Source organism: Anguilla rostrata, chromosome 8, assembly GCF_018555375.3.
Source record: "Anguilla rostrata isolate EN2019 chromosome 8, ASM1855537v3, whole genome shotgun sequence".
Classification (NCBI taxonomy): domain Eukaryota; kingdom Metazoa; phylum Chordata; class Actinopteri; order Anguilliformes; family Anguillidae; genus Anguilla; species Anguilla rostrata.
In genome coordinates, this window is record NC_057940.1 from 43300295 (window position 1) to 44453727 (window position 1153433).

Consider the following 1153433-nt stretch of genomic DNA (forward strand, 5'->3'; position numbering starts at 1 on the left):
TACTGGCTGCAAAATCTCTGAATACTAGATTTGCAGCATCTCGTGAATAAATAAAGGCTCAAGGTACTTGAAGGAATGTAGGAATACATTGGTAGCATTGCTTTGAGATTCAGAGCCATGAAAAAGTTTTGCCCCCTTCCTGATTTACTCTATTATAGCATATTCACATAGTCACACTGAATGGTTTCAGATATTTAGACAAAATGTAAATAAAGGGAACCTGAGTAAACCCATAACACAATTTCATTTATTTAATGAAAAAAGTTATCAAACACCCATATCACCCATGTGACAAAGTAATTGTCCCCTCAAAATTAATAACTGGTAATCACCTTTAGCAGCAATAACTGCCACCAAATGCTTATGATAATTCAATCTCTGTCTTTCACGTCACTGTAGAGGAATTTTAGCCCACTGTACTTTGCAGAACTGCTTTAATTCAGACAAATTGGTAGGTTGTTGAGTATGAATTGTTTGTTTCAGGTCCTCCTACAACATCTTTGTTGGGTTCAAGTCAGGACTTTAATGAGGTCTCTCCAAAACTTTAGTTTTATGTTATTTTTTCAGCTATTCAGATGTGGACTTGCTTTTGTGTTTAGGATCATTGTCTTGCCGCATAATTCAAGTACGCTCCAGCTTCAGTACACAAGCAGATGACCGGACATTCTCCTTTAGAATCCTATGGTACAAAGCTGAATTCATGTTTCTTTCAATAATGGCAAGTTGTCCAGGTCCAGAGGCAGCAAAGGATCCCCACACCATTAGACTACCACCGTCATGTTTGACTGTTGGTATGATGCTCTTACTGTGAAATTTTGTATTTGCTTTATGTCAGACATGATGTGATGTGTGTCATCCAAACATTTTCACTTTCGACTCATCTGTCCTTAGAACATTATCCCAAAAGGCCTGGTGCCCAGGTGTTGTTTTGCAAATGTGAGATGAGCATTGCTGTTTCTCTTGCTTAACTGTTGTTTCTGACGTGCTACTCTTCCATGAATCCCATTTTTCCCAGTCTTTGTTATTGTGGAGTCATGAACACTGACCTTAGCTGAGGCTAGAGAGGCAGGCCTGCAGTTCTTTGAAGGTTTTTCTGAGATATTTTGTGATTTCCTGGATGAGTTGTCGCAGCGGCTTTGGAGAAATTTTGGCAGGCCCCCCACTCCAGGGAAGATTCTCCACTGTTCCAAGGGTTCTTCATTTGGAGATAATGGCTTGCACTGTGGTTCAGTGGAGTCCCTGAGCCCTAGAAACCTTTTCAAGACTGATGTATTTAAACAGCATTTTTTAAATCTCTTCTGGAATTGATTATGGCATAGTGTGCTTATAGAAACTTTGTCGTGACTACACTCTAATGGTAAGGTTCAATATAAGTAAGGTTTAGACAGGGCTGGCTGCAACCAAGCCTGACTGCATAAAAGAAACATGATTTATTATTGTTGATTGTTTTTTTTTTTGTTGTTGCTGCAATTGGTGATTTGTTTCTAATTGTCCCATTTGTATTGGTATAAACATTGCGGTGATTGTTATCCAAAGTTTATATCCAAATAAAGGCCTTATGTTTGCCCCTGTTGGAAGCATGTGTGTCAATTGTTGTCTACATCTGTTGGAGACTAGGAACTGCTGATCTTGTACTATGTCTCTTTTATTTGACTCCGATGAAGACACAGTGGAATCAAAACACATCAGTTTTATGTTCTACCATTAAAGGGCTTATTTTGCATCTGCATTCTTTTGGAATCTTATATTGTCCTTAATCTGAGAAATACCGGATTAGCCTTTGAACTGGCTGATGTGCAGTGACTTCCTTTTTGAATTCCTGGCTGTATTCAATCAGCTGAATCTAATTACCAATAAAATTAGCTTAATTGGTAGATTGAGTAACTACCTAAGGGGGTAATTACAATTTTTCACAGAAGTGATATGGGTGTTTGATAACCTTTTTAGTAATAATTTATTATTAGTAAAGTAGTCATTTTAAAAAATGTTTTGTGTATACTCAGGTTCCCTTTGTCTAATATTACATTTTGTCTAAAGATCTGAAAAACGTATATGCAATAATAGGGGAAATCAGGGGGGGCAATTACTTTTTCGTGGCACTATATAGCAGCATCATTTTGATATCAGTTTAGTGTGTAGACATATTTTTAGGAGTTGTGTTTTTGCAAATTTATATAATAGTAAAAAAAATACTAGAGCTAAAAGTGCTATCAGTTGATTTTACTCTGACTATTTTTCTGTGTATATTTCTCCCTGTACAAACCACAGAACTACACCAAAAACTTTGCCTTCTTTATTTTTACTTATCGATCACAAGTGATACACATTCCCTCCTGAGTAGTATGGCAGTTAGGATGTACCGAAGCTCAGGGCCATCATAGCAGCAGGGAGGGCCAAAAGCAGTACATTCAGCCGGATCATTTCGAAGCCATTCACATTACAAAGGTTTGTCTGGCAACATGTGACCGTGTTCGCTCCAATCACCAAGTTGATGTTGGCGGCGGCTGCAGCGTTGCATGTTGAGGCCGTAGAGCAAGTCTTGGTTATGCTCTGAATCCCCACTGAAAAGGTCATAGACAGATGTTGTTAGAGGCCTGTCATCTACGAGTCATCTACAGACAGTTGCACACGCCACGACCAGTTCAATATAAGCTCTTATTGAAACGTTCAAGGGCACTTTTTAAAGTAATTACTATATAAGCCAAAATCTATATTTTAAGTGTAAACTAAGGACATTATAAGCGCATATGATGGTAAATATATAAATATAACATTAATGTAAAATAAATAATAAAAAACACCCAATGTCCAATTCTTTCCCTAATATGGAATATATCCAATTGACTATTTGTAGCCGCGTTCATGCACGTTCTCCACAGCTGATTCGGGGGGGTGAAGACATCCGCGGTTCTCCACCAAAACGCGTGGTGTTATCGGCCTGCGTCTTTTCACATCACACCTCACAAAGTTTGCACAGAGCCGAGCATAGACATACACATTTAACCAGACAGGTCTAACCTAAGCCTGAGAAGCCCCAGAAGTAAGCCTGTACTGCGCATGTTGAGGGAAAAACTTTGGCATTTCCAATAAAGTGAATGTCACACTTTATTGCAAAATAAAACTTCCCGGATGGTATTTTGATACTGGGTTAACAAACGTTACATTTCATATGAAAAGCAGATTGTGAGAATATGTAATGTGTAATAAAATATGTAGGCAACATTTGAATATTTTCCCAAAACTTCTAGACCAAAACGGCCATTGTTTCACAAACTGCTACACTTAATGAAATTTATGATCACAAAAAAATGAGCCATGTGGTTTTCTTTGGTTGTTAAATGGCCTTGGTTTTCTTCATTGAATTCAATGGGCAGCAAACTCTTGCATTCAACATGGGTGGTAGAGTCTGTTTCACATTACATCATAAGCTTCAACGGCACAAATTCTCTATGGAGCCGAGTGAGAGGACTGTCAGAGGAAGATGTTGATGTGCGGCTTTGGCATCTAACAGCGGAAGTCGCCAGATAGCAATGAAATGCGGATCGACTGAACACTTCCGTACTCTGGGCAACACAATTGGCAATCATTAGCCACAGTCGAACCTGAATATAACATTAATTAATTAATGTTGGCCCTTGTATTACATGGATGGAACAATACCAGATATTGTATTGTTGGAGCAAGTGGAACAAGTCATGCATTTAACTCAAAGCAGTTGAGTTAAAGACCATCAGTCAAGACCGCTCACATAAAAATAAAAAAAATTCATTAAAAAACCTGTACAGACATGCATTGAATGTGACAAGTATAATAGATAAGTTTGATTTTGGAATCACAGTATTATGCCTTTACTGTGGCAGCATATATAGCCCCACTGCCCTTTTATGAAAGTCGCGGTATCTGGTAACAGGAATCAGTTATATATGAACTCTGGACTTACCAACTTGGGTTACAGTGGTCATGCAGGTGTCACTTAAGCCAGTGCAGTTCACTGTGTTCTGGTTACATTGTGCGTTGCTGCTGGACGATGTGCATGAGTAGCACTGCAGCGCATCTGCTGAAAAGACATAAAAGTCATTGAAATAGTTAAGTCCCTGTATTGGCAGCCTTACCTTGGAGACCAATGATAAATAGTAGTGCGTTTATACATTGTATATATTTAGCTCACACACGGTAGGTCCGTATCATAACCATTAACAGCAACAGTCGGCTTTCAGGGTCATTCACTGTAGCTTACATATTAACTCATTGGTCAGTGATCTAAAGCAGCTGCATTCATTGAAGTACCTGCAAAGCAAAAAGAAGAGATCACAAGGAGAAAAGTGAGTCCAGTCTTCATAGCTGTAAATTCAGAATGTAAATTTTATGATGAGCAGTCCTGCGGTTCTCAAAGTCCTCAGTGATGAGAACGAGCTCTCCTTTTGGCTTAAATAGTTGCCTCTGGGTCTGGGTTGCTCAGATATCATGCTTAGAATGCCAAAACAAACCTTTCTGGGAATTTATCCTGCATATGATGGTTAGTAAACTCATTGTATTGTTGAAGCTATGTTGTTGTCAACCACCCCTGGGCAACCACCTATTCTGTACATACAAACAGCAAGTCAATACAATGGGCACAATGGACAGGAGGTTTGAACCAGTTTGATTCAAAGATGACACCACTCTATGGATTGGCTTTAGCTCCATGTGTTGCCTAGCTACTTGACAGTCGTTTGTTAGTAGAATGAAATGCAACACAACTTTTTCCAGTCATATGGTACAAATAATAAAAATAATAAAAATTTTTAAAGTAGAATTAACCTTGTCTTTCACTTTTCCAGATATGTTGGCCATTGTGTTGAACAATTTATCCTTCAAATACAAGCACATACCCCAAGAGTGCCTTTGTTGAATTCTTGAAATGCAAATGGAAAACAGTCAAAAATATGAATTGGTGGCTCACCGATGCAACATTAAGATTATCATTTTTTCATTTTTTTCATACTCGAACATATATACAGTACAGCATTAAACATTATCTAAAGGAATATTGATGTTTGCTCATGGTTTTACTATATGATAAGGAGACTTAAAGGTTGTATAAGGTAAAATTATTTAAGAATACAAGATTTGCAGCATTGTTTTAATGTGTTTTCACAAATGTGAAATGCAGTGTTTTGTTGTAGGAAGGCTGGTCTACTGCATTATGCATTCATTTCAAAGGACCCCCAATAATACAATACGCCACCAGACACATAATTGAGAGGTGGGATCTACTCATTAATGGCATTTGTTTATGCATTTCATTTTGCATGAACATTCAGTGCTACTGGTATCCAACAATTTACAGCACAACAGGTCACTGTTGCATCATCAGGCATTGTTGTAAGGCCAGTTCTGTTTAAGGTACATTTTCTTAATGTGACTTATTTTGTGCAGAATTTAAAAAGGTGTCAGCGAGCAACATTTCAAATAAGTACAGAAATGATTATATTTTTACTCAAGGAAAAGTTATGTTGATTTAAAGAAATTCATGTTACTTTACAGGAAATGTATTCCATAAAAAGTCCATAATTCAAAGTAAATTAGAATCCAATTAGTATACTTAGTATAAATGAGATAAAAGTACTGTGGAGTTATGAAATAAAAATATTGTAACAAATGCACAAACAAGGATCTTCAATCTTGGTCCTTAAGAGCCACAAGGTCTTCCAGTTTTCTTTGTTACTCAGCACCTTGTTGATCACTTAGAGTTCATTACAGTTAATGGCCTACCTCACCTGCTTTTTAAGCAGGGTGGACAATCCACCCTCCTTTCATATTTTTTTGCTTCGTTCAGACTGTTTAAAAGCCGAGAGTAAGAGAAGGGATCATAGCTCAGAAGGAGCCATGGCAGGGGTTCAAACCTGCACCCGTGCAGGGGGACTATAGTGCCACACATCTCACCACCTTACCTGGTTTCCTGGCTCTGAACTGGTTGCTGATTTTAAAGTGAAAACAAAAACTTCAAGATGCAGCAGCTCCTCAGGACCAAAGTTACAAACTACTGTACACAGAAGCATATTCATTATATATTCATAATCATGCTGGATATTAATAGCATTACATAGAATTACAGCAAAACTATAGGAATTTATTTGACCCATAGAAAAATTAGCAGGCACTGTAGAGGAAAAAAATACACTGGCAGACACCACAGAACACAGATATCCTGTCTGCTCTCTTGCCAATGCAGAAATGTCAAGTTCAGATGTGAACCCATGTACAGCATTTGGGAAACAAATAAAAATGATTGGACCTCAAGTTTATATTCAAGGCAGTATTTTATTTTCAAGGAAAAGCCATAAGGTAAAAAGCTAACTAACACACAAATTGACATGAGGTACATGAATTAAGATGCACATAAGTAGGAATTATCAACAGATGGGTCCCTTATGATCTCTGACAGTAGGATCAGTTATTTTTCAAAATGCCACAACATCAGTTACTGGGGGCTTTCAGTAGTCATGAATTTTGAGGCTAAGAAAGAAATACATATAGTTATTATTATCCATTCAAAAATTGCAACAATTAAAAGAAGTACATTCAGTTCCCTCCAACAAAAATCACATTATTTTAATTGTGTTTGGCACCATTTTAATTTTATTTTGCAATACTGTGCTAAGTAAAAGAAAATAATCCATATCTGCAAGGTCAGGAAATAATGTGGCTCTTCTGCATTTTTACTAATGAAAGGACACATTCCGGTATGAACTCAGGGTCCAGAGAGACCAGTGAGCGCCTCATACTGGAAGGGTTGAGCAGGTGCAGGCGGTGATGGCTTCTTCATGCTTCTACAGGATGCAATTAAGGTCTGACACTGGTCGAGCTAAGCAATGGTGCGCAGAGAGCGGGCTATCTCACGAAAGCCTATCCTCGGATGGGTGAAGTTTGGCAGGAGAGGGCACATTAGGGTGGAGTAGAGTAGGGCTTAGAAGCGCTAAATTTTCCCCCATTCTCACTGTCAACTGTAACAAATGTCAACACTTGATCAGTGTCTATGCTCCCTTCAGAAGCACAACTCTTCTATTGCTGTGGACATTCAAAACAGATAACACTGCTTTCTTGGTTCCTTTTGCTTGCATCATTTCAACATGGTATATTTATTAGTCTTTGTGGGTCTTCTCTTTGGGCTTCTTGTCGAATGAAACTCCATATTCATTGACTCTGCTCTTGTCTACAGGATAAAGCCTTTAAAGAGAATGACCATCAGTCAATGTCAGAAATTCAAAATGTGGTAACAAATACTGGTAATATCAGTAACTGCAAAAGAATGTGTTCTTTGTTATGACATAAGACGACAACGAGAATCACATGCCAGGGTTTTCCCTAGGTTTTCAGAGGGCTTTGGCACTCTCAGCTAGATTTTGGAACAGCGTTTAAAAAAAATATATATATATATATATATATATATATATGAAAAAACGCTTTGAACAGCGGTTTTCATCAGAAAAAGACGTTACGTGTGAACACAGCCTAACTTTGTTTAGCTACCAAGCCACATTTGATACTAACGTTAGTTCAATCGAGGTATCTTTATGTAACGTCAACTAACTAGCTTCGCTGGCTAACGTCATAAAATTTTTCCCGACCGTGAAAACTGAATCTCATAAAAAAAACACGTTTTCAACGTACAAAAATGCCAAGTTACTCAAAAGTATTGATATCAAAATGACGCCAAGTTACGGTACTACAAACAATATAGGCTATCTTGCCTCACCGAAATTTAATAACATGTATTCCAAAGCAATGCTACCCAATATTTCCTCAATTCTTTCAAGTCACTTGGCCCTGTGTGTATATAAGCGTGCAGTACATGGACAGGCCAAACATAGGTGTGTGGATGGCTTTCTCACAGTCATGATTGATTGAATCGGCATCTATATGTCCAATTTGTATTGGTATGTATGTATTTTGGTGGTCAGCCTTTCTGTTGCGTGAATGATTGTATGTTTCTTGGTATAAATGTCTGTTCGTAAATGTGAATGTAACATGCTGCGAGGGAATGTCCCCATGGGGATAAATAAGTTCTCTATGTATGTATGTACAGTATGTATTTTACATGTATTTATTGTACGTTGCAAATAACAATCACTTGTACATTTAGTCAAATTCAGTTCAGAAGCAAGTATAAACATATGTTTTCTGGAGAAATATGCTTCCTGTAGTGACTGACCAGCAGTTTTCTACATGAATTTCAATGTGTTCCATGAGGCAATACGAAATATTTGACACTTTGATCTGACACAACGTTTGCATGACATTGTAATATGGTATGATTACAAAACACAGGGCCAAGTGACTTGAAAGAATTGAGGAAATATTGGGTAGCATTGCTTTGGAATACATGTTATTAAATTTCGGTGAGGCAAGATAGCCTATATTGTTTGTAGTACCGTAACTTGGCGTCATTTTGATATCAATACTTTTGAGTAACTTGGCATTTTTGTACGTTGAAAACGTGTTTTTTTTATGAGATATCATTTCTTTTTGCAAAGCGTTTTATTACGAGAGTGAGAAATGCGAAGTGACCCTGTAAGAAACGGTTGTGGAATATGGCTATCATTGTGTGAATTTGTACAATCTGATGAGCGTGTACGTTTAGCAGTTTCGGTTGCTATATATGTAAAACAGTGGCTGTGACAAATAGTGCGGTGGCGTAATTGTAAACGCATCAGAAAAGGTGAAATATGGCCAGTGTAGCTATGTAGGCTACTCACGGATTTGACGGGCATCCAACGAGCCTTGATTGACAAAAGAATCAGCAAGCCCGTAGAATTAGAGCTGCCTAGGTCGCAACTTGTGTACCCTTCTGTCCTGCTCCGTTGTCTGTTATTTCGTGAAGATGCACTTTTAGTGTTTGTAAGGTGTATAAGGCATTTTGATAGGCTTATCTGCAGGTAGGAATCCTCTTTGCTGTTTTGTTAAGGTAGAACCGGAAAAGTTGATAGTGGAGAATAGGAGCAGACGCATATGTCCCAGCAGGCTTTGCATATGAGAAAATAACAAGTGTGAGATAAATTAGGCGAAATGATGAAATTGCGTAGTTGAAACAATATGTTTTTTAGCAGAATGGGCATGTAGGTGAAGGTTGACATAATCACAGACTATAGTGCGAAGTAAATGAAGTGACCATGACCGAGCTTAGTTTCCTTATCAAACGGTATATAACAGTCTGTATTTAACGTTAGTTGGTTAAGTGGAGGGTTAAATAACATGTGCAATCTATTGCACGAATGTGTTTTTCTCATGTTCAGTGCTAGTAGTTATACTTATGAGTGAATCATGATTTTAAATGTAATGTTTTAATGCGGAGTTGCAGAACGTACATACGCAGTAATTGTTTGTAGCCTATGTGGCTAGATAGAGAACAGGGCGAGGTAACATGAATGTAGAAACGTGGCGTCTGCTGATATGAAGGTTTTGTACGGTAGCCAAGTAAAGAAATATAGTTAGTAGAAATGGCACAGCGGTTAACTGGTGTAACTTTTTAATAAAAGGAATACATTTGCGTCATGAAATGCATATGGATGGCCGTGAGTGAGTTTTGGTAAAGCAAATATAACCGTAAGAAAACGTTAGTGTAAAAGAGGAAATGATCTGCCTGAGGGCGAGTCGGGATTCAAACCTTCAACCGGAGGTTTACCAGTCTGTGATTTCGTTAGTGCAGCACCATGTCATGCAATGCGTGAAATATCATTAGCAAACCTGTCGGTGGTTTTAAAGAACACAGGCCAGTAAGCACAGAAGAGCTCCCGTTGAATCCATATGGATTAGCAATATTGTAGCCGGTTAATAACTGAACGTACAGACGGTAAGTCATAATCCATATGGCTTAGCAATATTGTTGCCGGTTAATAACTGAACGGTGAACGGCGGGTAGATATGGTGCAAAAGCAATTATTGATAAGTAGTAGACAATTATTAGTGAGGGTCGAAGCAGGTTAAAGAAACGTGTTCTTAACTGGGCTTGAACCTACCACCCCGTGTTCCCAAGACTGTAACCTTGCCCACTAGGCCACAGGTGGACTAGCTGTTTAGATTGCGGAGTTGCAAAACACATACGTAGTAATTGTTTGTAGCCTATGTGGCTAGATAGAGAACAGGGCGAGGTAACATGAATGTAGAAACGTGGCGTTTGCTGATAAGAAGGTTTTGTACGGTAGCCAAGTGAAGAAATATAGTTAGTAGAAATGGCACAGCGGTGAACTGGTGTAACTTTTTAATAAAAGGAATACATTTGCCGTCATGAAATGCATATGGGTGGCCGTGAGTGAGTTTTGGTAAAGCAAATATAACCGTAAGAAAACGTTAGTGTAAAAGAGGAAATGATCTGCCTGAGGGCGAGTCGGGATTCGAGCCTTAAACCGGACGTTTACCAGTCTGTGACTTCGTTAGTGCAGCACCATGCCATAGCTATGCAATGCGTGACATATCATTAGCAAACCTGCCGGTGTTTTTAAAGAAGAACACAGGCCAGTAAGCACAGAGGAGCTCCCGTTGAATCCATATGGCTTAGCAATATTGTAGCCGGTGAACGGCGGGTAGATATGGTGCAAAAGCAATAAGTGATAAGTAGTAGACTAGTGAGATAATTAGTGAGGGTCGAAGCAGGTTAAAGAAACACGTTCCTAGCTGGGCTTGAACCTACGACTCTGTGTTCTCAAGACTGTAACCTTGCCCACTAGGCCACAGGCAGACTAGCGGTTTAAATTGGAAATGTTTCAGAGTAAAAAGGTATGGGTATTTTGCGTGTGTATGCGTGTTTTTGATTGGGTGGTGTAGGTGAAGATTTGGCTGGTGTCAGTGAAATGTCCAATGGGGAGACATGTTGTTAGTGGGATAGGCGGCAGGAAAAATAAGAATGAGAAGAAGAAGAAGAAGAAGAAGAACAAGAACAAGAAGAAGGAGAAAACGCAAAATCCCCTTAGTTTGGAGCTTTATTGTGTGGACATGTGAAGTTGTTTATGAATTCTGTTTGTTGAAATGGGGTCAGAATGTACAGAATTTAATGTTTTTAAGGGCTGAGTGTCTGTGGCTGTTGTGGTTATTTCTGTGGGGAACCCTGAAAAGTGCCAAACTCTCGGTGCTGTATAGGTATGGGGCATGCCCCCGCCAAGGCGTAACTTGGTGGGATGGCATACCTGCCATCCCAATTACTTGTTTACATTTTTGACAGATGTGGCTAGTGGGTAAATCTATCGCTGTTTCCATCGCAGCACTTTCGACACAAGCAATTCGAAGCGCTATCCTAAAATTTATTTTTACCATGAAGAGTGCCTGACCCGCAACCGTAGTAATGTGTTAACACGGCAGCACAATTATATCAAGAAATACCATCTTTGTGGGGAAAAAAACGCTATATTCTGTAAATGCATTTAACCTACCATGTATAAAAACATAACGCTTGTCAATCACCCACTTCTATTTATAATGCCATCATAGCGCGGAGTGTTTAAAACCATAAAGCCACTCCGTTTTTTTTTTTTTTTTGTCACGCATCACCGTTATTTTTTCATTCATTCTGATATGTTGCCTAAATGCCTTTTTACGTTCATTCGGGTTAAGGCGCTCTGCAAAATCACTTAGGCGCTGCGCCTAAGTCTGTCTAGGGTAGGGAAAACCCGGCATGCCTTATTTATGGATTCTGTATCCCTACAGTTAGTAAAGCCTCAAATAAACTTTACTAAAAAAACACAAAAAAAACAGAACTACTTTCTTGTGAGGAGAGCCAAATCTGTGTTTTATGTGACTGCTACATCACTGTATGCATGTATGTGCAAAAAGGTGCATTTTTAAAACAAACGGCTGTTTTACAAAACTGTACCACTCCGGTGCACTGAAGTTGACCTCAGTTCTAACATAGTCTCCAACAGCTGAATGATCATGGTGATAAGTAAGAAAGAAACGGTTGTTTGACTGACCATCTCTGGTACAGGTAAACCAGGAACACGACGTCGTCTCGGAAGCAGGCCAGTCGGTGAGAGGTGGGCATGGTGATGATGAAGGCAAACACATCATCAATGAAGGTGTTGAATGCCTGGGGGGACACAGAGCACAGTTCATGCCACAAGCTTCCACCACCACCGTCACCACTGTTCTTGCATTCCATGCTGAAAGGCCAAATACCAAATACTACAACTGCTACATGCTATGCAGCATAGTATGCAAAATAATGAGTTTCATCACTTTATAAGCACTCATACTTATTAAATAATGGCATGTAGAAACACTATTGCATGATCACAATTTAACTGTGAAATTGACTTCGGTACAGACGACTTTCCCAATGACCACATCTAAGTCGACTCTCGATAAATACACTGTAAGTGGTTACTTACGCAAAAGTTACAAACAATCATTAAGTGAGAATCTGCACCGTTACCATATTTATATAATTCTACACTTACCTTGTACATGAATGCCTTCCACGGTAAATGGGCCACTGACTTTAACTGTTCAAATAAGAGAATAATTCACATTAAACACCACCCTTACAAGTTCAGTTTTCCACATAAAAAGTTTGCTTTAGGGCAACACCCACCTTGTAGTTCACAAAAAGTTGAGGTAGCATAAAGAGGAATCCAAATGCATAAACCCCTGTTAGCAATGAGAGAGAATACATTAATAAGCATTTAAAAATTGTTTGAAAACATTCCAAAAGAACTGATTGATTTTACTGGAAACCAGTCTTACCATTGACCATACTGTTGATCAGCCAGGAGTACCAACTGTAGACAAAGCAAAGAAACTTTCAAATAAACTAATGAAGGCATCTTTATAAAGCATATAAATACAATAATGAAAATACAATAAAATCACGTAAGGGAGTAAGTATTACCTTTTGTATTTTACATAAATGAGAGAATATACAGCTCCTCCGATACACATGGGGTAGAGTAAATATGACAGGTACTTCATAGCCTGGAAGAGAGAAAGTTGTTCTTTTTAAACGGTGTGCTAAAACACAACTGGCACTCATATGATGAGTCATTTTTTTAATGTTACACAAGCGTAATCAAAAACAAGGGACCCTGTGCTGCACACTGCTTTCAGTACAACCATAGATTACTTTTTGAACAGGGGTCACACAATCCCCATGGACGGCTGTATAGTAAGATTTACTTGTGATTATAAACCGTTTCAACCCCTTTTCCTCCCCAGTTTGGAACAGCACATCCTTTTTTTAGTCACCAGTGTGCCACAGACCACAGTAGCTTATTCGTGTGCACCCCTCCAGTGTGCCACAGACCACAGCAGCTTATTCGTGTGCACCCCTCCAGTGTGCTACAGGAAAGCCGGAGGCTGCTGCAGACTGTACAGGCCACTCAGTACATGAGGACTGCCACCGATCAGTGCACAGGTGTACTTTCCACTGATGAGTACAGGTGGCCTCTGGGAGCCAGGCGCACTGCTGGGAGGAACTAATGCTAGCTGTGCTACTGCCGGCTCTTCCTTTCTCACCAGTGTGTCGTACTCCTCCGTCCTCCTCTCAGATTCATCCGATTTTCCAAACTGTGGAGAGAACGCACGTCAGGACATTAATGATTACGAAAATAGGGAATGCTTTTTAAACCTTCTCACATTAAAACTGAACTCCAGTCTAAAATCACTGTTTGTTTTCCACTTCAATTAATCTCTTTCCTAATGTGTAACATAACACCCCAACTCACAACAAAGAAAACGCACAGAGCCCCACCCCAAACAATGTTGCCCAGATACAACACATCCCTTACCCTCATTGTAATGAATAAAAACAGAAATTTTAGTGACGGCTGTAGTTGGAGTGTAAATTAAATAAAGAATCCAAACTTTCAATTATGTCATAAATATTGTGATTGTGACTTCAGAAACACAGGGGAAAACAACAACTCTCTTATATTCAAAAAACACCCCCTGAACACTTAAATCATAAGAGTTATATCTTAACGGCATCATCACTTCAAATCAGGGATGGGCATTACTTCAATTACATGCATTTCAAATATGCATTTCAAATACTTGCGCTATCATGTATATTTAATTAGCTTGGAAAAAATACTGATGCGATTTGTATCATGACATTTTGGTATTTTCTAAATACATCCTGGTCCCTTAGCAAATCTTTTTTTATATGAAGCCTTTTCAAAACCTTTTAAACAACTCTTTACATGATTACATATATTGTAAGCAAACTCACATGACACCCTCATAACTGTGTAGGGATCTTACTTGTAGTTAATGCTATTAAGCTTTCTAGACAGAACTAGCTACTGCTAACTACTACAGCCCAGTTTGGGCCATTAAATCAGCTGAGACTAGCTAGCTATGATTGCTGACAGCCAAAAAATATCCTCAGTGCAAAATCAGGAGAGACACTTCCAGACTACCACCAACTGACACGAAGGATGGGTTTTCTGCGCTGGTCACCTTGTTATCTTTGGATCAGTCAGAAGTGATTTGTAACCGTGACATTTCTAAACGTGTATTACCCATGTTTACAATGAAGGCTGCATTATACTGTTCATGACTACAAGTGTAGCATCACTCTAATTAAAGTTTTATTTTCATAAAATTCTTATTATATACACAGTGTATATATATTTATATCTATTATTGGATCTTCCTGTAGTGTTAATGTTCTGCGCCATATAACACAAATGGACATGCCACCGTGTCTGAATAAAGGTTAAAAACACAAATGGAAAAAACTTTTCAATTTATAAGGAATTAAGCCTTTATCTTAATAATCTATATATTTGTCAGGGTGAAAAGAACAATGAACTCACTTGGAATGTTGGTTTCAAGCCATTCCACACGACTTGTATTTTGAAGGCCTTCTTTACCTTCCACACCTGTAGAGGGTCACAGTGGATCAAAAATTAGAGACCTGACAATACTCAGGCAAACTGGAAAAAATATATTTAAGTTATAAGAACATTGTGAGGGGTAGGTATATAGGCATTATTATATTGCACATGCTATAATCAGAGCTTGTTTACTGTACCTCAATAACTGATCCTATTCCAGCAGGGATGAGCACCAGTAAGCTGGTCTGTTGGTCCAGTAGGTACAGGAAAACCACAATTGTGCTGAAACACCGCCACAGTACTAAGACACAGGTGAAAGAAGAATAAATGAAGCCTTTCCAGTTGGCCTAAGCAATCCATATCAAGAACAAATTTAGAATGGACCATTACGTTCTATTTTCACATGGGGTAGTGCATTCGATTAACTAAAAATAAAAAAATTTGTATTCCGTTTTGCCACTGGGCTAGTGCACAGGATAAACATTCTTTTTATTTGGCCAGCTCAATCAAAAAGGGGAGTTTATATATTATATATGAAAAAAACAAGTGATATTTCATTGAATATTTTTCAGCAGGCTACTGTCTGGTCTTTAGAAATGAAAACCTTTTTTGTGCTTAATTAGAAATATTATGACTTAGTAAACAGAGTTTTGATAAGGATATGCTTTAATTAGAAATTAAATGACTTCTTAATTCCATCTGGTCTTACCTGCCTTGCTGGACATTCCCACCATACTTTTCTTTTTTTTCCAAAAGCTGATGTCATTTTTGAAGGCAAGGAAATCAAACAAGAGCTGCAAAACAATCACAGTTACAAATATCTGACAAAAACCCATATATTCATGCTTATGCAAGTTTATGAGTAATTCTACAACATTTAGCCTTTTTTGACAGAGAAAAACAAGTTCTGGAAAGCAGCATAATATTTGGAAGTCCTAGAATAAGCGTAAACACAGTTCCACTTCCAAATACATTTGTAATAAACATCATAAGTTCTCTCTAGAAGAATTCCATTGGCTTTTAAGGGGCATATACATTTGACTACTTAAATATTTTTCAGGGTGTATTTAAATTTAATGAAGTTTTAGTTTCCTTATGCAGCAGAGTAGAAACATGCAAAAATATACAACACTTTTGCAGAGCAATGTACACGCAGTAATCAGTTTAAAAACAAAAAGGAAAACAAGTTTATAATAAAAACAGCATGAACTGCACCAGAGCAATTCAGGTTATGTTACGCATGAGTCAATACAGTACATGACAAAGGCTCAGCAGGAAGTATGCAAGGGAAAAATCACAAGCACTTACATGGAATGCAGCCACAAAGAACGTCAGTGCAAGGAAGTACAGGTTGGTGTCAACAAAAATACCCTTTATTTCATCTGCATCCTTTTCAGTGAAGCCTAAAGGAAGAAAATGTATCAAATTGCTGCACATACAACATTTCTGTTTGTCATAAAATTTCTATTGTTATAAAGTTCAAGTTATCAAAAATAAAAAAGCTGTTTCTGCAGCCTAGTTTTCTCCCCCGTCAATTCATCCGACATACAACCCCATACTAAGATCAAATTAGCTAAAAACGCATCATCATACTCATAGAACACCAGGCATTCCTAGATTTTACTTTTATTTATAGGTGTATAATGGAGATGTAAAATAAATACCCAGTTATGTACATTTTATTATTATGAATTTGGTATGCCCAACTGACCGTTTATGACTTACACTGTAGTGCACTCTACAAATCCCTGCTTAGAAACAGTTGCTATGTACGACTTCCTATCTAGCGCAGATACTATCTGCAACATCGTAGCTAATAACAGAACAGACACAGGTAAAATCCTGAACGTTGGGAGGAGAGGGTGTTATTTTTATTCCATTCCCCAAGCTCTGAACATAAACTTGAAGCGACTGTTGTGGATAACAACACTTTGTAACAGTTGTAGCTTAATGTCAATACTGTAGGAAGACATACATTTGTGTATGTGAAGGGAAAACCCAACTAAAATTAGAAAAGATAAAATATATAAGAAAGGCAGTATAAATAGAGCTGCCAGAATAGGTAGATATTGCACATGATTATGCTACAGTATGTAGGCTTAATCTCCCACAACGCAGTAGCGTAAAGGGGGTATAGCCCTACAGGTAGCGAAAGTTAGAATAACGTTAGGTCAAACTAGCTCTCAAAGCATAACTAACATTAGAGAGCACTTCTAGGGCTACTTTTTGCAAACTTTGCCGTGGTATTGTTATTCCAACCACTATTCCATAGCTAATGGCAGATAATCTTTCCCAGCATTTTATTAATGGAAGACCGAATGATACCTTCAGTTATCAATATTTCCAGTTTGATGTTTTTACTGTTAATACATAATCTATGATTGTATCATGCCAAAGTACTTTTCTGGATTATAGGCTACTTCCAAAAACCATCTGTAATTTCTTATGCCAGTTAATTCAAGCGGATCCTGCAAGCTGACTCAATCTTCTTTTGTCGTATATAGCAACAGCCGTTATGGAGGGTGGGACTTGTGGATATTTTGCTAATGGGCAATTATCTGTCCAGTTTGGACTATCCAATCAGCCATTTACAGCAATGTTCACACTGTGATTCTGGAGTGTAGACATCCACAGTTATCTTCCAAAACATGTGGTCTCACCACCATTTCTTTTCAGACCACAGCCCAACAAGCTTGGAGGAAGACACTATTTGTGTAGCATTGACAAGCAGACCTTGGGTGCCCGATTGACCAGCAAAGGTTGCTAGAGGCAATGAAACATAGACTCCTAGCCAACTGAACCCTCCTGTTCCCGGCTGACGCAATAACTGGGTATACTTTGACTTGGCCAATGCATATAGCTCACCAAATTGCTGCAGAGAGTACACTGCATCTTGCATGTGGATCCAGAAGCGGAGTTTTCCAAGGGAAATTGTATCATAGGACACTGTGAGGGGAAGTTCAGACGTACTGCTATTGATCTCCTGCAGAAAGAGCATATCACAAAGACAAAAACCATATTAGCGCATAGCACAGATAGGTAATATTTACATATTGTAATGCCATGCACCACTAAAAAAAACTAAGACAAATGTGAGCTGCTACTTTCGCAGCTATGCAAAAAAATTATGATGACACACTGAAAATGTCTCAGAAGACCAATTTAACATACCATCAGGTCCTTCACTCGGTTGCTAAGCTCATCGACAAACAGCAGAGGGAGATACACCACCTTCTTTCCACTTTGAAACCTGTGGCGAACACAAACCAGTATATACTGGGCATTTCAATGGACACACAGAAGAATTCAATTTTGGGGGCTTCAACAAAGACTTCCTACATATTAAAAAGGCAATTTTGCATAAAATTATAACAGCAAATTCCTTTATCAGTTGCTCTGCCTGAAGTGTAGTTTGTTACATTCCTTTGGGGAGGTAGTTCACAGGAGGCAGTGGCTACCTCAGTACGTGAATATCTAGTCAGCATATCAAATATCTTCGTATGACCTCTTCAAGAATTCGATCCTTCCCCAAAATAACTGTCCAAGGTGCACCGGCTGAAGACCTACACTCGAAGGTAGCGATGCACGTCACTGGGCAGGGCCTCCCTATCAAAGGTGAAGTCCTCTGTCACGATGTTTAAAGTGAGGCGGGATCGCCAATGAGACACTGGCCTGTTGGGCGGAGTGTCACCAGTGGTCTTCTGCTGCTCTGGCTAATGTAGATGTGGGACAGTGAATGGTGACAAAAGAATCATATATATTTGTTGAATGTAAATGGATTGCAGGCCAGAACAAAGTGAGGACATGAAACAAGCATTTAAAGAAATAGCCTGCACACTTATTGTACGCTGTACCACACGAGAAAACACAAATAAGCAATATGTATCAACTAGAGGCAATAGCAAAAGAGTTAATTGTAAGGTGAAGAAAATAGGTCAAACACAAACTCTAATGCTAACAGCATTTGGATGTGAGACTTGAATTTGCCCAGACTATACACAAAATATACATTAAACCACACCCTGTGTAAAATTCCTGATATTTTCGTAGTAAAAGGTATATCGATAACCGTTACCACAGAGATCTCTGGGCAGAAAGACAGACTTGGGGACAGATAAGACAGGCCCGACTCACCTGCGGGGCATCCTGGCCAGAGATGAGGCTGACTTCTGGGGGTTTGGGCAGCATGAATGTGGTAAGCTGGGCCACCATGTGCACCTGTCGGGTGTCCTGCCACGGTGACACGCCAGCCTGGTGCACAAACACCAGGGCGTACAGCGTCCCGTTGTTCCGTGTTTTCTTCGGCAGGGATACATTCACGTTCCTTTAATATAATGGGACACAAGAGGGTTTTCTTCTGTGGCTGCATCATTGTACCAAACCCCAGTTCTTTTTCTGGATGCCATTTTTAAAAAAGGTTTTGTCTTCCTTTGTCTTGCTGTTGTTATAAAAAGGGACTGCAGAAAAATGAATGGAATACCTACCTCTCAATACGGGAATGTACATCAAAGTCGTCAACCTTGAGAATGAGGCTATGGCCACCTTCGCCATTTGATTTAAGCGCTGTGTAGACGCTAAGCTGTTTAAAAATTAAAAAAAAAAACACCAAACAACAATTGATAACCACATAATGTCACTGTGTATCCCACTGAGCCAGGGGTGCCCTGTTACTACCATCCTGTAGGTTATCACAATCCTAACAAAGCACACCTCATTCAACAGCTGGAAATCTCGCTGAGCTGCCAAATAGTATAATCAAATTAGAGCTGAAATGAAAAACTACAGGACAGTAATCCCTAGGAACAGGGTTTGGCCGCCCTGTACTAAGATATGCCTGTCAGAGTAGGCATTAACAAGACCAAAACATAAGCTTCTAGCTTGTGATGTGGAAATTCCCTATACTTAACGTAAAAACCATAATACCCAAACAATTGTAGAGGGTGACTAAGACCTTCCTGATAACTGCGATGTTTATTCAACGGGCAACAGACTAGCAAACTAGCTGAATCAAGTATCGAAAGGTGCTCCAATAAAATGATAATGACTAACCTGTAGTCTTGGTTTTTCTGCGAGGTAAGGAATTATGCAATTTTCGCCTTTGGGTTGCTCGCAAGGCTTGGTGTATACGATGCCATACATCACCCAGCAGGTGTGCAACACGTAAACCACAAATACCCCAACAATTAGGGTCGTAAAAGACGTCTTCTGAAACATGCTGTCCAGCGAGTTAAGTAGTTAGTTTGCGTAGAACGCACTGTGCATAAATGCTAAAAGATTAACTATACATCAACATGCAAACACAACGCTTTATTATTTACAAAAGATAAGTGCAACGTTAACAGAGGTCAAGACAGGTACCGAGAAAAGTGTGCAGGGCTTTCTCATAACTATCCCATCATCCATGATTTGCAAGCTAGCTCGACTGACGCAACTTCACAACTCAAAAAATACGCAACGTGTCACTGCATGAGTAGAGACAATCTATGCGGTGTTGCGCAGCGATAGTTTCGAAAATCCAGTCATTTCTTTCGCACCTACAACATTACTAAAACGTGAGATTGGCCTTCCGAGCCTTTCTGGACTTCCTTGATGTGATAATAGCGGAAGTAGTTGCTTTCCGTGTTGTAGCCGAAATGCATTGTGGTACACAACGTTGTCAAATCAGAAGCTCCGCTTGAGCGCTGAGTGTTACTTGGCAGTTAGCTAACTGTTATTATCTGTACTTAATTGACAGAAGACTTTTTGTGCATAACCCAATGATTAGCGCGTTGTTTACATGCAGCAACAATGAACGTGGGATTGGGATGTGAACATGTACTCATTGCATTATGTTGTTGTGCGAAGTCTTAGCTCCCACAGCTTTCCTCTGTCGAGGAAGTTGAAGCAAGCTAGCTAGTTACTAGCCAACTGCCTGCTAGGTCAAGCAACTTCTACGACTTTCGCCGCTTCACTAACATAATAATGGGAAATTACACGATATTTATCTAATTGCCTTTCCGCTCTTGCATCCAGCGAGTATGCCACAGGATCACTTCAAAGTTACCAAAATTGTTTTTGGAAGACGTCGCTATTATTGCTTTTTGTTCATTGAAGCTGAGTTTTAAGACTGACTACAAATAAAACGAAATGGAGGTCTGCTTCAGGCTGCTGTCTCAATGTGGTCTATGGAGCACACTGGAACGAAAACCCGGGATGTTCCCTGCCCTTTTTTCTCATTGTTTGACTTGTGGACATGTGCGTAGGTCAAGTCATTTTGTCCGTCGGCCTCCTTTGCATCATTCCTGGGAAAGATCAGCTACGGGTGGTTACCAGGGCTTGCTGTCGCAAAGGTCAAGTAGGAGCTGTACGTGCTGTTTTTGCTATTCATATTAAAATGTTCATAGAGGATTTGCTATGGGTCTGCAGATATTTTATCCAGAAGGCACGTGTCAGCTGTACTCCATTCTGTAACTTCATTATGTAGCTAAGTTGTACCTCTTGATTCATACATTATGGGTCTCCTCAGAAATGACTTCGAAGCTGTAATTCAGTCATGGCTAATCGTTCGTGAAGTTAACTAGTCGTGTTTTGAATTGCGTCTGATTTCTTTTTCATGTAGCATCTTTCCGTCGCCACAGAGTAACAGAGACCTCACAAGCAGCACTTTCTAGTGTGGTACCAGTATTTGTAGTGGTAAGATACACAGCTAATTTCCTACTTAAATTCAACCATTTATTTTTCATGTAATATAACTCTCAAGACAATATTGAGGTTTTTTGAAGGTTTTTTAAAAGATGCATATTGAAAGGTTGGTGTGTATAACCTGTTTGTTTGCTGCACAGATGAAATTTGACAAGGAAGGAACCGTGACCTCTTTTGGTAAGTGTTGCTTTCTGTAAGCAAATATGCAAAATTAATTATATACCATATCATTCACCGTAGCTGCAGAGGTACACTGCCTGGCCAAAAAAAAGTAGCCGTTTGGATTTCTTTGGACAGTGCCCTCTATACAAGCCTGTGGAGGTAGTGTTATGATCTGGGGTTTCTTCAACTGGTCAGGTCTAGGCTCAGCAACGTTATGCGGCAATAAAATTAAGTCAGCTGAGTACCTGAATGTACTGAATGACCAGGTTTTCCCATCAATGGATTTTTTCTTCCCTGACGGCATGGGCATATTCCAGGACGACAATGCCATGATTCATCATGCTCAAATTATGAAAGAGTGGTTCTGGGAGCATGAGGAATCATTTTCACACACAAATTAGCCACCACGGAGTCCTGACCTTAACCCCATTGAAAGTCTTTGGGATGTGCTGGAGAAGACTTTACGGAGTGGTTCGACTCCCGTCGTCAATACAAGATCTCGGCCAAAAATTAATTCTGGGTGGAAATAAATGTTGTGACGTTGCATTAGGTTGTCGAAACAATGCCACGACGAATGCGCAAAGGCGGTCAAAGCTAAAGGCGGTCCAACGGAATATTAGAGTGTGCAACTTTTTTTTGGCCAGGCAGTGTATTTGCAGTGCTAACAGTGGTATGCCTGTGCCCATCATTACATTACATTACAGGCATTTAGCAGACGCTCTTATCCAGAGGTGACTTACACAACTTTTTGCTTAACATTTACATTACATCCATTTATACAGCTTGATATATACTGAAGCAACACAGTGCCTTGCTCATGGGTACAATGGCAGTGTACCCATGAGCAAGGAATCAAACCTGTAATCTGTAGGTTACAAAACCAGTTCCTTACCCATTACACTCCAGTACCCCCCCCCCCCCCACCTCATTACGCGTTGATGAATCATTTAACAGCTAGTCTTTTGTATGATGTGCAGGCAGCTCAGTGTCTAAGATTGACCGACTGCTCTTTCTCTAGAGAGAAAGAAGACAGAGCTGTACCAGGAGTTGTGTCTGCAGCCTCGAGACTTGAGGTTCCAGCACGTCACCAGCATCATGGCTAGGAACAACTGTATCATTGTCCGTATGGAGGTATAGGTCATTTTCACTTTGATATTACAGACTGGGGAGTTTAGAAGTCATAAGTGGCTCAGTCAGTAGAAGTGCCTTGCACAGTGAAGGCTGGACCCTGTAGTCAGGGGTTTAAACCTTGTCCTCTGTTGTGTCATCAGCTGACTAAGATGACTGGCAGAAGGGCCCAACAACACGCCAGTTGCCTGTCATCCTCATGTGTCATATCTGTTCTGCACTACTGCCCAGGCTGTAGGGTGTAAGATAGTCACTAGTTGGAGGACCACATGCACTTCAGCTGAAGGGCTTCTGATATGCAGCTGGCATAATGGTAACTGGAGAGGCACAATAGGAAATTCCAAATTGGTGTGTGTGTGTGTGTGATAGTGTTGGGGGGTGGTAGCAGGGTAGCAGGTTGGCAAATGCAAAGTGAAACATAATTGTTGTGTGCACTCCACAGTCTCTGAAAGCGGTGGTGACTCCACAGTGCCTGCTGGTCCTGGATTTCCGCGGTATGGGGCTGGAGCGCTGGCTGGTGCGGGAACTCGGGCCTCAGCTGGCTGGGGATGGAGCCCTGGCCACCTACTCACTGCCCTTTGAGTTCAGAGCCATAGAAGCTATCCTGCAACACAGGGTCAGGACCTGTCCCTCTGTCTCGCAGTCCCTCTGCTCCTAACCCAATGACAGCAAAATCCCCAGGCCTCAAGCCATAGAAATTAATTGTTTATAGTAGTGCGGGTTTCCACAGTAGTGGCAATAGGTTTCCTAATGTCAAATACAAACTTTAACTTACAAAGTTTATTTAAAGTAATTAAATTTTACAATGATTTCTAAACATTATATTCTAAAGCTATTATAATGTATGGATATGTGTCACAATTCCGTTACAAAAGTGATTATACAAAGGCACAGTCTTGGTTTCTGTCCAAATTTCAGATTCTGGACCGGTCCATGTGAAAGTGACCAGTCTATTAGCTGAGAAGAATTTCTGACATAACAATAGTGCTGATGCTAGTGCAGTGAGTGGCAGTGATGTTGTCCAGTGGCATAGGTTTTGGGGTGAATGCACAGTAAATAGTGATGCTAGATGTCATCCAGTAGTGGTGGTTCTGGAGGAGTGCTCAGTTTGTGGTGATGGTAAAAGCTCTTACTCAGGTATGTGGTGTGCACATGTCTCTGCAGGTGAACACACTGCAGGCCAGGCTGAACGAGGTACAGCCTCAGATCCTGGACACACTTGAGTCTCTGGTTGACCCCAAGCTTCTGTCTGCAGACCGCAGTAAACTGCACATACTTCTGCAGAACAGCAAGAGGTGAGTGGACTCCCGCTTTCTGTCTGCCCATTCATCACATCTTAGCCAGGGAGTCAAATAACACACAGGGCTTGAAACACACATCTTTAATGATTCACAGCCTCTGTTATGTACTGTTAATGCTCGATTTTAGAACAGTGCAAAATATTCAGCAGCCCTTTCTAAGTAACTTTAAGATCTGAGTAACTTTAACTTTCCTCTGCAGCTCTGAATAATTTGCTTATAATTAGGGCCTGTTGTAAATCCTGGCTTGCTTTAACCTGTGGATTCCTCCTCTCAGCACTACGAGACTGTGCAGTACCTTTTCAAGCTTCTTTTTAAACAGGCATCCCATTGTAATACATTAATCGTCTCAAGTAACCATCTCCCACAAGTGAAGCTTCTAAACTTGTGGATGAAATTAAAAGTATACATGTGTTGACAATACCACGTTTCTATTCAATAGTAGGGACAGAGAATGTAACAAATTAAAGTCGAGAGGAATAATCGAGAGGAAAAATGTCTGTTTAATTTAGGAAAAGTCCTAAAATCCTTGCTGCGTTGAGAAATATACACAGCAGTGCTTTTTGAGAAAAGTGAATTCACTTTTCATTAAAAGGACTATGGGTAAAAATGCAGTTTTTCTCATTGTGCCAAGGGCATAGCACTGATAAACGTGCCTTTGATAAATCATGGATAATGTTATACCGGCTCTGTAAGAGGATACTTCCAAAACTTTGTTAAACTCCAGTTTTTTGCTTTTGATATTTGTGGACTATGACATCTTGGTCTGTTTTACTTGGTTGGATATGGTCTAATGATAAATTTCAGGTTTTGCTAAATAAACTATAAAAATAAGTAACCATTGGTGTGCAGTAAAGCCAATGGATATTATTGCATGCTGTCCCTAATAATTATTTTAATGTTTGTGTACCCATGTTGTCGTATGTTGACACTTTCCTCTGCTGACTAGCTTTTTCTTATTGATCATTGATGGCTAGCTTTCCAACTTACCTGATAATTGTGTGCCTACAGTGACACCATGTGGAAAAGGGTTGTAACACCAGTCACACATCCCTCAGGTCACATGATCAGGGATTTCTGTTGGCCTTGCCATAATGTCATAAAGATATGGTGCCACTGCAAATTTAGAATGACAAGACCTTCTCCTAGTGTGTGTTACTCCTTACACTGAAGCAAAAGAACAAACTCGCCCCAGCATGGAAATTAAATGGTGTCAGAGCTATAAGGTGTCAACGAAATGCATCATTTTCCCTTTATCAGTACAATTAGGTGGGGAGATAGTTTAATGTGTGCAGCTCATTAAACAGAAGGACGGTAACTAACCAAACAGTCTCTTAATAAGAAGAATAAGCATTTGATTGTTTTTAGCCATGGTTTATGAGTTTGGTATTATTGATGTATCATCCTTTGAGTGGTATATACCGTAGGTCTCATACTTGTAACTGTGATGTGCATTTTTCTCAGCCTATCGGAGCTGGAGACAGACATCAAAGTCTTCAGAGAGTCTCTGCTGAAAATCCTGGACGAGGAAGAGCTTGTTGATGAGCTATGTCTCACTAAATGGACAGACCCGCAAGTGTTGTATGTGACATTCCTCATGCCCATCTTTAGTAAAACATGTCTAGATACACGTGAAGCTTTTACAGTCAAGAGCTGTATGCAGACACATTGTTTACTGACTTTTTGATGATGCCAAAGCCAATAAATGTGATTAACAACAAAAGAAAATGAACCCGTACCTACTGCAGGGGACAGATCAGTATTTTGGGCGTGCCTTCACACATCTCACTAGGCAACTGTATATGAGGTGACTGACACCAGCACATCAAACACGTTTTTCAGACTTGGGGAAAATCTCAGGGTGCTACTCAAATTTTATGCTTTTATGTTTATATTTAGATTAAAGTTTAGATGAGTATAATTGTATTTTGAACAAACCTCACAATATACCCAAATGAAAGAAATAAGTAAATGTGTTTCAGTGGTTTTCCTATGGTTGGCAGTTGGTCTGACTAGCTTTATGCATTACTGTGTGTGTGTGTGTCTCTGTGTGTCTGGGTGTGTTGTGTCTGTGTGCGTGTCTCTATGTGTCTGTTTGTCTGTGTGTGTGGAGGCAGTGAGGAGAGCAGCCTGGGAATAGATCATGCAGAGGAGATGGAGCTGCTGTTGGAGAACTACTACATGCAGGCGGAGGACCTGGGCAATAAGACACGAGAGCTTAAGGGCCTCATTGATGACTCTGAGAGTGTCATCTTCATCAACCTGGACAGGTACGCACAAATACATTTCGGTCTCTGACTGCTCAGCTACTCATCACTGGTAGGTAAAATGTGGGATGCAGCCATTTCCAATGGATGATCAGCAGACTGGATGCAAGGTCACCTCTGTAAAGCTGTCAGTTTGTGTATTCAGTGGCAAAAGGTCATGTGCTCATTTAATACACTGAAACTCAATTTTCGTTCTGTAAATTGAGTCCATTGCATCGGTGGTTTTTAAACTGTCCTGGGGGACCCCTGTGTGTGCTGGTTTTCATTCCAACCTCAACTGCAATCCTAGAATTTACACAAGCTGGTCACTTTTCATGAGCAGACGCTTTTCATGTTTTACATTATGCCAGACATTGCTGTGCAAGCCATGAAGAATACAAGTCCCATATTCACATTGTGCTTATTGTGCTGTATTACAAATGGTGACAAAAAAGAAGTATTTTTTCTCTGATTAAAGACTGAGGTGAATCAAAAGGTTCATAATTGGTGAAAGTGTGGACACTTGGCCACAACCATATGTTCAACAACCTTAATTGTGCAAGAGATGTAACAAAAACCAGCTAATACATGGGTCCACCAGCACTGAGTTTGCGAAACACTGATTTACATTGTGTTAATGGCCAATAATCGTTGTGGAATAATGTCTTTACTCCTCTGTGACATTTCCCATTAAGCCACCGGAATGTGATGATGCGGCTGAATTTGCAGCTCACCATGGGAACCTTCTCCGTCTCTCTCTTCGGCCTGATGGGTGTGGCCTTTGGGATGAACCTGGAGTCCTCATTTGAAGAGGTGAAATGATTGCTGTATGTCACTGTGACAAGAAGGAAGCATGATGATGCAATCATTAAAAAAAGGCTCAAAGAGCATCAGGGAATCTGTGATTGAGTTACAGTCTGAAGAGTTGGGTCTTCTCTGTGTTGGAGGACCAAGGACTGAACACTGGGGAGAGGTTATCATAGGTTCACTGTGTAGTCCGCTATTTCAAAACTTCACCCCATGCAACCCTATAGGGACCAGTTGTTAAAGTAGGAAGCAAGTCAGTTGAGAGCTCTGATGTAGATCCCCAAAGTAGTCAGGGAAGACAACAGGAATTGGTCATCAACCATGTCACAATCTCCAGAGAACACACAAAGTTTGAAAGTTACAGGGTTTCCCCCCGTTCCCTGCCATACCTGATATAATTAGTTGCTGGCTGGGAAATTATCTGAAATACAAAATACACATCAAGATTTTTGTCTGCTCCATGTATCAATTTTACATAAAATTAAATTTGGTATTCTTTATTAAGTATTTATTTCTCCCGACCACTCCCATACAATCCTGAGGTTTTTTCAATACATATTTTGTCTGATTTGAAATGTGTCATTCCAGTTATTGACATTAATTTGAATAGGTGTTTGGTTTATGTGTAGTGGATACTTCCCTCTGTGATAATTTATGGTTATTCTAACTATTTTCAGGCCTCTTACATTCACTTTACAGTAATTGGTTTTGAGAGTGTTAATCCCAATTCAGCATCCTCAAACTGGAATCACGGCATCACTCTTTGTTTATTCCAGTTTGTGATAGCACACCGCTGTAAAAATATCTTTTGAGAAGACCCATGCTAATCACCCATGGTAATCACCCATGGTCATCTCTAAGAGTTCTGACTGACAGGACAGCATGGGGCTTCTGCGTTGAGGAAAGCTTTGAGCGACTCCTGTGCCTGTGTGATTGTGTTGACAGGACCCGCGCGTGTTCTGGCTGGTGACGGGCTTCATGTTCCTGGGAAGCGGCCTGATCTGGAGGCGCCTGCTCTCCTTCCTGGGTCGGCACCTGGAGCCGTCCTCGCCACCCCCGGTACCACACCTCCCTCGCCAGTGTCCCGTCTCTTTTTTGCAGCTTTGCTGTGGTCTGTCCTGCGTTGGGCAGTGGTTCTGACTGCTTTCTCCTCTCTCCTGTGTGGCTGTAGATCCCGTCCGTGTGGAAGAAGGGTCCGATGAACAGCCTGAGGGCACTGGAAAGTAAGAGTGGTGGGAGATGAGGGCATAACCCCCCCAATCAGTAACAAGCCTGTGTAACTAGCGTCAAGTAGGACTCCCTGCTACCACCTGCATTTGCACATATCAAGCGAAATCTGCCATTGAAAGTTGTGTTTTAACTGTGTTAAAGAAATTAATTATTTTTACATTAATTAATAATAGTTTAGTATGTGTATGATACTACGTACTTCCTATTACATGCTAGTTTTTGTCATCTGTAGCACAAGTATTTATTATGAATTGTTTTATTGTACAAAATAGAACAATATAAAATTAGTATAAAATATAAAATGGATCAAACATTGTACAAAACGTTATGTACAGTACCTGCTGATTCATTAAAGTCCTGTAATTATGTATATTACTGTGGATTGAAGGGGAAGGGACTATAGTCTGCAGGAGTCCTCAATCCTGGTCCTGGACAGCCTCAGCAATCAAAGCAGCTGATTACACAATAACTCTCCTCAGGTGGCTGATGGGGTTAATGTTAAAGCTAAACCTATGAGAGACTGTGGCTCTGCAGGAGGAGAGTTGGTGATTTCTGATATAGTGCCTTTTCTGATCTATTCTGAGCCTAAATGTGACAGGGTTTCCCACAATTGATGCAATTCCTTTTCACAGTGACAGCAGGTATGTTCAAACGCTCATTCTTGCACTCTGCTTAGGAAGGTCTCACATAACAGAAATGTATTTAGCGAGTCTATGCTACAGCATATTATTTGAAATACCTCTTGGTTTATGAGGAGAGAAATGCTTTCTGTCTGATATTGTAGCAGTACCTCTTAATGTGTGGAAATTAATTATAAGGGTTTATAATAAAATCTTGAGGAGTCTCTGTGAAACAACCTGTTAATGTGGCAAAATTTATTTTCGCTTTGTCTGTGGATTCATGAATAAAAAATGTTTTATTTCATTTTGTGTTTTAGAGCTAAATCAGCGAGTATAAAAAATATACAGGACACCCATTTTTCTGAAATGGCCACTCAAGGACATTTGCATGATACTGAAAGACTGGGACTGATGCACTGGCCGGATAAATCACCTGCCAGCCATGAATTTAGTTCTTAGGAAGTTTTAATATGAGCCCAGGAGAAGACAGCCAGTGCAGCGCTCTGCTCAGGATGCTAACTGGCTCAGATGTTACAGGGAGTTTTCATAGGAAGTCTGTAAACTGATAGTACTCTATTTTCATAACATAACATAATGATGAGAACAGGCCATTCAGCCCAACAAAGCTCGCCATTTTCCTCACTAAATTATTGCTCTGATTACCGACAGACTAGATAGTATCTCACACTGTATCAAGCCTGGTCTTGAAAATCCCCAGAGTTTCTGCCTCTACTACATGACCTGGCAGGCTATCCCACATATTGACTATTCTCTGCATGTAAAAACTAATGTCTGTGTGGAATTTGCCTTTTGCTAATTTACATTTATGTCCCCTCATTCTACTAACAGAACTATTACTCTGGCCAGTCAGGGGAGCATTGAACAATATTGCAACAGATATATATAACATATTGGGTTATAATTTAATATAACTTTGAATTTAAAATACCTCATATCTTCATGTGAAAGATTGGATGTTTTTAGAACAGTGTGAACGGCAAAAAACACATTGAGTTGCATTCTTTTCAGTTCATCTGCATGGGGAAATAAATCTGGTGTAATCATGTGACTTCCATGTTTGTGGATACTCAAATTGGAATTGCTCAGTCCATGCATGCATGTAGCATGCTGGTGTATGCAAATTGGGTGGGATATGCCCGTGATTAGGACTGGATTGGTTCAGGAGGGTAACAGGAGTGCCACCAGCTAAGTGATTTTTATGCCACAGGTTAATTTCTTCATAGTTCTGCATTGGCAGTACTGTTGGGTTGCTTTAAAAAACGAACTGAGCGTTATGGCCTGCAGTCTGAATGCAGCCTTAGTAGTGTGTTAAGTTGCCATGTTAGCATTCTGTTGAACTGCATGAATGATGTATTAACTATATAACTAAAATGTTTGTTTTAAGCACATAGGTAAAAAAGTAGAAAAATGAATGGCTTATATTTTATAAATTCAGATTTCTGAAAGCTAGTTTGACCTCTCAGTTTGGTTGATTTACTTTTTTCTGAGGTCTTCTCTCCATGTGTTGACACTGGAAACCAAGCCATAAATTCCTTGAGCACAACAGTTTCAGGATTTATTTATTTATTTATTTATTTATTTATTTATTTATTTATTTAAAAGGGACAACACACTATAATCAACATTTCCGCAGTTGCGTCAAATGGTACAGTGCCAGAGTTAGCTCAAGAGCTCATTTTCATCTGTAGTCCCTGTAGCAGGTGAGAGATGTTAATAGTAAGTTACATTTTTGGTATAAAAAGTGATATAGGAAAGAAGAAAAAAATCAAACATAGTAAATTTACAAATTTGAGAGCAGCATTGATTTGCTTTTGGCCATAACTTCAGTTTATGTGTGAAAGTGCGGTAGTTGTTGCCTGATCTGATGTCTGTACGTAAGTGGGATGATCTGACAGAAAAGGGGGATTGGCTAAATTTGCTTTTTCTATATGGTACATCAAAGTCTTTCCTCTTTGTTGCTTGTGTGGTTCTTTCAGTGTATGACTTGTACTTTACAAACTGACTAAGTGGAGGAGGGGCCAAACCTTGAAGGATCTTAAAAGTAAGGCAGGCGTCATCATATTTTATTAAATTGTTGAAGTTTAATAGATTATATTTTCTTATTATGTCACAGTGATGGTGTGTGTTGGGTTTTCTGTCTAAGACTTTGAGTGTTTGTTTGAATAAAACCTCTATTGATAGTAGAGCAGTTATTCCAGTGTGTCCAGCTTGTAAGGCAGTATGAGATATGAGAGACGATCATGGAGTGCATATAAAGCGTAGCAGCACCAGTGGACAGACAATCGAATGTGTTTGAAATGACATAGATTGAATTTGACTGTGTTGGCAGCCTTTCTTATGTGTTTTTTAAATGAGAGGTTGGAGTCTAAAATGATACCCAAGTATTTAAAATCAGATACATGTAGAAGTTTTTCCCCATCCACATACACATTGGTTTCAGTCATAGTCAGGATTTATGGGTGAAAGGAAAATGATTCCAACTGAAAATATAAGCTAAAAAAGAATTGGGAACACATGCAACCTGTGTACCCTATTCTTTGCAATACCCTCAGTGTGCTTCCTAGATCGGGGTTACTTTAGCGAAAACGTTAACGGAGCATACAATTTGGCACTTTAAAAACCACGACTCAAGCTTTTACAAAAAACCCAGAAAAAGAGTAAAGACTTCTGTCACGTGTATCACTACTTTTTCTCCCAAATCTTTTATGATCAAAAACATAATTATGAAGCATTGGCATCTTCTCACAACAGATCCTGTTCTTGTCTCTCAATTCAAGGATCCCCCCCCTTTTCGTTCACAAAAGGGCGCCCAATTTGCGCAATAAGCTCGTCCGTGCCAGTCTTAGTACCGGCCCCACGCAGTCAGGCCTAGTACCCCTTAGGGATGGGAACTACCCATGTGGAAACTGTGCCCATTGTCACAACACTTCGAAGACCTATGATTTTAGTCATCCCCAGTCTGGGAAACGTTTTCTGATTAAAGGTGTCCTTACATGCAACACCAAAAATGTGATCTATACCATAAGATGCCCGTGTGATCTAATTTATGTAGGAAAAACATCAAGATGTCTAAAACAAAGAATCAGTGAGCACAAAAGTACTATCAGACGAAAAGACCCTGATTACCCTGTCGCCATTCATTTTAATAAACGTGCCCACAATGTTGCCTCCCTTAGCTTCCTCGGCATCGAAAGGGTTAATGCGCCTGCTAGAGGCGGTAACATTGAGGAATTACTATTGCAGAGAGAACTCTAGTGGATCCATACTTTAGACAGTTACAATAGGCGTCTTAATGAAGAATTTGACATGCAAGTATTGCTGTAATTGCCTTTCTATTTATCCTTAATTTTTCTATTTGTATATATTTCTTCAGGTTCGCCGTGTTCCTGTTTTTATGACGGTATTTCCTGATGTATGGTACAGGTTCACTCAGACCTCAACACCATCTTTTCTTTTTTTGTCGACACCTGGATTTTAGGCTTTTTTACTCTTTACTTTATCGTGCTATTAAATGCACTATTGTATTACAGAGTTTGTATGTTTATCTACAATTAATGTTGATGTAAACTGTCTTCCAGAGGTTCTCCTAGAAGGTTAATATCCCCACCCTCCTGTTAAAACATTTTCTATCATGCATTATCCTTTGCTGTTCATGACAATTACTCTGTGATGTTGTTTATCATCTAATTAATACACCTATTACCTTTGTGACGTTGTTAATTGTTAAACCATCCAGTACGCCTCTAACTTTGTTAATTGTTTGACAACGCCTATAACGTCATGTGATGAGCTAATTGCCTGATAGCCTACAGGTGTCGTACCTCCTCCTTTGTATTCCACAGCACTTAAAATGTGCTTCTTTTTGTGTTCTTGATATGCCCTGACGAAGGCCTTGTACCGAAAGCTTGTCATTAAAAAACACATTCTTTGCAATACCCTCAGTGTGCCCTCAGCCTTTTACTGCATTGTACGGCTCTATGTTTGCACCTGAGCAGCTGTTGGATGTGCGGACGATTCTTCTACTACTGCAAAAATGGTTAAATTGATAGATATTGTTATATACCCCAAAACAAAAAAAGAACCAAAATATAGCCTGGCTGCGTGGGAGTTGAGACATATAAACTCATGTACATTAATAATTCAAGCTTCGAGAGCTTTCAAATTTGACATGCTAGCAGTCAGAAAGTTGCTTAACCTAATAGAAAAACCTGGATGTGAATATCTTGATGCATGTAGGAAATAGACTTATGAACACATACCTAAAATAAGCAGAAATGTAAAAAATGAATGTCTATTCAGAATGTTCTCATTTACTTTGTAACTCTGCCATGGATTGTCATAGAAACACAGATTAGGGCTTGTTGAGAAGGTGTGGTTGTACTGAATCCAACAATACAGCAATGTGAAAATGTAGCGTGCATAGTCAGGGAGTTACATCACTAAATGTATGAGGTGTCCCAAACAAAAGAAAACGAAACATTGACATAATGAAGTCTCCAGTCTAACACCCATTATTATCATTATCGGGTGAGAAGAATATTGACAAATTCAACTCAAGCAGAAGTAATGATACTACAGAGAAAATTCACTTGAGTAAAAGTCAATGAAATGTCCCAAAAAAAAAAAAAAGAAATAGATATGAAGTCTGCAGTCTTCATAGAATGCACGCAAATCCAACTAAAGTATAAGTTATTGTTACGGCCAGCTCTTTAAGTCGCAACAACTGAGTCCACGACAGTGTATACAAAAGACATTTATTTGTATAAGTTATAAACTAAAATGCAAACAACAAACGAAAACCCACAAAGTTCACCAAACAGAAAGATCCCCACACAAACTGCAAACCACACAGCCCCAAAGAAGAATCCTTCAGCCTCATACTACTTTATTTATTTTTATTTTTCCATAGATTGCGTTGTTGCCGTTCTCGTTGTTAGTGTTAATCAGTTTAACCACCAGGGTCCAGGTTGAACTATGCGGTTGTTCCCTGTACTTGGACCGGTACTTCTCTCTAGGGGTTTCGTCATACTTGTTCCTGGTTATGGTTATACACTTTGTTGTACGTCGCTCTGGATAAGAGCGTCTGCCAAATGCCTGTAATGTAATGTAATGTACTGGGCTTATATTGGGCCACAGGCAGGTGGAGGCAATCAGGCAATTAGGTAATTACCTCCACCTGCACTACCCAGACAAGCAGAGGCAGGGGACGTAACACCCCCAACCATAAGGCAAAAAAAAACTATAAGGTTCATTGGTCCTTTTTTTCATACAAACAAAACTGCAAAAAAAAAAAAAATAATAATAATACTGGTGGCATGACCTAATGTCCAAATATATACATGTCTCAGTATAAGCTCCTTTGGAGTTACTTTAAGTGTTTTGCTTTAGACCACTGTAGTAGTTGTAGAGGTTGCCAGAAATTTCTGTAAATATCTGAAGGATCCTTCATAGTACGCAAAAACTGAGCCAATTCAAACCATTGAAAGTGAAATATTAAAACCTCAAAAAAGCATATTTTGAAGTGACTTGCTTTGACTTCCTCTGTGCAAGCCAGAGCTGATATGCAGCAGCCAACAGCACGTGCTTCACGAGGAGAGCACATCCTTATCTGCATTCTCCCGCATCAACAGTGAAAGATCTGATCACAGCATTGCAGTGTGATCATGACTGGGCAAAATTGTCTAGAAAAGGCATTGAAAAATACAATTAGATGTCTAATATACTTGTTTGTGTAGTGCAACAATTAATGTGCTTAATTTTCATGATTTTCTTCATTATGCATTTCTTGTATTTCTTTGTTTAAATGTTTTTAAATGCACTGCAAACACTTTCATATATTGTAAGTCATTATGTCCCCACCACAACTCTGGTTTGATACTTTCTATGGGTTTCTTTATTGGAGTACAAGAATATCCATCCATTATCTATACCCGTTTATCCTGAGCAGGGTCGCGAGGGGCGCTGGAGCCTATCCCAGCGTGCATTGGGCGAGAGGCAGGAATACACCCTGGACAGACCGCCAATCTATCGCAGGACACACACCATTCGCTCACACACTCTTACCTATGGGCAATTTAGGGTCTCCAATCGGCCTACCTGCATGTCTTTGGACTGTGGGAGGAAACCGGAGTACCCGGAGGAAACCCACACAGACATGGGGAGAACATGCAAACTCTGCACAGAAAGGCCCCAAGCCGAGATTGGAACCCACATTCTTCTTGCTGTGAGGCGACAGTGCTACCCACTGCACCACTGTGCCGCCCACAAGAATATTACAATTAAAAATAATTTTAAAGTATGAACATTTTTCAAAGATACATGACTCCATTTTGTCAGCAAAACCAAAAGGGCATTGGGATGCAAAGCAAGGCAAGATTGTCAGTTGTTTTCTTGTCAGAAAAAAAGTACTGTCTAAAAGTTATTTCAGTGTTAAAAATGATTCATTTTAGATACCAAGGATAATAATACATTTGCAAAAATTTAAACATGATGGGAAAAGCCATTGGGAAACATCCACTGACAGTGGCCTAATATGTCTGCTTTTCTTTCAGTACATAATCTTGATGCATCCAGTTCAATAAAATAAGACGATGATCTGGTGAAGTGTGGGTCATTTTCATACACTTTTAGTATATAAAAGTGTAACTCATGGCAAGATACCAGTAAAGCATGTCAATGAGTGCTTACAGTAGGTGCTGAAACAATCTCTGAAGTGGCTTCTATCACAATGTGAATGGGGTAGCCTAAATACATAAACAGTATTTACAGAACCTAGCTTGTAAATGTCCACAGTACAGCCAGTTTCGTAAGACAGATTTCACAACACGCATTTTTGGTAGAGTCACTCCAACAATATGTTTTAGGTTGCAAATGCACTCAGAGGCCACATGGTGTCTAAAGAAGGAAGAATATTACAGTTTGAGGAAAAAACCTCCAAGACAGGCAAGCCATACTGTTAAGTCTATGTGTGTTCCACAAGGCAACACGAGGGAATCCATGGTATGGTCAGAATTATAAGGTTGGAATTGTATTTAATTACTTTAAGAAGACTGGATACCATCTTTACATTTCACAAATTGTTCACATTTCATGTTTAAGGTATTATTAAAAATAGGACATTTCCCAAGCTATATTTGTATTTGAGGAAGCATTACCAGCTTCTATTATTTGTTTTGTTAGAAACAAAATTATTTTACTACCCAGACTAATCTTGTCTTGCAGTCATTCCAATTTCAAGACTTACTGTATATCCCTATTAGACTGTATTACGTATCCGGTATGTTCTTTCCAAGATGATGCCAGTGCAATTCCAAATTTCTGCTGACTATTTAAATACAGTAATAGACTCTTGACCCATGAATTTGACTCATGAATGTGCAGGTGTTCCAATTTAATATGCTTTTGAATGAAACATGCCTGGTAAGACTCGATATTACATTATTTTTGGTGATATTGGCTAAACGAATCATACATGTATTTCACTCTTAAGATTGCATGATATTCTGTTACATTTGGCTAGCACCATACAAGGAAGAGAACTAATTACTTGAAAATTGATCCAGAGTGCATTAGGTTCCAGAATCTCTCCAGTGTAGAAAATGCTTCATAATTTGACACCTACTGAATGGGTACAAGTGCTAATTTAATGTGTGTTCTTGTGTTCCTATTGTTACACCTTGCAAATAGTTACACCTTGGCAATTTATTTAACATTTGGAGTGAGAAGATAGACTTTCTCTATCAGGTAATCCACGCCCCACGCCCTGTGTTTGTCTGCGAAGGCATCAGCAGAGTCCAGTAATTGAATGTCACAGGTCCTGCCTAAAATTAAAATGAGCAGTTTTATATATAAAATTTCAAAAATCCAACATCCAAAATAATCCCAAAAATAATCCCCAAATAATCATGTACCATTAAAACATTCTGTAGAAAAGAGTCTATCATCTTCCATTACTTCCATTACCTACAAATGTGTCATGAAATTTTGCCTGCTGTGTACAACTTGTGTTTCTACAAACAAAAGATGTTACAATTATATTTGTGACTTCTTGCAACAAACCTACCGTATAAAGTTTTAACATCCTCATCAGGCACAAAAAATGGTGGACCTGTTAAACAAAAATGTTCAAATACAATTTTTTTGATTGATTTAAAAAACGCCACATTCCACATACAACTGTCTCACATTTACTTTATCGCAGTTTCACCATCTCAGTTATCTTGATATAAACAGTCGATGAAATTGATTTATATAAGACAATTCAATGCAGTTACAGAAGTCATCTGAGGCAGTTTCAATCTTAGCTCCCACACTCCTGAAAACCATGTAAAATGTTCCAGAAATGGTTGGTTATTATGGATTAGGTCTGTTTAATTGAAGCTAAATTTTTTTCTACCAGTGAATTTACATTTTTAAAAATGTTAAACTGTATTTTTATAGCAAAATAATTTTAGTCAAACTTGCTTCCCCAGGATCTTACCTCTACACAACTCTGAATTGTATGCAAAGTGTCTAAGAGGTTCAACATACACTCATCTTGCATTGATTTTAACACATTGCATTGGCAGTTTCAGCTTCAGTTATCTTGCTATAAACAGTCAATGAAATTGATTTATATAAGAAAATTCAATGCAGTTACTGAAAGCCTAAGTCTTCTGAGAGTATCAATCTTAACTCCCACACTCCCAAAAACCATGCAAAATGCTCCAGAAACAGTTGATCGTCATGTTCTATTGAAACTAAACTGTATTTGTATTTTCCCAGTTAAACATGCTTCCCCAGGTTCTTACCTTTATACAACTCTGGATTGTATTGCAAAGTGTCTAAGAGGTATCGGCAATCCTTGTCCATTAAAGAGAATATTAAGGCGGCATACCTTTTGTAAGGAGAAAGGGGAAAAAAATATTTTATTGTCTGCATGCTTGCAGTTCTTTTCAAAAGATACTGACTGGGAGGAGATCATGGTACCTCACCTTTCTCTGTCACAAGGGTTGATGGCCACCAAGGCCCCTCTGTCCCAGATCCCATTAAACTTTCCTGCAACGGCACTGGGGGTTTACAGAGCATTTATTACATGGTTTCCTCTCCAGCCATTTATTAATGACAGTTATTACATATCTTATCATCGTGTTTTTAGTAGACCAACAGGCATATAAGATGGTAAGAGAGCCTCAGGGGCCACAATTGAAATTGAAAATTTCAGCTGCCCTTGAGTCATTTCATAGATACCAACAATGCATTCCCACAAAACTTTCTACATTCAAAGGTACTTTCAGATGTTATTACTACCACATAGCATAAACTACCCAAAGAAACAAATGGAAAAAAACAAGTTTCAGGTTCACTGTCACTCATACCTGGAGAATTTAAACAGGTCACATTGATATAAGGATATCTTGCCATCAGAGCTCTGTGAAATAAATGAAATAGAGTTCAGGACAACTCACGTATTTAGATTACATATTTAAATGAATACACAACATTATTGTTTTTTGGTTGGCCACTGAATGGAACTGCTGAAGGTACTACTGAGCATACACCAGCGAGCACTAAACTATGAAACAGGGAGCACAATACAACTCCCCTGTGAAATGGGAGAAATACCAACAACAAAAAAACAGTATATAAAAGCAGATCCAAACAACAGGTAGAAGCTGGGGTCATGGTGGGTGAGCAGCAATTCTGTAAGCAGCAGCAAGCGGTGCATGCAATGAGCAGCACTGGATAGGTGTGTTGGCTTAAAAGGCAATCCATTAATGATGTGTGCATGCGATAGGTTGCGCATGAGAACATATAGTGATGTGTGTACATGATTGGTTGAGTATGAGAACATGGTTGCTGAGGTAGACCAATGGTCAGTTGCAGCAACAGTTTCCTGACCAAACTTGCTCTGTGCATTTGCATTGCTCATTACTGAATCATGCAATAGCACAGAGTGCACATGCATGTGCAGGGTAATACCCTGAAGGGCCTTTCACCATATAGAGGGGAAAAGGCTTGATCAATCTTCGCATCACAAACTCAGCTTCATATGAAATGCTATGTTCTCTCAGTACCTTACACACCTCCCAGTACCTTAAACACCTTGGCTCCTGGTATACCTGGAACCAAATCCTCAGAGTAGCTTAAATTGTGGTCCTCAAAGAACTCCTTGATGCCCTTCTCGGAAATTTCTACCCCAACCACTGAGTGGCCCATGTCTGCTAGCCTGAAGAGGACAACAGAATTAGGAGGACCTAAGCATTACAGGGGGCATTATTGAGTACAGTGATCCAAATCACAATAACCATTCACCAAATCTAAAGCTGCAAATGAAAAACTGAGGAATTGAATAAGATGGAGTAAAATTAAAACTCACTACCATTTCATGTCCACAGCTTTTCCACAGAGAGGGAAGAAAACCCGAATTCCCTTTCTTCCACATAGAATTTTGTCGATGTTACTTTCCAGCATCCTGTTGCAGAACAAGCAGAAGACAATGAAGTACAGAAGATAAAGAAAACAGCGCAGTTGATATGTAAAGGCCCAAATAGACAAGGGATGCTTGCAGTCACTTTCACAATAGTGTTCTAATATTTATTCTATTTAACATGGTGAAACTCCTGGAGGTCCTGGAGCACCCCCATGTATGCTTCATTCCAACCTTAACTGTAATTCCTTAAGTATAAAATATAAAGTTAATAAGATATCAACTGTTTTTAATTAAATACTTTTAAATTTCACTTTGGGATAATTTGCCCTCCTAATTCAACATCATATCAGAAACAGATAGTCAGGAATGGCCTACATCATATTAATTTACAGACTTTCTATTAGTCAGATTAGTTCTGAGACAACTAATGCTTTCATGTTCTGTAATGTGCTGTGGCAAATCATTCCTTCTGGATGACATTATGTTTAATAATGATTAATTGATAGATCTACATCTCAAAGCAATTAAGTTCTAAATGGCCAATCAATGACTTTAAATCAATTAATTAATCAGTACTTAATAATGAATTAACTAACAGATAGAAAAGAAAACCTGCAGTAGTACTGGAGTCAGGGACCAGAGTTGAGTATCAAAGCAAATCCTTCTAATCAGAGAATGATTTACACCAGGTGAGTGGAAACCAGGTAAACAGAATCTCCAGCCAATCAGTGACATGAATCAATCAACTACCAGGTAGAAATGGAAAAACCAGCAGGACTGCTGGCCTCAAAAGCAAGATTTGAGTATCTGGGACCTGGAGCTTTATGGCCACTACAACTGCAGGATTTAGAATGTGCTCATAAGTGTACGGTAAGGGGGTCAGAGATTAACTGGGCTTTAGCCCATGTCACGCCTTGTTTACTTGTGCACATGAAGCTGATGAAAGCCGATTCTTCCTTCCTGCCAGCGGCCTTCCCACTCCGCTAGGTCCATCACTCTATCGGCCTGGGCGCTCATACTGCCACAAGAACTCGGGTATGTCCACGCAAACGTGCCTCAGAAACTTCTCACCACAAAGAACGACACAGTACATGAGATTCAAGAATGGACTCAAAACACTTCCAATAGAAAAGACATATACTAGATCAAATTAGACTGCTTTATCTAATTTCAGCAGAAGCAATGTCCGCAGGCTTAATATGTCACATTTTGTAAAACAAACTGCGCTAACAGCACGTTCTATTACGTGATCATAACAAATCAGAAATAAGATATAGCCTATGTCCTATATGTTCGTATCCTTAACCGCCTGTGAACAGGTAGTCAGATGGAAATGACTCCGTTCCTAATGGCCAGGAAGCCTGAAGTATAAACCAGGATTTATAGGCTCCAATATGATCAGACAACGTTGCGAAATGCTCAACGGACAAAGCAGGCACAGCGTCATTTAGGAAAGCAAAATGCCTAACCAGGGATCGTCTATAGCACAGAATTCAATTATCAACAACAAATCGCTTATTTGTATTTTCGATACAACAGAATCTATTGTATAAACTAGGACACATTATCTGAATCCCAATATGACCAGACGAAGTTGCAAGGTGCTCAACGGACACACATGGTCATTTGCGAAAGCAAAAAGTGAAATGAGGTCATGGAGGGAAGAAACGCATGACAGGACTTTAGTTTTACTTTCTGACCGCCAGATTTTCACCTCTGTTGAGAGGTAATTCACGCGGCCACGATTTCGCTTATGATTAATATATGTAGGACCATACCTTAACAAGCTAAAATTAAGCGTGTAGCATGTTATTTTAGGAATTTCCAACAATATACTGCAGTAAGTTATAAGCAGAACCAGGCTATTCTATTTGTTATTCACTATGGTGAAGAATGATAGGACACTGGCTAGCAGAAAGGATAGCTTGTTGCAAACGGTAGGTACACGTTAAATGAAAACCTTTACTGTGGTGTAAAAACAAATTATCATAATGAAATCCTCGTATTGCCTGCCATTTCATTTTGTGAAAAAGGTTACTGGTTAAAATCACAGCTTGTTGTATTACGGACGGTCGCAAGTTAGCTTGCTAGCTAACTAGCTGAAAGTGAATTTCATGAACTATCAAAGCACCATGCCTATTTAATATTTGTCGTCATTGAATGCATACGTCGTATAATACTAGGCTACATTATGAAGACATATCTTAAATTTGACAAAACACAACACTATAGCTTACCTGCAACGTCAAGTCGCACAGGAGTGAGTACTAACCAACGCTATGCTAATCACTGTTGTGTTTTGTCCTGTCACGTGACAGAAGGGGGAGCTTTTCGAAGTCGCTCTATTGGTCGACCCGACCACACTAAACTGTTCTGTGGTCCAGTACCTTTCCCATCTTTAGCTGCTTCTTTCTGTGCGCGAATTGTACTGGAGTGCTATAGACCTCCGAATATTTAAATTGTTCTATACACAATTGCACATCTAATTAAAAGCCAGATCCCAACTCAAGTATTTTCAGCCAGCATGTAGAAAATATGAATGGGCCTGTTTCGATGGTTAGGTGAAGTTAGGGATAGAGACAGGGAGAGCAAGCAGGGCTCAGTATGTAATTAGTGAACCAGCATTACTTCCACACCAGTGTCTCCAGGTGGATGCACAGGCTACTCTCCCTTTTTTAATGATAAATGTTTGAAACTGCTTTATACTGGTGATTAAAAAATTACTATCAACACCGACATGCCGTAAGCATTGTCAAACAGGGAAAACCAGGCAAAAGTTTTTTTTTTGTTTTTTTTGATGGCGTCAGAACTGTTCAAAAACAGTTTATTGTGTTATTACTTTTGGGATAGCATTAGAAGTTGCATTATGTAACCGTTGGCCAGTGCTATTTTTTGAAAATATACTTGCTCAGGTAATTCTGTGTGGAAATCAACATGAGATTGGCATTGTTTTCTGGAAATTTCCTGAAAATGGTATTTGTTTTTCACAGTAATACTTATTTCAAAAAGTATTACATACCACAGTAAAGTTTGCTTTGCTTGCATATCAAAGTCTACAATATAATGTAAATAGAAATAATCAAAATCAAAACACATAATTAAAAATAATGTCAATATACTATGAAATTATTAGGTTAATAAACACATATAGTTAATGTTTAATAATGTTTAAGATCAGAAATCTTGGATAAACATGGCACCATAATTGTGTCCATAGGATGTAAGATAAAAGATGATTTATGTAGCCTTGGTGGGCACAGAATTCAGAATGTTAAAGTCACATTTCAGGAAAATCATTTATTCTCAATGCTTTTTTATTAATGAAACCACAAATCCTCAGTCAGAGTCTTGGGGTGTTCAGAGACACCTACAGACTATATCATATAGACTTACATTATAATTTCCACACATTGGGAAGTACCACTATCAGTTAGAAAGCATCTGTGTGATATTACAATGTATACTGTTACAGTATACATTGTGATCACAATGTGATATTACAGTATACTGTTACTGTCATAAAAAAGTGTGAGCTCCCCTGGTCAAATGGCATGATTTGTTTAAGTTAAAATAAGTCAATAAAACCTCTGTAGGGTACTTAAATATCACATTTCTATACATTTTAATGCACAATTGCTATTTATTTACTGAATTTAACAATTAAAAATGTGATAGAATCTTGCTTTGATACTGTTGTGGTGGCTGGCATAGCGAGCTTGCCAATAAATGGGTAGCTACATGTTTACATGCTTGTGTCATGTTATGTGAGATCAAAGACGTAAGTGTTCGCATGCTTGTGTTATGTTATTCGATATCACAGACGTCAGGGTGCGATCTTGGCACTCAGTTCAGTATAAAAATGGTGTGCAAGCGAATCAGGCTTCTTAACCATCAGAAGGATAGGTTTTTTTGCAATGTTTTTTTTCCCCTAAATTTTATGTCAGTTGTGACGACCCGGCTCAAGGCGCGACACATGAAAAAAACAAGGACACAAAGGCTGAAGGAATAACGGGTGTTTATTTGAGAAGATCTAACAAAACAAATACTACAACCTAAAGACCTAACTTGTCAGTATCAGTAATCAGTGTGTATGTGAGTGGTGCTGGGTGCATGTGTGTTGCGTGGACCAACCGAAGAAATACAAACGTATGAGTAGCCGTCCGCGCTGGCTGGAAGCAGAGAAACAGAGAGACTGACTGTTTGGGTCTCCAGCCTTTTTAAACACGGTCTCAGCTGGAGGCAATTGGGGCTGTCAAGGAGGCCAGGCCTCGCTCCGCAACCCCCCCTGCTGACCAACAGAGACATCACACACAAAAGGTGAAAAGAAGGGGGCGGGCGCCAGGTGTGACAGTGTTCTACAACTTCATTGCTTTTGATTACTAGAAGTGACTATTACATTAGCATTAGAACATTCAGATAAGAACATTGTAATCACATATTTCTGACCATAAACCTAAAATGGTTAATAAAGCAAGATCCACCTGGTCTCTCTTTGGAATATGCCCTGACACTGATGTTAAAAGTGGGATTGAAGCTGAAATTGTGAGGCTCTGAGAAAGAATACCTGAGGGGATAAGCTACTGGAGAAAGAGGTGGCCACAGCCAGCCACTCTGCTGTGAAAACAGGCCTAGCTTGGGTCCGGGACAGAGGTGATGCACTGAGGCTATATAGAACAGTGGTCCTCAAGTTCAGTCCGAGAGCCCCCCTGTGTATACTGGTTTTCGTTACAACCTCAGTTGCAATCCCAGAATTTCAACATGCTGTTAATTTGTCTTAATTACCCACTACGTGTTTGAGGGATTATTTACCCTCTGAAGCCAAATTGTGAGAGATAGTTGTGCATGCCACAAAGAATAAAAGTACAGCGTTCACATTGTGCTATATTACTACAATAAGAAAGAGGTCAAAAATGTTTTAACTAATAAAATGAAAGACTGAGGTGAATGAACAGGCTCCTAATTGATGAAAAAGAGAACACATGGCCACTAAAACGAATCACTTTTGTAGATAATTCAAAAATTCAAAGACAAAGGAAATGACAGTCAGTGCGTTTACATGCACAGTTGAAATTGATCAATATTAATACCTCGATTTGGCCAAAGATGAGATTTAATTGGATTATTGTTGTCCCAATATGCACGACTCGGAAAGAACCTATTTATTGACAGTGTGTGTCTGATGAAGGCTTCTTATAAATACTGCTTCCTCCAATTTTGTTGCAACTTTTTTGAATAATTCGCCATTCTGCATTTTTCTTCCATCCATGTATTTTAGAATATTTAACTCCTTTAGTTGCGGTAGCATGAAGTTGGTATCCTTGCTCGTACAGAAATGTGTTTTTTTCACCATGATACTAGGGAGGGCAAAACGGAGCTTTAGAATGTCGCCAGCAGTGTATGCGCATGAACTCGACAATGCATTTCTCACAGAAAAGGTTATTTGTCGCCTTTTTTTATGCATTACAGTGGTGATAGAAGTGACAGTAATTAAGTGGTACTGTGCTGTTAGCCTTTATTGATCGCGGTACAAGGTTAATGTGAAGTAGCTAGCACAACTGGACAGCACTAACCCATAAAAATGTAGGCCTACTTTGAATGGTACTTTCTCAATTGAACGGTAAATGTGAAAAACATTTGATTATAGTCAGCGGCACCGAAATTTTCTGTCACACCCTCAATAAATGGCAAAAGTCCCAGTAGAAGATTGAATTAAATCTTTTAAAGTTATATATTTTCTGAAACGTTATCGATTCCGCTTGGCGACCGTGAGCGTATAGTTGCTTTGTAATTACGGAACATGCGCAGAACACCTAGGCCGATTTTTGGCCTATTGAAGCGTATACATGCTGTTGTAACTCAACCCCAACCACAATATCTAGGTATGTTAGTCCGACTTTGAAAAATTTGAATTAGTACGATTTCAGTCGGACTACAACATTTACATGATTTTTAAAAGTCCAGTTGGACTGATACGATAATAAATCAACTTTTTCAAGCATCATGTAAACCCACTGAGTGTAGCCTGGAGATAAGACAGACCAGCAACTGTGGGGTTACCATTTGAGGTGTGAATCTGTGTGTGTGTGTGTGCATGTGTGTGTCAGACGGGGTGTCCATGCCCCTACCCCCTCCTCTTTTTCACCAGTTAAAATATGTGGCTCTCTTTTGGTCATTAAGTTCTGGCAAGTTGGAAGGAAGTAGTTTTTGTAACAATTGGAAGGTTTCATCTGAGTCCTGCACCTAAGTCTGCCATTCTACATTTCATCTCTGGTTCATTTGGACTATTCTGCTGTCTTTTGGTATCTCAATTTTGGATTACTTTGGGACAAAATCTGTGGTTTGGTATCTTCTCCCATTCATTTCTTGTGTGACTGTACATGTCTGTAACCTTTGTTAATTGTTTTAAGGTAGTTGAACCTTGTCTTTAGATTAGACGTGTAGACTTGTAACTTAATAAATTTCTTAATTTTCACCTGGTTGTGAGTTGTACATTTTGATAAAGGTTGATCAAAACTATTTTCAATGCCAATCAACAAATTTGACGATTTGATTGATAATTCTTATCTTTGATAACAATTGCCAAATTGGGTAAGTGAGGTGTTTTAACAGTTGATGCACTTGTGTTCGGTATTCAGAGTGCCGGACGTCAAACGAGGGTGTTAACAGTTAAAACTGCTGGGTTGCATATTTCAATTAATCCTCACCTTGCTGACAGCATTGATATGTTTAAGGAAAAAAATTAATGAAAGAACTTAAACATGTTCAACAACCAAACTAGGAGCTCATTGATTAACCTCAGTCTAATTTGATTGAAAAAATTGTCACCTCTTTTTACGTCATTGTTTGCAATAGCACAATGTGGGACTTTATTTTTCTTGGCATGAATAGCAATTTCTGACATAATGTGGCTCAAGAAGACAAATGATCCTTCTAACATGAAAAGCACCAAATTAAGAAAAATGTACCAAGTACTGGAATTGCAATTGTGGTGAATGAAAACCAGCATACACAAGGGGACCCCAGGACAAAACATGAGAATCACTGATACAGAGCAACAAATTCCACTGGTTAAAATGCCATTGATATGCAAGGCAGGGAGCTGCCTCATGACCATTCAACCTAATGCAGCTGTTCCTGCAGGGGTTAGTGAGCAAGATGTAGGACAAAACTGACTACACACTAATTGATAGCTATTGGTTTAAGTTTATTTGTTCGTGCAAAAGAGTTATGGGAGATTGATGACATCAGACTGCTAGGTTTAGAGAGATACAGATTAAGTTCACTGACACTAAGACCCTGTTTATTTAAAATGCGTCTTGGGCGATCAGATCACAAATGGACAGCGCTAAATACAAGTGTAAACGACCACCAAGACGCGTTGTGATCCGATTACTCAAACCACGAGGTGGTCTGGGACGCATTTGACCACATATCTTTTGTAGTGTAAACGCTAATGTATCCTGATGCGTCCCCAACAAGGACGTAACAGGAAAATACGTCATCAATGCAGGACGTGGTGGTTGTTTTGGTGACAGCGTGCCAACGCTCGAAAAAATGTAAACATTCTAACATTCTTCCTTTTCCTTGTCTTGTCCTGCGCTCTTTTGAAAGTCGCAAATGACTTTGTCCTGCCAATCTCAACAGTTGGAATAGCCCGTATACGTATATTAGTTCTTGAAACTTTTTTGTTTTATTAGCTAGCCCGTGCGAAACAAATCTGGCACTTGTCTGGCGACAGACTTACGTAATAACTGTGTGCGGGGCCAGTAACGAAATCTGAACACAAGTGGTCAGCTGGACACCTTGGAGACGCATGATAGACACAAGTGTGAACGGCGATGTGTCTTGGCTGTCCACTTGTGTTCGGATCACCAAAACGCATTTTAAAACCAGGGTCTAACATGATCCTTGGCCCGATCCCAAACAGAGCCCTCTGGACTCTCTCTCTGTGGACTCAAAGACTTTTATGGTGTATTTCTGGTGATGGGTGAGTCCATGAGTTTTGACAAGGGCTTGAGGGGTATACAAAGAGTGAAACTTGACTTCTGACATCAACTAATATGTGACACATTGCTGAGAGACACACCTTACTCAAATTTATATGACAACAGAGGAAGAGGCCACCATCTGGATCAGGCATATTGGAACTATAAATTGCCAACTTTAAAATAAGTGAATTCTAATGACTTTTGAAAGGAAAGCACAATCAGAGTCCGCTGCATACATGGCGATAAGCAGGAGTACAGTGTCACTCAGTATTGACATTAAAGGACAGCCATACCTTCTCACTGTAGGAGTCATGAATACTGCACCATATCGAGTCATTTTGGGACAGGACATACCTATATTATTGGATCTCTACATTAGGACGAGAGTGCCAGTGCAGATGTCATGATGGCGACACAAGCTAAAGTACCAGTCAGGGACTTTAAGTGGACTTTAACTGCCTCTTGTATTTGTATCCAATGCTCAACCTGGTAGAGAGAAATAGTCAAAAGTACAGCGGCGGCAAGCTAAAATAGAGGGAACCAAGTGTGCTTACCAGTTGCCATTTCCTGAGCATTTCTTGATCATAATGGAGAGAGCATACCAGTGGATATTGGCAAGTTGCAGAAGCAAGACCCTACTTTGACGGCCTGGTTTCAACAGGCTGTTGGCAAGTGCGACAAAAATATATTAATCACCACTAATAGTGAACAATTTTTTTTGGAAAGGATGAGAGACTATATCAGCTGAGCAGATGCATGGAGCAGCTTGTCATTTCCTAGAGACTTAGGGACACCATTTTAAGGATGGGCCATTCAGTTCCCTGGTCAGAACATTAGGGGCAACAAAAGACATTTGCAGAAATCTCAGCATGCTTTTATACAGGCCACAGGAAAGAAAATCCGAATTTCTTTCACATTTTTTTCTTCCATATAGGATTTTGTCAATGTTACTTTCCAGCAACCTGTTGCATACACAGAACAAGCAGAAGACAATGAAGTACAGACGATAAAGAAAACTGCAGTTGATATATAAAAGCCTAAAAAGACAAGGGATGCTTTGCTTGCAGTCACTTTCACAATAGTGTTCTAATATTTATGCTATTTAACATGGTGACACTCCTGGAGATCCTGGAGTACCCCCATGTATGCTTCATTTCAACCTTAACTGCAATTCTTAAAATGGAAAATATAAAGTTAATAAGATGTTAAATGTTTTTTAACAAGATGCTTTTATAGTCTATTGAGGGATGTTTCGACCTCCTAATGCAACATTGTGTCCAAAACAGATATTCATGTTAGAAGTCTTTTTGTCAGATTAGTTCTCAGACAACTATTGCTTTAATGTTCTGTGATCTGCAGTGACAAATCATTCCTTCTGGAAGAGGTTACATTTTGTACTGATTCATTGAAAGGTCTACAACTCAAATCAGTGAAGTCCTAAATGGCCAATCAGTGACTTTAAATCAATTAATTAATCAGTACTCCATAATCAATTAACTAACCATTAGAAAAAAAAATCTGCAGTAGTACTGGGCTACCTCCGAATAGTCTTTTTTTGCTTAGGAAGGTTCCTAACTGAGTGAAATGTCCCAGAAGTATCTAAGTGTCAGCCATGATAAGAGCTGGTCAAATGCTCAAAATGCTAAGGAAAGGTGCTTCAGTGCTTCCTTTCTTATCTCCTTTAGCAGAGGGTACACTGGATCATCCTTTATGAAAGGAAAGGAGATAATGCCGTCCCACAATTCCTTGCGGCAGCAACATTTAAAGCGACATACCATTCGGCCGTTCACAAAAACAAACGATCAACATGACTGAGTTGTGTGGTGGTTCTTAAGCTATTATATGCATAGGCTTATAATCAGATCATAATCAGCACATTAACACAAAAGTTTGTCTTTCAAGAAAAAGGGATATGAGATGTTTTTAGCCAGATGATGTTTTTAATTCAACATGTTTGAAACGTAAGAATGATGATACAGTAGTAGATTTGTTGGCCTAACATGTAGGCAATTAGACTATTTTCATACAATCATACTAATTGGGATTCATGTCAATAAATATGAGTGGACAGGAAGGTGAGCATGAGCAAACATTCTCAATATGACAACCATTTCGTTTCACTTTTGTGACTGGTAGCCTATATTCCTTTTTTTATTTCAATTCCTACCTTGGTAATAAAGTAATATTTTTCACCAGTTTGTCTATGTTTATACTACATAACCTGCATGAATCAACGCGGTAAGAACGCACGGGGCGAAGTATCTAAGATGCGCTTTTAGTAGTCCACCTTCGGAACTTTGTAGTTTCACCACGCCAGACCCACGTCAATAACATCCGCCGTTGCATAATTACGTAGCCTAGTGCAAGTGCCGCCGGATTCTCTTAGCACCGCGGTTGTCAGTATGAATTCTCCTTCACATCTTTCCTTGACCTCATGACATTTTCCATCGAGGTCAAGGAAAAGGGGTTAGGAAAAGACATAGGACTGAATTTTTTTGACTATTCGGACACAGGCCTGGAGTCAGGGACCAGAGTTGAGTATCAAAGCAAATCCTTCTAATCAGAGACTGATTTAGACCAGGTGAGTGGAAACCTGGTAAGTGGGTGCAGGTTTTTATTTTAACCCAGCACTAAGACACCTGATTCTACTTATTGTATTGACTGTAGGCCGTGATCAGTTAATTCCTTGAATCAGGTGTGGTAGTGCTGGGCTAAAGCAAAAACGTGCACCTACACCAGCCCATTATAGATAAGAATGTATACCCCTGTACAGGAGCCGGACCTGGAGAGGGAAAGAGAGATTTAACATACCTTTATTATAACACTACAACAAAAAAACACAAGGCACAAAAAAAATCAACCCGCACACAATACAAGGAAAGAAAAAAAGTAAGAGAGAGAGAGAGGGAGAGAGAGCAAAAGAGGATAGAAACAGATTTCACAATAAATGCAAGTGATGATAAAAAACAAAAAAACAAACACAATGAGAGGCAAGTAAGACCCAACTCTACAGTCAGTAATTGTGAAGGTCCAGCCTCCCCTCCCCATCACCATGACACAAACTTGGGTGTGTTTTGGACAAGAGAGTAATAGGCAAATTCCACCCTCAGCCTTGCTGCCACCAGGCCTCTTATAATATATCTCCTGGACAGGTGATGTTCCGCTTGACTATAAAAATCTGAAACCATGCTCTCAAAACTGAATTGTAGAAAGGCGTCAGCGCTGAAAAGTCCACCGCCCCTGGACTCATCAAAAACAACTGGCGGTCATAGCCCAATCCTGCAGCCCTCCGCAGGGGAGCCCAGGCCAGCCCCCTCCAGCTGAGGTTTGGGTGATGCAGCCGCCTGGCAGTCTGCAGACGGAAGGCTAACCCGACTCTGCAAGTCCACCAGGTCATGTTCACCCTCCTGTAGTGGGAGATGTAGCACCGCTGCTCTGGTCCAGAGCTGCCCTGACCAAAAAAAGTCCACCAGTCTTCTCTGCAGCTCCTTGAGTAGCCCTCTAGGGGGCTCCCGCATGCACAGTCCGTGCCAGAGCACCGAGGCAGCCAGGTTATTCGTGACCAAGACCCTCCCCTGAAAGGACATTGATGGCAACAACCACCGCCATTTAGACAACTTGGCCACAACCTTGTCCAGCATGCCCTCCCAGTTCTGAAACTCTTCACTACCAACGAACACCCCCAACACCTTCATCCCCCCCTCCTCCACCTTAGTGCCCCCGGCAGACTAGGGGGCACTCCCCCCCTCCACTCCCCTACCTGTAGGGCCTCACTCTTTCCCCAGTTAACTTTTGCTGAAGAGGCCATCTCATACAAACCCAGATTGTGTTCCAGAGCCTGCATATCCTCCCGAGTCCTGACAATTGCGTTATCATCATCCGCATAGGCGGACACTGTAACTGGTGAGCCCTGCAGTGCCCCTGGTAGGTAGAGCCCAGTAAGCCTACTCCTAAGCCTACATAGAAATGGCTCAATTGCCAATAGTACAGCTGACCAGAAATTGGGCGGCCCTGCCTAATGCCCCTCTCCACCGGAATAGGACGACTCAAACCACTGCCCACCTTGACCATACATGATGCCCCGTCATACAGCAGACCTACCCATGACCTGAAATTCTCCCCAAACCCAAAAGCCCTTAAAGTGGAAAACAAAAATTGGTGGTCAACACGGTCAAAAGCCTTCTCCTGGTCCATTGATAAAATGCCAATGTCAAGACCGCCTAACTCACACACATCAATAATGTCCCGTATTGTGAAGAGATTGTCCATAATTGATCAGCCAGTGATGCAGTATGATTGATCCCTATGGATCAGTAAATCTAAACAGTTTTTAAGCCTATTTGCCAAAGCCTTAGACAGAATCTTATAGTCGGTGCATAAAAGTGTGACGGGTCTCCAGTTTTTAAGCAGCGCCAAATCCCCGTTCTTGGGTAGAAGGGAAAGAGCCGCCCAGCAACAGGAAACCAGTAGTGAACCCTGTCGATAACATTCCAAAAGCACCTGCTGCAAATCAACCCCTAGCAGACCCAAGAAATGTTTGTCCGCAGTTAACCCTTCAATGCCAAGAAAGCGACCAGGAGCTAACTACTGAACCTCTGCAGTGAGCTCCTCCAGCCTGATGTCAGAATCCAAAGCCGCCTGCTCCCCCGGTCCCAGCCGAGGCAGCCCCTGAAGCAACTCTGCACCACACTACCGATCACAGTTCTCTGCCCTACAGAGGGCGGTGTAGAAATCCACTGCATGCTGCCTCATCTCCGCTGGATCAGTGGTTACCCCTCCATCCGGCAGCCGTAGACAGAGAGAGAGAGAGAGAGAGAGAGAAAGAGAGCAACGAACCAGCACGGGTAAAGGTTGGAATGTGTGCGTGGTTTCGTTATTTTGTCTTTATTATTTTAGTTTGTTGTGTTGCTTTATTATTTTTCCCATGTGGATGAAGGGCGAAGCTGTTTTGTTTGTTTTGTAGAGACTGGAGTCTCCCTCTCTAGTGTTAAATAAAGACCGGAAACTCCCGGATTCTCGTATATCTCCCTGTGTCCAACGCTTCTGTTCAGAAAGGGGTGTGTCGCGGTGTGTGACAAATAGCTCTCAAGCTTATTCATTTTAGTCAATGTTTATTCATAAAAAAATTCAATAGCTTCTCAACAGTCAGCAGGGAACGAGACGGAAATAAGAATTGAAATTCTGATCGAAGGTTGCAGTATGGCCAATGGGAGACCCCCTATGAAGTAGTACTACGAAAGAATTGTTTTTCAAATAAAAATTAACTAAAATTAAACCGAAGTTAAATGTTGTAATCGGAAAGTTGTAGTATGTCCAGTAGGGGACCCTCTATTAAATAGTGTTGGTACTATTGGTCCTTCTGACGGCTACAAAGCTATTGAATATTTTTCCAAATAAAAAATTGACCAATATTAAACAGAAGTGAAATTTTGAATTCTGAAAGTTGTAGTATGGCCAGTAGGGGGCCCTCTATTAAGCAGATCTAGTGGTCTTGTACAGACGGTTGCAAACCTATTGCATTTTGTTCCAAATAAACATGGACCAAAATTAAAAGAGTTTAGAGTTTAGATGTAGTATGACCAGTAGGGGGCCCTCTAATGGATACTGCCAGGTTTATATAGTTGCTCTAACTGATTGAGAAGCTATTCAAATTTTTGAAAAAAATATTTTAAAATTCCCTAAAATTCATCCAGGTTCAAATATTCCTGTATAAAAGCTGTAGTATGGCCTACATACAGCCCCCTATTAAGTGGTGTAGGTTTTAGCTAAACTTCTTCTGGCGGCTGCGAAGCTATTTAATTTTTTTCCTTATTGAAAGTCAGCGAAATTAACCCAGGTTTTAAATGTCCAAATGTGAAAGCTGTATTAGTATGTTCATTAAGGTGGCCTCTAATCTGTGGTGCTGATTTTCCTGCTCTCCACCACACATTTTTCTTGAAAGAAAACACAAATTAAGGCAAGGAACAATTTCCATATCTAAAAGCTCTAGGGCAGGCATGTCAAACATACGGCCCGCGGGCCGGACCCGGCCCGTTGGATGATTTAATCCGGCCCGGCATAAATTTCTGAGTATGTCAAAAAAAGAAGCGAGTCTCTAGCTTATTTCTATCAAAAGTTATGATTTTTTAAAATAAATACAAACCAAATGCTCCCTCCGGCCGCGGGAGGGCAGTAAATGTGTAAAAGAGCTCACGTCCAGCATGCGGCATTGACACGAGTTAGTACTAAAAATAAACCGGCAATCTTGCTTCACAATTCACCACTACTAAACAAGTTATCGGTCAACACACCCTTCCCAAAATGGCACTGTCAAAAAAAAGAAAAGTGGACACGGAGTGCTTCTTTGAGCTACGAGGGGAAATTAGACAGTTCATGGAGAAGAAGGGACGCCCAGTAAAGGAACTTAAATGCAAGGAATGGGTGCAGGATCTTGCGTTTATGGTTGATATTACACAACACTTGAATACACTTAACACTACATTGCAGGGCCGTAACAGAGTTGTCACTCAATATTACGACAGCATAAGTGCGTTCAAGATGAAACTGTCACTGTGGGAGACGCAGCTATCCAACGGTGACACCGCGCATTTCTCTTGTCTCACAGCTGTGCGTCCGGAGGCACCAGACCGTCCCGATAATGATTTGGAAAAATATAAAGACAACATAACAGATTTGCTGCGAGAGTTTGAGCAGAGGTTTCAGGTATTCAGTGAACTTGAGAACAAATTTGGCTTTTTTCGCTCGCCATTTACAGTGAAGCCTTCTGATATGCCAGCTGACATTCAACTCGAGCTTATTGACTTGCAGTGCGATTCCGCTATGAAGGATAAATTTGGGTCCGTGGGATTGGATACGTTTTATCAATATCTCGTGCCAGGTTACCCCAAAATAACAGCCATGGCTGCAAAGGTTCTATCCATGTTTGGGACTACTTATCTTTGTGAACAGGTGTTCTCCGTAATGAACAATAATAAAACAAAGCAGCGCTCAAGGTTAACAAATAAACACTTGAATGACATTGTTAAATGTGCTGCTACTCAGGATTTGACACCTAATATCGATACACTTGTGAAGGCAAAAAGATCCCAAGTTTCAGGAGCCAGCAGCAGCAAGTAGACTGCAGGAGTGCAGTAAGAGAGAAAAAAAGTGTGATGACACGAAATTTGTTTGCACTCATGAATACAGATCATTAAAAATAAGATTAATCTGGTTTCATATTAAAGACAATTAATATTGTGCAGTATATTCTCAGCTTCAGTAGGCCCAGCCTAGTAGTTTGATCTGATGTAGTCTAATCTTATTGCCCATGCACGGCTATAACTTTTATTTTGTATTTCTTTTTTTATTTATTTCAAAGCAGTATGACAATTAAGGCGAAAATATTTTTTTCATAGCTCCCACTTGAGTTTGTTTAGTGTGGTGAGTTGGTTCAGGTGTAAAACTGCATTCACTTAACTGTTAAAATAAACCAGTTGTTAACACATTCACCGCCTAACATGAAATCATTTTTTTTTTCCATTGTTGGTGAATAAATGTGTTGTGCTTAGAAAAGATCCCTTGTCATCCGTGATTATAATATGTAGGGTAGGCTACAAATGTAGGCTGAATGATAAAGCATAGTACTGAAAAACAAAGCTAAATATTTGGAGTTGACATTCTTTTACTGATCCGGCCCACCCGAGAACAGAAAGTCTGGATCCGGCCCCAGAGCCAAACTGAGTTTGACATGCCTGCTCTAGGGCATTGAATACTTTCTGAAAAAATAAACAATTAATTTTAAAACATCAACTAAATTAAACAGAGGTAAAAATGAAAAACCTTAAAGCTGTAGTATAGCTAGTTGTGGGTATTTTAATCTTTGTTTGAATAGTAGGTGTTGAATTTTTTCCCCCAATAAAATTTTTTAAAACTGACCAAAATTTTCCTGCGCAAAAATTTCTCCATCTAAGTAATGTAACAGGGACAGAAGAGGGGGTTCTAATCTGCAGTGTTGATAATAGTGCTCTCTACAAATTTATTTCCCTCTAAAAAATTTACAAAAATATGCAGAAGTGAAATTGAAAAATCAAAAAGCTGTACTATGGCCAGTAATAATCCGTGAAGCTGGTTTTAGAGTTATCCTCCTCTTGGATTTGAAGCCGTTTAATAATACCAAGATTATGTATGTTGTAATCTCTTTATTGTTGAGAAGCTTTTAAAAACTTTTCCTCAATTCATGATTCACCCCACCCCCACTCAAAAAATCTAACAAAACCACCATCCAGGTTTAAATTTCCAATCTTAATCTTAGTTATTCTACTGGCAGTAGGGTGCCATCTATTCTGTGATGGTGGTTTTAGTGCTCTATTTTATGAAGCAATTGGTTTTTTTTTCAGAATAAAAATGTACCAACATTTAACCAAGGCACAGTTTCCAAATATAAAAGCCTTCATAGGGGCTGCTGATGAACCTTGGTTGGATTTCCCATATGGAAAATTATATATGGAAATATATATGGGGACTATATGTATTTTAATATCTGTACTTATATTTTTAATACATTTATTCCACATATATTTTACACCATATATTTACATACATTTCAAATACATTGTGAAATATATTTAAATATTCAAAATGTGCCACTTTTGCATATTTGACATGTATTTACATGTAATGCATGTGCTTACATATACTACATGGAATTAAAGATATATTTAGATACTCATTGTTAATTTATAAATTTAATACAAAGATACACAATTATTTAAATAGATTTTGAATTTACCGCCGTATTTTTATATATATGTTACTTTTCCGTTTGGGTTACATCTGTACACCTCACCAAGTTATCATTGAATTCTTTAAGAAATAGATTTCTTGCGATGAACCTTGCAGAGCACGAGTAACTGAGAATAGATCCGTGGTTCTCAAACTCGGTCCTGGGGGACCACTGTGTATACTGGTTTTCGTTCCAACCACAATTGCAATCCCAGAATTTTAACAAGGTGTTAATTTTTCTTGATTAGGCGCTTTTCTAAGCACCTTGATTAGTATAATCAGGTGTGTTACTGCTTGGTTGAAACAAAAGCAGACACTGGCCCTGGATAAGATTGGGGACCCCTGTTCTAAAACATGAAAGCACCTCATCAAGAAAAATGAACAGCTTGAAAAATGAAATTCTGTGATTGCAATTGAGGTCACAAGGATTCCATCAGGACCAGGAGCTTTATGCTGGTTAAGGGACTGTATGGCCCTGGTGACCTCCTCGGTGCTCAACTTAGTTCCATGCTCTCTTCCCCTGGGCTACTGTTCTTATACTATACAGGCCCTCATAGAACTCTTGGGCAAATTTTCCTTGATTAACGAGTGTGCCAGTGATCTTAATCCATTGGCCAGTAAACACTCAGCTTCTTTCTTCACATCATGTTAGGAAAATTAGGCTAAATGATAAATTAAATTGAGAAAAATCAATCACTAATTACAGTTAGACTGAGAGAAAAATATGCACCGCTCTGATAACTACTATATTATCTTTTAGCACAAGCTGCAGTAAAGGCCATCTAACAAAACTTCAGGATAGTCTGAATTACAAATTGCACATTGCAGACCTTTGCCATGAATATAATCCCAGTGTGAGTGCGGAGAATGAACAGTAGGCAACATGTAGTCACAATTTTAAACAGTGTTCATAAAATGTGCACATGTGAGTGTATTTCTGACATGGTATTTTTTATTGTGGTGGGTGAGATGTCAGGACCCAGAGGAAATGACCTATTTGAAGGTGAAAATTATGTTCTCTTTTTAAGAAAGGACCCTGCTCTCGTCACTCCCTGGGTTCAGTTAATGAGTGTTTAAAGTAAAATTTTGTAGCAGATCGGTGCATTTATAATTTTATATTATGAGTCTAAGGGTTCATTCCAATAGTATATTTTCACTCCTTGCAATCTTTCCTCGTTCTTTATCGCCACCCAGCAGAGGACACGAGGAAGAGATGCAAGGATGCGACGAGAATGGAGGAATTGAGGCAACATGTAGTAGGCAAATGGAACATCCTTGCTCAGCCAAGCATCAATTTGAAGAGATGGCAATTACCAACATGACAGATGTGGAGAGGTGGTTCCACATGTGGGTCATTTATATGTCACACTTCTGCAAAGGCTGCACTCGTGTATCCTTTCAGAAATCTGCTTTGGGAGTCTCCTCGCTACTGCAGGGCCCAGTAATATATGGCTGCAGACATCACTCTCATGGCACTTCAGTCTGATGCATTTACTGAAGCAAACACCACTCTCATGGCTCTCTTCTTGACTGTGTAAGATTTTGGTTACACCATGTAGAATTTACAGGACTTTTTATACATAGTAATTTCAGGGCACTGTAAATGTTTGGGACAAGTGGCTTCACAAGTGTTTCTGATCAGTCTAGTGGGTTAAATTGCTTCCTTAGTGCATGTATAATAGAGCTTTCAGTATCTAGTCTTAATTCTAGGCTTTTGATTACCCTTGGAGTCTGTTATTGGCGCTTGTCAACAAGGACCAGGATTGAATCAATGAAAGTCAAGGTAGCCATTATGATGCTGAGAAATATGAAAAGAGATTTAAGTGAAAAAACATTTTATTCAGTAGTATAAGCAGTGGAGTATTAAGGCTGGAGAAGACTAAAGTCTGGTATGATATAGCTGTTGCAAACTCAGTGTGTCAAGTTCTGCATACTGTGCAAAAGGTAAAATGAAAATGGTTCGATGTGAAACTGGAGGCAAAGAAAATCCTAGCCCACAAACAAAGCGCATCAGCCACAGGGGGAGGTGAGAGTTTAGCCCAGTTGTCTACGCTAGATGAACGCACTGGCAAAATTATAGTAGAGACGTCGCTGTCTGGAATTACCCTTGAGGGTGACAGCAATGTATTTTCCCTGTCCTTGCATAGACTCAGAAGGAGGTATCTGGGCAGTTGGAAATGACTCATGAGCCATTCATCATCCTCAGCAAACAAATTGGCCTGGTCTTTGAAGATGCACTCTTTTTCAATGTGTGCCATGTGCCAAATCTTCAGCCATAGCAATGAAGGCCTAAGCTATGACGTCTGCATCCTATTTATAACAGACTTCACTTACGTGTTTTTTAGAATTCATATTCAATTAAGCATTCATTGTATTAATCAGGATTATGCCAATGAAGCATCATCTGTTTTAACATTGAATCCAATTGTGATTTTTATATAATCATTTGAACAATTATAGTATTCAATTGCCTTATTTATTCAAACAATTTTGCTAGCTTTTTAAAAAAATCAAAATAAAATATGAATGAATTGAATAATAAAAGCTTTACAACTGTGTTTTTTCCATTTGTGCACACAATACGAACAGTTAAAGCACTTGAGTAATCTGTTTGCAGCCTACAATCAATCTGATGTGAAAACTGATGTGATAAATCCCACATTGTTTGTGTAAACACAATTACAAACGATTTACGGTCAAATTGATTCAGCTTATGTTTGATAAATGAGGCCTATAGAATTTTAAAAAATGCAATTAATGATTTGCATTTCAATTTTAATTATGGCTGGATTGAAATATGATGCTTCCATAACATACACTTCATGGCAAAAGTAAATGTTAAAATCGAAAAGAATTGACAGTTTCATAGCCTACATTTTAAGTAACAGCCCAAAATATTCCAACAAATATAAAAGCAGAATTCTTGTGGTGCATGAGCAGTCTCTGTTTCTAGTAAGAACTAATTTTCCCCCCCAACAATGTCTTATGTCTTTTATAAATGTATTTGAATTCATTAAAAAAAAAACTATTGATAGCACTTGCTATTTTACAATTTTATATGCCTGCCTAAGACAGTGTTTTAATTTATGTTATGGAGATCACTTGACGATAATAGTTTATTTTTAGGGATTTTCAGCAAATAAGACTTTTGAGATCTTTTGAGATCAAAATTATTTTTGTTTCCCCCAACAACCCCCCAGGTGAAAGATATACAGTATATTTTTGAAAAATATTACATAAATCAATGGACTTCAGAGGTGGTTTGAAGACAAAACCCTGACCCTGCTGTGCTCATCTCTTCTCTCGGTGTCACCTTTCCTGTTTCTTAGCATCTGTAGTACAGTGGAGAGCAAAATAATGCATGTCAGAGTGGAGCAGTATGGACAATGCCTCAGTAATTACACCAATAAATCAATGAGTGGGAGCTGGCTGTCATCCAGGATGGACTCCAGCTGCAGCTGAATAAACAGTCATCAGCACCAGCTCAGGGAGCTCGCTTTGGAGCTCAATTCCCACCAACATGGTGTATCTTCATTCAGACCCAGACTCAGTCCCAGAGCCAGTCCCAGAGCCAGACTCAGACCCAGACTAAGCCTATGAGGGCTAAATAAAGCTCTATTGTTGCCTTGTCTGTGCTCCCTCTTCATTACTACAAGTGGCAACATGGCAGATAATTTTCTTCATCTTCAGACGCAGACTGAAGACTCATCTCTGCAGACTGCATCTTTGTTCCTTTCCCATCCCCACCCCCTACTACTCCTACCTTTTGTAATAGTTCAGGTTAAGATATTTTCATGGTTTGAGGTTTTTATTCTTATGGCTTGTTGTTATAAATGTAATCTGTACAGGGCTGACTGTGACTTGAAGACTTGATTTTTATGCACTCCAAGCTAGACCCACCTGAGATCATCCTCACTTGAGATGCGCAGTCACTTAACGCTGAAATGGATGGTCCATACTGAGTGAGTTACACTGAACTTTATTAAACTGGAAGCACTGCTGGATGCAGGTGAGGACATAGTAAACATATGAAAGAGGAAGGATGCTGGTGGAGTCAAAACGTGGGGTGTGGTACCGAAGGTGGCAAAGATGTCTCCAGGTGCCCACCTAAGAAGGAGTGTAAGCACATTCAAATTTGGCCACTTCCCAAGAACATGAACACTTCCACACTGACTATTTCTAAAAAGGTTCTTTTGCAGAATGAACGATAAAGTGTAATCTACACCACAACAGGAATAAACATAAACAGCTACAATCATTCCAGGTTGAAATAATTTAATTAATGTTTTCACAATTGGCTTTTTTTTTCATTGGGGCGCCACACAGACCAAAACCCCATACTGCAGTCATCCAACATGGGCAAGTTCAGAGAGCACAAATTAAATCAGAAAAGGTTGTTATCCTTCACAAATCAGGCAATAGCTATAGAAAAATAGCTTCATGTCTGAACCTACCTATTTCCAGTAGGGCAATAATTATGAAGTTTAAAACAATTGCAGCTCTGATTAACTCACCTGGAAGATGACAAGTGTATATTGACCACATGCAAAGTGTGGAGGATGGTTCAAGAGGCAAACATTTCTCCAAGAATCACAGTTGGAGAGATGCAGAAGTTGGTTGCATTCTGTTGCCACCAAGTCTGAAAAAGTACAATTTGACCCCACCTCTATGTAAACAAGCAATTTAGAAGGCTTCCCAGGAGACAGCCTCTGCTGTCATCATACCACAAGCATTAGCGCCTGGAGTTTGCGTGCAAGTATTACTGGAATTTAGATTGGAACTGGGTGCTATATCAGGTGAGATGAAAATTGAGCCTTTTGGCAATACAGACTAAATGTCAGTTTGGCATATCAATAGGTATAGTTGTGCAGAAAAGAACTGCAAAGTATGGTAAAGTATGGTGGTGGATATGTGATATGTTTTTCCTCCAAAAGGCCTGGGAACCTAGTTAGGATATGTGGCATTAAATACCCGGAAATTTTAGATCAAAATGTGGCTGCATCTGCCAGAAGGCTAAAAGAGTGTCATGGTTGGATCTTCCAGCAGGACAATGATCCAAAGCATTTCTCAAAATCTGCGCAAAAGTGGTTCACTAACCACAAAAAAGTAAATATTTCTATTAAGAGGCTTTTCCATGACAAATAAGAGCATTAAACCAGTTTACAAATTGTCAACATAAATATTGACCAAATGTTAGTGTGTTACTAAATTAGTTATACTGTACATTGCTCATTCTGCTCAAAAATAATAACTGTTATACTACTTACAATTCAATGGGAAACTTTATTATCGAGCATGGTCTCTGCCAGCACAACTGCTGCGGGTAATATTAGCTCCTCGGCAATGGAGTGTGGCATTTTAGACTTCGCCACTAGTAAAGACACTGCATATGACACTTCGAGTGATTTGGTTGATGTTGTCGATGCCTTTTGCATTGTCAACTGACATCTAAATTCTGAGAGCTTTCTCTTAAAAAGTTGGGTTGCTTACCGACATGCGATGCGTTTTTAGTGTTTAGATGCCGCTGCAGGTGCGCAGGCTTCATGCAGTTATTAGCCAGCTTCTCTCCGCAAAAGAAACATTGTGGTTGTGGTGGATCGGCAGCTGTAGACATAAACCCAAACAGTGCACATTCTTCGCGAAACTGCCGGGTTTTTACTGTTTGCTCGATCCTTGCCTTTTTTGAGGTTCAGAAGGATTTTTTGGAGGTTCGAGAGGATTTTTGCTGCTGCTCGCATGTTTTAGCCGGTTGTCCATTTGTCCAACTACACAGCTAGGTAGCAGTTGAACTGACGTAGGCTACGCTGCTTGCGTGCATGCAGATGTTCCTTCATGCTCGCTACTGTACATTACATTGATGCGGTCTCATAGTAATTAAGGTTTTAACACAGTTTCTAACCTTTGAAAAGAAAAAATGCAGTCTATTTTACACTCCATAATGCAGTTGCTTTAAAAAATATATAATAATAATAATTATTATTATTATTTTTTTACATCAAAATGTTATTAATATATCAAATCATCTCGCGTACCCCCTGCGACCTTCCCGCGTACCCCCAGTTGAAAACCACTGATATAGCATATACAAGTGTTTAACGAAAGCATATCAGCCAGTGCCTTACCTTGGAGTATGACTCAGGGCATGATTACCCTAATTCCCAAACCTCGCAAAGATTAACTATACATTGACAACTGGCGTCCAGTTTGCCTATTGAATAATGATTATAAAATTTTGGCCTTGATCCTTGCTAGAAGAATCAAAAAAGTACTGGATTCTATAATTGATGAAGCACAATCAGGATTCATGCCCAATAAACACATTTTTACAATATTAGACTTAGTTTAAGATTTACTTTATTACTTTAATTTAATTTCAGAAAACAGTTTTTTACTCTTCTTAGACTTCTTTAAGGCATTTGATACTGTTGAGCATAATTTTCTTTATCTTTCCCTGAGGAAGTAAGGCTTTGGAGATTTATTTTGTAAAGCAATTACAATAATGCCAACTGTTCAATTAAGCTTAAATATGGGTCATAGTCCAGATTTGAAGTGAAACATGGCGTTCGGCAGGGATGCCCAATATCTCCCTATCTCTTTTTACTTGCTGCCCAACTTTTATGTGAACATATTAAGTCTAGTAATCTGAAGGGGATCTCCATTGCTGGTAGAACTATTATTATTAGTCAGCTTGCAGAGGACACAACCTTGTTTCTAAAGGACAGCTCTAGCTATGAGTATTATAGAACTCTTTACTAAAGCTTTGGGTCTTCGCTTAAATCTTAAAGAATGTGAATTATTAGCTATTTGTCATGTTCCTGTCTGCGTTTTCCCTGTTGGGCCGCCAGATGGCGGCACTTCTGTTTTGTGTCCTGCTCCCCCTGTGTTAATTGTATGATTGTTTCCAATTGTCTAATCATTGTTTTCTGGCTGTCTCGTGTTCCCTTCCCCTTCCGTAGCCTGATTGTTCATGGTGCCCTCCTGTGTCTCGTCAGTGTGTTCTATTTAAGTTGCCCTCTTCCTTGACTCAGGTGCTGGATTCTTGCGGTATGTCTGGTTGTTCTGTGCTCCCCTCCTCAAGTCTGCTCCATGCGTTCCTGTCCATGTTCTGGTTTCCTCGTGTTTGTAAATTCTGGTTTTTCCTTGTTCCTGCGTTTTGTAGTTTCCCTTGTTTGTTAGAAGTTGCTTTGTTCCCTTTTGTTCCTTTTTTTTGCAGTAAAGTCTTTTGTTCCCTTCATTTGGAGTTTTTGTATTTTTGACCTCTGCGTTTGGGTCCAACCCCCCCACGCATCCTGACAGCTATTAAAGATTGTTATGTTGACTCAATTTCTAATATCCCTGTAAAGAATTCTGTTAAATGAACCTCAGAGGTGTACTAATAATTTTAATCCAATCATTGAAAAAACCAAAAAGAAATTTAATATATGGCTTTTACGTGACTTATTAAGAGGCAGGGTTCTACTCTCAAATGCCGAAGGAATATCAAGATTAACATATGTGGCGACGTCGCTATTTAATCAACGTGGTCAACTTTATAATTACGTTGAATTTATTCAACATTATGGAATCCCTGTTTCACCAAAGGATTTCTCAATTGTCTTTGATGCTATCCCCTCAAGTATTATTTCACTTTTAAAAGGTCTTAAAGGAAATGGCAATCATCCTATACTGTTAGATGCAACTGAAACAACCGTTGGGAAAACTTGTTTTTCATGGCAAACTAAGAATAAAAATAAGACAATCTGTCAACTTTTTCAACAAGACATCATAAGTACTCCCTCTGCTTTATCACATTGGTCCACACTTGTTGGAGATCTTTTTTGGGAAAGAGTCTGGTTATTGCTGCATAAGTTTTTTTTTTTTGACTAACAAAGTCAAAAAGATATTTTTTAAAATGCTTCACTTTATCCAACTAAGCATTATTTTCAGAAACTCAAGAAAGACATTGATATAAGTTGTACCTTTTGTAGAGAGCTCAGAGAAATGCTGGAACATTTGTTTTGGTCTTGCCCACATACAAAACAACTGTGGAGTAAATTGTCATGATTTATTGCTGATCATATCTAACCTCTCTTTATATTACTTGGGAAAAATGTATTGTTTGGATTCACTGAATATGACAGGAATCTCTGTTCGCAGTTCTTTTTGATTAATTTGTTTTTTATTTTGACCAAATTTTATATTCACAAATCCAAATTCTTTAGCAAAAAGCCAAACTTTTCAGAGCTGACTGTCCATATCAAACAATACATTTCTTCTATATCTGAATGAACGTCTTAAATATGCCAGTCCGAGGATAGCTCCTCTCCTTGCTATCTGTTTTTTTGGCTTTATGATTCATGGCTTGTTGTCTGTTCGGTTAGTGCCAGTCATTAAGGAAAAGGCTGGTAAAGTATGTAGCCTAGATAACTGCATGCCCACAGCTCGAACCAGCATACTGTCAAAAGTCCTAGAAAGAATCCTGCTGGATAGATTAAATGAGATTATTAACTCCACAGATAACCACTTTGGTTTTAAAGCTAAACATGGCACTAACTTGGGTATATATATGCCATAAAGGAAATTGTAAGCAAGTATAGAAGTCAAAGCTCATCAGTTCTTATATGTTTTATTGATGCTTCCAAAGCCTTTGATCATGTTAATCATAGAAAGTTGTTTGTTAAATTGAGTCAAAGAGGGGTGCCCAAATACATTGTGAGAATTCTGACCTACTGGTATGCCCACCAGACTATGCAAGTAAAATGGGGCACTGATGTCTCAGCCCCATTTGGGGTTAGCAATGGCGTCAGACAAGGGGGAATCTTGTCCCCAGTTTTTTTAAATTCTATATCGATGATCTGTCCAAGCAATTGAAAGCCTGTAATACTGGGTGCATGATTGGTAATACTCCAGTGAACCATATTATGTATGCAGATGATCTTGTGGTCCTTAGTCCAAGTAGCGCTGGTCTCCAGCAGCTCCTTACTATATGTTCTGTGTATGGTGTGGAACATGATATCAAATATAATGCCAGTAAGAGTGTTGTCATGACCTGTAGAACCAAAGAGGACACATGTCTAAAATTCCCTGATTTCAAATTGTCTGATAATAATTTTGGTGTCTGTAATAAGGTAAAATATCTTGGACATTTTATTACAGAACAAATGACAGATGATGATGATGTTTATAGGCATTGCCTCATGATGTATGCACAAGCTAACATTCTCTCACGCAAGTTTAGTATGTGTACAGATGGAGTGAAGATGTCTCTGTTTCTCATGAGTCTCATATTGTACACCACTATATACTGCACACTTGTGGTCAAACTACAAAAAAGCAAGCCTACAGAGACTTCAAGTAGCTTATAATGATGCCATGAGAATATTACTAAAGAGACCTAGATGGTGTAGTGCAAGTGAGATGTTTGTGGCTGCAGGAGTCAATACTTTCCAAGCTCTCTTAAGAAATTTTATGTATAAATTTATTTGCCGGGTTAATGACTCTGTAAATGAAGTTATCTTGGTTTTTATCTAACATAAGGTTTAGTACTACACGATATCAATCACAGCTGTGGAGACATTGGAACAGTTGGAAAAATCCTTTTTATTACAACCTTCAGTCCCTCTGGCGTGTTTGTAATTGTAGACTCAATGTATATACACAAGGTTTTGTAAATTTGTTGAGAGAGAGAGAGAGAGAGAGAGAGAGAGAGAGAGAGAGAGCATTTATTTATTTATTTTCTTTTAATATAATGTTCATTATTAGTATTCCACTGTAAATATGTATTTTGAATTGATTTATAATGCTTTGGCAATATGTACCTATGTATTTCCTGCCAATAAAGCAATTTGAATTTGAGAGAGAGAGAGAGAGAGAGAGAGAGAGAGAGAGAGAGAGAGAGAGAGAGATAGACTAGCCTAGACTCATTACCGCTCATAACAACCGGAACTGTTTACCCAAAGCAGGAAACAGCTGGGTGGGTCTCAGTAGCTAATTACAGTCTTTGCATAGGTACCCGTTGCTTAGAAACGGATTTAAACTTGAATAACTGTTTAAAATGAACTCTAAACACACGAAAACAGTTCAAACAAATGTAACGTGAAGCAAAGAATTTTCGTGGACGTTCATGACTGGGCAGCGCTGCAGAAATGTCAAAACCACAGATGGAAATGGTAACATTGCACGAAACAAACCTGTTACTTTGTTGCAAGTTTAGGGTCAGCTGGCTAACGTTAACGAGTTAGCTGCTATACGGCTGTATATAGCTAAGCTAAGCATGTTCCTCCGCAACTGAAACCTGCTTCTTTAACTTCCACAGTAAAAATATAACTTAGCTAGACTAGTCTAGTTAACGTTAGCGAACTGTTGCAAATGAATGCAGTGTTAATTCATTGACTAGCTGTAAAATTAATTAGGCTTACACACTTAAAGCACATGTACCTGTTGATCTAACATGATAATTTAATTATTATACAAAACAGTTTTTTTATTTTTTATTTTTATCGACAGGCCAATTAGTAGCCTATTTTTCCTTTTCTTTTATACTATTGATATAATCGCATAATCGCTAAAGTTAAAGTTAAAGTTAAAGTTGGTGTGTGTTGCCTGAGATGCCATCGTATTAATTATAGGCTACTATCCAGGGTAGTTGTCTCTATATCATCATTTTTGCTCAGGGATAAAACATTTTTAATTTAGCTTGATCGGTTGTTTATTATGGGACTGTCAGCTGGTGGGATAGCCTACTTTTACTGGCATTAACAAATAAAATAACGTAGCTGGAATTATGCCTTCAAATTGTAGATGAACTAGCGGTAGGCTAGTGCTAATCTTAATTATCTGATAAGCTCTCTGTTATCAGTGCAGAACATAAAACCAATAACACTCGTATTGTTAGGTTATTGATAGAATTTAGTTTGCGTTGAGAAGTATAGCAAAAACAGTTTTGCTACTTAACATCAGTTTGCTAAATTATCTCTTTATATTATAGAGCTGCGATCTTATACCTTCACATGGAGTATGGGGCTGGAATGATGAACATCAGAGTCTTGAATTCATAAGGTAAAATATTGTGATAGAAACCACTAGCAGTACCTTCCTATGTATCGAATTAGCAATGCAATATTGAAAATGTTGAACTATTTTAGCCAAAGCGAAAATAATACGGTTTTAAAGTGCCGGTTTCACAAAACTAGCTAGCTAGGGTAGACATACTTATAGGCTATCTGTCTATGAGAGCATAGCCTAAAAACTAGATCTACAACATAAAGAAGAAATTGATTTCATTTTTTTTTGGCACCATAACATTGCATTATTATTTGTGTTCAGTCTCGATACACCCGCAGAAGCGAAAGAAAGAAAAAAGAGGTGCAAGCTTCTCAGTTCGCAAGACACCGTGAGCAAGCGGCCAGAAAGGTAAGGTTAAACTGTTGGGTTATGTTATCTTTGACTTCCCGTAGCATACTTCGGTGACTATCCGCACTTCATAAATGCGCGATCAACCTATTCGCATTCGAATTTCTAGTTAGCATAACAGTACACTGCACTTTGTGATGGCAGCAGCTGGAAAAATAACGTTTTCTCTTTTTACTGTGCACATACAAATTAGCACATGTTTAATGCACAAACGGTTCGACCTTCAAAATCCAGAATTCAGATCCATATTTTCATTGAACTTCGCCAGTTCAGGGCTCCGCGTCTACCCCTCAAAATAGTTCTAGTTATAGACTTACTTCAATTTGTGTTTATAGACACTGGTTAGACAGAGGGACAAACTTGATTCAAAACTGATTGTTTCTGCTCTTTTGTGTCAGCCAAAGTGTGATCATTAGGATTTGTTAATTGTCTTGTTATCATTGAATGTGTTTTATCAGGAAAACACCAGGATTGCTGAAATGAGACACTGGTTTCAGTTGAGATGGTCTTTGGGTGGCTATGAAATACTGACTTAAAATACCTTTCTTCTAGAATAGGGCTCCACTCATGCACTGCACCAACTGATTTCACTAATGAGCTTACATCCTGAACCAAGAAGGTAAGGTCATTAGTGAAATCAGGTGGTGTAGTGCATGGTTAGAATAAATACCTGCTGATACTGTGTCCCAGGAGGTGAGTGGTACAGCTCTAGAACCAACTGATGTACACCAGGTCACATAGTATTAATCAAATTGATTTAATACATTTTTATGGTTGAAATTTGGAATTGTAAGAGCAAAATCCTTTATAATGATAATTAAATGAATAATTTCCTTCTATTGGAAGTTCTAATGACATAATAATAATATCATATTTTCACCAAACTCCAGTTCACCCTGCACAGGAACAGATGTGCAAAAAATGTCATAAGCTCAATCATCTTGTCAAAGTATGCTAATCTGCACCCACCCCGGCACTTTCGAGATGCAGCCTGCTCGCCCCGCCCCGGTTAGGCCCACAGTTATTCAAAATGTCAACTACAGCTCATTAAAAAAAAATATATATGCATGGTTCTGTTAGGGGATGTGTGCCTTCCCTTGCTCCTCGACACAGCAACGACACAACTATAGCCGCGTTTCCACCAAAATTACCTGGAACTTTTAGTCCCAGGAACTACTTTTCAAGAAACTAAAAGGTTCCTTCAGCCCATGGTTGTCAGCGTTTCCACCGCGGTCTAAAGTCCCGCGAAGATTAGGCAAATTATCCCACTGACGTATGAAAAAACGACGTTGTCGTCGGTCCATCTGTCCTATGATTTCTTCTGTAACCCCATACTACCACCGAAGTAGCCTACATTATTTTCTAATAACCGGGACAGCCCAGAGGGGTTTATTCCACTTATATACAACGGGTTACCAACAATGATTATATATGGTTACTTTTGTATTATTATTTTTTTTTATCGATTTAATCACCTGGAATTGAAATATTCTTCTGCAGCCGTTTGGGCTTATTTTACCGTTGTCAAGCAAAACTGTCGTTGGTAGTTGAACTTGGACCGTTGTTATGGAACAAATAGGATATAACAGGCCAATAGTCAGATTGTAACTGTTTTATATATCCTCTCAAACACATTCATTATGTTTTTATGCGAACATTCGCTTTCATGTCTTGACATCCGAAGCGACAGAATGCATTCACATTTATATGTATAACTGGCAACAACAGCAGAAAACATGCACACGTTGTAAACAATTTGCTGTTTGATTACTTTCTCATCGTCAATTCCATATCGCAAATCGCAAAATGACAAGAATAGAACGAAAACTCGGACTTGCGTGAAAATCTTAATTAGTAGTGGTACAGCCACCGTTTGCTTTCCTTCGAAGTCACTGCTAGCCGAGCAGCGAAGTGTGCCCTCCAGATGCGAACCATGCACCATAAATTAGTCCATAGTCTTCCTGGTCTTTTTGTGGAATTGAAGAATGGCAGAGTAAAATTACGGCAGTCTGAAAAAGCTAAAGGGACGATTACTAGAATTAACCTGTTATTTTACCCTGACAAAAAGTGCGGAAGGTGATTTCCAGTTTGCTTTTACTGTATCACCAATGTGAATTACGCAGAACTACCGCATACCTCACATAACTGTATCAAACGTTTTGAGTCAATTACAACGGGCTAACAAAGAAAATCCGGAAGAAAATATTCAGCAACCGAATTAATCCGTTTGAATGTTTTGGTACGTAATATGCTGTCCCAGCACGAATGCTTTTTATAAAAAAAATTTATAGAAAAGAACAGAAGGCTATAACCAAAACTAAGCTACTGCGCCGCATAACATACAAGTTTGATTTGAAGTTATTATGAAAATAAATTGGTTTGCGGCTGCATATTTTTAAACATGGCAACTGAAAACAAACACAAAAAAATGCTGCGAGTACTCGACCAATCAGAAATTTTCAGCGCTGCAAGCTCCACCCGAAAGGTTCCTGTACTTTCGGAAAGTACTACCCCCCGAGCAGGAACTTTTTGGGGGGTAAAATAAAGCCCCCGGAACTAAATTTAGACTCTAGTTCCTGTGGTGGAAACGCACTGAGTTCCTCAAAAGGTTCCTAGTTCCGGGGTAAAGTTCCTGCGGTGGAAACGCGGCTTATGTTGTTTGGACACACAAGAGGTTTTTCTGCCACCTGCCCTTGTATGCATCTTCCATCTCTGGGGCTGAAATGCTACCGTCAACATTGTGTGCGCCCTTGACCTACCAGTGCATTATGGCAGTACATTTCTCCCTGACATCCCATTCCACATAACTTCCTGGGCTTCCTCATTGACAGCGGGCAAACAGGGTCCTCAGCATTGTCCCCACCACATAACCCCACCCTCAACAGCAACAGTTGTGGGATCACAGTATGCACCATTGCATTCACACCATCCCTGGGCCTACCTCCCTAGTTCAGGTTGCCTCCCTCCTGGACAGGACAGCTTATTATTTGCAGTTCCTGCCTCAGCACTCCACCACCACTGTTCCACTGTACCAGCTGCTGTAAAAAATAAAAATTTAAAAAAAGCTGGGATGCCAGTGTGCCCTTTAAATTTTGAAATTCTAATTTCTGTATTTGTACTTAACTTTCATACTTTTATACATATAGAACATTTTTAATGATGGAGTTTGCTACTCTTAATTGGTGCTCTCCACATGGTCAGGGTGTTCACAGGCTACCAGCAGAGAATAGTGCTGACGGGGTACTGTTGAGAGATATCTCTCTCCCCTGATTGGTGCTGCTGTTGTGCTGTGTGGCCTTTAGAATGGCAGTCACTGGCTCACCTGCAAGTGCACTGGAGGAGAGCATGTTTTAAATGCAGTGCTACTTGGACGTTTGTGGCTCAGTAGGCACTCAAGCGGTATAAGTGGCCATGCCAACAAGGCAAGAAAAATGTAAATAAGGAAGAAATTTTCCTTTTGGGAAAGGTGATAATGCCACATGTCAGCTCCTCTTGAGTAATAATAGGTTTGACGACTTGATTCGCTTGTAAAATCTTAGGCAAGCTGATTGGTTGAAGTGGTTGTTAGCGACAGGATGTCTTAAAATCTGATTAGCTAAAGTAGATTCAGTGAAAAAATTTTTTGTGGATTTATTTGCACATCTTTCTGTGAGGATTGTCTCACAAACTCACAAATGCATGTAAGCGATTCCATACGTGCCAGACAATGCGTAAGTGTACATTGAGTCCTTTTCAAATGAATGCTTACACATTGGTAAATCCTTTCAGAAAAATTATGTGTCAAGAAATGGAAATATATTATTTCATTCGTCTGTTTTGGGGAGATATGTTTATGAATGCAAAACGATTTTGTGAACCAGTTATTTTTATTTGTGAACCAGTTACATTTATTTATGAACCAGTTACATTTATTTGTGAACCAATTACATTTGTTTGGTCGAAATTTGTTGTTACTTATTTATTTATGAAACAATACCCCCATATACTGAGAGTATAATATTGCTTTGTGGTTGCTGATTAATATGATATTGTTTAGTTGCGATCTGTAACTATTTTTTCAGGTTGGATTTATGTCTGACTGCAAAGGAAAATCAGTTTTTTAAAAATTATTATTTTCACAGGTCTGCAGTGTCAGCAGTGTCTGGCAAAGGCCAACCTAGGGCCCGTAGCCCCACAGACAAGAGTGCTGTTGGAGAAGCCCAGCTAAATGCCTATAAGTCATCCCCAAAACGGGACCAGAGGGACTGTGTCACGATCGAAGATATTAAACGTAGGCATCTAAGGAATCAAAACACTTATTGATCCAAAATGTTCTTTTTGGTAGTGTGGTTAGTTCATAAGTATGAATGTGATGTGTTACACATTTCATACATTATCGCCAAATCAATGTTTGTTGGGAGGGTTATTTTATTTTGGCTCCCGAAATGTTCTTCTCATTGCATACTTTTTACATATTGCATTATTGATTAATATTTGATAATCATTTCCAATGTACTGTATTCAAGTCTTTCATTCATTTAGCATATTTACATGATTATTTTCCCAGTATATTTCAAAGCCACATATAATGCAGTTCCATTGACTGAAGTGTAATGCAATCGCTGTATGCATATTATTGTTCATTGTTTCATTTGAGGTTTTGGGGGCTGACTCTGTATTTTCATGTGACAGAGGCAACACTCATATTGCTGCAGGAGAAGGAGTCTGTTCCTCTGGGTTTCCTGCCCATATTGAAGTATGAAATATCCTAATTATCCTGATTCTTCTTAATCTGTGTGCAGCACTAATGGACAATGATATTGCATGCTATTTATATAGCACCTTCCATCTCCTGTTCTTAGAATCCTTAGTACTGCTGAATGCTTTGAATTGCACTTACATTTAAGATTGCAGGAAATAAACATAGCCACATTGATAAAAGGACTGAACATAGCTAAATATTTTCCTTGTGTTTCTGCAGACAACGGGAGCTAGATGACTTTCTTGCTTCCCTTCTGCTTTATCTATCCTGCTTTTTTGTGAAGACAACCCTGGAGAAGAAAACCACACCTCATATGATGTAGGTTCAAGGTCTGCACAAAGGAACGTGTTGGGTTAGGCTTATTTATGTGTGACTGGTGACACAGATGATGTATCATTTTTCTTAATGTCCAAATGATCATAAAAATATGGTCCTGGTGCCATCATTGCAGAGTGTAGTTCCCACTACTGAGATTGTAGTCTTTGTTTCTCTGTTTTTGTGTCGTGTATTCATTGTTCTTACCATTATCAACTCATTTAGCAGATTTCCTTTACTGGGGACAATAACTAGTTATATAAATAATAAAACCAAGTAATACATATCGTTATGTGAAATAACAAAATAACATAGTGCTGTGGTAAAAGACGAAGGTTAAGGCCTTAGTCCCCAAATGCACTGTTGCAGATAGATCCTTGGGTCTCTGTCACTGGGTGTTTTTATGAATGTGGGCATAAAGGCAGACATTTCCTGCATGCCCCTTCTTACTGTTAAGCTGCAGTTTTAAGAGACATGCGATAGCTTGTGGCCTGACTTTGTGTGAAACGTATGCCAGGGAGCAGAGTCTGAGAGAACAGCAGGAGATGGCTGAGGCGTGCATGAAGGTGGACCTGTCCCTGAAGCAGCTGGCCATCCACTACTCCACCCTGCTCCTGGAGCTCACCCTGCCCCTGCTGTCTGCTGGAAAGTCAGTGCATCCTGCCAAGCCTTACTGGGGTGGGAGGGTGTCTATGTTATGCAGATGGGGAGGCTGATAGGGGCGTTGCTTTTGATGTTGAGCCTATAGTTGTTTTATGGTTATGTGAAAACATGAAAACTGCACGGGGAGGGGGGGGAGGGCATTGGGGGTGGGGTTCTGTGCAGGGTCACACAAGTTGCTCAGCCATCACAGTGGAGGTTGCAGTGAGTCCTGCACACCTCTCTGGATTTGAACCTGCATGACCAGTTGCGCAGGCAGCACCCAAGCAATGATTGGTTGTTTAGTGAATAAAGACTGGGCTTCCTGTGTAATGACATGTTCGCACAACCACTGTGCACAACTGATGCAGGAGTATAATTTGCCCAGGGCGTTCAACATTGTTTCACAGTGCTGTATACACAGTAGCTGCATTGTTCGCGCGTTAACCATAAAATGCCGGAACGGATTCAGGCATCCCACTCTATGCTGGGGTGGGACATTTTGCATGCTTTATAAACAATGACAAGCTGATTTATCCTCATAGTTACTGAAGGATTTTTTTTTGGAGGGGGGTGACTAAAGTCCGTTTAGAGCAGACCCATGTTGTATAGCATTTTCTCCAGATTACCTCACACAGCGACAGGTCAGGCTTTTTTTGTGCGTGTACTTTTTCACCGAAAAACATTGTTTCGGAATGAAAGCAAATATATTTATTAATCACATGGAAAACAAATTAGATTCAAGTGCTTTTAAATGAATACTCATGACAGCATTAAGTTCAACAAGCACAAAACCGTCCAGACCCACGGTGCAACTTGAATTCTGACTGATATAGCCAGGGCAATATTTTCACTGGAGACTTGATACCGCCTTATAAGTTCAAAGTCCCAGGCCATTTGTGAATGGTTGAAATGGATTTTGAAAAGAGACACTTCAAGCTACAAGCATAATAACAGCAATGACTGTGCTGTGAAGTTTAGGTAGCAAACAACTAGGCTGAATCCTTTTGATGGAATGTACATAGAAAGTATACGGTCAGATCGTGTTTTTTCACTGACTGTGGCCAAGCGGAATCGATAACGTTTCAGAAAATATATAACTTTAAAAGATTTAATTCAATGTTCTACTGGGAGTTTTGCCATTTATTGAGGGTGTGACAGAAAATTTTGGTGGCGCTCACTGTAAGTGAAAGTTTTTCACATTTACCGTTCGATTGAGCAAGTACCATGCGCAGTACATATTTATGGGTTAGTGCTGTCAGATTGTGCTAGCTACTTTACATGAACCTTGTACGGCGATCAATGAAGGTTAACAGCACAGTAGCAGTTACTGCCGAGCTCACACACACACGCTGCTGGCGACATTGTAAAGCTCCGTTTTGGCCTCCGTAATATATAGTTAGCTAGCTATGGCACATCGTCACCACTGTAACTTTATTTGTTGTCCTCCGTATGTCCATACATCCGTATCGGTGGTTGCAGCTGTGTGTCCTTAGCTCCTACTGATGCGTGCAGGATAGCATCCGTACGTGCTAACTAGGTTAACTATAGTAGGCGATCCGTACGTGCTAACTAGGTTAGCTAAAGTAGGCAAAATGCGAACATTTAGGGTGAGCTAAAGTAACGTAAGGCGATGAAGCTGTGCTTAAAAATGTGCGGAATGGCACAACATTTTTTAGGAAAGCTTTATCGCCTAACGTTACTTTAGCTAACCCTAACATGTTTGTGTTGCGCCTACTCCGACTAAACGAAGCACCACCTGCGCATGCGTCCAACTAAACGTCCCTCTCAGGTCGTCTGTTAATGAGTGAGTGAGTGAGTGAGTGAGTGAGTGACCACAATTTGCCATACATAGCCCACGGCGCCAGTTACTACGTGCCGTGGGATAAACAGCATTTCATTATATACAGTACATATATACAAAACTGTGTTTAAATGGTTGATTATATGTTTTATCTTGTGTTTTTCTTGCAGTCATGCATTTTTCCATTTTAATTTGTGTATTTGAGTGAACAGACTCAGCCTGTCACTAGTTTAAATTAGCCAGCCTGAAACAAATACAAAATATAAAGCCATCATTCATCTACACATACAAAAAAAAAAATACAGTCTCCCCATTTCAGGGCACCATAATATTTGGCTTTACTGGTGTTTGTGATTACTCAGGCATGTTACTTCCTTTTTGCAGGTATAAGAGAGCTTTCAGCATCTAGTCTTGAGTCTAGCATTTTGATTGCCTTTGGAGTCTGTAATTGGCATTTGTCAACATGAGGGCTAGATTTGTGCTAATGAAAGTCATAGGCCAATCTTGCCTACCAAAATAAACAGTTTGGCACATCATTAATAAGGAGAACATTATAATAATAATAAGCTTTATTTATATAGCATATAACATTGGTGAGCTCTGTAATCACAATCACCCTGGTGTGCCAAATAAGACCTCTACTGTTGATGACCAAATGATTTTCACCATAATGAAGAAAAACACTTGCCTGACAGATCAGAAACACTCTTCAGGAGGCAGCGTGGATGGGTCAGTGACTACTGCCTGCAGAAGACTTCACAAACAGAATTACAGAGGCTACTCTGCAAGATGCAAACCACTTGTTAGCCACAAAAACAAGATGGCCAGGTTACAGTTTGCTAAGAGGTACCTAAAAGAGCCTGTAGAGTTCTGGAAAAGGCCTTGTGGATGGATGAGATCCAGATTCACTTGTGTGAGAGTGATGGCAAGAGCAAAGTGTGAAGGCCAAAAGGACTGCCCAAGATCCAAAGCACCCCCTCATCTGTGAAACATGGCAGCGGGGGGGGGGGGGGGGGTGATGGCTTTGGCATGTATGGCTGTGACACATACTGGCTCACTTGTCTTCAATGATGATTTAACTGCTGATAGCAGCAGCAGAATCTTATCTGTTCAAGTTCTAGTAAATGCCTCCAAACTCATTGGATGGCGTCACTTCATCTTAAGGCAAGATAATGATCCCAAATATATTGTTAAAGCAACAAAGTTTTCTCAAAGCTAAAAACTGAAAAGTTGGCTGGCCAAGTCATTCACCCTGGCCTGAATATAATTAAACATGCGCTTCATATGCTTAAGTGAAAAATTAAAGTAACCAGCCCCCAAAACAAACGGGAGCTGAAGATGGATGCAGTACAGGCCTGGCAGAGCATCACCAGAGAAGATACTCAACACCTGGTGATGTCTATGGGAATCAGACTTCTGGCTGTGATTGCATGAAAATGATTTGTGCCAAAGTACATGACTACTTTCATTTACATAACATTAATATGCTAGAATTAATGCTAGAAGTTATGCTGAGAGGCAAAAGTGACCTAGAGTAACCTTTTTGAAAAACAAGTGCAGCTGTGGCTTATATTATTTTGAAAAACAATTTTTTCTCTACATTACTATCAGCAGAACATTAATCATTTTCCATTTACCTGTATCGCTGTACTGCCCGGTTCCCACCCTCCCTTCCATCTTGACCCGATCATGGCCTGATCTCTCTGCCTTTGCATGTAAAGACAGACAAGCAGAACTATGTCAAAGCAACTTTAATGATCGGCACACAGCGAAACTTCACGTCCGGCCCAGGAGGAGAGAGCCAGGTATCCTGAGTTCGAGCTGTGGGAAAGGGGGATGGGGAGGGAAAATGGGAGGAGAGCTCATTGACGAGGGTAGTCATTGGCAGGGCTGCTGGGTGGGGTAATGAGTCAACATTGTGGAGCAGAGGGCGATAGGGAGAGGTAAAGTGTTGCTCAGGTGGAGCTAAGGTATGTGGCAGCTGGGGAGGGGGGGAAAAAAACTTCCACAAAGCATAATACACTCTTACCCCACCTGAAACACCAGCATTCTTTGCCATGAGATATGCGTTCGCTCCCAAGTAAAATGGATGCTCACTTCCATCTCAGTTCAGGCTTGTCAGGCAACTGGTACACGCTGAGCATGGCTGCACCTGTTCCACAAGGCCATATCTGGTCCACCATGACAGTTCACCTGTGAGATTCTCTGTCACGCCCCCTGCACACTAATCAGTAATGGAGGCGTGACACGTTCCACCATAAGTATGCAGCCTCTGTGTTTCTCCATGGGTGACATGGCGATTAGAAGTGTGTAATAAGTTGTGCAGTCCTTCTCCCCACAAACCACAGAATTTGTCATTCTTGGTCGCACGTGGGCTTTATTGTGTGCTCAATACAAAAACACGGATACAGAAAAAAACCAAACACACACGGTAGGGAAGAGGATTAAATGGCACGTCGCTCCCGCATGCGTCTCACATTCCAGCGCCCCGGTCTCACAGCAGGCAGAGCATATAAACAATTAGCAATTAATTGCAATTTCAAACAGCTGTGGTTGTAGGCCAACTGAACCGCTCCCTCGCTGCCTGCAGATGGCGCTCTAACCACACCGCCATAAAGTGTTATGTGGTGAATAATACCTAACTGTTAAAATGGGTTTTCAGTGGCATGTTTAATCAGCTGTTTTAATCCCAATGTTTTTTTCGCCTTGTACGTCTCAGGGACTTATGTTATCAAGAAATTCTGTGTGTACAACCTCATTTAATGGTGCTGATACCATATTTTCCTGTCTTGCAAATATGAAAGTACATCCAGCAATGGTCTTTGCATTCAACAATATATACTGTTAATAACATCAAGATTCAAAGCAGTTAGTCCAGCTATGGGATTATGATCATCTTTGCGTGAAAGTAGCTAGCTTCTTCTGTGTGTAGCTTACTAGGCATTCTGGTTTAAACAGTGTTTTCTTGTTAAATGAGATTTTTGAGCATTTTTCTCTGCTTTTGTCAGTTCTGTGCATAATGAACACATTTCCCCTCAAGGTGCCTGTATTCAACTTTGTCCTTTGTCTCTGTGGGATGCATATTGACCAATCAGCAAGCTTGAACCAAATATATAAAGATTTGGTCAAGATTTTGAGTGATGTACCACTGTCCACTCAGAGCAGATAGTGTTCATAATTACACATTTGTCTCAAAATATATTTGTTGTTTATGTTTTATGCCAACAGGGGAAAAACGTCAGCCAAGCACAAAGAGGTGTTTGAGGTAAGGGCAAGCTGAACTTTATTGAGAGACCGAAATAAAAATGGCCTCTGTCATTGTCACATACTTTGGTTTATCAAGTTTGGACTCCGCCCATGGATCATGCTGAAGTTTTCAAAGAGATGCTATTTCTGTAAAACTGACAGAGGAAGGAGGAACAGGGAGGGGCTGGTGCAGCTTTGTCTAGTTGTTTATTCAGTGAACCCAAGACTGGGGAGTTGGTGTGTACCAAAATGAACACCGTTATTAAACAGTCAATTACGTCTCACAGGTATGACACTATGTACACAATCACATACCACAGTCTAAAATTGGCCTTGCGTCCAGACGTATACCTCTCCACGATAAGCAGGTTATAAGCAGGTTTATTGCTCTGAACTGCCCTCCTGAGAGAATTGAACTGAACTTTCAAACGTTTCAAAAGAAACTTAAAGTATGATACACTGGCAGGTTGTGGTGAGAGAGCGATTTGCAAATAGCACGAGGTATGTGTGAAATGCAGCACACTTCTGTGAACCACCCTCTGAGTATCAGACCAGTGTCTAAGCTGGCACGTCCCTGACACCTGCTGATTCAGGAGTCATTTTTACACTTTCTAAATAATAACAACTAAAAATAAGTAGAAAAGATCTAGTGTGTAACTTGTCATGCTTTTTATTCACATGTAAAAGTATGCAGTATATGGCAGAAAATATTTAATGCACAGTCACAAAATATTTTAGACTGGTGCTCATCATGTTGCCCTTGTTATAATTTTGTTTTGGTCAGTTTTGTCCTTGCGGATTAAAAAGGAATTCATTGGCCATAATTAAGCATCCATTTTAATGCACATGGCCTTACACTGTTTGTAAAATCGCAATGAATTACCTAAAGCTACAGTAACTGTATAACAAACAAATTGATCCCCCCTTTGTTTCCATTAACTGTGATAATTTTATATTGTGCTGTTGCTTAGCGCCATATCTCATCTGCAAGCTAGCAATGTAAGCTAGTGTGTTATACTGGCGTAACGTCAAGGATAGTGCTCACAGAGGTGGAAGTTAAGTTCAGAGTATTATCTCCTTTTGCATTGACTTGAGGCCTTATTTTCTGCTCAGTCTTTTGTGTTAAAACTAAACAAACCACTCAGAGTAGAATTTCCCCAGAATGATGACAATCAGGGATCCTTTAAGCACTGCAATCTCTTCACACCCTAAATAACAGAGATAGCATCACAAATGGCAATGCAACAAAGGCAAACATCAGCTTACAGAAGTGCAACTGCAATTTCACTTTAATTCAGTACTGCAGTCTGGTGTTTAAAATCCAGGTTCTATTTGCAAGCCAAAACTAGTTGTTGGTCTCTTGAGCTTGCTAAACGATTTGTGCATTACTTAATGAAGCACTTTTTGCATTTTCTCTACACTCTTCATTGGGAGTTATCTTAAACAGAACAGTGGGCCTGAATTGATGGTCATTGCCTGCTGATTCAGTGATATCACTTTATAGTGGACAGTCCAATAATTATTATATGATACAGATATGTTTGTGGTGTAAACCTTCATCCCATCCACTGAAATGAAAATCTATTGATCTGAGCAGCACCTGCTAAACGTTGATACTGGTGAATAAAATTTGAGATGTAATTAGATGTATAATTTTAATTTCTTACACCACACTGGCTCACACAGTGTGTCTTTTTGGAGCTGCAGTCTCATAACTGCAATCCATGTTATCAAAATAGGCACCATCTCATAAGGAGATATGCCTAAGACTTTTCATTATGTCCCAGCATTTGTAATTTGAGATTGATATTGACCGTTTAGTTATACTGTTTTATGATGCCATTAAGCAAAAATAATATTCATGAGTGAATCTTGAAAAGGCCAGCATGTTCTTGGTATTGTTTTTCCAGCTAATATGCAGTCATTTTCAAGTGCATGCTGAGCTTTAGAGATCAGCTCCAGATATCCTTTATATACGTTATGCATTATTATTTCTCCCAATTTTCTTCTCCATTGCTGCCGCACATGAGTGTTATTAGTACGTAGTTACTGTGACTTGAGACACTCAGGCTGTCCTTCTGTTTCAGTGTCTGTACAGATTCCTGTGTTATGCTGCCTGGGTCACTTTTGAGAGGAAGGACCTGAGTGCGATTCAGGAGGAAGTGGGAAGACTGCTGTACTCTGACACCTTCAACCCCGCCTGCAAGCTTAGGGCTAAACAGGGCGTGTCCTCTCAGGACCGTGCCCAGAAGGCAGGGGAGGTGGAGTCCAAAGATCCGGCCGGCCCCCCTGTGCCAAAAAGGTGCGAATCTGACCTTCTCGCACAGTGTGGCTTTCCGCTGTTTCTATCTGGGGGTGTCCCACCCCTCACATTTCACCTGCCCTGTCTTTGGTTATTCCTGTCCTGCCTTCCATTGATTGTGAATGAGTGGTGTAGTCACAAGCAAGTGAAGGTCTCACTCGACCTTTCTCTGCCTCCCTTCCGTTCAGCAGCAGGAATTGCCCACGAAGGCTGGACCTGACTAAGGTGTTAACACAACGTACCCCCCTGATGGAGGCCCTCCTCCCTCCTACGGGGCAGGCTGCCCCCCACCTTTTCAGCGCATTCAGCCCCCAGAAAGAGCGTTCACTGATTGTCTGCGACAGGGAGGTCCTCTTGGACCAACTCACCGATCAGCTTGCGTCTCTCAGGTGACAAACTCTTAGTCACAACGTGTCTCTTCACCTGCTTTAACTTTGAGTTAAGGAATCTGCATGAAAAACTTAACTAAAACCTGCAGCATGCTGGGCTACAGGGGGCTGTGTCTAGCTTTGTATTCTTAACATTAAGACAGAGTTTTTTCCCTGGCAAAATTGAAACTCAAAGAGTTTTGATGTTCATGTTTCATTATGAATATTCATAAAGGGACATGGTTGAAGACACAGCATTCAAAGCTAGGATAACAAAACAGATCACATAATAAGCTCCTGATACCAGATAGAATCTTCTAGAATACAGAAGTAAAAAGGGTCAAAGGAAAAAATGTATAGAACATCTTTGATTACAGGTGGCAAAATCAACGGACTATGAGCGGTAGATCAGCAAAGCAATTCCAGGGTTCACTCAGAGCATAAGCACTATACAGTAACATTGTTCCGAAGGCCTTGCCTTCCGTCTCTCTCTGAAGCCATCAGATTTCTCTCCCCTCTCATTACATTACATTAACTTATCATACACTCTTTTTCAAAGTGACATACACTGTGGAACATTGTTAGTGCTTTCATCTCATTAATATGAGCAGTAGTATCAGACCTCAGTAGTGGCAACATTTTCAGACTGGACTCTCTCTTTCCCTCCCCCTCAGTTTTGGGATCCTGGGGAAACCACTAAGCCTGTTCAGCGGTCCCACACTCATACGCCGGGGGGAAGAGAACAAAGATGAGGAGGAGGAGAAGGGGGAAAACGCAAATCGCTCCTCTGCATCCGCTGACGTGCACAGCAAACAGGGTCGGACCAACACCGCCGTATCCAGGGCAACCACTGAGGGGGGCTACTCAGACACAGAGTGACCTCCCCCCTTATACCCAGCCACAGTATGAACTCTTGAGAAAACTACAAGAAAACACAAGACATTCAATTTGTGTTCGATGCATGGATTTGTTAAATTTCATATATTTATTCTTCTAATGCTGGCCGGGTAAAAAAATGTACATTTTTTCACAGTCAAATCATTCACAGTTGAATCTTTTATTTTGCCACTAAACTGTCAACCACTTGGAGGTGTTGTTGTCTAAGGCAACCCAGCGCTCACTGCATTGAAAGTACTTGCTGCAAAGTACCTTGCATTCCTTCCTCGGTGAACTTAATGGATTCAGAAAAAGCACATTATCAGTGCACACTGGTTATTATTAGAGACATTAAGCTGTATTTCAATACAAAGGCCTGGTTAGTGAACAATTGTTTTGTGCACAGGACTGTGATGGAAATTTTTATTATTTTGTACTTCTAGAGAGAGGCTTTGAATGTCAATTCAATTTCAGAAATAAGCTGTAACATGATTACTTTAGAAGAAAAAGGTTCTGAAATTAATATTACTCATTTTGCAACCTCATTTTTAGCACCACAAGTTGGATTTACTGTTAGCTTGAACATGTCTGCCCATTCTCCTCTGACCTCTCTCATTAACAAGGTGTTTTTGCCCACAGAACTACCTCTCACTGGTTGTATGTTGTTTATGTACCATTCTCTGTAAACTAGATACTCGTTGTGTGTGAAAATCTCAGGAGGGCAGTAGTTTCTGAGGTGCTGGAGCCAGCAGTCACACCATGGTCAAAGTCGGTTAGGTCACACTCAGATCATGCATTCTAATGTTTGGAAGATCAACACCTAAACCACTTCACCATGTCTGCATGCTATATATGCTGAGTTGCAATCACATGGTTCACTGTCTGGAGAAGCGGGCTCTTTGTGATAATGAGCAAGTGTGAAGTACCCACTGAGTGTATTTAAATATGTATGGACAAGGCGTGCTGGATAACATGCACTAAAATGTTTATCGAAGTTGTCTATGGTCAGCAATATTAAAAAAGTATGTAATCTTATTGTGATACACTATATGACCAAAAGTATCTGGAAACCGCTTTATCTAGGGCTGATTTTCATGGTTTGTGCTCGGCCCCTTGGTTTCAGTGAAGGGAAATCTTAATGCTATAGCATGCATCACATTCTAGATGATTCAGTACTTCCTCAAAAGTTTTGGGAAGGCCCTTTCCTGTTTCTGGATGACGATGCCCCCAGGCACACAGCGAGGTCCATATAGAAATGGTTTTTGTCAAGAACGGAGGAACTTGACTGGCCTGCACAGAGCCCTGACCTCAACCCCATCCCTGAATCAATTTGAAAGCCAACTGTGAGCCAGGCCTGATCAGCCAATCAGTGCCTGACCTCACTAATGCTCTTCTGGCTAAATTAAAGTAAATTCCTGCAGCAATGCTCCAACATATAGTTTAAAGCCTTCCCGGAAGAGTGTAAATTGTTATAGCAGCAAAGGGTGGACCAACTCAATAGTAATGCCCGTAATTTTGGATAAGATATTGGATGTCAGGTGTCCACATACTTTTGGCCATGTAGTATATCACTGCTCAGAGAAAAAAAATTTTCATGATGAAATTGTTTTTTTTTTTTTTTTGGAAAATAAGTGTCGCAATTATTAGCACCCCTGCATTTAGTATTTTAAGCATCCTCGCTTTGCCAAGATAATGGCAGTGAGCCAACTTTTAATGTTTGATGATGTGGGAAATGACATACGGCTATATTTTAATGATCTAAGCGCATGGTCTAAAGCGCATGGTGCAAGTGCATTTAGGGCGGGTCCAAATCCACTTTTGCTAGTTTAATGGCGGATAATCTGAGCGCAAAGTAAGGCGCACGATTCAAAGGGGTTGTGCTTAGTCTCTTTATTAATCATAGGTGTGTTTTGGGCGTAACATTAAATAAACCAATCAGAGTGTCATCTCCCATTACCTTTAAAGGCCAGGTGCGCTTGCACCTTGGCGGATTGCTATTATAATGGCAGATTTGGCAGATAATTCTGATAAATATTATGACTCACCATTATGACATGTATTTTTTTAAAATATTGTGCATTGCCAACCGCCAATGTAGGCGCATATTACTATCTTAATAATGCGCCCTTAAGTAAAAACAGTAAAATACTACGCTATTAACTTAAGACCAGGTTTTTGTTGGTCAATCGCGCAATCGTTTTCTGCTGCCTCAAGATAGCAATGCGCCAATAATGCGCCTGGCCACACCTCATTTTAAGACTAAAACGCCCATGGGTGCTCAGATGGGCGCGAGTACATTTGCTATTTAAACAACGTGGGCGCTGGATGGGAAAATGACAACTGCGTCGGTCTGAAACTAGCAAAGACAATTGCGTTGCGCTTGGCGCCGCTTTCCGCCGGATGTAAGATAGAGCCCATAGTGTCCACAATTGTGTGTGATCTTTGGAAGTTTTTGGCTGTCAAAAACCATGATGTTGAACTGCAGTCATTTGGTTCTCCTTTCTCACCATCTTCCACACTGGATGGGGAAACATGCACTTACATTCTCCTCCTGGCAAGTTTGCAACTTTTCAAGAAACTTTCAGATTTTTGCCCTAACTGTGTTTAGTGATACAGTATAATTAATTCACCATTTATTTATATAGAGCATTTTGTGGAAGTTTACAACGCAAATTGCATCCCAGTAAATAAGATAGCAAGTACTGTTAATCAATAAATAAAATGTATGTAAAAAATAAATCACAATTTTGGTAAAACTAAATGTATGCTAAATCACCCTTATGTGTTTAGAAGTGTATAGACTATTTTGTCTGACTATGTGCAAAAAAAGTTCCTCCCATCTCATCATCGCACAGCAAGACAATGACCCTAAACACACTGCTTATGCAACCAAAGCATTCATCAATGGGGAAAAAGTGGAAAGTTTTGGAATGGCCAGGTCAGTCAGCTGATTTAAATCCAATCAAGCATACATGTTTACTTATTGAAGAGGAGACTGAAGACAGAAACCCCTAAAACTAAGATCAGCTGAAAGCAGGTGCAGTAAAGACCTGGAAAGGCATTTCAAAAGAAGATGATTAGTGATGTCACGTGAATGATGCACACTATCAGTGTATTCATTTGCTACATGTAGCTACATGCATTAACTGCATTAGTTATCTCCATATACCATTGAGTAGCCTACAAGTAAAATTAATGTGTGGGGTCATGCTATCAATTAAACTACAGATTTAATGGTACATTAAAACTGGGCTATAATATTTGTACATTTAGGCAAGATTTCATTGAAAATTCAAGAAAATGTTTTTTTTAATTAGATTTGTTTGAACTCAATTTTTGGAAAAAGTGACAACCCTACTCTAGACATCTCTTGTAAGAGCTCCAGCTCGTCTTCAATTGCAGTGGTAGGCCATAGGAATTGGCAGTACGCTGGGACAAAGAGTGTATGGCTCTTAAGGGGAATGAAAAGAGGACATTTGATTGGCTATCCAACTGCAACACATCTACCGATAATATATTCCGTCTATTCCAGCCCATTTTTCACGTTCCGCGCACTTTGACCTAATATTCTGCAGCCATGCCCAGTGCACCCATGCGCTGCGCCTCTGACTGTGCCAATGTGCTGTGCAACATTGATTCTGAAAAAGGAGCCTAATGTCTTAAATAACTTCGCTAACCTGTCAGTTTGGGGTTGATAAACCAAGATTTTTAGCCGCTCACTTTGAAGCATTTTGTACAGAACGTTCATGTACAGATACAGTATGAACAGCTTGGTTTGTGAGTTCCATAATGTTTGCGATGAAGATATATTTTCTCTTGATTTGGCATTGTACCCCACAATTTTAGATTTGCTATCAAACAAATTGTGAATTCCCAGCTTTTATTTAAGGATATTTTCATACACTTTATTTACATAATGTTGTGTAAATAAAAGTAGTCATGTTTATACTTTGTCACATATCCTTTCCATGCAATGATGGTCTGGTCTGTAGATCACCAGGTGCTGGGTATCATCTCTCTCTGACGCTCTGCCAGGCCTGTACTGCAGTCATCTGCAGTCACCTGTTTGTTTTGGGGGCTAGTTTCCTTAAGTTTTCTCTCCAGCAAATGAAAAGTTCAGTGGGATTCACATTGGGTGAATGACTTGGCCAGTATGTTAGGGATTGTTGTCCTGATGAAATACCATCCATTGAGTTTTGAGGCATTTCTTTGAACTTGAGCAGATATGATTGGTCTGTACCCTTCAGAATTCATTCTGCTGCTGCCAGCAGTTACATCATCAATGAAGACAGGCTGCCAGCACCTGTGGCAGCCTTACATGTCCAGACCTTAACTCCCCCAGCATGTTTCACAGATGAGGTGTGGGGGGGGGGTTTCTGTGGATGATCAAGGGGAATTCCTTTTGGCGTTCACATTTTGCTGTTGCCATTACTCTGGCACAAGTAAATCTTGGTCTCATCTGTCCACAAGACCTTTTTCCAGAATTGTGGAGGCTCTTTTACGTACTTCTAAGGAAACTGTTACCTGGCTGTCCTGTTTTTGCAGCTAACTAGCAGTTTATATCTTGCAGTATAGCCTCTGTAGTTCTGTTCCTGAAGTCTTCTGCGGTCAGTAATCACTGACACATCCACACCTGCCTCCTGAAGAGTGTTTCTGTCGGACAGGTGTTTAGGGATTTTTCTTTATTATGGTGAAAATTTATCGGTCATCAACTGTAGACGTCTTGGCCTACCAGGCCCTTTGCAATTACTGAGTCTACCAGTGCTCTCTTTCTTCTTAATGATGTTCCAAACTGTTGATTTTGATAAGTCAAGTTTTGCCTCTGTCTCTGACTGTTTTTTCTTATTTGTCAGCACCATAATGGCTTCCTTGACTTTTATTGGCACAACTCTGTTTCTGGTTCTTATGTTGACAAACACCAATAACAGACAACTCCAAAGGAAATCAAAAGCCTAGAATCAAGACTAGATACTGAAAACTGTCTTATACTTGCACTAAGGAAGCAACTGAACTCACTAATCGGAAACACTTAAAAGCCATTTGTCCCAAAAAGGATTGTACCCTGAGTGGACTATGTATGAAACATGCTGTAATTTCTACATGCTAAACGCAAATAGTATAAAATACCCTTTGACAAAAGCTGAGAATCAGTATTTTAAACACGTGAATGGTTTGATTAAAAAATTACTATGTACCAAACATTACTGTATAATGGTGTGTTTCCTGTTCCTTTCGGATTTCCTTAGGAATGACTACATGACTGCACAACATAAATGACTCCTGTGCAATTTCCTTGGAAAACATGATTCATAGGGAATAGCCTCTGGGCAGCCAGTTGATAAGGCACATCATTTCCCCATGCATGCAGGACACTTTTATCAGTGATCCTTGTGAATTTTGCCATACCTGAACCTATTCTGGTTGAACAAAGGTAATACATTTCCCTGAGTTGAACAAAGCCTTAGGATCCAGGCCATTCACCTTTACAGGAAGAGGAAGCACCTGTTTTCGCCAGCAAGCATGTTAATGATCGAATCTTAGCCAGGGCAATTCCTGATCTGGTGGCTTCCTTTACCACACTCAAAGCCGGTTTAAATTTTCCAGTGGCTCAATCAATTGGCTGTCCTTTGTCTTCGACCCTATCAAGTGTTTTTCAACTGGTATATGTTGAGATACTTCTCGGGCCAGGTCTGGAGACTCATTCCCTGTCAGCTCAGGATACCCTTTTGTAAAACCGTTGTATTTTCTTGTCATTTTAACTTCAGTTTACAACATTTCATTATTAACTGGCAGAGATGTCTTTTATCAGGAGTCTTCAAATGGTTTTGATCCAGGGACCCCAACCCATACGCAAAGGCATCCAGGGGAGCCCCATAATACGTTAAAAATTGTTGTATTTTAACAAGATTGCTTAAAGATAGCAAACTCTGGGAGTGGGAGGGTTGAAATTCCGATCACAAACCAGGGGGTGAGGGACTAATATAATATGCCTCGACTCATGGTTTTATGTTTGTTTAAAATGATTTAAATTCTAATTTATTACAGAACTACAATACTTACAATGAAAACTTTTTGCCTGTGCCAAGCATAGCTGTCTCATGTTTGTGCAGATATCCAGTAGGCGACGGCCTCAGTTACCACCTCAATTCAGTGAGTGTTTCTTCTATCATTTAAGAGAGAAAGTTTTCCATTGTACTCAGCCATGAAATACTTCTCACTTTATGGTGTAGTGACAGGACATGTTGTAAAAAATACGAAGAAGTATTTCAGATCTGAAACCGCTGACCCTTAATTGCACTTGCATCATCAGTATCGTCAAATGGTTGTGGGGCTTATAGGATATTAGCCTTTGAATCCAGATAGACAAATCTCACGAGTAGTCAGGACATGTAATGTCACCTTACCATCTGGAACAGCATTGCATATGTATTTCAAGCCACATGTCAAGTAATTAGCCACTCAATTTCCGCAATTATCTCAATTAATAATTCAATTACCACTTTTTCAGGTGCATGGGAAGATTGACAGCACAATGTTAATGTCTGCATTTGACAATGCAGGAAAATGCCTACCAAGAACAGGTGAAAGTCTTTATTTTAAGAAGTTGGAAATGTTGTTTTATAATAAGTTGCATTATAACTCCAACAACAATGAGAAAAAATAAAACAACCTTTCCCTGCAGCTAAAAACGTGCGACTGGCACACATTTAAATAAAGAATATGTCCAGTTCTCTGTTTTATGTAGTTGTCACGGTACGGGGGGTGGGACCCAGGCGCAGAGTGGGAAAAAACACGGAACTCAACAACGGCAGACGGCAAACGGCAGAAACGCACAGAAACACACAAGCGGAAACAAAGTAAGAAACACAAACATGGTCAAAAAACAAGCAGTATTCAGTCTGAAACCACGCAAGCATCGAACAACCAAATGCATCAGGAATCAGCACCTGATCAAGGACAAAAAATCTCTAATAGACAGGTGTAACAAAGGACACATGCTTGAACTCAAAAAGTCAATCAATTCAGAAATTAGATTAATCAAAACACAGGTGGGGAAATTTGATAGAATAACGTTTGACAACAATAATCCCAATAACAGGGAGCAAGAACAAATAAAGTGCATCCCAACTGGCAGATCAAAACAACTGAACACAGTACAGGAAAACAAGAACCAGTTCTCAGTAGTTTCACAATATTGTAAGTGTAAATTTTGAAATTTAGACAGCATTGTCAGATGGTTTACTGTCTTTTCTTTCATAGAATGATGTGAACTTACAATTTCCTCAATTAATCAGGATTGTCACATCCTTATTTGTACCATAGCTTTAACCAAAGACTGGTTAGAAAATACTGGATACACCCCAAACTGTGGGCCGCATTCATGCTATAAACTTGAATGATACAATATAAGCCAGGTATGAGGCTAACATTTAATTTTCCCATATTAAAGTAAAACACTTTATCCTCTGTTCACATCGGAGGAAATTACACCCCAATGAAACTGGCTGTAGTGAAATCTAATTAAGTGTATCAGTGTATGATCTTTCACTTTTTACAAGATCATTAAAAGCCAAGGTCAGACACAGTTTGTTGGCACGCCTGTGGACAATGTGCTCATATGATATATGGTATAACCTGAACAATAAAGTGCAGACAACGACCAGACGAGAGGCCTGTAATTAGACAAGAGCTCATTCAGCAGTGACTTCTTTTGGGACCCCAGAATCAGCAGGCGGTTTTCCTCCTGTTTAGTCTACTACCATTATGTTCATGCAGGCTGGTCGGTGAACCTCTTTTTTTAGTCTCATTCAATTTATCTTCTGTGAATTGTGTGAAACTAGCTTTATGCAACCATTAAATGGAATGTACTGTACAAGAAACCCTCTGTGGATTGTTCTGTTTCATCTACTGTTAGATCTGGATTTAGCAGGAGAAACACAGGCAGTGGAAATCCAAACTGGAGGTCAACACCACATAAAGGTGCCAGAGATGAGGTTTGAACATGTTCATTACAATTTACGGCAAGCTGGGCACAAGCAGGAACAGCCACAACTGCAGAAAAAAACGAATGATTCTATTAATGAGGAGGATGAGGAGGAGGAGCAGTAGCAGAAGGAGCTTTGCCATCACCCTAATTGGCAGGGTAATCTGGGCTGCTGGACAGTGCTAAACCCACTCAGACTGAAGGGAAGGGGGCGGGGCCAGAGCTGGGGGTTAAGGCTGCTTACTGGGTGATTTAGTGCAGGATCAGAGCAAGGAGGCAGGAATCAAGTCCCAAAAGGGATTTAAGCAGCTATCATTGCCTCTAAGGGGTAAACGTACTCCTCTCGAGAGGTTAGAGGTAGAAATGAGCAATCTAAATGTGTGAAAAAGCTACAAAGGAAAGTACAGATTAGAGCTCAGGGATAAAATGTTCAAAAATGGCATTACAATTTAAAAAAATACAATTTAACCAGAATATTCAGTTGAATTGTTCATTTCAATATTGGTTTTTAATTGTTAATATCCTGTGATGGTCTTTCTTGTCCTTCAATACTGTCCATCAATACTGCTAGTAATCTATTCAGTACTGTAGAGTTTTGATCATTAAAGTACTCATTAAATTGCTTAATCAAACCATCATGCAATTGTTTAGCTCTTCAGTTGACAGCCTGTTACAGCACCTACACTTTTATTTGTCTGTAGCCTCTAAGCAATATAAATTCCATTAAGCACAACATGATTTATGGGCCAGTACTGTACAGCTAAACTCATGTTGGTGTTGCTGTTGAAACCACTCCCAGGGCATGAAACACTGTTCTAGTCTGGCAGCTTGTGATAAACGTTCACAACTGCACACTCCATGTTACCATGCTGAAATCTGTGGAAGAATTTGTCCTAGCAGAATAATATACTGGGGCATATGATATCTTGATAACTGCAAACACTGTAACTAACACAGACTGTACTTACAAGATGGATTTTGCAACATGGATTTTGCAACATGGTTGTAATGGTTTGGTGCATATGCAATGCATATGGATCCAACTATTGACAAATTTACATTGATATCATAAAACGTCATAGAGTTAAGTATCATAAGCAACATCAAGATGATAAAAACCTATACAAAATAGCAACAAGAAAGTACCACTGTGCTACTCTGTGGCCTTACCTTCTAATATTTGCTGGCTACCCTCACATCCGCTAGTAAAGTTCCCTAAAAAGACTCTTTTTCTTTTTACCCTTACACTCTGTTTCTAAACATATGCCCAAGTGAAACCCTGCAGGAATTAATGGCAAGTTGTGCATTATAATGTAAATTACTCTGAATAAGAGCACCTCCCAAATTAATGCAGTAATGCAGTATCAAATGTGACTGAAACAAATGTACAAAAAATTTACTTAACCCATTAATGCCCAGATTTTTCCCAGAGATTTCTTACATAAGCTTCTATAGTCATCCAAAAAATATTCACAGATGGAAAAAGAGTGGTAGAGACTGCGGCAACTTTAGTTGCCCATGGCCGTAAATGGTTTTCCCAACATTTAAACATCAATTTCTTATTTATTGAAATGTTTTACATCTGTAAATATGACATTTTTATTGAGGACAAAATAAATGCTTACAATAAATATTTTAAAACAGCCAAAATGTTTCATATCTCAAGTAAACATTTCAAACATTCAAATTGAAATAATATAATAAATATGTTTCAAACGTTGACATAAATTGCAGTGAAAAAAATGTTTGCCTTCTTGATTTTCTCTATTATTTCATATTTGACACACTGAATGGTTTCAGATCTTTGAACAAAATGCAATATTAGACAAAGGTGGACCTGAGTAAACACGAAACACATCTTTTAAAGGAGTAGCCAGTCTGCCAAAATTTATCCAAGGGTTTGGCAGCAACTCATCCAGGAAGTCACAAAAGATCCCAGAACGTCCAAAGAACTGCAGGCCTCTCTAGCCTCAGGTCAGGTCAGTGTTCTTGACTCCAAATAGGAAAGAGACTGGACAAAAATGGGATTCATGAGAGATTAGCAAGGTGGACACCACTACTAACCAAGAGAAACATCAATGCCCATCTCACATTCACAAAAAAGCACCTGGATGATTCCCAAGGCGTTTGGGATTATGTTCTATGGATGGATGAGTCAAAAATGGAACTTTCTGGACAATACAGGTCCATTATGTCTGGCATAAAGCAAATGCAGAATTTCTCAGTAAGCACATCATACCATCAGTCAAACAGGATGGTAGCGTGATGGTGAGGGGATGCTTTACTGCCTCGGGCATTAGACAACTTGCCATTATTGAAGGAACCATGCATTCTGCTCTGTACCAGAACACTCTTTAGGCAAATGCCATCTGTCCACGAGGTGAACCTGAAGCGTAAATGGGTTATGCAGCAAGACAATGATCCAAAACACAAAAGCAAGTCCACATCGGAATGGCTGAAAAGAAACTAAATTAAAGTTTTGGCTTTTCCTAGTCAAAGTCCTGACTTGAACCAATAGAGATGATGTGATAGGACCTGAAATGAGCAGTACATGCTGAAAATCCTACCACTTTGTCTGACTAAAGCAGTTCTGGAAAGAAGAGTGGGCTAAAATTCCTCTGCAGTGACGTGAAAGAATTATACGAAGTGATGGGTTGCAGTTATTTTTGCTAAAGATGGTGCAACCACTTATCAGGTTTAAGGGGGCAATTACTTTTTCACATGGGTGATATGAGTGTTTCACGTGGGTGAAACCATTCAGTGTGACAAAGATGGAATAACAGTGGAAATCAGGAAGGGGGCAAATACTTTTTCACAGCACTGTAAATGGTTCTTAGATTTATGCCACATGAAAATGAGTTAACATTTTTAGGAAATGTCTGAAACATTTAATGATTTTTTAAAACAAATACATATTTCTACATAAAACTGATATTTCAATATGAATGTTTCTCTAGTATATTTAATAGATTTGTTATTTCAAAATGTGGAAAAAAATTATGTAAAGGCCCGAAATGTACTGTAATAGTTATCCATAATGTAATAACTGCCCATAATATAATAAAATCAAATGTAATACAGCCCATAACTTAATAAAAATCCAATGATGTAATACAATCTTAAACCAGTAATGTAATAGCATTTTTGCCCATAACATAATAACTATTTATGTTATTGCTAGTTAATTACATTACAAACCTGATAATGACATAAACCAGTAATGTAATAATAGTCTAAAATATCTTTTAATTTATGGTGTTGTTCATTTTGGTGCTTTGGGATAGGCCCCTTTGTGCCAAATGTTGTGGTGATGTAGTATGCTACATGCTGTGCTTTTTGCCTGCTTTTCATAATTGAAAGTATACCTTGGGATACTTTCAGAGGCATTTCTGAATGCTTTGATGTACTCTGAACTACTCCAAAGTGCTCAGGTATACTGGAGTACACCGTATGGTTCTTTGTGGTACAGTACATGCGAGATGCATTCCCATTGCATCATGTGAATAGTGTATCAGTTTTCCCCCCCCAATTTTTGGCAATGATTTAGTCAGAATAAGTTATTTGATTAGCTGGTATTCATATGATGAGTTGCAATGTTTTGGACGGCGCTCACCACTTGAGTTGACAAACAGATCATCTGTACTGTGAAGAGGTAAATAAATATTTCACTGTACCTTCCCTTTCAAAAAGGGATAAAATGAACTTTGCACAAACACATCTGACGTATGCTATTATCTGACAAAGGGGTTTTAACAGTCAATATGCAATTGTAGAACGCCTTAACACATGGTGCTGCCAAATTAGGGCATGTCCAGCTCATTTTTTGTAATTTCATGACACCACGCTTTAGCACAACTATGGAGCATTGGTGGAGGCCCACGAACGAACGATCGTTTCAGTGAGTGGGACTACGCAGTCGGAGCTCCGGTCAAGCACTGAACGATTCAGTGAACGAATCTTTTGAACAAATCTTTTTAATGAACTGATTCTAATGATTCAGTATACTGAAAAGAACTGCTTTACCCATCACTACTTTATGGCACTCTTGTCTACGTTTACAGAAATGCATCTCAGTCTTTTTATCTCTGATTTGGACGATGCGGCCATGTGGTCGTTGCACCCGTCAATCAATGAAGGCTACACGCTCAGACCCGTTTGCTCGGTTTGTTTCTTCTCTCTCCACAGCGCTGCGAGCATTTCATTCGAAGCTCTGCATTGGATGCTGCGTGATATGGCTTCAAATGCCTAACCTGTTATAACGTACTTACTCCTTAACAGCACACAAACGCAATAACTACAGACTAGTAACTCCGCCTGCGTATAGTCTTGCTATGTCACAAATTCTGTCCCTTTTCGCAAGGTAGAGTGCGCCGAATAATAATAAAAGAGCAACACGCATCCGGTTGGATTCGAGAGAGAGAGAGGAGGGGAGAGGGAGAGAGAGAGAGAGAGAGTAACACAGAAGAGGGGGACGAGGAAAGGCGAAGGTTTGCCGTGCGTTGCGGGAGTAGACTTGGTATTTTGTTCGTACCATCACGCATCAAAGGAATAATGAGGAACATTTGGATAATGTTGACCCTTGGCATGGCGGCCTTTCTTACGGGGGAAAGGGTAAGTTCTGAAAACGCATAATGCCGTTTTTCCGCGGAGAAAAGTCATAGACGGCGAACTCCGCAAATTAGTTGCAATAGCTGGTCTGATGCCGACTAGCTGTTCTGCTGTAGTAATCATCGCAAAAAGAAATCGGCTATCAAAGCTTTAATTGTTTTCCGATTCGATACCGGGTTCATTGAAGTGAAGAATAAACGGTGTTCTTATTATTAAGTGTTTAAAGCACGCTGAATTTTTCGCGTGGGCTACTGCAGAAAAATAACGCAAATATCCTACGATCGGACACATTGAAGGCTTCCTCCAGTTGGGCTACGAACAATAATCAGAAGAGTTAAGACATATTATAGTTTCACTTTGAGCTTATGAATGCTGTACTTTGACTCTGGATGCGTTGTTACATTTATTTTAGTGGAGTGACAAACTTTTAAACCTGGTTTTTTTTATTGATGGGTTCGTTTTTCTTTGTGCCAGTTGGGGGAAGGGTTTGTTTTTCCACTAGTCTTTTTGGGAAGGCAAATTGACTTGTAGGCTATATGTAGTTCTGTGTAGCTCATTTGTATGAATAAGAGCAAAATGTATAGTTTTCGCCATCGTTCATTTTTTACACAGTGAAATAAAGGCCTAATACGAATGGGACTAGGGAATCTACTGTTCTGAAATGACTTATAATAACTGGTATGTTTCCCACTGTGTGTAATATGTGATGATAGCCTAAATTTCGACAGATGTAATGGAATCAGTAAGATTTGGCAGACTTTTAACAACTAAAGGAATAACCAATTAACCTGGATAAAACGGGAAGCAGATAGTGTCTAGTGCGAAGTTCTGATTGAATCGGTCTGAGAGTCAAGTGTGAATAGCTACTGCGGCAAATGACTGGAGGGGTAGGAAAGCATGGTGGTCCTGACTAACTGGGCTTTTGAGCAAAACAGCCGTCTCGATGCTAGTAAATATTTCATTTGCTGTTATTTGGATAATTTGATAAATGTTTTCAATTAATAACTCTACCTTTAAGTATGTCCTTTTAGTGTAGACTGGTTTTCAGGAGTAGCTACATCCGAGCCGACTGGTTTATGGTAACTGACAAAAAGTTACTGAATCAAATGGTTAAATCTTCTCTCTCGTTAAATCACGCCAGACTGCTTTAAAAAATGTGTGCTGCGTCGTTGTATTAAGATTTTGAAAGAGAAAGTTGCGTGCGTACAAGTCGATCATGCAGCCTGTCAACAGACAAGTAAATGTAGCGCATTAATTTGACGTGTTTCGCTTAACTGGAATAACATTACCACGTAGCCGATGAGCCAAAGTAGCAACTCATCAGTGTTGATAGACACACTAAAATGAAGCACATTTATAGCCTATTGGATGTTTATCTATATCCTTCAATAACATTGACATTGAAAAACATTTTTTTTAATGTTTGGGAACGGTCGCGAAGCCTTATTAGTTTGTGGAGTTTTATAACATCCTTTAGCGTCACTGTGTAAACAGCTAAGCTGTAGGTTGCTTGTTGAGAATGTTGACTTTATAGCCATGAGCAGGGGTCCACGAGTCTGCTTTTATGCAAGGCCAGAGCTTCATTCACCTGAACTTTGGAATGTTTTTGAACCAAAATCAAAGTGAAACTCATTTGTTTATCTTAAATTTTAGCTACTCGAGGCTGCACATTGAATTAAATGCTCGGGGAAGTCTGTTGGAAAAAGGGTTCTTGTTAAAACAGAGAAAGTCATGGTCTTTTGCCTTCTGCTTCATGCTGTGGGGTCAAAGTTTTTGTGTGTGGTTGCAGTTAATATGCCCAATGTGTCACTTCTTATTGTCTTAAACAGTGTTGCTTCCTTGCTTGAAACATTGTCCAATTGAATCAGACATCTGCCTTCTAATGGCTCATTATTTGTATACGGTCACCTTCGTACCTAATCTTTTTTTTAGAGCTCGTTTTGATGCCTTGACATTTTATTGACTCCTTCTGCATTGCACTCCTACTGTAACTTAAAACTGTAGTTCAGATGGCTGGTTTGAGGATTTTGGATATTGCTTTAATCAAGATCTTTGCTATGGTACAGTATTAAATGTAAATCATCATGTGGAGTTGTGATGTCACCTTGATATGAATAAAATGAGGTACTTCAACAAATTATTGCCTTTCTTTGATTTAGGGTTGCCAGAGGTTGCCAGAGGTTTTAAGATCTCTGGCAACCTCTGGCAACCCTAAATCAAAGAAAGGCAATAATTTGTTGAAGTACCTCATTTTATTTATATCAAGGTGCCTTGATATGAATAAAACCCTGCCTGCTTTGTTAAATCGCTAGCTTTGCCTGTTACCAAATAGGATAAAAAATAATATCTTGCTGTTCTGTGCTTGTGTTGTTAAAACCACAGAGTTCCTTCCATAAAATATCAAGTAACCATTGGTCACTTTGTATTTTGCCTGGGAAGTGGCTGGACACTTTCTCTCAGGAGATCTGCTGAATCTTCGCTTCACTTTAACTGTTTCACCTACAGCAGTGCTGTATCACTGTGAGGACCAAAGCCAGTACACAAAATTGATTCTCAATAGTGCCAGCACTTTGAAATTGCAATCAAGTTGTGACTCACCAGCAGGCAAATCTATGTGTTAATCATGCAGGACACCAAGTGGGCCTGTGCAGTGCAGCCAAGAAAGCTTCCTAATCTATTCTTGAGATACATTTTTTTTTCACCCACACTGTTGGCATTGTCTTTGAAATTGGTTTGCAGCATTTGACTTAAGTTGTTTCTAATGGGAAAGTTGGATTTGCTTGACTGTTTGTCTTTGAAAATACAACAAACCGCCCAAAAATATCTCCAAAAATATAGGTTCAATGATTGCATGTTAGAATTATCATTGATCACAATCAACTCAGAAAGCTTTAATGCTTGAGCAATGGTGTTTTGGTCTGTGTTATTTGTTTTGTTGGGGTTGGGGGGCTTGGGGGGCTTGGGGGGCTTGGGCGTAAATCTGGGGCCACCTCTCCTCTCCAAATGGGAGGTTTATTTAAGGTCAGATCTACTGTCTGAAGTTGATTTCAGGGCAGTAGCAGAAAACATGCTGTGGAAAGTTCTAATTCAGGGTTTATTCCAACCACTCAGGGACATCCAAGAAAGTCCCTATCATACTGGATAAAATATTTTTCTATCTGACCTGTATTTAGCCAGGGCCGTATACTGTAGGGCTGGTACACAGTTTTCACTGTGACAGAAATTTGACATGCTGTTTGAAATTAAGATTCTATTTTAAGATTTGTTGTCAACTGTACAGTATTTTATTTTCCACATACTGATGTTTTATTGGGTGTAATTTGCCTTTGGTGAATAATTGTTTTAATTGAGTATAGTGATAATCAAGTTGAGGATGTTCAAGCTGCATTTAATCTACAATAAAAATCCCAATAAGACCCCTCACAGACCTAGGACAGGAAATGCATCCATTTGTGATCAGTACTTTATTCCTCTATTGATTAATATTCACCAATGCCTTAATTCACATTTTGAGTGAACACACACTTAATATTGATCTCAGGCAAATACATTGGCAACAGTAGTAATATTCATAGTAGAACAGAAAGCTAGCTCTGAGATACTGAATGTAGTACATACATATGATTCCACAGTAAAGCATTACCACATTGTTAACATAGTATTTACCTAGGCCTTTCAGGCCTTCAAAGCATGTTCCCTTGGTACCCTAGCAAATACGTTCTTTGATATTTAAATATCCTGCCATTTTTTATTTATTTTTTATTGTTCATTTTTACAACAATGTGACAGCTGGTACCTGATATAAATACCATCTGTAGTCTTATGTTTCTTGTGTGGCCATCTCCTGCCTCAATATGTGACAGTTGGCTTATGCACATAAGCAAAGTGTGTATCAGTTGTTGTGTAGATCATTTCTAGGGTCGCCATTCATTGTCACAATGAGTATAAACCCATCAAACCCTAGTTGAGATGTAATTCAGTACCATATATACTGTTGTGTAATTTCATTATGCAAATAACCTCATTCAGATAATGTATGGCTTAATATTTGTTGGTGCAATTAATATTTTATATTTATGTATGTGTGTGTGTGCATGCACTTGTGCACACATGCTACAGTAGCAGTTTAGCTACCTAGACAGCTGTATGACTACACAATTGACACTGTAATCATGATGCAATAATTTCAAAGGAAAAGGTTTGCTCTTAATATTAACTTAGGTTGTCAAGTCCCCTTTCCGGACACAACTAATTCTGTTTACACTTCCAATAAGAACATGATGTGATTAAATTATTTTGTAACTTGTCTGTTGTTGGTTTGGTTCCTGCTGATTTACCTTTTTTAGCAAGGTCCTTAACCTGCACTGCTTCAGTAAAATACCCAGCTGTAGGAATGTATTGCACGTGAAAATGTAATCTGTGTAACCCCTCTAGATAAGAGAATCTATTAAATGTAAATGTAATGTAGTTCATTTCTTTCATGACATATTTGAAAGGATTCATACTAGGGATGCAAATTTCATGCGGTTCCTTTAATCGATTGTCGGCCCCAATTTTTATATGAATAATTATTAACTAATTATCTTAAAATCTACTATATGGCTTGTAAAATGAATAACTCAGAGTAGGCCTACCAATTAATGAATTGTAGCCTACAGTCATTAGAACAGGATTTGCATTGTGCTTTAAAGTCATAATTATACAAGCACGGATTCACAGACAAAAATCTGCGCAGGAGTGAAGGACTGCTGGCATTTTTATTACAGGCTGGCTGAACTGCCAGGCTGGTGACAATGCTGCTGATTAGTGCTTAACTTTGTAATAAACAAATTAACTGCTTTAGTCACTTTTTGTCTTTCTGACAACGCTAACACAGTGTCATAATAAAAATAACTGATCAACTTCTTCAATAGTGCAATCTGTATTCTGTGGTGCAAGTGGTAGGCTATTCACTTTAACAAAATAGTGGCAAGTTCCCAATTTTGTAAAGTAAGCCTCTTGATGTGCTGCAAATTAAACAAGACCAGGTCAAAACCTAGTATATGGCTGGACCTAACACACTTCATCCAGCCGACCAATGGTGTAACTTCATAACTCACTCAGTCACAGACATTTGCGTTTATAGGGCTGGCCCCGCTGTTGCGGTCCAGCCAAAAAGGTAAGTAAAGGCCTAAAATATAATGAAGTGCCGTGAGACCCCTTAGAAATGACCTCTAATAGGCTGTATCCCTGACGACTGTAACATATTGCTGCAATGTACAACATAGCCTATATGCCATAATCTGTCTTAATACTTAAGCATTTTTGTTAAGGAATATGAGCATGTCTACGTGCTGTGGGGTTAGTCTGGTTCGCAGTCTGCTGAAGGTGAGATCGGCAGCTGAGAAGACACGCTCAGATGGCACCGATGTTCCAGCAATGGCCAGATAGCATTTTGCTAATACTGTCAGGAGAGGGAATCATGACTTGTTCATCAGTCTAGGGGATTTGTGTGTAATGATGGAGAAACATCTCTTTAATCTGAAATCCGATCACCAGCATTAGGTTATTTGTTGAAATGGTTTATTGAAATTTAACTGTTTAATCATTTATGTTAATTGATTAACATCATATCCCTAATCCAAACCCATTGATACTCATTTTTTACTTTTTTGTTTCTTATAAGCAGTTGCACAGTATGGCCTAATTGTATCATCTTCCAGTGTTGCTAAGGTTTAGAAATTTGTTCTCTCTTTAGTTTTCTCAGAAACAGTAACAATCTATTTTTATAATCCTACTGGGTTGCGTGAGTATGTTAGGGCATAATAACTTATTTTGTTAATATTAAGCTTCCTGTGCGCCTCAAAGGCATCCTTGGGTTGAAAAGAATGCTTGGGGTTTTACATCACATCTTCTTAAGGTTGTGTTTAGTTTGGATTATGCATTAAATTGTAACAACAGCTTTGACAGAGCTGCACAGTTTAGGCTTTTCTGATTGTTCTGAATTGCCTTTGGCTCTCTTCTCTTCAAGTTCACATTCTTTCAAAACAGTAAACAAAATTATAGCCTTCTTAAAAGCAAATACAAGCATCAGACCTTTGGCTATTTCATTTTAATAGCTGCTATGTATATATATATATTTTAATACAGTGAGCTCCATATTGTTTGGGACAAAGAAATATTTGCTCTTGATTTGGCTCTGTACTGCACAATTATAGATTTTTGATTAAACAGTTCACATGTGGTTAAATTGCAGATTCCCAGCATTTAGGTTTATTTATCCATTTTGGATTTACCATGTAGAAATTGGCACTGTATTTATACATAGTCCCCCATTTCAGGGCATCATAATGTTTGAAACAAATTGCTTCACAGGTGTTTCTGAGTAGTCATGTGTGTTCAATTGGTTCCTTATTGCAGATACATGATAGCTTTCAGTACCTAGCTATGGTTCTAGACTTTTGATTGCCTTTGGAGTCTGTTATTGGCATTTGTCAACATGAGAACCAGAATTCTGCTCAAGAAAGCTAATATGAGATGTAAGGAAAAAAATAGCCAAAGACGTAAGCCAAACCTTAGGCTAATCAAAGTCAACTGTTTGGAGCATCATTAAGAAGAGAGCACTGGCGAGCTCAGTAATTGTAAAGGGCTGGGTAGGTCAAGGCAGACCTCTAATGTTGATGACAGGAGAATTCCCACCATAATGGAGAAAAGCCCTCAAACACTTCTCTGACAGATCAGAAACACCCTTCAGGAGGCAGGCATGGATGTGTCTGTGACTACTGTCTGCAAAAGACTTCACGCACTGAACTAGAGAGGAACATTCAAAACCACTCGTTAGCTGCAAAAACAGGAGAGCAGGTCACAGAGCAAGATCCACTTGTATCAGAGTGATGGCGAGAGCAAAGTATGAATGTATAAAAAGTGCTGCAATTTTTACAAGGTGAAACCAAAATGTATAAATACACACGTAAATGGAAGCTGTGCACTTTTTAACCACATGTGAATTGTTTGATTACAAATATTAAAATGGTGGAGCACAGAGCCAAATCAACTATATCAGATGCCTTTATCCCAAACTTGGAGCTCACTGTGTGTATACAGTATAGGTATGAATGTGAAACCATTGCTAAGGAAAATGAATGTGATATTGTGATCTCAAGGCTGACTGAGTTGAGAAAACAGGTCCTCACAGTGCGCTTAGCCAGGGAAATACCTTCTTTAAATAGGCCCCGTAGTGCTGTCTTCATCCAGACATACTGTCATCCTATATTGTTTTTCCTGAGCATTAAGAACCGGTGCAAGTTGCCCATTTGGTGTGATAGCCTGATATAACAAATTGAATGATTTTAGTTGGGGCATCTAATGGCCTGAAGTAATAGTATGCAATGGATGAAAGCTAGTGGAGAGGCTTAATTTAATTTAATATACCAATGAATAAATAGAATGTGTGAGCTATCCTCAAAAACTCATTTATTCTGCAAGGGATAGCACTGTGAATGGAATTTGTTCTCGCTGCCAGTAACCTGAGCAGAGTTAACGCTGTGTTTAAACCTCTCCCACATGGGAGCGATTCTCTTCTGAAGTCCAGCAGCCCGTCTCAGTTCCTACTATTTGTATTAATTTGGTCCAGGTCTGCTAAACATTAGGTAATCCTCCATACTTCACAAACATAAGTTCTTTGGACTTTGAGTTCTTGTTTTGTCATCATTCATGCGGCAGCCTGTAGTCCTTCCTTTCAGCAGAACTGCTGTTTGTCATTACTGTCTAGTTTTTGGTTACACTTGTACTTTGCAAAGAGTGGCATTATAACGTGGTTATGAATTTTTCAGACAGACGGAAAGAGTGAAGATGAGGAAAGTAAAAGAAGAACTAGAAAGGCACCGTGCTAGTTCATTGCAGTCTTTCAGATAGTGGATGTTTACATCTGTTGTGCTCACATCTCACAGATCTTTGCACATTTGTTTGAAAGCACACAGCGAGTGTTTTCTGGTAGGAAACGAGTCGTCCATGTTTTTGTTTGGCTCTTTTTTCAGCCCATGGCCTTTGGACAGATGCCAAAACCAGGGTAGAATGTCCTTGAGGAAAAACCTGAATGCTTCTCAGTTGAGGGTTTCTGGGAGGACAGCAGAGTGCCGTGGCACTGGAGACGTGGCAAGAGGTGATCAGTGCTGGCCTCTCGTAATCATACACAGAGTTTGAAAACTGAGCCAGACTGCATTCCCCATGAGAAAAATGAGGCCTAAGGCTCTGAAATGGAAGCACCCTGGAAAAGAATGGCAATGCACAGCCCCTTATGGGCCCAAATGGAACCAGTCCCCCCCTACCCCCCTCCCCACAGCCCTGCGCCCCCCGGCTTGATTAACTTAGCAAATGGAAAGTTTTCTTGGAAGGACTTTGGGACTTGGCAGAGCGGCCATGTGCTGAAAGGAAACCCCTATGCATTAGTCCTGCTGTCTGCTTTATGCATTTACAGTTCTGTATCCAGGATCGATTTCCATGGAGGGAATGTGCACTTGGCCTCCCTCCACTCTGTTTGTCTGCCCTTTACTGTATGGAAACTATATGGACTGGCCAGTTTGGCTGCAGGCGTCAGGGCAAACCAGTTTGCTGATGTGGATTTGCCATGAGGAAGATCTGGAAGGGTGCATGTTATTGTAATACTGTATACCTGGTCCCATTGATTCTTCCGTTATTTTCCTCCACAAAATGGGTGTGAAAATAAAGAACTCACCAGCTCTTAGGCATACATTGTATTTTAAATATTACAAGATGCTAAGTGCTTTAGGTTGTTTTTGTAAGCAGAGGAATAACCAACAACAGTGGGAATAAACAGCAACGAGCTGTTAAAGAAGTTGCATAGAGCATGTCAGAGATGAAGCTAATGTCCTCTGCACTGCATTATGATTCATGACATTGAATAGGTCTTTACACCTTCCCCTGCAGAACAGCAACTTCTGAATAAATCATTCAACTAATGTAATACTGCTCATTTGGAATTACTTACAAAGATCATCCCGGCTGTTTGTAACATGGTTCAGGGCTGTTTTCATCCAGTACTAAGGTGAAAACCTACTGACATGGATCAGCTCGGTTGTTTTCTTCAGTTTGTGTTGTGGTTCTGTTTATGTATTGAGTGTGTTCATTTAAAGCAATGCACAAGGCCATCGTGGCGAGATGTATTCCATTCCATAATAGTTCAAAGAACAGTGGCTAAGGTAATGAATAGCATGTTCTTTGAAATGAAGGTGTTTGACTGAAATTGCAAGGCCTGGCTACTGTCTAGTAAGGAGAAGCAACGAATGTAGCAATTGCTAAAGTCATAAATTGACTTCAACAGTAGTGACACTGGCAACTTAAGAATCATTTTTTTCTGAACAGTACAGTGAAAGCTAAGTGAAAAACACACTAGGGTGAATTTGGAGTCGTAATGGTATAATGAAATAATTAGCAATTTATCATTTATGAAAACATTTCTGAAATTGATGACATCACCACAGTATCCATATTCAACTCCAGTGTTTAACTGTGGTTATTTACCAAAGATTCAAGTGTAATCCATTGTGATTACATTCATAGTTACTGAAGAAGTATTGTGGTGAAAAGTGAAGGTATGTATGGTTTCATCTCTCATGTTGTTCACAGGCGCTTTAAGGTTTGCTTTTGAAAATGGATCCTTACATTTCTACTAATAATAAATGAAAGTCAAACTTCACATTTGGAATGTATTTAAATGTTGTGTACAGCATATTGTTCCACTGCTGTGAATTTTACACTGATACTTGATACAAGAAGAAAGCACTCAAGAAGTTCTGCAGTTTTTGTTTTGGGAAGGAAGAAAAAATAAAGTTTGATTGGAGTGAAGTTCATAAGGTTACATTTAGGGTATAGGCCCACCACAAAAAACAAACATTGACATTGGTAAGAAATGGGCTGTTTGTCATTTAGAAAAGTGTTTCCATTTTTGAATATAACTGCAAGATGGCCAGTAAGAACACTCAGTTTGGATTACTCAACTCCACAGCTACTGCTTTTGTCTTTTATTGGGCTGGTGCACCAGCAGCAACGGCACTGCCAAATCTGACTGTATTGTATTGTGTGGCTGCGCTGACTGTGTTGGTCCAGTTCAAACAAAACAAAAAGTGAGGAAAAGGACTCCTTGTTTACTCCTGTTGCTGTATCGCACTATGTGAAGTCAGTCTGTTTTGGCCTTTCCCTCAGACCTTTATCAACGCTCTCTTGGGGCCTTCTCCAGCAACCTTGCCCATAATGTCATCAACAAAAAAAAAGAACAGAAAATGGCATGACCTGCTCCTCATGGTTGGATAGCCCTGGCTCAGAATGAATCGGATATAGCTGTAGTGAAGTCAAATGGCTTATTATGTGGTGTCTTGTTAGAAGGCAGTACAATTATCTTTTCTGTTACATCCACTCATATGCTTCAGCATCAAATTTGGTGCATGCAAATTGGGGTCGTTCTAATGTCTTGGCACCTTTGGTCTCTGAAGCACGGTTTGATTTGGATGATGTGAACAGCCACCCACATCACCCACAAAAATATTATTTAAATCATTGTTTTGTTTTAAACATTGTTTTTACATTTGCTACAGCACAAATCATGATTGAAATACATTTTGTTTTGTTTTAATAAAGAAAAACAAAGCTCATTTTTATTTTACATTTTTATCAGAACAAATTTACTGTGGTTGAACCTCCAAAAAAGCCCTAAACCTATTGTTTGGCCTCTCTTCCACCTTTGGAAGAGAGGTGTGTGTGTGTGAGAGAGAGTGAGAGAGTGAGAGAGTGAGAGAGTGAGAGAGTGAGAGAGTGAGTGAGTGAGTGAGTGAGAGTGAGCGAGAGTGAGTATGTGTGATAGCCTTTAGGCCAAATGTGTATTGGTTCATTTATCACTCAAAAACAATAAAGCAATCCCAGTTTTGTCGACTAGTACATCAGTAACAATATATTCATATAAGTCCCCATGCTATGAAATTACAAAACACTGGACTGCAGTAGTGGGAGATTTGCTGCTGGTTAGCCTGCTAACATCAAGGAGCTCACAAAATGTACTATGTCGGATATTAATCCATTCTGCCGGGAAAAAATAATAATTTCCTGTGGTTATTGCACTTGCTTTTATTGCATTTATCTGTGCAATCCCTGTTGAAAGGATCACCAGTGAGTGCCTTTAATGGTGAATGCTTACATTTTCATATTGCAGCTCATCTCTACTTAATTCAGTTCATGTTTCAGACAAATGCACATTTATGAATTTATCAGAAAAAAATATATCAGAGGTTTGCTGTATTTCTAGCTCATCAAAAGATACAACTGTATGTAGCTCTTAAAAGTTCAGATTGATTTTTTAGCAATAACCTTCTTCTAGCCTTTAAAACTCTTTTGTAACTGGCTTACTCATGGAGATCAAGGGGAAGAATCGGATGTATTTCTGGGAGTTTGAAATAGTGTTCTTTCCTCGCTAATGCATTAGAGGAGGGGAGAATGTCACATCTTACATCCTCGGGAGGAAATGAAAATGAAAATAGAAATGAAGCTTTCTTTGCTGAAACCTCTCCCTTGTTTATCAGTTTACGTATCTGCCAGGTAAGGCATAAGATATTGCATTTTAGATTCTCAGTGGAGTTCCTGCACACCCATTGGTTTCCATATTTTGTGCATGTGTGTGAATGATGTTCCAAATATTGGGTTCAGCTGCTGGTGCTCTACTTAGGGTTCTGCATACATATTGTATCATTCATGAAAGGGTGGTAATCAAAAATGCAGAATTCAATGTCAGATTCATTGAGTGTCTTAAGACCTTTAAAGTGCCAGTGCCATTCTGGTATTGGGATGTTTGAGTGTGTGGTCTCTGCTTGTGATGTACTTGAAGTGAAATGTTACCTGTAGCACATTATTACCTAATAAATCTATCACTGTATTTTAATTTAAGAGCAAATGCCCTTTAATTTGGATGTACCTGTGACAGAAATGATCTATTTTCAGGTTTATTATTATTATTAACATTATAAGTCGTCAAAGCAGATGCATTTTCACACGTCCCTGAATTTGTGGACCTTTGTTAACAAATTCCATTGTCAAAGAATTTGAGGGAAGCCATGTACTAATATATTTTCATGAGCAATGGATGTTTACTTGCATGTCTTCTTTCCACTTAACCCCTTATGTCTAAGCTTCAGGCCTGCCTGTTATTTAGTGCAATTGAATTGTGGAGTTCTGGTTGTGATGTCATGGTCCCTGTGTCCCCTGTGTCTGATTGTAGCTTCAGAAGGTTAGACTAATTTACTGGGCTATAAAATATACATTTTAATGTGAAGGGAATGTGTTTTCTGGTATTTTTGATGGACTTATTTAGCGTGACTTTCATAGCCTTTTCAGCCAGCTGATTTCACTAATTGGTTCTACCTCCTGGCTGAAAAATTGTGCTAATCAGCAAATCAGGGTGATTAGAACAAAATACTGGGGAGGACTTTTTTGGACCTGGATTTTCCATCCCTGCCATTTATGCTGGGGGGCTCAGGTGATGGGCCTTGTGCGGAGGGGCAAACCTGGACCAATGGAATGTGAACTTGGTGTTCAGGCTCATCCACATGACCAGTGCAACTGGGGGTATTTTGCTGAAATATTTCTGCAGCAGTGAAGAAGTTATCATTGAAGATTAAATGGATCAGTATTAACTTTTGAAGTGGGATTGCCAGATCGACGTCTACATGTATTTCTTGCACCCCTTATTTGTAAGACTATGAAGGTTCACCTTTTTACGTATGCTCAAAAAAATGACTAAAACTCTTTGGGATGTCACGTATGTTGCTGTGTTTGATTTTGCCTAAGGTCATAGACTTGACCTTGCTTGCAAACCTTAATCAGGCAATTTTAATTTAAAAAAATGAAACAGCTGGCCTGCCTCATCTCTCCAGATGTTCAGTGTAAGCAGAGGTCATGGCAATAGATGTTATTCACAGGTCTGAACCAAGAGGAATTAAACAAACACCGAGTGAAAGCTTTTAACAGTGACAGGGGTCCGATGGAGGATGGAAATTAAGCAATAAGAGCGAGAGATGGAGAGGAGATTGGGGGGTGGGAGGGTTGGCTCTTTAATCACTCCATGTTGAGTACTGCTGTGACCCCCCATGCCTGTGTGCTCTCAGCCATATTAATGCAGCCTCTCTGAAAGTGGGAGCTAATCTTTGTTAATGGACTCTTTGTTAACACCCATCAGCATGCGGGTTTTCTCAATATTGGAATGGAAATGAAAGCCATGTCTGTGTCCAGTTAGTGCCATGCTTCAGAGGTGGCTGTTTATCGGATTCAAGCTTAAAAAAAAACGAGCGCCTGAAGAAATTAGATTTTTGTTTTCAAAATGTAACACGATGAATCAAACCAACTGACAGCTAATTTTCGCGGGCCCATTGAGGAGTCTACACAGCGGTAATTGGTGGAAAATCACAAGCAAGCCTCTACAAAAACAACAGAGCTGGCTTTATCTGTGTACTTATAGCTTGCGGCTATCTGTGCCCATGACTTCCCGTGTTAAAGCTGGGCTGTTGATTCATCTCACGCTACTCTGCACTGTGCACTCTTCCTCCGTCTCTGTCAGCTAGTCTGGATATTATACTGTGTGTGTTGGCCTGCTCTTCACATCATGCACTGTGATTCACTATGCCTGGCTTGCTTGGACAGGTGTTATTTGAAGGGTGTCGAAGGGTACAGTAGTTCCTTTCTTTACAGAGCTCAAATTGGGGCCATCACATGCCCATGCTGTGTCGTATGGATGTTGTTTATGGATCTTGGTCGTCATGGCATTTTGCCCAGCTGCGCGTTGCCATGTGTTCCTAGAAGACCACAGTGGCCTTCAGCAGGCAGGGAAGGGCCTCAGTCACAGGGAGGGCAGTACTTAACCATTACAGTATGTCCTGGTGGGTGATGTGGCAGTCAGTCCCAAGATGTGCACATGCTGTAATTGTGGACCTTATTTCACGTGACTTGTCTCATTGGTCAGGGATTCTTTTTTTCACATTTATGAAGTGCAAGCAGCTGATAACAGAGAGAAGAAGGCAATAGTCTTAAAGGCCTTGCGTGGATTTCATATGGAAAAAGTAAGCTGAGGGACGAAGCCAGAGAGGGTGCTGTTTCTAAGACTGAGGAAATGTCTGCAGCCTTAAACCGCACATTCCTGAAGAATTACAGCAGAGGGAAAGAATCGAGCGGTTTAGAAAACGGGGTTTGGCAGACACGTGACGGTCGTTTTTGGTTGTCAAATTTCTTAGAGGTCCTTCCCTGGTTTGCACTGAATGGTGAAAAGGTCTGTTTTTTCAGGGTATCGCCACCTGATGTCTTCCTGTGTGCAGGCTGTGGTTCCAGCTGCAGCATGCCACTCACTATTCCGTGGGGTCCTCATCCTGCCACAGAATTATTAAAGATTTAAAACCAGGCTGAACAGATGAGCTGTGAAAGCTATTTCTGCTGCCAGAGTTTAATTATTCAAGAAGAACGGAATATGAATTAGATATTTCATCTGAACTTTTTGAACCCAAGTTTTATTCCTCTTTCTGAGACAGGCTACAACAGTCCTGCCCTGTGGTAATATCCATTTGAAAAATATTTTAATTTAAAATTTGAAGTGAAATTTGCCTTTGAACATTAACTGGCCACACACAGAAAGGCATGTGGGAAAATGGTCTTGGCTTGGCTTAGATTTTGACATATATGTATGAAGAGCAATACGTTGCGTAACGTCCAGTAATGTGTCCCTTTACTGTGGGTACATTGTAGTGCCTGGATTAAAACGAAGACTGATTCCAACAGATGGCAAACATGTGTAGAGCACTGATGTGGCCCCACCTTCTTTCTGACCCTTTAGTTTTCCCTTTTCAGTACAGAGAAGCAGTTATTTGCACAAATAATCTGAGCTAAAGACCAGACATATGATGTTTTTGTAAATGTGTGCAGAGGGGCATTTTTAGGGTGGTTGAATGTCAGACAGTCTTAGGCAAGCTGAGGGTGCAGACAGAGAAATGGTGCCAGTGAACTGAAACAGGAGTCCCTGTTAAGTTACGTAAGCCATGGAAAGAAAGAACTCAACCACCACAATTGCTTCATTGGTGTCTGTAATATTTTTACATTTTTGCTGATGCATTTTTTGTCATTCACTCTGTTTTGATAGTGATAGCATATCGTTCTGGTATTAGAGGTATGGTATCCTTATTGGTATGAACAGTACACTGCAGAGATTGATGTTACTGTATGGCCTATGACAGAAATGTGAGAGGGTTTCTCCGTAAACAAATTCAACCAGGATTTGGGCGTTTTTTTACAGGCTTATATTTAAAATCTTCCTCATAATTCCTTCAGGCAGTCATTGTATATTAAAATGAATAAAACAGAATTTTTGACTTGGAATCATGCATAGATAGGTAAGGAATATGTATATTAAAAATGGGATAAAAAAAGGGATACTGAGAAACAGGCCTTTCCCATGGAATGGTTCTGGAATATGTCAAGGATACTAGTAGTGCCAATTCAGTATTCCTAACATTTGTAGACTGTAGCATTTAGAGCAGGGGTGCACAACGCCAGTCCTGAAGGACCGGTCTGTGTGCCCTGCTGAAAATCCCAGCTTAAACCAGACTAAGCTGGTCAAGATGGTTTAAACTGTGCTTTCAACACTTGTAGCTGGTTTTAAGTGGTTGACCAGCAGTTCACCACCTGACCAGTTTATAGTCAGCTTTGGCTCCAGCTTACTCGACCAGCTTAACCAGCTTTGACCAGTTACAGACCAGCCGCAGACCAGCCCCAGATCGCCTTTTACCAGCCACAGAGCAGCTTTGACCTGCCACAGAGCAGCTTTGACCTGCCATAGAGCAGCTTTGACCAGCTACAGAGCAGCTGTGTACGAGCAGCTTAGAATCCCAGCTGGTCTTTGCTGGAATTTTACGCAGGGTGCTGTTTTTTTTCCCAACCAGTTACCTTAGTTTTAGTTTTCTGACAGCTCTATAAACTACACTAATTCACTCCTGTACTTGATCACATTAAAATATTTAGGATGCGCAGTCTGCTGCTGTACCTGGTGCTTATACAAATGTCACATTAAGGTATGATTGAGCTATTGAATTGGATACTTCAGAGCAGACGTTAGCACAGAATCCTGAAACAGATCAGCTTGGGTTGTGCACCCCTGATTCAGAGGAACAATATCATTGTGATACATCACACCAGCATGTGCAAAAACGGTATGCATGCTGAAAATTGCTAAAGTACAGAGATGATGATGATAGATCTGGAAATGTGAGCCATGCAGTTGAACACTAATGCCAAGAGATGCCAGACCTGGACCCATATTTATAAAGCATCTGAGAGCAGAAGTGCTGATCTGGGATCAGTTTAGCCTTTTAGTTAATAATGGATGGTCAGCATATAGACAAGGGAAACCTGATCCTGTATCAGCACTCCTGCTCTCACATACTTCATAAGTATGAGCCCTGAGCACATCACAATATCTTTAGTACCATACTGTGTGTAAAATCATATGAGGTGTTTTGCTTGTTGATTTGAAATGAACGTGGGGTGGTTGCAGCTGAATTCTGCCCTATGATTAACACAGACCAGCAGGCTTCACAAGGTATAAATCCCGTCTGGAGAAAAAGTATTACTTTCACAAGGGCAGGGCTCCAGCGACTGCGTGTCTGGTATTAGGAATTCACTGGCCCCTTTCAGCGCAGCAGTGCCACATGAACAGCACGTGAACGTGTTTCACAGTCGCAGCTCACATTGTGATTAGTGTGGGGCAGCTGACCACAGGCTGGGAGTGGAAGTAAAGACTGGGGTAGGCACGGTATAGGGACTCACTGCACTGTCAATGTGTTCCTGTAGTACTTTGGACACAATTTAATTTTTTTTATTTCACCAGGCAAGTCATTAAGAACAAATTCTTATTTACAGTGGCAAGTGACAAAAGCCACTTAAGGGAAGGGGAGGTGGGCTCGAAGACATGATTTCATTTTTTTCAATCCTCACCTTTCTTGTCTGTTACTCCATTTTCCTTCCATTGTAGACCGACGGTGTCCATTAGGCATGGCATTCTCTGCATCTCCACTCCATCAGGGCTGCTCTCTTGCTCTCGCCGCCTTTCAGTCTTGGGCGCTCACACCGGGGTGCAGCCATAGATCGCTCCGCACAAATGTTTTCAGTGAAGGCTGCCAAATTTAGTTTTTATATCATTCTGATTTGTGTCCAGATTTGAGAATAAAGCCTCTTCCTTTTCCCTCTGTGCTGCACTGTGCTAGTCATGGTGTAGTGCTTTGGTGGAGCCTGCCCAGGCTGGGGGTGTGAAACCTACTAATCTTCACTCTGTGCAGCTGTACCCTGGGTGGCTGCATAAACTGCTTAATCCGCAGGGAAACTGGGTGCGTGTGTGCCTGTATGTATGTGTGTGTGCAATTGTGTGTATGTATGTGCGTGCAGGGTTGAGCATATGCATGTGCTTGTGTGCATGTGCGTGTGTGTACGTGTCTGTATGTATTGACCTGGTCCTCTGTGAGCAAGCCCACTGTCATAAGCCATCACCAAACAGAAAGAAAATGGCTTTTATTATGAAGGATTTATGTATTCAGTAACTATTTAGAAAACTGCATTTTGAAATGATACAGCAGTCCACAGAGATTTGGTGGTGTTGGAAGTTTCCATAAAGTGATCAGGTTGGATGAGTTTGGTTTAGCTTACAAAAATGGAACCTATTTGCATGCTGTGGTATTACCTAACTGCTATGTCATTACAAATGGGGCCATACCTTTTAGTAAGTGGAAAGCTATGGTTTGTTTTGTTTACTCATCTACATTCTCTCATATACACTCATCTAGATGAACCCAGTGCTTATGACTGGATGCAGAGGAAGAGTACAGATGTTTCATGTCAGCCAGATGGTTAACACCTCTCTTCCTTCTATTCATTGTGCGCGTCTTTATTCAAGGTTACAGTGCTGCCTGCATTTAGCCAGCTATAGAGGCAGAGACAGAATTTGGAATATTTAGAATATGGAGCTGAACATCTGGTTAGTATAAACAATCTGTGCTGATTTCCATTTGTATGGAGTGTTGAATCTTGACTCTCGGTCTCCCAGCCTCTGGCGTATGCATGATAGAGTCATTAATCTGTGATGAGATTAGTCTCACTGCTAGGAATCAGACAGTAACTGAATACTGTGGCAACCCTCACTAATCATGGTTGCTGATCTTGTTGCACCATGTCTGCTAGTTTTTCATTTCAACACTAAGGAGCGTAAATGAAGACACATTTTTGTTCTTTTCTATTTCACATGCCTGACTACAAACATTTGAGAAATTCTGAAATAAATATTCTCTGAATTATGTGATTTTAAAAAACACTTTAGCTGATGGGTCTGGCCAGATGTGATCACCTATTTGTGGTGTGACTTGCATATATTGGACTGCCAGATTAACAGAGGACCTGTGCTTACTGGACTGCTTAGTATACATGGGGTGGAGTTTGTTGGACTATCCAGCAGGGCTGGGGTCTGTATGCATTGGACTGTACAGTAAGGGTGGGGTTTGCATGTATTGGACTGTGCAGTAGGGGTGGGGTCTGCATGCATTGGACTGTACAGTAGGGGTGGGTGCTAAATATGTCACAGGATTAGTCTCTAATGGCATAAGATTCTCCCATCTGCTGCCCTCGCCTGAGGCCGGCACTTCTCCTTTACATCACATACATCTACTGTGTATACATACACTGATATCCTGACTTTCCATCAGTTCGCGCCATCCTTATTCCCATCTCTAGTCCTGAATTTTCTCAGTATGTTAGTCTCCCTCCCTTTCTCTCTATATTGGCAGTAAATGCATTTATTAATGTTGCAGAGCCTAAAAAATAATACTGAAAATAAAAGTAAACATTAAGGATGAAAACTTAAAATAAAGAAACAAAAGATGAAATAATAGTATTTAACAGCAAATGCAACAACAGCAAGTATTATTATAGTAATAACTAGGGGGTGCATTTCCTGAGGAAAATGCTAAATATGATTGCTACGTGTCGGCGAATGCAGTTCCTAGGCAGTTTCCAGGTGACGAAGTTCCACATGGAGTAGCAGATCACCGTAGTGAGTTTCGTAGTGATCGGCACCACCCCCTTAGAATTAAGAGTCGTTATGTCATATGCCACTCAAGGGATGTCACAATACCAGAATTTTGGTAGTCCATACCAATACCAGTGAAATTCTACGCTTTTTGATACTCAATTTTATACCGCAGTAAAAAAAAGAAAAAAGAAATCGCTTGTATTTTAGGTTATACCTTTATATAAAACCTATGTACGAACATTTACAAAATAAATAAATAAACTGGAAACGTGGCATCAAGAATTTAACTATTAAGAGTAAACAGCAGCTTTAGAGTAGTAGCCTACTTAACCCACCATTATTCACGTAAGGGATAGACCATGATGAGGTGCTATCTGCTATAAAAAAAAAAAATTATGAGATGCAGTTACTTCCGCAAAGGTCAATGTTTTTTCCAAAAATTAAACATGGCGGAAAATCCATACAGATGGACTAGTGGTTTCATTTGCAAATTTGTGAGTTGATTCAAGACATTATGTGTACCATTTCATGGTAGTTTCATGGAAATCAGACTTATGGTGTGGCAGTATTGCTTTTTAAAGATGTAAACCTTAATTGTATTGCCTTCTGAAATATTCATGTCATTCTGTTTCTGAATGCTAATCAACTTAACCTATTGTAGTTAACAAGCCAGAGAAGACACTTTCATCATGATTTGGCTCACAAAGGATAGGCTGTATGAAGTTCATGTCCTTTATATTGACCTATTACAAAGGTCATTATCTTCTGTTTCTTACAGGAGGTTTTTGTTTTGCATTTCTGTGATCATCATGTAATTCTGTTGCTCTCGCTCTCTCTCGCTCTCTCTTTCTCTCTTTCTCTCTCTCTCTCCTCTCCCCCCTCCTCAAGGCTTTCTCTCCCCCATCTCCCCCTTCCTTCTGTCTCCTGCTCTCTGAGCAATGCTGTAGCCTCATGAATCCCTGGAGCACAAATCCTCTTAGGGGAAGGGATGGGAATTCAATTGCTGCTCACTGAGGATTGAAATGGATCAGCCACTGAAGCAGCGAATTCATTCTGTGCCCCCTGGCTTTTATTGCAGAGATAAGGGTCCATTTACAGTGAGCTGCCACAGATAGTAAAGTGGTAGAGCGAGCTTTGCAGAAATTTGGCAGGTCACCCTCTCCATCGCACACAGACTCAAAATGCCCATAGAAATGGCTGAACTGACTCATTCGCAGGAAATAGTTCCATCATATTCAGCTAGGTAAAGAACATCATTCAGAAGATGAAAACTGTTTCAAGTTGGGGGGATTTAAAAAGTTTTTACTTTAAGTCATGTACCAGGTGTGATGATTACTGTACGTCATGAGACAAGCTTGCTGTACAGAATTACCCAAGACCCGTATGTCCCCACAAATGGCTGAAGGAAGTGAAGTAGAATGGAGACCTTTGCCCTAAAATTTCCTCCTTTCACTCGTCAAAATTCCTTCCATTCCCCTGTGATTCTAGTCTGGAGAGAGTTAATGAACGGGTGGAAAAAAGCACTCATGAGGAACTTCTTGTTAGAAAGTGAAGGAAAAATGGACTGGAACAGAACAAAGGCATTGTGTTTAATGTAATGGTTTAACGTACCGAACACGTCTGAAATCCCTGGCCCAGATTAAAAGAAAGTGAACCTGCAGTTAATAGCACGCAGCTCGCAGCTTGTAGCTGGTGGCAGCCTCCTTTTGGGCAGGGGCATGCAGCGTGCACTGCAAATTAGAGTTAAGCCTTGCCTTCATCTTCATATGCTTAAAGAAGGCTGAGCAATAAAAGTCCAATGCTGCCAGGTTTGACAGAAGTCTGGAATGCATGGTGGGCATAGCCAGCCTTGAATGGCCAGAATTGTGTTGAAAGCCCTGTTTTTGCACAACACATCGCTCACTGTGGCCCCACAAGGATCGCAACCAAGGCACCATTGGAACTATGTCAAATGGTTGCAGTAAAACGGTAAAAAGAAGAACAAAATGAAATGATTGGATCCAGCTGTTGAGATGGATTAAGAGATGTACATACTACAAATCAGGCTGAAATAATGGTGCTAACCCTTGAAAATGAAATGGTGCCGTACACTGAATTCAACATAGAAAGTATTCAGCCATTTTTGTCTAGGATTCAGGTCAAATGATATTGACTTGAAGTTTTACTACATGGAATCCTTCTTTTATTGATTTGGTTAAGTAAAGGCTTGGTGCAGGGAATGTCACTCTGGGCTTCATTGTCTTGCTCTAGTGAACCGTCATCTTGGCCATGAGCTTTACTCGGGCCTACCTGCTACCCTCGCCCCTCCAGTACAAACCACTCAGTGTACTCACTGCATATCTGTCACTCCAGTAATTACAGTTTTATAAATAAACATGCACAATATATGTGACATGCCTGACAATCACAATGTGTGTGTGTGTGTGTGTGTGAGAGAGAGAGAGAGAGAGAGAGGGATGCAAGTAAGCATTTTCAGTAATACCAATACCAGTCAACAAGTAGCTTAACTTTAGCTAGCTGTCATACTTTGCTAATGTTGGCTAAAGAATGTATGTAGTTATGTAAAAGATTTTGTGGTAACAGTTTATGATTAACATGATGGCAAGAATGTGGGAACCTACATTTTAAATTTTTTGATAAATGCAAATTTCTTTTACTTTACCAAGTACTCCAGTATGGTAGCTAGCATAATCTGTCCATTGGATCACAAAATCCAATCCTCCCTGATGCTGTCCAGATGTTTCATTTGATTTGTGTATTTGTTTTGTTTACAAGCTCAAAACTTGCTTTATGGACAAAACAAGCATTTTATTCATTTTCAGGGAGGTTTTGGATAGGTTTTTGGACCCATAGATATCTTAGGCTATGTTTACACCACAGGTCTTGATGCCCAGTTCTGATTTTTTGCCTATATCCTATTTTTTTGACTGCCTGGTTACATCTACTTTTAGTGACCCATATTCGATACCTGCGCTCACACGGTTTACACTTTGAAACAACTCGCATGCGTATACAAGGGTTTGGTTACTGATACTAAAGTAAATAACCACACCGCCACGGTCATATCGCCATCTACAATGGGCACAGAACAAGAGAGAAATAATAATTCAAGCTATTGCTTTTTGAGGTCCGCAAGAAATATCCCCTGTATTTTGGCCTATATTGACTCTTCACCCCACATACTTAATAGGCATGTAAGCCTCGGTATTCACCACTGAACTGAGGCTTCGTCCTCCATTTAACTTCTTTTAACATTTACCCTTTCCAGCGGAGAGTGTATGAGAATATTGCATTTTGAATAACATGAAAATCACAAATTCCAGTCTGCGTGTTTAATCAAATCGAATCAAAATGTATTTATATAGCACATTCAAACTGTCACAATATGCTTCACAGACAACCCTGGTCTAACCGCCACAGGAGCAAGCTTAAGGCAACAGTGGCAAGGAAAAACTCCCTGTTTAGATGACAGTCGCATTGGCAGATATCTGATTCCTATTGTATTTATTTCCACATATGGATGTGGCCCAAAATGGATCAGAAAATTTCAGATTCCATGTGCTTTTTTCCTGTTTACACGTTCATAATACATATTTGATCTGTGCCACATGTGAGCAAGTGTAAATGTAGCCTTAGGACCCCTACATTGATGAAAATATTGTAATTCCCCCTCAAAAATGATGCAAAGGTGAGTTTCATGAGACAAAATATAAATGAAATTAAATGCATGATTATGTTATGATTTACAGCAATGCACAATTTAGACATTTGGATGGATTTGGAGACACTATGGGCTGCTAACATTTTGTTTCACATATCTTTAGTAGTTCTGCACATCGCCCTCAGATTTTGCACACTTGTGGTCAAGGAGGTTATGATCCAGTAAATGTATAGTTTTCGCTGTTTTAGATTATGTTGCTCGCAGTATTTCATTTCAAACAAAAGGAGAACAACTTAATTTTTGTTTTTTGCGTGTGTGGCACTTTATTTCTACCTAAATTATGAATATAAACAAACAATCATATTGTAAATGGTGCAAGTGTCTTGCTTCATTAAAGCTATTTTACAGGTCTCTGTGATGCTCACATCTGGAGTTATAAAACTTTAGAGGATTGGGGGTTATTGGGCAAATACATTTTTTTATATATAAAAAACATTTCAGTACATGTCAAAGCAACATATGCTGCATTTGAAACTGCAATGAAATTATTATAATGATGTTACTAGTTATCTTCTGACCTGCTGCAACTCTCACAACCTACCAGCTGGGTCTTACCCACTGACCTGGAGGACCACCGTCCAGCAGGTTTCATGGTACTCTTTATATCAAAACCATTATCAGAGTTGCTTTGGAAACTGATTCTCTGGGACCTGTATCATGCCCATGTGTGACCTGGGAAACCGTATTTAACCGTATGTCAGTCCATATCATGAAGGCATCTCTATAGACGCTTTCATCGGACGCACGCGCGTTGCCAAGGTTATGCGCTTGGCCCTAAGTTAACTTCCTGTCTGTGTTTGTTTATTATTGGGTTTGTGTTTACTCGCTAATATGTCACGTTGATTACAAACAGAGTGAAAGTTAAACTGATGAGCAGACTGACGTTGGGCTCAGGTTGTTGCGCTGACCTCAGGAACAAACTACATTTCGAAAATTTGTAAAAATACATAATTTAACTTTGTAACCCCACTATTGTGAAACTTGCTTGAATCCCTGCGATTATTATAGCTGGTGCTTGCCCGTTGTTACTTCGTATTTTTGAGAAATAACGGGACATTGTACCTATTAAAATGTAAGTCCTGTAAAAATACACATAATAAACTGTATAAATAAATAAACCAACATCATACATACACATTTAGTAATACTAATACAGGCGTATTTACTATATCAACTTTAAGACTAGCAACACACTCGTAATGATCTCATCGTGACCCATTAAAGCCAATGGCGCAGACGTTGCTTCATACTTTCAAACTGCTTTCCCAACGGCTATTTTGCATCCTGCGACTTGAGTTACAACAGTGAATATGTATGGATTCCTAGACGTGCTGATAGGGACCACCCTTTCTCATATTAACCTCAAATACGCAAGACAGGACACTTATACAGTATGCTAGCAAATATATGTTAAGTTCCATTCATAGGGTTGTGGATACACGTCCCCTTAGCAACCAAAATCTGGCGCTGGACCACCTCTGACTTATTTGCCGGCACAGAAAAAAAATCGTGAAAGTGTTGAAAAAATAACAAGGGTGGATAACAAGGACATTTTTTCCTACTTAGCTAGGTACAGGTTGTTACCGATATTTCACCTATTTCATATATAGTTGCAAATCAGTTTACGTTTTCCTGTCTGTCGAACGAAGGTGGTCGAATAGGTGCTCTCATTGTAGCACTGACTTTGTTTCAGGTAACAAACTCATGATAAGCGATAGCTAATAGGTAGCTGACCACTAACAAGCCTTCAATAGTTATGAACAATTAGCTAACTAAATTGATTGTAGCTAGCTAGCTAGCTAAACGTAGCTAACATTGTATAAATTATAATTACAGAAAACAGTGGTAAGCAGTTAAAGGCAACCAACCAATTGTACAATAAAGGAATAGGGGTGCAAGTCTCTAAACTACGGTTGTTTTAGTTGAAAAGGCACGATGGTCTTTTGTTGTGTGTTCTAGCCCAGCATTGACACACTTGATTCAACTAATCAAGATCTCGACTGAAAGCCATTATTACTTTAGTAGTTCAGTGAGGCATCCTTATGTTGGGCAAGAGCAAAAGTTTTTAATCAACACAAATTCTCCTTGCATAAGATTGGACAGCCTTTCGTAATGTGACTGAACCACCACAATGTGTTGAATTGCTGAACTACGGGTTAAAGGAAGTCACAGGAAGTAATATGAGGCTTTGTTATTTTCAAGGGTCAGTTTTTGAAATGACCTGAGTAATGCAGAATAATGTGAGTGTAGGCCCTCACTAAATACTGTCTGACAGAGGCCCCTGCTGTCTACAGCTGGGTGAAGCTTTTACTTAGTTGTAGGTTTGGGGAGCAGGTATGGCTGCAGGTTGCACCAATGAGACTATTAAATATTTTTATACTATTACATATTATGAGTATTTGTGAGCAATCACAGGTTGTGATGAACACCCATGGGTTGAAAAAGAAAAAATAGTTTCTTATTTTCTTTTTCTAGTAATGAACACATTACCTCATTTATTAAAAACTTTTATTAAATTTTTTTATAAAAACATTTATTAAAACTTGGACTGCTGGGTAACTTGCTTGGCGAAAGTGCTGCTTGCAGCACATGAGCACCATGATCTCGAATCGAATCTGGCTCGTACCAGTGCCGACTAGAGCCGACAGCCCTGCAGTGGTGGTGCACGATTGACTCTGTGTCATCCAAGGGATATATGGGAGGGATTCAGTCGGTGGGGATAGTAGTGTTCTTTGCTTGAATGGCCCCTACTGGCTGCCTGATCACCCATGGCTTGTTCGCTGCACACATGTAAGAAGCATCTGGCTGGCACTGTTTTGGAGGAGAACCGTGAGTTGTCTTCACTCTCCTGGCAGCAAGGAGAGCATATAAGCACACTTGCACATAGGTCACGAATTGGGCTTTCCAAATTTGGATGGGATTGGAGATGCTAAATTTAGAAAATACAGTAAAACATTTTTTTTCATGGTTTTGAAAGTTTGGCTTATAGTTTTTTCACAGTTTTTTTTTTTTCATTAATATGGGCTTTTTTACACAAAAATTCTTGCATCGCTGTCTTCTCAAAGTGAGGCTATTTCTATCTTTTAAAGTGTAAAATATATTTACATAAGATTGTATAAGTTGTTTTGCAGTTAATGATAGTTGCCAATTAGGCATAGCCTACCCAGTGTTTCTCAGTGGTCTGAAACCCATTAGTGGCCGTAACCCATTGGGCAAAAATGGTTCATTACATATAATAAAATAAATAAATTTAAATATATGAAATATTTGATATATTAAACAGATATGACAAACCAATAACAAACGGTCTATGTCTCACCTTTAACATTTATTTATTGGGTTACACCCCCCCCCCCCACATATCTTCTGAGCAAATACATGAACAATTAGTCATATAACCTTAGCTAAAGTTAGTCTGTCTTTCTAACTGTGACAGCCAGAAGAGAAATAACATTTTATTCTTTCTGACAAGTGGCCACGATGACTTGTAACTGTGTGTTAGAATTGGTAATGTAACGAGTGCGCTGCAGAGAAAGATTACACAGTAAGCAGAAAAGGAGAAAGCTTTTAGTTTGTCAATGCTTGTAAATAAGTTTTGTTTTGCAATTACGGACCAGGGAGGAGGTGGAAGATGGAATAGGTAGGCCTAGATGTCCTTGAATGGGTCCTTGCACAGTGATAACCAGAAATGTGAAAAAAACCTGGTCACTTGTTATATTTCTAAACAAGTGCCCAGACTTTCTTAAAACCAGCCCAAAAAATCTCAACCTGCAACTTATTTCAAGCATAAAAAACACGTATAAAGTCACATACTGTATTACGACTCGATTCTGCAGACTACAACCCCTTCTCACGCCAACAGAATGAAGAGGGACGGGAGGGGTAGAGCGAAGTGAGATTAGTAGTGAAGTGCTAGATCGAGGACGTCGTGGTCTTTTCGGATGGATAAAACATTGTAAAAATGGGTCTCCAAGTGGATTTAGGCGACTATTAATTTATTAGTAAAGCCTATGTGTGTGACTGCACCCTTTACAATGGGAAAAACAGTCTTTATATAGCCACATTGTCAGTGGGCAATGAGAAAATATTGTATAACGGAAACAGAAATTCTTGATCGGATGTTCCCTTTGTCAGAATCGATGTTGTGTTGTAGCAGTGGATGTTCGACTCCCAGAGTTGTGGATTCTTGCTCTGCTCCCTCCTCCCAGTATAGCACCTGTGTTTGCAGAGGGCGCGTGGAAATACCAGACGTGCCACTGATGTGAATGGCCTGCATTCATCCCTGTTATCCTAAGTCCTCTGCAGCGAGCTGAGGACAGTGCTGGCTCAATATGGGGGGGTGGGGGGTGGGGTGAATGTAACTGAAAACACTTACTTCCAATATGGTCCTTAATGGAAGAAATTATGTGAATTACTTTAACCTTTTAGACACTACTGCGATTCCTACAGATTACTGAGAAATCTAAAATTGATATTATTTTCAGTAATAGAGCAAACTTCTTCAGTCTTGTGACTGTGTGTGTGTGTGTGTGTGTGTGTGAGAGACACTGATACAAATACCAGTTTTAACATGATCTGCTTTTCTGTGAGTATTGCTTACTTTTTCTAAAGGGACTTCTTGAAACGTTCCACCACTATGACTCTGACTATGATTCCTGTCCAGGAGCCAGTATTGCTTGCGGAATTGCTGGTTTGTTGGGTATTGGTCATGACCTGTGAAAGCACATGGGGTTTTTCCCCTTTTCCCCATTTTTTTCCCAACCACTGTCTTTACTAGGAATCCCATCCCACTCACATCATATGGCTAGTTTGTTTTTTTATTACTAGCATAGGAACATAGGAGCAGGGGAACTAGTATGAAAGTAAGGTACTTCTCTCATGATACAGTATCCTGTGGGCACTTTGTGAGATACTAGGGGGTGTTGGTTCAAGTTAGCTGAACCCATGGCTAACTCAATTCCACGTTTCACTGTAAATGCCTGGCTACATTGATTGTCCAATCATACAGTCCGTATTTTAGCTACCAATGTCTTGTTCATATGCCTTGGCCGCTGATGCAGAGGTTCAAGAGACTTTTTTTAAATTTTATGTCCACTGATTTGTTGAGATTACTTACAGTTGGTTATATATATATATATATAGTTGTAGTGAATAGATGAGCTCCACTGTCTGAATTCAGATTGTGGCAGTGCCAATGGTGGCAGACAGCCCTAAAGCATGTTGCCCAATTGGCTCTAGCCTCACCCAAGGAGGATTTCAATCAGCTGGGATGACCGTATCACACACTAGTGACCTCCACTTGTGGATCAGGTGCCTGCAAGTCTGCCTGTTAAGCGACATGGGAAGCATGTTCCTACCCGTTGTATCTGTGAGCCTGATTTGCAAACTGCGCTATGATAACAAGTGGTGAATGGCATCACATGCGTCAGAGGAAGGCGCATGCTGGTTTGTGCTTTCCCAGATAAATGGAGGTTGCAGTGAGTAGCACTGATGTGATACAAAAAGCATTAAATTTTTTTAAATCAGATTTCCGTTTTGGTTTATAACTGCCAGTTTTATAGCAAGCACATGGCTGCCATTTACCATTCCATATTTTCATCCTGGAATGGGGAACAAGATTGATATATATATATATATATATATCAATCTTGTTCCCCATACATACACATACATATATATATCTGCTAAAATGGATATTAGATTATGTATGGATTTATTCCCCAAAATTATATTGACAGGCATGTCAGCAATTACAGACAAATGTAGAGGTGACATTTAGGTTTTACAGTCTTTTGAGATTACTGGGATTAAATGTTGCTGAAAACTTTTTCAAAGATTTTGGAAGAAATTGGTTTTGAAAACTCCCTGTTTCCAGCCAGAGATTTTCAGCAAGTCTCGCTTTTTTTGAAATTGGCAGGTCTACCCTAAGTTTTTTGATCATCAGGAAAGAATGTCTTTCAAACCTTCACAGTACACTGCAGCAGAGCAGACGCTGTAGTCTTGCTGAAGGTTGTAGAGGATAGTTGGAAAATTGATTTTTTTTTTTTACCCCTCCCCTTATTTAAGAGCTTTATAGGGCTGACAAGCTGAGCCCACAAATCTGTTGAGCCTTTGAATTGTGATCAAGGCTGTTTTAGTCAGATTTTTCAGCATCTGTGAGCCAGTTAGAGAGAGAGAGAAGCAGCCTTTTTGAGGTCTCAAGCATGCTTGCATTTTTTTTAAACAAAGCCCTCCATGCTGTTATGTAAAGGGACAAAAAAAGATCAGAGACTGGCAGAGATGATCAGTCTGGTGCACTGGTATGTTGAAGAACACAGCCAGACCTTTAGGGACACTGAGCAGACTTCCAGAGGAAATGAAATTTTGATCTGTTTTATATTAAGATCAATGAGCCAAAGGAGCGTCATTTGGACTGGGTGAATAAGCTTCTAAAAGTGCTAATTTATACAATATAATTGCATATGGCCCTTTACCCCCCCCCCCCCCCCCCCATTGAATATACTGAGACTCCTACTGTGCTTAATGCCTATTTTGCTAAACTGGCTGCAGCAGGGGTCAGCATGACCATCAGCATGAATGGCTATTAATTAAATGTTATATGGATGATGGTAAGAATATAGTTTTGCAGGGTACATTGCTGTAATTATTCTTACCTGGAACCTTGGGGAAAATGTTCTCTACTAGGAGATGGCACTCTAATAAATTAAGCTGACTACCTACCAGAAAATATAGGACCATTTATATCACTGTATTACTTTACCCTTTTGAATGAGAAATCCATCTTAAATTTCATTTCAGAAAATGCCCTTGTCTGATACATGCGTCCTGTATGGCCACACTTTCCCTTCAGCATGCTGAGGCATCTTCTACACCAAAGGCCAGGTTTCCTTCTAGACCAACCATTTGTTTTCCATCGCAGTTGGTGCCTGCTGTTACCACATAGCTTTGTCCACAGTGTCATTGCCCTCACATAGCTGGCTGAAGTCACCTTCTGAGCAGGAGTCCAGCCCAAGGACCTGTTCCAGAACTGGCTATCCTGCAGCTTGGAGCTATAGTTAATGCAATTACTAGGACTGAACTTTAGCATGTGTAGATTTAGCAGGAATATTGTTGACCAGATGAAGAATTTGGGTGTCATCTTATGATCAGGAGGGTGTATAAGTGGAGCAAAGCTATATTCTAAGCAGACTGGGAGAAAGCTATTCCAAGCCCTGCATTGCTAAATGGTATTGCCCTATCATGCTATACCCAAATTTAAAGGAAATTAGTTGGGCTCAGTGTTAGCAGTCCAAGCAAATGCCTGGATTACATAGAAAAAAAATGTTTCCCCCCATAGAAACAGATTTAATTTGCTTTTCTGAACTTTAACTGTTCCTTGTTGTGTTTTGTTCTCGGACATTCAAAATGGAAGCATTGGCGGTTTTGTGAGAAAGCTGCCATGCGAGCAGCACAGTGGCTCAGACTGTGAGGGGGTGTTCAGAAGGTCACCTCACACCCTGACTGCACGCTGGCTGTAAGCACCTGCAGTCTCATTATCACCAAGCTGATTTGTGATGTCACCCTGGGAGAGCAGAGTCCTGCTGCTTTGCAATCAGGCCTGTCTCAGGTTTTATGAGATGTCATGAAGCCATGCTGACTACAGGACAGTGGATGCCCAAACCCTGTGCATTAGTCTCTGCATTCCTCCATAGAGACATGCTCTTGATCAAGGCAACAAAATGAAATATGAAAATCAATTTTTTGGTGTATTAGAATGACAGACGTCTTCTTGGTATTTTATTGTTTGATGAAAGAGGAAATGGATGGCAATTAAAATTTCAGGAACATAGATGCTCAAGATTTATTGGAACTTTATTGGATATTTTTGAAACAGTTTATAAAGATAATTTTTATATATTGTTACATAATGCCTACAACCATGCCTTGTTATGGAGGACATGGTATGTTTTTCAGTTTTGACTGAAGTGAACAAAATTGGTACATTAAACTTTTTTTTTTTTTTTTTGCAGCGGTCCCTAAAAAGTATCCTTTAAAAAGGATAGGTAAAAAAAACAGCATTTCCCAGCATATAATGTTTCAACACTGACAAAGAGTGTAAGGTTTCCCGTCTCCATCTCAGAAGTTGTTCAGCGGGGCTGAGGAATTTCCCAGCTCTCTGAGCAGAACAGGTGGACTCTACAGCCGTGAATGTGATCAGCTCAGCATTTCCATTTGTTTGCTTACTGGCTGCGATATTAAGAGCCTGTTGCTGTGCATGCTAACATCATATAACTTCAGTATACGGAATCCATTTTGTAACGCTATAGCTTGGGTTTTGCAAAAGCAATTTAGTCCATTTTTTGTCTGTTTTATTGTGACAGTAATTTCCACACCTTACCAATAGTATTATCTGAATGTACCTCAGCTATATTAACAGTAAATAAGAAATGTGTCATATTTAGTGAACAGTTGTTTATGCAATATTCTGTATTTGATATTTTCTGTATCTAAGTATCTGTCAAAAAAGCTAATGAACTGCTATATTGTGTTTCATGTGCCAGAAAGCACATAGCTGTATTTAGTACACAGCAGCTGTCCATAATTGTATTTAATGAACAGGGAATTAGTGCCATAAAAAGGAAGTGGCCCCTTCCTAATTTCCTTTATTATTGCATATCTGTTTCCATGTGTGGTCTTAGATAATTAGACAAAATGTAATATTAGACAAAGGTAACCTGAGTAAACACAAAACACATTTATATTATTATTTCATTTATTTAATGAAAAAAGTTATCAAACATCTATATCACCCATGTAAAAATGTAATTTCCTGCTTAAACTTAATAACTGGTTGCACCACTAACTGCAACCAAACGCCTCCTATAATTTTAATTCAGAAAAACGTTTTTGAGCATGAACTGCTCATTTCAGGTCTTGCCATAGCATCTTTATTGGGTTCAAGTCAGGACTTTGACAAGGCCACTTCAGAACTTTAATTTAGTTTCTTTTTAGACATTCAAATGTGGACTTGCTTTTGTGGTTTGGATCATTGTCTTGCTGCATAACCCAATGATGCTTCAGCTTTAGCTCCTGGACAGACAAGCGGACATTTTTCTTAAGACTTTTCTGGTACAGAGCAGAATTCATGGTTTCCTCAATAATGGCAAGTTGTCGAAGTCCCAAAGCAGCAAATCATCCTCACATCATCACACTACCACCTTGTTTGGCTGTTGGTATGATGTTCTTACTATGAAATGCTGTATTTGCTTTTTGCCAGACATAATGTGACTGGTGTTGCCCAAAAAAGTGCCACTTTGTACTCATCTGTTCATAGAACATCATCCCAAAAGGCTTGGGGATCAGGTGCTTTTTTGCAAATGTGAGATGAGCATCAATGTTTCTTTTGATTAGCAGTGGTTTCCGCCTTGCTACTCTCTTATGAACTCCATTTTTTCCCCAGTTTCTTTCTTATTACGGAATCCTAAGTTTTGCTGAGGCTAGAGAGGCCTGCAGTCCTTTGGATGTTCTTCTAGGATCTTTTGTGATTATTTGGATGGGCTGTTGCTGTGCCCTTGAAGAAACTTTGGCAGGCCAGCCACTCCTGAGAAGATTCACCACTGTACCAATTGCTCTCTATTGGAGTGGAGTCCCAGAGCCTTAGATGTAGGTTATAAAAAATGAAATGTGTGGCAAAACTTTTATTTTTTTTTGCAGTTTAAATATTTATTGAAGGGTTACACATTGTAAGAAGCCACAATTTTTTTTTGGGGGGGTGTTACCCTGTAACAACATAAAAGGTTTTTCAGAATTTTATTGTTATGTACATTGCATGATGATCTATAAATATATGTTACCATTTGGCAGATACCTTATAAATAAATCAACAATTCCCATTTAAAGACACAAAACATTTAGGAAGGTAGGTTTTTTTGCACTGTTTCTCCTATAGGCAGCTCAGGTGGCTTGAAAAAACACTTGGGTGGCCTTCCTAAGACATTTCAATTCAGAAAAAAACCCTGGGTTATATCCAGCGTTATGGCACCAGAAATGGTTGTTGTTCTGTTTCTGTGGTGCATATTTTGTTCTTTAAATATTTTAATAAATGAGTATTACCAACTTTTTTCAAAAACTCACCCATAAGCGTTCTGTGAACTGTAATGTGTAACCATGAAAAGAAAATGTAATTAAACAGTGAACAGCTACAGTAGTCACTTGCCGTATCATATCATTCATTATAATAAGAATTTTCACGGTTTGAAAAGTGCATTATTCACATGCATGCGTGTGTGAGTGGAATGTGTGTGTGTGTGTATGTGCGTGCGTGTGTGTGTGCGTGTGTGTGTGTGTGTGTGTGTGCGTGTGCACGTGTGTGTGTGTGTGCGCGCGTGTGTGCCCGTGCTCATGTTTTCAGGGCTTCTCATTCATGTTCGAAGTTTTTATGACATCTAAGGTGGATGTTTACATTAACCGCAATATGCCCATGTTCTATTTGTTGAACGTTTGAGTTCAGAGTCTGGCTTTTGGCTGCCACTGAGTAATGCCCTTCATAAACAAAACTATTCTCACCTTCTATTCTCATATTTCCACTGCAGTTTAATCAAATGTCAGGATGGGGAAGATTGGCCATGGCAGTAAACTCGGTAGTATAGTCATAGAGATATACTGGTTATCTGAACTGTTCAAAAACAGCTGAACCTAGAGGATTTCCAATTATTTTCCATTATCCGAGATAGGGGTGTGGGACCATTTACGTGAGTAAATGAGTACTTGCCGGCAGATTCTTAGATTCCTTTGTCTAAGGAAAACAACAAGGCACAACCAATATGCAAAATTCAACATCACATTGTGTGTGTGTGTGTGTGTGCACGCTTGTGGCGCATAGGTTTTCATGTGCGATGCAGTGCTAAAGTATTTGAACAGCAACACAATTTTTGTTTTTGTTTTGGCTCTGTACTCCAGCCCATAGATGTCACCAAATGACAAACCAGGACACCATAATGTTTGGGACATTTCAATATTATGTTAATGAAAGTAGTCATGTTTAGTACTTTGTAGCACATCCTTTGTATGCAATGACTGCTTGAAGCCTGTGACCCATAGACATCACCAGGTGCTGAGTATCTTCCCTGGTGATGCCCTGCCAGGCCTGTACTGCAGCCGTCTTCAGTTTCTGTTTGTTTATGGGGCATTTTGCCATCAGTCTTGGCTTCAGCAAGTGAATCACATGTTCAGTTGGATTCAGGATAGGAAATTGACTTAGCCAGTGAAGAACATTCCACGTTCTGGCCATGAAAAACCACCTTGCTTGCTTTAGCAGTATGTTTGGGGTCATTGTCCTGCTGCAAGGTAGAGTGCCATCCAATGAGTTTTAAGGCAGAAAGATGCTTCTGCATACTTCAGAGTTCATCCTGCTGCTGATGTGAACAGTCATATCATCAGTGAAGACAAGTGAGCCAGTTCCTTTGGCAGTCATACATGCCAAGCCATAACACTACCTCCGTGTTTCACAGATGAGGGAGTGCTTTGGATCATCACCTGTTCCTTTCCATCTTTTTCCATCACTTTGCATCTGAGGTTATGTTGGTGCAATGTTCTCTTTATGGTGGCCTTTGTCGTATCTATGCCTACATCGTGGAGCGTGTTCTTGATCTGCTTGTCAGGTAAAAAAGGGCTTTTATTCACAATTGAAAGTATTCATCCACTTCAACAGTCTGCTGTGGTCTACCAGCTTGTTTGCTATTGCTGAGCTCATCAGTGGGTTCTCCTTTAGTTTGAAATACTGAGGGATCACACATTTCAGGGGGCATTATGGCAGTCTTTTGCGATCTTGTTTGCTACCCCTACTCATGAGTAACTAAGCTGTGAGCATTGCTGTGAGTGGTAAAGACATATGAGTGGTGGATGATGACTGATTTTATAGTATGCACAAACAAGATGTTTACCTGTAGTAAAGTTCCAAGAATCAGCCGTATGTGTGTGTGCGCGTGTCCCTGTGTGCATGCAACATTGAGCTGCGCCATAACCTGAGAGCAAAAACCAATTTGCTGCTGCTGGAAAAAACCTAGGAGACACACTGGGATCCTGTAAAGGTTTTTAACTTTTGTTCTATAGCATGTAGCATTACCTTTACTTCTGTGATACTTGGGAAAATGTACATCAATCACCAATAGCCTTTCTGTTGCAGCACACATTTATCCTTTGTAGGCCAAAGCTAGCTGCATATATCGTAAGATTGTGCATATTGCAGTAGACCCACATTTTTCCCTGCAAGCATCACACATTTGTTTTCTGTCACCATATGTTTTTTAATTGTTTTGATTTGGAAGCACTGTCAAGTGTAAGATGGCTATCTTCATATTGTGGATTTATTTTTGACAATGCCTCATATTTTTTCATTGTTGTCCTCTGTCCCTTTGATTGCAGTGCATGCAAGAGACACAAAACCTTAGGTTTAATGCTAAATGTTTTTCAATCTTAGGCCATGGTTTCTAAGATGTAGCTTAGTGTTTATTTTGATGTCTTAATTTCCCAGATGTATACGAAGTGTTTTTAGTATTGGAAAGGAGATGGATAGCTGTCAGTTGTTTATTCAGTTGTCCTGGTATTCTATCTGAAGTAAAGCCAAAGAAAATGCTCTGCAACGCTTTTTAGTGGGTCTGCTGCTGTTAAAATGACTTCAGGCAGTGAAAAGAGCACTCAACTAAACGCCAGGGCAAATCAGCTTGTCATTGTTTAGGGAAAACAGTGTAACATCCCCAATCTACTATACTTAACGGTCCAGGAAAATGATATCAATTTCAGTGTTCAAAGTTCAATGTTAATGTACAGTGACTCAGTGTTACAACATCATTACACATTGAATGATTTGCAGGTTTGACTATACAGTGGTAAAGCCTAACCTACATTTTCTTTTGTGTTGTCTGGTAGTCTAATGTTACTGTACTTGAGGAATGCGATGACGAATGTTTTGCATATGACATGATTTACAGATATGAATATTAATGAGCACAGGATACACACCCACCCTGTTCTAATCTGCTGAACAGGTCATGTTAATGTAATTGTGTTTGTTACAATGAAATGGTTATAATTGGGTTTAAAAATTTTAACTAAATAAAGAAGACCATTGATTGTCTCTTCTGGGGAATATAACCACAATCCAGTTTCCTGGACCTTTAATTTCTCCTCTGTCTAAATTGAAATATTATTCTGAAAGCTCAGACAAGTTAGTCTTGTAACTCTTAACTTTAATTGGTAGAGGATTAATGATTATGAGTATTTACAAAGCAAAACTAGAAGGTGGCACTCAGTAGAGTACATGTCTTTGGTAACACGACAACAGTCAAAATATACCCACTCCACATGTCGGATATTTACCAAAAGTTGTTGGTTAAAATTTGTTCCATGCCCCATTACCAATGTGTTTCACATGAGGAGATGCATTTGTATAAACATTTCCATTACTGTACCTGTACTGTATGAGATATGCCTGTTCAAATCCAATTTGAGCCATTTTAGCATTTTAGCCAGTTTTGACACCGCCTTATGGTCAGTTCAGTTATCAGAAATGTTCATCATCCCAATTTGTTTAATTGGGGCAGTAATTTTGGGTTTGCCTCTTATGTCTACTGATAGGCACATAAAGTTTCATTGAGCGACATGCTTCTGTTCTGGAGTTATATGGCTTTTTGTGAGAAGCTACATCTACTGCCACGTCCCCCTTTGGCCAATTGGTGTGAAAACTTAGTTAGTTCCTCCCTGCCCCATAACCAAGCTTTCCACAGTTTCATTCAAATCTGCTCATAACTTTTGGAGATATCGTGCTAACAGACAGATAAACAGACTTACAGACAGAATGGGGTGAAAACATGACCCTCGTCGACTGAAAAAAATTCAAGTTGGGCAACAGATCAGCCTCCAAAAGCACAAATGATGCTGTGTGAAAAAGCAACCTACCTGTGAACTGTGGTGGCAAAGTGTGGCTGGGATATTAAACAGGAAGTACCTGAAGTGGTATTTCCTGCTTGGCTGCTGCCCTGCCAGACCCTGAAAGCTGGAGCTGTAGACCCTTTGCACAGTGCCTCTCTTGTGTGGTCGCTGGAGTGCAGGAATGCAAAGCTCGCCTTCGCAAGTCAGCCAGCAGTTTGTTTTGGAATCAGAGATGTTATTCATCCAAGTGAGGCAAGCCCACATGCTCCCAGCATACCCAGCACCATAATATTTTCTTTTATTTGAGGAAGGAGGCAGTGATATGATACAGCGGAATGTGATGGGTTCATGTAATAGAATTAGCCATTACTTTCGATTGTTATAGATGCATTTTTCGAAAGGGGAAAAAATGAAGTTATCTAAAATGAAGAATGCAAATGTCATAAAACTGAGCTGGTGTTTCCTCTGGATTTTTATTAATCTGATGGAGGGCATTAAAAAAAATGTTTTAAAGATTTTTCAATTGATTTTATGTTTCCTTTGGATTTTTCTGATGAGCATTAAGTTTAGGGGGGGGGGGGGGATTAATAAAATGAGGTTATGATTAATTCACACATTTTCACTTGCTGCTGTCAGACTGGGTAAATAAATAAATAAAATTATTTACACTGTCCCGTGTCTGATGATATAGTCACTTTTTTCTCTTTGCTGCGCTTGTTAGCAGGCAGTACTGGGGTGATGACGAAAGCACTTTGCTAGCTGTATTTTCAGAGTTCAGAGGAGAAGGCTTAACCCGGTCAGCCGTGCTGTCACTTACAATTGTGTCTCTGTCACACATCACTGGTTGAAAGTCAAGGCTCATGAGGGTTGTACAGGGAATTGGATTAATGACATTTATATGAACAAGAAGTTGTATATATTAAGTTACAAAAATTATAGCAACTTTGCTGTCACCTCCTGCCATTGGTCCTGCCAAATTGTTGTCACCTGTTCTGTTGGGTCATTAAGCTTTGCACCTGCTCACAATGATATTCCAAAGAATGTTGCACACACACATATCCACACCCACACACACATGCACACAGATTGTCTTCAGTTTTGATTAACATAATTGAACTCATTTTTTGTCGATCTTTGTTAGTTTCTTTATACATAGAATAACAGCAGTAAGCTTATTTTTCTGTTTCTATTATGACTTCATTCTTGAATAGATTTTTGCACTGGTGTTATTCACATGAAAAAGCACTACAATTTCAGTAGTACAGTATCTTTCCTTGTTACATGTATGGCAGCCATATTCAAGGTACTCTCTTTAGCCCCCTTTTCAAAGCAGAGGACAAAGGGCAATGCTGTTAGATTACACAGCCCTGATTTAAACCTTCCCCCAAGTGGTGAGACTTCCGCAGCCCTCCACAGGGCAGGCCTGAGCGGAAATCCGACATGGAGGGGACAGGGGAGTAAATTCCCCAAAACTCTGGGCTCCTGCTGCAATACGCAAGACATGGCTGTGCTTTTGTTTTGTTTTGATCTGATTTGTGTCGACCCCTTACAGAAACCGGGCACCCCCCCCCTCTGCCGTCTCTGGATGGCTATTAATTAGACCCTGATTATGATCCCCTAGGAGAGGGCTAAAACCACAGGCCCCTCGGGCCCCTCTGGCCCATAGATTAAAGCTGTCCCCACCACTCAACAGGTCTCCCAAACAACGTTTGAGCTCTTCCAGGCCCTGGGGCTCCAAGGGTGTAAAACACTATATTTAAAAACTTGAAGGGCTGCTAGTGGCCAATATCTCTGAGGGGTAGAGTCGTGCTGGAGCGACAATTCCTCTCATGCGTCCCTGCCTGTCTGCTGTAGCCTGGGAACAGCTCAGCTTGTTGATTTCAAAGACTTTATGAAAGGTGCTTAAGCTGTCTTAGAAATGTGTGTGCGTGAACAGCACATGTCTGTGTATGCGTGCTGTTTTTTGTGCTTTGGTGCATATGTACAGTATGTGGATGACAAATGAGTTTCAAAGGGGCAGAAATGTTAATGTTAAGATTGTGGAAAACAATGTAAAAATGATTGTGTTACCTATGTATTAATATTTAAGTACAAAATCACAATGTGTTTTTAAACAATCATTTTGCTCACCCAAAATATAATTTGGTGTAACAATAAATGTTTTTGGTTACTACCCATAGACAAAATTTGTTGAACATCAGCAGACTGACTGTGTATTCCATATTTTGTACCTTTCACAGGATGACTTCATTTTTGTGGTAGGGAAATGAAAACAACATCAATTTATAAACAATTGTTTTCATTTGTAGTTTGTAGACCGACATTCTTTCTGTTCGTGTGAGTTAACAAAACAGCATTATTGTATTTTATGCAATGATTTGTCTGCTGTTTCATTTTTTAGTCATAAAACAAATGTCAAGAACACACACACACACAAGTGATTCTAGATACAAGAATGGACGCTTCTGTAATATACATGTATATGCCAAACAGCTGCAGTACAGTCAGATCCAGTAAAAGCACAATCTGTTCATTTTGTTTTGATAAAAAAAAATCCTGGTAGAAGGAAACTCACTGAATGCAAGTGTGAAGTACTTTGCTGCAGCAATGATGTAAAAAACACATAGCAATCTTTTATGTTTCTTAAATCTGAAATCATGGTGGAACAAATTCCGGTTAAAAACCAGACTTCTAGCAACTAGTTGATTAGCTAGAGGTAATGTTACTTACAGGCCCAACAGAAAACATGACAACTCTATGTCCCTTCACAGGCAGCTGTGATGATTTTGTTTCTCTTTAAGCCACTTGTGCTTTCTTTCTTTTCAAAAAAAGTAACTGCTCTGGGGTTTGATGGCTATGCTTTTAGTGAGATTTTTAGTGACTCTTTTAGTCACTCGCTAGTTGCCTATACCGGAATAAAAATTTTTTTCAAGTCGCAGCCAATCACTTTCAATTGAGAAACCAAAGAAGAACAATTTGAGATTTTGCACACATTGTCCTCCCATCGTTTGTGGGTATAAAATGAGTGGTACATAAAAAATAATAGTTCAACATGAATATATAAGTGAACCTTTTAAAATGTATGCTAATGGATTTTTATTGTGTTTAAGCTCAGCCAAGGACCCTCTTTCATTCGTTTCTATGTGATACAGTGTCTGTGCATGCGCGCATGTCTGTCTCTGTGTGGATGGGCAAGCAATTTTTTGAATCATTTGGTTAGCACCCTCTATTTTGATATAATTTTGTTAATCATTTTGAGACTTTATTCAAGTCGTGTGCAAGATTTATTTGTTAATACTAGGGCTTAAACATACTTCATTAAGAAACTTTTATATCTGATTGTAAGGCCTACCAGACAACAGCTTTATCTAATGAGAAACCAAAACCAATGGTTTTGATATATTATCAGTTAAATAGCAAAAGCCAGTCCCCATGCATTGTTTACAGGTCCAATACTGCCTCATGGGAAATTAACAGTTGCTAATTCCTGCTACATTATTCTTTGAAATAGACCAGCGTTGTATTTTGTTGACTAATTGTTTATGTTTTAGCTTTCAAAAATTAAGAAATATTTACCTTGCAATTGTATTTATCTATGGCTGGTCACACTATGGAAACTGGTCAATATTATACAAGAAGATACAATGCATTAATATAGTTCTCTTTGTTGTAAATGGCCTTAACATTATGTTTTAATTGTAATTTATGGTATTAATAAAAGCTACAGGGATTCCAGCTACCCCTTTCTGAATGTGACTTGAAGGAAAGATGGCTAAACAGAAGACAGTGCTGTGTTTTTCTCAGTCAGTGTACAGTATATTGTGTTTGAAGACTCTCTCTGTATTTATTTGGTAATTGTTTACTTCAGCAGGGGCATATTTGCTGTGCCCCTGCTGTCCTTGCCGTGCAGAAAGTGTTGTTTTTCTGGCATGCTCCACATGCTCATAACAACACGTCCAGTATGGATGCTGTGGCTTTCACATGGGTACCTTCTTTGTTGAATTTCAGGTTAGTGGCTGACAGATCGACTTCATCTGCAGCTTGTTTGTAATTGAGGTATCCGCATGTGGTGAATGTGCTTTTGCCTCGAGCAGAGCGACCGGAAAGCGGTAGGAAATGTGAGTCATATCACAAAAAAGGAATAAGACAATTGTGTTGTGTAGATCCAAATCCCTGTCAGTTATCGGTGTGATCTGAGGCACTCTCAAGGAAGTGGTGTGAGGGGGATAAAAACCAAGGCAGAAAAGGCCTTAAAATAGAGTAGTTGGCTGTTCTCTCTTGTGTGACTCACTCCATTTTCTTGTCTTTGAGCTGTGTGTGTGTGTTTGTGTGTGTGTGTGCGTGCGTGTATGTGTGTGATTGCTGCCAAGCAGTCCCAAAAACACCCCAAAACACACTCTAAAGAGGAGAAGTGGATACCGATAACGTGTGTTTATTTCCCTTTTCTTGCATTTTGCCCACGTGTGTATATACATTGGGATAGTGACACAATTTTTGTTGTGTTGACTCTGTGTTCCAGCACATTGAATTTGAAATAAAACAATGAATATGAGATTACATTGTGGACTGCTTTAATTTGAGGGTATTTATATCCATATCGGGTGACCCGTTTAGGAACTACAGCCTTTATTATGTACATAGTCCCCCAAATTTAAGGGACCAAAAATAATTGGACAGTTGGCTGCTCAGTGGTTTCTTGGCCAGCTGTGTGTCTTTGCATCATTAGTTCATGCAAAAGAAAACTAACAAAAGGTCTTGATTCCAAGTGTTTGATTTATTGTTAGGAAGCGAGAACGTACTGGTGCGCTCAGCAATAACAAATGACATGGAAGACAACTGTGAATGACTTCAGTTGGGAAGGAACAGCCCTTTTCAACTGTTGAACACTGAATGAAGAACACTGTCCGGTATGTAGATGTGTCAAAGACTACCATAAAGAAAAGACAACACCGACATAACCTCAGAGGGTTCACCGCTGAGTTGCAAAGCACTGGTAAGTCTCAAGAACCGAACAGCCAGGTTGGAGATGAAAAAGTACATTTAGATAAACTGTAAGGTTCTGGAACAAAGTCTTATGGACAAAGTGATGGAAATGGAAAGTGTGGAGAAAGAAAGGAACTGCTCATGATCCAAAACACCCCCTTCATCTGTGAAACATGGTAGAGGCAGTGTTATGGCTTGGGCATGTCGCTGCCACTGGAAATAGCTCACTTGTCTTATGGCACCAGCAGGATTAATTCTGAAGTGTATAGAAACATGTGCTCAAATGCCTTATTGGATGGCTCTTGAATGACCCCAAAACATACTGCTCAAGCAAACAAGGATTTTTTCAGGGCTAAAAAGTAGAATGTTGACTTGAGTGGCCAAGTCAGTCACCCATTCTGAATCCAGTTGAAAGTGCTATTCACTTGCTGAAGATAAGACTGAAGGAGAAACATCCCAGAAACAAGATACCCAGCGTCTGGTAATGTCTATGGGTCGCAGACTTCAGGATTTGCAGGAAGTACTAAATGCTGTGAGCTCCATAAGAGTATTTCTGATCTGTTGAACAGGCCTTTGGGGTTTTTTTTTATTATCCTGCAAATTCTTTGGTCATCTGCTGTAGCGGTCTTCCTTAGCCTACCAGGCCCTTTGCAATTACTGAGCTCTGTTTCTGTTGTGTTTCTTTTTAATGATGTTCCAAACAGTTGATTATGGTTCCCTGAGGACTATCTCGAAATAAAGAAAAAAAATGTCTTTGTCCCAAACATTATGGAGCTCACAACTGACAACTTTCTTTAAGATTATGGCAGTAGGGCAGTGGTGGCAGCTAGTTATGACCGGCCCCAATGCAAGATTTTTATTGGACCCTCTTTCACCCCGAGATGTACGCATCTCAAGTGCGGGGGGGTCAAGTGGGCCCCCACAACTCAAACAAGGACCCTATGTCTTGCTTGCTGTCCTACCTGCAAGGTTTCATGGCCTCTGGGTGAGGCGATGACAATGGGCAGCTGATTCTACTGGGAATATTGGGAGTGTCCAAGCATTCCAATTTTAGCAGCTTGACTATCTTTTCTTCCTAGTTATTTTCTCCTTTGTGCTTGAAAGGTGTTTTCAGTGCTGCCTGCTTTCTTTCTCACCAGCTAGCTAAATGACGTTCAAAACTTTGCGTGCTAAACTATCATCAAATAATCAAATAGACACTTAACACTGGACAACAACATACGCAGACATATTTCACAACAGTCTTTCCATATCAGAAAATAACACTAATGCCAAAGAAATGACCACCCATTATTTAATTGAATGTAGAATAGGTTTGAAATTTGACACAATCACAGACATTTGTACAAAGAAAGTATAATAACCGTGGCAGAGATGAATTTGCTTATTAAAGGATATATAGTATATGGTACTTATATATGTGTGTTTTCTCTGATGCTTAATGAGTGTCTAAATGTAAGGGGCTGTGCAAGAATGGGCTTGTGGGGTCCACTCTCTGAGATGGGGACACAGGTCCTCAGACCACAGACCCCAGTGCAGCTGGCCTGCCTGCACTGCCTGTATCTCTGCCACTGAAATGGGGGACTATGTATAAAAAGGGCTGTAATTCCTATACGTATCATTCAATATGGATGGAAATACCATCAGATTATAGCAGACAGTCTGCACTTTAACCTCATATTCATTGTTTTATTTCAAATTCAGTATGCTGGAGTACAGAGCCAAAACAGCAGAAATTGTATCACCGTCCCAATACTTTTGCATTTTACTCTGTGTGTGTGTGTGTGTTTTCAGAGTAGAGTCAGCCCCAGTGTTTCCCAGAGCCTGAAGCTGAGTTAATATTTACTGTGCAAAGAGTGAATGTGGAGTGGGCAGGGAGTGGGGGTAGGGGGAGGAGATAAATTATATATAGAGGCTTTGACATGGTTCAACAAAGCCTAGAACCCCACCCCCATCATCCCATGTTCTCCTCCTCCTCTGACCCTCTCAAAATAATGTATCCTGCAGCTAATTGAAAACGGCATTGAATGATCCTTCTGTTTTTTCTTTTTCCTTTGTGATACTGCCAGGAATGGAGTTGTGGTTTGACAAGCTTTTAATAAACTAACCTGCAGGCAGCAGACTGCCTGTTCCAGCAGTAATCTCTCTCCTTCTGTCTCTCTCACTATCTATTTTTCTCTCCCTCCCCCATCCATATCTCTCACACTGTTTCTTTCATTTGTGAAACTATGAAGACTCATAGTCCCCTGTTGACTACTTGCTCATCAAATGTAGACAGATAGAAAATGTGGTGCATATATTTTCTGTTAAAGGACACAAATGTGAACTATTGTTACTGCTCAAGCCTCTGTCTGACAGATGCTCTAGGCAGCTTCTCGGGGCAGGAAATATTTTGTCTTCATGTCTGCAGCACGTGAATAACTCATTCTGTACTCCTGCTCATTTGTCCTGGCCCAGCAATGGAACAATTTATCCAATTTTCTGCCTAGAAATAAGACTAGTTGAGATCATTGTGGTTCTCTCTCATTCACAATTAAAAAAAAAAAATCAATAATGCAATTGTGTGCATGTGCGTGGGTGTGTGCATGTGCGTGGTCCTTGAGCATTCACTGTACAGTCAGGGCTGACATCTTAATTAGTCGGCCTTTGCTCTTTTTTCAGACACTGTAACTAGGGGTGGGACATTTTTTCTAAATGATTACAAGCTGATTCTGGCCTCACTTCACACAGAACACTGGGACAGGTCAGCCTCGGGAGGTGGGTCAGAGGAGCAGGTGGTTGTGCCACAGCACTTTGCTACTATGGACAGTGACTGCCCAAGGCCAATACAATTATTTTGGGACAGATAAAGTTGAAAGCCCAGGCTAGACTGCAGAAAGCCATTTTTTCCAGGCAGTCTATAAGCCTATAAAGTCAAGTTAATTCAATGAAACTGTAAAAAATATAGACTCATTTTATGTGGATTCCACTAGATTTGTTGACTGATTAAAAATGAATAAGCAGCCAACACCTATCCATCTCCTTTACAATAATTATCAGGCTTTTGTAGACTGATAGGCTACAGACCATATTTACATGCACATCATTATTCCAGTCTTATTTGGAAAACTCTGGTATTTTGGTTACAATATAGCCCAAGTAAACTCCTTTTTCCAAAAAGCAAAACCTGGTTAAGCAATTATTCCAAATATACAAAATCCAAATAGATAGGTTGCATGTGCCTGCAATGATCCGAAAACACAGTTTTGCAAGGTGTCTTGGGTGTTGAATTCAGTTGAACTCACATAAAAAATTAGAGGTGGAAAGTACTAAAAGCAGTGTGTTTTGTTAGGCTATCAATGTTATAGCGTTATCTCATTTTAATTACAGTTTGAATTGTAATCGTTAAAGGTAGCACAATAAATGTCAAGTCTGGTCATAGATAGGATGGTAGATGGGAAATCTGGTCAGAGATCTACATTTACAGGAACCACCACAGGAAAGGCGATTAATAATTGCGTTATTCATGAGTTAACGCGTTTCCATCAATAGCCCTGATTTTAAGACAGCAATACCACTGGTACCCACCCAGTGAATTGTAAATACTTAATGCACATGGAAGAATTACTAGAAGGGAATGAGGACACAGAATTTGTTAACCTGCTTATAATTATAAGCCCACATCCTGGTTTAGGTTTTGGAGAGTCCACAGCAAACCATTGCAGGGAATGATGCTGGCTACATGCAAATGCGGGCAAGAAATCTAGAAAGTCATCTGAACTATTCTTAGTCACCTGACTTAGAGTACATAGTGTTTTCCTCAGATATAGCTAACATTAAATTAAGGCAGGTCAAGGGAAATGTGGCTAATGCAGATGAATAAGATTATGTAGGTTTTTGTACAGAATGACAATTTTGATATTATTTACCATAGGCATGGGCCTCTTGGGTAGTGAGAGCTCAAATAAATTCCACACAGGTTCAGCAGAGTCCATAAATCCCTACTTCTGAAAGACTAAGCAGCCAATTTAACCGTGAGTACCTCATCTTCCAGCTAAAGTGTTCCCACTAGTGCAGTTACCCAAGAGTTTTGCTTATGGAGGAATACACAGACTTGGGGGCATATTTTCCTTAAATACTGCAGTGTTGCAGACTGTCCATGTCTCTGGATGATGTAAAATCCTCTGTATTTTCACCATAATTCAGCCATAATGTGTTCAGATGGAACAGCAGCCAGACTCACAGTAAATATTCCAGAACTCGCTAAGCATGTCCCTGTACCATGCCTCATCCCAGCCTCATTTCAGCCACAAATCATTTCAGTTTCCCATGTCATGTAGCCTGTGCGTGAGCATGAAAGGAAAGTTCAAGGCCCTTTACTTGGCTTGGATTCCGACCAAATCTGTAAATTCTGTCCAAAATTAAAGGGAATTAAGGTAAACCAGAAAATGTTTGATAAATGATGTTATTATTCATCCTGAGTAAAGACTGACACTTGACATTTTAAGTGTGCTGACTTCATTAGTAGGTTTTTTTCTGTACTAAAGCCTGTCAAAAGCTTTTCAGGAAAAGATCAGTTTTTTTTAATTTCATGTTGTGATAAACATTATGGAGAAATTCACTGCAATTTAAGATACAGGCTTTAAGGTACTGGCTGTATCCTTGGCTAAAGGTCACACAAAGTAAATTGCTCCTTTAAATCGATCAATATACACAGAGTGTACGTATAAGTGGAGTTGCGTTGTGTGAAGAAAATTCTGGAACACATATTGTAGGTGGTACCTTTTTGCTTAATATTTGGCTGCATTAAAATAAGAATATGGTATCTTTGCTCTTTTATCACATCACCTTGGTAAACATGTAATATAAGATGTAAGTTGAAACACTTGGATAGATAGGCTATACAGGATATTGCCATATTTCCATTTGGCTTTTTGTACATGTCCATATATTAACTATGTACACATACAGTTAAATGCAGAGAAAGGAATGCCATTTTTGTTTTGGCTCTGTACCAGCCCATTAGATTTGAAATTAAACAATGAATATGATGTTAAAGTGCACACTGTCGACTTTAATTTGAGGGTAGTTTACATGCATATTGGGTTAACTGTTTAGGAATTACAGCCCTTTTTATATATAGTCCCCCCATATTAGGGGAGCAAAAGTAATTTGACAAATAAACACTTAATCTTAAATACACATCTTAAATTCATCATATTTAGTACTTGGTTGCAAATCCTTTGTATTCAATGACTGCCTGAAGTCTGCGACCCATGGATGTCACCAGACTCTGGGTATCTTTCCTGGTGATGCTCTGCCAGGCCTGTACTGCAGCCATTGTCAGTTCCTGTTCATTTCTGGGGCGTCTTGCCTTCAGTATTATCTTCAGGAAGTGAAAAGCATGTTTAGTCGGATTCCGGATGGGTGATTGACTTGGCCAGTCAAGAACATTCCACTTTTTGGCCTTGAAAACTCCTTGCTTGCTTTAGGGGTCATTGTCCTGCTAGGTGAATGTGAAGCTTTAACACTTCTTGACAAGTGCAACAGACTCTGAATGCAAATTGCACACTTAGAATAAACTCCAGAGCATTTGGTAGCTTTCTTGTTCATGAACAAATGGTGTAAAGATGCACAGCTGGCCAAGAAACAGCTAAGCAGCCAATTGTCTCATTACTTTGCTCCCCTAGAATGGGAGGACTATGTGTAAAAAGGTCTACACAGATCACCTGATATGGATGTAAATGCCTCATCTGCTCTTTAACCTCATATTCATAATTTCATTTCAAATCCAATGTACTGAAGTACAGAGCCAAAATCAAAAAATTGTTTAACTGTTCCAGTACTTTCACATCTTAAGCTTAATGCCATTAAGAAACATTTTTTGATGCTTCACGGCAACAAAGGTTAAAATAAAGTTGCTTTGAACAAATTCGCCCTTTGATCACAGAAGTGGAACTGGGAAGGCCTTTATTTGAGAAGTCATTGCGTCTTTTGAGCCTCGCTGGTTTTTTATCAGCTCCTCCTTTCACTGCTGTGGGGACCACAGGCCTGGCCCATTGTCACTGTGTGCGCTCAGCTCTCTTTGAAGAGAGCGCTGCTTTCATTTGGCTTCCAGAGACCCCCCCCCCCCTTGTCTACCTCTCTTTCTTCTGTCGGTGCAAGCGTTGTGAAATTGAATGTAGGTTCATTTTAGTGTCAGGGTTTATCAGCAGGGCTCATCAATGGGAGAAAAAGAAAGTTACCAAAAAAAAAAATGGGTCCACACACGCATGCACACACAAACACACACACACACACACACACAAGAACGATTTATTGTTGGTTCTTTTGTGTGGATTTTCAAAAGCGCAATCTGTATGGAAACAACATCACGCATTAGGGTGAGTTGTGAATAGTGGTTTCCATGGGTCCTGACGGGCTATTTGACCACTTGAAGAGTAGGCACCAGGCTGCCGCAGGGGGGGGGGGGGGGGCGGGGGGCAGAGATTAAAAGGAGGGAGGGTGTTTTTGGAGGAAAGGGCCTACGGGTGTGATGGTGTGTTAGCCAGTTTGTGACCAGGGCTGTTATAGTTTGATCACAGTGAGCGTGCTCTGAGCTCAGGACCTGACCAGATGGGGGGGTAGGATGTGGAGGTCGGGCGAGGAGGAGGGGTATGTAGCTTGGGGGAGCGAGGGTCAGACAATGTTGTTAAGAAGCTGCTTTTTTTGTGCAGACACAGAAAGTCAAAGACAAATGTTCCTGGCTGTGAAGATTGTTGCCAGGGCAACGGCGGTGGGTGGATCACTACCATGTGTTGCTGTTCCCCCATCTCTTCCGGCTAGGGTCAAAAACATGGAGTTGTCTTGATTTATGTCTGATTGTTGCACTGGCCAAAAATTGGCCATTGGTATCTCTTGCATGCTTGTAGTTACATATGGAGGCCTTATGAGCGTGTGTTGATATGAGCGTGTGTTTACCCTGTGCTGTTCTATACACTGCATGAGCGATTGAAGCCTCCATGCACAGTGCCGGAGAAAGATAATTCTATGAAAACAAAAATCAAGATCAGAAAATGATAAGATGCCTGAAAACAGTTTTGTCTTTTATATATCCCTATTTGTTCATGGGACCAATATTCATGGTGTTATAGAATACTTTACCGAATATATTTGTGTGCTCTATGCTATGCTAAGAGATCTCTCACTTCAAAATAAATAAATAAATAAATAAATGATAGGCCATCAGGGCTGGGAATGATTATATTTATTGCTATTGTAAAATTTTGATTATATTTTAAGGATTGACTATATTTGTGACTTTACAAGAGCAGTAAATCCTGTATCTTACTCGGGCAGTGAAAACCGTCCTCATATTGAGGATTGTTTCCATAGTGAATTTTTTTTTTTTTCCTCGGGCCGCTGATATTCAGTACCTCTTATACTGATAAAATGCTATAAACAACCCAGATAATGTTCATAACAATCATGTATGAATAAGGATCTATCAGGGAGTCATAGAAAGCATCATACGCTATGGCACTGCAGCCTGGTTTTGTCATTTGATGGTCTTACTGAAATCCCAAATAGCTACATTCAGACTTGTTCAGACAGCCATGAAGGTAATGGGTGTGAGGCAGCACCCTTCCTTACAAGCTGTCTATGAACAAACAAACAACCATCAGACAGGCCATGGACATTTCAGACTCCTCCCATGTACTCCATTCTGAGTCCCAGCTTCTCCCCTAAGGCACATGTTACAGGATCCTTTATTGTAAGCTGAATAGATACAAGCACCCCTTTATCTTCCTGCCAATCAAACTTCCTAACAACAGCAGGCAGGGACTGGGTGCGTCCATGTACAGTGTGCTGCGTATATGAAATTAGTGTGGTTTTGGAAAAGGTCCAGAGTATGTATGCTAGGGGCGCATGTATACAGTATATCTGCCCAAGATATGTATTGTATTCAGTTCATCACTGTAAACAAGATTATTTTTGCAGTTATACCTATAAATCTCTTAATAACCCTTATACGGTTCAACTCTGTGTAAAACAGAAAGGAGCCATAGCTCAGTGCTTCAGTATTTGTTCATTGTGGACTGTGTCCTACATTACAGTCTGAATTTGTGTTAGATGTTTTAGAGCACTACATCACTACAGCAGCTCTGAAATGGCATGCTGCTCATATTAAACCATGTCCTCTCTCCTTCCATCGATAGACACTTGTGACGGCACAGTCTCCAGCTCCCGGGGACGACTTGTACCTGGATGACCAGCAGTCAGGAGATTATCCTGTAGATGATGACGATTTTAACTCTGGATCTGGTTCAGGTGAGTCTTTTATTGAAATTACACCGTCCTTTCTTTGTTTTTTTAAAATGCTTATTTAGACACACAACAATTCACAATGCTGTGGTTGTGGAGCATGTCTCAAAATTTCTGTCAGTGGGTTTTTGAGAAATTGACTGAAAAAACCTTAATCGGCCATCTCTGCCATCTTTTGGGTATAATGAAATTTGGCATCTAGCTACATTGGTTTTGGGCTTCTTTTTGCATTTATTACCCAGAAGATGAATGTTTCACTGTTTTTTGGAATCAGTGAACCTGGCTGCCTGTCAGTTATATCAGTATACAGTTCTCATCTGATGGGCCTGCATTTCAGTACTGGATGTGTGCAGTTCAGCTCTGCTTCTGCAAATCTTCTCTGAGTATCATATGGGTTGATTCTGATTTGCCTTACTCCATTTGTTTGTTGGATATTGTTGGCTCAGCAATATTATTCCTCATTGCATCCATCGAAGTTTGTAGCTCTTTAAAGTTCTTGTTTCTCAGAGGTTTTCCTAAACAGTTTTGTCCTTGCCTTGCAGCTCAGTTTTGACGGACAGCCTGAACTAGGCAATGTAATTGGAACTCTGGGAAACATAAAGAGGCAGTTCAGCCAAAAATGAAATTAAGCTATATTTCCACTTACCCGGAGTGCTATCTATAGTCCAGATAGTTTCGGTGAGATTTGACAAGTTTTCTAGATATCCACTGCAGCTCACCGTGATTCAACGGGACCAAAGCACCAAAGATTTACATTCAGAACACTCAACAGTAACGTGTCTTTCCAAATAATATATGCCAGTTACTCACAAACATCCACAGACTTTGTTGTACACGGTTTTATCAAAAACTGCTTTCTACCGAAGTAAGCCAACTGTATATCTGCACAAAATCTCAACCAAAGCAGTATTCTGGGGTTCAGTGTCAACATTGATGAAACAATGTTGAAACAATGTTTTAAAACTGTGTTGACACTGCACCCCAGAGTTCTGGCGTGCTTTAGTTGAGATGTTGCATGAATATACACAGTGGATTGCGAAAGTATTCCCCTCTGAATTTTTACATTTCACTATGGCACAAAAAGATTTCAAAATACACGTATTTTAGATTTGTTTTTATGTAAGACCTAGTCAAAGGCCTCTATTCCATCACAGGTAAATGAGAGTTTGTCATTGTCATTTTATGAAATTTACGTAACCAGAAAATGTGAATTGCAAAAGTATTAACCCCCGAGCCCCCCCTCCCCATGTTTCAAGAGGAATAGACTACCTCCAGCATAAACACTTTTTCAACATTTACGATGTATAAGTCCCAGATCTCATGCTCTGGCTGACATGATGGATGTGGAGCAATATTTCTGGTTAAATATTTCATCACATGAACATCACAAGAACCGGAACGTCCTAAAGAATTTGAACAAAATTTTAAAACAATATTTATATTTGAATATTGAGTATTTGAGTATTGAGTATAATTGAGTATTTCAATTTCTCAATTCTGATATTTAAAAAAGAGACCTTTTTACGTTAGTACTGCCTTTAATCAATCTGTTATCCTCCCTAGTTAGTTTGTGCTTTGAAACTTTATTTTGGCCAGATCCCAACAATGAATGTGAAAATGAATTGTTGTCACATGCCTGTGGTTTGAAATCAAAGACTTGAAATCTAATTATTGATGGTCTTATATGCACTAAAGCCATGAGTGATCCTTTTCAGCAAGCTTCTGATGGTGGTTGTTATGCATTTCAGGCATTGGTGAGACCCCAGAAGAAATGGCCACTGTGAAAACGCTGTACATGACTCCAAAAGCTGAGCCTACTCAGGACTCCACGAAAGATTTCACACCACAAGTGGAGACGGACACATCCAGAGAAACATCCAGAAAACCCATCAGGACAGAGGTGAATCCTCTGTGACCCTATAACCTTTAATCCTTTTCTGCTGTCACAAGCTCCACAGCTTTTGTAATCCACTGAACGGGCGGCAGTGTAGTATATTGGGTATGGAGCTGGTCTTCTAGGTCAGGTATCTCAGGTTCAATACCCGGGTTGGTCACTGCTGTTGTACCCTTGAGCAAGGTACTTAACCTGCATTGCTTCAATATATATCCAGCTGTATATATGAATGCAACATAAATGCTATGTAAAAAAAGTTGTGTAAGTCGCTCTGGATAAGAGGCCTGCTAAATGCCTGTAATGTAATGTAATGAATGATGCACTTACACCCAAGAGGGGCTGCTGTACCTGAAAGCAGCTTGTAGCCTTATTGGCATAATTCTGAGTTCCTGTGTCTGCCCCCCCAACTCCCGCCCCCCCACCAGGCCCCAGTGCCACAGACAGAGGAGCCTCGAAACAGAATTGAAGCCACAAGCACCACCAGCCCCCCTCGCTCCGCCGTGGAGCCATTCGAAGTGCGCTCGGAAAATCTTTTCCAGAGAACAGAGGTCTTGGCAGGTACGTAGTTTGGGCGGGGTGGGGATGGTGGTAAAAATGTAACAAAACCAAGCAGTGGCTGGGTAATTTTTCTCCTTTTATCATCGTCCATTTAGTTCTGTAGTCTGTGAAAATCAGCTCACACATATCTAGAACACCAGAAGACCTCAAGCGTATTTGTGATGATTTTGTAAAGCCCCTCAATGTATCAGATGTTTGTCTTGCTCTACAGCACTTCTGATTTTCTTTGATAGACATAACATAAATTTTGCTCTTTATACCACCATTACACCTGCTTGAGGGACTGCAGTCTGACCTGCAGGCTTTGGAAAAGGACTCCGCTTGTTCAGGAGAGCAGGCATTGTCCGGATACGGACCAATCCATCATGAGATCGGTGCAGTGGTGTAATCATGCAGTGGCTGTAATGGTCATGCTTGTCTCCTCTCCATTCTTGCTGAGGCACAGTGAGCACTCCATAAAGCAGCTTGTGAATTCTCCAGACTTCATTGCGTTCCCAAGAGGGGTCCCGCAGTATTAATTGCACTCAGGTTTTTTTTTTTTTTTTGCACTCCAAGTAGTTTTATTTCACTAAGAGGACTAGTCTTCTAAGAACAAAATCCAAGCATGACTTTGAGTTTATTTGAAAAAATAGCCATTTGAAGACTAAATAAACACATTTTTTTCAATACATCTGTCTTATGGTAAGCCCCAGCTAATGGTAAATGTCTGTTAAAGAGAATTTTTGTTAACAGCCCCCTGCCATTATATATTATAAGGGTAAGGAAACCTTTTGTTTATGCCAGTCTTAGATGTTGGTCAAACCTTCAATGGCCTTTGTGCCATGCACATCATACTGTTCTTATTCTCACAGTAATTAGATCTCATGATAGGCACAGCCATCCATTAATTGTTCTTTTGCAAATTAAACAAAATTGGGTTGTTTTCATGAATTTATTTTAGGCCATGGAAATCCTGCTCCAATACCAGGGCCGTGTCGTATGTACTGTATGTGTTAAGGCCCTGAAAGGTGAGGTTAAAAAAAGGCAGTCAAAGAGCTACATATGAGATAAACTTGGCTAGCATTGACTGCAAAAAATTACTTTGTCTTGCCTTTCAGGACTTTCGTAAGCAAGTTTTTTCCAAGCCATTATTGATTGGGGTGCTTTCTCTTTTCAACATTTCTCCCTCTTTTACCTCGTTTTTGAGAAGCATACTTGATCCATCTTTATTGATTTAGAGAAAAAAAATTATTTAAAACAAAAATAGAAATATGCACTGCTCTTGGAGACCATGCTTAGGAGGGTCTGGAGAAAGTTTGGTCTTTAGGCTGTGGAGAACTTAAGAAGTAGACAAGAATAAGCTAATTAGGTTGAAAATAAGACATACGCAAGGACTCTGAATGGCACTAATCTTGTACTCTATGTTTCTTTGTCCCCTCTGCCATTTTGTTGTTGCAGCGGTTATTGCTGGTGGAGTGATTGGTTTCCTGTTTGCCATCTTCCTCATCCTGCTCTTGGTTTATCGCATGAGGAAGAAGGATGAAGGCAGCTATGACCTTGGGGAGCGCAAGCCTGCTGGAGCGGCCTATCAGAAGGCCCCCACCAAGGAGTTTTACGCATAAAACACCCCCTTCTGAAGAATCACAATTGCAACCTGAAAAATAATCATAAAACAAAAGATAGACACTTTGGTATTGTTGACAATGACAAACTTGTTCAAATAAGGTAAAATACAAAAATGGTATTATTGGGGAAATGTTACATCAAGGAAAGCTTTTGCATAGAGTAATGTAATTACCTTTTCTTTAATTTCTCTTTTTTAATAAAATACCCAACAGGGTTTATTTTATGAAAGATCTCATTGTATTTAAACACTTGTGTATTATTTTAAGAGGTGAAAAAGAAAGAAACAGTTTTTAAAGAAAAGGAAATTGATGGCATATTTCAAAAAAGCTGTTTTAGTCACTGACTACTTTTTAACTGTAGCAGTATGTATTTGTAAAGAAAAATTTAAAGTGGAAATAATTGAATATAATTGTTCTGTATCCTTTTTTCTTTCTCATTTTGTCATAGCATGTCTGAAATTGATCTTAAAGGTGTATTTCATTAATTTATCTGTTTTCAGATGTTAAAATTGCCTTTCTGTAGTTTTCATGAAGCTGTACTGTCTTCATATTAACTCAGATAACAGCTAATGTAAATGGTATTTTTCCCTTCAGATTACAGTTTTGTCTTGTTTTCATAAAATTAGAAAAACATTTCACAATTTAAATATTTTGTTTTGTTTTATCTTAATGTAGTTGTAGATTAGTACAAAATGCAGCATACAAAGTTAACTCATCTTAAAGATGAAAATGCTCAAAGTAGAAGTCTGATCTTTACACCTGGGTACGACGTATGGATTTGACTCAGTGAGATTTGATTTTTTAAAAAGCGGTACGTTTTATTGCTTTCCTGATTCGTGCTCTTGCTGAACATGTGAGTGGGCCGGGTGTGAACCCATCAGGCCCTACCCCCATTGCTGAATCTCATTGGGCCATCTCATTCCTCTTTGTAACTTCCTCCTCAAAGAGTTGCCAATGCAAATAGAGTGTGTGTGCCCTCAGTGTTTTTGGTTTGCTATGTCTGCAGATGAGCAGATGGAAAGCTCTTTTTGGCTGTCTTATTGTAGAAGTTTGACTGATGTTTCACTGGGTGCAACCTGACCTTTAACAATGTAATTATGTCCCAGTAAACAAAATGACTTTGATCAGGCCAAAGGGGACCAGTTGCATTTTCTTTTTTTCTTTCTTTTTTTTTTTTAGGTCAGCAGGTCTTTGTCCGTGGTCTCAGTCCATAACCTCCATGGTCAAAGACTGAGGGAGTTTAATTTGGGCTACTGCTTGGCTAATTCCACCAAGTAAAAATTTTAGCACACTTCACCGGAGCTATCTGTTACCACCTCCAGTAGTCAGGGAAAACTTGCGTCCTCTGAAATCCCGAAATATTTCCTTACAAATATGAAAACCTACAAAACTTCCCCCTCAATTTTTATTTTATTTTTTATGGGGAAAAACAGGAAGCTACCTGAACATGAGTTACGTAAACTAAATCATGTCATTTGAGTTCTCTACTGGATGCTGCACTTCCCTGCCACTCCCCCCGCCCACACACCCCACCCCCACCCCCCATCTCTTCACATGGTACTGAGGGAAGAACAGTACTGAAAAGGATTAGCAAACCCAAAGACTTACAGTATTCTCACCATTGCTGCATATTCCTATGGCCACATTTCAAATTTGTTTCTGTTGGTCTTTTTTAGTGTTTTGTTTTTATTAGAGACCTGACCATTGAGTCCAACTGCTTAATAGTGTATGAAACAAAAAAATATATATAAATGTATATTCACAAATGTTTTAAGCCTTTGAAGTGCCTACCATTCGGAAATGTGCTTGTTCCTGTCTGGGTATGAAGAGCTATGTACAACAGCACGGTGAAATAGCTGGTACTTTATAAGCACAGGTGACTGTATGGTAACTTTTTTAGTCTTACAAAAAAGCAGACAGTATTGTATCTATAATTTGAAACACACTACTGAATAAACATTGTGGCCTAATATTTCTGTGTTTCCTGTGTTGTTCTTGTGGCAAATTTCATTTTCATTATGCCATTTTATGTTCAACCACTCAGTGAACATCCACCCACCCTACCATGTTGCCTTGCTGTCAGCAAATGTAAAAGGAGCTTGGATGGTTGGATATGTTTGTTCATCATTGTGCCTTTGACTTTTTAGTGATGTGTTCTACTTGGAAGTGGTGATCCTGCAAGACTTTTGGTGTCACACATTTACATGACAGTTTATGCTTTCATATCTACAGAGACAGGCAATCACTGTTGAGATCAGTGTTTAATTTAAAATCATCTAAAGCCAGCTATTCCAATGTGTGCATTGTTAGGACCTTTGCCAATCAGGAAATGCATTAAACCCATTATATATTGTACCGGTCTAATGTGCATAACGCACAATTGTTGTATATGACAAGTTAACCTGTTAGCAGTGGCATATCCAGTGACAGAACTTAGTGATGTTTATGGTCCATATCAACTCCAAAATCTGCCAGTGTTACCAGTGGCTTAGCACTCAAAGTGCATAATCATCCTTAACTTTGCCCAGGAAGAATACAGGTTTTAGTCTGTAGGATATTCTATGCTCTGGTCAATCGGGTTGCTGTAATATACCTGTACCTCCAGGTGCAGTGTATGTGAGGTTGTAAAGAATTAGCAGCTGACCACATGTTTTTGGAGACTTGATGGGGGATATTGCTGTGATGTAATGGGCCTGCTGTTATGAGTTAACTGAGCATTCCAAATTACAGAGTAAAACGAAGCTACGTGCTTTTACAATGTGCGATTCTTGTGTATACTGGCCATGAAAATTATTTGCACTCAGGCTACGGGCACCTGATCAACCAGTGAGTGATGACCCTCCTGTACCCTGGACAACATAATTGGCAATTGCACGTTTCCTTATGGAGCCACGCAGCCACAATCAGCACTGGCATGTTCTGGATTCAATCCGAGACCCTGTGGCTCATCCCAGAACTACAGTGTGGTGTCTTAAATGAATGAGCCACCAGCAGCCCCAACATGCTTCTTTTTTAGGTTCATCCGAATCTTAGGGAACTGTATTATAGCCTTCCATGACCTGTTTCACTGGGGAATAAAAAGGATGTAACACGCATGTTGAATTAATAGCTGTGTCCCTAATCGCATACGTCCTTGCCACAGAACTAAATAAAGGGGTGGTGTTTAGTGGTTGATTTTAAGACCTGGTGACCCCACTAGCACTTATTGGTATGTTTAACCATAATATAAGAGTACTAAATTGTTCACAAAGATTAAAAAACCCTGATCAGTTGTTTGAAATATGAGAATCTTTTATGGGACTGATTTCACTTACAGTAAAGGTATCCAAAACTGCAATAAAGTTTGTTCAGTTCTTCCTACTGATGCATATCTCATCATCTCCTGCAACAATGCTTTTATTGTTAAAAATGGTCTGAATTCATTTTATGGCATTTCATGAGCCAAAGTAAAGCTTGGTGTCTTTGTTTGCTTAATGCCATGGCATCATTAATTCCAGTTGTTTAACTGAATATTTTGGCCATGATCAGATGCATGTTCACAGACCGGGAAAGCTTTGGTTTTGATCAAACTGAAGCAGCACAAAATGAAATAAACAATGTGTAGTCTACTGGTCCAAGGGAAAGCCTAAGATGGTAAAATATGACTATTTTAACACAAAAGGGCACATGCGGTATTTCTAACCAAGATAACAGTTTTGTATATGAAAGCCGGTACCATCGGTCAATATTCTTTCAGTTGTAGGCCTCTGACCGAAATAACAGGATAAGGTTATATTACCTGCAGTGGAGGTGCAGTGTCAGTCTAAGACAGATGTGGGAAGCAAATGTGAGGCTTTGAAATGCTCCATCACTCTGTGGTGTTAATGCAGTGGACTCATGGCCTGACTACTGAGACTGCAACTGAGTATAGTTTAAAGGCAAGAACACTGCATAATTACTGGACAATATGAATGCCTTAATTTGAGTATGTATGATTACACACCATATAAATATTTTTGATGAGAATGGAAATATTTTTCTTTAGAGCATCACTAACATTTCTCATAAAAATGCCCATTATACCAGCACTATTAAGATACATGTAAAATACTTATGCAGCATTATTTGTTTTTAAACAGTAAAAAAGCATCTGTAAGGAGTGATTAAAGAAGCTAAGTACTAATGGCCATATTGAAGCTAAATAATTAGTGGCAAATGGGTGCAGATTTTGAATGGAGCTCTTGTGTTGCCTACAAAGTCTAGGTAAACATATCAATTTGCAGTTTATGGTGTTATAAAATTTATGGTATTTCTATAATACAGAGTAATGCTGATTAGGACAGTGTTGTAACTGCCATGTTGTTTGGTCTTTAATCAGATTTTTTTCATTCATATACAGTATGTAAGCTACATTCTTCTGACATATATTTGGGAGGAAACACTGTGGTCAAGATGGCAGTGACTCAACGGGTGCATATACCCCCATACGTTTCCGATATGATGCTTGGTGTTTGGCCCTCTTGTGCACTTTAATTTCCAAAAAATGTGTAATTATTTTGTTAATTTACTTTCGAAGATATTACGTAGTACAAGTGTCAGAAATCTTTTGCATAGATTTAGTTCAGATAACCATATTTTCACTAGTTTGAGCATTAGCTGTATGATTAGAGCTGTGGGACTGGAATGTGTGTCCCCATGTCTCAGGGACACTGCTGGACCTCATACATACATACATTTGATTCTAGCACTCTACCAGAGGATTTACAGGCATTAAAAACCTGCTAGATCCAGTTGCAGTGTTTCTAAGCAGAGAATCTGTTAAGGGCACCTCTCATTGGTGATAGGGGTGTGTGTGCTGAGACCGGCCCATCTGCAGCGTGCCCAGCGACTGAGCCGCATGTGTGCATGTCTGGGCGTGCCCCGTATTCCCAGCCCCCTCCCCGGGTCTGTGCGCGGAGCAGAAAGGGGCTCGGGTGGGCGGGTGGCTTGGGAACAAAGGCGAGCAGGGCTAGTTCCTCTGAGACAGAACTAATTGAATACAACGGTCCGCCTTTGCTGCTAGTCGGTGCCAAATCATGCAGAAATTTCATGGAAATGGTTTTCAAAGTAAACAGTGTCAGGCCTCATAAGGGATGCTGAATAGAGGCAGATCCATGCACACACTCATGTCCTGTGAACAGCCTCACTAGGGTCTCACTTCCACCTGCATTCTCCACATAGTTCACAAAATGAGCCCTGCTAAATTGAGCCTTGCAATGAAATTCTATTCATTCCACAAAAATAAATATATAAATAATGGTTAATATTATTATTAGTATTATTATTATATAGACAACAACAACAACAACAATAATAATAAAAATAATAATGTAAGAACAGGAAAAAAGATGTAACTGGTTAGAAGCTACATACTACTGGATCTATATCATACCAAAATAGTGCTCTATTAATACAAAATGTGGTTTTCCAGATGGAAAGAAACTGCTTACAAATATGTTTTTTGTACAGTGGCATATACAGTGAGCTCCATAATGTTTGAGACACAATTTCTGTACTCCACAATTTCAGATTTGTAATAAAGTAATTTGCATATGGTTGATGTGCACACAGTTTTTATTGAAGGGTATTTTTACACATTTTGGATTGTACATGTAAAAATTACAGAACTTTTTATGCATAGCCCCCACATTTCAGAGCACCATAATGTTTGGGGCATGTTACTATTATGCAAATGAAAGCATCCATGTTTAGTGCTTTGTCACATATTCTTTGCAGGCAATGACTGCTTTATGTCTGTGATCCAGACATCAGCAGGTGCTGAGTGTACACCACATCTTCTGTGGTGATGCTCTGCCAGGCCTGTACTGCAGCCATCTTCAGCTCCTGCTTGTTTCAGTGGCTAGTTGCCTTATGTTTTCTCTTCAACATATGAAACACATGTTCAATTGGATTCAGGTCAAGTGAATAACTTGGCCAGTCAAAAATTTTCAGGTTATTAAACTGTTTGTTGCTTTATCAGTATGTTTGGGATCATAATCTTGCCACAGATGATACACCGTCCAATGAGTTTAGAGGCATTTTCTTGAATTTGAGCAGATAAGTTCACATCAGAATTAATTCTGCTGCTGTTATCAATAAAGACAAATTAGCCAGTACCCGAAGCAGCCATAGATTCCCAGACCATAACACCACCGTCGCTATGTTTCACTGATGAGGGGCAGACTCCAAAGACAGTCAAAAGTCTAAAATCAAGAGTAGATACTGAAAGCTTTCAAATACCTATGCTAGGGAAGCAACTGAACTCACTCGACTAATCAAAAAACCTATGAAGCCATTTCTTCCCAACATTCTGGTTAATGGGGTCGTATAACAGTGCTTAATTGTATGATGACGGAAAATACCTTATTGCAGAACTGCATAACACATGTCTTTTTTGATTGTCAATGGATGAACAGAAAAAAAACATTTATTTGTCCCAAACCTTATGGAGCAAATAACAGCAAATGTTTTGTGTTTGATACCAGTTCTGTGGATTGGTTCATTATTAGCACGTTTCTCTATTAGCTGCTGTTCAGTCCTTATTAACAAAAAGACAAAATAAGTGCAGAAAATAAGTCATTAATTGATCAACCCTCCAACCATATTTCGAGCAACTACATTTGTGTTAACATGGCATAATTTAAATGAAAATTTGTTATTTCAGACAAAAATAAAACAACAGGACAGGACAGTTTTGTCCTTACATTGCATAGTGAAAAACAGCACACTGCTTTCACAGTGTGTGCTTTGTCCTGCTGCCAAAGCTCATAGATATTGTTTATGTTATACGATAGCCATCACTATATTTTCAATTTGCAAATTTTTCCTTGACACAATATCAACAGCCTCAAATCCAAAGATACCGCTATTAATACCCATTGGACAGTTCTTGGACATTTGCTCCAAATAACATTCACGTCCTGCCAAGTGTTAGGCTCTTCCCACGACTTTCCATCACTTGGTGTCTTCAGGGCCTTGTTTGTCTGCATTGCACTACCTCATTGCCTAAAGTAATATCCTGTACAATATTCAGGCAGGATTCAATAAAATACACAGGCAGTTCAACCAAACTAAAACAAACCCTCCTCGATTAATCTGGTGCCATGTTTGAATGAAGACAAATTTTCTCACAATGAGATAGGATATATGAATTCAGAGGCTCTAGCTCTAGTTTTCACAGCCATTGACACAGAGCTTTCAAAAAATAAGAACACTATTTTAAAAATAAATGTAATCAACCAAAATATAAAAGCATTTAAAAGATGCCATTTTCAAGTGTATGTACATTAAGTCTATTTATATCATACATGTTGAGTATCTGTATGATTTTATTAGTACTAAAAATAGATTATTTATTGCAAGAAGAATCTACTTCATGAATCTATTATCATCAGATTTGTTTCGTGCTTCTTTATTTAGGTACATATGATGTAAAAGAAGAATATATAGTATATTATATATAGTATAATAGCACTCAAGCTGCAACTCTACATCAAATATTTGCTGATCAATCTTACCAGAGCAAGGCCAACACTGTTTTGATTTATTACAAATATACAGTTATTTACCACAGATTAAAGTTTGCACTGAATACCAAACACAACTGCATCAACAGTTAAAACTCCATCATGTAAAATATATTTATGTCAGGGTTCGGGGGGTTAGGACTCAGGCCCAGAGTGAAAACACACAAAACTTAAAATGTAGATTCAAACTAAATAAAAACAAACAAAGGTCACGAGGGGCAATTCCAAAAAAGAACTAAAAAAACTCAAAACAGAAAAACAAGCAAAGAAACTCAAAACAATCAAAAACCTCAAACACAAAAAACAGACAAGGGAACTCAAAACTGCTTGAAAAGCAGAAAATACTTGAAACACAAGGAACAAACAGCAAGGACAGAAATCAGTCATGGCAGAACACAGGCAGGCGGAACACATGCAGGCGGACCACAAGCAGGGGAACACGAGGAACCAGCACCCGAGTCAGGGAAACAAAGAACTTAAATAGATGGGGATAACAAGACACAGGTGAACTCAATGCACAATTAACACAGAGCGGTGAGGGATAACAAGAGGCAGGTGGGAACAATAATTAAATAACGAGACATATACAGGCAGACCAAACTAAGGGACGCGAGACAGGACAAAAACTAAGGGGAGGCGGGAACCGAGGAGGCACAGGCGGGAATAGAGGAGGCACAACCGCGACAATTTATTTGATTTAATTTGGTAATTGTTATAAAATATATCAAGTGACAATTAAAGCTCCAAATTTAATGATTTAAAGGCAGAGTAATCTGTTGGATCAACCTTTTTCAAAATGTAAAACTCACAACCAGATTAAAATAAAGAAATGTCACAACAGTCACAACAAATTATTCAACAACATTCATCTTTAGACTACCTTAACAAATAATGAATGTTACAGACATGGACAGGCTACAGTCATGTTTAGGTAAATGAATGAAGAAATGAATGAAGAAAAATACCGAATTACAACTTGTTTCTCCCAAGTTAGCCCCAAGAAAACCAAGATCAAAGTTAAAAAACCAAAAGGTCTGTGCTGATTGGGTGAGGTGTGGAAGGGTGAAGATGTGGGAGCGGGGTCAGACAAGGACTGTCTTATCTGAAAGCTGACACATTTACATATTAAAGTTTCCTTATGTTGTTGGATACAGGACAAAGCACTATGGTGTTTACTTTTGCGTCAAACAACAGAGGTGATATGTGTAGACAAATAATTGTTAAATCCAGCCAGTATTAATGTGTATCTTCAGCCAAAACATTTTCCTCGTAACAAAACCAAATTGCGCCATGGAACTGCGTCTAAAAATGTAGATTTCAACTATCAGCCTTAACAATCATTATCTATATAGACATAAAGATTTTTAATCAATGATTTCAATTAAATGTCACTGATTGCATTTGAACTTACAATCAAAAGGAACATGATCTTTGTGTGTTCTGTAGCCAAAAGCTAAAACAAGAGAGTAAAATACTATACTACCCCTTTCCATTCATTTCCCTTTTTTGGGTGTCCAATGGAATTTTCTGTTTGGAATGATTTTAATAGTAGTCTTTGAGTTTACTTTTCATTTTAAACAGACTTAGGAAAGATCAATGTCCTATTGACCCTATTAAATCAAAATGGTGACCCAAGCATGATATGTAGGAATGAAATACAAGACTTTGCTAATATGGGAAGTGCCATTGCAGTGCTGTAAGACTTTCCATCTGATCTGATCAGGGATAAAGGGTAAGCACCAGATATAAAAAATCACTGACTTGCTTACTTTTTTATTTTTTACCACACCTCCCTTTTTCCGTACTCTTCAGAATGATCACCTATATCATATTTTGTGATGTGATAGAGTGAGGAAGTGAGATACTGTAAAATCAGCTATAGCTAGCCATTTTTACGTTAAAGAATTACCCTATTTTGCTACAACTTGATGCGCATAAGAAAGTTATTAAAGTAATAATCTTGAAGATTTTCATTAAAATAAATGTCTGTTAAGTCACTATCTATTGCCGAATTAGGTAACACAATGGTGATTGAGCCTATTATTATATTAATTTATATTATTATTATAATTTATGATTAAAGAACTGGGTGTCTGTGGCGACATTCCCAGGAAAAAATCACAAGCGGCGCATAGTTAGTGACACGTTTTCCATCACCCATCAGTGTTTGGTCTGCCAGAGAGGGTAGGCGGAGCTAAGGCAACAGGCTTGCTCTTCAACTCACTTGTGTGTGAGCGGCGTACTGTTTTTTCCGGTGTCTGCTACAATAACAGAGAAAGTTATGGAACCCTAAAAAGTTATTGTGTAACATGAGGTCATATTATTTGATGTAGATTTCGTATTACATTTGATGACAATGTAACGTTACTAAATTACATAGCTATTTGCACAGCCAACGCTAGCTACCGGACCACGTCAAGAAAGGCAACATTAGTTTAGACAACATTGCGCACAGTATCCATCTCTCATATCAGGTAACGTTGCGTTAGCTAGCTAACTCATGTAATTAACACAATCTAATGTCAGCTAACAATTAGAAAAAACGCTAGCTAACGCTACCGACCGTCTCTCGAATGCAATGCTACCTTGTTACAACGTTGCAATGTAGTTAACTAAAGGGGCAGGCAACGGCTCTGCTACTAACGAGTTCACACTGTTGCAGTGTTCTCTGCAACATTCTAAACCGTTTAACGTTACCGTTATTTACATTGCCATCAAGTTCATCCGTATATTATGATAGGAATAAAGCCGGGGTATACGTGGATCAGAGCCGAGTCTGATTTCTGTGTAAAGATGTCAAGCCGGAGAAAACTAAATAAAAGAATACGGCAGTATGGATTAGCTGTCACGGTACGGGTAGGGGGGGGACCCAAACGCAGAGGGAAAAAAAAAAAACACAAACTCAAAAGGGAAAATTAACAAAGACTTTAACACGACAGGCAAACAAGTAGGGAACAGAGAAGGCCACGAAGGGCAAAAACACAAACTCAAAAAAATATCTAATGAAACAGGAACTCAAAAACACAGGCAGGGCAGAGTACAAGTCAGTCAAAAACACAAACAGGTCACAAACACAGGCAGGTACATACGGTCGGCGCAAACATACGTAGGAAACAAACACAGGAACAAAGGAAATGCAGAAACTCCAAAAAACCACTAGAAAACCAAGACATGAACACAGGAACAAAGGAAATGCAGAAACTCCAAAAAACCACTAGAAAACCAAGACATGAACACAGGAACAAAGGAAATGCAGAAACTCCAAAAAAAACACTAGAAAACCAAGACATGAACACAGGAACAAAGGAAATGCAGAAACTCCAAAAAAACACTAGAAAACCAAGACATGGGCAGGAACACATGGGGCAGAGGCTTACGCACAAACAATCTGACATAACCACAAGGATCCAGCACCTGAGTCAAGGGAGGGGGAAACTTAAATAGAACAGACACTGACGAGACACAGGAGGGCACCATGAACAATCAGGCCACAGAGAGGGAAGGGAAAACGAGACAATCAAGAACCAATAATGAGACAATTGAAAACAATCATACAATTAACACAGGGGGAGCAGGACACAAAACAGAAGTGCCGCCATCTGGCGGCCCAACAGGGGAAACGCAGACAGGAACACAGGACCATGACATTAGCATTGTTATTATTTTATTATGCTTCCTCATATGTTCCTTCAGCCTTGATGCCCTTTTTTGATGAAATCTCCTTTGTTTTTTTTTTTATTCTTCTTGTTCTGATTGCTAATCTAACACCCAGCTCAGCTTTATTCTCGAACAGTTTAGCTAGCAAAACCAGAAACACCAGGGGTAACAGTTTGTAAGGCAGTTGTTTCAAATATATTAGGCTACACAACAGTCATTCACGAAAAAGACTTTATTGTGCACGAGATACATAATTGCACAAGCTACAGTGAATCCCGCAAATTCTTCTCTGCAGTGTAAAGATGTTCATACTGGGCAAAAGGTGGATAAAGAACGTGTGTGGAAATTGATCATCACTAATTCTACCCCAGATCTGCTACAGCATTTTAACCCGGCTCGGCAGTGTAAAGACAGTTTAAGTTAGCCTAATGTTAGACAATGAATGAGTATGTACATAACGTTACTTTTATAACAACCATTTTTTATTCAGTAAGTGTTATAGTTGGCGTGGCCCAGAGGCCAACTGACTGACGTCACACAGGCGACAATGGTTGGATCCGGTTGGATCTATGGGAAGTGAGGTCCAAAAACGCACCTGCAATTACCGCTTCTCGCCATTGGCACCGCCATAGAGAGCGAAACTGAAATCTTTGAGATTGTAACTTTAAGACAATGCTAATGGAAATCAAGTTAAAACGACATATGATGCTGGACTATTTAGCTCGCTAGTGGTGGATTAGATGTAGTTGTTAGAGTAGATGCTAAGGTGGGAGCTAAGTTAGCTGGTGCTGTTCATCTGCAGCCATTGACAGAGCTAACACTGTAAGCATACAGCCTGTGTTATCTAACATCCTTGTACTGGATGCACGGGGACACACACAACTGGTATCAATCTTCTCGTATATATCTAGGCAAGGTTGCAAATTTCTGAATAAGTGCTTGTTGTTGGGTTGGGTTGTCCACTTCTGGTTCCCTCTGACTGTGTGGCTGTATTGCAGTATCAGGATCAGCATCAGCAATTATGTCTTCTACAGGCTCATAAGAGTCTGACTCATCTGAGTCACTGATAATGTCCTTATGATTAATAATCAAATATTTCAATGCTGTCCATTTCTGTCAGCTATTCAGCCTAAAAGTATCATAGCAGAGCTGTTTGTGTTCACCCTATTATGTCACACATCAGATGGAAGTTTCTGGCGAGACTTCGAGTGTTCCGTCAGGAGTGATCAATCTGTCAAATTTGAAGCTATACTGACAACAATTTCAACTTAATTTAATGAATAACCTCTAAACTAAAAAGAACTGGTTTAATGTCTTTGGGAAATGCTGTTATGTGGAGCTTATCCTTTAAGCAGAGAGCAGAGCTGCTGAGCTGTGCAGACCTACAGGCAGGAGAGGAGTCAGCAGCAGGGTGTTAATGCAACCCAGCATGTGCAGCAAATGGGCAGGATTGCTCCCGGGCATTCTGAGTTTTGATTTGTGATAATGGCCCGTTTTTACCATCTGGGGAAGAGCCACCTCTCAGGACAGTAATCTCCACCTGCTTTCTCCTTTGGTCCCTACTCTTCTAGCTGACTGGCAGAGGATGACGTGTCTTTCCCTATTCACTCTGCCCTTTGGATGCACTGCCTAGTTCCTGGAGGGTGGCAATGCAGGCTATTGGGGCTCATTTTTTTGGGATCACTGCTGAGAAGAATCACTAAACTTTATTCATAATATTTCTTTAGTCCTCTAGATTACCTATATATATATAAATATGTACCTATTTGATCCAAAAAAACAAGCCTGTATCTTCGCAACCAAACAACATACAACGTACATGACTCAAGTGATGACCTCTTTAAAGTAGCCTGTGGCAGGGGTTGGTCTGGCAGAGGGAATCTAGGGCATATCTACTAGTTAAGAATGCAATAACACCTGGGTTGCATTAACAAATCATCCCAGGGCTTAAAAGTGTGCTCCTTTCCACGAGACCAGGAATCCGCACCCTGAGAAATGGAGAGCGAGAAAAGGAGAAATTATCTAAAAACTGAAAATCTGTTTGGTTTATTTTAATATTGCTAGTTTGTCATTTTTACCTGGAACCCATGAGGAAGAAAGGATAATTATAAATTCTCCCTGTGTCCAACTATCCTGTCCCTCCCAGGGCTGTCGTGGTGTGTGATATAGCCCTTTGAAGATAGCTGGAGAGAAAAAGAAAAACAACTGGACTTCCAAGACAAGGATTTGGGAGTATTTACAGTAGGAATGTGGTCTCAACAAATACTGGGGTCTTAATAAAGAGAACTCTAACTCTACACGATGCAAACTTTCATAAATGGCAGTGGATCAACCAGGCTTATATATGCAATTAATATGAAAGAGCATGAAAATCCATGATTTTGCTATCTTGGATTGTTTTAATAGAATTAGAAATAATTTCCCTTGAATGCAATTTGACACATTCTCAATGTGGCACATCACATTTGTGCAGCAATACCAAAATAACGTTAATTTCAATATAGGAATCTCATTGGTTTTAAGCCTCTTTCTAAATTAAGCTTTTGTCACAATTAAGACTCCTGGATGAGACCATTTATAATCATTACTTTCTAATATAATCAGATACCCTGCAGAGCATCATTTTCATTTTAACCTAAAACAGGAGGGAAATACCATAATTTCTAAGATACACACTTACAATACCATCATGAAGTACAGTACGGAAGGTTTACTTATGCAATTTATTTAACGCATATACCCTGCAATGTAGTAGTAACATGTAGATTTGTTATTTGGGTTCATTTTGTATTTTTATTAAATTAATTCCAAGTTCATTCAGTCTGTTTGAATCTTAAAAGAAAATGAAATAGATGTTCCATCAACAATAATAAACAAAACAGACATCAAAATTAGGGTCAAGAGAAAGAAAATGGTGTATCAAGATATATTTGTTTTTACCTGTAATCACAAACATAGGGTAAACAGGCTAAAAGGCACAGCTATTTTTAGGAATGTGAAAACATACTCATTTGATATATCACCTTTGAGTGTGACTCAGTCATTATATTCACTCTCACAGGTCTTTTAAGAAGGAGACTGAGGAGAATTAATGGATCATGTGGGGATAGCAAGTGAAAGGCAATGGTAATGGTTCTCGTACAGTGAGCGATAGAATGAACCTGTGTCTTATTACACTGACTCTCCCACTCAGGTGTACAACAGACAGACAGACATCTCTGTCAGGGGAAGGGAGGGGAGGGACTAATTGAGCCTCAAAGATTAAGTAGATTGTAATTGTAGCAGCATGGACTCTGCTGTTGTCAAACGCAACTGCATCAGTATCTTGCCAAACATTAGTGGTTGGCAGTACTACCAATAATATTGTAGTGGCGGCTGACAGGTTAATCTCCACTCCATTGAGTGGGGACGCGTCTGAACGAATCGTTCTCTGAACGAGAATCACAACATTTTTGGGTCCCTCTGGTAGGGGGGCTCCTGTGCGCTCTGGGAAAGTGGTGATTGCTGAATCAAGTGAATGAATCGAAAAAAAAATTCACACACACAACAGAAACACAATTAACTACAGATTTACAGTGGACTGTGCTTCTATGATAGCTGCATAGGCTAGCTATTAGGTTTGCGCAAACAAAGAAAATTATCGTGAAAGACTGGCATTTAGAATTAAATCTCAACTCAGGAGGAAAGAACCTACTTAGTTAAATGTCCATGAATGGCGTTGCAATAAGAAGACGTTTAGTGGCATCATTTGCTTGTGCTTTTGAAGAAGGTAGCCCAGTGAGCACACGCCTGAATATAGATGGCATGTTGATGTTTAAAGGAGTTGAAATCTAGAGTGACATGTTTCGACATAAAAGACTAGGTTAGATCAATTCAACCCTAATCCAGCTCAGGTTTTACTTACATATGGCCAGGCTATATCCTATAGGAAGAAAACGAGAAAACTTTCACATTGCAAGCAAATCTAGCCGGTTAACTGAACGTCTAGATGGTATGTCATAATACAATCTATACGTTCGGTGAAAGACTGCCTAGATTTGGTTGAAATGTGATAGTTTTCTAACCAGCTAGGACATAGGCAGGCTATATTAGGGTAAAACATGAGCAAATTAGTAGCAAATAGAGCTAACCTAGTGCGTTTATTTAAAAACACCTGTCAACCTAAATTTCTATCGCTTCAGATGTTTAGATACTATCTGTATTAGGTCTTGTGCTCACTGGGAGACAAGTGATACTCATCCTAATCAGGAAAAGATACTATTTGGAATTTGTGAAATGTGAAATGATAGAGAATGGATTTTAGGAATATAAATGAGTTCCCACAATGATTATACAGTTGCAAAGTAATAGCCAATTATTAGCAAACAAATAAGCTTGTGCAACAAATTAGAGATTTACCTGAGCCTTAGGTGGGATTCGGCTGGTGCAGCTAAATGTCCAATGGGGAGACGTATTGGTTGTTGGCTTTTTCAATGTCTGTACATCTTCAAAGTCTCATTGAATATAATGTTGAACATGTTCATCTACAAAACAGACTTTTGTCATTCAGAGGAAGTCAACTGAGCTTGACTCTTTTGAGTGTTGGGGCATAATTCTGACCTCAATGTTGCAGAAATTTGCATTGGATTTCTTGTAGTAACCATGCACTTCGTTCTTTTCAATGGTAAACTAAAGTGACCGCTTAGCTCTGTAGGGAGGAAGACTACTACACTCAAAAATACTTGCGAATTTCCTAATAAAAGAAAACTTATGGTGAGAACATCTACAGAAAAAGCAAAACACTTTAATTCACAACAGTGCTGCCCTATTGCCACGCATGTAGTGTGAAGGAACATGGAAAAGGGCCACATTTACCCAGCATCCCTGACCAAAAGTCCAATGATATCCAAAGGCGTTCGCAAGTGGGCTGACTTGAAGGAAACAAGGGAAATCTGCAATCCTTTCTTTGTGCCTTCCAAATAAGTAGAAAAAATCATTACAATGATGAAATTTTGGATGCTTACATTTTCCCAATAGAAATTATTTGACTTTGCATTCATGCTCTCCAGATACAACTGGACCCATGAATATACGTTTGGCTATAATGTGATGATTATACTTTTCTATGACTTCAATTCTTAGACCATTTGAAGCCCCCCTCTCCCATTTCACCACATTGTTCAATCCTTATGCTCAAAGATTTTTGCTCAATTTCATCATTTTGAAACAAATCTTGAAATGAAGGCTTGAGTGCCCCTTGCTTTCCTTCCATTGATATTACAGGCTAAAAAAGGCAAGTGCGCATGCTGTGCAGGTAGGTAGAAATGACTACCTGAAATGATTGCTCACCAACACTGTTGTTGCTAGGCAGATTTTTTTTTTCTCCATTAGATTCCCATATCTCTTTCCATTCGTAGCCTACCTGCTGTCGCTTGGTTGCATGCAAAAAAGAGACTCAGGGCCAGATTTTAGTGATTGCTCCCTGAAGTGTGAAGTGATTGTGCAGGACCCATGCAGAATGCACCACATCATGACCAAAGCATTAAGGATATGGGTCATGTCTGACCGCACTAACTATATCAGTCCCTTTTCATTACTGGCCGGATTTTGACATATGTGCTGGGGATTTCACTCAGAGAAAATCCCCTTGGGGCACTGGGAAGTGCTCCGTTATGATCATCTATTGCAGTGGGCACATTGTTATCGCAACTAAAAAAAACAAACCTTAGGCCATCTGTATTATCAGCTTCATTTAAACAATGTAAAAAAGAGATAGCCTGCCTGTGTGGTTCAGATATACAAGTCAGAAAACTGTATACTAGAAATTAACAAAACAATATGCATTTCAAGGTTACTCTATCATAAAATAAATCCATAACAGTACTGAAAACTAGCCATGAAAAACATATTTGTGACTTGAAATAAAAATAAGAAACATGCCTGTGTTTTAGTTTCTTATACAGAAATTAAATGGAAAATGGCTTGCATGTCAGGTAATCACGGTTATTGGACAGTGTTATGCTACCTTGCATTATCATCACTCTATCTGTAACTTTAGAGTTTTATCAAAACAGCAGTCAAACATCTATCATGGCATGGGCCTTTCCTTAGACACTTGATAATATTATTTGATTGTAGAAAACTTTCACCTTTTATGGCTGAAAAGATTTGTCTTATTTAATAATACCTCTGCATTGAATTGAGGTTGTGTGAATTATGTGTGAAATTCACATTATAGAAATGCATTCATTTTAAAAAAACAAAATACTGTATATAAAGTATAGAATACTGTAAACCTAATTTTAGTCTTTAAAGTTCATTACCTGCTGATGTTTCCACTGTTTTTTGGTCCAGGCAATGGTGCTGGAGAACTTTCTCCCCCTGAAACTAAAACTAGGCAAGGCAAGTTTATTTATATAGCAACTTTCAAACACAAATTCAAAGTGCTTTACACAGGAATAAAAGGCAATAAAATTGCTAATTAAAATTTTTTAAACACAATGATTACAGAAAATGAGAGAAAAAAGGAAAGGGCATAAAGGAAGAAAAAAATATAAAGACTAAACGCAATTAAATAATGTAAAAACAAAATAGGCAAGAGCATCCAAAATAAAAACCACCACAGAAAACTTCAAACTACACAGTAATCAATCTTAACCAAGTCACCTTTGAACCTACTGTCAACCCAAGCCACTTTCTGAGCCTGCTAACCATCACCCCCCCCCCCCCCCCCCTTTGCCTCAGCCCTCCAGATCGCAGACACCAGTCTTCATGAATCCCGTCCTGGACTTACTTCGATTGTCAGAACAATTGACTTGGCCATGCTGGTTCTAGTGAACCTATACTCTTGATATTCTGAGCCTGCCAGAGGAAGATGGCCTGCTCCTATACAGTCTGGCTCAAGCTTTCTTCTTATGTTACCAACTGTTTTTCCTTGCCAGTGTTGCACTTGGCTTGCTTTTGTGGGGTTTAGATTGGAGTATGCTTTGTAAAATACAATATATAAATACATTTTGATTTGATTTTGATCTCTTTCCAAAATATTATATATTCAGCTCATTCTCTTTAAGTCATTTGGAAATGTTCAAGAACATATTCAGTGTTTTCTTTTCTTTAGCTTTCCTTTTCTTCCTCTTTCATTGTCTGTTTTTCAGATTACCATGTGATCAGCAATTGAAAGTTGGCATAGTCAGGTTGCTTAAATTTAACACTTGGCTGCACCCCACAGAATGGAGACAGGGAGAGGCTTGTGGCAGAAGTTTGGGGTGATTCTAGCATTCTAGGGTTCAGCCCTGTGTTTATAAAGAGCCCACAGAGGCATTAATGACTGGAATTAAATATCTGACCACTGGAGTGCCACAGCTCCACTTCCGATCTACAAACAAAAAATGTCAACAATTATGTTAGATGAGCAACCATGTTACTTAACCTAGGGTATTTTTGGAGGTTAGCAAAATATTATATATGCATAAGCTGTGATTATATTGTATCATTAACTATTTATTGAAACCCACTTTTCATTTGAATAAATAAGAATAATTACTTAATGACTAAATGGGCAAAAATCTCATAATAAATAATAAATGAATTTTCTGCTAAACAGTAAACAATGCATTAATTGTCCCTAGACTGCAGTGCAGGATAATGCATTTAAGAACAAGGCAATAAAACAACAATTTGGTGATCATATCACGCTCACCTTACGGCCTACTCAAGTTCAAGTTTTGACAGAGAGAAATTAGCCTAATTTGAACAGGAAAAATATAACATTAAGGAAACAATAAGCAACTACTGGATTATTTAGGCTATGTTCTTTAATTTGCAATGACACATGGCATGGAAGTGGGCAGCTGCTGACTGCTGAATTTTTTAGTGCATCTTGAGATTCCCACGTTGTCTTAGGTACATTCACAAAGTAACAATTGAAGAAAACCCTAAAAAAAAATTAAAGGTTAAATTGCCCCTTTAGATGGAATTATTTAACCTCATTTGACATAAAACTGCTGTTAATGGAAAAAAATACTAATCAATGCTTTGCTTCAGTTGAGGTTTGAGTGGAGAGTCCTTGGAGGAATCAGAGGGGTCTGCATGGTTACTCATGCTCTTCACCTCTGCCTCCTGGCTGTATTTCCCTGCTGAAACTGCAAATTCTTCCCTACTGGGAGTGCAGAACTACAGTATATATGAGAATGTGACCCAGGAAATAACTGACTTGGCTGTTAGCCACTCTAATGAGAAATATAAAAACTTAATAAAACAGGGGCTATCCTTTGGCTAGGTATCAGTATCCAAATGAGAAGAAAAGAATCACCAAAGAGTTAAATGTAGCACTCTCTGCCGCTGCTGTGTCGGTGATGTAATAGCAAAAGGACTTTAACCTTCCAACCAGAAGTATGCAGGTTTAAATCCCATGAGTTGTATTTCCATCTTTGAACAATGCCCTGTAAGTATGACGCATTATATAGCTTTCCAAGCGCTTAATTATGCCTCTCTCCCAACAGAAGTTAGGTTAGTTCTGCTCAGGCACTTCGACACGCAGGCGGTTTGAACCGGCAAACCCCACTGCAGACAATCGGTCTTACCTCCTGAGCTATGTCGCCCCTTACTATTAGTTTAAGTAAACCTCCAGCTGTAAACTAAAACTATGTGAAATGTTAGTCCCCCTGAATGAGGCATCCGGAAGGCTGAATAAAAATGCCATGACTGCCTTACCATAATATAATCCCACAAGGACAATCCATGATTCCTTCTTTTCTTTTGGTAGTCTCTTAAACAACGCTTTTACTCATGTCACCCTTTTTGGGGGTAGTGGTTTGTAATTTGGGATAGCAAAAATAAGCCATTTCTATTGCTTTTGCTAGTTTATGTGACATTGTACGGACCAGAATATTTTGATGGATCACAAAATCAAATGCTGAAGACCTTCACTTTTGAAATTAGTGAATTTTTCTTGCGAGTATAGGATGGCATATTAAGATAGAAACACTTCAACAAAAAGCTTTGTGAGGGAGTGAAGCTGCTTGTAAAAAGTGTTCCTTGCTCCCAATGCTGCTTCCCTTGAATAACTTGCTAAGGCAGTTTATGAATTTAACATCCTGTAGTGCTGCCTTATGCTGAGTAACAATTCTGATAGTTGTCTTGTACATGATTTATCAAATTATATTTTTAGGCCCAGTCATTTTACTAGAGTAGAGCTTCCAAACCAATTGCACTGGGAACATTAAGTAAGCATAAGTGAAAGAAATGTTATAAGCTATAAACTATGAATGGCACTTAAAATATAAATTAGGGATAGAATTTATGCAGATTGGAAACTATAAAATGCTTACTGTCGTGACATGTTTAGACGAGGCAATCACGAGAGTTGGTCATTTCAACCCTATCAGAATGGTTTACTGGTTTGTTGTTTATAAAATGTTGATTAATGACCCTTCAGTTTGACTGTTTATTTAATTCCTGGTCAAGATAATGTAAGTAACTTCCTGAGACATCATATATAGACAGGCTGTGTTTTCAATGTTGAAACAAGATTTAAGAGGACTGTGCGTGGTCTAATGCACCACAGATTACATTAAGAGCTCCGAGAAGATTCCCCTGGTAAACACGATTCAGATTGCATGCAGTTCTGCAGTTAAATTCATTGGCTGACATAATTTTAAGTGGCATCTTAAAAAACACAGTGGCCTAGAGAATGAACCCTTTTGGTCTTGATAATGTTTCCAGTTTGAATATTGAGATTGCCTACTATATATCTACACATGGATATAACAGTGTATTTTTCACATTTAAGCATTCAAGTAGGGATATAATAAATATTAAATAGCTTCAACATGCAGTATACATGCAACATGTGCACAGCACGATTTGACTAGTACCACATGGTTAAAGTAATCTAGGCTGAAAGCCCTTATGCAGTACATGTATGAATTCTTATCTGGTTGCCTGCTGCTTCTGGAGTAGTTTTTAGTTGTTTTTATCTTTCAGATGCATACATTGTAAACTTTGAACACACTATTGAAACATTCAAAACTATGCTTGGTTAGTATAGTTAATTTATAGCCTATTTGCTGTTCTGGGAATTTCTTCAACATTGTAAATCACTCTAAATAAGAGCATCTGCTAAGTGAACATAATGCAATGTAGCAATAATTTATTTTCCTTAAATGTAAATGGTAAATGTAGGGTGTAGGGTAGCTAACTACTCTGGGGACAGGCACGATCAGGATTAATACCTGACCTCATGGGCAGCCACACTTCTGAACCCAGCATTTTTTGAACAGCCAGCCATCTCCCCAACAAAAACACATTGATGCATTTAATGTTAAGATGCATCAAGAAATGTGTATTCTACCCTGATTAACTAGATTTACTGCATTGTTCGCTAATAGATTTCAAGGCGAACAATCACATCACAAAACTGCTGTTTAAATCAAGACAGGTGTGACAGAGGAAATTAATTACAAATTTTTTCTTTGGACATGGTGGTTTCAGTGAAACCTCAAATCTCATTCAAACCAGATTTGAGACTTATTGTCACGGCTGTGACGCCCAGCTCTTCTATTAACCCCGTCTCCCTCTCTCCTCCCTAGTGTCTCTCCCTCTGGTGTTCTACCCAGGGGTATAATTGCTAAATTAATGCAATGATTGGTTAATTGATTGTTTGATTGTTTCCCTCATGTGTAGCCCTATACCTCTGTGTGTCACTGGCTGTCTGCAATCAGTCATTACCCCCTTTTTGTATTTAGGTCTGTTTCCCCCATTCAGTCAGTGCTTAGTTGTCAGTCTGCCTAGTCTGTATTATTCTGAGCCGCTACGTGTCGTAGCTAAACTTCTGCCTGTCAGTTTTCTTTGTTTTGAGTAAGCCAGAGATCTCTGTCTCAGTGCTCTTCTGAAACTGCCTGCCTTCTGCTGTGATACAATAAATACCCCAGAATTGGGTTTAAGCTTCATCTGCATCCTGCCAGTTTCTTTTCTGCAGTTGGATCCACACCTGTCAGCCGCCTTACACTAATTGAGCTAGCAGATCAGGGAGGTGGCATTCTTTATAACAAATATCTGATGTACAAATAAATTTGATCACAATCTCGAACTGTCCTTCAGATTGTATTCCTCACAGTATCTGAGACACAGATCATAGTTTCATTTATCAGCCATTTGTACTCAATTAATTTAGCTTCATATAAACATAATGGTGGTTTTTGCCTCCTAAAGATCTCTTAAAAAGTAAATAAAGTGTGATCACTGATGACTACAATGGGATGTCGACTGGGAAATTGGACTATTATGGTGCTTTGTGAGGTGGGAATTACCATGGAAGATGAATGCAGAAATAATTAGATGAAGCTAAAATCCTCCAGTGCCCTCCATGTTGCCTTTAGCAGGTCCTTTTTCATGTGACCCGGTACATTTTTGTACGAGTTTTCATGTGAGGATCACAAAATGAGTGCCTGTGACATTTTCTTTGAAGGCAACTGTACTGAAAGGCAGTTTTCATAACAGCTGTGCAATCGCCATGGACACAGCGGCTCACTCTGACCCAAGAGGCAGCTGTGACCCAAGCACGATTTCAGTTAAGACAATCTTTTTACAATTACTGCTTCTTTCATTTAAACCTACAAAGAAGATTACTTAGAGCAGCTTCAATGCAACTGTCTTGTGTCTGTCTGTGTGTGAGTGTGTCGTGTGAATACATGCACTGCAGAAGCAGCACTGCTCGGATTTGCATGGTGCATCTGCGACATGAAAGACACAACTGGTGGTTCTAAATCAGGGAGAAGAAAAGGCATTTTCAAAGGCAAACTATTTAATCTGCAGGTTGTCTGAAAATGCTTTATGGCCCAGTGCTTTAGGTGTTTTTTTTGTTCACTTATGAGATGAAACAGAACACATATGCTGTTGTATGTTGTATGGTTATATATTAGGGGATTGCATGAGCAACCCACCAATGTCTGGCTGAGTCTGGAGATGTCTTGTAAACATAATGTCTGAACCAATCAGGCAGAGGTCAATGCTTCATCCCAGTGTGAATTCAGTAAATGTAGCTTGTTTACTGCCTTAAAGAGTCCACATATGCTTGTTTACCTGTGGCTGGCTAAACTTTCCTGTATTCTATTGCAATTATTTGTTTCAGGCCATTCTCTTCATCACTACAGAGAAAATTTTTTCTATTTTTATTTTGCTCATTTGATATTTTGGACAGTTTATCGCAAATTAGTATTAATCACAAAGTGGCAATCAACAGTGAGAAAGTACTTGGAAATGAGACAGGGGACAGGGAGAATAAGAATAAACTAAGAAGGTTTCATCTTTTTGTACTCACTTTAACTTGTTATTCAGCCTTAATTTGATGTTTATGCTGTCATTAATAACTAACATATTGTCAATGGCAAAAATGTAACATTCATTCCCTACAACTGAATTTGCAGTAGCGCAAGTTGTTCACTATACAACAGTAAACCTCTGTGGTGCAAATAGCTTGTATTAGGCTATGTTGAAAGGTAGGCCTATGCATCATTTCACCATCATTAATCTACAGTAGCCAGGTGTGCATTCATACCTTCTGAATTTTTTTTACAGTTTTTATTCTAAATTTCATGTTTTCACTTTAAAGTATTATGACATAGTACACAACACATACCCAGTCTTCATCTCAAAGTGTGGACATGCTGAATTCATTGGTCTGACCTTTGAAATGTATTGCATTTTTCTTTTGAACTCTGCTGCGATGTACATTTTTGAAATTAATCTTTCTAGTGATTCTGAGCCGACTTCCTCACCTGCGGGATTGTCTGAGGCCAGCCACACGGACAGCTGATGAAACAGTTGGTTTGCACAACAGTAGAATTTCTGCACAAACTGTTAGAAATCGCCTCAGGGAAGCTCATCTGTGTGCTCACCGTCCTCACTGGGGTCTTGATTTGTCTGCAGTTTGGCATCACAATCAACGTGAGTGGGCAAGCGCTCACCTTCGATGGCCACTGGCATGCTGGAGAACGGTCCTCTTCACTAATGAATCACGGTTTCAGCTGTACAGGGCAGATGGCAGGCAGGTGGTATATCGTCAGGTGGGTGAGCGGTTTACTGATGTCGGGTGGGTGAGCGGTTTGCTGATGTCAACGTTGTGAACAGAGTGGCCCATGGTGGTGGTGGGGTGTTGGTATGTGCAAGCATATCCTATGGGCAGAGAACTCAAGTGCATTTTATCCATGGCAATTTGAATGCACAGAGATATCGTGATGAGATCCTGAGGCCCATTGCTGTGAAATTCATCCACTGCCATCACCTCATGTTTCAGCATGACAATGCATGGCCCCATGTTGCAAGGATCTGTACACAATTCCTCAAAGCTGAAAATGTCCCAGTTCTTCCATGGCCTGCATATTCACCAGACATGTCACCCATTGAGCCTGTTTGGAATACTGTGGACCGGCGCATATGACAGCGTGTTCCAGTTCCCACCAATATCCAACAACTTCGTATAGCTATTGAAGAGGAGTGGGACAGTATTCCACAGGCTAGATTCAACAATTTGATTAATTCAATGCAAAGGAGATGTGTTGCATTGCTTGAGGCAAATGGTGGTCACACAAGATACTGATCGGTATTCTGTTAATTTCCTGGTATCTTCTTTTTTGTGGAATCTGTGACTAACAAATGCATATCTTTATACCCAATCACATGAAATCAATAGATACGTGCTTAATGAATCTATTTCAGTTGACTGACTACGTTTATTACCTTTGAACTCAATTAAATCTTCGAAATTGATAAGTATTGCATTTATATTTTTCTTCAGTGTATGAAGGTAATTATGAAGCTACTCCAAGAAAATATTCAACTTTCAAGATTACTTGTGGTATGATATTTTAGAACATAAATAACATCAAGTACATTTGTAAGGTAGTTAGGAAACAATATATATATATATATATACTAGTACTTTAAATGTATTACAGTACTGAAATATTAAAAAGTTTATTAATATGATCATGCAGTAAATAAATATAATAGCTTTGAAAGCTATGGTGTAAATTTGGCAGGACACACAATGGCACACAAATAAAATTAATGCCTTGATAATTGGCAGTAAACACTAATGTAGTGTGTAATGGCACCCAAAGGTCAGGTCAAATCTAAACTAAGCCATTGCTGACTTTGGCTGATATTGCCTCAATTGGCTACAGTCTCACCAGAAGAGTCACAGTCATTGGGTTTATCTGTGTATCTGTGTCTCATCAAGCACCAACTACCTCCTCTTGTAGATTGGGTGTCTGCCATCTGCCTACGTCAACTGTGCGTAAAAGACAATGGCTGAATGTTCAAACTGAACATATGCCTTTGGATAAACTGATTGTCAAAATCCATTATTTACATTTTCGCAAAATATCAAACTGAGAAAAATAGATTTCTCTGGGAAATTTTAAGTGTGAAGCAAATAATGTATTTACTGAACTTTTCCCCTGATACAGGAAAATGTATTGTGCTCAGAAAGCAAGCACATATGCAATTCTCATGAAAATATTTATTTTTTTAAATAGTCAATGGACCCAATTTGCTAAATCCTCACCCAGTTTTTGCACATTTATGTCAATTATAAGAAAGCATTTGCAAAATTATACAACAGGTCTTTACTGCACAATTCCAAACTTTAAGATTAAATAGATATTCATACACACATTCTAGCCTACTAACTTCTTTATCTGCACAGTGTACACATTTTATTTTAATAAAGCCATATAATTATCCATAGTTCTTTTAACCTCTGGCTCATGAAACCAAATTCAGTCTTAAATCTGGATTTCTTTTAGCTTTCTCATGTATCATTTTGCCAGGTGTAATTTTCTACCTTATGGCACAAATTTATTTTGAGTAAACATGCATGAGCCTGTGTTCCTGGTTATATTATAAATGCACTCAAGTGTAATTAAATGTTTTGCGTGTGTGGACTAGCTTGTGTATGACCTTTTTATGAGCTCCAGATAAGAAATGTTGTGAGATGAAGAGGAGCTCCTTTGAATTAAACAGGAAATGGCTTATGTCTGAGAGTGTTGTGTCCAATTGCTTTCAGTGTCTTTTTCATATTATTTTTCCCTCAAAGTAAAGAGGATCATTTCCCCTTTTATTTGTGCAACATGCCCAGGCAAAGACAACTCACCCAAGACAATTGCTTATTTTCTTTAGTTCTCTTTTTCACAAATAGTTTCTATTTTCGGGTTTCTCTTTTAAAAGATATATTTCACCCTGACACATGCCATTGCCAGAGAATTGAGTGCTGCTGCAGAAGAGATTATTTGTATCATGCTTAAGAACTCTATTCAACGGGAAAAAAACTGAAATTCCTCATTGTTTGATAAACCGCTTTTTTCACACATGCAGGCCACAGTCTGGTTTCTGGTGTATTCTAAGAATGTAATGGTGGACAAACCTGTATGTTGTTGCATAATTCATTTATTCATCTCCAGTTTATCTGTCTTTTACAAAGCAAAATATAAATAGGGACTGAAGTGTAGTGTGAATGTTGCGTAATAGAGATAACAGACCAGTGTCCCTGTTTATATACAGTAGGACTCCTTTCCCAGACAACTTCACTGGGACTAGCCCAAAATAAAGAATGCTGGAGCTCACAGTGCTTAGAGCAAAGACAGTTTAATCAACAGGGGAAGCTTATGTCTTTGATGTCTTTCTCAGAGTTAAAAAGCAAATACAAGGACTGCACAGGGAGGTATATAAATTATCTCCCATTATTTATGCAAGGTGTGCATGCATAAAGACTAATAGTTTGTTGCACAGATTACCACATACATCGAATAACTGGGATTACATATGACATATTGTTACATTAAAAGGGCTAGAGAACTAAATTTGAAATAATAATAATCAGAAATAATGAACGAAATGAAACAAAGTGATAGCTTATACGGGCCAAGCATGAACAGTAACATTAGGCCCATTAGGCTCCATACCATTAAAGAGTGTGTATCTAAAATGCCTCTCTGTGGAGCAATTGCCTAATAATATCTCTGCCTCTGGGTAACACAGTAACTTTCTCAATACCCCAAAATTTTGAAGAAGCAGAGCCATGATTGGCTTCAGCATAATACTGTGCTGTTGCATAGTCCACATTCTTATCTTACACGAATCGCCGTCTTGTGTTCTACAAGTTCTCTCTTAGTCTACCAATGTAGATTTCAGAACATTACATGGGTAGTGTTGCAATTAATAAAATCTTTCATTTGTATTGTTTGCCCAAATGCGGATGGTGGAAAACTTTGATTTTGTTTGAGAGCAATGGACACAATGGCCGCAGCAATAGAACCCTCTAGGGGGCACTGGTAGCCAGTAGGGTTTAGTCTGAGGGCTTTTCACAACACTGAGAACCACCACTGTCTTTTATGTTGCAAGGCCTTCTGAAGCACACAAGGGGATGTTCCGAGAAAGATTTTTTTAACAGAGGACCACTCTGGAGAATAGGCCAATGTTTCATGACAATGTTTTTTATTTTCCCAGCAACTGGATTAGACGCTGTGGAAAAGCAAATATAAGGGGGAGTAGTGTGCTTAGACTTTTTTGTAGAGGAGGGATTTACATTCGGTATTACAGGCACAGTTAATGGTGGCAGTAATATCAACATTGCAGCCTCTTTGGAGAAGTCTACTCCGCATCTGTTTGTTGAGCACCTTTTTAATCTTCTTTTATTTAACTGCCTTGAAGTACATTGGGCATATACCTTTTTTATATCATGTCCCTGTTTCTATATTTAGTTTAACTGAAAAATCACATTGAAATCTGGATTTCCTCATGTTTCTCTGCATGTTCCCGATATGCTGTGTCACCATCATGCTGTAGTTGCTGCTGTGGATCCTGCTGTCTGTGTTTACTCATTGTTCAGGTGCTCTGATCCTCTGTCTGTCAGATGGTTGAAATGGTTTCATACCATAACCACATATTCACGATTAATTCCCTCAATACATTATTGAAACTATGGCATATTGTTTTCCTTAGCGGTGTCTCCTAGTGTGTGATGGTAGACATCTGAAGTGTCAAGCTGTTATTCCCCATTCAGATCGGAGTCTTTGATTGCATGTATGGAACTGGATGCCACTTTTAACTAGTTTACACCTTTTTGACATGTTTTACTTTGCAGGTTTTATATTTTCATTTTCTGTCACAAAATTGATTTTTCTAGGGAGAGAAGTCACATGGATGTCACATGCAAGCTGTTTTGGCACTTGTAGGTTTTAAGCATATTTTTAACTTAATAAAATGTTTTTATTAACTGTGCTTGCATTTCAAATAGGTTGATAGTTCAGTTGACAGTTGTAAATCATGCCAATGGATTGTACACCTCTTGCCTTGTCTCTTTGTAGTTTGTCAAACAGAGTTAACATTGAATTTCAGCAAAAATGATATTACCTGGTTGCATTTGTGAATTAATGCCAAGATGAATAAATCATATAGTGTAATTATACAGGTGTCATTCACTGCATGGTGTAACACTGCATTTTGCTATAGAATCCCTATGGAATTGTGTCCTCCCAGTATATAGTGGCTATGTTTCTCTTTCTTTATCCTGCTCCTACAGATGGATGGGTTTTTCTGGGAGGGGCACATCTGTCGGAGAACACATGCAGTCCTTTTAAAAACAGACCCACAACACAATGGACAGTTGGAAAGGAATGTGTTACGGGGAGTAGTACAGGTGGACCCAAACGCAAGACGTAGACACAGATAATGCAGGGAGAAACCAGACGTGGTTTATTTTTCCAGGTATAGGAAACCAGGCAGGGAACCAGAGGGACAAGGCAGGTTTGGTTTGAATAATGAACAGGAGCTGGCACAGGCTGGATAGCGACAGGGAGTAGACACAGGGCTGGACAGCGACAGGGAGCAGACACAGGGCTGGACAGCGACAGGGAGCAGGGACAGGGCTGGGCAGCAGCAGGGAGCAGGCACAGGGCTGGGCAGCGGCAGGGAGCAGGCACAGGGCTGGGCAGCGGCAGGGAGCAGGCACAGGGCTGGGCAGCGGCAGGGAGCAGGCACAGGGCTGGGCAGCGGCAGGGAGCAGGCACAGGGCTGGGCAGCGGCAGGGAGCAGGCACAGGGCTGGGCAGGACTAGACGGCCGGCGGAAGGTGAGCTGGAACCGGCAAACTGAAAACAGGAGACAAGACAGGACGAAAGACAAGACAGAATGACCACGGAGACTAGACGCACTGGACCGACAAGACAGATACAGTTAACGAGGTAACAAACAACCATGGGATCGGGGAAGCAGGTAGGCGAACCGAACGAGAGAAAAAACACAAACGGGAAAAAGTACTCTTTAACTAATCTCTAGGACTAGAGCCAACGTAACGCATCAGATGAAACTGAAAAAACGATCTGGCAAAGAGTTGCTGGAAAACCGAGAATATATGCTGCGAGCAATCAGCGAATACTCTGGCATAGGTGTGGGGAATGCAGAGAGCAGGTGAGGGAAATCAGCTGCTAACGGGGGTGGTGGAGCTGACGGCGAGGACCTGCCTACACTGCAGGGAGAGAACAGAAAACAACGATTGTACGAACAAAGACAAGATACATGAGGCTAACAGAAAACATGAGAAACAAGAGGGCTATGACAGAATGTTTTAAAACAATGTTCTGCATTGGCTCAGATAGAAAAGAGCACCTATGGGGCCCCTGCCCTGAAATTACCAGCTGAACCGCTGCTTTAACAGGCATGGGTAGATGGCAGTAGATGCTCCTCTATCTCAGCGAGCTACCTGGAGTGCTTGCATTCTTCTCTCTCTGTGTCTAGGGACAATGTTAATAAAAATATTCTGCAAAGTCATAATCTTTGACTTGAAAGAATTGAGAGAATATTGGGTAGCATTGCTTTGGAATACATCTTATTTAATTTTGGTGAGGCAAGATAGCCTATATTCTTTGTAGTACCGTAACTTGGCCTAATTTTGATATCAATGCTTTTAATGGCTGGCCTGGATTTTGGCAGTCTGAATGAATGAGTTATAGACGGTGTATGTCTTGTATGTATGAGTAACATGGCATTTTTGTACGTTGAAAACATGTTTTTTATGAGACATATATACACTCACCAGCCACTTCATTAGGTGACAGGAGTGGCAACCGGTGTGGTCTTCTGCTGCTGTAGCCCATCTGCTTCAAGGTTTGACGTGGTGTGCGTTCAGAGATGCTCTTCTGCATACCTCGGTTGTAACAAGTGGTTATTTGAGTTACAGTTTGCAGCTGAACAGGTGGGCCTAATGAAGTGGCCGGTGAGTGTATATATATATATATATATATATATATATATTTATATATATATAGATCCATCCATCGATTATCTACCTGCTAATCCTGGGCAGGGTCGCAGGGGGACCGTATGGAGCCTATCCCAGCGTGCATTGTGCAAGAGGTAGGAATACACCCTGGACAGGTTGCCAATCTATTGCAGGGCACACTCACCATTCTCTCACCATGCACTCACACACTCATACCTATAGACAATTAAGAGGCTCATATTAACCTATGCTGCATGTCTTTGGACTGTTGGAGGAAACTGCAGAACCCAGAGGAAACCCACGCGGACATGCAAACTCTACACAAAAAGGCCAATGCCAGATTCAAACCCAGAACCACCACCGTGCCACCATATATATGTATGTATGTATACATATACAGATGGGTGACAAATTCAAGGAAAAATCAACATAAAGTGGCTTAGTAAGGTGTTGTGCCACCACGTGCCGCCAGAATAGCTTAAATGAGCCTTGGCATAGGTTTTTACAAGTCTCTGGAACTCTACTTGAGGGATGGAACACCATTCCTGCAAAAAATATTTGGTGTTTTGATGATGGTGGTGGACAGCATTGTCTAACTTGTTGATCCAAAATCTCCCATAGGTGTTCAATTGGATTGAGATCTGGTGACTGCGAAGGCCATAGCATATGATTCACATAATTTTCATACTGATCAAACCATTCAGTGATCCCTCGTGCCCTGTGGATGGGGGAATCCTGGAAGAGACCACTCCCATCAGGATAGAAATGTTTCATCATAGGACAAAGGTGATCACTCAGAATGACTTTGTATTCATCTGCAGTGAATCTTCCCTCTAATGATTCCCATGGATGTAGTTGCCGACGAACTGTTCTTGCTGACACAGTCTGATCATGTCCTGCATTGACTTCCTCAGTCAACTGAGGAAGAGTTGCTCTGCTGTTTTTCCTTCCATATCGCAATAATGCATGAGAATCACAGGCATCTGCATTCATTATATTTCTCCACTCATTTATTCAGGTTTTTCTTTTAGTTTGTCACCCGTCTGCGTGTAAGTATATTATGTGGTGCCAGGAAGAGAGTTGGGATGCTGTCCACCAGGGGGCAGCACCAACCCCACACAAAGCTATGGCCACAGCTGTGCTGCATGGTAATCACTACAGCTGTGGCCTATTACCTAATCGTTGGGCCTAATAGAAGGCCTGCTGTACAGTCCTAAGGAGAACTTTGGGGAGTAATGATACGGGTAAGTGGCGTGTGGGTGTAAATTCTTTTTTTTTGTAATGCTTTTTTTAAAAATGGTTTTTATATTTTGGTTTGCCTGGGAAGTGTTTGGTTGCCATATTGGTCTTTTCTTTGTGTTTATTATTGAAGATTCTAATTGTTTTGGAGTTTTTGTGCAATAAAAGGCGATAAGATGTTCAGCTGTTTATCCTTTCAGTTCACCATTCGCTACATGAGCAGTGGCCACCCCCCCCCCCCCCCCCCGCATCACTATATATATATATATCAATGTTATGTGGACACCCCTTCTACTTAGTGGTTTTGGCTACTTTAAGCCACACCCATTGCTAAAAGGTGCATATAATCAAACATACAGCCATGCAATCTCCATTGACAAACATTGGCAGTAAAATGGGATTTACTGAAGAGTTCAATGACTTTTAACGTGGCACTGTCATAGAATGCCACCTTTCCAATAAGTCAGCTTGTCAAATTTCTGCCCTGCTAGAGCTGCCCCAGTCAACTATAAGGGCTGTTATTGTGAAGTGGAAATGTACTGAAGCAACAACGGCTCAGTCATGAAGTGGTAGGCCACACAACCTCAAAGAATGGGACTGCCGAGTGCTGAAGCATGTAGTACATAAAAATCATCTGTCCTCTGTTGCAACACTCACTACAGAGTTCTAAACTACCCCTGGAAACAATGTCAGCACAAAAACTGTTCTTCACAAGCTTCATGAAATTGGTTTCCATGGCCTAGCAGCCACAAACAAGCCTACAGTAATATCAATTCCAAGCGTTGGCTGGAGTGGTGTAAAACACACCGGCATTGTACTCTGGAGCAGTGAAAACACATTCTGTGGAGTGATGAATCACACTTCGATATTTGGCAGTCTGACGGACGAATCTGGTTTTGTCGGAATGCATAGCGCCAACTGTAAATTTTGGTGGAGGAGCCTTGGCTGTTTTTCATGGTTTGGGCTTGGCCCCTTAGGTGCAGTGAAGGGAAATCTTATTGCTACAGCATACAGTGAAATTCTAGAGAAACATACGTTTTTGCACTTCCAAAAACGTATGTTTTTACACGACAATGACCCCATGCACAAAGCGAGGTCCTTAAAGAAATGGTTTGCTGAGTTTGGTGTGGAAGAAAGTGACTGGCCTTTGCAATAAATTGGAATGCCGACTGTCTTATTCCCAACATCAGAGCCCAACCTCACTAATGCTCTTGTGACTGAATGGAAGTGAATCCCTGCAGCCATGTTCCAAAATCTACTGAAAAGCCTTCGCAGAAGAGTGGAGGCTGTTAGCAAAGGGGGGTCCAACTCCATATTAATTCCCATAGTTTTGTAATGAGATGTTCAACAAGTACATAGGGATGTGATGTTCAGTGTGGGACAAGCAAGGATTAATTAAAAATATGTTTATTTTGTTAAAATGTTCAGCACTCTGAATGCTGAACACTAGTGACATTTTGTGCTAGAACCGCTCACTTAATCTACATATAAAATATATTTTCTGTGATTTAATTTAATAATTATTCTTGAAAGTGAGAATTATCAACTAAATAGCTGAATTCATTGATAGGTCACTCATAAAACATACAAACTTGTTCTAATCCTTACACTGAAAAATACACATATTTCCTCCTTGGTAAGCCCATTGCCCCTTAAGACTGCTAAATTTCTTATTTCCAGTTTAAATATACATTTTGTTTGGTGTGCCGACAGGCAATGTGATATTACAGTAACCCATACAGTTATTACTTGCAGTGCTCATTTTCGCTTGGAACTTGGTGTGTTGCTCGCAGAGTGTGGTATATCGCTAAGTAGGCCTTTGTTTAGCTAGCCACAATTAAATTGCTTTCAAGCGTACACATGCAAAATGAAAGACTTTATTCGGGTGTAATGTCCGGAGTTTGAGACTGCTATAGTGTCTAATGTTAGTGTACGGTAGCACAGTGATACAACGTTATTACACATTGAATGTTCAGGTTTAAACATACAATGGTAAGGCCTAGTTTATATTGCTGCTCTAACCAGCTCTAATCAAGCCAGCGAAGAGGAATGGTTAATATATGACATGTCTTACGGATATGAATGTTAATGAGCGCAGGATACAGGCCCACCTTGTCCTTGCCTGCTGAACAGGTCACAATAATCTAATACTGTTTATGGCAATATAATGGTTATAGTTGGTTTAAAAATAGGTTTTATATATGCAGTCAGGTCCATAAATATTTGGACAAAGTTATTGTAATTTTTGGCTGTCTACTACAGCATATTGGAGTTGAAATGATGTAATGAATATGAGCTCAAAGTGCAGACCTTCAGCTGTAATTTGAAGGTATTTACATCGGGTGAACGGTGTAGGAATTACAGCACTTTTTCTGTGTGGTCCCCCTTTTTTAAGGGACCAAAGGTAATTGGACAATTGGCTGCTCAGCTGTTCCATGGCCAGGTGTGTGTTATTCCCTTATTATTTAATTTACAAGTAAGCAGATAAAAGGTCTAGAATTGATTTTAATACATTGGAAGGCATGTATTAAAATGGTTGTAATTCCTACATTGTTCATATTTTTGACAAAACCCTTAAATTAAAGCTGAAAGTCTACACTTAAATCACATCTTAAATCACATCACAATCCATTGTGGTGGCATACAGAGCCAAAATGATGAAAATTGTGTCACTGTCCAAATACTTATGGACCTGACTGTATTCACAATATATTAGACATATTGAGAAGACAATCAATTGTCACTTCTGGGGAATACAACTACAATTTGAATTCAGTTTCCTGAGCATTTAATGGACACCTGTGCTACTCCCCTACAACTGAATTTCATCAGTAAATCGAATCCACGCTATACATTGCTAATGAAGAATAGGCATTTGTGGCAGACCAGGGTCAAATACGTATTTATATTGGATTTAAATACTTTCTGTGCTCTATTGATCTTGCCTGATGCAACTGAGCCTGCCAATATGACCACAAGGCAGGGTTTGCAATTTTTGAGATTATTTAATTGGTTCCAATACACCAGGCAAGATCAGTAAAGTGTAGAAAAGTATTTGAATCCAACACTAATACATATTTGACCCAGGTCTGATTTGTAGTCAGTTCCCAGTTCCAGAAAAATGTAATGTATAAGTAATATAGGATAAAAATGTTCTGAAGCCCACTGGCCCTTCTTCAAGGGAAGAATAATGGTGTTTCAGATTTTATATAATTGTGCAGTTGTCTAATTTCTCATGAGTTCAAAACAAGGGTTATTTGTTGCTCTGAGGACATCCAGGTTTTAATGACTAAATCACTAGTGTTCACCAAAGAATCACTTTTAGCATTTTGGATGTTTCAGTTTTGAATCCAGGTGCTTGTCACATCCAAGGTCATAATTACTTCGTGGAAACTGCAGGCTGGACAGGAGCTGGGATCACTTGGGCTGAGCTCCTTTAAAGTGTCAGTCAAATGTCAGTTGAAAGGCATCTGAATACCTCAGATCCATTTATAGGTCAAATGTGGATGCTACTGGACTGAATTGTTAGTCTGTAATTAGCACATTATCCTCTAGTCTGGCTAATGTTCTGGATAATTCTGCATTCCCAGCTATAAAGGTGTCATGGACTCAGTGGTGCCTGACTTCTCCAGTGCAGTATGGGGCATGAGAACCTGCAGTGAGAATCCACAGTGCGGTGCTCATCTCAGACACACTGCATGATGTGCTCCAGGCAGTGGAGAGTGGTTCACAGCCCAGTATCTCACTCGTCCATCTAGCTCAGAAGTGAAGAGGCTTTTTGAATCAGAGAAGCTACTCAAATCAAGAAGGGCGTCCAGAACAGCCGCTTAAAATTGCCTGAAAAACCTGAAGGAACTGAAAAGCTACACCCTGACATGCTTTCATCAAAGGGATGGATTAGCATTTTGTGTGGGAGAATTGTGGAGGGATATGATGTTAGTCACATTTATGGGGCAAATTTTTTGCACTTTGGAAGCTGGGGCTGCATCAGCTGCGACAGTCACCACCGATCCTTGAGCATTCCTGCTCCATGTGCACGCCTGTTCTAACACACATGCATGCTCCTGCACATTTATTTACTTTTATCTTTGTATCCCTGCAAAAATATTTTGGATTCCTCAACATCTCCTTGTTATTTCAAATGATGATTGGATTTAGAGAATGTAGAGATTATTTTCTCACTCAGCTTAACCCTGTTTACTTCAGAAAAATATGAATCCTATGAAACAGAACTCCAGTTTCTACGCCACCTGTTTTCACTAATTATTTCACCATCTTGGTTCAGAAAGGGGGCTGGTGAAATGAAAACTGAGTGGAGTGGATAACTACCCCTGAAACCGATCATTGGTATTGATCTGTTTTCAGTTATTTCCCTTGATTTACAGTAAATTCATAAAATAATCAATACCCTCAGATATAGCCAGTTCTATAACCAATTCTTTTTATTTGCATCACAAAATTGTGCACACTTTATCAACATTATTTTAATGTGAATACATGCACTCTTTGTTCTCCGCACCCACACTCAAAGAATATTCCTGATAAAGATCAGCAAAGTATAGGTTTTTTTATAGCTTATTGAAGGTTTTGTTGAAGGCAAACCATGGTAGTTAATATAATGGATATCTTCTTTCATTATTTGTACTCAGTTGGAGTAAATACCTGCAGACACTGTGGGTCACAAGACCTTGAGTTGAATTGCGTTGCTATAAAAAATTGGGACGTTGACATCCTGCTACTAGGAGGCCACAGTGGATAGGATTAAATTTACACAGTAGATGTATGTATTGCAATTTTATTAAACTGCGCAAAACAAATGCAAAAGCCGAAAATGCTGAAGTCTTCCATCCACACAACAAACATCATTTGCTTTAAATTTACATGGCCCTCAGGAGAAAATGCAATATGAAAAAATGTAAATATTAATAAAAAATAAATATTTGCTTAATACTGTGGTACGTATGAATTAACTTTGCAATGGAATACTGTACGTATCATGTCATCTTTATAATAATAGGATTATGCTTAAACCGCATGAAGATTGTATATTAATATTATTCTTGCATCACTCTACTGGCACTCAATAACAGCTATTAATCTAATAGCACATTAATATTATACAGCGGCCTCCAGAATTACTCAGTGGTGGTTGGTGAGCTGAAAATAGACGAGGCAGGAAATTTCCCTTTAAGCTTATTATTGGTCTCAACCAATCATTTTCCTTGATTAACAACACTTTTGTGATTAATTCACAAAATAATCAAAACTATCAAATAGGCTATTTAGGCTATTAATAATAATCATTTTTTGTGTCACAAAATTGTGCACATTTTATCAACATTATTTAAAATTGTGGATTCATGTACCTGTCATTTTCTGCACACACACTCAGAGAATAGATTAAAGTGCACATTTTGTAAGTTAACAATCTTGAATAGCTTAGCTGGTTTTGTAAGATGGTCTTTATTGCAGATTGTGCTGAAAGTTAATGTAGTAGTTAAGAGAGTAGTATACATTTTCATTATAGATTTAGATTTTTATTTTATTTTATTATAGCTGTGTGTTTACCTACCAATTGATTATCCAGATTGTTGCACAGTTTTCCACCCAATCTGTTTTCAGCTTATCGACCACCACTGAAATTACTGCCATCCTCAATATGAACAAAAGATGCTGGATAAAAATACTTTCATTTATCAAATGTTTTCTGATCTCCGCAATTTAGTAAAATTACACCATCTCATTGCCAAGATAACAGAACTGTCACGGTACGGGGGCTAGGACCCAGGCGCAGAGTGGGGAAAAACACGAAACTCAAAAATGTCAATACAAACAAGACTTTACTAACAGAAAACAGAACGAACAAAGAGCCATGAGGGGCATATAACAAAAACTAAAAGAATACAAAAAACAGAACTTCACAAGCACAGAAAACAAGTGGCAGAAGCACAAGAGGGTCAAAAACACAGGCAGGTACATATGGTCAAATCAACACAAGTAGGAAACAAACACAAGGAACCAGCACCCGAGTCAAGGGAACAAAGAACTTAAATAGACAGGGGGTAACAAGACACAGGTGAACTCAAAAAACAATCAAACCAGAAAAGGAGGGGATAACAAGACACAGGTGGGAACAATGATAGAATAACGAGACAATTGGAAACAATCATACAATTAACAGGGGGGAGCAGGACACAAAACAGAAGTGCCGCCATCTGGCGGCCCAACAAGGGAAACACAGACAGGAAAACACAGAACCATGACAAGAACAACATCTGTGTCTCTTCCAGGCAGGTTTCAGCTCCAGTTGTTTTAAATAAAATTATTGCCCCAATAGTGGGGATGTGTATTTTGAGGTTTAGCCATTTTTATACCCATTGCCTAGTTTATGAAACTTTTTCTGTGCATTTTGTGTTCTCTCATCTTCTCCTTGTGTGCCACAATATTTTTACCTCATTGTAACAGGAAATCATAAAAGACCATTTCAGAGTTCCTTAGGATTATAAATGACAACATTGTTTAGATTTTATTTGTGAGACTTTCTATGGGTGCAAATAAATGGGACACATGTTTTCAGAAGAACACTTAGTTCTTGATGAAAAAAAAAAACATTTTTGAACAATAACGCTAATTTCTCATATTTTGAGTGCAAAGTCAAGCTTACAAACAGCAATATTTTTTCATAGCCTTTGCTCATCTTTACCAAGGGTAGTAATAATTCTTGTAGGCACTGTATTAGTGCAGTATTCCAGATAGATACATTTTAGTATTGTAGCAATATTAGATTTTGAGAAGTGTTAAATGCTTTGAATACCATGTTTCATTTTTACAGAAAATGTGATAATTTTTGCAAAGACAAGATTGTTTTGTACTTTGTGTTAACTTTTTCAAGTACATAAGATAATTTTGCAAGAACTGTATGTAAACAGTTAATAAAAAAATTTAAAAAACGAGCTGCTTAAGGGCGGGCATACCTTACGCGATTTTCTCATGGGTTACGATATCGTGAGATCGGATGCCGTCTCACTCTTAACAAGGTTCAGATTGTGACAACTGGTTGGATGATAGCATAGACTGTACAAGCTTCTGACCAGGTCAGTCGACAAAGTACAGCAGGCAAAACGTCATACATGGAGCCGCCTCCTGATTGGTCAACAGATATTGAAACACAGAATCAGCTTGCATGACCTCTCACACCTGACAAATTCAAGACGACTGGGTGCAAATTTTTTTGAATTGTAAAAAAACGATCGGGGGCCTGTAGACTAGTCGGGTCAGTCCAGAATGGTATCTCATACCTTGCGAGTTGCAACAGTTTCTTTGTTCTTTTATTAAAGCAGAGCGGACAGTCTATCTTCCGTACCTGTCTTTTCATTTCATTCAGACAGAGCCAGAGCAGAGAAGGCTGCAGATAGGGATCACAGCACAGAAAGTGCAACAGTGGGGAATCGAACCACATGGGAGGATAGTTGCATATGCAGACATTTCAGAGACCATAAAAATGCAAAAAAAAAATTGACGGATTCATCTGATTTTATTGTTTGACAATGCAAAATAATTAATAGGCCCTTTGTCTTGGCTGTTGAGCTGGGAAGCAGGACACATGGCTGAAGAATAATTTTAGGCTTTCCCTGTCTGAGGGAACAGATAACAGTCCTTTAAAATCTTGATATTTGCTTTTTTTTAATCAAGGCACTGTGTTGGCCAGATCCAAACAGACACAGATATACTGTTCAGCCTCATTATGGGTATAATAATTATATATTGATGGATATTTTCTAGAAACTGGCAGCCATCTCACTGGCAAACTCTTCATAACTATTCTTTTATGCACTGTCTCCTTTCACTGCTGATCAGAATGTACCTTGTCAGTTGGCCCCATTACTCAAATGCCTTGCTGTTGCAAAAGCATAATTCTGCATATTTTTCCTTCTTAAGTGAACTACTACTGTATGCTGAAGTGGAGCTGTTGAGCATGCACGGCTGCTGCTAAATGATGTCTGAAATATCCTCCACACACAAATCCTTCAAAAGCAAGGAGATGGTGTGTGTGTGTATGTTTGTCTGTGTGTGCATTTGTATCTGTGCATGTTTGTTCATGTGTATATGTTTTTGTGTGTGAACGTATGTGTGTCTGTATGTACAAGTATCTGTGTGTGTGTGTGTGACTGTGTGTATGTGCTATCTGGTGTGTGTATGTTCCTCTGGTGCAGCTGTGGGTCCTGTAGCACTTGGATACATCTAGATACATGGCTTGCATAAGGGCATGGACAACATGCAGTGTGCAGTCCAGCATGTCTGGAAAGTCACTGAGTAGAGCTGTTCATTTTTTCTCAGTTTCTACACAAATAAATGTTTCTCAATAACTTTTTGTTCGTTTTCAGTTTGAATACACCAAACTGCATTTGAAAAGAAAAGCCTAACACTTGCATGTCAGTTTCAGCCAAAAACATGAAGAAATGTTAAGGGATCAAAACCAAATGTCTGCATGTCCAAGACCCACTTTGGTTAAATCAGCTTTAAAATGTATAATATTTATGATATTACCTACAGTATTTTAATAAAGTGTCAGATTTATAAAACATTTGAAACCATAACAAAAACATGACATATTCTTGAGTATATAATATATTTATATAAAATATTAAATACAAACGAGGTACCCCATGCCTTCATTTCTGTTGCCTAGGGACTTTGCTCAGATAACCTTGCTGCCCTCTGTCCTTGTGAACATTGATGGGAATAAATTGTTTGGTGCCAAGGTGAAGTGCATCATTAACTATAAAACTAGAATTAAAGTAAATATTCACTGCCTGCCAATAACCCTTGCGTTAACCTCTGCTGTGTTACCGATCACAGTTTAACCTCTTAGCGCAAAGCCCCTAGTGGTCGGCATACCGGCGTGCCGAGATTATTAAACTCAGACATTCGGTGCTACTGCAACCAAAGTATGAGTTAAAAACAAAAACGCGTTGTTTTAGTTTCATTAGTAGACAATACACGACAACTATGCCGAAAACGGAGTTTCGCAACCCCACCATTGTCGCTCTGGTTGTTCATTTAACACGCACCCCCTCCCTGCAGTCTCATCTACAAAACACCCCCCACCCTTGACATAATGGACAATACTGTCTAACTTGGCATTCATAAAAATTTTCTTTCACCACTAAAAAACCATATTCAGTCATAGCAACAAGATAAACCCGACAATAGCCTAAGATATGCCTATACAGCAGTGAAAACGCTACTCCCTGAATAACGAAATAAACGAGAAAAAGTTTTTAAAAATGATACCATGTCATTCTACAGTCAATATCTGGGACTAAATATTGAATAAATATAAAACCTCACTGTTGGTTTTACGTGCAGAGATGTCCCTTTTGAGACTGCGTGGTCATATATTGTCTTGGACACTCCGTTCGGGAAATATATGCGCATTTGTGACGCCTGGGTATCTTCCAATATAGCTGTGCATAATACCACACCTGTTGTTTACGGCGTCGTCGCCCTTTTTAGTACAGTCTGGCTTGATTGATAATTCATTTATTCAGTAGGTGAGAGTAAAAGCTTTCTAACGATGTATAACATGTCTAATTCTGCTTTTGGAATAGCGTTTTATAGGTCAGCATAACCGAAAATGTTCTTATCATCGCATTCAATTACGCATCCTCTGTGGTAGCAGTAAAACAAAGATGCTGCTAATAAAACGTTGTCAACGATTTTTCGTAAATTCTCGGAAAATGCTATTATTATTGAGGACTTCTGAGCATAGCTAAGCCATATGTTTGCTGATAGACCTAGCTGACATCGTTTTCTGCAGCAAAACAGAAGCGAATGGAACAGTATCATTTATTTACTGTCTCTGTCTCCATCTACTGAACATAGATAATATTTAATTCATTGCCATGTATTACTTTTCAAAATACTTCGGTTATATACGTTATTTTTGAAATTGAGAGTCTTTAAATAGGTTTGTGGTATTATATAATGTGGACATTTCACACTGTAATGTTAGCGTTATTTAGGACTGTAGTGTTTGTGAAGCATGCAACAGTGATGACGTAAGAGTTGGAACATTGCCAAAACGTGGTGGACGGTTGAAAATTGTTTTCATGTTGTCCCATCCCCATACAAGAAGACATAGGAGAGCAGGGAGTATAGCAATACATACAAGAGTTAATTATTGCACATTTAGGTACTGTACCGCATTGTGTGACAATATTTTTGCATTATTTTTAAATCTGATAGCAATGTTCCATCTTGAACCTTCATAAGGGGCTCATTTATATGCTTTATAATGAACAAAAAGCATTTTATTCAATTTTGGAGAGATTTTGGATATGTTTCTGGACCCCTAGATATTTTAGACCACTGTACTGACTGAAAGCTTGTAATTCCCATTTGAAAATTATGCAACAGTGATTTTCTTGAGTCAAAACAGTTGATTTGCAGTGAAATACGTGAATATGTTGTGATTTACAGCAATGCATAATTTAGACATTTTGGATAGATTTGGAGAAGCTGGGTACACTGCTTAGTTTTTGCTTCATGCATCTATAGTAGTTCTACATATCCACCCTTAGATTTTATGAACTTGTGGTCAAGAAGTTTTTGATCTAGCACATGTATAGTTTAACCTGCTGTATATATGCAATCTCTCAGTATTTCATTGCAAATGAAAGTGCAAATTCATTTTTGATTTTTTGTCAAAACAATTGCATTTGTGGCACTTTATTTCTTCCAAAATTATGAATATAAACTAATCTGCCTTAGTATTGTAAATTGTACAAATGTCTTGCTTCATTTAAGCCATTTTTCAAGTCTCTGTGGTGTTCACATCTGGAGTTATAAAGCTTTAAATAGGGTACCCCCTAAATTGGCAAGGATTGGCAAGATTTAGCTTGTGCGCTAAGGGGTTAAGGGCCGTATTGGCTTCAGCAGGAAGTTGTGATTCAATGTCCAGGGCCCTGTATAATGGATGGGTGGTCTCACTCAGCATTTATACAGGTGCAGAAGTGTGAAGGCTCTCTGCTCTCAGAAGGAACGACTGAATGCTGAAGGAAGGAAATGGAAATGTTCTCTAGCCTTCCATCCAGTGTTTAAATCCAGGACACTGAATAAAAACAAAATTATTCAGCCAAGTCAAAATGTTGGAATTGACCTAACACTGTCTCTGTGTCATTCAGTTTACATTTGATTTTGTATAATAGGACACACACACACACACTGCCATGCAGCTGATTTAATGGGCTGCAGGATACTGTACATTTCATTTTCACGGCTAGCCATAGCAAAGCTTTAACTTCACAGAACTAAACGGGGCAAAATAAAACACAAGCTATCTCTAGGAATAGATTATTTTTCCAGAAACTGCTTGTTGCACAAGAATTTTGTATCAAATGTATCGCAGGTCAGAAATAGATCACTGCTGGGGGATGTAATATTGTACCAGATGATTGTGCAGATGATTGAGAGCACAACCTGGGGGGGCAGGGGGTGGGGAGGGTGGGGGGTGGTTAAATTGAACCCATGCCATTCCTTCCGTTATCTTCATTTATTTTACCAGAAGGTGGGGATGTTCTTATATTGACAGATGAGACTCACACCCTCTGCCCAAAGAAAAATAATACTTCCCAAAAAAAGTCACATTATTACCGTTATTTGATTTAATTACCATTGTTTAAATCAATAAGTGAAAGAATATTTGCTCTCACCTGAACCTGAAATGAACATAAATGGCACATCATCCTGTCAAATAGATCAAGTTTGTCTCTAAGCACTTTTTAATAGGGAATGTTGTCATTGTTGATGATTTAGCAGTCAAAAATGACTCTAATGGACTACACATTGTGCGAATTTATGATCGCATTAGCTTGTCTACACCTGATGGTATACCACAAAGCAGGATTACAATAGCAAGATTCTGTAAAATAGATATGCAAAGGTTTGAGAGACAGGGATCCATGTCAGTCACAGTATTTTCATATGAATGAGTTTCCAGACTAACCCATATGCTTGTGAATCTTGACATTTGACTATGTGAAACTAGGTCTAGCAGTGTCTCCCTCAAGGTTGAAATTAAACGTGCAGCTATATCTCGCTATTTGATGTGTACTAAGCCTAATGATTTGGAATGTAGTTATTTCATGATGTTACTGGAAGTTACCTGGTTAACGGTATGATCCTGCTTTGTAGCCTAGGTTATATATAAGAACTGTGTGTGGTGTAACCAGGTTTTATTGTGTTTATTGTGTTTCAAGTTGCAGTAAACTGGAACTTGAAAACACATGTTAAAATTAGACAAAGTTTGAGAACAGCTGGTCCTTTCTGCAGCAAGCTAACAGCCCTGTTTAATGCGCAGCCAATACATCTATCCACAACATCCAAACCAAATCAATTACGCTTACTGAAAAATTGGTTGCTTACTTGTAAACATAACCCAAAACTCATCCTGTAGCTTTTTCTTCCTTCTTTTCCCAGCACCTGATTGGTAATTTCTCTTGGATGCCATCCTTTACCTGTTTATTTTTCTTTGCATGTCATGAGTTCAGTGATGGGCTGCCTGTTGCTGTAATTTACTGATTATAAGTCCATCTGATTATTGTGATTACATAGATCACTCATGAGCCAAACACAACTGGGCCTATTGGAGGGAGGCGGGGCCCTACGCACTGCATTTTATAAAAATGTTATGTGCAGCCATCATTTTAATCTTGCTTTGAATGATCGCTTCAGAAATGGTAAATGGACTGCATTTATATAGCGCTTTTATCCAAAGCGCTTGCCTCTCATTCACCCATTCACACACACACACACACACACTCACACGCAAATGGTGACAGGCTGCCATGCAAGGTACCAATCAGCTCGTTGGGAGAAATTAGGGGTTAGGTGTCTTGCTCAGGGACACTTCGACATGCCCAGGGTGGGGGATCGAACCAGCAGCCCTCCGACTGCCAGACAACCGCTCTTACCTCCTGAGATATGTCGCCCCTGATGCTTAATTGGCTTAAAGGGTAGGTTTGGTATTTTCAACCCAGACACAATTTTTCGGATAATCTTGAATAATTGGGAGTATTGGAGACTGAAATTTCACTGATTGCTAAATAAAATTGAGTTTTATACCTTTTTGTTGCGTCCTTGGACACAGCTCCCATGAACCATGATAAATGTATCTTGCAAACAGGAAGTATCGTTTGTGTGGTCAGGGGAATGTCAAGAAGCCTTTGACAGAGCAGTCATTGTTGAGTCATGTGCCAGTCTTTGCTGCCCCTCGTTTTGATGTTCAGTTTCTGTTGAATGTGGATGCTAGCCAAGTGGATGCAGGCGCCGTCCTCTTGCAACCAAACGTGCAAAGGTGTCAACCTACCCATGAGCCTTTTCTCTCAAATTCAATAAACATCGAATGAATTATGCCACTGTGGAGCAAGAGGCCTTGAGTAGGTTGCTCCAGTAGGTTTGGTCTCTCTCATTCTCACTCTCTCTGACTCGTTCTCTCTCTTTCTCCCTCGTTCTTCCTCGCGCCCGAGGAGGTCCAGTTGGGTGTAAGGAGTGCAGATTGTTTGAGCTGGCTGGGGTGGAACTCTGGAGCTGGAGTGGTGGGAGCGGCCTAGTTAAGGGAAGTACTGCTTTTTTTCCTTTTTCCTCTGGCTCTACTTCTCTCTCTGTTTCCATGCTTCACGCAACGGCTGCTTCGGGGCTGATTGTGGGTGTGGTTACAGAGCAGTAGGGGAGGTGGGGGGTTGTTCTTCTCCCTTTTGAAGAAAAAATGTAAACTTCGAGCCAGATTTACTAAGCCTTTTGCAGATACAGATATGATGCATTCTGCCTCAGAAACATGTGTCTTATGTATCAAAGAGGCCCTGTTAGCGCAGTATACTGTAAGTGTGATCTACGTGAGTTATCACAAGGTGTGCTTCTCTCCTTAATGCATATGCATTTTAAGGGAGGATTCCGCAAATAGCGAGCTGAGATATTATATTGGCTGATTATGTATATTATAGTGATTATGTATTCTGTATAATTTGAAGTTCATACAATTAACAAGGGTCAATTTTTCTGAGAAATTCCTCCGTCTCTAAAGAGCAGGTGTAAATCAGGGCGCAAGCAAGACGAAGGCACAGGTATAGCCCTCGAAGATAATCTTTGTCGCAAAAATCAACTTCCCGAGCAAGAAATCATCAAACAGTACAGATTATTGAAATGTATTATTATGAATTACTGCATCCTGGGTTCGAATCCAGCCTGGGCCTTTCTGTATGGAGTTTGCATGGTGTCCCTTTGTCCGTTTTCTCCAGTTTCCTCCCACAGTCCAAAGACATGCACGTGGGCTAATTGGAGACTCTTAATTTCCCATAGGTATGAGTGTGTGAGTGAATGGTGTGTGTGCCCTGCGATAGATTGGCAGCCTGTCCAGGGTGTATTCCTACCTCTCGCACAATGCATGCTGGAATAGGCTGCAGTACACCCCCCCCCCCCCCCGCGACCCTGACCAGTATAAGCAGGTATAGATAATAGACGGATGGATTAACCCCTTTGTGCAAATGCCAAATCGGCCCAATCTTTGCCCATTTAGGGGGTACCTTATTTAAAGCTATATAACTCCAGATGCGAGCATCACAGAGACTTGAAAAATAGCTTAAATGAAGCAGGACATTTGTACTTTGTATTCATAATTTCTGGAAGAAATAAAGTGCCACAAATGCAATTGTCAAGGCAAAAAATCTAAAATGAATTTTCAATGAAATACTGAGAGATTCCATATAAAACAGGTTAAACTATATATGGATCAAAAACTCCTTGACCACAAGGGTGGATATGTAGAACTACTACAATATGAAGCAAAAAGTAAGCAGTGTACCTAATGTCTCCAAATCTATCCCAAATGTCTAAATTATGCATTGCTGTAAATCACAACATAATCATGTATTTCACTACAAATCAACTGTTTTGACTCAAGAAACTCACCTTTGCATCATTCTCCAGTGGGAATTACAGGCTTTCCATCAGTACAGTGGTCAAAAATTTCTAGGGGTCCAGAAACATATCCAAAATCACTCCAAAAATGAAGAAAATGCTTTTTGTTTATTATAATGCATATAAATGAGCCCCTTATGACGGTTTAAGATGAAACATTGCTATCAGATTTAAAAATAATGCAAAAATTAAACACAAACCCTGTTGAACTACCGACTCAGCTATCAATGAACGCTTATGTTACCATGTGAAATATCCTCATTATAAAATACCACTAACCAATTTAAAGACACTTGATTTCAAAAATAACATATAACCAAAATATTTTGAGCAGTAACACTTGCATATCGACAAAGAAATCTTATCTGTCTTCAGTAGGTAGAGACAGAGAATCAATGCTGTCATTCTCCTCTTGACTTGGTCCAGAAAACAGTATCAGCTGAGTCTATCAGCAAACTAGCCATGCTCAGAAGTTCTCAATAATAATATTTTTCAAGAAATGACTAAACTTCGCGGTAACGTTTTTGCCGGGGGCAGTTGTCTTTTAACTGCTGCCTCAGAGTGAATGCGGCAATAATGATTCAAAACTTTCGGGTACCCTGGACTATAAGACGCTATTCCAAAAGTAAAATTAGACATATTATACATTGTTAGAAAGCTTATATGGTCACCTACTGGATGAATTAATTGTCAATCACCAACAAGTCACAGAGCAATCATGGCAGAGTTGTTAAAAATCACAGAAAACTGAAAAAAGAGGCAAAAACCACTGTTTAAATAAAAAAATAAAAAAAATAAACCAATTATTCTCATGTGCAGCAGTGGGAAATAACTGAAATAACACGTAACGCTGTGGCAACAGTAACAGTTCTTGGTAGGTTTGAACTGGTAGGTTTGCCTGTTTTTTCTCTGTCATTCTTGTTGAAGTTACCTTAGCTGTCTATAATATATCAACTTCTCATTTTCTATTAGCTAGCTAGTTTTAGCACTCTCTCTGCTCTTATCTTTGTAGCCCCACCCTGCCTGCTCTAGCAGTGGAGTGGCTAATTTCAGAGCCTGGGGCAGTCAAGGATTTTGAGACTGGATTTTTTTTTTCTTAGAGCTTTTTGTCAACAATTTATTGATGTGTCAAGATGGGAATTAAATGTAATCAAGTATGAACAAAAGTGTTCTATAACAAACTTACATACCGCACCTTTAATGTTAAGTAAAAAAAAAAAGTCATGTTTAGTACTTTGTTACTTTCGTTTTTCTTCATTAGGGTTAGACTTCTTCAGTCATAAACTGTATTAGCCTGGCAGGTCAAGGAAGACCGTCTTATACCTGCACTAAGGAAGCAATTGAGCACACCTGACTGATCAGACACACCTGTGAAGCCATTTGTTCTGAACATTATGGTGCCCTGTAGTGGGTGAACTATGTACAAAAAGTACTGTAGTTTCTATATGTAAAAATACCCTTTAGTAAAAGCTGAAAATCTGCACTTTAAACAGATGTGAATTGTTTGATTATACATCTAAAATTGCAGAGTACAGAGCCAAATCAAGAAAAAAAAGTCATTATGGAACAAACATTATGGAGTGCACTGCATATGTTACGGAACTGATAATGTATATGCCCTCTCACAGTTTTTGCAGCATATGAATTAGTCTCCTGGCACCTGCCTGAGTATTTGTCATCCTCTCCTTTCTGCAAGGTGTTTATTCTCTCCATTAGCTGGTGTATCACCAGCATGCAAGGGGCTGGCTTGACTTGTCAAATCCTTTTTATTGGAACTGCGGATGTTATTCTGTTGTCTTTTAGAAATGCTGACTCTCTGAATAAATGTAATTTTTATTCTTGAAACCACCTCTCTGATTGCATTTACTTGAAGGTACTCATATGGTGACATACTATGACTATAATGTCATAGTATGTCACCTAAGAAGTATGAGCACATTACACCAGTACTAGCGTCGCTTCACTGGCTACGCATTAAGCATAGGATAGATTTCAAGGTTTTGCTCCTGACTTTTAAAGCTCTGCATGGACGTGCACCTGTGTACATATCTAACCTGCTCCTACCTTATAAGCCCACAAGGTCACTCCGATCCCAAGACGCAGGCTACTTGGTAGTCCCAAGAATTTTCAAAAACCTAAAAGGTGGTAGGGCTTTCTCCTACAGGGCCCCACTACTGTGGAACCAGCTTCCAAAATGTATAAAGGAGTCAGACTCAGTCTCAATATTTAAATCTAGATTAAAAACGCACCTCTATGCTCAGGCTTATAATCCGTTGTAGTCTGGAGACAGGGTGCGAGAAGCCTGTAGTCATAGAGTTTTGTAGGTGGCAATCCTTTCCTTACTGTCACTTGTCAATCAGCTGTGACCCGACTTTACATGGGCTGGCTCTTGATAGGCGGGTATGGTTGTCTGCCCCTCATGACTGCATGGGCTCTCCATCCCTGTCCTAGTAGCTATGCAGCCATATAGTACTCCTGGCGGGGTCCCCCCAATACATACTACTGCCACTTTACCCACTGTCTGCTATATTGCAAATTCCCTAATTGCTGTTACTACCCTCTTCCCCACGCTGCCGGCGGGGCTCTTGCCCCAACCCTCGAGAGTGCTTTGAGAGTCGTCTGGTCTCCCCCACCTCTGCAGTCCAGCCCCTCTTTCGTCATTGCCTCCACCCTGCCCACATCTGTTGCCACCTGCTGTTCCCCATCACCGCCACCCGGCCCCACCCATCATCTGAGCCACATCATAAACCTTATAAAACTGACTGACATGGTGGTCACCGGTCGGCACCCTGAGCCGACCAGAGGAGGATGGGTTTCCCCCTTGAGCCTGGTTCCTTCCAAGGTTTCTTCCCATCTGCCACAGGGAGTTTTTCCTTGCCACTGTTGCCTTAGGCTTGCTCTGTGGGGGTTTAGGCCAGGGTTGTCTGTAAAGCGTATTGTGACAACTGCTGTAAAATACGCTATACAAATAAAATTTGATTGATTGATTGATAATGGTCTTAATAATTTCTCAATAATTGGGTGTGATTCGCAGAGCAGCATAGTCAAACATTTATACTCCAGGTTACATTTGTAAATAAGGACTTTAAAGGTGTTTCTGAAAAAAGATCTGACTTACAGCAAAACGATTTCACATTCTCCGAATGTCAAACTCCCTACTGTCTTTTAGATCACAGATGGAATTCTGTTCCTCCTTCAATTACAGAAGACAGAGAAAGACAAATTAGCAGTCCCCTCTCCGCCAGCTTATAATGACAGTCTGTGCCGTAGTGGAGATTTCAAAAGACGTTTGAATTTCAGACTGGTCTCTGCGGGAAGTTTGTATCATTCCTTAGAGCAACATGGATAAAACACAGCTACAATACAGGGGATCTTTCAACAATGAATGTATTTTGTGACAGAACTCACAGCAGAAACATTAGAGATATGTACCACATACTGTGACATTAAAAAAATAATAGTAGCCTTTGAAGATCAGCGTATTAATTTTGAAAGGTCTAAGGTAAGATAAGTGGACATGTTTAAATGTTTATTTCTGAAACATCATATTTAATGTCTCAGCCTCATCCTCAGCAGTTCAACATTGTTCAAAGACATAAAAAGTTATATACCATACCTATGCACATTCACCTACTCATGCACCAATTTTGTTGATTTTTTTTTCTTTCACATTTAGAGGCAAGCTATGCCAGGTGTGATGGACAAAGATTCAGGTTCAGACTATACAAAGATATGCATGTGACCAATCTCCACAACTCTCTCCACTGGATTTGTGAATGGGAAAACATGCCTTTTTCTAATGGCTTTGATGAATGCACTTTGGCTGATGCTACTAGATTGATCAGCTTTGCAAATCAAGGGCCATAAAACCACTATCTCTTATCTGTTTCTTCCATTTCCTGCCTAAAGGCTCAGCAAAGCAGCTACTATTAGAACATGGATCCTGAAAAATTGCGAATAGTTCAGAGCTATCCTCAGATTCATGACTCTGGCAATAAAAAAAATTTAGTTAGCACAATAGTAAGGGGTGCTGGGTGGTTCATCCATTTAGTGTGCTGGTCTAGCCCCATGATCAAATCCAGATTTACTCAGTGGCAGCATCCATGCAAGCCAGGATATAATTTGCTGTATTGTAGGGGGAAGGAGGCATCTCAGTTGCCAGAACATCTGTGTCCTATCACAGGCCAGCATCTCTAGTTCATCCACAGGATGCAGTCTGCATGCACAGGCTGTGTATGAATTGTCCTCCTTGGGCTCAGTGTCTTTGCAAACTTAATTGGACCATGGAGCGAAAAGAAGCAGTGGCTTTTCACAACGTGTTTTGTGGGAGACTGCATGATCGTCTGTGCTCTCTCAGATGAGGTTGCAGTGCTGAGTATAAGCACAAAAATTGAGCATTACAAATTCTGAGAAAATAGGGGTAAGATAAAAGCATAGTTGAGAGGCAATATTTAGAGCACACATTCTCAGTGAATACATTCTGTAACAGGAAAGTGGACAGTGGGATTATGGACCATTTCCCCCAATGGATGCTTACACCTCCCTTCAGTCTCATCTTCTGGGCTTTTTTTATTTTACACCAAAACTATGTTGGTACTGGAATGTGCGCCATGTTTTGCCATGTGAAAAATGTATTTTCCAGATCCCCTGCACAATCTATTGATCTCTATTTCTTCTCTTCAGCTGAGTATCTGCATTGTCAGTGTAGTTTAGGGAAATCCATCGATGAACAAGGGAATTGTCTCACGTGGACTGATGGTCCAATGCTGAAAGGCTATTACATATCTGTAAATGTTTGCACAGATACATCCATAGCAGCAGACGGATTCTCATCATTCTACCATGCCTTCTAAAGACACTGGAGCACACACGCACAAGCACACAAGGTGTTGGCTGTATGCCCCAGTCTGTGAGTTGCATAATTAAAATACCCTTTTATATCTGTGGAGCTGAAAAGCACTGCATTAGTTTCGGCCGGTGAAAGGCCCACTGCAACGTTACATAACGTGCACTAAGCTGATGACATCACTGCATGCTATTGAATGATATGTTTTTAAGCAGACGGCAGCAGTACAGAACTGAGAGGACTGCATTCTGTCACTTATAACCACTGAAGTTAAGGCAAATACATAAATACCACATTACAGTCATTTTTGTAATAATGCTAGTAGAGAGTAAACAGTGCTGTTCTTGAGCAAGACCATCTTAGTCTCAGTCCCCCAATGCAGACTGAAGGTCTTGAAGGTTCTTGAAAGGTTATTGAAAGTTCTTGAACATTTTAACAACTTCTATAGTCACTCTTGTGAAGGAAGGGTGAGCAGGGCATTGAAAGGGGGTGTGCAAAACTGTGGCACACATGTTTTTGCAAAAACAAATTCCATAAGAATCTTTTTCTTCTTCCGGCTGTTCCCGTTAGGGGTCGCCACAGCAGATCAGATCCGCATATTTGATTTGGCATATGTTTTTACGCTGGATGCCCTTCCTGACGCAACCCTCCCCATTTTATCCAGGCTTGGGACCGGCACTAGGAATGCACTGGCTTGCGCATCCCCAGTGGCTGGGTTTGGGGCATTGGCTGGGATACGAACCTGAATTATTGTTAATAATAATAATAATAATAATAATAATAATAATAATAAGTACTACTACTACTACTATGTGAGCTGCACAATATTTATGGATTCATTATTCTCTGCAATGCATGTGTTATTGGGGTATATTGTGTTCACTATACAGACTATAGAAACATTTGGTAACAAAAAAAAAAACAGAGAAAGGAAGAAGAACTTCCATTGAGAATGGGATTAAATGAAAATTTATGAAATGAAAACCCTTGCATGTGATTAGTGTCCAATTAAAATTATATAAAAAGAAAGCTCCGCACACCAAAACATGCTTAAATTGATATCATTTAATTGAAGACTTAACACAAATGTTTCAGCATTATGCTTTCTTCACTGTGAATCTGTACATCAGCCTTTCAATTTAGATTTAAAGGGTGATGTACAGATCACCCTTTAAATCTAAATTATATAAATGATTAATTTAGGTTCCAAAAGTTCTGTTGACATCGATACAGTTTGCCATACAATGCCATTGTAGCAAAATAACACATTTTTTATGCCTAATCTACACTACAATCACTTTTCTTCTGCTTTTGAAACTATTTTATTTCATGCAATCACACAATCTGCACCACCAGCCTGTCAATAGGTAACATCCTGTGACACTCCTGGACTAGAGTCTATGACCCCAGCTGCAGTTCATCTTATTGCCAGGAGTGAAAGAAAGATCATAACAAGAGCTTGCCAATATAATTTCATAGGATTTTCATTTCATTACTTTTTGTACTGGCTCTACATAAAATCATCAGTTGATACCTCATTCACAGTGTGCTACAATGAGTCATAAAAGCATGAAAGTCTTTCAGTCATGAACGCACCACTTCAGAGCAGCAGTTTTTCACATTTATTATGTGGACCTGGAACCTACCTGGACTTTAAAACATGGTGTTCCCTTTTAACATAATAAAATGACTACAGCTAGTGACAAAAACGGGGCCCATGCTGTGAACCAGCAGCCCGCTTACAACTCTGCGGCAAGGCAACAAAAAAGTGGTTTTACAGCATGACCAACTTTCACAAATGGTAAATGGTAAATGGACTGCATTTATATAGCGCTTTTATCCAAAGCGCTTTACAATTGATGCCTCTCATTCGCCAGAGCAGTTAGGGGTTAGGTGTCTTGCTCAAGGACACTTCGACATGCCCAGGGCGGGGTTTGAACCGGCAACCCTCCGACTGTCAGACAATCGGTCTTACCTCCTGAGCTATGTCGCCCTTCTCAAAACACTGTTGCACAGTTGTAGTCAGGTTGTGAAAGGGTCTTGGTACATTTTTTAACTAACCACCCCTGAACAACAAAAGCTATGCTTTAAAAACTAAAATGTGCTATCTGTGTACTTATTCCACATTTTTAAGCATAACACAGGGGTATAAGTTGTGTTTTATGCATGTGTTCTGAGTGGAATGCAAAGTTCCATTTCTTTTTGACATTAAGTATCACTATGCATGGTGCCTGAGAGTGATGAAGGCCAGAGTATCTCCATAATGTATAAATGTGCACTTTATGACAATTCTGAGTAGGGTATTTGAGTTGAGAGCAAAGAGCACAATATCACCAGTTCAGGGCAAAGAGGACAGCAATGACACGCATGTCAGGTGCACACTGAGGTGTCGTAATACCCCAGTGCTCTGTGCCCATCATGTTTGTCTCAGCAGAGAGCAGGATATAATTAATCACCAATTACGAAAGATTGTGCCTCAGGGACTTTTCCCCTTCCTATCATGGAAGTGGTGCCTCACCATGCTGACAGCCCACGGAGCTGGGTACAGGAGAATATGTGGCCTTTTATCTATTATTGTTCTGCAATCCTTTTAAGCGAGCTTGGAAAGTTGGACATATTTATAATTCATTTGGTGTTCATATATTACAGAAATTAACTTTGTGTTGACAAATGTTTATTGAATCCTTCATAAGTGGGCTAAAATGTCAAAAGCCTTCATGAGGGAAGATCTGCTGTTGTTAAAGCTTTCAGACTACACTTGCAGATGATTATATTCATTCTCACACACTGTGTCTGGGCACCACAACAATGGGGGAATATGGAAAATTGAGTATGAGTCAGGGGTGGTTCTGTATTAACAGGATTGACATTTTGAAATATCAGTTGGGCTTCTTTTTTCATATGTTATGAGCACACATCACACATCAATTTTGATTTCAGGATTGTTGAAAACAGACCTGACAGACCATTTTAAGAAGTTGTATCTTTAACATAGTGAAACAAAAGCACAAATCTTGAACTCACTCAAACACATTTTCACTTTAAGCAAATGTGTCAGCAATGTCCTTAGAATTGCTGGCGGTAGCAATTGGAGAGGGGTGATAAGGTGGCCATTATTTACAGTAGACAAGTTGGGTTGCACAAGATATTGGAGATATAGTTCAAGGTAAACAGATGGTCACCAAAACAAACAAAGTCTCAACCAGGTTGGCATTGCAAAAGCCTACACAACACAACACAACACATCAGACCAAGAAGCCCAGAAAGGTGTGGTTTGGTACGGCTCACATTGTAGTATGCAAGCAGGCTATGAATACAGTGCATAGGCTATGCCATTAATTTAACAATTTCCTGACTAGACCACTGGACTTGAAGTATACTAGCCACCTAGCTAGAAAACAAGTATTGCAATAGCCAAAAACTGCACAATTAAACCATACTAGTGAACTAATAGCCTCATGACATTACAGTCAAATCCACCTATTACTGCCTTGACACTCTTCAATATCTCAAAAGCTACGGAGGGCAATGCACAGTAAATATCCCCTCAATCTACAACACCAAGATGACATAAAATACATAAAATGCATCCCCAAAATTTCTATAATGTGGGAATCATAACAAATCACCACACAACCAATTTCTTTTCTATAGCAGACCCTAAGTAATTTTAAAGACCAAAAGGATTCAACCATAGCGTATCTTAGAGCTGAGATTTCTCAACACACCCATCCTACATACTGCTGCTTCCACTCCCCCCAAGTTTCTGTCCTTTTGTAGTTTGCGCCTGTGTTTATATTTGTACCTGTTTATTTTAATACTGGTGCTTATTTATGTTCCTTAAATCATTGTTTCCAGCACGTATCCAGCTTCCTGAACTTTGTCTCTGCATTTGGGTCCACACGTCAGTCCCCACATTACAGCAAGGCTAAGCCAAAACAAAACCTTGCCAGTCCAGCAAGTCCAGTCATTACCTTGGCTGGAGCAGAGTGACACCGCCCCTCCTATTTAGCCCACCCCCAGACTGTCAGATCAGCACCACTTTGAGAGCCACAATTACCAGTCCCCAAGAGATATGACGGCCATCCAGGCCAATGTCTGGGTTTTCTCACCCAGTGCTCTTTTGAGTTCAAGCCAACTATGTAGCCTACATCACTGCCCTGCTCTCAAGCAGAGCCCTCTCTTGGGCCACAGCTCTTTGGGGACAACACATTCTTGCCCATCTCCTTCTGCAGTCATTTACCTGCTACTTCAGAAGAGTGTCTGACCATCTGCTGAGTGGATGAGATGTTTGGCTGTCTCGCAGCTGAGAGCAGGCAGCCCTCATCTCCATCTTCCCTCATGGGACATCTGAAGACATCATAGATGAACATGCTTCCCAAGATCTCAAGAAAAATTTTGAGCCTCTGATCACTCAATGTATTTGAATTTGCAGCCAGCTAAGAGAGCAGAGGCTTCCACGTACAGCATTAGTTCCAGATCTGCAGTCATCTGTTGCTGCCACTGAGGAGCCCATGTAGATAGGACAGACCAGCCAAACTCAGCTGGAACATGAACTCAGGATCTGGAATAGATGCTGTCTTTATTGTAGAGCCCTGGGCTATTTTCAAGCAGCATGTTCTGAGCTGGAGGAAAATCTGGGGGGTTTTCAGGAACCAGGGAAATCCTGACTAGCCAGACCATTGCTTCCAGCCCTGCGGTAACTAGACTACTCCTATCTGCCACCTTGTCCTGGGGAAACCAGCGATAAACTGTTCATTTTTTAAATTCTGGGGCTACTGACTGTTTTTTAGAAAGTGCTACCCTGGCATGACCTACACCAACATGTGAAACATCTCTACAAGTGACGGCAGGCCCCATTAGCTCAGGGAACGTCCAGTACCAGATGTGGCAAAGATATACTTGGAGACGATCACACTCTTCCAGATCGAGTAACCTGAACATCCACTCATTCTCAGGTTCCCCTGGTTAATCTGACACGATCCTTGCTTTCACTGTTTAACTGGAAAATTAAAGGAGTCAGAATCATCCTGCCACACCACTGGACTGCTGCCTCCCTCAGGTCAGCCAAACCTTCCTCATTCCAAGCAGCCTGTTTCCCCAGATCTTATGAGTGCCACCAGAGTATGTTGATCTAAGTGAGGTGTTCAATAAGAAATTGGTTACAGTGAGACTGTCATTGTGTCATTGACCTGCTGCCAGGCACCAATCCTCCCCAAGCTGCTGGTTTCATCCATCCCTCCACCTCACGGGCCGATTCTGGTGTCTTCTTCATAGGGAAGAATGATGGAACCCTCACCTACGTTGGCTATCTTGGTATCCACTTCCTTTGATGGATCCACTCACAGCAGTTATGCAGCCCCACCATTTTTACTAAGCTGAACCTTTGCAACACCTGCAACCTTGTCCGCCTTCAAGAAGTGATGAATGTGAGAGGGTGCTCAGCACCCCTACCAGCCATTACAAGTATCTTGTGATTCTGTTTGGCCTTCCCAATGCCCCCTCTGTCTTCCAGGTTGTGGTAAATGATGCACTCAGGGACATATTTAATCATCTTCTCTTTGTTTATTAAGACAACATCTTCATTTCCTAATAGTCCTCTGAACGGCATGTCTAGTACATCAGGTGGATTTTGCACAAATGCTCCAGAAATACCTCTATTTCTATCCCCAGTCCAATGGGTTGACGAAACAGATTAACTAAGATCTGTAGATGACCCTGAGGTGTTCTGTGACCTCCAACCCAAGCACCTAAGTATCTTGCCTAGTCCAAATACACACATAACACTCTCTCGTGTTCATCCACAGGCTTGTCTCCAGTCTAGTGCCAGTACAAGCATCAGCCACCATTATTTGCTGAGCAAGAATCGGAGGTGGGGGTTTTATTACATCAAGCAAAACACATATCCTCTGATACATGAGTACAATTTAAGCTCTTATCTTTTCTTTGTTTTCACATCCATTGCTAAAAAGAAAACAAATGGTTATCATTTACACTACTAAATTAGAAGCATGTGCAGGAGAAACAAGCCTACAACAAACTGTGGAAAATTGTCCTAAAGGGAACTTACAGATGGTACTTTGCTTTGTACTGATGTAAACAGACAGTACAGGAATATGTATATGCAGCTTCTCAGCTAGAGCTCAACCCGTCACATCATAGTATCAAAATGTACATTGATGCATACTGCATGAGTGACATCAGTTGTATTTAACCCCCTGGCATGCGCTCATTGTTCAGCATTATGTAGTCTGCTCTCCTATTATTATTATTGCTTAGTGTAGCTGCCACCGTCATTATGCGAAACTAAAAATTCTTGCTCGGCAGTGCTTCTGCTGAATGTGATATATGCTACAAAGGGGCTGTATTTGATCTGCGTGTAACCAGGGGAAGCACATCACATGCTGTTCTCCAGCCAGCCTCATTAGTGGGAGACACACCCCCTGGCAGTTAGGCAGCAGTGGCTGCGTCCTGGTATAACCCTGAGCTGCAGTCGTGGGACAGGATCCTTCACATGCTGCCCAACCTTTTTTTTTTCCAGCTAATGCCATCTCTATCTCCCCAGAACAGATGAAGGTTTGGAAAGGATGTTTCACTGCACTGAGGATTTCATGAGAATTTCTGCTAATGTTGCCCCAGTTAATGAAATGTCAACAGATATTTATATGCCACTGAGATATTTGCTTGATCACTGAATGGCAGATGTCATTACAAAAATCATAACCAAATTTGGGCACAATTAATGTTTGGCTTAAGAAATCTTATCAAGTGATCAATGAATAGTAAGGTCAGATTACATACAAATATAATCACTAAAACATTTCTCAAGCTCAAGTCATATATTGTGTTCACAGCAGAGAATGATATTTTCTCCTATTGTATACTAAAGATTGATATTTTTTCCGAAAATAAAACATTTATCTCCCAGGAAAAGACGCATGTTGTCTGGGGAATCCCAGAAAACTGGGCTTGTTTTTAACATATAAGACACGCTGGTCATATTTCAACTAAATAAAACAAGGAAAAATATGCATATGATTGGCTGTTGATTCGTACATAGCAGAGTAATGCAAAGCTTAAGTGTCCCACTTCTGCTGATGTCCCACATTTGCTGAATCCACCCTATAATAACTACAAAATAGACGTTGGGCTATTATAAATAAAACAGACAGTTGCCAATCAAAAATATCTTCCAAATTAAAACAAAATAGATGTTGGCCTATAAGCTAAATAAAACAAAATAAGTATAGTCCTATAATGACATGCAACACTCATTTTTTCCTTTGGAAGTGGTGGTTGGTATTGCTGACCTTTATAGGAAACTGTGAAAGAAAACTGACAGAAAACTGTCTCAACAGATGTAGCCTGGATTGTTGCAAATATTTTAAAGAAATAAAATGTCATATATTTAGTAAAATAACAGCACTGGTGTAAACTAATGAAAAAATATCTCCCATTATTTTATTCCTTGGGAAACAGGAAATAGTTTGGGCGGAAATTCCTGGGAAAATATTTCCCAGTTATGCATACCATGGAACGTCCCCAAGACATCTAATCACAATGCAGATTATTTCCTAACCTGCAGCCAACATGACACGACAATATATGTTCTAAAATAATATATTTGTTGATTTTTCAGCAAAATATAGAAATATACAACAAATACAAATAGTAGGCTATAACACAATAGGCATTAGTCCATAGAAATCACACTTTCCAGTTAGGTCCCAGATATTCCCACAACACATTACTCTTTTGTACTGCATAATATTTGTTATTTGTTATATATTACCTATATCTCCCCTTCATAACAGCACACAATTACATCTCCTTCATGAACTTGCTTATGTTTGGTTTGGTCACACTTCTCCTTGAGAGAGCTATAACCCATTTTGCCTGTAATAAACATTGGTCCATCACCGACTGTTTCGTGCTTGCTATAAAGTTTTGGAGCTGAATGGGATAACGAATGAATGAAATTATCTTACTCATCATTTTGAGCACCTTCCTACAGAAATCCTGTATTTTATGGCATTCCCATAGACAATGTGATCAATTACACTTATAACATGGGACATTTTAAAGTGGTGAAGATGTTATATACATTCTTAAAGCCCATCTATATTGTAAAAGTTTGAGATAAATGTTAATAATTAGAATTTGACACAACAATTTCTTATAAATATATACAGTCATTACCAATTTTACATGAGTAAAAATAATTTAAAAAGATGAATATGCTTGCTAGACTTTCTTTGAAATAGACTGTTACAAAATGAAACTATTTCCTGGTCTTACATCCTAAATGATGGATTCAAAATCACACGATCTGAGTCTTAACTCAATATGAATAACTAATGTAAATGTTATGACTAGCAACATTATTTTCCTCTGTATGTTATATTATATAAGAATAGCATATGATAGTAACTGATAATTAATGTAGATAATTTTATTTGGTCAAAAGAACCTCTATCCACACATGAATTGTTATAATATATATATAGTTAATGTTGGCAACCTTGGACTGAATATAACTATTCAATTATCAGTATGCTATGGTGGCCAAGAAGGGCAAGACAAATTAACAACACAACACAATAGCAACACAGAAACAACATTTCACAAAGCAAAATAGCAAATCTGAAACTCTAATACAATTTTACAATTTTGACAAAACAAAATAACCCAAAAAACAACAGGTCACAAAACACATTAACATCAAAGAAGCACGCAACAACATTCATGAAAAACACTCACAGCTTAGAGAACACAACAGCAAAAAGTAAAGCGAAACAAAATAAATCAACAAATGTGAAAGCACAACAGCAAGAGCAGAACAAACCAACATTTCATATAAACCAGAAAGTATAGTACCAGCCATCTCATCCCTGATTGGACAGAACTGTTGTCTATCTGTGTGACTGGAAGTACTGACATTTTTCAGACAACTATTTTTTTCAAAACAATATTTAAAATGTTTTAAAATAATTCTGGAGAGCAAGTGTCACCATTATTAAAACAATGCTGAAACAATATTTTAAAACAATGTTGATACTGTGCCCCCGAATACTTTGGTTGAGACTTTGTGTGGATATACACTGTTAGTATACTTTGGTAGAAAGTAGTTTTCGATGCGCAGGAAGGTCTGTGGATGTTCGTGAGTAACCGTCTCATTATTTTTGAAAAGAGATGTTGCTGAGTTTTTCAAATGTACATTTCTGTACTTTGGGCACATAAAACTTGTTCTCATTTAGGTCCATTGTATCAGGGTGAATTTCAGTGGATATTAAGAAAACTTATCAAATCACAGCAAAACGATCTGGGTGGACAGATAAAGCTATGTTTCCACTTGCCCAGAGTTTCTCATTTTTTGGTGAACTGCCCCTTTAAGGCAAAATTGGGATGTTTTGCACAAAGGCTTCTTCAAATCACTGAAGCTTTGTTTCACAGTTTGTAGCAAACCTGCTACCTGAAGTAGAGGTTGCAGCAGATTAAACTAAAATGCTGCCTATTCAAGCCATTCATTCATTCATTTCACGACACTGTAGCTACACTCTGTGGCACCGAATAGATAGAAGCACAAGCTATGTTTCCATTAGAATGTCACAATGAATTATTTCTGGAGCACTTAAAGCAATTGCTTGTACTCAAAAAAGTATTTCAAAAAATACTTCAAAATATATTTTATCTGGTAAAGTGGTATCCTCACATGATGGAAGCCAAACATGATGTGGTTCGTGTGAACTTAATTAATCATTTACAAATGTGATGACGTTTTTTGGAGACTGCAACTGTTTCCATTGACCTTTTTTCAACTTTCAACTTAAAAACACAAAGGGCAAGTTTTTTTTTTACTGACATTTTAAAGTTTCCCTTTTCTGGGCTCAATATTTTTCCATAAAAACTGCAATAAAATATTATAAACTCACATATATGATATATACAAGCTTACAGAAGAAGGAGAATTTTTGGCTGTGTTTTGGAAATCAATCAGATGCTTTGCACCTTTCATGCTGAAATGCAGCTCAAAGTGCTTTACGTAGTAGTGGAAAGAAAGAAAATGATGAATAATGAAAATGGAACTAATGAAAATCATCTTGCATTAAACTATGTCGATAATTAATGTGATTTTATATATATTTTTAAATTTATGTTTGCTTTGGCAACGTAATTGTTTTTCCAATAATTGTTTTCTCCTGTATTTCTAATCACTTCCTTCGCTATTTTTGGCAGACTTAGGCTGAAGAAAGAGAACTTTGCAGATGCAAAAATTGAATAGTGGTGCTGTGATAGGCCTCTCACCTAGGTTTGACCTAGGATGTGGTACTGAACTGAAGTGCCCTACTTGGAGTGAATAACACTGGAGGGAAGGTGTACCAGACCATTTCCGAAGCAGCAGTGCAGAATAAAGAAGAAACAAAGGCACTAAGGCAGTAGCTCACTCAGTAAAGTATTTTAATGCTTTTCAGGTTTTTTTGTATCACTTGAGAGAATGTTAGTTACTGCATGAAATTTCTTTTCTTTTTATGTGGCAGTTTTGGGTTCCGTCATGTGTAGAGAGGTCATGTGTATTGGCTGTGTGCATATGAATGTGGGCATGTGTGTGTGTGTGTTTGAGAGGGAGTAGACATATGGTTATAAGATTACTTACAGCTGAGAATGGCATCTTGATGAGATCTGGCTCTTTTGGGCCAAAATGAAATTGGACCTGGTGCTGACCACACCTAGCACCCTGTGTGTAGCAGTAATAAAAGTCTGATGTTCTGTGTCTCCTGCCTCTCTGATCTGTGGAGGTTATATTAGAGAGATAATAACTGTAAACTGTTACTTTCCTGCATAGGAATACTCTAATATATACTGGAGACACACACACACACACACACACACACACACGTACTCATGCACATCAAATTGTGCGCACAAATGAAAACACAAATTCAGTATTGTCTGAACACTTACGGACATGTACAAACATGTACATACACATCCATGCACAAAAAAACACAACAGTACAGATCCACATAAATACTTATAATACACATAAGAACCTCAAAATGTGCAAACGCATAAAAATGCAAAATGCTGTACCTAAAAAGTGCTTTCCCTTTATGCTTTATGCTCAAACTGAAGTGCTTCATGTTGTGGATCTGAGATAATAACTGTAAACTGTTACTTTCCTGCATAGGAATACATTTCGCATTATTAAATGCTACCAATGGGAAAAATAAAATCACTGGTAGTCCCTATGTACAATGTTGATTTACTGTGTCAGAAATATAAATTCTTGCTAGTCCAGCAGTTTGCCATTAAAATCCATCTTTATGAACTTTTGATTTTAGAAGAACTGAAATCCTTGAATTTATGTGACACAATGTAGTTACATACTGTCATGTTCCTTTCTGTGTCTGGCCCTTATTCCCATAGTCAGACCTAAGGATCTGATTTGAGGGCTGCACAGGAACACATAACCTCCCTTCACAATAATAAAGCCAGCACGTCCCCGGTTCCCCTGGAGCCTGTGTTAGTCATCTGTGTCGTGAAGGGCTTTGGCTAGTTCTATAAGGCACTAATGACATGGGGTGTATATTTTGCAGATTTGGTGGTGGTGGTGTTGGGGGAGGGCGTATGTGTATGCACACTTGTGTGTGCCTTCTCCCCTCCCACCCCAACCTTTTCCTGGACCCCAACATGGGATCTCGCCCCCTTCCCAAAGACTGATTGGCTAACAGCTCTACCCTCCCCTCTATTCCTCTCTTTTTCTCACTCTCCTGCCTCTCTCTTTCTGTGAAAGATAATTTCAGTAACAGAACACCCTCCAGGAGCAGGTGAGTCAATAAGAAGGAGCACAAGACAGAAACATGAAAGGAAAATAGACCATCTTCCTCTTTTCTGGTAAAGAATTCTAGTCAGCTTCTGCCCTCCTTGACAATGCCAAGGCTGAGCTCATGCCGGAGGGAAAGAACATTGTGCAAAGTCTCCACCCACATAATTCACTTTCAATCTCTCTGTGCTGTTGAGACAGCAGAGCCTGCACCTGGTGCCAGAGCTAGCATTGTATTCACCTCCTCCTTTGTGCTCCAGTTTCCAAACCCATCCACCTTCTGCTACATTTCCTGTACCCCGAATATGCATTTATTAACACTTTTACACTTATAGGTGCATATTTATTCAATGAAACCAGTGAGTAAATTTCTGGACGTGATGAATTAACCTGGGTTACGTCAGCGCTTGTGTTGTGTCATCTGTTCAATGGAATATGTACGTCAGTCACCTTTACTAAGCCCTTTGTGCCCCTCAGCAATGACTATGATTTCTTACATTCAACTCTTCGTTTTCAGGGCCTCAACAAGCAATGCTCTCATCATGTGTGAGGTCAAAGGTTAGACTCGGCATGCACATCTGTCAATCAGCTGCAGGATCGGAGTGTTGATACTGCTGTGGGTTAAATGAGCAAAGTGTGAGATCCCTGTGATGCTGTGCAGAGAGAGACAGCATTCAAAGGGCAGGAAATAAGGCAACACAAGAGGCAATCCATTTTCCTTTGAGGAAATCTACAAGTTTTCTTCAGTGTTGAAATTCTTGCTTTCAAAATCAGTAGGATACAAATAATTTAATTGTCAAAATCAACATATTTGATTATATGTACAGAATAGGCTGTTCATATACAAGTAGTGAACAAAAATTGAAAGAATAATGTGAAGTACAGTAAATGTGAAATGTGATAAGAGTGTTGGGTCATCAAGTGTGGCTAGTATGGCCTACATGAAATGTGGCAGATTTCGCCTGTATCTGGAATGACACTTCCATTAATTTGTGTTTAATTTATGGATGTGGTCTCAGGAATTGTTATAGAATATCACTTAAATGCTTAGGATTCAGATCTGGTGACACTGATCCTCACACATAATTACTGACATCAACTTTGCCTTCTCTGGCAGGAAATTTAACCCACACTATAATAGAGCAACTAGAACCCTTCATTATCTATTCATATACAGAACATGATGTTGTACTTATATTTTTGCAGCACTTGTGATTAACTTTTTAAAATCCATTTCTGTAATGCTCATGGACAAGAATGCTCACGTGCACTGTATTCTCCTGCCTCTTTAGCTGAGCTATTATGTGGTGTTTCATATGACATCACTATAGTGATTAAATTACCCAAACCATTTGTGCATAGATGTATCAGGTCAGACACCCACAGTAGTGTGATATATCAGGTGCCTGCCCTTGTCCCTTTGGGACTGTATTTCACATATTTACCTTACTTGTGGTTGTGGTGGAATCTCAGTGCTAGTCTGTGATTGGATGACACCCAAATGCACTGACTCTAGTCTGTCTTGGTATTTCAAAGGAAACTGATAAATCCTGCCAGGTGATGGTCATTGAGGAGTGATTTTATGCCCCCTGAAGTCAAAGAAGGTTGTGTAAAACAGATGCTGAGCTATAACCTCACTCTAATCCTCTTAATTTGGAAAAAAGGAGCACAGCCCTGTTACTTTGAACTGATAGATTCCACATTAAACCTCATAACAAGATGCCTATATATTTTCTGGTGGTGGGGCTAGGGCTGAGTATGAGCTGAGCTGAGTTTTTTTAAATGTAAATATTCAGTACATTGAATGCCACAAAAGCATGGACCCACTGAGGTTCATTGTATCAGCGTGAGTATCTCGTAAAAATTCGTAAAATCTCAGCAAAACTATCTGGATGGATAGCTAGTACTCTGGCTAGGAGGAAACATACAAACATTAATTTCCTTTTTGAGTGAACTGCTCCTTTAAAATCCTTACCGGCTTAATTTAAATATGTAGTTAAAAATTACTTTAAAAACAAAAACATTTTTATTTTTATTTTGAACTGCTTTATGAGCTCACATGACCCTGTTTGCTTTTCATAACATACTTATCTGGTCAGATAAGTGCTGAGGAACGTGGCTACCTCCAGTTATCTTGCTACAGCAGCTCATATTGATATGACAGACAGGAAATCACATGCAGTCTGCCTGTCTAATCTGTGGAAGTCATAACCTGTTGGTAGACCCGAATCCTGCAAAACAGTATCAGTTCCCAGCTGCATAGTTCAGTGGCGTATATATTCACAATAAGTACCACAGCTATCATTTTATTCTACTTTCAGAGTATTTTACATGCAGCGTTGTTGCTTTCTGTGATTCCACTCAAATTCCAGTGAGATATAGAATACTGTGTAAAACTCAGAGATCACCCTTTTGTTCATTCAATTTCCTGCCAAATCAGCCATTCAGTGCAATATGTTTTTTCAGTGTCAGACAATAATGCAGGAAATAATGCAATACATTTAACAGAACATTATAGAAAAGCCTCCACCACTACATGTAATATCAAATCTATCAGTATTCGTCCACTCTTTCTTTGGTGCACCCACTAGTACTTTAAGTCTTACATCCTTCTAATTAACAAACAATTACAGCTGTATCCTCCCAACAAAATCTATTTTTACCAAAAGTGTCAATAACATTATGTTAGAACCCTTTGCTTCCAAAAGCGATTTGAACATTCAAACAAGCATGAGCATAAGCATCTAAAATGGTTAAAGGAGATATTTATAATGAGATTAGATACAAGATAATTCAAGTAAATAAGGAAGGTTAAAGTCACAGAAAAATAAGTGAAAAAACAGTTTCCAATATTGCTGTTTAAGATACAGATAAAATGAGACTCCTAACAACCGTGAAAGAATTTGTAGAGTGTCCAAACTACTGTATCACCATCACAAAGACAGCACTTAAAGATTTTTATTTTTGAAAGATAGGAAAAATCAAACTCCCCTCTCGCTTCAGATCTGATTAAATTCATAGCTGTTTCTGTCAATTCTTCCACTATGAAAAGACAACTCAATGCTATGTGTCTGAAAGGATTTGAAGCTGCCAAAAAAGCCAATACTGAGAAAAATAAATAAACAAAGGGAAAAAAATTTACACTAGTATGCAGAAACTGGACACCTGAAATGTGGAGTAAGGTTTTATGGACCAATGACTCTAAATGTGAGATTCTGAAGTAACAGGAAGTATGCGGTAATGAAAGTAATGAAAGACTATTGGCACCATGTCTACAACCAGCAGTCAAGCATGGTGGAGGATCAATGCAAGTTTGGGGATGTATAACCACATCTGGTGTTGGTGATTTGGTTTTGAACGCATCATGAATGCAGTTAAATGCAAACAAACAATGGACCGGCCTCCCCAGAGTGCAGACCTCAACATCACTGAATGTTTGGCATTACTCAGATTAAGAGAAGCAACCAACTTCAAAGTCTGCACTTTGCAGGTGTTTACAAGCAGCATGGAAAATCCCTGCAAATTTCTTTAAAAAAAAACCTAAAGCAAGTCTCCTGAAAAGAATGGAAGTTGTAATAAATACAAAGGGTAAAAACTGTAAATACTGAAAGATTTGAGATTATACCTAGTTAAACCTACACATCAGTGGTTGAAGATGGGTGTGTGCCTTGCATTAGTTTACTGTACATTTTCTACATGTAGGCATTTTACATTTTAGGCATTATCTTATGCAGAAAGACTTACATAGCAAACATTATTTTACATATAATCTATTTATATAGCTGGATACTTGCTGAAACTTCAGGTTATGTTCTTTGCTCAAGAGTACAATAATAGTGTTCTACCGTAAAATTAAACTCGCAACCGTGGAGTTGCAAGCACAGCTCCCAAACCATTATTCAACACTAGACTTAAAATATTGCTTTGTTATTTAGACTAATTTTCATGTAAGCAATATAACACATGTTCACCACTTCAACTGTGTTTCATTGATGTCACCAATGATACTCTGAATCATCACTTTATCTCCTCTTCCATGCACTCTCCGATTTTCTATTCAATTGTCATGTACCTTTCTTTTACACAGGTGGTATATTTCCTGAGGGTATTGCATGATACAGGATCTAATTATGTGCTCCATTACTGATAACAAATATTGAATGTAGTAAAGTCCAGCGATCATTCATGCAGCACAACTTCAGAGCTATGGACCTGATTTGCCATCACCTGAATATATGAAATCCAAACGCAATTATACCTTATCAGCATCAAGGTTTGAAGCAAAAAGGCAAGCTTTAAACCAAAATAATTTAAATACTATCAACAATATACAATGCCTTAGCACTAGTACTAAATATGCAATTTGGTAAATGCTGTAATAAAGAATGTCAATGGGTGAACTGTAGTGAAATTCCACACAGTCGAAGGGAACAAAATAATTGAGCACTGTAGTTCTTGGGAATGGGAATGGGAATCCCCAGCACAGAAGGTGGGGTCAGAGTTTGGCTGAAGGGAACCTGCAATGAATAAAAATGCATTGCCTCTGCCTTTTTTATAGGTTGTAAGCATCTGGTTATTATATACAGTATTTATCTGTATTGTGCACTTTTGAGTGTATCTGCTCTCTCTAACCCTGCTGGGTACCTTAAGACTCAGCGCTACTGTCCACTGTTTTGTTTTTATTTTTATAATGAAGAACCAGAACAAAATCAAGCAGACTGAAAGTCAATGTACTATATGCTTGGAAAGCGGGTGAAGAAAAAAATTATGAATGTTCTAAAGAGATTCTGATTACAGCAGACCTGGGGCCTCATTTATAGAATGGACTTACGATCGATTTTGATCTGAAGTATGACTTACACAGAAAACCATGTATAAGTAGTTATTTACAAAACCTTACTTTGACGTGGAAATGATCTTATCTCTACGTAAAGTCTGGTTATTGCTTTACGCTGGTTATGTAGGGGTATTGCAGTTTGGGGCGCATATGCGTCCAAGCCTGTGGTGAACTTTGCATTAGCTTCATGAACAATTTGATAGGAATTATCAATTAAAGGTGTGAGGAATTAATTGCCAGACGCAAGGTATTTTGAATTAAAACAGGATGCGATGTTCTATAAATAGTGTCTCAAATTAGAAAAAAGTAACCATGGCTGTTCTTGCGTTATTGGAAGATATTGAAAACTGCTTTTAGAAGGGAGAGAGTTTTCAGAGACCAGAATTACTTTTTTATGCATGATGACATTCCAAAAAGTTTGCTTTTCTCTTTTGGTCCGTGGTTATTCCTGACTAAACCCTCATTTGTGCTAGCATTATATAAGGGGAAATCACTGATTGTAAGGCACGTTCAGGTGCCGTCAATTTTAAGTTAATTTGAGATGTATAAATCACAGGTGCGTAAGTAACAAATGGGCTTCATAGAACCTGCGTAAGCAAGGTTTTTTATGCTCAGTATCTTTTATGAATCGAACGTAAGCACACCGTCGGAAAGTATAAATCTAAGAACTTTTTTTATAAATGAGGCCCCTGACTATTGGCGCAATTACAAGAAAGTTTATAGCTACAAAATCTGGATAGAATTACCGCAGCATTATTGTAAGTACCAAATACTCACTTCACTCAACTACCTTAATTCCTGATGCAATCATATCAGAGATTCTATTTCAGACTGATAATTTAGCTGCCATGCCACAATGCACCCAGCTCCTGCTGTGTGTCTTCTGCTAAGCAGGTGTGTACTTGGTTAGTACTGGGGTGGGAAACCTCCTGGGAAAACTAAGTTGCTGCTGGATGTGGTGCTGTGGGCCCAGTAGGGGGTGATCCACCTGTCTTACTGTAGTTAACTCTAGCTCACTGCTAATGTTGCTTGATAAACTCACCTTTCTCATTAACTGTGCCCCTGCACTGCTCTTGGCCTCCTTCTCCATCCTCCATTTCTTTTCTGGCTGCCTGACACATTTTTTGTCTGACATCATGAAGCTAACAACCCTGACACCTATATCTTACTGCTTACTTGCAGTTCAGTTTAAGAGAAGGAGAAGGAGGGGGACATGGATCGGAAAATTAAAACTAATTTCATCGCATATTGCATAATCTGCGGGTTTATTTTATGATCGCTCCATATGGCAACTGAACAATTTTGGCCTTGATTGGCCATTTGATGGAGCTTCAGCCGTAACTCCCTTTATCCCTTTGACCTATTCTTTTTTGCCTAGATTCTTCTGCTGTCATAGAACAAATTCATCCCAATGGCGAAAAGGGGTATGTGGTTTGATTTTCCACCATTTTTAATTTTTGAAAAAAAAAACAAAAACAAATCTATCTCCTCCTAGACACTTACAGTAGACCAATTTGAAACATTGAACATGAAACTTGGAATATAGCATGTACTCGTGCATATAATAAAAAAGTTATACAAACAAAGTTACTATGTTTAAAAACTTGCCCATGTCAAGAAATGAATATACGTTTGGGTCAGCACCATCTTGAATTGACAGCCATTTTGGATTTCTTTTATGCACCACTTTTCCCACTTTGACCTGGTTGATTCACATGCACATTTTCACACTGATAGAGGGCACATTCAAACCAGTAAACAATGATAACCCCTACATTGTTTCACATAGGGACCTGAAACTAATGTCAAAGATCTGAATAAATTTGTCTTGAAAGTCCCATTAGCCTACTTTTATGAATTTACCACTATTTTGAATAAATGAAAAAATACACAGTCTACTGTACCGTATCTCTTCCTAGACAGTTTAACCAATTTGTATGGAACTTTTAATACATGTTCTTATCTTTAAAAGTTAGATAAATAAATTTGCTATGGCTAAAACCGTGGCCATATGAAGCCAATAAATTTGGAAGACAGAAACTGAAGAAACTTGGTGTGTCAGCAACCCCATCCTGAGGACGACTCAAAATATTTGGCACGATTAAACCACAAGGTGGCCAATTGGTGCCAAATGGTGGAGCTTATCATAAAATCCCTCTTCTCACAGAGAATACAGTTGCATTAAATAACAATTAGCATTTTTAATGAATTAAAAAACACTTTAAATCTATCTCATCCTATGCAGTTATTCCAATAATCATAAATCTTGACGTTTAAATAAACCATAAGCAAACAATTATTTCCAAAAGCTGCATAAACTAAGCTGCTATGGAAACAATTAAGGCAGGAGTAAGCCAATTACCATTCATGTGGGCGTTTCCCAACCTTTTTCCTTTTGCGGCACACTTTCCAAATTTACAGAATCTCATGGCACACCACTCTCAAAAGCATAAAAAATAAACACCATGCAGCCCACCTCCACAGGACGTACTGATGTTGATGTGACGTGCCAACAGTAGGCCTAAATGTTCTTTTGGGGTTTTAATTAAACGATAAGCATTTTAATGACATTTATTTAGGCTTTTTTAGTTTTTTTTAATTCATTTGAACATTAAATTCTTTTTAAAGGATTTTTCACACCGCACACCTGACCTCGCCTAACGGTACACCAGAGTGCCGCGGTACACCGGTTGGGAAACGCTGGTTTTCACTACAGGTCAAAAGTTTTAGAACACCCCCATTTTTCCAGTTTTATTGAAATTTAAGCAGTTCATGTCCAGTGAATGACCTGAAATGGTACATAGGTAAGTGCTAAACTGTCAGAGGTTTAAAAAAAAAAAAAAGTTTAGGTTACCAAAAACGGAAAAATAATGTCAATTTCAGAATGAAAAAAAAAGGCCTTTTTCAGGGAACAAGTAACGGGTTAGGGTTAGGGTTAAGAACTTACAGCTTTTCTGCAGCAACGGAAGTAAATTAAGCCTTGAAAGTTGATGCAAACAATTTCTATAGGTGTCCCAACTTTTATTGATTACTTACAAACCCTCTGGCTGTATAAAATCAGTGTTGGAACAGACTGTATTACTACACCTTCCAAAGCATTATTTGGACAATACTGCACTGCAGGAAGTAGTATATTGCTATCCTAATGATGAGAAAAAGGCAATTAACAAAGGAAGACAGACAGACCATTGTAACCCTTAAAAGTGTAGGTCTTTCCTTTTGAGAAATTGCAAAGCAAGCCAAGGTGTCAGTGAATACAGTTTCCTACACCATTGAAAGGCACTTGAAAACTAGCGGAAACTCTGACAGGAAAAGGTTCGACAGACCCAAAGCCACAACAGAATCAGAAGACAAGTTTCTGAGAGTCAACAGCTTGCGTAATAAGTGTCTCACAGGGCAACAGCTTCAAGCACAGCTTAACAATGGTAGAAGAAAGCAAGTCTTAGTTTCAACTGTGAAGATAAGACTTCCAGCTGCAGCAGAAATTTAAATCTTTGGTTCATCACGCAGGGTTTTTGTACACCATTGAATAGGTGAAAGGATGGATCCACAGTGTGTGACACAAACTGTCAAACACAGTTTGAGGAGGAAGCATGGTGGTATGGGGCTCTTTTTCTGGATCCATATTTGGCAATTGCACATAGTAACTGACACCCTGAACCAAAAGGGCTACCACAGCATTTTGCAGCGCCACGCAATACCCTCTGGTCAATGCCTAGTTAGTCAGGGGTTCATCCTAGAGCAAGATAATGACCCAGAACATACCTCCAGGCAACATCAGAATTATCTTAGAAGAAAATAACAAGACGGTAGGCTTCAAATCATGGAATGGCCAGCACAGTCTCCAGACTTAAACCCCATCGAGCTGGCTTGGGTCGAACTGGACAGAAGGGTGAAAGTAAAGCAAACTACAAGTGCAGCACATTTGTGGGAACTTCTGCAACAGTGTCGAGAAGAACTTTCTGAACAATTTGATTTCCATTGTAGAACAAATGTCATGAGTGTGTTCAGCTGTTATATCTGCAAATGGTGGCTACTTTGATGAGAATAAATTGTGTTAAACAGAACGATTCCATGATTTATTTTTTAAATCTCCAATTGTTTATTTGTTCTATGCTTTAATTTCAGAGTACATTGAGACAACTGTGTAAATTTCAATAAAAACTGGAAAAATGGAGGTGTTCTAAAACTTTTGACTGGTAGTGTAAAAATGGATGAAACCTGAAATTGAGGCTTCAGCAAAAATATAGATTTATTGTCAAGCACAAATTCAAGGCAAACAAATGTTTTGGTCACAGACCTGCATCAGCATCTTGAATGTTTGTTTGCCTTTAATTTTGAGCATGTCCAATGTTCATCTATATGATCTTGGTTGAAGAAAATAATTCATATATTTCTTAGGTTTCTGTGCAATCAATACCGCTTTTTTTAACGGTGTTTGGATGGAGCACACTGATTCTTTAAGGTCTTGGGCAATGATTCATAAGTACATTTGGGTTCAAATACTTATAGCTGAACAAGTAGTCAAACATTGGGGGCTTGACCCCCACCAGGTTCTTCTTAAAGAATATAATCAACTCTACCACAGGGTAAAGTCCAGTAAAGATTATGGTGTGCCTTTATCACCTTTATAGTGCATCCTGGAACCTTTGGGGTTTTATGGTCCCCTGCATTGAAATGGAAGGTTCTGAATGGTATATTTATTTGCATGTGAAATCTGTGACTGGTAATAATGAAACACATCTGTAACACACAAAATAATATACTTTAATATGGTGTGAAACTAGGTAATGTTAACTATACTGAGAAGTGTTAAGCACCGCCTCTATAAACAGACTAGCAAGTTTGCTTGCTAGTTTGAATACATTGTGTTTTCAAATGAACACGCTTGCTATGTATTGTGGCCTCCCAAGGTAAAACTCCAACTCTAGAGAACACACATCACAGTTTTTGATGGACTAGTAGCGTTGTTGGAAGTTTATGGAAAATTCAATGCCTTGATGGGAACGGCTGTGTGTTGCAAAGTGAACATAAATGGTTGGTTAATACATGATATATTTTCGTTCTCCTCTTTCACTCATCACTCATTTTTCACATCATTACAGTCCCTCATATCATGCTGTTTCTTTCCCTTTAATTGCAGAAATGGAATCTTGCTGAATGCTCAGCTGTCCTTGTCCATTCGATGCCACACTTTTGCATAGTATAGAAGACTGTAGGTAACAGTGTAGATGGCAGCTTGAAAAAAATTCACAACTGTTAATGGTCATACCATCCATACCAATTTATGCCAGAAGAAAATGCAAAACAACTGTATATAGTACACAGTAACTGACTTATTTGACAACATTAAGGGTTGTTTGGTGGGTCTCAGAAATCACATAATGCTGTACATGTCCCAGGTTACATCAGCCAAAATGTTTTTGAAATAGTAATTGCAGTATAGATGTCAGTTGCTTGGCCTTCACTTTGCATACCAATCCATTTTAATTCACATAGTACCATACCTCCAGTTGTGTATATTCAACCACTCGGTCATTGCAGGGCAAGGACGTAATATAACTCAAGAAAGGAATGGTTCCTCATGCAAGGATGAAGCAGAGGTTTTCTTGTTTTGCTTGAAATTATGGAAGTTTTTCATAGTTCTTTGTAATTGACCAGTATGCTCTGAAATCAACCTCAAGGATAATATCTCAAAGTGTGAATACTACAGATTTCTCATACTGCAAGTTGAAATTGTCATTCACCTACATTGTTTTTTACCTATCACTTGATTTAAATGGCAGTACGTTCTCCAGTTCTGCTTCTTTCAAATCGTAAAGACCCTTTCACGGCCACATTAAAAACATGCCTGTGCATTTTGGCTACAGAAGAATGACTTTGTTATGGAAGCCAGTGTGGCAGGGAGGGAGCTTGGTTCATTCATACATCACCATCGCTGAACTACTTAAATACAGAAAATGTCAGACTATTTTACGACTGTAAATGTATGTGTATATGCTAAGTTTCTCAACCAAATACATGCAGATATCTGGCCACTAATCAGGGAACCATTTCATGACATCCTCAACCAGATGTCTTGCTAGAGCTCTACTGGGGCACAGGCCCCCAGCACTCACATCCCTGAAAATAAAGTTTACATCTATATGAAGTGTAACAGCATACAGTGACAGCATCTTCATTTCAGATGCCATTATTTGTGGAGGGAACTGTTGGCCTATGTTACGTCTCTCAAGGTGTCTAGGGGTAGGAGGGAGTACGTAACATATATATATATATATATATATATATATATATATATATATATATAAAGTGTCCGGGTGAAAAGGTGTTGTGCACGTTTAGTATAAATAATCAGGGCAGACAAAGTTGCAGGTGATATTAAAGGTGTTATTATTATAAGAGTGCAAGTGAAGTGATATTTACATTTGTACAAGTTAACACAAAACAAGACAACTAGGTCACAAGGCCGAGGGACATTGATGTAGCCAAAGAAATGAAATAAACAGAACCAAACAGCGCTAGAACAAAAGATAATCTGACTATCTGATAATCTTGATGCTAGTCATGTGGTAGCTAGTTTAATATCAACTTGTCATTGTAGAAGCTGAACTGATAAGGAATACTTGTTTTACCTTGAATATCTTAGTTACATCAACCCTGAGCTAGTTGAGCAGTTTTGTGCATACATTATATGTGCCATACTATTTAAATTTTACGACAACCCAGGAAGTAGGCTATGAACCCACCCCATCTAGGCACATCAGCACTCTTCGTGCCCAGTAAACAGGATTTGGCAACACCCCGATTGGTTATAACGTAGGGGACTGGAAGGTTTTTGATGGTTGGTAGGGTAAGTTTACTAAATAACTTCCCAATCTTGGGAGTTTAGCTGCTTTGCATAGCGACTCACCTTCTCGCCAACATTGTTCTGACTGACACGTATCTTCATTACATCATTACTGTTTACAGACTTTTAAGGGGTCTACTGAAAGGCTGACAGGTGAATCGTGAATTCGCCACGTTTAACTGAAACAGTCATCTCAAGCTCATTACAGGAATATGAAGTGGGTGTGGGAGGATGGACAAAGGATACATATCTGGTAGAGAAGCAAAAGGAAGCTGAAATCATCCTAAATAAACCAAAAAATAGGAGACTGTGGGCCCAGTCCAGACTTGACTTAAGTACTTTTGCGTACTATCTAGGACTTCAGGCACATTAGAAATAGACCTTTTCTGATTGAAATACATACCTATGTAACTCCGAAATGGGTGGTCTATTATGAGTTACTCTGTTTATAATTCAATTTGCTGATCCTAATGTGCCTGCAGATGGAAAACATAAATTTCATGTACTCATTAACCCATTATTCAGTTATACAAGGCATAGGTGACATTCATTTTTAAATAGTTGACAATGCACAGTATATCAATTGATGGTGTTTTGTTTCTGCATTTCATGCACCCATATGCCCAAATGTAAATCATGCTGCCATTTCAGAAAAGCATATTTACAGTATTACAATTTTTCCTGCTTACTTTCAGATGCATGATTTATAATCACGCCAAACTAATGAACGTATTACACATGCTTCATGGTAATGAATGTATTACACATGCTTCATAAAGGCTTTATGTAAATTATAAATGGCAAATGTTTTGACAGCCTAACCATATAAAAGGTTTATTAAGTGTTACTACTTGCCAGTAATAGACATATATTAACTCTTAATATAGTTAATAAAATGCTGACAGTTTTTAAATATTTAAGTGTTTTTTCAACATTATAAGCCTAAATGATGTATTCCAGCATCTGTTGAAGGATGGTTATAGTTGGAGCTCCCGTATTATCCCTTATGCAGGGAACTACATAATTGCTGCCAGTACAGCTGTAACTTATGTAGAGGTCTCCTTCCAGGTTTAGGATAGCAGACGGAAAGGCTTTCACTTTGAAACATAGGTTCATGTTACTAAAGAAAATAATGAAAATGGAAATAATGAACCCTGCTATATATACACACACACATAAAACTAAATATATAAAAAACAATAAAAGTCAATAAAACTTGATAATAGTCAATATTATTTAAAGTAGTGCATGGAAATGGTCAAGTATACTGTATAGTGTTCATTAAAATTTACAGTTGAAGTGTTAAAATATTTTTTTAAACTTAAAAAGGAGTTCAAAAAATCTACACTGGCCTTTGACGGGTGTGAAAGGGGTTAAATATTCATCATTAATGGCATTATTTGTAAAAATGAGTTTGGTTATCCTATCACAAGGAGAAATCCATCCTCAAGCAATGTATTTAATGTCTCAGAACATGCTATAGGTGATGGAGCAACAGAAAGCGACTATTATCATAAATAATAAAGGAGCAATGCGGTGGCAGTGGCCAGTAGCCAGGGAAAAGTGAGCAGAACTGGGAGGTACAGCTGTTGATTCTGGATTGCGGCCCTCTTAGTGGTAGGATGTTAGTGGGGTGACGAATTCTGTTGTGTCTTCATTTGTCACTCAGTGTTTCCATGATCTGCTCTAGATTATGAAGCCTTGGAACTAGGTCCATCAGCTCTTTACATACACACACACACACACACACAAATGTATGTGGGAGAGTTATCAAGATAAAATTTACTACCTTAGCTCTTTGGCAAAAATAATGCAACCCAATATCATTAATCACAAAGACTAATGACAAAAATCATTATTGTGACAAAAAGAGGTCACAAAGGAAATGTGGTGGGTTTTTTTTCCTACTGGAATCCTGCTATCTGTAGTTACATTTGATGCATAACGCTTTCTCCCCAAACACCAAGTTCTTTCTCCTGCACAATGCAACAGACCTCCGCACTAATCTACTGGATTGATGACTCATGTAATGGAATAGATTTTTAATCTCCTTTTTGGGACATTTCAATTTTTAAAAAAATCATCTGTAAGCAAAACGTTTAGTCAATTTTTTGTAATAGCTATCTGTTTGAAAAACAAATTGAATGAGGCACAAATAGACATTGTATAGGATAAGGTTTATCCAGGGCATCACATCCACCAAAGGTTCCTTTGGAGCACCAGCTTGTGTGGCGAGGCTGGGATTTATGAAACTAATTAAAAAGGATGATGATAAGACAAATATAATGGGAAGCTGTCCAAGAAACCAGGACAAATGACACTATTTGTTATAACCACCACGACTGCATTGTGTCATGACCTCAGTTTAATATCCAATCTGAAGCACTGCCTCTCCCAAAAGAGTAGCACATATACTGTTGTGCTAATGCAATCCATTGTAGCACTACCTCATCCAAATTATTAAACAAGCAATTGTTTTCCTTCCAATTGGATTCTGTTAATCCTTCTACATTTCACAGCTTCCAGCGATTTCTGATTTCTCATCTGTTAAGTCCTAGTGTTTTTTGTGCTTTGTGTTTTGTTGCTGCTGCGTTTGTTTCTGCTTCCCCTACAGATGACCATAATGACATCATGTTCCTGATGCAGAGATCCAAAGATGTGCCTGAGAGACAAACCACGCCATCGCTTGGCAACCAGTCTAAAGGATGCCTGTTGTGAGGACACCAGGACCGTCACAGAGCAACATTATTAAAAAGATGCCGGACTATATATTGATTATGTACATCTTTTTAAGTTAGACTTAGTCTTGGTCTACAACTCGAAGTTGCCTCCTGCCTACAGTCCACCGTGTCTGTTGTCATCTTTGCTTACAAACATTTCAGTAACGTGTTAAGTTGCTAATAGTAGCCTTCGCGCTACTTTATCGTTATAGAAAGTTATTTTAGATAAGAGTGCAGATTGTAAGTATAGCCAGCAATTACCCCAGTTTCTTACTCAAAACGTCTGTAAGGAACTGGAAGATGGACTTTTAGAAAAGAGGACCATCTTCAAGACAGCTGGGTTTACAACTACCTGCCCAGTGAAATCCTGCAACCATGCACTGAACCTGTATATATTCTTAAAACACCTAGGACAAATAGATCTAACTCTCTGCTTTGCTGTATAAGAAACACCTTCTTGCCTTTTATATACCACTTCGTGCTTAACTGGGTCTTCTTTTGAGTTGTGGTTATTGTTCAGGTGGCTTCGTGTTACGTCCGAGAGCATACACCTGGTTATTGTAACGCAGGTGAGTCACGGGTCATAACAGATTGAGGGATCGTCCGTGACAGAACTGTAGATTTGCTCTACTTTGATGCCATTTTGCTACTTGAGGCACTATGTAGTGCCAGAGCTTGGTGATTTGTAGAACAGTTACTTTGTTGCTAAGTACTACATTGTGCATAGACCGTAGTACTAGTTTTGGGATTTGTAACAGTGTTACTTTGCTTGGTATGATTTTGTGTCCTGTCTGTAGAACTAGCTAGGTGTGTCACTTTTAGCTGCACTATTTTTGTCATTTTGTAGTGTTTGTCTTGCCACATATCGCTTACTCGCACCAGTTGAGTGATGTATGTCATTTTGTGATTTCATTACCGTGGGCGTTTAGAGATACAACTTTACTTTTTAATTCTGACAGCCTGCGTTTCTGTTGCTAGCTACATTATCATAGAGTTAGAACTAAAAACGATTCCTTGATGACCCAACATTCCAACAGCTGGACAGCTGCAGGAAGGCTGGCCTTCTGTTAATCGCAGACTACTTTAAAATCGAAGTGGTCTGCTTGGAGATGAAACTGGTCATTCAAGCTAAGGTAACTGAGGGGTTGCTCGAATAACAGACTCTGTCTGTGAAAGCTAACTCTAGGGAATCAACCGTTATTAAGTCAGAGAGGCCCAAATCTATGGTTCAGTTTAAACACTAGAGCAGCGTTTCCCAACCGGTGTGCCGCGGCACTCTGGTGTGCCGTCAGGCGAGGTCAGGTGTGCCGTGTGAAAAATCCATTAAAAAATGTTAATGTTCAAATGAATTTTTAAAAAATTAAATGAACAAATTCACAAAAGCCAAAATAAATGTCATTAAAATGCATATCACTTAATTAAAACCCCAAAATAACATTTAGGCCTACTGTTGGCACATCACATCAACGTCAGTATGCCGCTCGCGGCTTTTTTTCAGGGTGTTTATTTTTTATGCTTTTGAGAGTGGTGTGCCATGAGATTCTGTAAATTTGGAAAGTGTGCCGCGGAAGGAAAAAGGTTGGGAAACGCTGAACTAGAGTTGGAAATAAAACACTTTGAGCTGAGAGAGAGTTGGAGGCGGAGGTGTGCCTAAGGGAGTTAGAGGTAGGAGTTATGTAGGCTGGTAGCAGAGGGTAATCGCCTGAATCTGATGTCAGCAGAAACTGTCGCTTAGTTCCCCCTTTTCGTGAGGCAGAGGTGGAAAAACATTTCTCCATGTTCGAGCAGGTCGCCATCACGCTTAAGTGGCCTAGGGATGCTTAGCCGCTTATTCGTCACTATCCTTAGAGCAGTCTCGATTATGAGGTGGTGAAAACCAAAGTGCTGAGGGGATATGAAATAGTACCAGAGGCTTATCGTCAGAAGTTTTGGCAGTATCAGAAAACAGATAGCCCAACCTTCGTGGAGTTTGCCTGTGAGAAGGAGAATATATCTTTGACCGCTGGTGTGCTGCCTAAGGGGTTGTTTGAGCAACTCCATGGCTCCGTCCGAATAGTAAAAAAAAAATTACGTCCTATGTCTTTTCCAAACCACTTTTCCTTGACCTGGATGGAAAACGTCATGAGGTCAAGGAAAGATGTGAAGGAGAATTCATAAGGACTTAGGCAAAGACAACCGCGGGGCTAAGAGAATCCGACTGCACTTACACTAGGCTACGTAATTATGCGACGGCGGATGTTATTGACGTGGGTCTGCCGTGGTGAAACTACAATGTTCCGAAGATGGACTGCTAAAAGCGCATCTTAGATACTTCGCCCCGTGCGTTCTTACCGTGTTGTTTCATGCAGGCTATACAAACGTGGACAACCCAGTGAAAAATATTACTTCATTACCAAGGTTGGAATTGAAATAAAAAAGGAATATAGGCTACCAGTCACAAAAGTGAAACGAAAAAAAAAAAAAAAGTCCACTCATATTTATCGACATGAATCCCAATTAGTATGATTGTATGAAAATAATTGTTAAATTTATGCAAGATAGGCATAATATTTTAGGACTACAAACCTACTACTGTACATATCATCATTATTAAGTTTCAAACATGTTGAATTAAAAACATTATCTGGCTAAAAACGTCTCATATCCATTTTTCTTGAAAGACAGACTTCTATGTTATGGTTAATATGCTGATTATGATCTGATTATAGGCTTATACATATAACAGCTTAAGAACCGCCACACAACTCAGTAAACACCTTAAAATGTTGACTTGATTGTGCTTTGAAGTTGTTATGGCTGATACAGGCTGTGGATGTGTAGTGTGACAAAATAGTTGATTCCCCAAAGATATTACTATCAGATAATCAAGGGCCCAACACTACTGCACTCAATGAATGGCCAATAACCCATCTACCCAGCTGAGTAGTATATATCCTGATGATATAGCCTATCTTCAGTCAGTGGCCTATAAAAGGGCAGCCTAGGAGTATCACAGTTATAGAGCAAAATGGGAGATATGGAGCTTGCTGCTGCTGTGTGGCTCACCTTACAGCGAAACCGAAGAGACATTCACAGGAGGGTACGACTGCGGAGGCTCATGGCATTGTGTACACAAATGGTAAGAGGATGCTGATATGGGTTTTGAACATAGATCACACAGCACGCTTAAATTGAACATACTATCAAAGCATAACTGAAATTGTTCCTGTATATCTAATGTGTTCCTATGTAGAATATAGCTGTTATGCTTTGCCTTACACAACGATAATGCATCATTAGGTTTAAAAATGAAAAAACAGCACACTAGTTATGCATTTACATTTTATTCTATTTACACTTTATTGTCTTTTACAGGAGAGGAGCAAAATATATGCCTCCCCCAACACCCATGTCCCTCTTGTACAGATCTATTTAGATCTATCGATAGACATGCACTTTGACTACCGCCTGTCTAGGCCATCTATTGAGGCACTGATGGCCCTTCTCAGGAGGGAGAAGACCCATGGCTGGGTGCAATATATGGAGGTCTTCCTGGTGGTCTACTGGCTGGCACATGGATGACAGTGTACATCGGATGTGTGACACAATCCTGTCTCCCCTGAACAAAGTGGTCCACTTCCCCACACTGGCACAGTGTGCTGAAGTTGGCCATGGCTTCCAACACCTTGCCAACAGCCCAGCCTTCAGCCGCTGTGTGGGAGCCATTGATGGATGCTACGTCCGCATCAAGGCTCCCCATGGTCCACATGCACAAAATTACCCGAACAGGAAACTCTTCCACTCTGTCCAGCTTCAGGCAATCTGTGACAGCACTGGCACATTTTTGGACATATTTGTTGGTTACCCTGGTTCAGTCCACGACAGGGACTGTCGTGCTAAGAAATAGTCCAGTGTTTGTCAGGGGCTGTTACCCACCAGCTGGTTGCTTCATCGTGGGGGATGGATACCCATCTCTGACTGCACCAGTCAACCTCATTACCCCATACCGGGAACCAGTGAGGGGAAGAGTGGAGGCGCGCTTCCACGCTCACCATGCCAGAGCCCGATCCATTATAGAGAGGGCCTTTGGCATGATGAAGGCACGGTGGCGAGGGATCTTCTTCAAAGCCCTGGAAGTGGATCACACCTTTGCTCCTAATGTCGTTGCAGTGTGTGCAGTGCTCCATAACATCTGCATCACTGCTGGAGCCGGCTGAGGAAGAGGATCCACTGCCACCACCACCACCTGTCCAAGCGGATGGACATGGAGGTCAGCATTACAAAGACACACTGGCAGCACAAGTGTCAGTCCTAAACCAGTGTCCCTCACCTCTGCAAGATCATGACTATTTCATTTGTGAATAAATTGCTTTTCTGTTACATTTTGGTTTCAGTCAATAATTCAAGAACTTTTCTTCTACATTTTTGTTTGCGCATTAATAAATCAAGAACTTGCCTTTTCTTTCACACAGTGTTTGTCATTTATTACAGTGGATCTTTCTGTGAGAGATGCAAAGACCATGGACTGCCTAAGAAACACTAAAATCATTAACTCTCTGTAAAACCAGTGGTAAAGGGGCTTCCAACTGGTCAAACTATTCTAAATAATAAATGTAGAGTGTCTGAATGTAAATGGAAGTATTTAGTAAATAGGACAACATGGTGGCTATGTCCTGCATTTATAGCCTACATGTGTTCCATTACTGCTAGACTCCGTTTTTCATCTGTGTGGTCATTATATTAAGCTTGTACATTTCACAGGAGTAGGTCGATGTTACGACCCCAGAGTGTCTAGGGGTATATAGGGAGGTAACATAAGGTCTGGGTGTAGCTTGGGTAAAGGGGACAGAACAAAACAACAATATATAGTGCAAAACTGATGGGTGTTTATTTACAGGTGAGGGAGAGCTATTTACAATATGTACAAGTACCAGTAAGGACACAGACATAACCCATGATAGGGGGAAAAGGAACAAGAAAAAAACAGAGTAAAAATCAAAACACTCAAATCTGCCTAACTTAATTAGATAATACTCGCTAACCTAACTACTAAAATAAGTATGAAAACCAAAACCTAACTGACTGTTCTATGCTACCAAACAAAGTGCAGGGAGTGGCACCCGCCCCTAACCTAGTGTATCTATACAGCAATTCACCTACGTGCGAGCATACGTGTCAGTGGATATAACATGAAACCGTATGTCTTACCTGTTCACTTCTCCCCAGACAAAAAAATACAGAGTAACAAATGATAATGGGTAGAGGATACATGAAACAATAAGGTTGCAAACACACCCAAAGCAATATACAAAGACAACAAATGACAATCGGATAACCACAGAATACAGTGAGCAATTCGCAAATGTAAGGCATGAAGCACTGGCGACTGAGAACGGAAGGGTTTTGAATAGTTGTGCTGTCTCGGGTTGGGTGCTGGAACGGAGCTCGAATGGTGAGTGACGTGCAGGGAACCACAAGCAGACGGACACCTAGATGAAGGACTGGCGAAGGACTGACAGGAGGAGGGACACCTGGATGAAGGGATGCGAGAATGGAAAAACACAGAGAGGGAGAACAACAACCACGTACACACACGTGGGGACGTAACACCCCCACACATAAAAGCAAAGTTACAGTTGACAGTATTTAGGCTAATACACGAGCACACACTTTTGGACACAGAACACATCACACACGAGACAACGCATCTGCTAAAACATTGTCACATCCTCTTTTATGTTATATTATATTATCAATGACCAGCGCATGAGTCGCTGATTTTGATTGTACATGCGTGACAGGAACACTAAGGGGTTGTGATCAGTATAAACTGTGATGGACAATGAACTAGAACCAATGTAGACCTTGAAAAACTGAAGAGCCAACAGCAAGGCAAGCGTTTCCTTCTCTATGGTGGAATAGTTAACCTGATGTTTATTGAATTTACAGGAGAAATAGCACACGGGATGGTCTAAGCCATTTTCAACTTCTTGGATAAGAACTGCACCAGCTCCCACCCTGCTCGCGTCTACTTCTAACGTAAACGGCAGAGTGAAGTTTGGGGCAGCGAGGACAGGTACACTACACAGAAGGGCTTTGACATTATCAAAGGCATGTTGGCAATCAGCAGACCAAATGAAGGCCAGGAGGGACTGAGCACACAAGTAAGAGGGGTGACGACAGTGGAAAATTTTTTGCAGAAGCTGCGGTAATAACCCGCCATGCCAAGAAACCTGTGCAGCTCGTGCCTCATTGAGGGAATGGGGAACTCCACAATGGCAGAGATCTTGGCATCGACAGGGCGCACCTGACCGTGACCAACCTGTTTGCCGAGGTAAGTCACTGTAGCCCTAGCAAATTCACATTTGGCCAGGTTCAGTGTGAGTGTGGCCTTTGCAAGACGGTCAAACACTGAGCGGAGCCTGCTGAGGTGTTCTGACCAATCAGACGAGTACACAATGAGGTCATCTAAATGTGCATTGCAATTAGGAACATCTGCCAAAACAAAATTAACTAATCGTTGAAACGTTGCGGGAGCATTTGTCAAACCAAAGGCCACAACAGAATACTGCAGAAAAACATCTGGGGTCACAAAAGCAGAAATCTCAGATGCACGGGGTGTTAAGGGAACTTGCCAGTATCCCTTTAATAAATCTCATTTAGTGATGTATGCAGCTGAGCCAAGGTTGTCTATGCAATCCTCCATACGAGGCAACGGACAAGAGTCTGGAACTGTGACAGCGTTTACTTTTCTCTAATCTGTACAAAATCGAGATGTACCATCTGGTTTAGGAACTAATAGACACGGAGAGCTCCAGGGACTTAAACTGGGCTCAGCTAAACCATGATCGAGCAGGTATTCAACCTCCTTTTTTATAATTGCTCTTTTGGTTGGATTATCACGATACGGATGCTGGCGGATAGGTGCAGCGCCGCTAACGTCTATATCATGTTGTAACACTGTAGTTCGGGAGGGTACATCATTAAAAAGGCATAGGTAGTCATTTATTAATAACATAACGTCTTTCTTTTGTTCTTCAGACAAATAAAACAAGTGAGAGGGGAGATCGCTCAAAACCTCAGAGTTGGCCAACCGAACACACTGCTGAGGTGCGTTCCGCAAGACCAGGCCATCTTCATCACCACCATCAGTTTGAGTGGATTCAACAACCGTAGAGGCAGAGGCAACAGATGAGACAGCGCACCCTGCCATCTGTTCTGAGGACCCTAACAGCGAGTTATCTGTATCTTGGGAATAGTATTCTGTTTATGTGGCAAATGCGAGATTGGCATTTGTGGTCAGGTGTACGAACAATAAAATCCGTTTCATTTAATTTCTTGTCGATTACATATGAGCCAGAGAAACAGGCTGAGAGGGCAGAACCAGCAATAGGCAAGATAACCATAACCTTATCACCAGGTTTAAATGTGCGGGAAACTGCTTTCTTGTCATAAAGATTTTTCATCTTTTCCTGTTTTGATGACAGGGTTTCTCTGGCAAGAGAGCAGGCCTGATGCAATCACTCTCTTAATTGACTAACGTAATCAAGCACATTAACTTTTGGTTTCGAGTCCGTATACATAAACTGTTCTTTGAGAACCTTTAGGGGTCCACGAACATTGTGACCAAAGACTAACTCTGCTGGACTGAAACCTAAGGACTCTTGAATGGTTTCACGTACCGCAAATAAAACAAAAGGCACGCCCTCATCCCAGTCCCGCCCACTGTCAAGGCAGTATTTGCGCGACATGGACTTTAACGTCTGGTGGAAACGTTCCAGGGAACCCTGAGACTCAGGATGGTAAGCAGTGGAGACCTTATGTTTAATGGATAGAGACTGCATGACTTGGGAAAAAAGTTTGTCATGAAATTTGTTCCCTGATCTGATTGTATCACTTTTGGCAAACCGAATGTTGAGAAAAACTTCTACTTCACTACTACAGGGGCGGTAATCTTATGTAGAGCTATCGCTTTGGGATACCTGGTAGCCAAACACATAATGGTAGGGACTGATTGCCTGACTTGGATTTTGGCAACGGACCAACGCAATCAATAATCACATGCTCGAATGGTTCACAAATCACTGGAATCGGACACAGCGGAGCAGGTGGAATAACCTGATTAGGCCTTCTGGTAACTTGACAAATGTGACAAGTTTGGTGAAACTGAGCTACATCTGCTTTCAAACCTGGCCAGAAAAAATGCATGAGAATGCGGTTGTAGGTTTTTGTGACACCGAGATGTCCCGACCAGGGGTGGTCGTGTGCTAAACTCAACACGTTGGTGATCCACCTGAGGTACGACAATCTGTTACACAGCACTCCACTCCATCTTTCCAGTGCCATGTAAATTCCATTTTCGCAATAAAATGCCATTATCAATGACGTAACCTACTTCTTGCTCTTTTGCCTTCTCCAGACTACACACGGAAGAAAAACACTTAACAAGAGTGGGGTCCGCCTTTTGCACGATAATTAACTGTGCACTGTTAACCCTCTGGGGTCTAAGGGTAAAATGAGGCACACTGGTGATTGTGTGATGCTCTGACATTTGTGTAAATTTCATCAACTTTATATGCAGTGATTCCAAAGTGTTTCATATCTCTGTTTTCAGCACAAACTCAGCTACAACAATATGGCAGCAGTAAGTAGGTCATAATCATGTGTGGATTGTAAACTGCTCTAAAAACACACAAACTGTAAACAGTAGTTTTGAACATGCACAGGAATGTTGTAATAAAACACACTAAACAATTGTGACTAAGACTTTTGGTCACTGAAATATGTTCATCAAGGTCTTGGGTATCAAAAGATGACAAAATATTTTAGCAAATCCAATGAGAAATATAAAATACATTGCTAAAAGTTAGTGTTGTGACTACTATTTTTCAACACCAGGTGAGAATGGGAGGGCAAATGATCTTTCTGTAATGAATATGCATTGGGTAGGACGACCTGCCAGCTAAATAGGCTATTCACACCTGGCCGCATGCCTCCCCACCACTAAGACAAAGACTCAGTGAACCATTTAGAAGACAGAAACAAAGACATCTTATGATTTTCAGAACATTTATTGAAGCAAACTATACGTATGGAAGATGAGATGAGACTGGTGTATTCTTGCAACGCTTGCGTGGCCTTGCGTGGTGAACTAGGCCGTGTTTCCTGATCAGCATCTCTGTAAATATGATAAAAACAAAATTGTTAGGAAATGTGACATCTAATCAAACTTTATTTATATAGCACATTTCGTTCAACAGGTGAAAATTAAATGTGCTTTACAAACCACTAACTAATGAAAACAAAACTTAGGAAATGTGACGTGGTTATATACAAACAAAGAACCAAACAAACACAACCAGAAACAGAGAAGTAGGCTATAATTTTGAGAAGCAATGGTTAGAATCGTTCGTAGTGTGGGAATTTACAAGCGCACATATTAGTGAATATTCCTACAAACACACAGAGAATGTAATACAGCACACATTTACAAATAATGCAAGCTATCAACGAAACAACATTAGCTAAACTAAATAAACATTGATATTCCAGCTCAACTACACACAACTCATCAATAATAATGCCTCAATCTGAAGTAGGCTAGGTCTGTTTAGCTAAGTGGTTATTATATTGCTATTTCCCGAATTTACTTACAGTATGCTAATATCGATTGTGCGAGGACATCAGTTTTAGAATCCTAGCCATGCCACGGGCTATTTATTACCAATATGATCGAAAAACATACAGTCTACCGGATACTTCTAACACAACCAGACGCAGAGAGCCTAGCCTATAATTTTGAGATGCAATAGTTCTAATCGTTCGTAGTGTGGGAATTTACAAACAAGTTGCTGGATATTCCTACAAACACACAGATACGTTGCAATACAGTACACATATTTACCAATATGATCATAAGAAATATACTTACGCATTAAGTTGATCCTCAGCTGGATCAGTTCGCTGTTCGAAATGACACCGCTCTTCATCAGTGTCGGCTTCCGGACAGACCATTTTCCAAAATTAAACGAAATGTTCACCTCAAAAGAAGTGAATTAGGCGACACTTTGACATTCTATCCCGCTTTCGCAGACTTGGCATTTCTCACATGGATCTCGCATCGCCCCTCCTTTAGTCTCCTTCTATGGAGAGTAATTATAATGTTATTAACATGTGAATGCGATTTGGGCGGACTTCCTGCTGAGCGAAATTCACATAGTAATGAGTAAAGTTTAACGAAGCATACATGGTCTAATTAATCACATTTAAAACTTTTAAAACAATTCATATTATTTGCCAATGGGCGCATTGGAAAGGCGCGATTCTAAGGTTTCTGTCAATGTTTTTGTTGCGTCTGTATGGTAACAGCACATGAAGTTAATCATCCAAATAGAAACGAAAGTTAATTTCATCTTGTCAAGCTCCGCCGGCGGAGCTCTCGACCCCAGAGGGTTAACTGGCAATTGCAACATCTCAGACCTGGTCACCTTGTCAGACGACTGATCAACCTGCTCTTCCGAACTCATTTTGGGAACAAACATAGGACTTTCATCATAAGCAAATATTGGAGCAAGAACAGTGTCGGATAGGTCCACTAGGTCACCTAATTTGCGTGACTGGGCCCTAGTAACCGCACAGGCAGGGAACAACTCGGGACAGGACTCGGACAGAGTGTCGTTCACAGGGCTTGTCGCTGGATCATTCAACACAGGCATTACTTTTCCTCCTGCAATATCATTTCCCATAATAAATGTAACCCCTTTCACAGGAAGTGTAGGTCGTACTCCCACTCTAAAACAGCTGCTAACCAATTCAGACTGTAAGTGCACACGATGTAAAGGTACGGCCATAAAACCCATTTCGATGCCTTGTACTAAAACACTGGAACCACAGGAAGACTCGTCCGACAGGGGAAGCACATCGGCGAGGACGAAAGACTGGGCAGCGCCAGTATCTCTAAGAATTTTAACTGGACGCTGCTCTTTCAGATCGCCGGTCAGCGAAACCAACCCTGATAGAATGAATGGTTTGTAACTGGGTTCAGGAATACAGCCAGTTCGGGACTCATGGGTGCTTGGAGGGGTAACTGTTTTAATTAAACCCACACCTTTGGACGGGTTCCCATTGGAAGACTGCTGTAGTTGTTTTGATTTTAAAATCAAGCAGTCTGCAATAAAATGACCTGGACTGCGGCAATAAAAGCATTCCCGATCCTCTATAAACCAAGTCGCGAGTGGTTTAATACGATTGGGCTGTGACTGGGAGCTGGTGATAACTGTGTCGGTGCTCCTCTCACGAGTGGCCAAAAAACATTTTTGTGAGTGAGCACAAATTCGTCTGCAAGAACAGCTGCTTCCGACAGGGAAGTGACATTCCGTTCATTCAAATAGACCACGATACGATATGGCAAGCAATTTTTAAATTCCTCCAGCAGCACAAGCTCATGAAGAGACTTATAATCGATGACTTTGCTCGCTGCACACCACTTATCAAACAGTGTACCCTTTTCTCGGGCGAACTCAACGTAGGTATGAGATTCGGGTTTCTTATGGTTTCTAAACCTCTGCCTGTATTTCTCTGGAATAAGCTCGTATGCACGCAGAACAGCTTTTACGATGTCGTAATTTAAGCTATCCTGGAGAGGCAGAGTTGAACATACCTCTTGTGCTTTGCCAACTAATATACATTGCAGCAGCAGTGGCCACACATCCTTAGGCCATCGCAACGAAAACACGATGCGCTCAAACGCACTAAAATACGTGTCCACCTCAGACTCACGAAAAGGAGGAACCAGGACAATATTTTTACTGACATCAAAAGTGTCCATGGAACCGACTGGTGAAGGAGCCGTACTGTGAGGTGACTGCGCAACCTTCATTGCTTCCAATTCAAGCTGTCGCAGTTTAATCTCCTTCTCTGCAACTGTATCTCTGCCTGCCGTGCGTCTGCCTTTTCTTGCGCTTCCATTTGGAGTCATGCCAACCAAATTTTCACACGGGCCCCCCACTTTGGAACCTGAGGTTTCCGGCGAGTACGGATCAAAGCGAGGCAAGGTAGCTGTAGCCTTCGCCTCAACCTCCATTGGGGACGTAACAGTCGGTCACATTGCATTCTACCTTTACTCACCAGGTACGCCCTGGTGTTGAGAATTTCAATGCACATCACAGTAAAGAACATACGTTATGTTGCATGTACAGTAGAAATCTCATGTGTTTGTGGTTACAGTTCTGAAAAAGGAGCTCCTGACATCTATTGCCATTGGTCATCTTGTAAGAGGTGGGAAGAAGGGGCTTGTGCAGTACAGTGAGTTAGGCAGTGGTGAGCGCAGTGGTCGGGGACAGCTCTGACAGGTGGGCTAGGTTTTTGTTTGTGGATTGAAGCAATGTGTTGCTCAATACTATTCCATTCATCCAGCAACTGAAGAGCTTTTTATTTGACTTCTTTCAATTAACACAACAGGACTCCATATAAGTTTCTTTTTTTTAACAAGTTCAGCAAAAAGGGCAAGGAATCGTTCATTTTGGGTGTATAGAGCAGCATCCCTTGCTTCCTCTTTTTCAGCCTGCTTTTGGGGAAGGCCAACATGCCCCCACCCCTCTTTGGCCTTTTAGTGGGTGGCTGGGAGCAGGTGGAGGGCATGGACTCCTCCTCACCATCTGTACCAGGTGGGAGGGACATTTGGGAAGGCTCTTCACATCCAGAGGATGAGGCATCAGCAGCAGTCTGGCCATGGTTTGGCACCGAGCATGAGGCAATGAGGGTGGGAGGCTGAATGGATGGCCTTTCCCCAAGTGCCTTATGCATGGCATCAAACCACGGCCAAGTAGCTGCTGTTGCCTCACCACTGTTCGTGCCTGTGCCGGTGGGGGGATTCTTCAACTCCTATTAACACCATGGATAACAGAATGTTACTGAAAGGGCAGTTGGGGCAGAATGCACACAGTGACCAATAATGGAATAGTCTAACTGTTACTAGCCATTCAACTTTGAGGCTACTCATAATTGCTTTCGCATCAAATGTTGAAAAGTTAATCAAATGTGTAGATGACTAATTAATAGGCACATTACATTTACATATAGAAGGCTGGGGTAGCCAATGTAAGCCTGGTTTAATTGTACAACATAATATCCACAAAAACTAGCCCACCACAGTGCCCAGCCATATGATTTGCTTTACCTTGTATTTGGTTTTTAAGTTGTCCCACTTTCTGGAGGCCTGTGTGGCAGTCACCTGCCCCTCCAGCCCCATTTCCTTCACCACCTGCCTGTAGGTCCGAATTAGCTTAATTCGCCATACCCGTTTTAATCCACAAATATACTTACTCCCAGCCTGATTTGGCTGCATTTCTCTTCCTGATGAAGAGATGATCCAGTTTAACCCTTGCCTTTATTACTGAAGTAAAATTAATTAATGATATTCCTAAAGGCTGGCAATACAACAATGCTCAAAATGAAAAAAATAACTCATGCAAACTGAGTATAGGTTACACTACAATGTTAACTTCACTTTGATCATTTTACAACAGTAGCGTAATGTTCATAGTTTGCCTATGGGTTGAACATACTGTTGAAAGTTCAAAACATATAGGGAGCATATTAGCAAGTTATGGCATAAGATGGAAAATGCTTAATAAGCAACGGTAACTTACGTGATGATCTACGTCCCTTGTCGGTCGTGTTGATCGTTTTTTTTTGTGAACAGCCGAATGGTGCGTTGCTTTAAATGTTGCTGCCGCAAGGAATTGTGGGACGGCATTATCTCCTTTCCTTTCGTAAAGAACAGTCCAGTGTACCCTATGCTAAAGGAGATAAGAAAGAAAGCATTGAAGCACCTTTCCTTAGCTTTTAGAGAATTGTACCAGCTCTTATCATGGCTGCCACTTAAATACTTCTGGGTATTTTCACTCAGTTAGGAACCTTCCTAAACAAAAAAGACTGTTCGGACGCAGCCCTTGATTTAATTTAAACTGTGTACCTGAGCGTGTTACCACCTATTTGGATGAACATAAAGTAACTCAGATCGCACAAGCAGTGGTGTTAGTATGCCCTCACACATAGAAATGCATTTAAGGAGAAATCCCAATCATGTCAATGTGATGTCACTCCCTGGAGGAAACCCCATAAAGACTCAGCTGGTCGGTCAAAGACCAGTACTCCCGCTTCTGGTGGAAAGCAGGAGGGTTTGTGTCATGGACTGACGAGGCTGGCTTGCAAAAACTAGTCAAAATACTGAGAGACACCGGCGCTACAATCTTTTATTTTGTTCTGTTCAAGTCTGACCTCGTGATGGGTTGTGTTGCGGTGGGCGTGCAACCCAGACAACTTTGCTGGGGCGAGAATTTTGGCTGGAGGTGACGCTTGTCCCTCTTGTCAGATGCCCTGATGAACTTATGCAGAAATACTCTGACATATTTTCTGCTTGTGTTGTCACACATGCTACGTCCAAAGCACTTGTGACTAGCTTCAACACTGCGAAGGCTTGCGATGTTCCCAAGTCAAATGACGCTTATGACTTGAGTGACTCCTTCGCAATGCTTGATGCTGATTTACAGTCTCCCTCTACTGCTGCAGGTGGGGATAACACCATGCTTGCGAAGGAGGGCATTATGGTTGATAGTGTTGAGGGTTTTGAGAGGTTGTCTCTGGCACGAGAACAGCTGATTAATGAGCTAGATTAATGACTCAGACATTTCTTCTATCATTGAAAATGTAGTTCCTGAGGAGGAAATAGCTTTGATGCTGAAAGGGTACTTTGAGAAAGGGTTTTGATGCGCAAGTGGAGACCAATTGATGCTCCAGTGCTGGACGACTGGAATGTACATTACCAGATTGTGGTTCTATCTGTGTATTGCAGTGAAGTGAGCGGTTTTGCTCATGGTAACGGCCTTCCTGGTCATCTGGATGTGGATGGAGTTTGTGACCATGTGTGAAAATTCTTCTTTTGTTTTACATAGAACTTAGCTAGTTAGTTTTAATTGTTTACAACCATAGCCAAGGTGGGAACTGCCAGGGGGGGTATACCACGAAGCAAGAATAAACAGGGTTTGCAAGCTAACTTAAGCTTTAACCCTGGGTTTTCCGTATAAAAAAAATAACTCACTTTTAATCAGGGTACATTGCCATGGTAACTTAGTATGCACAGCTAACCTGGTTCAGGGCAGGGCATGTTCTGCCAAGCAGATCAAAACATATATAAAAGCACCACCCTTTGACCAATCAGCTCCTTGAAAAAAGGTGTTTCCATTCCTGGAGAATCCTATAGAGCTCAGGGGTCTCTTCGCAGGTGAAGATAGTTTAGAGATCAAATTATTTAGCTGGTTTTCTCAGAGGATACACTATATGAAAAATTGTTTCTCTACGAAAGGAAAAATACATATGCAAGCTTTTTGAACCCAATGCATCCATATCTATTTCCCTTAATTATGGGACAATGGCCTAAGAGTTTGTGAATAAACTTTGGTGTGATTGTTTCAGACGGTATTTAAAATTTCTTGTATCAAGTTTAAAGTTTAGAAGCTCTAGAATATGCAGTTTCACATTAGATATAAACTGTATGACAGTTAGTGAGAGTATAGACTTCTTATTTAGACTTGGTAAGGTAAATAAGGTATTAACTAACAAACTTTAGTTTGTTAACTAACTTAACAAACACTATTAGCAATTGCCAACCCTCGTCCTTGGCTTTGCTGGTAGTAACAATGCTACTTTTTATGATTGTTTTCTGTGCTTTGTATCCATCCATTATATCCATCCGTATCAAGTCTTTTCTCTCAGGTGAAGCTGCTTAAGTACAGTCCATGTGCTACTCCTATTTTTTCAGACACGGCCACTTTTACGAGAAAGCTCACATGGCTCATTAACAAAACCCGTGTTCACTTAACATGTTGATAGCCACCTTTGTGATACCGGGTTGATTGCGGTTATTACGTTTTGTGATGCCAGCTCATGCTAAGAAACCCTGGGTATGTTAACCTTCCTTCAAAGTACACCCCCGGCTCTGAAACAGAAGACTGTGAAAATGCTGCTGAAGAACACCCTTTGAAAGGAGAACACTACCAGAGAAAATACCAGTGCTGGGACCCAAACAGCCTCACGTCCAGATCAAACGAGCATCCAACAGAGGCAACCTGTATTTCTATCACAGAAGAGACGTGCAAAACCCTATGTAAATTGCTGCCCAACATGTTCTTCCACCACACACTGGCAGTACAGTAAGTCTATATTCTCTAAGAATATAAATATTTTTTTCATGTTTATTGCACTTTCAAAAGGCGTATTCACAGCAGACCAATATTGCCTGCAGTAGCAAGCATACATTTATTTGCATGGTTGCCCAAGTCAGAGTATAGAGTTCTGTTCATTTATATTGTTTAAGTTGTTCTTTGCCAAAAGGTATATGCACAGTACCTAATTACCTAAATAAAACGATTATTATTGGTTACAAACTATTCTCAGTCTGCTTTCAAAAAGGCTTTTAAAATGTGGAAAATAATTAAGATCCATTTATTTATTTATTTTTTTAAATCAGCACACAGCATTTTATGTGATGAGCATATGTGACTGTGATGAGCATAAAGATGTGCAGAGTTTCCACCCATCACGTGCCAGATATAATTCTTTCCTCCCTGACTGATGCTGGGGAGAGCTTTGGCACTGTGCCCACATGACTCAGACGGTATGCTATTACTGGTTGTCAAGCTGTGAAGCAGAAGAAGCCATGCATGACAGCCTTAGTAATGTTCCGTAGCAATGAGGCAACATGTGGTAAGGGTTACAGCCAGGAAGGACACATTCGGCAATTATTCAGACAGTATGGTTACCGTTGCCAATACTTTTTATACACGGTTTTAAGGGGTGTCTGCACTGTATGAGGACACCACAGTCCAGTGAGTCCTGGTATTTCATGCATTAGAAACTCTTTGTAATATGCATTAGTTGAATTCATTTTAATACTTCATATTAAAATAAAAATGTTTTATATGGACTCACTCACTGTGATATTTTTCCATTCAAGATATTATGAGAATGTGTCTTCCAGTAAGAAAGGTCCCAGTATCACTGGTTTCAAATTGGGTGAAAGTCCAATATTTACTTGTGGTATTTCATCTGTAATTAATTTTAAAAAAACTTGTGGTCCTTTTCAAGAGAATGTTGCATCATTTTGGCTACACCTCTTGAGCACTGTTGAGTGTTTTTTTATTTTTATTTTTTAATCAGCCCATGTAATGCTTAAGAAACCTAAATACTTTATGAAATATGGCTGTCAAACAATGTTTTGATATACAAAGGCTATTCATATTGTTTAAAAAAAAAAAATACATTTGAGCATGAAAATTAACATTTGAATGTGAAAGAAAAAAGGCAGCCTGTTGCTGCCTTCCTTTCACAACTTTGGTTGTTTTAAACCAAAAATAAATATTGCATTTGAGCACCTCCTATGTTGAAAACAGAAAATACTGGGTCACAGGTTTGCATTGCATTGCTGTTACTTGATGACACAGAACTTTCATTTCATCTCTGATACCTCAGTGTGATCGGTCTTCTCCACTGGGAACATAGTGAATAAAAAGACATTAGCCTCTTCTGGCCTCTTCTTCACATGTGGACCATCTGGCATTTTTGGCAAATAACCTGTAGACCTGACAGTGGCATAAATTTCATAATTAGTTAAGTTAATTTGACCTTTTTCCACTCTAGGGAGTGTAGCATTTTTGGAGGATAATGTTAAAACTGCTTATCTAATGCCCCTTTTCAAAATATCCGCTTTACTTTTACTTTTCAGCCTTTAATAGCACCCTTCAGTGCTTGTAATAATGCAGGATTCTGCAGGGGAAAAAAGCCAAGATGTAGGGAAAAAATACACTGTGGTCTATAAACATAGATATTTGGAGGTCTTATATCACATTACAGGCATTTAGCAGGCACTTTTATCCAGAGGAACTTACACAACTTTTCACATAGCATTTAAATGCCAAACATTTGTTGTGTTTTTAATGTTAATTGGCATATTATGGCAAAAATTGTAATTTTTTCACAATGCTAGTGAGTAAAATGCAGATGTTGAAATGTCCTGCATTCTAAAGATGCAGCATCCCATGGGTTAGCATAACCACTGACTTTATTGTAAATGATCCCCCAGGATCAAAATTCTTCACATTTATTGAAATTGTGTGCCTTAAACAAAAGCATTAAAAAGTGCACTATATGTAGATATTAAAAGCCATCTTGAATGTTCATGTTCATTTTTTATTTCTTCTCGAAGTATCAGTATGTAACCTTGGAAAAACCAAGCTAGAGATTTTGAAAAAAAAAAAAACAATTCCACCCCCTCCATCCAATGCCCTGTCCTCCAAACACTCCAAACAAGACCATGTCAAAACCTAGTAAATGGCTGGACCTCTCCGGCCGAGTTATGGTGTAACTCCATAACTCGGCCGAGCAATGGTGTAACTTCATCACTCAGTCACTCAGTCAGTCACAGACATTCGCGTTTGTAGGGCTGGTCCCGCTGTTGTGGTCCAGCCAACAAGCGCTGCCTGACATCTGAGCACTGGACAGAGGACAAGAGCATTGAAAAGTAAAGTAGGAACAATGCAGTGTATCGTGTCTCATTCACAGGTGGAAAATAAAACATAACATCACAATGAACAGTATTTTATTTACTTTACAGTAATGGGGCCAACAACAATCAATAAATGTAGACACCATTGGTTTTATATGTATGAGACCCAGAAAAAGGTATGGGTGAAACAGTGGCCAAATGAACATTACGAAACATATCTGAAACTGGAGTGTTCAATTCGTTTTTTTGTTTTCACTTGAACAGCATACGCAGCTATAAACATAGCTAGCTAGCTACAGATAAGCTATAAGATAACACTTAACGTACATCATAGCTTTAATGTAAACAGTGTTCAAAATACATCAGCTAACAAATAAACATTTTATAGCTATGTCGGCTACACAGTTCAGAGCAATAACAAATTTCCACCAAAATAGAACAAGCAGGATAATTACCTGTCCAGCAAAAATACTGCAAGCTCACTTTTGAAGCCCTTCAAATTCCTGAACTCTCGCCATTGCTGAAAAGCCGAACCGATTACTCAAGTTTGTCCCTCGCTTGGTTCAATCCCTTTTTGGTCATCATCTTTTCTTAAACAGTGTTTGTTTTTTTCTTGTTGTTTAAAAAAAAAAAAAAAAAAAATCAGTATATGCCATCCCAGTCAAAGGCAGAACTGGTCATTTTGATAAATTTTTCTCTGCCATTCTTTTGTTTTCTGGGTTACTTGCTTGCTATAACACTATCTTCTACATGACGTTTTTCCTTGCCACTGTTGCTTTACGCTTGCTCCAGTGGGGGTTTAGGCCAGGGTTGTCTGTGAAGCGCATGTGAAGAGTGAAAATTGTTACTGAAATTGTTAGTGAAATGCGTTACATAAATAAATTTTGATTTTAAATTTAAGATTTCTGGCATGGTGCAATTCATGAAATTGACTGATCCGAAAATCCGAAAAATGACTGATTTTGGAGCCTGGGGCAGTCAGAGAGACTGGATTTATTTTCTTAGAGCTTATGTTTTATCGATATCTGTCGCAATGTGAAGGCTTTCGCCCGTACTGAACCTGAACCTGCACATTTGGTCCCTGGACAGAGACTGTCGCAAGGTCTAGATCTGGCAGTGAAGGGGCACTGAAAGCATCAAAATATTACGGAACTCGGTCCCTCTACACAGAAAGGTGGGACAGGTTCAATCGAGGGTGCCACGCCAAATGGTCTGACCCGACCTTATGTGGCATTCCAGTGGTCCGAGCATCCTGCGGTCCCTCCTTGAAGAATTAGTGGAGTCCACACTGAGAGGTTACTTGGCAGCAATCTCTCATAGCTATGAGCATATCGATAGCTTAGCAGTGGGATCACTCCCTTTCACCAGCCGGTTCCTCCGGGAAATCAGGCAGCTTCATCCGGCTAAGTCTATCTTGCTCCCCTCTTGGGATTTACACCTGGTTTTAAATGCCCTTGCTGAGTTGCCCTTTGAGCCCTAGAACCTTGAAAACTACTGCTATTCTGCTCACCTCTCGTATGCGGTCGGGTTTCTTTACAGATTCTATGCTTCCCAAACCTGCCTTCCGGGACAAGCCCCTCTCGCAGGAAGGCTTTTCATCCTCTCCTTCATGAGTCCCCTCAAAAAGGCCAGACTCGTTCACTGTGTCCTGTTGGGCCCAGTGGCATTCTGTGTCTCTCACAGGTGCTGAGAGGAGGACAATCTTTTTGTTTGTTGTGTAGCTGTAATGGGAATATGCAGGGGGGCCTTATCTAAACAATGCTTTGTCTACTGGATTGTGCAGACATATTCTATGGCCTACAACAGCACTGATGGGTTCCCTCCTACTGGGGTGATGGTCTGCTAATCTAATTTACACTGAAGAAAGCTTGTTTTTTGCTTTTGTTTCGGTCTTCTATCCGAATACAGATACAAATACAGATCATTTTGTTGGTTCAACAGATACAGATACAGATAATGACTAGTGCAGAGCCCTCTTTCTTCTTTGATTCATTATTTGAGAACATTGAAATGCCTTGTTTGTGGTCAGTTTCTGCTGTAAATTTAATGTAAGTCTGTATCAAGTAGAATCTTCAGATAACCCAGCTCCTCAAAACATGCTGGATGCTGAAGGCTACACACCTGAAAATGGAGGAATTTTACTGAAATCTAATTCTGGAGATAATATTGCCAGCCATCATCTCTAACCTGTGTGGAATGGAAGAAAATGCCAGGCCTTAGGAGGAATCTGCAGGCAGTAGTTGAGTAGATTCTTGTCACCTGCAATTCAGTCTAGAGCCTGTCACTTTCACCCAAGCCTGATAAAACCCAAGCAGAACAATGGTTTAGGTCCAAGTTCTGTCATTTTATATTGGGCTCAGTTCAGGTTGGGCCCTTAAAATATGAGCGCAAAGCACCGTGCAAGCTGCATGGCAGTTGTAGGCAAGCTAGTCTAAATTAAGCAACGCGAGTGACAGAAAGGATGCCTCATTGCCATTAAAAAGAGTAATTCTCAGGGGAGCATGATGTCAGGCAGCAGCTGTCAAAAGTCAAATCTGTGGTCTGGAGAAATCTTCACTTGGTTTTGCAAATGCATATATGCTAATGTGATGCCCATCCGCTAATCTGACCAAGACATCAATTGCATCTTTTCCAAATAGAACATCGATGATACCCCAAACCAGAGTGCATCTATCATATTGATGAACTTATTAAAGTCGGGTTCAAACCAGGTTGAGCTTTCAAAATGCTGTAACACGCAGGCTCTGGTCAGACTCAGGCTGAAAAAAATGTGGGTTCATGTAGGGTTGGGCTGAAATTTTTGGGTCCGTTTCAAGTTCTAATTCAGTCATCCCTCAGTAAGAGATCAAGAGAACCTTCTGGTCAGTCAATTATCACATTGTCCTTCCCCTGTAATCTACATTAATTGACACTAATTAAGCACAAATCATGATTGACAGCTATCACATGGTGCTTTCAGTGCACAGAACCACAAGCATGAAGGAAATGTTTTTCTATGGTGTTGAGTGCTAATGTTTTTTCCCCCCCTAAGCAATAGGAAGTGTTTCTGTGCATAAAAAGTACAATTATATCACCTGCACAATAATTAAATAAGACTAATGATAACAATAAACAGCAATATAGTTTTCATCAATATAGTCTCAAAAACTTTTAGGATAATGAACTCAAATGAAAATCAAATGCACGTTTTAAACTTTGTGATAAAATTGAATTGTGGTTATTGTTCACAGTTTCCTCTCTCATTCTTTGGTGGTGCTAAACGTGTTCTTTAGAAGAGACATTTTTCTGCAGAAATTCAGTTGGTTGAAATCGATAAGTATCATTTTCCTTCTGCACAACATTTGGAATCATTTGTTCACCTCTGTCCCAAAACTCTCTCAATCAATGCAGTGCCATGCTTGTGCTGCAATAATTTTGTTTTAGTGTGTGTTGGTCAGTTTCTCAAGAACTTTTTCAAATGTTTTGACACTATTTATTCATTTGCCTGCACCATGTGTCTAGTATTCATTTTTCAGTTCTTTTACCTGAACACTATCCATCCATTTTCTAAACCGCTTACTTCTGGTTAAGGTCACTGTGTACTGGGGTCATATCATACATTGGGTGAAAGGCAGGAATACACCCTGGACAGGTCACTAATCCATCACAGGGTCCACACACCATTCACTCACACATTCATACCAAAATGACAATTTAAACTGTCTAGTTAAAGGGGTAGTTCACTCAAAAATAAAATAAAGCTATATTTCCACTTACCCAGAGTGCTATGTATCCATCCAGATACTTTCGCACTGAGATTTGACTACTGTGAAAAGCAGAAACTGGGCACAATAAGGTCTGTGGATTTTCATGAGTAACCAAGTCATTATATTTGGAAAGAGATATTGTTGAGTGTGGCAGGGCGCGGTTTGTGGGAGAGGTTTGGGGCAGTCTGAGGACCACGCCTAATGGTTAAGTAGGCACACTTAACAGTAATTATCATAATTAATCTAGGTGTTTAAAGTGTGCTTTCTTCCCAGTAGGTGTCTGTGACCGAGGAAGACACAAACCGAGAGAGAGAGAGGAACGTACCAGCATGAAAAAGGCTGGAAAGTGTTTTGTAGTTTCGTTATTTTGTCTTTGTTATTTTAGTTTGCTGTGTTGCTTTATTATTTTTACCCTGATCTCATGAGGGTGCAGGGCGAAGCTGTTTTGGTTGTTTTGTAGTGACTGGATTCTCTCTCTCTCTAAATTGCCTAATAAAGACCGGAATATTCCCGGATTCTCGTATCTCCCTGTGTCCAACTCTTCTGTTCAAAAAAGGGGTGTGTCGCAGTGTGTGACACTGAGTTGTTCGAATGTTTTATGGTAAAGTTTGAACCTTTCTGTCACACCCCTTAGCATCTTGTAATGCAAGATTTTCTTGGACTTTTTCAATTTTGATTTTAGTTTTCATTTTCAGTTCAGTTCAGTTTAATTGTGGATTTGCTAGTTTTTTTAGTTTTTTTTTGGGGTTTTGGGTTGGGTAGATCTTTCCATTTAGGGATGGTAATAATTTACTTGGGTTAGCATCAGTAAGCTTAATTGGTGTGAGGTGTGGTTTCATCCTGGGAAACTAAGTTGCTGGTGGAAGTGGTGTTGGTGGGACAATGGGGAGCAATCTTCTCTCTGGACAAATAAACCAAGGTGCCCATGGTTAGAGCTGTCTGATCTGCTGGTCTGTAGGATTTCATCACCATGACACCATCTTGTGAAGTAACGTTCAACAAAAAGGGAGAAAAATAATCCACCTAAAATTCTCTCTTTCTTACCTGGTACATAAATGGTCAAAAAGACAAAAACTTTTCATGCATATTTTTATTTTAGTTTGTTTTAAAAGCGGGTTTGCTAGTGTCTGTTTTTTTGCTAGTTTCTGTTTTTGCTGGTTAAATAATGCAAATAACCTTGTCCCAAGGAAGAGACACTAATGCAGATTTTCCTATTTGCTCTCTGCACTTGAGTTTCTGAAAGGTGATTTAAAGGAGGAAGAAGAAAGTCTGGGGATTTTCAAGACCAGGCTTGATACGGTGTTAGATACAATCTAGGTAAGTCTGTAGGTAAACAAAGCACTAGGTAGAATTTAGTCTGGAAAATGGTGAGCATCTATGTTATGTTATTTTATATTACTTTATGTTATGTTAAATAACTTTGGAATGGGGAAAAAAACTAAAAAAATAAATAAATAAATGAGGGGGATAAATTAAAGTGAAATTTCTTCCCTCTCACCCTCATCCTGGTTTCTCACATCTTTTACCCAACACTGCCAGGCTGCTTAATCATTTACAGTTTTACCACAAGCTGGAGTTGTGAGTTTGTATGAGTGGTACCTATCAGTGTAATGAATGAAGCTCATTAAGCGCATTAGACCTCCATTAGGTCCTGGAAGAAAAGAAAATGACTCATTTACTGACTAATTGACAATTCTTAAGGATGTCATTGTAAATTATTTGGGAGAAACGGGGATGAGTGATCAAGTCAATAGGACAGGCTAAAACTAAGAGCTTTAAGAAAGATAGATAGAAAATTTCAAGTAAATAATACTGGTTGATGTTCAAAACTGGACACACTGTAACATTTGACACAAGCTTCATATTTGAAGCCTCAGATGTTACACATCTATGACTTCATTTAATTTGTTTGCATACTATCCCAACATTTACTAACCAACCAGATGCACAATCAAGCTGATCTGACTATTAGCTTTGCAGTGTTTAGCTATATGAATTATGAAATTAACTAACTAGCCAGCTATACCGCTCACTAACAGAGACAGAGATGGATCTTGATGAGTGACCTCCAAATTACTATAATGGTGATGTTGTCATTAAATCTCATGCTGTTTTAGTAATTAATATTCCCTGCCATGTTTGTGTCCTGCTATATTAATGTTGATCTTTGTGACCTACAGGGCCACCAGGAAAATACATATTTTGCAAGTTAAAGTTAAAGTTAATGCAATGTTAACTTATGTTGTGAATATAAAGGTTTTTTTCTGAATGGACATTTAGATTTTGCAAATGAAGGGATATTACCTGCAAGATAAATAAACAGAAATAAGAAGCATAAGAAACTGTGCCTCAAAAGGACTTGTTTTCTTTAAATCTTGTTGCACTAAGCTCAGGCAATTGAGCAAAAGGTTTAACTGAGCAAGAGGTTTTAAAAAAAATCTCTGTCTTCTTCCTGTCAGAAAGGGAGAGAAGGTGATCCATAACAGAGCTCTTGCTGTTGCCAGAGAACTCCCTGGCTCTGTCTGTGGTACTGAAGCATGGCAGCACCTGCATTATCGTTGGTGATTACTTCCTGAAAGGACAGGGGCGCGGGTGTGGGGAAAGGGGGGTACAAATCCCCACTCCACCTGACACCTGCGCACCAGCCATGTGGAATGTGGAGTGGGAGGCAAATTGGCTTTAATAGCCCAGCTTAATTCTGAAAGGGAAACAGCAGTGTGTCTGCACAAGGAGCAGGGGACCTGGGAGCTGAAGAAAAGTGTGCTGCTGTGGTGTGACACGCATGGGCAAACATAGAGGCTCACCCAGGTGGAGGGCTGATGAAATCTTGGCTCCATGAGTCATAACCAACAATGACAAACAAGTTTTTAAAAAAACGTAAAGGAAATTATACTTTATTTGGAAAGATACAGACAATATTTGGGTTTTCTGTATATGTGTGTGTGTGTTTGTATTTCCTCTGTGTTCATGTCTATAGTTATGTATTTCCCCATGTGTCACATTAATCTCCTTCCTCTGCAAACTGCGTCTTACTGAATGAGCTCTGTCACAATGCTGTCTGTGTGTTCTACAGCTGTCCCAAAATTTATCCTTCATCCTCTCAGCCCACCTGGAGTGGAAGAGTCATTATCATTATGGTTCTGCTCCCCTGAATCTGAAAATGTTTAACATTTCAGTGTTACAGCAAGATGTCACTTGACAACCATGCTTGTTGTGAATGTGAAGCCATTGGCTGTATGTCAGGAGGATTCATAGCTCAGTATCTTCCACTTCATGGATCGCAATGATAAAATGAACAGTATTATTTTTCAGGCAAAGCATACTGTAGTGTAAATATAAGATACAGGAAGTAATAGCATGTAATGTTATCCAATACAATTATTTAATACAAATCTTATACTTCACTAGAACTTGCTGTGTGTTAGTGCACACACTGTGCAGCAGAAATGTGCACCATGTACCCAACTTTAGTTAATAGAAGATTCCACTACTTTATGTCCATCCCTCTAGCACCAGCTCAATTTGATTTGAAGCCATGCATTTTTATAACATGCCTGTTAAAACATTACACAAGACTGGCAATCTTTTTGCTAACAGGTAGAAGTCAATGGCAGGTTCAATTTATAGATCAGTTTATATTAATACGGTGTCCTGGGATAAGCCACTGAAATCCTGGACTGTTATGTGCTTAAAATATATATATATATATGTATTCCTTCTCTTATGAGATTGTATCACTATTTTTCATTTCACTAGTAAATGGATTTCTGAAATGCTGTTGCACAGTGTATGGTAGTCTTATTTCACCTGCAAACTGACACGTTGATTTAATCACAATAACTACTACTGTAATAACCACTCTAGTGATATTATAAAGATTAGAGTTTCACATAAGCAGTGTATTGCAGTAATTATCTAAGCTCAAATCATTTTTTGAATCATCTATCTTGTATATAAACAAGGAGAGATCAATAGCTTATTGAGAGTTGGTTCCTTGATTTTAATACGTGTTTTAATAATTTGTTTTTATCACATTGTAGTTTTAAGTGACATGTGATGTAACCAACATAACAAATTGGTACTGGTGACAGAATTACCATGGGGGGATCTACTGAAAAAAGGGTTGGACAGTGACTATTTTTTAAAATGACACGTGATCTACCAGCATGGCCTCTGCGACGGAGTGCGATTTACGTATTGGGCACCCCTGATTTTAAAGTAACTATTTGAAAGGACATACTCTTAAATTTCCTAGCAGTGTCCTGTATATTAATATACATGTACAGCATAGTGTACTGTTCCACAAACACCTGACTCAAAAATACTGTATGTTGCTTATGAGATCACATTTCATTTCCATCAATAGGAAAATGAGCTTCAATAGGTTTCTATGTTTGATGTGCAAATGTTTTTCTTTGGTCAAAATCCAGAAATGTCATGGCTTTTCTCATTAACTTCCATGCAGCCTCTAGTTCACTCACTTTCTTGGTCAAAAGCAGGGAAATGAAGTCTGCCCTTCCCTTGAAAGGGATTTCTGCCCGCACTTCGTTGAGAAGTCAGCAGTTCTTGGATTCAATCAGCATTTGTCCTTAAGTTTGACTTACAAGTACATGCAAGTGTTATTAATTTTTTTTAACTTCAAACACTTTTTATATTTCAGACTGCTGATTGCTGAACTTACTGAAAAGTAACACCGTAATAACACAATCACAGTTCAGGACAAAGTTTGATTGATTCAGGTGCAGTGCTGCTTGATTGATTCAGGTGCAGTGCTGCTGTATCTGGATCAATGAGCAACTGTGGCAGTTGATTCCAACAAGAACTCATTTGTCCAGTGTACATATCAGTTCTGATTTCTAAGCCTTGGGTAGACGTGGCTTTCTACCAGTGACATGCGTTCTGGTGATGTGCAGGTCATATTAATAAGCTTGGCCTACAGGGGCCAGGGTTGGGTAGGGATTTCCAAACAGCATCTGGTGGAACACACCATTTTCTTCTGTTTACAATCATAGAAGTCTCCTCCTCCATCTTCAGCCCTGTCCACTCTACCCCTGAGTACCTGTCAGAGTTACAGACATGCATATGCATTATAAACTACTTTACATTCTCACATAAATTATTTGGATTGAACATTAGGCTACATTGTCCAGTCAGAACCACAAACCGGACATTTACAAATAATTTTAAAACTTGTGCACAAATTCGGCCAGTGTATCAAGTTAAAAATCCTGCATAGTATGCCTTTATTTAATGTTTTCAGTGTGATCTTTAACAGTAGTTTATAATCGCCTTAATGACTGATCTGAACATTAGCATTCCCAGAATTAACGGTAAAAAAAAATTTAAGAATGTGTGTTAAAACCCATTTGACACTGAAGAGTTAACCACTGAATTGCAATATTTTGTGCTTAACAAAGAGGAACACATTTAAGAGATTACTTTGTGCTTCACATACATCATCACAAATCTTTGACATCAAAATTGAAGAAATATTATAAAAAATGATATAGCATGAATGACTTAGTGATGCTAATCAGTTAGTCATTGTAGAAGACTGACTTAGGTGTCCTATTGCAAAGACAAACCTAAAGAAACACATTAACAAATCCACTCAGACACATACAGAGCAAAATATATTTTTAAAAAGAAAAAATTAATGAGAAACAACAAGTAAAAAAGAATATACAAACATAAATACACATTACGTGTAGACACATAATGGGAGACCATTACAAAAAACAAAAACCTGAAGAAACACAAGACAAGATATTGAACAAAACTGCATAATTAGAAAACCAAAAGTACACAATAAAAGAGAAAAGATACTACCATGACTTCAGAAGAGAAATTCTAAGCAGTGGCGTCATAACAGTTGGTGACACCCTGTGCGGTGGACCGTTGTTGGCGACCGGGGAGGGGGGGAGTCACTGTTGGAAATTTGTCGACAGGAGGGGGGGGGGGGGTTGCTGGCGGGTGTGGGCTCAAGGAATTGCGTGTTATGCATTCAAATGACAAATCGCTTCTTGTCACATTAATACCACTAATTAAACCAACCAGAAGTAAACTGCTTTGGAGAAATTCAACTCGTCACTACACAAAACAACGTACAAAAAACTATTGGTAGTCATTTCGTTGTCACCGCCCTCTTATGGTATCCCCCGGTGCGGTCCGCACCCCCCTAGTGACGCCTCTGATTCTAAGTCCCCCCCTCGTCATTCACTGCACATAAACAACCCCCCACTCCCCACACGTCCCAAAAACCCTGAAAATTAACCACCAAAGTGAAAAACGCTAACTCAGTAAGAAGGCGCTTGAGAACAAGCCTTCTTAAGCCATGTACAGGCTCCAATGAGCCCATACAACCCACTTAGTTCTTTCGAGTCAGCGAAATGACTTTGCCTTACCCGAAAGAAAGTTCAGTAACACCACTTCCTTTCTTTTGGAGAAACTGTACCTGGGCCCATCGATAAATAATGCATGAAAATACCCACCATCCAAACCATACACCACTCCCTAACTAAACGCAAGACATCCTCCAGATGTGCACACTCAGAAAATATGTTTCTGACACCCACAAAAAGTGCACCCCTTGCCCACTGCTGGATCCAGGTGTGTCTTGTGTCTGTTCGTGGCTAAAGTCCCATGCACAATCCTCCACTGAAGATCACCTGATCTTTTGTCAATGGGCAACTTATACAAGAACTGCCAGCTACCTTTCAGGGAAGTGTCTGGCCCTAAAAAAGAGCTCCATTTAAATGGAGGGGCCACGTAGCTCAGGAGGTAAGAGCGGTTGTCTGGCAGTCGGAGGGTTGCCAGTTCGATGCTGTAAATGCTGGAAGTTCGTTGCACCTTCACACAAATAATGTAAAGGGCCTTTTTTCCAAGTACACTGAACCTGCTCAGCTCTGGTGTGCTGAAAGAGAGAATCTCCCCCTCCTCCTCTTGCCATGGGGAGGATGCAGGGAATATGTCCCTCTCAATATTTAGAACATTTGTGCATTTGTCCCCTCCCATAAAAACATGAAAGAAGCATTTCCACCATAAATTGATGTAGAAAAGGCACAAATTGGTGCATAAAAATTCACCAGAATGCAGGAAATTAAGTGTGTGACGGTCAAAATTTCCTCCCCCAGTCCCCCACTTAATGTCCCGCCCCCCCATTGTTCAAATGAAACCTACGCCACTGCCTGTGAGGTTCCTCCTTACCATGCATAGCAATGGTTCTATGGATAAAGCGTACAGTTGCCCTGATAAAAGGCACCCCTGCCTGATCCCCTTCTGGATCTTGATCGGCACACTCAACCCACCCCCAACTTTCACCATGCATTCAGCATCAGTATATAACAATTTACACCATGATATAAAAACACAGAGGACTTTATCCTCATGTGGACATGAGAGGAACATCCTGTAATGGTGAAAAGGAGAAAAGGAAGTACATGAGTTCAGTTACAATCCGTCTGTGCGCGTGTGCGAGTTGCTTTGAGTTAATGTTGGCAGGTTTTGTTTGCCTTAATCCATGCTTTGACTTGAGATGTAAAAGCTTGCAAGTTACTGTTGTTTTTAATGTCAGACGAAAGGGAATTCCGAAGAGAAATTGCTTTATTTCAAAAAGAAGATTGTCTGAATTTAGTGCGACGCCTGGGAGTGACACAATCACCTCTAGTTGAGGTTCGAGTGACCCTGGTGTTATGGTCTGCACAGAGCATGATGAAATCTATATGTGGTGGGGGAGCCAAGTCATGTACGATTTTAAACACAAGACATACATCAGAGTATTTTTGTATTTGGAGAGGATAGGGCAGTGATGGTATTGCAATGACTTTTTGTCCAGTATCTTAACAGATTGTTTGTAAAGCGTTAGAGGAGGTCTTATTGCGGTTTCCCCAGCTTGTGACTAACTTGTGATACAATAGGCCATATGTACAAAGACCATGGCATGCATATAGATCTTGGATGCGTCCATTGATAAATACTTCCTTATGTATCTGAAATTCGACTAAATTTGATTATGTTGGTCATCTTTATGTGCGCTTTAAAAGTCAGCGTAGAATCTAAAATATGACAGGAGCCACTGAACCCAGGCGTAAGTCACACAAGGTGATTCTCCAGAAAATCGCGTTTTAGTTGAAAACTTTTTTTGACCAAAATTCCATTTTTTGCAGAAATGACTTCTTAAACATGTATACTTTCTAATACCTTAATATCAAACTCGTATTTGATCGGTAAACATGCAAAAAAGTTAAATAATTAAACTGTGTTTCTCTCTCGTCCCTCTGTCCGTCTGCTTGTTGCGAGGGACAGGACAATGGGCGGGACATGCATATTAATGACCATTCCACATGACATGCCTGCATAAGTAGTCAGGCAATACCATGTGTTGTTTATAATCTAGTCTACTCTTTTACAAGTGTCTCGGGAGATTCTATCAATAGGTGGCAACGTTGAATCACGGTTCTAGTTACTAGCTTCATTTAGGGTTGCCAACCATCCCGCAAAATACTGAATCTTCTTTGGACAGTAGAACAGGCGTTCCGTATTTAACTCATGGTTACGGGATGCATTTTCTTCTGTATCTTTGTTAACGACTGCGTTTATAGTAACCACTGTTTTTAATATAATTCAATATTTAGCTAGCTAGCTAACCGGGATAAAAACCATGCCGTGAGACCATTTTGAGCTAAAACCCAGCTGAATTTTAATATTGGCTAGGTAACAAATGACGGCGAACCTTTCATAAAGCTAGCTGGCATTCAAACCCGGTTTCTGAGGGTCTTGGAAAAACGCTGTCTACAATGCGTGACCGCACCATTTTAAAAAGCAAGACAGAGCTAGGGAGATTAATCTGATTGAGTTACGGTTTCATGCAGTTTTCTTAAATAATGTAATTATAAAAATGACCAAAATTGGTGCTAATTGTATGGTATAATACAAGAAGGATCTATTTTTTCTCGATAGAATCGTTGTTTTCATAGAATTAATAAGAGGTTTTTGCTTAACAATGGTGCGAATAGAACTACCAACGAGAGTTTTGCTTGACAACGGTAAAATTCCCAAACGGCCGTGGAAGAATATTTCAATTTCAGGTGATTAATATTTATTGATTTTTTTATAGACTTAAAGTAACCATTTATAGTCATTGTTGGTAACCCATTGTATAAGTGGAATAAACCCCTCCGGGCTGTCCCGTTATTGGAAAATAATGTACTTCGGTGGTGGTTAAGGCATCACCACCCCCGTCGTACATTATTTTCCAATAACTGGACAGTCCGTCGTGGTTTTTCCTTACATATTCCATGAATTCAACATCAAATAGGTAGACTATACCACCACAATGCATTAGGTGTAATTTGGTATCTAGCCTATTTAAGCTCTAGTAGCTACATTTCCCAGTGGCTTGTGGTAGCTTATTTACTTTCAGAATGATGTAAAGTAGGCTACTATTCTTTTCACTAGTGAGTAGTAGGAGAGCAGCTATTGACAGCTTGTCAAAAGCATTATTGTTTTTCAAGGAAAGTGTGTGACTAAGGTTGCATAAATTAATTCAAAGTCTGAGTGGGTGTGAACAAGAGGCAGTGAGGATTCTAAGCAGTTTAAATATTTGTATTCCATGCTTTCAACATCAAATAGGTAGAATATACCACCACAATGCATTATGTGTCATTTGGTCTAACTGGTGTCTATTTAAACACATGGTTGCTAAGGAAATATGTCACAAAAGTGTGGGAATCCCTTGTCAATCTTTGGCAGTGAAAATTTCTGGTTTTCTGTCAGTCCATTCAGCATAAATGTCTAATTTCAAAACAGCACAACTTCCTCAATAATTGTCCAAATCTCCATGTATGATACATCTATTTGAAGCTCTGTTTCTCAGCTTGCATATGCTATATAAAACTCAAAATCAACTTTCCTGTACTTAAGCCTGGTTTTCTGGCTCCCGTCACAAATAATTGCGGGGTTCCTACAGTTTTGGGGATAGAGAGAGTATTGGAGAGCCGAGTGGAGGTAAGTGAATCGCATCTATTGGCAAGGTTTGATACTGTGAGCCCCAGTTTATCTTTTACCATTGCTAATGCATTGTAGCGATTGCCAGCAAAAATATCCGAGGTACTCACCGGTGGAAATCCATTAGCCTCAGGGAGCCGGCTTTGTGGAGCGATGTCGGGGCTAGTTGCCGGTTGTATTCCAGTGAAAGGGGTTTCGGATCCAGGGTTAAGGTGTACGTCTCCGGAAAGTAGGAGAATAGCACAGAGATAGCAAGGTGGCTTCCATGCTCTCCGAGATGGCAATCGTCTCCTGAATTCATTTCCCGAACATTTCCATTTTGGTGGGGACCATTATCCAAAATCACACTGTACAATGTATAGTGTCCCCAGGAGTTAAAGGAAGCCGGGGTTTTGTCGAACTTCACCTTGTTTACAGGTAGCATTGGGTAATCGCCCTTGGACCAGCAGCCGTGCGTGGATAGGGTTACAACAATCAGCATGTACGTTATGAGCAAAAGGCATTTGATCATTTCCGTTATGTTACCATTTGATGGGTGTTATTCAGCGTTTGAGCAATTCGGTGGTAGATGTCAAAATTCCATGATATTTAAGGAAAGATGAGACGGGAGCACCTGCCTTACAGCATCTCGACTGTGCATCTCCGGGTGCATGGCCGAAGGGTAACTATTTAACAGCCTGAATTGCCTCTTGAAAGGACAAATCGCTATCCAAAAAGACAAGGAAGATTCTGTAAGAGGTCTTCCGTGCTGTCTCTATCCGAATCCTCTCCGACAAATAAAATTTTACAGCAATTCTCTGATGTGATCTGATGTGTTGACTTCTTCCAAAGAACGCAGACAGTGCATTACTTTCTTCTGAGCATTGTTTCACTCCAAATTGAAAAATGAAGCAGTTGAAGTGTCCATGTCACGTGTGGTCATAAAACTTGACCTCACCATGGCCCCCTCAGACTGCTCTTGCAACAAATCTCCCAGCGTCTTTTCCCTGCAAGGTGCTGTGCAGGCCAGGGTCTTCCCCTTGCAATTTTCCCAATTTCTTGCTCTAGCCTATGCAGTGCAACAATGTGTTGTGTACTGCTGGGTAAAAACCTGTATTTCTGTCTTTCCAACCTCCCACCACTGCCGCAGGTTTTCGAATGCCCCCTTTTGTTCCCTGCATTCCTCCCAAAAAGCTCTACATTTTTTAGCGTAACCAATGTCAAGTAGCAATTTGGTATTAAAATGTCAGTAAGAACCCCGAGATACTGTCTTGTTTAGATCAGGTTCACAGTAATTAAGTGGTGGTTAGAGAAACTAAAAGGAAGGATAGATGTGAGCAGCACCCTGTTATTAACACCCCTTGACGCATATATTTTATCTAAACGTGCTGCAATAACTCTTTCAGCTGTAACATGCATCCACGTATACTGTTTAACGTCTGTATTTCTTTCCCTCCACACATCGGCTAGCTTATGCTGCCTCAGAATTCCAGTTAACAGTGCAGCAGATGCAGGGTGAGGCTCCTCACCATTTTGATCTGGAGTAAACTGATTCCAACAACATCTATAAAGTTTTTTAAAGCATCACCCAGTTTGTGAAAAAACCTCAGTTCTCTCTGAACCTTTATTGGGAGCATACATACTAATAAGCATATATACATTTAGTTCTTTGAACCTAATCAGGTGGGATAGTGCGCTGCGTTTACCCAAAAATCATCCCTTAAATCATTTACATTAAGTGACCCCATTCTAAGCACCTCCATGAAGATATAAATGGAGAGGAGAGACAGGAACTCCAGCAAAAGAATGAAGCCATACACAATATGGTGAATAACAGCCATTGTATTCATTTATTAAATTATTTGCGCAATTTAAACTTTTTTGAATGTTTTTTTTTCCGTACTGGCGTCATACTTTTTTAACCAAAAATGCTTCTGCTTAGATCATCAAAACCCACCCTTCTTTGCACCCACAGCGCTGACGCCACAAACTGGTCCAGATCAGGAAAAAAATCTTTAGTGACACAGTTTGCCCTTTCTTCTCATTTAAAAACGTATCTAACTACTCTAGGGAGTACAGATTCCCTTCAATATCCTGATTACATGACGCATCAGAGACATCCAACATCCCATTGTAATCTATTGCAGTTTCGCCTACTCTACCCATTGAGAGACCTGACACCCCCTCCCCTTCTGATTTGACCACAGCCACAGTCTCATGTAGCCACGAGATTCCCCTCACCATCATTCCTCACGCTACCTTGCTGCCTACTTCCAAGTTGTGCTTCATTCTCAATACACAGTTCCTCACCAAGAACAATATTTGCCTCTGATGAAAATCCTTCAATTGCTAACTGAAAAACAGTTGCCTCACTCACCTCCGACTCAACCTGAACCTCCTCTCCTGTATTGCCTGCCTCCATTTCATCCTCAGACACTGGCCCGCTTTTACCCTGGGACTGCAACGCAGCCTGCACAGGTTCAAAGACCCGTGTCTGAGGCCCACCTGCAGCACCCTCTACATCCCCGTGAACAGTTTAATTTCTCCTGCTCCCACCTGCCTGAGCATCGGATGATGGTGGACCCGATCTCCCCTTGCCCTCCGCTCCCTTCCTGTGAGGACACGCGAACCGCTTGTTACCAATATCACTGCACTCAAAACATTTAATATTCTCTGCACTCGCGGAAACTATAAACAAGCCTTCCCCATTAACAACATGTAAGGATACGTCTAACATTTTATCTGGTGTATTCAAAAACATTCACCCCTCTACTGCTCTTCTTAACCAATTTAACAATTTATCTAATTGTCTCACTATGATTGGCTAGCAGCCTTAATGAATTGTCTCATAATAATTGGCCAGCAGCCCTAATGAAAGGCAGCTGTTACTTGTTCAAAAGAATGTGGAATGTCTTAATCATTGTACCTGAACATTGTGAAAAATATTCACAGATAAGGAAAACATATTTTAATAAGATCCAAAATTCCAAATTCCAAAACAAATTTCCCTCCCTAACAAATGATCAAAAGGTGCGAGTCCTATTAGAAGAAGGACCGACAGCCTCACTCACAGCCAAATACGTTTTTGCCTGTCACAGCCTGAGGGACAGTGGGTGAGCATCTAACAAACATATGTATGTGTATGTGCGTGTGTGTGTGTGTGTGTGTGTGTGTATGTGCATACATATATATATATATGTTTGTGTGTATGTATATGTATGAGTATATATATATATATATATATATATATATATATATATATATATATATATATATATATATATAATACTCTTATTGAGAAAATACTTTAAATTAATTTAATTTAGCTCATTTAAAAGATAATAAATATTATGTTACTGTCATTTATGCTGTTATTGTTGTTGCTGCTTATTTTCTTTTTTCTTTTTAATTATATATTCTTATTGTGGTTGATTATTGTTATCACTATGCTTTGGAAATATGTATTTTTAAATAAGTCATGCCAATAAAGCATTTGAATTTGAATTTGAGAGAGAGAGAGAGACAGAGAGAAAGAGAGAGACCATCCTTCACTATGCAATGGCGAGTTCAAAACACAATTTTTATGCATCAATAACAGTAAATTCACTTAAATGAACAAAAGCAAAAACACAAAAAAACACCCCTACCTCAGTCACCCAATGCTCTGAGCAAACAGAAGCTCTCTTTCCTTCACTGAGCATACTGCTCCCCTATAGCCCCATACTGTCAGGACTGGCGAGGGAACGGACCCAAATGCAGAGTAAAAAACTCAAGAACTCCAAAAGGAAAGTTCACACAAAGACTTTAATTACAAGAACTCAGGAACAAATGCAGGAACCCAAAAAACGCCTTGCAGGGCAAATCCCAAAAACACAAATGTTCTTCAAAAAAGAAAACAGCAGAATCCAAAAATCCCAAAAAGACAAACACGCAGAACAGAACTCGGGCAGGGCAGGAACTCACGGGCAGAGACACCGCAGCAGAAAAACATGTGGAAGCACAAGCGAAAACACAAGGATCCAGCACCCGAGTCAGGGAAGCAAAGAACTTAAATAGACAGAAAACTAAACAGACACAGCTGAGAACAATTCACAATTCACAAACACCAGACAGGAAGGGGATAACGAGAAGCAAACAGAAAACAATGATAGAATAATAGAAAGCAATGATCCAGTTAAACACAGGAAAAATGAACAAATGAACTACAAAAGAGACTCCTGACACATACACTCTGAAAAACAGAGAGAGAGAGACTTGACTTTTAATGTTCCTTTATTGAGACACTCAATTTTCCACAAGTATCTTAAAACCTATCCCAGCCCCCTATTTACAAACCCACTACCCACCCCTACCCACCACCCCACCCCCCAAAAAATAAATATAACACAAAAAGAAAACCAATACAATGCCCAACCACCACAGTCAATCGAAGCATATCTCCATCTCCTCTTCTTCTGGTGTGCAGAGACATAACCACTAAACACCTGCAGTACATCTGTGCAACCACCACCATGCAGTATGTTCCTGCCTGTAATCCTAGTTTTTCAACATGCAAAAACAAAAACTAGTAGCCCTGAAGTGCAACAGTTTTTGTTTTTGTATGTTGCATCTGCACCTCAGGGCTGCTAGTTTTTTTATGTTTGTGTTTTGCACCTCAGGGCTGCTCCTTTTTGTTTTTGCATTTTCTTTTTGTATTTGTGTTTCGCACTCAGGGCTGCACGTTTTTGTTTTTGTATATTGCATCTGCACCTCAGGACCACTCCTTTTTGTTTTTGTATGTTGCATCTGCACCTCAGAGCTGAAAGTTTTTGTTTTTGTGTTTTGCACTTCAGAGCCACCGTAATAAAAGCTTCCCCTCCCCCTCTTGCCACTCCTCTACTGTTGCTGTCATGGTAACGGCGGGGAACTGGGAAGGCTCCCCTTCAGGTGCCTACTTCGTTGCCCCCGTCTCTAGCCCAGGCACAGCCTCTTGTACATATCTCAGAATCCTATCCAGGACCCTAATAGTGTGCACCCCTTTGCAATCTGCCAGTTTCTGGGCCGTAACCAAACTGCACCCCCCTGGTTGACACAAGTGAGCCAGCTTTGCATAAGCCTGCCGCCACAAATCCCCGCTGCAGGGCAACTGACCCCAATGGCTCAGACTCAATCATAGGGTTGTGTAGAATGGGCTCCTCACAAGAGTGCCTCAGCACCTGCTATGCCTTCAGTACTGCTGCATAGAACTCTGTGAGCCCTGTAGTGTTCAGGCCATCTGGTCTCATTAAAAGCTGTAGATCCAGCCCCATGCCACCTGATCTTCTCAGCAGTGTGCATGCCTGCTCCTTCCAGCATGTCGCCCACTGATAGAGGAACCTCTGAACCGTTTGCAGCCTAAAGGCCGCCACCCTGCTCTCCAGGTCAATCAGCCCTTGCCCTCCTTCCTGTACAGGAAGATACAGAATTGTTGCCCGCAGGCAGTAACGGCCTGACCAAAAAAAGTCTAACAGCTTTCGCTGGATCTCCACCAGCAGCCCACAAGGCGGGTTCCGTGCCATAAGTCAATGCCACAGGGAGGATGTCACCATGTTATTAACCTCTTAGCGCTCGGCCCCTAGTGGTGGGCACGCCCGCGTGCCTAGATTACTAAAGTCAAACATTCGGTGCTACTGCAACCAACGTGTGAGATGAAAACAGAAACGCGTTGTTTCAGTTTCATTAGTAGACGATACATGACAACTATGCCGAAAACGGAGTTTCGCAGCCCCACCATTGTCGCTCCGGTCGTTCATTTAACACGCACCCCTTTGCTGTGTTGTAAAGTCTAATTAAAATATGTTACATGTATTTTCATGTATGCAGAGTTATATTAAAAATAAAACCTGACAATAAATTCAGCCTCTTTGTATTAACAAGCTAACTTTTGCCTAGTGTTTTCCATTCCATTATTATATATGTTAATGAGGTCCACCTATGTTGATTTTTGACTCCACACTGCAGAAGAAATATCACCAACTTTGTAATGAAGGAACTGCTTGAGGAACTGTTCAAAGATCAACAGTCTGTTCTGGACTTCACAGATTTGGCCTCTTTGAGAGGCATGGCAGAAGCCACTTCCTTATGGGGGCAATTTGCTTCATATGGCCAATGTGCCCACAGTCACGACATCGCAAGCTATCAGTATTTGCGAATACAACAAAATAACTTTCCCCGTGCCTCAAACGAAAAGACGCATCCAAAGTTTGCAATGCAGTGCTTAAAAACATGTTCCAACTCAGTATTCTTACAGCCCAGGGGAACCATCTTCCAGGGGAACATTTGAAATGATTACTTTCATTGCAGGTGCTGCAAGTGGGGTTACATGCACAAAAACAGCCCTCACCCACAAACCACCACCGCTTTATTCATGCCTGAAGCTGAATCAATATCTCCACCTCCTACCTGCTCTGCAACCATGACTTTCATGTCTTCTACAGACTTATCACTCCCTGAAACACACCTGATCCTATGACGGAAAGGCACAGTCTCACCGTCTGACTGAGACACCATAACGGTGTCTCAAAAAAACAATTAACCCCACCCCCCCACCCAAAACTCCTCACCCCAACCCTAAATATAATCCCTAAGTAACACCAATATGAAACAAGTAAAGGACAGTAAGAATCATAAAAAAAAAAAGGTTATAAGAAACCAAGATATTAGTAGAAAAAATATACACAGCCAGCACTCCACCCGAAACACCCTCTACCTCAGAGAGAGAGAGAGAGAGAGAGAGAAGACAACCAGCAAGTATATCTTAAATCGATTAGAAAATTAAAATTGGACATAGCAAATGTATTTGCCGGCAGAAACTTAGCCAATCTCCTTAGAGTGAGAGTGAGTCCAGGCTCAGATCCATAGGCTTTCTGGGTAGCATTTGGTCCAGACCGTTCTGCTGGTTACATTGTGATTATGCCCCATGTACACTAAATAATTGAGTGGCCGTGGTGACAGTTTTTGGGAAATTTTTGGTATACACCCTCTTCTCAGAGCTCTATGTGTGAAATTTGTCTCAAAATAATGCGACTGAAAAAAGTGGAAGGGAAAGCCATGTTCCGTGAACTTTAACAAAACGGTGTTGGAACTGTAGGGGCAAAAGGGGCAGTTGTTCAATCTCAGTATGAGCTTGAGAATGAACGATTCATGTTAATATTGAATTAAATACTTATTTAAAAAATTCTTTAAGTTTCTTTCTGTTAGATTTTTTTTGTGCATTTAAAATTCTTTCAATTCTTACATTTTTTTTCATTAATTAAGAAATTTACTGCCATACAGGTGAGATTAAAAATGGAGATATTTAAAGTCGCTAAACCCCTGAAACACAGTGTTCATATAGGAGAGGGACATTCAAGGAACAAACAACAATCAGCTAGAAATCTCACCTTGAAACGAAACATTGTTCACAAATTTAAACCAAAGTCACTAAGAAATTTTCAAGGTTTAGCTTGTCAACTGCACAAAATGATTTATTGGTGTTAGATCTAAAATCACAAGCTGACAGACTGTGGAGAATGCCTCAGAACACTGTTATTTTAACAGTCTATCTGTGCAGGGCATATCTGTGCAGAGTTGTCTGTAGAAGTGACTTGATGAATAATGAAAGGTATATCACAAAAAGTATGTGACTAACATATTTTTTAAGTAATTGAGTTGATTTTTGTAGGATGTAGATCTGCCTTAAGGTAACCTTTTCATGAATTAAACTTGAAAATGTTAGAATTTTAATATTTAGAGCAACCCTCTATGTCAATGAAACAAGATTTACTCTACTCAACTTAATTCCCATTTTCACAGGTTAACTTGGTCTTGGACCTGCATTATTTAAATGGAGGTGCATGTATTTTCTTTTTCTTTTTTAAAATCAACTTCTTTGAGTTGATTTGAGTCACATTTAACTAACATGTGAGGTTTAATGTTGAGACCATACACATGGAAACTGCAAACTGAACAGAGTATTGTAAAACAAGTAGTCTTGCCATTTTCAGAATTTCTTTCAACACGCAGTAACATTTTCTAGAAGGCACTCAGTAGAAGGCATACCTTCGTCAACACTATGCAATTGTCCAGATATGCCTGTTACACATGTTGGACATTCACTAAAATGTAATTAATTTCTTCCATACCCTTCACATCAGAAGATGTTCACATTTGCATGACTGTACCTCAAATTGGGCATGAGATACACCTGTATAAAACCAAGCTGTTCTTAAAGGAGTACCATGGTGATTTTCACACTTTCTCGGTTTTATGTGCTATTTGCACAAGAGGCATTGAAGAAACACAATGAGTAAAGTATTAAATATGTCCGTTCTGTATTTTTGGAGAAATATGCGTTTTAAATTTATCGTCCTATTTTCAACCGGTTGAGAAAGTTGTCAACTTGGTGCGTCACGAACACAGTAACCACTCCCCTTTCCACGCCCCGTAAACCCATGGATAACTCGACCCATAGTTTGCGCCGCTGGGTTACAGGCAAGACAATGCAAATATTTGACTAACGTTAGGTTCACTTAAATTAGAGTGCCTTTTAAGGACTATTAGATTATTTCTGGTTATATTCATTTAGCTAGCTAGCTAACGTTAGCTAGCTAGGTAGTTTGCTTTCATAAGGCAATGTTATCGATAACGTTAGCTAGCTAGTTTGCTTTTATGAGGACGTTATAGTTGTGCTTTTATCTTAACTTGGCTAGCTAGATAGTAAAAATTATAATTGGATATAAGTCAACGTCCTTACCTTAGCTATCTATCGATACTTGATATACTACTAAGCTAGCTAGCTTGTGAAAAGTCTCCCAAAAAGAGCGCGTATCATGGGGGTAGCTATGGTAACGGGGCACGGTCTGTCAATCATAGCTAACTGACAGTTCTCATTACCACGCCCAGATGGTTCGGGTGAACTTTTATAGTGGGAAATTTAGGCTTAGAAAAATACGTTTTAAAGTACATTGAAATGGCTGAATAATAAAAAAATTATGCACATTTGTTTTGTTGTTGCCTAAAGACAACTGGGAAGTGTCACGTTCAACCACCATGTTACTCCTTTAAGCATTTCAGTCAGTTATAGCGACACCACATGGCCAATCAGCGCTATATTTGTTCAGTGGCCAGAAATGAGCTCTCCACCACCCCCTTTTTGTTTAATTGACCTAATAATGTCACATGACCTAGAGAGCTCAATTCTGACCACTGAGGTCTCCAGAAGCTCAATTTGTTTGATGAGGCCAATAATGTAGGGTTTGCCTCTTATGTCTGCTCAGAGGCACGCAGAGTTTCATGGTGTTCCTGTGAATCCGTTCAGAGGCCTTTGTGAGAAGCCACACCCACAGGCACACCCCCTTTGCGCAATCAGTGTAAAAAGTTGATCAGTTCTTCCTTCCACGTTTTGTGGTATTACATGAATCCATTCAGAAGTGTAATGCCTTTTGTGAGAAGCCTTGCCCACTGCCGCATCCCCCTTAGCCCAACTGGTGTGAAACGTTAGTTCTTCCTTGCCCCCTGATCAACCTTTCCACAAGATTTTGTGGTGTTATGTGAATCTGTTTGGAAGTTATCTGCCTATTTATAAAAACCCACGCCCGCTGCCATGCCCCCCTTTGGCCAATCAGAGTAAAAAACTTAATAAGAGCTTACTTGCCCTATGGCCAAGCTTTCCACAGCTTTGTGCAAATCCATTTATAACTTCTAGTGATATCCTGCTAAGACAGACAGGCAGACAAGCAGACAGACAGAATGGGGCATAAACTTGATCCCTGTCAACTTTGTTGGCGGAGGTAAGAATATGATTTACACTGTCCATAAGCTTGTAGTCTAATCGATTGAGACTGATGTTTTTATAACACAGATGAGGGAAATATATATCTATATTTTTCGATTAGAATATTTGATATGCAATCCAATGTCAGGCATTTATGCATTTCACCTGCATAGATCAATGTAAGATACTTCTATAAGAGACAAAAGGAACATGGGAGACTGTCTCTACACCCATCAAATAGTACAAAATACGCATTTGTTAAATGTGTGTTGGTGCACTGGTTCTTGTTATGTTAATTTTTTAAAACTCTCAACAGTTAAATAGAATACATAATGAGATGCCGTATGAGGCAGCACGAAAGGGAGCACATTTACAGTGCTGTTGGGGCACAGTGGCTATCCATTATAATTATGACTACTTACTCCATAAACTGAGCCCAAAACGCATAACTTGCTCTTGTTAGTGGATCTGGGCGGGCTTGGTCAATGATTTGAGCGGAGCTATTGAATGTTAAAAAATGCATTTCAGATGTTTGGACTTATCGGGTGGTACATTACAGTATAGCCCTAAGAAAGTCAGTGTATTCTTTGTTGTGTTGTACTCTACACAGCATAGGGGTAGCAGTGTAGTATAGTGATTAGGGAACAGGGCTTGTAACCTAGGTTCAGTTCCAAGGTAGGGCGCTACCATTGTACTGGACTAGCTGTATAAATGGATGCAAAAAAATTCATGAGAGCAGGGGCTGTTTCTCTAGTGAGCGTACCCTAATATTATCAAGTCTGAAATGAATGAAACTTAGTTGAAGTGGTGATTTCCTTGTTTACTTTAAAATGTGAAAAACAAACAAAAATTTTATTTTGAATTAACAGTATTCAGTTTTACCTTGTTTTGATATCATAAGCAATGGTTCATTGAGAGACTCGTAACGGAGATTCTCATAATGTGACAATTGACAATTGGGATAGTTTTTTATGTTGCTGTGCAGGAAAAAATGCCTTTGGGCAGGTTCACTGTTTTCAAACCTGGCAACACTGGTCCTGAAAGTAACATGCAGTTATGCAGTTACTCAGTTTTGCAAGTTGCAACCATAACTTTGCTGCATAAATCCATTTTATTCATTTTTAAATGTTGAGAAAGCTGATATTTTATTGTCCCCAGCAGGCCCACTTCTGCCCAATCAGCCATCAGGTGGCGTTTCAGTATACTGCACCTTCTCCTCTAAACAATGTGCAATTGCTTGAGTACAGTGAGTTAAGTCACTTTCACAGGCAGGCAAATTCAATGTTCAGGCATTCCAGAGAACAGAAGAGCCATGGCTCCTGGGATCAGCCTGCAGCAAACTAAAGCAGAATTTCATTTCCTATTGGAAAAAGAAATCCTATTAGTCTGAATTTATCAAATTGGGGAATTTTCCACTGAACATGTGATGTCTTATGAACAGGAATGGAACAATAGACTCACACATGACTGTTGTTCCAGTAGCACAGAGATTTGCCAATTAGGGTAAAATGCAGGATGTGGAGAACCTCTTACTGTGCGAATGCCTGCGGCTGCAGGGGCAGCATAGATAGAAGGATGGTGAAAATGAAAAGTCTTCCTTTTCTGTTCAACTGATTTAAAACATATCTGTCAAAGATTGGTCCTTCCGTTGTTCAAACTGCAACATATGTCTGACCAAACTTTTCAAATAATTATTTTAGGTGTGTCACTTAACAACCTGGTCTCACCACCCATTTGTATCTTTTCAACAAATTTCCAGTGCTGAAACATTTGCACTTATCCTACACATGAAGGACTCCTCACATCACATGACCTGACAAGTTTCACCAAATCAATACAAACCAGAATGAAAATCTGTCATTTTCCTTTCACCAGTGAAACAAGAAAGGTAAGCCAACAATATTGTATTCCTGAGATACATTTATAGAAAAGCTTTCTTATTTTGTAATTGCAATTTAATGCAATATGATAAAATTCTCTGTCTTTTTCATCGCTCCTTTATCTGTGTGGGTGGCTATCTACACCCCGGATGCAGTGCCCCAATTGTCTTATATTATTGTTATCTTAGTGGGCTACCCATGTGTATCCCACATAGCTAATAATACAGCTAACTAGTTAGGTCCATTCAGATCAGTGCATAGTCTACAGTATACTGTATGATCAGTAATGGACTTAGCTCACAAGCTAACAGTCAGAGATTGTACTTTTTGGTTCTTTTGAAACGTATCAGAGAACTGAGCAGATCTGTCCAATTTAAAGCTGGGAATAGCGGGGGGCTGAGCGTTGGGGTACAGTCTGCCCGGTGTGCGTGTCGTTGGCGTGCCGTCTGGACCCAGTCAGAACCCAGTAGGGCTCCGCCCTAAAATGACCTAAGATGAGCAAAGAATGCGAATAGGTGCAAATGAGGAGGTGACCGTCAGTGCAGTGTGGAACGCTTCATCCGAGAGTTGGGACAGATCACTCCTGACCAGCCGACTATCGAGAGTCCGTAAGTGTATTCTCAGCTTAAGATAGAAAAATGTCCCTGTTGACATCTTTGAGCAACTGCAATTCTCATGATTCAATGCGCTGCCTCTGGAAACATGTTTGGTTCTTTGAATGAAAACTTTTTGTTACTACTGATACAAGAATAGAGAATTGCTCATGCAAAAATAAAGGTTACATTTTGCTTTGTGTTTTTTGTTTTGATGCTTCAGAAAAAAAAGTAAAGCATGCAGCAGATCTAAGTACTATTACTGTTATAAATGGTATAAATTACATAAATGACAACAGATATGTACGATTGTCATTTATAATATTTGCACTGATTTGCCTATTAATATTAATATTTGCCTATTAACAAAATATATTTTTGCCAATTCATACCACTCATACCAATTCATACCACTGTCTTTAGGTTGCACATATACGAACATTAACATTGAATTTATTTATTATCAATGTACTCCTATTCACAGTAAAAAAAATAAAAATAAAAATAAATAAATGAATCTACAAGAAATCTGACACTTGCAACGCCCACATTAATCGGTCATATGACACTTTCGTATTCTTTAGACTAAGACTGATGTTCTTCACTTCTTTATGTTGCTCCAGATAAGAGCATCTTCTATGTGATTGTATATAAACACACCTGCTTTAAAGACAAGGGAGCATAATGTTCAATTCATGTAATTGAGAACAGGTGGCCAAAAACTGTCCCATCATTGCAGTATTATTATAAAAGACATGTTAATTATTCATAAGCATTGCAAGGAATTTCTGTCCAAACTCACTGCATTGCATGCCTGCTTTGCCATAATGCTACACAAAAAGTAAGCAAACCCCTATTGGGTGTTTGTTTACTATGTGATGCTAGGCATGGCATAAAAGATGATCAAACAGATGTTCAATGAAAGAATAAACACTAAGCGTTGTACAGTCTACATATGCAGACCGCATACTGTACAATACTGTGGGGACAGAAACGGTGCTCCAATACTTACCATTATAACCAGGCACAAATATATACTGTATGCCATTGGCAAACATCATGAAAAACACCAAAATACAGATGTATATTTTTATTTATAGCTTATTTATAGCTAAATAACATTTTCTCTGAATATCATATTTTGAATTACAAGTTTTTATCACCCTCCTAATCTCTACTGCATAAAAATAATTATTTTATGCCCCAATGAGATAACTACATTGATTACAATATCTATAAAAAACTAGGGGGTAGATCTGCTAAGAAAAAATACTATGTGCAGAACCTACAAATATAATCTGTTCCATATTAACTATGTATTAAAATCTATTAACTCCACAGCCATGGCCAAATAGTTAGCAAACACAGTTAGCAAGTAAAATAATGTTAGTAGTTGTGAAATACAATATGACATTTATAAGATATTACAAGATATTATAATATATTTTAGTGAGGGTCATGCAAAGTTCCATGGTGAGGCTGTGCCTCACCTCAGTTGAGCTTTACTTCTTTTTTTGATGGAAAGGCATGTCTTAGTACCTCTATATACACAAAGTTATCTCTATATACACAAATAAAGTAAAAGGCTGGTTTCGCTCACACCTATTTCTGAAGTTGAGCAAGCATTGATATAACAACTTTATTTAGCAACTGAATTTCCTGTAATTTTACATGGAATTTATTTTAATGTGGCACACAAATAATAGCGGAAGAAAAATAATGACTATAATTCAGAGAATCGGTATATTTTAAATGAATGAAGTGGTTACTGGTGTTTATAAATATTCGTCCCCATATAATGTATAGCCTACTTAGCAGAAAACAAATTAAAGAGGCACATTCAATGAAGTCTTTGTTGTCAAGCAATTCTAGTCTTAAACACTTAACATGTGGCATCTTCCTATTGCAGCCTTGATAGCTGCAATGATCATTGACTAGTTTACACATTTCATGGCTTTTAAATGGATCACTGGCCAGTTTCAGGTTTTATTTTAAGATGATGATTCATTACCACTTGCTTATTGTGAATGGAAATTTGTGATCATCTTTGTAAAACTTGCATCTTTCAATATGCATGACCCAGATGGTGCCCCGTGTCACTGTTTCCCTGGTAGTGAAGTCACATGTGCTTTACACCCGCTGTGTATCTGCGATGTGCAAAATCATCACAATCCTGTAAATTCCCCTCTGAATATGCCATGCATATTGATGTTGTTTCCTTATTTCATCTGTTCTTTCTTGGAGTATGTCATGCTTTATCAAAAAAGTGGTGATTGTAATGTCATCAACAGGTGTACAAATAATTATATAGAGAAGCTCACTTTCCCTTTTAAAAGCTCTTTCCTCTGGTCTGGGCACCACAGACTTCAGGCCACACCTGTTTTCTGGATTTTCAGTCCTTGGGGATAAGGCTGTTCCTTACGAGCATTTGTTTTTGAATCCATAGAATGCCTTCCTTTATTGATGTGCATATGCTGTTACAGAGGTTAAGTTCTGTTTATTGGACCTAGGGGTATGTTCGGTATATCTAAATAGCTTCCTGGTTTTTTTTTTTTGTTGTTTGTTTTTTGAAAGAGGACAACCCTTGATTCCCTTGAAGAATGACTGAAATAACAGTTTCTGTTATTTCTTACCTTTTTTTTCTCCCACTTGGAAAAAGCACCATTGTCATGGAAAAACACATGTCAAAAAGTGTCAAATGTCAATACTTTTCTTTTTTTCCCCCTGAGAATTAAGTTTTTTTTGGAAATACGCGGTTTTTGCTTGATACTAATAGCATTAATTTCTTACTCTTCCATAATTCTTATTAAAGAAATATAAGAATGATGGAATTTGCAGTACAGTTTCAGTGCCCTGCCATTTTTCCCATTTGAGAATACTTTTCTTTCATCTCCCTCTGCACAGGGCTCATTTAATCAGATATATGCTGTTCTTCCATTTGTCAGCTGTCAGCTGGTCATTCATGTATTCAATCGCAATGTCCCTGCTGAATAACAGCATAATTCTGTCACATCAAACGGTGTTATGAATGGGGAAAGGCTGATGAGAAGCCTTGCTTTTAAAATGAATGCACTGGCAGACTCTGTGGTTGAATAAGTTTTTGGACTAACACTGCAGGCTTGGAAGACAAACAGTTTAAAAAACCTGCAAAGACAACAGCAATTTCCACCCCAGACAGAACTGATGCAGGACGGCCTTTGTTGCTCTGCCAGAATTCTCCACATCACTACATCTTGAAATTTAAAATTGGATTTTGTTTTAATGCTTTGGCTTTGTGCTTGGATTATTGTTTATCTTGTGGTTTTTTTTCAAAATTAAAGCCAAGCAACTGGGAGAGTCATCCAGCTGAGAAAAATATTTATTTTTGTAAGTCTACATTGACATGCAGCAGGTGTGAGCTGTCCAAGAACAAAAACCATAACGTCTTTGCTGTAATGGCCTTTTTTCTCGTCAGTCTTACAAAGTTACTGTGCCTTGGCAAAGAATTTAGACAAAGCTATTGGTCATTGCTTCAGAAGAGACTGGGAGGAATGCCACTTTACCTTTGTCATTGGTAACTGAATTGACTGAAATGCACTCTTAACTAAACGAAACATGCACGGTAAGAAATTGGTGTAAAATATACAGCAAAATTATACAGAAATGTACTGTTATACATTTTTACGCTACATTACTCATTACTGTATATCACATTGCACTGTGGGAGTATAGATCATAATTTGTGACTGCACAGTCACAAACTGAAGTTTCCTAAGCTAATGCCTGGGTGCTTGTCTTACTATTGGAGTGCAGAAAGGACAGTGTGACAGGTTACGTGGCAGGCTTCTCCAAAGGCTTGGCATCCTTGGGTCGGGTTGTTTTCGATCTTTGCATGATTTTCCTTGTTGCTGGTACAGCAGACATTGTTGCGAGCTTTTGGAAAGTGATCCAGTGGTGAATTCAGTAACATTAGCTAACTTGCAGGATAATGCGTTTACTTAGAGTTAGAACCACTGATTGTGGCTATAACCTGTCTCTTCGCGCGTTCGTTTTTGCCTGCAGGCCTTTGTACTCTTCAAGATCGTGCAGAATAGAATGCACATTTATAGTACAGGACATGATGTACTGTACCCAGTCACTGCATGATCAGTCTTTCCGGCCTGATGACGTGAGTTTGACCTATTGATTCAAGATGGCACCCAAACCCAAACATGTAATTACACCACATTACGCTGTGTGTATCCGTTTTTTGTTTTGTTCAGTGATGGAAGACCAGTTCAGCGATCTGATGTGGTCCCTCAAGAGGAGGTGGCAGCTGAATGCAAATGAGCTCAGGCTCTTTGCCGACCAAATTGTGGAGGAGGAGGACCATCAGGGCAGGGACTTTGCAGAGGCTGACCATCTGGATGCAGAGTTGAATAGGGCTCAACTCATTGGTGAACAGCAGCAGGAAGTGGAGGAGGAAGAGGATGAGGATGACAACCCACTCCCTGTATATTTCAGTGTGTGTGTCTTTTTAAATTTATAATACAATCAGAAATTTCTAGTAGTTGGTAGTAGGGCAGTAAAGACTGGAGGCAATGTGAGATGTCACCAATGTCTTAAAGCGGTTTAGAAACATTTTTCCACACACCCATCTGACGTGTATCTTTGAACAGAAAATGATCTGTTCTGATTTGTGTTCTGTATTGCTCATAAAATTTTGAATATTTCATACACTGAAAGTTGTTTTTTCTATGATATTGAGTGTAAGCAAGTAAGCCTATTATCATCTGTAAAAAAATATGCAAACCTCTAATGTGTGATGTATGACCACACAGCAAACATTTGTTCATGTCACTGCCACCTGCTGGTAGAATTTTAGAATTTTTCACTTAAATTAATTGTTTTTTTTTTTTTTTTTCTTCAGTTTAATTTCCCTCATAATCATTAAGGCTTTGGTCAAAATTGTAATATTTTTCTTAACATTAGCTCATTAAAACAAATGAGTTTTGTGCAAGCATGCTCCATAGAGATTTCTATTAATGCATAGTTCACCCTCTACCAGTCATTCTTACACCTCCGCTTCTGTTTTGTCACCTTGAGACAGACTCTGCAGAAACATGTGAAGTGCAGAGAGAATGAGGAAATACATCAAGATTATTAAAGCCAACCTTGCAAGTAGAGGGGAGGCCTTGAGAGAAAGATGGAAAAAGTAAACAGACAAATCAGATACATTGACAGGAGTAGTAGAGTGGGCTGTAAAAACTGTTGAACACACACACTTGAATATTGTTAATGTTAATAATTTTGGTTATTTTTGACGTACTAAATGCCTAATTATTTTGGCGTAGCTACATTACACCATTACTGCATTGTGGATACCCCCTAAAACATTAGCATAAAAAATTAATTACACATTAGCATTGCATACAGAAGATAACCTGTAATAGAATAACACACCTATGCTGGACAAGAGACCAATTATGCTCTAAAATTGTAAGAAATGTAAGACAGTGTGTTTCTGCATAATCTTACTGTATATTTTACACCAATTTCTTACTGTGCATGTTTCATCAGGTTAAGAGTGCATTGCAGTTATTCAATTACCGATGACAAAGGTGAAGTGGCATTTCCAGTCTCTTCTGAAGCAATGACCAATAGAACAAACATACACTTCTTGGCAGTGGTGGTAAAAGTACTCAAATATCATACTTGAGTTAAATTAAAGATACAACCATTAAATGATCTATTTAAAAACATATTTGAGTCAAGGTCTCCAAGTATCTGGGTTTTGTACTGTTTGTAAAGTTTTCAAAAGTACAATTTGAAAAAACATTTTGCATTAAAAAAAAAAAAAAACCCAGACCATTTTATACAACATTTAACATCTCTGTAGAGTGTTAAGACATAAGGTGCCACATTGCCAGTTGAAAAAAGGGGTAGGCATGTTTGAATTCCTTTATTGAGTCCACACACACTTAATGCTAACATAATTTTAACTAGCTAATGTTAGCTGAGATTGCCTGGTGTTGTCACAACCTTTAGCTAGTTAATGTTTGCGCTACTGTAAGTTTAATAAACGTATGGTCATCAATGCATGTGCTGTATGTTAAAGGCAATCACTAGACTAACTTTAATTATAATTAGCTAAATGTATCGTAGCAAATCACAAGGGAATCTCTATTCAAAAAATATTTTCATGGTTACAGATAGCAGCAGCAAACACATTCCTGCTTGGATAATAACAGCAAGCTAACATTAACCAGCTAGCTTAGTTCATCTTGGGTTGAATAAGCAGTTGCTGAAGTTATTTATAGTGTGGCTGTAGCCAGGTTTATAATTCCAGCACATACCTACACAATATTAATGACAGTAATAATTATCCGATTACTTGATGACAGCAGCCAAATTATCCTAATGCTTATTGTTGGAAAGCCAAGTGGTATAGACCAGGCAAATATCCCTAAAAGCATACACACAACCCGGTATCCCCCATCCCACCATTTCTCTCTCTCTCTCTCTCTCTCTCTCTCTCACACACACACACACACACACACTCACACAAACAAACATGTAGATAAAGACACACATTAGGTCATTTTTCTCTGCATTATTAAAGAATAGCAACCCTGAGATAAAAGCCTCAAAAATATTTCCAGATGTGAGCACTGTAAAGCAGACTGGGTCCATCAAACACAAGTAGGAGGGAGAGGGAGGTTAAGATTTCTAAAAAGGCTGAGGACTCCCCATACCCCCTGCCTGTCCCCCCTAATCCTACTGAGGTTTGTTATTAGGTTTGTTTTTTGTATGATATTGTTTCCACTTAAGAACTAAAAATCTGCCAATAATCTATCCTAGATGTGCAACTAGCCTGCACTACTGTTGTATATACAGTTTGCATTAGATTTATGTGTAGCATGGCTTGGAATGGCGTCTTTGACCCTTTGTGAACTCATTGATACCACAGCCTTATTTCTTATCTAAACAAAGATGGGGAGATGGGAGCAAAAAAAAATAAAAAAATCAGAATGTAATTCAATCTAACCACAAAGCAGTGAATGTCAAACTTAATAGGGACCAGGGATCAGGGGTGGGGGTTGTGGGTGGCTCTATGATACAATAAAAGTGTGTGGCTGGTTATAAATCAGAGGGTGTGGGGTGGGGGGCTGAGCTGGATCTGAATGTGCAGTGAGAATTCAAATACCAGTACCGAAAGGAATGTGCATACAGTTTGTAATTTGTGTGTGTGTGTGGTGGGTCTGGGGGAATTGATCCAGTTTCTGTGCTTCCTTCCAAGGCTGAGCCCTCATTGCTGCGGTTCTCTGGACTGCAGCAGTTGGAGCAGGAGTCGGTCCAGGCTGCTGTCAGAAGTGACAACTGCTGGAACGGCCCCTGAGATGGCTGACTTTATGGACTGTGCTGTGGCTGTTCGGTTTTTATTTTGGGATATAGGGCAGCCTGGCACGGAGGCGTGGGCCTAACTACATCCCTCTGTTCTTTTTTCTGTTTGTCTGTCGTATGAGGTGAGTGGGTGTGTGGGAACCTCCCTGGCAGTGTTTCTCTTTCCCCCAGATGGGTTCCCCTGAGAAGGGTTCTCTCAAGCGCAGAAAAACTTGTGAGGAGTATGTGCGTGAGGTGTAGATTTGTAGTGGGTTACCTTACTTGGCGTGGGGTCAAAGTGACGTCCTTGTAGACTGGTGGGGGGATCAGACGCACTCTGTGAAGGGTGCTGTGGGGAAGTGGCTGTCTCGTGGTTTTTTATGAACTTGCCTTATTGGAACCTGGTCTCCTTGTGTTCGGTGGATTCCTGTGAGGTGAGGGGTTAGCCTCAGCAGGCTCCTGACACAATTACACGTATGGCCATCTCTTCCATAACAAAGCTTTGATTACCATTTTCATGGCATTTTCTTGGCTGTAATATTTTTACTAAACTTGTGACATGGTGATTCAATTTTTCCTGAGAATTAAAACAAAAAAAAATCAGTCAAATTATAAACTCAGATCTTAGATCCTGATTGAAGTTAATGGCTAAAGCGAGACTGCTTTTTACACATTGAGCACCCTATTTTGGTGACGTGGAATAGTAGCACACCTGTGTGCTAGTGCAATTGCTAATTTCATCCTGGAATGGAATTATTTTTTCATCTGCATTCCAAACATGCATGTCTTTTTTAGGAACCCACCTATTTTGTTTCTTCTATAAACTGATTTTATGCTGTTCTTACATCAGAAAGCAGTGCAGAGTTTATTAGCAATGCCCTGTGTTAAGGTACGGTACCTTACAGGATAACAGTGTTGAAATGATAACAGTATGAAAATGAAAAGGTGAAAAATAAAATGTAGACTTATGCCAAGCTACTATTGTTTTTTTTTTTTTTTGCAATATATATTTTATCCTGGTTCTCCCTCCCCCAACCTAAACTCAACCGAACTTGTTGATCTACCACAAGAAACCGTTCCTGTTGACTTCAGGAGGAGAGAGCTGTAGATACTTGACTCCTCTGACTCAGGTGACACTTATTCTCACTTCTTTCTATACTGCAGACGTACCACCAATTACATACTGCACGTGTTGTCGTCGGAATACAAGGTCAGTTTGTGCATTCGCTGGCACCGGGCCTGACCAGTAGTGGATGCTAGAGAGCAAAAAAACCTACGGAACTAGCCAGCTTACCCCCTATTAGTCTCTGGAAAAGCTAGGCCTCACTAATGCGGACCTCCAGCTATAGATGGCAATGGTGCAACTGGGACTCGTACACCCAGCTACTGGCCCACACTTTGCTTTTGGAACGAGCATGAGACCCCAAGCTACTATTGCTGCTTAATTCTGAACTTCAGCTAGAGTCTGACAGCTCACTTAAACACTAGGGCCCATCACTGATGATTAAATGGTAAATATCTAATTGCCCTTTATGGTTTTGCCTTTGTGAAATGTTTCAATATAATGCAAACCTTATATTGAGGTCATAGGCAAAATAAACATACTCAATCTCTCTCTGCAGTGTGTTCCATTGCAACAATTAAAATGGGTACATTTTTTCTTTCAGGAGAACCAACACACACAACACCAGACCCGAATGAACTGATCCAGGCTCGGGAAAAGTACTATACAATTAGCATACCTGAGCAGTGAAAATGCACTTGAGCAAGAACATAAACTCATTTAATCAAACTATTTACTAGCTACAAGGATTTAATTTTCTGAGAGAGAGAAAAATGTCAAGAATATGTTTGAAACTGAAGCAATCATTAAAGTGTTGGCAACTGGTGCTTTATGAATGAGAAATTATAAGTAGAGAGATCACAGGCCTATGGAATAAACACTCCAATATGCACAAATACCTGCAGGCCTTGAAAGGCCTGAAAAATATCAACTGTAAAAATGTTTTTTTTAAATCTACCTTCCACTAAGACAGCGTTTCCCAACCTTTTCCCTTCTGTGGCACACTTTCCAAATTTACAGAATCTCATGGCACACCACGCCGACAGAAAAAAACTGTGAGCGACGTACGTGAGCGAGGTTGATGTGACGTGCCAACAATGTTCTTTTGGGGTTTTAATTAAGCGATATGCATTTTAATGACATTTATTTTGGCTTTTGTGAATGGGATTTGTTCATTTAAGTTTTTTTAATTCATTTTAAAGGATTTTTCACACGGCGCACCTGACCTCACCTGACGGCACACCAGAGTGCCACGGCACACTGGTTGGGAAACGCTGCACTAAGACAGCGGCACCTGCTATAATATATTTTTCAAGCCATGACAGACACCTACAGGTATCAAGATTTACCTGAATATTTTAATATTTTCAAGCATGCACACATACATGCACATAGATACACGCACACGTACACAATGTAACAAATACAAAAAATGTAGCACAAAAAGGCAGAGGCTAAAAAGCCAAACTAAATCCATGCCTAACATACAAAGTTTAATCTCAAGTTTTTCCTCCAATGGCCATTAACTGGCATCACCTCTATTATGTCTTTAATACCCAGTTGCTAGGCAAAATCTCCACTACAGTAATGCTTTCATTTAATTGTGCCCCAAGCTCAACATAAATTTTCCGACTTGGCAAGCAAGGGAGGATTTTTCTGCTTGTGTTCATACAGTTCATACGACATCTGCATGGGGGCGAAAAGCTGCTGACCCCATCACACAACACCGAGAGATCCAGATGTACACACATTGTACTGTAAAATCACCACTGCAGGCTACAATTCCATTCCACATGATATTCCCTTGGCTGACAGATCTCTACAGTATGCAGGGGTGTAACATAACAAACTACATTTACTCACGCTACAGTACAAGGAGTTTTTTTTTCCCAGCAAAGGGACTTTTTTGAATATACTGAAATATACTTTCACTTTTACTTTTTTGATATTTTTGATAACGTTTTCAACTTTATTTTGTGAAATGTCAGTGAGTAAACGTCAACAAAAACCAAACCCCATTATAAAAAAGTGTTACGTGAGCCAATTAATTTATCATCTCCCACATATCTGACCAGTGCATTCTTTTATTAGTGGCCTTGCTTCTTTAAAAAAAGATGTGCAGAAATAACTACTGAGTAAGAAGCATAGCGAAAACTGTGCAAAAAGGCCAACAGGCAGCAGGACAGGGCAATATTAAAATAGAGCCACTGGCAAATACTGCTGTCCTTAGCAGGACAAGTGTATGCAAAGATAAAAATGCGAAAGGTAGACCCTGGGATATAACATTAGAAGCAAAATGAGCCAGGCGACACCAGAGATTAAATGAGCTAAGAAATGAGAGGTTCAACCAGAGTTTCGTAGTCACCCCAGCCCCCAAACACTGTACTCTCCCCTACCCAATCGCTGTACTTTCCCCCCCCCAATTGCTGTACTTTCTCCCCTCCCCCAGTCACTGTACTCTCCCTCCCAATCCTCTGTCAGTCCAAAAAAAAAACAATTGTGCAATGGAAAGGTGTCATTCCTGATTTCATTGATGCATTTTTTGTGCAAACATTTTACTTGGAAATAGTTGACAGATCCTAAATTACCTGCATTTTTTAAAAAGACAGAGCTGGTCAAGTCAGCACATTGTGGCACAGCTGGTATTCTGCTGTACTGTCCCATTAGCAGTACGTCATTTTCTACTCCAGATTTATGGTCCTGGAAATAGACATCACAGCGCCGTGAGAGCTGTTGCACACCAATGGTTTAGGGGCACCGCGTAAGTTTTTAGCACAAATTATGGCAAACGTCTGGTTGAAATGATCTGATGGTTTGAGGGTAATGGGATCATAACACATGAAACTTACAATAACGTCAAACAATTTAATAAATGAAAATCAAACATTGGGGGCGGCACGGTGGTGCAGTGGGTAGCACTGCCGTCTCACAGCAAGAAGGTCATGGGTACAAATCTCGGCTTGAGGTCTTTCTGTCTGGGGTTTGCATGTTCTCCCCGTGTCCGCGTGGTTTTCCTCCCACCAAAGACATGCAGGTAGGCTGATTGGAGAGACTAAAGACATGCAGGTAGGCCGATTGGAGACACTAAATTGCCCATAGGTATGAGTGTGTGAGAGAATGGTGTGTGTGCCCTGCCATAGATTGGCAGCCTGTCCAGGGTGTATTCCTGCCTCTCGCCCAATGCATGCTGGGATAGGCTCCAGCACCGCCCGCAACCCTGACCAGGATAAGCCGGAAAAGATAATGGATTGATGGATGGATGGATGGATGAAATCAAACACTGGCTCAACAGACACAGCCAAAGTCAAATGAATAAATACCCACAGTGTCAAAACATCACACACAACTTGATCCTTCTAGACCTGTCTGCAGAATTTGAAACAGTCAACCACAAACTACTCCTCTCCACCTTGGCTGAGATGGGCATTTCTGGGACTACCCTGTCTTGGTTTGCTTCCTATCTTGCAGACAGGTCTGACCAGGTCTCCTGGATGGGGTCTGCCTCTGCTCTTCACCCCCTTGTTACAGGTGTCCCACAGGGATCTGTACTGGGTCCTCTGCTGTTCTCCATATACACTAAATCTCTTGGTTCAGTTATTAATTCACATGGCATCTCCTATCACTGTTATGCAGATGACACGCGACTCTTCTTCTCGTTCCCCCCCTCTACCTTACAGGTAAATCTTCCAGACATCGAGGGCATTCCTGTACGCTCACATTTGTGCTTATAGTAACAACTGTCCTTGCCTTTCTAGCCATTGGTTCATTCCAGCTTACCATCCGGCTGGTAGCTGGGGTGAGCCAGAGTGCTGGCAGTTCAGCAGTTCCTGCTGTTTGTTCAAGTTTTGTCCAACATGCCAGTGAGTACGTTGTGTTTCCTTCATCACCCGATCGCCAGCTCAGAACTAAACAAGAATGTCTGAGCAGATGCGGATTTCCCTGGGTTCTGGGTACCATCGATTGCAGACGTGTAGTTGCATGCTCCTTCTATCCAACCGCTCATTACTGTGAATCAAAAGGGAGTACACTCCATTGACATTCAGGTAATCTGTGATGCAAATTATTTGGTGACACAGGAGAAAAGTATCAAGACAATCGGATCCTGTCCCTGTTATGCCTGCAGTGTCAACTATGTGCATAAATACAATATTGTGCGTAAACTTGGCACACATATTCTCTCTTGTATACCTAACTAGTTATCAATAAGGAAACTCAATTACATTGATGTCTTTCCTTGCAAGCTAGCTCCTGTATGCCAAACGATGCAGGTATTTTGTCAAACGCATCAAAAGTGATGCTGAAGTAGTTATGTTTCTTCTGGATAATGAGTAATATTTGCTTGAATTGTCTTCACATTGTACCATGTTGGTCTGGCATTCACTCCTGTTTTACTAGTTAGCTAGTCAGTTATCAATGGCATAAAGTAATTATTGGGACACATTATAATACTGTATGCAATCTGGAATTTTTCAGTACCAGTGGGCAACATAATAGCTATTTCTCAACTTGATCGACTTGTGATAAACGATTATGAAATGCATAACCTTTTTGAAATTGAAAACAAAGCCCAAAGAACAATATGGAAATCACATTTCTACCACATGGTTACAATCTGTTTATGAACTACTGGCAAATAATGGTTTAATAGTTTGGGTTTCCCACATAAATAATTACACTAACCACAGACTCTTACAAATGTTAACTTCTGTACCCATGTAAGCATAAATAAAGCCCAAAGGTTGGGTTACTTTGTGTGCTTATGTTCTACTTTGTCATCCTCTGCTTCTTTTCCTTTATGTTTCTTATTTTCTTATATCCTCAGAAATACTACAGCCCCCCCAATTAATTCCCCTGTTCTATTCAGCCAATAACATCTTCTCATATCTACATTAACCAATAACAATATCTGTACATGGTGGCCATTTGTAGAACACATAGGCAAACAAAAAAAAAAAAGATTAAAATGACTTGGATGCCATCTTTTCTGTTGAAGCTAGCTTGTTTGCTGACTAAGAATAACTAAATCACTATTTCTGTCAAAGTCTCATAATTCTGCAGCCAAGGAAAATACATTATATGTGTATGTATTTCTTTTAGCTTGCTGAGTGAATCCAGATTGAAGAATGTGGGCCAAGCCTCAGAGGGTGTGTGGGCTTTGCAGGCTGTTCCCGCGACCCTTCTACTCTCACACCAAGCTGTGAGGACCTGCTCCACCAGCACTCCCCCTCTCATGGACAAGCGCTTGCCTTGTCAGCACGAGTGTTTACTTTAAGCACTGTTTTCTCACACAACACGTAGGCTAGCTGCTGCCTCTCTTATTGCATCAGACATTTCTCTCAGCTCCCTGCAAGTCTCTCCTTGTTCGCAGCTTGCTCACCAGGCTGAGAGAGCAAACGAGGGGGCTGTTTTAATATATCAGCAGGGTTTCCACAATTTTTAGTTAACAGTTACAAGAGCTTTTCTGTTTTTACACTGGCATCTTTGAAAAGTTTACTTTCTTAAAACTTTTAAATCACCATCCACAAAATGGTGAGTGTGTACAATATATACTAACCTATTATCTGTAGTTTTCTGCATGTTGAAAACTGTTTTGTATTATGAATTTACATCCATCCATCCATTATATATACCTGCTTATCCTGGGCAGGGTCATGGGCATGCTGGAGTGTATCACAGCATGCTTTGGACGAGAGGTAGGAATACACTCTGGACAGGCTGCCAATCTATAACACTCATACCTTTGGGAAATCATACCTATTAGAGTACCGAAAGGAAACACACATGGACACACAGAAAGGCCCAGGCTAGGATTCGAACCCAAGACCATCTTGCTGTGAGGTGACAGTGCTGCCCCCTGCACCACCATACCACCCTTATTATACATTTGCTCACTAAATATTGCAAAAAAACCCTCTACAATTCTATTTTCCTGTCCTCTGTTAAATAATACTGCTGATGGACACATGAGCAGACCCCAAACGTATTTTTATTGAATGTATCAATCTGTAAAAATTGATACATTTTATGTACAGATATAAAGCTATGTACAGTTCAGGCCGTAGTTGTTTTGGCTCTGTTTTGACCAAGTGTAATTGGACAAATTAACATAATCTTAAATCATCATATTTAGTACTTGGTTGAAAATCCTTTGCATTCAATGACTGACTGAAGTTGGTGACCCACAGACATCACCAGATGCTTGGTATCTTCCCTGGTGATGCTCTGCCAGCCCTGCCATCTTCAGTTTTTGCCTTCAGCGAGTGAAATGCATGTTCAATTGGACTCAGGTCGGGTGATTGACTTAGCCAGTCAAGAACTTTGTTTCCTCTCTTTGCCCCTGAAAAACTCCTTGGTTGCTTTAGCACTGTGTTTGGATTCATTATCCTGCTGCAAGGTGAAACGCTGTCCAGTGAGTTTTGAGGCATTTGGTTGGATCTGAGCAGACATTTCTGCTCACTTCAGAATTCATCCTGCTGCTGTCCTCAGCAGTCATATCATCAATAAAGACAAGCAAGCCAGTTCCAGTGGCAGCCATACATGCCCAAGCCATTCTCTTTACTTTAGTCTTGCACATCTATGCCAACATCATGCAGAGTGTTCTTGATCTGTTCAACAGTTGAAAAGAGGTTTTTCTTCAGAACTGAAAGTATTCTTCATCCATCCACAACAGTGGTCTTCCATGGTCTACCAGGTTGTTTGCTACTGCTGACCAGTGCATTCCAGCTTCTTAACATTGAATCAAGCAGCTGATTTTGACACATCCAATGTTTTGGCTATGTCTGTGATCGATCTATTCAGACTTTTCCACCCCATAATTACCTTTGTAAAAAAATACTATAGAAATAGAACTGAATTGAATTGAATGATTGCCTGCTTTACTATTGACACGTCTTTGTTCTTCATGTTGAGAGGCAACAGTAACAGACTCCAAATACAAATTCCACACCTAGAACTCTACATATTTTGTTGCCATTCTTGTGTGTGAACTAATGATGCAACAACACACAAGAAAACAACTGACCAGCCAATTGTCCAATTACTTTTGGTCCCCTAAAATGGGAGGACATTTCCCCACTGAAGCTGAATTTTATACTAAAAAGAAAATCCTGCTTCAGTGGGGCAAATGCCCCCTCATTTAGCAAACCAAAAGTAATTGGACAATTGTCTGAATTGAACACATAAAGCTAAATTTTCTTTCTTTAGTGGCTAGCTTGCTACTAAGAAATGTTACCTTCTCTATAGGTGAAGTAGTAATGTCCACCCCCTACATTTGTATTCAGTAGCAGTGGCAACCTGTGACTGGCATTGTCTGATGTCTGCCCATGGAGTGTAAGTGCCTGCCCATTGTAGTATTAATGTTCCTTTTACAGTGGAATTCCCCTTTAAGTTAGATCTCTGCCAGTAATCATCTGACTGCCAGTAATCATTTTCTCATTCCTTTGGCTATTTAGGAAGTTTCTCCTTCTCACATGCTTACACCACTCTTTGTGTGTGTTATTGGAATGTCAGAAAACCGAACTGCCTTTGCCGTACAAATGTAAACTCTGAACATCTGTAGGGTGGAGACTTCTTTTAGACTACGCTGTGCAAATAGAGCTCAGCCAGATGAGGAATATGCTGCTGACAGTAAATATGTCAATTTATGTCAAGTGCAGTATTTTGACTCATTCAGCAAAACCATTACAAATGTGTACCTGCTTGGGTTAGTAAGAACATTGCTCAGCTCCAGTGGTGTCTCATGCACTTTGTTTACAAGGAAAAATAACTTTGAAATCCAATTAGAGGTATGTATCTATTATACAATACAGAATTATAAGTCATGTACAGAGAAATCATACAAATATTGTACAATTCAGATGGTCTGTCAGCATGCTCAAATTTTGTGCATTCTAGCTTACAGCAACAAATTTTACAATGAGCACTTTTACAAAAAACCTAAATGTTGAATTTCAGCAGATGAGCAGTTCAAAAAAGGCAATGCAAAAAACTGTCATCCTGAACCCTCCTTTGGGTTATGAAGCCCTGCTCATTCTCAGAGATTTGCTAAATGGTAGACAGATTACCGACCACAAAATCAGGGTTCCCACTCGCCCTGGAAAACCTTGAAAACCTGGAAATTTATCGACTAGTTTTCCAGTCATGGAAAACACCTGGAAAATGAGAAAATTTACAAAATGTCCTCGAAATATTTGTGAGGTCCTGGAAAATTGTAGGCTAGGCTATAAGTCAAGCTATTAAACAGGATATTTAGTGGGCTTGCTTCTGGGCAAGCCCACTCTTGCTATCTTTCATATTTCTGTCTTATCTGCACTTTCTGCATTTTTCTAGCTCTAAATAGTCCTACAGCTTTTGCACTACATTCAAACTTTTTACACCAAAATGGGTGGCTAGTTCCAGACATTGTTTCTTGTATTCAGATTTTTGAAATATTCAAATTTTTCTGTGGTCACTCCATAGGGGGACTTTCATGGACGTTTATTGAAATGCTTTAGTTGGATGCATGTGCAGGTGGTCGGCACAAGATTTTTAAGCACAGCTTTATCGCCTAACATTACTTTAGCTAACCCTAACATGTTAGCGTTTCGCCTACTTTAGTTAACTTAGCATGTATGGATGCTATCCTGCACGCATGAGTAGGAGCTACAGACACACAGCTACAACCCACGTACAGATGCCATCCTGCATGCATGAGTAGGAGCTAATGACACACAGCTACCACCACCGATACAGATGTATGGACACACGGAGGACAACAAATAACGTTACAGAGGTGAGGACATGCCATAGCTAGCTAGCTATGTAGTTAGCCAAGTTTTACTCATGACACTTTTAGGATATGACTAATTCCTGGAACATAATCGCTACTTGCTGATCCCCGGCTGTATATGTAACGCTATGGTGCGCCGTGAGTCTGGATGGTTTTGTGCTTCTTCCGAGCTATGCGCCCTCATTGAAATGCATTGAGGCTTGAGGACAGTGCCAGTTGGAATTTGAAGAGAGCCCACATAATTCCTTCAGGAATTGTAACCTTTCTGTCACGGGTTGGACTACATTTGACCACCAGAGGGTGCCAAAGACTCTTTGTTGTTCTTGACACTGGTTAGCCTCCCTTATGTTGACCCAGCCCTCTTGTTAACTAACCCACCTGTACCTCATTGTCTCTGTCATGTGCCTTGTTTGCTCATTTTCTCAGTGTATTTAAGCCCAGTCCTCTGTCTATGTCTTTGTGATTCCTCTGTGTATCCCAAGCCCAAGCCACTTTTGACCCCTCTGAATTGTTTGCCTGATTCTACTCGGATTGTTATCGGTAATCTCTTTTGAATTTTCCCTTGCTTGTGTGTGTGCTTGTTTCATGGACTGATCTGCTATATTGGACTCTGTTTTTTGGATTCTGATTTTTTGGATTACGAACTGGACTTGTTCTGACTACTTGCAGCTTCTCCCCCTGCTTAGGATTGTTGTTTTGTTTTTTGCCTAGTTATGAGTTTTTGAATTCTTGTGTTTTTTGTGTGGAATAAAACCGACTGAACTCCTGCTTGTGTTGCTCTGCACTTGAGTCATCTCCAGTCTCTGGAAGCTTAGTGGACTAGATGTTTGATTACCATGCCGGGGACTGGGGTTCAAGCCCCAAGTCTGACAGAAGACTTAGCCATGACTGACTCAGCAGAAGCAACACTCTCTGTAAAGATCTCAGCTATGGAGTTTGAACGGACAATGGCTGCCTTTGGCTCAACTATGGCCCTAACCCTAACCTAAGCCCTAACCAATCAGCAGGAGATACTAGCTCGCCATGACTAAGTCCTACGGCAGCTAGCTCAAACTGTTCAGAGTTTGGTTCCACCAGTTTCCTCATCCCCTTCACCTCCTCCACTAGTACCTCCTGCTCCAGTACAACAATCCTCTATGCCCGCCTCTATACACTCATCTGGGTCTCCATCACCCTCTCAACATCCCAGTACTGAGCCCTGAGAAAATATCAAAAGATTGTTCATTGATTACTTGCCAATTATCCAGAGGAATTATTTTTGTCTGTTTTGCCATTATATACATGCAGAAAGTATTGTGTACACAGGAATTTTATTCTCTCTGGTTTGCATACTCTCAAAAACAAGATGGGACCACCTACAAGATTCTATGACTGTAATGACCAAGCAGTCCCTCATATTAGCCAACGAGACTTGCCGTGCACAAGCCATGTCTCAACATGGACAGTATAACCTCTGCACAGTGCACGGCTAGCCGCCAACAGTTTACAGGTTATTAGGCTTCCATAAAATCACATGCATTGTTTTTCCTGCATAAACCAACCATAATTTATTCAGTAAGCACACTGCAAATGTTATGAACCAAAAAAAAAAAAAAAAATGAGGGAGAGAGAGGGGGAAGGTGACAGGCAGGGGGGAAGGGAACTAATTTCAACTTCTTCCACAAGCATATAGTACATACAATATCTGTATGTACAGTATATACTTCTATTACCAAAGGAAATAACTGCCAAAATACAGCAAACCCAAAATGTTTAAACTGCCAGGAAACTAATTTCAATATAAATATTTCACACCTCTAAAGACCCATAATTTGGTCGTTTGGTTGAAGTATCCTTTGGAGTCCTTTTGGAATGGCCTTTTTGGAAACCCGTCCAGAAATACTATAGCTTTAGAAAAATGATGCAGAATGCACATTTTTGATGATATTGCCATACAATGTGCACTAGGATATGTCCAGCACTGTGGTGCCATTGTTTCTAACATCAAGAGGCACAAACCACTCAAAGAAAATCTTTTATGTGAGAAAAAACTTCCACTGTGTTTGAGCTTCTGCTACTTTGTTTTAGTAATATTTAGATTAATTTTGTTTCAGAGTAACTCCTGGAAAACAAAATCCTAAGGGTTACCTTTCAGAGGTAGTAAAAAGGTTAAAAATAGTAACCAGTTTATTGTAGGTATACTATTTTCAGGCTTGTGTAAAAAAGGGGTCACTACAGAAGGGGCTTGTAGCTGCAACAGTTTTGCAGGTTGTGGATCAAGGTTTTTGCAGGTTGTGGATCAAGGTTTTCACAGATATGCAAGGATCAAGTCCAACCCCAATCCCCATCCTCAAAAATGTCAAGATGGAAAAAATGGGACAGGGTACGACCCTGAGCATTCATAAAATCCTTTGAGAATGGCTTGGGTATGCAACTAGCTGGTCAAAGAGTGGGTGCTGCGTGATATTGTGGAGCAGGTGGCACTGGAGCTGTTTATTGTGGGACTCCCAAAAGGGACTTCCAACAGGCTCCATTGTCACTAACCCCTCCCCTTGACTGTGGCTATCCAACTAGCAGAGAACCATCTGTCCACTGGAAAGGATACAGGGCGGAAACTGCAGTAGAACAAGCCTTTGAGCAAGGCTCTTTGAGCCTTTGAGCCCCCCCGATTCTAACATTAACCCTCTCCCTTTGCCCAGGTCTTCACTTTCCTGAAGCCCTACTCCACCCAGGGGTTTACCCTTGGCCAGATGAGGTCAGATATGCACGTCAGAAATATCGGGGCAGGGGTATTGGTAATGCAGACATTGGTAATTGTCAGGACTCGTGGGGGGTACGGACCCAAAAGCAGAGGGACAAAACTCACAAATCCAAAATGGGAGGGGAACAAAAGACTTTACTGACAAAAAAGGCAAACAAACAGGGAACAGAAAAGGCCACGATGGGCAAAAACACAAACTCAAAAAATATCTAAATAAAACAGAAAACAAGAGGAACTCACAATCACGGGCAGGGCAGAACACAGGCAGGCAGAGCACAAGGGCAGGTACAAACGGTCTGAGCAAACATACGTAGGAACAAACACAAACAGGTCAAAAACGCAGGCAGGTACATACGGTCTGAAACACACGTCGGAAACAAACACAAGGAACCAGCACCCGAGTCAAGGGAACAAAGAACTTAAATAGACAGGGGGTAACAAGACACAGGTGAACTCAAAAAACAATCAACCCAGAAAAGGAGGGGATAACAAGACACAGGTGGGAACAATGATAGAATAACGAGACAACAATAATACAATTAACAGGGGGGAGCAGGACACAAAACAGAAGTGCCGCCATCTGGCGGCCCAACAAGGGAAACACAGACAGGAAAACACAGAACCATGACAGGTAATAAGAAACATCTCCGAAAAGGATAGTCCCCTGAAGGAAGCTGACATCGGTAACCACAGTCCACGCACCATTCATTCATTATTCTGCTCCAGCAGAGACATATCTCACATCAGAGAGTATGAAAGGGGTTCCATCAGGGGCTAATGACAGGCTCACGGAGGTGGGTAACTGGTGTGTGTGCAGGGATGTTAATTATTACACAATTGTGTGGATTAAGGTATATGTGGTGATGTCTACCAGTGGTATGTGGCATGTTCTGAATGTCAGGAAAGTAAACCGTGCGCCCATTTCAAAAGCCTCCTTGTGTCTGCTTCCATTAATTGAGGTTTCACAGTCAAGTCAAACAAAAAGACTTCATCTGCAATCACAGATTTGCATATAGTTCATTTTAGCATTGACAGTGCTATGTAAGCTACACACTAATGACAATCCTGGAAAAGTCCTACCTGGAACACTATGGATATATCCTTCTATCCAATTGCTATAGAACAATGAGGTCTTCACTTGCTCACTATTCATTTCAAAAGTTAATTGTGGGAGGGATGCCAAGTTTTTGGTCCACATTGTCATGTTGATATTGGACTTGTGGTTTACCAGCTCTTCCAGGTGGAGTTTCCTATGCCAACTGTGACATAAGAGCAATACGTAAATATGCAAAATGCATGTGTTTACACACCATGAGTTTCATCAAATATCACTTCAAGACAGTTTGGGCTTTCTGCCTCCCCTTTTACATGAATTTGGCAGGCGCTTTTATCCAAAGTACCGTACAATAAGTACATGCAACTACAAAACACAGGTCCTATAAGGTACAATATTCATTATGTAAGTTATTCATAGCCATGAACACACTAAGTCCAGTTCACACAGTAATCATAGGCTAGGTCAGAAAGTTATGGTAAGTCAAACTAGGTGGCATGACAATGAGCTACAACATCAAGATAACTATACAAGTGTAATATAAGTGCTGGATGGAGGTACAAGTGTAAAATGAAAGTGCTACAGGAACAAATTAGAAGGATACAAATGATAAGAGCAATTCTAGATCGGGACCTCCTTCAACTGATAAGACCTCCATCTTAGAGTGTCCCTGGTATCTGGAGAAGGATTCACTTTCTTCTATTTTAAACAGACAAAAAGCTGTTTGGATTCATATTCGTAACCCATGTAAATGCATTTTTGTTTATTTTTAAGGGTACATTTACTCTTTAAAAACTTGCTTGTCACACCCAGTATGAAAAACCAGTCACCCTGTTTTGTTTATTCCCTACTGCAACACCTCTACATGATGATCCTGCATCACCCCCTGCTATACTCTTTGGATGATTATCTTTAGAGAGGTGGGGGTGGTTGGAAAATGACAGGAGCTGCCTCCAAACTTAAGCTGTGCTCCAGGTGATTTGCTACAATCTGTACTTTCACTTTTTTGGCATGATGAAGTGGAAACTCCTAATCTGCACTTAAAAGGGAGGCTGTCTTCCAAAGTACAACTTAATGAATTCCAGATGAGGGGCATGTGCTCACAGGCTATGAAAAGTGCTGAACACCGTGGCCCTCAGAAGTCAAGCAGACACGAGCAAGAGTTTTAAAAATAACTCCAATTTACTTTTTAATTCCCGTTTGCAAAAATACAGGGCTTCTACAGTGGTTAGCAATTTGCATTTGCTTTTATGAGATATTTGAGTGTGGCTCAAGCCAGGGTGACTGACCGTCTTGTGCAGAAGACAGAGGGGCTACTTTCTTCCCACCTCAGAGAGGTTTTTAAAATATTAATTTTTAATCGCTTGGAGCCACTGCCCACATCAAACTTGGGTCTCAAGAGAAAAGCACTGCTTCTTAATCCATGGCCATTGCAAAAAATGGAAAATAAACAAACATAAGAAATGTGCACACAAGAAATAATATCAACATTTATGAGCTGCTGTGTATATATATATATATATATATATACACTCACCGGCCACTTCATTAGGTAATTAGGTTCAACTGCGAACTGCACCCGTTAACGCAAATATCTAATCAGCCAATCATGTGGCAGCAACTCAATGCATTTAGGCATGTAGACATGGTCAAGACTATCTGCTGATGTTCAAACCAATCATCAGAATGGGGAAGAAAGGTGATTTAAGTGACTTTGAACGTGGCATGGTTGTTGGTGCGAGACAGGCTGGTTTGAGTATTTCAGAAACTACTGATCTACTGGGATTTTCATGCACAACCATCTCTAAGGTTTACAGAGAATGGTCCGAAAAAGAGAAAATATTCAGTGAGCGGCAGTTCTTTAGGTGAAAATGCCTTGTTGATGCCAGAGGTCAGAGGAGAATAGCCAGACTGGTTCGAGCTGATAGAAAGGCAACAGTAACTCAAATAACCACTCGTTACAACCGAGGTATGCAGAAAAGCATCTCTAAATGCACACCACATCAAACCTTGAAGCAGATGGGCTACAGCAGCAGAGGACCACACCGGGTGCCATTCTTGCCACCTAATGAAGTGGCCGGTGAGTGTATATATATATACACATACCTGGTTTTATGTAATAATCCACACCGGTGCTGGTTCAGTGTACTGTTGACAAGTATATTTTGAATGAGCCACCATGTTTGAACTCAAGTTTTCAAATCCAAGGAAAAACGCAAAAAGATGATTGCTGTTTGCTTTCCTGCCATTGATCATTTATTAAGCAAATTGACAATTTGCCATTAAGCAAATTGACACGCCAATTTTACCTAGGATGCAATTTTTTTTTTTTTTTTTTTACAATTTACGTATGCTATTTCATCACTAAATTCACTTCTGAGAATTTTTGAGGCGAGAAATCAACTGTGTAGATTTTGAATATTGGCAGTTTTATGAAAATTGATGTCGAATCGAAAATGTGCTTCAACATTTTCAGAGTTGAGAAGCTCCACAAGCGCCTGCGGGGGTAGCTAGCTAGCCAGCCGACCAGTCACGCTCACAGACCCTTTTTGCCCCACAATCACACAGACCACTGCAGCCAATGCAGCAGACGACTTCAGCAACAATGGCAGAGGAAAGCCAGGCCCACAACTGTAAGATATTTTTAATTTTCGTACTGCTGTTATTCTGTAATTACATTCAGAGTAATGTTGTAACATTTTAACGTAAATCAAGGGACATCTGAGAAAACCAGGGCACTTATTGAATGGCGAGCCGCCAATGAGACCCTCTTCACTGGTCGGAGGAATTCCTCCAAGAGGAGGAAGTGAGTATGCTTTTTGTGTGTTTGTATGCCAGGGGTGGTGGTCGATTGGTGTGTTTGGTTGTGTCAAACTTGCCAGGCTCTTGGAAGAGTTTGATGCACCAAAAATGAAAGAAAACAAATAGATACTATAAAGCTAAGAAAGCAAATATTATAAAATAAGAATCAAAGAATTTGTGTAAATTGTAATCTGGTGAATAGATATGACTTAAAGTGGGCTATAGTGTGGTATCAAACAAAGTATTAGTGACAGGTAAAAGAAATAGTACAGGTGACAGTTATGATGTAGTTATGGTATGACAATGCAGAAAGTTAGTATGAAGGCAGTATTGCACTTGTGTGCGGTGTGCATGGCAGTACATGCATGCAGGGAGTAGTTGAGTGACAGTCTTCAAATAAGTTATTATTATTGTTATTGTTAGTAGTAGTATTAGTAATGGTGTTTAAGTTGTCCTCTTTTTTTTTTTTTTTTGTCTTCGTGAACAAGTCGGGCCTGGCTATCACAGCCAAACAGACCATGAAGAAGTGGAACAACTTGAAGGGAAAATACAAGGTAACCAGGGGTTAAATTGGGATTTGGGAGGTGGGTGGACCCTGAGATCCGGTGCGAGGTGGGTGAAAAAAGGTACAAACCAATGAATGTCTCAGCTCAAAATAGTTGTATCTTTAATATATTGTGCACCTGATTGTAATTAAGGAAAACAATGTTTTAAAAAGAATGTATACTATTGATGCAAGCTTTTACATAAAATATTTCAAGTTTATTGAGTGTCATTAATGCTGAGAATTTTTTTACCCACAGAAATAATTGGTCATCCTCCTCTTTTGTCTTCCCTTTCTTCCTCCTTCATCCATCATTCTTAAACTGTCAAACTGAAACAAAATAAAACCAGCAGGGTGAGCTGAAAATGCGCAAAACTTTCCTTTAAACTAATCATTGATCTCAAACTGTTTCATTAATTTTCAGTGATTAACAAGCATGCAAACGATCTGACTAAGCAATTGGAAAGGGACACACAGCTTCTTTGCATTGTGTTAGGGAGATTAAATAATAAATGCGATTTAGAAAAATCAGTTTAGTCAGAAGCAGTAGCGAAATCTTCCCCTGATTTTCTTTGAGTATCAGTGCAATTAATCCATAAAATAGGCTACTCAATAGCAATACTATCATAACCATCTCTCCCCAAATAGGCAGCGAGTAGCCTCGGCCTTATAGCGTACATTTATTTTCATTTGCATTACGAAATCGTGCACATTTTTAATCAACATTATTTGTGGATACATGCACTTCTTTCTCCGCACTCGAATTCATGGCAAATATCTGCAATGCGTAGATTGTAAACAAAATTGAAGTGCAGGTTTTGTTTTTGCTGGTTATTCTGAAAGCTAACACGGTAGATAACAGACTGGTGTATCTTGTTTGTTAAGTGTAGACTACTTGATGATTAAAATGGATTTTTAATGGATAAATTGAATTTATGATTTAATCCCCCTAACACGGTATGAAGACACTGTGTGTTAGGCTACTTGCCATTTGATTAATCCGATCTTTGGCACGCTTGATTATAAAGGAAAATTACTAATGAAAACAGATTGTGATCAATGATTAGTATTCAGTCGCCACTGAATAAAATGTTATGTAGGCTATGTGGGAAATATTCAATCCTAGCTTAGCTTCTGACCAGCAACCTGCTGAATTTGCTCAAGCAATCAAAGTTGCCGTTAATAATAACCAGCGTTCATGGGGGCTGTTTATTCATCTCTCTTTAAAATGTTGCATAGATGAAATTACATGTTAATGAAATTGCCTACCGCATCCGCTTTAAACAATCAACGATATTTTTCTTTCTGTGCCTGTCTATATAAACGACTGTTCCTCCTGAGTTTTTTTTCTTCAGATTTTTGATTGGTTGAGCAAGTAACTGGCTAGAGGGAACACATGGACTGGAGCATACGAAAAATGGACTGGATTGTCATAGTTATTTATAAAACTGCCGGTCAAAATTATTGATGTATTTACCAAAGGTGGGTGGACGCCGTCCACCCACGTCCACTCCCAATTTAACCCCTGGTTATACTACCCCAGAACCAGAAGAAGAACAAAAACTTTTTTAATTTGACCAGATAAATATATGGTATAACTAAATTGTCCAACAGTCTCGTAAATGTACCACTTGTATATTAGGTATACCCTGTTTACTTATTGGGATGGCAGGTATGCCATCCCGCCAAGTTACGCCTTGGCGGGGGCATGCCCCATACCTATACAGCACCGAGAGTTTGGCACTTTTCAGGGTTCCCCACAGAAATAACCACAACAGCCACAGACACTCAGCCCTTAAAAACATTAAATTCTGTACATTCTGACCCCATTTCAACAGACAGAATTCATAAACAACTTCACATGTCCACACAATAAAGCCCCAAACTAAGGGGATTTTGCGTTTTCTCCTTCTTCTTCTTCTTCTTCTTCTTCTCTTTCTTCTTCTTCTTCTTCTCATTCTTATTTTTCCTGCCGCCTATCCCACTAACAACATGTCTCCCCATTGGACATTTCACTGACACCAGCCAAATCTGCACCTGCACGACCCAATCAAAAACGCGCATACACACGCAAAATACCCATACATTTTTATTCTGAAACATTTCCCATTCAAACAGCTAGTCCGCCTGTGGCCTAGTGGGTAAGGTTACAGTCTTGGGAACATGGGGTCGTAGGTTCAAGCCCAGCTTGGAACACGTTTCTTTAACCGGCTTCAACACTCACTAATAATTGTCTACTAGCCTACTTATCAATTATTGCTTTTGCACCATATTTACCCGCCGTTCACCGTTCAGTTATTAACCGGCTACAATATTGCTAAGCCACATGGATTCAACGGGAGCTCTTCTGTGCTTACTGGCCTGTGTTCTTTAAAACCACCGGCAGGTTTGCTAATAATATTTCACGCATTGCATAGCTATGACATTAGCTAACGTAGTCACGGCAAATGTATTCCTTTCATTAAAAAGTTACACCAGTTCACCACTGTGCCATTTCTATTAACTATATTTCTTCACTTGGCTACCGTACAAAACTTTCATATCAGCAAACACCACGTTTCTATTTCTACATTAATGTTACCTCGCTCTGTTCTCTATCTAGCCACATACGCTACAAACAATTACTACTTATGTACATTCTGCAACTCCGCAGTATGAACAGCTAATCCTTCCGTGGCCTAGTGGGTAAGGTTACAGGCTTGGGAACACTGGGTCGTATGTTCAAGCCCAGCTTGGAACACGTTTCTTTAACTTGCTTCGACCCTCACTAATAATTGTCTACTACTTCTTAATTATTGCTTTTGCACCATTTCTACCCGCCGTTCACCGTTCAGTTATTAACCAGCTACAATATTGCTAAGATATATGCATTATGACTTACCGTCTGTACGTTCAGTTATTGACCGGCTACAATATTGCTAATCCATATGGATTCAACGGAAGCTCTTCTGTGCTTACTGGCTTGTGTTCTTCTTTAAAACCACCTGCAGGTTCTCTAATGATATTTCACGCATTGCATAGCTATGGCATTAGCTAACGAAGTCACACACTGGTAAACCTCACTCACTCACGGCCACCCATATGCATTTCATGACGCAAATGTATTCCTTTTATTTAAAAGTTACACCAGTTCACCACTGTGCCATTTCTACTAACTATATTTCTTCACTTGGCTACCGTACAAAACCTTAATATCAGCAAACGCCACGTTTCTACATTCATGTTACCTCGCCCTGTTCTCTATCTAGCCACATAGGCTACACACAATTACTACGTATACGTACGTAACGTACATGTACGTTCTGCAACTCCACATTAAAACATTACATTTAAAATAATGATTCACTCATAAGTATACCTACTAGCACTGAACATGAGAAAAACACATTCGTGCGATAGATTACATTACATTACAGGCAAATAATGTGTGCAATGTTATTTGACCCTCCACTTCAACAGCTAACGTTCAATACCGACTGTTATACATACCATTTGATAAGGAATATAAGCTCGCTCATGGTCACTCCATTTACTTCGCACTATACTCCGTGATCATGTCAACCTTCACCTACATGCCCATTCTGCTAAAAACATATTGTTTCAACTACGGAATTTCGTAATTTCATTTTAATTTCTCTCACACTGTTGTTATTCTCTCATATGCAAAGCCTGCTGGGACATATGCGTCTGCTCCTATTCTCCACTATCATGTTTTCCGGTTCTAGTTTAGCAAAACGGCGAAGAGGATTCCTACCTGCAGATTAGCCTATCAAAATGCCTTATAAACCTTACAAACACTAAAAGTGCATCTCCACGAAATAACAGACAATGGAGCAGGACAGAAGGATAAACCTTACAAACACTAATAGTGCATCTCCACGAAATAACAGACAACGGAGCAGGACAGAAGGCTACACAAGTTGCGACCTAGGGAGTTATAATTCTACGGGCCTGTTGATTACTTTGTCAGTCAAGGCTCGTTGGATGGACGTCAAATCCGTGAGTACATACCATATTCCATCTGCGTTTCTGATGCGTTTACGCTTACGGCACTGCATTCTTTCTCACAGCCACTGTTTTACATATATAGCAAACCGAAACTGCTGAACGGTACACGCTCATCAGACTGTACAGATTCACACAACGATAGCCATAATCCACAACCGTTTCTTGCAGGGTCGCATTTCTCACTCTCATAATAAAACGCTTTGCAAAAAGAACTGATATCTCATAAAAAACACGTTTTCAACGTAAAAAAATGCCTAGTTACTAAAATGTATTGATATCAAAATGACGCCAAGTTACGATACTACAAACAATATAGGCTATCTTGCCTCACCGAAATGACATAAGATGTATCTCAAAGCAATGCTACCCAATATTTCCTCAGTTCTTTCGAGTCACTTGGCCCTGTGTTTTCTAATCTTACCATTTCACAATGTCATGCAAACTTTCTGTCAGATCAAAGAGACAAATATTTCGAATTGCCTCATGGAACACATTGAACATTGTACATTGAAATTAATGTATAAATTCATTAATGTACAGAACTGCTGCTGAGCAACGACAGGAAGCACATTTCTCCAGAAAACATGTTTATACTTGCTTCTGAACTGAATTTGAGTACATGTGCAAGTTATTGTATATTTGCTACGTACAATAAATACTGCATGTAAAACACATATTGTACATACATACATAGAGAACTTCTTTATCCGCATGGGGACATTTCCCTGGCAGCATCTTACATTCACATTCACGAACACACTTGTACCAAGAAACATACTATCATCCACGCAACAGAAAGCCTGGGCAGCGAAATACATAGGCCTACATACCAATACAAATTGGACATACACACACCTATTCAATCAATCTTGACTGTGAGAGAGCCATCCACACATATATTTGGCCTGTTCATGTAGTGCATGCTTATACACAGGGCCAAGTGACTTGAAAGAACTGAGGAAATATTGGGTAGCATTGCTTTGAGATACATCTTATGTCATTTCGGTGAGGCAAGATAGCCTATATTGTTTGTAGTATCGTAACTTGGCGTCATTTTGATATCAATACATTTTAGTAACTTGGCATTTTTGTACGTTGAAAACGTGTTTTTTATGAGATAATACTATACTATGACTATGTTCTTATTGGTCACCTGTATATCAAAGCCATTTATTTGTACTCTTTCAATCTGTTTTTGTATTACAGCCAATGCCTCGCATTGGAAGCCGCCCAGTCGATGAGTCAAAATAAGGCTTTCATCAACAGTGCAGAGTAAGCAACAAAAAGTACTGTAAGGCTTATTGATTTTTGTTTGCTTTATTTTTGTATTTATGAAACGATGACAGATTGAGACAAAACAACATTGACTGCAGAACTATTCTTTAGTCCTATTATCTGTAGTCCAGCAGGTAAAGGTCCAGGCAACTGGATTCTGGGGAATATGTGGTTATATTCCCCAGAAGTGACAATTGGTTGTCTTCTTAATATTTCCTTCAAGTTTTGAACCCAGTAATAACCATTAAACAGTAATAAATACTATTAGATTATTGTGACCGGTTCAGTGGTTCACCTGACAAGGATAGGGTGGACGTGTATCCTAGACTCATTAACATTTGTATCCGTAAGACATACCATTCCTCATCGCTAAGTTGGTTAGAACCATAGAGCAATAACCTTACACAACCAGACATAATGAAAGAAAGCAACATAAGCTAGGCTTTAGCACGAGAGCACCTATTATCGACCAAGTTTGTGCAATAGACTGCAAAACAAATATATTTGCAACCGTATATAAAATAGGTGAAATATTGGTAACAACCTATACATAGGTATGTCGGGGAAAAAAATATCCTTGCTATCCTCTGGGGTTTTAAAAAAAAATGTTTTCTATTTGCCGGAAAATATGTCAGAAGTTGCCGAAGGCTAGCATTAGCCGTTAAGGGATAGACCTTTTCTTTACCCAAGATCATATTGTACAAAAGTCTCGTCTTGTGTATTTGAGGTTAATATGAGAATGGGTGGTCCCTGTCAGCATTTCTAGCAATCCGTACATATTACCAAGTCGCAGGAAGAAAAATAGCCCTTGGAAACTGTTGGAAACTGAAGCAATGTTTGCACAATTGCACCTAATGATCGCGATTAAGGAATTCCGAATGTGTTCCTAGTCTTAAAATTGATATTGTAAAATAGGACATATTAATATACTGAAATGTATATGTATATATGTTTTCATTTAGACAATTTGTATGCATGTCCCTTTACCATTAACCATATTTCCAGGTGGTCGATACAGGCCCTGGCATTTGGCCTAGGGGGAAAGCAAGTCAATTTTGGCACAGGCTTTTATAGGTTAATTTTTTGTTGTTGCTGCAAGAATCATTTAAACATATGTATTGGCTGTATGTGAATGCAAACCAATATTAAAATAACACATCAGTGAAGAATTCACAGATATCAATTTCCTGGACCTTTAACCAGTTATTGGGTGCTTACCCTTGTGACAAATCAAAGAGTGCATTAGAAGCTTTAGAGTCCTTGATGATGATGGCAGCTCTCTGGGTAAAGGTAAGCATCCCATCAGCCTATAATTTTCCAGAAAGCAGTGATAGACCAAGAGACAGCTGTGAACAACAGTCACATTTTTCAGCTGTCCTCTTTCTCCCCTACATTTGATTCCCCAGGTTTCCCGTGTATTACATTCACAGGTGCCATTTGTTATCATCTCCCTAACGGCTTTTATTTTGTGGTTTAATTTGTTAAAATGATTAAGAGTGTCCTCTCAGGTGCACAGGCACTTTTGGGTTTATTTAATTTGTTCTATCGCCTCATAAGGTTCACATTTTACAGTTTTAGCCAAAGGTAAAAGTAGACAGCATACCATTTAACATTGTTTTACCAATGAGAGATTCAGACAGTTGATCATTTGTTCCACGTAGTAAATTTTTTGGATGTTTTGTAATAAAATGTTTATGAGGCAACACATGCATTTGTTGCAGATATTGTTCACATAATCTTTTTATGTTATTTAAGTTAAAATACAAGATCAGAGTCCTGAAAGTAGTGTATCATAACCACCCCAATGTCATATATTCATGCCTGCTGGCTGGCTGCTATTGAACGTTCTGGTGGAGGGGTACACACTGTACTTTTAATATGTGGCAGTACAAAGAAATTATCTAAGCAATTGAATTAATTTGTAGGTATCCAGTATAAAATAGCTATAATTACTTGGCTCTGCACTGTATTTAAGTTTCCAAAAATCTACAGTACATCCTAACCAGGGTTACGGTCTGTTATTAAATTTAATAAGGGGGTCCACAATTAACTTTACATTATAGAAAGACTGAGTCCTCTCTTAGTTGGCACACAGGTTCACACATGGATGCCATGGAACGATGCTCACACTCCAATGTCAATGCAAAAGCACAGGAACAGCATTGTGAATGATACAAGCTGTAGTGAAAAACATTGTATGGAGGGAATGATGAAATCTTGATTGAATTGAATTAACAATTTTTAAAATAAGCTTCTTGGAATATATATATATATATATATACACACACCGATCAGCCACAACATTAAAACCACCTGCATTTTTCTGATTTAATATTTTATTTTCTCTTTTTATAATCAAACAATTCACACATGGTCAAAGTGCAGACTCAGAGCTTTTATTAAAGGGTATTCTTATACATTTTGGTTTCACCATGTAGTAATTACAGCACTTTTTATACGTAGTCCCCCATTTCAGTGTTTTAGACAAATTAACATAATCAGTCAAATAAAAGAGTCATGTTTTGTATTTGGTTGCATATCCTTTGCATGCCATGACTTCCTGATGTCTGTGACCTATCAACATCATCGGAGTCCAGATATCATATTGTCAGGTTGTCCTACAAGCGATAGAAAAACTCTTTGCATTTGAATGGATCTCTATGGGAATTGGGGGGTGGGACTAGATTCAGCTGTAAATTATGCTGATACAGTATGGAACACATTTGTTGGCTAAATGGCTTTAAGTCATCAAGGGTCCAAGGTATCAAATGAGCTTCAAACCATCATGCTGCTGCCAGATATGCAGTAGATACTACAAGAAGTGTTTCTCCTGATTAATTTTCCTGTTGAACTCAATGGAAAAAATATTCAGGAGAAACAATGCTTGTAGTATCTAAACGGTAAATACAGCATGCACATGAAGACTCTAATCTTTAGGTATTAAAGTACCTTTTGAAATTACAATCAATAGGCCAACATGTCTTGGGGGCTGTCAAGGAGCTAGGTGAAGTTGGAGCACAGGGGGCTTCAATGTTAAAGGAACTCTGGCTCACTGAGGTGCTGGGTCCCAACAATCCAACGGGCGCTACAGAGGCACTGAGTCCTGCTGAAGGGCTGGGGGGAGATGAAGAACTTGGGGGTTTTTGTTGATTTCGAATCTGTACAGGTCTTGAGGGCCAGGGAGGGACTGGGATCAGACAAGGAACTGGAAGCTTTTATGCAGAAAGCTACAGAGGAGTCAGAGACTGCTGAGGTATTGTCAGCTGATGGAATGGTAGACGGTGTAGTCAAGCTCAGGCCAGTGGATGGACTGAGAACTGAAGATGCTGTGGTGGGCTCTGTTGTTGGAATGTGGACAACACATGACCCATAGTTGTGCTCATGGAAAATAGCAACAGTGATAGTGGTTGCTTTTCACACGTTTTAGGTGGCATTTATAAATGTTATACCCTGCAAACAAAGAGAGAAATTTACATTACAAACTACTCATAATTTCTGTGTTCACAAAGACAATGATCTGTAAATTAGTTTATAAATAAAAAGCTTACCATCACTAAGAAACAAGTTGTAAATACAGATTGTGTGTGACAAAATATAACATTTACTTTGACTCTGACAATTACCTACATGTTTAACAGATTTCTCATGGGTCTGCATATGTGCTACCAGAGCAGGGTTGTCTCCCACCTTGCTGCAAAATTGCCATTGGTATTTGTCTGAGCCTACACAAATAGGTCCAGGCAAATCACCTTCCCTGGCAGTAAACAAATAAAATATTTCAACGTTTGTATTTACACGACTACATTAAAATTTCATTAACCCTCCTGTTCTGTTCATTTTTTAGGTACAGCAAAAATGTTCCCGGGTCAATCCCCATACAGGGGGGGTTTGCAAATACATGAAATGAACCATTTTCATTTAAAATGTTGATTACACTAATTAAGGCCAGTAGAAGAAGTTTCATACTGAAAAAATAATTTTAAGTATTTTTCCTAGATTTTCAAACTTTAAAAAGGGTCAATTTGACCCGCAACATAACAGGAGGGTTAAAAAGACATTTTTCAGCTAAGAAGTCATGTTCCCTAAGAATAAACTAATTGAATATAAAAATACCTGAGTTTAACAGGTGATCTGGTTTATTATGCACTGACAAATTAACTTATAACCTGTTGGACAAGCAAGGATTAATTAAAAATATGTTTTTTTTTTTAATCCAGCGGTTCCAACAGTCAATGCCCTTGTTAAAATGTCCAGCACTCTGAATACTGAACCAAGTGATATTGCATGCTTGAACCCCTCACTTAACCTACATGTAAAATATATTTTATTAGATTTAATGTATTAATTATGTATAAAATTAGAATTATCAATTAAATCGCCAAATTCTTTGATAGGTCATTCTACAGAAAACTGGTGGAATCAACCAACAAGTCAAAACAAGCTGTATATCAGGTTTTCAGATTAAATAATTGAATTCAATAAGAAGCAGTCAATTATATTAGTGAATTGAAAACATACATTCTTTATTGAATGCAGGCACACTACTTCTAAATTACACAACAGAAGACATACAGCAAAACATTAATCAACTAATCTAGAAATACCAGAAAATAGAGAGAGAGAGACGGATAAGAGAGAGAGAGAGACAAACGGTTTGGCCAGACCTTGCCAAAGTATCACCCACTTCCAGTATAAGCGCCACAAGGAAACCAGCTAAAAACACACAACCTAGGAACCACCACAAAAATAAAAAGAGGAAAACTATTCTTCTTCCAGGCTCTGAAACCAAACGCAACACACAAACTTTTTCCTTTATTTCTTCCTAAATTATGAATATAAACACATCTCTCTGTGATGCTCCAAACTGGAGTTATAAAGCTTTAAATAAGGTACCCCCTAAATGGAAAAGGATTGGGCAGATTTGGCATCTGCGCAAAGGGGTTAAGGTAGTTGACCTTCATCTTTAGATCATTGTTGCAATTTGATACATTTTAATCTGGTTGTGAGTTGCACATTTTGATGAAGGTTGATCCAACAGGTTGCTCTGCCTATCAAGCAAATTCTGAGGTTTTATTCATAATTAATATCCATCCATCCATTTTCTATACACGCTTACTCTGGGCAGTGTCATGGGGGGTGCTGGAGCCTATACCAGTGTGCATTGGGCGAGAGGCAGGAATACACCCTGGACAGGTTGCAAATCCATTTAATTAATATCTTTGACAAGTATTACCAAATAAAATCGACTAAATATTTTTAATATGTTGGAAAAGTGAGAAGTTTTAACTGTTTTGATACACTTGTGTTCAGTGCTGTACGTTGAAATGAGGGTGTTAACTGGTTAAAGCCGCTAGGTTCAGAACGTAAACGTTTTACTCAAACCTCACTGTTCCTACAGTGTCTTAATTTTCCATGTTTTCATTTTCTTGTAGGTGGTTAATGTTTATATGCTGTATTTACAACTCCTCCCAGCAGCTGACAACAGCTCTTTGTAAACGCAGCATGTATGATGTCAGTGCCCAGCTGCAACCCTTAGCAGCCTATGAGCTGAATAAATACATGGCCCTAATTTTTCTTTTTTTCTGAGATGATCCGTCAGGAGATATTTGCTATGACAACGAATTCCTCTTTTCCAGTCATGTCATCCTGATTTTCTTTCCTGAACAGCACAGAAGAAAATAATTTTTAAGACTCAGGAAATGGGTCTTAAGAAGCTTGCACTTTGTGATGACCAATCCATGAAGACGCTCCACAAATATAGATTGGGAGGCGAGCTTCAGTTCACATTGCCACAAAATTATATAGAAGGGGTTGTCCTTGGAGCATACTACAGGCCACAGGCTGGTTACAGTATGCTGACAAAAAACAGAAAGTAAAGCAAATATGTAACTAAGTCTTTGGTCTGTGGAGGAGATCTAATCTCAGAGAAAAACAGCATCATCAGTCATGAGAACAGAAACTGACATCAGGGGTGCGTCCCCTTTTGTGGTGTTGGAAACAAGATGTGAAGCAATGACTATACTCAGAAAAAAATGGAATGAGATCTGCAGGGTTAATTCACCCCATGGGAAAATACATAAAACGTGAAGTTACAGTACATATGGTGAAATAAGGATGGCTGCCTGAGAACATGACTGATTTATGGTCAGCTGAGGTCATCCTTTTACATTAAGTTAATTCCAAAAATACTGAATAGAGCAAGGGTGTCCAATCTTATCCAAAAAGGGCCAATGTGGGTACAAGTTTTTGTTTTAACCCAGCAATACGACAGCTGATTAACTCATAGTTTCTTTTAATTAAGACCTTGATAAGTATAATCAGGTGTTTTAGTGCTGGGTTATAACAATATCCTGTACCCACATCGGCCTTTTTTGGTGCTCTATTCAGTATTTTAGTAATTAAGATATAAAAATTACATCATGTGTGGAGATCTGACCTTGTGTTTGTTAAAAGTGACCTTTATGGGTAAAGGGAAAGTAGAATGGAATTGGGAAGATGTAAACCATTATATGTTACTGGCAGCAGATTTACATTTTTAGAATTAGCATCCAGTATTTGATAACGCAGTGACACTTGATCATCATCATCTCTGCCACCCGCGCCCCCCAATCACTGCAGTGTCATCTGTCATTTTGGGAATGCACACAGGTGTGCTTGCCCTCTAAATCTTGCACACTCCATCCTTACTACTGCTCAGTTTGCACTTTACCATTGTGGAACTGAAGCTGCTGCTGTTGGTGCAGGCAGACTGCAGGGGTCAGCCCGACTAGGGAAATCACCATTAAACAATGAGGATCTATTTTAACGATCTAAGCGCACGGTTTAAAGCGCATGGCACAAATGCATTTAGGGCGTGTCCAAATGAACTTTTCCTAGTTTAACTGCGGATAATCTGAGCGCAAAGTAAGGCGCATGGATCAAAGGGGTTGTACTTAGTTTCTTAATTAATCATAGGTGTGTTTTGGACGTAACATGAAATAAACCAATCAGAGTGTCATCTCTCATTCCCTTTAAAAGCCAGGTGTGCTTGCACCTTGGCGGATTGCAATTATAATGGCGGATTCGCCAAGTAGTAGGAATGCTTCTCTGCTCATGTGGTAAGTGAAAGCACGCGAGCAGACCATCTACAGTAGCAGCAGGATTCCACCAAATATTATATTATGAATATTAATCTTAATATATATAATATTAATATTATATTACCAATATTATGACTAACCATTATAACCATTATTTTTTTTCTGAATATCGCGCGTTGTGAACCCGCCTTTGTAGGCGCATATTACTATCTTAATAATGCGCCCTTAAAATAACAGTAAAACACTGCGCCATTGACTGAAGACCAGGTTTTTGTTGGTCAATTGCGCAGTCGCTTTCCGCTACCTCAAAAGAGAAATGCGCCAACAATGCGCCTGACCACACCTCATTTTAAGACCAACACGCCCACGGGTGCTCAGATGGGCACAAGTACATTTGCTATTTAAACAACGTGGGCGCTGGACGGGAAAATGACAACTGCGTCGGTCTGAAACTAGCAAAGACACTTGCGTTGCGCTTAGCGCCGCTTTCCGCCGGTTTGAAAATAGAGCCAAACTACAAAAGTGAATGAAAGCAGTAAGGGAGTCTTCCACTTCATTTTTTTTTAAATTTCCTACTTCAAATTTTTTGTGGTTTTTCTCATTTTTGCCTAGGTCCTGATACATTAAAAATATTCTCCTCCTGTAAAATAGCCATGTCTTACATTTATTTCCACATGCAGGACTTTACATTCAATTATATTGAATGCCATTTGCCAGGTTTCTGTCCTCTTTTTGATTCTGTTTAAATTGTTTTGGATGAGTAGAAATGGTTTGTCATACCCCCAAATTTTTGTGTCCTCTGACATTGCTTAAAATGTTCTCACACAGTTTCACTTTGTATTCAACCTTGCAGCCAAATACATAAAATCACTAGCCTGTGTTAAGTAAAAACATTTATTCTAAGTATTTTTGGTCTTTTGGAAGGGCCATTGGCAAGAGTGCCACATTACAAATGACTGGGTTCTTGAAATATCCATACTGTAAACAGACAAGTGGATCAGCAGTCTCAAAAGGAGTGGGCCTAACTTCAATACCATATCATATTATCGTTAAATTCCCACATAGGTAGGGACCATATATTTAGCATGTACTATTGATATTAACCCCTTAAAACCCACTTAAAACCCAGGGCATTTTGTATAACCCCCTCCCCCATCTGAAATAAACTCCATTATCTCCAAAACCATATACAGTACCGACATGGTTGAAAGCTTGAAATAAAGAGCACATTTGTACCAAAATGTCAAAATCGGATCCTACGGGAATAAGCATACAGGACATATTTATTCTGAAAAAATGTGGTTTCTTTATTCTGTAGCAATTACATACAGTGATTGCTTCTGACAAACCCACATTTCTTTTTCCAGTAGTACCCCAGGATGTCTACAACACCAGGATAAAAGAGTGGGATTGAACAAAGCAGTAAAAGTTGATGTGTTTTAACAAAGGTGGGCCCGAGCACCCCAAAAAACCTCTTCCTATTTGATGATTCACATTTTTTGTATGATCAAACATTTCACATGTTTTGTGTGATTTGTATGACCTGTCAGCACAGTAAACAATCAGTTTTACTTTGAGGGTCTGATAAGAGGCAGACTTGATTTGATTTGATTTGACTTGATTTTATTTGATTTGATTTTGTTTAACACAATTAAAATATGAAACAGAAACAGAAGAGATTTAAAAACAGTGAAATGGTGCAGGGAGAGGCAAGAAACCCAAGGGGCTTATACATGGTCTCACCCTAAATAAAACGACAACTCAACAAAAACATACAAAAATAGATAGAGCATAAATAAGTAAGAAATGATGTTTGCTAAATATAGGATAAGGTACAACAAACAAAAGAAAAATAATAAAATACATGTGAGTGTGTATGTGTATGTTAGCTTCATTACCTCACTGGAAGAGTGTGAAAATGTGTGGTTGTGTTTGTGTGTGCGTGCATATGCATGTGCATACAACCAAGCGAGCGAGCAAGTTTACCTGTGTTCGTGTGTGCCTGTGTGTATCTGTGTACACATGGACGTGTGACCTACTTTGTAACTTGGTTAGTCAGAAGAGTCCTTAGACAGTTCTTATAAATATTGAGAGAAGAAAATTCTATGGCACTGTTGAGATAATTGTTCCAATGTATTGTACCTTTGTACCTAAATGATAATTGACCATGGGTGCTGCGATAGTAAGGAGAGCGAAGATTGAATTTCTAGTATTGTACATATGAAATTGTGAGTTAACTTGGAAATAATCAGTGAAGGGTTTGGGAAAAGAATTCGGAATATAAGTGTATTTGTATATAAAAGTGCACATTTGGAATATGTTAATCTGAAAAATGGATAGTATCTAGACTTCTGTGAACTGCCTTACAATATTAACTGTATCAGGAAGATTTTGTCGTAATGGTGAAGTATAGGAAACTAACAGATCATCTGGGAGTCATGATGTAATGAAAAAGACACAATGGTGTGTTTCAATTTGAAGTCTCTGAAGAAACCTTAATTTTATAATTATGATTACAGAGAAACATAGAGAGAGACATACTAAGGACAAGATGGAAAGCCAGAGCATTATCATATTTGTAATTTAAGATTCCATTTGATGTGATTTATTGGAAACAGTGAATTAAGTAACATGAGAGCAATGAAATGGATGACACAGTGTGGTGGTGGTGGGGAGGTGGGGGGGGGGGGGGGAGGGGGGGGTGTACAGTTTTGGATTTCCTGCGATGGCAACTCTGAAGCTATGCAGAGAGCCCTTTTAAACAAGCTGACTAACCAGAAGGCTGTCGTTTTATTTTTGGCTTCCTCTGTACGAGTGGGAGTATGGATGATAAATCTCTAGGCTCAATGTGGGATTTATTTTTTGTTATGAAAGATTTTCTGGATTTACATTTGAAAGCCCCAGGCAGCAGGAAATAAAGATTGGCCCATTTTAATTTAGGGAGAGTTAAATTTACAATGCATCTCTATGGCAGTGGGATTACATCTGTGCTATGGGAAGTCCAGTAGTGGGTTGGTGTATTTGGCTGTCTTTGGAGCAGCTGAAGGCCCTGGCAGATATCACAAATTATCATTTTGAGCCACCTGAACTCGATGAACTCATAAATATGTGCAGTGCTTCACATTAACACCCGCAACCCGCCAAATGTGGGTAGAATTTGGCAGTGGTGTGTAACTCTATTACTCAAACTAGCCACTTTGGCCGGTGACCTTTTGGTAGCATTTACTATACAAAAATAATTTTAGTTTACAAAAGGAATCTGAAATAATTAACTCCATTTAACCGAATACTACATGATACTAGAGCTCCCGTGAACACTGGGTGTACACTACATGCTCATCCCATTGGCCCATCCACTTCGCCCTCCCGTATATATTGCCTCCTCAGTCAAGCTGAGTGTAGCCAATGCTGGATAAGCGGCGAACTCGGCCTGAAATTGAACTACAGCTGAAGAACACAGTGCCGCATACAAACGTGTGTATACTTACTGCCGCTTCAAATTGTTCTTTAGTACCGTTTATATTTGTGTGTGTGTGCGTAATGGTTGACATTTACCTCTGCTAGATCACATTTAACAATAAAAGTGTAATTCATGTTTTGTGATATAGATGTTATGTAAATAATGCTCTGTAATGAAGGCATGGGGGACATGAATAATGTTTATCTGTGGAAAATCTAAATTGAACAATGTTTTCATGCAGTAGATTATGGATATTTTTGTTCTGAACTGACATTCTTCATTATTTTTCATGTTTATATCATTATACTCAAATAAACCAAACAGGCAAAAAGACACAAAGCAAATACAGAAAAGTACAACCACTAAACAAGAAGCATATATACACAGATTTAGTCACTAGTTATGAAATAAAATTTTCAAAAAGTGTCATTCTTCTTTTAATAAACATTTTAAAAGAGCAAAAAAAAACAAAAAAAAAAAAAACAGGTCAGTTTGACCCAAAAGTGTGAAATTAGGGTTCATGTGGAATGACCTAATTTATTCAATACAAAGTGTTTTATCATAGTTAACTAGTTATTTTGCAAAATTATCAGTCCATGACCAATCTGTTATCACACTGCCACTACCTGAATTCAATTTGTTCAAAGGTCATCCCATGCATGGCAATTGTAACCAATTTTCTAACATAAGTTAAATATTGTTTGAAATATAGCTGCAAGCAGTGACTACAGGTGCCAGTCACAACAGCGCCCCTGCAGGGCCAAGTTCTGCAAGCGTTGGACCTTGGGTGAAGTGGCAGTGAAGCATTAGCAAAGGCGGTACACGTTTTAAATACGGCCGCATGGTCGCTCTAATGCAGTGGTTCTAAACCTCGGTCCTGGGGGCCCACTGTGTATGCTGGTTTTTGTTCCAACCACAATTGAAATCTCAGAATTTTAACAAGCTGTTCATTTTTCTTAATTAGGTGTTTTTCATGTTAAGAGTAATTTTTTACCCTCTTAAGCCACGTTATGTCAGAAATTGCTATGCATGGCATGAAGAATAAAATCACATTGTGTTATTGTGTTGCTTTTTAAGTGATTGCAAACAATCACTTAAAAAGAGGTAACATTTTTAACAGATCAAATTAACGAGGGGAATTAATAGGCTCCTAATTAGGTTGCTGAACTCATGTGTTTAAGTGCATAATATTTCCCTTAAACTAATTAGCACAATACAGGTATGACTCATTATCATTTTCTTTGTTTTTGTATTCTTCGTTATCTATCAAATGATTAGATTTAATGGCCAGGTGTCCACACTTTCCCCAATTAGGAATCTGTTGATTTGCCTCTTTATTTTAGTCTTTATTTTGATTAGTTAAAAAGTTTTTTTAACCTCTTTACGTAATCGTCTACAGTATAGCACAATGTGAATATGGGACTTTTATTCTTTATGTCATGCATAGCTATTTCTGACACAAGGTGGCTTAAGTGGGCAAATAATTCCACTGACATGAGAAGCACCTAATTAAGGAAAAAAGCTTGTTACAATTCCGGGATTGCAATTGTGGTTGGAACAAAAACCAGCACACACAGTGGGCCCCCAGGACCGAGGTGGAAAACCACTGTTCTAATGGAAGGGTCTGATAGAGCTTGCTGAGATGTGCTGTGTTTGATCCGTAACACATAACTGAAGTTTTATTTATTTATTTATTTATTTATCCATCCAACAAAGGAGATATGCTTATTTCCTGTTTGGGTAAGAAGTTGCAAAAGAGGGATGCCCTTCAGCAGTGTTCTGTACCATGCAGTAACACTCAAATCTGAGCAAGTTGCAGCAATTCAAGTTGAAATGAGGTTCCACTAGAACTGAGAACATTTGAAAGGACAAAAGTGATTTTTACAGCAACAAAAACTGGGACAAAATCAACATTACTGTTCATGAGCAAAAGCTTTTAAGTAAAAATATAGGTAAGAATTCATCCTGCAATTTCAGAAATTCTTACATCATGCTTTCCTGTGTGGTGGCGCAAAATTGTGATGGGGGCATTTCCCAAGTTGAACTTCCAGATTGGTAGACAGTTTGATTTGGCAAGATCAACTTTCGAGCTTGCACAAGATGGATATCAGAGAGTTTCGACTTGGCAGCAGCTCTGCATAAGGCAACACAACCCTGAATCAGCTGTTTTTATTTTTATTTTTTTGAGCTGCTACTGCTACCTGTTAACCCTACTACCAGCCACACCACTTCTGCTATTAGGCCTATGCACACCACATGGGACAGCAAGCGTGCGCTTTATTGATAATCGAGTCGGACCTTTGCAAGAACCGGGAATTAGAGGATAGCAATTGTCACTGCCTTTGCTAGAAGCGAGGAAGAAGATGTTGGAGGGTACACATTTTATTTATGTCACGGTAATGGTGGAATTTTGAATAGCCCACTATATTATTGGTAATGCTTACTGAAAATTAGTAGGTCAGTCAGTGCACATTATTGCCACCGCCACATGGTTGCTCAATTGTGTCATTGTGCTCAAATGATAAAGCTAATGGTATCATTTAGGGATGCATTGATGTATCGGCTTACAATCAGTATCTGCCGATAAATTAACAATCGGTCATCAGCCAATTTTTAAAAAAACTGATGGACTGATGGTCAGCTGCAATTATGTCCTGTCAATCGAAAGGGAAAAAAATCAATTGTTTATTTGTAATCCAAGTTGGTTGGTTGGTTTTCATTTGCCTGTCAGATACAAAATAATTGTATGTTGTTTTCCATATTCATTGTTTCCTCTACAATTGCTGCCAGACTGACTTTTTTAAAATGACAAAATAACCCAAATATCTATTCATTTGGAAATCAATAATCATTTGTGTTTGGGAGCCTCTGCACAGCACTGTTCTGAAACGTAAATCAACCTCTATGTTGTTGCCAGGGAAACTGGACGCGACAAGACCAGAGACATCCTGGCTCTGTTTATCTTTCTTCTCCAAGTGAAAGTAAGTTTCTGATGTTTAATATTTTCTTGTGGAACCGCAATGGCACTGTATGGATTTAGTTTGCATTGTCAATAGTACAACCTAACATTACCACATTGTATTGATATGGTTGAATGTGTCCTCTGTAATCCAGCATAATACTGCATCATCCATCCTTCCATCCATTATCTATACCCACTTATCATGGTGTGGGTCGCGGGGGGTGCTGGAGCCTATCCCAGCGTGCATTGGACATGAGACAGGCCACCATTCTATCGAAGGGCGCACACACCACTCACTCACACCTATGGGCAATTTGGAGTCTCCAGTTACCCTACCTGCATGTCTTTGGACTGTGGGAGGAAACCAGATTACTCAGAGAAAAATCTACGCAGAAAGACCACGGATACTGCCTCTCATAGCTAGCATGCAAACATTAGCTGTCAGTGATTGATCAGTTTGAATGAGTCTCCCAAAAGCAATTTCCTACTGAGGTAAAGTACTAGAATCAAACGTGAGCATGGCACCATTTAAAACGAGCAAAAACCAAATATTAAAGGTCCAGGAAACTGGATTCAAATTGAGGTTATATTCCCCATATAGTTCTCTAAATTTAATTCAAGTTTTTAACCTAATTATAACCATTAAATTGTAATAAACACTATCAGATTATTGTGACCTGTTCAGCAGACAAGGACAGGGTGGGCATATATCCTGAACTCATGAACATTTATATCCATAAGGCATGTCATATATTAACCATTCCTCATCGCTGGCTTGGTTAGAGCTGGTTCGAGAAGTAACCTCACATTACCAAACAAAACAAAATAAAGCAACAGAAACTAGGCTTCACCACTGAATTGTTAAACCTGAACATTCAATGTGTAATAATGTTGTAACACTGAGCTACCGTACACTAACATTAGACACTATAGTAGTCTCAAACTCTGAATAAAGACAGTCTGCTTGAAAGCAATTTAATTGTGGCTAGCTAACCGAAGGCCTACTTACCAATACACCGCATTCTGCGACAAGTTCCAGGCGAAAATGGGCACTGCAAATACTAATTTTATGGGCTACTGTAATATCACAGTGCCTGTCGGCTCCAGAAATAAAACCCATTTCTTGTAGGTCTCTTCATTTTTGTGAAAAGAAAAAAGAGTATTGCTTTCTCCGCATCCAGAGAAGGGGCACTGCTTGTCATTTTCAACTTAGCCTGCCTTACCTGCGCAAAAGTGGCAAGTGTCATTTACATATTACATGTAGAAAAGATTTAATTGGACTTAAGGTTTACCCAGTTAATCCTAGCCACTGAAAACCTGGAGTTTAGCCGAGGGAGAATGGAAGCCAATTTCAACACAGGCTTTTACATGTAATTATTATTATTTTTTTGTTGCAAGAATCGTTTTAAAAAATATTTACCGGCCGTTTGTGAATGCAAAAAAAGTTTTAAAACAACACATCAGCAAAGATTTCACAGATTTAAGTTTCTTGGACTGTTAACATTTTTCTTCTGTATTCATGATGTGGTAATCAAAGGTTAGAGGATTGTTAACCTTAATGTACATTGTGTTTGAAACCTTGGTAAATGTGTAAAGTAATGCCACGTGTGTCCATATTCTTTCCTCCAATAACAAGGCTTCTGAAATATATGACCCCAACAACTCCCTGGCACTTTAATTTAATCTGTTGTAAATTAATTAGATCAAATATATTTTATTGAATGTTCTAAAAAAATATTTGTTAAAGATGCTCTGTATGCAGTTGTGGAGTCTTAATTATAATTATAATAAGGTTACACAGCTTTTTCATGCAATAAACCATCCAGAGAATGCAGTGCTTCTAAACTGGGGTGAGTGGTGATGGGGGCTTCATGTAGGCAGTCATGATTAATGCAAAAGTTAAAAGCCATGTGCATGTCAGAGAATGACTGCTGCACAGGTAAGAAATAACTTCACTTTTACATTTATTATTATTTCCGGACACATGGTCACAAAGATAATAGGTTTTGAGACAGGCTACTAGGCTGGTTTTAATGTTTGGGAGGCGAGATAAAGGAAAAAAAATGAGCCATTTTTTCATTCCATTCTAACTAGTTCAAGAATGTTATGTTGCAGGATGAACAAAAGAACAAAACGTTCAAATTCAGCTTCTGCACGGAATGAACAGATTTTGTTTTCAAACCCTGGTTAATTTAAAAGGATGCAGGCGATACCTTCCAACCCAAAGGATTTCAAGCGGAGCTTGAATAATGCAAAGCTCATTTTTTGTTTTGATATTAAGTTGCAAACAAGGGATGACCATTCAAACTTCAGAAGTAATTTTGTTCAAACTGGACATAGCATTTTAGAGATAAACCAAACTTCATGTTGACACAAAGGTTCTCACCTGAGTTTTGACTTCCAGCAGCCATTTTGTTTGAAAATGTTCAGAATGTGCTACAGGAAGACATGACTAGATGTTCTGTGTTCAATACTTAACAGATATCCCATTTGGATATGGTGCTGAATAGTGCACAAATACTTGGGGGGAAACCTCACAGTCATGTCAGAACAACAGTGCCAGTTTTCTTATAATTGCATACTATATTCAGTTTATTTTCCTAAAAAATTCTGTTCCAGGTTAAAGCTCAAAAAAAAAAAGGGATGACCGTTCACTCTTGAGAAGTGTTCTGTATCATGCAATATAATTACACTGCAGTCCAGATTGAACAAAATCAAAATTGCATTAAGGAGATATGGCCTACACTGAGATCACAGCTTGCATTGACATCTTCTGCCCTTCATTTTAGTTTAAATCAGACAGACGGGCTCAGATTAATTTGAAAGAATAGGTTTTCAAGTTAATCCATCCAACCATTATCTAACTGAATTACTCCTGGTCAGGTTCACGGGAGGGCTGGAGACTAACCCAGCATGTATGGGGCAAAAGGAATACACCCTGGACAGGTTGCCAATCCATCACAGGGCACACACACCATTCCCTCACACACTCATATCTATGGGAAGTTTAGAGTCTCCAGTTAGCCTAACCTGTATGTGGGAGGAAACCAAAATACCTTGAGGAAACCAATGCGGACACGGGGAGAACATGCAAACTCCACACAGAAAGGCCCTGGCCCAAAATGGAACCCATGACCTTCTTGCTACCCATCCCCAGTTAATTCAATATGGTGGAAATCCAATATGGCTGACATCAGGCAACTATGACTCCGTCCCTTCAGGATAGATAGACACATCATATGGTAGCAGTTTGATGACTTGACTCAATAAAAAAATGAATATTGTAGTGTTTGTTAAATTACTGTAGCATTGCGCAAAGTCTGTTTTTAAATAATATAACATTCCTATTAGGTGAAAGTGTACGAACAAGTGAGTGTAACCCCAAAGTAGATGACTGTACAAGCACAAGAAGTGCTGTGGTAATCACATGAAGTGTTTAGGAGCTATGCTTACTTCATGTTTGCATAGCAATTTTCACTGCCACATTTGGGTCTGTCTTGGCCATAATGGTTTTCAGATTAAAAAAATAATTATTAAGGTTAGAGTAATCCAGCAAAGCAAGCATTTTTCAGGAAAATTCAACATAGCAGAAAATCTATCATGGTGGAAGTTATGGGTCCTAGAGCAGATTTGTTCTCCAGGCCCATCCACATTTTCTGATATCAGCTTCACGACTGTATGTCATGTGATGTGGTTGAACTAGGCTTTTGAAAATTGCATATTTATCCTGACGGTGGAGCTAGATGCAAGGTCTAATCCACCCAAAATTGGGGGAAAGGGATAATGGCTTGGCCTCTATCAGTATGCCAAGTTTCAGAAAAAGCAACCAAGACAAAATGGGTGCTGCCACAGATGCAAAATAATAATAAAACATACAATAACAATAGGATCAGTTGAACCTTTGGTACTTAGCACCCTAATTAAGCAAAGCAGGAATTAAAATGTCAGATAGAATTTACACCTTACTGTTTCAGTTAATGGAAATTTAATTTGTGTGTGTGTGCTGTAAATTCAAGAATGCAGTGGGCAACATGCAACCGTACCTGGGTGGTCTATTTATATTTTATCATTACATTACATTACATTATAGGTATTTAGCTGACGCTCTTATCCAGAGCGACTTACAACAGAGTAACCAAACTCAGGATCAAGTCCGCTTAAGTCCATTGAACAACATGTAGATAAAAAGCCTTTACTATGATGCATACAATACGGAGAAACAAGATAGTCTGAACAAATTTTTTTTTTTTTTTTTTTTTTTTTTATAGTTATGGGAGGGGGTTTAGGGAAGAGGAGAGAGGTATACAGAGAAGAGGTGCGTCTTGAGTTTCCGTTTGAAGGTGCTCAGACACTCTGCTGTTCTGACCTCCACTGGAAGATCGTTCCACCATCGTGGGGCCAGAACTGCAAAGAGTCGAGACCTTGTTGCTGCTCGTGTAGGGGGAGGAATCAGCCGCCCTGTAGTAGCCGATCGGAGCGATCTGGCCGGCTTGTAGGGTCTGATCATCTTCTGCAGATAACCAGGAGCTGACCCCTTGACTGCTTGGAAAGCAAGCACCAGTGTCTTAAACCGGATGCGAGCTTGCACTGGTAGCCAGTGGAGGGAGATGAGGAGGGGAGTGACGTGGGAGTCACGAGGGAGGTTGTAAACCAGACGTGCTGCTGCATTCTGGATGAGCTGAAGGGGTCTGGTGGCTGATGCTGGGAGGCCAGCCAGGAGGGAGTTGCAGTAGTCCAGACGTGACAGTATCATGGCCTGGACCAGGAGCTGTGTGGAATAATGGTGAGGAGTGGTCTTATTCTGCGGATATTGTACAGGATGAACCTGCACGACCGGGTGGTTGCCGCGATATTCTCAGAGAGTGACAGCCTGTTGTCGAGCACAACTCCAAGATTTCGGGCACTCTGTGAAGGGTGTAGGGGAGTGTCTCCTAAAGAAATGGGGAGATGAGAAGTGGGAGAGGTAAGAGAAGGAATATGGAGAAGTTCCGTTTTGTTTGTGTTGAGCTTGAGCTGGTGTTTGGTCATCCAGCTCTGGATGTCACTCAGGCAGGCGGATATGCGATCGGAGACCTGAGTGTCTGTGGGAGAGAAAGAGTAGAAAAGTTGAATATCATCTGCATAGAGATGATATGACATGCCATGGGCGGCAATAACAGGGCCAAGGGACCTAGTATACAGAGAAAAGAGGAGGGGACCAAGGACAGAGCCCTGAGGGACCCCAGTTGTGAGGGGACGAGGAGCTGATACTGCACCGGCCCAGGCAACCTGGAAGGAGCGGCCGGAGAGATAGGACGCAATCCAGTTGAGGGCTGGTCCGCAAATTCCCAATTTTGTCAGGGAAGACAGAAGTGTAGGATGGTCAACGGTGTCGAAGGCAGCTGAGAGGTCAAGAAGAATTAGGACAGATGAACGGGATGCTGCGTGTGCTGCGTGGAGAGACTCAGTGACGGAGAGCAGGGCAGTCTCCGTCGAGTGACCGGGTCTGAAACCAGACTGCTGAGGGTCTTGGAGGTTATGTTTAGAAAGAAAAGAGGAAAGTTGGTTAGACGCAGCACGTTCGAGAGTTTTAGATAGGAAGAATACTTTTGAAGAGATTTATTGTGAACGCCACATATAAGTCACATGAGAGCTATGAAAGGAATGACACAGTGTGGTGGTGATTCTTTCCCTTCAATTCTAAAGAGAGTAGTTGGGGGGGGGTGATAAATCTCTCAGCTCAATGTGGGATATTTTTTTTTGTTATGGAAGATTTTCTGGATTTACATTTGAAAGCCCCATGCAGCAGGAAAGGAAAGATTAGCCCATTTCAATTTAGGGACAGTTAAATTTACAATGCATCTCTATGGCAGTGGGATTGCATCTGTGCTATGGGAAGGCTAATGTGGGCTGGTGTATTTGGCTGTCTTGAGAGTAGCTAAACACCCTGGCAGATATCACCAATGATCATCTTGAGCTCCCCATAAACTGAATTGCAGGATAATGTGATGTACTCACTCATAAACCTGATTATGGATGTCTTTACATAATGAAAGGTTTTCTAATGTCACTCATGTTTGAAGTACAATTGCTGAGTTCCCTGAACAGATAGCATAGACAAGATAATTAATGAAATTCATTTAGCTAAAGCTAATTCATTTGTGTATGTACTGTACATTCGAAAAACTCAGTAGCAACATACCACATTACCTGGCCTATGAAAAAGTTTTCCGGATTTTATTACAGCACTGTAATATGAAATCTGACACAGCTCATTTTTGACAAGATGCACGTTGCGAGCAAGCAGTCCACAAGAAATGGGTTCATAGTGGAGAACATGGGAGACACAATCCCAAGAAACATTTTAGCTACCCAGTCAGTGTGAGTCAAGTTTATTATTGATTATAAAAGGGTGAAACTGAAAACAGACAAATGAGCATAATCAAAATTATGCTTTTGAAAATACTTAAGAAATACTGCAACTGTAAATATACTTTTAATATCAGTTAAATTGCCTTTCTTTCCTTTTACACTTTTATGTCTTTATCACATACTTATTTATTAGTGCTGCAAATAACCATCTTATTTTACTATGTTGTAATTATTATGTAAATTTATATTACTATGAACTCTCAATAACTGTAGAAATAACTTTTGCTATTCATTAGAACAACTGAAAATAGCTTGGTTGATTCCTTGCATCAAAATTCCTAAAACACATTATTTTTGTAGAATATAATGCATTATAATTGTCGATGAGAATAAAACATGTGATTACATACCAGCAATGCAACCAAAGAGAATAAGATGTTTCAGATGTTTGCTGATTTAAGCAGATGAACTGAAAAGAGCTGTTCTCTATCCCATGAACACTTACTTCCTGACTGTCTATATCACATGGGAGGTCAGAGGTTTTTTCCTGTTGCCAGTTTCCTGTAATACTTAAAGCTAAACTATTGAATTTACTTAAAATAATTACATTAACAAGACAATAATAACAAAACACTGATGTTACAAAAATGTGCCAAAATAGTTTATCCAAGACCTAGCCTACATCCTTCAGATTAATGATTAAATCTTTGATTTAATGATATTTGATCTTTGATAATTGTAATTTAAATTATAAGTTCCAAATGCATGATTAGATATTCTAGATAACAGTAATTTTATGAGACTTTTCTAATTATGGTTATACCGCTACGCCTACATAAGTGGAGGCAGTGTGAGAATAATGAGGTATATTTGTGGCCAGTATAAGGCTATAGAGTCATTTCCCCTACAAAATGAAATGTTCATTTTTGGAACGTCTTGTTGAAAATCTTGCGTGAAAGCAACTTTAACAATCTGATATATGAGAATCTGAGATATGACAGTATTATTACATGGCGGAATATTTCAATGCTTTGCCCGTTGTATCCAAAGATTTTTTATTTTTTAGAAATGCCTACACAAGGGACAGTTACAGGGACACAAACAAAAATAAAAAAGCACAACAGAACACAAGTCAATTGCCAAGTTGTTCTAAGCATATTGTGTTAAAGAAAAGACAAATGTGTGGGAAATAATAGCAATGTGAAATAATGTGAATAAACAAACTAATTATAATAATATATATGCAGAAAATACCATTAAATGCGCATGTATATGCAAATGTGCAGCATTCTTTTCTTCCTCTCGTACCAGTGATTTAGTAAAAAAAAAAAAAAAAACACAAAAATACAAACATAACATTGTACAATGACGACACATACCACTAAGTTGATAAAAAATCTTCAATTCCCTCCTGTTGAACAAAAAGCAGAGGTTATCTCCAGACCTTATTATTTAAACCTGAAGCCCACTATTACTATATCAACATGTCAAAATAAGGAATTCCAGCAATGCATTAAACAGGCCAGACATGACAACGAAAAATAGAAAATGCTGTGGGGTTTAATTAAAAAGCATCCCCGAGACCAGATATGGACCCCCACTTGACCCAATCTTGTTTTCCACAATTTCATAATATAATGTGATGAGCTAGAAGTCCTAAACCATACTTTACATTTCATTATAATTTATCTCCAATTATTCTATCCTTTAATCTTCATTATAATTACATGTTTTCATGGAAACAAAAGAACTCCATTGAAAAACAGTTTGAAAACCAAGCCTATTTTCCCCCACCCTCATAGATTAACAGCTAATTCAATGTGAATTGAAGGAGAATTAGTTTCAGCAAAGGAAGTCATTATTGTTCAGTTTCCCCATCTCTTCCTCTTTGTTGGAGGACAGGAAGTCATACTCTTCGACTGCAAATTCACAAACCATTTTCAGAAAAAAGATGCTAACTTGCACCTAGATCACTTACATGAAAACAGTCATATAACTTCAAAAATGAACCCAGGGTAAACAGTCTGGTTTGGTAAGGTGCAATCCATTGGCCTGTTCAACACCCGTGTTTAACATTCGACAATATGAATACTGGACTAAGTGCATCAACAGTTAAAACTTCTCACTTGCCCAGCAAATAAAATATATTTTTTTGATTTAATTTGGTAATTATTAATGAATATCTGCAACTACATATGTTATAAATATATAAACCTAACATTGGTTTTAGATGTAAAGATATCCCTTCTAAGATTCAGTGGTCATTTATTGTCTTGAAAAATCAGTTTGAGAAATAAACACGCAAATAGAAAGCAGGTGTAGGCATGTATATCGGCCCCACTTGATTGTTATGCCATAGTAACTCCTTTCAGTTCAGTCTGATTTTACTGATAACTCTTTTATCCCATAGAGGACAGTATACTGTCAGCTTTCCAATGATGTATGACATGTATCATTGGAAGTTTATAAGAACCACTGAAAGCCCTGCACAAACAGCAAACATGGTTGCTTCAGCAGAGACAACAGCCTTTGCTAATAATGCTCAGCATATTTGCATTGGAGGCTAACTAATAGGTCTAGTGCATTGTTAGTGTAGCCTGGGCAGTTTTAGCCCCGTCGCTTGTAGGGGCCTGCTTTGTTACAATTCATACCACTCTCACTTGAAATTAAGTGTCTGTCAAGAGGTTTGCGTTATTCTCTAATGCAGGCATTTCACATACTGCAGTGTAAGCATTGATAGGTGGCTAAGTCATGTGTTATGTTTGATGCACCAGTTTACCATGAAGCTAGAACACTACCAACATTTTCTGATGGTGAAATACTATTTTATTGTAATCTTATTGTACATAATGTGAGGTATTAGAATCTCCATGGGCTATCCGTGTCAGGATGCCTGGGTACACTCTTTAGTGGTTAAACAAATCACTCTCAGATTTTGCACACTTGTGGTCAAGGAGTTTATGATTCAGGACATGTATAGTTTTACCTGTTTTATATATGTAATTTCTTAGTATCTCATTTCAAACTGAAGAACAACTACATTTTTGCCAAGATAATTGCATTTGTGAAAATTTATTTCGACATAAATTATAAATATAAGCTCATCTAAGTATTGCAAATTGTACACGTGTCTTGGTTCATTTAGGCCATTTTTCAAGTCTCCGTGATGCTTGCATCTGCAGTTATAAAGCCTGAAGATTGGCATCCACATGAAAGGGTTGAAATAAATCACAGAAAAGTCTTTTTTGACACAACTTTAAATCCTATGCAACTGTCATTAAGCATCTTATTTCTCACAAAGAGAGAAAAAATCTAATAAACAGAAACAGCTGTTAGTCTGTATTTGTCTGGGAGTGGACCCTATAGTGTCAGCAATGATGCAGACAATAAAATGGCATAACTCCAAGTACAAGGTTCTTTTCATTTGAAGTATTTCCTGTCATATATGCTAAGTGTTCTTTAGCACAGATCCCAGGTCAGTTTTTGACCATTTTCTCCTTCAAGGATGTATCAAAGATTAGGGTTGAGTTAGACAATGCTGAACTAGTTATGGAGCACTATTCGCCCTTTATTTGTCTGTTAATGTGTGTGTGTGTGTGTGTGTATGAAAGAAAGAGAGAGAGTTGTGGTGTGGCAGACTTATGTTGATATATTGTGCACAATTAAAAGCAAGCTGAAATGGAAAATAAATGTCTATTTTGGAGAAAAGATCATTATCGTCAAGTAATTTATGTCTTTCTAGCTGAAACATGGGGTTCAGAACAGATTAATTGTGCATCTGGTTATAGTTAGGGATATGAATTTGGCAGAGCACATGTTCTAGCAGCCCAACCCTAACTTTCCCTAATATTTCTGTGCAGGTCCGTAGATGGGGTGGGGGGGTGCAACTGGGACACTTTGTCTTGGGCCTGAGAATTCATGGCTGCGGTTTCTGTACTGTAAATAAAAGGCCCACCTGTGCTGGTCAGTGACCTTTACACTTCATGGGCGATGGAATCATCATCGCTCTTTTCCAGATCTTGATACTGATTATTTATTTATTTGTTTGTTTGTTTTCAGGCAGTGAGAACATGGCTGCGGACTGTGAAATCACTTGGAGAAGTGCCGCCCAGTGGTGCAGATGTGTCCAAAGGCTCTGTAATTAAAAGGAATTACACGTTTTTTTCATCCCCTTCAGGAGAAGTTTGATAACAAGCATGATGTGTAATTCCTTCGACAGTTGTGGGAATTCAAGCTGTTTGAACAGCTGGGTCTATGATTCATTGTTTAACATCTTGGCTCAGACCCCTCCCCATCCCACTATTTTCTATAGATGCATCCTTCCTTTACCACATTCTTGCACATAGCTTTTGCTTTGTTTCTCATGTTACGTGCCAGGTTTGTCTTTTTTCTGTCGGACTCATTATCCCGTGAGGTCTGTTACGGATCACTCCGCCATTGGTGAAGAAGAAGGAAGAGTGCGCCGTTTCCCCCCAAATCCTCTTCTGCGGACCTGCCTGGCGGCCAATGAGGAACAGACCCACACCTATAAAAACCTAACACTGTCAGTTACACCTCGGTGCGTCTTGGATTTGAACGTTAGTTCTCTTCGGTAATACTCTTGTGACTTAGTGCTATTTTTGACTTGTGTAAACGATCGAATTTCTGAAAAGACTTTGAGTTTGGATTTGCGTCTCTGGTTTGGTTGCTGGTTTTGTATATATATATTGGGAGTGGGATTTAAGTAGGTGTTTGTTTTCTTCACTGTCACTGTTAGTTTCACTTGTGTATATATATAGATACGGGCGTGTACCACCCTTGTATGTTTTTGTTCAGTTTAGAATAGTTAGAGTAGTTAGTTAGGTTCGGAAGATTTTCGGGTTTCAGTTAGTCAGTTTCTTTTATTTCTAGAATTGATAATAGCTTATATTTCTGTTTGTTATCTTCTTTTGTTTGTGTTTCCCCTCCCGTTTGTTCACTGTGTAGATAATTGTGTAAATAAACTTTAATCTTTAATAATCAGTCATTTTGTTACTCCCCTGTACCCCTAGACCACAACGGGGACGTAACACTCATCACCAGGAAAGAAAACATTTTTCAAATATGTGTACTGAGAATTCCTCTTAATTAAAAAATGGACAAGGTGCGCAAGGGCGAGCCCCATGATTGTGGACTAAATCCAGACTGTGCCAGTGTTACCTGTGGCCAGTAGCGCCATATGGCAATGCACAACTAACAATTGCGTCACCTGGGGTACGGGAGGGTTCAGTCGGTTACAGATCTGAATTTAATCACTCTCCAGTGACCCCTGCTACTCAGTTGGGCACCTGTGGACTGCCTGTCTTCCTCCAACTTCACTGCATGCTTAACTGTAGTCTATGGTGTGAAAAGAAGCAGCTGAAGAAGCCACATGTTCTCATGGACTCTCCAGAAAGGCAGTGGGGTTAGAGCATGTAAGCAGCTGTAGTTGCTGATAATTGGGTATTTAAAATTAGTGTGGGAATTGGACATGTTCAGCCTCATGTTGGGTGCCAAATTTATCAAAAAAAAAAAAAAATGGACATGTTATACATCAGCAAATTTTATTCCTGTAAAAGTGCTCTCAGCTTTCCAGATAATGTGGGTCTGCCTTAGACCCTTCTTTAGGTGTGTGGGGAAATTATTAATTGTAAACAAACACAGCCGTAAACAAGGATACAACCCGGAATCACTAGAATCCAGAGCAAGCCATTGTCCAAAAACAGCTACAATAATCAAAATCAGTAGTGATTATTATACATATTTATGTATCCAAACACAGCGCTGATTTAGATATTCTTTTACTAATATTCTACGGTTAATATCAGGGATGTAACGACTGCAGTCTTTCAACCAAGAACAGACTAATTGCAGTGATGAACTTCGAGAGCTTTTTATCCCAATCAGTGTAGCACTGATGGTGCTTCACTGGGAACAGACATACACAGGATGTGCAAACAGGAGTGAGCATAAACCGCTGCCAAGGCTATTCAAATATCATATTCTTAAGAATCAGAGAAAATGTTTGGGTAGATAAAACATGTTCAGATACTTGTCAAATCATGTGGTTGAGGACATTCTCTCTTGCAAAGAGTTGTTCTGTCTGACGTCTTCATGAGAGAGGAATATGAAAATGCAAAGATCACCATTAGCAGTGTGGTCAAGCTGTCATTATATTAGAGTTGTGGGATAACCCAATGTTTTTCTGGGCTCTAAATAACACTGCTGTTGCTTTGGTTACAGCAGAAACATTTTTAGCCAAAGTTCTATGAAGGGATTGTCCTAAATATACTCTTAATCATCCAAATCTTCCCTTTTCTCTAAATGGGTTCATTTTTGTTTATTTCACATGCAGTGGTCAAATATGATGAATACCCCTCTGTTTTTATGGTTTTATTCAAAGCTAGTTTTAAAACATGTTTTTCCTAGTGGGGTATTAAATACAGTGGCATATTTCATTCACATTCTGGGAATTTTTGGGTAAATATTCCCAGCAAGTACATTTGTCTGGTTTTCTGGATGTCCTATTTATCTTTAAATGTATGGAGACTAGTAATGGTCTCCATATCGTTTGATGAACATTTCAGACATTAATTCCGATGGAAGCCATAAAACAAATATGCTCACATGGATGCATGGAAATATTTCAATGATATCAGACCATGAAAAAATAAAACACATTGTACTGTGTAATGTTACATGTGTAGATCCATAACCTTTGTGTCCATCTAAATACTTGCTGGCATATGGTTAGTTCTTTTGAGGCTGGGACATAATTGGATAACATGAAGTTTTGTTTCCAAACATGGTGACTGTGGTCTAAAATATTTTTGTCTTCAAAGTAACCACACTAAAATGTATATGTCATTTTAATATGTTTTGTAATCTTATCGTCTCCGCCTCAAATTGCAATCAAATCACGTTGGCCTCGGTTGCATATAGTCTCCAGCTTCCTTGTTCTCAGTCTTGACCTGGTCTTGACTGAGCCAATATTGCTTAAGCCCTGATCTGAACTAATGGTAGAGAAAGCCATGCTAATTGAAAAGATGTTCAGACAACTGTAAGCTGTACCTGCAATCAAAAAGGGTTTACAATTATGCTAATGAATGGCTATGTTCCATGTTACCCTACAAATTGAAATGCCAAGCACGTATAGCCCATTAGCTGGACAGTTTAATTGTTACATCTAAACAATCACAATCAATTAATTTGTATGAAATACAATTGACAGGCATAACTATCTAACATTATTTAGCAATATTTTCTAAATGCTGTACAAATGAAGCTTAGATGCATGATACAAATAAATAAATAAATAAATATATTGGTCATTAATCAAGAGACTCTCTGCCTGCCAGCCAACAGAATTACCCAATGTAAACAAAAACACAAAACTCTTTAGTTATAATTGTTTCCATGAAGCTTGCTCTTTTGAATAGCTTTCCTTGTCCACTGTACCCTTAACAAATACCCTATATTAAAGTTTCGGTAAGAATTTGCCTAATTACTTCCTACACTTTTCAAAAACACAATATGCTGTAGGCTGCTCAATGAAATGAGATGATAACGTAGGCTTTCTATTTCACCCCATATGTATCACCCCCTTTTTAACATAAGCCTGAAAATCACATACCCAAAAAAATAAAATGGTTACTATTCTTGAAGCCTTTTGACTACAGGCATAATCCTGGTTTCTTCTGAAAGGTAACACTTGTGAAAACCTCAGAATTACTATAAATATTATTCAAACAAATTAGCAGAAGCTCAAGCACAGTGGAAGTATTTTTTATCAAATATTTTTTTTAGTGGATACAGATTCTCGAGCCTGTGTCTGGTGGGCTTAGAAACACAATGCAGACACAGCCACAGGACAACGCTGGACAAATCCTGGTTCACATTTGCTGAAAATACCTCCAAAAATGAGCATTCGGTTTTTTTTTTTGCTAAAAAAGGACTCCAAAAGGACATTTGGTAACAAAATGATTTTATGGAAAATCATAGTAAATTAATGCTTAAATTTAGATCTACCTGTCCAGCAGAAACCATGAGAGCTCCGCTCCCATCTTCAGTTCCACCTGCACCCAAAGCTCTAGCCACATTCCAAATTGTGCTCCCATGTTAATTCTGGTTTTAGGGCTAGCTTTATCCAATTTCATTTTCTTCTTTTTGGCATTACATAGCGCCAGAGCAGGTGATTGCCCCCAAATAGTGAAACTCTTTCAATGCATCTAGCTGTGTGCACTGGTCTTGTGACCCCACAAGGTCAATCACATTGGTTCACCATCTCTTTGAGTTATGTTGTTACCCATTTTGTTTTGTAAACAAAAAGTTAAGCTGAATCCCTAGTTTTAGATTTGCGGGCATAAACATTGTATGGTACTGGATTTCTCTCGCATCAGCTCTATCTGCGATTACTATCAAGTGAGTCAAGCATGAACGTTCCCCAATATCTTTCTTAAAAAACTTACCAACAGCAGCTTTAATAGAATGTCAATTACTCTAAATGTGAATGTAATTTATATCAACATTCTTTCTAATGTTTGAACACCAAAACTCTTTTTTCTAGCCGCTTGAAATTATATCTCCTTTAAAGCAAAAAAAATATTCCATTATTAGCCTCACCTGGTACATCTGGTAGTAATGGACTATAAATCATTAGAGTCCCCATAGTTCCAGGAAAAGAATGTGGCACACTGGTATTTGTCTTTCTCAAATGCAGATCCTCAGTGAGCATGGGAATAATTCCTGTTCATTCAGGAGGAGACACAGATGGCCAGAACTCAAGATTAAATTCATCTCAAATATTCCCAACTGTTAACGAGGCCACATAAAAAGGGGATTACACCAGCTGCAGGCAAAACCAGGGAGTTCCAGGTCAACTGTGGCACCATGCAGTACCAGTGAAATTTACAATTGATCTTAAAATTGTCTTTATTTATTTAATTTTTTTTTGGTTTAGGAGGGATAATATTCCCCTAACCTTAAATGTCTAGGTGAGAGAATAAATAGGTTATTGGCAGAACTCCTGTGACTACTGTTCCGATGAAAACTGATTGGTTGAAATACTAACCATTGCATCGTAGATACAATTATTTTGCCAGCTTGGGAAAATAAGTAAAGATGCAAGTTTTCATTCTGGATTTGCTTACATGTTCAGGTTCAGGTTCCTTGCTTTATAGAATGCAGTGGGATGCTTCATGGTGAGCCTCTATACATTTAAATAATCTGTCGTTACACATTTCACAAACATGAAAAAACAAAAGTCTAGGCCTTCTTGGAGTGACCAGAACATAGCTCACATCAAATAGTGCTGATTTATTTAAAATATTTGCAGTATAAGTAACAATGAATAGAATCTGTGCTAAAGGTATGCTTAAATGTCTTTACTCATCTGGATGTAAATTCCAATATTGCTCAACATACTCTGTCTGAAACCTTTAAAAATCTGAACAAAAATAATTTAGTGTGGTGCAGTGAAATATAACCCTATTTCACGTATGTTGCTTAAACAATTTGGGATAATTTACTGGCTATCATATAAAATTATCTCATGAATTAACATTTCACACACATGAATTACGGTTTTATTAGTTAGTCCAGGATTTAATCACTCCAGTTAACTGCACACACCTGCTCTGTTATAAAAGAGAGATGAATTGCACACCAAAAACAGGATAATACTCCAGATATGGACACAAAGGGAGGTGGCGCTGACATTTGCAAGATCCCCTAACATTTAGAAATCGACAAAAGCAATATATTTTTTAACTCTCAAAGCGTAACCTATGTTGCTTTTTTATTTAGTTTTGGGGTTGTAGATAAAAAAACTATTCATTATATGCATCCACTTGTGTTCTGATAATGTCACCACACTGAAACATTAAATTAAACTTAATAGTTAGGGTTAACAAAACATTTGTAAATGCTATGAAAATGTTTTTGTGATTATGCAGGTTAAATATTACCAATGTGAGACCCTCTTGCAAATGATTGTGTTCACCTTTTATTCATTACATTTTTGTCTCTGCATTGCTTTCTTTACCTCATTGTACTAATGTATTCATTGTGTAATCTTGTATCCTGTTTGTTATTTTCTTTTTCTTTTATTCTTGTGCTCGAATGTGAAGGAATTTGTGTTCCATTTTATGTATGAAGCAAATGTACAAATAACATTTCATTATATTTCCAGTGTCGCCAACAGAATATAAATATGTACCTCAATACTCTGTCTATCACTGTTTGGGCTTGATTTGCTCAGAGTTGCCAACATGCACAGCTATTAATTGCTGGAGGTAAATAGCCCTAATTCTGTCATGACTAAAACAGATAATTGTGTATTTGCTTTAAAGGATCTTGTCGGTCTCTAAAAACATGTACCTTCTAAATGCGCTTCTCACTTTGATAGCTCGTTCATTGACAAGGTTCTCGCATGCATTTCTGCAGTTGGTGTGTGCGTGATTCCACTGTTCATGTCATCCAGCTAACTTAAGCATAAACCTGCAGTTTTGCAGGTTTGGGCTTAAGCCTGTGTTGCCCCATTTACAATACTGGCTAAAATGTGAAATATTTTTGTGAAACCGAAAATCCTTAGTTTATCCCAAACTAATCGGGTTAACTGAGTTCACCACATACGTAAAACAGGGCCCTGGACAACAACATCGTAACTTAGTAAATAGGTATTTGATTTTTCAATTTGGGGAGTGAAAATAAAACTCAGTAAATACAAAACTGTGCAGTCACACAAGACTTATAAAGTACACTACATGGCCAAAAGTATGTGGACATCCCTTCTAGTTAGTGGGTTTGGCTACTTCAATCACTCAATCAATCAAATTTTATTTGCATAGTGTATTTTACAGCAGTTGTCACAATACGCTTTACAGACAACCCTGGCCTAAAATCCCACAGGAGCAAGCCTAAGGCAACAGTGGCAAGGAAAAACCTGTGGCAGATGGGAAGAAACCTTGGAAGGAAGCCCATTGCTAACAGGTGTATAAAAGCATGTATACAGCCATGCAGTCTCCATAGACAAAAAAAACATTAGCAGTAGAATGGGTTGTACTCAAGTGCTCAGTGACTTTCAACATGGCACAGTCATAGGATGCCATCTTTCCATCAATTCAAATTTGGGCCATGCTAGAGCCTGTCCTTGGTTGCAACACTCACTACCAAGTTCCAGGCTGCCTCTGGAAGAAACATCAACACAAGAACTGTTCTTCGGGAGCTTCCAGAAATGGGTTTCCATGGAGTGAGCAGCTGCACACAAGCCTAAGGTCACCAAGCTCAATGCCAAGCATCGGCTGGAGTGGTATAATATAACGGAGAAAGGGAAATGTGTTCTCTGGAGTGATTAATCGCACTTCATTATCTGGCAGATTGACGGACGAATTTATGTTTGGCGAATGCCAGGAAAACGCTATCTGCCTGAATGCATAGTGCCAACTGTAAAGTTTGGTAGAGGAGGAATAATGGTCTGGGGTTGTTTTTCATGGTTTGGGCGAAGGCCCTTAGTTCCAGTGAAGGGATAATCTTAATGCTAGAGCATACAATGACATTCTAGAGAATTTTGTGCTTCCAACTTCATTGCAGCAGTTTGGGGAAGGCCCTTTCCTGTTTCAGCATGACAATGCCCCTGTGCACAAAGTGAGGTCCATAAAAAAATGATATGCTGAGTTTGGTGTAGAAGAACTTGACTGACCTGCACAGAACCTGGACCTCAACCCCATCAAACACCTTTGGGATCAGTTGGAACGCCAACTGCAAGACAGGCCGTATTGCCTTACACCAGTGCCCGATGTCACTAATGCTCTTGTGGCTGAATGGAAGTGAATCCCTGCAGCCATGTTCCAAAATCTAGTAGAAATAGTAGTTCCGAAATCTAGCCTTCCCAGAAGAGTGGAAGCTGTAAAGGGGGTGCCGACTCTATGGTTTTGGAATGAGATGTTCAACAAGCACATACAGTATGGGTGTGATGTTTGGGTATCCGTATACTTTTGATCATGTAGTTTACCTGCTCCGATCAAAGTAGGACTGTATCAAGTAAACCTTACACCAGTTGTGCCCAAGGAGGATTCTCATGCCTGGTGGGGACAAGTAGATACACTTGAGCAGATCCCAAAAAAATAGAAAAATATTTCTTACCAAATGGTGCCGTGAAGGTCATTCATCTAATTATTTAGAGTTTTTTTCTTCTGCATTTGAGCTTGCTTCTTCACCAAATAGATCTCCATGCTGCTGAGGAGCCTCCTGAATTTTCACATAGGTAATGCCATCAAAATTTGAAATAAATGTAATGTAATTCTTACTGTAATACTCAATTCTTGACCTTGAAAGATGTAGAAAAAAGTGCAGACAAAACAAAGAATCCTTACAGAAAAAATGTGACTCCCAAATTATTGAGATAACGATTCGTACAAGACTAAAATATTTAGATGACCTCTGTGTTTTACAAAATATGCTAGGTAATTTGCAGTGGAATTTTTACTTTACAAATTACAGACATGGCAGATTTGCACAGGTTTAAGGTCGCTGTTGACCTTCACAATTTCTTACAAAATCACACAAGATCACCAGGTAATACTAATCCAGTGTGAATATGGCTTAAGACATTATATAAATTCCATGAATAAGCTTTGTAACCAATATATCTGTGATTCTGAACCTTGGTTCTGGGGCACTGTGTACACTGGCTTTCATTCTAGGGATTATTTATCCTGTTAAACTACAATATGTTATGGCAGAAATAACTTTGTATGCCGATTCATAAAATTTGAATCCCCAGTTTACAAATCGGTACTCTGCAAAATTTGATGCGAAAGTCGAGAGGTTGCAACAGGTTGATTTGAGGGGTTGTAATTACTGAGCTGTCCTTGCTCTAATTTATTTGAGAGGTTGTTATTACTGAGTTGACTTTGTACAAGTTGAAACTGCTATTATGTGTATTCTCACAATAATTTTCAGATTTGTGAATCCATTCTACAGATTTGTGAACCCATTTACAAATTTGTGAATCCATTCTACAGATTTGTGACTTCTGCTTCAAAAATACCTCTATATGATCTGAATTTAACATGGCTTTAACTACTAGGTATGTAGCTAATATTAGCTATCTATTGAATATTCACTACTGCTAGCTAGTTGGGTGGATGGCCTTGTTAGCTGCCTTTATGGCTAACAAAGTTATTTACAAAGCTACTAAGTTAACTAATGCACCAGTCATTTGTATGCACACGAGGGCAAAACAATGGGCTATATTTTAATGATATAAGCGCACAGTATTAAAGCGCATGGCACAAGTGCATTTAGGGCGTGTCCAAATCCACTTTTGCTAGTTTAACAGCGGATAATCTGAGCGCAAAGTAAGGTGCATGGTTCAAAGGGGTTGCACTTAGTCACTTAATTAATCATAGGTGTGTTTTGGGTGTAACATGAAATAAAGCAGAGTGTCATCTCCCATTACCTTTAAAAGCCAGCTGTGCTTGCACCTTGGCGGATTTGCCAAGTAGCAGGAAAGAACGCTTATGTGCGGAGGAAACGGATCTGCTTGTTCACGAAGTGAAAGCGTGCAAGCAGACCATCTATGGCAACAGCAGGATTCCACCAAAGCTCCCTGAGGTGAAGCAGGCGTGGGAGGAGGTAGCGGTGAGCGTGTCCTCGTCTTTTGGCATGACCAGAACGGCCGCACAATGCCGAAAGCGGTACAATGATGTCAGGAGACGGGGAAAACAAAAGCTCGCCGCTCACCGAAAACAGCTACTGGAAATGGGAGGAGGACCACCTACGACCACTGAGGATCTGACGTCAGCGGAAGACATCGCTGCCTCTACCTTCAGTGCCAAAAGCATTGAGGGATTTGGGGGGCTAGAGGTGGGCGTCAAAGGTAATGCAATAACAATAAATCAATGTGTACAAACCATGCAGGATTCTTGCAAAAATCGTTTATTTTACATTAACACCTGCAACAAAGCCATACAATAAATGAACCGTAAATGTCATGCAGCTCCAATGGATGAAGATCCTGAGGCCGGACCCAGTAGGCAGGAGCAGAGGGTAGTTGTGGAGGGAGAAGAGACGGTGGAACAACCATCATTGAGGTCGAGAGGAGAGACGAGCCGACCCAGATCACGACGCGGGAACATCATCCGGCAGGAGGTCCACCCATTCCTGGAATCCAGCAGGCCAGATTCAACATGCTGGAGAGGGAATTGGGTGGAATCAATCGGAGTGTTCAACGTGTGAGCACCCACCTGAGCCACATTGAGATGTTGCTACGGCCCCTCGGATGCATCGCGGACAATCTGGGACGGCTCGCTGAAGCAGTTGAGCGCCTCGTTCCTGCAACACCTCCTCCTCCGACCACCCGATCTCCTCCATCCACCCGATCCATTACGCGCACACTGCCCCCTACTGCTCCTGGACCCTCCCATGGCCATCCTCATCGTGGTGCTCCCTGCCTGGGAACCTGAGGAGGAAGAAGACCACCAGTTTAAGATTCTGTTCACTAGTTTGGTGCAAATTTGTTTTCGTTTGTTTTTTTGAAAAGGTTTCTTTTTCTTAATTACAGCTTTGGTTCTCTTTAAAATCGTTTTGTTCCATCATGGAGTAACAGCTAACAGGTAACAGGTAAAATCAGCGGGGTTTTAATTGCTTACCAGGCTACAGATGACGCAGCTCTTCTACCAGCTGATCTCTCCTTGCCCATGCTGCTGCTGGCGTATTTGGGTTCATTGGCATCGGCACATGCCGTTCAGCGTCACGCCTTCTAAAGTCCTGTACTGTGTCCTCATTTATGTCCAAGAGACATCCATGACGCATGGCAATGTTATGCAACACACAACATGCCACAAAGAATGCTCTGACCTGCTGAGGGCTGTATTGTAATGTTCCACCTGACTTATCCAAACATCTGAAGTGCATTTTCAGCACTCCAAACATTCTTTCTATTACAGTTCGTGTTTTTGTGTGTTTTCGATTGAAAGAAAATTCACGCACTGTTGTAGGTAAATGGTAAATGGTAAATGATGTCTTTAATAGCGCTTGTTCCAACAGCACACTGCCTCCATTAAGCCAGAGCAGTTAGAGGTTAGGTTAGGAGTGTCTTGCTCAGGACCTTCGCATGCCCGGCGGTTTGAACCGGCAACCCTCGACTGCCGAATCAGTGCTGCATCTGAGCTAGTCGCCCCGCCCCATTGTCCTAACAGCACCCTCAGGGTATCCCCTGGAAGGGACTGCAGGAATTACAGAGTTGGCATAGATAGGATGTAACTGTGTATCCAGATAATTTCAATACATGTGAACCTTAAGCGTTGCGCCATGAATCACCTGGAGTGCATAGGAACAGCAGGCATTAGTCTCTAGCTCATCTTCCAGGAGATTGCAGATGTCTGTTACAGCCTGGTGGGATAAGCATAGTTTACGGCGGCATTCTTCTGCGCTGAGGGACAGATATGTGGTCCTTGGCCGGTGGACCCTCTGCCTCCACCGTCTCCCAATCCTCTGTCCCATTAAGTACTCCATTTGGCTGTGCGAATCGAGAATTTATGAGCAAATGCACCGATTTTTAACTGAGGAGTTCAACGAGTGATGTTTTGTTCAACTTACATGGTCTTGAATTGATGTAGCAGAAAAGTCGATCCGTGTCTGATCCATTGTCGATATCCGTTTGCTGGGTCTTGACAGACACCCTCAACCTGACGGGTCTGTTTAAATACCTATGTGTATTGCCACGATTTGTTAAATAATTAGCCAATTTAATTCGTCATTACTGCGATTAGCTAATTCTGATAAATATTATGACAAACCATTATGACATGTATTTTTTTTAAATATTGCGCGTTGTGCACCCACCTATGTAGGTACATATTACTATCTTAATAATGCGCCCTTAAAATAATAGTAAAATACTGCGCCATTGACTTAACACCAGGTGTTTGTTGGTCAATCGCGCAATTGCTTTCCACTTCCTCAAGATTGCAATGCGTCAACAATGCGCCTGACCACTCCTCATCTCAGATGGTGAGATGCTGAAACTAGCAAAGATACTTGCATTGCGCTTGGCGCCGCTTTGCGCCGGGTGTAAGAGCCCAATGTGCAAAAGTACTAAATCATGTGATAGTGTTGTGTCCAATAAGGGGTCAAACATTACAATGACACCTAAACTCGAAACAGATGGATGTGGCCAGTGTTATGGATGCAGCAAGTTCCGTTACACCAGTGTTACTCTCAGTATCTGAGAAATTGACTTCTCTATTACTAGCGCTGAACCTGGCTGAACACATGGAAGGTTGAAAACTTGGAACGAATACATCTGGGAGTAATTAGCTGGACTTCATGTGTGGACCAGAGCAAGTTGCCAGATTGTGGTTGTCAGGAAAAGCATAAATAAACAGGGAAATATATACAGAAATAAAGTTATAGATAAATGTGAAAATATATATAATAAATAGAGAAAACAATATATGGACATAAATTAGTAAATATATTCAAAAAATATATGAAAATGGAGATCAATAAATAAATGGGAAAATAAATATGAAAATTAATTTAAAAAATAAATTAAGAAGAAATATACTATAAAGGATAGACCCAGCCTGAAACACATTGTTAGAATTTGCATATTGGTGATGTAAATTCCAAGCTAGGTTCCATTTTCCTATTTTATGTAGTATTTCAGTTTTTTGCGGTTCCCACTAACAATCCGCCAACCCAACCCAACCCCCGCCCCTCCCCACCCAAAATCTTTTTTATTCAGGGGATTTCTTTTTGGGGAAGCCCCCTCATCAGTCACAATGATGAACACTGCCCGTTCGTCAACAGAGGCTGTGAGGAGGGAAGGGGACCACAAGTGATGGGCTACCTCCCTGAAGGCTCTCTCTGAAAACACAAGGCCCTGTAAGGGGGATTCCATTTCAAAATAGTTTAATTATCTGACCTAAGAGAGGGTCATGTGTGTGGGCTTCCTCTGCAGGGGCCAGACTGTGAAAAACTGCCCTCTCCTCTTCTGCCTGCCTCCCGCAGACTGCATTTAGTTGCGTAACTGTGTGTCGCACAAGACTGTGGCCACAAGTACCCGTCAGTCAGTGACTAGTTCCTGATGGTCAGACCAAGGCTAGGCCAAGGCCACCCCAGTGTCTATCTGACTGCTTTGGCAGTAGCTCTGCGACAGCCTGTGTGGCATTCCCGCATGTGTGAATGTCACTGCTCACTCCCACTGTCATTCTGTCTTGCTCTGAAATTCAAATCAGAATTGTGAGCACAGTCCCCTACGACCACCACACTCAGATAAAAGGATTATTTACAGAACCCAGTATGGTAGGTATCAGAGTTGTCAGCAAGCATCATTTTGCAAGTCACAAGACTTTTGCTATAAATATGAAATACGTCTCAAGTATTTTTAGGTTAGTCTCAAGTCCCAAGTCATTTAGCTTAAGTCAAGTTGAAATCTGAAATTTCGGGCTTCAAGTCTCTGTTTTTTATAAACTATAACCATCCATGATTTCCTTTATTCTTTAAAATTTATAGTACATAACACTTCAGATTATCAAAAACATATGCAATCTAGTGTCTACACCTATATATTTTATCACAGTTGTAATTTGCGATCAGGAAAACAAAAAAAAGGGGGTGTGATAAACACAGACAAGGGCTAAAGTTGAGTGAAATTTGGTAATCCCAGTTAAAAAATTATCTTTGTCCAAAGCAGAAATAACCTAAAATCTAACACCTAAATGAACACATTTTCTATCCAAGTTGGACTAAACTTACATAATGTCTATATACAGTTTATTAAAAAAAAAAACATGCAGCAGCCATCATATGATACAAAGAAAATTCCCAAAAGGTTCTGAATATGTAGCAATTGTGCAAAGTTAAATTCAAACCTCTGAGAACATATAACCTCCTATTCATAGCCCAGACCCAGAGGCTGTTTAGTCCTTCACACATAGAAAATTACTGGTGGAGCTGAGAGGCAGGGAAGCATCTTATTCTGTGGGCTGAACATCCTCCTCCTCCAGTCACAGGCTTATTGTGCAGGATCAGATCTGACAACAATAAAATGTACACAAAAACAGAATATCACTTGAAGGCCAATAGGTTATCATTACATATATATATATATACATATATATATAAGGACCATATATAGAAGGAGCACAAGGACCAGAGTTGTGCCAATGAAGGTCTAGGAAACCATTATGATGCAGAGGAATAAGAAAAAAACACTCACAAACATAGGTCAAACCTTACAAACATAGGCCAAACCTTAGGCTATCCGAAATCAACTGTTTGGAAAATCATTAAGAAGAAAGTGAGCACTGGTGAGCTCAGAAATCACAAAAGGGGGTGGCATGGAAAAAAATAGCTATAATTCCTACGTGGATCAGCTGATATGGATGTAAATGCCTTTAAACTAAGGCTTACTGTCTGCACTTGAACTTTGATTGTTTCATTTCAAATTCAATGTGTTGCAGTACAGAACCAAAACGACAAAAACTGTATCATTTTCCTAATACTTATGGACTGCACTGTCCATATCAACCACAAGGAGACTGATAAGAGCCTTTGCTATATCTCACTCTTATCTAATGTATTTTTGTAAGGTAGCAAAAATAGCAAAATCATGTTTTTTTGTTGAACCATGAGAAAAATGCAAGACAAAGATGTCCATTGCATCGATTTGCTTATATTCTAAACAGTTCATTTATTTTCTCATCACAATACCATATCATGTTTTGTTTTGAGTAATCCATGTATGAAAGTTATCGTGCCAAACAATTCATGTACAAAATATGGTCGCCCATAGGCACGTAGGCACAGAAAAAGTGTTTCCTTCCCCCAGTAAGCAACACCCATTTCTGCTTCCCGTTTGCTCACCTTAAGTGCACCTACTCACCAATACATCACCCAGTGTTCAAAAATATAAGCGCACAAAAACAAATTACACAAAGGAGCAAAAAGACAGTGGCTCCAACAGTTAGATTAATCACCACAGGAAATGTGACTGTGTACATGTGTTTTATTTGGCATTAAACATTGTGGTGCCAGGAAGAGAGTTGGGGTGCTGTCCAATAGAGGGCAGTACTGGCCCTACTCACAGGTATGGCAGAAAGTATGATTCATTGTAATTACTATGGCTGCTGCCAATTACCTAATCATTGGACCTAATAAAAGGTCTGGTTGTCAGGCCTAAAGGAAGACTTTTTGGAGCACTGTTTGAGGACTGTTCCTTAGACAGTGGATATTATTTCCTTTTGTGGTTTTTATGTTTTTGGTTTTGTAAACCAGCCACTGGGGATGCACAAGCCAGTGCATTCCTAGTGCCGGTCCCAAGCCTGGATAAAATGGGGAGGGTTACGTCAGGAAGGGCATCCGGCATAAAAACATATGCCAAATCAAATATGCGGATCTGATCCGCTGTGGCGACCCCTAACGGGAACAGCCGAAAAAAGATGTTGTTTTTGGTTTTGTAGTTCTCTTGCCAGCTTTTTACTGTGAAGTTTTGGTTGCTAGTTTTTTCTTTCCCTTGATTTGTTAGGATTTATACAGATTGTTCAATTTTCCAAACAGACAGATATCCAATTATTCTTCATGTCCCATTGTCTGTTCATCAGTTGATGCAAAGGCCCTACCCAGCTCTGTCACAGTATACACAGTTAATGAGGGATATATTCTGAACTACAGTGAGTCAGTCAAGGTTTTGCCTTAAAATGATTCCTTCCTGTTAGTTCTTGCAGAGTGATGACATGAGATGAAATCTCCATGTCTACTGTCATATAAGATGTCATTTGTTTTTGTTTTTTTGTTTTTTTTTCATGTTTCTCTTGGGCTAGATTACCAGAAGAACCACACAATGCCAACTTCATTTTTTGAAAAAGGTGACATTTTAAGGATACGTTTATCGAGAAATTTGATTGGTCATCAGACATAAAACTTTCAGCAAGAAGAAAGTGTCTGAAACACTCATAGGGACTTGTAAGCATTAAAATCATGCTTCACTTTATAACCAAAATAATGTGTTATCTTGATTTCAGAGGCAAAAGCCCATCCCCAGCATGTGATGCATTAAAGGCTATACTCATTGTTCATCTTGAAAGAGCCAGTGGGAGTGCTTGTCAATCCATTTACTTCACAGACACGTGTCATATTAAGGAAAACATTGTTCTAAAAATTCACATTATTGAGTTGCTTCCATCTAAGTAGTGAATGTAGATAAGTAGTAGTCAATCAGAAGGTTTTTTTGTTGTAAAGATTGTACTTTGCATTCAGATTAAAACTGACTTATTCTTGGTTTATGAGGACAATTTGCATTAGACATTCACTTTATCCCCATCAAGTATTTATTATCAAGTCACCTGTGCAATTAAACTGTTATCTGTTAAAATAGCATGTTGTTAATACAACTGGGTATGAAAATACACTGTTTAATTAAAGTGTAATGAATGTGTGTCTAACTGACATCCCATTATCTGGCATGCAAATGATCAAAATGCATATGTTGACAGTTATAACTACGGAGAGCTTGTGCTTTTGTTATTTCAATGTTTTTTTTTTGTTTGTTTGTTTTTTTCCATCCATGATTTAACCTGCTTCTCCCTGGTCAGGGTCGTGGAGCCTATCCCAGCATGCATTGGGTGAGAGGCAGGAATACACCCTGGACAGGTCACCAGTCCATCACAGGGTACACACATCACTCTTACACTCACACACTCATACCTAGGGGCAATTTAAACTATCCAATTTACCTATCCTGCATGTCTTTGGACTGTAGATGGAAGTTGGGGTACCCGGAGGAAGCCAAACAGTTAGCTTAAGGTTTGGCATATATCACTGATTGCATTTTTTTGTTATTTCTCAACATCATAATGACTTTCATTGGCACAACTATCCTCATGTTGACAAACACCAATAATAGACTCCAAAGCCAATCAAAAGGCTAGAATCAAAACTAAATACTGGAAGCTCAACTCTGGTCCTTATGTTTCCAAACACCAATAACGCCGCAAAGGCAATCAAAAGCCTAGAACTAGTTGATTGTATAAAAAGTGCTGCAATTTCTACATTGTGAAACCAAGCTGAGAAAGGCTAACCAAATGTGAATTATTTGATTACTGTCACACGCCAGCGTGACACCCCTCGGAGGGAGATGTAGCAGTTTCGGGAAACACCGTTGATTGCCACATGTAGAGAGAGAGAGCGCACCCACACACAAAATAAAATAAATTACCATCTTCACCCTTCTCCCCTCACAGGTTCTGGCCAAAAACAATAAACAAATACAACAAATTAAAATAACAAAGACAAAAGAAAGCAAAACAGAGCGACGATTATTTCAGTTCGGTACTCGTAGCAGGTTTGCATTCCAGCGGACCCAGTTTTTTGGGCCTCTCTTCGACGTGACCACATAGGAACGTGTGTTACAGTTTTTCTCAAATGTTTACACGCTAAAACTGGAACTATGCACACGATAATGAAAACTTGAAGCTCATGTGCCAACAACAAAGACTCTTTCTGCAAAACTCTAAGCACAATTCCTTTGTTTTCACTCAAATAGCAATTCTAAATCACATTTTTGCACAATTCTACACACAAAATCTCATTATTTAGCACAATTTTCATAATCAAGCCTTGTTTGTTCACATGGAAAATGCTGGCCTTCAAATGCCAAACTCTAAGTACCAATTGATCTCACTCACGCCACACCTGCTCAAACCCAATTGGCTAAACTTTTCAATTATCTGTCAGAGCATAAAAGAGACCTCAGGTGACCTCTATTGTGTTGGAAAACAATGGAGCAACACGCAGCACAGAGAGGTGGAGGTGGAGGTGGAGGTGGAGGTGGAGGTGGAGGTGGAGGTGGTGGTGTACATGCACGAGGTGGACGAAGAAGAGGGAGACAAGCTAATATTTCAAATGAAATACGTGCAACTTTGGTTGATCACATATTTGTTTTTTGTTTTTTTTACAGCAGGCCTACAAACTATGATTTTTTTTTTTTTTGCAGTCTGCTGAACAAAGATTTATTTTACAGTAACAAATAAAGATTTGCTTTGTTACCTTTTTGAATTTGTTCATTAATTTCATATATGATAACAGATCATTACAGCCATTGTCCAGATTGACACAGTCTAAGCATGTTCTAGTTTTGAGAAGACACACATGTTATCTATTTTGGCAAAACTCATAATTGCACTGATAAGGAAAATGAAAAAACACTTCTAACAATGTTCAGTATGACTCATGATGGAACCTGGGTTGTGAGTGCAGCCCAACTGGACCTCACTGGCAGGGCAATACAGTGAATGTGCATTGTATCATACACAATAACAACAACACTCAAAGTGATAACAGTTCTGAATTAGAATTAGGTTTACCTAGCAAATGCACTCTTTATATGATGATATATCTACTGTATTGTATCATAGCAACAGTCTTTATATTTACTGTAAAATTGCAGCCTATTTCGGGACCCCTTGAAAAGAAAACTAAAACTTCAAAAAAGGAAAAAACTAAGCCATTTTTACACAATTTTATACACTTTAATATGTAATGAATATGCCTCATGAGGCCAAAAAATATATACAGTATTTTGATTGTTGTGTTTTTTAAATTTATCACACCAGTGTAAAATCAATGCTCAATAAGACCTATTCACGTGAGGCCTGTGTGAATCATTTTGATGGAAAAAGTCAGTTTTGAGAACAGAGAACATGGTTTTGAATGCATGAATGCATTTTACAAGAGATTTGCATAGTTTTGGCAAAATGTTAACTGTTGCTGTGCTTTGTGTGTAGAGTTTTGAGAAATTGAGCTATAGTTTCAGGAAATGCGTTTAAACAATTGAGAAAAACTGTAATCTGATTCTGCCACTGGCACTGAAACATTGATATGAGATTAAATAGTGTTATGGCATGTATCTGTCCCAACAGTCATGTTATTGTCATGGTTCTGTGTTTTACTGTTATGTTTCTGTTTTTTTCGTCACCTTTTAGTTAACTATCTGCTTTTCTCCTGCACGATCTTTGTTTTGGTTTTTCCTCTAACTCTCTCTCCCCTCAGCTGATCACTCTTACCTGTTCTGGCCGCATTCTCACACACTGGTTAATCAGTCATTTCATTCACCTGTTCCCTGTTGGCATGTTCCTTATGTGTCAGAGTTTCGTCCAGTCTCTTTCCTGTCTGAGTCCAGTCCCTTTGTAGAGTCCAGTGTCTTGAGTCCGTGCCTGTGTCTTAGCCCGTTCCCAGTCTCTGTGTCAGTCCGTTTCAGTGTCTGTCTCAGTCCGTTTCAGTGTCGTCTGTGAGTCCAGTCCAGTGTCGTGTCTGAGCCCAGTCCAGTGTCGTGTTTGAGTCCCTGTCCTGTCTAGTCCAGTCCTGTTCCGTTCCGCCCGGTTCCCCTCCGGGACAACGGGCCTCCGCCTGCTCCGCCCGTTGTCCCGGAGGGGAAGGGACTCGACACTGGACTGGGCTCAGAAAGACACTGAAACGGACTGACACAGAGACTGGGAAAGGGCTAAGACACAGGCACGGACTCAAGACACTGGACTCTACACAGGGACTGGACTCTGACAGGAAAGGGACTTGACTCAGACAGGAAAGCGACTGGACTAAACTCTGACACAAAAGGAACATGCAAACAGGGAACAGGTGAATGAAATGACTGATTAACCATTGTGTGAGAATGCGACGAGAACAGGTGAGAGTGATCAGCTGAGGGAAGAGAGAGTTAGAGGAAAAACCACGCCCACACAAAAACCGAAACAAAGATTGTGCAGGAGAAAAACAGATAGTTAACTAAAAGGTGACGAAAAGAACAGAAACATAACAGTGAAACACAGAACCATGACAGTTATGCCATCAATAAGTAACTAGCTAGCTCATACAATATGAGTGAATGCCAGACCAACATGATACAATGTAAAGCCAATTCCAGAAAAATATTACAGATTGGCGAAAAGAAACAGCCACTTCAACATTGCTTTTGATACATTAGTCAACACACCTCCATTTGACATTTAGGCACTATCTAGCTATTGCAGATGCCAGTGTGAGACTTATATCAAAGTCAAATTGGAAAACATATGATCCACAAAAACCTTTGATTTTGAATAGGCTATGGTTATGTGGATTACATTGGAAAGCACCAAAATCAGCAAAACAATGTACACTGGGCTACAATTTGTGCAGTAGCCCTTGTCTGAGCAAGGGGGGGCGCAGGCGTGAATTGCAGACTAAGCTGACCCCTGAACTGCAATGAGCTGCACCAAAATTACAGTCCTTTGCTTGATCTTGACGGACACACCCCCACCAGCAGCCCTCCTCCCATTTCAGCACATGGAGAGTCACGAAATTGCCATATGGCTCAGGTGTGTAAAAATCCATGACGAAAATACCACTTTGCCTGTGCGATGGCTTGAAACACGTCATATGCTGGCCAGAATATAAAGGCTCCAATGGTGAAGTTCTCTCATGTAACTGAGGACTGCAAAGTGCCCAAGGACTGTTAAGCAGATTATATCAAATAGAGTGTTACAGTTTGTAGTCCTAAAACCTGTAAATTCACACTTTTGAGCCATGGGTTCCCTTGTCAGATTTACAATGCTTTTTTTCCCATAGGGATTTTGTTTTCTGCCGAAAATAAGGTTAACGTAAACCTAATAATTTCATGTTTTGGGCTAGATTTTCCTTTACAGATTTGTGAAACAAACATTTGCTGGATAGAATGAAACTAGAGCACTCCCCTTTTTGCATAATCCAAAAAAATGCCAATTTAATATTATTCCACAAGGTTACCAAGCATGTTGATAATGTTTTTAAAAGAAAAAAAAAAAACAAAACATAAAAAATATAGCTGGTGAATCTCTCTCCCATTGAGCTAAACAGGCCATTTTGGGTTGGTGTTACACGTTATTTTCACAATGTCTGTCTTGATTTGTTATCTGACGGAGACTGACTGGAGCTCCCCTCCCATGTCTTGCCAACACAACTCTCCTCTGAAAGTGAGTGTGGTGTTCCGAAGTTATCTGGCAGGGATACATTATGGTTGCCACTTTCAATGCAGGAAAATAAGGAACACCAAATTTTCAGACATGTTTCAAGGTTACTGCATAAGTATAGACAACATTTTCACCTCTGACACGCACTGTCAAACACACGCATACACACACACACACACATGCACATGTTCGTATTGCTATACTTGTGAGGACTTCCCATTGACTTACATTCATTCCGTAACCTCTAACCCTAACCCTAACCCCAACCACTACATGCCTAACCTTAACCCTGACCTTAACCTAATTGTAAACCTAACCCTAACCCTAAGTCCTAAGCCTAAAACTCTTGAACTTGTGGGGGCCAGCAAAAGGTCCCTACCTTGTGTAGTTTTCCTCATCTTTTTATCCTTGTGGGGACATTTGGTTCTCACAAAGATAGTAATACATGCCCACACACACACACACATGTACACAAACAATGGAGCAGTGCTTGCAGCATTGCTTGCTGCCACTCTGATTTAGCATCCTAACTATTTTAACTATCTTATTCTCAGTAGAGTAACTGAGTAGTAAAATGCAAAACAAATTGCCTCCCATATTGCATATTGCAACACTTTATTCTTTGATACAGGACAATTCTGTATCATAAGGAATGTGTGAAAACCCTACCATACATTTCCAAATGGTAACTATTTTATTGATAACATTTAATCACAAACTATAGGTTACCTATAGCATACCAGGCTACTTAGCTAGAGAGCTGTAAAAGGCATTGAGAGCTTACATCCAAGCTCTTACTATTGTAGCTGATTATAATTGCAGCTGAGAAGATTTTTAAAACCCTATCGAAGTAATTATCCTCTAAATCAACCATGCATTTGTTCTGAATATGTGACTGATCGATTCATCTGTGAATCTCAGCAGGTGAACCTGTGCCAATGTTCAGGAATATTCACTGAACAGGAAAATATATGTTGCAGGGAGTATTTATGCAAATAGTAGGGCAAAGCTGATTGAAATCCTGAACTGCCTAGAGCCAAATCTAACTGACTTGTTTTGTCCATTGTATTATATTTTTTTCAGGGGTGAAATACCGTGTTTTCCATGTTTCATATTTTACCAGCCCAATTGGGACACATAAGACAATGCAAGCATTCAATTAAACTTGAAACAAACAAGGGGGGGCTGTAATGAGACACTGCTGAATGGGAGTGTCCACTGTGCCCTGGATAAAGTGCAAGGTTCAAAACCTTTTTTAGTGAGGGCACTGTGCACTTCACTTGCACACCTTGGCTGCTTTTTTCTGTGCCTTTACTTGTCACAGCAAAAGAAGCAGCTGCAGAGCACTTGCACTCATCATCTAGCTGGTAAAATGGTACAGTGGTAAAGTGAACCACAATTGCTCATCTTTAAATGTCCCAAATTACTAGGCTACGCAAACAGTGTAGCTCACTAGCAAGCAAATCAATGATGGTGCACATTTCATTAACTTGTCCGATGAAAATTATGTTTTGTAAGCTATGTCTACTATACAGTATAGCTATTGGGCACGGTTGATATTTATATAAACATGATAATGATATGCACATTTTATTTTTAAAAGTTCTGTACTGTAATTTAATTCAGTTCACTAATTCTAGTCTTCCACTTTTCTCATTTGCATTTCTCATTTCACAACAACAGAAAAGGACCCTCATGGTAGAAGCGGAAGACCTATTCAAACCCCTATATCTTTGCTGGTGTGGACTGATTAATTACAATTGGTGAGCCTATAATGACATACTGATTTGATTTTGTTTTCTTGTAAACTTAAGTGATACGGATTGCATCTGGTTATTGTAACGCAGGTGAGTTATGGGTAACACAGAAACACAGTGAATATTTAACTGCTATATATTATTTTTTCACAGTTTTCACTGTCATTGTTGCATTTTCAATTGTTGCATAATCAATATTGCACTTTAAAAAAAAAAAAAAATTTGCTAGTGATTTTCATACAAATACAATTAATGAAAGATCACAAGGTGTCATGTTCCAAAAGTGCCTCACAATGTATTTGTTTACTCTTTATGCAATGTCTTATGTACATCATAAGCAGGAATAAATGACCATTTTCCTTTCCAGGAGTCTCATTAATTAATACATTTATCTCTTTACACTATCACTGAAAAGAGGCCATAGCATGTGTGACCACGCTGGCCCCTGACACTCTTAACTAGCTTTGTGTTCGGGTGTTTCTTCAGAGATTAATGAACTCTGCTGTAGGGGCGACCCATAGATTGTATGCCTAGATTAGGTTATCAGCCTGACATAAATAAAAATGTCTATCTACTGTCTATTAGGTGTTGATAACCAAACCAGTGTTTTTGGTATGTCAGCACAATCTTCTGATATATTTTGTGGCGTCCGGCAAAATGTTTATAGAAACAACAGTTTTTATGTTCAATAATTTTCAAGTGTTTTTCAAGATATTTGACATTTCTTCTCAATTTACAGTTGTTTTTCATGACTGAAGAATGGTTTTTTTAATTTCCAATGGTTTTCTGTGACTGGAGAATGGTTTTGTTAATTCACAGTCGTTTTCCATGACTGGAGAATGGTTTTGTTAATTCCCGTTGGTTTTCCATGATTGTAGAATGGTTTTGTTAATTTCAAGGTTTTCCAGGATGTGTGGAAACCCTGTTTGGCATATATATAAACCCTGTCTACAACTTTGAATTTTAGTTTACAACAAGTGTACAACGTGTATACAACAAGAAAAAAAAACAAATGGAAATGTTTATTTTTTTGTTTCATGGAATTAAATCTGTGGCTCTTAGGATTATTATGAATTTTGTCTTCCTTTGTGTTGTGATGACAACCCTATATCTTTGTTAATGAGTTTGAAAAATATCACAAACAGTGTTCTAAGCAACAATAGTGAAGGAAAAAAAGACAAGAGATAAAATGTCAGCGAGCTACAGACAATGCAAATAAGTCTCCCTCAGCAATGAGTTTCTCTCTCTCTCTCTCTCTCTCTCTCTCTATCTACACTTGCAAAAGTCAATTAATCACGGAAAACCAAGTTTTAAGTGAAATGTTTGTGTTTGCCAAAAGCCTCAAGAGACAGGAAATTAAACGGATCAGCCCTAACACTAACATCAGCCTGCTCTCACCATTAAGGTATATCAACACAGTGCTTAGACAACTGCTACAACCCTGAATGTACCTGTATGTCTAAGGTATTTTCAAACAAGCTCACCACAGGACAGATTGCTTCTCTCTTAGAGTAGTGCTCTGTATAGTGTATTGACAATTATGGACATTAAAGCCAGAGGCAACATACTTACATATTTTCACTTTTACAAAGCATGCTTCATTTCCAACATGCTTGTGTCCTATTTAGGATCACTTACCTTCATCACTCTTTCAGCAGAGCTTGCCACACACTATGTGGTACGTAGCTCAGAGTAATTACTAGATTTCCATTCTGAGCACATAGATCGTAACAGGTGTGTGTGTGTGTTCTCAGGCACATCAGTGCATACTATCCCAAAAGGTGATAATGAATATTTGAAGAAAGGTTTCATAGAAACCTGGATTCACTACTCAAATATATTCTGAAAAACAGTGAGGTCTCAGAAACTGGTCAGTAGGGGAACTACTCATAAAATTTAGTGATTTGACAAATTAAAATGGCAAGTATCATTAAACCTAAGATAGGTCAAACTGTTTTTTTTTTTGTTTTGTTTTTTTGTGGTGGATGTTAACCTGAGGATGTGATATACTACTTTAAGATACTCAGGCTCAGTGTTCTAAACATAGTATTCTACAAGCAGAGCAAGGAAAAATTCCTAATCCATTAGCCTATATCACAGGTGTATCCACTGTTTATGTATACTGGTTTCTGTGGGACCTGCCCAGAGTGAATTCCTGCCTCTCACCCAATACATGTTGGGATAGGCTCTAGCTCTCCCCGCGACCCTGACTTGGATTAAGCGGGTTCAATAATGGACAAATGGATGGGTTTCTGTGGGGGACGATACCCAGGATTTCAGTGGGACTCATTCACAAAACCTTTCTTAAATTATTCTTACTTTTGTTCTTAAAAATGTTCTTACAAAAAAACATTATGACATTTGTGATGTGCTGACCTTCATTTTTGTGCATATCTCAGGTGTATGAAACAGCCATAAACAAATACAGATAAGAAAAAAATGATGAATGCTGAAATGTTCTTGGAAATGTTCTTACACACAGTTTATGATCAAATATGACAGTCATAGGAGAATGTGACACGTTTCGTGAATGAGGCCCAGTATGTCTACCAAACTACACTACATAGCCAAAAGTGTGTAGACACCTGACATCCAACATCATCCAAAATTATGGGAATTAATATGGAGTTGGTCTACCTGTTGCTGCTATAACAACCTCCACTCTTCAGGTAAAGCTTTATACTAGATTTTGTAGCACTGCTGCTGGGCTTTGTTTCTTTTCAGCCAGAAGACCATTTGTGAGGTTGTGCACTGATTCGGTGATTAGGCCTGGCATGCAGTTAGCTTTCAAATAAGATAAGATAAGATAGACTTTGTTAATCCCCAGGTGGGAAATTTGGGTGTTACAGCAGCAGATAAAAACAACATATCACACATAGACATAACTTGATCCCAAAGGTGTTGGATGGAGTTCAGGTCAGGGCTCTGTGCAGGCCAATCATGTCCTTCCTCACCATTATGGACAAAAACATTTCTCTATGGACCTCACTATGTGCCCAGGGACATTTGTCATGCTAAAACAGGAAAAGGCCTTCCCCAAACTGTTGGGGAATCACAGAATCATCCAGAATGTGATTGTATGCTGTAGCATTAAGATTTTCCTTGAACTAAGAGGTCTCGTCCAAACCATGAAAAACAGCCCCAGACCAAGGGGTGTCCAGATACCTTTGGTCATATAGTGTATATTCTTTTACATTGAACAATTTATAAACATTGGACTAAGAAGGCTTGCGTAAGTTCTTTGGCCTACTGCATGTTTTTACCTCAGAAGATGTGATTTTCAACAGTTTGAAAAACATAATAATGCAGAGAAATCCAACATGCTTCATGGAAACTTGAGGCAGTCTTTTTCTTTGTGAAGGGACATGTGGGCTCTTGTTATGACTCTTCATCAGTTTTATACCACCAACTGGAGGGATATTATCTGATCATTTTATTGACATGGTCTGTTGTTGAGTCCTTTAGTATCTCTTTAGACTAAAGAATACTAAAGGACTGAAATGAAAATCAACACAGAATCTATAAGGTATCAGCACCTGTTGCTTGGACACCTACTAAAGCAATATATAGTAGTTTGAAACTAAATGGGTAGAGCAGTTTCCACATTTGAGAGCCAAAATTAATTTTCTGTTGTGTACAGAAAATTTATAACGGCAGGAAAAACTCATTAGAAAATGTCTCTTCTGAATAAATTCACTGGCCACCTGGATCCCACCACCTTTCATCTAAACCCTGCAGATCCTTGGGAGTAAATATTTATAATACTGTCTCTAAGACTGGAGTCCCTGCCAGTGTCTGCTTCCTGGGAAAAAATGCAGTGCTGCTCTCATGTGGTTATTTCTCTTCGTGGGCTGTCTGCATTGAAGTTAGTTTAGAATTACACCACGGATGGAAGATGGGACAAGAGCCGTTCAGTGCTGGTGAAACCGTACCTTTCAGAGCTCGTCTATCAGAATGCCAGGAACTGCAGGCTTCCCCCATTAAGTCAACTTGGCTGTGGCACGGAACAAATATTTTCAAAGTGCTCAGCCTGCAGGGTCCTACCTTCTGCCGCTTCCAGAATTCCATTTAAGGAAAAATAATAGCAAAAAAAAAAAATAGAAAATAGATGACCATAAAAAACATCTAGAGTGTTAATTTGTGTTTCCGTAGCCTGGCAGCTAAAATGCAAGTCTTATGAGGGATGTAACATTTGAATGTTACTCTGTAAAATGGTGTGCGAAACATTTCTGTCTTGAAACAGACCACACTGCTCAGTAACTGACATGGATAAAACACATAAAAAAAGCTTCAGTTCCATATTCACAAGGGAATTTCTTAATGTTTATATGTTTATATTGGAACTGTTCAGTACAACGCATAATGAAAATGCTGGTATGTCACTTTGTTAACAACATCATCTGCCATTTAGAGTACACAAGTTATACTTTGGTTACGAATAACATTTAGGGTTAGTTAGGAAATTACAATAAGTCATGCTGCTATGCCAAGAAAACAAACAGTTGTCATTGTAACAGTGATTGCACATTGTGCGGTCGTTGGGTTGTAACTCAGGCTCAAATCACAGGTGTTATTGTGCACTGCTATTGTGATCTTGAGCCAGGTAATTACCCTTAATTCCTTCAGTAAATATCCAACTGTATAGATGGATAATACCCCAAACAAATGTAATCTGTGCAATGTAAATCACTCTGAAAAGCTTGTCTGCTAGGAAAAATAAATACTGTGATTATGTAGATAACTGTAATGACATGTATAATGGGGAGCTTGAATTTAAAGGTTTTGCTACTGCACTTTAATCTGCACAAGACTTTTATACATCATACTTATACAAGGCTGCCCAGGAGATGCATTTCATTTTCTCATTGCAACATTAAATTTTACATGCTCAACACACTTTCACCCACGTGAAACCTTTGAGAAACAACAATATATTTCTATATTCTGTTGAGCCTTTTATATGCAAAAAATATGAGTCATCACATCACCCTTTGCGATCCTTGAAATATTGCCTATATCTTGATACTCTGAGATCACACATATTGGAAAAGGCTTTCTCATTCATTTTTCTATATCTTTCCAAATTAAGAGCAGGAAGATGTTGGCGATACCTTGAGTATAAACTTTAAGATAAATAATTTTAGAGATCCTCAGTTGTATTCGACCACTTTCATGGCACTGAGATGCCATGTAGGGCTGGACGATTTGATGAAGCATTGGATATCATTTATGATTGGCAGCTATCTCGATGGGAGCTGGATAGAATGATATGTAGTGTACTTTGCTAACTTCACTTCCACATGCAGGCGCTGAAATCTTGAAAGAGCATAGTCCTGCATAGTGGAATGCATTGTGGCGCATGGAAATGGTACACCACTTTTTGTAATACCTATATCCTGCTGATAATAATCATGCATCATAGATTTGTTGGATGACTATGCTATTACAGAGACTAGAAGAATATGAATATATTCAGGCATAATAAGCTATTTTATTATAACACGGGTCCACCCATAAAATAAAATAAATTACACACACACACACACACACATTTTATATGACTGTGTTGATCTGCCAAAGCACTTTGAGCTACATACTCTGTATGAAAGGTGCTATATAAATAAAGTTATTATTATTATTATCATTATTATATATTAATAAAACAAAATTAATGAAGCGGACAGTCTTGTCATGTTCACTTGTGCATTTTTATTTATAACATTGTTGACTTATCTTAAAACTCCATAATTTCAACTGAAAAAAGAATGGGCATAGTATCATATATCAAGATGCTTCATATGATAGTATTGTGATTTATTTATAGACATAGCCCTAATGCCATCAAAGTGGTCAAATATATCATTCTACAATTTAATCAATTGAAAACCTCATTACACTGGAATCATTTACCGTTTATCATATCAGATGGAAGCAGTAGTTCATTTCACTGATTGTGAGCATGTGTATTCCTGCCATGCATAACTATGTGTGACATAAAGGTAATTCATCACACAAACGACATGAAAGGTGTTTATGAATAATTAACATTTTGTTACATTACATTATTTCGGGGTTGCAATTGTGTTTGGAATGAAACCAGCATAAACATGGGGGCCCCAGGACCAAGTTTGAGGTAACTATTTCTGTTGCTATAGTGCCATCTAGTGTAGTTTACAAAAAAGAATGTTTTAGGACTGTACAATTATCCAAAAATAAAAAGGGTCCTATGTGTTTATTACTCCTGTGCATAACTCTTACGAAAAAGAAAAGGGAATGTTACTTTATAGGCTATGATAAATCTCTTGCTCATCCTCTGCTGTTGATCCCCTCAGTGGAAATAATTCACTGAAATGCCAAATGCGAATTTTATAAAACGTTCCTGTAAACATGACCATACCATACATTGGCATCTATTTATATAATGGCACTACAGGCAGCTCGACACAGGAGAGACAGAGAACATACCTCTACTTGATAGCAAGCATGCACTGCAAAAATCAACAATCTCAACAAGTATATGAATTTTATTTCTATTACTTTTTTGCTACATAATGAAGTGAGATGAAGTGAGATGAAGTTTGACTTACTTCAAGATTTGAAAATGGGCTAAGAAAATTCCACAGGTCAAGCAAACAGCAACTTAAAACAAGCTAATATTGTCTACTTGATAGAATAAAATAAGATTTTAAGTCTCAGTACTAAGACTAAAACACTAATCACTAAAATACTAAGGAATGTTCAGTATGTCAATACAATTGCAATTACAATCACTTGGCAGATACTGTTATCAAGAGGGACAATACCGGAGAACATCAGTGTTACAAAAACATTGTATCAGGTGTATCAGGAATACAAAAACGTGTTTGTGGCAGTGAGTGCCACCCCTCCTGCCTTCCAACACACTCACGTGACACAACAGTTTTAGCACTTTCGTGCTCTTTATTAAAGCCCACGGCTTTTCTTGGACACAACATAACACAGGGTTTTTTCCTTTCGTTCCGTTTACTCTGCGTCCTTCTCTCCGGCATTCGCTCCCGAAGACTCCCGGTCTCCGCTTTTAAAAACCCCAGGCTCACTGTTGAAAACAATCAGAGGCAATCAACGCAATTAAACAATTGATAATTATCGGCGCTGATTACCTCCACCTGACAGTTGTGACGACGGATCCGAGAGCCGCTCCTCCCACTCTCTCTCTCTCTGCAGCCGACGCTCAAACCACGTCCACCCCACCACAGTGTTATCACCAGGAAGGTACAGAGGGCCATTTATAATCAATAATAGTAATCGAACAAACAAGAATTTGTATCGCAACAAAAAGTAGGGGATGGTCACCATAAATGTAACACTTGATAAATGTAACACGGCTGACAATTTCATGTACATTGCGACTACCATAGCCATTTCAGGTTTGTACAATTCAATGAAATACAATTCAATTCAATGTGCGAAAGGAACGTGATAACCTTTGCAGGAAATATTTGCAGAAAACTGTTTTTGAGCGAGCCAAGTAAAAATCTGTTCTGAAAAAAATTTCAGGTGTGAGGCTTTATTTTTATTTACAATAAATAATACATAATTTAAAGAAGTTATCTGTCCTTGAAAAGTTAATCTGGAGTGTATTTTAGCGGAAACTGGGTGCTAGGTGACCATAAAAACATGATGTTCCCGTCTGCATAAATGTAACAGCTGTTATGGTTATGTCACCTATGAGTTGCTATAACAAACAACGTGCTTGCTGCTATATGCTTACACAGGGAGCTAGCGCTACACAGATAAGAGCAGAGCAGAGGTAACATTACACAGAGAATTTCAAGGCAACCACCTCAATCATTTTCTGTGCCTCCTTGACAAAAATGTGACTGGTATCGGCAATAATAAAACCAATCTCAAAAACATTGCGCACTGTGGATTTCTATCATTTGAGCATGCAAAAGCAGCACTGCTCTAGAGTGGTGCTGTAGCGTAATCAACACTGATGCACCTCAGGGACAAGGCGATGACTATGAAGAAAAAAGCTACTGTGTTGCTGTAATCAGAGTTGAAATCAGCTGGCTGCACACAGAGAGCGTATAGTATATAGGAACTGGAGTGGGCAAGAGCATCAGGAGTGACAGAAACAGCCTCTATCATACATGCTGAGTGCAAAAGAGCTTGGTGCCCTTCAAACTCAGGGTAGAACACCAAACTGACAACCAAATAAAACCTTGTCAGTCAATTTTTTGTGATCATAAATTTAATTATGTGTAGCAATGATTTTTGGGAAAACAAAAATTGCAATAAAAAACCAATAGAGCCCTGTAACAATGTGTCTATATCTATACCACAGTGCATCGTAATGTCATTTGTCCGAAATGATCAAGTGACTTCACTGATGAAAATTCACAGAAGCCACAGGGCCAAATTTACTAAAGGATTGCGAATGTTTTTCCAATGCAAAACAGTTGCTACAAGCTCACAATATCTACCATATGTTTGATTTACTAAGTGGTCACAATAGGTCAAAATCACTAGTAGGATGTATTTGATACTTCGTTAAATGTGTTCATGCATATGTATACCTGAACGCACAAAAACAGGGTGGAGATTATGTAAATAAGGTCAATTAATTCCATCTAATTAACTAAAGCATGCCATAATTGTGACTGCCCTCTTTGAGTGGGAATTTTTTGAACTTTTTAGAACAGTTTCCCTGCATGGGTATGGACATGACAAAGACATTCTCTGATGCGTAATACTCTCAAATGGAAAGTAGCATTTCTACTAATCACTTCTCACTTATTTACAATATAATATTAAATGATATCTGTTTCATTGAAAGGATGCAATACTTCTATTGAAGTCATCGGCTAGCAGTTAGTATAAAAACTCAGTTCTGAATTTAAACAATTTAAACAAGTGTTCTGCATATGAATTCAGTATAGGGTATATAATGAATTGTGAATACAATTTTACCCTTTGATGTTGTTGGCCTTCTCCGATCACAAGTTCATCTGTGTCTATTCCTGCCACCCTCACGATTTGCTCCTTTTGCAGGGATTTATCCCCCTGTTGTTCTGTTGGTGTTCAGATTATTTCCTTAGTTGGTTCACCACCATTGTCTTTTTGTTTTTTTCCTTTGTAACATCATGCCTTTTTCCTATGCATCCTCTACTGTTCATTTTATTATGCCTAATGAATTCATTTAGTATTTGGAGTCACTCCTAATTTTTGTCCTCTCCAATGATATTGTATTCCTATGCTGTAATATGGCATTGTGAAGCCGTACCTCATTGTCCATTACCGGAATTTATGTTTTATTTTCCTGGTGGTTCTCTCACTTTGTACCTCGTTTCTCTGTACCCATTTCTTAGTGCCTTGTAATCTGGACATGTAAGCATTCCATATTGTTTCTGACCCTTTTTATGGGTGTCTCCTACTGCAAAATTTCAAATCTGGGTATTTAAAGGGGAATTTCACTTTATAACACTTCTGGGGTCATTTTCACGTCTACCCAGACTTTTGTGTGCACCCCAGACAGTTTTTAGGTTACTTACTTCAATATTTAGATATTTGATGTAAGCAACCCCCCCCCCCCATCCAACAGAAGCCCATTCAACATCAAACTCCCCGTTAGACTCATTGTAAACACACATCCCTGCATATCGTGACTGATCTTGTCCTTCTAATGAATGTGTCGCCCATCATTTTTCGATTAGTTATTTCCATTATGTTAATATTTTACGCTGTTGTGTTGCTTTCCTTTGCAAATGCAAGAAATAGACCCAGGCAGTTTAGTGTCGAACTCGAGGATGCATATCATTGTGCAACTTCTGATGTGGCCATACCTGCAGACAATAACGTTAGGTTGGTCGTAGAAATAGTGTTGTATTACTACTAGCTAGTGAAACCGAAAATATCTGAGGATGAAGGAGATATTGTTTTTGATCATGGGATTACACTTGGACAACTCAATAATAACATTAGTGATAGGGGGTCAAATAAATGGATGGTGGCAACCCTATAACAACAGCCAGCAAGCTGTCTGTTACCATAGACATCATATGTATCACAGACAGAAGCGATAGCCAGCCCGCTTAGTACCTACCTCAAGCAGTTCGACCAACGATGGGAAAATGGTGGGTACAGCTCCAATCTTCAGACGGTCGCCTTGGTAGTCGGTGGCTTCAAAGTGGTCACTGCATACCCGTAGTCCTCGTTTGCGAACTTCTTCCGCTGTTATGTTGGGGTGTCTGGTTACATCCAGCCATGACTGGCACAAAGTTGCATCGCGTGGAAAACTATGAAAATGTGCTTTTAAGGCAAGTTTAACGGGGGGCATTATAACAACCGGGTACAATGAACCTCATTATTACACCGATATCGCATCAAACAAAAGCTAGCAGACGTTAGTTTGTTCAATTTCAACGCTAAGTTAACGGACAGCCAAAAACCGGAAACCATACTACTATGTGGACTTGCGCTAAAAAAAAAATAGGTCTTTGTTTCTAACGTTAGACATTTCAAATGAAATAACTCATCGAAAAATGAAGGGTGACACATTTATTAGAAGGACAAAATCAGTCATGAGAAGCAGGGACGTGTGTTTACAATGAGTGTAACGTGGAGTTTGATGTTGAATGGGCTTCTATTGGATGGGGGGGGGGGGGGCGTTGCTCACATGGGTATCAAATATCTAAATATTGAAGCAAGCAACCTAAAAACTGCCTGGGGTGCACACAAAAGCCTGGGTAGGTGTGAAAATGACCCCAGATGTGTTATAAAGTGAAATTCCCCTTTAATTTATTTGACTGTGTAAATAGAACTGGTCTGGTTAACTTGGTTGTTAAGTTCTATCGATGGCTATTGACAACTCACGGTATCACACCACAAAATCTTCTTACAAAATGCCGTTCAGTGGTTGTGCTATTGGATGTAATAACAGAAGAGAAGACAAGCTTGGGTTATGTTCCTGAACTGTCAATGCTCATATTTGTTTTATTGTTGTTATTATTTTTTTGCTTCATGTTATGTCCTCTGTGCTAATTAAGTAAATAAACAATAAATAAATAAATAAATAAATAAACAAAAATAATTAAAAGTACATAATAAGAAAAATCAGATATAGTAAAAAAAATGTAGTAATTCAAAAAGTATATGTGTGTGTGTGTGAGTGTGTGTGGACATGTAAACAGATTTTACCGATGATACCAATTGAATATGATTTTTCCAGAAAAGTTAAACAAGATCATATTCAATTGGCATCATCGGTAACATATGGTTGACCAGTTCTGTCTCTTAACTTTGTACTACCATATCTTCTATATGATAATGTTATACTCCCTGTAAATAACCTTGTATGTAACCAATGCAGAAAATCTTCATAAAAACATTTTCTCAGATGAAAACAGCAAGCTGCCTATTAGATTAATTCCAGGCATTTTTAGCAGACACTCTTATCCAGAGCGACTTTCACAACTTTTTACATGTACAGTTGAGGTCTAAAGTTTACATACACCTAGGCTAAAAATATCCAAACTCAATTTTTTACAACTCCGCACATTTCATGTTACCATACTTTTCTTTTGGCAAGTCAGGGCATCTACTTGGTTCACATCAGAAGTAATTTTAGAACAATCGATTAGAGACAGATTCATTTCAGCTTTAATTCACGATATCAGAATTCCAGTGGGTCAAAAGTTTACATACACCAAGTTGACTGTCTCTTTAAACAGTCTGGAAGATTCCAGAAATTGATGTAATGACTTTTTAGAAGCTTCTGATTGGCCAATTGTCATAATTAGGAGTTAATTGGGAGTTAATTGGCACCTGTGGCTGTATTTAAGGGCCTACCCTCAGAGCCAAAATCCAAGCAACTCGGCCTAAGCAATTAAAAGGCAATGCGACCAAATACCAACAAAGTGTATGTAAACGTTTGACCCACTGAAAATCTGATATAGTACATAAAAACTGATATAAATCTGTCTCTTAGCTATTAATTTGAAATGACCTCTTATGGAAATAAAATAGATACCCTAATTGACTTAACACAGGAAATGTATGGTAACATGAAATGTGTGGAGTTGTGAAAAATTGAGTTTGAATGTCTTTAGCCTAGGTGTATGTAAACTTTTGGCCTCAACTGTACATTCTATCCAATTATACAGCTGGATATACCTGAAGCAATGCATATAAAGTACCTTGGTCAAGGGTACAACGGCGGGTTCGTCCTACCGGGGAATCGAACCTGCGACCAAATTTTTAAAGCAGTCTCTCTAGTGTTATCTTAGCGGTATAGTCTGAATGACCCCTACAGTGAGGGGGTCTCGTGGCTCTGTTATGCTGTGGGAGGCATTTTCCTGGCATGGTTTGGGTCCACTTGTCCCCTTAGATGGAAGATTCACAGCAAATGAATAAAAAGTTATTCTGAGTGATCACCTTTATCCTATGATGAAACATGTCTTTCCCAATTGGAGGGGTGTTTTCCAGGGTGACCATTCAGTGCCCCCATCCACAGGGCACCGGGTGCCACTCCTGTCACCTAATGAAGTGGCCGGTGAGTGTATGTGTATGTATGTATACACTACCAGTCAAATGTTTTAGAACAACCATTTTTCCATTTTTATTGAAATTTAAGCAGTTCAAGTCCAGTGAATGACCTGGAAAGGTACAAAGGAAAGTGGTAAACTGCCAGAGGTAAAAAAATAAAATAAAAATAAAAAAGTTTAGGTTACCAAAAACTGAAAAATAATGTCAATTTCAGAGGCCTTATAAAAATTAGGGAACTTTTTTTTTCAGGGAACAAGTAATGGGTCAACAACTTACTGCTTTTCTGCAGCAATGGAAGTAAATTAAACCTTGAATGTTGATGCAAACAATTACAACAGGTGTCCCAACCTTTGTTGATTACTTACAAACCCTCTGTCTGTATAAAATCAGTGTTGGAACAGACTGTGTTACTACACCCTCTGAAGCATTATTTGGACAATATTGCCCTGCAGGAAGTAGTATATTGCTATCATAATGGCAATAAAAAGGAAGGAAGAGGTCCGGCAGACCCAAAGCCACAACAGAATCATAAGACAAGTTTCTGAGAGTCAACAGCTTGCGTGATAAGTGGCTCACAGGACAACAGCTTCAAGCACAACTTAACAGTGGTCGAAGTAAGCAAGTCTCAGTTTCAACTGTGAAGGGATGACTTTGAGCCGCAGGATTGACAGGTCGAGTGGCAGTACGAAGGCCATTGCTAAAACGGCAAAATAAGAAAAAGAGGCTTGTCTGGGCCATGAAGCACCGGCAGTGGACTACTGAAGACTGGAAGGTCTTTTGTACCGATGAATCAAAATTTAAATCTTTGGTTGATCACGCAAGGTTTTTGTATGCCGTCGAGTAGGTGAGTGGATGGTTCCTCAGTGTGTGACACCAACTTTCAAGTATGGAGGAGGAAGCGTGATGGTCTGGGGCTTTGTTGCTGAATCCAGATTGGCTACTTTCACAGAGTGACTGGCACCCTGAACCAGGGCCGATCCGTGGCATAAACGCTCTATGCGGTTGTTTAGGGCCACAATCGTTAGGGGGGGGGCCACACGACCACGAGGGGGGGCCACACAGTCCAATGTTTATCTAAGGTAAATAACGTTATTTTTGTAATTGCGCTATTGATCCCCTATCTAGCGGTATAAATTTTAAATGGAATGGCAACAGAACATGTCATAACAATGTAATGTAGGAAGGATTTTACCAAGTCCCCCCCCCCCCACCCCCGGCCCCGCCCCGGCTCGAACAGATTTGTTTAGGGCCACCAAAATCCTAGGGCCGGCCCTGCCCTGAAACAAAAGGGCTACCACAGCATTTTGCAGCGCCATGCAATACCCCCTGGTCTACGCCTAGTTGGTCAGGGTTCATCCTACAACAAGATAATGACCCAAAACATACCTCCAGGCAATGTCAGAACTACCTTAGAAGAAAAGAACAAGATGGTAGACTTCAAATCATGGAATGGCCAGCACAGTCTCCAAACTTAAACCCTGTCAAACTAGTTTGGGATGAACTGGACAGAAGGGTGAAAGTAAAGCAAACTACAAGTGCAGCACATTTGTGGTAACCTCTACAACAGTGTTGGGAAGAACTTTCTGAACAATTTGATTTCCACTGTAGAAAGAATGTCACGTGTGTGTTCAGCTGATATATCTGCATATGGTGGCTACTTTGATGAGTCAAAAATTTAGATTAAATTGTGTTAAACAAAACGATTCCATGATTTCTGTATTTATCTCCAATTGTTTATTTGTTCTATGCTTTAATTTCAGAGTACATTGAGACAACTGCGTAGAATTTCAATAAAAACTGGAAAAATGGAGGTGTTCTAAAACTTTTGACTAGTAGTATATATATATATTCAAGAAATAGCAGGGGTCTCAAAATGAAACCTTGTGGGACCCCACATAATATCCATCCATTTATAGAAACATTTACAGAATCATAATTGGACAACAATCTGTGTTGCCATGAAAGCTGTAATTTCAATTTGTCAAGTAGAATGTTATGATTGACAGTACCAAAGGCTTTGGATAGATCTAAAAAATTCCAAGCGCATATTCATGATTATTTCAGGCTGAGTAAAATTAGGAAGCTAAGTCAGTAGAGGGATTCTTGTGAAAACCATACTGATGGTCATATATAAGGTCATGATTGTCTAGATTTTTAGGCATTCTATTGTATACAAATTTTTCAAGGATTTTTTTATTTCCAAGGGATAAATTACAAATAGAAAATGGTCTAAAATATTTGTGACAGACAAACTACATTTTGAGTGATTATTCAGTGAATTTGAAAGATATTATCAGTGAGAGTAGCAGATGAAGAGGTGATTCTCACAGGTTTCGTCTTGTAGGGGAAGAGATAATTATAATAGAGCTTATTCATAAAATACCTGTCAGAACAAGTTTTTCTTTCTATTTTGAGCAGATTGATATCCCTAGGAGTAAACATTTTACCTTCCTTGATAATTTGCTCCAATATGGGAGCAATGCTTTTAATAAAAATAGCTATTTTAGTATTATGTGGGCCATATACACAACCAATCACAAAATTCTTGCCATCAAATACAGAGCATGAGGGAGTCTCTAAAAACAGTGACATAAGATTCTGACTGAAAAGTGAGATCCTTCGTTAAAGGCCAGGACAACACTGAAAGCTTCATTGCTTTGTACCATCACTGTTGTTGAAGTAAATGTGAGTATTCTCAATAGCATTGTCCACCATCATAAAATCGGTTTTCACAGGTATTTTAGATTAGATTTTGTGGCTGTGTATCACAGTTTATATTTAGCTGAAATGACACCTAGGCTTGACTAGAGGTGTAGGTGTTTAATTTTGTTGTGGAATCCATATTGTGCCATTGTTTGTCACATGTACCTATCACAAGTAATGTGATAGGTATTTTAATGTTTCGATTGATTCCCCCCCCATAACAGCAGGGATATGATTGCCATGAGCACCAGGTTCATAATCACATCAAGTCCCCAGGCATACACAAATGACCTCTTCACTCCTGTAACTATTTCAATGTATTCAAGCACAATTTCCAGTCAGCTGCAAATAGGTTACTCGAGTATCAAAACAAGTTTATTTTTTATTTCACTTAAGGTAAATGCTGCATTTTTTTCATGCTATTCAGTTCTTCAGTTTCTCCAGTAATTCTAAAAGCAGAGTTCATGGGTCATTGGTCTCAGCAGTGAATAGTCGCAGATGTGCTCCAGTTTCTTTCAGAGGAGTGTCTGTGGGCCAGCGCAAAATAGCGAAGTTGTGTCTACCAGCAAGTGCAAAAGCAGAGGCTGCTGTTCCCCCTCCCATCTGAGCCAAGGCGACAGCAGTCACTGAGGACAGCCAGTGTTCCAGACAGAACGTCTCAATTCACACTCCTTCAACCGTGTCATGACTGAAGAGCCTGTCTGCAGTGTGACCAGTTTCCCACAAGAATGCAGAACTGCTTTTCTTTTTCTTTATATATACATATTATATATATATATATATATATATATAACATTCTCTTAAAAGATTTAGCAGTTTACACAGCACAGATAGCAGCAGAAGCCCATTAGCACCCCTGTACATTAAACTCAGCCTTATGGAGCTTTATGGAGCCTGCAGCTATACCACCTCATGTCAAAATGCACAAAGAAGTTTGTGTTAGTGGCCAGCAGGGGGCACTCTTTCCTCTCCACCCATTTAAATCCAATGCTCAATCACAATAGTTTAGGGTGGTTTACAGACGTGCGCCCCTTATCAGATCCCCTAAGCAAAAACAGACTGTGTTCACAGTGGGGAGAGGGAGTCAGGAGGGTTTGATAAGCATCCTATTGGATCAGAATTTTGTAAGCATTAAGTTGGTGTCTTTGACGGTGTGGTACAGGGGGTGCTGACCAAAGATATTGGAACACCATTCAAAAATGATACTACAAAGGTTAACCCAGTTTGAAAGGCTTGCAGAGACTAGACAAGCAGGATCAATAATGTACAGCGTAGATGTCAACGTACTCCGGACTCGGTGTAGTACTTCAGATGAGATTTCTCATGCTCTGGTTCACTGTGCCCCTTAAAGTTCCAGTGGCATAAGAGTGTGCTGTTGCCAAGGTAATGTTCTTTCCCACATTACCCCTTTGCTCATTGCTCACGTGTTTGACTGACAGCAGGACTCCAGACCACAGGTACTACTCACATATTTCTATTAATGTGTTTGCTTGGTGGGAACCCTTTTCCAAGGTGACTTATAATGTTACGTATTCTTTCACTCACTGCTACCATTTGTACAGCTGGATTTTTACTGGAGTGAGTATCAGCCTAATTAGGGCCTGGATTTCATCTTGCCATTGTTTCTCCAAATTAAAACAATCGCCACTATTTTGTTACATAGTCATTTTTCATTAATTTCAGAGGAACACCAGGAACATACTGTTGTTGGCAATTAGCCACACTAAAAGTAACATTTGCTGAAATTAAAAGTCTCATCCAAATTGAAGGTCAAACCTTTCACAGTTTGAGTCTATCCAGGCCCTGATTTGGCCCCTGTGATTGCACCCTTTTTCCAGCAGAGGGCAGTGAGACATTGTAATCCAATAGCAGTGGATTTGCTCCTCTCCAGCTCTTAAACTGCTTTTGATTGGTGCCATATGATTCATCCTACCCTAAAAATGATTATTTATTGCCATACCTACAGGTGTACCTCCTTCCTACCCGAAAAGGTATCAGGTAAGGTGTGTAATATTCCTGCCTTGTTGATCAGTGCAGCTAGCAAAGGCAGGTGATGCTGCTATAATGGTGGGGAACGTCATGCTAACTGAAACCCTCCCTCCCCATTATTTACCACCCCACTAGAACCCTACAGATGCCACTGGCATGGCCAGAATTATATTCCTGGGTTGGGCTCAATTTCATTCTGCCAATTCAGGAAATGAATGAATGCAAAAATCTCCATAGACGATTATGGACTTCAATTCAATGCCAATTTATTTACTGAATAGAGAATTCATTAACACAGAGTCTCAGATTTTGAAAGGGGAGATTATAAAACTATACAGGTACAGTGAAAATATTGTAAGATGAGCAAATTGCCATCCTTCTGGATTAAAGTGAAGGAAGAATGTCCAGAGATTGGCACATTAGCTTTAAAGACATTGCTAACATTCTCAACCACTTTCCTTTGCGAGTAAGGTTTTTCTGCAATGATCACCGCAATGATCAGACTAAGAAGTAAACTGGATGTGAGAATCATGTTGCGTGTGTCTCTGTAATCCGTTTCGCCTAGATATGACTTTCTTCTGGCAGACGAACAAGCCCAGTGGCCACACTAACTCACATTCTGGTAAATCGGTGCTCACAAGAAGTTTGTAAAGACTAGACTGATAACTACGTGTTTACACTATCCAGAGATCAGCATGTTTACATATAGCTACATATTTAGATTTTAAAATGATACAAACGTCTTACTAGGCTGCTGTAAAAGCAACCTTTGTCCAATCAACATCTTTAAATGCTGGTGTCATTTACCTAAAATGACACCATTTGTGCATATATGAGGCCAAAAACATAATACACTTTCAGTATTTACTAGGCATAGCATCAGGCAAATTAATATTAAAATTGACACCAGAAGTCTGCAAAAAAAGTGGATATCTGTCCGCTTGTCTGTGACACACTAAAGGCTGTGAACCACAACAGTAGACCACACAGGTATCATGGTGTCCATATTCTTCAGCTCGTGGGTGACCAGTTCTCTCAAATGAGCACGTTTCCATTCTGAACCACATCTGTAACCAATCAAAGGAGCAATTTAAAATATATATCAAGAAGAGTGCTCTGTAGCTTATTGTTGTGCTGTGGAATGTCCCAGCAAGGGTCATCTTGCAAAACACTGTATGTGGGAGAAATAAGTAAATCAATGGCGTTCCCCTGACCATCCACCCTGATGAGGGAGAGCCATGCGTGGGTAGGCCGTCCGTGGGACTGTGTCCGCGCTCAATACACTTTCCTTAATGTCTGGAATTATTTCGGGTTGTCAGGGACTTTTGGCTTTATGTTCCACCAGCCCACCAGTGCAGATAAGGCAAGTTTGATCGATAGGCTTTCAAACGATCGCAGCTATCGGTCTCCTCGAGGCATGCTTTCCAGGGGAGACAACAGAAAAGCCAGACACACGCAAGCACACACATACCCGCGCACACATACTTTGATCTGCGCTGTAGAACACTTGTGGACTTGGACTCTGATTAGATACAGGCTCATTTGCATTGTTTCGTTTACTAAACTGTTTGTGGGGTCAACCTATTACAGATATGGAGTTCCTTTCATCCTCCCCCGGCGTCCTCTTCCGGTCGCGTGCTGCACTGATGAATCGGCTTTGAGGTTGGAAGTTTCAAATTACGGACAGGAATGACTCACTCTGGTGCCCAAGACACTGCGATGCAGATAAAACATATCGCTTAGACCATTACCTAAGAATCTGAAGCTTAGTCCTTAAACAGGCCCACAAGGATATTGCACTTAATCAGTCATAGCTACAGGCCCCCGCCATTTATTTGTTCATACTTATCGATATTCAATACCATTTAATTATTTTTTGGTCTTTTTCCACGGAAAACAACCATTTCCTGCCATCAGGAATAACCCTACTAATCACATGTCAAGAGGTTAAATTAGCTCACATGTGCTGTCATTTGCCATCAGAGTCAATATTAAAATTTAAGTGCATGGATAAGTCAAGAAGAAAACTGTCAAGATATACAGATAAGGCAAACTCAAGAGCAAAATCAGTTCTAAAGTAACTTTACTTGTGCTCCTAAATTGAAAAACCAATTTGAAAGCTTGTTCTTAGTTTAGTGTTGTTCTGGATAATGTATTGTGCTTTTGCTGTCTTGGATCAGGAATTCCATAGGGTGACTCATAATTGGCCAGTGGTGTCAGAGGGAGGAATGGCTTCAGTGAGACAATGTGTCATCTAGTTGATGAAATAGCAACCATGTTTTTTGCACTCCCATCTTAATTTGTCAAACTACTGGTCTTGTTATCATTATTGAAACTGGGTTTTTTGTCTTATTATTATTTATAAAAATAATATATCCAAAGGTTACTTGGAATAGGGGTGCAGAAGCAATGTTAACCATCTGTACAAAACTCCCTTTCTTGAATATTTGACCCACCTGGGGGAAAAGCAGTGGCCTAGCATTGAAAAATACCAATAGCTCAACTGTCTGCCACTGCTTATGCAGGTGTGGATTCATTATCCATCATTTTGACATTTAATGGAAGTAGTTTATGCTGCTATAATGATTTATTCTCCATAATTTTACATTTTACTTCTGCTTCATTATTCCAAGGCAGAATGCATTTGTGCACATTTTTGAATTTGACGAGCAAGTTTGTGTACCTGTTTCATGTGCAGGTGTGTGTGTGTGTGTGTGTGAAAGTGTGTATATTTCTTTACGCCTGTGTACATATGTATATGTTTTCAGTGTGTGCACATTTACTAGCAGGTCAGTGAAGAGAAGCTGCTCTTTCATGTGAAGCAAATAAAATGTCATCAACTTGTTTCACAAAGTGATTAGTGTTTTCATATCGATGCATTTACACAATTTTCACTCTGCAGTGCTTCCCAGCTGAAGGGTGAAGAGACCTATTTGTGAAAACAGATGAACAGACAGTGATAAAATAACCGTGAAATTACAGGATTTACCATGTTGGCTGGCCCATTTATTTTCCTCTCGTTCTCACTGCAGACGTCTGGACATGAGTGCCACGGTCTACAAGTGCTTTAAGCCCAAGCCTGAGTTTTGTATAAGAAAAGACTCTTATACAAGACCCTCTCCTGTGTTGGCTGTGACACACAGTAAAGGAATTCAACACCCTGGCAGAGACACAATGTGAACAATGTCTTCTGAGACTAGATAAAAAAAGATAAGGGCTGTCCAACATCCTGATGAAGCTTTCTGGTGAGATAAGTCAGGACAAGACTCAAAGGAGCGCAAAGAAAATGGATAAATGCCAGGCCAGAACAGTACCACCCAAATCATGAAGATTTTAGGGTTGCAAATATAAGGGTTGTAATGTTACTTATCATGGCTTTTGTTTGGCATTCTTCACATGCATCACCCAGCATATGAGGTTCTGTAGGAAGTGAAGTGGTGACCTGACCCCCGTGAGATGAACTCATGAACCCTGTATCTACAAGGACATTCCTGTCAATTGTTTAAGTGGGAGCTAAGTACTCTGAACATGGTTATAAAGGGCTAAGAGGGTGAGATGTGGGTGGACCATGTTCGAGACATGGTTTGATACCTTTGTTATTGAAAACCTTAATCAGGGACGACGGTGATAACCAGTTATCAGCTGTGTGCAAGGGGGGCAGGCCTGACAGGGCCGGTGGCCTGCCTCATTTCATGGTGCAGGGGCGTAGTCAAATTCCTGCATGGGAAACATCGTACTGATTTCCACAACGCCCCTGTTAAGGTCACCTAGCAACACAGAGGTTTATTCCCTCATGAGAGCAACACTGACAGAAATTACAACCTGAACTGCTGCTTAACTCACAGACATGGCTGTCGGTTCTGTTTTTGCACTAAATTAGTGTCTCTTTTCCATCTCCTCCTTACTAAAATAAACACGTGAAAGCTGAGGAACACAGCCCCAAATGCATCCATTTCCTCTTGTTCCCTGCGACAAAGTGTGAAACTCCTTAATACGCCAGGGCATTTCATCACTCGTGAAGTGCAAATAAATAGCTAAAGATACACTTTGCATTTGAACGTGTTTGCAAATCACTTCTCCTTACATCCCTGTGAGAGTCTGGAAACCATTCCTGCCAGCTTTCAGATAACAATATCAGCAACATTTCATTGGCATGTCACAGGAGCACAGGTTCTGATGTACACAATGAGCCCATTCACTCAGCAGAATGAGAATACGACTCAACTAAATATCTTATATGTTCAGCTGTACGTGCGCATATTAAAAAAAATACAACAAAAAAATGCCATTGTGCATCTCTAAATTCTTAATTCAGGTCATTTACATCTAAAAATCATAAAATGAGGATTTCATAAACTGCGCTCTATTAAAGAAGATACATCATGTGAACACGTGTATTGTGCATACTTTATCCCAGTAATACCCAATTAAAATCTGAAACATTTAGGACGGAATGGAGAGAAATCATTTATCACATGTGGTGAGACCTGCTGTAATTGTTTAGGATTCCTTGTTTTATTAAACATCTCAGGATGATGGTCATGTTCAAACCTGTGCCAACACAAGCACATCATTATAGGATTTCACTGCAGTATTGATGTAAGGGGGAGTGGACTTTAATGAATTGATTTGAATTTGTGATTGAATACAGTTGCAAATGAGATTGCTAAATAAGAGGTGTATGAAGACATTTTTATTTGGTCAAATTTTTATTATTTAAATGTGGCTAGCCAAGGAAGGATTCCATTAACATAGAGTAATACCAGTGATACCCTTATTTGTTATAAATGGACTGTGTATTTTTCAAAATAAGTGAGAGGAACATTTGAACATCCTGCATCACTGCAAATAGTATGTCACATATTAAAAGATGTGTTGTACGTCGCTCTGTATAAGAGTGTCTGCCAAATGCCTGTAATGTAATAATGTAATGAATCTCCTGGGTTTAATATGAATTCAAGGACAGAGGGACATAAATGTAGTGAAACCTCTATATGATATATGAGGCACCAAACTGTATCAATGTTTAATCATAATTTTCCACGTAGGTTGGGATTAGAGGAACTGACTGACATCTGGTTGTTCCCACCTGTGAAAATGGTCCCATATGTAATACGCAGCTGTTAAGAGATTAAAATAGAGGGTGTGATACAGACCCTTGCCAAGAGGGGAAATGCACACTGTATCTCATCCAACACCTTTCAGCAGAAGTGAAGCACTCACAATTAATAGATGCTCTCTCCCATAATGGAATTAACCTCTGAAAGTGAGTGGGATGTTCGTTTTATCACCTCCGGAGACACTGTCTACAGGGCACACATTTAAACTGACCCCAGAGAAGCTTGCTATTTTTGTGTGTATTTTAGCAGAAAGGCAGATACCTAGTACTACAATGCTGAAGTCCCCTCCTGTTTCCAGCTAGCTGAGAACCGTTCATGGGTCCAAAACCAATGCCTGCCATCAGCAGCAATGTATGATACCTTTGTGCAGTTGCACTGAGCGCATGATTTTGGGCCAGAATTTGGATGAGGCTATTGGCTGGGTACCACACTAGGCAGGAGGCATTTTCACAGAGAGGAAAACTTTGCTGGGGGTAGAGCAGAATACAGTTTACTGTAATGAAATGACAAAACATCCTAGTGAAGGGAAAAAGAAGCAATGCTAAAAGCATTCTTATTTAATAAACATATGCCACACTTTCTCCATGTTACTTATTTGCCAGGTCAAGAAAGCCTTGATATATTTTTAGTTTTCTTAATCATGAAAATTGCCTGTTGGTGTGGAATGAAGGAATGTGTTGATATACACTATATCATTCATATATATTGTTTTGTTGCCATGGGTGATACTGCGAGTGCTTTTGAAACTCAACAGGAAGTCCCTGTGGCCGATGAGAAAACAGTTCTGTGGCGAATTACAGATCAAGCCCTTTCAAGACAGGGTGGTGCATGCATTCATGGTGTGACTGTTTATCTGGGGCCAGAGGGCAAAGCAGAGTTGATATGACAGCAGGAGAGGGTGTTAGCTCCATCGGCACTTGGCTGCCACACTTGCCCAGGCCTTATATAGACTCCTAAACTGCCACCCTTGGCGCTGCTTCTCTAATTACGGGCAATAGGCAAAGTTTAAACCTCTGGCCTGTGTACCCGACCAGACATACTTGAAACTGCTTTGGTGGCTGTCCTTGAATGTGACTTTGTCTCTTTAGCACTCGCTCGTCTGAAGTGAAAGAACCTAACCTCCCCAGTGCCTTGATCCCTCCCCCTGCTTCACTCCTCCTCTGCCTCATTCTTTACTGTCCTGGAAGGAAAACCAGCCAATGGCCTGAGCCATGACTTTGAGCCCTGCTACTTTGTCCTAGCTCCCAGCAGGGCTGGCGAGAGGAGGGAACCAGTTCAGAGTGCCAAATGGGTGAAAGAGCGGGGACGGGGGCGGCGTGGGGTGCAGGGAATTAGTTGACAGAATATTTCAGAGCACCCTGCAACACGGTGAATAATAAGAGCACGGCCCCAGCTCTGCTGGCCACCAACACCAAGCATGCACTAACTGTGATGAAAATCTGTTTCTTCGATTCACATTCCCCATATGGTAAATCAATAGGGAGCAAACACATTCTCTAGGTTTCATACACACACTGTTTTTGTTTCTTCTTCTAAATATGTAAACTGGCTGGCTGGGACAACACTGCCTGTGTTCAACTGTCTGTCTCCCGTACTTCCAGTTAAGAATAATGAGTATGCACAAAATGACTGGGTGTTCAGTGCGTGTATGCATTTTACAGGGTCTGACAAAGAGAGTCTGACATTTACAGACCTAGGTGAAATATTGAGATGTGGACAAACACACGCCAAACATATAGACCCAGACACCTGGAAGGGATGTAAGCCATAGACAGACAGAAAGACACTCAGCAGACAAGCACACCTTTTCCCACTTTCACCCTCACAGCTAATAATACACTGAAATATTAATAGAATTCTGACCTTGGGCATTGGGCCACCATTCATATGAACGGTATTTTCGAGCGTTGGCATTGCTACCATGTACCAGTAACCTTTTAAACTTTTGGACTGTGACTAATGCCAGCATTAGAACTAAATGAAATATCCGATGAAGGAAGCTTTATCCAAGTGTCCACAATTACTCACAACAAAGGCCAGAGGATGTAGATCAGAGCTTGAATACTATTTTTAAAGAATCTGGACAAGTGGTCCAAAATGGATTAGTTAGGTTGAATGGACAGATGGACTTCTTTTCAAGTGCAAATGCACAGCTTGGTGACAGAATAGTCTGGACATTCTTAAAAAATGACACGGTCAGGATTAGATTCAAAACAAGGGGGGTGTCTCACTGCACCATGGGCTAGTGTTTTTAGCTGAATCGCCCAACAGCCATTGGATTACTATTTTGAATACTATTCAGCTAGCCCCAGAGTCTGGTATCAAATCTAGACTATGCCAGTGGCGACTGGCAGTAGCAGTCTTAGGCATTGGCAATATAGGCAATTGCTAAGCACGGCACTTTCTAAAGGGGGAAGAAATCCCTCTTGGTAAACTGAGCGCACATGCACACACACGCAAGGTGGGATGTAGTTTGGCCTACAGGGTTTACCTATATTGAAAAAAAGAAAAGCCAAACAAAATCTGCCGGCATTCGCAGCAGCATATTCCCGTCCCCACAACACATTGTCCCCAGACTGCCCTGTCCCCACAACACAACGTCCCCAGACTGCCCTGTCCCCACAACACACTGTCCCCGGAACTGCCCTGTCCCCACAACACACTGTCCCCGGAACTGCCCTGTCCCCACAACACACTGTCCCCGGAACTGCCCTGTCCCCACAACACACTGTCCCCGGACTGCTGGAAGAACACAGCTACTCAGCCTCTGAACCCTGTCCTTTGCTGGACTCATGCACATCAGTTAACACTATGTGCACATTCCTTATGTCACCAGGGAACTCGCTGCCCTCTGCACATCACTTCTGGCCCACAAGCTCCGCGGCCTTCTCACCTTCAGTGCTCACACGCTCTCCCATCTACCAGGTGCACTACTGTCCAATATGCAGAGACAAAACAATGCCATCCCATACACATAGACTAAAAAAAACACATGCATTCACACAAAAAATTTAATAGAACAGGAATTACTAACAGAAAACAAAAGAATGACTAACCCTCAATTAACATGCTTCCATACTACTATTCCCTTACTACTATGCCATTTTCAGCACACATGCAACTCCGGACACATTCATTTTCATTTTTGTATTTTACTTTTCTTTTCTTTTTTTAATTCGCATTGTATTGGAACTTTATTCTTTACATTTGCTTTGACATTTTTAAGTATGTTTCTTCTCTTGCAGCACATTGTTTTAGCTTTTTGTACAGTATGTGTTTTGAAATTTGCACAGTTTCTGGATTTGAAGCATGTTTCCCTTAATGTTTGTGCTTATGCTTTTGAAGCTTGATTGTTTTTTTGAGCCACCGTAGGTGTGGGGACAAGCAAGGGTCAAGAGCATAGACAAAATGTGAAATTAGAAAGTTAACTAATTCTGCATCAACATGAAGAGATCAAATCCACCTGTTTCCCAATTTAAAAAGAAAAAAGAGCAAGAGGAGAAACATGCAAAAGAAGGTATCCCATTATCATCATTTAACAGCTATGATTTGAGGTGCAAATAAGCTGTAGCTGTTCACTAGCTAGCTTGTTACCTGCTCAATGGGCAACTAAAACTTATCTTTAAAGTTTAGACATTGAATGAAAGTTTTTTAAATTGTTTATTTTATATGGTTTTGATTAATTACAGAGGGAAAAATGTTACACAAAGAAGGGCTCTTACTAGATGGGACTTTTAAGTGATAGTTAACTTTGATATAACATGAATATATTTCATTAGTCCACCTTTTGTAATTGCATCTACATTAGCTCCCATTCACTGAGAACTGGGTGTTTAAATTGTCCCTTAATAGTACTGGTTCAGGCCATGTTATTTGAGAAAAACACCCACAGTAACCATTTTGATGGTCTGTATTTGTTAGTATAATATTGGTGCCTTTTAAATGATTGCCATGTTTTGGCATATGCCAATAAAAGTGCAACTGAAGGTACAGCCAGTACACAATCCTTCTCCTTGACCAAGCATTCCAATGAAGGGACACTACTGAACAACCAGTCATCAAGGCTATTTTAGATCTTGCCGACAGTGTTTACTATCAGGTTTACAGTGATTTAGTACTGGATTCCCCCAAAGAGTATTTTATTACAGTAATCACAGAAAAAAGTCTTGGGAGAAAGACCCCCCCTCCAATTATAAGGCCTTTGATTTATGGCTTTCAGTAATTTCCCTAAATGGCACTGCCAAATAACATAACCTTGCAGAACTTGAACAGAGTTCTGAGACAATTCTCATTCATTCTCGCAGGTGTGCTGTTTGAGCCACTCAGTTCTACACTAATAGACAAAGGTGCTACGACAAAGGAGAAACAAACAAAGTAGCAATGGCAGACTTATGAGACAGCATCGTCTTTCTGGGCTTCGCTCCATGTGTTGAGAGCTTTCTTGGCAACATTTTGACATATGAAGGTATTTAGGAGCAGATGCCTAATTTAAAATGACTGAGAAAAACCTGTGTTCTGGCCACTGAGAGGTTTGTCCATGGATTTAAAGTTACGCTGTTTTAATACAACCTTTGTGTACTTAGGCTCTCTGTTTATTCTCAATCTAGAACAGTCTATGTGCATATATTTTCATCTGTCACAATAACATCATGGAGAGATATTTTAGCCAACCTGAAACAAAGTCCAAATAAATTGCATGTGACAATCAAAATATTATGTTCAAACCAAAAAAAATGCCCTCTGGGCTGTTTCCTGTGTCATTATGGCTTCCCATTCAAATGGAGCCATAGAAATGCAGGCCTTGGTACCAGATGCCTGTGACAATATTTATTAACACACAATTGTCTTTTTTTCAGGAGCCCAGAACGTTCATCAATATCCCATCCAAACCATTGGAAAGTGAACTGTTAAGCAAACTAACCCGGGCCATTTTTCAACCAGTTGACAATTTCTGCTGAGGAAGAAAATACACAGTGTCACATTTCTGAGATTCCGAGGAAATCCACAAATGTTTCCTTTTCATGAAAGGCAACCTTGCCTTGTCTTATTCCCGGGACGGACGGAGGAATGACATGCAGACAAACTCAGTGGTGCGGACCATGTGTCTTTTTATTATTGTTTTATTTAGAAAGACGTCACCTGTGACCTCTGTCCCGCAAGTCATTTTGTTAGAAAAAAAAAAACATCTTTTCTCTCTTCCTCAACCAACAGTTTTCTTTTCCTTAAGAAAAGAAAGAGAGAAGCTCTGTTCCCAGACTTTACGACACTGTCTGCTATTAGTCATTTTTATCCCTCGTTGCCCTTTAAAGCAGAAGAGACTGCCTCAGTTCCTCACATTGCTGATCAGCTACATGTGCTGGAAAACCACTATATGTTTGATTAGCCACAGGATAGCAAAATGGGACAAGTGTAAAGTTTTAACAGGGAATTCAAAATATAACAAAAAGTTTACACAAAGGCCTTGCAGCATTAATTGTTATCCAACTGGGCAATATGAAAATGTAATTACGTGGTAAGTAGATCTACAGTATATGCAACTAGGAATGTATCATTGAAATACTATGCAACAGCTAAGATCATTTAAAACAAATCAATTTATATCTGTGGTTAGATTATCAAGAACAGCAAGTGCATCAATGTTAAAATCTGCCAATAGGAACGCGCCATGGCACACTTTGTTCAAAGAATAATGTGCAGCTTTCTATGATTTCTTTCTATGATTCCTTGTGAAGATGATCTGCATCCTGAAATTCACACTTTGTTTTAACACTTTGCATCATGCAATGCCTGGCCTTATGGGCAAAGATAATTAATCTCACGTGTCTTCTGTAGTGAAGGTGGATATAAAGCAGTTTTGAAATGTACACTGATCTTTTTCAGCGTTTGATATGAGGAAAAGCCAAATGCCAATGGAAAATAAATAAACAAGGTAAGTTTCCAACACACAAAAAAAAAACTGATTGTGAATTGTGAAATGCTGTGTTTCCTGTGGAGCACACTAAAAAAAATAACAATTTTTTTTTTTACTGAGCTGTGACTAGAACATAGGAGTGTATTTAACCTGGCGATTCCACTACAAACAACAGATGCATGATTAATATGTACAACTGAGTAGTCTGATGAAAACGGAAGGTGACTTTTTATGTCCTAAAATAATAGCCAGTGCTTTACAAACTTATAGCCTCCTAAGACCTTGCAATGAATTTTTCCCCCACTGTAGGGGACATGAATCTCTGGTCTTTAATCTCAAGAACCATATGGTATATACTATACACAAACCGACATTCAATAAATATGAAATAAATTATATTTTTGAAATATTTTCATTGCAACATCGTCACTTGTATTATGTCAGAAATCTAAATACTCAATCTTATTTTCTGCCAGGTCTCTGGAGGATATGGCAGCATCAGTGACCGCAGAGTGGTATTGTATAACTCTGAAATCATTTTGACTTCTCAGGTGGTGACCTGTAGAATGAGCCCTCGAATTCAAAACTGAAAACATCTGCTGATCCCCTAAATAGTCCACTTACAATGCCTGTAGCATACTCACATTGGCTTATCATTCTTAGGGTTAGAGGATGGCAATGTAAATAGTTATTCAGTCCCATTTGAAATTCAAGTTCTTGAGCAGCACTGAGCAAAGTACCACCACATTGTTGTCCAGGAAACAAATCATAAAAATAAAATAAAATAAACTTAACACAATAGTGGTATGTAAATTAAACAATGACATTACTTTTTTTTTCAAACAAAAATAAACTGCAGTCACAACGCAGTGAAAATAATGGATCAATATTGTCCAGTAGTGGATTAAAGGGCCTGCTCATGGCCATTTTGTTGATATTATAGACAGAAGAGAAGACACATTTTTTAAACATAATAGCCACCACCATGAACCAACAAAGACCACTTTTAAGTAAAATATTTGTTCGCAAATAAATCTATGGGGTATGCCTTTAATGTTTTAATTTAAAAGCAGTCCATTCGTAAAATGCCCTGCCGTATCACGGGCTACTGCAAAATGTGGAGGAGCTTGCAGAGAGCAGATGGTTATAACAGTAACCCATCCAAACTCTGTCTTATATTTTTGGCTGGCTTTTTGAAACCCTTCTGGTTTGTTTTATTCACTAATAATACCATTAATATAATTTCTTACATGTCCACACTATGAGACTTGGCACAATAAGGTTTTCAGAGAAACATACCCTAGCCAAAAAAATCTCTCAAAAACACTCATATTCTGCTAGTTGCTCCAACCTGTGTTTCTTCAAAAACATATGACATTACATATGACATTCATATCCAAACCAACATGGAGACTATACATATTTGTTGTTTATCAGGCTGTTGGGAGGTTGTTTTAAAAATATAGATTTATTTGAGCTAATTCTTTAAATCTTTTCAAGTACAAAACACAGCTGATGATGCTATTAATTTTATATGGTTGTTTAACCCCTTCTGTAGCATCCCCCATTTTTAACACAAGACTGAAAATTACATACCCAAAACAAGTGCTGGTGTCTTCTGACAGTTAACCCTTGGGATTTTGTTTTCCAAGCTAGAATGTTGAATTTGAATTTGCATGCACATTCATGTACAAACACTTTTTGTAAATTTCTGTAATGGTTCAGCTGCTGTGGCATGCTGCTATTCTGCTATGTTCTTTTACTGATCATGCCACAACTATTTCCACAAAACAATATAGCCCGTCTGGCCTCTTCCTCCATAACGGGCATCTCATTTCACAATCCATCAAGTTTCTCTTTTTTGCATTACGTTCTGACTGACCGTTCTCCTTCACAATTATTTGGAATGTCAAGCTGATTTATATGCATATCATACTCACATTGGGCGTTCCATTAACCATTTATGATTAATTGTGGGAAAGAATTCACAGAAACCTTAGACAATGAGCCAAATCTACATAGTGTTAATGTTAAAGTTTAAGGGGAAAAATATTACTTTAAATCATGTGTTAAACAACCTTAATTAAACAGGAGATTACAATACTATCTAGAATACTATCATACACAGGGGTATTCTGGGCCTAGTTTGAGAACCACTGTTTTAAAGGGTAGTTGTAATGTTATGTCCTTAGTGTGTGTCATTAGTGCACATTCACTTCAAATGATTTTGCTAATTAGCCCGGCATGTCTCCATAGCATTGATGGTTTAGATACCGTAGCAGTGGTGTTTATTAAACCCCTTTCACATTTCCCCTGTTCACACTGTGGCAAGCTGAGTGCCACCGCTCGGTTTAACAGAGGAGAGAGACGGGATTTATTTCCAGGACGCGAATGTTTTGTAACAAACACAAAGCTGTGTTGCAGGTTCTTGCAGCACTTCCTCCGTCTCCAGTCAGCCCCCCGTCTGCCTCCGTAGACCGCCTTTTAAGCGTCCAGGCTCACTGTCGAGGTAATCAGCACATTGTCAATTAATCAAACAATTAAACATCGGTGCTGATTAGTAATCCCCAACAGCTGTGGCGCAGAGTCCGAGAGCCGCCCCGCCCACTCTCTCTCTGCAGTCAATGCAAAACCACGCCCACCCTACCACACACACATAGATCCCCTGAATGGAAAAAAATCAAGGTTGAGTTTGCTAACAAATGACAAGACCATTCCGGATAGATTAGGCAAGACAGTATGTATTACGTATAAAGGTATGATGTCGCATAATGTACGAGAGTGCATTTTCTAAACAGATGTTTTTGTGTAGCATACTTGATTCACAAAAATACACTACATAGCCAAAGTATGTGGACACCCCTTCTAATTAGTTGGTTTGGCTAATTCACACCCATTGCTATCAGGTGGATAAATTCAATGTGGCACTGTCATATGATGCCACCTTTCCAACTAGTCAGTTAATCAAATTTCTGCCCTGCTAGAGCTGCCCTGGTCAACTGTAAGTGCTGCTATTGTGAAGTGGAAACATCTAGGAGCAACAGCAGGTCAGCCACAAAGTGGCAGACCACACAGGCTCACAGAACGGGGAGGCTAAGTGCATAGCACCAAAATCATCTGCCCTTGGTTGCAACACTCACTAACAAGTTTCTGACTGCCTCTGGAAGCAACCAGGAAGCTTCATGAAATGGGTTTCCATGGCCGAGCAGCTGCACACAAGCCTAAGATCACCATGTGCAATGCCAAGCGTCAGCTGGAGAGATGTAAAATACACCACCATTGGACTTTGGAGCAGTGGAAACGACCTGGAAAATTGGAGGAACGTCTTACATGAAACCTCCTGCTCTTGTTCACAAATGACATTGAGACATAAAATGGTCAGAACATTTATGGGTTAAGATGCGTGTTTGAAATACATGTCAAATATGGCAAGGAGGTCGGTCAGAATAAGACAAGGGAATCTATCTGTGGGAGACTCGGTCAGACTAAAACAAGGGAGTCTTTCTGTGGGAGTACATCAAGGGAGGACCTATGTATTACCCTGTGTATTGCATATTATGTAATATATAATTATGGTGTTTTACTTACACCATGAATTATGGTTCTAGGTTGGTATAAGAAACAATCTGTGCTTTATTGATGTTGGTTTGGGAATGTTTTTAGCTTTGCACTGTTGCTCACATAACTCTGGTGAAGCACTTATGTACTCTTTCATTGTATGATGATCTTCACCCCATGGCAAAGCATTTATTTCATGCAGAGAAAAGTGTCTTTCAAGATGAAAATTCCCCCATGCACAGAGCAAAGTAGTCACCTAATGTTTTGGGAAGCATAACACTATATCCATAACTCACAGCATTTTATTCCACCAGATCTGAACACATGCAAGCACTTGTGAGGTGTTCTGGAATGACACTTGAGACTTTAAGTTTTCCATTTCCATTAATTAAATGCGAGCAGACTGACTTTCTCATGGAAGACTGCTGTCTATTCCTCCTTCAGAATTCCAGATGCTGGTAGATTCCATGTCTTGGCACAACACTGGCTGTACTGGCCACATGTGGTGGCCCAACATCTAATTAAGGGACAAATATGCAATTGAATTTTGCATAGGCAACAGTGCTAATCAAGTTAATGTACATATCAAGTTAACTTGTACATATCAACACAGCCAACATTTCATACAATATGACATGGAGCAGAGGGGCATCGCTAAGTCTCCGATGACAACTGTGGATGGCTGCTGTGTTTCCACATAAAATTAAAAAGAAACTCAAAAAAATGTTCTCAAAAGAAACATAATTAAGTCAGAAGTAAATAAGTTGTAAGTTTTCAGATTCATGCTGTTGCCGTATTGGTAGGAATATAAGTGACATGCTCTGACTGCTGTTGGCTCTTGATAGGCAGTCATCAGTAAATTGTAAAAGTAGCAAAGAACATGAGATAACTGTCCCACGTGTTTGCCCATCTGTGAAAACTGGGAAATGCACACCAGAACCAGACCTTGGCTCTGTAAACTGTTAGAAAACTAAGATCAATAAACACAACCAGCAAGATAGGCAAAACAGTTCTACTCATGGTCAAAAGGTTACAGACCATGTGCTGGTGGTTCTCTTCTGTTCACCAAATTAGTTATATTTATTTTTACAAGCTAATAGTGACTTGCAGGCGATATGCCTGTAGCCTCTGGCATGGAATTTGCTCTAACACATTATAAATGTCTTCATGAGATTGACAGAAAATATACCTGTGTTCATCTTTAATTATTGTTTTAATTCCCTGATCCATATAATGATGTTACAATGTGGAAATAAGTAGACAGATCTTGTTTGTGTAATAATTTATTTGTTTGATAGGTTTTCTGTAAATTCAGTTTCATTTTTAAAGTTCAGATTATGCATATGACAAGAATCAGTTTGATTTACATGAAGGGAAAAAGAATAAACCAACTAGACATTTTGTCACTCAAAGGGGTGCTAGAGTGCAAAGGTATAAGCCACATTGGAAATCTCATGAACTGAATTTTCATCTCCAATAACTTATGGTAATAAATATGGATATTGCTGCCTGTTTTCTGAAAATAGTCATTTAAAGAACATACTCACTTCAATTTACAGGTTATTGTATAATTATTTCTGAACAGACCAATTTCATTTTACGGGTCTGGTATTATGTAAATTACTTGCAATAACTATATTACTATGGTAATTAGGCATGCATTGTACAATAATTAATTGGTAATTTAGTATACTTTAATAAGGTTACACCATAACATGTAGGATCAAATAATGCTGCCATATTATTTCATGTATAATTATTTTTGTTATTATTTTTGTAATTAGGAGTAGTTCATACATTATCAGGCACCCTGTAATCTTGAACATTTCCCTAGAACAATATAAATGCATTTCTTTGAACATTTTAATGAATGAGACCCAATGATTGAGCCATTTCTACTGGGTGGCCTATAATCATCAGTGCATTGCTGTCAATTCAAATTAACAAAATTTCTAGATGTTTTCTGAATGCAATTAAAGCAAAAAGCTTCCAACTAGGCCCAATCAACAATGAAAAAGGCAAAATAATTTAAATAAAGGTGATAATTGTTTTACATGAAGGAGACAGGCAACATATCTTGTTCCCAAGTGTTAGGGTTGCACCCCTGGGTATACACAGTTTATGCATTATCTTGCATGCTGCTGTATTAGACATGTCTGGGTATGCAGTTTTATTTTAGTGGAACTAATGATCTAATGTACATTTTAAAGGGGTAGTCCATTTTTTTTGAAAATGTACTTTTTGGCTGTCTTTCCCATAAATAGGCGATAAGATCAATACCAATTTCATCCCTGTCACTCACATCCCTGCCCTCGTAGAATTTAACTATGTGAAGTATACTGCCAGCTCTGACGTGTTCATGCTTTTTAGATCACTTCTATAATTTTAGGAATTAACAGAGAGACGTCGACATCCAGATCTGGAAATACTGAACCAGACACTTGGGTTTAATTTCAGGATTGTATTTATTTTTATTATCATTTTACAAAGCCCATAAATGTTCAAGATGATCAGATTCATGTCTGATAATAAAAGTGATTCTGATTAACCTTAATTAAAGATCAGTTGTTCATGTAGGATTTCCTTGAAGTTTTCTTGTTTGCATCCTACTGGGATAGCCAATGTGAGCAAGGCACTAACAGAAAATCACATAAAATGACAGGGATTTGTAAGAAAAAAATTTAAATAATGTGGGAAATGATCGGTTTTGGTGAATTCTAAGGGGAAAATACTTCAAATTACTGATCAGTAAGGCTGGGCATTTTGCAAAGCAGTCACGGCTAAGTTGTTAAATAAAGAAAAACTGGAAAAAAGTGGAAGAGATTTTTAACATTCATTAAATGCATAAATCTCTCAGTGGAGAATTATTGAAATAACGTGCAACTGTAATAACAGTATAGCAAAAGTTTCAAAAAATAAATGGGCTGGCTACAAGGAACAGCCTAGAAATGAAACAAATTAATAGGTTGGTTACTTACTTCATTCGGACCATCGCGGAAAAAAAGAGAATGCTTTATTTAAAAGTTGTTAGAAATAGAGCATGCTTAATATGCATCACTAAAATAAAAGAAGGTTGCCATGTCAGTATTTAATTCTTAACAGTTTATTTTGGTACAGTAAGTTTTACAAGGTTATTTCAAGGTATGAATCTTTTGGTAATAGGCTACTGTTAAAATATGTAGGCCTACAAATAACACTGTATAGGCTACGTTAAAGGGGAACTGCACCAAAAAACTACTTTTTTAGATTTTCCCGTGTTATTTGGTCATATCTGGTTACGAAATTCAAAGTCCATCCTATAGAACAGAACCACTGCATATTGCGACTAACCAGATTATGCGTTTTGAGCATACCCAAAAGCCCAAAAGCCACCGCAGTTTTTGAAATTACATCCCCTTTGCCTTTTTGAGAAGGAAGGGAGGAAAATACCTTCCATCTGCTGTCCCTGTCTATGCTCACACAAGCATAGAAACAGGGCAAGAAAAGGCCACACCCCCTCCGTTGTGCTCCGTAAATTTTAGTACTAGCAGTCAGTGGATTACCAAGATTATAAAAATGCTGAAATGTTGTTGTGTGTTGGGTTGTACAAATAACAAAGCTAAGAATCCTGATGTCCTCACATGCAAAAACACCGAGCCAAGGGGGAGGAAAAAGTGGATTCAGGCCAGTAAACGTGAGGGGAAAGCTGGAAAACTTGGGATCCTGGATCAAGCCACATCTATATTTGTAGTAAATTAGCCATTTTGTCACCAGTAAGTAGGTTACTTACAACTTTCATTAGCAGTAAGAGCCTGTGTCAGAATTTGTATGTTTGTTTCTTCAGGATGTAATATGACGTACAGCTGCATAGCTAGCAACATTACACATCACATCTTAAAAAAACAACATTAGCTAGGAAGGTAATGCTGTGATAACTTAGTTGCTTTAAACTAAGCTGCTTTTTACTATCGTTATTATGCTATCATAATAACGTTAGATAATAAAAGCGGCTATCATATTAAGTTAAAAGCAGCTTAGTTGAAAGCAGCCAAGTTGTGAGTTATCTTCTAAGTTATCTAACTAAGTTATCTTCTTTTCAGATTAGCACTCCACGGTAACACAGATGGTACTCCCGGTTGTCCCCATCAGTTTGCAACGGAGGTCCTGTTCATCTGTCAGATATGGTTTTCAGTGCTCACATTTGCCACCTGGTGGTGGTTTTGGGAAAAAAAGTAGTTTCTGTGGAAATACAAAGAAAATATATGCAAATTTGCCTCTGCTGGGAAGATCCAACTGAAACCAGAAACCACTGTAATCATCAGGTGTGAAATGACGACTACATAAACGAACATGACAGTATTTTTCTACTGGACAATTCCTGCATTACTCATTTCGTATTGCTGCCAGTCATTCTTTACATTTGCTGATGTTCTTTGAGGTCAAACAATGATATTCAACAACTTCCTCTACTTTCCTTGTTCTGCAGTCTGGCACGACGCACCACATCTTTCTTTCTGCACATCTCAAGAGCACAAAACTTTTACTGTCCCACCCCAGGGAATGCCTAACAAATCAAGCTGTACAGCAGTGCATTGTGGGTGTTCAAGTAGCAGCAAAAGGCTGGAGAATATTGCTTTCAGAGATTTGGAATTGCTCTTCAAAAAAAGAGGAAGAACCATACGCAGCCACAACAGCCTGACACCTCCTCCTCATGCTGGTCACCAGCCTGGTCACGCGTTGCTATGGGATTGCATTCCATTCCTCAACCAGGATTCGTCGCAGGTCAGCCAACGTGGTTGAATGGAATGGCCTGCCAACAGCCCAGACCTCAACCCAATTGAACACTTGTGGGATCAGCTCGGGCGTGCTGTATGTGCTAGAGTGACCAACACAACCACGTTGGCTGACCTGCGACGAATCTTGGTTGAGGAATGGAATGCCATCCCACAGCAACGCATGACCAGGCTGGTGACCAGCATGAGGAGGAGGTGCCAGGCTGTTGTGGCTGCGTATAGTTCTTCCACCCGCTATTAAGGCTCCTGATTGTTTGCTCAATGAATAAAGTCTAAAATTACCAATATGTCTTGTTTGTTCCTTGTTACTGATAGAGAGTTCAATCATCCAATCCCCCAAACAACTCAAAACAATAGAGTCAATACCAACAGGAGAATACACAGGCCACATTTCACTTGGGACCCCACCCACATAATCAGCTGGGGGGTCTCTCCAAGTTGTTGACAGAACAAAATTACTCATCATGGAGGCTACCAAGAGGCCTATGGCAACTTTGGCATAGCCTATGGAAATTTTGGCAGAAGCTGGTCACCCTCTGCATGTGACAACAATCTCTGGCCTCTGGTACGTGTCTGGCCTATGAGGTATGGTTGCAAGAAGGAAATCCTTAACTTACTAAAAAGAACATCCAAGTCCATCTAAATTTTGGAAAAGAAGTACAGTCAATGACCCCAAACCACGTAGGAATATGTCTAATGCTCTGAAAAGACAACGATTGAACTTTTTGGCCTTAGTTCTAAAAGGCTTTGGCCCAAAGACAACACATCACCCAAAAAACACCATACCTACTGTGAAGCATGGTGGTGGCGGCATCATGCTTTGGGATGGCTTCTCTTCAACTGTTCTCTCCAACTACTCAATATCTGGGCTTAGATAATGAGTAGCTCTAAGTATCAGAATATATTTTGCCTCAAAACCTGGCCTCTGTCAGAAAGCTGAAGATGAAGAGCAATCCAAGGATAAAATTGTAAAGTCCAAGTGTGTGAAGTTGATAGAGACTTATTCAAAAAGACTTACTCCTGTAATAAAAGCACACTTATGTAACCAGGGTATGGTAGGTCTGATATTTTCAATAATTTTTCCTAAAAATGATCTATTTGTTTTCCTTGGATTTTGTTGGTTGCAAGGTCACATAAAAGGTGGGGAAAGGGCTAACATTATCTTGCTTTCAGACTTCACATGGCAAAAACCTACAATTTCAAAAAGAGTGCGTACACTATTTATGTCCACTGTCGTGTTCCATTTTCTTCCATCCAGAGTTATCCATATATATGTAATTGTAGGTGTTGTACTGAGAGAAAATTAGTTTGATGAAATTGTTGAATTGTTATCTAGGATGGTAATTATTTGTCAATGATAGTGTTGTAACTGCCCAGGGCAACAGCATCATAACATTTGGGCTGCTTCGTACCAAGGACACAATACCAGTCAGTATTGCATCAGTTACAATACCTGTCTTTGAGAGACAGGAACACAGTATTTCTCGAGAAAATCTTTATAATTTAATAGAAAAGCCTCAACATAAGCAAGTGCTTTACAATCAAACTATTGTTACTAAACCAGTTCTCTAAAAATAATGTTTTGTTTTTGTGAATGATATTTACATTATTCCACAATAAATATTTATAAGCAGAGTAATTATGCTTATATAAGAGGGCCCAACACATCGGGACTTGCTTATGAAAGTTTGACAGGAACTTTTCTGACAGCGTGAACAGAACATTAAGACCACCTACTTTTTTAAACAGAAAATTTAGAATAATACTCCACATGCTGTCTGGATTTTAAAAAATATCTCTTGATCCAATTTATTTTAATAATTTGGTTAAACATGACGCCCAATACATTAAGCCCTGCATTTACTAAATAGTTAGTCATAACCACAACATTGTGTGTTTCCAAACAAAGTTAAAAGGAAGCATACCAAATTGGGAGGTTATACGTTTAGTAATATCAAGGGAAGAAAAAACATTGGAATCTCTTGCCAAGCCCTCTGCCTTGCTTAGTATTACCCTACCATTGAAAGATAAATATTGGGCTAACCAAGTGTTGAATTTATTTTTAAAAGCGGCAGTTATTGGATTAGAGTTATCATCCACCAATCTCTTTATTTCCCAAATATGTCACAGTACCTTTTACTGTTACATATTACAGTACATACTACATATTTCTGTGTCAGTTATTTATTTTATTTTATTATACTTTTATTTGCCGTGCCATACAAGTCAATAGCTTTGAATAAATCCTGGATTATGGACAATTTAAGAATTTGGGCAACCGATAAAAAGGTAAGGGGAGAACACACACCCTTTATATTGAATCTGGGTGATTTAGTTGTAGGGCTCCTAAAACAAAAATGGCAAATTCTGTTTTTTTTCCAATCTCAAACTACCTTGAAATATGAGTATACAACTATCCATTGTAATTTAAATAAAGACAATTCATTCACAAAAAATTTCTTAAATTAGTTTTGAGATCATTGTTTCTGTGCATATCCCAAGTGTATGAAATGATGAATACTGAGTGTTTGTAAATGCACAGTCCTGTTCATGTCATTAGCATAAGGAAACAGCCACAAATAGGTACAGGTAAGAAAAAAATTATGAAATATTTGTGGAAATGTACATACATACAGGTTACAATCAAATGTAATTGTACACATGTTTCGTGAGGCCCAGTGTTTTTCATTTTTAATCAAAATAAGCAATCCCATGCTTAAATCTATAAAGCTATGGGTGGGCCTGGCTGGGCCTAGGCCTACCCACTTCTTGCCTACGCCCATCCTAGGGTGCAACTCGCATCTCGTCTTTTAGCGATAATAGCAAAAAAAGAAAAAAAGACACGCAGACTTGTCACTGTCGTTACTTTGAGAGCGTAATTTCCCTGCTGATACTATACCCCTACTTAGCCTAGTGAAAGCATTTTCATCTATTCGGACTATAAGACTGAATGAAAGGGATGAAAATGCCGACGAGCTTTGATTGATTCTCGTGGCTTTAAACGTTCTTTTATCTGATCCAAGAAAAAAACTAACTTTCAGGTAAGGAATTCTGGTAACAATTTCAGTAGCCTATATAGCCTATCAAATAGCAACATGTACATTTATATTTCGACTCAAATTTTCATTCATTTTCAGCAGCTGATTTATGAGACTTTCTCAAGCCAATATGTTTTGAAGACGTCGATTAGTTCTTTAAGTCTAATAGTAATGACAAATCAGTATTACTGCAAATAAACCTGACGAAAAAAACATCCACATAAGTTGGAAAAACTAAATAGATGAACAACAGCAGTGTAACACAGCAGGCCAACGTATAGCAGAACACTTTCACGCTTGCAATGTACTGTAAATGCTTTTGAGCTATTTATGGAATGAATTGTGTGGCCCACCCATTTTTATTCAGGCCCACCTGCAATTTCATTTCTGGCTACGCCACTGCTATAAAGTACTGATGGAGTAAAAGAAAGGCCTCACTTATGATCACATGACCATAACATAGCTTTGGCAAGGAAAATGCAATAGGGAACACTTCCTCAAACCATTTGAATGTAATTATTTTGCAGCATTAAAAAAAAGAACACCAAGCATTTTGTTTTGTGAACTTTTAAAAAACTTTTAATTACTAGCCTGTACAATTAATCTGTGAGCCATCGTAACCATTACTGTGAACATTTATGCAATCATGCATCCCCTGTATAAAAGTTCAATCACATTTCAGGCATTACAAACAATTTAACTAGGTGCAGCACAGTCTGCATGCCATTTATTGTGGTTATTCCTAAAATAAAAAGTTAACCCAAATGTCATTATTGTGACAGCTGTAGTTTAGGCTACTTGCAAATTTGACAGTGAGCCAAACTGATGAGCTAAAGATAGGCTAGAAAACAATGCCAGGCATATACACTGCCTGGCCAAAAAAAAGTCACCGTTTAGATTTTTTTGGACAGTGCCCACTGTACAAGCCTCTGGAGGCAGTGTTATGATCTGGGGTTGCTTCAATTGGTCAGGTCTAGGCTCAGCAACGTTATGCGGAAATAAAATGAAGTCAGCTGAGTACCTGAATGTACTGAATGACCAGGTCATCCCATCTATGGATTTTTTCTTTCCTGACGGCATGGGCATATTCCAGGATGACAATGCCAAGATTCATCAGGCTCAAATTGTGAAAGAATGGTTCTGGGAGCATGAGGAATAATTTTCACACATGAATTGGTCACCACAGAGTCCTGACTTTAACTCCATTGAAAGTCTTTGGGATGTGCTGGAGAAGACTTTACGGAGTGGTTCGACTCTCCTGTCCTCAATACAAGATGCAATGCAATTCTGGATGGAAATAAATGTTGTGATGTTGCATAAGGTTGTCAAAACAATGCCACGATGAATGCGTGCCGTAATCAATGCTAAAGGCGGTCCAACAAAATATTAGTGTGCAACTTTTTTTTTGGCCAGGCAGTGTATATAGATAGTTGAGGTAAAGCTAGATGATTTCTGGAAAATTCAATGGGGTAATGAAATATGGAAGCCACATGGCCCAAATCACTCTGCTGGGGTAGACACACTCAAATATACTTTAAAGGTAACATTCTAGAAACAAGGAGCAATTGAAATGGCCTCTGGATTTTCCTTATGATAAGTAACAGGAAATCAGTTAACTTTACTGTAACTCATCTGCATTGATTGTTATTCTATGTGAAGAACTGGAGGAGTGGAATAATTCCTTTACAGAGAAAAATATCCCTTAACCAAGCTGGTATTGGGAAGTGATTCTAATGTGGGTTGGTCCAAATATTCTGGAGAATAGAGAATGTTTGGGCTTCAACCAAAAGGTGATGAGGCATAAATATCTCTTGTTAGTATGACAGATCATAAAGCATTTAAACTTTTATTAAATTGAACCTCAGTAATGAACTTAAAGGAGGAAGAAGAAATGTAAATTGTCAGGGAAAAAAAATAAAAATTGAGATTTGATATCAAATATATCTTATTGAAAGCATACTGGAATATTGCTGCAGTAAATAATGATTATGATAAACATTGGGAACTCTTAACCACTTTCTGCAAAGAGCAAAATAGGCCAATAGGCCTGTTTCACTAGTGTCAAACAAAGCTTTATATCTCACAAAACTATAAAGGGTACAAATACCATTCACAGCAGTCAGAATTTACATAAATACAGTTTCTGATACTTAATTACAGCAATTTATGTACAGAAAAAAATAGATACCTACATTTAAGTTTTATAATTTTTCCCTGATGAGCTCCTAAATGCAGGAAATAACTAATTTGTGATTCCTCTATATACTGACTAGCTGTGGTTAAGATTTAGTATCAATATGTAAAACCATTCAAATTCTACAATGGTTATTTTAGGCGAGGCCTTTTGGTTACCAAACTGTACTGGACTGTGTCAAATTGTTCTGGAAAAGCCTCGATATGATTTTTTTATTTCGTTTTTGCAATAAATGAGATATTTTGTTAGTATTGGCAATAACAAAATTTTAATGTTTTTGATGTGTTTCATGTCACACAGCTTCCTACCCAAAGTCCCCAAAAATCTCTCCAAACTGATGTTACAGTACAATACAGCCCCATTACCCAGCAATGAGTTCAGGTATAAGGAAACAGGTCTTCAAATAAAAAAAATGGTATGGTATCAAAGTTCCCTACACATTACTGCTTGACATGTCCTTTATTCTGTTTCCACCTCTTACAGTGGAGGGTTTGGTTTTAGGAGGCAAAACTTTATACAAGTGCGCGAAGGTGGACGAATAAAACTGCAGTAGATATGAAATCAAATGTCCCCCACTATCCTGAGATAAAATAGAAGCACCCCTGCTGTAACAAATAAAAAGATCCTTTCCCTTTGTAAGTGCTCAAGTTACTGTACTAAGAAAAGAAGTCAAAATCAAACAAAATAACAGGGTCCCAAAAGACTAGAAGAAATGACCTAATGTTTAAAAAAGGCAAGGGATCAGGGGTGCAGTTGATACAGCCTCTTTGCCCAGTCTGTGAGCCATGATTGAAAGCAGTTCCGGTCCAGAATCAGGCATAGAGGTTCTTTACACTGGGAACATTTCCACAGTGTCTGATTATGCTCACCATTAGCGGTGCAATACTTGTTTGCTGTTGCTTTCTGCGAGCAATCCACTGTGATAGGGTCACAGATAGGGACTGGGAGGTAACTAAATCCATCAGCTGGGCCCACAGCAGCAGGAGCAGCAGCAGCAGGACCGGAAGCACAGAGAGCAGCACCAGGCAAGGCACCAGGAGGAACAATAACTGGTACAGCACACACAGATGGAGCTGGGGACACCGTACGGCCCCCAAAGCACCAGAGCACTGTTTGACAATCCTCTAGCCAGCACCCTGCCCGTGTGACCTCTTCACAGGAAGACCCGCATGACAGGGCTGGTGTGGAGGAAGTCCCTGGCTCACTGATGGCTGAGGATTTGGTGACTGAGAGCACAAAAGCCAACTAAGCAACCATGGGACTGCTGAGAAAAAAGAGATATTATTTAACCGTTTATACAGAAGCCATTTAAATCGCATGTGCCCTCAGAAGAGCCAACAGCATCATTACAGACCCCAACAACCCCGACCATGAAAGCCAACAAACTACTGAACTGTTCACCATGCTGATATACCCGCCAACCATTCCTCACCTTTATCCAAACAATAATCGACAACAATCTTCCCCATGTTATGCATAAATTACTTATTTGTTTAGCTGCTGTACAGCCTTCTGCACTGCATACAGAACACTTTACTCATGTGGAACAATGACTACTAGAAAAATTCTAGATTCACCATCACTTCGACAAGATGTAGGCTATCCCCTTCAAAAAAGGCTTCAGGCTTATCAAGCTTGTCCACAAGTTGGTGCAAAGAGGAATGCCTCCAAAACCTAGACACAACTAAAAAAAACACCCTCACTTCATACACTATATGACCAAAAATATCTAACTCTAACCCTTTGCTCCGGGGCTATTTTTAATCATCTGGTCTAGGCCCCTTAGTTCCAGTGAAGGCAAACTTGCTCAAAAAATGCTACAGCATGCAATCACATTCTAGACGATTCTGTGTCAGGCCCTTCACTGTTTCAGCATGACAATGCCCCCAGGTATACAGCAAGGTACATATAGAAATTGTTTTGTTGAGAACAGTGTGGAAGAACTTGACTCGCCTGCACATTGCCCTGACCTCAACTCCATCCAAAACCTTTGGGATCAATTGGAAAGCAAACTGTGACCCAGGCCTTGTCGCCCAACCAGTGCTCAACCTCACAAATGCTCTTCTGACTAAATGGAAGCAAATCCCTGCACCAATGCATAAAGCCTTCCCAGAAGAGTGGAGGTAGTTACAGCAGCAAAGGGTGGTCTAACTCCATGTTGGATGTCAGGCGTCCACATACTTTTGGCCATGTAGCGTATAAGAGACTATGAAGTAAAAAACAGAACTGAAGTTGTTACCTAATGAATTAAGCTGTCCTAACTGGTTGCTAAGTTAGCTATACCAGCTGAACAGACTTATACGCAAACCTATACCACGGCATATACAAAGGACACAATGTATAATGGCTTGTTTTAAAGATAATAGTCTTGACAGTTGGCTGGAACAGTCAAAATTGACAGACAAATTTAAAACACAATGGGCCTCATTCACTAAGGCTGCGTATGCACAAATCTGTGCTTAAACCCTGCGTACGCACGTTTTAGGCACAATTGTGGGATTCATCAATATGTTCTTACTTGAATTTGTTCTTATTGTGCAAACAAATTTAGAGCTGCCTCAGACCACACATACGCAAAAATCATGAAGGCCCCAAGTCTTCAAAAATTATTTTTAAATTGTGAATTCAACTTCGACAAATAGTAGAAATGGGTAAATATTCAATATTTGAAATTGTAAATAATATTTACTAATAATAAATAATTACCACCTAATATTGTACTTAATAAGAAAATTAATTAATACTCTTATCATAAGTATTACTTGGAATACTAATAATTAACTGTTTAAGAATAATAATAATTACATCATATTTAATAGTAAAAATTTGTCTTGCTCCCACTCATAGCCAACAATAGGGTACTCCTTAATTTCCATATTGGAATTGATTTTTTTCTTCATATGCCTAGGCCTATTAATCATGAGTGGCACCCACAAATCAATTAGCGCCATTGCACTTGCAATTGATCAGCTTATTAACATACACGCTATATGAAGGGTTCACATTAATCTCCAAGCAAATGTGACAATGGCATATTTAGCTTTGCTAGAGGATATTGCTGCCCGCTCCTTACGGAGAGTTGTTGCCCGCTGACCAGGAGGTACCCACAATTAATTTATCATGCACAACAGCACAGTGGGAATGCACTTACAGGCAGGAGCCGTAAAAAGCGGATGGCTTGTTAGCGAGCATCTTCTAATCATTTAATCAGTTTTTACACTATTCTATTCAATTGTTGCTAAAATCTTCTCCATCTTAGGTGACCGAGGATATGGTCTGAAAACCTGGCTGATGACCCCACTTGCCAATCCAGAAACCCCTCAGGAGGAATGCTACAATGACATTCATGCCCACACGCGCTCTGTGACAGAACACACCAACGGTCTGCTCAAAGGCCGTTGGATGTGTTTGGACGCAGCCAGGGGCAAGCTTCTGTATACCCCTGAGAAGGTGTGCAGGATCATTTTGGCCTGCTGTGTCCTACATAATATTGCAGTGGCTTGTGGCATTCCTTTGCCACCTGGACCAGAACCGCTGCTGGATTACATGCCATGTGACGCACAGCTGAATGCGGGACCTCCTGGTAGGGCTGCGCTCCAGGCTCGCCAGCAGTTAATTCAACGAATCTAATGGTTGGTCAACAGGCCTAATTAACAGTATCCTACTACTATCTAAAATTTACTCCTTTTCTCTACCGTTTTAGAACAATGGAAATAACTGACTTTTCGATGTTAGGCCTGACATGTTTCACCTTTTACTGGTTCTACTTGGCAGAGACTAAACGACTAAACACCTTTTTTTTAACACTGCAAATACCATGTACAGTGGATACTGTGCTGTACGTCTGTTACATTTGTATATGCCTATGCCACGTTCAGCTAAACCATATCCACGTGGGGATATTTTTCTAGGCTACATCAAATGTAATTAATTAATACAGCACTTTGTAAAGTCCAGATAAATATTTTATTGATATATGCAATCATCTAGATATGCCATCATCAAACAGAACGGTTTAAGACGAGCATTATTTGTCTTAACGTCTCATTAATTTCCCTTAGGCCTTCCACCATGTCCCTCATCACCTCGAGGATAGCCACCTGGTTCTGGAGAATGTCGTTGGTCAGGACCCGGGCGGGTGGCCTGCGGGATTCTGCTGGCCTGCCAGTCTGGGAGGTCGATTCTGTGGATGTATTTGTTTGAGAGGTCGACGGCATGACTGCTGGATTTGTTTGAGAGGTTGATGGTGTAGATGCAAGATTTGTTTGAGAGGTTGATGTAGATGCAGTATTTGTTTAACAGGTTGATGTAGATGCAGTATTCGTTTGAGAGGTCGATTATGTGTTATCCTTGTTGGCATCTTCATCTACAATTAATAAAAAGAATGTCAATTAATTTTGCGTTGTTTAATTTTCATTTCAGCATTTAACTAGAAGCTCAGCCTAAAATAAGTTGGGGCTTAATAATTCAGAAATAAAATACATTACCGCTCTGTGTAAGTCCTTGCTGGTTGGCTGTGTCATCACTCTCACCCTCATTCCTTGAACTAATTCCACTCAAAGCTGTGTCACCAATAATAGCCCTGATCCTCTCACCCTTGGGTGTGAGGTCAGGCAGCCCTTGTTCTCCACCAGTTTGTTTCAGCTTTTGTTCTGAGATTCTCTTTTTGGCATCAACTTTTATATTGAACCCCTTTTTTTTTTTACTTCAGCCAAACTGCATCCCTCAGCAGACATGGCATTCACTGCCTCAGTTATTGCAGCCCAAGCCTCATTTTTCCTCGCACCAGTTACTACAGTGGAACGCCTTTTTCTGGGCTCAACTTCTGAAACAATCACTTCTATCTCTACATTAGTAAAAATGTTCTTTTTTTACCTTTAGGGGACATGATTCACCTTTCTATCTCTCAGCCATGCTTTGAGCCTGCAACAGGACCGTCCTTATATGGAGAAATCGGGGTGTTGCGTTATGCAAATAGAAAATTGTGGGCACGCGCCTATAAATTAAGAATGATGCAGATTCACCCACATGCGCACGTGAGTAAGAACAAAAGTGGCTGGTCCGCACGTGTCTTGAATCCGGCGGTAATTTTGCTGCAAACTTTTTCTGATTGCCTTGAAAAACAATGCATGGTCATACTGAAAATGAAAGACATGACAATTTTTCAAACCAAAAATTAGTGAATTGCAATCAAGAGGAACAGTTTACCAGCAGATTGTTTACAGCGTGAAAGCAAGCTGCAATAAATATTTCTTGCACCATGTATTCATATATGTTCATTAATTTGAGTTAAAACCTGGTCTAGGTTGGTTTAAACACACATGCATTATTCAACACCAAATTGTACAGTGCCAAATGTTTTTATTGACACTCCCCCTATTGTGCCACCCAACCCATGTTGATGCATATGGTTTTATTGCAGACCACGAAACTCCCAAACCTGGGGTAGGCAACAAATATTTAGCTTGCGCAAGACAAATGTGGCTATTACACTTACGTTGTCACCAAAATGGAGGCCTAAACTCCAATACTGTTCCACTCTGTTGCATTCTTAAAATTTAAACTCGCATTATTAACAAATTAAACACTCTCAGATGATTATACTGCCAGTTCATACATATATTGAGGAGTTGTAAACCTCTTGTAAAACCATTTTCCAGTATGCATTCAATTTTTTTTTACTACTTAATTACTCTCAAATTCCTCACAGTAAGGACAAGAAAATGAATCCAACTGGCAGCCATAGCTTAAAATCTTACACTATATCGGTCATGCTCTGTTGAGGAGGTCAAATATGCAAAGCACCTGACATGGGAAATAAATCATTAAACATTCTTGGATTTCCTGAGAAATAATAGACCATTAAAGGCTTACCATTATGACAGAGTCAATGAAACTCTGCTCAGGTCAACGATAGCCACAAAGTCCTTTGTGATAAAAAAAAGTTCAAGAAAAGGCTGAAGGAATACAAGGAAAGAAAACAAGAACATCCTTGTTGCATACCTTATCAGATTTTTTTTAACCACAATTCACTGCATTGGTCATCGCCTCCCACTCGTTTATCTTGAATGACCTCATGGTAAGCTGCTATTCAAGTTGCTTTTCTGTCTTTCAGGGAGTAAATCACAGACAAATGACAGTTAGGGAGCCCGTTCAGCTTGTGTATAAAACCTGCTTTGGGGCAGAAAGCGGCAGTAACATGACATCTTGATTGAAAATGTGACAGATGCTCAGGTGGTTTACTGCCAGACCACCACCATGTATCTGCCTTGATTTTCGTGGGAAACACTCCACAAGGAAGGGGGTAGGGGTTCGTCATCTGAGGTTCTGTAAACACTCCTCTCAGGGATAATTCCTCTCACTGACTGCAGTGATAAGGGGTACCTAGCCCTGGTCACTTGTTTTAAGAATGGCCCTGATAACTAAATGTACCAGGATAAAATGAGGAGAGGGCAAAACAAGTGTCTGCTTTCAATAGGCCATTGTTCAGGGAAAGCAGTGACAGTTTCTGTATTTGCTGGAACCCACAACTCTCACACCATGCTTTACAGATTTTAACAAAGAAAGGAGAGAAGGAAACAGAGAAAATATGTGTTCTATGGCTGATCTTAATATTACTATTAAAAATATTCAACATAATTGCATTATTTTGTTCAATTTGCCTAACTATTGTTTGTTTTTCTAATGTGTTGCATTCGTTAAAGTAAAAGCGATTTTCCTTAATCTTGGACAATTTGTGTGGAATGCATATCAATTTACAGTGTGTTGCAGGCTCTGACAGCTGCATCAGAGCTTAGCGCTTTTAAACATACCTTGGGTCTTCATGAGGTCAGAAAGTACAATATGTTGTTAGAAATATAAGAAACCAGAATTAAAACATACTCTTAGATTAAACATAATTTTGCTCCCAATTTCTACCTTTCTAAAAGTCTTATTTTATTTGAAAATACAACCATAGTGTCAATCACAACAAATGTTCAAAATGGGGGTCTCCTGGCATTTCATGTTTTGGATTCTTTCAGTGACATCACTGCATGCAGCAGCCATGAAATGTGGTGAAAGGAAACCAAGTTTCAATCAACCTTTAATAAAAGGTAAAAGAGGAGGCTTTTGACGGACAGCGACATTCTAAACTTTCAGTAAACTTGACCTGAACTTTGCCTTCTTGCTTGAAGGGGAAACGTGGCACTTTGACAGGGCACAGATCCTTGCCCTGCTGTTGAAATCACTCACAGGAATAGTTAGGCTAACTAAGAATGACTGAAGGGACTCTCACTAACGCATTAGGGTGCCATTCTCAAAAACCATCACAGTTATGACATCGTCTTTCCAGACATGTCCCATGCTTTCCTGTTTAAAGAATCAATCAATTTCTTTTTCCACTGGAGGAATTATTCAAAGGTTCTATGTTGCAGACTAAACATTTTTTTCATGACAGGCCTCCATTCAGTTTAACTTTTCTTTTTTCCCCAGATAAATGGCTTAGTGCTAGGCTTCATGCTCATTGCACCTACTGCATTTATCATATTTAATTTGGAATCAACCTTATTTACCAGAATAGAGGAGGTTGCTGAAAATGCCATAGTTCAAATCAATCAATCAATCAATGAAATTTTATTTGTATAGCGTATTTTACAGCAGTTGTCACAATACGCTTTACAGACAACCCTGGCCTAAACCCCCACAAGAGCAAGCCTAAGGCAACAGTGGCAAGGAAAATCTCCCTGTGGCAGATGGGAAGAAACCTTGGAAGGAACCAGGCTCCAGGGGGAAACCCATCCTCCTCTGGTCGGCTCAGGGTGCCGACTGGTGACCAACATGTCAGTCAGTTTTATAAGGTTTATGATGTGGCTCAGATGATGGGTGGGGCCGGGTGGCGGTGATGGGGAACAGCAGGTGGCGACAGATGTGGGCAGGGTGGAGGCAATGACGAAAGAGGGGCTGGACCGCAGATGTGGGGGAGACCAGACGACTCTCAAAGCACTCTCGAGGGTTGGGGCAAGAGCCCCGCCGGCCCGGAAGAGTGGGGAAGAGGGTAGAAACGGCAATTAGGGAATTTGCAATATAGCAGACAGTGGGTAAAGTGGCAGTAGTATGTATTGGGGGGACCCCGCCAGGAGTAGTATATGGCTGCATAGCTACTAGGACAGGGATGGAGAGTCCATGCTGTCATGAGGGGGATACAACCATACCCGCATATCAAGAGCCAGCCCATATAAAGTCGGGTCACAGCTGATGACATGTGACAGTAAGGAAAGGATTGCCACCTACAAAGCTCTATGACTACAGGCTTCTCGCACCCTGTCTCCAGACTACAACTGATTATAAGCCTGAGCATAGAGGTGCGTTTTTAATATAGATTTAAATATTGAGACTGAGTCTGACTCCTTTATAAATTTTGGAAGCTGGTTCCACAGTAGTGGGGCCCTGTAGGAGAAAGCCCTACCACCTTTTAGGTTTTTGGAAATTCTTGGGACTACCAAGTAGCCTGCGTCTTGGGATCGGAGTGACCTTGTGGGCTTTTAAGGTAGGAGAAGGTTAGATATGTACACAGGTGCACGTCCATGCAGAGCTTTAAAAGTCAGGAGCAAAATCTTGAAATCTATCCTATGCTTAATGGGTGAAGCGACGCTAGTACTGGTGTAATGTGCTCATACTTCTTAGTTCTGGTCAAGATACGAGCAGCTGCATTCTGCACAAGCTTGAGACTCTTTAACAAGTTATTAGGGCAGCCAGAAAGCAGGGCGTTACAGTAATCTAACCTAGACGTAACAATCGCATGGATCAATTTTTCAGCATCCCCAACTGACAGGAAATGTTTCATTTTAGCTATGTTGCGTAGCTGAAAGAAGGCAATTCTGGATATGTTTTTTATATGGGTGTCAAAAGATAGATCAGCATCAATGGTGACACCAAGGTCTTTAACGACCATATTAGGTTCAGCCAAACAACCATCACGGTTTAAGGTGAGAGTAGACAATTCCTAAATTCAGATGGGAGCAGAAAATTTGAAAGCATCCAAACCTTGATATCTACAATACAGGCTTCTAACCGTGAAAGCGGCAGTGCTTCGCCAGGTTTCATTGAAATATAAATCTGAGTATCGTCCGCATAACAGTGGAACTCTACGCCATGTGCCCGGATAATATTGCCAAGTGGTAGCATATATAGCGAGAAGAGTACTGGTCCTAGTACTGATCCTTGTGGAATACCGTATTTCATTATTGAGGAGCTGGACTCTTCTTCTTTTAATTTGACAAACTGTTTCCTGTCACATAGGTATGATCCAAACCATGCGAGTGCCTGTCCATGAAGTGCAACACAGGCCTGGAGTCTGTCCAGTAGAATTCCATGATCAATTGTGTCAAAAGCTGCACTCAGGTCGAGGAGTACAAGAACCGACAGAGAGTTACGGTCGGCTGACAGTAGTAAATCATTTGTAACCTTGATAAATGCGGTTTCTGTTCTGTGGTGGGGTCTAAACCCTGATTGGAATACTTCAAGGATACCGTTAGAGCTAAGGTATGCACTTAGTTGCTTAGCAACAGTTTTCTCCAATAATTTTGATAGAAATGGAAGGTTTGAAATAGGTCTATAATTTTCCAATTTATCAGGTTCTAGGTTTGGTTTCTTCAATAATGGCTTAATAACTGCCACTTTTAGTGATTTACATATCCTGTGTTAATGATTTATAGTATATGCTGGCCTAGTACCGGAAATAGTTCTTTAATCCAATTTGAAGGAATAGGATTGAGTAGACAGGTCGTCGGTTTTGAGGACATAACTAATTCGGATAACTCGACCATGCTAATGGGTGTAAAACAGTTTAGTACCACTGTCTGTAAATCTTCCTGTTGTAACCAGGTGCGGGGCTGTTTATTAACATGAACAGGAATAGTGCATGATGGAGACAGTTCGGAAATCTGGTCTCTAATAGCCTCAATTTTCTGTTCGAAAAAGTTCATGAAGTCAATGCTGCTAAAACTCTGATGATTGTTTTTTAGTTAATTTATCCATAGTACTAAATAGAAATTTTGGGTTATGTCTGTTTTGTTCAATTAGTTTTGAGAAAAAGGCAGATCTAGCAGAAGCAAGAGCTTGCTTATACTGAAGAAAGCTGTTTTTCCATGCAAGATGAAATATTTCTAGCTTTGTTGACCGCCATTTTCGCTCTACTTTTCTAGTAGACTGCTTCAGGGCCCGGGTGGTATCGTTGTACCATGGAGTGTCCATACTTAGGCGCTAGACTCAATAAGGACTGATAAATAGCTGCAATGCCTCCCCCTCTGCCTGATGGACGTGACACCTGAGTACCTATGAAACCCACAGGAGACGCTTCATTAATTGTAACATATTCATCAGGTCTTAGCCAAGTTTCAGTCAGATATAATACATTGAGATTATGGTCTATTATCAATTCGTTGACAAGATCTGCTTTTGGAGCGAGTGATCTAACATTTAAAAGTCCAATTTAAGGATGGTTCACTATGATTAGTAGCAACATGCCGTGTTTTTATGACAATTATGTTATCCACATCAATACCACGGTTAGCTTTACGTTTGGCATAGATGCGTGGAACAGACACAGTCTCAATATAACAGATATCGGATTCTAGTTTAAAAGTATTAGTTAAAGGGGCTTTTGAAATACTATTTCTGTTGGCTAGCTCTGAAACGCACCTTGCAGACAGAGGCGTAGGGCCATATGTCTGGGACACAGGTATAAAGAAACGAGCAGGCAAACACGTACGGTTAGAAGCCTGCGGCCTGGCCGGTGCCCTGATGGGGTGTCAGGATCTGGCCTTACTAAGACTAGCAGCTATGTTGTTCGATAGGACACGAGAACCACTCCAGCTCGGGTGGAGTCCGTCTCTCTTCAGTAGGCCAGGCCTTCCCCGGAAATCAGGCCAATTATTAATAAAGCCTATGTCACTAGATGAGCACCACTCTGACAGCCAGATATTTAGCGAAGATGGCCTACTAGAGACCTCATCGCTCCTACGAGCTGGAAGCGGGCAAGAGCAAATTACTTCCCGACACATCTTTTTAGCCACTACACACACCAATATAAAATTATTTTTGGTGACCTCTGATTGCCTCAACCGGATGTCGTTTGTGCTGACGTGGATAACAATCCTAGAGTATTTTTACTTTTACTTTTACGTTTACTTTTATCCAGCACTTTTAAATTTGCCTCAATGTCGGTGGCTCTGGCACCAGGAATATACTGTACTATGGTCCCTGGTGTCTCTAATCTAGTTCCTGATGCCTTACAGATTTATTAATTATACACTCTACTTGAATGACAGAAACACTGCTGGGACCTCTTTGAATGCATAAAGGACATTTCTTCCTTTTGGAGGCAAAGTGGCAGTGCTCTTTTTTTGTATTTGTCAGTTTAGTTTGTAAATAGAAAGATTATGCTTCTAATGGAAAGCTGTGTGGACCCCCAGACCCCCCACCACCACCCATCTTGCCCCTTTACCTGTCCCACTTTTCACATTGAATCCCACATTGAATCCCACAGAATGAATTCTCATTAGCTAAACAGTATATGAGACGTTCAAAGACTGCTATTGTTTCATCTCGTCAGTGGCCAGTGGAGGTTCAGAAGAGCAAACTCTTGTACACGCTGGGAGTTGGGATTATAACATGAGTAACCTGGGTACCAATGTGAGAAGAATGCACATGAATGGCACATAGTGGCACTTGCAAAATGGCCATTGGCTATGCAATTCCTAGAATTGTGTGTTCTCTGGCATGGGTTCAGCATTGCCATGACCAACCAAAGAATTAGGAGCAAATTGTCCACTCAGTATCTAAATTACTTGATCTATACCACTCTGCAGTCAGCAGGAGCAGCAGATTCACTGTGACTACAGCCTTTTCAGTGGTGACCATATCTGAAACACAGAACATACACATGAAGTTTTTGATCAATGAACCCAAAGAATAAAAAAAATTCATTTGGACCCTGATTAGCAGGCTTAATGTAGTACAAATATTTTGGTAATTTATATTGTAGAGTGGCCAAAGACAAATACATTACATTACAGGCATTTAGCAGACGCGCTTATCCAGAGCGACTTACACAACTTTTTTACATAGCATTTTACATTTTATCCATTTATACAGCTGGATATATACTGAAGCAATTCCGGTTAAGTACCTTGCTCAAGGGTACAACAGCAGTGTCCTTACCCGGGAATCAAACCTGCGACCTTTCGGTTACAAGCCCAGTTCCTTACCCACTGTGCTACACTCCATTGATACAGATTCAATCAACACTTGTGCATTAAATGAAAGCCTTACTTTTTGTTGGAAGAAAAATTAGTTCATTTGCTACTGCTGGAGAAATGCTTAAAATAAAAAAAATCTGATATTTTGCCCAAGATTCACTAAAACAGAATATCTTGGTTGGAATACTTGTAATTATGATGAGAACGATTAAACCCTTAAAACCCAATGGCTATGAAATCAGATGCTGTCATCTAACAATAACATTCTCTTAAATTATTGTAACCCATATACCATTGTATAACATAGACTCTCTGCTCTTTGATGCAAAAGCCCAGTTTCAATTGGTAAAACCACGAGCAAAACAACAAAAGAAATAACAAGGCAGTCCCCTTCCCCAAAGGAGGGCTGAAAATGAAAAATACTCAAGTCAATTATATGTGATTACATTAATTATGATTAGCAGAGGTTAGCTGATTCATTAACTTTTTATGAATTGAAACATCACAACAAAAAAAAGATTATGATTGTACTTCACAGAAAATGCATACACATTTTTATTAGTTCTGATAAAACAGTATTTATTATATATACACCTGAAAAATTCAACCCTCTCTATGATCTACCCATTGTGACTTTTGCTTTTAAACCCTAAATACATTACAGTAATCTTACAGTCTGGTGTTCTTAAAGCTCGTTTACATAGCTTTCTAATGTAGCTTATGGCTTACTTCTAGCTGAAATTATGGCTCAACTATTCTGTTGTGTACCGAGTAACTTTCACATTCCATTTTCGCATTGCGCGCTAGAGATTGCTTAGTGCATGCTTTATCAATTGTTCATCAGAGCTTTGTTTGTCTATCAGCAAATGCTTGCATAAAGGGCACTACATTATTGTAAATATGACTTTATTTTATATTTTTGTAAAAAAAAATTCCCTCCCTGCAGGATCTCACCCTGTTGTGATCAGGAGGCTCGTGCACCTCTTTAACACTATGAGCTACACCAGTGGGTGGAAACTCCTGGCATACTTTTCCACTCTGGACAGGCCTAAGGTGAGAAGTCAGCACAGTCAAATAAACTGTTATTATATAGAGTACTGCTAGCTCATATATGTATGTCTATGTATGTTTATCTGCGTGTGAGGCTGTTGATGAAAGACATGGATTCCCTCACTTCACATTTCCCTGTGAAATTTGTTTGTAAGCTCTGATAACTAATAAAAAGGATTTTAGGAGGCTCTGCCTCATTTCATACAGCCAAGGTTTGCATGTGCAAATTACAGCAGCCTATGTATTACTTACAAGCTTGACTTACAGCAGTCTGATACCTGAGTATGGTCAGAGTGCACAGCAAGATAAAACAAAGTGGTTTGATTGTTTTTCTAAATTAATTGAGTTTCTGTGATAAGTAACCAATATGAACACATTTTGTACATAGACGCTCTCCAAAAGGACACAATTTGACTGAAATACGGTGGTTAGTCAAAACGAGAGAATGGGTAAATTTGTAAAATGGGAACATTTTTTGTGGGGTTCCAGAGGGCACAACCCTCAATGGAATTAGCTTTGGGAAGTGGAATACGGCTGGGAAAAAAGATATACACAATATTCCAATTTGGAGACATACACAATATTCCAATTTGGAGATGTTTGGTGTCATTTGGAAAGGTTTTGGCACTAAGGCCCACTTTTGGGAAAAGCTTGAAAAATTTTAATGCTTTGTTTAGTTCACTCCAAACTTATACCCCGGTGTTGTATACATCCTTAGGTATGATTTCAAAATGAAATCTGGTTTCCTTCAGTATCAGAAGTGCATACAATCACAACAGAATTAAGAAAATACAAAATGTTTTTTGGATTACTGTTTGTATGAATTGAGAGCTATGACAGTGAACTTAAACCACATTTCTAACATTAGGTAGCTGTATACTGCCATGCTGTACTGCATACATACTGTCTATCAATAGCACATTATTTTACATTATGTTACATTACATTTATTTGGCAGTTGCTTTTATCCAAAGCGACGTAAAATAAGGTGGGTATGCTAAACACAACCACAATGTCAACTTAGTTTTATGAATTGGCAAGAAACAGATGAATGTAGTATGCCTAGTTTAAGTGTTTTCCCCCTTGAGAACAACAAGCCTGTCTGTCTTTCTTGCTGCTTGGCTAGTTAGTTACATTTCCAGCTGACTGGCTAGCTAACATTAGTTACTATTCTATTCTATTTGGCACTAAGTTTTGCTAAGGCAACATTATTTATAGTCATGCGGGGTTTTTTTTTTTAATTCTGTCAAAAGTGTTCAGTTAATCTATCTTGGAAATTGACAGCTCTAACAAGCCATACTTGAAACACAATGGGGCTGTATTACTAGTAGTACACACTGATTTGCCCAAAATTTTAAGGACAAGAGAGGATACTGAAAACTTTGTTTACTGGCACAATGCCAATGAAGCCATCTTCAGCTGGCAGAAAAACGCTGCTCAAAGGTTTTGAGTAGTTTAGAACTGGTTGGCTAACTAAATTGTACCACCTTTCTGCAATTAATTTGATTTTGTTAACATTACATGTAAGTAATGACTACCATTATTACTGCTGTCTTAGATAGAGAGTTTGTCAGGGAATATGCTTTGCTGGGAAAGAAATACAAAGTTAAGTTGATTGTCTAAGACCTATTTAACAGGAGATGCTGCATTTGAAGGCTCTGTTAAACATGTAGTTAAAATGCTAGTGATTCTCTCGACATGGAAAAGTAACCACCAGAAGTATTTGTTTCTAAGTGTATTATTATAAATAGGACTTTAAGGCCCCTAGAACAGGGGTAAGTAAGGAGGGAGCAGAGACCACTGCCACATCCTGGAAGTGGTACTTATTGAGAGATGAGGCACTCAGCTGGAAGCCTAGCATTAGGCCTCCAGTCATCATTGACTCAGCCAGGATGTGGTAGTGGTCTGTTCTTCCTCACCCAGGGCTCCCCTGCTGGCTGAGCCAGACAACCCTGGCAAGGGGAAGAGAGAGCCAGAGTGGGTACACATCCTGAGAAGGATGATGGAGATGGACATAGCAAGATTGAGGATTTGCCTGGAGAGAGTAAAGAAGAGAGAGTCAATCTCCAGGAGAAGAGAGGAAGGAGAGGGCTTTAGTGGGAGAGAGAGGAGAGGAAGGAGAGGGTGCAGCAGGAGAGAAGAAGAGGGAGAGGGAATGCAGAGTGGTTGGAGGACAGAATGGAAACAGGGAGAGGAGAGTGGAATTTAATAGTACTTTCAGAATTGTTTTTAAATAGATGAGATTTTTTTGTTTAAAAAAAAAAAATGTTTTAATGAATTTTAAATTAAAGTATAATGTTTACACAGCCATTGGTAGCATTGCGAGATTCAAAGAGAAAGCATAAGCATTGAAGTGCATAATTTCAATAAAAATAAGAAAAACCCCGAGCTAGCTTGCCAGGCGTGTAGCCACAGGTAGGGACTGGCCTGTCCTAAAATATATTTTTTGCATTTTTAAGATAATGCATTCAATTTGTTTTCTGTGCATGTCATCTTTGTATTGTGGCCAATTAAAACTCTGGAACATAAAAAGGGTACTGCACAGAGCAGTAGGGTGGTCATTTATATAAAAAGTGCATTCCAAGTTAGTTTGTGAATCGTTACCTCTCGCAACATGCCATCAATGGTAAGCTATAATTATATAGTTACATTTTTCATGTTTGTTTACAAAAATGGTTGGTCTTTTAAAGTTGTATAACTGTTGATTTTCTCCCTGTGCGAGGGCATGCTACATTGTAGGATGCTTGATGGTATAGGTTCAAGTTTGCTGGTCTTGTTCTTCCCTTGACGTTCCCTTGTGTACATTTCAGCGGTCTGGTTTTAATTTTCATTTCCTGTTAATTTGGGCTAGTAAATTAATTATTATGTGCCTTGCAGAAGGAGTTGCATTGTTGGTTTGGGTGTATGTGACGGCTATACTCTCCTTGTTGTGCACTTAGTCTTGCTGTAATATTGATTAACAAATGAAAAACATATTTGCATATTTTTTTGCACCACCATAAGGTACCACCATTATGAAAAAAATAGTTATTTCTGTCAGTTTGCAAGTAAACTAGTGAAAAACATGCATTTTTAAATATCCTCTGTTCCAGAGACGCAGCATTAAGATGGGCTAGCACGACCACTGGGCTAAACGGAAATGTAAGGACCACAAACAATAATGGCTAGTAGAGCAGAGTCATACTTATACTCTGACTAGGCAGCCAGCCTTACAGTAGCCAATGTATTAGTGCAGTAAACGTGACAGTGAAACACCACAGTCATAATCTGACATGTAGAAGAATTGAGAATGCCTATCCCCATTTAGTACAATTATGAAAACAATTAGGTGTCATTTCACTTGTTTTAACTGTAATGAATGCATTAAAAATCTCTTAGGATCCATCTGGTTCTTTTAGAGAAACTTGTGGAAGCTGATTTTTTGAAAAGTGCATCATTCTCATGAGGCTCCTGGTGGATTTTAAAGAAACTGTACCAAAAAGCTGATCACCGCATTGTAATCTGTAATCTGTAATGGATAACTGTAATACATTAATGTGAATTAAAGCTACCTTATCTGACCTCTGTTCTGTAGTTGTTCCAACGTCCTTTGGTATGCAATTATTGTGCTTCGCTTTGGACAAAGTCGCAACCAAGTAAAATGTTGTGTAACATTATTACAGTATTATACTCCAGAGGTATAGAGTTAGAAATAAGTTTTTGAAATATTTAAATATATGCTGTTTTTATGATCAGTGAACCCTGATGAGGAAGAGAGATTTTGCTAGCTTAGTTAGTGAAGTTGGCTACACATAGCTAGATAGCATACAACTCAGTTCCTGATTGAAATAAATGCTGGTGAATTACCAAGCTAGCTGAGTTGCAACTTTGAACAGTAATAGCAGTTAACATATGGAGTTCACTAATTCAATACAAAAGCTCCCCAACCTCGGGCATCTAGCTGCTTAACATAACCAGCTAACTAAAACTAAGTTACATACAGCTCCAAAAGAAAACAGTGAGCTTCAGCTGACATCACTGCAGAAAAGCAATTCCTAGGTTGACTAGCTATTGAACAAGCCCAACTTTCTTTTTGCTTTGCTGCATCTTAGCTTCTTAGCATCCATCATTGCAGCAGCTAACAAGCAACAAGTACTTCTGGAATCTGATCCCAAACCACAGCTCTGTAGCCACGCCCACCCCTCCCCACACAGAAAAGAGTCCCACGCCCAGAAACGTCCCAAATTTAGAAAGACAAATACAGGTAAAAGGTGCAGGAATTTTGTGAAACTAAGTAAAGATATGCGCATTTACTTTTGAACTATTATTATAACTTATTAACTGTTAGCAAGACACCCACTGTTTATATATACAAATCACTTGTCCTCTTTTACAAAGGGTCTTCAGAAAGATGCTGCACCACCGGGTCTTCATCATCCCTTTCGCCCTCTCTACCACATACCTGCCTTTGGAAAGACGCTGGATGTACCTGGCCTGAACTGGAGTTTGGACCAGCTACCTGAATGTGGTCATGAGGCACATAGGTGCAGCCAAGCAGGGATATCCTCCATCCCAAATGACACACCATCCAGGAGGTGAATAGAGTGGATAGGTGCACAGAAACTGATCTCCATCGCAGGACTTGTGCATCATGTTTATATATATATATAATAAATACTGTTTTATCAGAACTAATAAAAATGTGTATGCATTTTCTGTGAAGTACAATCATAATCTTTTTTTGTTGTGATGTTTAAATTCATAAAAAAGTTCAGGTGGCTGATAAAATTGGGCATTCTACCAGCTACAGTGGCTGGTGAGACAAAAAGTTAATGAATCAGCTAACCTCTGCTAATCATAATTAATGTAATCACATATAATTGACTTGAGTATTTTTCATCATCTATCATGTAGCCTATCATGTAAATGACTGAAATATCTCAATGTATTTGACATTTGTGATTAAACTATAAATTGTTTCTGATAGAACATCTCACTATTTGTGATTTTTCACTTACATGTTCACCTTATTACTAATCTGATGGCATATAGCTTCACAGATTTAATGCCTTAAAATATAGGTAGCTAGCTATCAGTAAATGTACATTGGATTCAAATTCACATACAGTGCTTTAGGAAAGTATTCAGACCCCTTCACTTTTTCTACATTTTGTTATGTTACAGCCTTATTATAAAATGGATTAAATACCCCGTAAAGTTGGATAGATTGATGAACTAAATTCATTATTAATCATATACTGCTGCCTATGTGCACTGTTCTGAGGGGACCTAAAGCTGGGTAGCTCACTTAGATAGCAGTAAAACAATTGGGACACATACAGTAAACTCTACAAAGGCATTTAAAAAAATTATTTAGCTTTTTACTCCACAATTTTCGACTTGTAATCAAACAAATTCACATTCGGTTAAAGTGAACACTCTCAGTTTTATTGAAGGGCATTTTTTAATACATTTGTAGAAATTGCAGTGCTTTTTATACATAGTCCCCCCATTTCCGAGCACTACAATGTTTGAGACAAATGGCTTCACAGGTGTTTCTGATTAGTTAGGTGTGTTCAGTTGCTTCCATAGTGCAGGTATAAAGAGCTTTCAGCTTCCAGTCTTGATTCTAGGCGTTTGATTATTTTTATTATTGGCATTTGTCAGCATGAGGACCAGAGTTGTGCCAATGAAAGTCAAGCAAGCCATTATGAGGTTGAGAAATAAGAATAAACATACACCAAACCTTAGGCTTACCAAAATCAACTATTCAAAACATAATTTAGAAGAAAGAAAGCACTGGTGAGCAGAGTAATTGCAAAGGGTCTGATAGGCTAAGGAAGACCCCTACAGTTGATGACCAAAGAATTCTCCCCATAATGAAGAAAAACCCCCAAACACCTGTCCAACAGACCAGAAACACTCTTCAGCAAGCAAGTGTGGATGTGTTTGTGACTACTGTCCGCAGAAGACTTCATGAAAAAACTACAGAAGCTACCCTACAAGATGCAAACAACTATTTTGCCGCAAAAACACAAAAAATTAGCCGTAGCACCTAAAAGACCCTGCAGAATTCTGGAAAAAGGTATTGAGAACAGATGAGACCAAGATTCACTAACACCAGAATAAAGGCCAGAGCAAAGTATGGAGGACAAAAGGATCTGCCCAAGATCCAAAGCATAACACCCCCCGCCACTGGCTTACTTGTCTTCATTGATGATGTAACTACTGATAACAGCAGCAGAATGAATTCAGAACTGTACAGAAGCACCTTATCTGTTCAGGCTCTTTGTGATTTCTGAGCTCACCAGTGCTCTTCTTCCTAATGAAGTTCCAAACAATAGATTTTGGTTAGCCTAAGGTTTGGCCCATTTCTCTGACTGTTTTTTTTTTATTCTTATTTTTCAGACTCATAATGCTTCCTTGACTTTTATTGTCAAAACTATGGATTCTAGATACTTAAAGCTCTATTATACCTGCACTAAGGAAGCAATTTAACACACCTGTCTAATCAGAAACACCCGTGATGCCATTTGTCCCAAACATTATGATTCCCTGAAATCGGGGCACTGTTTATAAAAAGTGGTGTAATTCCTACATGGTGAAACCAAGATGTATAAAAACATCCTTTAATGAAAGCTGACAATCTACACTTTAACAACATGTGAACTGTTTGATTACATATCTAAAATTGTGCAGTACAGAAACAAATCAAGAAAAGAAGAGTCACTGTATATGAATTCAAATATTGAAACAAAACATTGCAACAACAATAGTTACATAAATATTTAATATCCCCATGGGCAACTTTGGAGACAGATACTGTAAAGATCTTAATGTTGTTAAAAATCCACATTTCTACAAGCGTAATGCTTTCCTGTTGTGCTTAATCAATTCATTTCATCTGGTTGTACTCGCCTACCTATACCAATTTGGATACAGTTAAGTTGTACGACACTGATTTATTTTGACACTAAAGTTGGCCAAACAACAACTAAAACCAAGTAAATCCATCCCCCATTTTATTTAACCTTAATCTCTAATGTGAAAATAGTTCATCTGTTTCTATTTGACCTTGTGCATGTTGGGAATCTTGCGAGTTGGCAGTCCATTGAGGCTTTCTGGTCAGTGCAGAATCAATATTAATGTCACTAAAAAATGTAAATAAAGAACATTATGAACTAACCAAATCACTGTTAGTAAGCTTTAAACAAGAAATGTCAAAATAATTAAAAATAAAAACATTGGAATGAATTCAGAAAATAAGCAGGAGCGTTACCAGGGATACGGTCAGGAATGTCACTGTTTTCTCTCTAAGATGAATGATTTTATCAAAACAAAGCAAGCTACATTTATACAGTAAAATATATGTATTTAACTTTGGTCAATTAATTAGTTATGCAATTAAATATTATTTCATTTAGTCCCTGTTCTAGTAATCTCTTTGATACCCTAAACTCAGATATGTTGCAAATGAAGCTTTTTAGTGGGTGCTTGAAAAGAGTGCTTTTGCTCTATAAAATCCTCATTGGGCCTCATAGGTTAAAAACAGCAGTGCCTCTGTAACTATATAAAAAAATGTTTTCTCAGTAGTTAGACGTTTACATTCCTGTGAGAGAGCTGATCTAAGATTACACAACTCAATTAAGATACTGTAAATAAAGACAACTAAAGCAGTCCTTCACTTTCAGAGCTTCTGACGTAGGCATGCTGTAGTCTCCCATCTGCTCAGACACCAGAGCACTGCATTGGCCAGTTCCCCTTTTTAAAATTGCCCTAACATGCTTTTGTCGTGGGTATCTTGGGTTATTTTGGGTTTGTTATCTCTGCTTTCTCGCTGCGTTAATGCACTTCCCCTGTCGTTGGAGCTGACAGACTGACATTGTAGTGAAGTGAAGAATCTTCTTATATAGTCCAGCAATTGGGCCAATCAGGCACAAGGCAGTAACTGACCTCTGCTATCTGGGCCCTTTCCGTAGTATGCCCCCAGCTGCTTCCTAACAGTGGCTTTCTTGGTGTAATCCATCTTATTTCTACAGTGTTTTAAATATTGGTTTAATCATCCTCAAGGTTGTGAAGACGTTTCACAGGACGCATTTCAGAATTAGAGCAAAATTTGACATGTTTACTGAAGTCTTCCACCTGATTATGGAAGTCTTGTGTTATTTAATTTTTTAAAAATAACTTCTACTTCATTAATGTAAATTGGAGCTGTATATTGCAGATGCTGAAAATGTAAAGTTCTGCTTGAATGGTCCCAGTTCACAGGGGCAGGACTACCACACAAGCATGAGGTCAGGCAGCTTGTAAGATGATCCACAGTAGAGTCTGAGCCCACATCCTCAGAACTGGGGCCATGCTCTCTCTCACTCTCCCTCTCTCTGTCTTGCTCTCCCCCCTCTCCCTTTCTCTCCCTCGCACACACACACTCAGGCACATACACATACCCCCAGTCACTGACATTCCTCTCTAGTCACTGTGTGGGGAAAGGACAGAGCCTGTTTGAAGCCTGGCGCTACGCTGGAAAGCCTCTCACTAAAAGGCAAAGAGGACCCAGAGGAAGAAGGAGCAAGTGCCTTTTGGAACCCCCACAGGACGACATACCACATATATACTTTATATAACACACTCTCTCTCTCACACACACACACACACACACACACACACACATGTACGACAGCTACTATAAAACATCATATCTATATTTACATAGTCACAATAGAACACATGTGCAACATTTCCTGGAAAATTTTGAGTTTCCCCAAAAGGCAAGAGTCCGGAACATAGCTTGTGCATGACCAGAAAAAGACAGTGATGCCCTTTCGGACTTGGTTCCTGCTAGACTTGTGCATCAGTACTGTCCAGTTCAATGGACACTAGATGATCTGGATTGATGATATATCCGACAGTCTTCTGATTCAGTCAGTGGGGGGCGCATATTTCAAAGAAGGACACACATTAACGAAGATGCAATAAAGAAGACCTACTAAAGAAGCTAACTTTTTTGCCTTTTCCCTGTTTTCTGCGACAATGTCATGGGAAAAGTTTACCTGTCATTTGGTCTCCCTGGCAGCGCTCCTGATTGCAGTGGACTGCGGTGCTGCAGAACAGCGCAGGGGCGCAGAGGGCGGTGTCAGCAACGCAGGCGGCAGCGGTAGCACCAGCAGCAGTAGTAGGCGCTACAACCGCATCCAGCACGGGCAATGCACCTACACCTTCATCCTGCCAGAGAACGACGGCAGCGGCTCTGCCTGTCGGGAGGCCAAAGCTGGCGGACAGTACAATGCCAATGCGCTCCAAAGGGACGCCCCACAGGTAGAGCAAGAATTCTCCACCCAAAAGATCCAGCACCTGGAGCATGTGATGGAGAACTACACTCAGTGGCTTCAGAAGGTAAGAGATGCGATCCACCTGTGTGATGACCAGGACAAAGCATGAATTTATTTGCGGGTTTGGTAGTTTGTCTTTTACTGTGGGAATGTACAGAACATTGGGAAGGGGACATCTATGTCAGAGTGTAAATGCTTTTTTGGTTGTCTGTGCCTCTTGGTCAGTTTTTTGTGGTGAAACCTGGAGACCCTGGCAATGTCAGTTCTGGAGGCTATGTCAGTTCTTGAGAAGTAGTTCTTTGTGCTGTTAAGACCACTCGGAAGCTGAACATCTGTGTTTTCTGGGGGGATTGAGGCTCATGCTACTGTTCTTTGTGTAAACTGTGACACAAGAAACTGATCTTATGTCAGGGGCTCTTCAAGTAGTTTTTTTCCCATTTGATACAAGGTTTTACATTGTTATTGCGACCACAATTTGACAAGAACTAATATTTCACATTTTGTGGGGAATGCTTTAGGCACTAAATGTCTGACAATTAAAAATTCTCAAACTGCTCCAAATCAGCAATATCAATTGTGGTAAAAATCATTTTTGGCTATGATTATTTCAGTTAGACAGTTTAATGACAGGTCATTCTAACCAACTAGTCCTTTAAATAGTTGGTTAGATTGACCTGTAAAATACAGCTCACAGGTTTGTATGAGCCAAAAAACGGTTCTTAATTATGTTTTATTTATATGGAAGACTGAACTGTATATGATAGATGAATTCCATAATTAACTAACAAATATAGGATTCATTTTTAGACTGATATATCCTACCATATTGATTGTATTAGAAAGATCTGCCAATTTAGGTTACCTTTAATTTTACAATGAACAAAATTGGTCTCTTTCCAGACCTGGTGAAATGATAAAGAGAATAACATTTTAGCATTTAGTGAAATCCCCAGGCTGATACAGTGAACATTCCCAAAGTGTCAGGGCTTTCAAATACACTTAATTGTGTTACATTTTTCAATTAACGACTCAACTTTTTGTTCATACCCAACAAAAACAGTGTGTGATTTTTGTGTAAAGCTGAGTGGGTGGTTTAATGAGTCAGAGTAATAAATCCTACACTTTACTGTATGGTATCCTCTTAATTCATACCAAAGCTGCTTTTCAGAGCTATAAGTCAAAAAGTCAGATCTAAAAGATTGACTGCGCATGTTTAAAATCCATTCATTCATTTGTTGTAAAAGTTTTGCTTTCTCACCGGGAAATGTAGGCCATTTGGTGACAGGTTTGTGTCATATAGTAGATTATTTATTTCTTTAAAGTCTTGGCATAACATGAAACGACTAAATAAATGAGTATAATGAATGACCGATCACTTGTGGAGTCGGAGCTTAATTGCCCTTGACGTTGCCTGTATTCATTTGCAAATACTCCACTAATTAGTTGCCGGGGTACCCACCTTTATTGTCAGGGGTACTCTTTTGGGAGTTTCTGAATCTACAGGCTATTTCAATAGTACATTCTTTATTCCTCTCTCCACTTCATAGATGAATAATGCTGTGAATATTGCATACACTCTTAGAAATAATTTGCCTGCATTTTTTGGTTACACTACAATATCTATAAATATAATTATATACAATAATAATGTCCTGATTTATTTTTTCCTATGGTCCATAAACGCCATGAATATGCAATTTCACTCTGCTTTCATTGTACTGTTAAATATTTTGAGAGTGCATTTTAATTATTAAAACTGCTATTTAAAAAAACCTGCAATCAGAAAGTCATGAAAAGGAATTTGTACTGAAAAGGACTTTCACTACAGACATTTTACAAGAAAAATATAAAGTAGAGATTATGCATACAAACATAATTTATAATTGTCCAACACTATATAGTAGACCATACAGAGGAATAAGATGACAAGGGTATACTGTAGGTATATCATTGAGGGAGTAAAGCAGTTGCATCTTTATGTATAGTCTAAAGGGAGAGAAGACAGATGAGCTACAAACTACAGTAAAATTGCTCTGCTTCTGTACATCAGTCTGTACAGTGCTATTCATCAGTCAGTGAAGGTTATGGAAACACCAGGCTGAAATTCAGAATACATTCTGATGGACATTCAAAATCTTATTATTTTCTTGAAGATAATTTAACTTCAGACACAAAAAGGGCAAAGGCATCTACATTTTCTTTTGTAAATTACAGTAATCATGTGAAACTCTTGTAACAATGTAGGAAGCTCTGTAACAATTTGACAAATCTAGAATGTTTTATTGTTATCACACACAAAAAAAAAATTACATTTGGCCTCAAAAAACATCAAAGGAAAAGCAAAGGAGACTGATCATCTGACAAGAGAACCCAAAGACAGCGCTAAAGCTTGCTAGTACTGTTCAGAACATGAGGATGCAGTTAACATTTTTCATTCAGCAAAGGAGTGACAGTCCCTGAGAGTCTTATCTGTCTTAATCATATATGCTGTGGCTGCTTGTCAAATGGTGTGCTTAATGGTGGTCTAAGCAATTCTTGTAAATTAATTTGCTCAGGGTAGCGTACCCCTCATTTTTAGATGTATTGTTGCGTGGGGTAAATTAAGCAGGCAGCTGTTTGGAAGTATTAGTCGTACCAATCATTTACCTCTGGAATTCAACACTGCAAGGGAAAAGACAGCACTGATAACATTCCATTCCAGTCAAGAGTGACTTCTGTTTGCTGAAGGATTACTTCTCCACTAGGCATGTAAGAGGGGTAATTTAGCAAGATTGCCTCTGATCTTTTATTACTGGTTCAGAAAACTGTGGCCACTTGCACATCCCCCTCACTTGCATCCTATTTGCTGAATCCTGTGTGGTTCAGAGGCCTGGGAGGAAATGTTTTAGGTGTGTGCCAGGAATGAAGGAAAGTACAGTTCAAAAATCACTGGTGCAGTTTTAAAAAAGGAAAGTATACTTGATTATTTTTTTCTGAATACTTTTTTGTGTGTTTCCATACTTAATTGAATTAGCACATATTATTTTTGAGGCTGACTTGTATTTTGCAATATCCAAATACCCGAATCACTCTCCGGGTACATGAGATTTCTTTGTGATCCAAACCAAAGACACAACAAGAATATTTTTATATTAGAAATTTAAAAGAAAATAGACACTTTTCTCAGTAATGACCATTGATCACAGAAGCCTATGGAAAAGGAATAGACTTCCTTTTATTCCCTTTACTTGAACCATACATTTTAAAGAGGCTCTCAAAAGTACCCATCAATTTAATCGATAGAAGTGCATCATATACTGTTGAAACCACATTTGTGCACTATTTAAAAGCCAGGAGGTGGCAGAGTAAGTACTGTACTCACCAAATTGTGGTGTAACGGTAGAGTGAAATAAGTTTTTTCTGCATACTTAAGGCATTTTAATTTGAGATCAAAAGAAGAGTAATATGAGATAACAGTACAGTCAATCAGCTTTTATTTCATGATACATGCATGTAAATTCTGCCATTTTACGGAAACAGTTGTGCAAAATTAAGTTAAATGATTAACTTTAAAGTAAATCAAAGCAATTAAGTTTAATATTTGGTTGCATAGGCCTTAAATACACTAACTGCAGCAAATGTACAACCCGTCTCTTCTTCAGCAAGTTAAATGCATGCTGGATTGGATTTAAATCAGGTGATTGGGAAAGAGTGGTTTGATCATTGGGAAAGAGTGGCTTGATTTTCCACTCTTTCCCAATGATGAATGCGTTGATTGTGTAGGTAGTGTGTTTGGGGCCACTGTCTTGCTACAGTATGATGGGGCCAGCCAATGAATTCATCCTACTGCTGCCATCCTCTGTTACATCATCAATAAAGATGATTAAGCCTGATCCAGAAGCCACCATAGATGCCCAAGCCATACTACTTCTTCCATATTTCACAAATGTACAGGGGTGCTTTAGACCATAGGCTGTTATTTCCTTTCTTCAATCTTTTGGGTTTCCATCATTTTGGTAACAGTTTATATTGGTCTCATCTGTCCATAAACCTTTGTTCCAGAACTCGTCAGACTTGTGTTTTCTTGGTGAATTCTAATCGGGCCTTTCAGTTCTTGCTGATGATGAAAGGTTTCCATCTTGCAGTGTAGCCTCTATAATTCTGCTCTTGTAGTCTTCTGCATGTGGTGGCTTGTGATATTTTCAGCCCTGCGTTCTGTACACTGCTGGTGTTGACTCTGACCATTGTTTTAGGGTTTTACTTCGCAGCTCATAGGATCCGTCTGTTGTCAACTGCAGCTATTTTCCTTGGCCAACCTGTAAATTGTTTATTTCTGAGTCAAACAGTGGGTTCTTTCTTTTTCAAGACTTTTCAAAATGCTGTACTTGATACACCCAGTTTATATGCTATCCTTCTTAATGAATTCTTTTCTTCTCTCATCTTACAGATTAGTTGCTTTTTCAGCTTTTCATGGTTATTTCTTTGGTCTTCATGATAGTGTATGCCTCTGAATCCAAATGCAATCTTCACACATGAAAGGCTAAATAGACAATTGCTGCTCTTTCATTTGTGAAAAATCAATGCGAAAGGAAAACCCAAGCACCAATTAACACCTGTCAGTCATCTGTTTTTGATCATATTCATTTTTGATAGGTATACATTTAGGTATACATACAAAATAGCAAATTTCACTCTACCATTACCACACTTTTGGAGGGCACTGCACATACTGTATATCGTACGTACATTTTAAATACCCTCTCATGGAATGCATTGTATTGCATAATTCTTTCCTAGAAAAAATCTTTCCTACATAATTCTTTCCTGTACATGTTAAAACATACATATAATTAGAAGACCAGTCAATCATATGAATCCACAACAGATTTTTCCTTTGAATTTCATTTCGAATAAATTACGACTAAGTTGTGACATGCATTAACTCTGACTGTTGAATTACAAACAAAAGTTTAAATCTTTGGCTTGGATGAACGTTGGTTTTAGAAATCACATCAAAACATTAACCAGCTGGAATTCTGAAGACCACAGCAAGTGGAATCAATATGTCTTCATATGTACATCACCTCTCAAGTAGTTGTTCTATGAAAAGAACCACAAACCAAATTGTTATGAAAAGGGCCAACAAAATATTTCCCTATTAAAACCCATGTGGCTTTAGGGCAGTTTTGCCTTTTTCTACACTGAATAAATATGGGTTGATTTTTCTCCAGAGAAGAGAAGCCATACTTAAAGCACTATCAAAAGGCCACACAGCATGGTTGGAGATTGAGGAAAGGAGAAGGCTATTTTAAGGGCAACTTCCTTTGTATCAAAGTTTGTTTTTGCTGATTGCGCTAGCCAAAACCAACAATCGGATGATGCAGAGCTAGTGGATGCTCAGTAGACTGAAAAGGTCTTCCTTCCTGTCCTCAATGTTTATGCCAGGGAAAAGAAGCATAGGACAATGTTCACTGCTAAAGTAGCAAAAATTCATCCCCACCTCATTTACAACAGCAGAGCATTTGAAATGAGAGCAGACTTATTTTAGCTTGAGGGAGCGCATGTGAAAATACATGATAAAAATGTCACATTTTACAAATGGTTGTGAGAATTCAGGCCAAGCTAATGCATTTTTTCAACCGACATTTATTAATTTTGTCATACTAGATAAGGCAGACCAATCTGTGCTGAGTCTTTTTGAGAAACAACATTTCATCATGCTCATTAGACTCTGACTGCTGAGAATGTTTGATATTGGACAGAAAAGGGCTCTGTCACTTTATACCTTGGCTATGAAGCACAAATGAATGGGAGAGTTAATTTCCCAGTAATTTAGTGCAGTCTTGAGTCCCACCCACCCCCCACTTTCCTTATGAAAGTTCTATCCTGCATGTTTTTTGTAAAATATCCTGCAGCCGTTTAATTAATTACCCTTAAGTGAATGCTTTGTAGAATTTATTTTTGTTTAATTGCAATTATATTTTTGTATTTTGTTAGGTGTGTAACACATTTATTTTATGCAACTCACAATTTTTAACTTACAGTGCTGTGCCTGCCATAATGTGGTTGAATGAATTATGAGTTCCTGTAATGTATTTGGGTTTCCTCATACCCACAGGCATATTAATTATTTTAATTGTTATCATTTTTCTTTCTGATATTATTATAGGTAAAATAAATGAAAACTGTGACTTTCCTCAGACATTTTCCCCCAGTTTAAATCTAAAGAACTGGAAATGATTCTAGTTGAATATACGTTTAGCCAGATGTTTAAAGGTTCTCTCACCCTAGGGGTGTTAGCTTCCACAAAATGGGTTGATAGAATTGACTTTGGTTATTATTCTAAAGAAAATAGATGGGTTTTTTGGGGGTTACCTGCCTTGGAACCCTTACTTTTCCTACACAAACATTACTGATATTTTTTACATTAAGTGATTGCAATCTCATCACAGTTTGGACACATCTTTAATCTCCTGTTTTCAGTAACCGTTATCTGCCATTCACCATTAGTATACATCACTTAACCTGCACTGCACAAATCTTATGATTGTTTCATTGTTTCAATATGATGTGTATTAAAATAGGTGTGAATAAGTGCATTTTGTCATTATAATAAGAATAATGTGATTTAAGAAAAATAGTTACCAATGTGAGATTCTGTTTAAATGACTTTGGCTCCACCTTGGCCTCCGTTCGGCCAGCATATTTTGTGTAATTTTTAGTTCTGTTGCTGGTTCTCCAGGGTTCTGTCAGGACCATACAAGCAGCTGTAATTTGACTAGCCATATCCTTCTTCAAATATCACTGATCCTCTGTCTCGCCTCATCCTTTCCAAAACATTCCTGTTCCCCCTTACAAATCCTCCAATCTGATTATTGTTTTTATTGAAAATCTCTTCCATCTGACAATTTTTAATCAAAGAGAAAAAATTAACATTCTGGGGTTCACTGAACAAAATAAAAGCATGGCTGCTCAGTGTAAAAACAACCATTCTCTTCAGCGTTGACCCTTTCAGAATCCCTGCAGCAAACATAACTTGAAGAGTGTCGCTTCTTGTCTGTCTGCAGCAGAGAATGAGTCAAAGAATCAGTGTGCTGCTTTTTTTACTACTGAGAATGACGTCTTACTCTCATCATAGCTGATCATAGCTGCAGAGTAAAACAAGGAAGTAATTTTAGCAAAAATACGAAAAGTTCAGTTCAGTTTGTGAATTCCAATAAATAACTGCCAATAAAATATACAAAATTTTGGGGAAATTGCTATGAAAGTCAGTCATGACCACAGGTTAGCGAGTAAAAGTTAAAAAACTCCCAGCCAGCCACTAATGACAGAGAGCTGCATAACTCTTCTCCAATTTTTCATTAAAAAGTCAATATGATTGGAACAACAGTGTCAAATCTCAGAATAGCTTCCATGCTGCTAGGGTCACATGACTGATTGCTTTACATTTTCCCAATTTTTATATAATCATTTATATAATTTTTATAATAATTTTAACATTTTTCAAATATAAGTTTAACACTGAAACTGTTTTCACATGAATATCAAAACAGTTAACAACTTGTTTCCAAGTATTAGCAAAAGTGCCTTTGATCTTAGGCAGATAATGAAGTCTTTGGTTTTTTTTTAATAAAAGAGGAATGACACTTGAGAGATCTATTTCATAGCCACACTAAACCAGGGTAAATTTGTTATTTGTTTTGCTTTTTATTTGTTGGTCATCATCTGTATGTGCTTTATGTCTTTTTTTCTATATGGGTTCTTTGAATATAATAAAGATAAAGATGAAACATGTCAGTTCAAAACAATAAATATCAACAATATACTGCATACAAATCTTGTTTCAATTTACTTTTTCACAGATGAACATGATGTATGCCCCCATGCCTTCATTATAGTGGTTTTTTTAATATAACATCTTTGCCACATAAATGAATGACACTTTAATTAATGATTAAATGTGATCTAGCAGAAATACATGCCAGATAGCGAAACATGATTCATCGATCCAGAGAATGCATTTCTGCTGCTCTAGAGTCCAATGAAAGTGTGCTTCACACCACTTCAGCCGACACTTGGAATTGCATATGGTGATCTTTGGCTTGTGTATGGCTGCTTGGTAATGTAGACCCATTTCATGAAGCTCTTGATGAACAGTTCTTGTGCTGATGCTTCCAGTGGTATTTTGGAACTCTGTAGTGAGTGCTAACCGAGGACAGATGATTTTTACGTGTTACATGCTTCAGCACTCGGCGGTCCCATTCAGTGAGCTTGTGTGGCCTACTGCTTCGCGGCTGAGCTGTTGTTGCTCCCATACCTTTCCACTTCACATTAACAGCACTTACAGTTGACTGGGGCAGTACTCGAAGGGCAGAAATTTGACAAACTGACTTGTTGAAAAGGTGGCATCCTATGACAGTGCCATGTTGATAGCATACATGTTGCCTGTATGCTTGATTTTATCACCTTTTAGCAATGGGTGTGGCTGAAATAGCCAAAACCACTAATTAGAAGGGGTGTCCACATACTTTTGTAAATGTAATACATATATATATATATATATATATATATATATACACACCGATCAGCCACAACATTAAAACCACCTGCCTAATATTGTGTAGGTCCCCCTCGTGCCGCCACGCATTTTAGTGCATGTTCAATTTGTATGGCTTTTCAGTTTTTAATTCTCCAGTAGTTTTACAAATAAGTGAAGATGTTTGGTTGGGAAAAAGACAACAACATAAAGCAGATGACTGTCCAGACCCCAAGTCCCTCCCTTAGCTGTAGCCTAATCAAACTGTACTGAATCAAAGCAACGGTATCTACTGGAGGTCAGAGAGCAGATACTATCTGTGCATATTCAGGGGATTTGGAATAATTACTAACAAAAATGAATATGAACATTCTACAAAAATGAAATGTCTCTACTTATGTGGAATTATGAATTTAGGGATCGTCACTCGAATCCCCCTAAGCAATAGCATAAATAAAATTTTAAAGGAAGAATCCAAATAGGACAGATTTTCAGTCCGCATTTCAAGAGGAGCGGCACGCATGAGGCTGAGGAACCTGATGGATCATAAAACCTCTTCCTTCTGACATCATGAGAAAAGCGATTCCATTTTTTAATAAACATTATTGATTCAAAAGGGCTCATTGTTTTCTAAACTCTGTGCCCCCCATGGGGCCATTACACAGGCTAACAGATTAATAGCGGTGGAAGGATTGGTTACGATGCGGTCCGATGTGGTGATTTCAGCGCCAGGTCCCCGCACAGGGCTGTGATGACTGTTACTTTCAGCCTGCCTGTCCCTAAGAAAACACAGCCTACCCCTCCTCCATGTTCTCCCCACTCCACTGAGTGTTTGGGGGTGTAGGGGGTGGGGGTTCGTCCGAACACTGTCCAGTGATATGTTTGCCATGTCTGGGACCCCAGCCAGCCTTACATTCCATAGAATACCAGAGATGTTGCTATCATGGTGAAGTGCAGATAATTGTTTAAGATGCTGATATAACCCTCATCCCATTCAAAACATTGACTGTCACTGAAGTAAGGTACCTAGAGTATGTTAACATTAGTAAAGCGTACTATAAACCAGAAAGGCTGAAACTTTATGCATCTCAAATATCACATTCTATTTCAATGAGGGCTTTATTAACTTACACATAACTTAATAATGGAAACTTACAATAAAGTGAAATTAAGGACGCTTTTAGAATTCTGTAATTATCACTGTTACACTTAGTGTTGATGCCATTTACCAGCAAAATGTAGGCCCTGTATCTGTAGTGCTTAAATACATTGTGCCACATTACACAAATTATACACGATTAAATAATACTAAAAAGTCTGTACTTTTGCAACTACGTAATTATTTTGGTCTATTCTTGATTATAGTAAACTGATTATGCAGTGTTAAGGATTTGTAATGAAGGTGTTTGAAGATTATCTGTTGTTACGGGCATCTAGACCTTTTAGGATGATTTATGGGCTTCATTAAAATTTAGTATCCAGTTTAGTATTTATTCTAGTGAGCTTATTAAGCTTTATGGAAGACTCCTAGTAGTAATACTCTTTTTAAGAAAGGTGCACGATATAAGGACAAGGTACAACATAATAAATACTTTAGAGTAGGTGTGAAGCTGTGAAATTGTTGCCAAAAATGTTTTCCTTGAGTGACACTTACAGTTTAAGACCAGGAACCAGAACCTTGGCAGTTATTATTTTTTACTCCATTTTTGTAGGGGGAATAAATCATGGAGGTTAGACCTGTTTTATGTTTAACTTGTAAAATACTTTGCTCTGCAATGTACTACAAAAGTCTTTCATAGTTGAGAGTGATGACTGTAATCACTGTTGAGCAATGTCTCTTGGGTAATTGAAGGGTGAAAGGTTTTTTTTTCATATTTATTTTTTGTACGTCAGTTGGTCAGGTTGAATCATCTTTTTTAAGGTGCCCATTGTATAACAATTTCATCTTTGTAAATTTACTATGTTAATTTGTTTTCATATACACTTCTGGGATTCATTAAACAGCTCTGAGTTTACTAAACAATCTCACAGGCCATAGCTGATGTTGTAACTGTACCACATGAAAAGGCATGGATATGAACATGATTCTTTTTTTTTTTAAGTTGTAGCCAGACATGAAATAACTTGAAGCATTGGTCTGATGCTCTCATACAATTCAGGTCACACTTTTTTAGGCAGAAAAAGCCTTCTTTATGTGTGGACAGTTTACCTCAAAAAACACAAGCAGGTGGCTCAGTTAGCTGAAACTACACTTCCAGATCAAGAATGACAACAGGAAAAATGAATGAATTTGTGAATTGTAGTTTTTTTCCTTTTTTTTTACTATTTTGATGTCCATGGAATTTCTTTTTTTTTTTTTACTTCTAGAACCCTCTGTAAATATGTACCCCACCAAATCTAAGCAAACATTTTTTCTGAAGGGAAAGTTTGATTCACTGGCTTTAAGTTCAGTAAAGCAGTTCAGCTATGTTGTGCAGTTGATTAAATTAAGTTTATTTATTCTTTTAAAAGATACAGCTTTGTTTGTTTTCTTGCCAGCACTTGTGTACTTTTTTCAAAAAAAGTACCAGCAAGAGTTTATTTGCATGAAAGTGTTTGTGCAAAAACATTTTTTTTTTTTACACTTTACATTTTTTTTTACAAATGACCTAGCCCTACTGCCAAAAAACCATATAATTCTTCGTGTATTACAACTTACACTATTTAAGACATTTATTAAATTATTTCAGGATTCAGTTGGTATTAAGGGCCACTTCAGGTTCTTCCAGAAAACCTGAAATGTCTGCAGAGGGATACAAATACTTCAGTGTTCAGAAATACATATTTGAGAATGATATTCCTTCTCAAACGTGACCCCTATATTACTTAGGTATTTTGACATGAAACAGAAGTTATAATGCTGTCTGTGCATGGTGACAACAATAAAAAAACATGTTTCAATAATATTTTAAGAATACAATTCTTGATATGTATTTCCTCTGACAAAATTTGATCTATCAACACTAGGTATAATCAGACCACGCACAACTGAACAGCAAAAAAGAAATAAGGTTTATAAACGCCCATAAATGTCATGAAGGAAATGTTATCAGGAACTGTTTGTGTGATAGCCTTCTGCCTGGTTATCCCCGCGGATAATCCTTAGCAAGTCTGGCGTGATGGTGTTTGGACTGCTCCGTCTGGTACCGAGCCTGATTGACAACATGTGTCCCATTTGAGCCTGTGCTAGGCCTCTGCATCTGATGTTCATCTGCAATGCTTACATCGGGTCGCTTCTTTTTTCTGCTTCTGCAGCTTAAAAGATTCTCCTCAAAGTTATTTGTTTATGGGTGGGAAGATTAGTGGGTGAGCCTGTTCATGTACTCACACATCCAGTTCAGTCTAGCAGATAGTTTGATTTTTTTAAAGTTCATATTTAGCCACTGTACTGTAATTGGTGACACAATGTTTTCAGGTATTGCAGAAACCTTTTGAGTGATTCTAATCATCATTTAAGAGGCTATAGTTTAAACATTTTACATACATCTCACTGCATCCTGTTCCATGTCACCTGACACACAGTTTGGATGATACTCATACCCCATGGTGTGCTGGTAAAGATCAGTTTAACTTTCTCCTGGGTGATTGTTTGTACTGTTTGTATGCACACTTTCGGCACACTCAAGTTTGAAAAGGCAAAAATAAACACAAAGCTGGGGAGTTCTTTCTCTGTCAGCAACTTGTCAGGAGGAGTAACCGCTCAATGTTCCAGAGCCACAAACCCCTGGCCATGATCGAAATTTACGTGCTCTCTGTGCAGGGGGTGCCTGCAACAGGACTATCAGTATCTGAAATTCCCATAAGGAAAGACAGGCACATGCACAGAGGAGCAGAAGAGATCTGTGCACTCTTAGACCTGGACTACATCATAAAATACTTACAACAAGGGTCTGTAGTAGGAAACAACTGATTAACTCCCCCCTGGGTTGGATGGGTTTTAGCCAGACATTGCTGCTTTTGATTGTTCCTGCATAACCACCCCATGCACAGTAAACTTTCCAGTGTTAAATCAACATTCCACAGTGGGACCAAATGTTATCAGTTAAGAGTTGAATTAACACTGGACATTTTACTGTGTACCACCTCACCAGGCATGTACAGGATATCACTGGAACTCTCCTGTAGTATTGTGTAGCTGGTAGTGTGGGAAGAAGCCATTGTGAGTGTATCTGAGGCATGCGTTTGCTTCAGCTGTGATCCCTGTGCAGGTGGCATATGTTAAGTAACATCAGAACATAGTGCTCATAGTTTTTAAGTGGGAAAAATGGGTATGTCCAATTATATGCATCCGCAGCTGCATTAATGTGCAAACCCCAAACTGATTTGGGAGAGACTAGACGTGTTGTTTTGAAAATTTATACAGTATACAGTATATAGTGCTACCATTCCCAATGACCAAAACCAAAAAGAGTGCAAATACACAGGCACACACACACACACACACACACAAACGAAACAAACTAATCAAAAAACTACAGTACAGGTAACCTCATATGACTCATAACACACTGTAAGAATAAGATGGTAAATATAGCCTGAGGTGTGTTGTTCAAGTGAATCTGTGTGTAGTGCTTAGATAAAAGATGGTATGTAACTGCATTGTTCCTTGTCTTTAGGATAATTTCTGACAGCTGTATTTAAATCCCATAGGCAGCCCAGTTGTGGACAGAACTTTAGCACCAAAAAACTGAGATAATTCTTGTTATACACATATGTATTTAAATTTTTGTTGGTGCTGTTTTGTGTGACAAAATTTAACAAATAACAAACCAAAAAAGACCAAAACAAAAAACAAAGTGTCTTACAATTTGATTAGCTGCTTCTGTGGTCTGAGCATGACTGCTCCTCCATGCCCCTGAGTTCGATGAATTCTGCTGTCATCACAGCCAAGATCCTTAAAAAAATCCCACCAAGACCCAATACAGCAGACCTTTTTTGAAGACCATGAGGAGTTGGGCTTGCTTGTCGTCCTCTCGTCCACTGTTTGAAATGATAAAAAATCATATAGTTTAATTGTCATGCAAAGAAGGTGTTCTGCTGTATTGCACAGGCTGTTTTGGCGAATGGAGCTAGGCTGATAAGACGGAGTGCCCCCTCCCAGTTCTTTCTCTTTTCAGTGGACCTCATTACACACCCACCTTGTTCCTGGCTAATAAGGAATCAAAAATGCATTGGCCAGCAGCCACAGGCTTGGCTATACCCAAGAGATCAGGGTGTGGAAGAACATTTCATCCAACACAGTTTCCTCACAATTACTCTTAATAACCTACATGATCTGCAAAATGGATTCACTGTGACCTACAGTATATAAAAATAAAAAAGGGTATTTTAATGTCATTGCACTTCATTCAAATACACATGCATTGAATGTAATGGATGCCTATGGCACATTTGTGAAACTTTTTTCTAGCAGGTTAAACCTACATCACCAAAAAGGCAAGTGTAAAAGGGTACAAAGTTCTGTAGTCAGTGAAATGGCACACACAAATTTTAATTTTAAAGTAACTGGGAGTTTGAACACATCTGTGTAATATTGCTACTTCCACTGTGTATATATTGTATACATATATCCTGCAATATTATTATTAATGATAAAATATTCTGTCCAGATTTAGCCCATAGGTGGAGTGTCATTTGTCAGCATAGGAGGCCGCAATGTTTCACTGTGATCCAGAGTTGGGGATGGGGTTGTGTAGCAATCATGGACTGGGAAGTGTTGACAATTTGCTATGCCTATCAACTCCAACAACCACAGCACTACACCACATACACAAAAACACATTGCCATTGTAGCATACCAGTACAGCACTACACATATTTTAAAAAGTACACTACTACCAAACAGGCTTGCACTATTCAACACCATGCCACACATTGCTCATATATATCAGAACACAACAAAAATAGAAAGATATGGGTAGAGTTGCCAACTTCGACAAACGAAAACAAGGACGTTCAGCTCTGATGATCTCGATAGAAAGTATAGATTGCTCGTCCCTACCTCAGAGCTTCTCCACCCTAGCTCCCCAGTGGTGGAACGAACTCCCTGTTCCTCTACGAACCACTCAGTCATTGCCCATCTTCCGCTGTGGTCTGAAGACTCATCTCTTCAGACTATACCTGGACTAACGAACTATCACCACTCCGCATGACATTCCCAATCTGGGATCAGTTTATCACTTAAATCCCGCTCTTTCATGCTACACATGTACCTCCTGTGCCACTTTCATGTTACATGTACCTCCATTGAGCCCTTATTGTACTTTGTATCATTATCTTGATGTTGTAGCATGCCATGACCCCTAGTTTGACTTGCCATAGGTTAGGTCATATCAGGAGTAATGTTAACTGCGTGAACTGGACTTAATGTATTCATGGCTATTAATAACTGTTACAAAATGAGTATTATACCTTATCGGACCTGTCTTTTGTAGTTGTTCCAATAACCTCCAGTATGCACTTATTGTACATCGCTTTGGATAAAAGCGTCAAATAAATAAATGTAATGCGAATGTAATGTAAAGTATTGTCAGTCCATTCCCTATGCTGATCAAGTAGTTCCTCATAAATATTAGAAAATTAGCACTCTGCTGCTGTGACTGTGACAGGCAGTGTCCTTAACAACAGTGCAGTAGCCTACACCTGAATATTGATGTTACCGTATAGTGTTCCACAGCACTCATTTTTGCAGCATGGGAGACTGTAGTGTGTTGAGCGATATCAGCTCTAAAGCAGCTAGGTCCTGAATAATAGCAGTTGAGCAGGGAATGTTGATGATATATTCCAAATTCAGGGATCAGGTGTTTTGACACGGCTCAGTTTGGCACCTGCTTCTTAAAAAAGCCATCAATCCATCCATGTTCCTTTAGATCCACTTCAGTGTTTATAAGGCATTTTATATAAGGCAGAAAATAAGACTATACTACTGCCAAAGAAAGTACCACAAATAATTGAATAGTGTATGCATTACATTCTCTGCAAAACTGAATTACCATTAAGTTTATATGTTTGTTGTTGATATGTTTATTGAACCAACGGTATATAAAACACACCATTAATGATTTGAGTTTTCAGTTCTTAACATTCTTAGCACTTGTGCCATATCTGTGTTTGGGTGTGTTTGGTTATGTGCACGGCTATAAAAAATGTATTGCTTGTTCCCACTGTTTGCAATTGGGATACAGGCCCTCACTGACCATGGGCCCCTGTTCTCTGCCATTGGAACCAGGGGGATTGATCGCACAGTGGGGTAATTGTGATCACAGAGTCGGGGGGTTGCATGTGATGGTTCAGCTAGGATACCATTTTGGTGGCCACAGCTCACCCATGCCGACTGCAATGTTTCAAAGATTGTATGGGCAAAATACAGAACATGTTTTTTACTTCCAATTATGGGACAATTCCATATTTTACAAGACAGTTGGTGACCCTAGGCCCACTCATTGTACTTCACTAGATTTGTTAATCTGAGCAGCACATATTTCAGTCAGGACCACTGTCATCAAAGTAAGATCTTTATTGACAATAAAGGCAATACAGTTATGTTTGGCGGTAGGGCTCTGTTCTGGAGCTCTCCCGCCAACCACGCAGCCCACGTGGATAAGGCCAGGAGGCCAGCAGCCAAACCCCCCTAGAGGGGTACACACAGAACAGATCCAGCAGCAATGGATCTTAACACATAGGGGTGGAGCTGGGGTGGTGGAGGGGATTTACAAAGCAATGTGCAGCAAGCTTGCATGCAGGAGGAGTAGCCGAATGAGTAGAGGGAGGCTGTTTAAGTAGACCGTCCTGTTATGTGAATGTACTGTGATAGGTGAACATCACTCAGCTGAGCCATCAGCTGATTCAGCCGGAGCGCTTGACTCTCGTGGCCTGCCAGAACTACACGATGCTCCATTTTTTCAAGAAAAAGCGGCAGATATACATTTTTGATCTGCATCTGCCACGCAGTTGTGAGATTTGTTATTGGGTGTGTACACTGTCGCAATATAAAGTATTATCAGTTAGAGGCCTTAAGAATTGCAATAATGGTAGGTCTGAGCTGAACGTGCCATAGTCTGAGTTGGATCTGTATCCGGAAGCCAAGCCCCAATAGTCATAGTTGTAGTTGAAGTTGGAAGGTAAAAAAAGAAACAGAAAGCAAGCTTCTCTGTGTGGCTGACACTTGTTTAGCCATCGTTTTGCTGTAAAATGGCACATAAACATCATTATAAAGATGCAAGAGTGAAGAAGAGAAAACAATGATTTTGCTGTTCTGTAAGCACTTAGCAGCAGCAGAGGGAGGTAAACACAAAGCAGACAGACGACTTGCTTCTAACAAAGCAGGCTCAATAGCAGACTGAAAGTTGCAGCCTGGGACAAGGCTCCGCATTACCAAGCTAAGCAAAATCTATCCCCATTTGCCACTGCCTGAGTTTGCTTCAATCGAGGCAAGTCAATAAGTAAGTATACACAAGCTAGACTAAGTAAAGATGCAAAAACAAAGAAATAAAATCACAGGCATCTGACAAGAACTGGCAAGTTGCAAGCATGTATATGCGAGCAATGGTATATATAGAGGGGACTCAGGGGAGGGACCTTGGTGGCATCTAGCATGGACGGTGTGCGTTAAAAATGGATAAATGCACACCCGTGGAAAGTAGGTCCAGCCAAGTGGTCTGATCATCATTCTAAATTCATATGCCGGCTACCGTTGATAAAATATCAGCTTGTGATTACAGTAGTGGAAATGTATCATGAAGAACTTGTTTTGTATTGAATATTTTAGTTACATAAAGGCTCAGGTAGCTAAGCAGTTTGCTCTATATACAGTATGTGCCATATCTGTTAAATTTCATGCATGTCCATAAAGCATGTTGTGCTATAATGTTACGTGCATCACATAAGTGCTCACTGGAGATGAAGACAGCTGTGCTATGATTTAGCTTTATGACAGTATGGCTACAGTTTTGAATCAATTGGAGTAAATCAGAGGTTGGAAGTTATAATGGCCCTTCAGTAAACCATAAGAGGAGGTAAATGTATTGTACAATTGATAGCTAAAATATGGCCTTGTAAAAAATAAAGTACTTGCTACTACTGCTTTTAATACTAACATTTCTGTGGATATGGCAAAGGCTAATTAAACTAATTTGACTCCATTAACTTATTTAAAATCTTCAACAGCAACACCTGCACACAAAAGGGGAAATGGCAGTCAAGTGGTGGGGAATTTGGGAGGACAAGGACAGGGAAGAAAAATCTCACTGTCTTTAATTAGGGCGGGCCTTAATAAGTAAATAAGTTAAGTAATCTACAGCTCCAAAACAAAATATAAAACAACATTGGTTACATTATGAGAAATATTGCTTTTGTCCATTTCAATGACACGTAATCCTGCAAAGGGTCTCCTTGTTTTCTGTCTATATAAGGAGTATGATCCTGTTTTTGACATGTGATTCATCTCCACTCTATAGCAAAAAAGGGTCCCTTAAAAGGTAAGCACCAGATACTATAAAAAATTAAGTACACCAGCCAAATTAAAGTCCTATTTTATAGGAACTCCTTCAGCATTGCATGCTGTGCTCTTGCCGTGATCTTTGCAGGATGCCCACTACTATGAAGAATAGCAACAGTATAGAATTTCCTGCATTCATGGACAACTTGAATGATGAACACCCAGGCCTTTAGATATACTTTGTAGCCTCTTCCAGCTTCATGCATCTCTACAGTTCGTCTGGTCCTCTGAACATAATTTTGAGCAGGGCATGGTTCACATTAACAGAGGTTTCTTGAGAAGAGTAGACTCTGTCAGTAACCAAACTTTGTGTGCCTTTTTTATAGGGCAGGGCACACCCACACCAGCAATCTCATCTCATTGATTGGAACACCTGACTTCAATTAGCCTTTAAAGAAGTCATTACCCTAGATGTTCACATAGTTTTGCCAACCTATACTGCTAATGTTAAAATAATGGATTCAGTATTGACAAGAAGTAGAAGTATCTGTTTATTAGTTTAAGCAGATTGTGTTTGTCCATTATTGTGACTTAGATGAAGATCAGACTACATTTAATGAGCAATTAATGAAGAAATCCAAGTAAGTCCAAAGGGTTCACAAACCTTTTCTTTTAACTGTAATTTGCAAACGTTTTAGTGCACTTTAAAACTCACCCTAGTTTGTAACTGCCATCACATTAAAAATCTGTCAACCTGTTGGTGTTGTCCATTTCAGAATTCCAGGCAGACGACATTAGCTCACAACTCAGCCTCAGGCAAAAATGAAAATCAGTATCATCCTCCTCATTATCTTAATATCACTTAATATCACTAAAACTTACTAACTACTGTACTGGAGCTAGATAAGAGTATCTTAATGTTATGGCATTGAAATATTCATCAAGTGAAGACTGGAGAAAATAGTTTCATGGAAGCGTGGTGAAGGATACCTCCAGGGTCTACTCATGCAAAAAGGAGGAAAAATAATCCTGGTCTAAAATTGTAGTTACAAAAATACATTTGAAGAATGGCCTAATAATAACAATTAAATAATAAAAAATGTCCTCACACTAACAAAATCAGAAAGTGAAAAGTAAACATTTCTGTTGGATGCCAATGTAGGTCTTCTGAGAAATCAACTGAAAGTCAAAACAAACAGACATTTTTTTCTCTCATCTTTTTATGTTTTAAGAAAGTTCATGTCTTTTAGGACAGGATATCAAAAATGAATTGCCCTTTGTTTCGTTAACTCTGTTTGACTTGGATGTTGGACTGACTCCCATCTTACACATTTACTGCTCTCCTGCCACAGTGGGAGACTTCCACAATGATTGTCTAATTGCATATAATATATAATATTCACAGTTAAGCAACACATGCCTTGACATTCCACATGCATTGTATGTTGGCTGACAGTATTTACTAAAGAAATGGTTTGCAGAAAACAAGACTACAGAAAGTCACTTTCGACAATTTATAGTCAAAAGCAGCTGGGCAGCAACACACAAACATTTTGGCAAAAAGCCGAATAACAGTGTGGGAAAAAATCTCTGGGTGCAGCAGCTTTAAAAATGACAAACTTTAATCATTAACAAGATTGTAATTACATAATCAGCATCACTTTTCTATAGAGGTACAGGAATTCTAAATTTCATCACATAACTGGAAAATTGGGTGCAAACCACACAAAGTGTCAGGCCCAATGCCATCATATAGTGCAGGATGCAATTTTCTGACATGGTACTTATGCAAGAGTGTAAGGTTCCATAGCACACGGAACAATTGCTTTAATTGATAACATTTTGAAAGTCAAGCTCATGTTTTGAGGGGGAAATATTCTGTGAAGAGCAAAATTGCATTTCCCTGTAGAAAATAAACAGTCTTGGCCATGATTCATATAGATGTAATTTTACTTTTCTCAAGCATTTTTTCTTTCTTTCATAAACATTTGAATCTTTGGAAAAGTTAAATTAAGAGGTGTTACAAAAATACATTTATTGAAAGTCATTACTATGTTTTGTTTAAATGCTTCAGAACAACCTTTTACACCATTTAAGAACATTTGTTTAATGACTATCAAGGTGCACATTGTCAGGAAGCACACAAAAATAGAGTTGACATTGTGTAGGGAAAATAGGATATAATTTATCATTTCAATATTACTTGATAAATAATTTATTAATTACACATAACTGGACAAGCACAGTTGGTGCATAAGCCTTTGCTGAAATATTGGGTTTTGTGCTGGTCCAGTTGGCATAAAGTGAAATCACATAGCCAGACATACAAGCATATTTTCCAATATGCTTATCCTGACCTGACCCCATCCCTGGCACATTTTTATACAGTGCACATTAACCCATGTATGAACTTGGACCTGTGGACATACATTTTTTATTTTCATTCATATTTTTTGCAAGAAATATTACTGTCTGCTAATACCATGAATAATAGATGGTCCTGCTGAAGTGAGATCCATATGGTGGAAACTTGAGGAGGAGGAACATAAAAATCTCAAATCTTCAGATCCATTGCATACTGGAGTAATAATTGACATTCGATTGCAAGATCATGAATGAATCATAGTGAAACAAAACCAAATTGCTTTTTATTTAAGATTATAAAATAAAGAATGTAAGCCCTTTTTTAATTTAAGCTGCTGTGAAATATCTTCATTGATTCTGTTTATGAATTTTGCTTGTTCTGGAAAGTATCCCCTTTTATCCATGGAAAAACAGACAAACTAAAGCACAGGTTTGTTAATGTACAACACAACACAACACTGCATAAACACAGCTGTACAATGTGCCTACTTCTAAATCGTCCTTTGTGGTACAATGTTGTAGCTGGACAAAATTATGAAAGGGTTGTGAACTGTTTTTGTATAACAGTCTTTGTGGGGTTTGATATTAAGGTTTAAGTGCACAGTGCATACAATATTACTAATTATGAATGAGTATTGTACCTTTTCACCTGTTTTGTAGTTGTCCCAATGACAGTATGCACTTAGTGCACATCACTTTTCTACGCTTACAAATAAATGTAATGTAATTATAGCGTTTATCCAGTTCACAAAGGGTACTGCTCCACTCCTGTATGTCACTCTGGAAAAAAACATCTGCTAAGTGATGTAATGTAATGGACAAGTAGAAAGGTCTAACATTGGCCAGCTTCAATGGCTCAGTACAGGCCCAGGGTGGCCCATAATTCTCTTCAGCCAATGAATGTGACCAATTGTTTGGCTGTTCTAATATACCTCAGGTTTCAGCATAGTACAGTATATGGTTCTTGAGACCAGAAACTCCATACAGAAATGAGTATTATTTTTGAAAATATTTTCACTCCAAGATGTTTTTATCATCCAACACTCTTATCATGGCAAAAAAAATTTAAACTACTTTGATTTGTCCAATTGAGGATTATATGGGCATCATAGCCATGCCCAGTCCCACATCTGTCATGTGGTTATACTCCTTTTCATATAGGAAATGGAGTATGTGTAGCACAAAATTTGAATGGATTGAATGGTCAGCTGGTTTGGTCTGTTTGGGGGAATTTTGGGTTGCCAGGCAGTGGACTGGTATCATGTTCTGTTAACAGTTTGTCACCTTCTTAAAGCCAGTACATCTCATGGTCATGGTGTTACACGATTGGGGGGTTTTCATAAGGGCGTATATCCACTGAATGGAGTTACCCCTGAGCCATTTGCCGTTTCCTTTTTTCATAATTTTGAATGCCCAATCAGAATTGTACACCCCCCACCCACTTCTGCCGCCCTGATTTCCTGTTCAGGACTGCACTTCCTGTCCTGCTGGGGCAAGCAGAATGCAGAGTTGCAGTCGAACCAGATTCTCTGTCAGTGCATGATGGGTCTCTGGTCTTAATGCCCTTTAACTGTCTTCTGAACCCAGTGATAGAACATCATTTGATTTAAAAGCAGGCTAGTTAAATTTGAACAAGCTACACTACAAGGCAGTCGACATTCAATGAAAATAATTAATATTTATGAAAATTGTTTTACTGTATTTTTACTACTTTTTTTACTACCTCCAAGTCACTTGTATTATGTAAAAAAATAAAATAATGATTTTTTTGCTGAATCTCAGCATTCAATTTGGGCATTCCAAATTGGGATGGAAAGCATAAATAATATTGCAAAGGAATACAGTTGATAAATGAAAAAGTGTTTTCGCTCAGTACTCCAGCACATTGAATTTGAAATAAAACAATGAATATGATGTACACTATAAAGTGTTGACTGTCAGCTTTAATTTGAGGGTGATGTAGCAGGAATCACGATCTTTTTTATACACAGTACCTCCATTTTAGGAGAGTAAAAGTAATGGGACAAATTAAAATAATCAGAAATAAAGTAATCAGAATTAGTACTTGGTTGCATTTGATAAGTGCTTGAAGTCTGCAACACATAGACATCACCAGACATCACCATTTCCCAATTTCATAACTGCAGCAGTTTTTATGTGATGAAAGTAAACATCAAATGTTTTCATCAATTTTTTTCCATTAATTTTGGAATAATGAGTACAAGTGCCCCTTTTAATGTTCATAAGCTGTCATCATCCCCTTCAGAGTAGGGTCACCTGGGAGGAATGAACTAAACTGGTTCATGGTTCAACTTGACGTGGGAGTTTGTCAGGTCCTGCAACCACTTCACAAAAATGAGGATTGTTTTCCATAGGATAAATGAACTGAATTTTGAAGAGTGGATGGTTTTAAAATGAAATGGAATTTAAGAAATAAAATCAACATAATGGTATCTTTGGAGGAAGTACTGGATATTGGAAAACAGTTCTCATTTCCTTTGAATTCTTGTTTTTGAGATGGCAGTTACATATTCTCTGGATGACTTGCACTCTGGAATCAGAATCTACCAGACACTCTAGCAGTGACTCAAGGCACTGGACCACCCACATGTTAAGGCAATCATTTTTGAAAATTTTGGGACATCAAGTATCATTGAATATTACAAATATATATTATATATATATATATATATATATATATATATATGTAATGTTTTTCTAATAATGTGGATGTATTTAAGTAAGCAGAAAGTAACATTGAAAGTGTGTGTGTGTGTGTGTGTGTGCGTGTGTGAGAGAAAAAGACAGAGAGAGAGAGAGAGAGAGAGAGAGAGAATGCCTGGAAGCCAGCCACAGGGTCAAGGGTTATATTGGCATTAACAGTTTGCTGGGGTCAAGCTGTTATTTTGCTAATCCACCCCTTCCTTCACAAGCTTACTTAGTGAGATTAGTTTACCCTAGTGAGATAAAAAGGCATTGAGATTGTATGTCACATTTATGTGGAAATACATCATACATAGTAAGATGACCAGTGTTAAATTAACTCTTATAGAGTACATATAGACCCAACTGGACTCATATGTACACTTTTAGAGCTGAATTAACACTGGAGATTTTATTGTGTATGGTTGTGAGTGTTTGAAGCGTTAGTCATTTCCGGGACCAAAGCATACATTTTCCCTGTACAAATGTTCTGGTGATTCTACAACATGGAATTGATGGCTAAAAATAGGGGCTTCATTTATCTCAATGGCCATCTGAAATATTTTTCCGATAGCAGAATAATAAATGTGATACAGCAATCATAAATAAACAATAAACATTAAGGGTACACAACTCTGGTCCGGGAGGGCAAGTCTGAGTGCTGGTTTTTTTTCCAACCAGTTACCTTAGTTTTAGTTTTCTGACAGCGCTATAAACTATACTGGTTCACTCCTGTATTTCAGTACAGTAATATCTTTAGGATGCACTTGCAGTTTGTAGCTGTGGCTGGTGTGTATACAAATGTCAGATCAAGATATAATTGAGCTAATTAATTAATTAAGAGCAAAAGTTAGCATAAATTCTTAAAATGGATAGGCCCTTGTTGAGCATCCCTGTAATAGGTGATACCCCTTCAGAGAAGAAAAATCATGCGCCTAGTTTTCGGATGCTTAAATATATTCTGACAAATAGCTTAGTGGCTGTCTGTTTTGTTCTCGGCTTTGTCCATTAGTGTTTGCAGATATGCTTAAATCTCTAGAAGCAGCACAGACCACATCATCTGTAAAATTAGCATTGCTTGACACAACACTTTCAATAAACTTTATGCTGTCCAGACCTGCCTGTCCATCCAGCACTGCACAGATGTTTTTTTAAGATGAAAATTGAAACCCCACTCCACATTCATAATGACTGGTCAGCTGTCTGGGTTTCGTGCACTTGAATATTGGTAAACACTGCATATTGGTAAACACTGAATATTGCAAACACTAATCTGTATAAACACATACTGTATAGAAACTCTGTTCCTGCAAACTCAAAAGGGGCAGTTAAAGTAATTTGCCTTTAACTTTTAGTAAAACACTGAAGTTGATGTGTCGTTTCCATCATAACTCTGAGCTTTGATTGCTATACAGTCTTCACAGACAGTGGAGTTCACACGATGAAGTGTTCAGTGTTAAATAAACTGTGATTTAGTAAGAATGTGTTTTGTTCCTATTGGATGGATATAAAGTCAGAGTTGATTTAACACTGAAAATGTTTCTGAAAAACTGTTGTACATGTTACCATATAATGACTAGGCTTCAGCTTATGGCCAGAAGAGTGATAAAGGACATGAGAATTGTATGGTGGCTGTTAAATAGATGATCATAGTAAAATGATCAGTTATATCAACTCTCGTTGATAGTGTATGTGTGATGGTTGACAGTCAGCTATCTAATTTATAGAGTATATATTTGTGCACATAGAGAATATTTGATTCCTATCAGACTTATAAACTCTGCTAGATCTGAGTTAACACTGAACATTTTACAACAAAACACTCATTACATTAAATTAAATGTACTGCATACAATACGCACACTTTTTGCTGTATGCATACTGTATAAAATATGCTATACATATTTCAGCATGCTCTTTCTCAAGGAGAAAGTGTATGGGCCCACAGCTTGTTTTAAATGGGTTTTATTTGGGAAATGAAACCAAAACCTCAAACTTTATTGGAACTGAAATTGGTTGTGAATTTCACTTGGTATTTATGTTGTCTTATGTTCCTTTGTTACTGCACATTAAATTCAACAGATGAAGTTTTTGAAGATTGAGAAAAAATATGATAAAGCGAGTAGGATTCTATAATTTTACATACCTGTATTTTTTGCCACATTGAACCTATACATGGGCATATACCACTAATGGCTTTGTTTCTACCATGGTTCTGTTGCGATTATTCTGGCAATAACAGTCAGAGTAAATAATTGTGTAATGCCTAATTTTTTCAGCCTTCATGCCAACAAATCCATGAATCTTTTCCTTAATAATTTGTTCTGAGAATACATGGCTGCAGTGAAGTTTATTACCAAACACAAACAGTATTAAGCCAGATTGTATTCCCCCCCTGAACCATAATACTTATAATCAAACTGCAAATATGTGTAGAAAAGGGAAACAATTTAAGTAATGAGGATAGAATGTGGACATGGCTGTTTTAATTAATGTTCAATTTCAAGTCAGAATGACCTGTAAGTAACAAAACAATGTGGGCAAATGTTATCAAAGCCACCGTGTGAGGTTCCATCGTTAGTGAAGTCGCAGTGTCAGTCTCCATCATTAGTAAAGTCACAGGCAACCCTTGTGCTCATGGTCTGCCCCAGAGAGAGCCCATTAAACATTTACAGCCTTTTGTCAAGTAGCAGTTTGGGAAGCATAAAGTCGTGTTTATGTGAATCTCACTTCAGTAATGGCAATTAAGTAAAAGGGAAAAGATTTAATGTTTCTCCAAGCAGCATTTTGCATTATTAAGCCTTCTGGAATTTCAGAACATATAAATTCATATTACTGCCATTGTAAGCTTCAGCATGGAGAAGAAAAACATATAATAAACTTTATGGACCTTTTTTATGGCCATGGTCTTAGTTGTTAAAATTTCTCTCACAATACTCTATTATAGCGGCTCTGAAACAAACTTGTGGAATTTCATCATATATAATTATTAATTTTATTGAAAAATTTGTGAAAACTAATATTCTCAGCACTCTTCTACTTTTAAGTAGTATTGCTAATGAAAATCATTTGAGTAACATGAGCATGAACTGAATTGACACGTTTGATTATATTTATATTTATATATTTATTTATTTATGAGCTATTTTACTACATTTTTTGTCTATGTACTTCATCATTTCATTTTTCCATTCACAAATCAAAGTGAATTACAGAAAATAGTAAACTAGTAAAAAAGTAGTAAAATAATAAATGTTTTGTTGTATCCTTACTGTACGCCATACTTTTGCAGCACTGACTGTCCTTGCTTTAATTGTTGTATGGCCAAAACAATATCTAGCTTTGTCTGTCCTCACACAGTGACTAAACGTCTCTTCCGATAGCATTTTGCCTTTTATTAAAAGGAGGGAAATGGGCTGTCTAGGTTGTTTGTATTTTAGAAATAAACAAATCCTATTTCTTATTTTTTCTTATCAGTAGGATTTTTAACTACTGCTTGGAATATGATATGGAATAAAATAAACAATACGAACATAAAATTGATTTAGCATCCATTAATCAAAGCAATAGACTATCTCTGATCCAATGCAATATAAATTGAAATGAAAAACTTGAACACAATGAAAACATCCTAAAACTCCTTCACACTGGATTAGTAACAGTTCCAATTTTATTAATAAAAATAATAAACCATTGAACAGTTTTCCAATAATATTACTTAAATGTACTTACTAATTTAGTTTTGAACATCTGAATCATAATTTTAATAAGATTTTCAATGTTTGTCAATGATTACACCGGGAAATAAGAAAGAAAAAAGAACAGTTGCAGGCATAAAACAACCCTTGAAATAATCCCACTTATAAGATGAGAACAGAAAAAAGTAGGCTATGCTGATACCTGTTTTCTCATGTGAAAATTGTAGTTCACATGTGAAAAACACTAATTACATGTGAACATATGTAACTCACATGTGAAAATATGATTTTGAATTTATTATAAGACTTGGAGAACGGAATCATGGGTAATGTGACATGCCATTCGCAATGCACCATGTAAATACTGTACATGACTTCTTAGATATAGGAATATAGGAGATAGAAGAGTTATTGAGAAGGGAAATAACTATGTACCATGTCATCTCCTTATGAACAAACAATTCAGTTTCATTTTGTTTGAATTTCCAACTAAAAAGCAACTTTTGCTGCCTTATTTTGGCCGGAAAGTACTGTGAGCCATTTTTAGTCATTGTTTCTGATAAAAGGTTTGTGATGTGGTAAAAACAGCCAAATAGCTTGACACCCACGCTGGAACATTTTTATTGCTTCCCGAGACATATTTTTACGTTGAGGGGGCATGTTTGTCTGTTCTTGGTTCTCCTTGGAATTTTACTTTCATCACACCCACAAGATCCAAACACAAGTCAAAATGACAAGGCACACTTCATTAACTTCTATAGGCTGCATTGTACATTGACAGGACAGGCAGCAACAGTATGTTACAATAGACATAGCTGCATAAAATTACGTTTTATATTATTTTTAAATATTTTTTTCCATTAGAAATGACATGATAAATGAATTATTTCTGTAGGTTTAATCCCTTTGAGATCCCATTGTGAATCCAATGATTCCCACAACGGTATAACTTCTATAGAACAACAATTGCATGCTTTTGACTGAAATTGAAGTTGAACAATTATTTCTGAGGCAAATGGCATAAAATAAATATTGTACAATGTCCTGATGTTAACTGTGGTTTGGAGGTGGTAGTGGAAAGTTTCAATTATATCAGCACAAAATTTGTCACAGCCAAAGAGCATGTATGCCATATTCCTGTGTAACCAAAATAAATTAAACTTCATTTACACCACCATGTAGAGATGTAAAATAAAATCTAATGATTGCTCTTTATGGCAGTTATTTCTGATGAATACTCTCTGGAATGCATATTTTATTTCAGATGGGAATTCAACTTTTGGCGCCCTTGGACCATGGACTGGCTCTCTGTTTGGCTGAATTTAAAGAGTCAAAACTTTTTGGGCACAAAAAAAATGGTTTATGTATTTAATATTTTCCGTTATGTTGTGTAAAATTTTGACCATTAATGATCTTCTGTGTGTTTTGTTAATTTTCAGAAACACTGACATCTTCACACATGAGTTTTCTTAAGCCTTGGTACATTACCTTTCAGAGATTCTGCCATACTCTGCTTTTTGTACTGGCTTCAAAAATATTATGGTATCAGCCATATTGTCCAAAATAAATACATTTCTTCAAATACATTTGGATTTTTCTTAGACAGTGACTTATTCCACTATATCATAGTTTTTATTTTTTTATTTTTTTTTACATAACACTGTGTAGTCGGTGAATGGTGTTAGCCAGGTATAACACTATTGCTCATATAAATCAAATAAATGCACTTAAAGTGAGCTCCATAATGTTTATAATGTTTGGGAGAAGAACATATTTGGCTCTGTACTCCGCAATTTTAACATGTGGTTAAAGTGCAGATTCTCAGCTTTTATTAAAGTGTATTTCAAATTGTGGTTTCAGCTTGTAGAAATTACAGCACTTTTTATACATAGTTGTTCCCCACCCCCCATTTCAGGACTGTATAATGTTTGGGCAAACTGGTCTCATGACCAATTTGTATCTATTAATGAATTTCCAGCACCCTAAAACTTGTACTTATCCTGTGAATGACGGACTCCTCACCTCACATGACTTAATGAGTTTCTCCAAATCAATGCAAACCAAAACGAAAATCAGCCATTTTTCTTTCACCAGTGAATCAATAAAGGTAAGCAAACGTCGATATTGAATTTCAAACAAGCATTTATAGAAAACCTTTCTTATTTTGTTATTGCATTTTATACAGTGTGATGAACACTATATGACCAAAATTATCTGGGCACCCCTTGGTCTGAGGTTGTTTTTCATGGTTCGGGCTAGGCCCCTTAGTTCCAGTGAAGGAAAATCTTAATGCTACAGCATACAATCACATTTTATATGATTATGTGTCTCCCCAACAGTTTGGGGAACACCATGTCCTGTTTCAGCATGACAGTGCACACAGCATGGCCCATATAGAAATGGTTTTGTCAAGATTGATGTGTAAAAACTTGACTGGCCTGCACAGAGCCCTGACCTCAACTACATCCAACACCATTAAGATCAATTGGAAAGCCAACTGTGAGCCAGGCCTAATCACTCAATCAGCACCTGACTGAGTAAAGGTTGTTATAGCAGCAAAAAGTGGACCAACTCCATATGAATGCCCATAATTTTGGATGAGATGTTGCATGTCAGATGTCCACATACTTTTGGTCATGTAGTGAATCATTCTTTAGCTTTTTCATCTTTATCTGTCTTGACTTTAGCAAACTGCCCAGCTATGTCCCGTATAGCTAGCTACGCAGCTAGCCAGCTAGACATGTTTAGATCAGTGAGACTGCAGTATTATGATTAATAATGGATTGAGCTCATGAGCTAGCCATCAGACTGCGTAGTTTTCAGTTCATTTGAACCGAGCAGACCTAATTTGAGAAACGTTAACATCTTTGAGGAACTGTAATTCCCATGATTCAATGCACTGTATGTTCACGTTTGGTTGTTTGAATGAACTGTTTTGGAACCTCTGATTTAGGAATAGAGAATTGCTCATACAAAACCCAAGGTGAAATAAATGTTTAGGTTTGTTGTTGTTAGTTTTAGCCAACAGTCACTCAGGCATAACACAGATACATCAATCTACAAGATAAGTACTGGTGTCATTTATAACATTTGCACTGATTATAGCCTATTTATGCATTGAATTTTGCAATTCCAATGACAATTTTTGCTATTTATAATTCATAGCACTAGGTTTCATGTTAAAACAGTATGTTGATGTGCATTGATATTCTCAATTCACAGTAACAAAAAAAATGCATGATCTACAAGAAATGTGATGCTTGCACTTAAAGTGTAAATGGGATAAAGAATAGTTAAAATAGCCATAAACTACCACAGAGGAATTTATCCACAAAATATCTATTGTAACCCAATGATAGGAGACGCCACCAGGGAGGTGTGATGGGTGCAATAATTTAACACAAACACAAGAACAGATATGGTTGTCTCGGTCAATGTAACCGGGACTTTTATTTTGAAAACAGGGAAAACAAGCAAAATGGTACAAGCAAACACTAGCTCCAAGTGAGCCTAAACTATATGGGTCTTTTTGCCCTGTCTAAAGTCTGGCAGCTTACCGTTGCTACAAGTTGCTTACCAACAAGACAACTTGTAGACAAAACGAATGGTCAAAACATGCACAGTTCAGAACAGGGTTCACTTCCTCACACAGAAAATTGGTCAAAAAGGTAATCGGGCAGTTAGACAGAAAAGAAAAAAAAATGGTTATTCACAAGTTCCAACAAAATATCCACAACACTCATACAGTCTTTTCACAAAGAAACTCCAAACTCCCACACTTCCACAGCTGTGCGGGCTCCTACTTATCCTGAGCTTGATTAGGTAGAATACTTTTCAGGTGGGTTTAACAAGGGGGCGGAGCTGGCAATTGGAAGGGGGTGGAGCCACTGGAATGGAAAATACCAGCCTTCCACTACAGCTCCCCTCATGGCATTACACTATTCAAAATAATGTCAATGACTATAATAATGCATGTCAAGTCAGACATAAACTCTGTATTGAAAAGACCTCAGGATTGTATAGGTGTGGGTCAGGGCATGTCAGAGTAGCTGTAGCTTTTCAAACCTGACACCCAATTCTTTGGAATTGCATCATTCTTAGGAACCTGAAAAAATGAAACCATAATGTTGCCATCAATGTCTACGTTTGTGCATCCAGAGAGCATAGTAAATACAGCATATATGCTTGCAATGCTTGCAATGCAAATGAAGGCTTGATAATAAGAGAAACAAAATAGCTATTATAAAAACAAATACTATAGCTCTAGATATCATACAGCTAGACTAGCCAACCAGCTAATGTAGATAGCACCCCGACAAAGGAAACAAATGAGCGGGTTGGGGAAGGAGAGAGAATGGGGGAGGGATAAGGTTGGTAAAGAGCGGAAAATGGCAAAATAACTACAGCAATTACAAATCTCAATTTATAACGCAAACAACAATTCTCTATGGCAAAGAGTGCTTCACTGAGGCTCAAAGAGGCTGTTTTAGTGGGACAGAATACCTTTATTTGCCCCAAGCTATGGGAGGAGATATGCAATGATGTTACGAACGACCTGGACCCTGACAATAAATTGAACCCATTTAATCCCCACATATGAATAAATTGTTTAGACTAATATAAGTCGATATTGCAATTGATTTCTTGTACTGATGATGCTTAAAAACATACCCCATACAATGTAGTCTGAAACCATTCATAGATTTACCTTCACAGTCACTTTAATAAGTGTTGCAGGTAAGAAATGCAAATCCTGTGGAGCTAATGAGCCCTACAAGGCTATGAAGAAAGAAAACGTTATTTAAATGAAACTGTATGAGAAAAATTGGCTTTAAAAATTATTTAAAACGGAGAGGTGCTCATTACGAGGCGGGGTTCGTGTCCATGTAAGAAAGAGAAAAAAAATCCAAAGGCACTCAATCTCCAGATTAGCAATTTAAAAAGCCTTTATTATTTTGGGCTAACCCAACGCATATCGGCAGTAACTGCCTTCATCAGGGGATACAAAACCATCACACACAGGTGCAAGATATAAGACATGAGGGGTGCGGCCTAAGCCAATCAACAAACAGCAGTTAGTCTCATTCACAAATGACACATGTACAATATCAACAATCACATCGTGAATTTAAAAAAAAAAAAAAAATTCTAATGGCGCCAGTGTTAATGTTAACAAAATAAGGAAAAAGGAAAACGAAAAAAAAAAGAATATATATTGGTGGTACACTGTTAAGTAAGCCAGACACATTGAAGATAACCTTCTATGAAGATATAAAAAGGGAATGACATGAATATATAATGTTGACAGCATGAATAGAACAAGCACAACCATAGAATAAAGACATAATACATTATAAGAAAGGTGTCAGATCTAATTCTTCATTCAGTCCCAGCCTAACTGTGGCTTTTAGAGAATAAATCCAGAAGGATTCTCTTTGTAACAGGCGTTTTAACCGGTCCCCTCCCCGTTTGTTTAAAGTAACCACTTCGATGACACTAGCTTTGAGTGAATCTGTGCTGCCGTGTCTGGCCTCCTTATAATGCACTGCCATTGGGTAGTTCTCGTTTGCCGTTCTTATGGCATATTTGTGTTCCACTAAAATTATTTAAATGAACTTGAAACACATACTCAAATACAGAAGCTTTGAAGCTTTGAGAAACAATGCTGGGAAAGTAATACATGCTGCACATATTTTAATGAGTAATTTTCTCAATTATATAATTGCAAGTGTACTCATTGTATTAGTAAAGCTTGAATATGGCATAAGTGACTGACAGAGTCCAACTATTAAAAGCCTCATGCTGTAAACCGCATAAACATCCTCCCACCCTCCTCCCCCCCTCCCCCACTCCCCCCCCCCACACACCTCCCTCTTCTCTCACTGTCAATGAATTTGAAACCTACTTTGACATGAAATTAGCAGGCATAAATAGTTCCTTCACACAGTCTCCAATATAGTCTTCTAGCCTCCTCCCCATAGATGCCAACCCCAGCCTACCCTCTCTGTGTGTATTCTCTAACTTTACAGATGTTGATGTCTCAGTACTTCTGCTGACTCACTGACTGAGCACATGTTCACTCGACCCGAATGATGACACTTAACTGTTTTTCTCCATTCCTTCCTCTGACACACAGGTCTACTCATGCATGTCAGCCAGCCTGCCTTGCGACATCTCCTCTTGGATGAACCAAGGACCAGGTCCTCTTCATCACCCTGGACAACACTATAGTGCAGCACTACTCAACTCCAGTTCCTGTGTCTGCAGTGTCTGCAGCATTTGCTCCAACCATGACCAACACAACTTGATTTCACTATTGAGCTTACTTCCTGAAAGTGGCCATTACTTTTAATCTGAACTTTAAACTGAATAAACCTGTCTTCATTGATTAACAGATGTGCCAAATACCTGAATAATACATTGGCAGATAAACATTTAAGTGATAAATGAAATTCAATTTAGGAAAATCAGTTTTAATCAGAAAGTACACGTAATGAAAAAAGATACCCACTCTGTTAACTACCGCATTCAGCACAACCGTCAATAAAGGCACCAATACCTGCACTTCAAGATCATTGAATAATCAGTTTAAGGGGAAGTTTCCCGCCCTGCTCAGTTTTCAGCTCATGAGTTGCCACTGCTTCCTGAACCAATGTGGTAAAATAATTAGTGAATGCGGGTGGTGTAGTGCATGGTTGGAGCAAACACTACAGACACTGCAGCCGGCAGGATCTGGAGTTGAGTAGCACTGACAGCAACCTGACCTTTGCTCCTTTGCAACATCTGAAGAATCTACTCCTTTGTCACTACAAACTCCACTCAGCTCCTGGTCTAGGCCCTAGTGCTCTCTCACCTGGAGTACTGCAACTCTCTTGTTCAGAATGTTGCCAGCTACATCTTGAATTGTTAGTGCATAAGTCTTGCTCTTTGATATACCATTTTTGTTCAAATGTGATCAAATTTTAGCTTTAAAGTTTAAGTAGCTTTATTATATACATTTAGTATGTACCTCTGCTTTGTAAGTCACTCTGAAAAAGAGCATCTGACAAATGAATACATGAAAGTGTCCTGACTTATACACTTATGTAATATGATGGACCCTCTCTGGAGAAAGGTAATATTCCAGCTAATAAAAGCTTGCAGAGAAAATGCTAAATTTCAATACATCTCTGAGTGAATTATTAAAAAAACACCAAGGCTGTGTGGGACCCTATTGTTTTTGCAAGGATTATTATTATTATTATTATTATTATTTTTCTTCTGCCTTTTGTTACATTTTCATCCCTTTCCCATGCTCAAAATCTCACAAATCCTTGCAGGCATGTTTGATTGGCTGCCAATTTATTATGCATGACTCCCATGAAACTGATAATCTCTAGGTGACACTGCAGCACCACCTGCAAAAATGCACCATTGGCCATCCCATTTGACGTACTTCCTCATTCTGGACAAATAATATCATAGTGTCTGCCATACTGCATTTGAAAAACTTCTAGAATGTTTTCCTGATTATCAGCAAATTTAGCCTGTGTGATTTACAGCACATCACTGTGTTAAATTGCGTCGAACATTTTGATATGTCAAAAGATGGCCACAGGACTATAATTTACATTTAGACAAAAATGACTGACCAAGCGCAAAATATGTGTATGGGCACAAATTTAAGCTGGTTGCAATGATACTTCAGGGGATGATAGATTTCTATATTGTGGATGAGCACAGACAGGCTCGCAGTGTTACAGTACAATATGGCCTGTAGGGGATGCTTTCTGAAAAGTACTAATTTGTATTGGCGAAATTGTATGAAATTTGTCAGGAATCCTCAGAAAGCTTCCCTCAAACAGTCCTGAGAAACATGTCCAAGATTATTAAAGATAATTACATATGAATATGCATAAATAGCAGAAAAGATCACATCTCCTCTATTAAAATTTTGGAAATACAAGTTGAAAAGGGACCCATGTAGATCGTGTGTATCACATTTCATGCCACTACCACCCAAGGTGGCATTATAGCACACTTCATAATTGCAATTTATTCATTAAATAAAGAACAAAATTGACATTTTTGATTAAAAAAACATCCCTGACCCCCTAGATTACATGAAAAGAACAATATTGACATTTCTATATTCATTGGGCTATGACATTTCATAAAACTCTTAAATGTAAAGAGGACTACATTATTAACAGACATGAAATAACTTGGCCACAATTTAATTTCCATTAAAAAAACATGCATCATATGCTGGAGCCGCAGGAATTACTGCAAAAACTTGCTTTCACTTTCTATGCAGGTCAACTTTTGTAAACATAAAGAGATATACCATCCATACTATGTGATAAAAAATGTTTCCCATCTGGACAGTTTCATTGGGCAACGGTTCATATTATGGTCCTGATTATAAATGTGTCAAAGCTTTATTGAATAAATTATTCGGAGCATCACTATCAATTTCACTTCTCTATCTTAAACCAACCTGGGGAAAGGAATTATTCACATCACCATAAGTGGACTAAATGCAGACTAGAGCTACAGTGCATCCACATAGACTGTAATCAAGTGTATGCAGGACTCAGCACTAATTACTTACTATGCGAACATTTAGTGGTGTGCGTGGATTAAGCCACCTTGGTTGAACCTAGGGAACATATAAATTATAATCCATGGTCTATATTTTGAATTTAGGAGTTACATGCTTTACTTGCATTTCACATTTCACATAAAAAATAAGCAACTCAAAGGGGCACTTTTGCTTCAAAGGGGCAAATGGGATAGTGCTCCAGCAGCATTAGAACTATATGTGTGCATGTGACAGGCTGGGAGGAACAAATAACTGGACAACTGCACTACTCTGCTTCTATCCCTTTTCCATTGCGTCATCCACTGTACCATAGTAACACAACTGTGGTATGAAGGCAACTAAATTCTTGCAAGATTTCATTCATATTTTTCCATAAATCTCACAAAGATACAAATGTCAGTGATTGGTCTACAGCTCACCCTTAGTGCTTGGCACCCGACATGCTGGCAGCTATAATTTTACTTGTGATTAATCCGTTTGGTGTGCTGTATTATACATTTTTCATACCACTACTGCGGTGCATTGTGTACAGTATTCATATAGGCATATCGCATGTGATCTTTGATCTTTTAAATCATGATGGTTATTATAGTAATAATGTTTTTAGCATATATTTTTTGTCAAATAAATGTTAGACATTGTGCATATTATGCAATTACTAAATATTGATTACAGTAAAAACATCTCCAATATAAAAGGGGTTGAAAAATGATTTTATATTATTACCAATATAATATCAAATCTTAGGACAGCCTACATAGCTAACTGTTTTTTGACATACAGCTGACACCATTTATAATGTATTTTTTAATGTATTTAAAGTGAATGCTATCACCCCTCTACAAAGCTTTGTGAAAAATAGGGGTTTTTTGAGTAGCAAAATGCCATTTGGAGTGACTGGACTGAGGCATCTTTATGCATGAGCAGCATTTGTGATGTCACACTTCAGCCAGTTTACCAGCTGGATGGTGTTAACTTCAGTCCAGCACTGTCACATCAGTCAATGATTCCCCTTATAGTAGCTTGCATAATAAAATACAATTAGACCCGTTAGCCCCTTAAGTTGCACTGGCCCGTATTCAGACTGGAGTGGGCTTATTTGCATTCATTCTATTGTTTTACAGTGACATTTTCAATCAATATACCATTTGAAAGTAATAAAAACTCATGATTTTATCTCTATAGACTATTATAAGAAGCCACTGTTTTAGCTACAAGGGTTTCTTATTGTGCAACATGTGAGGTAGCAAAACAAGCTTGGAGGGGTCCTCACATTCAACAGGTGGCAAGGGGAGACCAATGAGAGGGAGATGATGACAGGCAGGGGGAAAGCGAACTAATTTTAGTACACAGATTCTGCTAGCATTTAATATACAGTATATACTATTTTATACCTCTATAGATCCGTAATGTCATTTGGTAACCAAGTGTCCTTTTGGAGTCTCCAAATGGATTTTTTGTAAGCCCACCTAGATACAGTGTAGAAAAAACAATGCAAAATGCTCATTGTTGGTGATATTGTTGTTACATTTGAGCCAGTGTATGGCTACATTGTGTTTCTAAACCTACCAGTCATGCTCACACATAAATAAATAATTTTTATGTGAAAAAAAAAAAACTTCCACTGTGTTTGAACTTCTGTTACTTTCTTTCAGAAATATTTGGAGTAATTCTGACTCTTGGAAAACATACTCCCAAGTGCTGTCATTTCTACATGGTGAAACCAATATGAATAAAAATACAATTTAATGAAATATGAGAATCTGCACTTTAATGACATGAGAAGAGTACAGAGCCAAAAATAAATGTAAAAAATGACTGCAGTGAACTCCAAACATTATGGAGTTCACTGCATGTTCTCATCCATTGTTAGTTGCACTGAATAGGAGCGTCTAAACAAATGTAATGTGGGTATTCAGTGAAATAGCACTTGCCAGAATGTTGTGCATACCTACAGTATCTACAGCATTTAGGGTGTAGAGGAAAATGAAATTTTATATAATATACAATATAATACAATTTTTGTTTATGTTGAACACCCATGAGGCTTGTTCTGGAGAATATTGCACTCATTGATATTTAAAAACCATTTAAATGGTATAAACTTTTTTTTATTTTTTTAATTCTTACAATTACAATGAGTGTGCTTGAGGGAATTTAATCATTTGTGCTTAAAACGTTTGCATGTTTGCAGGTTCTCTTTACTCATGAGCCATTTTGTATCTGAATCCTCAGTTACCCACCCCACTGACCTGCTGAAAAGTGTATAATAGGGCCATGATACAATGGCCATTAATCTTCATCAGCAAGCTCCAGTGGGTCAAACCCCAAATAACTTGGCAAAGAATCAACAGATACATGGGCTCTGGTGTTATTTCCATCCATTCCAAAGTAACAGAGTAAATGAGAGTCACCCATGGTGTTGACAAGTCTTAAATGACAGGATTCTAATCATGGAAATCGTGCTGTGCTTGTGGATCAGGCTTGCAATGCAAAAATTATGGAAATTGAGCACATGTGACTTGCCTTGCTTTACCTTTGTTTCATAGCAGACAGAGAGGAAGTGATTTCCATCTGAACTAATATTCATCATTTGCCCACATAACACACATTGATCTTGCATTTATGTTGTTTGACTAATGTTTATTGTGTTTCGAATTAAATATAGGTCACAAAAATTGAAATGCGTCAATCTTGCTTTTGATGTGAGTCATGCCTTGGCAACATGATTTGGATGAATCTTAGTAAAATGTGAGATTTACTTGGATATGTAATCATTCTCTATCATGAGAGACTACTAATGCCGTAATCAGAACAATCTGTTCTTCTGCGAGGTGGAAAAATGAACTAAGCTGCTACAGCGTCACTAACATTTCTCTGAAACATCTCCCAGCAAAACATTTCCCTATACATTTATCAAACTGCTCCATCTTGTTCTCTTCAAAACTCTGTGCAGCTGTGTTGATGCAGTTATTTGTTTCTTTCCTGTTCACACAGGAGCACATTTGTATTTAGGCCAGCATATGAAAGAATGTAATTAAATGTTCCTTCAATACAAGCTCTAAGGTTGTTTTAAGGAAATGTAACCCCAATGACAAGTTGCCAAATAGAATCATACATGCAAGTTTTTTCAGTTCCAAACGGATGATGGTGCATAAGTCAAATTATTTCACACTTAAAAAATGACAATAAAGAGGAAAATCGTCCACCCTTAACTCAGGTAGATGAAATGTCTGATAAAAATACTAGGAACTATGTTAAATGTGTTTATTTCTCTTTCAGGAGTGTTTTTCTTAATTGCAGCATATTGTAAATGAACTCTCAATGTGCTTAAAAGGCTCCCATAAATTGATCAAACAGTAGACACATAACAAACTGTATAATGTTTATTTTCTGAATGGAAACAGTAATTACACTTTAATTTTCTAAAAAAAAAATGTTAAAGCAAGGACCTGTGTGGATACAAGGAAAGTGATTTGCCGGCCCCATAAAACTATAATTTTTTCAAAGTAATTGGGTATCATTAAACCTGAGCTTATATGGTGTTAGCACAAGCAAACCTAATCATTCAGCTCTGCCCTGTAAGATGAAAGACAGCCTTTCTTTACAGATAAGCATAGCTTTGGAAGTGACCAATTCCAACAAATCTTTCCTTTGCAACCAACATCTGTTTCCTACCTACTTTGGTACATTGCTCTAGGGACCTCTTGTCTTTTTATATATACAGGACTTACCAGAAGACTGTTGACGTTAAGATGAACAGTTGGAAATAATTTTACACTAATACAATTACTCAGAGAAAAAGCTTTTTTTTAAAATGAGTAATCATTTTACTTTCCAAAAAGATAGGTGTCAATATTATTTGCAAAGATAAAAGAACAGAGTAAAACTCTGTTGTGTTTTATGAGAATAGTGACCATATTTCTCCTTCTCATTTTATGATCATATGTAAGCCTATCGTGGCATGCATTAAGTATTTGTTGAATTCAGCAATAACCAAAAAAAAAAAAGGCATACTTTGCATTTATTTGTACATCAAATGAAAGAATAGATGTTGATTTCTCCCAGGCTGTACAGTCCCTGTTTCTTAGTAAATAGTTGTATGTGTGTTTGTGACAGATTGAAAATTACATTAAAGAGAGCATGAAGATGGAGATGGCACAGCTACAGCAGAGCGCGGTGCATAACCATACAGCAGCCATGCTGGAGATGGGCACCAGTCTTCTGTCTCAGACAGCCGAGCAGACACGGAAACTGACAGACGTTGAGACACAGGTACCATTTTGCATGCCTACTAAACTATTCCACTCCATCAGAAAAAATGCTTCACAAAATCATTTTAAAATACTTCTTATTTTTGTTCTTAAGAGAAGTTCCTAACAATGTTCATGAAACATGCACATACCTTTAATTTTGTGCATATCCTAGATGTATCCGATGATGAATGGCAATTGTTTGTAAACTGGATGTGTTTGCCTGTTCATGTTGATTATCATAAAGAAGCACCTTAGAAATCCCACAAAAGGTATGCCAACTTCAGGGTCAAGTGCAAACATCAGCCATTCATCACTCACTGCAAACGCATCTGTGCAGTCCCTCGACATATGCTCATTCCCCAAGGCACGATGAGCCAAGTTATCCAAATACAGAAAATATACCATTTGTAAATGTTGGGTTTGGCTGCACGCTTGTGGATCTTAATATATCATCATCAATGATAATCATACAGTTGAGGCTAAAAGTTATATATATATATACCTGGGCTAAAGACATTCAAACTAAATTTTTCACAAATCCACATATTTCATGTTACCATACATTTCTTGTGTTAAGTCAATAAGAGTATCTACTTTATTTCCGTAAGAGGTCATTTCAAAATTATAGCTAAGAGACAGATTTATTTCAGCTTTTATATACTATATCAGATTTTCAGTGGGTCAGATGTTTACGTACACCTTGTTATTATTTGGTGCCATTGCCTTTTAATTGCTTAACTTGAATCAAACGCATGGGGTAGCCTTCCACAAGCTTCTCACAATAATTTGCCAGACTTTTTGCCCATTCCTCCTGACAGAACTGATGTAACTCAATCAGGTTTGAGGGCCTCCTTGCTTGGACACGCTTTTTCAATTCAGTCAACACATTTTCTGTGGGATTCAAGTCAGGGATGTGTGATGGCCACTCCAATACTTTCACTTTGTTGTCTTTAAGCCATTTTGTTACAACTTTGGAGGTATGCTTAGGATCATTGTCCTGCTGGAAGACCCAGTTGTGACCAAGTTTTAACTTTCTAGCTGATGTCTTGAGGTGTTGCTTTAGTATTTCTAGATAATCCTTCTTCCTCATGATGCCATCTATATTCTGAAGTGCACCAGTCATTTTTCCAGCAAAACACCCCCACAACATGATGCTGCCCCCCCCCCCCCCATGCTTCTAAGTTAGGATGGTGTTAGTGTCAAAGAAAACAAAAACTGGCCAATATGGCAACATTTTTGATTCGAAGCCGACGAAAGAGTTGCCGCTACACTCTCATTAATGGGCTCTCATTATATTCTGTCACGCCAATTTTGATCCGGGCCACAAAAATGATCCGAGTGACTCAATGACATTCTAAAACAGTTGTTATACCCATTGTGACATACTTAAAGTTTCGTTGCAGCGTCCGTTGCTATGCCGACGCAGCCAACCTTGCTACATTCTTTGGCGATAAAGATTCTAAGACAACTCTGCCATTTCTCGGGTGTAATGGGTTATTTTCCAGCCTGAAATGCGATTGTATTTGTAAATGGCTACACATGCCATCTAACTTGCAAGTAGCTATCTCCCTGGATATGAATTAAATGTTTTTATCCATGGAAATGGCTATACAAAATAAATGTTGTGGTTTCGATCCCCGTCGTAGACATAAGAAGGAAATGTCACTAACAAAATGTTTAAAAGTTTGCTCTATTTGCAGTGGTTTGGGCTGGAAATGAGCTGTAAGAGCGGAATAAGCCCCTGAAGTGAAGCACAACACTGCCTACTGATCGTAGATGAGAGAGCTGTGAGGTTGCTTTCCGTAGAGGATTTCAGCTGCATGCTCCCATATTCCTAAAAATGCTGCAGCGGTGGCTAGCTAGCTATAAGTGCATACCACCGTATGAGTGCTGTGTGTGATGGCGATCGTGACCACAACATTTATTTTGCCTTTTTGTATAGCCATTTCCGTGGATAAAATCGCATTTACAATTATTATTTTCTGTTAAAAACATTTAATTCATATCCAGGGAGATAGCCAACTACTTGCAAGTTCGATGACATGTGTAGCCATTTACTAATACGATCGCATTTCAGGCTGGAAAATAACCCATTAAACCAGAGGAATTGCTTGTCTTAGAATTTTTATCGCCAAAGAATTTAGCAAGGCTGGCAGCGTCGGCATAGCAACGGATGCTGCAACAAAACTTTACATACGTCATAATGGTTTTAGAATGTAATTACCTCACCCGGATCATTTTTGCAGCCCGGATCAAAATTGGCATGATAGTTCCACTCGGGAGCGGCTGAGCCACGTGCGACACCTAGAGGTAAAATTTGGTATTACCGGTCCGGTCCAGTATTTGGCTTAATATCAAACCGGTTTGAAAATGTTTACATCGGCCCAACCCTAGCGCTGATCATTATGGCCAAGCAGTTAAATTTTTGTTTCACTCCTCCAAAAGGCTAGGTCAACGTCCTGGTGATCACTTGCAAACTTCATTCTGGCTTTTTTATGCCGGTCTTGAAGTGGGGGCTTCTTCCTTGCACGACAGCCTTTCAGGCCATGGCAATGCAGTCTCTTAATGGTGGATGTAGATACTTTGATACCTGATGCCTCCAATTCCTTCACCAGTTACTTTGTTGTTGCTTGGGGTTCAGTTGAACATTTTGTACCAAAGTTCCTGGGAGTTAATGGGCTCTATCTTACACCCGGCGCAAAGCGGTGCCAAGCGCAACGTAAGTGTCTTTGCTAGTTTCAGACCAACGCAGTTGTCATTTTCCCGTCCAGCGCCCACGTTGTTTAAATAGCAAATGTACTCGCGCCCATCTGAGCACCCATGGGCGTTTTAGTCTTAAAATGAGGTGTGGTCAGGTGCATTATTGGCGCATTGCTATCTTGAGGCAGCTGAAAGCGATTGCGCGATTGACCAACAAAAACCTGGTCTTAAGTTAATGGCGCAGTATTTTACTGTTATTTTAAGGGCGCATTATTAAGATAGTAATATGCGCCTACCTAGGCGGGTGCACAACGCGCGATATTATAAAAAAATACATGTCATAATGGTTAGTCATAATATTGGTAATATAATATTAATATTATATTATATACATTAACATAATATTCATAATATAATATTTGCTGGAATCCTGCTGTTGCCGTAGATTGTCTGCTCGCGCGCTTTCATCCATTTTCATTTCCTTTTCAGAGGCGTTCCTACTGCTTGGCAAATCCACCATTATAATAGCAATCCGCCAAGGTGCAAGCGCACCTGGCTTGTAAAGGGAATGGGAGATGACACTCTGATTGGTTTATTTCATGTTACGCCCAAAACACACCTATGATTAATAAAGAGACTAAGTACAACCCCTTTGAACCATGCGCCTTATTTTGCGCTCAGATTATCCACTGTTAAACTAGCAAAAGTGGATTTGGACACGCCCTAAATGTACTCGCACCATGCACTTTAGATCGTGCGCTTAGATCGTTAAAATATAGCCCAATATGTGCCTCCTTCCTGAACGATGCAGTGTCTGTGTGGTCCCAAGATGTTTATATTTGCATACAATTGTTTGTACAGATGCTTGTGGTACCATCAGTTGTTTGGAAATTGCTCCCAGGGAGGAACTGGACTTCTGGGGGTCCACAAATATGTTTTATTTTTTCTCTGAAGTCTTGGCTGAGTTGCTTGGATTTTCCCATGTTATCAAGGGCAAAAACACAGTGGCTCTGAGGGTAGGCCCTTAAATACATCCACAGGTCCCAATTAACTACCAATGAACCCCTAATTATGACAACTGGCCAATCAGAAGCTTCTAAAATATCATTACATCAATTTCTGGAATCTTCCAGACTGTTTAAAGAGACAGCCAATTTGGTGTATGTAAACTTTTGACCCACTGGAATTCTGATATAGTGAATTAAAGCTGAAATAAATCTGTCTCTAATCAATTGTTTTAAAATTACCTCTGATGTGAACAAAGTAGATGCCCTAATTGACTTGACAAAAGAAATGTATGGTAAAATGAAATGTGCGGAGTTGTGAAAAACCTTTAGCCTGGGTGTATGTAAACTTTTGGCCTCAACTGTAAATTGATTTTTATCAATAAGCAAAATTAATTATGTGTTCTCAAAAAGATATCATTATGAACTTAAATTTGGATGAAAACTAGGCGTGAAAAAACAATAAATCTAAAAACAACAGTTTCTGATAAACCAAAACTAAAACTTGCAAACCCACTCTTAAAACTAACTAAAACTAAACTGAAATTTAAATCAAAATGAAAACGAAATTAAAATAAAACTAGCAAAAAATTTTATGTTGCTCAGATAGGCTAGTTTAGGTGTATAATTGTGTTTATAAAAGTTTTGTGGTTAATGTGAGGTCTCTAACTACTTAAATTCCCATTACATAAAGTTTTATGACCATGGAAATAGAAAGCTCTTCTTGCATATTTGCCTTTATGCATGTTTACAATATTTCCACATAAAATTTGATCATACCAAATAATAAATTCAGATAAGTTAAAAAAAATCTGAATATGGAAATGTTTGTGGAAACGTTTGTAAACACAATTTACAATCAGATCTTATCATATGCATGTTTAGTGAACGAGGCCCATTGTCTCAACCACACATCTGCCCTGCAACATCTGTATACTTACTCTTTTCATATCTTTCAGTCTTTTCACATCTTATTTTTGAGTTGTAGTATTGAACATTATGTATGAATTCTTAGTGATTTTAGAATGATAGCATGTCTGTATTACCTTGTTTCAATAATAATTGTCAAATTGTAGCATGCTTGCATACCATTTGTCAGCGCTCAAAATTAACCCGTTTGTTTGTGGTGGTGGTTGGGAGCAGGTTCTGAATCAGACGTCAAGACTTGAGATCCAGCTACTGGAGAACTCTCTGTCCACCAATAAACTGGAGAAGCAGCTCCTGCTCCAGACCAATGAAATAAGCAAACTTCATGACAAGAATGGGTAAATGCACCATTCCCTCTATTTTGCTTTGCGATAAAGCAGGGTAGATATGTTCACAACACCAGGCTGTTTATGTTTTACTGCTATGTCTCACAGTAAAACATCTATACTCTTTTAATGCTAGGGATGTTAAAATGCACAATTCAACATCCTTAGTATTGTCTAAACATTGCAATGTACGTTGAAACATTTAAATAAAAACAGGACTAATACTCCATGTGAAAAGTGCACAGAGGGCTAATACTAATGGACTACATTTATATAGCACTTTTATCCAAAGCGCTTTACAATTGGTGCCTCTCATTCACCAGAGCAGTTAGGGATTAGGTGTCTTGCTCAAGAACACTTCAACACGCCCAGGGCGGGGTTTGAACCGGCAACCCTCTGAATGCCAGACAATCGGTCTTACCTCCTGAGCTATGTCGCCACATACTACATGTGAAGAGTAGCTAATGTCCTTTCACAACATTCTAGCTTTTGCCCAATTCAATAAATGTAAATGTAAAGGTTACTGTCTAGTTAGTCATAAACTAGTTAATCTGGAGAGAGGCACTAAAAATAGGCACCAATACAAATACATAAAGGGAATCCGGTATTACAGTCACAATCCAGTCATGGGTGACAAGAACAAGCTTTGCGTAGGCTACAGAATATCACTAGAAAACAAAGTTGACATTTAATTTAAGCATAACTGGACATAAAAAATAATTCCACATTTACATTTCTATAAATGATGAGACAACCATCTTTGAGCTGTCTTCTGCTATAATGCACTACACAGATATGGTGTATGGCTGTACAGATAATAGCAGTATCTGCCACCCAAGCAAGTGATTTCTGTTTCCACACGTAAAATAAAACAAAAAAAGTGTACATTATTGTAATTACAAAAATGTATTTCCCTTTGACCCAAATTAAGACACATTCCATAGCAGTACTGTAATGTGCCTGATCCAGTGGCTGGCTCATTAAGGAGCATGTTATTCAAAAGAATTACTAAAGAAATGAATGAAAACCCAGAGATATATTGTGCAATATCTCATTTGGAAGGCCTACCTTGAAGCACTGTGTCCATTTATTGAAAGTAATGTTATGGAACAAGTGATAAGGGCCTTTGTCAGAATGGTGTCCCTTGAGTGCACAATACATTGGAAAAAAATTTTTTTGACTTTGATATATTAATATATATCCACAAATTTAAACCTAAATTCTGGATCTGAGCTTTACAGTTTTACAATGAATACAGTTTTCAAAGCTCAAAGCAGATTTTTTTTTTCTTAGGATTTATACAGTTTTTGCAATTTGATTATTATTATTATTATTATTATTATTATTATTATTATTATTATTAACCAATATGAATGACACCATATACATCATACGTACATATACACTGATGGTTTTCTCCTCTTCCCAAGCACCAGTAATGCACAGTATTTTGAGGCTTCCATCCATTCTATTGGCTACATTTGTTTTTTCTGGGAGAACAGACCCCGTCAAATTTTCTGTTGACCTCTCCAAAACTAAAATAACAAGAAAGCAGGGTAACCAAACTCATTTAAATTAAAGTAAATGGCAAAGTGATTATTTTTCTTTCATTTCTAGGTTCCTGGAGCAGAAGATGCAGGAGATGGAGTCCCGGCACCGGGAGGAGCTGGAGGCCCAGCGTGAGGAGAAGGGGAGCTTGCAGGAGCTCGTGGGCAAGCAAAGCAGCGTGATCCGAGAGCTGGAGACGCAGCTGGGCCACGCCACCGGCAACAACACCGCCCTGCAAAGGCAGCAGCAGGACCTGATGGACACCATGCACAGCCTGCTCACCCTCTGCTCCAAGGGAGGAGGTACAGAAAAACCCCCTCATCACCCCTTTATATCTTCCTGCCTACTGAGGAACGGAGCCTGGCCAATGAATTGTGATGCACCGCTGGTGCCAGCCAGCATCTGTTACACCAGCCTTAGTTCTGACGAAGCAAAAAATTAATGTTGATGTTAATACATCACTGGAGTATAGCTCCAGACCCATGGATATAGAACTGATGAAATGGGAAATGGCTACTGTCTGAGCAATATAATGCAAGAGCAAGGTTTTCATGGCCTAATGAGTGTTACAGTTTGTAGTCCTAAAACTCAGAACTGAGTTATCATTTTTGAGCCATGGATTCTCTTGGTAAATTTCCAAACTCATTTTTCCTTAGGGATTTTCCTTAGATTTTGATTTCTGTGGAAAATAACATCAGTGCGTAATGTAAACCAAGAGAGTTTCATAAGTTTCTCTATGAGACAAATTACACTCATTAACATCTCAACTGTGAATTTCAAAGTTATGTACTTTAAAAAGTAAGTTGCTAACAAGTTGCTATATTGAAAGTACAACAACAGTCACATTCTGACAATTACCACTCAAGTTTCCATACTAGCCGGCCTAGATGACACAACTGCTGTAGTTTCAATATAACAATTTGTTAGCATCTTATTTTTTTAAGCACATAACAGATTCGAAATTCATAGATATTAATTTGTGAAATTTATCTCATAAAACAAAATGTGAAACTTTATTTGGCTTACGTTAACCGCAGACCTTATTTTTTACAGAAAACAAAATACCTATGGGAAAAAAAGAATTAAAAATCTGCCGAGGGAATCCATGGTGCAAACTCCCAGGTTTGCCTAAAAAAAGACGTCATGAACGTAACACTATATTCAATTCACTTCAATTCAATTAAAAGAGCTTTATTGGCATGAAAGCAATGAAACAATATTGCCAAAGCCATAGAGTGGATATATATAAATGAATAAGATTTAACATTTAATTGTAAGGTAAGTGAAAGTAAGGATAGTTTATTTAGTTACTCAGACTTCCTTGCTTCGTGACATGTCATGACATATCTTGCCACAAATGGGGCAAGACTTTTTGTGTTGATAACAAAGCACCAGGGAGTTCTCTTCCTGGTTCTATGTTCTACACAAATGGCTGTCAAACATTGAGGTCAGTCAGTTATGAACTTGTTTCCCTCATCCTCACAGCTATTCAACCCCCCTTCACCCCCCACCCATCCCTCATGCCAGCCCCTATTCTTGTTAGGCACAGTAAATTTCACCTGGATGCTGGGGGTGGAAAGTGTCTGAGTAAAAGGCCAGTGTGAACAGATGCCTCTGGGCACACCTTTCCATCCCAGTGCTTCCGTGCTGTCACTTCCCAAAAACTCAAACAACTTCCTAGAGAGCCCGAACAGTCTGGCGGAAGATTGGAAATGAGGTGTGAAAACACAGTTGTGCATTCACTGTGAACAGTGTGGACACATGCTTAATGGCATTTACGTAACAACAATGTGTTTATTTTTACTGTTCTGCATTTCAGAACAGTAAAAACAGGGTTCAAGCAGTTCATTCAGCCAGTTTCAGAGCCTGTGAACTGACCAGTTCATTCACCCATTTTGCGTCCATGGGTCTTAGGAATGCTGTGGGTCATGTTAAAAAAACTGGTTTAATTCAAAGTGAACACAAAGTTAAATAAAAGATGGCCGCTCTATCTCTGTGGTTGGTCTTTGCCCCCAAAGCAGCAATGCAGATACCATCAAGAACAGGGGTCGCTCTCCTCAACCCCGCTCAAATTTGTCAGCCCAAAATAGGGCTCTTGGGAAGAATGGCTCTCTCAGGGTGAAAGGAAAGGTAGATCTTCAGTGATTGCTTGTCTAAAATAAAGCTTCTTTTAGAAAGATTTTACAGTTCAGTTGTTTTGGGGGTGCTTTGTTTGTTTGTGAAAGCACTTGGAGTTTAACACAGTATGCCTTCTTTTGGGGCAACATATTTGGAGGTTATTGCTCTATGATATAGTTGTGTAAATTACAACATTTTAAAACCACATTTATAGGAGCAAAAACTTTTGTTCCTAACTGAATCTATATAAGTGTAAGACTCAGATGAAGAGGTAAAATTGGAATGTGTGAATGAACTACGTATACACACAACCTGAAGGTAAACAAAAAAAATGCACAGTGGTCCAGCAAACTCTTTTAATTCTGAGATCAATATTTCAATACCTCATCTACTGAGAGTTCAATATTGAGCAGAGTATTGTTTGCACCTTTCATGTAGTTAATTTAAAGCTCAATGATGACATTGAGCTTTAAATTAATTGAGAATTGCCTAGTCACACGCATGAGTCTTGCTCAGTAATAATGTTTGTTGACTTCTGCTTAAAAGCTTTCTTGAATATCTCTGGCTGTTACAGTATTTTATTAGAGTACCTCGTGAAAAACATCAATCATTTTTACAACCAGGTTTAAAAGTGCACCAGTAGTTGCTTGAAATTATATGGTTGAAAATCATTATATTTTTTTGTAGTATATGTGCCTTTGTGAAGGTGAATCCTAATATGTGTTCATCAGTGACAAAATTGAAGAACACTGAATTTGATGAGCTAAATGTATATCGGTAGTGTATCAGCAAGGGATGTGCTGTTGAACAGGCCAGCCATGCTCGGTGCTTCTTCCTGTAATAATTTCTGAAATGATATTGAGTTCCCCTCACCTTTTCTCAGGGGGTGCAATCAGCTTGTGCATTCCTGAGCTGCGGCCCCAATGTGTCATCATAACAGGATGGCACAGAGGTGTGTTTCGCCATGCCAGACAGGGTGGCATCTCTCAGGCTCACTGATCATGCTCCTCCCCCAGGGACATGGACGTATATTTTATAATGAGAGAAGCTGCTATGTGACAACTACCACTTGTTTGAACGCAGTCGACGCACTGTGCTTTTCACACAAACCTGCTGGATGCAAGTCCAAGCTGCACCAGGAAACATTTATGTGTAAATAAATAGACATAAACACTATTTACAGAGCTAAGGCACAAGCTGTTCAAGGTTGCTGGTCATCTAGCTACAATACGCTAGATGTCTTTTGACATTAATATGTTTTGGCCCTCTAATAGGTCCCACTATTTCCCAGCATGCAGTGAATTGTGGTCTGACAGAGCTACCTTTGTTCTATTAGACTCCGTGGTGCAAGGTCACACTCTTTCAACTTGTCACAGCAGGAGCTCCTTGTCACCAACACTCGATAGTTTCTTAAAAAGGCACAAATAGTACTTCTAACAAACAGCTCATCCTTCCAAGACCCCTCTTGAGGACAGGGGGATCAAAGCGCTGTTTAAGAAATGCTGACATATTTCACTTTTCAGTAACATCTCCTTTGCATAAACAATCCCAACAGTAAAAACAATAGTGTGAAAGCTGAGATGCACCACTTGTGAAAAAGCGGAAGGAATGTCCAACGATACGGAGACTCAAAGGATAAATATAAACCACGTGTTATAACAGGAACTTGGAATTTATAGCGCATAGTAGTTTGTCCTAAGTCTCTTGCTTGGTTTCAAAATATTACCAACATAATTGTCAGCAGATGGTCACAGACGCACAGCTGACACAGTGAAAGGTCCCATCAAAGTCAGACCCCTTCCCACTCAGAGAGATAGATCTTCCAGTTGATTGATGTTTTCTTTTAACACTCCTGTTTTACCAGAAGTAATCATCTGTTGTGTGTCTGATGTCAGGCACCATGCCATAGCCTACTTATTGAACACAAACCAAGGACATCCTTTTATGTTGAAACCTTTTAGATTCTTAGATATTTTGATATTTGGGCAGGCATGCCATGAAGCTGCATGGAGCTCGGGCTGGGCGATACATTGAATATTCGTGGAATATTCAATATAATTTTGTTTGGGATTATTTATGCAGCCAAATTAGTTTGTTGAAGACCCAGCCATTTGACTGCATAAACACGCGGCACGTGGTAGACGTATGTGTTTTGGAGAAATGGAAGACGGGAGCAATGAGCTAACTGGAATAACACCAGTGCGGAGAGTATGGGTAGTGAAACCAAAACATGCCAATCACAGCATGTTCAGTTACATCAGAAGCGTTCTTCTATGTGCAGTGGAATTCTTGTGGGCTGCTCAGAAACTGCCTTTTGAAAAATGGTTAACAAACCTTACACATTATTATTCATTAAATTTCTGTTTACCTGACAAAGTTATTGAAATAAGATTTTAAATGTAAAGATTACATTTCTGGTTAAAACTTATTTTTGGTTTTTGCAGTGTATTAAGAACTCCAAATCAGAACTCAATATCCTTATAATAGCCTTTTAACTTAAATGTGCAAAGTGTAAAAGATGTCACCATGTTTTTGTTCATTTCTTTTATCCTTGTAGTCTTTGCGCGTAGCCCAATTTAAAGGGTGTATCAGTGCAGTGTTCTGATGGTGGCAGAGAGATAGATGGGATGGCAAGATAGAACACACAATTTGTACATTTTGTGACTGGTGATATGCTGGAGCCAAATAAAGCCATCAGGAACATTATACAGATTCAGGACTGCGGTCAAACATTTTCATATGCATGTAATTTAAAACTTTATTAGGCATAAGGCTCTAGATTATTAGAGCCTTATGCCTTCTGACCCTTGACTGCAGTTTGGATTGGAGCTGTATTGTAATCCACCATGTGTGTACACCAATTAAATAATGGTTCAAAAATCATATTCTGAATTTACTGGTGATTGCTTTCACTAGATTAGTCTTTTACCAGACATTAGAATGTAGATTACTCAGCACTGTGTGATGTGTTATGTGTACAGTACGTAACACACTGTGTCTGCATTGCATGTTTTGAACAGTGGTCCCAAACAGCACAAAACAGGCAGATGAGGAGAGGAAATTTCGGGACTGTGCTGACCTCTTTCAAGCGGGGTTCCACAAGAATGGTGTCTACACTATCCACATTAACATGCTGGAGACCAATAAGGTAGGCTCCGATTATGGCTTATTTTTGCTATCTTGAATTAGCCATCTGAAGTCTGTTTTTACTTCTAAAAATGAGAGCTGGATTTGGTGTTTTTCTAAGGGGAATGCTATTTTCTATCTTATGAAGCCAGCACAGTGGCCTCCTGGAGGGTTGCCAGCGTAGGAGCTGTGATAGATATTGGGTGGTTCAGGAATAATCTGAGCTAGAAATACATCTGGCAGCCCTGGCGGGGGGAACAGGTGTCTGCCTGGCCCCAGCCTGATCGACGAGGTGTGGTGGGGCTGGCGGAGGGGGGAGGGTGGGGACTCCAGTCTGGTTTTGTCAGTTGGACCTTCCTAATTACACCCATTGACTGACTGTGTTCTCAGCCGAAAAAAGCCAGGGATAGAAATATCCACTCCAGATAGTCTGTGCAAAGTAACTGCATTACAAAAGCACTCCCCACTTACAGTGAAGCATAAAGCGTGTGGACACATTTGATTTGACAGATTTTCCCATTTGAGTATAACCATTTTTTCATTCATGCTCCACCATTTTGAGAATCCCGCCCATTTTTAAAAATCCCTAATTATGATCATTAGCCCGTAAAATTTTGAGAGTGAAAAATTGGTTCAAATTAGCTGGGCTGTTTGATTAAGGCCAAGTGCTGCCCTGAGGGCTGGGAGAGAAAGAATGCTGCTGCAAAAGGAACTGGGTCTCTGCAATTCACACTGAGGTGTGTGTGTGTGTGTGTCTGTTAATAGTGTGCAGTCTGACTGCATGCTTCTTGGGCAGGGGGAGGGGGCTGGAGGGTTAGAGGTTGTCATAGATAGGTCAGCTGCCACCTGCCACTGGGGCCTAACCAGACTCTCTACCTCTGTAGGTGTACTGCAACATGGAGTCTGCCGGAGGGGGCTGGACAGTGATCCAACACAGAGAAGATGGCAGCTTGGATTTTCAGAGGACCTGGAAAGAGTATAAGATGGTGAGGAGGCTGGTCAGAAAAAAAGTCACTTGGTTTGCCGTCTTGCTAAATCCCACTTATTTAAAATATATCTGTCTGTCTGTCTGTCTAAGGCTTCAGTTGGCAGTATTGTTCTCATTTCATGGTGCCAGATTGACTCTAGCTCAGCTACTGCAGACTGAAACAGAAGCGGCTGCATGCTCTTTGGATAAGACCACTTTGATATCTAAACTTCCATCAGTTGACAGGGGCTATTGCAGTGATGAGACGAGCCTCTGAAAAGAGTTATTATTCAATTAGGAGAATTAAATCTGTAATAAAAATTGTTTTAAGAAAAGAGAAATATGACTGTACCTCCAGTATTTTCATTATGATGATTCATTGTAACACATGAGGGTTTGAACACGTCACTCAGGAATTGTAATGGATTTCTTGGCGGTTATGCTAAGATGTTTGAGTAGCTTCGCCAGCTGTGGTAGTGGTACTGCAGCCTCTGTTTTTGAGGATGCTTCACATTCTACAGTCTGTCTGTTGATTCATGTCTGAGATGTTTAGACACATAGAGCAAACATGGCCTCCGAAATGCATTAATAACTAAGAAAATATGAAACTGGCGTTTTAAAAGATTTTCTGAAGACTTTTTTTTCTGGGAAATTCGTCACTGCTATAATGTATGGCTATTTTCTCTGGATTGAATTTAACATGGTCCAGAGAGTGTCCTCAGATGCTCTGACCCCAAAGATGAATGGCCTGTGGAATAAATCAACCAGATGGTTGTAATATAACTGGTAAAGGGAAATCTGGTTTCAGAAGGATCCATTAACCCCATAATTAGCGATGGTGTATGGGGTGTCTGGATATGGCAGCGGGTTGCTCTTCATTTCCAGCAGGAGAATGAATTAATGCACACTGTAAAAAAAACGACTGAAATTATTATGGCTGGTGTCCTTGATTTAGGTTACACTTAATACTTTGTGCCATTTTCTATTTATTTTATTAACAGATCATTTGATATGGGTATTCTCTAATTGATCATATCCAACATTGGAAACCCACTTAAAAAAGGTTTTATGCAAAAGCAATGTGAAATTCAAGTGCTAGGTGTGAGTTGTTTCCTTCACACTCTGTTTTTGCTATGTAATGCAGTATATGCTGTGTTCTGAACACAGTGTTTTATGTACATTACTGTATGTGAATTTGCTTCAGACACAAGAAATTCAGTAATGGAGAAGTTAATGGAGTAATTAGCATTGTGACACAATGAACCACTATTATTATATAATACTGTCTCATATTTGTTCCGATTGGCTGATTGCCCAGTAATCTGTGATGTGGGGTGCCATTACATACTAGGAACAGTTCATTTGTAAGATTTGTAAACATTAGTTAAATATGTATAATCATGTTAGCTACCTACATAAGTTCTTGACAAGTTCTGTTATAGGGGCACTTCCGAATGTGATTTAAAGCAAGAATATACACTCCAGGCAACTCCAAAGCTTCAAAAAAGTACCAGAACTGTCTAGGCCATTCAGAAACATACACAATCCCTTGAACAATGAAGCCTGGTTTGCTATTTGCTATGTGGGTATGCTACTGCACACCATGCTCAGCTCTCAGTCAACAAAGACCACAAGCTTAATTGACATCTGTGAAGGAACGAATCACTGTTCAAAATCAGTGCAGTGCATTGGCTCACAGGGCTTGTATAGTTCAGAGATGGTCATTAGCTTCCCTTGTCATCATCAACACTGTACTTCAACAATATTTTTATCTATTATGTAAAAACACTTTACACGTCAGTCAGTCGCACTGCTGTGTTCAGTTACAGGATCTGACTAACATAAGATGAAGTGAAAAAATCACTGAAGTCTCTCGACATGGCCAATGTATTCTACTTAGTATTCATACATTTATATATTATTATAATCAGGGGCATGCCGTGGCAGTTTCAACAGTTTCAAATGTAACGGGCCCAAGGAGCAGAATCTTTGAAAAATGTTTAGCAAGACTTTAATATTTTAAGGTTGCCCGAGAAACAGCCATGTGTTTGTCATTTGCGGCTACATCCACTTCCTAAGTTAGTAGCCTAGGCTAGAAAGTAAATAAAAATAACTAACGTTAAATATCAAAATATTCTAATGTACTACTATAGGGAGGCATTCTGTTTTTAGGCTAGTCTCTGATTCAAATATAGCACTGACAGGCCTACGAAAACCTAGCTGCATGGCTTTCTCTGTACCTTTTTCATTGTGGACATTTCCGTCATGATTTCTCGTTCTTCATTAGATGGCCTTATGCACAAAGCAGAGCTCGTCCACAGAAGCCTGCAACAGTGGTCAGGACAGGACACAGGACCTACAGACTGTGGATTTTTCAAATTATGTATAATTTATTATATATATATATATGTAAAATCTTGTTTATGTCACTCTGTTTTAATGGGTAGCCTATGTTGCTTATTGCCCAGATTATTACAATACAGGCAAGATTTCCAAGATTCAAGAGCTGCTGAGGCATGGGAGAACCAATAATAGAGAATGTCTTTATGCCTTTTACAGTATATATACGTTGTGTGTGTGTGTGTGTGTGTGTGCTTTTTATTTACGCAATTAGCTATAGCAAACAAACAACTGTGTAGGTTGAAAGGAGAGAAAGGGGCCTCATGACAGAATTTTGAAATGGAATGTCCCTGATTATAATGAATATAATGCAATTTTGAAGTTGGGCTCTGAGTGAAAAATTGCATTCAGGTCTGGCCTTACAATACAGCTGCAGGTTCAAGCATGAGCAATTAGCCCACTATTACCTGACGTGCATTCAAGACGGCAACCATCCTTGGTGTTGATGGGAAAGTGCATTGTTGGCCTTCCTTTTTGGGAGAATTCGTGCAGTGCCAACAGTCAGGATTGGTTGTGCAGATTTGTGCCCAAAAAAGTAGCTGACTCAAGACTGTCCCCATGCTTCTTAGCGAAGTTGAGAAATAGACGGAATTTATTCAGGCAGAAAAGTCTCAGAGTTCACCTGGCACTGACACTGGCTGACAAAGGATGCTTTCTTCACCTTCCCTCCTGAGAAAAGATGACTGACAGCTGTTCATACTCTATGAAAGTTCTCATTGTCTGGTTTCATGAAGACAAATTCAGAAGTCTCTGGTGGTTTGAGAAAGTCTGATTGTAATAAAATAGCTAGCCCTGGCAAAACAATTATCGGTGTCACTCTACCTTGGAAGCTTGGTTCAAAATGAGCAGTATAGGTTTTAAGACAAAGAGACTGTTTCTAAACCTCCAAAATTTAAAAGGTTCATTGTAAATTAAAAGTCACAAGAACTTGCCCAAGAGCTCAGTTAGCAAGTTGTGGTTTGGAAGTGGTACTATATTGATTAACTTGATCCTTTGGGTTACAAGGGACACAGAATACAAACACCCACAACATTGTATGTCGTGTATTTGATGGATCAAGATTGCTTTTTTCAGCATGATTTCATTAGTTTTTTCCAAAGGTTTTTCTTCCATTTGTTGTTTGGAATGGCAAGGCGTATCTTCATCAGACAGTTCTTTCCAAATCCAGTGTGTGCTCATTTGCATAAATCGTAATTCTGATTCATAGTTCTGAAACATTTAATAAGAAAGAACGCGAATGCTGTTCACAATTATCATTGAAAAATGCATCAAAAGTCCAAAAAGGGCAAATCACAGGATTGTTTTCCACCAGTTCCTAGAGGTTTGCCTGAAGGGGCAAGAATGCTCCATGTTTACCCTACTTCTGGGCACTTACCACAAACATGTGGACCAAATGAAAATTAGAGTAAAATAATTAATCAGGAATGCTATTAGTCAAAATGCAAGTTGTTTGCGAGTTGTTTGACTGAATTATTTTCAGAAAAAATGCTGTAATTGTTTAAAAGTTGCACCAGGTCACCCTTACCAGGTTGTTCTGTCTCTGTTTAATTGAGGGAACCACTTTGTTTAAACAAAAAATCCACCATAACATGAAAAAGGTGCTTTTTGTGAGATTTTCATCTGTTTCCAATATTTATGCTTATAAATTTTTTTTTTTCCTAAATTTTATCCCAAAGTATGAAATCATTGTAGAACAGCAACTTTTAATGATTACACATATTGCAATAGTGGGGTTTCTTTCCATTCTAATAGTGGTTTTAATGAGAAAGCGAATAAGTTGTAAAATGGACAAGGTAACCATTGCTTTATGACATTGTAATTTTAGAATGTTATATCCTGCATTATTTTGTTCCAACTGTCATGCTGTTTTCAAATGAAAATTGTGTCTAAGGAACTTAGGTTGGGGGGGGGGGGGGGGTGTTCAAATTCCATGATTATAGTGTGCCTGTTGTTTTCTTGTGTTTTAGGGCTTTGGAAGTGTATCAGGGGAGCACTGGCTAGGAAACGAGTTCATCTACCTCCTCACCAGCCAGAGGCAGTATTCCCTACGGGTGGAGCTAACAGACTGGGATGGACAGCAGGCCTTTTCCCACTATGACAGGTTTCACATTGGGAATGAGAAGCACAACTACAGGTAGAGGAAACTGTTTCTCTATTTCACATTTCTCCACAGCATAGGAGTGATAAAATGAGCTTTCTTTAAACCAGTATATGTTGCTGTTTCTTTATAGTGGTTCATTTACTTATGTGCAGTTCTTGTGTGCTGACACTTTCTGTTTCTTGTGTGATTTGTCCAGCTATGTTGTGCTGCACAAGATTTATTTCCTTCTTCTCTGGTGAATTTAGTGTTTCTTTTTACATTTTTTTTTTACATTTTGCTGTGGTAATCATCAAGTTTTTATCATAAGAACATAAGCATGTTTCATGATGAAAATGAGCCATTAACCTTCTGTGGTCATCACAACTCATTGGTATGAAGAGACAGAACAGAGACAGAGCATATTTCTGTACAAGTCATTGCAGTTTGGTATTTCGCTTTTCAAATGCACTGTCGTCTCACATACATCCCCTTTCATCCTTTGTTCTGCACAGTCAGCATTAATTTGAGCAGAATTGTTAGATTCAGCTGTATACTGTTTGACTGTTTCACACTGAGCCATTGCAAATAATTCATCTGAAATTCATGGAATAATGATGGATTCTGAAAAATAACCTGACATTGCCCATTTTTCTGGAATTTCTGTCCATTCTTCTTAAGCTTCTTCAGCTTCATTGTGTGCTTCAGTTAGGCCTAAATTTGTATTTCTGTTAGGAGGCCATTACACAGCAGAGCGCAAGACCAGCACATGAAATCTTCTGCGCTGTAAAGAATGTTTTTGAAGGAACGGGGGCACAGATCAGTACACCCAAGCATTTGTCATTTTTGATTTATGAAAATGTACCAAATTATGTGATGACAACAGTGGCCTTAAGTTCCTTTTCTCAGAGTTCTCAGAAACAGTTCAGGCTCACGCAAATGAACATTCTCTCTGGGGAATATGAATACATTTCATGTGGAAGGCCAATGTGAATTGTGAACAACCGTGAAATCAACCATTTTATTTCAATAGGAAAATACGGCAGGGGTTATTTACTGGGTTGTGGTCAATGTTACTGTTATCTCGTCCTTTCATCAAAAAGCTTTTAAAACATATTTCCACTTACTCTGGTGTACATGGTTACAAGTCTTTCCAAGGTCACTGTACAACTAAGAATTGCAGAACCCTACATTTGAAATAGCTTTTGTCACATAAACATACCAGAAAATAAATAGTACACATTAATCAAGATGCTTCTAGATTCTTGTTTAAACGGGGAAATGTTATTTCTTGTGTAATGCAAATGTATTTTTTTATACAGAGAAACTTCTTGGAAATTCTGTGGGCTTTTGGAAAGCTCTGTTCAAGTGTTTTGGAATCCAATCAGCGGGCACATCGCCATAAATAGATTTGTTCTCTCAAATACTTTGTGGTATGAAAATCACACAGTGCTTTTTTGGGAAATTGGCCAAAACAAACTATCAGTGTAGGAACCAAACAAGCCAGAGGAGGGGGTACCATTTCTGTTTGTTGCATGCCAGGCATCACCGTTTTAAATATGTGAAATAATATGGACAGCTCCTTCAATTTGTGGTTGTTGCAAAGGGTGAAAGTGCAGATTTGTTGTACTTACTTGTATACATTGTTACCAAGAAGCACTGGCCATGACCACTTCAATGGAAAACTACAAACATGCATATATGTATGAAAACCACATCACGCACGCAAAGCCACAAAAGATTATTTAGAAGTATGACAACACTACTCAGCAGAAGTGGCCCCATTTATCACAAAATTGTGGATATCTGCCAGCCAGGAAATGCTTTCTCCATTGCCAGCCCCACAAGTTTCTCTGAATCTCAAGTTTGAAGGAAATCACTTGTGCAATGAACGACAATTATTGTTTTGTGAACTAATCCCTTGGTCTACATCATTGTACAGGCTGTAAGATTTATTATATATTTTTTCCTTTCTTAATTTCCAAAGCACATATTTTGAGAACGGCTGAATGCGTTTTGACATAACCTATAACTTACACAAGCAGAATGGACATAGCAACTAAGACAACAAATTTAATTAATCCATGACTTTTACTCTTTAACCTGCATAATAAAGTAATTGCTGAAAGATGCAGCAGCAAAGCATTATGTATTTTCACATTATTATTTATTTATTTTTTCCGCAGCAGGATCACACAGTATTTGCATTAATGAGCAGGTGTGTGTGTGCGTGTGTACAGTAAACTGTATCATGTCTAGGACTGTGTCAGAAACATAGGCCAAACCTTTGAACCTATTAAAATCAACTATTTGGAACATCAGAGAGCACTGTTGGGCTTGGAAATCACAATGGGCCTGGTAGGCCAAGGAAGACGTCTTCTGAAGAATTCTCACCACAATGAAGAAAAACCCCCAAATAGCTGTCCGACAGATCAGGCACACTCTTCAGGAGGCAGGCACTGTCCTCAATGGCAGAGGCAACACTGCCAGATGCAAACCACTAGTCAGCCACAAAAACCGGACGATCGGGTTACAATTTGCTAATAAGCACCCAAAAGAGCCCACAGAGTTCTGGTAAAAGGTCTTGTCAAAAGATGTGATCAAGATTCACTTGTATCTGAGTGATGGCAAGTTGGCGGTGGGGGGTGCTATGGGCTGGGCATGTATGGCTGCCACAGATGCTGGCTCACTCATCTTCATTGATCATGTAACTGCTGCAGCAGCAGAATGAACACTGAAGTGCATAGAAGCATCTTATCTGTTCAAGTTCAACCAAATGCCACCAAATTCATTGTTGTTCAAAAGCTAAATACTGGAAAATTCATACTAGCTCCCAGAACAAGCAGGAGCTGAAGATGACTGCAGTACAGGCCTGGTAGTACAGGCCTCATCACAGAAGATACTTAGCACCTGGTGATGTCTATGGGTTGCAGACTTCAAACAGTCATGCAAAGGACATACAGCAAAGTACAAAACATGACTACTTTCATTTACATAATATTAATGTGATATGATGCCATGATATATGAGGACTATGTATAAAAAGTGCTGCAATTTCTACATGTGAAACCAAAATACGTGTTTCATTACAAATCAAAAACTGCACAGTACAGAGCCAAATCAAGAAAAAAAATGTCTTTGTCGCAAACATTATGGAGCTCACTGTATATACAGAGGGCAATGTACATGTGAATCATGTGATTAATGAGGCATGGTACAGCTTGTCGACTGAAACCCTCCCTCTTTGGGTAATGCTGTGATTGCTTGTGCTGCCCAATGGGTCTCCCAGCCAGTATCCACACTTTGATTTTAATGTTCTGAAGCATCACAGCACTGCACACTTGCACATTAAGCGGCTGCACCACACCAAACTTCCTTGTTTATATTATCATTACTCCAACTGTTCTTGTTTTCTTTTCCTCGTCAAATGGTTCTCTAGCATTCCCATAGGCGTGAAATTGATACGTCTGTGATCATGAGTTCTGTTGTTTTGCTTTTAGATTGTTGACACAAGGTGTTGGGTGAGGCCTTTTTGAGCTGTACTTTAACCCCAGAATTATATCAGTCAGATTTAGGTTTGGCTGTGACAAGCTTGTCATATCACCATTTTTGTACCTGATGTTGTTTACGCAGTATGGAATTTAGCAGGATGACTGGGCCACTGGGGATACCTCCTGGTTGGCCTGCAGTTCATATGGATTCAGGTTTACAAGGTCAACAGATTGCCTGTACAGTGCAGTCATCTCTGTAACCCCTAGTGAGGGTAGTTAACTGGGCTTAAAAGCTATAATTTCCGTAGTCATACTAGGGTAACCAAAATACAAAATAAAGATATGCTGGGTCCCTAGGTCTATTGCTGTGTACTGCATTACAGAGGGTTTGACCACCATTCATTACATTACTATCAATCTGTCAATGTCAAATTATGACGTTGAATGACTCTAGGTTTATCATGTGCTACAATAATTATGGGAAACTAGGACCTGCTTGATATCATTTCTCTTCCAAACATATCTTTTTATTGCAGTTAGGAAATTTGTGCTTGTAGACCATTGTATATCAAAGCTTTGCAAAACTTGGCATGACACAAGGGGAGTTAGTGATGTACTACAGACCTCTGTTATTTAGCAAAGTCTCTTCCATTAGACCAGAATGGAAAAATATTTATGCAGAAAACAAACTGGAGGCTATCCAGAAAAAAATATGCAGTACAATGCACTTTAAAGCTAAACACAGTGCCTTTCTAGCAATGTGATTTTGTATTTTTCAAAATACAAAATACTGTATTTCATTTTGATGTTTTTGAGCCAATATTTCCCAGTTTATTTTGTAATTTATTCAATTCTGTGGTATTTTGTATTCTGTATAAAAATACATTTTGCTGTCTCAGTTTTTCCAATTCAATTCAAAGAGCTTTATTGGCATAAAAGTAATGAAACAATATAGCCAAAACCACAGTTCATATACATCATTGCTCATGTCTGCATATAATGAAATGTCTGGCTGCTGGTCCTGAGGTACTCAGCTATATTGTTCAATCACATAGCTCATAACTGATAAAAAAAATAGGGAAGATAATCTGAACAGTTCTTTCATTAGATTGCTATTTTTAAAATGATAATACTTGATGCTTAGACAATAAATATTTAATTTAGATTTCACTCCATTATTATTTTAAATGGCCAGTGGTGAGTTATTTGCTTTGCACAACCACACGATTTACTCATACCATATACAGTACCATACACAACAATATAATTTAAGTGACTAAAATAATGATGAAATTACTGTAATTCTATAATTCAACTTGCTCAACAGCTAGATTGACAAAGTGACTTGTGAAGATTTTGAATTGCAAACCTTTTGCCTAATTTCTGTCATTTTTGCAGTGCTAAATAAGGCCTCAGATGCACAGTGTGTTTGTCCCAATAAAACACGCATGCTCAAAATCGGTCTATATGAAGTCAATAGTCACCAGTATTAATTAGCTATGTATGGATAGTGATGTCTTGACCAAATATAACAATCTAATTATCAGTTTTATATGCTATTCTCTAATAGAGAAATATATATTTTTTTGAATGGTAAGATTTATTTTATTATTTAGTTACTGAGTAAGGACTCAATCATGACGTTATGAATACAACATTTATGTCATAGCAGTGTATCAAGAAGAAAGTTCATCAAGGATATTAATCTTTTTTCAGTGTGTTTTTAAGGCATTGCCTTGTTTATCTAGGTTCTGTGTTGTAGTCATTGCTATCACAGTTGGTTCAGTAATTTTGCACATCATTTGCACATTTGTCAAATATTAAAACCTGTACATTCACTGGTTTTGCTGTGCCGACACCTTTAAATCTCTCTGAACTAATAGTAAACACAATTTCAACTGTCTGAACTCATGGTAAAATAAAATGTAACTTTTACAGAGTCCATGTAAGTCCAGTAGGGACTATATGTAGTCGTAAGAGTTAATTTAAAGCTGAAAATTGTACCGTGAATAAACACTTATTTTGGCAATAGCAGGACACTTGCTGGGGATCAGCTGATACAGAATTCCAATTACATACTGAAATCAAGACTTTCCTAAAATTAATACACAGCTAATGCCATGTTAGTATTTTATTTTCAAAAACCAGTGTCGATATGCAGCTGTGTACTCAAAACAGGTATGCTGCAATCGACCCACTCAGTTGCACAGGAAACATATGTACACACAACATCCACAGACAAACACACACATGCACACACAGTTAAATATGAGACCCCAACCTTTCACACCAAACTTTTTAACTTCAGGGTCTTCATTGAAAATGCACATGCCTACGTAATTCAGACACACTCAGAAACATGACAAAATATACACAGGCTGACCCTGTCCAAACAGGCCAGCTCCCCTGGTGTTCCCTGCAAGGGCTGGACTGAAGACACAGGTCAATACTGCTCACCATTTTCTTGTATGTGCTAGCAGCAGTGACCCCTGCCAGACGGCTCCCAGTCTGACCCCACCAGCGTGCAATAACACGGATGTGGCGGCTTCTCACAGCCGCCTGACCTCAGGAAACATTCCGTTTCATTTTGGAGACACTGTCACAGCACTCCATTGGCTGAGCGCAAATCCAGAGTTTGGATTCAGTGGGAATGTGCTTAGGAAGTGCTCTGGAGACTGTTTTGTAACCCATTAAAAAAAACCTGGCTCACAAAGCACATTCTACACAACACAAACAATTATTTTTGAATAGGATAATTACACATATAGTACATATCCCTTTCCTCCTAATTTCCTTTAAGCAAATGAGCAGAAGCAAATATGACACTTATTGGTGCAATGGAGCAGTGCATGTCCGTCTGCTTTGTGTTTGACCCCCACCCTCCGGGCTGAACTACGCACTTTCAGAACTTGCATTGGTTCCTCTTCTTCACTCTTGGATCTTTATAATGATGTTCATGTGACATTTCACAGTGATGCAACATCAGAAACAACCACACTGAGCAGCCAGTATTCTGTTTCTTTTTCCCCAACCCACTACTGGGGCTTCCGGATAAAGAAGCTACTCATGGTCGGCTCAGGCTATTTTGTTTTTCAATTAAACAAAATATATTTTTTATGTGAATACTTCATGTGAAACAACTAGTCAGTTGAAAAAAGGCATGGATGAAGAAAATCATACAGGCGCAGGATGGACCGATATCAAAAATTTAGTTGATGCCAATAACCTATAATCATTTCCTTGCCAAGGCTGATAACAAATAATTACTCATAATTCATAGCAATTAATTTGGTCTGTACGAGAAATATGTTCAAACCCTGATCTAGAGTTTTACATATTGATATTATTGTAAATGATAAGACAACAAAACATCATAATCTTGCAAGAAACTGTACTGAGGCCATATATAGGCTAAACCAAACAACATAAAGGAGTAGTTTTACTACTTGCAACTAGGGCTGTGTAAGTAGGCTATGCAATATCACCAGTTACTAATGAATTGACACCAGGGTGATGAATGAATGAATTGGGTAATACAGTGATTTTTTTCTTGTTATTATACTAATTGAAATGCATGTCTAAGGCACTGGCCAGAAGCATTAGAGCACACGTGAGAAACTCAAGCCTGTGGGTAAGATATGGCCCCCCACAAATTTTTATCTGGTCCGCATATCAGTCCACATAATTAATTAACCCCTTTGCGCAAGTCCCTTACTAACCAGGATGCTGGTGTCCTGAGATTGTTCAACTCAGACATTCAGTGCTTGTCTTGTAGTGTGTCCATTTAACTAGCACCCACTCCCTGCAGTATCATCTGCAACTAACATGACACACTGGACAATAATGTCTATTTGGGAGTTCATGAAAATATTCTTTCATGACCAAAAATTTGTATTCCATCATAGCAACAAGATAAACCCAACAATAGCTCAAAGGTATGCCAATACAGAGGTGAAAAACACTGCTCACTGAATAGCAAAATAACCAAGATGAATTCTTGTGTAATTATACCATGTCATTCTACTATCAATGTATGTGACTAAATATGGAATAGATATAAAATCTTACATTTGGTCTTACATGTAAAGATGTCCCCTTCAAGATTCACTGGTCATTTATTGTCTTGAACAATTTGTTTGAGAAATGAACACAAAAATACTAAACGAGGGGTAGGATTTTAAATTGGTCACATGCAAAACCTCACTTGCTTTTTTGTGACATATTAACTCATTTCAGTTCAATCTGGTTTGATTGATGACTCTTTTATCAAGTAGAGGCCAGTATGAGCTTCCCAGTGGTATATGGTATATTGCCTTATATGTTTATAACAACAAATGAGAGCCTCGTACATTAGTATGCATGAATGGTTGCTTCTGCACAGCGTTGTGCCGTCAACTGTAACGTTACACAGTAATAAAATAGCACTCGTTGAAGCGTAATTGTTTTTTTCCTTAACAACAGGCTTGAACTTGAATTTGTAAACTTCAGGGTTGGCAGCAGTGCATGAGAAAGGTGTGTCGATTCACAGATGATGCCTAAAACCATTACATCTAACACCGTGATCGTAGTTGGTGTGTCCGAGTGTCATTGTTAATCTGTAGCTACCTTTTCCTGTAAAGTTTTGTTGTGTTCTGTTTTCTGGTTTTTTTACATTTTGTTTAATGTGTTGTATTTTGGTTTCTGGTCTGTTGCATTTTGGTTTCTGATTGGATGTGTTTTGTATACTGGTTTGTTGCATTTTGCTTTCTGATTTATCATGGTTTTTTTTTCTGATTTGTTTCATTTGCTATTTTGTTTGGACTTCAGGGCCACCATGGTGTCCTCTAGGCCAGGGGTGTAAAGCTGCATCCCAAGGGGGCTGCAGTGTCTGTAGGTTTTTGTGGTTTCCTTTCAATCGGGTACCAAATAAGGCCTTGAGAACAAGGTGTGTGGATTCCTTAGCCAATGAAAAAAATTAAATGAACCACTTGTGCCAAAAACACCATGAAAACTAGCCCTTCTGGACTGAAGTTTGACACCTGTGCTCAAGGCAGTTAGGATTAGAATGGGGCTATACTACATCTAGGAAATGGGCAAATCTCAAGTAAAGCCTGTGCTAGTCTCCAACTTGAAGGGGGCCCCTGAGAAGTATTTATTCATTTAAACAGTATTTACGTCATCATCCAATATCCTTTTCATCTAGCAGGCTAATTTCTTAATTTGATGTTCTGTTTTGTTATGGTCTTGCCAGACATGTTTTTAAGGATTCTAGAAGGAGAAAGGTTGTTCTGGCCAGACCTCTTATGAAATTCAGCTACAGCTAAGAGCATGGATTCAAAAGGTGAAAGTGCTTCTAAATACATGGGAAATCACAGGTAACATGTTAGGAGAAGGTAGGGAATATGAAACTGTAGCACACAGACCTGAAATATTAGACTTAAGTTGACTGTCATAGAAGGGTGTTGCAATGGTAGTCCACTTAGGAGCAGCAGCAGGAAAAATGCATCCTGAGGCCAAAATCATTAAAGTGCAAAGCATGTCAAAAGCAGCCAGCTCTCTTTTTCTGAGACAAGCTGTCTACTATGTATGTTTCTGTGGTGACAGCAGAAGATTGCAATAGCAAGTGACTGGGGAATAGCTGGACACTTCCAAAGCCGAGCACAGAAAATAATCCACTGAGTGGTGATTAACCTCTGCTGGGAACTACTTGGGGTGCAATTTGGCCAAATAATAACTGCCAGCTGGGATACTAAATGCTGCATGGAACTGGAATTGGTTTGGATGTCCCTTTGAATCTCAAAGGGTCTCTTTTGAATACTTGCTCCTTTGAGTTTAATGCATCATTGAAGTTGTGCTGAGAAATCTAGAACACATGTGAAATTTACGATTTGTAATTAAGACTATCCAGCATATCTCACTTTATAGCTACCCCCAAATTGTGATGTTTAAGCAGGACATACACAAGTGAGAAAAGTACATTAAAGAAAAGTAGAGTATATATGTTTCTGTCTTCCAAAGAAACACAACTTTGGGCTTGACTCTTGAATTTTTCAACAACCACAATTCATCAAAAAAAAAAATTTTTCTCTTTTTTCTAGTTTAAATAGAATTTAAATAGAATGTTTATTAGCTCTCCAAAAATTGTAATACATGCACTTATTGATTCACATTTTCTTAGCACATTCAGTCAACTTTCCATTCCATTGGAACAGCTTGGGTTACTTGAGGGCATTTTGTCATTCACACTTGAATAGTCACAGCACATCATTTGGCATTTGGGTGCATTAAATATTGAAAAGCTCACAGTTTTAATACCATCATTGAAATGATGCAGTAAATATAGCTGCATGGGCAGCAGTGAACTAGGTTCCACTGCAATTCCGAAAATGGCCCAAATGGTGAAAAAAAATATCTGGACCTTGTTGGTCCTAGTGGAAAATTCTTCACCATAATGGTATTGAAACCATTTATGAGTTATTCCACTGTGTTCAGGGTGACAGGGGTGATTGTTCAACCATGTTATATGGCTGTGATTCCCAACCTGAGGTTGGATCTTGAGCAAAAAGGAATGCATTAATATTACTTTCATTTTTGTGCCAATTTCTAACATTCACACACAAAGTTCAGATTTATCCATTGAAAACAGGTACTGAATTTAATGTCATTTGGACTTATGGTTCAAAATAAGTTTTTTGAAGGTATTTCCTAATGTAACACGTGTGTGAGTGGTTGTTAATAATGAATTAACTAAATTCTCAAAGATTAGATAAGGGAGAGGTAAGTCTGTACTCTTGTCTATGGGACCAGAAATGCAATACATTCTTAATGCAATTACTACTGTATGTGGTGTCATTCTCTCTGAAGAAAACCCCATTTGAGATTCGGTTAAGGAGTGACTTAAGGACAACTGCTTTTGGAAGAAAAAGTTTGATAAAATACAGGAACGCCATTCAATGAAATCATTAATCACCCCATTCGATCCACAGTATTCAAAATATCAAGCAAGTATTAATCATCTTTAGTTACCATTCACAGTATGCAAAGTACTATGTAAGTATTTGAGTAATATTCACAGTATTTCAGTATCACTTACATGTTAAAAATGGCAGTCAGTAGAGGGCAGACCTCTGCCAAGGCACAGCAATTTCCCCTCACAAGATTGTCTCATATGGTTTCAAAGAAAAGTTTTGTTTATGAGTCAATGAACTAAATGTGTCATTTTCTCAGTCATCACTATAATAGCTTTCTATTGCTGGCAAATAAAATTATAGGAAAGATACTTGAGTAAAGGTACAACCAAAAATTAATTACTTTAGTAAATAGGTTAAAAAAAGTCACATATTTCAAAGTATCCAAGAATCTGGGTTTTACTGTACCTAATGTTAGCTAGCTAATGTTAGTTGAGATTGCCTGGTGACGTTACAACATTTAGCTAGTTAATGTTTGCGCTACTGTAAGTTTGAAAAACGTATAGTCAGCAATGAATGTGCTGTACGTTAAAGGCAATCAATAACTTAAATTCAATTTAACTTAATGTTTTGTAACCAATCCCATGGAAATCTCCATTCAAAAATATTTTAATGCTTACAGACAGCAGCAACAAGCACATTCCTCCTTGGGTAATAACAGCAAGCTAACATTAACTAGCTAGCTAGCTTAGTTCATCTTGGGTTGAATAAGCAGTTGCTGTAGCCAACATTATTTAGCTTACCTCAATGTGCTTCCTCAGATTTGGGTCGTGGCAAACAAAGTAGACACTTCATCTTGTTTCAGTTGTTTTGTACACCAACAAAGGTAAATATTTCTTTTAAATAAGGCCATGGATGGTTGTCAGTGCACTGGCAGTGTAAATGGTGAGTTTGTTGTTGCTCTCAACAGCCAGTGATTTTTAGCTGCTAAATCGGTACATAATTATATTCGCCAGCCAATGCAGTTACGTTGGCACTTGATTGTGGTATCACCCTTTATGAGCCACCAAAAGATTTTTAAAAGAGGGGGGGAAATGAACGTGCATGTTTTCACCACATTATACCAGGTAATACAGAGAAAATTTGGCTGATGATCAACCGTACGAAATCTGACACTTAACGACAGTTGTAGTGGAGTAGAAATTGAAAGTTGCTAATATTGTTCATACTCAGCAAAAGTACAAAGTTGCCAATAGCCTACTTAAGTACAGTAACAAAGTACATGCACCTTGTTACTTACCACTACTTGTGGCAATCTGCCTCTTAAACATAAACATTTAGTGCCTTATTTAAGTTAATAAAACATTTTTAAAAATTTAAAAAAAACATCCTATACACTAATCATGGCACATCATTTCTGTGTTTTAAATTAATTAGCAACATGATGTTGGGTTTAGAAAGTTAGAAAAGAGAGGAAGTGAGGTATGACGGAAGGGGAGTGGAGAATTCGGAAAGTTAGACCGAGGACGGAAGAGAGGGAGCGGGAAGTTTGAAATCCATGAACAAAGGAACTGAAAAAAAGCTTAAAGTGTATCCTTTTGTATTCTCCATTTCTTTCTGTGATTACCCTGGGAGAGTATTCCGTTCATTTCCTTTGGATTAAGGAACACTGTATTTTCTATCGTTTCTTGTGGGAGAAACATAACCCAAGAAGACAACAGCATAAGGAACTGGTTTGGAGTTTTTTAAATTCCATTTTACTGTTTCCCATTGCCAGAACTGTTGTTAACTCGAAAAAGATAGGAGAAACTTCCCCATGCTCCTAAATCCGTTGTTTCTGTTTTCTGAAAACTCCAATTTTATTCTCTCCGCTTGCTCGACATAGGCCTACATTTTTTTCGTACTAACATAAACTCATAGTCTGTGACCACCCCATAACTCTTCAATGCCTGTTTGATATTTCGTTTTGATATACATTTCACTTTATTTTTCATTGAAAGACTGAGTTTTTTTTCTAAATCTCTGTGTTTGAAATTTAGTGAACAAACTTTCGGGTTTGCGAACTGACGAAGTGTCTCCGCATATTGCGTTGAACTGAACTGAAAAATTTACAGAAAACTATTTAATTTCACAATTTTGTGAACGATATTATGGACTGTAAACGACTTTTATATGCAATGTGAGTTGCCTTGTCTTTATGCCAGACATAATCCAAATGTTCCATTTTTGACTCATCTGTTCGTAGAACATCCCAAAAGGCTTGAGGATCATCCAGATGCTTTTCTGAAAATGTGAGATGAGCATTGATGTTTCTCTTGGTTAGCAGTGGTTTCCACCTTGCTACTCTCCCACGAATCCTATTTTTCCCAGTCTCTGTTGTATTGTGGTGTCATGAACACTGACCTTAGCTGAAGCTAGAAAGGCTTTGAGTTATTTGGATGTTCTTCTGGGACCTTTTGTGATTTGTTGCTGCACCACTCATGGAAGAATCACCACTGTCTCAAGTGTTCTTCATTTGGAGACAATGACTATCACTCTGGTTCTGTGGAGCCTTGGAAATGGCTTTGTAACTTTCCAGACTGATATATTTCAACCACGTTTTTCTCATCCCTTCTGGAATTTCCTTTAATTGCTGCATAGCGAGCTTGTAGAAACTTTGTGGTGACTGCTTCACTCAGATGGTACAGTTCAATATGGGCTGGCTGAAATCAAGCCTGCCTGTGTTCAATCAGCTGAATGTAATTATCAATTAAATTGGTTAATTGATTAACTGAGTAGGCACATGAGTGATGTGAAAATGAGTTTTTGATAACTTTTTTCATTAAATAAATGAAATAATTATAATATAACAGTTTTGAGTTTACTCAGTTTCCCTTTGTCTAAAATTACATTTTGTCCAAAGATCTAAATCCATTTAGTGAAAAACATGCAATAATATAGGAAAATCAGGAAGGGGGAAATACCCATTTTTTCAAAAGGGGTTTCTATTGATAAATGTTTAAAAGAAAAAGCCAAATGACCTAATCAGTTCTTTAGGCTTATATCCAGCTGAGACATAGCAAAAAAACACAAACTAAACAATTAATGTGCACCATTTCTTCGTCCTATAGTTTACAGATCACTTTGACAATATTATTTCCCTGAGGTTCTATAAAAGCAAATGTATAAAATAAAATCTAGATAAGTATATCATAATTGACCAAAATGGCATGCGCTATGGCCTTCAGTGGTATTAAAGGGAAATGAAGCAGGAAATCTTATTGACCACAAGGTAATCAAGTCTGAAGCACACCCATAGCTAATATCATCCTGGTAATCAACCTTTTTACAACTGCATTGAAAATCCACTACAGTTTATAGTAATGAAATTGCTGAAATAGAATTGGACACACTTTAATTCTCCACTGCCGTGAGTTACCGCTAGAGTCTGACTATTGAGCCTTGATCTCAAAAATAGAGCCCTGGTATATTTATGTTACTGAACGGGAGCGATGACAGTAGTGTAATCATATGAACATTCTATTCCGCCATGCTGTGCTATGAATATCAGCACTGCTTGGAAGGCTGGTTGAACAATTATCAACAATTAGCAATTTTATAATAAATATGTTTATAATAATAAAGATACGGAATAGAATTTAATATAGAACAGATTTATAAATTTCAAAGTGTCTTACCATGAATTTCCTAGGTATTTTTAATGAAAATATAACCTGTGTAAAGTGTTCTAGATAAGAATATCTGTTGAAATGCTCAAATGAAATGTTGTAGAGATAAAAGGAACCATTTCCATGGGAGGGTTTGATGCAGACTCACTATTTTCTCTTTGTAACTTTGCTTAGTGGAACCAAGCCGACTGCTTGATTAGTCTCTTACCTGGCATAATTATTTCACAAACTGAGGGGCAGAAACGTGGACAATATTAATTCACAATGAACTCTTCAGACACAATAAACCGAAACCAGGGGTTTCAGAATCTTTGAAATACAATCCAGGAGCTAACTGGTGGGCCATGACTGTTATATATATATATATATATATATATATATATTGTATTATATTATAATAACCGCTTTATTCTAGCTGGCAGGGTATCACTTGCAGGAATACAATGTATGTTCATTTCTCAACAAAAAAAAAAAAAACATAAACCTAGCATGTACGATTTTGACTCATTTTACAATGGCAGGGCCAAATCCAGTTGTTACATAAAAGGCATGGGTTTATTTTAATAAAATTTGCACTTTACATCTGCTTTATCCACTACTGTTGCCAAATGTTCTAGAAATCTTTAGGCCTGAAAATCCACTGAAATATAACTGATTGAACATGCCCCACTTGATTCTATAATGCAAGTATAACCACAAATTAAATGATGCTGAATGATATGTACAGTACATCATAAATGAGGTTTGTCTGATTTTACATGGAAAGTCGTTATATTTTACTCAGGATTTCCATAAACATGCCACACCATGAAAGAAATATTCATGTTTCAATATTATTGTGCATGGTTTTTATTGTGAAATGACAGACAAAAGGACCGCTATGAGAAAGCTGGAGACCACACATACATGTCCGCGGGCAGGCCAGACCTTGTGCTTATCTTTAAATATGTTTAAATGTAGTTTGGCACATCTTCTTTGCAGAGAATTATTTATGATCTCTTTGTTTTCAAGCCTTTTGGAAGGAATGTTTTTTTCCAGTGAAAGGCTCGCTTGATGTATAAACTGTCATGGCATGTGTGACTCATGGTACATTTAAATTTTATTCTATGTGCTGCTCTAACTGAATGGTTGGTTGATAGTCTCTCATCACTCAACACCGTGACTGCTGTGAGGAAACCCAATAGCCCACAATACTAGGGTCTTACAATAGTACGCAACCATTTTTAACATTGCATACCTGCAGTGTTGCATGTGATGCCTATTAGCTGGAGCAGTTGAGGAATGACCTTTATTGCATGTGACACACATGGCCCTGAATAAGTGCATGATGGAAATGGGATGGAGGCTTGGCTAGCTTATACCCATGATACCCAGTCAATAGGGTGCACTGCCTATAAGTGAATGTTGGTGTGAAAACTTTTTTGAAAATCTACTATAAAACATTTTTTCTGTTTGCTTTCATAATCAAAAAGGCATTCTTACACATTAAAATTACTGGAACTTAATTCATCAAGTTCAAATTTCGAGAGAACACGACAATTTAATAAAGTTAGTTTGCACCAAAGGTGTGGCTGTATAGGTATTGTTATATACCATATAAATTAGTCTAACAAATTTGCAAACTTCAAAACTATTTCAATGTTATCATCTAGTTCTGAAATACAAACACGACAACTTTTTTAAGGTTTATTCACCATTCCCTTTTCAATTATTGAGTTCACCTGTGCTCTCTTTCTTCTTCATTATGTTCCGAACTGTTGATTTTGGTAAGGTTTGACCTATGTCTCTGATTGCTTTATTTCCACAATTCTTTGGTCCGTATGCTGATAATTGCCAATAACAGACTCCAAAGGAGAATCAAGACTAGATACTGAAAGCTCTCATACTTGCACTAAAGAAGCATTGAACATCTGACTGGTCAGAAACACCTGTGAAGCCATTTGTCCAAGGCATTATGGCGCCCTGAAATTGGGGAGCAATGAATAAAAAGTGCTGTTATTTCTACATGCTGAAACCATAATGTATTGAAATACCCTAACATAAAAGCTGAGGATCTGCTTAATCACATGTGCACTGTTTGATTGCACAATTGTGGAGTACTGACACAAATCAAAAAAAAAAGTCTTTGTCCCAAACCTTATGGAGCTGACTGTATATATATATATATATATATACCCAGGGTTTTTAAAGGCTGGGTGATATTTCATAGAGAAGAAAATTAAAAGAACAAGTGTTTTTAATTTAGTTAAAATGTCAAAAGGTCAGTTTTAAATCAACAAGTATCAGTCTACTGTCTGGAAAGTAGTTGTATATGAACAGATGAGTTTTTTTTTTAGTTTTGATTATAGTAACAGAAGTTTATTAAAAATTGCAGTGGCTCTGGATATTGTTTTGCAATACTGTTTAAATGCCTGCTTATGATTTTTTCCATGTTCTGCCGTCCAGATGAGTTGCATTCTTATTTCATAAGCAGCTAATGAGGAACAGCTCCTCTCCTCCACTTTCCACTTTTACTGTTCTGTATGAAGTTTAAATTATTTTGGTCTGTTTGAATATTATTTGGGTTACTCTACAGTGCATGTTATTTGTGGGGGTACAAGTGATTATGTTGAGAAAATGTGCTTCTGCTTCAGGAAAAATGCTCAAATCTCAAGTGAGACATAACACACATACTCATGTGGCCATTTACACTCATTTTAGGAAATTATTTTTGTAAAACAGAGCTTGGTTTCTTTCATTGACCTCATTGGTACCAACCTCCTGCTCTGTTCCAAGGTTCTGAAACATCATCTTAGCAACAGTTTCTGTACTTTTTAGTAATGAGGCCAATTAAAGGACAAGATTATATGCACATAATGCAAATAGTTAGTGAAATTGCCACTTTGGCAAATAAATAAAGGCAGAAAAAGAGGCAAATAAAAGCACAGCAATATTTTTTTCAAGTAAAGTTTAAACCTGATTTTTATATTTGAATGCAACTGGCAATACACTCTCCTCAAAGTATGTTCTAACGCTGCCTGAGCTGCTTCTTCTTTTCACAGTTAATTCTTCTTTTTAGCAGATGGTGTAAGATGGGGTAAACATCATGGTGCAGCTTGCACAGGTATATTGCAACTGACTAGCAGAGGTTGCTGGTATAGAATGAAATGAGGACGGCAATGTATGTTCACCTGGCCTGCATTTCATAGTATATTGGGGGGTGCTTCCAATCCCCTTTAAACCCATGCTAAAGACACAACAATGTAACATAGCTAAAATGATTAGATTTATTATGATAATTCAGTCCACTGTGAATCTGATTGTTGTATTATTATTACAGTTTGTTAGGCAGGCTATGTCAATGCATGTTTATAAGTGAATAAATTCACAATTCTGCTGTGGAAGAGGTCATTTTAAACATGAGAGGGAAATAAAACACAAAATGCTTTGCTATGGTTATTAGGACCCATCAAGTATCATCCATCATCATAGCAAAATATTTGCAATATCAGTACACTATTTTACAGAATACAGGTTTTCTTACTTGTGCCCATCATGGATGTTCATGAAAGTATAATATTTTATCTTGAATCTTAAGGTGGTTTGTATTGTTCTGATTGTGTGTCAGTTTGTGTGTGTGTGTGTGTGTGTGTCTGTATGTGTGCGTGCGTGCGTGTGTGTGTTCACATGCATGTGAATTGGTGGGGCGTTACTAAACATTGAAGTCCGTGACTTGGTTGTTTTCTCTTTGCTTCCTCTCAGAATGTTCCTGAAGACACATAGTGGAACAGCTGGCAGACAGAGCAGCTTGGTGATCCATGGGGCAGATTTCAGCACCAAGGATGTGGACAATGACAATTGCATGTGCAAGTGTTCTCTCATGCTAACGGGTGGTAAGTTGAGCCTTCCTAAAATTTCCACAACACAGGGTGATCCGTTAACGGTGCAGACCGCTGTAATATTTTATGGGACAAAACCTGCTGGGTAGCTGAAGAGCTGAAGGTCCTCAAACCAAGGTCCCATTGACCAGAGGCTAAATGTGAGCAAGGCAAATGTAACAAACCACAGTGTGATAATCCAAAGAAAACAAGAGCATTAATAAGAACACACCATTCCTTATTCAATGAAAGATGTGGTTGAGTGCAAAGCCTCGCATCCACCAAAGTTGTGCAACTAGTCCTTGTTGAGAAGATCAGAAAGACAAAAAATATAGTGTCGTGCTCAGAACCCAAAATCCGTAATTGGCCTGTTTTTCTTGGCAAGAGACAGGGACTCAATGTTCAAGGCAGGAGTAAATAATATAGTCCTTGCAGAGTGACATATCCTTTGCATTCTGTTCCTAGATTATCAGGTTTGAAACATATTCATAGTAGAGGGGCAAGCACCAAGTGTCTCCAAGGCTATACACAATTGTACTCCAACCTGAGCTTTCTCAAAGATTATTGGTATCCTGATTCTGCATAGCTTTTTTCCCAAGGTACACCAGGCTCACACCCTGTGTAGGCAGAATGTGTCAGCCTGTTTTGTTCTAAGCATTTGTCAACCCACTTATTCCATTGGAAGCAAATGATGCTGATTTTGACATTTGTCGCTTAGCCTCGAAACAGCCTTGACTGAGAAAAGATATATTAAAATCACTGGTACATTCAAAGAATACATTAAAGAAGTTCAAGGCCTCATTGGGAAAAAGGCTTTGCTCTATCCATGTAAACAGTGAGCTGGTACACCATTACTTTTTATTGTTTAACTGTTAACATCAGCCGGGCCTTCTTCTACAGAAGATTAATCCCGCCAAGGCCGGATAGCGTCAGTCAACTACAGAGCTTGAAGCTATGTCAGATCTTGCCCTTCCAGTTGAGGAAACACTGAGTGTTATGACCTTTATACTTACAACGCCACACAAATATCAACGGCATTTATGTTTTTAAATTTGTTTACATCTATTGTAAATACACTCACCAGCCACTTTATTAGGTACACCTGCTCGTTATAATAGCCTGCTCTTTCAAGCAGCAAATAATGTGGCTTTTGCTCAATATATAAAGCATACAGGCATGGTAAAGAGGTTTAGTTTTTTGTTTGACCAAACATTAGAATGGGCAAGATGCGTGACTTAAGTAACTTTGACCGTGGTATGATTGTTCTTTCCAGACGTGGTGGTTCCAAAATCTGAGAAACAGCTACCCTCCTGGGATTTTCAAGCATTCAGTCTCTAGAGTTTACAGAGAATTGTGTGATAAATGAAAAACATCCAGCAAGTGGCAGTTCTGTGGTCAGAAAGTAACAGAAAGGCCACAAATGTTTTCAGCAATGGTGTGCAGGTCAGAACGTGCTAGAGCAGCAGATAACCATGCCGAATGCCACTCCTGTCAGCCATGAACACAAAGATGAGGCTATAGTGGGCATGTGATCACCAACACTGGATGACTGTAGATTGGAAAAAATGTAGCCTGGGCTGACAACTTAATTTCTGCGTGTGGGGTCAGAATTTGGCATAAACAGCATGAATCCATAGATCTATATTGTGCTGAGAAAAGAAACAAGAAGCATACTGCAAGACAAGAAATATACAATATTTCTCAGCAAATTATAGCTGTAGGATGAACAAATGGAGCTGTAACCCAAACTAATGCAGAGAAACTCTGGCCAATTTCACCAGCAACTGGCAGACAGGACAATGCCAACTGGAGCCAGTTTTGCCCTGTTGCTGTGGATTCCCAGGCATAGTCTTCAACCCTTCAATGTCTGAGATGCCTGCTTTCATGATAAGCAAGTAAGAGTATCAACTGAATCACTCAGAAGTTCAATATTGTGTTTTGACAGCGGTGGTGGACCTCTCAGATAGTCTTTGGTCATTTTCCTGGCTATTGAGAATGTCTGTGGGACTGTGACAACCCACTGAAAAATGTGGGAAGCAATCCAATGAGAGGCATGTGCATGTGCTTTTTTGCAGCACTGTCGAAATGTCATGTCCAGTGCTGGCATTTATGCTCATTAAGAAGGGACAAGCCCTACTACATGTCCCTCTCTGACTGGCGCATGCCACTGCGGCCACGAGACATCTGCTACTGTTGTGCCTTTGTGTGGTCATCTGAATGGAACAAACAAGTGTTGTCCAACATAGGCAGCCACACTGGGATTCAGGTGACAAGTGTAAGAATAAACTCATCTTATCAGGCTAAATGCATATGCCTTTTATTGACAGACTGACTTTGTGTAATGAGCTGAATTCTCATTGCGTGGCCTGACTTTGACCTAACCTCACACATTTAAGATAGCTTTTGCTCATGCCAAGTAATTAATTGTCACTGCTCATTGCATACACAAACAATTTGCTGAAATGCAGTATTCATTCAATAATGCGTACATTTATTATTCAGTTTACAAATGGCAATGGCGATTAAATTCCAGCTCCAGTGTAAACTGCTAGTTTTTCAGTAAATATTGCATCAATATGTTTCAATCTTTCATCAATATAGAGGTCCTGTGGATAATGTTTAGAACAGTATTAATTATTTTTGTGAAAAACATATTCACAAGTACACAATTCTTTCCTAATGTGATCTAGGACCCAGGTCACTAGTGCCTGTGTAGTGCTATGACCTTTGCTGTCACCAGATCTCAACCCAATTGAACACCTATGGGAGATTTTGGGCCGACAGGTTAGACAGTGCTCTGTATCACCAACATCAAAATGCAAAATGAGGGAATATCTTTTGGAAGAATGGTGTTCCATCCCTCCAGTAGAGTTCCAGAGACTTGGCTGCTGTTCTGGTGGCTTGTGGTGGCCCCACACCTAACTACGACACTTTATGTCAGCTTTTCCTTTAATTTGTCCCCCATCTGTAGTGTATTATTGTATTTTACAGGAAAAATCTAGATGATAATATTGAAATAGAGATCATATACAGTATATGTATGTGAATATTATGGTGATGATGTATTCAAGGTGGAGAAACATGGGGATTTTATTTAGATGGTATCTCTGATTCTAGAGCAAAAGTGATTCATTTTTTATCAGAAACATTGCAGGCCTTTAGCAGAGATACAATAACATTGGCTTTGTGCAATTATGTATTTAATATATTCTGTGTTGAGAAGAATGGAAATATAATGATTTCATTAATAAAATAATACAATGAGATGAAGCATAAATGAAAGCTGGGATCAAATTGGGATCAAAAATTGGCCCTGGACTATTCCAAACCAGCCCTCTGTAATTGAACGGACAACAACAAACCTTGTTGGTTTACGTTGAGATAGTTGAATAGAAAATATACACCAAGTCAGAGACATAAGAGGATTTCTCACTGGCCCTGACTGTGTCCTCCTATGCACTGTGTGCAGATTATGGACTGTCCTCCTGCCTCCTACTGACTATGCATTGCTGCTCTGCAGATGCTGCACTTGACTGATCCTGGACAAGAGATTAAGAATTTGTGATGGTCAAACTCAAACAACAAATATAGCTAACAAATAAAAGGTTAGGATATAGCCCTAACTACAAGCTAAAATAGGTGCAAAAGTAGTTGTATATGCAGTGATGTATAATGTTTGGGACAAAGACAAAAATATTTTTTCTTGATTTGTACACCACAATTTTAGATTTGCAAGTTTTATGTGCTTATATTCTTTTCTTCCCAACACTGTTGTGCAGAAGCGGTCACTGACCAAGCAGAGTTCGCAGTTTGCAGAATTTGTAGTGTAGACAGCTCATGTTTAAATTTTGACAAGTGACAAGTGCAATCGCTCAAAACCAGAAATCGGGACTGAGTCTGCTTAGTTCAGGTTATCTAGGCTCAGTTGCAACCACTGTCCCAGATCCACCAATAGGAAAGCCATTGCTCTGAATCATGAGACAAGCTCAACAGTGATGCAGTTATTTATCATATTGGTTAAAACTTGTGCAATTTCCATGGGTAATGCTTTGGTTAGCTTGCAGGCTATTTTGCAGGAGTAGGCTACTCAAAGCCGAGTGAGACGGTAACCAGTGAACTCAGAGACAGTAAAGTCTTAAACGTCATGATTGTCAAAAGGGAAAATGACAAGCAGTAGGGGACAGGGATGGTCCCCAGAGGGGAACCTCATTGTTTGGTTCTCACTGTTGGAATGAAAGTCATAGGGAGTGCTATATAAAAAAGAGAAATATGATCATCGTACACTTCCAAGTTATGTGGTTTTTTACTCATGAGAATTCCAGGAGAATGTGTCTGTCAAAATGAAATAAATCAAAACGGGTAGGGGTTTCAGTGTGAAATGACACAACAGCTGGCAAATGGAACAGGGTTCATTTTTAAACGCAGTTTCATAAAAGCTCTCCAAGCATGACCAGTTTCTCCATTTTCCCTCACTCTGTTCATCTTTACTTTCCTTGCCCTCTCTTTTACCCCTCTCTCCCTGCTCTCCTCTTGCTGCACCCCTTCTTCTCCCTCTGTCCTGAATTCAGGTTGGTGGTTTGATGCCTGCGGTCCCTCCAACCTTAACGGGATGTATTATACCAAGGGGCAGCATGTTGGGAAGCTCAATGGCATCAAGTGGCATTACTTCAAAGGCCCGAGCTACTCCCTTCGCGCCACAACCATGATGATCCGTCCATTTGAAGTCTGAGAGAGACCCCTTCTTCCAGTAACACTCAACGGCACTGTCAAGGCTTGTGGATTATAAAGGAAATATCAACAACATTTTGCAGAAATGCTTTTCCATGTAAAGGACCAGGACATTGTGAAAGACGGTTGTCTTAAAGTTACTGAACTTACAGAGCCAGATTTGATCTCAAGGATCAAGTTCTTTTTTCCTTCTCTTTTTCACGGAGGGAGGGGGTGGTGTTAGGGAAGAAAAATGTTGCCCCAACTTTATTATCTTGTTACGTTTTCAGTGTTAAGCACTGCCATTCCGGCTTTACTCTTGAACTCTGGGCTTCTGTTGAGAACAAAACTGAACAGTCATAACTGAACGAGGCCTGGCTGGAGCCACAAGTATTTGTTCTTTCAGCTTTATTTGTTTGCACTGCCCAATGTTAACAGTGCCAAATTTGAGACGTGCACATAAACAAGAAAATAAACCATGGTTTTCCTAAGGCTTTTGGGGTTGATGCAAAATGGCATTCTGAATCAGAACATTATGATTAATGCTCTTTATTTTTATACAACAGTCTGAAATGTTTGACGTACAGTTTGACATTTTTATACACAGTCTTCTACAAACAGAAAGGAAATGAAGAACTGCACAAAGGATTACAAGATCATTTTCTGTAGTTCATAGAAGGACAATTTTAGTGACTTAGTGCTACATATGAACTTTGAACAGGATGCACGGTTTAACCAATGTGGACTGATAATTCCTAAGCCATAACTACCATGTTGTTATTGAATCACTAATAAGGAAGTTTGTATACTCCACTGTGTGACTGCTTGTGAGCTTCTTTGAGACCCAATATTATATAAGTATATGTTGTTTCCTTCTTCTCAGTTTTCTAATTTGAGCAAATGTGAAAAGGAACACATACCTGTACACATGAGTGGGCCAGTATTCCTTACTGCCATTTTTTTAACTGGTAACCAATTCAAGAGGAATAGAAAATTTTATGTCCCACGTCATATTTGTGTATTGATGTTAATTTATAGGCAATTTGTGTCTTTGTTTTGATTGTTTTTAAACTATTGACTTTTTAATTAGTTTTTCTTGAAGAGCATTTTAATGATATAAAATCCAGTATTCCAGCTGAAATGTGTGTGTGGGGAAATTGCACTGTGAATATGAATGGAGGAAGATGAGGGTAAGGATGAATAATGTACCTACCTTCTGCCACTGTTACTCTGATGTACATTACAGTAAATTAACTCAGTTGACAGAATGTAGAAGAAAAACCTTATTTCATTTCCTATTTAATAAAAGTGTTTAACCACCTAGTCATTGAAAACCTAAAACCTAACCTAAAACCTTCCAATTTATTATAAATAAATATTATTGGTGCAGGGGGGTCCTTACTACTGTCTATGTCAAAAATAAAATGGTAAATATGTAATCACAAAATAATATTAAAAAAAAAAAAAAAACTATTGGTCTCCTATTTTCAAAGAGGTCCATGATGTGTTAACAGCGAACGGCCAAGACTAGGCTTTGTTTCTGAAGCTCTCTTCCTGGTCTTGTTAAAAGAAATTGCTCTCTAGCGCCAGTATGGTTGGCTCCAGTATAGGTTTTCCAGCTACCCATTTCAATGTTAAGCTAATGGTACCATTACAGTCAAAATATTGCTTTGAGAAGCCCATGGAAAGTAAATGGGTGACATCAGAGTGACTTTGTCGACATTTTTTCTAAAGTTTATTTATGGTTGACAGTGATTCTGGTACTGTAGATAGAGTAAATCTGACGTCAGTGAATTACTCTGCCTTATCACAAAGCATGGTTGTCCTCAGGGACAAAAATGACCCGATCCTGAGTTTAACAGCAATGAAAACCCCCCAAAATGTTTTGTTTTTTTTCAGCATGAAATTTGATAACTTCTTTCTGGTGTGACCCTACCATTCGGAAAAGTTAAATATTGCCCTTTTTATATTTTTAAAAAGTGGTACACCATCAGGTATAAATATTGTCTATTGAGTCTTTATTTAACCCTGCAGTAATGAATCAGAGGTTATCATTAAAGTTAAGCACCACACATATATTACAACAACAACAACAAAAAAAGGATTATGTGTTTTGTAAAAAGGAGTGGTGTAGACTGAAGAAATAGTCTCTCTGGACAGTGAAGTTGGTATTTATTCACCGATTTATTGATGAATGACAGGCTATTTCTAAATAAGTAAAAATTTGATTTCAATTTTAAAATTCAATGAGGAGGCTTAATCACAGGGGGTTCAGTTCAGGTGCGTCATATTTGACCCAGTGGTCACAGGTTCATACATAATATGAAGACAACACAAGGGTTAACAAAACAGCATCACTGCTATTGTATACCACTAAAGTGTATACATTTGTATACCCAAATGTATACATTACTATTTTACAGCTACCAGTATAAACATATGGGCGAGATTATTTTAACAATTTGTGTATTATTTAAATTGGTTTAACTACATAGTTGATTCACTATTTTTCTAAACAGTCATTTTATTAAGAGTGGATGTATTATCTGTACACCATAAAAATAGCCTCAATTTCTAGCCTTAATACCTGTGATATGTTTTTTCTTTTATAACATTCTTACTTGTGATTACTTTTGGACTTGTAGAATGGTGTAGATAAAAACATTGTAAGAATAAGTATTTTTTTTATATCATTAAAATGTAAAAGGAAGACATTCTAATCAGGTTCAATAAAAAAAAGGTTTTAGGCAGAAAAAAATATAAAGCCCTAGCTGATAATACATGAAGAACAGTGTCCTTTGAGTAATGCAGCATCACAACCAATTTTCACATCAACTGTGTAATAAAGTTTATACTGATGTACCAGTATTGTAATGGAGGAATGCAATTATAAGGAGAGAAAGCTTTGATTTTCAAGATATAAAGGTGTAATGCAAAAGCAATAACTTCACAGTAATATAACATTGCAATTTAAAGAAAAAGTTCACTTTATGGATATTTTTAAACCAAGTTTTTTGATTGGCTCTGACTGTTTTGTTTGTAAGTTATAGAGGGTATGCACATGACGTCACCGCAGGCGAAGTGCTGCGGTTACACCCACTGAGTGGCAGAAAGACCATGAGTGATAGCGTTAGCATTCAGCTTGAATGCCGCGAAGACACAAAAAACATCTAAAACGGGAAAGAGCTGTTGTGCGATTGACTGTACAAATAGATTCAATAATAAATCGTTGCTATCTTTTTACAGACTGCCGAAAGCTAAAGAAAAGAGAAGCAGATGGATCGCTGCAATTCGCAGAAACAACTGGAATCCAGGCACTGAAACGTGGATTTGCGGTTGTCATTTTGTGTCAGGTAGGCTATGTTGGATTTTTGGGTAAAATCATACCTTAAGTTATGTACTGTATTGACTACTCATCAATTAAATATTTAGCATCTTTCATTTATATTCTGTGTAACTGTAAATGTTTTGTCAGCATTTATTAAAAATAATCCATGATGATGAGCCTTGTGCTCTACAAACAAAGGGGGGATGGTTAGATTGTATTAGCTAGCCAAACATATGAACTATTAAGGTATGATTTTACCCAAAAATCCAACATACCTGACTCAAAACAACAACCGCAAATCCAAGTTTCGGTGCCTGGATTCGAGTTGTTTCTGCGAATAGCAGCGATGCATTTGCTTCTCTTTTCTTTAGCTTTCGGCAGTCTGTAAAAAGATAGCTCCGATTTCTTGTTGAATGTCCACGGACCACTGGTTCTTTGGTAAGTTGTAAGGATCACTGTCGAGTCCAACTGCCTTTAATTTAAGCAGATAATCGTTCGTTTTACCCCTGGTTTTGCTGTTTCCTATAGCAAAGACAGCCATGTCGCAGCATGTTTTGCCACTTAGTCCCGACTGAGGGGGCGTGTTCCGGTGGGAAAGTGACGTCAATGCATACCCTCTATTGTGCCATTCAGTCCGGCGGTGAACCGGATCGGCCTCAGCTGCATCGGCAGGTGGACAGAGCACACACAACTGGGTTGCGTTAATTAATCAGCCCAGGTGCTTAAAGGTGTGTTCCTCTCCACAGTTTTGGGCCGAGACCGGGAGCTCACACCAAGAGCGTGTTTCTTTAAACATGACGGGGGGAATTAAACCTCCACTGAGAAGTAGGAGGAGATGGAAAGCGGGCCTGCTACAAGCGGCGAACTGAAATAGTTGTCGCTCTAATTTACTTTCTTATGTCTTTGTTATATTAATTTGTTGTTTCAGTATATTGTTTTGGTGTCGAAACCTGGGAGAGAGCGGTCTCGGCGTAAGCTGAATTAGCCTTCGGCTGCATTCTGGGTTTGGAGGTGTGTGGCATTCGGTCCGGCAGTGAACCGGATTGGTCTTGGCTGCGCCGGCTGGTGGAGAGAGCACACGCACCTGGGTTGCGTTAAATAATCAACCCAGGTGCTTAAAGGTGTGTTCCCCTCCACAGTTCAGGGCCGAGACCAGGAGCTCACACCGAGAGCGTGTTTATGATTTTCGTTTCATTTTGGTTTTAGCTTTGTTTCTGAGCACACATGATGGGGAAAAGGTAATCCACCTCTGAAAAGCTGGTCTGTTGGAAAGTTGGCCAGCTACAAGCAGGGAACTGAAATAGTAGTTTTGCTTTCTTTTGTCTTTGTTATTTTAGGTTTTTGTTTTAATTCATTGTTTTTCATTTATATATAAAGTTGTTGTTCATTTATATACAAAGAGGATGCAAACCTCTCATCAGCAGCAAGGATCAAAAGACCAGATTAAATTTAGCCAAAAATGGACAGATGAGACCAAAATATACCTTTACCAAGGTGATGGAAAGCCTGCTTCTGGAACATGTTCACTCATCATTGTTGATGATTTAACAGAGGCAGCAGTAGGATAAATTCAGAAGTGTACAGACAGATTTTGTCTGGCTATGTACAAAGAAATTCCTCCAACCTCATCAGCCGGTGCTTCATCCTGCAGCAAACCCCCCATGACCGCAGACACTCTGCCTCTCCAACCAAGCATTCATCAACAGGGAAAGGTTTTGTCCAATACATCACCTGATTTAAATCCAATCAAGCATGCATTTCACTTTCTGAAGAGGAGACCGAAGACTGAACCCTGAAAACAAAGATCAACTGAAAGCGGCTGCAGTGAAGGTCTGAAAAGGCATTTCCAAAGAAAATACCAAATGACAGTTATTGTAATAAGGGCTATGCAACCAAATATCAGGCTTTGATTTACTTATAAGTTCATCTTTTAACTTACTTAAAAACTTTGAACAGCTGCAAATGGGGGGAATTCATACAAAAACAGCTGTTTATGTGGTAAAAACATGTACACCAGTAAATATCATGAAGTAAAAGTTGATTGTCTGCACTTTTGTTTCAAAATCATATTTTGATCTCAAATCCATGTATTATGTATGCAGCAAAAATAACAAATATACCCCAACTGTGCCCATACTGTTCCCAATTCTGGAGGGCACTGCATGTGACCTCCATAATGTTTGGGACAAAGACATTTCTATATGGAGAAACCAAAGTGAATAAAAAATACCCTTTTATTTAAAGCAGATAACGTGCACTTTAAGCACATATTAATTATATATATATATATATATATATATATTACTATAAAAATGTTAACTTCTGTGAGAAAAGCACCCAACTCAATAACCACAGTTATGCATAAATAATACTAGTCATAATATTGTGCTTACACCTCATAAAGCTCTTGGTTCTGTCATTTTATTTGTAGAATTAAAGGATTTTTATAACTAATGGTCAACATTTCCTTAACATATATGAAATAAATGCATGAAGGCCTTTTTAAGATTAATCTTTTTCTTCTTGATTTGGCATAGCATCTCAAAGCACTCCATGGGAAAATAGTAGAGTGTCTATGACCAAAAGCTACTGGTATTCATGAATAATTTGCTTTAAAAATAAAAAAATGGGGAAAAACCTGCAGCTTTCAAATTTGCTTGTGACATTATTGGTTATATTTTGTTTATCTTAAAAAATAAATGTGCAGTAAATAGGTGGGAACATTTCTTTGTTTCATACACATTTTGGTGATGATCCAACTCAAATTTAACAAATAAAGAATATGTGGTGAAATGCCTCACTGAATTAAAACTACTTTCAAACTGAAAAGATACCCTGGTTGACAGGTGGTCACTCATAGCAAAACTCATTGCTTTTTTGTGCCTCATTTTATGTAAATAAATAAATACTTTCTTTATTACAGATCTTTGATTTGTTTTGATAATAAACCTAAATATATACTCTAAATATATGGCCTAAATAGAAGAAAACATAGTGTTGAGAAAGCAGCATTCAATCAGCAAGGCTGATCATTTTACTCGTGGTCTAGCAGTGTGTCAGCTGGTGCTATTTTTAAAATATATTTTAGCTTTATTGGACAGGACAGTGTAGAGAGACAGGAAGAATGGAGAGTGAGAAAGAGGGAGAGACATGCAACAAAGTCCCATAGCCACATTCGCACCGCCAACGTCACTGCTCGCAGTGAGCATGCGGACAGTGCCCTCCAGGCTAGGCCACGAGACACCACTTGTGCAAGCTAGTTTTATAAACTACAAGGCTTGTTGCTTCTAATATGATTTCTTTATAAGTTATGAAGGAAAATATACTGTTGTATTATGCCTATAAAAGTTAGCTTTTCACCTTTGCCTTTTTAGTCTGCTGACAGGCAGTTACTCAAAGACATCTTGTGTTCCACATCAAGTTTCTCCAAAGATATTATTTCCATTGATAACAAGTTGCAAAACCCTAAAACATCTGCAAGGAGGAAGATGGATGTGAAAGCTGTGGCTGTTCATTTGGGCCTTCTACATCAATGGATTGTTCAGGTTGTTCAGCAACACTTTCAGGACCTCTACTCTTTGTTTTTTAAACCATTTTATTGATTATTTATCATTTTGCAATGCCATAGCTTGCATTCCTCAACCTAATCAGGGTCAAACATATTAATGTTGCATGCAGACTTCTGTATGTCCCACATGCCCTGCAGGAATGTGTCAACGTATGGGTGATCAGAGCCACAAACAGTAGGAGGAACAGGGCCTCCTAATGCAAAAACTCACAATGGGTTGTCTTATTTTCATGAATAATGGTATGGATTTGGAAAAAGGTAATAGTAATACCACGCCATGCTCATGGGGAATCAAGATATATAAACAAAGCATGACAAGAAAGTGAACCAAATATTTTGAGCAAAAAGTAAAAATCCAAAATTCTTGAGTTAAAATCCAAAATGTTGACACATTGATGTTCCACAAAGTGATGATCCAAGCAGTACAGATGCTGCATGTTCCTGAGGTTAGATGAAGTCTGGCTCAAAGCTCAGACCCCAGCTTTCATGGGCTGTTGGCTCTTTTAAAGACTGATCATTTCCTGCTGCTCAAGGCAGACAGTGGAAGAGAGCTCCTGAGGGACAGCTGGGGCCCTGCCAGCAGACAGTGCTTCTCCTCGCCAAATCAGATAGGAGAGAAGGCAGTACCTGCAGTGTTAACAGGGACCCAGATCTTAAATTCCTGTGACATTATCATTATAAAAAAGAGAGAAAAGAGGAAAGCCTGGTTTGAAATGTAAAGTGTCTTTTCATAGACAATACACCGTGAAGCACTGCACGGTAATGCCTACTTTAATGTTTGCACCTGGCTTTCCTGTCTAGCTAAGAAAAATACAGTCCATTCATAGCCACATACATTAGGAAATGAGCAGTGCTGTGACTAGTGCTCAGGAAATTGACTTGGAAACCAAAGGCTGTAGGTTAGAGGTCTGCATGGCCCACATTTTTTCAGCCCTCACCTGCTCGCTCCCGTGGCTTCTCCTGCCAGACCCAACTGCTCCCACGGCTTGTTGCACCTGCCAATGCCTGCCAAAACCTTGTCCTAGGTCCTCCTGCAAACCTGGATGCATATAGGTAGCTGTAGGAATATCAAAATATAAGATTAATTGATCAAGTTTAATTGATAGGCACATATCAGGGTTTCCCCCAGAAAAGTTGTTAGGCCCGGTGGCAAGCATCTTTTTTGATGGGGGCCCAGTGCGGGCCAGCGACAGACTGATGGCAGCATTAAGATAGGGCCCTATAGTTTCTGTGATAACAGAATCACGGATGACATTGCGGAATTGAGAATTTAAAAAAGCTATAACACAGATTCCATAAGGCCCTACATTAAGTCAGTGCTAAAAGCTGACTGGAGATTTGAAAATATGACTACGTAATGTGAATGTTGTTATAAATAAGTCATTTATTCAACAGACATTTAAAAAAAAAAAAATCAACAACTATTTACAGCATAGCAGAGGCTTAGAATCTGACAACAATGTACAGTCTTGGAATGCTGTGTTTTCAACAACAACAAAAAGAAATTCAATTAAATTAAAATAAATAATATCAATGTTTTTGCAATCTTCAAAAAACTTGAAAAAAGTCCTGATTGGCTACTGATTCTTACAGCCTTGGAATGCTGGGCACATTTCAACAACAACAAAATACATTAAAATAAATAATATCAAAGTTTTTTCACTCTAAAAAAACTTGTATTCAAGTCCTGATTGACTACCAAATCTTACAACAAGCCTTGGAATTCTGGGCACATTTAAATAGGGATGGGAAACGAGAACCGGTTCCAAGTTGTCCTATTCATTGGAATCGTATGCCTACAAGCTTATCGATTCCGGTTATCGAGCCCAGCATGTATTTACGACAGCTGCGCATTGCAGAACAATGATGTAATGCCTTGGGGGAGGCACGCATGCAGACAGCCTCTCTCAGGTGTTTGTTTTGAACGACAGCTGTCACAACAAATTTGATCCGGGCTGCCAGCCTTGATACATTCTGTTGCGATAGAGATTCTGACAACTCAGCAATTTCTCTGGATTAACGGGTTATTTTCTAGACTGAAATGTGAACATATTACTAAATGGCTACACATGTCATGTAACATGCAAGTAGTTGGCTATGGCTCCCTGGATATGAAGTAAATGTTTTTACCAATAAATAATAATAATAATAAATGCGATTTTATCCATGGAAATAGCTATACAAAAGGCAAAATAAATGTTGTGGTTGCGATTGTCGTCGTAGATGTCAGAAGGAAATGTCACTGACAAAAAAAAAAAGTTTGCTCTCTTTGCAGTGGTTTGGGTTGGAAACGAGCTGTAAAAGCGGGATATGCACAACACTGCCTACTGATTGGCTACTGAATCTTACAACAATGTACAGCCTTGGAATGCTAGGCACATTTCAACAAAAACAAAATATCTATGTATCTGTGTTCCTATATATAAATTTTGGCTTCATACATCATGCCTACGCAATACCTGCAGGTTCAAATGTGCCTATTTATGCCCACCCACAGCTATAAAAATGCCGCCAACACTGCAAAAATCTGTGGACAGACCCATGGGACCCTCAGGCCTACCCGCCCAATGTAGACCACTGCAGGTACCTTGGTAAAGCACAGCTCTTGAAACTTTGAGCAAAGTTCTTACCCTGAATCAGTCACTTAAATATGGAGTGTATAAATGTCTACAAACTATTTAAGTCACAATTCATGCTGATATAACAAAATAAAAAAACAAAATAACATTTCACTCATTTAATAGAATAATGGTTGTACATTCTTGTAAATAATTAATAAGTAATTATATCATCATCAGAATATGAACAGTATTTTACCTACTGGGAATCCTTTCACAGTGAACAAGCTGACGGAACACACCAAGCACCTTGTCAACTTGGTACGCGACTTCCACAGATGATAAAACACAACAAAAAATTTTTGTGCATTTGTAATCAAACAGTATGATTTTTAAACACAGCGTAATTTATATTCTTACAGGACAAATACAGGACACCATACAAAAAAAAAGCATGAACAGCTGCTGGGCTTAAATTATCTAGGAATTCCCAGTGATGGTGAACATCTAAGCAGAAAAAGCTTCAAACTGACAACTTTCCAGCCCACTAAAGAACAAATATGAGTCAGGGGTCTGGGGAGAAGAGTTAAAAGGCATAACCAGGAGACAAGAATATCATTCAATCCCAACGTCTCTGGATATAATTAATTTCCAGTGAGCAACACCAAGGTAAAACTTTGTTATGCTCCTCAACCCTCAGGACAAGGACCCACAAATCTCAAGGATACACTGAGACCCACTTTACAGGATCCTCATGAGAAGGACCAAAATAATTTGTGTTCTGTATTCTAATCCAACACAGTTGGGAAGGTAATGACAACCATGCATACTTCAGCTCCCCTCCCTGGATTGACTCATTGACTGGAAGATCCAACTGATAGCTGGGTGTAACTGAAGAAAAAAAAAAGTAGAACATCAACAAGCTCATTAAATACATGCACTGATGTTAAGTGCCAGAGACTATATTTTGCTAGAGTCAACTTTTGAGAGGCACTGTGGAAGAACCAAGCAGCCAAACAGCCTCAATGGAAAAAGTGTGTGGCTCAGATTTCTCTCCAAAAGTGTGAACTTTCTGAGAGAGAATGTAAATGTGAACATTTGAGTATTTCTGCAAGGTTTAATGGAATTTCAGTCAAGTACACGCCAGAGGTGATACAGGTGATACTGGAAGAGTGCCACTTTCACACATGTAACTGTGGTACGTAACATCTGTAATATTGTTAAACTGAATATACATTGTGGTTCCAGAAGTATTCATTCTAAAATAGGGATGGCAGGTATGCCATCCCGCCAAGTTATGCCTTGGCGGGGCGGCATGCCCCATACCTATACAGTACTGAGAGTTTGGCACTTTTCAGGGTTCCCTACAGAAATAACCGCAATGACCACAGGCTGTCAGCCCTTAAAAAACATTATTTTATGTACCTTCTGACCCCATTTCAACAGACATAATTCCCAAACAACTTCACACGTCCACACAATAAAGCCCCAAACTTATGGGATTTTGAGTTTTATCCTTCTTTCTCCTGCCTGATTACATCATCACAAATGCTCCAAGCCCACAAACAATGTGTCTCCCCATTGGACGTTTAAGGTACATCAGCCAATAAAAAACATCGGATGCACACGCAAAATTACATGTATGCAAAACTTTGATATTCCTCTGTCTCTTCATTAGTTGCTCATGGGGTAGCTCGTCTGCCTGTGACCCTTTTGGATGACTGACAGGCTAGGTTTGAGGCCCCCTCGGACACATGAAAACCTCTCACTTGTTACACTGCATTGCTAGTTTTAAAACATTTAAACTATAGAGGGTATGCACATGACATCACAGTAGGTGGATGTCATGAGTGGCCCACTGAGTGGCAGAAAGACTACTGAGTGATAGCGTTAGCGTTCACCTTGAATGCCGTGAAAACACAAAAAACACATCTAAAATGGGAAAGAGCTGTTGTGCGATTGACTGTACAAATAGATTCAACAAGAAATCGGAGCTATCTTTTTTACAGACTGCTGAAAGCTAAAGAAAAAAGAAGCAAATGGATCGTTACAATTCACAGAAACAACTGGAATCCAGGCACCGAAACATGGATTTGCGGTTGTCATTTTGTGTCAGGTATGTTGGATTTTTGGGTAAAATCATACCTTAAGTTATGTAGGCTACAGTATTGACTACTCATCAATTAAATATTTAGCATCTTTTATTTATATTCTGTGTAACTGTAAAGTTTTTGTCAGAATTTATTTTTAAAAAAACATCCATGATGATGAGCTGTGTGTTCTACAAATGGTTAGACAGTATTAGCTAGCCAAGCATATAAATTATTAAGGTATGATATAATGTTACTAATGCATACGGCTGTGAAATTCATAACCACTAAAATAATGAAATACACCCACACTTCAGACAGTTCTGCTTTCGGCATTTTGACCGAGTTTATCATTAGCTACCTTGCTAACGACTCATCAGATGCACATGTAAAATTATATATATGGAAGTGTACTTGTTTAAAGAAGTAAAATTTTGCTGTTTCTATGTCGCCTTTACTAGTAGCTCACTGGGTAGCGCGTCTGCCTGTGACACTTTTGGACGAGTTACCGGCAAGGTTTGAATCCTCCCTCAGACTCATGGAAACAGCTCACTCATTACACTGACATTTAAACTATTGCCTTTGCATCTGTACAATCTTTGCGGGAAAATGCATTTATATTTCTTAAATACAAATACAATACAAGCACACTTTAGACAATTCCGCTTTTGGGATTCTCACGGAGTTGAACATTAGCTACCCTGCTAACGACACAGCAGACCAAGAGTATAATGTTAGTAGTGCAGACGGCTGTGAAATTAAAATCAGTGTTGTACAGTGTTGTATGACCAGTGTTGGTCTGATCATACTGGTAGGTAACGTTACTGGTTGTATACAAACTGGCGCAAGATAATGAATAGAAAGACTTTTGGAAACATTGGGTAGCATTGCTTAGAAATACAGCTTGTTTAATTTGTGTGAGCAAAGACAGGCAATATTGTTTCATTTAACTTTGCACAATTTTGATATCAGTATTTTTAATGGCAGCCCTAGATTTGAAGTAATGACTTATAGACAGTGCTTTGCATGTGTGAGTAACTTGGCATGTGTGTATGTTAAAAACATTTTTTTCATCAGGTATCTTATAAATTTGATGTGTGATGTGAGTACATTTTGAAATACCAGTAAAATTTGGATTATAGGTTGTATTGCTGATTTCAATTAGATTTTTAAAAAGTACACAAAACGGGAATCAAGAAAGAAAAAATTGTGTTTCAATCATGTCCACTTCCTTCAAGAGTCTCTAATGGGACTATAGTCCAACAGACCTCTGTACTGAATCACTCTGAAGAGGAAGGTGACAGTGCTACATTTAAAGTAGAAAATAGAAGGTTCTGAAGAGTACTATGCCTGGTGCCAAAAATGTCCGCTAACTAAGCCAACCTAACTAAGTGTTGCATGTTTGCCAGATGGAAACAATACATGGGCGTGTCATCACAAAGGGGTGTGAAAAAATAATTTGGTTTCTGGGGGAAATTAAATTTAAGACTTGAAAAATATTGCTGTCTCATATTATTAATACTAATACAGGCAGGCAGTTGTATTTATGTTGTGATATGTCATTTGTTAAACACAGTAATGCGGTTATGCTGAATAAATTTAATTTCCTAACCCACCATGGTTCCAAAGAATGGCTCATCTATGAATCTATGAAAATTATTTCAAGATGGATGAAATGTACATACAGTTACAATTCCTGCACTCATCGAAAAATGCAGTATATGGAAAGACAATTTTCAGTAATATAGAAATTTTTTACTGTTCAATGCTGCTTGAAGCATGGCAGTCTATGTATTATTAACAGTATTTTATTAAACAGCTCTCTCAAACACTAGGGGGACATGGAACAATAATTTCTTTAAAATTGCATGTAGTTGTGAAGACTTAAATGTTGCTGTTAGTAAAGGACAGAGGTGGGAGTAAGTCACACATGTGCAAGTCACAAACAAGTCTTAACCTTCAAGTCTCAAGCAAGTCCCAAGTCACTGTGTTCAGACTCAAGCAAGTCAAGTTGAGTCACTGCTAAACGTTAAGCAAAACAAGTCAAGTCATTGCTCATGTCAAGCAAGTCACAAGTCAAGTCACCATGTAAGAAGCGCTTAAAACAAGAGAGAAAGGGGTACAGTGGCAAACCATGTCATGAGAAAAATGCACCTGTTAGTTTTAGTTAGTTAGTCTCTACAACTAGGGATGGGTATGGTTAGGATTTTATCCATACCAATACCACTACTGATACTGCATATCGATACTTCCTAATTTTGAGTGCAAAATACATGTTGTTAAAATAATTCAGTACTACTTTTATATTAGTTTGGGCAAAAAATATTTAACAAAATAGTTTTGTTGATAAAATGAAATGTATTGTTTTCTCAGACAAAACATGGTGATGGGACCAATTGGTATAGATACTATAAATGTCTGGTAGTTGTTGATACTTGAGAAATTTCTGTTTCTGTTGGTATTCACTAACTTAATGGGAATATGACTGTAATATAGTGTGTGTCCATCAATCACTAGTTATTGCTACCTTTGTGAGCTGCAGGTATGTTTTTCTTTTCAACCTCCTTCCTAGAAATATAGGCTGCTCTGGTTACATTAGATTACACTACTGACATTTTAAAATCACTTATTACATTAAAACAGACATATATGATATCATATAATATTGGTATGCTATTTCATCTCTAAGCATTTTGTCATTTTTCCTTTAATTGGGCCTTCCATTGACAGTTTTCAACATAGAGGATATGAGTGACGTTAAAATAGAGAGTTGAAATGACTGATATTATGGTGTGGAGGGTGACTAGCATGTCTGGATGATCATGGCAGTTTTTAAATCTTTATCTATGACCCTTTGAATGCCGAAATAGATTATTATACCCGCAACTGTTTCCCACTTTGTATTTATTATGTGGCACACGCGAGTACCTACTGTATAGGCAATTGTTCAAATTGCGCGTAAACGAAACATAGTATTCTATCTGATGATTACTATTTTCTGCTGTGGATTTTGTAGACTAATACATCCATTAATTTAGAACACTGAGCTTTTAATCCTCATCAAGGAAAAATACCATTTTGTTTGCCTGATCTCGCAGGATTGCATTTGCCACACAGTTGATTAGAGGGAGGGAGAGACCATTCTGCTGTGGTTGAGTTATATTGACTTTGAACTAGTGAGGGACCGCGAACAGAATGGTGAAGCACTGTCTTGAAAAGCTGTCAATTCATAAGCTGTCTTGTCTGAATCAGAAACGGTCTGGTAATATAAGGCTCGAGAGAAACCCAGTCATGTATCAAAACGGTAACTGTCCATGCTCAATATCTAGAAAAATGCAAACAGGCTATTCAGCTTAATAAAAACTGTCAAGTCCTTTCGAGTCATCTGCCTCAAGTAAAAGTCAAGTCTCAAGCCATGAATACCAAGGCAAAGTCAAGTCGACGTTAGTCAAGCAAGTCACTAGTCCTCAAATTTGCGACTCGAGTCTGACTTGAGTCAAGTCATGCGACTGAAGTGCCCCACCTCTGGTAAAGGGCTTAGGGGCCATTCCCAACAATGTGATATGGTATTGGAATATGAATATATGAAATCATTCCTGTTGACTATTTTGTACTCATCGGTAGCTTCTCACACCATTACCAGTGCTATATTTTTTGGCAATATATTAGATTAATAATAATTCCTTGTATTTATACAATGTTTTTCTCACACTCAAAGTAGTTTAGTGAGGCAGTAGTGGATACTGCCTCTCTGGAGTGAGTGAGTGATTGTTTAACTGGCTACACCTGTGGCTGATTGTCAGCACCGAGAGAGACTCAGGGAGATATAAAAAGGCAGAGCCGGGTGCTGTTCAAGTGGTCTGGGAAGCTACTGTGTTGTTCTGCGGCTTGGCACTCTCTTGGAGGGGAGGGTGTTGTTCGTAGCTACTTATAGCTGCCGGCGACGAAGATAGGTATAATAGGGGGCGAGCTTTGTTCCTGTGCTAGGAGGTGAAGCCTGTTGTTTCCTGTAGTTAGTCAGGGCTGGGGCTCAGGAGTACAGGCCGCCACTTCCCAGCTTGGTAAAGCAGCACCCCGCACATCGCGGAGTGTTGTACCTCTGTTTCCAGCACTGTCCAACGAAGCCGTGATTCCCTGGGGAGTTGGACCGCGCCATAAGCTCAGACCCCAGGGGAGGGTCTCCCTGACTGGGCGAGCTGAGTTTTAAAAAAACATTTATATTGTGTTAATGTTACACATGTTTTTTTTTTAATAATGTGGGAAACTTCGGAGGGGAGTTGGGGAGGGTTACTTATAGACCCTGGGGGGAGGGACTAAATGGATTTGCCCTGACGGGTTGGGGGAATTCCTAGTGTGACGTTTGTAGTGTTGCTGTGTTCCTTGCATTGGGCCTTTGCTTCAGTGACGTGTACGTGAGTGTAATCCCTGCGGTGTGGCTTGCATGTCTTGGCTGTTAACTAGTATCCCTTTGATATGGTGCTCTTATGGAAACGAAGTCCTAGCCTGGAGTATATTAGTCATCCTCTGTCAGCCACCTGCAGGTACCACGTTCTGAATTTGTGCTTTAAAGTGAACTTGTGTACTTTTCTCAGTGATGTGTGACTTATTCAAAGCCTCAGACAACGACCATACGTTTGTAAAGGTGGGGACTCACCTTGTTGACCATTAGTGCACATCTTTACGTGATGGGGAGAACCGCCTAACTCCCACCAGTGTAGCACCACCTGGTGATGCATGCCACCATTTGCACCAGATTCTCAAACATCAGTGAGTGGAGAGGAAGACATAAACAGTCTTGTATAATTATAATACATATGATTTTAAAAATTATTATATATAAATATCAACATTATCAGCTTTTTACTATAAGAATCTAGTGGCAGAAGTTACATACACCAAGTTGACTGTCTATTAACGTCTGGAAGATTCAGAATGATGTAAAGACTTAGAAGCTTCGATACCAATGTCATAATTAGGATTTACTGGGTTAATGCACCATTGGCTATATTGGACGATTTTGACCACGCATTTTTAACCTCATACCATGGCAAAATCCAAGCAACTCGCCAACCAGAAAAAAAAAAAGTGGACCTCCACAAGTCCGGTTCCTCCTTAGGAGCAATTTCCAAACAACTGAAAGTACCACGAGCATCTGCACAAACAATTGTATGCAAATATAAAAATCTTGGGACCACACAGACACTGCATCATTCAGGAAGGATGCACAAATGAACTCCCAGGGCTCAACGAACTTTGATCCAACAGGTTGAACTGAACCGCAAGACAACAACAAAGGAACTGGTGAAGGAGTTGGAGGCATCAGGTACCAAAGTATCTACATCCACCGTTAAGAGAATCCTACATCCCAATGGCCTGAAAGGCTGTCGCGCAAGGAAAAAGCCCCTACTCCAAGACTGGCATAAAAAAGCCAGAATTAAGTTTACAGGTGATCACCAGGATGAAGACTAATCCTTTTGGAGGAGTTTTCTCTGGTCAGATGAAACAAAAATTGAACTGATTGGCCATAATCATCAGCGCTATGTATGGAGGAAAAAGGGTGAGGCTTTTAATCTGAATCTCACCATCCCAACTAGGAAGCATGTGCAGCATCATGTTGTGGGGGTGTTTTGCTGGAAAAGTGACTGGTGCACTTCAGGAAATAGATGGCATCATGAGGAAGAAGGATTATCTAGAAATACTAAAACAACACCTCAAGACATCAACTAGAAAGTTAAAACTTGGTCACAACTGGGCCTTCCAGCAGGACAATGATCCTAAGCGTACCTCCAAAGTTGTAACAAAATGGCTTAAAGACAACAAAGTGAAAGTATTGGAGTGGCCATCACAAAGCTCTGACCTGAATACCATAGAAAATTTGTGGACTGAACTGAAAAAGTGTGTCAGAGGAGGCCCACAAACCTGACTGAGTTACATCAGTTCTGTCAGGAGGAATGGGCAAAAATTCCAGCAAAGTATTGTGATAAGTTTGTGGAAGGCTACCCCAAGGGTTTGATTCAAGTTAAGCTATTAAAAGGCAGTGCCACCAACTACTAACAAAGTGTATGTAAACGTTTGACCCACTGAAAATCTGATATAGCACATAAAAGCTGAAATAAATTAGTCTCTTAGCTATTATTTTGAAATTACCTCTTATTGAAATAAAGTAGATAATTCAATTGACTTAACACAGGAAATGTATGGTAACATGAAATGTGTAGAGTTGTGAAAATTTGAGTTTGAATGTCTTTAGGCCTGCAGTTTATCTTGTATGCATATGCATAAACCTGATGTAAGGCTTGTTGGAAGTGAAAATGTGTAAGATCAGACAACATTTTGAACAGACCACTGAATTCAAGGTTCAACCACCCTGCCTGTAGTACATTTCCATGGGCAAAACAGTCCAGGTTATTGTGATTTTTACTTATCTACCCAAAACTTATCTACTTACCTTTCTAATACGTAGCATGCCTAAGATTTTCTTGGAATGAAATTGGACAAAAAAAACCTACTTTTCTTGATGACCCTGGTTAAAATCTTAATTAGGATTTTGCCAAGATTCTTAATTTGAATCTTACCAGGCTCCTTAAATATCTGGCTAGAGTCCTTAACCCCATCGTGCAGATGCCAAGTCTGGCTAATCCTCGCCCATTTAGGGGATGTTCTATTTAAGGCTTGTATTTGTATTGCTCCAGATTTGAGCAATACAAAGACCAGTATCATTTACATTACTGAGGCAGGGATTGGTTTGTGAGGGGGATTCACAATTGGAGGACCACGCCTACTGGTTAATGTTGTGGTTGAAACTCAGGAAACTATTGCAGGAGGCTCTTAATCTTCATTATAAAATTCCAACAAAACATTGCATACACTGTTGGAAAGCTTATACGGTCCTCTACTGGATAAAACAGTTACCAATCAAACCAGAACGAACTGAAAAGAGTTACAATGGCATACAATGCAAGTGCATGTGGCCAATGTAAATGCCTGCCCCTGCTTTCTATTTGCATGTTTATTTCGCAAACGGATTGTTCAAGACAGTAAATGACCGCTCAATCTTGAAAGGCACAAGATAAAGACAAACCAATGGTAATATTGAATATTTAGTTGCAGATATTGATAGTACAAAATTCACATTCTTTTTTTTTGTCTTTAATGCCCAGCATAATGTGCAACCAAAATATATATTTTTACAATGCAGATTAAATCCATTTCATATATTCTAAATTCAAGATTAATTTTGCTATTTGCAATTTATATATGTACATTTCAACCACAACCATGGACTTTTTAAATTATTATTATGAAAGCATCATAGCTGAACTGACATACAGTATCTAATACTGATTTAAGTTAACCTTCCATGTACAAACTTCACCACCCTTAAAGTACAGATAAAGCCTGTGATACCCCCCACCAAAGGATCACAACTCCCAAGCCCTCTCTTAATAGCCCATCTGGCATTGACCATTCACTGCCCCTTCACCCAAATGCAGCCACAATAGTTGTTTCATGACATGAATGACAGATTGGTTTGAGCCTTGGTATTAGTGTGGAATGCCTCTGGACCCTAAGATGTGGTTTCAATTCAATAGAATAAGGATGAAGAAAAAAAGTTGCTGCTAAACCTCCTGGGTCAATATTGGCCCCCTTCTTCTCTGACAGATTTATAGGCCTGTAAAGCACTGCTGGCATGAAGCCTGTACAACAATAGACAGGCTGTAGTGGCCTGCTGGGACAGGGATGAATATCCATGAAGTGAAAGCTTGTTTTGCAAATCCCTTCTGTATAAAGAGTGCTGTTGCTCTAAGAGGAAGATATAAATATATGAGTGCATTATGGCTGACTTTTCCCATTAATATTAATTGTTTTAAAAATGCAGCATGGCATTGAAAATCTCCAAAAAATATCCAAACTCCCTTTACAAAGCTAATGAACTTGCTGAATGAAAACCAATGTGAATTGATTCAGATAGATTTTTAAGCATGTGCACAATATGTACCAGACAAACGATTTCCCAGTCACAATTAGCCCTTGTAATACATTAAGGCTGCGTTAATACAAAAGTAGACAGTAATAAATACATAATAAAATAATACCAAAATACAGTTATCTTTGACTATGTGCAGAATTTAGGCATGTCGTGTTTGTACCTCTGTTCTGAAAACAAATATGTTGATATACTGTTAGATGAACAGGAATAAATGCTCTGAATTGGATAGCTGTTTATTTATTCATTTATCACTCTCAACAGATCGCTCATCTGTCTCGGCCCACTGTTGCTCCTCTGACACCGATTGAGTTTAAATTACCTTAAATAATTTTCAAATATATTACAACATTTTCCGAGGTTAGGCTTGCACTGTTAGAGCTGGGGACCTCGGGATAACAGGAACAATGCTCCATGTCAACAGAGATAAAGATGAAAGCAAAAAAGTGGGTGCAGAAACCATGTCCCAGTTCTATGTATAATCGTGGCATTCCACTTCAGGACCCTGCTGGAGATAATACATTTGCAAATCATTGGTATGGATGTTGTTACCCTTTGATCTTGGGGTATAAGGATCAGATCCACACCTCAAATGTGGATGACAGTTACTGTTTTCCAGACAAAAAAGGTATCTTTTTTGCAGAGTATAGCTGCAAGTATTGCACAAATTATTCAAAACTCTCCTTTGCCACCTCTATTGCAGTTATTACAGGCCATTACAAAACTTACTGAACTCAGTTTAGCCATAGGTTTAATTTCAACTTTGGGGGAGATACACTGCTGGACCACCTAGTCTCATGTAGTCAAACGTCAAGTCTCACAAGTATACTAGCTAGTCTAGCAATAAATTCATAAGAAAATACTGGGAGCAGCATTTCTCCTTGTCTCACCCCAAACCTACGCATGTGAGTTCAGTGGTGGGATTGCACTCCCAAAAGAATATGAAACCTGAAGATTTGAGTGATAGAGAAGGCTTTCTGTTTTTATTTTTTCTGTACCACATCACATTTTTGCCTAGAGCTTGCTAAATGTGGATGGAACAGATCATATTGTTACGCCTCACTTGTTAACTCATGATAATTGTAAAAGGGAGGCTTCGATAAGGTTTGCCTCTCAGTGACAACATACAGTATTCTGCTACTGGAGTCACTTTAACAAGTGACAACAACATCCAGTATGATTCTAGTTTATATATATATATAAACATGTAAGTGTTTATTGAAATATAATCTTTACTGTATGTTTTATCATGTATTTTTTCATTTTGATTTTTATTTTGATATAAAAAATGTTGAGAGAGTATATCACACCTTGGACAAATACGTTTTTGTTTTGGTTTTGGAGTACTTTTCTGAGCTCTATTTATCTTGCCTGGTGCAATTGAACTGGCCAAAAGGCCCAGAAGGCAGAGTTTGTGCATTTTTTGAGAGTGTTTCATAGTTACAATACACCAGACAAGATCAGTAAAGCATAGAAAAGTATTTGATTCCAAAACAAATGTGTATTTGACCCCGGTCAACCCCCACGCAACAAAAGATTACATTCTGTAGAGTAAAAAAAAACATGCAAGAGTGAATGATTGCATATTTAGGTATGTGCACCACAGTGTGTCACAATGTTTTTTCATTATTTGTCAATGTGATATTTCATCTTAAAGACCCTGTGCAGCCTCCCTTTTCTTACATTTAAATTGTTCTTTTAGTTACTAAATTACAATATACTGTATATATGTATTTTTTCTACTTATTAGACTTTGAAAAGATAAAAAACCTGCTTTGATGTAAAACCCGAATTTCTTAATATAGCAGACTCAAGACTGCTTGGGCGTGTCAGTTCTGTCCTAAGTATTTATGCATTCACTTTTGATTGACAGCCCGGGCCGCTCACTCCCACTGACCTGGATCAGCGCTCACTTCACGTAACGTCAGTTGTTAGCTAACGTTACCTAGTTACCATATGACCGTAATTAATGATAACGAGTACAGCAATAACAGCATTAGAAATATTGAGCCGTATATGTATGAGCCCATCGCTTACAGCCTACAATATAGGACCCTAACGTTATAGGATAACCTATGTTAGCACATAACATTATCGATTATTTTTTTGTGGCAGTAACGTTATAACAGCCTGGAGAATAAAGTAATGTTACACAACTGACATTAGCTGTATTTACACAAGAAAAGTACAGCTCATAGCTACATTAGCAAAATTATCGATAGCCAGACAGCAAGTAAATATCCAGACAGCAAGTAAATTGGGGAGATGAGGTCAACGGTAACGTTATAGTTTGTAGGCTTGATTCGATTAATAGCAGAACGTCATCTAGCCCGAACGGATGCTTACCGGAACCGGTTCCGTTCAACCGGTAAGCGTCCGTTCAGGCTAAACATCATCGAGAGTGAAGTAAAGTAAGGTTAGGAAGGCTAACATTATGATTTGTAATATAATCTATATCAACGTTAAGTAACTTTAATTTTAACTGATCGTATTAAGCAAAGTCTTAATTAGCATTGATGCTATCGATAATCTATCTAGGATTCCCTGGTTGGGTTAGTTAGCTATCTTGCGTTTCATGCACATTGAGCTAGGTAGCAGGCGTAAAACACCTAAAGTAAAAAGACAGACCATATCTTGATCTTGATTGATAGTTGGCACAGCATCTGACTTCAGAAACTTTGTCTTGGCAAAACCCATCCTCTTCTGTTCATAATTGTAGAATGAATCAGGGGTAAAATGTGTACTGCACAATTTTGTCATCGTTGATATTTCTAACTGTGCACCATTTTGTTTTTCTATATAATCGATCCAGACCTTTCGGAGACTTGGATCTTTTGGCAAGGCGTGAAAAGATGCATTCCTATCTCTGCAATTTTTAATCACACAATAAGGCATTGTTGAACTGGATAGTTAATGTTAGCAGCAGACCCACGCAATATGAATTTGAGAATTTGGTCACAGCTTTGAACTTGGGAGCACACACTACATAAATATTCATACTGGGTGAGTTTTTGGCCACCGCACATTGGTCAATGCAAATTAGAAACATTCATGAAGTCACAAATTTGGTCTGAAAACCACCAATACCAAATACTCCACCAGTCGGCAATGTCGAGCATTGTATAGTTTTTAGGAAAAATGGTAAATGGACTGCATTTATATAGAACTTTTATCCAAAATACTTTACAATTGATGCCTCTCATTCACACTCACACACCAATGGTGAAAGGCTGCCATGCAAGGTAATAAATCAGCTCGTTGGGAGCACTTAGGGGTTAGGTGTCTTGCTCAGGGACACTTCGACATGCCCCAGGGCGGGGGATCAAACCGGCAACCCTCCAAGTGCCAGACAACCGCTCTTACCTCCTGAGCTATGTCGCCCCATATGTCGAAAAAAAAAATCTAATTCATTACCATACATGTATGAAATACTTTTAAAATCAATGTGTAAGTAACCTTATAGTTTTTGGTCATAATATAAGCATTTTAATATAATGATTTGGACTGCACAGGGTCTTTAAACATCATGAGGGGCAAATATATATGCCTTATAATGGACAGACAGCGTTTTATTAATTTCAGAGACCCATAAAATGATGAAAAGGTAGTAATTTCCACTTGAAATTTCAATGCAAAAGTGAGTTATATGAGTCAAAACAGTACAGTGAAACGTATGATTATGTTTTCATTCATAGCAATGCACAATTTGGCTAAAATTGGAAACACTAAGGCCAGGGTATATGCTTTTTGCTTCATAGATCTTTAGTACTTCTGGATATTACCCTGTTTTATCTATGTGAACTGTCAGTATTCCATTTCAGAGAACAACTTAATTTTTTCATTTTCGCCAGGATTCTTGCATTTGTGGCACTTCATTTATAAATATTTTACATGGTACAAGTGTCCTGCTTCATTTAAGCCATTTGCCAAGTTTCTGTTTCATTTTAGCTTGAATGAGCCCATCAAAGGTGTCAGCAGCATTGCACATAACTATTTCAGCTTATTCAACTTAATTCAGTGCAAAAATCATTTGCATTTGCCCAGGTGTCATCTGGCTCTGCCATAGATGAGTTCATTACTCATATACATCTGGTTCAAGTCAAAATGGCCAGACTGATTCAAAAACCCCAAGTCAACGTGATGTAATCTGGCTGCCAGAGAACTAAAATCCATGATGTTACACAGTGAAAATAGAAGTCAATGTCCCTTTTAAGGAAGAAAACCTGCTGCTATGTCACTATGGAAACACAAACTTCAGTTCAATACAGCAAAGAGCACAGCTTGCCATACAAAGTAAAAAAAAAAAAATAAATGTAAAAAAAGAAACAAATAAAAGCAACATGCCAGCTGGCTTTCTAATAACAGAAGTCACTGTGAAATTGGTGACAGTTCAGCCAATTTGCCTGGGAAAGTTAAGCCGGAAACACTGATCCAAGAAAGTTAAAAGAAAACATGCTGAATGGATTCACAGAATGCTCAGTGAGTTAACTGAGGCTCACCCAGTGTCCATCAATGGAATCAAAGATTCAGCTTTCCCAGGAATGCATATTTAGATGGCTTTTATCATTTCAATGAATAAACAAAAAATGGAAGCCAAATGATAGCATACATTTTTCAATTAAAAAGTTTAATATCGATGAGTAGCTTGCTTGTACTTAAATCGGGGGACAGCTGTGAAAACATTTATAAACATTGCTGTGATCAGCTATTTTGTCATACAATTTCACTTACTTTATGTGACAATCAGTAGGATTTGGATTGAATACAACTTTAAAATGTATTGAGGATCATCACACTACAGGTATCAAATAACACAAGTTAAAATTCACAAACATAAATGTTTAGTTTAAAATAAAGGCAAATTTAATTTTGCTAGACTGTAACGCAGTTATGCATGTTTTATGGTTCACTCATACAGATTTTTCATTAAAATGTTTTGATCCAAACAAATGGCTTAATATCAATGTGGACTTCACCAGTGGCCATTAAAAGCTCTAGATTGTTTCACTGAAATCTCAAGATCAGAGCAGTGGGAGGAAACGTAACTTTTTCAGCATGAATGCATCATACATGTGTTATAAATCAGAATCATGCTGCAGCCCAAAATTTAATCACCTCATTTTCTCTCTTCACTCTCCCAAGCTTCAGCCCCCGGTGAGATCACCAAACAATAAAAAGTCATTATACATACATATACAAATACAGTTAACATTGACACAATTTTTGTTGTTTTAGCTCTATACTCCAGCACATTGGATTTGAAATGAAACAATGAATAGAAGATAAATTGCAGACTGTCAGCTTTAATTTATTTACATCCATGTCAGGTGATCCATGTAGGAATTTTTTCTACATAGTCCCCCAATTTTAGAGAGCAAAGGTGATTGGACGAATTATCGTAATCTGAAGTAATGTTGTCATATTTAGAAGACTAGTACAGCAGTACTTCAGTTCCTGTTAGTTTCTGGGGTGTTTTACCTTCAATCTTGTCTTCAGCAAATGAAATGTATGTTCAGTTGGATTCAGGATGGGTGATTGACTTAGTCAGCCAAGAACAATACAATTTTTGACCCTGGAAAACTTGGATGCTTTAGCAGTATGTTTGGGGTCTTATGCTGCCATTATGTGCTGTCGGAAATATTGTATTTATGAAGATGTGCTTACATTAACGACCTAACAAAGTCATAATTACCAGTGGGAAACTCACTTCCTTGGGATCTTTCTATGGAGGCAGACAGAGCATCTTTTATATATATATATATATATATATATATATATATATATACACACAGTATACAGTGGATAGAAAATGAATACACCCCCTTGAACAATTTTCAGATTTTGTTGACCTATAGCCTGGAATTAAAATGCAATAAATCTATGTATTTTTCCTACTAATCTACACACAGTACTTAGCAATTTCAACGTGAAACATGAATTATAAAAATATTCTAACATTAAATAAAAATAAACAATTGCAATAACTTGGTTTGATAAATATACACCCCTTTACTGAAGCATCCCTTAAACAATCTCATGAATAACCAATTGCCTTCAAGATCACACAATAACTCATTGTCCTACACCTGTGTGGAATCACAGCAATGAACTTGATGACGTGAATAAAAACAGCTGTTTACCATGGTCCCTCTGTTTGGAAGTGCAGTCTCACACAAAGGCAGCAGCATGGGCTCCAAAGATCTCCCAAAACAAGTCCATGACAAAGTTGTGGAAAGGTACACATCAGATGAGGGATATAAAAAGATTTCCAAGGCTTTGAAGATGCCTTTGAGCACTGTTAAGACCATCATTAAGAAATGGAAAGTGTAATGCACCACCTACAGTCTGCCAAAATCAGGGCGTCCATCTAAACTAGATGACCGGGAGAGAAGACAATTGGTCAGAGAGGCTACCCGGAATCCAATGGAAACCTTGAAAGATCTACAGGGTTTTATGACCAACAGAGGGCAACATGTGGATCATGCAACAATATCAAAGATATTGCACACATCTGGCCTGTATGGAAGGGTGGCAAGAAAAAAGCCATTTCTCAAAAAGGTCCATCTGGAGGCCCGTTTTAAGTTTGCAAAAAAACACCTTAAGGATCCTGCAACAAACTGGCATAAAGTTTTGTGGTCAGATGAAACCAAAATAGAACTTTTTGGCATAAATGCCAAACGTTATGTTTGGCGAAAACCCAACACCGCCCATCACCAAAACAATACCATCCTGACTGTGAAGCATGGTGGTGGCAGCATAATGTTGTGGGGATGTTTCTCAACGAAAGGGACTGGGGAACTTGTCAAGATTGAAGGGAGGATGGATGGAGCTATATACAGGGAGATTTTGGAGAAGAACCTGAAGAGGTCTGCAAAAAGACGGAAAATGGGTCGAAAATTCATATTTGTGGTCCTTTTTCGCTAAAGCGGCGATGTACATCCAGAGACTTGATTGGTCCGTGTTCGATTTGGCTCTAGTTAGTAGGCATTTCACGGGGCATCAGTGTGCGGTTCATTTACCCACACCACCAGCTTTTGCCCCAAGGCGGCGTCACCACTCCAACCCGTAGTCCCTAAAGTAAAACACGAGCCTAGTGGGGAATTCAAGGTGAAGACCGCCCTTCAAACCCCGCTGTGCCATAATTTCAATGAGAATTTCTGCGCATTTCGTAACTGTAAATATATACATGCTTGCAGCTACTTCGGAGACGGGCATCCCAAGTCTGTGTGCCCCAGGCAAATGCGCCTTGTAAACAAGAAAAAGCATTAAAGCCATCTATGCCTGTCAACATTCCAGAGATGGGCAAAGCTCTGAAGCAGCATCCCAACCGTTGTTTTGTCCATTATTTGATAACCGGGTTGACTCACGTGTTTTTTGCTGATTTATCCTTTCTCCCCAAAGTGTCCTGTGTTTGCCCTAATCTTTGGTCTGCTCTACACAAACCAGGAATAGTAGACGAACTGCTCTCATGAGAGTCCGAGAAAGGTTATATGATCGGTCCATTCGATAGCTCGCCATTTCCGCTTTATCGTATCAATCCCATAGGCATGGCCACACGCAAATACTCCGGAAAAAAGTAGTCTTATTCCTTCACAACAATTTTCACTATTCTATGCCACAGTAGATCACGCTATCGAATTCATAAAAAAAGCCGGTAAAGGCGCCTGGCTTGGTAAATTCCATTTGTCCCAGTTTAAATTCCAGGAGTTCCAAATCCTGTGTCCAGATGCCGCACCTTCCAGCCTGCCATGCCCAACCTTCGACCAAACGGTGCTAGACTAAATGCTGTCTTGCAAACATATCTGTCGTCCGCCTCCTACTACATGAGATCGGGACTGGCCAAATCTACATTAAAAATGTACGATTCTGCATGGTATTACTTCTCCTCCTTCTGCGCCGCATTTTCAGTAGCCATCTCGCCTCATACCACTGTGCCCGTATTCCTGTTGATTAGAATGCCTTCTCCTAAAGACACTGAATCATTGTTTAGATGAGGATCTCGCGGTAGCCTGTCGGACATCCGCTGCTCTTCAATGGTTGAGAAATTCCTGAAGATAGTAACCTCCCTACTCTTTATCCAAATGTATTGACTTAAGACAAGGTGTTTTAATCCTTACGTAGATTCACTTTTAGAGCGGTATTTCTGACTGCCTTTTGCTTTCAGGTGGGGAATAACACTCGACTGAGATTTGACCCTCCCTCGATCTCCATACTCAAATTTATCCTTTGTTCACAGTTTTTATTATTCACCTCAACGCTCCAAAACTGATAAATGCTAAAGGAACTCCATCATTATTGCGCAACTGGCACTGTTTTCTGTCCCTTCTCTCCATGCACGGTACTTTGCGTGGCGTCCCATGCAGCTCGACGACCTCTCTTCTCCACCGACAAAGGAATGCTATGACGAATCTTGGTTTGCTGCCGCCTCGTCTAGTTTGCCATCCTGCGATCTCTTCGGGGCTCCGGCCACTCTTCTCGCATGGGCATCGAGACGCTCGATACTCGCCCCGTCTCACTTGAAAGCTTATTGGGCGCGCTGTGGGTCATCGTGAAGCTACGAACGTTATTGATTGACCGGGTCCACAAAAATTTCAGTTAAAGTGGAGCTCGCTATTCTGGCAGGCCCCGAAGTCAAGCGCTCTGGCTGAGTGAGGATTCATTTACACTGATGCAGTTAGTAGCCTAGTATATTTCCCCCGATTTATTTAAAATCTCGGCACTCGAGGGGAAATACCGACAAGCTGTCGGTACACATAGCCTAATATTACATCTCACATAGTATGTTCCCCTGGTTTATTAATCAGCTGATGGCTCAGATGAGTGATGTTCGCCTATCACAGTACATTCACTAACAGGGCGGTCTACTTAAACAGCCTCCCTCTACTCATTCGGCTGCTCCTCCTGCATGCAAGCTGCTGCACGTTGCTTTGTAAATCCCCTCCACCACCCCAGCTCCATCGCTATATGTCAAGAATTTGCATTTCTCCATTCCTATATGTTAAGAATTTGTATTGCTCCATCCCTATGTGTTAAGAAATTGCATTGCTCCATCCCTATGTGTTAAGAACTTGCTTTGCTGCTGGATCTGTTGTGTGTGTACCCCTCTAGGGGGGTTTGGCTGCTGGCCTTATCCACACGGGCTGCGTGGTTGGCGGGAGAGCTCCAGAACAGAGCCATACCGCCAAACATAACTGTATTGCCTTTATTGTCAATAAAGATCTACTTTGATGACAGTGGTCCTGACAGAACAAGGTGCCAAAGGTGCTTCCACCAAGTATTGACTCAAGGGGGTGTATACTTAAAAAATGAGGAAATTTCAGTTTTGTTCATTAAATGCTCTCTTTTTCAAATTAAAATGATTTCACTGCATTCATATGGTATGTTGTATACTTTGGATCAGGGCAAAACAAGTCCCATTTTAATCCATGAAATTTACAGACCACGACACTACAAGATGTAAAAACTTTGAAGGGGGGTGTATTCATTTTCTATCTACTGTATATATATTGTATATAATGTTATTTTATGTCAGTGTTTAGTATTTTTTTATTAGTATTTAGTTTAGAATGTCACAATTTTTTTTCCCGCATACTTACACCTGTTAGTAAGTTTTGCTATGAAGCTAGTGGTTATAGCCTGTTAGTAATCAGACAACTTATGCCAACAAAGCAGTGTATTCAGAAGAATACTGTTAATTCGTAGTTCTCACGTTTCAGCATGCATTGAGACGTTGACTGAAAAAAAAGTGTGCTGTGCTTCTTGCCTTAAATAAAATAAATAAAATACTATAGCCACCAAAAACTTGCTTCCATAGTGCATCCATTTTGTTGTTTATTTCCAACCAAGAGCACTTGAATGTGTGACATTATAATTACGACTTCCAAACTTGGAAGCGGGAGCTAAGAAGGAGCACATTAAGGGAGCAATAAGTCCTGCTGCAAGGCGAAATGCTGTCCAAGGAGTTTTGAGGGAATTGCTTGGATCAGAGCAGATGTTTCAGTTCATTTTAGAATTCATCCTGCTGCTGTATGAGCTGTCACATCATGAATGAAAATATTTGTGCCAGTGAGGGGTGATTGGATGATGAGCAGTTCCTTTCTTCCAACTCTTTTTTCTTTCTATCACTTTGGTTCAGGTTAATACTCATCTCATCTGTCCATAAGACTCTGTTCCAGAACCGTACTATTACTGTTATACTGTTAGTAATTTTTACTGTTTTAATGCACTTTTTATCTAACTCTAACCCGGGCATTTTGTTACTGAGGTGTACCAGTGGATTGCACCATGAGGTTGTACTAGTGTTGTCTTCTCTTTATGGTTGTATTTTTCACATCATCTATGCCTCCATCCTGGAGTGTTATTGATCCACTCCACAGTAGAAGAGGGAGACAACAGCAACAGACTCCAAATGCAAATTCCACACCTAGAATCAACTCTAGACTTTTTGTTAGCTTTCTTGTGCATGATCTAAAGATGCAAAGACACAGCAGGCCAAACAACAGCTGAGCAGAAATTGTCCAGTTACTTTAGCTCCCCTAAAATTACTGGGTTATGCATAAAAAATGGCTGTGATAGTTACACAGATCACTGAATATGGAAGTAAATGCCCTCAAACTAAAGCTGACAGTCTGCACTTAAATCGTATTCATTGTTTAATTTCAAATCCAAGGCAACAGAAACTGTGTCACCTTTGCATTTAACTGTACATGGAAAGGGATAACTGTACATTAAAGGGATAATAGACACTAAAACACCATTTGATAAGTGACATAGTAAAAAATAAAATACAAATCTAACTTAGCCCTGCAAATGCATTTTGTGCAAGAAAAGATCCCGGCACTGCCACCCAAAGGTGAAAAGTCCAAGCTCTGTTTTGTTCTGTTGGTGTTGCTTTATCCATGTGAAAATAAATTTTGGGAAACATTGAAGCCTTTATACACAATTATAAAGTGGTACTAAATTAATATTGTTACACAATGAACAACTAACACCCCTAAGAGATAAATCCATGAGCAGGCTTCTGTTCCAGGATTGGGCTGTACAATCAATGATTTACTCCTGTAAGCCTCCATGTCGTCAGATTAGTGTGTGGAAGACATTGTTCCCTCATTTACAACTGCATTGTATAACAGAGAGTGACTAAGTGGTCTTCTATGTTATTTCCTTTCCAAAGCCACAATAGCAAATTGGCTCTTGATTTATTCTAATTACAAATGGGGTTAGTGGACTCATAGGCATTGCCAACCTTACAAACAAGGATTTAACACAGAAAAGTGCCACTTTAATCATTTAAAATGGCATGCTCTTCAAAGTAACATAAGCATTTTGGTACGACAGAAAACTGCCGGCACCAATTTCGAGGCTTTGAATGTGTTTCCCAAAGACACCACAAGGGTACGTTCCACAGCGTTAGTCACCAAGTTCAATCAAAACAACAACCAAAGCAGATGTGTGCTCTGTGGGATAAAAAAAATGAAATGGGAAAACAAATAAGTAGAATATGGATGAAGGAAATCTAGGTGTAATTCTGCCTAAGTGCCTGGAATGGGTTTGAGTTCCATTCATGACAGAACGTTTTCCCATAAGCAAAATTATTTTTGGTAAAAAGTAGGAACTTCAAGGCAGCAGATGTTAAGATTGGCCAGTGTAAGCATTTACTGCACAATGACTAGTCTGTAAACACAAAAACATAAAAAGGATGCTGTGCAACTTTCTATGCAGAGAATATTATGCAGAGGTATTTCTGAAAAAAAAAAAAAAAAAAACTTCTTGTGAGAAGGTGCATACTCTCTGCATACTTTTAATTTGCAGTAGGGGAGACCAGGACTCAAACCATGGCTGGGCAGGTTGAAACATGGGAATTTTACATAGGTGCACCAGAGCAAGAATGATTTATTTGTTTGCACTAATGCATAATAGCAGTCGCTTCTCATGGGATGATTTTAAAACTTCAAGAGTTAACAATCAATGAACTGACTATGGGGCCTGCCATACTGTAAAACTGTAATTAACAGGAATATCATTAACCTGTACTGATGGTCTATAATCATACAATAGCAAAGACATGTATCTTCTTTGTACGTGACAAATATTTACTTTAAAATGCGTATATTTTTTTTAAATAAGCGAAAACCTAAAAGTGTTAAAAGGTTGTGCCCCGGGCTCCCCTTCACAGAATTTCAGGGAGACAGCTCATTTTGTAGCCTTGTTGGGGATTAATACTGAAGAGGAAAAACTCAGGCATACTGTAAGACTAAAGAAATACAAATACAACTGATTATGTTGCTGTTCTTACTGTTCTTAGTGTGTTATGGTCTAATGTTTGACTCCAATACAGGACAGTGAAATTACCATTCATCTGTTTGGTCTACGTTTGATTCCCTGTTTCCCCTCACTGCATGGTGCAGTTATGAAATTACTGCAGATCAGTTTCTCCACAATACAGACAAATAATTATGCCAGGGAATTTGATAGACAGATTATTTATGCCAGCTCCCCTGATTACTTTCATGGGCGATCAAAAATACTAAACGGGTGACTGTATATATCAAGTTGCGTAATGATGGTGCCAAACCATTACATTTATTTGGCAGATGCTTTTATCCAAAGCGACAATGTACAATAAGTACAGTTGAGGCTAAAAGTTTACATACACCCAGGCTGTCTATGACACAAACTAAATTTTTCACACCACCACACATTTCATGTTACCATACATTTCCTGTGTTAGGGTAGTCAGTTAGGGTATCTACTTTATTTCCATACGAGGTCATATCAAAATAATAGCTAAAAGACAGATTTATTTCAGCTTTTATGAACTATATCAGATTTTCAGTGGGTCAAAAGTTTACATACACTTTGTTAGTATTTGGTGGCATTGCCTTTTAATTCCTAAACTGGAATCAAACGCTTGGGGTAGCCTTCCACAAGCTCCTAACAATACTTTGCCGGAATTTTTGCCCATTCCTCCTGACAGAACTTGTGTAACTCAGTCAGGTTTGTGGGCCTCCTTGCTCGGACATGCTTTTTTAGTTCAGTCCATGCAAGTCTCTGTAAACTCGATAGCAGACTTGTAGAAGTTCACACACTCCAAACTGCTTTATTCACACGGCGGTGGTAGACATTCTGACCAACTGGTCGCACCGTGTGCACGTAATTTAAAGTGACAGCACCACAAGTCTACAGTCCACAGTTCAATTCAGACACTTTGTTGTCTTTCAGCCATTTTGTTACAACTTTGGAGGTATGCTTAGGATCATTGTCCTGCTGGAAGACCCAGTTGTGACCAAGTTTTAACTTTCTAGCTGATGTCTTGAGGTGTTGCTTCAGTATTTCTAGATAATCCTCCTTTCTCATGATGCCATCTAGTTTCTGAAGTGCACCACTCCCTTTTCCAGCAAAACACCCCCACAACATGATGCTGCCACCCCCATGATTCACAGTTGGGATGGTGTTCTTCAGATTAAAAGCCTCACCCTTTTCCTCCATACATAGTGCTGGTCATTTGGCAAAACATCTGATCAGAGAACACTCCTCCAAAAGGCTTGGTCTTCATCCTGGTGATCACCTACAAACTTCATTCTGGCTTTTTTATGCCGGTCTTGGAGTAGGGGCATCTTCCTTGTGCGACAGCCTTTCAGGCCATGATGATATAGGATTCTCTTAATGGTGGATGTAGATACTTTGGTACCTGATGCCTCCAACTCCTTCAACAGTTCCTTTGTTGTTGTCCTGGGGTTCAGTTGAACCTTTCAGACCAAAGTTCTTTCAGCCGTGGGAGTTAATTTGTGCCTCCTTCCTGAACAATGCAGTGTTTGTGCGGTCCCAAGATTTTTATATTTGCATACAATTGTTTTTGCAGATGCTCTGAGTTCTTGGCTGAGTTGCTTGGATTTTCCCATGGTATCAAGGGCAAAAGGCCATGGCTCTAAAGGTAGGCCCTTAAATACAGCCACAGGTGCCAATTAACTCCTTATTATGACAATTGGCTAATCAGAAGCTTCTAAAAAGTCAATACATCATATTTCTGGAATCATCCAGACTGTTTAAAGAGAGTCAACTTGACCCACTGGAATTCTGATATAGTGAATTAAAGCTGAAATAAATGTGTGTCTAATTGATTGTTTTAAAATGACCTCTGATGTGAACAAAGTAGATGCCCTAATTGACTTGCCAAAAGAAATGTATGGTAACAGTTCTGAAAAACTGAGCTTGAATATCTTTAGCCTAGGTGTATGAAAACTTTTGGCCTCAGCTGGCAATACCAAAGGTCACTGATAAGATACAATACTCATTTATCATGGACCGCTTTTTATTTCTTGTAATGTGCGCACCTCCGAACTGCATTCACTGCCACAGTGACATTGTGTCACTCCGCATATTTATTTTTGTTTGACACACCACTGCGCAGGCCCCCAAAGAGGATTTTTCTCATAACTTCTTAAATGAAATGTTCAGTATCACAATTAGAGAAATTTCATTTTTTTCCTTCACACTTGTTTCTGACTTCACCTGTGCAACAAGGAGTCATAAGAGGCAGAGCCTTGATGCCAAGAGGCTGAGTTGCTTTTACTTTGTGTCAATATATATTGCTTAATTCAAATTGTGAGTTGTCTGACTGAATTGTGAGAGTCAGGAACCAAGCTGCTCACAATCTTCTGTTTTTGCCACCGTTTGTCCCTTCTGTGGGAAAAGGGGCAAACTGGGGGGAAATCTGAGAACAAGAGAGAGTAAAAAGTGGGAAAGAAGGGGCTTCTGGGAAATAATAGCTGAAATTGAAAGTGAGGGGTGTCATGACCTCTTTTTGACCTGTTCCTTGATCCCAGAGAGGGGGGTGGGTTCATCGTCATCCATCTCCACTCTGGGCCTGGTGTCTTCTCTTGCCTCCATCTATAGCTTTCTGTATCTCAGGTTTCTAGGGGCCAGCACAGTCCCCCTCCTCATTACGTCCCTGCCACCACCCACCACCAATACAAATTTCAGTCCAGTCTGGATTGAAATCTCTTCAACTGTGGGCCCATGAAGCACAAACAAGGATGATGTGATCTGTGATTTAGGTTATTAGACTTATGCCTGGGACTGCAGAAAACTCCACAGTGAAAGAAATCTTTATTCTTTACCTTCTTCTCAACAATGGCTCACCACTGGCACTTTGTTTTATTTTAAGGCAGACAACATTATGCCATCAAAGAAGTTTAAATCCCACTTTTTGTTCATAGTTTTAAACATATAGGCATCAATTTCCTCTCCAATCTAGAGCAAATCTCCACCAAAGTTAAAAGATGCCTGAAAAAATGATAAGCATAAGAAATGATGATGTCATTATGAATACAGCATGGTTCAAGGGAGGGGGCAGTTAAATCTCATCTAGCAAAGGCTTATTTATTGATATGACAAGGGTCCAAGTTTAAATCTAGTTAAAATGTGTTTATTGAATTATCTTACTGTACTACTGAGGACATCTACTGGGGAGAAACAGAATTGCCTCTCAGTCTCTCAATCGGGATGCATTGGCAGAACATGCTCTATTTCCAAAGGACTGAGTGAGAAGGCATGGTTGGTATTAATAGAAGAATGACTTTAGACCCCTTCATCAGGTGGAGGTGCTGCACTTGGTTCAGGTCCAATCAGTGAATCTGATTAGTTCCTAATCAGAGTGCTCACTATGAAGCTTCCCGTCACATTTTCTGTTCAATTTTTCGTTAACAAAAAAAAAAACCCACCAGCTTCATTCATCTTTTTGAACTCATATATTTCAAAAAATAATTTAAAAAAACGTACTGTGAAAGTTTTATTAGGTTAAAAATATATGCAGTGGGCTCCAGAATTATTGGCACCCTTAAAAAAAACTAAGAAAAAAGGCTGCGTAGAATAAATGATACAGATAATAATCTATATGTTATGTTCAAACATATGGGAAAACTATAAACCTTTATTTCAATACATTTACTCTCATGCTTCAATGTTTTTTATTAAGTAATCAAATATTTTCTGAAAACCATAGGTGTCATAATTATTGACACCCCTAACAATTATTGTAAGTAAAATTAAACAAAATGAAATTGGCAATATAATTATACTTAATTTAGTTCATTTCAGTCTAAAGGAACTATATTGTGTCATTCCATCACTTCCAGTTTCACTAGAGAATAAAAATGAGGTAACAAGCATACAAAATCCCTCTGTCATCCATCAGCATGGGAAAAGCCAAATAACTGTCAATTCAGAAGAGACCGGTGGTAATTTACCGTCACAAGTCTGGTAATGGGTACAAAAAAAGACATAAACGGTTAAACATACCACTTAGCACTGTAGGGCAATAATAAAAAAGCGTAAAACATATGGAATGGTTGCAAATTTGCCAGGAAGAGGAAGCAAGTCCATGGTGTCCCCATGGACTGTGAGGAAGATGGTGAGGGAGGCCATTAATAACCCAAGGATCACTGTTTAAGAATTGCAGAGATTGGTTTTTTTCTTGCGGTCAACAAATCTAAAAAAAAATACCATTTACATTTTTCCTAGATAAAAAAATCTGCTAGGCTGAAAAGAATAGAGAAAAATATTACCAAAATTTTGATTGTGTTGACTAGGTGCACTGATCTCTGACTAGTTAAGAACAAAAGCAATGCGATTGTAGCAGGGTCATGAGGTAACCATAGAGCAGTGGTTCAACCGGAGGTATGCGTACCCCTGGGGGAAGGTTGCAGGGGGTACACGAGAATTTGATAAATTAATAAAATTTTGATTTAAAAATATATACATTTTATTTTTTACTATATATATATATATATATATATATATTTTTTTTTTTTTAAAGCAACTGCATTATGGAGGGTAAAATAGACCAATGGTGTAGCCACGGGTGCTCCAGGGTGTGCCTGTGCCACCCAAAGAGGCAGCTAGCATACCCAAAAATCAGATGCTGAATGAATTTTTAGTTATAGCCTTTCAAAACGTTCTGTTTGAAACCTAGACTATTATGGTCTAATTATAATAACTGTTCTTTTAAAAATAAATTCTAAATTATTTTTGTCAAAAAACAACATCCACCGTCATGCACAGCCTGCCTAGCAACCAAATTTTTAAAAGTTGATACATGCACAAGTAGCCGCGAGCATCACGGGAGACTTGCAGTGTAACTCCCCCTGAACAAGTGTGACTCCTTCAGCACCTACGCCTGTGGAGGCCGAATCAGAGGACGTAGAAATGGCTAACTCTACAGATCTCTCGGCAGTAGGCGAACCTGCATTCCAGCCCAAATTGTGTGCTTTCCCAGTCACCCAAACAGTCAGTGGAAAGAGTTTTTCGGCTAAATGGTACAGTTGGCTAGAGTAGCCTATAGCATTAAACTAGACGCTGTATTTTGCCAACCTTGCCGCCACTTTAACATTGATGTCAAGGAGGACAGATTTAGCAACAGGATAAAATCCAGCACCAGACCATGGTCACAAGAAGACTACATAGCCTCTCGTTGCTGGCGTTTGAAAGGGAACTTACGGAGACTTTGGAGTCTAATGAAATAATTGAATCATTTAAGGCCAAGCCACGCTACCTTGCCCTTTAATCTGTCATCTTGCACAGGTAGGCTGTGTCCCAATAAAGTTTCATATAAATGTCATTTAGGGGAATGCTGTGTAGATTCTAGTCTTGCCTAATTGTTATCTATTCTATTGTAGGTATAACCAGTGGTGGCTAGCTTGTCTGCATTGTGTTTAGAATAAAATGAAGCCCAGACCAGAATATCTTTGGATCTCTGTTTATTCTGTTACAAAAATGAAATAACGGATTCCTCCGGTCAATCATGCACATTAGTTTGAGCTCCTCTCCCATGTAGTACAATAATTGAAAAGAAGGAAAGGGCGAAGCGGGGAGGGATGGAAACAAGGCGAAAGAAAGAAAAAGCGCACAAGCCGTATTACAAGGAGCCACAGAAAAACAGAAACATACCTGTTACAAAAATAAAATAACGGATTCCTCTAGTCAATCATGCACATTAGTTTGAGCTCCTACACAAATTAGACCACATAGGAAGCATATTAGCATACTACACAGTGCGTTTAGCTAACACGTAACCTTATACATATCATTTAATAAAGAGACCATTATGTTGCTTACCTCTCCCATGTAGTACAATAATTGAAAAGGGAGAGGTAGAGGCAGAAGACCTCATTTATAGGGGGAATCCCCGGAAGTGCAGGTAGGAGCACAGAAATGTTCCACATGTTCACTCTGGAGGCTTAACATCAGGTACCTATTTACACAAATTTGTAAAATGGTAAGATTAGAAAACACAGGGCCAAGTGACTTGAAAGAACTAAGGAAATATTGGGTAGCATTGCTTTGAAATACATCTTATGTCATTTCGGTGAGGCAAGATAGCCTATATTGTTTGTAGTACCGTAACTTGGCGTCATTTTGATATCAATACTTTTGAGTAACTTGGCATTTTTGTACGTTGAAAACGTGTTTTTTATGAGATGTAATTTACAGTAGCGAGCAAGAAGGAACATCTGCACGCATGCAAGCAGCAGTTCACCTGCTACCTAGCTGTGTAGTTGGAAAAAATGGACAACTGGCTAAAACGTGCGAGCAACAGCAAAAATCCTCCCGGACCTCCAAAAAATCCTTCCGAACCTCAAAAAAGGCAAGGATCGAGCAAACAGTCAAAACCTGGCAGTTTCGTGAAGAATGTGCGCTGTTTGGGTTTATGTCTACAGCTGCCGATCCACCACAACCGCAATGTTTCTTTTGCGGAGAGAAGCTGGCTAATAACTGCATGAAGCCCGCGCACTTGCAGCGGCATCTAAACACTAAAAACGCATCGCATGTCGGTAAACAACCCGACTTTTTAAAGAGAAAGCTCTCAGAATTTAGATCATGTCAGTTGACAATGCAAAAGGCATCAACAACATAAACCAAAGCACTCGAAGCGTCATATGCAGTGTCTTTACTAGGGGCGAAGTCTAAAAAGCCATACTCCGTTGCCGAGGAGCTAATATTACCCGCAGCAGTTGTGCTGGCAGAGACCATGCTCGATAAAAAAAAATCAGCAGACGCACTTAAGAATGTACCATTATCAAACGACACCGTTTCCCAAAGGATCGATGAAATGGCAACTGATATTGTTGACCAGGTTGTGGAAGACAGGCCCAAGTTTCCCAGTGAATTGTAAGTAGGCTAGTATAACAGTTATTATTTTTGAGCAGAATGAGCAATGCACAGTATAACTAATTAGCAACCCTAACATTTGGTCAATATTTATGTTGACAATGTGTGTAAACTGGTTTAATTAATGCTCTTATTTGTCATGGAGAAGCCTCCTAATAGAAATATTTCCCTTTTTTGTCCAGTTGGATAAGGGGGTACTTGGGGTGGGAATTGTTTTTCCAAGGGGTACATTTCCCCAAAAAGTTTGAGAACCACTGCCATAGAGAGTCGAAGTTCCCACATCACGGACCGGGTGCTCCGTTCCAAAACAGAAATTTCCCCAGTCATTTTCCAATTGACTTTTCTGCTGTTGACATACATAACAAAACAATGGATCATACCAGCTTTTCTTTTCCATAAAATTACTACCTAACACCGAAACTGTCTAACTTGTGAAAGCAACCCAACATTTATCATCATTTAACTAAAGGTACAAGAGGCAATTTTTTGTGTGTGTATGTTGTATGTTGCATTTAGCACAATGTCACTGATTGGACAGTGCTCAGTCATGTGGAAGAGGTCAACAAGAGACAGGGTTACAGTCGCAAATTTTTTTGATGAGCAGTTAGCCAACATTATATTCTTTTGGTCATTAGGCCCACTAGTCCCATTTTCATTCATTCAGTTGCTCACACCACACATATTATTGTCCAGTTGGGGCTACAAAATAATGCAGAAATAATTACAACCTGTACAAATAATCTGAAAGTCAGTATTTCAGTTGAAAAACGAAAATCTGCTCACACTAATAGTCAGTCAACAATCTAGCTACAATACACAAATTCTAGTTGTGTAACATTAACTTAGGGAAAATAAATTATGACAGGATGTTCTTGTTCAATGATGACCTGTATACCAATCATGAATAAAATGATTAAACTGGCCTAATCGTTGTCATCATTTAATGTCTATAAAAGCACCTACACGAGCAGGTACAATATCCCTACACAACATGTGTACCATTTTGAAAAATTATATATCATGATCAATATACATGCAACAAAAAACAAAACAATAAATATGGTCAGCATTCACTGGTAAGCAAGTCTTATGCCATCATATATTTTGCTGGCTGGAGGGTGGAATCACTCACTCTTGAGGACCAAGTTTTGGTCATGACACTGATGAAGTTGAGGCAGAACTACACCAATCCAAAGCGACGTACAAAAGTGCATATCAAGTTCATTTGAACAACTACAAAACACAGGTTCGATAGGGTACAATACTAATTTTGTACAACTATTCATAGCTAAGGACACAGTTCAGTTCAGGCACTGAACATTATTCTGACCTACTTATGCAAGTCAAACTAGGGGAAGTACAAGCTACAATATTAGGACGAAAATATACATTACAAAAAGTGATGGAATGGAGTTACATGTAACATGAGTGGCATGATAAAGGGGAATTTAAGTGAAATAACTTGCAGAGTGATGGCAGTTAGTCCAGGTATAGTCTGAAGAGATGCGCCTTCAGAACACAGTGGAAGATGGGTAGTGAGGGAGAGGTTCGAAGGGGGACAGGGAGTTCGTTCCACCACTGCGGAGGTAGGGTGGAGAAGCTCCATGATAGGGATGAGTGAGAACCCTTTACTCGGATGGGAGGGGGTGCAAGGCGCCCTGCTGCTGCAGAGCGGAGTGGTCGAGCTGGCGTATAGAATCGAATCATGTTCTGTAAGTAGACAGTGGCCGTCCTGTTGGCTGCAGTGTAGGCGAGGATCATCATCCCTCTGGTAGATGTTCTCCACAGGTTTTTATTTGAGGACATTTTTCCCACTGTGCCATCCAGGCATACAAATCAACAGTGTCTTCCAAAATCATTTAAGATGTTCTAGAACTGCCAAATGGTGATAGACTACACAGACATTGAGATTGAAGGGCCAGTCTCAAGGCTGAACAAAAGCAGACCTACTCGAGTTACAAGGGAAATGCAATTCATTCAAACTGCTTCTGGGTGTGGCCCCCAATGCAGTAATAACATACTGTAGCAAGTTATTCCCTGGGTCATTTTCTGACAAATCAATTGTCTGTGAGTCTGGTGTGCTCAACCATTTTAAACCTGGGGATTTAATCCTTGCTGATAAAGGATTCCTTATTCATGACGTTCTGCCAGATGAAGCGTCAGTCAACATGCCCCTCTTCCTGCACCATGACAAATTCACAGAAAGTGAAGTCAGGCACACCAAACATATTGCCTGGAACAGGATTCATGTAGGGGGAGCAAATGCCCGACAGAAGGAATTCAAGGTGCTGAAATGTATTCCACCACATCTCCGCAGCTCTGCTGTGCCTTGGACAATCTGCAAAACCCTCTCATCAGAAAAATTTCTGTTGGCTTTGACTAAAGTTCTCAGGACCCACTGGCATGGAGACACCCCTACAAAAGTGATGTTTTAGTTCCAGAACATTGCCATTGTTGTTACTGTATGTTTTTTCATGTTTTGTTCATTGTTCTTGTTAACAATATAAAATGTGATTTATGGAACACACACGTTTAAAAGGCAGGCTTTCCATTTAACTGTTAACAATTGGTTATGCCCTTGTCATGTTTGTGGGGTCTTTGGAGGGGGGGGGGGGGGGGCGGGGGGATAGCCTGTGAAAAAAACGGCACACCCATTTCCTTCTCTGCTACAATACGTCTGTCATCCTCATTGGAGCTGTGATAGCGAGTGAGTGTAGGCCAGTGAGATCAACAGGCAACTAGCGTTTATTTTGTGCAGAAATGCCCACTAGTGTGCTGAAATAAAATGCCACCACAGCAATTCATTCTTACCTTCAGCTCAGAAACTCTTTTTGACCAGGGAAACCTGCAAATCGCCACAATATCAGTTTCAGTGTATCAGTTTCTATAGCTCTGTTTGTCGGCCGGTCGGTCGGTCGATCGGTCCACAAAAGTGTCCCACCCCATAGCAGCCACAGTTTTCGCTATGGCCAAGAGGGGGCGTGGCGATGGGTGTGGCCTATCACAAAAAGGCGCATAACTCCCGAATGGATTCACAGATTTGCACAAGATTTTGTGGAAAGGTTGGTCATGAGCCAAAGAAGAGGTCACGTGTTTGTGTGCAGAGGTGGGTAGAGTAGCCAAAAACTGTACTCAAGTAAAAGTATTGTTACTTTAAAATAATAATGACTCAAGTAGAAGTGAAAGTAGTCATCCAAATAATTCCTTGAGTAAGAGTAAGAAAGTATTTAGTGAAAAGACTACTCAAGTACTGAGTTACTTCATTCTATATGATTTATTGTTGAAATGAGCAGAGCAAGATGAATGTAAATATCAAAATAAACAAAATATAAAATAGCCATGGCCAAATTCAAATATGGCCTAAAGCATATCCCTTTCAATAAAACAATACACAATAATTCATTAAATCTTTACAAAATAACATAAATTAAGGCAAATTCAGTCACAAGAAACACTTTGATAAATCCTTGAAACTTGCTCAATTTAGTAGTTTGAAAACATTCTCTTCTGTCACTCTTTTTCATAACATAAAGCTTTTGAAACCGGTGCCTAGTAAAAAGCACTGTGTTTGAACTCTTCAAACATTACTTGGAGTGACAGGTTTAAAAATCAGTAAATGAGAGACTAGGTGTGTATACAAATGAGAAACTGAATGTGTTTTGCTGAATGAAAAGTAGTGGAACAGATAACAACTTAGTAGTTTCAAAACATTCTCTTATCATTCTTTTTCACAACATAAATCTTTTGAAACCAATACCTAGGTAACAATACTGTGTGTGAACTCTTCGCACTTTACTTGCAGTGACAAGTTGAAAAATCAGTGAATGTGAGACTGTGTATATAGATGAGACTGAATGTGTTTTGCTGAATGAAAGTGTGTGTGTGTATGTGTGTGTGTTTTGGTGAAAATGAGTGTTCTTACATGCTCTGTCCTGAAGAATCACTTAGTGAAGCGACTCTTAAGCTTCAACAGTAGTTGGCTCTCAAGATTTTTGTAGTGAAGCTGTGATCTTTTGGCAGTGAACAGGAGCCCTGCATGACTAAAAAGTCTCTCACAGGCTGCAGATGCTGGAAGACTTGTGTTGACTTTGAGCGACAATTTCTTGATTTGAGGAAAGGAATGCAATAGATCCATACCTCCAGTGGATGGACATGAAAGGTACCTCTCCAGCTCTCCTGTTTGTGGGTTTCCTGACTTCATGGATGCAAAAAAGTCATCTTCGTCAGAGTGGCCGCTGTTTGAGCGTGCATCGTCATCCAAGTCAGTGTCTAGGTGATTTTTGATGTAGTCAAGGCCTGTGGCAAGATAAATAGTTTTCAAAAAAATTAAGTCTGCACATTCTTCTTACCCTTGTACTGTATAGGCTGCCAAGCTGCTGATTTTTGGTATTAAGAGCTCTCAGAGCTTGTAACTCTTGCCAACCTGTAGTTTGTCACTGACACAACATAAACCTCAACGACAATAACCATTACATAGATTAATATGTCAAGGAAAACTGATTCAGTTTTGAATTGATACATAAGTATATTACCAGCTTTTAAGATGCTCTCTTCTGTGGTCCAGGATGTTCTGAATTTTGGTAGAAGTATAGCTACAGCAATCAGCTCAGGTTCTTTCATGACCTCTCCAAAACGTTTCTGGATCCCTTGCTGCAGGTCTACACACTTTGCAAGTTGACTCCAGCTTCTTCAGCTTGTCCTGCAACTGGAGAAGGGTTGGCAGCAGGAACCCCATATGCACAGATAATTCCCCTTGGAGGATGTTAAGGGCCATGGCAACAGGCTTCATTACAGCAGCGTACTCACCCAAAAATCCCATTTCAGCAGGATTGAGCCTGTAAAACACAGTTAATAAACTATTTCATTCAAATAAACTAAAATTATCACACAAACATATAAAAAAACTCAATTATAATTGAAAAATTTCAGCTAGGTTCAAAGAGTAACTTAAGACTTGTTGCAACTTAAGACCGGTGGATTCACCCATCAGTCAGCAATGCTGACACCTGTTTCATTACTCTTTAACAAATAATGTGAGTTCTGCCAACTTACATCTTTATCTTTAATGCTGTGCATACATTGTGAATTGCTTTTTCTCCTTGCTCCTCCTGGATGTGCACAACCCTTTCTACATCGAGGAACAGGGAGCTCCAACGGGTCTGATTGGGTCGGACGAACTGCAATTTGCATTCACGTTCCACTGTTTCAAAAGCTATGGTTGACCTGCTGGTTTTATTCCACAGAGCATTACATTTTGCAAAAGCAGACCGAGACAGCCTCTTGTATGTTTCGCTGCCAGCTTCTGCAGCCATGGTATCAACTGTTGAAATAAGATTGAGGAGATGGCATGCACACTTTTGATGCCTAGGAAGTTGGTACTCAAGGCCGGTGTCATCATCTAAAATAGCAGACACTTCTTGATACTCCACCTCTAAGTGACTTTCATCTTCTGATGCATCATCAAGGAGGGAGTCTCTCTCCTCTTGTCCATCAGCGACGTCTTCCTCTTTCTCCTCCCCATACACTCGAAAGGCCTTCAGGAAGTTTGAGCCACTGTCTGTTGTCGTCCTGATGTGGTACTCAGAATGTATTTCCTCTAATGCTGCAGCAAGGACATCAAATGTGTGCGAGCCTTTGACAAGTCTGTAAGCCAGTGCAGCGGAGTTCCTCTCTAAAGAGGTGTGGTCTATCCAGTGACACCTAAGTAACTACGCTGTCTGGCAGACCAGCAGTCTGTTGTGGTAGCAACGTGGTTCACAGTGCTCAACTTTTTAATGATTATGCTCTTCATGGTCTTTGTAGCTTCCTGTATTTTAGAGCATAATGTTTTCCTTGTCATTACTGTACACTGAGGTTGCAAGGTTTCTATTATACTCTTCAAGGATGGTATCTCAACCAGAGAAAATGGTTGGGTGCCTTCACATATAAAATTTAGCAAGAGCTTGTCAAGCGTTGCCTGTGCTACCCGTGGGACAGCGAGGGAAAATCCATTTGTGATCTTCGCAGTCTTCATAGGAGGTTCGTCAGAAGAGGAAGATTTTCGCTTTCTGTTGGACTCTATTAAGTCTGTATACCTCGTCAGTTTGTTGGGGTGAACCCTCTGTTGACAGAAAAAATATCAATGAGTCTACAGGGGATTTATCCATTAAAATAGACTCATCATCACAACAAAGAGGAGCCCACTCAAACAGAAACTTTCTATGTGGGAAACATAATGCTTTGTAGCACCATTATTGTGCCTTATGATGCACTTAAAATTCACTATCAACACTGGCATAACAGGGCTCTAGAGTGATTCAATTTAGGAGCCTTTTCCTACTGTTTTTGGTGATTGTGCTTCTAAAATGGATATCTAGGAGCACCAGTGCTAGTTGCAAATATGCCCTCTTTTTATAATCATTGTTGGCTATATCACATTAATTTCTAAACTGTTCATCTGGAGGCAGAGAATTAGTGTGATTGTGTGTGTGTGCGCACGTGCGTGATTTTCTATTTAACTTTTTAGTGTGTTGGCCTGGTTGTATTTGAGTGTATCTTCTCCTTCTGTAAAATATCTGTATTTATTACCAAAGGATATATATCAGTAACACAATTAGCATGAAGATGGAAAAAAATATGGCTGTGTTGTGCTGATGTTGAATGTCGTTTGTGTGGTGCTCCTAAATTTGGTTTGGTGTTCCTAGAGTAAAAAGTTAGTGTGGAGCCCTGCATAGGCACTCATAACAACTCAAAGGTAATTAAAGGTGCAGTGTGTAGAATTGGAATCTAGCGGCGAGGTTGCAGATTGCAACCAACTGAATACCCCCCACTCCCCTCACCCGTTCCTCTCCAACGATTTAGGAGAAGCTACGGTCGCCTGTAAGTTCCAAAAATGATGTCATCGTCTATGACTGCCTCAAGAAGACAAAAGTGTCAAAGTGATGAGATTCCTTGATAGATTTATAAATTGTATTTAGTTGTTTAGTCTGTAAAACTATAGGTCATAGCTTACAAGTAAGATAGCAATTATGATTGTTAATTGTTCTGCATTGTGGTAGCGTTTTATTGCTAACGTTAACTGCTTTGCATGGTAAATCATAGAAAGACATGATGCGTCACAAAAACTATTACACTACTAACATTACAATGTGAAATATCCTCATTATAAAATACCACTAACCTATTTAAAGACACTCAATTTAAAAAATAACGTACATAGCCGAAATATTTTGAGCAGTAATACTTACGTAGCAATGATGAAATCTTATAGAGACAGTAAATCAATGACATATTTCTAACCGCTTCTGTCTTACACCAGAAAATGATGTCAGCTAGGTCTATCAGCAAACATATGGCTTAGCTATGCCCAGAAGTCCTCAATAATAATAGTATTTTCCAAGAAATTACGAAAAATTGTTAACAACGTTTCGTTAGGTGAAGCGTATTTTCCTGCTACCACGTGAATGCATAAGTGAATGCGACGATAACAAAACTTTCGATTACGCTGACAAATAAAATGCTATTCCAAAAGCAAAATTAGACATGTTATACATCGTTAGAAAGCTTATACTCTCACCTATTGAATACATGGATTGTCGTTGAAGCCAGACTGTACTAAAAAGGGCGACAACGCCGTAAACCACCCGTGTGGTATTACACACAGCTATATTAGAAGGTACCCAGGCATCACAAATGCGCCCTCTCTAGAACCGTTTGTCTAGTCTAGTAGAAACATTGCGTCGCCGTGGAAGAGGACCCGCTCCCTATGTAGATAAAAGGGCTCATTCTAAGGTAACGAAAACACAACGATTCTTGTTTTCCTGGGATTATACACTAATGAAATCATACTTATGAATATTTTATTCAATTTCTGCCAAGTCCATTCTGCTAAATTCTACACACTGCACCTTTAAAGCAGCATTTATGTTCATGCCATTTATTTGGAGCTCTTCTTTTTTATTTTTTTATTGATCTTACTAGCTAACGGGGCTAACATTAGTTAACTAAATAAATATGCAATTAATTATCATACCTAGCCCTGTAACAGGACCCTCTGGGAGTCTTTACAATTCGGTCGCTAAAGACAACAACCGAATACAAAAGACTCCCTTCCAAGACTAGGGTCCTTTAACAGGGCTAACGTTAGCTATCCACAGCCAAAACTAACCTACAACTTACCGCCACATGTTTTCTCAAGTTCGAAGTTGAGTTCTTGTGGGCTGAAATGTCCACATTTTTAGGCAGACAAAGAAGGCAGCCCATAATGTAACTATTGTTTTTGGTAGTTTTTAAGGAAAACATAGTTTGAACATGAGGCCAAGGGTGTTCTGCCTCCTCCGAATCACCCGCCGTTGTTTCAGCCATTGTTGTCCTCCACTCATCCTTCTGTCATTCTGTGTGCTGTGACTGCCTACGTTTGACTGGTGAAACGGAGTCATGTGGGGCTGTGACAGAGCCAAAGCAAAGACCAGTCAGCCTCTTCGGCTGAAGTCTCTCTGAGAGAATGAAACAAACAGAACGTGCATTGAAGAAAAAATTGGTAAAAATAAAAGTAACGAGCGGAATGTAGCCGAATATAACGGAGTAAAAGTAACATTTTTTCTTCACAAATATACTCAAGTAAAAGTGAATTTATCTTACAAGTACAAGTACAATTTATTCAAAAGGCTACTTAAGTAAATGTAACGGAGTAAATATAACGCGTTACTACCCACCTCTGTTTGTGTGAGGGTGGATGCGTGCACACATGGATGCATGCGCGTGTGCAGTCGCAGCTGTTGCGGATTCACGCCGGTTGAAGTTAATTCCCTGATCAGACGATTCCAGGGATTTGGCCCACGCCAATTTTTGTCTCAATCAAAACTTTCAGATTGCACACTACTTTGCGTATTGTAGCATACGTTGCTTCGGACAAAAGCCTACGCTAAATAAAATGTAATGTAATAAAACAAAAGAAAAGGTCAAAGTGAAAGCAATGCTTAATGAACAAGTCCCCTTTTCTTACCATTCTGTACAAAAAGTGAGATTCTGAATAATATTTCCTGTGATTCTGCGCCCACCTCGTGTGGCTTTCAAGAGCGCGTTCAATTTGAAAACGAATGGCTGAGCTAAGGGAGAATTAGCTAATGGACAGTTTTGTGAGGTAGGCTAAACCAATAAATGAATAAATGTAGTTCAGGCTTATTGTTTGATGTCTGGCGGTATTTCATTCTAGTTTACTGGCGAGGACTCATTTCTCTTAAAAGTTCCCATTGTATTGTAAGAATATGCAGATTAAAGCAAATTGACGCAATTAATAAAGATATATGAATTTTTGATACAATGACTTGGTATTATTTATCCTTTTTTTCATAAATGTATGGTAAAATTGTTGTCAAGACCAAAAAAATAAAACTAAACTAAACTATACTAAACAAACTTTACATGGCATTAAAGTGGATTATAGACTACAGTTCCCTACCAATGAGGGTTGATCGATCCCAGGTTGATCAAGCTATCCCTGTCAACAAGCTTTATGGTAGCCTGCATTCCTTAAATCTGGTCAATCCATGCCCATTTAGGGGGCACCCTATTCAAAGCTTTGTAACCCCAGATGTGAGCATCACAGAGACTTTAAAAATGCCTTAAATGAAACAATACATCCAGAAACATAACCAAAACAATGAATAAAATGTTTTTTGTCCATTATAAAGCATATAAATGTGCCCCTCATGAAGGTTTAAGATGAAACATTGATGATCAGATTTAAAAATAATGTAAGCACATTATCACACAATGCGGTACAGTACCTAAATGTATAATCATTAACTCTCCATATGTTTTTCTGTACTCTACAGTACGTAATGTTTCCTTGTATGGGGATGGGACGACATTAAAACAATATTCAACCATCCACCAAGTGTTGGCAATGTTCCAGCGCACATCCGGAGCATGAACACAAACCTTGCTGAAACCACCAATGACCGCTTGCGTTACAGTGTGAAATATCCTCATTATAAAATTCCACTAATCTATTTGAAGACACTCAAATTCAAAAATGACATATATAACTGAAATATGTTGAGCAGTAACACTTACAAAGAAATCTTATCTGTGTTCAGTAAATAGAGACAGAGAATCAATGCTGTCGTCTCCTCTCCTCTCTAAAACTGTCAGCTAGGTCTATCAGCAAACATATGGCTTAGCTATGCTCAGAAGTCCTCAATAATAATAACAAATTAAACTGATCGTTTTGTCTGGTGCAGTGTCTTTTACTGCTACCACAGAGAGAATGCGTAAGGCAGCGATGCTGATTCACGATGTTTGGTTACGCAGGTTTATAAAACTTTCTTCAAAAAATAAAAATTAAACATGTTATACATTGTTAGAAAGATTATACTGTCACCTGTTGGATAGATTAATTTTCAATCAAGCCAGATTGTACTAGAAAGGGCGACAACACTGCATGCGTGGTATAACGCACAGCTATTTTGGAAGGTACTCCAGTCATTCGAATGAGGGGGTTATTTCACAAACGGATTGTCCGAGACAATATATGACCACTCAGACTCAAAAGGGACATTGGTTGTATATTTGTTCCATATTTAGTCCCAGATATTGACAGTAGAATGACATGGTATAATTTTATAAAAATGTGTCTTTATTTATTTATTCCGTGAGCTAACAAAGTGAAAAGAGAACTCAAAAAATGCATAGTTTAAACTATGTGATTGAATCTGATCAGGGTCAGTTTAACAGTGTCATCTGTCAGTTCTTTGTCAAGCCTCACGGTGAAGCCACACTGTATGCAGTAACACCAGGGAAACACCCCCTACATTCATTTTAAATGAGGTGGCAGCACACCTCCGCAAGGCATGGTGAGATTGCAGGTAGGCCTGAGCTAGGCGGTGAGGGGGATGGCCAAATGTGTCTTCAAGCCCCAGGTGTTACAACAATGCGTCACAGTAAGTAAATAGTCCCCTTTTCAAATTTTAGTTACACATTCTATAGTACCAAAATGGAGGACTCCATTGTAATTGTCGCTACGGGTTTCCCAATGCTATATGATCCTACACTGCCCTCCTACAGAGACACTGACAAGGGGGAACGCAGCGTGGAGGAGTCTCCAAAATTGTCAGTGTTTCTGGTATGTAGATAGCCATTAGGCTATGCACAGTGTAAATTTCACAGAAGATGCAATGCTGCTGACGAGCTAATGGCTAGTCAATGTCAGACAAGCTAATGAGCGTTTGTCTGCATGAATGCCCATGATTTTGTATTGCAAACAATTATATAAAAGAGGTAACAAAAAATAAATGTGGCAGCGTGGCACCCTCCCCTATATCCTGGTAGGAGATGAAGCTTTCCCCCTATGCAGGTACCTCATGCGCCCCTTCCCATGCTCCAACATCCACAGCGGGCAGAGGCTCTTCAATTATCAACTGAGTCGTGCCAAGCTGACAGTCGATTGTAGTTTTGTAGTTTTTGTCTTTTTAATGGCGGATGTACCGCCATGTCATCACGCTGGACCCTGAGAAGGTGGAGCTCTGTGTGAAGGTCACCTGCATCCTCCACAACTACCTGTGGCTGAACACCATGAGAGACAGCATCAGCACTAACCCCAACATGGTCGCTGATGCCTCCCTTCAAAATGTAACACATCGCCGAGTAAAGTGTAACTGAGTTACACCTGCACTGACCTGGTTATCATATACCCAAAAGAGATTAAGTATTACCCCCACACTATTATTTAAAATAATTAATTGAAAGTATTGCATTAATAATTTAATGAAATGTACACTCAAACACACAGGATTTGACCAAATAGATAGGAGGTTGGGCAAGTGGGGGTGTCTGCAGCATTGTGGAAGACCCTAGCGGGGGGTTCTTGCCGCATCCTGGCTACTCTCCTACTGCTGCTTGGCTGGCTGGCTGGCTGCTGACAGGGGTAGGTGGCTGGCTGGCTGGCTGGCTAGCTGGCTACTGACGAGGGAGGGAGGGAGAGTGGGTGGGTGGGTGGCTGCTGACTGGGGTGGGTGGGTGGCTGGCTGGCTGGCTGCTGACGGGGTGGGTGACTGGGTGACTGGCTGGCTGGCTGGCTGGCTAGCTGGCTACTGGACGAGGGAGGGATGGGTGGGTGGCTGGCTTGCTGGTGACGGGGGTGGGTAGGTAGCTGGATGGCTGGTGACGGGGGTGGGTGTGTCAGGGATTCGGGGGTTTGATCCAGGCGCAGAGTGAAAAAACACGGGAGACTCCAAAAGAAAAATTCAAACAAAGACTTTACTAAATAACAAACAGGGAACAAACAAAAGGCCACGAGGGGCAAAACCACAAACACAAAAAGATTCTTAAGAACTGAAAAAAAACAGAACAGACCACAGGCAGGGCGGAACACAGGCAGGACAGAATACGGGCAGAACAGAATACGGGCAGGCGCAACACACACAAGCAGGAACGCAGGCAGAAACACAAACAGAAACACAAGGAACCAGCATCTGAGTCAGGCAAACCAAGAACTTAAATAGACAGGGGTAACAAGACACAGGTAAACTCAAAGAACAATCAAACCAGAAAAGGAGGGATAACAAGACACAGGTGGGAACAATTATAGAATAATTAAAAACCCAAATCAATTAACACAGGGAGGGAGAACGAATTGAAACACAAAACTGAAGTGCTGCCATCTGGCGGCCAAAAGGGGAAAAACAGAAACAGAAAATACAGAACCATGACAAGGTGGGTGGCTGGCTGCCTGCTGACGGGGGTGGGTAGGTAGCTGGATGGCTGCTGACGGGGGTGGGTGGGTGGCTGGCTGCTGAGGCGTGCGGGAGGCTGGCTGCTGAGAGGAGTGGATTGCTGGTTGCTGAGGGGGCTGGCTGGCAATGAGGCTCTATATTGGAGCTCCCTGCCCTGTAACCAATGAATGGGGCAAGAAAGCCCATGGCAGCCATGTACCTCCATGGCTGTTGATGGACTCCTGCAGCCCCACTCCAGATTAACTCCCTTTCCTTTTTCTTCCCTTCAAGTAGCTGTCCCTGAGGTTTTTCCACCTGTGTCTGCCAACCTCCTCTGATAAAAGTAAAACAATGAAAATAATTAAGGGATGTTTTATATTGACTAGCCTATAAAGTAACTACTATTGGTGGTTGAATATAACTGTTCCTTTTGTTAGATTGTACTACAATTACTTCCCCACAATACTTGCATTATTTTGTCATGCAATTGTTCTAATCAATAATCACACTGAGGTAGCCTACAATGGCAGGCAACATTATTAGTTTTATGGTCACCTTGACTTCAATTAGCATAAGTTTCTCTCACAACTAGATCAGTCTCTGCATCCAATAAACGTTACTGTTCAGAATTACCAGTTTCTTGGGTAAAATGTGTGTGCTTCTATAATTTATTTATTCCCCCATCCAGGAAAACAAACTTCTAAGGGTTTTCTGCTAATCATTTTTTATTTTACCTGTCAATGAATGGTTCTTCGTTGAACAAAAATGGGCTTTGTTGTTCTGTTGTTTCTTTTAATGACATTGAGACCCTTTAGCCAGCTTAGACACTTACTACTTATTCATTTTTAGGTGAGACTAGACATTAAATGCAGGTTTTACAGTCACACCCATGTTGTTGTATGTATTCCATGGACCACTTAGGAATAATCACACCTGTGTGACCCTTGCGATGGGTGAAGGAACTTATTTTCATATGCCTTGTTCTACAGCTGTGATGCATACAGTATGGGCATATAGAGTTTGTGACACTATGTGCTCTTTGTTTACACAAAACACAAAGGGGTTGCTGGTCATTCAAAAGGATGTAAGTGAATCCTCCCCCCCTAAAATAGTTTTTTAATGGTTATATTTGCTGTTTGAGGAAAATACATTAATTGTATCAAAATGCTATTCAGCTTACTTGCAGTTACATGTTTGTAAATGATTTATGATAATAATACTGATGGTATTTCTGTATATCGTACCAAATCTGTATATCGTATATAGAAATAGGACTCTGAAAACATTATGTGTAAGAGGTCAAGGAAGTTTAGGTTTTTGGTCATGGAAAAGTCAGGGAACTTTATAATTAATTTAGAGTGGAATCCCTGGGGGTTATGTTGGAAGCAAGTGGAGCACCTTGTGGTTATTTTTGTAGGAAACCCTGAAAAGTACAAAACTCAAAAGTGTTGTATAGGAATGGGACATGCCCTGCCAAGCCGTAACTTGCCACCTGCCATTCCCATACTGTTATGCAAATTACTACAGAAATTTGCTGTTCAGGGCACTTTTCTGTAGTATTCACCTGCTTTCACAATTGAACAATGTTTCATCTGTTTGTACAACTGCACTGTTTTACAGAATAAGCTGTTTAAATTTGAATGTAGCAGGGATAGTGTACTGGAGCATTCTAATCTCAAGCTAAGTGAAAGCTTTTGTACTCCACACAGAAATTGAACAGCGCTTCTCAATACTGCTATATTTGCTGTAGGAAGAACAGTGGAATGGGATGCTTCAACACTGGACAGCCACAAGATGCTTTTCACAGATGTTAAAAAACAGTCACAATTACCTTTGCTGCAAGGGCCACCAGCTTTGATAATTTACCTGTAGCAGGTCATAAGCATTCATTTCCATTCTCTCTACCAATATTTTTGTGGACTAATATCAGAATGCCCTAAAATACATATGCATTAACCCAAACATGCTCATTTTCAGGCTCAACCCTCTGGTGCAGCACCTTAGTAAATACGGGTAACGCTATTTGTCTCGTTAGCATCTATAAAATCATAGTAAATCCTCAGTAAATATGGCCCTTGGTGTGAATAGAACTTTAATAATAAAGTTGTTTCAAGAGGCCTCATTTTCTAGAAGTTCCCAAGACCAAGACCACCCACGTTGCATAATCAACTCTGTGTAAACAGCCTGTCAGCAGGCTTTAAAATTTTATTTCATGTCTTAATCTGTTTATGGAAAAAAAGCTTACCTAAAAGACAATGAATCCAATGCAGTACAATGAAGTACTCTGATACAAAACCAGATACCTTCAAAATATGTCATAGGTGCAAAAGTTCATAAATCAAAGATGTGTATAACAATATGTTGTACAAGGTAAGTAAAAAAAAACTCAATTGGAAGTGTCCACAAAATTGCCTATATATGTATATATATATATATATATATATATATATATGTGTGTAGCAGTCTGAGTGCCACCGCTCGGTTAATAGACGAGAGAGAGACGAGAGCTATTTCAGGACGCGAATGCGTCTTTTTATTTCACGGCCGCCACGCGGCTTTCGGTTACGTACAAAAACACAATGTTGTTGCTGACTCTCAGTCAGCACTTCCTCCGTCTCCAGTCCGCCCCTTCTGCCTCCGTAGACCGCCTTTTAAGCGTCCAGGCTCACTGTCGAGGTAATCAGCACATTGTCAATTAATCAAACAATTAAACATCGGTGCTGATTAGTAATCCCCAACAGCTGTGGCCACGCCCACCCTACCACAATATATATATATATATATATATATATATATATATATTATATTATATATATATGTATATATATATATATATATATCTTCAAATATATAAAATCAATGTTATTTGTATAGCACTTTTTACAGTGAACTGTCAGAAAGATGCTTTACAGAGTAGCAAGGCAAGAGACAGAGCAAACAGAGAAAACTGCAGGCTGGAACCCCCTAAATAGCAAGCACATGAAATAAATAAAAAAAACTCTCAGTGGGGAGAAAACCCTCAAACAGTTAGACAATTAAATATATAAATAATTAAGTTTAAAAATTTGGTCCTCTGTCTACATGTTATTCTATGAGAGAATAATGAGTAAATATTATACTATTTGGAATCCTGTATGGAACCTATATAGAAACTAAGCTTAAAAACCTATGCCTGGGCTTATCTTTATGTTCTAGGCTATAAAGTAGGCATTTCTACATGATAAGTGATTGCCATATGACAGTCTCAAATTCTACACTGCCCCAGTTAATAGATGAGTCGGCTCAAGCAGTACTATTCACTAATAGATTCAATTATGGCATTGTGACAAGCACAGAAATGAACATGACATTTTATTTAAAAATAAACGCACCATCTCAAAGAATACAATTAGCTGAAAAATTAGTCTTCATGAAGTCCAGGAAGTGATTTCAGGACTGTAGAAGCTGCCTTCTATTATTTGTGCTCATTTGTAAGAGCATTGTCAACTAGCATTGTTTTTTAAATTTTTTTATTTATTTAGTTTTTTTCCAAAACACACCTGAAGCGCAGTTAAAATTAGCTGTGGTGAAGGTCTTTACTTAAATGCTCATATCTGGATTAGATTATAGTCTCTTTTCACTTTAAAGAAACAAGAGTCAGGTGCAGAATATGACTTAACAAATGTTAAAATGTTTTGATAAGGTAGAGTACTTGAATATCTAAGGAAAGGTTATGGAAAAAAGGCACAGAAAAGAGGACTTGTGCAAAATCTTTCTTTCAGTCTTTCAGAAGATTTCAAGAGATTATCAGTTTAAAAAGAGATAAATATTGTTAAATCTGCTGCCATTAAAAATGACAATTGGTGGGTGAGATAATGGAGAAGTTGTCTTGTCATCAGTAACATTATGCAGCAGATTATGTGCCATAATCTAGAAATGGGCTTTTATTGTTTATTTCCTTCTTTTCTGATGGAGCATTTTTATGTCCATCATCAGGGCACTGAAAGAGAACTAAGATTAAAGGTTGTGAAGACTGGTGACAAAGCAGACTCAATTTTTATGGAATTCCATGCCAGTGCCATACATGGGCACAGTGGAAAAGAAAAAACAATGGACGCCATTCCCTGCAGGTACTACTGGCATGGAATGAGCATCGCCATTAATTCACTCATTTTCAATTCCCTTCATAATTTTTTTTCTCTAACATTCCTTTATGTTGAGATAAAGGGTAAACATTCACATTCAATTCAATTAATTTAAATGTTTCACATTCAATTCAATTAATTTAAATTTTATTTGTATAGGGCTTTTCACAGAGAACTGTCACAAAAACACTACACAGAGTAGCAAGGCAAGAAACAGAGCAAAAAAGAGCAAACACCAGGCCTGAACCCCTAAATAGCAAGTACAGAAGATAAAAAAAATTCCCAGTTGGGAGAAAAGCATCAAACGGTGGCAAGAGAAGACTCCTGAATGGGAAGAAATCTCAAGAGGAACCCGGATATAGAAGGGGAGCCCAACCTCCACTGGCCAGGCTGGTGTAAAGCAGCAGTAGAATGGAACGTAGCAGAAATGCTACAAGGGATCTATCACAGAAAATAAAATGGGTTAAGCAGGTTACAGCTGAGGGGAAAGCTAACAGGAATAATAGAAGATCAAATGGTATAGTTCAGAATGGTGCATTTTATAGGAGCCTGGTAATAGACCTGGAGCTCCAGGCTGTGTCAAGGCATGGGCAGGGAAGGAACAGGGCTGAAGCAATCCATGACCATGGAGCGAAGGACAGGGCCGATGCGATCCCGTGGACTCAGGGCAAGGAAACAGGCTGGAGCAGTCTTTAAACTCAGGCGAGGTAAGGGGCGGGAGCCCCATGGAAAGAGAAACAGAGAGGATAAAGTTAAGGTCAGCTTGACACTTGATGCTAAGCTACCTAGTGTGTCAACTCCGTAAGGCCAGCTTGACACACAGTGATTTAGATTTCTCTTTGACCGTAAAGGTATCACCCACTTCATTTCCACTTTCTATGCGCTGATGTACAGGTGATATTACAAGTATTACATGGAAGTGGGAAAGAGACTTTGACACTGAATACACTGAGGCCGATTGGCAGGAGGCCATTACAAAGCATGGGACCACCTTTACTTCTAATATATTGAGACAAACGCAGTATAATATACTACACCATTTACACAACGCCCTCACATCTTAAGCAATAAAATTTTGTTTAAAAAATGGGATGGATTTTGTTTTGCAGGCATATTGTGTGAAACAAAGTGGGACAGCTGTGAAGCGCGACCAGTCTGTCCCACACTCCAACGCTGTCATTACTATGGATGCACTGGAACCAGAGTGCTCAACAATATCTCAGAGTATATAATGCACATGGTTATGTTCATGTGTGTATGTTCACTATAATATGAGACCCAACCACCATTTCCAATGCACAGAAATGCCAACAAACTGATCAGAGAACAAATATGGAAGTCACCACCCTGAACATAGCGGTTGGCCATTCCAGGGTTGTCTCTTTTCTTTTGCACATGCTCAGTGCACCACTTTCATTCTGAATGAATGATAGCAGACAGCTGCAAATTGCTACTCAGTTTCTGCACAAGCCAAGTGCTATAAATAAGAGACCCTCTTCACTGACACAAATCTGCACACATAGCCTTTCCAAATACAAGTTAACCTAAACACTATGTCAGTTCACAATGGTCACAACTCAATGAAAACTGTAAATATGATAAAACCGTATCAACATGGTACTGTGTTCAGTCATTCTGTGGTCAATTTCTAAAGTTCATTCAGAACATCGACTACCTAGGACAACATGAGTTCATGGACGTTATCGTTGTGAAACACCAAGTCAAAGTCTCTATCTAAAAACATTTTTTTGCAAATAAATTTAAATGTATGTTTAAGATCACATTCATAAATTCACACCTCAACACCCTTTTATGCGTTCATTATTTTGTTCATTTCAGTTGAATGCCACTAATTCTCCAGGCAGCACTACCTACAATGAAAACAATATATATTCCATAACCCATAATTGAAGTTTATTGCTCACACACAGCTGATTGGTACATATGTCCCAAAATAATCTATGTAGGCTTGATACACTGAAATTCCACACACCACATACGCAAGCAAGAAAACTGAAACTTCTCTAGACGTCATATTCCTTCCTTGTTAAAGGGACAGTGTAATTATAATAAAATAAAATAAAATAAAATATAATATAACATAACATCTCTCAGTGTACACATGCACTTGCCCACCTGTCGAGAATATGGTAAAGGCTGACTCATCTGACCATATAACCTTTTTCCCCATGTAGACTAGAGCCTATGTTTTTTGCACCATTGCGCTCTCAAATGTGCATTTGTCTTTGTTATGAGGGGTGTATGACCTGTAACCCTACTATAATATCCCTCTCTGTATAATTGTTAATGGACTGTTCTTGCTGACACAGTCTGATCACGGCCTGCATTGACATTCTCTGTCACCTGAGGAAGAATTGCCCTTACGTTTTTCTTTACATATCTCACTAATCCATGAGCATCACGGCCATCAAATATGTTCTTTCAACCACAATTTCCAACCCTATTTACTGATGTCTTCCCCATAAATCTAAATGCAGATATCACTTTAGTCATTGTTCCTAACCCTAATAATGAACCCTCTTTTATCCTCAAGACATTTAGATCTTTTTCTTTTGCCATCTTGATCACTGGGCCTGCTCAGCATTTTCATTCATGCCACTGAGAACTGATGGATAATCACTTAATTGTATCATGCAGTACACCTGTATGGACACATCTTGTTCATTCAGGTTTTTCTATAATTTGTCACCCGTCTATATATTATTTTATACAATTAAATGGCTGCACTGGGCCTGAAACACACCTTGTCCTGAAACAGGGGTTAAAAAAAGGCATAAAAGTTATCTAAAATTACTTATTTTGAGTATTAGGTAAAAGAGGGATATGCTTCAAATCACTAGTATTAAAATTGGAATGTTTGAAGCTCCAATTTTTAGCCTATTTAATTTGTGTCCTGAGTTGTCAACACTTAGTAAACTGCCAAAATATTGTGGTTTACTAAATCTCTGAGGGTCCCTTTACTACTTCCTGTTTGTTCCCCATACCATAACACCACTCAGGCTCTGGTAATTTTTCTTTTTTTTTATATTCCATGCAAATAATATGGATAACTTCTGTGATCACAGCCATAAAGTGCCAACACTATATTTCATTAGGATTTGTTTGGAATTGAGAATAAATAAAAAAAGATGGATTCCAAGTAATTATAGAGGTAGCTACCAACTGGTGAAAAACAAAATGGCTCCTATTTACAACACAAATCAGCAATGTGGCATTTTGTCAACTCTGTCAGGTGTCAACACCACCACCAAGTTTTCTGTCAAACGGTGGTGACACATTGGGCTCCATTTTCCGGAATCAATGTCGCACAGAGCATGGGCACAGTCATTGGCCCAGTCTTTGGACGTGGCTATTGAACGTTCAGATGTTCTCAACCACAGGTGAGGAGGTCTTCAAATACTTTTGTCACACCTTAAAACCTTTTTCTCAAATCCGCCATCATTATAAATAATAAATACATTATCACAATGGCAAAGTTGTAAGGAGAACTAGCTGGCTTTTCGGCTGCACACATTCACCCACTATCAGCACGAGCTTCGTGACGCAGAGCCCCTCTGGCAGTTAGATTACTTAACATTGTTTTGAATTCTGTTAATTAACCAGTGGCTCTCTGGTGCACTGGACACAATCCCCAAGGAAAACATTGTATTACAAGAGAGAGATGGCACATGGACCAGTTGCTATTTAAGTCACCACAGCCACAAACGTTACTGCCACAATACTATACATCAGATTGCTGCTTCCCACTCTTACTAACATCAACATAACATTTATGGCAGAAAATTAATGAAACACAAGTCAGTGCTGGTTAATTATTGTTTTATTTTAAACCCCTGTAACAATGTATTTAATTATGAAAGTTTATACTAGTATTGATTCAGTCTCTTAAATTATGGATTCAAATATGTTTCATGCACCATATATTCATTTTTTCTCTTGGCATTTAGTTTGTTTGTACACACACAACACAATGATGAATAGCTGCAATTATCCTTCCATGATTTATTCATGAATTCTTTCATTGATTAGATATAGGGAAAGGACAAATCAGGCCTGACTGAATGGACCATTCTCATCTGCAAATTTTATGATATTACTTTTAAAATATAAACTTCTCATACACGTTTTGTTTTGTTTTAACATATTCACATATCTGAGATCTGCAAAATTGAGAAAAAGATGCCATTAAATTTGAAGGAGCTAAAAGCTGTAGACCTTCCTTTACCCAGTACCATACCAGAGTAGAGACTGATCATCCACAAATGCAGCTGGTGTTTGATGAGTGTAGATGCTGTTGTATTCCACAGTGGGCTTCACACCAAAGCTTATCACCTGGCCGTCTCCAGATAATCGGCACAGATTACCCAGATCCCTGCACCTGTCTTTAACAAAGCCTGCGTTTGTCTTCATCATAATTCATTAGCAGGAGGTCTCTGAGGGATTCTCCTGCTCCCAGGGGGCCACCATGTTTACTGCTGCGTGATGCCACAGCCTGTGATGAAACGTGATCCGTGAGGGACCCATGAGAGATGACACGTGTCAGAGAAAGATGAACACGGGGGAGGTGTGGATGCCCCACATACTTTCCACAGTCATAAAAACATGTGCACCAATTTAAAAACGTTACAGCTGCCTGAGTGAGAGAAGCTACAGCCAGCATAGCATTAAAAAAGTGACAGGACAAAACGAATTGTGAAAACATTTTTATTAATCTAGAGAGGGAGGGAGGGTGCGAGCATTTTTCATGAGAATTTGATTAAAAAAATGTCGGAGCTCCAAGCAGGCATGACACCAAAGAAGCCTTCTGCCAACAAGAACATCAGGAAGCTGCGTGCCGTCAGCATGGTGTGCAACCTGGCCAAAAGCTGGCAACAGTGGGTTTCAGAGAATGAGGAAAAGCAGGCCAGCGAACCCTCTGGCTGGTCTCCTGAATCTGACGGGCATGTGTCGCCAAAACAGCAGAGAGCGGGGCCCACGGAGAAGAGGGCCCGGCCCAGTCAGAGCACCACCACCACTGCCTCAGCCCCCATCGGGACCACATCTCCTCCCCTGGAGCCCATGGCCAAGCCCCGAGAGGACAAGAATGTCACTGGGGAATCCAAGATCAAAAGCAAGCCGGTGGTTAAGTCTGTCTCCAGCAGCGTCCAGGAGAAAGGAATGGGCATCGAGTTCCTCTCCAACCGTTACAGCAAAGAAACTGACGAGGTAGACAGGATACTGAGCAAAAAGAGCTCCCCAACCAGACGGAGGAAGTGCTCTAACTTAGTGTCAGAGCTGACCAAGAGCTGGAAGGAGGTGGAAGAGCAGCAGAAGGCAGCACAATGTCTGGAAGAACAGACAGCTCATAGCATCGACACAGAGGACAGTGGCTTCTCAGAGGCGAATAAAAACAGCCTAGAGCCTGAGGCTGGCTCACATACTCCAGTTCAGACAGAACACGCAGACCGAGAGCGAGTGAAAGCAGGCGGCAGAGACACAGCTGACCAAATGCCTGAGTTCTCTGCAAGGATTAAAAGACCGTCCAGCACAGTGTGAGTCTTCCGTGCTTAGCATATTCACACAGCGCTTATCTGTAAAAAGAATACACAATCATTTAAGTCACAAATTACAGTTGTGATACCTGAGAGATAATATGAAAACACAACAAGAGACTTGCTTTTTGAAATAAATATCAAGGTTATTTGTTAAATATACACATTGAATATATTTCTTCAATATGTGTGGGAAGCAACTACAAAATATTTTATTCAGCTATTCAAAGTTATCACTTCTTTGCCCAAATTGCTGCTATTTGATCATGCCTGAATTTAAATACTGTATATTCAGTAATGTAAATGCAGCTTGATGGATCTGTTATATCTAAATCAATTGTCAGTGTAATACAGTACACATTGTATTATTATTTTTATTATTATTATTATTATTCGTATGCTCTTCTACAGAGAAACTTACAGGGAGATAATGTCAGAGGGCATAATGTGCTTGTCATAAGACACAAAAGAGCAAAGGCAGGCGTAAACAGTTAGTAGGTTACATTAAGTAACAGTAAAGCATAAGGTTTAAACAGAGGTAACAGGAATGCAATCAATGTACAACGCTATCGCCACAAACCACTACAGCAGCATTTCCTGTTAGAAGCAATGTTAGTGATAACTATTCAAACCCATTGTTTGTATGTGTATCTGAAACAGGGTAAACAAAGACATAGATGAGGTGAAAAAGATCAGTGTTCTCTCTAAGAAGTACAGTCCCGTGGGCAACCTGAAGAACAAGTGGCAGAACTGGGCCTCAGAGCATGCTGTCAACCAGAAGCTGAATCCATTCAGTGATGACTTTGACTATGAACTATCCATGTCCACGCGACTCCATAAAGGGGAGGAGGGCTATGGGCGGCCAAAGGAAGGGACCAAGACAGCTGAGAGGGCCAGGCGGGCTGAGGCCCACATCCACCGCGAGATTGATGACATGTGCTTCATAATCCGGACCATGGCCGACCCAGACCCGGACGGCCGGACACGGGTCACCTTCGGGGAGCTGTTCGACAGATATGTGAGAATCTCGGACAAAGTGGTGGGAATCCTCATGAGAGCCAGAAAGCACGCAAAGGTGGCTTTTGAAGGCGAGATGCTGTGGCAGGGCCAGGATGACCACGTTATCATCACGCTGCTTGTTTGATTAGTAAAATCCGATTGGGATTGTCTGGCAAGTGGTCCTTACCAGAGGATGTTTTCCCTTACCTAAGAATCCTTACCTAAGTTAAGGAATGATTTAACAAAAGGAGCTTGAAATGCACTGCTAGAGCTCATTGGAGTCTTCCTGGAAAATCATTACTGCATCAATAATAAGATGACATCTCTGAGCTCACGTATTTGTGTTTCTTATGTAGTGGTATTGTTATGTCCAGCTATCTGAAACAAGTCTTAATTTCCAGTGTTATCAGATTCAGAATCAGTTATCACCAGGCATAAAGATGTCAGCAAAAAGACAGGTAGCACATTCCAATTTGTCTCATTGGCTGAGTGTAACAATTTGATGACAAAACCAATGCATTATGAAATGTATGTAGACAACAAGTTCAGTAGAAAGACAGTGGTCATTAGCACTTTGTGAAGGTTCACATGAATATTGTTCTTCAACTCTTATCAGGGACAAATCAAATGTATATTAAAGATGTGCCAATACAGTTGACTAGTTGAATAGTTCTTTGTAGAGCTGTGACATTTGCTCCCCTCTTGGAAAACTGTTAAATTGAGAAAATGTATACTGAATGCTTCAAGTCTGTCTGTCTGTAAAGAAGCCTGGACCTCACTTAACGTGGAGTAAATGCATTACAATAACTTGCCACTGCATAACAAAATTAGGAAGAGATGAGTGATGTACTGCAAATGCATCTAATGCCCAAAAAGCACACAGCTCAAAATCTAGCAGATGTGCTAAGAACAGCAGCGGAGGAGTGGGGCTAAGAGGGGAAAGTTATAGCCTCCCTTCACATGTGGATATTATACTGTTTCAACAAAAACTCATCAGACATTGTTTTTTTTTTAAGTTTTATGACTATTTGCCAATTATCCAAGGGCAAGTCATTACAGTAAGACAAATGACTGTATGTGTTCTTGTGCATTTTTAAGTCCAATTGTAGGTTACTTGCTGCTATGTTAATTTTCTTTCATGAATGTTTCACTGAATGTATCAGTGCAAATTTATATTAGGGACTTTAATTGTAGCCTATACTACTTGAAAATGTTTTCATTATCAGAAAGTAAAATAAAATGGGCCTATCAGTCACCCTTGAGTATGGCACTGAAAGCCGACCTCTTGACGGGGGTGTACATATAGTAATGTAGCTGTAGCGGTTGTAATGTTTCCATGTGTGCCAATCACTAAGATACATGCTGCCTATTTTTTTATATTGACACACACCCTATTGACCTGCCCAAAATATGTTGATACAAACGGGTTCCCTGTAGATCACTACAAAAACTGGCACAGGCAAATATATTCAGTTTGCACAAGACAAAACTAGCAATTCCATTTGCACCCAGGCATGTTTTCACTTGTGTTTTCACCAAAATAGAGCCCTGCGTCTCTTTGTAAAATATCACCAGTATAGAGAGCCGCAGTTGCCACGTCACTGCCTGGATACTCTGTGCCTGAACATAAATTTCATCATTTTCCCAGTGACTTTTCTACTATTGTATAGAGCATATTATATGTATAGAGTATATTCTGCTTCAGTATAGAGCAAGACAATCTTCCATAAGATAATTACGTAACACCCAATCTACTTACGCAACCCCAAATTTATAATTATTTAAGAAAAGGTACAAGACTGTAGGTTCTTTTTTTTTATTGATGAACAAAGTTTTGCATTAACACAACAGTGCTTAGTCCATGGGGAAGGTTAACAAGAGCCTGGCCCATTGCCACCAGTTTTTTAAATGTTTTTTTAACAGTTAGCTAACATTAAATTCTTCAGATTTTAGTACTTCATCCTTGTAATTATAAAAATTTCTTAGGTAGGTAGCAGAGTTTGTGCAGTATTTTGTAGCAAATTGTTGACATTGGTGTACATTTCCGTCATTTTTATACACAAAAGAGTTGCAACGATGAAATTAAGTAGCTATGTTAGGCCATTCTCATCCCAAATAAGCAAAAGGAAGAAAAACTTATTAGGGAGAGTTTCTTCCAGCGCTGTACTCAGTGGAAGTGATGTCACGGCACTCTGTGTGTAATTCTGTGCTTGGGACATCCCCTGAGAGGTTTTGTCAAGATAGCCAGGGGGAATGTCTTGGGGATCTCGCAAGCAAATCCAGGGAATCTCCTGGATGTTTTTGTATGGCTCCCTTTATGTTATGCTGAACTTAATTAGGTGTGTAGAATAGGTGTGTTTATTAAAAATGAGTTTTTCATGGGACTTGTGGTAAACTTGTTGCAGTCATGTATTTTTTAACATTGTATGTAAAATAAACTGAAGAAAAACAAAGACACTTCGGAATCTTTCACCTATTGTCCCCCCAACGTTATAAATATATTATGTCATAACCAAACAGGGGCATTGCTTGAACGTCACTGAACATCAGCCAAAAGTTCTAATGAAGACGGTATATCTTAATCAAACTGGGACCTAGCTTGGGATTTTAAAACATTTTTAAACATGTTTTAAGAATGCAGAAGAATAACACCCCATAGGTGTCCAAATATACTACTGTCCTCAGGTTGTCCCCTGTTAGTTGGGACAACCAATTTAGCCAAGCATTTAAGGAAGAGGCATCCTGATTTCTTAAAGTATTTTCAGAAGATAACAGGTTAGAGCCCTGTGTTGTGATGAAAATGAGGCGTGAGATCAGAACAAGGCCTGTTAAAAGTGACTGCAGAAATGGCTGGATCGAGAGGAACTGATGCCGGATGGAGCCATTCAGGAAGCAAAGGGCATGGAAGGGGTTACCTGTCCTTCTAAGATGGATTGCAACAGAGATGATCAACAGAGAGGGGACTGTCTAAAAATAGAGTCAATAAAAGGCTGCCCGCAAGGGAAGAGAGGGGAAGAGAAAGGGGTTGGAGCAAGGACAGGTCAAAAGTTCAGAAAATGAAAGTGTAAAAATGAATCAGCAAATTATAAAATTGGAAATAAATGGGGGAGCGTATGAAGGATATGAGGGGACTGAATTTGATATATTCTATAATAATGCAGAAGTTGATCTTGAAGTCATAGAGGAAATGTGTATGTGGCTTGGGGAGCAATCTATCTAGCGTGATTTAATGAGAGAGTCTTCAGCACAAATCACTGTGTGAAGAAAGCTTATCTATTGAATTCTTTTTTGGCCAACGGAAGTCTGTGGTCAGTTAGTCCTTTCAAAAAGACGAGGGGCACAGGGTAAGAACTGCCTTGTACTGAAGTCAGGTCAATCCGGTATGACCTGGTTACCTTGAGCAGGTATAACCATTCAGTATATCCAGCTGTATAATGGATACAATGTAAGTGCTAGTGTGGTAGTCGCTGATAAGAGCGTCGCAATGCCATATGTAATTAAAAGACACACCCGTTGTCCTTGAGGGCCAAGAACTGCTTGTTTTCCACCCTCCCTTTCCTGGGAGTCAGGTGCCAGTCTAGCCGATCAGTAGCACTAATCCCTCAGTTCATTTCCTGGTAGAACAGAAAACCAGGACCAGATTTGGATTTGAGGGCCATATTTGAGTATCCATATGATAGGGGGATCCATCTGTTAGGTGAAATGAAAGCGGTTCCACTGTTTTAAAAAAACACACAAGAATCCTTCTTGACGTGTCCCTTCTATTCCACCTCGTCTGCGTTATTATAGTATGATGATGTTCTGTTGTGGCAAGGAATCTTTTTAGTATTGGAATTGTGATGCTTTCACTGGAATTAGTATCAAATTCAAAATTTGACACATTTGACAACACAAGCAAGTACTGTATATCCATATGGAATGAATGTTTTTTATGACGATTAATTACACATTTAAACATGGATCGTATCAAGATATGTCTATATCATTGAAAATGTATTCTCATTATACGGCTTTTGTTGAATGAGTGCCGCAGCTGTCAATTTGATCATTGTCACAATCAATGAATCTGCCATCATATGCGCTTGTGCTGCCTAGTAAATCTAAGAGTTATAACTGTTTGACTTATGGTAGCTAAACAGTATATTCAGTTAGATTTACAATGGAAAAGTGAAAATTGACCCAGTGTTAGCACTGTTACAAAAGTTGTCAGGCTGAATCAGATGACGCAGAGGAAATTAATGTCGAGGAACAGCAACAAAAAGTCATCTTTCAGCTGTCGATACAGCGTTTCTACAAGAAAGACACTGTCTACACATTATGACTAAACCATTTTAAAAAGCAAGACATAAATTTGATTGAGTTATGGAAATTTTCTTAATGTAATGACATAAATAATTGTGCTAACTGTATAATGAGAAGGAACTATTTTTTCCTGATAAATAATATAATGACAACAATGATGGTGCTAATTGTATAACAAGTAGGAACTATTTTCCTGATATTTTGTTTTCATTGAATCATAGAATTAACAACCAGAGGTTTTTGCTTAACAACATTCCAAATAGAACTATCAACCTGTTTTTTTTTTTTTTGCTTGACAGAGTTTTACTTCACAACATTAAAACAATATGGTAAAAGGGCAAGAATATTTCAATTTCAGCTGATTAAGTTGATAAAAATCTGTTTGTCTTTACAATAACTGGCAATACTTTTTTGTTCCAAGATATTTGAGTTTTGTGACTGCATGGAAAGATCTAAAGGTCCTGAGAATACAAAATAGCAGTGATTCACAGTAAGCACATTATCTTGTGAATGAATCACTATCACAACTATGAAAATGCATTTGCTCAGTCTAGTGTGGCTCCCATATTAAAAAATGGTGCAAGAAGCATATTGTACATATAATTCTATGCATTACCTTCATTAAATACAAAAGAGTGGTATTTCCCTCAGCCATTACATTTCAATACTCACAAGGTAGAGGTGAACACATGTGACTGCTAACAAATGGTCCACATGTTTATTGATCCTCATTTCATCATTCTAGCAGTAAATGTGAGGCCATTTATGAAACTGATTTGCACCTATTAGTGTTTGTTTGGTATGCGGCCAGGATGAAATGTGGAATGCTTGGGTAGGCAATAAATAGGCTCCACAATCCAAGACAGTAGCACCAGGTGATCAAAATTTTACTCTCCACCAGGTGTTCTTGATCGAAAGCACTGACTGCTGACTTCCATACTTTCCTGGCACAGACTCTTGTGATTATTATTTTTACTCTGTAATTTGTGAAAAAAGAGTGATACTTAGTTTGAGTGTGTTCTCTGTGTGCTTGCAGAATATTCAGGATAAAAGGTAGTTCTTGAGCCTGTGTCTCTCTATAATTAATGAACAGCATGTAGAAGAGGTTGTTCTGAAGAGTCATTTAGAAATGCATTAGCCTTAGAGCGGTGGCACACAAAGACCCTTGTTAGAAGACTGAAGTGCATGTGGAAAGACTGCAGTTTTTAGCTTGGACATGCAGAATTGGATATTTTGACTGTGACAGAGACTGCTAAAAGGAATCCTTTCTCTCCATTAATGAAACTCACACAAATCTAACATCAATATGAAAACTGAAATTTAAATTTCTTGACATTAAAATTGGGTGCAATCCAGAAATGAAGGGTTCATTTTTTTCATCTGGTTGTGGGTTTAAAACAAAACATACATAAACTTATATCCACTGTAACTGTACCATGGAGTGCATGAGTAACACTATAAAAGCTAAGATAATACTTAGAGTTGGGTATTGATTTAAAAAATTTTGTTTGAGAAAACTATCACTATTTAATTTTAGTATATATTTTTGTGACAGTAAGGAAGCATGATGATCTTTGTTTCAGGCATATTGGAAGTGCAACTTCATTTTCAATTTAGCATGCAAGTGTTGCAATATTTATCTTTGTCAACTATGCATTTCTGTATTGTTTCGAGACAAACAGAAAGTCAAGAGAGGAGTGGTTGATGATGACGTACCTGTGCTGGAACAGAGAGTGTGTTTGTGAGTATTGACAATAAGTTTAATATAGTAAAACATGACTTAACATGCCTTTGCAGAACATTTTCGGTACATTTCTTTCAGGCAGCAGTTCTCAAACTCGGTCCTGGGCACCCCCTGTGTATGCTGGATTCCAACCACAGTTGCAGTCCCATAATATACATATATTTCATGTTTATAGGGATTATTCACCCTCTTAAGCCACATTATATCAGAAATAGCTATGCATGGCATGAAGAATAAAATTCCTATGCTTATTGTGCTATTTTGCAGCTACATAGAAAGAGAAAGCAGATTTATTTTTAACTGATCAAGTTAAAGAATGAGGTAAATCAATAGACTCCTAATTGGTGAAAGTCATGGGCACCGTTATATTGTGTCGCACAGTGGGATTGGACAGTTAGAGGGAATGCCAAAATTCATTGTGGTGAATGTGTGTTTGCTCAACTTTATTATTTTGGTTTTGACTGGTGTTAAAAATGGAGGGGATAGAGGAAAAACTGTCACAAGATATAAAAAAGTATTAACTGTATTCGTCTTCGGAAGATTATAAAGACGCTAAACAATTGACATTTATACTTCAGATAAAGATAAAGTTCTTTGTAGGGTTCTTTGGCTTTATGGCAGTGAGACATCAAAATCCTGACCATTTGTTAACATTTGTCAAAACATCACACCACCCATTGCAATTACTTAAATTAATGAGGAAGAAATTTTAAGTCTACTTCAGTTAAAAAGCAACGTTCCTGTATCGGTTTCTAGCTACATTTGAATGGGACCTCATGAGTGTGACACATACATGCAGTGGCTTGTCGCTATCTCTCAAGTGTACGCAGTGCATCATTGACACATTTGATGACATATGAAAATCAATAGGTCTCATTTTGCTTTATTAAATACTCATTCCATAGAGTATTTTTGTGTTTATGTTTGCTCTAAAATTGGTCTTACATTTCAAAGTGGCATTATAAAGGTCTTAAAAAGTCTTAATTTGAATTTGCTGATACCTACAGATATCCTGTAAAAGATGTCCTATTATTGCACTTACTTTGGTCTGGCTGTAGAATGGTTGGCTAGCTGTGAAATTTCACGACACTAACAACTTTATTTAAACAAACGTTAACGTAGTCCAATCTTACAAATGAAAAGTATGTGAGGGACAGTTGTAACACTGTTGGTTCTAAAGAGCATACTGAGCTTGGACGTTTGAACCTGCAACCAATTAGGTAATGTTTTTTTTTTTCCATTTGTTGCCAAAAATGGTACGTATGTGGGACTGGATGAGTTGTGGTTTTGTCGTGTTAATAAATACGCTTATTTTGTCTATGTAGTAAATGTCAATAGGGAAGAGTAAAGGAAGCTTTTTCAGCCAATCTTTATTTTCTGTAGTCTTTACATCGTTTGCTGGCCAGTTACGAATCAGGTGTGAGGTGGAAACCAGGTTTTACCTCTTCTATACCCTTCTATATGTATGTTTTATTTACATTCTGTATGTAGATGTTACAACCGTGCCACATAGGGATAGACTTGCTGTTGTTACGCCCCCCCCCCCCCCCTTCTATTCCTCACAGTTGATGTGCTGGCTGGGGTGAGGCCAAAGGAGCATGGCCGGTAATTAGAACCACCTGGCTGGGCTCTAGAAAAAAGCTCAGGTTGCCCAACAAGTGAGGTCTTCCTCCAGGACAGGGCCATTGTCTGGCTGACACTGGATTATTGCTGTATCCTTATTTAACATAGGACAACAACACTCTGGAGCAGATGCAGAAGAAGCCTGACAGGATAGCAAGTGAAAAATAGTGAATAGCAATACATTAAAATATATTAAACATATGATAATAAACCCTAGAATGAACTGTAACATAGCTGCAACATGTTTACTGATGATGTTTACTGATGATATACGTGTTTTAGCCTGGAGTTTTCCTTTAAAAACAACAGAATATCCTTGTTATCCTTGTTTACTTTTACTCACGTCTTTGTTGTTATGTGTTTTCATAGGGTTACCGAGGTTGGGGACAACAACCTGGTGCAGCTGGAGCCCATAGATGGGAAGCCACTGAAAACAAAAACAACATATGCTTCAGTGAAGCCCGTACGTATGAGTATCTCAACTGTTGCAGTTTATTAAAACATTTAAAATTTTCCATCTAGGATCACAAGCTCGGTCCACCAAGTAAGCCACGAGTCCCCTCCAACCGAGTACATTCAGATGACCCGAAATTGCACAACTCGGAAGAGGAGGAGGACCTACTTCAGGTACATTGTCAAATTGCTCACATAACTGTCTCTTCTTTTTTAGCTACACATTCTCATGTTTTCATCAATCCCAGATGAATGCAAAGGACAATCATCATATCTTTCCCCTTATTGTGGCTTGCTGTGATTGGTCCAGAACAAAATCGACAAGATTTGAAACAGGGTCTTGAAAAAACCACCGCTTCATCACATGACGAGACCTATGTGGCTTCTTTACTTACAGAACTGTGGGTAGGCCCAGAGCCATAGAGGATCTATCTATGGCTCTGGGTAGGCCTAGTACAGCTAAATAGCGCGATATATACTTGTTAGCTAATAGTTATGAATTTTGATAGCTTAGCTGGCTAGCAACTGTTGCCTAAGTGTTTTTACCTTCTGCTCAATAATAAAAGTTTTAAATGCTTTGAAGTGCGTAACATTTCCCAGGATAGACCATCTCAAGTTACGTGTTGTTACTGTTCACAGCAACGGTGCGTTCACACAGCAAGCAACTTGTCAACTGAGCTGCCGGAAGTCCATTCATTGTCTATGTAGCTGAGCGACGTCCAGCAACATGAGCAACTGAGTAACCGATGCTGCCAGAAAAAGCTGCCCACGGTTTAACTTTTCGCAAACATCACCCGTCAACAGCCAATCAGAGTTTCGCGCTTCCTTTTTCTCCAACCAACATGATACGATTTTGTGAATAATAATTGTTCCACTCAGTGAGGAAAAATGTGTGTAATATAACACTCAGTGAGTGTTATATTACATTTTTTAAAAAGAGTACAAGTGTCTAAAAAATGACGCCTGGAGGGCAATTTCAACTGCCGTTGGTATGGGCGGTAAGGCATTTATTTATGTTTACAACAGGTCATGTATAATTAAAGAAAAAACAGGAAGGCTGTATGCCATATAATGGCGACGATCATAAAAATATTTCATAATTATTATTGCAGTATACTGGCCTACTTTACAGGATCTAGTACATCTGTAACTTTGCTTAGTAGCCTATTTTACATGGTAGGTGGTTATTCTGTCAGCCATTAAATAGCATAATTGATTGGGATCTGTCATGGTGACTGGTAGGTTGACATGTCATGGTTGTCTTCCTTCTCATTTGCCTCTTTCGTATGTGAAAGCCTACCTTTCCTTCAATTTTCCACCTGGCTCTCTCCTCCAACCCTACAGGTGTGTTCCTGCTTCTGATGACCTTCCTGGAGCCCTTCATTCTTAATAAAGGGACAGGAGGTAACATGGAGGCAGAGGCAGAAGGAGAGGCAGAGGGAAGGCATTAACAAGTTGGGGGCAGAAGTATAGAGGAAATGGAGGACAGTGCAATTGAAGCTGAGGAATAGGTGACAGAGTGCCATGCCTGAGTTCAGCTAACGGAAGGAAGAGGGGAGCTGGTGGTACTCTCTCCCCATTTGATCACCGGCTCTTAGCGGCAATTGAGGAGGCAGACAGGAAGCCAGAGCAGACAGAGGATGAGGACATGTTATTTTTAAAGAGAATGTACCCAGCTCTGAAGAGGCTCCCTGGATCCAGAACGGCACCTTTAAACGCACTTACCAGGAGGGAGAAAATGATGCCTTCAAGGTTGCTGTTGGTAACATTGATAACTGCCAAGTGAGGATCAAACCACCTGCAGCAGATGCCCAGTGCTACCTCAACCATAAGTTATTCCATTCCATTCAACTACAGGCAATTTGTGACCACCGGGGAAGGTTTTTGGACATTTTTGTCGGGTACCCAGAGTCTGTCCACGATCCCTGATTCTCAAAAACTGTCCTCTGTACACCCAACACCTCTACACTCCAAAGGGCTTCTGTTTATTAGGTGACAATGGTTACCCATGCTTGTTCGAGCCATAGACCGTATAAAAATATGGACAAAGTGATTATGACGTCACCCACTGATTCAGGGCTGTTGGACCAGTGTGGACCAACAAATAACAATCCATCAGTAATCGCCAAAAACTTTCTCTGATGCATCGAATCAGTTGGCTTGGTCCCAATGCGGATGAGGACTGACTGTAGAACAGAAAACGGCACTATGGCTTCCATTCAATGCACCCTACGTGCTCATCATACTGACTACCATGCAGGGAAAAGAAGTCATATGTACGGCACTTCCACTAACAACCAGCGGATAGTCATAGTGGTCCATTTTCAGAAAGGGAAGGTATGCATTGGCGTTTAAAAAACGGGCTATTAATGCATGTGACTGATTGAATTTTTCTGATACTTTCTGCTAATATCATGTTTGTTTGTTTCTCCAATTGGGACATGTTGCACCAATTGCCTACACTACACATTTAAAAAAAGAAATTAGAGAGCAAGTTGGGAACGAGCGCGTAACAACTGCAAATATGTGGCTATTTAATTTTCTTTTAAACTTTTTGATTATCGTTTCCTCAATTTGTTCTAGAGCACAGTTCTGGATGGACCTGTTTGCAGATATGCAGCAACAGGGGAACTTCAATGGAAGCCGCGTGCACGTGTCTGATGCGCTTCTGCTTCAGTGGCATACTGCAGGATGACCTGGACCAGTGCAAAGTGCAGTGGAATCTCCACCGAATAAGACCTTCCTGTAGGGAGGGCAAAGTGGAGCTTTAGAATGTCGCCAGCAGTATATGCACGTGAACTCGACAATACGTTTCCCACAGAAAACGTAGTTTGCCCACTTTTTTACTTCACTACAGTGGTGATAAAACTAACAAGTAGTAAGTGCTAGGGTGATATTATCCTTCGTTGATCGTCGAATAAGGCCAGTATGTTGTAGCTAGCACGATATAATAGCACTAACCCACAAAAAATGTACTTTAACAGTACTTCTTCAGTCGAACATTGAATTTGGAAGCATTCGATTACAGCCAGCGGCACCGAAAATTTCAGTCGTACCCTCCATAAAATCAAAAAGTCCCAGTAGAAGATCGAATTAAATGTTTAAAAATTATATATTTCCTGAATCGTTATCAATTCCTGTTGGCCGCTTTGAGTGAAACTAAGCGATTTGAACATACAGTTGCTATGTAAATTACGTCAGAAGGATTCAGCATTGTTATTTGCTACCCAAACTTTGCAGCACGCTCGAAACGGTCAACAAGATTGGAGCCTGAGATGTCTATTTTAAAAATCCTTTTAAACCATTGACCAATCAGTTGGGACTTTTGAGTTAGAAGGCGGGGTATATCGAGTGGTCAAGCGACCTCTAGACCTGGGCATCTGTGAGAATTCTGACAGTTTGAGCAAGCCAACCGCCGAGATGACCGCGAGACAGCAAGCTTCTGCACACAGACCGGCTGCCACAACTAACATTACAGCAAGGCCTACTGGTGAGGGGGAGCGAATATCATTAGGCAAATACTGTAAAGAATTAGGGATAACTCACGAAATTAATTATACAGTGTGTTCAAATAAATTACATATTAATTTATTGACAAATGGAGCTGCATTTGAGATTTTGAAGTTTTTGCGTGCTCAAATACCTAGGACTAGGCTCATTAGGGAAATTATTTTTGACATATTAAATTTTAATTTTGATCTAGGTGAAATTAATGATAATAACAAATTGGTCCTTCAAAAGACAATATCGCAAAAAATCATGTGGCTGTACTACAAGCAACAGAGTTTTAAAAGTACTGAAAGGGAATCATTTTGTCGCCAGAAATGTCATCTGCCTTTGAGTTCACAAGTAGGCCTAGTTACTTCATTGCCTGACACTCAAACCAGTTTGCCCCAATACAGCGGCTCAGCCCATGAAATCAGTCTTGTACGTAAAACCAAAAAAGTAGTCATCGGGTTAGGAAATGAACTGGAAAATTATGAATGCGCACGAGAGGGCTGCAAAGTAATGGACGATAAAAATAGAAAGGTTAATATCAGAGCGTAAAGAAAAAGGTAAAATGCTATTTAAGGCTCAGACCGAAATGAAATCTCTAAAAATTAAATTGGACAAAGCAACCGAGAAAATAAACACATTCACTGTAAGAAATGTAAATAGGAGTTTAAAACGCAAGGACGAAAAAATTAATGCCCTGGAAAAACTTGTGGAACAGGACGCGCTGTTGATGCCCCAAATGGATAGGGAAAAAAGGGAAAAAGGGAGTTCTGAAAAAGAACGTTTAGAGAAAGACATTGATGTTCTCCGACAAAAATTCTGCGAAACTGGATCTATCAACCAACAAAAATCTAAAAAAATAGCCGACACAAAAAGGAAATTTGAAAAATCCGATTTGCCTAGAAAAATTAAAGAATTAAACAAAGAGGTACAATTCTGGCAGTCGGAATGCACAGAACTGCGGGATGAAGTTGAGTCCCTCCAAAACAGAAACGTAACGTTATTTGAAGACTGTAAGTATAATGACTGTAAGACAAAACTCGTCAGACAATATTAGAATTAACTTCTGCATTAGGGGTTAGTGTGTCAAAAGCGCCTGAGGTAGTAGATTGCGTGTTGTGCACCGTTGGAGGTGGTAATGTGGATAGATTACCCAGCGAGTTGTTTTGTAAGTATGTTGCATTAGAGGCCTTTCCTTGCAGCAAATTAAAGAAAGACTGTTACAAGAAAGTGAAATCACTCTGACAACTGACAGTACTTTAAAATTAGGACACAAATATGGAACTGCAGGTCTTTGCTTCAAAGATGGAAGTAGGCTGCATTTAGGACTTTGTGAGCAATCGTCTGGCTCAACACAATTGGTGAAATGGTGCACGACGTTGTTAACAGCACTAGTGAGACAAGTAATAGGCACTGCGAAAAAAACATATTTTAAAAAATTTTAAATCTAGTCGGTGATAGGGCCAGCACCGAGAAAAAATTTAATGAAATTCTGTCTCAATATAGAATGGAAATCCTGCCCGAATTAATTGACAGGTATGAACAGTTCAGTGACGCTGAAAAAAGAAAGCTTTCTGTGGTCAATGAACTGTTCTGCGGTATGCATCTAATCGATGGACTGGCCCATCAGGCGGGTGTAACGTTAGACATTTGGGAATCAATGATTTTTGGAGATGAAAAATTAGGTAGCTTGGCGCAGAATCACGCACTCAAAACATCTGGAGAAAGCGGTACAGTTAGGTTAATTAGAACAGTATGTAAGGCTGTACAAGAATGCAGATGTGAAAAAAGCGGAAAACCGGTACAATTCTGAACTTTTTTGCTTAGCAGAAATGGTTCTGCTGTTGTACCTTTGGTTCCCTTTAGAGGAAATTGCATAAATGTTATTGCAGGGTGCAGACCATTAGGCTTGGTATCTAAACTTATTATGGAACCCCTTTGGACTGCTCTTTCTAAAAAAGAGCATGTTCTTCAAATGAACAGCCGTTACAGAGAACTAGCCTCAAAACTTAAAGAATGCCAGACAGACAGCAGCAAATTTATTAAGGGGGAGGTCAGTTTGTTTGATGATATAAATGTCCAGAGAGGGCCTATCCTTCAAAAACTTACTGATAGTACAACAACTGACTTTGATGACATGACCCAGCAAGTTATTGAACTTGTGTTTGCGAGTCTTGTTAAAGTGTGCTGCAGGATGGTCGCTGATCATCTTGAAAATGGGAGGTATGAAGATGTGCCATATGATGTGTATAACACAATGGTATCAGCTCCCAAAACAAATGCTGCTTGCGAGCGTGACTTTGGTATGTTCGACAATTTACTTAAAACAAAATCCAGAGCAAGCAAAATAGCTCTAGAAGGCATGATCATGTTCAAACAAAATAAGACATGGGAGTGGCTTTCAAAATTAGATTCCAAAAAGAGATCAGAGGTTCTTGCAACTGCAAGAACACCTGTAAAAGAGCAGAGGGCCACATTTTGTGAACGAATGTTCAAAATTAGAGAAGACCGGTTGCAAGCACTTAGAGAAAAACATGATCGCCAAACACAAAAACAAATTAAGGAAATTCACAAAAAAATAAAAAATTATAGTTGAGTTACGGAAATATGGAGGGCTTTGGACTAGTGTACCCGAAATACAGGAAAACATTAAAGTTTTAGACAAGTCTTCTAAACTTCAAGCTGTAATTGCACAGCTGATGTTTAGAATATTTGTAATCGGTCAGAAAAATGAGAACGGCGTTTTAAAAATCTCCAATGGTGGAAAAAGGCTCAGTTTAGATCAACTCATCAGTAATCTGAAGAGTGTGATATCGTTATCTACCCCGTGTGATACAGGGTTAGAGGTATCATGTTCTGCTGCACCTGTAGGTTTAGTTGCACAGAAAAAAGATGAGTTTTTGAGGGATGCTGCTAAACAGCACCTCAAAGCTCAAGATGTGGGACGAAAGCGAGCCGGTTTAGGTGTCTTTAGAATTCCAAATATTGCAAGTCCCACACAATTACTGGGCAAGCGTGTAAAACATGCGTGCAGTGAAAAAGGAATAGTTCAATGGTTTAATGCCACCATAATAGACTTTAGACAGATAAACGATATATATAACTTTCAAATAAAATATGACGGTTATAAGAAAATGTACTGGTTTTCTTTATGGTCCGACTACCAGGAAAACCACTTAAAGTTGATTCCCGTGAGTCCAGATGACTTAGTTGGGAAGAAAATTTAACATATGTTTATTAGCATAGAAGATGGTAGCACTTGCTGGTGGCCAGGCAAAGTAATTAGTTTTAATAGTAAAGACTCCTTCCTCATAGATTATGAAGAAGAGGAGGATGATGAAACGAGTAGTTCTATAGCAGATTACCCACTTTTATTAGATTACTTTGAAAATGAAGTTAGAATTTCATAAAAATCATAATCATATCATAAAAATATGCAGAAATTGTAAATAGGCAGTTTTACACGAGGGGTAATTTTAAATAGGCCGTTCTAAATAGGGGATTCAATATAGCGTATTCTAAATAGGCAATAAAAATTTAGGGAAACTCTACACTAAATAGGCGGTTCTAGGCAGGTGTACTGTTGAACTGTTATTAAATGGTAATGGACTGACAACTGGTCATATGAGACAGGGGGCCGGAGAGGGTGATTCCCTGTTAAGCCAGGTGTCAGTCCTTAGGCATTCTATGGTACAGGTGAATCATGGTTACTCTCTATAGATGTTAAGAGAGTAAATAGGGGATTCAATATAGCATATTCAAAATGGGCAATACAAATTAAGGGAAACTCTACACTAAATAGGCGGTTCTAGGCAGGTGTACTGTTAAACTGTTATTAATGTAATGACTGGCAACTGTGATATGTGATAGGGGCCGAGAGGGTGACTCCCTGTTAAGCCAGGTGTCAGTCCTTAGGCGTTCCATAGTACAGGTGAATCATGGTTACTCTGTATAGATGTTAAGAGAGAGGCTAAGTAGGGTAGGCACTCAGTATGTAGTTGCTCCCCCAAACCACATCTACCCACTATCACATAGCCTACTCACCACAAACACACACACATACCCTGACCCTTCTTCCACTACACTCTCTCTCTCACACACACACACACAAAAAAATGGCAGGTACATCATCTTAAATCCAGTTGTCCAAAAGTTAATTTCTGTATTCCAGATGAGACCCAGAAAAACCAGAGAGCCATAGAAATTTGAGTTTTTAATCACACTCCATCCCAGGACAGCTGGATTTAAAAAGATTTACCTGCTGTACTATGTTCTATGATGTTGTTAACGTGTACAGTATTTATGGTGTGGTTGGGCCATCTGTGTTTTGGATGTGCCCCACTACAATGCAGAATGCCCAATGATTATGACAGTACCATGCAACCAATCATGTGATTGCTAGAAGCATGTATCAATGAGGTCAAAGACCTATAATTTGAAATGTTACCTGAGGGCAATTTTGATCACATAGTAATACTGAAATATATAATTATGATTATTATTAGTAGTAGTGGTAGTAGTAGTTGCAGCAGCAGTAGTACTAACAGTAGTAATTAGTCAAAGTAATTGGCGTATTAACATAGCAGTTTGGATGACTATGTATTAAAATGTAGTATCCACATCTTTTGCCGGTTTTACCTTCTCGTTCTCTCATTCTTGTGCTTCAACAGTCAAAGTCCTGCACCAACCCTCCCCTACCCCACTTTCTGGTCTCAGCAATCTTTCGTGGAATTGGACAAGTATCTCTTCTTCGGATGACCGTTGGGGGTGCTGCTGGTCAGCGCAGAGTGGGTCAGAGTTACGTCTGACATTTTCCCCTGCACGTGATCGAATAAATCCAATGAAATATACGCAAATCGGTTCCTGACAAATACTTTTCACTGGTTGGACATGCTTTGGTCGCGATTTAAACTGGGTCTCTTTGTACCTGAGATTGTCAGTTGCAAAACGATCTTCTAGGTACTTTGCTCCTGATGTTCCTCGCCCATTCCGAGCGTTTTGGCGCGAGGACTGTGCGTGGAGAGCGGGAGGCCGGGGTAATGAATTGAAATATTAAATAATAATTCATACGGAATCTAGAACAATAATTGTGTATTGTAATCCTGTTAGCAGTGTTAAATTCGCTCTCAGTTCCTCTGCAGAGGTAGCAATAGGCTTACGCTAAATATGAAATGTTCGGTTGGCCGAAAGACTAAAATAAATAAATAAAAAATTCCTTCGTTATCTGCATCAAATTTTCTCTGAGATGCTTATATGTAGCCTAATAAGTATTTTGCTTTATTCTCCTTATTCCCCCCAACAGCCAGAAAGGTGTGCGTGCTCTCCGACAGTATGCTTCGGGGCATGGAGGAGTCCGTGCCCGGTGTTACCCTCTGGTAACCCGGGCACCACCCTTCAGAGAACCATGCACCAGCACATGTATCACTTCTCGCATATTAGGGAGGAGATCTTGCTGCTGGTGCATATTGGAACGAACAACGTCGCAAGCGGGGACTCCCCTTACGTCATCCTCAGGGGAATGCTGGAACTGATAGATAGAATAAGTGGAGTATGTCAGCATGAAGTAAGGTTGGCTATATGCTCCATTTTACCCCGGCCGGTGGACGATGCTTCCACAAAATTTACAATAAAAGAAGCAAATCAGCTGCTGGAGCATCTGTCCTTTCAAAAAGAGGGTGTCATTTATCTTAGGACCAATCGATTATTTATGAAGCACTCGCAACCAATTAGGTCACTTTACTGCCCTGACCGGCTACATCTCAATTATGAGGGCAAATGTAGACTTTTCTATTATTGAAATCGTTTTTTGTTTCGGTATTTTAATAGATAGGCCAAAATATATCTTATTTTACTTCATTTTATTAGCCAGCCCAGTTGTCAGTTCCATGTTGTTTTTTCGTACATTAAAATGCACGCAGTCCATTGTTGTTCTTAGTATTTTTACTAGAACATGTGGACCAGTGCTACATTTTGGGCAAATGCTTGTGTATTGCTTCAACGAACGTTGTGCCATCTGTAAACCCGCCATCAAGTAAACATCGAGTTCCTATTAACAGACTATAGCCTCCATTTTAGAAATGCCCTCATTTATTGACATTTGTTATTGGTGTTACCGTCATTGGTGTTACTCTCTTTTACTCTTTTTATGGTAACACCAATGACAACCATCAATTCCCATTACTTTAGGCAAATACATTGAGAAATCATAATGATTAATAAGTAACACAATAGTATTGTTGCAATATCATAATCATATCTTATTGCATTTCGTTTGTCAGGTATGGCCAGACTAAGTGCAGCTAGCAAGCAGAAGCTTTATAGGGAACGCAGAGATGCAGACCCTTTGCGTAGAGCAGTGTATCTTGAGAAAAAGCGTCAGATATATTTAAATGATTTGGCAAGTAAAAAGAGACGTAGCATAAATGATCTCTCCGAGAGGGAAAAGAGAGCTCAGCAGAAGAGGTGGCGGACAAATCAGAAAAAGCACAGAGAGATGGTGAAAGCAGGACAGAGAGTTTTGACCCCCCCTTCAACTCCAGACTCAGTCCAGAGCTCTGACAGTGTTCCCAGAATTCCAAGGTCAGTTATGAATGTCAAAGACTTTAGACAGTGACATTAAAGCATTATGAATCATTAAATAACATACAGTGAGGGCACTAAATATGATCATTGTAAGCAGCATTACTGATGCTGGCTTTAAATGATTTGAGGTGTGAAGGCTTTTGTTCACTGATTGAAATGATTGAGGCAGTACTTTGTTATTCCTGGTGGTAATGGGTGCAGTAAAAGTAAAAGCATAACAGCATGACAGCAGTGACTGAGAGAATGTAAGGTGTGTGTGTGGGGGGGGTGTTTTTAAAGGCATGGAGGGGCTTGAACTTCATGTATCCCACTGTATTATGAGCAGTGTTTTCAAGTGAACCTTTAGCCATATACTTAGTATATCTCTTGGTTATTATATTACAGACAGCAAAACGAAGGGAGCAGGAGGGTGAAGAGAAATTACAGAAAGTACAGAAACAAATTGCACAACCTGGAAAAGAAGTTAGAGAAAACCACCAAACAATACAACAAATATAGGAAGCGCTGCATGCGATTGAAGGGTACACCCTGTCTTGACCCTGAAAGCCCAAGGTCAAAGGTCTCCAACCTTTTGGAAGATTGCCCTGTCAACTCACCCATAAAGTGCACTCTGACATTCCATTTTGCCCTTTTAGGGGATTTGAAGGCAAAGTACATAGCAACCAAAAAGGAGAGAGTCAAGCAGGTGTATGGTCGGCTTTTCACAGGAAATTAGTGAGGAAGTACAAATTACAACAGCACTGTCAGCACAGCCTGGGCTTCCCTTACAGGCACTGGAAGAAAGCTGGCCAGTCACTAGATTATGAACGTAACCAAAACTCTGCCTCTGCCAATAGGAAGAAAACCATCAAACAGTTTTTCCTTTGAGATGACATTAGTAGGCTCACAACTGGAAAAAGAAATACAGTGACAGTCAGAAAAACGAAGAAACAGCGAAGACTTCTTTGTGATTCCCTCCTCAACCTGCATAGGAAATTCCTAGCAGAGAATCAAGAAAAGATTTCCTATGCCTTTTTTTGTCGCCAGCGACCCTTTTGGGTCATGGCTCCCACTGATTCTGATAGGGAAACATGGCAGTGCAAAACGCATGAGAACACATTCAATTCATGGCAGACAAGCTCTTCAGTCTTGGGCTGGCCACATGCAAAAATATAGAGGAAATGTCAGATGCAACAGTTTGTGATGCAAGGTCAAAACCATGCGCATATGGTGAGTGCAATGAATGTGATTGCACTGCCTATACAATGGTTAAGTCGCCCTCCAACACTGAGGTCTCCCTAACCCAGTGGACATTGGAGAAGATTGAACATGGCGGTGGAGAGTCAGACAAAAACACCTCCAATGTCACGGTCAAAAATGTTCAGATCACTGAGGAAGAGCTAGCATGTCAATTTTATGACAGACTATTCAAGTTTAGAAAACACATCTTCAACATCCGGTGGCAGTATGAAGTTTACGAAACATCAGAGAGAACCTGAGAAGAAATGAATGCTTGATCCACATCGACTTTACTGAGAACTATTCATGCAAATATGCTCATGAAATACAGTCGGTGCATGTGGAGGGAGAGGATCCTGTGGCCTTCTGCTCTATCTCCCCAAACAGGCGTCATGACCCACCAGCCATCTGGGCGCACCTAGACCCTATCCTGGAGATGGTGAAGCATGACTATCCAGAAGTGCAGAGACTTCATTTTTTCAGTGATGGTCCTGCAACTCAATATAAGAAAAAGGGAAATTTTTTCCTGATTTCGACTGAGCCACACAAGGGGGGGCTTCCGTGACATTTCATGGAATTTCTTTGAAGTGAGCCATGGGAAGGGAGCTCCTGATGGCGTTGGAGGTTCACGGAAGAGGTCAGCAGACACCTTAGTCCGCCAGGGAAGAGACATCCCTGATGCCGAGGCATTTTTTAAGCAGCTGAATGGCATTGGATCGTCGATAAAACTATTTTATGTGACTGACCAAGAAGTGGAGACCTATGGAGAGAGACTGTTGGAGGTTCCATCGCTTGTGACCATAAAAGGAACCATGAAGATGCACCAAGTCATCAGTGTGACACCAGGTTACATAAAGCACAGGGACATAAGCTGCACTTGCAGAGCAGCTGAAGGTGTCCTTGACTGCCCATGTTATGGGCTACAAGAAGATAGAAGAAGATAAAGTGCATGCACAGCAATGGTCCAAATAAATTCTTCTGGCCGGGCCCAAGAGAAGACATAAACTGGTATGGGGATGACCAGGTCCTTTGTTTGATTCCAGAGCCGCTACCGATCAACAAAAGAAACGTTCAAATTGAGCCCAGTACTTGGAGGTACTTGGAGGAGAGAGATGAGAGATGAATTGCAGGTATTAAGTGCTTACTATACTTTTTTATGTTAATGTTGTTATGTTTTATTTGATTACTCAATGTTATCTTACAACTTGCTACCCCAGTGGATTTGTGTCTTTTCATATACACATTCGTTTGAATACGGAATGTTCAAGTTGCCCAACAAGACCCTCATGGTTAAATGTTTTTGTTGTAAATCAGTTTCCCTCTGTTAAGTGGGAGTGAGGCGCAGGATGTAGGGAATGGAAATATATGATGTTATTGTTTTTTTTAATTTGGTAATAATAAATGGACTTAATCAGTTCAAATTGCATCTTATCAGTCATTAGTGTTACAGCACAGTTAATTGGTATACTGGTACATGGCGTTCCAATATTTAAAATACTCATCACTCATACATGTGTTATTATAATGATATTAGTATGTAAGCATTTTAAGTGCACATTTATAAAATTTGTATGATTCTCATGAAATTATTATTTAAGTTACAGTAAAACTAAGATGGAAAAATCTAAAAGTACCATACACTGCAGCTTCAAACTTACCTAGTTACAATTTTGTTTTTTAAATACAAAAATTACCTTTGACTTATTAAACTATATCTCTCTTGTAGTGACTGTGCAAAAAACCTGGGGAAAAAAAAAAAAAAAAAACAATTTGAAAAGCCAAAATGTGTATTTGAAGTGTCGGTAACACCAATTAATTAACCAGGATATTATCTAAATTCTAAAAATATTTAAAATTCATTAAGATGTGCCTTTGGTAGATTTAGAAAGTTTAGATGTTCACAAATACAATACAAAAGGATTTGCATATGAATAATACATCTGGTTTAAAAAAAAAATCCAACTGTGAATACCACTGCAATTTTAGAATGACCCAAAAGACCCAAGATTCCTAAAACCTATAGATTCCTATGAGGGTTAATTCATCAATAAAGGCAGTATATAAGAACAGTGCTCGTGACTCGATTAGCTATGTATTTTGTGCTGGAAAAAACATTCCCCCTGGATTATGAAGTTCACATTTAGCATTTAACTATCTTAGGTTAGTTTCCCATTGGCACTGAATAAACTTGAGCTACCGTAACTTATACTGTTCACAATCTAGGTATTTAGCTGACACTTTTATACCAAAGCATGTTGAACAAGGTATCAGCAATCTGTGAACACTGGGGAAAAAACTGCTCCTCACTGATAATAACACAGAAGGGTGCTGTTTACAAACTGCAAACAAGTTCTAACTTCTCCAAGGTTTCTTGCTATTTGTTACATTTGTTGTTTAATCTGGTTATCCAACTTATATATCACCTGTCTTGCTAGATAACTGTACAACGTGCTGGTATTTTACAGTTGATTATGGTTTGCCTTCATCACCATCAAAAATATAGCATGCCATGTCTTGCATTAGCAAGACTGAGTAATGTTAGCACGTTAGCATGTGGGATTGTGGGACAAGGAGTCTTAAATGCATGTCTTGCATTAGCATTTGTGCAAGCCAATCTGTTTGAATAGGGGTTTGACTCAGTAACATTAGCACGTTAGCATGCTATTAGCAAATTGTGAGACGGTGAGTCTTAGGCAAATAGCACCTTTTTGCTGATGGGATACCATATGCATTGGGATGAGGGGTACATGTGGGCGGGAGGCATGAGGACCTCATGACAATTTTGACAATCCAGTGTAGTTGTTTCAGGGGCTCTCCATGTAGGACTTTCCGTCTATCGGAATGACTGGAGATGACACCTGTGACACATTGGCTATGTGTCTGTGATTTTGAAAAAAATACTTAAGTTATAATCAATCATGTCATCCATACTGCCCCTGTCTGTCAATGATTTGAACGGATGCCAGCTCTCGACATTGAACTGAATCGGTTTCCCTGCTGAATTGATTAATACTCTGAGATGCAGACAGTCGTAAATGCATGCTGTCAAAGTGTCATGGATATCAGTTAAACCCTGGTCTCTCTCTCTCTCTTAGTTCAACCGCTCAGCCAGGAATCAAACAGTTTTGCATTGCTGGAAAGATACACCTGTGTTCTGTATGACAAGGAAGGACCTGTTTTCTCAAAAATGTCTCTCAATGGAAAACATTCCTCCCACACAGGCTGCACTGCTACAACATTCAAATCGAGCAGGGTACCAACCAATTGCAAGCGCAGTGGAGTCCATGACTACAGGAAAATCCACCCCAACTATCTTACACGTTAATTAGACACGCTCCCACGTCTGGACAACAAGTGTGTCTGTGCAACCAAAGAACGATAATCAACAGCTTGTTGCGGGAGGACCCTTCCTGCACTACCGTGCTGAAAAGCTGTTATTTAGCCAGATCTCACTGACTTGACTAATCATCATGGTTGCCTTAAGAAACATTGTTTTTGTATAATACCAGCACATTTCTCGAAGTTCTTTAGTGCTTTTATGCACAGTACGCAAGTGCTGAAGTGTTATTTCAATAGTTATAACAATAACTATTTGTATTGAACTTTTCTATACAGTGTTACAAATTACAAGTATAATAATCATTTGCATGTTTCTGTTCTAAAAATCCTATTTCTTTGAATGCTGGATGCACTGCAGGTGAAGTCTTCTTTGTGTTGTATTTATGGATGTTGAGCAGAACTGAAGAAATGACAGGTGCGCTATCCTCTACATATACAAAACATGCTAATTATGATTATACTTGTAATTTGTAGTCTTGTTTAGAAAAGTGCTATACAAATAGTTATTATTGTTATAGCTATTATAATAGTATTGTGTATCAACTGCTCCAAAAAAAGAAAAAGAATATAAATATTAACAGTGAATTGCCATCCCCTTTTCAACTTCCTTGAAAGTGGCACCTGAGGTCAGTTCTGGTGACTGCAGCAAAAGAATTCTGGTTAAATTCTGCTGATTCATGAATAGGCAGGTGGGATTTTTTCCACCAGGATCTGCAATCTCTTGACAACTGGAGTTTACATCAGTCATAAATATGGGGGTCCTGGATTACTGTGCTGAAAAAAACTACATACTAGCAGAGAACAAGATAAATGCAATGAGGTACCAAAGGTTCGACATTTTGTCAGGAAGCATATGTGAAATGACCTGTCTTAGTTTAAAGCCCACTCAGCATGATGCGGGTGCAGGCTCAGAGTGGGACACAAGACCAGACATGGACAAGATGAACACAGTCAACACCAACATAGAAAATTATATAAGAAAATAGACAAAGACTTATTTACTGGAAAACTAAAAATCTGTGATTATATTGAACCACAAAAAGTCCACATACTACAACAATGAACATATGTGCAACATCAATAATGAATTGAATTACCAACTGCAATAAAATTTAATAAAATTAATTGTGCAAGATGTGTTTACATATTGACATAGATAGATAGATAAAATAGATCGCTAGCTAGCTACCATACTAGCTAGCTAGTTATACAGACAGAGATCTTAGATCTCTAGATAGCTAGACAGATATATCACAAGATAGCTAGCTGTAGCTAGATAGATCGATAGCAAGACAGTAAGCTTTAAAGTCCCCCTAGCTTCAAAACTGCTTACAAATTTGATTTTACCAACAACATATACAAATTATAAAGACAAGACTTTATGAGAATCAACTGAAACCCCGAAATGGTCAAAAATCGCGTTTTGACATAGTACATTGAGACATTTTCAGATAAACAAGGTTCTAACTTGAAAGAACTGGAGAGAAGAATCCTGAGAATAGTGGTTAGCACAGCTGAACGCAGCACACAACAGTTTTGGACCTTGGACTTGGTGAGATCGTATGTAGCTAGCTAATCAGAATAAAACGACACCGCATCACACCTGTCACTGGAGGGTGGGGAATTTCCTTATTTCCTAATTACAAGCCACATTGAACGCACTGAAATTAACCCAAATTTGAGAATTTTGGCGGAATTATTTTTAAAAAAAATCAGACCCTGGGTAGACATTACATTAACTAGTTAAACCGTCATTTCTTGTGTAAAAACATTTAGTTATTGACTTTATATTTCCACAGAGAAAATTGGGCTCTTTTTAGGCTTTTTTCATTGACTTAACATAGGGGTTGGGCTAAGGTTGGCTAATGGTTATAAAGGTTATTTTGATGATATCTTGTGCACAATAATGTTATGGTTTCATGTCTCAAGTGTTGTTAGTCTATAAGTATAACACATGACGATGAAAGGTATTGTCCATATAGCTAGGCTATTTAATTTTGGGAGTAGCCTACAGCAGGGTTGTTTGCTAAATCATTTGCAACGTAGTTCACACAGCACTTCTTCCAACTAAACAGTTAGCCTAACAAGCTAAGCTGTTTAACTAAAAAATTATTTAGCATCTTGCTACTCCTGCCTTATTTCTCCCGTATTGTGATGGCATTTCTGAATACAGGCTGTACTGAAAGCGCACTTTTATCGTCAGATTGTATATTGCCGCAGATAGCCAGTGACACCGGGATGGATCTGGCAGTTGCTGGCTAGTTATCAGGCCCTTAGCTGTCTTCCTGCCGTGATTTAAACAGGTGTGCACCATTAAAATCAGCCTTATACCAATTTATATAACCAGCACCACGCTTTCCGTGTGAATTAAATTTAGACCATATACCAAATGTAGCCTACCTATCATGAGTAGCTTATTAAGCTTTACCTGTTCAGCTGTTTTAGCATACTTGCGGTTCATTTCTCCAGCAGGGAGATAGAATTTGTACTGTACTCACAGCAAAGTTTTATCATCAGAATATGCCCAGAGATGCTGGCTATTTGGCGCTTGTCTTTCGGCCGTGATCTAAATGGTTTGCACCGTTAAAATCAGCCTTTATAGCCATTTAAAGAAGTGACACCAAGTTACACAATGTCCGTGTAAGGCTACCAGCAAAACGTGTCAGTCAAAATGGCATTTAAGGTTGGGTACTGATAGGCTTACCCCGCCTGCAATAAAATACAAGATGATTGTTTATTCTGTCAATATAGCCAAACTGTAACATTTGGGGGCTGCAAAATAGGCTTTTTTCCATTGTGGTCATTTCCATCATGATTTATCATTATTTAGGCCTATTAGATAACCACGCAAGACAGATCTGCGGGTAGCCTGACAGCGGTGAGATGGTTAAGAAAAATCAACAATGATAGATTTTCTAGTCTGAAAACTGACGATATTAATTTATACTCGTTTTAAATTAGCTGTGAAAGGTTAGCTATAGACTAGCATTAAAGTTTGCTGGTAGCCTTACACACAGATGGTGGTGGTTGGTTGGCTCCGGCTCCCCAGATAGCCAAAGAGAGCCGGTTCTAAGGTGGGCCAGATCTGTTCACCGACTCACCACACAACCGGCCCACCACACAACCGGCCCAGGGATAGTTTCTACAGTCGGGCCAGAGCCGTTATGCAACATGGCCCAAGGCTGGGCCTTGACGTCTGGCCCGGTTCTGGCAAACCACTCGCAGCCACTCGATTTTTCTTTGTTGTCATTGGATAATTTTAGAATTCTAGAATTAGGCCTGTTAAATTGATCTTCTATTGCTTTTTCATTAAAGCCCAACATCACATTAACTGCTCTTAACAAAACACAATGATGAACCTCTTTATATGCAGAAACCATTGATGATTGATGTAAATATCTCACTAAAATTTCATGTAGATTTACTAGCTTAAGTAGACTATCCGATTTTACACTACTCATACTTAACCGGGGGGAATGCGATGCTGCTGATATCTTAACCTCTTAGCGCACAGCCCCTAGTGGTTGGCACGCCAGCGTGTCGAAATTACTAAAGTCAAACATTCGGTGCTACTGCAACCAACGTGTGAGATAAAAACAGAAACGCGTTGTTTTAGTTTTAGTTTCATTAGTAGACGACACACGACAGCTATGCTGAAAACGGAGTTTCGCAGCCCCACCACTGTCGCTCTGGTCGTTCATTTAACATGCACCCCCTCCCTGCAGTCTCATCTAAAAAACACCTCCCACCCTTGACATAATGGACAATATTGTCTATCTTGGCATTCATAAAAATATTCTTTCACCACTAAAAAATCGTATTCCGTCATAGCAACAAGATAAACCCGACAATAGCCCTAAGATATGCCTATACAGCAGTGAAAACGCTGCTCACTGAATAACGAAATAAACGAGAAAAAGTTTTTTAAAATGATACCATGTCATTCTACAGTCAATATTTGGGACTAAATATTGAATAAATACAAAACCTTACTGTTGGTTTTACGTGTAGAGATGTCCCTTTTGAGACTGCGTGGTCATATATTGTCTTGGACAATCCGTTAGGGAAATATAGGCGCATCTGTGACGCCTGGGTATCTTCCAGAATAGCTGTGCGTAACACCACACCTGTTGTTTACGGCGTCGTCGCACTTTTTAGTACAGTTTGACTTGATTTACAATTCATTTATTCGGTAGGCGAGAGTATAAGCTTTCTAACGATGTATAACATGTCTAATTCTGCTTTTGGAATAGCGTTTTATAGGTCAGCGTAACAGAAAATATTCTTAGCATAGCATTCACTTCCGCATTCACTCTGTGGTAGCAGTAAAAAATGCTGCACCTAACCAAATGTTGTCAACGATATTTTGTAATTTCTTGGAAAATACTATTATTATTGAGGACTTCTGGGCATAGCTAAGCCATATGTTTGCTGATAGACCTAGCTGACATCGTTTTCTGGTGTAAGACAGAAGCGGATAGAACTATATCATTGATTTACTGTCTCTGTCTCTGTCTCTATCTACTAAACACAGATAAGATTTCATCATTGCTATGTAAGTATAACTGCTCAAAATATTTCGGTTATATACGTTATTTTTGAAATTGAGTGTCTTTAAATAGGTTAGTGGTATTTTGTCATGAGGATATTTCACACCATAATGTAAGCTTTCGTTGGTAGTCTAGTAGTTTTTGTGATGCATGCAACAGTGATGACGTGAGAGTTCGACCATTTCCAAAACGTGGTGGACGGTTGAAAATTGTTTTCATGTCGTCCCATCTCCATACAAGAAAACATATGAGAGTATAGAAATACATACAAGAGTTAATTATTACACATTTAGGTACTGTAAAGCATTGTGTGACAATATGTTTGCATTATTTTTAAATCTGATATCGATGTTTCATCTTAAACCTTCATAATGGGCTCATTTATATGTTTTACAATGGACAAAAAGCATTATATTCCTTTATGGAGAGATTTTGGATATGTTTCTGGACCCCTAGCTATTCTAGACCACTGTACTGACGTAAAGCTTGTAATTCCCACTTGAAAATGATGCAACCGTGAGTTTCTTGAGTAAAAACAGTTAATTTGTAGTGAAATATGTGAATATGTTGTGATTTACAGCAATGCATAATTTAGACATTTTGGGTAGATTTGGAGATGCTGGGTACACTGCTTAGTTTTTGCTTCATAGATATTTGGTAGTTTTACATATCCACCCTTAGATTTTATGAACTTGTGGTCAAGATGTTTTTGATCCAGGATATGTATAGTTTAACCTGCTGTATATATGCAATCTCTCAGTATTTCATCATGAACTAAAAAAAGAGCAAATTCATTTTAGATTTTTTGCCTGGACAATTGCATTTGTGGCATTTTATTTCTCCCAAAATTATGAATATAAAGTAATATAAGCTAGTATTGTAAATGGTACAAATGTCTTGTTTCATTTAAGCCATTTTTCAAGTCTCTGTGGTGTTCACATCTGGAGTTATAAAGCTTTAAATAGGGTACCCCCTAAATGGGCAAGGATTGGCCAGATTTGGCATGTGCACTAAGGGGTTAAAGGTGTGCTGCTCTCTACGGCCGAGACCAGGAGTTCACACCAAGAGCGCGGTTATGATTTTCATTTCGTTTTATTTTGGAGCTTTGTTCGAGCATAAAAGAAAAAGACTAATCAGCCCTTGGGAAGTTGGAGGACCTGGTACCGGCTAGAAAGCGGGCCAGCTACAGAGCGGGAACTGACATAGTTGTCGCTCTGTTTTGCTGTTTTTTGTCTTTGTTGTTTTATTGTTTATTGTTTTATCTGGAACCTGTGAGGGGGAAGGGTGAAGGTGGCATTTATTTTATTTCATGTTTATGTGGGTGCTATCTCTCTCTCTCTCTCTCTGCCGCATTTCCCTCCCTGGGGTGTCACGCTGGCGTGTAGCATTTTACATTAAATATCAAAAATTATTCCATAAAGATATTTAGTATGGAATGTAACATGGAGACCTTCAGAAAAGGCTAATGCAGGTGCATATCCTCTAGCTGTTCTTTTCTACAGCTTTACAGGATGTATTTGAAGGTTAGTTTTTGTTCTGGCCGTGTGACCTTCTACAGGGCCAATAGTAACAACTAATGGCACTGAAAAATGACGTGCTGTTTCTTTAAGTGACTGCACAGGAAAATGGCAGATATGACCACCTGTATGATTGGAAGATTATTTACCATTTTAGCTCTGAATTTTTATTTGTTTGGAGCCTCCGGCCATGATTCATGGTGATCCAATTCCTCTGTGCTTTCTAGAGGATAACCAAATTCAGTCGGTAACTCAGGGGTTTCGCCTCTACTTTGTTGTCCTTGTGTGTTTTGGATTTCTTTTTAATTTTATACTAGAAATTTATTTTCCTGTCACCGCCTGCTCAATCTGATGATGCCTTATTGACTCCATAATTGTCAATAAATGCAGTTCAGCAGCTACATGAATGAACAATCAAATGATCAGTTATAAGCAAGAAGCCATTATGATTGTGCTATCCCTTGTTATATTTGTCCCAAGTTTGAATTTATATAGAGGTATTTGATTGCCCTTCTGTATTTAGTAAGGTTTGTGTAACCTACCACTGCATGGAATGGAAGTATTCTGTCCCCTTGGTGTGAAGGAAAATGGTCTTCCAGTTTCTGTCTCTGCAATAGTCAAATTGAAATATCACCAAAGAGCAAATAAACTACAATATCTTAATTTGCCAAACATTTACAACAAAAAACAACTTTTTGATTAAATACTCATTAGCTGTAAGTTCAATTCACATTTCACTGGGACTTCACCCTGGGAAGGTAACAATACTTTGGCAAAGAAAAGAGTATTTCAAGCACTAAACTTCGGCTTTGAAGCCGTTACTTCTGTGTATTGATGAGAGAAGTATTTATTTGGAGATAGTCTAATGAGTGACAGTCTTGCTGCAGCTGATCATTTGTCGGCCTCAGCAACCACATGTTCTCATACTCATACTCTTAGCACATGCACACATTTTTTATAACGATAGCCAGACCTCTCTGGTGCTGCTCTTTGCATGCTGCACTTGCTGCAGCTCATAGAATTGCACATACTCTCCACTACCCCAGCTTCCACCTGTTGTTTGCATCTGCTTTTAGGTACTGGGGGTTTTGGTATTTCTCCCATTTAGTAAGGGAGATGTATTGCGATCCCTGTTTAATAGGTTAGTGCACGCTGATACATGCACAGACGTACCTAAGGCAGATCCATTCCGCACCAGACCAAAAACGATTGCTTTGCATATTCATTAATATATTTAATTTAACTACGAGTTGTCCTGAAGGTATTTCCTCCAAAATGGTTACCTCTGGACATTGAGGAGGGACCCAGGTGATCACCTGAGCTTTCCAGCCCTTGATGGTAGTTCTCTGAGGCTTCAGTGGAGACAAGATGACATTTTCAAAGATTTGCAAAGGTGTTCTCTCACCGGCTGCCTGAGAATTAATTTACGCCACCCCACTCGCAGTTTCCGGTAAGCTCTTGGTCTTCACGGCTGCCTCTTGACATACTGACAAAGGCATCCATGTAGTGCAAAACGGAACATCCCGCCACCCAAAAAACCCTGAAAATTCTTCTTGTCGTGTACAGAAAACATCTGCATCATACAGTCAGTAGATGCATTACTTTGCCCCTCCTATCTGAATATTATGTAATACCATTGAAACGAGCACAATTAGCAAACTATGAGTCCAGATTCCACGCATTCACCCAGGCCCTGCTCAGAACAAGACCGAGTAATCGATCGCAAAAGATTGCCCAATCAGTGGGCAGGTCCAGCCCGCTCCGTTTGATTGACAGGAAGTCTTTCCATTTTGAAAAGTGCCATTATGAATTTAAAAAGGGCGTGCGGAAACAAAAACGCCATTCGGAAATACGTCATTCGGAAAAGTGTCATGAAATGAAGAAAGCCATTCAGAAATACAACATTATTATGAAATAAAATATAATCACATTATTGTTAAAAGTACAATCATGAGGTGTCAATTATTTAATTATTTTGTAATAAAATGAAGTATTTATTTAATTATTGACCAATTTATTTATTTTATTATTTATTTAATTTTGGCACATTTAGTCCTTCATAGTTTTCCTTGTAGTTCTTATGTAGTTCATTGATACTTCCGCATGTGGCACCACCGCAAGATGGCTGCCACAGCCCTCAACGAACTCGCTCCTGCGCAAATTAGACGCAAAAAGCTCACATTGAGGTAATCAATAGAAGCAGGCAATAACATTATACATTTTTCCTCGAGCCAATTTTTTTTTGGCTAAACAGAACAAAGAAAACTATAATATACAGTATATAATATATATTTGAAATAGGATCTTGAGAAAGGCCCTGTCACGGGATGAAGCAGTGGTTATCTTCTCAGTGGCTTCACTTCTCTTACAGAACTGTGGGTAGGCCCAGAGCCGTAGAGCCCTATCTACGGCTCTGGGTAGGCCTAGTACAGCTAAACAGCACGATAACTACTTGTTAGCTAACAGTTATTAATTTTACTAGCTTAGCTGGCTAGCAACTGTTGCCTAGGTGTTTTTACCTTGTGCTTAATGTCATGCTCGACAAGATCATTTACGTTCCCAAGAGAGAATTTCGGACCATGCTCATGTAAAACACTGCCATAAGCTAGCGGACAATAAGGTAGCTAAAGAGGTATGTGTCACTCAGAAGAACAGGCACTGTGGGTAGGTAAGTAAAAACAATCCTAACCCTGTTACAGTCATTTTTTTCTTACATGGAACCTGGTAAGAAACTGCCTCATAACAAAATGTTGACTGCTGTAATTGCGGCAACTCATGATGACCTGTTACACATTGCTTTCCTTGGCTAAGGAGTTTTCGGCTCACCCCAAATTTCTTTGCACACTGCCTTGTAATTTTATCATCTGCAAAGTGCAGACCAGAGCCTTCCATAGTTTTAAGTGTCTTGGTTTTTATACTGTACGCCTGTGCCCACTGCCTCAACTAAGGGGCGACATAGCTCAGGAGGTAAGACTGATTGTCGGAGGGTTGCCGGTTCAAACCCCGCCCTGGGCATGTCGAAGTGTCCTTGAGCAAGACACCTAACCCCTAACTGCTCTGGCGAATGAGAGGCATCAATTGTAAAGCGCTTTGGATAAAAGCGCTATATAAATGCAGTCCATTTACCATTCTATTGGTTGTTTGAACTCTGTCTGATGATTTTTTGAAGTACATTTTCTGGATGTGAGGACTTGTCGATGAGATCAATAACAGTTGTGATATACTGTGTGGAATCTTTAGAAATAGAAGCTTTGAAGAGGTTTCGTCCTTACTGTCTAGTTCCTACCATCATGCCCTTCACCAGGCCAATGTTTCTGTTGCTCTTCCAGTAGTTTCCACTGGGATTTTAACTTGAGCGTCTCCACATAGCAAGACCTCAAGGGGAAGTATCACTGAAATTAATTACAGATCATTCCTTTTCGGTCATTGATGGTATAATGGTATAAAAAAACAATTTTTTTTTACAATATTAATTCATAAACCAACATCATATTGTTGTCTGATTTCTTTTCCTTTTCACAATAGCTTGTGCAGATCGTGCCCTACACCTCAAACGTTTTTCACCCTTTAAGATGTAACAAAAAAATATGCGACTTGAATGTTCTTAACTGAACATTCTATTGTTGGTGTAACAATCACTACTGGTCATTGAAAGCAACAGAGTTCTGGAACACTGACTTAGAATTTTGAAAAAAACAAAACATTCTAAAAACCATTAAGCCATTTCTACATTAAAGCCTTTTAGAGTGCCCCTCTTATACTAGCAATTGCCATCAAAAATTATTCTGAGATGCTCTAAATGTCTGTGTACATGCATGTTTGCTGCCAATGAAAAACTCCTTCTTTTCTTCTGAGATATTGTGTGTACTGTAAGTTGGCTTTGACATAGAACAAGTAGACAAAAGAATGTTCTTCGTTGCTGTAGTTCCCTTTCACCGATAATTTTACTTCCTTGTATTCCTTTCAGCAGCACCCATACATTTTGTCTCCTCCACCCCGTTTTAGGACTAAAATAGCAAAGCATGTACATATCTGTCAGTACTCTAAAACCATTTCACAATTTTGAATAGTCCAATATTTCCCAATAAACTGACTGTCTGAATCTTTGTCTCTCGTATTCTGTGCTTTAGTTCCTGGTCCATATACAGGTACCAAAGAAATGTCATTGACATGAATTTGAAATACAAATGTAATGCTATTAATGGAGTGTTGGGCCATAACGTGTGGCCAGCATGACCTGTATTTGCATTTCAGTCACTTATTAGATGCTCTTATCCAGGGCAACATACAAAACTGGAGAACGTCAGTGTTCCTCTCAAGACTACAAAAGCACAGTATCACCAAGAAGTCAACAAACAATTTACAATTTAGTCATTTTTCAGAGACTTTTGCCCAAAACAACTTACAAAAGTGAATTTCACATGGTAAATAAACACCACTAGCGCAAGATATTTCAGTGCTAACATGCCTCAAGTGAGTGAGTGTGCCTCGAGACCCGTGCACAAGGGAGAGAACGGTTATTTTTATGAAAAGGTAAGTTTTTAGATGTTTGTTGAAAACAGCCAGTCAATCCGCTAGGAAGGTTGTTCCACCAAAAAAGAAGAGGTGAGTGCAAAGAAGACCCCTTAAAATCCCACCAAAGTCACACAAAGGCATCATGAGGGACATTTTAAGAGGACCGCTCTTCTTTTTTTTTGCTTACAGTATATCCAACACTCACACTTGTGTACTGCATTGTACTAAGTAAGATACAGTAATTGTGTACTTCAGTGACAGAGTCAAAGATTAAACACAGAGGAGTAGAGGCTGGGATATGGCATTAAATAAATGCAGTCCAATTAAGAGTATTATCGAGAACAATTAACAGTTTTCTCTAGTTTTGTGAGTTCCCTTATGGATAGAACAAAAGTAGTATAAATGGGGAGCTCCTGGATTGTCCCCGATCCACATTTTACAGAATGGCTTATTAAATTGTAAATTCAATCTCAACAGCACCACAAAACCACCAACCATTTCTTTGTGCAATTTTTTTCTGCCAGCCAGGCAGAAAGTGCACTGCAGCACAGTATTTTTATTTCTTTAAATTAAGCCTTAACAGCTGATGGTTCCAACCAATCAAAATGCTTGTGTTAATTTTACACAACCTCAGATGCAGAAGTGCAGTGATGAGTCTGGTATGAGGAAGTGTTTTTGGTGTTTCCCAGGAGGAAGGTACTGGATTGTACATTTTTCAGCAGCAGTTCTGTGCTGACACTGGGTGTGACTAATGAGGCATGTCTTTCTACAAGTGACTACTGTTACAAAAATCCAAGCAATAAAGTTCATTCTCCAGAAATTTAAGTCCCATGGCTTCCCTTTGGCACATTACTGCTGAAAAAATGCAGTGCTCTGATATTCCCAGAAAATGAAAACTGAAACATAATAATAGCTTAGGTATGTTTATGTTACTGTAGTGCATTAATAAAGTGCTTAGTGTGAATAATCTCTTCAAGCTGAGTCTTTGAAGCTGCAAATTGTAGACAATCCGGATTGTGAATTCTGCTATATATAGCCTACTGAATAAATTAGAATTAATTTAAATTATGAAAAATATTATTTTCATCCATATTATAGACCTGCTGAAGGTGTAACCCTTCTCTTTCATATGACAGATTTATATTAATAGAGGAAGAAAAACATTATTGACCACAAAACAGGTTGCTGTTTTACTGTCAATTATCAATAACTAGGATATGATTAATAACAAATAGGACTGAACAATTTCTGGAGTTGAGGGCAAAACCGGGCTGTTTCATGTAAACGTCTGTTGCCAGTTTTGGTTTTCATGATAACCACGTGGCACTGGCCATTTTTCTATCTGTTACACATTATTCCTTGTTGAGTGTAATTTCACATAAATACAGTATGTATTGTCAAACAAAGTACTGTACTTTGACACAGCTCTGTTTTGTGACACAGGCCTGTTTTCTCTGACAGACCTCCGGCTTTCAGTGTACAGTATGTATGCATGTATGTATCAAAAAAATAAACAACGCAGGAGGGTGAAAGTATAACTGAACAAGGATGATGGCATACTGAAATTGGAACATACCAGGAAAACAAAAACCCAGATAGAAATACAGTCCAAGCAACTATTATGACACTGAAACAACTCAAAATTTTTCATGCCCATTGTTCATCAAAATGTACATATCTAAAAGAATTGTATCTAAAAGATCTTAAACTTTGGGTTGTGGAAAGCAGCTAATTGGGTCAAAAGGGAGAAGAATTCACTAAAACTCACTGAACAGGCTTCAAATATGTATAACCCACACATCAGGAAGCGTGTGAACAAAATCATAAATAACAATGGACAATAGACAGTTTTTCATCAAGTTGGAAACGGCAGAAGGACACCTACTCATTCTTTATGTAAAAGGTTCACCAGGGACTATAAATTACAGCCTCACAGAAGTGGAAAACTGCACACAGCACTACAGCCTTTGAAAGGAAAGTGGACATTGCTATATTGTTTTATTTTTCTCATCGTCTCCTGTTCGTTCGGTAAGTGTCTCCAAATTTACACAATGATATTTTCATATTTGAAACAACATTTTCTCAAACAATTAATTACATCAGGCAGCACTGATGTCTTGAGGTGCACAAGTGAAGATCTCACTTGTATGATGTATGGTTGGCCTTTTAGGACGTTTTTACGTGTCTGATATAATTTGCGCATGATACAATTTAGAAATGTGTATACAACAATATGAAATGCATACTTTATTGGTAACAAATGGCTGTATTTTTTGTAAATGTAAATTACACATTCGGCTACTGCTACTCCAATCAGCTGCTTGTGTTTTATTGGATATACTGTAGCTCTACCTTACCTTGCGTTAGGCATATGCAATTTACGTGGCATTTACTTGAATTCATTGACCCCTGAATTTGACAGGCAAGTTAATTCAATTTCTTCAAAATGTTAGGGAACTATATTAAATTAATATTGCCTTCATGAACAATTTTAGAAGGGCTATTAACTGCATATTACTGTAATTTGAAGAAAAAACATTTAAATAATTTCTATTTTTCTTTACAGAAGCAGTTTCACCTCTCAGGTAAATTAAATTATTTGTATTTGTGTTTTTACATTTTCAGGCATTTTGCAGATCTCTTATTCAGGTAACTTACAGCGTTCATTATTTTGACATACAAGCCATTTATGCAACTGTGTATTTACTAAATCAATTAGGGTTAAGTACCTTCCTCAAGGATGCGATTAGGCTATTAGGTAGCTAACAAGTGGATAAACTGGGCCTAAGCTCCTTCAGATCAGATCACGCACTTTTTAACATGATCAAAGAGAGATTCAAACTGTACCTCTGAATGTTACAATGCTTACAAGCAAGACTCTATGCAGGTATCTCATATCTTCAGCATAATTCACTATTTGGTCAATTAATAAATGTTTATCATTGTTCATTTTATGGTGAATTTGACATTTCCAGAGGAATATATTTATAAAAGCATTAATGCTTGTATGTGTTTATTGATCAGTGAACATATCCACACTTTAATACTTCTGTTTGTTCCCATGAGACAGAATGTTCGTCATCTTCGTTCTGTGTCTTCTATTTGCTTCAACTTGGGCTCAGTGTGAGTATATTAACAACTCAGCACATCAAGAATACAACAAATACATTTATTCCTTTAACTACTAGACATACATTGCAGAAAACATGAAAGATCACATACATCCTCATGAAGTGCATCAAAAATGTTAACCAAGACTGCAATCTGAATGAAACCACTCATAAACAAGTTTTTTTGGCAATTGGTTTAGCTTTGTAAAGTCCTTGGGTTGCACAAAGCCTTACCTTTGTACTACAGGGTGTAATTTAGATATTCTGAATTAAAATTCAGCTTCACTGAAACGTATATATTACTAATTCTAATTCTAGTTATGATCAATAGAAAAGGCCTCACTGGAGCTTAGAATTTGTAAAGTGCTATTGTAATCACTTATGTCAACATTTCTTTACAGCGTAACTTGTTTAATTTGCATTATTGTTTTGTCTCTGATATCACAGACCAACCACAGTACTATTCCTATTCAGCAGCTGTTGGTGGGGGCAGTGGCAGCTCCTATGCCTCCTCAGGAGAGGGTCGCATAACTGCCATCAGAGTGTGGGAGAACAAAGGCAGCTTCATCACTGGGTAAATTTTACTTACAGTAAAACACTGCTGAGTGATGTTCAGCACTAAACACAGCTGTACACAAAGTAACAAAATAACACAGGCACATTTCTCATTTACTCAATATCTGATAGCTTTGTAGACAGGCCTTTGGTAGAAATGACAGTTCTGAGTCTTACTGGGTGTGTCTATAGGAGCTTTGCAGATTCCCAAGCTTCCCAGTGCCTCCTGCTCGAAAGCAACCCCATAGCATGATGCTGCCAATACCATGCTTGATGGTAGAGATGGTGGTACCTGGTGATGGTTAGCACCAAAGATAGAGCTTTCAGGACCTTTAGTCACAGCAGACTTCCAGAAGGTATTTTTCTTCCAGTAGGTCTCAGGGTCTGTCACATGACTTCTGGCAAACTCCAGGTGTGACTTAATGCCTTTCTCAGAAGTGGCTTCTGCCATGCCTCTCAAAGAGGCCAAATCTGTGAAGTCCAGAACAGACTGTTGATCTCTGAACAGTTCCTCAAGCAGTTCCTTCATTACAAAGTTGGTGATATTTACTCTGCAATGTGGAGTCAAAAATCAACATAGGTGGACCTCATTAACATATATAATAATGGAATGGAAAACACCAGGCAAAAGTTAGGTTGTTAATACACAGAGGCTGAAGCTGTTTTCAGGTTTTATTTTGAATATAATTCTGAAGACAGGAAAATACATGTAACATATTTTAATTAGACTTTACAACACAGCAAAATGAGAAGTAACCAATGGGGCTGAAAACCTTCTGAAGGCTTTGCATATATGCTGATATGGTTAAAATGTCCATGGCATTGCATAGAAAATGACATCTGGGATAAAAATGAAATTCTTTCCTTTTTTCAGATTTCAGATGAGATATGACTTTGCCTGGAGCCCCCTGTATGGTCGCAACGGCAGCAATGTAGTAGAGATGTCGCTCTTCGAAGACGAGGCTTTTGTCCAAATTTCAGGGAAATACAATCCCAGTAACTACATTTACCAACTGGTGTTTGTCACCAGCAGAGGGCGTTCTCTCACCGTAGGGCAGCCTGTTAGTACCGCCTTCAACTTCTACGCCAAATACCCACAGAGTGAGCTGCGCATCCTTAGTGGGCGATTCAATGGAATTGGCATCACATCCATCGGAGCCCACTGGGGAATGGTATACCTCATGCCACATCCAGCTATGATGGGAAACAATACCATGTTAGGCCTTGACTAAGTAAAACACTATTCCAAATAATGATATAATCATTTTTGGACTTTTGTGTAAATTGTTTTTAGTTAGGTCTGTTCAAGTTTCAAATGCTTTCCTCAGACTGTAATGAAAATATATGAGTAGAGAAATGTAGAATATGTAATGAATTAATAAAACAAGGAAATTATGCAGGAATCAGTCTTTTGTTATCTTGTGCACACATGTTAAAGGTATCACGTTTTCATTGTACCTGTAGTGTTTTTCTTCTTAAAACTGAATAATGAATATGACCTAAAATGACCCACTGGACAATCAAAAAGTGGTGCTAAAATCACCCTAAAACCTGTATTACAGCTTTCCTTTGGAAAAGGCTTATTGTTTCTTTGAGCAAAAAGTTCAATATATAAATATTAAAGAATGCTCTCAAATTTCAATGATGATATTGATACCTGAGAGTGACAGTAATTGATGCTAGACTGGGCTAACCTGGGAATATTGAGTAATCACCAGTGTATCCTACTCAATACCAATGAGAGGAGATAATGTACTAGACACCTGTTTATTTATCACTATAAAACACCACATCAGAATAACTAGACGAAATGTGATTTCTTCAAAATTAGCGTCATTGTTATTGCCAGACAAGAACTGTGGGATATACAGAATATCCCTGGGTTCTGATGTTAATGTGCCCAACTTTTTTGGCATGTTTTAGCAACTCATTTAGTAGGTCTCAAAAAACTTCAAAAATAGTAGTGTGCATTCATGTTTTCTGGTATTCTAATAGTTCATAGTATTTTCTTTTTTTAAAACAATTATGCTTTTATCGCAACAACCTGCTCTATAGTGATCCAACTACTTTTCTAACCTTCTGCCAGGCTGGTTGTAGTAGTATGCACTCCCTCAATCTGAAAAGCATCAACTTGCAAGGCAATATTTGACTAATGGCCTGCCTGTGAAGCAATAATACACTTTCAAATGACATTGAAGGTGTTTGTTTTATAACCAGCCTCAAAGATTGTAAAACTAGCCTTCCGACACTGATCAAAATGGGACAGCCATCAAAGAGGATGTACAGTGGACCAGCATGCTTAGCAGTATTTCTTATCTGCCTCAGAGGTTATATAAGCTACTTTTCTAACCTCCTGTCAGGCTGGTTACAGTAGATACAACCTATGAGGCAGATATGAAAGCATACTACTAAACTTGCTGGTTCACTGTACATCGTCCTTCCAGGCTGTCCAATTTCTGTCAGCATTGAAAGGTTACGTCCAACTATACCCTGAAGGTACAATAATGTTCTATTTTGTCTAATTTATCTATAATATATGCATATTTGCTCAAAGAACACTTTTTAAATGACCTCAAACATATTGTTTTGCATTTTAATTATTAAATTCATGATCTTGACTTTGTTTTTCATTCATTTTAAATGAGTAATCAGATACTTTCAACGGTACCTATGGCTTCAATTCGTTTTTAGGGCTCACATTAGGGTTAAGTTAGAGTTAGGGTTAGGAAAATGATAAGTCTGAGGGTTGAGGCAAGTTTACAGTTGTGTTCAGCAGCTTGAAGAAAGGTTAGGACATGGGTTCCTTTTAGATTTTGGATGAGCCAAAAATTTTCTCTTGTAGCATTGGTACCTATGACCATAAAAGATGCATAATATATACATAAATTTTCAAGGGAAACATTAACTTTTTAAAATATCCTCAAACATATTATTTTTCATTTGCATTATGGAATTCATGATCTTGACTTTGTTTTACATCAATTTTAAATGAGTAATCATATGTTTTCAACAGCTTGAAGAAAGGTTCAGAGGAATAGCTTAGTAAAGTCCAACCTTGGAAGTGAGACTGGAGTGCAATCTGTAGCAGCTATTTATTTGTATTCTGCCTTATTGTAATGTTCTTACCCAAAAGATATTTCAAAAAAGCCAAACATCATCCTATGTCAGATCACCAGGCTTTCCTTAATTGCAATCACCGATACACTCAGGATGGGCACACTGCCACCTCCCTTCCACCTCAACAGTTCTGTGTTTTAGAGGACCGCTCCAGATTTGAGAGTGTACTTATGACCTGCTGGAGTATGTGGAGAATGAGGGGGAGACATTTGCAGGCAAGACGGTGCTGTATTTGGGCTGCGGGGCCAGACTGCTCAATATCATTTTAGGATATTTCCTTTGATACATTGACAGTGTCAGTACAAATTCTGCCCTATGTGCATGCTGAGCATATTTAAAAGAAATGTAATAGGGAGGCTATTTGGGTGGATGTGAGTGGTCATATATTGTCTTGGACAATCCGTTTCTGAAAAATACGCGCATCTGTGACGCCTGGGTCGGCTATCTTCATAAATAGCTGTGCGTAATACCACACTTGTTGCTTACGGAGTTGTCGCCCTTTTTAGTACAATTTGGCTTGATTGACAATTCATTTATTCAGTAGGTGAGAGTATAAGCTTTCTAACGATATAACATGGCTGATTTTGCTTTTGGAATAGCGTTTTATAGGTCAGCATAACCGAAAATTTTCTTATATGCCAGTGTCTAAATAAATAATACGGTAGGCTACTCTGCGCGCAGCACGCAGTTCGCGAGTTGAAATTTCGTCTTTTGTTTCGTTTTTTCTCAATGTCTATTTAATTTATTTATCATTTGAAATGTGTATTTTTGTGTTATTATTCTATCTGTCTCTGAGGCGCTCTGAAATGTGCATTCTCTGCTAAGCTGAGCAATGGATTGGAATATGTGTCTGACGTAGTGTTGCACCATATACCGAAACTTAAGCACTTTTTCAGTACTTAAAAAAAGAAACTGTTTTAGACTGTATTAGAATTTTCCGACATCCGGTAGTTTTGTGTCAAATGTAAAAAGCCAGGGAAATGTGTCTCCCGCATTACTGATTTAGAGGATGAAAGGTGTAATTTGTCGGAATCTTCACTAGATGGCAGTAGCAACTAAGGTTGTCAAGTGAGGTGACTTGCGCTTGTGCACTCGCTCGTTGATACAGTGCAAGCTTCAACTCAGTTCATGTCAGTAGCAATAGGTGTTCTAATTTGGAAATATTTGATTATAGGAAGATGCTGTATTGTTATTAAAATATGCTGTTTTTAGATCTATTTAAAAGTGAAAGACCTGTTTAAAGATTATTTAGTTTACAATTGTTTAATTTTTGAAATATATTTAATATATTTTTCTATTGTTTAGTGTTGTAACACTATAGGCCTATGCTTATTAATATGTTGAACAGGCTTCAACTTAAAGGTTGTTAATAAACCAGGTTTTTAATGAACTGTGAATTCGAAAATGAGGTGTCGAAATGGGGGCGACATAGCTCAGGAGGTAAGAGCACTTGTCTGGCAGTCGGAGGGTTGCTGGTTCGATTCCCGCCCTGGGCGTGTCGAAGTGTCCCTGAGCAAGACACCTAATCCCTAACTGCTCTGGTGAATGAGAGGCATCAATTGTAAAGCGCTTTGGATAAAAGCGCTATATAAATGCAGTCCATTTACCATTACCCTTTTGGACATTAGGTTTTTGATCTATGAAGGTATTTTCAGTATTGTTAGGTACCGAGTATTGAATCAATATTGTTTCAGTATCGAGTATCGTGATACTAAACCTGGTATCAGTATGAAAGTCAAAATTTTGGTATCGTGGTAACACTAGTGTGACGCCTTGGCCATAAGTCATCAATATTTTATACAATCATCATGATATTCAGTGGATATGTTGGGTGAAGGCATATGATCATGAGGAAAAAGCCATTTTAAAATTGCTCCATAGGGGGCGCGATGGTGCCAATGCTTGGACCCCTCCCAACGCCGCTTGCGGCTTTAATTATTCACTGTTTCCCTCTCTAAGGCCAATATCTAAACACTACATATTCTACAAGTTGCTATGTCTTTTTCATGAATAAAGCTTCATGCTTCGTAATCTGAGGATGTGGCTGGTCTCACGTTACAAAATGTGTTTCCTTGTTAACATTAGTATGTGCAGAAAAAAATCACATAACAACATATGTACATTATAGGGTGTTTTAATATACTGTTACAATAATTTACTGTTACAGTTATTTCATTTGTTGTAACACAATTGATGTGATGGTATGATGCTAATTTTGGACTGTGTATACCTTGGTTTTAATTATGTTTGACTCACGTACGTTATGAATGTAATTGAAATGGCTGCAAGAAATGACTGCAAGATGGCAATAGAACATAGATGATAAAAGAACTATAAAATTAAACAAATACAATGATCAACAATTAAGTTCTTGAGAGAGAGAGACTCTTGACCGTGATGCGGCCTAATGTTATGAGTTATATCTATTTTGTCTTCTTGTGTTGTTAAAGTAAGCATTATGAGTGTGCAGCTACCTGTTTGTACAACACAATTGTGAACAAAGTTAGTCTTTATTATTGCATAGAAATTGAAGGAGAAATAAATATAATCTGGTTTCAGTCAAAATTATGAATGTTTCCGTGCATCCATCCATCCATTCATTATCTATAGCTGCTTATTCCTGGTCAGGGTGGTGGTTGTTGCTGAAGCCTATCCCAGCATGCATTGGGCGAAAGGTAGGAATACACCAATCTATTGCCAATCAATCACACACACCATTCAGTCACCATTCAGGTGGGTGCTAAACATTGGTGGTTGGTGAGTTGAGTGCCCACTCATCACGGTAAAGCACTTTGAGTGTTCGGACAAGTGCTATATAAATGCAATGATTAATTAATTCATTCATTCATTCATTCATTCAGTCACACACTAATACTGTACCTATGTTTTAGTTATTCCCCCCAGTTGTCCGGTTTCCATTCAGGTGCTTGGGTGACCTTAGACCTTTGTGTTTCCCATTGGTATGTTTCTTGATGTGTCTCTTTGGAATGGTTTAAAGATTAACACCTTCTTGGTGCATTTCTGTAGGTTCTTTTAAATGTTAGTGTGTGATAAATTAGGCCAGGCCGAAGACATATTGGAGAAAAGGAATTTATTTGCATGAAGGGTTATACATTAAAACAATCATTGGTCACTGAAAGATGTTGATTCAGCATGAAGCTTTAAAACAAAGTGAATGCTACTTTAGAAGCAAAAAAAGGTGAGAAAAAGCTAAATTAAATTACAAAAAGTCTGATGAGTTTCTTTTTCAAGAATTTAAATATAGCTAATACAAGCCCACGTGGTAAAGGTTTGAAACAAAAGGTATACAAAATGTCTCATTTTAATAATTCATGCTATACAGTGAATACAACTTCACACAAAAATACTTTTTTAGAAGAAGAATGAGTGAGATGTAAAATGCCTGCTAGTTTCAAGTTGCTCGGATTCTGCAAAGGCTTTTGTCCAGAGAAAATGGCCGCCGCTGTTGCTCCCTGCAGAAGCTGAAATGTTATGCTAGATGGGGACATCGAGAAAAGGCTAGCAAGGGGGCAAGCCACACCCCTGAATATCTTGCAGCCTTTGTCATAGCTCCGCTGCAACAAGGCAACAAGAAGCCTGCTACGCTAATAACAGCCATTTCTAGTGAGACCATTCAAGCCACAACAGTTGGGGGCTTTGTCAACCACAAAACTGCAGAGCATGAGAGTTTCTGTGTTAGCAGCAGATACCCAGCTTTAAAATAAACAAGGAAAGACCTTTCCTTAAAAAAATCACAAATAAAAAATACCAACCATCATGATAGTATTATTTTTCTTCAAATAAAGAAAAATCCAAAATCCCTAAACTTGTATTGTGTTCTTTATATTATATTGAGGTGTCTATAGGGAGCTTTATTATTTATTTATTTATTTATTTATTTATTTGGAATGTACTCAATCTTTTGAAAATTAAAATAAACGCTTGTACTTTTGAACCCTTTGAGATTCATATAGCATTTTGTTTTCCTGATGATGAGATTTTCAAAAAATGGAGAATTGATCTGACCATAAGTCAAGCTTGTAAGGCCATATGATTAATCAGATATTACAAAAACCTCCACACACTATGGGACGCCATTCAGGGAAAAAATAATCCATATTAATTCATTATGTTTTGGTTGCTTGGCATGTATATTGGTTTGATATGCGCATGTAGTGGTTTTTCATTGACGCATTTGTTGGTTTGTCATTTACGTATATATATTGGTTTGATATACGTATGTATGAATTAATAATTTGTACATATATTGGTTTGTTGCTTACATATATTTTGGTTTGATGTAGAAACTTGCATATTGGTTTGTTATTTGCACATTTATTGATTTGATTTGTGCAAATATTGTTTTGTCATTGTTGCTTTTATATTGGTTTGTTATTTACACATCTGTTGATTTGATTGTCATATATACTGGTTTGCTTTACATTTATATTGGTTTGCTATACACCTGCATTTGTCAGTCATTCACACATAGACATATATTATTTTGTTTGTTATGTTTATTGGCTTCACTTTCATATAGCATTAATATAGGCATGTATTGGTTAGTCAGTTGCGCATATATTGGTTTTTTATTTATGCATCTATTGGTTCGATTATAATGTACATTGGTTTGATATAGGAATGTATTAGTCATTTGCGTGATTATTGGTATTGGCAAAATTAAAAATTAAGGTTTACATAATGTCTAATGAACCATATGGCCTTATACACATGAAATATGGTCAGATCAATTATCACCCATTATTTGGAGATCTCATTATTAGGGAAAACATTTTGCTATATACATTTTTCAATCTTTCATTTTAATCAAAGTAGAGGGAACATTAAAAGATAAAAAGCTCCCAATAGACACCTAACCATCCTTTAAATGCTTAGTGTATTTGCTGTGACCTTGTAATTACTTTTTTTCTAATATATATAAATATGTATTGTACAATATAGAAGAATTCAGTTAAATTAATGCACTAATAACAAACCCAAGTACTAGTATTCATTGTTATTTCTACCAACAATTCTACAAAAAGATGACTTTTACTAATATTACTGAATAATATTAAGTCATGACCTCAAAATAGTCTTCTTTGTCTTTGATTACAATGAACAAATTATTTTACAATGTGGGAGGTGGAGGGATGCGAGAGAGATGGAGAGGTAGTTAAATTGACTGAAATCTTAACTAACTTGTTATTTTTAAATCACCGGTAGACTAAAACCTTTAGCCTGTAAAATAGGCTGTTGCAAGAAATGATGCAGTTAGCCTTTAATGTGTGGAACCAAATAAGCAGATTGTTGCAAGTTTGTTCCCAGCAAGCAATTGCAAAGAAGCTTAAGATTTCCAGGTTCAGTGTTCAGTACACACTCTGAAGGGTCCAGCTGATGGGCAATAGTGTTAACAGGAGAAGACCAGAAAGATCAAGAGGCACAAGACATAACTTGTGTTGTCTAGCAAAAGAAAGCAACAAAGATTGTGATAAGGCAGATGAACGTCCTTTAAGACCAGCAGATTGTAGGTGCCATTTCACTGTAGTCAGACAGTGGTTTCTCTCTAGTTGCATTAAGTTCTAAATATAGTGCAGTTTTATAATGGTTTATTTTGCTATACCACAAGATATTTGTCCAACTGGACAGACAAACTAGTAAACAAACACAGAGCTCAGTTTACTATGCCCAGAATAGGCTTACCTGGACCCATCCCTGGAGCCAGGACTGGTGGTGGTGTCCACAGGCAAGCACCAGTGCCTGGGCAGCCCACATATCTCAGCCAGGCCAAGCCCAAAAAGATTACATGGGGAAAACCATGTGGGACCACCACCCGCGAGGTTCAGGGTAGGGATCGGGTGCAATACCTTTCCGGAAGGGGGCAGAAACTGGGTAGATCCAGGGTTTGGCTCCAGAGCCAACACTGTGAGTAGAGGTGAGCCCAACTAGTTGGCACCTCTCAGCCTCACACACCAGCCCCGGCTCCTTCTTTCTGTCGTCTGGGCAGATGACACCTGGATCGACCCTGTTTCTTCCACCTGCCTGATCGGCATTGCACTCGATCCCTTCCCTGAGCCTTGCGGTTGGTGGGCCTACTCAGTTGTCCCACGTAATCTTTTTGGGCTTGGCCCGGCTGAGATACGCGGGCTGCTCAGCCACCAGGCGCTAGCCTGCGGACACCACCCCAAGGCCTGGCTCCAGGAATATGTCCCAATAACTCTTCTGGGCAGGGAAACTGAGCTCTGTGTTTGTTTACCATCAGTAGGTGCCAGTTGCACAAATATCTTGAGGCGTAGCAAAATAAACCATCATAAAACTGCACCTTAGTAAGAACTCATCGCAACCTGAGAGAAACCAGTTTCTCTGACTACGGTGAAATGGCAACTACGATCATCTAGTCAAAAAGGGTGTGTATCTGCCTTTTCACAATCTTTCTTGGTCCAGTGTTGATGGTGCTTGACTCACCAGAGTCTTTTCTTCTTCTTAACAGCGCGTAGAAAGGGTTCTTTCACAGATACACATCATTTTAGACTAACAGATCATAGTCGCCATTTCACTGTATCGGGGAAACTGGTTTAACTCTAGTTGCATTGAGTTCTTCTTGTAGTTGTGGTGCAGTTTTATGATGGTTTCTTTCATTTGACAACACAAGTTATGTCTTGAGCATTTTCATCTTCCTGGTGTTCTCCTGTTAACATTACCGTCCATCAGCTAACCCTTCTAAGTATGTGCTGAACAATGCACCTTGAAACCATAGGCTTCTTTGCAACTTCTCAATGCGAATATCCTTCTTGTCCAATATGTTTACTGTAGATCTAGCCTAACTGCTTCTTCTTTGCCGTATTTATTGCAATTTTAATTGAAGGTTTGGGTTACCTATGGTTTTAAAAAAAACGTAAGGTAGATAATTTCACTCTATTGCATTACCCCTCTACTTCCAACTAAAACAATGCTGTTCAATTGTATTTGATGCCAAAAGTGGCTATTTCAAGAAAACCCATGTATTGATTAATTTTTTTTTAAGTAAAACTCATCTTTTTGTGTTATTGCTGGTAAAATTTGAAAATATATGTGTATATATGTACTTTTATGGTTTGCTATAAATGCACATATATTAACTGAATTCTCAACATGTAGAAATTACAGCACATTTTTATACACTCATTCCCTCCATTTCAGGATACCATAATGTTTGGGACTAATGACTTCACACATGTTTATGATTAGTCAGGTGCTAAAAGGGCTGTTAGTTCTACATGTTGAAACCAAAATGTATTAAAATATCCAGTAATAAATGCTGAGAATGCACTTTAGCGACATGGGCATTGTTTAATTGCAAATCTAGAATTGAGTACAAAGCCAAATCCAGAAAAACAAAATATCTCTGTCCCAAACATTATGGAGCTCACCGTATATAATACGATCATGATTGTGAGTATTTTTAAAAATGTCTTTCCTTGGCTCGGTATCTGCTGATGAAACAGCAGAACTGACACAGCTTTTCAATTTGTCGGTTGTCAAAGACTTCAACTGTTATGGCCTGAATTGGCTCACCTGAAATGGCTGCTATTGGTCTAGCTGGCTTCCTGTTGACTTGTGGTAGAAGAGCTGCTACAAGGGACGTAGGCTGTTCAGGGGCATGGCCTGCTCCCATGCTAGCGTTTTTGAGGAGGACTTAGCATAACATCTCATCTTCTGCAGGCACCAAGAGCTGCAACCCTTTCCTACAGACAGAAGTCAAGAAAAATGTATACAACTTTAGGACTAATTAGTGTGCATTTCACTCACTCTCATTCTCAAAAAGTATATATTGTTTAAAAGGAGCCTTCACATTGTATTTCAATTGACTCAAGCGTCATTCATTTAAGCATGGTCATGCTTTACACCTTTTATTTTAAACTTTGGTCCTTGTTTTGATTTTCATGTACTTTTTCTCAAAAGCATTTTTGTTTGTAAAGTAATACTCACTTTGTTTTAAAACCAGTATCTTTAAAAACCAGAAACATTAGCATTTTCTACCTAAACCAAATTATATTTAACTCTTGAACTATATTTCTCCCTTCTATTATTGCAAGGTAATGATAATCACACTAACAAATATTCACTTTTTTAATAATTTTAATAAGAATATTTCTTATTCCCTCTACGGGCTCTGAAGGCTGGCTGTCTCTCTTGGCGGTGTTGATCCAATGCCTTTCAATTGTTAGTTTTTCATCAGATAAATCAACTAATAATTGGAAATCAAACATTTCACAGATATTTAGTGTCAGACCAGGCTAATGACTGACTATTTCAAACATCCAAATCCATTCAAATAAATATGTTGGTTCAAATGATGACTTCACCTCCAGTTGTGATGCACCACCAATTATGATGAATTATATGAATTACTCACAGTTATAATCACAGATAAAAACGTACCAATCTTTCTGAATTATATTGACAACCTCCCTGAGCAGTGGCATCTAGAAGGGACAGATAAACATAAAATAACCAGGGAGAAGACAATAAATCTTAAATGACAATTTATTAAAGTATAAGGGAAAGACTTGAGGCCATTATCAGACTGCAACTGTCCGATGAACTTGCATGCTTGCAATGACACCAGAATTATCCTGCCGACTGAAACCCTCCCTGGATGACATTAAGCCCAGTTTGTTGCTGCTCTGTGGGTATCCCAGTACATAGGACACAACCACACAATGGAATCCTATATCGTAGTAGGATGTACTATTCAACAGGGCCCAGAACTCACCTAGTGCCCAATAGGATGTCTGGGAACATCCAGCCAACTTTTTGTTCAGTGAATCCAGCCTGAAAACCAACAAATGCATTTCAGGCAAAACCCAGTATTTACTATGGATGGGGGAAAAATTGATTCAGTAATGTATCAAAACCATGTTTTGGCTAATGTGATGTAAAGGGTTTTTTTTTTCGCATGTTAACATTAGTTTGTTAGTGAGCTAAATTACATGAAGCAAATCTGCGTGTGTCAGCCTCAGATTCTTTATGTTCCTGTTGATTTCTGTCCCTAGTCTTTACCTTACAAAAACGTTCAGCAATTTGGAACCCAGTCCAGTGAATTCACACTCGCAGCATCTGACTGATTGTATTCAGCCTCTGATTAACAGATTTAATCATTTGTTATTTGTCTCAGTATTGGTCACTATCCAATTTCAGTGGAATTCTCTACTGAACCCACCTTCTCTGCAGATCAGCTGTCTTCTTCCTTTCCCTGGCTAGCTGTTTCTCAGTGTCTCGATAAGCCATCTAGAGGCATAGAGGGAGAGGAATTAACATCCGGCTGTGGTCAGATGCATGAAGTAGCTAACGTGCTCATAAAAATGTGAACGTGTCCGGATGTCTTACCAAATTATCCTCTGCTCTGCCCTGAAAATGTTTAATCTGAAAAGAGAGAACTCACTGGATTAATTCATTCTTGATTGATTGAATGTAAGTCAGAGCATACACCATGGAGATGAATATGGAAATACAAACTTCTGCACTTGGTTAATGTACACTATGGTCATGGAAATCCCTAATTATCACAAGTTATTTTATGAGAAAAAGTTAAGTAAACTGCCATTACACTGGAAAATATGAAACAAATGTTATTACACTATCATACGGCTGTTAGTTCTGGGTAAATTTGCTCACCTCGTTCTTCAGAAAATGTTGACGATCTTTAGTCACTTTGATTAAGTCGTCTTTATATTGTATGAATTTCGCTTGGGCTGTCCTGGCCTCTTCTTCAGCCAGTTTCCTGTGACATACAAGAGTCCATGGGATTCAGCAAAGCACAAATTCCAACTTTCCACTGTACAATTCATTTTAAAGGAATCACATTTCCTTAAAATAGCACGCTGCATTATACGTTTCTCCAACCAGATTTTTGTATTTGGACTATGCCTCCAAACAGATGGTGCTGTCTGTTATATCTAGTGGTGGCAGTTTCACAAAGAAACATTAGCAGCACTAAAATCTGAGATTTCTTTATACTATGTCACTGCAGCAAACATTATTAAAACACCAAAATAAAGTCCTTCTTGCGCATGGTATTTTTGCTTGATACTTACTGCAGTAAAGCGGTCTCCTTTTCCTCCATCTTGATGGTCATCATCTCAATATTCTTCTGGAGGGACTGAACCTCATCCTGATGGATGCTACGCTCCTGCATGTTGTTCTCCTTCAGCCCAAGCATCTCCTCGGTCAAATCTTTCACCATTAGCTGGAAGGCCTTGCAAGACTCCTGTTCAAAATATGAAATCGCTTAGTCACTGCATTTTGAGCACTTTTTGATCTTTTCAGGCATCTCATGATAACCACATTCGTACGGCATTTTTGACATTTTTGGCATGTGGGCCAAGACGCCCAAATCAGCTTCTTACCTTTAGCTCTTCATTTTCAGATTTGGTAGATGTGGCTAAATTTTGTGCACTTGCCAGTCGCTCTAACAGTTCCTTGATCTAAATTGGACAAACAAAGGGAACATCGGGATTGCAGTTAGTTTCAAAACCAATAAATTAATAAATCAAATCCAAAACAACAGACAAGTGATTGTTGTAGTGGGAGAAGTATTACGCTAGCATTCGCTGTCACCTGAGCCTTGTCTAATTCCTGTTTCTCTTCCCACTCCAAATTAGTTTCTTTTAATTCAGCCTTTGTCTCCTGGTAGAGGGCCTTCTCCTGAGCAAGTTTGCTAAGAGACACGGACCACAGCAGAGCAGGGAGTGTTAAGTCCTTGAGTGCACAATTATTATCAATATTATATTGCTACTCCTGTACTCTCAAATACTTCTCATTATGTCCCATAGCTAGTTACATCCTCCATAAATTTTTGAACAAATTACGATTTTACAGTACAACGATCTAGTTTGTAGTTAGTCTGTCACGTCAAAGCCCATTTTTCACGATAGTTTTACTTGATATTTACTTCTGTAAGGTGGTCTCTTTTTCCTGAGCCTGAATGGTGACCATGTTTAGCTGGGTCTTGAGGGCGTTATTCTCTTCATGGTGTCTGCTACGCTCCTCTTCAATGATTGTCTTGACCCTAAGGATTTCTTTAGCCGAATTGACGGTCATTGCCTGGTAGGCCTTGCTGGATTCCTGTTTTAAATATTAAATTGTGGAAACAAGAAATTGCTACACTTTCTGCCATGAGTCACAGGATCACAAAGTAATCAAAGTGCTATTCACAATATTGGTTCGTGAATTATAGGCCCATTTCAGCTTCTCACCTTCAGCATCTCATTTTCAAATTTGGCAGAGTGCAGCAGTGTTTCCATGTTAGTCAAAACCTTTGTGAGTTCCTCAATCTGGAATTGGAGAAGCAAAGGAAATGAAACATGATGATTGTTCCCAAATCTTATTCATTGTGCATGCAATAACAAAAACTTAAACAAGTGATGTATGCAATGGGAAAAGTACTACAGTGAATTTGGATTAGCTGGACTTGTTCACCTGGTTCTTGTATGAACTCTCTCTTTTTTCATGGTCCGTGTTCGTTTTCTTTGTGGTCTGTTCAGAAGCTTTACGTTCCGAGTACAGTCTTGCTTCTGACTCCTGACGAAGAATTTTCTCTTGCACTAGTTTCCTAAGAAACACAGACCACAGCAGATAGAGACCACCGGGTGTTGAGACTATTTTTTACAGATTATTCTTTAAATGCCTTTATTATGTCCAATAACTGTATATATCCCTCACCACAAATTAAATTTTTAAAATTCAGTACGGACACAGTTTCTGCCATACTGCAGGGCTTAATCCAGAGTGAAAGGCTTATCTTATCGGTTACATTTACATTTACCAATATCATTGCAACAACAATTATTATAAAACTATTGTCCTGTCACTTTCCAAGCCAAGCTTTCTCCTCCAAAGTTTGAAACTTACTGTTGTAGAAAGCCCTCGCGCTGTTGCAGTCGTTTGGCAGTCATCTTCAGGCTGGTTCTTAAGATTTCTGCCTCCGTTTCCAGGTCTTTCAACTGGTTCTCTAGGTTGATCTTCAGTCCACGATTCATCTTCTCTGAAGCCAAAGTTGTCGCTTCGTATGCCTTGCATGACTCCTTTTTGAAAAGTAAATGATATAAATTGAAATGGTCATGAGATATTGTAATGTTTTGTTTCTTAAAATTTATATAATTATAATATAAAAAATACACTGTATACAATAAATTCAACAAAATGTCTAATCGGCGAATGCTCTTAGTTTTGTCGTGAAGTACATGCAAGAATCACAGCTATGGAGGTATTTCTGATGTAAAGATAGCACAATGTAGCACAATGCTAAGATTTATTGGAAATCACAATGTTCATTCTTTACTTTGAGAAGCCAATAGTCCATCATGAGGGAAGTTATGGTGTTCCTCATCCTCTTGAACTGGTCTTCAAGGTCTTCTTTCTAAAATGGACAAGTGCGAGAAATTATTAGTAAAAGGTATTCCCAACAAATATAGCAAAAATCATAAAAAGGAAGTCTGAAACTCACCTTTTTGTGCAGATCTAAAATTTCATTTATGGCAGCATTTCTTTCTTCAGAAAGTCTTGCTACCTTCTTTTTAGTCCCTAAACAAAATGAAAACCCAAGGTTAAAATCAAAACTTCTTATTCACTAAAGTGCTGACACATGTGTAATCAATCCTGTAAGGTGTTAAAAAATATACTAATGTGCTCAATAAACTGTTTTGAACTTACATTGGTATATTCTGTTTTTCACCTGAGGACAACAGAAGGGAGACAGAAGAGAAACAATAGTCAATACCTTTGATATAAACTTCACTGTATTACAATAGCTGAACAAGTTTTGACATGTAATCATGGAGAAGGCCATAGGTAAGGGCTCTGGGACTATTTGCAGGCAGCAGACACAGTGAAAGAAGAGCTTACAGCTGACCCAGTCCTCCATACTGTCAACACCCATAGCAGGAGTAGGATGGTATCTCCTATGCTAGGGCCTGGTCTCCAGCCCTCTGGTAGATGGGTGATAAGCTGAAAAAGATTCATAAAAACAACATAATCTTTAATGATTTTACAAAGCCTCAGCTGGGTACATAATAGGCCAATCCCCATCAGTTAAAATGCACATTGATACCCTTCATCAAGGTTATTTGAGGAAGAAAACCCATGGCAACGTGGTATTTCTGATATCAATGTATCACATAATATACATGCTGCAATTAATAATAAATCCTTTACAAACTAGCATAATGTACCGAGTCGGACAGCTGAAGAAGTCCATCAGTAGAGAATGTAGGGATCACAGGGGAAATTTGCACTGGGGAAAAAATGAAGGAAATACTGATTACAGACAAAATATTACTGAAATCAAAATTCACAGAACAGTGCCTTCTCTTTAATACAAGCAAAACAAGGTATTGTACATTATAGGAATACACCCTCCTACATAAAAACCCCTATCATTAAACTACAGTACTTTCTAGAAATGTACACCACAGTATTCATAAAAAAAAACCAGGGTCACAGGTTTCAAATTAAAATTCACCCTCCTCAACTTACCGAAGTTGGAAATTGTCACAGGTGTTAGGAAAAGCACAAGGAAAAGGGAAAAGGGAAGGATGAGCAGCCACCAGTGTGAAAACACGTTGGATGGCATGCTCATATGCTATGCTAAATATATTTTTTAACAACAATTCCTGAAAAACAATACAAGTAAATTAATACATTAAACCAAAAATGTAACCAATGCAATATTTCAAATAATGTTAAGAATAGCAATTGTGTGTAATTTAATCAGTGAGTTGCATATATAATGAAGGACATCCATTGTGATGTCTTAATACACATGATCCTTTAAAACATAATATTTACTGGAGTTCTACAAAGCAGAAAGAATTTTTCAAATGGCATCTACTGGCATCTTCGTTGCCAAGGCAACAGTAGGCACTGTATTCCATTGGGCACTTGGAATTCTATACTTGGAATATCAGCATTTCTCTCCATGGTGCTGAAGTTGAAAGACTGTAACAATACTGATATTTACTTTGATAATAACTTTATGTTTTTTACAGATAAATATGCAGTGGAAAAAAACAGAATATCCCACAAGGGAATTTGTCTTGCACAGTAAAACTAAAAACTTTAAATTGTGTCTTGTTTCTGCATGTTTGGAGCATATATAGTCATCTATCTCTGAAAATTCTCCCAGTTTGGAAAAATAAAGATACATCTCTGTTAATCTGATCTTTTCATCCTGTGTTCTTCATCAAAGATATATTTGTTTTATTGCATGTGACACACATACTGATCACATCTATTGTAACGATGCATTGTGATTGGCTGAAGACTATGGCAAAATACAGCCCTAGCCAAGTTGGGACCAAAAACAGAAATTAAATATAATTTTGTGGAGATAAATGTGGATTTTTCCTGCTTTTTGAAGTACAGTAACTAAGAATACTGGTTGTACCATTTTTAACTGAACATTATCAGGAAATGGTTATTTTAAGTCTCAATATGCTATGCCTTTTTGGCCAGGGTTGTCTGTGAAGCATATTGTGACAATTGTTTGTGAATTGCATTATATAAAAAACATGATGTCCCCGTTTGTATAAATGTAACAGCTCTTACAGTTATGCCAGGTCTGAGTTGCTATACAAAACATTTTTTTTCAGTTATATGATCATAGAACACCATCTAAAGAGAAAATGTGAGGGTTGGTACCCAGAGAGGTCATGGAGAGGACTTCAAATTTGGAGATTAGGGACACTAGATGGTATTGAAAACCATCTAGATATAGTGTCCTTTTGGGGAGACTTTAGGCATTTTAAATGGTGTTTAATTTCTTTAATAGATCTAAATTTTACTCATCAATGTGTTTGACTTTTTAAGTTGGTTCAATGTTTAATGTTAATTAACACAGGTAATTTGCCCATTATGTTGACAGAATTCAATATGAAGCAGTCAATTAGATTAACAAATTTTAATCATAATTCTTTGAATGCAGGCACACTACTTCTAAATTACAAAACGGGAAGACATTATTCGAAACATTAACAATTGACTAGGAAATACAAGAAAAGAGAGCGACAGACGGATAAGCCAGACCTTGCCAAAGTATCACCCACTTCCAATTTAAGAGCCAGATGATGAAAATAAAGCCAACTAAAAACACAGAACCAAGGAACCACCACCAAAATAAAAAGAGGAAAACTCTTCTTATTCCAACCTCCGAAACCAAACGCAACACAAAACTTCTTCCTATGGCCATCTCAAATACCTTACCCAGCATGGCTTGTTTGCCCTGATTGGGTGATGCCAAGTTAAGGTTTAGGGAAGAAGGGAAGGGGGGTCAGACTAATTTATGGCAAGGACTGGCCTACCTATAGATTGTATTCAGACTAAAAGTAATGGGAAATGTTAGGTATGCAGGGTCTCCAACCCCCAATATGGTGTCCTGTGTCATCTGGTTTGTCTCTTCTGTGGAGGTGAGACCCATAGATTGTCAGCCTAGATTAGGGTATCAGAGGAATTTAAAATTGCCCCAATAACATTTGCTTTGATGCTTGTGATGGGGAGGCCAGGCCACATTTTTAGGGGTTCAAGTAGCGAAGCTGGTGGAACCCTATTGTATCTGTTAGGATTATTAGGGGTCCAAGCAGCGAAGCTGGTGGAACCCTATTGTATCTGTTCGGATTATTAGGGGTCCAAGCAGCGAAGCTGGTGGAACCCTATTATATCTGTTAGGATTATTATTAGGGGTCCAAGCAGCGAAGCTGGTGGAACCCTATTGAATTTGTTAGGATTATTATTATCATGGGTCCAAGCAGCGAAGCTGGTGGAACCCTATTGTATTTGTTAGGATTATTATTATTCTTATTTTTTTCTGCTAAAAGTGTCTGAGGATCAGCAACCATAAGTTGTAGACCAACCAAATTTGGTGGGTGGGTTCCTATGGGCCCCCACTACTCAGGAACTAAAAATCACCTATGTCGGCCAGATGGTGGCGCAATAACAAAAGGGTCATGTTTAAAAGGTCCTAACTCCCACACCATATGTCAGATCAACACAGAACTTCATCGACCGATGCATCTGCATGTGCTCCACAACTTTGCTTTTGGGACCACCAATGTCCGCCATATGGTTTGCCCGCCATTTGGACTTCTTTATTAGTTGGGGTGCGGAAAAGCTGGAGCTCCAAATCTAAGCGTTACGACATCTAGTAAACTTCTTTACGGCAAGCGACATCCATGGCGACGCAAGTAATCCGACACCGTAGGGTCGAGTTTTTATCAGTGAGGGGAGGGTCTGAACGTCAGGGAATGAAAGACAGTGCCAGCCAGAGTGCATGCTAGGCTATTAAAGTGATGAATAATTACTTTTCTTTGGCATCCATTTGAAGACAGTATCGGGTGAGTTCGTTTAGTCTTTGAATCTGTCATTATGCTGAGAAATAGGTAAACCATTTCATTGATAGGTTCTGAGTTTCTGTGCACACGCGCGAAAACACGCTGGTATAATAAAGCAATGACGGTAATACATATATAGTCCGCTTCGTTCCGTTGCTACCATAACATAACAGACTATCTTGTGTCTACAGCTGAAGTTCCTCGCTGCAATTTCTAGCATTGAATATTCACAAAAGACGCAATTTATGCTGTACTCTGCCAATGTTTAAATAAATAATACGCTACGGTAAAGCTTTGAGAGGATGAATCATTACTTTTCTTTGACATGGATCCATTTGAAGACAATAACGGGTGAGTTTGTTTACTCTTTAAATCCGTCATTATGCTGAGAGAAATCGTATTCTCAATTTAATCTCTAAATTGACTGTAAGATTAGGGTTGTAACTAGGTAGTTGTTTCGTAGGTGACTTAGTTAATGCACTCGTCTTAACTATTTCTTGTATTTTTGCATAGACTGCGTTGTTGCTGCTCTTGTTTGTGTTAGTGTTAATCAGTTTAACCTACTGGGTTATGAACATGAGGAAAAAGCCATTTAAAAATCGCTCCATAGGGGGCGCGATGGTACCAATGCTTGGACCCCTCCCAACGCCGCTTGCGGCTTTGATAATAATAATAATAATAATAATAATACTTCTACTACTACTACTAATAATAATAATCCATGTAACATGCTTATGCTAAATTTTGAGGAGGCAGCACTAAAATCAGTTGAGAAGTACTAAAGAAAAAAAACAAAAACACCTTGGTGTATATCAATAACTGAACATCACCAGTATTATTTAAATCAAATATAGAAAGAGATTTTAACAGTGATGATAAATTACATTTAGAAGTACATGTAACAAGCATCAAACAAAATTGTGTTTTACAAATTACTGTCATTGTATTAGGGTTAATTATGTGTGACTATCATAAAAGTATTCTTTGAATTAAATTTTACAATTTGACATGTCAATCACCTTCTGAATAGTATTATACAAATATATTTTAACAAGGTGATGAAAATGTACATTTAAAAGCACAAGAAAAAAACAACAACAAACACGTTTTTCCTTGAGTCATTTGCAGCCCTTCACTGTATACCTACACACACACTGCACTGTAAACCTACTCCTCCCCATTGAACACTGCAATTCTCGTAGGCTTGGGGACTGTTGGACAGGGACAGGCGGTGTCTTTATAGGGATCAGCAGTAAATGGCCTTATTTCTTCATAGAGGCACCACTGCCGCTTCGCGTCGAGTCCTTTTGGTAGGATCTGGTCTGGCATTTTGCTTGGCAGGGGCACTCCTCCTCTCAGAAGATCTTGCTGGGTTGCACCACTGTCACAGAACTCTTGTATTTCAATTATGCCTGACCCCTCACGAAAGTGAAAGGGGTGGTTTTTCTTTATTCCTCCAACTTTCCTGAAGTATGTGCTGAGGAAGCTCAATGAAAAAAAAACCCCACACGTCTTCAGAAATATTAAATGACAGATTTCTTTATAGTCAGCTAAATTTGCAGACACTATGTTATTGGTTTAGTGTTTTTGAACGCGTTGTTGTAGTGCTTTGTTTGGACACAAGACAAGACTGAATTGGCAGGCGTATCTCTACCTACAGAAACAGACCGCCGTCCCAAGCTAACAATGTTGCTTTTTTGCTAGCAAACAACATTTACAAATACCTAAAAATAAACATTTTCCGTTAAGTTTTCACGATATCTTTATTTACCATGACAAAGGAAAGACTTCACAGAATCTAAATCGTGTGATACCTCATTTTACAACTTTTTTGGCATTTTTCCAACAATGACTCGCAGCGACATCCGACAGGTTTCTCCAGACCGCCACACATATATTTCTACAGGTTTATTGTATCTTGAGGGGATTGTTTTTGTGAATGTTGTTTTTTAAAGATAATATCTTATGTTTGTGTTGAAAAATACTGAACTGAATTTTCAGAGTTAAGAAAATCTTTCATTAAATATCTGTATCTCTGAGGATACATTGCCCGAATAGGGGTAAAAAAAAAACAAGGATTTTCTCTAATGCTGAGGCTGATGTTTTGAGGCCTGTAAAGTACAGAAAATCAATAGAATTTAGTTTAAACATTATTAATTCTTTGTTTTAATCATGAATGTAAATTTCAATTGAATTATACATTTTATGTTATTAAATTAGTTACGAATAATTCAGTTGTAACTTATCAATGTTTTATTAATTTGATAGAAATGTCAGGGAATTTCTATCAAAGCTTTCTATGGAAAAAGGAAGAGCCATAAGGTGGCAGTTTTGAATAATCAGAATCAGATGAGGGAACAAGTGAGGAGGACAAAGAGGTTGCAATTCATGAAGAGGGCCAGGATGGTGGCATGAGCAGCAGCAGCAACAGTGAGGACAGCAGTGGTTCAGATGAGGCAGAGGCAGAAGCACACCAGAACAAAAGAGCAAACAAAAGGGCAAAAATACATAGGTAGTCAATATGATAAATTTGCAAAATATTTTACTCATAAGTTGTTTGTAGTGGTTTGGCTGCACATACTGAATTACACTGTATGTAGTATAGTGATGTGTGCCAGCAGCCAGCAGTGTATATTGTGTATGTTTGTGTCAAACACTAACATAGGTGTCAGTGTAATATTGTATTTGATCATATAGTATAGTGAATAAATGGGGGACGGGATAGAATAGAGCAGAATACAATACAATACATTGACTAAATTTTTCTTTTGGAAAGTGGGAAAACAAGATACTTTTTCTACATTATTGATATTTCTTTTTATTATGTGTATTTCTTTTTAGTTGGAGAAAAATTGACTTTGACCACCAGTCCAATACTACACCAAACAATTTCGCTGAACCAGATGAGCTCTCCAAACGTAGTGTAGTTAGCTAAACAAATGTTGAAGTCTTTAAAACCGACCTTTTAAACATTGAAGTTTTTTTTGTGTAAACATAAGTTTGTTTTCCTCTAGGAAAACCTGAACAAGTCTGTTCAACATAAAACAATTTTTAAAAAAATCTGTCCAATGACCTAAGACATTTCTGAACAGTTAACTCATACTACTGACTAACAATTTTGTTTTTTCCTTTTGATTATCTAATCTAGGTCTTGTAGGGTGTAGTCAGAGTCACGGTACTGTGGCTGGGGCTGTGGATATGAATGTTGGGGCTGTGGATATGGGTGCTGGGGCTGTGGATATGGGTGCTGAGGATGCTGGAATGGAGTTTGCCATTGTGCATGTGGAGCTGCCTGGGCAGAATGTGGAAGGATAGCCCTAAGACCTTCAAACAGCTGCCCTATGATTCGTTCATTTGAGTGGGAATTTTCCTCAAGAAACCTTGAGAAAATCCTCTCTTCCTGTTGTTGATTTCTTTCCTGCTGTTGCTCTATCCACTTGTTCTGGGATGCTTGCATCTTCTCCATGAAGGACTGTTGCTTAGCCGACCAAGTGCGCAAAGAATATTAGGCTCCATGTAAACCCAGCTACTGTCAAACTGAATAATGACAGTGGCAAACTAAATTAAAAATCAAGTTCGCTGCATTTTGTTTTGACATAAATGACCAAGTTATCTAAATATTAAAGTCTTTTGGCTATAGTAGTTATGTAAGTTATAGTAAGTTATGTGAATGACACAACCACAACATGAATTTTGGGGTGTGTCTGCTACTAATGGCATACAAGTTAAAGTTAACTCATTGGTGCAATCCCCTAGTTGCCATGACGCCGCCGTCCTGAGATTGGTCAACTCATACTTTCAGTGCTTCTGCAACCAAACTATGTGTTGAAAACACAAACTCTGTGTTCTAACTTTATTAGTAGATGATTCAGGACAACTATGCTGAAGACAGAGTTTCAGAAGTGCCACCTTTGTTGGCCATTGCCCATTTACCAAGCACCCCTTCCCTACAGTCTAATCTGCAACTACACCCCCCCACCCACGACACACTGGACAATAGTGTCATTCTGGGCATTCATAAAACATTCTTTCACCACTAAAAATTAGTATTACGTCATAGCAACGTGATAAACCCAACAATACGTAAACCCAACTGGCTACGTAAGCTATTGAACAAATGTCAGTAACGTTTCTTTAGTTGTCTGCTCATTCCAGAGGGTTAATAGGGACTCTGTCAATGGAATTGGTTACGTTAACTACGTTAACTAGCTACGAGAGCTTCTGGTCTTCACAGTGTCATCAACTTTTGGAGCCAGAGACAGCGCAGTAGGGAAAAGGAAGTATCCTTATATAGTCATGAAGTCCATGCGGGGTCTAAAGGCTAATTTATGCTTCAGCGACACAACGTTTTGCATTTATAGTTCAGTGACAGTGTGCATTGTTACTATAGCAACCAGACGCCAAGCCCAACAGAGGTTTGTTTACATTCCGTGAAAAATGGCAGCGCCACTAACATTACACAATGAAATCTTGGATATTTTGGAGGAGGAAATTTCAAATTTAGTTTTGTTGAGACGAAGAAGGGAGAGGAGAAGAAGGTGGTAGGTACACCCACTCAACAGAACAAGGGAGATTCAGGGCGAATACTTGTTGTCCAGCAAATGGGGGAGAATGATGAAGAAATGCATTTCAGATACCTGAGGATGTCTGCTAACTGGTTCAACAATCTGGTCCATCGCATTCATCCTTAGATTAATCACCACGGCACTCACGCTAGTCCAGTGGATGTTTCGGAGCAACTAGCCATCACCCTCCATATTCTTGCCAGTGGGGGCACACAACAGAGTGTGGCTGTTAGCTATCGGCTTGGCTCCACCACTGTCAGCCTCATTTTATCTGAGGTCTATCAGGCTAATTGGAAAGCACTGAGCCCTGAGTTTGTTGCCTTCCCAGCATTCACTGAATGGGAGGAAATATCCAGGGAGTCTCTGGAGAGTTTGCAACTATCCAGACTGCCTCGAGTGCATAGACGGTAAACACGTCCAAATCAAAGCTCCTCCATCCGCCGGTTCCGATTACTTCAACTATAAAGGAACGCACTCGCTGGTGTTGATGGGAATCTGCGACGCACAGTACAGCTTTACAATGGTGGACATTGGTGCATTGGGGAGGCATAGTGACAGAGGAGTCTTTCAGGAGAGTGGTTTTGGAGAAGCACTTCTCCAGGGGAAACTCAACCTACCTCCTCAAGATTTACCTGGGACCAGACTCACAATCCCGCACGTGTTTCTTGGAGATGCAGCGTTTCCCCTGCACGTGAATCTGATGCAGCCCTATGGTAATATTTACCGATTACATTATTAACTTTTCTTAAAACTAAATGCATTCAGAATAGATTAGTAATCACCTCAAAAGCTCATTGCTAGTGCCATTATGCTTACAGCATCTGCAGTTTAAGCCCATATCAAATTCCTAGTGAGTAAAAGGCAAGAACCATCTATGTACGATTTCCAGAGTAGGAGTGCTGATCTACAGTTTTAGCGTTTTAACTCATAATGAATAAAGTGAGGCTGCAGACAAGAGCAAAGAGAACAAGAGCAAACTGATTCTAGATCAGCACTCCTACTCTGAGACGCTTGATGTGGGCCCTGTTATATAAGCCTAGGCCTACCTCCTCTGATGTTTCACGTATCCTGGCCCAGATGAGAGCATCGCTTGATTTCTTCTCTAAAGTTAACTTTACTGTGATTTCAATGACATGTATTAAATAAAATAATACAATCATTATTGTGACATTTTTGTACAGTTTCACTTCACAGGTTCCAACTTTGAGGATCCTCAAAAAATCTATAACTACCGCCATTCCAGAGTGAGGAGGGTAATAGAGAACACATTTGGCATCATGGCTGCACGGTGGAGGATCCTGGGCCGTCCCATTGAGTTCCACCCAGATAAGACAGTAGACCTCGTAAAGCGTGCATGGCCCTACACAACATGATCTTCAAAAAAACTGAGGTAGCTCTTTTTTATGGAAAACCGGTCTCGTATTATTGTGGTCAGTGAGTGTATATACCTTATTCCTTTTGGGAATGTATACTGTAATTTTTTGGACCCAAGGATGTTTGACTATCTCCTCTGAACCTCCAGGTACATCCCCCCAAACTTCACTGATACAGTGACATCCAGCCAGAAGAGTGGAGGCGGGTGGTGGCAGGGCATAACAACCTCATCGATATGGGTCCTCTCTCCAATGCCAGGGCATCACAGGCTGCTGCAGCAACCAGGAACAACCTTAAGGCCTTCTTCCTGTCACCACAGGGTCAGGTGCCTTGGCAGAATGAGATAATCCGAAGAGGTTTCCTGCACTGATCTCCCAACCAACCACCCCCTGCCCTTGCACTTTCTTTTTATTTACCTATTTCTTTTAGGCAGATGCTATTTACACATTTTCTTACACACAGTTGTTGGCTGCCTGCTAAATTTAAAATATTTTTGTGGGTGCAATATTTAAAGTGTATAGAGGTTATAGTGAGTCCTTAATAGTGTAAATAGTGTCTAAATAGTATCTGCAGTCTGGCATTTTTGAACTTGGTGTAAATAGTCAATATTTCTTTTATGCAATTAAAAAAATTATATCAAATCTAATATACTCTATTTATTCCAAGCATATTGTATTCAATTGGATTGTGCATTTATTATAAATTGAGAATGAAATTGTTTGTTTCATAAATAAGATTTGTTTAAAGTTACAGTCTCGAAGATCTGTTTCGTTCTCTTTGGCGGTACCAATGGCAAGAAGCGGTAATTGCAGGTGTGTTTTTGGACCTCACTTCCCAACTTCCAAACAGTGTCGCCTGTGTGACGTCAGTCAGTTGGCACCATGGGCCACAGTAACTGTAACAGTTACTATTTACTGAATAAAAAATGGTTGTTATAAAAGTAACGTTATGTACATAATCATTCATTGTCTAACATTAGGCTAACTTAGGCTGTCTTTACACTGCCATGCCGGGTTAAAATGCTGTAGCAGACCTAGGATAGAATTAGTGATGATCAATTTCCACAGACGTTCTTTATCCACCTTTTGCCCGGTATGAACATCTTTACACTGCAGAGAAGAATCTGCAGGATTTGCTGTGGCTCGTGCAATTATGTATCTTGTGCACAATAAATATTGTCTTTCTTGTGAATGATTGTTGTGTGATATTTTTGAAACAACTGCCTTGCAAAATGTTACCCCTGGTGTTTCTGGTTTTGATAGCTAAACTGTTCAATTAGCAATCAGAACAAGAAGAATAAAACAAAATCAAAGGATATTTCATCAAAAAAGGGCATCAAGGCTGAAGGAACATACGAGGAAGCGTAATAAAATAATAACAACGCTAATCCATACTGCCGTATTTTTTAATTTAGTTTTCTCCGGCTTGACATCTTTACACAGAAATCAGACCCCGGCTCTGCTCCACCTAAACCCCGGGGTTAATGCTCTGTGTAAATAAAGACGGCCGATCATTATAATATAGTAATGAACCTGATGGCAATGTAAATATCGGTAACGTTAAGGCCAGTTCAGATCAATGATTCGCAACGAGACAGAACGGTTTTAGAATGTTGCAGAGAAAATTGGTTAGTTGCAGAGCGTCTGAAGCTGTTGCCTGCCCTGGTGTCTCAAAAGACCCACCTTGTCAAATTGCCAAGTGCAGTTTTAGAACGTTTACAATCAGACGTCTTGGAATTTTGCAAGTTGAACTGGCCTTTAGTTAGCTACGTTGCAACAAGGTAGGGTTGCATTTGAGAGACCGTTTGTGAGGTCGGTACCGGTCGGTAGCGTTAGCTAACGTTTTTCTATAATTGTTAGCTGACATTATATTATGTTAATTACATTAGCTAGCTAAGCTAACGCAACGGTACCTGATATGAGAGATGGCTACTGTGTGCAACATTGTCTAAACTAATGTTGCCTCTCTTGACATGGTCCGGTAGCTAGCGTTAGCTGTGCAAATAGCTATGCAATTTCATAACATTACATTTCCATCAAATGTAATACGAAATCTACATCAACAAATAACATGACCTCTCATGTTACACAAAAACTTGTTAGGGTTCCATAATGCTAGCAGACACTGGAAAAAAAAAAAACAGTACGCTGTTCACACTCACACGTGAGTTGAAGAGCGAGCGTTAGCTCCGCCTACCCTCTCTGGCAGACTGGAGAGTTGCGTCACTGTGTGCCGTTTGTGATTTTTTCCTGGGAATGTCTCCACAGACATCCAGTTCTTTAATAATAAATAATAATAATAATAATTAATATAATAATAGGCTCAATCACCATTTTGTTACCTAATTCTGTGATAGACAGTCATTTAACAGCCATTTATTTTAATGAAAATCTTTGAGATTATTACTTCAATACTGTAAAATTTAGAAAATATTAATTAAGAAATGTAACAGAATATTGAATATTGGAGTATATTGGAGTAAACAAGAAGCTGATGCAGGATTGACAGTTGATGAACAGGGTGAAAACATTTTAAAAGAACACACTACTCTTCACTTTGGTTGAACAGCGCTTGTTCCATCTAAAAACGAAGCTGGTAAATTCTGAACTTTGCTTCAGATTTCTGCCGTGGGGGCAGTTTCTGAAGCATGTCTGCCATAGCCTGCACAAAACGGAAGTCCTCATTATTAGCCTGGGCCTGCCTTTCCTCTCTGAGCTGCTTTAGTTGATCCAGCCTCTCAAGGATCACATCATCCCCGATTCTTCCCTTTGTACCCCTCCGTGCTTGTGGCATCGAGGATGAGGATGAAGAATTATTAGCTGGAGGTGGAGGTAGAGTTGGGGTAGCTGGAGGTGGAGGAAGAGTTGGGATAGCTGGAGGTTGAGGTGCAGGAAGAGTTGGAGTAGATGGAGGTGATGGTGGAAATAAGGGAGGCTCGGGAGGGAATAGGACCTGCCGGAGGTGAGATTTCAGGGAGGAGAGTGGCCAGGTCCTCCAAGCATATTGTGGATAGAGGTGTTACAGAGGGAGGGCTCACAACATCCAGGTTGAGGTTTGCTGACTATGAGGCAAAGAAATAAAAAAGGCAAACTGTTTATGTTATCAACAGCAACATAACATTTCTGATATGAATTATACAAAGTTAGGCAACTTGCTCCACAGGTCCAGAAATCTCAAATTAATGAATGAGTGAATCTGAAATAACGATCATGCACATATGACAATACATTACCCTGCAATCTCCTCTCTGAAGGAACACAGACATGACCTGTATTGCTATCACAGAACGGACAACCAGCTGCTAGTTCCTGACTTTAAACATTTTAATCCTTTCTAACTTTAGGTATGATTGGCATTGGCAAAATGCACAGGCAGATTGTTAGCAACATTAATGTTTTGTAACTTATGGGCTACATAAGAATGACACATAAATGTATGCCTAGCTCACCAGACTGACCACTACAAAGTTTATGTCCTTGCCCCTGCACTTGGTGTAATCATTCATCCACGATAGACTTAAACATATAGCTGGGACACTTGTACTTCCACCACCAGCATCACTGCTCCTGTCATTCAGGCGTCTTTTGGCCTTGTTAAAGCTGTTACACACAGTGCCACACACACTACATTATAGTCCCTGGAGCAGTCAAGAGCAAGCTATTAGGACGGAGTGTGGCACAGTGGGTAAGGAACTGCGCTTGTAACCGAAAGGTCGCAGGTTCGAATCCCGGGTAAGGACACTGCCGTTGTACCCTTGAGCAAGGTACTTAACCTGCATTGCTTCAGTATATATCCAGCTGTATAAATGGATACAATGTAAAGTGCTAAGTAAAAGTTGTGTAAGTCGCTCTGGATAAGAGCGTCTGCTAAATGCCTGTAATGTAATGTAATGTAATATTATGTTGACTGTCTATCTATCTAGCTAGCTAGCTAACATTAGAATCGTAGATGTGAGGATATGTCCTCACCACTTCGGCCAGCTTCTCCTCAAACCCATCCATTTTGCTAGCTAGCTAGGTATGCAAAACTCTTCATTCATAAAACCAAGTATGTAGTAAACTAGCAACGTCGCCATAGGCCTATTTCACATTTCCGGGTATGTAAACCGGATGTAAGGGTCTCTCATTTTCACCAAAACAATGGCAGCGACAAAGAACAACCAGTTTTGTAGTGTTACCCTGTGTACCAATTTGAAGAAGAAACAGCCTTGTTTGTCCTTTCACAGCTTTCCCACTGATGTACTCAACAAAAAAAAAAAAAGAAAAAAACCTTGCTAGGTAGCATGACTGTGTTATAATGTTGCAAACCAACTTAAACTAACTCATTACGATGGCTAGCTAGTTAGCTACTGCTTTGTGAATGAGATTACACTCGATATTAAAGTTTTCTCCTCACATATAGTTGGGTCCAAAAGTCTGAGTCCACTACCAACTCCTTTGTTTTTTATCATTCACGCAGTTTCAGTCATGTGGTATTTGTTACTCAAGAATGTCATCAGTTAGCTAGCTATATTTTATATTATGATTAGCAAATTACGTTTGACATAGCTACGTTAGCCAGCTAGCTTGTTAGCAAGCACATATTTGGATATTCAATGTTGAAACTGCAGGTGCACGCTTATTTTAGTTGTTAATTGTAATTACAAAATGTATTGACGGGCATCACGACAAGCCCCTACTTAAGATATATCAGCTGATTTAAAAATGTGTGGGTAGTTTTTATCAATGATGAAAACAAACAGCTCGGTAGTGAACGCAACACCATTACACAGGCGATTTGACAAGCAATATAAATCTTTATTAGAACAAGTACAGCACAAACAACATGTCACAAAATAGTAACAGTAGTACAAAACTTAGTTCAGAGATATTTCACTTTGGTATAACATAAGTAATTTTGTGGAGCCTAACATTGTACTTACATAGCTTTGCCTCCCCTGCTGACCCTTAACGTTAACAGAATCGCTTTTCCTCACGGTTGTCAGGCTCCCGATTCATTCATTTTCAGGATCTCAACGAAATTACAACCAAGAGGAACAGAGATGCTGTTAACGGACAGCAGATGTTGCTTCACGCTACGAAAACACAATGGAGTCGCCTACAGAAAATAACTTGTGTTATATCGACGTGGAATATCTCTTAAATCGGCTAATTGCTGTGGGTAGCAAGCTAGCTATTTAGCTTTCTGGCGAACCAGAGCTAACGTTATACTTACCTTCATAACTAGGGCCCTATGAAATCAATTTTATTTTTTCCCAAATTCCGTGTTTACCGTTTTAATTTTTCTTGTTTCTGTGTTTTATGGTTTAATCCCATTTTATCATCAAAAAATCAATCAATCAAATCAATCAATCATCTAATCAAATGGATTCATAAAACATTAACAATTTGTGTGGCGGTCTGGAGAAACCCGTCGGATGTCGCTGCGAGTCATTGTTGGAAAAATGCCAAAAAACTCGTAAAATTAGTTTTTTTGGATAAAATGAGATATCACACGATTTAGATGTGTGGGGTTTCACACGTCTTCAGAAAAGATGCGAGATGAATGCGAGTTAGCCGACATGCCTAAATTTGGCCGTTCTCCACTCGTGATCAACAGGCTAATATTGCAATTGCTAATGGGTTGTGGATCACTCAGTTAAAATTAAACATAGGTTATGTAAACATTTAACGTCAATATAGTTAGGTTAGTGTTTCGTTTTCACATCGCCTACTTTTGTCTCTTGATCAATGAGATTACACTAGCATGTTGGTGGTTCAAGTTACGGGCGCTTTCGACTTCTTATTCCCTTTCCATAAACTCGCCGTCAACTATTTTAATTTGTGTAAAAGCAAAGACCCATGTAATTGTTGGAATTGGCGTTAACTGGTTGGAAAGGTTAACGTTACGAGTTACAAGACTGCAGTTGGCAGTATTAACATAACACAACAGGTACGAAACACCAACAACAACTGCGTTCACGCGCTTGACATTGCCATTCTCTCCAAGCTTTCTTGTGGAATGCATCTCTCTGACACAACATCAAGGTCCAGGAAGAGAGAGCAGACACAGCGTTTAGCCCACCGTACTGATTATTACTATCATGGGCATAGGATCTGCCGTGATGTTTTCAAATATCTCCATGGGGTTGGGCAGGACAAATTGAATGCATTAATGAAGCATTACAAGGCTGCTGGGGTGGAAGCAAGGGTCCACAAGCTGAATAAGAGACTTCCTGCAAATGCATTAAAATTGCAAGACACAAGGGCCATTGTGGATTTCATCCTCAACTATGCAGAGGCCAATGCGATCATTCTTCCAGGCCGCACACCAAGGCATTGGAAGGCAGATGTAAAACTGCTGCCAACCAACTGCAGCAAGAGGAAGGTCTATGAGCAGTACTGCGCAGCAGTGGAGAATGCTGGCATGCGAATGGTAACTCTGAGAACCTTTCGGCGAATATGGCAGCAGTTAGTACCCTTTGTGTCGACCATACGCCCTGCCACTGACCTGTGCTGGTACTGTCAGTCAGGTGTCGCTAAACTTCAACATGCTGCCAATCATCCAGAGGCTGAGAAAAGCAGCTGCAGCCGTCCGTGATATTGAAGAGCACTTGGCTAAAGTCGCAATGGAGAGATCCCTCTACCAACAAATCTGTAAAACAACAAAGGAGGAGATGCCCTTTGGTGCAGAAATAGGACCCCATCCTGCCTGCAGCTTCCCTGGGAAGATGCATTACAGTTTTTATTTTGCGCAGCAGGTCCATTTCCCATCAGACCCCTTGCAGCCTGGTCCAGTGTACTTCAAGTGCCCTCGGAAATGTGGTCTCTTTGGGGTGGCATGTGAGGCTGTCCCAAAGCAGGTAAATTTTTTACTGCCAGTCAGGGAAAGGTGCCAACTGTGTAGTGTCACTCCTTCACTACTTCTTTGAGCACTATGGCATGGGTGAAGAAGATGTCCATTTACATGCAGATAACTGCAGTGGACAAAACAAAAACTCCACAATGATGTGGTGCTTGATGTGGAGGGTGCTAACAGGGCGTCACAAGAACATCACCTTCCCCTTCCTGCTAACTGGACACACAAAATTTAGTTGTGACTGGTGCTTTGCTCTTGTGAAACGCTTGTTCGGAAGGACAAGGGTAGACTGTCTAAATGACATTGTCAAGGTGGTCGAGGAATCCTCCCATGTCAACATTGCTCAAGTCTGCGGCAAGGAAAATGGAGAGGTCATTGTGCCAACATATGACTGGACGAGCTTCCTCAGCACATACTTCAGGAAAGTTGGAAGAATAAAGAAAAACCACCACTTTCACTTTTGTGAGTGGTCAGGCATAATTGAAATAAAAGAGTTCTGTGACAGTGGTGCAACCCAGCAAGATCTTCTGAGAGGAGGAGTGCCCCTGCCAAGCAAAATGCCAGACCAGATCCTACCAAAAGGGCTTGATGCGAAGCGGCAGTGGTACCTCTATGAAGAAATAAGGCCATTTACTGCTGATACCTATAAAGACACCACCTGTCCGTGTCCAACAGTCCCCAAGCCTAGGAGAATTGCAGTGTTCAATGGGGAGGAGTAGGTTTACAGTGAAGGGCTGCAGCAAATGGAAAAAACGTGTTTGTTGATGTTTTTTTCTTGTGCTTTTAAATGTACATTTTCATCACCTTGTTAAAATATATTTGTATAATACTATTCAGAAGGTGATTGATATGTCAAATTGTAAAATTTAATTCAAAGATTACTTTTATGATAGTCACACATAATTAACCCTAATACAATAATTTGTAAAACACAATTTTGTTTGGTGATGCTTGTTACATGTACTTCTACTGTTAAAATCTATTTCTATATTTCATTGAAATAATACTGGTGATGTTCAGTTATTGATAAACACCAAGGTATTTTTGTTTTTTTCTTTAGTACTGCCTCCTCAAAATTTAGCATAAGCATGTTACATGGATTATTATTATTAGTAGTAGTAGAAGTATTATAATAATAATAATTATTATTATTATTAGTATATCACTTCAAAGAATACTTTTGTGTTGTCTCACATAATAAATACAATGACAATCATTTAACAAAAACAAAGCTGAGTGTTGGTGTTTTTTCTTTTGTAGCTAGAAATAGAATTCTGTGGAACTGAATGGAATCTTTGAGGCAGTTTTTCTCCATTTCTACTTCACGGCGCAAGAAGGCTTTAAAACATCATAACTTTGGCTCTGATTGAGATAATTCAACAATTCAAAAACATTTAAATAGGGATAAGTCTCGTGTTTCTAGATTTGTGACCAGCTGAAAATGTCAAAATTTCACCATGTGAAGGGTTTTCCCAGACCACCACTCATTTAATAACAATTTATTATCCTTAATAAAATGAAAATATGACAATAAATATAAAACAATGAACACAAGAATGTACAAAATAGCTTAATCCAAAACAAAACATTGCTAATTTTGGTCAAATAAAGTGCTGCACAAAAGAGCTTCACAATGAAAACATCTGGGAAAAAAATCTTTTGTAGCAATGAACAAAACTTAAAGAACTGCTTAATGAACTATCTTATCTCATCTTTTCTTAATGAATTATCTTATCACAGATAGTATCTTAACTTAAAGATACTATCTGTGTCTAAGTTTTACATCTCTCTGTGACATCTCCATTGAAATACATGATTGTCAGCCTCTGTGTTCAGCTCAGTGAGTGTTGTAACTTAATAGGTTGCATGGTTATTAATTTATTGTAATTCACTGAAAGCTGTTAAAAGTATATCTATATTATTTACAGTTAGAAAAAAGAGTTAAAAAGAAATACATTTCATTTGTACTACGTTTGATTGATACTGATTCAAGATGCATTTTTCTGTTGTATGGGCTAACGAATGGTTAAAAAAAGTACCAGAATGCCTTGCGGCTGGAAAGTAGGAAGAAAAAGCGACCGTTTTTTGGTGATTTTATATGTGACTGAGACGTAAATGCTAAGTGAATAGCCTAGTGCTTGTTTATTGTTTGTAAGTACAAAATGTACGTCAACTGTTTTTCAATACAAAGACAGCTTTCGTTTTCATATCCAACGTATTGCTATTATTTCGAAGGTAGTTATACTACAGTGAGTGCCTCACGCTTTTCTGTGAGGTGTTTATTTTTCTAGGTTCGTTGATGTGTTGAACGCAGTCACTGTCACAGGGCCCTACATAACCGAATATAAACTTCCCAAAAAAAGAATTTATAGCCCTTGTCTAGTTTAGACCTCTTAACGTTCACTGGCATTGTTTTGACAATGCGGATAACATCCGACATAGTGAACTTACAGTAGGCAGAGCTATGAGGGACTGTGAGAACACACGTCCCTGTTTAGGCTCCATGTTTTCGCTGTGAGAAATGGACTTGCGTCCGCAGCAACGGTAACTGGAAGCAAAGTAACCCAACATGGTCGCCATCTTGTGAAATAGGCCTATGGCAACCTTTTTGCCTTCGTTTCAGCCGCCCAATCACAGCTGTGCGACACTTATGATGCCGTCTGCAACCTTACACAAATCAGCAGGTAACCTCTAAAAGTGTCAGCTTGACGTCAAAACTGTTGAATTTGCATCATTTTTGTCGCGTGACATGTCGTACGACACTTTGTCTCCGAAGCATAAATTAGGCTAAATGATACAAATGCAAATTATAGTAACAAGTGAGTAAGTAAAACCAATAATGTTGATGCACAACAAGCAGATACTTAAATATTCTGAGGAAATAGAGAGCACAGGATGTGGGGTAAAATAATAAATGTACACTAGGAAACTGCTACAAATACAATATGAATCAAAATTAGGCAACCAAGCAAGAAGCACCTCCTACTTGTAATTGTCTCATGATAATTACTGAAACTGTGTAAGTGTGTGAGATTACGACGAGGCCTTCTGTGAGATACTGGGAGTTAGAAGAGCAATAATTTAGAGGCTAATCTAAATGCTAGTAATGTGCAAAAAATGACTGATGTGCTTACCAGCAAAAACATGCTTAAATGCTTTGGTGCATAGAAACACACACACACACACACAACAGAAATAAATGAAATATAGAAGCAAACAGATGGCAGACAATAGCAATGTAACACAATTGAGGCTTCATTCGTCAGTCAGCAATAACCTAGCAATAAGCACAGCCCAGGTGCAAGCAAGTATATTTAATAATAGATACAGTCCATGAAAATATTGTTTTGTGTGTGTGTGTGCATGTGCGTGTGTGTCTTGGTTGACAATTTGGTCTTTCAAGTCTCATAAGGACTTGTAAAGAGCATGTAAAGGGACTGCTGTATATTAACACTAGCCCAGCAGTGATGTACGTTAGCGACTAAATACGTGAGCTAGGATAAATTCTGTTTATTAAAAATCTGCCTTTTACTGAATTTGATTCAGACTGCTGTTAGTTAATTTTGCTTGACAATTCTCAGAAGGTATTAAAGAAATGTTTTATATGTTTCGGTAAATGTGGGAAATATATTATTTAGGTACATTTCTTGTAATAGAATGCTCTTAATTGACGAATAATGCCAATATTGATTAGCATCGTCTCGTAAAGTATTTCAAACATGGGGCCAATAAAACGTTAAAAATTATTATTTAAATAACTTTCATAAACTTATTAAAAGCATGCCTTCAGTTTTTATTTCACAAGACCACGGATAAATGCCAAATCCATAACTGTGACCAATATGGAGTAGCTCCCATGTTAAACATAAAGCATTATTCCACTGATCTGCCTCAGTCTGCAATACAGTACATGTAGCATATACTGTCCACATACTGTCAAAAAGCAGACTGGCCCAGTGCCCAGAGAACCCAGTGGAAACGACCTTGTTCAACCAATGCTGTCAATAAAACTCTCTCTGCTGATCAAATCATGCTCATGAAGGGGGAAAAGTTCATTTAAGTAGTTATTCGTTCATTTGTTTCACAACCTGTGAACAAACAACCAACTTCAAGACTGCTTTTGAAGATTAAGCTGTTCTTCTCTTTTGCACTACCAAAAGCAGAAAGCTTTATGGTTTGTTCTCCCATCATATGGAACCCTGATTTCATAGACTGACTGTCCTCATTTACAATAATATGACAAATTTGCAGGTGGGAGTAATAAGAACCAGAGGAGATTGACTAATAATGTTCTGGTTCAGCTCTTGAATGGGAGGTCAGAGCAGGCTGTAGATGTACGGAGAATACTAGAGCACTCTTTTCTGAACAGTGGGAATTTAAGCCCACAGAATGCTGCCTGCTTTACTTCTTGATTGTGAAGTCTACTGAAGGGCTTTTTAAGATCAGTAAAGGAAAAGCCTTTTGGTCTTCTTTTGAATGCAATCATTTTAAGTGCTACAGGCAATCTTTCTTGAATTTCACAGCATTACATTACTGACAGCAATTTCTCTACCTGATCAATGTGTGGCTGGAGTTCCACATAGCTCACAAGGTCTGTCATTGCTCATTCACCAAACGCATTAAAATGCTGAATTTGTAAGTATGGTCCAAACTACAGGGGAAAAATTCTATTGAAAGTTGTTGTTTTTAACCACCAACATATTCAGTTGACCCCCATACTTTATATTTTATATGAAAATTTAAAAAAATAATAATATTGCCAAACTCTTCAAATAGCATGTGTTGTCTTTGAGCGTAGCACAACATTGATACGGTGGCTGAGCACAGAGGGTTTGCATCGAGGGTCTCAATCAGAGACTGTAAAAAATATGGACAAAGCTACTGTGACGTCACCCACTGTGATTTTTACAATGTGCCCATCAACCTGAACGAACGATTGCAGAACGAGCTCGAGGCAAGCTGACTGTCTGCCGTTATGTTTTAAAATATATTTACGGAGTTTAATTTCCATCCATGACTGTACTGTGTCATGTAATCACGTTATATGTATGACTTTAATAATAAAATTATGTTCAGTTAGTTTCAATTTATGTTTCTCAGTAAAACATCACCGTGTACTTAGCTAGCATATCAGCTTGCCAGTGAGCTAGGTAGGCTATCCGTGGTTAGCTCACGCATTAGCAATATGAACCACAGGGGAAGAATATCGACGACACTGATGGTCAATAAATCAGAGATGTGTACTGGTGATTTTTGACTAGGCTCATTTTCATATAACTGTCTGGAATATAACTAACCGAGCAAGTTATCATCGTAGATTTTCGCCACAAGTCAGTTAATGAGCCAGTAACTGCTACTCCATCGCCGTTTGTGGTGTTCACTCGCTGGGTGACGCTAGCTGACCGATCGTTCGCAAGTCACTTTTAAACGAATAAAAATTAACACTGTCAGCGGTGATTAACAAATCTACCAAGTATTTTAATAATTGATCTGCAGGCATGTAACTATGGCAAAACACTTTGTAGAGCAAGTTTTCCACCTGGTGCAGGAAGACAAAAATAATGTACATTGAATTTCTAATTATTTGTTTTTTCTTGTAGATTATCAATGGAGAAAAGCCAACGTCCTAACAGTCTGTCTGTACCACCGTTTACAGCAAAGTGCAAATTATTTTTTAATGTGAAAGAAAACCATTCTGTACTGCAGTGAGGAATGCAGATCTGAAAAAATGAGCAGGCAGAAAACTCCTGAAATTGATAAACGTTGTTATTGGTGTCAACTTGTTTTTAATTATTGTGCTTGATTTAAAATACGAATAAGTCACAACATTACTCAATGCAATGACATAGAGCCAGTTCTCCTCAATTAGGTCAGATGAGAATTTTTTTTAAATTTGCTTGGCAAAATTGTGCACATTTCAGTCAATATTAGCCTATTCAGAACTGGATAAACCTACTCTTTGTTTTCTGCACGCTCACTCGGAAAATATTCACAACAAAGATCCTGAATACGCAGATTTGTCATTTGAACGAGCACAAGTTAGATGGCCTTTTGAGTTTATAATTTATTTCGAATTTATTTTATTTTCATAGCTGGCAAAGGACACTATTTATCCTGCCTATACAATACATTAAGTCAGATTGTGAGCAGACTTGTTAATCAAGGAAAATGTCTGAAAGTCAAGACCAATAATCAGTGTAAGGGGAAGTTTTCTGCCTCCTCGATTTCAGCTCAGCAGCCACCACTACTGTTCCTTCAGTTAAACTAGTCAGTACTAGTCAGTTAAGTAATTTATATAATAGAACACAACGTGCCACACCACTGTAAAACCTGTGGATGTCTTTAAAATCTTACATCCAGACTATATATATGTGTATTTATCAGTGTTCGTTTTGATTGAGAAGTATTTCATTGTCTTCCACAGCAAAGAATGTGTGGATTGTGGGAGACAGCTACATCCGGTGTGGGGAGGAGAGAGCACGGAAGACCGTGGGGACCAGCCTGGGTCTGGATACCAATTATCCATTGGTTTCGCTGGGGAGGCCTGAGGTGGGAGAGCCTTCTCCCGTTCATTCACCAGTCCCTGAGAGGAAGAGCAGTCCCGGATGTCCTGCTCTTTCACTGTCGTGGGAACGACCTTGGCAAGATCAAGAGCCTGGATCTCGTCCAGAGACTGTAAAAAATATGGACAAAGCTACTGTGACGTCACCCATTGACTCTCCGTGGGTCTCTAAAACACATTTTGAAGCTCAATGGCGGGCACAGCCATGTTGTCGATTTGGAGCCAAAACCATAGAGTTAAGCGGCTCTGTGATTTTTACAATGTGATTGACAGTCCGGTGCGGAAAAGCCCATCAACCTGGACGAACGATTGCAGAACGAACTTGAGGCTAGCTGACTGTCTGCCGTTGTTTTAAAATATATTATCAGATGTTTACGGAGTTTAATTTCCATCCGTGACTGTACTGTGTCATGTAATCACGTTATATGTATGACATTAAAAATACAATTATGTTCAGTTATCTTCAATTTATGTTTCTCAGCAAAACGAATATGCTTAGCTAGCATATCAGCTTGCCAGTGAGCTAGGTAGGCTATCCGTGGTTAGCTCACGCATTAGCAATATGAACCACAGGGGAAGAACATTGACTACACTGACGGTCAATCAATCAGAGATGTGTAGGCTACTGGTGGTTTGACTAGGCTAATTTTCGTATAACTGTCTGGTAGACCTGCTGTTAACCGAGCAAGTTATCGTTGTAGGTTTCCGCCACAGTCAGTTAATGAGCCAGTAACTGCTACTAGCCACTCCATCGCCGTTTGTGGTGTTCGCTTGCTGGGTGACGCTAGCTGACCGATCGTTGGCAAATCACTTTCTACCGAATAAAAATTAACACTGTCAGCGGTGATTAACTAATCTACCAAATACTTTAATAACTGATCTGCAGGCGTGTAAATATGGCAACGCACTTTGTACAGCAAGTTTTCCACCTGGTGCATGAAGACAAAAATAATGTAGCCTACATTGAATTTCTAATTATTATTAGGCTATTATTTTTTTCTTGTAAATCATCAAAACCAATGGAGAAAAGCCAATATACGCAAGGAACCCCCAGGACCGATTCTGAGAACCAGTCTTAAATGCCTAGCTTGTCAGTCTCTTAAGTGCTAAAACATGTTCCTTTCTAAATGTCAAGATGGTTAATTTCGTTAAATTGTGAGTGTGTGATTTCATCGTGTGTTGTATGTTAATTCAGCAAATGAACCTTGAGACTCTTAATTTGCTTCGTGAAACTGAAAAAGTGTTTATCCCAAAATCGGGATTATAGTAGCTTTGTCACATGCGTGAAGCATGGCCCAGGTCGACATTTACGGAATGTACACGATTTACAAGGCGTCAAACACGTTTGACAGATTGAATGTTTGCCGGTTAGGGTTAGCTAGCTAGTCAAATGGCTTGGTAGCCGAAGTTGCAAACTGTTTTAGCATAGGCTACTGGACTACCAAATATAGCAAGCTGATTACGCTTTCTGCCAAGTAATTATTTGGTTAAGTAGGCTAAAGGAAATAGTAAAAATGACTCGGCTACCGAGAAACTTAAGAGGAGGATTATTTTATGGTCGTCTAGTGCAGCTGTAAATAGCACACGCCATAATGAAATCACTACGAAATGGGATGCCTGCATTTTCTGTCTTCGCACAGGTGGACCGTGGCCGGAGCTGCAATGTCAAGGCCAAGAGGTGCCACCGCCCACCCCAGTGACAATAGACTGTAGCCCCTACTGTAGCTTAGCCCTCCGCAGGAATCAGGAAGTGACGCAAACTGTACCACAGTCATAAGACGAATAAAATACACATATTGTGACTATTTGTTCTCATGAGAAAAAATTATTGACTTTGTATTTTGACCACATTTGTACCGTAGACTTACATGGAAACCGGATATGAAAACACCTATACTGGAGCCAACCGTAGTGGCTCTAGTGAGCAACCAGGAAACCAGGAAATGAGCTTCAAAAACGAAGTCTGGTTTTGGCCACTTGATTTAGACTCACGTTGCCGCCTTTAATAGCTACTGAAAATGTATTACATAGACTCGTACAGTGATGATAGCCTAAATATATTCGTTTTTACTCTCAAAATGACAACGGGCCAAGTAAATATTCTGAGCAGTTACACGTTTCAGCTGAGATCAAACTCTGCTCTTGCCATTACCTGTATATAGACTTTGGTGAATAAATTGCAAATTGGCGATGCATTTTTATTTTCAGCAAGACGTAACGTGAACTTTACAGCAGCGGCAAAACAGTCCCCGATTTTATTCTATGGGGCCATGGACATGGCATTTAAGAAATCTGGTCACCTTATTATTTGGGTGATTTTATAGATCTGTTTCTCCTGTCCAGTCCGTGGTTCAATAATTGCAATGTCATAAAAATGAGATCGTAATAGTGGGAATTACTGATGATTTATTATTTAATCAACGCAAGTGTCAACATGAAAAGGTGAGCGTATGACACTGACCGCTAGAATCCAACAGCACAGCAACGTAAACAATAAACTTTCAGTCCAAAATGGTGGCGGTCCGGCTCAGGAGCTGGGCATAGATGTTACATTGCACAACCAATGGAGTGTCGCCTCTTGGTATTCGAACCTCTTTGGTTGAGCCAAATACTCGAAACGAGTATCCGGTACGGATAATTTACTTTTTACGAGCACGAGTACCATCCAAGTAAAATGTGTCAATATCCGTACTCGTGATATGCCAGCCACACACAGAGCTCCTCCTCTACACAGAGCCTATACAAAGTTCACTGCTGCTGCGCCACACAACACAATCTTGCCATCATCACAGCCACTCTGTCCACAGCGATCTGTTATCTATTGTCATATATTCTCAATAAAATAAAGTTTGCAATTCTCAGATTCGGATCAACACTTTATTCTTACCATAGCTAAACGCACATTTACTGGACATTCACACGTAAGCACATATTACTGATTACAAACGGACATTTCTAGCATCTAGCATGCTACAGTCGGGCTAACTAGCCAGTTAACTAGCTGCTACAGTGGGGCTAACTAGCCAGTTAGCTAGCAACTACATGATATAAGCATGTACTTGTATTTCCAAACATTTAACAATCTCATACACACACTCTATTAGCATGATTGACATCCTAGCATTCTTATACATCCACTGTACTAATGCAATATCACTTTTGTCGCTCACCTGAAATCACAAGACATACAGTACATCGTAGTTAGCCAATTGTAACCGGGGGCGCTACTGTCTTCACACTGTCAGTTCATAAAAAACTAATAAAACCAGAGTAATGATAACAGCGTCTTTTACTGCTACCACAGAGTGAATTCGATGATAAGGAAATTTTTGGTTACGCTGACCTATAAAACGCTATTCCAAAAGCAAAATTAGACATGTTATACATCGTTAGAAAGCTTATACTCTCACCTACTGAATAAATGAATTGTCAATCAAGCCAGTCTGTACTAAAAAGGGCGACAATGCCATAAACGACACGTGTGATATTACGCACAGCTATTTTGGAAGGTACCCAAGAATCACAAATGCAGGTATATTTCACAAACGGATTGTCGAAGACAATATATGACCACTCAGTCTCAAAAGGGACATCTCTACGTGTAAAACCAACTGTAAGGTTGTGTATTTATTCTATATTTAGTCCCAGATATTGACTGTAGAATGACATGGTTTTGTGTGGTGAAAGAATATTTTTATGAATGCCCAGATACTCTGAAGTTTCCCAGCTTCTGCTCACCCACCGCCCTACCACCTGCTCCCTCGACCCTATCCCCTCATCTCTCCTCCAGGCAATCACACCTGACATCCTCCCTTTTGTCACCTCCCTTGTGAACTCCTCCCGATCTTCTGGATGTTTCCCCTCATCCTTCAAGAGGGCCCACATCACCCCGCTGCTGAAGAAACCCACACTAGATCCTTCAGTCATTCAGAACTACCGCCCGGTATCTCTCCTCCCTTTCCTATCCAAAACACTTGAACGTGCCGCATCTAACCAACTCTCTGCTTTCTTCTCTCACAACAACCTGCTTGATCCCCACCAGTCTGGCTTCAGGCCTGGCCACTCGACCGAGACTGCACTCCTCTCGGTCAGTGAGTCACTCCATGCCGCACGAGCAGCCTCCCTCTCCTCTGTCCTGATTCTTCTAGACTTCTGCATTTGACACTGTGGAGCACTCTATCCTACTGTCCTCCCTGGCAGCAACAGGGATCTGCGGCACAGTCCTTGACTGGATTGAGTCTTACCTCTCTGACCGTTCCTTCCAGGTTGCCTGGGCGGGTAAGGTATCACTACCCCGTCCCCTCGCCACCGGAGTTCCCCAGGGCTCAGTCCTCGGTCCCCTTCTCTTCTCCTTGTACACCAGATCACTTGGCCCTGTAATATCTGCCCATGGCTTGTCCTATCACTCTTCTGCCGACGACACACAACTCTTTCTCTCCTTCTCCCCATCAGACACAAAGGTCCCTGCCCGCATCTCCGCTTGCCTGAGGGACATACAGACCTGGATGGACAATCACCACCTGAAGCTCAACCCGGGAAAGACGGAGCTAATCTTTATTCCTGCTCTATCCTCTCCCCTCCTCGACTTTTCCATTTCCCTAGGGGACACCTTAGTGACATCATCACCCTATGCCAAGAATCTCGGAGTGATGATGGACAACAGGCTGTCCCTCTCCAAGAACATCGCAGCAGTAAGCCGAGCGTGCAGATTTTTCCTATATAACATCCGCAGAATCCGCCCCTTTCTCACCACCTACTCAACCAAGCTCCTGGTCCAAGCAATGGTTCTATCCCGCCTGGACTACTGCAACTCTCTTCTGGCTGGACTACCGGCATCTGCCACCAGACCCCTGCAACTCATTCAGAATGCTGCGGCTCGTCTGGTCTTCAACCTCCCCAGACACTCCGACGTCACCCCCCTGCTCACTACCCTCCACTGGCTGCCTGTTATAGCTCGCATCAAATTTAAAACATTGGTCCTAGCATACCAGGCAGTCAAGGGATCAGCCCCAGCATACTTCCACAAGATATTCAAACCCTACATGCCAGCCAGATCCCTCCGTTCTGCTACCTCTGGACGCCTAGCACCTCCCCCTCTTCGCACCTGCACTTCCAGAACACGTCTCCTGTCTGTTCTGGCCCCACGATGGTGGAATGACCTCCCATTTCAAACGACGACTGAAGACTCACCTCTTCAGGCTGCACCTCTCCCCATCCCTCCCTACCCCCCTGTAAATGACTGTAAGCTTAGGGTTGTAACTAGGCAGCTGTTTCGTAGGTGACTTAGGCGCATTAACTGTCTTAACTACTGCTTGTATTTTTTCCATAGACTGCGTTGTTGCCGTTCTCGTTGTTAGTGTTAATCAGTTTAACCTTCAGGGTCCAAGTTGAACTATGTGGTTGTTCCCTGAACTTGGACCGGTACTTCTCTCTAGGGGTTTTGTCATACTTGTACATACTGGTTATGGTTATACACTTTGTTGTACGTCGCTCTGGATAAGAGCGTCTGCCAAATGCCTGTAATGTAATGTAATGTAGATAGACAATATTGTCCATATGTCATGGGTAGGGGGTGTAGTTGCAGATGAGACTGCAGGGAGGGGGTGTGTGTGAAATGAACGACCAGAGCAACAATGGTGACGCGGCAAAATTCCGTATTCGGCATAGTTGTCATGTATCGTCTACTAATGAAACTAAAACAAAGCGTTTCTGTTTTTAACTCATACTTTGGTTGCAGTAGCGCTGAATGTCTGAGTTCAGTAATCTCGGCACGCCGGCGTGCCGACCACTAGGGGCTTTGCTAAGACGTTAAAATAGCAACTTCAGGTTATGCCCCGTCCACTTCCGGTTTAAGCCCTGCCCATTCTGAGTACGGATACGGATACAGATAATTTTGTTGGTTGAACAGATGTAGATACAGATAATGGTGTACTCGCTCATCCCTAATGGGTATAATGTGAATTTGTTCATTTTAAAAAAAATGTAAAGACTAAATGAACCCAAGCAAACCATTAAAATTGAATCATGAATAAGAGCAACTGGTACGACAACAAAATTTGTGCCAAACATGGAACTTCAGGGTTATGAAAAATTTGTAAGACAAAGAGCTTTTTTGCGTAATATATCTGTATAGGGTGTTGGGAAAAATGTTTAATTGGACTAGCATAATGCTGTGTAAGAGGACTGACATAAGACATTACAAAGTTCAGCTGCCTGTCTCAGTTTAAAGCCCACTCACCACGTCAAGGTGCAGGCTGAGAGTGGGAACACAAGACAAGACGCACATTTACTACAAGGCAAACTCAGACAAGACGCACATTAAAAGTGGCAAGGTCACAAAGGATAAAAATTTTGTACATGTTTATGCAGGCTCAGTGGTACTTGCAACACTGTCATCCAGGTGTTTCTGTATGCAGACTTCCACAGTACACACTTATGCCCCGTTTATGCGGGCTTTAAGTGACACCTGCAACATTGTCATTCAGGGGTTTCCATATGCAGACTTCCACAGTACACACTTATGCCCCGTTTATGCGGGCTCTAAGTAATACCTGCAACATTGTCATTCAGGGGTTTCCATATGCAGACTTCCATAGTACACACTTATGCCCCGTTTATGCGGGCTTTAAGTGCTGTAATGTTCTTGTGGTGCTTGGCAGTATCTGGCTTTGTGGCAGAAATGAGTCGGAGATGACCTTAGTTTCCATGTACATTTTATTTATTTTCAGCAGTGAGAGGGTACACACACACGCGTATAAAAGCTGACATACAACAGCAACATAAAAACCCACAAATATATTGTTTTACACATACAAAGAAATATGTACAAATATAAATAAAAATGTACAATTAAATAAGACAATAAAATATATGAATTACACAATGCATAAATATTTACAACATGAAAAAGTATTAGATGCACACACACAATATAAATTAAGACATGACATGCTCACAACTCACCATAAAAGTGAATCAACTTAGTCAGTCGCCTGCGAACCATATGTTTTTTCAAATTCTCTGTTCCCCTTCTTGCCAAGTATTTCAAACGGATCTTACAAAACCAGGAAGACACCATCTTCACCAGTACATTGACATGATTGCCTTCTACACACGTCAAACATATGGTTGTGCAGGTCAGGGAAGAGATTTTTCTCTGCACAATCTTCAAGAACCTGGGTGACTACAGCCAATGTTATTCCACGTCCCTGTGGTGGCTTGCCTCCAGTTCTTCTGAGCAGCCTCTGAAAACATCTCTCAGTGGCTTGGCACACCACAACCATGCCTGGTGATGGCGTCTGCAGGCCACCTCTGTTCTTCAAAGCCACAAAGGGATGTACCATTACAGATGTCAATGCCTGTGAGCAAGGCATGCAGGTAACCTTCTCCCTCATTTTTTTCACAACAAAGCCTGCGATGTAGTTGATTGCAGCGTCTTTGTATTCTGAGAGTTGGTTAAAATCTGGAAGGTCAGGGATGGTGTCATCTCCAGGCACTACCATTTCTACCAGCTCCACTTCCATCCTGCGTGCAACGTTGACTGTTGCAGGTGTTGAATCAAGGATGTCAGTGTTGTCTCGGAGGAGGCAGGTGCCTGTGCCCGTCTTCACTTGGTGCCTCACAAGTAGGCGCTTGTAAGCTTCTCGAAACTGTCTTGCATTGGGGTTGTTGTTGTACCCGCCACGTGCACGAACAGCAGAAAAGAAGAGCTCCAAGTGATCCTGACTCAGCTTGTATGTTAGAAGGTACCTGCATGGCGCATTAGGACATTCAACAAGGTCTTTGTATATACTGAGTGCACTTCCATTTGCTATGAACCCAAAGATTGATATCTTCTTTGATGTTGCATGCACGTGCACAAGCTGTTTCCCATTGTTGACCTTGAGCACACGAAGACATGACTCTTCTTGCTGCAGGATGGCCTCTGTCTTTTGTAGATGGTTGCGGCTGGTGAGGACATAAAAAGCAGCATTGATTGTGCACAAGAACTGTACCGTAGCCACACATCCTCTGAACTGAGGATACTTCAGTTCTTGCTCGCAGTACTCCAGGGCATCTGCTACACTGCTGCCGAAAAGCTGAGCAGCCAGATGGACCTTCATGTTTTGTTTTCGCCACTGGATGTGTGCCATTCGCAACTTGTTGCCAAGCCGCAGACCTTCCTTCTCCTGAAGTGTGTTGAGGTCTTCAATGTACTGCCACTTGATCAATTTCCCATCTGCAGTTTCAAAAACCCCAGCTGTTGCTAAAGCATTTCAAAGAAGCTTTAGCATGTGACATGGATCCAGGAGCACATGAACCTTGAGACTTGGGTCTTCCGGATGGGGGAAGAAGTCTCATGTCTGAGATGCTGAGGTTAGCACCAAGCTCCCTTAGCATTGCAATGTTCTGTGAAGGTCCATCACATGCCAGTGAGACCGCCCGCGCACCAATGTTATTAAGTCTACAAAGGCTCTCCCTGATGATGTTGACCTTCTCTTGTCCGGTCATGTTAGCGATGAGTGATGGAAACGACCATGAGGACCACGGCCTGTGTGGCTACTGTGTTGTCAATTTCACCAATGCCGAAATCCACATAACCATGGATCTGGTTTGAGCCGAAATCCATTTGCTGATGTATATACATCTCATCCATCATCAGAGCACAGACCGTTTCCTTACCCTCTTTCTTCTTTTCTGCGACATGCTTCTTCAGAGCAGTAAAGGAAGCCACAGTAAAGCCAGGATCAGATGAGATGCTACTGTACCAGTTCCATATTATCTGAGTGTGTGGCAGAGCAAAGTTGAACTTCTTTCTGACGTACTCATACGCCTTCAAGGAGTAAAAGTGCAAAGTCATCGCAAACTGGCGTAGTTCTTCAGAGAAAACTGCTGACCTCTTCTTCTTTTGTATCCTGATCAGAATTTCTCTTGGCACTTCACTAAAGGACTCCAGTACTCCAGTGCTGCTGCACACTCAGTTGAAATGAGCAGTTTTTTCTGCAGCTCTACTCAGATGTCTTTCAAAGAGGACACTTTTCTCTTCAGTCGCCTGGTCTTTTGCGAGTGTATCCTCAACTACTTTTGACTTCTTTGTAGCCTCTACTCTACTGCTTCTGCTTTCCGCTTGAGGGTTTTTGGAGACCCCACAACAGCGTAACAGTGATCATCAAAACAGCTGGATGTTCAGGCTGAGTAGTTATGATCCTGTAACACCATTGGATCTCTCTTTTCAATAATCTCCCTTCTGCAAACACCACTTGAAACACCACTGGCCTCCCTACCAACATCTACATGCACATCAGCTGCCACAGAAATGTTGTCATCATTGGAATCATAGAATCCTCATACAATCATACAATCCTCCATGATGACAACACTGTTTCTGGCAGAATGTACCGAAGAGGGTAAGCGATCCCTCTAAAACGAAAAGCATGTGTGTTTTTGCACCGTGTGTGCATGTTATCCAAGCATAAACCTTAAGACGTATTGCCCCGGTCTGGCTAAGTTGTGAACTCCTGCAGTTTATCCCAAAATGTCAGCAAATAAATTGGTATAATAGTTAGATTGTCAAATATATGAAACATGGCACAGGTAGACATTTACGGAATGTACACGATGACAAGCCGTCAAGCACGTTTGACAGGTTGTATATTTGCCGGCTAAGGTTAGCTAGCTAGCTAGCTAGCTAGCTTGCAAGCCAAATAGCTTGGAAGCTGAAGTTGCTAACTGTTTTAACATGCTAGACTTGCGTTAGCTGATGACACTTTCTGTCAATTAATGATTTGGTTAGACAAAGTATGCTAAAGGATATAGTAAAATGACTTAGCTACCGAATAAACTTCAGAGAAGGATTCTTTGAAGGTTGATTAGTACAATTGTAAGCAACACACGCCATAATGACACTGATACGAAATAGGACGTTTGTATTCGCAAACTTCACACAGAGGTTGACAATCAGTGGCAATGTCAAGGTCATAAGAAGCCACCTCCCGCCCAGTGCTCAGTCCTCCACAGTAATCAGGAAGTGACGTAAACTGTACCTCATTGGTCTACAACAAATATTGTAACAGTGCCCAAATGACGCAATAAATCATGAAATCGGCCCATGGACAGTCATAAGACGAATAAAATACACCTATTGTGACTATTTGTTCTTGTGAGAAAAAATTATTGACTTTGTATTTTGACCGCATTTGTACCGTAGACTTGCATGGAAACCAGATATAAAAACACCTATACTGGAGCCAACCGCAGTGGTGCTAGTGAGCAACCAGGAACAACAAGACCAGGAAATGAGCTTCAAAAACGAAGTCTGGTTTTGGCCGCTTGGTCCGAACACAGTGTGATTGATAGCCCAGAGCAGAAAAGCCCATACCTTCAAGCATGTTTCACTCACCCCCGGTTTCCACCGGGTGCGGCTGCGTCGTGTTCCGGCTGCGGCGCGGCCGCCGGAGCTGATCGCAGCCACTCTAGACAATGCTTGTGATTCCACCAGACGTGCCGCAGCTCATTTCAGAAGCGGCTCTCTGCTCTGCTCCGCTAAAAATACGCGCCTATTCTATTTTTGACCGAAGCCGCTTCTGGGACGCTTCAAGTAGGAGAAGAAATGGGTAGTCAGTCCCACTCTTCCCCCCACTATGATGCCCCTGGCAGACCCCCGATCGTATATGAATGTATTTTTAACAACCAAAACACAGCCACAAATCTTTGATCCATGTCGTTCATAACTGGACTTAACTTTATATGTAGAGTACATCACAACAAAGTAGGAAGTAACAACAATAAACACAATTAAAACATGCAAAAAAAGAAACCATTTAACTACGTGGCCTACTTACCCATGGTAGAAGGATAAAAATCTAGGAAAAATTACCAAATCAGGAAGTCAACAAAATCGGACAGACAAAACGCTCCTCTTCTTATACGCTCCCAGTCCGTTATGAAGTGGTGCGGAGGACGGAACAAAACCGCGTCACAGACATGACGTCATAGACCCGCACGCAGTGGAAACCGGTCATCAACCTGAATGAACGGTTGCGGAATGAACTCGAAGTAAGCTGGTTGTCTACCATTATGTTATATTATCAAATGTTTACAGAGTTTAATTTCCATCTGTGACTGTACTGTGTTTTATGTATTCCTGTTATATGTATGAAACTAATAATAAAATTATGTCCAGTTAACTTCAATTTATGTTTCTGAGCAAAACATTACCGAATATGCTTAGCTAGCATATCAGCTTGTCAGTAAGCTAGATAGGCAATATAGCAGTGAAAACGTTGCTCACTGAATAAAAAATTTAAACGAGACAAAGTTTTAAAAAATGATACCATGTCATTCTACTGTCATGGTCCTGTTTTCCTGTCTGTGTTTCCCTTGTTGGGCCGCCAGATGGCGGCACTTCTGTTTTGTGTCCTGCTCCCCCCCTGTTAATTGTATGATTGTTTTCAATTGTCTCGTTATCCCATCATTGTTCCCACCTGTGTCTTGTTATCCCCTCCTTCTGGTTTGATTGTTTTTTGAGTTCACCTGTGTCTTGTTACCCCCCTGTCTATTTAAGTTCTTTGTATGTTCAGACCATTTATACCTGCCTGCGTTTTTTTACCTGTTTGTGTTTGTTCCCGAATTCTGTTTGCAAACCGTATGTACCTGCCTGTATTTTGTTCCTGACTTGTGTTTTGTTTGACCTTCCCTTGTGCTCTGCCTTCCTGTGTTCTGCCCTGCTTGTGTTGAGTTCCTCTTGTTTTCTGTTTTATTTAGATTTTTTGAGTTCGTGTTTTGGCCTTCGTGCCCTTGTCTGTTCCCTGTTTGTTTGCCCTTTTTGTTAGTAAAATCTTTGTTAATTTTGCCTTTTTGAGTTTGTCTTTTGTTACTCTGTGCCTGGGTCCCACCCCCCGTACCGTGACATCTACAGTCAATATCTGGGACTAAATATTGAATAAATATACAACCTTACCATTGGTTTTACGCGTAGAGATGTTCCTTTTGAGACCGAGTGGTCGCATATTGGGCCTCATTCACCAACCGTTCTTAAGAAGAATTTTCTTCTTAAAACCCACTTAAGCAGTTTTCACAAAGATTCTGACATTCACCAATGTTTTCTTGGGATTTGTTCTTAGGTAAGAACAGAATCTATGCACACTCAAGAGCACACTTACGCACATTTGAGTGCTGACATGTTTGTGCAAAATTGGTTATTGCATTTTCTTCAATTCCACAGTTGTATAATATTATAGGATTTAAAATACAATAATATGTTTATCATTTATAATATTCTTTAATAATTATTTTCATTATTTTACAAAGCATTAAGGTGCCAGGTTCCACCTCATAGGGTGGTTGCCTCAGCAGGAGTTCATCTGTAAATAAATGATAAAAATCAAACCATTGTAGTGACCTTTTATTTTGGGGGGTTTCAATTATGCAATGTTTGGTCTATAATGCAAAAGCTAATTTTGAACACAAACTAAGCACTTAAGTAACACTTTTTAAACACATGGACATGTTGAAGAAGAGAACACTTATTCAGAGGCATCACTAGGGGGATGCGGACCGCACTGGCTGACACCATCACAGGGGGGTGACACCAAAATGAATGGCGATAAATTGTTTGTGCAGTGTTTTGTGCAGCAACGGGTTTACTCCGCTGCAGTTTACTGCCGGTTGATTTAATTAGCGGTATTAATGTGAGGAGAAGCGCTTTGTCTTTTGAATGCATAACACGCACGTCCTTGCACCTACTCCCACCAGCATTTTTATTTTTTATTTTTTTGCCTCAAATTTGACTTCATCAGTTGTGCGCCCTTCTCCGGATACAGCGTTCACTGAATGAGTAATAGCATCCCATGCATCTTTTTTGTGTTATTTTATATCCACTACTGACGCGACTAAATATGACAGGTTGTTTGCTGTTCACTTCCTGCAGCAATACCTCCACTTCAGAACTGAAGTTTTTCTTACGTTTGGAGTCCGGTGCTCCACCGTCTTCAGATTTTCGTTTGGGCATTATTGACTTCGCTCTCACCATTTCTTTTCGATTTCTGTGTGCACACAGCCCTGCAGTCTCATGCCCTTTTATGGGGATTGGCGGGGCGTTTACCTATGCTAAATAGGAACAACTGGCACGCGCTTTCCATTTACGAGGACAATGGGATTCATCATTTTAAGAACACGTGTGAACAATTCTGCGGTTTAAGAACACGTTGTGAATCTGACGTAGACTTTTCTTAGGACCTTTCTCAAGAACAAATTTAAGAAAAAACTTTGGAAGATATTGGTGAATGAGGTCCATTGTCTTGGACAATCCGTTTATGAAATATACGCGCCTTTGTGACGCCTGGATACCTTCCAAAATAGCTGTGCGTAATATCACACGTGTTGTTTATGGCGTTATCGCTCTTTTTAGTACAGTCTGGATTGATTGACAATTCAATTATTCAGTAGGTGAGAGTATAAGCTTTCTAACGATGTATAACGTCTTATTTTGCTTTTGGAATAGCGTTTTATAGGTCAGCGTAACCAGAAGTTTTCTTATCATCGCATTCACTTACGCATTCACTCTGTGGTAGCAGTAAAAGACGCTGCAGCGAAACGTCAACGATTTTCCGTCATTTCTTGGAAAATACTATTATTATTGAGGACTTCTGAGCATAGCTAAGCCAAATGTTTGCTGATAGACCTAGCTGACATTGTTTTCTGGAGTAAAGCAGAAGCAGATAGAACAGTATCATTGATTTACTGCCTATGTCTCTATCTACTGAAAACAGATAAAATTTCATCAGTGCTATGCAAGTATTACTGCTCAAAATATTTTGGTTATATACGTTATTTTTGAAATTGAGTGTCTTTAAATAGGTTAGTGGTATTACAGACCTGCCAACCTGCACGCATTTTGTGTAACAACCACGGAGTTCTTGGTCAAAATACGCATGTACGAAATGCCAACTGAAACTACACAAAAAAAAAGTATATATATTATTCTAATTTAATTACGGAAAACAATCAATACAAAACAATACTGTACATTTATTCGGTATTTAAACTACATCCCTCGGATTGGACCAGATGCGACCTTGTGCTTGTGGTTCTGTAACCCCTCCCCGACCCACTCAGCATCCACTGATACACAGCGGTACTTTATTATCCACGAGGCGTGACGCTGCATTGCTGAGGTAAAATGAGAAGTGGGAGAGTAATAATCAAGCACAAATATGTTACCGTAATGTTAACATATAAAACATTAAAACATTGTTCGGTAACTTTACGAGATGATGCATTTCAAGGGGTATATCCTAAGGAGATAAATTTGTGTATATAGTTAGCCGTAGTAGTAGCTTGAATACGATTCTGCCTCGTTACGAGACAGCTATGGTGTGAATAACTGATGGAATTATTTAGCTGCAGTAACTCAAACGCCATGGAGACTCCCTGTTCTAACTTTGAATCGCGCACGCTCTGTTGGAGCAAAATATCAGGAGCAATGGCCGTACCTCCGCCCCGCAAAACTTCTGCACCATGCATTTTGCACATTGTGCATTTATGATTTTGACATTAGCCACCAAGGAGCTTCATGTAATAATTTAGCTAAACCTCTAATTTTTCAATGGAATACTTTTTTTCATTAGCCCTATATGATGTGTGCCTATATAAGCTGATATTTTTTTACATTACAACATAAGTTTCTGTAAATACTTGAAAAAAATGAAAACATATGTTACAATATAAAAAATAAATGATTTCCATTTTTATTAAATAATTAAATGCAATTCACTTATGGTTATCTGTTTGTATAAGCACACATATCATATAATGAAATATTAATCATGAACTCAAACTTTTGACTTGCAAGTATATCATAATATAGCCCAGTGCAGTGCAAGTGATATTTTAGAATCAGGTCAAATTATACAATTTTGCCTGATCGCTTCTACAGTCAAAGCTAGAATTATGAAGAAAGGCTTATGTGTGTGTGCAAAGTGAAGTAGTGCGAAAGCATGTGAACTAAGCATTACACTGACTATTGTGGTACTCAAAATATTTTCCCAAGGTTGGCAGGTCTGGTATTATATAATGTGGATATTTCACACTGTAATGTAACCGTTAGTAGCCTAGTGTAATAGTTTTTGTGATGCATGCAACAGTGATGACAAGAGTGTTGGAACATTGCCAAAACATGGTGGATGGTTGAAAATTGTTTTTGTATCATCCATCCCCATACAAGAAAACATACGAGAGTACAGAGTATAGAATAAGAGTTCATTATTACACATTTAGGTACTGTACAGCATTGTGTGACAATATTTTTGCATTATTGTTAAATCTGATATCAATATTTGATCTTAAACCTTCATAAGGGGCTCATTTATATGCTTTACAAAGGACAAAAAGCATTATATTCCTTTTTGGAGAGATTTTGGATATGTTTCTGGACCCCTAGCTATTTTAGACCACTGTACTGACAGAAAGCTTGTAATTACCACTTGAAAATGATGCAACAGTGAGTTTCTTGAGTAAAAACATTTGATTTGTAGTAAAATAAGTGAATTTGTTGTGATTTACAGCAATGCATAATTTAGACATTTTGGGTAGATTTGGAGACGCTGGGTACACTGCTTAGTTTTTGCTTCATAGATCTTTAGTAGTTCTACATATGCACCCTTAGATTTTATGAACTTGTGGTCAAGACGTTTTTGATCCAGGACATGTATCCTTTAACCTATATGCAATCTCCCAGTATTTCATTGCAAACTAAAAAAGAGCAAATTCATTTTAGATTTTTTGCCTAGACAATTGCATTTGTGGCACTTTATTTCTTCCAGAATTATGAATATAAAGTAATCTAAGCTAGTATTGTAAATAGTGCAGATGTCTTGCTTCATTTAGGCCATTTTTGAAGTCTCTGTGGTGTTCATATTTGGAGTTATAGGGTACCCCCTAAATGGGCAAGGTTTGGCCAGATTAGGCATGTGCGCTAAGGGGTTAAGCCATTTTTGAAGTCTCTGTGATGCTCACATCTGGAGTTATAAAGCTTTAAATAAGGTACCCCCTAAATGGGTAGATTTGGCATGTGTGCAAAGGGGTTAAAGCAGGTGGCTGAAACACCTACAGTATACTGGAGCCAACCGCAGTGGCTCTAGTGAACAACGCCTCTCAACAAGACAAGGAAGTGAGCTTCAAAAACACAGCCCAGTTTTGGCTGCTTGGCTTATGAAGACTCCATGAGGATATTGATTGTGATTCAAGATTAAATCCCTGTAGGTCACATGCTTTAGAAAAAACAGGAACCCATAAGAACAAAAAATCAGTGACGCACCTACTCTGAATGAATTAGTGGCTGATCTTTCTTTTTCTTTTATATTTATATTGGCTGCTCTGATCAGCTCTCTTATATGGGACAAATAAATAAAATTGTAAAAACAGGGCTTGCTGCATTCAAAATACTTAAAATGTATTGGGCTCACAACTATGACATTGGGCTCTCTCCTGTTAACATTTTGTGCTCTATCGCCATCTAGTGAAACAGTTACAGGAGTTGTCATTGTTCATAAACCAGCTTCAAAATCAAGCCAGAATGATTTATTTTCTCATCCAAAGAAGCAAAGCCACTACATTGCATGATAAAATAAATTCGCTCAGCACTGTTCCTTTTGAACAAAAATATTTAAAAAAAGAAAAAGAAGAAGCCTGTTAGCCTGTAAGCCGGTTCGGTTTTAAAAAAATGCCAATTGACTTCAATCCTGCAACATGAAATTTCAACTCAAGAAAACTGAATCGAGATGAAACAAGCTGAGGTCGGCATTGTAGATATTTGTATATTCACATATACTGAGATGTCAGCCCTTAAGGGCATGTCTGGTTGGCAGCTGACTGACAAATTAATAGACACAGTGGGACATGGGTGAATGTGTGCTCTAATGTGGTTTCAGGTTGTAATCCCTGGCATGGCACCTGTTTTTGTACTCATAACCATAAGTAAGGTAATCGCACTGAAGTCAGTATGAATGCCCACCTGCATTAGTAGATAACATGAATGCAATTTGTGTATGTTTCCTTGCTGGCTGTGATTCAGTACATTATAATTTCAGATGAATAGTGTAACGCAATTATAATGGGTTGAATCTCTTTTTATAGAGACAGATAAAACGGGACAGAGTAGATTGAAATGATGTGGGGGGGTTCTTAAACCTTGCAAATTTAAAACCACGCAAGAGTTGTTTGGGTTAATTGTCCCAAACAACTCTTGCATGGGAAACACTGAAACCTGTGTGAAGTACATAATTCCTCAAATTGCCTTTTTCAGCCTTGGAACTGCAACCATAAAACATCAATCACCGTGACCTACTGTGTGACCTTTTGGCTATCTCTGTGTTCCACTGCGGTCCACTGCAACCCCATTCAGAAGGGACAGCTCACCAGGTATGACCAGAAGAAGTGACCTCACATGTGGAGGAGAAGCCGATTGGCCATGGGCCAGGTGGGAGTCAGCACAGCACCACTTACCCAGACCAGAGGGGAAGTGCCAATGCCAGCAGGCCTCTGAAACAGACATTTCACTGCTAAGGAAGAAGTGCCCATTTAACTGCTGGCTATTTAATGACACCGCTCTCTGTCATGTTCTAATTAAACGGAGACTTGATTTCACAACCATCTAGGAATTAACAGCCCTGTTTGTTACCTGGTTGTAGAGTTTTAACAAGGGTCTATAGCACCGACAAGCAGCATGTTTCCGTAATAGTAATCACCAATACCTCTTCCATACAAATCTCACTCTGGCTTCAGGGCTTCCTTGATGCCTTTAATAATATGGTCTTTGAATTGCAGAAAAACAATATTAGTTTCATGGTGGCAGAGTACAGTAATGCACGTTCTATATCCTGATATTCAATATCTCAGTTCTGTCAGGGCTTTCCCAACTTAGTCCAGCCCCCTCCTGAGGTGATGTTAACAGGTAACCTGCCAAGTGGAGCAAGCCAAGAAGGAGTGGGTTACAGTTACTCTCTCAGTGTGCACATATGTCATAGGGGAAATGACCTGTGTGTTCAGCATCTGGAAATGAGTTGCATGTCACACCAAGAAAAACAAAGTATTTTATTTTAGTGGAATTAGTGAAATGAATAGGTTTAACAGCACAGACTGCCAACAGTGCAATGGGAGGTCGCATTCACTAAACTGAGCAAATTAGCAATTACCTGCCAAGTATTGGCAGTTGTTTTAGTAAAACTCTGCTAGAGGGTATTAAATAATTATGCAGAGACATGTGTGATTGTGTGCATATGGGTGCACATGTAGCCCTGATTCTTGAACATTATTGATTTTGCTGTTGAGGAACAAACATTATAATTTGTCTTTGTTACAGTACAATCGAGAATAGTAAATACAATTTGTTATGCATCCATCATGACTCACAGAACAGCGTATTCAAAAGAATTAGGTAAAGTCATTGATTTACCTAGGGGTGTCCATGCATACGCAGATATAATTTTAACCATAGCCTTTTCTGAACAATTATTAATTCTCACAGTGTATTATTTTTTTTTTCTCCCCGGCAGTCCTCTTAGGCGCCCATATCACATGCGTAACGGCAATACTTAACACAGAGGCTTATTTCAGCACTGAGCTGTAGTGCTGAGACAGTGGAGGGTGCTGGGCCTGCTGCAGTGCTGGAGCTGTTAATTAACCCAGCTGCAGAGATGGGAGAGTGACACCAGGGCTCAGTGGCTCAGGCACGCACAGCCAACATGACACAAATGACAGTCCCCCACAGCAAAATAGAGGGAACATGGGCTAATTATAATTCCATGGAGGAGCTGCTTGATGACACACACACACACATATCCATACACACGTGCAAACACACATGCGCTGATAGCCACCACATACCCACACAGACATACACATACCATATATACACAGAGACACTAGTCTGCTTTTAATTATGTCCTTTAATTACAAAGATTATGTGTTCCTTTTGCTCCCCTCATAGTAAGTTTTCAAAATTATCTGCTCAATATGGTACATGGTAACATGTAAGTATAACATCCTCCCACTGTGCAATACCACAACCTTTTCCTACACTTTTATGGTGCCAGGTTTAGACTGCTCTTCATGCAGTCTCATCCTTTTGATCTGTCACAAAGTTCATTATCAGCCAGGTATATTTGTTTGCCCTGCACCCTAAGATTATAAGGAATTACCTTTCCTAAACATCACAGGTATGCTGTTTATAACTTTAAACACAAGATGGTGCTGTGAAACATTGAACTTTGAATGCAATATTTCCTTTTCCAAACCATCACATAAAACCTGAAATCTGTATTTTCAGAAGACTGCTGTTTTTACCCGTAAATATATTCACAAAAAATACAGGCTTATATATTAAAATGATGCAAAGGCATTTTTCAGTCTAAATGCAATTCATATTGTCCTGACTCAAGGGAGTTTGGTATTACTGTATGTACATCAGATAATTAGTGCACTTAAGCTACTGGCTCACTTGAATAGACACTATGAAGGTCAGACTGTAGAGACACTTTCATATCAATTGTTACTGTTTAATGTACAGTAATTATTTGTAATTATGATTTTCAAAGTGGTATAAAATGCCTGCATCAAGTCTAAGAGCAGTATCATTTGTCCTTTAAACAATGTAATGGAATGAAACAAGTCTTACAACTACAAGAGTAATGTTATAGAAGGATATTTTAAAACTGACCTTTGTTATGCATAGCAAAGGACAAATTGCCTCACTCTGATTACAGCCCTTCATGTGTTAGAGGCAGAGCCGATTGATTGATGACCTGACCAGTGGCCCCGTCCTTTCCCTGGACCGGTCAATCAATCAGGAGGAGAGGTCAGGCCTTCTGTACCTGGAGTACATAGAAAGGGGAGGGCTGTAGTCTGCTCCCATGGGCTTGCAGTGATGCATTCTCGGTCTGAAATCAATCGCTGCTTGACCCTCACCTCTTAAATTGAACAAAATGTCTGTTAATATGTTTTTCTGTTGGGCTACTGTTGATTTTCAGTTCGAGGTGCTTCCCAAGTTCACAGAAAATGGTTCAGTTGGTAAGGGCACTTGCCACAAGTGTAGACTGGGTGCTGTGGCCAAGCCAGGACTGCATGAGGGTTCCACAGCAGCAGGACATTTTCATCTTTTCAGCCAGGGTTCCCCTGCATAATGGCTCCATGAGATAAAATTTACATTTATGTGTATGTTTTTAACAGACTATTGTATCCAGAGTGACTTAAATAAGTGCAGGTTTAGGCAACAAACAGTGCTAATTCTAATTCATAAGTGTCATATACTGAATAGTAGTAGTCAGGACTGGCAGCTGTCCTTCCCAAAGACTCTGCCGGTGCCCACTGGTTAACAGCTGTCATCAGTGAGAAATACAGGTCTCTACTATTGCCTGGCCAATAAACATGGTAGTCTGGAAAACCGAAAAACCTTAGGCCTGATTTGGCCCCTGTCAAAAACAGAGTCCAATTTGACAATCTCTATTGCTAAATCAAGTGGTTGCTCACGTTCAAACATCTGTGTAGCCTATTCATATTGACCTCTTGTTCTAAGTCAAAAAGGACCCTGTTGTTGTGCATTTGGAAAGAGCATTAGTTAAATGAGTTTTAACTACAAATTTCCCGAGGGCACTGCATTTAGATAGTTTTGTCTGTCCATCTGTCTACATAAGAGGGATGCAATAACAGAGTATTACCACTAGAGGTCAAGTTAGCATCACAGGCACATTAGCTAAGGCTGCAAAGAGGCACCCACTGGCCATGAGGGTGAAGTCTGCAAGTTTTAAAGGTGCATTTCAATTGGCTACAGCTAACTTTTAATTGTCACAATGACCAAAGTAAAAAGGAGTGTGGTAATAAAGAAGCTAGGGACCTCTGGAATCATAAAGTGCTCTCTTCACATCCCTGTTCCCACATATAATCTTATCATTAATTATTATTAATAACAATTATATGCAGCATTATAATTGTGTACAGTAGCAGCTTTCATGGGCCTTTAATGCATTTTGTAAAGAGGTGCAAACTCTTTTAATACTCCACCAATGTGTAGTACCCAGCCAGGTAGTTATCAAAATCAGCTGCCTGTGTTTTTATATAAACTGTTCTGAATAAAAAGGACAGACATTTTAGCATGTTAGGGGAGGGGAATTTAGATTTTATGTGCCTGAACCACTGAAATGGAAGAAAAAAATAAACAGATTTCATTACAGTTACCTAAACAGAGAAGATTTCAAATGGAATGGCAACTAGCTGGTGGTTTGTGTGTCTGTTGGATGTTTTGAGTCAAAAATGGAACAGAGCAAAAATGACCATAAGGGGGGTATTTTGTCTTGATACAAATTTGACCATTTTAGGTTTGTTGGTTTTTAATCGGCAACAGGGGAATCTTATTTTTATGATGGGCTTCTCTGTAAGAAGGACACATTGGTACAAATAATACAAACATATTATTCAGAACAATGTAGCCTCACAATACACAAGCATCACAGTAAAAAAAATCATTATGTAATACACAGCGATAACAAGAGTGAATCAAAGCTGGCCATTGTTTATGTTCAGCTCTATTGACCCAGTTTACAGATGGTTAAATAAAATTTAAATTTCTAACCCAAACAACATCTCTCTGTTTCCCTATTCTCTCAAATAGTAAGAATATCCAGTTCTTTGGTTTTGAAAGAACTGTAAGTTTTAAGTTGTTTGAGAGAGCTGAATTGAAACACCATTTGGAGTGGAAAAGAGAATTGATTGATTCATGTGTGCCAGTCTGTGCGTATGTGTTAGTGTATGTCTGTGTGTATGCATGCTCCTGGTTTATGTGTTTGTGTGTATGAGTGAATGCACTATTCGCTGTACATCTAGTTCTTGTATCTACAAGCAGAGGAAAATAAGGAGAATGAAGGAGAATGAAGGCACACAGAGACACAGAGAGCGAATTGGCAAGAACAGTTCTCAGCCACTTGGTTGGTATTATGATTGAAGCGATTTGAGGAAGGAGAGGTCACCTGGATTTTAGGATTGTTCACAGTGTTCTGTTCAATGGAGAAATTCCATGTTTACATTACAATTTTTTATTTTTTCACAGTAAATAATAAAATCACTAGACACAATTTTGAGGCATCCTTAAGCAATTGATTTGTGAAAGTAAGTGAAGGAAGAGATGTAGACATATATGGAATATTGCATGTATGTTCAATCTTAGAAATGTATAATTTAGCAAGTTACAATACAGGTCTCAGAGGATGTGCACCTGCCTGTCCTGGATTGTAATAAGTACTTTGCATGACAATGTCAACAACATAATTCCTTAAATTTTACTTGAGATGGAGACCGCTCCATTTCTCATTTTCCCATATTGCCACATGGCGTTCTTACATTGTTGTAGACAAAAGAGATTTAAATTACATAAGATTATTACACTATGGAAGGTTTTACTTTGCAGAACAGGGATTTGCAGAGAAAACAAAGAAATGTCTTTCTGTTAGTTTCAGCTTGAACAGTTCTTATATCTGCAAAACGTGCATACCATTGTATTTCTACTTCAGTAACAGAGGACAACATATAAAAAAGAGCAATGCAGGCTAAGTATTCAATTCACCAAAAAAGCACTTTGCTTTTCCAACAGTCAAGTTTCTAAATGTTAGTATACCTACCGTTATTTTTAGAGTTATGTTTTTAGTGTCAGATATGTACAGTATTTGCTGGTGCGCTACTTAGTTTGTGTTGCTATGGTAACACTGCGATACCTGATCGGCCAGATAATTATAATTAGGACATAAAGTGTGGTATTGATTCAAAAATAATGTGAATAATTTATTTTTATCATCATTTACTTTGACTGTCTTATTAGCTCAAAGTCCTTTCTTGCTTCGCTGAACCATATTGTTGGAGTCACTTAGTTCCGCCTTCACCCTCCTGGGAATCAAAAAATCACCTGGGAGACATGCCTCGGAAGTCAGAAATATTGTATTTTCTGTATTGTTCTGAAAAATGTCTGTCACTCCTTCATTGTCATGCAGATTTATAATTTCATATTTAATTCTCAAATGGCTCATGTAACAGTTTTTGCAGTTCTGCAGGGGCATTTAGATATCCCACTCTGCCCCCTCCCTCAAACACTCATACTCACATTATTCTTAACTGCTGATAAGAGGAAAAGCCTTCAATGTTAAACGTGGTGATTTTGAGGTTCCCTGGGGACATCTTACCTCCCAGTGTACTTGTCCTGTGTGCACTGGCTATAGACCATTGGGTTTCCTCTCTCCTACTGTAGACCAAACTCATGTCTGATGGAAAATAGAAATAGAAAATCTCATCGTGTAGTACTAGTGCTGTTTCCAATAGTGCTTTGTGCAATCAGCTTGCTTTGAGAGGAGTATGTTGAGTTGAGTATGTTGAACAATATCTGCTATTTCACTCATCGGACGAAACCCCATTAATTCAGTTTTACACTAAGGATCGGATTTCAATCGACACAAAATATAGGCTTGAAATAGCTGATTGATTGAATGAGCACAAATGATCTATAAGCTAAACCATGGCTGTCTACCAACGGTTTTATGAAGAAGATGGCACTCTGTCCATTGCCACATTTTTCTTTTGAGTTAAATGCCATTGGGATTTTTTGATTTTTGGATGTCACCCTTCCACCAGTAGTGTTTCTACGGAGCACACTGGCTGCTAACCTCACAGGCACCAGGGCAGCTGTGTTTCCCTCATACTCATAGCTTTCCCTTTGGAGTTCAGGAAAGTGTACGTCAGATTAGAGTAAATATACTATATAAATACTGTAGGATTCAAGGGAACCTCCTCACTGGGCATCTGAGAGAGTAGGGGCTGTGGAGGTGTGTGTGTGTCTGTGTTTGTTTCTGTGTGTACGCGCGCATGTTGGGGTTGTGTTTATGTGACAGACTATTTCTTCAGCTTTAATTGCTAAGCTCTCTCCATTTATGCTCATCCACTTTATTACCCAGATGTGATTGTGTCCCGGTTGCAATGCCCTGATTTCAGGTCTGCCTTTGTTCTGATGACTGAAGTGCACTTCAGCGCCTGTTGTGTGCATTATGCTTACATAAACCCAGTCACAGACTATCGCCAGCTATGTACAAGAGACTGTCTGCTTTGCTGGGACATCAGCTGGGCCCCTCAGAGAAAGGGCTGACATCTGACTTATTATACGTGTACAGAGGTGTTCTGAGGACTCTTTTTCTCCTAGAAGTCAACAGTCCTTAATCTGTTTTGCATTTTTGTTAGATTTTTTGATACTACATTGATACTTCACTCATCTGTGACTTTTCAAGCACACTTTTCAATGGGAGAAATATTTATTTAGCACAATATCCTATCCTTCCATTCTAATTCTGTTCATCAATTTACATACCAGTCATCACAGCTGCCCCATCAATCCCCAGGCTAAACAGCTTCTGGGTTGGGATGTTCTTCACCCGAAGAATGTTTTTTATGGCAGACACTAGTGTTGCAGCCCTCCCATCTGGCATAGACACAAGATCCAGAAAAATGCTCCAAAGCTGACCTTTCTGGTCCATGTATCTGGAAAAATGTACACAAGATTGAAATATAGGTTTTGCTAAATCAATATTATTGTCCCCCTAGTGTTTAATATTATCATAGTCCTCACCTATGGGGCCCAGCCATTCAATCGGCGAAGACAAAGATGTTTCTATCTCCGTGAATATTATATGGATTTAAAAACTTCGACTGGGATTCGACTGATATGAGGGGTGAGTAAACAATGCCGTAAAGTGAGTTTAAAAAGTGAACTGTTCCTTTAAAGGACCAGTTCACCAAAAAATCAATGTTAGGCTATTATGTACATCATCTCATATATGTTCCAAAAGAGTAAACCATTTTCTACAAGTTCATTTAGTTTTAGAGAAATTGGGTTGGAACACAAAACCAGCCCTTTAATAATACCTGACATGCAGGTCCAGCAGCCTCTTGACCAACACATCCGTGGTCTCATCAGCCTCAAGCCCGATGGCTACAGATGCCTGGATAGCCTGAAGTAAAGGCTCCTCCACCACCCTGGCCATAATCTCAAGCATGTCATCGATTATGTAGTGCGACTTGTAGTTAGTGTTCCTACCAATCTTCAAGGGAATTAGAGCAAATATTAAAACATGTTAATTTCTGGTAATATTACTAAGTGATAATGTTAACAACAAAAATAGCATAATGTATAATTACTAGGGCTGCAACAAATGATTATTTTGATCATTGATTTATCTGACAATTATTACAACGATTAATTTACTAATCAGCTTTATGCACAAATTATGGATTGCAATTCAGAAGGGCTACAAGTGATTATTTTCATAGTTCAAAAGGCACGTGCTTTGAAAGCATGCTGGCAGCTCTGTCATACGAGTTGAGCAGCACATTAATCAATGTTCTTGCACGCAAGGTGAAGTTGTTTTTAACTTGTTCTTAATATTAGATGGCCGCTGTCTCACAAAATGTGTATCCATGTGAAAAATTGCATTTTTCAATTTATAACAATTAATCGATTATGACATTTTTTGATAGTCATCAATCATTCGAATAATCATTGCAACCCTAATAATTACTACCCATTTATATTGAGCTTCTCGACAGCCTAGCTAGGCAGCTGGCTAACATTTTTCAGATCTAGGTTACTGCAAAAATGATTTTTATTCAGACAGGACAATGAATATGAAACACGATATTAAACCTGGTCAACATTTAACGAACACAACTGTCTGTCAAAAACAGGTGACACGCCCACAAACAGCCGACTGTGGGGACGCGGCGACAGGCGGCTGTCGCCGCGTACAGTGTGGCTTCACCGTTAGTCTTCCGACCACCTCAGAAACGAGCAAGAAAGGAGCAAGCACGGATTGCGCGGCCGAAGCTCTTATTGAAAATAAGTGCATTTAGGCAGAAATATTTAGAAATTAACATTTTTAATTAAAGAATTTAATATATAGGCTATATAGTGTGTGTGTGTGTGTATATATATATATATATATATATATAAATTTCTATTTTATAATTTTTTATTTTTTAAATGTATGGTGTGGTGGCAAGGATTTTGCCGTGGTGCCACGCCACGGCAAAACCTTACCAGCGGAAAAGGGGCACACAATCTCCGCTTGGTCTGTAACACCCGGTATCGATGCAGACAATGGGCCTCATTCACCAATATCTTCCTAAGTTTTTTCTTAAATTTGTTCTTGAGAAAGGTCCTAAGAAAAGTCTACGTCAGATTCACAACGTGTTCTTAAACCGCAGAATTGTTCGCACGTTCTCTTAAAATGATGAATCCCATTGTCCTCGTAAATGGAAAGCGCGTGCCAGTTGTTCCTAATAAGCATAGGTAAACGCCCCGCCAATCCCCATAAAAGGGCGTGAGACTGCAGGGCCATGTGCACACACAGAAATCAAAAATAAAAGTTGAGAGCGAAGTCAACAATGCCCAAACGAAAATCTAAAGACGGTGGAGCACTGGACTCCAAACGTAAGAAAAACTTCAGTAGTTCTGAACTGGAGGTGTTGCTGCAGGAAGTGAACAGCAAACGACCTGTCATATTTAGTAGTGTCAGTAGTGGATATAAAATAACACAAAAAAGATGCATGAGATACTATTACTCGTTCAGTGAACGCTGTATCCGGAGAAGGGCGCACAACTGATGAAGTAAAAAAAAATGGTTTGATGTCAAATCTGGCAACAAAAAAAAAAAAATTCTGGTGGGAGTGGGCGCAAGGAATTGTGTGTGATGCATTCAAACAACAAAGCGCTTCTCGTCACATTAATACCGCTAATTAAATAAACCGACAGTAAACTGCATCGGAGTAAACCCGTCACTGCACAAAACACTGCACAAAAAATTTATTGGCTGTCATTTTGGTGTGGCGCTCCTCTGATGGTGTCACCCGGTGCGGTCCGCACCCCCCTAGTGACGCCTCTGAATAAGTGTTCTCTTCTTCAACATGTCCATGTGTTTAAAAAGTGTTACTTGAAGTGACAATCTCGAAGATTTCAGTTTCGTTCTCTATGGCGGTAACAATGGCGAGAAGTGGTAATTGTTTTTGGACCTCACTTCCCATAGATCCAACCGGATCCAACCAGTGTCGCCTGTGTGACGTCAGTCAGTTGGCACACCAACTATAACACTTACTATTTACTGAATAAAAAACGGTTGTTATAAAAGTAACGTTATGTACATACTCATTTGTTGTCTAACATTAGGATAACTCAAGATGTCTTTACACTGCCGAGCCAGGTTAAAATGCCGTAGCAAACCTGGGGTAGAATTAGTGACGTTCTTTATCCACCTTTTGCCCGGTATGAACATCTTTACACTGCAGAGAAGAATTTGCGGGATTCGCTGTGGCTCGTGCAATTATGTATCTCGTGCACAATAAGCAGTCTTTTTCGTGAATGATTGTTGTGTGGTGTTTTTGAAACAACTGCCTTGCAAAATGTTACCCCTGGTGTTTCTGGTTTTGCTAGCTAAACTGTTCGAGAATAAAGCTGAGCTGGGTGTTAAATTAGCAATCAGAACAAGAAGAATAAAACAAAAACAAAGGAGATTTCATCAAAAAGGGCATAAAGGGTGAAGGAACATATGAGGAAGTGTAATAAAATAATAACAATGCTAATCCATACTGCCGTATTCTTTTATTTAGTTTTCTCCTGCATGACGTCTTCAGAAATCAGACTGGAGACTCTGCTCCACATACCCCAGCTTTATTTTCCGATCATTATAATATATTGATGAACTCGATGGCAATGTAAATAACGGTAACGTTAAGGCCAGTTCAGATCAATGATTCGCAACGAGGCGAAACGGTTTTAGAATGTTGCAGAGAAAATTGCAGCGGTGTGAACTGGCTAGTAGCAGAGCCGTTGCCTGCCCTGAGGTTTTAAAAGACCGTCCTTGTCAAATCGCCAAGTGCAGTTTTAGAACGTTTACAATCAGACGTCTTGGAATTTTGCAAGTTGCACCCAGTCTCATTGCGAATCATTGATCTGAACTGGCCTTAAGTTAGCTACACTGCAACGTTGCAACAAGGTAGCATTGCATTCGAGAGACGGTTTGCGAGGTCGGTACCGGTAGGTAGCGTTAGCTAGCGTTTTTTCTAATTTTCTAATTTTTTCTAATTGTTAGCTAATTGTTGTGTTAATTACATTAGCTAGCTAGCTAACACAACGTTACCTGATATGAGAGATGGATACTGTGCGCAACGTTGTCTAAACTAATGTTGTCTTTCTTGACATGGTCCGGTAGCTAGCGTTAGCTGTGCAAATAGCTATGTAATTTAGTAAAGTTACATTGTCATTAAATGTAATACGAAATCTACATCAACAAATAATATGATCTCTCATGTTACACAAAAACTTTTTAGGGTTCCATAACTCCTCCAACCCCCCCTTTCTCTGTTATTGTAACACATGCAGATACCGGAAAAAACAGCATGCCGCTCACACACAAGTGAGTTGCGAGCCTGTTGCGTTAGTTCCGCCTACCCTCTCTGGCGGACCAACCACTGATAGGTGATGAAAAACGCATCACTAACTGCACCGCTTGTGATTTTTTCCCAGGATTGTCGCCACAGACAAGTTTTTTAATCATGAATTATGATAATAATAATAGTATAAATTAATATAAAAGTAGGCTCAATCACCATTGTGTTACCCAATGCAGCGATAGTTAATGACTTAAAAGACATTTATTTTAATGAAAATCTTCAAGATTATTACTTTAAGTGCTCAGTTTGTATTCAAAATTTAAACATTTGCTTTTGCAGTATAGACCAAACATTGTCTAATTGAAACCCCCCAAAATAAAAGCTCACTATTATTTTGATTTGATTATTTAATAATAATAATTATTATTTGGTTTGATTTTTATCATTTATTTACAGATGAACTCCTGCTGAGGCAACCACCCTCTGAGGTGGAACCTGGCACCTTAATGCTTTGTAAAATAATGAAAATAATTATTAAAGAATATTATAAATGATAAAAATATTATTGTAATTTAAATCCTATAGTATTATACTATAACTATTAACTGTAGAATTGAAGAAAACGCAATAACCAATTATTTTGCACAAACGTCTCAGCACTCAAATGTAAGTGTGCTCTTGAGTGTGCGTAGATTCTGTTCTTACCTAAGAACAAATCCCAAATAAAAAAAACATTGGTGAATGTCAGAATCTTTGTGAAAACTGCGTAAGTGGGTTTTAAGAAGAAAATTCTTCTTAAGAATGGTTGGTGAATGAGGCCCAATGAACTTAATTTAAGGTAATAAAGTACCACAGCACATTCTGCGCAACCCGTGCGCCCTCTATGAGGCCACACCCTGACAATCCAGTATTTGAAAAAAAAATTGTTGAGCATTTGTATACCGTCCGTATACAAATGCTCAACAGCGGAACAAGAACAAAGCGTATACAGAATACTACACCAACGCCACCGGTAATTTTACTCTGGTTAAAGTATCAACAAAAGCCAGAACCCGCAATTTAGCCATAAACTTGGTGCTCTGAGTGTTCTGTCCCACACAATACCTAAAACTCTAAACCTGCTCCATCTAACAGTGGTGCTAATACAGGGATCTTTAAAAGCATTTCAAATTACCCAACAAACAAATTTAGGCAAAATCCCCAACAGTTGAAGGATAGAGAGACCATTACATGCCCCCTCCAGAGCAACAACGAACGTGTCCCCCATCCCAGTTACCACTGTCCAACTTCACTGACTGAAACAACGCTCAATTAATCACCAGACCCGAACATCAGAAGGTACTATTCACCAGGTATACAATAGCAAGACAGAACAGCCGCATAACCCAGCGGACAGAAATTCCTGAAGGGTCCCGTAGGACGGAGTGTAGCACAGTGGGTAAGGAACTCGGCTTGTAACCGAAAGGTCGCAGGTTCGATTCCCGGGTAAGGACACTGCCGTTGTACCCTTGAGCAAGGTACTTAACCTGCATTGCTTCAGTATATATCCAGCTGTATAAATGGATACAATGTAAAATGCTATGTAAAAATTTGTGTAAGTCGCTCTGGATAAGAGCGTCTGCTAAATGCCTGTAATGTAATGTTACACTTCCTTCTCCTCCAGAGAAAAAACAACAACAAAGAAAACAAAACCTTGCGTGTCTCCCAAACGTTACAGCAGAGTGAAGGCCATGCAACAGGCAATAAACACATTCCAGCTCACAACGCAACTACGGAACTCAATCCGCTAAATTATCAGTCGCCGACACACAAAGGATAAACCGTGAAGTCTATCCCACCGCTGCCACCATTTTGTTACAACTCAAGCTATAGTCATGACACAAAGGGAGACAACACAACAAGTTATATTTTTAAACAAAGTAATGATTTATTAAGAAGACAATGATGCATGTATGAGTGAAATGTATGGTATTTATATTAAATGTGTATGGATGTGCATGTGGAACAGTGGGATGTGAATGTACAATGCAAAACCTGTGAAGAAAGGAGGGTGAAGGAAAAAAGCCTTCCAACCACCCGACCTGGTGCAGGATTACCTAGAATTGTGTGAGAAAGAGTGAGAGAGAGCGGCCCAGAAAGCACTGGGGCTTCCTTATTATAGGGTTTCCCCCCAGGTGCTCTCAATATAATAAAAGGGGTACCCCACACACTGGCCAACTCCTGTAACTACAATAAAAAATAAAAACAATATTAGACACAAAGTCGTCACACTGTAATTTGTAACCTGCTGTGTGATGCATCCTGCTTAGCCAGTGCTAACTAGAGCCAGCAATCCTGTAGGATGGCACATCAATGGCTATAGTGTCCCCTAGAGAGGGAAGATTTTGGTTGTAGGAATGATCCTTGTCTCTCCATGCTCTAGTATTGCTGCTGGTCAGTCGATGCCTGTGCACCAACTGTGCATGATGCAAAATGTTCCAGCACAGCTCTGTGGAGTGGAAGTGGCAGCAGGCAGAATGTGTTTTGTTAGTATCCACCATAGGCTATGCAAAAAAGATTTCCCATTCCAAATCCTGAAAAAAAAATCAGGGATGAGTACAAAAAAATCAGGGATGAGTACAAAAATTAAGTTGTATGATTGCTTAATAATCGTTTGTGATTGCCAACATTTGATCGCTCCACACATTATAATTTCAAAACATCACTTTTCCATAACCATGCACATACTGCTAAACTGCTCATAAAAACGCTCAACCAGGTTCATAGTGAACCGAAGTAGACCTACTTGCGGCAAGGTAAAACCAGATTGTATTTAAATGCAAATAAAACTGCAAAATGGTGCGTCACAGCCTAAGCTGGGCTGGTCTGTCACACATGGGAAAGAATGTCAGGTTCAAGTTCTCAAATGGTGTGTATGGTCTTCAAATTGTTTTGAGATTCTGACTGAAACACAGAAAGGTCAGTGGAATTAAATGGTATCAGATTAACCTTTCACAGTAACAATGCAGTAACTCCAAGAGGTGTTCCTGGCTTAGTATCTGCAAACTAATCTGAACCCCTGTGAGTCATAATTAGATAATTACTGGCACATTTCTCCCATATTTGCATATGGAACATTTCATTAGATTTCTATCTCCAAGCCCAGAGGGAGAAGGAAACTTCCAAATGAGTTTCTCCTTTCCCGTTTTCTTTGTAAAATCCCTTCATAGCAAATTAACGAAATAAATATTAAAAACAATATTAAACCCACTGCTTCCTAGCCGAGTAAGACCTTTCATTGGCCCTTGCTCTTAACAAACTGGCATTCAGCCTCGCGTGAATGACAGCTATTTTGTTTCCAGCAGCAATTAACATTTCTATGCCTGATTTACATGGGAAAGCCAAACCGATGTGACATGACCTGCAATATTTGCAATGGCAGCATATGCAATTATGCTAAATTACATGATCATTACAGTTACATTGAAATGATACAGAGACCCCAATGAGATCCGTACTGGACACATTAACGTGCCAATTACTAAGCTGTTCCTGCCTTAAGGATGCTTTTGTATGTACATGTATGTGTACATATACAGTGCGCTCCATAATGTTTAGGACAATATGTTTCCATAATGTTTCTTCATTTGGCTCTGTACTCCACAATTTTAGATTTCATACCATTTTTCTTATACCATTGAATACATTGTTATTCATAGTGGCTAAAGCTGTTTGCAACCCAGCTAATTCATCTCTGCTTTCCCCCAAGGAGACTGACAGCAGTGTGGCTTCTCTGTTCGGCAGGTTAAAAATGTCCATGCCCACTCTGGAAATGCTTATAGGACTCTCAAACTACAGCCATTCAAACAAACAAAATTGATAAGATCATTCTATAAAAGATCTCCCTTTCGGTTTCATTCCCTAGAATTCCAGTGTAAAAATATGCAGGGCTTGTAATGTGATCACCGGAGTATGGTGGGTACTCCAGGCTTGTGGGAGTCACCGCTTATCTCTCATACAATGCCAGCCAGGAGATGTGCTGAATGTGGATGCATCCAAAGGACTAGGGAATGTGAATCAGTGATACTGTATATGTCCCAGCTGCCAGAATTGGCTGTGCTATGGTTACCATTTATTATTCAGTCTAGTGAAGTGTCAGTCGTGTGAAAAGCAGATTTCCATTTCATTCAGGCAGTCTTGGGGACTCAGCTCATTATGAGATTCATTTACCCCCACTGGAATCCTCCAACCTGCAATTATCAGCCTTACAGTGTGGAGGAGGCTTCTGTCCGCCTCTCCCGCCCTTCCACTTGTCACAGGAGGACCCTTGTCTTCTGCCTGAGGAGATGGGAGATCTAATCTGATTTTCATTGTTACGCTCCTGGCAGCCACCGCCCCCCCTCCCCAACTAAGGGTCACTGTGGGTGGGTGTATGTGGTGTATGTGTGTGTGCGTGTGGGTGGAGGGAGCATTGTGCTAAGGAGTGTTGTGTTTGTGTGTAAACATGTTTTTAGATGTGCCTCTCTGCTTCTGCATGTTAGGTCTTGTGTGTGTGTGTGTGTTTGTGTCAGACTGTGTCTCTGTCTGTGCCTGTATGAGTCAGCATGTGCAATAGAGTGCCTCCGTATGCTCATATACATATGTTTTTTTTTTGTTTTGTTTTTTTTAACAATCAATGTCTTATACTGTATTTAATCCTGTATTTGCCTATATTCTTATGCAGGGGTGGGCATTTCTGGTCCTGGAGGGCTTGTGTGTAAGCAGGTTTTTGTTCCCACAAATTACTCTGGCTAAATTAACTAATTGGTTGTATATACCAACATTAGTTCACTTGTAGATTAGATCACAGTAAAATGTTTCAAATAGGGACACAATAAGTCTTCGGCTGTCATTCATGCGCTGATCAAGAAATGTTGCTAAAATGGCAAATGGCATTGTGGTAGGGTGGGCGTGGTTTTGCGTTGGCTGCAGAGAGAGTGGGCGGTGCGGCTCTCGGAACTCTGCGCCACAGCTGTTGGGGATTACTAATCAGCATCGATGTTTAATTGTTTGATTAATTGACAATGTGCTGATTACCTCGACACTGAGCCTGGACGCTTAAAAGGCGGTCTACGGAGGCAGAAGGGACTGACTGGAGACGGAGGAAGTGCTGACTGAGAGTCAGCAACAACATTGTGTTTTTGTACGTAACAGAAAGCCGCGTGGCAGTCGTGAAATTGTCTGCAGCCTGTGTTTTTTGATGTGGTTACTGCACAGTTCAGCTCAGAAAATGGATGAATACAGCCCTCCATAATGTTTGGGACAAAGACATAGTTTTTCTTGATTTGGCTCTGTACGACAAATTTTGTAATCAAGCAATTCATATGTGGTAAAAGTGCACATTCTCAGATTTTATTTAAAGGCATTTTTTATATGTAGTGAGAATTCTTTGGTCATCAACTGTAGAGGTCATCCTTGGCCTATCAGGCCCTTTGCCATTACAGAGTTCATCTGTGCTCTATTCCTTCTTAATTATGTTCCAACCAGTTGATTATGGCAAGTCTGAGGTTTGGCCTATGTCTCTGACTGTTTGTTTTCTTATTTCTCAGCCTCATAATGGCTTCCTTGACTTTCATTGTCACAATTCTGGTCCTTATGTTGACAAATAACTCCAAAGACAATCATAAGCCTAGAATCAAGATTAGATACTGAAAGCTCTTTTATACCTGCACTAAGGAAGCAACTTGACTACATACCTGACTAATCAGAAACACTATTTGTCCCAAACATTATGGTGCCCTGAAATGGGGGGCTATGTATAGAAAGTGCTGTAATTTCTAGATAGTGGAATGAACATGTATAAAAATACCCTTTAATAAAAACTGAGAATCTGCACTTTAACTACTTGTGAATTGTTTGATTACAAATCTAAAATTGAAGTACAGAGCCAAATTAAAAATTATTTGTCCCAAACGTTATGGAGGGCACTGCAAAAAACACAGCAGAGAATTCACAACTGGATTTTCTGAATGGTTGCCACTGTTTACTTAAAGGAGCATCCTATTTTGACCTCTGCCAAGACAAATACAAAAATGCATATGTTTACTGCCTAATTCAGTTTTAAGCCTGGACTGTGGGGCCGTCTGGGTAGTGTAGAGGTATGAGCGCTCGCCTACCACCGCAGAGACGCGGTTCAGTCCCCGGCAGCGGTACTTCCGGCTTGGTTAGACGTTCAAACAAAATTGGCAGTGTTCGCGGGTGGGAAGCCGTTGAGGGTGTAGGGGAATCAAGATGATACCAAAAACAGGTAAAATGACCGTTAGCCCAGGAAGAAGCAGATCAAAAGTTTGTAGTAAAAACAGGAAGATTTATTACGCAGCCGGCTACGGGAACAACTCAGCAAGGTAGTTCAAAATAGTATTGGTGGGTGATCAGATTTATACAGTTTCCAGTAGACTGGTATTTGCATATTGTGGAATTATATTGTTAAAAGGGAGCACTGCCTCTGATTGGTGATAGAGGCTGTGCTTCCTTCCGATTGGAGCATTCAAATTCAAATCCATCCTACCTATTCAAACAGGTACCATTCACATTGAAATTGAATACAACAGGGGGGCTCACCCCCTTCCCCCCCGGGGCCCAGCGGAAACTTCCCAAACGCAGAATACACAAAACTGTCTGTTTCCCAACAGTCCCTCCTTTTTGACCCAACATAAAGCATATGGTCAGGTCAACTTGCTTACAGGAAATCAGAACAGTATTGTCAATTGGTCAGTTACACCTCCCACATATAGAACCCAGGCCTAAAATCCCCTTGTGGCACGCCTATGGCAACCGTGATTTATTAGGGCCAAAAGGAAAACTTCCAGATTTTAATATGAAGAAACCTTGAGCAGAACCCGGCTCACAAAGGGGAAGCCCATCTGCTGCTGGCCAGCACTGGGCAGACATTAAGAGAGGTTGACCAATATTCTAAAAGTGTAGTAAGCATGATATGAGAACCCATTGATATGGGTAAGGCCGGCTGAATAATGTAAGAGTTAAAGAAAACAAAGGAAATGATTCTACAAGCGTCGTGTACAAGGCCTATTACCAGGTACAGGCACCTCTACTTACAATGTGACAATACACACAAATACCACCTTCTAGCCACTGGGCCATCTGTTGCCTTTTTGCTGCATTTGTTATCAGGGTTTAACACCCAGCTATGAAGTGCTGGAGCAGAGGTGTTTACTGGTGACATCTGGAGTGATTAGAATAGAGATACTGGTAGAGGTGTCAGTTGGATTAGTGCAGTAGGAAATGTTAGGTATTGAGTAGTTTGGTTAGAAAGTAGTCCTCCGTTTGTCACCAATATTGTGCCATTCGCTATGGACCCAGTGGCTACCTTTCACTACATACCATACAACATTACAACAAAACAAAAAGTACAACATTAAAACAGGACACCAAAAATGTACAACATTAAAAATGTCTTTTGTGGGGCCATCATCCAGGTTCAACTTCCGCCTGCCGTGTTGGTGCACATCTTGTCCTTGAAAGATGTGTCTGAATGGAGAGATAGATAGCCCCCAGGGGCTATAAGGGTAGACGGGGATTATTGTACCCCATGTTGGGTCTCACCCTTGTATTTTCCTAACTATGTGATGTAGGACCACACCAGAGTTCCAGTCACTGGAAGCAGCTGATGGAATCATGAGCCTGTGTGGTCCAGACCAAATTTGGATAAAATGTCGTCCAATTATGTTTTTCACCAGGATCCAGGTTCAACCAGGAATGTTGCTTTGTCATCAGCTGGGTCAGGTCCAGTTCTGTGATCCTGTGAAAGACACTTGGGACACAAGCCTGCAATATTCACTCAAAACAAATGATTACTCAGTTTGAATTGATTAGTTGGTTTCTTGTACCAATCCCCCATTTTGTATTGGGGGTTCCTGCACTAGTCAGGAATCTCCTATCCCACAAGCTCAAATATCACCAGTCATTTAAAATCCTTCCTCCATCTCTGGTGTATTTACATGGCCTCAGTTGCCCTTGGTAACGCCACAGATCACCCACAGTTACATTTTAATGTTGTATAATATTTATAAATATATGTAGGGCTGATAGCCCTATAGGATGATATCTTATTTATTTATTTATTTATTTTTACTCCCTTATCTTGGGCTCATAAATGAAGAATATTTAGGGGCTTATGGTGTCCACATCCTTATTCTATTTCTTAAAATATATATATGCAGCCCATGCCCAATAGATCACTACAGTCTCTTAAAGCGTAACCAATTTCTCCACAATGCTTTGTTTCTAAAAAATGGGAAGACTACCATCAATTACCATGGTCAGGAAATCACCACTGCCTCTACTCAATTCATTCCCTGAATTACCATAAGATAGCAGCGTATCTCTAAAGGCCCGTTCTCACCTTTTTCCCTAGCAGAGAACACATAGCAGCCTTCCTAACCTTCTTCACTCAACCTGTCTTTCACCATTTTTAGTCCCCACAATTGAAAAACTCTTCAGAGATCTGTAGATTAGTCATTATTAACCTGACTCCATTATTTCAGGCTTATATAGGGTCCGCAGTCCTTAGGCTATTAGACCGGAACCTCAATCAGTTTATAATACTATCTATGATTCTATTGTATTACTTAGGTAATATAATCTGTCAACTATATTGTGTACACTTCATATCAGTCTCTATCTAGATATAATAATATATAATTATAAATGCGCGTTACTGGCCAACACTTAACAAACTATCAAGAACAATACGAACACGAAACAATAAAGACTCAGAACAACGTCAAACAACAATAATGACCCAAAACGGTATCGAACACAACGGAACAAGATCAAACAACAATACTGACCCAAGACGGTACGGACAACGGAACAATGACGTGATTTACGTCGGACACGAGTAAGCTTCTTAGGAAAAGCAGCTATAATAGCCTGCTCCCCTAATACTCCAGGTATGGAACAACCTTCGTCCCCTGGACTGAGGGCCAAAAACTCAGCCTGCCTCAGCACAAACTCACAAAAACCTAAGTGAGAGACTACTCCCTTGTCTCCCACTCTAGGCCGGGGCGCAAATACTCAACTCTCCCCGGGACATGAAAACACAGACAAGAGTACGCTTCGTAAGTATTTCTAAACCTACTACCCAAGATATGAAAATAGTTTGTCACCTTGGACTGCGGGCTGAAATGTCAACGTGCCGCGGTAACGTACTCACAGATACTCAAGTTAGAGACACTCCTTTGTCTTTAACTCTGAGCCGGGGCGCAAAAACTCAACTCTCCCCGGGACATGAAAACACAGACACGATATACGCTTCCTCGATCCACACAATCGAATAACCAGGCGTGAAAATAATTAGTCACTCTGGGCCGCAGGCCAAAAACTCAGCCTGCCGCAGCTACGCAACCACGTATTCACCTTTTTGGCGTGAAAACTCACTCTCCTCAGGTTAGGATGAACCTCACCCTGTCACAATATAGCTATATTCCAAAACATAAACAGCGCTGGTACATTCAAAACATTACCTGATCAGTTAAAACATAACATATTTTTTTTAAAAACAACACAATAGACACAAAAAGACGCAGTTTTTAACTACAAACAATTAATTGCTTCTACACCGGTCAAGTTACAGTATAGGTTACATACCACTGGGTGGAGCGTTCCAGATCTCCGTAAGCATGCCTCCCAATTGCCTAACTATATGGTGGTAGAACAAAGTTCTCACTTTGCATTGGTCGGGGAACCCACGGAGGTCCGGAATCGAATCCACCCTGCTCGCAGCGCCAATTTGTAGGGGAATCAAGATGATACCAAAAACAGGTAAAATGACCGTTAGCCCAGGAAGAAGCAGATCAAAAGTTTGTAGTAAAAACAGGAAGATTTATTACGCAGCCGGCTACGGGAACAACTCAGCAAGGTAGTTCAAAATAGTATTGGTGGGTGATCAGATTTATACAGTTTCCAGTAGACTGGTATTTGCATATTGTGGAATTATATTGTTAAAAGGGAGCACTGCCTCTGATTGGTGATAGAGGCTGTGCTTCCTTCCGATTGGACCATTCAAATTCAAATCCATCCTACCTATTCAAACAGGTACCATTCACATTGAAATTGAATACAACAGGGGGGCTCACCCCCTTCCCTCCCGGGGCCCAGCGGAAACTTCCCAAACGCAGAATACACAAAACTGTCTGTTTCCCAACAAGGGTATGAGTCCTGATTGTTGCATTAGCAACTCGGAGCTGTATCGGAGGAGGCATGTGGTAGTCTACACTCTCCCCAGACCAACAGAGGATAGCGCATTGACCAGGACCGTGATTCACACAGGGATTTGGTATAACGACTAAATTGGGGAGAAAATGGAAGAAAAATGGCAACAACAACAAAAAAATGCCTGGACTGTGAACCATTAAACAATTGTATTTTCTGTACCAGAGGGAGTCATGAAATTTATCACAATACAAGCTGACCAGTTCCCATAGGGATTTTGATGGAAAGGGCATATAAACACTCACTGGTCTGTCAAAGACAAATACAGGAACAGGTGATCACAGAGAGGAGGGAGAACATGCTTGTTGTTGCCTTGGAAAATTACCAGCTGAACAAGAAGCATTCTCAATATTCAGATGCTAACTTTATTACATGTAGTCATAAGCTTTTCCAGTGAGAACAACAGTTCTAAAATCATTAGCTAATAATTATAAGATGATACCAAAGGTGGGTATTGTTAAGAGAAATACATCTATTATCTCTTAGTTTATACCAAATTAACACAGTAAATTTGTGAAATGACTGGCAAAGTGCTTGATTGTGTTTGTTGTTGCAATTCATAGCCAGGATATATGAAGCTGACCCAGCCGTTGGCCCTGTGGACACAGCAGGATGGGAAGCCCTGTCCACTCCAACACCAAATGTACAGTGACTCCTTCAAGCAACACAACATCACAAGTACCCACAAACCCATCGCAGGCATTGGGTCACATCTCTGGGCAAAAATCTCAGAAATTAGTTTAGCTGATTTGAGTTCTTAGTTAATTCAGAACTATTTTTATGTTTCTGTTGATTTTACATGAAAAATTATAATAAGGTAAATGCAATGATGGATTTATGAAGAGGCAAGCTGCTTGTGTTTTTTCAGTGAACGGGTATCTGTCTGGGTTCTGCTGCCCACTTATTGGCTGTGACCCTGTGTCTATCCACATACCCTCTTCTTTCACTTTCAAAAAGATGACCCTAATTAATAACATCAATAACAATTTATCTGACAACATTTAAGAGATCCTGTAAACTATGGGATCTCAGATGTCACTGTAGTGTAGTACAAGTGATTAGTGTTCAGACCAATTAGCATTGATTTATACGCAATTTCCCTGTTAATTCAGGCCTACACACCACCAGAATTAGAGAATGACATCCATTTGCAAATGTCAGGTGTTTAAATAAGGCTTTATATTAGTGGTGCATCACCAGTGTAATCCACATCCAATTTCAAGCATTCTAGTACTGTGTGTGCTTGGTTGCATACTATATTCAAAACAATATTGTTTAAAATTGCCCCAATAGTCATAGGCCTTAGGGCACAGCTGGCTTAATATTGCCATGGGTTGGGTAGGTTAAGATTGCTGCTGCACGTACGCCTCCTAATGAAATGCCAGGCAGCCACAGGCTACCATTTGCGTGAATGAGAGATACAGCTCTAATCCCATTGGAGTTAAGCTCCCTCAGGTAGTTCTTAAAAATGTGCTCAGTGTTGCACAGTAGTCAAGACACTGAAGCTAATGCCATCTTGAACATTCTCTCTCTGTAAGTTATGCTTTGTTGTGGACACAAGAAAGCATTAAAAACATTGTCATTGTTGGAATAACAACATTGGAAAATGAAATCATGTCTTTCATCATCATCTGTGCCATGGTAAATCTTGGAACACCAGGCTATCAATGTTCTAGAAATACTTAATAGAAGATCAATTTATGGTTTTCATCCCATAGATTATCCTTTTCTTCATTATCAAATACCCTGTGGAGGTATTGCTCTCAGGTGACTACAGTGCCTGCAAGCAGAGCAGGATACATGCTCATCACCACTTCAGACATCAAGAAATCTGAGTTTTCCATGTCATAAGCTAATTGCAAGTTTATTTATACCCATGCAATCTTTTTAAATTTAGTGGCCTTATCCTGTATTTCCTCTTTTTTTCTGTTGTCAGAGTGTTGAACAGCCAACACATGTTGCACCACTGGCCTTACGTTGTGAAAGGTATTTTCAAATAATTCAATTAAATCAAATACTTTGTATTAGAAAATTTAGTATTTTAGATGTTTTTTTAAAGACATATTTGAAAGTAATTGCAAATACCTGCAAATGCTCTTTAAATGTATTTGAAAATACATTTTGTAATTTAAATACTTCATATTTGTAAATGCTGAATTTCAAATCATTTCTAAATAAGTATTTAAAAGTAATTAAAATATTTTAAATATGTACTTGACCCAGGTCTGCTGTACAGCTACCTGCACCCAGGCCAGGCTGCAACATAAAATCTTACACAATATTTTGATATGTCAGGAACCAGAAAATCCTAATTCTGTGACAGTTTATTACAACAATAATCAAGCGATAAATTCTTCTTTACTTTAGGTGGGTTGAATGATTTATAGTATCCACAGCCTGGCTGTTAACTGCCAGGTCCAGTAAAGGCCTGTAATCACTGTCTTTAGTGAGTTCAAGTTGTCACCACAAGAAATGAAAGTGAACGTACAGTCTCTAACTGAGACCCAAATAAAATGTTTCCCTCACCACCCTACCCACCCCCCCACCCCACCCCACCCCACCCCTTGATTTCCAAAATTACCCTCTCCTGACAGAAACCTATGTTTTACTTTAGCACCAAGCTGTCATTAAAAATGCATTAAGGTGTTTTAAGACATAATGAGATATTCGTCCCTAAGCTCTTGCCGTTATTAAGGCTAAGCACATAACTGAAGAGAGTGGCATGCTAAATGAATTAAGCACTTTCAAATAGGTATAATTAGAGGATATGCTGCACAGCTATGATGATATGGAAAATGAAAAGGGGGTCAGGTGATGATTACATTTCCTTTCCTGTATTTTTTTTTTTTTTTTTTTAAACTTGAACATGGAAACTCAAGTGCTCTGTGTAGCAGAGACAAAGCAGGATGTAATTCTACTTCTGTATGTGTTACATTGGTCAAAAGCCATTCAATGTCAAAACAATGCATTTTCTTTAAAACCTTATGTATCTGAAGAAAGCATATTTATTTGTTTAGCTCTGCTCCAATGGTTTTTAAGATGTCGGTGTTTAAGAGAAGAAGGCAAGACAACAGTCAACTGTCAACAAATGTCATAATTTCTGAGACCTAGAAATTTCATGTACTGTCAGGTCCAGAATTAATGGCACCCTTCCTAAAGATATCAAACATAAAGGCTGTATAAAAAACAACACAGGTCAATAGCTATATTGTATCCTCAGGAAATAGCAACATTTATTATCTTACATGTTCAGTGTTGTGCAAGTTCACACTTCACAAGAGCAAGCTCAAAGTTCAGTTCATACAGATTAAAATGAATTAGTTCCCCTTCATAGTTCACAATTTTGAATTTTGAAATAAGTTCACAGTCCCAAAAAAGAACTAGTTCACGTTCATTTCTTACGTTTTTTAAATTCTATTCTATTATTTTTCAGTAGAACCTCCTCCTACCCATCCACCCCAAGCCCCCAATCATTGCCACTGCCCACTTCCCAAACTAAATGAATTACTGTATAATAAGCCGCGTTTCCACCGCAGGAACTTTACCCCAGAACTAGGAACCTTTTGAGGAACTCAGTGCGTTTCCACCGCAGGAACTAGGGTCTAAATTTAGTTCCGGGGGCTTTATTTTACCCCCCAAAAGGTTCCTGCTCGGGGGGGTAGTACTTTCCGAAAGTACAGGAACCTTTTGGGTGGAGCTTGCAGCGCTGAACATTTCTGATCGAGTACTCGCAGCATTTTTTTGTTTATTTTCAGGTGCCATGTTTAAAAATATGCAGGCGCAAACCGATTTATTTTCATAATAACTTCAAATCAAACTTGTATTTTATGCGGCACAGTAGCCTACTTTTGGTTATAGCCTGCCAACGTCTTGGAATTATAACGTGTGCTCTTCGGTTCTTTTCTTGCTTTAGTATTCGTTTTATAAAATGCTAAGCATTCGTGCTGGGACAGCATATTACGTACTAAAACATTCAAACGGATTAATTCGGTTGTTGAATATTTTCTTCGTTTGCCCGTTGTAATTGACTCAAAACGTTTGATACAGTTATGTGAGGTATGCAGTAGTTCTGCGTAATGCACATTGGTGATACAGTAAAAGCAAACTGGAAATCACCTTCCGCACTTTTTGTCAGGGTAAAATAACAGGTTAATTCTAGTAATTGTACCTTTAGTTTTTTCAGACTGCCGTAACTTTACCATTCTTCAATTCCACAAAAAGACCAGGAAGACTATGGACTAATTTATGGTGCATGGTTCGCATCTGGAGGGCACACTTCGCTGCTCGGCTAGCAGTGACTTCGAATGAAAGCAAACGGTGACTGTACCACTGCTAATTTAAATTTTCACGCAAGTCCGAGTTTTCGTTCTATTCTTGTCATTTTGCGATTAGCCTATATGGAATTGACGATGAGAAAGTAATCAAACAGCGAATTGTTTACAACGTGTGCATGTTTTCTGCTGTTGTTGCCAGTTATATTGGAAATGTGAATGCATTCTGTCGCCTCGGATGTCAAGACATGAAAGTGAATGTTCGCATAAAAACATAATGAATGTGTTTGAGAGGATATATAAAACAGTTACAATCTGACTATAGGCCTGTTATATCCTATTTGTTGCATAACAACGGTAAAATATGCCCAAACGGCTGCAGAAGAATATTTCAAATCCAGGTGATTAAATCGATAAAAATCAATAAATACAAAAGTAACCATAATACAGTCATTGTTGGTAGCCCGTTGTATATAAGTGGAATAAACCCCTCCGGGCTGTCCCGGTTATTAGAAAATAATGTAGGCTACTTCGGTGGTAGTATGGGGTTACAGAAGAAATCATAGGACAGATGGACCGACGACAACGTCGCTTTTTCATACGTCAGTGGACTAATTTGTCTAATCTTCGCGGGACTTTAGACCGCGGTGGAAACACAGACAACCATGGGCTGAAGGAACCTTTTAGTTCCTTGAAAAGTAGTTCCTGGGACTAAAAGTTCTGGGTACTTTTGGTGGAAACGCGGCTATACTGTATAATAGAATCAAGATTACTTTTAAAAGCCAAGAATAAACAATGTGAGTATATGTTTTACTGCTTAAACAATATGTCATATTATGCAGAAAGTGAAAAAAGAGGTGCAGTAAAGGTACACTGTAGATGCAATGTAAATTTAATTTAGCCTGCATGAACCAAAGTATGCAGAAGTTCAAAAACATAAAATAGATTCATATGCTTCATAAGCGAGCTGGTACAGGCTCCACCACTGGCTTCATTACAGTCGCTAGCTGAAAAAGATGTGCTATGATCAATCCTATAGTGGGACTTTTGCCGTTTATTGAAGGTGCAACAGAAATTTTCGGTGCCGTTGACCGTGATCGAATGCTTTCATTTTTAGCGGTCAAACTGACCAAGTACCGTTAAAAAGCAAATTTTATGGGTTAGTGCTATTGGCTTATGCTAGCTATATCATATAAACCACATACGGGGATCAGTAAAGGCTAACAACACACTAGCACTTACTTCTTGTTAGTTTTATCACCACTGCTGTGAAGTGAAAGGTGGACAAATTACATTTTCTATGAGAAATGTTCTATGAGAACCTCTGGAAGGTAGTCCTATTTTGAAAAGATAAATACACCTATAGTACAGACTAGGGGTGGGACATTTTACAATTTTCTGGTAGTTTAACAACTTTCCAGTAGTTTAACAACTAACACCCTTGTTTGATCTTTGGCACTCTAGATACCAAACACAAATGCATAAAAAATCTTGTAAAATAAATTTGATATAATTTGTTAATTAGTTATCAAAGATATCAATAATCAATTAAATTGCCAAATTAGGTGATAGGCAAAGCAACCTGTTTGATAAAGCTTGATCCAAATGTACAACTCATAACCAGATTAAAATGAAGATATTTATGTTACTAGTATTCAACGTCTAAGATGAAGGTTCAACTACCTTAACAAACATTGGATGTTACACATGGACACAAAAAGAAATGAATGAAAGAAGACAAAATAAGTCAAAGGCAGGGCCTGAAACGAGCAGTTTGCCTGAAAACCTAGCATTTTGTCAGAATGAAATCAGTTCTGCAAAGGAGAGTGGGCTAAAATTCCCCCACAAGACTGATATCAAATTATAGAACGTGTTTGGTTGCAGTTATAAATATGATGCAACCAGTTATTACGTTTAAGGGGCAATTTCTTTTTCACATGGGTGATATGGGTTAAAACCTTTCATTAAATTAATTAAATAATTTTTAAAATGTGTTTTGTGTTTACTCAGATTTTCTTTATCTGATATTACATTTTGTGTAAAGATCTGAAACAATTCAGTGTGACAATTATGGAATGATAGAGGAAATCAGGAAGGGTGCAAATACATTTTCATGGCACTGGACATTATTTTATTTCAAATCCACTGTGCTGGAGTATAGAGCCAAAAACAATAATAATAATTTTTGTTAATGTCCAAACACTTACGCACTGCCCTGTACATGTGTCTGTCTTATAGATGGGATTAGTCTCTCTCTCATCTCGCCACATGCTAGGAAGAAGGGAGACAAACCTGATGTACATGGTTATGTATGAAGTCACATTTCCTTACTCAGTCAAAATAAATGCCACGTCCATCAGTGAATCAGTACAACATCAAAAAAGGATTGCAAGTTAATGATTAACTCTTTCTTAGTAACTTAATTTAAAATACAATCAATAGACCAGTGTGAAAAGAGCACTGACTGGAGTACCTCTAATCTGATCAATGGCCATTAAAAGTTTGACATTTTCTTCCAGACCACCAGCAGATCTGCGCAAAAAATATGATATCAGATATGACTATTGGGTTTGTTAAGTGCTGGGTAGGCCTCCCTAAGGAGGAGCAGGAAGTGTACTATCTCCCTACAGCATTATGGATAGCACTGTATCTTCTGTAAAACATAAAAATGCAAAATACAGGTTCCTCATCAGAAAAATGATTGACCTAATATGTGTGGTATAATCTGTGATCTGAGTGTGACACTAATTTGCTGATATTGTGAAATCCTTCCCCCATCAGCTCATTTATAAACCTGTAGTCCCAAGTAAAATAAAGGATCCCTGGGGTGGACTTGGCACATTTACGTGAGTGCTTTAAGTTCCTCACATTCATCCACGCACCAGCTGACTGTGCCAGGGTGAGACCCTGAAAAGCTGAAAATGATTATGCAGAGATCTCCGCCAGGTGGGAGTCCCGCTCTGTCTCTCCCATTAATCTCTTGCCTGCTCCGTAGTGGTACTAGCGGTCAGAATGTGTGCATCTCAGGAAAACACCTCTTTGTGTCACGGACTCATCACAGTGGTTCCAATCTGGATTTTATAAATTAGGGAAGATGGAAAACCATTGACATAAAAACAAAATAATCTGAAACATTAAAATTACGACTAGTAATCAAATTAAAAAATAAAGTAAAATCTATGTTCTGTAACTGTAGAGATGGCTGTATATCAAATCATAATCTCCACATAGATACTACCAGGGGTTTAAATTGGGGGTGGACGGCGTCCACCCACCTTTGGTAAATAATTAAATAATTTTGACCGGCAGTTTTACAAATAACTATGACAATCCAATCCATTTTCTATAGGCTCCAGTCCATGTGCTCCCTCTAGCCAGTTACTCGCTCAACCAATCAAAAATCAGAAGAAAAAAAAACTCAGGAGGAACAGTCGTTTATATAGACAGGTACAGAAAGAAAAATGTCGTTGATTGTCTTGATTGTTTAGAAGCGTAGGTAATTTCATTAACATGTAATTTCATCTATGCAACATTTTAAAGAGAGATGAATAAACAGCCCGCACAAACGCCGGCTATTATTAACGGCAACTTTGATTGCTTGAGCAAAATCAGCAGGTTGCTGGTCAGCAGCTAAGCTAGGACTGAATATTTCCCACATAGTCTACGTAATGTTTTATTCAGCGGCGACTGGTGAGCTGAAAAATCGGTGGGGCGCAAAACTTTCCTTTAAACTAGTCATTGATCTTAACCTGTTTTCATTAGTAATTTTCCTTTATAATCAAGCGTGCCAACGATCGGATTAAATGGCAAGTAGCCTAACATACAGCGTCTTCATGTAGAGGGATTAAATCAAATTCAATTTATCCATCAAAAATCCATTTTAATCACCAAGTAGTCTACACGTAACAAACAAGATACACCAGTCTGTTATCTACCGTGTTAATTTTCAGAATAACCCAGCAAAAATAAAACCTGCACTTCAATTACAATCTACGCATTGCAATATTTGCCATGAATACGAGTGCGGAGAAAGAAGTGCATGTATCCGCAAGTTGATTAAAAATGTGCACAATTTCATACTACAAATGAAAATAAATATAAGCTATAAGGCCTAGGCTACTCACTAAAACTGCCTATTTGGGGGTAGCTGGCTGCATATGATAGTATTGAGTAGCCTATTTTGTGGATTAATTGTATTGATACTCAGTGAAAATCGGCGGAAGATTCCGCCACTGCTTAGTGATTAAAACGGATTTTTCTAAATCTCATGTATCATTTAATCTCCCTAACACAATGCGAAGATGCTGTGTCCCTTTCCAATGGATTAGTCAGATGTTTGCATACTTGTTAATCACTGAAAATTAATTAAAACAGTTTGAGATCAATGATTAGTTTAAAGGAAAGTTTTGCGCCTCACCAGTTTAAGAAAGATGGATAAAGGAAGAAGAAAGTGAGGACAAGAGGAGGATGACCGATTATTTTTGTGGGTAAAAAAATTCTCAGCATTGATGACACTCAAACTTGAAATATATTATCTAAAAACCTGCATCAGTAGTATACATTCTTTTTAAAACATTGTTTTCCTTTATTACAAATATGCTCACAATGCATTAAAGATACAACTGTTTTGAGCTGAGACATTCATTGTACCTTTTTTCACCCACCTCCCAAATCCCAGTTTAACCTACTGGCACTGGGTGGACAACTGACTGGCAAGTGATGGTGCTACTGGTCTTGATGCCTCAACTAAAACAACGGTAATTTCTCCCATTGAGATTGAAACTAGCCCACGCATTGCATTTCCTCGGCTCTTTGTCTTGCCCTGGATCACGTGTCTTACTCCTGGCCTCAAGATGTTGTGTACTGAGATGTTGCAGATGAAATGGGTGAATAGACTACGGCTGTTAAACACGAGGGAGCACAGGAGGCTGATTCTGTGGTGCACCAGAAGGGGGCACCCACACCAGGGTCCTGATATAACGGTGTACGATCGGCCACATATTGGATGCCCAAAAAATAAAATAGAAAATGTGGCAGTGCCATGCCATCAAAAGCTTTTGGTTGCTATAGGAGGGATTTCTGTGTGTGGCCTCTTTTTGTTCCAAATAAAAGCAGATATAATGGCATCTAAATGATGGAAAAAGGACTTGGGAATGAAAATTTGAATACACTGAAAAAAGATGCTGTATGTAAATTTGGGGAGTTGAAACGACCAGTAAGTGACAGCGCTTGAGCTTCTGTTCAACATGTGTGAAGAGGGAGACAAGATTGGCCTTAAAACAATTTGGACATTTCATCTGTTATGCATACACCAACATATGTATAATAGTCAGTAGAGATCTTAGAGGGTTGAGTGTTGAGGGAATATACAGGCAGTCTGATTAACAGGAAACGGTTCATTTTTTCAGATTTAGTTTGTAGCTAGAGAGCTTTCCAAACTCATAAGAATGGACAGAACATGAGGGAGGGAATTAGTGGGGTTAGACAGGAATACCAGCAAATTGTCTGCATATGGAGATACTTTCTGCTCTGTCCTCCCTCTAAATATCCCAGCTATTTATTTAGTTTGGCACAATGTATGGGCCAGGGCTCTGGAACTACAAAAGGAGAGGGGAACGTGCACAGCCCTGTCTCGTTCCACGGCAAATGGGAAATTGTTTTGAATATGTGTTTGTCACACACTGTGACAAACCCTTGGGTGAAGAGAAGAGCTGGACACAAGGAGATATGGTAATTCCGGTTTTCACCGGCAATTTACTTGACAGAGAGAGCGAGAGAGAGCGGTTTCACAGGATGGAAATAAATAAATAACTAAATAAATGTAAAAAGCTTCTCCTGTCACCCTCAACAGATCTAGGTAAAAATAATTAAAACAACAAAGACAAAATAAATTAACCAAAAACTAGCTTTTCAGCCCACTTCCCAGTCATTCATGCTCTCTCTCTGAAGGATACATGATCCCTGGTCTCAGACACCTACAGAGAAAAAAACGCTTACTTTTAAACCCTGGACTGATGTGTCACGCTGTCCAGGTGTGTGTGCCTACTTAACCAGTAGGCATGGTATTCCGTTTGCCCTAATCCTCCCTCACAAACGGAGCCCTGCCAGAGAGCTGCTTGTGCACGAGGATAGTGCAGTCTAATCCATGCTATATATTTTTGGCCAATGCCAAACATTTAAAGCGTGTGGAATAGATACTCCCACTCCACCCTGTCGACCATCTTTTCCTCATCTAGGGAGATGACAAATTCTGAAGCTGAGGAATCTGATGGATGAAAAATTACATTATATAGCCACCTGACACTCAGGAAAAAGTATCTATTTAATAAAACCAGTTTGATCTGGTGAAATGATACTGGGGAGAACTGCCTTGCCTCTAAGTGTAGATCAAGCATATAAGACAGTATCTTTACATCCAGATTCAACAAAGAGATGGGACGAAAGGTCCTTAACCTTACTTACCTATATATATATATATAATATATATATATATATATATATATATATATATTATACATAATACCATATACACATATATATATATATATACACATACACATATACAATATATATATACATATATACACATATACTATTATACTGTGGCACCGTACTGGGTGTGACGGTGCAGGCGGGGCGGCACAGAAATACACAGACCGGAGGTTTGGGGAAAAATAGCCCAACAGGGCTCTTTAATTAAACCAAATTAAGCACGCAAATCAAAGTCGTACTCAACAACAAAAGTTTCTTCTTTAAATTCAAGTAAAGTAAAGTAACTGAAATTAAGGTAATGATGACCCGGAGACAGCTTAGGGGATCCCTCTTTAAAGCACGAAGAGGGATGTGGTCCCGCGTCTCCGCTGGCTTCTGCAAAACAAGTACAAAGTTACAAACAGATATTTCGCCGCTCTGTTGTAGCCCAAAAACCCCCTCTGCTCAAGGGAGACAAAGGCCTCCTCTTAAGCCCCCAGCCCATTTCCCTGGAGTAGCGGCAGCTGTGTGGCTTTGACTTCAGGTGTGTTGAGTGCCAATGAGGGAGTTGGGGAATTTCCTGGTTGCCGCTCTCCAGGGTCCTGTGGCTGGGCTTCACAGAGTGGTGCTGTCCTGGGTCCTGAACAGCGGGCCTGGTGGTAGGTTTGAGCTGATGAATATCCGGCTGGGAGAGGCACTGCGGGGGCATGCCCCGATCCACGCCACAAGGTTACCTCACTGGTATTGTTTCATACAACCCATATCTGGCATAACTAAAATGAGAAAAATACAATTTCTTGGTACCTATAGGCATGTTGCAAAAACACAACGTTAACTTTTGCTAAGATTTATTAATGAGCAATGAGTACACCTATTGATTGATAATAACCACAGAAATAATGATTACATTTATTTATTGTCAAACCAATGAAAATACATACAATTGACAACATTAATAGCATTTCCAATAATAAATGTGATAAAAATTTAGGTGCTAAAAACAATGGATTCAATAAATGCAATGATACATATTAAGGTGATTTCCAAAAAGATTGTCAAACCAGCAATGAAATTCCGGATAAAATAATAAAAACATGACAACAGTATGATTACATTAGGAATAAAATGTGAACAGGAATATGAGAACATGTCAGTCTAACTTGGGAAAAAAATACCTTGCTTGACAAGCCGAGTCAAAATGAAAAGGGGATGGAATTTCCTTCCCAAGGAGTACAAATGTCTATACTACTCAAGAGGACAGTATGGTCAAATGAGGTTCTTTGGGTTGTAAAGTCACATAAGAGTTGCTGTCTGTCAGCAGAGATGGAGGAGGAGCCTTCCAAAACACACTGTGGCAGGACTGGAGGTTGCACATGAGTGCTGTAGCCTAGGTACTAGCAACAGTTAATGAAGGCCCTCCAGACAACCAGGGGTCTCTGCAGGTCAGGCAGCAGGCAGCGGACAACCAGGGGCCTCTGCAGGTCAGGCAGCAGGCAGCGGACAACCAGGGGCCTCTGCAGGTCAGGCAGCAGGCAGCAGGAAGGCAGGGACCTCCAGGCCCAAGGATTGCACCAGCAGGTTTGGGTGTGCTGAGCTGGAAAACTCAAAGTACCCAGGTGGTGCTTGCAGGTCAGACCATGTAGTGTTAGGGGCTTGCAGGCTGCAGGTGGCGCTGGCAAAAATGACTACAACCAGGGAGGGATCTCCAGGCAACCAAATGGGAACACTGGATCAGACAGTGTTTAGTCTGGGGTTCAGAGTGGTGCTCGCGAGTTGGCCATACATGACATAGGGGCCTTCAGGCATCTTGGTGATGCTGGCAGGACAGGCACTGCTGAGCATAACACCTCCAGGCCTAAAGTGATCACAGGCAGAACTGGTAGTGCTGAGGTAGGGTCCACAGGTTTGTGCTGGTGAGTTTGTCAGCGATGAGCCAAGATCTCCTGGGCCCCTGAATGGTGCTGGCACATCAGGCTGTGTTGAGCTGAGGACATTCAGGTACATGGGTGGCACTGGCAGATCTGGTACTACAGAGTTGAAGGGCTTCAGGCCCAAGGATGGTGCTTTTGGGACTGGTAGTACAAAAGTAGGAGCATGAATGCCCCATGGTTTGACTGGTAGGTCTAGCACCAACAAGCTGTAGTGCTCCAGGTATCCATGTGGTGCTGGCAAAACGAGCATCATTGCCAGGCTTTGGTCTTGGTAGGTAAAACATAATACAAAAGTTTCTTATAATGTTAAAATGCATACATAAATACAGAATGTTGTCATGAATTTGGTGTCCAGATAATGAATGAATACATAAATATTGATTGACACCTCTCACATCAGTGATCTCATAAAAGACATAACACTTGTATTTTGAAAACAAAGGCAAATAAAGCTGTAGAAATAAATAAAGTAGTAGCCAGTCCACTGAGCAGCAGCTTCATCATGTACCCCCCCCCCCCCCCCCACCCCCGACAGGACCAAGCACCTGCCCCCAAAAGTTGTCTGCACATGCCTGCCCCCATGTTACCTATGATGAGATTGCAGGCTTCCCACAGGGAGCAGTCCATATGTAACTTAAGTTATCCCCCTGTCTCCCCCACCCCCCAATACAGTGGATGGAAATATGACATACATGGGAAATGACATAATTGCACAAGTTATTTTTAAAATAATGTACATTTAAACAAATTTAACTGAATGAAATAAGAATTGCTTCATGAAAACTATAAAAAGTTGGCACTATGTCCACACAAACATTTTCTTTTCCTGTGATATACACATGGTCAATTACCGTACCTCTTTCTGTTGTGGCCTTTTGTACACACTGAGTGTATCCATGGTGTTCTATCAGTTTGGCAATGGAAGATGATGCAAAAATGTCTTCATTGAAGTCCCCCATGATAACCTTTCGTCCTGGATACTTCTCCAGATCTGACAGCACTTTCAGGAGCTGCTGTTGAAACAGGTCTGCAGTGTAAGAATTAGGTCTGTACAAAAGTGCAGCAGTCAAACTGACATGTGGGACAGCAAGATATATACATTCTAAATTACAGGTCTGTGGAATGATGACATTAGCATGACTTGTTTCAGAATAAAATATTCCAACTCCACCACTTCTGTTGTTTTAATTTAGCAAAAAGTGGTTTGCTGACATCATAACAATTAAATCTTGGATTGTGCTTAAACAAAAAGCCGGGCAATTGTGGTGGGTTTTGTATGTCGTCAGAACTTAACCATGTTTCTGTTAAACAAATACAGTCAGCACTGATCAGTTTATGTGCTTGAAGATCCAGAAAATGTGCTTTCAGACTTTGGATGTTATGAAGCGCTATAGTGAATTTAGTGGTAGGCTTTCTGAAACTGTCCATCTCCAAAACAAATTTAGGCATAGTTTTCATAGCAGCCTCAATTTTATCATTGGAAAATATAGCTGACTCTCTGAAATCCTTAATAATTAGTCCGCTGAGACTTCTTACTCGACTCAATGCAACATAGGCTTGCCCTGCTGTAAATATTTTCTCAAGTGAAACTACAGCTTTATCCACTAAGTCCTTGTACTTTGTGAACTGTGCATGCCCATGCCAGTCTAAGAGGAAATTGACGTCTAATTCCACCAGCATTTGTCACTACATCTTCCTGTGCTTTAATTACAGTAAAATTTTGAGATAACGTCTGACGTGCTTTTGATCTTTGATTTTTTACCAATTTTTGCATCATCAAACACCACATGTATAGCAGAGGGGAAATCATCATTATTATCAGATTTACTTGATATGCCAACAACTGTACCAAATGCTCCATTAACAAGACCATCAGAGACATCAATGTTTTTCTTCAACATTACTCGAGCTCCAACACCTAGAGAAAGACATTTTGACAAACATGTGTTGTAAACCTTTGTATGGTGACCAACTTTATTTTCCATTCTCCCAGTTTTGGGATTTCTGTCAAAATCTTCAGCATGTATAGTGATGGCCTCAGGACAGCACTCTTGAAGTCTCTCAATATTATGTTTGTCAACTTCACTGTTAGTAGCAAATATGTGAATTGCTGCAGCCTGTTCTCCTGTTTCACACTTTTTTAACATTTCAATATCACTTGTACATATGGTCTCATCTTTTTTACGAACCCGCAGGTGATTCAGTATTTCAGCAAAGGTTGCATTTTGTTGTCTAACAATTTCAGTTAATTCTGCAATTACAAAATGATCCTGCCATAAGTTCACTCCTTTTGCATCAGCATGTAGAGGTATTCCTTTGACAGGTGGCAATTGATAGAAATCTCCAACTGCAAGAATGCTCACTTTTCCAAACAGTGAATAGTCACCAGTCTGTTTAATTTGTCTCAGTCTTCCATGAATGTAAGCTAAAAGGCGATGGTCAACCATGGAAATTTCATCAATTATTAATATCTGCAAATTGCTCATTTTCGCTCTTAGGAATTAGTGTCAGGGGCTTGCAGGCTGCAGGTGGCGCTGGCAAAAATGACTACAACCAGGAGGGATCTCCAGGCAACCAAATGGGAACACTGGATCAGACAGTGTTTAGTCTGGGCTCCAGAGCGGTGCTCGTGAGTTGGCCATACATGACATAGGGGCCTTCAGGCATCTTGGTGATGCTGGCAGGACAGGCACTGCTGAGCAGAACACCTCCAGGCCTAAAGTGATCACAGGCAGAACTGGTAGTGCTGAGGTAGGGTCCACAGGTTTGTGCTAGTGAGTTTGTCAGCGATGAGCCAAGATCTCCTGGGCCCCTGAATGGTGCTGGCACATCAGGCTGTGTTGAGCTGAGGACATTCAGGTACATGGGTGGCACTGGCAGATCTGGTACTACAGAGTTGAAGGCCTTCAGGCCCAAGGATGGTGCTTTTGGGACTGGTAGTACAAAAGTAGGAGCATGAATGCCCCATGGTTTGACTGGTAGGTCTAGCACCAACAAGCTGTAGTGCTCCAGGTATCCATGTGGTGCTGGCAAAACGAGCATCATTGCCAGGCTTTGGTCTTGGTAGGTAAAACATAATACAAAAGTTTCTTATAATGTTAAAATGCATACATAAATACAGAATGTTGTCATGAATTTGGTGTCCAGATAATGAATGAATACATAAATATTGATTGACACCTCTCACATCAGTGATCTCATAAAAGACATAACACTTGTATTTTGAAAACAAAGGCAAATAAAGCTGTAGAAATAAATAAAGTAGTAGCCAGTCCACTGAGCAGCAGCTTCATCATGTACCCCCCCCCCCCACCCCCGACAGGACCAAGCACCTGCCCCCAAAAGTTGTCTGCACATGCCTGCCCCCATGTTACCTATGATGAGATTGCAGGCTTCCCACAGGGAGCAGTCCATATGTAACTTAAGTTATCCCCCTGTCTCCCCCACCCCCTAATACAGTGGATGGAAATATGACATACATGGGAAATGACATAATTGCACAAGTTATTTTTAAAATGATGTACATTTAAACACATTTAACTGAATGAAATAAGAATTGCTTCATGAAAACTATAAAAAGTTGGCACTATGTCCACACAAACATTTTCTTTTCCTGTGATATACACATGGTCAATTACCGTACCTCTTTCTGTTGTGGCCTTTTGTACACACTGAGTGTATCCATGGTGTTCTATCAGTTTGGCAATGGAAGATGATGCAAAAATGTCTTCATTGAAGTCCCCCATGATAACCTTTCGTCCTGGATACTTCTCCAGATCTGACAGCACTTTCAGGAGCTGCTGTTGAAACAGGTCTGCAGTGTAAGAATTAGGTCTGTACAAAAGTGCAGCAGTCAAACTGACATGTGGGACAGCAAGATATATACATTCTAAATTACAGGTCTGTGGAATGATGACATTAGCATGACTTGTTTCAGAATAAAATATTCCAACTCCACCACTTCTGTTGTTTTAATTTAGCAAAAAGTGGTTTGCTGACATCATAACAATTAAATCTTGGATTGTGCTTAAACAAAAAGCCGGGCAATTGTGGTGGGTTTTGTATGTCGTCAGAACTTAACCATGTTTCTGTTAAACAAATACAGTCAGCACTGATCAGTTTGTGCTTGAAGATCCAGAAAATGTGCTTTCAGACTTGGATAACTGGATGTTATGAAGCGCTATAGTGAATTTAGTGGTAGGCTTTCTGAAACTGTCCATCTCCAAAACAAATTTAGGCATAGTTTTCATAGCAGCCTCAATTTTATCATTGGAAAATATAGCTGACTCTCTGAAATCCTTAATAATTAGTCCGCTGAGACTTCTTACTCGACTCAATGCAACATAGGCTTGCCCTGCTGTAAATATTTTCTCAAGTGAAACTACAGCTTTATCCACTGTAAGTCCTTGTACTTTGTGAACTGTGCATGCCCATGCCAGTCTAAGAGGAAATTGACGTCTAATTCCACCAGCATTTGTCACTACATCTTCCTGTGCTTTAATTACAGTAAAATTTTGAGAACGTCTGATGTGCTTTTGATCTTTGATTTTTACCAATTTTTGCATCATCAAACACCACATGTATAGCAGAGGGGAAATTATCATTATCAGATTTACTTGATATGCCAACAACTGTACCAAATGCTCCATTAACAAGACCATCAGAGACATCAATGTTTTTCTTCAACATTACTCGAGCTCCAACACCTAGAGAAAGACATTTTGACAAACATGTGTTGTAAACCTTTGTATGGTGACCAACTTTATTTTCCATTCTCCCAGTTTTGGGATTTCTGTCAAAATCTTCAGCATGTATAGTGATGGCCTCAGGACAGCACTCTTGAAGTCTCTCAATATTATGTTTGTCAACTTCACTGTTAGTAGCAAATATGTGAATTGCTGCAGCCTGTTCTCCTGTTTCACACTTTTTTAACATTTCAATATCACTTGTACATATGGTCTCATCTTTTTTACGAACCCGCAGGTGATTCAGTATTTCAGCAAAGGTTGCATTTTGTTGTCTAACAATTTCAGTTAATTCTGCAATTACAAAATGATCCTGCCATAAGTTCACTCCTTTTGCATCAGCATGTAGAGGTATTCCTTTGACAGGTGGCAATTGATAGAAATCTCCAACTGCAAGAATGCTCACTTTTCCAAACAGTGAATAGTCACCAGTCTGTTTAATTTGTCTCAGTCTTCCATGAATGTAAGCTAAAAGGCGATGGTCAACCATGGAAATTTCATCAATTATTAATATCTGCAAATTGCTCATTTTCGCTCTTAGGGAATTAGTGTCAGGGGCTTGCAGGCTGCAGGTGGCGCTGGCAAAAATGACTACAACCAGGGAGGGATCTCCAGGCAACCAAATGGGAACACTGGATCAGACAGTGTTTAGTCTGGGCTCCAGAGCGGTGCTCGTGAGTTGGCCATACATGACATAGGGGCCTTCAGGCATCTTGGTGATGCTGGCAGGACAGGCACTGCTGAGCAGAACACCTCCAGGCCTAAAGTGATCACAGGCAGAACTGGTAGTGCTGAGGTAGGGTCCACAGGTTTGTGCTAGTGAGTTTGTCAGCGATGAGCCAAGATCTCCTGGGCCCCTGAATGGTGCTGGCACATCAGGCTGTGTTGAGCTGAGGACATTCAGGTACATGGGTGGCACTGGCAGATCTGGTACTACAGAGTTGAAGGCCTTCAGGCCCAAGGATGGTGCTTTTGGGACTGGTAGTACAAAAGTAGGAGCATGAATGCCCCATGGTTTGACTGGTAGGTCTAGCACCAACAAGCTGTAGTGCTCCAGGTATCCATGTGGTGCTGGCAAAACGAGCATCATTGCCAGGCTTTGGTCTTGGTAGGTAAAACATAATACAAAAGTTTCTTATAATGTTAAAATGCATACATAAATACAGAATGTTGTCATGAATTTGGTGTCCAGATAATGAATGAATACATAAATATTGATTGACACCTCTCACATCAGTGATCTCATAAAAGACATAACACTTGTATTTTGAAAACAAAGGCAAATAAAGCTGTAGAAATAAATAAAGTAGTAGCCAGTCCACTGAGCAGCAGCTTCATCATGTACCCCCCCCCCCACCCCGACAGGACCAAGCACCTGCCCCCAAAAGTTGTCTGCACATGCCTGCCCCCATGTTACCTATGATGAGATTGCAGGCTTCCCACAGGGAGCAGTCCATATGTAACTTAAGTTATCCCCCTGTCTCCCCCACCCCCTAATACAGTGGATGGAAATATGACATACATGGGAAATGACATAATTGCACAAGTTATTTTTAAAATGATGTACATTTAAACACATTTAACTGAATGAAATAAGAATTGCTTCATGAAAACTATAAAAAGTTGGCACTATGTCCACACAAACATTTTCTTTTCCTGTGATATACACATGGTCAATTACCGTACCTCTTTCTGTTGTGGCCTTTTGTACACACTGAGTGTATCCATGGTGTTCTATCAGTTTGGCAATGGAAGATGATGCAAAAATGTCTTCATTGAAGTCCCCCATGATAACCTTTCGTCCTGGATACTTCTCCAGATCTGACAGCACTTTCAGGAGCTGCTGTTGAAACAGGTCTGCAGTGTAAGAATTAGGTCTGTACAAAAGTGCAGCAGTCAAACTGACATGTGGGACAGCAAGATATATACATTCTAAATTACAGGTCTGTGGAATGATGACATTAGCATGACTTGTTTCAGAATAAAATATTCCAACTCCACCACTTCTGTTGTTTTAATTTAGCAAAAAGTGGTTTGCTGACATCATAACAATTAAATCTTGGATTGTGCTTAAACAAAAAGCCGGGCAATTGTGGTGGGTTTTGTATGTCGTCAGAACTTAACCATGTTTCTGTTAACACTAGGAGCGCTGTGACAGGTCATTTGACCTGTCACAGATATTTCGGAGTTTAGGATTTTTTTTCATTTAGTTACTAGCAAGCTACATCATCCGCATTCACTGACTTTTCCTAAATATTTGTTCAATATTTGCGCAAACTTCCCTCCAGACCCAGGCTCTACTGCAGCTGGCGGCTGCGGGAGAAACCAGCTCCCGAGAGAGACAGACCGGACCCCCCGTGGCTCTCCATCTACCGGAGGAGGAGTGGGTCGTCCGCCTCCTGCCCCTCTTGACTGGGGAAGTACAACGGGCGGCACACAGCTTACCCCCCACAGCGCGGACGGTCTACGGCAACCTAAAGAAGGCGGTCCTGGACCGTCTGGGATACAGCCCGGAAGAACACCGGCGACGGTTCAGGGAGACGGCCCTGGCCAGAGAGGACCGACCGTTCGCATACGCGCAGAGACTGCTGGACATGGCGCGTCGGTGGCTGCGACCAGAACTCCGGTCAGCAGACGAGGTGGTGGAGCTGGTGGCCCTCGAACGCTTTATCGATGGCCTCCCGGCGGAGACGGCGAATTGGGTGAGGTGCCATCGGCCGACCGGGTTGGCGGCCGCCGTCACCCTGGCGGAGGACCACCTGGCGCTCTACCCCCGCGGCCAGTCACAGCAGCAGCAGCAGCAGCAGCAAGGACGGGCAGACACGGCTCCGCGCAGGAGAGCCCTTCCTCGTTCCCTTCCTTCCCCCCTTTCTTCCTCCCTTCCCCGTGCCCAAACCCCCGCATTTTCCCGCACCAACCCTTTTTTTTCTGTTTCCCCAGCCCCAGGCTCAGTGGCGGCGGGATACGACCCACAGAGAGCTCCTCAGACGCCCGGACCGGGGTGTTGGCGGTGCGGACAACCGGGTCACCTGCGCCGCGAGTGCCCGCTCATGGAGGTGGGGCAGGTGGTTCGTGTTGTCGGCCCGCCCACCTCCGCTCCCGATCCAGACGGAGCGTACTGTATTCCGGTAAGGATTCAAGGGAGTGAACACCAGGCGCTGTTGGACTCAGGGGCTATGCAGACCATGATTCGACAAAGCCTGGTTCGACCCGAGGCGTTGTTAGAAGCATCAAGGGTATCTATAAGGTGTGTGCATGGGGATTTACACGAGTACCCTATAGTCTCAGTGGAAATTCGGTGTCAAGGGAAAAAGCATAAAATAAAGGCTGCGGTTAGCTCCCGCCTCTCGCACCCTCTGATTTTAGGCACTGATTGGCCGGGGTTCCGCCAGGCAGCTGGTAAGGTAGGGGGGGTGCGTTCACGACAGCTAGGGCTGTGTGATGTGTGTGCTGCTGTCAGCGGTGACGCGGGGTCGTCCGACGCAGCAGAGGGGGAGCCGGCACCAGTGGAGCCTCAGGGGGAGACTCTGCAGGTGCCGGTGTTTCGCCCCATGGAGGATTTCCCACTCGAGCAGTCTCGTGATGACACCCTACGCTTTGCCTTTGACCGCGTGATGTCCATTGATGGTCAACAGGTGCGCCCTGATGCAACACTCACTTGTTGCAAAAGCGTTTTGCTGATGTGTTTTCCCCCATACCAGGACGCACGCACCTCATACACCACCACATTGAGACTTCCCCGGGGGTGACGGTGCGGACCCGCCCCTATAGATTGCCGGAACACAAAAAGAAATTGGTTCAGGCAGAAATAAAGGCAATGCTAGAGCTGGGGGTAATAGAGGAATCCCACAGTCCCTGGAGTAGCCCCATTGTGCTGGTAGGTAAGCCTGATGGGTCTATTCGCTTCTGTGTGGATTATAGAAAGGTAAATGAAGTGTCACGGTTTGATGCTTATCCAATGCCTCGGGTCGACGAGCTCTTGGATCGGCTTGGCACGGCTCAATTTTTTTCGACGCTGGATTTAACCAAGGGTTACTGGCAGATTCCCTTATCTGCCAAATCTAAGGAAAAAATGGCTTTCTCCGCTCCGGATGGTTTGTACCAATTCAGGACACTTCCGTTTGGGTTATTCGGAGCCCCTGCCACCTTCCAGTGCCTAATGGATCGGGTATTGCGTCCGCATGCTGGTTATGCTGCTGCCTATCTGGATGATGTAATCATCCATAGCAGCAGTTGGGAGCAGCATTTGCAGCATGTGGGGGCAGTGCTCGAATCCTTAAGGCAGGCAGGGCTCACGGCTAACCCAAAGAAGTGTGCTATTGGCCGAGCGGAGGTACGGTATTTGGGGTACCACTTGGGAAGTGGACAGGTGCGGCCTCTAGTGGACAAAACCGCGGCGATTGCAGCCTGTCCCCGACCCAAGTCAAAAAAAGAGGTAAGGAGGTTCTTGGGGCTGGCCGGCTATTACAGGAGGTTCATCCCGGCATTTTCGGAGCTAACCAGCCCCCTAACTGACTTAACCCGAAAAGGTGCCTCAGATCCGGTCCAGTGTACGGAACCGTGCCAGCGGGTGTTTGAGAGGGTAAAAGAAGCTCTCTGTGGGGAGCCGCTCTTGTTCACACCTAACTTCTCTCTCCCTTTTGTTTTGCAGACCGACGCGTCGGACAGAGGGCTGGGGGCTGTTTTGACCCAGCAGGTGGAGGGAGTCGACCGCCCCGTGCTGTACATTAGCCGAAAACTGTCACAACGGGAGGCGAAGTACAGCACGGTGGAAAAAGAGTGCCTCGCCATTCGGTGGGCGGTCGGAGCCCTCCGGTATTACCTTCTGGGTCGCCCATTCACCCTCTGTTCGGACCATGCCCCCCTCCAATGGCTTCACCGCATGAAGGATACCAACGCCCGGATCACTCGGTGGTATCTGGCTTTGCAGCCTTTTAACTTCAAGGTGATCCATAGACCGGGTGTACGGATGGTCGTGGCGGACTTCCTCTCTCGCCCCCAGGAGGGGGGGGGGGGAGGGGGGGGGGTTGGTCATCGGCCGGATGGCTCCCCGGCCTAAGTCGGGCGGTGGGGGTATGTGGTGGGGTGGGCGTGGTTTGAGCGTCGGCTGCAGAGAGAGAGTGTGAGAGGAGCGGCTCTCGGATCCTTCGTCACGACTGTCAGCTGGAGGTAATCAGCGCCGATAATTGTTAATTGTTTAATTGCGCTGATTGCCTCTGATTGCTTTCAACAGTGAGCCTGGGGTTTTTTAAAGGAAGACCGGAAGCTGGAGCGGGAGGGCTGACAACAAGACGGCTGCGGAACCGTCGTTTGTGTGTACATATCTCTGTAAAAACGCATCGGTAAATAAAAGAGCACGGCAGTGCTGATTAAGGAACCAACTGTCTCCCGTGAGTGTGTGTTTAAACAGGAGGGGTGGCACTCACTTGCCACAACATTATATAATGTTTTAAATGTGATCTTAAAAAATATTTTTATAGGCTATTGCGTTCGTTTTGTGATCATTTGTTTATGCCTATGCCTTTCCCTTGTGTTCTGAAATCATAGCCCTACATTTTATTTTTACAGTTATTATACAACTGGAAATTTCTAAATAAGAGTTAAAATAAAATTGATCCGTCTTCAAATGCATAAACAAATTTTTTTTTTTCAATTTTATGCATTATCATTCTCGTGCACAATGGCTGCATGCGACACGTTCACGTACAACAACAATGCTGCGTATGATATTGCAAAAACTAAATCTAAGCTAAAGAAACGACTACAATATAACAAAATAAAAATATATTCGAAGCGCTATTTGTTTCGGCTGTTAATTTGTTTATTCATAGAATGTTACAGTGAATACGTCTTTTTGTAGGCCAACCCGGACGTTTCTTCCGCCATGGGTTCCCTCGGCAGATTGCCAATGCATTTTTCCAATAGGGATTTAGTTTTCTTCCGAAAATAAGACCTATGGTTAATTTATGCCTAAAACAGTTTCACGTTTTGTTTTACGAGTTCTATGGGTTCGCCGCTCACTCACGCTTAGCGTTCTACGCTCAGCGTGCATGCGAGCTAGTAAAACAAGAGTGGTTATTGCAAAAATGTGACCGCTCTCGTAGTTTCAATATAGAAACTTAGCCTACTTTTCAAAAGCACATGACAGCTTAGAAATCCACGGTTGACAAACAATCGTGAAGCTCATTTAGGCTTACATTCACCACAAACCTTACTTTTGGCAGAAAACTAAATCCCCACGGGTAAAATGCATTGGAAATCTGATGAGAACCCAATGCCAACTTACTTCCGGGTTTTAGGACTACAAACTGTAACACTATTGCAAAAACAATCTAAAATAAAGAAACCACTACAATACAGCATGATAAAAATATATTTGAATCATAGTGTAGTTTGTTAGTTTATAGTTAGTCATGGTTTGTTTCGGCTGTTAATTAGTTTATTTATAGAGTGTTTCAGTGAAGACGTCTTTTTGTACACCAACTCGGACGTTTCTTCTGCCATCGGTTCCCTCGGCAAATTTCCTATGCATTTATCCCAGACGGATTACGTTTATTTAGTGCACTTGTTATCAGTGGACTTTCTGTGAGTTCTGATCAAGCATACCTTGCTCGTTGATGTATACACACACACACACACACACATATATATATATATATGCCAAATTACAGATGATAGTGAACGTAGGCTACTTTTCAAAATATGCTAAAAAAATTATAGCTGTATCATATCCTATTTTCTGTGAGGTAAAAATGTGACGTGACATTTGGCTTTTGAGGGACCAGGAAATAGGGGACATTCGTTTCAGGGAGTAAAGGTTTTGGGGGGAAAAATCATTGTGGAAGCACGCGAGTGGTGACACGATGTCCGGTTAGGCTAGGCTTTGCAGTTGCTATTATGTATAACTCCACAATTTTTTAAAAACATAGTTTTAACCTTTAGGCTACTTGAGAGAACAATAAATGTAACTATTACATAGCCTACAATCAAAAATGATTTCTCAAATGTGAAGTGTCTTGTGATGTGTTCGTGTGGTGTATGCTGTTATTCCATTGAGTAAACTAGTAATAAAAATCTTTTTTTAAAAACAGTAAACTAAATAGAAAAAAAAAGTATAAGCAAGAGCGAGAGATTGCTGCGTAACTAAAAGTAATACAAGGCATACTTTGTAGCGTAACGAATTACGGCTAAGCAAAATACTTGTATTATTTTTGAGTAGGCTAACATAACATAATAATATTATGTGCCGGACAAATAGAACATTTTATCTCTCCCTGGAGAGATATCAACTTTCAAACATTCACACGTGGCATAAGTGAACCATTCTCAAGTGGGACATTCACATGTCAATCTAAGGGTAAGGGTAAGACCACTGATCTGTATGGGACATTCAACGCTCACCCCTCCCCCACCCGAGAAAACAGAAAACTTCAGATGCTTTAGCGAAGCATGGCACAGCATGGTTATGCTGACCGTAATTTTTCACTTACTTAGAAACGAAAGCACATATTCATGCATGCACGTATAAAGATGAGACGGCATCTTGAGCAATGTGCTATCGACCAAACTTGCAATGTCAAATCACATGATGGCAAAGGCAGCTAAGCTTACAAACTCCGCGGCATATAGGCGACCAGCAGCTCTTTAGTTTGTTGGTCAGTTGGTCCACAAAAGTGTCCTCCTGTGGATGCATGCGCGGTCGCAGCTATTGCGGATTTGGGCTTGTTATTACTGATGTTTTATGTTTACTATTAACATTTAGCCTACTAATGTTTTATATTGATTTTCTTGTATTTATTGATATCAAATCAATAAACATTTGCTTATCCATAGATTGAATGGACATTTTTAAATATGGTTTTCACAGTTGAAAATTTATATAAGGGTTAAAATGAAATGCATCCATGTTAAAATACCACACAATGGAAACCGATATTCTACACGTTTGCAGATGTTGCTGTTATGTGCAACTTTATTCACATTTAGGCATCTACATAATTATCAAAGTTTTAATCGAAAAGATTGTTAATGTAACATGTTATGGATGTTACATCCTATCAAGGAATTGGCTTTTCACGCACCACACCACGCCCCTCACACCTGAAACTATAATGGCATGGGCGGGGCTGTTATAATAATTTCTATTCAAATTATTATTGGGCTACAAAAATATGGCTATAAAAGAGAAGCATGATTATTTCGGCGACCAGTTCGGTTTGGTATCGCTTGCCAAGATGAACAAACGACCACAGAGATACTCTGCCAAGCAAGCTTTGGACCTGATTCAGAATGCCAGTGAAATGGATTCGGGCGATGAGGAGTTGGAGCTGGATATTGAATTTGATTCAGCTTCTGAATCTGATTCTGAAGTTGAAACTGAGACTGCGACTGCGACTACGACGGAAAAGGTGCGCCAAGGAGAACATTGTAAGTCCGCTGAGCAGTCTGCTATGTCTGATTGACATTCTGATGTGGGGGCAGATTGTCAAGTATACTGTGGCAGAAGCCCACAGAAATGGGGCAGAAAACTGGGACCTGTCAGTCGACGAATTGAAAGCTTTCGTGGGACTGCTGTATTTACGAGGCATCACTGGCGGTAAAAGTATGAATTTAGAAGACTTTTGGTCTTCAGACTTGGGAAATCCATTTTTCAATGAAACTATGTCGCGGCAAAGGTTTCGGGACATCATGCGCTCTCTCAGATTTGATGACAAGGACACAAGGGCAACACGTCTTGAGAAAGACAAATTTTCCATTATTTCCGAAATATGGAGCAAATTTGTAAGCAACAGTACTGCGTGTTACACACCTAGAGAAAACATAACTGTTGATGAGCAGTTGTTCCCAACTAAAGCGCGGTGCCGCTTCACGCAGTACATTGCTACTAAACCAGATAAATTTGGGATAAAGTTCTGGATAGCAGCTGACGTTGAAACGAAGTACACGCTGAACGCTTTCCCATACCTTGGGAAAGATGAGGCGAGGCCTGTCGGTGAACGATTAGCTGACAATGTGGTCATGCGCCTTGTGGAACCCTTCGTCGGAAAAGGAAGAAATATAACCTCGGACAATTTCTTCACATCGATTGCCCTGGCGAACAATCTACACGCAAAAAAAACTACATTGGTGGGTACCATGAACAAAAAGAGGAGAGAAGTGCCCCCTTCTGCGAAGGCACAAAATCAAGAGAGATTTTCCACCACAATCTGGAGAGCTGGACACGCTACACTTACGGTTTATCAGTGCAAGCCCAAGAAAAATGTGTGCATTTTGAGCACTATGCACAAAACCGTATCGATCGACAATGATGCCAAAAAACTGCCAGAAACCATCGCCCATTACAACGCAACAAAAATGGGAGTGGATGTTTTGGACCAGATGGCACAGCTGTATTCGGTCAAGGGGGGCAGTCGTCGTTGGCAAGTTGCCGTTTTTTACAACATTTTGGATCTGGCTGCAATCAACGCCCATGTTTTGTACACGCAATGCATGAACAAAACAATTAGTCGAAGAAGATTTATTCTTGAGGTGGCCAAGGAGTTGCGTGCAAATCACATGACCGCAAAGGCAGCTCCGCGGCGTACCATCCTAGCGCCCCTCTGCAGTCTAGAAACCCCCAACACACCACAGCGAGAGCGGTCACTAAAAAAGAAAACGCTGCCAGGTATCCAGATGTGGAGGGAACAAAACTTGTGATATCTGTGACAAGTGTAAACGACTTGTCTGCGGCAAATGTACAAAAATGCAACCCAAGCTCTGTCTTGAATGCTGACGGCGTTACCGCATTACCAGCAGCTCTATTGCTAATGTTTTATATAGATTTTTTATTTATTGATTTGCGGGGTGATTCTAAATAATTCAACTTGCTAGCTATATATTTAGCTAACGTTATATTTTCAAAATCGTTTCAACTTCCTAACAATGTGCTGTATGCTTTTTGATCTAATAAAGCAAATTACTGAAGACAGGTGTCTCGTCTTTTTACTTTGTTGCTATCTCAATTTGACTTTGTGTGTGCGCTGAAGCGATAATCAGTTTTGAAATCCCACTTGGTTGCTAAGGTCTTATGTACAGTGCGGTATTATTCAGTGTTACGAATGGGTGTTTTTTGTAATTACGATGAATAAGAGACTTCTTTGGATTTCGAATCCCCAGTCGAATAGTCACAGCTAGCTAGGCTATGACCTGCTTGCCTGTATAGCCTACATGTTTTCTGGTCACCGGAAAAAACTCGTTTGAACAACAGGATTCTTGCATGTATATATTTGCCATGGTCTTATGTACAGTGCAGTGTTATTCAGTGTTATGAATGGGTGTTTTTTGTAATTAGCCTACGATGAATAAGAGACTTCTTTGGATTTCGAATCCCCAGTCGAATAGTCACAGCCAGCTATGACCTGCTTGCCAGTGTAGCCTAGCCTACATGTTTTCTGGTCACCGGAAAAAAACTCGTTTGAACGACAATATTTTTTACATGTATTTTTATAAAACAGAAAACCCGACCCTAAAATTCGCACGGGTGATGATGCGTTTCCCTCCAACGACAGTGATCAGTGATCACATGCGGAGGGAAGCGGCTAATTTTAAAAATCGTATTACAGTTATATTCTGGCAAATTGGCGATTTATATGTTGTTAGCCTATTTGATTATTAGCATTTATGATATTATGCATGAAGAATAAACTGTCAAATTTGTTTTTTGAAAAACAGGTTTGACCTCCCTACAATATGTTTATTGTTAGCTTTTCATGACTCATTCTCTTCATACAGATATACTGTTTATTCTAAATACATTTATATTGCAACAATGTGTTGACTAGAATGCCGAGCCGTAACTAAAACATAACTTACTCTGATACTCTGACAGTCTAAAATCTCGCAAATATTTCATTAGGACAATGGGCTGGCAACCTTTGTCAGCTCGTGTCTAATAAGCGCCATCTAGCGAACAATGCGAATATTTCCAGTTTGAAGGCTAATGTGTCATTTGACCCTGGCCGCGCGAAAAGTTATTTGAATGCCAGGAAATGGTCCGGCGCTCCTGGTGTTAAACAAATACAGTCAGCACTGATCAGTTTATGCGCTTGAAGATCCAGAAAATGTGCTTTCAGACTTTGGATGTTATGAAGCGCTATAGTGAATTTAGTGGTAGGCTTTCTGAAACTGTCCATCTCCAAAACAAATTTAGGCATAGTTTTCATAGCAGCCTCAATTTTATCATTGGAAAATATAGCTGACTCTCTGAAATCCTTAATTAGTCCGCTGAGACTTCTTACTCGATTCAATGCAACATAGGCTTGCCCTGCTGTAAATATTTTCTCAAGTGAAACTACAGCTTTATCCACTGTAAGTCCTTGTACTTTGTGAACTGTGCATGCCCATGCCAGTCTGGCCTCTATGACTGACAGTGACCCGACGTTGAACCATCCAAATGACCATCCAATGAACCATCCTAATGACCATCCAATGAACCATATCACCAATATCACCAATGTCAAAACCTCTTCCAAATCTGCCAAAAACCATACCAAAAACTCTGCAAATGTAAATATGTCTGTAATGCCATGTCCTAAATTTCCTCAGAATTCTGTCATTCAAGGTTCCTTTCATCAAGGTGATCCTCGATTTGGAGAGAACAGCAACAGACAGTGTGCAGCAAACAGTCTGATGGCGATATTAAAGGGTAAGTTGAAGAACGTGTTGACCTGGACAACGGAAGACCTGGATGATGTCCTGCTTTGTGGAGACGACTTATACAGTGGTATGAGGCGTGATGGAAGGATTTGTGATCCAACAGGCTGTGGTTTCATCTCTGTGAACGAATTACCAGATGCATACACACTGTCTTATCACAACTTCACAATAAAATACAGTGAAGCATGTAATGGCTTATTTGGTGTTGATTCATATGAGGTTGGTTGGGAAGACATTCTGATGTCAGAAAAAGAAGCAATCACAAGAGCGCTTGCTGAGAGTGATGCATGTTTATTGAATGATTCCAAGGCCAAATATCAGGCAGAACCACAGTTTCAGAAATCTGTGCGTGAATATTCCAAGGCCAAATATCAGGCAGACCCTGAGTTTCAGCTATCTGTGTGTCAGTATTCCAAAGCCAAATATCAGGCAGATCCAGAGTTTCAGCAATCTGTGCGTGAATATTCCAAGGCCAAATATCAGGCAGACCCAGAGTTTCAGCAATCTGTGCGTGAATATTCCAAGGCCAAATATCAGGCAGACCCAGAGTTTCAGCAATCTGTGCGTGAATATTCCAAGACCAAATATCACAGACCCAGAGTTTCAGCAATCTTGTGTGAATATTCCAAGGCCAATATCAGGCAGATGAAAAGAGAAATATTGATTTGCAATGATGTTTTCGTAGAGAAATAAGTGCTGGTCCTGAATATGTTTGTGCTGTGTGTCATCGTTTACTTTTCAGAATGCAAGTTATTGAATGTAAAACAAGTTGCTGCCATGGCAAAAAAATGTATTACATTTACATATTTGCATAAATGTGATCGTGTATTGTGTCAACGTGTGTGCCATTTATCTGAAGCACCAGCATCCAAATTATGGATTTGCTTCAGCTGTCATAGAAAAATTCTGAGTGGTAAAATGCCAGAGGAGAGTGTTGCAAATAATATGCATTTGGAAAAAATTCCTGAAGAACTTAAATGTCTGAATTCTTTAGAACAACATCTCATTGCTCTCCATATTCCGTTTATGAAATTGCTATGTCTTCCACGTGGTAAACAAACAGGCTGTCATGGACCTGTTGTGTGCGTTCCAGTAAACACCAAAGATGTCACATCTGTACTTCCCAGAAATGAATCTGATAAGATGTTAAAAGTGAAACTGAAACGAAAGCTCACCTACAAAGGTCATTACGAGTACCAATATGTTCAAACTGATCATGTTAGAAGTGCATTTAACTATTTGGTGAAGCATAATAGTTGGTATAGTGATGTTCACTTCAATGAAGAATGGGTCAACAGTTTAAGTGAAACAAATGACATGAACAAAGACTCAGACAACGATGATGCAATGCAGCAGCAGGATATAACTGAAGAGAATGAAACACACGATGACAATGAAGACGAAACAGAAGAAGATTTAACATACATCACAGAACACACACACACACACACAAACAATCTTCACAAGTAGGCACCACAATTCACAAGATATAAATGTTACCTTGTGATGGTCAAATGGTGCAAAAGTATAATCAGTCTAATTAATCAGGCTTATTAATTAATTAAATAATGATTATGAATTTCAATATTAAAACAATAACCAATGATATAACATGCGCAAGTTCCCTTGAGGCAGTAGGCTCAAGCATTTATCTGAATAATGATGAGACCAATGACAGGGTTCAATAAAATAGAAATAAACAAACATCAAAACTAAAATCATTAAAAGCTAAATAGGAGATGATATGAAAGGGGGACTAGACTGTTCCACCTGTGTGTCTAGTCATGTGTGTGTTCATCAGCACACATGGGGCAGGGAACAAAATCTCCTCTGTTAGAGCAAAATTATGAATCAGCTTTTAGCATGTGCTGCCAAACCTGGCCTGGAAATCAGGGGAATGGCATGGATAAAAGGCTACTGAATTTAGCTCCGTCTAGCACAGATCTCGGAAAGGAAAGCAAACTGTAAGCTAATGTTAGTAATAGAGTATGTACGTTATCTATGCAGGCTAGGCAGCTGTAGCTAATTAACAAGAGACATGATATAATTTATACACATTACATACAATCAATAACACAATTTCTTGAAAACAAAGAACATACAGAAGTTCCATAAACTAGTTGATGCCTGGAACTCTGACTTGGGCACCTGCTGTGAATCTCTGTTGCACTGTCAGTAGAAAAACCAATCTTTGCCCTGGTTCTCGTTCATCCTGGAGCTGGAAGTTACTTTAATTTCCGTCACAGGAAAGTACATAGAAAGTTAAACGTGCGTAATCTATGTTGCAAAACGATAGCAAGTGTAATGTTAGTAAACATATTGATCCCTTGATGGATCCGCTTACTTGCATTATAGCTAACAAGTTTACTTTATAGTTATGCAGCTAAAAAGTTATAAAGGCCGGTCGTGGCTATAACCAGAGAGAGTTAGTGCATCTCTCCACGTGTGCCTTTATAGGTAGGCTTTAGCTTTCTTTAGGCTTGTGCCCTTACAGGGTGCCACATCGCTCCAGGTGTGCAGCAACGAGCAGAAGGACTGAGGAGAGACTGGGACACACATTCTACAGGCATCTACAGGAAGTACCCAGTCCATGTGATCATGCGGTCACGACGTGACATATGTGTGTGTGTGTGTGTATTATATATATAATACACACACATACACACAGTAGTGTGCAAAAGTCTTAGGCACCTGTAAAAGAACAAATGCTAAGATGCTTTCAAAAATAATGAAATGGAAGGTTATAAGTATCAAAAAAATAATATAAAGAGCAGTAAATAGTTAAAAACTAAATAAAATCAATGTTTGGTGTGACCACCCTTTGCCTTTAAAACTATATCAATTATCATTCAGAATGCCGACTCATCTACAACCTTCCCAAATTCTCCCACGTCACTCCTCTGCTGCGATCACTCCACTGGCTACTGGTTGCTGCCAGGATCCGGTTCAAAGCCCTGACCCTTGCCTACACTGCTGCCAACAGGACAGCCCCCATCTACTTGCAGGACATGACTCGATTCTATGTGCCTGCTCGACCACTCTGCTTTGCGGCAGCAGGGCGCCTTGTAACCCCTCCCACCCACCCAAAGGGATCACAGAGCTTCTCCACCCTAGCTCCCCAGTGGTGGAACGAACTCCCCATCCCTCTCCGAACCTCCCCCTCACTACCCATCTTCCGCCGTGGCCTGAAGACTCATCTCTTCAGACTATACCCAGACTAACCACCACCACGCTGTATATTTCACTCTAAATCTCCCCCCCCCCACTTGTTACATGTTGCCCCATCCCAGCACTTTTTGGTAATTTGTATTTGTCCTAATACTGTAGCTTATTCTTCTGCCTAGTTGGCTTTGCAGAGGTTAGGTCTGAATAGCGTTCACTGTGTGAACTAAACTGTGTTCTTGGCTAGAAATAGCTGTACAAAATAAGTATTGTACCTTACTGAACCTGTGTTTAGCAGTTGTCTATGACCATGAAATGCACTTTTTGTATGTCGCTTTGGATAAAAGCGTCTGCCAAATAAATGTAATGTCTCTTGGGTACACTATCTTGTAGTTTTAAGATAATTGGCTGGTAGGTTGTTCCAAGCAGCTTGGAGAAATTGCCACAGTTCTTCTGCAGATGTTGGCTGTTTTGCTTGCTTCTGGCTCTCCAGGTAATCCCAGAGACCCTTGATCAAGGTTTTAATCTGAAAAGTAGTCTGTTACTTAAAATATTACTTTAACACAATACAAAAGTGTATCTGTAAATTTTCATTTTTTGGAAAATTCATGTTTGTAAATCTCAAATTTGCTGTTTTCTACTGACACACGAATGCAGAAAACAAAATAAACATCCAAGACCAAATATATACTATATATTAAAAATCTAGGGTGCCTAAGACTTTTGCACGGTGCTGTATATTTTCTCTGCTTTTTTTATTGATAAGCACTGCTTGTTTCTGTCTGAATTATAATGTTGACATTCCTGAATGAGAATACTAAATTGGCAGCATAAACCTAGTTATCTGCGAATGGCCCAGTAGTTTCATTGTGCGGGCCAGTAACTTTGGACAAACCTCAGGCCAGTGGAAAATTAACCTGAATGTCAAACTCTGACATACATGTAAGCAATTCCTTATTTTTGAACATGGGGAGAAACAATATACAGCTTAGTGGGGAGAACCAGTAATGTGTGACAATTGGCAGTTGACTGTTATTGCAACTATAGTGGAGTCGAGTGCTTCTCACCAATCAGAGGGGTTTGGAAAAAAATGTTTGATGGGGCAAAAGTGTATGTTTTAGGGCCAAAAGTAGTTGGTAATTCAAAAAAAAAAAGAAAAAGTAAACTACAATCACAGCACAAATTTGAATGTAATTGAGCCAGCAAACTGCTGCAAAATGTAATGAAACTACTAGTTTAACTACATGTAGTTAAAAACTAGTAAACTACTTCCCGACACTGCTATTTTGTTGCTTTTCAATTCTATGTATGACATAGTTCTGGCCCTGGGACTGTTGTTTTAAAATTTATAGCACAAGTATGAATCCACATTTCTGCAAAGCATCATAGAGCACTCAGAAGACCTGCCAAACTTGTGGCCAAATACAACCACTATAATGGCTTTTGATTCCCTTTCCTACCACGATTACAGCATGAACTAGAATCTGACTTACTTGGCCTTGCTGGCCAGCAATCTATGGTCATAAACCTGCATGTAAGCCTGCTGACCCTGAGGGCAAGCAATACTAATAACATACATAGTACACTGCAGGTGGTTTAATGTGCTTGACCTTATCTGAAGAGAACTCTGCTTACCATCATCCGAGAATGGAGGGGGGCTTTAACTGAGGTCAGTCCAGAGCATGTGAGTGGAGAGAGTAGAGCAAATGTAATTTTGACTTGAGCGCGAAGCAAGGTTTTCAAAAGGATGGAGCCTTGGCTTTTCTCTAGCTCCAGTTTTGCTCCAAAAGAGTGAAATAAAGAGAGAATGTGAGGATATTGTCTCCACAGGCAAAAAATATTTTTTGTAAACATACTATGTTTACATTAAACATATTGCGATCAACATATTGGGTACCCCCTGTTGTACAGTATACAATAACTCATTAAAAACATTTTAAAAAATAGGCATGTATTACAACTAAATGAAAGTCCTATGTGTTTCTTCGAGCTACAATGTATGTCCATAAAAAATGTAGGCCTGCCATTAAAAGTATTGAAATGAGACCAATTGCAACAAACAATATTGGCTCTTAACTCACACAAATTAAACAAGCTCTATTCCAAAGCAATGCTATTCATTGTTCCCTAAATTATTTTAACTAACTTCGCCCTGTAGTTTTTCATCTGAAGGGAATTTGGTCATTTGGTGAAAAATTGCCTCATGGAAGAATACATCATTAAAATGAATGTTTTAAACAGCTGATGAAAACGTACATGCCAGAAAGGATGTTTACTCTTGGTTATCAAGTTAATTTGACTAAATGTACAATTTTTGTATATTTGCAACTTAAAATAATCTCTGATTGTAAGATGCTGTATATAGATAGATAACTACATAGACAACTTCATTACTCTGCCTGTCAACAAATTTAGCAATTTAATTGATCATTTATATCTTTGAAAATAATTCAATTAAATCAAATTAATTTACTTACATGTTGTATAAGTGAGGGGTTTTACAATGCACTTACATTCTGTATTCAGAGTGCCAAACATTAAATGAAGGGTGTTAAAACTGCTCAATTCACAAATTAATATATTTTACTGAATACTCACGGACCAGACACTAGCTTCTGTATGTGTTTAAGGAGACAGCCATGAAGACAGTTAATCAACCTTGCTAGCCGGGAACTGCAGGTGGGATGTCTAGCAAGCAAGCAATAGGTTTAATCAGAGGTAGCTATTCTTAACTAGCTAATGTTATCTAGTTTGCATGCTAAAAGGCTGATGTCACAATCGCCAGCTGAATAATGAGTAAAAAGTTATGCAAACGTCTGAGTACTGGATCAAAATAAGGATGCTTTTATTTCCTAGTCACTAGCTAAAACTAGCTTCCTAGCTTCTGTCAGTGTTCCAAGAGACAGCTATGAAGTCATTTCACCAGTTTGTCAGTGCATTAGTTCAAAGTCAAATGTTTTGTGAGGAGACACAAAACTATTTGTTTTCTTACCCATGTCCCTTTAGGGGTCAATATAAAGGAAATTATGTTCCTCGAAATAATTACTGTTATCAGAGTGTAATGGTGTGAGGAGGGAGGATACGACCGCATGCAAACAAATATTCAGAATATAAGAGGGGCTCTAAGTTGAACGGGGGGGGGGGGGGGTCTCGTGAGTGACAGGGAAAGGAAATAAACAAACAAAAATGAAGTTAAATGAACAGAAAATTCAACCTCATGCTGAGGTAAGGTAAGATAGGAGCAACACAAAGGAGGCTGACTGATAGTAGCGTGAATCAAGTCACCAGAAACCCACTATCAGTATAACAGCTAACTCAAAACTTTGCTCTAAGCTATACCGACTTACCATGTCTTTTCTTCTCTGAATGACCACCAGATGGAACTAATTGACCGTAATTAGGACTCCACCAATCAGCTCCGTAGTAGTCGGAAGAATTCTGCACATGTATCAACTGAATACTCGTGCTCGTTTGCTGAAAAGAGAATAGCTCTTGAAATGAGTAGCCGAGTAGCCTGGATAGCACAAAGGAATACGAAACCATGACACAGAGATGCTTTGATAAAACTGTCTCTGCTGGTATGCTATGGCAAGTTTTGACTTGTGTTTATTAAAGGAATGTCACTTTTGTATAAATTGTTTTTACTCTATTTCAGAATCAATATAGAAAATGTTTTCATGATTAGACATTCCTGGGTGAAATGATGTCTTAAAACAAAAAAGCCAATTTTGAGACCTTTTTTCTGCAAGTATCGGTTAGCGATTTTGGACTGAGCAAGGAAAAATACATGGAGCGGGGAAATGGAGTGCAAACACAGGCTCGTGAGCAAGGAGTGACTTTTCCTACCACTCTACTCCGCTCACATGTTCTGGGTCAGTCTAAGGAATCATACCATCCATTCCTAACACATTTAGTAAATGTTTTCTAATGAAAGTCGGCTGTTGGGTCTTTTTTGATCTTGCTATGGTTAACCAGAATATTACAGAGCAGTGTTTGTACGTCCAGGGTAAATCAAAATTTTGTATGAATAACAACTGTTTAACATGAAATACCTGTGGGACATATAAAGAGATTTTATACCAGAACGTCATTAGAGCAGCGTCTGGACAACCAGGATCAATCAAAACTTTGCATGAATAACAGCTGTTCAACATGAAATACCTGTGGAAGTAATAAAGAGATTTTATTTAGTAAATACTGAGATTTTTAAACTTTCTCAGGCTGAAACTGACAAAAGGAAAGCTGGAGCGGATGGGTATCAAACTCATAGTTCATAGGCCGCGTGTGCTCCAGCAGGTCCTGCAGCTGCGTTTGAGGGAGGAGGTGCGCAGCCACCCACATCCCTGCATCCTGAGGCTCCATGCAGGGCTCTAAATATGCCCAAGCCCACAGGTTTCTGTAAGGTTGGTGCTACACTGCCTGGGAAAGTGTCCCTGTTTTCAAATGCCGCTCTTAGCTGGAACAGGAAAGAGGGGCTTTGGTTGTGTTTTCTAGCAAAGCTGTTGTTTTAAAAGGCTCTGTTGCCACCGCAGTTTATCTTCGTTGTGCTGACTGGGCAAATGAGCTGTGTGACAGTCTGCTTACTCCACGTCACTGGTTTTTCCTGTCAGCGTGGAAACTAAACAGGACAAGGCACCAGCACAGAGTTCCTGGCTGATTTACAATGGGGCAGTGGCTCCCAATGTTGCCAGAATGGCTGTGATATTTCCTCTCCCAAAATATTCCTCAATTGACTCAGTGTTCATGCTTTATCCTATACTTTCTTTTGGAATCCTCCCTGGCTCCAATACATTTTTCTTATAAAACTTATCCCAATGATTTTTTAAAAATCCAACACAAGGATGGGCAGATCCATAATTACGGTGGCATCTAATTATCCAAATGGACAGCAATTAACATTTAAGGTATAGTGTAGTTGCTTCACTAGTGAGAGAAAAATAATGAGAGTCTGGTTGTGATAAGCCACTACTCCGATTTCATCATGTGCGCTTCTTATTTAAGCATGCCATTTTCTAGCTGAAATATTTTATGTATTGGCAAAACCAGTCCAGTGTTAGCTCTGCTAGTTAGAAAAAAAGAGATACACATCTGATGTACTGACTGTAAAATGATGATACAATATGCTTTTACAGTGCTGGGAAAAAGTATTTGCCTCCTTCCTGTTTGCCTCTATTATTGCATATTTGGCACACTGAATAGTTTCAGATCTTGTGATATCATACAAAGGGAAACAAAGTACACACAAAACACATTTTTAAAATTATTATTTATTTAGTGAAAAAAAAAAAAAAATCAAACACCTATATCACCCATGTGAAAAGGTAAATGCCCCCTTAGTTACTCAGTCATCCAATTAACCAAATTCAATTGATAATTAGACTTGGCCAGGACATAGCCATGATTGATTGTAGCCAGCCCTGCTGAATCTATTCCTCACTGATATTGATCCTCACCATCAGAATGAAGTAATCACCACAGTTTCAACAAGCCACTGTGCCCTGATCAAATTAAATTTCAAAAGAGATTAGAAAAAAGTTGTTAAAATATATCAGACTTGAAATTTCTGAGTCATTTCTGAGGCTCTGGGACTCTGCCAAACCACAGTGAGAGCCATTATCTCCAAAGGAAGAACACTCTGAACAGGGGTGAATGTTCCCAGGAGTGGCTGGCAGAGCTAGCTATACTGGACCAGGATAGTGCACATTTTCTCTAAATATAGCTTTAACAAGCGCGAATCCGCAATAGCTGCCACTGCATACGCGCATGCATCCATGTGTGCATGCATCCACCCACACACCCTCACACAAACACGTGACACCGCTAAAAATGAATTAAATGCTTTGAAATTTCATGTTGTAAGAGTATTAGTTATGACACAGCTTCTGATCAATTTGTTAAAATAATAATCTCAAAGATTTTCATTAAAATAAATGTCTTAAGTCACTATCTATCGCTGCATTGGGTAACACAATGGTGATTGAGCCTATTTTTATATTAATTTATACTATTATTATTATCATAATTCATGATTAAAAAACTTGGTGTTTGTGGCGACATTCACGGGGAAAAAATCACAAGCGGCGCACAGTTAGTGACGCGTTTTTCATCACCCATCAGTGGTTGGTCCGCCAGAGAGGGTAGGCGGAACTAACGCAACAGGCTCGCTCTTCAACTCACTTGTGTGTGAGCGGTGTACTGTTTTTTCTGGTGTCTGCATGCGTTACAATAACAGAGAAAGGGGGGGGGGTGGGGGAGTTATGGAACCCTAAAAAGTTTTTGTGTAACATGAGAGATCATATTATTTATTGATGTAGATTTCGTATTACATTTAGCTATTTGCTATTTGCACAGCTAACGCTAGCTACTGGACCATGCCAAGAAAGACAACATTAGTTTAGACAACGTTGCACACAGTGTCCATCTCTCATATCAGGTAACATTGCGTTAGCTAGCTAGCTAATGTAATTAACACAATCTAATGTCGGCTAACAATTAGAAAAAAACGCTAGCTAATGCTACCGACCGGTACCGACCTCGCAAACTGTCTCTCGAATGCAATGCTACCTTGTTGCAACGTTGCAGTGTAGCTAACTTAAGGCCAGTTCAGATCAATGATTCGCAACGAGACTGGGTGCAACTTGCAAAATTCCAAGACGTCTGATTTTAAACGTTCTAAAACTGCACATGGCGATTTGACAAGGACGGTCTTTTAAAACCTCAGGGCAGGCAACGGCTCTGCTACTAGCCAGTTCACACCGCTGCAATTTTCTCTGCAACATTCTAAAACCGTTTCGCCTCATTGCGAATCATTGATCTGAACTAGCCTTAACGTTACCTTTATTTACATTGCCATCAAGTTCATCAATATATTATAATGATAGGAATAAAGCCGGGGTATGTGGAGCAGAGTCTTCAGTCTGATTTCTGAAGACGTCATGCAGGAGAAAACTAAATAAAAGAATACGGCAGTATGGATTAGCATTGTTATTATTTTATTACGCTTCCTCATATGTTCCTTCATCCTTTATGCCCTTTTTGATGAAATCTCCTTTGTTTTTGTTTTATTCTTCTTGTTCTGATTGCTAATTTAACACCCAGCTCAGCTTTATTCTCGAACAGTTTAGCTAGCAAAACCAGAAACACCAGGGGTAACATTTTGCAAGGCAGTTGTTTCAAAAACACCACACAACAATCATTCACAAAAGAGACAGCTTATTGTGCACGAGATACATAATTGCACGAGCCACAGCGAATCCCGCAAATTCTTCTCTGCAGTGTAAAGATGTTCATACCGGGCAAAAGGTGTGTGGAAATTGATCATCACTAATTCTACCCCAGATCTGCTACAGCATTTTAATCCGGCTCGGCAGTGTAAAGACATCTTGAGTTATCCTAATGTTAGACAACAAATGAGTATGTACATAACGTTATTTTTATAACAACCATTTTTTATTCAGTAAATAATAAGTGTTATAGTTGGCGTGGCCCAGGTTCCAACTGACTGACGTCACACAGGCGACAATGGTTGGATCGGGTTGGATCTATGGGAAGTGAGGTCCAAAAACGCACCTGCAATTACCGCTTCTCGCCATTGGCACCGCCATAGAGAAGGAAACTGAAATCTTTGAGATTGTAACTTTAAGTATACATTTAACCTGCAAGATGCTCTTTAACCTGGAATGGTATGCCACAAATGTACCAGTAAAATTACCCACATACATAATAAATGTTGCAAATATAAGGCAAAATGCCTTAAATGAGGTTGGGAACATTTGACTGTTACTCAAAGTCAACTCTGTTATTGTCAAACTGTTTACACCATTAACCGAATTGACAAGAACAGAGTTGACGTTTTCCACATTTTGTGCCTTAACTCCATGTGGTAAGCTCAAACCAGGTACCACATGCCATGTCTACAAACAGAATTTTATCGATTTTCATCATATTATCTTTTTTTATTGAATGTGAGATTCACTGCAATGTCACAATAACAGATCTGACAAAGAATTAATCAACTGTTGGTGTATCCTCAACATTTTGTACAAAATAATGAGAGAACTAGAAGAGAGTGAGATATGTCATGCTGCTTATTTCCTGTCAGAGGAAGTGGCATCACTGGGTGCAGGTCACATTCTTTGCAGATTTTTATGTGGTTTTATAACAGAAGTAACAGTTGACCAGAACATAGGGACAGACATAAAATATATTTTTTATCACTGAAATTATGTATAATACATCAAAAAGATGTTCTCTGCAATTGATTTAATAACTGTTAATAGAGAAGGCACAAAAACTGAACATTAGACTTATTTATTCTATATTAATTCAAGTTGACCATAGGAATGAGGAGCCAAAGACAGTCAATAATGGGTGGTAATACTGTGTTAATATTTTATGTATAAATCCTGCTTACAATATACATCAAACTTAATTATTAGTGAAAGTTTAATATAACTAGTATTATTATTCAAAACTGATATACTAAAGAACATTTTTGGGAAAAATAAGGTTAAATAAGGTTAATCTGGGAGACGTGAAATGTACCCCCAATTATAGAACTACCCATATACAGTGAGCTACATAACATTGGGTACAAAGCCATATTTTTTCTTGATTTGGCACTGTACTCCACAATTTCTTATTTGTAAACAATTCACATGTGGGTAAATCGCAGATTCTCAGCTTTTATTAACCCCTTTGCGCAATCCCCCTAGTGGTCAGCACACCGGCGTGTCTAGATTGCTCAGTTCAGACATTCATTGCTCTTGCAATCAAACTATTTGAAAACAGAAACTCTGTGTTCCAGTTTCATTAGTAGACTATACACGACAACTATGCTGAATACGGAGTTTTGCAGCGCTACCATTGTCATGCCGGTTGTTAATTTAACAAGCACCCCCTCCCAGGAGTTTCATCTGCAACTACACCCCCACCCATGACAATGGACAATAGAGTATATCTGGGCTTACAGAAAAATATTCTTTCACCTCATAAAAAATCATATATTGTCATAGCATCAAGATAAACCCAACATTAGCCCTAAGATAATGCCAGTACAGCAGTGAAAATGTTGCTCACAGAATAACAAAATAAACGACAATTTTTTCTCAAATTATACCATGTAATTCTACCCTCAATATCTGGGATTAAATATGGAATAAATATACAACCTTACCATTGGTTTTAGGCGTAGAGATGTTGCTTTTGAAACTGAGTGGTCATATATGCTCATTTGTGATGCCTGAGTACCTTCCAAAATAGTTGCGTAATACCACACATGTTGTTTACGGTGTTGTCGCCCTTTGTAGTACAATCTGGCTTGATTGGCAATTAATCTATGCAATAGGTGACAGTATAGGCTTTCTAACAATGTATAACATGTCTAATTTTACTTTTGGAATAGCCTTTTATAAACCTGTGTAACCATAAGTTGTGAATCATCATCGCCGCCTTATGCATTCACTCTGTGGTAGCAGTAAAAGACATTGCACCTGGCAAAACGTTATCAATCAGTTTCATCTCATTTTGTTAAATATTATTATTATTGAGGACTTAAGCATAGCTAAGCCATATGTTTGCTGATAGACCGAGCTGACCTAGTTTTCTGGAGTAAGTCAGAATAGGAGAACGACAGCATTGATTCTCTGTCTCTATCTACTGAATACCAATATCATGTCATCATCGGTATGTAAGTATTACTGCTCAAAATATTTCGGTTATATAAGTTTTTTTTTTTTTTTTTTTTTAAATTGAGTGTCTTTAAATAGGTTAGTGGTATTTTGTTATGAGAATATTTCACAGAGTAACGTAAGCGTTTGCTGGTTGCACAGTAGGCGTTTGTGTTTTCATGCACCGGATATGACGTGAAAGCTGGAACATCGCCAAAACGTGGTGAACGGTTGAATATTGTTTTAATGTCCTATCCCCATACAAGAAAAAATTACATACTGTAGAGTACAGAAAACACATGCTTAGGTACCATACCACATTGTGTGACAATGTTGTTTGCATTATTAATTAATTAGTCTTAAACCTTCAAAATATATACACATTTATATGCTTTATAACGGACAGATAAATTGTACATTTTTGGAAAGCTTTTGGATGTTTCAGGACCCCTATTTTAGACCACTGCACTGACAGAAAGCTTGTAATTCCCACTTGAAAATGATGAAACAGTGAGTTCCTTGAGTCAAAACTGTTGATTTGTAGTGAAATACATGATTATGTTGTGATTTATTTGCATAATTTAGACATTTTGGATAGATTTGGAGGCACTGGGTGCTTACTTTTTGCTTTAGTAGTTCTACATATCCACGCTTAGATTTTACATACTTGTAGTCAAGGAGTTTTTGATCCAGGACATGTATAGTTTAACCTGTCGTATATATGGGGTCTCTCAGTATGCAAACTAAAAAGAGCAAATTCATTTTTGCTTTTTTGCCTAGACAATTGCATTTGTGGCTCTTTATTTCTTCCTAAATTATGAATATAAACTAAACTATACTAAAAAACTTTTATTGTAAATGGTACATATGTCTTGCTTCATTTAAGCCATTTTTCAAGTCTCTCTGATGCTCACATTTGGAGTTATAAAGCTTTAAATAGGGTACCCCCTAAATGAGCAAGGATTGGCCAGATTTGGCATGTGCACTAAGGGGTTAAAGAAAAACCTTAATAAATGAGTGGAGAAACAAAACAAATGCAGATGCTTCCATACAGGTGCACTGCATGATACAATTAAGCATTTAACATCCTATCATGCTCTGTGGCATGAATAAAAATGCTGAGTAGGCCCAGTTGACCCCAATTTTGGATCAAGATGGCAAGAGGAATATATCTAAGTAACTTTGAAAGAGGGTTCATTATTTGAGCACAGATGGCAGGAGCTTCAGTCACAAAGTATGCTGAACTGGCTAGTGTTTCAATAGGAAGTCTGAGGTCCTGAGCGCTCTGGCGCAGGTTTTCATAAAGGATCTCTCTGTACTTTGCTCTATTCATCTTTCCCTCAATCCTGACTAGTCTCCCAGTTCCTGCCGCTAAAAAACATCCCCACAGCATGATGCTGCCACTATCATGCTTCACCGTAGGGATGGTATTGGCCAGGTGATGAGTGGTGCCTGGTTTCCTCCAGACGTGTCGCTTGGCATTGTGGCCAAAGAGTTCAATCTTGGTTTCATCAGACCAGAGAATCTTGTTTCTCTGGATATGAGAGTCCTTTAGGTGCCTTTTGGAAAACTCCAAGCGGGCTGTCATGTGCCTTTTACTGAGGAGTGGCTTCCGTCTGGCCACTCTACAATAATGGCCTGATTGGTGGAGTGCTGCAGAGATGGTTGTCCTTCTGGAAGGTTCTCCACAGAGGAACTCTGGAGCTCTGTCAGAGTCGCCATCAGGTTCTTAGTCACCTCCCTGACTAAGGCCCTTCTCCCCCGATTGCTTAATTTGGCCGGGCGGCCAACTCTAGGAAGAGTCCTGGTGGTTCCAAACCTCTTCCATTTAGGAATGATGGAGGCCACTGTGTTCTTCAGGACCTTCAATGCTGTATAAATGTTTTTGTACCTTTCCCCAGATCTGTACCTCGACACAATCCTGTCTCTGAGGTCTACAGACAATTTCAACTTCATGGCTTGGTTTTTGCTCTGACATGCACTGTCAACGGTGGGACCTTATATACACTACAGGTCAAAAGTTTTAGAACACCTCAGTTTTTTTTTTTTTTATTCACGCAGTTGTCTCAGTGTACTCTGAAATTAAGGCATAGAACAAATAAACAATTGAAGATAAGAGAAATCATGGAGTTGTTCTGTTTAACACAATTTATTCAAATGTTTTGTCTCAAAGTAGCCACCTTTTGCAGATATAACAGCTGAACACGTGACATTCTTTCTACAATGGAAATCAAATTGTTCAGAAAGTTCTTCCTGACACCGTTTCAGAAGTTCCCACAAATGTGCTGCATTTGTAGTTTGCTTTACTTTCACCCTTCTGTCCAGTTCAACCCAAACCAGTTTGATGGGGTTTAAGTCCGGAGACTGTGCTGGCCATTCCATGATTTGAAGCCTACCGTCTTGTTCTTTTCTTCGAAGATAGTTCTGACATAGCCTGGAGGTATGTTCTGGGTCATTATCTTGCTGTAGGATGAACCCCTGACCAACTAGGCATTGACCAGAGGATATTTCATGGAGCTGCAAAATGCTGTGGTAGCCGTTTTGGCTCAGGGTGCCAATCAATCTGCGCAAGTCGCCAACTCTGGATCCAGCAAAAGAGCCCCAGACCATCACGCTTCCTCCTCCACGTTTGACAGTTGGTGTAACACTCTGAGGAACCATCCTTTCACCTACTTGATGACGTACAAAAACCCTGTGTTATGAACCGAAGATTTCAAATTTCGATTCATCGGTCCATAAGACCTTCCAGTCTTCAGCAGTCCACTGCCAGTGCTTCATGGCCCAGGCAAGCCTCTTTTTCTTATTTAGCCATTTTAGCAATGGCTTTTGTAATGCCACTCGAACTGTCAAACCTGCAGCTCATAGTCTTCTCTTCTTGTTGAAACTGAGACTTGCTTACTTCGACCACTGTTAAGCTGTGCTTGAAGCTGTTGTCTTGCGAGCCGCTTATCACGCAAGCTGTTGACTCTCAGAAACTTGTCTTCTGATTCTGTTGTGGCTTTGGATGTGGCGGATCTCTTCCTTTAAGAGTTTCCTCCAGTTTCCAAGTGACTTTCAATGGTGTAGGAAACTGTACTCACTGACACCTTGGCTTTCTTTGCAATTTCTCTAAAGGAAATACCTACCCTTTTAAGGGTTATAATGGTATGTCTGTCTTCCTTTGTTAATAGTCATTTTCTCACCATTATGATAGCAATACACTACATGCTGCAGTGCAATATTGTCCAAATAATGCTTCAGAGAGTGCAGTAACACAGTCTGTTCCAACACTGATTTTATACAGACAGAGGGTTTGTAAGTAATCAACAAAAGTTGGGACACCTGTAGTAATTGTTTGCATGAACTTTCAAGGCTTAATTTGCTTCCATTGCTGCAGAAAAGTTTTTGGTAATCTAAACTTTTTTTTTTTTTAAACCACTGGCGGTTTACCGCTTAACTTTTCATCATTTCATTCACTGGACTTGAAGTGCTTAAATTTCAATAAAACTGAAAAAAATGGGGGTGTTCTAAAACTTTTGACCGGTAGTGTAGACAGGTGTGTGCGCCTTTCCAAATCATGTCCAATCAATTGAATTTACCACAGGTGGACTCCAATTAAGTTGAAGAAACATCGCAAGTATGATCAATGCAACAGGATGCACCTGAGCTCAATTTTGAGTCTCAGAGCAAAGGGTCTGAATACTTATGTAAATGTGATATTTCTGTTTTTTATTTTTAATACCTTTTATGATAATAAAATTTAATGAAATCTATTTTATAATAAGGCTGTAATGTAAAAATGTGGAAAAAGTGATGGGGTCTGAATACTTTCCAAAGGCACTGTAAGTGTGTGTGCACATGCACAATGTATGTGTGTGCATGGCTTAGTACGTACTGTGGAAGTTTCTTTTCCACAATCAGGTCTGCATTGTTTTGTCCCTCAAAGAATTTTCCAGTCTCCACTTAACCTTGCCTCATAAATGTGTTTTGTAGCAGTGATCTGGAACGTTAATTGCTGTTTATTGGTCCACCTATCTTATTCATCTCATGACCATTATTGGCTTAAGCTGTTGTAATAAAGAGGAGCTGTTGGACATCTAAATTACAAAGCATGTTCGGGGCTCAGTGGCACACATTACTCATGCTTTCAAGACTACACAGGCTGCTAAAAAATAATTGCGGCTGATGTTTTCGAGGTGTACATGCTTCGGATAGCGGCAAGGTTTGTAATGAGAAATGTTTTTTCCTCTTTTTTATTGCTTGCTCTCCATAGCTGTCATCATAATGACAATCAAAGATCTGGTTATATACCCAGTAATTGCTAAAGTACAAATGAATGACAAAAACCTTTGAACCAAATCACTTAACCTTCAAGTAGAGTCACCCGAAAGTAAACCTTGCTGCCCTCTGAGGGGAAAAGGAATGATTGTCTCCTGGATTCAGTGAACTTGCAAATAAATTACAAATTATTCATAAGATGGTTTCTCTGAGGTCATAAAATTTTTTGCAATATTGCCATGGTAGTTAATTATTGATCTGGATTTCAGCAGACACACGATGCCAATGCATATGAATTTACAGAATGGCATACACCTCACAACAGAATGCCTTAAAGGTACAAAAACATTTTTAATTCAAGTAATTTTGTTTTACATCTTTTCATTGCCAGTAGTTACCTTTCCATCATTCTCTACAATAGCAGGCATGCTAAGTGCTAATGTAACAGTCATGCAGATTTATGTTCAGCACACCCTCTGCTCTGTACAGTATAGACCCCGAGTAAATGGAATCCTGATTTACTGCAGGAGGAGGGGCCAGGCTGCGGTAAGGGGAAGCGTGTACATTTCATTCCACCCGAACCCACAACAGCATCACCTCATCCCCAGCCCTCAGTGGCCACATAAAAGATTCTCTTTTGTGGAAGGAAAAATGAATAAAACAGTGTGGGGAAGGTCCTGTCCTGTTTCAGCATGATGGTGTCCCCGGACACACATTGAGGCCCATATAGAAATGGTTTTTTCGAGATTGGTGCGGAAGAACTTGACTGGCCTGCACAGAGCCCTGACCTCAACCCCATCCAACACCTTTGGAATCAATTGGAAAGCCAATAGTGAGCATGGTCTATTAGTGCCCAACCTCATTAATGCTCTTCTGGCTGAATTGAAGCAAATCCCTACAGCAATGCTCAAACCAAGATCTAGTATAAAGCCTTCCCAGAAGAGTGGAGGTTGTTATAGCCAAATAGTGGACCAACTCCATATTAATGCCCATAATTTTGGATGATGTTGGATGTCAGGTGTCCACATACTTTTGGCCATGTTGTGTATACACACACACACACGTATATACACACGTTGAGCTCCATAATGATTGAGTTATTTTTATATTTTTTATTATTTTCTATAGATTTTTTCCCCTTCAAATTCCTGAGGTAGTCTACCGTGTTCTTGATGGACAGACCTCCTGTGATATAGCCTAGTATCAAGACAAGATACTGTTAGCTGTCTTATACCTGCACTATGGAAGTAATTCAACATACCTGACTAATCAGAAACACGTGATGCAATTTTCCCCAAACATTATGATCCCCTGAAATGGGGGGGGGGGGGGTCTCTAGTCTCATATTTTATGATTCATAACATTTAAAACAATTGTACTGAAATAAAGGCAAGATCTTATGCCCTAAAAGATCTTGTGTTTACTTTGTTGCCCCATTGTCAAACAACTCAGAGCCCAGCAGACAGATAGGTAGCTGTTTGTCAACTAAGCTGTTCTGAATGTAGCTGCCTGTAAAACAACTAAGATTTTGATTTTCTGTTTTTATTTTTACTCATCATTAAGGCGCAAGATGCAGGCACAAGATGCATTGTGTAAACAGCTCAGCATTGGAGATGCTGGAAGGTATAATATTTCCCTATCATAAGGTAGGACCTAAGTAAGAATGGTCCATCTGCCACCTTTAATAGAGCCAGCACAGAAGCATTATTGTCTAATATCCTTATACTGGATGCACAGGGATGAAATTGGAATCAATCTTCATGTATGAATCTGGGTAGATATCTAAAAAGCTAATTTCCCAATTAAAATTCTCCCAAATTGTGCTCAGGTTGTTGGCTTTGGCAAGAGTCCTCTGAATTTGATCACTGCACCTCTGGCTTAAACTGCTGTATTGTGGTATTAGTGACAGCAGTTACACACTCCCTAACACCTTATAGAGCATTCATTTGCTGTCGTCTGATTTCATAATTAGAAGAGTGAAAGTCTCCTTAAATATCCCACTTTCAAACCCATTCTTTGCTTCATCATTAAAAAAATATAGTTATCTTTTTGTAAGTTTTGAAATTTTTAAATTTCATATAGTGTACATGTTTTGGTATGCAAGTTGAATTTATTTTTTGCTTTATTTCATTGGGAATCAGAGGTAGATATTTACCGGTTTACTTTTGTGCTGTACTGTGGTGTGAAGCCTGTGGTGCTGAAGCTTGTTTGAGCAGAGCTGGGGTAATAATAGAACCTTAAAGAAATCACCATGGCAGAAGCTAGCAAAAAAGCATCATCCTTGGCCATGCAGGATTCCACTTTGTCATTTTTTTCATTTGTTCCTTAAAAAAATCACAGCTTTCCATTTCACATCATTGTCTTGATGTGAAACGGAAACTAGCCTCTGCCAGGGAAATATGTACAGTGCATTGTCTGTTTTTACTTATTTTGTTGCATATGAGGTGTGTTCCCACATCCCTGTTAATGATCACAGTGAATGTGTTTTTCTGGTGCTTGCAGCAGGATTAGCATGTGCTGCTATATGACTTCTGTGGCTCACTTTGACAGACAGCCCAGTGCCCTGAAACTGAGTGGTAATGGATCTGAGGAGTATAAAAAAGAAAACGGATGATGAAGTGCTTGTTGTGTGTCGGTAACAATCAGGTGGTCAATCAAAGCTATGCTTTCCTTGGGCAGATCATGACCACTGCATATTGGTTTTCATGCCCTACTCCCTTTACCTGAGTCAAGGAGATGCTCCCTATGAGAATACAGGCCAATTTAAGCCTGTAGAGTGCACGTTTTGCCTGTGGCCTACCCATGTGCTTGGATGAATGATGGCCATGCAAATTTGCAGACTGCCACCATGAATCAAAATGCATATTGCATAGAATTGGTTTAATATCTGCCCATGTGACCTTGAAAGACATTTCACTTGTGAAGGTAACAAGAAATTGTCTTGGTTTAATGGCCCAGTTGAGTTCAAGTGTAATTTATTCAGATTGTTTTTGGTCAGCCACTGCCATGAAACTCCAGTGAAACTGCACTATAATGATTGTCCCGAGGAGGTCTGAACTCCAGTCAGGAGAGCAGTGAAGGCCCAACATCTCTGCAAGGTTAAAACAGTGACTCCACTTATTAATACCTTCAGCCCACAGCCCAGTAATGAAGCTTGCCAAGTGCTGTGAGTTCCACTGCTTCTGCTTGAAGGCAGTGAGGCTACCAGATCAAAATTTATTTTGTTTACCTGCTCTGTGCTTGTATAATGAAGGTAGGAGACAAATATTTTTCTCATTGCTAATGAAAAAACCTATATCATGGACATTAGAATCTGGAGAAATGAAACGTGAGCAAGACTGCCCTCTCCTAATGAACCAGAAGGAAGCATCAATGGTAAACATCTAAATATGGAAATATGTAAGTGCATTCACATGGATATACCCAGTGGTATTCACACAGTGCTTCCATCCATCAATTTGGTTCTTTAGTAGTTTAGTTATTTATTTTGTATGTGTTTCTAGAAGGTCACATTCTTCTAAGACAACAAGGCCACAGTGCATTGGGTTGACCCTGTCAACATTTCAGAGCTGTGAAATGCCTTCCTTGTCTTCCTTCTACTTTCTTTTCCATTTGCCTGAATGCAGCAAATACTAAGTGCATACGTATCAACAGAGTTGAAAGCAATTGGTGAAGAAACGGAAAGAAAGAAATGTACCAGTCCTGCTGGACTAATTAAGGGAAATTGCTCTGGGGTTGCCAGGAGACGACACATACAAACTGTGCGGCTGAGCCGAGAAGCCAGGGCTCCAATCCTTTACCCTCCACAAACCCCCCGCCCAGATGCACTGTCCATCCTGACCCTGCTGTCACCCCCAAGAGGGCAACAGGGATTTATTAGTCATCAGGACTGACACCAGGGTCACATTGCTGGGCTCAACAAATCCAATCAGAAGGGCCTAAGAGAAAGAATTTAGACAGTGGCATTTCCAAATGAGCGCCCCCCCCCCCCCAAAGCCACTTCTGTTCACCCCTCTGAACTCAGAATAATCAATCAGTTTGGCATATGTAACAAGTTTTTCACTCAAAGGCAATGAATGTGTTAAAGTGTAGGAAATGGTAACATATCGTTATATGAGAAATAATATAGATACTGACTACGTGTGGCACCGTTTACTTGAGTAAACAAGTACTCACAGGCAGATTCTTAAACTCTTGGAAAAAAATGTAATGGTAAAATTGGATTTTTTATTTATTTATTTATAGTCAAAATGAAACCTACAAGATTCTATGAATATACAAAAAATATGTATATTTATGGAGCTAGGTTCTTATCACTTTTCCAGCAAGGAAAATCTCTTTTATTTTAAAAACAATCATAAATAATAACATTTTGTATTAATGGAACATATGTATTTTGTTAATAAAACATATTCTAGTCCTTTAAGGCTTAGAAGCAAAAGTTTGATTGGAAACCATGAAGCAATATCAGGACAGTTGCACATAGCTAATCTTCACGATTAAGGAATTCCAAGTGTGTTTTTTAAAGCCAAAAATGTTTTATTGTGTATTGTAAACAAGGTATTAATATAACAATGTATACATATGAAGTTAAAAAAAAACTCATTTATATAGTTTGTGTGTTTTTACAGGACTTGCATTTTAATAGGTAAAGGTGTTCAATCCTATCAAATAAATACATTAGTACTTGAAATGATCAATACATGTCGATACTATGCCTAAAAATGGGCCTGCTCTTGGTTGTGCACTCAACCACACTTAAATTAAAATGGAAAGATTGAATCCGATATTTGAGAGTTTTCCATGCAATTCACAAATTTTTCCTTCTAAAGCAATTGTCTTGATGAAGATTAACATTGAAAACACAGCCCAGGCTACAATCTTGAGGCTAAACTGGCCTTGCATTAACATGCCATTGTTTATTCTAGGCCACAATAGAGGTAGGATTCTATTCGTGAAAGTAGTACACATAAATGTGATATTAATGTCAGAATAAGATATGATACCCAACAAATCATCTATAGCCTATCTCTTGTAGCACAAATATATTCTTGTCAGCCAAAACAAGTTGCATATGCAGGGTAGAAGACACACATTGTTTCCTGCAAGTATAACTCATTTGTCTCTCTTTTTAAAAAAAAATTGTTTTGGTTTGGAACCACTGTGAAGTATAAGAGATAGCTTACTTAATTTTTCACATTTATTTTCCGGGATATCATATATTTTTTTATTCCTCTGTCCCCTTGAGTGCAGTTCACAAGACACAAAGCTATATATAGGCTAAATGTTTTGATTTCTAAGATGTTGCATTGCTTCATCTCTCTATTTTTATGTTTTTGTTACCCAGAATAGCTAAATAAAATGTTCCTCAAACAATGTCAGTTGACTACAGTCTACTAAAGCCTGATAATTATTGGAAAGGAGATAAATAGCTGTTAAGTGCTTAGTCACTTATTTATTCCTTTCCTAGTGTTGTGTGAAGTAAAGCTGGAGAAAATGTTCTGTGATGCCTTTAAGCAGGTCTGCTGCTATAAAAAGGGCTTAAGGCACCCAAAATAAAGAGTCCTTTAATAATTGCTAGGTCAAATCAGCTTGTCATTGAGCCCAGAAAATTGTAAAATGTCCCACCCATAGTACTGACAGTACAGTATATACTTAAGGGTGAAACTTGATATCCATACACAAGCTATTATCATTTACAAAGGAAGAAGTCTTTGGCAATAAGAACAACAGTCAATTAAGAAGAGGAGTTCATTTGGATAGAGTTTCAGGATGAACTGATGCTTCCACAAATTTCCCTGTGCAGAGCTATATCTTCTACTTATGGAGGAACGCAGAACATTAAAACAGCATTGAACTGGTTCCTCTGTGTCTGCGTCTATTCCTGACTCCACCATAGGCTCACCACTGAGTTACTTAACCTACCCCCATCCATTGTCCTAATACAGATGAAAACTCATTAAGCAGCCTGCTTGCAAGCACTGCTGGGGCATTCAGATGGAATCAATAGCAAAGGCATTTACAGAAACCTGACCAACCCCTTTGGTCTGCTCTTCTGGATCCAGGTATGAAACATTATTTGACCGGGGAGAGGTAACCGTGGACGTTAGGCTGCCGTGGCAATTGTGGCAAAAAAAAAAAAAGATATGTTGTTTGGTATGTCTGAGCATCCCCACCACCTGTTTATTGGTTGCTTAGGGTACTATTTATTTATTTATTTATTTTTGACCTTTATTTAACCAGGAATGTTCCTTGAGATTTCTGATTTTCAAGTGAGACCTGGTCAAGACGGCGCACCATTACAAAAAACAGTTAAAATAAATAAGTAAATATAGGGAATACACAGAGCAGACACACAATACAAAAGTAGATCCCGCTTAGGAAAAGCAAGTACATTCTTAATTTACGCAAGTCACTATTTATTGCTTTGAACGTGCTTACAGAAACAAGATTAAGATGGAGAGCTTTATGAAGATTATTCCATGACCAGGGTGCAACATAAGAGAAGGCTGAGCACACCCTGGGTACCTGGTAGCACAGCCATCTTGTGGAATGAGACTGATAACAGCTGGCAGAGGATGACAGGAAACTAGACAAATATGAGTGGGGTTTACCCAAAATGGCTGTATAAATAAAAAGACAACAATGTTTCTGCCTCCTCAAACTTAGGGATGACAGGAAACCAATTTATAGTGTACAGTGATGTGTATGTGACAAGGAATTAGTTATAAAACGTAGAGCATTGCGGTGCACTGAATCTAGACAATGAACAGTGCAGGAAGCAGAATGCATGTAAACAATGTCTCCTTAGTATAGAATACTTTAAAAAGTAGGCCATACAAGTTTTTTTCTTGGCTTCTTCAGTAAAAGAAGCCCTATTTCTATAATCTCAGCATAGCTTTTTCACCCAATCTCACCTTTCTTTATAAGGTTATCAATGTAGATTCTAAATGAAACATTGTCATCCACATATATACCCAAATATTTGTAGTATGACACTTTCAACTGAGTCCCCTACTAGAGTGTGAATGCCAGCATTATCTAAGGTCTGGGAGCGAGCTCTGGAAAAGTAAATAAACTTGGGTTTCTTTATTAAGAACCAGTTTAAGACCATTCAGTGAGGCCTGCAGCTATTGAAATTCAGTCTGAACAGTCTGACTTAGAGTAGAGGAAACAGAAAAGACTCCCTATGTCATTTATAAAAACAGAAAATAAAATTGGGGCTAAAACTGAGCCTTGGGGGACGTCCTTAGCGAATTCTATGAAACTTGATTTTTCACCATCCATAAAAACTTGTTGGGATTTATCTGTGAGATAGTTCCTGAACCACCTTATCACTAAAACCAGTTTTACCAGCAACTCATGAGTGAGAGAATCAAATGCCTTTGACAAATCTACAAACAAGGCAGCGCAATGCGGATTTTTGCCCCAGGCATTGATAATATAATTTGTTATTAACCCCTTAGCGCACATGCCAAATCTTGCCAATCCTTGCCCATTTAGGGGGTACCCTATTTAAAGCTTTATAACTCCAGATGTGAACACCACAGAGACTTGAAAAATGGCTTAAATGAAGCAAGACATTTGTACCATTTACAATACTAATGCAGATTAGTTTATATTCATAATTTTGGAAGAAATAAAGTACCACAAATGCACTTGTCTAGACAAAAAAAAAAAAAAAAAATCAAAAATAAATTAGCACTTTTTTAGTTTGCAATGAAATACTGAGAGATTACATATATATACAGCTGGTTAAACTATACATGTGCTGGATCAAAAACTTCTTGACCACAAAATTCATAAAATTCAAGGGTGGATATGTAGAACTACTATAGATGTATGAACCAAAAACTAAGCAGTGTACCCAGTGTCCAAATACATCCAAAATGTCTAAATTATGCATTGCTGTAAATCACAACATATTCATGTATTTCACTACAAATCAACTGTTTTGACTCAAGAAACTCACTGTTGCATAATTTTCAAATGGGAATTACAAGCTTTCAGTCAGCTAGGTGTCCAGAAACATATCCAAAATCTCTCCAAAATTGAATAAAATGCTTTTTGTCCATTATAAAGCATATAAATGAGCCCCTTATGAGGGTTTAAGATGAAACATTGCTATCAGATTTAAAAAGTAATGCAAAAACATTGTCACACAATGCGGTACAGTACCTAAATGTGTAATAATTAACTCGTGTGTATTTCTATACTCTGTACTCTCGTATGTTTTCTTGTATGGGGATGAGACAACATGAAAACAATTTTCACCCGTCCACCACGTTTTGGCAATGTTCCAGCTCTGACGTCATCACTGTTGCATGCTTCTCAAAAACTATTACACTTCCGTCTAACGCTTACATTACAGTGTGAAATATTTATATTATATAACACCACTAACCTATTTAAAGATACTCAATTTCAAAAATAACGTATATAACCGAAATATTTTGAACGGTAATACTTACATAGCAATGATGAAATCTCCTCTATGTTCAGTAGATGGAGACAGAGACAGTATCAATGATATTGTTCTATTCGCTTCTGTTTTGCTCCAGAAAACGATGTCAGCTAGGTCTATCAGCAAACATATGGCTTAGCTATGTTCAGAAGTCCTCAATAATAATAGTATTTTCCAAGAAATTACGAAATATCCTTGAACACGTTTCGTTAGGTGCATCGTATTTGTCTGCTAACAGAGTGAGTGCGTAAGTGAATTCGATGCTAATAATATTTTCTGTTACACTGACCTATAAAACGCCATTCCAAAAGCAGAATTAGACATGTTATACATCGTTAGAAAGCTTATACTCTCGCCTACTGAATGAATGAATTGTAAATAAAGTCAGACTGTACTAAAAAGGGCGACAACGCCGTAAACAACAGGTGTGGTGTTACGCACAGCTATTTTGGAAGATACCCAGGCGTCACAGATGCGCCTATATTTCCCAAACGGATTGTCCAAGACAATATATGACCACGCAGTCTCAAAAGGGACATCTCTACACGTAAAACCAACAGTAAGGTTTTATATTTATTCAATATTTAGTCCCAGATATTGACTGTAGAATGACATGGTATCATTTTTAAAAACTTTCTCGTTTATTTCGTTATTCAGTGAGCAGCGTTTTCACTGCTGTATAGGCATATCTTAGGGCTATTGTCGGGTTTATCTTGTTGCTATGACAGAATACGATTTTTTAGTGGTGAAAGAATATTTTTATTAATGCCAGGATAGACAATATTGTCCATTATGTCAAGGGTGCGGGGTGTTTTTTAGATGAGACTGCAGGGAGGGGGTGCGTGTTAAATGAACGACCGGAGCGACAATGGTGGGGCTGCGAAAATCCGTTTTCGGCATAGTTGTCATGTATCGTCTACTAATGAAACTGAAACAACGCGTTTCTGTTTTCATCTCACACGTTGGTTTCAGTAGCACTGAATGTTTGACTTTAGTAATCTAGGCACGCGGGCGTGCCCACCACTAGGGGCTGTGCGCTAAGAGGTTAAAGATACTCAATTTCAAAAATAACGTATATAACCAAAATATTTTGAGCAGTAATACTTACATAGCAATGATGAAATCTTATCTATGTTCAGTAGATGGAGAGAGATACGGTAAATCAATGATACAGTTATATTAGCTTCTGTTTTGCTCCAGAAAATGATGTCAGCTAGGTCTATCAGCAAACATGTCTTAGCTATGCCCAGAAGTCCTCAATAATGATAGTATTTTCCAAGAAATTATGAAATATCATTGACAATGTTTTGTTAGTAGCGTCTTTTACTGCTACCACAGAGTGAATGCATAAATGAATGCGATGATAAGAAAATTTTCGGTTACGCTGACCTATGAAACGCTATTCCAAAAGCAAAATTAGACATGTTATACATCGTTAGAAAGCTTATACTCTCACCTACTGAATAAATGAATTATCAAGCCAGACTGTACTAAAAAGGGCGACAACGCTGTAAACAACACGGGTGGTATTACGCACAGCTATTTTGGAAGGTACCCAGGCATCACAAATGCACGTATATTTCACAAACGGAACGTCCAAGACAATATATGATCACTCAGTCTCAAAAGGGACATCTCTACGCGTAAAACTAACGGTAAGGTTGTATATTTATTTAATATTTAGTCCCAGATATTGACTGTAGAATGACATGGTATCATTTTTAAAAACTTTCTCGTTTATTTCGTTATTCAGTGAGCAGCATTTTCACTGCTGTATTGGCATATTAGGGCTATTGTCGGGTTTATCTTGTTGCTATGACGGAATACAATTTTTTAGTGGTGAAATAATATTTTTATGAATGCCAAGATAGACAATATTGTCCATTATGTCATGGGTGTGGGGTGTAGTTGTAGATGAGACTGCAGGGACGAGGTGCGTGTTAAATGAACGACCAGAGCACCACTGGTGGCACTGGGAAACTCCGTATTCAGCATAGTTGTCGTGTATCGTCTACTAATGAAACTAAAACAACGCGTTTCTGTTTTTAACTCGTACTTTGGTTGCAGTAGCACCGAATGTCTGAGTTCAGTAATCTCGGCACGCCAGGGTGCCGACCACTAGGGGCTTTGCGCTAAGAGATTAACATCGCTACTATGATGGTGCTATTTCATGACCTAAACTCCTAAAGCCAGACTGGATCACACTTAAGATGTCATTTTAGAATGGCATTTTGGGAAGTTTCCGCTGGGCCCCAGGGGGGAAGGGGACGAGCCCCCCTGTTGTATTCAATTTCAATGTGAATGGTACCTGTTTGAATAGGTAGGATGGATTTGAATTTGAATGGTCCAATCGGAAGGAAGCACAGCCTCTATCACCAATCAGAGGCAGTGCTCCCTTTCAACAATATAATTCCACAATATGCAAATACCAGTCTACTGTAAACTGTATAAATCTGATCACCCGCCAATACTATTTTGAACTTCCTTGCCGAGTTGTTCCCGTAGCCGGCTGCGTAATAAATCTTCCTGTTTTTACTACAAACTTTTGATCTGCTTCTTCCTGGGCTAACAGTCATTTTACCTGTTTTTTGGTAACATCTTGATTCCCCTACAAGAACAAGTACTGCTTCAAGTTAACAAAAAATATAGAATCTTGGCAAGATTAGGGATTTTTGATATGGGATCGTAATTATTTACCACCCCCCCCCCCCCCCTTTAATAAGGGACACTTGGGCTGCTGTCCAAATTTTGGGATGAAGTCAGACTGAAGGGTCATATTAAAAATGTGGGCAATAGGCTCAGTGATGAATACAGATATTTTTAAGAAAATGGGGATTCAGGTTGTCAGTTTAATTAATTAAAATGCGTTCGGGAAGGACTCAACGGACCTGGACATTACGATGATTTTAATTGTTTCCCCAATTTAGTGGAATTCTTAAGATTTTCTGAAATGGATTTCAGGTTTCATTAGGAATTCCTTGTCCAGACTGTGCACTTAAAGCTCTAAAAGCAGACCAATCCACGAGTTAGTTAGTGGGTCTAGATTTGGCCCAAGAGGCGTCTCTTTCCCTAATTCAATTTGATGATTCTACCGAGAACCATGCGTTTTCTGTCCCAGAGACCCTTTATAGGAGTGTGGTTATCACAAATCAACATGAATGGCTTGTGAAAATATTGCCATGCGCTCTCAGCATTCGGAATCAAGCTGATTCTGTCAATGTCACTAGAGTGCAGATTGCACAGAAAAGCACTTAAAATATCTTTTAAAAAATGTAACATGGTTTATATTACACAAATAATTTTGTATCTTTTACGCTTGCTATGACACAGTGATCACAAATATCACTACAAAATACAGCAGTTGAAATATACTGTACTTGTGAGGTGTGTTTGTGAAAATTAGGTCTTAAATTTTGATTTCTGGAGTTTAATATAGTGGGAGTATTAACAAATTGTGTGATATTTAATTAACCAGATCCCCCATGAAATAAGTTCAGTACAAGTGATACGTTCGTTAAAAATTGATGGTATCTTTAATGGCTGATGGTGGTGTATAACAGCCAATAATGGTAAAGTGCCCATCCTTGGATACATTCATCTTAACAGCAAGCAATTAAACTTGTTTGGCTTTAGTTATCCACATCATAGGGCAACAAAATTGTGACTTGATAATTTGCAACTCCACCACCTTTACAGAAAAATGTAACTAAATTCATTGTACCCATTAATAGCAATCGATTCATCAGGTACCGATTTCTTTTCCTACACTGAGACTGGTTAAATGGGCCGCTTTGAATTTTGAAATCTGCTGGAGTTGGAATAGATTGTATAGGACAAGGATTTAGTGGCACATTACCAGATAACAGCAGCAACACCAAAATGACACACTTTAATTTCCCAGCACACAGAGCTGCCAGAGTTTGTAAATACAGCATAATGTTCATCTGAGTTTGGATCTTGTAGAGCTTTTCCTGTTGCTAGGAGTGGATTTTCTGTTGATAATTAAATGCATCTCTGGTCGGAGAGTTTTTAAGAGGTAGGAAATGAAAAGATTGTTCACTCACCTGATGTGCACTGGTAAATCCAGGAAAGCACAGAGCACATAATAAATAAACTAAAAATTCCACGATACCAACATGAGTTTCACATGTACACAGGTACTGAGCAGGTACTCAGATGGTCTGATTCATGGCGAGGTATTCATTTCAGCAGCAATCCGTGTCGATCCTCCGCACAGTCTCACCAGCAGCCATGAAGATATGCAGCAGGCCCTGCTAGGGACAAACAGCGTTGTAGACACTGACAAACCACTGTCAATCCAAGTGATCAGGGTTGAGGCTCCACACCAGCTCAGTTTCCCCAAAGTAAAGAGATTAGGTCCACCACAGCTGTATAAATTTCATTGGCAGACGTTTCTAGACAACATATTCAGGTGGAGAGGGCTATCCTGCCATAGGAATATGCCCATTCAATCCAATTCAAACTAAGTTCTTTAGTCTCAAACCAGCCACCTGCGGTAGTATGCCAAGCTCTAGCTTCACCAATTGGATTGTCAAACAGAGAAAAAAACAGTCACTTCACAAGATATAATAAAGTCAATTTCCTTAGCTGGAATTTACAACAAAAATAAAACATAAAACTTCAATCTTACATTTAGGCACACACTATGGATTAGGCTGGTGGCCATCTTGGTTAATTGGATAAGCATTTAAAATGCTCATTGTAAATGTTGAAGCCGAGTGGCTAATCTGCAAGCTCGAACTAATCGTCCCCACACACCAAAATAACGATTAGCCGAGTGGCTAATCGGAATGCTAACTACTGAGCCGGTGCAGGCACAGAAAAATGATTACCTGCACAGAACGTGACAGTACCACTCAAGGACGCCCCAGGCGGTCTCAGGCCGCGAGGCGAAATCCGGATCATTCAGGATCCAATATGTCCTGGACCCAACGCTCTCGACCAACCTCCAGTCAATGAGAAATTGTACCCAAACGGCCCACACGCCTTCGGCCAGATGCGACGCACCGTATAAACTGGTTCCATCCACGAGTCTAGGCGAGGTGAGTTTGTCACACGGGCCAACGCGCTTACTAGAACTGGCTTAAGGACGAGAGACATGAAGTAGGATGAATTCTCATGGACCGGCAGCTGTAGGCGAACCGTGACGCGGTTCAATTCTCCGAAGGATTAAATGGACCAATTACATCATTTGGCAGACGTTTATCCAGCGCTACAACGTAAGTGCAGTTTCATGATCGTAGAAACTGCTGAACACGGTTCAGTAAGGTGACAATTACTATTTTGTACAGTATTTCTAGCTGAGAACAATGAACACTATTGGTCTACATCTGCAAGCCAAACAGGCAGAAGATAAGCTAGAGTATTAGGACAAAACAATTCCAGTGCAGGATGGGCAAAGTAACAAGTGACAAGGAAAAGGTATTTTTTTAATTTATTTTTTATATATATACACATATATATTATTATATATCACACATAACACATATATATATAACACACAGCATGGTGGTTATTCGTAAGTCTGAGAGATGAGTCTCAGCCAATGAACGAGGAGCGAGTTCAGACTCCACTAGGAGGGAGTCACGGAGAAGCCAGACCGGCTGACCCCCACCCGATAGGAGGGCGCCGGTCTGCGGTGTCTGTCGGCAAGCCTCTTTTGACTGGCTGACGAGCGTAGAAGTGATGTACGAACTCTCCTCCAGGTGGACCGACACCGCTTGACAAATGTCTCTGCGGAGGGCACCTCGATGTTCTTCTCCAATTCTGGGAAGAGTGGAGGTTGATAACCACATTGGGCCTCAAACGGTGAGGTCCCCGTCGACACGTTACATAGCGTATTGTGCGCGTACTCTGCCCACACAAGTTGACGGCTCCAGGAGGTAGGATTGGAAGAGACCAGACAGCGGAGAGTGTTTTCCAATGTCTGATTTGTGCGTTCCGTCTGTCCATTGGTCTCTGGGTGAAACCCTGATGAGAGACTGACAGACGCCCCCAGAAGGGAACAGAATGCTCGCCAAAAACGCGCGGTAAACTGCGAGCCACGACCGATACTACGTCTAGTAACCGGTAACGACGTGTTAATAACTAACCGGGCGGTCTCCAAAGCCGACGGAAGTTTAGGCAACGCTATAAAATGAGCCGCCTTCGAGAATCTATCCACGACGACTAAGATGGCAGTGTTGCCATCAGAGGGTGGCAGCCCAGTGATAAAGTCCAGCGCTGTGTGACTCCAAGGGCGACTAGGAACGGGCAAGGGACGTAAAAGACTCGACGGTGGAATGCGAGAAACCTTGTTCCGAGCGCAAACCGAGCAGGCCGAAACATACTCCCGCACATCCCTCTCCATGCCAGGCCACCAAAATCGCCGGGATAAAAAATCCTTGAATCACCCGGGTGACAAGTCAGATGCGTGGAATGTCCCCAACGCAACACCTGGGCGCGTACCCTAGCAGGGACAAAGAGACAGTTAGGCGGACCTCCACCCGGATCCGGCTCAGACCTTTGAGCCTTCCGAACCACTGACTCAATCCTCCACATAGCAGGAGCTACAATCAGAGTGGAGGGAACAATGGGTTCTGGGGAGCGGTTGTCGTCTGATTGGTCATAGATTCTAGACAGGGTGTCAGGTTTGATATTTTTTGAACCCGGACGATAAGTAAGGATAAAATTAAATCGGCCAAAAAACAGAGACCAGCGACCCTGCCGCGAATTCCGTCTCTTAGCGCTCTGAATAAACTCCAGATTTTTATGATCTGTCCAGACCGTGAAAGGATGTTCCGCCCCCTCCAGCCAATGCCGCCACTCCTCCAGAGCCAGCTTGACTGCCAAAAGTTCACGATCCCCGACGTCATAATTCCTCTCCGCTGGGGAAAGGGACCGTGAGAAATATGCACACGGGTGCACCTTGTTATCTAAAGGGGACTGTTGAGATAAAATGGCTCCCGCGCCAAGCTCAGAGGCATCCACCTCCACCACGAATGTAAGTGCCGGGTTAGGCGTGATGAGAATGGGCTCAGAACAGAACATACTCTTTAAAACCCGGAAAGCCGCGTCGGCTTTGGATGTCCAAACAAAATGAACACTGGCTTCCTTTTTGGTCAGCACAGTGATCGGTGCGGCTACTGCACTAAAATTGCGAATGAAACGCCTGTAAAAGTTGGCGAATCCCAAAAACCGCTGCACCTGTTTAACCGATGTGGGTGGGGGCCAATTCTTAACCGCGGAGATTTTATCAGGGTCCATTTTAATAGTTCCCTCAGAAATGATAAACCCCAAAAAAGAGACAGATTTGGCATAGAATAGGCATTTCTCTGCCTTCACGAACAGTTTAGCCTCCAAAAGGCATTTCAAAACCTGCCTGACATGACTGACATGCTCAGCAGGTGTGTTGGAAAAGATTAAAATGTCATCTAAATAGACGAACACAAATCTCTCCAACATCTCCCTAAGAACGTCATTGACTAAGGCCTGAAATACCGCCGGGGCGTTCGTGAGACCGAATGGCATGACTAAATATTCAAAATGCCCGTTATGCGTGTTAAATGCCGTTTTCCACTCGTCTCCCTCTCTTATTCGCACTAAATTATAGGCATTCCGAAGGTCAAGTTTGGTGAATAGTCGCCCCCTGGAGACGTTCAAAAGCCGAATTCATAAGGGGTAAGGGGTAGCGGTTCTTGACCGTGATATTATTAAGACCTCTGTAATCTAAGACTCCCGTCCTTTTTCTTAACAAAAAAAAAACCTTGCCCCCACCGGCGAAGTGGAGGGTCGAATAAAACCATTGGCCAGGGACTCTTGAATATATTCCCTCATAGCCTCGCTCTCAGGAATAGATAAAGAATAAGGAACCCCTTGGTGGGACTGAACCAGGAAACAATTCGATAGCGCAATCATACGTTCTGTGCAGAGGTAAAGTAGTGGCCTCTTGCTTACTAAATACCTGCGCAAGATCTACATAATCGTTGGAGACATTGACTGGTAATGGAATAGTGACCGTACCCACTGTAACCAGATCCTCCATACTGGCGGAATAAGGATATTCCATTTCATCTGCCGTATCTTGTTCGCTATGGCTTTTAAAAGAACACCCCTCACCCGAGAATTCCTCTGTGGCGTAATCGCAAGGAGAGAGAGTCAAAACACGGATCCCAGGCTAGGCTCTCCTCCCTACCTGAAGGGGGCGATGCCGCAAACTGACTGATGGGAGTAACGGTCTCCTCATCACAGTAATCAAAACTGGGCTGGGAACTAGAACCAACCCCAGGAGGCTGCGTAGTCTCCTGCTGACAGTGAGACACGCATTCCAAACCCCACTGAAGGATGGCCTCCCCAGTCCCGCCCCAGTTGATGTAAGGTTTATGCCTGACCAACCAGGAATGCCCCAACACAAGGGGAAAGGTAGGCGATTCCACCAAAAAAAATCTGATACGCTCCACATGTTCACCAAAAGGAACGCGCATCTGAATAAAAGCGGTGGTTCTTTCCACTAGACCTGTACCTAAGGGACGACTATCAAGCGCAGTAATCACCCGAGGCTGTGGCAATAGACGCACAGGTAATCCGCGTTTCTTTGCCCATTTAGTGTCAATAAAACAATCCACTGCGCCTGAATCTAAAAATGCGTTAGTGTTAATAATCTGTTTATTCCAGGAGAGTTCAACAGGTGCGAAAGACTGATAACTCACGTCTCGCCAGTGGCCTACGCTTCACCGACGAGACTGATCTTTTGCTGCTAGCATTGGACAACTCTTTATGCGGTGCCCTCTGTTTGCAATAGTTGCATCTCTTGGTTCTTGATCGGAAATCAGAATCCCTGCGAACGTCCACACTGTCCACCTGCATAGGTTCTGACCTAATTCCCGAGTCTTGGGAACAAGTGGAGAAAATGGGCGTACCCTAGAGAGGTGCGACGTAAGGGGTCGTTCGACCTCTCCTTTCTTCCTTCTCTCTCTCTCGTTCCCTAACCCGGTGATCGATGCGGATAGCTCTCGCAACCAATGCCTCGAAAGTAGCGGGTGGCTCACTCGCAGCCAGTGCATCCCTGACCGGATCTTACAGGGCGTTGGTAAATAGTGTCATAAGCGGTAGTTCGGGCCAGCCTGATTCGCCGGCTAACGATCGGAATGCTATGGAAAATTCTGCAACACTATTCCTTCCCTGCCGAAGACGGGTTAACCTAGTGGCTGCCTCGCTGCCCGTAACATCATGGTCAAACACCCTTTCCATCTCCTCAATGAGGCGGTCTGAACTTGTCATTATGGGCGAATTTGAACGAAAAAGTGGGTCAGCCCAGGCCAGGGCTTGGCCCTTAAGGAGACTAACAATAAACGCCACCCTTGATTCGTCCGTAGCATATCGTGAAGGATGAGCTCTAAACTGTATAAAACATTGTGTTATGAACCCCCGGCATTTTCCGGATTCACCTTCGAACGGAGCAGGGAGCTGAAGTTTAGGTTCCTGATTATTCGTGAGTGCCGGTGTGTATGTCTGGGAAGGAAAGGATTGTGCTTGTATACTGGGAGCGCGAGCATCGAGTCTCCGAAGAAACTCAGTTTGGAAACGCCTTGTCTCCTCGCGTTCAAGACGTCGCTCTTCCTCTACCCGGACCCGGTGTTCCTCGACACCTCACCTAAACTCCTCGGAAGCCACCTGCTGGCGACCCATAATCTCTAGCAGGCCGGTCAGTGTAGCTTCCTGGCGGCGTGACGCCTCCTCTTGGAGGGCCAAACGCTCGCACAGCTCTGCCTGTTGTGTAGTGGTGTTTACTTGTTGACTGTGCAACATTTGTAGCCCCTCTGTATGGGCCCTCAGGATGGCTTGTTGAGCCGTAACAGCCTGATCCAGGCCGATGGTCGCTGGTACTTCCATGTGGCTTGAGTGTTCTGTGAGGGAGGGGGAAGTGTGAAGACCAGACGCGACCAAACAGGAGATCTATAAGTTACCAAAGGGGCACTCCAGTAACCACTGAGTCTCGTGAGAGATGAAATAAGAAGGGGGTGCTATACTCCTAAGGGACGTATCCCAAAAAATGAATAAACCCCTAAACGGGAAGGAGTATATAAAGAAAAGAAAGGAACAGGGAAAAGAAAAGAATAAACGACTTCGACCCGAAGCAGAGAAAAAGAAAATGTCTTTTCAAAAACAAACAGAAGACGTTCTGAGGCCAACTAAAACCAGGGGGGAAACTGGTTAGTAAGAGGCAGAAAGGTTTGTGCCCCAACGGTGACAATAACCCCTTAAAACCACCAACCTCAGAATCTGGACATATACTGTCCTAATACCTTTTTCCCCAAAAAAAACAAACTGAAGTCAGAATTCTTTTAAATTTCTTGGTTCCTAAAATCCTTACACCTTGCTCAGAAAAGCGACAGGGAACTGGCTAGAGCAAACCACGTTACACTCAAGCACCGTTCCACTGCCTACTGACGCTTTAAATACCCAGCCACAGGTGTGGCTGGTAATCAGCGGAAGATGTGAGCAACCCACAGGTGAAACAGATCAGAGGTAACCCTGCAGGAATGCACGGAATGTTAGAGCAGGAACAATCCTCCCACAGGAACCAAAAATAACGATTAGCCAAGTGGCTAATCTGCAAGCTCGAACTAATCGTCCCCACACACCAAAATAACGATTAGCCGAGTGGCTAATCGGAATGCTAACCACTGAGCCGGTGCAGGCACAGAAAAATGATCTACCCTGCACAGAAACCGTGACAAGGGGGAGTTGAAAAGTCTTCCCTGGTCCTTAGTTGTTGTAACCCAGGAACAAACGTACAGCTCATTTGGATCTCTTTATAATGCCATGTATGATTTGTTCACCAGCCTCTTGTGTTTAGTTTGTTTTCAGTTCTCTATTATTAGCATTATCTCCTGAAACAAAGTTTGGGAAGCTGTCAACATCATGCCATCTATGTCAACTGAATTGCAAAACAACAATTACATCCCACAAGTCAGCTGTTACACTAGATATTTACCTCACTGGGCTAATTAAACGCTTGATTTCATCCTCTAATCAAGAGTTCCAGCTCAAACTTTGATTCTTTATGTTGCTGTCTGTGAACAGTATTTAAAAGTGCTTTGCAATGGAAATATATTTGATTAGAAGGTTGCCTATCATAATAAATGCCTTTTATTCATGTAGTCTATGTTGATAAGGTTTAAGTGAATGACAAACCCTCTTAATTACAAAACACTTGCCTATGCCTTCACATCCAATCACAGAGCTGACAAATGATGCTAATTGCTAATTCCTGGTCTTGTCTTGCCTGGCCTCAAGTTAGCATTTCAATGTAAGTAGTATGCATAATTTGGTAGCCCGTAGCCAATCAGTACACATTCACACATTTTAACAGATGCTGAAACTACCAAGCAAACACACAGAAGAGCCTGATGAACTCTTTATATGTAACTGGCTTACATTTAAATTTCTGTTAATTTTGTATCATATTCAGTTCTAATTTTGAGTAGTAATCATTAAGTTAAGCATTTGGTTTTAGTTTTTTGATGTCCAAGGTTCTTTGAAGATTAAAATATTTCGACTGCACGTATTTTTTTCTTGAGTGCAGTTAAAAAATGAAAATATTTGTCATTTGTAATGAAAGGGGAGGATTTTCATTTTCTTTTAGTATTTTCTAGTATATATTCTAGTATTCAGAGGCATTTTTCATTACAGATAATGTCACAGAAGCATTGGGGCATTTATTAGAGGGAGACATACAATAATGGTAATAAAGGAAATATCCACAATTTATTAAAACATTAGCCACAAAAAATCTGCAAATTCATGGTCTGCGCCTGCAACATACTTCTTTCTGGCCAACAACGACACTTGTTCCCTTATCAGCATTCAGCACGAAGCTCGTGCTGATAGTGAGTGAATGCGTACAGCCAAAAAGCCAGCTAGTTCTACGAACAACTTGCCATTGTGCTAATGTATTTATTATTTAATTAAATAAATTATGGAGATTGGATAAAAAAGTTTTAAGCTGTGACAGAAGTATTTGAAGAGCTTGAAAAAGTGGATCTCAATTAGAGGCTTCATTTCCATGTTTATAAAGTGGAGGTTTGCTTAAAGATGGGGATCTAGACAAAGGTATGGCCCCACAGGACGCCATTTAAGTTCACTGAAAATTTTAGTGTTCTCCTTATTCTTCTTATTCCACATCAACATTTTCGCCACTTGTCCAACAGCTTTTCAACAAGACCTAGTATGTTTTCAGAAAGACCTAGCCTGTAGTTCACCTACTTGCCTGTGCTTTTTGTGCACAGATATTTTTTAGATGTTAATTTCCCATTGATTAAAACTTTTGGAATGTGAACAACACATTTGCTGATGTAAGCCAAAATCGGTTGCCACAGCTGCCATGGGTACAGACCTCTCTTTTGCAAAGCTTCTAATGGACAACTTCTCTGGCAATAACGTCACTGCCTACACTCTGGTGAAGGTTAGCAGTAACGTTAACAACAGCCAAGTGCATTCAAAGCAAACTAATATTAGTTTTTATAATTCCTGGCTGTCAATCCCAGCTTGAACCCTAGTCCCCAGCATGGTAATCAAACACCTAGTCCACTAAGCTACCAGAGGCTGGAGATGACTCAAGTGCAGAGCAACACAAGCAGGAGTTCAGTTGGTTTTATTCCACGCCAAAAAACACAAGAATTCAAAAACTCAGAATTAGGCAAAAAAAAAAAAGAACAAGACAAGCTTAAGCAGGGAAAAGCTGCAAGTAGGCAGAACAAGTCCAATACGCAATCCAAAAAACAGAGCCAGAGTCAAATATAACAGATCAGTCCGTGAAACGAGCAAACACACAAGCAAGGAAAAATCCAAAAGAGATTACCGATAACAATCTGGAACGAACCAGGCAAACAATTCAGCAAGGTCAAAAGTGGCATGAGCTTGAGATACACTAAGGAATCACGAAGACTTAGCAAAGACATAGACAGAGGACCGGGCTTAAATACACTGAGAAAACAAGCAAACAAGGCACATGACAGAGACAATGAGGTACAGGTGGGTTAGTTAACAAGAGGGCTGGGTCAACGTAACAAGGGAGGCTAACCAGAGTCCAGAACAACAAAGAGTCTTTGGTGTCCTCTGGTGGTTAAAGGTAGTCCAACCCGTGACAGAACCCCCCCTTAAGAACGTCTCATGACGTTCCCAGGACAATCAGGATGTTGGAGGTGAAAGTCTCTTATAAGGTCCTTGTCAAGGATGTACCGAGCAGGAACCCAGGAGCGTTCCTCAGGTCCGTACCCCTCCCAGTCCACCAGATACTGGACACCACCACGAACCTGGCGGGAGTTCAGCAACCGGCGAACTGTGAAGGCAGGTTGGCCATGGATGATCCGAGGAGGGAGCGAGGCTTTGGGGGCAGGGGCCAGGGGGGAGACAAGGACTGGTCGTAACTTGGACACATGGAAAGTGGGGTTGATTTTCAGAGAATGGGGCAACTGGAGACGATAGGTGACAGGGTTGACTCTGTGGACCACCTTGAAGGGACCAACAAAGCGAGGGGCAAGTTTGCGAGATTCCACCCGCAGAGGAAGGTCTCTCGAGGATAGCCAAACCCACTGTCCAGGACGGAAATGAAGGGCTAGCCTCCGGTGACCGTTGGCTTGCATTTGGTTCCTTTTGGAAGTCCGCAGCAGTGCCTGGCGGACCCTTCGTCAGGTTCTCCTGCAACGCCTGATGAAGTGGAGGACCGAAGGCACACCGACCTCCTCCTCTTGTTCAGGAAACAGCGGTGGCTGGAACCCAAGCTGACATTGGAATGGCGACATCCCGGTAGCTGAGGACTGGAGGGTGTTGTGGGCGTACTGTGCCCACAGCAGCATAAAGCTCCAGGACGAGAGGTTGTTAGCTCCCAGGCTTCTCAATGTGGCCTCCAGCTCCTGATTAACCCTCTCGGTCTGCCCCTTAGACTGGGGGTGGAACCGGGAGGAGAGACTGGCTGTGGCCCCAATCAGCTTGCAGAATGCTTGCCACACACGGGAGGAGAACTGGGGGCCTCTGTCAGAGACAATGTCCTGGGGGAGACCAAAAACTCGAAAAACATGGTTAAGAACAAATTTACCTGTCTCAAATGCTGTAGGTAACTTAGGTAAAGGTATAAAACAGGCTTTGGAGAACCTGTCTACTATAACCAAAATAACACTGTTACCTTCAGAAACTGGCAAGCCGGTAATAAAGTCCATTGAGAGGTGGGACCAGGGACGACTTGGGATGTGGAGGGGATGCAGCAGACCTTGTGGGTGTTGTTGCTGGTTCTTACTCTGGACACACACACAGCAGCTGGCCACAAACGCTTTAATGTCCTTCATCATATCAGGCCACCAGAAACACCTATGAAGAAACTCGTATGTTCTTTGGGATCCAGGATGGGCAGTGAGGTGGGACGAATGTCCCCACTGTAGGACTTAGGATCTCACGGCTCTGGGCACAAACAGAATTTCACTGGGGCCTGTTCCGGGATCTGGGTCGTTCTGAAGTGTCTGTTTTACCGCAGTCTCGATTCCCCAGCGGATAGGTGCTACTATTCGTGATGTTGAGATAACCGGCCTTGCATCATCATCTCGTATAGAGGGAAGAAGTTGCCTTGAGAGGGCGTCGGGCTTCTTGTTCTTGGTTCCGGGGCGGTATGAGAGTGTGAAGTCAAAACGACTAAAAAAAAAGTGCCCACCGGGCTTGACGGGAATTCAGACGCTTGGCTTGTTGGACTTGAGGTCCAACTGGACATCAAGGAGCACATCAAGGCAACATCACGGTCCTGCAGATTCCTTCTGTACAACATCAGAAAGAATCGACCATACCTGACGACGCACTCCACCCAGCTGCTCGTCCAGGCTACGGTGACCTCTCGCCTTGATTACTGCAACTCTCTCCTTGCAAGCCTGCCAGCTTGTGCCATACAGCCACTACAGATGATTCAGAATGCCGCTGCCCGACTCATCTACAACCTCCCCAAATTCTCCCACGTCACTCCTCTGCTGCGATCACTTCACTGGCTACCGGTCGCCGCCAGGATCCGGTTCAAAGCCCTGACCCTTGCCTACACTGCTGCCAACAGGACAGCCCCCATCTACTTGCAGGACATGACTCAATTCTATGTGCCTGCTCGACCACTCCGCTCTGCGGCAGCAGGGCGCCTTGTAACACCTCCCACCCGCCCAAAGGGATCAAAGAGCTTCTCCACCCTAGCTCCCCAGTGGTGGAACGAACTCCCCGTCCCTCTCCGAACCTCCCCCTCACTACCCATCTTCCGCCGTGGCCTGAAGACTCATCTCTTCAGACTATACCTAGACTAACCACCACCACGCTGTATATTTCACTCTTTTATAAAAAATTAAAAAAAACCCTTTTCCTGTCACTTGTTACATGTTGCCCCATCCCAACACCTCTTGGTAATTTGTATTTGTCCTAATACTGTAGCTTATTCTTCTGCCTAGTTGGCTTTGCAGATGTTAGGCCAGAATAGTGTTCACTGTTCTCGGCTAGAAATAGCTGTACAAAATAAGTATTGTACCTTACTGAACCCGTGTTTAGCAGTTGTCTACGACTATGAAATGCACTTTTTTGTACGTCGCTTTGGATAAAAGTGTCTGCCAAATGAATGTAATGTAATGTAATGGCACCAATTCCCACATCCGAGGCGTCTACCTCAACAATGAATGGCAATGCTGGATCAGGAAGCGTCAGGATGGGCGCTGAGCAAAAACGTTGCTTAAGCTCCCGGAATGCCTTGTCAGCCTCTTGAGTCCAAGCATAGGGAGCACCACTCTTCTTAGTTAGGGAAGAAATAGGAGCAGCCACTGAACTGAAGTCCCTGATAAACTTGCGGTAAAAATTTGCAAATCCAAGAAATCTTTGGACCTCCTTGATGGATCTTGGAGTAGGCCAGTCACACACTGCTTGGGTCTTCTTTGGGTCCATTTGAATTCTACCCTCCCTAATGACAAATCCCAGGAATGAGACCTCTGTGACATGAAATTCACACTTCTCGGGTTTGACAAAGAGGCTATTCTTGAGCAGTCTCTGGAGAACTTGGCACACATGGTGACAATGCTCATGCAAAGATCTGGAGAAGATTGTATTTGTCTACCTGGATGATATACTAAACTGATTTATCATGTCTCTGAGGACATCATTGAGCCTGGAAAACAGCAGGGGCATTTGTCAGTCCAAAAGGCATAACCTGGTATTCGTAATGACCGGATGGAGTGTTGAAGGCCGTTTTCGATTCATCACTTTTTCGGATTCTGATCAGATGGTAAGCATTGCGCAGGTCCAGTTTCGTGAAAACAGTGGCTCCCTGGACAAGTCAAATGCTGTGGACATCAGAGGCAGGGGATAACAATTGCAAATGGTTATTTTATTAAGACCCTGATAGTCAATGCATGGTCACAATCCACCGTCCTTTTTACCCACAAAGAAGAACCCAGCCCCTGCTTGCGAGGTGGAAGGACGTATGAAACCAGAGGCCAGGGCATCCTTAATGTAAGTATCCATGGCCTTACATTCAGGTAAGGAAAGTGAAAAGATCCGTCCACGAGGGGGGCTGGTGCCTGGCAAAAGTTCAATGGCGCAGTCGTAGGGCCTGTGGGGTGGAAGTGTAGATGCCCTTTTCTTGCACCTCCTTCAAATCCAGATACTCGGCAGGAACGTGGGTTAACTCGGAAGGGTCTGGAGACTCTAGCTGAAAGGAAGGACTTGAAAAAAGGTATGTAGCGTGGCAAGTAGGACCCCATTCGAGGATAGTACCAGTAATCCAGTCAATATGGGGGTTGTGGCGGTTCAACCAGGGGAAGCCCAGGACCACAGGGAACTCAGGGGAATCAATTAAATGCAAGGAAAGCTCCTCTTGGGGATTCTCTACCTTGAGACGCAGAGGAGAAGTAACTGAAGTCACAATGCCACGACCAAGAGGATGGCCATCTAAAGCCGTAACTGAGAGAGGAGTGTCATAGTAACTTAGGGGATCTTGAATCTTTGAACAAGATTGGCATCAATAAAGTTCCTCGCAGCACCAGAATCTACCAAGGCCTGACAAGAGTAATTTTGCTCACCCCAAGTGATGGTAATGGGAAGGTAGACACCTGCACCAGGGGATTCGGGAGTAAGAGTAGCTCCCGTCACAGCCCTCCCTCTGCTGGACGGAATTGCTCTTTTCCCAAGAGCTCTGGACAGGATGTTCTGAAGTGGCCAGGCTTGCCACAATAGATGCAACACCTTTCTCTTATGCGTCGGTCCCTCTCAGCCTGAGATAGACGAGTGTGTCCAATCTGCATTGGTTCAGGTGCCTCAGTGGGAGATGTATGTAGCTGCCAGGAAGGGCCTGCTAGTTCATGTCTCCTTGGGAAACTGGTGCGATCTCTGTGACGCTCACGGAGCTGGTTGTCAAGACGTATGGCATGAGTAATAAGGGATTCAAGATCACCAGGATAATCAACAGAAGCCAATCCATCTTTCAAGGCATCAGAGAGACCATTGAGAAAAGCAGAAATGAGTGCCTTCTCATTCCAGCCACTTTCAGCAGCAAGGGTACGGAAAGAAATTGCGTAGTCAGCTACACTGTTTCTCCCCTGACGGAGCTGAAAAAGTTGTTTGGCTGCATCCTGGCCTGTGGCAGACTGATCAAAAATGCAGAGCATATCACCAGTGAATGTCTTCTAGTCTGAGCATTCCGGACCCCGCTTTTTCCAGATTGCAGTTGGCCAAGCCAGGGCCTTACCAGTTAACAGGGTAATAATGTAGGCAATTCTGGACCTATCAGAAGGGAAGACTGTTGGTTGTAGTTCAAAAGTCAGCTGGCACTGGATCAGGAAATGTCGTGGTTTCCAGATGACAAGTTCTTCAATCTTTGTGCAGAATTTCTTCAATATTTTCAATAAAGAGGATGAGGCAGAATCTTCAGAATATCAGACTTTATTCTCAACCAGTGATCACAAAGCCGAGACCTTTCTGCAGAAAGCTCTGCCATCTTCTCAGTTACATTCTTTTTATACACTTTTTCAGACTTAACCCCCCCTTAATTCCCTCCTTATGGGTGTTTCCTCTTTCAGTGCGCCACAATGGTTTATCGATTTCTTATCTTTTTACTTTGCATAAAGTGATGTTCATTGGTTAACACTCAATCGTGCTGACTTTATGAAATCACTGTGGCTAAATTCCCCAACCCACCTCCTATTCTTGACATTTTAGGAAAACCACCTCCTATTCTCAACATTTTAGGTAACCACCTCCTATTCTTGACTTTCCCAAACCACCTCCTATTCTTGACATTTTAGGTAACCACCTCCTATTCTTGACTTTTTAGATCGTAGACTAAATGTTTTGCAAACACTGGCAAAAACAAAAATAAAACAAAAATGTATTTATATGTTTAGTGACATATGCTCTGATAAGTTTGATAAGTTGCATGTGCCTTGATAAGTAATTGGCAAAAACAAAATGTCAGCCGTTAGAAGTTCCTGATGTTCTTTGATGTTGATTGAAGAAAGCAGTTCCTCCTTTTTGTTTACATGTGCTCTGATATAGTGATGGGTGTACAGCAGGTGTTATATATATCTCTTGGAATTTTCCAACAGAAACCCCGGCATCCACCCAAATTCCCATCTAACCTTTGGGGGATTGGGAGGCGGGGCTCCGTACTGGGATGTGGAAAGGGAGACCCAGATGCGTGTATAGAGCAGGCATAGAGGATTGCTGTACTGGAGCGGGAGGGGCTAGTGGAGCAGGTGAAGGGGATGAGGGAACTGGTCGAACCAAACTCTGAACAGTTTGAGCTAGCTGCTGTAGAACTTGGTCATGGTGAGCTAGTATCTCCTGCTGATTGGTTAGGGCTTGACCATGTGTGTCCACAGTGGAGCCAAAACTGTTCAAGGCAGCCATTGTCCATTCAAACTCCGTAGCTGAGATCTTTAAAGAGGATGTTGCTTCTGCAGAGTCAGTCATGGCTAAGTCTGTCAGACTTGAGGCTTGAACCCCAGTCCCCAGTGTGGTAATCAAACACCTAGTCCACCAAGCTACCAGAGACTGAAGATGACTCAAGTGCAGAACAACACAAGCAGGAGTTCAGTTAGTTTTATTCCACACCAAAAAACACAAGAATTCAAAAACTCAGAATTAGGCAAAAAAAAAAAAAAAAAAACACAAGACAATCCTAAACAGGGAAAAGCTGCAAGTAGGCAGAACAAGTCGAATACGCAATCCAAAAATCAGAATCCAAAAACAAAGCCAGAGTCAAATATAACAGATCAGTCCATGAAACGAGCAAACACACAAGCAAGGGAAAATCCAAAAGAGATTACCTATAACGTCAAAAGCGGCATGAGCTTGAGATACACCAAGAATCACGAAGACTTAGCAAAGACATAGACAGAGGACCGGGCTTAAATACACTGAGAAAACAAGCAAACAAGGCACATGACAGAGACAATGAGGTACAGGTGGGCTAGTTAACAAGAGGGCTGGGTCAACGTAACAAGGGAGGCTAACCAGAGTCCCGAACAACAAAGAGTCTTTGGCGTCCTCTGGTGGTTAATGGTAGTCCAACCCGTGACACTGGCAGCTAACGCACATATTTCAGCACTGAACGTAATGTTAATTCAAAAATTTCTAATTAAACCTGTGCGCTAGTACACAACAATTCTAAATCTCCCTCTCAGAATAGATTTACATTGTTATTAGACCAGCAAGTTTCTGCACACACAGTCCATAGTACCAATATGTAGTGTACATCATTCTTAAGGGGAATTTCACTTTATAACACTTCTGGGGTCATTTTCACACCTACCCAGGCTTTTGTGTGTACCCCAGGCAGTTTTTAGGTTTCTTTCTTCGTTATTTAGATATTTGACACCCGTGTGAGCAAACACCCACCCCCCCATCCAACAGAAGCCCATTCAACATCAAACTCCACGTTAGACTCATTGTAAACACACGTCCCTGCTTCTCATGTGTCACCCTTCATTTTTTGATTAGTTATTTCATTTTAAATGTCTAACATTATAAACAAAGACCTATTTTTTTAGCGCAAGTCCACATAGTAGTACGGTTTCCGGTTGTTTCTTCTTCTTCGATTTTTCATTTTGCAGCAAAATCGAGAAGAAGCAAAGCAAAACATTCTTGGAACAAAGTCTCCAAGACTCCGGGGTTGGTGACAGCGGAGAAATCAGAGTGCCCTGTCTGTCGCACATGCCGGTACTTCATTTTCTTCATCTGTGTGGCGCTGTGCTCACTCAACTTCGTGCAAAATGGGAATGAGCAGGTCCCACTCTTGACAGCAGATGGACTCCTCCTCATTTGGCATACGTATGCATTTCGCACATCCACACCACCAGTTGCCGTTTGTCCAGGGAGTAGCCTGTGGTTCCTCGATCTCAGCCCGCTCCTGACTTGCTCTGCCTACAAATTAGCCAGCTCTTCTTCTGTGTATTCCGGCTCGAATCGATAGAGCACAACAATCCCATGATCAAAAACAAAATCTCCTTTGTCCTCAGACATTTTTGGTTTCGCTAGCTAGTAGGAATACTATTTCTACGACCAACCTAATGTTATTGTCTGCAGGTACGCCCACATCGGAAGTCGCGCAATGGTATGCATCCTTGAGTTCGACACTAAACTGCCTGGGTCTACTTCCTGCATTTGTAAAGGAAAGCAACAAAACAGCGTAAAATATTAACATAATGAAATAACTTATCGAAAAATGAAGGGCGACACATTCATTAGAAGGACAATATCAATATTGGTCACGAGAAGCAGGGACTTGTGTTTACAATGAGTCTAACGTGGAGTTTGATGTTGAATGGGCTTCTATTGGAGCGGTGGGGGGGGGGGGTTGCTCACACGGGTATCAAATATCTAAATTCTGGGGTGCACACAAAAGCCCAGGTAGGTGTGCAAATGACCCCAGAAGTGTTATAAAGTGAAATTTCCCTTTAGTTTGATGGAAAAATACTGGGCTTATAGTGAGGTTTGACAATCACTTTCACTCATAGAACCCACAACATTTCCAGGCTCAATGCTGACCAATACGATGCTGCCTGGCTGCTCAGCCATCATTATTCTTTTTGCTGATGGGATTTTGACTCAAGTTTATTCACTTTAATAGCAATGCAGTTGAGGTACCTTAAAACATCTGTTGTTTATGACCAATAAAAAAATCTGTTTCTATGCCAAATGTTTTGCTCATACAGCGCATAAGCACAGTTTAGAAAATTAAGGATTTATCAACAGTGTCTTTGTTGAAGAGTAAAAATCCATAGAACTGAACAAATTTAGTTTAGCGGCACTTAAAACTTGAGTTTTCTATAAAAAGTCTTTATTAAATGGGAAAAAGATTTCCAGAACATTGTCCTGTTTAACAGACCATTACTGTGCATACCAGCTCAGACAGGGAATATTTGTAGGGTTTGTCATAGATTTGTATTTTTCATTGCCTCATTCCAAATAGTTTCTGGATGACCATATAGATGGAGTTCGAGAACAAAAACAATTGAATCTGTCAAAGGATAATTTTATTGCTTGTGCCATGTGGTGGCTGTACCACATACAAAGGAAGCTCCGCAAGTCCAATGCTTCCATTTTCTGGTTCTCCTAAATAGAATTATGAAAAAAATTATCTCACTCTCATTCAATTAAACTTTTTTCAATTTCAGTTTGCTTTATTGGCAGGATAACTACAGTCAAATTGTCAAACCAACACATGTAAGACACAAACATGGAAACCACATAAACAACATGTAACAAGTATGACCCACAACGTAATAATAATAATAATAATAATAATAATAATAAAAACATACTAATTGCGGTAAATTAGCCTTTTCTAAAATATATTTGTTAAATACATATACTTGATGTAGAGAGTGCTCTCTTTATGTGTTATGTTTCTGTTTTTTTTTCATTACCTTTTAGTTAACTATCTGCTTTCCTCCTGCACGATCTTTGTTTCGGTTTTTGTGTGGGCGTGGCTTTTTCCTCTAACTCTCTCTTCCCTCAACTGATCACTCCCACCTGTTCTGGCCGCATTCTCACATAATCAGTCATTTCATTCACCTGTTCCCTGTTTGCATGTTCACTATCTCTCATTTTATGCACCTGGGTTCTTTGGTATATATTCTCTGCTTCCCTGTTCTTCTTTGCCAGATTGTGCCTCCTGTTTACAGTGCCTTTCCAGCGGTTACCTCTCGTTAGTTTGACTCGTGTTTTGATCTTGCCTGTTTTCCCGACCACCGATTTTTGCCTGCCGACTTTGTTTTGCTGATTTCCTGTTCTGATCTCCGCCTGTTTACCGACTTTGATTTTGCCTTCCGATTCTGAAAGAATTGAAGGAATATTGGGTAGCATTGCTTTGGAATACAGCTTATTTAATTTCGGTGAGGCAAGATAGCCTATATTGTTTCTAGTACCGTAACTTGGCGTCATTTTGATATCAATACTTTTAATGGCAGGCCTGGAATTTGGCAGTGTGAATGAATGAGTTACAGACGGCGTATGTCTTGTATGTGTGAGAAACTTGGCATTTTTATATGTTGAAAACGTGTTTTTTATGAGAGATCATTTCGTTTTGCAAAGCGTTTTATTATGAGAGTGAGAAATGCGAAGTGACCCTGTAAGAAACGGTTGTGGATTATGGCTATCCTTGTGTGAATTTGTACAGTCTGATGAGCGTGTACCATTTAGCAGTTTCGGTTTGCTATATATGTAAAACAGTTCAAAAGGGTGCGGTGGCGTAAGTGTAAATGCAACAGAAACGCAGGTGAAATATGGCCAGTGTATGTACTCACGGATTTTACGGCCAACCAACGAGCCTTGATTGACAAAAGAATCCGCAAGCACCTAGAATTAGAGCTCCCTAGGTCGCAACTTGTGTACCCTTCTGTCCTGCTATGTTGTCTGTTATTTCGTGGAGATGCACTTTTAGTGTTTGTAAGGTTTATAAGGCATTTTTATAGGCTTATCTGCAGGTAGGAATCCTCTTCGCTGTTTTGCTAAGCTAGAACTGGAAAACTTTATAGTGGAGAATAGGAGCAGACGCATATGTCCCAGCAGGCTTTGCATATGAGAAAATAAGAACAGTGTGAGAGAAATTAGGAGGAGAAATGGTGAAATTGCGTAGTTGAAACAATATGTTTTTAGCAGAATGGGCGAAGGTGAAGGTTGACATGATCACAGACTATATTGCGAAGTAAATTAAGTGACCATGAGCGAGCTTAGTTTCCTTAACGAACGGTATATATAACAGTCTGTATAATGTATTAGTCATTAAAGTGGAGGGTTAAGTTACATGTGAAATCTATTGCATTGATGTGCATTTCTCATTTTCAGTAGTAGTAGTTATAATTATGAGTGAGTCATGATTTTAAATGTAATGTTTTAATGGGGAGTTGGAGAAAATCCACGTTTCTACATTCATGTTACCTCGCCCTGTTCTCTATCTAGCCACATACACACGGCGAGGTAACATGAATGTAGAAACATAGCGTTTGCTGATAAGAAGGTTTAGTATGGTAGCCAAGTGATGAAATATAGTTAGAAATGGCACAGTGGTGAACTGGTGTAACTGTTTAATAAAAGGAATACATTTGCCGTCATGAAATGCATATGGGTGGCCGTGAGTGAGTTTTGGTAAAGCAAATATAAGCGTAAGAAAACGTTAGTGTAAAATAGGAAATTATCTGCCTGAGGGCGAGGCGGGATTCAATCCTGCAACCGGAGGTTTACCAGTCTGTGACTTTGTTAGTGCAGCACCATGACATAGCTATGCAATGCGTGAAATATCATTAGCAAACCTGTCCGTGGTTTTAAAGAAGAACACAGGCCAGTAAGCACAGAAGAGCTCCCGTTGAATCCATATGGCTTCGCAATATTGTAGCCGGTTAATAACTGAACGTGCAGACGGTACGTCATAATGCAGTGTATACGTTCGGTGAACGGTGGGTAGATATGGTGCAAAAGCAATAATTGAGAAGTAGTAGACAATTATTAGTGAGGGTAAAAGCAGGTTAAAGAAACATGTTCCTAGCTGGGCTTGAACCTACAAGCCCATGTTCCCAAGACTGTAACCTTACCCACTAGGCCACAGCAGACTAGCTGTTTAAACTGGAAATGTTTCAGAATAAAAAGGTATGGGTATTTTGCGTGTGTATGCAAGTTTTTGATTGGGTCGTGTAGGTGAAGATTTGGCTGGTGTCGGTAAAGTGTCCAATGGGGAGACATGTTGTTAGTGGGATAGGCGGCAGGAAAAATAAGAGGAAGAAGAATGAGAAGAAGGAGAAAATGCAAAATCCCCTTAGTTTGGGGCTTTATTGTGTGGACATGTGAAGTTGTTTATGAAATCTGTTTGTTGAAATGGGGTGAGAATGTACAGAATTTAATGTTTTTAAGGGCTGAGTGTCTGTGGCTGTTGTGGTTATTTCTGTGGGGAACCCTGAAAAGTGCCTCGGTGCTGTAAAGGTATGGGGCATGCCCCCGCCAAGGCGTAACTTGGTGGGATGGCATACCTGCCCATCCCAATGTCTGCCACACAGAGGAACCCCAAGCTTTCCCTGGTAGCCCGGGGTGCTATCTGAGCGGCGTGTAGAATGTGGTTCTAATCTCAAAGCTAAGCAGATGCGCCGGCGTTAGCCTGAATGGCTACGCGACTAACAAACTTTTAATCATTACAATGTGCTACGTTAATCAATACACCACACTACTCGTGACAGGCGAGCCTGGATAAAGGCAGTTTTAACTGTTACAGTAGCGTTATGGCAAAGCTTGCCAAACTAGCAATGCTATTTGCTTACTAGCTACATTAACTGAGTGGTAAACACTTAGCCGGCGCTAGCACAGGTCACAAATCGATCACTAGCTATTTTACAGTAACAATAAAAAAAAAACAGTCTCTAATGCACTCTATTAAAAAGCGCAGACTTTTTACTGGTAGTTGTAGAGTAAGACACTGTTATCTAACCTCAAACTTACTATTTTACTGGAAAATTTTCACCGTAGTGTTTTCCGAGGGGACCTCTCTTTTCTCTGCCCTCTCGCATCTGCTCCTCGATCTCTCAAGATTATCCTTATCTCCCCAGTCATTGCCCCACCCCATAACCAATGAGGATTGATAAATTACAAAGTGACAATTAGTTGTGCTAATCAAAGAGTAGAAAAAGCCATGCAGCTATACTATTAGATTTTGTTGCTGTAGCTTATTCTTCTGCCTAGTTGGCTTTGCAGATGTTAGGCCAGAATAGTGTTCACTGTTCTCGACTAGAAATAGCTGTACAAAATAAGTATTGTACCTTACTGAACCCGTGTTTAGCAGTTGTCTACGACCATGAAATGCACTTTTTTGTACGTCGCTTTGGATAAAAGCGCCAAATGAATGTAATGTAGCCACGTGTAACACAAGTGCTTTTCACAGCAACTGTACTATCCATGCAATGTATCCAATATTGAAGTGCACGACCCCGGGGCAGGCTCACCATAGCCCTAACGAGTGGGCTTTTACTGTTGGCCTGAAATGCAACATGACTGGGCTACAGTTATAAAAAACGTTCTCCATCTGCAGCTCAGACTGGTGAGTGTTCTGGTGCAAAATGGCTGCCATGCATCACCCAATTGGGTGCTGCACATAGGTGGTAGTTAAATAGTTTCACTCTCATCACTGTAAAGTGCTTAGAGTGTGAGAAAATTGCTAATTTATTTGTTCTGCAAGGAAAATCAGTTACTTTCGATTTTAAAGTTGTTTTGCAGACACAAAAGTATGGATTAAATGAATCGAATGAGATTTATTATTAGTCAACCAGAGCAAATACACAAAGGGACAACCAACCAGGCAAAGGGAAATTAAAAGAAAATAAGGGGGAACTTCAGGCTTCCCCACAATGGGAAGCCAGACCTGAAAGCCCTCAACATGCCCACCAATGCGAAAACAAAATAAAATAAAACAAGCCCAAAAAAACAGAACAAAAAATATATATACAAAGTAATGCAAAAAAATAAAAAATACAGGGAGTCTACTAGAAGTGATAACATAACAGGATTGTGAAGAGACTGGCCCACAAGGTGAGGAGTGAGGAATATACCGGCTGTGTTCCAAATTGTATTCTTGTGTTCTACCTAGAGCGTAAAACAGGTGCAGCAGTAAAAATATCATGTGACCAAGTGCATTACAAACTCAAGAACGGCGAGAATGCAAAATTTGAACTATGCCTATTGAATTTTGAGTTTGATTTCAACAATATCATTTGTTTTTTTGTATTAATTTTCGAATAATGCAGGTTACATGTTGAAAGCATGCAATAAAACCCCCAATGATTTATGTAAAATGTAAAGTCCCCATTCAAGAGAAATTAATTTGAAATTATTCCTTAGTGTAAAGTAAACATCTGAAGGTTATTTGATTAAAGAAATGTCTCTACATATTGTAGCAGAACCGGTGGTGTGGGGTTTCCACGTCACATGTTGAATAACTAAAACACACAAACGTATAAAAACGTAAACGTAAAAAGTATAATTAAACAAGGAAAGCTTATTGGGGGAAACTCACAAAGGGGAAGGGGGGAGATCAGGCAACCAGTCCAATTCCACAATCCGTATCCGTATTCTGTGTCCGTAATCCAAAGTCCAAATCCAAAGCCGGGTTCTCAAACAAAACGAGTCGATACACAAGCGTGTAGTCAGACAGTCCAGGTCACAACAGTAATTCAATCAGATATTCGCAATGCTCTCTCTCTCTCCTCACCAAACGCGTTTCCCTCACGGTACTTTGCAATTACCTCATGTTTCAGCTCTCGCTTTATCCCCGAACCTTGATTGCGTAATGACCGGCTGGTGCGTCTGCTATTGCCGGAACACCTTCTGTGGTTCGGGGGTGGAGCCAACGTGCTGCCAGGTACCTGTTCTCCACTACCAATCCCAGCACCTCTCCCCGCCGTCTGTCACAATATTTATTTTCCTTCTCCTCTTTCGCCCCACATATATTACAGGCCATCTCAGTAGCATACAGCATACAGTATACTAATATTCATTAGCTTACTATTGATTGGCTGAGAGCTCCCTCATCTGATTGGCTAAAAGCAGGCAATTGATGACAGACTAATCAGACACTGGGTACTCTAAAAATATATCCTCCCATCCTCCACTACCACCTCATCTCCTTCGTGCCCCAGAAACTGATCTTTGTGTCCTCCCGCCAAACCAGGCTCCTCGTCTCCTCCTGGCAAAGGATACATCAATCTATCCTACTGCAGAAGTCTTTTCACATTTTTTGGTGACATCATCATGCTCAGGCCCACAGAGATTGAATGACCAATCCAGAGAATCTGACCATAGAACCTACAGTTAAGCCCAAAATTATTCATACCCATGCCAAATTTTGAGTTATATTGAATTTTTATTTGATGAATAGGTTTCTTCTGGCTGGAAATGACATAAGAAGGTGACAAAAGATGGTAAGACATTGTGTTAGATATATTTATGCAAAATATTACCTATTTTTATGGGGGTTTTTTTACATTTTGACAGAACATTCCATGTCCAAAATTATTCTTACGCTTTCTCAGTAATCAATGGCAAAGCCTTTATTTGCAATCACAGCAGTCAAACGGTTCTTATAATTGCCAACAAGCTTGTTGCGCTTCTCCACTGGGATTTTGGACCACTCCTCTTTTTTCTCCAGGTTCTTGAGGTTGGAAGGCTTCCTTGCCATCACTCTGGTCTTTAGTTCCGTCCACAGATTCTCTATGGGATTCAGGTCTGGACTCTGGCTGGGCCACTCCAAAACGTTTATATTGTTTTCTGTTAACCATTTCTTGACCACTTTGGCTGTATATTTCGGATCATTGTCTTGTTGGAAGGTCCAGTGCTGCCCAAGGCCAGGTTTTTCTGCAGACTGCCTGATGTTTTCCTCCAGAATCTTAATGTAATCCTCTTTTCTCATGATGCCATTTACTTTGAAAAGGTTGCCTAGCCCATTGGCTGAAAAACACCCCCAAAGCATTACATTCCCACCACCATGCTGGACCGTGGGGATGGTGTTCTTGGGGTTGAATGCTTGTCCTTTCTTTCGCCAAACGAAATCCACGTCCCTGTGTCCAAACAACAATTTTTGTCTCGTCTGAGCACAGAATTGATGACCAAAAGCTTTCTTCTTTGTCCAGGTGAGCTTTTGCGTAGGCTAGGTGAGCTTTTGTGTGCCTGTCTTCGAGAAGTGGAGTCCTCCTTGGTCGGCGTCCATGGAGGCCAGCCTTGTGCAGAGTCCGCTGGAGTGTCTGCCTTGAGATGTTGGTACCAGAATTGCTCAGATTCTTCAGGATGGCCTTGGTGGTCATCCTTGGATTCTCCTTGGCCTTGGTGGAATTGGTTCCACTTCCTAGACATTTCCAGTTGTGGGCCTCTCTGTTACAAAAGGCTCAATAAACTGCATTATGTCAAAACAAAATTCCACTTTCTTCTTTGACTTCCTTCCATTCCACTTCTCTTATTCTCTCTCTCTATCTTTCTCTCTCTCATCTAGGTATCCCTGAGGCCATTTTTTCTTGCAAGTTTCAACAGAAAAGAGAAGAAATATTGCACATTTGATTCTTAAGGGAAACGTATTACGGTCTGCACAATGAAACTGTCTGCGCAACAAAGTTTGACATACTTCAGTGCCTTATTTGACTTCTGGTGTCCATATGGTGTGTGACAGTGAAACAATCTCTATTATCCACATGACAATGTACAGATAATCAGATACAGTAATTATTACAGACAGCACTGGAAGCAATACGATCTGTTTTGGGAAAATTCAGTTGAACAAGGTACTGTATGCTGGTGGGGGTATACATTAAATCTGTACAGCAATTGGGGTCCCAGGGACAGGTAACAGGTCAGATACACAGGTTTGTAGGTAGCTAAGCGTAGGCCTGTGATAACCTGACTTAAACTAGCAAGCTAGTTTTTCTCCCTAGCTAATAAACACTGTCATTTTGGTTAATGTTAGGCAATCATTTTGGTTACCGTTACAAATACTGGCAGCCTGAATATTGTAGAGGGTCTGAAACCGTTAACGCACCGTTGCCCCAAAAAATTTGAAAATAAAATTTGGTCCTTTTATAACAACCTGTGTAGCCTATAGCTACCACATTCTGCTGCCCTAAACAAAAGCTAAACGGCAAACTATATGGCTGTGAACGCTAAAATAAATAATTTTTTTAAATGTTAGAAAAAGATATGTTTACTATCGACTCCAGTTTCCCGTGACACGGCAAACCATGCTGCCTCACTCCTTGTTTGCATCTTATATTCCTTTAAAGTTGAATTAAATAAGATTAAATGATGGGATACAGGCAAAATGATAGCGTCCTCCATTTTTTTTTCAGCTTAGGGGTCAACCCGTGACTTTAAGGTTGTCTATTGGTCAGATACATTTGCGTGAAGCGAATCTGCAGGTCAAAGTTCACTAAACTTGAACTCTGGTACGGAGCGAAATGTGAAAATTCTTCGCATTCGGATACGTATCTTTCCTCCCGCCCTCTGCATGCATTTGAATGGAAGTGAATGGAACACAAAAGACTAGTGTGACCGCACCTTACCACGTTTTTCAGTCCTTCTCCCCACAAACTATACAATCCTCAGTTCTCGGACGCACACAGGTGTTATCGCGCTGATTTACAAGTACATACGTCCATATATACACAAACAAAACAAACCAAACCAAACCAAACCAAAACACACATGATAAGGAAGGGGAATTTGCACACTGCGTTGCTCCCGCATGCATCTCTCATTCCAGCCCCCGGTCTCACTGCAGGCAGAGCATATAAACGATTAGCAATTAATTGTAACCACACACACCTGTGGTTGCAGGGCCAGCTAAACCACTCTCCTGAATGCACCTCCCACACCACCATCCACAGATTACAGGAACGGCTCCCATACTTGCACAAAGCACAATCGTTAGAATGTGATTGCATTAATATTTGCATTCACTGAAACTAAGGGGCCAAGCCAAAACCATGAAAAACAGACCCAGACATCTGGAGTCTATCCCAGCATGCATTAGGCTAGAGGCAGGAATACACACTGGACAGGTCACCAATCTATCACAGGTTATTAGCTTCAGTAATTGTTATTAGCTAGCTAGCATTAAGTATAGCAACCTATTTTCAATCAAAATGTATTTTCAATTCATCTGTCAAGCAAGCTACAATGTGATTATGATATAAAGCCAAGATCTACTTCTACAGTGTTTTGCCACCTGAGGCAAAACAAAAGTAAAACATGGGAGTTTTAATTAGGCTACATTTTGTGTGATATATCTTTCTTTTCCCTATATTTAATTTCCTTGATGTAAGCAGTGATTGAAATATATTTCTAGGATTTAGATTCCCATAATAATTTATGGATGTCCAACTCAATCCACCCAACACCTCAACACAAAGAGAAATCATCTAACTACCACATGTCTGCCTTGTATTGTAAAGAAAATGCATGCACACAGACAATCCTGCTTTTATGAAAATCAGTGCCCGCAAAGAAAATGTTTCTCTAAAAATACTGAATCATTTAAACCCTACATAAGTTCCTTCAAACAATGGTAATGTAGGAACAGGAAAGGATTCCCTCAACTTTGAACATTATTAAATTATTTAATTAAATAATGATAAGATGACAGCTGGTAAATCAGGTTAATGTGCTTTAGCATCCTTGTGGTGTCGGTAATAATGAGGCTTCTATATCCATGAGGGAGGCACAATGGATTCACAGGGCAAGCTTCAGAGATTTTAATGTTGATTTTAATCAAATTATAAATATTTACGGGTGTGTAGCCTGGAGGTTTAAATATAAATGAGACTGTTATTTGTAAGTAGTTGGTTTTCTAATTCCCTATATGTGAGTCGCCGCAGGCCTAGTTTGCCCTCTATTAAAAATGTATTTTCTTCACTGGGGCTAGTTATTAAACCAGAGAGCCCTCTTTATGATGGGAACTTTCAAGTTGATTGTAACATTGTGGGGTGATTAAAGAGAGTTCATTGAAATGTCTTTTAGCTATTCTGGATGATTGATCATGCCTGGCCTTTGATACGAAAGTTAACACTACCTCTCCTGCTCTTTGTGCCTCTGTTACTGCCAGCCAAGATTTCTGGGTGTCATTTTAGACATAATTACTGCATTTAATTATCCCCAATACATGCATTCGATAGATCAGAGATAATAACCTGGACTCCCGGGCCACCCGTCATTAAATTTTTATGTGTATGCTTCAGATGTTCCGCAGAATTATTCTCCCAACATGTGTGTGAGTCAACGACTTGTGCTCAGTATCTTACACCAAATCCTGAAGCAAGCTTTTAGATAAGCTAGAGAAGAAATATTCACACAAAAACAGTGCGCTTTTGCAAAATCAATAGTTTCTCTCATAAAATTATTGTTAGTAACCAGAATTATCAAACTGATTGTGTTTTGGGGTGTAAAAATGAGACATCATTACCAAAGCACAGCACAGTTGGACACACCTCGCCAAAACGCTTAGGGTGACACTTTAAACAAAGTGTATCTTGCAAAAGTTTTACATGCCATATATAACGTCTTCATAAACCATACATAAACAAATATCATGCTCATAAAGGGTGACATAACATCTTATTCAACATATTATGCCTACTGTAATGCGACATAACTAACAATGTCACCTGGCTAATGGCTATGCATTATAGAGTGACATAAAACATGCTTATGTATGATGCTAGGCATACTGTGACAGACACAGACACGCGTCTCAAACCTGGCAATCCTTCAGATTGAAAAGGCCCATATACGATCAACATCAAAAGTAATTCAAAAGTATGCAGCAACCAAGAAGGAAGCTCCACTTTACCCAGTAAACGTAGGGCTAGGGATGATTTATTATTTTGCTGGCTTGGATGTTTTGTTATTCCTTGGCTTTGAGTTTCTATTTAGTCATATTTTAGACCTGCGATACTATTGTACATGGTTGGCATAGTAGCTACGTGACATGCACTGGTGCCCGTGATATTGCTGTTATTGTGAGGTCTAAAGTGACGTTGTGTGTGCATTTTCATGGGTGACGACTCAACGCTATGCCAGTGTGTTCATCCCGATTATTAAAGTACATTCTTAACCATGTCGTTTTCATATTGTCATACTGTTTGGCTGACATGGGGCTGTCAAGATGTGATTTACAATGTTGTATGGAGCCTCCTACAGTACAGCCTCCGACCCTTTACTGCGCTGTTATGCCGATATTTTTCGTCGTGATGATCTGACTTCAGACTTGGCCACCCCTGACTGATTTGTCAGGGGTGTTGTGGTCTGGTGACAGTTTTGCACGACAAGTGGAGCAGAAAAGGAAAGGAGGGTGATACTACCGGGGGGGGGGGGGCATAGATACTTAATGTTGTATACCCTTTAAAGTAAAACCATTAACATTCATAATTTTGAGGTCTTGCTTTAGAAATCATTTGTGGCGTTTAGTAACATTGTAACAGGAGTCAAGGGGATTGATTTGGATTGTTTCGTTACATCAAGTCAGTTAGCCTTGCATCTTACCTACTGTAAGCATGTTTTGTCACCCTTTATAACGTTCAGCCATTAGCCAGGTATCATTGTTGGTTAAGACATGGTGAAGACGCATCTCTTCAGACTTTACCTGGACTATCACTAATCTGCAGGGCACTCCCAATCAAGGATTGCTCTTATCACTTGTATCCATCTATGTTGTTCCCCTAGCACTGTCATGTTACACTTGCATCTCAATCCAGCACATATGTTGCACTTGTATCATTATTTTGATGTTGTAGCTTGTCATCATGATTCCTATTCCTAAAATCTCAGTACAATGCCACTGAATTTGTCTGTGATGTGATACATGGAGTAGCTGTGAATAGGGTGGATTCAATAAACATCTGATACCCCTTTTCCACCAATGCATTTCGAGGGCTGGTTCGGAGCCGGTGCCTAATCTCGAACCGGTTCTTCGCGTTTCGACAGCAAAAGAACCGGCTCTCGGCCAGGAAAGCTGGTTCCAAAGCGGCACCAACACTTGGCTGGTCTAGAACCAAGAAGCGCTTATGTCAGGGGCTGGGGGCAGGATTTGCGTGACCAACCAAGACCAACTAAAACTTTGTGACCGCCAGGTAGAGTGAGAGCACCTATTATCGACCACCGGCACTTTTGTTTGACAGACAGGAAAACGTAAACTGATTTGCAACAATATATATGAAATAGGTAAAATATAGGTAACAACCTGTACCTAGTTATGTAGGAAAAAATGTCCTTGTTATCCTCTAGTAATTCTTTTTTCAGTAGTTTTGCTATTTTTTTCTGTGCCGGCAATTAAATCAGAGGTGGTCCAGCGCTAGCTTTTGGTTGCTAAGTGGACGTGTATCGACCACCCCATATGAATGAATGGAACTTGACATAAATTTGCTAGCATGCTGTTTAAGTGTCCTGTCTTGCATATTTAAGGTTAATATGAGAAAGGGTGTTCGCTACAGCACGTCTAGGAATCCGTACACATTCACTGTTGTAACCCAAGTCACAGAACGCAAAATAGGCGTTAGGAAAGAAGTTTGAAATTATGAAGCAACGTCTGCACCATTGGATGTAATGGGTCGCGATGAGATAATTCCGAGCGTGTTGCTTGTCTTAAAGTTGATGTATATGTATGAAGTTGTTTTTTACATTTAGACAGTTTATTATCTGTATTTTTACATGACGTACATTTTAATAGGTAACGATGTTGCTGGGAAAGCGGAGACGCATACAGACGTATACAGTGACGTAATGACGTGGCTCTATAGCCCGTGGAAAAGCAAACCAGTTCTTAGAAGGTTCGCAAGTTGAACCAACTGCGAAGCGGCACTAGCACCAGCCGAGAACCAGAACTAGGTTCACGTTGGTGGAAAAAGGGGTATTAGTGTATCAGCACGTATTATCATTTAGGGATTATGCATTTAAAAGAGGTATTACCTGTCATGCCCCCGTGTTTCGGTTGTCATGTGGATTTCCTTGTGTTCCTGTTATTTCTGTTCCTTGTGCTTTTGTGTTCCTCACCATGTCTTTGCTTTTCCCCACAGGGTGGGCGTGACCTTTCCCCATGCACTCCCTAATGACTTCCAGCCTTCAGCCATTTTCTCACTCGTTCAGGTCGCATTCCTCACACCCTCCCTTATTAGTTCCAATTAGTACCAGATTATAAAGCCACGCTTTTTGTTTCGCCCCTTGCCAGATCGTTGATTTGTTGCCTAGCCTTGCACCACGCAATCCGCGCATAACCCAAGCCTAGTTCTATTTTCCGTACCCCGTTTCTCTGCACCTTCTTCGTTTCCCTTACCTTGCACTGTTCTCTTGGCCACTGAGTTTTGTTCATGCACTTTGTTTCAGTGTTCCCCTGTCTGTCGAACCTACGTGTTTGTCTTTGTCGCGTCTTGTTTCGTGTTCCTTTGTTCTCCCCAGTTTACCTCCCCAGCTCCAACCTCCCGGTCCAGCCCGTCCTTTGCCGGCCTCCCAGTCCCCAGCCCAGCTCCGCCGCCGAAACCGGAGGAATTCCGTCCAGCACCACGCCCAGCCAGATCCCGGACCATCTCCCCACAAACCCTCACGGCTCCTGCTCCAAGCCTGCCCGGGTTTCTACTGCATCCCGTTCAGCGCTACGCCAAGCCGGATCCCGGACCTCCTCACCAACCCTCACGGTCCCTGTCCCAAGTCTGCCCTGGTCCCTACCGCCCTCTGCCTGTACTCAATAAAACCCCTTTCCTGAATTCCATCTAACTGCTGTCTCTGAGTCCTGCATTTGGGTCCAGGCCGAGCCCGGCTCTTAACATTACCACTGGTTTAAGCTCATACCGTAACATTATTATTGATCCACATTGTATATATACAATAACATTACATGAATTTAATTATACATCTCATGGAATACATCACTGTGTATATGTGTATTTTTGCCAGTTCTGTATGCTGTTGTATATACTGTGTGTATGTGTATCCATATGGTCATGATTTTGTGTATTTTGTAAGTGTGTGTGTTTAGCATGTTTATGTGTGTGCGTGTGTGTGTGCATGTCTTCATGCCTGTGTATGAATATTGTATGTGTATGTCCAAATGTCTGAAAGTGTGTAAACTCTCTGTATGTTACAAAAAAACTGATGTGAAATTGCATTGCTTTTAGGAGCATTATATTGGTTTAATGCATTTTAGCTTGAGAGAAATTAACCTGAGGACTTGTGGAGATGAGGTAGATGCACGCACATGGTAATCACTTGTTTAAGTAAGGGACATTGGAGTAAATACATAAAAATCTGGCATGAAAAGTGAATGTGCTGTTACAGAAACAAAGAAAAATGGCTTGTTCCAGAATCTGCTGAGTCAAACCTCCAAAACGTCTGTGAGCAAAAGATTTATCCCCTCTCTGCACCACTCTTAAACCCCCTTCTACAGATTTATATATATTTTGTCCCAAATGGAGAACACAGAAAAGGCAACATAATGCATGGATGCTTGGCTGAAATCAGGACTGCATTCATCTCTCCCACTTGAAACAGGGTCCAGTGAAGTCTGGAATAACTAGCCATAAGTCGAGAGACCTCTTACAGTATGTGTTCTGATCGCGCCCCACAGATTCTCCTGTACTACTTCCCCTCTGCCCAGGCACCCAGCTCACAGCCTCAGTGACAGATCACACCAAATCAGGTCCTGTGCATTTAATTGCTTAGTTTTGGTTATCTTGTCATGACTTTTCATAATGCATGACACAGCTTCCACACAGAATACAGTGTTAATGAGGATACCTTGATTTTTTATTTGAGGTGGTCACTACACAGATGATTTGTATTTCATCCAAATAATAATAATAATAATTATTATTATTGTTGTTGTTATAATTATGATTATTATTATTACTACAAATGGCAACTTGTACAAAAACTCAGAGTGCTTATCAAAGCAATAATAAAACTGGTAATGTGCTAGTTCATCGCAAGATGGTCTTGATAAGAACAACTTTTGACTTATGAGCACAAATGACTTACTGACACAGTAAAGGAATATGAAGGCATTGACAATAAAGGCAATGCCTTCATTGGCAATAAAGGCATTTTCTACCGGAAATCCTTTCTTAATAATTGACAACTGTACAGATGTGTAAGCAAATGTATTCAACTCAGCCAAAAACGGTTAATAACAAGGGGTGTGGGTACTGGTGCATAGTATCTGCAAAGCAGCTGGACTGTAAAGCAGCATGAGGTGTCTTTGCATAGCCAACGGGTAAATACGTTTTCAGCCAATAAATTTAATTCAAAGTTTAATCCAAAACTTCCTTCCTGGTCACACAGCATGAAAAATGTCATGTCCAGATTTAAAACTACAACAGAGAAGAACCCAAGCACAAAAAATGCAGCTTTTATACCATAGTGCACTTATATATGCTGTATGCATGACCAGAGTAGTTTCTTTTTGGAGAAGGACAATCCTTCATGCTTCTGTTACAAGTGACTTTCTGTAATTTGTTATGATGGACTTTTTGGAAACATTTCTTTACATTGTTGTCAGCCAGAACTAAAGAATCAACTCAAATGGAATTCAGAAGTTGAAGTTAAGATTCCAAGGATTCCATGAATTAAATTATAGAAATAATTTATCCTGGTGTCCTAGCAAGTACCTCCTTTACCCTTTTTCAAACTATTTGTATCCCTCCACAATTTTTATCCACAATTTGGAATGCCAACGTGCCGAGTTAGTTTCCACCATCCAAGCAAATGATGCCCAGATCTACTCTGCTCCCACCCCTTGCCTGACAGACATTGCACCAAAAACCCTACCCTGAACCTTGTGGGGGCTGGATCCACATGGTAATCCCATGTAATCTTTTTGGGGTAAACCGTGGGCTGCCCAGCCACCAGGTGCTTGCCAGTAGACACTACAGCCAGGCCTGGCTCCTGGGATGGGTCCCGGTAACCCTATTCCAGGCAGGGTAAACTTTTGTTTCTTATTTACACTACAATAGGATCTATTGGATCATGTTCATCTTGGTTTTCACCCTAGACCTGCTGGCATTGAGAGACCCTACCGGGGGAGATAAGCCCTCGATGACATAGCTCTGGGGATCATTAAACCTCGCAAGTCCTTCTGCCATGACAAGGCCATGATCCAGGCTTGTCCCCTCCAAGTGAGGGGGGAGAAACTGCCCCAGGTGGAGGAGTTCAAGCATCTCAGGGTCTTATTCATGAGTGAGGGAGAATTGGGACTGGGAGATCAACTGCCGTTTAGGTACATCAGCTGCAATAATGCAGGCATTGTATAGGACAGTGGCGGTAAAGAAGGGGCTGACTCAAAAGGCAAAGCTCTTGATTTACTAGTGGATCTTCATCCCTACTCTCACCTATGGTAACGAGCTATGGGTAGTGACCCGAAAAATTTAGATCACACAAACGGCCGAAATGCAGTTTCTCTGTAGGATAGCAGGGCTTACTCTCCGTCTGATAAGGTGCCTCCTGGGCGCCTCCCTTTGAAGGATGTTCTGGGCACTACCACATGGGAGGAGACCCAGGGGTAAACCTAGGACACCTTGGAGAGGTTATATCCACTGGCTGGCCTGGGATTGCATTGGGATTGCCTTGTTGCCACCAGGACCCTGATCTGTACTAAGCAGTTCGATAATGGATGGAAGGATGGATGGAATTTCCAGTCATAATTGTCAACCCATACAGGAGGGTACAAATTAATATGCACACTAATATATGATGTCAGTCAGGGCTGCTCTTCAGTCTGCAATCCAGCTGAGCCATGCACTAACAGCACCAGGGGACTGCATGTGTAATGCAACCCGGAACAGGACATCCTGTCACCTGGATGAGTCACTATGGAGTGATAATTTTTAAAGCAGGCCAGTGGTCATCTTCACTATCATACAAAATATTTTCCATGTAATGAAACCAAATAACACTGGCTTGGTTTCCACTTGATATATATTGTAGATTATCAATCAAATGTCAACTAAATGTCACAGATTGCATTCAAACTTAAAAGGAAGATTATCTTTTTAAAGGCATTCTTTAGCCAGCTGGGTCTCTGTGTCCATAGCTTGGGTGTTCTGTGTCTCTTCTGGAAGGTGATAAAGTAAAAAAAAAAATTCAAAAGAAAGAAAACTCTCCTGTACACCCCAGGTTTGTTTTTTAAACAACCTCCAGCATGGCCCTAACTGCCAAAGACATTCCTTTCCACACCTCTGGGGAAAAGCAGACAGAGATAGAACGGACCAAGTTTGCCATGTCAAATTACAGTATATTGTCTGTTTCTCAAAAGCGCTAAACTAAAAACTTTTATAAAATTTTACCTCTTTGTCAGCAAGGAGTTAAATTTTGAGTGTTTGAGCTTTTGTTTTCCACTGGAGAGTATTCCTTTAACCTCACCATCTGTTTTTTGGGGAGCTCAGACTCAGTCTCTCAGTTTTGCTGTAAAGCATCTTTGTAGCAGTTGCTGGTCTTCAATTGACATTTTCCCTTAACTTTGTGTGATGCAGGGCTGGGGGCGGTCTCTGCATCACATGCTGGACAGACAAAAAAACTCAAACATGAGGGTTGGCTTGCAGCCTTTTATTAAGTCCTCTAACAAAAAACACCTAAATCCTAAAACACAAAATAAAGAAAGGTAAGGAGATCCACAGGGAAAAGGCAGGCAAAAACAGAAAACTATAAATAAAAACACACCAAAACCACCACAGTCTTCTCACCCAAAACCATCCTCCTCTTAGGCCTGCTGACCAGGCGTTTTATTAGGCCCAATAGGTAATGAGCCACAGCTGTAGTGATTACAATGCCTCACAGCTGTGGCCATACCTGTGTGTAGCTGCCAGTGCTGTCCCTGGTGGACAGCATCCCAACTCCCATCCTGTCACCACATGCAATTACATGGCAATTACATGGGCAAATTAGTTTTTTTAACCCACAAACGCAATATGGTGAATTCAACAATCACTGAAATTATTTTGCCAAACTGAGATTGTGACCAATTATAGAGACATACTCGCGCTTCAGCCAGCTAATTCAGAATCCCGGTGCTCTCAGTAATAGACATACAGATCAGCAAAGACACTCTGGGTAACTTCACTTAAAAGGACTTACCCAGAGAAAGGCACTGGAGCACACAGATCTTCTTTTAAATATTTATTATACAAACAGGACCGACGTTTCGACGCTACTGCGTCTTCAACAGAGTCAAAACAGTAGTGACTTAGAGACCAGGTAAATAGCCTCACCTAGACCTCACCTGTGTTTCCTATAGGTGGAGAGGTGAAGGTACAATTATCCAATGCTGTTAATCCACAAAAGGTCACATGAAATGTAAATTAAAGATACAGTTATACAAATAAATATAGAAAAAAACTATATTACAATCAGAGCCATTAATTCAACGTGGTCCGTTTACAAAAGGAAAAAGAAAAAACAACAGAAAACATAATTACATCTCTTCCCGTTTAGATTATAAATAACATGATAGTGACAATTCCTCATTTAATCCAAATGGCTCAACAGAATTCAGGGTGTGAATCCAATCGGCTTCCCTCTTTAGAAGTTTGTTAATGATGTCTCCTCGTCTTGAGGAGAGAGACACTTTTTTAATTCCCCAGAATTTTAGGGTGGCAGGACAGCCGTGATCAGCATTGACATAATGACGTGCTATTGCATAATCCACATTTTTGTGTCGAATGGCAGCGTTGTCTTCGGCAATACGTATTTTTAGAGGATGTTTTGTTTGACCCACGTATATCATCCCGCAGGGGCATTTCGGTAGATATACAACGTGTGTCGTACTGCAGTTACAGTTTTTTCTGAATGCTTAAACACTAAGAGTGGTTCTTGAAGCACTATCTCTGAAACCATTAACAATTGTAGCCAATGCATTTACCAAGTGTGCCAAACTGAATGCACATTCTCTGCTTTACACTCAGTTTGTAATTTATAACACACTTTGCAAAACTGTAAACAAACCCCTGCTTCCTCAGTTTGCAATTTATTACACACTTCTAGCAAAACTGTAACATTGGTCTCTACATTGACTAAAACTATTTTGCCAATTGCCTTTCCACATTGACACGTGAAAACACTTTTAGATAATGACTTCACTTACAAATCAGAGCTTGAGCACTATAATATTTTTAAAAAGAGTTTTGCAAGAATTGTTTGCTTTTGCAAGAGATGCATAATGTTTTGCTGGTTTGGTGTAAGGTTTTGTGGTTAGTGTGTAGAGGTTTGTAAAAATAGCCTATAGTTTCAAAGATAGTGCCTAAGCAATCAGAAAAAACTGTAATAAACAAATTAATTTTGTATTTCTTTCCCGTGTGAGGATGGGTGAAATACTTTGTGTTGTTGGAGTTTGCACAATGAACACAGTGCCCACACCTGTAAAAACCAGGGGGAGGGGTTGGCATCCAACTGGGCTTCGTGGGTTTATCCATAAGGGTATGAACGACCTAATCTTTAATAGTAGAAGACCTCTTGAATGTAATGAGGGGAGGATTAGAGCACACATTTCTCATTATTGGGTCACTATGAAGTACTCGCCAATGTTTTAGAATCACATTTTTCACTTTCCCTGCCAGGGGTGAAAATTCTGTGGAGAAGAAAAAGCAGGGACAGTCACTGATATGTTGTTTCTTAGCCAATAGGCTGTGCCTGTTAGAATGCATCGCTCTGAGATTGTGACCAGTTTGGCAAGATTAAGACCATCCCTAATATTTATCTTCAAATACTTATCAGAACTCAAAGAAGTACTTGTGGACTGAGCACTATCTGTAAGTCATTTATGATATTTTGTGAAGTTGTGGTAAAGAATGCAAGGACATCTTTGTTCAAATGGCTTCATAATGTGCATCTGGAGCCACAAATTGAAACATTTACCTGCTGTAATACCCCAACAATAGGTTTCCATCAGGAATTACAAAACTATTCATGTCTTGCTAGGAAAAAATATAGCCTGTCGTTGCACAAGGTCCATGAACTAAATTACTCTCTGTGTTCCTCTCAGAACAGTAAGAGACAAGCAACCTTGACTTGATTTAGCAGAGAAAATCGATTTTTCTTATTTCATGGGTACTTTCTCTGAAACTGACATTGCTTTCTTTATAATATTTAATATTATATTATAATATGTGGCAGCGAGTACTCACACAAGCGCATCCATAATAACATTTAGACACACAGGTTCATAACACTCAAAAGGGCAGAGACGTGGTTCCAATTTGTAAAGAAAATAGATCTTTATTTTACACTCAACTATTAAAATATTTTTAATACACCATTAGAAAACACCATTCATACAGGGAGGGAAAGGGGAACCTAATCAGGGCTGAGGCTTACCGGATGGACAGGGGCCAGTGGGGAGGAAGTCACCCAGCAAACCAAAAAATCACCCACGCCCACGTGACACACACACACACACACACGGTTGTGACAACTTGAATCCCAGGGAGCACAGCACACAACAAAAAAAAGGGGGGGGAATCCCGCCACCAGCACCGCCACCGACCTCAGCAACTGAAAAGGGATAAAACAATTAGTGGAAGGGAAATCAGGAAAATAAACAACTGAAAATAAAAACCAACTTGTCTTAATATAAAACCACAGGAGAAATATGGAAATTAACCCAAAAACAAATAAGGACTGAAGGGGGCAACTAAAATAACTAAATCAAAATGAACAAACAGAAGTAATCAGCAGCAGCGCAGCAGCTCGTCACGCCTTGATGTTCGGTAGCGGCGGTGAATATCAGCTGATTCCAAAATATCACCTTCATCCGCAGGGCATTAACACAGGAGGGAGGGAGAGGGGCCCATGCACCCCAGCAACTCAGCTACCAGCGCTTTAACCTGTGACCACACCAGCATTAGCCAATAGCATAGCATACACTAATGCTGAGATAGAGGGAACACTTACCACAGCGAAACCAAGCGAGCGGCACACAAGCCAAAGACGCACTCAACGGCAGGGCGCACCCACAACTCTGTAGCGCAAAATAAACGCCGTAAGCATTCAATCAGTACGACCAGTAACCAGTGAGTTGAAGCAAGAGTAAACGTACCTGTCGCAGACAGCAAAACAACACCTATGACCCGGAAGTGACACAACGGAAGGAGAGCAAGAAGCAGGGGGGAGGCCACTGCTTAAATACGTGACCCCAGCTCAATAAATAACTACCAGCTGCGCTCTAAAGTGACACACCCACCACCTGGGAGCGACACCCAACCAGGAAGTACAGAGAAACCTATTTCTATGCTGCTACAATATATAATATTATTATATAAAATTAAGATATTTTCTTCTCACACAAATGTTATTTAATTCTCATTTTACTATTTGTGTTTATGTCAATAGGTGGCAAATATTACTCCAAAAATATTGATTTAAAAATATAATTGTATACGTGTGAGTGTATCACAAAGTATGTTCAAATGTGCAGTTTGAGAGTTTATATTTAAAATAATATAAAGTCTCAACCAGGCTTATTACTAGAATACTACAAAAAAGATCCATTGATAGATGTTTTAAAGGCTCCTGCCTTGAGATATTAGACCCTAACATATTACCTAGCATATCCCTCCATATTCTTTTTCTTCTTTTTTACTTCTGCCTAAAAAACATGTCTGTTCAACATCAGTATCTCGAAGTAGGAGCCTTATGTACCATGATACCATGAAAACAGACTTTTAAAATCATACCTTAGTGTTAGGCACTAAGCGTTTAAAGAGACAGACTGGTTCTACGCAAGGTGTTAGATGGATGTCAGGTTCAGGGACTTCATTGAGTTACTTCATACCACCAAAATCAGAGTAAGCTGCATGCCTATGATCTATCACTACTTACTATTTTATTACTCCTTTAGTAATAACAAGCCAACAGCACAGCATAAGATAATGCAGTGTTTCCCACTTGATGAAAGCAGCTTGCAGTCATACACTTTACCATCTTTGAGATGGTGCAAAATAAAGCTTCTAGTTGTTATTGAGTACTGTTATGCTCAACTAGCAAATTAAAACAGCCATATGTGAGCTTTCATGCATTTTTAAAATGCTTTTTTTCCCCTTCCATTAAACATGATGTTAATAAATGTGTTGCTGTTTGTATTGATCAGTATAGGCTAGCCAGCCTGATAGCTTTACTGTCATTCTTCCTTCTGGTAAAGGTGATGGAAATATATGTCTTGCTCTTGTGCAGTCAAATACACTTGTTTCAATTTGCTAGTTGAGCATAACAGTACTCTATATAAACTGGATGCTTTGCGTCATTGGCAGTCATTGTTAAGAGCAAAATATCGGCCTGATACCCAAAAGAATCACTGAATAACTTTAGGCCCTATGAAGCTTTGGTCAGGATATCCTCTTATATCACATGTAGTCCTATAGACCAGTTGTTCTCAAACTAATTCCTGGGGGACCCTCATGTATGCTGGTTTTCTATCCAGCCACAATTGCAATTCCAAATTTTTAACAAGCTGTTAATTTTTCTGAATAAGAAACATTTTGGGCTCTATTTTCCTGCCAAAGCATGCCATGTTACAAGCTGTCCCACTAGCAAAATGGTATTTTTGCAATATATTTTTTTTCGTGACTCGCCATGTGCTGAAGCGGGAAGGGACCGCTGCTGGGGGTGTGTCAGTCAATACTGCATGGCCCAGTGCAATTTTGGCAGCTCATTTGAATTTTCAGGTCAGTCCAGTCTAGCATTTGCGCCATTTTTCATCCGCCTGCCCAGACCACTTCTACTGCATATGGTGCAGACCATCATCCAGCGGATTGCTAATTGTGGGGGTTTTCTATGCATGCATGTTTCACAGTCTATTCCAAAGGGAGTCAACATTTTTTGTGGATCATATGCTGTCCAATTTGACTTTGATATTAATCCCAGAAGCAGTAAAAATGCAAACATTGCATTTATTGTTCTGTGGTGTGGGGATGGCTGGTTTAACCAGCCACACCTGCCCTGGGTCAAGCTAATTAGACCTGGCCAATTAGATAATTGGCCAGGCTAATTGGACCCGGGAACAGGAGTGGCTGCACCTGTGCGTAGTGAGGTAATCAGTGCGCACAGGTTAAATCTGCCATCCCCACTCACACAAGAAAGCCTCTGTCATGACAGTTTTACATCTGCTCCTTGGCTGTAACATCTTGCCACCCTCGTAAATAAACGTGGACTGTTGGAACATCATTTCCCTGTGTCTCTGTGCTGGAGGGCCCCTTGGAAAGCCACTTCGGTGGCCTGTGGCAGGCTTGTTTGCCACATGTTCATTGTCTTAAAATAAAATAAAATAATAATTCCTGTAATTATTTATATTTATAATTGTTTATGGTTACTCTTATACTGCATTGTGGTCCTGTATGTCATCCTTTTTCTTACACCTGTCTGTAATGAAAAGAATGACAATAAACACAACTTGAACTATCTTTTCATTTGAATTGACTATAGTTAAAATGATAGGAATGGTACAGGCTCAAATTATGGGAAGACTGCCAACAAAATTTCATGATTAATGTAATGTTTTGCAACAGTCTGTCTTTTTGGCATAATAAATGCAATATGTAATATCAACATAAAAATGAAAATAATTAGAAATAATTAGCATTTGATTTTTAATAAGTAATTATTACAAATTCCTATATGTACTTGTTCATACCAACATAATTGAGCTGTTTAACATAACTTATGGGTGGAAATTTTAAAATCAAATTGAACATGTATTGAAAAGTAATTACATTTGTGCAAAGAAAAAAAATTTCACCATGTATACTTTATTTAAAATTACTGATCATCACAGAATGTCATTACCACTCATGGTCAAGAAGATAAAGAGGCAGAATTGTAACAATTTTCACTTTTTACTGAATTACTTGCACTTCGAATGCATACACTTAACTGCTACAATAAATCACATTAAGTTTGAGGTGATCACAAGCAGTTTGTGTATAATTTAAACAAATGTTAACATAGTCCGATGTTACAACTGCTAAGTATGTGCGGGACAGTTGGGACAGAGGTAACAAAAATAACTGCATAAATTGTTAATCTGCGATATTTACAGGACAAAATGCTGTTGGTTCAAAACAGTATACTATGCATGGATGGATGTTTGAATCAGCAACCAACTAGGAAGGATTTCTCTGTGCAGTCAGGTCAAAATATAGAGTACAGAAACTTTTTTCAGCCAATATTGATATTTTGTAGGCTTTACATCATTTGTTAGTTACTAATCGTGTGAGGTGAAAACCAGATTTTAGAGTACCTCTTCTATATCCTTCTGTGTATGTTCTATTTACATTCTATATGTAGAAGTGCCAGCCATGCCATATGGGGATAGACTTGCTGTTCTGTTGCTTAGCAGTGTCTATAAGTAAGTAATGCAAGTCAAACCTATGCTGATTTGGAACCAGGAGATAAATAATCATAATAACAAGTGTTTTAAACCATGAGGAAACCCCCCACTCATCCAATCCCACTCACTTCAGTTAAGCCAGGTCATTGTTGTAAATTAATGATGGACTTGTGCACTATAATGTTTTATTCTTTCATGTGAGCAAAACCAAGTCATTTTACTTTTGCACAAGAGGTCAATCAGGAAGTGATACAATCGGCCCTTGCTCTCATCTAATTAAAATAGTGGCATCCTGTCATCCATTTTTATACTGTCAATGGTCCATGCATGTGCGACATTGGTGTACAGCGTTTTTTATTATAGGACCAATAAAAATGCAATACAAAATATTTAAAATGTGCCAAACTTAATAACTTAACTTTCCTAACTTAACTATTTCAAGAATATACACTTCAGCTTAGCTTCTACGTTCATTGTTCTTACCCTGTCCTATCTATATATATATATATATATACAGTGAGCTCCATAATGTTTAGGTCAAAGACTTTTTTTATTTGGCTCTGTTCTCCACAATTGTACATTTGTAATCAAACAATTCACATGTGGTTAAAGTGCTGATTTATTAAAGGGTGTTTTTGTATACATTTCAGTTTCACCATGTAAATATTACAGCACTTTTATAATAGCCCCCCCAATAATAATGTTAAGTAAATGAAAGTAGTCATGCCTGTTTTTTTTTTGTTGTTGTTTTTTTTGCGTATCCTTTGCATGCAGTGACTACTTGAAGTCTGTGACCTATAGACCAGGTGCTGAGTATCTTCTCTGGTGATGGTCTGCCAGGCCTGTACTGCAGCCATCTATAGCTTCTGCTTCTTTCAGGGGCTGGTTTTCTCTTCAGCATACGGAACTCATGTTTAGTTGCATTCGGATCAGGTGAATGATTTGGCCAGTCAATAATTTTCCAGTTTTGGGCATTGAAAAACTCTATCATGCTTTAGCCGTATGTTTGGGATCATTGTTTTGCTATAGGATGAAGCACCATCAAATGAGTTCGGAGACATTTGCTTGAACTTGACCAGATAAAATGCTTCTGTATTCTTTAGAATTAATTCTATTGCTGCTATCAGCAGTTACATCATTAATGATGATGACTTTGCTCTTTCCATCACTCTGATACAAGAAAATCATTTGTCCACAAGACCTTTTTCCAGAACTGCTTGTAGACTTTTTACCAAACTGTTACCTGGCCATCCTGTTTTTGTGGCTAACTAGTGGTTTAAATCATGCAGTGTATCCTCCGTAGTTCTGTTTATGAAGTCTTGTGCAGACAGTAGTCACTGACTCATCCATGCCTGCCTCCTGAATAGTGCCTCTGTTCTGTTGGACAGGTGTTTAGGGGCTTTCTTCATTATGGTGAGAATTCTTCGGTCATCAACTGTAGAGGTCTTCCTCAGCCTACCAGGCCCTTTGCGAGTACTAAGCTCACTAGTGCTCTTTATTCTTAATGATGTTCCAAATAGTTGATTTTGGTAAGTATAAGCTGATTTTGGTGAGCCTATTACTCTGACTGTTTTCTTTCTTATTTGTCAGCCTCATAATGGCAGGCACTATCAATTTGAGTTGTTCTGTAGCAGAGATTCCAAATGGAGTTGGTATGTTGGTATAATCTGGTATGTTGCCTGGATGGTGATTATACTAAATTGGTCTAAAAAGGGTACCTCACCTGTACAGCGAGAGAGCCATGTTTCCAAAAACTATCTATGGTATAAAGTAAATACTAAAATGTAGTGGTAATGAGTACTTTTAGTTATAGTAAAAGCAACACAATGTTTTTGCATCTCATATCCTGACCCCCAACATTTAGAACCACAAACTAATTTGGATGTGCCTTCGCCAAATTGGAAATTGACCCTCAATAAGATTATTACCAATAGAATCTTATGCTTAATTACACTTGGGAAGGTGGGTAGAGATTATTTTTTCTGGTTGCGGTTTGAATTACAAAAATCAGAGGCAGTTCAGTGATCTGCCCTCACAGCGGTGCTTTTAATTAAGCAGGGAGAAATGGCACTCATTTTCAATGCAGTGATTAAAGAGAGACACAGAAGGGTTTACTGCTTGCACAAATCTAAGTGCCAACACAGAGTCACCCCTTAATATAATCCCGACTTTAAAACAGCTCACTTCTCAGACAATTAAAAACAGGTCAACCTTGTTTCCCCAGGCCACAAAGAACAAACAAGTTTACTAAATTGATTACATTAACTAATTGAAACACCACATAGGTCTGATTTATACAGTACACTCCGGTAGTTAAGGCAAAAGAAGTCGCAGATTTCAGTACCAGTCATACTCTGACTCACTGTTATTATAGTAGTCCCCATTGTGCCGCTTGTATGGCTTGAGGCATTAACAAATGCACTGTAAACTAGACTGAGAGCAATTTGGGTACTCAAATGTTAATCTATTCTGTCTGTTGTACTATACAGTGGAAGTCTGGCATACATATGTTTGTTCAGGTTTCAATCCAGGGGAAGTTATAGGTCTAACCATTTTGCCTTCAGCCGTGTCCTGTTTTATAATAGAATCAAATCTAGTTTTGATTCTATTTTTTTAAATTTATTTATTTATTTATTTATTTTTTTACATTGCCTAGGGTAAGACTGACACAAAGCAAATAGCTAATGAAATGTAATAAGGTCTAAACCACATTGGCAGTAAATCTGCTTTAATCTATGTTAGGACTGGGTGATATGGCAAAAGAAAAATCTTTATATTTTTAAGCTTTTGGCAATATATGACACATATCTCGATATTGCATTCTCTGAAATAGTTCAGAGTGATTTTCAATCAGTATCATATACCTAATGTAAACAACTAATATTTAGTACAATCATATCAAGCTAACCTCATTCAAGAGCTGACTCAAAACAATAACAGTGTTCGGACAATCCTATGCTTGCGCTAAATATTCCAAATTTCAAAAAAGTCTGTGTTTTAAATCTATGTGCAAAACAAGTCACACAAAATTTGTTATTAGCTTGGCAGGCTCTGTTTTTACTGCTCTGGTAGGCTACTATGTGCAGCTTACCTGCTGTAGACCAGCATGGGACCGTGAGAGATGAAGCCTGTGAGCAAACAAGGTGAAAACCTTGCATTTCTGCAGATTTATAATATGTTTGTCCGACAGATGCTTGGCTATGTTTGCTCATATTGCCTCTCTTACTGGCAATTGTTTTATTACATTTGTGGCAACAAGCATTGTCATCACTGACTTCAGTAAGGCTGGAAACATACTTGATTTAAATTACACAAACTTGTATGCAAGATTGCTGTCATGCGTATACTGCGGTCGTTCAGAGCATTGTTAGTGTACATCCTCAAAAATTAACGCTATGCATCTGCAAGATGCAATACCTGCATAAACCACGGGGGCAGTATACAGTTTATGCCTAGTGACGTGACAGATCCTAGGAAGGATTGTGGAATCATTTGAAGAGAAGCCCAGATCTGCCCCTAGTGGACATACCTTTCAAACCTCCAGCCAGACAAAAGTAAGTTAGTGTACAATGTCACTCGGGAGGCAACTACTTCACGTACATGTAGTGCAATAAAATTCAAGTATGTTTTCAACCTAAAATTAACCACACTTGAAATTGTTTGTGTGTCTTGTGCAGTGGGGTTGTTCCATGGACATTTGGTCATTCCAAATTAGGATGGGAGAGAAAAAGTGATCCTGGTTATGCAATATATACCTGGATATATTATCGGGATAATGAAAAATGCATGTTCATGCACCATGTAAACAGGGAGAGAAAGTGGCAAGATTATGATCAAAATGTTTCTATAAATTCCTCAAAACTATGGAAATCTCACTCCCTAATTACTCCAATGTCGATAGCAAAACCGATAACATTGGACCTAATCAATACAATGCTTTTACAAATTTATAACCAGTCCCTGTTTAGAACTGGGTATCCGGAGGCATCCCCAGTGATTGGCTGAAGCAGCAGTGCATTCATGATTTGAAGGGTTATATAAAGGTGTCTTGGAAGTTGTCAAGAGATGGGTCTAACCTCCCTGCTGTGGTGTAAAGTACAGAGAGCAGTCTTCCACTGTAGTGATAATGATACAAGCTGAGCTTGTAAACTCAGGCCTCAGAGAGCCTGTCCCTCTAGGGATGTTGCCTTTTTCACATAGTTTTCTCCTTCTATCTCTCCATTTCCATCTTCCTTTCCCCAAAAGGACAGAGCTTGGTAGACACATGTCACTTATAATCATGATTTGTGCTGGAGTGCAATGAGACCTAATGAGATTTTGGTTGTGTTACCATCTTCAAGGCATTAGTCTAAACATTTGAGATGCAGTAGATTAAATAATAGGGAATCAAATAAATTTGATGGAAAGCAGTGGTGACATGGTCAAAAGTAGTAGAGGAGAGAAAATAGAAAGTGCCTTCAGCAAGATGTTTAAAGCAAACTCTGCTAATGAGACCTCAGTCAGAGTTTAAAATCAAGCAGCAACATTTGACAGTCTGATGGCAGACATCAAACCAACTTGAATCAAGCCAGCATCTATATTTTCCCGCCATGAATTTCTAAACTGAAATAGAAAATAATCTTCAAAAGGTGTGTATTCAGAGGAATTCTAGTTTAGCTCATATCATTTGACTGGCTATGTTGTTTTTTCTTTACCACAAATTGAGCCCTTTTCCCTGCAACATAGATGGTTCCAGTTGCACTCTGTCTGTGGCTTGTGCAAAGGCAGTGTCCACATTAGCTGTAACCCATGCTGGATCTATTATTTTCAGTCCATTTTTCCATACTGAGTTGTATTACCATCATTTGATTTACCTTCCTTGCAGTAAGAGGCTGAGCGATTGTTCTCTTAGGGCACCACTGGCCCAGCTGGATTATGGTAAAGGTGTATGGCAACCTCCCAGATCTGTTGACTCTGATGGTATAAATGCTTGTATACTTTTCCTATTTCCCTCCCTGCAATCTCATTGTAATGGCCAGTCCTAGATTATCAGTTTTATTCTGCAGCAGTTTGCGCTGTCTGTTCTTTTCTCTTTTATAAAGGCTATTTGTGTGTGGTGTGCTCCTTGGAGGAACCTCTTTAGTCAGCAATGTGACACACCAGATGAAAAATAGATAATAAATACCAGCAGCCTAGTTTTTAAAGGGGCAGTTTTTCCAGATATACCGTAATCCATAATGCTGTTCATTCAAGAATACAGAGATAATTACATTTCTGTTTATGAATAAGATGGTATTGTTGTCATTATAGCATGATTCAACCTGTTAAATGGCAAGTTTAAAAATAATTGAAATTTTCATTTTTTATCAACTCACTATATCTGTGTGAAGAAAAAAAAAAAGTTTTATACACCATAGATTTCTCCATATCACACCAGCAAATTCCTATTTTAAAGAAGCTATAGATACAGTGATATTTATTTGAATGGCTGTTCTATGTTTACTTTTTATGCAGCAAGTATGGTGAACCAAAGTGCAATATGTGCATCCTGAGCATGTATTAAGGGATTTGTATCTCAGTGATGATATCAATATTTCAATAGATTCATATTTCATTAAACATTGCACAAGATGGATGGTCCACTGTTTTCTTTTGCCCACTGCCTCATTTTCCCCGACTACTATATATATATATATATATATATATATACAGTTAACTAGCAAATGTGGAAAGTCCCGAAGTCACCACCCATGACCCATTAATATATTGCATATACACTATGCATATGTTATTAGTTTTTTAATAATCAATGCTTGAATTCTTACTAGTATATTTGCTTGACTTATTTTGTAGTTGTTCAGGACAGAAAAATCCATCTAACTGGCACTCTTGCACTGACTGTTTTCATGTGCTTCATCCACACCTTATGTGACCTCTGACCTTTCCAAGGATTTACTAATGGGTGAATCCATTACAATCTGAGTAGAAAATTTTTTTTTATTTTAGCAAAATATGTTATGGACTATTTTTTAAATGACCAGAGAAGGTGGAATAATTCAAATGAAAATCTCCTGGGATTTGATGGAGAGACTTTAAAATATGCTGTTTATGTAAAAGGCTGTAAATGGCTGTAAAAGGCTTCAAAGCACGTCAGTATTTTTAAAGCAACAAATTAAGACCATGGGGCAAAAGGGTTTTGTTTTTTCCTCACAATTCATTGTTGAGCTCATTGAAAGTCAGCAATCTAATAATAGGTATAGCATGAGCAGCTGGGAAAAAGCAACCTACTGGTGTCACAACCTAGCTTGCCCCAAGTTGACTGTGCCCTTGTGGTAGTAGCTGCATAATTAAAAAAAAAATTTTTGTAGCAAATTCAGGTCAATTTCGGCTTTGAACATAGGACAATATCTTATCTAAGGTAAAAAGCAAATGAACCAGAGTCATACTGACCTTCACATCCCCTTTACATCCTACACCCAAGCCATATCTCTCCATACCACAACCTTGAGGCATGTGGTTCTCCCCTCCACGCATAGTTGCTTTTCCTAGTCACTGTGCCTGTCTGCTTTGGCCCCTCAGTGATGGAATGAACTTATCAGTGGGGGGTCTGGAAAGTAGAATTTTTAGCCATCTTCCAACGACAGAACACTGCACTGGTGCAACTTATGGTATGTTAACCAAGAAATAAAGTACAATTTCGAAGTAGATACAGACTACACCCATAATAAGAGGAATATTAAAAAGTAAGAGGAACATTGTGCTTTAGTGATATTGTATCTTCACTCCGCGGTCTGGGTCTGTTGTTAGCATGGTGTGGCGCTGCTGCTCATATTAATCAGGTGAATGCACATTTCTCCTATATTGTACGCATCAACTCTACGGATAGGAATGTCTGCTAAATCAATGTAGTAGATTAGCATGTGTGTGCACTGTTCAAATAAAATTGAATTGAATTGAACCAGAAAGCTGTGAACAGCTCATTATGATTATACCAGTCTGGTTAGAATATTATACTCTTTTGCCATACCACAAAATTGCACGCAAAATGCATACGAAAGAAAATATTTCAGCTTTAAAATTGAAAGACCTTTAGCTCTGTCCCTCTCCTCCACTCCAGCAGAGCACTCAATTTCTGCTTTTTCTCATTGTTAGTTTTGAACTTTTTCCCTCTTAATCCTATTTACAAAAATGAGCCTTTGTTAATACCAGCCTGTCCAGATGAAATTCCAGACTACTGAGGAATAAATGCCATCCCATCTTTCTTCAGAAGGTCTGGAAAGCACTCTTGGAGAAAGCAAGGGATTGAACGTGTTATAGTACAGCATTCCATTCTGTGGATGCCCTCCCTACCATTCTAAATGATAACATTTTGATTATGGTCATGCACACAAAAATCAGCACTTTCATCTGGAAACCAATTAGAGCTCATATGTGACTGCATGTTCCTGGTTTTCCCCCTCTCTTTCTTTCTGGCTCTCTCTCGCTTCTTAGCTTTTGAGGTTGCTAAGAAACATGCCGCGGAGTCACAAAGCCTCAGGATGGGCAGCAGGCATTTTCTGGTTCAGTGTGTTTCGCCTTTCAGGCATGTGTGAATGTGGGAGATGTTGCTGCAGTCCCCTGGTGTCCTTGCTGCTTTTGGCAGCTTCTCATTTTCTTGCACAGAAAGAGACTTAAGGAGTCAAACGCACTCTGGGGAAATATAAAGCAAGGGCTAAACTGCCAAACTCCACTGTGGTACCCCATACAATTATAGGATATCTAAAAAGCATATTGAGTGGAAGTCCCATGTGAAATTTTTTTGACATGCAGACTGTTAATGCTGTGTTATATACAAAATGACCAAAATGGTATAACTTTCCTATTGAAATGACACTGAGGCCGTATGACCCTCTGTGTGATGGGCTAGAAGGCATAGCTTCAAAAGTAAGTTCTTTCAGGACATGAGAAGGCTGGCTATAACTGTTATCTCTATACCAATGTGTTCATATTTGAATGATGGCAAGAATAAAAAGACGATTGGATTAGAATGGATGTTAGATCTGTGTGTGAAAATGTGCGAACGAGATGGTTTAGAATGAAAGGAAAAACACAGAGTCTATCAAATTGACATCTGCTTCAGTGGCTTTTTTTGTTCAGATAACCATTTTCACAGCAATTTCCCTCAACTCATAAAATGTCGAATTGCTCGCCTTCACTTAGAATACAAAATAATATATCCTGAAAGGCTGTCAGATTTCTGCCTTTAGTATATAGCAAAGCTGAACTGCACATAATTTTACGGGGATTTATGACACATTAAAAAACAATATTTTAGCTCATTTTATGTGTCAAATGTGGTAGCCCACTGCATGTGTTTTAAAGTATATGTGTCCTCTGAAGTTACAGTGAAGCAATGGGCCTAAAGTTGCAACTGTGCATTCCAAATTGGGTCGAAAAATGTGGAATACATAATAGTTTTTAAATATTAATAAACAGTATTGAATATGTGATAGAAAAGAACATGAGAAATCACTACGGGGAAATGGCAAATTTCAAATATATTATTTGTTATTATTTTTCATGTATTTAAGAAATGTTTAACTATATGCCTGGTACCTTGAGATCAACCCGTTTGGGTTTTTACTTTTTTGTACAGAAAAGATAAACAGAAACAAAAGCAGCCATTACTTTGCTCACGTGAAGAGCTGCAGGGCTCTCAGGCAAAATTGAAGATATGATTAAACAGCATTCCTCATATCCCTCCAACATATTTTTTTACCGATCACAGTGAAGGAGCTGTCAAAAGCCTGGCTGCTTTTTTCCAAAAGACAAAAAGAAAGCCGATTGTGTTCATGGATTATATATCTGTACTGGAGAGAACCGTGCCATCTCTGATGGCCTGATGTGGATTGGTCTGGGTCTTGCGACTTTCAAGATATCTACTCCGACTGAGAGGGAGAATGTCACAAATCTGTCATATTTTCCTGGGGGACAGCCACGGGATGGATAGTAGTGTTAACATTTTGGAGAATGGGGGAATTGAAGCCTCTCTGAACTAAATGTGCTCAACCGATTTAGCTGAGCCCTGGAACCACTACAAAACCTGAACCAAAAAGGCTGACTGAAAACAATCCTCAGGATTTCAGTGTGGTTCAGTTAAGATATCAATGATGTCAGAGAGCATAATGTATATACAAGTTGCTGAATTAAATATTTTTGCATGTGTAGATCAAGTAATGTTCATATGTCCCTCTCTCCATGATTGTACATTGTTATGGAACAACATATAATGCAACAGAAAGCTATAAAGTTATTTAGGTTTAACTGACATTCTGCAAATCCTATTCAGGGTTTTTAAACACAGCTTCCAGGGGAATTCCCTTTGGGTATAAAATGCATTAAACATCAAGAGAAGATGCAGTATAAAGAAAGTAAGGCCTGCTATTTTGTTGTTACAATTTAATTACTTATACTGTAACAACAGGGGTTAAATTGGGGGTGGATGCGGGTGGACGGCGTCCACCCACCTTTGGTAAATAAATAAATAATTTTGACCGGCAGTTTTACAAATAACTATGACAATCCAGTCCATTTTTCGTATGCTCAAGTCCATGTGTTCCCTCTAGCCAGTAACTCGCTCAACCAATCAAAAATCCAAAGAAAAAAAACTCAGGAGGAACAGTCGTTCATATAGACAGGCACAGAAAGAAAAATATTGTTGATTGTCTTGATTGTTTGGAAGCGGACGCGGTAGGTAATTTCATTAACATGTAATTTCATCTATGCAACATTTTAAAGAGAGATGAATAAACAGCGCCCACGAACGCCGGCTATCCCAGATAGCACACATACGTCTTGCCGATGTTGGCCCGATGTATAGAAGTTACGCTGGCGAGACATCGCCGCGAGGTCGGCATTTGGTCGAAAATGCCCTCCAGATGATGTTTGGACAATGAATCAAAGCTGCACCGCCCAGCCGCTCTACAGACTAGCCGCTGTTTTCATTAGTAATTTTTCCTTTATTATCAAGCATGCCAACGATCGGACTAATCAAATGGCAAGTAACCTAACACACAGCGTCTTCATACCGTGTTGGGATTAAATCATAAAATCTGTTTTAATCACCAAGTAGTCTACACTTAACAAACAAGATACACCAGTCTGTTAGCTACCATGTTAGCTTTCAGAATAACCAGCAAAAACAAAACCTGCACTTCAATTTTGTTTACAATCTACGCATTGCAGATATTTGCCATGAATTCGAGTGCATGTATCTAGAAATAATGTTGATTAAAAATGTGCACAATTTCGTACTGCAAATGAAAATAAATGTAGGCTATAAGGCCTAGGCTACTCGCTAAAACTGCATATTTGGGGAGAGCTGGCTATATATGATAGTATTGCTATTGAGTAGCCTATTTTGTGGATTAATTGCATTGATACTCAAGGAAAATCAGGGTAAGATTCTGCCACTGCTTAGCCTAGTGATTAAAACAGATTTTTCTAAATCACATTTATCATTTAATCTCCCTAACACAATGCGAAGAAGCTGTGTTTCCCTTTCCAATTGCTTAGTCAGATCATTTGCATGCTTGCTAATCACTGAAAATTAATTAAAACAGTTTGAGATAAATGATTAGTTTAAAGGAAAGTTTTGCACATCACCAATTTTCAGCTCACCAGTCGCCGCTGGTCTTATTTTGTTTCAATTCGACAGTTTAAGAAAGATGGATAAAGGAGAAAGAAAGGGAGGACAAAAGAGGAAGATGACCGATTATTTTCGTGGTTAAAAAATTCTCAGCATTAATGACTTGAAATATTTTATGTAAAAGCTTGCATCAATAGTATACATACTTTTTAAAACATTGTTTTCCTTAATTACAATTATGTGCACAATACATTAAAGATACAACTATTTTGAGCTGAGACATTCAACGGTTTGTACCTTTTTTTCACTCACCTCGCACCGGATCTCAGGGTCCACCCATTTTCCAAATCCAAATTGAACCCCTGTGTAACAGCAACAATCCTACTGTGTTCTGTATCAATCAAGAAGTTTTTTTAACCAATGGGACACTATTGTATATATTTTATCTCAAGGAATAATATTTTTATACTCTTGTAACATCAACAGTAAATCTCTCTTTTTTAAATCTCTTTTTTCGCACTAATGCATGAGATTTTTAAAGTCACTTAGATCTTTTCCTCTTGCCATCTTGGTCAAAATAGAGGTCAATTGGGCCTTCTCAGCATTTTTATACATGCCACAGAGCATGATAGGATGTTAATTGCTTAATTGTATCATGCACCTGTATGTATGCATCTGCATTCATTATGTTTCTCCATTCATTTATTCACGTTTTTCCTTGAATTTATCACCCGTCTGTATATCTTCTTCATTCCAAAGTGTCTGTAAATACTCTGGCACTTGTCAGAGAGAATCAAGAATTAAGAATCAAGATTTAAGTTTTGCAAATATCTAGCAACAAAGTACACAGGATTACATTGTCCTGTGGCAAATCGCAACCATACCACCCGCTTTCAGGTAGGAGTGAGCACAAGTGCAGATGGCAACTACTGTGCACTGTTTCAGTAAGGTAACTACTAAAATACTCTAGGAAATATAGCTAGATTTGACACTATTTGGATTTCATGTGTAATATGACTTTTGAGGGGCTAAGTTGAGATCATTCAGTTATCAACTTTAGTTTTAGCTCATGCTTGTAATTATGATGAGAGTGAACTGCCTGTTTTGAGCAAACATTCTCATCGAAATAATTTGATTCAGCATTTTATTTAGAGCTAGCGAATGGGTGCACGTTTATCTGACGAGAAAAAACATCACTTTTTCATAGGCCTCGTAAACGAGCTAATTAAAGAATTAATTTAATGGGCTATTTCATGACATGAGTGAATAGCCTACATCATAAAACAATCAACATTAAATTTATTCTCTCATTATTTTAATGCACTACTAGTGAGTGGATGCGTTGTGTCATCAAGAATCGAAGCTCACAGAGCATTGCTGAAGGGATTTGCTTCCATTCATCCAGAAGAGTATGAGTGAGGTTCAAAAGTCCACACATTTCATGTTACCATACATTTCCTGTGTTAAGTCAATTAGGGTATCTACTTTATTTCCATAAAAGGTAATTTCAAAATAATAGCTAAGATTATTTTGCCAACCTGGCAACCAGTTAACAAAGAAAGGTAGCCAAAACTGCTCATTGGTAATGGTTTGGTAGCCTGGGGCACCTTTGATGTCAAGCCCTGCAATGTTAGATTTATAATATGATGTATAAATCTAGGCATCACATGAATCAAGATTGTAAAGCTAGCTATTACTACCTGAAAGCTAGCAAATACTTGTATGAATCAAACTTGTTATAATTGCCTATTTCACAAACAATTCACCTTGAGTTTGATGAAAAAAATTCAGTCATAAAAGTTGAAAAGCATATCTTGATAACACTGTTTGCACTAGGAGGCTTTTTAAAGTGTGATAAATGCACATGTGCCAATTGTGCGTCAACCAGTCGAGTATATCTGACATGATGAAACTGCCAGGTCACTTGAAGTATTAAAGAGATTCAATGAGAATCAGTGGTATTACAGGGAAATGAAGCAGTTGTTCTGGGTGGCCACAGTGAAACCAAACTTCCATTGCACTCACAGGTAATTTATCACTTTTAAGCTAACCTAATTTACAATTGTGCTGCAGATGTGCTACCGGCTGAAGTCCCAAAATTACTGTAATTGAGTTGGACATGCTTTAATTCCCCAGCACATTGCATTACCACTAGAGCTTGACAGTTGTGTCATGACTGTGAAAATAAGCCCCTGTGACAAAACTACCCATTGCTTGGGCTTACAGAATGATTTGCAATAGAGAGTGGACTGAAACTCTTACTTTTTAATTAATTAATTAATAAATAAATGAATAAATAAATAAATAAATAAATAGCACTCTCCAAGTCTAATGGGATAGTACAAATATAAGACAATGTGCTTTCACTTTGGTTTAATGTTTGAAAGCTTCATACGTTGATCAAGGAGAGCCATTACAGCAATCTTCCCAACCTAGTAGTTGTCTTGGCACTACACAATTCAATTCTCAAGGGTATACATGCTGTGATTGGTCAGAGTAATGTGCGCATTACCATAAGGATGTCTTAAAGGGAACCCTGCCTGTTAAGACTTTTATAGCTTAATATGTTGTAAAGGCCTCAACTATGGAAATATGTTGTGAAAATAACACAAAAGATTTCAGTAAAATAAAAAATTTTAAACCCAGCCTTTAATAGAAATTTTGATTTATGGAGGTTGCCATTATTTTAGATGTGGGCTCCACGGGATTACTCCAGTCTTGTCCTTCACTCCATGGCCATGGACTGCCTCAGCCCTGTTCCTCCCCTGCCCTTGCCTTGACACTGTCTGGAGCTCCAGATCCATCATCCATCTCCTCTGTACTATTCTGAACTATACCATTTGGTCTTCTATATTCCTGTTAGCTTTCACCTCAGCTATAACCTGCTCAACCCATTTTATTTTCTGCCTGCTACTTTACACTAGGCTCCCCCTCTATAGTTGGATTCCTCTCAAGATTTCTTCCCATTGGGGAGTTTTTTCTCGCCGCCATTTGAGGGTTTTCTCCCCAATGGGAGTTTTTGTACTTGCTATTTGGGGGGGTCAGGCCTGGTATTTTCTATGTTTGCTCTTCATGTTGTGTCTCTTGCTTTACTACTCTGTAAAGTGTATTTGTGACAGTTCTAAAAAGTGCTATACAAATAAAATTTAATTGAATACATGTGCAGTGCACTTTGGGTAGATTACGTTAAATGGTTGCACTGGAAGTTAACTTGGTTCTATTGTACAGCAGTTGCGGTTATTAATAGTGAAAAAAATCAATGCAACAGAATTTGTGTGTGATGTGATACATGGGATATCCATGACTTTGAACGACTGCTGCTAGAAAGCGCAGCTTTTTACAACAGGCAACTTTTCTATGTCTGTTGGCATAGGCGAGCAGTCACCGCACAGACACCATCTATTTGCCCTACTCTCGTCTCCTCCAATCTTCATAGTTTTGATTTATTTTGATGAGGGCCTTCCTCAGTGCTTTCCTCCTGTAATGTCCCGCTCTGGCTTGAATCCAAAAGGCTGAACAGAAGACATTTTCAATGCTGCTCAATGGACAACAGCAATGGACTGAGACTCGTGCAACCATTTGATGTCACTACCCAGGGTGCATTGCGATGGTAATAACAATGGCGACCTATGAGTTGAAGGATTTAAAAAATATTTTACATAACTGAAATCTGGCATGTGGTTTAAATAACATATTTATATAATTTAAGGTATTTGCACCATACGAAAGCCAACAAGTCTTCCCTTTAAAATCTGATTGGCTGGACTAGGGGAAAAAAAAACAATCTCTGGAAAACCTTGTTTTTGTTTTGCAAATTGTACTGTGAGGATTGTCTCATAAATCCACAAATCAATGCAAGCAACAGGCAATTTACAAATGTGAACAAGCTGCATTTATTTGTGGAGCAGTTACATTTATTTATTTATTTATTTTTGAGACAATAATACCCCTATATTAATCAGTCATAACTTCTGAGACATAACTTAGCAGTTTAAGGTAGACTGGAATTATAAGAGAATATGTTAAATGTAATGTGTTAAACAAAAGACATATTACCTTAACAGTTAAAAAAAAAAAAAATTAACTTTTCTATGATTAAACAAATTTATAATGAAGCCTTCATGTTCACAGGCCCTGGGGTCATATCCGGTTCTACTGTTCGAATGGAGAAGCAGAAGTGCAAGACCTGCTATGGAATCTTGGGAGACTTTCTTTGGCAGCTTTTTAGACAGTATTATTGGGATGGCAGGTATGCCATCCTGCCAAGCATGCCCCATACCTATACAGCACCGAGAGTTTGGCACTTTTCAGGGTTCCCCACAGAAATAACCACAACAGCCACAGACACTCAGCCCTTAAAAACATTAAATTTTGCGTTTTCTCCTTCTTCTTCTTCTTCTTCTTCTTCTTCTCATTCTTATTTTTCCTGCCGCCTATCCCACTAATAACATGTCTCCCCATTGGACATTTTACCGACACCAGCCAAATCTTCACCTACACGAGCCAATCAAAAACTCGCATACACACGCAAAATACCCATACCTTTTTATTCTGAAACATTTTCAGTACAAACAGCTAGTCCGCCTGTGGCCTAGTGGGCAAGGTTACAGTCTTGGGAACACAGGGTCGTAGGTTCAAGCCCAACTAGGAGTGCGTTTCTTTAACTTGCTTTTACCCTCACTAATAATTGTCTACTACTTCTCAATTATTGCTTTTGCTACCCGCCGTTCACCGAACGTATACACTGCATTATGACGTACTGTCTGCACGTTCAGCAAAGCCATATGGATTCAACAGGAGCTCTTCTGTGCTTACTGGCCTGTGTTCTTCTTTAAAACCACAGACAGGTTTGCTAATGATATTTCACGCATTGCATAGCTGCCCTAACAAAGTCACAGACTGGTAAACCTCCGGTTGAAGGCTTGAATCTCGCCTCGCCCTCAGGCAGATAATTTCCTCTTTTACACTAACGTTTTCTTACGCTTATATTTGCTTTACCAAAACTCACTCACGGCCACCCATATGCATTTCATGACGGCAAATGTATTCATTTTTTTTTTAAAGTTACACCATTTTATGAAAAAGTTACACCGCTGTGCCATTTCTACTAACTATATTTCTTCACTTGGCTACCGTACAAAACCTTCTTATCAGCAAACGCCACATTTCTACATTCAGGTTACCTCCCCCTGTTCTCCATCTAGCCACATACAAACAATTACTACGTATGTAGGTTCTGCAACTCCCCATTAAAACATTACATTTAAAATCATGATTCACTCATAATTATAACTACTAGTACTGAACATGAGAAAAACACATCAGTGCAATAGATTTCACATGTTACTTAAACATCCACTTTAATAACAAGTATTTTATAGCGACTGTTATATATACCGTTCGATAAGGAAAATAAGCTCGCTCATGGTCACTCCATTTACTTTGCACTATACTCTGTGATCATGTCAACCTTCACCTACATGCCCATTCTGCTAAAAACATATTGTTTTAACTACGCAATTTCATAATTTCACCCTAATTTCTCTCACACTGTTGTTATTTTCTCATAAGCAAAGCCTGCTGGGACATATGCGTCTGCTCCTATTCTCCACTATCAACTTTTCCGGTTCTAGATTAGCAAAACAGCGAAGAGGATTCCAACCTGCAGATAAGCCTATCAAAATGCCTTATAATCCTTACAAACACTAAAAGTGCATCTCCATGAAATAACAGACAACGGAGCAGGACAGAAGGGTACACAAGTTGCGACCTAGGGAGCTCTAATTCTACAGACTTGCTGATTCTTTTGTCAATCAAGGCTCGTTGGATGGCCGTCAAATCCGTGAGTACATACCCTGGCCATATTTCACGGGCGCTTATGATGCGTTTACACTTATATGCCACCGCACCCTTTGTCACAGCCACTGTTTTACATATATAGCAAACCGAAACTGCTACACGGTACACGTCACTTCGCATTTCTCACTCTCATAATAAAACGCTTTGCAAAAAGAAATGATATCTCATCAAAAACACGTTTTCAACGTACAAAAATGCCAAGTTACTCACACGTACAAGACATACACCGTCTATAACTCATTCATTCAGACTGCCAAAATCCAGGCCTGCCATTAAAAGTATTGATATCAAAATGACGCCAATTCTTTCTCAATTCTTTCAAGAAATATTGGGTAGCATTGCTTTGGAATACATCTTATTTAATTTTGGTGAGGCAAGATAGCCTATATTGTTTGTAGTACCGTAACTTGGCGTCATTTTGATATCAATACTTTTAATGGCAGGCCTGCATTTTGACAGTCGGAATGAATGCGTTATAGACGGTGTATGTCTTGTACGTGTGAGTAACTTGGCATTTTTGTACGTTGAAAACGTGTTTTTGATGAGATCACATTTAATGCAGCGAAGCCCAGCTGACAATGTAAGCTAATTCACAATACAGGGAAAGAAATTAAACAATGCTACATAGTCCCCAAACATGATCAAATGTTCATCATATGTCTCCTCTAGATCACTAAAGATAGCTGTACATGTCAATTTGCTATTCAGGGCATTGGTAAAGTAATTCTGGATCAGAATCACTGATACACTATTCTGCCAGAAACATGTTATTCTCTTAGGGGTGGTATGGCATCGCTCAGAGAATACTGTTGTCTCCCAAAAAGTAAGTCAGCTGAAAGTTTTTCTATAAATACACAGGGCATGATAGAAATAGGTCTACAGCAATTAGGGTCAGCTTGATCAGCAGCCTTAAAAAGTGGCCAATTTTGAAGCTTGGGGCGATTTGGCCACCTGAATAGAGAGATGAAGAAGCTGAGACACAGGGACAGAGTTAATAGTGTCATCCACCTTTAAGAAGGAGGGGTCCAGACCATGAAATCTAGCTGACTTTTTGCAATCCACTTCAAGAAGCTCTTTCACCACCTCTCAAAGTGCAGATATAGATTGATAAGCTGATGGAATGGACTGCAGCTCACACTGTCCTTTTATTTTTATGTCCAAGGTTATTGTGTCTACAGACATATTTGTCAGGACAAATAGGAAAAAAAGAAAACGGCACCAGAAATATTTTAAATTGGCTGATTGTTGGCATTTTGGGTTTCAGCAGCATTCTGTGACAGTGCATTAAAGGTGTAGAAGACAGTATAGGTCATAACTGACAGGTTTTCGTGCAGGCCTGTTCGGTCTAAACCAGTATGATTCAGGAAGATTCAGCTTGTTGCTCTTAGTCATGTAATGGACAGTGGAGCTTTGGAACAGTGCGATTCCAGATACAGTACATCTCCAAGGGTTTGTACTCTTTAAATAAGCTGCTACTCTGTGGTTAGCATTTGGGAATAGGCTGACAAATTGAGGCAGCTCACATCAGTTTACAATATGGGATATCTTCAGTTGCTTCAATTAAGCCTGTACTGCTTGACCACTTGACCCTGTACTGCTTGACTCCTTTTTTCATGGGCAAAAGAATGAGGCCATAACAAAACTGAATGGTACTAGTAATAAGATTTTACCTAGCAGCATGTTATATATCTTTTAAAACAAAACCACATCCGACAGCATATTCATAAAAACTACAAGTTGCAAAATGCCCAATACTGCATACATTCAGAACAAATTTAAACATTATGAATTCTTGAAGGATTTTGTCCAGTCGATGTTCTTTGCATCATTATCCATCTATCCATTGTCTATACCCGCTTATCCTGAGCAGGGTCACGGAGGGGGAGCCTATCCCAGCATGCATTGGGCGAGAGGCAGGAATACACCCTGGACATGCCACCAATCTATCAAAGGGCACATACACCATTCACTCACACACTCATACCTTTGGGCAATTTTGAGTCTCCAATTAGCCTACCTGCATGTCTTTGGACTGTGGGAGTAAAGTGGAGTACCCGGAGGAAACCCACACGAACACAGGGAGAGCATGCAAACTCGGCCCCAAGCCGAGATTCGAACCCACAAACTTCTTGCTGACACAACAATGCTACCCACTGCACCACCATGCCATGTGTGCATCATTATATAAATACAATAAAAAAAGTATAATAACAACAGTTTAATAAATGTTAAAATATCATGAAAAATTAATTTCACATCATTTCCATTGGGAGTATAATTACTGGCATATTAAAAATTGCGGTCATTCCTGCAGCATTTGCTTGTATTGTGGGTTTGGCAGAGCTGCAATTCAGGGGCTGCTGGGCAGTTCACTCGGTATAAGTGATTGTGGCTTGAGTGCTGACTGTAGCCGAAAGTTCTGCAGGGGCAGCGTAAAATTGGCTTTGTATCGCTAAAGGGATATATGGGCAGGATTCAGTCAGCAGGAATGGCAGTGCTCGTTGCTCTAGCGACTCTTGTTGGCCATCTGGGTGCCCATAGCTTGCTCTCTGGGCAGTTGTATGAGTGGGTCTCCTCTGCCTCCGCTCTGCGCATGGGTGGCTTGTGGCTGCAATGTGAAAAGAAACAGCTGGCTGACACTGTGTTTTGGAGAGGTTCAAGTTGTCTTCAGTCTCCTGTGTCGGCAGCAGGGGGTGTATGTTCTGGGCTATGATAAAGGGTAAATTGGTGGTAGCTGTGCTAGGGGAAGTTTTGTGATTTATGAGATATTTGTGGAGTTAACGTTAGCTGCATAATGGTAGTTCAGTAAGGACAACTTACATATTTAGATTAAATATTTTAATGAATATGCAAGTAAGTTTTTTGGTTTGCCGCTGAATGGATCTGCTTCAGGTACTACAGTGCACACACCAACATATAGGCTACCCTACCAAACAGGAGGAATACCAGAAACCCCCTCTCCCCCCCAATTCAAACATCCCTGTTATATAGCAAGTAAGCTCATTTAACTGCTTGGCTTTAGTTTAAATGGGGCAAATTTTGGAGATTAAACGTTTGCTAAGTTTCTGCCAATGATCAAGGACATTAATGTTAACTATTTTAAGTGGGTGTAATTTATGTTGGATTAGTTCTAACAGTCACTATTTAATAATGTCTTAACTTTACATAATTTTTTCTTCTTTCTTTGGTGTGGTGACCTCTGATCCACTATAGCAGTGCTTAAATTGAGCCCCCAATATTTTCAAGTAAGAGTGCTAGCGTTTCTGAATGTTAAATGCTTGCATATATTGATCATTGCACACACTCTGCCTGACCTTGCATTTAATGCCACTGGCTTCACTCAGAGGGCGAACATGTAAAGGAGACTTGGCCATGGCTAGCTAATTTGACAAAACTGCTGCCCTGGTGGGCATTCCAACTTGATTCCAGCCTGGTTGTTAGCTGGTCCAGCTGGTTTGGAGATTGGCAACAATATGGTTGAGATAGCAATCATGCTGTCAAGACCATGTCCAGCTGGTGGGCCAGCATGGTACAGACAACAGAACATCCCTGGAATTTCCACCAAAGTAGCTAACGATGAAGTAAAATAAAGCCCATTTTCAGGATTTAGTTTCATGTATTGTTGTGTTTGTGTGTAATTAAGGACAGTAACTGAGAGCATGAGCTAACATTGGTTAGCTCATCAGCTATTGTGAGTGGGCAAAACACATGCTGGATAGCTTTCAGGGTAGTGCAGCTTATTTATGAGGTAAACACATGATCGAAATACGTTTGGTGCTACTGCAGTAGAAGTGTGCCTCATGTCTGTGCATATGGAATGAGTCTGATCCAATCGTGTGATTATATGTAAATATCCTAAAGTGATTGGAGCAATATAGCTGTGTCTGATCCAATCATGTGTATGCAGACCTCAGCAGCACAAGAGGATCAGGCACAACAGGCACAAGCAAATTATTTAGGAAGGAAATGAGGCAAAAGTGACTGAAATATTTGCATGTGGATTATTATGCAACTATTTTTGTTCCTCAGCAAAATGTTGTCACAAGTGTACATTTTATTTAATTATTTTTGGTGAAGAAATAATTTCTTTAAACATTTTGCAGTTATTAAAGCTGTTTTGTGATTTATTAAAAATGTATATAATTGCTCTTATTTAGTAAAGTGTTTATCAGTATTCCTCATAACATCTTGTACAAAAACTTGCAGCCTAAATCATACTGTGGACAATTGTAGGTTTGATTTGGCACCGGATTATGGCATGATACATCCATCTGGGCCTTTCAGGCACCAGGTTGGTAGAACAGAAATAAACAAAAGCGGCCAAAACCAGGCTGCGTTCACTTCCCGGTCTTCTTGAAAGATGTTGCTCACTAGCACAAGTGGGGTTGGCTCCAGTGTAGGTGTTTCAGCCACCTGTTTCAATGTAAGTCTGTGGTAACAATACGGTCAAAATACAAAGTGAAAAATTTTTCCCACAAGAAAATGTAGTCACAACAGGTGTTTTTTCTTTGTATAATGTCTCCCCATGTGCTGATTTGTTAAGTTACTGTGTTATTTGGACGCGATTGGGTGACGTCACAGTGACTTAGTCCATGTTTTTTCTGCAGTCTATGGCCATAAATCTAATTAAATAGGTACTTTGAAATTGTACTTTTTTCGGAATACTGCAGACTAGCATTTGATTACGCCTCCAAAGCATGTTATTGGCCCCCTACCAAAGTGGGGTAGAACTGGGACTGGCTGATGGACTGTTTTTAAAGGGAAGGAAAGGTGGCAATCTGGTTGGTAATAATAAAACCAAACCTCAATCACAATCACAGTTAATTTAATCTTATCAAACTGGCCTCTTTTACAACTGTGCTGCACTTGAGCTAAATTTTACAGTCACAATATTACCAATATTGAGTTGGACACACCCTAATTCGCCAGCACCTTGCATTAGGGCTACCATTTGACAGTTACACTGCAAATTGTGTAATAGGTGTGTAAAATAACCATACTGTACAAGCAATGCACTGCTATATTGATTCACTGTATGTACCTGCACAAATTACTTGGTTGGCTAGGTAATTCATTGATTAATCTTGATCTATTGTTGAATGTATATAAAACTCATAAGCAGTCAGCTCACTATCCTACTATCATGGACTCAGTTAGTGCCATTTGTGGACTTTTTTTTTTGTTTCTCCACATAGTTATAATGTATTACCATACTTCACCCTGACAAAACTAGGTCATGAACTGAACTCTGATACCTATCTCACTCAATATAAAGCCTGGATTCCCACTCCTTCATTAACATTTATAACATTATAGAGTTCTGAGCAGGAGCATTGTATTCAGGGCCCTTTGTTCTGCCGTGTTATCCCTTCTCTCTGGAAATCCAATTAAAAATATGAATGTCATGTAACAAACACTGTTCAGACATTTGTTAAATTAGGGGTCCAAGCAGCAAAGTTGCTTGAACTCTCTTGTTTTTGTTCTGATTTTTATTATTTTTTTCCCAGTTTTCAGCTCAAAGGTTTATAACATGAAACTGGTGAAAACTCATGGGTAGGACTATTAAGGCTGATGGTCCATACTTCCTTTATTAAAATAGCAGTCAATTTAATATTCAATATTGAAATGGTCATAACTTTCCAAACAACTGTCTTAGACTGGTGTCTCTGGGTCCCCCTCCTCACGATGCTCAAAGTCTCTTGGACCATTAAAGTGCATTAGACTTGCTTTTTTGAATTTTATGAAAAACACTTAAATGACATCTCCTTTGACCAGTTTGCATGAAACTTGCACAAATATGGTCAGTGGACTATTCTCTAGAAAAATTATATGAAGAAAGCTTCTATGTTGAAAATTTCTATGGAGTTTCCAGCCATACTTTTTTACATGGAAACCATTTTTAGCTTCTAAAGGCAACAGTGCAATGGAGATTTTTAATGACGTGCAATGGAGTGTTTAAGTAAAATTAGAAACTAGTGCTAGTTTTATGTCCAAGCTGAAAGGCCGTATGAATCATGTAGTTTTGGCAGGGTTTTTGTTGTGTTTTATTTTCTTCTTTTTAAAAATTTAGCTTCTTCAAATTTAATGATAGTGGGCACATTGGTAGAGGGCTACATGGATGAGTGTGGGAGAAATATTTATGCTGATAAGCCACTTGGTGCCACAAGGAAAATTGATTGAATTTTCAATAAATTTAAATAGTCATAACTCTTAACCACATTACTATACTGACACAAATCTCATGCAACTAAATTTGTCCCCTAACAGAGAGTAATTTTGTCTTTTGGATATTTCCTGTATGCTTTAGTTAATTTTAACATAAATGAAAAACACAACATTTCCTCCAAGATTTATTAATATGCATGAAACTTGCATTAATATGTCCAGTACACTGTTCTCAAAAAAAGTTATATAAAGATAGTGTCTATATGAAATATGTTTTGTGTTAAATTGAATTGTGGTATTTATGCATGCATGATGTATATCACTGTTATTACAGATTACAGTTTATCGCGAACACATTAGGGACATTGTAACAGTACGGTGCTAGACCCAGGCGCAGAGAAAAAAAAAAACACGAAACTCAAAAAGGGGAAAATAACAAAGACTTTACTATAGACAGGCAAACAAGCAGGGAACAGAAAAGGCCACAAAGGGAAAAAACGCGAACTCAAAAAATATCTAAATAAAACAGAAAACAAGAGGAACTCAAACACGGGCAGGGCAGAACACGGTCAGGGCAGAACGCAGGCAGGCAGAACACAAGGGCAAATCAACAAACACTAGTCAGGAACAAAACACTAGTCAGGAACAAAACACAAGTCAGGAACAAAACACAAGTCAGGAACAAAACACAGGCAGGTACATTCGGTCTGAAACGAACAAAAGTTGGGAACAAACACAAGGAACCAGCACCCAAGTCAAGGGAACAGAGAACTTAAATAGACAAGGGGTAACAAGACACAGGTGAACTCAAAAAACAATCAAACCAGAAGGAGGGGATAACAAGACACAGGTGGGAACAATGATGGAATAACGAGACAAACAATAATACAATTAACAGGGTGCAACAGGACACAAAACAGAAGTGCCGCCATCTGGCGGCCCAACAGGGAAAACGCAGACAGGAACACCGGAACATGACACATTGATTAGGGGTGGGCAAGGAGAACCATATCTGTCTAGATTTCATGTCAACTTCGATTCTTACCTATTAAATTTGCCAAATAATTTTGTAATTGATATTTTAGCTACATTTCTCGATAGATTCACGAATGACAGCTGAATAATGTTCCTGTGTCCCAACATGAAACATTTTATTGTGGTTATCCATGGTTAAACTGACATATGTGTCTAAAGCTAATTGGCTAATTTAGCCTGCACACCATCACCGTGGGATGGAATTGATTACCCCTGGTGTTGATGGTACTGCTTGGGCCCGAAATTGCTGCTTGCACCTATATTGATTGTACATATGTTATTTCAAGGAGGATGTGAACTTTTCTTTGTTTTTCTCCTCCTAGCCTTGAACAGGGCCCCATGGAGGGAGCCAGAAGGCTGGTACCAGTGAGCACTTCCTTAGGCACAAAATTCATGAGTGGTCCAGATTTGGCATATGAGTCAGGTACAATTAGCCTGCCATTCTCCAAAGCTAAAAAACTTTTTGAGATTAGTTTTTGACTATGGTATTGTATCCAGTTCATTACTAACTGCGTAATTTAGAATCATATTGAGATTGTCCTGTTTGACAGCGGTATTTTATTGTTTACTCTGCTTTTTGAATTATAACTGACAATGATAATTAATATAACAATATTATTAACATTAATTTAAATAGTCTATTGAGGCTATTGTATTGTACTACAATATCAACATCTCAAATTGCAAAATGACTTAAATGACTTGCTAATTGAAGATTAATTTATCATTGCATGTAAGGTAAACAGACAATGTGACCATGATGGCTCGCCTCCTTTTGGATATCAGGTCCTTGGAAGAGAACGTATGTTTAGAGAGCGTACTGATATATTGGCAGAGACTGACAAATGGTTATTATTGCGATTTAGATTACCACGTGATGTACTTCTGGTCTATTCCACCACATCTCCAAGTAATCACTACAATTGGATTCCTCGCCACAAGAACCTTCCGGAAGGAGACAGGGGACATGCTGGGTATTTCTCAGTCCTCCATTAGTCGTGCGCTCCCCTTAGTTATCAAAACCCCCATGAAACTATCACCTAGGTACATCGAATTCCCATACGCTGCCATCGAACAATACAAATTAAGAGGGGCCTTCATGCCATTGCTGGACTACCCAACATCTTATATTAGATTGTACTCATATACTCATTTTAGCAGCTTCTCCTGACCCATTCCCCTTCCTCAGTCGCAAGCACTATAACATACAAATTTTATCAGATATAAAATACAGCCTTCTGAATGCCCGATGGCCTGGGGAAGCACACCACTCCTTTGTGCTGCAAAATAGTGCGGTTGGGACGTGTCTTGCGTAAGGTGCCCATGGAGCTGTGACTTGTCAACTGTTAATTGTCACCATGCTAACTGACTATTTTCATTGACATTAAATTCACCATTTTCTCCAGGTGATTGAGGTTATGCTTTAGCTCCCTGGCTCATGACACACGTGTCATATAACAAGTGTCATACACGCACCCTGTGCTGTGCGTGAATAAATGTGGTCGGACACCTAGCCTATATGGCAATTTTAGGGTGTCAATTATGGTAATTCATAATTCTCATGAATGCGCTCTCATTTACGAACAAGAGGTATTCATCATAATTATGCGGGTCATTATTCAGTTATCTGAAGTTACGATCATTTGCTGAATCATACGAGCCCACCTCACAGAAAAGCGTGAGAAGGTTAAGATAAGCGTATGAAAATGTTTGTGCATGAAGCCCACTGATTTTTAAGGGAGCCAGTGAGACTGTGTTTGTCTGTCTAATCCCCATTGCCCAGCTCAATACGGCAGCTGTGCACATCTCTGTCATGCATTAATGGGGACCATCCATCTGAAGAAATGGAAGAACGGTTGGGGTTAGAGAGAAAAGCCACTCCTCTGCTGTAGCTCATCTGTTTGGGATGCACGTGAAGACAAGAACTGTGGAGTGAATACTGAGTGGACTATGCAGCGATCTCATAAACATCCCCAAGGAAGCAAGCATGCAGCAGATTTTGTAGATGAATGCATTGGTAGTACATCATCGGGGGTTCTAGAAAGAACACCAATCACAGATATTTTATATTCTCTCTAGATTTTCTGCTCTGTCTCCCTTGGAACTGTCCAGGAGGTTCCTGTGGGTGACAGGAGCTTATAACTCTGTCCACATTTTAACATGCTTTAGCTCATGCCACTTTATTGGTAGTCATAGAAAACCAGCAAATCAGAATACTTTTATCTTCAGAAACCTTAAAAATTGTTCTCAGTCGCCAAGAATGTTTCTTCAGTGTAGTTGCACTCCATGTTGGCCTTTGGCTGACCAGAATCCTCCAGACTGTGTGATCCTAAATTATCCATATAGTTTTAATTTATATTTCAATTCATTTTGTTATTTATTCATGTATTTATTCATTTTTTCATTTAATTCTATTTATGTTTTAAAATGTAATGTCATTATGTGAAATTTCATTACGTGAAACCGATATACAGTAGTTTTATATAAATCAATATAGTTTTATACATCAATATAGTTTTACATATTTTATTTATTCTATTTTTTAAATTAATATTTTAATTATGTTATTTATTTAAGTGATTAAATTTACTTTGATTTAGTTTTAAAATGTAATTTAATCATGTGAAAGGTCCTACTATACAAGAATAAGATTTTTTTAGGATCTTAATTCATTGTTGTTCCAAAATAATGTTTACTGCCTCACTTTTCCTTTGCAGTATACAATGAAATGCTTCACTCCTGGCAGTGTTTCATATTTACTTCCTGTTTTGTTTTGCCCTTTTCCTGAAGCGAGAAAATGATGTGACTGTCACAGAGGCTATCCCTCACTGCCAGAGCTGAAAGCCTGTACGTGTTGGCACGGCGATAGAGCCTGAGCCGGGGCGAGGCCACTCACACACTGTCACTCACAGTCCTCCGACATCATCACGAGACCCAAGGCTGTCCGCCCAGCACGAGCAACGCTCACCACTGACAGCCCAAGAAAAGCCCCTGACAGATGCCGCGGCAGAGAAGGATGTGTCAGAGATTTGTCATGTGTGCCACTGCCACGATGTTGCAGATTACGCTACTGCAGTATATTGGATTCCCGTTGGCAACATGACTTGAAAAAGAAAGGTGAGCATTGTCAGATAAAATATTTGTGCTATCTACACCTGGCCCAATTTACTGTGGTGTTGCCTACCCACCTCTCACCTTATGTACATCAGTCAATGTTTAGAGGCAGGAGCCTCTAAAACAGGAAACAGGAGCCGCAAGCCTTTCCATGAATATCAATACAAACCGGCATCACAGCATGACCAGACTAACGGCCTTGATCATCAACTGGAAAACGGAATAATGTGGGCAAGGTCACACACAATGCATGCATGTCGCAATGATAACAAAGTACCTCACTACTCACTAACACCCTGACACAAATGCAATGGAAATTAACCAATTAAAAACAATGCCATTCTTTTATTTTATGGCCAGCACTTTATAGCTGAGCAGCATTTCATAAACAAAGAGCCGTCACCAGAAAATCCACAACATTTAATTAGAAGGTTGAGAGATTACCATAAACTCACCTCAACATATTCCTGAAGTCAGCCCTGACAAGGGAACACATGATCCGAGCAGAGGGAAACTGTCTTGATGACATGGATTGGGAAAGACGACACCAACAAACCTAGATGAATCGCTTGTGTATCTTGTCAGGCTTTTGCAATTACTCAATCATAATTTAAATTGCTCCGTGGAAGCCAGGCTGTTTCGCAGACTGAATGCCATTGTGTTCTTTGCTGAGTCGGTAAGTTAATTTGGGAGAGGGCAAAAACCCACAGTGAGTGCTGCTAGTACTCTGCCGTCACTGACAGGAAAATTCACAACTATACTTCTAAGCCCTACTTCGCTGGATAATTCTAAGGCTAATTACCCAGCACCCAGTGGCTGTCCACTTCTTTTTGCACGGACATAATCATGAGTCAGCACCAGACCATGAGGTGTGTTACTACACTTAGCATGCTAAAAGCTTACTCTCAGGTTTTAGCAGTTCTTTAGCAGGGCGGGGCACTGACCATGTAACATGGATGACAGGATGATTTATTCCATTTATGGCAAGGCATTTTTCTCAATTGTCTGAAGGAATGTGTACCACTCCCAGTCACGCCCACCAAGGTCTGTCTTGTCAATCACACCTTCAGAATCTCTAATTCCCTATTTTAGAAGTCTCATAATACACATAGAGTGCAGTAGGGAGGGAATAGTTCTCAAATAGGAGAGGTGAACTGCTGAAATTGTTACTTCAAAGGGAGGCATACTGCATAGCTTATCTCCAGGCAGATGCTGATGAGCCTAAATGATAAGCTAAATGTCAGGCCACTAACCTGCAAAACAAATGTCTGAGATGATCAGTGTGACGCAGTCAAGTATTTGTAATTGTGCCTTTGCTTTTTCATGAGTGTCTGTTATCATGTTATTATGTCACATTTTTCTAGTAAGCAACGCAAGACAAGGTTTCTCTTCTTTGAGAGTACATGGGTAGAGTGCAGGACAACAGTGCATTTGCCAGTGTGTGAGGGGGTGGCGTGGTTGTGGTCCCGGCTGCAGGCGGAGAGATGGGGGAGTGGTTTAGCCAGCCGGCAGTCGCAGCTGTGGGCAGTTACGTGTTTAGTTCTAAGCTTTATCTGTGCTGCCTGCAGTAAGACTGGGGTTTGATGGGTGCATTACAGACAGCAACAGGAACAGCACAGCACAGATACAGCGACGGTACAGCAACAGCAAGTGTGCCAGTGTTCTGCTGTAAACGAATAAACCATGTGCATCGTACAGCGCTGTGCCTGTGTGGTTCTGTCGGACTTATCACAGTGATATTTCACAAGATTGCGTTTTTGATGCCAGATGTGTAAACACCTGCCTATGGATTTATCATTTGGTGTTTGTAGCCTTTCAATTGATCAATTAATGATGTGTTTACTGGCATTTGTCTCTAACATGTGTTTGATCATGCTATGATTGTCCTACACCTGCTCTTTACTTTACCTACCTGTTCAACACTTAACACTCCAGTGTCCAAAGTGTTTTAAGTGCTTTGGTTCAATAACCCTTCTTCCCAGGCAATTAAAATGGAAATTTACACATAGGTATACTACTGTTAAATAAAACCTTACAACCTTGTGGCTACAAAAAGCAGAGAGTTTATGGCATTATTTGAAGGGAACCATGTGTGCCATCAAGACTATGTATCAATATTTAGCAAATAGTGATGAATTATTCCGGGTATACATTAATTTATTACCATTTTGTGGGCGCTGGCACCCACGCCACTAGGGGGCGGAAGACATCGTGATAAACTGTTTCGCATCCAAGGGATTTGCAGGACATATTATTTCAATATTGTAGCATGTCCCATGAACTTTACACCCTTATTAATATATTCAACTGCCAACGTGCGGTGAGACATGTAATTCACCATTTGGCTGTTCTCAGCCATAGGAAGCTTCAAAATGCTCAGCCAGCATAGACTGGAGAAAAGACAAAGCAGGGAGTGGGGGTTACTATCTGAGAGTGAATCTGTGTGTGTGTGTGTGTGTGTGTGTGTGTGTCAGAGAGGGTGTCCATGCCCCTGCCCCCTCCTCTTTTTCACCAGTTAAAATATGTGGCTTTCTTTTAGTTAGGTCTGGGCAACTTGGAAGGAGGTACTTTTATAACAGTTGGAATTGGGCATCTGATTCCTGCATCTAGGTCTGCCATTCTACATTTCATCTCTGGTTCTTTTGGACTATTCTGCATTTTGGATTACTTTGGGACAAAAGCTGTGGTTTGGTATCTTCTCTCATTCATTTCTTGTGTGGCTGTCCATGTCCATAACCTTTTTAAGGTAGTTGAACCTCATCTTTAGATTAGACGTGAATATTTGTTGTCACTTAATAAATTTCTTAATTTTCACCTGGTTGTGAGTTGTACATTTTGATAAAGGTTGACCCAAACAGTTTGCTCTGCCTATCAATGAACTTGGCAATTTAATTGATAATTCATATTCATCCATCCATTCTCTAACCGCTTAGTCCAGGTCAGGGTCGTGGTGGCAAATGGGCAAGCAGAGCAGCCCAGATGTCCCTCTGCCCAGCGACTTCCGCTAACTCATCCTGGTGGATTCCCAGGTGATCCCAGGCCAGCCTTTGGATATAATCCCTCCAGCATGTCCTAGGTCTACCCCTCCTCCCCGGTGGCTGAGCCTGGAACACCTCCAGAGGAAGGCGCCCAGGAGGCATCCTTATCAGATGCCCGAACCACCTCAACTGATACCAGAGAGGTAACGTTCCACGTGCTAAGAATCAGTTTCCATCGTCTGGGCAGATGACACACGGATCTACCCTGTCCTTGCCCCATGCCCGACGGGCATTGTAACCGACCCCTACCCTGAACCTTGCGGGTAGTGGGTCCACACGGCTTTCCCATGTAGTCTTTTTGAGCTGGACCCAGCCGAGATACGTGGGCTGCCCGGCCACCAGGTGCTCGCCGGACTGGCTCCAGGGATGGGTGCCGGTAACCCTATTCCGGGCAGGGTAAACTTAGCTCTGTATTTGTTTACCATAGATAGGGTAATTCATATCTTTGATAATAATTATCAAATTAAATCAAATAAATATATTTCACATGTTGGGTAAGTGAGGTGTTTTAACGGTTGATGCACTTGTGTTCGGTATTCAGAGTGCCGGATGTCAAACAAGGGTGTTAGCAGTTAAAACTGCGGGGTTCGGAAAATTAAACATATTTCAATTAATACTCACCTTGTTGACAGTGCAAATACTGTTATTTTTCAAGTTGTGGTCCATACTTTAATACTGAATTTTCAGTATTGTGTATGTCCACTGTTAGCATCCAGCCACACTTTGACCCAACCAGACAAGGTTTTCCTCTGCACAGTGTTCTGCTGTTCAGAATGAGCCATGCTATCTACAGCACGTAATGCATTGACTCACTGTAATGCATTGCTGTGATTCTGCATGTGGTAAAGGGCTGGTTTGCATTTGTGAAGTAATTTAATTGTGAATGAAGGTAATTTGTAGTTGTGAAGTAGTTGTCTGGTGCACACCCCAGAACATGGGTGCTTTTGGCACTGACATTCCCATCACAAGCATGGCTATGGCCTGTCCATTTCAGTCTGTGGTAGCATTTTTGTTTGACCAATCAAAATGTTCTCTGCAGGGATAGTGTTATGTAGAGAACACCAACACATAATAATATTCTGAAAGCGGGTCACAGGGATCACTCTATTTTATGTATCCATAAAATAGGGATGTTCATTATAAATTAACTGTTTAAATTGTATTTTTTTACCTATGCTTTTGTTTGCTGTTGTAATGATTAATTGAAAATGAATTGGTTCGCACTCAAAAAATGCCTACAAAGCTTCAAAAATATGTCATATTGTTTTATTAGCTTTCTTCAATGCAGAATCATGCACAAATGTTTCGGCATGTTGCCTTCAGTGTGCAGGTACAATGATTAAGACATTCCACCTTCTTTTGAACAAGTAACAGCTGCCTTTCATTAGGGCTGCTGGCCAATTATCATGAGACAATTCATTAAGGCTGCTAGCCAATCATAGTGAGACAATTAGATAAATTGGTAAATTGGTTAACGAGAGCAATCAAGGAGAATAGTAGAGGGGTAATTGATTGCTCTTGTTAACCAAGTTACCAATGTACCTAAAAAAGAAAAGAAAACCTATAAGACAAGGAACGAGGGGATGGAGGAAAGAGGTAACCATCCCAAGAGACACTTATCCCAGGAGAATGTAGTTTTTAACCTTTCTGACAAACAGGTTGATATTGTAAGAGGGAAGTCAAACTGGGACCCAGAAAAGGCTGACATTTGACCGAGCCAGCATGCTGGGGCGCAGCGTGTAATTCAAAGGACCCGAGAGCCTGGTGGTAAAACAATAAGTCACTCGGATTTCCTCTGAATGGGCAGGCCATTTGGCTCTCTGGAATGTTACCACCTGGACACAACCAAGATAAGGGGAACTAGTCTCTTTGTCTGTGGTTGTGGGTGTGGGTGTTTTGGGGTCGTAAAGGGTGAAACGACCGGCACCTGGTGGGGGCCACTACACGGGACAGTACCACAGTGCCCTCATTTGGGCCCCTCGGATATTACACTTTGTATTTCTTTTCTGGATCTGGACTATAAACCATCTATAAACCATCTGTATATCTTATTTACAAATCCCGGAAAACCTTAGAAACCATGCACATGTTTTCATTGTATTATTGTATTATGCATTATGTAATAATAACATTGATTGCATGTACAATGGTTAAACAAAAGGGTATTTTCATGACAACTGCACCATAATATTACATCCACTTGGCATGTTTGGTATGTACATTTTCTCCATGGTTCAAGCCATTGAATGAAATATGTTTCATACCAAATAGAATTTGAAAAAACCTAGTTTCAGCAATTCAGGAAAAACTAACACAATGGAATGTCCTCTCTGGTAATCATCTCCTTTTCTCGATTTCCCCACTGATTGTTTTAACAGCAGCCCCAAATGGTGGGGGCCGAAATTTGAGATTTATGATTCGGCCAGGTTAATTTATGGTAATGCCGCCTAGATCAAACGCGGGATTTGGCCTAAAAGGAAGGGAGACAATCCTGTCGAGGAAGATCGCAATCGACTTCCCGCACTGCGCATACTCGATGTTCTGTGTGTAGCTAAACAGGCTGGTAAGAACTCTTTTACTCTGTATTTCTGTTTTTAACCTTTATAATTGATTTTGGAAATTGAAGATAATAACCTACCTGCCTGTTCAATAAATTCTTATTTTTAACGTGCGTGGTCTTCATGACTCTAATCCATTTTATCTTCTTTTCAGCCGAAATTCCGTTTAAATACTCAGGGGGGCAATTCGGACGGGGACCTCCTGATCAGGGGTCTAGTACAGTAAAACGTCTTTAGTGGGGTCTTCAAGTTAGATAGGTGACCACGATCTGCCTGTTAAGCGATTGGTGGTATTGGTTCTGGTGTTTTGGCTTAAGAGAACCCATGGGCGTAGTACGCCGGTTCTTGTCAAATTCGCCTGAAGGAGCCCGATAGATACGCACCGTCCTGGGCTCATAACTGTCGATGACCTATCCATGTAAGCCAGGCATGGAAGGCATGTATTATGGTGGTCAGCCTCCTACCCTCTGGATTCCTCGCCGAACTGAGATTTAACAATAATGCTAAAGCCCGGGAGCATATATTGAGGAATGATGGCACAAGATAGAGTCGAGTGTAACCACTCCCAAGTTCCACGTATAGTTAAACCCTAATTTTAAATTTTTCATATAAAATGGAGTCAGATTTAACACGAGAGTAAAACATAATAACCGTTACGCTTCCTTGCTGTGGTCAGGGATATATCTGGTATGTTGTTCCGCGCATATGTGAATATTCTGATGCTCACATTGGAATATTTACAGTCCGGCGACAGATCGGATATATCTCTGATGACAGCATAGCCCCGTTTACAAACGGAGAGTAACCAGAATGCTACTGATCCGTTTCAGGCCAGTTTTAAGCGGGATATGAAGCAACTCCTTCATATCTAACCCGTGGCAACGGAGCCAGTGCATTCTTAATTCTAATTGTGCCCTGTTCTTGCGAACAGATGAAAACTAACTAACATCTCCGTTTTGACTCACACCAGCAAAAGGAAAACACGGGGTGCCTTCCCCTCCAGCTACAAACCCTCATTGGTCTAGCTGTGAGGTGTTTACAATATACTAAGCAAAGGGTTATCATTTGTACCTAATGCAGTCACCAATCCATTTCTGGTGAAAATTTAGTTGTTTAAGTTTCTGCAAAATATAAAACTGAAATCTTTCTATTGTTCAAGAATTGAATCATTATCTCCCAGGCCAACAGAGTACTCCAACTTTAGGCCAAAAAGTACTTTCATTCCATATGTTAATAACCCATCTGTGAATACTTTCTGTATGTTGGTTGAGAATGACATTGAGAAAGAACTGATAAAATAGTCTGGAAATCATTTCGTGCATAAACACAATTTGTCTAAGAGTCAAAAGAGAGCTCTAGAACGCGCTGACAAAGGTGGTGGAATTGTGATTCAGGACACCAGTAAATACATTGGTAAAATGAAAGTCATGTTACAGGATGGATATGTTATAAGATGTTGATATTTGACCCTACATCCAACTACAAAATTGAAATCAATCAAATTCTTAATGCTGGGTTACAAAACAAATGGCTTTCTGATCAGGAATTAATATCTCTCTGTGAATCACCCTACCATACCTGTACTATATGCATTGCCTAACATTCATAAATCCCTTGAAGATCCTCCTTTGAGGCCTATAGTATCAGGCATCAAGTATCAAGTTCTACTAAATATTAGACAAGGTATATTGATGATTGTTTTATGATATGGAACAATTCATAAATTAAGCTGATGGAATTTGTTAATTACATTAATTCAAAACTACCATCCATTTTCTTTTCAGTTGAGAAGAGCCCATGAGCTATTCACTTACTGGATGTCTTAGTCACAAAAAAGGCAATTCCTTAGTACTACGGTATATAGAAAGCCCACTGACAAGAATACAATTTTGTCAGCTGACAGTTATCACACATTACCATTAAAGAAAGGGTTACCTGTGAGTCAGTTACATAGGCTTCGCCATATCTGTGACATCTGAAGAAGAATATGACAAACAATCAGAGCTCCTCATGGGTACTCTGAAGTATGGCTTAATGACACTAAACAAAAGGTCAAAGGTCTTAATAGAAATGACATGCTAAATAAAAAAAGAGTAAGCAAAAAAAATACATTCTCCGTTAACTATGTTCTGACTTACAATGACTGTTCTAACAAAATTAGATCTATCGTAAACAAGCACTGGCATTTTTTGTCACAAACACTTCCTTAAATCCAGCCTTTCAGAGCCCCCCTCTATTTACTTATAAAAGAACAAGAAATTTGGCTAATATGCTAGTAAATCAGACGTAGTTAAAGAGAAAAAACAAGTTTTTATAACTGGTTGTTTCCCTTGCAGGAGCTGTGCATCTTGTAGTAACATGATGAAAGGACATCATTTTGTGCGTCCCAAACATCCACATCTTTTAAAATTAAATCTTGTATTACTTGCCGTACAAAAGGTATAATCTACATGTTGAAGTGTCCCTGCCCCAAGGTGTATATAGGTAAAACTACACGTGCTTTAAAACAACGACTTGGGGAACATAAATCCTCTATAAGAAGATGTGATATCACCTCACCAGTGGCAAGGTGCTTTATAGAACAGGAACACTCTATTAAAGACCTTCAATGTATGGGTATAGAAAAGGTAACACCAGCCTGCAGGGAAGGTGACTTTGAGAAAGAACTACTCCAAAGAGAGGCCTTCTGGATTTACAGACTCAAATTTGTGTCACCAGGGGGCCTCAATGAGGAGATGGACCTTATTCCTTTTCTTTAGATCTCTGTGTATGGCCTTTATGCCTGCTTTTTTGTTGATTTTGATTCTACAGTGTATAACCTGAATGCATTTGTGATTGAGTGGGGTGACTGGGCTCACGAGTGGCCACATGGATTTATGAACGGCTTCGCCTGATGTCTTCTATTGTGGCCACTTGTGGATACATTCACCCCTCTACTATTCTCCTTGATTGCTTTTGTTAACCAATTTACCAATTTATCTAATTGTCTCACTATGATTGGCTAGCAGCCTTAATGAATTGTCTCACAATAATTGGCCAGCAGCCCTAATGAAAGGCAGCTGTAACGTTTTTTCATGATTCTGCATTGATGAAAACTAATTAAAAAATAAATAATTACATTTTTTAAAGCTTTGTAGCCATTTTTTGAGTGCGAACCAATTTCTTTACAATTGACAATATTTCACTGGTTTCAACGCACCAAACAAATTAAAACGGGTCAGCGCAGTGATTTCTCTTGCTATGAACTGTTGTAATGATTAGAAAAGCAAGTGTACATTTAAGTTTACTCTGGTTTCCACAGTCCAAAAACATGCAGGTAGTCTAATTGGAGACCCTGAGTGTGAGTGAATGGTGCCCTGCAATAGATTGGCGGGCCTGTCGAGGGTGTATTCCTGCCTCTCGCCCAATGCACACTGGGATAGGCTCCAGCACCCCCCATGACCTTGCCCAGGCTAAGCGGGTATACAGTAGATAATGGATGGATTGAAATTGAATTATGCATTTGAATATGTTATGAATAGTCTTCAGAAACAGTGTCAGCCATCCATGAATTGCTTAGCTCTAGATGAAAGATGAAGTGTTTTGAATCACTCTAATTGCATAATTATCTGTTAAGGCCATACAAATGTGATTACTAGTACAGAAAAATTAGGTGAGCCAGAAAAAAAAAGTTGATCCTCTCTGTGTAAAAATAAGAACTTAGACCATCTTTACTAAGCTGACCACAAATTACTGTCAGGGCTGCAAAATTATGCGTCGCCGCATGTTTTCAGTTTAGCGGGGTTATGTGGACTGGTTATGTAATTGAGCACAGCTGCAGCGAGTTCATTTAAAAGCACTGCCAGTATTTAAGATGCATCTTGCGCATTGCAAGATAGCAAAGCAATGGAACGCAAAATAAAATGTAAGTTCTTCTCCATGGAGATGAAACCACTAAACACATTTCACAATTGCAGTCAGGCAGTGTTGTTCCAGTGAGAAGAAAAGCTGTATGGGAGGAAATCAAATACAGTAAATAGACCTGCTCTACCACGCTGACGATGTCTCCTCCTAAAAATTGCAACTGCTGCAATGTTGATCTTGCCGTGCGGGAAAGAAGTTCACACCTGCTTTTCCAAGACATTAAAAAACAGCCATAATAAATCAACTGTAGCAGGTCATATGCCTAAATTTACATTCTTCCCTCCCATATTTTTGTGGTCTAACATCAGAATGCTCTAAAATACATATACATTAACCCGTACAGACAAATGTTAGGGATGCCACTTTTCTCTCATTTTACCAGTGCAAACCTCCAGTGCAGCACCCTAGTAAATATGGAAAACACTACCTGTCTCGTTATAGTCTTTTAAACCCCTGCAAATCCTTAGTAAATATGGCCCCTAGACTGCTGGCAATCCCAATAATTTTGTATAGCCCCTCTCCTTGAACATGTATGGATTGGGGTCCATATACTACCAGTGGGACATAAATGCTAATACAATAAAATTGTGTAATGTTTGTTCATTCAAATAAATATTTAAAAACCTTTGACAAGAAATGAACACCATTATCAATCATTTCAGTAAACTGACAGTTTATTACTCATATATTAATACCTAGATTAAAATAAAAAATACATTTATGCCAAAAATAGAGTGATTTGTAAAAAAAACTAATGCTAAATTCAGAGAGAGGAAATGATTCAAGTTTTGTCAAATTCATGTAGTACTGAGGAATTATGTATGGAATTGTGAATCATGCAGACTATTAGATGAATCAATGAATGAAAGTTTAGTCCAAATCATTGACAAAACAATTAAGTTTCCTGAAACAGAGGTTGCATTAACACAGGAGTCTGCATTTTTCAAGCAGAAAAAATGCATGGTGTATACTGAAAATACCTGCGTCACGGCATTTTGTCTTCATAATAAAACATCTGAAAGACGGGGAATTTATATGATTTGCATAGCTTCCAAATATATCAATACGATGAAGAAAAATGGTCCCAGTGAACATTTTTGTGGTGAACAGATGGTGTAGTCGGGTAAATGCCATCTAGAAGTTCAGGTGAAAACATGGCTGGCTACATTTGGTTGAAAAGTGAAGATTTCTAGCCGATTAGGACATAGCCAGGCTATATCCTGTTAAAACCTGTGCTATATTGGTGTTTACCTAGTCCTTTTATGCCAAAACTTTTCTCAACTGTGATTTCCACCCCTGTAGATGCCTAGATTCCGACTTTTGCTCGCTGGGGTAAAGGCTTTGTTTTCCTTTGTTGAAGTCTTCCTGCTAAGCACAGGCAGGTTGCCATTCTGTGCATCAGACTTCATTGTCATGCATCTCATATCACAGCCTGGGTCATAGTTAGCAAGACTTTCATGGTAAGTGGGGAAAATGCACTGGGAATTGTGGAAAGGCTGGCAAGATGCACATCTGAAGTCAAACCATGGCTCAAACAGATGTTAGACACCATCCTTGAGTTGTAAACATTTTCCCACATTGCATTATTCAGCAATAGTGTTAAGGATTGTCAGTCGTTCAACTGGAAGTGTTCTGAGTTTATTATCACAGGGCATTATGACTCATTTTGGTTTAATTCTTGCCTTCTGGCATCAGTGATAATAAAGAGCTTAATACTGATTAAAATGGCTGATGCTCCCAGTTTCAAACAGTCTTTGGTTGACCATGTTTGTTCAGTTCCTGTCTCTGAGGTTCGTATCTCTGAGTTTGCACTGTAGTTCAAAGAGGATATTTTTGTCTGGAGAGGAAAGATGGTTAAACAAATGACTTGGATTAAATACTCCATCTGTCTGCATACTCTGAATGAGGCATTTGTTGTAAACTGAGATTTTCTTGCATTGGTCCTGCCCCGTGCCCTGAAGTGACTGATGAATTGCATGTTGTCCAGAATATTTCTGAGATTCATAAAGGGAATACATTCGTAAACTGTGTCATTTTCAAACATTTTTCTAGACTGCTTCCTTCTTCATGCCCAGCGATGATTATGATCTTCAGCTCCAGCAGCAATTACCAGCCAGGTTCTGTTAATACATTGAGCAACAAGGGAATCTGTCAGCGGCAAAGTGAAACCACATCATCGTCAATACAGGCCTTGTTCCCGATAAGGAACTGCACACAATAGATCTCTGCCTTTCTCTTTCTCGCTTGATTCTCTTTCGCTTTATTGTTCCTGTTTCAGAGCTCTTTTTTTCCTGCTTTTCAAAATAAAGCACCCATTCTTCCATTAATCCATTTGAAGAAGGAACTGTCTGTAAAGCATTTATTGTCTAGGTCATTTCTCACTTCCCTACCTAAACACTTTTTTCTGTGTTGTTGTCCTAAAAAATTGTTAGATGCTTAGTTGAGAAAGTACATTAGTCAGTGGCCTTGTAAATATGACAGTAATAAAAGTAAAGTTACACTGTCTTGATAAAATTATCGAATATTACTGAAGTAATTATTTGACTTGGCCATAGCTACATAAATGGTCATAAGTCTGACAAGTTTTAAAAAAAAAGTTTCTTATTTTATTTAAGTATATTCTGTGAAAAAAATTAGGATTTCACCAACAAATCACATTGCTCAAATATTGTTAAGCATTTTATTGTAATTTACTACATTATTAACAACAGACCAGGTATACTATTTGATTTAAGAACATAAAAGTTACCACCAGCCACTTTCAGACTGATATTGCAAAATAAATGCTGTTGCAGCTGCTGAAAATGAAAAGTGTTACAGTAGTAAAGTGTCCTTGGCAATAGTTTCAGTGAAGATAGTTATTGAGTTAAGGGTGAATTCACACCATGTGAGAGTTTGTTATGTGTGGGAAGGACCCCCTTGCATTGTTGATATTGTAGCTTGTCATGCCTCCTAGTTTGACTTAGCATAGGTTTGGTCAGAGAGTAATGTTTACTGTGTGAACTGGACTTAATGTGTTCATGGCTATGAATAACTGTTACAAAATGAGTATTGTACCTTATCGGACCTGTGTTTTGTAGTTGTTCCAATGACCTATTGTGCATCTGCCAAATAAATGTAATGTAATGCAATGGTTTTTACATGCATGTTACATCATTTTTCTACCCCAGTGAAATAGGAAGCCGTGAAAACGGCAATACAGTTCCCTAAGATTTCAATTAAATTAAAGAAGTAGCACGTTAATGCATATGCATATTTTTTAGAGGTGTGAAGAATTTACACTAAACACACATTTTTTCAGAATTCAATATACCTCATTACCTGTATTGTTTATTTTATATGGTATTCTCTGTTCATCTGTATGAAGGGTGTGAATATTTTTTAAGGCGCTTGAGGCATTTGCATCTTGCTATTGCCGGTCAGCTATACTGACAGCTGTGGCCTGGCGCTGCTGTGGCTGGCAGGGCAGAGCCACTCAGATTTACAACTGATGGGAATTGCTGCAGTTAAGCCAAGCAAGTATGTTAGTTTCTGATTGGTTCTCTCTGAATCTCTTTCTGTAAAAAAAACCCATCACTGCTATGAATAAAGCCCATGATTGGGGCAGGATGGAAGGATCCAGAGAAAAAAGTGAGGGATTCAGGAGGAGGAGGAGAAATAGGAATATGCCCTGCATTTAGAGAGAAGTAACCTTCTTTCCTGCTGGGGCCCCCACTCTTTACGCAAGACAAGCCCCTGCACCCTCCGGACTCAATTTATTATCTGCCCTGTGATAGGCACTCAGAGGTTAATGGAGAATCTGCTTCCTCGCCTCACCTAATGCAAAGCAGGAGCCAGGTTTGCACCCAAGGTCACTGAAGACATGCATTTTTCATAAGACATACAAACACCTTTAGGTCTAAAGTTTATTGAGTAAATTCAGTCAATCTTTTTGAACTGCAGAAAAAAAATCCCACATTTCATTCTTGCGCTTCCAAGCTGCATATTTATTGTTCTCGTTAAACACTCAAACAGAAACCATATCTCAGGATTTCCTGCTGCCTTACATTGTAAGGCAGCTCTGCTGATATGGCTCATGAAAATAAATCTGTTTGCTCACAATAATGATACTGCGTGCCAAGTCATGTGCAATTAAAATTTACTGAATAAAACGGTCACATTTGTTCCTCCTTTAATAGAGTATTCAGGGAAGCAGTAATGTGAGCCATCCCGTTTCCTGTAAAAGAAGTGATTATTATAGGTGCTTAAGTGGAAAATTGATCTGCAGCTGTGAACTCTTCCCGGGCTCTCATGGGGGAGAGGAGGAAACTGAGAGGTATTTAATAACAATTGATTGCAAGGATATATGGGTGTGCATTGTTTTATATTCTGACTTTGCATAGGGAGAGTGCATGGATAACTGAGGAGTTTGTATTGTTTCTGTGGAGGATAAATGGATTATCTGTTCTGTTGAGGGTCCATTGAGGAGTGGCTGGTACTTTCCATCTCATGTGAAACAAGCTCAGGGTCTGTAGTACAGGCTAGGAGAATATAACTCACCCTCACTAGTTCACTAGCCACAAAATATCAACCTAAAGATTCCCCCTTTCTCCCATTTTGGAAATTGACAATAAGGCATGCTCTCTGATTGCCATTATTCCACCAACATCCGGTCAGAGACCATTGCTGCTGAAGTATATGCACTTCTCCCATACTGTATGCTCATTTGTGAGCTAGTGATTGTTTTCTACTCTATAAGCTACAGAGAGTATTACAGAAGACTTTTTCAGAAAAGAGACACACTTCTCACACACAACAACTGGTACCCTGCAAGTGCCTCCTGAGTAGCTAGGGGAGTTCCATGGAGGCCTGGCTGTCTTGATACTACCCTAACCTGACATGACAAAGAAAATTGTGTCTTGGCGTCTCACACTCTTTGTTATAAACACATAGGCCAGACTCAAACTTGTGACTCTGTCTGATTACAGCAAGTAACTTCAAATTAGAGCGCCCAGATTCAGGCTTTTAACAGGGTGATCAAACATCTTCCCCAGAGAAAACTTGTTACACCGGCTGCACAAATGTCAGTTAATGCCTCCATGATTTGCATAGTTCTGTATTGGTTAACTGGAAATTGGCCAAAGGCCACTGAAATTTGAAAGACAATAAAAAGGAAAATGTGAGTAAGAAAGGTAATTATCCGTTTCTTTTTGTTTTTCTTATTTAAAAAAAACTGCATTCACTAAATTTCTGTAGTGCTCTACATTCTCTTGGCTAGCAAGATTGATATAACGCAGTATGTACAGATTTGATGTTCTGCAAGATGTAAATATCACAGTTATGCCAGCCCCTGATAAAATGTTGAAAGATTTTAAATGTATTAGTGAACATCCAGCCAGCTGCAGTGTATAAAAAGCCAGCCTGTGGCTGTATGAGCAAATTATCTTCTGTGCAAACTCTGTAATCACAGATGACTCCCTGGGTGGCTTTTGGAGAAATTTTGTTGTGTCTGAAATTAAAAATAATAATATTAATCTCTATTCTCTTTTAATCTCTATCGAGAAAGCTTCTCTGGAATTCTCATCATCGTAATGATACCCACATGATTATTCAATGCCTCTGAGGATATATTTAGCTCATTAAAGTTTAAGTGGTTTAAATGTAAAAATGTGGGTTTAGCTGATGTGAAACTATCTAGTGTGTGATGACGATTCATGATCTGAACAGATGACTGAACTTCCTCTTTCCACGGTAATCTAGACAGACCAGTCCCATGAATCACACAATCCTGCCTAGGGACATCAACTCCTCCATGTGTTTCAAACACAAACTGTTCCCAGTTCAATTTCTCCAAATGCCCAAAAAATGTAACTTTTATTGCAAACAGTAATTTATTAAAGGCCTTTTAATCATGTTTTTTCATCATTCTGGGAAGTAGTGTAGTGGTTGAGGCGAAGCGTGGGCGCATCCCTCTGGGATAAAGTGGTTTACTTCAGTTACTCAGACGTACGTGATCTGGCCAGGCATCTTTCAAATCCCGGCTTTGTTGGTAAAGTCGAATTATGTAAGAGGTTGTTTTGACTTGGGTTCCATTTGTGCAACTCTAGATCAGGGTTTGCTTCCAAAGTATCCCACAATCACTAAATTAGTCCGGGCTTGTCCTCTCACTCTAAGATTTGGCAAACAACAACGTAAGGGTAAACGAAACACATTTTCAATCGACAGAGGCAATGACTCAGCATGACTGCTAACACCTACGCACAGCACAAAGTCTAATTGTTTCATTAAAGGATATTAGAAGGTGGTTACTTTGGGAAATACAGGGCCATTTGAAAGAATATTGTTTATTTATTTGTTTCAGGCAAATCCAAATTCAGCTTCAGTACCCAGACCTGATATTTCAATTTTTCTTGCATTCTTTCTCTCTCCATTTCTCTGAACTGCTCATAAATCTCCCAGTGATACTGAAATAATTGCAATATACAGCTTAAATGCTTTGCTGCTGAATGGATCAAACCACGTGTGCTGGTCTTTGTCCACAAATGATAGATAAAATGTAAGCCAAACTGAAATGTCATAATTTTAATGTTTGTAGAGTGGTACATTACTGATAAGAAAAATAGTTTGAACATCAGTCCCCATTTCATGTAATCCAAATGAACTCTTATAACCATTAAACCATCTGCTAAATACTGGTGGCACAGATTTAGCAAGAGTGGAGGGAAATTTGTGAAAGAGGCCTTTGAGACTTATGGGTAAAATTGCCAGGCTGATCAAGTTTTTCTTGTTGGAGAAGTTACTCAGCAACACTCATTCTCTCTGTGCAGTTTGAGCCTCATGCCTGGACCTGCCCCAGTCCTACAGTTCCTCTTCAACCTCTTATTTCTGGATTGTTCAGCTTTGAGAGCCATCGATGACTGCACCCCTTCCCATTTTCTCTCTCACACACACACACACACACATGCAATCGCTCCCTCTCTCCTTCTATCCCTCCCACTCCTTCCATCAATGAGCAATGAGTAGCATAATGAGCCCTGCCAATGAATACAGTTGAGCTGTCCAAATTGAGAGAAAAAGCATTGAAAAAATCTGTTATTTGGTTCCTGTTTCAAAATTGCACAATAACAGTGGTGTGATCCTCATAGTTGTCTATTTGGATTAATATATTTGCATTAAGTATGATGGCATGATTTCTAATCAGGTCCATCGCTATTAAAAGCAAACCTCTGGGTACTGAGAACATTCAGCTGTCCCTCCAAAATGGTAGACTTTGGAGCCAGAGAGTCAGTAATCCAAGAGTGCATTGCTCCATTGTGTACATAAAAACTGCCCTCAGCCTTTTAAAACACAAATAACAAAAATAAGCAAAATATTGGAATAGGAAAATAATTAGATTTTACCATTTTGTAAATTTAGAGTTTTTTTCCTAGTCGAGATTTCCTTTCAGAACATTCAGACAGTGAATGTGTCCATTCCAGAAGAACACACACTTCCTTCTAGAGTCAGTGGTTAGTTATTGCAGTTTATTTCCACTTCTAGAACTTCTCCATAACTGTAAGGAAGAGGACAGGAGCAGCTGAGCCTCAGAGAGAGCAGAGTGATGGAAAGCTTTGTGTTCATGTCCCCATCTTTTGCTCTCACCGGGATTTCTCTTTTAACGCACTGCCCTAGAGCACCTCCCCTTGTCACAGAGCTGAATACGGAGCAGAATAATATTAATGCTACCCTTCAGGCCTCATTAACCACCATTCTACCACCCAGACAAATGAGGCTCTGACATCACTTCTCAACCACCCCCTCTAGGGCCAAATTTTCTAAATTCATTTCATATTAATCCCTTTGAGCAAATGCCAAATCTGCCCAGTCCTTGCCCATTTAGGGGGTACCTTATTTAAAGCTTTATAACTCCAGTTGGGAGCATCACAGCGGAAAGGAAAATTTCCTTAAATGAAGCAGGACATTTGTATCCTTGACAATACTAAGAACTTAGATTTGTTTATGCTCATAATTTTGTCAGGCGCAGGGTAGGACTCAGAAGCAGACCAGGTAATCCAGAGAAATTCTTGGCAATTTATTACAACAAACAGAGTACCAAAACAGCAACAGTCTCGTGGTCACAAAACAGGCTTGGGTCGAAAATCCAAAAATCCAAAATCCAAACAGGGGAAGGTACAAAACAGGAGCAGAGGCTAGGTCAGGTAAACAGGCAGGAATCAAAAACCAGAAACGAGATTACAGAGTAGGCAGGCTAAATTCGTAACCGGGATAAACAGGCAGAAATCGAAAACCAGGAAATCAGCTAAAAAGAGTAGAATGGCACTGAGAAAACCAGAGGCACGATCTAGAAAAGACTACACAAACTAGCAGGGTATAAATAGCTGGCGAAATAAATAAAAGATGAGCTGCAGGTGGGGACGGTGGCTGAGGCTTGATTGAATAATTGACTTCTGAACAGGACGTGGCAGAATGGCTGGCAGGAACTGGGGGTGGAGCGTGGGCGGGACAAAGGAACACATGGGACCTGTAAACAAAGCAAAACCATGCGTGCGCACCCACCCACACACACACACACAACTCACGCATACATACTGAAAAACAGAAAAATAAACACAAGAAAGAGGAAACTCAGGCAGAAGTCCTGACAAATTTAGAAAGAAATAAAGTGCCACCAATGAATTTTCTCTTTTTTAGTTTGGAATGAAATACTGAGAGATCCCACATATAAAACAGGTAAAAGTATACATGTCCTGGATCAAAAACTCCTTGACCACTCAGGGTGGATATGCAGAACTGCTGAAGATCTATGAAGCAAAAAGTAAGCAGTGTAACCAGTGTCTCCAAATTCATCCAAAATGTCTAAATTATGCATTGCTGTAAATCACAACGTTATCATGTGTTTCACAACAAATCAACTGTTTTGACTCGAGAAACTTACTTTTGCATACTTTTCAAGTGGGAATTACAAGCTTTCCATCAGTACAGTGGTATAAAATATCTAGGGGTCCAGAAACATATCCAAAATCTCTCCAAAAATGAATTAAATGCTTTTTCTCCATTATAAAGCATATACATGTGCCCCTTATGAAGGTTTAAGATGAAACATTGATATCAGATTAAAAAAATAATGCAAAAACATTTTCACACAATGTGGTACAGTACCTCTCGTATGTTTTTCTGCACTCTACAGTATGTAATGTTTTCTTGTATGGGGATAGGATGACATTAAAAAAATATATTCAACCATAGACCACGTGCTACAGCACAGGTCACATCCGGACTCCCTGTCAGCTAACGACTTGGCTACCAATGAACACTTACGTTACAGTGTGAAATATCCTCATTATAAAATACCACTGACCTATTTAAAGACACTCAATTTCAAAAAGTACATATATAACCGAAATATTTTGAGCAGTAACACTTACATTTGGACAATGAAATCTTATCTGTGTTCAGTAGATACAGTAGACAGGGACAGAAAATCAAAGCTGCCGTTCTCCTCTTCTGACAGTCCAGAAAACAGTATATCAGCTCGGTCTATCAGCAAAAATATGCCTTAGCCATGTTCAGAAGTTCTCAAGAATAATCATATTTTCCATGAAATGAGGAAACTCATCGGTGAGGTTTCGCCAGGTGCAGTGTTTTTTACTGCTACCATAGAGTGAATGCGGAAAGAGGCAATGTTGAGAGCAAATTTTTGGTTACACAGAGTCTGCGTAACCAAAAGTTTGCTCTCAATATTGCCTTTAGTCTGCGGCAGAGATATAAAACACTATTCCAAAAGTAAAATCATTAGAAAGCTTATTCTGTCACCTATTGGATGTATTAATTGTCAATAAAGCCAGATTGTACTACAAAGGGTGACAACATCGTAAACAACATGTGTAGTATTACGCACAGCTATTTTGGAAGGTACCCAGGCGAGCATAATGAGCATATATTTCACAAACGGACTGTCCAAAACAATATATGACCCCTCAGTTTCGAAAGGGACATATCTATGCGTAAAACCAATGGTAAGGTTGTATATTTATTTCATATTTAGTCCCAAATATTGACAGTAGAATGACACGGTGTAATTTTAGAAAAGAATGTCTTGTTTATTTTGTTACTCAGTGAGCAGCATTTTCACTGCTGTATTGGCATATCTTAGGGCTATTGTTGGGTTTATCTTGTTGCTAAGACGGAATACAAATTTTTATAGCAATAATGGTGGCACTTAGAAACACCGTATTTGGTATAGTTGTGGCAAATCGTCTACTAATAAAGCCCGAACACAGAGTTTCAACTCAAAGTTGGTTGGTTGTAGGGGCACTGAAGTTTGAGTTGAACAAGCGCAAATCTGCAATAGCTGTGACCGTACACGCGCATGCATCCATGTGTGCATGCATCCACGCACACACCCTCACACAAACACGTGACCTCTTCTTTGGCTCATGACCAACCTTTCCACAAAATCTTGTGCAAATCTGTGAATCCATTTGGGAGTTATGCGCCTTTTTGTGATAGGCCACGCCCGTCGCCACGCCCCTTTGGTCAATTGGCCTTGAAAGTTACTTAGCTCTACCTTCGGTCATGACCAACGTCCATGCCACATTTCAGCCTCCTGGGGCAAAAACTGTGGCCGCTACGGGGTGGGACACTTTTTGTAGACCGACTGGCAGACAGAGCTATAGAGCTGCCGGTCACAGCTAAAAAATCTCAGGACGCTGGCGTCATGGCCACTTGGGGATTACCCCAACAAATTAAAGGGATAGCCTAGTTTATTTTGTGGGTTTTTAAATATATAGAATTTCACTTATTTAGGTTTTCAGTTGACCAAAAGAGTTTTTGTGTTCAATGAAGGATATTTTATATATTTTGTGATCAAAATTCCTAAAAATATGCTTTGGGTAACTCTAAAACAGCTTGTACAGTGACGTTATGTCTTCAGCTTCAGGGTTTACATGTATACGTATGACCTTATCATTCTCTGAAAAGTTAATTCAAATATTATTTATGTTAGTCTTCCCTATGGTACATGGGACTTCTGTGCTCAAGGAAAGAAGTACTGGCATGTTAATGCAACTGATATTTACCTTTTATAATTGTTAAAAACACTATAAAATTGAAGTGTTCATATGTATTGCCTCTGGAAGTTTCTTGAAGTTCATTTAGACCACAAACCCGCCTGAATGCCCAATACATTTTTACATTGCAGAAACTTACTTATAGCAGAACACGTACTTAACCAAGAGAAAGAAAGGCTAGGGTCTTAGGGAGCCATGGTGCAATCTTGAGATGTGAGTTTTCAGTTTGCATTGGGAGGGTTTCTCCTGTTCTGTCCGCAGCAGCAAACTCATTCTTCCACCAGGGGCTAGAACAGAAGGAAGACATGACCTGGAAGTGCAGGTACGTGGGGAGGGGAGGTGCCAGACGGCCAGAGGTAGGTGTCTGGTAGGTGTGTAGGGCAGTGGTGGTTAGTGAGCTGATTATTGGTCGACCTGTTTTCAGTCATTTTCTTTGATTATCAACGCAATGAAGAATTCACAAAGCGCAGGTTTTGTTACTGCTGGTTATGCTGAAAGCTAATGTGATAGTTGACTGAGTCGTGTATTTGTTTATGAAGTACAGTAAATGTCTCCATAAAATGATGTGAAGAAGCTATGTTACTTGCCAATTTATTATTCAGATTGTTGGCTTGCTTGTTAATCAAGGAAAATGAATGAAAACAAGTTGAGACCAATGATCAGTTTAAAGCAAAGTTTTCCATCCAACCAATTTTAAGCTCATCAACCATCACTGGTATAGGGTCTGATGATCTTTTGAATAGAAAAAGGAGCTGACCCTTTAGGTACCTAATAGGATAGTACTAAGGTATTGAGTTTGATGTGAGATGATATAGGTAGCCAATGGAGGGTAATGGGAAAGGTAGTGACATGGCTGAGAAGGTTGTAGATCAAACAACCACAAGCATTCTGTATGAGCTGCAGTGGTCTGATGGTGGAGGCAGCGAGGCTAGTAAGGAGAGAGATTCAGTAGTCCAGACAGGAGATGACCAGTGCCTGGACTAAAAGTTGGGTTGATGAAGTGGTAAAGAAGGAACGGATTCACAATATTTTGTACACAAAGAATCTGCACGCCTGACACACTGCCATCATGTTCTCTGAGAGGGACAGTTTGCTGTCCAGGTTCTAGCTATCTCTGGGGTTCTTAGCAGATGAAGAGAGTGTTAGGGTGGTGCCATCCAGGGTGAGTGAATGATAGCAGCCATTGTAAAGCTGTCAGATCATCACAGACTACTAGATATCTCAAATTTGGATGGTAGGTATGCCATCCCACCAAGTTACGCCTTGGCGGGGTGGCATGCCTCATACCTATACAGCAGCCCTGGCATCTACTTCACCATTAGCTCACTGGGTAGCGTGTTTGCCTATGGGACCTTTGGACATCAGACAGGTCTGTGTTGGACTCAGGCAACCCTCTAACTTATTATGCTGACTAACAAAAAAGTTCCTAAAAATTTAAATGTTTGCTTTTGCATCTCTATTATCTTTGCAGGAATCTATATTTCTGAAATCCAAATAAAATACACCCACATTTTAGACAGTTTCACTTCTACCATTTTGACTAAGTTTAACGTTAGCTACCTTGCTAGTGAGGCAACAGATCGAGTGTATAACGTTAGTACAGATGGCTATGAAATTAAGCACCAAATGGTGAAATTCACCACTGCACTGGTACTGGTAATTGCTTTTTAACTAGGCTACTGTAGCTACCCTGCAACTCCTAATTTCTAATTAATGCTAGCTAGCTCTATAGATCCTGTACCGACATGCAAACAATTTGTTGGTCTGTCATGTACGATACCCCACTGAAAGCACTTCCATCTAAAAATATGACACTTTCATTTATTTGCCATTCATGGTAAAGGAAAATGAGAGAATCCATGGCTATGTGTTTCTTTCAGCTAAAATGAATGTGTTTGCATGTATTTATGAGTATGCATGTCTCTCTCATCACCTACATTTACATGCATTACTAGTATCACTTACTGAAGAAAAACATGTTTTCAGTGAACAAAAATGACAAGTCACTCACATACAAAGCTCTAAAATTCATTCAAACTCACAACATCTAGGCCTGCCATTAAATATTGATATCAAAATTAGGTCAAGTTACAAGACACAATATTGGCTATCTTAGCTCACACAAATTAATCAAGCTGTATTCTAAAGCAATGCTGCTACCAAATGTTTCCTAAATTATTTCAAGTAATTTTGCCCTGTGTTTTTTAATCTTGAGAGAACAGATGATTGTGAAGCCTGCAATGTGTAGAAGAGAGTCTGAAGGAACAGGAGAGAGGCTTTCTGTCTCTCTCTGCCGTAATGTGAGGTGGTGTTCAAGTTAAATTAATTATTGCAGTGGCTATTTTTAAGATGGCGTGTAAATCCAGTAATACTGAGAGCTGGTGTCGAAAAAGACCCCTGTGGAGTCTGAAAATGTAGCAGTCTCCTCTCCACTATGCTCTATTTCCGTTTTTCTTTCATTTGGAAAAAATAATGAGCTGTGACCGTTTTACATATCAATTATTAATGAATGTGTCCTTCAGCTACCTGCCAGTATAGCTGTGCATCAGTCTGTATTTATTACTCCATTAGAGCACTCATATCCAGAAGTACCTCGCTAAACCTGTTGGATTTGGCCTCTTTGGAGTTTCTATGAGGAAATGGAGAGCTTTATCAACCAGATCACTTCACCTCAGTGGTTTGAAAGTATGAAATTGAGCATATTAAAGGTAGCACATTGCTGTAGATGTTACCCAGACTCATCATCAGACTTGGGATGTATTTTGTGAAATCAGAGTGCAGGCCATTCTTAATGACTGGGTAACTATGACATAAAACCTATGCGATGTCATTCCTTAACCCCTCAGCGCACATGCCAAATCTGGCCAATCCTTGCCCATTTAGGGGTTACCCTATTTAAAGCTTTATAACTCCAGATGTGAACGCCAGAGAGACTTGAAAAATGGCTTAAATGAAGCAAGATATTTGTACCATTTACAATACTAGCTTAGATTATGGTACTTTATATTCATAATTTTGAAAGAAATTAAGTGCCACAAATGCAATTGTCTAGGCAAAAAATCTAAAATGAATTTGCTCTTTTTTAGTTCGCAATGAAATACTGGGAGATTGCAGCAGGTTAAAGCATACATGTCCTTGATCAAAAACTTCTTGACCGCAAGTTCATAAAATCTAAGGGTGGATATGTAGAACTACTAAAGATCTGTGAAGCAAAAACTAAGCAGTGTACTCAGCGTCTCCAAATCTACCCAAAATGTCTAAATTATGCATTGCTGTAAAGCACAACAAATTCACTTATTTCACTACAAATCAACTGTTTTTACTCAAGAAACTCACTGTTGCATCATTTTCAAGTGGTAAAGCTTTCTGTCAGTACTGTGGCCTAAAATAGCTTGGGGTCCAGAAACATATCCAAAATCTCTAAAAATAGGAATATAATGCTTTTTGTCCATTGTAAATCATATAGATGAAACATTGATATCAATTTTTTTTTTAATGCAAAATATTGTCACACAATGCTGTACAGTACCTAAATGTGTAATAATGAACTCTTGTATGTATTTCTATACTCTGTACTCTCGTATGTTTTCTTGTATGGGGATAGGACGATATGAAAACCATTTTCCACCGTCCACCACATTTTGGCAATGTTCCAACACTCTCATCATCACTGTTGCATGCATCACACTACTAACTAACGCTTACATTACAGTGTGAAATATCCACATTATAAAATACCACTAACCTATTTAAAGACACTCAATTTAAAAAATAACGTAGGCCTATATAGCCTAAACATTTTGAGCACTAATACTTACATTGCAATGATGAAATTTTATCTGTGTTCAGTACAGAGACAGTAAATCAATGACTCAGTTCTATCCGCTTCTGTTTTGCTCCAGAAAATGATGTCAGATAGGTCTATCAGCAACCATATGGCTTAGTTATGCCCAGAGGTCCTCAATAATAATAGTATTTTCCAAGAAATTACGAAAAATCGTTGACAACGTTTCGTTAGGTGCAGCGTCTTTTACTTCTACCACAGAGTGAATGCATAAGTGAATGCGATGATAAGAAAATTTTCGGTTACGCTGACCTATAAAATGCTATTCCAAAAGCAAAATTAGACATGTTATACATCGTTAGAAAGCTTATACTCTCACCTACTGAATAAATGAATTGTAAATCAAGCCATACTGCACTAAAAAGGGCGACAACGCCGTAAACAACATGTGCGGTATTATGCACAGCTATTTTGGAAGGTACCCAGGCATCACAAATGCACGTATATTTCACAAATGGATTGTCCAAGACAATATATGACCACTCGCTCTCAAAATGGACATCTCTATGCGTAAAACCAATGGTAAGGTTGTATATTTATTCAATATTTAGTCCCAGATATTGACTGTAGAATGACATAATTTTTAAAACTTTGTCTCATTTATTTCGTTATTTATATTCTTGTTTGCTGAACAGCTTACTCTACAGCAGTCGTGTCAAACTCGTGCCATGGAGGGCCGTGTGTATGCAGGTTTTCATTCCAACCAATTAATGCTGCCTTAATTGAGTCCAATTACTCATTCAGCCATATGCGTTTAACTGCATTGAAGCACAGAATATAAGAAAATTTTTATTTAGACAATGCGGGTCACCATAGACGTCGGGTCACCATTGTGCACAAACCTGAATCCCTAATTCAGCAAATAATTTAACTAATTATATAATCAAGATCTGAGGCTAGAATGAAAACCTGCATACACACGGCCCTCCATGGCACGAGTTTGACACCACTGCTCTACAGGGTTGGAGTCCTGATCGATGTGGTCACTTCTGGCACTACGATCCTTACTTCACTCTAGTGTTTCTTTTGCACCTCTACATCGTGAACCAATGCACTTGTTGTACGTCGCTCTGGATAAGAGCGTCTGCTAAATGCCTGTAATGTAATGTAATGTAATGTTATTCAGTGAGCAGCGTTTTCACTGCTGTATTGACATATATTAGGGCTATTGTCGGGTTTATTTTGTTGCTATGACAGAATACGATTTTTGAGTGGTGAAAGAATGTTTTTATGAATGCCCAGATAGACAATATTGTCCATTATGTCATGGTTGGGGGGTGTAGTTGCAGATGAGACTGCAGGGAGGGGGTGCGTGTTAAATGAACGACCAGAGCGACAATGGTGGCGCGGCGAAATTCCGTATTCGGCATAGTTGTCATGTATCGTCTACTACTGAAACTAAAACAAAGCGTTTCTGTTTTTAACTCATACTTTGGTTGCAGTTGCACTGAATGTCTGAGTTCAGTAATCTCGGCATAACCTCTTAGGGCTTTGCACTAAGAGGTTAATGCTGCAGTGCCTCAGGAATGAAGTTACCTATTTACTGCATATTATCCGCTGTGCATTTTAATGAAAGTGTGCACAATAAATACCATCAAAGTGAAAACCTACAGTAGTACTTTTTATTATGCCCCCGGCCTCCGTAGGAGGCAGGAGGGGCATTATGTCGAGGCTGCATCCGTCCGTCGTCCATCAACAATTTGGTTGCCGCTCATTTAACAGAAAATTCCTTTGTTGATCGGGCTGATTTTTTGGTGGTGAATTGGACTTGTCCACACAAAGGCTGGTTTCGATCGGTGACGCCACCCCTCATTCAATATGGCCGCCATCTTGAATTTGGTTTCCGCTCATTTAACAGAAAACGCCTTTGTCAATCAGGCAGATTTTCTGGTGTTGAATTGGACTTGACCACACAAAAGCTGGTTTCTTTCAGTGACACCACCGCTCATTCAATATGGCTGCCATAGCCACCATCTTGAATTTGGTTTCCACTCATTTAACAGAAAACGCCTTTGTCAATCAGGCAGATTTTTTGGTGTTGAATTGGACTTGACCACACAAAGGCTGGTTTCCTTCAGTGACGCCACCGCTCATTCAATATGGCCGCCATACTTTTTTTTAAAGAAATATTTTAATTGCAAGGTAAAATAGTGTAGTCTGCAGTGGTACATAGAAGCAATTATAACTTTTCTCATTTTCACAACATAACAGCGGCTTAAAAAAGAACACGGCATTGTGACTACATGACGGCTCAGATAGCTTATTAAAGTGTACAGTAATTGAAGCGCAAGACACATAGGCCAGAAAATAAATTTAAAAAGTAAATAAATAGAAAGAATGAGTAAAATAAAATTACAGTTCGGATCAATTCAGTTACCAGATCGCATCCTTATCCCACACCATCCTCCTCTCTCAGATCCCTTAAATATTCCAACACTGGTCCCCATGCTTTATCAAATGCTTTTTTCCTTCCAGCGATCTTAAATCTAAGCTTCTCCACGTGATGAATCTCACCTAGTTCTCTCAACCACATTTCAAATGTTGGTACAGCCTCAGATTTCCACATTTGTAAAATGGGTTTTTTGGCCAATACAGATCCCAGATACACTGGCCATTTGTCTCTCCCAGAGTTCAGGGTCATGTCCCCTGTAGCCCCAAGAATGGCCACTAGTGGGTCGGGCTCCCACAGCTTATCAAACGCCTTGGAAAAAAAGTCAAACAAAGAAGTCCAGAATGAGTGGAGCTTGGGGCAAGTCCAAAATTGATGTGTAAAGTAGGCAGTATACTTCGTACGAAGTAGAACTTTTTGAGCAAAACGAAGCAATCAGAACAACTGCCGAACAAAAAGACGCGGTGTTGTGTGTTCGTACGGTGCAGTGTGCGACGGCCTCCCCCTCTCAGCTATTGGTCCAAATATCACATAGTTGGTTACGTCACGGTACGTCAGAGGGCTGAATTCACATGCTAATGTACGGAGAGTCAACACCAATCTCTCTTATGTAGAGATGGGAATTCTGTGAGTTCCCGCATGTTTGATGAATGGTGCTACTTGTTTCAGCAAGTCATCAAAATGCCTAGCACACATTCAGGTGAATTGGACTTGTCCACACGAAGGCTGGTTTCGATCGGTGAAGCCACCACTCATTCAATATGGCTACCATGGCTGCCATCTTGAATTTGGTTTCTGCTCATTTAACAGAAAAGGCCTTTGTTGATCAGGCTAATTTTTTTGGTTGTGAATTGTACTTGACTACACGAAGGCTGGTTTCGATCGGTGACGCCACCGCTCATTCAATATGGCCACCACGGCAGCCATCTTGAATTTGGTTTCCGCTCATTTAACAGAAAACTCCTTTGTCAATCGGGCTGATTTTTTTGGTGGTGAATTGGACTTGACCACAGGAAGGCTGGTTTCGATCAGTGACGCCACCACTCATTCAATATGGCTGCCATGGCCGCCATCTTAAATTTGGTTTCTGCTCATTTAACAGAAAACACATTTGTCAATCGGGCTGATTTTTTTGGTGGTGAATTGGACTTGACCACACGAAGGCTGGTTTCGATTGGTGACGCCACCACTCATTCAATATAATAAACATTGGATTCTTCTGTTAAATCTTAGTATATTAACAATCATTGTGTGGCTTTTTAGTTTTAGGGGAAGGTGAGCGGAGAGGAGGAGGGCGTGTTATACAGCGGGGGGGTACCTACATTATGTGGTTCACAACATACAGTTAGGGGCATATGCCACGCTCTGTGGTGGCCTTGTTATTACTAAAAATGAATTGATACTTTTAGTCTGCAATATGTTTTGCATTGATTGTGACATTATAAAATGTATCTTTTTTTTGGTTGATTATTTAATTTAGTTGGTACTGCTATAGTGAATAAATCATGCTTGTCTGACATTTCTTAAGAGTGCAACAAAAGAGAAATGTTTTGGCAAGAAAGAAAATTTAAGAGAATTGGAGCACAAAAAACCAGAGGGCATAGAAGAACATACAGTTGCAGCCCTGATCATTACTTCTTGGTTCCCTAACACCTCCTCCATCATCTTCCTGAAAACAAAGGAGAGAGAGAGAGAGAGAGAGAGAGAGAGAGAGATAGGTTGATTTGACAAGGCATAACAAATGAAACTGAGATGCAAATGGAAACAACAACAGACCTGCTCTATCTCAATTAATATTTTTGCATTTAACCTCACAATGTTGATGAGAAGTGTAAGCCTAACACGGTTTCCCTGTGTATGCTTATTTTTTAAAATCAGGGAAAGGGGTGGGGTAAAGTCAAAACAGTAGGGCTTGCAGAAAAAACAATCATACCAGAGCAGAGAGCAGGAATGACAGATAATGTTGCCATGTGACAGGGAAGGTCACAATGGCTTTTTATTACAAGGCGTGCACCTCTCAAAAGTGAGCTGAAATGTTGCCTAAATTATTCATGCATCAACAGCCCTGGGCCACTTTTTGGGACATGATTTGGATTTGTGCTCCACAATTTTAGATTTGTAAATCAAACAATTCACATGTGGTTAAAGTGCTGATATTCAGCTTTTGTTAAAACGTCTTTTATACATTTTGGTTTCACTATGTTCAATGTATAGCACTTCTAATACATAATCCCCACATTTCAGGCCACCATAATATTTGGAACATGTTAATATTATGCAAATGAAAGTTTAGTGCTTTGTCACATCACCAAGTGTTAATTATCTTTTCTGTTGATACCCTGCCAGGCCTGTACTGCAGCCATCTTCAGCTCCAGCTTGTTTTGGAAGCTAGTTGCCTTAGGTTTTCTCTTCAGCATATGAAACACATATTCAGTTGGTTTCAGATCACGTGAATGACTTGTCCAGTCAAGAATTTTCCAGTATTTGGCTTTGAAAAACTTCTTTGTTGCTTTAGCTACACTATGTTTGGGATTATTGTCTTGCTGGATAAAGTGCTGTCCAATGATTTTGGAGGCATTTGCTAGAACTTGAGCAAATAAGAGGCTTTTGTACACTTAAGAATTCTTTCTGCGGCTGCTATCAGCAGTTGTATCATCAATGAAGACAAGTGAGCCAGTACCCCCACCACTTTGTTTATTGAATGAAGGGTGAACTTTGAATCTTGTGCTGTTCCTTTTGGTCCCCATACTTTTCTCTAGCCATCATTTTGATACAAGTCAATTTTGATCTTATCTGTCCACAAGACTTTTTTCAGAACGCTCCAGGCTCTTTTGGGTACTTCTTAGCAGACTGTAACCAGGCCATCCTGTTTTTGTGACTAACTAGTGATTTGCATCTTGCAGTGTAGCCTCTGTAGTTCTGTTTGTGAAGTCTTGTGCAGACAGTTGTCATTGACACATCCACGTCTGCCTTCTAAAGAGTGTTTGATCTGTCAAACAGGTGTTTGGGGGTTTTTCTTCATTATGGTGAGAATTCCTCAGTCATGAACAGTAGAGCTCTTCCTTGGCCTAGCTTTTTGATTATTGAGCTTACCAGTGCTCTCTTAATGATGTTCGAAACAGTTGATTTTGGTAAGCCTAAAGTTTGGCCTATGTCTCTGACTCAATATATATAATATAACCTAGTATAAACATATATAATAAAAGCAATTAAAAATATATAAAATAAAAGCAAGGTAAAATGAATTCAGAGAAGAATATATGAGTAAATTAATAAGAGAACAAATGGAACCTTACAGCATGGGCTGGGGAGTGTATGTGTGTGTATATATATATATACAGATGGGTGACAAATGAAGGAAAAACCACCATAAAGCATCTTAGTGAGATGTTGGGCCACCAAAAGCCAATAAAACAGCTTCAATGGAATTCTACTGGAGGGATGGAACACCATTCTTCCAAAAGATATTCCCTCGTTTGGTGTTCTGATAATGGTGATGGAGAGCGCTGTCATATATCTGTCCAAAATCTCCCGTAGGTGTTCAACTGGGTTGAGATCTGGTGACTTCAAAGGCCATACCATATGATTCACATAATTTTCATATTCATCAAACCATTTAGTGACCCTTGTGCCCTGTGGATGGGTGCATTGTCATCCTGGAAGAGACCACTCCCATCAGGATAGAAATGTTTCATCATAGGTTAAAGGTGATCAGTCAGAATAACTTTGTATTGATTTGCAGTGACCTTTCCCTCTAAGAGGAAAACTGTACCCAAACCATGCCAGGATAATGCCCCCCACGGCATAACAGAGCCACCGGACCCCCTGTTCTCTTGGTGTATGCCACGCATGCACTGGCCCACTTGTCAAGAATATGGTGAAGGATGACTCATCTGACCATGTCACTTTTTCCCACAACTCTGTAGACCAGTGCCTATGGTTTTTAATGCATGAGCATCACAGTCATGGAATGTACATTTTCGACCACAATTTTCAACCAATTTTTTTAATTTACTGATGACTTTCCCATAGATCTAAAGTCAGATAAGTCACTATTCCTATTGAAACACTGACCAGTTGAGCAGTCTTTGTGACTGAAGCTCCTGCCACCTGTGCCCCAATAATGAACCCTCATGCAAAGTCTCTTAGATCTTTTCCTCTTGCCAACTTGATCCAAGATCAACGTCAACTGACCTGCTCAGCATTTTTGTACATGACACAGTGCATGATAGGATGTTAATTGCTTCACCTGTTGAAGCCAAGAGATGCAAATTGCATCAAAAAGCACTCCTTTTAATCTTTCTTTTTTTTGTTTTGCAGGGGAGACTTGCGTCTCTCCAATATGTTGAATCTACTAACATTAGAGGCAGGGCTGCATTTGAAAATCACGCCTAATTTATTTTTGTTTACACTGTTTCATCACCTTGAGTAGTAGCTGCGGAAAACACACACAGTCCATGGAGAATTCACTTCCTTGTAGGTTTAACTCTTTTATAGAGAGTGAGAAAGAAAGAGATATAGATAGGTCTTTGAGATTCCAGCATGTGTTTTCTAGGTCATAATGAAAAACAAAAAAAAGACAGAAGCTTAAAGCAATACCCTATTATTCTACCGTCTCTGAGTTCAAATCATGCAAAAGGCACTAAGGAGGTCAGGATGCCAGGAGGTCTCTCTCTCTCTCTCTCTCTCTCAGTCAGGATGGTCCAAAATGCAGGATTGTTCACAGTAAAATTTTAAAAAATTACTACTACTTCAAGCACAAGCCAAATAACATAAATTGTTCCCTGACAAATCTCTGGATCTCTTAATTCCTTATTTTGTCTGGCTGGAACCGAAAAATATCCCCGCTCATCATATACACACATACACACATTTCAGATAATACTTTCTAATAGGCAGTCATATCACTGCTCATCAACCTGAGCTAACACCCACCCATCCAAAATTATTTTAAAAAGGCATATCACACACAGTGTGACACCCATGGGAATGAGATGAGACAATTTTGTTTCCACTGGAGTTCTTTTGCGTATAGAGCGAGAGCACAAGTTCATATACCCAGACAGACATATTATATTTCTGATGAATAGAGTTAGATGTTGAAAGTTTAGCAAACATGCAATTAGTATTATTGTCTATAATTCAATGCAAGCACTACAACATTATGGGCCAGTTTCACAGACAGTTTCATTCTTGTGAATAAAATCCGGTGATAGAAAATGATCAAATATTTACCTTTGGACTATGCAGCAGTGTGTAACCTCATATGTTGATGTATATGTGTGCTTGTTGATATGATTTCTCTCGTGATTTCATGTATAAGAGTGTAATTATGTCATTTTTGAAGGACAATGAAAAATAAGGCCTGAAAACCTGGAAGTTCTGTCTGTTTTTCTGTGAGGACATTCTCTGGGAGAGTCGCTTCTATTCTTCATTAGAAGCTGACAGCTTGAATCATATTAAATTCTTAGAAAAATGACCCAGGGCATATATACCATCCCAAATCAATGCATTGCGTAATCCTTTAAGCGCATTTGCTTCTTTATCACATTCTTTTACAATCTACAATAGGTCATAGATCTGTTTAGATTGCTTTGCTAGTGATGTGTTTGAATGTCAGAAATGACATCTGTCAGACTATGATGAAAGAACTTTAATGTTACTTTGGTTTTCCACACCCATCCATTCTACATAATTTTCTTTAGAATAAGAGTCTTTTTCTGTGATGCTCTGTGATGTGCAAGTAGGATTGATATTATCATATCATTTTGTAATTGTGCTGCTTTCCCTCTTTCTCTACTATCCGCTGTCCTTTCTTTTTCCTATTGCCACATCCCCACTCCTTTTTCATACTGCTCACTGCTTCTTGCTCCATTTCCTCTTTATTGATTTATATCCTCTACACTGTTCTTTACTTTTCTATTCATGCTTCTATTTCCCATAACTGTTTCCCTCTCTTCTTTCTATTTTGTTTTACAGCTTCTCTGGAGAATTCACCGCAGCCAGAATGTTCCAGAGAAATTCATCAGCCACCCCATTTTCCAGAACTCCCCTGCACCACATCACTGTTTCTGGCGACTCTGTCCCATTCCCCCAAGCCAGGCCCCACATACAAATGCACACACACACACACACACACACACATTGGCCACTCCTGCCTGCCATGTCTAAGGCCAGTCAAATGTAAGAAGCTTCATCTGACAGCTCAACAAAAAGACAGAAGGTCAAAAAGACAGAAAACACTCACTCGCAATACTTAAAAGATAGCACTTTAATGTCTATGCTACCCAGACAGAAAATAATTTCCCTTTAAATTTCCATAGTGTTACATATGGGTTTGGTGATAGGCTTTGCTTTCTGTGTGACTGAGTTCTGCTAAGCTTTCCTTTCCCATGTTTGCTGCTCTCTAGCAAACATATCCAATGCCAGAACATTTTTTAAAATAAAATGACACTGGGACTCTGACCAAAATGACTTGCACCTCACTTGGCCACCGAGGGTAACAGTCTGGCTCTTGCTGCGTCGCATTGCATCACATCGTGTGTGATTCAGGTGAATATGCAGAGGACTCTGGAGAGCTCACCTACTTATAAAAAGCAAGGAAACAAGAGAGTAGGAGGAGGGAAGGGAGAAAACAAAGATCTGACATACTGACGTTGCTCCTTACAGTTCTCTTTCTCTGCTGGCGTATGACTATTTTTAGACATGAAATATTGTTTTGGAAACACAGAATGCAAATAGCTAGTCCACAGAAAGGCAATGTTGTCAGTGGATGTATTTTTATTGTTTCCAATGGGATTCTTTGATAAGTGCTGCTGTTTAAGTGAAATAGCACATAGATGTAGATAAGTGGGATGTTTGTTTCTGAGCACATTGAATCATTGCACTCTTGATGCCCTTGTCCAGTTGCTGTCGTGTTTCTGGAGAACAGGTTAAGGTGGTCACTGATTATGTCAAATTCCCACAAATCCATATGTGACTTCCATTTTAGCACTTCAGCTTCTAGCTGTGGTGAAATTTCACAAAAAGCTTTTTTTAAAATCACAGACTGAAGAATTTTATGGAAGATGTTGGTCACACTGGCACATTTTGCAGGACATTACATGAAATCTAATACAAATTCAGTCAACTAAGAATTCAAATTATTAAGCTAACCTAAAATGGTATACTATTATATGGCTAGCCAGCTAACAAACTTCAATGTGTTTAGAAAAACCCAAGTTGCCAAATACTCATTCTAGATTTTGATTCCATATAATCAAATAGTCAAGTTCAAATGGGATAATATTAGCTCCTGGAAAGTTGCTTCTTGCTAAGATTCCTTCTGCAATATGCCATGGCCTATATACACTGTACAAATTACCTCTATTGCCATATGTTCCATCATCATATTCTCACCATTATAAGCCATTCACCATTCATACATTATTCTCATTGTTTGTCATGTGCATGCTGCCATCAACATATTATTGCCATAATACCTGTACCAGTATCACATGAATAAATGATTACATATAATTATTTGTAATTACATTTGGAGTGCATTTATGTGTTTTGTGGCTCCAGAATACAATCAATTGGTAATATTTTGTAGCTGCTTTGCAGTGGCAGTAAACCTTTCACTTAACGGCAAAAAAGTTAGTTGCAGAATGTAACTGTATAGATGCACATTTTTTCTATCAAATCCTAAAAGTGATGTTTTCCACTCACTCACTTGCTCCTATGTGGGTCATCTAATGGCATTATTTGTTATGAATAACAATACTTACGCTGAAGAATAACACACATGCAATGCCACACTAAAGAAAACAGGGACCATGTTGTTTTGACAGAGGCATCAGTTTTTGACAGCCATATCAATTTTTGACCGGTTCCCCTAATTTTTTTATTTTTTTAATTTTTTATTTTTTTTACCAGTTTGGCATCAGATTGTATCTTAGATATATGTATCTTGGATTGGTGGATCAGTTTGAACCAATGATTCTTTACACCCCAATTAATTATGTGACATCGCTTTAGAGGGAACTTGCTAATGGGTTCCTTAACAAAAGCGCTTCTTAAGAAATGTAATTTGATGACTCAGTTGACCACTGGGTTTTTCCTGGAAAAAGTTCCCTCATCCCTTTTTGCAACATGTTCTCTCAGCATATTTGCAAGTGTTGTCATGCATTAATGGCACAGTGCATTGAGCAATACCTAGATTCATTTCATTTTTCATTGTTATTTTAAAAAATATTGCTGACCTCTACCTCTCCCCAAACTTTTGTATTCACACATATCCTACATACTGATGGAAATTAAGATGGGTATGTTCACCACAATAGACATGACAGCTTTTCTTTCTGGTGTTTGTGACAGAAGCATGCGAAGAAGTATGACTGAACTCTCTTATTTTTCCTCCCTCACCATGGTATTTATTTATTTATTTTATTTATTTAGTTTATTTAAACAGGGACAGTGTACAAAGAACATTAATCTTATATAAAACAAGGAAAGATGTAATGTACCGGGTTATAGCAATTTGCTAATTTCCACCCGTAGTCCCTGGGCAGGTAAGTAAGACAGTAAAATAGAAAGTACATTAAACAGTAAAACAGAGAGGACATTAAAAAACAAAGTAGAAAATACAAAAATAGTAAAAACATACAAAACACAGTCATCCCCACATCCCAACCCTGAAACAAAGCCCCCCCCCCCCACCCACAATACTAATTTACTAATGTCTGCAAGTTTGCTGTGTAAGGATCCAATGTTTTGTCAGACGGGAGAAAGTGTGGATGTTATTAGTTCTGTTGGAAGATTATTCCATTGTTTTATGGCCATGAAAGTGAAGGATGATTTTCCAAAGGAGGTATTGCGTTGTGGAATTCTGCACTCCCCCCGAGTGGTTGATCTAGTGGCTCGTGTTGTTTTTTCTGAGCTGAGTGTGACAAAGTTCCTCAAGGGAGGAGGAGCAGCGTTATGAATAATCTTAAAAATTAGACAAACACTTGAGTACATGATTAAATTTTCCAAATTTAACATATTATATTTAGTAAGTACATGACAGTGGTGATATTGGCGTATTTTTTTATCGTGAATTTTAAGGGCACTTTTATATAATGATTCGAGTGGTCTTAAGGCTGTTTTACCTGCCTGGGACCAACTTGACATACAGTACGAATAGTGTCACAGAATCATTGCATTTAAATAGGTCTTTGATGCCTCAACCGTGAGGGAGTTTCTTATATGTCTAAAATTTGCAAGGTTCAATTTCAGTGTGTTACCCATCTTCTTAATATGCTTTTTGAAGTCAAGAGTTGGATCAAGCGTGACGCCCAGGTATTTAAATTCATCCAGGTTTTAAATTTTTTGTCCATTTACGCAGATGTCAGGACACTCTCTAAGTTTGTACCTATTGGTAAAATACATACTTACAGTCTTTCCAACATTTAAAGTAAGACAGGAGTCATTTAGCCATTTAGCAACATTTTCCATTTCCTTTGATAATTTTGTGGCGACTTCTATTGCGTTTTTCCCATGGGTGTATAACACGGTGTCATCTGCATACATCAAGATTTCGACATCATCGCATACAGATGGGAGATCATTGATGTATATACTGAAAATGTCATGGTTCTGTCTTTTCCTGTCTGTGTTTCCCTTGTTGGGCCGCCAGATGGCGGCACTTCTGTTTTGTGTCCTGCTCCCCCCTGTTAATTGTATGATTGTTTTCAATTGTCTCGTTATTCCATCATTGTTCCCACCTGTGTCTTGTGTCTTCTGGTTTGATTGTTTTTTGAGTTCACCTGTGTCTTGTTACCCCCTGTCTATTTAAGTTCTTTGTCCCCTTGACTCAGGTGCTGGTTCCTTGTGTTTGTTACTGACTAGTGTTTGTTTGAATTGCCCTTGTGTTCTGCCTGCCTGCGTTCTGCCCTGACCGTGTTCTGCCCTGCCCGTATTTGTGAGTTCCTCTTGTTTTCTGTTTTATTTAGATATTTTTTGAGTTTGTGTTTTTTCCCCATCTGTTCCCTGTTTGTTTGCCTTTTTGTCAGTAAAGTCTTTTGTTCCCCTCCCATTTTGGATTTGTGTTTTTTTTGTCCCTCTGCTTTTGGGTCCGTACCCCCCACGAGTCCTGACAGAAAAGCAGTGGTCCTAGGATTGAACCTTGTGGCACTCCCATGGTGCAGGCTTTTAGAGGTGATAAGTTATTGTTTATCCGCACACACTGTTGTCGGCCATTTAGGTATGATTTAATCCAGTTTTGTGTTGTTATGGAAAGGTCATAGTTAGCCAGCTTGTTGAGTAGTGTTTGATGATTAACCGTGTCAAAAGCCTTACGCAGGTCGAGGAAGACTGCTCCCGCCACCCCACCTTTATCTAGGTTTGCTTTAAGGACTTCAAGGAAGTAGCAGCATGCCGTTTCAGTTGAATGTTTTTTTCTGAATCCAAATTGCATTGGGTGTTAAAGGACCTTGGAATCAAGGTGTGCAATCAGTTGTGCTGCTACTACCTTTCCAGTGACCTTGGAGATGGCGGGGAGTATGCTGATAGGTCTATAATTACTTTCCTCCTGTTTATCTCCAGATTTGTATACAGGGGTTATTATAGCCAGTTTCAAGGCACTAGGAAAAGTGCTCTCATTAATTGACTTGTTTATTATTTGAGTTATAGGAGTGGTTAAATTTTTTTTTTTTTTTTTAGAAATGCAGTATCAAGACCATATATGTCCTTTGCTTTGCTGTTTGATAGAGCTGAGAGGATTTTGTTTACCTTTGTTTCATTTGTAGGTGTCAAAATTAATGCAGATCTGTGATAAACTGAAGCTTGAGAAAGGTGAGTTTGTGTAAAAATCTGACCCAATTCCAGGACAGAATTTATAAAATAATCGTTAAAATTTGTTGCAACAGCTAAGCTTTCATTTTGAAGAGTACCATTTATTTTGAGCTGTATGCTACCACATTTAGATTTTTCCTTTCCAGTTAGTTTATCAATGCTTCTCCATAATTTTTTACTATTCCCTTTTGCTTCTTTAATGACTTCCAGAAAAAAATTTGCTTTAGCCTTGCTAAGTTGCATCGTGACTATTTCTCAGTCCTTTATAAATTAAACGATCAGTATTCAGTCCTGATTTTAGGGATTTTTTCAGGGAAGCATCTCTTTCTCATTAGATCCCATAGGTTACTATTAAACCAAGGCAAACTCCGTTTTACATTAGACTCCCGGGCCATTGTTTTGGTATATTTTAATAGAATCTGTTTGAAAGCTGACATTAAATCATCACACGCCTGCTCACACTGTTTATCTGCAATAGTGTCATTCTATTTAGTTTGCTTTATTTCGTTCTCAAAGAGCTCTAGATCTTTTTTTGGAATGAAAGAGCTATTGGAATTCTTTTTAATTTCATTTTGATTCCTGTATCGTGTCTTTGTCAACTTTCTAGCAGCTAATGTAAGATTATGATCTGAAAGACCAGTGATTAAGTTATATATTTTTGTTATTCTGTCAGCTTTATTTGTAAAAATCAAATCCAGTAGGGTTTTGGAAGAATGTGTTAGTCTCGTAGGTTTATTTACCATTTGTGTCATCTGAAATGTTTTGGTGATATCCTTTAGCCTCTTTCTACGTGCTCTATCTAGTACTTCTTTACCATCAGAATTGAGAATTGAGAATTTGAGAATTTCGGATAAATGGTCGAAGAAAACATTTGTAGCAGTAGGTGGTTGAATAAACCACAAGTACAACGAATGACATTTCAGGGGCTAGTGTAATGGTGACCCCAACACACTCCAGGGTGTTGTCAGCGATTTCAATTTGTTTACTTTGAATGCTCTCTTTAACATAGATCAGAACCCCGCCCCCCTTCCCTTTACTTCTATCTCGTGTGTACACATTATAACCTGGTACATTAAAGATAACTAATGGAGTTGTAGGAGTTAACCAAGTTTCCGTAAGACACAGATAGTCAAGGTTAGAGTCAGTCAGTAAATGTTCAAGTTGTTCAGTCTTTGTAATACGACGCTCCGTATGTTTAAGTGACCACCAAATATCCCTTTCGGTTTTGTTTTCGGGTTCCATAGCACGTTTGCATGATTTACAGTCTGAAACATTTTAGTTTTCTGTTTTAAAATCGCCAAGTTGACGGTAGTCCGTGGCACATTCGTCGCAATAGTGGGACCAGCATATATCAGTTTATGGCCGATATCACATAGTTTAAACACCGGGTTTGCCGTCTTGTTGTTACCTTGTAATCCTGCGGGGAGAGTGTGGTGAAGGTGGGTCTCCGGCCTGGCTGCAGGCCAATGGGGAACAGCTGATTGCCAAGAGTCAACCCCCTGCATTTGCCGATAGTCCACAGGTCCGGGATTTAGGTGAACATCTCCACATAGCAAGAGGACAATGCAGAGAAAAATGGAATAACCCCGGTTTGTTGGTACGGGGGTCACTCTCTGACCATGATGTTCACGTAGGTGCCTCATCATTAATTGCTACTGTGAATAATAATGATGATACTACTACACAATTATATTATTAAACAAATTGCCATTTCTATTGTGGTATAATGTACTATTTCATTGAACTTTCATTGAAATAGGGAACAAGCACCAGATACTTTCATGAAAGTGTACAGCGGTTTCATTAAAATGAGGAACAAGCACCATAGACAGTATTACTGGTTGATCATCTTAATTTACTGTAAATAGACTGTATTATATTCACATACGGATACAGGAAAACATCAGCAGCTGAGGAACAGTAACTGAATTCTGACGATTGGCTGGTGCTGACATTATGCCCTGCTAATGGCATTACTCAATAGACAGCAGCATTAAACATTAAGCTGTAGTGGCCTCTTTCACTTTCACAGTTTCAAGGATGATTTTAAAAGTTAAAAAAAAAAGTTTTGGTCTTGCCTTTTCTTGCTATTGATGTCTTTGCGTCAGTCCAATATCAGTGAGTATAACAAGTTGATTGGGGTCATGGGAATCACTACACAGTCAACACACTTGCACAGTATGCATTCTCATATCTGCTTTTCTTTAAATTAAAGCAGGCAGGGGATGTTGAGGTTCTATGATAACATGAAACCTGGGGAAATGGCTGGTGGGATATACCAACAATTTTGTACAGGCCATTGACCGAGTCTGTTTGGTATGTGATAATGAGGACTGCATAGGATTCTTTTTTTTCCTGGAATTTTTAAACATACTTTTACTATAAACATTAAATCCAAGCTCCAATTAGTTCTGCATGCTAAATGATAGGATATCTCATGTCCTTAGGGTGTCCAAAGTTACACTGATTTTATGCAAAGTAGGGGTCTATCATTTTGAACAAAAAAGTAGTCATATTTTTGCTGCTAAGGGCAACCAGACTGAGAAATAAGGAACACGGGAGTGGAATTTGAATAAACTGTAAAACTTCAAGGGCAACAACCCTAGGGCTGTTCCACCCCGCTGCTCCATTTTGCCTTTCCTTCCCCTTGGCTGACAAATCAGATGCAAAGCCACTTTGAACAGAGCCTGGCAGAAACAGAAAGGCATGCGTGCACCCGTCAGTCTCGAAGCTTGCTGTTTACCATTTGTCATCCATGTCTGTGCCTGAGAACCTGGACAGAATAGATGGAGAGATATGGAAATCAGTTTTCCCAAAGATCCACTGCTGGGGTTTCAAACTGTTCATGTGCCCAGGATAATATCTCCCCTTCTTTCTGCCCCTCTCCTGTGTGTTCTTAGGCATACACACCCTGCCCCATGAATTAAACATGTCTGACACTCTGTCTGACTGAGAGTGTCAGTGAAATGTACAGCACCTCAGTACACATCCACAACATGCCTTGCTCAGACCAGAGGAAGGAACATGTTTTGTGGGAATCCAGCAAGTTTTCTCCCTCTTACTGTCTAGGCAGCCATCAAATCAACAAGGAAGTTGAGCATCTATTTATGTGATAGCTGAGAACCTTGGTTTTAAGGAGGTTTTTTCTTTCTTTCTTTCTTTCTTTTTTTCTTCCTGCTTCGGCCTCCTCAACCCCCCTCTCTCTCTCTCTCTACCTCTATCTCTTTCTCTCTCCCCCTCTCGTTGCCTGGCTCTGATGGGCAGGGTACCAAATTCACCTCATGTCTCTGGGTCGAAGCATGTGTTTTAACCGTGGAGTGTTGCAGGAAGTGACATCATTTGGCGCTGTTAGTAAAGGGTGTCTTCCAGAGTCACCAACTCATCACATACAATTCAGTTTCCCAGGCTCTATAATCTGGATTAGATGTTCATCCATTTATCATCATGCAGCCTTCTTTCTGTGTGGGGTTTATTTGCCCATTTAATTTAATTTTCCATAGGGTCCTTTGTTTGTTGATAATAACATTGTTTACAGTATGTGATTTCCATTAGGGTCTGATTTTATCTGGCTCTTGCAGCCTTCCTGCACTGAGGTCAGGTTTCCCCATGGAGAATAAGCAGCGTCATTCCATCAGTGAGAGCATATAAGCCAGGCTCTCCCTGCCCTTTCCACCTTGCCAGTTCCAGTCCATTTCTTGTTGTGAACCAACACATCAAAGCAAAACGCGTGTGTTTGAGCCACAGCTGTGAGCCGTGGTTACCGCGGCGCCCGGTCCCTCGCGCAGTGGCAATAAGTCTGCGGCAGACATCAAGGGGGACTTGTTGTCAGAAGACTCAATTATGGTGTTTGAAACGGCGACAGAGTGGTATGAAAAAGGGAGAGTGGAAGCGAGCGCAGTGGGACTCTCCCCCAGAGGCGGAGCGCTAACGTGCGCCGGCTCCACAGGCAGCTGGTAATGGCCTGACTTCTCTGTGGGAAGGGCCGGTTTTAAATGGGCTCGGCGAAGGGGTGCCACGACTGTGCAGGGAATCCCAATACGCTCAAGCTGGCGTCCCTGCTCCCAGACCCACCCAGATTTCCAGCCGGATGACTCCACTGAAGACAAAGTGGTACTGTAAGACTGCAATGTACAGTCCAGCTCTTTGCCCTGGGCATGTCTGCCAGCAGGCTGCCTGACCTCAGCCCAATTAGTTAGTCTCAAGTCTTTCCTGAGAACTGCAAGAGTCTCTTGCTCCTGATTAATAAGTGCCAGACTCTGTTTCCCTGTGTTGAGGCCTCTTGTCGAAAGCAGAAAAAAACAGTCTCCTCGCCTTGTCATAGCCAATCTTTCTTACTCCATTTCTCCAATTGCATATTATGCTGTATATTTCTGACAGAATATAATGAAACATAATTATAAAACCTGTGCACTGTTAGGCTTAGGCTCTATTAAAAGTGAATTTCTCCCAAAGTCTCACAATGTTGAAATGGCATAATGACAGGAATAATACTCTGCCTCCCTTAGACCACTATTTTATGACTGACATTTAGCCATGAACCATGAACAGAACGGGAAGAGAGAAGTGGCTCCTGGCACACAGATAAAACAGTAGAAAACAGTAACAGCTGTTGAAAGCAGTGAATGTAAGGTTACAAGAAATAGTAGAGACTTAGAGCACAGGGACTGGGACTAAGAATCAGTCACAGCCACTAAGATACAGGTGGTCAAGGTCGTTTGTGCAAGACTTTGGCATCCGTGCAATACCATTGCACAGCATAGCCATTGCACCGGTATGTTTACTGTAACATGACTCACCACATTTCCACACAAACCACTGTTCTCACAAAGAGAGGTGACCTGGCACCCAGGTGTAATAGGAGGAGGATCAGCCACCGAGCCCATTTATGGGAAACACCCCCGGCTTTTCCCTTCCTTTTCTTGACATGTTCCTGCAGCACAGGCCAGGCACATGTCATTCAGAGGAGGAAATGACAGTGCTTTATCAGGTTCCTTTAAACAGAGGAGTCTGCATCAAAATTTCCCTTTCACCTAAAAACGCTATAGGTTTGAGTAACAGTTCATTTTCAGTTTCCTGGTCTTGATTTGGCACAGGCAACATGTAATTAGGCAGCTGCAGCCACCTCTAGCGTGGTAAAAAATTATTTGTTTCAGTTTCTGGTGTGGGGGCAGCCCCAACCAGATTGTTTCAACAGTAAGCTTCACAAGGACCTAGTTTGATTTGTTTTCACACTAAATTCATGTTGAAACGCAATATGATATTTAGTGGGCAGTTCATCAAATTTTTGTAGAATTTATATGAGTCCAAAATAGATTAGAGGCACATTTCAGAGTAAAATGTACGCTACCAGATTTGAGAGTTAAAATCTTGCTTTGTAATGTCCTTATGCTAATGGATAAACCCTGAAGACTTGAATGGCAAGAGACATGTACTTTACATTGGATTGACGATGGCAATCCCAACCCTTCTAATCTGTGTTACAACCAGAGACGCTGAAGGCACTGCTTCAGCCAATTGCAGTCTTGACGAATTGAAGTGGTTGAGTCAGTGAGTTGTGTAGTATATGCGTAATTCATATTGTCTTAAGAATAATTGTAGGGTTACACACACACACACACATATATATATATACGTGTGTGTATGTGTGTGTGTGTGCTCAAATGTAACTCTTTATATGTGGTTTAAAAAAATGTATTTTATTTTTTTGAAATTTCTCAAGGGTTGACTGACATTTAGGGGACAGAAGCTGTGATAGTTGTGCTCCTGCAACTGACATTTCTTTGTATTCTGGAAATTACATTTCTTTGTATCTGAATTCCACAAGGCTAAATCACTCTGCAAAATCACTTTAAAAAGCAATAAGGCATTCAATCCATGTTAAATGCTAATGAACAATGGCAACTTAGGAAATGTTAATATTCATTTAAGTTTGGGATTTATTGTATCTGCTATGTTAACAAAGAGATGAATAGTAGTTAATTTTTGAGGCCTGTCAGTGGGGGTGGGGGTGGGTGTGGGTGTGGCCTCCTTCTTGCCTTGTGGCTCTGAATGTGGGTTTTGTGCCCCATCCCATGAGGCGAGGTGAGCTTGGCAGGGGCAGCTGGCAGAGAGGACAGTTCCCAGCTGTGCTCTACCCCCAAGGGCATATGCCTTGATGCTTGCCTGTATTGCGACAGCTGGGGTTAGGGTGCCAGCAAGGACAACTCCCCGCAGTTCCTGAACCCTAAATCCAAAAGGAACAATGTGTTACCACATACCCCTTTTAGTTTTGTCTACTTGCTTGTGCCAGGGCCTGGTAGTGCCCTGTAACAGTATCCTGAAAGTCTGATGTAGGAAAAAGAATGAATTATTGAATGAGTGGTGAGCAGCAGGAGACGGAGGAAGTGGGGGAGGGGGATATAGGCTTCTCGCTCCCTCTTAATTGACTGAGCTCAGTGTGGGCATCATAGCCTCAATGAGAGGACAGCTGGCAGGACTAGCACAATGCTTCTCCTCCCTGGTACAAGGAGCATTCCTGTCAGACCAGAGTTTGTATATGACTGGGGCCTGCTCCTCTGACCCTCTCAGAAGATCCCATAAAGCCCCCAAGTCATGATCCTCTGACAGTGTGCAGTCAGAAGCCAACCAATAGGCTGCAAAGCTGTACAAATCCCAGGCCACTGAAGCACACCAGAGCTTTTTCTATGAGCTGAGAGCTTCATCTCCAGTCAAGAACTGCCGAAAGAGTATATGTTGGAACTGAAGGCATACAAAGGTATTACCGTAGTACTTTTTTGTGGAGTTGTTTTGTTTTGTAGGAAAAGGATTGATGGCAGCTTAGCAGAAGCTAAATCCTGTAAATTTACAGTGAAGTATGGGTTGTGCTCACAGCATGACAACTGCAACTTAATCATATAAAGGCCACTCCTTTTTTACTGAAAAATATTTAAGACAGTGTATTTCACAACGTTGACCTGCACTGGGGAAGTTGTGAGGAAAATGAAGATTGAAGGGAGTTGACTACAGATGTTTTTGAAGATGTTATATATTGAATCTACAAATATAAATTTGTATTTTCAAAATATATTGCAATGTCTTAAAGAATAAATAATGTATACTGTATATTGTGAAAGGTTACAATATGATTTTGTATATATTTATTTAAATATAAAATAAAAGTTCAATTTCTGTAAGGGAAGCTTCACATGAAGGTCTATCCCCTTTAGATAAAATAATAAAAACAAAACAAACATGCATTGGCAGTGTAAAACATAAGATAGCATAGGCATTGCAGAGGTCCAAGCACAGAAATACACGTTTGGAACTTTTTCACCACCATGACCAATCCCCAATATATTGATCACTGTTCTCCCTATCTGTGGAAATGATACGTGTAGTTTGAATTCAGGCAACAAATCAGGGTAAAATTTACAAATGACAAACTACATGTCTTTGTCTCCTTAAAACTGTAATAAAAGGATATACTTCTGATAATCGACTGTATTGTTTTACCAACTATTTCCTTTTTAATCTGGAATTTAATAGTGGGTCCATGAAGTCAGATAAGCATCATGAATGCAACAGTGATATCTCTGTACATATATGGCAGTTTGCTACAGGTCAGAGTGGTAATCCCTCTCACAACAAGGTTACATTTGGAAGCACTGAGGAATGAAAATAAGCGGCATCCTATGTATTCATCTCCCTGGGTGCTAATGCGTGGGGAAGCGAGCAGCCGTGCCCTGAGACGCACCCCACCTAACCCCCTAATTGGGATGAATGCTTTTGTCAGGCACAACAGAATCTGTGTCATAATTACTTGTGTTCACAACTAAACTACAAGGGCTATGGAAGGTTTGCATGACTCATAATTATTAATTACTCACAAACTTACATCTGCCCTAGATATAGCATCTAGGTCAGGCTACACATAATGGAATGTTTCTCAAATACAAATTTGACTACTGTCTGACTATATGGGAGCTATGCTGGTGTTGATGTTTTGGTTTCCTGCAATCAACAGGGACATACAAAAATATTATTTTTGTACCAGGGGACAAATGCTTCCGGTTGAGACCTGGCTGCTACACCAAATACCCTGGCCTTTAAGGATTCTTGGGACGTATGCCACTGGTCATACAAAGTTCATAATTAAAATCTACAAAGGGCCCAAGAAAGAAACAGAATCAGCATTACAACCAGATAGATAACAAAATCAGCAAATTAATTTATGCAACACAAAATGCAATAACTGTTTGCATACATGGATGATAGAAGTCAGAGCTAAAGTCGTCATCTCCCCGTGTCATCATCTCTTCATTATAGATTCATTGTGAGACAAACAACTGGCTCAGTTATTTCACGCACAGACTGGAGCCATCTTATTGCAGGTTTGCTCCTAGACAATGTCATTGACAAACTATGGAAGCTAACAACAGGGGGACACACAGCTTTGTCTCATGAAGAGAAGAATGGGCTCAATTCAGCCTGGGTAAACATCACACAGGCTGCCTGGTGATCAGCCCCAGCTCTTGCACAATACTGTGCAGCCTGTAGCATGGAAAAAACCACTGCCTGGTGGGTGAATGCATTGGAGGAGTTTACATTTTTGGCACAATGAAAACACGAGAGCCACAATTGACAGTTCTGTAAGATTTTTAGTTCAACTACAAATCTTCAATACAGAGGTTGTGCCAAAACGCAATACTTGGGCCCACTGATGAAAGAAAGCCTTAGTTCACAGCTCACAAGACTTCAGTATCACTGTAAAGACTGACAGTGCCATATTGATACAATCAGCCAGGAGAGGGAGAAGGGTGAATGAAACTGACTCAGGAGTGATTAACAAAGCAGAGTTGCTAAGGCATTGTGTGACTCTTGACAGAAACTAATCATCTCACTCACCAATCATCACTGGTACCACTAATCAAATCACAACTAACAGCTTAAAAAGAAGCCAAGACAGACAGTCGGGGGCATTTTGATTCGATGCTCCCAGAGTACATGCTACGTGTATTTTCTGTTGCTGCCATATTTTGCCAATAAAGACAGTTTTTACGAAGACCAAGATTTTCTCGTCCGGAACCTTATTTTTTCTTACAGTTCCAAAACTGAGAATTTTCTTTTTAGGTTTAAAAGTATTTTTTCATTCATGGTTATCATGAATGCCAATTTTGTTGTTTGTTATATTTCAGGTGACCACCCTCCCCCCCCCAAGAAATATGTGTGAAACTATCCTCTTAGAATAAATGAAATATATTAAATAGAGTTTGCATTTGGTACAGACTTCTACCTTACATTGGTGTGATTGCTGATATTGTCAGCTTTCCAGAGGTGATGAGAATGCATTGCAGATTTCATGCTCATTTGTCCACAAGGCTGTAAGTGTCAGTTGCTGCAAGAAGAAACTAACCATGTCAAACTGATCCACTCTCTGGCCTGCCAAGGTAAGCTCAAACCTGCTGCGGATCTCTTCTTAGAGAAAGGAGTGTGATTCCTCATATTTCTCAGGTCCACCGATTCTCATATGGATTAATCCAGCACAGGCCTGACATTTTTCTCCTCCCAACAGCCAGTCCTCTTGCTTGTGGGTTGACATCAAATCTGTCCATCCAAAGCTGCTGCAAGTAAGAGCTAAATAAATCACACTCTGGAATGTGCCCCAGAACATTGCACACACAGTTTGGGTTATTGACACAAGAGAAAGGCAAAAGTTCAGTTAGGAAATGCTCAATTTCACAAGGGTCAAGCCTATCTGAAAGACATGATTTATGGCAAACTCTCTTGCTGAAGTATATCAGTCACAGAGGGATGAATGATCCTGTTGACTGTTGTGAATGCAAACAGCTCAGTTTGGAAATACTTACGTGCCACTGTTCATTTCAACTGGGATTTTCCCAGGAGCCTAGTAATGGGCAATTAAAATCATGTTATACCAAGGGGGCTGAGGCTGAGTACATGTGGGCTGAGCCTTAGCATTCCCTTATGGCCAAATAAATATTTTTGTCATTCGGTATTGTAGAAGATAAGGCTTTAAGTTGTTTTGAACAGGGTACACTGCCTTTCTGTAATCTAGTAGAAAATGTAATGTCATTCATTCAGTCAATATTCATTTCCACTTTTACAAAGCTGAAAGGTTTTTCCCCCAGTTCATCAATAATAAAAAGGTTTTTATGGGTACGGGTCATTTCACACTGTCATTCAGAGCACTGGTGTTGTGACTGACATCAACAATAGCTCAGCTGAGAAACAGCATGAGAACAGACTGATGAGAATAGAGGTGAAAATAAAGTTGTAAGTCATCATAGGCATAATAATAGATGTTACAAAGGCTCTGATCTTTGGCAATATTGATAGCAGATGCCTGAATTGGACTGACATGGATTTGCTTTAAAGGCCAGCATGAAGTGTGAATGAACTGCTTTAATTATACAGTTAAATGCAAAGGTATTGGGTCACACAATTGCAGTTCTTTTGGTTCTGTACTCCAGCACATTGTATTTGAAATAAAACAGTGAACATTAGGTGCAGCTGTCAGCTTTCATTTGAGGGTATTTACATCCATATTGGGTGATCCGTGAAGGAATTACAGACCATTTTATGCATGCATAGCCCCCGCATTTTGGGGATACAAATTAATGTGACAATTTAACTTAAAATATCTTAAAGTTATCATATTTATCTGAAATAAAGTCATACTTTATTTTGTAAAATCTTTTGCATTCGATGACTGTCCTTTAGTCTGTGACCCACAGACATCATCAGACGCTGGGTATATTCTGCTGGGTCTGTACTGCAGCTACCTTCAGTTCTTGTTTGTTTCTGGGGCATTTTACCTTTGGATTTATCTTCAGCAAGTAAATCACATATTTAGCTGGATTCAGGATAGTTGATTGACTTGGCCAGTCAAGAATTTCCCTCTTTTTGGCCCTGAAAAATTAATAGGTTGCTTTAGCTGTATGTTTGGGGTCATTGCCCTGCTGCAAGATAAAGTGCTGTCCAATGACTTCTGAGGCATTTGGTTGGCATCTGAGCAGATAAGATGCTTCTGTGCTCTTCAGAATTCACCCTGCTGCTGTCGTCAGCAGTTGCATCATCAAGTGAGCCAGTTCCAGTGTCAGCCATACATACCCAAACCATAACACTACCTCTGTCACATTTCACAGATGAAGGGGTGCTGGCCATTTTATTCTTGAGGCTTACCAGTGGTTTGCATTTTGCAGGGAACCATCTGAGGTTAGCATAGTAGCATAGTCTTATCTTTATTTTAGTATTCTGCACAGTTATGCCCACATCCTGGAGAGTGTTCTTGATCTTGATCTTACAGTTAAAAAGGTTGTTTTCTTCACAATTGAAAGCTATCCTTTGGTCATCCACTACAGTGGTCTTCCATGGTATATTACTATAATGACCTGTATAATGAATTCCTCGTCATGAGGATGTTCTGCCATTTTACTAAAATTATAAGGTGTTTAAAGGTACTGGCAATCAATTTCATTTTTGAAATTGATCTACTCACAATGAGTTACACAGAAGCCAATATTTTCCAGTCCCTCCTAAAACTGTTTTCACTGGGGGAAAAACTGTTTTTGTTCTTGTAGCTGATCGGACATACCAATGTGATTGATTGCTCTCTTGAAAATGAAGCAGAACCATTTTCTGCAAAAAGAAAACAGAAACAAAGTGGCAGAAGCCAGGTTGTGCGGAGGGGTTTTCCTATAAGTTACATAAAATAAACCTGGTGAAATTCAAAAAAGAGGATACTGTCCTTTTAAGCAAAGAAATCTATATACAAAATGTGAAAGTTATTATTTAATAGCTTTACTGTGATATATAACATTTTAATAACATTTTTCTTGTTTGGATTCACCTTCAGACAGTTACACTGCATAATTTTTTATACATTTCAAAGTGGTAAATCCTTGAAATTATCATGAGCCACCACAGACACTTTCTTTAAAACAGGATGGACAGTCAATTTTTCACTTTATTCAGACAAAAGGTTAGAAAAGGTTAGAGACAGTGATGGGATTACAGCACTAACAGTGCCACAGTAGGGTTCAATTCCCAATCATGGGAGTATTTATATTTGGGTTTAACACTGTTTCAAATTGCTTGTGATTCTCTGATTGCCTGAATTTCCTTCCTAATAAACAACAGCATATAGCAGCCAGCTGGGAAAACAATTCAACTCATGGTGCTAAAATGGAGTGTGCATAGGCCTACTCTTCAATCCCCCTTCCCCTTTTTTACCTTACAGTCTGTACAGACAGAACGCCCCCAAACTGATATTAGTTGTAACCTACCTACATTTACGTATACAATAGACTATAACCTTCAATAGACAAAACTGTTTATTAAGCCATTTACTCTGACCAAGGCTGTGTTGTAAGTTAACCACTAATATATATCCATTAAAAGATAATTCATTGACAGCGCATGTGTGGAGGCCAGAGACAGGGGTTTCTGTGGGTAATCGGAGAACAGTCCAGTAACATAAAGGTGTGGTGACATAATAGCCTATTCAAGGGGAACAAAATAATAAAAACACTGGCAACTGTGTTAAAAAAGAGCATCTCTATTTATCGAGTAGCATTAAATTTGTGCACACATTTAGGCTTCAGTTGTTGTAGAATATTAACTTATCCTCCATGTAACAAGGATTTCAAGACTGTTCAGCTTACAACTGATAGGAAGTTATGGTTATTTTTTCACTGCAGGAAAAAAGCTCATTGGATGAAATTTGATTGAGGCTACACTTATACACAATGCAGGATACACTGTGCTTTGGAGAGCCCGTCTGCTGCAGTCTCAGCCCTGTGGTGCAGGGGAGAGAGGTTGCCAGGTCATGAGAAAAAGCATGGTGGGTATAGACTGCACCCAGAGGCACTGAGGACTGGAGGTGGGAGGCGGGAGGCTGGAGGCTGAAGGTGGGTGTAAATTGTTCTGTTCAGATGTACCTCTTTCTAATTGCTGCTTTCCCCAGGGAGAGCACTTAACCTGTGCACATTTGCACCCAATTTGATAGCCTATCCACAGAACAGTGAAAATGAAAAATGCGACAATGTCCAAATCACCTGGGTGAAAAGATATTAATCAGGAATGAACAGAGAGGAGGGAACAGCACACTAAAGCACCACAGTAATGGATTTTGTTAAATGGAGGGTGTTGCTATTTTTTTCTTCTGTTGTGGTTTTATTGTTCTTATTTGTTATGTGTACATGTGAGGGACTGTGCTGATTAGCAACAGACCTGTAAAGACCAAAAAGCGGTTTCCCTTTGAAAGGTATACCTAAGGTACATCGAAACTCGGAAACGCAGCCCATAGCCTTTCATAGGCTTTGTGCACCAAGCTGAAAATGCAGATTCCACATAATATATTATTGCACATAGCACCAGATTGCAACATCTCAGAAGCAGAAGCGCATTTGACATTTTAAATGAAATGATGGTCCTGACCTTTTCAGACGGTATAAGGAATGTGTAGACATATTAAGTAATACTGAAGTAATTAGGCATGAATAAAATGGTGGCTAAGTAATTTTTTAAAATATATTACAAACATCTGCTTATATAAGGTGAAAGTAAAACAAACATTTACTTTATGCACTCGAGTATACACCTACTTTGTTTTGATGGAAGATTAATGCAATTAGATACGCATAATTAACATGCAGCTGTCAATTGAATTGTCAGCTGAGTCCTCCATGGTGTGATTTTGACCTTTTGCATGCGTCATGTTCTCCCTCATCAACTTTTCATTTGTTTTTTTCTGCTTTCTAGTGAGGCAGCAAGAGAAGGGCTTTCTGTCTCACCTTGCAGTCTTTTTAAAAGTCACATGGAAACAAATGTGTTGTATTTTATATGTAACTGAGCACAAATATGATTATTTTGCTAAAAACATGACACTGTTACTTAGTTGTGTGAAATACTATGTTGTGTTTTATAAAAACCAAACCATGAATGGTGACAACTGAACATCTTCATCATTTATACTTCATGGGTAAAGCACACAGTATTTGCAGTATTCATTATTTGAACAAAAAACAGGATGCTTTAGCACTACATGTAGTGATAGTGCTATTTCTACAGCTGCCAATTAAATGGGCCTAGGTACTTGTCGATAACAACTTGAGTGCCCTATTTTATGTGTATCACAAGGAACCTGATACAGACTCCTTTTAGCGAAACCAGATTTTTTATATAGTTTTTAAATCATGTTTGAATAGCATGAGGCACTAGTCTGATGGCTAAATTTACCCTTTCAATTGAAATTTTCAGTTGCCCTCATTGCTATGACCATTTCCATTTCTTTGATTTCCAAATTGCTTTTCTCATTTATGCTTTAAGACAGCAACATGACCAAAATACTCTGCATTACATCTAAAAACATAAAGTCACAAACATAAACATTACATCTAAAACTCTGTATTCTCCCCTAGGATGTTTTGTGCTCATTTTAGTCTTCATCACAATACAGAATGCCAAAATGGGCATTTACTTAATTTTCTTCATTTATATTCTGTTTTCATTGTTCTTACTGCTATATCAATACTCAATACACTATATTCTTGAACAGCTACTACCTTGCACCCCAGCACTTTGGAACCATAGCAAAGGAGTATGGGCAATGACACAGACTGTGATCATACACAAAATGAATGGACTGGAACCAAACATTGGCCCTGAACTTTTGTCTAGACTGGCCCACCCCAAATCCTTGTTGGCTAATAGCTAGATACTTAAACTATACAAAATAATCTCTAAGAGAAGTAAGTATGGTCACTATAATGTAGTATTGGTAATTTAGTAACTTACATAAAAGCTTCTATGAGTGTCCCAGCTTGTTGTCTCTGTGAAAGCTACAGGAGTAAACAGACTCCTGATAATTATTGCTAACTAGTGTCTCCAGCCAAAATGCTGGATCAACAGCAGCTTGGTAAGGTTAATAACATTAGGACTTAGGACTGAAGTGCTTGCTCAATGGTTAACGTTGGCCAGCTCTCAACGTAAATGGCAATGAAAATCAGCATAATGTTTAACTAACATTTTAATGCACATCATATCATCACAACACTGGAGTTTTGACAGTTCTGTCCAATTTTGCACTGGCTACATATGCAAATAAGAATGGTATAAAACGGAAGCTGATCTATTTTCTGACATAGTTGCTAATTGCCAACCAGCATATCAAGCTAACAGATTTCAAATGTTTCTGACCCACTTTGCACTTTTTGGCAGTTAAATTTTTCCCATCTCTCTTTTTCACTTCAAATGAGCTGTGTCTCTAACTTTGGTTAACAGTTAGCTAGGTTTGGGGCTGTGTGGGAGAGGGGGGTAATTGGCCATGGCATGGATCATGTAGGATTGTGATTGGCCGTGTGCACTATGTAGTGTGGGCCACTTACATCGCGCTTCTCTCTCTCTATATTACTCTCTCTCTATCTCTCTCTCCTCACACACACATGCACATGCACACGCACACTCATTCTAACATTATCCTTTTTTCTTTTTTGGGGCCCCCCGGGTAGAGCTGCCCACCTGAATTTCTCATGGTACTCTCAATGGCCTGTCCATCCTTGATTGTACATGATCAATTTTTCAAAATGAAAAATACTAGCAAGTCCTGAAACATTCCAGAACAACACATGTGAAAGTGATTGTATTCTGTGTATGCGTGGAACTGCATGTATTTTCTGTGACAGAATCTGAATGTGATTATACTGTATGTAATAATCTGGATTTTTTATGGTCAAATTGGAATTTAAAATCAAGTATAGAAACAAAAAGGATGGATCCAGTATTTTCCAGATTATTTTTACCACCTCATGACATGGCATTTAGACCGCTCTCTATTCTTGTACGGCCGTGATGTACTGAGAAGTGTAAGCTGGAATGGCAGAATGTTCAAAAGCAGGAAGGACAGCCAGCGCTGTGTTTTGGCAGCAGAGGTAGCAAATTAGCATTCACTCTGCACTGACACTCTATACCACACCATCTTTTCAAAGAAATGTGTGTGTGTGCGTGTGCGCACGCATATGTTTGCATGTGTATGCATATGCAGTGGCATAGGGATAGCAGGCATAAAAGTATATTTATGTATTTAATTTAGACAAAAATGGGATTCCATAGTGTTCAGAATAGAATAGTAGCCGGAAAAAGACATGCAATGTGAATTACAGGACTCTATGATGTAGGATTGCTGTCCATGCCCTGTTTTACTCTCACCACAATTCAGACTTCATCCTCGACCCTTGTTTTTCCTAGTCCAATGAAATCCAATAATAAAGAGTTCAGAGGTCAATAACACACTCAGGGGGATTTCTGTATAGTCACAAATAGTGTCAACAGCTGAAGAACATATAAGAACCACAGCATTGACAAGGACAAAATAAAGTGCATTATGGGCCATGAATCTTCCCCTCATGTAGTTACATCTCACTAAAGGACATTTTATATTTTTGCAATTTCCAAATCTCATAAAAATAATTCATTCTGCAAATGTGAGTTGACTCACAGACATTGTTTTCTGACTAGTGTTTCTTAACCCAATGGCAGTAAGGTTAGTATTTATTGGGAACAGCAATCAATAGTGCCACTTTATGAATGGTATCTAAATGTATATATATATACAGATTCAATAGCTCTTTGGTGAGTTAATGCTTGCATAATATATCCTAGCCCTGACCCATTTTGTAACTATGCAGGTTACCTGATCTCTCTTAGCATGTGATCAACATGAGAGCTAATGTAGATTTTAATTTTGAATAATTTCCTTTAATTCATTTGAAGTGTCAATTGTTAATTTATTTCACATTAAACAATGCCATCATTGACAGCTTTTCACACTAGTATTTTTGTAGCAACATTCAGGGTATTGGCATTCTGACATTGCTGCACTATATACCCTTTTCCATTGGTGCCATCAGATGCGACAGTCCTGCTAAGTATTCAAATGTGAACACACATGTACAGGAAACTGAATGTTGAATGCTGAAGGGCAATCCCCATAATATAACTATTTGGCTGTTATAGCTGAGACTTGATGCATTTCAAACTACTTTAGTTAAAATATGTTGATGGGTTCGTTCATATTACACAAATCAAGATATTGGCTAACATCCTCCTTTTCTTAGTTGTACAGTGCTGTGGATAAAATATATGAATATGAGTGTATGTACTTGCATTGTACTTTCACAGTCTGACTCTGGGATATGGAATATGAAAATGAACCTTCATGACCACCAGTCACCACAGATGTCACCAAAATGAAACAGAAAAATTAAGGATTTTAATACTTTAAGAACACTTTAAAGTATTCTTATAAAGCATGGGATACTTTAATATGGGATTACATGCCATAAAATGCAATCTTGTATGTATTTTGATGTTTATATAAAAATAAATGTTTTTGTGAATTATGACTGTACAGGAAGATGTCTGCTTTTGCTAGTGCTATGTCACCTAAGTGATCATGTTGCAGTAAACCATTGTGTGTTTATTGTGCGCACATTCACATTTCCATTTGATACTTCAGGAACGTTGCATCATCTGGGGAGTTAATCTGAAGTCTGATCTCTCAGGGTTCTCAAAAGCTGTTTTGTCTTCCTGCACTGAAACTCAGTGAACCTGAAGATGACGATCTGGCAGCCCAGTTTGTGGCCTTTATCATGGTAGCCTGTATTCTGAAAAGGAGGTGATTTAATGCAGCCTGTCTGCAAGAGGAACAAACAGAATCCGGAGTTACAGAAAACACCTAGCACACTTCTGTATATAGCTATTAAAATCTTCCTTTTGTCATATTTTAACCAAGAACAGAATACAAAGAAGACCATCTTTATTTGGTCTTTCTTATTCATGGCCTGGAGCATTGTAACATATAGCCTTACTTACCATATGATCTAGGCTAAACAGGGCCTGGCTAGTTGCTTTTAAGAGAGACCTAGGTGAATCCAGGTGCTGCCTGAAATGGAACTGGTGGGTCAATGTATGGAGCTTATCAATAAAGACAAGATGTAATAGAGGGTGATGGAAACAGATTTTTCAAATAAATGATGACATGACGGGGACCTAAGTCACATGCTTCCACTCCAAGATGCCAAATAAAACATGACCACATCTACAAGACATGCCCTCTCAGCTAAATGAACATCCAAATATGGTTTGCGACTTGGTGACACATTTTTCCTCCAGTCTATGGCAACCCTGCTTGATTAAACAACAACTGAACGGATCTGACAGAGACTGCTGAGTCTTTTGCCCTGTACAGACATGTGTCCTACGTTAGATGGTGAGCCAGTTCGCTCTAGTTTACTGACTCTCTTTAGTTTACCTAGCTAGTTAGCTGTCTTTTGCAAAAGACCAAATTCTATTTAGCTATTCGAAATTGAACATAAATGTTAATTTGCATGAGAAGGCTTCATACTTCAACATCAGATTACATTTATTTAACATACTAGAGCTTCCCAAACCCAAAGCCCCTATGTGTATTTTATATTTGTATACTGCCTTGTCCTTACTTGGTGTTACTGTCAACCATTAGCTAATGGAATTTCCCCCCCAATTTGTGTAGTGTGTGGCCACCACATATACAGCTACACATTTGGTTGTCCCCTAGTTTTTGCTCAGTCATGTAGAAAGGGAAATGTCTTTGGATGCGTATTTCACAAAATCAAAACAAGTGTTGTAGGTTGGATAGCAATCATCATGAGGGAAAATGAAAATAAAGCAGGGGACATAGCAACATTGTGATGCCTCCAATATTCATAATTTCAGTTTTGCTGGACACCCACATTCTATATAGCAGTGTGCCAGTGATTCAAGGCTTTTTTTGTTGCATTGTCTCATGCAATTACAGATAACCAGTACACAGCTCTAGGCTCAGCAATAATCACAATTCACTCCATGACTAAACCTTCACTGTTGATGTGCTGTACATGTCTTTATGGTTGCTTTATACAGAGACTGCCAACATCCCCTAAGGACAGAATCAGGGGCCAAATAGCTGTGACCACTTTAATGGGCCCCATCCCTCACAATGATACTTAGTGAATGACTTCAACACAAGTTATATACTGTACGGGATATGGTATTTTAAAAGCAAATAGTGTGACCATGTTACTGTTAGTGTCGAAGCCAAACTATTTTAGCATAAAAACACTTGAATTTGTCTGAATACAGACTGCTTAAACTCTGCTGATGACATCGTCAAGACATTGCACATCCTCTTCAGCACTTTAAGAAACTGCTGCTCTGGTCCAGAGACTGAGAGAAACAGATTTGTCATTTAAAAAGAAATCAAATATGCAATGATCCAGTCAGATGAAACGAGTACTTGTAAAGTGGAAACTGAGATCGAAAAGCATTTTCAGTTTGATGCAGAAAAACAAGTAATAAGTAACATCACTGCATCAGACTAACTCAAATACAGAATCGAAAATATACAGTATTTACTCTTCAATAAAAAATATCTATATATATATAGGCAGGGTTTTAATTCACTTATTTTCGAAGTTGCTTTTTGAGGTAATTTTCAACATTGCCACACCGGCCACTTGCGCATGGCTTTACCGCGATGGTTGACTGTATTTGTGGGCTCCGGTCCTGAATGGGTGCTAAGAAAGCACCGCCTCTTCCGGACTTACCAAAGAACCAATTGGGAAGCCCGATGCGGGCTGATGGGACGTCACGTCGGCTGCCGTCGTGTCGGGATTGGAATGTTACAGTGTAACAATCGAAACAACTGAGCATTTGGAAATTGGACCCTGGGATCAAGGAATCTCGTCTTTAAACGGTGTCTTTTTATTTTGCGCTTTGTTCATTGAGTTTCATAGGTTTTCCGGCCGTTGCACCGGTGTTTAATTTGCTTAGTTCAGGGCCAGTCACCCTCTGGTAGGGATATATATTATTAGCATGTATGAGGGTGTATTGATAAAATAAAAATAGAGAAATGCAGGGATTCGTAAGACTACAGCGGCTCAAATAAACGGCCAATTCTTTTCCCTTTTTATTTTTGTTTGCTGGAATTATGGAGTGAATAATCTGACGGGAAAGCTACAAAAACCGGCTAAATTTACTCTCGGACATCTGGATGTTACCTCATCTGCAGCTTTAAACCACAGTCTGTGTGTTAACGACTTTAGGTAGCTAAATCCAAACTGTGGTCCTCTTTCTGTGGCGTACAAGGCAAAGCAACTCGAACCCCTCCGCTACACTTGAGTGGAAGTAGTTAGTCAATCACAGAAATCTCTAACCACGCAAACAGGAACGGGGAACAGCTTTTTATATTAGAATACAGTGTAGATAGAGAGAGGGAGACAGGCTGCATCAGATCTTTACCACTGTTTTGAGCAGGGATACATAGCCTAACCTACCAACCACACCGCGTCGCATTGTATTGTAAAATGGTCGATAGAAGAGGGAGAGAGGGAAAATAAATAATAAAGTCGCCCACATGCTCTGGATCAATCCTTGGATTGGGGAACGGTATCAGAAGAAAGGGGAAGACGCGAGTTTGAAATCCGTGCAGACTGGAAGATGGCGGAGCGGTGCTGCTGGAGGTGGTGAGAGCATAACTTCTGAGCGCTTTGGATTTATTTGTAAACATCTCGACCCAGACAGTAGGACACATGCAGGCCAAAAAACGTTATTTAATTTTGCTCTCTGCCGGCGCGTGTCTTGTTCTACTGTTCTATTTTGGAGGGGTACAAGTCCCTGCGTCCAGCAGGAACCCGAACCGGCGTGACGATCGTAGCCGCAATGGATATCACCCGGATCAGCCCTGGCCACACTTTTCGGACCCTTTACAACATTTCATTCCCTGGGATCAAGTGGAAACGGAGGATTACAACATTCATATATCCCCAAGGCAAAAGAGAGACGTCAATTCAAGCGTTTACAAAGGCAAGAGGTGTCGTATGGAGTCCTGCTTCGACTTCTCTCTGTGTAAAAGGAACGGATTTAAAGTTTACGTTTATCCCCAGCAGAAGGGTGAAAAGATTTCTGAAAGTTACCAAAATATATTATCGGCCATCGAGGGGTCTACGTTTTACACCTCAGACCCGGGTCAGGCTTGTTTGTTCGTTCTCAGTCTGGATACTTTGGACCGGGACCAACTGTCGCCGCAGTACGTGCACAATTTAAAAACTAAAGTCCAGAACCTACATCTCTGGAACAATGGCAGGAACCACCTTATTTTCAATCTGTACTCGGGCACATGGCCAGACTATACGGAAGACTTGGGCTTAGATATTGGCCAGGCAATGCTGGCTAAGGCGAGCATCAGCACCGAAAACTTCAGACCGAACTTTGATGTGTCCATCCCGTTATTCTCCAAGGACCACCCCAGGACCGGAGGGGAGCGTGGGTACTTAAAATACAATTCCATTCCTCCTTTCAGGAAATACATGTTGGTATTTAAGGGGAAACGATACCTTACCGGGATTGGTTCAGACACGAGGAATGCCTTATATCATGTCCACAATGCGGAGGACGTGGTGCTCCTAACCACCTGTAAGCACGGGAAAGACTGGCAGAAACATAAGGACGCACGCTGCGACCGGGACAACACCGAATATGACAAGTAAGTTCCATCTATGCACACAATCAAATTGATTGAACCAAATATGAACTACGCACACTCATATTCGTTTAACAAATTGCCATGACTTCTTTAGTTTCCAGAACTCATAGCCGGCTTTTATTGTTCTTTTGCTGTATAATAAATTTGTAACATAAAAAAAACCAAAACATTTACTTGGTAATTGCCTTGGTTTTGCGATCAACCTTTACCCCGCTGTCTATGGAGGAACGCGCCTCATCAGTTGTAGAGCAGAATGCCACCTCAGTTTATTGGCTTCGGAATGCACTGTCGGTGCTGACAGGATCTCGAGGACCAATCTGGTGCGAAGATCGTCTTACGATATCTTCTGTTTTCTCTTTTTGTCTGTCTCTGTTGCTCCTCATGCGTGAATGGAAAAACTGCAGCCACTCAATTACTTATCTATGTTTGTGTAAATCACTGCTGTCGTTGCGCCCCTCCTTATCACCGTGAAGGAATTCATCCCACATTACAGATGATGTTACTGCTAAAAAGGATGTGTTCGGACCCGTTCCCGTATGCTTGGGAATGACGTGACTTGCATCATTGTACCAATGGACAGACAATCAAGTTTACCTTTTGGCTTGCCTTTCGGCCACACTATACAAATTAGAATGACCGCTTTACAAATTAGTAAGTCAGGGGACTAAATAAATACAGAAAATAAGAAAAAGTAATTTTAAGTTGCAACATTTTTGTAGTGTTGAGGATGACCCATTACAAGTTGGAATGTGTTTTGATGTATGTAGAAGATTACGCAGTGGAGTTTGTTGAAGGGACACTCTTACCAGGCCTTCATTTTTTAATGTACATGCAATTAGGACACTCATGCCAATGGACTTTAGTTAGAGAATTTGAAGGTTTGGTGTTGTAAAAAAATGTTGCTATTTCATTCAGTGTATAACATCTTAAATGGTTATAGCCAAATAAGTTGCTAAGGAAACACAAATATGGCTGTTTAAGGGACAACTCCCTCTTGAAGGGTTAATTCAAACTGCATGGTTAAGTTTGCATGGTTTTAGGGGGAAACCCTTAAAAAATTCCAGTTGCCCTTTCAGTTTCACTAGTTAGTGTGAAATTAGTTACCATTTAGCTAATTTGGCAGATAAGGCCAAAGCTGACAAAGCTGGGGAAAAGAACAGGATCTGTAGGCCTGTCCTAATCTACATTAAAAGTCCATGTGCCTCAGCATATACTGATCCATAGTAATTTATTGAGTGATATCTCATATTTTGCTGCTCTCACTCGCACTATACTGGAAGGCAATTTCTTTTACTATGAGACGAGACTGGGTAAAGTGAACTCATTTGCAATTCAAATGGAATCAGAGTAACAGAATTAACGGACTCATTAGGTTTATCATGGGACTTTCTTTTGCTGATAAAAGACTTTGGATGGGTGTTATAGTTAACAGTATGATGTTTAAAAACAGACTAGGTTTTGATCATTGGTTCCCTCATGGTTCTGAAAACCAACTTGGATGAATTTCTGAATCAAAGCATCAGTGTGTGATATTTTGTTTGGATGCCTGTCAAACATTGAGCCCAGCATGTTGTGTCATCGTGCCCTGAAATCGGCATAAGTATTTGGTGCCTTCTCACAGTTTTTAGGCTCCCTTCTGAGCTGTTGTTCACATAAGTTTGACAATGGCAGGAGTTCTTCTCACAATTTAGCCATTTGTCAGATGCTTCTCACCAAAGAAATTTACAAAAGTACATGTCACACGATAAACAAACACCAGTAGACATTTGAGAGCTCTTTGCTGGACAGTCAATATTCTGACTGGCAGTTCTTCAAAGATTAATGTGTTATCACTGGTGACATTTTGTGGCTTTGCCCTCCTTACTCTGTCGTAGTGGTGTTCAATGGGAAAGAGCTTGAACAGCAGTTTGAAGAGTCCCATAAAGTGTTAACAAGAACTGCTGGACCTTGGAAGATTTCACAGTAGAGTATACTTAACTGGATACAGAAGAACCTTTATTTGGAATCATTCCATCTTAATTTGTTTTAATTTGTTTAGGCTTAAATCTAATGTAGCTGAATAGCCAATTATGTATTACTGCTCAGCCATGTTAAATGAAATTGATTATGAAATGCTTTCCATGATCCCAATTTTTTTCAGTGTTTCCTGGTATGTACCTTTTCCCAGTATATATAGTTAATTCACTTTAAAATGTGTGTTTCCTTTTCAAGTATAGTTATTGAACTATACTCACTATAACCCAAAATCCAGTGATATGCCAGTGAGAGGTTTTTTCAGGTAATATCAATGTTTTTAACACTGGAAAATATTAGTATGCTTCAAAACATTAAATATATTGACAGTGGTTTCCTTAGGCCGTCTTGTTATTGTAACTATGGCAGGGGCACTTTCATTTAAAATGTCTCACAAAAAATCCAAATAAAGTTATTCATGGTCTCCATGCACAAGTCTTGAATAGGGAAATCAATCTCACTTGTATAGTCCTGTAAATTGATATATGGGGACCCTAAAGGAAGGCAATTAAAATGCATTCAAGGGTTTATTTCACTTCTGACTAAACATCTTTTGGATGGCTCTGCAAAATAAAAGATTATTGCCAGGATGCAAAAAGAAAGCATTCATATATACTCTTTATTTATATTAATCAATCTAGCAGTGTTTCTCTATTCTGTGCATATCTGTTGCTGCTAGGGCTATCCACTATATCTATCTCTCTCTCTCCCTCTCTGGGAAATACTGGCATCGTATACATCTGTGGGTGTGTAATATGAACAAATGCATGACATATTTCTTTGTGTCTGCATATTTGTGGATATACAGTGCAGTCCATAAGTATTTGGACAATGACACAATCTTTATGGTTTTGGCTCTGTAATCCAGCACATTGAATTTGAAATGAAACCATGAATATGAGGATAAAGTGCAGACTATCTGTTTCAATTTAAAGGTGTTGCATCCATATCAGGTGATCCATGCAGTAATTACAGCCCTTTCTATACATAGTCCCCCATTACAGAGCCAAAACAACACAAATGGTTTGACTGTCCAGCTGCTTGTGGATTGCAGTGTATGAATTGAATATGTGTGTTAAACAGCGAGTGTGAGCAATATGGCTCTAACAGTAATACTGGACAGGGGCTGTTGTGGCTGATGTGTCCCCTTGCCTGCCACCACTCTCCAGCAATAAGGCAGGAAGCTTTCCAGCTGGATCAGCCTGCTATTCCTCCACACTAAGGAGCGACCACTGTTCAGCCACCTGCTCTACATGTTTTTTTTGTAACTGATAACCCTGACTCATCGAGTGAGGCTTTAAACAAGTCAGAGAGCACCAGTAGTAGGTGAAAAATTTAGCCTACTCGATTTCAGCAATTTCTTTAGGACTTAGGAACCATTTACAGAAGTATGGATTATGGGGCCTCTTTTAATTGCAGGCATTACAACTGAGTTAATTTTAGTGAATGTTTAGATTAATGTTATGTCTTGCTACTGGTTTTTGCTGGTTATGTGAAGTAAGGTCGATACGTTTCAACTAATATAAATGGAGCATAGGGCTCACCAAACCTCTGAGTGTCTCCTGCATCATCAACTAAATTAATACTTAACCTGGCCTGCCTGCCTGTATTGATATTGTACTTTAGCCTCTTCACTTAAGCCAACATTTCAAGGTTACTCAGGGGACCAATGAACCTTTGTTTTCTCTGTCAAATTAATTTGCACCTAAAACTGCATGTCTGAAACATGGCAGCATTTGCAGAGGGGATGAAGTGTTTGAAATGTACTTGTGAATTAACTTTAAGTCATAAAAAAATTCAGCATTTTTTCCCAGTAGGTGCAGGGAGATTCTGTGCAGTAGGGGTGTGCAATGGATATTTGAAAGGAGAAACATTAAATGGTAAATGGACTGCATTTATATAGCGCTTTTATCCAAAGCGCTTTACAATTGATGCCTCTCAATCGCCAGAGCAGTTAGGGGTTAGGAGTCTTGCTCAAGGACACTTCGACACGCCCAGGGCGGGGTTTGAACCGGCAACCCTCCGACTGCCAGACAATCGCTCTTACCTCCTGAGCCATGTTGCCCCATTAAAAGCATTTTGGAGATAAGATAAGTCTGGGACTTTGATGTGTTTATGAGTTCCAGTCTGATAAGCAGTCATTGGACAACATGAGATAGAAAGTAGTTTTGCATGTTTTGTGGTTCATGTCCTCATGAGATCAGGGATTGTGTAAGGAGATGTGTGCCTTGCGACCTCCCTAGGCGAAGATTAAAACTTTTCTTAATATAGAAGGGTATTACAATGGGTATTAAAAGCAAGTACTTTTAGATAATAATAAAATGCATTTTTTGAAAAAAAATTATATTTCTTGATATTGCTTCTTGATTTTGGGATTTTCTGCAATGTTTTTGGTTTTGTTTGCTTATGTTAAATGTACTAACCCTGAGAGAATGGCTTATTAGAAGACCATCAATATTAACTGGAAAGCAGTTATCTCGAATATAAATATTTTAGACATCAGCGCAAGTACAAATTTTGATTTACAGTTGGTCTATCGTGATCCATCTAGAAATTTAGATCCTTGAATCCCAGGACTCACAAAATGGTAAAACTGTCAGCCCCAGGCCTAATAATTGCCTCCCAGTCAAAAATAAGAATGTCCTTTCCATTACCAAAACATTTAAATTAAATGATAAATTAACACAATAAAATTGGTTTTGTGAAATCTTTATTTATTTGTCAAGAAAAAATATGTAAAGCCTTCTTACCTTTTAATTCTTTCACTTTGTAAGGGCCATGTAAAATGTGAAGACACTTCTTTGTATGCCAAGCTTCAATCTGATCAGCTTCATTTGGATTATTGCTGGGTTCACATGATTTCTTAGTGGAGTTAAAATTCTGCTCTGAACTGAAAACCTCTCTCACAGTCTGCAGTGTGCACTGCAGAAGTTAGGGCCAGTCATACCAGGTGAATTAGATTTGGATATTATTTTCCATGGTAAGTCACAATTGGGTGCCGAAGCTGCCACATTTGATCTCTGCGATACTGCTATTCAGTGACTGCCTTATTTACCTATCTTCCGTTGTTTCTTTGGATTGATCAAGGCTTGCACGGTCTTCTCCCTCTGGACCCCATCCTCTTTACAGGTAGAAATATCTGCAGTACAGTATTGGTCACATAGGACTATTTCTACCTGTTCAAATGTTCAAGTTCAAACTTGAAATTATGACTGAAAGCCAGGTCACTATATTTGCTGTACGCTTGATAAAATCCCATTTTATAACTTGAAAGTCCCAAGCTGTCGGTCAGTGATTTAATGACAAAAACTTCTGAGGTAATGAACATAGTTACTGTAAGCACAGATCACTTGACTACAGTAATAGTCAAGCCCCATTAGTGCTGATTCAGAAAATATCACATTTTTAAGGATAAATTCAGTCCTATCCTGGGACTTATATAATTTATTGAGGGTTTGACATAAATGTTCTGTGCTTCTGGACATAGTGCAAGTTTCACTTTGAACAAGTAACATAAATTTATTTTTATTGGTTATGACTATTGGCTTGTGTTAGCTACATCATACGGCCACATAGAATTGTGAGTAATAAAGGCTAACAACACTCTAGCACTTGTAAGTTTGATCACTACTGCGGTTAAGTAAGAAACTATCACCAAACTGCATGTCCTGTGAGAAATGTATTGTCAAGCTCTTGTGCACACACTGCTGCCAACATTCTACAGCTACGTTTTGCTCTCTCTGTTATTATTCCACCATTACATAACCACGATCACTGGTTCCGATTCCAACAACACCCCAAATTATATGTTATGTAGGCCTATACCTCCGCAGAAGTATATCAATATATGCAGTGAAAAATAAAAAAATAATTTGTGTTTCGTTTTTCCCCCCCAGTTTTATGCATCAGGGGTGCAGGATTTATGGAGCGATGGATCACTGGGTTTTGAGGTTTCATTAATGTTTCTTGATGCTCATTTTGTTGATTTTTATATTTAAAAATCAACAAAAGAGCTCTAAATAATAGTTTGTTAACAGACATACATATGTATCTCAAACTGGCATTATGGATTATTGTGTTTCTTATCTTTCAAATTGTCAGGGCAGAGCTCCCATGCAACAAAATAAAGTGTAAATCATCTTATTGATTTTGCATTAAACAAAATAAATAAATATTCAAACTGTGCTAGTTTGTTTCTTAGAGCTCTTCACCTTTCTCTGCTAAGGAGGCAGCGTGGACAGCATACTTTGTCAGTGCCATAGGTAGGCAGCCATAGCTTTTGATAATTAATCAAAATATTAAATGGCAATTGGTGAAATGGTAGATTAATGTAATGATAGCTCTTTGATCTGTTTAATTTCTAGTTGGAAAGCAACATGTTATTGATTGTAAAGAAAGGCCACACCTTTGCAACAAAATCTCATATCTAGAACTCTAATTATTCAGTGATGCTGGATTCTGGCTTGTTAAACAAAGTGTAAGCTGCCTTCTGAAAATGCAGGTGTATATCATGACATTAAAATCACTATCGAGTCGAGAGGTGTCTGTATTGATTCAGAAAACCTGCACTTAATTGTAACATTCAGCTGGGAAATGGGTGGATTGATGTAGCTCACATGAACTTGCCCTAAATACAAAGCACACAAAATAGGCTCTAATGGTGTCCCTAGCCACCCAGAACAACGGCAGCAGTGTTCATCCATAAGCTGATTTCAAGTTGCACACTTTTCAGTTTTTAATGTCAGTATATAAACAAAACAAGCATGCCGATCAGGTGGAACACTGTTTTGTGATCCGATGCAAGCAACACCTGTCTCAAGGTTGTTTAGCCAGCTATTTTATTTACTGAATGCATGGCAAGATAACCAAATTACAAATTTTTTTGACTATCAAAGATAGTGGTGTCCCACATCACTGCCTTAGTAATCTTGCAATATTAACTCATATTACTAATGCACAAACAAGGAGATGGGTGCTGCTCTCACCCATTCAATCAGCGGTCTCACTAATGTTAGCTAAAGTGGCTCTCTAATTCCTGTACTGAAATTTTACAGCTGTCAAGTTGCCAGTTTTGTAATCCTTTTTGTATTGTTATTAATTATCATCTCCCATCATTACCATTGTTGTATATTTCTCATTTTTGGCAGCGTTCACCAGGAAAAGTCTTCAGAAACACAGATTATGGCATAAAACCCACAGCGCACAAAAACGGTGCTAACTAGTGGAGTGTCAGTGTGGTTTACTTGCCGCATTAGCACTGTTTTGTGTTTAGCATGCTGGTTTGTCGCCTCTTATGTTTTTTAGGCTTTGAAGGTTTTTAACTGAGGGACTAGCTTACTTGGCCAAGTCATTTATTATTTTGTATTTATGTATATTTAAAATGCTTATTAAAATCTTTACGTAGCTCATGTGAGATTATCTGGCCAATTATTAAAAATGTCTGTTTGTTTAAAACGCCTTGGAAGTTGGTCAAAATTCAGGGCTTTGTAGTGAAAATGTTGATTTCTGAAAGCTAGTGTGACCTGTGTTGACATCAATAATTCCATAGCGATTGTAGAACAGTGGTAATTACTCATTACCATTATACCATTGATAATTAATTTGTATTGATATTAATTAATTTAGGTGAAAGTATATCAGTAAAACCAGTCATTAAGGGTACATGGAGATGTAATTTTGCTTGAGCTGCACATTTCCTTCCTGAGAAATGTCTTCTTACTGTCTCTGTATTTCTGTGGTTTCTTCAGTTTTGATGCAAGGTAAAGATGCAGTGGCCAGTTTGATTTAAATATTTAATTGTTTGCCTTGGCATTTAATGTCCGTATCATTGTCCCCAGGCCCTGACCCTGAGTTTAAGAGATGTTGTTAGCTGATGGACCACACATTTTTACCCTACGTGTTGGTTTTTGGGGGTTTAGGCTTACCATTTCCTAATTTTCCTGTAAAGCATTGTCACGGTGTCTCTGTATAAAGTACAATATGAAAAAGCTTAATGTTTTTCTATGCAAGTTTCAGGCCTGAAAGGAAGTGCGTGATTATTTTTGGTTACTTCATGTGCAGTAAACATCCTGGTTTTCAGTAGATCAGAGGTTCAGTAGGTCAGAGATGGAAAATGAAACATGCTCTCAATATAAAAAGCTTGTCATTGAGTGTTTCTTATCTCAATGATGTTGGTTCCTGGTGAATCAGATGTACTTTGAGCAGAAGGAAGTTTACTTATCCCTGAAGCAATAAAGTAAGGAATAGTATATGATAGTAGTGTTCTCTGTCTCATTACAGTACATTTTTCTTTTTATCCCATTTAAAATCCTTCCAAGCATGTATAAACATGTGCATTTTTTTAATTGAAAAACCAGTATGGGCTGTCCACATATTGTACGTCATGGAGGTAAAACTGACAGTTAAATAAAATTTTTTGTCATGGTGTCAGTGGAAAATGTAGATCGAATTGACAAATGGGCAACAGTTGGGGCCCATGCTTCCTTAATAACTTGAATTTCTGCAGTTTCCCTTCTGTTAATATTTTGAATATACTTTAAAAATGATATAGCCTAATTTACGGAAGTAGTGTTCTAAAGCGTAAGCTGTGTTTAGCCATCTGGTCACCTCTTCTGCTTTCTTTATCTCTTTTAATATTATCGTATTTCTTGTAATTAATGTCATGTGAAAATGAGAAGTAGGATGACATTTGCTGACATTTGCTGAAAATGTATGTATGCGCAACTATGAGTGGACGATTTTTGGCTGGTCTTGTCTATGAAAAAAGCACAGCGTGTTCCAACAGCAACAAAATGGTGGCGAGTGAGGTAGTGTTAACCGTAGTATAGAATTTCTACAGAGGCCTTATTGGGCTGGCCCAAACTACCACAAGGGATTATTTGGGCCTCAGGGCAGACTGGTGATCTGAAGTTTGACCACAAGCTCCCCAAGGCAGAAGGGAGAATGCAAAGGCGGACATCCTGGCTTAAACATTAACCTTTTTTATGTTGGCTCTAGTTCTTCAGTTTTATTAGTAGATGGCTTCCTGTCTTGGTTTTTTTTTAATGGACCCTCTCTTTGAAAGTTTGAGTTATAAAGTCGCTGGAGCTGTCAGCCAGGGCTCTTCCTTGCATTAATCATGGGATGCCCTATCACTGTTACATCTGAAGCATGTTTGACTGGTTATTGCTGTTTATGTTTCTGTTGTCAGATTATAAACCCATGAATATTTCATGGTCTCTTGCTTATTTAAATTAAAAAAGGCTAACAATCTTCTATGCTAATGTCCTTGAAGTAATTAGCTGGAATACTGTTATGCTGAATCAGTGATTAATGTTTTTGCATAATACAGGGAGGCTGTTGTAAATCTCATCAGACAATCTAACAATCTAATTACCTCCTGGGTATTTGTTTTCTCTTCATGTACTAATTTTACGCATTAATTTGCAGAGTTTTCAAGTCCAGCAGGATAGTTTCAGAGTTTCAAAGAAAAAGTTGGCTTTTTTTATATGAATCCTCTGTGGTGTGGCTACTGTAAAGTCACCTGCCTGCTTCTCAGAGTAGCCTATCTGTTGAGATATGTGTGTCTCCTTTTTTGTGTGTGTCATTTGCTCTCCTTCTCTACATGCCCTCCCCTCTCCCCCTCCCCCAAAGCCAGACCCAAATCCCGCTGTGTTGTCACTGGTGACTGCAGTGCACTGTGCGTTTGGCGGGGGTGTCTCTTTGATGGATTAGCATGAATAATGCCCTGGTGCCAGGAGGGAAAGCCACTCTCTCTGTTGTTGGTACAGCCATTTCCCAGACCCCACTCCATGGCCCAGGAATGCTTGTTCCGCTTAACCCTTTCTGTCGGGGGCTGAGGCGGCCCTGCTGTCTGTCCCCTTGGCTAGCGGGGGGGTTATCCGGCACAGCGTGACCCACATTCACTCGGGGATTAGAGGGCGACTCTCTGTCAGCGGTGTGTCCCCTTGCAGTCAGAGCCATTCAGTGCTGGAAGGCAGTGCTGCCAAAGTCTAGACCGGAGCCGAGGTACTGAATCTCTTCAGTGCGGTTTGCCCCACTCACGGCCCGTTCAGTTTGTCAGGGATGCGGAGTGATGTCACCCTTATATAGTGGCAGTGTTCATTCCCAGCATTAAAAACCCCAGCGCTCAGTCTCTTTTAAATCAAGACAATTCGCGCTGCCGCAATTGAAGGTGCACGGTAAGACGGGGAAAGAAACGAGCCACTTTTATATTCCGCCTGTCATAGTGAGAGAGCGCGCTAAGGGCATGAATTAATAATTGGATGGGATAGTGTTAAAAGCAGTTCTGAGTCACTTATCCACTGGAATTCAATTGGAGACGTATCTGCCTTGTTTAATGTGGGGAGTGAAGGCAGGAGGGAGGGGAGGCACCCTCATTGTGGAGCCAGCCTGAATGGGATCTGATTTAAGCGTTCTGACATCTGTCTTGCATTGGAGATAAAAGCCGCTCGCCTCGCCTTTTGATTGCGGGACAAACATGCGGAGGGGAGAGGAGAGGGGTGCTCAAAGCAGCGGTTCCCATGCAGGCTGCAGTTTTGGCTTTTTATCCTTCCTAAAGGAAAAAAAAAAGGCGGGGGGGTGTCATCCTTTTTAGATCAGTCTTTATCTGTGGCATTTTGAATCGTACGCAACAAATTTTACTAATGGGGCAGCTTGTGCAGTAATTTCTTGCTGTGAATCTATCTTCAGGCTGAAGTGAAACAGGCTATTTCCGGGAATGTCCACAGAGCGCTGGGCATGTTGGAAACGACGATGTGCCCTAGTCATTGCTGGGAAACTCCTGTGGCATTGTGTTTGTTGCCCCATGTTAGTACCGAATTCTCGTTAGCATTTTTTTTCTTGTCTTTCTGTAGAATGGTGGGGGAGCACTGTACCATAATTAACTCCCCATTAATTTTTGTACACTAGCAGAAGGATTATAGCATCTGTGTCATTTTCACAAACCACAGACCAGAATTTTATTGGGAAAATAGAAATTTGTACCCACATGCGCAAGCTGTATACATTAACTCAAGCCATTTGTGCATCCACACTGTCGATATTTGTTTTTGGGTACAATTATCCTTTTATCTGTTTCAGAGAAGGGGAGAAATTAACATTTTCGTACATTACATACTGTAGAGACATTCAATCAACACAGTGTGCTTGTGTAGAAAGGGTGCCATAGAAATAATTTGTCATTTAGAATTGAAGGGTGTGTTGAATAGAATGTCGAATGTGTATTTGGCGGTGGATGGAGGGATGTATCTAGGGATCGGCTGTGACTGTTTGATGTTCATCTGTTTAATGCATTTGGCTCCTTTTTGAGGAGTGACGTGACTTAATCGACAGCAGAATCAATCTCTGTTGCCTCAGGGAGGTCCCAAGAGACCCTTTTGTGAGAAAGTTTGCATGGATCCTTTAGTTGCCTGTGTCCTTGTTGACACTGCAACCCCCATGCAACCCTTACTCAAGCCTCAACTTGGAAAACGTCCCCTGAACCCCCCTTCTCCTCTTTCTTAAACAACTTCTCTTAACGGCTGGACCAATCACTGGAGGAGTTTTACATTTCTCCCATTTGCTTTTGAACTCTGTGAAATGGCAACAATGGGTGTTCAGACACTTCAGTGATTCTTATTTAGCAGAATTCCTGACACTTCACGGATCGCCAGCTGAACTGCTGAGGTGAAAGGTGTGTGTGTGTGTGTGTGTGTGTGTTTGGGGGGGGGGGTTAATATGGAGAAGTACAAAGAATAATAATTCAGGGACTTTTGTTTTGGAACATTGGTGGATTTTTCTGGTCAAGCTAGGACTTTACTATGAAGGACATGTACCTTTTTATGAAGTGTTCCTTTTTATAGTCCTATTTTTGCATTCAGGAACATTTCTGGCTAGCTTTTTTCTGTGGCCCTTTTTGGCCTTTCTGTTATTCCACATTTTCTGCCCCTTTGCAGATAAGGGAGGCAAGCATGGTTGTTTGTAGAAAACGGAGGACCAAGGTGCACTTTTTTTTTTTTTTCTAAACATACACAGAACTGAGTGCCCTCTCCTTCTCTCAAACAAGAATGAGATTCAGCTGACCCTGGCATGTACCTGGCAACACGCATTTGATTAGCAATTCACTGGGAAAAGTGGATTTATTGTACATGCATGGATGGAATAAAGCTTTACAGGGTAAAAAGGGCAGGGGTTGTGCAGTTCTGATAAGACTGTCCTAATGCATTACTGTGAAATAAAACAAATTATTGGGCATTTGTTAGTGTTGTATATTTTTATTGATTTTTATGCATTAATTTTGGCAATTCATGGCTAACTTTGAAATTTCAAACAGTCTTTGGGACATTTTAACATTGATTCAAGTGGTTCAAATGATTGTTAAAAGTACTGTCTTTTTAGTCTATGAAAAAAACCACAAGGGACATGTTATGGGAAACAATACAATTAATAGTTTTACTGCCATGTCTTTGAATCTGAAGGTTTGTTGAAGGGTAGAACCATTGACGAACAACTTAACTGTGTTAGCACATTGGTTAGAGCAGCAATGATGGGTGTTCTATATATAAGATTATATTATAGTACGTAGCTGCTTCCTACAGTACAGTTAAATCCGTCTGTAAAAATAGAAGCCCTTCACTATACATTTGTAGACTTTTATCATCCTGGTGCAGTTGAATTACTTGTGATTATTTAAAGCCAAATGCAGATTTCTGTGGCTGTTCATAAACTGAATTCAGGATCATGATAGATTAAGAGCCAAAAATTATTTGGTATTTAAAAGATTTATTGAATAAAAATGGTACATATCCAAACAGTTGGGCTTTAGAAAGTGGCAAAAAAAGTCCTGATACTGATAAATGTATGACTATTCAGGATGGTGAAGAATAAGCCAAATAGATGTCCTCTAATGCCAGCGCTCATCGCAGGAACAAAATATATTTTCATCTTGCAACAAAGGGGTTTATATCCAAGGAAAAATATGATGCAATGAAATCAAGTGTGGGACAACAACTCCTTTTTCCTTGATTTGTTGTTTAGTAAATAAACATTCATTCATATTCAGTTGCAATAACATGTTTAGTTACTAAATAAAGAATCCACATAAAGGAAGTGTTATAACTTGCTGATGTCTAGCAAGCACTAAAAAACATATTATGAAGGACAAATAATCAATAATTATGTATACCTCAGGCTGTAAGTGGGAAGGTGCCACATTGGATGGTAGCCAAGCTGCAATTTGGCTTTATGCCTAATTAAACCAATTAAGTCCTTTCAGTCAAAGCTGCTATCAACATGCCAGCCAGGCTTGGGGCCCACTGTGTATTTATCCTCTTGGGGGTGTTCAGTGTATTGATCACTGCCTCCCAATCTTCTCACGCCTGACCATACCTGCCCCTCCCCCCCCCCCCCCCCGACCTCAGAGGCCTCCAGCTGGGTACCACAGCTCGACCGCGTTCTGTTCTGGGATGTGCAGTGCACTGGTACAGTGCCCAGGGCATCACAGGGGGGTTGGGCTGTTCTCAGGAGCAGATGGGAGGCTGTAGCCAGAGGCGTATTTGTGACTTTATGGTTTTAAGAAGTCCTCTATCTGATTTAGATTGTATCTTAAGCAGATATTTTAGGATTGGTGGAGGCAGAGGGGATTGGTAGTGATTTATGTAGTCTGTCCATTTGTGACCAATACACCTCCCTCTATTTGGTGTAAACTGGCCGGGTTTGAACTCCACATGAAATTCCGTTTATGACCCACCGTCCCAACATCAAACAGTTGACGTAAATGACAGGGGCTGTCGAGGCATGCCCAGCTACAGTGCTGTGGTTTAATTAAATAACATCCCAGCCTACCTTCTCTAGTCACGGTCAGGGATTTATTTTTGGAGTTGGTGTTGCAGGCCCTTCTCTTCTTCTCGTTGGTAGTTCATATGCGTTCGGGGATTTCAGCTGCCAATCTTTTGCCATCCTGCGATGAGCTTCAGGTCCAGCTATTCAGCTTAAGCTGGGTGTGCATTTTACCACAGAAGTGTACTACGGGGTCACGATGATGGCATCGTCTATAGCTGAGCAGAGGGACGATTCATTTTTCACTGTTATTTTTAAACTGCTGCCGAGGCAACAGTGGTTGGCAGACACTGCTCTCTGCATTGAAATCCTTACAAAAAGTGCTTGGAGTGGAAATATTGTTTGTTGTTTTCTGAGGGTTTTTTCTTTACTCTCATGGTATTTTAATTTAAGTTTTAGTTCCTTCTTTTCTTTTTATCTGCCATTAAAGCGAGGCTCAGTGGCTGACGAGGGTACCCATGGCAAGGCATTTTCAGAAAAGGTGTAGGGCTTCAGTATTTGAAATGTGTCTTCAGGAAATATAACAAGACTATGGGGCAGAAGGGAAAAACACATTCTGCACTTAAATTCAAGGGAAGGTTAAAAGAAGCACAATTATTCAACGGTTGCCATGGCTGAGGATTAGTGGAGGTTTTAATGCCACAGTGGCGCTTTACGCCATTAAAAATTTGTAGCAAAACTGTGACTAACCTTCTAGCATTCTCAGCATTAATTTAAAAGTTTCAGGCTTATTTTATGCCTTTGAATCAAATACAAATGTGTCATTCCTGTTTGCATTCTGCACGCGTGCGTTTGCATATTAAGGGGTACGCTTAAGCCTCACGCGTCTTTTCTTATGGGAGTGAAAGTGCGCACTCTCCACAGTCTCTCCCAGATGCCTCACTGTGCTGAGCAGCCACAGCCGGACACAAAGTGGTCTCGTAACCCATCCCCCCCAGCCTCTCTGCGTGCTTCTCCATGCCCTGTTGGCGAAGGGAACATCATTTTCTCAGCAGGAACACTCCAGCTGAAGTTTTGGTCGCTTGCCGAGTGGCTGCACCATGCCGTCACGAGACTGTATCCAGCGGCTTACTAAAAAGAGCCTGGAAACAGCTGTGATTTCAGGTGTTTGGACTAGTGACACTTGGCTCTGCACCGAAGGCTGCCCTCATAGCCCCTCCCCCAATGGTTTGTAGGGTCATGTCCATCTCAGCAATAGTATACCAGATATACAACAAAATTCCAATTACCATGTAGAACAGATTGTGCAGATTGTCTTTTACAGATTTTTAAAAAATGATTTAATTTTTTGTGTTTGTAAACTCATTTTTTGGAGATTGGGCCTTGAGAGTTTCTTTCTGTTAAAGTAGCCTTAATACTGTTGGATATTGTGTTCTCAGATTTCAAGAAAACCTTTTTATTATACTGCTGTTTGAGATAAAAGCACCTCTTAGTTTAGCCAATATTGAATGTTGAAATGAACTTACTGAATTCAGCTGTTTAAAAGTATTAAACAGCTGGAGTAATACATTGGACATGATGTGCTGAATTTGTAGTTTTGAGGCTCCCAAGCTTGTTTTTTTAAGTCTGTCCAGGTGTACTGTACCAACAACCATTCATTGCCATTCTGTGCCAGCAGTTTTGTATTGTTTTTGACATAAGTAAATATAAGTGTATTTGCACCTGCACTGGCATAGGAAGGATTTAGTCATTGCATTTTTCTGCTTTCAGCATATGTAAAAAGGAATACTATTTTTTTTTAAGTGTTTAACTGTGGAATTAATAGAGATATTTTGAAGCCAGAGTATGATGGCTGTATGCATAGGATTTACATTTAATCCCAGCGTGATCTAATTGGTAATATTTAAAGGCTGGTGCAAATATAGTGAAGGCCTATATTCAAACAAGTACTCCTAAATGATGAATAAACCATAAGTAAATGAAGCATTGGTTTGAATGTAATCCACGACACCCCTTGTATCCCCATACAAGGGGTATAGGGCTGCTATGCTGTGTCACAGTCACTCCCATTGTTAATATGAAGGAGATGCTACTGAGAGTCATTGTATTACTATTTTGTACTCATTTTACTGGGTTCAGGTTAATGACCCATTTTAGTAGAGGAGTAGAGCATTGCTTTATTTTCACTGGAGCACAAGCCACAGAGTGAGGGAGCAGGAGATTCCCTCCCATGAAGAGCAGATGAACATCGAGGTGTGTAATTGCAGGTAATGAATGTGTCACTGCATATGTCGAAATAGAGGGGAGTGGCGGAACTGTAATTCCTGCGTTCCTCCTGGAGGTACTAAGCTTGGATTAATTTGCCACTCTGACTAATTCATTACTCCTCAATTATATGAAATCATTTGAGGAGTCGCTGAAGAGGGGTGGAGAGAAAGAACTGTGGATGTGTTTGGCAGGGCTGTAATCCTACGTTCCAGGGAAGAGCAGAGCACAAAAAGAAACAGTCCGTCTCCCCTGCAGTGTCGTTTAGATGTTACCCGCTGTAGAACTTCCGGAATACTGCTGCCCCAGGCCCATCAAATGAGGTGTCAAATAACCATACTAGCTCAGCATTTTGTTTGCCAGAAGTTTCTATCTATATTATTAGGGCCCCTAACTTAGATGCACTCCTTCAGATTTTGAAATGGAATTGCAAACGCCCTGAGGGTTAGTTGGCAGATTCGCCGGGATTGTTTGGGTGTGGCTGGTCGGTGCCGTTTTGCAAAGCTTTGAAGTGAGAGCACTGAGGTTGTCTGAAGCACTGAGTTTGTCAGCGGTTTCCATCCCAGGGGCAGGGGGAGAATTGAAAAGTAGTTCCCTGGCTGTGCAGAAACAGATCATCGTGGGATTGGGTTACTCTTCTGATACCGTGTAAATTCGGCCTGCAGGCTCTGGCCACAGGTCTTGCAGTGTCTGAGAAAAGCCGTCAGAGGGGGTGTGCCTCACTTCAGTCTCTCAAGGGACCCCTGGGTCTGGCGGGGCTAGGAGATAAACCCGCTGGCTTCCCGCCTCAGCCAGGCTGACCCATGGCGAATCACTGATAGCCGCAGCTGAAGCCTCTCCGTTTGTGTGTTTACACTGCCAGGGAAATGTGCTGACTGACCCTTGCTGACATGCTCTGAGCTTGGAATGAGGGGGAGTGAAGGGGGGGGGGGGATTTGGCGTAGAACACCAGTAGCTCTTCAATCTGCTCCTTACTCATGGACATGGCCCAAGTTGCTTCTAAAAGTCAGGCAAGTGGCCCTACAGAAGACGACACTCAGAAGTTATGTACCTTTTTGTCGCCGTCGTCAGCAACGTGCTTTGTTAAGCACATTTAAAACCGTGTTGGGTTCACTGCTCAACTAATCTTCTTGACTTTACCTGAATCCCCCTCTTTTAAGACTTTCAGTTGTGGATTACAGCGAATTTTTCTCTCATTTTTCTCGCGTGCTATCAGATGTTTGCTTGAGCAGTTTAATCCAGGCCTGTGTATTGCTGACTGTGAGTTATGTGTAGGCCTAGATCCTGTGCGTGAGGCTGATACGTGACTTTGTTGGAGATGCCAATCTCACGGTGGTTGTGAAGTGACTCATTTCCTGCAGGAAGTCCCGTTCATCACTCACCTGGCAGATACCCATGCCCGTTAATGGCCGATGCTACCTGCGTGCTTTTATCGTGGATGTAGGAGTTCTCCATCTGCTGCTGATCTCCTGTCAATTATCGATTTTCCTGTGTCAAAACCCCTCTAGTGAAGCGTAACCTTGTGCCGTACCATTTAGGCCTTTCTTTTAGCTTAAGGAACTATGTGTTCTGACTTTCAGAAATAAAGAGTGCCTAAATAGAATTAACATAATAGATGGATCATTTCCCTTTCCTCCTCGTGATTATAATGCTGTGCTAAAACACTTGCAAATTCATGTTCGTACCACGAAAAAACACAACCGCAATCTGTACTGTCATCAGAATATCATCTATCTCTGATTAATCATGCTACTTACTATCTGCATTTGCAAGTCGGCATTATTTGGCAAAAAGCATCAGTACCAAGTTTTTTTTTACTAACCTTCCTCTGGTGGGAGTAATGGGCTTAGACACTGGGGTTCATTCACTTCAGGTTATTGTTGCAATTTCCTTTGAGCAGATATTCGGTCAGCGTTTTCAGCGCAGTGAAAATGTCTCTGGTAACGGGTGATCCGCAGTCTCGGAAGGTGCCTCTCGTGTCAAGGAAGTAGGACACGGCCTCAGGAAGAAAGGTACATGAACCGCTGAAGAGGGCCAGAGGTTCAGCGAGAGACCAGTCACGCACAACAGCAGTCACGTCCGTATTAAGAAGTTTAAAAAGGAGGGACCAGGACCAGGAAGGGAGTAGGGTCACTAATATATTTCTAGGAACTGTAGAGGTGTGCATGGCAGACTCAGAAGAAATTGATTCATAAATGGCTGCTAAGGGTGAATGTCTGGATATTTAATCCCAGCCCACGCCGACACAAAATTCAAATGCAAAGCAAGGCAGTGTGACAGTTGTACAGCCAATTGAGTGTATGATGTTTCACCCATCTGCTGACTCACAGACTGATATTATGTTGTTTGGCATGACGGTTTATGGTTCTGTCCCTCTGTAGACTTTCTCCAGTGCTGCAGCACGCACCCCTTATGGAAGGAGAGCATTATTCCCTTGTGCTTGTGGGGTTGCACCTAAAATATGCGGTTGATTTTCAAAAATCAAAACACAGTGGAGATGATGAATAGTCAACTTGCAGGTCATTTGAAACATACTCACAGTCTGTAGTAAAAAAAAAAGACTAGAGCTGAGTAGACGGAAAGACAATGTGGCAAGGTGGCGCAGTGGTTAGCATTGTTGCCTCACAAGAAGGTGTGACTGCCATGGTTAAATAAAATAAATAAAATGCAAAAGTGAAATGTAACTGCACAGTTTTGTTTGGTGGAGAATCCAGAATGCTTTTGTCATTGCTTTATATCTGTTCTAGGAAAATACTGCATGCGTATTATTACAAATATCTTTACCTGGACTGCTGCCTTTTGTGCATACTATGCGACTGAACCCAATTAGACACATTAGCACTTTGACAGTTCATAGTAATTTAACCTTTTGGAAGCTTTTTGTCTCATAGGCTTTAGTTCACTTGTGAGACGTGTGACTGTCCCAGCTGCTTAAGGGCCTAGCATGCCGGAGCCTTGCAAAGACCAGTAAAGAAAGTGTGTCCACTTCAAGGCATTATGGGTGTGAAGCCCTCTTGTTTAGCCAGAGGCACATGAAGGAAAAAACCGTCCTGCCAATCTGAATTGCCTAGGACCGTAGCACAGCAGGAATGTTTCTTTTCTCCTTACATTACATGACATTACATTTATTTGGCAGATGCTTTTATCCAAAGCGACGTACAAAAGTGCATTTCATGGTCATGGACAACTACAAAACACAGGTTCAATAAGATACGATACTCATTTTGTACAGCTATTTCTAGCCAAGAACACAGTTTAGTTCACACAGTGAACACTATTCTGACCTAACTCATGCCAAGCCAAACTAGGGAGAAGAACAAGCTACAATATTAGGACAAATACAAATTACCAAACCGTGCTGGAATGGGGGTACATGTATCATGAGTGTCATGAAAGGGGGGGATTTAAAGTGAAATGATATACAGAGTGGTGGTAGTTAGTCCAGGTATAGTCTGAAGAGATGCGTCTTCAGACCACGGCAGAAGATGGGTAGTGAGGGAGAGATTCGAAGAGGGACAGGGAGTTTGTTCCACCACTGGGGAGCTAGGGTGGAGAAGCTCTGTGATCCCTTTACTCGGGTGGGAGGGGGTACAAGGCGCCGAGAAGGCGTATAGAATCAAATCATGTCCTGCAAATAGATAGAGGCCATCCTGTTGGCTGCAGTGTAGGCGAGGGTCAGGACTTTGAACCTGATCCTGGCAGCGACCGGTAGCCAGTGGAGTGACCGCAGCAGAGGAGTGATGTGGGAGAATTTGGGAAGGTTGTAGATGAGTCGGGCAGTGGCATTTTGAATCATCTGTAGTGGCTGTATGGCACAAGCTGGCAGGCTTGCAAGAAGTGAGTTACAGTAATCAAGGTGGGAGGTCACCATAGCCTAGATAAGACAGTTTCCTTAAAACACTACAGTGAATTGAGTCACTATTCAATGTACAGGATATCAAATGTTTCAACTGTCTGCCTCACAGGCAGATAGGGAAAGCCCACTACACATTTAAGTAGGCCACACTCCAACAAGCTTTGCATTAGGCAAACGTGCATGAAGGCACTCTATTAGTGTGTAATGTCCCCTCTCTCTTATGTGAATGCAGATTCATGAAAAACATGAAGAAACATGATGTTTTTCTTCTGATTTTTGAAAGCAGCAAGCCCAATCTACAAATACAGAATACTGAGAAGGAACTGAAACATAGATAAGTTGGAGAGGCAATTAATGGAAGTAGCAGGATGCACACTATTAGCCTGCTATGCAATCACAAAGTGCACAGGTCACAAGCTTTCTGCTGCTCGAGTGAAAGAAAAACAAATGAGGTTGGCGTTAATTAATTTATCCTTCAGTGTGCCACACATTATTAACGCCCTCAGTCATAATGCGATTGTTGGCCTTGCACCTGTTCTTTCAAAGTAGAAGTTTTTTTTTTATTGTCTCCCTGATTTAGTTAAGGTTGTTGGGGCGGCCTTGTAGAATGCAATTATCAAGTGGGAAAAGAGCAAGCCGAATAGTGGTATGACATTGTTGGGAGCAGGAGACTATTTGTAAGAGACTATTTGCAGTAGCAATTTAGCACATGGGTGACTTAACTGCCGGGGTTATTGTGGTCGTCACAGTCTGTTGAGTCCTTGTGAGCTGCTAAGTTCGTTTGGGTTTGACCTGCACCCAAACAGACAACAATAGAAAACAACACAGGCGCTCACCGTTGCCAATGACTGCATGCCTGTTTCATGCCAGCCGTCTGAATTGTTGCAAATTACATTTTGAAATGAAATATAAGGATTTTATAGAAATTTTCATTTTGTATGTTTCAGGTTTATGGCTCTCCTGCAGAGGCAATGCAGTGGTTGTATGAACAAATTAACTGGTTGTTGTGACTAAATAATACAGCTTCAGAATTCGAAATGTATTTGCCATCCATTATCCTGAATATTAAAAAATATTTGAGAATATATATTTTAAAAATCTTCTGGGAGGAAAAGAAGATTTAATAAAACATTTTGTTTACCAGAACAAACCAAGATGTTCAATTAGTATTTCAAGGACAGTGGGGAACCTTGTCCTTGGCTGTTTCTAAAGGTCCTTAAAGAAATGTGAGAAAGTAGTTATGAAGTCCGCCGTCCTTGTGCGGGGTCAACAGGACTTGGTTGGTAATGTTAGTGGATTCCAATCCTAAATAGAGCATTGCTTCTGCATCCCTGAGCAAGATACTTAGTCCTCAAACTGCCCAGAGAGCTTCAGAAAATATCCTGCTGTGTAAATTAATAATATGTTCAAATGTATGCTGTGTACATTCTCTGGATGAGGACATGTGCACTTTTGTAAATGAGTAGTATAATGTAATCCTTTTTGGGGAGGGGGAGGGGGTTTGATGCAGAAGGGTGGGGAGCTGTGAGAAGTCTGCTGGAACACGGGCTGTTACTGGAGTCTCCTGCAGCACAGCAAGAGAAGCAGAAGCACCTCAGGGAGAGTCTGAATCAGATCTTCAGGAGACGTGTCCTTACCTGCATGCGTGTACACGTGGGTGTCTGCCTGTATGTGTATGTGTGTGTGTTTATGTGCTCAAGTGCATGTTTGACTGGCTGCACGCATGCATGCCTAGGTGTGCGTATGCATGTATAAGTGCACATGCTTGTTTGTGTGTTGCATGTGTACCGTGCCATATGTTTTTGTAGGCCTGATGCATCACTGCAGCTTCCTCACAATGTCAGAGAGCGCAAACATATACGCGGCTGCGTGCACGCCGATGTTTGTGTCCATTTGCATGACCGCATGTGGCTGCGTCTGTGGATGTGTTTGAGAAATTAGACACGGTCTCTCCTTTGTGCAGAGTTACATCTTTGCGGTGAAAAGACATGGAGGATTGTGCTTCCTCAGCTGCAGAGGCTGTTAAAGAGAACTTCCATTACAGCAGCATCTTTTATTCTTTAATAATTGCTGTTTATGTTTATGTTGCACACCAGGTCACAGTTGAAGGTTTTCAAACGCCCTTTGCTTAACTGTTTCCTGAGTTCTCTTCGTTTATTGGCCGTATTAGGTGGAGAAAGTGTCAGGTTGGTCAGAGCCGAGATTAGCGCTGTTGCCTCGTCACAAGAAGGTTCCCACCGGTCGGATCCTCTCTGCGTAAAGTTAGCATGTTCTCCCCGTGTTCACATGGTTTTCCGCCGGTTACTCCAGTTTTCTCCCACACCAAAAGACATGCATGTCAGCTTAGGTTTACTCCTTTACCACGTCACTGGCCTCAGAACTGGAGTTGGTCCCCAGGCACTGCACTGTGGCTGCCCACTGCTCCAAAGTAACTAGATTTGTCAAAGGCAGAGGACAAATTAGCCTACCCCACAAGGTCAATAAATGGTACCTTTAGACAATATAGCTTTTCAAAAGGTTAATTTTTTCCAGTTGGTGTTCCTGTTCTCTTGAGGAGCAGTACTTATAATCTTACTACAAATCACAGGCTGCTCCAAATCCCTTCCTACATTTGTTATTCACTGACAGAATTCTTCAAGGGGAATCAACATTTCTGGGGATTCATGTCCACCTTTCTTCCTCGGTTGTGCAGGGAAAGAAGGACGCAAGTTCAATGGTGCCTAGCTTAAGATCTACAGAAGAGTCAAAACTATACCAATTTTTTTAATATATATGAGAAAGAACATTTCTTTTAGCAAGAAAATGAAAGGAAGGAAACAAGAGCGGTTATGAGACGTGGCGAGACAAGACAAGATGAGGCGCGACTGCTGAGTCCCTGGAGATTAGATTTAGCATGCACTGGTGGGTATTTCCCAGCCTGTAGGAGGAAGTGGGTCTCCGGCTTTGGACTCTGTAGTTTAGTAAATCAGCATTGCGAAATTTTCAAGCCTCTGTGACAAGATCTGACAGTACGTGCAGAAAGTCAAGGTAATCTTTTCTCACGGTCTTCAGACTCCATATAGGCTCGGGGCTCGGATCTCTGTTCACTTGTGCCCATCTTTGAGTAAGATGTCGATTTGCACACACGATCCCTCTGTGCTGTCTTTCGATTTTTTTTTATTTTAAGCTCTTCAAAGTCTCTCAGCTTCCAAAGATTAAAGAAAATCTCTGTTTGAATCATATTTCCCTCTTCTACTAAAGGCAGTCCAAAAATAGACTGCGGTTCACAGGCTAATGCTGTCCTTTATTATGATCGCTATAGCGGCTGCAGGGAGGTGGCTTTGGGAGAGACTGTTTGGGTTATCTCTGGTGAGCAAGCGGCACGTCACATGAGGAAAACTTTCCGCTAAAGCCTTTCTGTACCAGCCCTGCTGCAGTCCTCTAGGGGGACATGTCCCCTGCACTTTCACAGACGGGTCAGATGAGGAAGAAAAGGTTAAAGTTCGGCTTAACAAATATGTCGCAGGTGTAAGATATAAAGTAGTCTATATCTTATTTTATCTGTTCTAATCTAGGCACCTAGCCTCTCAGAAGCCACTGAAATGCAGGATCCACTTCCTTAATAGCAAAGGTTTCCTGGGGGAGGATCATCATAGCCCCCATTTACAACCTCACCCCTCCGAACCCCCCCCCCCCCCAGCCATTGAAATTACGCCAATGCCTTCATCATCTCAGTCTAATCTCTGTTCTTATCAACCGGAGTGTCCTCTCTGTATATACAAACAGACCTTTCTCCAGTCCCTTCTGTCTGTCTCCCATGTACCCAGATACTATGTCAACCACTGCATGAGGCTTGTGGACAATTTCCCTTTCATAAGCAGGAACGGGTTAGCAGATGCAGATTGTAAGATGACGGGTGGAATCTCTTTATATTTTCCTTCTTCACGGTTCATTGTGCGGCAAGTCTTATTTTTCAACTGTAATTGGCTAGAGCTATGTTCGCATTTTGTCCTTGAACGTGTTGGGTTTAATAATTAATTTTCCATTCTGAAATGTATTCGAAAGCGTTTACACATGAAGAGCAATCTCAAACAATCTAACATGCAATCAATCATTAATTAAGGTCAGCAGCCGGCAGGGTAGTGCCTCCTTTGATGAGTCAGTTTATAGTATAAAAAGGTAATTTTCACGTAAAACATTTAGCTTTACCTTGGCCTCTGTGCAGATGGTCTAGTTAAGTTCAACTTTATCATCAGAACCGATAAGTGGGCCTTTGGCATAATGACCAGTTTCTCAATGCAGTTTCTGTGGTGCAGTTGTCACAGTAAGTGTTGTCGCTGCCTCTTTTACGGTGAACAACACTACAGATAATAATAAAATAAATAAATTGCAAGGTCAAAATTTCTTATCTTGAACTTGGAATTTCTCAAATTAAAAAAATTGAACGCTGTGTTTTTCTCCTTCGTTCATTACCAGAATGGACCAAACTGTTCAATCAGCATTTCAAGGAGGCGGTGGCTTGTCCTTGATAATGCTTATACTCTTTAAAGAAACATGACAAAATAATTGCTTATATTCTTCTGCATTCTCGAGGGTAGCCTGTTTGGGAGGTTAGTTGGATTCAGACCTGAAGAGAACTTTGAGCAATGTACCTTTAAGAAAAAGTCTTGAAATGTTTGAAAAGCTAAGTAAATATCCTGGTGTGTAAATGAATAATATGTTCAAATGTAAGCTGTGTACATTCTCTGGATGAGGACATCTGCACTATTGTAAATGAGTAGTATAATGTAATCCTCTTTGGTGAGGGGGTGGGGGTTTGATGCAGAAGGGTGGGGAGCTGTGAGAAGTCTGCTGGAACATGGGCTGTTACTGGAGTTTCCTGCAGCACAGCAGGAGAAGCAGAAGCACCTCAGGGAGAGTCTGAATCAGATCTTCAGGAGATGTGTCCTTACCTGCATGCGTGTACACGTGGGTGTCTGCCTGTATGTGTATGTACGTGTGTTTATGTGCTCGCATGTATGTTTGACTGATACTGTGTGCGCAGGCCTGCGTCTGTGTGCTTATCTGTGTTGCGTGTGCACAGTGCTGTATTTTTTGTGTACATCACTGCAACATCTTCACAATTTCAGAGAGCGCAGACAAGCATGCCTGTCCTCTGAAACAGGCAGCCAACCCTTTTCATGCCTAAACCTACCAGCTGAGATCCATAGCCATTGTGTCACGTAAGGTGCATGCTGCAGACCGAAACTCTCCCTCCCTGTGCCATGCTCTGCCCGGCTACGCACTGCACTGTTGAGCTTCCATCCGCTCAACATTGCCACGGTCAGGTTTATATTCTGCCTGGTAGGCCCCACCCTGCTGCTTCGAACTAATGGGCTTATTTATTTATGCTTAAAGTCCTAGCACCTGAGATAAATTACCCAGCTGCAAGGATTTCTTGCGAACACCCACAAACCAATGAATAATTCATTTGATAACCCCAGTGCTTATTTTTAAACAAGTGGGAGCCTCTGGTCTCAGACAAAAGACTTGTCTAGATGGAATGACCTGCTTCGCTACTAATTACAGTTGCTAATATATAAGTATGCAACACAGTTTCATTTAGGTTTATTCCTTTAAGGGGAGGCTCCACAGGTGAATAAGGCGATTTTGGCTTGATAGGTCAATTTTGAGATATTATAATATTTAGGTTCTACAGCTACTGTAGTTTTATAAAATATATGAAACAATGATCAGAAACAACTTTAAATGTTTTATTTTGATATTTTTACCGGCTGCATCAAGTACATCAATCAAAAAATTAGCTTCTGTTAGCATCTTTCATGCAAGTGTGTCGCTAAGGCTGTAGGACCGACCTTGTTGAATTGCATATAATTTGAAAGTTTATTCTCTGGAGTGTATAGCTAGCTTGGATGTATGTAGGTATTTCCTTTCAAATCATGACCGTGATTCCATAAATATTGGTAGTAAACCAGTGACTGATTGATTGCTGGTGTCAAAAGGCTTTTTCTGGTTAGAATGCAAAATTCCCCCTCGGCTTGCCTATCTGAATTGCCTATAGTGCATTATCTATCTATAAATAGGCTATTCAGTATGTTATCTCAGATTGTATTCATGGAAAAGAAATGAATTAACATCACACTTATACAAGTGGACAACACATGATTTTATAATTTAAAAAACCTCCACTTTCTCTAAAGTGCATATTTCCTGTACGAAAATCATTTTCCAACTTAACTTAAAGATATAGCTACCAAATTTGCCATGGTGCTTCTTAAAATGTATCTTTGATACATTTTGTCATTTATGTTTTATGTGGTATTTTATGTGGGAAAAAATAGCAAAAAAATGTGTTATTTAAAAAAAAAATTAATTATTAAAACAATATTTTGGAGAAACCCTCTAAATGATCAACTATTGACTTACATTACATTTAACTTAAACAAAAAAGTTCAATACAAAATAAATTGATGAATCATGAATTTAGTCTTAGGTGCTTGTCTAAAACAAAGACCTGTTTTATAACTTCGTAATAAAGCTTTGAAGCTTTCGTAACTTCCATCCATGTTCACTTTCTTTGATGATTTAGCCCATATTAGATTAACTAATTGTTTTTATGAATGTCTCAGTTAGATAGTCAATTGTGCGATTAGTCTCTTGATTGTGCAGTTGGAGTTCCTGTGGGGACGCCTCGAGGATAACCATTGAAGTCCCTGCAGGTCGCGTGGTGGAGACAAGCTAGTGGCCCTATTTATGAGGCGATACAAATCTATTTAAATACCAGGCAACTTCAACACCCAAAAGAGCACACCTTCGGCTGGCTGCTCCCTCAGTGATTCACCCTTTTTGTCTCATGTTTCATTACAGAATATTAGCAAATTTAACAGGTTCTTTGCACAGCGGATACATTCCAAATGATTATGCCTCCTGCATTTCAGATACAGCTTCCGCAACTAATCAATCTGTTGTATTCTGCATAGCAGTGTATTAAATTAGGATTATAAAAGCAATGTGCGTTTCCATTATTATGATATACTCCACTTATTCCCCAGGCCCCTCTATTGTAAAGAGCTTTATTTGGCAGTTGTGAGGCTTTTACTTTTGGTTTGACATTTGTCAACTGGAAGAGTTGGTCAGTCGTGTATTTCCAAGGATTTTTATTCCATAATCTAAAGCAACTGCTGATGAGAATGGCATTTCACAACCGGGTGGTGGATTTACAAAGATGTCCTTTGTTGTGGTTTGTGAGGGACCATGCTTTAAGAAAATTTCTGGAAGGGATTCGATGCGTGGCCGGTACCTAAATCATCACTACCTGGAATTGGGACATTCGTTCATCAGAATTTGCTTGATGATAAATTGGCCATGCATCTCTGTGAATTAATGGATCATCGCAACACAGCTGCATGGCAGCACATGGCTTAAGGGAGCAAGTGGGATTTAGTTAGCTGTCGAATCACCGCGCAGCTTGGCTATCTGCTGGCCTGCTTGTGGTGGAGTGAGTTGCGTATCCACATACTTTGAAGGCACTCGGTGTCATACCGAGGTGCAGGGCCCATCTGTCGTATGTGGTCATTCCCTGTCTAACGAAATGGGGAGTTGCAGCTTTTAGGAGAAACAGCATAACTCCCTCAGTGATTCATTAGAAGGTGTGTGGGGTGGGGAGGCATGCAGTGTGGTGTTAGGCAGGTACTCTTTGAAATCTCTGTGAGGTGGAAATTTGGGAATGGAGGAGGGGAGAGGAGCGGACGTGGCCGTACGTTTCACACCCAGAGGCAAATCAGTGGTGGCTGCGGCAACAGCGTCTTCCACTGCTCCACAAACAACAGGCGGTAATGTCTTTTTGAAGTGAATTTGAATAGAGTATCTAATCTGGCTCCGCCTCCCCTTCCTCTCCCCCTGCCTCATGCCTGGAGAGGCTGATGAAATCTAAACTGAATTTCAATTTGTGTTTGATGCTGGGAGCAGATGCCAGGGCTCTCATGCTGAGGAACTCCCAGGTGGACTCTCACACAGAGACTCCCATAGATCTTTGATCATTGCACGGCTTGCACTTAAGAAAAAAAAAAATGAAATAATGTAGATAATGAGTGAGCCAGTCATATGTGTCACTCTGGTATTGGTGGAATTAGTATTAGAATTAGAAATGATAACTGATTGTTGATAAAAATGGAGTGCCTAATCGCGTGAAATGAGCTGCATTTTTATTGAACTGCAGAACACCCAGTGATTGGTCGGAATTCCGAAATTGTGATTTAGGGTTTGCCCAGCATGATGGTAATGTACACTCCTTCGGTGAGCTTTACTATACAAGATATGTATAGTTCAGTGACATGGTCAGTAAACTGTTCATTCCTCAACAGCAAGACTTCTCTTAATGTAAAAATTCACACTTAAAATAGTGGTGTGAGAGTGAGTCTAAATTAACCGAAAGGTGAGTAGAGTTATGAATTTGTCTGTGATTCAGTTATTTAAACCTAGTAGTATTGTGCTGATTTAAAGAAAAGGCTTACTTGGTTAAAAACTCAAACTGAGAGCTCATGATAGATTCTATATTCTCTATGAGGATCAGACTAACAGTGTAACACTTGCTCAGTTTCGGATGACTACAAATAAAGTAAAACATCTGTAATCAGGCTGCCACTTTGTGTGTACTGTACTTTTTATTCATTTATTTTTTGGATGATATATGTTTTGTGGGCTTTACATGAAATCTTGGTGATTTTGCAAGCCGGTCAGGTTGCCATGTGATGCATCAAAGTTTGGAAGCCTAGAGTCGATGTCAAACATTTAAGAGCTATTGTTAAGGCGTTTGGTACTAATTTTTTATTGCAATTCTAGTTCAAATGAGCTTTCATGTAGAACTTCCCCAAACTTATCGATTGGTCAAGCTGCGATCCGGATTCAAAGCTCATATACTGTGACAACTCGATAGAAGACTTGACCTTGACTGGTTAAAGCCAAATAAGACTGAGTCTGCCATGATTACTGCACGTCCTCTCACCCCCATGACGTCATGTGGGGAAGGAAAGATACTGTATGAGTGTATTCAACCTAAACCTTTAAAGCTCTGGGGTGGGTTTCCCGATAATGTTGGATTTTAGGATTAATGAGTGTGTTCACGAGATTCTTAATCAACGAAAGTTCTGTCATTACGTGGGTTTCCTTAACACGATCGTTTGGCAGACTTTTAAGAGGAGCTTAACAATGAGCTACTTTGCAAAGCATGCTTCCTGCTAATGCATGAGTAGTTGATAAATTGCATTTGTATGTTATTTTTAGCCAATCAACACTAAAATGAAGTGCTCAAAATGTGAGAATATATTGTGCTATCATTAAATTATAAGTATTTTTATTCTGAGTGTTTTGTTTAACTAAACAGTTTACGTAAATAATAAGGCAAAAGGTTCCATGAATAATAGGTTAAATAATTAAGGCTTTATCTGTGAAGTTATCTCGTGGATTAAAGTTGACCCTGATTGCAGTATTTATTCTCACTTTACTGCGTCATTGACGTATTCTTTTTCACCTTTGATCCAGGTGCGCGATTCTCTGAAGTGCCGCCATGGCAATTTAATTTGTTCTTCCTAGTGCAGGGATGGAAATGTTTTGGCCTTATTTATACAATTGTACCGGTGCAACAATTTGTCTTATTAATGAAACATAATTGGATGATCATTTGCTTATAATTTAATTTGATTAAAAATAATCAAGTTATCAATGTGGCATTACCAAGCTTGTGTTTAATTTAACCACGTAAGTTGCACTGGCTGTTAATTGGGCCTGAGTGGGTTTATTTGCATTTTTTATTGTGAAATGTTCAATCAATCTAGTCACACGATATACAATGGCAAGCTTTTATAGTGATGGATGAGAAGCATTTTAAACAATGAAATTACGTGTCTAATTCTGCCTAGTTTGTTAAACTTGCATAAAAGTACACACATGTATCTCCTGTGTAAACGAACCATAACCTTTTCAGGATGCATGCTGAAAACATTGTGCACTGACAAAAAAGGCCTTGAGACTTTATGCTTAAAAATTTATTTCTTTTGCAATGGCTGTGTCTAAACAAAAGACTTGGGATCTGAGTGAATCTTTCTGTGTAGGACAGTGAAAATAGCTCTGACTCCACAGCAGAGGGCATGTTGAATGATGTATGTCTGTAGTCAAGAGAGTAGTAACCATTAGCCTATATTTTGGGTATGTCATTTTCAGGCTTGTGTTAAAAAAGGTGGTGCTACAGAAGGGGTTATAGGGATATTTAGCATTTCCGCTAAATATAGTTTCTCTCCACAAGTTATGCAATAAATTGGGGTACATGGGCTCAAACCCTCCTAAGTTGAAATTATGAGTGCTTGAATCTGATATGTACCCCAATTTATTACATAACATGTAGTGTGAAACTCAGCGGACCCAGCTCAAAAACGAAAGGAACTATCCCTTCAATACTAATCATATTCAAATATTCCATTTTAATTTTATGGGTATATATTTCATTTATGTACCATATTTAATATGAATATACATGAAAAAGAATAGACTATGAGGCTACTACACTTTTTAGGTTAATGTAGGCTGTGATTGTAAGTATTCATCGAATGCACGTAGGACGACTGCAAGTAGGATTTTAAAGTGGTTCTTTGCTGCGGTTGAGTGATCTAGACGACTCATAAAATTAGCGAGAACTAAAGAGACACTTTCGTTATGAATGTGTTTGGGGAAACCCACGTTATTTTAAGAGTTACTGTAAGAAACATTTAAAGACATTTTTGGCATTAAGAGACTGTCAGGAAACCCGTCGCTGGTCAGTTGATAATTGCAGAGATTAAACTGCTTCTGATATATTTCACTCCTGCTCTGCTTTGTTATGTACAATGCAATCCAGTTACATTTCTTGCGTTTATTAAGAGAGAAAATCTAGCCACTCTGCTCTGCTGGACCTCAAAATCAGTCAATAAAATCAGCATGAAAACTGAGAGCTGGGTGTGTGTATGTCTTCTGAGTGTTGCTACCTCATGAATCGTAATGAGTAGTGAGCTTTCTACCACAGCATCTGATGTCTGATAACTGGATTAAAATAGTCATTTGGCGCATTGGGGGTATTTCTGGGGTGATGTGGGGGTGGGATTCGATACTTGGCTTATAGTCTTAACATTACCACTATGCAAAAGACATGATTCTTCACCATCTCCATTGTGAAGTAGGATTCGATTTTTAATTTTTCCCCCCCTCACAAAGACCATGATCACTTCTGCCAATGCAGGACTCAACAACGCCCTCAGATGCATGCAGACACCCAAATTGGCTGGCTTTTTTTTGCCACATTTGCTACCCTTGAGGAGATCATGACAACCCCTGGAAAATAGAGAGTTTAGTTCTTGGGGGGGGGGGGGGGCACAACATGGGGATTTTCCATGAGTGGGTTCACTGATGTCCAGCCACTGCATCACAACTACTTGTGGTGTCACCAGTCAACATCAAATAGCCTATGTTCAACAAGATTGCAAGCCCAGATGCCTATCTTCCTACAATGATTTTCACGATTGTGGCAACCAGTCTGCAGTCAAGTCTCCATTTTGTATTTTTGAACAAAAGAACAAATGCTCCCACTGTCCATTTTCAGTGCTGTGAAGACTGTCATTGATAAATGTTTGATGCATTTTCACACTGTCCACAGAATCAACCTAATGTGTCTTCACGTTTCTTGAATGTGGACTGAAATTTGGTAATTATGATCACACTGATTCTTTGGTGTGCAACAATATATGGTGGCGCACAATTTCATGATCCAAAAATGCGACAATACGCAGTGTGTAGCTGAAAAATGGGTTGGTGATATCAACTCTTATCTCTTCCAATTACGCCACCAATGTGTACTCTTTAGCCCAGTTCAGTCGGGACTCGTTTTATCCCCGTAATGTCATTTTTACTCACTATGTGGTTAATTGCAGTGGAGCATTCATACTGGATCAAAGAATCCCTGCTTTTTCACACCTGTCACTGAGATGTTTTGCCAAACGTTCAGAGACGGCCTGTATCTTAACACCACAAACAGGAATCGAACCCCACTGGAATGCGTCTGCGTACCACTTGAACGACGACTGCTAATTGTTCAGAAGCTTCTAATTCCACCGCCATCTGTCCTGGATGCAATACATTTATCTCGCCTATTTTGTTTTTGGTAAAGTCACACACAGATTCGGAACATTTGCACTTCTGTGATGGCTGGAACACAGCTGAACTGATGCTTGTCAGTTAAACTTGGGGGGGGGCGTAACTAAGTACTATCCTTTCTGGCTATCTGTACTGTCCTAAAGATGGCAGGTATTTCCAACTTTCCAGCTGTCCACCGAAGTAGTGGAAAGACAATGTTCATTTATTTTATGCTTACCCCTATGGCAGAAGCATACCATAGGGGTAATAGGTTCCAGCTAATAAGGGACCATGTTTTTTTTAACCGCAGGAGACATTGTGAATTTTTAAAGACCTCAGCTGTTGCTTTAAAATATTGACATGCTGATTTTCTTGGGGGGAAAAAAGCATGTCCTTATGTCCTAGGCTAGACATAGAAAAAAAGAAATTAGGTCCAGACAGGTTCTGGAACCCTATTGGGATTGTTCTGATTTTTATTATTTTTTATGCCCTAAAAGTGTTTACACAGCAAAAATTTTACATCATAGAGCAATACAATTTGGCAGGTAGATTCTTATTCCCACCCGCTACTGTGGTAAGAAAACTTTTTAAAACATTTTTAAAAATGTCTTCTCCAAGACATTTTGACATATAAAGATGAAGCTTCTATCAATTCTTTCATTAGTCAGTCCTCTAAAAAGTTGATACTCTCAAAAACAGGCGCGGCAAGCCAATAAAAATGAATGTGGGTGTGGCTTATCACCCCGAGAGTTTGATGTAAATTGATGAAATTTTGTAGCTTTATTGGTCGAACACTAGAGGACTGGCTCAATTGAGCCCTATCACTATAGAGCACCATGTTTTTTTTCATGAATTCATGAAGGAAATCTGTTATCTTTAAGACCTTTAAAACTTGCTGTAGTTACCAATTTCCTCATCCGGAACATTTATCTGTGCCTTATTTGTTGTTGACATGTTGGATCGGCGCCACTTTGTAAATACTATTAGTCATTTTCTTCTGTCACCTGTTTTGGTTCCAAATCTTTCCTTTTTTAACCCATGTTTTAAATTACATTTTGTGGCCACTGATGTTCAGAGAGTATTGGTCCAACCGGATTCAGATATTTGCACTATTGTAATGAGGACATTCTTGTTTGGACATTTTTCTTTAGACAGTGCATCTGTTTTCAAAAGCTAATTTGTTTCATTTTATTTAAGAGATAATATTATTTACATTTGCACTGAAAACTATTCATTTTGTTTACAAAATTAAAAAAAATAAATGGTGAAGCTTAACATTTTTTGCACATCTTATGACTCAAGAATAAAGAAGGGATCTTCTACAGCCATAATTTGTTTCCATTCAAACTGTTAAAAATATTGTTTGTGTATCGAATCATTAACCCTGTACCGTGTATCGTATTGAATCTTGAACTGAGTGTGTCCTTGCATCCTTACTGATTCTGTGTGCAAACAAATATCCCAAGTGCCCCTTTTTATTTTTCTGCATATTACATGCTTACTAAACATCTGGGGTCATATCAGAATGCTGAGTTTATTCCAATTCCACTGAATTAATTGGAATTGGAATTTAAAAAAAAACTTGAGGGCACATAATTTGAATTAAAATTACATTGGTAAAATCTAAATAAATGATGTGTTAATTTCGACAGTGGTAAATGGTGTTATGAAAACTCTGCAAAACAGTCAGTTTTTCTTGGTTCATATAAGTAATGCCTCCTTGGAAATATATTTGTCATGTATTTAACAAAATTTAGATTAATTATAGACAACAAGGAAACTTATATTAAAGTATTTGCAAACTGATGCGGTTCTTAAAATCTAATTTTAATGGTGTGTATTAAAAAGAGTATGTTTCAATATCCCTAATACCAAACTAAACATTGTTTATAATGGTGAATGAAATAAATTGAAATAAATTCAGTTTACTTTAATGCAGTGTATCCTGTCTATTTCAATTGACAAAAGAAAAGACTCGTATAAGGCACACTGAAATTGTTATTGTAACCATTACCTTAATGCTAGTGTGTACAAGGCCTTAGTCGGTCTGTGATGATACCGGAACACAGCCAGTGACTCAGGATATGTAAGCTATGACGAGCAACTCTGCCGCTTGGAGGAAGCCATTGTGGCTGTCTGGCAAGGAAAGGGGACTGTGGGATTTCCCAGGCCGAATCGAAAGAAGGAGCCCTGCGGTGCGGTGAGGGGGTGGAAGGGGAAAGGTCACAGAGCCAGTCATGGCCAGGGAACTGTGCTGTGAGAGCATGCATGTGTCACGCCATGAAGAAATGCCTTTTATGGAAAAAATGTTCAGTGTACCATAGGAGTCAGATGTAGTCCATGGAGAGTTTAGACCAGCATCATAAGATCCTTTTTCACCCCATTTCAAGATTATTCATTTTGAAATAAGAATGTAGCCAAACATTGATTTTCTTTTCATTTTAGTTTTGAATGGAACATCTGAAGTTTTTATTAACCCCTTAAGTTATACCGGCCCTTCTGCAGTCTTCTTCAGCTTTGGATGCTGACAGAGATCCTGGGGGACGGTCTCTGATTTTACACACATGCTCTTCCACTTTCGTCATGCAACATTCTGTGCGAGTCATCAAATGTGGCAGGAATGTTGCACCTGACACCACCAGTGGAAAACAGCATATAGAGAAGCAATTTACGAAAGCTAACACATTGAATCGATATTGCTACAAAAATGACATCGTGAGAAGGTATCAGGTATGTTTTTTTTTTAATTACGGAAGAAATTACAGATTGACACTTTACTTGTTACTTCCTGGTATTTGTTTTTCCTAGAAAATCCTTGTTAGAACCGAAAACTACATAGAACTTATGAGCATCAAGTACTTAGATATATAATAATAAGCATTCTGAAACCTGTCCTGCAAGCCCAGAACACAACATCTTTTGATGACGTAACTTAGAAAACAGAAAATATGTTGTTAGGGTGGTACATACATTATTTATTACAAATCACTGACTAAATGCAGTATTATTCATCCAAGTCTATTGATGTTAAAATTAGGAATATCCCCTGAAGTAGTCTTTGAAGTCTTGATTTTGGTGAACGGATAAAAGCAGTTGTGTTGCTGACCTTTCAGTTCAGTTCTGATGTGACATAGACTGGGTCTTTTGGCCCACCTACAACCCCCCCCACACGCACACACAAACACACACACACTCACACACACCCCTTCCCCAGTCCCGCTGCAATCCCCAATTATCCAGCTCTGCATTCTGAGCCAGCAGGGGGAGGTGTCAGGCAGGGTCACACATAGGCAGAATTAATCAGGATCAGTCTCCGGGGGTCACGCCTGTCCTGTCCACTCGCAGGCCAATGGCAGCCCTGCATAACTCCACACAGCTTCCGTGTGCTTTTCCGTTCTCATTTGGTGGCCTTGCTTGGCCAGAAGCGTGCTGAGAGCTTTTCCGTGTTCGTTTCTGATTTCATCTTACTGCACGCCCAGGGAAGCCGTGGCTCGAGGGGAGCGGGGCCCAGTGACCTCAGAACTGCTTCACTAGCTCAAACCCCCCAACTCCCTCCCCCCCCCCCCCCCGCCACATCCACTGTCACTGACGCATTTGCCGCAGAGAGAGAAATGGTTATGGCCCCATGTTTAATTAGCATGCCAGTCTCCTAATTCCCTGTGAAATGTGGCCGTTCTCTCCAGTGCTCAGACTGGTCCAGCAGCGTCTGGTTTTGTTCCTCTAACTTTCTCCATCACACAACCCAGTCTAACCAAAGCCCTCTAGCTCCTCTATTGGGGAAAAAAAATTATTTAGGTCATTTTGTTTATTTCTTCTGTCCTTCCATTCTTATCAGTAGACTGTTTTTTATTCCTTTTAAAAGGGGGCATTGGCATTCCTCTAAGTAAATCAGAATCTTAGCAATTTTCCAGGTCGATTTGATTGCTGCATCGACGTAGTCTGCTTTATCGGTCTTCCTGCTGTGTTATGATGTGCACTAGCTCGATATGGCCAGTCACATCAATACAGTTAAGCACGTCAGGGGATCGAGGCAGAGGGGGGCACTGGCACAAAAATGTGGCACTTCACCTGCAGCCCTTGAAAAGAGGCAAAGGACTTCATAAAAGCAGTGGAGACACACTGCCGCAGGGGTTGCTGAAGTGCACTTTTGGACTGGAGCTTAGCTTGTTCAGTCCCTCTTGTTTGGAGAGTTATACAACGTTTGTGAAGCACTTGAAGATGGTGCTTTCCTGTCCTGGTTTTATGTTGAGTGCTGGAAATAGTCGGCAAGTTTTTCCCTTTTTGCAGTGTGTGTGCGAGCGCACTTTCTCTCATTACATGCATCATATCCCCCATTTATTTGTGGATACATAAATGTACACAAGCATTTGTTGTCAGTAGAACCTCCTGTGCTCTATTCAAGAAATTGGATTTGTATGAAATTGTCTAAATGTAGGCCTATTTATGGGAATTTGCTGTGTGTGTATGTATATCTACATTTATATATATAAAGTTTGTACGATAAACAGATTCACAGTTTTTGCTTCTGAGAGACTTCTCCATGGTTACCCATTGCCCATTGGCAATGTGGATGTGTGGTGAGAGATGGACTCTTTGCACACCTGTTTATTTTATTAGTCCAGGCAAATAGGTGAAGTTTTATTGATGCAGGATTAAATGTTTCCCCAGTTGTCTTGCAGCAAATCACCTGACATTTTGATAGGATTCAGGGAAAACCCAAGTCATTATTTGAACCCTTTCAGGAAACTCTCCAATGGTTGTGCTGTAAAACCCGTGGGCTGCCTCTGCATATTTGTATTGTGAAACTGATCCTGTCTGCTCTTTGACTTGTTGCAAAGGCCGTCTTCTCTCTGTCTCAGTATGTCTGCCAGTCAAGTCTCTCTCTCTCTCTCTCTCTCTCTATCTCTCTCTCTCCCTCTCACTCTGTCTCTCGTTCCCTCTCTCTGCCCCCCTTCTCTTGGTTTTCTATGTTCAAATGTTTTTGTGGAATCTGGGGGTATATAATCAGAGGTTCTTTCAGAGCTCTTACATCTGTTAAAGGTCTGTGGTTCTGGGGTTTTTCTGTTAGTTTCAACGTTCCTGCTGATTAGCCATTTTGATTTATTGGGTCATTTTGGTTTATTTTTCTGTTCTGAAATGGAAGGCTCAGTTCCACAAAGGTAACGTAACAAAACCCGTCCCCAATTATTATTATTATTTTTAGGCATTTACAAAATCCCTTTTTCTTTTCAGTCGAAGCAAAGTAATTACAACAAGGTTAAAAGGCCTGTTTCTCTCTCTTTTCAGTTTTCAGCATGCATATGAAATGTTCTTCCATCTGTATGTATGTGAAGGTGTCCTTCAGCGCCGCATGCCTGGCATTATTAGCTAACAGAGCGGAGAAGGCAGGTGGTTTGGGGCCCAGTATAGCTCAGAGCAAAGCCCATGAACACAGAGGTCAATGCAGGAAAGGGCTACTGTCAGAATGCCAGAGTCATTCCCGCATTGCTCCGCAGTCTAAATCAGCACAGAACGGCTGTCGCCTCCCGCTTCATTCTGAAAGGAGATCAATGCGAGGAGACACATTTTTTTACCCTTCTCTTTGAAGAAGGTGACTGCACCAGTTAGGGCATCTAACTGTCAGCTGCAGGAGTGTTGGTTATTTGGGACGTCAGCCAATGGACACCGACCGGTTACAGACCTACTGACTGACTGACCGGCTGACTTGGACCTCCACACCCTTCTATTACCTTTAATTTTAACTTTGTTCGTTCTGACTTGGTAACAGAGCTACCAAGCGTGGTTGTGCGGTAGGAGTCTTGATATTAAGCCATTTGTTGAAATTATGCTCATCACTTTCCTTTTGTCTGCGAAATATTTTGTCAGTAGGGAAGCTTAACAAAAACTATGAATACCCTTGAGAGGAGTTTATTACAGTGCAAGCAGACATAATGGAAGTATGCATAATGGTAATTATGCGCTAAGTGCTTTGCTTTTCATTGATAGATTTCTACTTCACGTATATGTCAAGATGGCTATTTGTGTTACGCTCTAGCGTGTATTTTCTCCTTCCTATCTCTCCTTTCTTCTATGGATGGCTGAGATTGATAGAACTACTAAACCCAAACCATTTTTTCACCACCTAGATCTGTTTCCTTTTCCTTTTTCTTGCCACTCATTTTATGATAAGGCAACCCGATATCCATTTATCTTGAGAAGTCACTCAATCACTCGAACAGAACGAATGCACGGATGGCTCATTTCAGACTAATATTTGTCTGAGGTGTGACAAGTACTTAAATACATAAATTATGTGATATGATGTGTCACTTCTAAGTAGCAATATTTAAATTGTTTTGTTAGTTATGCTGTTTGAGCTATTTTTTCTCATTTAAAATGGCGGTAGTGATAATGTGTCCGATTTCTGAGAAGTCCGCCAAAGCTAGCCACTGAATTGCGATCGTGACCATGGTTTGCGTTCACAGTATATATGGCAAAGCTATGTGCACCATCTGGCACGTTTGAGTCTGAAGTACCTATCTGCAGTTTTTATGTGCGAGTGTCTTGGAGGGCATTTCTGAGTGATTTAAGCTGCCGCCGTTCAGCCAGACGCGGTGTTCTCCAGCTCGTTGCCTCGGGACGTCCCCCACTCTCAGAGGAGACTGCGAGTGGAGGAGATGGGCAGTGTACCGACAGCCCCCTCAGAGAACTCACCATACCGTCGGGTGTGGGCTCAGTGGGCCAACAGCACTGCACATGAGGCCGATGAATAAACTGCAGAATTTCCCAAGAGAAAAAACACTTTTTTTAGCATCAAGGGGACCAAAGACTAGTAGGTGTTCTTCTGAATTTTCTTGCATGTCAGGTATGCTGACAGTTTTTGTCCTAATTACCATCTCCGGGGAGCTCTCTTACTCAATTGATTGGGTAAATGCTTTGTTTTGGAAAGAAGAATCCCTTATTGGTTGCAAATGGGAATAAAATATCCAGGAATTCTTAATCATGAAGCAATGTAGGCATATTGATATTGGCTTGTATAACAGATTTACTGGGCACATTACACTCTCCAAAAAATCCTCCTCGGCATATTTATGTAAAAAAGAAAAGTAAGCACATGCATTTTTGAGAGAAAATACTTAAGTTATTGTACACAAAAATAAATGAAAATTGAAAATGTTGCAATGATTCTTACTATAGTATAGTATAGTATAGTATAAATGTATGGGATATCAGTGTATTCTTTGTTGTGACATCCCCAAATTGATGTATTTGAATGTGTAGTGGTATACACACTCTAGCTCAAGATTTGCTGTCATCAGCACATTATTTGTAATGCATTGAAAATTCTAATACAGGCAGGGTTGTGAACAGAGAACAAAGCGAAGAACGCCAGTGAAGCAACAGTTAAGGTTTCTTGGTTAGGCTACATAATGGTATGGGGCACATTTTCCTACTATGGCTTTGGCCCAGTCAGCCACTTAGATGGCAAGGTTGATGTCAATAGGTGTTTCCTTTTTGTTCACTGCCTGTAGCTTCAACGTACAAAAATATTTTTCTCAATTTTACATGGAGAAAATAAGATTCACTTTAATAAACTATGTAACTTCCGGCCCTACCTCCCTGGGATTTCTGTATATTGAGAAAGTATTTTCTGGAGTGAAACATGGCAAATTTCTGTGTGAAGAGCTCACGAAACTGCACTGGAGTTGCAGAAACTCCCAATGGCTATAAGATGGTCAGAGAACAAACTAGCATTTTTTATCAAAATTAAAAGGAAGCAGATAATAATCTGCTTGTGTAAGAGCAGGTTGCCATGCTGCAGTCACAGTGATGAAGAATTAGTTTTTGCTTTTTTCACTACAAAACCAGCAAAGATACCGTATATCTGGAGCTGTATCACCGGTATGCCCCTCATGTCTGCTTGTAGTCAGTGATTTGGGTATAAACTCAAAACGTACGGCACATTTTATTATGGTCTTTCAGCAAACTTGATGAAGCTGTCAAACTGTAATTAATCAAGGTATAAGTTGAGATGTAAGCTCTATATGACTGTGATGCTCACAACAGAATGGATGCAAAGCTTTTTAAGCTAGGCTTCACTGATAATAGCCTTATTTCAGAATAATATGCATGACCGCATAGACACCTTCTCCTCATCTCAAAATAAGCTTTGATGAATGAAATATACTTGGACAAAATTTAGTGTCACCAAACCTTTAATTCATGCGATTTGGTAATGCCATATATTCAACATTATACACCATTATGCAAACAGACTCAGCACCAGAGTGAAGGATGAAGAAAGTGTCCTCTGTTTGAGTGCCTGGGTCATTAATGCATGCTGAGGCCCCAAACATCTATCCTGGCCCAAAGGTGACCTAAGGAGAGAATTAACATTCTGGGCCAGATCCCTCAGGGATAGTCAGGTTTGGGTAAACCCCTGAACATATCTGCCTTCCAGGACACAGTTAAGCCGTTATGACTTTCATCAGATCCCCCCATAGATATACTGCCTATTTCTGTTTTTGGAAAAACAGGCACAGTATTTCAAGTGAATGTTTGCAGATTGATATTAAACTAGGCACAGCTGGTCATTAATTTGATAATATTTCTTTAAGGCCGTACAACATTCCACTGTGAATTCTGATGATTCATTTCCCCACTTGTTACTTGAGGTGGTTAAATTTTAATTTTAAGTGGATTCATGTGATTGAAATGGCAGTTTTCCAGAAGACAAAGGCCACTATTTGCAAAGCCACAGGAGAGGCCGGTGGATGAGGAAATGGATTTTGACAGTTTGATAAAAGCATGCAAGAGACTGCCCCTATTTTCCTTGAGCTTTTAAAATTGGAATTCAGTTAGCATTTCCTTCTTCCTCATTTTTTTTCAGAGAATGGGGACGTTACCATTTTACAGTCCTCCACAGCTCCACATGAGGTCCGCTTGATGGTGAAACTTATTTAAGTATTTATTGTTTCATTAATTTTTTTATTTTTGACTTTTGTAAAGTGTATCCACCTGTTATTTGTATGGAGTGCACGGATGGGGTGGGGGCGTGGTGTTTGCCAGAACTGAGCCTGCATGACTCATTTCAAGTTCAGTGGCGCTCCCAAGGAGATTGTTCCCACATGCTCCTTATTCCGGGGGTGTGGGAAGGAAGGACAGGCTTGTCTTCAGTGTCTGCCAAGCTCTGATTCAGGCCCCAGTGCCAGGCCTGAACATGCAGGCTCAGACATGTCACATCCCACGGGAGTTGCTGCAAGAGCTAAGACCTGTGGGGTGAAAGGAATGGACAGAAAGTGAATAGAAGTTTGGCCTAATGTCTGTTATTCTCCTTTTTGTCAGAATCCAGGCTGAACAACTCCAGAACATTTCATTTTCATAATGACACTCCTGTGAGCTTATCAGCATGTAAGGGGCATGGTAATTATATTGACGTAACGAAGGGGAATTCACCTGGCAGTTTGCAGTAGTGTGATGTTTGATAGCTGTTGATGGCCTCGCCGTCATTTTAGCATTTAAAGTAAGGTGAAAGAAGCTGACTCGTACCCATGGTCTGATAAGTGGAACACGGTAGATTTTATTAGGGCTATAGTAAACAGCAGGATGAGTGTAGATGATGCCTTTTGGGTAAAATGCAGGTGAAGGAGGGTGAGGAAAAAGTACATTTTCATAGAGGCAGTGGTGCTCTCTCAGCTCAGACATTATTCATTATTTATTAGTGTAGGGTTTGACAAGAATAGTTATTACTGTGGGTTTATCGAGGCAATTGTTTTTTTTTATTTATTTCAGAAATATGATTACTCCAAATGCTAATTTTGTCTGATTAATATATTAATACTTTATTGGTAGCTGAATGCAGAGATATTACTTGCAAAATTAGATTTTGAGATAGAATTAAAAGGCTGTTGAGAGCCTGTTAGATCAGTGAGTCCTCAGAGCAAGTGTGCTTCTGGGAGTCCGTGGTGAATGTGGCAGGGCATGTGGGAGCTGGGGTGGGCTTAGCCTTCTCCTGAAGCCCTGGAGATGGGCTAATATTCCGTGAGCGAATCTGCATTGCATGTGCACAGCATGCATACTCTACAACCCCCCCTCGCTGCACCTGTCAAGTAGCCACTTGAAATCAAAATGTACTTGTGCGTTTATTTGTGTGCATGTGCACGCCAGTGCACATGTCTGTATGTGGTTTGGAGCTGTGCCCACTGAAGGATGGGAATTGGCGGTGCGGGGTGTGGAGGTGGGGGTCTGTAAAAAGAGATTGAGGAAATGAAGTGTGCAGACAGGCTTTTGCACGGGAGCGTGCCAAATGACTTTCAGTACTGATGGAAACTGGCGTGACTGTCATTGGATTTCATTCTGGGGGCGAGAGAAGGGGAGAAGGTCACAAATGTTGGTTTGCAGTCAGTGCTTGAACCCTCTTCAATAGCTGAATTTTACATAAATTATGGAGGGGTGCCATTTCTTGTTCCACACATATACGCACGTAAATACTCAGCCAAGCGGTCTGTGAAATGAAGATGGATGAGGTATGAGTCTTGTGGCGCAAGCCCAGTAGATTCTGATAAAAGGATGTTTGCACACAAGCCAATCAGGGACCACAGACACACACATGCACACTGTAGAAGCACCACTCAAAAACACATGGTCACGCACCAAACTCATAGACATATATGTACCCCTTGTACAAATAAACATACACACAATAAAGACACCTCACACTGCACACATGTACATACATACTCTACACAGATGTGCGCATACAAACATACACATGTACACACACCATACTGACATTACACATATGTGTACATACACACACCATACAGACATTACGCAGATGTACACACAAACACATGTACACACACCATAAAGACACTATATAAAGACCTATTGATACACACATACAAACTTGCACACCCCACAATTAGTTCTCCAGGAAGGTCAAGAAAGTAATTTTTAAAATGCATTTTAAAAGCCTTTAATAGCCCTTCCTATATGACGCAGCACCTATCAGGCTGTATAGCAATGCCCACGGGGTCAAGTGACGTGAAAACATGACGCTCCATCTGTCCTGCTGGTGGCGCTAAAGGGCTGGTCCCCCTCCACCGCAGCCCATGACAGTGCGCCAGACTCCTGCCACAGGAGCATCAAAATGTCCTCCTCCGTAGCAATGACACTGAAATGTCAGCTGCCAGTCCATCACGGCTGTAGCACACTGTGTAATTGGGATGCCTTGCGGTGCTCGGCCTGCCTCCTTTGTGTTGCAGAATGCGTGAGTCATGCCACCTGACTGCGCTTCACTGGTCTAGTCCCTGCTTCTGACATTTATCCTTCTGTTACTCACAACAGGGGAATTAAGAGGACCATTTAAAAAACGAAAGAGCTCAGCTGACTCATTGGGTAAAAGCAATGATTAGTCGTTCACACTGTGTAATAGTCCATTCCACTTTGAAAAAAAATTCAAATGATTTTCAAGGAATGTGGGAACTCAAAACAAAACTATTTTAAGAACGAACTTAAATATTTGAAACGAAGTGCTTTATATTTGCTAAATGAAATGCAGTATTGTCATTGGATGCCTGTATATGTTGTGTTAGGAGACTAGGAACATGTGATAATACTCTAGCTGCTGTCTCAGTCTGTATCTAAGCATTTCTCACGCAGTGGAAACATAATTCAAATGAGAAGTCCCACAAGGCTGAATGAGAGCACAGTTCTCTCAAAACCAGGATGTAGATATAGATCTCCATATTTAGTATTTAGCCCTCTACTGCTGAGTGAGTGTTCAACACTTATCCTTCTTTAAGAGCAACAAAGAAAAAATAATTTAGGGGAGGTTTATGACCTGAGGCCACCTTCCCCACTGTCCACCCATACTCTAAAATGGCACGTGAATAAATTCACAATTTTTCTATTCTCATTAATCCATGTATGTCTGTGGACACACCTTCACACACACAAACGCTTGAATAAACTTGGTCAACGTTCAAGAGTCATGCAAACATGCGCTCACACATCTGGAGGGACCCGGAAAGTAGTCAGCCCTCCCTTGGGTCTTGCTTCTTTAATGAACATGAAAGGGCCAAGTGGAAATGAAGTTCTCCTGGGTACATAGGTCTCATATACTATCCTTCACATTTTGTGAACAGTATTTAGTTACAATATTAGTTACCATTTACAAAGTAACTGCTCATATCCAAAAGTGTAAATTAGAATATTTCAGATCTATTATGTGAACAATGCTGTTCTGGCATTTTATTTGCATATTTTGTTCATTCCTCTTTCCCCACATATTTGTGTGCTTCCTTTTTTGACGTCTTTTTTGTGTGTATGTGTGTGTGTGTGTGTGTGTGTGTCCGGAGGAATGTGTAATCAGCTGTAAATGGTGCTTGTCCTCATACACACACAACTGTTATATTACTCAGGAGCAAGATGTGTTCCCTCCAACTTCCTGTCTGTCATTGTGCTGTTAAGGGTCCGGAAATGACCACTGTTGTTGGGGGCACAATTACGGGCCTGGCCTGACCTGCTTAAGGAAACCTCTCACTCCGCCGAGATTACGCAGAGTCTGAAATGCGGTAAAGTTCACGGCCATCAGTTAGAGATACAGTGCCACGAAAAATTATTTGCCCCCTTCCTGATTTCCTCTATTATTGTATATTTGTCACACTGAATGGTTTCAGTTCTTTAGGCAAAATGTAATATTAGACAAAGGGAACCTGAGTAAGCACAAAACACATTTTTTTAAATTATTATTTTATTTATTTAATGAAAACAGTTATCAATCCCCCATAAATAAATATGCCCCTGACTCACTGTTGGAGGAGTTGCCACATCTTTGTGGCATGTGGTCTGTGGTGACACAATCTCTCTCCCAGCCCCACGCCTGAGACATTATGATCATCTAAACAACTGGCCACCCCTCACACGGGCGTACAAACCACATATTTTGGCACGTGAATACATCCCCAGAGTGTTGTGTTTGGTTAGTGCTTGTGCAGCTGATGAGCAGCCCAACTTTATCTGAGTTAGTAAGGAAGCTACTGCTATCCCACAGTTCCTAGCATAAGTCCCTTAGGCAACTGCCACTAACATAGTATTGAAGTATGTCCGGAAAGAACAATAGGCCAGGCGGTTTGATGTCATTTTCACGGTCCTTGCTTGCTCCGATATTCTTGATGGCTGTTCAGTAGTTTTGGTTTTTGACGTAATTTGACCATGCTGGAAAGAGCCTGCTAAGTGATGGGAACATCAAGCTCAGTCCAACAATTAAAGCCATCTGCTGTGCCATCGAGGATTTGGCTTACTGCTAGAGAGAAGGTCTCTGAAGCGCATCTAGTATACACTCACCGGCCACTTTATTACGTGACAGGAGTGGCACCCGGTGTGGTCTTCTGCTGCTGTAGCCCATCTGCTTCAAGGTGTGACATGGTGTGCTTTCAGAGATGCTCTTCTGAGTACCTTGGATGTAACGAGTGGTTATTTCAGTTACTAGTGCCTTTCTATCAGCTCAAACCAGTCTGGCCATTCTCCTCTGACCTCTGCCATCAACAAGGCATTTTCGCCCAGATAATTGCCGCTCATTGGATATTTTCTCTTTTTCGGACCATTCTCTGTAAACCCTAGAGATGGTTGTGCGTGAAAATCCCAGTAGATCAGCAATTTCTGAAATACTCAAACCAGCCTGTCTGGCACCAACAACCATGCCACGTTCAAAGTAACTTAAATCAACTTTCTTCCCCATTCTGATGCTTGGTTTGAACTTCAGCAGATCGTCTTGACCATGTCTGCATGCCTAAATGCATTGAGTTGCTGTGATTGGCTGATTAGATATTTGCGTTAACGGGTGCAGTTTGCAGTTGAACAGGTATACCTAATGAAGTGGCCGGTGAGTGTATATTTACACCTTCTCTTCTGCTGCCTGAGGTTCTAGGTTTGGGTGTCAGGATTTTCCTGCTTACAGCAATACATCATCGCTGAAATTAGAGTTCTGTCAACATTAAATACCCACTTGCTAACTGCTGAATACACTTTTTTCGCCACGATGCAGATGGTGTCACATGCTTTGTAGATCAGCGAACGTGCCTGTTCCAGCTCCACTGCACGTTGTCTGGACAAAACATCTCATTTAGTCTGGAGGGCTGGAGCCCCAGGCAGCATTTTTCGCAAGCCGACACCGGGACATGCGTTCTCACACTCAAAATATTGTGCAAAGTGTGTAAATGATGAATTTAAAAATGTGTTTCAGCAGTTTTTCCCACTTATATCATCATATGAAACTGAAACTGCCGTAAGGAAGAAGTGGTTTACTCAAGGAAACATTTTCCCACAGTAAGAATTTGCATTCGACGGTGTATGCATAAATAGTTTGCGTGTCTTTTCCTGCACAGCAAGGCAGCGAGTTTATTTTTCCAGGAGGAGTGAATCCCTACTGTAAAGCAGACGACTGCTATTGGGCTCGCAGAAACAACCCATACATTTATTAGCTTTATGAAAGGTTTACTTACATTAGCCTATAATATTTAACTTGGATGCAGCCCCAGGCACATTGCATTTATAAAGAAAAGTCTTCTAACAAATTAAAATTAGAAGATCTGAAATTCTAGGATGTATTATGTTCATTAGTCAGTGTGCAGCACAGCTGTTACTTGCTGTATTTATTGTAAATGGTGAACTAGTTCAGAGCAATCACCTCATTCTGGAAGTATTTTGTGCTGTTTTTTTTCTATATTCTTTATAAAGCGCTTGATACAGTGGTGGCAGACGACATCAACGCTACATCATAGAGAGCTCCAGCCTTGTTTTTGATGCTCCATAAACCAAATCCTCATTACCTCCAGGATGCCAGCTGGTGTGCTTTTTTAAAGTCTATGGTGGTAACCCAAGAAAACGCTAGTGCATGCTGGGTGAGTGTACCATTAGCTGGGAACGTGCATCTTTGGCACTTCACCCATAATCAATGAACCCCTGTGTTGAATTTACCCTTTTTGGGACCACGGACGGTCCTATCCCCATCAATCCGAAACGCTCAGGTCTTGAGGTCTCACTGCTGGCTTCACATTCACATTGTGTTTTTGAAACCAATTATAAACTAATAGTATTGGCCAATAGCTACTCATTTAGGTACATAACTTCACAGCGTCCAGGTTCTTTGAGTGAGGAGGCTTAGTTCGTCACAGGGAGTTGGAGAGCTGATGCCGCACTACGCAATCTATTTGATTAAAAATGAAAACAACTACATTTGTAAATGTGTGCATTCATGTCTTCATTCGGAAAGCTCCTTCGAACCTCCCAGCTAACACAAAATGTTCTCACAACGTTAGTGGAATGTTTTGTCAATGTTATAACATTGGCATTAGATTGCAGTAATGTTGTGAGAACTTCTTGTGTTAGCTAGGAGCTTTCTCCCACCTCACTGATTTTATCGTAACACACATTTTTAGAGCAAGAGGTGTATTTTCATTTTAATTGGAAAGTATGGCATTTCCATTAATTCTCACTTGTTTCATGCATGTTAATACCCTAACAAAGAGAATAATTGGCTGTGTCCCATTTTACAAATATCCTGGCATTTTATAAGGCAGCATTTTAAGGCAGGAATGAAAAATCCACTAGTGCTGTTCCGTTTCATAGGCATCACAGACTGCTGCCATAATTTGGCTAAATTTGAAGGCAGCATCAGTGTCAGTATCCTTTGCCAGGTACAATGTCCCATAAACCTTTGCAGCGACCGCAAAAATGTTTATTTACGTAAGCAGCTGGTATCACTTACATGATCGTGCAGGGACACTGGGAAGTGACAAGCATCTGTGGTGTGATCCTGTGATGTCTAAATGATAACATGGTTTAATTGTAATATATGCCTAGATTTGAGTAATAGATTGAATGTTTCGTGACTCACAGAGCTTCTCATGAATAGCATCATGTTCTCACAGAGTGTTGGGCTCAATGCATTTTGTTTTTTGAGTCCATAGTGATGTATTAAAAGGTTTTTGTAGTTACACAAATCAGATAGTGGTCCATTGTTTTGTTTTTTTTCTTCAAGACCTCACATTCCTTTCCATGTGTTGGTTGCAGGCACATGAGGAAGAACTGCATTGTGGGAGAGTGTAGTTTCAGTGCAGATTTATACTTAAAAGAATGTCTTAAGAATGTGATTTGAGTAATCTGAACAGAAAGTAATAATTATAATTAATTACAGAGAAAAGTGTATTTTTCATCTGAAATAATTCTTACATCTTCAAGAAATGTGTGGACCCATATACAGTTCAGTTAGAATTGCAATAAGATCAATGGACATGGTAACTAGAACATGAGTAAAATTCTCCTTTTAAATTGTCATTTATAGTCAGTATTGCTTTTTCAAGACATTTATACTAAATATTCAGTTAATTCATGAATTCTTTATATTCCTTGCTGTTAGTGTTTATTTTCAATTTCATTGTCCTGTAACCTCAGGATATGAATGAAGTATTTTTTTTATTGTTAAAATCAATAATATATAACAATACATATAACATATAACAGCGCATGTGTGTTGACACTGGTGAGCCATGTCCATCTGGAAAACAATTTCTTTCTTCTTGGCTGCATGCATGAATTTATTTCACTGAAGCAGGGCATTATTTACATGTGGGTCAAAGCCCATTAACACTGTATGGAGACAATTACCGAGTCATGAAGGAGCAATATTGCATTGGCCGTGATTACCAAGCATTGTGCTGGGGGGAAGAAAAACCTCCAGTGTCTAAGATGTGTCTTCCTTCTTGTAGTAAACACCCTTTTCTGCTGTGCCCTAATATGCTCTCAACCATAAACCATTATGACAGCGTGTCTTCATTTCAGAACAGCTCAGCAGTAACAGACATTTGTGCACATATAATAGACCTGTTCATGAGCACAAACATGCCAGGTCAGCTCTCACACTGGGAACTGAGAAAGTCAGAAAGTCAGGGCACCAAAACTGTACAACCTGTGATCTTGCTGAAAATGAACAGAGGAAAGGAACAGAAAATAATGGAGCTGAACGAATGAGACGTAAATAAAAGGGTTGCTACTACTTTTTAAATCTTCCTTTAAGACGTGCTGGTAAAGCGAGTTTAGAGCTCTCGCATTTTACCTGTGGCAGCTGGAGGAGAGGGAAATGCAGCTCACCTGTGTGCCAAGGCCTGGAAGTGGGGTGGTGGGGGGGGGGGGGGGGGGGCGGGCCTCTGTGGCACATCCGGATCATCTTACATGATCTACTTCATTTGCAGACTCCAGGAAAACACCAAATCCAGGAAGTCCTGCACGTGCTTCTTTCATGATTCTGCATAACAAGCAGCATGTCTCAGTTTTTTGAAGTTGTTATATTGGCAAATTTGTTGGTTCGAGCCAGTTAGGTATGCATACAATTCCAGGTATAAGAATTCATAACTAATTGCTTTCTTTCTATTTTTCTTTTATGCATCTTCCTGCTGCTGTCACTGGGACCTTTTTACAGGTAAGAATGACCTTTTATCTTTGCAGTCATATAGCCGGTTGCATTTACCTTCTCCTGCTCCCTCCCCACCCTCCAGTTTCTGTTGAATTTGTCAGTCCGTGCACAGACACGTCTTGCGCCGAATTGTTGTCCGAGCCCTCTGTTAAGTGAGCATAAAAAAGGTTCGCTTGGCCAGTGTTGAGTTTTAAAATATCTGTTTGTGGGATGGCGTGGGGACGGCCTGGTGAGGAGTATGTTATATTACTGGAGGGCTGTGGTAAGAGGGGGGCTAGCAGGCCAGCATGAGAATCATGGTGATGCTCGGTTGAGAACATGCCCTGACTACCAATGCTCTCCAGTGTGTGCCTAAACAAGTGGGCGGCACAAACCAGTGCAAGCTAGGCCGCTGGCTGTTGTCACGGCTTTCAAGCAATCTTTTCAGCTCCTTGAGAAAAGGCCGCTTTTATCCATTTTCCAGTGAAAGACCGAGGAATTCTGTTGTACAGAAAAAAATGCTTTGAATAGGAGATTTCTCTGTGTTAAAATAGGAAAATGACAAACCTGTAAGATGTGTGTAAATTTGTTCCTAGTTCCTGTATTTGACACCTAACTAACGGGAGTTTTAGGAATAATTCCAAGGAAACGTTAAACGCATGCTGTTGTTTTGACACCTGTAACTGTTTTAGATTAACTGCTTTGGAACCGAGGCTCTGATGAGGTGGTGTGGGTAACTTGGGGTTTAGCAGAGATCCTATGATTTGCGATGGAATCCTTGTCTGTTTTTTCTGGGCTTGTGTAAATGTTGCAGAAAATGGCACAGCCCTTTGAATATTTGTGTACATGAGCAGTGTGTCTGTGTCTGTGTGTGTCTGTGCATCTGCCTGTGTCATGTGTCTGGGTATGATGAGCAAATTAAAAAGGGCATTCACAGACCTCTGTTACTGATGGCTTCAGGAAACGATTCAGAATGAATTCATTTCAATAGATACATGGTTTCCTGCATATTTAATATTTATTTACTCTGTGAAGGATCAGTAAGTGATGGCAGAGCTGGTGTTGTAGTGGGTATGTGTTATTGCGTAAGGTCAGAACAGCAGGGCGGGATGGAAAAATAAAGGGTGCTCACCTCCTGCCCCTCTGGCTCTGTTTAGTCTCTCTCTGTCTACAGAGGTTAGTGTCTTTATTTATGTTTGTTTGTTTAGTCTGGCAAGCTGGTCTCCTTGGAGACTAGATTTTCTTGATTCTCCCTCCATTTGATCCAATTTCGCCTGTTCTAAAGTTTCTTGGTCTGCACAAGAGGAACCAACCTGCCCCCTCACCACCTGGTGACCAAGGGAGCAAAATCGACCAGGTTGTCAGGGTAAAGTGAGACAGAATTTTGAAGTAGGGGAGGTGTATGAGGGGACACTGCACACAGACATAGGCCTGAGTACAGACAGTTGACCTGAATGTGTAGTCCACTAGTATGGACTTATAGGTTTTTGTATTTGTGTCCTCTCTCTCCCAACCCCCTTCTCTGTGTCATGTTCCTCTGGCAACAAAAACATTTTGCACCATTGGCATGTAGGCTGTCTGATACCATTGTAGGGGTAGTCGAATAATCATAACACGTGATGAAGTGCTGGGTTTTGGTTATTAGATGTTTTGGGGGCAACTGAACTGCCTAAACAAAGGATATTTCATGTTGAACTGGCTCCACGCCCCTGACACAAGGTGTTTATACGCGTTTCATAATGTTTACAATGAGGGTGAGGGAGGAGGGAAAAAAGGGATGATGCTGGGTTAAAGGAAAACGAGGGTTGAAGCAGGAATAGCACCTCCTGGCATGCAGTTGTAAAACTGTGTATTGCTGGAGCAGGTATCCTCCCCAGGCTGAAAGCTGTGAATCCAGCAACCAAGGTCAGCAAATCTTAAGTAAATACAAGTTTCATTAGCACAATTTTTCTTCAATGATTTGATTAGTTTAGGAAAGGGAAGAATGACCTTTATTGTATGCAACTCTTTAATCATATGAAGTGGTGGGCAGTAATTGGCACAAAAGCCACTCAACCTTTCCAAGAATACCCCCTCCCCATCACCACACACCTACATTTTCATCCACCCCTTCTTCTTCCTAATTGATTGCTTTCTCATTTTTCTCTGCAAAGATTTATCTAGGAAGAGGGAGGGGAGCAGGTTATTACCACTTGGTCTTGGAGCTCATCAATCAGTGTAAGTAGATATGGTGTAGTAGGTAAGGTGTATACAGCTTATCGCTCAGTGTAAGGAGGTATGGTATATTATCACTCAGCGTAAGTAGGAACAGTATATAGAGGTTATCACTCAGCGTAAGTAGGAACAGTATATAGATGTTATTACTCAATGCAAGTAGGTATGGTGTATATAGCTTATCACTCAGTATAAATAGGTACGGTGTATATAACTTATCACTCAGCATATGTAGGAACAGTATATATAGGTTATCACATCATATAGCGTAAGTAGATACGGTGTATAGAGGTTATCACTCAGCATAAGTAGGTACGGTATATTTAGGTTATCACATCATATAGCGTAAGTAGGTATGGTATATTTTGGTTATCACTCAGCGTAAGTAGGTACGGTATATTTAGGTTATCACTCAGCGTAAGTAGGTACGGTATATATAGCTTATCACTCAGCGTAAGTAGGTACAGTACATATAGGTTATCACTCAGCGTAAGTAGGTACGGTATATATAGGTTATCACTCAGCGTAAGTAGGTACGGTGTATATAGGTTATCACTGAGGGTAAGTAGGTGCGGTATATATAGGTTATCTGCTCTCTGTCTTTCTCTCCTCTCACTTTTCAGATACGGTGTATATAGGTTATCACTCAGCGTAAGTACGGTGTGTATAGGTTATCACTCAGCATAAGTAGATACAGTGTATAGAGGTTATCACTCAGCGTAAGTGAGTACGGTGTATCGCTTTTCCTGCTGTTGCTTACAGCAATTTTGTATGGGGACTGTTACTGCAACTGAGGTTTTCACAGTGATGCTTTTCATGCTGAGTTTTATGCATATTGCTCAAAAGAGCTGTATAATTTGCGCACAGCCCCATTGTTTCAAGTGAGGTTGTTTGGATTTTTTTCTGTTTATGCAAAAAAACAAACAAAGAAAAACTGAGAGGTTGTGCCTCTCAAAAGCAGTCTAGGACTTCCAAGAACCTGGAACTTTCAACAAACTTTCTTACTCCAAGCTGTGACCCCAATTGCTGAATATATAAAAATTGTATTTGACACCTCATATGTGCATGCCTGCTCTCTGTCTTTCTCTCCTATGTCTATCTCTCTACCTTAGATTAGACTGAATCATAATCCTCCCATCTCAGTCTCTCTCCACCAGACTGCTGTTGTCTCAGTGTTTTCTGAAGAGGCAACTTCTATGTGAGAGGAAGTTGAAAGAGAGAAAAACAGACAGAGAGAAAAAGACTGAGACGTACAGAGACAGAGAGGATGGCCGTAGCAGCAAGTCAAAGAGCAGACAGGGTCGGTTTCACAATACAAATATGCACAAGCAGCCCACGGGTTTTACAGCACAGCCATTTGAGTTTCCTGAAAAGGTTCAAATAATGACTTGGGTTTTCCCTGAGTCCTATCAAAATGTTAGGTCCTTTGCTACCAGCTGACTGGGGAAACATTTAATCCTGCAGAGTCGTAGGTGTAAGGGTGGCAGGGTGGAGGATATTAACCACTGGGTGGCAGTGATTGATGAGAATACACCGATGTTTAAGGAGGACATCACTCGGGTTTGAGTTCAGAGAGATTTCGGATGTCACTATCCCCTGACGACTGTTAATGCCAGGCTTCCCCCCACAGCCTGCATCACTTCTGTGGTGGTCTCTGTCAACCAGTCAAAGTGCTGGATTCCAAAGTGGTAGATGTTTGCCCTCTTAGAGCAGCAGTGATCAGCAGTCCTGTAGGTTTTCAGTTAAGCACAATTTGTGAATTATTGGATTAAATCCATACAATTGGTTTAATAAGCCTAGTTACTAATCTAATCAGTCTGTTATTCACTCAAATTTTAAAATGCTTTTTCATGGCATTGTGTACACTCCGTTGACCCCTTGTGGAGCTTTTGAATAGCTAGCTGACCATTAATCAAGGTGTTTGTTTTGCATAGCACATATTGATAACCACTCAAGCTTTTACTTCAAAGCGTGGAGTACGTTTAAAACATTTTTTTTTAAAAAGGTTAAATGGTGTGCATGGGGTACTTGTAAGATTAACTCCAGGTATGTTAACAAATTGAGTGTTTTTTAATTAAATTTCCCAAACTATGGGTTAATTATAGAAAATGCAAACTAGACAAGCAACTTGGCTGGCTAGCTTAGCTAATTTCTTAATGAAGTAAGCCTGCTGGGACGCAAGCTACATCATCAGTGATCTTGAGTGGAAAGTGTTTAATTTGGCTAGATAGCTACAGACAGAAATCAAGGACACCTGTCTTGTTTAATACATTGTCAGTAGTGTGTTAAGTGAGCAGTTCTGTCGGGAAGCAGGATACAACTGGCACTCGCTGTAGTCAGACAGCTTATCACACATAAGGTAAACAACCACAGTTGTATTTGTAATCTCAAACAAAACATGTTTTTAACGTACAACAATGCTAAGTTACTCATGCCTACAGAGCACTCTCTATAAGTCATTAATTAGAACTTATAGAAATTCCACAGCAGTCAATTTGACCATTGTCACTTTAAGAAAATCAAAAATCTGCTGTCACAAAATCTATATGGCTCCCACTTTGTTCACACATATGTTTAGGAAAATTCACATTCTGATGTAATTTGAACATCTGCATTGCATAATGAATTATTTATCAACACTTACTTAAATGGCCAAGAATGGTCAAATTCAAAGTAGTGTGTTGTATAATGGGTAAGGGGTTGGTCTTATAACCTAAATGTCCTAAGTTTGATTTCCAGGTAAGACACTGCCGTTGTACCCTTGAACCAGGTACTTAACCTGCAATGCTTCAGTATATATCCAGCTGTATAAATGGATAAAATGTAAATGCTATGTAAAAGTTGTGTAAGTCGCTCTGGATAAGAGCTTCTGCTAGATGCCTGTAATGTAATGAAATGGAAATTGTTCACCATTTATCATTACTGTATGCTTGAACATTTTGATTGCTTCGTGTAGCATTATTGCAAAAGGACTCAAATAATATCTAGCTGCAGGCCCACAGAACAAGCCCACGGCTTGGCGAAGCCTGCAATATTAGTCCAAGTGAATGCGTTTTAGAGCTTCCCACAAACATTATACAGCTGAAAAATCAATAGTTTAATTTTTTGGCAATTATTATTTAGGAAGAAAGCTAGTTCCACACAAAACAAAGATGGCAACCACTACGTTTTTAAAAACATGGTCTAATGGCTGAAATAGCATCACATATCTATCGAGAGTATCCTGCAATTGGCTACTTTCATCAGACTACTTTGATCAGATCTTGTTATCCACAGATGTAGCTAAAGGTCCAATCGGGAAAATTATTGATTTTGGGATTGGAACATTTGTGATAACGACATTAGCAGCAAAAAGAAGGAAAATGCAAAATAACCAAAGTTTGGGACTTTATTATGTGGACACGTGAAGTTGTATTTGATTTATGTTTGTTTACATGAGGTCTAAAGGTGCAGAAGTTAATGTTCTTAAGGGCTGAGAGTCTGTGGACATTGCAGTTATTTCTGTGGGAAACCTTAAAAGTGCCAAACTCGTGGTGCTGTATAGGTATGGGGCATGCCCCATCAAGGTGTAACTTGCCATCCCAATTTAATGTGACTGTGAAGTGCTCAGAAATCTCCTGCTAAAAACGTTACAGAATTGAGCTTATTTTCATCAGTTATATTAAAACACAATTTAAGTGCTATGGCTTTTGCATTTGAAAGCATTCCAATGGAAAGTTGCTCTCACAAGTGAAAGCATAATTGACCTATCAACAGTAAAAGGTGGGACTTTGGGCAGAGCTTGACAAAAGGATCAGTTAACATTTGTGTTTCCATCACAGAGGAGTGTTCATATATCGGTCTGGACTAAAGTAGTCGCTCAGGTGGATATGATCAGGACATTGCAGCTGAAACCTGATAGCACAATACAAACAGAAGGATGGACAACAGGAGTGTTTGGTTTAAATGTAGTAAAATTTAGACCCAACCAGGTCTTTCTAGACGAGGGTTGTAAAATGGGGCAGAAGACAGAAGTATTGCTTTACTTTGAACTAATGTCCAGCCCTGACTGCTTGACATGACTGCATGCATTATGTGTCCCATTTCCATGATGAGGGTTGAGTCATTTTTGTTTCATAAATCCAATGATGAAACATGACCAGGCTTCCTGGTCACTTTGTGTTGTGAGATGTGTTTTGAAAGCCATAAAGATGGATGAAACCACAAGCAAAGCCAGCACCATTTTAATCCATGGTGGGTTTCCATACTAGTTAATCTGACCCTGCAGATTAATAGGAATAATAATGAGCCTGCTTCTTGCTGCAGGATTGCTGGTCCGCAGTCTTTGCTTTAAATCTGCCCTTGGAATAGGAGTTTAGGCCAGCCTCATATGGTGTCACAAAATTAGGAAATTAATGAATATTGCTTAACGTGTATTTATTTGGTGTAACGTGCTGAAACTGAGATCGAATAGATCATTAATTTAGATTTTGTCACAGAATGTGGGACTGGCCACCGGCATAAATGACTGATTGTCTCCTGCTTCCTTCTTCTTTAAATATAATTTTAGCATATTCTTTGAATAGTTGAGGAATAGGCATTTCCTGAAAGAATTGGTTTTGTGGGGCATTGACTGGGGAGGGGAGGGTGAGTTGCAACTCAGAAATTTGTGTAGAATTGTTGTAATTGTTGTAGAATTAGTGGTCTAATTTGAAGTGACCATGCATCCTGTATAACCTATAGCATATTCATTGTTAAAATATCCTGTAAAATTAGTGCCAATTTTCCCTTTGAAAACGTGTCATTATTCCTCCAATCCCACTGCATTGAGTTTTTTTCCTTACACTAATCATACTCTTGATTAAAATATATGAGTTATATAAATTGTGATTTAATGCAGATTTTCTTCTGTTGCTGATCATATTCTGAATTACTAGGTAAGGTACAAGAGAAGCATTTTACCTTTTATGAAGCAAGCCTTTCCCTGGGCAAAAGCAGCTTTCAACTTCTGTTGAGAATATTTAACATTCCTACTCTTTTTAATTATCTAGAGCAGAGAGAAAAATGGTACTGTTCTGTAGTGGGAAGTACAAATGAGGTATCAGAAATCTTCATACATTATTCTACCTGGAAGCATGCAAAGCCTACAGTACATACAGATGTGTATGCATCAGATCTTAACCATTCTTTCCCTGTGGAATTCATAAATGGCGATAATAGCAAATGACAGGCATGGTTTTGCTCAGCTAAGTGACCATTACTGAAAGCGTGATTGTCTTGCCAGATGCATGAGACTTTGCAAGCCTGCTTCATAATTTGCATTTGTTTCAGCCTGGCTAATATAAAGCTTGCTAACTACTGACCGGTTCACTCAACCATACTTAAATTAAAATCTAAAAATGGAGTTTCATTAAGTATGACTGTTATGAGTAAAACACAATAAAACATACAATCAACTCGGTTTAATAAATGTTAGAGTATGATCTGATCAGCGTTGGTGAGTGTCACACATATGTTGTGGCACACACTTTCAGCCTTAAGCTGGTGGTATACTCTGTCTTTTTATATTGTTTTGATTTGAAACCACAGTCAAATGTAAGCGATATAACATGTAGCACATTTTCCACAGTGCCTCATATGTTTTTGTTGCTGTCCTCCATCCCCTTGAGTGCAGTGCACACGAGAGGCTGAAAACTAGTCTAAAGGCTAAATGTTTTGCAGTCTTAGGCCATGATTTATAAGGTGTAGCCAAGCTTCATGTAGTTTTATGTCTTTGTTTGCCAGAATAGCTAAATAAAATCTTTGTTTTATCAGTCTTCTAAGGCCTAATAATTATTGTAAAGGTGACGGATAGCTGTTGGGTGCTTGCTCACTTATTCAGGTCCTGGTGTTGTGTGTGAAGTAAAGCCAGAGAAAATGTTCTGTGATGCCTTTCAGCGGGTTTGCTGCTGTAAAACGGGCTACTGGCTCCCTAAAAAAAGTAGTCGTAGAATTGCAAGGACAGGTCAGCTTGTCATTGTGTGGAGACAGTTGTAAAATGCCCCACTCCTGCTCTTGAGTTCTGCAATTCAAATGTATTGTTTGTTGTATGTGTTACATTGTTGTATTCTCAGGGCACCATTGTAAAAGAAAGATCTTTGCTGTCAACGGCCTCTCCCTGGTTAAATAAATGTCTCTATCTGTCTATCTTTGATAGTAAGCATCGGTACATGACTAATTATGCATGTAGAACAATATAATGAAGCCATTGCAGTGTGAAGACAGTGAATCATGAAGCAAAGCACAAAGACTAATGGCAGAGTAAGCCATATCCTCCTGGTGCATTGCGTACAGATAGCCTGAATTTGTTTTGTGCATTTAGCAGCTTGCCTTTAAAGCACAAGACAAATGTACCAGCACAAAAACAAAAACAATCTGTCAAACAGAGAGACGAGCGGAAAACATCTGTCAAAAAGTATAAGGAAAATAAGAGAAGTGTGCAACTGCACGATTTAAAACATGATTTAAGGGAGGCATTGGTCAGAGAGAATATTTCTCCTGAGAAGTGCAAGTATTTTTTTTAGCAAGCATGTGGGAAACACGTTAACATTGTTCAAGTGGGTAAGTAAGGTGTGCGGGATATCACAGAGACCCATTCACTTGGAATGATTATTCTGTAGCAATAAGAAAGCCTCCTAAGCCATACAAAAACAGATGGGGAGTTTGATATTCTGCTGCAGAGTACCATTAAAAATCAACCTGGTTTTCTTGGTTTGTGCATTGGAGGTCGACATTACATACAGAACAATTGCAATAAAGGAGTTTAGGATATTGTTTGCACTTGGGGAAACTGATTTCTCTTGTTGAAAATACTGATTGATCTACAATGGTATAAAGGCAGAATTTCCTAAACCTGCTGTAAACACAAGCAGCAAATGATGTAATTATTTTAGCGTTTTTGGTGACTAATGCAGTACGCCAAGTCTGATGTGAAAAGTTTCAATGGAAATAAACATTTCACTGCAATCGTCACATGACTGATTGAGTGCTACTTGAATGATTAGCTGAGATAATTGCTGCAATTAATTGAAATAAATTTTTATCTGTCCGTCCGTCCATCCATCCATCTTCTCACCATTTTTGAGCTTGATGATATCACTGAGGCATTGCTTTATGTTCTGAACTTACACCATGACATGCATTTTATGTAGGCTAATTTATGTGTTTTATTAAAACGTTACGTATCTTTTTTGTATGCTTGATCAACTCTGTTAATAGTGACTGGTATGAGTCATAATTAAGAAATAATTGCAAAACTATTGTGCAGTGATGACATGAAGATGTTTTTTTGTAACTTGAAATCCTTTTTTCCCAGAGGTGTGGACATCTTTCATTGTTTATCGGGATGAAAGCCATTTGGTGCAAAGCTAGCCAACACACAATTGGACAGCAAAGAAAATCTGTTCAATCTGTTTGATAAATAGAGATTTTATGCCTGAAGAATTTCCTGGACAGCGTAGTACAGGGACTCCTCTGTCCTTTAAAATGGCTGTGCCTCCTTTCCCATGTCATTGAAAGTTTTTGCATGCCTGTGCAATTCTTCTCTCAGTTCTCACCTTAGCAGGTCTCTCTTTCATCCAGCCCACTGTGAAGGTAATTACCTGCCCACAGTGTCAGAGGAAACAGGTCTCAGAATGAATCAACTCGGCAGATTTGTAGTTATTAGTCGAACAATTAGGTCATTAGAGTGTTTGTGTCCATCAGTGCAATGGCCATATTAAATACTGGGACATTATTTTACAGCCACTGTTTTTAGGTGATTTTTTTTCTGGGAATTTACAGCTTTGCCTATGAGGATAAATGTAGTGAAAGATGTCCTATCTGTGAGCTGCATTAATAAGTGAGTGTGAATCAAGTTATTTTGATTTTCTGTTAATTTGGTTGACATTTGTATGATTGAGAGGTGAACTGCTTATATCTTGGTACCATTACTAACGTCTCTTCTGTTATCCCTGTGAGCTTCCATATTGTGGATCACACTGCAGGATTCGAGCCTGTGAGGTATTTTTGTTTTTCCATACTCATAGTCTCACAAATGCATTGGCCTTGATTCAGCTGTAGAATGAGTTTCTGTCACTGTCATATGTTGGCCAAGTACATCTTTTCCGATACCAGGCTCACTTGTCTGTCTGTCGGACAAGCGTCAAACTGAGGCACAGATATATTTATTGTTACATCCTGGCAAAACAAACCGTCTCGTTTTTGATCACACCTGTCTCACATAGATGAACAGTGTAGGGGAGGAAATCTTTTTTTACCATGGTGTTGGCAGAAATCACACAAAACCTGAGGGAGTGTCGTCAGGCAAGGGAAGGGTGAATGACATTTCTTTTACCACAAGAGAATTGTGCAGTGGTCTGGTGTACCTCTGCATTTTTTCTTTGACAGCCATTTTAACTTTTCATTCTCATCCATGTCTCTGTGGTGGTTCACACCCAGAAAGTAATTGAGTTGTGAGAACCTGTCTTCCCTGAGACAGGGTCCACCCAGCTATAGGACACCTTGGGTATTTTAATATCATGGAATGTCAACAGCATGCAATATCAACAGCAGTAATAAAGTCTGATAGTGAGATTTTTTTTTCTCTCTGAAATGGATTATGTTTTTTACAGAATAGTGCATTATATAACTTTTTTTGGAGAAATACCGTTTCAAATTAATTACAACACAAGCTACCATTTTAAACAGGCCTAAGTAGAACTGTTCATCTACCAATATTAAAATTGCCCAGTGAGAGCAAGGCCCTTGATAAGTGCTGAAGCATGTCTTTACCCTTCTCTTTCATATACACAATTCTTACAACAAAGTTTGCCGCACACACGGACTTCCATTTGGAATTAAGAACTTTTGTATATTATGTACCTGTTGATGTACTAATTTCATGCACAACCACAAGGTAGCTGTTTCACATATCAGTATTATAAAAAGAGCGGCTGCTAAACTCTAATGTTCAGGAAGGACTTTTTCCGTCCTTTCCCTGAAACTGGTATGCACTTGAGCTACTGTTTCCCATCACTTCTTTATGAGGCATTTTGTCTTGTTGTGTTCCTCCTAGCTGGAAGATTGCCTTCCAGTTTAGTCAAGCAAATAAACCCCCCCCCCCCCCCCCCAGACCTACCCTCTCCAGATTTGTGGAAGGGGGATGTTTTATTGTAAATTCTCAATGGAATTGGAATATTTTAAGATGTTTTTAGGCAAATCTGGTGCATTTTATGTGTTAAGTATTCTGCAGGGATCTGCAGAAGCCGATCAAAAATAACTTTATGTCTCTGCTGATCTTCGCTGTCAGAGCGTCTGCAGTCTTTATTGCCATATTGTTCTGTTCTGTTGAAGCAGCTATTGATTTCTAAAGCCCTTTGTAGTAATGTGCTAATTAATATCCATACTCACGTACCATTTTCGGTTTGATAAATCTCTTACCCTTTAAAGGTCCTTTGATGGCAAAGCCACAGTGTGTTTATTTTCTTTTGTGTGTAGACTCAGGAGCGGCATCTACCAAGCACATAAATCATATTAAAGGCCTTCACAGCCAATAAAACACTCACATATAAATAAGACTTTATTTAGGGTTTTTCAGGATGTAGAAAAGCTCTCTGGAATTTTTGTCAGTGAGACACATTGTGCCTCGTTTCCTCATATGAACTAGCTGCCCTTCTCCCCCCTCGAAAAAAAAAAAGTCTGAATATGTGCCACTTTTTTTTCATTTTCGAGGGTGGAAAGCAAAAATGTAGCTTGGCTTCTGTCTGAAGCATATCAGTAAACGTCACCGAGTGCCTCACGTTATGTTTTGTCAGGACAAGTTTTTTCCACAATTTTTCTACATTCTTGTATGTTTCGGGAGGCTAGGGAGGATGGGTCAGCTGTATCATTTGTGATTGAAAGGGATCACGCTGGGGTCAATCAAAAATGAACATGACTTGTTCCTGAAAGAAAAAAATTGCAGGTAATTTGGGGAAGGGAAATTGCTTGTATAATTCTGGTTTGCACTGAAAGCTTTCTGCTCCAGGTGATATAATAGCATGAATGGGCAGGGGTCCAGGGTGTACTGCATCCTCTTTCACACTTGAATAAGTTTCACTGGCCATTACCTGAACAAATGAAACAAGCACAGCTGGAAATTACTTTCTTGATAAAGGTTATGTGTACCTGAAGTGAAAGAAGGTGAAGGCAAAACTAATGATGCTTTGGACTGGAATTGTGTCGCTCTTGTGTATTTTTTAAATGTTCGTTTAGCATTCCAAGAACTCCTTATGTACTCTCTGTGTAGACAGCTACCTTGCTTGGTTGCACATTTCTCGGATGTTTCCATTGAGTAAGCTGGATAGTGAAAAAAGACAGGCAATTCATGTTCCTTCTTCCCCTCCGTTTTCCTTCTGACCTGAATACCATGTACAAAGAATACTATGTAGTAACAGATTCACGGCTGTAGTTGTGAATGAGTATGATTAAAGTGCACTGTGGTTGTTAATTATCAATGCTGCCCAAAGTGTACCACCTTTATAGAAAACAATCACTTTTTGATTCTGTTAAGACAACTTTATCAAACACACATACATTTGACTCACATTCCAGGGGTTTCTTTTTATATTTTTTCAGGTTCAGACTGTGTGTTTGATTGACCCCGTGCATTTTTGTGTGCGATTGAGGATTATTTATATACAGCCGATGACAACCTGCCAGCTTTACAGTGGCTGGTATTGGGACATTCAGGGGTTTGTGGTCTAAACCATGAAAATACTCCTGATGGAGTAACCCCGAAGTAATTTGTACAATAACGTAATGCCTACAGAGGTTGCCAAGCCTCTGTAAGGATCTTAAATGTTCTGCACTGCACATAAAAACTGGACCAATCAAAAACATACACTAAATCTGAAATAATATCGAGAAACCCCAGAAAGTGATCTCTTTAAGCATATATTTTTATGCATAATTGGGTAGATAGGAGGCCAGGAAAACAGCAGTGATGTGCCAGAAGATGGTACATTTGGGAAAATTAGATGAACGTGAGCTAGAACAGCTAGCCACATTTTCCCCTCTCCTAACGGAGCTCCCATGGCAATATTTTCCAGTAGTTTCCCATGTGAGACCTCTCTATTCTGCCTGTTCAATTCACACATGGTGAACATTGATTTATTCTTCTGTTCTCTTGCATTTATGGGTTAGGGCATTTTGTGAGCTTACCAGGAGATGCAAGTACTTATAAGCCTTAATTTATTCATTAGTATTAATTAACTTATTTCAAATTTTAATAGTTATTTGGTTGTTAGATTTGGTAAATAAATTAAATTCTGGAGCTACAAGAAATTGAAGCGAAACACTCAACTGGCAAATTTTTGCAGATGTAATACATATGGCTTGTCAGCAGTGTGACATTGAGAATATTGTACCCCATGTACAGAATTCCACTTGGTGTAGAGCTCCTGGCCAGCTTGTTTGAACAGTAGTATTCAGTTCATATTGAAAGTTCAGACAATATTTGTGAATCTCTCCCCACTGTCCATTTTATGTTTTTAAAGAAAACGCTAGCCCCTTTGTAAGCTATAATTAATATTTATTTAACCTTTGGCCGGTAATGCTGGAATTTTTGAAACAATATAGCCATGTAATTATCCTTGAGTCACATTTTATTTCGGTGTATTTGTTTTATTATTTCACCATGTTCTCTCTGTCATATTTGTGATCATTGTCATGTCACAACCAGCAGCTCCGAAGCACAGGCTTTTGAGTAGGGTTTGACAGCAAGAGGAGTAGGGAACTAGAATAAACTGTTCATTGAGATTACCATCACCCTTATACCCTGGCTGAGTATAAGGTCTTCAGCGGCTACCATTTCGGCACAAGCACTCATGAGCTTGTTGTGCTGATCAGCAAATTTAAGTTTGGATTTGTGTGTGTTAATAAACAGATAACATATGATATTAGTAACAGTATTAGTATCAGTTGATATGTGTGAGGGAGAATTGAGACTTTTTGACTTAATTTTCTCCTGTCCTTGAATAGTGATCTTTGTGCATTGTAGGACTTAATCAGTAACTCAATAGCCGTGGAAGGAATTGCATCAGGGGTTCTTGCTGCACAGGAATGCGGGAGTTTTCCAGTGCACCCCCACCCCCCAAACTCCACCTCCCTTGGAAAAGCACCCCTCTCAAGACAATGATTTCTCCCCTGTGGCTGGAAAACACAAGGCTGTGAATACTCTCTATTTACAAAAACCAGTCCAGGGTCAGCTTTCCCAACCTTAATCTTGTCTTTGAATATTCAGTGTCAAAAGCAGAAACTGACCCTAGATCAGTGCTTGGGCTCCTTGTGTTCCAGTGTTCTGCTTTTTTTTCTTCTTTGTTACAGTTTTGAATATACATACCATGGTTATAATTATCAGCTGATTTATGTAACACATGTTCTCTGAGGACTGCATTTTCCTTTAACATCATGCTTGGCTGAACAGTTAGGGGGCCAAGCACCAACGGAGCACAGGCACCCTTTTTTCTGAATAATGATTATTTTTATTCCACCACGTTTGTCTATGATAGCACCACCATTTCTAATTGAAATCCATTTGTATCTCAATTATAATCACTATTCAATCAATCATGCCACAACCACATTCAATTCTAACTTTTAAACATTATAATAAAATTTGATTCATATTAATAACCCACATTCATTTTGACATTATCTCCATATTCATTTCTTTGTAATACCCATACTTATCCTAAGTTGCCATTGTGTCTTTCAGTATAATTTCCACACTGACTCTGACCTGGCATTATAACCACATTTCCATTTTAGCCACACTCAAGAAATCATTGAGGTGACTGAACTATTGGTGCTTTACTTCCCAAAAGAACCGTACTATTTCTCATAACTACCTTCTAATTGCATTCTGTTTCCATTGTGTCTATGTTAAAGACATTCTAACCATACTGAAATGCCTTTATTCAATGTTTACGCTCAGGTGTGTCTACACCTTCCGATATAACTCCAATTCTAATCACATTTACAGTCCATTCTATTCATTTACATTTACTTAATGTTTCTAGAAGGAAAAAAAATTACATTCTGTACTTTTCTTAAAATCGTAATGTGATTATAGTGTGTTTTTATGTAAAGGTGGTCTTCTTTGTGTTTGTGTTCCATTGTAGTTTTTGCCTTATTTTTGTTCAGGAGATATTTTCATCCTTTTTCTGTGCAATTTGTACTTCTTATACATGTAAGCAAGTGTAACTTTTATATTTCTGTTCTCCTGGCAGATTTTTAATTAACTGATACAAGAACCGGCCTTATCATTTTGTGCCGGAATTTTCTATCAGAAGACATCAGTAATTATGTGTCATCGAGACCGACCATATTAAAACATTTACCGACTGGTTTGCAGAAATTTATAAAATTCTGCTTATTGGATTAAAAGAGAATAGCCTTTGTTGCCATTGGTCATGCCGAAGATGTGCTACTTCCTGTAAACCCATTTGCTTATCGATATGATCAGCTACACTCATCTGAGCTCAGTGTAACAGAAACACCCCCTGGAGTATTTTATTTTCAAAGTGCAGAAAAGGATCTCTCTTCTGAAGGAAATAAGTGGAGAATCGATGGTCAGGAAGAGTCCCTTGGAGGGGAAGGAGCGTGAATTCTTCATGCTGTAATTAGATAAATTAACCAAAGGTCATTGAGTGCCAGCATGAGGCAAGACACTATTCTCCAAGCTGCAGTTAATGGTTTATGGAGTTCCTTTGAGCTCCTCCAACAAATGGGAAGTTGAGGACTGCCAAGATGTGTTAACGGATTTTTTTGAAATAGTTTAGAATTTGTTTGTGGGATTTAAAAACCAGTTACAACACCATATTTCTTGTTAATTTATTTGTATTTATATATTTTGGCCTAACTGCTGTTAACATGCACTCCATCGAGTTGTTTGATTTTTTCCTGATTGTATTTTCTTACACATGTTGTCAGAGATCAATAATAAACACAGCTCTACTTCTTCTCAGTACACATCCTTGATCTCGCACTGTCCATTTATCGCAATATTGGAGAGCACCTTATTGTGCTCTCTTTGTTTCACATCTTTGTTTCTGTCAGTTTGTCTTGATTTCTTAAACCCAATGTGTTGCTGCAGTTAAGGCTGCCATAATCAGCTTTCTACTGCTGCTTCCTCGGTGTGAACCGGCTCCACAGCGTAGCTGGCGTTGAGCCAACCCTTTTCTGTTTGTTTGATTTGGAGAATTCCCCATTTTTCTTTATTTTTAGAGTTTTTAAGCTTCTACCTCCTGAGTGGTTTGAAACTGGCTTCAAACTTTAAGCATAAGTCAGCAGGGTTTGTTTTTCCGTGCGCACTAATGCATAAAGGTAAATCACTGATGACTGGAACAGTTTGAAAAGTTAGAAAAGGTTTGCCGTACTTTCTTGGGTATCAACATTCCATTATGAAATGCCCGTGGTCACGGGTTTGAGTCTGGCCTACGTCCCTAACACTGTGACTGGGAGTCCGCAGCAGTGAGACTCTGGCTCTGTCCTGGTCGCCGTGGTTCACGTCGGCCAGGGGTCATCAGCCCACAGCTGCATTAGCTCCTCCCTGCTATGCGCCAGGCGGCCGCTGACTACCATGGGAGGCGAGACTTTCCCCTAATCGATGCCGCCTCTCCTATTTCCCTGGGTGGCATGTGGAGTTTAAAGGAGTCACTGGCTCACAAGCAGGAGCATCAGAGCATTTGCACAGGCTTCAGCTGCAGGGCTCTTCCTGCGGGTGCAGCTGGTACAGCAGTGGATTGGGGCACAGTGGGATTCAAACTTGATTAAAAAAAAAAAAAAGAAGAAGCTTATTAACATCTGGAGATTCCTCTGTGGTTTCATACAGCCCTGGCATATTCGCTCTTTCATTTCTCTCGTTCCTGCAACTGCAATACCATTCTAAATTCAGTGGAAAAAATTCCTAGTACTATTGTTTCTTTGAATAGTTAGTTATATAACATCTTTCGAAATCGCCTCTGATTAGAGGTGGATTTGCTTTGTACAATGTGAATAGCAGCACGCCAGCAGTTTTCAGGCAGCTCTGCAATGTGAAATGGGCTGGATTTGTTATACAGGCTTATATTTTATCAATCTGCGCTTCCCTTTATTCTTGTTTTTTTTAAGCCAGCTTAATTTGATGCTTGATTATAACATGCTGTGCATTCAGTGCATGCTTTGCTTTTATGTAACAGCAACACACAGTACACGCCAACTGAATAGTGACGTTAGTGGAGCTTTAAACTAACACAAAACTGTAACATGCATATAGTATAATAAAATATAATGCCTCAAGTATTGAGTTTTTCCCTGAAATGGACAAGAAATATATTGAATTCTTCCCTGATCAAAGGCTCAGTACAGTGTGTAGAATGTATTTCATGTGTTTCCCTTTGACCTAAGTAGGTTTCCATGGAGAAAAACTGTAATAACAGATGATGTCAGATGGAAAAGGCAGAACAGACTTCACATTCTAGTGACTAACCAAGATGCCCCATGTCACTGCATACACTACACTACACTGCAGTGCACTGCATATTAATATTTAATTTTCTCATTGCTGTACAGTATGCATTGCTATAGTGTGAAATTTCCTGCCAAGTGATGCTGTCAAATGTGTGATGTGTTCATTATGCATAGACTGTAATTATCTGGTTCATATATGTGACTATTTTGGAAGAGAATCTACTTGTGTTCTCCCAGTATTTCAACCCTTTTTGTCACATAACATATTGTGACACACATTGGAAATTGGGATTGATCTGGAATTGTGTGTAGTGCAGTTCATAAGGCCTATTTTAGATTATCCTTTAAAGGGTCCTCTGATTCCTTTTAAAGTCTGCATACATATAGGGCTCTTGTTAAAGCTGGTGGTTGGCAGTGTTTGTACATGCAGCAGTGTAGTGCTGCAGTTTGTGGTTGTGTTTTTGGCCGTTTTACTTGTCGAGGCCCTTTTGTCCTCCTCCTGAGAGATTTCCAGCCCAATAGCCTCTGCACTGAGAAATCCACAGGAAATATTTAATTTGCCCGTGCATGGAGATTTATTCATCCCCCAGTCGTGTTAGGCCTGAGGAAGTAGCTTTGGCACAGAATGAAGGGAGCGTGCCCCAGGACTTGTGCTCCCCTTGGTGGCAGGCCCAGTGCTTCCTCCCTGAAACACAGAAGGATGTTGAGAACATGGCCAGGTTCCTCAGTTCAGTTACTGGTAAGAGGATATGGTTATTGGTTAAGCAGACCAATGAGACTGTTTTTACATGATTTTTCAAGGCAGGATTTTCAGTGTCATATCACCAGAACCCTGCATGCTTTTTCACAGTCCTGCACGTGATGCAAAAAATCCTGAAATATAGTCATGAAAATATATTCACAATACAGGAATCCCGAATGCGAGCTCTCTGTTGCATTTAGATATTATAGGTCCCTTTTGCTGCTCTTGTCTACTGATGTATGAAAAGATGCAAGATTTATTTGGTTGTAACCAGCTGAGTTTAACCACAGCAGAATCAGTGTTCTGTAAGGGAAGCGTCTAGGGCAGCATCTAGACCAGCCTATGACCTGCGGCCCACTAGTGGTTGACGAGGGAACTGCAGGCAGGCCATCAAATCAGTCCCAGAATGGTCAATATTATTTCATGATCACAGAAAAAACCATTTACAAAATATAGATATCAAACTGTTTTATTTTGTGGCTAGTATATTTAAAAATACTTTTACGTAGAAAATGACAAAACATTTATCAAGACTTATCATAGGCATAAAGGAATGTATGGCACGTTGATAAAAGACTATGGCCTATGCAGTCATGCCTACTGTCATTGTTTTACTAGTTTGCATGCTAATTCCAATATAGATTGGTGACTGGAATTAGGGTTTCTAAAGGAGAGAAGGAGATATTGGCATTCTCCCAGTTACCAAATCTAAATTTATTTGAGCGTCGGAATACCCTGGAAATATGCCCGAGGCAACGTTTTCACCATCATAAATGGAGCGTGTGCATGGGGTGGTTTTTGTCCACCATAATTCCTGATGATGATAGACTTCCTACCGTAGCATGCACAGGTTGTAGCTGGTACAGGGGGTGGTCCAGCACCCCATTAAGCTGCTCTGCAATGGTGTTTCTGTTTATTCTCCACATAGAAACATAGAAAACACGTAAATTCAAAGTTCTTTATATTTATATTCTGTTATTTAAAAAAAAATATTAGGTTGCTATTTTTAGAAATCCCTTTAAACGGGAAATCCAAATCCTCCCTCCAGGAAGAGTACTGGCATTTCCAGCCCAGTTTTTCCTGTTTTTAATGGGTAATGTTGGCTTATCTCTGTCAGATGTTAGGACTGCAGTTGAAAGCTGTGCAATGGCTCATTAATACTATTTACACAGGTAATTAAACAACAATGAATGTTTGACGTGGACAGCAGTGGGGAAAAATGGGATTTGTTATTGGTGAGGTGCACGACAGAGGCTGGAATCAGTTTGGAGTCTGGATCATGTATCTTCAGCGTTAAAGTAGACGGCTGATTTTACTCTGGAGTGCTTGGCATTGCTGGAAGATTCGGGCCGGTTGACAGATGCCTGCCCAGGTTTCTCATTAACACTGCCGTGCAATGCCAGGCCCAATGCCGGGAGGGCGTAGAGCCGGAGGAAGGGCGTCAAACACTCCCCGTTGTAATGATGAATCATGCAAGCAGTGGAGGGAAAACCGTTTGGCAGACTTTTCCTGCTTATTGCAAGGGCTGGAACACGTTTTGATATTGGAAATGCGGCGGGGCAGCTGTGCCAGCTCCTCGGACAGCCTCCCTGCACAGGGCACTTTTTTCACTGTCAGGTTAGCTCTAGAACAGCTGTCGCAAGACAGGCAATCTGCTGAGCTTTTACTGCTCGAGATGGGGGAAGATTGCACGATTGTCAGATGCTGTTTTAACGACGTGTACTCTCAAACACTTCATTTGGTGGCGGGGAGGGGGGTAGGGGATTACATGCTTGGATAAACGCTGACAGGTTTGCTCTGAATTGGATCAAAGTGCAAGATTACTTCACCCGACTGTGTTGAAAAAATACTTTCTTGCAACCAACCATAAAGAAGAGGGAAAAACACAATCCAGTGGTTTTTCCCATGAACACTACACTTTGGGTCTTGAACAAAGTGAAATTTCCTTTGGGCCAATCTGGGATACTGCACACGAGTAGGAAAGCTAGCGGGAAAGTTAGCCATGACGTGGAGAGCTGCCCACTTGCATAGCACAATGTCTCTTTTAGTACATTTCCTTGCACCTTGCACGAGGTATTCCCATTTCCTTACACCTTGCAGAAGTTGTTCCCATGAAGGAGTTTGGCTATGCCTGGCCATTCAGTTTTGCCTTGCATAATTTCTCCAGTGCTGTGTAATTAGGCTGGTGTTCACCGGGGGCGAGCGCATTGAGAATTTTTAAAAGCGGATACAGCGGAAGCAGGATTTTCTGTCCGACAGACAGCGATGGACCCGTCGGGTCCGCTCTCTGGTCATGCAGGCGGGCAGAAGGCGTAAATAAGCAGTTGCTCTGGAGCTGGCGTGGCTCCATGCCGTACAGCTGTGAGGAAGTGTGCCCCGATGAGGTGTGGGAGCTCTTACGTGTGATTGGCCCGGGCTCTTATGAGTGCTGACAGCCGAGCCGGACTGACCTTGCGTGTGCTGACGGCTGTGCCTCCAGCCCGTCTTCATGTCTGAATGTGATGACATTCACTCTCAGAACATCTTTCAGGCTTTCAAGACTCAATTCCACTAGTTCAAAGTCATGTTTTTTGGCGACACGTATGCACCATGACAGATTAGAAGGCTCTTTTAGTCAACAGTGAACACAAACAAGAAAGCAAAACGAGCATTCCAAAAAGCATTTTTTCCCCTTTTGAAACAGCAGAAAAATAAGAAAATGTTTGAAGTCCTTTCCCATGAGGATAGGGTAAATATAGCCAATCGGGGGGGAAAGTTGTGTTTTATTTGTTTATTCACTTTAGAAATATGGGTACTGTGAGTGTGAGAAAACATGCTGCCTTTTCGACCTGCTGTGAAGTCTCCACCAGTTCAGTGGCAGGGCGCCTGCACAGTGCCAGTTTTCTGTGGGGTTTCTTTCAAACACAAAGATTCGTGAACTAATGAGATCTCCTGTGCCTCCAAATTACATTCCACTATCAGCAAGGCCTTACTCTAACGCGTGTTATTGCTGTGTTACATTCTCATAAAAAAGCAGCCGCCTCAGCCTGCAATAGTTGGCCTAGATATGTTATATTATCTTTATTATTTTATTAACTGTTACTGAAATGTATTCATTTCCCTTTTACCTCAGAATGAGAGAGAAAATGTAATTCAACAGTGAAAGCTGAATGCAGGCAGCATTTATTTCTTAAGTCATCTTTACACAGCCACAGCACTGTGTACCGTTATGGACACCGTGTTGAAAAGCCCACAGTACAAGCCAGTGAACGCAGTTATGCCAGAGTCTGTGAATGGACCCATTCATTTTATGAAGGGGGCAGGCTAAATGTTAGTGTTTGCCTTTGGTAAAGGTTCCCACAGAAAAAGCTGCATTAGGACCAGTAGGCGTTTGTCCTGACAAGCCTTTGTGTGACCCCTGACGTCTCTTAGCGCGGGAAGCAGATGGCCCAGGTCAACACAGCTTTTGACTCGGCATCAAACGGCGTCTTGCGCGCCCTCCCGCTGCACCGGGGGTCCCGTGGATAATTGAGACGATGGCCCAGGCGGTGCCTGTCCCTTTGTGCGCCGGAGCGGAACCAGACCTCAGAACAGCTTCTGGTAGAATCTATTTGAGTGACCGCCTTCACCTCTCCCACACACAGCTGCTGTTTGGGTCACAAGGACTGAGCACGTTCCTCCTCACCTTGGCCCTCTCCTCCCCATTCCATCCCTCCTACCTGTTTCTCGTTCCTCTCCTCCCTCCTGCCATCATCTGCTTAATGCATTTCACCTGCATTTTAATATCCCTCTCTTTTCTTTCTCGCCTATCTCCAAATAACAGGGTGCTCACACTGTGCTGGAGAAGCACTGACATTTTTCTTGTGCATGCATTGAGCTTGGAAGGAGATGCAGTTGCCTCTCAGATCGTCTCGCTATTTACTGCTGCGCAGTCACTCACTTGCATAAAATATGCCATTTTACTCGGTGTATGTTGCTAGGAGACTGCTTGGACTTAAATTGATTTAACATTTCCTATTCCCCCCTTTTTTACTTTCTACTTTAATTGGTTCATCTCAAGAAGTCACCGAAGCATTGATAGTCACATTTTTTATTCAGTTAATAAAAGGAATAAAAATATTCCCTTCACTCACTCAAATTTTTTCTTACACGATTCTGTCCTAGTTGGAGGACATCAGCTCATTAATGAGCACATCAGTCAGCTTGATGAAACAGATGCCTTTGCCATTTCTTGCTGACAGGTGCTGAAGAAAGCTATGTCTTAACCTCTGCTTATATTGTGGTAGTTTCTTGTATTTATGTGTTTTTAATGTGGATTCCTTCTGAGATGCCACAGTATGGATGCACTATCTCAGCTATTAGCTCAATGTGGCTGTGCCTCCATTCCCCTGCTTCAGGTAGCCACAATGCTCTCAAGAAGTTATAACAGAAAATATTAGCAGAGCCGTAAAGGGTATTGCACAGGGAGAGTGTTCTGATTAATGCTGTACTTCACTGAGAGAGCGATGATTAGGCCTAATTGCCAGGCCGGTCTGGTGGTCAGATGTCCAAATGGGGCCATCTGTTCCAGTAGGTCTCTTGCTCCTATACAGAGGTGAAGCACTGGTGTGTTTGGCTGAAAACGTACCCACTTATCCTCGTTATTTTCACGTCCAACGGTGTCGGTGGATCCTGCCGTCGCTTGCTCCTAGTTTCTCACGCGGCGGCCGAGCTGTGTTTTGGGTTTCTGAGGGGCTCCCAGAGCACAGCTGCCATTCTCCCTGGGCCTTGTCCTGGAGAACAGAGATGGAACAGCTGTTTTTACACACGACATTTCAGCGGTTCCCTTGACTCTTTATTTTTGTCCTGAGGGCTTCAGAGGCTCACTGGCCTGAGAATGAAGGGGCTTGTTTTCATCAAAGACTCGCCCACCTTTTGGTTTCAGGACATGGCATGGTTGGTGACCGGTGATGATAGCAGCTGCTGTTAATCCACAGCGATTTACTGAAGTGGAGAACATCTGTGTTCTCAGGTATACAAAACTGCAAAACCACCAAGAAGGCACAGGAATCACATTTTGTATTCAGTGAGTGTAAAGTTGCCTAAATCTCAGAAAGTAAGTTAGTTTAACACCCTGTGACTTGGTCAAATGCTTCCCGTTCCTCCTAATAAAGAATACCCAATCACGCTGTCTATTCTATGCCATCGCTGCTATCTATTCAGGTGAGCCCAGACAAGCATGTGCTCTCGCCGAAGGACATGAGGTGGGGTGCTGCTTCTCATCTCTCCACAGCTGGCAAGTCAGGCTTGCACAGATATGAGGTGGAGGAAGAAACTTCATGCACAGGTCCACAGACGGGCTTATGGGTGCCCCGATTGACCAGCAGGGGTCTATGGTGTGCAATGATGTTCTGTCATCCATGAGACTGAAACTGTCCCTTCCCTGGACAACACTTGAACTTCATTGTGGGGCTGCCCACCACAGTCAGCACCGGCATAGTCTGGATTTGATATCTAAACATGGGGCCCATCCCTGTGCACTGTACCAGTGCTTTAACAGGATAAGCCACCCAGCAATGATCAGAAGACTCTCCAACAAAGGAATATCTACAGGGTAGGGCCAGTAGAAGCCGGTGGAACAGGTTCCGTGAACAGTTTGTGGCTGGACAGACCCAACTCACATCATTTTCTTTGTTTCCCAATCATGTTTTTGCTGAGCCATCTGCTCCCCTCGCTGAGAGATGTTGAACAGTATTGGATATCAAGGCCGCTGATTTTGCGCCATTCTTTTGGAAGCATCAAAGTAGCCCTTGGCAGCCTCCCACAATGTAATCTGATTTGAAGTGAGTGAGTCAGGTTTTGGATTGAGGCATCAAACCTCATTCAGAGCCATTGGATTTCACTGACTGCAGGGACAGGGGAGGGTTCCTCCTCAACTCAACTACTCAAACCATGAGATCTTAACGTAATGAAGTATTAGGTCATTGTTTTCCTCAACTCAACTACTCAAACCATGAGATCTTAACGTAATGAAGTATTAGGTCATTGTTCACTGCTGGGGTCTTCAAGGGATTCAACTGTGGACTCCAAACTTCTAGTCACAGTGAGGTTCATACCAGTGAAAACAAATGTATAATACTGTGTGTCTTTCACTGTCAACATTTGATGTATTTGTATCAAGTATCAGTGTATTTTCAGAGGTAAATTCCATGTACACAAGCTAATCTAATGCTTGATCATTTTATGCCAAAGCAATTTTAATATATTAATTTTGGAATCTAATTGCTGAAGGGTCTTTGAAACACAATTATATTCATAAAGTTACTTTTAACTCCGCTTATTAGTCAGAATTTAGAGATGTGCTTGGGTAACCTGAGTCTCAGCCAAGTCCAAGTCCCCAGTCCAAGCAGTTAGTGGCTTATCTGCTCATCTGTGTAGAGTACTAATGACATTGTGATGAATTTCACTTGGTTAGTAAAGGCAGTACTGAAACTTAATATAAATGTAGCACAAAATATGGATGCTATTAAACAAAATGTAGGAGGTTAATATATTTTGAGAAAATGTATATTCCACCCGCATAGTTGCCCAGAAAATAATGTGTCTAACTGTGTCTGCTTGCTTTTCGCAGGCTGTTAAATGTGTTCCATATTATCTATCAAGCCAATGTGCTCGTAAGTTGCACCATTCATAGACCCTCTTAAAAAATGAATGTTCCTTTCTTGGGATTAAAAGAAAATCCATCCAGCACCCTAACTGCATTTGTTCATTTATTTTCAACAGTTTCATCTATTCACTAAAAATGATGAAATGACATTAGACACAGAATTTGATTCTGTTGCATCTAAAAGTTGTAGCGAAGAGTTTTATGGGAATCACATTCTGCACATTCTAGGGCTGGCTTTTCAAGCAAAGTGTGATCCTATTATAAAAAATGAGATAATGTTTGACCAACCTTGACTCAAACTGACCTACTTCACATTACGAGAACCAAATGGCAGTGGAAGTGTTTACTTTGAATGTCATATGACTGTTTTTGGAAATCGCAAAAAAAAAAAAAAAAAACAAGGCATGAAACGGTTACCTTTCAAGCAGAAGGGAGCTGATTCACTTGAATAGCGTAATATAATGGAACAGCAGGGAGAAATTCATAAAAATGTCAGAACTCTGTCTCCTGTCATATTTAACCCCCTGCATTTGAGCTGCCTGCTCATTCTGCCTGGGCCTGACTGCTGAATGCACCATGTTAATGTAGCTGGTGACAGTGGCAGGTGAATAATCCAGCTCGGTGGGGAGCCAGGCTTAAACCTTAATTGTATGCCAACTTTTCCTTGGTGAGTTTATTTATTTATTTTATTTGCGCCATAGCTGTAGCACTTGTGCTACGGTTATGGAGCTTTTAGCTGTAAGAAGGAATAAATTAGAATATGTTTGCAAATAAATTACTTAATTAGTTTTTTTAGTCACCTCATCAGGGAGCACGCAAAGGCAGATGGGTCCTAGAAATGCTCTTAGCAGTGTTATAACAAGCGCTACTCCTTCTTGGAATATATTCATGCTGCCAAGTTCCAACATCTATATAGTTTTTTTGTGTCTTTTCCCCCCTCAACAGCCATTATTTTAGGCCTGTAATTAGGGAGTCTTGTTTCTAGTGCCTTTTTTTTTGGTTAGTCTGCAAATGCACGTGTCACTGAAATTTTGAATGGGTTTTCTGCACATGCTCAGAACAGTGCTAGTGTGTAGAAGCGCAGTGAAGGATAGTTTTCCAATTCAAATGAATGCTTAGGAAGAGACTACTGTTGTTTGAATGGGACCCTGACCATGCTCATTCAGCCACTAAACCATACTGGCTGAATCAGAGAGACCTAGGACCCTGATATGTCCTTGATATATTTCTGTTACGGGAGAAGTAGAGTTTAATATTCTGTATTGTTAAATTCAATTCTACTGCAGTTCAGGTTTTATTCAATTCTGCTCAACACCACAATGCACCTTATTCAGTATATTAAATTGTAGGTACACTATGCTGAGCTTCCCTCCCCTTATTCAAATAGAGAATTCAATTGTATGTTTCCAGAAACACCAGCTGTTCATAATGTACAGAGTGAACCTCTGCGTCTTGACCAAATCTGAATCAGAGAGGGGAGAACTGTTGCTGGGCATGGACGGGGTAATGCAGGCTGGTTCTGAGATTGCTTCATAACAGAATCTTGGAGCCAGTGTCATAGCATTTTAAGGAGTCAGCAGGCACAAGTTCACACAACCAGACAAATTGATCTATTAATATGCATTAACCATACTTTTTGACTGCAACAGTAAAACAGAGCAATTTATAAGCACTGGCTATGAAAGGATTGGTGAAGATGCATTGGTCTGCAATATATTTAATGGCAGAAAGTGCTGACAAACATTAGCTAACTCAAATAAAGTATGCTGACAAAATAAAGTGTGCTCACTAAAGGGTAAGTGAGGAACGATGGAAATGAACCACTCCTACAATATGTCATCCTCATGATTCAGAAGCAGGGAGATGGGAACAATCATCATGTCCACCCAGCTAATTTTTTCCCCTTAGAAATAGATTTTTTCATACAAAATTTTAACATTACCATGTCTAATTGGAGGTTACAAAAGTAAAGTGCACTATGGAGATTTTTTAGGCTTTTGTAGTCACCTAAAATTGGATGAAGGAAAAGAGATGTAATTTGGAGTGACTCAGGCCAGTCCTTTTTTGTAGAATGCAATGGCAGAAATCATGCGTCTGAAATGACAGCTGGAGCACTGCTCTGCACTGCAGTGTTTATGCGTGAACAAGTGATTGTGTGTGTGTGTGTGTGCGTGCGTGCGTGCGTGCGTGTGCGCGCACGTGTGTGTATGTGCGTGCATGCATGTGTGTGCACGTGTATGTGTGTGCATGCATGTGTGTGTGTGTGCGTGCGTGCACGGGTGGGTGGGTGTGTGTGTGTGTGTACGTGTTTGTGTGTGCATGCGTGTGTGCGCGCATGTTTGTGTGTGTGTGTGTCTGTGCGTGTAGGCAGAGGTTCTTGTTCCAGATCTTGCAAGTATGATCAGGGAAGATCAGCAGGGGATATGGCACCTATGTGGGTGTGTGTGTTAATACAAGCTGATGGAACTGTGAGTGTGTGTTTCTCTAATTTTAGGGAGTAATATATTTGTCAAAGATCATACAGTATGCTGAACCCTTATGCCTGATTTTCCCCACAACGCGGATGGAGAGAAAGGGTAATTTATGAGGAAACCATTCACAGAGTACCCTGATTCCCCCCCCCCTCCACACACACACACACACACACACACACACAACATAAACACACAGAAATACTTGTATAAAAGGATCTATTCTTAGGAAGCTCAAAGCACATCCAAGAACCTGCAGCATGCTCTGTAAGACACATTCATGCATGACAAAACCATTGAAACAACAGTCCTACCACACAGTACTGTCAGCCTTTTATAAAGAACGCACACTTTGATGTGCGTACACACTATTAAATTCAAATGCCTTTTTTGCGGTTATATACTTATGGTGTACCTCTCTCACTATGCTTAATGTAAAAAAAATTATTTCTTGAACAGTTATAGATGTTGAGATGTTTGCCAATTTTATTGTAACATTTATGTTCTCAGGACATCAATGAAATCTATTTCACTTATTGGCAGTTCCATTCGCTGGTTGAATTTGAATTTGGATTTGATTTTTATCAACAAAAGGAATAGGTCAAGGCAGTGACATGATTAAGCTTAGCTAAAGTGCTGCTCAATGAAAATGCCATCACAACATCAAAAAATTTGCATTTCAACTTGGTTATCTCCTATTTTATAATAGAAGGACCAGATAGAATTTTCTTTCTTTCTGGTCGAAACATTTTGTGAAGGCATTCAATTCTACTAGCTGAATGAGCATGCTATTTCACGATGTTGGCAGAATTTATTTTATTTTGTCACATAACAAAGGTGTAGGGCACTACAGATGTAAATCTTTCCTATTGGTTTGCATTTTATTATGATAAAATGGCAAAATATCACAATTTTTGCCTGGCTGTGTAAAAATGAAGAACTGCACTAGGAGAGCCATTGGAGCAGAGCTTCCCTCATTGCCATTTTAAAATATAAAAGAGTCTGAGTAATGTTCCCATTGCAATTTCTGCAAGTCAGCCACTGTCAGTGTTACTCTGGCAGTGTTGTGTGTGAACAGAGCAGACGCACAGGTTCGAAGGTGACTGGTACTGAAAGTAAAGGTTGTTCAATAATTGTGGGACATTTTTAATGGCTCCTATTTGATCATGTACTGTATGTTTAAAATTTAGTTCATGTCCAATCTCAGACTATTTATTCCCTTGACCACCCTCCCCATGAAACAGTAAGGCCTTGATTTGCTGCCCCAGTGCTATAAATTGGTGTAATCTGTGGTTTGAAGTGAGAGAGGATGGTTGTGTGGAACTGTTCATGGTAAATCTGTTTCCCTATGAAGGAATTGCAATGGGCAGTCTACTTTATTTTTATTTTTTATGAAGTGTGAAGTTATTATATTTGACAAGCAAATTGGAAATGAAATACTGTGGGCATGTTTGGCTCATTTGATGCTCCTCTTGCCTGACCTTTTTACATATGCAGCATTTTTCCTCTTTGCTTGACAGCATGCATTGTTTTGCATGCAGCCGTAATTGCTGCTGTGACCAGCTATTGTCATAGAGCCCAGCACCTTGACAGTGAGGCGCTAACTCAGATAGCATGGATATCTGCCTGCTCCAAAGGTCTCAGAATTAAACCGTTGTTGGCACAGTTGGGACTGGGCCATGTACCCTAATGCTAGCAAGGCATATTTTACATAATTATGATTTTATACTCTTATTTTTCTCAGTCTTTTTCTTAAAATTGATCAAATGACCAGAGGCCCATCACAACATTGAACATTGCATTTTTCATAGTGGTTCATTACAACATGTGACTGCTTCAGTTGAAACAGCTTGGTTAGGTAAAGGCCATATATGGCTCACCACAATTAGTAGGGATTTGCAAAACTCAAAATGTCCTAAAAGTTTAATTGAAACGAAGATGGATAGCCTGTCAATGATGCAAGGTAATGACACTGGTGGGTAAGGCAGCGATACTGCAGAAACTCTTGTTGGTTGGATGCAGCTGTTGTTTAATATGTTCTGAATTAGGGTGCGACTATTTACTCGAGTAAACGAAACGAAAAAACTATTCACTCGAGTAAACGAAAAAAAAAGCAGTCAGCAGTTACTTGGCTCATTCGTTTAAGTCACCACTCTGTTGTGCATAGTTTAGTCACTGCCTCGGATCAAATCCAGACCATGTCAGTGCTGACTGTGTCTGGTACCTCCTTAGGGCAGCGTGCAGTTGGATTGGCAGGTATGCAGTTCAGTTGGTTAGGTCACCATTAGGGCGTGGGAAGTGGGAGCCGTTGTAGAATCGGGTTCGTCCGAAGGATCGTGGCTACACGGCTCGTCACGTTTCATTCGGCCTATGGTTAGCGACCCCTTGCTGGTTGATCTGGTGCCTGTGGACTGCATGCTACAGCCACAGTGAAAGGTCTTCCTCAGACACCGCTGTAGGGGAGCTTGGCTTTGCGGTGTGAAAAGAAGCAGCTGGCGACACCATGTGTGGATATCTGTACTCTCCTGAAGTTCAAGTTATTTGCACAGATGATTTTTGTCTGGTTTCCCTTTAATTTGAACTGAGTTGTCATGAAAATTCTGCATCTTAGACATTTGAATTGGTTTCTTGGTTCAAACTGGCGAATCTTTATACCCATACTCTAGCCAGATAGTGTCCTTCAGGTTTTTTTTTTTTTTTAATTTATTTTTGGATTTGAACGTAAAGTATCATAAAGTAGTAGGAGCTGGGAAATAGGAACAAAACAAAATATGTCACGTATTTCCGTTTGGGTATTGTATAATGCCACATATTTCTTAGAATTATTTCTAATATGCCACAGAAAATGGGTGCAGAAAGCAAACCTTTTTATAAGCACTTCAAAGGAATACTTTTTTTTGTTTTGCATAACACCAGCTTGTGCAAGAATGCCGCTACCAAGGGAAATCAATTGAGTAAATCGGCAATAACCGATCGATTTAATGCGTGGTGAAGAAAAAAAGGAAGCCACACGACCCAGGAATGCTATTGCCGGCAGCACTTGAGATGCCTGACCGGAGCATTCCACGACATGCACAATGCCCATAAAAGTCATATTGTTCATACAATTAAGCTGCTTTATCGAGTATGAACAGCCGCTTACCTCTAGAATAAGCTGAGAAATTGCAATCTTGAATGAGTGACCGCAGGCCAGATCATGCTGGCATGCTCAGTACAGGGGAGAGTGGGTGCAGGTGCTGCAGAGGGTTGCATGTCCCACTTGACAGTATCCCAAATAGGAAGCTTAGCAGGCCCTGGGCTGTCACTGTAACAGGCCATTTTTAGACTTATCTTAATGTCGCATTCCAGTATGGACAGTAGAGTTTTATGAATCTCCCACACTCAGGATTTGACATGCTCTATTCAAAATTGGAACAATGAAAACAAAAATTGGTTGTCTCTTTGGTTGTCAAAAAAGTAAATACAGTAAAGTGAAAAAGCGCTTGAAAATATAGTGTCAGTTTAATATAATAGCTCAAAAAGCAAGACACATTCACTTTTCAAACAATGGAAATGCCTTCATCAGCATGTGGTAAAATGATACTCTGTGGACAAATATCACAATTATCTAAGCACTGCCAAAATCTTCTAGATAGATAATACCCTGCTTGTCATAATGGACTGAGGGTGTATTGAGGCCCATTCACAGAGATGCATAAGTAACAATTCAGGAATCAAATACATTATCCCAGTACATCAAAAAGCTGGATAAAAACCCCCTCAACGTTAACTCTTCATTGAGACCTTTATGAAATTGTGAGCAATTAATCCAGCATGATTCCCATTGTAACATAAATTCTTTCCCTATCCCTCCATGAATCTACATCCCACAGATTTTATTACCTGACTTTCCCTGGGTCATTTTGTCTCCATTTCAACTCCCCAATAAAAGAACTTTGTTCATGAATTGTATTTGCCTTTTAATTCTGACCTGTTAAATTGGTGCAAATGTGATTCCAGCTGAGCTATATGGTAGTGACGTGTGGACTTTAAGCTGCCTGAGTTTGAATGGGTCCTTCATTAATCCTGCAGTGGGGGTGGTGTTATTGGCCTGCCATTTAATGTGGAGTACAAACAAGACTGGATATTTTTTAAATGGTGCTTTTTTATTTTCCCTGCATAGTGCAGAATGCTTATAATTAATCCACTCTAATTGGAAGCATTTATCCGAGGTTGCCATGGTGTTTAGAGTTGCCTGGAGGTCTGGTTGATGAAGGTCACCTGATTGCATTGAACCTGTAACAGAAATTGTTCTCTTGTTCTCAGAAATTACCTAGGTTCACTGCATTCAGCTTTTTTAGCATGGGGACAATGGTAAGGGATTTATTTGTAGAGTTTTGATTGAAGGTCTGAAAATATAAAGCATTTGTGCCTGTGACCTTGGAAAGAAGCCGCACTGTTTGTGATTTTCCATTGGAAGCAATTTTTGTTTTGACTTTAAAATTGCTTTGTTCAGATAATGATTGTTATTAATAAGAAGAAAATAACAGTAATTATGACAATAATATTAAATGATTCTTTAAATAGCAAAAGGGAATAGCATCCAAATGGAAATGTAACAAGTTTTATTAATAAGTTTGGAGATTGTAAAATACTTGTACCACAATAATCAGGGAAGCATTATATGCATTTCTTCACAGATTTTTTCATACACACACACGTACACACACATGCATGTGCACACACACACACACACACACACACACACACACACACACACACACACACACACACACACACACACACACACACACACACGCGTACAATCTCTCATGCGCACACATTGCTAATTAAACTGGGTGGAATAGCGCACACTCTGCAGTGTCTGTTGTACTTTGCCCTTGGGGTCCCTGCTCAACAATGGTTCTCTTCTGCATTTCAAGGTCAGAGGAATGATGATGCCGCTCTCACAGAATATTAAAGCAAAAAGAAAAAATGAAGGAAGGGAGAAATGCAAGGAAGCTGTAGCTTCTAGCATTGATTTATAGAATAATTACCCCTCACTCTCCGAGCTATCTGTCTCTGTGGGGCTCAGAGCAGGAGACCATTGCATTGAGGAATCGGACACCTTTTGGCAAGTGCTCTAAGTAGTATTAGAGTGTGGAAGAAGCCTTTTTAACTGTGTTGGGTTGATCTTGTGGAAGTTGCCATTCAGTCAATCATTTTGAAGCATCATTATAGTGCTACCTGCTTGTAAGGACAGCCTCCATCTCAGAAGATTGTATTCCTGTCAGTAGTATATTCATAGAAGCAGTGTGCATTCAAATGAATGGAAGACGTGTACCTGTGTGATGAAAAGGTGTTCATAAAGGGTCAGGCATGTGTTACTAACATAACTGTACTCATCTTTAGCCTTTAACTTTTTTTACTTTTTGTTTTGTGTTTAATGAAATACAGTAGTTACAGTGCAGTGCAATGAAACAGTCGTATGTGGGTTTGTCAGGATGTAGGAAAGAGAATTTCTAGCCCATAATGTGTAGTACTGCATCCGGAATTAGGCTAAATGTATTGGTCACAGTCCAGTCAACTGAAACAAAATGAACACATCTTGGACTGGAGATGATTTTAACACTGCATTTTGTAGTTTACAAACTATTATTTGTATGTACAAAAAAAATCCAGTGCTGCTAACTGTTGAACCATGAAACATCAACTATTTCTCTGCTGTAAATGTAAGTTTAAAAGGGATTATGTGCCATTATAAGCTTTATAAACTAAAATGTCTTATTAGCCTGTTTATTGCGCTGTAATTAAAAAGAAAAAGATTGGGTGGCTTTACAGAATGTGCATTTTGTGAATATTTCATATTTTGTCTAAACTGAAAATGATTGAGGGTAATTAAACAGCATTTGAATAGGGATGATTCCATGCATCAAATTTTTGCTACAACATTGTTATTCTGTTATCTGTTATGCTCTCGATAAGTGTGTTTCACTGTAATTTCAAGGTTGGTTCCCCAGTGTCTTAATTTTGCCTGGAAATGACTTTTAGCTTCTATTCCATTTTAGTTTCTAGCATTTGACATTAATATACCATTTACTAAAATGTTTAGAAGTTTACAAAAACTAATCTCCCATAAAAGATAGGTAGAGAAGGGAATGAGACAATATGGAAATATAGAATATATAGTATGTACATTGATTTATTTTTATTTATTTGTGCAAAATCTTGCTAAATTGGATATTTTGTCAACTCACACGTTAGCTGAACAACAAAATATTTTTGCACATCCACTGTCAAAAATGGTTTTCACATACGGTAGAACTTCTGGAAAATGCTTTAACATTGAAAGTGATTTTAAAATACACTGATTTTAATCAGTTGAATGCTTTATTTATTGGAATAATTGCTACATTAGCCTTGTCTTTTTTAACGTTTGTTTCATTAGAAATGGATTTAAAGCAAATGGTAACACAACTACTTGAGTATATTTGGATGTCATTGTGTAAGTAGGCACATTTTTGGAGGGTAAAAGCTGAAACCATATTCAGGCCATAAAGTAATGAACTTTTGTTTGGATGTATTCAAATTCGGTAGCCAAAAGGTTAATTTTTGCCATGTTTATGATGCTCTGAAACACAAGGCTTCAGTGAACAAGTGAAATCACTCAAGTGAAGTCCTAATGGTCAAATTTGCAGCTGTTGTCTATGGTATTTTAAAGTTTATGGTTTTAAGTCCATCTGACTTTCCGGGGTTTGACAACAGAACTCTGGCCTTTGTCATTAGTATCCATGAGAGAATGAACAGTGAGTGTTTGTTTTCATTTTGTATTTTCTTTCCCATTTTCAAGCATTGGTTTCTTTGCTTGTGTCTAAATCAGATTGTCCTCAGATTGTTTGATTGCCCTCCTGCCCTCTGATCTGAACCATTGCATGTCTGCATAGTACTTCCATCATCAGCGTGTTCCTGCAATTGTTTACCACTGCTGCCAGGCTAGGAGGCTTGGGGGAGAGTGCGCCCGATTTGGTTGTCTGTTTTTACGCGTGTAGCTCTCCGCTTACCAGCTGATCGCTGACCTGTGACTAGCAGCAAAAATGGAAAATAATGTGTGCTTCACATTTTTCGTTTTGTTTATTTGGTGTCACTACCAGTAGTGGCTGCTGAGCTGAAATTTGGCGGGGTGGCAAACTTCCCTTTAAAGTGATAATTCGTCTCAACCTTTTCATTTAGTTTCCTTCATTAGCAATAGGCTACAGCGAATAATTAAATTTAGAATTCTCAATGCCATCAGATATTAGCCTCAATATCCATTAGCCTATTAGTCGAGTAATAAAATTATTTTTATTTGCATCCCAAATTGTTCACATTTTATTGGTATTGTTTAAAATTGTGACTATATGCAGCCTACTCCTCATTCCCTGCACCTACACTGGGAGAATATTCATGGCAAAGATCTGTGCAGATATTGTAATTTAAATTAACTTGAAACACAGGTTTGGTTAGACAGCCTTTATTGCAAATTACCTGAAAGGTAATGCAGTAGTTAAGAGTGGTTTGTCTTTTTTTCATTAAGTGTAGGCCTATACTTGGTAATGAAAACAGTTTTTTCTAAATTAAATTTTGTTTAATCTCCTTAACATTATGTGAAGTAAAAGGCTGTGTGTTTACCTGTCAATGGATTATTCAGAAATCTGATTAATCCTGCCAGTTGATTATTCAGATCGTTGACATGCTTGTTAATCAAAGAAAATGAATGAAAACTAATTAAGACCCTATGATCTGTTTAAAAGGATGTTTTTTGTCCCATCTATTTTCAGCTCCCCAACCATCAGTGGTCTCTACCAAACAGTGAACAACACTTGTGTGCCTCACATGTAGTCATGCAGATGCGTAGAATGTGATTATAAAATTATTGCTTGGGTAGCAAGTATATTGCCACTAATTTTGGCATGTGCGTATGATTTCTCTTCCTGTAGTATGATTTTTCTTCCATGAGAATGGATTGCATTATTGTATCGCAGTTCGATTGGAATTGTTCTCAGACCACCTTGTACAGGTGAAGTTACGTATGGTTTCTTCGTCTGCACCTGGGTTTCGGAAAAAGCTTTCTCATTGCCAAATTTTGAGGTGAACTGTTCCCAGATTCAGACTAAACCACCGGTGTGAAAAACAACCTCAGTCTCTTTCCGGGCCCTCCAGTGAAAGTCCTCATGCAAACAGAATACGCAGACCTTAGTCTACCAGCTTTAACTTGTCTGCATTTTTGAATATGTAGGCAAATGCTTAGCTCGTGGCTAGAAATTCTCTGTCATTTAAATGTATCACATGCCTACATGCAGATGTCTGATCCTGGATCAGTTCTGTAAACAATTATGCATTGTATTGATGTGTGCGCTACATAAGAAATCTGATTCAAGGCTTCTGTCATACCCGTGTTCTTGGCCACAGGGACAGCTCCCTGCATGAACCTTCACTCTCAGCTAGAGGTGGGAATGAGAGGAAGCTGGCTACTCAGATTTGCTTCTTCCTCCTCACACCATCCTCATTCTCCCTCTGTGTATACCTCCAGACCTCTGCCCACCAGTAAGCTGTAGAAGCTAAGAAAGCTGCCATCTGTGGTGCTGCTCCATATTAATAACGAGAGCATGGTTTAAGCCAGCTGACACAGCCTTTCGGGCTGCATGTGCTGCATTCCATTTTCCTGAAATGGAAACGAGACGTTGACAAGCTTTTGTTGAAAAACGTGACCAGTAGGACTAAAAACCTGAGCCATCTTGTTAGCATTTTTCCTTATTTTAGCTCTTCAGGTTTAAATTCTTGTTCTGCTTTATCTTTTGTGGTCAACTCAGTATCTTATGAAACATGGTTATGAGCAAACAACACAAAATATGGAATTAATCCAAGCTGAAAGTAGCATCGTGCTGTTTTATAAAGGAAGCTTGGTCTGTGTGGATTGTGTGGATTGCCCTCCGGCTTGTGCAGTGATCCGTAGCAGACGGGGGAGAGGGAGGCCCCTGGATCATGGGAGAAGAATGTGCAGCTCTGCTGATTATTCTTCTCACAGTGGCCTGTAGAGAAACCCGGTGCTTTGCAGAGAAATGACAAATTAGGAATTCCAAGAAGCTCCTTAATCCAAGTGCCGATTGAAATTGCGACTGGGGGGGTAGCCAGGTGGGGGTGAGAAGTCATGGTTTCACATACACAATGGCTGCATATACAGTTCCAGGCAGAGTGTTGAGGGAAGGAACAAGAATTCTTCGTTCAAGGCTTTTACAGTGTGTATTCAAGACAGTCATCTATATTTTGAACACAGATGCTCAGCATGCCTACATTTGTTGATATTCAACAACAGGGATTCTATATGGACAGAAACATCTGCTTCATGACTGTATGCGGTTCTCTTCACAAGAAAGTCATAAGATGGGTGCATTCTTGTAACCATACCGATAGAATGTCACTGCCTGATAACGCTGCTGCTATATGCCTTTCTGCACCCAAATGTGTAGCATTAGATTCTCTAGGTGGATGGCTGGCAAGTGCTGCTGTCATCAGAGCACAGCTGGAGGATCAGAAGAAGCATCTGTGACAGGCAGAGGCATTGTGAGCACGCTGCCTTCACCTGGAATCCCGTAGGCTGTTTGGCTGAATGCCTGTGTGTCAGCAAAGCCAGCTCAGCTCAGCGCAGCACAGGTGATTGGCTGTGTAGATGTGAACAGGCCCCTAATGGACAGATTGAGACTATAACATTGCATGCATCTGCAGACTGTGGTGTCATTGGACATTATAGTGGAAAATAAAGGTAAGTATACAATGGGATGCTAATTAAACCTTCAAGATGCAAGATCGCAAATTTGTGATTAGAACTGAACGTTGTAATGCTGCTATAACAGTCGCTACTGGTGATTTAAAACAATGTAGTTGCAGTACACTGACTTAAAATATTCCAAACCATTCCAAAAGACCTGGTCTTCTAAGGGTTAAGACTTTTTTTTTTACCAGCATAGGTCCATCAGAACTGTGCTGTCATATACGAGAATAGTAATATGTGCCATCACACATGGAGGTCTGATAGCAATGTAACACCAGCATCTCTTCCAAACAAAAGCACTGGCAGCAAACACATGACAGAACAGACCTTTGCATCACTGACCAGCTAACAAGGTCGGGTCAGAGCTTGCTTGACCTGGTCAGATTCCTGGTCGCATTTTTTTTAATGCCTCGGCCAGTTCCTCACAGCAGGTGCGACCGCTCAATAAATGAGTCGGCAGGGATGGAACCGTGTGGTATAGTGCCGAGTAATGTGCTGTGTTGATGCATAGGAAGCCTGCCGCTGAAAACAGTATGCTTCGGGTGACACACGACACTCTCCTTCAGACTGGCTCCTGGGGGAGGGGGAGGAGCATGACATACTGCAACAGGAAACGATGGCCTTGGATTCGTGTACTGCGCCTATCACTAGCACATCTCGCCTTTTGTTCTGCGTTCATATAGCTGCTTGACACCCTGATGTGCCTTTATGTGAGTTTTCTCTGGGGAAAAACAAGAGCTTCAAAGGGAAGTGAAAGCACACAGGATAATGTGATGGAATGGTCATGAAACTTCTTAAAGGGACATTTCACTATATTCCTGAAAATATAATCGCTGGTGTTATAGGCCTGTACAGTGGAATACTTACTGTAGGAAGATATTGCTTGGGAGTACTTTGGCTGCCCTGTTTCAAAAGATTTTAATGAAAATCATGAGGGTGCGCCAGAATTGCCCGTCAGCTGTTGAACATTTCTGTGCTTATTAAAATCAGATCTTCTGTGAATGTGACCCAGAGAGATGTATAATAGTGTGAAGCTACATGTTTGGGTTCAGAGGTGCTAGGAGGGGTTGCAAATGTGCAATGGACTTAAATACAGTATGATTAGCATTCCAAATGGGGAGGAAAATAAGAGTAAGGGACAAAACATTGTTTTAAAAATTATGTGGCCCTGGTGGCCATAGAGCAAAAGCAGAGGTGGGCTTGTGGCAGTCCTGCCTCTCAGCCGTGCGATCAGGCATCAGTGCGTCCGCTCACACGTCCTAGCCAAACATCCTGCTCCGTGGCCCAGTCCGCTGTGTACACAGGCCATATGTGATGTGCTGGATATTGGCAGACAGGCAGAGCGCTGTATGATTCCAAGCAAGAGAGATTCTGGGATGTTGTGCATATTGCTGGGAGTGCAGCTGGTCAAGTCCTCAGGCTAAGGTCACAGAAGCCAGAACTAAAAATCATGCATCTTTTCCCTCAGTGTTTACACGTATTCAAGTTCCTGTTCCTGCATGTTCTATAGCTGACCCCTGGGTGGCAGTAGGGTAGCTCCATCCCGTAAGACTCTGGGTACATGTGGCGTTGTGACAGGGATGTTGCAGGATGCGCATTTGTCCCCCGTGTCCATCTCTTCCCCCCGTAAGCATGTGTGTTCGCGCTGAGGCTGACTCCATCGCGTGCGGTCTGCTTCGTTCTCTGGAAGCAGGTGTCGCTTGCACCTCGTTAGGCTTTCAGGTCTCATTGTTTGGCTCCGTAAGCAATTAGGCACACCTCAGCAGAGAGGCCGGGATGGAAGGTGACAATTAGAGACGCAAAAAAGGGGGGCAGTGGATCACTGCTGGGCATCTGCCCCTCGCCCTGGGACCCCAGTTCAGCAGCCCTCTACAGGAAGGGAAGGGCCACCTGCTTCCCTGTGGGGCACTCTGCTCCCTCCTGCTGGGACTGCATGCTTTGTGTGCACCAGCAGGGGGCGACCTGTGTATGCAGCTCAATGTCATTAAATAACAATTACTTTATAAGTACTTTTTAAATAAATAAGCTTACATAAACAAAAAACCTAAATTAATGTCATAATAAATACATATGAACACTTAAAAAAGCATCTTATTAAGAAACATGATCATTTTAATAACATACCATTAAATCAAATAAAATAACGTTATACTCTCAAATTATAATGTTGCTCCAGGCTAAATGCTAACTACTTTGATATTTTCTGTTTCATGTTCCGCGTTTTATACGTTGTTAGGCAGGAAAATGAGCATTTCAACCCTTTTGGTTTTAAGCAGCTACACAACAGAGTGGCGATGTTTCCCACAGTGCTGAACACTTCCTCCGACGGTGTGCTAGTAGCACAGATAGGCCTACACAAGTTCCATTACTCTACCACCTAATGAGAGGATTCTCTTCTCTGTCGATTATCAAGCATAAGATTGTGCATCAGATAAATGGCACTGTTAATAAACTAGAAACCAAATTTACACATAAAAACCAAATATTAAAAAATAAAAGTCTGTGGAGCTGAGAATGTGCACTTGAAACGCATGTTTGATTACAAATATAAAATTGTGGAGTGCAGTGTTAAATCAGAAAAAAAAATGACTCACTGTAGATTTTAGTGTCACAGGCAACATCTTTCAAATATAGACGGTGGAAAATCATGGAGTATGTAACGTGGTATATTATACCGTGTTTATGTGATAATTTGTCTATGGCTCCTGCATGAATGCAGCCTTCCCACGAGACAAGTTTGCCCACCTATAAGCTGAAGGTTCTTACCAGCCACTTCACTGACTCTTTGTTCTCTTGTTTTCGCAGGTATGACTACAGAGAAATGCTGCACAACTCCACCTTCTGCCTGGTCCCCCGGGGACGTCGGCTCGGCTCTTTCCGATTCCTGGAGGCGCTGCAGGTAAACGACGTGCTATGGCGTTCCTGCAGTGCTGCCGGAATGTTCCGTCTCACCTGGGTACCTTTGGGTTCAGAGATTTGTGGATACTGTTCCCAGGGTTTGGTCAGTAGTGTAGATGATCCCAGGGTTTGGTCAGTAGTTTGAGAATTCCCAGGGTTTGGTCTGTAGTGTAGTGTCGGGAACACCTACACTACTCACCAAACCCATGGAAGTCCTAGGCTACTGACCAAACCATGGGAACATCTATACTACTGACACTGGTGTCAGGTGCAAGCTTTTCAGTATTACTCTAATATATTTAATTGGGGATGTAAGTAAAAGATATAACATCTCTTAAGGTGCATCTTTTAGATTTAAGTATTTGAGATGTTAGGCACTGGAGAGCAGATACAAGGCTTATTGCCTTTAATCAGTGGCCCTGGCAGTCCCAGTTCTGTTGTCGTCTTTGTACTTTTGTATTGTGTTCTTGTCTTTTAGTTGTACTTCCCTTGTACTGCCTCCAAGGTACAAATCAATGTTTTAATATGTATTGAATTTCACTGTTCTGCCATCCTGCAAAGTGTGGGCGAACACATTTATATCCAATTCATAAATCTTTGTCTGCATTTCCCATTCTTATTTTCACGATCATTAGCATTGTTCATGTGTTTTTACAAGAAGTGAAAAATTGTACTGCAAGTTTTAAAAAATGGCAGCAATTTTTGACATTGGGCGGATTTTAGAAAGAAAACTGGAATGAAGCTGGGGTTGATTTCATTGACGGCACAGCAGGACTGCACTTGAGTGCAAAGCCCTGAGGACCAATCTTGCTCGGTTCAGAGGACTATTTTTATATGACCCAAGGGCAGCATTTTACACACCTGCTTTCCTTTGCTCTTAAAGTCACTGCTTGGATTTGTAAACAAACATTAATCTGCCTTAAAAACATAAAATACCAGACGTATATGCTATCGTCTGTGTACATGTGGGTGCATGTGCATGGCCTGTATGCATGTGCATGCATTTGTGTGTGCCTGTGTGTGTGTGCCAGTGAGAGAAGCTGTAATGAGTGAGAACATGTGTTGAATAAGCATTCCAAAATATATTACATTGCACAGTGACACAAGTCTGAATCACTATAATACACACTCAGTCACACGGACACGCACGCGCACACACACACACACACACACTCACACGCATGCACACACATGGTAATGAATACAAACACACACATACACACACACACACACTCACACTCACATGGACACGCACACACACACACGCACGCATGCACCTGCAGGCACGCACACACACAAACACGCACGCATGCACGCACGCATGCACCCGCACGCACACACACACACACACTCTGAACAGGGGAAACATCCTGAGCATGCAGCCTGGATCCCAGCAGACCACACGTGGCTCAAACAGCCAGACTGTCCCAGGCCCACTGCTGTAGCCCTGCATTATTAATACTTTCATCAGTGGCTCTAAACTGGAGACACGCGTATCCTTTCCCCCAAAGGGAGGGAACACCCAGGGTCTCAGCCCATCCCCCTGCCTTCTCCACAGCACTACTGATCCTCCATCACAGAGCTGAACATTATTTCATGTGCATCTTCTCTCCAAGCTGACCTGGGAGAGAGAATTTTACGGTGCAGCTCACTCATGGGAGTGAACCGACCTTACTGAATTATCTGCATTTTTTTTTCAAACTAATGCTATTCACATGCCTCGTAATCATATTCATTTATCTCTCTTCATCACAGATGCATACCAAATACTACTGAAATGAGAGCTCTGAATGTCAGTGATAAATGCGTGTGACTGTCACATTGATCTCACAGGGTTGGAAAACCCCCTGTCCATGTTGTTACCATCCAACAGCAGTTCACAAGCCCAATGAGTACTTAGACTGAAGGTCCAGACGGTCCTGCCCGACATCGTAAAAAGCGAAGGGCATGATCCCCTATCCTGCTTGTAATGTCTCTTTTAGACAGGTGTGTTTGACACGCCTCTCAGTCGGGTTAGGCCAGGCCGAGCCGCACGCCTGAGGCATTTATCTGACAACTTTACGAACTTGTGAGTGATGAGGCCTCATTAGCAGAGCCCCGTCAAACAGAACAGTGGCTTTCTTCTCCGTCCCCCCTTAAAGGCTGGCGTGTTCCGAACGGTTCGGTAATGGCGGGCGGCGGACTGGCGCGTGCTGAGCTCCGAAATTCATTCGCATTTCTGCACGAAGGGAAACGGCGGTGCGTGTTTGATTTATTGTCTCTGAAAACGCCTTTGGAAAAGACTCCCAAATAAAGGTTTTAGGTTTTTTATGTGGGAGACTGGGTTTCACTGCTGAAGGAAAAGAGGGTCGGGACTTGAGGGTAGACACTCACCCCCTGAGAATGAAGCCACATGACCTTCCCCATATTCTTTCACAAAAACACACAGTCCCACACACACACACTCTTACATTCATATACATGTCCACACCCCCACGCCCCCACGCCCACTAATTCCAGCGCTAAGTGTTAGCTGCTAAGCTCCACAAAGAGTTCTCTCACGCTGAAATGAACCACAGGTTTCATTAAATCTGTTGAAGCCATTTAATGATGCCGAGAAGATAATTGCTTGTTTCCAAACAGCCACTTTCCCAATACTGTCATGTGCTTGTGTGGGGTTATAGAGTTCTTAAAAGCATTCTATGTAGAATTTTCACCTTGAAAATATTGTGAAACAACCATGCTCAGTCGTTACTATGATGCACTGGCCCAGTCCTTGTTTGTCTGCCTGTATCTGTTATTCTAAAAAGTGTTTGGGATGTTTCTGGGCGTGACCCTTTTTCTCTGGGCTGTATCTGAAAAGTGGCCAACAGAAGAAGAAGGAGAGGAAGAAGAGCAAGTGTGTATGGATTGGCTGCAGTGGTACATTTCAGCTGGGTTAGTGCTGGAGAGATTTGGTGGCTAACCTAACGCTAACCAATCATTAGGTTAGCGTTCGGTAACATTAGGTAGCTGCCGTTATTAGATGGCTTAATTCAGTTGTTTGGCAAGGTTGGCTGGCTGGTCATGATTGCCTGAGAATTCGCTGTGGGTCCAATATTTTACAAAGTAAAACTTAAGGCTGGAGAATAAGATTCTAGTCCCCTTCTCTTGGCTCATATGGGCTAGCTAGCTGTCGGGAAAGTTCACCGGTCAGGAAATCCTACTATCCCGTTTAAGTTTGGTATTTTTTCTGGATACGACTGCAGTTTGAGTACTATAGACTAATGTCCGAGGTCAGTGAGACACTGCATTTTCCACTAAATACATAACGTAGCTGAATGTATGGTCTTGTGCCTTTGTTGCTACGGGGGTTGGCTGGCTGGCCATGGGAAAGGGGATGGCAGCCTCCCATCCAGCTACACAGAGGGACAGGTATACGACTTTGCTGTAATAGATAGAGAAATTTAGACTATGTAAAGATACAAAATAATAGTAATAAAAATTCAAAAAACAGCAACAATGAATTGATGTGGATATAGGTGCTTATGTTATTTTATGCTGTATATGGCAGTGAAGTGGAAGCTTTTACTATTGAATATACTGTATGTCAGTAGTGCATTTTGCCATTCTTTTGACTGCCTCACTGGTATAAATGCAGCTATTGCTGTATTTTTGAAAAAGACATGATTCCAACAGTCTGCAATACAATGTTATAAAGCTACCATCATAGTAGCTGGAGCAAAATATCTGGCTGCTTGTTGGTGAGTGAGCTTCATCATCTTGGGGGTGTAGGCAGGGCTGAGAATGGAGGAGGAGACGTTTTTGATTGTGGATGTAGGAGCAGGAAAGAAATCCTGCATAGTATGTCTTTAAAGCTGTGGTAGGAGTGTCAGTACTCTTGGACAGGCCACTGAATGTCCTGTCTGCTTGTGTCAGGCTGCTGTATAGGCTGCTCCTCTTAGACTAAATGCTTAGATCAGGAGGAGCATCCACACATCGTGGCTGTCACTGTGACCTATACTAGATTCTGAATGAATACAGATGAACTTCCGGAGCTGTGTACTCCTTCATCACCCTCGCAAACACACATGCTTGAACCATATACCATCTCTCTACCTTGCCCTGTCCATCGCTCTCCCCCTATTTTTCTCTCATCTCTTCCCTCATGAACTCACTGCTCTCTCCATCTTTTTTTCTTTCCCTCATCTCCCTTTCTCTCTCTCCATCCTTCTATTTATCTTCCCTCTTCTCAGTCTCCTTCCCTGTCCTCCCCTTTCTGGTGTTCTCACACTTTATCTCTCCCACTCTCACACTCTCTCTCTCTCTCTCCCTATCCACTGATCCTTGTTAAGGCAGAATACAGCCCTCTCTCCTGATTGGCTGAAGGGCTTTTCCGCATGGCAGAACCTTGGATTCCTGCAGTACACAGATCACCAAAGTCAGCAGCAAAGTTACTTGCAAAGAAAAGTTCCAGCACTATGCTGGCCTACTTTCCTACTCTCATCCTCCTCTTCTCTCACTCTCATCCCTTTATACTTCTCCACACTGATTGGCAAGATGCTGCTGTACTTTATTCAGCACTGCAGCTCCCACAGTCTTGATACCTACCTCAGTCGCAGGTGTGTGTGTGTGTGTGTGTGTGTGTGTGCGCACGTGTGTATGCTTGAGTGAGCTTGCACGTGTGTGTGCGTGTATGAGTATGGGAGCGACAGAGCGATGTATCTGTCAGTAATAATGTTTGTCTCTGCTGTGTTCAGGCTGCCTGTGTACCTGTCATGCTGAGTAACGGCTGGGAGCTTCCCTTCTCTGAGATCATCAGCTGGAACACAGCCGCTGTGATCGGGGACGAGAGGCTGCTGCTGCAGGTAGGAGTCCCGCTGGCCGACGGCCCCCCTGATGTGTACAGGAATGACAAAAACATGTTTTTCAAATGTGTAAGGGTAGGAACACACTACAGAAATAACCTGTTCTCACCCCTCCCACCATCTTCTCTGAGGGTGTGCATATCCCTCATGGCCCAGCGCCCCATAGCACTTCCTGGGAAACATCCTGCTGTGGTACAGTCTCCGTTTACTGCATGGGCAGTGGTGTGGATGCTTTAATAAGCCTTACTGTCGAAGCTGTGGAAACGGCCCCACGCCACCATCTTCCCAAAAACACACCAAAGCTTACCTGACGCCGGCGTGCTGTGCCGCTCACTCACAACAGGAAATTTGACATGTGGCCCAGCCAGACCTAGCACATTTTCCCCATCCAGTCAGATGCCCATGAACGGTCACATAAATTATGCTGTTTTTTTCACTCTGTTTTTTCCTCTCTTTATTTGCCCATTCATATGGAACATTTTTTCTGAAAATTAGGGTTATTTCTTCGTTGTTGTGTCTGTAGTTTTTATATAAATACATTTTATATACATTATACATATAAATGCATATATACATACAGGGCCATCTGGGAGATATGAGGCCTTGTGCAAAGTCAGCAGTGTGAGGCCTCTATCATGATGCGCTACATACATGTGCAACGTGCATGTCTTTTTTTCTCATGCACAATACGTTGTAACAAATGCGCTCATCATGTGCCCTCCACTGTTGCAGCAATGTAGCCTACCCTATGTTACACTTCTGATTAGATAATAGACAATAATAGAATACTATAGCTGCTAGTATTTAGATTAGCTTACAACCATGTATAATAGGATTTAGGATTTATAAAGCAGTCGTACTCCCCATTGAACAAGCATATTTTTAGCATCCGCAGTTGATATGTGAACATTCACAGATGTATTAAAGGTAGACCCTGGGCTGACAAAGAAGCAAAATGAGCGAGGTGATGCCGGAGTTAAAAACTTAAGGGCTGCACTGACCGGAAATCATCCTGTGAGCATAGCAGGGTGCATTTTGCAATGGATTTGAATCATGTGCTGCCTGTTTTATGTTGTGCTCATTGTGTGCTGGGCAAATTCCCTCAGGGTCAATACATTTCATTAATTATTTAGTTATTATCCTTGTAATTTCAGTCAATGAAACCATAGCTTGCTAGCCAGCTATTTCAAAATAGAAATGAAAATGATAATGTTTATTATAGCTGTCTAGCTAGTTGTAGAAGTTTATTTATTGATTTATTTGCTAAAATGCTAAGGATTCAGGATCATGCGGACATACAACTCACCAAAAAGAAAATAGTTACCTCTTCACTTGACAACATTGTGCTGATATCTTCCCTGAATAATTGTATTGTAATCTAGCTATATTATATTTTGTTCATACAGAGGTTTGCTATTATAATGGGTATAAGCAAGCTATAATATCATGACCTACCCATTACAGGTCAGACATTGAAGTATTTCTGCACATTGAATGCACAGTTCTGCCACTCATTTTGTTTGATTTGTTTGTCTGATCACTTCATTACTCGTGAAGCATATATCATATCTGTGTACTGCTGTCAACCTCACTAGATGCCTGATTTCTTGGTGACTTGGCATCCTGTCCTTGTAGATTCCATCCACAGTTCGATCAATCCATCAAGATAAAATCCTGGCTCTAAGACAGCAGACGCAGTTCCTGTGGGAAGCCTACTTTTCCTCAGTGGAGAAGATTGTACTGACCACTCTAGAGGTAAGACATGAAATAGCCATGTTGCATGTGATTATGTACAGTACGTTGGTGTTTGTACATATATATGCAAGCATTGGTACAGTGACACAATAACAATTATTGTTATTTCGGCTCTGTTCTCCAGCACATTGAATTTGAAATAAAACAATGAAGATGTGGTTAAAGTGCAGACTGTCAGATTTAATTTCCATCCATATCAGGGGATCCATGTAGGAATTACAGCCCTTTTTATACATTTTCCTCCCATTTTAGGGGACCAAAAGTAACAGGACAATTAGCTGCTCAGCTGCTTCTTAGCCAGCTCTGTGTCTTGGCGCCATTAGTTCAAGCACTCGAAAGCTAACAAAAGAAATATGTATGGGATTGCTAATGCTGTTGTTGTTGCTCCTTAACATGAAGATCATATTATAAGCAGGCCATCATTAGGCTGAAAAATGAGAATAAATTGATCAGACATTGCTGATGCATTGTTATGAAACAAGAACGCACTGGTGAGCCCAGCAATAGCAAATTCCCTGGTGGACCACAGAAGATCACTGTAGTGCATGAAGAATACTTTGAATTGTGAAGAAAAACCCTCTTTCAGCTGTCAGACAGCTCAAGAACACTCTTCAGGATGTAGGCATAGATATGTCAAAGACTACCTGAAAGAGTACACTACACCAGCATAGCTCAGTCCCTCAGAGGGTTCACCACAAGATGCAAACCACTGGTAAGCCTCCAGAACAGAACGGCCTGGCTAGAGTTTTATGGACAGATGAGACGAGTGTTAACCTGTATGAAATTGGGCAAGTGTGGAGAAGGGAAGGACCTGCTCATGATCCAAAGCACCCCTCCTCATCTGTGAAACATGGTGGAATTAGTGTTATGGCTTGGGCATGTATTGCTGCCACTGGAATTGGCTCCCTTGTATTCATTGGTTACGTGACTACTACAACAGCAGCACAGTGTACAGAATTATCTTATTGATGAAAATCTTCAGATCCTGCCAAATGCCTCAAAACACATTGGATGGCGCTTCAACCAACAGAAAGACAATGACCCCAAACATACTGCTAAAGCAACATAGGAGTTTTTCAGTTCTTGACTGGCCAAGTCATTCACCCAGTCTGAATCCAATTGAGCATGCGTTTCATATGCTAAACAGAAAACTTAAGGACCCGAGCCCCTGAAAAAAGCAGGAGCTGAAGATGGCTGCAGTACAGGCCTGGCAGAGCATCACCAGAGAAGACATACAGCACCTGGTGATGTCTATGGGTCACAGACTTCAAGTAGCCATTGCATGCAAATGATATGCAACAGTGTAGTAAACACTTTCATTTACATTACATTAATATGTCCCAAACATTATGGTGCTCTTAAATAGGGGGGCTATGTATAAACAGAGCTGTAGTTTCTATGTGGTGAAACCAAAGTGTATAAAAAATTATTTTAAATAAAAGCTGAGTGCGCTCATGTGAATTGTTTGATTACAAATTTAAAATGGTGGAGTCCAGAGCCAAAATGAGAAAATGTCTTGCCCAACATTGTGAGCCATAAAATATATATATATTTATATATATATTTTATAGTATGTATATATTTTGTGTGCACATATAAAAGTACATAAGTTTACAGCATTTGGAGGTATGTGATATTGATTTTTTCCATTCCCAACTGGTCCAGTCTGGATGGCCATGCCCAACTTCACTTTGTCTGAGCATTATGCAATGCCCACATCACTTTCACATCAGAAAGCATACCCCACCAAGAAAATAAACCTGTCCCTCTGAAAACCCATGGTGCCTATGGAAAAGCACTATGTAGTTTTTATTTATTATTATTTTGCATGCACATCAGGAAACATTCTATTTAGCTTTCTAAATCCGTATTAAAGAGTGTTCCTGCCTAATTAAATTAGTAGGACAATTACAATATTAAGCTGAAGTTGTGTATGTATTCAGTTAAATGAAAATGACTGTCAAGTAAATTATGCAATAAATTAATTTATTGAAAAGGTGATGAGGAGTGCTGGTTTGGTATTGGTTGGCCAACCCAGATTAAAATCAGGATACGAACAGGCTGAGCATCTTAACCAGCATATTAGTTTTCATAGCATACTCAGGACTGCTGTTTTTTTTTGAGAAGGCTGACCTTGATAAACACAAAACGGTGTATTTATCCCCACAAAAGGATAAGGTACAGCTTACGATATGTAAATGCCATTACTTCTGTAGTGCTAACATTACCCACCTCATGTTTATTCATACTTCTTTTTGAAAAATCTTGTTAAAACCTTAAAAAGAGATGGGGATGCATCTCTAAGCGAGTTTAACTCTCTCCACCTGCTGCGGCTTAAGCGGCAAGGATGTGGCGTTTTATACTCCTGGCCCATCTTTTTATGAAACTCATCTGCCAATCAGGCGCTGACTGCTCTCCACAGAGATGCTGAAGCTAATCACTCATTTTGAAGGACTAGTTTTCATTATTATCCTTGTTTTAGTGTTCCTCTGTGTAGGTGCTCTTAGCTGTTGATTTTAGATTGAGTAGTTAATCCACATGGTTTATGTTTGATTATGTTTGTTGTGGTTGATGAGAGAAATTGTCTCTCAGCCTGAAATTTCTTGGCTGTATTACATCAGGCCTCTTTACTTTTAAATGTTTGCGTTATCCACAGGTTAACTGAAATGACACAATTTCATGCCATTATGACAGTGACATAAATTAAAGGTCTCACCTGACTGTCCATCCTCTACCATTCACCCACCCCCACCCCCAGCTTCCAGCTCTGGCTCTGTTCTCAAGTCAGAATAAGTTTTAGCCTGAAGGAAAAATGGTATTAGACTGGACTGGAGTCTCCCTTCCCCTGCTTTACACAAATGCTGTTGTTAAGTGCTGTTGTTGAATGAGTGGACAAGCTGTTAAGTGCACTGATTTTATGTCTGTTTTTGGATAGATCATCCAGGACAGAGTAGTCCAGCACCCGTCCCGCAGCAGCCTAATGTGGAACAGCCACCCTGGGGGGCTGTTTGTCTTGCCGCAATACTCCCCCAACCTGGGAGATTTCCCCTTCTACTACGCCGGGCTGGGTGAGTTCTGCTAAACCTCTTACCTCAGTAATCACTGCTCTGGGTGTGACTTACTGACCCCTGTTACCAAGCTGAAAAAGACTGAGAAACGTTATTTCGTGATGAGCTTTGAAATCACAGGGTCAAGGAGCTGGTCAGATCAGGTGTATATGGAAAGCCTCAAACTGCTGTTTCATTTGTGGGGATATTTGCTGGTGTATTCCTACTAAGTGGACTGTAACCAGCTTGGGTTTTTGAAATGTTATTATTTTGAACTCCCTGGCATCGCTGCCAGGCATTTTTTCATTGGCTTTTTCACTATCCCATTCCAAGTAAGGTCTTACTGCCATCCGCACTGGTAAGGGGGCTTTAGTGCTGTCTTCGCTGGAAAAAAACTGCAGAAATAGCCGTCCCCACGTCTCTTCATTCCTCTCACCGTCCTCTCTGAGGGTGGGCATGACCTAAATCTGGCCCTCTATTGATCACAGTTTGGCTTGAGTGTATACTGGTGGGGTCTGTGCTGTGCATTCTTAATGACATGCAGTTACAGGGTAGCTGGCTGGGGATTTGTAAACACAGGATTAAGGTGCATTAGGCGTTACCTTTAGTTTTGGCTATGCCTTAGCTAGACGGTTTTCCGGTTCCTGAAAGAAATTTAAAGGAAATGTCAGGCAGGATTACAGTCAAAAAGCAGCTGTGGAAGAAGTCCAGGCACTCATGGTGTTCTGGGAAAAAAGCCATTGTCCGGGAACAGATTTTATCTATGATGAGTAAAACAAGTAGGTGCTCTTGAAAATTATCTGAAAACCCTGGGCTAAAGATGTACAACAACACAGTGTTGCGAAAAAGATTAAAATACACACTACTGTTTTCATTTTTGCATAGATATTTAAAGGAAACTCATGTGGTGCTGGTGGCTACATCCTATTCCTGAAAGCACTATTTTATATAATGCATACCTACAGTCAGTTTCAGATCAAGCATTCTAATGCAATTATTCCTTAAACAACTTATAGTGCTATTGTTTTCTTCCTCAGAAATTTAGGCATCAGAATTATTAGTACCCATAAATATTCATTTAAACAAAATCAAAGTTAAATCTGCAATAAAATTCTACTTTAAGTTCATCTCAGTCTTAAGGAACTGCAATACATTGCATTTAACTGACACTCTTTTGAACAGTATCCATATGTACGGTTGGATATATACCAAAGTAATTCAGGATAAGTGACTTGCTCAATGGTACAGCAGCAGTGTCCTACCTGAGAAAGAAACCTGCAAGCTTTAGATTATGAGTCCAGTTCTCTAACCGTTATACTGTACTGCTGCACCACTTCCTGTTTCCCTGTGTTGTAAAAATTAGGTAAACAGACATGTAAAATGCCTTCCATTACCATGAACAAAACAAAAAATAAGTAAAGAAAAAATTAAGAGACTGATGGTTGTTGACATACTCAAGTGAGGTATTGGTACAAAAATATATAAACGGGTAAACATACTGCTAAGCACTGTTAGGGCAATAATCAAATAATTAATAATCAATAATCATCCAGAAAAGTTCTGCACTTGCCCAGAAGAAGGTGCAAGTGCTTGTTGTCCCCACGCATAGCGTGGATCATGATGGAGACAGAGAAGGACCCAAGGATCACAGTTCAAGAAGTGAGGAGTTTAGTTACATCTTGGCGTCACAAGTTGCTTTCCTAAACATCATTTGAACTATGACTGGTGCCAGGTGCTATGGTATGATGAAGCTTTGGCCACGCACACTGACTACACGTTAGGCATCAAAAGAGGGATGCATGCGAGGAAAAGCACCTCATACTTACTGTCCAGTAAGGTGGTACATCATTAACGCTTTCTGGCCGTTTTACTCCCCTGGCCCTGGGGCTCATGGTAAGATCAATGGCATAATGAATTCCATCCACTACCAGGACATTTTGACCAAAAACCTGGTTGCCTCTGCCAGGATGCTGAGACCATAGCTGGGCATTCCAACAAGACAATCGCCCCAAAATACCTACATAATTAACACTCAAATGATTCTGTGAAAACAAAATTAATGTTCTGCAATGGCAATGGGTTTAAATGGAAGATGGCAGTCTTTAAGTCCAAATCAGCATTTAAAAAAAAAAAAGAATATCGGTTATATGATTTTGTCATCATATAGGATTCATTCAACATATTTTTTCCCTTCAAGTATGTAATGTTTGGTAAATGACAGTTAATATCAATAAACAGCTAAACGTAAATGAAAAACTTTATTGTCCTCTCTTCAAATCCAGTAGGTGCTATGCCTTTATTTTAATTACCTCAGTCTAAAAATAATATACAAACTCCAGATGAACAACCACGTGTCAAGTTCATTAGCATTTTTAATGTCTGTAGTGTGGTTTCTTTTCAGTTTTTATTTTCACTTCAGCCATCCAAGCCACCTGCACAGGCAAGTAATTTTGTGTACAGCCTTGGCCCAGTGTTTTCTGACAGGCAGTGTGATGGCACAAAGAAAGCTTCACTAACCAAACTGGAGTTGAGAGACCCATGCTCAACTCTGCTTGGCATGGACTGTGTGGCACGGTCATTAGTGAATACCAAACATGATATTACAATATGATGTATACAAATACTGACTTTATTGGCTTGTTGACCAAAACCTTGTCTCTACGCACTGCATTTGATGGTCTCTCAGATCAATACATGCTTTAATAAGTGCTTTTTTTCATATTGTGAATACAAAAATGAAGCAGCCTTCAGAGAGATATTTCAACTACTCCAATTACTTGTTTATCATGGTGCCACCAATTAATAGTAGCAGGGTAGGCTACCCTTTTCTACTTGGAAAGCTAAAGGCTGCCAGTTTTGAGACTGTTACAATGATTGAGCAAATACATTGAGTGACATTGTAGCATCTATATCGCCAATTAAACAAGAGATTAAAGGTGAATCAGCAAGTAGCCACTAAGATTATTCTTGGGTATATTAAAAAGGATTGCATCTGAGAGGTGAACTTCAGGGCAGAATAAAAATCACTATGTTTCTACACTGTTACAAGGGAGAAGGGGATTTTGTGTAGCTGGATAGATAAATAGACTATAAATCATTTAATTGTAAATGTCCTGGGGCTCATGTATTCTTGTTTGTCTCCTAGGTGTTAAACCATACCCCAAATTCACTGCGGTCATCCATGCCGTGACTCCCCTGGTTTCCCAGTCTCAGCCCATTCTCAAGCTCCTGGTTGCTGTCGCCAAATCACAGTACTGTTCCCAGGTAAGGACCAGAATACAGGTGTGAGAGTGACCATGATGAGCCTTCATCCACAATAACTTCTCATATTGTAAACGAGTATTGAGGTCATCGGATGGGGAAGTGTAAAAAAAAAAAAAAAAAAATGTTTTGTTTGTCTTAATTAAAAATCAGTTGTAAAAAAAACACTAACAACCAACACGCAGAAATTAGAATTTTTCTTTTTAGTGTCACAGAAAAAATGGATTTATTTCAGTTTTTTTGACACTGAGGGTAGTAAGTTCTAATGCTGCCACTGCTGGCACCAAGCAGCTGCAACATTTAATGAATACATATGTGTTATTTTTTACTAAGATGTTCTCCTTTGTAATTCAGTTCAGTTTTCTATGGTAAGCTTAGCGATTATTCCAAGTTGTCATACAGGAAATGTTTCTGATGTGGGAAAAAAAATCCCAAATTGATTATTTATATTGGATCTCAAAAGAAAAAAAAAACCCTAAAAAGTATTGCCAATTCTGAAAGTCTTTTTTACAGGATGTCACACTTGATATTCATTCCGGTCCGTTCTGGTGGGAACACGTTATCTCTATGCTGTTTGACACATGAAATGACCATCTTAAATCTGATAATTTAAGATAATTTCAGCTTCAACCTCCATGAGAGCCTTTTTTTCTTTCTTTGGAATTCTGCCCAAATGAGAGCACAAAATATAATCATTAAGAAGGCGAACATTAAGGGATTCCTGTCCTTGTGTAGCCTTGCACTTTTGTGTTTCTTGGAATTGTCTGTGAAGACAAATAAGAACTAGAAGGTAGGCTCAGTCAACTGTTGCACAATGTGTACGTGGGGAAATCGGGAGGAGGCAGGGGTTGAGTGGAAGAGCTTTGGCTTTGTGGCTCAGGCCAGATTGAGCATGTTCTTTGGGAAAAGCAGAGAACTGGGAATAAGAACAAAACCTTGCCGTTTTGTTTCATTTCCTCGTACAGCCTCTCTTCTCTGAAGGGAAGTGAGCCAGAGAGGATGAGATATAAATAAATAAAGTCTGTTTTGATCTGTCTCTGGTAGAAACACTCCCCGAGACAGCAGCCCACCCACTGTGACTGTTTGTTCCCGGTTTGCCGTCGAGAGGCCTGGTACACGTGTCACTTACGCCCCTGCGAGAACAAAGGGGGGAATATCTTCTGATAGTTCCACCCTCGTTTCAGTGGTTCAACACGGACATTTGCCCTGTGCTCAGGCTGCTGGGCGGCTCATCCTGCTAAGGCGCTGTTCTGGTGTGCGGATGGGCTATTCAGTCCGGTAACGGAGGCTGGACTGTGCCAATGCTGACTGTGGTGCCACTGAGTGATGCGGAATTGTTTTTTGCGTGACCCAGGAAGGGTGAGATTCAGTCAGCTGAGAAGACTGTCTCATCACTCCCCAGCGACTCCCACTGGTCAGTCAGTCACTCGCAGTCTGTTTCTGGTGCTGCAAATGAAGTGTCCTCCTTCAGTTCCTGTCTGCAAGCTCAATGTGTGGGCTGTGCTGTGAAAAGAAGCCGCATCTTTGCTTGTTTTGGAGGAGAGCATGTGCTTATCTGTACTCTCCTGAACTGATAGCGGAGGATGCTGCAGTATGCGCAGCAAAGGAATACAACTGGGCATTCCAAATTGGGAGAAAATGGTGAAAAAAGTCATTGTGGAGGTAGCACCTCAATGTTTCACATGCTTGAGTTCCACTTTTATTATTTAAGCTCTGAAGTTGTGTCTGTAAACCAGTCCCAAACTTGGACCCTTTCCTTACCCCATTTATTTGTACATATGACCTACAATATACTCAGTGACCCTGAAAATAACTTCGTTGCACCGTTGAAGATTGCCTGTGAAGGAAGAGAAATGTTGAACTGAATCAGTGTGTGTAGCTACATACAGGTGTCATGTGTCCCCCACTAAAGTTAAATGAAAATTGATGTTTAACTGTAAAGTCAATGATGGGGTCAATGAAAGATGTAATTACCCACAACCCCACTGAGCACACAATTTGACATGTCAAGTAAAATGTTGCTTGATGAGAAATTAAGCGAGCGGATTAGATGGAGGCCATGCTATTTTCTTCTGATTTTCTGCTGTCAGGTTGAACTGGTTAATTCACCGCTTGAATAGCGCTGTGCCTAACACAATATTGAGATGCCTCTATCCTCTGTACAGACACTTGGAAGGTTTAACAACTGTATCATTATCTTTCCAATGCTCTATACTAGGCTGAGGGGGAAATGGTGTAAAAAATGAATAATTAAGGCAGAGAAAAACTGAATTGATCCATTTTGATCCAACTTAACAGCTCTTTCTTTCTCTTTCTTGGTTTGTCGCCGTGCCTCAGATTGTCGTCCTGTGGAATTGTGACAAACCTCTGCCTGCCAAGCACCGCTGGCCCGCCACTTCGGTGCCCGTCATCGTCATTGAGGGGGAGAGCAAGGTCAGCCATCTTCTGCATTTCCCCACTGCCGCCTTTGCATTGCACTGTGTGCTTCTCGAAAGACCGCAGACCCTGCACTTCTTTGTGAACAGTAGAACGACACACAGCGTGGACTGGCTATGTGGCCTGGTGCCCCGTGGCTGCGAGAATCAAAATCAGACTGTGTAGAGCTCCCTATCATACACAGGGAGCATGGCTTGTATGTTTCTCTCTCTGAGGTTCTGGGAATGTTATTTTTCTTCTTCCAAACCAACAGTGCAGTGCTAAGCCTACAGACCAGCCTTTTGGGTTTTGAATTGCAGTTTTTCAAGGTTGTTGTCGAGTAAGATTTATAATGGAGGCCCTTTAAACTTTGAGTGCAACACCAGCCAGCACTCAGCCCCACTATTGTATTTGTGGCTTCGCAGCAAGCAGAGTCATGGCCATTAAAGAGAAAGGGAAAAAAGGAAGTGCTGATCATCCGCTGAGCAGATCCAGCACTCCCTGTTACAACAGAGTACAAATTCCCCCTTTGGCAAATGTGTCAAACATCTAACATTACAAATGCAATGTATTACTTCTGCAATGCAATACAAGCTGCCTTCTCCCATTCAAAGCTGAGACAGTGTGCAGTTAAAACACTTAAAGTGATGATGATATTGAATTGCATTCAAGATTTATTGCACTGTTTGTCTCGGAGCACTTTATAGTGATGTGGGCGGACCCACCTCAACAACTACCAACAGCAGCTATTTTACTCTGGAACACTTACCACACATCATCTGGGGGGTGATGTGGGAAAGATTTAGTGGGAGAGCTTTATTTATCCAATTAAACCGTCTGGGGGAAGATTAGATGGTCAGATTAAGAGTGAGAAATTGGGTATTTGAAAATGCCACTAAGGAACACTCTAGCTCTTTGAAATAAGCGCGATGGGATCCTTAATGATTGCAGTGAGTCCAAGCCCTCAGTTGAAAGTTCCTTCAGAAAGAGGGAACGGGAAAACAGAAAGAATGGCCACTGTCTGTGCACTGTCTCTGCCCAGGTTGTTTTGAGCTTATGGAATTGGGAGTTTGTCAGAGCCACGGTCTTCGAGTTCTGTCTGTCTGTCTACTTTTTTGGCTGTCTAACATTGCCCTTTTGATACGTTTCACCAAGGAACTCAGCATTGTTATTATGTATACCCAACCACTCTGCTCTTTGAAATAAACAATGAAAAAGTAATGTTCTTTTCTAAAACATGTTTAAACTTGTTCAATTTAAATTTCACTTTAAGAAATGATTATTGGGAAAAAACATCTGGGAACCATATCTCAGAAATTAGTAGGTAGGTACTCAGTATGATTGGTACTGATTTTTACAAGAACAAGAGATGCAACAACCAAGAGCCACTTTTTTTGTGTATTTTTGACATTTTATAAAGCAGCCCCTACATCTTATGTTTTATATAACTGAAAACATCTAGTGCAAAGTGAAAAATTCTAGAAATAGTCTGACCTTTAGAACTGGATCTTGGTATGTGTGGTTTGATATTCAAATTGTATCCGAATTCTCAAAAACAAAATAACATTTGAGCGTAAAAATTTATCTTTGATTGTGAAAGAAAAAAAAATGTGACGTGTCTTTATTGGAGCGGTCTTCCTTTCAAAGTGGGTTGCGTTAAACCAAGAATAAATCTTGCATTTTAGCGCCTCCTCTGTTGAAAGCTGAAGTCACTGGGCTATGCGGATCATTACTATCATGCGGTTACTTGATGGAAACGGCACTCATTTCATCCCTGGTTCCTCAGAATGATCAGAATGCGTCTTTTCTTCCACTGGTAATATAGTGAATAAGAGATCTAAGGCCACATGCATCAAAGTTTGCGTAGAATCCGAACTAAATATGTGCTTTCACATTCCTTATTTTTCTCAGATTTACCAAACACTGCGTATACTTGTGTCATGATAAATCAGAGCATCCAGATGAAATCAGCATAACGTTTTCTCACAAGATCAGGTTTAGTGTCTACTCCTACATATACCGTAAATACTGAAAGCTGATAGCACCCATCGACCTTAACAGTGTTTCAGCTACAGGATAAGTGTGAATGCATGTTCCATTAGTCACATCTTGGTCCATCTTATTTGTTAAAATAAGGCAATTCATTTTTCCTTTTCATTCTTGACTGAAATTAAAAATGGCAAGTATGGTTGTGTGGAAATGAATTTTTGGAGAAAAATGATATTGAGGAGTTGCAATGTTTGAGAACAGTAAACATTTGGGTATTAGGGTCATGGGGGTTATGCATGCTTACTATGTCCAACAGAATTCTATCTCTGGAATATTTCAAAATTAATTCAACCTATTCCCGAAAATTTTAACTCTTCTTTAAGTGGTAAGCAGTGGTGGGGTAAACTTTTAGGTAGCTTTAATAGAACTGCCATTTTCTGAAATGCAAATGTAAGCAGAAAAAAATGCAAATTTGCTAATGGCAAGGTGATATCTGCAACAGTTAATTTGTGTGAGACAGTGAGCAGTGAACTGTGGGTGTGCATACATAATGCATGACCATAGAAGAAGAGCAGCTGTCCGTACTTTGAAATGTTGTGAATGTTTTAAATCACTTTTGCCTGAAGAAGTCAAAAGAAAGCCTTTCTTTTCCTTTTTTAATCATTATTTGGCTTCTTGATACAGCAACTGTCAGTAACAGAAGTTCATAGAAAGTTCACACAGGAAAGTTAAAACATGAACAATCCCGTTTTACTTTGAGCGTACTGTATAACTTGAAACAGAAATAGATTGTTGTGTGTGAGTATACAGATTGCTTTTTTCTGTGCCAGATAAGAGGGTAAACTTAAACGTTATGGGTGGAGCTATCATGTGCCAACTGGCATGATTGAAAGCCAATAAAAATACAGTGCTCTTCGTATTACTGCACTGTGATTGATTCATATAAGTGAGCCATTGATTGGACATTATAGCTTTAGCCATTCATGCTTTAGTGAAGCTTCATTCTCCCATGGCTGGCACCAGGCCAGTATACAGTACAGTGGCTTTCTCCTAATGCTGCATTCTGTACCTGTGTGCTGTCCATTACAGGTGATGAGCAGTCGATTCCAGCCTTATGAGGCAATTGTGACCGACGCTGTGCTGAGCTTGGATGAGGACACAGTGCTTTCCACCACAGAGGCAAGTAATCTGGTATCTCAAAGCACTTCAGGTCCATCGCTATCATACAGTGCCAGAGCTGGTGTGTCTTTTGACTTTAACCACTCTCATAATGCCATGCACAGATAAGAACAATTGATGCATGACACAGACTGACCAGAATTTATAACTTGTAAAATATGTTTTTTCTTTTTTGAACCAGGGTAATAATGTGTGTGTTCAAGCGTGGCATTGCTGCACTTTCTGGATATAATATGTCATTGTGTCCAGAAGACCATGCCTAGAATTAGCCTCAGCTGTGTTTGAGGTTTGTGTGTTAAGGGTAAATTCACTCAGTCATGTGGGCGTTGTGCAGCTCTGGAAGTGTCTAGGCCACGGGTGTTCTATACGTTGATCACAATCAAGCAGTCGACGAGCCCATGCTGGTAGATTGTGTGTCATTTGTAAAAATGCATCGGTTACTATTCTGATTTTTCACATCTTCGTCCCTCTTCCCTACGGCTTCCTCCTGACAGGCAAGTGTACTAGATTGACGTGAAATGTGGCCAATCAGCTGCAGTTCAGAACTTCTTCACATTGCTAGTGGCAAAAAAAAACTTACATCAGTACTGGAGAAAGCTGCAGAATGGCTCAATTAATCCTGCCTCACTCTAAATGTAGAAAAAAATCATTTGTTGTTATCTTTTCCAAAACATCAAATATCTGATATTCTCATTTGTGGTGAAAAGATTGAAAATGTTAATTAATTTAAATATCTTGGGATTACTTTAGACCCAGCTTTAACTTATAAAAAGCATATTAAAAAGATGACAAATATTTTAAAATTAAGTATCTCAAATTTTAGACATATCCTATTCCTTTCCTTCGAGACTGCTTATATTTATTTGCACGCCATTATTTTTTCTCACCCGGCCTACTCCATATCGAGCTGGTCCAAGCCAGTATGACTACATTTACAGTTGAGGCCAAAAGTTTACACCATACACCTAGGCTAAAGACATTCAAACTTAATTTTTCACAGCTCCACACAATTCGTGTTACCATACATTTCCTGTGTTAAGTCAATTAGGGTATGTACCACATTTCCGTAAGAGGGTCATTTCAAAATATAATAGCTTTTATGTACTATATCAGATTTTCAGTGGGTCAAAATAGCTGATAGTTATGGCCAAACAGATACATTTTTGTTTCATCTGACTAGAGAACACTCCTCAAAAAGGCTAGGTCTTCGTCCTGGTGACAACCTGCAAACTTAATTCTGGTTTTTTTTATGCTGGTCTTGGATTAGGGGCTTCTTCCTTGCGCAACAGCCTTTCAGGCCACTGCTATGTAGGATTCTCTTAATGCTGGACGTAGATACTTTGGTACCTGATGCCTCCAACTCCTTCACCAGTTCCTTTGTTGTTGTCTTGCGGTTCAGTTGAACCAGAGTTCGTTCAGCCCTGGGAGTTAATTTGTGCCTCCTTCCTGAACGATGTGGTGTCTGTGTGGTCCCAAGATTTTTATATTTGCATACAATTGTTTGTACAGATGCTTGTGATACTTTCAGTTGTTTGAAAATTGTTCCTAAGGAGGAACCGGACTTGTGGAGGTCCACAATTGTTTTTCTGAGGTCTTGGCTGAGTTGTTTGGATTTTTTTTTGCTTGGATGGTATCAAGAGCAAAAAGGCAGCGACTCTAAAGGTAGGCCCTTGAATACATCCACAGGTTCCAATTAACTTCCAGTTAACTCCTCATTATGACAATTGGCCATTCAGAAGCTTCTAAAATGGCATTACATCACTTTCTAGAATCTTCCAGACTGTTTAAAGAGACAGTCAACTTGCTGTATGTAAACTTTTGACCCACTGGAATTCTGATATATTGAATTGAAGCTGAAATAAATCTGTCTCCAGTTGATTATTTTAAAATTACCTCTGATGTGAACAAAATAGATGCCCTTATTGACTTGCCAAAAGAAATGTATGGTAACATGAAATGTGCAGTCGTGAAAAACTGAGTTTGAATATCTTTAGCCTAGGTATATGAAAACTTTTGGCCTCAACTATAAACCCCTTTGCTCAATATACAAGAAAGCTCTAAAAATCCTGGGCAAGAAACCACAACACCATGTAACCGTGTAACATACTTACTGATGACATTCACAACATGGTACCACCCTCTTTGAAAGAACTCATTAATTTCTGCTCTGATAACAACAGCAGAATTACAAGGTCCTCAACTATGGGTGGTGACTGTGTTGTCCCCTTCAGATTCAAAAAAATTTGCTCAGTCGGCCTTCTCTGTGAAGGCAGTTAAAAAAGGGAACTCCCATATTAAAACTTCCCCAGATTTTCCCCAGATTTTCCATAATGTTAAAAAGATGGACAAAGGACAATCCAACATGTAATCATTCATTTTAAACTCATATTAATTATTTTTGTCTTATAATAGCTGTAAACAATTTTAATGTCATATTCATGTTGTGATTATGTATATAGTGTACTGTATCTCCAGGAAATATTTTGTTATTTGTAATGAATGTGTCTATAATGTTTGTAATGTTTTTTGCATTGTCGGTGTTAATGTACAGTACTTCTGTTCACCTGCCCAGGGACCGGGGATGAAAATTAGCTGTTCAGCTATATCTCTGATTTAGTGCATCAGATTTCAAGCTTGAAGTCAATGTTTTATTGTACGTGGTCCTTGTTGAATAAACTTTTAAAATAAAAATTAAATTAAATTAAATTAAACATGCCCATTCATGATATACACACGATTGTGGATTAAAGATTTTTTGGGATGGTCACATAACTATCCAATATTTTGTGGTTGTAACAGGATAACTTTGCCAATGCATATTATATGGGGAAAATCAGTCGTGATGCCACAATAAATCTGGCCGATTTCAGGCAGGGAATTTTGCTATTATGGAATTTAAATCTATAGCTGGGATTTTGTCCAGGTATGCTACTGGTTTAATGATTTCATTTTATGTTAATACGGCTTTCTATACAATTTATACGTATATTTTTACGTGATAGTGACAAACTTTTCTAATGCATTTTATATGGCACAGGGCAATCGTGGTGGTGACACAGTAAATGTGTGATGTGTGCCCATTCTTTAGAGTAGAATGCAACTTGGCTTTGTACACTTTCTTTGACCTGTTTATGTGCTTGCTGTTGCATGCATACTGCAAAATGACTAAAGCATGCAGTGTAGACCCATTTCCCTGACACGCACAAACACAAACATGCAGTCCTTCATCCCCTAAAGTAACAGGCTGTACACTGTTGCACCTTGCTGAGGCTGCTCTCCTCTGATAAGGGTAAAGCCCGTCTCTGTACCCCATGCCAAGTTTACACTCATCCTTGCACAGGCTTCTACCAAAACCCCTTTCCAGAAACCAATATGTGCTGAATAGGGTTTCGCTAAGACTGTTCTGGGGTCAGCACACAAGAATGACTAACAAACTGATAGTTTGCAGTAGAATTGTACTTTTTTTTTTTTTGGCATGTCTGGCACCCAAGCTAGCTCTATTTGACAAGCCAGTAAATTGTCACGGCATTGCTGGAAAGCCATACTGCCCCCTGAGAGACAGCTTAGTTAAACATTCGCACATTAATTGATGTAATGACTGTAATTATTCATTCATGCATTAATGAAATATAAAGCTTTTATTAATTTTATAAATGCTAATGAATTGTTTTGCAGAACCTTACCTGAAGTAGACATTACCTGCCCTTTATAAGTGATTCACAAATGGACAGGAATTAATGAACTTCTTGTCACAAATGGACGGACATTAATGAACTTGTTTTTAGCACCTGTCCTGAAGTTATTTGCAAGGGGTGAGCCATGTCTATTTGGGAACAGGCACTGCAATAAATGTTAATGTTTTAGTAAATTATTAATTAATAGAGTCTTATAATAAAGAGCTAGAAAATGTTTTAGAGAAAGGCACCATGGGCCATAAATCAATCAAATTTTATGTATAGTATGCATTTTACAAAGAATTTGTCACAATACGCTTCACAGTGTAGCCTGGCCTATGTCCCTGTAAAGGCAAAGCAGATATAGGTATGGGCATATAGGAAGAAAGCGTGGGAGGAACCAGACTGAACTAACCATCAAATTGCATTGTCATTGTAAAAGTGTTCCAGCATGGTTCCATGTGTATTGATGCCTCTTTTTGGTTCATCTACAGGTGGATTTTGCCTTCACAGTTTGGCAGAGCTTTCCAGAGAGGATTGTGGGATACCCAGCACGCAGCCACTTCTGGGATGCCAACAAGGAGCGCTGGGGCTATACCTCCAAATGGACCAATGACTACTCCATGGTGCTGACTGGAGCTGCTATTTACCACAGGTAGCAGCATAAAAAATAAGGAGAGGAGGAGTAGGGTAGGAGTAATGACTAGAACTAGATCACTGGAGTGATCTAGTTACTTCACAAGGAGTTGTGAAGTAATGGTTCAAGCCCTGGATTGGGGCAGCAATGTAGAGTAGTTCTTAGGATGGTCGATTGGAGCAGTATTGCGATGTAGGTCTGTAGCTTGGGATTGGGGCTGTAGCACATGGTTGCAGTTAGGGTGATAGCAATTCATTCCTAACAGTCTTTACGATGCCTGCCCTGATTTTACCACTATGGCTTGCAGGGTTGAGCATGTTTTTTTCTCAAATAATCTGGCCTGCTTAATAGCATAACCCTGCAGAATGTGAAGTAAAGACTGTTAGGTACCTTGGCGAATGGTATTTACTGAGATATTAATTAAGTAATGAAGTGCCTGAAGGTCTCAGAGTTAGACCTTTAGATTGATAGAATTCACATTCTTATACCGTTCACAGTATACTCATCTGAAACATGTTCAAAATGACTGCAGTGAAAGTCACTGAAACCAGTTAAAAACAAGTTCTGCAAGCATCCACAGCAAATTCTACTGCCCAAGGGGAAGAGGAGACAAATCTTTATTGTCTGGTTTCCACAGAGGTTTAGTAAAAGTGTGCTTTTCCATAGGATATTTTTACATGTCAGCTCCAAAGAGATGTATCTGCCTCAGAAATCCAACCATAATGTAAAGTGAAAGACACAATTCCTTCATCCCAGTGACATTTCAATCACTGAATTTGTTGAAAGAGCCTTAGTCTCTGGATCACATCCATTGTGCCCATGGTACCTGTGTTTGTCCCAGCACTTTTTGGTAATTTGTATTTGTCCTAATACTGTAGCTTATTCTTCTGCCTAGGTGGCTTTGCAGAGGTTAGGTCTGAATAGTGTTCACTGTGTGAACTAAACTGTATTCTTGGCTAGAAATAGGTGTAAAAAAAAAAAGTATTTTATCTTTTTGAACCTGTGTTTAGTAGTTGTCTATGATCATGAAATGCACTTTTTGTACGTCGCTTTGGATAAAAGCGTCTGCCAAATAAATGTAATGTAATGTAATGTTTGAAAACATTTGAATCTGTAATTGTACAGCTTCCTCTGCATTTCTGCCCATATCAACCTGCAGTTTGATGCCAATACACTCCAGAATTTGCATGGTAGGGTTACCCTTTTATGTGTGAATCCAAAGTGTGTATATCCTGCTGTGCCTGACTCCTTTTATCTCTTCTTTGCAGATATTACCACTACTTGTACACCAATTTCTTGCCTGCCAGCTTGAAGAGCATGGTAGACCAGTTGGCAAACTGTGAGGATATCCTCATGAATTTCCTAGTATCTGCTGTGACTAAACTGCCGCCAATCAAAGTCACACAGAAGAAGCAGTACAAGGAGACCATGATGGGACAGGTATGGGATCACAGCTTCTCTTCAAAATATAATAGTATATCATGGGACATGAATTCTCACCTTCATCCCTCTTAGATCTAGAATCAAAAGAATAGAAAACAGAAAGAACAACTGGCTGCTACTTCTAAAAGTCCTGGTTGCTGTAAGGTGTTTGATTTTTTGAGTCAGATTCCCAGTAGTTTCAAGAGTCAAAGAAACTTCAACAATGTACTCAAATTTCATTTCATTTTAAATGTTAAGGTTTTGTAAAAATAAGAATGTTAATTTTTTTTTTCTTAGGGGTATTCTTTTAAGAGGAAAAGATATCTTCTGATCTGATCTTTCTTCCCTAACAGAGAATTATTTATTCTGGTTTTTTAAAACTTTTTTGAGGATGATTGAGGAAGCATCCTCAAATGAAAAATAGCATTCTTCTTTAAAATAAAAGGGATACTCTAATGGAGAATTCTTTGAAAATGTAATTTCACTTCAGGATACGCTATATTTGAAAACTTAATTATAATCAAAATAATAATCATAAAAAGTACATAAAAGCAGCAAAGAGCAATATTTGGCAGCAACCACAACATTATCCTTGCAGGCCTTATGGGTCCTTATGGGAGACGTACTCCATATAAAGAGCAGGTTATAGTGCCACCAATTGTCTGAGCAGCACTCTAAAGTTGGATTGAAGGAATGGAATGGAGAAAAAACATCCATAGGAAGTTTGGCAGTCACAGTACATTGTGGTCTGAGTTGGAGAATAATTCACCAAATGGTGAATGGTAGTAATTTTCATGAAAATGCTGAAAATTTGCATGTTTTACCTAAAACTCTGATTAAGTACAATATAATGTCGACAAGTCTGTAGATGTCTCCGAAGTGTTATGGAAGTTGGATCAGTAGGGTATTCAGAAGTCATCTAAGTAATATGCAAATATTTCTGAAGGCCAGAAAATTCCTGTAGGTTGGAAACATGTTTAGTTTAGCCTAGAAAATATGTGTGCAAAGTTTCATGCCACACATTATCTGTTTGATCATCTAACAATTATTGCAATGATACTGTCTTTACTTTTTTATTTATAATGAAAAGGAAAGGGCGAAGGGGTGTCTTATAAACCCTCAGATGAATGAAACGAATGCTCTGTCATTTTAACCATGTTGTTGTTACGGTGCCCTGGTTGTGGCCAACTGGGCTTCATCTAGGTGAGGAACAGGATATAAAATAGAGTAAACAGGCACTCAGATTAAGTATGTGTGGCATTTTCCATCATTTCAGTTATAACCAAGGCAGGTTTATGCTCATGCAGACAGGTAACACAAGTGCAGTAAACAATCTCCACAATGTTAAAAGGTGCAAAAAAATTGAAAGTGATTAACGTGTTCCCATCCTGCTTTTGTCACCCCCGTCTCCATGGTTACAGTCATCTCGAGCCTCACGCTGGGCTGACCCGGACCACTTCGCCCAGCGACAGACCTGCATGAACAAATTTGCCAGCTGGTTTGGCACCATGCCCCTGGTCCACTCCCAAATGAGACTAGACCCAGTTCTTTTCAAAGACCAGGTCTCCATCTTGCGCAAGAAGTATAGGGACATTGAGAGACTCTAACAAGACTGAGGCCCCTACCTCCCTGGCTCAGGGGGAGGTCTGGGGGCCATAAGAGACAGAATGAGAAGGGGAGGGCCTGAGAGGGGCAGGCTGCCACAGGGACAGGGGGCGCCACCCTTCCATCGCCCCAGCATCCCTTGCAGCGCATTGCCAATGACGACAGCCACAATGGAACCGGAGACATGTCAGGTGAACTGCACATACACACACTCAAACTACTGACTAAGAGACTTCTGGAAAGCTTTTTACAAATTTGAATGCCGCTAATAAATGCAAACCTAGGATGGGGAGGGCAGGAAGTGTGCATATTGGGATGTCAGCTGTAATTCCTCCATCACACCAACGCCAGCCCCCCTCCCCGTCCTCTGTATTTTTTTTTTGTTTATTGTTATTTTTAATTGTTAAGCAGGATTTATTCAAGGCCTGTCAGTTTATTTCAGTTTTTTTTGCCCTCTGATAAGCACATTCTGGGTTAAAGCTCTGGGTCTTCATCCTCTTCAGATGGAAACCACGCATGTGTTCACAGTGCCTAAAAACAGCACAGTATTAAGTAGGTCAAATTCCTCACTGGAGAAATTGCATTAGTTTCATGGTTATGGGTATTCAGTGTAGATGGCATGCAGAAATTCCCTTCCATTTCCATTGGGTATACACTTGTTAAAATGGTCATGTATACCCAAGACATCATTTCAAGGCATTTGAATGTCATGTCGCCATTTGTCTTCAGTTGCATAATGAATAGGTAGGGGTTTCTTTAGCGTAACCACAATGGTGAAAACTTATGTCCGTCTCACCAGATGGAAAAAGTACTTACTTTTCAGGTGAATATATATGAAGCAGTATTTCTGCCATTTTACTTTGAGGTGCATTTGAGAAAAGAAGAGCTGATATTGATGGAAATTGAATGTGCAATCCAATGACATACCCGGAGCTCCTTTTGATGCCTTTAAAACTGCTTTATATTCTTTGGCCATATTATCAAAGCAGGCGGCATTAAATGTCTAAGGAGATCCATTGTTGTGTTACTTCAGTTTTTCTATTGAATTATAGTTGATTAATAAAAACAATAAATGCCATTCCTCAAATTTTAAGATCAATTGATATATCAGTTGTTCCTTTTAAAGTACAATCCAGTACATTTTATGTTGACATTTTTCTATAATTTTACCTATTTTGTTGGGGGTGGAAACAGGATCATGCAGCCTGCAATGTTTGTTTTGCTAATAACACATGATGATCTCCTTTCATTTTTAACACTCTTTATTGCTAAGTGGATGTTGCCATTCAACCTGTATCTAAACCGTTATCCTTTTATGCAATGTAAAAGGAGTAAAATCACAAGTGCCCAGGTGACAAGTGTGAAATAATGAGGGGCATAAAGGATAAAAAGTCAGAATGAATGGCACATGGTGCAGTCTCAAGATATTTTTAAGTGTGTGGACAAAGGGATTAACCAGATAATACAAATTAAATGAATCCAGGATCCTATGTTTGGTGTAGTGGGCAGAGCCACTCCTGTGGCCCCCTGTCCCCATCGTGACTTCCTGTGGCTCTTGTGTAGGTACTTTTCATTTCAGTGGCCCTCTCATTTCTCGTAATTCATTACATTTCTTTTTCTCATTGATTAATTTCAAGGGAATGGTGCTTGGAAAAAGTAGACGGTCCCTTATCACAATCTGTAATAATCTTTTAAAGTGTGGTGGGCTATGTTAGCCTTCGCTTGAACAGGTACTTGAATGTCTGATGACTTGAAGGAGCACCGTGCAAGTGGCCTTTTTTGTGATGGTGACCAAACTTAAGCGCCAACCAGCTGTGACTCAAATCTGAATCGTTTGACGCTTTGTTTTGGGAGCATCATACCTCAAATGAGGTCTTTTTATTACTTTTTACCATGTGAACTTAAGTAAATGAAATGTGTATATCTCATTTAGCCAGCAATCAAAAAAATGAAGGAACACAGAGCTTATAAAATGTGTTCTGTAAAATATCAAAAGTCAGTTCCTGTGAAGGACTTATAAAACCTTGACCCTGTTCACACCAGCAATCTTATCATTATAGTTTCTGTTCCCAATTAATGAAAAAACTGCAGGAAAGTCATTGACTGGACTTTTATGTTGATGACTGGCTTTCTTCATTGAACATATCAATCTACCAAAAAATATTTATCTTGCAGTGCTTCTTGTGTGCGTCTTTCAGAATGCAGAAAGTGCAATTCATCTATTTATATGTAAGCTTATGATACCGAGGAGAAGGTTTATTTTACAATTATCCACCAAAAACAGAGATGTTACCCGTCAACATTTTGACTCCTTCAGGGACTACTCAATACAGCTAGTCATTAAGATGAAAACACCAGGTGTAATTTCATAGTCCGTGTCATCAGCCTGCTATGTATTATAACATAGTCATTATTCATGAGTTTATTTCAATTGGAAATTTGACCTTTGGAAGTTTGGCCATGTTTTCTTTGGTCTGTACTTCATTTTAACCTGAAGGTATCAGTCTGACATTTGCTGGTATCCTTCCAGAATTTTTAGAAGGCATCCTTGCAGTGTGTTTACATCTAACTATCCATACCCCCCTTGAGGTGTAATGTTTTCATCTAATCGATTCAATAGGCATTTTTTCTTTAGATCTTCAAATATTTACTCATATATATTTAAATATGTGATTACGGATTATGTCATTTGAAATAAAGAACAATTTTAATTTATTTTTGGTATGCCACATTTTTATGACCCAGGATCATAGTTGTACATACGGTCTAGAAAAACTTGTTATTCATCCTAGTACAGCTAAAATTAAATGATTGTGAGTGTCTGTAAACTAATGAACCTGAACAAAATATCAGGCTACACTCTCTGAAAGATATCTAGTTGACATTTAAGTGCAACTCTTAAATTTATATCATACCTTTATCATCTCATGTCAAACAATCTCAATCCTGCACAATAACGCATTGCATGAGAAACTTTGTAGAAAACCTTGTCATACTTAGATTTGCATATTTATTTTCATATTGGAACAAAAGCTGAAATTGTATTGTGTGCAAGTATTCAACAATCTGGGGATTACTTAGCCAGGGAAAAAACTGTAAGGCAAAAGAACAGCACATTATTTGAGAGAATATCACTCTCCCATGCAGATTAACAATGAAGCCAACAATTTGATTTCTGCTTCATTTAAAAAAAAAAAAAATTCATTTCAAATGCTTAGCCCCAAGGACATTTGCCCTTCAGATAGTACCATCAAACCTGCAAAAAAAAAAAGCCTATCAGACCAATATAATACCGATCTCCAAGTCCCATAATGGATCATGCATTTGTTTAGTTTATCTATTTTGATGAAATGGTCATCGGCATGTCGGCTCATAGAATACTGTTTTTTTTTCTACAAAATGCTAAATGTCCATCTTATCCTCCAGGAATTCAGCAAACCCCTAAACCTGATATACTAACTCAAGTGGTACTTTCTGGAAAATGTTTTATTTTTTGACATTTTTTTATTCATTCCAGTAACTTGATTCTAAACTTACAGAAGTCTAATTCTTAATTTTATAACCTGTTCTGTGTTGTGGTTGGACATATCAAGACTTTATAAACCTTTCTGAACAGGGATGTTTTCTTGATGTGTTGTATAATGTCCGACATGCCCCTCCCCCTCATAAAATTGAATTTCACTTCCAAGTGCTTGTTAAATGCTAATTGTGTAATATACTATGAATGATTTTAGAGAACAGCCTGAGGTGGCCTTGAGGAATGGTGCACTACTTCCCAAATACATACTTTTTTTTTCTTTGAATGTGTTTCTTGGTTTAAGTTCCTAAATCAGTTGAAACATTGCGTTTCATTCACTGACCTGTACGAATCTATGACCCATTTGCCAAATCACTGCAATGTAGGACAGTGCTCTTTTGTCTTTTGAAATGGTACACACCTCAGTGGGTTATCAGTTGACGTAACACTACACTAGAGAACAACCTCCTGTATGATACCAAATACTCTATGCATGCTGTGTGTAGCAGTACAGAACTGTATTCCTTCTAATATCTAATCAGAATTATTGTATTTGGATACTGGTCATTCTGTCATGTGTGCAGCTGCAAACATTAGGAAACTAGTGTGTGTTTGCGTTGTTGTGCGTGTGCAAACACTGAATATGTGTCTGATGTTCATCTAATGTATACATGTATATTTTGTGAGGTGGTCTGTACAGAGGGAATGTGCCTTTTATAGAAAGACACCTCTGCATCAGCCATAAAGTAATTTTCCTGAAGATGACTCACAACATCATGGCTGTTTTGTTTACTTTGTCTAACACTGGAGTTATACTGCATTCATAACAGTTGGAATGTGCTGCAGAGGGCCCTATGGAACACACACCCAGACCTGCATGAACACCTCTCTCCTACGTACTTCACCTTTTTTTAAACTATTTATAAATAACGCATCACACAAACCGAGTTTTGACATTTTCTTTTCTTTTGCTCCTTCCTGGCCCCACCCCTTTGTCCCTCCTCATCCCATTTGTAATTAACAAATGACTTTTATAGAGTTAATAAAGAACAATAGACAAATGACAATTTTGTAAGAATGATTTTATAAAAAAATAAATAAATAAATCATATTTGATAATACACCTGTTGTTGCCTTTTTATGGGTGTAGGTCAATGGATCTTGATTGTTTTGTTTGTTGTGAGTGTTTGATTGTTCTTTTAACCTAAAGGTCACAGGTTTGATTCCCCGGTAGGACACCGCTGTTGTACCCTTGAGCACGGTACTTAACCTACATTGCTTCAGTATACATCCAGCTGTATAATTAGATACAATGTAAAATGCTACAGTATGTAAAAAAAGTTGTGTCGCTCTGGATAATGCCTGTAATGTAATATAATGTAATGTAATAAGCAGAAAGTGGTGTCACTGGGAGTGATCTTCACTGATCTTTGGAGAGTATGGGGCAGACCAACATACCTCTGATCATTGCAATATCTGTTCATTGCTCCAAATGTAGCCCTACTGTATGTGCTTTTTTTGGTAAGAAGTTTAATCCTGTGACATTTACTCCAACTAGAACTGATTACTACTGATTACTATGTTTAATACCACTATAATATTCTACCTCCATCTGATTGATTCCCTGTCATGAGTAGTGTGAAATGGACCTATTTTTGCAATGAGGGACAAACCTCTGCCTCATCTCCACCATATTAATGCTGCTCTGTTCACTTATGGTGTACAGCAGAGATCTAAGTTTCACTTCAGAACTGAAACATAACTGTAAATTGAATCATGTGTTGTCTAATATGTCAATTAGCCCTTTTAAAAAAGGTTTTTTTTAAACCTTTAAGGTTGTGGATTTGTTTGATTTGGAGAGGGCACCACAGTTATGTATTGTTACACAAGAATAAGTGGCTTGTGATGAGCATGCAATTTGACAGAATATTGCTTAAATTATTCCACTTGTTATTTGCACTGTAGCTCTCCACTGTCACTCACCAGTTCATTTTGAAAGTGGACGGGGGTTGACCCCAGCATTTTAGATAAATTCTCACTAAAAACTTGTTCTGTTTGCCTCTGCCCACATGGCATACATCTGACTGGCAACACAGTCCCTCACATTCCGTCCCACGTTGATTTCCAAGGTTGTCACTGCAATAGAGAATTTCATTCTCACTAGGACTACTGGTTAAATAATGGTTTAGTAAATAAAAATAGCAATAGCTGTTGGTCCCTGCATTACTCTGCTTATGGTATTTATTAAAGGTCCAGAAAACTGAAATCTGTGAATTTGTTGCTGATGGGTTATTTTAATACTTTTTTGCATTAACTAATGACCGAGACATATTGAACACCTAGTTTTCAGTAGGCACGGTTAGCTGGGTACAATGTACATCACTAAAATGCTACAGCCAGTGAAATCCTTTCTACTTATAATAGGTAAATGATGCTCTTGCCACTTTTGCATGGGGAATCTAAGTTGGAAATATCTAAGCATTGTGCTTTCTGTAAATGTAGGAAAAACAATACTTTATTTTCTGAAAAATGAAGAGACCCATAAGAAATGGGTTTCATTTCTGGAGGCCCACAGTCTCTGCACAAGTGCAATAACCCCAGCAGTTAATATTTGTAGTGCCCATTTTCATGAGGAGGACTTTACCAACTATCTACGAAAACATTGTGGGTGGGTTTGCTAAAAAGCTAGCACTGGTGCATGATGCAGTGCCTTCCCTCCCTCCCAACTGTTGCTGCTAATGTCTCTCTTGGTTGTTGCAAAAGTGTAATGGATTGGTAAGTATGCCTACTATTAGCTAGTGATGATTAAACAGCTTTCAAGCTTAGATATTTGGAATTGAAGCCTTTTTTATTTGAGTGTAATGTCCAGAGTTTGAGACTGCTGTCAAATCTAATGTTAGTGTCCAGTAGCTCACAATATTACAATGTTATTAAATACTGAATAATCTGTAGATCTAACTATACAATGGTAAAGTAGCTTAAGTTCTTTCTTTTGTGTTGTCTGATCCTCTAATGTTACTGCACTGGAAAACCTGTTCTAACCTAGCAATAGGGAATGGTTTATATATGAGGTGTTTCATACACATGAGTGCAGGATACACACCCACACTGTCCTTCTCTGGTGAGCAGGTCATGATAATGTAATAGTGTCTATTGCAATTTAATTGTTATTATTGGGTTAAAATGTTTTTTTTTTAATGAAATTTTGTCCCTTTAAAATATGTGAACGTTGACTACTACATGTCAAACATCACTACCCAACTATAGTAAAGCAATGAGGCATGCGATATATCGCCAATATAGTCACAGCTGAAGGGTACTGTTAAGCACGAGGTCATGGTGTGTGTGGGTGGGATGTCGGGGTCAGGTAAATTTGTGGACATTCATTTGGGATTGCACAGAAAAAAGTATGATTCATATTCAATTCATAAAAAAATTTGTAATGAAGTCGCCGGAACAAAATTCCAATGAATGGAAACCAAAAGGGAACCCATGTGGGTGACATAGCTCAGGAGGTAAGACCGATTGTCTCGCAGTCGGAGGGTTGCCGGTTCAAACCCCACCCTGGGCATGTCGAAGTGTCCTTGAGCAAGACACCTAACCCCTAACCCCTAACTGCTCTGGCGAATGAGAGGCATCAATTGTAAAGCGCTTTGGATAAAAGCGCTATGTAAATGCAGTCCATTACCATTTACCATATAGGAGAAGAACCCGTGGGCAAGAAAATTTTATTCAAAAAGAACCCCCTTTCCACACACATGCACACACTACAAAGTATGAATTCTGAATGTATTTGTCATTTTTTTAATCTTTGAAGGAAATTTCTGAACTTCTTCCTGAGTCTGTATAGACAGTCCTACCTTTGCCTTCTCATCACATTCCATAGATAGAGATCTTCTCTGCTATTGCCAGTGCCCTGCGGTCCCCCCACACATCACACACATAACCTTTCAAAAACTCCAGTGTCCTGGAGATTCCCTTTTACCATCATTTCACCTTCGATTTCATTACAAGATAAGAGGGTGAACTTTTTTCCCCAGAGGGAGGGACACAAACAGAATGTGTGAATGGAATATTATTAAACTCTTCCCACTCTCTAAGCAATCTGTCATCTTCTAACCAGCGGCAAATATTTAAGGACGACACTTCAAAAACACATTCACTGATTAAATTTGTCTTGTGTTTAAAATGTATATTTGATCTCTATGAGGGTGTCAAATTTAGTATCTGAAGAGCCACATGTATAAAGATACAAATGATTGTAATATATAATGTATATTTAAAAAAGCATTGCCAAACACCATTCAAACTGTATTCTACATTCTCGAGCATATTTTCAGAACCATAGTGTCTAGAAGTTCACTGCTATGCCTAATTAACAAATTTGGCATGCTTGCCCTCTTAATAATAATGTAATCTAAAGGAGTCTGCAGTAATGGTAATGAGCATACAGACCTCCAAGGAATTTAACTCAATTGGACAGGACTGGTCAGACCTATAGATTACAACTACATGGAAACTTCCAGCGATGATTTTTCATCATGGACAAGGATTAATGAATAAACATAATATGGTGGAAAATGTACTGTAAAGAATTTCCTTCACATAAAAATGACTCGAAAGGATAGCATGATGACAAGTAGTGCTCAGAGAAAATATTGGTTATCGTGCATGCATTTCAGTCCTCCAACAAGGCTCAATGGTGCCTTGGTTTCAAGCCATGTGTAAAACAAATCTTTGAAGAAATTGCAGCAATCATCTGAGTTAATCACACAGTTACCACTTAATGAGCCGCATGAGAAGAATAACAGCAATGTTTATGTCTATTGACTCATCACATCAGACTCAACATAGTCTACGAAATGTTGCAATAAATTTAAATTTGCATGAAGAGATGGGAAATGTTTGATTTAAAATAAGAAAACTGCTATACAGTGGGGAAAAAATTACAAGAGGGCTGCTCGGTGGCTCGCCTGGTTAGGGCTCTGTTCTAGTTCATGGATGGGCCCACAGGCTAAGATTACATCCGAGCCATGTCAGTGCCAAATGCAGGGTGATCCATGACTGGCAGAAGAGTCAACTAGGGTTAGGGAGGGCTCATTTGGCAGGGATCTGTATCCATCACTAGTGAGCCCCACTGCTTAGGCACCTGAAAGTCCTCCTGTTGAGTTGCAGATTAAATGTCTTCTGCTGACTCATCTCTGTGTGAACCTCTGTGTGTACCTCTGTGTGAGGGGCAGTGTGATAAGAAGTACCGCTTGGCATCACCTGCTTGTCTGTGCTGTCCCAGATCAATAACGGAGATTACAGCAATGAATGCTGATATCTGACTGGGCGTTCCAAATTGGGGAGAAAAGCATTACAAATACTGTAAGGGGAATAAGTGAGCTGGTCCCCACACTATAATGGATGATTTCTGTTGCCTTTATAAGTTAAGTACCGAACTCTTTAGATCAATGATTGTGGCAGGCCTCAGTCTTTTTCCTAGCACTGGTGCAGTCCAACAAACTATGTTTTCAAGTACAATTCTGCAGTACTGTAACTATGCCATCTGTAGATATGTAGATATGTAGGATAGATCACATCATACCTTCAATAACCACTAGTAGTAATGCTGGCCTAACAATTTCCTTGCCAGTCCCTTAATATAATTTTTCTGCCCAGTTCAAACCATAAATTCTTTTTTTTGTGAACTTCCTTTATTTGCTGGACCTAAAAGGTCAATTTTGTAGGAGCAGCCTTGGTATATATGGCAGTTTCAGTGTTTTTATGTTGATTTCTCTGTTTACATATACTCATAATATACAAATGGGAACAAATTAAATTATACAGGCAGTTACAAACATGATTTGGATATATAATCATTTGTAAGTGCAAATATACATTTTGATAAATTGAGTATATAACAGCAACATAAAAAGTAATGTTTAATTTGGCAATACGGGCACAGGCACTGTTTGTCCTACCTAAAGACTACCACTCCAGGTAGTGTCAACCGAAAAAAAAAATCTATGTCTATAATTTTAAGCAAATCACACAATTTTATTTATTTAGTGAATCCATCTATTTTGTTTTTCTTTTTTTTTTTGAGTCTACTTAATAATACTGCATACAGACACTAGCCAGCATTTTTTGTGTGTCGTACAGTTACATATCTAATGCTGGGCAGAGCTACTAGCTTAAATAGCCTCCAGTACCATGTGAGTAGTTTCTATTTCTAAAAATCCAGTAACTACAATTGTAGGCTAGCTGTATTGGCATAAAAGTAAAATCGTTAGACCAGCATCATTTGAGGACAAAGAAAATCCAAGTTTAGATTTAAAACACCACTGTTCATCAGATATTGAAAGCAAAACCTAAAATGGACCAAATCATGTCACTTACCATGATTGCCCTGCGCCATTTGCATGGGCAAAATTTATTACTATCATGTAAACATCTAAGACAACCTGTATTGGCATGAAAGTAAAATCATTACACTAATATCATATCTGGACAAAATTCCAGCTTTGAGGTTCACACCATTATCTGTCGGATGCAAGTTATCATTGCTATCACGTAATATTGGACATTTAAGTGACCATACCACAAATGAATGGACACGCTTAATGTAACAAAGTTCTCAACAGCAGCAAATTGGCCACATTTTATGTCAATCAAGTGTACCTGTCTGTCAGGCAGAAGCTGGAGGGAAATGGAATGAAAATGGGAAGAATTAGATGTATTTTTTTAAATAGCAGGGTAATCTACCTGCATGGCCTCTGTGATCGACCGGTCGATCACGATCAACGTATTGGGCACCCCTGCTGTAAACCATGAAGAAACACTTACCCAGTGAGCACAAACCCGAATCCAGATATAATCTGCATGTCTAGAGGTGTGGGAATCTTGGTTAAGAGAAGTTTTTACATAATTGGACTACGTTAGCTCAGGATATCTTCAATTTAGTTTAGGTTTACCTCAGCTGCTTTTATAAAATGGCGGTAACATCATATAGCTGAATAAAAAAAGACAGCAATGTTCAACACTTTTATTCATAATAAAATTATTTATTAATAAAAAATACAACATTCTTTCTCCAAGCAACATTGTTCTATAACAAAATTGTTGAATGGTTGCCAAGCAGCAACAACTCAGTGAAAATACTGACACACATTAGTCTAGCATGCATTCAATTTATTCTAGCGTTCACTGTCTACAACCGTGCATTTCAGCACTGACAGTGATTAGAGTTACTATCTAGCATATGCTAATGGAAACATTTTCACATCAGCCCGATCACTAGCCTACCTGGACACGGAGTCTAACGTTATATTTAAAGTGGCGATTGAAAGCAGACAGCCCAGGTAGCCTAATGGCTGACATTAGCTAGCTGAAAATGCTTGCTAACTCATTTGAAGCAAACTTAATGTTGGCTTAATGTCACTTCTCCTGAATTTTACAGCAGTAGTGTTGCGATACACACTCACATTATGCAAACCTAGGCTAGTCTAGTCTGCATCTTTCTATCTGGTCCATCACTCTACTGCTAGCTAGACTATACGATTACAAAAAATGTCCGACTTAGCTAACTTCATGTTTGCATAGGATAAATTAATCTGGATGTTGTCATTCAAATAAGTGGTAAATGTGCAAAGCAGTGGCCTTTTTGGGCACAAAAGACATGCCATAAGTTTTGGAAGTAAGTAACATTTTGATATCATCGGCAACACGAATGCTGTATTGACCAATCAGAATTCTGGACCGGAACTATCTGTTTTATAATTGCATGTAAACTGATGTAAACCATTTTGCATGTCTCTGTTGTTCTGTGTGAATGATGGAAAGAATTTCTCATCAAGCAAATGTAAAATGCATTCCTCACCATACGACTAAGGAAGACAAAACTCCATATATGGAGAAAGAAGAGGAGACTAATAGTGAAGAATTCTTTACATTATCAAATTACTATTTAACAGAACATACTCAAAAATATATTGCCTTGCCGTAGCCTTCATGTTTGAGTAACAGGAATAGTAACAAACAGTATTTACACAGATATAACTCTGTTTGCATAGAAACCATCATCATCAGAAATGTTGAGTTTATTAATAATATACATAAAAAATGATAAACTGAGATGTGAAATATACAAACCTGCAATAAAAAATACCACAATTGGTGGCTGAATAAATATGCACAATAATGTTTCCATTCTCACTGATACTTTTTAGATGCAGTCAGAACAGATAGTTTGGAACTCAGTATCAGGCAGAAATAGTCTTGATTGGACAACATACCTTTGTATGTAGGGCTGGGTGATATCATTGAAATGATATCACGATATTGTCATGTGAAAATACTGTGATATACGATCCTACCATATTGACAATAGGTGCATCCCTCATGCCTTTTTTGCACTATAGACCAAGTTTGTTTAGCCTGAACATATTATTGCAAAGGAATGCATTTTTGGCTCTCCACTGTGCATTCCGCCATGTGCGACTATGGCCTTTCAAGGTGCAGCGCCTGCAAGCGGAAGCAAACTTAGCGAAGTAGACATCCATCTGTAAATCACAATATCCATCCCATCATGATAGCTGTCAATCATCATCGATATCTGAGTGACAGATATATCACCCAGCCCTATTTGTATGACTCAAGCACAGCATCTTCATGCCTTATGCAAATTATAGCTCAATAGCCCCAATGAATTCTAGCCCTGGCATGCTGGGCCAACAGTCTCTTCCTGAGTCTTCTCTGTGCCATCTGAATCTGTGAAGGGCAGTTGTAACCAAATCTGTTCCTGGAGATCTACCATCCTGTAGGACTTAACTCTAACCTAAACAAAGCACACCTCATTCAACAGCTCAAGATCTTGAGCTGTTAATTAGTAGAATCAGCTGTGCCAAATTAGGATTGAAATGAAAACATACATGATGGTAGATCTCCAGGAACAGGGTTACCACTGGAGTAGGGAGAAAATTAGCACTCCAGAAGACAGCGAAGCACCCTTTTCACTTACATGTGAAAAGGTAGAGGATACATTTTTAAAAGTCTAGGTCAGACATCATATTAACAAACTATACCTCACTCTTCAAATATTCGTTTAAATTTAATGGAAGACAAAATTACTACTGTTACTGCTTTTCAAATTTAGCTGTGATCAGTTGAAAATAATTTAAAATAGTTTACACAAAAACGGTATAATGAAGATAACTCATTTTTGAAATTGAACTCAGAACAGATGTGTCAGTTGTTCAGAATAGCACTCAATATCCCCATAGTCCTATTCTTGGCCAATAAATAATTTCTGCTACTGGCAATATTCCAAAGGTTAGGGCTGAATATGAAATGTTTTTAATAACAATAAAGACAATACGTAAGCAAATACGTTGCATTTTTACAAGTGATTTAATCTTTCGGTCCAATACTGACAAATTATTTTCACATTTTGTGGACGCAATGTTCTACCTGCATCACCGAGGAAATTGCATAAGAAAGCACTACATTTATGGACAAAGGAGATGAAGTGGACTTTATTTAGAAATGCTGAGGGGCATTCCAGCATTGATTTTTTCCACAGCTTTACAGATGGAAGAACCTTTATTTCCATCTACTTTGCCCTCTTCACGTCTCCTTGTAGAAATGGTCATTATATAACTTGCATGACCCAATGATCAAGTGAATTATAAATATTCTTGATAGAGCTGAAATAAGGCAGATACTGGCAGAATTCTCTCTCTCTCTGCCTGTGAAAGCCCTTCATGGCCTGAGGACAATGCAACAGAAAGCCCACAGAGAAGCTTCTTCAGTAGATCTGTTCGTCTTCAATAGCAAACCACCAATAAAGATAGAACGTATGTACCAAAACCCACCATACAGTACCTGTAATGTGACAGGTTTATTTTCCCCCTACTTTGCGTCACATTAACTTGTCCTTTCAACTGGTGCCAACTGAAGGTATTGGGAGGGTTGAAAATCCCCCATATATCTGACTTTCATATATTTCTTGAGTGAACACTGAATAACAAATATATCAGTACAGTGTGGGAAGCTAATTATATGTACATTTTAAGGTATAAGGCTTCCAAATGTGCTCACACCCTTGATAAAATGACAAAAATGCAACTTAGCAAGATAAACGCTAACACACAATCAGCATCTACAAATGATTTCTGAATTGATTAAATAAAGATATTTAAATAATGCTGATGAAAGCCTGAAAAGTTAGTTGCACTGGATCACAGAATATGGTGCAAGTAAGGTGCAAAACAAGTTTTCTACCACCTTTTCTATTTTCAAAGGATTCACAGCAGTTTCATGCAATCAATGTCCAGTGTTAATATTAGGGATGCTTTATCTTATTGATGACAGACTTTATTCATCCTGAATGTCTCCAGCAGTGTACCTCTGGTTTTAAGTTCAACACCAAAGGAAAACTGCAAAGGAATAGAGGTATGCAAATCTTAACTTTAATCATTTTGGAAACTTTAAGTAGGATAGCATTAGATGATTTTTATTATTACAATGACAATTTTCTTTCGTACATTTTTGCTTTTGAAGAGAAAAAAATACAGATTATATATTTGCACTCCTTGTGCTACGTCACTTTTTTGATGTTTATAAGCGGTTTGAATAAAGTATGAGGGCTACTGTATATTCATCACAATACATAACTCTGACACATAATCATCTCCAGCCTGGATGTAAATGACAGAGCAATGTCCTCTTCAATGTAAGCTGTCATCTCCTGCAAGCTGAACCCATGGACGCATCATATTGTCTCTCACAGCCATGGCAGAGCTGCCTGCTCTCGCTGGAGTCTCTCATATAACACTGCCATGTATACTGTGTAAGACCACTCCTCTAAAGCACATCTTCAGAGTCTCAAGGTCCCCGTCATGTTCCAACTAGCAGGTAGACAGTCCTCCAGAAACTTTTGACTGTTTGTGTATGCATGCAAGTGGGTGTGTGCGTATGTCTAAGATCCTCACATTGAGCCTGAGGATAATCTACGGTGTGTGTGTGTGTGTGTGTATCAGTTCCTCACGGCGAGCATGGAGTTTATCTCCCAGATCAGGTTGCGTAGCTGGTCCATTATCTGCTTCAGCTGCTGGTTTTTCTGTTTGAGTTTCTGAAATAAAGACACAAAGTAGGGTTTGGGTTATTCTGGGGTTTGGGCCTCTCATTCCTAGTACAGTTTGCAATGCAGAAAGCAGGGCTTAGTTTCAGATAACTGGCCAAATACTGGAATTAATCCTGTCCCACGGTGACACAATGCCAGGACATGACGAGTGAAATACTAGCCTGGACCCAGTCACATTAAAGTTGGTCACTGCCACTGCCAGCAATGACACCATATTATATTAACGGAGATTAATTATTATATTATTATTATATTATATTATTATATTAATCTGGGATGAAAATACACAAGTGGATTTATTCATGGTTAGAATAAGCTAGCAGTTTCATAGTTCATCAGGAAATAACTATCTGCTTTTTGTAACATATGTCCCTGCTCAGTGCCAGTCCAGCTCTTTGGGATCAGTGATACAGTCATCATCAGTGTTCTCTAAAAGACCTACAGTACTGCCAATAAATAAACTGTATGAGAAATCTGCCATTTCACATTGGTTAAAAAGGCAGCCTATCCATTTTTTGCCTTGAGACACATGGCATGTTTTTCATATTCTGTTCAGCTCAAACCCTGTAAACATACAGAAATTACACATGCCAGTAATTCAGGAAACAATGAAGACTGGCAAAATCTGAAAAATATTGCCACCGAACCAGGCTTTGGTACGCAACAAGGAATTCCAAGTCAAGTTTTTGAGTCAGTTGCGCTTAAGCTCATATCAAACAGCTGCTGTTTACATAAACCCGTTATTGCTTATATCTGCATATAAGGGCACCCAGGCTTCTCCCACACCCAGCTGCCAGCAGTCTCCTCTGAACTGCTGTAATATTCCACTCAATTATCACACAGCTTTAACAAATGATTCACAGTGCCTGTGGGCAAAATCATGCCAGCTCTGAAGTGGGCACACCCGCCCTGAAGAGGGCACACCCGCCCTGAAGAGGGCACACCCGCCCTGAAGAGGGCACACCCGCCCTGAAATGGACACACCCGCCCTGAAATGGACACACCCGCCCTGAAGAGGGCACACCCGCCCTGAAGAGGGCACACCTGCCCTGAAGAGGGCACACCCGCCCTGAAGAGGGCACACCCGCCCTGAAATGGACACACCCGCCCTGAAATGGACACACCCGCCCTGAAGTGGACACACCTGCCCTGAAGAGGGTACACTCGCCCTGAAGTGGACACACCTGCCCTGAAGAGGGCACACCCGCCCTGAAGTGGACACACCTGCCCTGAAGTGGACACACCTGCCCTGAAGAGGGCACACCCGCCCTGAAGTGGACACACCCGCCCTGAAGAGGGCACACCCGCCCCGAAGTGGACACACCTGCCCTGAAGAGGGCATACCTGCAGCAGTGTAGCATTTTACCCACATTTCCTCAGCAGTCCTAAAAGAGTTGCTCTTGGAAGGTAGCTTGTCTAAGGAGGAGGCTGGAGGAATATTAGTGGAAATGAAATCTACAATGATTAAATGCACAATAAAGTCATTAGCCACACTCCTTTACCCATGAATAATTATATGTGATTAAGAAAAAGCAGATCGCTCTCAGGAATTTCTTTCTTTTTTTTCCCCTGCCATAGATAAAACTGTATGGCTCATCTCACAGTCTCTATGGTAGACTGAAAATTGTGCAGTTGAGTAAACAGCATTTAGGAATGGGACATGGTCGGTGCAAGGAGCTAGACTTCTTCGCAAAACAGTGAGTTTTATCTTGGGCAAAACTCAAACAACTCTGCTCAGACATTCTTTTAACTTCCCATGTTAATTATTTTGAACAATTTATTTGACCATTAATTCTTTATAGGGATTCAATACACTTTGTTTTTTCATCTCATCTGGACAACCAAATACATATTATTACAGTGCCAAATGGATACAATACAAAGTCAATACAAAAATAGATACAGCCTGTAGAGTTCGGTACCGTAGAGTATTACTTCCAAAACATGGAGGTCAGTGTGACGTGTGTGTAATAGAATGGCGCTATGGATGCTCACTCTCACAATAACAAAAAAAAAACTTCAATATGATGCAGCAATGCAGCGTGTGCAGTGCAGATTTTAACAGAGATGAGGGACTACCCAGATCTGTCCACAGCCTGCCAGTCATTGGTCCATGGGATCACCTCAGTGAAGTGCACTGCCTCAGCTTGGTGCTCCCACTACCACAGCCCCAGAGTAGCTGGTGACAGGGAGGCACTCTGGGCAGCAGGCTTTCAGAGCGACTTGTTTTACACTTGCCTAAATTCCTATGCATCATCATCAGATTTGACAGTCCCTATCACATTCCCAATCAAACAGCAAATAACCTTACAGAAATCCAAGGAGTTGCAGGTCAAGTTTCTATCCACACTTTCTCTGTAAAGTCACTAAAATAGTTCTCATGCAGTTACGCAGTAGAGTGTTACATTTGGCCTATACCACTCAGCCACACTAAACAGACCAAGTATTCCCGAAAATCTTCATGAAGCAAGTATAACCCCATCATAGCTAGCATCTTCATAAATTACTTCAGAACATATTCAGGACTTTTTTGTCAGTGCATTGACATAATGTCTAATGATGACATAAGCATTTTACATATTTTATATGTCATTCAAAAAATATTTTTATACATCAATTTCTTATGGATGATATGGAAGTTACGTTTATGAAGGCTTTTGGAATAAATACTGTACCTGTATTAAGCCTTTTATGCCACTGCTGTTTTACATTTTCTATGTAAATTTTGTTTATTCCACTCAAAGCTTAAAGGAGTAACATGGTGGTTGAACGTGACACTTCCTAGTTGTCTTTAGGCAACAACAAAACAAATGTGCATAATTTTTTTTATTATTCAGTCATTTCAATGTACTTTAAAACGTATTTTTCTAAGCCTAAATTTCCCACTATAAAAGTTCACCCGAACCGTCATGGTAATGAGAACTGTCAGTTAGCTATGATTGACAGACCGTGCCCCGTTACCATAGCTACCCCCATGATACGCGCTCTTTTTGGGAGACTGAATTTTCACAAGCTAGCTAGCTTAGTAGTATATCAAGTATCGATAGATAGCTAAGGTAAGGACATTGACTTATATCCAATTATAATTTTTGCTATCTAGCTAGCCAAGTTAAGATAAAAGCACAACTATAACATCCTCATAAAAGCAAACTAGCTAGCTAACGTTATCGATAACATTGCCTTATGAAAGCAAACTACCTAGCTAGCTAACGTTAGCTAGCTAACACGGGGCGACATAGCTCAGGAGGTAAGACCGATTGTCTGGCAGTCGGAGGGTTGCCGGTTCAAACCCCGCCCTGGGCGTGTCGAAGTGTCCTTGAGCAAGACACCTAACCCCTAACTGCTCTGGCGAATGAGAGGCATCAATTGTAAAGCGCTTTGGATAAAAGCGTTATATAAATGCAGTCCATTTACCATTTAGTCCATTTACCATAGCTAGCTAGCTAAATGAATATAACCAGAAATAATCTAATAGTCCTTAAAAGGCACTCTAATTTAAGTGAACCTAACGTTAGTCAAATATTTGCATTGTCTTGCCTGTAAGCCAGCGGCACAAACTATGGGTCGAGTTATCCATGGGTTTACGGGGCGTGGAAAGGAGAGTGGTTACTGTATTCGTGACGCACCAAGTTGACAACTTTCTCAACCGGTTGAAAATAGGACGATAAATTTTAAACGCATATTTCTCCAAAAACACAGAACGGACATATTTAATACTTTACTCATTGTGTTTCTTCAATGCCTCTTGTGCAAATAGCACATAAAACCGAGAAAGTGTGAAAATCACCATGGTACTCCTTTAAGAGCTTATAATTGTCAGTTTGAGAGGTGTGAAGTTTTGCCATAGTGTCTAGTCTAATGGAAGATGGCACTGCCACGCTACAGAGCGAGGGCGCTCGCCTTCATGTGACCACTTGTGAATGAATGCAGTGTGTGGTGAAATAAGCATGCCTGAACATGAGCGAGCTGAAGCCGTGTATCGCTGCATGGGAGAATGCAGCCGGATCGTACGCTACATGCACTTCCACCATTTTGGCCACTGCTGAAAGTTTCTCATTTCTATTCTCTGGTGCATTCAGGGAGGATTCGCATCCGGTCTGCTAGCCTTGCTCTGGGAAAGCTTTGGTCCTGGGAAGCCATAGTATCTGCAGTTTTTGTTTTCAACATAAGACCAGCCACAAATTGAACCCAGTAATAGCTCAATTTAGTGGGAGTAACAATGAAAACCTGCAGTCCCTGATGCTCAAGCTAGGACCAGGTGAGCAATTGCAGTGAGCAGCTCCTTTCTGATTCCAACTGCAGCCACTGTCTCGATTCCTTCCAAATGAAAAGCTGTAATTCGACAAATATCTGATTATCCATATATATGAAGGATGTCTACAAAAGTAAATTGTTTTTAACTACAACTTCTGTATTTGAAAAGACAGAGGGGAATTAAAAAGCCTTTATTATTTTAAAAGGGTGAACACTGGATATTAAAAGAGTAATACTTTGCCATAAAGCAACCTTTATTTAATTTTCATTCCTTATCTCATTTTATGGCTCTCTTCCTCAGACTCTTTCTTTTCATCTCAAAATCTAACAAAATGTCTTCCATACTAATTACTTCATTGGAAGTCCAGAGTGCTGGCATACCCTAACACAACCATTTCTTCCCATTCTTTAACCGAGATTAGCTAAATTTCTGCTCTTACTGAATAAATATAAACAGGATATTAAGAATCATAGGAGTTCCTGGGGACTGATACTGTGGAAGCCTGCTAAAATGGCCATGGCTGCTGTGGACCAATCAATGTTAAAATCAATACCATGGAATTCAGCGTTGTTTGCTGGTCCCTCCAAGGGCCTTTGTTTTTCAGTAACCTCAGTTTCCATCCGTCGCAATTGAAATGATAGAGTGATATAAATAAACCATAAAGTCTTCCGCTGTTTGGATTCCCAAAGACATTGGCTGCTGAATGCTGATGTTTTGCCACAGCGACTCATTTTGTGTAAGATGCTATTTACAAAACAGCTTCCAATCAACAAGTTGAACTGTGATGTATTTTCAGAAAGGTCCACTGGGGATGGCTGAGAGTTTAATGGCAGCTTCAGGGAAATGTTAAAATGTCAAAATACAGAAATAGATGTCTTTAATGTAATGGCTTTTAAATCAAAAACACTTATGGTCTTTGAATATTAAGCATCATTTTCACATGCACAACTTACTCCTTTAGGAACTGTTAGAATTTCATTGCTTTAAAATCACACTGAAATAGAGCCTATTTCTGCAATTATTAGTTATTCAGTTAAGCTGAACAATTAATGATTTATTAAACCTGACAGAAACGGCAGAGAAAACAACTTTACATTAGAAATTCTAAGTAGGTAATCATCATTATATTTTAAGCACACTTTCACATGCACATTCTAAACATTTCAAGAACAGCCCTGTTTTTGCTGCATTCTGATGGCAGAGATATTAACTGGTTTTATTTAAGTAGGCCAGGCTTGAGTTTCTTCACCTTCCATAGGTTTTCTAATGCACTTCAGTGAAAGAGAGCAGGCTGCCCCCGTTCAGCTGTGGCTGGAGCACGGACTGCCTGCCAGAGCGTGGAGCTTGTGTCTGGATCCGGCTCGGCTCATCCGCACTGCGTCTTGCCACTGGCGACTAGAACAGTTCCTTTCACTGCTGCGGACCGGGCGCGGAATTACAAGTGTAAGTGTCTGAGAGCGAGGCGAGGGGATTAGACCGACTGGGGAGGGGGAGCACTGATAATCCTGCTAAAGCGCCTCCTCCATCATCCGTCATTTATCTCCCACCATAATGGCAGAGGAACTTGGGCTGGGCTTAGTCTATTCCCGTTTGTGCTGTCATTAACACCCGGTCTGCTTTCTTTTTTTTTCTTTTTTTCCCACAGAAAGTTAGCTGAGACGTGGCTTAAAACGTTTGGCTAATGCTCTGGTCCAGAACTGGCCAGGTTCAGCAACTGCATATACCTGCCACAGTTCAGAGATGCAATGTTATGCAATGTGGATGCTAACCAGTTTGAAAGGTTCAAATTTAAATTTTGCACGACAGTAGACAAAAGCTGTTGTGAACAGGGCTTATTTTATCACATCATAGTTTTTCCCCTCTTGGGAAGTGCATTAATACTTTTACATGCCTGTTTCACAACAATAGAATTACCTACAAAGGAGTAATCGCTTAGCTAGTCACATGAATATTGCTCCAATTTCTCACAATGAACAACACTGCACCAGAGAGTAATGCTAGAAATGCCCAGGTCTGATCAAGAGATTCTTCTTTGCCAGTAATGCAAAGAAATACCTTGCATGACACAAGCTGACAACTAAGCTAAACTAAGCCATTTAATTTCTTTATTCAGTGCTCAGTGTTCCAATCTAAACTGGTGGCCTAGCACAGTTTAATTTGTCCAGCCAGTTTCAGAATGAAGTCTGAATATTTATTTACTCACAATAAACATAAAAGATAACTATGTGCTTTACACATTATTTCAACAAAGCAGCTCTTACTCACAGCCAGTCAGCTTCCCCCCCCTCCCCTTGCTATACGTGCACACAGGATGAGAGCGAGCCTTCAGCACTGACTAGTCTCTTTAGAACATTAAAGTCTAAAGTCCTGCATCTGAACTTCTGCAAGCCATCGGTCCAAAACCCATTCGGAGTCGCTTTAGTTCATTGTCTCTTATACATTGTATAAATTGGGGGCGACATAGCTCAGGAGGTAAGACCGATTGTCTGGCAGTTGGAGGGTTGCCGGTTCAAACCCCGCCCTGGGCGTGTCGAAGTGTCCTTGAGCAAGACACCTAACCCCTAACTGTTCTGGCGAATGAGAGGCATAAATTGTAAAGCGCTTTGGATAAAAGCGCTATATAAATGCAGTCCATTTACCATCCATTCTCTTCTCCAGCTGCATCGATGTGAATGTGGGTAAAATTATTTAAAACATTACTTACAGCATCAGGTCAGCAAAGCTATCTGTAACCCAACTGTGAAGCGTAACATAATGTCGATTACGTGAGGGAGTGCTGCCGTGGATATTGGCACTCCCATATGAATTATTAGTGGCTGGCCAAGTTTGATACAGTAGCTTACTCCCTGAGGTATCTCTCACTAAATTTAAATCCATATCAACTAAGTGGTTACAATGGTCTGTCAAGTTAAAACAACAAAAGTAAGCAACACACTTGTACAGTCCTTGTAGGCTACATCATTTCCAACGTCAAGCTGGCAAAGCTATATCCTGACTGTGATAGTATAAAATGTTATGTTGGTTAAATAAATGTATTCAAGCTAGCCTAGATGTCTCCCATTGAGAAATTAAAAGGCCAGAGCCAAACTTTGGTGGGTGAGTAACCTTCCCAGTATGGTATTGGTTAAGTTGTGGCCCATCTACAGTTATTATCTGGTCCTAGGATGGAAAGCTGTTCTCTGATCAGATGTAGGCTTACAGTGTATCAACAATGGTCTTTCTCATAACATCTGACTGATAAAATTTGGCCATATTTTTGGGGACTGCAGTTTAAAGTAAAAGCGTCCACACCATCTCCCACACCATTAATCACTGACCAATATAGGCTGTCTGCATTGAAATGAATTTTTTATTTGCTGAAGTGCCATTGAACCAACGCTACATTTTATGTCTTCTTCAATATTAAATCAAGTTCATCGGTCAGCTAAAAAAAGTCCCACTATACTTTAACTACCAAGAAATAAAAGCACTTTAGTTGTAAAATCTAAGCTAGGGAGTAATTACGGTTTTCTGCATTAATGATAACTTCAGCTAGACTTGCTATTAGGACTCTGAAAGTAGCATAATCAAAATATTCAGATATTACACTGGCTGATCGTGCAAGAGCGAGTCAGGAGCGGGCCGAGATTGAGGCAGAAAAAAGGCAACTGGTGGTAGACACCATATGTATCACAGACAGACGCGATAGCGTTAGCCAGCCCGCATAGTACCTACCTCGAGCGGTTCGACCAACAATGGGAAAACGTTGGGTACAGCTCCAGGCTTCAGACGGTTGCCTTGGTAGTCGGTGCCTTCAAAGTGGTCGCTGCATACCCTAGTCTTCGTTTGCAAACTTCTTTGGCTGTTATGTTGGGGTGTCTGACTACATCCAGCCATGTCTGGCACAAAGTTGCATTGCGTGGAAAACTATGAAAATGTGCTTTCAAGTCAAGTTTAACGGGGGCATTATAACAACCAGGTAAAATGCACCTCATTATTACACCGATACCACATCAAACAAAAGCTAGCAGTTAGTTTGTTCGATTTCAACGCTAAGTTAACGGAATGTTTTGCTTCGCTTCTTCTTGATTTTGCTGCAAAACGAAATCGAAGAAGAATAAAAAAACTATGTGGACTTGCGCAAAAAAAAAAAAATAGGTTTTTGTTTCTAACGTTAGACATTTAAAATGAAATAACTAATCAAAAAATGAAGGGCGACATTCATTAGAAGGAAGAGAAGTGTGAAGCAGAAGTGTTATAAAGTGCAATTCCCTTTTAATATCACAAGACAGCTGACAATATTCGATACAACTCAATATTTTCATATGCTAAAAAAACAATTGCGGACCAGTGTAGCTAAATTAATCCCGCCTGAAAAAACCCTGACATAGCCAGAAATGCTTATGCGGGTGAATAAATCCTGAATAGTGCTCAAAGAAAAGAGCTTCTTCACAAAGCCCAAAAAAAAAAACTTTTTCAAAAAGGAGGAGCACAGTAAGGAGCCATACCGCATTACTTCTGTCTGAACTCTGGCTCCACAGGGCCACAGAGGCAACTACACTCAGACTTCTCCATAAACTGTTATTCAAATGCAAGTAAATTTTCTCATTAACACATTGTACTGTGAGCAGGGCAATTAGAGATTCTTCCTGACAGTTATTTCCTGTTAGGCTAAACTGAGAAAAGGAAATCAGAATCAAATAAATATATAATCCCCTGGTTGAAAAGTTCATCAAATCTTCAAAGGAGCATTTAGGCTTTAGCTTCAGATGCCTTTGTAAGTGTAAAGCCCTCCAGTGGAGGAGATGAGCTGGGGGAATTGATTAGCCACACTAAATAAAGAGCTGACCCACGGTGACCATGCCGCAGAATGGAGGGGCTGGTTGTGGGAAGGCATGCCGGGGCCAACTCCCTCCGCAGGTTCTACGAAGAGGGAAGAGGGTGAAGGGTGCAGGAGAAAGGGAGTGAGAGGTGTCCTGGGGGGGAGTGGGAAAAAAACATCTTTGCTAATGCTTCTCCATCTCCTCCACTGCTGCACAGTGCTTTCATCTCTTCGGCATGTGTCTGGGTTTGACCACAGCAGGTCTGGCTTTTACTTCCTACAAAGTTCTTCAAAAAAAAGGAAAAAAGAAGAAGAAAAAAAGGTAAAGGATAGAAAGAAAAGCTGGAGCTCTAATTTCCTGTCACTCCCACACAAGGATAACAAAAGAAAGATCTGAGGTTGGGGAGAGTGGCAAAGTATCTTTTTTTGGGGAGCACCACACATCCTGTTCAATTATGACTAATTTACGCCTCTCAGACCAACACAAATTCTTTTCTCAGCCAAGGTGCCTTCTGACGTTCTCTTGACAGCTGCATGACTCAAAGGATTGTGTGAAGTTTTCTTCAGGTACAAGCGTACCCCGAAAAGAGAACATGAGCCTATTGCAGCCCCATTACTGACAGCTGGGTCCTTCTAATGCGGAGTACCAGACAGAGGAAGAGCAGGAGCATTGCTCTCAAGGCTTTTGGTGTGAGACTCAGTTGAGCATCAAACCCCAAAACTTCAGGAGTCAGTTAAGACAAACACAAAGCTACTATTTCATGGATTCCGGCAGATTACAGTACATTCATTTATTTATTCAGAAAACTTAGAACGCAAAGTAAATAAACACAAACTAGGGATTCAATTCACACAATTGCTTTAAATCATCTTACTGCGACTAGAATAACCACCCCTTTTTCGCATATCATCAGTCTACACTGTTGGATATATAAAGAAACCATTCAGGTTCCAGCCGTGCTCAAGAATACAGCAGCACATCTTGACTGGATTTGAAACTGAGCACGTAACCTTTTTAAAAGTCAACTTTCCTTATCAATTCCCCACATTCCTGTCCACACGTAGACCTTTGGAAGGCGTAAGAAATACTGAGGCATTTTGAAACAGCTGTTCAGTACAAGCTTGTGCAGAGGGGATTGTTCTCCTGCACTTGTGACCTTTGACAGGAGACCCCTACATTGTCAGGACCAGCCCTTGGCCCCCCACTCTCTTACCAGCTGAAAGGGAGCTGCGCAGGCAGTGCGACACGCAGACACACCGCTGGAACACGGGCAAACCAAAGGACAGAACCGTGTGTCAAGAGACCATTCGTACACCTGGTCCCGACCTCTGCATGTTTGCGTTCTGTTTCAATAACCCCGGTCCCTGTTCCACCTCAGCCCCCTGACCTCTTCTCGAGGACTGTAATTACACCGCCTGGCCCGTGGACCAAGGCAATCTAATGGGCTCCTGGCGGAGAGACTGCTAATCCGGGTGCCCCCGACCCAGCATCCCCTCCCCAATCTCATTAACGCTTCAGTGTGTTGTTTATTACGGTGGCACTGCTAGCCCGCCACCAGGGCCTGTGCCTCAGATAACAGTAACCAACAATGCCAGCGTAATTCATTGTGTGTGCACCCTAGCATGAGCAGCTTATTTGAAATTATAAACATTCTTTTCTTTAATTTCTCAGTTACCCATTTGAATAAAGAGGATACATGCGGTAATTAACAGGGCATTAAAAATACAGGGACACAGAGAGAGGGAGAGGCAGTGAGACCAAGAGGAGCTGGGGAGAATTAATAACACCCAAGGAGACCTTGGTTTACTCTGAGGCATTCCTAATGGGCTGTGACAGGAATGTATTCATACTTAGACTGGTATTAAATCAAGACCATCACCCTCCTGTTAATGGCAAAGCACCACCCTGGCTATAGAGATGGCATAGACAGAGGTCCCCAGGTTAACCCTTTAGACCCATTTCCACTCTGGACCATGCTAAGTCTTTAATTGATACGTTTTTGCCAAAAGACCAAGGCGAGGGTAAAATTGAGCCAGCGCTCAATAGAAGTCAAGCCATCAATAAACATTTTCTCAAAGTAAATATATCCATAAATGAAGCTTCACCTTTTCTATGAGCAACTGCAAAGAATGTGCCTCCTCAACTAAAATAATCACCAATGACAGAACAGAACACCAACATGTACATAAGTATCAAACAAACTGTGACATGCTCCCTTGGAAAGTCCTTCATTCTTTCATGTTCTTGTTTTGATTTAAAGAAAAATAGGAACAGTCCCTAGCGAATTGCAGTTTGCAGAAGAATGGCTTTTAAGAACAATTATGCATGCCACGGTGTACCCTGACACAGTAATTGTTAGCTGTACAGAACATGACAAAGGAATCTGTGAGTGGTGCTGTCTTCAGCTCTACACGTCTCTGATGTTCCCTGGTTGTGCCGACATGTACTGAACAGACTGCTCTAATTCCTTCCAAACAAATGAAAACGTCACATATGTTAGGGTGACTGGAAAAACACTGCATCCTTTTGAACCTCCAGTGCGACAGTACGGTTACCACAAACCATAAGCTGCTGACCCAGGAAAGTCTGATAATTGGAAAAACTTGCTTAATGATGCAAAACGAGTCTGAAGAACAACCAAAACAAGGACAAAGGGGTACATTTGCAGGAACAAATAGCATTGCTTAAAACAGTTCATTATTGAGCAGTAGTACACAAATAAGTAATCTATGCTTCACATTCACTACCTCGGAATAGGCGACATTCAAAATATATTCAAAGGGCAATCTGAACATATTTGAGAAAACCCAGGATTCAGAACATATTTATTCAACAGTTATAATGAGGGCCTTCAGGAAGCCAAGCTCACCATGAAAGGCGCTGTTAAATACGCAATCAGGGACACAGGAATGCTACAGGAATGAATTCAGCTCATTGAGGAGAGCCTGAGAAACACTATAAGCTTGCCCACTGTGGGTAAGCAGTAGCTTAATTCAGCCCTGTAATCAAACAGCACAACTAAACAGGGCTGTTTCACCAGCGATGCCCCAATTATCCTCCTCACAGCCAGTGTCAGTACAGGAGCATGTATGATTAAGGCATAACAGTGCATGGCTCCTGATTGATAATTAACAAATATGTAAGACCCCACTGGCAATATTATACCCATGCGCCTAGGACTGAATTACCTCTTCATAATTAAAAATAATTATTCAAAAGATTCACAGATTCATCTTAACCATTAATGTCTGAGCAAATTTCAGTTTCGGCGTCATGTGAACAGTCATTGATTTTCCATGCAAGACGTTTCTACAATTTGCTGGGTCAAGACTAGGGATGTGTACAATTTATCAATTTGTCGATTTCAGTTGCGAGCATATGTGTCGGATGTTAAATTAAATAAAATTATTTTTTTCTTTTTAAAATTCTCCAACCATTCAAAATAAAAATAACTCACTGTAGACTACTGCTCTAAATGGGCAGTAGAGTGTGTGGGGCACATTGTCATTCACTTTTTTAATCGTCAGTTGAAGAGTGCCATGTGGAATGATTTTGAAAAGGTCAATGAAAACACTGTTCAGTGCAAAATATGTGATGCCAAATTCACATACCAAACATTGACTTGACATCTATGAATTTTTATCCTTCAACTTTCTAGCTGATGTCTTGAGGTATTGCTTCAGTATTTCTAGGTAATCCTCCGTCCTCATGATGCCATCTATTTTCTGAAGTGTACCAGTCCTTTTTCCAGCAAAACACCGTCACAACATGATGCTGCCACCCCCATGCTTCACAGTTGGGATGGTGTTCTTCTGATTAAAAGCCTCACCCTTTTCCTCCATATATAGCGCTGATCATTACGGCCAAACAAGTTTTGGTTCAATTTTTGTTTCATCAGACCAGAGAACACTCCTCAAAAAGGCTAGGTCTTCGTCCTGGTGATCACCTGCAAACTTAATTCTGGCTTTTTTATGCCGGTCTTGGAGTAGGGCCTTCTTCCTTGCGCGACAACCATTTAGGCCATGGCGATATAGGATTCTCTTAATGGTGGATGTAGATACGTTGGTACCTGATGCCTCCAACTCCTTCACCAGTTCCTTTGTTGTGGTCTTGGGGTTCAATTGAACTTTTTTGACCAAAGTTCATTCAGACCTGCAAGTTAATTTGTGCCTCCTTCCTGAACGATGTCTGTGTGGTCCCAAGAGTTTTATATTTGCATACAATTGTTTCCACAAATGCTGGTGGTACTTCCACGGCTCAGATTTGTGGAGGTCCACATTTTTTGAAAATTATATCATATTGTTGGCACCTGAAAATATCACGATAGGGAATTACATGGCCCACCCCCAACACTGTAACCATACATGGCCTAAATCCTTTGGTACACTAAGAAATCTTTAATAGCAAATATAAATTGATACATAAAAAACGAGTATCAATTTTCTTAAATATCTTTTTAATAATGTACACTCATGTGAGATGAACATTAAAATTCAATCCCCGGCAGCGGTACTTCCGGCTTGGTCAGACGTTCCTACGAACACAATTGGCAGTGTTCGCGGGTGGGAAGCCGGTGAGGGTATGAGTCCTGATCGTTGCATTAGCGACTCCTACTGGTTGGTCGGGGCACCTGTTCAGCAGGGAAGGGATCTGAGGGAGATAGCGTGAACCTCTGAATGCGTTACGCTCTCCCAGTGAAACTCCTCGCTGTCAGGTGTAAAGAAGCAGCTAGCGACTCCACATGTATCGGAGGAGGCATGTGGTAGTCTACACCCTCCCCAGACCAACAGAGGATAGCGCATCGACCAGGAATGTGTGATACACACGGGGAATTGGTATAACGACTAAAATTATGGAGAAAATGGGAGTAAAATGCCAAAAAACCTCAAATTTAGGTGATGAATTATGAGGGGAAAAAACATTTTCCACAGCACACAGACCAACATGTCAATTTCCATCCCATTTGACCCAAACGCAGCTGAGAAAATGTACCCCTCAAAATGTTTTTACATAAAACTCATACATGTGCACCTTCAGAATGCATTTTATTTAAATAAAATATCCTACAATAGCAAATGCATAATTATGTCTTGGTGTAGACAAGAGCAGATCCACAGCTGTGTGTCCATATGTGAGAGTGTTGCAGTGCATCATGGACACATTCCCGGATCCCAGCCCCTCGCTCTCCAGCGTTCAGCACAGGGCGGCCGAAGCTGATCAAACTTGGCTCCAATAACCACGGCAGATGCGGACAAGTTCCCAACATCAGTCTCCAGTGCTGTGATTCACTGTCTGCTTCCAGATGCATCAGACTTCCCCTCCGAATGTCTGACGAGCATGAAACCTGCCTGGCTTGTGAATGGGACTCTGGAACGTATGTTGACTCTGGAATGGGAATGCTGCTACAACCAATCACAGGGCCATGCCGTAATGCTTATGTTTACCCTTCCTCGAGAGCTCAGCATGGTTGTGGAAGGAAGGAGATGGACTGTGAATTGGACTCCCACCTGACTGAAATGAGCGGTGTAGCTTTGCAAGCTGCTCTCTGTGATTGGCACATATAGTGCCATCAAAAGGGGATAAACAAAATCCCTCTAACAGTCTGCACACAGGTCAGACAGCCCTATAGTGCAAGTGCAACTGCAAGTGGAGATGAATATGCTCACCTTATTGACCTCCAGGACCTCTCTTCTCTCCTCAGTAGCGTAGCGGATCTGGTTGGCCGAACGCTCGTCATGTTTAGAGCTGTCCTCCTCAATGTAGGGAATGAGTTGCTATAACAGATAAGAACAAAGGGCACAGTTAAAGAAGGTTTACAATCTCAAAGTTAAAAAGTATTACCTAAGAAAGGCTTTCTGCGGTCTCAGAAAAAATTGTTGTGGAAAAAATTGAGCCTTTTTTGGATTGTGACTGAAAATGGTATAACTTGTATCGATAGCTAGATGTAGGACACTGATAGGTCCATTGTTTCATGATTACCATTAAGCTTTTCAAAGTTATTGAGCCAAAAATTTCCTCCAAAGAGATTTCAAAATGCTTAAAATCCTCCTGCTCTTAAATGGGTGATGACATTAAGCTGGCTTGTAAGTAGAGCTCACCCCATTTCTGGCTCAACTGCTCTAAACTGTAATAAAACACAGAAAGGAGTGTGTGCACGTTGCTGTAGTTCCCTTTTTTTTTACTCTTTGGGATGTGTTCAGATCACTGAAATTAGGCAAACTGTTCCTGATATTAATCTACAGATTGGAGAAATGCTTCAGTAATGTCAAAATTGCAACCCCCTTGCTTGACCTTCCCAAACTGACAGAAGAATTATCTGTTCAATATAACTGCACCTGAATCTGGGGGATTCTGCAGTCTGTGTTTTAAATTACACTGACATCTTCTGGCAAGGCTGATGCGTGGCACAGAGCAGAGACTATGCAGACATATTTCTTACAGGTTTCATTCCTCTACCATCGTGGTAGCTAACCCTGTGCCTGGAGATCTACCTTCCTGTAGGTTTTCCTTTCAACCCTAATTTGGCAAATCTGACTCTACTAATTAAGCCGCGTTTCCACCAAAAGTACCCGGAACTTTTAGTCCCAGGAACTACTTTTCAAGGAACTAAAAGGTTCCTTCAGCCCATTGTTGTCTGCGTTTCCACCGCGGTCTAAAGTCCCGCGAAGATTAGGCAAATTAGCCCACTGACGTATGAAAAAGCAACGTTGTCGTCGGTCCATCTGTCCTATGATTTCTTCTGTAACCCCATACTACCACCGAAGTAGCCTACGTTATTTTCTAATAACCGGGACAGCCCAGAGGGGTTTATTCCACTTATATACAACGGGTTACCAACAATGACTATATATGGTTACTTTTGTATTTATTGATTTTTATCGATTTAATCACCTGGAATTGAAATATTATTCTGCAGCCGTTTGGGCATATTTTACCGTTGTCAAGCAAAACTGTCGTTGGTAGTTGAACTTGGACCGTTGTTATGCAACAAATAGGATATAACAGGCCAATAGTCAGATTGTAACTGTTTTATATATCCTCTCAAACACATTCATTATGTTTTTATGCGAACATTCACTTTCATGTCTTGACATCCGAGGCGACAGAATGCATTCACATTTCCAATATAACTGGCAACAACACGTTGTAAACAATTTGCTGTTTGATTACTTTCTCATCGTCAATTCCATATAGGCTAATCACAAAATGACAAGAATAGAACGAAAACTCGGACTTGCGTGAAAATTTAAATTAGCAGCGGTACAGCCACCGTTTGCTTTCCTTCGAAGTTACTGCTAGCCGAGCAGCGAAGTGTGCCCTCCAGATGCGAACCATGCACCATAAATTAGTTCATAGTCTTCCTGGTCTTTTTGTGGAATTGAAGAATGGCAGAGTAAAATTACAGCAGTCTGAAAAAGCTAAAGAGACGATTACTAGAATGAACCTGTTATTTTACCCTGACAAAAAGTGCGGAAGGTGATTTCCAGTTTGCTTTTACGGTATCACCAATGTGAATTACGCAGAACTACCGCATACCTCACATAACTGTTTCAAACATTTTGAGTCAATTACAACGGGCTAACAAAGAAAATCCGGAAGAAAATATTCAGCAACCAAATTAATCCGTTTGAATGTTTTGGTACGCAATATGCTGTCCCAGCACGAATGCTTAGCATTTTATAAAACAAATACTAAATCAAGAAAAGAACAGAAGAGCACACGTTATAATTCCAAGAGGTTGGCAGGCTATAACCAAAACTAGGCTACTGCGCCGCATAACATACAAGTTTGATTTGAAGTTATTATGAAAATAAATCGGTTTGCGGCTGCAGATTTTTAGACATGGCGGTTGAAATAAAACACTGCAAGTAGTCGAACAATCAATAATTTTCAGCGCTTGCGCCCCACCCCAAAGGTTCCGGTACTTTTGGAAAGTACTACCCCCCGAGCAGGAACTTTTTTGGGGGTAAAATAAAGCCCCCGGAACTAAATTTAGACCCTAGCTCCTGCGGTCGAAACGCGGCTATTGTACCTCAACAAGATTTCTAGCTGTTGAATGACGTGTGCTTTGTTAGGGTTGGAGTGAAAAACTACAGGACGTTAGATCACCAGGAGCAGGGCTGGTTACCACTGCTTGACTCTAAACTACACTTGATCCAGATCTCTCATTTAAAACATATAAAAGAACATCTCTAGGACTGCTTTCTATCATTTGAAGAATATTGCTCAAATGAAAAAAAAAATCTGTAGCTACATGATGCAGAAAATTTAGTCCACATTTATGTTACTTCATTAGACTGTTGTAACATTTTTTTTGTCTGCATGTGCAAATTCCTCTCTGAAAGGTCTCCATTACATTCAAAATGCTGCTGCTCGTATTCTTACCAGAACAAGGAAATTTGACCACATCAGTCCAGTGCTAGCTTGTCTCCACTGGCTACGTTAAATTCCAGACGGATTATAGCATAGTTCTACTTACTTCTAAAGCTTTACACGGGCTAGTCCCTGTGTAACTGAATGATCTCCTTTCTTCCTATAATCCCTCAACAACATACCACTCACAGGGAGCAGGGCTTATTGCTATTCCTAAAGTAGTTAAAAGTATCGTTGGTGGTAGTGCCTTTGTCTGTCATACTCCTTTCCAATGGAACAATCGGCCTGCTCATATTTGGAGTGCAAACTCTCTACGTTTAAATCCAGGTTTAAGAATCACTTTTTTAGCCAGGCCTAAGGTTCAGGGACAGGGTTGGATGGCTTACAGTCCCTGGTAGATTGAGCGGTCAGGGCTCTCACTAGATCATGCATGGTATCTGCGCACGTAAGTTGAGCCAGTCAGGGTCTGGTGGCGATCATCTCAAGGCTGCCCTGACTGTGTTGACCCTTTACCTTTGTTCCTCTAGCTAGAGTGCTCTCTTATGCTGTAATTCTGCAGGGATGTGGAGGCCTAAGGTGATGGGACCCAATGTGAGATCTTCTCAAGGAGCCCATAATCCCTGGCGGTGTTCCTGCCTCTAGCTATGCTGCCATAGACCTGTTCTGCCAGGCTTTTTTCCTTACTGCACACAGGCACCTCCTTTTCACTGAATCACCAAAATATTTGTGCGGCATAATTATTATGTTTCTCTCCTCATTTCCCCACTTCGGGAAACTCCCTGGAGCAGTAGCCATAAGACTGACTGAGCACCCTCCTGTAGAGCAGACACAGTTGGTTCAGCTCCAGCTCCATGTCTGCCTGAAGGTGCCACCCACTGGCCTTCCAGCCCATCTCCCGTCATCACCCGAGTCATCCTTGCTTCAATTATACTTTCACACTGACATTAATGTCCTCGCATTTTCCAGTTAATACACGTGTTACGTAATCAGCCTTTTTCAATTAACTGGTGCCAGCCAGTGGCAGATGGTCTCCCCCCTCTGAGCCAAGTTCTACTCAAGGTTTATTACTATTATCAGAGCGGAAGGTTTTCCTTGTCACTGTCCCCCTAGATGTGCTTTTCGGGGGGTTCGGGCCCAGATATCGGCACAGCTGCTTTGTGACAATGCCCTTTACAAAAAGTACTATACAAATTTTTAAAATGAAAATGTATTTTTCAGTAATCATTTTATTTACCCAATAATTTGATTGGGGGAACTCTGATTCAACAGTGAGAGAATTGACTGGCAAAAACAAACCAACAGGACTTGAGGGACACTTAAAAGCACTGTGAATAAACTCAGTTTCTATCACAATATGTGTTGTGTAGCTCTTTTGCATAAGTAAATAACTTACTGTCAATTTTCTTCATAAACTATTATACCATTACAAGAGTGGTGTTATAGGGTGTTACCTTATCTCAGCAATACTGATATTTAGATAGCTACAATAATGATAAACTTACAACTAAAAGTACTTATTTTCAGTAAAGAGCTTCTCTTTTCTAGCTACTATAACTTCAGGGTTGGAGTTGTTGGGGAATAACATGATTTACAATCATACTGTTATGGTCACCAAGCTACATAAAATGATCTCACACGCAAATTGGTTTATTGCTTCTGCATATTAGGAAAATCACTTTTGCTTCAGTAATGAGAAACAGGCTGCAATGTGTCACACCAAACGTGACACCTCGGCGGGGGGATAGATGCAGCAGTACCGGGCAACCCCGTTGTCTCTTGCATGGCGAGAGAGAGAGCACACCCACAGAAACATGAAATCAAATAAACAGACACCTTCACCCTTCCCCCTCACGGGTTCCGGGCAAAAACAATAAACTAAAACAACAAGCTAAAATAACAAATAACAAAGTAAAACAGTGCAGCAACTTTTCAGTTCTCTGCTCTGTAGCTGACCCGCCTTCCCGGCCAGGTCCAGCTCCTCCAGCATCCCAGCTGAGGATTCCTTTCTTTTTAGTGCTCAAAATAAAACGAAACAAAAATCATAACTGCACTCTCGGTGTTAGCTCTCCGTCTCGGCCCCGAACTGTGCTCTCTCCACCAGACAAACTGTATGTGCTCTCTCCACCAGCCGGCACAGCCAAGACCAATCCGCCTCTCCGGCGACCGAATGCCACACAATGTAAAGCAGCAGCATTTGAAACTTAAAACAGCGAGGGAAATTAAACACAGATCTAACATACAATCTGCCACAGTGTATTTGAGTCCTGAATATTATGACATACTTTAATGCTGCTGTAATCTGGATTTAATGGCTGGCCAGAGATTCTGCAAACTGTGGTTAAAGCCTGACACAAGAAGACATGCTCACAAAAAATGGAACAGAAAGGGGCAGGGGGTGGGGGGTAGGACTCCTCTATCCTCCATGCCATGCCATAATCTCTTGATGAACTGGCATGAGAACAAAAAATAGACTTCATAAACAGACAAAATGAGACATTTCTCATTTTCAGCCAAACAAATTTTGAATGACAAAAATCTATTTTTTTTGGCAGGGGAAAAGGCTGAAGACTCACAGAATAGGCCCCAGTCTCTTTCGCTTATAGACGAATGCTGGTTCCTTGGCTGACTGAGAAGAACGGAACGTTTTCCAGCTCTCTGCTTCCAGTAAAAATAAAGAAAACAATTATAGCGAAATGGCTTCTCTCAGCGCTAGGAATGCCAAAGGGCTGAGGAGCCTGCAGTTTGTCTGCTCTGAAAATGCTGACATCGGCAACTTAGCCAGCTGTTCGTTACAAAGACTGTGGATAATTAGGCAGTTGTGAGGTAATGCTGGTCGGCCTGCTGATTTGATTTCCTGAGCTGAATGGCTTCCATATTGACTGATGGACGCAAAGTGTTTCAAGTCGATGGTTGGTCGGGAGAGCCAGGGAAGCTAGGGGCAAGCATATGCAAACTTTGCAAAGGGAAGGAGGGCAAAGTATCCAAAGAAAATACCTCAGTGTCTTAAAGAGGCATCCAGGCCTCGTCAAAAATATTGGACTGAATATAAAATATCAAGTCTGTATGTACTGGGACCAAATTTGCAAGAGACAAAAAGGAGCAGAACAAATTATTATGCAGCAACAGCCTCAACCCTCCCACATCCCCCCTCGCCCACCCCACACCCACCACCACCACCACTCCTCCAGGTATATGTGGCCTTTGGCAAGCATTAAAGGTGCCTTTACATACACAACCTAATGAGGCCCGTGGAAAGAAAAACAGGGGAGCTGGCCTTCTGATCACAAGCTCTTGTAATGTTGCTTAGGCCTGAGGGGAAAGAAAGACCAGAACTCCCAGAGGCACAAGAGGACTGGAGCGGTCCATCCCTGACCTACTTTAACTCTGCTTTTTCTTCTTAACTCATGCATTTTTGATGGGATTTTGCCATACATTTGGTCTGTCTGTTTACATGCCTGTAAATATGCACACCTGATTTTATAGCCCCCTAAATGCCAGTAATAATGCAAACAATGAATATTTCAGCTATAATAGTTTATCTGTAAAGAGGTGAAGTGTGTCAGCACATACATGCTCAAAACAGCTTTAAAAATTGAAATCAATTGAAAACACATTGATTAAAAAAAAAGTTATTACCATTAGAACAGTCAATACGAATTTAAAACGGCAGACAGTGCAACAATTGGTTACTCACAAGGAAAGAGAACAGTACGTCTACAGCTTGGATTTTAAAAGGAAAATTACTCGAAAATGGGGTGCATTCACGTGAATGCAAATAGTATGCATAAATCTAGAGACCAGGAGCTTTATGGAATCAAAATATTTTCTAATTTTCAAAAAACAGAAGCAAACCATGAAATAGTGAAATACTTATCCACTGCACATAAAAATATGCTATGCAAGTAATGGCTTGCAAGTTTCAAGGTAACCTGTTAAATAATAGCATGTGAAGAAGACCATGGTATGTTATGGAGATAAAGGTTGCTTGCTGTAGAGGCTGAACACTAGGAGTTCCGAGTCTCTTAGCTGTGCTGTCCATTTCCTCATTCATAAAATGGTTTCATTAGACAGATTACCCATATCACCACTGATCCCATTGTGTCAGCTTTCCTTCAAGCCACGATGAGACCAGTGGAATTATCACAACTGTGGCAGTGAGATACCATTTTTATATATGTGCCAAATATATGTTACATATATGTTTTATGTAGCAACCATCCAAGCACTTACTTTAATTTAACTTTGGGGGAAAAAATCATTAATTTTTAAAGAATGAATGTAACAGAAGATTCAATTACATAGTAAAATGGCTCTCCCCACAAACTCATTGATGTTTCGTGTCGATGATGGATTTCAAATTCATCATGCTAGTGTGTCAACACTAACCTTACTGCTTAACTGAATGCTCAGTTATTGACAGAAAAATTATGCTTGCTTAAGCTTCTAAGTGTTTTTAATGCACCTGTTAATAATAAGCAGCAAATTACTTGCTTAATTCACCTTCTTAAAATAAATTTCACAAACATTTTGCATGAAAAATCTAAATTATGCCAGCTTTTGTTAAGCTAGTAAAAACGTTTGCGTTGTGGTTTTAACATTACTTTATTAGTCTAGTTGTGTCCAGTCAGCACATAGTACTACTCCACAGTGGCCACTACTTTAGAACAACCAGATCCAATCATTCATGACTGACGAATGAACATGATGATTGAATCATGATTGAACAAAGCTTTTGAGAGACCAATTCAACCATCTACTCCCTAATGGTTCAGTAAAACTGACCCTACTACAACTGGCACACAGTTGCATATGATTAACATAACCAAGATCAGTCAGTAAGCCATGGTAACAGACTGGAGCATTAAAATAGCCCAGCAATTTGGATAAAAGAAAACCAAACGGTCAAGATGGATGGTTCTTGTTTGGTCATTGATGAAGGCTAGTGCTGGAGCATTCTTATAGTTAAGTGCAGGTATTACAGGGACTCTTCCTAATACAGTAATACTGATGTGGAAAAACGGTGCTCTGACCTCTGTGGGCACAGGGTCCAGGCCGGCACAGTTCTCATTGCACTTGTCATACACAAGGCGCAGCTTGCGGAAGAGCACAGATAGCTGTCTTAGGTGCTCCTGTAGCTTGCCCAGTCGGTCCTGGTGTGTGTTGGGGTGGTATGTCACCCCATTTGGCAGCTGGAGAGGGGAGTGAAAGAGAGCAAAGTTGAGAAGGTGGGCAAAAAAATGGGGCACTGGTAAATGTTTTTCTCCAAGAAAATGACTTCCCTTTCTCAATACATTCACAGGCAAGACAAAAATTGTGATGCGACCACAACAGCCTTAACAAAATCAGCCACCCAGCAGCCCCAAGACAATGATCCCAATGATTACTAATGCTCGTTATCGTTTCTGGATTTTTTTAAACTAGCGGCGGGGTGACCACCTTCGTTCAAAATTCATTTAAAAAGATTTCATTGTAACAGCTAGGGTTACTAACAGCGAATTGCACTGTACAAGAGCTGATGGATCAATGGTGCACTTGGTTAAAGTACAGTGCGTTAATATCAACAATCTTTCCCATTCAAAATACAACTACAATTTTCAGAGTTTCAAATGTGAATTTGCAGATGAAAAAGTTCCAATATTATTTGGGTGAAGATTTCAGTTTGATATCCTGTATATTAATGGGGGATAAGTCAGTTCACCCAAATGCCAGAACTCTTGACCCGCCACCCAATCAGGGACATCACCTGCATGTTCCTTAGCAGCTGGAAGATCTCCATGGTCCTGAAGACGATGTCCTGCACAGTCTCCTGGCCAATGCGACACAACGATGCTGTGTTCACCTCCCTGGCTGCCTGCGATGGTTGCCCGGGGAACGCCGCGGACGTCATGCAGGCTCCAGCGATGGGGGGTGTGGTCATGGGGATAGCAAAGAATATTCACTGAGATGGCTCAGAGGGCTACTCCACACTCGGAAACAGCAGCATGCCTGAACACTGCAGAAGAGTGAAGAAAGACAAACATAAACCTTGTTCCACCAAGAACGCGTGAGAACACCATAAAGCTAAATATTATATTCAAGCAAATCAAGTACCAACATTGAAGGCAATTCAAAGTGTAAATCAAATTGAGAGTGTAACTACCAGCAACAAAAGCCCTGGGGTGTGAACATGAAACATTCATATTCAAGGCGTGATAGCCAGTTCTGACATAATGTGGCCTTTCTAGGGTAAGTCCCACAACGTTAGGAGGGAGGACAATTACAGAAGCACTGAACTGACAATGGTCTGTCCGAAAAGATGGATTTCATAATGCTGACTTTATTGCAGTGCATCTGACCAGCAACATGGGTTGCAGTGTGGAGGAAAACCATTAGAGCCCTAGTCTGTGATTATGGTTGTTTTGTTCTGCTTTACATAGCTGTCTACATAATGTGTAAAAACATTGCAGTATTGTAAAGGGCTTTTAACTACACAGCAACAAAAACATCAATAACTTTATGCTACACATTTCCATACATATCTCACTCAATAAATGAGTAGATTATTCATTACTGTTAAAATCTTGATTCAATACAGTCATAATATTTTGTGGAAAGAAATGCTAATTCCATTAAGCTAATCACACTGAGAACACGTAAAGAAATGCTACATGTAATCCTTCAAAAATACTTGGTTCCTTCTTGCAAACTCACAAAAGAGAGAATTAGCAATTTGGCTGCTGAACAATTATAGTTTTGTCTATTCCATAGTTTTTTCTGTTTTCTAATATAATTTCCAGTTCAGTTTAGCTTCGGTTTAGTGTTATGGTCTTGATGCTTTTTTTTTTTTTGATAATCCACACTCATTTAGCTTTGACAGTATTGAGTTTTAGTTTTGGGGAGGGGAGACTTTTGATTTGCCTTACTGAAACAATGCAAACAAACAGCAAATTGCCTGACACTGAATGCCACCTTGATATAAAAGTGACCAGTGTCGGCAGTAATAACGCCTATTTGAAAAGCTTTGCTCAAAGTGGATTACTATCATTTGAACATGCAATTGTGCCAATACTCTGGAGCGGCGCTGTAGCATAATCAACACTTACGGCTCTATTTTCTGGAATCAATGGTGCATGCCACATGGGTGCACTTGGCATGGCTACAAAATTTCAACATTTTTGTTTGGTGATTATGCTGAATATATTATCAGTGGGTGTGTTGCAGGTGTTCAGTCATAGCCAATCAAATGACCTCTTTACATTCCCTTTAAGAGTTGAGTGCTTTGTGTCTTGGCATACTGCTAATTTCCATGGTCTACCACTGCAATGGAAGACAAGGATATACTCATTATAAGAAACTTCTCCCAAGAGGCAACTGATATGCTTGAGCAGGACGTACAGAGTAAGGAAGATCATAACAATGCTAATGACGTAGATCACAGAAATAAAATGACTGAGTAGACAAATTGTTGCACAAATGAGTCCTTCATTAATTCATAACAATGACATGGCTTACTTTAACTGAAGGTACTCTTACTGAACTGACAAATCTCCTTTAGAGGGGAAAAAAGTGTTAGTCTTTAAAGGGTTAGTAGCGCAGTTACCAGCTGCAGGCGACTTTCTCCTTGGTTACTATTTAGTCTCCAATGGCATAGAACCTGTAGAATGGCATAGAATATTTCAAAATGCCACTCCTAAGTTGTGGACCATGCTACCATGAGTGCAACATGAAAGAGTGCACAGTGAAACTGGGCTCCTTATTTCGCCTAGGCAATGGAATTACAGTCCGAGGAATCTATTTGGAATCAAGCACATAATGCCATCATGTGATCTGTTAAATAATTACAGATCACATCCCCTAGCTCAGCCTCATGAAAACTGCACTTTCGTGACTTCAAAAGGCCATGTAAAGTCAATGCGTGATGTTAGGGTCACTTTGTCCATGTTTTTTCTACAGTGTATGGACCTGTAAAGTGCAAGAGATGTCGTAAAATGGAAAGCTGGCACTGCTGAATGTCAGAACATGCAGCTGTGGTAACATTCAGGGGGCATATTCTCGACTGCTAGTGTACACATTCTATGACAGTGTTCTCTCTGCTTTGTAGAATGTGAAAGCAGGCTGTACACTTCCTTTTCACACAGATCTCAAGCTCACATCTCGCTAACCTACAACACATTGTAATAGGTTCCCATCTGTCTTGCTAATACAATGAGAGCCATATCTCTATGGACTAGTCATAAAAGTCATGCAAGACTGAGTAACAAATGTCAGAAAGTAAACATCTCATAATTAAACTGGATCCATCTTTCCTTTTGAGACTGAGCCATGTGAATATGGGCAGCAGCCAGCTGGTCTACCCCACGTTGTCAAGAAAAGCTGGCAGACAAGAGACTGGCCAGCTACAAACCAGTAATGGCACTTATGTCGATCTAATCATTATGACAGGCAAATAACTTTACTATTAGGCCTATTCTTTTTGTCAAGTCCATTTATAAGCCAAATAAGTTAATAAGTGAGTTTAGTTTTAGCGGAATTGCTGGAATACAATAGTTTCTTCTTTTCAGAAGCAGATTTAGCCATATTTCTGATAGCATGTTTCATTTGTTGTAATTTTCAGAATGGTGTTGTGACCATTGGTTTATCGTGGCTGAATATGGACATGTATTTAAATAGTAAAAAGTAATTGTACTGTTTCAGCCTGGCTCCACCGACTAAACAATGCTTCCTGGTGGGGGTGGAGTAGGTGTGTCCATCTCATTTTTATAAAGTATTCTTTATGCAAATGAATTTGCACAGCATAGCTGCGCCTGGCTCATGAAACTCATCATGACATCATGATTAAGGCAGGGCCAGAATGGGCAGCACCAACATGTTTTCTAGCAGTTTTTTCTGACAAATGATATTATTTCCGAAATGTAGAAATATTGGCATGGATTAAAATGTTTAATTACAAAGTAGGCTGTGGAGGGGTGGTGTGGTTAGGGTGCATTCTGCGGTTTAGCTGACCTACAACCACAGCTGTTGACAATTTCAGTGATTAGTAACTGAGCCCGGGGAGGCTGGAATGAGAAGCACACAGGAGCTATAGCCTATATTATGTTCCCTTCTCCTGTCGTGTGTGGTTTTGTTCGTTTGATTATTTGTATGCACATTTGTGGGTAGAGGAACAACAGAACCTGTTACATAGGCATACTAACACGTTTACAGCTTTAAAATGATCTAGGGCAGGGGTGCTCAATACGTCGATCGCGATCTACCAGTCGATCGCAAAGGTAGTATTGGTAGATAGCATGAGTACCATGGTGGTTGAACGTGACACTTCCCAGTTGTCTTTAGGCAACAACAAAACAAATGTGCATAATTTTTTTATTCTTCAGTCATTTCAATGTACTTTAAAACGTATTTTTCTAAGCCTAAATTTCCCACTATAAAAATTCACCCGAACCGTCTGGACGTGGTAATGAGAACTGTCAGTTAGCTATGATTGACAGACCGTGCCCCGTTACCATAGCTACCCCCATGCTACGCGCTCTCTTTGGGAGACTGAATTTTCACAAGCTAGCTAGCTTAATAGTATATCAAGTATCGATAGATAGCTAAGGTAAGGACGTTGACTTATATCCAATTATAATTTTTGCTATCTAGCTAGCCAAGTTAAGATAAAAGCACAACTATAACGTCCTCATAAAAGCAAACTAGCAAGCTAACGTTATCGATAACATTGCCTTATGAAAGCAAACCTCCTAGCTAGCTAACGTTAGCTAGCTAGCTAAATGAATATCTGATATTCTGATAACCAGAAATAATCTAAACTTTAGATTTTTCTGGTTATCAATTATTTCTGGTTATCAGAATATCAGATATTCATTTAGCTAGCTAGCTAACGTTAGATAGCGTTAGATTCTAAAGGCACTCTAATTTAAGTGAACCTAACGTTAGTCAAATATTTGCATTGTCTGAACAGCAGGACGGTGTGTCTTGTCAGATTTCTTTACGGAGCGTGGAAATGGGAGTGGTTACTGTATTCGTGACGCAGAAAAATGACAACTTTCTCAACCGGTTGAAAATAAGACGATGAATTTAAAACGCATATTTCTCCAAAAATACAGAACGGACATATTTAATACTTTGCTCATTGTGTTTCTTCAATGTCTGTTGTGCAAATAGCACATAAAACCGAGAAAGTGTGAAAATCACCATATTTTTTTCTTTAAAAAAAATAGACGTCAGCCTATCATCCATCCCGTCACTTGATTGATATAGGGCAGCCAGTTAGATGACATCTGAATTTTTCTGACACAACGGCGCCAAGTGCAGCAAAACTAACAAGCTAGTCAGTCCAAGTACCGTTCCACCATGACTGATGAACATTTGGAAGTGTGCTTGAGGCTGGCTGTTAGCAGCTACTGTCCGGACTATGTATCCCTGGCTGATTCAATTCAGTGCAAGTCATCAGAGTAAACTCAGGTAATGACAAAAAAATGTACATAGTTAATTATGTTGTGTTGTGCAATATTGGCTCATGCGGTTATGCAAGGAACATCAACATACATTGTACATATAAAGAATCCTCAATATATTTGTAAATAAATATATGTTTTGCATTTTTGTAGTGGGTAGATCATTTTGACTTGGTCATTTTATAAGTAGCTCGCATGCTGAAAAAGTGTGAGCACCCCTGATCTAGGGTGTAATTACTCTTGAAGTACTTGTGTGTGTGTGGGTGTGTGTGTGCGTGTGTGCGTATGTCGTTCACCTGCAATTTTCAAATCAGCATGGCAGCCCTAATCCACACTAAAATCGTAGAGTCATCTAGAAGACAGGCCACATACCTTTTTTCTTTAGCTACACCTGACCCAAACTGTTTCAGTAAACTATAAGTGCTTTGCACTGTATTACATTTCTGAAGATTACATTGGCTATCTTAGCCAACACAAATGAAACATGCTGTATTCCAAAGCAATGCTGCTACCCAATGTTTCCTAAATTATTTAAAGTAACTTGGCCCTGTGTTTTTTCCTCTTACCATCTGAAGAGAATGCATAGAGCATACATAGGACCAGGAGAGGGTAGGAGTGGCCAGTCAGTGAAGCCTAGGAAGTATTGGGAAATGACCTCTACTGTGCATGCTCATAATTGCTGAGGGCAAAAGAGCTTGCTGCCGATTGAATTCAATGTAGAAATCCAAGATGATTTAACAACCAAAGAAAACCTCATCCGTCCATTTTTTGTGATCATACATCATTACGTGCAGCAGTTTCTGAAACAATGGTTGTTTTGGTCTTGGGAAAATATTTATTAAAATGTGCATATTTATTACATAATGCCTATTTTTCAATCTGCTTTTCATATGAAACTTAACGGTCATCTATCGAGTTTCAAAATACCATCAGGGAATTTTTATGTTCCCTTCAAAAGTCTGATATTCCCCATTCACTTTAATGGGGAGCTCAATATTTTGCCCTCAAACAACAAAGACATGCACAGTACAAGCTTACTTCCAGCGCTTCACCACTTAGGTCGGCTGAGGGCGTGCTTTCCTGTCTAGTTATAGCCTATATGCATGTCTATGAGAGAATGTGGTCATAAAAAACATTTTCTGTGACAAATAGACACTTGAAATTGGACAAGAGCACACACAGACATATTTCCCAGCAATCTTTGTATATCAGAAAATAACAGCAGTATCAAAGAAATGACCACAAATTATTTAATTGAACAGTTTAAACAATATCCCATGTTTTCGGCACAATGGGCATATAGGTTAAATATCACATGATCACAGACTATTGAACAAAGAACATGTACTAACCATGACAGAGATAAGTTTGCTTATTGAATCATATATAAAAGTCAGCACCTACCAAATATCATATTCTCTGATGATCAACAAGTGTCTCAAATGTAATAAGGAGCTTGTGCAACAACGCCCTTTTTTCGCAAAATCACTGCTAGTTATGAAAGTGTCTGTCATGTTTGCAAATGTAAGTGTTTTAATAGGGTGTAGACATGTCAGATATAGCCTAACTGTAATGTCGGTAGAGAAAAGGGCTAGCTAATATGAAACCTGGAGTTTGTTATAGCTACAGTAACTTAGTAAAAAATAAAAATAAATACAGTAGAGTCACCAGAGGTCAGCTTATTTGACTTTTGAAAAAAATCAATGTGTGACATTAATGTCAATATTGCATGAGGGAATTAAGTTATGCACACCTACTTAGTTAAAGGGCCAAGAACAGCTTTGCAATAAGAAGACATTCTTTAATGCCGTCATTTGCTTGTGCTTTTAAAGAAAGCAGGCCAGTAAGCACAATTCAGCTCTGGTTTTATTCCATATGGCCTGGCTATATTCGAGCCAGCTAGAAAACGTTGCAACCAAATGGATGGTAAATGGACTACATTTATATAGCGCTTTTATCCAAAGTGCTTTACAATTGATGCCTCTCATTCGCCAGAGCAGTTAGGGGTTAGGTGTCTTGCTCAAGGACACTTCGACATGCCCAGGGCGGGGTTTGAACCGGCAACCCTCGGATTGCCAGACAATCGGTCTTACCTCCTGAGCTATGTCGCCCCTGCAGGGCCAACGTAGCTGGTTACCAAATGCAGCTGGTTAAACGAACGCTAGATGGTATGCCATAATACAGTCTATACTGTATTATTGTTTGTGAAATTATTGTTTGTTCAGTGAAAGACTGGCTACATGTGGTCTACAAGGGTCCACAACAATTGTGCAGTTGCAAAAGCAATAGTTTAAAAATAATAGACAATTATGATTTAGCAAATAAATGTGATATGAAATGAAAGATTTGCCTAAGCCTTAGGTGGGATTCGATCCTGTGCCTCTGCAGTCCCATGGCAAGGACATTACAAGTGAGCCACCAACGAAGTAGGCGTACAAACTGAGAGTTTTCTTCATGAACAAAATATATTCCCATTTTGCATGTGTATGCAATGTTTTGATTGGCTGGCATTGGCTAAATGTCCAATGGGGAGACACATTGTGGACTTTGAGCATTTGTGATTATGTAATCAGGCACGAAAAAGAAGAAGCAGGAATAAACGCAAATTTCCCTAAGTTTGGGGCTTTATTGTGCAGACATATGAAGTTGTTCGTGAATTCTGTCTGTTGAAATGGGGTCAGAAGGTACAGAAATTAATGTTTATAAGGGCTGACAGTATGTGGTCATTGTGGTTATTTCTGTAGGAAACCTTGAAAGGTGCCAAACTCTCTGTGCTGTATAGGTATGGGGCATGCCGCACCACCAAGGCATAACTTGGCGGGATGGCATACCTGCCATCCAAATGCCACTTACAATTGGAATGGCTGTGCACTGCACCCTTGCTTCACTGTCTGAACATACTCCAGCGGTCAGATAATTTTAATAGGTCTTTGGGGTTGTGGTTTTGCTGCAACCTCAAATATTCCAAAGGAAAGCATTGTTGACATGTTGCTTATACACTATGCCCGGAGATGTATGCATACTTTGCATCTCGTTATGAACATCAGTTGCTATGCATAAGCCACATCTTCCATTTATGCTGCCCATACATTAAGATAATTTAGCAAAAATGTGGAGAATAAATTTGAGGGTTCCCACACAATAACCTCCAAGCCTGCCACAAATGTAGTTCTTTGTGAATAGTGCCCCTGCAGGTGATTGAAAATAACTTTCATAAATCCCTTGGCGAACCAACTAATCAAGCACTTACACCATGCATTTTAAATATAAAAATATAACGTTACCCTAATGCTAAATTGAGATTTATATTGTCCTGGATATTGTCCTTTAGACTAGACAACGGAGCCAACGGTCTAAATTATGTGTTGAAACCGTTTCTGTCTTACTAGTCTATAGCGTTTATGGAGGCAACAGCTAGCTGGCTAGGTCCGTTTCTATGGACCAGGTATGTATCAGACTAGGCTAACTAGACGGCAGGCAAACTGACAACATCCCATATGTCGTGTAACTGCTCCGACCGCTGGCACTAACGTCAAGCAAAAACCTTTAGCTGCTATCGATAGCTAAGATTGGACTGTCAATGTTAGATAGCTAACCTTAGAAAATTGTAGTTCTGAACAACACTACAAATAGTCGTCGTGCTAGATCTAGTTCAATAATTACCGTTAGTTATCCAGCAAACTGGTTTCGCAATTTAGAAAGTGTCATTAAAATGAAACCATGTTGAGAAAAAAATTACGTAAATTTCAGTTTTTCGTTTACGTTAGCTAGATGCGTGCTAGTTAGCTAGACACCTCGTTAACATATCGTTAGACAGCTGTCTGTAATAAATGCACACATTACAGCAAGAGAGCAAGCGCAAAATCTCCAAACCAAATTTACTCACAATTCTTCAGTAACCGGTCATTACCTTGACGGTCTATTACTTCAGTCCGGTTTTACATTTCTATTTCCAGTCTTATTAGCCTACAGTGCACAGCAAGCTAAGTGATATAGACTAGCCTAGCTAGATCAACTTCCCAACCTTCCGGTGTCTCTCGAGATCTCAGCTGCTCTACACGAGCAATCGCGAGACTGCGTACCAAAAACTTACTACCGTAAAACCATAAACGCAAGCGCCAGTGGTCATTTGGAATACAGCGTAGTATGTCATTATTTTGTTGTACTGGACTCTTCATAATTCTTTTTTTGTGAACGAACATGAACCGTATGTATTTCATACCATATAATGAGAGAAATGTTTAGAGCTATTGTAGGCTGCTTTAATGTAATACAGTAGTTTTACACTGTCCCATGATATTACGGTATGGCATCGCTAGTCATGAAACGTGAGAAAGACTAAAGCGACATCTGGTGTCAGTCGTGTGAATTATAATTTCATAAATAGAAAAAAAAAAAAAAAACTCCACTAACCTCATGCAAAATAATTTTCGCAAAATATTATTACCGAACTCAGTTCCTTTAATTTGATTTTATACGTGTTCGAGAATGCATAGGGAAATCGTACAAATTCTACACATGAAATGGTGTGACCTTGTGATAGCTTACTTGGGATATTTAGTTAGTTGATTTTTCAAACTAAAATTAATCAAATTCAGTTTGGGCTTGGAATAGATTCTCATTTTGCATCAGTGCTCTCCCGTGAAAAATTGCAACTTTGAATGACAGTAGGAAAACAGAGTGGGATCTTACTGAATGAAAAGAACAGTTTTGCCTTCAAGCTGAAATGAGGCTGAAACTGGATTAGAATGCCTTTTACTTACTTTTTACTTCATATTCAATTTTGGGGTTATATAAAGACAAGTATGTAGATGACTTTGAGAACTTAGTAATCTTTAACATTAATGCATATTATCTTCCGTCTAAGCATGATTGGTTTACCTTGAGAAATTCACCCAGGTATTACCTCTACAAATACACATCTGCTAAAGACATCGAAGTGTAAAATTTAAAAATACATTTTTCTATTAGCATGTATTAGCATCACATCTATATTGAACTCATTTAGGCTATTCATTGTGTCTAAGTACAATGGTAGTTCATAAATAGAAACATCAGTTGCTTGGGTTTTTGTGCGTTTGTGTACTGTAGGAGATTGCCCAAAGATACATTCTTAAAACTATGATAATTAGCATATCCCCCCACATCCACCCACAAAAGGCCAAGCAGAATACTTGGATAGTGAGATAGTGAGAGTGTGCATTGTGTGACATGCCAAGCCTGGAGCCAGTGTCTGAGTATGAGTGTCATGCAGAATCATCTGATCTCAAGCTCCGGAAAGAAGGAAGCACATTCCTCAAGTTCATATCATATCACAAACATAAACTGTTAGCTTTAATATTGGGTAAAAGCTTTTCTATGAACACAGGCAGTAATAAAAATGACATGGATAGAATCTAAGTCCTTGATCCTTGCTTTCGAGAAAAGCACAGAGGGGTGAGCCAGAAAAAATCCAGAGAGGACAGCCAGAGACAGGAATCCAGAGAGGACAGCCAGAGACAGAGAAATCCAGAGAGGACAGCCAGAGACAGAGAAATCTAGAGAGGACAGTCAGAGACAGAGAAAACTAGAGAGGACAGCCAGAGACACAGAAATCTAGAGAGGACAGTCAGAGACACAGAAATCTAGAGAGGACAGCCAGAGACAGAGGAATCCAGAGAGGACAGCCAGAGACAGAGAAATCTAGAGAGGACAGCCAGAGATGGAGGAATTCAGAGAGGACAGCCAGAGACACAGAAATCCAATTGTTTTCTCACTGGATTCCATGCATTTCACTCTGGAAATATTACAAATATCATGATGTCATAAACATTTTCCAACTCTAAATTGAATGGCTTCCACACACATTATTCAAACAGTTGCAAAGCAGGTACAATAAGAGGAGAGATGGGAAACGTATAATGTCTCCACATGGGATATTGCAGCAATTTGGATTATCTGCACTGCTCAGTGATCCAGCACTCTAATTAAAAATTGACTTATCTTTTTCTGGGGTTGGGGTTGAAAAGGTACACTTATCCTGTGCACACCAGCTTGTATTGTGATTTATTCTCAGACCACGTTCGACAGTAAAGATCTCCATGCGCAACAAGGCTTTACTGAAGTGTTTAGTTGCCCCAGTGCCCCCTGTGCCGTGTAATTACATTTTTAAAGAGAAGGCAGAGGCTGGGTGATGTGGTGCTCCTTCAGCATAAGGTATAGTTGTCTGGTTCTGTTCACTCCTTCCATGCATTGATAGGAGAATTACAATGGCAGTGACTGCAAAAGCAGCAGTAGGGGATTGAAGTGCTTAGCTGCATTTCACTGCAGTGGGATACAGAGGGAGGGGAAACAGTAAGAGGGTGGGAGATTTACAGCAGACAGACTCTGAAACACAATCTGTCATGTGCATTTGCATTATGTACATCTTTCTGCCTGGTCAAATATGGCAGTACCAGAGGCCACAGGAATGTCAGAAACCTTCAGTGAGTTAATCTGAATCACGAACAGTAAGACATCATTGGCTCACCTGTTACATTTTCTTTTGTTTATCAGTAACTGTTAGTTTCAAGAGTGAAATTGGATCTCCATAGTGCTGCCAGACTGCTACCATCAAACAATATTTGGCAGATTTATGAGAGGATTCCTCTATGTTGATGAGTGGAGGCACTTATTATGTTTGGTCTTTGGAAACTCCCAATTATAACCATGCCTTTGAATGATGGGACCAAAAATTTTAATGCAATAAATTAATTACTAATTTAATTTAAAGCAGAGCTAATCCACCTAACATCAGGCATATCTGACAATGGCGTTTAAACCCTGGAGATTATTTGCTAAAACAGCTCAAATCAATGACTCCTCGGCTCATCCTGTTAATCTTAAACACCAGTGACAATAACACTCCTTCTACCAATGTAAAAAAATACCAGCATTGATGCCCCAAGGTCACAGTCCGCAGAGGGAGAGAATGACCAATAGAGATGTGCAATGGCTACAGGTCTCGGTAACACTGAGGGGCCCTGGAAAAAGACCTTGTCAATCTATCATAATGAGAGTGTATAACCACCCCAAGGTCACAGCAGGGCTGGAGGTTACTGAATGCAGTGGAGAGGGGTTATTGCAGAGGATCAACGTGAGTTGAAAGACAATGAGTCTACTGTAAGGCCTGTTGCCGGGCAACATCTACACTTGTGCAGAACACAGAAAGCAAATGAATCCTCCAAGATACTTATCACACAACTTTTATTAAAGATACCATAGTACAGTAAATGGCAGAGTTTTAATTTCAGTATTGCCAATGGGCATGCCTTAGTATTACCATTACCTGTATTTATAAAATGTGAGTCAATAAAAAAAAAAATATATATATGTATGTGTGTGAAAGATTTTTTTTCCATAAAACATTGTATAATTGGACTTGGACCATGGGATATGTATAGGAAATTACCCATGGGCTTAAAGAGATTAACTGACATGTGTGTGTGTTGGGGGGAGTGGGGTTGCTAAATTTACTATATTGTGCAGGTAAAAATGCATACATGTGTCAAACACGAGTAATGGTCTGTTGGTGACTTCTCTAAGACAGATGAACAAAAACTCCACATAAAGCTCACATCAGGTTCTCATGTTCATCTCCATTTGACTACTGCCCCTATATTGTACCCTTATGCGAGTCCTTCACAGGAACAAGCCTTTATAAGTTTATCCCCTACAGTAATACAATTTCAAATCCAAATGGCAGTATATAAGCAATACATTTTTGACAGAATAAAGATTATTCTTATTATATAGTAGACTGCACACAAAACAAATATTTAAATGTATGTATAGCTTTCATATAAGAGAGTGGTGACAAATAAACTTGAATTAATTCATTCATTCATTGCATTTATATAACACTTCCAAACTTCCGAACACTCAAAGTGCTTTACACTGATGAAGGGGAACTCACCTCACCCACCACCAATGTATAGCACCCACTTGGGTGATGCGCGGCAGCCATTTTGCGCCAGAAAGCTCACCACACATTAGCGAAGGTGGAGAGGGAGAGAATATTTTTTAGCCAATTAAATCAGGGGATGATTTTGGTGGCAAGTTTGCGAGAGCCAGATCTGGGATTTAGCCAGGCATATATTCAGGCACATCCAGAATGTATCTAATGTACAGCATTTTAGATGCCATATATGACTGTATCATATTCTTTGATAAGGCAAGGCTAGTTCTTGGGGTCTTGACAGAGGGTGCACCCGGGTTTCTGATCAGACTGCTGCTCCAGCTGGATGGTGACGGAGTGGAAGTTAAAGCTGGTGAGACAGACCTGGGTGATCTCTTTCAGCACAGGCTGGGGTGCCATGCCATCCTCTGCAGAAACCAACATAGATCACATAAAAACATTATCCAACATGGTGAACATTAGCTATTACTTTTGATAGTAGAGTCAGTTGGTTTATATTTTGCTCTGAAACATGTTTATTATGATGCTGGTCAAATCATTGCAGTAACCTTAAGTATTTATTTGTATTTTTACTCCATTGTAGCTTTTCTTTAGAAAATGTTGTCATGTCTTTATTTTATTGTACATACAGTGCATGTGGGCATATGACTCGGGGTGAAACTGCAATGGCATTTCACTGATTGATTGACATTATTTGACATATTTCAAAGTATACATAGGGTTGGTAGCCCTTAGACAACAACCACATACACAGTAAAATTATTGAGGCAGCTGGACACAATAAAGTCATGATGAATTATTTCCACTGTGGTCCTGGCTGTACTAGGCAACAGTCAGCATTGGCAAGACTGACAGTATGAGTCACTTACATGACAAGGACATATCTTACAATATATAAAATGACATACAATGATGACGGCTTATACTCCGCACGCGCATGGCATCCAGACATGCAGAAACCAAATTGCTCCACAATTCTCATATTGAACTGCGAACTCTCTCAAACCGTGTTCTAGACTTCGTGTTTCCATACCTATGGCCACGTGTGCAGAAAGAACAGCCTGGTTCATGGTCAGGGCCCAGATGTGCAGGTTATGGACAGCCTTAACTCCTTTCACTGCGAGAAGCTGGTCTCTCACTTCACTGTACTTCACCCCTGCTGGGGCTCCTGCAAAAGGGATTACAAAACAGACACAGTCAAAATTGGTAAAATACACAAGCAGTCATTGTATTCAGTCAGAAGGCAAACTGCTTGAAATAATTATGTTTTATTCCACTGCATGTGAAATTTACCACAGCTTTGCACCATGGTAAATCAATACAGTTGTACTTCAAGGATATAAGCATTTTTGGGGGATCATTCGGAAATGACATTTTTGCTTCTTTGAAGTTGAAATCAAAATGTAAATTGTAATTAATCATTGGAATGGTTAGTTGCATTTCTCTAGCCTTAGTTTTTAGAAACTAGTTTTGCAGCTATAAATAGTTTATGATCATTTAAGTTTAAAGTTAAGTTTTTAACATTCATCAAACCAATATGAGGGGATCTCACAAGAACATAAACTCCCCATTGGCATTCAAAAATACATTGCATAATAAAACAAGATTATAGCTGACAACTGCTCACAATAATTGTAACCCTTTTTGTGTTCTCAAAAACAGAAACATTAGAAAATGTAGCTAAGTTATGTCATGGTTCTGTGTTTTCCTGTCTGTGTTTCCCTTGTTGGGCCGCCAGATGGCGGCACTTCTGTTTTGTGTCCTGCTCCCCCCTGTTAATTGTATTATTGTTTGTCTCGTTATTCTATCATTGTTCCCACCTGTATCTTGTTATCCCCTCCTTCTGGTTTGATTGTTTTGAGTTCACCTGTGTCTTGTTACCCCCTGTCTATTTAAGTTCTTTGTTCCCTTGACTCGGGTGCTGGTTCCTTGTGTTTGTTTCCGACGTGTGTTTCAGACCGTATGTACCTGCCTGCGTTTTTGACCTGTTTGTGTTTGTTTGCCCTTGTACTCTGCCTGCCTGTGTTCTGCCCTGCCTGTGTTTTTGAGTTCCTGTTGTTTCTGTTTTATTAGATATTTTTTGAGTTTGTGTTTTTGCCCATCGTGGCCTTTTCTGTTCCCTGCTTGTTTGCCTGTCCTGTAAGTAAAGTCTTTGTTAATTTTCCCTTTTTGAGTTTGTGTTTTTTTTCCCTCTGCGTTTGGGTCCCCCCTACCCGTTACGTGACAAGTTAGTGTCGTAAAAAATGTAGCCTTTTCATATTGACTACAGAAGAATTGAAATAAATTGACTATGGTTGTGTTTTTTTTCCCCATGTCTTAAAAGGCACCGCATTACGGATGGAAAATTCTAAGGTAGCCTACTACCATGTCACAGGGAACAGAGGGGTGGACCCAAGTGCAGAGACAACAAACACAGGATGCAGGACAAAGCAAGTGGTATTTCTATAAACAAAAAATAAGCATGGGTACAAAAATAAACATGGGAACAAGGAAAACTGGAACTAGAAAAACAGATAACAAAAGCCACTAGCACCCACAAACAAGAAAATACTAGGCAACTCCAAGACTGTGCAACAAGGGCACAGTGGCAACTTCAATACTCAGCCAAACAAGGAACAAGTGAAAACAATCACGTTGATAATGAAACAAGCACAAGACCAGTTCTTTTCTGGCCTATGGTGATGAACAGGGACCTTGACATAACACACTGCAGTCTGTGGGCATGCAGGCAGCTTCTGACAAATCGACTCAACTTAAACTGCTTCTAGCACTGCTAATGAATAAATGCACCTGTCAATGTCTGAAGAAACACATTAGAACACATTATACATTACATTATAGGCATTTAGCAGACGCTCTTATCCAGAGCGACTTACACAACTTTTACATAGCATTTTTACATTGTATCCATTTATACAGCTGGATATATACTGAAGCAATTTCAGTTAAGTACCTTGCTCAAGGGTACAACGGCAGTGTCCTACCCGGGAATCGAACCTGCGACCTTTCGGTTACAAGCCCAGTTCCTTACCCACTGTGCCACACTCCGCCCTTACACACTCAGTATACCCTGTTTTCTTTTCATCATGCCACTTCCTCAGAAATCTGGTCAGAAAACTCCCTGATTTTAGACAGAAGCAACATGCAGGGAGAGGTGTATTTCCATTTATTTTTAAACAAATTCTTATTTTTTCAGAATGTAATACAAAATGTATGTATTGCATAATAAAAAGTTTGAAAGCTTGAAATGCATAATTGCTTATACTAGTCACAGGTTCTGACGCTGTTTTCGGTTGACCAGTCAATTGGTAACTCTTGTTGTTGCAAACTGACCAGAAATTACGGAACTTTCTATCTGAGGTTCTATTGTACCAAGTCCAGCACTCCATTTCAATAGGCCTGCAAGCTTAATAGTATTAGTAATAGTAATACTACAATACCTTCATCAAAAAAGAAGTTGCAAGAACAAGAGAGAAAAGAGGACTGCTTAATTTCCCTTCTCATGTCCATACTTTTCCAGGTTACTTTATGCTGTGAAGAAGCACTTGCAGATTAAATAAAAAAAGAATTTTCCAAAAGCTGGAATAAATATAAATAGTGCATACACAGGAGAAAAGAATGCATTCCCTGTGAGTTTGATGCTTGAAAAAATGTAAAGAATAACACCATAGAAACAATGTGCTTCAGGGAACTGGATTACAGAATGACAGAGCAGACCCATACCTTCCATTAAAACCAGCAGGATGTCTCGCATAATGCTTACGGTGGTGCCCAGCACAAACACAGAGAAGAGGAATGTGCATATAGGGTCAGCAATTTTATACTCAGGCTGGGGGAGAAAAAGAAATGAAAAGTATGACTATAAATACAGGTCTGGATTACAAATTTTCACTGCTATGATACAATGTCTGCTTACAGATATTGAAATGTATTTTTACAATATACACAGTTGCGAAATACATTTATCATTATATTTCCATGTTTACAAAATAAACATTTCTAAAATATTTAAATCATAAAGCAGTATAGAATTCAGTATTTATAGAAGCAGGGTTCATTTAAATAGAACAAGCAAATTAGTGTTAAAAGTGAACACGTGAACAAGTCTTCTTTATAACATCACTTTTAGCTGAATAGACCAGTTATAGTACTGTACAGTTAAACACTTACAATACTGTTTTAGGTATGATAATTTTTAGCCTAGGAACCATAATTTGTTGCTGCATGATCATACTGTAACTTTGTTAAATGTAATGGTAACATGGCAACATCTGACATCCGTTAAGAATGAAAGGTATGCTGCTAGATGCTGTTAGTTCAATGTCTTAAACAATTCCTTCATGTTTTTAGAGTACTCAAACTAACCATGCCAGTTCACTTTAATTTTCTGCAAACCTCACGTAATACAATATATTGTCCCTAATTTTGAGTTGTGAAAGTCTAGGCAAAGATACAGCACCTTTCTTTTCCATTTATCTTCAAGCATCTGTGCTATTTCTTTAACTGCCATGTTGAAGAACTGACACTTATTTCAAATGGTCCTATTTACCTAAATATTTTAAATGAGGCTACAAGAAATTGTGTATCCTATTCAATGAGGATAGATATATAAAATTAAGCCCCCCCCCCCAATATTCTAAAGATTCTTACTGCAGCCTCAAAAGTTGTGTGGCTGTGCTCCACTGTAAAGCTTGTGCAGAGTCAGACATAATTCTCATAGTTTCACTTTTACCCCCCTTTCAATCTCCCCTACATTTCAACTGAGTCTAATCTTGCTGATGTAGGCATGGACAGTAGACTTTTCTTCTTTTGGAGCCAAGTTTGAGAAGCTGGGGAAGGGCCATCTCCACTGACCTTGACGAAGATGATGATGGCACTAATCAACACGCTAATGCTCTGCAGGAGGTCTCCCACCACATGCACAAAGGCCGCCCGTACACTGCTGTTCGCTTGGGGCCGCGACCTAGATCCCTCCTTCCCCGGTGCGCTATGCCCGTGGCTGTGGGTATGTCCATGAGAGCTGTGGCCATGTTCTGATTGATGTAAGGTGAGCGCCATTCTGTGCAAAAACAATTTTGCCGTTTATTTACTTCCTGTTATTACATCAGGGCCCTTACAGTCGTAGTGGTCACATTCAGCCTATAACTGGCATACTCCAGTCTTCACTAATCAAATTCTCCATCTTTCCTTGAACTATTATAACTTAGAAAAGTTATTAGGGATAAATATCTGTACTTGACTGTTTTCATTATTATTATAGTTTGGCATATATTTAATCCATATATCTAATCCTCACCCATATGTTAAATCTGTAGTCGCATTCATGCATGAATAAGTTCTCCTCTGAAACACATGGGGCTATATTTTAATGATCAAAGTGCATGGTCTAAAGCCAAGTGTATTTAGGGCGTGTCCAAATCCACTTTTGCTAGTTTAACGGCAGATAATCTGAGCGCAAAGTAAGGCGCATGGTTCAAAGGGGTTGTACTTAGTCTCTTAATTAAACATAGGTGTGTTTTGGGCGTAACATGAAATAAACCAATCAGAGTGTCATCTCCCATTCCCTTTAAAAGCCAGGTGCGCTTGCACCTTGGCGGATTTCTATTATAATGGCAGATTTGCCAAGTAGTAGGAAAGAACGCTTCTCTGCAGAGGAAATAACAGTAAAATACTGCGCCATTGACTTAAGACCAGGTTTTTGTTGGTCAATCACGCAATCGCTTTCCGCTGCCTCAAGATAGCAATGCGCCAACAATGCGCCTGACCACACCTCATTTTAAGACCAACACACCCATGGGTGCTCAGATGGGCACAAGTACATTTGCTATTTAAACAACGTGGGCGCTGGACAGGAAAATGACAACTGCGTCGGTCTGAAACTAGCAAAGACACTTGCGTTACCCTTGGCACCGCTTTGTGCTGGCTGTAAGATAGAGCCCATGGTGTCACCGGCTGTTTCTTTTCGCACTGCAGACTACAACTAAGCTGCACAAAGTGGAGACAAAGGAAGACCTTTGCAGCTTTGAAATGCAGTCTACAGGTGCCTGATCGACTAGAGAGCAGTTAGACACTAGCCACTAACCGACCGAACCTTCCCAAACCCAGGGCAATCTGCAATTTTGCATTGCCCTATGGAGCTACCGGCCACAGTTGGCTCTGGCACAGTCTGCATTTGATCTGAGGCTGTGAGGCTCATCTATGCACAAGAGAGTGGTGCCTTTACCGAATGAGCCATCCAGCAGCCCTTATTCGGTTTTAATAGGTGATCTGGAAATGAGATATTTCCTTTCCATAATAACTGCTCCCACATGTAAAATCTATTCTGAGTGCAATTTTCTAGTCCTTACCCTACTACCCTCGTATTATCATAATAGTGAATAGGACATAATGGGAGTTAGGTGCAATGCCTACATGATGTTGGCGAGGACAGCACATCCGGATGTGATGAGCATGACTGTACCCTCGATGGTGTAGTCATCATTGATCATCCTCTCAATGGCCAGGTACACCAGCACACCTGTCACCAGCCAGATGGTGAAGACAGACAGCAGTGCACCCAGGATCTCTGAGCCAGGAGAAAATACAAGACACAGTAGAATGATGAACAAGTGAAACAGTCATTTATGTCACACTGAAATGCCTCTTTTGTTTGCTGAAACAAACTTGCTGGTGGACAACCTCATCCTGGTTGATTTATGACAAAGACAATGCTACACCATCAGGTGCTGATTAAAATCCCTGGGGCCTCATTTATAAACTTTGTGGAGGTTCTACACTGAAGGGTTACATATGCACAAAAGAAGAAAACTGCATATAGTTAAAAATACCCCGATTTATAAACCCATCCGCATGCTCACCTGCACACAATTTTCTCACAATCAACTTGAAATTTTGTACAGGTTTAGTATCCTGCCCCGTTAACTCTCAGTTAACCATAAATTGTTGATAGAACACGCAATGTGAATTTGATATGCATATAAATCAGCTTGTCATCCCAATTCATTGTTACTGAAAATGGAGAAGTCAGACCACAAAACAATGAAGAGAAACTTCAAGAAGTGTGAAATCGAGATGCTTGTTATGGAGGTAGAACTCAGACAGTCTATACACTTTGGTATAAATAGTCCTCACATAACCAATAAAAGAAAATTTGTGGTGTGGCAGCTTGTCACAGAAGTTGAATCCCACAAAAAAAAACAATGTCAAAGTAATGTGGAATTAGGGCAGTAACTCATTATTTAACAACCATCCTATAAAATAACATGATAAATATACAGTTTATATACAGTTAACTGTATATAACTGTACATAACTGTCATGGTTTTGGGTGGATGTATCACCCAGCTCGATTCCTTTCCCCTCCTGCTTCACTAATTCGAGTGTGCCACATCAATTTAGATAAATGGGTCTTTCGCGTGCAGATTTCGCTCTGCTTGCAAGTCCTCCTGCGCTCACTGGTTAGAGGTCTGCAGGCGTGTTTAGTGCGTTCACAGTTGCACCTGTCGAACCTAACTTAAGGTCTGTGTTCACAGAGTAACAACGTTTTAGTGTCACCTATACACGAGAGCTGGTACTGGTACTGAATGAACTCCGTATTTCAGGGTTGGTCTCTGGCGGTATTATTTGAGAGAGAGAATTGCGGGTGTAGTTTCGCCCTAGCTTATGTTAGCTGTCACGAGGTCTCTTAGTTTCAGTTCTTGTGAGTGGAACTGTCGCTTAGTTCGCCTTCGGGTGCATTTTGCTTTCGATTTTTTTTTTTTTTTAGGTTTTCGCTTACTCCTTCTCCTCAGTTTTATTTGGGATAGTCTCCCGTGGAGTGAAGCGCTTTTCTTTTCTATTTTTTTCCCCTCCTATATCCCTGTGTCTCTTAAAGACTTGGTGGTTATTCTCTTTGTGGGGAATAGCTTTTTGAAACCTGTTCTGTCGCGTCTGGTCTTCCTAATTCTCCACTCCGTCACAATAACAGAATTCATACAGATTTTTCCTTTCATTACAGAATACAGTACTTTTTTTATACAACAATGTACTTATAACATTACATGTTAACAAAGATGGAACATTCTGACAGCAACATTTTGACAACGTTGTTGGGATGTTGTAGATGACAGGTTACAAAATAGTTTCTTCAAAATGTTCCTGTAACATTGCGTGTTAACAAAGATAGAACGTTCGACATTTTTAGAATGTTGTCAGGAAGTTGTTGATTGCAGGTTACAAAATGGTTTTGCCAAGAGCATTCAGGCTAAGATCTGTTTACTATCATAAAAAATGCTGAAGTTCCTGAAAATAACGCAAGTCAGCTTTGTTTTAATCATAAATATGCGAGACATTAATGTTATGACTACATTGTTGATTCAGACAAGTGAATCAAAAAGCACTGGTGATGGTCGTGGAAGAACTTGTCAATCCTTTGTTACGACCCCAGTCGTAAGTTTGTGTTTACATTTGTCACTCTCGCGTGTGTTTCTTCTTTCTGGTTGTCATCTAACCACAGGCCGTTCATCTGTGGTTACTCTGCTTGAAAAAGCTGCCCTTTGCATCAGCAGAGACTAGCTCTTTGAACTTGTGGTTTGTGTTTAGTGATTTCTTCATTTGACTTTGTATATTCGACCCTATCTTTGTTTGATTACGATTCCCGTCTAGACCTTCTGGTTTGTGTCCGTACGCTCGTTCTTGACCTCAACTCACATTTTGGCCTCTGCTCGCTGTATAGTTAGTTAGTGTGTTCCCAGCTGGACTAAAAATCCTTCCATTGGGACACAAGTTTGTTATTTTTCTTTGTTATTTTTCCTTTATTATTTTGGAAGCGACTCCGGGTGGAGATTTAACACTCTGTAGAGGGTATGCTATTTCGGCTTTTAGTTTCCGACTATCAGCTAAATGTCCGAAGTTCAGTGTTCAAAGCCACCCCATGCCCAGTATCCTTCGAAGACTAGCCAGCATTCAGCTAGATTTAGATAGGCAGATAGGGACCAAAGTTACTGGTCGGTTTGCAATACGTTTCCCTTATCCATTTCCTTTATCAATCACCCTGTTAAAGTCTGACCATTGACTGGGTCGTAACACCTTACTTAGTCAGATTCTCCACACGTTGTACCAATCAATGCTTCAATACGTTAAAAGAAATTACCCAGGTATAACTTGCAGTCCATTTTTTTATACAAATGCAATTTTGTGGAAGAATAAATGATGCATAGATCCTTAAGGAAAGCTACAATGGCTAAGTCAAGTCACCGGAGTCAAGTCAAGTCACCTCCTATTGTGTTGCTGGCTACAGTGGTTTAGGGTTTCATCAACCACCACCAGTTTGCAAATGTGAGCACTCAAAACCATATCTGACAGTTAACACCTTGACCACGGGACTCAGGAACAAACTAGAACCGTAGCATGTGGTCAAATTGCTTATTTTAATGGGAAAGGATAGGAAAATACATTTTAGCTACAAGCTTTAAATGGGGACATGCTTGTTACCCATAACATTTTTGTGTGTATTTGAGTGAAACGGTTGTATTTGATATAAACGGTTATTCAGAAAACCTGGATGTGTAAATCGGACCATCTGGCATCAAATAAATTAATGAAGAGTGTGAGATGAGGCCATCTATTTCTTGAAGAGAAGATGTTGTTGGCCACTTAATCAATTTGCAGTCAGGCCTCTAGATAGCTCGCTTGGCAACCTGTCCATAGTTAAGTTAGATTTCAGCAAGTTATCTATCTAGTTAGTTAACATTATATCATCGGAATGCAGGACAAATTTGAATAAATGGTCACCGAGCTATGGTGAGATGTGCTACATTTACCCTCTTTTATGACTTTTATGAATAACAGTGAGAACATTTCTAGTTGTTGGCAGTGCTGTGTACCTTTAATTACTATTACTATTAAGTAGCTTATTTGTTATGGTGAAGTAAATTATGAAAATGGATCAACAGAATGAATCTAAAGATAAGTGCATCTATAGTAGCCAAAGCTAGCCGTCAGCAACCTCAGCTGCACCATCACTTCCCCTGGTTGCCAGGGTCCCAAGTCCGCGTACGTGTCTTTTTTCATAATTGAGGTCCCTGGTCCCTCAGGAATACAGACCTTGCCACTACATGCAAGTTGTAAAAGATATTATTCAAGGTCATGAACAGCCCTGTGCCCCTGGTCCCACCTGCCCGGTGCCAGCCATAGTTAAGCCTGTGTGTAGCAGGCCAAGAGGACAGCCAGAGAGAGCACAGGCTTATGAGGAAGCTAGTGAAGTCTACTAGCAGGTGGGCAGCATCTGTCATCACTGCCAAGCTGCCTGCAAAGTATCCACCTATACAGAGAGAAAGAAGTGTGAAATATTATTTAATACGTTCATACAATAAGTGTATTATTGTCTATACTGCTGTTTATATTACTGTTACTATATTAGTGGTATTGTTAGCTGATGTTATTTTAGTAAAAAGTCTTCATCAGTATATCATGGAAAGATCCTGTCAAAATGTTGTTTAATTTCTTCAAAGGTTGCCAGTCTGACAGGAGAACAGAGTGCATCCTCAGACACGCACCAAAGATTTCCCCAACCATGAAGACCAGACAGATTATGGAGACAATGTAGAGGCGTTTCCTGGCCTGCTTTTTCTCCCTCTCCCTGTCTTCAAGTGCACGGCTGTTGTCGTGGCAATGGCTGATGTCACCATCTTTCTTCCCTGACTCACTGACTGACAGACTGAAGCTGTCCATGTAAGACAGAGAAAAAGAGAATAGTATTAACAATTAATTATTTCTTCCATGACACTGAGCATGTAATTTTTGTACTTTTTAAATTTGTTTTAATTATGGCCAAGTCGTCAATTTCCATTTTTAGGTTCAAATCAACCATTTTCAATAATGTATACTATTATACTGACCTCCACAGGTAACTAGTTTAAGAGCAAATCAAATTTAAGATGCTGGTGCTTGCCTACTGGGCCTACAGCTCCCTTGTACTCCCTCCAAAAGCTTTCCACTCAGTAACCTTTGTTCAGCTATCAATTCCTCACTGCTGAGCCCACACATCCCTAATGTCCTTAACTTTAGAGTCATCCCATATCTCCCACTGAAGACTCTAAATACACTTTTCCAGATTATCTCTTGGTTTTCAGATCTAGTATATGTTATAGTTAACCCAGCACCTTATATTCAAAGTGAAGATTAATCTAGTGTTGTAGATCATTGTTGTGCAGCATGTGTTGTGATGTATGGTTATGCTGCACATGCAGGATATTCAGTCCTTTGTAAGAGTATTACCAGTGACCAGTGGATGGCACTGTTTATCTGGTCATTGTTGCCAAGATGCTTTGGCCCATTTGTGTGTTTCCCTGGGGCTGGCAAAGTCCCCGATTCAATACAAGGCGTTGGGGCCCATCCACACACCTGAACAGCACCTTAATAGGATGAACTACCCAGCGGCCCCAAAACTTCAAATACAATTTAAAAAGAACAATAATCTTACATGACATTGACTTCACTGTATTTTTTTACAGTGTTGTGGATTAGTTTGTTTCCGATAGGACTAGGTAATATAATTACAACAAAACACAACCACATTCCATTTATGTATTAGATGTCACATTTTTTTAAACAGAGGAGGAAGCTTCTAACGATACATAATACGGTCAGAAAATATATCATATCGTCAACCACCCCATAGACTGCTACTTTCCCGCGTTTTAACTGATAGCAAGCACTCATAATAGTACTTCTATTTACTGTTGGAGAAAAAAATGATGCTCGAGGCAAGTCAGTTGTCAACTAATTTCTATTTTTTTCCAGTGATCCACGGCGAAAAAAAATCTCTTAATCTTAGTCATTCCATTTGCACACTGCGAATACTTCGTGAGACCGTGTGTAAAAAATAATTTGTAACAGTGGGAAGCAATGCTGAGCAGAAATAAATTCCAGCACTTGAATTAGCCTATATATCAACACATATAGGCTACACGCACGCTAAAACACGTTTCATTAACGTTTGCGAATGATTTGATTGTGAGGTTGCATAACGTATAGCCTACAGATATTTGTTCAACAACTAAAAGCATAATAATTTAAAATGTAATATTTACCTCCCCATCGTCATGGTATACATACTGGGCGCTTTTTCAGGTACCAAATGGGACTTCTCCGGGTCCATTCTGAACATGATGAGAAAGTGCGTCCTGATCCAAAAGCAATAACGGACGTATAATTTGTGTAATTAACTTTGCAGAAACCTAAAATTTTATCTAAAATAAGTTTATTTACACTTCTTTTAAACAGCTTTTTAAAATAACTTTTATTCAGTTTGTGTCCTTTCTGGATCTGTCAGCATTTTCTGTATTTCCTTTTTGTTATTTAACAACTGAAGTGAGCGAGCTTTTATACTCGAAACCTTGTGACTCTGGACCGTGTGCAAATTTTTTAGACCGCTTGCAGCACCTTTATATAGAAGCTGCAAATTTAAGGAAGGTGTGCGAAAGGGGGAGCATTTTGATTCAGTTGTATCAATTAAAGAAAATGAGCCTATAAACTTTAATATCACCGATAATTTTATATTAATGTAGGCAACTGCCTATAGCGCATTTAGTCAGTCTATAGGCTACACGTTATGGCACTGCAATATGTGTCAGGCTACGGTATTATAGTGTATTCAAATGTTGGAGTATTTTCCATGACCTTATGCTAACATTGCTTAACTAGATTGCTTGCCTGTGTAAAGTGTAAAGTACTGGTCTACAGAAATTTTCTTTTTGCTTCCTTTGTTTATAAGAACCACCTACTCGAGAAGACTTCACTATTTTCATTGGTTTTCGTGCCGAAGCCACAAATAATTGTATTCTTCTGACTATTACAGTTCCTCCAAATTAATACTATTCCTTTCACTTTTCATACATACCTTTGCCTTTACTAAGCTATTGCCAACAGTTTATAGCCTACTTATACGCCTACTTTTAAACTTTAAAAAATGTCTCTCGATTGCACCACTCCTGGCAAGTATATCCGATCTTTAAAATTGCTTGGTCAAACTATTCGCTCGTCAAATTCGTGTGTGCATCTATGTACAGTCCAGTAAGCACGTCTCTCGGTAACATAGGCTTGGGGAAAAGACAGAAAGAGCGATTTCTCGCCAAGATGGCAGGAGAAGGCAGGAATACACCCTGGACAGGCCGCCAATCTATCACAGGGCACACACACCATTCACTCACACACTCATACCTATGGGCAATTTTTTTATTTATTTATTTATTTTTATTTAAGTAAACAAACAAACAAAACAAAAGGGCAGATGAGGTAAAAAAAAAAAAAAAAGTCATAAAATAAACTGACATAATCAAACCAGAACAAAACAGAAAAAGAGGAAAGAAAACCAATAATCAAACAAAGAAGAGAAAGATATATATATAACCCCCCCACAACACAACACCACCGGACTCGATCGCGAACCCGCCTCCAACTCCACCACCTCCAGCTGCTTGGCCTTCATTGCCTGGGGTTTTCTCAAGTTGCTATGGGGGACCTTGGAGACTGGGAGCTTAAAGTCACTGGAGCCTGTGTGATTCCTGGCTTCCCAAGGGTCGGGCGGGCCTTCACAGGAGCCTGGGTTTAGCCGGGTCCCCCAAGGGTCGGGTGGGGTGTCACGGGAGCCTGAGTGATTCCTGTCTTCCCAGGGGTCGGGCAGGGCTTCACAGGAGCCTGGGTGTAGCCGGGTCCCCCAAAGGTCAGGCAGAGAGTCACGGGAGCCTGGGTGTAGCAGGGTCCCCCAAAGGTCAGGCAGGGAGTCACGGGAGCCTGGGTGTAGCCGGGTCCCCCTAAGGTTGGGCGGGGAGACGAGGTAGCCTGGGTGTAGCAGGGTCCCCCAAAAGTCAGGTGGTGAATCACCGGAGCATGGGTGTGGCCAGGTCCCCCAAAGGATGGGCGGGGAGTCATGGGAGCCTGGGTGTAGCAGGGCCCCCAAAGGTCAGGTGGGGAGTCACGGGAGCATGGGTGTGGCCAGGTCCCCCAAAGGTTGGGTGGGGAGTCATGGGGGCCTGGGTGAAGCCGGGTCCCCGGAAGGCCGGGCGGGGATTCTGGGGAGATCCACGGGGAAAATCTGGGGCTCTCTTTCGATCTTCAGGTAGATCTCCCCCGAATTCGCAATCAGCCCCGAGCGGGGTGTGCCGGAGGGTGCGGGGGCCGCACCACGGAGGGGGAGGGGGGGGGGGAGGCGGGAGGAAGATGCCAAGCGAGTGAGCGAGAGGGAGAGGGAACGCACCTATGGGCAATTTAGGGTCTCCAATTGGCCTACCTGCATGTCTTTGGAATGTGGGAGGAAACCGATACAATAACTTATAAACAATAACAATAAATTCTGCAATAACACACAACACCAGATTTGCAGGTAAAGGTCATATTGTGGTACCCAGCCCAAGGACTAACTCATTGAAAAAAACTGTCATTTACAGAGCCATAATAAACTGAATAATTTACCCCTTAATATCTGCCTAATAAAAAATAAATCATCCTTTAAAAAGAATATGCAGATGCATCTATTGGTATGCAGATGACAGACTGAATAGTAGGAGGTATAACTCTGGCTAGTTTTCCAATATTCGTGTTCCATTTCATATGAGTTGTATAATTCTCATCCTTTTAAACATCATCTGTATATTGATTTTTAATTAATATTTTAACCTAAATGTATGTTCAGTGTCGACTGGCTTTGAAATTGACATGAATGTAATTTTTTAAAAATTTTATATCAATGTAATCCTTGCATTTTATATTAATGTGTATTGATGCTATTTAATGTATATTAATGTAATTTAATGTTTATCATGTAATGTGTTGTGTACAGTATGTCAGGTGTGGACCCCAGGAAGAGTAGCTTATTGCCACGGCATCAGCTAATGGGGATCCTTTAAATAAACTAAATAAAAGATACCCGGAGGAAACCCACGCGGACACGGGGAGGACATGCGAACTACACACAGAAAGGCCCCAAGCCCCAATTTAAATATTTTAGTCATCTGCAAATGAGATTTATACATAGCCTAGTTAGCCTAAACAATAATATATATATATATATATATATATATATATATATATATATTGTGGCGCCCCAATCCCTTATCAGTGCTCCCCACGAGACCACCAGGACAGCCGAGCCCATCGACACCGGCGGCCGCTAGGAAAAGTGGTGAGTGGGCGGTACCTAGCAAACCACAGTCTAGAGACATTCAGGACCCTGGACAGCCCCAGGCAGACCAACTGAGGTGACACCCGGCAGCACCATGGACAGGGCTGCAGCAGAGGGAAGGTAGGTGGAATTTTCCACTCTGCCGCACACCTGAAGCTGCTTGCTGGATTGGCTGCCGGCGCCCACCTGAAGCTGCTTGCACTGACGAGCATGCAGGCTTTTATAGACCAGCACAACCCCAGGAATGGCAGAGTTGCTGGGGCTTCTGTCACAGCTACGCCGGACGACTCTCCACCCCTGGAAGAGACTGTAAGCGGCCGTGGGCCAACTCTCTTGAAACTGAGGAATAATTGTGATAACCTGAAGTGTAAAGGATAAAGAGTAATAGTGATTCCTGTAGACCATGTGGCAGGGGGCAACGACAGGAACAGCTCAGAACTTGAGCTGGGGAAGAGTGGAGTGCTACCGCACTGGGAGGGAGGCCTTCTCCCCCACACCCCTTGGGACCGGAGGATCACCAGCGGCGGCCGGAGCAAGGAACCGGACCCGGATTGGACTGACCACGCCCTGTCCCCCCCTTAACCCACTTGTTTCTCGTTTCTCTCTAGAAGAGCGTGTGAAGATCTGGAGTGGAGCACTGATACCCCAATCGGGAAGACTTTTTTAGTTGTTTTTGGCTCCCCCTACCCCTACCCCCACTCATTACAATTATTAAAGAACTTTTTTGTTAACCACTACCTCAGTCTCACCGTGCTGGTTCTTCTGGGCATCCGTCACTCAACCCCCCGTTGGCTGAGAGAGTTCACAATATATATATATATATATATATATATACACTCCTGGGCAAAAAAAAAAAGCTTTTAATGGTCTTAACAACAAATCATTGGTCAGAAAATTTGACAAATGCACTCCTGAGACCTCCTGTGCCACCATTTGCTTGTTTACTTTTGCTACAGTGAACTGTTTGGGGAAAAGCTAGAAACAGGGAAATTCACTCATACAGTAGACATTAACATAATGTCAAATAAAAGAGTCATGTTTTGTATTTGGTTGCATATCATTTGCATGCCATGACTTCCTGATGTCTGTGACCTATCAACATCATCAGAATCTGGATATCTTATTTTCAGGTTGTCCTACAAGCGATACAATTTTTTATTGAGTTTTAACAAACCTTTATTGTACAATGCACAGCCAATGGCAACAACAAATTTTTTTTAAGAAAAAAAAAATATATATAAAAAAACAAAGGGAGAAAAAAACAATAGGACACACAATTAACCATGGCACCACCTATCCTGAAAAACACAAATATCCTGCATCCTACTGTAGTACTCAAAGTCTACTGACACCCTTGATCTAATGAGAGACTTATACATCTCAATGATGCTCACCATTACCCCCGCTTCTACTTTTTTTTTCCTGCTGAGGTACACGGCCACCTTAGCCTGTCCCAGCAAGAAATTAGCTATGCAGGACACTTTTTTTTTTGTTTTCTTACTACAATGAATGCCAAAAATAAACCCTTGAATGGTAAAGACTACCCCAAGAGCAGCCACCAATGAACTAACCATGCTTAAAAGAGGACGGAGTCTAGTACAGTCTTTAAAACAGTGGAATATTGTCTCTCTAACACCACAGAAAGGGCATCCCTTGTCCACTGTGGGGTTTACCAAAGAGACAAAAGCATTCACTGGCACAACACCATGGAGTACTCTCCACTGCAAATCCCCTGCATACTTAGGCAAGAGCAGTTTATACAAGTTAGTCCACGGAGGCCGCACCTCAGCTCCCACACCCAGGCTTGCCCTTCAGGGGATGTCAACCCTGTTGCCCCTCAATTGAGCACCTTGACCGATCGCAGCATGTTACATTCACATTTACGAACAGACATTTATACCAAGAAACATACATTCATTCACGCAACAGAAAGGCTGGGCACCAAAATACATACATACCAATACAAATTGGACATATACATGCCTATTCAATCAATCTTGACTGTGAGAAAGCCATCCACACATATGTTTGGCCTGTCCATGTACTGCACGCTTATATACACTCAGGGCCAAGTGACTTGAAAGAATTGAGGAAATATTTGGTAGCATTGCTTTGAAATACATCTTATGTAATTTCGGTGACGCAAGATAGCCTATATTGTTTGTAGTACCGTAACTTGGCTTCATTTTGATATCAATACTTTTGAGTAACTTGGCATTTTTGTACGTTGAAAACGTGTTTTTTTATGAGATGTATATATATAGTGTGCCAACCCATATTTTTCGGTTTGATGGTTTGTTCACCACGTGATGCAGAGGCTATTCCCAGCACTGCATCACAATATACGGCACATATACAGTGAGCTCCATAACATTTTAAAAAGATATCGTTTTTCTTGATTTGACTCTGTGCTGCACAAATTTAAAATTGTAATCAAGCTATTCACATGTGGTTAAGATGCATTTGGGTTTCACCATGCAGAAATAACAGTAGTTTTATACATACTCATTTATGCATACACATTTCAGGGCACCATAATGTTTGGGGAAAATAGTGTGTTTCTTATTTTGGTATGTTCAATTATTCCTGTTCAATTAATTAGTGCATGCATAAGAGAGCTTGCAGTGTCTCATCTTAATTCTAAGCTTTTGATTGGCTTTGGAGTCTGTTAATAGTGTTTTCAAATTGAGAACCAGAGTCATGCCAATGAAAGTCAAAGAAGCCATGATGAGGCAGAGAAATAAGAAAAAAAACTGCCAGGGACCAAGCCAAACTTAAGCTTACCAATATCAACTGTTTGGAACATCATTAAGAAGAAAGTGAGCACTGGAGAGCTCAGTAATTGCAAAGGCCAAGAAAGACCTCTACAGTTGATGACCGAAATATTCTCACCATAATGAAGAAAAAAACCCCTAACACTGACACTCTTCAGGAGGCAGGCATGGATATGTCAGTAACTACTGTTTGCAGTAGACTTCACAAACAGAACGATGAAGGCTACACTGAAATATATAAAGTGATGTAATTTGGGGGGGGGGGGGGGGATTGGGACTGACTAATTTCTGTTCCTGAAATGGAAAACAATTGGTCAAAAAGTAAAAGGCTCCTTTCCTCCCAATGATAGTTATTACATGTCGAGGGAAGCAGCTAATTTTTAACATTGTATTAAAGGAAACAACCGTTATTTTCTGAAAAGACAGTGATTTCTATATAGTTATTTGAACATACTGTAGCATTTGTGCCATTATGGATTAAAAATAAACTGTCAAACACTGTTTTCTGAAAAATCGCCAAAACAGGTTTTTACCTCCCTAGCAATATGCATCATCGCCGCACACAGGCAGCAGGTTGGGAACTGGGAATCTTCTCACCGTATTTTAAAAAAAATTTTAAAAGTAAAAAAAATAAAAACACCCATTTGTAAAACTAAAATGCTTTATATCACACTGCCGACATGATCTTGGTGAAGTCTAGATAATGAGCACTACACTACATACCTGACTATCTATATCTCTTCAAGCAATAGATGGCGTAATGTAACATTCTTCATCAATTTCTTTGATGACAGACTGTCCGATTTATGCCTCTAATTACTCATTTGCAAAACAAAAGGAACCTGCAGGGTGTACGGAGATCTCCAAATGTATATATATTGTGGAAATCTTTGAAACAATCTAGGAAACAATGGGTAGCACTGCTTTGGAAAACAGCTTGTTTAATTTGCGTGACCTAAGATAGCCAAAATTGTTTCCTGTAACCTGGCATAATTTTAATATCAATGCTTTTATTGGCAGGTCTAGATCATGCCAGTTTGATTTAACAACTTATAGACAGGTGCTTTGCATGCGTTAGTAACTTGTCATTTTTGTTTGTTGAAAACATGTTTTTCATCTGATATCATTTCTTTTGGTACTGTGTTTGTTTTGAGTAAGTGATAAGAGTAATTCATATTTAGACTGAGAGACATGCATGTAAACACTACAGCGTAGCTGTGTGTGTACACTATTTTAGTGACAGTGGTTTGTAAGTGATGAACACAGCTTGTGCTGCTATTCGTGTGTCTTTTTTTTGTGGATGTCAGTAAGGAAAAGGAAGCTGCAGAGCTGGAAGATCTGTCTCTGCGTTCAATGGAGAACACTCCCCGGTCGCTGTCACTCGCTGCCAAAGTCAAAATCATCAGGCTACAGGCAGAAAATCAAGAAGAGGAACTTTCTGAGAGCTCAGCTGAAGCATTTCTCTGGCACAATACAGAGGAATTACCCTCAGAGACCTCTACAGATGTAGTTGCAGTGAATGGGAGAAAAGCATGCATGCCATCATAAGGTGCACATTGTAGAGTGCCCAGCGATTTCCCAACAATCAGTGTGTGGGGAGGGTGTGGGGGTGCAGTTAGGCACAGCTTATGTTAAAGGTGCAGTATGTAAGTTTGTTGTAGAACACTTTTGTTAAATTTTGGTTAAATATCCTTCATATCTTGACAGATGCTAATAAATTAAAAGGTCTAAAAACAAATCTTGTCTCTCAGACTGGCCCTGGCTCTACGCGCCTGAATCTTAAAAACCAATCAGGACAGCTCTCTGCCCTGTCTGTCTGTCTAGCAAACCTGGTGTGCATTCACAGCACTGCTACAACAGACAGGGCAAGCAGAGTTACAGAGATAAGAGCAGAGCAGAGGTAACATTACTGCAGAGATAGCTAGTGATAAAGCTAGACCTCTGAATGACGCAAAACTCTGGCACTACCTTGTCATCTTACATTACTGATTAAATAAATCAACATTTGACATTGAGACATACAAATTATGAAAGCTAAGACAAAGTAGTCGCTACATGTGAATGGTGACAAACGGCAGTAGATATGGTCTCAGTAGTCGGAATTCCATGCTTGCTTGTCATCTTACATTTAATCCTTCAAAACTATATTTGTAAAGTTTGACATGTAGATTTACAGATGGTGAATGCAGGACAAGTAAAATCTGATGAAACCCATTATCTTGTAGCTGTGACAGCAGCTGAGGTGATTGTGCAACTGGTGACAATAACCTGGCTAAAGTTACTATTTTATTCAATTCCATTCAATTTCATTTGTATAGTGCTTCTTACAGAGAACTGTCACGAAGACACTTTACAAAGTAGCAAGGCAAGAGAAAGAGCAAAAAGAGCAAGTATAGCAAACACCAGGCCTGAACCCCCAAATAGCAGGTACATAAGGTAAAAAAAACACCCAGTGGGGAGAAAACCCTCAAATGGTGGCGAGAAAAAACCCCAATGGGAAGAAATCTTGAGAGGAACCCGGCTATAGAGGGGGAGCCCATCCTCCACTGGCCAGTCTGCTGTAAATTAGCAGACAGCAAATAAAATGGGTTAAACAGGTTACAGCTGAGGTGAAAGCTAAAAGGAATAGTAGAAGACCAAATCATATAGTTAGAGTAGTGCTGTTTAAAGGACCCGGATGATAGATCTGGAGCTCCAGACATCATCAAGGCATGGGCTGGGGAGGAACACGGCTGAAGCAGTCCATGACCATTGAGGGACAGGACTACTAGATTCCAATTAATGTGTGAAACTCTGCTGTCATACATTAAGTAAGATGAAACCCTATAACTGAAATAAACATTGTTTTTTATGAAATTGGCCATAGTGACTTTGGATTGATTATTATAAATGGGTCACATAATATGTCCTCTCTCTCTAGTACTCAGATGTCAGGCAGCATGCATGCAAGTGTTTGAAGGGAGCGGCTTTGGAGGGAAAGCTGTGGGGAGGGGGTGGAATGTTGTTTTAATCGAAGCCACTCTTGCACTTTTCTCCAAACTGCACCTATAATTGTAATGGCTAACTTTGTTCATACTGAAGACAAATTGAATCACTTATCACAAAAAAATGTCCAGTGGGCTTCTTCTCTACTGTCTGATGATGCCAGAATTAGAGACGGTAGGAGATAAAGAAATTAACTTACTGAACTATTTCCTTATGTTCCTTGTGTTATGTGTGCATATCCAATTTAGGGAAAAGAGTAGGAAGTGGGAAGAGTAGGAAGTCTCCAAGTCCTTTGCTGTCCTCAGGTTTATCCTCTGATTCTTCACGTACATCTTCTGAAAAGTCGTCCGATTCTTCCGATGAAGACAAGAGGAAGATAAAAGCAGCAGAAAATGCAAAAGAAACTGCAACAGCTGAAGAAGAAGCAGAAGAGGAAGGTGATGTCTGAATATTCGAGGACCATTGGTAAACAAGGTAATCCACCAAAGTTTTTAAATTTCATGTACTCCATTGATTATCTTCGTGTATCGCCTCAATGTGAAATGAAATGTTTATAGTTGAAGTACTACTATAGGTGGGGAGGTAACAGTGGAGAGAGCGAAACCTGCTGCATGACTAAGTTTAATTCACAATTGCTTTCTATACCGACAAAAATCTACCTAGCACTTTCAGCAACAAGGGCAGGCTTGGATAAACTGAAGCAGTCAACCCAACGTCAACAAGTTATCTGAGCCATTCCGATCATTTAAAATTGCTCTGTATCAGCTAATAACTCCAAGTCAGCGTTTGCTACAGCACACAACTCCGCTTGCCTCTGTTGATGCACCCCCTACAACAGAGGCTAGTACTGGCTACGAGCCGATTCTTATTCACAGAAGCTGTATTTAAAAAGAGTTAAAATGCAGCTATTTTAACACCTATTTCTCACCTCATTTTCGTTTGTGGAAGATTTTAGTCACGTTTATTAGTGAAATGAAAACTAAAAAAGTTTAATTTGGCTCGGCTAACACGTAGTAGGCTACTATCCTCTGGCTATAAATTGGTCTCTAAGGTAACAGATTAAACTGAATTAGAGCCGAATTAAATGTTTATAGTTATATGTTTTGTGGTTAAAATGAGCTGAAATTAAATTATTATAACATATATTTCTCACATCATTTTCATTCTTCGAAGGATTTTCGTAACATTTATTAGTGAGATGAGAAAAAAAAAATTGTGACCGTTCAGTAGTCTCTTCTGCCATTGCACAATGAATGCTGGGATATTTGTGTTGTCAAGTTCATACAAGTTACCAACCGAAGCATCCTCGGTAAAATGGGTGTGTCAAGAACACTTCCGGGAATTTTAACCGTTCTTGGCGAAATGCAAACTTGAGTATTGGAACAGTACTTGGGCCGCAAAAGATGACATTTCACAAGGACACAAGAACACAAGTACAGACAAGAACGAGTATTGAGAAACAGCCTTGGTCATAGGTAGATTGTCCAGCAGGACAATAACTCCAAGCATACATCAAAATCTAAACAGAAATGCTTAAGTGAAATCAACATCCATGTTTTCCAATGGCCATCTCAGTCTCCAGACAAAAACCTGTGGTCTGAACTGAAGAGGGGGGTTCCATAAGCGCAAACCCAAAGATATCAATGATTCTGAAAAGTTCTACATGGAGGGTGTTCTCTAACCTTATCACAAATTAGAGAAAAAGACTCATGGCTGTCATCTTTGCCAGGGGTGTTTTCACAAAGTATTAAACCAGGGGTGCCAATAATTGTGGAACCTGTTTTTTGGGGGAAATTTTTATTTGTTTAAAAAATGTAAGACTTCGGTTGATTCCAATGAATCATTAATCAAGCACACTAGTTTACACATGTTGGAAAATAAAGCTTATGTCAATAACTGAATTATTTTTTAGTTTAGAATTGTTTTAAGCATTTTTTGTGCATATTCATCAAGGGTGCCAATAATTCTGGAGCCCACTGTACATACCAAATAATGGGAGAATAATAACCAGAAATGGTTACGTTGCAGAAAGAGTGAGCAGAGAGGGCTAGGGCCCATGATAGACAGGGCACTGGGGGGAGAAACAACATCAATTTGATGCAAGTACTATTTGTTGCAATGTTTTGGCTAAAATAGTATCATTTTAGCCAAAGCAACCAGGTGACTTGAGTTAACTGTGTAATGATCTGTTTTAACTGATCAACTGCTGTGCTACTCAAGTTCTGAGTAACAGCAAAAGTCAGTGAACCCTGTGGCTCACCAGGACCAGGTGCGAGGGCCACTGGCTCCAAGACATGCCTTTCATAGCATTTAAACTTACATCAATGTTCACTTTTATTTACCCCATAATAGATAACTAATTGCTCATAAATGCCTGAATTAAAAACTCAATTGTATGAATAGTCACTTAACTATGCCGTTGGTGTGCCTATGGGGACCCCTTGAGGATAAATATTGAAACACGTTTAAATCTCTGCAGGTCACATGGTAGTGACAAATTGGTGACAATAATTATACTTCAAGTACTTGCAGTGTTTTAATGGAATATAACTTTAAAAGTGAAAGTAGTTTCAGGTAAAGTAGTATAAAGTAGAGGACTTGTAATGGTAGTAGTAATGATAGTAGTAATGGTGGTGGTAGTAGTAGTAGTAGTAGTTTATTTTGTTAGGACTGCAGTAGTGCACACACCTACAGGAATATAGCTTCACAGAACATTGTTTTATTGTAAAAAAAAAAATGAAACATCTCCAGAAGTGACGGTACGTTCTCGGCCCTATAGATTGCCTGAACACAAAAACAAAAACTGTACAGGCAGAACTGCAGGCTATGTTAGAGATGGGAGTGATAGAAGAATCAAACAGTGCGTGGAGCAGCCCCATTGTGCTTGTGCCTAAGCAGGACGGGTCTGTACGCTTCGGTGTTGATTATCGCAAGGTGAATGATGTCTCACGCTTTGATGCTTATCCTATGCCTAGGGTCGACGACCTCCTGGACCGGTTGGGCACCACTTGTTTTTTCACAACGCTGGATTTAACCAAGGGCTACTGGCAGATTCCCTTGTCGTCAGAATCCATGGAAAAAGCGGCTTTCTCCACTCCGTATGGATTACACCAATTTGTTACACTTCCATTCAGGCTGTTCGGGGCACCTACTACTTTACAATGCCTCATGGACCGGGTGCTGTGGCCCCACTCTCCATATGCTGCAGCCTATTTGGATGATGTAATCATTTATAGTGACACCTGGGAGCGGCATGTGGAGCATGTGGGGGCGGTGCTTGGGCATTGCTTCCAGCATTCTCTGAGCTGACCAGTCGCCTGACTGATCTGACCCGAAAGGGTGCCTCAGATCTGGTCCAATGGACGGAGCGGTGCCAACAGGCATTTGAGAGGGTAAAACAGGCTTCTGTGGTGAACCGCTCCTGTATACACCTTACTTTGCTCTCCCTTTTCGTCTGCAGACAGATGCACCGAGCAGCAGGCTGGGGGCCGTTTTGTCCCAGGAGGTTGAGGGGACGGCTCCCCAGCCTAAGTCGGGTGGTAGGGGTATGTGGAGGGGTGGGTGGTTAGGGCGCCATCTGTGGGCGGAGAGGAAGTTGTTTTGCTGGCGTTGCAACCCAGGTGTGGGTGATGACAATTAATTGCTAATTGTTTATATGCTCTGCCTGCAGTGAGACCGGGGCACTGGAATGAGAGATGCGCACGGGAGCAACGCAGTGTGCGAATTCCCCTTCCTTATCGTGTGTTTTGTTTGTTTTTTTTGGTTTGTGTATGTGCGTACTGGAAGTGCAATAAAACCCGTGTGCGTCTGAGAACAGAGAATTGTGTGGTTTGTGCGGAGAAGGACTGCAAACTTGTTACAGCCTGATTGGTGAAGTGGTGCAGATATGGTTGTCCTTCTGGAAGCTTCTCCAATCTCCACAGAGGAACTCTGGAGCTCTGTCAGAGCGGCTATCACGTTCTTGGTCACCTCCCTGATCAAGGCCCTTCTCCTCCGATTTCTCAGTTTGGCCAGGTGGCCAGCTCTAGGAAGATGGTGGTTCCAAACTTCTTCCATTTAAGAATGATGGTGACCACTGTCTTCTTTGGGACCTTCAATGCTGCAGAAATTTTTTTGTACCCTTCCCCAGATCTGTACCTTGACACAATCCTGTCTTGGAGGTCTGCAGACAATTCCTTCGACTTCATGGCTTGCTTTTTGCTCTGAATGTACTGTCAACTGTGGGCCCTTATATAGACAGGTGTGTGCCTTTCCAAATCATGTCCAATCAATTGAATTTACCACAGGTGGACTCTAATCAAGTACTGGAAACATCTCAAGTATGATCAATGGAAACAGGATGCACCTGAGCTCAATTTTGAGTGTCATAGGAAAGGGTCTGAATACTTATGTAAATGTGATATTTCAGTTTTTTATTTTTAATAAATTTGCAAAAATTTCTAAAAACCTGTTTTCGCTTTGTCATTATGGGGTATTGCGTGTAGATTGATGAGAATAAAAATGAATGAAGAATGAAATATAACGTAACAAAATGTGGAAAGAGTGAAGGGGTCTTAATACTTTCCAAAGGCACTGTATAAAATATTTAAGAAGTGCCTCCATCTTTTCTTTTCGTTTCTAAATGGAGACAGAACATCCCCATTGCGCAAACTTAACAAAGTTGGGGGAGGGAAAGGTTAAACCTTTTCAAATGGGTAGCAGCTATATGACAGAGTCGGTGTCAAATCATTACTTTAATCACAGCATAGATTACATTGATTACAAGAATGAGTAATTCACTTTGGATCCGTATGCCTTGAACATTGAGATGGCTGAACATCATTTTATGTCCTGTATTTGGATGATGGCTGAGGATCTTCCGCACCATTGCATCTAACTTTTCACTCCAAATAGTGTTAAACAAATCAGACACCCTTAAGAACAAGATTTCAGCCATGTGGTGAGTTGGAAACAAGACATTGCAAGCTTGTCATTAACCAAGGCGTAGGGCTTATCAGCCCAAACTTGAGCTGTGCCCCAGTAAACCAAGGTTAAACACACCCAAACACCTCAGCGAATTTTACTCAATAGGAGGCTTGTTGCCCCAAGATCTCTGACTTACCTTATGTCATGCTCCGCCATTCGATAGTGAACTGTCCTGTCACCAACCCCAAAAAGTGTTTCAATGTCTTGGACAGACAAACCAGGTAATAAATAACTCTCTACTGCTTCCACAGGCAGTATATGCAAAGGGTCTCCAGCTGATCTGGCCTACTCATGTGGCATGTATTTCTCAGCCATTGGAAGCTTCAAAAAGCTCAGCTACCATAGCTTGGAGACAAGAGCAGGGACTGGGGCCATTCAAGGTTTGAATGCGTGTCTGTGCTCCTCCCCCCTCGTCTCTTTCACAAGATGAAATATGCGGCTTTCTTTCATTCAGCTGTCAGTTTTGGGCAACTTGGCAAGAAGTTTGTTACTGTTAGTTGGAAGTGGGCATCTGAGTCCTGCATCTAGGTCTGGCATTCTACATTTCATCTCTGGTTTCTTTTAGAATACCCTGCTGTCTTTTAGTTTTTTAATTTTGGATTACTTTGGGACAAACAAGCTGTGGTTTGGTATCTTCTTTCATTTATTTCTTGTGTGACTGTCCATGTTGGAAACCTTTTTTAATTGTTTTAAGGTAGTTGAACCTTGTCTTCAGATTAAATGTGAATATTTATTGTAACTTAATAAATTTCTTAAATTTCATCTGGTTCTGAGTTCTACATTTTGATAAGGTTGATCCAACAGTTTGCTCTTCCAATCAATGAATTTGGTGATTTAAGTGATAATTGATATCTTTGATAATAATTACCAAATTAAATATATTTGTTGGATAAGTGAGGTGTTTTAACTGCTGATGCACATGTGTTCGGTATTCAGCGTGTCAAACAAGGGTGTTAACAGTTCAAAGTGCTGGGTTCAGAAAATTAAACATATTCCAATTAATCCTCACCTTCCTGACAGGAGCGAAACATTCGGGTGAGGATCCACTTCCTCCAAAATGCTGAACACTACTGGGTCAACATCCGTGTCTGTAGATGTAGCAAACTTACAAATTATTTGTCAAAGCATCCACATGAAAGAGCCAATAATCAGGACTATCCATTTTAGCTATACAAGCCAAGAGTCTCAGATCTCTTGCCAGTATGCTGCCATTAGCGTATTAACATAGTCAATGTAACCAAGCAAGGTACGTACAGTCGATCTATGCACAATAATATCGTTCAGCCAATGGGAATAAGGTGACACCATGACATACTTTGATTAACAGCCCCCTCATTATCATATAAATGAATACAGAAATAAATAAATACAGAATTAAATATATGCATAACTAAATGAATCAAGAAATAAAAAAGTACAGAAATAAATAGGGAAATAAGTACAAAAATGAATAATTAAGCAAACAGGCAAATAAATACAAACATTCCCATTATTGTCACATTTTATTAATTTATTTCTGTGTACATGCATTTATTTTTACATTATTCTTGCATTTATATGTATTCTTTTTTTAGTAATTTATTTAGCTTTGGTCCTCTATATTGCAGGCATTTATGTGACAAGGGCAAACAATTTGAATTTGAAACAATTTCTGTTAGGTTAATTTTCTCAAAACAATGTTGCTATATATTACCTTCATTTCAGTTAGAGATCAAATTTTTCTTATGTACTTTTAGCTAATAGGTGTAGAAGGACATGTTTTACTCACATAAATATGTCACGTTTGAAGCAGAGGCAACTGAAGCAGAGCCTACAGAGATACAGTTTTGCACTGAATGAGCTTGTATGATGAAGAATACATCCAGGACTGTTTCTTTGCTATAATTACATTTATATTTGCTATGACATGGTGGCCTTATCATTAATCTTTTTGATTAGCTTGCTCCTGTCAGCATGATCATTTCAGCAAGGTGATCACTCGAGTGAGACACAGCTTGTTACAATTTTCATCTTATAACAATCAAAGCTATTATAGGCTCAAGATAATAAGCCTAGCTACAAGGCCCAGGTGTTAACTTTAAATCCGAATCACAAATAAATTCGATCGGAAATCCGCTTTTTAAATGGGATGATGTCACCATCTACTATACTGGGCATCAGCTATCAGTGGTTAGTTATGATTTTTAACAACCACTTTATAGGATCCAGATTTAATTTGCAAGCCTTGAAATCTTAATCATATGGAAATATATTTTGAAATTAATTTAATATTGTGTATAATATCTAGGGCTGTGGTTTCACTGTCTTTGCTAGACCGGGATATCGTTGTCGTAAAATTTATCCCAACCTTGAAGAATGCCTGACTTGTTTACATTCTGGACAGATGTGATGGTGAAGTACATATATTGCTGTTTACGTTGCGGCACTGTAGACACAAGTAATTTCGGAAGCGTCCTAAAATTTCTTCTTACCATGAAAAGTGCCTGACTCGAATGCAAATGTGTTAACACGGCAGCACAATTATATAGAGAAATATACAAAAAGGGTTATATACCATAACTGCATTTAGGTCAAACTATTATGTGTAAATCTCGTACAAATCTAGTACCAAAGCCGGAACTAGCTGTGACCGAAGGTTGTTGTGCGTGATGCTTCCTTTGTTGCTGTAGGAAAAAGATAAGCATTAAATTTCACCGTTCTTATAAACGGGGCGAGACTGCACCTTGGATCAATGAGATCAGCTAAATTTAGACCAAGTTACAATAGTAGTACCACTCTATTCTCCGCTTTTTTCTGGTCTGGGCTATTATCTAGTTTTATCCAGAGGCAGTCTGTAAGCATTGCGGTTAGTTTTACCCTCGATTATCTGACTCCAATTAAAATTTATCCTTGATTGTGAATGGATTTCTGTTCTTTTGCAACATCTATACCGGGAGAGGCCGGCCTACCGCGGATCGCACCGGCCGACATGCGTCCAACATACGACAAACTAGATGTCTGGCAGAGACTCAGAGGTGGGCGAATATCTTAAACTCTGTTGGGTATAACGATTACGTTCAGGGACCGCAGAGGACCATATTAAGACCCCGTTATCCACATGGAACACTGCCAAGTAGAGTGGCAGAGACGCAGAGGTGGGCGAATATCTTAAACTCTGTTGGGTATAACGATTACGTTCAGGGCCCGCAGAGGACCATATTAAGACCCCGTTATCCACATGGAACACTGCCAAGTAGAGTGGCAGAGACGCAGAGGTGGGCGAATATCTTAAACTCTGTTGGGTATAACGATTACGTTCAGGGCCCGCAGAGGACCATATTAAGACCCCGTTATCCACATGGAACACTGCCAAGTAGAGTGGCAGAGACACAGAGGTGGGCGAATATCTTAAACTCTGTTGGGTATAACGATTACGTTCAGGGCCCGCAGAGGACCATATTAAGATCTCGTTATCCACATGGAACACCGCCAAGTGGCGAGGCGCCTTTAACTCAAAACTAATTGATCAGAGAAGTCGAACAGACGCAATTTCCTAGCTATCGTGCAGGCTCAACAGAAGGGATTTACAAGACAGGTTGAACAATTACCCGAAACCACACCAATCAAGGGTTAACAATTTATTAGTCAGGTACAGTCCCCTCCAAAAGTATTGGAACAGCAAGGCCAATTCCTTTGTTTTTGCAATACACTGAATACATTTGGGGTTGAGATAAGAAGATGAACATGAGACAAGAGTTCAGAATTTCAGCTTTTATTTCCTGGTATTTACACCTAGATGTGTTAAACTACTTAGAACATAGCACCTTTGGTATCAGACCACCCAATTTTTAGGTGAGCAAAAGTATTGGAACAAAGAGTATTTAAGTAAATGAAAGCAAATAACACTTAATATTTGGTAGCATATCTCTTGCTTGCAATAACTGCATCAAGCCTGCGACCCATTGACATCACCAAACTGTTCCATTCTTCTTTTGTGAAGCTTTTCCAGTCTTTTACTGCAGCCTCTTTCAGTTGTTGTTTGTTTCGGGGGGGTTTTCCCTCCAATCTCCTCTTTAGGAGGTGAAATGCATGCTCAATTGGGTTAAGGTCTGGTGATTGACTTAGCCAGTCTAAAACCTTCCACTTCTTCTCCCTAATGAAATCCTTTGTTGTGTTGGCAGTGTGTTTTGGGTCATTGTCTTGCTACATGATGAAGTTCCTCCCAATTAGTTTGGACGCATTTCTCCGTAAGTTGGCAGACAGAATGTTTTTGTAGACTTCTGAATTCATCCTGCTGCTACCATCATGAGTTACATCATCAATAAAGATTAGTGAGCCCACTCCAGAGGCAGCCATGCAAGCCCAAGCCATGACACTTCCTCCACCATGCTTCACAGATGAGCTTATATGTTTTGGATCATGAGCAGATCCCTTCTTTCTCCACACTTTGGCCTTTCCATCAATTTGGTAGAGGTTAATCTTGGTCTCATCAGTCGATAAAACTTTGTTCCAGAACTTTTGTGGCTCATCTCTGTACTTCTTTGCAAATTGTAATCTCGTCTTCCGATTCTTAATACTGATGAGTGGTTTGCATCTTGTGGTATAGCCTCTATATTGCTGCTCTCTAAGTCTTCTTCGAACGGTTGATTGAGATACCTTCACCCCTGTCCCGTGGAGATTGTTTGTGATGTCACTGACTGATATTTTGAGGTTTTTCTTCACAGCTTTCACAATGTTTCTATCATCAACTGCTGTTGTTTTCCTTGGTCGACCTGTTCAATATCTGTTGCTCAGTACGCCAGCGGTTTCTTTCTTTTTCAGGACATTCCAAGTCGTCGTACAAGCTATCCCCAATGCTTGTGCAATGTCTCTGATAGATTTCCCCTCTTTTCTAAGCTTGCTTTTCTCCCAAAGACAGCTCTCTGGTCTTTATGTTAGTTTATCTTTTATAACACAAATGCAGTTTTCACAGGCAACACCCAAGGCTAAAACCAAGAGCAGACATTCAGAACTATTTATTGTTTAACCAATCAATCTAACAGGACACATCTGGGCAACAAGAAACACCTGTCAGTCACATGTTCCAATAGCTAAAACCCAAACATATCCCTGAATTCTGATTGGAGCAATACCCACAATATACACCTTTAACCTAAGTTAGGTAAAATATGGTGTATTAATATAGATATTACATTTATTCAGTATATTCTGATTATGTTACTCTAACACAATATATTTAATCAGACAAACAATATCTTAATGATAACATGGTCTTCAACCTCCCCAGACACTCCCACGTCACTCCCCTGCTCACTACCCTCCACTGGCTGCCTGTTATAGCTTGCATCAAATTTAAAACATTGCTCCTAGCATACCAGGCAGTCAAGGGATCAGCCCCAGCATACCTCCACAAGATATTCAAACCCTACATGCCAGCCAGATCCCTTCGTTCTGCTACCTCAGGACGCCTGGCACCTCCCCCTCTTCGCACCTGCGCTTCCAGAACACGTCTCCTGTCTGTTCTGGCCCCACGATGATGGAATGACCTCCCCGTGGAGGTCAGAACAGCTGAGACACTGACCCATTTCAAGCGACAACTGAAGACTCACCTCTTCAGGCTGCACCTCTCCCCATCCCTCCCTACCTCCCTGTAATCTCTTAAATGAGCTTAGGGTTGAAACTAGGTAGCTGTTTCGTAGGTGAGTTAGTTAATGCACCTGTCTTAACTACTGCTTGTATTTTTCCATAGACTGCGTTGTTGCTGTTCTCGTTTGTGTTAGTGTTAATCAGTTTAACCTTCAGGGTCCAAGTTGAACTATGCGGTTGTTCCCTGCACTTGGAACGGTACTTCTCTCTAGGGTTTTCGTCATACTTGTTCCTGGTTATGGTTATACACTTTGTTGTACGTCGCTCTGGATAAGAGCGTCTGCCAAATGCCTGTAATGTAATGTAACATAATGCAGAGTTTTGCAGAAAATGTCCACAGTTTTCTTTATACAGTGCTCTGGAAAGAAAAATGTATCTTTCCAGCTCAGTGCATGGTTTCTGTATGAGATCCCTTGTTTGGAGTAAAGGAAAAAGGAAGGAGGTGTCCTGACTTCTTCCTCATGATGGTAATGTTTCGCTCTCTACAAGTAATGTCCAGTTGTTGCCTGGCAGTGACCTCTGCAAACAGGTGGCTCTTGTCCTGAAAAAGGTGCCCTGGAATTCAAGAGGTCGTAATCCATCTTGCAGGATACAGCAGCCTCCGGCCTAATGATTTTGCGACCCGCCGTAAAGGAAATTCCTCCCATACTGGTGGGGTTTCTCAGGCCCAGTTCCCATGCCTCCAGGTTAAGAATTTCCCAGGTGTCCAGTCTTTCAGTCTTTCATTTCCTTACATATGTATAAAATAACTAATAAATACATTTTTTTTAAAACTCATCAATCACACTCTGTCTGTTTAAATAACGCCACCATAACACAGAGTGTTAGCTAGGCTACACATGAACTAAAATCAACCAACTAGACTGATGTTCACAACTTTGGTAGGAAACTGCCTCAGCTTTTACTTAACCAAACCCAAAAGCAACTTAAACATCCAGTCAGAACTACTGGCTTACTGCTAGTACATTTTTTTAAATAATTTTTGGAGCCTACTTGAGTATACTTGATATACTTGAACTTCTTTAAAACTTTTAGTATAAGTATATTTTCCCCGATTGCAGAATAGTTAAAAAGTGAACCAAGTACACTTTCTTATTTTAAGAAAAGTATGCTATATTAATGTAGGGTCCACCTGGTCAAAGTTCCCCTCAGCCTAAAAGTGTATTGAAGTAATAGACATCATATGATATCATGAAAGACATCCGAGTGCCGCTCCATCATAAAATTCAGGGAAGCATCCATAGTTAGTATGTAAGAAAACTGAAGTGATTATAATAGAGGCAGAGTAGGTTTAATTTCCTGGCTTTTGTTGAAGTGCTGTGTGAGGTAAAGCAGACCAAGAAAAATTCAGATGTGGTGAGAAGTGTGGTGCAGGCTGCTGAGAGGATCCTTGGGATTGGAGGGATTGAGCCATCTGTCCTTCATAATCACGTGTTTTCAAAAGACAGAAGGGTAAAAAATAACAGGGATCGAATGGTAGATGGTGATATTTAGGTTTTTAAAAAAAATGTTTTTTATCCTCCAGTGGAATGCCAGGAGTTTGGTAGCGAATGGGTAGGAGTTAAAGAAGTTTGTGGATGCTTTTAAAGAAAAACCGAAGTTAATTTGTGTACAAGAGACATTGCTGAAACCTACCGGGATTTGTTTGTTTACGGAAAGATCATAATTCTTCTGAGGGGGATTTGGAATGTGCGTAAATTTATCTCAGTGATACATTTTTATAACCCTTGTCTCCAGTTAAGTATGGAGAAGTTAGATGGAATAATGGGTCAAGTGCAGCCCCCAGTGGTGTGGGCAGGAGATTTTAATGCACACAATCCTTTATAGGGCAGTAAAAATAAAGATAGGAAAGATCTTTTGGATAAATACTAGCTTGTGATGTTGAATGACGGAAGGCCAACAAGATTTCAGGTTGGTAATGTGAGTCTGTCATGTATAGATTTAACTTTTGCATCAGCTGAGTTAGCTAGGTGTGGGGATTGGGATCTTTTGGAGCGTTACACCGTGGGGAGTGAACATTTTCCCATTTTAAGTCGGTTTGGTAGAGTTTTGCAGGTGGAGAAGGAAAGCACTGTGAGAGGATTTAACTTTCTAAAAGCGAACTTGGGTAAATTTAGAGAACAACTATCGGCAGATTTGGGCGATGTCATGAGTGAGGGTAGTGTAGAAGAATGGAGTAAGTCTGTAAGTTCTGTTCTGTAGTGAGAAGAGCGGCTGAAAAATAAATTCAAGTCAAGGGGAACAGGAAAGAGAGGAAAATAGTGCCATGGTGGAAAAAGGCTTGTGATGAGGCAGTGCGGGCTTGTAACAGAGGGTATAGGCAGCTTAGAAAGAGTCCAGTTGAGTGCTATGCTATTGAATATAAGAGACTGCGAGCAGAGGCTAGGAGGGTTTTGTAGCACTATAGGTACAGAAACAACTGTTGAGCAAGTTTGGGGTATGATTCATCGAATGGCCGGGCTTAACAGGGGTCTGCCTATTCCTGTTTTGGTAGAAGGAAATAAAGAAGTTGTAAGCAACAGGAAGAAGGCTGATCTATTAGTCAGGTCTTTTCAGAGAGTGCATAGTACTAGTAATGTGGGCAGAGAGGGACAGCTGAGGAGGGAAAAAATGCTTGAGCAGGAAGGACACACTTGAAATACCGATAATAGTGATGGGATTCATTTATTCTTTTCTATGCAAGAGCTGAAGCGTGCAGTAAGGCAAGGGCATAATACCACCCCTGGAAGAGATGGTCTGGGATATGAGTTGTTTAAGCACATGGATGACTTTTCTTTGGGGGAGATGTTAGATTTGATTAATATAAGGGGAGGACGGGCTAATTCCGGCTGAGTGGAAGCACGCAGAGGTCGTTCCGATTTCTAACCTGGGAAGGAAGCCGACAGTCCTGGATCACACAGGCCTATTGCCCTTACAGCAGTTATTTGCAAGATAATGGAAAGAATGGTTAATTATCGGCTTGTGCATAGACTAGAGCAGAGAGGGTATTTTTCTCCATTTCAGAGTGGGTTTAGACTAGGTCGAGCAACAATGGATGCAATCCTAATGTTAGATAGAGACATTAAGAGAGCTCTAGTGAATAAGGAGGCGGTGATTGGTGTCTTCCTTGATATAGAGAGGGCTTATGATATGTTGTGAAAAGAGGGGTTGGTAATTAAGTTATATGATGCAGGGATTCGGCGCAGGATGTTGAATTGGATTAAAGATTTTTTGAGATCCCATACTATTCAGGTAAAAGTGGGGGGGAGTCTTTCTGACACTGTAAGTGTAGATAATGGGACCCCGCAGGGTAGTGTTATCAGTCCTGTCCAGTTTAATATAATGGTGAATGATATGTTTGATGAAGTGGGAGATGGCTTTGGTAAATCTCTCTTTGCAGATGACGGAGCAATATGGAAGAGAGGCCGCAATGTTGAATATTTGATGAGGCAGATGCAGGGAGCCTTAGATAAGGTGCAGACTTGGGCTGATAAGTGGGGTTTTAGATTGTCAGTATCAAAGACAAAATATGTGATCTTTTGCAGAATGAAGGAAATAGATCATCAGGGGCTTAAGGTATATGGAGAACCCATTGAAAAAGTTAAGTTTTTAGTTGTGTGGCTGGATTAAAACTTGACATATAGGGCACATGTGGGAAAAAATGGTAAGTGTGAGAAGGTTGTAAATATTATGAGGTGCTTGATTGGCTGTTTCTGGGGGGCAGATAGAAATTAAATGCTGATGATTTATAAGGCTATGATAAGAGCAATCTTTGACTATGGGTGCTTGGCATATGGTTCAGCGGCTAAGTCTAAATAGGCTAAATTGGATGTTGTTCAGGCCAGGGCTCTGAGGTTGTGCACTGGGGTATTCCCGACAACGCCGATCCCAGCGCTGCTGGTGGAAACGGGGGAGGCTCCACTGAGGCTGTGACGTGAAAAATTAGCGTTAAATTATTGGATTAAGCTAAAAGGCTTTGGAACAGCTCTTCCATCGATTTCTCTGTTAACGGAGTGCCGGGAGTTTGAAAAGGGTGGCAGCGGGATTAATAGCGGCAGCTATATAAATTCCGAAAGGAAATACTCAGAGGAACTGGGATTTAATGGAATAAAGGTAGGGCCCTCTGTATGCTGGCCACCTATCCCTCGGTGGATGCAGACAGAGGTTGATGTGGACTTAGCAATAAAAAGAGTTAATACAGAAAGGTTAAATAGGAAGTGTTGCAGCGTATGTAGAGGATCACCTTAGGAATAGGTGGGGTAACTATATAAATATTTATACTGATGGCTCAAGAGATCCTGAAAGCAGAAGAGTGGAAGTCGGCTTATATGTACCACATGTACAATTCTGTCAGAGTAGAAGGTTGCCTGATGGGATATCAATATTCTCTGCTGAGCTGGCTGCTTTATTGTGGGCATTGTGGTGGGTGGAAGAAGGGGGTTTGGGCAATGCTGTCTTGTGCACTGATTCATTATCTGCCTTGATGGCATTGGGGGGAGGTGAGGGGGTAAGAGCTAGAATAGACATAGTTGGGGAGATTTTAATGATGATTTTTAAACTGGTGAGGCAGGGCTGTAGTGTGGGGTTTTTATGGGTGCCAGCGCATGTTGGGCTTGAGGGCAATGAGGTGGCGGACAGGGTAGCTAAGGCAAGTTTAGGTAGGGATAGTGTAGATGTGCAGGTGCCATTTGGCAGGATGGAGTGCCGCAGCATCATCAGTGAGAGACTGAATCTCCAATGGCAGCAAGAAGGGGATGCAGACAGCAGAGGGAGAAAGCTATACAACGTCCAACCGTCTGTTAAACCTGGTAATAGAATGAATATGCCTCGGAAAGATGAAATCAAATTGACAAGGCTAAGGCTGGGGCACTGCGGTTTAGCAAGTGAGAGTCCTGTGGAGTCTGTACAACATGTCTTGATGCATTGTCCGATCTATGCTGGGGAAAGGACAGTTTTATTTATAGAGTTAAGCAAACGGAATTAAAATTTTTTGCCTTAGATCATTGCTGGGTGACGGGATCATTCAAAAAGAGAGAGCTAGGGAAGTAATACACTTCCTTCCAGGTCTCTATAGCAAGATATAGGCCTCAGATTGCATTAGCAGCAATGACATTTCTACACCAGTGGGAGGCAGCAATGCACTAAACAGTGCCTAGTCTGTCGGGAAAATAAGAAAAAGAAAAATCCATTGTGCTCTCGCCTCACTGGGAGAATTGTTTGCATCGGCGTGCTTTACATCTGCTCTCAGTAGGTCTGAATGCACTATACTGTGGCATTTTAACCTTTTTAACCGTTATTTGAGAGATGCGTGTTCTGAAAACGCTGTACATTTTAGATTAAAGTCATCAGTGCAGGGGAAGCCTTCGGTATGCATTACATCTCCGCATAATCACTGCGTGGTATGTTTTATTCTTGATCATAAGATGTTTTAAACTTGTTTCCGAGCTTGGTTGGGCATTTACAAGGAAAGTACTTCTCTGATTGTGTTGTGTTATCGTAATTGTGCTGTCCTCAGTATATGTGCTCTATGTAAGTTGATAGTCAGATGAACGCCTCCCTAACATCAAGACTCTGAAGACAGTTGGCCCCTTGTCCACAGGTTTATTGACATTGCAAGAAGGGTAAAACTGAAGCATACAAAAACATAATCCACTATGCTTGCTTTTAACATGTACAGATACACACAATGTAAATATACCAACTCAACCTTTAATATGAATTAAATCCCCTTGTTTTATACTATTACAGGTTGCATGTATTTATTATATATTTAACTTAAAATGTAGTATATGGCGTCATATTTTTAACATGTAATCAATTATCTGTTCATTTATTTATTTGTAATTATTCCTATATGAACTTCCAATGGCTTAGGAACAATGTAGTAATTAGTAATAGCAACTCGTAGAATTCTAGCATCTAACTTTACAGAATGTAACATTGTCCTAAAATAATTATCTGCGATCGTAGATAACGACAAAAATAATCAATACATACCCACGATGCAACCAAAGACATAAGACGTATGTAGATGTCGCTGGAATTGCTCAGATACCATAAAACAATGTGCTCTCCGTGTCATGCTCATTTACTTCCTGATTACTGGTCACATGACATAACTTCTTGTTACTGACATCCTGTGATTCTTAAAGTGACCACAACGAAATATAGAAACTCATAAAGAATTACTTTTTAAAAAAAAAAACGGAAACAAGACTTCTAACATATTAACTTAGTTGTAATGAAACAGTAATAGTAGCGGTGTTGGCGAGGGTAATCCGTCTCCCGAATCTAATCCAAAATAAGCACTTAACATTTGTAATGGTTTATCATAATAATGTGCGCACTGAATATCCCTGGCAATATATATATATATATATATATATATATATATATATATATACACACACACACACACTCACCGGCCACTTCGTTAGGTACACCTGTTCAGCTGCAAACTGCACCCGTTAACCTGTTCAACTGCAAACTGCACCCGTTAACACAAACATCTAATCAGCCAATCACGTGGCAGCAACTCAATGCATTTAGGCATGTAGACATGGTCAAAGTTCAAACCAAGCATCAGAATGGGGAAGAAAGTTGTTTTAATTGACTTTGAACGTGGCATGGTTGTTGGTGCCAGACAGGTTGGTTTAAGTATATCAGAAACTGCTGATCTACTGGGATTTTCACGCACAACCGTCTCTAGGGTTTACAGAGAATGGTCCGAAAAAGAGAAAATATCCAATGAGCGGCAGTTCTCCGGGCGAAAATGCCTTGTAAATGGCAGAGGTCAGAGGAGAATGGCCAGACTGGTTTGAGCAGATAGAAAGGCACCAGTAACTGAAATAACCACTTGTTACAACTGAGGTATGCAGAAGAGCATCTCTGAACGCACACCATGTCAAACCTTGAAGCAGATGGGCTACAGCAGCAGAAGACCACACCGGGTGCCACTCCTGTCACCTAATGAAGTGGCCGGTAAGTGTGTGTGTGTGTATATATATATATATATTAGGGCTGTCGACCGATTAAAAAAATTAGTTGGTTAATTTTTTTCCATTAGTTGGATTAATCGGTCGATTAATCGGTAAATTTTAAACCCGTTCATTCCAATGAATTTTTACATTCCAATGACATCTTGTTTCAGAAATCTCCTTTATTTGCAATGAAAACTTAGCTTAACCACAGCGTAATCAATAACGCAGATTTTGCTAATGGAAATTTTTTTATTGAAGCTTCTTTGACAAAATATATATTTTATTCCTTAGTAACATTCCAACAGGAATATATTTTCCTCCACAGTGCACTCTCCCTCAATCCTCTGTGTCCGATGTAAATGTCCATTTGAATCTCTCGGAATCCGACGTAAGCTTATCTCTCCCTCTGTAGATTTATCTCTCTCTCTCTCTCTTGCGAACCCTGAAAGTAGATAAGAGAATAGTCCGTCTGACTATTCAAACTAACTATAGTAAGTTTGTCTAACAACATCACCGCGGCCACTAATGTTTCCAATCACATATAGCTACTGTAGCATAAGAACAACCATCGCATAGTTTTGTGCTGCCCTGTTTTTCAAAAGCTTCTCAATCACTGTACTTGCACTGCCACCTAATGATCAATAATGAACAAAAAATAATTGGCCTGTAATTTATCACAACAATTAAGCCAAATAAATGAAATAGAAAATTCTCACCTGGAATTATGCTTTCATGTCCCCCTGAAGCCAGTTCTGTAAGCAATGGAGGATGTTGACATTCTCCGGGTTGAGCGAAGACCGCAGTTTATTCACAACCTGCCGTGCTGATAGGGACGATTGACGGGGTAGAACTCCTTGTACCGAAGGCGCAGGTCATCCGGTAAGACACTGCGTGACCTGAGCAAGTACTAAACTGCATTGCTTCAGATTCGCTGTATAATGATACATGTAAGGAGTAAAAAAAACTGGTAAGCCGAAAAGCGTTGCTAATGCCATAGATGTATGTATGTAAGATCTCTCCAGTGAGTGACGGGAGCAGCGTGATGGAAGCTTGCAAGCTGTGGCAGTTGCAACTGGTGGATCTTCCACCATTCGAGGGGGTTTGCAAAATCATCATCCAGCTCAGCCAGCGATTTGTAGACTGCCAATTCCCCTGCAAGTGTTGGCCTGGGCTGCTCTGAATCCACCAAGGTGTTATCAGCATGGAAACAAAGTTTTCTTTTCTTCTGAAAGACTGGAGCTATCCAGGGGGCTTGTTCCAAGTTCAGTTCTCATCCCATCTTGAGAATTTCATCCCAGACACCTTCACGTCTCTCTGTGGCGATGCATTGAAGTGTCTTAAAGCGAGGGTCGAGAGCAGTGGCCACCTCGTATTTCTTGATCCATGACCAGTTGTCCATTCTGAAGGTTAGATCCTCCATCAGGGTAGTTTTGAATCGTTCAATGAATGCTGGGTCCTTTTCGGAAATTGTCATCTGCCCTCGCAAGTGAGATACAGCTGGAATGACAACACTGCCAGTGACATACTCGCTTCCACCGAGCAATTCTGTAACATCCAAGCATGGTTTCAGTGCAATTTTCAGTTTGGCTAGCTGCTCCCACTCAAACGCAGAGAGAGCCCTCAGTGTCGGTTTTGTTTCAACGATGCTGTCGACAGCGTCTTTTAATTCAAGTAGACTGCTGATCATGTTGTGGGTACTATTCCATCGCATGGGGATGTCTTGTTCCAAACATTTGTCAGGGAGTCCAAGTTCCTCTACTTTTGAACATAGCTCGTTCTTGCTAACAGAGCTGTGCTTAAAGTGGCAAACTATTTTACGACAGGCACTCAGCAACCTGTCAATTGACGCAGTCTCCAAACCTTTCTTAATGCTCAACTGGAGCGTGTGTGCTGCACAAAACACATTGTCAAAGTCCGTTCTGCTGATGCCCAGATCGATATTCCTTGCATTGCCTGTGCATACGACCTCAATTTTGCCATTCAAATTCCATTCTTCAACGACATCTCGGAATTCAATTGCACATTGGTTCGCTGTGTGGCGTTCGGTGACATGTTTTACTTGCAGAGTGGCACTGCGATGTGACTGTCATTTGATATTGAGGTCGAAAAGTCCCCTGTCAGACTGACAAAGTTAACTTTACTTAGCTCTTGTTCCAGCTTAGTTTTCCCCTCCTCAAACAGCTGCTTTATGTTCGTTGTCACTGTCGATCGTGCTGGAAGTTGATATTCCTTGGAATTCAATGCGAGCTGTAGGCCTGCTTCTAACCCCCTGTCCTCGACTATGTTAATTAGTCGGCCACTTGATGCAATCCAGACTGAAATTGCATTGGTAAGTGCTTTTCTTTTTGATGCACTTAGTGTTGTTAACTTTAAACCTAGAGTAGTTCGCTTAACGTTATGTGCTGCCGAGTTAGCTGAGTCAGTTGTGACAGGGTGTGTGGAGGTTTTCCCATCACGATTTTTGCTTAGCTCACTAGCTACGAATGCATGCTTTGTTGCATATGATACTTTAAACTACTCACACTACCCTGGTACGCAAAGCTGTTTGCCATGCAGACAATATACTTTGTTTTATAACCAAAATGTTTGTGTAAATTCCCCTTGAGGGGTTGGTATCCCTCCATTTTTGTGACTGCTGCCAAATATGCTCGCGTCTCGCGTCCTTGCAGCCCGGATGTTAATGACCTTTGCGCAACCTGCTGTTTTCGAAAAACAGCAACTGCTCTGCGCATTTAAAATGTAAAAAATCACATTAAAAAAGCTATTTATTTATTTAAAATTAGTTGGCGATTATTTTTTATTTAAAATTAGATGGCGATTAAAGCATTAATTGGGCCGATTAATATGTTAATCGGTACAGCCCTAATATATATATATATATTGTTTTTCCAGGTTTGTATTGAATCATTTCATTGTTTTTACAGGTTTGTATTGAATAATTTTCATTGTTTCCTCAAGTTTGTATTGTATTTGTGTTGTATTTTTTAATTTCAGGTGAGTATAGTATTATTTACATTGAGGTGAGTACAGAGTACTTTTCATACTGTTCTTCTCAGATGAAATTAAAGACAAAAATACAGCAATAGAATTGTACTTACCAACAGCATTTACTTCACCTTTGCCTCCACGCTGTTCTCACTGACAAAGAATAGCTCCACAACTGATTCCGGGATCTTCAGCTTGTTAAAGAGCGCCTCTGCATCTGGGATGTCCTCTCCTAAGCACACTAGCCTGTCAGCTGACCACTTCAGGGTCCCCCCAACACCATCCGGGGCCCCTTTGCCATGATTGGCCTCAAAGAAATTCCAATTGACATCAAAGCCTCGTCTGAAGGGCTCAGTGGAAAGAAGAAAGAAGTTTCCTTTCTGCTTGTACTGGGTTGCTGGCCCATCACTGAAGAAGTGGAGCCGAGTCACCTGGGGAAACCTTGACTGAACCATATCCAGGAATGGATCCAGGTGTGCCCAGATTGCCGGTGGATCATGTCTCCGTGAAGGGGAAATGGAGCAGAATGCTATTGGAGACTTTTGTGCTGTTGTATATAGTACGCCAGTGTGCAGGGTTGCCTGCTGGTGGGATCCCCCAAAATGGACAGACTGCACTTCATTTGCATATTTGCACAAATAGTTTTCGCTGAAGTCCACGTGAATTAAACATTCATGGTCCTTGAGATCTTCTCTAAGTTGCCTGTAGGCCCTATAGTGCCAGCGTATGTTGAACAGATTTTGCCTGAATTTTACCATTCTTTCCGGGAATTGATCAACAACTTCATCCTCAGTTTTGGTCAGTTCTTTTTTGACAGTTATTATGGCCTTTTTCTCCTCATCGGATGTGGATGTCTCGATTGACCATTGGGTGAGTGAAATGGCATTGTTGGAGGCAGGTCTCACCATGGTCACAGCAGTAGTGCGGCAACTTACACATTCTCCGTATGCACAGGCTTTTGAGTCAGGGTAGCACACTGTCGCATCAGCCATCTCTTCAAGGTTTTTGAAGGATAAAAGCCCACATTTGAAGAGGGTGCTAGCCATGAACCTGATATTTTTGTGGGTTTCACACAGACAGGTTTTCCTGTCACTTTCAGTATGTGTTACAACCCAAAATGGCCTAAGAAATACTAATATGACACCTGGTCAGTATTTTCAGATTGGAACTTCCTGTGTAGGTTTTTAGCGTGTCAGTCAGCAGCCTCTTCTGCATCTTTTTTTTCTTTCGTGTGACTGTTTCTTTCTTACCCGTTGTCATTCGGCTGACATCATCCCTCAAGAAGAATGATATCACCTTCTCTCTTGCAGTTGCTCTGTACCTTACTGTCCACTGAAACAAGGAGATGTCACCCTGCAGTCTCGCTCTCTTCTGAGAAAATCCAAGGGTCTTCTGAGCAAGCCTCTGTAATCTATATTTTTTAAATATATTGCCTGTGGTGGCTTTTGCAAGTATCTGCTTCTCTCCCTCTTATTGTGTTCTTGTATTTTTTCTTTAGTTCTTCAACAATAGAGGCATGTAACAGAAGTTTCCTGCGTGTGCTAGGATGGACAGGATGCGTCTACATTTTGCTAAATTGTGCATGAGGGGATTGGCCATCACCATTTGTCTTTGTCTGACTCCGTTGCCACCTCTTCATGTATTTCTCCTTTTCTGATTTTTCTTTAGCCAGGGTCGCTATAAGCTTTTCACTTTCTCTTTGGAGTCTTTTCTTATTTCCATTTTTCTGACGTTGACCTTGCTGTCTTTGCCTAAAACACAACAATACAACACAATTAATATGTAATTAATGTGTTTTGTGCATGAAACAATGGAACTTGCTATACATTTTTACCGAATAACTCCATCCTACAATACACGTCCTGACCTTGAGTACTCTGCCACTGGTTCCAGTTCAGCCCTGGTCCTTTCTCTGGCTTTCGCCTCTCTTTTCCTTTCCCTCCATTTTTTTCGTTGGGCGCGCTTTTCGTGCTCACTGAGGTCTGCAATTTGTTTCTTTTTCCCTGTCTCTCTGTCTCGCTGCCATTTCTCTCTCTCGTCCCGCAGCTACTTTTCTCTCCTCTCAGGGTCTGCATCTCTCTTTGCCCTGTAGCGACACTGCATCTCAGCTGTACTAAGTGGTGGTGCCATTTCCTAACAAATATATATAATTTCATTATTTTTTTTCATACAATTTCAATTTATTATACTGTATTATGTACTTATGTATGTATATATATACATATATATATAAATTTTGGCCTAAGTTAGCCGTAGCTCTTTGAGTGATTGACATTTAGCTAGCTAACCTTCTGCAGATAAACTTTTCTAACTATGATATGTTTTAAAAGAATTTTGACCCGACAAACATTCTCCATAACATAGCCTAACAGGGTGGAACTTTAAGAGTGTGACAAGCAGGATAACATTTCAAAAACTAAAAAAAGGGTAGGAGTGATAGTTGAAGCTTACCTCAGTTTGCACACTTGAATTCCCACGGAAAAAAATTGATGTCACTTCCTGAAAATGGTCTCAGTGGAATTGTAGTCTTTTTTGGAAGTCGAGAAAGTACATACTAACAGTGTGGAAGATGACTTTAGGGACACAGTAAATGAAAAAAATGGTTAAAAAAATAATAATAAAACTATAGTTTCACCTGATTTATATGTATGATTAGAGGCAGTTTAGCCTAGTCTATAACCGTTAGTTCTCCCCAACCAGCCCCTCCCTCCGCTTGTGTGTCATTCATCGGTAGTGCTTAGACCAACCCTACCCCCTAACGGTGTGCCCATATCTGGGGAGTGTTTAATTTAAGTGTGTTTGTTTTACCACTCATATTGCCCACAGTGGGGTGCACACCACAGTAGCATGTAAAGATAAGCCACTTGACTATACCGTTGCCCATAGCAGGGTGCTCACCACCGTAGTGTGTAAAGATAATCTCCTTACTACGAGGTCCTCTGGCACTTCCCCTTTTGTTCCCCCCTCTGGTCGGTTAAGGCAATACACCTTCAAAATCTCCCCCTAGTGGGCGGGCAGTTTATAGCTTGTGGAGTCCCTGCAGCCTACCCATCCCCTGGCCCAGCTCTTCTTTTCCCTCCCCTCCCCTTTCCTGCCACCGGAGGTGGCGTTTCCCCCCGTTTTCTTTGTTTGGTTGTTTTCCTTTGATTGGATTTGTTTCATGATTACGTTCGTGCCTGCTCCTATCTAGTTTGTTTATTTCCACAACCAATCACCTCTCGTGAGCCTTGAAAAAGAGTCGATGACCACTGAATAAAATCTATTTTTGTACTTTTGTAATTCAGCCTCTGTCCCGCTCATTCAGTTGAACACTTCTTGCGTGGGGAATTTATGTATTAACATTCAGGATCTCCCACCTACCCAAATGAGTGGCGTAGTCTCTACCTTAATTATTATTCAGTTGTAGCCCCCAACCCCCCCCCCCCCCCCCTTGAGCTTACACGTGCCCCGTGATAGATAGGCTCCAGCACCCCCCACAACTCTGTCCAGGATAAGGAGTTATAGATAATGGATGGATGGATGGGTGCACATTCATTCAAACAACAATTTACAAAAAAAAAAAAAATGTGTGTGACACTTGAGTATCTGATCTTTCCATATTACAGCCTTGAAAAGAAATGTGAAGTGGACATAACCTAAATTAATTATTTTTCACATTACCACCACTGTTCAATTTCTCTCTTCAGCCATAGCTCACTTTTTGAAGCACATAATAGACTTTATATGTAGGGAAAACCGTTAAACCATCAAAACAGTGTCTGTTGTGGATAAAACTTTTACACTTGCAGTCAATATCGCAGACAGACACAGACTGCATTTGCATGTAAGCTGTATTATGTCCATTAAAATTAGATAACAGGTCTAGTCTATTAACTGGAGTTAGCCAAGTGATTAAATCAAATAAAAGTTTTATTTTCAAATGCACAGTTAACAATACAGCACATTGTTAGCTGGCAATTAAAACGTTAGCTCGTGAGCATCATTGTGTAGCTATGCAAGGGGAAAACATACCTGGTGGTGAAACAAAAAGAAATAATAAACTAAAATAAGGAAAGTGTTTGCATTTGTCGTCAGGATGGTGGCGAGCGTGTGCGTGAGTGTTTGCTGTACCCGATCTTGCATAATGAGCACGTTCACATTTATCAGGAGAAATTAAGTATAACGTATGTGTGTGTTTGTATGTGTGAATGTATATATACACTATATGACCAAAAGTATCTGGACACCCCTTGGTCTGGGGCCGTTTTTTTATGGTTTGGGCTAGGACCCTTAGTTCCAGTGAAGGCAAATCGTAATGCTACAACATACACTGACATTCTAGACAATTCTGAGCATCCCCAACAGTTTGTGGAAGGCCCTTTCCTGTTTTAGCATGACAATGCCCCTGTGCACACTGCAAGATCAGTGCATGATAGGATGTTAAGTAGTACACCTGTTTGGAAGCATCTGCATTCTGTATGTTTCTCTACCCATTTATTCTGGTTTTTCCTTTTATTTGCCATTTGTCTGTATATGTATGTATGTATGTTATATATATATATGTATGTTATATATATATATATATATATAATGCAAAGGTATGTTGTACTTTTTTGTTGTATTTTTTCAAGACTGGGCAGGCTCACCGTTTTCAAATCTGGCAATACTGTCCACTCATCCAAAGCAGAAATTACTATCCACTTGGTTAATTTAGTTAGCTAGCTCCTCCACTCATTGTATTTCAAAGGAGTATTTCTGTGCCTTCCTGGCACCTATAAGATTTTATTTTGTTTTGACAGATTAATACCACTAATTATAATTTAGTAGCCATTTGATGTTAGCTCTTATGCTACCTATTGCTAACTTAGCTAGCTAGTGCTTTATAGCTACCTGTACGTTTCTCAGTTAAAGTAAAGCTTGTGTTACTTTGTGGCTCATAGTAGAGTTAAATCAATGTATATATGGTATTTATGTGTGGTGGACCTGTCAGATATTCTACACATGGAACATTATGTAGAGCGCCATTTTAATTCTATTTGCAGTCAGTGCAGGGCTTGACTTAATGCAGCAAGTGAAAAGGAAGGGCCCAGAGAGCAGGCATTTCTTTGGAAAAGAAAAACCTAAAATACAAGTAAGTTGCAAGGGCTATCGTCATCATTCAGTTTATGATCAAATAATTCTAGCACATAGGTAAATTGTTATTAATTGTAATGTTGTGATGGTTGTAGACTAAAACAAAATAACATAAACTAGCCCCAAACAAATTTATACCTGTGTCCACTTGCCAGACATCTTAGTACTGTTTCATCTTCAGGTCACAGTCGGACGTTCCAGTGTGCTGGTCTGTAACAATGCTGTCCAGGGTGACATCATGAGCTTTCAGTGGGACTAAGCTTTTCAGACTTTATTTTTCCATGTGGTAGCTCCCACCAACATAATTGCTCTGTTTAACAATTACATTATTGTAAGTCTTTCAAGTGAACAGATGTTAAAAATAATTATTAAACCATTCATGCTTGAAAAAAAAGGGGGGGGGGATGATTGGCAAAGCCGTGTATGCAATTTGTGTGGGCAATATCTGTGCTTGACAGTAGAAGGGAGTCATTGGCTACAATGTTGGAATGATGGGTAGAGCTTACACATCACTTACTTGAACTAACGGAATATTATTGTTTGTTTTCAGGTGTAGCTCCCTAACTTAGCCATGTCCTTTAGACAGAAATTTTAATATTGTGAAATCACAATGAAATCATTGTAACAACCACAGCAAACAATTAGTCATACCATTTGTGTTTGTCACCTCGTGAGTCTGCCCTCGTATCTCCTCCAAAAGATTACCTTCTGCTCTTTGCTCAGTTGCTGCAGAGTGGCTGCCTGGTACAATTGTGGATGGTGGGCACCAAGTACAACAAGGTGTCGTACTGGAAAGCTTTAACCCACATTGTTTTGATGATCTAATTGAACAATTGAGATGGATTATTTATTCATTCAAGCATGGATAAATTAAACATGAATTGAAAAGCAAACGTTTCGGGTAGTGATATCTTGTACCTCCAAATTAAATAATTAAAAAAGTTGCCATTTCTATTATTATTCGACTAAGAGTCAGTCAGTCTGGTTCCATATGAATGGAGAAGTGGATTGGAATCTTATTCTCCAGCCTTAAGTTGCCTGTTTGTAAAATATCGGACCCACAGCAAATTATCTGGCCATCACGACCAGCCAGCTAACGTTGTCAAATATATCTGAATTGAGATAATTAACAATGGCAGCTACCTAATATTCCTGAATGCTGGCCAGCCACTTGGTTTGCTTTAGGTTAGCCACCAAAGTGACCCTATCTCTCCAGCACTAACCCAGCTGAAAATGCACTACTCAGTAGTCAGGTTCATATACAGGCAGACAAGAAAGTACTGGACAGACGTGCATGCAGATACAGATTGCCAGTCCATCATTGTTATGACTGAGCTTGATTGTTTTATAATGTATTGAAGGTGAAAATCCTGCATAGTATACGTTAAAATTTTTGGGGACAACCATCACTAACTCCCTAAATGAGAAGAGGCTATTCTCTGTCTAACCAAGAAAACCCAAAAAAGGATGTTCTTCCTGCGGTGACTGAGTAAGCAAAATGTTTCATAAACCATGCTGGTCCAATTCTACCAGTCAATCATTGCAAGCATCCTCACATCAGCTATCGCAGTCCAGTTCCCCGCCACCTCCTCTCACTCTGCCCTCCATTAAAGAGCTACATGATGCTAGAGTGAAGAAGAGGGCAGGAAGGGTTGCTGCCAACCCAGCTCCCCCAGGCAACCACCTTTTCAACAAGTGTACCTCTGGGAGACTGTGCCCATCCATCAAGCCGAAAACCTCCTGGCATCTGAACAGCATCTTCCCAAGGGTTACCACTTTACTTAACCAAGGCAATTACCGTCACTTGTCAATTGCCCTATCTTTAGTCTTCCCCTGACTCCCCTGCTTTGTGATCATTACCCTCTTCGCTGTATTGCTAAGCCCAATGTATTTTCCACAGCTGTGTTTGTACACCCATGGTATCTCAGGGCCCCAATGCTCTGCTGGAAGAGCTACAACCTTCTACAAGCCTTCCTGCATGTTTGTACTTCATGATAGAAAAGTGAATGTTTATATGTAGGGTGATATGTGAGTCTACTGTATGTACTGCACTGCCCCCTTCTACTGTTGCCCCTGCTGCATACGTGCGCTGTGTCATTTTATGTGTTGATTTGTTCTTGCACAAGGGTCACCAATACAAATTCCTGTACATTTACTGTTATTGGTGAATAAAATGATTATGATTTTGATTTCGCCTTGGATCTACTACTGAAGTGCTGTACATGAACTCTTCCTTGTTAGATTTCTCTTAAAGTCTCGTATACTGCATATGATGATAGTAAGGAGGCCATACAATGAGAAGGACAGGGTAAGATTGCTGCAGAGTGATAATGGCTTTGATAATGCCTTTTGTATCCCCAGTACCCAACATAAAATACCGCTCTTTATTGTTTCAGGAAGAGCGTGACCCTAGCTCCTTTAGTCTCACTTGCTTCTCACACAAGTGCCCACAGTACAGAATATATGTATTGAACAAAACTTAACTGTTGTCTGCTGTATTCAGCAACAACATTTGCTGAAATCATTTAACAAGACTCAGTTACAATTGGCGTGAACAGTATCAAATTGATCAGACTCTTTTACAACATTTGTCTGACAACAAGAATAACTCACCTTGGGGTCTCTGTATAGTCAGAAACTGTACAGAGTCTCTGGATTTGAGATTTGTGAGTCATTGTTACTGGCTTTGTCCCTACATTGAAACAAATAATGTCTTGTCTTTGTCAGATCCTGTTGAATGATATACTTTTGTCATTTTCTTTGCCAACATCAGATTATTTTGCTTTATTATCCCCATGAATTATCTTTTTGTTTGAATTAAAAATATTGCTGAAGGGCACTTGGGTCACTTGCCATGAGCTGTATATCCTTAACACGAAACCTTTTATAGGTCACTAGTTGACTATTATGACAGACAAAATTCTGACACTGCCTCAAGCATCAGCATTTCTAGAAACAGAAGTCAACATGACCACATAGTTTGGGATGTAGCTCATTTTTAAATTTTAAATGTCTCAGCAGTTTCCCCACTCCAGGCATCTATTACTGATTACTGAGAGGCAATGGAAGATAAACGCCCTTTTCATAATTTGTCCAGTGGAGCACTTGTATATAAGCAAGACTGTTTTAACTGGAGCTTGGTGGGAGACCCAAATCTTTAGAATGTAAAGAACATGTTCCCCACCTTATGACATTATTAATAGTTAAGGTATGACAGTAAGCCAAGCAAATTTCAAAGCCAGTTCTAGCGTATGCAGGAGCCAGACTGTGGTAGCCGTGACAACTACTCCTACCCAACCACTATTCCTCCTTCCTCCAGAATTCAAGGGGAGGTTTGTGTGTTCCAAAAGAACCCCCAGTAAAATGGCGAACAAAGCTGTTGGTCGTCTGAAAATTAGAGGGGTTGACGTCACCAGGGCCACGTCACACACATGCACATCTGATGGCAATTCACAGCATTGATAGTGCAGAGGGGGGGGGAAAAACTTCCTGTATTTAAGTTTCCCATCCAGTGCTGGGCAAACAGATGAATTAGACTGAGCTCTGGGAGAGAGCTGGAGTGAAGGAAATCCAGTTAGTGAGAGAAGGGTGGGTTTTAGTTTTTGACAACGCTGTATCTCGCTACAGCTGAGGCACTGAAGCAATACGTAGGAAGATTAGTTATAGATCCTGTAAATTAAAAGCCACGTAACAATGGAAGTGGTCCTGACAAGACTGAGGGATTTCTCCTGCAAGGCTGCCACCTTTGACGACTGCAAATCAGCAGAGATGGCCGTTAGCAGGGAAGTACCAAAGGACAGCTGTGCAGCCAAGGAAAGCCGGAGAGAAACATGTGCGCCTGGAGAACACAGCCCCATTCAGCTGGACATTGAGAGCGCACTGGCCTGGCTGCGCAGAGAGCTGGTAAGGGTATGCCTGAGATTACAATATGATTTCACGCCATTTACGTGAGGTGAATGGAACCAGTGTTTTAAGTGCATTTGTTCAGCATGGATTTGGATACCATGTCCTGCTTAATTAAGATAATACTTGCAGAGTTGAGTTGTTTAAATGATTTATTTATTTATTTATTTATTTTGGTATAATAATATGTCTATAATATGTCTATTATATTGCATGCTCATTTTCAGAAATTTTTTCACGTTTACACAGTAAAATGTTCAGTGTTAAATTAACTCTAACAGTGTTCTTGTGTTCCCTACTGGACACATATAAGCTCTGGTAGAGTTGAATTAACACTGGACTTTTCACTGTGTACAAGACCTTTATCAAATGACTTTGTCCCAAAGGACAATTGATGCATTTATTTTCTTTTATTACTCTTGTTAGTGCACTTGTTTTGGACAGCCTTTTTCATTTTTACACATTTCAGAGAAAAGAACTTGAAAATAGAAAATATGTAATTTATTTTTCTTACATTCAAATTAAGGGATTTCATTCTAAAAAGCAATTTATTCCAGTGAATCTGCAACATTATAATAGTATATTATAATAACTTTATTGCATAGTAAAACAAAACTTGTCGTTTTTGGTCACTTGAAGAATTTCATGGAGCTGAAAGCCATTGTACTTCAATGACTGAAATGTGTGGGAGAGTGTTTTTTCCTTCTGTGAAACTGAGACAATGTACTTTGTCAATGATTAATATGTCCAGTGGTATTTAGAGCCTTAACCCAACTGCCTTGTCATGGCAACCAAGTGCCCCAGAACACAAAACACAACAAATCTCAATGTCAGAGGGGTGACGAGACAATGAAGCACAGTGGTGTCGGGAAAGGGGTAGTTACTTTTTTTTTTAATGATTACTGTTGTCAATAACATTCTGTTCCCTGTATATTGCAATGAGAGATGAAAAGCCTTCTACTCTGTGTATGCCAGTTTTTCTGTGGTGAAGATTCCTTCAACTGCACTTCAACCGTCACAAGCATTATATGCAAACAACAATGGATTGTAGTTATCTCATAAACTCTATTGTTGCTGTTAATGCGAACAAGTAAAGACATAGTGTAATGGTGGTACAGTATAATGACAGTATTATAATTACAGTATACTGATTCAGGCAGCTGTTAGTTCTGGAGAAGCCAAGATGCTCTTCATCAAGCATACATTGAAAAGGCATTATTTCTATAGCATGTCCATAATAAGTGACAGGATCTGGGGCTGGCCTATTCCTGTAACCCTTGAGTCACATCAGTATGGATATATTATGGATATATTCTTGGAAAATTGGAGCAAATGACTACCTTGAAAAAGTGAGAAAAAACTGACTATGTCTTACAGGCATTTAGTTTTTGAAATTTTTATTTCAGCTGGATCATTAGTTTGCAGTCATGAGTGTCGCAGCCCCAGTACTGATTACACCACAAACCCCACCTCTCCTTAAAGGAATATTTCACTTCGGTATAACACAAGTCATTTTTGGAGCTTACTCCATTGTATTTGCATAGCGTGAATACTAGCAACCTCAGATGTCCCTGTTGACCTTTAACTGCAAAACATTCTTCTCGGTTTTCCAGCTCCCACTCACTCCCTTTTATTTGTGACTTTTTTGTGAAATGCTGCCAAAATTCAGCATTTCAAAACACAAACTAATTATGGAGTATAACAGGTTGATAAAAGAGAGTACTAACTCATAAGGTTTGAGGTTTTGTGAGATGATAAGTTGTTTTCAGGTTTAGGTTAGCTATAAACAGAGAAACTATTTTCAGATTGGCTACCGTGTAGAAATACAGCAAGCCATAGTTAGGTTTTTTTAAATGCATGCGCCCATGTGAATATTTTATTGTGCTCAAGGATATTTTGCTTTGTTAAAATAACACAGCCTTTTTCGGCTCTTCTTTTTCTTTTGTAGGGTAATAAAGCGTTGAAATACACCAGATATTTAAAAAACCTTGGACCTTGTGACGTTAGTACTCTTTTTTTATCAACCTATTATCCTCTGTAGTTAGTTTGTGTTTTAAAATGATTAATTTCAGCGAGGTCACGAAAATGAATGGGAGTGAACGGTTGTAAACCCTAGAATCGAGAGGAACGGTGCTGCTATTAACAGAAAACAGGAACATCTGATGTTGCTAGTATTCACACTATGCAAATACAATGGGATAAACTCCACAAAATTACTTGTGTTATACCAAAGTGAAATATCCCTTTAACAAAGGTTTATGTCATACATGTAGTGAGAACTCCTTGGTCACTCATATCCCATCTTTTGTATTGAGACTAAACTGAAAGATGTAAATATTGTTCCCTATAAATTACCTAATTACCTGTCTTCAGTATACATTATCCCCAGGCACCAACGTTAGCAATGCTGGCCAAAAGTAATAGTTCATTTCTCCCTGAGAATTAAAGCAGTTTGCCGCAGAGTAATCCTGGTTTGATTTGGTATAGTTCAAGGGTATCAAACTGCATCCAAATGAGGCTGCAGTGTCTGCGGGCTTTTGCGTTTTCCTTTCAATCAGCTGCCAATTAAGGACTTGAGAACAAGGTGTGTGGATTCCTTAGCCAATCAATGACTTAAATGAAACACTTGTGTCGATCAATGGCTTAAATGAAACCCAAAAACCACAGACACTGTGGTCCTCCAGGACTGCAGTTTTACATCTGTGCCCTAGTTGTTCTTGCATTGGTTGCAGCCTTAGCTCCCTTCCTTAAGGGTGCCATTGCTCTGGCATTGCCATCTCAGCAAGCTAGGCATTCTATCAACACAAAATAGAAATGACCCTCACCAATTAGAACCATTGCTTTGAATTACCTGTCATGGTTAGCTGTTCAGTGACTCCCATGGAAGAGGAAGAAACAACTCCAAAATGAACAAGCATTTCTTTCCTGTTGTCCCCTTTGGAAATTAGTCATGGATCGATCTGCTGCAACAACTGTGCTATAGACACCACACACAGGTACATGAGCAGGCATGCACATCCACAATTGCTTGGAGGAGGTCTCACCCCCAAGGAAGCTGGAGCACAGTTCAAGTTTTCCTCTGAGGAAAGTTCATGTTTTTCTTTTGTCAAATGTCCTTTTTTTGCAAACCTTTGAGCAAAAAAAAGTGAGTAGCTTTGAAAGAAATTCATGTTTCTTCCCCTAAAAAGTAATTAGCGGCAAGCAAGATGCGGATCCTTAAAGGCATCGGTTCCCCAAACCTTTGTTCTGGAATTCCTGTCTGGGACAAACTTTGGTTTTGAGTTCACAGGAATTTCGAACATTTTATTCCCACAATACAGGCAATTAGACCGCCTCTGACTCCCATAAAAAGAAAAGAAAGGGGAAACATTTGCATTTGAATGAAATAGTGCTCAACAGAAATGGTTTAAACACTGGTTTTGTCTGAGAAAGGACATGAACTTAAAAAAAAAAAAAACTAATTTTACAATACTTTACATGTCTTGAGTGGGATTGGGTCCATACCATGTCTATGTCATGTTTGTTACATTTTTAGGAACATTGGAGAGTACTCTTAAAATGATTAGGGAAACTTGTTGGAGGGCTTGTTTCATTCAAATATATGCTCACTTAATTGTGAGGTAGCATTTATTAGCAATATTTGAAAATTCATAGTTTGTGTTGAATCTATCTCTATACAGTTAATCACAGAGGGCAAATAAAAAATGAGTAATTCTAGGCTGAGTGGTTTTCTGAAATGGACAGTGTTTCTAGAGAGAGGCTGAGTTTTACACCAATGCCCTAGATCTCCTTGTCATGGATCACAGACTGGTGAAAAAATCCTTTTGAGACTAAATCTGGCTGGGGTTCATCTTCGAAAAATGGCATGCCTGCACCCCCAGGACTAAGCTCTCCCTCAGTAGAGGATCAGGCTTTCTGTTCAGCTGCCCCCACACTCTCCTGGACCATCTGAGCAATTTCAAGTTTGGACTTAAAATGCATCTTTTTGGGAATGCATTTGATTAAAACTGTTGTTTTTCTGTCTTTCATTTCTCCAGTTTATTTTCTACTTTTTTAAAAACTTTTTATCTTTTTATATTTCTATCAACTTTTAAAAAATCATTTTAAATTAATTTATGTAGTGCTATGTAAAGATTATCCACACAATGAAGTGCATAATAAATTTGAACCGACAGTGTCTCTGTTCTGGAGGACCGATCAGAGTCATTATGCCAGCAGCCATACCTCCATGCACTCTGCTCCTGCCAAATGGCTGAAGCTAAGCAAGTGTGGGCTTGGTTAGTACTTGGGTGGGAGACCACCAGGGAATACTGAGTTGCTGCTGGAAGTGGTGTTGGTGGGCCAGCAGGGGGCAATCTTCAAATAAGATACAAATAAAACCCCAATGCCCCAGTGCAGTGACGGGGACACTGTGCTGTAGGAGATGCTGTCTTTCGGATGAGATGTTAAGCCGAGGTCCTGACTCTCTGTGGTCATTAAAGATCCCATGACACTTATCGCTAAGAGTAGGGGGTTCCCCGGTGTCCTGGCCAAATCCCAGATCTGGCTCTCGCAAACTTGCCACTAAAAATCATCCCCAGATTTAATTGGCTAAAATAATAAATGTTCTCTCCCTCTCCACCTTCGCTAATGTGTGGTGAGCGTTCTGGCGCAAATTGGCTGCCGTGCATCACCCAGGTGGGTGCTACACATTGGTGGTGGGTGAGGTGAGTTCCCCTTCACTGTAAAGCACTTTGAGCATTTGGAAAAGTGCTATATAAATGTAATTAATAATAATTAAGGGCCCTATTTTTGGAGTACTTTCAGACTCAAGTAGTAACTCCTCAGTCCTTAATTAAAGTGTGTCCTCATTTTGGTAATTTTGTGATTAGAGACTAAAGTGAAAGCACAGTTGCTTAAGAGGAATACATTACCTGTAGGTAGGCAGAGTCTTAGTTTCATTATGGCCAATCAGGTCAGCTGCTGTCCTCAATTTAATAACACTGCATCCAAACCATAAGTGACCGGGCATTTTAAAACTGTTAGATATTCTTGTCCTGGAGGTGCAGAGTTATTACATGCACAAGCACAAGGCAGCTCAGCCAAACCTCCTGAGGCAAGTATGTCTGCCAACTAGAGGAGGAAGACATGGGGATCGTTAGGTGTTTAGTTTATGTATTTGCATATTTACTGGATATAGGCTTATTGTATAAAGTGAAAGAAATATATAAAGTTAAATCATGAGAATAAGTTTTAAAAGTTTTTTTTTTCATTATGCCTTGGCCAATTTTTTTTATTATTTCATTATGATTTGTGGGTAGTAAAACTTCTTTTCAACTACTACTTTTTCATTTTACCACATCATTTAAGACACAATAGTCTGAGACACAATGCAGCCTCTGCTTCGATTACATTTAATTGATTCACTTGTAAAGCTGCACAACCAGCTGTTTTGTTGCAGTCAACCAAACCTGTGTAAGAAGCTTGGAGTAATAAGCAATTATGCCGTATCAAGCTGTCATACGAAAAGGCAAACATTAAACTAAAACAAATTATTTACAATTTGTTCAAATGAAGTGTTTGATCTAATGAATTGAGTTGTGAACGTCATTCAAAAAAGCCATAGCCACGTACATTTGAGGCCAAAAGTTTACATACACCTAGGCTAAAGACATTGAAACTCAAGTTTTACAACTCCACACATTTCATGTTACCATATATTTCCTGTGTTAAGTCAATTAGGGTATGTACTTTATTTCCATAAGAGGTCATTTCAAAATAATACCTAAGAAACAGATTTATTTCAGCTTTTATGTACTGTATCAGATTTTCATTGGGTCAAAAGTTTACATAAACTTGTTAGTATTTGGAAGCATTGCCTTTCAATTGCTTAACAAAGAATCAAAGGCTTCCACAAGCTTCTCACAATACTTTGCCAGAATTTTTGCCCATTCCTCCTGACAAAACTGGTGTAACTCAGTCAGGTTTGTGGGCCTCCTTGCTCAGACATGCTTTTTCAGTTCAGTCCACACATTTTCTATGGAGTTCAGGTCAGGGCTTTGTGATGGCCACTCCAGTACTTTCACTTTGTTGTCTTTTAGCCATTTTGTTACAAATTTGGAGGTATGCTTAGGGTCATTGGGTCTCATTCACCAGTATCTTCCTATGTTTTTTCTTAAATTTGTTCTTGAGAAAATTCCTAAGAAAAGTTTACGTCAGATTCACAACGTGTTCTTAAACTGCAGAATTGTTCGCACATGTGTTCTTAAAATGATGAATCCCATTGTCCTCGTAAGTGTAAAGCGCGTGCCAGTTGTTCCTAATTAGCATAGGTAAACGCCCCGCCAATCCCCATAAAAGGGCATGAGACTGCAGGGCCGTGTGCACACACAGAAATCGAAAAGAAAAATTGAGAGCGAAGTCAATAATGCCCAAATGAAAATCTGAAGACGGTGGAGCATCGGACTCCAAACGTAAGAAAAACTTCAGTAGTTCTGAAGTGGAGGTTTTGCTGTGGGAATGAACAGCAAACGACCTGTCATATTTAGTAGCTTCAGTAGTGGATATAAAAACACAAAAAAGATGCATGGGATGATAAAAAAAAAATAAAAAAAATAAAAAAATAAAAAATACTGGTGGGAGTGGGCGCAAGGAATTGCGTGTTATGCATTCAAACAACAAAGCGCTTCTCGTCACATTAATACCACTAATTAAATCAACCGGCAGTGAACTGCATCGGAGTAAACCCGTCGCGGGCACAAAACACTGCACAAAAATTTATTGCCAGTCATTTTGGTGTCACCCCCCTAGTGACGTTCTCTTCTTCAACATGTCCATGTGTTTAAAAAGTGTTACATAAGTGCTTAGTTTGTATTCCAAATTTAAACATTTGCTTTTTCAGTATAGACCAAACATTGCATAATTGAAACCCCCAAAAGTAAAAGGTCACTGCAATGGTTTGATTTTTAGGCAACCACCCTCTGAGGCAGAACCTGCCACCTTAATGCTTTGTAAAATAATGAAAATAATTATTAAAAAAATATTATAAATGATGTGATTGAAATCCTATAATATTATACAACTGTAGAATTGAAGAAAACGCAATAACCAATTATTTTGCATAAACATGTCAGCACTCAAATGTGTGTAAGTGTGCTCTTGAATGTGCGTAGATTCTGTTCTTACCTAAGAACAAATCCCAAATAAGAAAACATTGGTGAATGTCAGAATCTTCGTGAAAGCTGCGTAAGTGGGTTCTTCTTAAGAATGGTTGGTGAATGAGGCCCATTGTCCTGCTGGAAGACCTAGTTGCAACCAAGATTAACTTTCTAACTGATGTCTTAAGATGTTGCTTCAGTATTTCTAGATAATCTTCCTTCCTCATGAAGCGCACCAGTCTCTTTTCCAGCAAAACACCACCACAACATGATGCTGCCACCCCCATGCTTCACAGTTGGGATGGTGTTCTTCAGATTAAAACCTCACCCTTTTCCCTCCATACATAGCGCTGATCATTATGGCCAAACAGAAACTATTTTTGTTTCTCTTCCAAAAGGCTAGATCTTCATCCTGGTGATCACCTGCAAACTTCATTCTGGCTTGTTTATGCCGGTCTTGGAGTAGGGGATTTTTCCTTGCGCGACAGCCTTTCAGGCCATGGTGATGTAGGATGTTCTTAATGGTGGACGTAGATACTTTGGTACCTGAAACCTCCAACTCCTTCACCAGCTCCTTGTTGTTGTCTTGGGGTTCACTTGAACCTTTTTTTTTGAGGTCTTAGCTGAGTTGTTTGTTATCAAGGGCAAAAAGGCAGTGGCTCTAAAGCAGGGGTGCACAACAAGGGCTAATCCGTTTCATGATATCATGCCAACTTCCAGTCTTAATTACTTAATTAGCTCAATCATATCTTGATCTGACATTTGTAGCACCAGCTACAGCCACAGACTGGAAATGTATCCTTAAGATTTTACTGTGCTGAAGTACAGGAGTTAAATAGCGTAGTTTATCGAACTGTCAGAAAACTAAAGCTGATGCAGTTGGTTGGAACAAAAACCAGCACGAACACCGGCCCTCCAGGATCGGGGTTTTGCACCCCTGCTCTAAAGGTAGGCCCTTAAATACAGCCACAGGTGCCAATTAACTTCCAATTAACTCCTAATTATGATAATTGGCCAGAAGCTTCATTTAATCATTTTTTGGAATAAAATCCAAAATAAACAGTCAACTTGGTGTATGTAAACATTTGAATTCTGATATAGTGAATTAAAGCTAAAATAAATCTGTCTCTAATCAATAGATTTAAAATTACCTCTGATGTGAACGAAGTAGATTCCCTCATAGACTTGCCAAAAGAAATGTATGGTAACATGAAATGTGCAGAGTTGTTAAAAACTGAGTTTGAATATCTGTAGCCTAGGTGTATGTAAACTTTTGGCCTCAACTGTATATTGAAAAGATTAAAAATATGTGTCACTCTGAATTATTACAAAACAGCGCAATTTATTTAGTAGCACCATTACCCAGTGACACAGTAAATTCATACAAATGTATGCCCCCCCCAAAATATTAATTAATGATTCCCCAGATGTCTTCACACACATAAAACAGAAGAGGAAACATTTTTGATCCTTTCAGTATTTAGAGTGAAGAGGATGGGTTTACCTGAGGAAAACCTAGTCTATTAGTCAATGGTACATTGCCTCTATTGTGTTTTACATGTTTACACATATCTGGGTATCTGGGTTGTCAGGGTGCAGTGGAGGGTTAGGACCCAAATGCGGAGGGGAAAAACTCAAACTCCAAAATGGGATGAACAAAAGACTTTACTTAATAAAAAGGGAACACAAGGGAACAAAAGGCCTCGCAGGGCAACTCTTCAAAACAAAGGAAACTTCAGTACAAAAACATGCGGAAAACAGAACATGGCAGGAACACATGGGGCAGGAACCAGATCAGAGAACGCAACCAAACACTACCGACAAACCAACAAGGATCCAGCACCTGAGTCCAGGAGACAGGAACTTAAATAGCCAGACACTGACGAGACACAGGAGGGCACCATGAACAATCAGGCCACGGAAGGGAAGGGGAAACGAGACAGCCAGAAAACAATGATTAGACAATTGAAAACAATCATACAATTAAACAGGGGAGAGCAGGACACAAAACAGAAGTGCCGCCATCTGGCGGCCCAACAAGGGAAACACAGACAGGAAAACACAGAACCATGACAGGTAGTTACATCAATTTCCAGTGATGTAATGTATAAATGTTGAATGTTGATGCCCCCATGATTTCACCAACAATCCTTGTTGGTTTATGCAGACTACAAAGCTACTAAACTTGGCAGAGATTAAAAATACATGTTCAGGACAAAATTATAAATTCCACTAGTAACCAGACTTGCTTGCAGTATTATTGTCACCAAAATTGGGCCTTAAGTCAGCAGTGTTTGTGTCACTATTTGTCTGCGTGAGTCTGTAAACAGAGACCTTTGGTAGCGGAAATGTTTGATTATTTATCTTCAGTGTGAAAAGATAATCAACTGGCAATGATATAATGTGTGTGCCAATCCTGATATGAATATATTTGTTTTTTTCTGTACATGCTCATGCATCTATTCATATACAGTACTGTGCAAAAGTCTTAGGCACCCTAGATTTTTAAATATAATATATAGTATATATTTGGTCTTAGATGTTTATTTTTTGTTTTCTGCATTAGTGTGTCAGTAGAAAAGAGCAAATTTGAGATTTCCAAACATGAATTTTCCAAAAAATGAAATTTTACAGATACATTTTTGTATTTTGTTAAATAAAGTAATATTTTAAGTAATAGACTACTTTTCAGATAAAAACTTGATCAAGGGTCTCTGGGATTACCTGGAGAGCCAGAAGCAAGCGAAACAGCCAAAATCTGCAGAAGAACTGTGGCAAGTTCTCCAAAATGCTTGGAACAACCTACCAGCCGATTTTCTTATAAAACTGCCGGACTTCTCTTTATATTATTTTTTCGATATTTATAACCTTTCGTTTCATTATTTTTGAAAGCATCTTAGCTGTACAGCATTTGTTTTACAGGTGCCTAAGACTTCTGCATAGTACTGTATGTCAGGCTGTTTATATCTATTTCTCTCAGTCAGTTTGTGTTTCTGTGCATCTGTCAGTGTCTTTCCATATTTGTCTACATCAGCCTGGGCTGCGTTTCCGAGTTTCGATGTACCTTAACGTTTTACGAAGGCTCCTAAGGTATACCTTTCAAAGGGAAACTGCTTTTTTATGAGTATTTCCCAAACTATACCTTAACAGTTGCCTTAAGGGACACCTCAAAGGTACATCGTAAGTTGGAGCTGGCCTTCACTGTGTTGCTGAAAAGTTTATCAATCGATGCCAAGCGAATCGATTGTCTCACTTGTAAAGGCTTGTGAATGACGTTTTAATATAACAAGTGTTGTCATAATCATTTTACATCAATCTAATATTGCAGAAGAGGAAGCTATGCCTAATAGAGATCATCTGCTAATCTCTTTAAGAGTCAGTTAAGACGAGACCTTGTGATAGTTTTAATAAATACGTACATATAGACTACAAAGGATAAAATAAAAAGCATCAATCGGGACATATAAGCCATAGTCTGGGATTTCGTGGAAGCCCAGGGAAAAGGATATAAGCTACATATGGGTGAATTATTTTGTTCTTATTGAAACAAAGGTCTAATGTTAATTTGTTTTTGTCACACAATATATAGGCAACTGTAGCAGCATATTCACTGATTCCCGCGAACTTTTCTCTGCAATGCAAAAATGATCGTAGATGAAAGGCAAAAGTGCGTCTGTGGAAATTGATCATGATGAATTCTATACCGGGTGCCTTATGAATAGGTCTACCTGTTAAAGTGATTTGCTCATCCACCTTAATTTGCTGTTGGATTATCTTAAGTTTAAACAAGAATATCATTATTGGGTTGTTTACCAAAAATCGTAAAACAACATGGTAAGAAAAAAGTTCCGTAATGTTGATATTTACCCAGTGCTATTTTGTTTTATATAGGAGGTGTGAGCTAAAGGAAGGGGATGTAGATCATTTGGCTATGCTTGTTCATTATGAGCCACCATACCTGTATGTGTGTTTATGGCTAGGCCAATCAACGTGCTCGGAAAAGCCATATCCTCAGTTAGCGCCACTACGTATAAATTTAAAAACTTTTTTTTTCTTTTCACAAATTGGATTAGTATCATGGATAGGCCCTATACTTAATTACCATCATGATGGGGATAGACAGGTAAAACGACAACATTCTCATGACGTGCTATGCACAGAAACGTTGATTGGACAATTACTTTTCGTAAAGTTAATGCACATCAGCATTTTCGCATGCCGATGTGCTACTAGATGCGCACTGTAGTACAACTGTCGATTTGAAAAGCAAAATGTTGGCATAATAAGGCAAAACTGTGACAGGATTAGCGGAGCGCAGCGCTAAGGGACAGCTTACGAGTGCCTCAGACCACCCTTTTAAAGGTATACCTTTCATAAGCTAAGGAGACGCTGGGAAACAGCTCGAGACCTAAAGGAAGACATTAAGGTATACCTTACGGCGCATGTAGCGCTAAGGAGACTCTGGAAAACGCAGCCCTGACCCTTTGTCCATTGTCCAAGTTTATCTATGTCTGACTCTGTCTGCCAATAATTTTTTTTCTATTTCTCTGTGTTCCTGTTTGTCTGTGCTGCAGATGGAGATGCGGTCACAGGACCAGGTTCTGATCCGGAAACTGATGGATTTGCACACAGGGATCCAGGAGCTGAAACTTGAATGTGCAGAGGCTGAAGAGGAGCAGGAGGAAGAGGCAGAGCTGGAGGGTTGGGACTCGGGGAGTGAGGCTGGGGGCAGTAGTGTGTATTCTAGCTCAGGGGAGGTGGGGTTCACTGGCTCCCTTTTAGCCACCAGCATGCCCCCACCCTTCTTGCTCTACCACAGCAGGTCTCTGCCTAGACAGATCTTTAGCAGAAGGAGCTCTGTGCCCTAAACCCCAAACCCCTCCAGAGGTGCACCCCCAGCCACACCACAATCATGCACTATAGGTAGAGCATTGCAAAAAGTCTGTTAGACACAGTGATTGTAGATGAAGCACAGAGATAGTATGTTTCAGAGTATGTTTATACCAGTTCTGGATTACAACTGCCATGGGCCATTCTGCAGAATATTCTGTTCTTTCCTGCCTGTAAAAGAGCAAGTAAACACAGGGCAGGAAACTTCTGTTGCTACACTCTTTACAGGTTTCTGTTATAGGTCTGGCCAGCAGCACAAACTAGTTAAATATTTCAACCCATAGAGGGTGCAGCAACAGCAGTTTTCTGTCCTTGGTTGCCTTACTCTTTAAACACAGTACTGAAGAGGAGCTATAAGGAATTATTCATTTTAAAATGAATAGTTTCATGTTCAGTGGCAGATGTTTAATATGGGATAATGTGTTTTTGCCATACTTTGATTATTGACAAATAATTGGCTAGTTTAAAGGTTAAAATACAGAGAATGTACTAAAAATGAAACTATATAAGACAACAAAGACTTAAATTACACATTATGACCTTTATTAAGTTATTTTAATGCTTTATTTGAACAATACTGTAATATCTGTCACTTACTAGAAAATTCAACACCTGTGTTAGTTGTACTTTGTTAGAAATTCCATTACAAATTCCCGAGTGCACAGTAGATACATGCCAGTGATCTAACACATTTTTATTGCCCATTAGAAGTACCCATTCAGTGGAGTTAAACACCAGTTAAACTCTAGCAGTTAAATGGAGATGAAGGTTGCTTTGTGCATTCATTGTGTGAAGTTGGTTAGTTAAAAGGTTGTTGAATCACCAGTTATACCTTCTAAATTTATTAGAATGTAAGTGAGGTTTAGATGCATCCTGCACCTGTGCAGAATGTGAATGGCAAAAAAATGTTTGTTTGATGTAATAATGCTGGAGGATATTGTGAACTATACCTGTTCATTGCACAAAGGTGCTAAAGGTCTCATTTTCAGTACTGAATCTTGAAAATGATGTGTAGCTTGATATTATCTTCGATTGCAGGGCTGCTTTGTACATACAGTATGTATTCTGTAATATTGACAAAAAAATATATTTTTGGCTACTAATGAACAAAGCCTAGACATTTCTGAATGGCAGATGTGTTACGCATATTTTACAGATATTTTATGGCATACTCTCAATATCCCTCTTCCTTTGGATCATGTGCATTGCAGCTTATACGTTGAAAGGCATGCTTTGAGTAAATGGAAAACAGAGTATTGCTAGAGTATATTACTGTTTAACACAAGTAAGCCAGTCTTACGATAAATTATCAGGTTATTCTTTTAAAAGTAAAATCACACAGACCAGATCTCATAATGAATGATATTTGCAGAAAATATGATAATAACATTGAATTGTAACTGTAAAATAAGTTTGGTTTCCCTTCCTCAGACTTAAGGGCTGTAATTTCCAAACAGAAGAAGTGATCAATGATAAAAAATATTGTTTTTCTTTTTTTGAGGAGAATTTTCAGAAATATCAAGATATGAGGTAGAAAATTTGTAAAACTTCTGCCCACACAGAAGGCACTGTACAAGTTGGAACATGGAACTGAGTAATTTAGCAGCTTCAAAAACAATTGTCAGCTACACAGGTTTTGGGGACACCATAACCATGGTTGTGGTCAGCTTTGGTTGATATTACCATTAATGTAGTCTTCCTTTCTTGACAGATTAACTTGTGTCCATACTTCTTTTAACCGAACAAGTACCCCTTGTGGTATGCTTTCATAATAAAGATGGAAAATTTAACTCTTTCCCACCAGCTTTGTCATTTATTCTCATTGTTTATGAACACATTGCATGACACTGTTAGTTACATGCTTTTACGTTTCATTACAGTGCATCACATGGTATTTAATATGTCACTGGCTCACCAAGCTCTGGGATGAGAAAAGGCTTACAGGGGAAAAAAAGGCCTTTGCCAATGGAGTGAATAAAACCATGCAAATCCAGCAAGATCCTGCTTGCAAATTGAGTACCAGTATAATGTTCAAGCTCTTTTTGTTGTATAAACTCAAAAGTTCCTCAAACACGGTTGCTAAACACACAAGGAAGTAAGCATTCCCCTATTTATTTGATGCACTCTAGACTCACCTGCACTTTACCCGTTTTGAGGTAAATCATTATTATTCAATTTTCTTATGTTTCTCATGTGTTCTTCCTGTAGTAACACAATCAATCTAGGCTCTCTAGGTTTCTTACCCCAGGTAAGCCTGTGTAAAATACAGTTATATTCAGATACATTTACAAACATGTTCTCTAAGCAGCCTTAAAGAACAAACTAGGAGTTAAAAATGTCTAGTGTCAAGCACACTGACTGACCTAATTTCTCAGGGACATGCCTAATTACCTACAGAGCAACTACACGCCTTGTAATTACCCACAGAGCAAGTACATATTGTTGGTGTTCCATTGAAAATGACATCCATGAGTTGTTTCAGAATTCCTTGCCTTGCCTTTACTGCTCCATATATTTTGTGCACGCAGTTTTGCACTGAATATAGTGTGTGAGCCAGCATTTATGGGAAGATTTAGTCAACTGAAGAAAGACCACTCTGGTTCCAAGTTCTCCTCTCAAGTAAGAGGATGAAACAGTCTAGATGAGATGATCAGACCTGTTCACTTCCATCTTGATCCCGAGTCACAGCAATGGTCTCAGTCCTCAACTTCTCTATCTCGCTGTTCAGACCCAGCAGAGTCTGAGCCAGCTGCCGGTCCTGAGATCGCATCTCCAGCTATGATTCAACCAGACAAAATGAGTCTACAAGTTACTCAGGAAGAAACATTGCATTCAGAGACAATATCACTTCCGTACTATCACATGCACATGTTGCAAACATTGCTTTAAAGTGTCTGTCCTTAATTTTTCAGTTTTGGTGGATTTGGCAACAACAAAAGTTTATTTTCACAGGCCAAATACTAGTGTTCCATTAAAAACAAAGCAATTACTAGGAGCACATCGAGTGATAATCCAGTGGTTGCATATTGGAGAAGACTGCCTAGAGACAACCAACAATGTCATCTGACACCGTAATATTAAGCAACATATCAAACTTAATTTTAAAGATGTTTTTTGGATTTTACGTGATTTCTCTTCTGCAGTGGACATACAATTTCCTGTGCATGCATCATTACATTTGAATATTGGGGGGACTGTCGAACTGACACTACCAGTGGAAAACAGAATATAGAGGAGCAATTACAAGACCAAAACAATATTGCTACAGAAATTCCATTGTGGACAAGGTATCAAATATGTAATTTTTTTTACATGAAAAAATTAAGGATTTACACTTTAAACACCCTGCATGGATACCTAATACCTGAAATGAACACTGTATTGTAATGATAGAAATGTAATACATGCACCAGGGCCAGGATTCCATCCCATTTCAATTCAGGAAATGCTCTGAGATGCATTTAAATCGATGCAAAATACTCACCGAATCTGACATTTCAATTTATGAAATGACCTTCATTTAATCATCTCCTAAAGTATTAGGAGATGGTTTTAGATAGAATGGAAAGTTATTTAGAATGTACTTTGTCAGTACAGCAGACACAAAGACCATTTTTGTTTTTTAAAGAAGAATAATGGGACTGACACACATTATCACAGACATTTTAGTATTTTATGTGATGTGCAGTGCCATTAAAAACTATTTGCCCCCTTCCCGATTTCCTCTATTATTGCATATATGTCACACTGAATGGTTTCAGATCCTTTGACAAAATGTAATATTAGACAAAGAAAAACTGGGTAAATGGAATAAGACATTTTTTAAACTTGTTATTTCATTAATTTAATGAAAAATACCAATATCACCCATTTGAAAAAGTAGTTGCCCCCTTAGTAATTAAATCCACCAATTAACCTAATTTAACTGATAATTAGATTAAGCTAATTGAACACAGCCAGGCTTAATTGCAGCCAGCCTTGTTGAATCTAAACTTCATTCATATTGAACTGTACCATCAGAGTGAAGTAGTCACCACAAAGTTGCTACAAGAACACTATGCCATGATCAAAGAAAATTCCAGATGAGAAAAATATATGTTGAAATGTATCAGTCTGGAAAGGGTTACAAAGCCATTTCTAAGGCTCTGGGACTCCACCAAACCACAGTGTGAACCTTAGAAATGGAGAACGGAGATCGAGAACACTTGGAACAGTGGTGAATCGAAAGTGGCTGACCTGCCAAAATTTCTTCAAGGGCACAGCGACAACTCATCCAGAAAGTCACAAAAGATCCCAGAAGAACATCCAAAGTACTGCAGGCTTCTTTAGCCTCAGCTAAGGTGAGTGGTCATGACTCCGCAATAAGAAAGAGACTGGGTAAAAATGTGATTCATGTGAGATTAGCAAAGTCCCCCTAACCATTCCAACCAAGAGAAACATCAGTGCTTGTCTCACATTTGCCAAAAAAGCACCTGGATGATCCCCAAGCATTTTAGGATAGTGTACTATGGACAAATGAGTCAAAAGTGGAACTTTTTGGAATACACAAGTGCCACATGTCTGACATAATGGAAATAAAGCATTTCACAGTAAGAACATCACACCAACAGTCAAATGTGGTGGTGGTAGTAATGTGATGGTGTGGGGATGCTTTGCTGACTCGGGATGTGGACAACTTGCCATTATTGAAGGAAGCATGAACTCTACTCTGTACCCGAAAATATTTAAGGCAAATGTCCAGTCATCTGTCCATGAGGTGAAGCTGAAGCGTAATTGGCTTATGCGGCAAGACAATGATCCAAAACACAAAAGCAAGCCTATGTCTGAATGGCTGAAAAGAAACAAAATTAAAGTTTTGGAGTGCCCTAGTATAAGTCTTGAACCCAATAGAGATGCTGTGGCAGGACCAGAAATTAGCAGTTCATACTTGAAAACCTAGCAATTTTTCTGAATTAAAGCAGTTCTGCTAAGAAGAGTAGCCAAAAATTCCTCCACAGTGATGAGAAAGAGTGATATAAAATTATAGGAAGCATTTGGTTGCAGTTATTGCTGCTAAAGGTGGTGCAACCAGTTATTAAAATTAAGGGGGCACATGGATCATATGGGTGTTTGATAACTTAACATAAAATAAATTTAATTATTTTAAACATGTGTTTTGTGTTTACTCAGGTCTAATATTACATTTTCTTAAGATCTGAAGCCATTCAGTGTTACAAATATGCAATAATAGAGGAAATAGGAAGGGGGCAAATACTTTTTCACAACAAGTATTCTTGACTGAAGTATTAGTACATGGAAATGCAATCCCATTGAAGCTCCAAAAATCATGCTATGCTTAAGAAAAACAGATGAGCTACCAAAATACATTATGTTAAAATAACATGCATGTTTGAAACTATTTTAAAAAAATCACATTTGAAATTAAAAAGACTCAATAAAAGCACAATGACCAAGAGAAGTACGAATGTGCTGCAGTTCTGAGAAGACTCACCAGCTCTGATCTCAGCCAACTTATGGCTCCTTCGATCTTTGCTCTGCGGAGTTCTTCATTGGCTTGTAGATTCCTCCCAATGTTGCTGAGCATGTGAGTGCCTGGTGCAGGGGAGGCTAGTGGTTCCCCAGTCACTCTGAATGCATGGATCAGCTTGTTCTTGATATTCTCCAGCATCATGGTGGACATGATGTCTTCACATTGAGACTCGGAGTTCATGATGTCGTTTCAGCGAAGCCAGCTGTGGTGGGGGTCCTAAAGACAAGTCCAGGCGGTCAGTATGGATGTGTGTGTGCTTGCGTGTGCATGTGTGTGTGTGTGTGAGAGAGAGAGAGAGAAAGAGAGAGAGAGAGAGAGTGTGTGTTTACTGTAGGCGTGTGAGTGTGCATACGTGTGACTGATTGCATGTGTGAGGATGAGTAGGCTACAGTATGTGTTCAAATGTACTTGTATGTATGCCTGTGTGTGTGTGTGTGTGTGTATGAAACAGAAAAGGCAAGGGCACAGTCCTTGCCACACTCACCTCCCCCCTCGTGGGACCCTTCAAGACCAGTATGCTTTCCCGCTTCTCTGTTCTCCTCTCTCCCCTTCTTTGAAAACTCCCTCCTTTTCTTACTAAGTCGTCTTACTCAAATGGTCCAGCTGATTGGAATAAGAATGTTTCACTTTGCCATCTCTTCCCTCACTCAATTCTCTCTCTATTTCTTGTGGTCTTGCTTGTGAGGCATTTTCCACCTTTCCTCAGTGGCAGATTTGCCTGTCTCCTTTTACAGCTTCTCTCATCCCTTCCTTGTTGGGGACAAGCTTGTTTTGTCACTGTTACTATGGAAAATGAGCCCCCGCACAACCCCACCCCCCCATCCGCTTGGTAACCCCAATAAGAATGGTGGGAGATCTAGGACAAAGAGCATTGTTGCCTCTAAAAAATGAAAAGAGGCAACTCTCTCTCTCTTTCTCTCTCTCTCTCAACAGAAGAGGAGCTTGTATAGAAAGTGAAGCTGCTCCCGAGTTGAAGTAATCATGGCCAGTGATGGGTGAGGAGGCTTTGTAAAACTGCAAATAGTTTCATGTTTTGAATGTTTGATTGCAGCACTCCCCCTTTGAAAGCCTCATTCATCAGTATGACTGACAACATGACATAGCTAAGCAACTAGGCTTTCCTTTGGCTAGTTGTGAAAGGAACAAAGCCTGTCCAGCACTGAAATATGATCAGTCTTTTTGTTTGTACAGTGAGTTTATTCCCCAGGGAAACAGCACTTCTATTGGTTTCTGGCAGTCGATACACAACTGAAAACTGAAATATATCTTGTGGGAAGACAGATAATTCTTGTATATAAGAGGCAACATCCTTTCATCTTTCCCAATGCCACTGGAAATGAAGGTATTGAAAATAACTTTTCAAAACCAATGAAAGAAAAGTCAAAATCAAGAGCTGCACTGCAATGTTCTAGCAAAAAAGACCTGTGTCTGTGTCTTTTCCAGGCATTTATTTATTTACTTCATCAATTTGGAATCAACAATTTAGCTTCTTGAGCCATCACGGTGAGATCCACAGTGTGTGCCTTGCCTGTTGGTTAAAAATATATTATTCACAAAAACGTATTTGTTTTGCACTCTACACGCCACAAAATATAACAGGAGAGCAGCTGATCTGTGATTTGTGCAGCCCTACCTTCCTTAGCCTTACTCTTCCTCTGACTGGCCAAAGAACCCAGTTGCATGCCATGCCTACTCATGGTCATAGCCAGAATTATGGCCAGGCTCAAACATACAACTACTGGTGAGTCAAGCCCATATCATATTCATTATTTTCATTCTGCAAAGGAAGGCCAGGATTTGCTGGCTGCATTGGTATGTCTGCTGTGTTTGAAACAGATTTGTACACTTTTCATAATACACATAGAAGGTGACCATTACGAGAATTAAATCAACCAATTTTGAAATGCGACTAAAATGTACGGTGAGATCACAAAAGATCAAGGACCTCACCAAAGCAAATCATAGTAGGGCCACTTAGTGGTAAGAAGAGTGTGGTATAAATTCATTTGTCAAATCACTGAAGTTGTAAAATAAGGCTGCACTTACACCATGGCCAATGAAGTGTGAGAATAAATGTATATTTTGAAGGTCAAGCTTATGGAGTAAAGCATAACAAGGGTTAGAAATGACAACTGAGTGGATACAGATATTCTCCCATTACCATTAAAGAGAGTGATGATGCCGCTTACCTCTTCAGTGCCTCAAGAGAAAGGATCTGGACCTGAAGAGATAGAGAATCTTTATTGCCCAGCTTTGGGTGTTCAGACTCGTGGATAGTGTGTCCAGCACACAGGAGGGTTTCTCTGGCCTCCCGAGAGCCGTGTGCAGTCAACAGCCCAGAGCAGCCTCACAAAGGATAATAGAAAGTGAATGAAATAGAGAGACAAAGACCACATGCTGAGCTGTGCCACAGAGCCAGTTTATAGCCTGGGAACAAAATATCACCCCTTCATGCACAGCCACCAAGAAGCACATTACTATCTGTTTTTCCTTCAATCTGACTGAAACATGTAGTGCTTGACTCAGGGCAGCATTTTATGTTTTGCTTCCTTTTGAAAGTCCATATTTGTACCTTTGTGTACAGTCTTTTGATTCAATACTCATTCTCAGTAACCAATTAGCTCAGTGAGAAAATGCAACGCGGATGTGTTTAGAAAGCAGCAAAGCCTTGTTTTTACAAAAGAAAAAATTCATGGGTATTTGAGACAGTTATTCTCTCAGCTTTTGACATGCAGGAATTTGAATCTTGTGAGAGGTATGGCCACACTGCAGTCAGTCCACAATTGGGTTCATCCCAGTCATGTTTGCAAGTATATCGAGGTACAGCATGTTAAATTCTCTGACAGAATTATCTTATTAAAGTGCCTGATCCCAGTATGTTTTCACTAATATCAATGTAATTCATGGATGCATATAGTATATATGTTTGTAGTGTTAGGTACCTTCTAACAAAGTTTTAATGAACACAGAGCAAACTAAAAATTACATAAAATTAAAAAGAAGAAGCTCACTTTTGAAAAGTTTACAAATGTGTAGTTATTATGTATTGTTCTGAGGAAGAAAAGCCCACATTCTCTCAAATTATTTCCATATAGATTTTGCAAGATAAAATCAGCTCAGTATATTGTACAAGAAACCACATAAAGATAACAGTCTTTATTGTAATTTCTATTGTGAAATTATGTCCTTTTGACACATGCAAAATGAATATGAACTCCATTTGTTGCTCCCATTAAGGAAGAATACACTGCACCATCTGACAGAAGCTCAATTAATTTGATGTACTCCTTAGTGATGTTTAAAATGTCATATGTAAAATAAAGGGAGTGGCTGACTGGGTTCAGTTGTAGGAGCCCATTGAGCCACAGACAGTGCAGAATGAATGCTGCTCAGAGCACCACAGCAAACCACCTTGCAGGATAAACGATAGAAAAGCAAAGGAAGAACAGATGAACACATTGGCTGCATTTTGTCACTTTATTCTGTCACTCATATGTTTATTACATTTGACCATTGTAAGACACTTGTTTGGAAAGGTGCAATATGAAGGTTTGCTTACTTAGTTATTAAGAAATGTCTCTCTGTAAAAACTTGTAATACATTATTTAATTCAAATTCTTTGTTCAAACCCCCAAATTCTGTGTAATACCTAAAATATGTGTACAGATACGTATGTTTACTTGATGCCAAGATTGGCTATTCATATATGTATTTGGGATGAGCACGAGTACTCCAGCATTCGACTGCTTGAAAGCTGAAGACTGTTCAAGCACTTTACAGTACTTAGGAAGAAATTATTTGAAAACAAATTCATAAATTCAAAATTTTTACACAGCAGCTTTAGCAGTTTTTGTCTTATAGATACTGATTTTAGTTTCATAAATCCTTGCACCACAATCTAGTTATTTCAGCAGGTGTTGTGACTTTAAGGGTGTTGCTCAGGGGCATTGTCATGCTGAAACAGGAAAGGGCCTTCTCCAAACTATTGGGGAAGCGCAGAGTCGCCTAGAATGGGATTGCATGCTGTAGCATGAAGATTTGCCTTCACTGGAACTAAGAGACCTAGCCCAAACCATGAAACACAGCCCCAGACCAAGGGCTGTCCAGATACTTTCGGTACTACAGTGTGTGTCTGCACCTAACTTGAAAGGAATTTCCTCCTGAAACAAACCGTCTATTGTATCTTTCTGGCTTTCTCTATGTTGTATTCTCAGATAATGTACACAAATATGTTTTGATAGATTTTATGGACTCCATATGTGGCAGTAGTGGGTTTGGATGGGTAGAGAGGTGGATGTGTGGTGGTGTTGAGATGTAGAGTAGCTCGTCTTCAACCTTGAACAGTTGGCATGTATTTAATTCATGCATTTCAATATCTTTCAATATCATAAGGTTAAATACAGTTTAATTAAATTGATTAAGCATGACACGTTCATTCTTGTGACCACTTGAGGGTGTCTACTGTTAGCCTATTACTCACTAGGAGATGTCTTGCATACATACAGAACAGTAAAGAAACAACAAAGCCAGCTCTTGAGAATGGATGAGGCTAGCATGTGTCTGCATCTTTAATGCCCATAGCTGGCTCTGGTGGTGCCAATTAAATATTCCACCAATTTATAGGATTTATTGTAGGGGCGGGTGGGGGTATGGGCCAGGGAGCTAATGTGACCCCCCCTAATGTCAAACTCACTCCTACGCCCCTGGTTATGAAGTCTAAAAATGTGAAAATAAAAGCACTCATAGTGACATCAGGAGGGTAATCAATGTTATGTTTGGCGTGTAGCTGAAGTGGTAGAAGAAGAAAAAAATTTTTGGACAATAACATACATACTGTGTGATCCACTAATGAAAAACAAGGATGGAAAAAGATTTTTTTAAGCTTTTTGGAACAGACCTTTGAAACCAAGGACAGAACAGAGCAAAAAATGATAGGACTGGTGGAAGAATCTAAATATATTAAAGTCAATGTACTTGAAACTGCAAGATGCACAGATTTATTCCTGAAATAGATATCAAGGAAGGCACTTACATAGTAGGGTACTAAACACAGAAGGAAGTGTGACGACTTTGTCTCTAACGTTGTTTTATTTTTATTGTAGTTACAGAGGTCGGCCAGTGTGTGGGGTGCCCTTTTCTAATTGAGAGCACTTGGGGGGGAAGCCCTATAATAAGGCAGCCCCAGTGCTTTCTGGGCCGCTCTCTCTCTCTCCCTCTCCCTCCCTCGGTTGGAAGGCCTACAGGTTTTTTCCATCCCCCTCCTTTCTTCACTGGTTTTGCATTGTACATTCACATCTCATGAAAAAACACGTTTTCAACGTACAAAAATGCCAAGTTACTCACACATACAAAGCACTGTCTATAACTCATTCATTCAAACTGGCAAAATCTACGCTTGCCATTAAAAGTATTGATATCAAAATGACACCAAGTTACTGTACTACAAACAATATAGGCTATCTTGCCTCACCAAAATTAAATAAGCTGTATTCCAAAGCAATGCTACCCAATGTTTCCACAATTGTTTCCCTTTACCCTTTAAGAAACAGTTGTGGATTATGATTATCTTTGTGTGAATTTTCACAGTGTGATGAGCGTGTACCGTTTAGCACTGTCGCTTTGCTATATATGTAAAACAGTGGCTGTGAAAAAGGGTGCGGTGGCGTAAGTATAAATGCATCAGAAACAAAGCTGAAAGTGTATGTACTCACAGATTTGACAGCCATCCAACAAGCCTTGATCGACAAAATTATCAGCAAGCTCATAGAATTAGAGCTCCCTAGGTTGCAACTTGTGTACCCTTCTGTCCTGCTCCGTTTTCTGCTATTTCGTGGAGATGCACTTTTAGTGTTTGTATGGTTTATAAGGCATTTTGATACGCTTATCTGCGGGTAGGAGTCCTCTTCGCTGTTTTTCTAAGGTAGATCAGTGACCTTACGTGAGAATTGGAAGTAGTAGAACCGGAACACTTGATAGTGGAGAATAGGAGCAGACGCATACGTCCCAGCAATCTTTGCATATGATAAAATAACAATAGTATGAGAGAAATGAGGAGAAATGATGACATTGAGTAGTTGAAACAATGTTTTTAGCAGAATGGGCATGTAGGTGAAGTTTGACATGATCACTATAGTGCAAAGTAAATGAAGTGACCATGAGTGAGATGAGTTTCCTTATCGAACAGTATATACTGCATAACAGAGAGTATATCACTTATAAGGAATCACTCATTAACCTCTTAGCGCACAGCCCCTAGTGGTGGGCACGCCCGCGTGCCTAGATTACTAAAGTCAAACATTCGGTGCTACTGCAACCAACGTGTGAGATGAAAACAGAAACGCGTTGTTTCAGTTTCATTAGTAGACGATACATGACAACTATGCCGAAAACGGAGTTTCGCAGCCCCACCATTGTCGCTCCGTTCATTTAACACGCACCCCCTCCCTGCAGTCTCATCTAAAAAACACCCCCCACCCTTGACATAATGGACAATATTGTCTATCTTGGCATTCATAAAAATATTCTTTCACCACTAAAAAATCGTATTCCGTCATTGCAACAAGATAAACCCGACAATAGCCCTAAGATATGCCTATACAGCAGTGAAAACGCTGCTCACTGAATAACGAAATAAATGAGAAAAGGTTTTTAAAAATGATACCATGTCATTCACCAGTCAATATCTGGGACTAAATATTGAATAAATATAAAACCTTACTGTTGGTTTTACGTGTAGAGATGTCCCTTTTGAGACTGCGTGGTCATATATTGTCTTGGACAATCCCTTTGGGAAATATACGTGCATCTGTGACGCCTGGGTATCTTCCAAAATAGCTGTGCGTAACACCACACCTTGTTTACGGCGTCGTCGCCCTTTTTAGTACAGGTTGACTTGATTGACAATTCATTTATTCAGTAGGCGAGAGTATAAGCTTTCTAACGATGTATAACATGTCTAATTCTGCTTTTGGAATAGCGTTTTATAGGTCAGCGTAACAGAAAATATTCTTAGCATCGCATTCACTTACGCGTTCACTCTGTTAGCAGACAAATACGATGCACCTAACGAAACGAGTTCAAGGATATTTCGTAATTTCTTGGAAAATACAATTATTATTGAGGACTTCTGAACATAGCTAAGCCATATGTTTGCTGATAGACCTAGCTGACATCGTTTTCTGGAGCAAAACAGAAGCGAATAGATCAATATCATTGATACTGTCTCTGTCTCCATCTACTGAACATAGAGGAGATTTCATCATTGCTATGTAAGTATTACCGCTCAAAATATTTCGGTTATATACGTTATTTTTGAAATTGAGTATCTTTAAATAGGTTAGTGGTGTTATATAATGTAAATATTTCACACTGTAATGTAAGCGTTAGATGGAAGTGTACTAGTTTTTGTGAAGCATGCAACAGTGATGACGTCAGAGCTGGAACATTGCCAAAACGTGGTGGACGGGTGAAAATTGTTTTCATGTTGTCTCATCCCCATACAAGAAAACATACGAGAGTACAGAGTATAGAAATACACACAAGTTAATTATTACACATTTAGGTACTGTACCGCATTGTGTGACAATATTTTTGCATTATTTTTTTAATCTGATAGCAGTGTTTCATCTTAAACCCTCATAAGGGGCTCATTTATATGCTTTATAATGGACAAAAAGCATTTTATTCAATTTTGGAGAGATTTTGGATATATAGCTATTTTAGACCACTGTACTGACTGAAAGCTTGTAATTCCCATTTGAAAATTATGCAACAGTGATTTTCTTGAGTCAAAACAGTTGAGTTGTAGTGAAATACGTGGATATGTTATGATTTACAGCAATGCATAATTTAGACATTTTGGATAGATTTGGAGATGCTGGGTACACTGCTTAGTTTTTGCTTCATACATCTATAGTAGTTCTACATATCCACCCTTAGATTTTATGAACTTGTGGTCAAGAAGTTTTTGACCTAGCACATGTATAGTTTAACCTCCTGTATATATGCAATCTCTCAGTATTTCATTGCGAACTTAAAAAGTGCAAATTTATTTTTGTTTTTTTGTCAAAACAATTGCATTTGTGGCACTTTATTTCTTCCAAAATTATGAATATAAACTAATCTGCGTTAGTATTGTAAATTGTACAAATGTCTTGCTTCTTCTAAGCCATTTTTCAAGTCTTTGTGGTGTTCACATCTGGAGTTAATCATCATAAAGCTTTAAATAGGGTACCCCCTAAATGGGCAAGGATTGGCAAGATTTGGCTTGTGCCTTAAGAGGTTAAAGTGGTGTGTGAAGTAACGTGTGATAATATGTAGGAAATCTATTGCACTGATGTACTTTCCTCATGTTCAGTACTAGTGATTATGATTAAGTCATGATTTTAAATGTAATGCTTTAATGGGGAGTTGCAGACAGTACATACATAGTAATTGTTTGTATGTGGGTAGATAGAGAACAGGGCGAGGCAGAGGCGTCACTAGGGGGGTGCAGGGGGGTGCGGACACCATCAGAGGGTGTTGACACCGAAATTACTGGCAATAAATTTTTTGTGCAGTGTTTTGTGTAGCAACGAGTTGAAACAGCTAATTTGTCTGATGCAGTTTACTGCCGGGCGTTTTGGCGTTCGAATGCATGACACGCAATTCCTTGCGCCTACACTCGCCAGCCAGTTAACTGAACGTGTAGATGGTACGTGATAATGCAGTGTATATGTTCGGTGTATGCTGGGTAGATGTGGTCGGGCTTGAACCTGGGAGCCTATGATCCATAGACTGTGACATTGACCACTCAGCCACAAACCAATTGGCTGTTCAGACTGGAAATGTTTTAGAGTAAAAAGATATGGCTATTTTGCGTGTGTAGGTGAGATTTTGATTGGCTCATGTAGGTGAAAGATTGGCTGGTGTCTACAAAATGTCCAATGGGGAGACATTTTTTGTGGGATAGGCGGTAGGAAAAATGAGAAGAAAAAGGAAAAAACGCAAAATCCCCTTAGTTTGGGGCGTTATTGTGTGGACATGTGAAGTTGTTTATGAATTCTGTCTGTTGAAATGGGGTGAGAATGTACAGAATTTTATGTTTTTAAGGGCTGAGTGTCTGTGGCTGTTGTGGTTATTTCTGTGGGGAACCCTGAAAAGTGCCAAACTTTCAGTGCTGTATAGGTATGGGGCATGCCGCCCTGCCAAGGCATAACTTGGCGGGATGGCATACCTACCATCCCAATCCCATTTTTTCACATGCACATCCATACACATTTAATATAAATACGCTACATAAATTATAGATTTCACTCATACGTGCATCATTGTCTTATTCTTAATGAATCATTCCTTTGTTTAAAAATGTACGTTGTTGTGTTGTCTCTTTTTTTGTTGTGACTATAGCTTGAGTCATAACAGAAGACTGCCACTAGAATTCCAAGTGCTTTTTGCTGCTTTCCTTTAAGAAATGATAGAACCAGTATTCATTTTTGGGCAGTTTCTGACACTCCTAATTTTATTTGCATGATTTTGCACAACATCAAAAATGTTCAGGTATATGATTATAATCATTGAGCATGGTAAAACAAATGCAATTACATAGTCAACAATAGGACATAGTTTGTTAACTGTTACCTGGATGCAGTTAAAATACACAATTTGTGTATAATATAAATGCTTTCTCATACATAAATATAATTGAATTCTAAACTAATAAATATTCATGTTTTTTAAATAATGCTAAAAAAATTACACATTTGTATGTGAAATTATTCAGGGCTGAAAGTAATTAGCACTACAAAAATGGGAAAAATTCATTGGCTCATGCTGCTCACAAACCATCATGAAAATTGGCAACCTGTTTCTGGTACTTCAAAATGTATAATATTTTGTTATATTAAAAATCACAAGAAAATAAAGCATTGACATTTCATGACATTATAGAAACAATGGGATGTTAAGTGTAAAAACAGAAATTACAAAATTGTACAAGTGTGAAAAATGTCTTTAAAATCAGTGAAACATTAAAGAAAGTCAAATCTTTCTGGTTCTGAAAAATACTCCAACACTGAGTATACATTAAAAGAACTCTTACAAACATTGAATAAGACAAGGAACTTCAGGAGAGAACAACTTCATACAGTGAATTTGCCATTTTTTAAACTTTCTGTAACAACTCTCCAGGGATGTTCCTATGAAGGATTTTCTGGCCTTTATAGTTTACTGTACATTTGTAATGACATTTTAAAAAATGAAAATAAAAATTCTGAAAAAAAATTCACAAGGGCAAGCAAAGTTATGTTGGGTGTGTCGGGTACTACAAGCAGAGGGCTTTTTGATTTTGATGTGTGGACTTACTGGTAAGTAGGGGTCGTAAAACTTTTAAAAATCTGCACGGATATGATTTGTGACCCACAACTGAAAAAAAGTAACTTTATAACATCACATTCATTGGACAAGTGTAGAGTTAATGTTTCTCAAGGTTGAGTCAGAAGAGATGTGTCTTCTACCACAACGGAAATTAAGTAGGGTTTGAGCAATCTGTAGGAGCATGGGGAGTTAATTCCACCTCTGGGGCCACCAACTGGTCGCGAACGCTATTTCCACTAAGAGCAGGCGTAAGCAGGGCCGGTTTTAGCCTGCTATAATAGGGTGGGCTGGTAGAAATAATAGGTGGGCTGGTAGAAATAATAACTTGGGCGCAGTGGTGTCACTAGGGTTGGTGTCACCCACTGCGGTCTACCGGGGAGGGGGGGTGGGTTGTTCTTGGCTGCTGTCGACGGGGGGGAGGGGGGCGGGGGGGATGCTGGTCGATGTGGGCGCAAGGAATTGCGTGTTGTGCATTCAAATGACAAAGCGCTTCTCGTCACATTAATACCGTTAATTAAATCAACCGGCAAAATGATTATTTTTTTCTTAACTTTTGATTGGGTGGGCAAGACGCACGTTTGGGTGGGCCCATAGCCACCGCCAGCCGTGGGCATAAGTCTAAGTTTAGAACATTTCAATGGTAACTGATTAAAATAACCTAGTTCGTCTGATCTATCACATTCTCAATGAGCAGGCTTTCAGATGAGAAAAAATAATTAGGGATCAAAGCAATCCACTGGATGTCTATAATAACATGGAGCTTATAGAAAGGTTCTGAATTAAAGAACAGACCTATCTATAGTAACTGAAGGGCTGTCACCAGAACTGAGGCATACTTTTGACTGCAATGCAGCACTGTTACCAGGCCATCCACCCTGTGTCATTGGCACTGAGTTGCCGCGTTGGACATTATGTCCATCTGCCCACTGAAGTGGAGGCAGCTGTCAACAAACAGTTTAACAATTCAGACAGCTATCTGGGATACCTGCTATCATGGGACACATCGACTGGACCCTAGTTCCGGCCCCTTCTGAACACAAATACACCTATGTCAACAGAAAGGAGTTTCACTCCATCAGTAACAGTATTGCCAAATGCATACAGATTCTGGAATGTGATGGGATCAGGATTCCCAAGATGCTCCGTGATTTCAGCCAGTATTTTCCGTGACAAATACCCAGCGTTAATTATTCTGTATAGATACCATTTCATAAAAGCAATATGGCACTCAAACTTGTGTTATGTGACAAATATTGGCTAGGGGCTGCTGTTGCTGTGCTTAACAAATCCTGACAGCAGCTTGACAATAGTTTATCCAGAATCCTTGGTGCAACTTTTCCAAAGATGTCTCCGTCCACTTCTTGGACTCATGCAGTTTTACCTCTATTGCGTCTGTGGCTTTAATTTGTACAGCATGGTAGCACCACAAACTGCACTTCCCAGTCTTTAAAATGCTTTTCACCCGGCCCATGGAGAGTCAATGGGTAACATCACAGTGACTTAGTCCATATTTTTTTACAGTCTATGGTATTAACCGGTACCAGGGATGCCACAAGAACCAATACTTCGGTGACAAGTTGATGCCAATATTCAGAAAATTTTAAGGCACTGTTTTTTTTTCCTTTACAGTATCAGTGGTACCAAGTCAAAATTGGTACCACACACCTGTCTGACTGTCAAGTAGCAGAAGATGTCTAGGATAGCTGGGAAACTTGCAAATGCCTAACAACCATAGACCTGCATATTTAACCTCTTAGCGCACAGCCCCTAGTGGTGGGCACGCCCGCGTGCCTAAATTACTAAACTCAAACATTCGGTGCTACTGCAACCAAAGTGTGAGATGAAAAGCCCCACCATGAGTTTCGCAGCCCCACCATTGTCGCTCCCGTCGTTCATTTAACACACACCCCCTCCCTGCAGTCTCATCTAAAAAACACCCCCCACCCTTGACATAATGGACAATATTGTCTATCTTGGCATTCATAAAAATATTCTTTCACCACTAAAAAATCGTATTCCGTCATAGCAACAAGATAAACCCGACAATAGCCCTAAGATATGCCTATACAGCAGTGAAAACGCTGCTCACAGAATAACGAAATAAACGAGAAAAAGTTTTTAAAAATGATACCATGTCATTCTACAGTCAATATCTGGGACTAAATATTGAATAAATATAAAACCTTACTGTTGGTTTTACGTGTAGAGATGTCCCTTTTGAGACTGCGTGGTCATATATTGTCTTGGACAATCCGTTTGGGAAATATAGGCGCATCTGTGACGCCTGGGTATCTTCCAAAATAGCTGTGCGTAACACCACACCTGTTGTTTACGGCGTCGTCGCCCTTTTTAGTACAGTCTGACTAGATTTACAATTCATTTATTCGGTAGGCGAGAGTATAAGCTTTCTAACGATGTATAACATGTCTAATTCTGCTTTCGGAATAGCGTTTTATAGGTCAGCGTAACAGAACATATTCTTAGCATAGCATTCACTTACGCAATCACACTCTGTTAGCAGACAAATACGATGCACCTAACGAAACATGTTCAAGGATATTTCGTAATTTCTTGGAAAATATTATTATTATTGAGGACTTCTGAGCTAAGCCATATGTTTGCTGATAGACCTAGCTGACATCGTTTTCTGGAGCAAAACAGAAGCGAATAGAACAATATAATTGATACTGTCTCTCTGTCTCTATCTACTGAACATAGAGGAGATTTCACCATTGCTATGTAAGTATTATCGTTCAAAATATTTCGGTTATATACGTTCTTTTTGAAATTGAGTATTTTTAAATAGGGTAGTGATGTTATATAATGTAAATATTTCACACTGTAATGTAAGCGTTAGACGGAAGTGTAATAGTTTTTGTGAAGCGTGCAACAGTGATGACGTCAGAGCTGGAACATTGCCAAAACGTGGTGGACGGGTGAAAATTGTTTTCATGTTGTCTCATCCCCATACAATAAAACATACGAGAGTACAGAGTATAGAAATACACACGAGTTAATTATTACACATTTAGGTACTGTACCGCATTGTGTGACAATGTTTTTGCATTATTTTTTTAATCTGATAGCAATGTTTCATCTTAAACCCTCATAAGGGGCTAATTTATATGCTTTATAATGGACAAAAAACATTTTATTCAATTTTGGAGAGATTTTGGATATGTTTCTGGACACCTAGCTATTTTAGACCACTGTACTGACTGAAAGCTTGTAATTCCCATTTGAAAATTATGCAACAGTGATTTTCTTGAGTCAAAACAGTTGATTTGTAGTGAAATACATGGATATGTTATGATTTACAGCAATGCATAATTTAGACATTTTGGATAGATTTGGAGATGCTGGGTACACTGCTTAGTTTTTGCTTCATACATCTACAGTAGTTCTACATATCCACCCTTAGATTTTATGAACTTGTGGTCAAGAAGTTTTTGACCTAGCACATGTATAGTTTAACCTCCTGCATATATTCAATCTCGCAGTATTTCATTGCGAACTTAAAAAGTGCAAATTTATTTAGGATTTTTTGTCAAAACAATTGCATTTGTGGCACTTTATTTCTTCCAAAATTATGAATATAAACTAATCTGTGTTAGTATTGTAAATTGTACAAATGTCTTGCTTCATTTAAGCCATTTTTCAAGTCTCTGTGGTGTTCACGTCTGGAGTTATAAAGCTTTAAATAGGGTACCCCCTAAATGGGCAAGGATTGGCAAAATTTGGCTTGTGCCTTAAGAGGTTAACTAGACCGGCAAGCATGCCTTTAGCCAACCTGTACTGCACATGTTGAGTGCAAAACATCAGAGCTACCACTGAAGAGAATGGGAAATATCACACTATTGAAGGAAAAATACTCAATACTTGATGGTATTTTGTTATGTTTCATATGAAATGCAGATTGTAAAATATGTAATGAAATATGTACATTTTAAATATTTTCTCTAGACTTCTATACAAAAACAATCATTGTTTCACAAACTGTTACACATAATGAAATTTATGATCACAAAAAACTGACAAATGAGGTTTCTTTGGTTCTTAAATCACCATGGTTTTCTACATTGAACATAAATCATGTTCCCACTTTCCAGCATGAATGAGCACAAACTTATTCTAGCACAAGCTAGATCCTTGCTCATTTAGGGGGTACCCTATTTAAAGCTTTATAACTCAAGATGTGAGCATCACAGAGACTACCTATCTATCTAAAATGTCTAAATTATGCATTGCTGTAAATCATAACATAATTGTGTATTTCACTACAAATCAACGGTTTTGACTCAAGAAACTCACTTTTGCATCATTTTCAAATGGGAATTACAAGTGTCCCATCAGTACAGTGGTCTAAAATATCTAGGGGTCCAGAAACATATCGAAAATCTCTCCAAAAATGAATAAAATGCTTTTTGTCCATTATAAAGCATATAAATGTGCCCCTTGAAGTTTTAAGACTAAACATTGATAATCAGGTTTTAAAATAATGCAAAAACATTATCACACAATGCTGTACAGTACCTAAATGTGTAATCATTAACTCTTGTATGTCTTTCTGTACTCTACAGTATGTAATATTTCCTTGTATGGGGATGAAACAACATAAACTATATTCAACCGTCCACCATGTTCCAGCTCACATCACATCCGGTGCATGAACACAAACCCTACTGAAGCTACCAACGAATGCTAACGTTACAGTGTGAAATATCCTCATTTTAAAATTCCACCAGGGTTTCCCCCAGAAAAGTTGTTAGGCCCGGTGGCCAAGTGTCAAAAGTATCTTTTGACGGGGGCTGGTGGCCCGGCCCGGGCCGGTGGCCAAGTGTCTTTTTTGATGGGGGCCCGGCGCGGGCCAGCGACAGACTGATGGCAGCATTAAGGTAGGGCCCTATAGTTTCTGTGATAACAGAATCACGGACGGAATCGCGGAATTGAGAATTTAAAAAAGCTATAACACAGATTCCATAGGGCCCTACATTAAGTCAGTGCTAAAAGTTGACCGGAGATTTTAAAATATCTCTACGTAATGTGAATGTTGTCATAAATATGTCATTTATTTAACCACATTTTTAAAAAATCAGCTATTTACAGCATAGCATAGTCTTACAAAGAATCTGACAACAATGTACAGACTGGGAATGCTGTGTTTTCAACAACAACAAAAGAAATTAAATTAAATTTAAAATAAATAATATCAAAGTTTTCGCACTTGTATTCAAGTCCTGATTGGCTACTGATTCTTAAAACAAGCCTTGGAATGCTGGGCGCATTTAAATAGGGATCAGAATCGCGAACCGGTTCCAAGTTGTCCTATTCATTGGAATCGTATAGCTCCGAGCTTATCGATTCCGCTTATCGAAGCCAGCATGTTTTTACGACAGCTGCGAATTGCAAAACAAATTTGATCCGGGCTGCCAGCCTTGATACATTCTGTTGCGATAAAGATTCTAAGACAACTCAGCAATTTCTCTGGATTAACGGATTCTTTTTTAGCCTGAAATTCCATCGTATTACTAAATCGCTCCACATGTCATGTAACGTGCAAGTAGTTGGCTATCTCCCTGGATATGAAGTAAATGTTTTTACCAATAAATAATAATAATAATAATGATAATAATAAAAATAAATGTGATTTTATCCATGGAAATAGCTGTACAAAAAGGATAATAAATGCAAAATAAATGTTGTGTTTGCGATTGCCGTTGTAGATGTCAGAAGGAAATGTCACTGACAAAAAAAAGTTTTCTCTCTTTGCTGGGCACATTTCAACAACAACAAAATATCTATGTATCTGTGTTACTGACTGTTTGGCTAGCTAGCTAAGTTAGCTAAATGACCACGTTGTCGTGCACATCAATGTCATCAAGCTAACGTTATTAATAAACAAGTGAAGTTGTTATTTCAATGGCGATTAATAAATCATGTAATGTTACAATGTATCGAACATTACATTCATGCTACTAGTTTAACGTTACCTCCACACTGCTTATGTTAATATGAAAAGAATGTACTTACCGACAAGATGTGATAACACAGTTTGTAACGAGGTTAGTTAGCCTCCTAAAGAAATGGTGCCTTGCTAGGTACTGTTAGCTTGTGATAGTTGGAAGCATCAAGTGTTGAATGTCACTCTATGCACAATGAGGGTAAAGAACAGACCTGCTGTTTTCCTATAGTGCGTTCGTGTTTTAACCAACAGATGTCGCTGGTGAGCTTTCCAACCGAGCCGCCCCACTGTAACTGTAGTTTAAAAAACATCTTAAAAATACATTAAAATTTTTTTTTTTTATCCCCGATGCTTAGGCCCGGCGGGGGGTCAATTTAGATAGATAGAGACAGAGACTCCTCTCTGTCTCCTCTCCTGACTTACTCCAGAAAACCATGTCAGCTAGGTCTATCAGCAAACATAAGGCTTAGCTATGCTCAGAAGTCCTCAATAATAGTAATATCTTACAAAAGAAGATGAAATTGATCGATATCTTTTACGGCTACCACACAGTAAATGCGTAAGGCGGCGATGATGATTTATAACTTTCGGTTATGCAGATTTATAAAACGCTATTCAAAAAGAAAAATTGGGCATGTTAAACATCGATAGAAAGCTTATACTATCACCTATTGGATAGATCAATTGTCAATCAAGCCAGATTGTACTACAAAGGGTGACAACACTGTAAACTGCATATGTGGTATTACGTGCAGCTATTTTGGAAGGTACCCAGGCGTCACAAATGAGCATGTATTTCACAGATTGATTGTCCAAGACAATATATGACCACTCTGTCTCAAAAGGGACATCTCTACATGTAAAACCAATGCTAAGGTGACATGGTGTTATTTTAGAAAAATTTGTCTTGCTTATTTCATTATTCTGTGAGCAGCATTTCACCACTGTATTGGCATATCATTGGGCTATTGTTGGGTTTATCTTGTTGCTATGACAAAACCATTTTTAGTAGTGAAAGAATATTTTTATGAATAGACACTATTGTCCAGTGTGTCATGGGGGGGGGTGCTTGTTAAATGATGAGACTGTAGGGAGGGGGTGCTTGTTAAATGAACGACCAGCATGACAATGGTGGCGCCGCAGAACTTCGTATTCCGCATAGTTGTTGTGTATCGTCTACTAATGAAACTAGAACACAGAGTTTCTGTTTTAACTCATAGTTTGGTTGCAGGAGCAATGGATGCCTGAGTGGAGTAATCTAGACATTCTGACCAGTAGGTGCATTGCGCAAAGTGGATAAGTATGTCCAAAATTGTCAAAAATGAATTTTCTGTAAAGACTATACCAGAATAGAGTTCCAAATATTAACTGCAACCATGATTCCGATAAATTAGTCAACAACTCAATAGGATATTTCAGATTAATTAAGGTGCAATTAAAATTATACCATTATATAAATGCTTTGTCATACATAAAGTTAACTGAACCAAACTAATGAATATATTTTTAAAATTATATAAAAATGTTAAAAGTTACATGCTTGTATGGGAAATGATTCAGGAAGATGTTGAGGGGTGGTGTGGTTAGGGTGCCATCTGCAGGCGGACAGGGAGTGGTTTAGCTGGCGCTACAACCCCAGGTGTGTGCAATGACAATTCATTGCTAATTGTTTATATACACTGCCTGCAGTGTGACCGGGGCGTTGGAATGAGAGATGTGCACGGGAGCGCCATGTCAGCTAATCCCCATCCTTATTGTGTGTGGTTTGTTTTGTTTGTGTTTCCGTGTTTTGTCTGAGCACAATAAAGTAGTAGTGCGTTTAGTGGCGGTTCATTAATGTGGGGCGCCGCCCTTCTCCGACTATCTAGAGAAGAAAGTCTACTTAAACAAACAAAAATTAATTAGATAATGTGAAATAATTATAAAATAAAAATTGTTTACTTGTATTTGGTGAATACATATACTTCCTGGGTGAAGGGCGTCGGCCAAATGAGTGTGTATGTAAGTCCTTCAACTTTTGGCAAGCAGGTCACCTGAAGCTGCTCTCTAATTGGTTGCTTCAGATTTTCCATGGGGCGCAGCTCTCTGCGCCCCCGAAAACTCCCACTTTTATTGGCAGTGAATTGGTATTGTTTTTATGTTTTTTGATCTAATGTGATTGGACAATTCTCAACCCTATCTTTCATGTTCACACCCGCCATGAATATAACTACAGATGCGCGACTGACACTCCTGCTCCTTAGCTAGCTAATCGGTACTTTCCAGGAGATGGCAACTTCAAGTGGAACTGCGGAAATCAAAGAAAATTCAGTTATTTCCTTACAAAAACACCCTTTCACAAGGCGTTCACTGGAAGAAAAAAGCGGATAAAGGAGCTTGGACTCTCTTCGCTCTTGTTATGACAAACGGAGTTGGCTAACTGGATGTGGTGTAAGTAATGCCTTTTATTACTTTCCCTGTTTGCTATTTCAAAGTGTCGGCACCGAAGCATTGTGGACAACGACGGGGGTACAAGACCTTTCTGAAAAATGCAAACGGCAGGAAAGTAGCCGCAGCCATCTAGACAATAGTATGAGGCTAAATTTTTTTGCCAGGTTTAGCACTGTTGCACAGCTAGATGAAGGCTACAGGATTGACATTAGAAGGCACAACGAAGAGGTGACAAATAATCGACACCTTCTGTCCAGAATAATAGACTGTGAAATTTTGTGGAGCCTTTGAGTTGGCTTTACGTTGCCATGATGAGAGTGAGAGCTCCGATAATCCTGGGATATTCCGTGGGTTGGTGAATTTTGTAGCCTCCCTTGATGGAGTGTTGAAATTGCACCTTGAGAACGACACTGTATTTAAGGGAACTTCAGAAACTGTGCAGAATGAGCTACTGGACTGTATGTTGTCTGTTGTGAGGGGACACATCATCAAAGAAGCCCAGAGCAGTGAGTTTTTTAATCAATCCAGGCAGATTAGATAATGGATATTGCCACACAGTCCCAACTTGTGCTTGTGCTGTGCTACATTGATGACAAAAACAACGTGCAGGAAAGATTTTTTGAGTTCATCCCTCTGCAGTCAGCTAGAGCCGAGTCCATTGCTACAGCACTAAAAGAGTGTCTTGCTGCCATCCTTCCTGAGGATCAGAAAAGTAAGCTCATCTGCCAGGCATATGATGGAGCCAGCGTGATGAGGGGTGCCACTACAGATGTTCAGAAGAAAATACAAGGTGTACCCAAATGCCCACTACATCCACTGCTATGCACATCAGCTCAACATCTCACATATCCAAAGTGAGAATTTGTTTTCTGACCTTGGTGGATTTGCCAGCTTTTTTTCCAGATCACCCAAGCGGACAGGTGTTCTTGATAAAGTAGTGGCCCATAGACTGCCAACATCCAGCAACATCAGATGGAACTTTCACAGCCGTGCCATCAATACCGTGTTTGAGAACAGAGAGGACCTCATTCACTGTTTTGAAAGCATACAAGACTCAGGTGACTTTGACCCCAATACCATCAGAGAAGCAGGAGCCTTCGCTATGCTACTGGGGGATCAGGATTTTAAGTTCTTTCTGCAACTTTTTCACCACATCATGCCACATGTGAACCTCCTCTATGCTAAGCTCCAGAAGAACATAGATTCAGTCCATATCAATGGGTGCATCCAGCAGTTTCAACAGGACATACAAAAGATCAGGTAGTAGCTATATTCCTGTTATTAATATTATTATTATTATTCACTTTCTTTCTTTTACTATTATCTCTTTTTCTCTTTTATTATTATTATAAATTATCTTTGTCCTTTGCAGAAATTCTCTCCATTTCATGGTTGAGCAAAGCAGTGGCTTTCAGCCAACAAAGCGGCGTCGGGCACTCAGTCCAGAGGAACATGAAATGATTACAGCAGAGGTGAGTTCATGTTGTAGAAATCAGTCACAGTCCATGTTACACTGGAGTGTAGTATTTTTATTTTAATCTTTGTGGAAGGATGTTTGCCAACTTTTTACCTACTTTGTGTAGATGAAATATGTTTATTAGGAACTAAATCGAAAAGCTTGAAATGTAACTGCAAGTAGTTGAACTAGTATAAAATTAGAGCTAAAAGTCCAACAGTTAAAAATAAATATTGTCTTGGTGAAACTAACCTGTGATTTATTAGTAGAAGTGATTGAATGTTTTAAGTAAAAACCATGTGAAAAAAGGGTTTAAAGAAATGTTGAATGCTTGTGAAGAAACAGGAGGGTTGTTACAGTTGGCAATTTGATAGTGGAAAGATCAAGGACATACACTGCAGAATGGTAAACATCTCACAAAATTTAAGCAATAATCTTCAGCATTCACATATTCACATTTTGTCCAGCAGATGGCAGCAGAAGGCCCTATAAATGACCTTGGAGTTAGCTAATATTTTCCTATTCTTTTTATGACTTCATAAAATGTAACTGTGGCAGTAAAAGTGACTTTAGTAGTTCCATATTTAGAAATAGAGCTGTTGCCTGCTGGTAACTTTAGGTGATGTAGGTGAATGGGCATTTTGTCACCCGACCAAAGGGATCACAGAGCTTCTCCACCCTAGCTCCCCAGTGGTGGAACGAACTCCCTGTCCCTCTTCGAACCTCCCCCTCGCTACCCATCTTCCGCCGTGACCTGAAGACTCATCTCTTCAGACTATACCTGGACTAACTACCACCACGCTGTATATTTCACTCTAAATCCACATCCCCCCCCCCCCCCACATGTTCCCCCATCCCAGCACTTTTTGGTAATTTGTATTTGTCCTAATACTGTAGCTTATTCTTCTGCCTAGTTGGCTTTGCAGAGGATAGGTCAGAATAGTGTTCATTGAGTGAACTAAACTGTGTTCTTGGCTAGAAATAGCTGTACAAAATAAGTATTGTATCTCATTGAACCTGTGTTTTGTAGTTGTCTATGACCATGAAATGCACTTTTTTTTTACGTTGCTTTGGATAAAAGCGTCTGCCAGATAAATGTAATGTAATGTCATCTCTACATATTATTTTTTTATTCTTCTCTCTGTAGGACTGTGATACCATACTGGGACACACCAGGGAATGCTTCTCCTTCACAAACCACCTTGTCAGTGCCACTTTGCTGCAGGGGGACAGGTTTGAACAGTACAAGATGGCATTTCCTGAAGATGCACTGAGCAACACCTTGAAGGCCTCCCCAATGCTCAATGGAAGCAAGCTGAAGACAGAGCTTAGTCTCATCTACAGCAAGGAATATCAGATCACCACTTCATTTCCTTCTCCCTCCCTCTCCTACTCCCACCCCCACTGTCACTGTCCATCGTAACCTCCGCTCCCTCTCACCCTCTTCTCTCGCTCCCAGAGTCACTGCTTCCCTCCCCCCTCTTCAATCATTCTCCAAACTCCCCACTGACTCTGCATCCTCCACCCTAACTTCATCTCTCTCCTCAGCACTCGACTCTCTCTGTCCTCTTGTCCCTAGGCCAGCACGCTCATCCCCTCCCAGTCCATGGATGTCTGACACCCTACGCACTTCCAGGGCCAGCCTCCGCGCTGCTGAGAGGAAGTGGGGGAAATCCAGGGACCTATTCGACCTTTCAGCCTATCAGTCTCTACTGACAGCATTTTCTTCTGCTGTCACTTCCACTAAGGCAAATTTCTATTAATTCTCTGGGGTCGAGAGCTCCGCCGGCGGAGCTCGGCAAGATTAAATGAACTTTCGTTTCTATTTGGATGATTAACTTCACGAGTTGTTATCATATAGATGCAACAAAAACATTGACAGAAACCTTAGAATCGCGACTTTCCAATGCGCCCATTGACAAATGATATGAATTGTTTTAAAAGTTCTAAATTTGATTAATTAAACCATGTATGCTTTGTTAATCCTTACTCATTACTATGTGAATTTCGCTCATCAGGAAGCCTGCCCAAATCGCATTCACATGTTAACAACATTATAACTACTCTCCATAGAAGGAGAGTAGGGGAGGGGTGATGCGAGATCCATGTGAGAAATGCCAAGCCTGCGAAAGCAGGATAGAATGTCAAAGTATAGCCTAATTCACTTCTTTTGAGGTAAACATTTCGTTTAATTTTGGAAAATGACGACATTGATGACGAGCGGTGTCATTTCGAACAGCGAACTGATCCAGCTGAGGATCAACTTCATGAGTAAGTATATTTCTTATGATCATATTGGTAAATATGTGTACTGGATTGCAATCTCTGTGTTTGTACGAATATCCAGCAATATGCGCGTTTGTAAATTCCCACACTACGAACGATTCAAACTATTACATCTCAGAATTATAGGCTAGGCTCTCTGCATCTGGTTGTGTGTTAGAAGTAGCAGGTAGACTATATTTTTTCGATCATATTGGTAATAAATACCCCGTGGCGTGGCTAGGATTCTAAAACTGATGTCCTCGCACAATCGATATTAGCATACTGTAAGTAAATTCAGGAAATAGCAATATAATAACCACTTAGCTAAACAGACCTAGCCTACTTCAGATTGAGGCATTGTTATTGATGAGTTGCGTGTAGTTGAGCTGGAATATCAATGTTTATTTAGTTTAGCTAATGTTGTTTCGTTGATAGCTTACATTATTTGTAAATGTGTGCTGTATTACATTCTCTGTGTGTTTGTAGGAATATTCACTAATATGCGCGCTTGTAAATTCCCACACTACGAACGATTCTAACCATTGCTTCTCAAAATTATAGGCTACCTCTCTGCATCTGGTTGTGGTTGTTTGGTTCTTTGTTTGTATATGATGTAACCATGTCACATTTCTTAAGTTTTGTTTTCATTAGTTAGTGGTTTGCCCCTCTTTTGTAAAGCACATTTAATTTTCACCTGTTGAAGGAAATGTGCTATATAAATAAAGTTTGATTTGATGTCACATTTCCTAACAATTTTGTTTTTATCATATTTACAGAGATGCTGATCAGGAAACACTGCCTAGTTCACCACTAGCTAAGAGGCCACGCAAGCGTTGCAAGAGTACACCAGTCTCATCTCATCTTCCATGAGTATAGTTTGCTTCAATAAATGTTCTGAAAATCAAAAGATGTCTTTGTTTCTGTCTTCTAAATGGCTCACTGAGTCTTTGTCTTAGTGGTGGGGAGGCATGCGGCCAGGTGTGAAGCCTACTTAGCTGGCAGGTCGTCCTACCCAATGCATATTCATTACAGAAAGGCCATTTGCCCTCCCATTCTCACCTGGTGTTGAAAAATAGTAATCACAACACTAACCTTTAGCAATTTATTTAATATTTCTCATTGGATTTGCTAAAATATTTTGTCATCTTTTGATACCCAAAACCCTGATGAACACATTTCAGTGACCAAAAATCTTAGTCACAATTGTTTAGTGTGTTTTATTACAACATTACTGTGCATGTTCAAAACTACTGTTTACAGTTTGTGTGTTTTTAGAGCAATTTGCAATCCACATATGATTATGACCTACTTACTGCTCTGGCAAATGAGAGGCATCAATTGTAAAGCGCTTTGGATAAAAGCGCTATATAAATGCAGTCCATTTACTGCTGCCATATTATTGTAGCTGAGTTTGTGCTGAAAACAGAGATATGAAACACTTTGGAATCACTGCATATAAAGTTGATGAAATTTACACAAATGTCAGAGCATGGCACAATCACCAGTGTGCCTAATTTTATCTTGCAGATACATGTAATTTATTGCAAGTTATTACAAAGCCAACAAGAATATGTTGCAGAGCTGATGGTTCAAAATCATCGACTTGCATTGATTTAATTTTTACAAATGTCGCCGAGTTATGCTCAAAAGCAATATCAATTCCAGTAGGCTGCAGTGATCATAATCTAATTGCAGTTGGAAGGAGGACTAAAGTTCCAAAATCTGGTCAGAAAATAATACTAAAGAGGATGTTTAGATATTTTAACGAAAATAATTACTATGATGAAGTAAGAAATATTGACTGGTCAACAGTTCTACGGGAGGAAGATCCTGATTTGGCTTTAGATGTTTTTACTAGCTTGTTAATGCCAATTATTGTCAAACATGTAAGAATTATTGCCCCTGTAAGAAAGCAAACTGTGAGAAATGTTATGGCTCCATGGCTGGACCAAGAACTCAAAGAATACATGGTGCAAAGAAACAGAGCCAAGGCCGAAGCAACAAAATCAAGTGATGCATTACAGTGGGGTAAATATTGTAAATTAAGGAATTATGTAACAAAATTTAACAAAAAGAAAAAAAGGATTTACTATCAAAATAGAATTAAAGATGCTAAATTAGATAGCAGAAAAATATGGAATGCACTTAATTAATGGGAAGAAGAGCTAAACCAACACCATCCTTTTTGAAAGCAGATGGGAAAATTCTTACTAAACCAATAGATATTGCTCCACTAGCTAAAAATGGTAAAGAACCATTCTCAGGTAAAAAATAGTGGACCAATAAGCCTACTACCCGCGTTGAGTAAAATTATGGAGGAAATAGTATATGAGCAAATCCAAAAAAAATTTTTTAAAATGATTTGAATACGGTGTATCAGCATGCATATAAAAAGGGGCACTCTACAACTACAGCATTAACTCTGATGACTGGATGAAAGAAATTAATGAGAAAAAATTTGTTGGTGCTGTACTGTTGAGTGCAGCGTTTGACATACTTGATCATAAGTTGTTATTGAATAAGTTGAGCTGTTATGTTTTTGAAGCATCTGCAGCTGCATGGATCAAAAGTTATCTCACCAACAGGAAATACTGTACATTTTAATGGTAGTTATTCTGAGGTAAGAGCAGTGAGTTGTGGAGTGCCTCAAGGAAGTTGTTTAGGGCCACTTTTGTTCTCCATTTTTACAAATGATTTACCTCTAATTTTGAATTATGCCACCATTGCGATGTATGCAGATGATTCCACAATATATAAATCAGCACACACACCTCGAGAACTTGGTAGGGTTTTAAATGAAGAATTAAAATTAATAGAAGAATGGGTAACGACAAATAAATTGGTTCTTAATATAGAAAAGACAAAATGTATGGTATTTGGTTCAAAATATTCATTAAAAATCGCTCCAATTTTACACTTAACTATAGGAGATATAGATATTGAACAAGCAATAGAAGCAAAGCTATTAGGGATCACTGTCGATAGTAGAATGTCTTGGACAGCCAAATTGATCAAATGGTGGTAAAAATGGGCAGAGGCATGGCTGCTACAAAACACTGTAGAAAATTCATACCTATCTATTTAACCAAACAATTAGTGCAAGCATTAGTGTTATCACAGTTAGATTATTGTTCAGTGATTTGTGCAACACAACAGAAAGGAATTTGAACAGGTTACAGGTAGCTCAGAACAAAGCAGCTCGCATTGCTCTTTACTGCCCATATCGAACACGAGTAAGTACAATGAATAATCAATTGGCTTGGTTAAGTGTAAAATGCAGGTTGCATTATTCTCTAGTGTGCTTTATTAAAAATATCATCCTAACTGAAATCCCAGAAATACTTTATAGTAACCTTTATCATCATAAGCTAATCATTTTTTCATTATTCTACTCGGCAGTCATCTGAGAGTTGTTTTCTGTTGCCTCAGTGTAGAACTAGTTTAATACAGAGAACAGTTCATTATCGAGCAATGGAGGCATGGAATTCATTACCAAGTTTTTTGATTTCAGAAAGTAATACAACAAGTTTTAACAAAAAGTTAAAATTGTATTTGTTCACACAAGGAATAGTGTAGAACACGTTTTTTTTTTTTTTTTTTTACTGTTCCTGAAAAAGATTTGTTCTGTTCTTGGTTGTAGAGAGCTATCCATCCCACTTTATTTGTCATTTAAAGGATGAGTTGCTAAATGGTGGTAGAGAGCTATCCATCCCACTTTATTTGTCATTTAAAGGATGAATTGCTAAATGATTTCTTTACTCAATTATTTATGAGATGAAATTATTATATAGAGCCATCATATGTATTGACAGGCATTGAGTTGTTGTCAGTTGTGTGTCTTAGTGGTTGTGTTTTGTAATGTGTGTTGTTATGCATTGTGTATTGTTATGTAGTGTATTTTTATGTATTGTGAGTCTTATTGTGGCACCTTGCCTGGCACCTCCCCCTCTTTGCACTTGTGCTTCTCGGTCATGTCTCCTGTCTGTTCTGGCTCCACGATGGTGGAATGACCTCCCCGTGGAGGTCAGAACAGCTGAGACCCTAACCACCTTCAAGCGATGACTGAAGACTCACCTCTTCAGGCTGCATCTCTCCCCATCCCTCCCTACCTCCCTGTAGTCCCTAATTGACTAGGTAAGCTGTTTATCTTAGTTGACTTAGTTATTGCACTCATGCCTACTCAATTATTGCTTGTATTATTTGCATAGACTGCTTTGTTGCTGCTTTTGTTTGTGTTGATCAGATTAACTACAGGGTCCAAGTTAAACTAATTTAATGTAATGTAATGAAGAGTTCAAAGCCTGTCATGGTGCTGTGGACCTATTCCAGTTGTTTATGGAGAATAATCTTGAAGAAGTCTTTTCAGAGACTGTCACTCTCCTAAAGAGCCTCATCACTGGCTCAGGAGGTAAGACCGATTGTCTGGCAGTCGGAGGGTTGCCGGTTCAAACCCCGCCCTGGGCATGTCGAAGTGTCCTTGAGCAAGACACCTAACCCCTAACTGCTCTGGCGAATGAGAGGCATCAATTGTAAAGCGCTTTGGATAAAAGCGCTATATAAATGCAGTCCATTTACCATTTACCATCACCACACCCACGACCACAGCAGAAGCTGAAAGGTGCTACTCAACCTTGAAAAGAATGAAAACTTTTCTCAGAAACACCATGACCCAGGAGAGGCTGAATGCATTGGCCATGCTGTCAATGGAAAGGAGACTGGTGACTGAGATGACTGACTTTAACCAGAAAGTCACTGAGAAATTTGCTGGCCAAAAGGAAAGGAGGGCAAAATTTATGTTCAAGTAGTGCTACTGGCCAGTGTTTAGGCAACATTACAGTGTGTTGTGTTGTTTATATATATATATATATATATTTTTTTTTTTTCCTGAGCTATGAAGTGCTGCTTTAGTTTGTTTGCCCCCCCCAAAACTGTGCCCCTTCCCCAAAAATATTTTTATCACCAGCCGCCACTGGTCTAAGAACAATGGATTGTGTGGTTTGTGGGGAGAAGGACTGGAGAACTTGTTACAATGGACCTTATTGTATTATATTATATTTTAAAAAATTACACGAAAGGAAAACAGTGGCATTTAATCTAATTATATAAACAGTGGGTTGCCAAGTGTAAAAACAGATACATTCCAAAATTGCACCAATGTGAATTATATTTTTAAAAACAGTACATATAAGCAAAGTCTATTTGATCTGGTTTTGTAATATACTCCAATCCCCAGGGAGTATACATTAAAAGTACTCTTACAAAGTTTGAAAAAGACAACTTCTTACGGTGAATTTGACATTTTTCTGCTTTTCAGAACAACTTTCCAAGAATATTCCTATGTAGCACTTTCAGGCCTTTATAGTCTACTATACATTTGTAATGAAGGTTAAAAACACTGTTATAATGACATCATGAGGGCAATCAATACTATGTTGGGTGTGTTTTATGCTGCAAACAAAGAGCTTGTAGAAGAAAAATTCTGGACAGACATGCTTTGTGACTCACTACTGAAAAGCAAGGATGGCAAGCAAGGTTTATAAATATCATATTCATTTGACATAAGAAATTATTATTAAATTAAGTTATGTTTCCCATTCACAAACATTCAAGTTGGAAGACTCTATGCCACATATTCTAAGTGTTAGTATGAGTTTAACAGACCTCTGAAACCATGGATAGAGCATAAATGATTGGATTGATGGAAGAATTCAAATATACTAGAGTCACAGTAATTGAAACTGCAAGACGCACAGATTTGTTCTTGAAATAGACATTAAGGAAGGCACTCACATAGTAGGGTACTAAACACAGAAGGAAGACTGCCACTAGAATTCCAAGAGATTTTGCAGCTTTTCCTTCAGAGGCCTTAGAGCCATTTTTAATTTTTGGGCACTTTGACACTCCTAATGTTATTTGCATGCTTTTTAGCTATAGTAAAAATGATTTAGGTATATGGTTACAATCATTAAGCATGGTAAAACAAATACAATTATGAAGTCAACAATAGCCCATACTTTATTAACTGTAACAACACACTCACCACATGTGAAGTTTGCTTTCATTTCAGTAATATTTCCATTGAAATAAAGAAGCACCATATTGTACATTAATGAATACAACCACAGTATGGCTATCATCCTCAAAGTTACATTCACTGTCATTTTCATGGAATAGTGAAAAGGGTTGGGGAGAGCAAGATATCAGTCCACTGCAATTAAAACTACATTATACATTGATATACAAGTAAGGTAATATGCTGCTACATTAAATGTTGTGCAATACAATAAATCAAAGCACCTCCATGGATCTATCCACAGTGAATTAGTGGGGCATCATAATTACCCCAACAAGAAAGTCCACCATGGCCAGAGAGAGCAGGAAGAAATTAGTTGATGTCTGAAGCTGCTTTAAGTGACAGATGGAGATGATCACAAGCAAGTTTCCACACACGGTCAGTGAAACAACTACCGCTACAGACATATACAGCAATACATCCGCTGCTGTTGGTGAAATTTGCCAACAAGAAGTTTGAATGGACACAGGGCGTCTCTTGATGCTCTTCTGTGAGATCCATGAAAGAAGTGGTTACAGTTTCATTGAACAATGAAACATTCTGTCCTTATACTTAATGCAGGCTATCTAAAAAAAAGAAAAAAGAATATTCTCCTGTGAATGTGCATAAAAGGTGCAGCATAATGTAGCTTGCTGGTGTTGCAGAGGCCTTTTTGATCATCAAGTGCAGTAGGGTCACATTTATATACAGGGGTTACCATTGTTTTGTTTTTTTGTTTTTTATCTTTGGGTGGTTGTCTAAGAATCACCATCAGATTAAATTACATCTATTTGTACAGGGGATTGTGTTAGGAGACCGAGATGAAAACTGGAAAAAGTCAGTCATGTAGTCAATTAATAAAATCAGAGAAGGGTTTAAGATGAGAGAGCTTTCAACTTAACACTGGTAACAGTGGATTGCATGCAGTGATTTGAATTATCTAGGAGTTCATGGAAAATTAAGGCAAACATTTTTAAATATTTCCTATTTGTTTACCAAATTGACAAAACATTACATTAATTTAACAGAAGCTCTTATCCAGAGCAACGTAAAATTGAAGAAAACACAAGTTAATTCAGTTCATTTACATACATAAAATTCTAGACATGGTTTACATCATTCCCAGACTAGCAATATAAATTTACTATCGCTAAAGCACTCAGGCAAATTAACTATTTTGACAAAAAAACAAAAGTGCTGAGCACATACAGATTACATGCAAAATAAGCCCTAAGAAGAGAAACCTATAGCCATTAAAATTACAAGAACCTGAACTGCTACAATGGATATGAATATTCAGGTTGGGGGATGAGAGGAGAACCAACATGCAACTGAAGAAGTGGGTCTTTTAACATTTTGCATCTGAAGGTACACAACAATTCTCCTGTCCTGACCACTATGGAAAGTTAATTCTAACATTGGAGGCCAGTGCAGACAGGCCTTGTGACTGGCAGCAGTGACTATGGAGGGAGTGGATAGGCAGTATAAAGGAGCTGTTCTGCTGTTCTGTTAACTACTTGTTGGCTAGTGTAATTTGGTGGTTGTGGCATGTTCACATGTTGCTGTGTGCAACAAAACGCATGTTTGCATGTGCGTTGGATCATTTATTCACAAGAAAAGATTGAATGCATTAACTATTATGATCAAAGCTAGTCATAGTGCTACCAATCCTGTCATTCTAACTCAAATATTTACAGTATGACTCCTCCCTGCATACCAGCAGAGTTGACTAACTTGGGGTATTTCCATTAAGTCAAAGTCCTGTATAATCCGTGCCAAGAGAACCAGGTTTGTTGCTGATCATGTGAAAGTGACTGGTGATTGCTGCTGCTGCTGATAATTGCGATAGAGCACCAATTCTTGACACGATAGACAGCATGATAGAAAGCGTGATAGAAAGCAAAATGTAAACATGTTTGCAACATCCTCTGGAGGCTACTTTTTTTCAGTACTTTTTTTTTTTTTTTTGGCGGTAAATATGTTGGAAGTCTCCCAGTGCTAGCATTAGTCGCTAAAGGATGTGTATCGACCACCCATAGTGATTAATGGAACGGGTCTATACTTAAAGTAACAATCTCGAAGATTTCATATATAGGGGCGACATAGCTCAGGAGGTAAGACCGATTGTCTGGCAGTCGGAGGGTTGCCAGTTCAAACCCCGCCCTGGGCGTGTCGAAGTGTCCTTGAGCAAGACACCTAACCCCTAACCCCTAACTGCTCTGGCGAATGAGAGGCATCAATTGTAAAGCGCTTTGGATAAAAGCGCTATATAAATGCAGTCCATTTACCATTTCAGTTTCGTTCTCTATGGCGGTGCCAATGGCGAGAAGTGGTAATTGCATGTGTGTTTTTGGACCTCACTTCCCATAGATCCAACCGGATCCAACCAGTGTCGCCTGTGTGACGTCAGTCAGTTGGCACGCCAACTATAACACTTACTATTTACTGAATAAAAAACGGTTGTTATAAAAGTAACGTTATGTACATACTCATTTGTTGTCTAACATTAGGATAACTCAAGATGTCTTTACACTGCCGAGCCGGGTTAAAATGCCGTAGCAAACCTGGGGTAGAATTAGTGATGATCAACGTTCTTTATCCACCTTTTGCCTGGTATGAACATCTTTACACTGCAGAGAAGAATTTGCGGGATTCGTTGTGGCTCGTGTAATTATGTATCTCGTGCACAATAAGCAGTCTTTTTCGTGAATGATTGTTGTGTGGTGTGGTGTGGGGATGGCTGGTTTAAGCAGCCACACCTGCCCTGGGTCAAGCTAATTAGACCTGGCCAATTGGATAATTGGTTAAGAATTAGATAATTGGCCAGGCTAATTGGGCCCAGGAACAGGAGTGGCTGCACCTGTGCGTAGTGAGGTAATCACTGCGCACAGGTTAAATCTGCCATCCCCACTCACACGGGGAGCTTCGGTCATGACTGGGTTACATCTGCTCACTTTGGCTGTTACCATCTTGCCAAACCCTCGTGAAATAAATCTGGACTGTTTGAACATGTCTGTGCTGGAGGGCCCCAAGGAAAGCCACTTCGGTGGCCTGTGGCAGGCGTGTTTGTCACAGTGGCGCCCAACGTGGGGCTCCTCCGGCACAGCAAAGAGGCACAGGAGGGCCAGCCAGGAAGCACACTGGAGAAGGGGCGGCTGAGGTGTTCCCGACAGGGCTTCGGGCGGATCCTCCGGGCCAAAAACAGGGAGCGGAAGATGACCAGGGAGGGGAAGGAAGCGATCCTCAGCTGGGACGCTGAGGAGCTGCACCTGGCCGGGAAGGCAGGTCAGCTACGGGCGGTGCACGAGAGGTGGTCGCGCCGTGAGCTGGACTTGGCCGGGAAGGCGGGTCAGCTACGGGCGGCGGCCGCGCCGTTTTGCTTCCTTTCTCGTCCGTTTGGTTGTTTTTAGTTCTTTGTTTGGCCTGGTTGGTTTGCCCGGAGCCCATGAGGGGATAAGCCTGCAGCCGCCCGCCAGCAGAGCCGACTGGCGGCCACCACAGCCACGAGGGTTCCTGGTCCCCAGCACCACAAGAAGGCCAGCCCACCGGCCCAGCCACCCCACCACAGCCCCTGGAACAGCCCAAGCCGGTGACGCCCCCACCAGCCAGCAGAGCAGCCCAGGACTTCCTGTGCTCCGGGAGGGAGGAGGAAGAAGGGCTGCCTTGTCGTCCGGGGGAGGGTCACAGCATGTACTGGACTGTTCCGGGGCCACACACCCTGACTCTTTAGTGGAGTGGTTTTTTTTGTTTTTTTTGTCTTGCTTTGTTGGCGGTGCGGGGGGGGGGGGTAGGCTTCGGCCAGGGATTCTCCCTGGCCTCAGTTTGGCGTTGGGGGTATGTGGTGTGGGGATGGCTGGTTTAAGCAGCCACACCTGCCCTGGGTCAAGCTAATTAGACCTGGCCAATTGGATAATTGGTTAAGAATTAGATAATTGGCCAGGCTAATTGGGCCCAGGAACAGGAGTGGCTGCACCTGTGCGTAGTGAGGTAATCACTGCGCACAGGTTAAATCTGCCATCCCCACTCACACGGGGAGCTTCGGTCATGACTGGGTTACATCTGCTCACTTTGTCTATAACATCTTTCCAAACCCTTGTGAAAATAAATCTGGACTGTTTTAACATCATCTCCCTGTGTCTCTGTGCTGGAGGGCCCCAAGGAAAGCCACATGTGGTATTTTTGAAACAACTGCCTTGAAAAATGTTACCCCTGGTGTGTCTGGCATAAAGGCTGAAGGAACATATGAGGAAGCGTAATAAAATAATAACAATGGTAATCCATACTGCCGTATTCTTTTATTTAGTTTTCTCCTGCATGACGTCTTCAGAAATCAGACCCGGCTCTGCTCCACACACCCCGGCTTTATTCCGATCATTATAATATATTGATGAACTCGATGGCAATGTAAATAACGGTAACGTTAAGGCCAGTTCAGATCAATGATTCGCAACGAGGCGAAACGGTTTTAGAATGTTGCAGAGAAAATTGCAGCGGTGTGAACTGGCTAGTAGCAGAGCCGTTGCCTGCCCTGAGGTTTTAAAAGACCGTCCTTGTCAAATCGCCAAGTGCAGTTTTAGAACGTTTACAATCAGACGTCTTGGAATTTTGCAAGTTGCACCCAGTCTCGTTGCGAATCATTGATATGAACTGGCCTTAAGTTAGCTACACTGCAACATTGCAACAAGGTAGCATTGTATTCGAGAGACGGTTTGCGAGGTCGGTACCGGTCGGTAGCATTAGCTAGCGTTTTTTCTAATTGTTAGCCGACATTAGATTGTGTTAATTACATTAGCTAGCTAGCTAAAGCAACGTTACCTGATATGAGAGATGGATACTCTGCGCAACGTTGTCTAAACTAATGTTGTCTTTCTTGTGTTAGGATATTTTGCCCTTATTCGTGGAGTCAAATGCAGGACGATGAAGAACACGCTGACAAAGTTTCCTCAGAGGATTTGTGGTTTAATTCAATGCGCAAGGGAGAGACAGACCCAGCACACTCGGGCGCTGCGCTGAGAGAATCTCTGCCCATCACACTGTGTGGTGTCTAGATATACAGTTTTCCTTCATACACATCAAAAGGTTGAGTTAAGTGGCGGACCGGAGACAAATGGTCTTGTCCCTTCCTGTGGACCCTCGCAGCCATTTAGCATAGGAATGTGACCTCCTTGCCGCAGACACTAGAGGTGTTATACGGAGACACACTACAGAGGTGCTAGACATACAGGCATACAAACTACAGACACAGTGATGGCAGAGAGGGAAACACAATACACTACATACAGTCTAATATATATATAGTAATACATGTACCTAAAACAGGGAACCTATCACTTGACATGGTCCGGTAGCTAGCGTTAGCTGTGCAAATAGCCATGTAATTTAGTAAAGTTACATTGTCATTAAATGTAATACGAAATCTACATCAACAAATAATATGATCTCTCATGTTACACAAAAACTTTTTAGGGTTCCATAACTCCCCCCACCCCCCCTTTCTCTGTTATTGTAACGCATGCAGACACCGGAAAAAACAGTATGCCGCTCACACACAAGTGAGTTGAAGAGAGAGCCTGCTGCGTTAGTTCCGCCTACCCTCTCTGGTGCCGCTTGTGATTTTTTCCCGGGAATGTCACCACAGACACCAAGTTTTTTAATCATGAATTATGATAATAATAATAGTATAAATTAATATAAAAATAGGCTCAATCACCATTGTGTTACCCAATGCAGCGATAGATAGTGACTTAAAAGACATTTATTTTAATCAAAATCTTCGAGATTATTACTTTAAGATCATATAGTAGAAGTGTCTTGCCTTGTGTATTTGAGTTTAATATGAGTAAGGGTGGTCCCTATCAGGATTTCTAGCAATCTGTACATATTCACAGTTGTAACCAAAGTCATTGGCAGCAAAATAATCATTAGGAAAGTGGCAGGAAACTGAAGCGATGTTCGTGCAGTGGCACTTCATGGTTGTGATGTTCCAAGCGTGTTACAAGTCTAGACAGTTTATCGTGTGTATTTTTATAAGACTGGCATTTTATATGAATATATACAAAATAAATACGCTAGCATTTGAGGTGGTCAATAGCGTACATGCCCCCACCCACTCCTCAAGGATGGTCGATAATAGGTGCCCTCACTCTATTTACAGTATTTCTCCTAGTAGTCTGCATTGTTTGATATTTTCACAATACAAACTTAAAGAAAGCCTAAGATGCAGTGAAGAACAGAGGGCCTTGCATCATCCTTGCATTGGTCAAAGCATGTGTGATGCAACCATTCCTATGATATTACTTATATTGAACAAATGAGCTTATGTGAAAGATGCTTATGCAATGGCAGGATGACGCAAAATGCTGATTTATATTCAGGATACAGCACAATTAGCATTTTCTTCACTATTGCGGATAGCAGTGCTTTAAAGTGTGCCATATTTTTCTTCATTATCATTTCTAAGATATGCTGCCAATGCTTGAATGTTAGGATAGACAATATATTTAAGCAAAAGGTAGCCTGTTAGTGGGAATATTAGCAGATCAGTTCAGAAGGCAATTAGTGATTCACACCTTTCCTCCCCATGGAAAATAAATGAATGTTTTTCAACACATCTTCACTTGGTAGCATCAACAGGATAAGTTTGATTAATCTGCTGAGACAGTCCAACAAACAGATGAAGGAGTTGTTTTCTCAATATACTTCTTGCATAAATGGAGTAATCATGAGACTCAGTTAGCACCTCTGTGTGTGTTCTCATCTTTAATGATGCTCCAACTCTCCGTGGTACCGTGCTTGTGCACACAATCATGGTAAATGATGCAATCACAAGTTCCTCTGGGGGGTGGGGGGCAAATAATTTGCTGTGGATAAGAATTGATGATGTTCCACTCATATACAGACAACCTTAAAGAGACTGCACAAAGGCTGGATAAACTGTTTTTTTTCTCAGTTTTAGGACACATCTGAGTAAGAAATTAGATGTTGTTTGATTGTAAAATGGGGGAGAGGTGAAAGGTTAAAAGGTACCTGTTTTGGGTACTCATTTATGCAGTTAGTGATTCATTTACTATTTTTGTGGAGTCATTCCCAATATAAACTCAGTTTTTAGTCATTAAAAGTAACTCAATTTTTATATTGTGTCAAGACAATTTTACAGGATCTCATTTTTATAATTAGCACAACCTACTCCATGCCATGAAAGCAAAAAAAAAAGTTAATAGTAAATAGTTGATAGGAATAAGTACTCCCTAAATTAATTCAGGAGCAAAAAAAATACTTTGACACGTTGCAAAATTGTTGAAAGGCTACTGTGTGTCTCTGTAAGGTCCTTGAATCATAATGAATTCCAAGCAAAGATTCAGCTGTGAAGATGTAAGAATGGCTCCTCTCTGCACATGCAAAAATGAAACCACAGATTTGATAGCTATACCCTGTTTAGGTGTGATCCATTAGGCCTAAACTGAACCTTGCCTGTTGGCTGAGATTTGGCCTTATGGCATCTCTGGATTAGATGTGGCATCTGGGCCACATCTCAAAGGTGGATGTGGGCCAGATCTGGGCTGCAAAAAGGTGACTTTCAGAGCAGCTGGATGCAAGCGTAAAATATTTATAATCTTAACTTTTTTCTTTTCTATTAATTTGGAGTATTAAATTGATTAGTAGCTGAAATCTTTTGAGTTTTCAAATCAATTACATTGATGCACTTCTGATGTTCTGAGGGTTCATCTCAGTCAACCGAACCCATATGAAAGTATACACAATAAAACCTTAATATCAAGCTCTGATGCAAAACAAGAGTGCTAAACTGAAACTAATGCATTTCCAATGGCAAAAAATCTAAGTACTACCAAATTTATGCAAATGGTCAAGTCTTAGTAAAAGTATTCCAAACTAAAACTGAGCTTGTCACCTTGTTTTTATCTTCTATATAATTATTTTATTACTATGTTTAATTGTTTCCTTTTATTCTTATTTTTATTACTTTTATATGCATTTTTGGTATTTTAAGCTTGTTCAAGCACTTTGGTCAACTGTGGTTCTTGTAAATGTGCTATATAAATTAACTTTGACTTGACTTGACTAAAACAACAAGCTAAAATAACAATGACAAAAGAAAGTAAAACGGTGCGACCACTTTCCCGTGCACCGCCCATAGCTGACCCGCCTTCCCAGCCAGGTCCCACTCCTCCTTGCATTTCAGCTGAGGATTCCTTTCTTTTTCATTCGTGCTCAACCAAAAACGATACGAAAATCATACCTGCCCTCTCGGTGTTAGTTCCTGGTCTCGGCCCTGAACTGTGGAGAGCAGCACACCTTTAAGCACAAAAGTCTTTGAATGAGGAGAAATCAAAGACAGGGGCAAAAAACCCTTTATATATATATATATATATACATATACACTCACCGGCAACTTTATTAGATACACCTGTTCAACTGCTCGTTAACGCAAATATCTAATCAGCCAATCACGTGGCAGCAACTCAATGCATTTAGGCATGTAAACATGCTCAAGGCAATCTGCTGAAGTCCAAACCAAGCATCAGAATGAAGATCGGGAAGAACGGTGATTTAAGTGACTTTGAATGTGGCATGGTTGTTGGTGCCAGATGGGCTGGTTTGAGAATTTCAGAAACTGCTGATCTACTGGGATTATCACGCACAACCATCTCTAGTCTTTACAGAGTATGGTCTGAAAAAGAGAAAATATCCACTGAGTGGCAGTTCTCTGGGCGAAAATGCCGAGGTCAGAGGAGAGTGGCCAGACTGGTTCGAGCTGATAGAAAGGCAACAGTAACTCAAATAACCACTCGTTACAACTAAGGTTGGCAGAAGAGCATCTCTGAATTCACAACATGTTGAACCTTGAAGCAGACAGCAGCAGGGGCTACAGCAGCAGAAGACTAACCCGGTACTAGCCAGGTTTACCTAATAAAGTGGCCGGTGAGTGTATATATATATATATATATATATATATATATATATATATGATCAATTCTTATTTAGCAACATACTCCATACCTCATGCAGAGCCTTTGCTGCTATATTGAATTTGTCATTAAAATGAATTAAATAAAAATCAACACACATTTAATCTATAATTCTAATTATTCATAATTAAATGTTTTTCCTGCTAGCCCATATCAAAACTGGTTTATTAATGTACATACTCCATATAATCTATACTGAACAAAAATATAAATGCAACACTTATCAATTTCAAAGATTTTATTGAGTTCAAAGGTAATAAGCGTAAATCAGTCAACTGAAATAGGGGCGACATAGCTCAGGAGGTAAGAGCGGTTGTCTGGCAGTCAGAGGGTTGCCAGTTCGATCCCCGCCCTGGGTGTGTCGAAGTGTCCCTGAGCAAGACACCTAACCCTCAATTGCTCCCAACGAACTGATTGGTACCTTGCATGGCAGCCTTTCACTGTTGGTGAGTGTGTGTGTGTGAATGAATGAGAGGCATCAACTGTAAATGGATAAAAATCTTTTTGTTATTCTTTGACCAGCTGGGCCATAAAGCAGGATTACTGAGTTCTTCATGAGGGAAGTTTTTATGTCAGTATTTTATGAAGCAGGATTATAGAGTTAGCTGGATAACTGTGCGGAGTAAAACCAGAAACAGCTCTTTTTATTTCAGACTGTGTTCCAGATTTGGGAGGGTTCCAAGTTTTACTCTCTGCAGTTATCCAGCTAACTCTATAATCTTGCTTCATAAAGTACTGACATAAAAACTTCCCTCATGAAGATGGGATGTAGAACCAAAAGAGCATGGGTACACAACAATAGGGAGCAACAAGAGATGAGCAAGGAAGGGAGTAGAATTATTCAGAGTTTAAACCTGTTAGGTTAATTAGGGTTTTAAACCCACAGGCCTGATTAGAGGTTTAAGTGCATCAGGCGAATCCTGTATTGTTTTCCTATGGTTTTACTTTTTTATTTTTTCTCCATAAATCTACTCAATTTCCAGTGAGACAAGTCACATAGACATGTAACATTTTGCAAATAAGTGAAATAAAGACACTCTGAAATATCACCTGGCAGAAATATAGATAAGAACAGGAACGGGGGGGGGGGGGGGTTACCATTTTAGTTGTAAATGCAGGGTTTTCCCTACCATATAAACGCTTAGGTGCAGCGCCTAAGTGAATTTGCGGAGCGCCTTAATGAACGTAAAAAGGCATTTAGGCGACATATCAGAATGAACGTAAAAACAACAGTGATGACAAAAAAAAAACGGAGAGGTGGCTTTATGGTTTTAAACACTCCACGCTATGATGGCATTATAAATAGAAGTGGGTCACTGACGAGCATTTTTATGTTTTTATGCATGGTAGGTTAAATGCATTTAAGAATATAGCGTTTTTTCCCAAAGATGGTATTTCTCGATATAATTGTGCCACCGTGTTAACACATTACTATGGTTGCGGGTCAGGCACTCTTCACGGTAAGAAGAAATTTTAGGATAGTGCTTCCGATTTTGCTTGTGTCAAAAGCGCTGCGACGGAAACAGCAATAGATTTACCCACTAACCACATCTGTCAAAAATGTAAACAAGTAATCCAGTTTTCACGGTCTGGAAAAATTTTATGATAAAATTAGCCAGCGAAGCTAGTTAGTTGACGTTACATAAAGATACCTTGATTGAACTAACGTTAGTATCTAACGTGGCTTGGTAGCTAAACAAAGTTAGGCTGTGTTCACACGTAACGTCTTTTGCTGATGAGAACCGCTGGTCAAAAACGCTGTTCCAAAATATAGCTGAGAGCGCCTAAGCCCTCTGAAAACCTAGGGAAAACCCTGTAAATGTGTGTGCGTGTCAGAGGGGGTGTCCATCCTCCTTCCCCCCTTCTCTCTTTCACTAGATAAAATATGCGGCTTTCTTTTAGTCAGCAGTCAGTTTATAAAACTTGCAAAGAAGTTTGTTACCGTTAGTTGGACGTGGGTATCTGAGTCCTGCATGTAGGTCTAGCATTCTAAATTTCATCTCTGGTTCTTTGGAATATTTCACATAATCCTCACCTTGATGACATTAATGGAGGTTCCAACCGAGATGGACAGTCACAAGGTTGATAAATGAGGGAGGTGCTAGTCACTGCTGCTAATCCAAAACCTAAAGGGGTGGTTTTTATGGAGTGTGTAGCTTTTGAAGGAGGAACAACTGGAGTCCTTAAATTGTCTCAATAAAGAACAGTATATAATACTACATACCCGTGCCCATCATCAACCGATATAATGGCTGTCATAACCCAATGTTTAAAGTTTTTTGCGGCCGACACTCTAACGCAATACCTCTACAATCACCCCCGTTGTCATGTACCCCAATGCATGTAGGTACAAATGTGGAGAGACTGGGACAGCCCCCCACCCTGTAATGCCTCCTGCTATGGAAATAGTGCAGCAGCTTTTCCAGCACATCATAAACGCCATGATGAAAGCCAGGGAACTAGCAAGGGCCAGGTACTGGTTGGACTGCATGGGGGACAAAGCCCAGCCAAGAGGGATCTGCAGCTTCACCCCTGCAGAAGACATGACTCTACCCCACAATATATTGATACAAGAAGAATGGCTTGGCCAGAAGACTATATTTAAGTTAAGACCTTCAGAAAGTAAAGGAAGCGACTGGTTCCATTTCTCAGTATCTGTAGATGTGGTTTTCCACCACCTGCCTAGACTCATTTTATTGGTCTGCAAGTGCTGCAGAAAATTATAGTTTGTGTTCAAATTTGAAAATTCACAATAAGGTGTGAAATGTTACTTTCCGTAAAAAGTAAAATAAAAAAAGAGTTCCAAATATTAACTGCAGCCATAATTCAGATAAATTAGTCAACAACTAAACAGGTAAATTTAAATGAATTAAAATGCAGTTAAAATTATATCATTATAAAATGCTTTGTCATACAAAATGATAACTAAATTACAAACTAAATAATATTTAATGTTTTTTAATAATGTGAAAATGTTAAAAGTTATATGAATGCATGTGAAATGATTCAGGATAAGAAGTAATTAGTACTACACAATAGGAAATGGCTCATGATGCCCACAAACCACCATGAAAATTTCTTGTACTTGTAAATGGACCTTATTTTATTATATTATACAAAAAATGACAAGAAAGGAAAGCAGAAGCATTTTATCAAATTATAGAAACAATGGGTTGTCAAGTGAAAACAGATACACTCCGAAATGGCACCAGTGTGAATAACATTTTTTAAATCAGTAAAACATATTAGCAAAGTTTATTAATGGGCTTTCTGGAAGCTTGCTATCTTTCATATATATATATATATATATATATATATATATATATAATATATATATATATATATATATATTATCTGTAATTTCTGCCTAATTTTTCTAGCTCTAACTAGTCATACAGTTTTTGCACTGCATTCAAACGTTTTACACCAAAATGACCGGCTAGTTCCAGACATTGTTGCTTGTATTCAGATTTTTGAAATATTCAAAACTTTTTGAAATATTCAACTTTTTTTGTGGTCACTCATAGAGAGTCACTCAAGGACGTTTAATGAAACGCTTTAGTAGGACGCATGCGCAGGTGGTCACTCACGGCACAAGATTTTTAAGCACAGCTTAGCTAACCGTAACCCACGTTAGCGTTTCGCCTATTTTAGTTAACCTAGTTAGCGCATACGGATGCTATCCTGCACGCATGATTAGGAGCTACGGACGCACAGCTACAACCCGCATACGGATGCTATCCTGCACGCATGAGTAGGAGTTAATGACACACAGCTACAATCACCGATACAGATGTATGGACACACGTAGGACAACAAATAACGTTACAGAGGTGAGGACATGCCATAGCTAGCTAGCTATATAGTTAGCCAAGTTTTACTCATGACACATTTAGGATATGACTCATCCCTGGAACATAATCGCTACTTGCTGATCCCCCGCTGTGTGTGTAATGCCATGGTGCGCCGTGGGTCTGGACGGTTTTATGCTTCTTCTGAGCTATGCGCCCTCATTAAAATGCATTGAGGCTTGAGGACAGTGCCAGTTGGAATTTGAAGCAAGCTCACACAATTCCTTCAGGAATTGTTACCTTTCTAGTTTTATCTGATTCTGTTATAAACTCCAACACCAGGGAGTATACATTAAAAGCACTCTTACAAAGTTTGAAAAAGACAAGGAACTTTAGAAAATAACTTCTTACAGGGAATTTAACATTTCTTTTACATTTTAGAACAACTTTATAGGAATATTCCTTTGTTAGCACTTTAAGGCCTTTATAGTCCACTGTACATTTGTAATGAAGTTTAAAAACACTGTGATAATGACATCATGAGGGAAATCAATGTTATGCTGGGTGTGTTCGACACTGCAAGCAGAGGGCTTTTTTATAATCTGTGCAAAACAAGGATGAATAATTTAAACTGGTTTATAAACATCACTTTCATTTGACATTCATCGGAGATTGTTATGTTTCCCGTTCATGCACATTCATCATAGAAGACTCTGAGTCACATATTCTGAGTGTTAGTATGAATTTTACAGACCTCTGAAACCATGGATAGAAAAGAGCATAAATTATTGGATTGATGGCAGAATTCAAATATAATAGAGGTGATGTAATTGAAATTGCAAGATTTACAGATTTGTTCCTAAAATAGATTTCAACGAAGGCACTTACATAGTAGGGTACGAAACACAGAAGGAAGACTGCCACGAGAATTCCAAGGGATTTTGCTGCTTTCCGTTCAGAGGCCATAGAACTATGATCATTTTTTGGGCACTTTCTGACACTCCTAATTTTATTTGCATGCTTTTTAGCAATAGCAAAAATTTTCAAGTTTATAATTATAATCATTGAGCATGGTAAAGAAAATCCAATTATTAAGTCAACAATAGCCCATGCTTTATTAACTGTAACAGTACACTCACCACATGTGATGTCTGCTTTCATGTCAGGAATATCTCCATTGAAATAAAGAAGCACCATATTGTAGATTATTGAATTCAACCACAGTGTCGCTATCATCCTCAAAGTTACATTCACTGTCATTTTCATGGAATAGTGAAAAGGGTTGGAGAGAGCAAGATAACGGTCCAATGCAATCAAAGCTACATTGTAAACTGATATACAAGTAAAGCAATATGCTGCTATCTTAAAAGTTGTGCAATACAAAATATCAAAGCACCTCCATGGATCTATCCACGCAATAAAATAGAGGGGCATCACAATTACCCCAACAAGAAAGTCCACCATGGCCAAAGAGAGCACAAGGAAATTAGTTGGTGTCTGAAGCTGCTTGAAGTGGCAGATTGAGATGATCACAAGCAAGTTTCCACACACGGTCAGTGAGACAACTACCGCTACAGACATATACAGCAACACATCCTTTGCTGTTGGTGAAGTTTGCAAACAAGAAAAGTTTGAATGGACACAGAGTGTCTCTTGATGCTCTTCTGTGAGATTCATGAAGGAAGAGGTTACAATTTCATTGAACAATGAAACATTCTGTCCTTATACTTAACATGGGCTATCAAAAAAAAAATCCCTTTGTGAATGTGCATAAATGGGGTTGCATAATGTAGCTTGCTGGTCTTGCAGAGTCGACTTGGATCATTAAGTGCAGTAGAGTCGCATTTATATAAAGGGGTTGGCATTGTTTTTTTTTTCTTTTGGTGGTTGTCTATGAATCCCCATCAGATTAAATTAAATTAATTGTACAGGGGGTTGCGTTAGAAGACCGAGATAAAAACTGGGAAAGGTCAGTGATGTAATCAAATAATAAAATAAGAGAATGGGTCGAGACGAAAGAGCTTTTAACTTAACACTTGTTGATTCCAAAATTACAATGGTAACAGAGTGGATTGCGTGCAGTAACTTGAATTATCTTCATGGACAATTAAATTAAATTAAAATTACTAATGTACTTTTTTTTTTAAATTACATTAGTTTAACAGAAGCTCTTATCCAGAGCAACTTAAAATAGAGGAAAACACGTTCATTCAAGTTCATTCAGTTTATTTACACACATGAAAGTGCTAGACCTGGTTTACATAATTCCCAGACTAGCAAGTACGAATTTACTATCACTGAAGCACTCAGGCAAATTAACTATGCTAACAAAAAAAAAAGTGCTGAGCACATACAGATTACAGTACATACAAAATAAGCCCTAAGAAGAGCAACATGTGGCTAGTAAACTTATGAGAAGCTGAACTGCTACAAAGGATTCTTCAGGTAGGGGATGAGAGGAGAACCAAGATGCAATCTGAAGAGGTGGGTCTACAGTTAATCATTTTGCATCTGAAGGTACAGAACAATTCCTGTAAAGGTACACAACAATTCTATGGAAAGTTCATTCTAACATTGGAGGCCAGTGCAGACAGGCCTTGTGACTGGCAGCATTGACTGTGGTGGGAGTGGATAGGTAGTATAATGGAGCTGTTCTGCTGTTCTTTTAACTACTCATTGGCTAGTGTAATTTGGTTGTTGTGGCGTGTTCGCATGGTGTTGTGTACAACAAGACACATGTATGAATGTGCGTTGGATCACTTATTCACGAGAATAGATTGAATGCATTTAACAAGAGCGATCAAAGCTAGTCATAGTGCTACCAATCCAGTCATTCTCACTCAAATATATACAAGTTGAGGCCAAAAGTTTACATACAACTAGGCTAAAGATATAACTCATGTTACCATACATTTCTTTTCCCAAGTCAGTTAGGGCATCTACTTTGTTCACACCAGAGGTCATTTTAAAATGACTAAAATGATTTAGTTTATATCAGTGGCGGCTGGTGACTCAAAAAATTGGGGAGGACAGGAGGAAAACCAACCCACGGCGTCATGTTATTTTACACTAGTTCGCTACTTATCTCTACTTTCTAATGTTCAAGTTATGTTATGTTCTTATGTTCAAATGTAGCAATAATCCTACTAGCAACCTAATGCAAACGTACTATACAACTAAGGTAAGGTAATGCACCCAAAGTTTATCCCCATCTTCCAGAAGGAACAAATATATTATCATATATCATATTACAACACAAAGGATTAATATAAAAAAGGGGCCAGGTGAACGAGAGGGAAATACTAGGGATGAGTGAGTACACCATTATCTGTATCTGTATCTGTTCAACCAACTAAATTATCTGTATCCGTATCCGTACTCGGAATGGGCGGGGCTTAACCGGAGTTTGGTATTTTAACCTCTTAGCGCAAAGCCCCTAGATTACTGAACTCAGGCATTCAGTGCTACTGCAACCAAAGTATCAGTTAAAAACAGAAAGCTCTGTTTTAGTTTCATTAGTAGACAATACATGATAACTATGCCGAATATGGAGTTTCACTGCGCCACCATTGTCGCTCTGGTCGTTCATTTAACATGCACCCCCTCCCTGCAGACTCATCTGCAACAACACCCCCCTCCCATGACATAATGGATAATATTGTCTATCTGGGCATTCATAAAAATATTCTTTCCCCACTCGAAAATCGTATTCCGTCATAGCAACAAGATAAACCCGACAATACCCCTGAGATATGCCAATACAGCAGTGAAAATGCTGCTCACTGAATAACGAAATAAGACAAAGTTTTTAAAAATGACACCATGTCATTCTACAGTCAATATCTGGGACTAAATATTGAATAAATACACAACCTTACCATTGGTTTTATGCGTAGAGATGTCCCTTTTGAGTGGTCATATATTGTCTTGGACAATCCGTTTGTGAAATATACGCGCATTTGTGATGCCTGGGTATCTTCCAAAATAGCTGTGCGTAATACCACACATGTTGTTTACAGCGTTGTCACCCTTAGTAGAGTCTGGCTTGATTGACAATTCATTTATTCAGTAGGTGAGAGTATAAGCTTTCTAACGATGTACATCATGTCTAATTTTGCTCTTGGAAAAGCGTTTCATAGGTCAGCGTAACCAAATATTTTCTTATCATTGCATTCACTTATGCATTCACTCTCGTAGCAGTAAAAGACGCTGTTATCCTTACTCTGGTTTTATTTATTTTATTTTTTTAATGAATTGACTACACAGAGCCAGGTTACAGTTGGCTAACCACGATGTACTTTATGTGTTGTGATTTCAGGTGAGCGACAACATCTAAATGTGCACAAAAGTGATATTGCATTTGTACAGTGGATGTATAAGATCCTAGGATGTCAATGATACTAGTACAGTGTGTGTATGAGATTGCTAAATGTTAGGAACTACAAGTACATGCTTATATCATGTAGTCGCCAGCTAACTGGCTAGTTAGCCCCACTGTAGCAGCTAGTTAACTGGCTAGTTAGCCCCACTGTAGCAAGCTAGAAGCTAGAAATGTCTGTTTGTAATCAGTAATATGTGCTTACCTGTGAATGTAATATGAGACCACCCTTTCTCATATTAACCTCAAATACGCATGACAGGATGCTAGCAAATTTATGTCAAGTTCCATTCATTCATATGGGGTGGTCGATACACGTCCCCTATAGCAACCAAAAGCTAGCGCTGGACCACCTCTGACTCATTTGTCGGCAAAGAAAAAAAATTGTGAAAGTACTGAAAAAATAACAACAGGAGGATAACAAGGACACGTTTTCCTACATAACTAGGTACAGGTTGTTACCAATATTTCGACCTATTTGATATATAGTTGCAAATCAGTTTACGCTTTCCTGTCTGTCGAACGAAGGTGGTCAAATAGGTGCTCTCACTCTAGCACTGAGACTTTGTTTCAGGTAACAAACTCATGATAAGCAATAGCTAATAGCTAGCTGACCAGTAACAAGCCTGCAATAGTTATGAATTAGCTAACTAAATTGATTGTCGCTAGCTAGCTAGCTAAACGTAGCTAACATTGTATAAATTGGGGGCGACATAGCTCAGGAGGTAAGACCGATTGTCTGACAGTCGGAGGGTTGCCGGTTCAAACCCCGCCCTGGGCGTGTCGAAGTGTCCTTGAGCAAGACACCTAACCCCTAACTGCTCTGGCGAATGAGAGGCATCAATTGTAAAGCGCTTTGGATAAAAGCGCTATATAAATACAGCCCATTTACTATATGCACAGTAACGTTAGATCAATGCTAGTAGTTGATACGCTTTAGCTACGTTTTGAACTAACGTTATGATACCAATGACTTGACAGTGTTACACTGCCTGATCATTTGTTTGTTGTGGTAACTTAGTAAGACCCAAACTATTAAGAGCCACAAAGTTTTTCCATCAATGCATGCTATACAAATAAATAACTTACAGTATTGCATTGGCTACAAATGCTGCCTACTAGCCCCAGTTTGTGTCTCTAATCATCGTTTTTAAGCAATATCTTAGAAAGAGTGCACTTTTTACACAGGAATGTGCATGTAACCCAGAACAGTAATGGATTATGCAAGGAATGTATGATGCTCAGCAAGGTGCAATACTGTCAACAGTGATCTGTTTCTGTCACTTGTTTTTCTGGTAGTGTAATGTTATCGCATTTGAGTTTGGCCAAGTAACGGTTCTTTTCTGCGACTGGTAACCTCAAATAATACTGGCTAGACATAGTTTTAACTAACTAGCTAGCTAACATAATATACTTGTTATTTATTTAGCTTGTTATCAGAAATAGTCTAGAGGGACTCTGTTGTTATTGATTCTTTGCGGAAGTCAGCCGGAAGTTAAGTTTGGGCCAGAACAACGCACATGCGCAGTAACGTTTGTTTATGTTATTACTGTTGAAAGCGTCTATAGGCTCTGTATAGAGGAGGAGCTCTGTGTCTGGCTGGCATATCACGGAACGATGTGGACACTGGACACAGCTACCCAATGAGGATTTTCCTTCACCATGAGTACGGATATTGATACATTTTACTCGGATGGTACTCGTGCTCGTAAAAAGTACTCGTTTCATCCGAGTATTCGGCTCAACCCTAGGAAATACACATCTAATCATAGATGGATAGGGAATGAACTTCGTGTGTGCATAATGTGTCACTAGAAGCTTGTCAGTCTAACGAGAGGTGATGCAGCATCCAGTACGTTACAGTCGGAATTTTACACAACTCCGACGGCACCGAAAACCGGTAGATTTCACTGAACATTCAGTAGAATGACTGTTTACATTTATGGGGTTCTGAACCAGTGACATCATAATAACTCTTACTGGTTGATTTTACACGGTCATTCATGGCAGTTGCTTCTCTCAGAATTCTGACTGATAGCCAGGTCAGTATTTTCACTGGACACTTGATACATCCCGCTTTATAACTTCAAGTCCCAAGTCATTTGTGAATGGTTTAAATGGATTTTGAAAGTAGACACTTCATGCTACACGCATGCTAACGGATTTGAGTGTGCTGTGAAGTTCAGGTAGCAAACAACAAGGCTGAATCCTTCTGACGTAACTTACATAGCGACTGTATGCTCAGATCCCCTAGTTTCACTCACTACGGCTAAGCGGAATCGATAAGGTTTCAGAAAATATATAACTTTTAAAGATTTAATTCAATCTTCCACTGGGACTTTAGCCGTTTATTGAGGGTGTGACAGAAAATTTTGGTGCCGCTGACTATAATCGAATGTTTTTCAATGAACTAAAAAAGGTGTCAAACGACCTTTTCTGTGAGAAATGTCTTGTCAAGCTCACGCGCATACACTGCTGGCGACGTTCTAAAGCTTCATTTTGCCCTCCCTAATTTTGATCTCCCTCTTGCCTCTCAAAAATAGAGGAGGAGCAACCTCCTCTGCCTCTATGGACCAGCCTCCTCTGGTTTATATACACTTTGCTAGTATTTGGTGGCATTGACTTTTCATTTCTTAACTTGAATCAAACGCTTGGGGTTACCTTCCTTAACATTGGAGGCCAGTGCAGACCATCGAGACCTGGAAACAGCTTCCGTTTACCGGTTCCATGGATTCCTATGGGAGCTGCTCAAAAGCACCTGAAGCCAATTCATGGGCGCAGACATGTTTGACTATGGGCCATTGGCACCAGGGGTTAAATTGGGATTTGGGAGGTGGGTGGACCCTGAGATCCGGTGGGAGTTGAGTGAAAACAGGTACAGACCAATGAATGTTTCAGCTGAAAATAGTTGCCAAATCGGTTGGTATGATGAAATCTGGGCAACTTGACTCCTTTTTCTGCATGCCAAGTGTGATCAGCTGACCTTCTTTTCAGCACCCATTTTCTAACATATTTTGTTGGATCCCACTGGTCCAGAGGAGGACCCACCAAAGAAATAAACATCAGTGCTGACATGTTGTCAATTTTCAGTTGTGTCTGTAGTGGCGTTATGATTTTACTGCTTGTTGCAGTTTAAGCAGCCCCTGCTTCACAGGGATTTCTTGGTGTTCTTTAAAATCTCTATATTCCTGTTGGACACCAGAAAAACCGACATTAAAAAGGTCACAGAGCTCTCTAGTATCATCCTCCCCATAGAACAATGGCAATGGTGATGGCCATGCACTTGGAAGAACATTGATTTGGTCAAAAAGTGATGTTTCATTCTCAGTCACCATTCTTGTGCTCATGCTATCAGTGAGTGCTTCATAAAATTTCTGAGGATTGATTGATTTCTGCTTTGAATTTTTTTGCACTGTTACCCCATTGAAGCTTCCACGTTCAACAGCTTCAGTAGCCTGTCTGTAGTGTGGACCAGCATTGTCTTGCCTGGCCAAAAACACACCAATTTGCCTCTTTATCATGTGCATGAGATAAAGTTATGTCCCTTGACTGCAAACTTTCAGATAAATCTTTGAGCTCCTCCAGAGCATCAAGCCATAAGTCCCATATTCTTTATGAAGACACCTGAAGACAGCTTTGCTGTAAGTCCCTCTAACATGCATCTTTCCTATGAACTGTGTGCAGTATCTTTGCTAGCACTGCAAAAATGAGAATAAAGAGCACTATGCATTTTCCAAACAGCTTTCACAGTTCTATAAGATGAGTCACCCATCTCACACTAAGGACTCGACCAATCTTTTTTAACTGAATGCCTATTTCTGAGGCTGCTCAGTCCATCTCTCTGGTTTCCGGGGGACTGGTGGTACAGAGAGTATAGTTTGTCCATAAAATTTGTGAAATGATTAATTTCAGTACAGCACTTCACTGCAACTCCAACGGACAGCTCAAGCCTGTGGTTTAAACAATGCCAGCCAATCAGTACTCATATTGAGAAACACCCCAGCAATCTTGGCAGATTCTGTTCTATGGATGTGCTGTTTTGGGATGTGCTGCTGTCTAATCTGGTCTCCGGGGCCTGTGCGAGCTGGACTGCTGCAAGCTGGGCTACTGCAAACTGGGCTGTTGTTAGCTGGGCTGCTGCAAGCTCGGCTACTGCAAGATGGGCTGTTGTTAGCTGGGCTGCTGCAAGCAGGGCTGTTGTTAGCTGGGCTACTGCAAGCTGGGCTGCTGCAAGCTGGGCTACTGCGAGCTGGGCTGCTGCGAGCTGGGCTGTTGTTAGCTGGGCTGCTACTTTGCTCTTTGTTGCTGCTGCGAGCTGGGCTGCTGCTCCTCTTTGGGGATTTAGCCTCTACTCTACAATATATTGGGCAAATGTAAGATGGCCTATTAAAACTGTGAACCCCATGAATTAAAAAAGGATAAATTAAACATTCTAAGTATGTATCTTTAATGTATTGTGCACATAATTGTAATTAAGGAAACCAATGTTTTAAAAAGAATGTATACTATTGATGTAAGCTTTTACATAAAATATTTGTCATTAATGCTGAGAATTTTTTTTACCCACGAAAATAATCGGTCATCCTCCTCTTTTGTCCTCCATTTCTTCCTCCTTTATCCATTTTTCTTAAACTGTCGAATTGAAACAAAATAAAACTTTATGTATGTGGGAAATATTCAATCCTAGCTTAGCTGCTGACCACCAGCAACCTGGTGATTTTTCACTAGCAATCAAAGTTTCCGTTAATAATAGCCAGCGTTCGTGGGAGCTGTTTATTCATCTCTCTTTAAAATGTTGCATAGATGAAATTACGTTAATGAAATTACCTACCGCTTCCAAACAATCAAGACGATCAGGACGATGAGGACGGAGTGTAGCACAGTGGGTAAGGAACTAGACTTGTAACCGAAAGGTCGCAGGTTCGATTCCCGGGTAGGACACTGCCGTTGTACCCTTGAGCAAGGTACTTAACCGAAATTGCTTCAGTATATATCCAGCTGTATAAATGGATACAATGTAAAATGCTATGTAAAAAAAAAAAAAAAAGTTGTGTAAGTCGCTCTGGATAAGAGCGTCTGCTAAATGCCTGTAATGTAATGTAACAATATTTTTTCTGTGGCTGTCTATAAATGACTGTTCCTTCTGTTTTCTGTTTTTTTTTTTTCTTTGGATTTTTCATTCTTTTTTCCTGACTGGTTGTGCGAGTAACTGGCTAGAGGGAACACGTGGAATGGAGCATACAAAAATGGACTGGATTGTCATAGTTATTTGTAAAACTGCCAGTCAAAATTATTTATTTACCAAAGTAGGGTGGACGCCGTCCATCCGCGTCCACCCCCAATTTAACCCCTGGTTGGCACCAGAGTGTGTGCACTGGGTACCTAAAGGTGAAGGGTCACGGTAGACATAGAAAAATGACGTTAATCCACTGGGGTACGCTCCGAAAAAGCTTTCAATTTCAAATCGCCTGATGAACTGTGGCCACTGAACTGCGGCCATGGCTTTGCTGGCTAGCTACAGGACTCATTGTGGCCATTTCTGATATGGTTTCGAACATTTCTGCGAGTAAAAGTAATAGATAAGGCAGTCAATATTTTTATAGAAGCATTCGGCAAGACTGTACATTACATTAGCTAGCTAGATATGTTGTCTACTTATGAAAAAGGTATGCCGAGATAGCAAGACTGAAATGCAGTGAAAAGTTGTGGTTAGCAAGCTAACTAACTATTAGGTTTCACAAGCTAGCTATCGAGCTACAGCCAGTTAGCTAGAGAGTAGAACAGTTGTAGATGGCAAACATTTCCGAATGATACAAACATTCAGTGGCACTCGACAGTTACAAGCACTTATATCTAGCTAGCAGGCTAGCCACAACTTCTGACTGGTTTAAATCCTACAGCTAAGAAGTGTGCACTAAGCCATTATGTGTTTTGGGAGCTAGCTACTTTCTAGCTACTGTTGTTTAAATTAAAGGAGATCAGTGATTCAACTGTAGTCTCAGCTTTCTAAATCCATAAATGACCTGCATATGGTAGGTAGATGTTCACAGCTGAGGTCCGAGAATCAAAATCACCACAGCGTCCCTGTAAGCAGAGCGGAGTTAGGGAGGAGACACCGTTACGTTAGAGCATCAGCCCCAAAGTTTTGAAGAGCCCATCAATTGACGGTGACATTTAGGATTTTGGGGTAGCCAAAGTGACACAAAGTGTAGATGGGCAGGATACATGTGGTAATTGCATTTACGTCAGGAGATGCGTGCAGAAGGCGGGGTTGGGGGAGGACACAGGAACCCCTGTGACATTTCAAGAGATGTATTGGAACAGCTGAGGCCCCCCAGAGAATGCACCATCTGGCAACCACAGCCCCCCTTTCCCCATCCCCTTATCCCTCACCAACCAAACCATATCAGAGGTCAAAAGCTCAAACCGATCAATCAAATCTTGACAATATGGACATTATAAAAAACCAGACTATATCAGAGGTCAAAAGGTCAAGGGGGCGGGGCATCAATCAATCATTTTGACAGGAGGTACATCATATACTCTTCTGAGCAGATCTTCACGGGCTACCCGTGTGCAATTGTTGTCGATGACATCATTGTGGGCGGCAACGGAGTGGAAGAGCATGATGCTAATCTCAAGAAGGTACTGGACAGGGCATGACAGGTAAAGTTAAGACTGAATCCGCTGAAATGCAAGTTGAAACAGGTGAGCTACATGTGACACGTCTTTACGAATCAAGGGCTCAAAGCAGACCCAGCGAAGATAAAGGCAATCGCTGAGATGCCCCCACCCGAAGACAGAGCTGCTCTTCAGAGATTCTTGGGGATGACAAACTACCTCGGAATGTTCATCCCTAATTTCAGTGAACAGTCTGCACCACTCCGCCAGCTGCTGCATCAGGATGTGGCCTGGTGCTGGGAAAAGGAACACGAATACGCATTCAACAGGCTAAAGACCTGCGTATCAAGCCCACCGGTGCTCAAATACTTTGATGTCAGCAAACCTGTCACCCTAACCTGCGACGCATCACAGTATAGTCTTGGTGCAGCTTGCCTACAGGGAGGCAAACCTGTAGCATATGCCTCGCGCACCTTGACGCTGACTGACACAAGATACACGCAGATAGAGAAAGAGATGTTGGTGGTGGTGTTCACGTGTTTCAAGTTCTACGACTATGTCTACAGCAAGCCAATCGCAATTGAAACCGACCATCAGCCCCTCATCACAATCCTAAACAAACCAATCCACACTGCACCGGCACGTCTGCAACGCATGATGCTGAAGCTGCACAAATTCTACTTTACGCTCATCTACAAGAAGGGAAAGCACATGTACTTGGTCTTATGCACCAAGAAAGAGCACATAACAGCATCAAACAGAACAGGATGACTTTGAAGTGATGACAGTCCAGCCCATTTCATCAAATCGCCAGAAGGAGCTGCGAGAACACACAGTTATAGACCCTTCTCTGCAAGCTCTCTGCCACACTATAAAACAAGGATGGCCCACCCGTGTGAGCAGTGCTCCAGCCGCTGCAAGACCATTTTTTGCATTTCGAAATGAGCTCACTGTGGACAATGACATTATCATGAAAGGAACAAAAGCAGTCATTCTGCAAACACTGCGTTCAGAGTACTTGACCATTATACACAAAGGACATCCTGGGGCAGAAGCGACGAAGCACAGAGCCCGTGCATTCTGGCCGCCCATGGAAAAGGACGTCGATGAAATGGTCAAAGCTTGCAGCGTATGCAACAGTCTGAAAAACCATCAACGAAAGGAGCCACTGCAGCCCAATCCAGTTCCACCTACCCTGGTCCACTGTTGCCACAGACATATTTGAATAGAACAATCACCACTATCTCGTCTTAGTTGACTCCTACTCAGGATGGTTTGAAATTGATCCACTAAAAAAAACTCTCATCGCAAAGTGTAGTCAATGAACTGAAGCGGCACTTGTCAGTCCACAGTGTTCCTAAAACAGTCTTTTCAGACAATGGCACCCAGTTCTCCAGTCAGACTTTACATGACTTTGCCACAACTTGGGATTTCTGCCATGTCACCAGCAGTCCTGAATACCCACAAGCAAATGATCTAGCAGAACGGGCAGTTAGCAGCACACAGAGGCTGCTTGAAACCTCAAAGAGAGATGGGACAGATCTACTCCTGGTTCTACTGAACATTCGGAATGTGCCACGAGATACAACCCTGGGGTCCCCTGCTCAACATCTCCTATCTAGGAGAACTCGCACCACCCCGCCTGCCAGCCAGCAGCTGCTGATACCGTCGTCAAAGTACACTGCAATGGTCCGGGTTCAGCTGTCAAAGAAACGGCAAATGCAAAAAGGACACGACGACAAATCGAGCAGACCACTACCTCCCCTGAAACAGTCCCAAATGATCCGCCTCCAGACAACAAAAGGACATGACAAAATTGGAGTGATCAAAAAGAAATGTGATGAGCGCAGATCTTACATAGTCGAGTCCCAATGGAAGGAATATAGGAGAAACCGACGGCACATTCTGTCAGTAGCAGAAACCCAACACCTCCTTGATCAAGATGAATGTGTTCCATCAGCACTCACTGGAGAGCCAGATAGGGATGATACCCAGGTGGCCACTGAAGAACAACCAACAGTCGTGAAGCCACCTAGACAGTCTCAATCCCCTTATCACGCAAGATCAGAGAGGATTTCAAAGCCCAACACGAAATACATTGACTGAAAGCAGTATGGACACAAGTAACTTTCTTTAAAACATACTAACTAAAGACTGTATGTACTAACTTACCCGTTGTTTGAAAGGTTTAGAAATGTTTGTATGTTGTTTTTAACACTAGAAATGTATGGCAACATGAAATGTGTGGAGTTGTGAAAAATTGAGTTTCAATGTCTTTAGCCTCAGTGTATATAAGCTTTTGGCCTCAACTGTATGACACCTCTCCGCATACCAGCAGAGTTGACTAACTTGGGGTATTTCCATTAAATCAACATCCTGTATAATCTGTGCCAAGAGGACCAGGTTTGTTGCTGATAAGTGACTCGTGATTGCTGCTGCTGCTGATAATTGCCGATTGATTCCCAAGTATGGTGGCTCTGAAGTGCAAAACACAAACGTACAAAAATAAGACACAAAGACAGCTCTCAAGTGTAAATCACATAAAAATGAATGACTCTGAAGTGGAAGTGCCTCTACAGTGCAAGAAATACAAAACAAACAAAAAAACCGCAACTCTCCACCTCAAATTTGACACCGATGTGTGAAATGGTTACTTACTTGATTGTACTCGGTAGAACATCATAGGCATGCATGAGTACTGAATGAAGGACTCCTTGCCTTGGTGTAAGTGGTACAGTGTGAACTCAATCACAATTGGTGATTTTGAATTGAGGAGAAAAAAATGTAGTTGCTTTATAAATTCTAAAACTGCACAAGGATGAATAGGTGAGACCACCTAATATCGACTGGATTTGCGCAATAGAAAGCAAAATGTAAACATATTTGCAACTCTATATAAAAATAGGCCTAGATACGTAGAAATGTCCTTATTATCGTCTGGGGGCTATTTCTTTCAGTACTTTTGCTGTACTGACTTTTTGTGACACATTTGTAGGTAATGGAAGTAATGGAAAATGGATTTTATTCTACAGAATGTTTTAATGGTACACATGATTATTTTTGGGATTATTTTGTTGGCTTTTTAAATTATATATATATATAATTTAATAAATCAACAAAATAATCCCAAAAATAATCATTAAAATGAGAAGAGATATATATATATACATCTTCTCATTTTAATTTTAGGCAGGACCTGTGACATTCAATTACTGGACTCTGCTGATGCCTTCGCAGACAAACACAGGGCGTGGGGCGTGGATTACCTGATAGAGAAAGTCTATCTATTCAGTTTTTGGGTTCCCCCCTCTCCTTCCCTGTCTGTCTGTCCCTTTGTGTGTCTGTTAGTCTAGCCGTGAGCCTCCCCGCCTGCTTGTCACTCTGTCTGTCCCATTAAGTCTCCCTGTCGTTTTCATAGGTCCGTGTCTGTCCGTTCCGTGTTTTTTGTCCAGTCTAGTCTCTGAGTCTGGTGTCTGAGTCAGGTGTCTATGTTGAGTCTGGTTTCTGTTTAGTGTTCTGTCCGCGTTCAGTTCTGTGTCCAGTCTGTTCCTTGTCTGTGTGTAAGTCCAGTCCGTGTCTGTTTTTTGAGTCCAGTTAGTTCCTGTGTCTGTGTGTTGGTCAGTTCAGTGTTTGGGTCCAGTTCCTTGTGCCCAGTCTCATTCTGCCTTGTCTAGTCCATTCTTGTCCCTGTCTACTCTATCCCAACCCTGTCTAGTCCTGTCCTGTTTTCCCTGTCTGAGTTCATGTCCATGTCTGTCTTGATTCCAGTCCTGTTCCGTCCCTGTGCCCGGACCCCGTCCGGCTTCTGTTCCTGTGCCTGGTCCCATCCGCCCCCGTCCCGTCCTGTCTCCAGTCCAGACCCCATCCCATCCTGTCCCGTGTGTGAACCCCGTCCCGAGTCTTGTACCTGTCTTGCTTGTCCAGTCCTGAGTTCCCCCCTTTGTCCTGTCCAGTCCCGACTCCCGTTTCGGTCGTGTCCCGTTCATGCCCTGTCCAGTCCTGAGTCCTGTCCTGCCCTGTTCCTGAGTCCTACACCATCTAAGTGTTGTCCCCTTGACTCGGGTGCTGGTTCCTTGTGTCCGTTTCTGAATGTATGTATTCTGCCCGCTTCGGTCCTGCTTATGCGTTGTGTGTTTCTGACTTTCTTTCTGTTTGTGTTTCTGCCTGCATTCCTGCTTGTGTGTATTCTGTCCTGCCCCTATTCTGTCCTGCCTGTGTTCTGTTTTGTTTTGTTTTTTTTTCAGTTCTTAAGAATCTGTGTTTATGGTTTTGCCCCTCGTGGCCTTTTTGTTGTTATTTAGTAAAGTCTGTTTGAATTTCCCTTTGGAGTCTCCCGTGTTTTTTTTTTTTTTTTTTTTTTAACTCTGTGCCTGGGTCCAACCCTGGGTTCCCTGACAGGTATCTTGCCATGAGTTACACTTTTATATACTAAAAGTGTATGAAAATGACCCACACTTCACCAGATCACTGGCTTATTTTATCGAACTGGATGCATCAAGATTATGTACTGAAAGAAAAGCAGACTTATTAGGTCAATGTCAGTGGATGTTTCCCAAAGGCTTTTCCCATGTTTAAATTTCTGCAAATGTATTATCCTTGGTATTGAAAATGAATCATTTTTAACACTGAGATAACTTTGACAGTACTTTGTCAGTTTTCTTGTGAGAAAAAAAAGAAAAACCTTGCCTTGCTTTGCATGCCCAATGCCCTTCTGGTTTTGTTGACAAAATGGAGTCATGTATCTTTCAAAAATGTTCATACTTTTTATTTTTTCAAATTGTAATATTCTTGTGGGCGGCACGGTGGTGCAGTGGGTAGTACTGTCGCCTCACAGCAAGAAGGTTGTTGCTAGCCCATGTCAAAACTGGCTTATTAATGTACATACTGCATATACTCCATAAAGAAGTGGCATATTCCCATTTACTTAATACTTTGTTCAAGCAAAACAAAGAATGAAGCTACCCACAAGTTCTCATCAACATCATCTTATGTCTTCTCTGGCGATGCATCTTAGAAAGTATCTTCTGCAATGTCTAATCCAACCCTGGCAGTCTTCAGGAGAAATGTCTCCACACCCCGCATTCATGGCATCCAGTAAGGACATCTGGTCAAGTGGACGGTGGTCTTACACCTTCCACCTCCACGCAGAGAAAAACTCCTCTATGGGGTTTAGGAAGGGGGAGTATGGAGGCTGGAATAGTACTAACATCTTGGGATGTGCAGCAAACCAGTCTGTGACTGCAGCAGAGTGGTGGAATGTCACATTATCCCACACAACAATGAAGGTAGGGGAGTTTCCTGCCCCTCTCTCCTCCGCTGGCACAAGTCGATTGTGCAGGTCATCCAGAAAATAAATGAGCCTCTCTGTATTGTAGGGGTCAATGAGTGGTTTGTGTAACAGCAAACCATCATTGGACAGTGCTGCACACATTGTGATGTTAGCTCCTCTCTGGCCTGGGACACGGTTGCTCTCTGTCCAATCACATTTCTTCCCCTGCGGCATCTTTTTGCCAAGTTGAATCCAGCTTCATCCACAAAGATGAATGTATGTGCAGTTTGCCTGGCTTCCATCTCCATTACTCTCTCTGACATGCAGTAAATCCACAGTTTTACAGTAATTTACATTATGCATGTACCCTGTTTGGTTATTGAACAGACATCTTACCTGGACATATCGATACCGGAGTTCTTTCACGCGTTCACCGTTTCTCTCAAAGGGTACAGTGTACAACTGCTTCATCCTTATTTTATGTTTCTCTCGGACTCTGGCAATTGTCATTGTGCTGAGCATATTCACATTCACTCTGTCCTGAATTTTCCGCAGTTTTATTGCATTGTTGCTAAGTACCATGTCAACAATCGCAATTTCCTGCGCATCTGAAAATATTCTGCCTCCCCTCCTGTGGGAGGCAACCTTTGGATCGTAGTGTAAAACACAAAACAATATATTTCAAAATGTCAGTACATGTAAAAATGTAAACATACTGTATTGTACTGTAATATGTAGTTCAATTATCATTGAAGGATGCACATCTCACCTGTTGTTTTGCCGGAAAATTTGTACTATGCAACTGCAGATTTGGTTGCACCCTTAAACTGGCCTCTCTCAAAGAGAGACCATGGTTTACAACATGGTCAATAATTGTGGCCCTTATCTCATCAGAGACCACTGCTCTTGGTCTTCCTCTCCTTTGTCCTCCATGCATTCTCCCTCTCCCTGCCACTCTTCTTTCCCCACCAACCTGTCTTCCTTGATCCATTTTTCCAAACAAAATCATTCCGAAGCCATTCCTTTTTGTCTGTTTGGTAACAAGACTAAAAACAGGACACCTGGATAGGCTTTCAGCTGAAATTGCAATCAGCTGTGTTTGGATTTTCTATATATTTCAATATGGTTACTGCAGAAATGCACAAAATTTGCCATCATTCTGTTTTTAACAGTTTTGAAAACAGCGAACTTATCATAAAGCTAACTGGCATTCAAACCTGGTTTCAGAGTCTCTTGGAAAAAACCTAACATCTACACTGCGAGACCGCAGCATTTTAAAAAGCAAGACAGAGCTGGGGAGATTAATTTGAGTTATGGTTTCATGTAGTTTTCTTAAATAATGTAATGACAAAAATGACCAAAATAGGTGCTAATTGTATCGTATAAAACAAGAAGGAATCATTTTTTCTTGATAGAATCGTTGGTTTCATAGAATTAACGACCACAGGTTTTTGCATAACAACGGTGCAAATAGAACTACCAACCAGAGTTTTACATAACGACGGTCCAAATAGAACTACCAACCACAGTTTTGGTTTGTGCAACACACTTTAAAAAAAAAAAGTGTGTTTCTCAAAATTAGGTTGTAGGTTATTCCCCAAACACCTGAATAGTCTTTCCATAATGAATTTAAAGGTGGGAGTAACTGACTATAACTCTAGCTATTTATTAAATTAGCAAACGTTATCGTCCAAAGTAAGCTAGTAACACTGCTCCAACGGTAACTACTGCAATAGATGAACTATTCATTCATCGCATTACCTCTGTCTTTTTCCTGTTTTTCTTCCTCTTCTCTTCTTCTTTTTCTTCCCTGGGCACCATAGGGCTTTGGTGTTTTTGACATGATATATATATTTGAATTAGGCTACCGATGTTAATCATATCACGCTTCACGGTCAGTGTCACTCACTAGTTCAGATAACTCGCCCATCCCCCACAATCAGGTAAGTCTAACTAAGAGCGCGGGGGTGATGCTGCGGGCAACCCAGAAAATAGGGCCTATTTAATAGGCTATGTAGTTATGTTGTTGTGGGCTTTTTTGCAATATTTAGAAATAATAGTATTAAACTAGTATAAGTAAAAAATAGTAAAAGTTAAAAATTTTGAATTTTTTTTTTCTTCCCTCATTTGGGGCACCCCTATGGATGGACGGCGCCCTTAGCATTTGCCTATACCGCCTATGCCACGGGCTGGGCCTGTGCGTGTGTGTGTCAGAGGGGGTGTCCATCCCCCTACCCCCTTCTCTCTTTCTCTGATGGCTGCAGAGCGAGTCACACAGACAGGTCGCTGCGCTAAGCCCAATTCACCCCATTTACCATACATACCATTCCAAGTACATTTATACATATCATTTAAAATAACTCGCCACACGGTTTCTGTTTTTCACAATCCTTTATTTACTTTCGTTTTATTAAGTGAGTGCACGCACTTAGTTTAACGTTAAGTTTAACATAATGTAATTGTACCGCGGTTGTTTGTATTACCTGCTTTTAAGTTTCATTCCTGCAGCCGCAAAAGGGGTCGTGGGCGGAAACAAGGAACATTTATTTGGTTCCTAGTGGGAGGGCTGATCAGTCCACTGCATCCATGGCCTGAGGGGACCACAGGACCCACGGCTTAAAATTATTATTAAAATGTATTCATTTTCTTCTTTTAAAAGTATTAGTCAACAAATGCAATACAAATATTAACTATTATATGTATATTTTGTTGTCATTCCTCAAATACCTGTAATAGCTATTATACATATTTATGTCCCCTTTTTTTTCTGTATTTTGGTGCTGGCCACCATTATATAAATGAGTATTTTGGGCCCCCTTGGTCTGTCTTGTTTTGGGGCGCCATAGTGTGAGTCTGTTAAGCTAAAAGGTTCCATAATTGCTAATCTGCTGTATTTTAGATCTCTGTATTTTAAGAGGCAAGAGCAGAGCTAGAGACATTTTGTTATTTGAGCATTTCATACTTCTTTTGTTTTTTTACATGTTGGTTTTTTCCCTTGTTGGTTTGAGACATTTTTTTGTGGTCAACCTGTGCTGGGAACAATAAACCCCTAACTTTTGCACCGCTACTTCTGTCTCTGCGCCCTTCTCTGGTACGTCCATTACACACTTGATAAAATATGCGGCTTTCTTTTAGTGAGCAGTCAATTTGGACAATTTGCAAAGAAGAAGTTTGTAACAGTTAGTTGGAAGTGCGTATCTGCATGTAGTCCTGCATATAGGTCTGGCATTTCATCTCTGGTTGTTTTGGAATATTCTCCTGTCTTTTGGTTTTTGAATTTTGGTCTACTTTGGAACAAATAAGCTGTGGTTTTTGGTATCTTTCATTCATGACTGCCCATGTCTGTGACCTTTTTTTAATTTGTTGAACCTCATCTTTAGATTGGACGTGAATATTTGTAACTTAATAAATGTCTAAATTTTCATCTGGTTGTGGGTTGTACATTTTGATATAGGTTGATCCAGTAGTTTGCGCTGTCTATCAACGAATTTGGCGATTTAACTGATAACTGATATCTTTGATGATAATTACCACATTAAATCAAATAAATATATTTTACATGCTGGATAAGTGAGGTGTTTTAACTGTGGATGCATTCGGTATTCAGAGTGCCGGACATCAAATGAGGGTGTTTACCATTAAAACTGCTGGGTTTGGAAAATTAAACATATTTCACATAATCCTCACCTTGATGATATTTATGGAGGTTCCAACCGAGATGGACATAGACCAGTCACAAGAGAGATGAGAGAGGTGCTAGTCACTTCTGCTAATCCCAAACCTAAAGGGGTGGTTTGTATGGAGTGTGTAGCTTTTGAACGAGAACAGGAGTGCTTCCTTCAGACATATCCAGACCTTGAGGAACAACTGGAATCCTTAAATTGTCTCAATAAGGAAGCGTATATAAGACTACGTACCTGTGCCCATCACCATCCGATATAATGGCTGTCATAACCCAATGTTTATAGTTTTTTGCGGCCAACACTCTCATGTAATATCTCTACATTAACCCCGTGGTCATGTACCCCAATGCATGCAGGCACAAAAGTGGAGAGAATGGGACAGCCGTACTCCCTGTATAGCCTCCTGCTATGGAAATAGTGCAGCAGCTTTTCCAGCACATCACGAATGCCATGATGAAAGTCAGGGAACTAGCAAGGGCCAGGTACTGGTTGGACTGCATGGGGGACAAAACCCAGCCAAGAGATATCTGTAGCTTCACCCCTGGAGAAGACATGACTCCACCCCACAATATATCAATACAAGAAGAAGAATGGCGAGGCCAGAAGGCTATATTTGTGAAGACGTTTAGACCTTCAGAAAGTAAAGGAAGCGACTGATTTCCATTTCTCAGTATCTGTAGATGCGGTTTTCCACCACCTGCCTAGGCTCATTTTTATTGGTCTGCAAGTGCTGCAGAAAATTCTAGTTTGTGTTCAGATTCAGAAATTCACAACAAGGTGCAAAATGTTACTTTCTGTAAAAAGTACAAAAAAGAGTTCCAAATATTAACTGCAACCATAATTCAGATAAATTAGTCAACAACTAAACAGAAAAAAAAAAAGAATTCAAATTCAATTAAAATGATACTATTATATAAATGCTTTGTTATACATAAAAATAACTGAATTCCACACGAATAAATATTTAATGTTTTTTAATGATGTGAAAATTAAAAGTTATATGTATGCATGTGAAAGGATTCAGGATGAGAAGTAATTAGTACTTCATTGGCTCATGCAGCCCACAAACCACCATGACAATTTCTTGTACTTGTAAATTAACCTTATTTTATTATATTATATAATAAATGACAAGAAAGGAAAACAGTAGCATTTTATCAAATTCTAGAAACAGTGGGTTGTCAAGTGTGACAACAGATACACAAAGTTGGAAAAAGACAAGGAACTTTAGAACAGAACAACTTATAGGGAATTTAACATTTTTTTATGTTTTAGAACAACTTTCTAGGAATATTCCTATGTAAGCCCTTTAAGGCCTTTATAGTCCACTGTACAATTATAATGAAGTTTAAAAACACTGTTATAATGGCATCATGAGGGCAATCAATGCCATGTTTGGTGTGTTAGACACTGCAAGCAGAGGGCTTTTTGATAATCTGTGTAAAACAAGGATGAAAAAATTGTTTTATAAACATCACATTCATTTGACATTCATCGGAGATTGTTAGGTTTCCCGTTGCACATTCAACATAGAAGACTCTGAGCCACATATTCTAAGTGTTAGTATGAGTTTAACAGACCTCTGAAACCATGGATAAAAAAGAGCATAAATTATTGGATTAATGGAAGAATTCAAATATAATAGAGGTACTGTAATTGAAACTGCAATATCAACAGATTTTCTCCTAACATAGATTTCAACGAAGGCACATACATAGTAGGGTACTGAACACATAAGGAAGACTGCCACTAGAATTCCAAGGGATTTTGCTGCTTTCCATTCAGAGGCCATAGAACCATGATCATTTTTTCTGACACTCCTTATTTTATTTGCATGCATTTTAGCGATAGCAAAAATGTTCAAGTTTAGAATTATAATCATTGAGCATGGTAAAACAAATGCAATTACGAAGTCAACAATAGCCCATATTGTATTAACCTGACCAACACACTCACCACATTTCATGTTTTCTTTCTTGTCAGTGAAATCTCCATTTAAATAAAGAAGCACCATATTGTAGATGAATGAATTCAACCACAGTATGCCTATCATCCTCAAAGTTACTTTCACTGTCATTTTCATGGAATAGTGAAAAGGGTTGGAGAGAGCAAGATATCGGTCCAACCCAATTAAAGCTACATTATAAACTGATATACAAGTAAAGCAATATGTTGCTATCTTAAAAAGTGTGCAATACACTATACCAAAGCACCTCCCTGGATCTATCCACGTAATAAAATAGAGGGGCATCACAATTCCCCCAACAAGTAAGTCCACCATGGCCAAAGAGAGCACAAGGAAATTAGTTGGTGTCTGAAGCTGCTTGAAGTGACAGATGGAGATGATCACAACCAAGTTTCCACACACGGTCAGTGAGACAACTATCCCTACAGGCATATACAGCAACAAATCCACTGCTGTTGGTGAATTTTCCAAACAAGAAAAGTTTGAATGCACACAGGGTGTCTCTTGATGCTCTTCTGTGAGATTCATGAAGGAAGAGGTTACAGTTTCATTGAACAATGAAACATTCAGTCCTTTTACTTAATGTAGGCTATCTAAAAAAAGAATATCCTTTTGTGAATGTGCATAAACGGTGTTGCATAATGTAGCTTGCTGGTCTTGCAGGGTCCTTTTGGATTATTAAGCGCAGTAGAGTCACATTTATATAAAGGGGTTACCATTGGTTTTTTTTTTTCTTTTAGTGGTTGTCTATGAATCCCCATCAGATTAAATTTAATTAATTGTACAGGGGGTTGCGTTAGGAGACCAAGATCAAAACTGGGAAATGTCAGTGATGTAATCAAATAATAAAATAAGAGAATGGGTCAAGACAAAGAGCTTTCAACTGAACTTGTTGATTGGATTGCATCCAGTCACTTGAATTATCTTGGAGTTCATGGAAAATTAAGAAAAACTTAACAAAAATGACATTAGTTTAACAGAAGCTCTTATCCAGAGCAACTTAAAATTGAAGAAAACACAAGTTAATTCAGTTAATTTACACACAATAAAACTAGACCTGGTTTACATCATTCCCAGACTGGCAAAGTATGAATGTACCAGCACTGAAGCACTCAGGCAAATTGACTATGCTAACAAGAAACCTAAAAACACATGCTGAGCACATACAGATTACATCCAAAATAAGCCCTAAGAAAAGAAACCAATGGCTAGTAAAATTATGAAAAGCTGAACTGCTACAAAGGATTCTTCAGGTAGGGGATGAGAGGAGAACCAAGATGCAATCTGAAGAGGTGGGTCTTCAGTTCATTATTTTGCATCTGAAGGTACACAACAATTCATCTAAAGGTACACAACAATTCTCCTGTCTTGACCACTATGGAAAGTTCATTCTAACATTGGAGGCCAATTGCAGACAGGCCTTGTGACTGGCAGCAGTGACTATGGCGGGAGCAGACTGGCAATATAATGGAGCTGTTCTGCTGTTCTGTTAACTGCTCGTCGCCTAGTGTAATTTAGTGGTTGCGGCGTGTTTTCATGGTGTTGTGTACAACAATACACATGTATGAATGTGCGTTGGATCACTTATTCACGAGAATAGGTTGAATGCTTTAACTAGAGCAATCAAAGCTAGTCATAGCACTACCAATCCTGTCATTCTCACTCAGATATATACAGTTTAGGCCAAAAGTTTACATACACCTAGGCTAAAGATATTCAGACTTGGTTTTTCACAACTCTGCACATTTCATGTTCCCATACATTTCAACCCTGTTTACACTTGGTTTTAAAATGCGTCTTGGGCGATCGGATCACAAGTGGACAGCGTTAAATACAAGTGTAAATGACCACCAAGACGCATTGTGATCTCATCACTCAAACCACTTGCCGAGGTGGTCTGGGACGCATTTTCACCACATATCTTTTGTAGTGTAAACACTAATGCGTCCTGATGCGTCCCCGACAAGGACGAAACAGTAAAATACGTCATCAATGCAATTTTTCGTCTTGTCCTGCGCTCTTTTGTGCCAATCTCAACAGTTGGAATAGCCCGTACATGTATATTAGTTCTTGAAACATTTTAGTTTTCTTAGCTAGCCCGTGCGAAACAAATCTGGCGCTTGTCTGGTGACAGACTTTTGACCTTCTAGCGGAAGTGAGGTAGGCAGTAACTAAACCTGAACACAAGTGATCAGCTGGACACACAGCCTCATTCATTGTTTTGCTTGAACAAAGTATTAAGTATATGGGAATATGCCACTTCTTTATAGATTATATGCAGATTGATCATTAATAAGCCAGTTTTGATATGGGCTGGCAGAAAAAAAACATTTAATGCTGAATAATCAGATTATAATAATTATAGATTAAATGTCTGTTGATTTTTATTTAATTCATTTTGATGACAAATCCAATACTGCAGCAATGGCTCTGCATGAGGTATGGAGTACAGATGAGGCCAAAAGTTTACATACACCGAGGCTAAAAATATTCAAACTCAGTTTTTCACAATTCCGCACATTTCATGTTACCTTTGGCAAGTCAGTTAGGGCATCTACTTTGTTCAGATCAGAGGTAATTTTAAAACAATCAATTAGGGACAGATTTATTTCAGCTTTAATTCACTGTATCAGAATTCCAGTGGGTCAAAAGTTTATATACACTTTGTTAGTATTTTGTGGCATTAACTTTTATTTGCTTAACTTAAATCAAACGCTTGGGGTTACCTTCCACAAGTTTCTCACAATAATTTGCTGGAATTTTTGCCCTTCCTCCTGATGATTTTCCTTTTTTCTGACAACAAGATAACACAAAGTAATAAAATAGAGTGAGAGCACCAATTATCGACTGGGTTTGTGCAATAGAAAGCAAAATGTAAACATATTTTCAACTCTATATAAAAATAGGCAAATTATCGGGAACATATTATAGCTAGATAGGTAGAAATGTCCTTATTATCCTCTGGG

The 1153433-nt window shown here is 39.7% G+C and overlaps 16 protein-coding genes and 5 long non-coding RNA genes across 28 annotated transcripts; 9 read left to right on the forward strand and 12 right to left on the reverse strand.

The window, feature by feature from the left end:
• Positions 1-2278: 2278 nt before the first annotated feature.
• On the reverse strand, positions 2279-4445 carry LOC135261792 (prostate stem cell antigen-like). Its single transcript, XM_064348410.1, has 3 exons — positions 4288-4445; positions 3941-4057; positions 2279-2561 (listed from the first exon to the last, which is right to left on the reverse strand). Exons 1-3 carry the CDS (start codon positions 4337-4339, stop codon positions 2350-2352), a joined length of 381 nt encoding a protein of 126 aa, XP_064204480.1. The 5' UTR covers positions 4340-4445; the 3' UTR covers positions 2279-2349.
• A 1838-nt stretch (positions 4446-6283) lies between these two features.
• clptm1l (CLPTM1 like) lies at positions 6284-20394 on the reverse strand. Of its 2 annotated transcripts, XM_064348404.1 has the most exons (18): positions 20166-20394; positions 19857-20022; positions 19292-19386; positions 18942-19131; positions 18375-18520; positions 17979-18057; positions 17673-17790; positions 16116-16210; positions 15517-15601; positions 15005-15108; positions 14787-14852; positions 13483-13533; positions 12860-12942; positions 12715-12749; positions 12563-12618; positions 12429-12473; positions 11943-12058; positions 6284-7209 (listed from the first exon to the last, which is right to left on the reverse strand). In XM_064348404.1, the coding sequence occupies exons 2-18, from the start codon at positions 20019-20021 to the stop codon at positions 7125-7127; spliced, it is 1614 nt and encodes a 537-aa protein (XP_064204474.1). In that variant the 5' UTR covers position 20022; positions 20166-20394; the 3' UTR covers positions 6284-7124. The 2 variants fall into 2 exon arrangements, with proteins under 2 accessions (XP_064204474.1, XP_064204473.1); XM_064348403.1 differs by having other exon boundaries at positions 19857-20394.
• An 89-nt stretch (positions 20395-20483) lies between these two features.
• mrs2 (magnesium transporter MRS2) lies at positions 20484-29215 on the forward strand. Its single transcript, XM_064348405.1, has 11 exons — positions 20484-21150; positions 21406-21479; positions 21629-21665; positions 22669-22781; positions 23221-23394; positions 23943-24073; positions 25541-25657; positions 26194-26346; positions 27018-27135; positions 28075-28188; positions 28301-29215. Exons 1-11 carry the CDS (start codon positions 20934-20936, stop codon positions 28370-28372), a joined length of 1320 nt encoding a protein of 439 aa, XP_064204475.1. The 5' UTR covers positions 20484-20933; the 3' UTR covers positions 28373-29215.
• LOC135261793 (uncharacterized) lies at positions 27616-526618 on the reverse strand. The gene is made up of 2 exons (XR_010332030.1): positions 526264-526618; positions 27616-32973 (listed from the first exon to the last, which is right to left on the reverse strand). It is a non-coding gene; the product is annotated as an uncharacterized LOC135261793 (long non-coding RNA).
• LOC135261791 (probable thiopurine S-methyltransferase) lies at positions 36622-41768 on the reverse strand. The gene is made up of 9 exons (XM_064348409.1): positions 41649-41768; positions 40334-40474; positions 39361-39453; positions 39075-39207; positions 38357-38409; positions 37973-38047; positions 37790-37875; positions 37063-37107; positions 36622-36820 (listed from the first exon to the last, which is right to left on the reverse strand). Exons 2-9 carry the CDS (start codon positions 40426-40428, stop codon positions 36702-36704), a joined length of 699 nt encoding a protein of 232 aa, XP_064204479.1. The 5' UTR covers positions 40429-40474; positions 41649-41768; the 3' UTR covers positions 36622-36701.
• LOC135261790 (protein phosphatase 1 regulatory subunit 36) lies at positions 66105-82900 on the forward strand. Of its 2 annotated transcripts, none has more exons than XM_064348407.1 (11): positions 66105-66307; positions 67126-67196; positions 67464-67550; positions 71672-71820; positions 72222-72285; positions 72511-72609; positions 73124-73255; positions 78278-78314; positions 80383-80597; positions 80789-80986; positions 81640-82900. In XM_064348407.1, exons 1-11 carry the CDS (start codon positions 66284-66286, stop codon positions 81842-81844), a joined length of 1281 nt encoding a protein of 426 aa, XP_064204477.1. In that variant the 5' UTR covers positions 66105-66283; the 3' UTR covers positions 81845-82900. The 2 variants fall into 2 exon arrangements, with proteins under 2 accessions (XP_064204477.1, XP_064204476.1); XM_064348406.1 differs by having other exon boundaries at positions 66106-66307; positions 80786-80986.
• Positions 94039-150446, forward strand: sdc2 (syndecan 2). Its single transcript, XM_064348400.1, has 5 exons — positions 94039-94436; positions 144313-144424; positions 146167-146318; positions 146738-146870; positions 148308-150446. The coding sequence occupies exons 1-5, from the start codon at positions 94377-94379 to the stop codon at positions 148469-148471; spliced, it is 621 nt and encodes a 206-aa protein (XP_064204470.1). The 5' UTR covers positions 94039-94376; the 3' UTR covers positions 148472-150446.
• On the reverse strand, positions 244436-248672 carry LOC135260371 (uncharacterized). 2 transcript variants are annotated; one of them, XR_010331555.1, is made up of 3 exons: positions 248522-248672; positions 245221-245377; positions 244436-244753 (listed from the first exon to the last, which is right to left on the reverse strand). It is a non-coding gene; the product is annotated as an uncharacterized LOC135260371 (long non-coding RNA). The 2 variants fall into 2 exon arrangements; XR_010331556.1 differs by lacking the exon at positions 245221-245377.
• LOC135261785 (uncharacterized) lies at positions 302605-320679 on the reverse strand. The gene is made up of 3 exons (XR_010332029.1): positions 320597-320679; positions 303962-304088; positions 302605-303784 (listed from the first exon to the last, which is right to left on the reverse strand). It is a non-coding gene; the product is annotated as an uncharacterized LOC135261785 (long non-coding RNA).
• Positions 311855-324662, forward strand: LOC135261784 (uncharacterized). The gene is made up of 3 exons (XR_010332028.1): positions 311855-312825; positions 313791-313854; positions 324246-324662. It is a non-coding gene; the product is annotated as an uncharacterized LOC135261784 (long non-coding RNA).
• Positions 391769-393064, forward strand: LOC135260372 (uncharacterized). Its single transcript, XR_010331557.1, has 3 exons — positions 391769-391839; positions 391999-392371; positions 392801-393064. It is a non-coding gene; the product is annotated as an uncharacterized LOC135260372 (long non-coding RNA).
• Positions 410392-495657, forward strand: angpt1 (angiopoietin 1). The gene is made up of 9 exons (XM_064348402.1): positions 410392-411400; positions 450795-450950; positions 455779-455900; positions 457506-457738; positions 462575-462702; positions 463565-463666; positions 468015-468181; positions 485912-486042; positions 490596-495657. Exons 1-9 carry the CDS (start codon positions 411038-411040, stop codon positions 490754-490756), a joined length of 1563 nt encoding a protein of 520 aa, XP_064204472.1. The 5' UTR covers positions 410392-411037; the 3' UTR covers positions 490757-495657.
• Positions 526619-550905: 24287 nt separating the features above from the next.
• Positions 550906-555345, forward strand: abrab (actin binding Rho activating protein b). Its single transcript, XM_064348411.1, has 2 exons — positions 550906-551800; positions 552461-555345. The coding sequence occupies exons 1-2, from the start codon at positions 551034-551036 to the stop codon at positions 552942-552944; spliced, it is 1251 nt and encodes a 416-aa protein (XP_064204481.1). The 5' UTR covers positions 550906-551033; the 3' UTR covers positions 552945-555345.
• Positions 555346-587302: 31957 nt separating this feature from the next.
• On the forward strand, positions 587303-591205 carry LOC135261795 (zymogen granule membrane protein 16-like). The gene is made up of 5 exons (XM_064348412.1): positions 587303-588165; positions 588704-588722; positions 589208-589260; positions 589695-589821; positions 590677-591205. The coding sequence occupies exons 3-5, from the start codon at positions 589209-589211 to the stop codon at positions 591032-591034; spliced, it is 537 nt and encodes a 178-aa protein (XP_064204482.1). The 5' UTR covers positions 587303-588165; positions 588704-588722; position 589208; the 3' UTR covers positions 591035-591205.
• Positions 591206-598402: 7197 nt separating this feature from the next.
• LOC135261796 (CAP-Gly domain-containing linker protein 1-like) lies at positions 598403-605477 on the reverse strand. Its single transcript, XM_064348413.1, has 15 exons — positions 605407-605477; positions 605242-605319; positions 604812-604984; positions 604380-604512; positions 604157-604234; positions 603853-604025; positions 603519-603618; positions 603308-603385; positions 602996-603168; positions 602577-602682; positions 602289-602324; positions 602122-602189; positions 601675-601733; positions 601341-601384; positions 598403-601112 (listed from the first exon to the last, which is right to left on the reverse strand). Exons 2-15 carry the CDS (start codon positions 605287-605289, stop codon positions 601038-601040), a joined length of 1344 nt encoding a protein of 447 aa, XP_064204483.1. The 5' UTR covers positions 605290-605319; positions 605407-605477; the 3' UTR covers positions 598403-601037.
• Positions 605478-851382: 245905 nt separating this feature from the next.
• ext1b (exostosin glycosyltransferase 1b) lies at positions 851383-973421 on the forward strand. The gene is made up of 11 exons (XM_064348414.1): positions 851383-853287; positions 942881-942974; positions 947692-947799; positions 949435-949554; positions 952490-952622; positions 955747-955865; positions 958200-958295; positions 961356-961445; positions 965614-965774; positions 967025-967196; positions 968600-973421. Exons 1-11 carry the CDS (start codon positions 852335-852337, stop codon positions 968783-968785), a joined length of 2232 nt encoding a protein of 743 aa, XP_064204484.1. The 5' UTR covers positions 851383-852334; the 3' UTR covers positions 968786-973421.
• Positions 973422-982732: 9311 nt separating this feature from the next.
• On the reverse strand, positions 982733-1015351 carry med30 (mediator complex subunit 30). 5 transcript variants are annotated; one of them, XM_064348418.1, is made up of 5 exons: positions 1015181-1015343; positions 1006602-1006850; positions 1005889-1006047; positions 998152-998259; positions 982733-983416 (listed from the first exon to the last, which is right to left on the reverse strand). In XM_064348418.1, the coding sequence occupies exons 2-5, from the start codon at positions 1006773-1006775 to the stop codon at positions 983321-983323; spliced, it is 537 nt and encodes a 178-aa protein (XP_064204488.1). In that variant the 5' UTR covers positions 1006776-1006850; positions 1015181-1015343; the 3' UTR covers positions 982733-983320. The 5 variants fall into 5 exon arrangements, with proteins under 5 accessions (XP_064204488.1, XP_064204486.1, XP_064204485.1 ...); XM_064348416.1 differs by lacking the exon at positions 982733-983416 and adding an exon at positions 991916-992771 and having other exon boundaries at positions 1015205-1015351; XM_064348415.1 differs by lacking the exon at positions 982733-983416 and adding an exon at positions 991916-992771 and having other exon boundaries at positions 1015181-1015344.
• Positions 1015352-1018501: 3150 nt separating this feature from the next.
• Positions 1018502-1031585, reverse strand: slc30a8 (solute carrier family 30 member 8). The gene is made up of 8 exons (XM_064348421.1): positions 1031302-1031585; positions 1029766-1029932; positions 1029384-1029530; positions 1025642-1025795; positions 1024085-1024289; positions 1022954-1023059; positions 1020264-1020398; positions 1018502-1019637 (listed from the first exon to the last, which is right to left on the reverse strand). Exons 1-8 carry the CDS (start codon positions 1031376-1031378, stop codon positions 1019492-1019494), a joined length of 1137 nt encoding a protein of 378 aa, XP_064204491.1. The 5' UTR covers positions 1031379-1031585; the 3' UTR covers positions 1018502-1019491.
• Positions 1031586-1079376: 47791 nt separating this feature from the next.
• On the reverse strand, positions 1079377-1088050 carry si:ch211-153f2.3 (protein FAM167A). The gene is made up of 3 exons (XM_064348428.1): positions 1087739-1088050; positions 1087216-1087470; positions 1079377-1084500 (listed from the first exon to the last, which is right to left on the reverse strand). The coding sequence occupies exons 2-3, from the start codon at positions 1087432-1087434 to the stop codon at positions 1084375-1084377; spliced, it is 345 nt and encodes a 114-aa protein (XP_064204498.1). The 5' UTR covers positions 1087435-1087470; positions 1087739-1088050; the 3' UTR covers positions 1079377-1084374.
• A 41175-nt stretch (positions 1088051-1129225) lies between these two features.
• On the reverse strand, positions 1129226-1130243 carry LOC135260276 (trace amine-associated receptor 13c-like). The gene has a single exon (XM_064345516.1). It carries the CDS (start codon positions 1130225-1130227, stop codon positions 1129226-1129228), a length of 1002 nt encoding a protein of 333 aa, XP_064201586.1. The 5' UTR covers positions 1130228-1130243.
• Positions 1130244-1149519: 19276 nt separating this feature from the next.
• LOC135260373 (trace amine-associated receptor 13c-like) lies at positions 1149520-1151122 on the reverse strand. The gene has a single exon (XM_064345595.1). The coding sequence runs from the start codon at positions 1150993-1150995 to the stop codon at positions 1150006-1150008; it is 990 nt and encodes a 329-aa protein (XP_064201665.1). The 5' UTR covers positions 1150996-1151122; the 3' UTR covers positions 1149520-1150005.
• Between the last annotated feature and the right edge of the window lie 2311 nt (positions 1151123-1153433).

What these genes read in the sequence shown, in the direction of transcription:
- LOC135261792 (XM_064348410.1), bottom strand. Translation starts at nt 4,339, where the DNA reads ATGAAGACTGGACTCACTTTTCTCCTTGTGATCTCTTCTTTTTGCTTT. An exon ending in CTCTTCTTTTTGCTTTGCAG is followed by an intron (nt 4,058 to 4,287) that starts GTACTTCAATGA and finishes ATGTCTTTTCAG; the next exon opens with CAGATGCGCTGCAGTGCTAC. An exon ending in GACCACTGTAACCCAAGTTG is followed by an intron (nt 2,562 to 3,940) that starts GTAAGTCCAGAG and finishes TGACCTTTTCAG; the next exon opens with TGGGGATTCAGAGCATAACC.
- clptm1l (XM_064348404.1), bottom strand. Translation starts at nt 20,021, where the DNA reads ATGTTTCAGAAGACGTCTTTTACGACCCTAATTGTTGGGGTATTTGTG. An exon ending in GGAAGGCATTCATGTACAAG is followed by an intron (nt 12,059 to 12,428) that starts GTAAGTGTAGAA and finishes GTGTCCCCCCAG; the next exon opens with GCATTCAACACCTTCATTGA. An exon ending in GTTTACCTGTACCAGAGATG is followed by an intron (nt 7,210 to 11,942) that starts GTCAGTCAAACA and finishes TTCTCTTTAAAG; the next exon opens with GCTTTATCCTGTAGACAAGA.
- mrs2 (XM_064348405.1), top strand. Translation starts at nt 20,934, where the DNA reads ATGGAGGTCTGCTTCAGGCTGCTGTCTCAATGTGGTCTATGGAGCACA. An exon ending in AGGAACCGTGACCTCTTTTG is followed by an intron (nt 21,666 to 22,668) that starts GTAAGTGTTGCT and finishes CTCTTTCTCTAG; the next exon opens with AGAGAAAGAAGACAGAGCTG. An exon ending in CTTCTGCAGAACAGCAAGAG is followed by an intron (nt 24,074 to 25,540) that starts GTGAGTGGACTC and finishes CATTTTTCTCAG; the next exon opens with CCTATCGGAGCTGGAGACAG.
- LOC135261791 (XM_064348409.1), bottom strand. Translation starts at nt 40,428, where the DNA reads ATGAGCGCCCAGGCCGATAGAGTGATGGACCTAGCGGAGTGGGAAGGC. An exon ending in CATCAGCTTCATGTGCACAA is followed by an intron (nt 39,454 to 40,333) that starts GTAAACAAGGCG and finishes GTTCTGCAACAG; the next exon opens with GATGCTGGAAAGTAACATCG. An exon ending in AAAGCTGTGGACATGAAATG is followed by an intron (nt 39,208 to 39,360) that starts GTAGTGAGTTTT and finishes TGTCCTCTTCAG; the next exon opens with GCTAGCAGACATGGGCCACT.
- LOC135261790 (XM_064348406.1), top strand. Translation starts at nt 66,284, where the DNA reads ATGTCAAAACCACAGATGGAAATG. An exon ending in CACGATCGAAGATATTAAAC is followed by an intron (nt 71,821 to 72,221) that starts GTAGGCATCTAA and finishes TTCATGTGACAG; the next exon opens with AGGCAACACTCATATTGCTG. An exon ending in GATCAGCTTGCGTCTCTCAG is followed by an intron (nt 80,987 to 81,639) that starts GTGACAAACTCT and finishes CCTCCCCCTCAG; the next exon opens with TTTTGGGATCCTGGGGAAAC.
- sdc2 (XM_064348400.1), top strand. Translation starts at nt 94,377, where the DNA reads ATGAGGAACATTTGGATAATGTTGACCCTTGGCATGGCGGCCTTTCTT. An exon ending in TAACTCTGGATCTGGTTCAG is followed by an intron (nt 144,425 to 146,166) that starts GTGAGTCTTTTA and finishes TATGCATTTCAG; the next exon opens with GCATTGGTGAGACCCCAGAA. An exon ending in GAGAACAGAGGTCTTGGCAG is followed by an intron (nt 146,871 to 148,307) that starts GTACGTAGTTTG and finishes TTGTTGTTGCAG; the next exon opens with CGGTTATTGCTGGTGGAGTG.
- angpt1 (XM_064348402.1), top strand. Translation starts at nt 411,038, where the DNA reads ATGTCATGGGAAAAGTTTACCTGTCATTTGGTCTCCCTGGCAGCGCTC. An exon ending in TGACAGACGTTGAGACACAG is followed by an intron (nt 450,951 to 455,778) that starts GTACCATTTTGC and finishes GGTTGGGAGCAG; the next exon opens with GTTCTGAATCAGACGTCAAG. An exon ending in AATGAGAAGCACAACTACAG is followed by an intron (nt 468,182 to 485,911) that starts GTAGAGGAAACT and finishes GCTTCCTCTCAG; the next exon opens with AATGTTCCTGAAGACACATA.
- abrab (XM_064348411.1), top strand. Translation starts at nt 551,034, where the DNA reads ATGTCGGAGCTCCAAGCAGGCATGACACCAAAGAAGCCTTCTGCCAAC. An exon ending in AAAAGACCGTCCAGCACAGT is followed by an intron (nt 551,801 to 552,460) that starts GTGAGTCTTCCG and finishes TATCTGAAACAG; the next exon opens with GGTAAACAAAGACATAGATG.
- LOC135261795 (XM_064348412.1), top strand. Translation starts at nt 589,209, where the DNA reads ATGTTCGTCATCTTCGTTCTGTGTCTTCTATTTGCTTCAACTTGGGCT. An exon ending in TGCTTCAACTTGGGCTCAGT is followed by an intron (nt 589,261 to 589,694) that starts GTGAGTATATTA and finishes CTGATATCACAG; the next exon opens with ACCAACCACAGTACTATTCC. An exon ending in AAAGGCAGCTTCATCACTGG is followed by an intron (nt 589,822 to 590,676) that starts GTAAATTTTACT and finishes TCCTTTTTTCAG; the next exon opens with ATTTCAGATGAGATATGACT.
- LOC135261796 (XM_064348413.1), bottom strand. Translation starts at nt 605,289, where the DNA reads ATGAGGAACACCATAACTTCCCTCATGATGGACTATTGGCTTCTCAAA. An exon ending in TGGACTATTGGCTTCTCAAA is followed by an intron (nt 604,985 to 605,241) that starts GTAAAGAATGAA and finishes CTTTTCAAAAAG; the next exon opens with GAGTCATGCAAGGCATACGA. An exon ending in TTGAAAATGAGATGCTGAAG is followed by an intron (nt 604,026 to 604,156) that starts GTGAGAAGCTGA and finishes TATTTAAAACAG; the next exon opens with GAATCCAGCAAGGCCTACCA.
- ext1b (XM_064348414.1), top strand. Translation starts at nt 852,335, where the DNA reads ATGCAGGCCAAAAAACGTTATTTAATTTTGCTCTCTGCCGGCGCGTGT. An exon ending in GACAACACCGAATATGACAA is followed by an intron (nt 853,288 to 942,880) that starts GTAAGTTCCATC and finishes TTGTTTTCGCAG; the next exon opens with GTATGACTACAGAGAAATGC. An exon ending in ACGAGAGGCTGCTGCTGCAG is followed by an intron (nt 947,800 to 949,434) that starts GTAGGAGTCCCG and finishes CTGTCCTTGTAG; the next exon opens with ATTCCATCCACAGTTCGATC.
- med30 (XM_064348416.1), bottom strand. Translation starts at nt 1,006,775, where the DNA reads ATGACCACACCCCCCATCGCTGGAGCCTGCATGACGTCCGCGGCGTTC. An exon ending in TGGACCCTGTGCCCACAGAG is followed by an intron (nt 998,260 to 1,005,888) that starts GTCAGAGCACCG and finishes TATCTGTTATAG; the next exon opens with CAACTCATTCCCTACATTGA. An exon ending in AGGTCCTGGAGGTCAATAAG is followed by an intron (nt 992,772 to 998,151) that starts GTGAGCATATTC and finishes TTTTTTTTGAAG; the next exon opens with AACTTTGTAGGAAGTAAAAG.
- slc30a8 (XM_064348421.1), bottom strand. Translation starts at nt 1,031,378, where the DNA reads ATGTTCAGAATGGACCCGGAGAAGTCCCATTTGGTACCTGAAAAAGCG. An exon ending in CTATGGCTGGCACCGGGCAG is followed by an intron (nt 1,025,796 to 1,029,383) that starts GTGGGACCAGGG and finishes CTCCTGGCTCAG; the next exon opens with AGATCCTGGGTGCACTGCTG. An exon ending in GCTGTCCTCGCCAACATCAT is followed by an intron (nt 1,024,290 to 1,025,641) that starts GTAGGCATTGCA and finishes GTTTTTGCACAG; the next exon opens with AATGGCGCTCACCTTACATC.
- si:ch211-153f2.3 (XM_064348428.1), bottom strand. Translation starts at nt 1,087,434, where the DNA reads ATGAACTCCGAGTCTCAATGTGAAGACATCATGTCCACCATGATGCTG. An exon ending in GTTGGCTGAGATCAGAGCTG is followed by an intron (nt 1,084,501 to 1,087,215) that starts GTGAGTCTTCTC and finishes GTTGAATCATAG; the next exon opens with CTGGAGATGCGATCTCAGGA.
- LOC135260276 (XM_064345516.1), bottom strand. Translation starts at nt 1,130,227, where the DNA reads ATGAATCTCACAGAAGAGCATCAAGAGACACTCTGTGTCCATTCAAAC.
- LOC135260373 (XM_064345595.1), bottom strand. Translation starts at nt 1,150,995, where the DNA reads ATGAATCTCACAGAAGAGCATCAAGAGACACCCTGTGTGCATTCAAAC.